The sequence below is a fragment of the Copadichromis virginalis genome, linkage group LG20 (genome assembly GCF_057382275.1).
Source record: "Copadichromis virginalis isolate Kocher_CV1m ecotype Utaka linkage group LG20, C_Virginalis_male_GT1.1, whole genome shotgun sequence".
In the NCBI taxonomy this organism is placed as follows: domain Eukaryota; kingdom Metazoa; phylum Chordata; class Actinopteri; order Cichliformes; family Cichlidae; genus Copadichromis; species Copadichromis virginalis.
Window position 1 is genome coordinate 15,479,715 of NC_140637.1, and position 1,153,433 is coordinate 16,633,147.

Consider the following 1,153,433-nt stretch of genomic DNA (forward strand, 5'->3'; position numbering starts at 1 on the left):
ACTGTTACATGCATTTGAATGGGAAACTCGCCTGAAACAAAGTATAGGTTTTCATTATGTGAATAATTTTAAAATCTTAGCTCAAACAGCTGCAAAACCTGTTTGCCCAGCACGGGGATATTGAGTTCTATAAGATAAAGCCATAAACATTTTTGTCTGAGTCTTCTATCAAAAGTTACAGCGATTTATATGAAGTTGTACGAAAACGCTTTCTTTCGCCAAGACAGTGTGTTTCTCACTGTTACATGCATTTGAATGGGAAACTCGCCTGAAACAAAGTATAGGTTTTCATTATGTGAATAATTTTAAAATCTTAGCTCAAACGGCTGCAAAACCTGTTTGCCCAGCACGGGAATATTGAGTTCTATAAGATAAAGCCATAAACATGTTTGTCTGAGTCTTCTATCAAAAGTTACAGCGATTTATATGAAGTTGTACGAAAACGCTTTCTTTCGCCAAGACAGTGTGTTTCTCACTGTTACATGCATTTGAATGGGAAACTCGCCTGAAACAAAGTATAGGTTTTCATTATGTGAATAATTTTAAAATCTTAGCTCAAACAGCTGCAAAACCTGTTTGCCCAGCACGGGGATATTGAGTTCTATAAGATAAAGCCATAAACATTTTTGTCTGAGTCTTCTATCAAAAGTTACAGCGATTTATATGAAGTTGTACGAAAATGCTTTCTTTCGCCAAGACAGTGTGTTTCTCACTGTTACATGCATTTGAATGGGAAACTCGCCTGAAACAAAGTATAGGTTTTCATTATGTGAATAATTTTAAAATCTTAGCTCAAACGGCTGCAAAACCTGTTTGCCCAGCACGGGGATATTGAGTTCTATAAGATAAAGCCATAAACATTTTTGTCTGAGTCTTCTATCAAAAGTTACAGCGATTTATATGAAGTTGTACGAAAATGCTTTCTTTCGCCAAGACAGTGTGTTTCTCACTGTTACATGCATTTGAATGGGAAACTCGCCCGAGACAAAGTATAGGTTTTCATTATGTGAATAATTTTAAAATCTTAGCTCAAACGGCTGCAAAACCTGTTTGCCCAGCACGGGGATATTGAGTTCTATAAGATAAAGCCATAAACATGAGTTTCTGAGTCTTCTATCAAAAGTTACAGCGATTTATATGAAGTTGTACGAAAATGCTTTCTTTCGCCAAGACAGTGTGTTTCTCACTGTTACATGCATTTGAATGGGAAACTCGCCTGAAACAAAGTATAGGTTTTCATTATGTGAATAATTTTAAAATCTTAGCTCAAACAGCTGCAAAACCTGTTTGCCCAGCACGGGGATATTGAGTTCTATAAGATAAAGCCATAAACATTTTTGTCTGAGTCTTCTATCAAAAGTTACAGCGATTTATATGAAGTTGTACGAAAACGCTTTCTTTCGCCAAGACAGTGTGTTTCTCACTGTTACATGCATTTGAATGGGAAACTCGCCTGAAACAAAGTATAGGTTTTCATTATGTGAATAATTTTAAAATCTTAGCTCAAACGGCTGCAAAACCTGTTTGCCCAGCACGGGGATATTGAGTTCTATAAGATAAAGCCATAAACATTTTTGTCTGAGTCTTCTATCAAAAGTTACAGCGATTTATATGAAGTTGTACGAAAATGCTTTCTTTCGCCAAGACAGTGTGTTTCTCACTGTTACATGCATTTGAATGGGAAACTCGCCCGAGACAAAGTATAGGTTTTCATTATGTGAATAATTTTAAAATCTTAGCTCAAACGGCTGCAAAACCTGTTTGCCCAGCACGGGGATATTGAGTTCTATAAGATAAAGCCATAAACATGAGTTTCTGAGTCTTCTATCAAAAGTTACAGCGATTTATATGAAGTTGTACGAAAATGCTTTCTTTCGCCAAGACAGTGTGTTTCTCACTGTTACATGCATTTGAATGGGAAACTCGCCCGAGACAAAGTATAGGTTTTCATTATGTGAATAATTTTAAAATCTTAGCTCAAACGGCTGCAAAACCTGTTTGCCCAGCACGGGGATATTGAGTTCTATAAGATAAAGCCATAAACATGAGTTTCTGAGTCTTCTATCAAAAGTTACAGCGATTTATATGAAGTTGTACGAAAATGCTTTCTTTCGCCAAGACAGTGTGTTTCTCACTGTTACATGCATTTGAATGGGAAACTCGCCCGAGACAAAGTATAGGTTTTCATTATGTGAATAATTTTAAAATCTTAGCTCAAACGGCTGCAAAACCTGTTTGCCCAGCACGGGGATATTGAGTTCTATAAGATAAAGCCATAAACATGAGTTTCTGAGTCTTCTATCAAAAGTTACAGCGATTTATATGAAGTTGTACGAAAATGCTTTCTTTCGCCAAGACAGTGTGTTTCTCACTGTTACATGCATTTGAATGGGAAACTCGCCTGAAACAAAGTATAGGTTTTCATTATGTGAATAATTTTAAAATCTTAGCTCAAACGGCTGCAAAACCTGTTTGCCCAGCACGGGAATATTGAGTTCTATAAGATAAAGCCATAAACATGTTTGTCTGAGTCTTCTATCAAAAGTTACAGCGATTTATATGAAGTTGTACGAAAACGCTTTCTTTCGCCAAGACAGTGTGTTTCTCACTGTTACATGCATTTGAATGGGAAACTCGCCTGAAACAAAGTATAGGTTTTCATTATGTGAATAATTTTAAAATCTTAGCCCAAACAGCTGCAAAACCTGTTTGCCCAGCACGGGGATATTGAGTTCTATAAGATAAAGCCATAAACATTTTTGTCTGAGTCTTCTATCAAAAGTTACAGCGATTTATATGAAGTTGTACGAAAATGCTTTCTTTCGCCAAGACAGTGTGTTTCTCACTGTTACATGCATTTGAATGGGAAACTCGCCTGAAACAAAGTATAGGTTTTCATTATGTGAATAATTTTAAAATCTTAGCTCAAACGGCTGCAAAACCTGTTTGCCCAGCACGGGAATATTGAGTTCTATAAGATAAAGCCATAAACATGTTTGTCTGAGTCTTCTATCAAAAGTTACAACGATTTATATGAAGTTGTACGAAAACGCTTTCTTTCGCCAAGACAGTGTGTTTCTCACTGTTACATGCATTTGAATGGGAAACTCGCCTGAAACAAAGTATAGGTTTTCATTATGTGAATAATTTTAAAATCTTAGCTCAAACAGCTGCAAAACCTGTTTGCCCAGCACGGGGATATTGAGTTCTATAAGATAAAGCCATAAACATTTTTGTCTGAGTCTTCTATCAAAAGTTACAGCGATTTATATGAAGTTGTACGAAAATGCTTTCTTTCGCCAAGACAGTGTGTTTCTCACTGTTACATGCATTTGAATGGGAAACTCGCCTGAAACAAAGTATAGGTTTTCATTATGTGAATAATTTTAAAATCTTAGCTCAAACGGCTGCAAAACCTGTTTGCCCAGCACGGGGATATTGAGTTCTATAAGATAAAGCCATAAACATTTTTGTCTGAGTCTTCTATCAAAAGTTACAGCGATTTATATGAAGTTGTTCAAAAACGCTTTATTTCGCCAAGACAATGCGTTTCTCACTGTTACATGCATTTGAATGGGAAACTCGCCTGAAACAAAGTATAGGTTTTCATTATGTGAATAATTTTAAAATCTTAGCTCAAACAGCTGCAAAACCTGTTTGCCCAGCACGGGGATATTGAGTTCTATAAGATAAAGCCATAAACATGTTTGTCTGAGTCTTCTATCAAAAGTTACAGCGATTTATATGAAGTTGTTCAAAAACGCTTTATTTCGCCAAGACAATGCGTTTCACACTGTTACATGCATTTGAATGGGAAACTCGCCCGAGACAAAGTATAGGTTTTCATTATGTGAATAATTTTAAAATCTTAGCTCAAACAGCTGCAAAACCTGTTTGCCCAGCACGGGGATATTGAGTTCTATAAGATAAAGCCATAAACATTTTTGTCTGAGTCTTCTATCAAAAGTTACAGCGATTTATATGAAGTTGTACGAAAATGCTTTCTTTCGCCAAGACAGTGTGTTTCTCACTGTTACATGCATTTGAATGGGAAACTCGCCCGAGACAAAGTATAGGTTTTCATTATGTGAATAATTTTAAAATCTTAGCTCAAACGGCTGCAAAACCTGTTTGCCCAGCACGGGGATATTGAGTTCTATAAGATAAAGCCATAAACATTTTTGTCTGAGTCTTCTATCAAAAGTTACAGCGATTTATATGAAGTTGTACGAAAATGCTTTCTTTCGCCAAGACAGTGTGTTTCTCACTGTTACATGCATTTGAATGGGAAACTCGCCCGAGACAAAGTATAGGTTTTCATTATGTGAATAATTTTAAAATCTTAGCTCAAACGGCTGCAAAACCTGTTTGCCCAGCACGGGGATATTGAGTTCTATAAGATAAAGCCATAAACATTTTTGTCTGAGTCTTCTATCAAAAGTTACAGCGATTTATATGAAGTTGTACGAAAATGCTTTCTTTCGCCAAGACAGTGTGTTTCTCACTGTTACATGCATTTGAATGGGAAACTCGCCCGAGACAAAGTATAGGTTTTCATTATGTGAATAATTTTAAAATCTTAGCTCAAACGGCTGCAAAACCTGTTTGCCCAGCACGGGGATATTGAGTTCTATAAGATAAAGCCATAAACATGTTTGTCTGAGTCTTCTATCAAAAGTTACAGCGATTTATATGAAGTTGTACAAAAACGCTTTCTTTCGCCAAGACAGTGTGTTTCTCACTGTTACATGCATTTGAATGGGAAACTCGACCGAAACAAAGTATAGGTTTTCATTATGTGAATAATTTTAAAATCTTAGCTCAAACAGCTGCAAAACCTGTTTGCCCAGCACGTGGATATTGAGTTCTATAAGATAAAGCCATAAACGTTTTTGTCTGAGTCTTCTATCAAAAGTTACAGCGATTTATATGAAGTTGTACGAAAACGCTTTCTTTCGCCAAGACAGTGTGTTTCTCACTGTTACATGCATTTGAATGGGAAACTCGCCTGAAACAAAGTATAGGTTTTCATTATGTGAATAATTTTAAAATCTTAGCTCAAACAGCTGCAAAACCTGTTTGCCCAGCACGGGGATATTGAGTTCTATAAGATAAAGCCATAAACATTTTTGTCTGAGTCTTCTATCAAAAGTTACAGCGATTTATATGAAGTTGTACGAAAATGCTTTCTTTCGCCAAGACAGTGTGTTTCTCACTGTTACATGCATTTGAATGGGAAACTCGCCTGAAACAAAGTATAGGTTTTCATTATGTGAATAATTTTAAAATCTTAGCTCAAACGGCTGCAAAACCTGTTTGCCCAGCACGGGGATATTGAGTTCTATAAGATAAAGCCATAAACATTTTTGTCTGAGTCTTCTATCAAAAGTTACAGCGATTTATATGAAGTTGTACGAAAATGCTTTCTTTCGCCAAGACAGTGTGTTTCTCACTGTTACATGCACTTGAATGGGAAACTCGCCCGAGACAAAGTATAGGTTTTCATTATGTGAATAATTTTAAAATCTTAGCTCAAACGGCTGCAAAACCTGTTTGCCCAGCACGGGAATATTGAGTTCTATAAGATAAAGCCATAAACATGTTTGTCTGAGTCTTCTATCAAAAGTTACAGCGATTTATATGAAGTTGTTCAAAAACGCTTTATTTCGCCAAGACAATGCGTTTCTCACTGTTACATGCATTTGAATGGGAAACTCGCCTGAAACAAAGTATAGGTTTTCATTATGTGAATAATTTTAAAATCTTAGCTCAAACAGCTGCAAAACCTGTTTGCCCAGCACGGGGATATTGAGTTCTATAAGATAAAGCCATAAACATGTTTGTCTGAGTCTTCTATCAAAAGTTACAGCGATTTATATGAAGTTGTTCAAAAACGCTTTATTTCGCCAAGACAATGCGTTTCACACTGTTACATGCATTTGAATGGGAAACTCGCCCGAGACAAAGTATAGGTTTTCATTATGTGAATAATTTTAAAATCTTAGCTCAAACGGCTGCAAAACCTGTTTGCCCAGCACGGGAATATTGAGTTCTATAAGATAAAGCCATAAACATGTTTGTCTGAGTCTTCTATCAAAAGTTACAGCGATTTATATGAAGTTGTACGAAAACGCTTTCTTTCGCCAAGACAGTGTGTTTCTCACTGTTACATGCATTTGAATGGAAAACTCGCCTGAAACAAAGTATAGGTTTTCATTATGTGAATAATTTTAAAATCTTAGCTCAAACAGCTGCAAAACCTGTTTGCCCAGCACGGGGATATTGAGTTCTATAAGATAAAGCCATAAACATTTTTGTCTGAGTCTTCTATCAAAAGTTACAGCGATTTATATGAAGTTGTACGAAAATGCTTTCTTTCGCCAAGACAGTGTGTTTCTCACTGTTACATGCATTTGAATGGGAAACTCGCCCGAGACAAAGTATAGGTTTTCATTATGTGAATAATTTTAAAATCTTAGCTCAAACGGCTGCAAAACCTGTTTGCCCAGCACGGGGATATTGAGTTCTATAAGATAAAGCCATAAACATTTTTGTCTGAGTCTTCTATCAAAAGTTACAGCGATTTATATGAAGTTGTACGAAAATGCTTTCTTTCGCCAAGACAGTGTGTTTCTCACTGTTACATGCATTTGAATGGGAAACTCGCCCGAGACAAAGTATAGGTTTTCATTATGTGAATAATTTTAAAATCTTAGCTCAAACGGCTGCAAAACCTGTTTGCCCAGCACAGGGATATTGAGTTCTATAAGATAAAGCCATAAACATGAGTTTCTGAGTCTTCTATCAAAAGTTACAGCGATTTATATGAAGTTGTACGAAAACGCTTTCTTTCGCCAAGACAGTGTGTTTCTCACTGTTACATGCATTTGAATGGGAAACTCGCCCGAGACAAAGTATAGGTTTTCATTATGTGAATAATTTTAAAATCTTAGCTCAAACGGCTGCAAAACCTGTTTGCCCAGCACGGGGATATTGAGTTCTATAAGATAAAGCCATAAACATGTTTGTCTGAGTCTTCTATCAAAAGTTACAGCGATTTATATGAAGTTGTACAAAAACGCTTTCTTTCGCCAAGACAGTGTGTTTCTCACTGTTACATGCATTTGAATGGGAAACTCGACCGAAACAAAGTATAGGTTTTCATTATGTGAATAATTTTAAAATCTTAGCTCAAACAGCTGCAAAACCTGTTTGCCCAGCACGTGGATATTGAGTTCTATAAGATAAAGCCATAAACGTTTTTGTCTGAGTCTTCTATCAAAAGTTACAGCGATTTATATGAAGTTGTACGAAAACGCTTTCTTTCGCCAAGACAGTGTGTTTCTCACTGTTACATGCATTTGAATGGGAAACTCGCCTGAAACAAAGTATAGGTTTTCATTATGTGAATAATTTTAAAATCTTAGCTCAAACAGCTGCAAAACCTGTTTGCCCAGCACGGGGATATTGAGTTCTATAAGATAAAGCCATAAACATTTTTGTCTGAGTCTTCTATCAAAAGTTACAGCGATTTATATGAAGTTGTACGAAAATGCTTTCTTTCGCCAAGACAGTGTGTTTCTCACTGTTACATGCATTTGAATGGGAAACTCGCCTGAAACAAAGTATAGGTTTTCATTATGTGAATAATTTTAAAATCTTAGCTCAAACGGCTGCAAAACCTGTTTGCCCAGCACGGGGATATTGAGTTCTATAAGATAAAGCCATAAACATTTTTGTCTGAGTCTTCTATCAAAAGTTACAGCGATTTATATGAAGTTGTACGAAAACGCTTTCTTTCGCCAAGACAGTGTGTTTCTCACTGTTACATGCATTTGAATGGGAAACTCGCCCGAGACAAAGTATAGGTTTTCATTATGTGAATAATTTTAAAATCTTAGCTCAAACGGCTGCAAAACCTGTTTGCCCAGCACGGGGATATTGAGTTCTATAAGATAAAGCCATAAACATGTTTGTCTGAGTCTTCTATCAAAAGTTACAGCGATTTATATGAAGTTGTACAAAAACGCTTTCTTTCGCCAAGACAGTGTGTTTCTCACTGTTACATGCATTTGAATGGGAAACTCGACCGAAACAAAGTATAGGTTTTCATTATGTGAATAATTTTAAAATCTTAGCTCAAACAGCTGCAAAACCTGTTTGCCCAGCACGTGGATATTGAGTTCTATAAGATAAAGCCATAAACGTTTTTGTCTGAGTCTTCTATCAAAAGTTACAGCGATTTATATGAAGTTGTACGAAAACGCTTTCTTTCGCCAAGACAGTGTGTTTCTCACTGTTACATGCATTTGAATGGGAAACTCGCCTGAAACAAAGTATAGGTTTTCATTATGTGAATAATTTTAAAATCTTAGCTCAAACAGCTGCAAAACCTGTTTGCCCAGCACGGGGATATTGAGTTCTATAAGATAAAGCCATAAACATTTTTGTCTGAGTCTTCTATCAAAAGTTACAGCGATTTATATGAAGTTGTACGAAAATGCTTTCTTTCGCCAAGACAGTGTGTTTCTCACTGTTACATGCATTTGAATGGGAAACTCGCCTGAAACAAAGTATAGGTTTTCATTATGTGAATAATTTTAAAATCTTAGCTCAAACGGCTGCAAAACCTGTTTGCCCAGCACGGGGATATTGAGTTCTATAAGATAAAGCCATAAACATTTTTGTCTGAGTCTTCTATCAAAAGTTACAGCGATTTATATGAAGTTGTACGAAAATGCTTTCTTTCGCCAAGACAGTGTGTTTCTCACTGTTACATGCACTTGAATGGGAAACTCGCCCGAGACAAAGTATAGGTTTTCATTATGTGAATAATTTTAAAATCTTAGCTCAAACGGCTGCAAAACCTGTTTGCCCAGCACGGGGATATTGAGTTCTATAAGATAAAGCCATAAACATTTTTGTCTGAGTCTTCTATCAAAAGTTACAGCGATTTATATGAAGTTGTACGAAAATGCTTTCTTTCGCCAAGACAGTGTGTTTCTCACTGTTACATGCATTTGAATGGGAAACTCGCCTGAAACAAAGTATAGGTTTTCATTATGTGAATAATTTTAAAATCTTAGCTCAAACAGCTGCAAAACCTGTTTGCCCAGCACGGGGATATTGAGTTCTATAAGATAAAGCCATAAACATGTTTGTCTGAGTCTTCTATCAAAAGTTACAGCGATTTATATGAAGTTGTTCAAAAACGCTTTATTTCGCCAAGACAATGCGTTTCTCACTGTTACATGCATTTGAATGGGAAACTCGCCTGAAACAAAGTATAGGTTTTCATTATGTGAATAATTTTAAAATCTTAGCTCAAACAGCTGCAAAACCTGTTTGCCCAGCACGGGGATATTGAGTTCTATAAGATAAAGCCATAAACATGTTTGTCTGAGTCTTCTATCAAAAGTTACAGCGATTTATATGAAGTTGTACGAAAATGCTTTCTTTCGCCAAGACAGTGTGTTTCTCACTGTTACATGCACTTGAATGGGAAACTCGCCCGAGACAAAGTATAGGTTTTCATTATGTGAATAATTTTAAAATCTTAGCTCAAACGGCTGCAAAACCTGTTTGCCCAGCACGGGGATATTGAGTTCTATAAGATAAAGCCATAAACATGTTTGTCTGAGTCTTCTATCAAAAGTTACAGCGATTTATATGAAGTTGTTCAAAAACGCTTTATTTCGCCAAGACAATGCGTTTCACACTGTTACATGCATTTGAATGGGAAACTCGCCCGAGACAAAGTATAGGTTTTCATTATGTGAATAATTTTAAAATCTTAGCTCAAACGGCTGCAAAACCTGTTTGCCCAGCACGGGAATATTGAGTTCTATAAGATAAAGCCATAAACATGTTTGTCTGAGTCTTCTATCAAAAGTTACAGCGATTTATATGAAGTTGTTCAAAAACGCTTTATTTCGCCAAGACAATGCGTTTCTCACTGTTACATGCATTTGAATGGGAAACTCGCCTGAAACAAAGTATAGGTTTTCATTATGTGAATAATTTTAAAATCTTAGCTCAAACAGCTGCAAAACCTGTTTGCCCAGCACGGGGATATTGAGTTCTATAAGATAAAGCCATAAACATGTTTGTCTGAGTCTTCTATCAAAAGTTACAGCGATTTATATGAAGTTGTTCAAAAACGCTTTATTTCGCCAAGACAATGCGTTTCACACTGTTACATGCATTTGAATGGGAAACTCGCCCGAGACAAAGTATAGGTTTTCATTATGTGAATAATTTTAAAATCTTAGCTCAAACGGCTGCAAAACCTGTTTGCCCAGCACGGGAATATTGAGTTCTATAAGATAAAGCCATAAACATGTTTGTCTGAGTCTTCTATCAAAAGTTACAGCGATTTATATGAAGTTGTACGAAAACGCTTTCTTTCGCCAAGACAGTGTGTTTCTCACTGTTACATGCATTTGAATGGAAAACTCGCCTGAAACAAAGTATAGGTTTTCATTATGTGAATAATTTTAAAATCTTAGCTCAAACAGCTGCAAAACCTGTTTGCCCAGCACGGGGATATTGAGTTCTATAAGATAAAGCCATAAACATTTTTGTCTGAGTCTTCTATCAAAAGTTACAGCGATTTATATGAAGTTGTACGAAAATGCTTTCTTTCGCCAAGACAGTGTGTTTCTCACTGTTACATGCATTTGAATGGGAAACTCGCCCGAGACAAAGTATAGGTTTTCATTATGTGAATAATTTTAAAATCTTAGCTCAAACGGCTGCAAAACCTGTTTGCCCAGCACGGGGATATTGAGTTCTATAAGATAAAGCCATAAACATTTTTGTCTGAGTCTTCTATCAAAAGTTACAGCGATTTATATGAAGTTGTACGAAAATGCTTTCTTTCGCCAAGACAGTGTGTTTCTCACTGTTACATGCATTTGAATGGGAAACTCGCCCGAGACAAAGTATAGGTTTTCATTATGTGAATAATTTTAAAATCTTAGCTCAAACGGCTGCAAAACCTGTTTGCCCAGCACGGGGATATTGAGTTCTATAAGATAAAGCCATAAACATGAGTTTCTGAGTCTTCTATCAAAAGTTACAGCGATTTATATGAAGTTGTACGAAAACGCTTTCTTTCGCCAAGACAGTGTGTTTCTCACTGTTACATGCATTTGAATGGGAAACTCGCCCGAGACAAAGTATAGGTTTTCATTATGTGAATAATTTTAAAATCTTAGCTCAAACGGCTGCAAAACCTGTTTGCCCAGCACGGGGATATTGAGTTCTATAAGATAAAGCCATAAACATGTTTGTCTGAGTCTTCTATCAAAAGTTACAGCGATTTATATGAAGTTGTTCAAAAACGCTTTATTTCGCCAAGACAATGCGTTTCACACTGTTACATGCATTTGAATGGGAAACTCGCCCGAGACAAAGTATAGGTTTTCATTATGTGAATAATTTTAAAATCTTAGCTCAAACGGCTGCAAAACCTGTTTGCCCAGCACGGGAATATTGAGTTCTATAAGATAAAGCCATAAACATGTTTGTCTGAGTCTTCTATCAAAAGTTACAGCGATTTATATGAAGTTGTTCAAAAACGCTTTATTTCGCCAAGACAATGCGTTTCTCACTGTTACATGCATTTGAATGGGAAACTCGCCTGAAACAAAGTATAGGTTTTCATTATGTGAATAATTTTAAAATCTTAGCTCAAACAGCTGCAAAACCTGTTTGCCCAGCACGGGGATATTGAGTTCTATAAGATAAAGCCATAAACATGTTTGTCTGAGTCTTCTATCAAAAGTTACAGCGATTTATATGAAGTTGTTCAAAAACGCTTTATTTCGCCAAGACAATGCGTTTCACACTGTTACATGCATTTGAATGGGAAACTCGCCCGAGACAAAGTATAGGTTTTCATTATGTGAATAATTTTAAAATCTTAGCTCAAACGGCTGCAAAACCTGTTTGCCCAGCACGGGAATATTGAGTTCTATAAGATAAAGCCATAAACATGTTTGTCTGAGTCTTCTATCAAAAGTTACAGCGATTTATATGAAGTTGTACGAAAACGCTTTCTTTCGCCAAGACAGTGTGTTTCTCACTGTTACATGCATTTGAATGGAAAACTCGCCTGAAACAAAGTATAGGTTTTCATTATGTGAATAATTTTAAAATCTTAGCTCAAACAGCTGCAAAACCTGTTTGCCCAGCACGGGGATATTGAGTTCTATAAGATAAAGCCATAAACATTTTTGTCTGAGTCTTCTATCAAAAGTTACAGCGATTTATATGAAGTTGTACGAAAATGCTTTCTTTCGCCAAGACAGTGTGTTTCTCACTGTTACATGCATTTGAATGGGAAACTCGCCCGAGACAAAGTATAGGTTTTCATTATGTGAATAATTTTAAAATCTTAGCTCAAACGGCTGCAAAACCTGTTTGCCCAGCACGGGGATATTGAGTTCTATAAGATAAAGCCATAAACATTTTTGTCTGAGTCTTCTATCAAAAGTTACAGCGATTTATATGAAGTTGTACGAAAATGCTTTCTTTCGCCAAGACAGTGTGTTTCTCACTGTTACATGCATTTGAATGGGAAACTCGCCCGAGACAAAGTATAGGTTTTCATTATGTGAATAATTTTAAAATCTTAGCTCAAACGGCTGCAAAACCTGTTTGCCCAGCACGGGGATATTGAGTTCTATAAGATAAAGCCATAAACATGAGTTTCTGAGTCTTCTATCAAAAGTTACAGCGATTTATATGAAGTTGTACGAAAACGCTTTCTTTCGCCAAGACAGTGTGTTTCTCACTGTTACATGCATTTGAATGGGAAACTCGCCCGAGACAAAGTATAGGTTTTCATTATGTGAATAATTTTAAAATCTTAGCTCAAACGGCTGCAAAACCTGTTTGCCCAGCACGGGGATATTGAGTTCTATAAGATAAAGCCATAAACATTTTTGTCTGAGTCTTCTATCAAAAGTTACAGCGATTTATATGAAGTTGTACGAAAATGCTTTCTTTCGCCAAGACAGTGTGTTTCTCACTGTTACATGCATATGAATGGGAAACTCGCCCGAGACAAAGTATAGGTTTTCATTATGTGAATAATTTTAAAATCTTAGCTCAAACGGCTGCAAAACCTGTTTGCCCAGCACGGGGATATTGAGTTCTATAAGATAAAGCCATAAACATGTTTGTCTGAGTCTTCTATCAAAAGTTACAGCGATTTATATGAAGTTGTACGAAAACGCTTTCTTTCGCCAAGACAGTGTGTTTCTCACTGTTACATGCATTTGAATGGGAAACTCGCCTGAAACAAAGTATAGGTTTTCATTATGTGAATAATTTTAAAATCTTAGCTCAAACGGCTGCAAAACCTGTTTGCCCAGCACGGGGATATTGAGTTCTATAAGATAAAGCCATAAACGTTTTTGTCTGAGTCTTCTATCAAAAGTTACAGCGATTTATATGAAGTTGTACGAAAATGCTTTCTTTCGCCAAGACAGTGTGTTTCTCACTGTTACATGCATTTGAATGGGAAACTCGCCCGAGACAAAGTATAGGTTTTCATTATGTGAATAATTTTAAAATCTTAGCTCAAACGGCTGCAAAACCTGTTTGCCCAGCACGGGGATATTGAGTTCTATAAGATAAAGCCATAAACATTTTTGTCTGAGTCTTCTATCAAAAGTTACAGCGATTTATATGAAGTTGTACGAAAATGCTTTCTTTCGCCAAGACAGTGTGTTTCTCACTGTTACATGCATTTGAATGGGAAACTCGCCCGAGACAAAGTATAGGTTTTCATTATGTGAATAATTTTAAAATCTTAGCTCAAACGGCTGCAAAACCTGTTTGCCCAGCACGGGGATATTGAGTTCTATAAGATAAAGCCATAAACGTTTTTGTCTGAGTCTTCTATCAAAAGTTACAGCGATTTATATGAAGTTGTACGAAAACGCTTTCTTTCGCCAAGACAGTGTGTTTCTCACTGTTACATGCATTTGAATGGGAAACTCGCCTGAAACAAAGTATAGGTTTTCATTATGTGAATAATTTTAAAATCTTAGCTCAAACAGCTGCAAAACCTGTTTGCCCAGCACGGGGATATTGAGTTCTATAAGATAAAGCCATAAACATTTTTGTCTGAGTCTTCTATCAAAAGTTACAGCGATTTATATGAAGTTGTACGAAAATGCTTTCTTTCGCCAAGACAGTGTGTTTCTCACTGTTACATGCATTTGAATGGGAAACTCGCCTGAAACAAAGTATAGGTTTTCATTATGTGAATAATTTTAAAATCTTAGCTCAAACGGCTGCAAAACCTGTTTGCCCAGCACGGGGATATTGAGTTCTATAAGATAAAGCCATAAACGTTTTTGTCTGAGTCTTCTATCAAAAGTTACAGCGATTTATATGAAGTTGTACGAAAATGCTTTCTTTCGCCAAGACAGTGTGTTTCTCACTGTTACATGCATTTGAATGGGAAACTCGCCCGAGACAAAGTATAGGTTTTCATTATGTGAATAATTTTAAAATCTTAGCTCAAACGGCTGCAAAACCTGTTTGCCCAGCACGGGGATATTGAGTTCTATAAGATAAAGCCATAAACATTTTTGTCTGAGTCTTCTATCAAAAGTTACAGCGATTTATATGAAGTTGTACGAAAATGCTTTCTTTCGCCAAGACAGTGTGTTTCTCACTGTTACATGCATTTGAATGGGAAACTCGCCCGAGACAAAGTATAGGTTTTCATTATGTGAATAATTTTAAAATCTTAGCTCAAACGGCTGCAAAACCTGTTTGCCCAGCACGGGGATATTGAGTTCTATAAGATAAAGCCATAAACATTTTTGTCTGAGTCTTCTATCAAAAGTTACAGCGATTTATATGAAGTTGTACGAAAATGCTTTCTTTCGCCAAGACAGTGTGTTTCTCACTGTTACATGCATTTGAATGGGAAACTCGCCCGAGACAAAGTATAGGTTTTCATTATGTGAATAATTTTAAAATCTTAGCTCAAACGGCTGCAAAACCTGTTTGCCCAGCACGGGGATATTGAGTTCTATAAGATAAAGCCATAAACATGTTTGTCTGAGTCTTCTATCAAAAGTTACAGCGATTTATATGAAGTTGTACAAAAACGCTTTCTTTCGCCAAGACAGTGTGTTTCTCACTGTTACATGCATTTGAATGGGAAACTCGCCTGAAACAATGTATAGGTTTTCATTATGTGAATAATTTTAAAATCTTAGCTCAAACAGCTGCAAAACCTGTTTGCCCAGCACGGGGATATTGAGTTCTATAAGATAAAGCCATAAACATTTTTGTCTGAGTCTTCTATCAAAAGTTACAGCGATTTATATGAAGTTGTACGAAAATGCTTTCTTTCGCCAAGACAGTGTGTTTCTCACTGTTACATGCATTTGAATGGGAAACTCGCCCGAGACAAAGTATAGGTTTTCATTATGTGAATAATTTTAAAATCTTAGCTCAAACGGCTGCAAAACCTGTTTGCCCAGCACGGGAATATTGAGTTCTATAAGATAAAGCCATAAACATGTTTGTCTGAGTCTTCTATCAAAAGTTACAGCGATTTATATGAAGTTGTACGAAAACGCTTTCTTTCGCCAAGACAGTGTGTTTCACACTGTTACATGCATTTGAATGGGAAACTCGCCCGAGACAAAGTATAGGTTTTCATTATGTGAATAATTTTAAAATCTTAGCTCAAACGGCTGCAAAACCTGTTTGCCCAGCACGGGGATATTGAGTTCTATAAGATAAAGCCTTAAACATGAGTTTCTGAGTCTTCTATCAAAAGTTACAGCGATTTATATGAAGTTGTACGAAAACGCTTTCTTTCGCCAAGACAGTGTGTTTCTCACTGTTACATGCATTTGAATGGGAAACTCGCCCGAGACAAAGTATAGGTTTTCATTATGTGAATAATTTTAAAATCTTAGCTCAAACGGCTGCAAAACCTGTTTGCCCAGCACGGGGATATTGAGTTCTATAAGATAAAGCCATAAACATTTTTGTCTGAGTCTTCTATCAAAAGTTACAGCGATTTATATGAAGTTGTACGAAAATGCTTTCTTTCGCCAAGACAGTGTGTTTCTCACTGTTACATGCATTTGAATGGGAAACTCGCCTGAAACAAAGTATAGGTTTTCATTATGTGAATAATTTTAAAATCTTAGCTCAAACAGCTGCAAAACCTGTTTGCCCAGCACGGGGATATTGAGTTCTATAAGATAAAGCCATAAACATTTTTGTCTGAGTCTTCTATCAAACGTTACAGCGATTTATATGAAGTTGTACGAAAATGCTTTCTTTCGCCAAGACAGTGTGTTTCTCACTGTTACATGCATTTGAATGGGAAACTCGCCAGAGACAAAGTATAGGTTTTCATTATGTGAATAATTTTAAAATCTTAGCTCAAACGGCTACAAAACCTGTTTGCCCAGCACGGGGATATTGAGTTCTATAAGATAAAGCCATAAACATGTTTGTCTGAGTCTTCTATCAAAAGTTACAGCGATTTATATGAAGTTGTTCAAAAACGCTTTATTTCGCCAAGACAATGCGTTTCACACTGTTACATGCATTTGAATGGGAAACTCGCCTGAAACAAAGTATAGGTTTTCATTATGTGAATAATTTTAAAATCTTAGCTCAAACAGCTGCAAAACCTGTTTGCCCAGCACGGGGATATTGAGTTCTATAAGATAAAGCCATAAACGTTTTTGTCTGAGTCTTCTATCAAAAGTTACAGCGATTTATATGAAGTTGTACGAAAATGCTTTCTTTCGCCAAGACAGTGTGTTTCTCACTGTTACATGCATTTGAATGGGAAACTCGCCCGAGACAAAGTATAGGTTTTCATTATGTGAATAATTTTAAAATCTTAGCTCAAACGGCTGCAAAACCTGTTTGCCCAGCACGGGGATATTGAGTTCTATAAGATAAAGCCATAAACATTTTTGTCTGAGTCTTCTATCAAAAGTTACAGCGATTTATATGAAGTTGTACGAAAACGCTTTCTTTCGCCAAGACAGTGTGTTTCTCACTGTTACATGCATTTGAATGGGAAACTCGCCCGAGACAAAGTATAGGTTTTCATTATGTGAATAATTTTAAAATCTTAGCTCAAACGGCTGCAAAACCTGTTTGCCCAGCACGGGGATATTGATTTCTATAAGATAAAGCCATGAACATGTTTGTCTGAGTCTTCTATCAAAAGTTACAGCGATTTATATGAAGTTGTTCAAAAACGCTTTCTTTCGCCAAGACAGTGTGTTTCTCACTGTTACATGCATTTGAATGGGAAACTCGCCTGAAACAAAGTATAGGTTTTCATTATGTGAATAATTTTAAAATCTTAGCTCAAACGGCTGCAAAACCTGTTTGCCCAGCACGGGAATATTGAGTTCTATAAGATAAAGCCATAAACATGTTTGTCTGAGTCTTCTATCAAAAGTTACAGCGATTTATATGAAGTTGTACAAAAATGCTTTCTTTCGCCAAGACAGTGTGTTTCTCACTGTTACATGCATTTGAATGGGAAACTCGCCTGAAACAAAGTATAGGTTTTCATTATGTGAATAATTTTAAAATCTTAGCTCAAACAGCTGCAAAACCTGTTTGCCCAGCACGGGGATATTGAGTTCTATAAGATAAAGCCATAAACATTTTTGTCTGAGTCTTCTATCAAAAGTTACAGCGATTTATATGAAGTTGTACGAAAACGCTTTCTTTCGCCAAGACAGTGTGTTTCTCACTGTTACATGCATTTGAATGGGAAACTCGCCCGAGACAAAGTATAGGTTTTCATTATGTGAATAATTTTAAAATCTTAGCTCAAACGGCTGCAAAACCTGTTTGCCCAGCACGGGGATATTGAGTTCTATAAGATAAAGCCATAAACATTTTTGTCTGAGTCTTCTATCAAAAGTTACAGCGATTTATATGAAGTTGTACGAAAATGCTTTCTTTCGCCAAGACAGTGTGTTTCTCACTGTTACATGCATTTGAATGGGAAACTCGCCTGAAACAAAGTATAGGTTTTCATTATGTGAATAATTTTAAAATCTTAGCTCAAACGGCTGCAAAACCTGTTTGCCCAGCACGGGGATATTGAGTTCTATAAGATAAAGCCATAAACATGTTTGTCTGAGTCTTCTATCAAAAGTTACAGCGATTTATATGAAGGTGTACAAAAACGCTTTCTTTCGCCAAGACAGTGTGTTTCTCACTGTTACATGCATTTGAATGGGAAACTCGCCTGAAACAAAGTATAGGTTTTCATTATGTGAATAATTTTAAAATCTTAGCTCAAACAGCTGCAAAACCTGTTTGCCCAGCACGGGGATATTGAGTTCTATAAGATAAAGCCATAAACATGTTTGTCTGAGTCTTCTATCAAAAGTTACAGCGATTTATATGAAGTTGTACAAAAACGCTTTCTTTCGCCAAGACAATGTGTTTCTCACTGTTACATGCATTTGAATGGGAAACTCACCCGAGACAAAGTATAGGTTTTCATTATGTGAATAATTTTAAAATCTTAGCTCAAACGGCTGCAAAACCTGTTTGCCCAGCACGGGGATATTGAGTTCTATAAGATAAAGCCATAAACATGTTTGTCTGAGTCTTCTATCAAAAGTTACAGCGATTTATATGAAGTTGTACGAAAACGCTTTCTTTCGCCAAGACAGTGTGTTTCTCACTGTTACATGCATTTGAATGGGAAACTCGCCCGAGACAAAGTATAAGTTTTCATTATGTGAATAATTTTAAAATCTTAGCTCAAACGGCTGCAAAACCTGTTTGCCCAGCACGGGGATATTGAGTTCTATAAGATAAAGCCATAAACATGTTTGTCTGAGTCTTCTATCAAAAGTTACAGCGATTTATATGAAGTTGTTCAAAAACGCTTTATTTCGCCAAGACAATGCGTTTCACACTGTTACATGCATTTGAATGGGAAACTCGCCCGAGACAAAGTATAGGTTTTCATTATGTGAATAATTTTAAAATCTTAGCTCAAACGGCTGCAAAACCTGTTTGCCCAGCACGGGGATATTGAGTTCTATAAGATAAAGCCATAAACATGTTTGTCTGAGTCTTCTATCAAAAGTTACAGCGATTTATATGAAGTTGTTCAAAAACGCTTTATTTCGCCAAGACAATGCGTTTCACACTGTTACATGCATTTGAATGGGAAACTCGCCTGAAACAAAGTATAGGTTTTCATTATGTGAATAATTTTAAAATCTTAGCTCAAACAGCTGCAAAACCTGTTTGCTCAGCACGGGGATATTGAGTTCTATAAGATAAAGCCATAAACATGTTTGTCTGAGTCTTCTATCAAAAGTTACAGCGATTTATATGAAGTTGTTCAAAAACGCTTTATTTCGCCAAGACAATGCGTTTCACACTGTTACATGCATTTGAATGGGAAACTCGCCCGAGACAAAGTATAGGTTTTCATTATGTGAATAATTTTAAAATCTTAGCTCAAACGGCTGCAAAACCTGTTTGCCCAGCACAGGGATATTGAGTTCTATAAGATAAAGCCATAAACATGAGTTTCTGAGTCTTCTATCAAAAGTTACAGCGATTTATATGAAGTTGTACGAAAACGCTTTCTTTCGCCAAGACAGTGTGTTTCTCACTGTTACATGCATTTGAATGGGAAACTCGCCCGAGACAAAGTATAGGTTTTCATTATGTGAATAATTTTAAAATCTTAGCTCAAACGGCTGCAAAACCTGTTTGCCCAGCACGGGGATATTGAGTTCTATAAGATAAAGCCATAAACATGGTTGTCTGAGTCTTCTATCAAAAGTTACAGCGATTTATATGAAGTTGTACAAAAACGCTTTCTTTCGCCAAGACAGTGTGTTTCTCACTGTTACATGCATTTGAATGGGAAACTCGCCTGAAACAAAGTATAGGTTTTCATTATGTGAATAATTTTAAAATCTTAGCTCAAACAGCTGCAAAACCTGTTTGCCCAGCACGGGGATATTGAGTTCTATAAGATAAAGCCATAAACATTTTTGTCTGAGTCTTCTATCAAAAGTTACAGCGATTTATATGAAGTTGTACAAAAACGCTTTTTTTCGCCAAGACAGTGTGTTTCTCACTGTTACATGCATTTGAATGGGAAACTCGCCTGAAACAAAGTATAGGTTTTCATTATGTGAATAATTTTAAAATCTTAGCTCAAACAGCTGCAAAACCTGTTTGCCCAGCACGTGGATATTGAGTTCTATAAGATAAAGCCATAAACGTTTTTGTCTGAGTCTTCTATCAAAAGTTACAGCGATTTATATGAAGTTGTACGAAAATGCTTTCTTTCGCCAAGACAGTGTGTTTCTCACTGTTACATGCATTTGAATGGGAAACTCGCCCGAGACAAAGTATAGGTTTTCATTATGTGAATAATTTTAAAATCTTAGCTCAAACGGCTGCAAAACCTGTTTGCCCAGCACGGGGATATTGAGTTCTATAAGATAAAGCCTTAAACATGAGTTTCTGAGTCTTCTATCAAAAGTTACAGCGATTTATATGAAGTTGTACGAAAACGCTTTCTTTCGCCAAGACAGTGTGTTTCTCACTGTTACATGCATTTGAATGGGAAACTCGCCCGAGACAAAGTATAGGTTTTCATTATGTGAATAATTTTAAAATCTTAGCTCAAACGGCTGCAAAACCTGTTTGCCCAGCACGGGGATATTGAGTTCTATAAGATAAAGCCATAAACATTTTTGTCTGAGTCTTCTATCAAAAGTTACAGCGATTTATATGAAGTTGTACGAAAATGCTTTCTTTCGCCAAGACAGTGTGTTTCTCACTGTTACATGCATTTGAATGGGAAACTCGCCTGAAACAAAGTATAGGTTTTCATTATGTGAATAATTTTAAAATCTTAGCTCAAACAGCTGCAAAACCTGTTTGCCCAGCACGGGGATATTGAGTTCTATAAGATAAAGCCATAAACATTTTTGTCTGAGTCTTCTATCAAAAGTTACAGCGATTTATATGAAGTTGTACGAAAATGCTTTCTTTCGCCAAGACAGTGTGTTTCTCACTGTTACATGCATTTGAATGGGAAACTCGCCCGAGACAAAGTATAGGTTTTCATTATGTGAATAATTTTAAAATCTTAGCTCAAACGGCTGCAAAACCTGTTTGCCCAGCACGGGGATATTGAGTTCTATAAGATAAAGCCATAAACATGTTTGTCTGAGTCTTCTATCAAAAGTTACAGCGATTTATATGAAGTTGTTCAAAAACGCTTTATTTCGCCAAGACAATGCGTTTCACACTGTTACATGCATTTGAATGGGAAACTCGCCCGAGACAAAGTATAGGTTTTCATTATGTGAATAATTTTAAAATCTTAGCTCAAACGGCTGCAAAACCTGTTTGCCCAGCACGGGGATATTGAGTTCTATAAGATAAAGCCATAAACATGTTTGTCTGAGTCTTCTATCAAAAGTTACAGCGATTTATATGAAGTTGTACGAAAACGCTTTCTTTCGCCAAGACAGTGTGTTTCTCACTGTTACATGCATTTGAATGGGAAACTCGCCTGAAACAAAGTATAGGTTTTCATTATGTGAATAATTTTAAAATCTTAGCTCAAACAGCTGCAAAACCTGTTTGCCCAGCACGTGGATATTGAGTTCTATAAGATAAAGCCATAAACGTTTTTGTCTGAGTCTTCTATCAAAAGTTACAGCGATTTATATGAAGTTGTACGAAAATGCTTTCTTTCGCCAAGACAGTGTGTTTCTCACTGTTACATGCATTTGAATGGGAAACTCGCCCGAGACAAAGTATAGGTTTTCATTATGTGAATAATTTTAAAATCTTAGCTCAAACGGCTGCAAAACCTGTTTGCCCAGCACGGGGATATTGAGTTCTATAAGATAAAGCCATAAACATGTTTGTCTGAGTCTTCTATCAAAAGTTACAGCGATTTATATGAAGTTGTACGAAAACGCTTTCTTTCGCCAAGACAGTGTGTTTCTCACTGTTACATGCATTTGAATGGGAAACTCGCCCGAGACAAAGTATAGGTTTTCATTATGTGAATAATTTTAAAATCTTAGCTCAAACGGCTGCAAAACCTGTTTGCCCAGCACGGGGATATTGAGTTCTATAAGATAAAGCCATGAACATGTTTGTCTGAGTCTTCTATCAAAAGTTACAGCGATTTATATGAAGTTGTTCAAAAACGCTTTATTTCGCCAAGACAATGCGTTTCTCACTGTTACATGCATTTGAATGGGAAACTCGCCCGAGACAAAGTATAGGTTTTCATTATGTGAATAATTTTAAAATCTTAGCTCAAACAGCTGCAAAACCTGTTTGCCCAGCACGGGGATATTGAGTTCTATAAGATAAAGCCATAAACATGTTTGTCTGAGTCTTCTATCAAAAGTTACAGCGATTTATATGAAGTTGTACGAAAATGCTTTCTTTCGCCAAGACAGTGTGTTTCTCACTGTTACATGCATTTGAATGGGAAACTCGCCTGAAACAAAGTATAGGTTTTCATTATGTGAATAATTTTAAAATCTTAGCTCAAACAGCTGCAAAACCTGTTTGCCCAGCACGGGGATATTGAGTTATATAAGATAAAGCCATAAACATGTTTGTCTGAGTCTTCTATCAAAAGTTACAGCGATTTATATGAAGTTGTTCAAAAACGCTTTATTTCGCCAAGACAATGCGTTTCACACTGTTACATGCATTTGAATGGGAAACTCGCCCGAGACAAAGTATAGGTTTTCATTATGTGAATAATTTTAAAATCTTAGCTCAAACGGCTGCAAAACCTGTTTGCCCAGCACGGGAATATTGAGTTCTATAAGATAAAGCCATAAACATGTTTGTCTGAGTCTTCTATCAAAAGTTACAGCGATTTATATGAAGTTGTACAAAAATGCTTTCTTTCGCCAAGACAGTGTGTTTCTCACTGTTACATGCATTTGAATGGGAAACTCGCCTGAAACAAAGTATAGGTTTTCATTATGTGAATAATTTTAAAATCTTAGCTCAAACAGCTGCAAAACCTGTTTGCCCAGCACGGGGATATTGAGTTCTATAAGATAAAGCCATAAACATTTTTGTCTGAGTCTTCTATCAAAAGTTACAGCGATTTATATGAAGTTGTACGAAAACGCTTTCTTTCGCCAAGACAGTGTGTTTCTCACTGTTACATGCATTTGAATGGGAAACTCGCCCGAGACAAAGTATAGGTTTTCATTATGTGAATAATTTTAAAATCTTAGCTCAAACGGCTGCAAAACCTGTTTGCCCAGCACGGGGATATTGAGTTCTATAAGATAAAGCCATAAACATGTTTGTCTGAGTCTTCTATCAAAAGTTACAGCGATTTATATGAAGGTGTACAAAAACGCTTTCTTTCGCCAAGACAGTGTGTTTCTCACTGTTACATGCATTTGAATGGGAAACTCGCCTGAAACAAAGTATAGTTTTTCATTATGTGAATAATTTTAAAATCTTAGCTCAAACAGCTGCAAAACCTGTTTGCCCAGCACGGGGATATTGAGTTCTATAAGATAAAGCCATAAACATGAGTTTCTGAGTCTTCTATCAAAAGTTACAGCGATTTATATGAAGTTGTACGAAAACGCTTTCTTTCGCCAAGACAGTGTGTTTCTCACTGTTACATGCATTTGAATGGGAAACTCGCCTGAAACAAAGTATAGGTTTTCATTATGTGAATAATTTTAAAATCTTAGCTCAAACAGCTGCAAAACCTGTTTGCCCAGCACGGGGATATTGAGTTCTATAAGATAAAGCCATAAACATGTTTGTCTGAGTCTTCTATCAAAAGTTACAGCGATTTATATGAAGTTGTACAAAAACGCTTTCTTTCGCCAAGACAATGTGTTTCTCACTGTTACATGCATTTGAATGGGAAACTCACCCGAGACAAAGTATAGGTTTTCATTATGTAAATAATTTTAAAATCTTAGCTCAAACGGCTGCAAAACCTGTTTGCCCAGCACGGGGATATTGAGTTCTATAAGATAAAGCCATAAACATGTTTGTCTGAGTCTTCTATCAAAAGTTACAGCGATTTATATGAAGTTGTACGAAAACGCTTTCTTTCGCCAAGACAGTGTGTTTCTCACTGTTACATGCATTTGAATGGGAAACTCGCCCGAGACAAAGTATAAGTTTTCATTATGTGAATAATTTTAAAATCTTAGCTCAAACGGCTGCAAAACCTGTTTGCCCAGCACGGGGATATTGAGTTCTATAAGATAAAGCCATAAACATGTTTGTCTGAGTCTTCTATCAAAAGTTACAGCGATTTATATGAAGTTGTTCAAAAACGCTTTATTTCGCCAAGACAATGCGTTTCACACTGTTACATGCATTTGAATGGGAAACTCGCCCGAGACAAAGTATAGGTTTTCATTATGTGAATAATTTTAAAATCTTAGCTCAAACGGCTGCAAAACCTGTTTGCCCAGCACGGGGATATTGAGTTCTATAAGATAAAGCCATAAACATGTTTGTCTGAGTCTTCTATCAAAAGTTACAGCGATTTATATGAAGTTGTTCAAAAACGCTTTATTTCGCCAAGACAATGCGTTTCACACTGTTACATGCATTTGAATGGGAAACTCGCCTGAAACAAAGTATAGGTTTTCATTATGTGAATAATTTTAAAATCTTAGCTCAAACAGCTGCAAAACCTGTTTGCTCAGCACGGGGATATTGAGTTCTATAAGATAAAGCCATAAACATGTTTGTCTGAGTCTTCTATCAAAAGTTACAGCGATTTATATGAAGTTGTTCAAAAACGCTTTATTTCGCCAAGACAATGCGTTTCACACTGTTACATGCATTTGAATGGGAAACTCGCCCGAGACAAAGTATAGGTTTTCATTATGTGAATAATTTTAAAATCTTAGCTCAAACGGCTGCAAAACCTGTTTGCCCAGCACAGGGATATTGAGTTCTATAAGATAAAGCCATAAACATGAGTTTCTGAGTCTTCTATCAAAAGTTACAGCGATTTATATGAAGTTGTACGAAAACGCTTTCTTTCGCCAAGACAGTGTGTTTCTCACTGTTACATGCATTTGAATGGGAAACTCGCCCGAGACAAAGTATAGGTTTTCATTATGTGAATAATTTTAAAATCTTAGCTCAAACGGCTGCAAAACCTGTTTGCCCAGCATGGGGATATTGAGTTCTATAAGATAAAGCCATAAACATGGTTGTCTGAGTCTTCTATCAAAAGTTACAGCGATTTATATGAAGTTGTACAAAAACGCTTTCTTTCGCCAAGACAGTGTGTTTCTCACTGTTACATGCATTTGAATGGGAAACTCGCCTGAAACAAAGTATAGGTTTTCATTATGTGAATAATTTTAAAATCTTAGCTCAAACAGCTGCAAAACCTGTTTGCCCAGCACGGGGATATTGAGTTCTATAAGATAAAGCCATAAACATTTTTGTCTGAGTCTTCTATCAAAAGTTACAGCGATTTATATGAAGTTGTACAAAAACGCTTTCTTTCGCCAAGACAGTGTGTTTCTCACTGTTACATGCATTTGAATGGGAAACTCGCCTGAAACAAAGTATAGGTTTTCATTATGTGAATAATTTTAAAATCTTAGCTCAAACAGCTGCAAAACCTGTTTGCCCAGCACGGGGATATTGAGTTCTATAAGATAAAGCCATAAACATTTTTGTCTGAGTCTTCTATCAAAAGTTACAGCGATTTATATGAAGTTGTACAAAAATGCTTTCTTTCGCCAAGACAGTGTGTTTCTCACTGTTACATGCATTTGAATGGGAAACTCGCCCGAGACAAAGTATAGGTTTTCATTATGTGAATAATTTTAAAATCTTAGCTCAAACGGCTGCAAAACCTGTTTGCCCAGCACGGGGATAGTGAGTTCTATAAGATAAAGCCATAAACATGAGTTTCTGAGTCTTCTATTAAAAGTTACAGCGATTTATATGAAGTTGTACGAAAACGCTTTCTTTCGCCAAGACAGTGTGTTTCTCACTGTTACATGCATTTGAATGGGAAACTCGCCCGAGACAAAGTATAGGTTTTCATTATGTGAATAATTTTAAAATCTTAGCTCAAACAGCTGTGTTACGACCCGTCTAGGGCCAGGCCATAACATGAGCGAGGCACTCGCTTCCCCCCCCAAGACCCAAGCAGTCACACGAAACCAATCCGTTAGATATGAGGTGATTTATTTACAATGTGAATAAAGAGAACCAAAACGGGAGTGTCAACACTTCAGGGTGAGCCAAGGCCAAAACAATAAACAAAACAAACCTACACAAATCCCGCACCCCTGACCTTACCAAAACAAAGCCAAAAATAAAGACAGAGTCTGACCTCCTTAACTAACTCAAAACAGGAGAAAACGGGTGATCAAAATAACGGCAGCTCACCCCTACCCACTCCACTTCCACAACTTTCAAGCGTATACTGCAGCCAGCGGCTACCACAGGACTACTGCTGGGTGATGAGGAGAAGCGCGAGGGCCTCTCCCGCTGTAGCACTCCAGCCTCCTTTTAATGGGCGGGTCCTCCAGCTGGATCCAATCACGCCGGGGCAGTAAGTCCACGCACCAATCGGAACAGGGACCTGGCACAGCTAAATTAACATAGACAAAAACACAGCACCTGCACAAACAAACACACGGACATACAAGTTCGTAACACCCCCTTCCATAAGAATTAAACAATCCTTCTAGTGTTTAATCCTAGACTACAAAATTGCTCTCGACAGGGCGTCCGCGATGACATTTTCCGTCCCTTTCTTATGCTTGATCTGCAGGTTGAAGTCTTGCAAAAGAAGGGACCAACGCATAAGTCTCTGATTTGAGTTTTGCATCTGGGAGAGAAATACCAATGGGTTATGGTCAGTGAACACTTGAACAGGGATAGAGCTGGATCCGATATACACCTCGAAATGCTGTAGGGCTAACAACAAGGCAAGGGCTTCCTTTTCAATGGTACTGTAGTTCATCTGATGTTTGTTGAATTTTTTTGAAAAGTAACAAATTGGGCGATCCACGCCGCAATGGTCTTCCTGCATAAGGACAGCTCCTGCACCAACCGCACTAGCGTCAACCTCGAGCTTGAAAGGGGACATGAAATTCGGGGCCGTAAGAACAGGGGAACTGCACAGTAATGCTTTCGCAGACTCGAAAGCAGTCTGACAAACAGGCGTCCACACAAAAGGCTTCTTCGGACTGATCAAATCGGTGAGAGGAACGACGACAGTGGCAAAGTTCTTACAAAACCCTCTATAATAACCACACATTCCTAGAAATCGGCGCAGCGCCCTTCTCGTTTGTGGGACTGGAAACTCAACGATCGCCTGTATTTTCGCGGTCACCGGCAGTATCTGTCCCTGACCCACCTGTTTTCCCAGATATGTGATGGTGGCTCTGCCAAATTCACATTTGGCTAGGTTCAACGTAAGCGAGGCCTCCTGAAAACGGCTGAAAACAAGAGAGAGTGTTTGTAAGTGGTCAGACCAGGTGGATGAATAAATGACAACATCGTCCAGGTAGGCATCGCAGTTATTCACGCCCGCCAGTACTTTGGCCATAAGGCGCTGGAAAGTAGCGGGTGCATTACGCAACCCAAACGGCATAACCGTATACTGGAGAAAATGGTCCGGTGTAACAAAAGCAGATATTTCAGAGGCTCGGGGAGTTAAAGGTACTTGCCAGTAACCTTTTAACAAATCAAGTTTGGTTACAAACGATGCCGATCCCACTCTATCAATACAATCCTCCATTCTAGGAAGAGGAAATGAATCAGGTTTGGTAACAGCGTTAACTTTCCTGTAATCATTACAAAACCGAGGAGTGTTGTCGGATTTTGGTACTAGCACACACGGCGAACTCCATGCGCTGGCGCTCGGAAAGGCTAAACCGTGTTCTAAGAGATAGTCAACTTCCTTCTGCATTATCGCCCTTTTCACTGGGTTCACTCGGTAAGCATGTTGCTTAATCGGTTTATGTCCTTCCACATCAATATCGTGGCACAGGACCGCAGTTTGACGAGGGTGATCAGAAAAAAGTGATAAGTTGTTTTCTATCAGCTCAGTGATGTCAGCTCGAGCGGGTTCAGACAGGTGGACTAAATATGTGTCTAAATCATTTAAGATCTCCGAATTTTTCAACCGGCCGCTACCCAGCGCTTCACTTTTCTGGAGTAGCCCGTCATCAGAGGGTTCATAGGGAGAAACAGTACTAGCGGCGCACACTGGAGACGGCGCACCCGAAGGACTCCTCGAGTGAAACGATTTTAACAGATTAATATGACAAACCCTAGACTTTCTCCGGCGGTCTGGGGTCTGGATCACATAGTTGTTGTCACTGAGTTTTTGTTCCACCACATATGGGCCAGCGAACTGAGCTGATAAGCTGGACCCTACCACAGGCAACAACACCAACACTTTCTCTCCCGGCTGAAAACTTCTGCAAACAGCTTTTTTATCATAGCGAGTTTTCATTTTAGCTTGCGTATGTGACAGATTCTCTCGAGCTAACTGACATGCAAGGTGAAGCTTTTCCCGAAGTCCGCTAACATAATCCAGAACATTATGCTGAGTTTCAGAAGATTCTGACAACCACCTCTCCTTCAGAAGGCGGAGGGGACCGCGGACCACGTGTCCAAACACCAGATCCATCGGACTGAATCCCAAGGATTCCTGAGTGACTTCTCTGACTGCAAACAACAATAACGGCAGACCCTCATCCCATTCTCTATCCGACCCCGCGCAGAACTTGCGCAGCATAGCTTTGAGGGTTTGATGGAATCTTTCCAGAGCACCTTGACTTTCCGGGTGGTATGGACTGGATTTTACATGTTTTATGTGCAACTCCTCCACAACCTGTGCAAACATTTTTGAGGTGAAATTCGTTCCTTGGTCTGTTTGAACAACCTTTGGAAGCCCGAAAGTAGAGAAAAATTTAAGTAGTGCTTTTAGCACCGGTTTTGCTTTCAGCGTGCGTAGTGGAATTGCCTCTGGGTACCTTGTTGCTGAACACATTATTGTAAGTATGTATTGGTGTCCGGATTTGGTTTTTGGCAGGGGACCCACACAATCCAATATTACTTTTTCAAACGGCTCACCTATTACTGGAATAGGATGTAACGGAGCAGGTGGAATGGGTCTGTTAGGTTTCCCCGCCATCTGACATGTGGTACAGGTACGGCAATATGCCACCACATCAGCTTTCAACCCTGGCCAAAAGAAGTTGCGCAACACCCGATGATATGTTTTGTTCACCCCAAGATGTCCAGCCATGCTGGCATCATGCGCTAAGCTAAGCACCTGCCCTCGATGTGGCTTCGGCACCACCACCTGCGTAGCACCAGGCAAACCACACCGGTCAGAGGACCACCTCCTCATAAGAACTCCATCTCGCAAAAAATAAGAAGTGGGTGATTCACTTCCTGCACTCTTAGCTGCAGATAGAAAACAGGGAGCCAGTGATGAGTCATTCTGCTGAGCGGTTATCAATGCATCCCTATTCAATTTCTCATCCAGCTCTGGCATCAGTTTTGTCACATCATTTCCGCTTGCTATTCTGCCACTCTCACGGCTGGGAGATTTACTTTCGTCTAGCGTGTAAACGTGTCAGCAACATCCACAACATCATCAAATTTGCGTGACTGCGCACGAGTGATTGCACAAACAGGAAACACATTTAACAAAGGGGCGGCAACCTCAGTGACAGAAGAAATAGGCGTTTCCACCACTTCAGGCGGTGGGAAAACTGTCCCACCAGCCAAGTCATTTCCTAAAATAAACGAAACCCCTTTAATCGGCAACTGGGAACTCACCGCAACTTTGACATGCCCCGTTTTCACGGGCGAATGTAAATGGACTTTGTGTAACGGCGCCCGAAGAACGCTCATCTTAATTCCCCAAACCAACACATCCGAATCACAAGCAGTTTTATCTGACAATGGTAGTACACTATCCAACATAAACGACTGATGCGCACCTGTGTCCCGAAGAATAGTAACAGGCACTTTGTCCCCCTCTTCTCCCGTCACAGAAACAAAGCCTTTCGTGATGAACGGTTTAAAACGTGGCTCTATTTCTGCATCCACATGGTGCAAATCACGGGTGAGAGTGGAATGCGATTTAGGCAAAGGGACAACTTTGATGAGACCTACGCCCGCTGGATTTTTAGAGCCTTTGCGCTGCTCTTTCCTCCGGAGCGCAGGACAGGCAGCGATTAGATGTCCGGGTCCGCGACAATAAAAACAGTCGCGATTAACACCATCCTCCTGTCTATCTTTCAGTCCTATCTTTGGTGACTTTATCTTCCTTTCCTGTCCCACCCTAATATTCTGTGAGACAGCGGCTGAAAATATAGTTTTGTGGGTGAGAGTAAACTCATCAGCCATCACTGCCGCTTTAGCAAGTGAGGGCACCTTTTGCTCATTCAGATAAATAACTACTTGGTCCGGCAAACATTTTTTGAATTCCTCTAACAAAAGAAGCTCTTTCAGCCCCTCGAAATCCTGTGCTTTACTGGCCTGCAACCATCGTTCAAACAGGCGACTTTTCTCACGGGCAAACTCCACAAATGTCTGATTGGCGGTTTTTTCACACTTCCTAAATTTTTGACGGTAGGCTTCTGGGACGAGCTCATATGCCTGCAACACAGTCTTCTTCATGACGTCATAATCCAGGCTATCTTCAATCGATAAACTGGTACACACCTCCTGGGCTTTGCCAACCAATTTGCATTGTAACAGCAGCGGCCAAAATTCCTTCGGCCAACTTAACGCGGCCGCTATACGCTCAAAAGCGTTAAAATAGGAATCCACTTCGGCCTCACGAAACGGGGGAACCAGTTTAACGTGTTTGGTGATGTCAAAACCTGTCGGGACCGCGGTGGACGTACTAGGATGACTAGAGGCAGATGTGGAGGGCTTTCGCTCCAGCTCCAAAGCTCTGACACGGAGGTGCATTGCTTGTACCTCAAGCTCTTTAGCACGGGCTTCCACCTCCCTAATACGGAGGGTCAAACGGAGATCTTCCGTAGACCGCCCCGCCAGGGGTTCCCCGGCCGTACCAGACTCAGCTGCTTCAGGCTTCGCCCCAGCAGCATCAGAGTCCGCCTCGGCTGTGTCAGAGCCCGCCTCAGCCGCATCAGAGTCCGCCTCGGCTGGTAGCACGTTAACAGGCCCTTTGGCATCCGACCCCGGCTCAGCCTCCGGAGCCACTTTCACACCCCCGCCATCAGGCTGCTCTACAGCTGCCTGCGGGGCAGGAAGAACGCCTCGCTCCACCAACTCTGCACACAAAGCGTCCCTAACCACCGCTTTGCGGGCACCATAGGACACTTGAACATCATAACAACTAGCAATGATAAGCAAATCCGCTTTCCTGCATTTCACAATTCTATCCCACGAAGGCGAAGTAACAAAATCATCCAAAGAAAACTCCATAATTCCACACACCTACCACCCCCACACCCAAGAAAACCGCCAACAGACCAAACACACGCAAAAACCCACAGAAAAAGGCAGAGGACGAGCCCCCAATTCATGTTACGACCCGTCTAGGGCCAGGCCATAACATGAGCGAGGCACTCGCTTCCCCCCCCAAGACCCAAGCAGTCACACGAAACCAATCCGTTAGATATGAGGTGATTTATTTACAATGTGAATAAAGAGAACCAAAACGGGAGTGTCAACACTTCAGGGTGAGCCAAGGCCAAAACAATAAACAAAACAAACCTACACAAATCCCGCACCCCTGACCTTACCAAAACAAAGCCAAAAATAAAGACTGACCTCCTTAACTAACTCAAAACAGGAGAAAACGGGTGATCAAAATAACGGCAGCTCACCCCTACCCACTCCACTTCCACAACTTTCAAGCGTATACTGCAGCCAGCGGCTACCACAGGACTACTGCTGGGTGATGAGGAGAAGCGCGAGGGCCTTTCCCGCTGTAGCACTCCAGCCTCCTTTTAATGGGCGGGTCCTCCAGCTGGATCCAATCACGCCGGGGCAGTAAGTCCACGCACCAATCGGAACAGGGACCTGGCACAGCTAAATTAACATAGACAAAAACACAGCACCTGCACAAACAAACACACGGACATACAAGTTCGTAACAGCTGCAAAACCTGTTTGCCCAGCACGGGGATATTGAGTTCTATAAGATAAAGCCATAAACATGTTTGTCTGAGTCTTCTATCAAAAGTTACAGCGATTTATATGAAGTTGTTCAAAAACGCTTTATTTCGCCAAGACAGTGTGTTTCTCACTGTTACATGCATTTGAATGGGAAACTCGCCCGAGACAAAGTATAGGTTTTCATTATGTGAATAATTTTAAAATCTTAGCTCAAACAGCTGCAAAACCTGTTTGCCCAGCACGGGGATATTGAGTTCTATAAGATAAAGCCATAAACATTTTTGTCTGAGTCTTCTATCAAAAGTTACAGCGATTTATATGAAGTTGTACGAAAATGCTTTCTTTCGCCAAGACAGTGTGTTTCTCACTGTTACATGCATTTGAATGGGAAACTCGCCTGAAACAAAGTATAGGTTTTCATTATGTGAATAATTTTAAAATCTTAGCTCAAACAGCTGCAAAACCTGTTTGCCCAGCACGGGAATATTGAGTTCTATAAGATAAAGCCATAAACATGTTTGTCTGAGTCTTCTATCAAAAGTTACAGCGATTTATATGAAGGTGTACAAAAACGCTTTCTTTCGCCAAGACAGTGTGTTTCTCACTGTTACATGCATTTGAATGGGAAACTCGCCTGAAACAAAGTATAGGTTTTCATTATGTGAATAATTTTAAAATCTTAGCTCAAACAGCTGCAAAACCTGTTTGCCCAGCACGGGGATATTGAGTTCTATAAGATAAAGCCATAAACATTTTTGTCTGAGTCTTCTATCAAAAGTTACAGCGATTTATATGAAGTTGTACAAAAATGCTTTCTTTCGCCAAGACAGTGTGTTTCTCACTGTTACATGCATTTGAATGGGAAACTCGCCCGAGACAAAGTATAGGTTTTCATTATGTGAATAATTTTAAAATCTTAGCTCAAACGGCTGCAAAACCTGTTTGCCCAGCACGGGGATATTGAGTTCTATAAGATAAAGCCATAAACATGAGTTTCTGAGTCTTCTATCAAAAGTTACAGCGATTTATATGAAGTTGTACGAAAACGCTTTCTTTCGCCAAGACAGTGTGTTTCTCACTGTTACATGCATTTGAATGGGAAACTCGCCTGAAACAAAGTATAGGTTTTCATTATGTGAATAATTTTAAAATCTTAGCTCAAACAGCTGCAAAACCTGTTTGCCCAGCACGGGGATATTGAGTTCTATAAGATAAAGCCATAAACATGTTTGTCTGAGTCTTCTATCAAAAGTTACAGCGATTTATATGAAGTTGTACAAAAACGCTTTCTTTCGCCAAGACAATGTGTTTCTCACTGTTACATGCATTTGAATGGGAAACTCGCCCGAGACAAAGTATAGGTTTTCATTATGTGAATAATTTTAAAATCTTAGCTCAAACGGCTGCAAAACCTGTTTGCCCAGCACGGGGATATTGAGTTCTATAAGATAAAGCCATAAACATGTTTGTCTGAGTCTTCTATCAAAAGTTACAGCGATTTATATGAAGTTGTACGAAAACGCTTTCTTTCGCCAAGACAGTGTGTTTCTCACTGTTACATGCATTTGAATGGGAAACTCGCCCGAGACAAAGTATAGGTTTTCATTATGTGAATAATTTTAAAATCTTAGCTCAAACGGCTGCAAAACCTGTTTGGCCAGCACGGGGATATTGAGTTCTATAAGATAAAGCCATAAACATTTTTGTCTGAGTCTTCTATCAAAAGTTACAGCGATTTATATGAAGTTGTACGAAAATGCTTTCTTTCGCCAAGACAGTGTGTTTCTCACTGTTACATGCATTTGAATGGGAAACTCGCCCGAGACAAAGTATAGGTTTTCATTATGTGAATAATTTTAAAATCTTAGCTCAAACGGCTGCAAAACCTGTTTGCCCAGCACGGGGATATTGAGTTCTATAAGATAAAGCCATAAACATGTTTGTCTGAGTCTTCTATCAAAAGTTACAGCGATTTATATGAAGTTGTACAAAAACGCTTTCTTTCGCCAAGACAGTGTGTTTCTCACTGTTACATGCATTTGAATGGGAAACTCGCCTGAAACAATGTATAGGTTTTCATTATGTGAATAATTTTAAAATCTTAGCTCAAACAGCTGCAAAACCTGTTTGCCCAGCACGGGGATATTGAGTTCTATAAGATAAAGCCATAAACATTTTTGTCTGAGTCTTCTATCAAAAGTTACAGCGATTTATATGAAGTTGTACGAAAATGCTTTCTTTCGCCAAGACAGTGTGTTTCTCACTGTTACATGCATTTGAATGGGAAACTCGCCCGAGACAAAGTATAGGTTTTCATTATGTGAATAATTTTAAAATCTTAGCTCAAACGGCTGCAAAACCTGTTTGCCCAGCACGGGAATATTAAGTTCTATAAGATAAAGCCATAAACATGTTTGTCTGAGTCTTCTATCAAAAGTTACAGCGATTTATATGAAGTTGTACGAAAACGCTTTCTTTCGCCAAGACAGTGTGTTTCTCACTGTTACATGCATTTGAATGGGAAACTCGCCTGAAACAAAGTATAGGTTTTCATTATGTGAATAATTTTAAAATCTTAGCTCAAACAGCTGCAAAACCTGTTTGCCCAGCACGTGGATATTGAGTTCTATAAGATAAAGCCATAAACGTTTTTGTCTGAGTCTTCTATCAAAAGTTACAGCGATTTATATGAAGTTGTACGAAAATGCTTTCTTTCGCCAAGACAGTGTGTTTCTCACTGTTACATGCATTTGAATGGGAAACTCGCCCGAGACAAAGTATAGGTTTTCATTATGTGAATAATTTTAAAATCTTAGCTCAAACGGCTGCAAAACCTGTTTGCCCAGCACGGGGATATTGAGTTCTATAAGATAAAGCCTTAAACATGAGTTTCTGAGTCTTCTATCAAAAGTTACAGCGATTTATATGAAGTTGTACGAAAACGCTTTCTTTCGCCAAGACAGTGTGTTTCTCACTGTTACATGCATTTGAATGGGAAACTCGCCCGAGACAAAGTATAGGTTTTCATTATGTGAATAATTTTAAAATCTTAGCTCAAACAGCTGCAAAACCTGTTTGCCCAGCACGGGGATATTGAGTTCTATAAGATAAAGCCATAAACATTTTTGTCTGAGTCTTCTATCAAAAGTTACAGCGATTTATATGAAGTTGTACGAAAATGCTTTCTTTCGCCAAGACAGTGTGTTTCTCACTGTTACATGCATTTGAATGGGAAACTCGCCTGAAACAAAGTATAGGTTTTCATTATGTGAATAATTTTAAAATCTTAGCTCAAACAGCTGCAAAACCTGTTTGCCCAGCACGGGGATATTGAGTTCTATAAGATAAAGCCATAAACATGTTTGTCTGAGTCTTCTATCAAAAGTTACAGCGATTTATATGAAGTTGTACAAAAACGCTTTCTTTCGCCAAGACAGTGTGTTTCTCACTGTTACATGCATTTGAATGGGAAACTCGCCTGAAACAAAGTATAGGTTTTCATTATGTGAATAATTTTAAAATCTTAGCTCAAACAGCTGCAAAACCTGTTTGCCCAGCACGGGGATATTGAGTTCTATAAGATAAAGCCATAAACATTTTTGTCTGAGTCTTCTATCAAAAGTTACAGCGATTTATATGAAGTTGTACGAAAATGCTTTCTTTCGCCAAGACAGTGTGTTTCTCACTGTTACATGCATTTGAATGGGAAACTCGCCCGAGACAAAGTATAGGTTTTCATTATGTGAATAATTTTAAAATCTTAGCTCAAACGGCTGCAAAACCTGTTTGCCCAGCACGGGAATATTGAGTTCTATAAGATAAAGCCATAAACATGTTTGTCTGAGTCTTCTATCAAAAGTTACAGCGATTTATATGAAGTTGTACGAAAACGCTTTCTTTCGCCAAGACAGTGTGTTTCTCACTGTTACATGCATTTGAATGGGAAACTCGCCTGAAACAAAGTATAGGTTTTCATTATGTGAATAATTTTAAAATCTTAGCTCAAACAGCTGCAAAACCTGTTTGCCCAGCACGTGGATATTGAGTTCTATAAGATAAAGCCATAAACATGTTTGTCTGAGTCTTCTATCAAAAGTTACAGCGATTTATATGAAGTTGTTCAAAAACGCTTTATTTCGACAAGACAATGCGTTTCACACTGTTACATGCATTTGAATGGGAAACTCGCCCGAGACAAAGTATAGGTTTTCATTATGTGAATAATTTTAAAATCTTAGCTCAAACGGCTGCAAAACCTGTTTGCCCAGCACGGGAATATTGAGTTCTATAAGATAAAGCCATAAACATTTTTGTCTGAGTCTTCTATCAAAAGTTACAGCGATTTATATGAAGTTGTACGAAAATGCTTTCTTTCGCCAAGACAGTGTGTTTCTCACTGTTACATGCATTTGAATGGGAAACTCGCCCGAGACAAAGTATAGGTTTTCATTATGTGAATAATTTTAAAATCTTAGCTCAAACAGCTGCAAAACCTGTTTGCCCAGCACGGGGATATTGAGTTCTATAAGATAAAGCCATAAACATGTTTGTCTGAGTCTTCTATCAAAAGTTACAGCGATTTATATGAAGTTGTACGAAAATGCTTTCTTTCGCCAAGACAGTGTGTTTCTCACTGTTACATGCATTTGAATGGGAAACTCGCCCGAGACAAAGTATAGGTTTTCATTATGTGAATAATTTTAAAATCTTAGCTCAAACGGCTGCAAAACCTGTTTGCCCAGCACGGGGATATTGAGTTCTATAAGATAAAGCCATGAACATGTTTGTCTGAGTCTTCTATCAAAAGTTACAGCGATTTATATGAAGTTGTTCAAAAACGCTTTATTTCGCCAAGACAATGCGTTTCTCACTGTTACATGCATTTGAATGGGAAACTCGCCCGAGACAAAGTATAGGTTTTCATTATGTGAATAATTTTAAAATCTTAGCTCAAACAGCTGCAAAACCTGTTTGCCCAGCACGGGGATATTGAGTTCTATAAGATAAAGCCATAAACATGTTTGTCTGAGTCTTCTATCAAAAGTTACAGCGATTTATATGAAGTTGTACGAAAATGCTTTCTTTCGCCAAGACAGTGTGTTTCTCACTGTTACATGCATTTGAATGGGAAACTCGCCTGAAACAAAGTATAGGTTTTCATTATGTGAATAATTTTAAAATCTTAGCTCAAACAGCTGCAAAACCTGTTTGCCCAGCACGGGAATATTGAGTTCTATAAGATAAAGCCATAAACATGTTTGTCTGAGTCTTCTATCAAAAGTTACAGCGATTTATATGAAGGTGTACAAAAACGCTTTCTTTCGCCAAGACAGTGTGTTTCTCACTGTTACATGCATTTGAATGGGAAACTCGCCTGAAACAAAGTATAGGTTTTCATTATGTGAATAATTTTAAAATCTTAGCTCAAACAGCTGCAAAACCTGTTTGCCCAGCACGGGGATATTGAGTTCTATAAGATAAAGCCATAAACATTTTTGTCTGAGTCTTCTATCAAAAGTTACAGCGATTTATATGAAGTTGTACAAAAATGCTTTCTTTCGCCAAGACAGTGTGTTTCTCACTGTTACATGCATTTGAATGGGAAACTCGCCCGAGACAAAGTATAGGTTTTCATTATGTGAATAATTTTAAAATCTTAGCTCAAACGGCTGCAAAACCTGTTTGCCCAGCACGGGGATATTGAGTTCTATAAGATAAAGCCATAAACATGAGTTTCTGAGTCTTCTATCAAAAGTTACAGCGATTTATATGAAGTTGTACGAAAACGCTTTCTTTCGCCAAGACAGTGTGTTTCTCACTGTTACATGCATTTGAATGGGAAACTCGCCTGAAACAAAGTATAGGTTTTCATTATGTGAATAATTTTAAAATCTTAGCTCAAACAGCTGCAAAACCTGTTTGCCCAGCACGGGGATATTGAGTTCTATAAGATAAAGCCATAAACATGTTTGTCTGAGTCTTCTATCAAAAGTTACAGCGATTTATATGAAGTTGTACAAAAACGCTTTCTTTCGCCAAGACAATGTGTTTCTCACTGTTACATGCATTTGAATGGGAAACTCGCCCGAGACAAAGTATAGGTTTTCATTATGTGAATAATTTTAAAATCTTAGCTCAAACGGCTGCAAAACCTGTTTGCCCAGCACGGGGATATTGAGTTCTATAAGATAAAGCCATAAACATGTTTGTCTGAGTCTTCTATCAAAAGTTACAGCGATTTATATGAAGTTGTACGAAAACGCTTTCTTTCGCCAAGACAGTGTGTTTCTCACTGTTACATGCATTTGAATGGGAAACTCGCCCGAGACAAAGTATAGGTTTTCATTATGTGAATAATTTTAAAATCTTAGCTCAAACGGCTGCAAAACCTGTTTGCCCAGCACGGGGATATTGAGTTCTATAAGATAAAGCCATAAACATGTTTGTCTGAGTCTTCTATCAAAAGTTACAGCGATTTATATGAAGTTGTTCAAAAACGCTTTATTTCGCCAAGACAATGCGTTTCACACTGTTACATGCATTTGAATGGGAAACTCGCCCGAGACAAAGTATAGGTTTTCATTATGTGAATAATTTTAAAATCTTAGCTCAAACGGCTGCAAAACCTGTTTGCCCAGCACGGGGATATTGAGTTCTATAAGATAAAGCCATAAACATGTTTGTCTGAGTCTTCTATCAAAAGTTACAGCGATTTATATGAAGTTGTTCAAAAACGCTTTATTTCGCCAAGACAATGCGTTTTTCACTGTTACATGCATTTGAATGGGAAACTCGCCCGAGACAAAGTATAGGTTTTCATTATGTGAATAATTTTAAAATCTTAGCTCAAACAGCTGCAAAACCTGTTTGCCCAGCACGGGGATATTGAGTTCTATAAGATAAAGCCATAAACATGTTTGTCTGAGTCTTCTATCAAAAGTTACAGCGATTTATATGAAGTTGTACGAAAATGCTTTCTTTCGCCAAGACAGTGTGTTTCTCACTGTTACATGCATTTGAATGGGAAACTCGCCCGAGACAAAGTATAGGTTTTCATTATGTGAATAATTTTAAAATCTTAGCTCAAACGGCTGCAAAACCTGTTTGCCCAGCACAGGGATATTGAGTTCTATAAGATAAAGCCATAAACATGAGTTTCTGAGTCTTCTATCAAAAGTTACAGCGATTTATATGAAGTTGTACGAAAACGCTTTCTTTCGCCAAGACAGTGTGTTTCTCACTGTTACATGCATTTGAATGGGAAACTCGCCCGAGACAAAGTATAGGTTTTCATTATGTGAATAATTTTAAAATCTTAGCTCAAACGGCTGCAAAACCTGTTTGCCCAGCACGGGGATATTGAGTTCTATAAGATAAAGCCATAAACATGGTTGTCTGAGTCTTCTATCAAAAGTTACAGCGATTTATATGAAGTTGTACAAAAACGCTTTCTTTCGCCAAGACAGTGTGTTTCTCACTGTTACATGCATTTGAATGGGAAACTCGCCTGAAACAAAGTATAGGTTTTCATTATGTGAATAATTTTAAAATCTTAGCTCAAACAGCTGCAAAACCTGTTTGCCCAGCACGGGGATATTGAGTTCTATAAGATAAAGCCATAAACATTTTTGTCTGAGTCTTCTATCAAAAGTTACAGCGATTTATATGAAGTTGTACAAAAACGCTTTCTTTCGCCAAGACAGTGTGTTTCTCACTGTTACATGCATTTGAATGGGAAACTCGCCTGAAACAAAGTATAGGTTTTCATTATGTGAATAATTTTAAAATCTTAGCTCAAACAGCTGCAAAACCTGTTTGCCCAGCACGGGGATATTGAGTTCTATAAGATAAAGCCATAAACATGTTTGTCTGAGTCTTCTATCAAAAGTTACAGCGATTTATATGAAGTTGTACGAAAATGCTTTCTTTCGCCAAGACAGTGTGTTTCTCACTGTTACATGCATTTGAATGGGAAACTCGCCTGAAACAAAGTATAGGTTTTCATTATGTGAATAATTTTAAAATCTTAGCTCAAAAAGCTGCAAAACCTGTTTGCTCAGCACGGGGATATTGAGTTCTATAAGATAAAGCCATAAACATGTTTGTCTGAGTCTTCTATCAAAAGTTACAGCGATTTATATGAAGTTGTTCAAAAACGCTTTATTTCGCCAAGACAATGCGTTTCACACTGTTACATGCATTTGAATGGGAAACTCGCCCGAGACAAAGTATAGGTTTTCATTATGTGAATAATTTTAAAATCTTAGCTCAAACGGCTGCAAAACCTGTTTGCCCAGCACAGGGATATTGAGTTCTATAAGATAAAGCCATAAACATGAGTTTCTGAGTCTTCTATCAAAAGTTACAGCGATTTATATGAAGTTGTACGAAAACGCTTTCTTTCGCCAAGACAGTGTGTTTCTCACTGTTACATGCATTTGAATGGGAAACTCGCCCGAGACAAAGTATAGGTTTTCATTATGTGAATAATTTTAAAATCTTAGCTCAAACGGCTGCAAAACCTGTTTGCCCAGCACGGGGATATTGAGTTCTATAAGATAAAGCCATAAACATGGTTGTCTGAGTCTTCTATCAAAAGTTACAGCGATTTATATGAAGTTGTACAAAAACGCATTCTTTCGCCAAGACAGTGTGTTTCTCACTGTTACATGCATTTGAATGGGAAACTCGCCCGAGACAAAGTATAGGTTTTCATTATGTGAATAATTTTAAAATCTTAGCTCAAACAGCTGCAAAACCTGTTTGCCCAGCACGGGGATATTGAGTTCTATAAGATAAAGCCATAAACATTTTTGTCTGAGTCTTCTATCAAAAGTTACAGCGATTTATATGAAGTTGTACAAAAACGCTTTCTTTCGCCAAGACAGTGTGTTTCTCACTGTTACATGCATTTGAATGGGAAACTCGCCTGAAACAAAGTATAGGTTTTCATTATGTGAATAATTTTAAAATCTTAGCTCAAACAGCTGCAAAACCTGTTTGCCCAGCACGGGGATAGTGAGTTCTATAAGATAAAGCCATAAACATGAGTTTCTGAGTCTTCTATCAAAAGTTACAGCGATTTATATGAAGTTGTACGAAAACGCTTTCTTTCGCCAAGACAGTGTGTTTCTCACTGTTACATGCATTTGAATGGGAAACTCGCCTGAAACAAAGTATAGGTTTTCATTATGTGAATAATTTTAAAATCTTAGCTCAAACGGCTGCAAAACCTGTTTGCCCAGCACAGGGATATTGAGTTCTATAAGATAAAGCCATAAACATGTTTGTCTGAGTCTTCTATCAAAAGTTACAGCGATTTATATGAAGTTGTTCAAAAACGCTTTATTTCGCCAAGACAATGCGTTTCTCACTGTTACATGCATTTGAATGGGAAACTCGCCCGAGACAAAGTATAGGTTTTCATTATGTGAATAATTTTAAAATCTTAGCTCAAACGGCTGCAAAACCTGTTTGCCCAGCACGGGGATATTGAGTTCTATAAGATAAAGCCATAAACATGTTTGTCTGAGTCTTCTATCAAAAGTTACAGCGATTTATATGAAGTTGTACGAAAACGCTTTCTTTCGCCAAGACAGTGTGTTTCTCACTGTTACATGCATTTGAATGGGAAACTCGCCTGAAACAAAGTATAGGTTTTCATTATGTGAATAATTTTAAAATCTTAGCTCAAACAGCTGCAAAACCTGTTTGCCCAGCACGGGGATATTGAGTTCTATAAGATAAAGCCATAAACATATGTTTCTGAGTCTTCTATCAAAAGTTACAGCGATTTATATGAAGTTGTACGAAAACGCTTTCTTTCGCCAAGACAGTGTGTTTCTCACTGTTACATGCATTTGAATGGGAAACTCGCCCGAGACAAAGTATAGGTTTTCATTATGTGAATAATTTTAAAATCTTAGCTCAAACGGCTGCAAAACCTGTTTGCCCAGCACGGGGATATTGAGTTCTATAAGATAAAGCCATAAACATGTTTGTCTGAGTCTTCTATCAAAAGTTACAGCGATTTATATGAAGTTGTTCAAAAACGCTTTATTTCGCCAAGACAATGCGTTTCACACTGTTACATGCATTTGAATGGGAAACTCGCCCGAGACAAAGTATAGGTTTTCATTATGTGAATAATTTTAAAATCTTAGCTCAAACGGCTGCAAAACCTGTTTGCCCAGCACAGGGATATTGAGTTCTATAAGATAAAGCCATAAACATGAGTTTCTGAGTCTTCTATCAAAAGTTACAGCGATTTATATGAAGTTGTACGAAAACGCTTTCTTTCGCCAAGACAGTGTGTTTCTCACTGTTACATGCATTTGAATGGGAAACTCGCCCGAGACAAAGTATAGGTTTTCATTATGTGAATAATTTTAAAATCTTAGCTCAAACGGCTGCAAAACCTGTTTGCCCAGCACGGGGATATTGAGTTCTATAAGATAAAGCCATAAACATGGTTGTCTGAGTCTTCTATCAAAAGTTACAGCGATTTATATGAAGTTGTACAAAAACGCATTCTTTCGCCAAGACAGTGTGTTTCTCACTGTTACATGCATTTGAATGGGAAACTCGCCCGAGACAAAGTATAGGTTTTCATTATGTGAATAATTTTAAAATCTTAGCTCAAACAGCTGCAAAACCTGTTTGCCCAGCACGGGGATATTGAGTTCTATAAGATAAAGCCATAAACATTTTTGTCTGAGTCTTCTATCAAAAGTTACAGCGATTTATATGAAGTTGTACAAAAACGCTTTCTTTCGCCAAGACAGTGTGTTTCTCACTGTTACATGCATTTGAATGGGAAACTCGCCTGAAACAAAGTATAGGTTTTCATTATGTGAATAATTTTAAAATCTTAGCTCAAACAGCTGCAAAACCTGTTTGCCCAGCACGGGGATAGTGAGTTCTATAAGATAAAGCCATAAACATGAGTTTCTGAGTCTTCTATCAAAAGTTACAGCGATTTATATGAAGTTGTACGAAAACGCTTTCTTTCGCCAAGACAGTGTGTTTCTCACTGTTACATGCATTTGAATGGGAAACTCGCCTGAAACAAAGTATAGGTTTTCATTATGTGAATAATTTTAAAATCTTAGCTCAAACGGCTGCAAAACCTGTTTGCCCAGCACAGGGATATTGAGTTCTATAAGATAAAGCCATAAACATGTTTGTCTGAGTCTTCTATCAAAAGTTACAGCGATTTATATGAAGTTGTTCAAAAACGCTTTATTTCGCCAAGACAATGCGTTTCTCACTGTTACATGCATTTGAATGGGAAACTCGCCCGAGACAAAGTATAGGTTTTCATTATGTGAATAATTTTAAAATCTTAGCTCAAACGGCTGCAAAACCTGTTTGCCCAGCACGGGGATATTGAGTTCTATAAGATAAAGCCATAAACATGTTTGTCTGAGTCTTCTATCAAAAGTTACAGCGATTTATATGAAGTTGTACGAAAACGCTTTCTTTCGCCAAGACAGTGTGTTTCTCACTGTTACATGCATTTGAATGGGAAACTCGCCTGAAACAAAGTATAGGTTTTCATTATGTGAATAATTTTAAAATCTTAGCTCAAACAGCTGCAAAACCTGTTTGCCCAGCACGGGGATATTGAGTTCTATAAGATAAAGCCATAAACATATGTTTCTGAGTCTTCTATCAAAAGTTACAGCGATTTATATGAAGTTGTACGAAAACGCTTTCTTTCGCCAAGACAGTGTGTTTCTCACTGTTACATGCATTTGAATGGGAAACTCGCCCGAGACAAAGTATAGGTTTTCATTATGTGAATAATTTTAAAATCTTAGCTCAAACGGCTGCAAAACCTGTTTGCCCAGCACGGGGATATTGAGTTCTATAAGATAAAGCCATAAACATATGTTTCTGAGTCTTCTATCAAAAGTTACAGCGATTTATATGAAGTTGTACGAAAATGCTTTCTTTCGCCAAGACAGTGTGTTTCTCACTGTTACATGCATTTGAATGGGAAACTCGCCTGAAACAAAGTATAGGTTTTCATTATGTGAATAATTTTAAAATCTTAGCTCAAACGGCTGCAAAACCTGTTTGCCCAGCACGGGGATATTGAGTTCTATAAGATAAAGCCATAAACATATGTTTCTGAGTCTTCTATCAAAAGTTACAGCGATTTATATGAAGTTGTACGAAAATGCTTTCTTTCGCCAAGACAGTGTGTTTCTCACTGTTACATGCATTTGAATGGGAAACTCGCCTGAAACAAAGTATAGGTTTTCATTATGTGAATAATTTTAAAATCTTAGCTCAAACGGCTGCAAAACCTGTTTGCCCAGCACGGGGATATTGAGTTCTATAAGATAAAGCCATAAACATGTTTGTCTGAGTCTTCTATCAAAAGTTACAGCGATTTATATGAAGTTGTTCAAAAACGCTTTATTTCGCCAAGACAATGCGTTTCTCACTGTTACATGCATTTGAATGGGAAACTCGCCCGAGACAAAGTATAGGTTTTCATTATGTGAATAATTTTAAAATCTTAGCTCAAACAGCTGCAAAACCTGTTTGCCCAGCACGGGGATATTGAGTTCTATAAGATAAAGCCATAAACATGTTTGTCTGAGTCTTCTATCAAAAGTTACAGCGATTTATATGAAGTTGTACGAAAACGCTTTCTTTCGCCAAGACAGTGTGTTTCTCACTGTTACATGCATTTGAATGGGAAACTCGCCCGAGACAAAGTATAGGTTTTCATTATGTGAATAATTTTAAAATCTTAGCTCAAACGGCTGCAAAACCTGTTTGCCCAGCACGGGGATATTGAGTTCTATAAGATAAAGCCATAAACATTTTTGTCTGAGTCTTCTATCAAAAGTTACAGCGATTTATATGAAGTTGTACGAAAACGCTTTCTTTCGCCAAGACAGTGTGTTTCTCACTGTTACATGCATTTGAATGGGAAACTCGCCCGAGACAAAGTATAGGTTTTCATTATGTGAATAATTTTAAAATCTTAGCTCAAACGGCTGCAAAACCTGTTTGCCCAGCACGGGGATATTGAGTTCTATAAGATAAAGCCATAAACATGTTTGTCTGAGTCTTCTATCAAAAGTTACAGCGATTTATATGAAGTTGTACGAAAACGCTTTCTTTCGCCAAGACAGTGTGTTTCTCACTGTTACATGCATTTGAATGGGAAACTCGCCCGAGACAAAGTATAGGTTTTCATTATGTGAATAATTTTAAAATCTTAGCTCAAACGGCTGCAAAACCTGTTTGCCCAGCACGGGGATATTGAGTTCTATAAGATAAAGCCATAAACATATGTTTCTGAGTCTTCTATCAAAAGTTACAGCGATTTATATGAAGTTGTACGAAAATGCTTTCTTTCGCCAAGACAGTGTGTTTCTCACTGTTACATGCATTTGAATGGGAAACTCGCCTGAAACAAAGTATAGGTTTTCATTATGTGAATAATTTTAAAATCTTAGCTCAAACGGCTGCAAAACCTGTTTGCCCAGCACGGGGATATTGAGTTCTATAAGATAAAGCCATAAACATATGTTTCTGAGTCTTCTATCAAAAGTTACAGCGATTTATATGAAGTTGTACGAAAATGCTTTCTTTCGCCAAGACAGTGTGTTTCTCACTGTTACATGCATTTGAATGGGAAACTCGCCCGAGACAAAGTATAGGTTTTCATTATGTGAATAATTTTAAAATCTTAGCTCAAACGGCTGCAAAACCTGTTTGCCCAGCACGGGGATATTGAGTTCTATAAGATAAAGCCATAAACATTTTTGTCTGAGTCTTCTATCAAAAGTTACAGCGATTTATATGAAGTTGTACGAAAACGCTTTCTTTCGCCAAGACAGTGTGTTTCTCACTGTTACATGCATTTGAATGGGAAACTCGCCTGAAACAAAGTATAGGTTTTCATTATGTGAATAATTTTAAAATCTTAGCTCAAACAGCTGCAAAACCTGTTTGCCCAGCACGTGGATATTGAGTTCTATAAGATAAAGCCATAAACGTTTTTGTCTGAGTCTTCTATCAAAAGTTACAGCGATTTATATGAAGTTGTACGAAAACGCTTTCTTTCGCCAAGACAGTGTGTTTCTCACTGTTACATGCATTTGAATGGGAAACTCGCCTGAAACAAAGTATAGGTTTTCATTATGTGAATAATTTTAAAATCTTAGCTCAAACGGCTGCAAAACCTGTTTGCCCAGCACGGGGATATTGAGTTCTATAAGATAAAGCCATAAACATGTTTGTCTGAGTCTTCTATCAAAAGTTACAGCGATTTATATGAAGTTGTTCAAAAACGCTTTATTTCGCCAAGACAATGCGTTTCACACTGTTACATGCATTTGAATGGGAAACTCGCCCGAGACAAAGTATAGGTTTTCATTATGTGAATAATTTTAAAATCTTAGCTCAAACGGCTGCAAAACCTGTTTGCCCAGCACGGGGATATTGAGTTCTATAAGATAAAGCCATAAACATGTTTGTCTGAGTCTTCTATCAAAAGTTACAGCGATTTATATGAAGTTGTTCAAAAACGCTTTATTTCGCCAAGACAATGCGTTTCACACTGTTACATGCATTTGAATGGGAAACTCGCCCGAGACAAAGTATAGGTTTTCATTATGTGAATAATTTTAAAATCTTAGCTCAAACGGCTGCAAAACCTGTTTGCCCAGCACGGGGATATTGAGTTCTATAAGATAAAGCCATAAACATATGTTTCTGAGTCTTCTATCAAAAGTTACAGCGATTTATATGAAGTTGTTCAAAAACGCTTTATTTCGCCAAGACAGTGTGTTTCTCACTGTTACATGCATTTGAATGGGAAACTCGCCTGAAACAAAGTATAGGTTTTCATTATGTGAATAATTTTAAAATCTTAGCTCAAACGGCTGCAAAACCTGTTTGCCCAGCACGGGGATATTGAGTTCTATAAGATAAAGCCATAAACATTTTTGTCTGAGTCTTCTATCAAAAGTTACAGCGATTTATATGAAGTTGTACGAAAATGCTTTCTTTCGCCAAGACAGTGTGTTTCTCACTGTTACATGCATTTGAATGGGAAACTCGCCTGAAACAAAGTATAGGTTTTCATTATGTGAATAATTTTAAAATCTTAGCTCAAACGGCTGCAAAACCTGTTTGCCCAGCACGGGGATATTGAGTTCTATAAGATAAAGCCATAAACATGTTTGTCTGAGTCTTCTATCAAAAGTTACAGCGATTTATATGAAGTTGTTCAAAAACGCTTTATTTCGCCAAGACAATGCGTTTCTCACTGTTACATGCATTTGAATGGGAAACTCGCCTGAAACAAAGTATAGGTTTTCATTATGTGAATAATTTTAAAATCTTAGCTCAAACGGCTGCAAAACCTGTTTGCCCAGCACGGGGATATTGAGTTCTATAAGATAAAGCCATAAACATTTTTGTCTGAGTCTTCTATCAAAAGTTACAGCGATTTATATGAAGTTGTACGAAAACGCTTTCTTTCGCCAAGACAGTGTGTTTCTCACTGTTACATGCATTTGAATGGGAAACTCGCCTGAAACAAAGTATAGGTTTTCATTATGTGAATAATTTTAAAATCTTAGCTCAAACAGCTGCAAAACCTGTTTGCCCAGCACGTGGATATTGAGTTCTATAAGATAAAGCCATAAACGTTTTTGTCTGAGTCTTCTATCAAAAGTTACAGCGATTTATATGAAGTTGTACGAAAACGCTTTCTTTCGCCAAGACAGTGTGTTTCTCACTGTTACATGCATTTGAATGGGAAACTCGCCTGAAACAAAGTATAGGTTTTCATTATGTGAATAATTTTAAAATCTTAGCTCAAACGGCTGCAAAACCTGTTTGCCCAGCACGGGGATATTGAGTTCTATAAGATAAAGCCATAAACATGTTTGTCTGAGTCTTCTATCAAAAGTTACAGCGATTTATATGAAGTTGTTCAAAAACGCTTTATTTCGCCAAGACAATGCGTTTCACACTGTTACATGCATTTGAATGGGAAACTCGCCCGAGACAAAGTATAGGTTTTCATTATGTGAATAATTTTAAAATCTTAGCTCAAACGGCTGCAAAACCTGTTTGCCCAGCACGGGGATATTGAGTTCTATAAGATAAAGCCATAAACATGTTTGTCTGAGTCTTCTATCAAAAGTTACAGCGATTTATATGAAGTTGTTCAAAAACGCTTTATTTCGCCAAGACAATGCGTTTCTCACTGTTACATGCATTTGAATGGGAAACTCGCCCGAGACAAAGTATAGGTTTTCATTATGTGAATAATTTTAAAATCTTAGCTCAAACGGCTGCAAAACCTGTTTGCCCAGCACGGGGATATTGAGTTCTATAAGATAAAGCCATAAACATGTTTGTCTGAGTCTTCTATCAAACGTTACAGCGATTTATATGAAGTTGTACGAAAACGCTTTCTTTCGCCAAGACAATGCGTTTCTCACTGTTACATGCATTTGAATGGGAAACTCGCCCGAGACAAAGTATAGGTTTTCATTATGTGAATAATTTTAAAATCTTAGCTCAAACGGCTGCAAAACCTGTTTGCCCAGCACGGGGATAGTGAGTTCTATAAGATAAAGCCATAAACATGAGTTTCTGAGTCTTCTATCAAAAGTTACAGCGATTTATATGAAGTTGTACGAAAACGCTTTCTTTCGCCAAGACAGTGTGTTTCTCACTGTTACATGCATTTGAATGGGAAACTCGCCTGAAACAAAGTATAGGTTTTCATTATGTGAATAATTTTAAAATCTTAGCTCAAACGGCTGCAAAACCTGTTTGCCCAGCACGGGGATATTGAGTTCTATAAGATAAAGCCATAAACATTTTTGTCTGAGTCTTCTAGCAAAAGTTACAGCGATTTATATGAAGTTGTACGAAAATGCTTTCTTTCGCCAAGACAGTGTGTTTCTCACTGTTACATGCATTTGAATGGGAAACTCGCCTGAAACAAAGTATAGGTTTTCATTATGTGAATAATTTTAAAATCTTAGCTCAAACGGCTGCAAAACCTGTTTGCCCAGCACGGGGATATTGAGTTCTATAAGATAAAGCCATAAACATGTTTGTCTGAGTCTTCTATCAAAAGTTACAGCGATTTATATGAAGTTGTTCAAAAACGCTTTATTTCGCCAAGACAATGCGTTTCTCACTGTTACATGCATTTGAATGGGAAACTCGCCCGAGACAAAGTATAGGTTTTCATTATGTGAATAATTTTAAAATCTTAGCTCAAACGGCTGCAAAACCTGTTTGCCCAGCACGGGGATATTGAGTTCTATAAGATAAAGCCATAAACATGTTTGTCTGAGTCTTCTATCAAAAGTTACAGCGATTTATATGAAGTTGTACGAAAACGCTTTCTTTCGCCAAGACAGTGTGTTTCTCACTGTTACATGCATTTGAATGGGAAACTCGCCCGAGACAAAGTATAGGTTTTCATTATGTGAATAATTTTAAAATCTTAGCTCAAACGGCTGCAAAACCTGTTTGCCCAGCACGGGGATATTGAGTTCTATAAGATAAAGCCATAAACATATGTTTCTGAGTCTTCTATCAAAAGTTACAGCGATTTATATGAAGTTGTACGAAAATGCTTTCTTTCGCCAAGACAGTGTGTTTCTCACTGTTACATGCATTTGAATGGGAAACTCGCCTGAAACAAAGTATAGGTTTTCATTATGTGAATAATTTTAAAATCTTAGCTCAAACGGCTGCAAAACCTGTTTGCCCAGCACGGGGATATTGAGTTCTATAAGATAAAGCCATAAACATATGTTTCTGAGTCTTCTATCAAAAGTTACAGCGATTTATATGAAGTTGTACGAAAATGCTTTCTTTCGCCAAGACAGTGTGTTTCTCACTGTTACATGCATTTGAATGGGAAACTCGCGTGAAACAAAGTATAGGTTTTCATTATGTGAATAATTTTAAAATCTTAGCTCAAACGGCTGCAAAACCTGTTTGCCCAGCACGGGGATAGTGAGTTCTATAAGATAAAGCCATAAACATGTTTGTCTGAGTCTTCTATCAAACGTTACAGCGATTTATATGAAGTTGTACGAAAACGCTTTCTTTCGCCAAGACAATGCGTTTCTCACTGTTACATGCATTTGAATGGGAAACTCGCCCGAGACAAAGTATAGGTTTTCATTATGTGAATAATTTTAAAATCTTAGCTCAAACGGCTGCAAAACCTGTTTGCCCAGCACGGGGATAGTGAGTTCTATAAGATAAAGCCATAAACATGAGTTTCTGAGTCTTCTATCAAAAGTTACAGCGATTTATATGAAGTTGTACGAAAACGCTTTCTTTCGCCAAGACAGTGTGTTTCTCACTGTTACATGCATTTGAATGGGAAACTCGCCTGAAACAAAGTATAGGTTTTCATTATGTGAATAATTTTAAAATCTTAGCTCAAACGGCTGCAAAACCTGTTTGCCCAGCACGGGGATATTGAGTTCTATAAGATAAAGCCATAAACATTTTTGTCTGAGTCTTCTAGCAAAAGTTACAGCGATTTATATGAAGTTGTACGAAAATGCTTTCTTTCGCCAAGACAGTGTGTTTCTCACTGTTACATGCATTTGAATGGGAAACTCGCCTGAAACAAAGTATAGGTTTTCATTATGTGAATAATTTTAAAATCTTAGCTCAAACGGCTGCAAAACCTGTTTGCCCAGCACGGGGATATTGAGTTATATAAGATAAAGCCATAAACATTTTTGTCTGAGTCTTCTATCAAAAGTTACAGCGATTTATATGAAGTTGTACGAAAACGCTTTCTTTCGCCAAGACAGTGTGTTTCTCACTGTTACATGCATTTGAATGGGAAACTCGCCTGAAACAAAGTATAGGTTTTCATTATGTGAATAATTTTAAAATCTTAGCTCAAACGGCTGCAAAACCTGTTTGCCCAGCACGGGGATATTGAGTTCTATAAGATAAAGCCATAAACATGTTTGTCTGAGTCTTCTATCAAAAGTTACAGCGATTTATATGAAGTTGTTCAAAAACGCTTTATTTCGCCAAGACAATGCGTTTCACACTGTTACATGCATTTGAATGGGAAACTCGCCCGAGACAAAGTATAGGTTTTCATTATGTGAATAATTTTAAAATCTTAGCTCAAACGGCTGCAAAACCTGTTTGCCCAGCACGGGGATATTGAGTTCTATAAGATAAAGCCATAAACATATGTTTCTGAGTCTTCTATCAAAAGTTACAGCGATTTATATGAAGTTGTTCAAAAACGCTTTATTTCGCCAAGACAATGCGTTTCACACTGTTACATGCATTTGAATGGGAAACTCGCCTGAAACAAAGTATAGGTTTTCATTATGTGAATAATTTTAAAATCTTAGCTCAAACGGCTGCAAAACCTGTTTGCCCAGCACGGGGATATTGAGTTCTATAAGATAAAGCCATAAACATGTTTGTCTGAGTCTTCTATCAAAAGTTACAGCGATTTATATGAAGTTGTACGAAAATGCTTTCTTTCGCCAAGACAGTGTGTTTCTCACTGTTACATGCATTTGAATGGGAAACTCGCCTGAAACAAAGTATAGGTTTTCATTATGTGAATAATTTTAAAATCTTAGCTCAAACGGCTGCAAAACCTGTTTGCCCAGCACGGGGATATTGAGTTCTATAAGATAAAGCCATAAACATTTTTGTCTGAGTCTTCTATCAAAAGTTACAGCGATTTATATGAAGTTGTACGAAAATGCTTTCTTTCGCCAAGACAGTGTGTTTCTCACTGTTACATGCATTTGAATGGGAAACTCGCCTGAAACAAAGTATAGGTTTTCATTATGTGAATAATTTTAAAATCTTAGCTCAAACGGCTGCAAAACCTGTTTGCCCAGCACGGGGATATTGAGTTCTATAAGATAAAGCCATAAACATGTTTGTCTGAGTCTTCTATCAAAAGTTACAGCGATTTATATGAAGTTGTACGAAAATGCTTTCTTTCGCCAAGACAGTGTGTTTCTCACTGTTACATGCATTTGAATGGGAAACTCGCCCGAGACAAAGTATAGGTTTTCATTATGTGAATAATTTTAAAATCTTAGCTCAAACGGCTGCAAAACCTGTTTGCCCAGCACGGGGATATTGAGTTCTATAAGATAAAGCCATAAACATTTTTGTCTGAGTCTTCTATCAAAAGTTACAGCGATTTATATGAAGTTGTACGAAAATGCTTTCTTTCGCCAAGACAGTGTGTTTCTCACTGTTACATGCATTTGAATGGGAAACTCGCCCGAGACAAAGTATAGGTTTTCATTATGTGAATAATTTTAAAATCTTAGCTCAAACGACTGCAAAACCTGTTTGCCCAGCACGGGGATATTGAGTTCTATAAGATAAAGCCATAAACATGTTTGTCTGAGTCTTCTATCAAAAGTTACAGCGATTTATATGAAGTTGTTCAAAAACGCTTTATTTCGCCAAGACAATGCGTTTCTCACTGTTACATGCATTTGAATGGGAAACTCGCCCGAGACAAAGTATAGGTTTTCATTATGTGAATAATTTTAAAATCTTAGCTCAAACAGCTGCAAAACCTGTTTGCCCAGCACGGGGATATTGAGTTCTATAAGATAAAGCCATAAACATGTTTGTCTGAGTCTTCTATCAAAAGTTACAGCGATTTATATGAAGTTGTTCAAAAACGCTTTCTTTCGCCAAGACAGTGCGTTTCTCACTGTTACATGCATTTGAATGGGGAACTAGACCGAATCAAAGTATAGGTTTTCATTATGTGAATAACTTGGAAATCTTAGCTCAAACAACTGCAAAACCTGTTTGCCCAGCACGGGGATATTGAGTTCTATAAGATAAAGCCATAAACATTTTTGTCTGAGTCTTCTATCAAAAGTTACAGCGATTTATATGAAGTTGTACGAAAATGCTTTCTTTCGCCAAGACAGTGTGTATCTCACTGATACATGCATTTGAATGGGAAACTCGCCCGAGACAAAGTATAGGTTTTCATTATGTGAATAATTTTAAAACCTTAGCTCAAACAGCTGCAAAACCTGTTTGCCCAGCACGGGGATATTGAGTTCTATAAGATAAAGCCATAAACATGTTTGTCTGAGTCTTCTATCAAAAGTTACAGCGATTTATATGAAGTTGTTCAAAAACGCTTTATTTCGCCAAGACAATGCGTTTCACACTGTTACATGCATTTGAATGGGAAACTCGCCCGAGACAAAGTATAGGTTTTCATTATGTGAATAATTTTAAAATCTTAGCTCAAACGGCTGCAAAACCTGTTTGCCCAGCACGGGGATATTGAGTTCTATAAGATAAAGCCATAAACATGTTTGTCTGAGTCTTCTATCAAAAGTTACAGCGATTTATATGAAGTTGTACGAAAATGCTTTCTTTCGCCAAGACAGTGTGTTTCTCACTGTTACATGCATTTGAATGGGAAACTCGCCTGAAACAAAGTATAGGTTTTCATTATGTGAATAATTTTAAAATCTTAGCTCAAACGGCTGCAAAACCTGTTTGCCCAGCACGGGGATATTGAGTTCTATAAGATAAAGCCATAAACATGTTTGTCTGAGTCTTCTATCAAAAGTTACAGCGATTTATATGAAGTTGTTCAAAAACGCTTTATTTCGCCAAGACAATGCGTTTCTCACTGTTACATGCATTTGAATGGGAAACTCGCCCGAGACAAAGTATAGGTTTTCATTATGTGAATAATTTTAAAATCTTAGCTCAAACAGCTGCAAAACCTGTTTGCCCAGCACGGGGATATTGAGTTCTATAAGATAAAGCCATAAACATGTTTGTCTGAGTTTTCTATCAAAAGTTACAGCGATTTATATGAAGTTGTTCAAAAACGCTTTCTTTCGCCAAGACAGTGCGTTTCTCACTGTTACATGCATTTGAATGGGGAACTAGACCGAATCAAAGTATAGGTTTTCATTATGTGAATAACTTGGAAATCTTAGCTCAAACAACTGCAAAACCTGTTTTCCCAGCACGGGGATATTGAGTTCTATAAGATAAAGCCATAAACATGTTTGTCTGAGTCTTCTATCAAAAGTTACAGCGATTTATATGAAGTTGTTCAAAAACGCTTTATTTCGCCAAGACAATGCGTTTCTCACTGTTACATGCATTTGAATGGGAAACTCGCCCGAGACAAAGTATAGGTTTTCATTATGTGAATAATTTTAAAATCTTAGCTCAAACGGCTGCAAAACCTGTTTGCCCAGCACGGGGATATTGAGTTCTATAAGATAAAGCCATAAACATGTTTGTCTGAGTCTTCTATCAAAAGTTACAGCAATTTATATGAAGTTGTACGAAAAGGCTTTCTTTCGCCAAGACAGTGTGTTTCTCACTGTTACATGCATTTGAATGGGAAACTCGCCTGAAACAAAGTATAGGTTTTCATTATGTGAATAATTTTAAAATCTTAGCTCAAACAGCTGCAAAACCTGTTTGCCCAGCACGGGGATATTGAGTTCTATAAGATAAAGCCATAAACATTTTTGTCTGAGTCTTCTATCAAAAGTTACAGCGATTTATATGAAGTTGTACGAAAATGCTTTCTTTCGCCAAGACAGTGTGTTTCTCACTGATACATGCATTTGAATGGGAAACTTGCCCGAGACAAAGTATAGGTTTTCATTATGTGAATAATTTTAAAACCTTAGCTCAAACGGCTGCAAAACCTGTTTGCCCAGCACGGGGATATTGAGTTCTATAAGATAAAGCCATAAACATGTTTGTCTGAGTCTTCTATCAAAAGTTACAGCGATTTATATGAAGTTGTACGAAAACGCTTTCTTTCGCCAAGACAGTGTGTTTCTCACTGTTACATGCATTTGAATGGGAAACTCGCCTGAAACAAAGTATAGGTTTTCATTATGTGAATAATTTTAAAATCTTAGCTCAAACAGCTGCAAAACCTGTTTGCCCAGCACGGGGATATTGAGTTCTATAAGATAAAGCCATAAACATTTTTGTCTGAGTCTTCTATCAAAAGTTACAGCGATTTATATGAAGTTGTACGAAAATGCTTTCTTTCGCCAAGACAGTGTGTTTCTCACTGATACATGCATTTGAATGGGAAACTCGCCCGAGACAAAGTATAGGTTTTCATTATGTGAATAATTTTAAAATCTTAGCTCAAACAGCTGCAAAACCTGTTTGCCCAGCACGGGGATATTGAGTTCTATAAGATAAAGCCATAAACATGTTTGTCTGAGTCTTCTATCAAAAGTTACAGCGATTTATATGAAGTTGTACGAAAACGCTTTCTTTCGCCAAGACAATGCGTTTCACACTGTTACATGCATTTGAATGGGAAACTCGCCTGAAACAAAGTATAGGTTTTCATTATGTGAATAACTTGGAAATCTTAGCTCAAACGGCTGCAAAACCTGTTTTCCCAGCACGGGGATATTGAGTTCTATAAGATAAAGCCATAAACATTTTTGTCTGAGTCTTCTATCAAAAGTTACAGCGATTTATATGAAGTTGTACGAAAATGCTTTCTTTCGCCAAGACAGTGTGTTTCTCACTGTTACATGCATTTGAATGGGAAACTCGCCTGAAACAAAGTATAGGTTTTCATTATGTGAATAATTTTAAAATCTTAGCTCAAACGGCTGCAAAACCTGTTTGCCCAGCACGGGGATATTGAGTTCTATAAGATAAAGCCATAAACATGTTTGTCTGAGTCTTCTATCAAAAGTTACAGCGATTTATATGAAGTTGTACGAAAATGCTTTCTTTCGCCAAGACAGTGTGTTTCTCACTGTTACATGCATTTGAATGGGAAACTCGCCCGAGACAAAGTATAGGTTTTCATTATGTGAATAATTTTAAAATCTTAGCTCAAACGGCTGCAAAACCTGTTTGCCCAGCACGGGGATATTGAGTTCTATAAGATAAAGCCATAAACATTTTTGTCTGAGTCTTCTATCAAAAGTTACAGCGATTTATATGAAGTTGTACGAAAATGCTTTCTTTCGCCAAGACAGTGTGTTTCTCACTGTTACATGCATTTGAATGGGAAACTCGCCCGAGACAAAGTATAGGTTTTCATTATGTGAATAATTTTAAAATCTTAGCTCAAACGACTGCAAAACCTGTTTGCCCAGCACGGGGATATTGAGTTCTATAAGATAAAGCCATAAACATGTTTGTCTGAGTCTTCTATCAAAAGTTACAGCGATTTATATGAAGTTGTACGAAAATGCTTTCTTTCGCCAAGACAGTGTGTTTCTCACTGTTACATGCATTTGAATGGGAAACTCGCCCGAGACAAAGTATAGGTTTTCATTATGTGAATAATTTTAAAATCTTAGCTCAAACGGCTGCAAAACCTGTTTGCCCAGCACGGGGATATTGAGTTCTATAAGATAAAGCCATAAACATTTTTGTCTGAGTCTTCTATCAAAAGTTACAGCGATTTATATGAAGTTGTACGAAAATGCTTTCTTTCGCCAAGACAGTTTGTTTCTCACTGTTACATGCATTTGAATGGGAAACTCGCCCGAGACAAAGTATAGGTTTTCATTATGTGAATAATTTTAAAATCTTAGCTCAAACGGCTGCAAAACCTGTTTGCCCAGCACGGGGATATTGAGTTCTATAAGATAAAGCCATAAACATGTTTGTCTGAGTCTTCTATCAAAAGTTACAGCGATTTATATGAAGTTGTACGAAAACGCTTTATTTCGCCAAGACAATGCGTTTCACACTGTTACATGCATTTGAATGGGAAACTCGCCCGAGACAAAGTATAGGTTTTCATTATGTGAATAATTTTAAAATCTTAGCTGCAAAACCTGTTTGCCCAGCACGGGGATATTGAGTTCTATAAGATAAAGCCATAAACATGTTTGTCTGAGTCTTCTATCAAAAGTTACAGCGATTTATATGAAGTTGTACGAAAACGCTTTCTTTCGCCAAGACAATGCGTTTCACACTGTTACATGCATTTGAATGGGAAACTCGCCTGAAACAAAGTATAGGTTTTCATTATGTGAATAACTTGGAAATCTTAGCTCAAACGGCTGCAAAACCTGTTTTCCCAGCACGGGGATATTGAGTTCTATAAGATAAAGCCATAAACATTTTTGTCTGAGTCTTCTATCAAAAGTTACAGCGATTTATATGAAGTTGTACGAAAATGCTTTCTTTCGCCAAGACAGTGTGTTTCTCACTGTTACATGCATTTGAATGGGAAACTCGCCTGAAACAAAGTATAGGTTTTCATTATGTGAATAATTTTAAAATCTTAGCTCAAACGGCTGCAAAACCTGTTTGCCCAGCACGGGGATATTGAGTTCTATAAGATAAAGCCATAAACATGTTTGTCTGAGTCTTCTATCAAAAGTTACAGCGATTTATATGAAGTTGTACGAAAACGCTTTCTTTCGCCAAGACAATGCGTTTCACACTGTTACATGCATTTGAATGGGAAACTCGCCTGAAACAAAGTATAGGTTTTCATTATGTGAATAACTTGGAAATCTTAGCTCAAACGGCTGCAAAACCTGTTTGCCCAGCACGGGGATATTGAGTTCTATAAGATAAAGCCATAAACATTTTTGTCTGAGTCTTCTATCAAAAGTTACAGCGATTTATATGAAGTTGTACGAAAATGCTTTCTTTCGCCAAGACAGTGTGTTTCTCACTGTTACATGCATTTGAATGGGAAACTCGCCTGAAACAAAGTATAGGTTTTCATTATGTGAATAATTTTAAAATCTTAGCTCAAACGGCTGCAAAACCTGTTTGCCCAGCACGGGGATATTGAGTTATATAAGATAAAGCCATAAACATTTTTGTCTGAGTCTTCTATCAAAAGTTACAGCGATTTATATGAAGTTGTACGAAAACGCTTTCTTTCGCCAAGACAGTGTGTTTCTCACTGTTACATGCATTTGAATGGGAAACTCGCCTGAAACAAAGTATAGGTTTTCATTATGTGAATAATTTTAAAATCTTAGCTCAAACGGCTGCAAAACCTGTTTGCCCAGCACGGGGATATTGAGTTCTATAAGATAAAGCCATAAACATGTTTGTCTGAGTCTTCTATCAAAAGTTACAGCGATTTATATGAAGTTGTTCAAAAACGCTTTATTTCGCCAAGACAATGCGTTTCACACTGTTACATGCATTTGAATGGGAAACTCGCCCGAGACAAAGTATAGGTTTTCATTATGTGAATAATTTTAAAATCTTAGCTCAAACGGCTGCAAAACCTGTTTGCCCAGCACGGGGATATTGAGTTCTATAAGATAAAGCCATAAACATATGTTTCTGAGTCTTCTATCAAAAGTTACAGCGATTTATATGAAGTTGTTCAAAAACGCTTTATTTCGCCAAGACAATGCGTTTCACACTGTTACATGCATTTGAATGGGAAACTCGCCTGAAACAAAGTATAGGTTTTCATTATGTGAATAATTTTAAAATCTTAGCTCAAACGGCTGCAAAACCTGTTTGCCCAGCACGGGGATATTGAGTTCTATAAGATAAAGCCATAAACATGTTTGTCTGAGTCTTCTATCAAAAGTTACAGCGATTTATATGAAGTTGTACGAAAATGCTTTCTTTCGCCAAGACAGTGTGTTTCTCACTGTTACATGCATTTGAATGGGAAACTCGCCTGAAACAAAGTATAGGTTTTCATTATGTGAATAATTTTAAAATCTTAGCTCAAACGGCTGCAAAACCTGTTTGCCCAGCACGGGGATATTGAGTTCTATAAGATAAAGCCATAAACATTTTTGTCTGAGTCTTCTATCAAAAGTTACAGCGATTTATATGAAGTTGTACGAAAATGCTTTCTTTCGCCAAGACAGTGTGTTTCTCACTGTTACATGCATTTGAATGGGAAACTCGCCTGAAACAAAGTATAGGTTTTCATTATGTGAATAATTTTAAAATCTTAGCTCAAACGGCTGCAAAACCTGTTTGCCCAGCACGGGGATATTGAGTTCTATAAGATAAAGCCATAAACATGTTTGTCTGAGTCTTCTATCAAAAGTTACAGCGATTTATATGAAGTTGTACGAAAATGCTTTCTTTCGCCAAGACAGTGTGTTTCTCACTGTTACATGCATTTGAATGGGAAACTCGCCCGAGACAAAGTATAGGTTTTCATTATGTGAATAATTTTAAAATCTTAGCTCAAACGGCTGCAAAACCTGTTTGCCCAGCACGGGGATATTGAGTTCTATAAGATAAAGCCATAAACATTTTTGTCTGAGTCTTCTATCAAAAGTTACAGCGATTTATATGAAGTTGTACGAAAATGCTTTCTTTCGCCAAGACAGTGTGTTTCTCACTGTTACATGCATTTGAATGGGAAACTCGCCCGAGACAAAGTATAGGTTTTCATTATGTGAATAATTTTAAAATCTTAGCTCAAACGACTGCAAAACCTGTTTGCCCAGCACGGGGATATTGAGTTCTATAAGATAAAGCCATAAACATGTTTGTCTGAGTCTTCTATCAAAAGTTACAGCGATTTATATGAAGTTGTTCAAAAACGCTTTATTTCGCCAAGACAATGCGTTTCTCACTGTTACATGCATTTGAATGGGAAACTCGCCCGAGACAAAGTATAGGTTTTCATTATGTGAATAATTTTAAAATCTTAGCTCAAACAGCTGCAAAACCTGTTTGCCCAGCACGGGGATATTGAGTTCTATAAGATAAAGCCATAAACATGTTTGTCTGAGTCTTCTATCAAAAGTTACAGCGATTTATATGAAGTTGTTCAAAAACGCTTTCTTTCGCCAAGACAGTGCGTTTCTCACTGTTACATGCATTTGAATGGGGAACTAGACCGAATCAAAGTATAGGTTTTCATTATGTGAATAACTTGGAAATCTTAGCTCAAACAACTGCAAAACCTGTTTGCCCAGCACGGGGATATTGAGTTCTATAAGATAAAGCCATAAACATTTTTGTCTGAGTCTTCTATCAAAAGTTACAGCGATTTATATGAAGTTGTACGAAAATGCTTTCTTTCGCCAAGACAGTGTGTATCTCACTGATACATGCATTTGAATGGGAAACTCGCCCGAGACAAAGTATAGGTTTTCATTATGTGAATAATTTTAAAACCTTAGCTCAAACAGCTGCAAAACCTGTTTGCCCAGCACGGGGATATTGAGTTCTATAAGATAAAGCCATAAACATGTTTGTCTGAGTCTTCTATCAAAAGTTACAGCGATTTATATGAAGTTGTTCAAAAACGCTTTATTTCGCCAAGACAATGCGTTTCACACTGTTACATGCATTTGAATGGGAAACTCGCCCGAGACAAAGTATAGGTTTTCATTATGTGAATAATTTTAAAATCTTAGCTCAAACGGCTGCAAAACCTGTTTGCCCAGCACGGGGATATTGAGTTCTATAAGATAAAGCCATAAACATGTTTGTCTGAGTCTTCTATCAAAAGTTACAGCGATTTATATGAAGTTGTACGAAAATGCTTTCTTTCGCCAAGACAGTGTGTTTCTCACTGTTACATGCATTTGAATGGGAAACTCGCCTGAAACAAAGTATAGGTTTTCATTATGTGAATAATTTTAAAATCTTAGCTCAAACGGCTGCAAAACCTGTTTGCCCAGCACGGGGATATTGAGTTCTATAAGATAAAGCCATAAACATGTTTGTCTGAGTCTTCTATCAAAAGTTACAGCGATTTATATGAAGTTGTTCAAAAACGCTTTATTTCGCCAAGACAATGCGTTTCTCACTGTTACATGCATTTGAATGGGAAACTCGCCCGAGACAAAGTATAGGTTTTCATTATGTGAATAATTTTAAAATCTTAGCTCAAACAGCTGCAAAACCTGTTTGCCCAGCACGGGGATATTGAGTTCTATAAGATAAAGCCATAAACATGTTTGTCTGAGTCTTCTATCAAAAGTTACAGCGATTTATATGAAGTTGTTCAAAAACGCTTTCTTTCGCCAAGACAGTGCGTTTCTCACTGTTACATGCATTTGAATGGGGAACTAGACCGAATCAAAGTATAGGTTTTCATTATGTGAATAACTTGGAAATCTTAGCTCAAACAACTGCAAAACCTGTTTTCCCAGCACGGGGATATTGAGTTCTATAAGATAAAGCCATAAACATGTTTGTCTGAGTCTTCTATCAAAAGTTACAGCGATTTATATGAAGTTGTTCAAAAACGCTTTATTTCGCCAAGACAATGCGTTTCTCACTGTTACATGCATTTGAATGGGAAACTCGCCCGAGACAAAGTATAGGTTTTCATTATGTGAATAATTTTAAAATCTTAGCTCAAACGGCTGCAAAACCTGTTTGCCCAGCACGGGGATATTGAGTTCTATAAGATAAAGCCATAAACATGTTTGTCTGAGTCTTCTATCAAAAGTTACAGCAATTTATATGAAGTTGTACGAAAAGGCTTTCTTTCGCCAAGACAGTGTGTTTCTCACTGTTACATGCATTTGAATGGGAAACTCGCCTGAAACAAAGTATAGGTTTTCATTATGTGAATAATTTTAAAATCTTAGCTCAAACAGCTGCAAAACCTGTTTGCCCAGCACGGGGATATTGAGTTCTATAAGATAAAGCCATAAACATTTTTGTCTGAGTCTTCTATCAAAAGTTACAGCGATTTATATGAAGTTGTACGAAAATGCTTTCTTTCGCCAAGACAGTGTGTTTCTCACTGATACATGCATTTGAATGGGAAACTTGCCCGAGACAAAGTATAGGTTTTCATTATGTGAATAATTTTAAAACCTTAGCTCAAACGGCTGCAAAACCTGTTTGCCCAGCACGGGGATATTGAGTTCTATAAGATAAAGCCATAAACATGTTTGTCTGAGTCTTCTATCAAAAGTTACAGCGATTTATATGAAGTTGTACGAAAACGCTTTCTTTCGCCAAGACAGTGTGTTTCTCACTGTTACATGCATTTGAATGGGAAACTCGCCTGAAACAAAGTATAGGTTTTCATTATGTGAATAATTTTAAAATCTTAGCTCAAACAGCTGCAAAACCTGTTTGCCCAGCACGGGGATATTGAGTTCTATAAGATAAAGCCATAAACATTTTTGTCTGAGTCTTCTATCAAAAGTTACAGCGATTTATATGAAGTTGTACGAAAATGCTTTCTTTCGCCAAGACAGTGTGTTTCTCACTGATACATGCATTTGAATGGGAAACTCGCCCGAGACAAAGTATAGGTTTTCATTATGTGAATAATTTTAAAATCTTAGCTCAAACAGCTGCAAAACCTGTTTGCCCAGCACGGGGATATTGAGTTCTATAAGATAAAGCCATAAACATGTTTGTCTGAGTCTTCTATCAAAAGTTACAGCGATTTATATGAAGTTGTACGAAAACGCTTTCTTTCGCCAAGACAATGCGTTTCACACTGTTACATGCATTTGAATGGGAAACTCGCCTGAAACAAAGTATAGGTTTTCATTATGTGAATAACTTGGAAATCTTAGCTCAAACGGCTGCAAAACCTGTTTTCCCAGCACGGGGATATTGAGTTCTATAAGATAAAGCCATAAACATTTTTGTCTGAGTCTTCTATCAAAAGTTACAGCGATTTATATGAAGTTGTACGAAAATGCTTTCTTTCGCCAAGACAGTGTGTTTCTCACTGTTACATGCATTTGAATGGGAAACTCGCCTGAAACAAAGTATAGGTTTTCATTATGTGAATAATTTTAAAATCTTAGCTCAAACGGCTGCAAAACCTGTTTGCCCAGCACGGGGATATTGAGTTCTATAAGATAAAGCCATAAACATGTTTGTCTGAGTCTTCTATCAAAAGTTACAGCGATTTATATGAAGTTGTACGAAAATGCTTTCTTTCGCCAAGACAGTGTGTTTCTCACTGTTACATGCATTTGAATGGGAAACTCGCCCGAGACAAAGTATAGGTTTTCATTATGTGAATAATTTTAAAATCTTAGCTCAAACGGCTGCAAAACCTGTTTGCCCAGCACGGGGATATTGAGTTCTATAAGATAAAGCCATAAACATTTTTGTCTGAGTCTTCTATCAAAAGTTACAGCGATTTATATGAAGTTGTACGAAAATGCTTTCTTTCGCCAAGACAGTGTGTTTCTCACTGTTACATGCATTTGAATGGGAAACTCGCCCGAGACAAAGTATAGGTTTTCATTATGTGAATAATTTTAAAATCTTAGCTCAAACGACTGCAAAACCTGTTTGCCCAGCACGGGGATATTGAGTTCTATAAGATAAAGCCATAAACATGTTTGTCTGAGTCTTCTATCAAAAGTTACAGCGATTTATATGAAGTTGTACGAAAATGCTTTCTTTCGCCAAGACAGTGTGTTTCTCACTGTTACATGCATTTGAATGGGAAACTCGCCCGAGACAAAGTATAGGTTTTCATTATGTGAATAATTTTAAAATCTTAGCTCAAACGGCTGCAAAACCTGTTTGCCCAGCACGGGGATATTGAGTTCTATAAGATAAAGCCATAAACATTTTTGTCTGAGTCTTCTATCAAAAGTTACAGCGATTTATATGAAGTTGTACGAAAATGCTTTCTTTCGCCAAGACAGTTTGTTTCTCACTGTTACATGCATTTGAATGGGAAACTCGCCCGAGACAAAGTATAGGTTTTCATTATGTGAATAATTTTAAAATCTTAGCTCAAACGGCTGCAAAACCTGTTTGCCCAGCACGGGGATATTGAGTTCTATAAGATAAAGCCATAAACATGTTTGTCTGAGTCTTCTATCAAAAGTTACAGCGATTTATATGAAGTTGTACGAAAACGCTTTATTTCGCCAAGACAATGCGTTTCACACTGTTACATGCATTTGAATGGGAAACTCGCCCGAGACAAAGTATAGGTTTTCATTATGTGAATAATTTTAAAATCTTAGCTGCAAAACCTGTTTGCCCAGCACGGGGATATTGAGTTCTATAAGATAAAGCCATAAACATGTTTGTCTGAGTCTTCTATCAAAAGTTACAGCGATTTATATGAAGTTGTACGAAAACGCTTTCTTTCGCCAAGACAATGCGTTTCACACTGTTACATGCATTTGAATGGGAAACTCGCCTGAAACAAAGTATAGGTTTTCATTATGTGAATAACTTGGAAATCTTAGCTCAAACGGCTGCAAAACCTGTTTTCCCAGCACGGGGATATTGAGTTCTATAAGATAAAGCCATAAACATTTTTGTCTGAGTCTTCTATCAAAAGTTACAGCGATTTATATGAAGTTGTACGAAAATGCTTTCTTTCGCCAAGACAGTGTGTTTCTCACTGTTACATGCATTTGAATGGGAAACTCGCCTGAAACAAAGTATAGGTTTTCATTATGTGAATAATTTTAAAATCTTAGCTCAAACGGCTGCAAAACCTGTTTGCCCAGCACGGGGATATTGAGTTCTATAAGATAAAGCCATAAACATGTTTGTCTGAGTCTTCTATCAAAAGTTACAGCGATTTATATGAAGTTGTACGAAAACGCTTTCTTTCGCCAAGACAATGCGTTTCACACTGTTACATGCATTTGAATGGGAAACTCGCCTGAAACAAAGTATAGGTTTTCATTATGTGAATAACTTGGAAATCTTAGCTCAAACGGCTGCAAAACCTGTTTTCCCAGCACGGGGATATGGAGTTCTATAAGATAAAGCCATAAACATTTTTGTCTGAGTCTTCTATCAAAAGTTACAGCGATTTATATGAAGTTGTACGAAAATGCTTTCTTTCGCCAAGACAGTGTGTTTCTCACTGTTACATGCATTTGAATGGGAAACTCGCCCGAGACAAAGTATAGGTTTTCATTATGTGAATAATTTTAAAATCTTAGCTCAAACGGCTGCAAAACCTGTTTGCCCAGCACGGGGATATTGAGTTCTATAAGATAAAGCCATAAACATGTTTGTCTGAGTCTTCTATCAAAAGTTACAGCGATTTATATGAAGTTGTACGAAAACGCTTTATTTCGCCAAGACAATGCGTTTCACACTGTTACATGCATTTGAATGGGAAACTCGCCCGAGACAAAGTATAGGTTTTCATTATGTGAATAATTTTAAAATCTTAGCTGCAAAACCTGTTTGCCCAGCACGGGGATATTGAGTTCTATAAGATAAAGCCATAAACATTTTTGTCTGAGTCTTCTAGCAAAAGTTACAGCGATTTATATGAAGTTGTACGAAAATGCTTTCTTTCGCCAAGACAGTGTGTTTCTCACTGATACATGCATTTGAATGGGAAACTCGCCCGAGACAAAGTATAGGTTTTCATTATGTGAATAATTTTAAAACCTTAGCTCAAACGGCTGCAAAACCTGTTTGCCCAGCACGGGGATATTGAGTTCTATAAGATAAAGCCATAAACATGTTTGTCTGAGTCTTCTATCAAAAGTTACAGCGATTTATATGAAGTTGTACAAAAACGCTTTATTTCGCCAAGACAGTGTGTTTCTCACTGATACATGCATTTGAATGGGAAACTCGCCAGAGACAAAGTATAGGTTTTCATTATGTGAATAATTTTAAAACCTTAGCTCAAACGGCTGCAAAACCTGTTTGCCCAGCACGGGGATATTGAGTTCTATAAGATAAAGCCATAAACATTTTTGTCTGAGTCTTCTATCAAAAGTTACAGCGATTTATATGAAGTTGTTCAAAAACGCTTTATTTCGCCAAGACAATGCCTTTCTCACTGTTACATGCATTTGAATGGGAAACTCGCCTGAAACAAAGTATAGGTTTTCATTATGTGAATAATTTTAAAATCTTAGCTGCAAAACCTGTTTGCCCAGCACGGGGATATTGAGTTCTATAAGATAAAGCCATAAACATTTTTGTCTGAGTCTTCTAGCAAAAGTTACAGCGATTTATATGAAGTTGTACGAAAATGCTTTCTTTCGCCAAGACAGTGTGTTTCTCACTGATACATGCATTTGAATGGGAAACTCGCCCGAGACAAAGTATAGGTTTTCATTATGTGAATAATTTTAAAACCTTAGCTCAAACGGCTGCAAAACCTGTTTGCCCAGCACGGGGATATTGAGTTCTATAAGATAAAGCCATAAACATGTTTGTCTGAGTCTTCTATCAAAAGTTACAGCGATTTATATGAAGTTGTACGAAAACGCTTTCTTTCGCCAAGACAATGCGTTTCACACTGTTACATGCATTTGAATGGGAAACTCGCCTGAAACAAAGTATAGGTTTTCATTATGTGAATAACTTGGAAATCTTAGCTCAAACGGCTGCAAAACCTGTTTTCCCAGCACGGGGATATTGAGTTCTATAAGATAAAGCCATAAACATTTTTGTCTGAGTCTTCTATCAAAAGTTACAGCGATTTATATGAAGTTGTACGAAAATGCTTTCTTTCGCCAAGACAGTGTGTTTCTCACTGTTACATGCATTTGAATGGGAAACTCGCCTGAAACAAAGTATAGGTTTTCATTATGTGAATAATTTTAAAATCTTAGCTCAAACGGCTGCAAAACCTGTTTGCCCAGCACGGGGATATTGAGTTCTATAAGATAAAGCCATAAACATGTTTGTCTGAGTCTTCTATCAAAAGTTACAGCGATTTATATGAAGTTGTACGAAAACGCTTTCTTTCGCCAAGACAATGCGTTTCACACTGTTACATGCATTTGAATGGGAAACTCGCCTGAAACAAAGTATAGGTTTTCATTATGTGAATAACTTGGAAATCTTAGCTCAAACGGCTGCAAAACCTGTTTTCCCAGCACGGGGATATGGAGTTCTATAAGATAAAGCCATAAACATTTTTGTCTGAGTCTTCTATCAAAAGTTACAGCGATTTATATGAAGTTGTACGAAAATGCTTTCTTTCGCCAAGACAGTGTGTTTCTCACTGTTACATGCATTTGAATGGGAAACTCGCCCGAGACAAAGTATAGGTTTTCATTATGTGAATAATTTTAAAATCTTAGCTCAAACGGCTGCAAAACCTGTTTGCCCAGCACGGGGATATTGAGTTCTATAAGATAAAGCCATAAACATGTTTGTCTGAGTCTTCTATCAAAAGTTACAGCGATTTATATGAAGTTGTACGAAAACGCTTTATTTCGCCAAGACAATGCGTTTCACACTGTTACATGCATTTGAATGGGAAACTCGCCCGAGACAAAGTATAGGTTTTCATTATGTGAATAATTTTAAAATCTTAGCTGCAAAACCTGTTTGCCCAGCACGGGGATATTGAGTTCTATAAGATAAAGCCATAAACATTTTTGTCTGAGTCTTCTAGCAAAAGTTACAGCGATTTATATGAAGTTGTACGAAAATGCTTTCTTTCGCCAAGACAGTGTGTTTCTCACTGATACATGCATTTGAATGGGAAACTCGCCCGAGACAAAGTATAGGTTTTCATTATGTGAATAATTTTAAAACCTTAGCTCAAACGGCTGCAAAACCTGTTTGCCCAGCACGGGGATATTGAGTTCTATAAGATAAAGCCATAAACATGTTTGTCTGAGTCTTCTATCAAAAGTTACAGCGATTTATATGAAGTTGTACAAAAACGCTTTATTTCGCCAAGACAGTGTGTTTCTCACTGATACATGCATTTGAATGGGAAACTCGCCAGAGACAAAGTATAGGTTTTCATTATGTGAATAATTTTAAAACCTTAGCTCAAACGGCTGCAAAACCTGTTTGCCCAGCACGGGGATATTGAGTTCTATAAGATAAAGCCATAAACATTTTTGTCTGAGTCTTCTATCAAAAGTTACAGCGATTTATATGAAGTTGTTCAAAAACGCTTTATTTCGCCAAGACAATGCCTTTCTCACTGTTACATGCATTTGAATGGGAAACTCGCCTGAAACAAAGTATAGGTTTTCATTATGTGAATAATTTTAAAATCTTAGCTGCAAAACCTGTTTGCCCAGCACGGGGATATTGAGTTCTATAAGATAAAGCCATAAACATTTTTGTCTGAGTCTTCTAGCAAAAGTTACAGCGATTTATATGAAGTTGTACGAAAATGCTTTCTTTCGCCAAGACAGTGTGTTTCTCACTGATACATGCATTTGAATGGGAAACTCGCCCGAGACAAAGTATAGGTTTTCATTATGTGAATAATTTTAAAACCTTAGCTCAAACGGCTGCAAAACCTGTTTGCCCAGCACGGGGATATTGAGTTCTATAAGATAAAGCCATAAACATTTTTGTCTGAGTCTTCTATCAAAAGTTACAGCGATTTATATGAAGTTGTTCAAAAACGCTTTATTTCGCCAAGACAATGCCTTTCTCACTGTTACATGCATTTGAATGGGAAACTCGCCTGAAACAAAGTATAGGTTTTCATTATGTGAATAATTTTAAAATCTTAGCTGCAAAACCTGTTTGCCCAGCACGGGGATATTGAGTTCTATAAGATAAAGCCATAAACATTTTTGTCTGAGTCTTCTAGCAAAAGTTACAGCGATTTATATGAAGTTGTACGAAAACGCTTTCTTTCGCCAAGACAGTGTGTTTCTCACTGATACATGCATTTGAATGGGAAACTTGCCCGAGACAAAGTATAGGTTTTCATTATGTGAATAATAACTTGGAAATCTTAGCTCAAACGGCTGCAAAACCTGTTTTCCCAGCACGGGGATATTGAGTTCTATAAGATAAAGCCATAAACATTTTTGTCTGAGTCTTCTATCAAAAGTTACAGCGATTTATATGAAGTTGTACGAAAACGCTTTCTTTCGCCAAGACAGTGTGTTTCTCACTGTTACATGCATTTGAATGGGAAACTCGCCTGAAACAAAGTATAGGTTTTCATTATGTGAATAATTTTAAAATCTTAGCTCAAACGGCTGCAAAACCTGTTTGCCCAGCACGGGGATATTGAGTTCTATAAGATAAAGCCATAAACATGTTTGTCTGAGTCTTCTATCAAAAGTTACAGCGATTTATATGAAGTTGTACGAAAACGCTTTCTTTCGCCAAGACAGTGTGTTTCTCACTGTTACATGCATTTGAATGGGAAACTCGCCCGAGACAAAGTATAGGTTTTCATTATGTGAATAATTTTAAAATCTTAGCTCAAACGGCTGCAAAACCTGTTTGCCCAGCACGGGGATATTGAGTTCTATAAGATAAAGCCATAAACATTTTTGTCTGAGTCTTCTATCAAAAGTTACAGCGATTTATATGAAGTTGTACGAAAATGCTTTCTTTCGCCAAGACAGTGTGTTTCTCACTGTTACATGCATTTGAATGGGAAACTCGCCCGAGACAAAGTATAGGTTTTCATTATGTGAATAATTTTAAAATCTTAGCTCAAACGGCTGCAAAACCTGTTTGCCCAGCACGGGGATATTGAGTTCTATAAGATAAAGCCATAAACATGAGTTTCTGAGTCTTCTATCAAAAGTTACAGCGATTTATATGAAGTTGTACGAAAATGCTTTCTTTCGCCAAGACAGTGTGTTTCTCACTGATACATGCATTTGAATGGGAAACTCGCCCGAGACAAAGTATAGGTTTTCATTATGTGAATAATTTTAAAACCTTAGCTCAAACGGCTGCAAAACCTGTTTGCCCAGCACGGGGATATTGAGTTCTATAAGATAAAGCCATAAACATGTTTGTCTGAGTCTTCTATCAAAAGTTACAGCGATTTATATGAAGTTGTACGAAAACGCTTTCTTTCGCCAAGACAATGCGTTTCTCACTGTTACATGCATTTGAATGGGAAACTCGCCTGAAACAAAGTATAGGTTTTCATTATGTGAATAATTTTAAAATCTTAGCTCAAACAGCTGCAAAACCTGTTTGCCCAGCACGGGGATATTGAGTTCTATAAGATAAAGCCATAAACATTTTTGTCTGAGTCTTCTATCAAAAGTTACAGCGATTTATATGAAGTTGTACGAAAATGCTTTCTTTCGCCAAGACAGTGTGTTTCTCACTGATACATGCATTTGAATGGGAAACTCGCCCGAGACAAAGTATAGGTTTTCATTATGTGAATAATTTTAAAACCTTAGCTCAAACGGCTGCAAAACCTGTTTGCCCAGCACGGGGATATTGAGTTCTATAAGATAAAGCCATAAACATGTTTGTCTGAGTCTTCTATCAAAAGTTACAGCGATTTATATGAAGTTGTACGAAAACACTTTCTTTCGCCAAGACAATGCGTTTCACACTGTTACATGCATTTGAATGGGAAACTCGCCCGAGACAAAGTATAGGTTTTCATTATGTGAATAATTTTAAAATCTTAGCTCAAACGGCTGCAAAACCTGTTTGCCCAGCACGGGGATATTGAGTTCTATAAGATAAAGCCATAAACATTTTTGTCTGAGTCTTCTATCAAAAGTTACAGCGATTTATATGAAGTTGTACGAAAATGCTTTCTTTCGCCAAGACAGTGTGTTTCTCACTGTTACATGCATTTGAATGGGAAACTCGCCTGAAACAAAGTATAGGTTTTCATTATGTGAATAATTTTAAAATCTTAGCTCAAACAGCTGCAAAACCTGTTTGCCCAGCACGGGGATATTGAGTTCTATAAGATAAAGCCATAAACATTTTTGTCTGAGTCTTCTATCAAAAGTTACAGCGATTTATATGAAGTTGTACGAAAATGCTTTCTTTCGCCAAGACAGTGTGTTTCTCACTGTTACATGCATTTGAATGGGAAACTCGCCCGAGACAAAGTATAGGTTTTCATTATGTGAATAATTTTAAAATCTTAGCTCAAACGGCTGCAAAACCTGTTTGCCCAGCACGGGGATATTGAGTTCTATAAGATAAAGCCATAAACATGTTTGTCTGAGTCTTCTATCAAAAGTTACAGCGATTTATATGAAGTTGTTCAAAAACGCTTTATTTCGCCAAGACAATGCGTTTCACACTGTTACATGCATTTGAATGGGAAACTCGCCCGAGACAAAGTATAGGTTTTCATTATGTGAATAATTTTAAAATCTTAGCTGAAACGGCTGCAAAACCTGTTTGCCCAGCACGGGGATATTGAGTTCTATAAGATAAAGCCATAAACATGTTTGTCTGAGTCTTCTATCAAAAGTTACAGCGATTTATATGAAGTTGTTCAAAAAAGCTTTCTTTCGCCAAGACAGTGTGTTTCTCACTGTTACATGCATTTGAATGGGAAACTCGCCCGAGACAAAGTATAGGTTTTCATTATGTGAATAATTTTAAAATCTTCAGAAGATGTCGGAGAAGAACTTCAGGCCGTGTACTGAAAAGGTATTTTTTTCTTGTTATCAAAAGACATTTGGAGTGGCAGCTTCTGCAACTGGTTGCACTAAAGTAAAGCTTACAGTCTAAGAAACCACAGTGTTGATATTCAGCACAAAGAGAAAAGCTCACTTGTTTGAATTTATTTACAATCATAGTTTTATAAATTCTGAATGTAAACATCTTTTACAGCTTTGATATTGTTTGACACTAGATATCAGGTTTAATTTAAAGGTTTCTGTGTCCCAATGAGCCATTTACACTGACCAGTGTTTCACTTTAACTGTAACACATTCATTATTTAGTTCCAACATTTCTAAGAGAAATAACTGAATGTAAAAAATGGCAGCCCTCAGGCCAGGTTTAATTGATAGAGATATATGCATGCATTGTGAAATTTATGTATCACATATAATTGTTATTCACCTAATCATGGCATACCCAGCCCTTCCTCCCTAGTTAACTGCAACCCAAAATAACTAGTGGGGCTATTTACACACTCACAACCAGTGTGGGGTAAAAAGAGCCACCAAAAAGCTGTCAGCCACAGATGTGCTAGAAGAGTTAGAAACTCTACTTATGGAGAAACTTTCTAAGTCTAACAGGGGACAGGTACTCCTGCCCAAATAACATGATATAACCCCACATACAGCCCAGCCATAAAATGAACCAAGTCATTTAATTAAAGACAGCATGGGACCAAATGCATGTAACCAGCCTGCACCAACCTGGCATTTCTTCCTCCTGAATTAAATGAATGAATGGATGAAAGTTAAATGACTACAAACCTAAAGCCACTAGTTCCCACACTGGAGCTCCCTGACACTGTGTGTTAACCGTATTTAGCTTGTATCAACAGTTGTAACAGGCTAAGCCACGTGAGACACTTGTTCCTGTCTTAATGATTTCAGCTGACTGGTTTCAACTCAGATGTTCTGCTTTTTCCTTTCAGTAGATCAAATCAGCTCGTGCTGCTTCTGCTTCCAATTTAATGGCAAGAAGAAGAAGAAGAAGAATGCTTCAGCGAAGTGGCGTTCATGGTCTCAGTGAACAGTCATGGTCACACACTGCATGTGGTTTTAAAAGCAACATGTCTGTTCAGTACAACGATTGAGATGTGTAATATTAGTGCAGCTACGGTTTGTTCTTGAACATCAGTTCTGTTTTCTACTTTGATCACTTAGACCAAAAAAGTGTTGTTTTCAGATTCTTTCTTTTAAATCTATAAAGCACCTGCTCATTTTTTATTACAATTAGTTTCACATAAATGTTAGTTTTTCCTTTATGATCTTTTAATGCTTACACTACACTGTACACATTAGAGACATTTCTGTTACCTGTTTCTGTTGACTCAGAGTTGTGAAATGTTCTTTTATTTAATGCACAATATGAAGTTCATAATTTTCTTACAAATAAAACTCTAATGACAAACATGAACAGCTGTGCTTATTTCTGAGACATGAGTTTTTGAATGTGTTTAGACAGTGTGCATCTGTAATCTGAAACTGTAATGGTGATGGTCAACAGAAGGCTAATATATATCAATATAAAATAATATTGAAGTAATGTCTTTACCCCCTGCAGAGTGTGGACGCTGTGCACTCAATCACCTTATTCACTGTAGTAAACATGCACCGCTAGCTCAAGTGACTGACTGTCTCCATGGTTACATCGTATATTATTAGCTATGTAAACAGCTTCCATAGATACCGCCATAGCTCTCTGCAGCTGTAACACTTTCACACTTTGCAAATCATTTCACGATTTTGATAGTTATGAAGACAGAATATGTTTTTAAGGTCATGCTAGGCGGTTGCTATGGTGGTTGCTGTGGACTTGGCTGGACCGCGTCCGATTCCTGTTATTAGCTGTCCGCCGTAGGAAGGCTGCGTTCCATTTCCAAGTAGTGACAGTCTGCCGCAACTCGAACTCAAACCCCGCTTTGTTCTTTAATTATAGGCCTTTTATAGCCGTTCATGACACGGGCACACATAAAGCACTTTGCCTCACCATGAGAATGGAACTTTACCTAAGATAACCTTTAAAATATCTGATATAGGATAGAAAAATGAAGCAACCAGAGATTTAATGATGAAGACTCTGGGTTCTGTAGTGACCTGAATGACTCTTTGCATACAATTTATTGAAGAGGACTTTAGAATGCACTTTACATTTAGACTGTTGCTGTTTAATTTTTTACATTGTTGCGGTGTTATGTCATGAATAAAGTTCACCTGCTGGGGGTTTGATGGATCAGATCATCATAATCAATGGGTCCTGAGGTGGGCGGGACTGTCTCTGGTGATGTCACCATGAAGGAACAGCATCTGGCACGTGTTGCTGAAACATCCCAGTACACTGGTGTAGTTTCCTCTCCAGCTGTTTGACATTTGACACTTCAACATTAAGGGGAAGAAGAAGAAACAGTGTTAGGTCAGGTGACCACATGGTTTCTAAAGTAACTGACAGGAAGTAACCAGGCCGTTAGAAATGGATGGCATGTGTTTAGAGTTACTGGAGTTGGGTAACTCTACTTACCAAAAGCAGAAGCACACAGATGAAGGATCAGATGCTGAATGTTGCAGGAACATGCTCGTGCGGTGGTCATTCAGTGCTGCTCCGGCAGGTTAGACAGTCCAAGACTGATATACTGCCCATCTGAGAGTTTGAAAACACACATGCAAAGATTTATTTTGTATTACAGTCAAAGTTGGATGTTCATTTTTGTCCTTTAAAAATGTTTGTGTATTTGAAAGCGCTAACATTTAAGGATGACTTGGATCGTCTCCTTTAAAGGGGAGACAAGTGTATCCACTGATCCACGTCACTTTACCTGGATGATGACTCCTCTCTCCCTCACTCAGAAACGCTCCTAATATAACCAAGCAAATAAATAATATTGAAGATTTACTTACATCATTACAAAAACAGGAAAAACATCTCCCTTTGATTCTATTTCTCCATTCCTGCTGAACATCAGGCAACAAATATCTCAATAAATCACAGTAAAATGTAAAGCACATGTTTTCTCTGCTTTGTCTAACCTCTGCAGAGCCTCTGTCAAGAAAAACATATCTGTAAGCATAAAACAAATATACATTTCATAACACGTCACTGGACAAACCTCGGTCAGTTGATTTCCTCTGTGCAGTGCAGACGAACATCAGTCAGCAAGTCAAGGTGGTGAGATGGACTGGTGTCCTTTGTGACTCTGCTGGTTCTTCTGAGGAAATACCACCGTCTCTCCACACCGTCACCATCTGTGAGCACAAACTGCTGCTCTGCTCTGCCAGCATGTAGGAAATCACATATCACACACACAGGGGTGAAGAAACATTAGAACTCAACTTTGGATACTTTAGATCTAAACAGATCAAAGTAGCTCTTAGCTTCAACAATCAGTGAACAGACAAACAATGATACCATACTGATTCTGTATGAATACAATATGGTATTTTCAATACAGGTGTCAAATTAATTTACTAAAACTAATACAGATATATGTTGTTTTTTTTTTTTGATAAATTCATTTGCTAAATTATAAGAATATATATTTTTTCATTTAACAATTGCAACTGAAAGAAATTAAATATTGAACAAAAATATATTGTCACATTCTGAGCATGCTCAGCATGCTGACAGACTTGAAGTTGCTACAGATTTTAAGAAGTGATAATTATAGGGAAAAAACTTCTCTTTTTCATCCATTTAATCAAACATTTGATGCCTTAGATGTCTCAGTCCTATAGCATTCTGCAACTACAACTAAGCTGAAGCTTGGATTTGGCTGCAGGTGCCCTGTACATCCTTCTCAACATGTGGGTACCATTTAATCACACTTCTTCCTGAGCTTTGCTTCGTCACAAGACCAAAGGTGGCATCCCGTGTCACGGTCATATCATCATCCAGAAGAAACATTTGAAGAAACATCATGGAGAAGAAACATTTACGCGCCTCCCGGTTTTGTTTTCTGATCCTGCAAAAAGACTGAGGACAACAAAGCCCAGAGAACACGAGATACACAACATCCAACATTCAGACTCAACAGCCTCCATAAATGAAGAGCACCAGGTTGGTTCAGTTATAGTAGATGTCATGGAATTTTTTTTAATAAAGTCTGCAACACAGAAAGAGCTGTGATCATGCTATTTATTACTGTGCACAGGAGAGCAAACACACATCAAACATCACAGTTCAGTCATGTCAGCTCTGCCACTTCACGTGTCTCGCTATGAAACCTAACGGATCAATGGTTATGCTGTTTTGTGCCCTTGACGTTATCAGCACCTGTAAAGGGAGTTGTTTTCTCAAACTGCTGAAGTAAGTTCATCTAGTTTTAGAAACTTTCATTGAACAGTCTATAACAGTGTCACAACTAAGCATATGCATAAGCACTTAAATGCTTTAAATGAGAATAACATAAAATTTCTATTACAGGAGCTAGAGCCTGTCCCAGTAGTCATAGGTAGAGCACACCTGGACAGGTCACCAGTCTGTCAGAGGACTAACACAGATGCAGCCTGACTCAATCCTAAATGTTCAGCACACAGAGACACAGAGGCACCGTTTAAAGTTTAGTGTTAACTTGAGTCACTGATCATTTGCAGTATTACAGAGTCTGGCAGTCTTTGCATGATGTCCACGTCACTGTAAGTTTCTAGCTGACTCTCAGGTGTGACAGGTGTGCCAGCAGGAAAGCGTAATAATAGCCTGCATCCTGAGGTTTTTCATGCAGGATTAAAGGAGCCAGGCTTTGTTCACACAGCTAGGATTGTATTTTACACTGACCCTGGGTCAGTATAAGTATCATACAGTTTAAACGAAGCACTGAAACTTGCACATATTTATTACAGATGCACTGAAGCTAATCGAGATATTTGCTGTCAGTCTGTGGCTGCGATTAAACACTTTACTGGAAACTTTATTAACTAGTAACTTCGTCAGTCATGACAGAAGCTAATATTTCTGTGCTAACATCGTTTAAACAGTAACAGCTTTACTCCAATATAAGCTAACGTTTACACCGTAACTTTAAGCTAGCACCATAAAGACAGTAAAACACGTAATAACATCTACAAATGCATCTTAAAGCTGTTATATTAGCACTCGGTGTATTACTAACATAACCACATTAACATTATTGACACTCGCTGATTTTTAATAGTCATTCTATAAATGCTGTCCGTTTAAACGGTCTTACCTGTAAACACTGCTGTATCCACCGGATTGCAGCCAGAGTGGATTCTGGAGTCTTCCCACGCTCCTGTTAGTGATCCTCCATCTGGATGGATGATAACAACCTTCTGAACAATCTAGCAGGAAATGGTCCATATCTATGGGATTGATTTGTGCTAATAACGCCCATTGTATGGAGTGATAACAGCCGAAGCGGGTGAATAAAGTCACCCAGTCGCTAGCTGTGCCATTACCCAGCATACACCAGCACAATATTAGGCACAGCACCACCATAGACATTTTCAGTGGTTTTGAATGCAGGACATGGTTATCTTACCTTGTAAAATGCATGACAATAAAACAGCTAACCACCATAAAATGGTATTGTGTGTGTATGTATGTGTGCGTGTGTAAGAGAGAGAGAGAAAGACAGAGGGGGGGGGGGGGGGGGGGGAGAGAGATCAAAGGCGTGCGTTTATGTTTTTTCTTGATCATGAGTGTGCCTCCTCTCTCTTATTGGATGTATGGTATAGCATGTTTATTCAGGTGCACCTTTGAAGTCTATGAGAATACTTTGCAGCCTGGTCTGAGTGGTCATTTCTGCACAGACACAATGAAGCGTGCACTCAGTTTAGAGGAGGCTGTTGCTGCAGTTTTGCACTCTCCACAAGCAGTGGAGATACTTCTGACAGCGAAGAAGAATTTTTGCCAGGCACCGAGGAGCTTTGCAGCTCATGTGAGGAGGAGGAGAAGGAGAAGGAGAAGGAGGAAGAAGAGCAGGAGGAAGAGACAAGACTGGAGGATGGCCAGTGGAGATCTAAAAATGGAGAAATCATGTGGCAACCCACACACGAAGAGGTCCTGCCATTTTTTCCTCCCCCCATTTTAACCCCAGGACCAACCCATTATGCAATTCGTATAGGATCAGCAGCCCTGTGAGCACTTTCCATCTTTTTTTTGCAGAGGACATTATGCAGCTAATCCTGCATTTCACCAACCCGCAGGGGCAACAGGTCAGTAAAAGACTGGAAGGACATAGATGAGGAGTTGCAGGCTTACATGGGGCTTGTGATGCTGGTTAGCCTGTACAGGTCTCAACATGAAACGACAACAAGCCTGTGAAATGGGGAGACAGGGCTCTTCTGTTTCCTGCTACCATGTCAAAAAAAAAAAGATTTGAGCAAATTAATCGGGCAGTAAGATTCGATGATTGTCTCTCCCGTCCAGGTCGCTACAGGGGGGGCAAGGCTGTGGTTTCCTACATCCCCAAGCAAAGAAAAAAGGTTGTCTTATTGAGCACCAGGCACCGTGAGCTACAAGTCCAGGACTCTGGGAAGAGAAAGCCCCACATCATCCTGGATTATAACAAATGCAAAGGGACTGTGGATCATCTGGACCAGGTAAGCACAATTATAAGTCATTTATTTGCCAAATTGTTTACCGTTTCTCATTGTTATAACTGATAAAGTCAGATAATGTGATTATAATAGTTTTGATATGACATGATAGTTTTAGACTATGATAGTTTTGATAGCTACAGTAAGGAGAGGGGGGGGGGGGGGGGGTCCAGTTTGACGCCCACAGGCAGGAAGAATCTCTTGCTTATGGCTGTATAAATCTGTTCATGTCATCTGATCATTTCTTTTTGTTTTGCAGGTTTGTGGCAACTACTCCTGCCGTAGGAGGACACGTAGGTGGCCCATGTGTCTGTTCTACCACATGATCGAGGTAAGCTGCTATAATGCTTTCATTCAAGACAGCTGTAACTTTTGATAGAAGACGCATATACACATATTTATGGCTTTATCTTATAAAGTTCGATATCCCCGTGTTGAGCAAACAGGTTTTGCAGCTGTTTGAGCTAAGATTTTCAAGTTATTCACATAATGAAAACCCATACTTTGTTTCGGTCGAGTTCCCCATTCAAATGCATGTAACAGTGAGAAACGCACTGTCTTGGCGAAAGAAAGCGTTTTTGTACAACTTCATATAAATAGGTGTAACTTTTGATAGAAAACTCAGACAAACATGTTTATGGCTTTATCTTATAGAACTCAAGGTCCCCGTGCTGGGAAAACAGGTTTTGCAGTTGTTTGAGCTAACATTTCCAAGTTATTCACATAATGAAAACCTATACTTTGTTTTGGGCGAGAACTCCATTCAAATGCATGTAATAGAAAGAAACGCACTAACGTGGTGAAATAAAGCGTTTTTAATGGTCTTCATGAAGACAGCTGTAACGTTTGATAGAAGATTCAGATATACATATTCATGGCTTTATCTTATAGAATTCAATATCCCCGTGCTGGGCAAACAGGTTTTGCAGCTGTTTGAGCTAAGATTTTCAAGATATTCACATAATGAAAACCTATACTTTGTTCGGGCGAGAACTCCATTCAAATGCATGTAATCGTCAGAAACGCACTGTGTTGGCGAAATAAAGCTTTTTTGCACAACTTCATATAAATCGGTGTAACTTTTGATAGAAAACTCAGACAAACATGTTTATGGCTTCATCTTATAGAACTCAAGGTCCCCGTGCTGGGAAAACAGGTTTTGCAGCTGTTTGAGCTAAGATTTTCAAGTTATTCACATAATGAAAACCTATACTTTGTTTTGGGCGAGAACTCCATTCAAATGCATGTAATAGAAAGAAACGCACTAACGTGGTGAAATAAAGCGTTTTTAATGGTCTTCATGAAGACAGCTGTAACTTTTGATAGAAGATTCAGATATACATATTCATGGCTTTATCTTATAGAATTCAATATCCCCGTGCTGGGCAAACAGGTTTTGCAGCTGTTTGAGCTAAGATTTTCAAGATATTCACATAATGAAAACCTATACTTTGTTCGGGCGAGAACTCCATTCAAATGCATGTAATCGTCAGAAACGCACTGTGTTGGCGAAATAAAGCTTTTTTGCACAACTTCATATAAATCGGTGTAACTTTTGATAGAACACTCGGACACATATATTTATGGCTTCATCTTGTAGAATTCAATATCCCCGTGCTGGGCAAACAGGTTTTGCAGCTGTTTGAGCTAAGATGTTAAAGTTATTCACATAATGAAAACCTATACTTTGGTTGGGAGACTTCCCCATTCAAATGCATGTAATCGTCAGAAACGCACTGTCTTGATGAAATAAAGCGTTTTTGTACAAATTCATATAAATAGCTGTAACTTTTGATAGAAGATTCAAAAATACACATTTATATTTATACATTGAATTCTATAAGATAATTATAGAATTCAATATCCCCGTGCTGGGCAAACAGGTTTTGCAGCTGTGTGAGTAAGACTTTCAAGTTATTCACATAATGAAAACCTATACTTTGTCTCAGGCGAGTTCCCCATTCAAATGCATGTAATAGTCAGAAACGCACTGTCTTGGCGAAATAAAGCCTTTTTGTACAACTTCATGAAGTTACTGTAACTTTTGATAGAGCGCTCAGACACCCTGTGATGAGGAAACAGGTTTTGCAGCTGTTTGAGCTAAGATTTTCAAGTTATTCACAAGATGCAAACCTATACTTTGTTTCGTGCGAGAACTCCATTCAAATGCATGTAACAGTCAGAAACGAACTGTCTCGGCGAAATAAAGCGCTTACAACTTCATAAAGACAGCTCTTCCATTTGATAGAAAACTCAGATATGCGTATTTATTGCTTTATCTTATAGAATTCAATATCCCCGTGTTGAGGAAACAGGTTTTGCAGCTGTTTGAGCTAAGATTTTCAAGTTATTCACATAATGAAAACCTATACTTTGTTTCGTGCGAGAACTCTATTCAAATGCATGTAATAGACAGAAATGCACTGTCTTGGCGAAAGAAAGCGTTTTTGTACAACTTCATATAAATAGCTGTAACCTTTGATAGAAGACTCAGACAAACATGTTTATGGCTTCATCTTATAGAACTCAAGGTCCCCGTGCTGGGAAAACAGGTTTTGCAGCTGTTTGAGCTAAGATTTCCAAGTTATTCACATAATGAAAACCTATACTTTGATTCGGTCTAGTTCCCCATTCAAATCCATGTAACAGTGAGAAACGCACTGTCTTGGCGAAAGAAAGCATTTTTGTACAACTTCATATAAATACCTGTAACTTTTGATAGAAGACTCAGACAAACATGTTTATGGCTTCATCTTAAAGAACTCAAGGTCCCCGTGCTGGGAAAACAGGTTTTGCAGCTGTTTGAGCTAAGATTTCCAAGTTATTCACATAATGAAAACCTATACTTTGATTCGGTCTAGTTCCCCATTCAAATCCATGTAACAGTGAGAAACGCACTGTCTTGGCGAAAGAAAGCGTTTTTGTACAACTTCATATAAATAGCTGTAACTTTTGATAGAAGACTCAGACAAACATGTTTATGGCTTCATCTTATAGAACTCAAGGTCCCCGTGCTGGGAAAACAGGTTTTGCAGCTGTTTGAGCTAAGATTTCCAAATTATTCACATAATGAAAACCTATACTTTGATTCGGTCTAGTTCCCCATTCAAATGCATGTAACAGTGAGAAACGCACTGTCTTGGCGAAAGAAAGCGTTTTTGAACAACTTCATATAAATCGCTGTAACTTTTGATAGAAGACGCAGACAAACATGTTTATGGCTTCATCTTATAGAACTCAAGGTCCCCGTGCTGGGAAAACAGGTTTTGCAGCTGTTTGAGCTAAGATTTTCAAGTTATTCACATAATGAAAACCTATACTTTGTTTTGGGCGAGAACTCCATTCAAATGCATGTAATAGAAAGAAACGCACTAACGTGGTGAAATAAAGCGTTTTTAATGGTCTTCATGAAGACAGCTGTAACTTTTGATAGAAGATTCAGATATACATATTCATGGCTTTATCTTATAGAATTCAATATCCCCGTGCTGGGCAAACAGGTTTTGCAGCTGTTTGAGCTAAGATTTTCAAGATATTCACATAATGAAAACCTATACTTTGTTCGGGCGAGAACTCCATTCAAATGCATGTAATCGTCAGAAACGCACTGTGTTGGCGAAATAAAGCTTTTTTGCACAACTTCATATAAATCGGTGTAACTTTTGATAGAACACTCGGACACATATATTTATGGCTTCATCTTGTAGAATTCAATATCCCCGTGCTGGGCAAACAGGTTTTGCAGCTGTTTGAGCTAAGATGTTAAAGTTATTCACATAATGAAAACCTATACTTTGGTTGGGAGACTTCCCCATTCAAATGCATGTAATCGTCAGAAACGCACTGTCTTGATGAAATAAAGCGTTTTTGTACAAATTCATATAAATAGCTGTAACTTTTGATAGAAGATTCAAAAATACACATTTATATTTATACATTGAATTCTATAAGATAATTATAGAATTCAATATCCCCGTGCTGGGCAAACAGGTTTTGCAGCTGTGTGAGTAAGACTTTCAAGTTATTCACATAATGAAAACCTATACTTTGTCTCAGGCGAGTTCCCCATTCAAATGCATGTAATAGTCAGAAACGCACTGTCTTGGCGAAATAAAGCCTTTTTGTACAACTTCATGAAGTTACTGTAACTTTTGATAGAGCGCTCAGACACCCTGTGATGAGGAAACAGGTTTTGCAGCTGTTTGAGCTAAGATTTTCAAGTTATTCACAAGATGCAAACCTATACTTTGTTTCGTGCGAGAACTCCATTCAAATGCATGTAACAGTCAGAAACGAACTGTCTCGGCGAAATAAAGCGCTTACAACTTCATAAAGACAGCTCTTCCATGTGATAGAAAACTCAGATATGCGTATTTATTGCTTTATCTTATAGAATTCAATATCCCCGTGTTGAGGAAACAGGTTTTGCAGCTGTTTGAGCTAAGATTTTCAAGTTATTCACATAATGAAAACCTATACTTTGTTTCGTGCGAGAACTCTATTCAAATGCATGTAATAGACAGAAATGCACTGTCTTGGCGAAAGAAAGCGTTTTTGTACAACTTCATATAAATAGCTGTAACCTTTGATAGAAGACTCAGACAAACATGTTTATGGCTTCATCTTATAGAACTCAAGGTCCCCGTGCTGGGAAAACAGGTTTTGCAGCTGTTTGAGCTAAGATTTCCAAGTTATTCACATAATGAAAACCTATACTTTGATTCGGTCTAGTTCCCCATTCAAATCCATGTAACAGTGAGAAACGCACTGTCTTGGCGAAAGAAAGCATTTTTGTACAACTTCATATAAATAGCTGTAACTTTTGATAGAAGACTCAGACAAACATGTTTATGGCTTCATCTTAAAGAACTCAAGGTCCCCGTGCTGGGAAAACAGGTTTTGCAGCTGTTTGAGCTAAGATTTTCAAGTTATTCACATAATGAAAACCTATACTTTGTTTCGTGCGAGAACTCTATTCAAATGCATGTAATAGACAGAAATGCACTGTCTTGGCGAAAGAAAGCGTTTTTGTACAACTTCATATAAATAGCTGTAACCTTTGATAGAAGACTCAGACAAACATGTTTATGGCTTCATCTTATAGAACTCAAGGTCCCCGTGCTGGGAAAACAGGTTTTGCAGCTGTTTGAGCTAAGATTTCCAAGTTATTCACATAATGAAAACCTATACTTTGATTCGGTCTAGTTCCCCATTCAAATCCATGTAACAGTGAGAAACGCACTGTCTTGGCGAAAGAAAGCATTTTTGTACAACTTCATATAAATACCTGTAACTTTTGATAGAAGACTCAGACAAACATGTTTATGGCTTCATCTTAAAGAACTCAAGGTCCCCGTGCTGGGAAAACAGGTTTTGCAGCTGTTTGAGCTAAGATTTCCAAGTTATTCACATAATGAAAACCTATACTTTGATTCGGTCTAGTTCCCCATTCAAATCCATGTAACAGTGAGAAACGCACTGTCTTGGCGAAAGAAAGCGTTTTTGTACAACTTCATATAAATAGCTGTAACTTTTGATAGAAGACTCAGACAAACATGTTTATGGCTTCATCTTATAGAACTCAAGGTCCCCGTGCTGGGAAAACAGGTTTTGCAGCTGTTTGAGCTAAGATTTCCAAATTATTCACATAATGAAAACCTATACTTTGATTCGGTCTAGTTCCCCATTCAAATGCATGTAACAGTGAGAAACGCACTGTCTTGGCGAAAGAAAGCGTTTTTGAACAACTTCATATAAATCGCTGTAACTTTTGATAGAAGACGCAGACAAACATGTTTATGGCTTCATCTTATAGAACTCAAGGTCCCCGTGCTGGGAAAACAGGTTTTGCAGCTGTTTGAGCTAAGATTTTCAAGTTATTCACATAATGAAAACCTATACTTTGTTTTGGGCGAGAACTCCATTCAAATGCATGTAATAGAAAGAAACGCACTAACGTGGTGAAATAAAGCGTTTTTAATGGTCTTCATGAAGACAGCTGTAACTTTTGATAGAAGATTCAGATATACATATTCATGGCTTTATCTTATAGAATTCAATATCCCCGTGCTGGGCAAACAGGTTTTGCAGCTGTTTGAGCTAAGATTTTCAAGATATTCACATAATGAAAACCTATACTTTGTTCGGGCGAGAACTCCATTCAAATGCATGTAATCGTCAGAAACGCACTGTGTTGGCGAAATAAAGCTTTTTTGCACAACTTCATATAAATCGGTGTAACTTTTGATAGAACACTCGGACACATATATTTATGGCTTCATCTTGTAGAATTCAATATCCCCGTGCTGGGCAAACAGGTTTTGCAGCTGTTTGAGCTAAGATGTTAAAGTTATTCACATAATGAAAACCTATACTTTGGTTGGGAGACTTCCCCATTCAAATGCATGTAATCGTCAGAAACGCACTGTCTTGATGAAATAAAGCGTTTTTGTACAAATTCATATAAATAGCTGTAACTTTTGATAGAAGATTCAAAAATACACATTTATATTTATACATTGAATTCTATAAGATAATTATAGAATTCAATATCCCCGTGCTGGGCAAACAGGTTTTGCAGCTGTGTGAGTAAGACTTTCAAGTTATTCACATAATGAAAACCTATACTTTGTCTCAGGCGAGTTCCCCATTCAAATGCATGTAATAGTCAGAAACGCACTGTCTTGGCGAAATAAAGCCTTTTTGTACAACTTCATGAAGTTACTGTAACTTTTGATAGAGCGCTTAGACACCCTGTGATGAGGAAACAGGTTTTGCAGCTGTTTGAGCTAAGATTTTCAAGTTATTCACAAGATGCAAACCTATACTTTGTTTCGTGCGAGAACTCCATTCAAATGCATGTAACAGTCAGAAACGAACTGTCTCGGCGAAATAAAGCGCTTACAACTTCATAAAGACAGCTCTTCCATTTGATAGAAAACTCAGATATGCGTATTTATTGCTTTATCTTATAGAATTCAATATCCCCGTGTTGAGGAAACAGGTTTTGCAGCTGTTTGAGCTAAGATTTTCAAGTTATTCACATAATGAAAACCTATACTTTGTTTCGTGCGAGAACTCTATTCAAATGCATGTAATAGACAGAAATGCACTGTCTTGGCGAAAGAAAGCGTTTTTGTACAACTTCATATAAATAGCTGTAACCTTTGATAGAAGACTCAGACAAACATGTTTATGGCTTCATCTTATAGAACTCAAGGTCCCCGTGCTGGGAAAACAGGTTTTGCAGCTGTTTGAGCTAAGATTTCCAAGTTATTCACATAATGAAAACCTATACTTTGATTCGGTCTAGTTCCCCATTCAAATCCATGTAACAGTGAGAAACGCACTGTCTTGGCGAAAGAAAGCGTTTTTGAACAACTTCATATAAATCGCTGTAACTTTTGATAGAAGACGCAGACAAACATGTTTATGGCTTCATCTTATAGAACTCAAGGTCCCCGTGCTGGGAAAACAGGTTTTGCAGCTGTTTGAGCTAACATTTCCAAGTTATTCACATAATGAAAACCTATACTTTGTTTCAGGCGAGTTCCCCATTCAAATGCATGTAATAGACAGAAATGCACTGTCTTGGCGAAAGAAAGCGTTTTTGTACAACTTCATATAAATAGCTGTAACCTTTGATAGAAGACTCAGACAAACATGTTTATGGCTTCATCTTATAGAACTCAAGGTCCCCGTGCTGGGAAAACAGGTTTTGCAGCTGTTTGAGCTAAGATTTCCAAGTTATTCACATAATGAAAACCTATACTTTGATTCGGTCTAGTTCCCCATTCAAATCCATGTAACAGTGAGAAACGCACTGTCTTGGCGAAAGAAAGCATTTTTGTACAACTTCATATAAATAGCTGTAACTTTTGATAGAAGACTCAGACAAACATGTTTATGGCTTCATCTTAAAGAACTCAAGGTCCCCGTGCTGGGAAAACAGGTTTTGCAGCTGTTTGAGCTAAGATTTCCAAGTTATTCACATAATGAAAACCTATACTTTGATTCGGTCTAGTTCCCCATTCAAATCCATGTAACAGTGAGAAACGCACTGTCTTGGCGAAAGAAAGCGTTTTTGTACAACTTCATATAAATAGCTGTAACTTTTGATAGAAGACTCAGACAAACATGTTTATGGCTTCATCTTATAGAACTCAAGGTCCCCGTGCTGGGAAAACAGGTTTTGCAGCTGTTTGAGCTAAGATTTCCAAATTATTCACATAATGAAAACCTATACTTTGATTCGGTCTAGTTCCCCATTCAAATGCATGTAACAGTGAGAAACGCACTGTCTTGGCGAAAGAAAGCGTTTTTGAACAACTTCATATAAATCGCTGTAACTTTTGATAGAAGACGCAGACAAACATGTTTATGGCTTCATCTTATAGAACTCAAGGTCCCCGTGCTGGGAAAACAGGTTTTGCAGCTGTTTGAGCTAAGATTTTCAAGTTATTCACATAATGAAAACCTATACTTTGTTTTGGGCGAGAACTCCATTCAAATGCATGTAATAGAAAGAAACGCACTAACGTGGTGAAATAAAGCGTTTTTAATGGTCTTCATGAAGACAGCTGTAACTTTTGATAGAAGATTCAGATATACATATTCATGGCTTTATCTTATAGAATTCAATATCCCCGTGCTGGGCAAACAGGTTTTGCAGCTGTTTGAGCTAAGATTTTCAAGATATTCACATAATGAAAACCTATACTTTGTTCGGGCGAGAACTCCATTCAAATGCATGTAATCGTCAGAAACGCACTGTGTTGGCGAAATAAAGCTTTTTTGCACAACTTCATATAAATCGGTGTAACTTTTGATAGAACACTCGGACACATATATTTATGGCTTCATCTTGTAGAATTCAATATCCCCGTGCTGGGCAAACAGGTTTTGCAGCTGTTTGAGCTAAGATGTTAAAGTTATTCACATAATGAAAACCTATACTTTGGTTGGGAGACTTCCCCATTCAAATGCATGTAATCGTCAGAAACGCACTGTCTTGATGAAATAAAGCGTTTTTGTACAAATTCATATAAATAGCTGTAACTTTTGATAGAAGATTCAAAAATACACATTTATATTTATACATTGAATTCTATAAGATAATTATAGAATTCAATATCCCCGTGCTGGGCAAACAGGTTTTGCAGCTGTGTGAGTAAGACTTTCAAGTTATTCACATAATGAAAACCTATACTTTGTCTCAGGCGAGTTCCCCATTCAAATGCATGTAATAGTCAGAAACGCACTGTCTTGGCGAAATAAAGCCTTTTTGTACAACTTCATGAAGTTACTGTAACTTTTGATAGAGCGCTTAGACACCCTGTGATGAGGAAACAGGTTTTGCAGCTGTTTGAGCTAAGATTTTCAAGTTATTCACAAGATGCAAACCTATACTTTGTTTCGTGCGAGAACTCCATTCAAATGCATGTAACAGTCAGAAACGAACTGTCTCGGCGAAATAAAGCGCTTACAACTTCATAAAGACAGCTCTTCCATTTGATAGAAAACTCAGATATGCGTATTTATTGCTTTATCTTATAGAATTCAATATCCCCGTGTTGAGGAAACAGGTTTTGCAGCTGTTTGAGCTAAGATTTTCAAGTTATTCACATAATGAAAACCTATACTTTGTTTCGTGCGAGAACTCTATTCAAATGCATGTAATAGACAGAAATGCACTGTCTTGGCGAAAGAAAGCGTTTTTGTACAACTTCATATAAATAGCTGTAACCTTTGATAGAAGACTCAGACAAACATGTTTATGGCTTCATCTTATAGAACTCAAGGTCCCCGTGCTGGGAAAACAGGTTTTGCAGCTGTTTGAGCTAAGATTTCCAAGTTATTCACATAATGAAAACCTATACTTTGATTCGGTCTAGTTCCCCATTCAAATCCATGTAACAGTGAGAAACGCACTGTCTTGGCGAAAGAAAGCGTTTTTGAACAACTTCATATAAATCGCTGTAACTTTTGATAGAAGACGCAGACAAACATGTTTATGGCTTCATCTTATAGAACTCAAGGTCCCCGTGCTGGGAAAACAGGTTTTGCAGCTGTTTGAGCTAACATTTCCAAGTTATTCACATAATGAAAACCTATACTTTGTTTCAGGCGAGTTCCCCATTCAAATGCATGTAACAGTGAGAAACGCACTGTCTTGGCGAAAGAAAGCGTTTTTGAACAACTTCATATAAATCGCTGTAACTTTTGATAGAAGACTCAGACAAACATGTTTATGGCTTCATCTTATAGAACTCAAGGTCCCCGTGCTGGGAAAACAGGTTTTGCAGCTGTTTGAGCTAAGATTTCCAAATTATTCACATAATGAAAACCTATACTTTGATTCGGTCTAGTTCCCCATTCAAATCCATGTAACAGTGAGAAACGCACTGTCTTGGCGAAAGAAAGCGTTTTTGTACAACTTCATATAAATAGCTGTAACTTTTGATAGAAGACTCAGACAAACATGTTTTTGGCTTCATCTTATAGAACTCAAGGTCCCCGTGCTGGGAAAACAGGTTTTGCAGCTGTTTGAGCTAAGATTTCCAAATTATTCACATAATGAAAACCTATACTTTGATTCGGTCTAGTTCCCCATTCAAATGCATGTAACAGTGAGAAACGCACTGTCTTGGCGAAAGAAAGCGTTTTTGAACAACTTCATATAAATCGCTGTAACTTTTGATAGAAGACTCAGACAAACATGTTTATGGCTTCATCTTATAGAACTCAAGGTCCCCGTGCTGGGAAAACAGGTTTTGCAGCTGTTTGAGCTAAGATTTCCAAGTTATTCACATAATGAAAACCTATACTTTGTTTCAGGCGAGTTCCCCATTCAAATGCATGTAACAGTGAGAAACGCACTGTCTTGGCGAAAGAAAGCATTTTCGTACAACTTCATATAAATAGCTGTAACTTTTGATAGAAGACTCAGACAAACATGTTTATGGCTTTATCTTATAGAACTCAAGGTCCCCGTGCTGGGAAAACAGGTTTTGCAGCTGTTTGAGCTAACATTTCCAAATTATTCACATAATGAAAAACCTATACTTTGATTCGGTCTAGTTCCCCATTCAAATCCATGTAACAGTGAGAAACGCACTGTCTTGGCGAAAGAAAGCGTTTTTGAACAACTTCATATAAATCGCTGTAACTTTTGATAGAAGACTCAGACAAACATGTTTATGGCTTCATCTTATAGAACTCAAGGTCCCCGTGCTGGGAAAACAGGTTTTGCAGCTGTTTGAGCTAAGATTTCCAAGTTATTCACATAATGAAAACCTATACTTTGTTTCAGGCGAGTTCCCCATTCAAATGCATGTAACAGTGAGAAACGCACTGTCTTGGCGAAAGAAAGCATTTTCGTACAACTTCATATAAATAGCTGTAACTTTTGATAGAAGACTCAGACAAACATGTTTATGGCTTTATCTTATAGACCTCAAGGTCCCCGTGCTGGGAAAACAGGTTTTGCAGCTGTTTGAGCTAAGATTTCCAAGTTATTCACATAATGAAAACCTATACTTTGTTTCGTGCGAGAACTCTATTCAAATGCATGTAATAGACAGAAATGCACTGTCTTGGCGAAAGAAAGCGTTTTTGTACAACTTCATATAAATAGCTGTAACCTTTGATAGAAGACTCAGACAAACATGTTTATGGCTTCATCTTATAGAACTCAAGGTCTCCGTGCTGGGAAAACAGGTTTTGCAGCTGTTTGAGCTAAGATTTCCAAGTTATTCACATAATGAAAACCTATACTTTGTTTCAGTCGAGTTCCCCATTCAAATGCATGTAACAGTGAGAAATGCACTGTCTTGGCGAAAGAAAGCGTTTTTGTACAACTTCATAGAAATAGCTGTAACTTTTGATAGAAGACTCAGACAAACATGTTTATGACCTTATATTATAGAACTCAAGGTCTCCGTGCTGGGAAAACAGGTTTTGCAGCTGTTTGAGCTAAGATTTCCAAGTTATTCACATAATGAAAACCTATACTTTGATTTGGTCTAGTTCCCCATTCAAATCCATGTAACAGTGAGAAACGCACTGTCTTGGCGAAAGAAAGCATTTTCGTACAACTTCATATAAATAGCTGTAACTTTTGATAGAAGACTCAGACAAACATGTTTATGGCTTTATCTTATAGACCTCAAGGTCCCCGTGCTGGGAAAACAGGTTTTGCAGCTGTTTGAGCTAAGATTTCCAAGTTATTCACATAATGAAAACCTATACTTTGTTTCAGGCGAGTTCCCCATTTAAATGCATGTAACAGTGAGAAACGCACTGTCTTGGTGAAAGAAACCGTTTTTGTACAACTTCATATAAATAGCTGTAACTTTTGATAGAAGACTCAGACAAACATGTTTATGGCTTTATCTTATAGAACTCAAGGTCCCCGTGCTGGGAAAACAGGTTTTGCAGTTGTTTGAGCTAACATTTCCAAGTTATTCACATAATGAAAACCTATACTTTGATTCGGTCTAGTTCCCCATTCAAATCCATGTAACAGTGAGAAACGCACTGTCTTGGCGAAAGAAAGCGTTTTTGAACAACTTCATATAAATCGCTGTAACTTTTGATAGAAGACTCAGACAAACATGTTTATGGCTTCATCTTATAGAACTCAATATCCCCGTGCTGGGCAAACAGGTTTTGCAGCTGTTTGAGCTAAGATTTCCAAGTTATTCACATAATGAAAACCTATACTTTGTTTCAGGCGAGTTCCCCATTCAAATGCATGTAACAGTGAGAAACGCACTGTCTTGGCGAAAGAAAGCATTTTCGTACAACTTCATATAAATAGCTGTAACTTTTGATAGAAGACTCAGACAAACATGTTTATGGCTTTATCTTATAGAACTCAAGGTCCCCGTGCTGGGAAAACAGGTTTTGCAGCTGTTTGAGCTAACATTTCCAAATTATTCACATAATGAAAAACCTATACTTTGATTCGGTCTAGTTCCCCATTCAAATCCATGTAACAGTGAGAAACGCACTGTCTTGGCGAAAGAAAGCGTTTTTGAACAACTTCATATAAATCGCTGTAACTTTTGATAGAAGACTCAGACAAACATGTTTATGGCTTCATCTTATAGAACTCAAGGTCCCCGTGCTGGGAAAACAGGTTTTGCAGCTGTTTGAGCTAAGATTTCCAAGTTATTCACATAATGAAAACCTATACTTTGTTTCAGGCGAGTTCCCCATTCAAATGCATGTAACAGTGAGAAACGCACTGTCTTGGCGAAAGAAAGCATTTTCGTACAACTTCATATAAATAGCTGTAACTTTTGATAGAAGACTCAGACAAACATGTTTATGGCTTTATCTTATAGACCTCAAGGTCCCCGTGCTGGGAAAACAGGTTTTGCAGCTGTTTGAGCTAAGATTTCCAAGTTATTCACATAATGAAAACCTATACTTTGTTTCGTGCGAGAACTCTAGTCAAATGCATGTAATAGACAGAAATGCACTGTCTTGGCGAAAGAAAGCGTTTTTGTACAACTTCATATAAATAGCTGTAACCTTTGATAGAAGACTCAGACAAACATGTTTATGGCTTCATCTTATAGAACTCAAGGTCTCCGTGCTGGGAAAACAGGTTTTGCAGCTGTTTGAGCTAAGATTTCCAAGTTATTCACATAATGAAAACCTATACTTTGTTTCGGTCGAGTTCCCCATTCAAATGCATGTAACAGTGAGAAATGCACTGTCTTGGCGAAAGAAAGCGTTTTTGTACAACTTCATAGAAATAGCTGTAACTTTTGATAGAAGACTCAGACAAACATGTTTATGACCTTATATTATAGAACTCAAGGTCTCCGTGCTGGGAAAACAGGTTTTGCAGCTGTTTGAGCTAAGATTTCCAAGTTATTCACATAATGAAAACCTATACTTTGTTTCAGTCGAGTTCCCCATTCAAATGCATGTAACAGTGAGAAACGCACTGTCTTGGCGAAAGAAAGCGTTTTTGTACAACTTCATATGAATAGCTGTAACTTTTGATAGAAGCCTCGGATACACATGTTTATGGCTTTATCTTATAGAACTCAAGGTTCCCGTGCTGGGCAAACAGGTTTTGCAGCTGTTTGAGCTAAGATTTCCAAGTTATTCACATAATGAAAACCTATACTTTGTTTCGGTCGAGTTCCCCATTCAAATGCATGTAACAGTGAGAAACGCACTGTCTTGGCGAAAGAAAGCGTTTTTGTACAACTTCATATGAATAGCTGTAACTTTTGATAGAAGCCTCGGATACACATGTTTATGGCTTTATCTTATAGAACTCAAGGTTCCCGTGCTGGGCAAACAGGTTTTGCAGCTGTTTGAGCTAAGATTTCCAAGTTATTCACATAATGATAACCTATACTTTGTTTCGGTCGAGTTCCCCATTCAAATGCATGTAACAGTGAGAAACGCACTGTCTTGGCGAAATAAAGCGTTTTTGTACAACTTCATAGAAATAGCTGTAACTTTTGATAGAAGACTCAGACAAACATGTTTATGGCCTTATATTATAGAACTCAAGGTCTCCGTGCTGGGAAAACAGGTTTTGCAGCTGTTTGAGCTAAGATTTCCAAGTTATTCACATAATGAAAACCTATACTTTGTTTCGGTCGAGTTCCCCATTCAAATGCATGTAACAGTGAGAAACGCACTGTCTTGGCGAAAGAAAGCGTTTTTGTACAACTTCATATGAATAGCTGTAACTTTTGATAGAAGACTCAGACAAACATGTTTATGGCCTTATATTATAGAAATCAAGGTCTCCGTGCTGGGAAAACAGGTTTTGCAGCTGTTTGAGCTAAGATTTCCAAGTTATTCACATAATGAAAACCTATACTTTGTTTCAGTCGAGTTCCACATTCAAATGCATGTAACAGTGAGAAACGCACTGTCTTGGCGAAAGAAAGCGTTTTTGTACAACTTCATATGAATAGCTGTAACTTTTGATAGAAGCCTCGGATACACATGTTTATGGCTTTATCTTATAGAACTCAAGGTTCCCGTGCTGGGCAAACAGGTTTTGCAGCTGTTTGAGCTAAGATTTCCAAGTTATTCACATAATGAAAACCTATACTTTGTTTCGGTCGAGTTCCCCATTCAAATGCATGTAACAGTGAGAAACGCACTGTCTTGGCGAAAGAAAGCGTTTTTGAACAACTTCATATAAATCGCTGTAACTTTTGATAGAAGCCTCGGATACACATGTTTATGGCTTTATCTTATAGAACTCAAGGTTCCCGTGCTGGGCAAACAGGTTTTGCAGCTATTTGAGCTAAGATTTCCAAGTTATTCACATAATGAAAACCTATACTTTGTTTCAGTCGAGTTCCCCATTCAAATGCATGTAACAGTGAGAAATGCACTGTCTTGGCAAAAGAAAGCGTTTTTGTACAACTTCATAGAAATAGCTGTAACTTTTGATAGAAGACTCAGACAAACATGTTTATGACCTTATATTATAGAACTCAAGGTCTCCGTGCTGGGAAAACAGGTTTTGCAGCTGTTTGAGCTAAGATTTCCAAGTTATTCACATAATGAAAACCTATACTTTGTTTCAGTCGAGTTCCCCATTCAAATGCATGTAACAGTGAGAAACGCACTGTCTTGGTGAAAGAAAGCGTTTTTGTACAACTTCATATGAATAGCTGTAACTTTTGATAGAAGCCTCGGATACACATGTTTATGGCTTTATCTTATAGAACTCAAGGTTCCCGTGCTGGGCAAACAGGTTTTGCAGCTGTTTGAGCTAAGATTTCCAAGTTATTCACATAATGAAAACTTATACTTTGTTTCGGTCGAGTTCCCCATTCAAATGCATGTAACAGTGAGAAACGCACTGTCTTGGCGAAAGAAAGCGTTTTTGTACAACTTCATAGAAATAGCTGTAACTTTTGATAGAAGACTCAGACAAACATGTTTATGGCCTTATATTATAGAACTCAAGGTCTCCGTGCTGGGAAAACAGGTTTTGCAGCTGTTTGAGCCAAGATTTCCAAATTATTCACATAATGAAAACCTATACTTTGTTTCGGTCGAGTTCCCCATTCAAATGCATGTAACAGTGAGAAACGCACTGTCTTGGCGAAAGAAAGCGTTTTTGTACAACTTCATAGAAATAGCTGTAACTTTTGATAGAAGACTCAGACAAACATGTTTATGGCCTTATATTATAGAACTCAAGGTCTCCGTGCTGGGAAAACAGGTTTTGCAGCTGTTTGAGCTAAGATTTCCAAGTTATTCACATAATGAAAACCTATACTTTGTTTCGGTCGAGTTCCCCATTCAAATGCATGTAACAGTGAGAAACGCACTGTCTTGGCGAAAGAAAGCGTTTTTGTACAACTTCATATGAATAGCTGTAACTTTTGATAGAAGCCTCGGATACACATGTTTATGGCTTTATCTTATAGAACTCAAGGTTCCTGTGCTGGGCAAACAGGTTTTGCAGCTGTTTGAGCTAAGATTTCCAAGTTATTCACATAATGAAAACCTATACTTTGTTTCGGTCGAGTTCCCCATTCAAATGCATGTAACAGTGAGAAACGCACTGTCTTGGCGAAAGAAAGCATTTTTGTACAACTTCATAGAAATAGCTGTAACTTTTGATAGAAGACTCAGACAAACATGTTTATGGCCTTATATTATAGAACTCAAGGTCTCCGTGCTGGGAAAACAGGTTTTGCAGCTGTTTGAGCTAAGATTTCCAAGTTATTCACATAATGAAAACCTATACTTTGTTTCAGTCGAGTTCCCCATTCAAATGCATGTAACAGTGAGAAATGCACTGTCTTGGCGAAAGAAAGCGTTTTTGTACAACTTCATATGAATAGCTGTAACTTTTGATAGAAGCCTCGGATACACATGTTTATGGCTTTATCTTATAGAACTCAAGGTTCCCGTGCTGGGCAAACAGGTTTTGCAGCTGTTTGAGCTAAGATTTCCAAGTTATTCACATAATGAAAACCTATACTTTGTTTCGGTCGAGTTCCCCATTCAAATGCATGTAACAGTGAGAAACGCACTGTCTTGGCGAAAGAAAGCGTTTTTGTACAACTTCATAGAAATAGCTGTAACTTTTGATAGAAGACTCAGACAAACATGTTTATGGCCTTATATTATAGAACTCAAGGTCTCCGTGCTGGGAAAACAGGTTTTGCAGCTGTTTGAGCTAAGATTTCCAAGTTATTCACATAATGAAAACCTATACTTTGTTTCGGTCGAGTTCCCCATTCAAATGCATGTAACAGTGAGAAACGCACTGTCTTGGCGAAAGAAAGCGTTTTTGTACAACTTCATAGAAATAGCTGTAACTTTTGATAGAAGACTCAGACAAACATGTTTATGACCTTATATTATAGAACTCAAGGTCTCCGTGCTGGGAAAACAGGTTTTGCAGCTGTTTGAGCTAAGATTTCCAAGTTATTCACATAATGAAAACCTATACTTTGTTTCAGTCGAGTTCCCCATTCAAATGCATGTAACAGTGAGAAATGCACTGTCTTGGCAAAAGAAAGCGTTTTTGTACAACTTCATATGAATAGCTGTAACTTTTGATAGAAGCCTCGGATACACATGTTTATGGCTTTATCTTATAGAACTCAAGGTTCCCGTGCTGGGCAAACAGGTTTTGCAGCTGTTTGAGCTAAGATTTCCAAGTTATTCACATAATGAAACCTATACTTTGTTTCGGTCGAGTTCCCCATTCAAATGCATGTAACAGTGAGAAACGCACTGTCTTGGCGAAAGAAAGCGTTTTTGTACAACTTCATATGAATAGCTGTAACTTTTGATAGAAGCCTCGGATACACATGTTTATGGCTTTATCTTATAGAACTCAAGGTTCCCGTGCTGAGCAAACAGGTTTTGCAGCTGTTTGAGCTAAGATTTCCAAGTTATTCACATAATGAAAACCTATACTTTGTTTCGGTCGAGTTCCCCATTCAAATGCATGTAACAGTGAGAAACCAATTGTCTTGGCGAAAGAAAGCGTTTTTGTACAACTTCATAGAAATAGCTGTAACTTTTGATAGAAGACTCAGACAAACATGTTTATGGCCTTATATTATAGAACTCAAGGTCTCCGTGCTGGGCAAACAGGTTTTGCAGCTGTTTGAGCTAAGATTTCCAAGTTATTCACATAATGAAAACCTATACTTTGTTTCGGTCGAGTTCCCCATTCAAATGCATGTAACAGTGAGAAACGCACTGTCTTGGCGAAAGAAAGCGTTTTTGTACAACTTCATAGAAATAGCTGTAACTTTTGATAGAAGACTCAGACAAACATGTTTATGGCCTTATATTATAGAACTCAAGGTCTCCGTGCTGGGAAAACAGGTTTTGCAGCTGTTTGAGCTAAGATTTCCAAGTTATTCACATAATGAAAACCTATACTTTGTTTCGGTCGAGTTCCCCATTCAAATGCATGTAACAGTGAGAAACGCACTGTCTTGGCGAAAGAAAGCGTTTTTGTACAACTTCATATGAATAGCTGTAACTTTTGATAGAAGACTCAGACAAACATGTTTATGGCCTTATATTATAGAACTCAAGGTCTCCGTGCTGGGAAAACAGGTTTTGCAGCTGTTTGAGCTAAGATTTCCAAGTTATTCACATAATGAAAACCTATACTTTGTTTCGGTCGAGTTCCCCATTCAAATGCATGTAACAGTGAGAAACGCACTGTCTTGGCGAAAGAAAGCGTTTTTGTACAACTTCATAGAAATAGCTGTAACCTTTGATAGAAGACTCAGATACACATGTTTATGACCTTATATTATAGAACTCAAGGTCTCCGTGCTGGGAAAACAGGTTTTGCAGCTGTTTGAGCTAAGATTTCCAAGTTATTCACATAATGAAAACCTATACTTTGTTTCAGTCGAGTTCCCCATTCAAATGCATGTAACAGTGAGAAATGCACTGTCTTGGCGAAAGAAAGCGTTTTTGTACAACTTCATATGAATAGCTGTAACTTTTGATAGAAGCCTCGGATACACATGTTTATGGCTTTATCTTATAGAACTCAAGGTTCCCGTGCTGGGCAACCAGGTTTTGCAGCTGTTTGAGCTAAGATTTCCAAGTTATTCACATAATGAAAACCTATACTTTGTTTCGGTCGAGTTCCCCATTCAAATGCATGTAACAGTGAGAAACGCACTGTCTTGGCGAAAGAAAGCGTTTTTGTACAACTTCATAGAAATAGCTGTAACTTTTGATAGAAGACTCAGACAAACATGTTTATGGCCTTATCTTATAGAACTCAAGGTCTCCGTGCTGGGCAAACAGGTTTTGCAGCTGTTTGAGCTAAGATTTCCAAGTTATTCACATAATGAAAACCTATACTTTGTTTCGGTCGAGTTCCCCATTCAAATGCATGTAACAGTGAGAAATGCACTGTCTTGGCGAAAGAAAGCGTTTTTGTACAACTTCATAGAAATAGCTGTAACTTTTGATAGAAGACTCAGACAAACATGTTTATGGCCTTATATTATAGAACTCAAGGTCTCCGTGCTGGGAAAACAGGTTTTGCAGCTGTTTGAGCTAAGATTTCCAAGTTATTCACATAATGAAAACCTATACTTTGTTTCAGTCGAGTTCCCCATTCAAATGCATGTAACAGTGAGAAATGCACTGTCTTGGCGAAAGAAAGCGTTTTTGTACAACTTCATAGAAAGAAAGATGTTGAATCTATTTAATATTTCTTGAAAAATAATTGATTTCTGTGCATTTTTTTTCACACTGCATCAAATTAAGGTTGATTACGTCGATTAAGCATCATGAGGTGGAGCGTGAGGGTGGTTCCCTATTTTTAATTTATTTATTTTTGTTGTTGCTGGGAGTTGGAACCCTATTAGTTAGGTTGCTTAATATTTACGCTAAGTACTCTTTAAAATACCAAAATAGGGAGGATGGTGTAGGTTTAAGTTTATTAGATTGATCAGTATTGCTGAACTATGAAATATTTTTTTTTTGCATACAGGTATAACAGAATAGCTTTAGTGTAGTTGTTGTTTTAAACTTGAGTATGAACTTATACAAAATGCAGCAAGATATTTGAAAAAAACAGTTTTGTTGATTAAAAAAATACTATATCGGATTCATATCGATATCGGCAGATATCCAAATTTATGATATCGGTATCGGTATCGGACATAAAAAAGTGATATCGTGCCATCTCTAGTATTGGCCAGCACCACAGGCCCTGGTGTAATGTGAATGCCCTCAGCCAACACCACTTGCCCTGGTGTAATGTGGATGGCATAAGCCAGTAGCACAGGCCCTTGTGTATTGTGGATCGCATCAGCCAGCAACACAACCCCTGGTGAAATGTGCATGATATCGCTCAGCACCATAGGCCCAGGTGTAATGTGGATGGCATCAATAAGGAGCAGAGGCCCTGGTGGGGTGAATGTGGCCTCACAGGAAGCACTGTCCCTGTTGTAATGTGTATGGCCCCAGCCCTGGTGAAATGTGGTTGGCATCAGCCAGCAACGCAGGCTCTGGTGAAATGTGAATGTCCTCAGCCAACACCACTGGCCCTGGTGTAGTGTGGATGGTATCAGCAAGTAGCACAGGCCCTTGTGTATTGTGGATCACATCAGCTATCAACACAAGCCCTGGTGAAATATGGATGGTATCAGCCAGCAGCACAGGTCCTGGTGTAATGTGGATAGCCTCAGCCAACAGCACAGGCCCTGGCGAAATGTGGATGGTAATGGCCAGCACCAGAGACCTTGGTGTAATGTGGATGGCCTCAGACAGCAACACGACCTGGTGAAATTTAGCTGGCCTCAGTCAGTAGCACAGGCCCTAGTGTGATGTGGATGGCATCAGCCAGCAACGAAGGCTCTGGTGAAATGTAAATGGCCTCAGCCAACAGCATAGGCCCTGGTGAAATTTAGCTGGCCTCACAGGAAGCAATGGTCCTGGTGTAATGTGGATGGTATAAGCCAGTATCACAGGCCCTGGTGTAATGTGGATGGCCTCAACCAGCACCACAGGCCCTGGTATGGTGATAATGGCATAAGCAAGTAGCAAAGCCACTTGTGTATTGTGAATGGAATCAGCCAGTAGCACAGGCCCTGGTGTGGCCTCACAGGGAGCACTGGCCGTGGTGGAATGTGGATGCATCAGCAACTAGCAGAGGCCCTTGTGTATTGTAGTTGGCCTCAGCCAGCAACACAGGCCCTGGTGAAATGTAGTTGGCCTCAGACAGCAACACACGACCTGGTGAAATTTAGCTGGCCTCAGTCAGTAGCACAAGCCCTTGTGTATTGTGGATGGCATCAGCCAACAACACTGGCCTTGGTGAAATGTGGATGGTATTGGTCAGCACCTCAGACCTTGGTGTAATGTGAATTGCCTTAGCCAACACCACTGGCCCTTTTGAAATGTGGATGGCCTCAGCCAACAGCACAGGCCCTGGTGTCGTTAAGATGGCCTCACAGGAAGCACTGTCCCTTGTTGTCAGAGGATTTTTGTTTTTAAAGGTTTTATTATTCATATAATAATCAGCTAAGAGTGTTTATATTTCTGTCTAGTACTCAAACAGCTGCATATTCTTGTACTCAACCAGCTGCATATTTTAATTGCTGGCTCTCTACTCTGTAACGGAAACTGTTTGCCTTCACATTAATTGTCAGCAGCAGGAAACCGCCACCCAAGAGCAAGAAACAACCTTGTAGAGAATACAAAGTTCTTGAGAAATCCCACCTGCTTGCTTGACAAGATAACCATGATATTTCCTTTTTTGTATGCTTCCTGCATGTATAAATAAAGGCAGAAAGCTGCTCCACGGTGTGAATCTCTTTTGAGGTTTCACCCGTGCACGTTAAACTGCTGAAGTGTCTGAGTGTTATTTCATTACATCTGAGTGCTTGATAAAAGAATCTCTAACATTTAATTGGTCCTTCGAGCCGGAGGGACATTGATATTTTTTTTCATGCTCCAATAGGAAACCTTCATCAAGTCCTGACGTCGTGAGAAGCCCACGCTGTCAACAACTCCTCTCCAGGCAGAGGAAAAAAGTCCAGAGACGTGAAATTCGGGTTCTGGCCAGCGTTTTTATAAGAGCTCCACGACTTCGGGGGTTGAGGGAGGAAACCAAAACAACCACACTATTGTGTGGTTGTTTTGGTTATTACTCAGGTGAATATTTAACACTCACCCACATTTTGCGAAAAACGACTGAGGCAACCTGTGGTCTGTACATAAAATAGTTTCACGTCAAAATACGACAGGTTAGTAACATTCTCGTCTGAAAAAGGACTGGTAGAAGGTTACGTGGCTCGCCTGAAAAAGGGCTTGGAGCAAGTATTACGTGGCTCGCCTGAAAAAGGGCTCGGAGCAAATAAATGTAGAAAGACACAGAGTTGCCCAGAATAATACTCATTACGCGTATGATCTTTTGTTTTACTGTTTTGTTGGTGGAGTAAGTTGATTTTACAGCACATTAAGAAGGCTGAACTACTCCACAAAATTGTTTACCGTTGGTTGCTCAAGTACTGGTGGAACGGGAAGAAGGTTGTGCTTCATCACATAAAATTAACACCGCTTTCAAGATTAGCTTGAAAGTAGAAGGCTGTGTTAATAGCCTCTCCCATTCCTCGTGCCAGAGAAAGCACCACGGGTGTGTGTGTGTGTGTGTGTAAACGTAAATATATCTATGAGCTAATTAAAAAAAAATAGAGAAAGAAAAAAAAGGGTAATAAATCAACAAAACTCACTGCTGACAAGCAGTGGCTAGAGAAAAAATGTCCAGGCGCCGGACAAATTAGTGCAAATAGATGGAGAAACCCAAAGAAACTAAACTGCACTGCGTGGGAGGGAAAATGTAGTCCCTCTGCAGTGACTGATAAAACCCTTATTAAGTGAAAACTAGAGATCAAAGTAGTTTAAAAAGGTTGGAAACAGACCCCAATGAATAGATATAAATATAAGAAGTACAAAAATAAAATAAATAAACACAAAATTACATTAGAACTTATTTTTAATGTATTGAAACTAATAATAGGAAGGATAACAACCTGTAAACTTATATTAACAATGAAACATAGTTGGCAAGACGTTCATGCCCAGAATGTATAAAATAAATAAAAAGAGCTGAATATCTTCTTCGCCCGCTTTGAGACCAGGGTACCGGAGGTATTGGAGCCACAGCAGGAACACGCCACCCATAGCAGCACCACCCTCACCCTGGAAGAGCACGAGGTGAGGCGCATGCTGCAGGCTGTTAACCCGAGGAAGGCGGCGGGTCCTGATGGTGTGCCAGGTCGAATATTGAGGGATTGTGCAGAACAGCTGGCTGGGATCTTCACCAGGATCTTCAACAAATCCCTCGCACAGGCGACTGTCCCACTCTGCCTGAAGTCCTCCACCATAGTCCCCTTGCCTAAGAAGCCCCACATCACCGGCCTGAATGACTACAGACCGGTGGCACTCACCCCAGTTGTAATGAAATGCTTTGAGAAGCTGGTCCGCAGACACATCACAGCAGCCCTGCCCCGCAGCCTGGATCCACACCAGTTTGCCTACAGAGCAAACCGGTCCACGGAAGACGCTGTAGCCACAGCACTCCATGCTGCATTAACTCACCTGGAAGAGCATGGTAGCTATGTGCGGATGCTCTTCGTGGATTACTGCTCAGCTTTTAACACCATCCTTCCACACAAACTGGTGGCCAAGCTACAAGACCTGGGGCTTCCATACAGCACCTGCATGTGGATCAACAGCTTCCTCTCGGGCCGTAGACAGAGAGTCAGAGTTGGCCATCACACATCCTCAGCCCTGAGTCTCAGCACTGGCTCACCCCAGGGCTGTGTGCTCAGTCCACTGCTCTACTCTCTCTACACACACGACTGCACTCCTCGCCACCACAGCAACATCTTTGTGAAATTTGCAGATGACACCACAGTGGTGGGGCTCATTTCCAAGGGAGACGAGTCTACGTACAGAGACGAGGTGGAGCAGCTGACGTCATGGTGTAAGGCCAATAACCTCCTCCTCAACACTTCAAAAACCAAAGAACTCATAATAGATTTCAGAAGGAAAAAGGCAGAGATCCAACCACTATTCATAAATGGGGACTGTGTAGAAAGGGTGGCAAGCTTCCGCTTCCTGGGAGTCAATATAGAGGAGAACCTTTCCTGGAGTGTGAACACCTCCGAGCTGCTGAAAAAGGCCCAACAGAGACTGTACTTCCTGAGAATTCTCAGGAGGAATAACATCACACAGAAACTGCTGGTGTCCTTCTACAGAGCCACCATTGAGAGTGTTCTAACTTACTGCATATGTATTTGGTACACTAGCTGCACAGGGGCTCAGAGGAAAGCACTCCAAGGGATCATTAACATTAACCCAAAAGATCACTGGCTGCCCTCTCCCCACACTGGAAGTTCTACACAATGCCCACTGTTTTAAAAAGGCCCAAAACATCATAAAAGACACCTCACATCCTGGCCACATCCTGGCCACTCCCTGTTCGAACTGTTGCCCTCAGGCAGACGGTACAGGGCAATCAGAGCAAGGACTAATAGACTCAAACACAGCTGTTATCCAACTGCAATAACACATCTGAATACTACAAAAAAATGTCCATCACGCCACTCTTGTGTTAATCTATGCACGGCCTGAAGCATGTGTGTGGGAATGTACAGTGGGGCAAAAAAGTATTTAGTCAGCCACCGATTGTGCAAGTTCCCCCACCTAAAATGATGACAGAGGTCAGTAATTTGCAACAGAGGTACACTTCAACTGTGAGAGACAGAATGTGAAAAAAAAATCCATGAATCCACATGGTAGGATTTGTAGAGAATTTATTCGTAAATCAGGGTGGAAAATAAGTATTTGGTCAACAACAAAAATACAACTCAATACTTTGTAACATAACCTTTGTTGGCAATAACAGAGGTCAAACGTTTACTATAGGTCTTTACCAGGTTTGCACACACAGTAGCTGGTATTTTGGCCCATTCCTCCATGCAGATCTTCTCGAGAGCAGTGATGTTTTGGGGCTGTCGCTGAGCAACACGGACTTTCAACTGATGGCAGTTTATTCTAGCTTCAGCTTTTCTACTATAAATGCCAAAATTCTCCCCAGGGAGCCGCGGCAAATCCCGTTTTGGAAACGCTACGGTCCTGTAAAAACAGCTTTTAATTCTGGCAATTTTTTTTATGAAGTATCCAAATCAACTTAAAACTTTATTACTGTGACAACACTATCATGAAAAGGACAAAGAATAAACAATCCCATAATACCAACATTAAACTTTACCTTACAATAGAAGGAGACAACAAAATCATATGTATTAAAAGAGGGAATGAAGCATTCAAAAAAATTAATTCCAAACCTCATCAATTGCAGCCATGATTTCTGTGATCTTGCATCCAGATGTTCCTCCCTTGTTTCTGAAGACTTTGGTCAGTTTGGTTGTGTTGTTGTCCAGCTGTGCCATAAATGTGGATGTTAGCGGGACCGTAGTGATGCGCTGGAATTCAGCATTTATCTGTAAAATAAACAAATGTTTAGCGTGATGGGTTTAAAATATTGCATGTGGAGTGCATTTGCAGATCAACTGATTCAGTTACCTCACGTGGAGAAAAAAGAGCTGGCCATCGGCTTTTAAAGTCAGCTACGAAGGGCATGTCCTGAAGAATTTCTTGCCTCCGGTGAGGAAAGGTTTGGGCCATTTTTGCTTTGATGGTTTCATCATTGTTCTTCTTCTTGAACTCTGAAAGCAGCACCAACCTTTCTTCTTCCTGACTCTTTCGGGTTTCTCCAGCTGGATAATCAGGGCAGAAATTCACCTCCGCTCTCCTGGGTTTCTTGACTTGATTGGGATGCACATTACTGTTCCCTCTTCTTTTGAGAGAATTGATGACCAACTTTAAGGTATAAGGATTGTGTTTCCTATTTCGATGAGACTTGAATGTACCATAGATATTTGTTTTGAAAGAACAACCCTCAAACATGCAATGCACAGTCTCGTTACATTTTAGATGGTTGTTAATGTGAGAAAAATACTCCTGCTCTGAAGCTATGTTGCAGCAGGAACATGAAGAAAATATAATCTGATCAAACATTATTCAGCTTTAAATATTGTTCAGCTTTAAAGTTACTGTGCAACTGTGTAATAAAAATGTGCTCACGACTTTGGCCTTGAGAGCGATAAGAAGCGATCGCCTCATCCTGCAGGTGCAAGATATCTGCAAGCGAAGAGACTAGAACACCCAAGGCCGATTTCCTTTTATGGAGTTGTTTTTCTGCTAATGTAGTACTTTCCTCACAACCCCCTCCTGTAAGTTTTAGAGAATATATACCCATCCTCACAGCAAATCTTGGGAATCTCCTGATGTGAGCTGTGTTGAGAGGTTGTCTCTGTCTCAATAAAAGTTCACTGATTCCCCATCTGCCGCAGGTGTCCGGTTGTCTTCATTCTCCGCCAGCCTGGTTAAGTCAATTCCTCCTTAACATCTAAAAGAACCTATTTAATGAAGGAAGACGGGTTCACTTTGTGTTTAATATTATTCTATTGCTGTTGTTGTTGTTTTTTTGTATCCTTCAATTGGCGTCACGAACAGGATCCGCTCCAGGTCAACTGGAACGGATGGGAGGACTTCGGCCGTGGTCTGAGTGAACGGAGTTTGGACAAAAGCTGTGTGCACACAAAAACAAGGTAAGCAGACCTTTTATTTCTGCTATATTGAACATTATAAAAATACTTAGTGTCCAAACTCCTAGTAATTCATAACCAAAATTGTCTGGCTTACTTAAGGCTTGTTGAGAATCAGACAAGTGAATAAGAAATAAGTGAATAAGAGATAAGTGAATAAGAAATAAGTGAATAAGTGAATAAAGATAAGAGTGAACTGAGGTCTGACCACGGTTGCAGCCGACGGGTTGCTCTCCGGTGTCGGATACATACCTCAGTGCAGGTCTGGGACCTTGAAAGGGTTTATTAGTAACGCCTTTCTAAACAAATTAAAAGGTTAAAGGCCTTGAGAATATTTTTTAGTAATATTCTCTAAACTACAGAAGGGTTAGGAAGGCCCAGAGGACTTTATTAGAAAAGATCCTCTAAAACTTAAAAAGGAGAAGTACTGGTTGGAGTCCAAAGGAGGGGTCCCTTTGATCAATAGGAGAAAACGGATCTCTTCTTAAAACCCCGATGATTTTAGTGTTTTAAATGTTTTGATGTTCTGTTTGATATTGGACACACATAAATACACGCTGAATGCTTGCTGTGGAACACTGGGCAGGACAGTTTGGTTCTCCGTTGTTCACAGATTACACAATTAAAGGAACTAGGTTCCTCTTTTGGTTAAAATAATACACCACACATAGAATTTTTTTTTTTACACATTTATTACATACATAAGGAGGGTAATGAGTGACTGCAGGTAATGTATGAAGTGTGAATGAGACGTGTGAACAAGGTGACAACCAACTAGCACCCCTATCAGGAAGCTCTAGGCAAGGTTACCCGCCAGACTCCGGTTTGGTAGAAGCTTGGTAACACCTGAAGGGATATTTCAGTGCTGACTCACCTTTAAAGCAGCGCCCCAGCTGTTAGTGCCTAACAGAGGCAGAAACCCAGCTGGCCCAAATTCTCCTTTAAAATCAATAAAAGAACACTCCTCCATTGACAGTAAAATGGATGGAGAATTAGATCGAGAAACTAATGATGATGGTTGGGGTCCCGGTGTTATTCTTAGCACATTGGGAGAACAATTAACATGTGTTGAGACAGTCATCAACTCCACACACCAGCCTAAAGAAGCAAAAAAGCAGAAAGAGTCATTGAGGAAAACAGCTGAAAGGTTAATGAAAGAAAAGGGAAAGGACGAGGGGAGTAGTGGTAACTGGGGAATAATTTGGCAGAATAAGGCTATGCAGGCAAAAGAGAAAGAGGAAGAAGCCAACTCAGCAGCAGCAGGTGCAGGTGTGATGAGCGGGGTGAGACACAGAAAGGAAGCAGATAAGCACGCAGGCCGCAAAGCTAAATTTAATCACTGGGTGTGTTTATGGGAAACTGCAAAACCACACATGAAGAAAAATAGGTCTCAGCCACCTCCCTATTCTGCCTCAACTCCTCCCCCAGCAGGCATATATCCGGTACTTAATATCTCTGGTGGAATAATGACTATTGGAGAAGAACCGCCCGTAGCTCCAACTCCCATAGATACCAAGCATTTTTGCCCAGGAAGCTCCTCTCTGTCGGCGACATCCTCAGCTAGTAGTAGAGCCCCCTCTTCTATGTCCCATTGTTTTGGAACCGGATCTGAGGGCCTAACTGACCCCCCTGCGAGCGCACCATTTGCGGTTCGAATGAACAGACAGGAACCCACTGAACAACAATTAACTGATCAAGAAGCAGCATTACGCAGCTGCTTAAATGAACATAGGTCAGTGGTCCAGGTGAATAATCGTGTTGCGTCAGCCCCTCTTTCCCGGTCCAACCCCTTTGCCAGCACTCCTGTCGCTGTTAAAGGAGATCTGACCGCTACTGCAAAAACTGAGCCTGGCACTTCACCAAATGTCACAGTTACCATGTCTTTGGTGGGCCGTCAGGATCCGGAAACACAGATGAGTTTAGCCCACGTTTTTGCTGACACTGCTACCCCACCAGGCGGGGAAGAAACTGAGGATACTGATGATGAACTCAGTGACCTTAACAATACACCCCCCTCTACCCCTCCCAGTTTAGGATATCAGACTAGATCTAAGGGCCCTGTGCCTCAGCCTCCAGGCATATTTCCCCTGGTCCAGACTAAAGCGCAACGTAGACCAGTGTATCAACCTTATTCATTCGGAGATGTCCAGGCCCTAGTGGACAAACTCCCTGACATAACGGAGGGAGGGAATGCCTGGTTGGCTGGTTTGGATAAATACACAGCTGGACAGGACCTCGCACTGGGAGATTTTAGAGCTATTATAACTAGGTGCACATCCCGATCTCAGGCAGCGGACCTGGAACAAAATGCGGGTACTACCATGCATGAGAACGAGGTGCCACTAATGCAGGCCTTGAGGTTTATTGGACCGGCCCTGCGCAAACAATTCCCACCCAAAAATCAAGGCACCTTACAGAAATTTAAATGGGAGGGAAAGCAAAATCCCACCCATTATCTAAATCAGGCTGTTGAAGACTGGGTGAACCATACAGGTCATCACCCCAGTAGGACTTGTTCACAGAGCATGTGGTTTAGAAGGGCGGTGCTGAGGGGCATTCCGGAGTCAGTAAGCCAGAAAATGGAGGATAATCCTGATTTGCAGGACTGTGACTTTGCAATCTGGAAGAAACATTTGATTTTTAATCTTAACAAAGTGCAGATTAAGTCTGATGATAAAGCGGAGAGCGTCGAAGATTTACAGTTGCAACTGTTGAAGGTTCAGCTGCAGAAAGCTAAAAACGACCTGGGTGGAAAAGGTGACAGGCCTAAAAAGCAGCTTGTGGCCGCTGCGGCTCCCCCTCCTGGTCCAGTTGCCCCTGATTTGTATCCGAACCCATGGCCAACTGATCCACAGCCCCCCCAGTATGGTGCTTATCACTCCCCGGCCCCTTATGGGCAGAGAGGTTCCCCATTTGGAGGAAACAGAGGTGGTTTCAGGGGAAGGGGTCAGATGGGAGGTGGTAGGGGAGGCCAGATGTATGTTTGTTTCCGGTGTGGACAACCTGGACACTGGGCTAAAGCGTGCCCTTTGAACCCGGCTGCTGGAAGAGGCAGGGGAGCCCGTGGTGGGCCCTATCAGCATCCTGGCCACAGAGGTGGACCTCGTGGTGCTGTAGTTGGACTGCCCCCGGCCCCACAGATGCCTGTGATGGGGTGGGAGTACTACGAGGGTGGTCCCCAGCTATAGGACACCCCACAGACTGCCCAGGACGGTGAAGGGACAACGGCGGACCCTATGCTGTCCATAACTGTAGATAGAAGAAGAAGCAGCTTTTTAGTGGACACTGGAGCTACGTACTCCACCATTAAGGATGTTGCTCGTGAAAGACTTACTGACAGAGTGATTACAGTGGTGGGCATATCTGGGGAACCTAAAACTCTGCCTTACACCGTGCCCCTCCCCACAACGGTTGGAGATCAGACCTTGTTACACAGCTATGTTTGTTCAAAACAGGCGCCTGTGAATTTACTGGGAAGAGACTTGTTGATTAAATTAGGAGCCACAATACTCTGCTCTTCACAAGGCCTAACTGTGACTCTCCCTACTGGGGTTGTACTTCCCTGCTCTGATGGGCCAGAGGGAGGTGGTCAGTTTCTGCTGCAACCCTCCTCCTGTTTGGCGGACTCTGCTGACATCTACTGGGCATTATTGGAAGTTGAAACACCTGCTGAACCAGGAGTTTGGACTGCTTTTCAGCAATGGCGGCCGTGGCTCTCACTCCTACATCCTTATGTCCCTCCCCCTGACCCACCTCATGTTACACTGTTTTATGACAGGCATGACACCACCTGGTACCAGCACATGTTCCAAAAGCAGTGTGAGGGGCGGGCTTGGTCTCTGAACATGTCGTGCATTTTTGCGGCACCGGAGGGAGTGGCAGCAGCGGTTACTTTTACAACAGATCAATTACAGTGGTACATGATGTCTGATGAGGCAGCTCCCCATGTGTCACTGGCCTTACATCCTGGACACCAGGCTAAGGAGCTGGGTGGAATGGTTAAACGTTCCCTTGCGGCCACTGACTGGACACCTACAAAACTCCCACAGGTTTTGTTTTCTCCATCTACCAAGACATACCAAATTTTAAATGACTGCTTTAATTCCTCAACACTGCAACATGGAGTGGTCAGCGGGTCACATGGAAGAGAACACACAGACCACTGTGATGCTGCGCCTTTACTCGACTCTCTTCCAGATTGTTTGTGGTCCCTTGGACCCACAGATGTAGGTTTAGTTGATGTGGAGCCAGTCTCTTTTCAACTGTCATCTGCTACCCCTTTGTGGCAGCCTCAGTACCCACACAGACCGGAGGCTGAGGCTGGGATTGCAGAAACAATTTCTGGTTTGGTCACTGCCGGTGTCTTGGAGCCCTCCTGCTCTAAGTGGAACACGCCCATCCTACCCGTTGAGAAAAAAGGCACGGGGAAGTTCAGAATGGCACATGATTTGAGAAGGATTAATGCCTTACTTGGCACTCCTACTTTGCCTGTGCCTAATCCTTATGTTGCCTTGACCAACCTCCCACCATCTCATGCCTGGTTCACCTGCATTGACTTGGCTAATGCCTTTTTCTGCCTCCCACTTCGTGAGTCACTGCGTGACATTTTCTCATTTACATTTAGAGGCCGACAATGGCGTTACACTCGCTTACCACAGGGATTTGCCCTCTCCCCAGGACTGTTTAATCAGTGTTTGAAAGAACTTTTACAAACCAGCCCACTACCATCTGACTGTATGTTAATACAATATGTGGATGACCTTTTGCTGTCTGCCCCCACGGCTGACATCTGTTTGGAGGCCACCAGAGTGGTACTTCACCACCTGGCCAACACAGGTTTTAAAGTGAGCAAAAACAAACTACAGATTGCAAGAAAACAGGTTTCTTTTCTAGGCCGCATGGTCTCACAGTCCGGTATTTCCTTGTCCCCAGAACACAGGAACTCCATTTTGCACCATCCAAAACCTCTAACTGTAAAAGACATGTTGTCATTTTTGGGCCTGACTGGTTACAGCAGGACCTATGTCCCAGACTATGTTGGCCTTACTTCCCCTTTGCGCGTTTTGGTAAATGAACAAGGCATGAGAAACCTCTCTGCTCCCCTCTCATGGACTACAGAAACAGAACAGGCGTTTATAAAGTTAAAACAACAGCTTTCTGTCGCCTCTGACCTTGCTGTGCCAGATTATGCTTTGCCTTTTCATCTTGATGTTTCTGGAACTGGAACCCATGTCAATGGTATCCTGTTCCAGAAAAAAGGGGGAGAGAGAAAAGTGTTGACATATGTAAGCGTAATGCTTGACAACACTGAAAAACGCCACCCACCGTGCACACAACACGTTTCTGGACTTGCAAAAATCATTCAGAAAACAGCACACATAGTGATGAACCACCCACTAAAAATTTTGACATCACACAGTGTGGTGGCCTACGTCTCCTCACAGGCCTTCACACTCACTTCACTCAGGCAGAGACGCCTCAGTACCATTTTGGAAGCACCACACATCACCTACTCACATGAAGGCATAAACATGGCTGATCACATGGGATCAGGGGAACCACATATGTGTGAAGAGGTTGTGCAGGTACAGGAGAAAATCAGGCCAGATTTGCAGGCAGAACTTCTAATGGATGCAGAAAAAGATTGGTTCACAGATGGATGTTGTTTCAGAACTGAAAGTGGAATGTTGAAGGCTGCATGGGCAATAGTGGAACAGACAGACATGAGATGGAAAACAGTGAAAGCAGAGCAGTTGACAGGACAACAGTCTGCACAGAGAGCTGAACTGAGAGCGGTGATTGAAGCCTTAAGGATGGGAAAGGGACAGAAAGTGAATATATACAGTGATTCAGCTTATGCTGTGGGAGCAGTGCATGTGGAGCTCAAGCAGTGGCTAAGAGCTGGTTTTTTGACAGCCAGCGGAAAGCCTATTAAACATGAGATAGAAATGAGGGAATTAGCGGAAGCACTGTTGTTACCTGTTAAGGTGGCAGTGGTAAAATGCAAAGGACACAGTGCCGGATTGGACTTAGTGGCATTAGGTAACAAACAGGCCGACTTAGTAGCTAAGCAGACAGCTGGTTACTTACCCTCCCTGATTATGGTAATGGACCCAGAAGCCACACCCCCTCCAGAAAGACCACCCATACAACTAGGCCTAGCCACAATCAGAGAGTTACAGGACAAAGCCAGCCCCCAGGAAAAATCATTATGGGTAACAAGAGGGGCCACAAACACAGATGTTTGGCGTGGCCCAGATGGAAGGCCCATTCTACCGCCAGGGGTCAGACAGACAGCAATGGAAGAGGCACATGGAGTGGGGCATGTGGGACCTGCACAAATGATGAGGAACTTAGCCGCCTGGTGGCACCCTTATCTAAAAGACATGACAAAATACATGGTTAAAACCTGTAAGGAGTGCAACCAATTTGGAATCAAGCCCGCCTTCAAGCCAATAGCAGGGTACTTCCCCATCCCACTTTGCCCAGGGAAAGAAATAATCATTGATTACACAGACATGGTGGACAGAGTAGGTAGTTACAGGTACCTGCTGGTGGCTGTGGATGCATTTTCAGGTTGGCCAGAAGCCTGGCCGACAGCAAGTGAAAACAGTAGAACTGTGGTGAAGTGTCTGATTAATCATTATATACCACAGCATGGGTTTCCCGAGGTCATAAGGTCGGACAATGGTTCACATTTCAGGAACCACGATCTGCAGAGGGTTGAAGCCGCATTAGGTTTGAAACATAAGTTTGGCTCAGTTTACCACCCCCAATCCCAGGGGAAAGTGGAAAGGATGAATCAAACTCTAAAAACTAAATTGGCTAAAATCTGTGCACAGACCAAATTAGATTGGGTTAAGGCATTGCCTCTTGCATTAATGTCCATAAGATGCTCAGTAAATCAAACCTCTGGTTACACTCCATTTGAGTTGGAGCATGGCAGGCCTTTTCCTGGCCCCTCCTCTCGCCTGTTAATGTCGGATGAAGCTGATTCAGACCTCGATCCGAGGACATATTATAACATGCTCCGCAGTTTTGTTGCCCAGTATTCCTCACAGGTCGCTGAAAGAAACCAGCAAGAGCTGAAAGAGGCGGCTACACCTGGAATGGACTACGTCCTCCTGAAAGTCACAAAGAGAAAGTGGGCTGAGCCTCGCTGGACAGGCCCTTACCGCATAACAGAGCGGACCTCCCACGCTGTCAGGCTCGAAGGGAAAGGTGACACCTGGTTTCATTACACACAGTGCGCTGCTGCCACCGAACCAGGAAGAACCTTGAGAGAGGTGCAGAAGGACCTGTCAGAAGGAGCTGCAACAGCATCACCAACCACTTGAGGGAGCCAAAACTCAACCTACAAGCCGGCTGGTTACAAAAGGGGGTGTTCTTCATACTGAACTAAACATTTTTATTTTTCTATTTTTAACATCTTTTATGACTTTGCTTTTATTGGCTTGAGTTTTTAAGATTTACATTTTACATTGCAATAGTTTTAACCGCTGAAAGCTCATTTAAAGTTGTGTCACTGATACTTTTTGTTGCTCTTTAACTCCTAGAACACGCCCTTGGCGAGGTGGGGGGAACTGGACCACCTTTCTGTGCCCCATCATCCTCTATTAGAAGACATCCAAGCTAAGTAAACATGTCTTGGCCCTTTCCCCCTGAAATGACAGGCAGGCAAAGATGTTGCGTCTTTGTTTGCTTCCTGGCCCTGGGTCTCATTCCCATTGGCATAATCCTGATCTGTGAAGGGCCCCCGACACTTCTGACACCTTCAAGTTCAAAAGCTTCGCCCCCTTCTGACAGTCCCAATCTGACAAATGTAGCCCCTAGGGTCTTGCCCACCACTTCCTCTCCAGTTTTGCCCATGCCCGATCCATTTAGAAAGAAACGAGACACGGTTACCTCCTGTACCCCAAGTACGACTAGAATGATTACTCTCTGTGTCCCCAACAATAAAAGTTGGGTAGTCGAAATAGATTTCGCTAGCTTCCCAGTCACTCCCGTCACCAAAGACCAAGGGGGGGATCTTTTTAACCTTGCAGTACATCTCTCCTCCTCAGTGTGGTATATAACCCTGGGAGGTTGGCATCAGTGGAAGTGGTCCAGTTTAGTGTCAGAAACGGACCTCGATTGGTCCAAGCACTCTAGGGGTCAGGCTTTGCACTGGAGAAACCAAAATATGCTCAGAATAGCAAAAAAACCGGATCTTTCAGGCTTAATTTTTACCCTAAAGGATCTGGCCTTGACCTCCTGTCAACAATTTATACTTGCCCCTTGGACTGATCGCACCGCCCTGTATTGGCAAATGGAAATATGCCCTAGCGTTGGTGCAGCTCCAAGCTCTGTAGTTAAAGATGATAACCCCACCTTTAATGGCCCTCCGGTGACATATACAAACGGGGGGAGAAACGGCCGAATACGCATTGTAGACACAAATAAAATGTCTAAAGATGACCTCTTCCAAATTCTAACCGGTATTTCTGGAGCAACAAACAACTGGTTACTACTAGCTGAACAAGCTGCTGACAAGACGGCTTCCGACTGCATAGTGTGTATGGGAGCCCGCCCCACTTTAAGAGTTGTACCGGCGCCAGTCAATAGTGCATGCCTCCTGCATCTTATGAACAATACAAAACGAGGTCATTGCTCATATCTGGAAAACCACTTTCCTAAAACTCAACGCTCGGTCTCTAATAAACCACCTTTCTTTTCTTCAGATGTAGCTGTGAACAATTTCACTTGTATTAACCTGACTGGCAATGCAGTAAAACTAGGTAGCTTGAACTCTTCTTGGTGCACTGAGATGACGGTTATGAAACCAAACTTCCGACCTACGGCTAGGGCTGATTTGTGGTGGTGGTGTGGCAATAACAAGTTATATGATGGTTTCCCTCGGGATGCGTCAGGTCTTTGCGCTCTCATAACTCTTATTTTACCTGTTTTAGTCACTCCAGTAGATCTCTCTATAGAAGTACACGAAGTTGGCCTCCCATCCTCCTCTGAACGCCGCTCTAAACGTTCTCTAATCCCAGGTTCAGCTCATAATCCAACCTATATTGATGCTGTAGGTATACCCCGTGGGGTCCCCGATGAATATAAACTGCGAGACCAGGTTAAAGCAGGATGGGCCTCGATACTTTGGATGGTTGAAATAAATGCGAATGTAGACAGAATTAACTACATTCACTTTAATGTGCAACTGTTGGCTAATTACACTCGAGATGGTTTTGAAGCTGTGCATGCACAGTTATCTGCCACTTCCCTAATGGCTTTCCAAAACAGGGTCGCAACGGATTTCCTCCTCGCAGAAAGAGGCGGAGTCTGCAGCCTTTTTGGTCAGGAGTGCTGTACCTATATCCCCAATAACACAGCTCCTGATGGTTCCCTCACTAAAGCTATTACTGGTCTCACAGCTCTTACTGTTAAAATGAAGGCACACTCGGGCGTTGATACTGCCATGTGGGACTCTTGGCTTAACATGTTTGGCAAATATAAGGCCCTTGTAGCTTCCATCCTAGTTTCCATCTCAGTTTTTGTTGCTGTCCTAGTCACCTGCGGTTGCTGTTGTATTCCATGCATTCGATCCCTCTTCCAGAGACTGATTGTTACAGCTCTCACTCCAGAGGATAAGGATCTCGCCCGGCAGATGCCTTTATTGGCTAGTCAACTTCCCACCTCCTCGCCAACGGATGATGAAAACTCTGATCGTGAGGGTGACGAACATTATCGTCTTTCTCTTGTTTAAATGTTTCTAGAATGGTTGTTTCTCTGTGGTGTTTTGTATTAGGCTTGTTATTAATTGTTTCCCTCACCCACTTCCTCTTGAAGGATATATCTGGTTGAACTGTGTCTGGTCGGGTTGTGAGGGTTGAGCGATGTTCTCAGGGTCTCCGGACTTAAGCCTGAGCGAATGTGTACTCCCACCACTGGATATAAATTGTTTTTTTTCCACACCCCTTCCTCACGTTTTACCATATTCACTTTTGAATGTCCTTAGCAGTTACCGTTCTGGGTTTATTTTACGGTTGATTTATTCTTTCACATTTTCACGTTTATATCTCTCATTATTATAGTATACTCTGTACTCTCCACATTTTTATCATTACTTATGCTTTTTGGTTGCTGGGTTACAGGAACTGTTAATTTTGTGTCACTACCCTGGTTGCACTGACTCGTTGTATCCTTGGGTGCAGGACAGCTGTTACTGCTTTCGTCGGGAACCGAGACTGCTTGCAGCCGACCCCTGGGCAGGGTGGTGCCTGGACTCTTTTCTCCTCATCTGCAATGACAGATAAAGACAAATGATAAGACCCGAGGAGTTTTTCGAGCCAGGCTTCGACACGTCTCTGTGTTCCTTTGAATGTTACTTATTTTTGTGTGTTGACCCATTTAAGATGGGTCAAAAGGGGGATTTGAAGAAAATATAATCTGATCAAACATTATTCAGCTTTAAATATTGTTCAGCTTTAAAGTTACTGTGCAACTGTGTAATAAAAATGTGCTCACGACTTTGGCCTTGAGAGCGATAAGAAGCGATCGCCTCATCCTGCAGGTGCAAGATATCTGCAAGCGAAGAGACTAGAACACCCAAGGCCGATTTCCTTTTATGGAGTTGTTTTTCTGCTAATGTAGTACTTTCCTCACAACCCCCTCCTGTAAGTTTTAGAGAATATATACCCATCCTCACAGCAAATCTTGGGAATCTCCTGATGTGAGCTGTGTTGAGAGGTTGTCTCTGTCTCAATAAAAGTTCACTGATTCCCCATCTGCCGCAGGTGTCCGGTTGTCTTCATTCTCCGCCAGCCTGGTTAAGTCAATTCCTCCTTAACATCTAAAAGAACCTATTTAATGAAGGAAGACGGGTTCACTTTGTGTTTAATATTATTCTATTGCTGTTGTTGTTGTTTTTTTGTATCCTTCAATCACAAATGGCAGTTAAATGTTGCCAAACAGACCTGTAACGTCTGAAGAAGTCATTTTTCTTGTAAAGCCCGTCTACATATACATGTTCACACGTCAGTTAATGTCGCAAGTGCTACTAAGAAAAGAGTACAGGCAGGGTTTTGCCCGGTAAAGGTTTGCTAACGTGGACTTGCTGCACGTGAGTTTCCAAATGATTTTGGAGGGGACTCCATTGCAATAGCAAAGCTCTGTTTTCAGCCCAAATGTAGTGTAGCGCTAGCAGGTCTGTGAGAGCCAGAGATTTTCCATGTTTGAGGTGACCAAATACTTATTTTCCACCCTAATTTACGAATAAATTCTTTACAAATCCTACCATGTGGATTCATGGATTTTTCTTTCACATTCTGTCTCTCACAGTTGAAGTGTACCTCTGGTGCAAATTACTGACCTCTGTCATCATTTTAGGTGGGGGAACTTGCACAATCGGTGGCTGACTAAATACTTTTTTGCCCCACTGCATGTGAATGTTTTACTGTTACATCTTATTAGTATTTTAAGTATTCTATCTATATTATTTATTGAATTTTATTGTTTTATTTATATTTTGATATTGCTAGGGATGATGCAATGATCGGGGACCATTCTTCATTTCGTTGTTCTCGTGACAATGACAATAAAGTTTCTGATTCTGATTCTAAAGGTGAAGCTGCAGATCACCCGAAACCCTTGATGGACACAAAATAAAATATAAAATATATAATAATAAATTGCTTGGTTCGACATGCAACAGAGAGAATGAAAGTGACCGAACGTTGGATCTGAGATGAGGCAAACAGAAGACCAGTCTAAAAAGTAGACACAAACCTGTTCAGAGAAGAAGCAAATTTGTACAGATTGGATGAATTCTAAGTTATCTGTCTGCTGAGTAAGATGATCCTAACTATTAAATTGGCTCAGTAGTAGTATAGTGATATACACTAATAAAATATTGTAATATACTAATGTTATTATATAGAAAGAAAAAGATGATAATAATAAGAAGTAACCTAGTCAGTTATGATGTGAGATGGACAATTGTTATGAAGTAGTCTGCATCAAGCTTAAGGCTTGCTCAAACTCAGTATAATGACATAGGAGATGAAGAAAATAAAGGAAATATCTAAACTAATTAGGTGCATAGAGGCACTTGACATGCTTGAAAACCTGTCATTTACCCTGGATAAAATATTACTGAGATATAGAGCACATCTATAGTAACAACTAATAAGCCAAACCCTGTTGACAACAGCTAAAGTTACAGGATTGTGAAGCTGAATTAAATAGCTTGCCATCACCAGTGTGTGAATGTGTGTGTGAATGGGTGGATGACTGGATATGTAAAGCGCTTTGGGGTCCTTAGGGACTAGAAAAGCGCTATACAAATACAGGCCATTTACCATTTACCATGTGGACACCGCTAAGTTGATGAGCATGTTACACATTTTCTTTTACTTTTTATTTATTTGTTTTTAGAGCAGAAGCTGCATAAAAGCCAACACATGCAGCTGTCTGTGAGCTCAGTTTTCCCTCACACGTCTGCTCTGTTTCAGTAGCAGCATTTTTCTTTTTGGGTCCTGACTCATGTATGTTTTCTGTTTTGTTTGATTATTTTATTTTGTTGATTTGGAAACAAATTTGTGACCATACTTATGGATCACAGTGACACATAGTGATTAGGCATATGATTTTGTCATGGTCCCCGTGCCTGCTCGGCTGGCCCTGTGTGGCTACATGTTATGTTTTGTCTTTTCTCTCTCTCCTCTCTCTCTGCTCGCTGCCTGGGCGGAGCTCATTGTGAGCTCCCGGCCTCCACCACCTGTAGGCAATCACCTGTGGCTCCTCACCTTGTTTGCTCCCGCTACTTAAGGCAGTGACTGAGAGCACCTCGCCGCTGGACTATTGAATAACGCTCGTCAGTGCTACTTTAGCCTCAGCCAGTTTTGAGCTCTGTCCGTGAAAGTTCCGTGCTAACCCTTGTTCTCTGTATGCAGATTTCTCGTGTTTGGTTTGGAGACTCTGGACGCTTTTCCCGACCCCGCTCTGCACCCCTGGGAACCCTGGCCCCCTTCTCCTTCACCTGTATATAGTGCACCTGGAGTGTGTAAATAAACCTGTTTTTCTGAGATTTCAGTCTGCGCCGAGTCCTCCCTGCTCCTCCGTGACAGAATAGTCCAGCCAACCATGGACTCAGCGGACTCTGCTTCCTCGGCCCCAGCTCCGATTACCTTGGAGGAGCTACTACACCGGCACGAGCAGATGTTAGTCCGGCTCAGTGGAGAGGTGGCCGCCTTGGCTCTGGCCGTCGCCCAACGAACACCACTAGAGGCGAGCCCCCCCGAGGCGAGCCCCCCGGAGCGCCCAGCCTCTGCCTCATCTCCTCAGGTAACATCAGGCTTTGCTGCAAGCGCTGCTGCACCACCTCTCTCCTCTGTGTCTTTGGATAAGCTGTTGCCCACACCTGAGGCATTCACGGGGGAGCTGGGGAAGTGTGCGGGTTTTTTTTTTTTTTTTTTTTGGCCTGTCCCGTTTGGCTCTTTTGCCATCAGAATTGTTGTCTAAAGGCAAAGAAAGATGCCCAACGGATTTACTTTACCAAATTGACCATCCCAGCCTTGCCGTAATGGTCCATTTGATTCACCTTTTATTGTTTATTTTATTTTCACTTACTGAATACGGGACAGACTTGACTGGGGGAAAGAAGGGGAGAAAGAAAGAGGGAAAGAGAAACAGCTGAGAAGAGGGACGGGGGAGAAGGGCAAAAGACAAAAACCAACAGAACGGGCAGAGAAAAAAAATGCATATATCAATCACCTGGATCACCTGCTGAGAAAGAAAAAAGAAAGCAAGCAGAAGAGAACAAGAGTAATAGAATAAACAACATCACAATGATATATGGGAATATGACAGTAAATACTAAATGTTAAACATTATTGTGCAGCACATAAGATCAACAGAACACAGTGTGCTTTGAGGTAGGAGCCAAAAAGGGTGTAGTTTGTGGGTGTGATCACCCGTGTGTACACCTGTGAGCATGGACGCGCTTGTTTTTTGTTTTTTAAAAGGTTCCTTCATGTAATAATCTGCTAGAGGGTGTGGGGGGGCCACAGCCCCGTCCACCAGGGCGTGAAGCAGGTGTGGAGGAGATCAAAACTCCAGACATCCAGAGGCCCCCAGAACACAAGAGACCAAGGAAGACCAACAGAGGGGCAGCTGCGCCACTGTCCCGGAAAGAGCTGAGGAGAGTCCCAGATGAGGGCTCACTCAGCAGCCGCGGAGCAGAAGCCAGGGGGAGTTGCAGTGACGCGCCCGTGAGCTCCGCCGGCAGCCAGCTGCGCCTGAGTGACCGAGCCCCAGGCCGAGAGGCCGGGGGCACCCCACCTCCGAAGTGGCCCGAGCGAGCCCCAGGCTCCAGGCCCCGATAAGCGGCCGCCAAGGAGTGAGCCGGTGTGTACCTGGACGCCCATCCCCGGACACAAAGAACCACCAACGCACCGATGTCTGAGGGGGTCCGCCACTGGCAGGGGAAGTGGTGGTAGGGGGAGATAGGCCTCCAAACCTTGGAGGGCCTGAGATGTCCCCAGAGAGGTGGCGCCTGACACCCAACCTGACATATAGACACAGACATACAGGCACACACAGATACAAACATCCATTCCCACCCTCATGCTCTCATATGCACTTACTCCACACTCACCCAACGTGGAGACAGACATAAAGAGACGTTGTACACACGATCACACTCCCCAAGCGTACTCTACAAACCGGGTCTAGGTGCCCCCGCCCCTGGAGGGGGGAACTGCACCCAGACCCAGGTGGTGTTTCCCTTTTCCCTGCGGTGGGGGGAGGCAGACCGCCCCGACTCCGCAGCAGCAGGAAGGCTCCACACTCCAGACCGCAGTCGGACGGCCAACTCCTCCTCCTAGTCCTAGCCCCCCTGCTCCAGCAGGTCGCAGAGAATGGGGGTGAGAGAAGACTCCAAACCTCCCTCCACCCGCTCATTGTAATGTTGATGCATGTGTGTTCTAAGGTGCATTTAAAACCCAGGAGGGCTTGGAGCTACCTGCCAGAGAGCAGCAGGTAAGCGCATGGTCCCCCCTGCTAGCCCTCAATGTCTACGTGTATTTAAAATTGAGAGGTGGGCAACGATGCCAGGGGTGGGGTGTACACCCTGATGGTACTTTGGACTCCGTGTATCGTGCCCACCCCCAAGATCCTATATGTATGTGTAATGAGAGTGTGAGTAATGTGAATGTCTAAGTTGTGGGATAAAATTGAGGCAGAGGCAGCCAGAAGGGGACGGGGGGGGGGGGGGGGGGTAGCCTCCTCTGCACCCTGGTGACATACCCCTACTCCAAGGCCCTGCATGTGTGGGTGGTTGTGGTGGAGCGGGAAGAGGGAGGCAGCTGGAGATGGGGAGGGAAGGGAGGGAGGGGCAAGTGACCCCTCCCTGGGGCCAGCTCCCCCACTGACCCCAGTAGGCACCCCCATACTCCGCGACCCGCCAGGGAAAGGGGGCCCAGGCCCATCCAGACCGGGCCCAGTGCAGCAGCGCCGCCCGGCCCCACAGAGCCCGGGACAGTCCACCCAACCCCACCACAGAGAAAACTGCACCCACCCCACCATCCACTCATCTTCCAGACTACATAAGACAATAAACACCCAGGCTGAGATCTTCCTCCACCTCTCCTGTATCTCCCCCTCCTGCAGAGGGAGCTCCTGAGGAGTTTTTGATGCAGTGCGCTATGCATTTTCGCCAATTGCCACATGTCTTTTCTAGCGATGAGGTCAAGATCGCCTATTTCGTTCAGCTGTTACGTGACCGTGCTTTGACCTGGGCGCAGGCTCAACTTCAAGCAAACCCTGTAATTACGTATGCTGACTTCCTTTCCAAGTTTAAGGCTGTGTTTGATAAGGGCTCCAGCACAGAAGCCGCCGGTCACCGCTTACTCAACCTTAAACAAGGTAAGCGCAGCATGGCTGATTATTCTGTTGATTTTTGGACCCTGGCAGCGCAAACAAAGTGGGGGCAGGAGGCATTAAGGACCACGTTACTAAACAACATCAACGACGACCTAAAGGACGAATTAATGATGCGTGAACTCCCTCAATCTCTGGAGGCTGTTATGTCGCTGTGTATTCAGGTGGATGATCGGCTGCGTGCGCGCCGGAGCGTGCGGAGGCACGCACCGCGGGAGCCGCGGGCAACAAGAGACCCTTCCCCCGAGTCACGAGGAGCCCGTGAGTACAGCGGGGGCGAGGAAGGAGAGCAGCCGATGCAGATAGGACGCTCCCGCCTTTCACCCGCGGAACGTCAGCGTCTGTTTCTCTGCTGGTGAGTGCCTGTATTGCGGCCGTAAGGGTCACTTTATCTCCACCTGCCTGGCTCTGGCAAAAGAGCGCGCCCACCAGTAATGGAGAGGGTACTGGTGGGCGACCTGTCTGGTAAACACTCCCATCCACGTTTAACATTGCCCGCAAAGCTCATGATACAGACAGCGATTCACCCTCTTTCTGCATTAATAGACTCTGGTGCTGAGCAGAGCTTCATTGATATCTCACTAGCCACAAAGCTGAACGTTGCTACCACAGCTTTGCCTAATCCGCTCCGTGTGTCTGCTTTATCAGGCCAACGTTTGCCAGACATCACTCATATTACTGAACCCTTGTCTCTCACACTCTCCGGTAACCATACTGAAAGGATTAGCTTCTTCGTGTTCAAGACACCGTTTGCACCACTTGTGTTAGGTTACCCCTGGTTGGTGCAACATAACCCCCAGATAGACTGGAAGAAAGAGCGTGTTACGGGGTGGAGTGTGGAATGCCACATGAACTGTCTTAAAACTGCCACCCCCCCCAGTCACTCGGCTAACCACAGTTGAGCCCACAGAGGAGTGCGATTTGTCTGCTGTTCCCTTTGTCTATCACGACCTGGCAGCAGTATTCAGCAAGGACAAAGCAAAAATGCTCCCCCCCACAGGCCCTACGACTGTGCCATTGACCTCCTCCCGGGGGCGCCACTTCCCTCTGGCCGCTTGTATAGTCTCACCCAACCTGAGAGAGAGACAATGGAGAAATACATCACCGACTCGCTGGCCGCGGGCATTATGCGGTCCTCTTCTTCTCCTGTGGGTGCGGGGGTTTTTTTTGTCAGCAAGAAAGAAAAAAACCCTCCGGCCGTGTATAGACTATCGTGGCCTCAACAGAATCACGATCAAAAACAAATACCCGCTGCCCCTTCTCTCCTCTGCCTTTGAACTACTTCAAGGGGCTACAGTGTTCACCAAACTCGATCTGAGAAACGCTTACCACCTAGTGAGGATTCGAAAGGGAGACGAGTGGAAGACGGCATTCAATACACATCTTGGTCATTTTGAGTATTTGGTAATGCCCTTCGGTCTGACGAACGCCCCTGCTGTTTTCCAAGCGCTAGTCAATGATGTCCTCAGGGATTTTATTAACCGCTGTGCTTTTGTCTACCTTGATGACATTCTTGTTTTTTCAAAGACTGTGAAGGAGCACGAAGTCCATGTGAGACAGATTCTCCAGCGCCTGTTGGAGAACAGACTCTTTGTGAAGGCGGAGAAATGTGACTTCCACGTAGACTCAGTGGCGTTCTTGGGGTACATCCATCGCTCAAGGTAATCTGAAGCCTGACCCGGCAAAGGTCCAAACAGTCCTAGACTGGCCCAAGCCCCCAAATCGCCTGCAACTCTAGCGTTTTTTGGGCTTTGCCAATTTCTACAGGCGCTTCATTAAAGATTATAGTAAGATCGCATTGCCTCTCACAAGACTTACTTCCCCGAAGGTGTCGTTTCAGTGGGACCCGCCAGCCCAGGAGGTGTTCGCCTGCCTAAAGGAAAGGTTTGCCACCGCTCCTATCCTTCAACAGCCTGACCTCAACCAACAGTTCGTGGTGGAGGTGGATGCGTCGGAGACGGGGGTTGGGGCAGTCCTGTCTCAGCGCTTTAAAGGTAAACTCCACCCGTGTGCCTTCTTCTCTCGCCGCCTCACACCAGCGGAGCGGAATTACGACATCGGGGACCGGGAGCTGCTGGCTGTGAAACTCTCACTAGAGGAATGGAGGCACTGGCTAGAGGGTGCTGAGCATCCCTTTATTGTATGGACAGACCACAAAAACCTGGAGTACATCCGGTCAGCGAAGCGTCTCAACTCCCGGCAGGCCAGGTGGGCTCTGTTTTTCTCACGGTTTGACTTTTCTCTCACCTACAGGCCCGGGTCACGAAACGTAAAACCTGACGCCCTTTCCCGGCTGTTCACCGTTACGGAGAAAGACCCTGACCCTGAGCCCATCCTCCCCTCCTCCTGCGTGTTCGGAGCAGTCACTTGGGCGATTGAATCCCAAATCCTCGAGGCGCAAGTCACCGAACCCGACCCAGGGACGGGCCCACCAGGGCGGCTTTATGTTCCCACGTCCGTCAGGTCACGTGTTCTCCAGTGGGGTCACACCGCCCGCTTTTCCTGCCACCCTGGACTTCATCGCACGATCTCCTTCTTGCAACGTTACTTCTGGTGGCCCTCCCTGATAAAAGACACTAGAGACTATGTGACCGCCTGTCCCACGTGCGCTCAAAACAAGCGTCCCAACCAACCGCCGTCCGGGTTGCTCCAGCCTCTCCCCACTCCTGGCCGGCCCTGGTCCCACATCGCCCTGGACTTCGTCACGGGGCTGCCGTCCTCTTCAGGTAACACAGTAATACTAACCATTGTGGACCGTGTTTCTAAGGCTGCACATTTTGTTGCCCTCACAAAGCTCCCGACCGCACTGGAGACTGCTCAACTGCTCACGGCACATGTGTTTAGGCTGCACGGCATCCCTGACGACATCGTGTCCGACAGAGGCCCTCAGTTCACCTCGCGGGTTTGGAAAGAGTTCTGCACGACCCTGGGCGCAAAGGTTAGTCTTTCATCTGGTTTTCACCCTCAGACCAACGGACAGACGGAGCGTGCCAACCAGGAGCTGGAAGCTGCCCTTCGCTGTGTTGTCTCCCACAATCAAGGCACCTGGAGCGACCAGTTACCGTGGATTGAGTACGCTCATAACAGCCTCACGTCGTCCGCCACGGGAATGTCGTCGTTCGAGGCTTCTCTGGGGTACCAACCGCCGCTGTTTCCTGCTCTTGAAGGCGAGCATGCGGTCCCCTCTCTGCAACACCACCTCCGAAGGTGCCGTCGGGCCTGGCGTACTACCAGAGCGGCCCTGCTCCGAACTAAGGAGCGAAACAAGGCCCTCGCTGATCGCTGTTGGACCCCTGCCCCTGCATACGCCGTGGGTCAGAAGGTATGGCTGTCCACTCGCTTTGTGCCTATTCGCGCTGAGTCTAAGAAACTGGCGCCCACCTTCCTTGGGCCTTTTGAAATTGACTCTGTTGTCAACCCGGTGTCTGTTCGCCTGAAGCTGCCGCGCAATATGCGCATACACAACGTCTTCCATGTCTCTCAGGTCAAGCCCGTGCTCTCCAGCCCGCTGTGCCCCCCTCTTAGGGCCCCTCCGCCCGCCCAGCTTGTGGATGGTCAGGAGGTGTACGCCATCACTCGTATTATGGACTCTCGGCGCCGGGGACGGGGTTTCCAGTACCTGGTGGATTGGGAGGGCTACGGGCCGGAGGAACGATCCTGGGTGCCCCGGTCGGCTGTCCTGGCCAAGGAGTTGATCCGGGACTTCCATCGTCGGTATCTGGGTAAGCCTGGTGGGTCGCCGGGAGGCTCCCGTTGAGGGGGGGGGGGGGTACTGTCATGGTCCCCGTGCCTGCTCGGCTGGCCCTGTGTGGCTACATGTTATGTTTTGTCTTTTCTCTCTCTCCTCTCTCTCTGCTCGCTGCCTGGGCGGAGCTCATTGTGAGCTCCCGGCCTCCACCACCTGTAGGCAATCACCTGTGGCTCCTCACCTTGTTTGCTCCCGCTACTTAAGGCAGTGACTGAGAGCACCTCGCCGCTGGATTATTGAATAACGCTCGTCAGTGCTACTTTAGCCTCAGCCAGTTTTGAGCTCTGTCCGTGAAAGTTCCGTGCTAACCCTTGTTCTCTGTATGCAGATTTCTCGTGTTTGGTTTGGAGACTCTGGACGCTTTTCCCGACCCCGCTCTGCACCCCTGGGAACCCTGGCCCCCTTCTCCTTCACCTGTATATAGTGCACCTGGAGTGTGTAAATAAACCTGTTTTTCTGAGATTTCAGTCTGCGCCGAGTCCTCCCTGCTCCTCCGTGACAGATTTACAAATGCCCAGTTTTAGAATTGTGAGCAATTCAAAGTTTAAAAAAAAAAATATATATATATATATATAAAACCCTAATTTCAAAGTTTGAAATATGTAAGATGTGTGAGATGTGTGAATTCTTTGAAAAACTAGAAATTATCTAAAAATGCCTCAAGTGAGAATGTAATGTTGCATCTATAGAGAAGAAAAAAAAATCTTGCTGGAAGTGATCACCTTGCCAAAACAATTGGCACTTTGCACATGTGCAGGACATCAAAAAGACAATTATATTGTCACAAAAGGAAATAATTTTGCAGATCAAGCAGCAAAACAGGCTGCACTCTACCAACAGCAGCCCAGGCCCTGATGTAATGTAGGTGGCCTCAGCACAGGACCTAATGTTGTGTCGATGGCCTCAGCCAGCAGTACATGCCATTGTGTGCTGCAGATTGCCTCTACCAACAGAAGATCAGGCCCTGGTGTGATGTAAAGGGCCTAGGAAAGCAGCACAGTCCCTGTTGCAATGTTGATGGCCTTAGCTAGCATCAAAGGCCCTCATGCAATGTAGATGGCCTAAGCAAGCAGCACAGGCCCTGATGATGTGTAGATGGCCTCAGCCAGCATCACACACCCTGGTGTAATGTAGATGGCCTTGGCTATCAGCACAGGCCCTGCTATGATGTTGATGGCCTTAGCTAGCATCACCGGCCCTGCTGTAATGTATGTGGCCTCAGCCATGAGCATAGGCCCTGGTGTAATGTAGATGGCATCAGCCTGCAGCACAGGCCCTAGTGTAATGTAGATGGCCTTACCTAGCAACAAAGGCCCTGGTGTGATGTTGATGGTCTTAGCTAGCAGCACAGGCCCTGGTGTAATGCAGATGGCCTCAGCGAGCAGCACATGCCCTGGTGTGCTCTAGATGGCCTTGGCTATCAGCACAGGCCCTGCTATGGTGTTTATGGCATCAGTCATCAACACAGCTCCTGGTGCAATTAAGATGGCCTCAACCAGCAGCACAGGCCCTGATGTTGTATAGATGGCCTCAGCCAACAGCACATGCCCTGGTGTGATGCAGATGGCTTCTACCAACAGAAGCTCAGGCCCTGTTGTGATTTAAATGGCCCAAGAAAGCACCACAGGCCCTGTTGCAATGTTGATGGTCTTAGCTAGCAGCACAGGCCCTGATGTTTTGTAGATGGCCTCAGCCAGCAGCACAGGCCCTGTTGTGCTGTAGATGACCTCTACCAACAGAAACCCAGCCCCTGATGTTGTGAAGAACGCCTCAAGCAGCAGCACAGGCCATGGTGTAATGTAGATGGCCTCAGCCAGCACCACAGGACCTGGTATAATTTAGAAGGCTTCATTTAAGAAACACCAGGAAGACTGAAGCTTACCGCATTGATCAAGCAGGACTCTTGATCTTCACCAGCAGCTCCCTCACACAGAAATCTTTAGAGCTCCATCGTAGGCCCAGCTCAGAAGATGGATAAAGCCAGCATTTCATGAACACTGTGATGAGACCTTTGGTTTGTGTAATGTTATAAATACTCAGATACTCCCCAGAGGCTGTTACATAAAGATATTATATTCAGTCCTGTAGAAAGTTATATATTAAAAAATATATTATCCTCTCTGGTTACTCTGGTATGAATACCTCTGAATCATCAAACTGTGAAAGAATTCCAGATCACAAGTTTGTAGTTCGACATACAAGTGACGACCTTTGACTTTCATCAGGTTTTATTTAATTGTGTCAGAGAAAATCAAATGTGCTCTTCATGCAGCTGAGTACATCAAGTGTTTAAAACGGAAGCTTTGCAGGTCTGACATCAGCAGCTCTCTGAAACACCATACTCAGGTCTTGTTAATGCTGGCATATAGTGACACAGTTACATGGGTGATTAATCCTTTTGACTTTTTGTCTTTAACTTTATCAATAAAACAGCTGCAGCTTTCACTGACAGCACATGTGGTACTTTGTGCTGTTTTCATCAGTTAATTTTCTGAGGGATTAATAAATAAGTCTAATCTAATAACTGTAATTGCAGCGAAACCAATGTACTCATGAACAAATAAAACATTGAAAAAAGTCAAACAATAACATTTTTAAGTTATCTGAGTGACTTATATATTACGTTAAACCTGAGTAGCGAAAGACTGTATGGGGTTGAAAACGATGTGCCGGGACTTTGCTCTTCTCCCCTGCTCAGATATTTGAAGTTTACATAGCTACATTCTCGCCTGAAAACAAGTTTATTTTGCGACTCAGAAAGAGTAATAAGTGTAATATTAAAACTTAGATGCCACCATTGTTGGAAACTGGAATTGGCTGGTCCGCGCTATGAATTCTGGCATATGGTCTTTCAATTTTGTTGTTCAGGTGGAAAATCAGGAGAAATTCGGGAGAATGGTGTCTCCGGGATATTTTTGGGAGGGACACTGAAATTTGGGATTCTCCCGGAAATATCGGGAGGGTTGGCATGTATGCTGTCAGTGGATCATGCGGGGGAATCATTGTGTTACTTTTCTAATCCTAACTCTCAGCCACCCAAGCTATTAAGATGGCTAAAAAAGATAACTCACATGTAAAATTTCGGTTCAGTTCAAGTTTCATAATTAATCAAATTGAATGTAATTACAAAAGAGACTTTAAAAGCTGGTAAAGTTAAAGGTTTTATTAAACAGAAAATCTTAACAACTACATTAAACATGAATTACTATAAGTAGAAAACTGTAATATTTAATTAGCGTGAACTCAATTTATGAATTGCGTCAGAAATCCATCAGGCCCATATTAAACCTCACTCATCTTAATATCATTAAGATGAGTATCAAGTAATATCAAGTAATATCAATAAATTGAAATTCAAATGTGAGTGGGAACTAGTCAAAGGAATCATGCCAATAAACAGTCATTACATGTATTGTGTTCAGTTTCTTTTCAGGCAAGGAGTTTATGTTTTTGATACAAATGTAATCCATTTTGCAAATTAAGCAATTTTTTTTACATGCTCAGTTAGATGATGACATTTAAAACAGTTCCTTAGTACGAATCAACCCGAACTTACATTGCAGGTGATTTTTTTCATGTATTAGTGTCTTAGTTCAAAACAGTGTATCTATTTTAGTAGGCATTCCATACTGCTCAAGTTAATTTTATTAAGTGGAAACAAGTGCAAATAGTGATTAAGTTGGCACAACATTTTACTTGCTTATATCTTTTTGAAAACAGTTTCCAGATTTATTTATTTTTTAATATTATTGCCAGCTCTTTCAACATGTGAGTATAACTTTTCAGTTTATCTCAGGGACTTCTAGGACCTCAGTTCCTATTTATTATATGGCTTGTTTCCCAAGATGCAATCCATCTCAGACACGATGGAAAGGGTCATCTTTGGAAGAACCTGTAAAACAAACACAAAGCATTACCATGACTTAAAATCTTTTATTATTTTTTATTAGCTTTTTAAATAAAGAGCTTTGGCAAAATTAGGTGGTAAAATTTTGTATTGTGATATAAATACAGTACAATAATAGCAAGAACTCCAACACTCAAATCACTACCACTCGGCAACTAAGAAATTAGGAATAGTAGGAAAGAAACACTTGCTTTTAAGGGGACAAAACATAAACATCTGGCAGAACTAGGCTCAGGAAGGGGCAGCCATCTGTCTGGAGTGTTTGGAAATGAGGGAGTTAATACCTAGTTGATCTATTCCTTCTTTGTACACTGTAAAATCCAATGTTGTGTTTAATTAAAAATATTAAGTAGACTGAACTCAGTTTTTATTAATTTGTTAAGTAAGTTAAGAGTTTTTTATTTTAAAAAAAACACGAATTATCTCAGTTTATTTGAGTTGTCTTAAGAAAGAAAAACTAAGCTGCAAATTTTGCTTCTTTTGCTTCTCTTCTTTAATCCATATAAACGTTTATGACCTGTATATTCTTAACCCCTGTATTTTTTAAAAAAAAACTTTAATGCTTAATGGTAGCTTTTTTAATGCTTTTAATCGTAGCTTTTTTTTAATGCTTTATGATAGTTTCAGTGCATCTGTGGCATCTATTAATGTCAAATCTAGCCTTTCTTCAGCAACATAGGTAAACTGCTTTTATATTTAATGAAGATTTCTCTTTAATTACATTGTAAATGATAGTAATATTAATATTATTAACAATAGTATTTGTTTTGTTAAAAAATGTGTTTAGACACAAGTTTTGTTGTGAAAGTCCAGAGCCATAAACCAGATTAGTGGCCTGTTAAATGGTTAAAGTCTATGTTGGCTTTATAGTTGAAAATAATTTAGCTTGTCCTTCTAAAGAATTAATTTAATTCCACAGTTGAGTCGTCAGAAACATTTTGCGGTTACATAAAAACACTGCCATATGTTTTATCTGGTCATTGTACTTAGAAACTTTATATATTTGAAGTTAGCTTTTAACAAGCATGTAATGATTATATTTAAATTAGGTTGTTTAAGAAAAACAAACACTACACATTTAGACACAGTAGTAGATGGTGTTTTTAAATGACTTTTTAAAAACATTAATAAGTACTATATAAGCTAGTCTAATTTGGTTGCATGAGGTCTACATTGACCTTTTGTGTTATAAGTTGTAACAGTTGCACAGCCATTAAGAATCAAATCAGCTTCTAAATAATTTTAGAGTTTTTTCTCCCTCTGCTTGCTTCTTACTGTCTTTGAGGCTTGGGACCAGCACTCCCCACATTGCATCCTTACAAGTCTAGAAAAGGAACTGTTGGACAGAAAAACATCAACTGAGTGATATGTATTTTGGTTTTCCAATATATTAGTAATTGTCATTTATATTAATCAGGAAAGTTGTTTCTTTACTGATCTGTTCCTGTCTTCTTTGTGTTACGACTGTTCTATGCTGTTGCTGATGACTCCAGCTAATTCTACAGGCATGCTGTTTAAGTAAATACAAACAACAACAGTTTGGGTCTGCATCACTTGAAAGATCATATCCCACAAATTTAGTTTAGAGAGTCCACATTGTCTACACTGTATAAAGTGAAGTCTGCAAGTTTTTAAACAATGAAATTTGTTTTGTGCCCAAATTATCCTGAATCATCAAAATGAAAAGTTATTGGCCATGTTTGCATAGCCCATTTTAATAATATCCAGTCATGACATTATTATGTGTCGGGTGGTGGTAAGGGCTATCCAGACTGACTTTGTGACATTGAATGTCACCTCTCCAGTGGGGAGGGAGCCTGCGATTGTCTAAATTGGGGTCTTGTCAAGGTTTTGGGTCATTTTGACTCAGCATTTTAAGTTTCTTGTATTTTGGTATTTTTCGGTGTCATAATTTATGTTCAGATTCTTTAGTTGCGCTGTTTTGATTATTATTATTCTTTCAGTCTGTCTCTCAGTGTCAAGTCTGCGTCTTTGTAAATTGTTTCTTGTTTCCTGTTTTACTTTGAAGGTCCATGACTTATGTCAGTGTATTCGGTGTTACTTCCCTCTGTCTTGTTAGCCCTAATTTCTCCCAGGTGTGTTTCCCTCCTGTTTCCCATTTTCTGATTACTCAACTGTGTATTTAAGCCCCTTGCTTGCCTTTGCCCTCTGTTGTGTTGTTAATGTTTGCTACCCTCTGGCGACAGTGGGAAGGAAAAACTCCCTTTTAACAGGAAGAAACCTCCAGCAGAACCAAAGTGCTTGCTCATAGGGGGTCATATGATTGTTGGGTTTTTCTCTGTATCTACTATTATACGATCTACTGTACAATATAAAATGCCTTGAGGCAACTGTTGTTGTGATTTGGCGCTATATAGATAAAACTGAATTGAATTGAACTGACTGATTTTAATGCCTTACAAGAAGTGTTGTTAATTATTCTTTTTGAATCATACTTGCAAACAAACTACACCCTTTTTGGCTGCTACCTCAAAGAACACTGTGCGCTGTCGATCTTACGTGCTGCACAATAATATTTAATATTTAGTATTTACTGTTATATTCACATAGATCATCGCGATGATGTTGTTTATTGTATTGCTCTCTTTTTCTTTGCTTGTTTTCTCTTTTTTCCTTCTCAACAGGTGATCCAGGTGATTGATATATGTATTTTTTGTTTGTTTGTTTGGTTGGTTTTTGGTTTTTGCTCTTTATCACTGTCCCTCTTCCCCGCTCTTTTTCTTTCCCTCTTTCTTTCTCCCTTTTCTTTTCCCCAGTCAAGTCTGTCCCGTGTTCAGCAAATGAAAATAAAATAAACAATAAAAGCAAAGGTGAATCAAGTAGACCAATACGGCAAGGCTGGGACGGTCCATTTGGTAAAGTAAATCCGTTGGGCATCTTTCTTTGCCTTTAGACAACAATTCTAATGGCAAAAGAACCAAACGGGACAGGCAAAAAAAAAAAAAAAAAAAGAAGAATCATACTTGTATATATTAATATAACATTATAATATATAATTTTTATTTCACTTTTCCTCTGACATACAGGAGCACATATCCAGTACAGTAAAGCTGAACTGCTTGTGGTTCTAAACCACAGAAAACTGTTCACCCTTGCTGACAAAGACCAGGACTCAATGCCCCCTAACATCCAGAGGAACACGGACTCCATCTTCATTATACCACCGCTGAAGTGGCGTAGGCCAGCGATCCCCAACCCCCGGGCCTCGGACCGGTACCGGTCCGTGAGTCATTTGGTACCGGGCCGCGAGAGTTGAGGCTCAGGTGTGAAATGTATAGTTTTCAGGGGTTTTATCGGTTTTCAGCGTTATTTTGTTATCGTTTTTATCGTTTACTCAGTTTTCCTGGGTCTTTTCACGTGTGTTATGAATAAATTTTCTTTTATTCGGTACAGGTACTACTTTTATTTTGTTGTATTTATCCGCGACACCTTAAAGGCGTGAAATTATTGTCGGGCAAAAAAGGTTGGGGACCGCTGGCGTAGGCGACAGAGGCACAGGAAACAGAAGAGGGGGAAGAGAGCAGGGGCTGAGGACTAAGCTAAGAGCTAACTCACACAGACTGACTATTCTGACTCTCTTCCTCACCAATTCACGGTCACTATACAACAACTGCGGATCACCTCACACCATTGGGATTACTGTGTTATGATCATCACAGAGACTTGGCTGGACTCTTTTACCCCAGACACTGCGATTGAATTAGACGGCCACGCTACGCTCAGAGAGGACAGGAACAAAGAGTAAGAAGCACAGAGGAGGTCTGCTGGTGTATGTGAACAATACCAACACCACAGTTAAAGTTGTCCACTGCTGTCTGAACAGAGAATATATGATGGTACAGTGTAGAGCCTTCTAGTTGCCAAGAGAGCTCACAGTGATAACAATAATAGCAGTTTAAGTGCCACTGCACGCTAATGCTAAAGTTAGCCATGGAGCTAATTCAGCGCTACATTAATCATGACCCCAGATCAGAGAGAAAACCCACAGAATAGAAATAGAATAGTGTCCTATTCCATTATTCCTAGCGGAGGTATTCAGCTGAACGGGCCTGCTTTGAACACTCTAAATTTTCCAGAGTAAACGATTCGGACCCCACGGGACACTCAACCAAGAGCACCGAGGTGGCAGGGGCTGGGACAGATGTGGCAGACCGTCAGCTCATTCCCAAGATCCAACTACGAGCTTTTTAACTGCAGAAACTTTAAGATACGCCATTAGAGCTGCAATTACCGCGGCTACTGGCACCAGATTGCCCTCCAGTGGATCCTTGTTAAAGGATTTAAAGTGTACTCATTCCAATTACAGGCCTTGAAAAAGTCCTGTATTGTTATTTTTCGTCACTACATCCCCAAGTCGGGAGTGGGTAATTTGCACTCTGCTGCCTTCCTTGGATGTGGTAGCTGTTTTTCAGGCTCCCTCTTCAGAATTGAACCCTGATTCCCCGTTACCCGTGGTCACCATTAAAGGCACATAAAGTACCACTTGCTAGGGCAGACATTCAAATTAATGTCTCATTTGAACACTCTAATTCAAATGAGTGGAGGGCCAGCAATTTGCTCCAGGTTATCTAGAGCAGGATGTGTCAAACTCCAGGCCTCGAGGGCCGGTGTCCTGCAGGTTTTAGATCTCACCCTGGGTTAACACACCTGAATCAAATGATTAGTACATTACCAGGCCTCTGGAGAACTGGAAGTAATTTAGCCATTTAAATCAGCTGTGTTGGATCAAGGACACATCTAAAACCTGCAGGACACTGGCCTTCGAGGCCCGGAGTTCGACACCTGTGCTCTAGAGTAAACAAAGCGGCCGGGGTGCCCCAGAGGGGATCACCACCCCCTCCAACCGTTGTGCTGGACCTCCTGATCGGCACTAGAGGCAAGCCTGCGGACCGTTGGAATGGACTGCCGAAGGCACCGGCACCAGTGCACTGGGGACGGCCCTCCGATGACAGGCCACGTTTGCCAGTCAATCTGAGTGGGAGGGAAGGCCGGTAGGGAGGTAGGCTGGAAGAGGAGGCTGCCGTGGCAGCCTGTCGCTCTCCCCTTGCCATCCCAGTGCCATCGAAACCCGGCTACGGGTGTATGCTTAAAAAGGTGGCCCCCATAAATGATGGGGGCCACCTTTGCTAGTCCTTACCCTTAAACTGCTCATCCAGAGAGGGGAGAAAAAAAAGGCCATAACCAAGGCAGCGATTTGGCTTCCTGTTTACAGCGTCTGTTCATAGTTACAGTCTACTCCTAGTTCACTTTATAAGCCCTTCATTGCCTACTTCTTCGCCAGGTGCCAGTCATAGTAGTTCCAGCTGTCAGTGTGTGTATCAGCCCCACCCTTTGTATATACTGTTTTAATCAGTCCAAGTGTACTTGTGTAGATATCCCCACGTCATAATCACTGCCTTCACTTAGCCACTGAACTAGTGTGTATTGAGGTTTTTCACTTGCTGTAATAAATGGTAAATGGACTGGTTCTGACATAGCGCTTTTCTACTTTTCTACTCTTTTTCTACTCTGTCCGAGCACTCAAAGCGCTTTATACAGCTAATTCATTCACCCAATCACACCCATTCACACAAGCACTTCTAAGCTTAAGTGCTAAGGTCAAGGGAGCTTGCAAAGAAAAGCGTCTGGACTTCTTTAAGTTACTTGAAGACGTTTCACCTCTCATCAGAGAAGCTTCTTCAGTTCTAAGGTCAAATGGTGGGGAGTCCCAGATTTAAACCTAGTGGGAGTATCCCCCCACAGAGGGACAAAAGGACCCCCTGATGGTCCTCTAATCGCCTGAGCCAAGGTGTGAAACTGGGTGTGGGTCCCAATCAGCCAGAGTTTCGGATGAGCTCATTGTGAAACCTGGCCCAGGATGTGAGTGGGCGTTAAGGCGTCTGGGGAGGGAACTCAAAACTGGATTATAGATGGCAGACAGTTGGAGTCGTAAACCATCGCCTCTGTTCAAAGATGGTCGCTCACAGTGGACACAGATGGCTTCTTTCACTCCTCTTTCAAACCATCTGTCCTCTCTGTCAAAAATGTGAACATTGGCATCCTCGAAAGAGTGTTAAGATGCAGATGGACTGCTGAGTCTTGTCCTGTGGAGGTGGTTCTTCTGTGTTGTGCCATCCGCTTGTGAAGTGGCTGTTTGGTCTCTCCAATGTAGAGGTCTGGGCATTCCTCGCTGCACTGTACATCATTGTTAAGTCTGTGTTTTGGCGTTTTGTCTTTCGGGTGAACCAGTTTTTGTCTGAGCGTGTTGCTGGGTCTGAAATGCACCAGGATGTCATGCTTGGAGAAAACTCTCCTGAATTTTTCTGATACACCGGCTACATAGGGGATGACAATGTTGTTGCGTCTGTCTTTCTTATCCTCCCTCGCTGGTAGGGATGGGTATCGTTTAGGTTTTATCCAATACCGGTGCCAAACCGGTACTTTTGAAACGGTGCCGGTGCTTAAACGGTGCTCAAACCGGTGCTTAAAGAATGGAGAACACAAAATTGGTCGAAAAACCTCTCACGTTCAGCTGTTTTTTTTGTAAAAAGATAACAATGTTAGCCTTTTCTGCAGCTATAGGGCATATATGGTATCACTCTTGGCTGGAAGCAGTGCTTAAACAATGGAAAAAACACAAACTTTGTCCAAAAACCTCTCATGTTTAACTGTTTTCCACTTTTTCTTTGGTCATTTTAGCCTTTTTGGCCAGGGTGAAGGGAGTATCTGCCATCAAACAAGAAGACAGCTGCATGTAACTACGACGGTGTTTGCTAGGTCACCTTACATGCATTAATTTAATACCGTGGTTAGCCTACTCAACGTAAATTACACACGAACAACATTAAGCTACTCACGCAGAGAAGAACGGCTGCTGCTGCCATCATCATCCATCATCATTTCAGCTACACTGGCAGGGCTAGGGGCCAGGACTCTACTCTTCGGATTTTTGGGGGATGTTGCTAACTCCGGGTCCGATAACAGGCACCACACCCGCAGTAGATGTGCTCGGTGTGGTCTTGCAGCAAGCTATCAAATACGGCGCATTTTTTGGCTTTTTCATCAGATTCTAGGTGTTACCTCCTTTGCACAGTATCACCTTAAAACACTTGTTGCAGGCGTTTGCATATTTTGCTGTGAAGTACAGCCAGAGTTTTGACCGCTTCGCCTTGGGCATTTTTAATCTGTAGCTCTGCTCTAAAAGAACGTACGTACCTGGACCCACCTACTATCCTCGGAAACGTAAAATGATTGGCTAGAATTCAAAGTATGTGACATCTGAGGAAAAAAAAGCACCGAAATAAAGCACCGAAATGTGCGCTGCTTTTTGGTCTGGTTACTACCGTTTATGTCAGAACCGGTGCCATGATACCGGTACCCATCCCTACTCGCTTGTGTCTGATCTTCTTTTCTGTGCCTCTTTGCTGACTTTAAGAACGCCCATTTAGGATAGCCGCACGTTTTGAGTGTTTCCTTTACATGTGTGTGTTCCTTCTTTTTTCCTTCAGGCTTAGAGGGAAAATGTTCTGCCCGGTGTTGTAGGGTCCTAATTTTGAGTTCCCTCCCCAGACGCCTTAACGCCCACTCACATCCTGACACAATCTGACCTCAGGAATTCACATGGTTTCACAATGAGCTCACCCGAAACTCTAGCTGATTGGGACCCACACCCAGTTTCACACCTTGGCTCAGGCGATTAGAGGATCATCAGGGGGTCCTTTTGTCCCTCTGTGGGGGGATACTCCCACTAGGTTTAAATCTGGGACTCCCCACCATTTGACCTTAGAACTGAAGAAGCTTCTCGGATGAGAGGTGAAACGTCTTCAAGTAACTTAAAGAAGTCCAGACGCTTTTCTTTGCAAGCTCCTTTGACTACGATGACCGAGATCCTTCACAGACTTAAGTGCTAAGTATCTAGTACACATTTACACTCCGATGGATGCATCGGAGAGCAACATGGGATTAATATCTTGCCCAACGATATTTGGCATGCAGACTGGAGCAGCCTGGGATCGAACCACCGACTTTCTGGTTAGTGGCTGATCCGCTCTGCCACCTGAGCTACAGCCACCCCCTAGTAACGTTCATTTGTTGTTGTTTTTTTTCCAAAATCTTTTTTATTGGTTTTCTTATTAACATCAAACATACATAAAACATAAGTATCATTACATAAACAATCACAGAACAGAACAGAACAGTACAATATATGTACAAGTTTAGAGCAGATATGGGAGATATAGGAGGAGGCCATCTCTCCCAGATTACTTATTAGTCTATTGTCACAGCTGCCGGGGCGAGCTGCGTGGTGTTGGAGGAAAAGGACCCAAAATACAGGCAATGACTGAGATCATACGAAACGGGGTTAGGGGCAGAGAGACGCAGACTAAGGAACAGAACACCATGAAACGCAGACGAGCCGACAAGGAACGCAGACCGACACCCACTATATATACACACACACAAGGAGACCAGGTAATGACACACAGGTGGGAAGCACAGCTGATCCTAATACACAAGACAACCGGAGGATACAAGCCGAACACAGTGACAACAGACACAGACCTTCAAAGTAAAACATGAAATCCACAACACGAACTCAGGGACACAAACAGGGCACAGGGAGGACACAGAATACCAAAAACAGAATAAACTAGAACAGAAGACAATCATCATACTAAACAGAAAACGCTGGGTCAACGACCCAGGACCGTGACATAGTAGGGGTGCAACAATACTCGTATCGGTATTGAACCGTTCGATACAGTGCTTTCGGTTCGGTACGCATATGTATCGAACAATACAAAATTTTTAATTTATTTTATCAACTTTTCTTCTGACGATGCTGTCTGTGTTGACAGCTCAGTGGATCTGCGTTCGACTACTCCGCCTAGGCTGCACTGTCGAGCGCAGATCAACTGAGCGCAGCGCAAGCTAGCGAGACAGAAGTTAAGCTCATTGCAACATGGCAACTGCCTCAACGCTAGCCGAAATTCAACCTCCCCCACCCTCATTTAGATCTGGTGTTTGGAACTATTTTAGTTTTCATGTGAAGTATGACCCTGATGGTAAGCGCGTCATGGACAAAAGTAAAACAGTATGTCGGATGTGCCACGCAATGCTCAATTACATTGGTGGGAACTAGTGAGTTAGCGCAGTTAGCTCGTTAATGTGTTGACGCCGTCCAGCCCCACACATGGGACGGTAACTCATTAACGGAGATTTGCAGCGTTATGGCGTTAATGTCATTTTAACAGGATTAACGCTGACAACACTAGTGGGAACACAATGAATAGGACTGCACATTTACGCCGACATCATCCTAGTGCAAAGACAAGTGGAAGCAGACAAAAACAACAAGCAGGCATGCTACAAACTTTACCTGAGTCATTTAGACAGCCGTTAGCACATGATTCTCCTCATGGGGACCTGATATGTTTAATATGCTGCTGAGAATATAGCCCAGAAGAAGGGTATAGTAGAGCTTTTATTTTGGAAAGAGCCATTTCTCTGTAATAAACTCTCTTTTCCAAAGATGAGTGATTTCTCAATCAGAAACTGTACTTTTGAGTTAAATATATATATTTATATTTTTAATAAATGACAAATTAAAAAGGCATGAACATTTTTTTGTATCGAAAAAATATCGAACCATGACACCAAAGTATCAAACCGAACCGAACCGTGATTCATAACAATGCAAGCCTCGGACACCCTCAGTTATAATAAAGTTTATTTTTTGTTCTCTCGTACCACTGTGTGTGTGTTCTGCGCCTGGGTCCAGCTTGTGCGTGGAACTTTGGTTCATGACAGTGTCTGCAGCAGTGAACCAGCTCTTGTGCTTTAGTCCATTGATCTTCAGTGATATCAATACCCAGTTCCTCGCTCCAAGCATTCCTCAAATGTTCCAATGTAGTTGTGTTTTCGATTTATGAAAATTGATTGTAGATCTTGGAAATAGCTCCTGTCTTTAGCGGGTTCACCAGGAACAGGTCATCTGAAGCGAGCCTTTGTGGTTCATTGGGAAAGGATGGAAACGTTTCTTTAATAAAGTGACATATTTGTAAGTACTTGAAAAAAATCTCTGTTTTCTATGGAGAATTTTTGCTGAAGGTGTTGAAACGAAGGAAAATTATTATCAATAAACAGATCCTTTAATTGTGTCTATCCCTTTGGAAGTCCATAGCTGGAATGTGGATCTTGAGAACAATGTGTGTCCTTGATTATGAATTAATGGAATAAAGATTGAACATTGGCACCAATGAAAATGCCTCCTAATCTGAGACCAAATTTTTAGTGAGTTGGGCACTACCGGATTTTTACATTTATGCTTACCCAGATCTGAATTTGAATGAACCAACGATTTAAGAGTATTAGGGAAAAAAGTCATACTTTCCATCCGTTCCCAATCAGGTCCATGTTCTCCCACCCAAAAAACAATGTATGTTACAGGCCCAATGATAGAGCTGAAAGCAGGGCAACCCCATACCTCCTACAATATTGGGTCTTTGGAGAAATGTCTTTTTTATTCTGTGCATCTTCCTGTTCCAGGTAAACTGAGAAATTAATTGGTCTAATTTCTTAAAAAAATGTTTTTGTGATCAATATTGGGATGCATTGAAACAGAAATAAAACTTTGGGTAAAGTGTCGATCCTAATGACATTTATTCGGCCAGCAAGCGAGATGGGCAATTTAGACAGTCTCTCAAAGTTCTCCTCAGTTTGATGGTACAAATGAATGAAATTATGTTTGAAGAAGCCAGAGAATTCACGGGTTATCGTTACTCCAAGATATAAGTATTTGAGGTAGTAAAAGGAAACAAAGTCAATGTAGTGCTATCTAACTTTTCTGAAGAACAATTAGGAAACAATATGCTTTTTTTTAGGTTGATTTTTTATCCAGAGATTTTTCCAAATTCTGCTAAAATTGTCATAATTTTTGGCAATGATTTAGAAGGTTCTGTGATATATAGCAACAAATTGTCTGCATAGAGAGAGACACCTTATGTTCTACACCAAATCTCCTTATTCCTTTATATAGGAAGCATAATTGAATGGCAAGAGGTTTTATAACAAGTGCAAATAAGCAATGGGGACAGAAGGCACCCTTGTCTCATAGAGCGATGGAGGGAGGAAAGGACTAGAAATTATATTATTTGTGTTAACCGGGGCTTTGTATAAAGCAGCTTAACAAGTGAGATATAATTAGGGCCTATGCCAAACTTTGACAGAGGAAATCCCACTCGACCCTGTCAAAGGCCTTCTCCGCATCTAGTGAGAGTAGTATTTCAGATTGATCGTAAGTATTATGTGTGTATATAACATTAAACAGCCTTCTAATATTAAAAAATAACTGTCTATTTTTAACAAATCCCGTTTGGTCCTGCGACACAACTGTTGGGAGAACTATCTCCAATCACATAGCCAAACTTTTTGCCAATATTTTGTTATCTACATTCAATAGACTTATTGGTCTATACCAGGGGTCGGCAACCCTAGGCACGCGTGCCACAGTTGGCACGCGGAGGGTTAACTGATGGCACGACCATAGCTGGACTGGCCATCCGACATACTGGGCCTTTGTTGGGTGGCCCAGTGACTTTTTCTTTCTTTCTTTGTAACGGTATAAACAATAAAAGGCGGTGGATTGGCCAGATGCTGGTCAGTGTGTAAAAATAACTCAGTTGTTTGGTAAATGGACTGATTCTTATATAGCGCTTTTCTACTCTCTCGGAGTACTCAAAGCGCTCTATACAACATGCCACATTCACCCAATCACACCCATTCTCACAAGCACTTCATCTATACTTAGTGCTTTCTAACTACATTCTCCGAGGAACGCATCGGAGAGCAACTTGGGGTTAGTATCTTGCCCAAGAATACTTGACATGCAGACTGGAGGAGCCAAGGATCAAACCACCAACCTTCCGATCAGTAGATGACCTGCTCTACCTCCTGAGCTACAGACACTATGGTGGCTATGGTGGTGCTTCCTCAGATTCAGTAAAATTAGCAAGGGGTGGAGGCCAACAGGTGGATGAGAGAGGCAGGAGGAGAGCCCCAAGGCAGCCGCCGGTCCGAGTGTCAGGTGAACTGAACTTCAGGTAAGAAGTTATGACCTGCAGTCTATCTGGGTCAGATATAAACCAAGTTTAGGTGTAGTTTATTTTCGTTGTGCTGACTTTTTACAGTCAGTTACAATAACTCGTACTGCGTACTAGCTAACATGACGGAGTTTCTATACAGCTGGGTGGGTGCATTGATGTTACTGATGTTGAACTTTATTTAATTCATAAGGTTAGTTAGTAGAGTTGCCAACCATCCCGTAAAAAGATGGAATCGTCCTGCATTGAGAGAAAATATTACACATTGAGAGAAAATATTACGCGTTTCGTGTTGAGGTGAAAAGGGACAGTTTGTCCCATACTTCAGCTAGAATGGAAAAAGACACAAAACTGGAGTTATTCTGTCGTTACGCTGCACAGCTGCCTCTTCTTCTCTCATTCTCTCCCCCTCCCTCTCCTGTTTCTTCTTCAATCATGAAACGGATCAATGATCAGCTGATCAGCTTTTCTCTCTTGCTTGTTTATCTCCCACTTTGCGCCAGAAAGAGGAAACCGGCGGATGTCGCGCTAAACAGCAGCAGCACATTTAATCTTGATTAGCTGTTGTTAGAATGTATTTAATATTACTTTCTAGTATTAGCTGATGTTTGCTGGAGCTACAGCTATAAAAGCTGCTGGTCATGATATCGGTTTGTATATCTGGTGAGAGGGAAACATGAAGATGGAACGAGTAGATGTCCTTACTGAATCATCAGAGCTGAACAGGTGATGGAGAAACAGGTTTATCTTTTAAGTGAATGAGTTGAATGGAAGTTAAGAACTGTTTTTGAGAGACAAATAACACCAGGATCCTTTTTTTTTATGTAGCTGACAGCTGGTAACTATGCAGGGGCGGGTCTAGCAAAGTTTTGCCAGGGGGCCAGGTAGGGGACACAAAGAAATACTTTCTTATTCTCATTTAAAATGTCTCGCTTTTATTAAATAATTATCTGAATCTTACAACCAAAGTTTTTATCTGACGTAAAATGTATAGAAATCATACATATAACATCGAAGCAGCTGGAATCCATAGCTGTGCGTGTTCATGGAGCGTGCATTTTCAACTGCTGGACATCACTACCTGACAAGTACATTGCAGAGGCCTTATTGACAGTATTTGGCTCTACATATCTGTGTGAGCAGATTTTCTCTCACATGAATGTCCTCAGGTAGCCATCTGAATGCTGGACACTTGGAGACCTATGTCTCTGAGTGGGAGACCAGAGATCAGAGTGTATTAACAAACATGCCATATTGGCCCAGTTTATTTTTCTTATCATTGTTGTGAGGACACCATAAATAGCATTTGTATTTTCTGTTGTACAGTTCATTTGCTGTTATAGAGTTCTTGTTTTGGATAAAAAGTGTCTTTTTTTTGTTTCAAAATAGCTGATAATTATTTGCTGATAGCTGCCAACATCTGCGAACAAATATAATTCTATAAAGTGGTTCTATATAGTGTGTAACCGTTAATATAGAGCGTTATTAAATTTATTGCTAATGCAATCGTATGGCACACTGACTTCTGAGGAAACTTTAAATGGCACTCCTCATCAGAAAGGTTGCCTACCCCTGTTCTATATTGATAGATGGAACTTGGATAGAATCGAAAAAACTTTCAATTATGTCTGGATCTTTTTGTGAGTCTGAGGAGTAAAGTGCTGCGTAATATTCTCGGAATATATCATTAATTATCTTTGGATCAGTTGTTATTTGCCCTGTACTAGTTCTTATTTCTGTGATCAATCTGGATACTGTAACTTCTTTAATTTTCCTTGCTAGTAAACTACCTGTTTTTTTCTCCGTGTTCATAGTGCTTATGACAAAATTGTGTAAGTAATAATGGATTGCATTTATATAGCGCTTTTCAAGGCACCCAAAGCGCTTTACAATTCCACTATTCACTCTCACATTCACACACTGGTGGAGGCAACACTTGTACACTTGTAGCCACAGCTGCCCTGGGGCAGACACACAGAAGCGAGGCTGCCATATCGCGCCATCGGCCCCTCTGGCCAACACCAGTAGGCGGTAGGGTAAAGTGTAATCTTATTGTGTCGTTTGTGTAAAGCAATTTAAGTTCTGTCTGCAGTGAGACCTTTTTTATAAAGTTTGGAGATGGCATATTCTTGATCTGTTTCTAAAAGTTCCATTGTTATGTTTGACTCTCTTTCTTTTCATTGCTAGTGTCTATGACAACTCAGTGAGATGTTTTGGCCTCTCAAGTAGGCTTTTAATGTGTCCCATGATGTGGATCTCGTAATTTCAGGTGTTATGTATGAACCAAGAATTATTGTGTGCTATGCAAGCCATCGCCAGTAGGGGGCACCACGCCCAGTTATGTGTGTGTGTTACTTCTGTGTGATCCCAATAAAGAAGAAGTCAACTTGTAAACAAACTATTGTGTGTGTAGTCTGACTCGGCATAAGCTCTAATAGTGTATTCACACTACAGTGGAAATATAACATAAATTGGCGACGAGTTGTGACGTCTGGAAGACTTGGCCGTCTACTGAGCATGAACTGACTGCGTGGCCGAGTTTGGACGGAAAACGGACGATCGCGTGGTGAATTAGCATCAGAGCTAGCTACTAGCTGCTTTTTCGCAGACGAGTCAGAAACGACAGTGTTGGCTGTGGACAGCGGATACATCATGGCTGGAATGATTGGGCAGATGGACCCCTTTGATGATGCTGGTGAGCAATGGGCGATGTATATTGAACGTTTTGAGCATTACATCCTTGCTAATGACATTCAGCCTGAGAAACGGGTCCCGGTGCTGCTGAGTGTGATGGGTCCCAAGACGTACGGTCTGCTGCGTAATCTAGTGGCGCCAAGCAAGCCTGGGACAATGCAGTATGACAATATTGTGGGTGTTTTGCAAGCTCATTTTGCTCCCAAACCGCTGGTAATAGCTGAAAGGTTCCAGTTTCACAAGAGGAATCAGGGGGAAGAAGAAACGGTCGCACAGTATGTGGCGGTGCTGAAAAGACTGTCAGAACATTGCGAGTTTGGTGCGTATCTGGAAGATACTCTACGAGACAGATTTGTGTGTGGATTAAAGTGTGAAACTGTGCAGAAGCGTCTTTTGACTGAAAATGATCTGACGTTTCGCAAAGCAGTTGATTATGCTGTGTCGGCAGAGACAGCAACACGTGAAGTGCAGCAGTTGAGTGGTTCCCTTAAAGTGAATGCGGTGCTGTCACATAAAGGTGATAAATGCCGCCGCTGCGGGAAAATTAATCATACTGATGATGACTGCTGGTACAAAGACCGTGACTGTCACCAGTGTGGAAGGAAGGGCCACACGAAACGCATGTGTAAAGGTAGAGCCAGAAGCAGCCAAGATTGGAACAGGAAAGAGAAAGAGGGGAAGCCTGAGCTGAAAGGCAATGCAGTTAAAAACAGAGCAAAGGACAAAAAGAGGAGAATTCATCATGTTGCTGCAGAGGAGAGTGAAAGTGAAGGAACCAGACCCGACACTGATAGTGAATTGGAGCTGTATTCTTTGTCACGAAAAGAGAAATATTCACGTATCTCCCTAATGCCTGTAGTTAACGGGAAGAAAATGGAGATGGAGCTGGATACAGGGGCTGCTGTGTCTTTGATTCCATGGGAACAATATAAAAGTATGCTGAGTCAGTTGCCGCTGCAACCCACTGACATCATGCTGAAAACGTACACTGGGGAGCCGCTGGCACCAGAAGGGGTCATCAAGGTGCAAGTTGAACTGAATAAGCAGCGCGCAACTCTACCCTTGTACGTGGTAAAGGTGGATGCTCCACCACTGTTTGGTAGGGAGTGGCTGAGAGTGATTAAGCTGAACTGGAAAGACTTAAAGATGGTCCATGCCAGAGAACAAAGCGGAAATGACAATCTGGAGGCTGTGCTAAAGAAACACTCAGCCGTTTTCTCTAAGGAGCTGGGCACAATGAAAGGAATTAAAGCCAGATTGACTCTTAGGCATGATAGTGTCCCCAAATTCTATCCACCACATAACGTGCCTTATGCTCTCCGCCCTCGGGTGGAGGCAGAACTGAAACGCCTGACTGAGCTTGGGGTGATCACACCAGTGGAGCATAGTGATTGGGCTACGCCCGTGGTCCCTGTCAACAAGAAGGATGGCTCAGTGAGACTCTGTGGTGATTTCAAGGTCACTCTTAATTCGCAGCTCTGTGTGGATAAGTACCCACTTCCACGCATTGAGGACTTGTTTGCTTCTCTAGCAGGAGGTCAGCATTTCAGTAAGCTAGACTTAGCAAATGCCTACCTACAGATGGAGGTAGAAGAGGAGTCTAAGAAGCTGCTGACTATTTCGACACAAAAAGGGCTGTTCCGTTTCAATCGCTTGCCTTTTGGAGTGGCGTCTTCACCTGCATTGTTTCAGAAGGCTATGGATCAAGTGCTTCTCGGCCTACCATACACCCATTGTTATCTGGATGACATCCTCGTCAGTGGTCCAGATAAACAGACACACCTGAGAACCCTTAAGGCAGTTTTGGGCAGGCTGGAGGACTATGGCCTCCTCAAACAGGAGAAGTGCCTGTTTTTCCAAGAATCGGTGGAATACCTGGGCCACATAATTGATGCGGCAGGGTTACACAAATCACCAGAAAAGGTGCGTGCCGTTATGGAAGCTCCAGCACCAGCTGATGTCAGCCAGTTACGTTCTTTTCTGGGAATGCTCAACTATTATGGACGTTTCATACCTGATTTAGCTACAGTCCTGAAGCCGCTGAATGAGCTACTCAGTAAAGAGAAGAAATGGCAGTGGACATCAGCCTGCGAGTCAGCTTTCCAGAAAGCTAAAGAACGTCTGGCCTCACCAAAAATACTCACCCACTACAATCCTGAACTGCCTCTCCGTTTGGCATGTGACGCTTCACCATATGGCGTTGGAGCCGTGCTCTCACATGTCATGCCTGATGGCCAAGAACGGCCAATTGCTTATGCTTCACGAACCCTCAGCAAAGCTGAACGAAACTATGCTCAGATCGAGAGGGAGGCGTTGGCAATTGTTTTTGGAGTGTTTCACCAGTATCTCCATGGTAACAAGTTCACCTTGCTCACTGATCATCGCCCACTGACCTCAATTCTGAGTCCAGTAAAAGGTACACCATCAATGGCAGCTGCGCGAATGCAGCGTTGGGCGCTCCTTCTGTCAGCACACACACCTTACAGTATCGGAAGGGGGCACATCACGCCAATGCTGACGGTCTGTCACGTTTACCTCTGCCCCTTGCACAGAAAGAGAAACAGGGAGCAGTTGAGGTATTCTACGCATCTCAGCTGGACACATTACCAGTCAGTGTCGCCGAGATCAGACGTGACACTTTGTCTGATGTCACTTTGTCTCGTGTGCTGGAAATGGTAATAACTGGACGTTTTCCAGCAACAAAGGACACAGATCAAGAGCTGTCACCCTATCTGATGCGCAGACATAAACTCACAATACAGCAGGGATGCCTTATGTGGGGCGTGAGGGTGGTTGTGCCACCTAAGCTGCGCTCTCATGTCCTGAAAGAGCTCCACACTGCACATCCAGGGATGGTGAGGATGAAGAGCTTAGCTCGCAGCTATGTTTGGTGGCCTGGCATTGATTCTCAAATTGAGCTTCAAGCTAAAGCCTGCCACTCTTGTAAGCGTATGCAAAAAGAGCCTGGGTTAGCACCTTTACACCCTTGGCTGTGGCCTTCCTGTCCATGGGAACGGATCCATGTGGATTTTGCGGGTCCATTTGAAAGTCACATGTACCTGGTGGTGGTAGATGCACATTCCAAGTGGCCTGAAGTGCATATTATGGATAGCACCACAGCTGGTAAAACCATACAAGTGCTACGGGGTCTCTTTAGTCGCCATGGCATTCCCCACGTCCTGGTGAGTGATAACGGACCGCAGTTCTGTTCTGAGGAATTCAGGGTGTTCCTGAAAGCTAATGGAGTCAAACACATCCGCTCCGCGCCATACCATCCTGTGTGATCCCAATAAAGAAGAAGTCAACTTGTAAACAAACGATTGTGTGTGCAGTCTGACTCGGCATAAGCTCTAATAGTGTATTCACACTACAGTGGAAATATAACATCAGGTATATCATTTATTGAAATAAATAGTTTGATTTGATCCTTTATTTCATTTACCAAAATATTATCTGACAACAAAACATTTATAAATCGCTATTTTGGTATATTAGCTCTATCTCCTATTGCTAATTGTAGCAATACTGGACTATGGTCAGATAAAACTTTTGCCTTATAGTCCCAACTTTGGGTCTGTGCAAGAAATCTATTATCTATTAAGAAAAAGTCGAGGGGAAAAAAGGGGAAAAAGGGGAAAAAGCTCTAAATCACTTTATATGACTTCATAAACTCCTGAATGACTTTCGCAGATTTTGATTTTGACCTAGATGCCAATCTTTGCTCAAGTTCAAGTTCTTTTAGTCGTGCATAGTTATACAAATATAACACACAGTGAAATCTAACCTGACACGCTCCCCGACTTGTGCAAAAAAAAAAGGGGAGGGGGGAGGAACAGCATTATATATTATATACATTAGGTGAAGTAGCATTGTATGCAGCAAGCAGGGGAATTCTGTACATTAAGCGAATTAAATAAGAATAGACGATCTGAACATTTTACAAAATAGACAATATGAACATATTTAAAATTAAAGGAGTTTGAAATGCACATTGTGCTGGTGGGTTTAGAGTGTCTAGAATAGAGTCCTGTCTCAGTCACTTATGGATGATGTGAGAGGGCGTGTGTGTGTTTGTGTGTAGGAGATGGGGGGGGTTTAGGGCCCAGATGGCTTGGGGATAGAAGTTCCTCTTGAGTCTCTCTGTCCTTGCCTGGATAATGCGGAACCTTCTACCGGATTGCAGAAGTTCAAACAGTTTGTTGCCAGGATGGGACGGGTCCTTCAGTATCTGCGCTGCTCTAGTCTGGCATCTCCTGGTGTAAGGTGTCCTGAAGCGGGGGGAGAGCAATCCTGTAGCAACGTTCTGCTGTACGGATCACCCTCTGAAGAGCTTTTTTGGTCCTTGTGGCATGAATAAGGCACGGCGGGACCACGGAGCGACGTTCAGAGCCAACTTTATTTGATTCACGTCACACCACACCACCACCAACCCCTGAGTCCCCGTGTTTTAACACGGCGGGCGTGATTGCGGATGCCGTGCAGGTGCGTCCGCACGGCCCCGCAGACCACGCCCCACCACATACCCCCATCGCCCGATTGAGGCCGGGGAGCAATCTGGCCGAACCTACTCCCCCCCCGCGAACTGGGGCGAGACTCGGCCCCTACACATCGGCGCCCCAGCCCCTGACCAAGCGACGGGGAAGCGTCCGTTCTGGTGGCCGCCCGCGCATCCAGCGGCAACGGCGAAGCTGGTCCGGAGGTCGGCCGCGTAGCAAGCGGACACGGCCCCACAGGCATGGCCGTGAGCTCCTGCACACAGGCGGCTGGGCAGACGTCAGGCGCGCAGAATCGACTGGTGGCAGCGAGGCTGGACTAGCCAGCCCGCCGATCCCCGGCCTAGCGGGGCTGTCCCGCTCCTCTGCCTCCAACTCCGGCTGCACAGGCTGCCCTGGAGCAGGGACCTCCGTCTCCCCGCACAGCTGCTCCGCCACCACCTCCGCCACTCCCGTTTGGAGCGGCTCCGCGCACTGCACCTCCGCCCCCAGCAGGCACAGCCCCTCGCCCACCTCTGGGTGGAGCGACTCCTCTGCCTCCGGCAGGTGTAGACCCTCGCCCGCCTCGTCCTCGGCCTCCGATTGGAGCGGCTCCTCCACCGCTCCCGGCAGGAGCAGCCCTTCACCCGGCTGCTCCTCCTCCTCCGGCAGGCTCGGACCCCCGCGTGGCTCGTCCACCACCTCCAGCTGCCGAGGTGACCCACACGGCTCCTCCACCGCTTCACTGTCCTCGGGACACACTTGTGGGGGTGGCGCCCAGGCCCAGAGCAGCGCTGCCAGCTCTGCCATCTTCCCCAGGTGGCGTTCGCTCTCCTTCCGCAGTTCTTCCTGTTGGCGACGCACCTCCGCCGCCTGCTTCCGCTGGGTGGCCGCTATTTCGGCCACCCTCTCGGCCAGCTCTTTCCTTTCCTGGCTCTGGTAGGTACCCGCCATGCCGCCTCCTGGGTTTCGGCACCAATGTGGCATGAATAAGGCACGGCGGGACCACGGAGCGACGTTCAGAGCCAACTTTATTTGATTCACGTCACACCACACCACCACCAACCCCTGAGTCCCCGTGTTTTAACACGGCGGGCGTGATTGCGGATGCCGTGCAGGTGCGTCCGCACGGCCCCGCAGACCACGCCCCACCACAGTCCTTAACACAACTGCTCCCAAACCAGGACATGATGTTCTGTGTGAGGATGCTCTCCACAGCACCTGTATAGAAAGTCCTGAGGATCTCTGGAGATACCCTGAACTTCCTCAGTTGTCGTAGGTGGTACAGGCGCTGCCTAGCCTTTTTGGTCTGCACCTGAATGTGGGAAGACCATGTCAGGTCTGAGGAGATGTGGACACCGACGGATACTTGAAGGACTGCACCCTCTCCACTGGAGCGCCATTGATGATAATGGGCTTCTAGTCTCTGTGCTGACTCCTTCTGAAGTCCACCACCAGCTCCTTGGTCTTGCCAGCGTTTAGCTGGAGATGGTTATCATGGCACCATGATGCCAGATTCTTCACTAGAAAAATCTGGCATGCCATCACTAGTGTGTGAATGTGTGTGTGGATGGGTGGATGACTGAACGTGTAAAGCACTTTGGAGTCCTATGTAAAGCGCGATACAAATACAGGCCATTTACTATTTACTTCATCCATGTAGGCCGTCTCATCATTGTTGGAGATGGCACCCAACACCACTGTGTTGTCAGCAGTCTGAAGTGTAGAGGGAGTAGAGCAGTGGCGAGAGGACATCCCTGTGGTGCTCCTGTGTTGATGGTGATGCTGTTAGAGGCGCATCTACCCACCCTCACCTCCTGAGATCTGCCAGTGAGGAAGTCCAACACCCATGCACACAGACGGGTGTTGAGTCCTAGATCCATCAGCTTTGTGAACAGTCTGCTGGGCACTATTGTGTTAAATGCTGAAATGTAATCAACAAACAGCATTCTCACATAGTTACCCTGTTTCGTGTCCACGTGGCTGAGGGTGGTGTGCCGGACGTGAGCGATGGTGTCCTCTGTGGATCTGTTGGGTCAGTAGGCAAACTGGAGCAGATCTTTGGTGTCTGGGATGGAGGAGGAGAAGATGGCGGCGCACACAGACGTAGCGGCTCACTGCTCCTCATGTTCGGTGTTTTGTTTTTTACTTCTTCTACATGTATCTGTGTGGATGGGTGTATTTTTTATTATTATACATTGAGTAGAGTCCATCTACAGTCGTCAGGACCTTCTGAGTTTGGGATTACGCTGTGCAAGGAGCATTACGTCGGACTACCACCACTTTCACAGCATTCCGGAGGACATAATAAGAGCTCCAGGGTCTCCATGGTTGGTTCTTCCCAGCAGCAAGACAAAGAGGAAACGTAAAGAAAGGAGGCCAAAGCGCGGTTGCAGGGCGGGCCCACTAGCACGGCTAAAGAAACAGCCATTTAAGCTACCGCTTCCGAGGATTTTCCTCTCCAACGTCAGGTCCATTACCAACAAAATCGCCGAACTGAGATTACAAATTGCATTCAACGAGTGTGTAAGGGACAGCAGCATTATATATATAATATTAATCACAGAGACTTGGCTGCAGCCATCAATTCCGGACTCGGCTATCCGATTGTTAAGTGATGACGTGACGAATCCTACTTCCGGGCCTAAAGTAGTCTGCGTTTAATATGGCTTTTGTGTTGTTAACATGTTTAATGTTATGTACTTTCTTCTATTTAATCTCAAAAAGCTCCTAAAACAGTCAGTGATCACTGTTGACCTCCCTCGGCTTTTATTACCGCTAATCATTTAGCTCAGTTTTTAAAACCTTAGGATGTAACTACAGCCCAGCCCATGCAGCAGTATATGAATGACTAACCTCATATTGTGGATGGATTTTCTCAGTTGTTCTCCTGGCTGAAGTTTGGGCCTTTTACAGCATCCTGCCATGCGATTACATTTGTTCCTGACCACCAAGAACCCTCACGTTAACTTTTATCGAGTGGAAAAAAGTTAGCTTGTTTATATTATGCTAACATAGCTGTGTCGCTAGCGGTCACGTAGCACATCATTATATACCCAGCTACCCAAACTTCAGTAACCCTACAAATGTCACTGCTGTTTAGTTTTCTGTCTTCATTTATGTTGGAAGTGATAACAGAGCTGTACGTTTTAATTTGTTTCCAAAACCCCGCAGTCAGGACATGCTATATTGTATTTAGATAGAAGCTAGCGAGCTAACTCCCTGCTAACTTCTAACTCCGTTAAATGTCATAAATTCCGTTTTCATGGATGCCTGGATGTTAAACTCAATTGTTACACCTGGTAGAGCAGAACGCTGATCATTTTATTAAAGATGAAAGACTTTAGACAGTTTTTCAACTCTCAGTAATTCCATAGTGATCGTTTGACATATGGACCTGCAGCGGAGTTTAGGTCCACACACGGCTAGTGACGTCAGACTGAACAACCGGATTGAGCTAGCAGGCCGCATGGTCCACCGTCATGACACTAACCCGATGCTAATGCTAACTCGGCCATGGAGGAGCTGCACAAGACAATAAGCAATCAGCAGAATTCCCATCCAAACGCAGTGCACATTATAGCTGGGGACTTCAACCATGTTGATTTAAGGTCAGTATTCCCCAGATTTGAACAGCATATTAAATGTGCAACGAGGGGGAAACACACACTGGATAAAGCCTACAGCAACATCCAAAAAGGCTACAGAGCAACCCCTCTACCACATCTAGATTTGTCAGACCACATGTCCGTGCTGCTGATCCCTGCATACAGTCCCATTAGGAGAAGAGCCCACCAGTCACAAAAACTGTGAAAACCTGGCCAGAAGGTGCATCACATCAGCTGCAGGACTGTTTTGAAAACACCGACTGGAGCGTGTTCGAACATCAGGACCTTGAAGAGCACACAACATCAGTGCTCTCATATATTAACTTCTGTCACTGTAGACAAACGTCTCTGGGTGTATTCCAACCAGAAACCCTGGATGACTAAAGAGGTCCAGGTCCTGCTGAGGCAACGTGACACCGCTTTTAGATCCGGTGATGGTATGCATTACACTGCAGCCAGATCTGAGTTGAAAAGAGGCATCAGAGAAGCCAAGGCAGCATACAAGAAAAGAATCGAAGACCACTACAGCAACAACTCACAACAGTTATGGCAGGGAGTTCAGCACTTAACCAACTACAAACCTTGCAATACCACGCTGACTGAGGGTAACGCGGTGCATAAGGAGGAGCTGAACCACATCTTCGCACGCGTTGAGGTGAAGGGACCAGAGGCGGCAGCAGCAAAAACATCGGACAGCAGCAGCAGCAGCCCAAGCCTCATGGTGCAGGAATATGAGGTGAGGTGCACACTGAGGGCAGTGAACCCCAGGAAGGCCGCCGGACCAGATGGGGTAACCGCAAGGGTCCTAAAAGAGTGTGCAGACCAGCTGGATGGGGTCTTCACTAAAATCTTCAACACTTCACTGTCCCAGTCCTGCATCCCGCCGTGCCTAAAGTAAGCCACAATTGTCCCACTGCCAACATTAGCAGCCTCAACGACTACCGACCAGTTGCTCTAACACCTGTTATAATGAATTGCTTCGAGAAACTGGTCCGACGTCAGATCATGTCCTGCCTGCCACCCACACTCGACCCGCTCCAGTTCGCATACAGAGCTAACAGATCAACTGAAGATGCCATTGCTCCACACCACCATCTCTCGCCGTTACGCCAGGCTGCTCTTTGTTGACTAATAGTTAAACTGCTGGAAATCGGACTTCCTTCTACCACCTGCCGCTGGATCAGAGACTTCCTCTCAGACTGTGTACAAAGAGTTAGAGTGGGGCCTCATCTTTCCTCAGCCGGCCCTCAGCCTTAACACCGGCTCTCCACAAGGCTGTGTACTGAGTCCCCTACTGTACACTCTGTACACACATGACTGTGTTAGTACCCACCCAGACAATGCAGTCATCAAGTTTGCAGATGATACCACCGTGGTGGGGCTCATCTCTAGGGGAGATGAGACGGTGTACAGAGCTGAAGTTCAGAAGCTGTCAGATTGGTGTGTAGATAACAACCTGGACCTCAATATCCCCAAAACAAAAGAACTGGTAGTTGACTTCAGAAGAAGGAAGTCTGAGCTGCAGCCTGTCAGCATCAACGGGGAGTGTGTGGAAAGGGTCTCCAGTTTCAAGTTTCTGGGTGTGCACCTAGACACAGACCTCCAATGGAGCTCTAACATCTCTGCGGTTTTAAAGAAGGCCCAACAGCTTATCCACTTTCTGAGAATCCTCAGAAAAATAGACCTGAAGAAGGAGCTGCTGACCATCTACCGCTGCTCCATTGAAAGTGTGCTGACATATTGCATTGGTGTGTGGTTCTCCAGCTGCATCACAGCACACAGAAAGGCACTCCAGAGGGTCATCAAAATGGCACCAGGTGTTTAAGCTGCTGCCGTCTGCTTCTTTGTTCTATGCCTCAGGTGAGCGGCCCGTCCTTTGTCGTTATTCATGCCGCGTAGTATGTCTGGCGGCCAGGACGGCTCGGGTTTAAAATATCCAAGATTAAATGTGCAACCTTGTCACCAATGTTTACAAGTGATCTGCTGTCGTAGACTTTGCTCGGCCAGGCCACGCCTCATTTTGGTTTTAAATTCAAAATGAATTTAAAATCTCCACCATATCAGGTAAAGAGGATATAAAAGATTATATAAAGCCTGCATCATCAACATTAGCGGCGTAAATATTTGCTAGTATAACCTGCTTATTATAAAGTTTCCCTGTAACTATGATATAACGTCCTCGAGGGTCCGATAACACTTTTGGCGCTGTAAAAGGGATCTCTTTTCTGATAATAATGGCTGCACCTCTATTCTTAGCTGTGAAGTTAGAGTGAAACACCTGCTTGATCCATCTGCCCCGCAACTTCTGGTGATTTCTCAAATGAGTTTCCTGCAAGTACCCTATATCTGTTCCCAGTTTTTAAGTTGTACTAGAATGTTACCCTGCTTACCAGCACCATTGAGCCCTTTACAATTCCATGAGACAAAATTTACTGGGTTTTTATACTTATCAATAACCATTACTTAACTTGTGGATAAAGATTTGCAACCCATGGGATTTTTTCTCTTTTCTTTTCTCTCCTCTCCCCGCCCTCCTCCCCTTTCATAAAAAATGGGCTCTTGTGCGTCGCTTGTGCGTCGGTGAACGTGTACCTGGAACCGTTTGCTGTGATCACCAGTTTGGCTGGACAATACAGGCTGTCAACTGATCACCACCTGGTGGTGAGTTGGATCAGGTGGCCGGGGAGGACGCTGGACAGACCTGGTGCACCTAAACGCGTAGTGAGGGTGTGCTGGGAACATCTAGCAGAGGCCCCAGTCCACGAGATCTTCAACGCACACCTCCGGCAGAGCTTCAACAGCATTCCGAGGGAGACTGGGGACATTGAGTCCGAATGGACCATGTTCAGCGTCTCCATTGCCGAAGCTGCTGCATTGAGCTGCGGCCGCAAGGTGGTTGGTGCCTGCCGTGGTGGTAATCCCCGAACCAAATGGTGGACACCAGAGGTGAAGGGAGCCACCAGGCTGAAGAAGGAGTCCTATTGGGCTTGGTTAGCCTGTGCGACTCCGGAGGCAGCCGACAGGTATCGACAGGCCAAGCGGAATGCGGCTCGGGCAGTGGCTGAAGCAAAAACTCGGGTGTGGGAGGAGTTCGGAGAGGCCATGGAAAAAGACTTTCGGACTGCCTCGAAGAGATTCTGGCAAACCGTCAGGCGTCTCAGGAGGGGAAAGCGGTGCTCTACCTGCACTGTGTATAGTGCTGGCGGAGCGCTGCTGACGTCGACTGAGAAAATTGTCAGGCGGTGGAAGGAATACTTTGAGGACCTCCTTAATCCCACTGACACGTCTTCCGAGGAGGAAGCAGAGTCTGGGGATGAGGGGAATGACCCACCAATTTCCGGGGGCGAGGTCACTGAGGCAGTTAAACAACTCCTTGGTGGCAGAGCCCCTGGTGTTGATGAGGTCCGCCCCGAGTTCCTGAAGGCTCTGGACGTTGTAGGGCTGTCCTGGTTCACACGCCTCTGCAATGTTGCGTGGAGATCAGGGGCAGTACCTATGGACTGGCAGACCGGGGTGGTGGTCCCCATCTTTAAGAAGGGGGACTGGAGGGTGTGTTCCAACTACAGGGGGATCACACTCCTCAGCCTCCCTGGGAAAGTCTATGCCAGGGTGCTGGAAAGGAGAGTTCTTCCGCTAGTCGAACCTCGGATACAGGAGGAACAATGCGGTTTTCGTCCTGGTCGCGGAACACTGGACCAGCTCTTTATCCTCTCGAGGATACTTGAGGGTGCATGGGAGTTTGCCCAACCAGTCTACATGTGTTTTGTGGACTTGGAGAAGGCATTCGACCGTGTCCCTCGGAGTGTCCTGTGGGAGGTGTTGCGGGAGTATGGGGTGTCTGGCCCATTGCTACGGGCCATTCGATCCCTATACAACCGTTGCAAGAGCTTGGTTCGCATCGCCGGCAATAAGTCAGACTTGTTCCCGGTGGGTGATGGGCTCCGCCAGGGCTGCCCTTTGTCTCCGGTTCTGTTCATAATTTTTATGGACAGGATTTCTAGGCGCAGCCAAGTGGCGGAGGGCTTTCGCTTTTGTGGCCTCAGAATCTCATCTCTGATTTTTGCGGATGATGTGGTTCTGTTGGCTTCATTCGGTGAGGGCCTCCAGCTCGCACTCGAACGGTTCGCAGCCGAGTGTGAAGCAGCGGGAATGAGGATCAGCACCTCCAAATCTGAGGCCATGGTTCTCAGCCGGAAAAGGGTGCCCACTCCGGGTCGGGGATGAGTTCCTGCCCCAAGTGGAGGAGTTCAAGTATCTCGGGGTCTTGTTCGCGAGTGATGGGAGAAGGGAGCCGGAGATCGACAGACGGATTGGGGCTGCAGCTGCAGTAATGCAGACGCTGCACCGGTCCGTCGTGGTGAAGAGGGAGCTGAGTGTAAAAGCGAAGCTCTCAATTTACCGGTCGATCTACGTCCCTACCCTCACCTATGGCCACGAGCTGTGGGTAGTGACCGAAAGAATGAGATCGCGGATACAAGCGGCAGAAATGAGCTTCCTCCGAAGGGTGGCTGGCCTCTCCCTTAGAGATAGGGTGAGAAGTTCGGCCATCCGGGAGGGGCTCAGAGTAGAGCAGCTGCTGCTCCACATCGGAAGGAGCCAGCTGACAAGGATGCCCCCTAGGCGCCTCCTGGGTGAGGTGTTCCAGGCATGTCCCACCGGGAGGAGGCCCCGGGGCAGACCCAGGACACGCTGGAGAGATTATATCTCTCGGCTGGCCTGGGCACGCCTTGGCATTCCCCCGGATAAGCTGGAGGAGGTGGCTGGGGAGAGGGAGGTCTGGGCCTCTTTGCTTAGGCTGCTGCCCCCGCGACCCGGCCTCGGATAAAGCGGATGAAGATGGATGGATGGAATACAGGCTGTATTGGATGCCGGCGCTACGGAGTTTCTGTTTTAGTGAGCTCGATCGATAACAATGGGGGAGTCAAAGTTCTTGTTAGGTTTATATTGTGGATTACCATTTATGCTTAGAAATATATACTCATATATGCTTAGAGTTTTATAATCGATTGCATATTGATAGGTTGTCTAATCCTTAGCAGTCTGCAAAGACTCTGTGTGCCTCTCAGAGCACTTTGGCATACACACACATCTTAAGGTCATGAGAGCGTCGTATCTTCTCTTACTGATTTATGGTATAGGAGGACACCTACTCTGTACCTGCTTAAGTATAAGTGCCTTTTGTTTAGGTGGACCGCTGGACTCCTGGTACCAGCTTTGGGCAGTCGTTCACAGGGTCACATCTTGACCCTACACACACACACACACACACACACACACACACGACAGACAGACAAGGTACTCTTTGTTCACATGTATGCCTATGTAAGATGTCATGTTAATAAACTTATGCAAATTCATGTAACCAAAATAAAGAGCAGTGCTACGAGGGAGCAGAGGAGAGCGACTAGGGTTCGAGCGGAAGGAGCGGTGCTCGTCACAGTTCTCTCCCTCGTGCACATCATGCCCTGCTCTAGTCCCTCAGTAGCCTGCCCTCTTGCACTTGCCCTCCACCACACGATCGAAAAACTTTGCCACGCGCCCTGTCTACAGACTCCTTGTGAATATAGGTACAACAACTGCTGTTTTGGCCCTGGCACGCCCCTGGTACTCCAGACAAAAAGCGTGAGTGAGTGATGCACCTTTCCAGGAGAGTCAAGGTGGCAGACACTGCCCTGCAAAAACCCACACTGTGTGATGTGCGAGGCGCACACAGATGGAGCTCCGTCAGGTGGGCCATTCACCGTGCTTCCGGCAGCTGAGAGAGGAGTACGATGGAGCGACTGCTCCTCAAGCCACGCTTCGCACCCCAGCCCGACTGACCAGCCCTTAGAGGCAATCCTTTTCCCAAAGTTATGCATCTGACTTGTTGACTTCCTGTTCTGCCTGGTTCTAACATGCCTGCTGTGGATATGGGTACGGTATGGCATGAGACTTACACCTTCTCCCTTGGATTTTCAAGGGCCAGTAAAAGCTTACCGGACGTTGCCGAAACCGCGACGCTATCAGGGCACGGACCCTAAATATAAAAACCTGGAGATCTGGATTACCTTTGATTTCCTGCTTCTAATTTCTAATAAAACTGAGGTTATTGTACTTGGTCCTAAAAACCTTAGAAACAATGTTGTTGTAAAGATTCTTATTCTATTTACCCTTTTCCTCAATCTCCCTCACCTCACCAGACTTACCTCGTTTCCTATTTTACTTTCTCATCACTGATTGGCTCAGGAGTTTGTTCCTTAATTGAACTTACATGGCACACATTATATAAGGACTGCACTCAGCGTCAGCTCACTATTTTCACTGCCACATTGGGTGGCAGCTGAGGTGAGTTTGATTTGTTCTTCTGAGTTTAAACCTTTATTCTGAAGTTAGTGACTTACAGTCCAACCTTGTTTTCTCTTTCAGATTTTAGCAATGTGTGCCTTCCTTTAAGTTATCACTTAAGTTATCAAATAAGATAAGAGATAAGATAAGAGATAAGATAAGATAAGATAAGATAAAACTTTATTAATCCCTCGGGTGGGTTCCTCTGGGAAATTCAGTTTCCAAAAGCACAGCACCGACAGAAGTTACAGAGTTACAGAATATTATATATACACACACACACACACACACACACACACACACACACACACACACACACACACACACACACACACACACACACATAAATACAGAGACAAGTATAAATAAAATATACGATAAATAGAATAAATAGGAATAAAAATAAAAATACAAGTGAATTGCACATTTCAAGTATTGAGGTCTATTGCACCATTGACTATTAACAAAAGTATTGCACAAAAGGTATTGCACAGTGAAGTGAAGAGGCACTACAGCTTAGTTGTTCCCCCCTCCTTTGTCCTCCTGTTTCCCCTCCCTCCTCCAGAGAGGAGTTAAACAGTTTGATGGCGTGTGGGACAAAGGAGTTTTTAAGTCTGTTAGTTCTTGTCTTGGGGAGAAGCAACCTGTCACTGAACAGACTCTTCTGGTTGTTAATGGCCATGTGCAGAGGATGCCCAGCATTGTCCATAATGTCCAGCAGTTATTTTAGTGTCCTTTTCTCTGCCACTGTCACCAGAGTGTCCAGCTTCATGCCGACCACAGAGCTAGCCTTCCTGATCAGTTTCTCCAGCCTGGATGAGTCCTTCTTTGCTGTGCTGCTCCCCCAGCACACCACAGCATAGAAAAGTACTCAAGCAACCACTGACTGGTAAAACATCCTCAGAGATAAACCGAGATACTGTACAGTAACGCCACTGTTTTGCACATGTCTCACTCTGTATATTTTATTTTATATATTTTATTTATTGTTTACTCTATTTAATTTGTAAAATATGTGTACACACACACACACACACACACACACACACACACACACACACACGTAGAAAAATATTTAGTATACACATCCAGAAATGCATATACTATTATATATTGTACATATATTTATTAGTTTCAGATGTAGCCATTCTTGTATTTTGCTTGTTTACATTATTGTATTTTGCACAACTCTGTTGCTTGTGAAGCTCGCACACAAGAATTTCACTCACATGTGCTGTACCAATGTATCTGCACATGTGATGTGACAATAAAAGTGATTTGATTTGATTTGATTTGATTTGAGATAGACCACAACTAATTGATGGTTGTTTCTTTGCATTGAACCTCCTAATTAACATTGCGGTAAAAAAGATATTTTTAAGATTAGGCTTAAAGCTTTCCTTTTTGATAAAGCATATAGTTAGGGCTGGATCACATGAACTCTCCCTTATGCTTAGGCTTCCCATTATGCACCGAATATTCTTCACTTACTTTTTTCATTCACTATGTGTTCATACACAACCATAATCATTAGTTATTGTTAATCTTTTTCTCTCTTCCACACATCACCCCCAACTGCTCATGGCAGATGGCTTTTCCTCCCTGAGCCTGACTTAGGGTCCATCTAGCTGTAATGCAATCCTGAGAGGTTGCGCTCACCACACATCACAGAGCTATGTGATGTGTGTTGTTAGGGCTGGGAAGAAACAAGTATAGATGACAAAAACCCATGAAGGCACAGAAAAATGTGAAATCTATAGACAAAGGCACTGACACTATCTTCACAACCATTTTTTTTTCCAACAATGTCTTTATTTATTTTGAACATAGCAATGTACACATCTATGAAGCGTAACAAAATAAGTAGCTGAACTTACATAAACTACAAGATAGACATACTGCCTTTATACATATACACCATATAGGAAAGGATGAGAAAAAAACAGCAACGACAAAACAACAAAAACAACACACAAAAGCAAAACAAACAAACAAGGACAAAAAAAGGGAAAACGGGGGAACAACTGTGTGCATCTCCCACAAATTATGCACCCTCACAGGTATATGTCAAATGTAAATTAGAAAGTAGTTGTTCAATGTCAAGCAATAAACATATTCCCAAGTGGACTGCAGAGGGCCACCTATGAATCGTCCCCAAAAATTTCCACCAAGTGGGGCAAGTTTTTATTAGCAAGGAAGTTTTTGAAGGGGCCCCAGATGCTATCAAAGCATTGCTGCTTACCCCTGATTGCGTAGGTGATCTTTTCTAAGGGCAGGGTAGATGTTAACTCTGAAATCCATTTACTTCTTCTCAGTCTATCCACCTCTTTCCAAGTAATGGCAATCACTCTCTTAGCCATCAGCAGCCCTATGTCTAAAAATAAGCGATGTTTCCTTGTTGTATTACAGTTAGATGGATTGATGCCCAGCAAAAAACGTTTGGTTCTAAATGCAGTTTTATTTCTAAAATTTCTTCAGTGCATTGTTTCACTTCTTCCCAGAATTTCCTAATTTCAGCACACTGCCACAAACAATGGAGAAGTGTTCCCTTTTCCTCGTCACATTTTATACAAACATCCGGGATGGTACTGTAGAAAGCATTAAGTTTGACTGGAGTCATTAACCAGTTGTACTGCAAGAGATTTAAATAAGTGTTCACTGTTTGTGATTGTGCCCTGGCGCAAGCCCTCTCCCACTCTTCAAGGGAGTAAGTCTTCTCTCCAGGATTCAAGCTTCTTTACGGACGTTTTTGTAGAGGCGGCCACCAGTTTATTATAGATTTTAGAAATCAAGCCCCTTCCCTGGCAATCTTTCACCATCATTTTTTCAAGGGTTGATAGGCCAGGAATGGACAAGGACTGGTTTTGCTGTGTTCTAATAAAGTCTCTCAGCTGTAAATAGCTAAAGAACTGGCTGCAGGCTATGTCATGCTTGAAAACCATTTCATCAAAGGACAGTAAGTGTTTATTATCTGGGTTGTAAAGATTTACTATTTTTTGTAACCCCCTTTCGGCCCATATTTTAAATCCCCCTTCACCCTGTCCTGGGGGGAAATGATCATTCCCCCATATCGGGCTGAATACTGAGAGTGAATTAACTTCATTGAGGTGAGTCTTAACTTGATGTCGTAAGGCAGATACAATAGAGATAGGCACAACCTGGGGCGTCTGTTCTTCCATAAAAACTTGATGAAGAGTGTCCTCAGTTGAGAAAATAAATTGCTTGGTGGTGGCAGAGGCAAGTTTTGAAATAAGTACAGCAGTTCAGGGAGTATATTCATTTTGAGAATATTTAATTTCCCCATTAATGACATTGGTAGAGCAGTCCATCTATCCAGAGATTTTGAGACATCTTGCATAACTGAATTATAGTTAATTTCTATGATATCCTTAAGCAAAGGAAGAATTTGGATGCCCAAATAGGTAAAGCTATTAACAACCTAAATTGAGTAACAACAGAGGTTGGGTTTTCTCTATCTAATTGGTTTATTAACATAATGGATGTTTTAGACATATTGATCTTGTAACCAGAAATTCCTTAAACTCCTTAATCAATTCTAGCAGAGCCAACCAAAACCAAGGGGCACAAGAGTCCAAAACCAGTCCAAAAACACAAGAAAACAGTCCACGAACACAAGAAAACAGATCAAAAACAAAACCAAACTAGAGCTCAACAAGAGTCCAAGAAAAGTTCAGGGGGTTGACCCGGGGGTCAACAACACAAGGACCAAGACAGTTCTGGGGGCCGGCCGGGCACACAGCAACGGCGGCGGCGCAGGCAAAACCAATCAGGACGCCGACCACTCGGAAGGCAGTGGCGGCCACTAAGCAGGTCCGGAGGTCGGCCGCAATGCCAGCGGCGGCGATGAACTCTTTCCGGAGGCTGTCCCCGAAGGCTATGATGCCAACTTAGAGGCCTGGAAAACGGCCGGCAGAGGCGAAGCGGAACAGGTCGAGCTGGCTCTGACGGCGGTGTGGCAACCGCAGGACCAGACGAGGCAGGACCAGATGAAGGCACGGAGGCATGACCAGACGAGGCAGGACCAGACGAAGGCACGGAGGCTGGACCAGGCGTGGATGAAGGCACAGAGGCTGGACCAGGCGGCAGCGGGACGGCTGCGGAACCTGACGGCAGCGGGACGGCTGCGGAACCAGACAGTGGTGATACTGCAGGAGGTGATGTGGACGCAGGCAACGGTGTAGAAGTCACAGGGGATGATTCAGCAGGTGGTGGCTGAACAAACTTCCCCGGAACGTCAGCAGATGTGAGGATGTGCTTGCTGGGTCCTCCAGGACCCCCAGCAGACGAGGCGTGATGCTGGATGGGCTCCTCGGACCCACCAGCTGACTTGGCTTGAAGCTGGACGGGCGACTCGGGACCTTCAGCAGACGACATTTGAGGCTGGACGGGCGGCTCGGGCCCTCCAGCAGACGTGCCTTGAAGCTGGACGGGCGGCTCAGGCCCTCCAGCAGACGTGGCTTGAAGCTGGACGGGCGACTCGGGCCCTCCAGCAGACGTGGCATGAGGCCGGACGGGCTCCTCGGAACCTCCAGCTAACAAGACTTGAGGCCGGCTGGGTTCTCCCGAACCCCCAGCCGACGAGACCTGAGGCTGGACGGGCTCCTCAGGCCCTCCAGCCGATGAGGCAGGACGCTGGCTGGGTTCACTTGAACCCCCAGCTAATGTGGCTTGAGACTGGACGGGCTCCTCGGGCCCTCCAGTGGAGACAGACACTGAAGCAGCAGGTACGGAGACCTCTGGCAGTGTGGACACTGGCTGGGGCTGAGCAGCACAGTGGCTTGACTCAGGCAGCAACAGTGGGATGCAGTCCTCGGAGGGCTGTAAGTGTTCCCCAATACACTCAGCAGAGGACAGAGGCGGACGGGTGAATTCACTTGAACTCTCAGGGGTGCTGAGAGCCGAGACCGTTCTGGTGAGTTCTCCTGGTGAGCTGCTGGTGCTGGCGTCTTGACCTCTAGGGGTCCAGAGTTGGCTGGTGACTGACACCCAGCCTCTGGGGAGGCCCTAGAGGGAGCAACTGTCTCTGAGATGGCCAGCTTAAGAGAACCAGCAGATATTGTGGTGAAGTGTGTTTCCTGCTTTGGATGAGAAGGTGAGGATGGTGGCTGGGTAAATGAGTGGGCAGACAGTTGAACTGGTGGCAACAGAGCTATAGGCAGCGAAGCGGCTACAGACTGACCTACCAGTAGCGGAGACGGTTGTAGTGGAGGCGTAATAAATTGTGGAGTGTCTGACTGAACTGAGGGCAGCTGGGCTGCTGACTGAACTGAGGGCAGCTGGGCTGCTGACTGAACTGAGGGCAGCTGGGCTGCTGACTGGGGTGAAAGTGAGGATGGGACAATACGGCCAGAAAAACCAGTTTCAGAAAGGTTTATTGCTTTCCCTGAAGGAACTGACGGAGACAAGAAAGCTTCCCTGACACTTAAATTCCCTATGTTCGTAGTGCTAGGCTCAGCTACTCCGGGCATGGGAACAACAGCGTGAACATAGTAATTAACACGAAAAGTCGGCTCAACAAAGGCAGTCTTAGGAGCAATGGTCATGGGTGAGACAGAGAAATCCTTATTATTTTTAGAGGAGACACAAAAAATAGCTCCAGAAGAAATAGACCTAGTATCTGGGTCAGAAGGAACAGAAAGAGTGTCTGTTTCACCCACCACAGCCGGCTGTTTTGACATCCTGAAGTCTGGCTGTGGGGTGCCGCGCCGGTGCCGCGAATGTCGCTTCCTCCTTGGAGTCGGCTCCGACGGGCCGGGTACGCAGTTCGGACGGCACGTGCTCCACTGAAACGAGCGGGCGAGCGGTAGCGGCGGGGGGGGGGTGAAGGTGGAGTTCGTGGAGAATGAAGTTTTGTACCAGAGGGTGCAGTGAGTCCAATAGCCAGGGATAATCGGAAATAAGCTGTTGTAGCCTGGCTTCCAGAAGGTAGAGAAATGCTTCTCCCTCATGCTCTAGCCACAGGTTGATTAATTTTGAAGCAGAGTTCGTTATGAGGTCCCGAAGCTCCGTGGGTGGGGTGAATGCCGCTGGATCCATATCTGGCTGGTCTGTACTGTCACGGCGAGTGAGATGAGCCGCGTGGAAAATAAAGGAGGATCCAAACGCAGGCACTTGTAAAGGTGTGATGGTGGTTTATTAAACACAAAATAAAAATGGACAAAAGGCGAACCGAACAAGGACTAAACTAGACTGGGAACAAACTGACTACAGAACACGAACCTGAACCTGAACATGAATGAAAGTGAGCAGAAACACCTGGCGGTGTTTCCACACAGATGAAGCAGGGTGGAATACACAGACGGACCAGCAACTACAATGACAGAGGACACGACTTAAATACACACAGAGAAACACAGGGGAATTACACACAGGTGGTGGACACAGCTGGGAATAATCAACAAGACGAGACACAGGTAAAACTGAACACACTCACATGAGACGCAGACCTTCCCAATAAAACAGGAAAAGAGAACACTGCACCAAGACGCAGACCTGACACTGAGACAGACAGACAGAATGACACATGGAACCTGAACTAAACTAAACGTGAGATACAACCGAGAACAAATCCTTAAACATGAATAAACAGAAACATAGAATTCTAATAATAATACTCATAACGCCCAAAACCACAACAAACATTCAAAAATAAACTAATCAATCAAAACTCAAAATACTGGGTCGAAACTGACCCAGAACCGTGACACCGGGATAGATTTGTTAAAATTTTTAAGAAAAATAATTAAATCATCAGCATACAAGGCTAAGCGATATTCTGTCTGTCCTATTGTTATACCAGAAATAATATCATACTATCATCTCGCTGCAATAGCCAAAGGCTCAATTGCCATAATATATGATCAATCAATCAATCAATCAATCAATAATGAACAACGGTGGGGACAAAGGGTCCCCTTGTCTACACCCTCGATTTATTTTTATGGTTTTTGAGATATTATTGTTAGTCAGGATCTGTGCATATGATTCCTTATAAAGTAATCTTACCCAATAACAAAAATCCTCTCCCAGACCAAAGCGCGCCAGAGTCTCAAACAAATAAAGGCCATTCCACTCTGTCGAATGCCTTTTCAGTGTCAAGTGACAGTAAAGCAGTGTCAAGAGCCCCCCTTTTGGTCATAAAGAATGTTCAGAATCCTTCGGACATTGTGGAATCCTTGTCTGCCCCTAATGAATCCGTTCTGATCCCTCCCAATTATTTTAGGTAGTATTTCTTCGATTCTCTTGGCTAAGATTTTACAAAGTATTTTTAAATCTGCATTAAGCAGACTGATGGGTCTCCAGTTTTCACATTTATTGTGTGGTTTACCAGCCTTTGGGAGCAGACTAACTAGTGCTCCTTTCAAGGACTGTGGTAAGGTGCCCTTTTGAAAGGATTCTGTTAACATTTCTAAAATTGGAAGTCAACAGTTTATATTTAAACTTTTTATAAATTTCAATTGGGAGGCCATCGTGTCCGGGGTTTTTCCCCGATTCAATACTATCGATTGCAGCAGATAATTCCTCGACAGTGATATCTTTCTCCAAAATAGCCCTAAGGTCTTCTGGTATATTGGGTATATTTATCTTATCTAAAAACTTTTTTAGTTCTGAGTGGTCATTAGATATTTCTGAACTGTAAAGATCTTCATAATATTTCCTGAAGGCTCCTGCCGGATCCACAATAATTTCTCCTAGCTCATTTTTGCAGTGAGATAATAGCCCTTTCACTCTGGAGCTGCTTGAGACGTCATGCAAGAACCTTCCCAGGTTTTTCACCCTGATTGTAGAAGAACTGTTTAAGTTGCAGCAGACTGGCCACAGCTTTTGAGGCAGAGAGTTCATTCCATTAGGCCCAAAGCAGCAATACATTTTGCTGTATTTCAGGGGACCTTGTGTGATAGTATTCATTGTCTAATTCCTTTATGTTTGTCTCTAACTTTTTTGCCTTTTGGATTGGATTGGATCTAATTATTTGGCCCCTAATAAAAGCCTTAAAAGCCTCCCATCTTATGCTTGCAAAAGTTTCTGTTTTATTCATTTCAAAATAGAGGCTAATTTGTTCATCCAAAAGCAAGACAAAACCAGGGTCCGCCAACCATTTTTGTTTGCAACGCCAAATCCTAGCATCTTTCACAAGTCCTGATATACCAATGAATTGGGAGCATGATCTGAGATTAGAATAGCCTCATTGGAGCATTCCTTGATTTTAGTCCCAACTCTGCAGATATCAAAAATAAGTAAATTCTTGAATAGGACTTGTGTGCACCAGAATAACATGAGAACTTTAGAAAGTCCGGATTTTCTTCCCTCCAGATAGCTATTAAGTTCAATTCCTTCATAAAGCGCTGTATAGTGTGGGATTATAATATTATTTTATGCCATGTTAGACCCTTAATTAAAGATTGTGAATTATTATGTAATTTTAGTTTGCATTATTCTCCTGAATTAGAAGAAGGTGATAACTATTGCATTTGTTAAACTGATTTGCATTACATTAGACTGCTGATTGATTGTGAATGAATGATATTGTTTTATGATGCATTATACTGCTGAGTTATAAGAAATACTGTTCGCAGAAAGTCATCGCCTTATTTGTCTGATTAGAAGAGAACAGAACATACTGGAGTTTTCTGCCCCATCTCAGCAGGAGCAGATAAACAGGGAGCCAAGGTCGTAGCTTAGGCACTGTGTGAGAGAAAGAATGTGAATGTTTAGGCTTTTATGATTAGGTGGGGGCCACTAGAGGCTATAAGAGTTTGATCAATGCTCCACCATTTTGAGATCTGATGCTGTCTGCGTACGGTGTCCATCTCCCACGTGTGTGATCATTAAAATCATTGTTTGACTCAACCCGGCCGGACCTGGAGTGGTATGGATTTATGCACCCCTCTCGCTTGAGAGTTAAACGATGCAGACCAGATCTTGCCTCTCCACCTCCTCTTAATTTTCAAGTCCTCATTATGCATCAGATGTGTTTCCTGAAGAAACACAATGTTAGACTGCAAAAATTTTATTCTGTTCATGACTTGTTTAACTTTCTTCAGATTTCGTAACCCTCTGCTGCCCCACGTCATGGCCGACGTGACACCGGCATAACCCTAAGTTTATTTGTCGAAATAGGGGTGATTCACTTACTCCAGTGCCCAGCAGTCTCGTCTCTGTCAGTGCTCCCTAGGGCAGCTGTGGCTACAGTGTAGCTTGCCATCACCAGTGTGTGAATGTGTGTGTGAATGGGTGAATGACTGAATGTAGTGTAAAGCGCTTTGGGGTCCTTAAGGACTAAGTAAAGCGCTATACAAATACAGGCTATTTATCATTTACCATACAACAGTAATCAAATGATAAATGGTGACAATAGTGTTTTCATTATAGAACCTTTCTAGTCTTAGTCCTCATAACAGACGCAAATGATACAGGTCTCTGATCTATGAACTTTAACCACTTTCATTACACACAAACTCTCTCACACACAATGATGGATGGTTTGCCGATAATTTGTTTATCAACAGCAGTGAATACACCAGGGGCACTGCCACAGAGGATACTCAGAAATTATGTAAAGCACTCCAAACACTGAATGGAACATGTTTGGTATTATTTTATGTTGAGAACAATTATAGTTCTGTGTACTAACTGATAGATATTTATACCTGTATTGCTCTGATATTCTCCATCAGTTGGTCAGTTCTGGAAGCTCCCAACAGGACAGAATTTACCCTTTCATTTCTAAGGCACCAGGCTGTGGGGGTTTACAGCACAGAGAGAAAATGTTAATGTCAATGATATCAAATCAAGTTAAATACAATGTTTTCTAGAAAACTGCATTGTATTTTCACAGGACAAATGTGTTTTGTATTATGTTTATTATATTTTTTCTTTTACTTCTACAGTCATTTGCAGAGAATATAACATACAACAATATTTAATGTAGGGAAGCCAGTGTATTATTATACATATAGTAATGTTATTCATTTACCAATAGCCAGTTGGGGAAGAGTGCAGTCTATTCTTTCAGCAACTGCCTGCAACTCCTTTAGCTTCACCTGCTGGCGGTGCCCCTCCTCGTTTAGGATCTTGTCTTTTAGCCATTGATAACCCTGTTACAGATAGTTAAACAGACTGTAAGAAAATCTGATTGTTAACTAGTTTACCGAAATTACAAAGAGAAGAATAAGCTAAAAATAAAAAACTAAGCACTGCCATTCTCTTAGAGATTTCACCCAAGAAGTCCTCTTGGGATGAGATGAATCACTCTGATTCATTGGCAGCTGTAGAGTTGTGGCTTTTTAAATCTGTGACCAGAGTAAATCAGCTCACTCTCTGCCTGCTGGCCACATGTGTCCATTGATGGTCCCAGGACAGCCGTGGTCCTACATCACCATTGATTTCATTACTGGCTCTATCAGTGGGTAATAACTCTATACTAACATCTATAGACAGTTCTCCAAGGCTATGCACTCTGTCACCTTCCACAACTCCCTTAAGCTTCAGAAATGGCTCAGTTCCTCAGGAACCATGTTTTTTGGCTCTATTACCAGACATTGTCTCGGAGTGTGGACCTCAGTTCACCTCTCGAGTTTGGGATGTCACAAAACAGCTGTGTGCAGGCAGAATAGGACCTAAATGCAGACTTCACGGAGGCGAAAATGTAAACTTAAAAAGCAGCTTTATTGCTGACAGTGAAAACTTTAGAAAAACTACACTGGGAAAATATAAATTAAACACATGGAGAGACACATAGGGAAACACACAGCCATGTATGAGGAGATTACGACACGTGACTGAGGGATACGCTGACATAAATACACAGAGGGATACAGGGCAAAGAAGAATCAGCTGGAAGGCACGGCAGGCACAAAATACACAGATGAGACAGGGAAGGGCAAGCTGATGGGAGACTATCAAAGTAAAACAAGAAGTACATAGAGGCACAGACTGGAGAGAGAGAAGGAACTGGGGAACATAGATAAACATAACAGAATAAAACACGACGGGAAAAATGGCACAAGAACTCATACCACAATATTAACACAGACACACGGAGGGAGACACAGGGGGTAAAGACACAAGGGGAAATCTAACAACTAAACCTAATCAAAACAACCCAGGTAATATGGAATGATCCTTAGAAACAACAAACTAGACTTAACAAAGTACAAAAATGACAAAAAAAACACAATAAACTCAAACCACTGGATCACCCAGGACTGTGACAGCCAAGGTTAGAATCTCTTCTGGATTTCACAGACATAAAAATGGCAGAGAGGTCTAACCAGGAGCAGGAGGCTGCTCTTCGTTGCATGGTCCAATCTCAGTCAACCTGAAGCTTGCATTTGGCTTGAGCTGAGTACACCCACAACTCCTTGACCTCCTCTGCTGCCAGTTTGTCCCCATTTGAAGTCTTATTGGGGTATTAACCATGCCTGTTCCCCATTCAGGAAAATGAACTGTCGGTCTCCTCAGTTCAATACCACCTTCATCGCCAGTGTCAGATATGGTGAATGGCCAAGGTGTCTCTCCTCAAGAGGCCGGACGAAAACAAGAGATGGGAAGATCGTCACTGGACCCTGACCCCTAATTGCGCTCTGGGTCAGAAAGTTTAGCTGTCTTAGAAAAATACTCAATTACAAACTAAATTGGAAAACCTATAATGGCCCTTTTGTAATAGAAATTTAAAAAACAGAAAAATTACAACCTTACAACCTTGCTTGTGTCCAGGATACACCTCCCAGCTTAACACTCCTAGACAATTGAATTTTATGATTTACTTTTATCTTATATATACACTCAACAAAAATATAAACGCAACACCTTTGTTACTGCTCCCATTCCCCATGGGATGGACGTAGAGACCTAAAATTCATTCCAGATACACAATATAACCATCCCTCCCAAACAGTGGTCACAAATCAGTCCAAATGTGTGGTAGTGGGCACATCTGCTATATTGAGATAATCCATCCCACCTCACAGGTGTGCCACATCAGGATGCTGATCTGACATCATGAGTAGTGCACAGGTGTACCTCAGACTGCCCACAACAAAAGGCCACCCTGGAATGTGCAGTTTTTTGCGCTATTGGGGGTCTGGGGACCCAGAACCGGTCAGTATCTGGTGTGACCACCATTTGCCTCATGCAGTGCAACACATCGTCGCATGGAGTCTATCAGATTGTCAATTGTGGCCTGTGGAATGTTGGTCCACTCCACTTCAATGGCTGTGCAAGGTTGTTGGATATTCGTGGGAACTGGTACACGCTGTCGTATACGCCGGTCAAGCACATCCCGAACATGCTCAATGGGTGACATGTCCGGTGAGTATTCTGGCCATGCAAGAACTGGGACATTCTCAGCTGCCATCTGCCCTGAACAATGTGAACCATGATTAATCCGTGAAGCGCACACCTCTCCAACGTGCCAGACGCCATCGAATGTGAGCATTTGCCCACACAAGTCTGTTACGGCGACGAGCTGGAGTCAGGTCAAGACCCCGATGAGGACGACGGGCATGCAGTTGAGCGTCCCTGAGACGGTTTCTCACAGTTTGTGCAGAAATTGTTTGGTTGTGCAAACCAATTGTTCCAGCAGCTGTCTGGGTGGCTGGTCTCAGACGATCTTGGAGGTGAACCTGCTGGATGTGGAGGTCCTGGGCTGGTGTGGTTACACGAGGTCTGCGGTTGTGAGGCCGGTTGGATGTGCTGCCATATTCTCTGAAACGCCTGTGGAGACGGCTTATGGTTGAGAAATGAACATTCAATGCACGGGCGACAGATCTGGTTGACATTCATGCTGTCAGCATGCCAATTGCACGCTCCCTCATTGCTTGTGGCATCTGTGGCATTTTGCTGTGAGACAAAACTGCACATTCCAGGGTGGCCTTTTGTTGTGGGCAGTCTGAGGTACACCTGTGCACTACTCATGATGTCAGATCAGCATCCTGATGTGGCACACCTGTGAGGTGGGATGGATTATCTCAATATAGCAGATGTGCCCACTACCACACATTTGGACTGATTTGTGACCACTGTTTGGGAGGGATGGTTATATTGTGTATCTGGAATGAAGTTTAGGTCTCTACGTCCATCCCATGGGGAATGGGAGCAGTAACAAAGGTGTTGCGTTTATATTTTTGTTGAGTGTATATATATATATTAGGGGTGCAACAATACACAAAATTCACGGTTCGATTCGGTTCGATACTTTGGTGTCACGGTTCGATATTTTTTCGATACAAAAACAAATGTTCATGCCTTTGTAATTTATCATTTATTAAAATTAGAAATATATATTTTAACTCAAAAGTACAGTTTTTAAATTTAATGTTGCTGAAACAACAAAATAAAAATAAATCTATCTAATCGAGAAATCACTTATCTTTGGAAAAGAGAATTTATTACAGAGAAATGGCTCTTTCCAAAATAAAAGCTATACTATACGCTTCTTCTGAGGTATACTCTCAGCAGCATATTAAACGTATCAGGTAAGGAGAATCATGTGCTAACGGCTGTCTAAATGACTCGGGTAAAGTGTGTAGCATGCGTGCTTGTTGTTTTTGTCTGCTTCCACTTGTCTTTGCACTAGGATGATGTCGGCATAAATGTGCAGTCATATTTGTTGTGTTCCCACCAGTGTTGTCAGCGTTAATCTCGTTAAAATGACATTAACGCCATAACGCAGCAAATCTCCGTTAACAAGTTACCGCGGATTGCCCCGTGCTTGGGGCTGGATGGCGTCAACACGTTAACAAGCTAACTGCGCTATTGCACTAGTTCCCAAAAATTGAGCATTGCGTGGCACATCCAACATACTGTTTTACTTTTGTCCATGGCACACTTACCATCAGGGTCTCGCTTCACATGAAAACCAAGATAGTTCCAAACGCCAGATCTGAATGAGGGTGGGGGAGGTTCAATTTTGGGTAGCACTGAGGTAGTTGCCATGTTGCAACGAGCTTAGCTTCTGTCTTGCTAGTTTGCGCTGCGCTCAGTGGATCTGCATTCGACAGTACAGCCTAGGCAGAGTAGTCGAACGCAGATCGTAATGAACCGAAAGCACTGTATCGAACGGTTCAATATCGATATGAGTATCGTTGCACCCCTAATATATATGTAACTTTGCATCCCACTGTTTATATATATATATATATATATATATATATATATATATATATTGCACACTTTCTGTAAATCCGATAAACTTCATTCCACTTCTCAAATATTACTGTGTGTGTCTCCTATATGATATATTTAACTGACATTTTTTATCGTAACAACCAACGATTTATACAGGAAAATAATGACTTCTAACACACACACACACACACACACACACACACACACACACACACACACACACACATATATATATATAAACACCCAGCGCGCCCCTGCGGGCGGTTTATCCTTCAAGCTCGGGTCCTCTACCAGAGGCCTGGGAGCTTGAGGGTCCTGCGCAGTATCTTAGCTGTTCCCAGGACTGCGCTCTTCTGGACAGAGATCTCCGATGTTATTCCCGGGATCTGCTGGAGCCACTCGCCTAGCTTGGGAGTCACCGCACCTAGTGCTCCGATTACCACGGGGACCACCGTTACCTTCACCCTCCACATCCTCTCGAGCTCTTCTCTGAGCCCTTGGTATTTCTCCAGCTTCTCGTGTTCCTTCTTCCTGATATTGCTGTCATTCGGAACCGCTACATCGATCACTACGGCCGTCTTCTTCTGTTTGTCTACCACCACTATGTCCGGTTGGTTAGCCACCACCATTTTGTCCGTCTGTATCTGGAAGTCCCACAGGATCTTAGCTCGGTCATTCTCCACCACCCTTGGGGGCATCTCCCATTTTGACCTCGGGACTTCTAGGTTATACTCGGCACAGATGTTCCTGTACACTATGCCGGCCACTTGGTTATGGCGTTCCATGTATGCCTTGCCTGCTAGCATCTTGCACCCTGCTGTTATGTGCTGGATTGTCTCTGGGGCATCTTTACACAGCCTGCACCTGGGGTCTTGCCTGGTGTGATAGACCCCAGCCTCTATGGATCTTGTGCTCAGAGCTTGTTCTTGTGCTGCCATGATTAGTGCCTCTGTGCTGTCTTTCAGTCCAGCTTTGTCCAGCCACTGGTAGGATTTCTGGATATCAGCCACCTCCTCTATCTGCCGGTGGTACATACCGTGCAGGGGCCTGTCCTTCCATGATGGTTCCTCGTCTCCCTCCTCTTTCTTGGGTTTCTGCTGCCTGAGGTATTCACTGAGCACTCGGTCAGTTGGGGCCATCTTCCCAATGTATTCTTGGATGTTCCTTGTCTCATCCTGGACTGTGGTGCTGACACTCACCAGTCCCCGGCCCCCTTCCTTCCGCTTAGCGTACAGCCTCAGGGTGCTGGACTTGGGGTGAAACCCTCCATGCATGGTAAGGAGCTTTCTTGTCTTTATGTCAGTGGCTTCTATCTCCTCCTTTGGCCAGCCTATTACCCCAGCAGGGTACCTGATCACGGGCAGGGCGTACGTGTTGATGGCCCGGATCTTGTTCTTACCATTCAGCTGACTCCTCAGGACTTGCCTGACCCTCTGCAGGTACTTGGTGGTTGCAGCCTTTCTAGCGGCCTCTTCATGGTTCCCATTTGCCTGCGGGATCCCCAGGTACTTGTAACTGTCCTCTATGTCTGCAATGTTGCCTTCTGGTAGTTCAATCCCCTCAGTTCTGACTACCTTCCCTCTCTTTGTTACCATCCGACTACACTTCTCCAGTCCGAACGACATTCCAATGTCATTGCTGTATAGCCTGGTAGTGTGGATCAGTGAATCGATGTCTCGTTCACTCTTGGCATACAGCTTGATGTCATCCATGTACAGGAGGTGGCTGACAACTGCTCCGTTCCGTAGTCGGTATCCGTAGCCAGTCTTGTTAATGATCTCACTGAGGGGGTTCAGGCCTATGCAGAACAGCAGTGGGGACAGAGCATCTCCTTGGTAGATCCCGCACTTGATGGTAACTTGTGCTATGGGCTTGGAGTTGGCCTCTAGTGTTGTACGCCACATCCCCATTGAGTTCCTGATGAAGGCTCTTAGGGTCCCATTGATCTTGTACAATTCTAGGCATTCCAGTATCCAGCTGTGGGGCATTGAGTCATAGGCCTTCTTGTAATCAATCCAGGCAGTGCACAGGTTGGTCAGTCTGGTCTTGCAGTCTCGGCTGATTGTTCTGTCTACCAGTAGCTGGTGTTTTGCACCTCTGGTATTCTTGCCAATTCCTTTCTGTGTCCCGCTCATGTATTGACCCATGTGCCTGTTCATCTTAGCCGATATGATGCCTGACAGGAGCTTCCATGTAGTACTGAGGCAGGTTATTGGTCGGTAGTTGGAGGGGACCGGTCCGGTCTTGGGGTCCTTGGGGATCAGGACCGTCCGGCCTTCAGTTAGCCATTCCGGGTGTCTCTCGTTAACTAGCAGCTGGTTCATTTGTGCTGCCAGACGCTCGTGGAGTGCAGTCAGCTTCTTCAGCCAGTAGGCGTGAACCATGTCGGGCCCTGGTGCTGTCCAACTCTTCATACTGGAGATATATATATATATATATATATATATATATATATATATATATATATATATTTATATTAGGGGTGCAACGATACACAAAATTCACGGTTCGGTTCGGTTCGATACTTTGGTGTCACGGTTCGATATTTTTTCGATACAAAAAAATGTTCATGCCTTTTTAATTTGTCATTTATTAAAATTATAAATATATATTTTAACTCAAAAGTACAGTTTTTAAATTTAACCCTAACCCTTGTGCGTGTTTTTTATTTTGACAGCAAATGCACACCTGCGGACCACTTATGTGCAGCCCTGGTTATTTAGCTCATCATATTGCAGCCACAGAAATTATTTTGTCCATGAAACCATAAAGCTGCACTTTCTTTTTGCCTTATAGTCTGATTTGTCATAACTTCACCGTTTTGTGGTAAGCTTTTCTTTGGCTGTCACTTCTTCACCCTGACCTGTCTTATTTGGCTCAGCAGAACTAAAATATATATCCTGCTGCTTTTACACACGCACTCACATAAGCTCAGCGATTCTCTGCGCGATCAACCTCTCACATGTTTAAGCTTGCTGCGGGAGATTTCACTTGTCATGTTTGCATAGTAAGCTAACGATTAATAAGACGATGTCAGAGGAATTGGTGCACAAATTATCATCACTCACAGATCAGTGCTGTCGCTCTCTATACACAGTTCGCACGATTGCAAAGTGAAAGCAAAAAAACAAGCGCAAATTCAAACGCGATTTCAATATGTCACATATTGACAGTGGCTCACCGATGCCAATGACATAATTACCCAGCTACATTTCTGAAAGAATGCAAAAGCATTGACATATATTTTTCCTTCCTACAATAGCCCAACGGGCAGGGAAGAGATAGATTTTGGTAGCCCGGCTGAAAAAAATCGCTAGCCCCAGGACGTCGGGCTAGCGATATTGCAAGACCTGTCTGTATCTGATTGAGGAATCACTCATCTTTGGAAAAGAGAGTTTATTACAGAGAAATGTCTCTTTCCAAAATAAAAGCTATATTATACGCTTCTTCTGGGCTATATTCTCAGCAGCATAAGGAGAATCATGTGCTAACAGCTGTCTAAATGACTCGGCTAAAGTCAGTAGCATGCTTGTTGTTTTTGTCTTTGCACTAGGATGATGTCGGCGTAAACGTGCAGTCATATTCGTTGTGTTCCCACTAGTGCTTTCAGGTTAATCTCGTTGAAATGATCTTAACGCCACAACACGGCAAATCTCCGTTAACGAGCTACCGCCGATCGCCCCGTGCATGGGGCTAGACGGCCAACACGTTAACGAGCTAACTGCGCTAACACACTAGTTCCCACCCATGTAATTGAGCATTGCATGGCACATCCAACATACTGTTTTACTTTAGTCCATGACTCGCTTACTTTCAGGGTCATACGTCACATGAAAACCAAAATAATTCCAAACGCCAGATCTGAATGAGGGTGGGGGAGGTCCATGTTGCAAGGGGAGCTTAACTTCTGTCTCGCTAGCTTGCCCTGCGCTCTTCCTTCTGACTATGCTGTCTGTGTTGAGCGCTCAGTGGATCTGCGCTCGACAGTGCAGCCTAGGCGGAGTAGTCGAACGCAGATTCACTGAGCGCTCAACACAGACAGCATCGTCAGAAGGAAAGTTGATAAAATAAATTACAAATGTTGTATTGTTCGATACATATGCGTACCGAACCGAAAGCACTGTATCGAACGGTTCAATATCGATACGAATATCGTTGCACCCCTAGTATATATATATATATATATATATATATATATATAGGACTAAACGCACGCATGAGGTAATCAGGGAAAGTGGAGACACAGGAGGGCACAGCTCTGACTACAATGAAACAATGACAACACAGGGGAGAGTAAGACTAAATACAATGAGCAAAGAAACACAAGGACTTTTATTAGAGTGAATTGTTAAATGTTGTCATTTCTATGCTTGCCAGCTCTGATGAAAGAAATTCCACTGTCCTTCCCCCCAGATTCTTGAGGTTCTGGTGGGGGGCTGTAATGTTTTATTGCAGATACATCCTATCTGGAAGATCTGCTTCTTTTGATGTAAGCTTCCTGCGTTTACGACCCTTTGGTCAGCAGGAGGTCTGACACACACACACACACACACACACACACACACACACACACACACACACACACACACATTCTTACAGAAGTTCACACATATACATACAATGCTTTGTCTTAGAACTAAGGGGGCGTGGCTTTGTTCTGACGTGTTTTGTGTGAACTGTCTCTCAATAAAAGGTAGCAGGAGGAGGTCAGATCTGAGGGTCATTTTCGTGGTGGACACAGACGAGGCCTCCCTTGCGCAAATAATCGATCGACTGTCTTGTTTTCTTCTAGAATTAGCGGGGCTTGTGGAAACACAGACCCAACAACTTTCAACATAAAACAGGTAGCATGACGGAACACAGACGTGACCCGAACTTGACAACATAAACCACGCAGGCATAACATAAGAGGTAAGACACACACAACAACAAGGGGAACTTCAACACAAGGGAAGATGACATAAGGAGTCTAAATGAATAAAGAGCTGAAACTAGGCAACCTTGGAACAGGTAGCATGACGGAACACAGACTCAAAAAAGACTCAATGAGCCAAAACATAAACAATGAATATCAAAATACAATGAAACACAAAAAACTGGGTCAAACAACCCAGGACCATTACAGTTCCTTTGTTTAATACCAGATGGATATTAAATATTGGGATATTACCTTAAGTGAAGCACGTGAATAAGGAGGGATTCCATTGTTATATTTCCCTGAGATGATCCCACAAGCCAGTGGACACCATGTCATAGCTCCAATGCCTGCATGTCCAAAAGGAATACATACAGAATATTTTAAAAAATTATTTCTTTAATTTCCAGATTATGAATCGGTGTTCAGAAGGCCACTTAACATATGGTTACATTGTAACCTTGGTTCTCTGAGTGAGATAATATCTCTCCACTCCATTACATATTCCATATGTATGGGGTATGACCCAGAGAACAAAGGTTACAATGTAACCTTACATTCTCTATCATATCGAGACTCTCCAGTTTGCTATATATTCCATATGTACGGGGTAACTCTGTAAGACACCCCACGAGAAGACAGTGCAACCAAATCCCAGAATGTATTTACAAACTATTTACAAATGTACATATACATATGCCACCCCGGTCAGGGCTTCGCCAGACGCAAGACTGGCCTGAACTGGTCCCAAAAGACGTAAGGACTGCAACTGAGCGGCCACTCTAGGTCAGCCCACAAGATGCTAGGCTGACCGGGGAACGATGGCTACCACCAATGGGCACCCAGCATCTGCTCTCAAGAGATGAGCAGGCTGCCACGTTCAAGCGGAAAATTTGCGTAAAGGTGGTGGCCGAGGACAAAGTCATCAATGTACAAATGGCCAAGAGGGCAGCGCCCCTCCATATGGCCCAAGAAGTCCACCCTGCACGTCAAGTGGGCCTGAACACCTGAGGGAAGAGGAGCTCCTACTGAAGCATAAGCCTGCAGGATTAACTGGGACTTAGACCACTAGTCCATTGTCCAAAGTGACGGGGTACGTGCAACATACAGAACCAGAGCTCGGATAGGTCACAGAGCCTGCAGACGCAGAGCTGCCTCTCATTCCAACCCTTCAGTGGGAGCTGAGTGCTGCTCAACCGTCTGAGAAAAGTAAAAGTCCGAGAGGACTTGTGGCAAGAAGGCAAGAATGCAGGGTTGGGTCCGAGGACCACCCCCTTCCCATCAAGCAGTCACTGTGGCCGACAGTGCATGGAGCTCACTTATTCTTCTGGTGGAAGTTATGGCCAGAAGGTGGTCTTAAGCGATAGCCACTTCAACTTAGCATCTTCCAGGGGCTCAAATGGAGGGCACTGGAGGGCACTAAGGACCAGTTCCAGGTCCCAAGGGGAAACCGAGCTGTTAGGTCCTGGACACCCCTAGCAAACGCGAAATCAAAGCAGCGTTAGCGCAACGCTGACGCTGCTTTGATTTTGCAGTTGGCTGTTCACCTTGGTCGCTCAGTGCTCAGTTGCTGAGCACTGAGCGACCAAGGTGAACAGCCTTAATCACAGCCACTAACCCATGAAGGATAACAGCAGCTCTGCCTGCCTCTAGCTGGGACTGCAGGATGGTATTGACTGTGGCAATTTGGGTGTCCAGTCCATGGACCACCATGGCATCAACTGTTACACCATGGGGTCCAGCCTGTGGACCACGCACCAGGAAGCAAACACTCCCCAGTGATAGCAGTAGGAAGCCCTCGTGGATGGTGCACAAGTTTCCTGCATGGTGTTCACAACAGGGGCAGGAAGTCGTAAGGAGCGCAGCCTCTCCTCCTCAGGGGCCAGGCCATCAGCCGCAGCCTTGCGGGGAAAGGATGGAAGAGCGACCCTCCGGCCTGGGGCAGGAGGTCCCAGGGCATGCCATCCAGGAGGGGTGGGATTACTTAAAACCAGGGCGGAGGACCGAGTGGAGGAGGAAGAAAGGGGGGAAGGTGTAAAGGAGTGCCTGGGGCCAGGGATGCACAAGGGCACCTCACCCTAGAGGGGTGTCGTCGGACTTCAGGGAGAAGTACAGAGGGCAAGTGTGTCAATTTCCTGGAGGCAAAGAAGTCAACCTCTGCCCTTTACTCCCCTGGGCATGGACTGCCCCTGGACATAATGTCTGCTGCCATGTTCAGGGAACTTGGCACATGAACTGCCCAGAGGGAGAGGAATTGGCAGTGAGCCCACTGCCACAGCTGGGCGGCCAGTTTGCAGAGGGGAGGAGAGCCCAGCTCCTCCTGCTGGTTGATATAGGCTGCGGCAACTGTGCTGTCTGTCTAGACAACCACGCAATCGAGACAGGAAGTGCCGAAGTGCCAGGAACATGGCCAGTACTATGGGCAGACCTTTGTGCCATCAGAAACTGAATTTGAAGTTAATTAATTTGCTTTGAAACTGTATTTTGTCCTTTAAAAATGTAGCTCTTGAATAATTTCAGTTTCATTTATCACCATTCAGTTTCAGTTGGAATTTCAGTTCCAAAATTCTTTTTTTTTGTTACTTGCATCCAGTTCCGCTTCCAGGGTAATTGAGCGCAGATTAATAGAACTACATTTTATCAGTGGAACGAAGCTGTTACTGATGGGAATCTACATTATCTTGAGCTGGAGCTGGATTAAGACTTCAAAAGTCAGCAGATAAACTCTCTGGTTGGTAATAAATGTATCACATGTATAAGAACAAGCGTCATGTTAAAAAATGATAGTTGTACAGTAACTTTTATGCTTATAATTTGGCGTAGTTTGCCTTTGGTTCAGCTTTGACAAACAAATATGATTGACTGTTTCTTATAGAATTCCACAGTTGTCATATTGTACCCTCTCAGAGCCCCCTACAGTAGGGAAATATACAAATGAATGTCCAAAACATTGTATTTTAGGTTTATTAATGTCTTGCACAACATAACGTTAGCTAAAGTGAATAGTTTAATTCATTAGTGCAGCATTACTGGATCACCTCTGTTTGAAGTGATATAATATGGTATACAACTATTATTGAAACAGCAAAGTTTGTAAAAAGAAACTTTAACAAACAAAAAAAACCCCAAGACTTCTCATTCTCTAAACGTTTGGCCACAGCTGTAGATTACACTATCAGTGCTTGTTGACTCTTGTCAATAATTACATTTTACACAACCCACGCACACAGTCACATAGTACCACAGGTCGGGATGGGTACCGATATCCGGTGCCATTATGGCACCCAGTGCATTTTGGTGCTTTATTTCGGTGCTTTTTTTTCCTGAGATGTCATACATTTTCGATTCTAGCCAATCATTTTACCTTTCCAGGGATAGTAGGCAGGCCCAGGTATGTGCGTTCTTTTAGAGCAGAGCTACAGATTAAAAATGCTCAAGGCAAAGTGGTCAAAAGTCTGGCTGTACTTCACAGCAAAAGATGCAAACTCAGCAGCCTAAGGTGATACTGTGCAAAGGAGGTAACACCTCGAATCTGATGAAACACGCATAGCGTATTTTTAAAACCCCAGAAGAGCACCATATTTGATAGCTTGCTGCAAGACCTCACACCAAGCACATATATTGCGGGAGTGGTGCCTGTTATCGAACCTGGAGTTAGCAACATCCCCCAAGAACCCAAATAGGAGAGTCCTAGCCCTAGCCACCGGTTCCAACCAAAGGAGGTATGTTGTATCAACAGAAAAGGCTAACTTGGTTATCATTTTGCAGAAAAAAAGAGACTGCTAAAAATAAAAACATAAGAGGTTTTTGGACAAAGTTTGTGTTCGCATTTCTCTAAGCTCCGGTTCGAGCACCGTTTAAGCACCAGCACCATTTCAAAAGTACCAGTTTGGCACCAGTATCGGATAAAACCTAAACGATACCCATCCCTAACCACAGGTAGTGTGAGTACAAGAAAATAATTATTATAATATGATGTGTTAAATTTGTTTAGATCAGAGGTTCATAAACAAGATGGCGCCGAGTATGACAGCCTCGCCGCGAGCTCCCCCAAGCAACAGCTGTTTTTCTGTGTTTAATTTTACTTTTCCTTTATTTTTTCGCGAGTAGCACGTCTCCTTGTGTACGACCGACAAACCTTACTGGACATAAAAGACGGTCTTTCTTATAACTTTCCGGAGTTCAAGTTTTGCAACACGGACGCTCCGTTTGCAGACCCTCATTCATCTCACCTGAGACGCTTTTGTTCTCTGGCCCTGGAGGCCGCAAACGCCGACGCAGAGGGAGAAGATCTGGCGTTCTGGTTCGACTGAGACGGCGCACTAACAGACCACCGTTATCTAGTTTATTACTGGCTAATGTGCAGTCTCTGGAGAACAAGCTGTGCGAGCTTCGGGCACGGATCTCATTCCAGCAAGAGATGCGGGACTGGTGCGTGATCTGCCTCACAGAAACCTGGCTATCGGACAAGGTACAATACAACTACCGGGGTTCTCCGTGCATCGCGCGGACAGGTCACAGGATCTTACTGGGAAAAGCAGAGGCGGTGGTGTATGTTTCATGATCAACAACAGCTGGTGTGATTATGCGAACGTGCACCCGGTCAAATCCTTCTGCTGGAGTACCTGATGATTAAGTGCCGGCCATTCTGGCTACCGAGGGAATTTACAGCAGTGATTATTATGGCTGTTTACATTCCCCCACAAGCCGACACTGACCGAGCACTCAGGGAACTGTACAGCGCGATCAGCAGCGAGGAAACCGCACACCCAGAGGCAGCGTTTATCACGACCGGGGACTTTAATAAGGGAAACCTGAAGAAAGTCTCACCGAAACTCCACCAACACATCCACTTCAACACTCGTGGAGACCGGCTACTTGACCACTGCTGCACCTCTTTCCGGGATGCATACAAAGCCCTCCCCCGCGCCCCATTCGGCCAATCAGATCACCGCTCCATCCTGCTCCTGCCCGCCTACAGGCAGAAGCTGAAACAGGAAGCTCCAACCCGGAGGGCGGTGCACTGTTGGACGGACCAATCGGAGTCTGCGCTGCGGGACTGTTTTGATCACGCGGACTGGGAAATGTTTCACGTGGCTGCTAGGGACATTGATGAGTACACAGACTCAGTCTGCGGATTTATCAGGAAATGCGTGGAAGATGTCGTCCCATCCAGAACAGTTAAATCCTTCCCAAATCAAAAACCCTGGATTAACGGAGATGTTCGCGCGGCACGGAGCACCGCCTTTGCCTCCGCGAACACATCGGACTACAAACACGCACATTACCAACTCCGGAAGACGATCAAAGCAGCCAAACATGAGTACAGGGACAGGGTGGAGCAACAGTTTGACAACCCTCGGAGTATGTGGCAGGGACTAAACACGATCGCAGACTTTAGAGGGAAACCCAGCACACCGCAGACCACGGCCTCTCTGTGTGAGGATCTAAACGTATTCTACGCTAGATTCGACACAGCGAACACCATGAGACTGGACAGTGTGCGCACCGCGGATGACGTCAGTGCGCACACTGTGTCTGAGGAGGATGTGCGGAAGTGCTTCAGGAAGGTGAACGCACGCAAAGCTACAGGTCCGGACGGGATTCCCGGCCGCGTCCTCAAGTCATGCGCGGCTCAGCTGGCTGGAGTGTTCACACACATCTTCAACCTTTCCCTCTCTCTGTCTGTATTCCCAGCCTGCTTCAAAATGGCCACCATCGTCCCTGTACCCAAATCCTCCACCATCTCCTCATTGAACGACTGGCGACCTGTAGCCCTGACCCCCATCGTGAGCAAATGCTTCGAGAAGCTGGTCAGGGACTTCATCTGCTCTGCACTACCCGACTCACTGGACCCTCTACAGTTCGCATACCGCCACAACAGGTCCACTGATGATGCCATAGCCCTGACACTACATACTGCCCTGTCACACCTGGAGAAGAGAGACACGTATGTGAGAATGCTGTTTGTAGATTACAGCTCAGCATTCAATACCATCGTTCCCTCGAAGCTGGACAGGAAACTGCAGGATCTAGGACTGAGCAGCTCCCTCTGCAGCTGGATCCTTAGCTTCCTGTCTGACAGACGCCAAGTGGTCAGACTGGGCAGCATCACCTCATCCCCCATCACACTGAACACTGGTGCTCCACAGGGGTGTGTACTGAGCCCTCTCCTGTACTCACTCTACACCTACGACTGCACAGCCACTAACAACTCCAACATCATTGTGAAGTTTGCGGACGACACTACAGTGGTGGGTCTTATCACCAACAGTGATGAGACGGCTTACAGGGAGGAGGTCAGCGCCCTGACCCACTGGTGTCAAGACAACCATCTCACCCTCAACGTCGCAAAGAGAAAGGAGTTGATAGTGGACTTCTGGAGGTGCAGAGAAGTACACACCCCCATCACCATCAACGGCGCTGCTGTGGAGAGAGTGAGCAGCTTCCGGTTCCTTGGTGTACATCTGGCTGAGGATCTTACGTGGTCAGTACACACAAACAAAACAGTGAAGAAGGCGCAGCAGCGCCTCTTCTTTCTCAGGAGACTGAAAAGATTCGGCATGAGTCCCCGCATCCTCAGGACCTTCTATCACTGTGCCATTGAGAGCATCCTCACTGGATGCATCACCACCTGGTATGGCAACAGCACCGCCTACAACTGCAAAGCTCTCCAGCGAGTAGTGCGGTGCTCTGAACGGATAATTGGAGGTGAGCTTCCCTCCCTCCAAGACATCTACAGGAAGCGGTGCCTGAGGAAAGCGGGGAGGATCATTAAGGACTCCAGTCACCCCAGCCATAAACTGTTCAGACTACTTCCATCAGGAAGGAGGTTCTGCAGCATCCGGTCCCGAACCAGCAGACTGAGAGACAGCTTCTTCCACCAGGCCATCAGACTGCTGAACACATCATAGACACCTCACCTTCACTACTGGAACTTCAACATTATGCACTCCATACTGTACAGTAATGCCACTGTTTTGCACATGTCTCAACTCTGTATATTTTTATATATTTTATATATTGTTTACTCTATTTAATTTGTAAAATATGTGTACACACACACACACACACACACACACACACACACACACACACACACACACACACACACGTAGAAAGGAATTTATGGACACTGGCACTGCCATAAAAGGAGACAGGAAGCTACAGTTGGGGGTTGTTGATGCTGATGCTTGTACCTTTAATAAAACTCATAATTGTTATAACTTAGAAGTAGGTTTGCAGGAGACTCTCCACCTTATCTGTAAATGTAAGACAAGAGGCCAATGGCCCAGTGGATGCAGAGTGGAGGTCTCACTGTTTGTAATATGTTAACTCTGTTTTCTATGTTGTATAGAGGAATTTGGTGTAGCTTGGGTGAGATTACTTTTATGACCCCCAGGAAGTCACGTACGCAGAGACACACACACAGTGCTTAAACTGTTACACTCACACACCCACACACACAGGCACTCACGTGCTCGTGCATACACACAGACACAGAGTTTGCAGCACACCATGGGGGTTTTATGATGGGGTCACTTCTACAAAACTGTGTTTCACAGACAGAGGAGTAGAAGATTTGCAGAGGGACATAGGCCTTGCACATCTTCCCTTCTAGAAGATGCATGCTTAAATGAAGATGAATGAAGATGAATAAAGGTTTTTGTGAAAATGATTAATGAGTTCCGGTGCCGTCTCTGGATGCCCAAGGAATAAAAGAACCTGGGTGTAACTGATTTCACAACAGTAGGCAGTGTTGGGGAGTTGGGGAGAAATGGAATACATATACCGTGTTATGTATTTAAAATACAAAATATGAGTAACTGTATTCCATTACAGTTACCGTTTAAAAGGTAGTATTCAGAATACAGTTACTGTAGGAGCCATTCTTGTGTTAATACCTTATGTGGTCGCTAGATGTCACCTTTTTCTGTTTTGATCATGTAAACGTATTTAAGATAGATGCACGTAATCGGCGTCATGTATGTCATTAATTGTAAGAAGGCAAACAGTTTGTGACCGTTGCGCTGTTATGTTAATTTGATACGGAATAAAGACCAAAAAGGACAAGATACATACTACTGGATTTATTGGACTGTTTACTTAATTCATGCATATCAGTGACATCGTGTCACCCCCGTTAACGACCACCTCAGTGGCTTCAAGCGTAGGCTTAGCCTCTACATTAGAGTCACAAACTTGCTTTTCTTTGGGGAAAAGTTTGTGCCAACTTTTTTGGGACTCGGCGCAAACAGGACAATTAAAGTCTGAGTGATCGATCGCCACGGAGAGCTGAATGGTGTTTGGAAAAAGTTACCGTGGAGGGTTCACGAGGAGCGGACAGCTGGACTATTGGTCTGTCAGCTGACGACGTGGAATGCTTGGCGACTGTTCCGTGGATGTTGGAGAGGACTCAGAATTCTTCATCGGAATCAGTACGGCACCCAACGCAAGGTATGAGTAGCGCTACTAATAAATGGCCATTTATAAAAGTGTGCACACTTATTTAAGAAGACGTAATTCCAATGCATTGGTGGTCAAACATAATGAATCTGATTTATAAACAAACTTTCGCAACCCTCAATACTTGATAAATATTTGAGTTTTGGAACATTTGAACTATGGACACAAATAAAGCTGCTGACAGGCTCCCGGAGCCTGCTGCAGAATCAGCTGTGCAAAGTAGGAACGCCAGCAAGGCTGGGACACATCCAGAAAAGGAAAAACGAGTGGTGAAATTGACTGCTAAGGCACTTGCAGAGAGACTAGACAGACTGCAACGTGATAGAAAAGCTAAATTAAATAAAGCTAATAATTTAAAAGAGAGTATAAGGGTCTCAATGGAAAAAAATGAAACTTCTATGGTTCAAGCATCATTCAATGATTTTGTTGGTTTGTGTAATGAAGCAAAAACAGTTCATGGTTCATTGATGTGTTTGTTACCAGATGATGAAAAAGAAAAGCATGAAACATGGTTTAAAGCAAAAACAATGCATTATGATGAGTTCACTTATGAAGTGAAAGAATGGTTATCAGGTTGCGAACATTTACATTTAAAGGGTGATATGTCATCTAGTGGTAAAGTGAGCACAACTTCTTCTGCCAAAATCAAAGCAAAAGCAGAAAAGGCAGCATTACTCGCTCGTATGGCAGTCCTAAAAGAGAAGCATGCTTTGGAGGAGCAAGAGCTTAAGCTAAGGAGGAAACGTGAACAGCTTGAGCTTGAAGCATTGCTTTCTGCCTCTTCTGCAAAGTTAGCTGTTTTCCAAGCTGCTGAAGTTCAAAGTATATCTAACATACTTTGAACTTGTATTGAATTCATAATATGAATTCAATGCTATGAATTCATATTATGAAAAGGAAATCAGGAAAACAGCTGCTTCAGCCGCAGTCAAGCCTAGTACACCAGTCAATGAAGATAAACCTGCAATGCAAATAGTACAGACTGAAAGCAACATATCTGCAATGATCCCGTCAGGAACGGAAATTGAAAGTGAGCCACAAGCTCAAACGGTCATCAAAACGCAATTTCAGAATGTGGATCCTCCATCGCCCAGGTCAATTCCTACAGCGGGAGAAAGACGGTCGGAGGACATTTGTACCATTTTACAAAGACAAAATGAAATAACTGCAACCCTTGTTCACCATCAGCGTTCATCGTCATTACCATCCAGGAAAATACCTGTATTCGATGTGATCCTCTTCAGTACATCTCTTTCATTAATGCGTTTGAACAAGGAGTGGAAGAAAAGGCCAATAAGAAGGACTGCTTGTATTATTTGGAGCAGTTTACAACAGGACAGCCGAGAGAGCTGGTACGCAGTTGTCAACATATGGCTGCAGGACAAGGCTATATACAAGCAAAGCAACTGCTCAAAGAACACTTCGGAAATGAATATAAAATTGCAACTGCTTACATTGACAAGGCATTATCTTGGCCTGCAATTAAAAATGAAGATGTGAAATCATTGCAAGCATATTCTCTTTTCTTACGTGGGAGTTGTAATGTCATGAAAACCTATGACCCTAACCCTATGCCAGTGAACATGAAAATCATTTTGTGCAAGTTGCCATATAAAATGAGAGAGAAATGGGGAGCCGTTGCATATGATATGGTAAATGGCCTGTATTTTTATAGCGCTTTACTTGTCCCTAAGGACCCCAAAGCGCTTTACATATCCAGTCATCCACCCATTCACACACTGGTGATGGCAAGCTACAGTACATTGTAGCCACAGCCACCCTGGGGGCACACTGACAGAGGCGAGGCTGCCGGACACTGGCGCCACCGGGCCCTCTGACCACCACCAGCAGGCAACGGGTGAAGTGTCTTGCCCAAGGACACAACGGCCGAGACTGTCCAAGCTGGGGCTCGAACCGGCAACCTTCCGATTACAAGGAGAACTCCCAACTCTTGAGCCACGCTCGCCCACAATATATATATTGGAAACCTCTAAACATAGAGCTCGGTTTCAAGATTTGGTTGCATTTATTGAAAAGCAGGTGAAAATTCTTTCGGATCCTTTATTTGGGGACATTCAGAATGTAACGTCAACAATCCCTGTCTCAAAGGTTGACAACAGACTGAAGTCGCAACCAAGCAAACAAATTAAAGGGAACAGCTTTGCTGCTACAGTCACACCCATGAACATGAATAAAACCTACAGCACAGAAAGGCTGATTACTACAACAAGCCATGACTTTACAGTAAAGCCATCTTGTGTCTGCTGTACTCAACGACACACACTGGAGAAGTGTCAACAGTTTCAGCGGAAGAAGCACAGAGACAAAATGCTTTTTCTAAAGGAGAAAGGGCTGTGTTTTGGTTGCTTAGGTGCTGGGCACATAAGCAAGGACTGTGCTAAGCGTTTGATATGTAGAATGTGTGGTAAAGGTCATCCCACTGTCCTCCATATTGATAACAATGGTGTAAGCCCTGAATGCTATGGAGAGCCCTCCTCTTCAAAGAATGTAACTCCTATGAAAACTTGTGGTCATACAGGGGCCGGAAGAGAAAGCGGTTTGCTTTCCATTCTGCCAGTTCAAATAAAGTCTGTTAAAGGTAGTCATGTCATACAGACATATGCTTTTTTAGATCCTGGCAGTTCAGCTAGCTTCTGTTCAGAGCACCTCATGCAAAAGCTAAATCTTGTGGGCAAAAGAACTCACTTCCTGTTACAAACGATGGGTCAAGAAAAGGTCGTCTCTGCCCACTCACTTACTGGTCTTGAAGTTTCTGGTTTAGGCAGCAATGCCTTCTATGAACTTCCAGAAATCCCAACACAGGAAAGGATGTCTGTCACCAAGGATTACTTTGTAAAGGAAGAAGATCTGATCAGATGGCCACATCTGTCAAAGGTTCAAATTCCCCACATAATGGCTAATGTGGACTTGTTGATTGGATGCAACGCTCCCAAGTTATTGGAACCATGGGAGGTCATTCATAGCCAGGGAAATGGCCCATATGCTATAAGAACAGCATTGGGTTGGGTCATAAATGGGCCCATGGAAGATGGTAAAAGCAACTTGGACAGCGAGCACCCACCAACAGTTGTACATAGGATATCTGTTTGTAAGCTGGAGGAAATGTTGAAAAGTCAATATAACTATGACTTTAATGAAAGGGTTACAGAGGAAAAGGGTTTGTCAAGGGAGGACCTTAAGTTCATGAAGATCATGGAAAAATCTGCAACAATGGAAAATGGACACTACTGTTTAAAGTTACCTTTTAAAAAGGATAACATAAAGATGCCAAAACAATTTCTCCATAGTTAAACAAAAATGGCAAAGTCTACAACGAAAACTTCTCAACAATGAACAGTTGCATAAAGAATATAAAAATTTTATGGACGAGATGATAAGTAATGGATATGCAGAGCAAATACCTTCACAGCAGCTGTCTTGCGAAAATGGAAAGAAGTGGTACATTCCTCATCATGCAGTTTACCATCCCAGAAAACGATCTATAAGAATTGTATTTGACTGTGGGGCAAGTGGGTCAATAACAATCGCACCCTGTTGCAAAGTATCTTAGAGGATCAAAGGGCTAAAGACTTGAAAGAATTAAATCTTGACAGAGACAAACTTCCGGTAGAAAGAGCTCTGGGCTTGCAGTGGTGTGTGGAAACTGATACATTCAACTTCAAAATGGATGTTCCTCAAAAATCCTGTACTAGGCGTGGAATGTTATCAATATTAAGTTCTATTTGCGATCCATGGGATTTCTTGCACCAGTCCTGCTGCCTGCCAAAGGAATGCAGCAGGAGCTTTGCAAAAGGAAACTGAGATGGGATGAACCAATACCCCAAACCATGTTGCAAAAGTGGAAAAGTTGGCTCAGTGATTTGCAAATGCTTTCCCATTTCAAGGTTAAAAGGTGTATACAACCAAGAGAGTTTGGACCTCTCTCACATGCACAGCTACACCATTTTTCAGATGCTGGTGAATCTGGATATGGAACTGTGTCTTATCTGCGCATGCAAGACAATAGGAAATCCATCCACGTAGCATTCTTGATGGGCAAGGCAAGAGTAACACCTCTAAAACCTGTCACTATTCCACGTCTGGAACTAACAGCTGCTGTAGTTGCCGTCCGAGTGGATCTCATGTTAAGGGCTCAGTTGAGAATGAAACTCGAGCAATCTGTATTTTGGACAGATAGTACATCTGTACTCAAATATATAATGAATGAGGATAAACGATTCCTTACCTTTGTGGCAAACAGAGTCTCATTCATTACAACTGGAACTAAACAATCACAATGGAGATATGTAAGCTCAAAGGAAAATCCAGCAGATGATGCTACAAGAGGGCTCAAGGCTGGGAACGTTGTTCATAGCAGCCGCTGGATCGAAGGACCAAGCTTTCTGCAGAAGCCAGAAAGTGATTGGCCAACCAATCTAATGGAATGCTCCTTAGAACCAGAGGACCCTGAAGTCAAAGGTGAGGCCACGGTAAATGTTACACAAGTAAAAGACTTGCTTGATGCTACATGTCAATTGATGGTGTACTTCTCAGACTGGAGAAGGCTCAAGGTTGCTGTTGCTTTTTTCCTTAGACTGAAGGCAATCCTTCGTTCAATGAGAGACAGGAAAAGAAGACCGCAACCTTACTCAGATAACCCAATTTTTAAGGGTACTACAAAGGAGAAAGTAAAGAAAATGCAACTGTACAGACTATCTTCAAAGGATCTTCTGGAAGCTGAAGCTTGCCATTATTAGATTTTGCCAGCAACAAAGATTTGGAGAGGAGATTGCTACGTTGTCAAGTGGGAAAGGTTCTGTGAGCAGGCACAGCTCAATTTATAGATTAGATCCTTATCTTGACGATGAAGGCCTCTTAAGAGTTGGGGGACGACTGACAAAGGGCTCCTTACCAGAAGAAATGAAGCATCCCTTTGTTCTTGCAAAGGATCAACATGTAGCAAGTCTCATCCTAAAGCACATTCATCAACAGCTTGGTCATAGCGGTCGTAACCACACCTTATCCACACTAAGGAGAAAATACTGGATCACAAAGGCCAACTCAGCTGTAAGGAAGGTTATCGCAGAATGTAATTTTTGCAGAAAATATCATGGAAAAGCCTTGGAGCAAAAGACGGCAGATTTACCCAAGGAAAGAATTTTTCCAGATAACCCACCATTCACCAATGTCGGAGTTGATTACTTCGGACCTATTGAAGTGAAAAGAGGATGAGGTACAGCTAAACGCTATGGAGTCATTTTCACCTGTTTAGCCAGCCGAGCAGTGCACTTGGAAGTGGCTAGCTCTCTAAGCACAGATGCCTGCATTAATGCTTTGCGCCGTTTTGTGAGTCGAAGAGGTCAAGTCGCTCACATCCAATCGGACAATGGAACCAACTTTGTCGGAGCAGACAGAGAGTTAAGGGAGGCTCTTGAATTGCTGAAACATACCCAAATAGCAGATGCTTTGCGACACATTGGAATAGGATGGAGTTTTAATCCGCCTGGAGCATCACATCAAGGTGGAATTTGGGAACGGATAATTCGTATGATCAGAAAGATTCTGAGATCCGTTCTTCAGCAACAACAGTTGAACGACAATGGATTAAATATGGTTCTATGTGAAATTGAAGCAATTTTAAATGAGAGACCCATCCAAAAGACCTAGAGCCACTTACACCAAATCACATCCTCCTGATGAAAGGAAAACCATCTTTACCACCCGGACTATTTGACCCTCAGGATATGTATCTGAAGAGAAGATGGAAACACGCTCAGTTGTTACGGCCCTAGCAGGGCCTCCTCCTGAAGGTGCCTGTGTGGGCGTGTCCCACCATCTCTTTTGCCTGAGGTGCCACCTTTCCCTGTTACACAGCTGACTCACATCAGTAATTAAAAGTATTTAAGCCCAGGGAAAGGTGAGCTCTGGGCCAGAGTGCCAGTAGTGTGGTTACAGCTTGTGAGCTGAGTGGGTGTTGTGTTTGCAGCTAGTGAGCTGTGTTTTTGGTGGTTTTCAGCTAGTGAGCTGTGTTTTTGGTGGTTTTCAGCTAGTGAGGTGCTCTCTTTCTTTTTGGCTTACGTTTTACTTTATTGACCAACGCCTGAGTTTTGTTTGTTTTCTTAAATGGTGATAGCGGCTTGTCCGTCTCTTTTAGTTAGTATGAATTGAGACTTTAATAAAACTCTTTAATTGAGACTTTCATCCTGATTTGCTCTGCTTCTGTCTGTGATAATGTCTGTGATAATTTATTAATCCGTATGGCAGATTCTGTGGCTGTGATGAGGTCCACTATGGGCAACTGTTGTGGAGAAATGGCAAAATTGAGTCCTTTGGCTAATACTCTCTTTTCAGGTTCAGTGAGAATCCTGTCTGAAAAGTTCTTAACCCATTTCTCCTGACTGACTTCGGGTGTGTTTTCTTCTCTGGGTTGTGTAGGTTCAGGAGGAGGAGTGTGTGTTTTTGAAAGCAAGGTGTGAAATTTTCTGCGTTGTCTTTCTTTTCCTTTAGAGTGTTGGGCCCGCTGAGCCTTGGCCACAAACTTGTAAACCTCTTCTAAGATTGGAGAGGGTAGAAGGATTTCCAGTTCCTGCAGGGTCTGGCTGATCTTGATCTGGAGGGCATCTATGGTGAAATGGACCTGTCTTATCCTTTCACTTAAAAGGTGATTTTGTGCTCTCTGTAGAATCAAGTCTGCTCTGTATCCCCTGACAGTGGATCCAAGGCGCAGGCTCTTAGGAACAACTCTGCTTTGTCTACATCTTAGGTTGAAACGGAGATGGTTCCTATAATCCGCTAGTTTCTGCATCTTAAGGATAAAGGACACTCTTTCGAGGATGCCAATGTTCACATTTTGGACAGAGAGGACAGATGGTTTGAAAGAGGAGTGAAAGAAGCCATCTATGTCCACTGTGAGCGACCATCTTTGAACAGAGGCGGGGGTTTACGACACCAACTCTCTGCCATCTATAATCCAGTTTTGAGATCCCTTCCCAGACGCCTTAACGCCCACTCACATCCTGACACAATCTGACCTCAGGAATTCCCATGATAAGGTGGGGCCAGGTTTCACAATGAACTCACCCGAAACTCTGGCTGATTGGGACCCACACCCAGTTTCACACCTTGGCTCATGCGATTAGAGGATCATCAGGGGATCCTTTTGTCCCTCTGTGGGGGGATACTCCCACTAGGTTTATATCTGGGACTCTCCACCATTTGACCTTAGAACTGAAGAAGCTTCTCGGATGAGAGGTGAAACGTCTTCAAGTAACTTAAAGAAGTCCAGACGTTTTCTTTGCAAGCTCCTTTAACCCCCCTCTTAACTCATCCTGACCAAACTGGTTTCATAAAAGTTAGGCACTCATCAACAAATACTCGTAGATTACTTAATTTGATAGACTACTCATACAGTAAAAACCTAGAAACTACAATATTCTCTTTAGACGCAGAAAAAGCATTTGACAGAGTTAACTGGAAATTTCTATTTGCAACTTTACAGAAATTTGGTTGTGGATCCTCTTTCATAAACTGGTTAAAAATATTATATAATTCCCCAACAGCTTGTGTCAGAACAAATGACCAGACATCCTCCAGCTCAAACATCCAACGACATGAATGCTTTAAAAGCATCAACATCAGCTCTTCTCTGACAGCATGGTGGGAGTTGCTAAAATTGACGGCGTCTTCATTAATCCCATGCAAACATACACCTATCTGGAACAACCCTGACATATTACAAAACAATAATATGATAAACTTTTCAGATTGGAGTGGTAAAGGAATCAAATATTTAGAACATATACTAGAAGGAACAGAATTTATTTCATTTGACGGACTAGTTACACAATATGGGATCAACAAGAAAAGATTTTTAGAATACCAACAAATTAAATCCATAGTAAAAAAGAAATTTAAACCGGGTCAAGTTGAACTACAAACACCACCAAGTGTGGTTCAATTTCTTACTCTTAAAACCCCCAAATTACTATCCAAAATATACAGAATGCTTTCTAAAACAGATGAATCAATATCACTTCCTATTGCAAAATGGGAAGCGGATTTATCAGTTAACTTAGACCTAAACTTCTGGTCTCAGATTTGCTTAAAAACCTTTCATCTAATTAGAAATCCCAGTCTTCAATTAATTCAATACAAAATATTACATAGAGTGCACTATACAGGGGTCCGTTCTTCGTACCTCGCTTACTACATCCAAGATCAAATGACACATCCAAGATCAAATCATCGCGCTAACTTTGAGCTCGCTATTCCGGTTCTCCGAACACACCTGTTGTTGACGATTAGTATAGCTGGATGAAGTAATGTGAGATCACTGGGTGGCTTAACAGGGGCTACGCATCGATAGTAGAAACATTGATCGGCAACCCTTTGATTGGTTGGTGAAAATGTCGAAGGAGCGCGCTCGGTATTTTTCGGCAGCAGAGCAAGAACTCGTGATTGAGGGATTTCAGGAGTTTCAGAGTTTAATTAAAACGCAAGGGAACACTGCAAAGGCTGCAAAAGCAAGGAGAGATGGCTGGCAGAAAGTTGCTGACAAATTAAACTTGTGAGTAATTTAATAATAATAATAATAATGGATTGGATTTATATAGCGCTTTTCAAGGCACCCAAAGCGCTTTACAATGCCACTATTCATTCACTCTCACATTCACACACTGGTGGAGGCAAGCTACGGTTGTAGCCACAGCTGCCGTGGGGCAGACTGACAGAAGCCAGGCTGCCATATCGCGCCATCGGCCCCTCTGGCCATCACCAGTAGGCGGTAGGGTAAATTTATTATATTACACTATATTATATTATATTATATTACATTATATCCTCTTTCACATTAGAGCCAAGACAGGACCCACTAGAACATGGGAACAAGTAAAAGTGAAATATAAGAATATTCTACAGAATGGTAATATTTATCACTTATATTGCTTTTAGTCTCTTGAAAAGAGACCCTGAAATAATCTGTTTGTTTGTTTATAACAGCAACCAAGAAAAGGGCAGAGCAAAAAAAGACAGGTGGTGGTCCTGCACCCCCTCGTCAACAAGTTGGTTAAGTAAATAATACCCTCACGGGAAAATCGATATCTCTCTATGAGCACACTGTCGCGCTGAGTTAAAGGATCCTGTCTATCCCGCAATATACTCTGAATTCTGAAAACTCTCCTTATCAATCTTGCACCTTCCGCAATGGGTGGCTCGCGTATACGGACAGGACATGGCTGCGACAGACTTCCCAAATCCACCTTCGCTTTTATAGCCATGGTCTCTCATCTTGATTACACGAATTAATTTACAATTACAACTCTAAAATATGAAGTACATCTGAAATAATCAAATACATGAAATAGAATGATTAATAGTACATTTCCCTTTTTTTAGGAAATGACCTGTATGTATCTGTATGGAATCAATAAAAGGATCAAGTACTGCATTAACTTTAGTTACATTGATAATATTTATTTATGGAAAAACAGTGGTAAAATATCGCTGTTGATTTCGTATACATGAAGCGGACATACCTGAGTGGCCGCGATCTAATCTTGTTTACATAAAGTAAGCCTGCTCCCGAGCAGGTTTACGCTTACGGATCTGTTGCTATGACAGCAAGTCCCGGATGAGCTTCGGGGAACCGAACGATCCAAGATCACGCGAAATTGTCAACAGTCAAATCCAGCTAACTTACTTAGCGAGGTACGAAGAACGGACCCCAGGTCATTGGATGTTCAAGATGGGCTTTACGTCTACCAACAACTGCTCAGACTGCCAAACCAATTCACCGGACAATTATATCCACGCTCTTTGGTTCTGTCCACTATTTCAGAAGTTTTGGCGCGAGATATGTGAAGACTTATCAAAGTGTCTGAAATGTAACATTCCAACTTCCCCCTTAGTGTGTTTGTTGGGCAAGTTAGATAATGTCACTTCAGAAAAGAATATAGCCCATATGGTTTTCACTGCCCTATGCATAGCCAGGAAAACAGTCCTCATGAACTGGAAAAATAAAAATAATCTTAATTCTAACCAATATAGAAATTATCTATTAGATTACATTAGTCTTGATACAGCCTCTGCCACCACATCAGATCAATTGCTCTGGGCTCCTTTGATCAGTTTCATCACCTAGTGGGGGTGGGGGGTCATAGTTTGGTCCCGCCTTCACTGTTGTGATTGGTGTGGGGGTAGGGACAGGATTAGGGGGTCAGGGGGTTCCCCGGAGGCATCTTCCTTGGGGGGCTAAACCCGGGGTAGCAGTCATGTCCGGTTAGGGGCTCTGTTGGCTCTCAGGTGACTGTTTCCCCGTGGCTGCGTGCAGCGGGGCTAGGGGAGGGTCTGTGCTGACGGACGTGGGTTACTGACCTGGTAGCCTGGCTGCCCCTGGGTGGGTCCGGGATGGGCGTGAGGTTCTGGGGGTGCTCCGTCTCTGGGCTGGGGCCCTGGCCAGGCCTCGGGGGCTTGGGTCCTGGTTGGTGTGTTGCCGGGGTTGTGGGCGGGTGGGTGCATGGGGGCCCAGCCCTGGCGCAGGGTGCCGCCGGTGCGTCGAGCCACCTGGGGGGCTCTTCAACTGGTGGGGGAGATTGTCACATCATGCAGGAGCTTTCCTCTCTTCAGGAACTCTCTCTGCAGGAGGGGGAGATACAGGAGAGGTGGAGGAAGATCTCAGCCTGGGTGTCTATTGTCTTATGTAGTCTGGAAGATGAGTGGATGGTGGGGTGGGTGCAGTTTTCTCTGTGGTGGGGTTGGGTGGACTGTCCCGGGCTCTGTGGGGCCGGGAGGCGCTGCTGCACTGGGCCCCGGTCTGGATTGGCCTGGGCCCCCTTTCCCTGGCGGGTCGCGGAGTGTGGGGGTGCCTACTGGGGTCAGCGGGGGAGCTGGCCCCAGGGAGGGGTCACTTGCCCCTCCCTTCCTTCCCTCCCCATCTCCAGCTGCCTCCCTCTTCCCTCTTCCCGCTCCACCACAACCACCCACACATGCAGGGCCTTGGAGTAGGGGTATGTCACCAGGGTGCAGAGGAGGCTACTCCCCCCTCTGTCCCCTTCTGGCTGCCTCTGCCTCAATTTTATCCCATAACTTAGACATTCACATTACTCACACTCTCATTACACATACATATAGGATCTTGGGGGTGGGCACGATACACGGAATCCAAATTACCATCAGGGTGTACACCTCACCCCTGGCATCGTTGCCCACCTCTCAATTTTAAATACACGTAGACATTGAGGGCTAGCAGGAGGGACTATGCGCATACCTGCTGCTCTCTGGCAGGTAGCTCCATGCCCTCCTGGGTTTTAAATGCACCTTAGAACACACATGCATCAACACTACAATGAGCGGGTGGAGGGATGTTTGAAGTCTTCTCTCACCCCCATTCTCTGCGGCTCAAAAGAAGGACTTGACAGGCTCAGAAAAGTCAAAAATAGTGAGATATCTTGCAGAGGGATGCAGCAGACCACCACTGAACAAGACACACAAGCTGAAACGTCAAGACTGAGCCAAGAAATATCTCAAGACTGATTTTTCTAAGGTTTTATGGACTGATGAAATGAGAGTGAGTCTTGATGGGCCAGATGGATGGGCCTGTGGCTGGATTGGTAAAGGGCAGAGAGCTCCAGTCCGACTCAGACGCCAGCAAGGTGGAGGTGGAGTACTGGTTTGGGCTGGTATCATCAAAGATGAGCTTGTGGGGCCTTTTCGGGTTGAGGATGGAGTCAAGCTCAACTCCCAGTCCTACTGCCAGTTTCTGGAAGACACCTTCTTCAAGCAGTGGTACAGGAAGAAGTCTGCATCCTTCAAGAAAAACATGATTTTCATGCAGGACAATGCTCCATCACTCGCGTCCAAGTACTCCACAGCGTGCCTGGCAAGAAAGAAGAAAAACTAATGACATGGCCACCTTGTTCACCTGATATGAACCCCATTGAGAACCTGTGGTCCATCATCAAATGTGAGATTTACAAGGAGGGAAAACAGTACACCTCTCTGAACAGTGTCTGGGAGGCTGTGGTTGCTGCTGCACGCAATGTTGATGGTGAACAGATCAAAGCACTGACAGAATCCATGGATGGCAGGCTTTTGAGTGTCCTTGCAAAGAAAGGTGGCTATATTGGTCGCTGATTTGTTTTTGTTTTGTTTTTGAATGTCAGAAATGTATATTTGTGAATGTGGAGATGTTATATTGGTTTCACTGGTAAAAAATAAATAATTCAAATGGGTATATTTTTGTTAAGTTGCCTAATAATTATGCACAGTAATAGTCACCTGCACACACAGATATCCCCTTAAAATAGCTAACACTAAAAACAAACTAAAAACTACTTCCAAAAACATTCAGCTTTGATATTAATGAGCTTTTTGGGTTCACTGAGAACATGGTTGTTGTTCAATAATAAAATTATTCCTCAAAAATACAACTTGCCTAATAATTCTGCACTCCCTGTATATGTCAGATTGGGTATCAGACGCCACCTCTCTGGGGACATCTCAGGCCCGCCAAGGTTTGGAGGCCTATCTCCCCCCACCACCACTTCCCCTGCCAGTGGCGGACTCCGTCAGACATCCGTGCGTTGGTGGTTCTTTGTGTCTGGGGATGGGCGTCCAGGTACACACCGGCTCACTCCTTGGCAGCCGCTTATCGGAGCCTGGGGCTCGCTCGGGCCACTTCGGAGGTGGGGTGGCCCCAGCCTCTCGGCCTGGGGCTCGGTCACTCAGGCACAGCTGGCTGCCGGCAGAGCTCACGGGCGCGTCACTGCAACTCCCCTTGGCTTCTGCTCCGCGGCTGCTGAGTGAGCCCTCATCTGGGACTCTCCTCAGCTCTTTCTGGGACAGTGGCGCAGCTGCCCCTCTGTTAGTCTACCTTGGTCTCTTGTGTTCTGGGGGCCTCTGGATGTCTGGAGTTTTGATCTCCTCCATACCTGCTTCATGCCCTTGAGGACGGGGCTGTGGCCCCCCCACACCCTCTAGCAGATCATTACATGAAGGAGCCTTTTAAAAAAACAAGCGCGTCCATGCTCACAGGTGTACACACGGGTGATCGCACCCACAAACTACACCCTTTTTGGCTTCTACCTCAAAGCACACTGTGTTCTGTTGATCTTATGTGCTGCACAATAATGTTTAATATTTAGTATTTACTGTCATATTCCCATATATCATTGTGATGTTGTTTATTCTATTACTCTTGTTCTCTTCTGCTTGTTTTCTTTTTTCTTTTTCAACAGGTGATCCAGGTGATCGACATATGCATTTTCTGTTTCTTTTTTTCCCCTGCCCATTCTGTTGGTTTTTGTTTTTTGCCCTTCTCCCCCGTCCCTCTTCTCAGCTGTTTCTCTTTCCCTCTTTCTTTCTCCCCTTCTTTCCCCCAGTCAAGTCTGTCCCGTATTCAGCAAGTGAAAATAAAATAAACAATAAAAGGTGAATCAAATGGACCATTATGGCAAGGCTGGGATGGTCAATTTGGTAAAGTGAATCCGTTGGGCATCTTTCTTTGCCTTTAGACAACAATTCTGATGGCAAAAGAGCCAAACGGGACAGGCAAAAAAAAAAAAAAAAAAAAAAAGGAGTGTCATTAATTGTAAGAAGGCAAACAGTTTGTGACCGTTGCGGTGTTATGTTAAGTTGATACGGAATAAAGACCAAAAAGGACAAGATACATACTGCTGGATTTATTGGACTGTTTACTTAATTCATGCATACCAATGACATCGCGTCACCCCTGTTAGCGACCACCTCAGTGGCTTCAAGCGTAGGCTTAGCCTCTACAGTTACTTTGTTAGGTTTTGTATTGTTGATTGTCATTTATGCTTAGAAATATTTAACCATATATGCTTAGAGGTGTATAATCATTTGTAGATTGAAAGAATGTCTCATCCTAGGAGGTCTGTAACAACTCTGTGTAGCATGAAGAGGGGAGTGCGTTCACTCCTCTCTAGAGTGTTCTGGCATAGATCACACACCTCCTAGGAGAGATCGTATCTTCTCTTTCTGATATATGGTTTAGCAAACACACGTATATCTGTTTAAGTATAAGAGCCTTTTGTTCAGATGGACCCGCTAGACTCTTCACAGGGTCACATCTTGACCTCACCACACACACACACACACACACACACACACACACACACACACACACACACACACACACACACAGGCAAAGTACTCTTTGTGTGTATGTAGACGTCATATGTTAATGACCCTATGCATATTCATGTAACCACAATAAAAGGAGTGCTATGGGGGACCTGGCTGAGAGTCTGACGGAGGTCAAGTGGTGGAACGACACTTGGCTCCAGGCAGGTCTCCCTCATGCATGAGTAACATGAAGAACTTTGCCTACTCGTGTCTTGCTTTGCTGTGTAATTATATTGTCCTCAACGTTCCAGCGAATAGGTTCAAGCTACAAACCTATCATTAATTGGTCCTTCGAGAGCTGGAGCCCTGGAATCGGCATTCACCGAGGGGAGGAGGGACACGCTGAAAGACTGACGTCAGCCAGGAAGTTCCTGTGGATTAACTGTCTGTCTTTTCTCCTCGATGAATGACGATCGGCGGGATCCGAGGCTGATATTACACGCTAAGCAACACCAAGTAAGTTTGAAGAGCCCAACTCTATAACCGTGTGGTTGTGCAGTCTCCGCCACTGTGTGAGGCGTTGAGAAGTTCGCTACTTTGTGGAGCAATAAGTGAGTTCCTCGCTACTTTGTGCAGCGAGAGGTGAGTTCTCCGCCACTGTGTGAGGCGTTGAGAGGTTCCTCGCTACTTTGTGCAGCGAGAGGTGAGTTCTCCGCCACTGTGTGAGGCGTTGAGAGGTTCCTCGCTACTTTGTGCAGCGAGAGGTGAGTTCTCCGCCACTTTGGGGGGCGTTGAGAGGTTCCTCGCTACTTTGTGGAGTGAGAGGTTCCTCGCTGCTTTGTGGAGCGAGAGGTGGTTCTCCGCCGCTTTGTGGGGAGTTGAGAAGTTCCGCGGGGTCCAGAATGTGCTGGACAATAGGCCTATTTTGTGTTGTTGTCGTTGTTGTCATCGTTGTTGTTGTTGTTGTTGTGTGAGTGTGTGCGGAGCAGAACACGTGGTCTGTGACACCGACTGTTGTTGTTATCATGGGTTTCTAAGCAACCAAGGGTGAGTCGGAGGGAGACAGACGTTTGTGCAGGACTTTGCTCCTGGCAGCACAAAGTATTTAAATAAAAATGTGAGAGAGCGGCGGCTCAACAGCTGCGCGGGTTCACGCGAGCGCGTTCACGCGGGTTTCACGTGGACCTGAGCCGTGCGGTTAATCGCAGGCTTATAAATGGAAGAGATTCAAATGTTAGAAGTTTTCAGAAAACACACCAGCCTTGGAGAGCGTGTGGAGAAGGCCTGCCACATCAGCAGCACTTGAGATGTGCTGTGGTGAATGGCTTTCCCCCACCCCCTTGCTGACACAAAATGTTTATTCTTTAGCTTGCCCTGATCGAAAACAGCCTGTGTGCCAGACCATAGATTTAATTGAGGTGGATAGTTGTTAAAAGTAATCTACATTAAGCTTGTGGTTGCTCAAATTCAGTACAATGACATATGAGGTGAAGTGATATAGGCAAATATTTAAACTAATGAAGTGCATAGAGGCACTTGACCTGTGTGAAAGACTGTTGTCTTATTATGAGCCATTGTTGAGATATAGAGCACACCTGTGAAAACAACTAATATGCTGAACCCTGTATGAAACATCTAAAAGTACATGATGGAGAAGCTGTATTTAATATGAAAGTGTAAGACTTTGCCACTGTGGGCAGGGAATGCAACTACTGTGTGATGTTGCATTGCGGTTTTTTTCTTCTGAGCTGATGAGCAAGCTACACATTATCAGATCAAGAGCTGTCTGAGAACTACTCAAAGAGAGGGAAACAGAGCTCTGATAACTGTGATAACTGGAGTGTGCAGCGTTTCCATGAGCAGTTTTCCTGCACCTTGACTCGTGTGTGTGTAGCATCAGCATCATGTTTTTGTTTATTTGTTTTGTTGGGTTAAAAATGATTAAATAAACTGGTGATCATATTTATGGATCACCATGGTATCATCAGCCATGTGATTTATTTATGCAGATGAAAAAGTGAGTGTGAATGTGTCTGACATCACAGTGTTTCTGTGCGCTGTGTAAAAGTAATTGCCTCTGATTGTGAAGAGCGGTGATTCTGCAGGTCACCAGCTATAGTAAAGAAAAAAAAGAGAGTGAAAAAGAGAAAGAATTTATATTGTAGATGAAAAATAATCATAGGGAGAAGGTTTTGTGTTGATCAGCTAAAAAACAACTACAATTTCATTTTCTGCTTTTAAGAAAGGATTGTTCACAAAAACACACACACACAGAGAGAGAGAGATGTGTGTTGATTAAGCAGTGATGATAATAATAAAAATGTCTTAGTTTGTCACTTTCAGGTGAAAAGCAGACCTGAATCAATTTTCCACATGCAGCAGTCGGAAGAAAGTTATAGTTTAACATCATTGGAAACATGCAGGCCAAGTTTCTGGCTGACTTATTTACAGCGCCATGTGTCTCTCAACCTCTCAAGCAAGCAAGCTCTCACTCCTCCCTGAAGACAAGGAATGCAGCTCCAAAGCAATAACATGATAAAGAGACAGCAGCAAGTCCTGAGCAGAGTCCCAGCAAAGCAGCAGCAATGTGGACAAACAGCATCAGAGAAGAAGAGCAAACCCATCATCCTGACTGATCGGATGAATGGCACTGTGTTTACAACAAGCTGAAACTTCACTGTGCATGTGAAGAAAACGTTTGAGGAGAACTGAACAGTTGGAGTTTGACATTTGCCACCTGTGGAGTAAAATGGCAAGAAGAGACAGTGGAACACAGGACAAAGCTGAAGGAGAACTGCCGGCTATTGGACTATTGAAGTGGGAGAGGACAATAGAGTGAGAGTGGTGAGAACACAAATTTTGTTATTAAATGTGGGAAATCAAAATTTGGGTTAGCAAACCTGGGAAAAACAAAACTGACTGGTTAAGTTGGAAAATTGTGAAGGAGTCTGAAACACTGCGAAAATAGAAACATACAAAATCACACAAACAAGCAGAACATGCATTAACCCTACTAACAATTCCAAACACAAAATAACTCATGAAGATTAGACAACATCTTAAGCGTGTGAGTCTGTTTATCATCTTGTCCAAGTCACCTCGTGTGATGCAAAAACCAGTGGACTCATAGCACATTAGTTAAGAAATGATCAAATAATAGTAGAGAAATGTGTAGGAAAGGCAGCTTTAAGAACATGCCCTGCTGGAGATGCAGCTCCACAGACATGCATTAGACCTGCCTAATAACACAAACACACATGCAATGAAAATTAGCTTGTTATCTTTCATCAGTGTTAAAATAGTGTCAATTTAGCAGACACTTGTTATTAAATACTGAATTTATCCAATGCAAAAAATTGACTCTCTAGGTTGCAGGACAACAATTTAAACTTGTGGGAAAAAAGATTCTGGTTTGAGCAACCAGTGATCTGACAATAAATTTAGTTGTTAATATAGTAAATTGGGAGAAGCTTCCTGCTTGATTGATGCAGCACAAGTAATTTACTGTATGAGGGAAATTGTCTTTTGTGATACTATTTTGAACATGCATTTCTGTTGTCCTGTCAACTTAGTGGGTTAATAGCTGATATGCAAATTAGTTGATCGGTTTTAGATTAATGAAAGGTGACTGAATTCTAGCACGAATGAATGGGATGTGTTGGAGTTTGTTGTGTGTTGAGTGGAGACTCTAAAACACTGAGTTTCCTGTTTTGATGTGCGAGTGAATCCTGTATTTAGATACACAACTCTGAATACGTCAGAACAAACTTTTTTTTTTGTGAAGTGCATGACACCATGTCACATGTTTTATGATGAAGGGAAAAGGAAAAGTGAATAGATCTGTGGCCTAAATGAGTGAAGAGCACATACCTGGTGATTAAACTCATAGCTAATATGACATTAGGGTTATGTTGTGTGTTGTGCAGCTGATGGTTGGTTTGGAGTGAATTTAGCTGATGATTCTTCTCCTGTTGTGAAGTTGATGAGGAGTTTGTGTCATGACTTAACAAGGCCTTTTTATTTTGATACTTTCACAGTGCACTGAAAGTTTGGTTTGATAATCTCTGTTATTTTTCATTTTTCATTTTTGAACAGGCACTGATTTTTTTTGTCTATTTCTTTTCTTTAAGAAGATCTGCACGTCGGGAATTGAAAGTGCTTTATGACCTGTCAAGAGGGACGTTGCGGGTGGGTTTTTCCACATTAAAATGGGCTCTGGAGAAAGCCACTTATTGGGACAAGTTCCTGTCCAAAAAGGATTCAGCGATGTAATCCGATCTAAAAGTTCTTCTTTTTCTTTTGAAATGACGTCATTTTGCTGGAAGTGGAAACTAAATGCGACGACAAGCTCCACTATCAGCAAAGAAAGAAAGAATGAATGAATGGAAATAAAAAACAAACTGACTGACTGGTAAAAGCTGACAGGACTTGACCACGACTCAAGGTTAACCTCCACCTAGACAGGACAAAAGGGTGGATGAATTTATGTGTTTTTTGTTACAGGAGCAGAAAGATGACAGCAACATTCGAGGTTGCATGACGATTTAACCTTTTAAATGCCATTTTCTCTGTCTGTGAATTTACTATGTGTGTGTGTCATTCACTACCTTGTGTTGCTCACAGAGATTACTGTGAGAAAGTGTATACACCTGCGCAGCGCTAACATTTACATTTCTTTTTACAGCAGATGGTTAATCATGTGTTTGATCATGTGATTTATAAGAGGATTAGTTGATGTTTTTCCTACTACAGGATTTCTGGGTTTATATGTGAATGACATTCTTTCCACGGCTAGGGATGGCTAACTTTATGGTGTTTTTATGGCACCTCTGGAATGTGGATGGCCGACGCCTGCCCACCAGGATAATCCATGTGTGTTGCTAATGTTTGTTTTTCTAAAAGTGCATGTGGAGGATTCAGCTGAAGTGGACAAGTGACATGAGAAAACCGAATAAGGGATGCAGTGTTTATGGTATAGTTGAAGATGGGCTATTGAGCTCATAGTGATTGTTGAGTTGAGTGACTTTGCTTAAGAGAAGTCACTGATTACATTAATGTTAACTGAGCACATGGGATGATCCATGTTTGAGGCGAATTATGGTAATAATAGTGATTTAATGATTTGAGAAAACCTGCACATGACACTTGTCTTGCCCGTGCTGAATGCTTATTGTTCTTATGATACAATTTTTTATAAGTGTGAAGTTTGATTTTACTTCCAAATCTTGCTTTCCAGGCCATGATGGTGTGTATGCAGGCTCCTGGGAGAGCCAGGTGTTAAGCAGACTTAATATGCAAAACACACTAAGATTTTCATTGCAGGATTATAGGTCCAGGGTGGTGCTGCTCCTGGGGAGGAGATGCCCTGATGTTGCCTGGGATATGATCTAGCTAACCTTTTTTCTTTAAGATAGGGATCCAGGTTTGATGAGTTGACTCGTGGGAGTGTCCATGAATCAAGAGGTGGGGTCCAGAATTAACATTAAACAATGTTTTTTATTATTGTTGCAGTGATTTGTGTGATTAGCCGTTTATTTACGGGTATTAAACCTATGCAAGTGGTGCATCCATGTTCAGATGAGGCTTTGATGGCCTATAAGTGAAGTTCACTGAACTAAAGAATGTGGTTTGATGATTGTTGACATGCTCTCCAAATAGTTTGTCTTCCTAGCAAGGAAATACAGGTGCAGCAGTAATCTCCTGAGAAATCTTCAGAGGCCCAGTGAGAAGCGCATAGCTGACAGCCCAGGCAGTGGCTGAGGTCAAAGGTCAAGCTGGTTGGGGCCCATCATGAAATCAGACCTTGGAGCCACAGCAAGGACCATGAAACTGCGTTGGAATGAGGGCTGTACCAAGGGGGAGTTCCAGAGGCCAATTCAAGTGCTTCTGACCATTTCAACTGCCTGTAAAATAGCGGAGAGACCCTCCTGGATTTATCAGAGCCATTGCAAAGAGGTCGAGGTCCCAGGAAACCCCAGCACCCTCAAGACAGCACAATAGAGAAATCTCACACTTGGTTGTTTCAGTGGTGAGGGGGGAGTGCTGATTGAGCCCCTGTAGGGTAAGCTCGCACTTCAACCTCCAGCCTCTGATCAACTCTAGGGCAACCAAGTGCGAGGCGTGACGGCTGAATCAGCTGAACCAGGAGGAAGGCAGAGAAGCTGAGTGTTTTGAGGCAGGTCCAGCAGGCCCAAAATCAGGACTATGCGTGACGAGAAGGAGTGCCTGAGAGGATCGTCCACAAGATGGGAGCTGAGGCCAGGAGGGAGACTTCAGGAGGATCAGAGATCATCTTCAGCACAGCAGACATCACACAGAGAGCTGTGCTACTGAGCTTCCAGGAGATCAAGAGGAGACTTCCCACAGCAAGATTTAAATAAAATGAAAGATTCAATATTGACGCTGAGGAAGACAATTAAGGTGTACAACGTGCTCTGCCTTAAATCTTCAGCAGCGTTGGGACATGAAAACTCGAGGGATGAGGGGAGCGTGCCAAGCTCCATCGACGACGCAGAGGGAGTCTAAGGATGACATCATGATTCTGTGAAAAGCACAGGAACCAGAAGCTATGGTGGTGATAACAGCAGTTTCCTATGAGGTCTGCAGCATTGGAAATAGCTGAGACCCATGTTGACAAACAACAAAACCAACTGGTATGTTTGAATGTCTATTCTACATACATTTGGACTCTGGTCCTATGGACACTGATGGAAACAACTGGAAGAGACATTCATGACGCCCTGCAGAACTCAAACCACTCTGCAGAGAGACATGTGATTTGCACACCCGGAGGAAGCACCACCAAGCTGAGATGTTTTTGAAAATGTTACTTTTTTATTTTAACTATTAAATTAACAATTTCTTTGTTTGCTCGTAGGATGTAGTTTGCCATTGGATGAGATCAATGAGGAATGGGATAACTGCTAATACATTTATTAAACTGTGTACTTTTTCGGTAATTTAGGGTGATTTGACATATGCTGAATATAAAAATGTTTGCATTGACACTGTCAGACATGAGGTGATCATAACTGGGAGCTTTTCAAGCATAAAGGTCAAAAAGGGGGGAATGTTAGGTTTTGTCTTGTTGATTGTCATTTATGCTTAGAAATATTTAACCATATATGCTTAGAGGTGTATAATCATTTGTAGATTGAAAGAATGTCTCATCCTAGGAGGTCTGTAACAACTCTGTGTAGCATGAAGAGGGGAGTGCGTTCACTCCTCTCTAGAGTGTTCTGGCATAGATCACACACCTCCTAGGAGAGATCGTATCTTCTCTTTCTGATATATGGTTTAGCAAACACACGTATATCTGTTTAAGTATAAGAGCCTTTTGTTCAGATGGACCCGCTAGACTCTTCACAGGGTCACATCTTGACCTCACCACACACACACACACACACACACACACACACACACACACACACACACACACACACACACACACACACAGGCAAAGTACTCTTTGTGTGTATGTAGACGTCATATGTTAATGACCCTATGCATATTCATGTAACCACAATAAAAGGAGTGGTCTCCCTCATGCATGAGTAACATGAAGAACTTTGCCTACTCGTGTCTTGCTTTGCTGTGTAATTATATTGTCCTCAACGTTCCAGCGAATAGGTTCAAGCTACAAACCTATCAACTTTGTTGAAATAAATGGATTACATGGCGGTCTTTTCCTGTTTCATATGTTAGGCTTTGCTCTCTCTGTTTTTGGTAATTCCACACTGGTGGAATCCCAAACAAAACACGCATTAAGAGGCTCTAATGCCTGTGTGTCAATTTCGCGGTCCATGTCACCCCTACTTGTGGCCCACATGAAGAAATATTGTTTAAAATTATTATTCAAAAAGTTATTTAATATGAAAGTGATATGAGCAGAGTGTTCCAAGCATTGCCCTATACCCGTTATGTGCAAAAATAGGAGAGTTGAAAAGTACGAGTTATCACTGAGCAGAGACGGGAGATGGAAGCATGTAAATATAATAACAACCACTGCAGCCAAAAAGACTTGACTGTACACTGTGTTCGTGTTTTCCTCTGAAACAATAAGCAACCTTTCAATGCCTCTCTCTGTCTCTCGCTAGCAAAGTTGTCCCAGACAAGTGCTAACGAAGAAGCTGTCTTTGTTTTGTAATGAGCTTTTGTAATCTTTCGGCTACAAGGTCGACACGGAATCAAACATATTAGCCAGAGGTCCCTTTACTACGGTTCGGAGCAACAGACCTGTTTTATATACACTCAACAAAAATATAAACGCAACACCTTTGTTACTGCTCCCATTCCCCATGGGATGGACGTAGAGACCTAAAATTCATTCCAGATACACAATATAACCATCCCTCCCAAACAGTGGTCACAAATCAGTCCAAATGTGTGGTAGTGGGCACATCTGCTATATTGAGATAATCCATCCCACCTCACAGATGTGCCACATCAGGATGCTGATCTGACATCATGAGTAGTGCACAGGTGTACCTCAGACTGCCCACAACAAAAGGCCACCCTGGAATGTGCAGTTTTGTCTCACAGCAAAATGCCACAGATGCCACAAGCAATGAGGGAGCATGCAATTGGCATGCTGACAGCAGGAATGTCAACCAGATCTGTCGCCCGTGCATTGAATGTTCATTTCTCAACCATAAGCCGTCTCCACAGGCGTTTCAGAGAATATGGCAGCACATCCAACCGGCCTCACAACCGCAGACCTCGTGTAACCACACCAGCCCAGGACCTCCACATCCAGCAGGTTCACCTCCAAGATCGTCTGAGGCCAGCCACCCAGACAGCTGCTGGAACAATTGGTTTGCACAACCAAACAATTTCTGCACAAACTGTCAGAAACCGTCTCAGGGACGCTCAACTGCATGCCCATCGTCCTCATCGGGGTCTTGACCTGACTCCAACTCGTCGCCGTAACAGACTTGTGTGGGCAAATGCTCACATTCGATGGCGTCTGGCACGTTGGAGAGGTGTGCGCTTCACGGATGAATCATGGTTCACATTGTTCAGGGCAGATGGCAGCTGAGAATGTCCCAGTTCTTGCATGGCCAGCATACTCACCGGACATGTCACTCATTGAGCATGTTCGGGATGTGCTTGACCGGCGTATACGACAGCGTGTACCAGTTCCCACGAATATCCAACAACCTCGCACAGCCATTGAAGTGGAGTGGACCAACATTCCACAGGCTACAATTGACAATCTGATAGACTCCATGCGACGATGTGTTGCACTGCATGAGGCAAATGGTGGTCACACCAGATACTGACCGGTTCTGGGTCCCCAGACCCCCAATAGCACAAAAAACTGCACATTCCAGGGTGGCCTTTTGTTGTGGGCAGTCTGAGGTACACCTGTGCACTACTCATGATGTCAGATCAGCATCCTGATGTGGCACACCTGTGAGGTGGGAGGGATTTTCTCAATATAGCAGATGTGCCCACTACCACACATTTGGACTGATTTGTGACCACTGTTTGGGAGGGATGGTTATATTGTGTATCTGGAATGAATTTTAGGTCTCTACGTCCATCCCATGGGGAATGGGAGCAGTAACAAAGGTGTTGCGTTTATATTTTTGTTGAGTGTATGTGCTGAATAATTTTCTATACAAGATCACTGCAAAAAATCGCAGCCTTACCTAATGTCCACCCTACTGTTACTCATTTGATATTAAGATTTAAAGATCTAGTTGGTATTGGTATGGTGAGTAACCCTCAGTAATAGTAATAAATCACATAGCAATAGTAGATCCATGTAGTTGTAAAAAGCTTGATAATATATTAAGTAATCCAAAGTATTCAGAATACATTATTCTCATTGAGTAAAGTTACGGAATACACTACACAATACATTTAGAGGCATGTATTCTGTAATCTGTAATAGAATATATTTTAAAAGTAACCTTCCCGACACTTCACATAGGTACATTCCTCCAACACCAAGGTCAGGTAATTTTTCTCCATGTGCAAGTAATATTGATAGGATTACAAACTCCATTAAGTGTTCTAGAGTTAAGAATGAACAGTCATAATTTTCGGGACATGATGCTGTACACATCAGTGGTGGCTTGCTTACCTATCTTGTGGAAGAGTTCAGGAAGGTGCACTTCAACCTTTTCTCTTTGGAACATGTGGTACTCTGCCTGTTCACAAATTGGAGGGATCATGTTGAACTGTCGTGCCACAGAGTATGCCTCCTACAAATAATAGAGGAAAAAGCACCAAACATTTTTATTGGTCCATGATTTTCACCAAGAAACTGACCCTGTTTCAGTAAGTACTGAGTAATCCAATCCATTTAAGTGGAAGCATGTAATGTAGGCACAACCTTGTTTCTCGATTTTTTAAATTAATTAATTAATTAATTTTTAAATTTTTGCAGATGGGACACATATGACTGGGGGACAAGAAAGAAAGAAAGAAAGAAAGAAAGAAAGAAAGAAAGAAAGAAAGAAAGAAAGAAAGAAAGAAAGAAAGAGACAGTGAGAGAAAACATTTTTAAAAAAAAAAAGGTAAAAATCCCCTGATCACCTGTTGAGAGAAAAGCAAAAACGAAAAAAGAGAAAAAAAAAGCAAAAAAAGTGCAATACAATAAACACAACAACATTGCAAGTACGTAGATAATTGTAAGCAACAGTAAATACTAAATATTGAATGTATTGTGCAGCATGCAAGACCACACAAGCACACAATGTGCTTTGAGGTAGCAGCCAAGGAAGATATAGTTTGTGTCTGTGAGGACCACAGGACACCTGTGTGAACACTTGTATTCAAAAGGTTTCTCCATGTAATGATCTGCTGTGGGAAGCCATAGCCATGTCCCCGGCGCATGAAACAGGCATGGAGGAGATCCAGGCCCAGACATCCAGAGGTTCCCAGAGCATAAAAGCCCAAGAAGGACCATCAGAAGGGCAACGGTGCCACCCTCAGGGAAAGAGCTGAAAGGAGCCTTAGGTGTGGGGTCAGCCAGCAGTCACCATGCAGAAGCCACAGGGAGCTGCAGTGACATGCCTGTGGGCTCTGCCAGCAGCTAGCCATGCCAAAGTGGACCGAGCCCCAGGCCCAGAGGCCCAAGGTCCAAGGGCCCCCCCACCCCCCAGAAGGAGTCAAATGTGATGGACTTACAATTTAAAACACACATAAATGTTGTATTTTACATCTGATTGCCCTAAGGCCTTATGAGGTCCTCCACACTATGCACTTGAGCATATAAAAGTGTTGATCACCTCTTTCATTGAAGTTTGAGTGTTTTAACCCTTTCATGCATAGTAGTCACTATAGTGGACAGCTACTCAAAGGCTGTTTTCTTGTATTTGTGTCAGTGTTAATGGTATGTTTGCACATAAACCACTACACTGGATACTGCTGTGTCACTCCATACTGTGCAACCCACTGGTCATTTAATGTTACTATAGATGCATGCAGTGTTGGGGAGTAACGGAATACATGTACCGGAATGTACTGGAATACAATTTTAAATAAATTTCTTCATTTAGTGACAATCATTTTCAAACCAGTACATTGGATTTCAAATTAGGCTAATTCAAATTCAATTTTAGAATTTGAGTTCAATTTTATATATTATAAGGCAGCACGGTGGCACGGTGGTTAGCACTGTTGCCGCACAGCAAGAAGGTCCTGAGTTCAATTACACCATCAGGCCGGGGTCTTTCTGTGTGGAGTTTGCATGTTCTCCCCGTGTTTGCGTGGGTTCTCTCCGGGTACTCCGGCTTCCTCCCACCGTCCAAAGACATGCAGCTTGTGGGGATAGGTTAATTGATTAATCCAAATTGTCACTAGGTGTGAATGTGCGAGTGAATGTGAGTGTGAATGGTTGTCTGTCCCTGTGTGTTAGCCCTGCGACAGACTGGCGACCTGTCCAGGGTGTACCCCGCCTTTCGCCCTATGACAGCTGGGATAGGCTCCAGCGCCCCCCGCGACCCTGAAAAGGATAAGCGGAAGCAAATGGATGGATGGATGGATGGAGTTCAATTTTATTTTTTCAATTTTATTTGAGTTGAGCAATTGAGATTCAATCTGAGCAATTCAAATTCGAATTTAGCTTACAGTGGTTCCTCACTATTGATGCCTGTCTGAGAAAAGTGTATAAAGTGTGTAGTGAGGGGTTTTACAGCCTTAAAACATCTATAATTATTGTAAAAAATAAAGTTCCAAAGTCACCTCAACAGTCAGTGCAGCGCACACACTACATGCTGCTAAAGGTCGTAAACATGCAATTATTAAACCTAGGCGAAACTGTCCCCAGATATAACATATAGTTATAGTTAGTCAGGCATGTACTAACTATAGCCTTTACACTATGCATTTTGCCCTTGTATTTTATTTGCAGCAGAACTATGGGATATATGTGTACATCCCCATGCACAACTTAATTTTTCTTCCAACAATGCCCTGGGCCAAACAAGGGTTTGCTGGACCAGGATCTGCATCCACCATAGCCTGGTGTATACCCCCTCAGCACCTTAGAGAGACATACAGTGTATCATTAAGAGGGAAGGTGTTGGAGGGCCAGCGACACAGAACACCAGTCCCACTACCTGGGACCTGTGGAGCAACGGCAGAGCGAAGGAGGTTCGTGGCCAATTGCGACTGCTGCCGGTTGTTTGCCTATGCCAGGTGAAAAGCCAGTCCTCTGGCTCCATCCAGCCCTCCCGGAAACGCTAATGATAATCTTTTGCCGTGAGACCTAGGGCAAGGGCAAGCTGAGAGGCGCTGCCTGGGCTTCGTTGGACCTCAGTGGGAGCAACCTCAGTGCCCACTCCTTCTCCAATGGCATGGCTCTGCCATGACCTGAAAGACCTCCTGGTGGCAGTGTCAGCAGGGAACCAGCCCAAGCAATCAGACTCTCTAACACCTTTATCCAGGGTTCAGACTGATCCTGCCACTGTTACAACTGGCGGTAAAACACCACTGCCTGCTCCTGTTGCATGGCCGCCAGCTCACCCACCATATGGGCCAGGACCTCAGCTGGCTGGATCTGTCACAGGTCCATATTACTGGCGGCTTGGGTTGGGACCCACACAGTTTGTTTTATTTGCATTCCCTGCAAAAGCTTTCCAGATGTCCTCATCTGGGTTCACACCATGCACAGATCTCCTCTCCGGTCCCAGCAACATCCTCAAAAGGGGGGGACATGATTGTATGATCGATATCAAGTGTGTGAGTTAGCCTTCCAACACACCCAGAACCCACTGTTCCATCCATCCTCTGCAGCTGAGCCACAAACCACACCCAGCCACACAGAGATGAATTAATACTTTGAATTATAACTGATGATGCTTAGATTAGACTGAATTCCACCTTTATACCAATTGTATACTGTCCGGTATAAAGATAGTGTTAACACTATATTGTCAGTGTAAAGAATGAAAATAGATACGAAACATCTGCTTACATCTTGCTGAATTCAGCTGTGTAAATTCACAAAGAATAGAATAGAATAGAACAGAATAGAACAGAATAATCATGATCCTGGGTCTGTTGACCCAGCGTTTTGTGCTTTCTATTATTGTGATGTATTTTGGTTCTGGTTTTCTTGCTCTTTGGTTTTTGGTTCTGTTCTTCTTCAGTTTAGTGTTTAGTCATTTCTGCATGTGTATTCCTCTGTGTAAAGTCAGTGTTTCTAAGTCTGTGTCTTTGCATGTGTGAGTTCCTGTTTTACTTTGAAGGTCCGTGGCTGATGTTAGTGTGTTTAGTTTTTGTTTCCCCTGTCCCGTCATGTCTAATTACTCCCAACTGTGCCCTCCTTCTATGTTTCATTCCCTTGGTATCCTTCTGTGTATTTAAGCCTTGCGTCTGCCTCTGTTAGTTGCTGGTTTGTCTGCGTTATATGGTGTTTAGCTCTGTGGACAAATTAATTAATTTGTTATTGGAGCATGAGGGGAAAGAATTTCGCTAAGCTGTGGCTAACCGGCTACAGCGATTGGTTTCTGGTCTCCCCTGGCTCACTTCACCTGCTCGCACCGAATTTCTTCTGATCAAGCTTCACCTTCACCCCCGGCTGCTACCACCCACCCAGCAACTAATGCTTCGCTGCCCGGCCCATCGGCCCAGCCTTTGAAAGGGAAACGGTGCTTACGCCGTCAACGCCCCTGACCACAGTCGGACCTCGGGATATCAGAGCGGCCGACTGTGGTGATTAAAGAGGACAATATTACTGGTTTGACCTTTGGGACTTTTTCTTCTGGGGTTGTTCGGGGTGTGTTGATGAGAGCTAATATGCGTAGCTTATCTACCTTCATAGTATGTGACCTCTCCCAGGTTGGTATTTTTAAGACTTCTGAGAAAACAAAGGGCTGTGTTTCTTCTGCTTCTTCTGAGCCTGGATTAACTCTCTCTGAGTCTGTTAACCCCGTATCAGCTATCCCAGAGTGTGCTAAAGCTGTGGCTTTCAACCCAGAGACAATTAACCCCAGCTCTGATGATACTAAGACTGTTTTGTTTTCCAAGCTGCCACCTCAAGAGACTGTTCAGTGTGCACCCGAATGTTTCATTTCTTGGACTACTGACACTCATTCAAAGACATTAAGTGGTAATGTTGCAGTAATTGAAATGTTCTCCAGGGCCTCCCCAGAGGCTGAGTTTCCTCCCTCAGTTGCCTGTGGACCCCTAGAGACTAAAAAGTCAGCATTGCCCGAGTCACCTGCCCAGCTGCCACTATCTCAGTCTCCAGTGTCCCGCTACCTGTAGCTCAGTCTCCAGTGTCCCCACTACCTGTAGCTCAGTCTCCAGTGTCCCCGCTACCTGTAGCTCAGTCTCCAGTGTCCCCGCTACCTGTAGCTCAGTCTTTGGTTCTGTCAGCCACTTAACAATCCATCATCTCTATTCAGGGAGATAATCTCATTCCCAACCAGGGTGTTTCTCGTAACTTAGCTGCTTTAGGTGCAGTTATTCACTCCAGGGTCTCCCCAGAGGCTAGGTCTCAGTCCCCAGCTGATTCTGGCCTCCTGGAGGTTAAGCAGCCCCCTAAGAACTGCACCATGTCAGCGCTGCCTGGGCTGAGCCAGGCCCCTGCGCAGCTCAAGTTACCTTTGTGTCAGCCAGAGGTCCCCGCACCTGCTGGTTCTGATCTGTCTTTGATAGGGGTCTCTGCGCCTGCTAGTTCTCATCCGTCCTCGCTAGAGGTCTCTGTGCCTGCTGGTCCTGTGTCTGTCTTTGCTGGAGGGTCCAGGGGCCCGTTCAGCAGTCTGTCTCAGCTGGAGGGTCCCAGGGGCCGCTACGGTTGCTACACCACCGTCTGATCCAGCTCGGCCTGTACCACCTCGCCTTCACCGGCCGCTTTCCTGGCCTCTAGCTGGACGTGATCGCCATCGAGGCCGGCCCCCTGAAGGAGCCTTCCGTGTGGCCGGCCTCCGGACGTGCTCTGTCGCCACATCTGCCTTCCGTGTGGCCGGCCTCCGGACGTGCTCTGTCGCCATCACTGCCGCGCGTTCGGAATAGAATAGAATAGCTCTTTATTGTCATTGTTACAAAAACAATGGAAAGCAGTTTGGCATCTGTGTGTGTGTGTTAAGTACACAATAGCATAAGTATTTACACAATAACACAAACAAATTTACATTTACACAAGAAAGATATGTACAAGTTATACATACACCTGTATATATACAGATACATCCATGCATACATACATATATAAATATATACATACATATATGCATGCGTACTTTATATTTCCACATACACGCTTGCATATATATACACACACATCAGTGATATTGCATATTGAGTGTGTGTGTGTGTGTGGGGGGGGGGGGGGGGGGGTTGATATTGCACATTGTTGCAACTATATTAAATAGTGTTATAATAAATACAGTTTAATGCAACCAACATTCCTACCTCCTTAAAGTATACATAGAAATACAGTTTATAAATAGGGTCCATGGGTGTTGGCAGTGCAGTTATCCTCCAATCAGGGTTGAGGTAGGGCATGTTTGAAAGCTTGTGGGTAAAAACTTCTATTAAGTCTGTTTGTCTTCGTCTTGATGGACCTGTAGCGTTTACCAGAGGGAAGGGGGGGAAAAGTGAGTGTCCAGGGTGCGAGGGGTCCTTGATGATGATGCTGGCTTTTTGTTGAAGTCTGCCAGTATAAATGTCTTTGAGGGGGGTTTAGTGAGTTGCCCGCCCTGCTGCCCTCACCACCCGCTGCAGTTTCCTCTTGTGCCTCCGCCGTGCAGCAGTTCAACCAGAGAGTGCAGCAGTAAGTCAGGCTCTCGATGGTGGAGGGGTAGAAGTTTACTAGCAGTCTCTGGGGTAACAGCCTTTGTTGTGCTTTCCCTACCTGGTGGAAATGTTTGTGGACCAGGTAAGGTCAGCCGAGATGTGGACTCTGAGGAACTTAAAGCTTTCTACCCTTTCTACCTCCTCCCCACCAATGTAGAGGGTAGACCAATAAACCTCAGAGCTCTACTTAGGTTTGGAGGTCAAAAGCAGTTTTTGTATCACCATGCACTAATTTATTTCATTATATTAATACAGGTCCTGCTTTTTACTTTCATTCTTTGAATGCTTTTCTGAGCCTGTACGTTCACTTTTATTTGAGTCAATAGGTTCAATAAGTACTTTTACTTTTACCTGAGTATTTTTAACAAGTATCTGGTGTTCTATGTCAGTAAACAGTGTCTATACTTTTGCCACCTGCACTGATTTCATGATTTATTTCATGTATTTATGAAATGAACACTAAGAACTTGTTCTATTTAGTCCTAATTCAGACCAACACTAGCCACATGAAAACAACAATAAATCTACAGTATTCACATAATTCAGACTATGGATAGATTCACAGCTAAGTTTAAAACTTACCATGATCTCCATTGAGGTCCATCGTGATGTACCCCAGTACATGGACATGCCTTGGTTGATCACATAGGTCATTGCTCTTACTGTCTCTACCAAAACAAAAATATGTAAAGTTTCAACAACAAACTTTAAGATTGCTTTTTGAAAAAAACAGAGCAAACAAAGCTCAGGTAAGATGAAATAGTATTTATGCTTGTCCTTGTCTATATTTATTAAGGCCTAGGATTTAGTAAGCTGCTACATCAACCTACTGACATACCAGGCTAGATTGTTCACTTATCCAGCACTTATTCATATCAAATAGAAAATTATACTGGAGGCATTTTTCAGGATTCAGTATCTTGCGAAAGGACACTTTGACATGTAGACAAGTAGAGTACTGAGCCAACAACCATCCAATTCACTCTACCTCTGGAACCACAGCTGCCCAAGTATAAAATAGATCATTCTACTGGATAAACCCAGGTGGAGCAAAACAATTTTTCAAATTTCTCCTACCCACCTACGCCCCAAGGTATAAAGCAACATTCAATAAAATCACAAAGCTGTATCCTATCACAAGAACAATCAATCCATAGTCAGAAATGATGATGATAATAATAATAATAATAATAATAATATCTCCAAAAGTTGATTCTGTTCATCTGGACGTAGCGTTTCGTGGGAGAAACGTTTCGTCACTCATCCAAGTGACTTCTTCAGTCTCAGCTGACTGCAGGTTTCCCCAAATCTTATAAACAGTAAATTTGCATAATGACTGAAACGAGGCCACTGAAGGAACAATGGACTGGGAGATCAGTTCCTTAATCATAATTATGAAAATTCTCATGACCATTGATCAACAACCACTGACCAAAACCCACTGATCAAAGACCACTGATCAATGGCCATACCATCCACAGAGAGTTGGGGAATGGCTGCAATCACAGCATTGTAAGATGGCGAAAGATGTACCCTTAGGCCCCCTCCTCGATTCAGAGATGGTCTTTCCCTTTTCACGTAAATGAAAAGTTTCTGGCTTCGATCCTCAACTCGCTGGTGGGCAGCTCTGAACACCACATCCAGAACACCCTGGATTTTGTTGAGAAGGTGAGAGATGTCATTATGGAGGCAGATGAAACCATGGTCTCATACGACGTTACATCTCTCTTCACTTGCATCCCAGTCACAGAAGCGTTGGAGGATTACAGGATGACACCAACCTCAGCAACAGGACCACTCTCAGCATCGACCAAGTGTATTTGCTTTTGGAACTGTGTCTTCATTCCAAAACCAAAACCAGTAGAGTAGCATAATTGGGAGAAAACAGGCCAGATTTTGGCTTAAAATTTTATAGCTTGACCTTCCCATCACCATCCTGAGAAGAAGCTCAAAGGACAGTTAATTTCCTGATGAAGACCAACAGAACATCGTGGACTTGATAAGAATTTACAAGCAGCCAAAAGACAGTGCAACTGTTAACACTGAAACCAAACTGACGGGACCAGCAGCATGGAAGGAACCACGAGATGGAAACATGCACTGTAAATTACAGGCTGGGCAGTTGGACAGTGGGATAATGAGCTGTGGAAAGCACTGGACATTGATTGTCAGATTTGCCATGCTTGGAGTAATCTTGAAAGCGACGACTGAAAGGATCAACAGAGAAGAAGAAACCGCGTGATGAAACATGCACGGTGGACTGTGATATTTTGCCAGGCTGGAACTTAATCCAAAAGGAAAATACTGAAGAGAAACAGAGAGGAAACGGACTGTGTTTGCTGGAGAATTCAAGACAACAAAAGGACACTGAGAGAAGAGGACGGGGACCAGTGAGAGGTGAAGCCGGACGAGTTCGACTGTGAGAACACAGGGTATAATTGGACTGAAATTGAAGCCTGAACTCATGATGGTGTTTAGAGATGTCCACCAGAAAACTAAAGAGGTAAACAAAAAGAAGGTAAAATAAAGAGTGAAAACAACTGACAATTACATCAATGAATAGAAAACACACATACACAAAGTGTTACATGTGAAATTATTTCTGGAAAGAATCAGAAGTGAGATAGTTTTGAATTAAGAAATCAGTGAAAAGATGCATGAATTAAACCTGATTATAACATACAGAGGCAATGAAGAAAGCAGCTTACACTCACTGAACATTAACATACATAGGAAAAGCAATGAAGACCTGCTTACACTTATACACATAACATAAGTTGGTATTTCTGACCAGAGAGGGGGAAACGGGTAGTTTAAGTACTCATGATAATAATGAAAATGTCTTAGTTGTGTTTCTTCAGGGGCGAAACAGACCTGGATCAATTTTCCACGTGCAGCGGTCGGAAGAAAGTTATAGGTCAACATGACTGGATATGTCAAGGCAAGTTTCTGGTTGAATTGTTCACAGCGCCATGTCTCCATAAACCTGACAAGTGGGCCCTAACTTGTGTCTGAGGACCAGGAATGCTGTTAATAAGGTGGGAACTTAAAATTTGGGTTAGCAAATTTGGGAAAGAAAACTGACTGCTTAAGCGGCGAATTGTGCAGGAGTCTGAAACACTGCAAAAGCAACATATGCAAATTCACATACACAAGCAGAAAATGCATTAACCTTACAAGGACAAGCTCGTGGAGATTAATGCATAGACATTGATTAAACCTGGCTGAGAACACAAACATACGCAATGAAGAACAGCTTGCTATTTGTATGAGTGATAGAATGGTGTGAATGTTTAATAAAATACATTTGAGTTTGAAGTTGAGGAATAACTCAAAGAAGCTATATGACAAAGGGAGTGAGTTATGGAAAAAGAAAAAGTGATTAAAGTAGTTTTAAAAAAGTGACTTAGGAGTGCCCTGGTACTGAGTGATCAACACTAGTGATCACTGTAGAAAGAAATAAAATAATTTAATAAGTTGGTAATGTTTAAACATATGTTTCTTTTGTTACGGCAACTTCTTGAGATATGACTCAGTATGCAAATTAGCTGGAGTGAGTGGTGACGAAGGAGTTTCCTGTGTGTGTGACTGAGGCTTTCAGGAGAGGAAGCATAGCAGACAGAAGAGGAGTGCAGATTTGGATAGGAAATTTATAGTTTAGTGATTATATGTTGTTGTAAGGGGGTTATGTCTTATGTTGAATCTAAGTATGCTAAAGTGCATAAAGGGGGTGATTGTTGTGTGCAAATTGTGTGGTTTTAACAAGACTTTCGGTGTATTGAGGAGGTGAAATTATGTGGTGGCAATACTTGTGTGTTTAAGGTTTTTGAGGTTGTTGTGGTGATGGGTTGATTCTGTGAGTGAGGTTCGGGTTGTTGTTGTTTTTGTTTTTAATAGAGGGAGTTTTAGTAAACATGGACATGTCTAAGAGGGGCCTATTATTTTTGTAACAGTGCACTTAGAGAAAACCTGTCAGGTGATTTTGTTTGTGTTTTCATGAGCTAATAATCAGCTCTCTTTTTCTCATTTTTGTTCTAAGCAGGCCTGCAACAGTGAATAACAGCGCTGACAAATTCTCGGGAAGAGCAAATATAAGGTGGGCTTTCCAGATTACAACTGGCTGAGGAGAAAGCTACCTGTGGGGACCTGATGAGGTCGTAAGTCCCTGTCTAAAAGGATTGTAGCGAGTCAGTCCAGTCCAAAAGCATAAGAAATATTTTCCTATGGAAAATAGAACACATAAATGAGCTCATTTTGCTGAGGGTGGAGAATCTGATCACTTGCGCGGGAGGCTCCACTATTAGCAAAAAATATGGTGTGAATGCATGTGAGTGAATGTGTGACTGGATGAAGGTGGGGATGAATAAATGTGGACAAACAATTTGCTTTTACCAGAGAAAATTTCTGTTTTATTGACTGGGGTTAGATTATGGGATTATAGTATATTGTTGGGAGAATGCCAAATGCTAAAGGGGAAATGTTTTTTGATGTAACTCATGTTACCATTAATTGAAGAAACACATGACTGATAAACTCTTCTGTTTTAAGTTTATTTTTATGACATAGATTGAATCATGAGTGGGGAAAACTGAGTATTTTTAGTTTTGTGTCGAAATAAAGGGGGAATTTAATAATTTAATTGTTTAATAATTTAGGATCATTTTAGGACTTTTTGGGGTTTTTGATCATTTGGATATGGTAAAACTGAAACTGTTATTTTTATGTTAAGGTTAAAGGATTAAAGTGAACTGAATCCTGTTTAGTAGATACAATGCCAGTGTTTTTAAAGCTGTATACAAATCTTAAAGGGAAATTGTGGGACACGTTGACAAAAAGATATGCTTTGGGGAAAATTAGTGAGGGTTGTAGGAGTAGAACAGGTTTGATTTCTTTTTTGATTTCTAGAAGTAGTGGTTATAATGTAGGCTTACATACAGATATTACATAGATTTATTTTTAGGATAAAGGGGAGAGCTTATAAGTAGAAATGATTTTTTATACATATTGCATTTTGTGCCTTTAAAGGAGTTGTGGCTCAATTCGTCTCTTGAGGGTCACGAGCCTTTGGCTAGCGCTATGATTAGCCAATCTACTGTGAGGATGATATGAGTTATTGAAGGATTGCACACGCTTACAGACACAGAGTCCAGAAACACACATGACAGTATTGATTCCAGGCAAAAGGCCTCAAATTCATTTAGCTGAACTTAAAGACGGACCAAAGAGGAAGGAAAGCATATATTTTGGTTACGTCTGATAAACTAGAATTAGAAGGTATTGTTACATTAAAATGAGCAAAATGAAATAAAAAGGCTATACCAAAAACAGGTTATAACATAGGAAATGTGAGGTTTTAAAATGAAGTTAGTGTTAATACACAGGAGTGGTTTCTAGGCAGCATTTAGCTATGATGAAATGCATGCAGGAGTAATTGCTTATATGCTTAAACTTAATTGATTAAAGTGGTTGTTTTCTTTTGGATCTTTTAGTAGAATAGGCGTTTATAATGATTTTCTTGTTAAAAAGGTGACTTTAGATTAGAATAGAGGAACTTGCAGCAGCGACAGTTTGTGTACAGGATGTGATGATCAGATAAGGGAAAATAGAGCGAGCAACCGGACGTTTAAGAGTTTTAAAGTGATGAGTAACGCTGAAGAATATATATAAATACAAGTCAATAAGTTAAGAACATAATTAGGATCATGCTTTTGATTAAAGAGTCCCAAATAGGATAAGTTAGGGAGGTGCAGGAAAAGGTGTTTTGTTTCCTTTGCAGAAGATCTCTGGACTCAATAAGCAAACAGAAGAAGACACTCTGCCTGCTGGTTGCAGTTAGAAAAATATATGGAGTTCTTAAAATGCAAAAATGAAGATAAAAGGGACAACTTCCCCTCCCAAAAGTCAAAACTTTTTCCCAAGTACAACCCTGACTTCCTGAAGTATGGGTTTGTGAAGAGAGGAAACGCGGCGTACCCATGAGCCCAATGTGTGGAGTGTAGACTAATGCTATCCAACAAAGCACTGAAGTCTTCAAAATTAAAATGGCATCTCAAAACCAAACATCCCACGCTCTCAAGAAAGCCAGTGGAATATTTCAAGAGAAAAGAAAATGCAACTAAATTCAGTTTCATTTATTTAGCGCCAAATCATAACAACAATCACCTCAAGGCACTTTATATTGTAAGGACTGCAGATACAGAAACGGTCTGTTGTGTCACTCACTCACTGCTTTAAAAGCTAGCTACCTCAAATCCAGACTTGTGGCACAGAGTAAAAAGTCTTTCATTATAGCAGAGGAGCTGATTTTGCCTGCTGCTGTACAAATGTGTCGTAAGATGATCGGAGAGGCTGCTACAAAGAACCTATTGACCATCCCACTCTCAGACGACACTGTGAGCCACCATATCATGGACATGACCTTACCGAACGCGATGGAGGCGAATAGAGCGTCAGGTTTACACGTAAAGTAAATGGAAAAGCGCGATGACCCGCGATTGCGGCTCCCGTGAAAATTCGGAAGCAGATTTGCGTCGCGAAAACGCCCGAAAAGCGCGTCAGTCTAGCGCGTTTGGAGCGTTTGACTCGCGAAAAAAACCAAGCGCGTGAGTTTTTGTGTTGCATTTTGTGCATACGCGCGTTACGCGTCTACCGCTGGAGTTGGGAAAATCTGAACTCCAGCGTCAAATCGCGCCGCGACAACCAATCAGGAGCCTGGTGACGTGGCTGTTACTTACTAGGTCAAAGGGGCAGATCCAGCCAAAGCCCGTGCCCATTCTTCAATGGAGGGAAGGCTAATCAACGCTGTAGCAAACAACCCGGAGCCGTACGACACCAGCTGCTTTCTGTACCGAGACAGGAATATAAAGGACGAGCTTGGAGGAAGATATGTAAAGAGATCGGGCAACCTGGTAAGTTCATTCATTTCTCTTTTGAAAGTTTTCGCTGACCCGGGGAAGCCGCACAAAAGCTGGCAAGCTACCGCTATTTTCCCACTGACGTACAAATACCGTTCTGCTTTTATGCATGTTGTCATATAGGAATATACAGAGGTGTGGACTCGAGTCACATGACTTGGACTCGAGTCAGACTCGAGTCATTAATTTTATGACTTTAGACTTGACTTGAAAAAATGTTCTAAGACTTGTGACTTGACTTGGACTTTTACACCAATGACCTGGGACTTGAATTGGACTTGAACCGGTTTACTTGAAAAGACTTGATATTTCACCCCAAATATAAAATTTAACATGCATATTATATAGAGATTGAAAATGTGACGTCAAACCGCAAAGGATTCTGGGAACTCGTGGCAAGAGGTACTAGCGCACGCAGGCTTTCAATTGAAATCAGTCACACAGCGATAAAAAGAAACACAAAAATGTCAAGAAGCTGTTGTATTATTAACTGCAATAGCCGGTCGCATGACAGCCACGGGAAGCCGACAGGTAAAGAGATCGGTTGTTATCGGATCACGTCGTTGAAGAGAAATTTTTCGAGCCATGTTTCCAAAGTAACAAACAGGTAACGGATGGCCTGGATTGCAGCCATTCAAAGATCAAATATAACGTCCCAGAACACTCCAGCTCACAGGTTAGTCTGCTCCAAGCATTTCCACAAAGGCAAGTCTTCTGTTGTAGTTAATACGTCATTTTCATAACATAATTGGTGATACAGGTTACAAGCACGTCTGACGCTGAACAGAAATTGTAGCGCTATGCTCCTTTGTTTATTGTGCATAAATAGTGAATTGTCCTGACACAATATTGCGTTTCGCTTCTGTTATTATGGTACATTGACAAAAACACATACTTTTATTCACAGGATAAAACAGTTTTTTTGTATCACCAATTGCCCAGTACGATTACAGCATACAATATTATTGTCACTGCTACATTTCTGTGATGCTACCAGAAATCATTTCCACTACTAATTAATTACCATTGAGCTCAAAGGTTATATTAATAAACTGTTAACGAATGTGTATTTATGAAGACAATTTGTGAGACTGGTAAACTTATGATAGGTACGATGGTCTTTCGTTCTACACGGTGCGTTTCAAGGTCCTGCACCCATCCGTCGGTAAACTGTACCTGGGCTTGTTGCAGTGACCGGAAGTTACTAAACTTCATGAGTGTATGCACACACTCCAAGAAACGTATAATTATAAATATGCATATAAATATGCTACGATGAGATAGCTGACTTCATTTAACTAGCATATTGTCATGGTTCTGGGTCCGTTGGACCCAGTATTTTGAGTTCATTATGTTTTGGTACTTTTGCATCATGGATTTTCCTTTATGTTTCTCTGGTACTTGGTGTTTCAGTTATCTTGGTGTTTTTCTATATTATGATTTATGATCTGATGCTGTTGTGATTATGATTATCATTTAGTAGCCTTTGGTCAGTGTCAAGTCTGTCTCTGTCTAGTCTGTGTCTTAGTAAAGTGTGTTTTGTTTCCTGTTTTACTTTGAAGGTTCTTGTTCCTGTCTGATGTTAGTATGTGCAGCTTTGTTCCCCCTGTCTCGTTAGCCCTGATCTCTCCCAGCTGTGTCTCCCTCCTGTTGCCGATTTCCCCGTTACTACCCTGTGTATATAAGCCCTGTGTTTTCCCATGCTCAGTGTCGCGTGGTACCATCAGTTTATGCCTGTGTGTTCTTGGTCTCAGTGTTCCGTCCTCACTTCATGTTTGTTTTCCTGCCAGCAATAAAGCTGAGGTTTTTTGAGTTACATTCCATTTTCCGAGTCCTGCATTTGGATCCTCATCTCTGCCTGCCCGCACACAGAGCCCTGACAGAACGACGCGACCAGTAATGGATCCAGCGGACTCACCGTGGAAGCGCAGCTCCCGTTTTGACGGGACTCGGCTAGCGCTTGGAGGGCCTCCGTGCTGCCGTTCCTCGCTGGCAGCCTACCCTTCGGCCCACTCGTCTGCTTCCTCCCCGCAGACGCCCAGGTCTCGCAGAAAACGCTCCAGCCGGTCCCGGGAGGATTACTACGAGCCTGCAAGCAATCAGCTCACGCCTGCACAAGCCTTTTACAAGATGTTAGGGATTATTATCGTGCCACCTGACTCACCCAGCATTTCCACATCACAGCAGGAGCAGCCACAGCAGAGTCCTCCCTCGTCACATTCCGCCAGCGCCGCTCCCTCTTCAACAGGGAGGCAGCGAACACGCAGCCAGCACTCACAGCTCCAGCAGGAGCCTGGGATTCAGCTCAAACAACCGCCTAGGGTGAGTGACAGAGTCTCCCTTCATTCGCCTTTTTTGTCAAGGGATAGACAGACTGTTTCCCCCAAAGCTGCGAACGCCAGCTACATGAACACTACAGCTCATGTTTCTCCGGTTCGGGAAAATAAAAGTTTTCGTTTTAAGAATGACTATTTTCCCATTGGTTCAGAAGACTGTGCGCCTGATGTTTTTTCAGATCCAGGAGTTAAGACTGTTCCGTCTGGATCTGTTTATTCTGGAGCTATGTTTATTCAGTCAGCTGCCCATCCGCTTTCAGCTCAGTCCCCTGCTCAGCAGCCGTCTGTAGCTCAGTCTCCAGTGTCCCCTGCTCAGCAGCCGTCTGTAGCTCAGTCTCCAGTGTCCCCTGCTCGGCAGCCACCTGTAGCTCAGTCTCCAGTGTCCCCTGCTCGGCAGCCACCTGTAGCTCAGTCGCCAGTGTCACCTGCTCGGAAGCCGCCTGTAGCCCAGTCACCAACTCCACCACCACCACTTTCGCCTCAAGCTCAGTTAGCCGCCCGGCCTCAAGCTCAGTTAGCCGCCCGGCCTCAAGCTCAGTTAGCCGCCCGGCCTCAAGCTCAGTTAGCCGCCCGGCCTCAAGCTCAGTCTCCAATTCCACCACCGTCGTCATCCCAACCATTGTTTCAGTCACCCTCAGTTCAGCCTCCTGTTCAGCAGCCGCTAGCCCTGCACCCTGTGTCACTTGCTACCCCGGTACAACAAGCTCAGTCAAATCAATCTAAAAGGAACTGTGTTTCATCAGTTTGTTCTAAGCAGAGCAACAAACCTCATGATAATGTAATCATTCCTAAAAAGCTGGCCAGTTCAGAGACTGTGACGCGCTCCAGGGCCTCCCCAGAGACTGAGTTTCAGCCCTCAGCCTACTCTGGACCCCTGGAGGCTAGGAACCCAGCTGAGGACTGCACCCGGCTGTCACTGCCTGAGCAGAGTCAATGCTCTGGGCGGCTGAAGTCTGCTATGTGTTTGCCAGAGGCCCGTGCGCCTGCTGGTCCTGTTCTGTCCCTGCCAGAGGCCCGTGCGCCTGCTGGTTTTGTCCTGTGTGTTCCAGGGGCCCCTGTGCCCACTGGTCCTGAGACTGTTCTCGCTGGAGGGCCCGAGGAGCCCGTCCAGCCTCCTTCCTCGTCAGCTGGGGGGCCCGAGGAGCCCGTCCAGCCACCAGCTGCTCCACCAGCAGCCTCATCCACGCTTGCAGCAGCAGTTTCATCCATGCCGGCGCCTGCTGCAGCGCCTCCGTCTCCAGCTTCCACGCCGCCGCTAGCTGCAGCCTCCGTGTCTTCATCCACGCCAGCTGCAGCCTCCGTGTCTTCATCCACGCCAGCTGCAGCAGCCTCCGTGTCTTCATCCACGCCAGCTGCAGCAGCCTCCGTGTCTTCATCCACGCCAGCTGCAGCAGCCTCCGTGTCTTCATCCACGCCAGCTGCAGCCTCCGTGTCTCCACCCATGCCGTCGCCTGGCTCGGCTTCGGCTTCAGCATCACCCACGCCTGGTCCGGCTCCGGCTTCAGCATCACCCACGCCTGGTCCGGCTCCGGCTTCAGCATCACCCACGCCGGCTCCGGCTTCATCTTCGCCTGGTCCGGCTCCGGCTTCATCTTCGCCTGGTCCGGCTCCGGCTTCAGCTTCATTTGCTTCGCCGGGTCCGGCTTCGGCCTCAGCTTCATTTGCTTCGCTGGGTCCGGCTTCGGCTTTATTTGCTTCGCTGGGTCCAGCCTCCGCATCCGCTTCAGCGTCGTCTGGTCCAGCCTCCGCATCCGCTTCAGCGTCGTCTGGTCCAGCTCCCGCGTCCTCATCCTCGTCTGGTCCAGCTCCCGCATCACCAGCTTCGTTTGGCCCAGCCTCTGCCTCATCTGATCCAACCTCCGCTTCGCCTGGGGCTGCAGGGGCCACGCAGCCTTCGGGTCCCCTCCTACCGCCTCCACATTGTCGGTCATCTGCCAGGCCGCTTGTTGGGCATCATCCGGACTTCTGTTTCCGCCACTGCCTTCCGCGTGGCCGGCCTCCAGGCTTGCATTCCCGCCGCTGTTGCCGTCCGCACGGTCGGCCCCCAGAACTGCTTCCTCGCCGCCGTTGCCGTCCGCACGGTCGGCCCCCAGAACTGCTTCCTCGCCGCCGTTGCCGTCCGCACGGTCGGCCCCCAGAACTGCTTCCTCGCCGCCGTTGCCGTCCGCACGGTCGGCCTCCAGAAGAGTTTGCCCGCCGTCGCCGTGTGCACGGTCTGCCTCCAGAACTGTTCGCACGTCGCCACCGTTGCCGTGTGCACGGTCGGCCCCCTGGACTTTTTGTAGACTCTTGGTGAGCTCTGGTTTCGTTTTGTTTTTGATATGCTTTCCTGCGTTTTTTGGACTCTGGTGCTCCTTGTTTTTTTGCTTGGGCTCTGTCCCTCCATCCTGGACCCCCTCCGCCCGCCCTGGCCTGGTGCTTTGTTGTGCTTTTTTTTTGTTTGGGGCTGTTGGGAGTCAGCCCTTAGAGGGGGGGTACTGTCACGGTTCTGGGTCCGTTGGACCCAGTATTTTGAGTTCATTATGTTTTGGTACTTTTGCATCATGGATTTTCCTTTATGTTTCTCTGGTACTTGGTGTTTCAGTTATCTTGGTGTTTTTCTATATTATGATTTATGATCTGATGCTGTTGTGATTATGATTATCATTTAGTAGCCTTTGGTCAGTGTCAAGTCTGTCTCTGTCTAGTCTGTGTCTTAGTAAAGTGTGTTTTGTTTCCTGTTTTACTTTGAAGGTTCTTGTTCCTGTCTGATGTTAGTATGTGCAGCTTTGTTCCCCCTGTCTCGTTAGCCCTGATCTCTCCCAGCTGTGTCTCCCTCCTGTTGCCGATTTCCCCGTCACTACCCTGTGTATATAAGCCCTGTGTTTTCCCATGCTCAGTGTCGCGTGGTACCATCAGTTTATGCCTGTGTGTTCTTGGTCTCAGTGTTCCGTCCTCACTTCATGTTTGTTTTCCTGCCAGCAATAAAGCTGAGGTTTTTTGAGTTACATTCCATTTTCCGAGTCCTGCATTTGGATCCTCATCTCTGCCTGCCCGCACACAGAGCCCTGACACAAATGTTGTCCAGGCTACGTTGGTGATGCAGTTTTTTTTAATGTGTATGATATTTTTGTCATGCGCTTTTAAAGCCGGTCCTACAACCGCATCCAAGAATAACATGCAGCTTATCTCAGAACTGTCGGTGAAAATTATTCTTGGAGCTAGGTTTAATTGAGCTGCATTTTAAAGAGGTGCAATTTCACAATTTGTGTATATTTTCTAAGTTCACTATTTTGTCATGTGTTGAGAAAAACACAGATTTAAAAATTACATGGTCTAATATTTACATTTAGCATATAACTGCAACATGCTTTTTTTCGGTTTTTTTTTTTTTTTTAAAGATTCGAAAGGACTTGAAATTCAAAATTTCAGACTTGTGACTTTACTCGGACTTTTACACCAGTGACTTGAGACTCGACTCTGACTTGCCTGACATTACTTGAGACTTGACTTGAGACTTGAGGATAAAGACTTGAGACTTACTTGAGACTTGCAAAACAATGACTTGGTCCCACCTCTGGGAATATATTTTGTTTATTAATAAACAGCACACAGTGGTCCCGCTGTTCATCCGTCACTGCTTCGCTTTTTCGCTGATTTTCTTTTTCTTTTCTTTTTTTGCACCGTACAGCATTGCATTCTGCAGCCTGATTGACAAATCTCCTCCGTGTCGTGTCTCCTGCGCTTGCCAAATTTATCATGTTTGGTTTTGATAACTATCACGTCCAATAGAAAAAACAGCACAAAAATACCCATAACTATGAGCCTCATTCGGAAATAGACACCTGCACGGCGAGGGAAAAAGGCGCACGAAAGTGGCAGGCAGATGAAGACAAACCGCGGCATAAAAATACTTTTACGTTTTGCAATCTACAGAGGTTCGCACTTTGAGAATCAATTGTGAGAACTGTGACCAATGTTCATGTGTGTGGGGAAAACAGTGTATAAAGTGCGTGACCAGGGGCTAGTTATTCTGAGAACCCCTGCTGCAATAAATGAGGGACCACTGTATACACTTTCTCTATGATTATTGTATTCAACCTGTTAACATTTAATACTGTATTGATAGAGCCAACTGATTCTGCAGCAGAGCAGTTGCTTCTCCTGGCTCCCTGAGCTCCTGCTGCTGCACCACAGGTATGTACAGCAAGCACTGATACCTTTTTAGTCGGTGGGATTCCCTTGTGATCACCTTTACTAAATATCTACAACCAATCTGATTATATCCTGTTTTTGTTTTTCAATGTTGAAATTAAAATCTAGTAGCAGCCTTCTCATTTCTTTGTGTTTTGTGCTGTTTTACAGGCCCACAGAGGGGGACGGGTCCCAGGACGGTCCATCGGCGGTGGAGCTGGCCATCCTGGAGTCCCTGAAGAGGCCACACCAGTCTCCAATGGAGCATTTCCTCCTCAGCCTTGTTCCTGCTCTGGAGAGCAGCTGGTCCTTTTTATTCCTGTCTCTCTGTAAATTCTTATATTTTATATATTTATGTTTAATGTTTTTCTGTTTGAGAATTCTAATATTATTTCAAATAAATTTTTATAATGACTAATGTCTCAGTTCTACTACACAGCAAATGTTGGCACACGACTTGACACATGTAGAATTTATTTCATATTATACTAATGACAAAATATACTAATACAGTGGGATGCAAAAGTTTGGGCAACCTTGTTAATAGACATTATTTTCCTGTATAAATCGTTGGTTGTTACAATAAAAAATGTCAGTTAAATATATCATACAGGAGACACACAGTGATATTTGAGAAGTGAAAAGAAGTTTACTGGATTTACAAAAAGTGTGCAATAATTGTTTAAACAAAATCAAGCAGGTGCATAAATTTGCGCACGACAAAAAAGAAATGAAATAAATATTTAGTGTATATCAATGTGTGTCTCCTATATGATATATGGGGTGCCTTTGTCTGGACGTGCTTCCCATCCAGAGCTGCACAGCACACAGGGAAGTTCCAGCGCTCCTGGAATCCCTCTGTGATGGACCGCCAGTCTCCAGGTGATGGCACAGCCATGAAGTCGTCCACTAGACAGTCCCAGATGGCCGTCGCTACCTGGGGAGTGATCTGGGTCACCGTGGACACACCGACTCTGTAACTGAATGCTTGGTCCTGAAGGAGTCCCCGGTGACAAGGAACCTGGACAAAATTGTTCAAAATTAGTATTATGTGTACTGCAGTTACAAAATACATTATTCAAATTCCAAAATACTTTTGTGATGTCAGATTTAAATCACAAAACTTAAAACTTACATAAAACATTTTGTAATTATAAGGATAATTACAAAATGTTTATTAGATAATATCTAAAACAGTTGTGTTTTGTTTTAACTTTAACATATCATAATTTGATTGGTAGCAACTTTTACAACTACAGTGTGCCAATCACTCATAATTCCTAAACATGTCAATCAGGTAGGAATGAAGTAAGACATTAATAGAAATAAAGAGTTGTATGTTGACATGTAGCCCTTTCCTTGCTTAAATCATTAATATTTTTGAAAAATTAATCTGTGATAAGACATAGCTTATCAAGATAGAACCATGTAACTAAAGATGAACCAAACTGTTCAGTTTTATCTAACTCTGTTTTAATAAAGGCTGGTGACCCCTGTTATAGAGTCTGACAGCTGCAGGGATTATATACAAATATTCAACTATCCCAGAATTAAACCAGGTCTAAATAAAAAGGAGTGAGTATCACCACAAAGGTTAACTCAGTGGTCCTAATGCTACAGTTTGATATCAGCAAACACCGAGTGCATACATTGATAGGACACCACAGCCATGCTATCATTGCAAACACTGATAACAGCATAAATCGAATTAAATCAGCACTTGATGAGACCTTCTGAGTCGTCTCCGTACCACAGTTCGCTATCAGTAAACACCGACGGCATTCATTGATAGCATAGCACATCCATGTTAGCAGTCTATAAACGATAGTTTAGCATATTAGCACAGGTATCAATAAAGGACTACCGTATTAAACACTTTTACTGACCTCAGGCAGACGGACAGGCGCTCTGCAGGTGGGATTGAGCGCCTGTAGTTGGTGTCTAGGCGGGCGATGCTTGGACCAACGCGGGACAGCAGGTCCTCAAACTGGGCGAGGGAAAGTAAATAGAGAAGGGAGACTCTCTCTTCAAACGCTAGCTCGACAGCTGCCATCTAGCAAACATACCGGTCTGGCACAACTTCCTCTCACATCCCTCCCACATTTCCGGTTCACACGCGTCAAAATATGCAATTTTGAGGCGCGATTGGATTTTTCTTGGACACGCATAGAGGTGCGAATGTGCACGCGTCAAATTAGGGGCGTTTGGGGCGTTTTGTTCGCATCCATCGCGTTCGGTGTGAACACACCGTTAGACATACAGCATTAGCTTCTGGAAAGAATAAAAAGTAGTCAATTTTTCAATTTTTTTCTCAATTTTTCCGAATGGTGCATTGCTGTTGGGAGTTTCTTCCTTATCGCTGGGAGAGCTGTTTTTTTGAGAGCTACCAACACGAGCTACGGCTCAGGAATGTTTCCGCTGCATTGACAACTACTTCTCTAACAATGACCTGGACTGGCAGAACTGTGGTGGGCTGTCAGTAATGGTGCAGCTTCAATGACTGGCAGGCATCATGGCATCACAAGGCAGATTGGATTCGGGAGACAGACACTATCTCTACTTTTAAGATTAGGCTTAAAACTTTCCTTTTTGCTAAAGCATATAGTTAGGGCTGGACCAGGTGGCCCTGAATCCTCCCTTAGTTATTCTGTGATAGACGTAGGCTGCTGGGGATTCCCATGATGCATTGACTTTTTCCTTTCCAGTCACCTTTCTCACTCACTATGTATTAATAGACCTCTCTGCATTGAATCATATCTGTTATTAATCTATGTCTGCATGTTTTTATCCTGTTTTCCTTCTCTCACCCCAACCGGTCGCAGCAGATGGCCGCCCCTCCCTGAGCCTGGTTCTGCCGGAGGTTTCTTCCTGTTAAAAGGGAGTGTTTCCTTCCCACTGTCACCAAAGTGCTTGCTCATAGGGGGTCATATTATTGTTGGGTTTGTCTCTGTATCTACTGTACAATATGAAGCGTCTTGAGGCGACCTTTGTTGTGATTTGGCACTATATAAATAAAATTGAATTGAATTGAATAGATTCTTGATATTGCACCAGAAGCTAAATGGACCCACTGTTTTCTCCACCGTGAAAGTAGGGCTGGGTATCGTCACTGATTTCTAGAATGGATTCAATTCCGATTCATATGGTCCCAAATTGATTTGATCCACGATTCGATTCAATTCTATTTGAATCAGGGAAATTTTGCCTCAGACAGTCAGAAGTATTATAATTCTAATCACGCATCAGTACATTTCCATATTTTTATATCTATAAAAAGAAAGCTAACACTTGCAAGACTTTATCAAAGGTGTAAGCATCACAGCAGATGCCTTTGTGTCAAAGTAACTGAGGATAAAACACAGAAAAACATGAAGGAAATTTTCCTGGCCTGGGATTTTATAGCAGATAACCTTAAAAATATTCTGCAGTAGATCAAAAACGAAATAAAAACCATTAGTCAACATATGAACATTACCTGATGCTGCTGAAGTGCTGCAGATCAAAGTCACAGAGGTTTTATTAGAGACACAGCTAAGCGTTTTGCAATTTTGCATAATTTTAAAAAGTTTGAATTTGTTCAGTAGCCTATTGAACAGCAGAAATGAGGCTTTCTTTTGGAAGTAAGTGAAAGGAAAAAAACAGCGGCCGACAGCGCTGTAAACAACTTGTGCGTAATAAGAAAGCGAATAATACAGAAAAAAGAGATTTTAGACGGGAAACTGTTCTTGAAGTACAGAGAGAGAGAGAGAGAGAGAGAGAGAGCTCTGCAAGAAGTGTGGTTTTTATCGTGGTGAAAGCAACACAGCAAAAGTAAAAGGGAATTGATGATGATATTTATGTGAAGCGTAGTTTGGATCTTCTTTTGCTGCTGGTTCAGTCAATATTGTTTGGAGAGAGATAAAACCTGCAGCTTCAGAATCTAGTGCCAAAAGGATGTAAACACATAGCGCGGACCCGCCGAAACATCAGAATCAGTGAGCTGTTGGCTTTCAGCCCCGACCCTGTCCGTGCCGTCGGGACAGAAAGGCGACATCTCACTGATTCTGATCCGTCGGCAGGTCCGCGTTTTGTGTTAACGTCTTTGTGCAGAATCCGTGTCTGCTCTCATTTACTGTTTTAGCTGTTTGGTGGTTGTTAAAATTTTGTGAGGTTTAACCTGAGATTCTGGCGTTTCGGGCAAAATAAATTTATATAAAAAAAACGATTCAGGATTTTAATGAATCGATATCATGTTATCCAAGCTAGAATTGATTTTAATCGATAAATCGATAATCAAAACCCACCCCTCGTAAAAGCCTTGCAGCAAAAAAGAAGATGTCACCAGAGTTGCATGAGGTGACGGATGAATTTTCTGTGGATCCCACTGAAAATTATGGAATTCCAGCTTCAGGAAGTTCCCACTGACAGCACTTTAAAGTTCCATTGGGGCGAACTAAACCTGGGCTCCTTCTGGATTGCTGTCTTAAAGAAGTACCTATGTCTGACACTGAGAGCTCATAAAACTTGTTTTTCCATTCACAACTACATATCTGTGTGAATCAAAATTTTTCATTGTGGCCACAACCAAGATCAAAGCCCGGAGCAGACTCAGAGTAACACTAGAAGGTACTCTGAGCTTCACCCAGACTAGATCTGATCGTTAGTGATGTGCGGATCGATCCTGAAATATTGATTCCTCTGATACCAATCATTTATGTTCTAGAATTGATTCTCACATTAAAATATCGATATTTTAGTAATTTAGGGTAAATTTGTAGTTTATCATTAACAGGAACACAGTGGAAAGAAACTATAACATTCAGATTGTCTACATTCAAAGGAACTACTCCTTCTTCCGCCTTTCATAGTCATGTGCGAAATACGGCTGTATAAAAGTCTCGCAGCCCCTTAGCGTGCACACTCACAACAATGGCTGAGCGTAATTGGAGTCATGTGCGGACGTATTTTACCTCCACAAACAGCTGAGACGTAGTTTGCAATACATGTGGCAAAAAAGTGAGGTGTTGTGGCCCTACTTGCCAACCTTGAGACCTCAGAATTAGAGAGACGTTCAAAATACATTTTACAGTGTTTATTTATCGGGTAAAATATGTTAAATGTCACCGTTATTATTGGCCGACCCGGAAACAGCGCGGGTGTCCAAATTCAGAGGCTGCTTCCACCTGATGACCCGGCCTTCGCGGTCTAAAGAAAGCCGGGTAGTACGTCACAAGCTCCCTCGGTGGAGTGAAACTCTGCCGTCTGCTCCTTGCTATCTAAAATATAACAGGGCGCTGACGTAAACTCTCGACCATCTCACACTTTTACGTTTAATTAGTTTTCTGTTTGACGTTTATTCAGCTGTGTGAAAACCTCGGAGGAACCCTCCTAAATGTATTAAATGTAATTTAATAAAGTTTAATTTAATTGAATCTAATCTAATAACGCAGCCAAACCGATTTACTCACGAACAAATAAAACACTGAAAAGGCCAAACAATAACATTTTGAAGTTATCAAAGTCAATGGTCAATGGTCAATGGTAACTTTATTGTCCCTGATGGGAAATTGATTCGCAGTATGTCAAAACAAACAACAAACATACAACCAACACATCACGTACACTCATTAAAAAAATACTATAATATAATATAAGCCTGATAAAACAACCTAGATATTCCATCGAAAAAAGTGCAATGTGCAATGGCAACAACACTTACAATTTAGTGTTTAGTGACTTATATATCATGTTTAACCCGAGTAATGAAAGACCACGGGGGTTTGAAAACGATGTGTCGATCGCCTCAGATATTTGAAGTTTACACAGCTACATTCTCACTTGAAAATATGTTAAAAGTTTTTTTGCGACCCAGAAAGAGAAATAAGAGTAATATTAAAACTAAGTAGCTGCCGCCATTGGTGGAAACTGGAATTGGCTGGGCCGCGCTATGAATTCTGCAACATGGTTTTTCAACTTTGTTGTCCAGGTGGAAAATCAGGAGAAATTTGGGAGAATGGTGGCTCCGGGAGATTTTCGGGGGGGGGGGACACTGAAATTCGGGATTCTCCTGGAAAAATCAGCAGGGTTGGCATGTATGGTTGTGGCAACATCACTAACCTTGTCAAACACCTCACAGTAAATCATATCACAGAATATGACGAGCGTATGTTGAGGCGAACTGAAGAGGAGGACAGGGACAGGTGCTGCTAGGGCGAGACAGACGTCTCTCACGGAGTTCTTTAGTGCTGCAGGCAGGCAAGGTGTTCAAAATGCGCACAACTTCCGTTTTTTTATTTCTATATGATGAACTCTGCATTATTAAGTGATAAGAACAAGTAATCTGATGTCCTGTAATCATTATGATGCTATAATTTGAGATACAATAAATAAAATTAGTTTTTGTACAAAGTATCGGTATCGGATCAGTATTGTCGATACCACCCTGAATATTACTTGGTATCGGAAAGGAAATCAGTGGTATCGCACATCACTACTTATCGTGTCTCAGAGGCAGGCTCAAATGTTTCTTTAGGAGGTGAATATTAAAGAGCAGTTACAGCTTGTCAAAAAATGGACTGTTGTGAATGTTTATTGTTGTTCATTTGTCTCAAATATAAAGAGTAACTTCTGGTTCTGCCAATGAAAAAAAGGTGTACTGCTGAAGCATCTTTTAGATTCACTCACAGATTATAAGGCTATAATTCATTTGCACTTTATTTACATTTTATAACAGTTTATTTATTCATTTACTTAGAAAATTATTTTGAATGTATTTATTTTATCAACACATTATTTATCCAATTTCTATTTTTGCCTTGTCTCTTTTAATGTATACTTCATTGATCCCCGTGGGTGAAGCACTGGCAGCCACTGGGCGCCCGGGGAGCAGTGTGTAGGGACGGTACCTTGCTCAAGGTAGCCAGTCAGTGGATTTGAACCCTTGACCTTCTGATCATGGGGCCACCACTCTACCTACCGAGCTATCCTTGACCCTATAAAACTGGAGATGCTGGGGATTGAACCCAGGACCTCATACATGCAAAGCATGCGCTCTATATCTGACCTTTGTAAGTGAATATCAAAAGAATGGTATAAAATGCTATATGGGCAAGCAGACAAACAATGATGACGTTTATTTAAATAAGGGCTATAACACTAGCCCTGTAGTGGGTAGGAGGATTAGTATCCACATACCTTCAATAGGTGTATTGGGATCTGGTCGATTCGCAAAAACGATGTCTACATACTCCAGCTGAAGCCTGTCAAGTGATGCTTTCAGACCTGTTTTATAAAGAGAAGTTTGTGTATATAAATGGTAAATGGCCTGTATTAGTATATTGCTTTACTTAGTCCCTATGAACCCCAAAGCGCTTTACACTACATCCAGTCATCCACCCATTCACACACTGGTGATGGCAAGCTACATTGTAGCCACAGCTGCCTTGGGGTGCACTGACAGAGGCGAGGCTGTCGGGCCCTCTGACCACCACCAGTAGGCAAAGGGTGAAGTGTCTTGCCCAAGGACACAATGACCGAGACTGTCGGAGCCAGGGCTCGAACCGGCAACCTTCCGATTACAAGACGAACTGCCAACTCTTGAGCCACGATCAATAGCCTGGTTGCAATGACATTTTTTAACTGTATGTTTAAGCTTGTAACAGACATTCATGCAATATAATGAAGTAAATGCAGAATAAACACAATGAATGTATGCTTAAATTCAAAGAGAATTTGAATAGTTTTCTTCAGGCTTTTAACACAGGTTCTCTCCTGTGAAATACAAAACCTATATACTGTACTAATAGGTAAGTATACACTCATATATAATATACAGGGTAGGCCATTTATATGGAAACACCGTAATAACATGGGAATGGTTGGTGATATTAAAGTCCTGTTTGTGGCACATTAGTATATGTGAGGGGGAAAACTTCTTAAGATGGGTGGTGACCATGGTGGCCATTTAGAAGTCGGCCATCTTGGACATAACTTTTGTTTTTTTCAATAGGAAGAGGGCCATGTGACACATCAAACTTATTGGTAATGTCACCAGAAAAACAATGGTGTGCTTGGTTTCAACATAACTTTATTCTTCCATGAGATATTTACAAGTTTCTCTTTGTTCACAGCCATTGACATGTCGAAGAGGATAAAATGTGAGGAGCGGATGGAAATTGTGTTGATATCTGGTGAACGCAGTAACTGGGTCATTGCAGCAGATTTCAATGCAAGCAGTGTTGGGTAAGTTATACATTTTTTTAAAGATGGAGACTCTACAGTATGCAGCAGTAGCATGTCTTCCACAATGTAGCCTGCAAACTTTTTCAAGCTCACCTTCAGACGCTTTCTGTGCTGCTGAAGTAAAATCAAGTTTTGCCTGCTTAGCTGGAGTTGCCGCGGTGTTATCCATGGATGATGAACAAGGATCACTCAGAAGTGTTCGTCTATGCTCTCATTTCAGAAAAGTGAAGAGACAGGAATATGTCAGTTTCATAAAACAGCCACACGCTTCAGCCGAGTCCGACATCTTCCGCTTTAGAATACAACTATGCAGCAAACTGGCGCGAAATGACGTGCACCTGCACTACAACGATGTTAAAGCGGCAGAGTTTACTTCTACGTTTAGAAGATAAATCATTGAAATTAAATAATGATATTCAGCAAGTTTAATTATGTTACAATGTAACACAAGTACATTGTAAGTAAACTGTAATTAAAATACCTAAAAATGAACAGTAATTAGTTACTCTACTTTTTCAGTGAAAAAGTAATTTAATTACAGTAACGCGTTACTTAGTAACGCATTACACCCAACACTGATGCAAGACACCCTACGAGACCACCCATCTTCCATGCTACAGTTAGCAAACTGCTTGCTAAGTTCCGTGAAACTGGTTCAGTGTTGGATTTGCCAAAATATGGACGCAAGAAAACTGTCACTAATGAAGAAACATCAGTGGCTGTCCTAGCGAGAGCCCACAGTGTAGCACTCGCCGCATGTCACTGGAGAGTGGCAATAGTCGAACATCCCTTCGGCGGATATTAGCTACTCACAAATGGCACACTTACAAACTCCAGCTACTGCAGCATCTCAACGAGGATGACCCAGATCGGCGCACAGAATTTGCAGAATGGGCAAAACAAAAATTGGAACAGGACCCTCAGTTCACACAGAATATTTTGTTGAGTGATGAGGCAAACGTTTATGTGAATGGTGAAGTTAACAAACAAAACCACCGCTATTGGTCTGACACTAACCCACATTGGATGGATCCCTCCAAGACTGTTGGAACAACAAAAGTGATGGTTTGGTGTGGTATATGGGGTACAATGATAGTGGGTCCATTCTTCATCAATGGAAACGTCAAGGCCATTGAAATTGCTACATGATGATGTGTTTCCCTCTTTATGCACTGAAGCTGGCACGCAGGCCCGGCCCTAACCAATCTGGCGCCCTAGGCAAGATTTTAGGTGGTGCCCCCCTACATCGGCAGTGTAGTGTATGTACTCACAAGAAACCGAATAGCTTTGTCTTTGACCTTTTTTTTTTTACTTAAAGAAAGCAAATTCACAATCAGAATAATTAACAAGATAAAAAAAAATATGAATAAATAAATGAATACAAAAAATAAAAAATGAATATATGAAATACAATAACACCGCTTGATGCTGCTGCATCACTGGTGGGTTGTGCTGCTGAAGTGGAGGCAGCAGCGGTAGATGTGGTAGATGGCCCAGGGGTGGGATTTAGAAACTTCAACAGTGCATCTGAAGAGAGGAGTATGTGACACCACTGAGTATTAAAGTCTAATAATAAAAACATAGGAATAAAATAGGATTCCAGGAATAAAATGAAAAACCAAAGAGATATATGTATGATGTTAACTGATATGCAAATTAGATTAGATTCAATTTATTGTCATCATTACAGTGAAATGCTGAATAGCAGAATGCAAAGTAACAGTATAATATCATATGAGAATGTTATGTTATGATTATCTTTGACCGAATCACAGCAGTGCTCATATTAAAAAACAGCATTCCCTCTCATGTGATATTGCTTAATTAACATTAATGATGTGCACTTTAACAACTAGGCTTACAACTATAATATATACAGGGGTGGAAAAGTGACTATTACCTGCAGGGTAAACGTTAGCTAACCAGAAGGCAATAACAATGTAAACAAAAAACACCTGCTTAAAAGATTAATACAAATGAGGAATGGTGGGAAAGGTGGGAGTGCTGTAATTACCTAACGTTACATTATTATTTTCCATAACAATTTAGCCCCCTCCACAATATTAACTGACGTTAAAACAGTTAACTAGCTATTTATTGATTAGCAATTAGCGAATCATGTAACATTAGCTTAATGCTAAAAATTTAGGTTACTATCACATTCAGACAAATAATTTCATGTAGGCTAACGCTACCTACCTCTGTCTTTTTCTCGTTTCTCCTCCTCTTCTTTTCTCTTTTTTCTTCCCTGGGCACCTGACAGTTTGGCCGTTTTGACATCTTGTGTTGATTTTTTGATGTGGTGACGTCCAAAAGGAACCATGATACGGGAAGGGAGGGGGCGCACCGTGCGGGGAGGGGGGGCGTAATGTTGTAACAAATAATATTTCTATTAAATAAGCTTTACTTTGCATTTTAATCAACGTGGGATTATTTTTTGTAATTAGAAATAATAGTACCAATTTTTTTTTTTCAACATTTGTGGCACTGGCGTGGCGCCCCCTGATGGACGGCGCCCTTAGCATTTGCCTATACGGCCTATGCCACGGGCCGGCCCTGCTGGCACGTTCCCTGAGTTTTTCCAGTAAGATGGTGCACCACAACATTATGGGTGCCAGGTCCGAGCATTCCTAGATGAACAGTTTCCTGGAAAGTGGATTGGTCGTCGTGGGCCAATTGAATGGCCTCCAAGGTCTCCCGATCTGACCCCCTTAGACATTTATCTTTGGGGTCATCTGAAGGCAATTGTCTATGGTGTGAAGATATGAGATGTGCAGCACCTGTTAGGAGCTGGTTGTGTGGTGTTTTTGTCTCTGTGTGTTTTTTGGTGCCTCCCTCTTTGTATAGGTAGGCGGGGCAGTGAGTCACTGAACCTGGCACACCTGTTACTCATCAGATGCATTCTTCAGAAATGTTCTTTAGGAGCTACCTGACAGAAGACTAGTGTCACAACGGGGCGAGTTGCACACAGTAGGTCGGCATGCCCGTGTGGCGTGCTGGCTAGACCCAAACGCGGTTAGGCTAGCAGTGGGTTGGAACAGACACGCAGTTATTCTAGTAACGATCAGTGCACGAAGCGTGGCTTCGGAACTGTCGTTACAGACAGACAGCGAGCGGAGCCGGGATGAAAAAGAGGATTGAAGGGAAAAACACTCACGGTTGCTGAATCAGGCGGAGACTGACGTCAGCAGAGTTTCGGAGCTCCTGACATGAAGAGAATGATGTCTGAGCGGCGAACAGGTGGGTGGTGTCTCTCTTTTAAACCCGACCCCGTGATCAGCTGATCACCGGCTGACAGGAACCCCCCCCCCTCCGAGGACCGGCACCCGACGGGCCAGGACAGCGGCGACGGAAATCCGAGATCAGGGAAGGATCCAAGATGAAGCGGGACAGCACCCAGGAGCGCTCATCAGGACCATAGCCAGCCCAGTCCACCAAATACTGGACCCCCTGACCCCGGGGACGGGAGTCCAAGATCCGCCGGACAGCGTAGACAGGACCCCCATCGACGAACCTGGGCGGGGGCGGGGCCCGGGAGGGGGGCGCCAGCGAGGAAGTGACATGCTGTTTAAGCTGCGAGACGTGGAAAACCGGATGGACCTTCATGGCGGGCGGAAGCCGGAGACGGTAAGTCACGGGGTTGAGCCAGGCAGCGACTTCGTACGGGCCGACGAACCTGGGAGTGAGCTTCTTGGACTCGGTGCGCAGCCGCAGGTGCCTTGTGGAGAGCCAGAAGCGATCCCCCGGCCGGAAGGGATGACCCGGGCGGTGGTGGCGACGATGCTGCCGGGTGTACAGAGCGTTGGCCCGGGAAATGGCAGCCCGCGCCTTGATCCAGGCCTGACGGCAGTGGCGGAACATCCGTTCAGCAGCAGGTACGTCAACCCCCGCCTCCTGATGGCTGAAGATAAGAGGATGAAAACCATGATAGACCTCAAAGGGCGAGAGACTGGTGGCTGAAGAGACGTGAAGGTTATGAGACAGCTCAGCCCACACCAGGTAACGAGGCCAAAGCGACGGTTGGGCGGAGACGAAGCACCTTAAGAAGCGCCCCAACTGTTGATTGGTCCGTTCAACCTGCCCATTGGTCTGAGGGTGATAACCGGACGAGAGGCTGGGAGATGCTCCAATCAGGCGGTAAAAGGCTTTCCAGAACCTGGCGGTGAACTGGGGCCCCCGATCGGAGACTATGTCCTTGGGGAATAAGTGAAGCCGGACGACATGGTCCAGGAGGAGCTCGGCCGTCCGTTTGGCGGAAGGGAGGCCGGCCAGAGCGACCAAGTGCACCGCCTTAGAAAACCGATCCACAAAGGTGAGGATGGTGTCAAGACCGTCCACGGATGGGAGGCCGGTAACAAAGTCAAGGCCGACATGGGACCAGGGACGTCTCGGCACAGGGAGAAGGTGAAGGTCGCCAGCGGGCGGCTGAGTGGAGGACTTGGCCCGAGCACAGGTGTCGCAGGTGGAAACGAAGTCACGGACGTCCCGAGTCATGAAGGGCCACCAGAAGGCACGACGGAGGAGCTGGAGGGTCCTGTCGGACCCCGGGTGACCAGAGAGCGGGGAGGAGTGAGCCCAGAGCAAGGCCTCCTGATGGCACCGGGATGGTACATAGAGCCTCCCAGCCCGCGCCAACATTGGAGGCATCCACCTCCACCACAAAATCTCTGGCAGGATCAGGGTGGAGCAGGACGGGAGCCGTAGTGAACCAGCGGATAAGGTCTCGGAATGCCTGTTTTGCACCTGGGGAGAGGCAGAAGGGCTTGGGCAGGTTAGCTGGTTTGGTGAGGGATGTCAGTGGGGCGACAATGGTGCTGAAATTGCGGATAAAGCACCGATAGAAATTGGCAAAGCCCAGGAAGCTCTGTAGCTGCTTAAGGCTGGAGGGCTGAGGCCACTGGGTCATGGCTTGGACCTTTTGCGGGTCCATGGTCAGGCCATTGGAGGAGATGGTGAAGCCCAGGAAGGTGGTGGACCGCTGATGGAAAGCACACTTCTCCAGTTTGCAGAACAGCTGGTACTCGAGCAGCCTGCTCAGCACGGCCCGCACATGGCGAATATGGTCCACTTCGGTGCGGGAGTAGATCAAGATGTCATCTAGATAAGCAAACACCCACCGGCCTAGCATATCCCGCAAGACATCGTTGATCAGATGTTGGAAGACAGCAGGGCTGTTGCAGAGGCCGAAGGGCATCACCAGATACTCCCAGTGCCCGTTAGGGGTGATGAAGGCTGTCTTCCATTCGTCCCCTTCCCTAATCCGCACCAAATTGTAGGCGCTGCGTAGGTCTAGTTTGGTGAAGATGCAGGCCTGGGAGAGGGAATCGAGTGCGGTGGATAGCAGAGGGAGAGGATGGCGGTTCTTGACAGTGATTTTATTCAAGCCCCGGTAGTCTATACAGGGGCGGAGCCCGCCATCTTTCTTTTTGACAGAGAAGAATCCCGCAGCTGCAGGGGAGGTAGAAGGGCGAATGAAGCCCTGTTGGAGAGCCTCAGCAACGTACTCCTCCATGGCTTTATCCTCTGCGGGTGACAGCGAGAACAGACGACCACGAGGAGGGACCGCTCCCGGGAGGAGCTCGATGGCCATGTCGTAGGAACGATGTGGAGGGAGAGTAGAGGCTCGCCTCTTACTGAAGACCTCAGATAGGTCATGGTAAGCCGGAGGGATCTTATCCAGATCAATGGGCTCCGGGGGTGACGCCTCTTCTGACTTAGAGTCCTTTTCAGTCCGGAAGAGAAGGCAGCGGCGTGGACACCGGGGACCCCAGTCCAGGATCTGGCAGGAAGACCAGGAGACGTGGGGGTCATGTTGACGGAACCAGGGGTATCCGAGGATGAGAGGAGAGGAAGTGGCCGAGACTACTAGAAACCGGATCTCCTCCTGATGATCCCCGATAGACATGCGGATTGGCTGGGTCTGGAACTGGATCGGGTAGGGTTGGAGTGGTCGCCCATCTATTGAGGTCACCGGGAGAAATCGATCGACGGAAGTCAACGGAATGCGAAGTCGAATGGCTAGTTTTTGATCGATGAAGTTCTCAGCGGCTCCGGTGTCCAGGAGGGCTTCAGATGAGAACTGTTGGTGTGTCAGGTGAAATATTACTGGTAACAGGAAACGAGAGGGGTCAGAGGAGTGGGAAGGGCCAGGTGGGACTCCCCCGCAGTCTACCTGGCGTCGTCGTTTCCCGGATGTAGCGGGCACTGGGGACGACGGTGTCGAGCTGATCCACAGTAGGCGCAGAGACCCTCACGCCAGCGTCTCTCTTTCTCCTCTTTGGGGAGTCCACCCAGCTGCATGGGCTCCTCGCTGGATGTACTGCTTGGGCTAGCAGTGGCTCCATCAGAGGGGGGAGGTGGCCGCAAAGACGTGGTCCTCTGAGGCTGGAAGGGTTTGAAGGCCCGAGGGGTGTGGCGACTCATTGGTCGATCTTCAGGGCGAAGTCCACGGCCTCATCCAAGGTTTTTGGGGGCTCACGGCTGGTCATCTCATCTCGGATGTAATCAGCCAGTCCCTCCAGAAAAATAGAGCGCAGAGAAGCATCTCCCCATTGTAGCTTAGCGGCCAGGGTACGGAATTGAGAGGCAAAGTGGCAGACGGGTCGACTGCCTTGGCGTAGATGAAGCAGCTGTGACTCCACTTCCACTTCGCTGCTCGGGGGAGCGAAGTGGAAGTTAATTCCTCCACAAACAGGGAATAGTCATTGCAAGCTGCCGATTTGTTGTAGTAGAGAGCCGCGGCCCATTCCTGAGCCTGGCCAGACAAGAGAGAGGTTAGCAGTACCTTTGCACGGGCAGTGGTGTATTTAGTGGGCTGACACTCGAACAGCATGTCTAAAGTGGCAAGCAAACCATCAGGCCGGCCATCAACTCCGTTCCACTTGTCTGGCAGTCCGATCCGGGGCTCCGCGCTCACCGGCGCTGGCTGACGTTGCAGCGAGGTGACGGAAGTGGAAAGTTGGAGGACAGTTTCGGTGAGGGACTCCATTTTTGTGCACATCCGATCTACCACACCGCGAAGATATAGCACTTCGGCTTTCAGCCGTTCGAATTCCGCTGGGTCTATAGTCGGCTCAGACATCCTGTCACAACGGGGCGAGTTGCACACAGTAGGTCGGCGTGCCCGTGTGGCGTGCTGGCTAGACCCAAACGCGGCTAGGTTAGCGGTGGGTTGGAACAGACACGCAGTTATTCTAGTAACAATCAGTGCACGAAGCGTGGCTTCGGAACTGTCGTTACAGACAGACAGCGAGCGGAGCCGGGATGAAAAAGAGGATCGAAGGGAAAAACACTCACGGTTGCTGAATCAGGCGGAGACTGACGTCGGCAGAGTTTCGGAGCTCCTGACATGAAGAGAATGATGTCTGAGTGGCGAACAGGTGGGTGGTGTCTCTCTTTTAAACCCGACCCCGTGATCAGCTGATCACCAGCTGACAACTAGTGTCGGAGTATTGACGTTTTTTGGAGAGTCTGTAATTCTGCCCCTGCCTGCTGGAGCCTTTGGTTTATTTCTGGTGACTGTAAGGAGTTTTGTTTCCTCCCCAGGATTTCACCTTGTCTGGTTTGTTTCCATCAGGTTTTGGCAACAACCAGTACCAAGTAAGCTCTCCAACTCTCTGTAAAATCTCCTTTAAGCTTTTCTTGGTTATCGGGCAAGACCCTCCTAATTCTCACGTCCCTCTCCTTTTAGATCAAGTGCACTTCCTGTGTGTGTTTTCGTCTCCTGCACGTCCTGGCTCCGCGTCCCCATTCATATGCTGTTGTACATTCTCTGTCCTTGTAAAGCCTCCCCTTCACTGTAAATAAACTTTCTTCACCGCAACTCTGCCTCCGTGCGTTCTGCTCCCTGGGTCCATCTGCATTTGTCATAACAGCACCTGAAACTACGGATACTGGATGCCTGTGCTGGCATTTCTCCTGCGGTGTTGCTATCGGTGTGTGAAGAGTGGGAGAAGAGGGTTGCATTGACAATCCAACACAATGGGCAGCACATTGAACACATTTTATAAGTAGTCAGAAACTTGTAAATAACTCATGAAAGAATAAAGTTATGTTGAAACCAAGCACACTATTGTTTTTCTTGAGACATTACCAATAAGTTTGATGTGTCACATGGCCCTCTTCCTATTGAAAAAACAAAAGTTGTGTCCAAGATGGCCGACTTCTAAATGGCCAACATGGTCACCACCCATCTTGAAGAGTCTGCCCCCTCACATATACTAATGTGCCACAAACAGGACTTTAATATCACCAACCATTCCCATGTTATTACGGTGTATCCATATAAATGGCCCACCATGTATATTAGTGCTATCAAACAATTAAAATGTTTAATTTTATTCATCACAGGGTTACTGTGGATTAATTTTGATTATTCACAATTAAATATCATTCAGTTTTATTCTATATTAATCACATTTCATTTTGCATGAACAAACAGACTCGAGAAAAAAGGGAAAATATACGCACTTAGCATGTTTATTGAACATCTTGAACATTCATGCTAACAAAAAACTCTGTAAACATTTATCCACAATCTATTTGTCATTCTTGGGGATGCACTTCAATTCCTTCAAATGAGGAACCAAAGCCATATACAGCACGTGAAAAAAGTAACAGTACACCTTGTGTCAAAATTTGATTGATGACCCTAGCCTTGACCTTTTGACCTTATCGGAAGTACTCCGGAAGTGACTAATCGAATCCAGATGTGTGACTAATTTGATCCGTATGCGTGATGAACTGCATCCGGTCGGGGAAGTACTCCGCAAGTGACTAATTTGATGTGACGAATTCAATCCGACAAGAAAAAAACATTTATGTTTTTTCCAGAGAGGGAGGGGGTCGGTGGAGGGATGGTTGAGGAAAAGTTCAGGGACAATTCTGATCAGAGAGGGAGGGGGGTCATTCCAGGGGCATGAGAAGTCAGGGGGGTAACACAGCAGATTTCTGATGAGTCAGTGGAGATCAGAGCGCATGCTGCATAGAGAGACAGAATGGTCGCAGCAGTTAGTTTTTCACAGACAAGAGTTGAACTCATAGTTTGAATTCTGTTTAGTACATTGTTTAAATGATTCAGTCTCTATTATTAGCATCAATATTATGGCAAAGATCTTGATAACCATTTTCACCTACAAATGTAACCACTTTCTTGGTAAAGACTGAGGGCTATTTCTTTTTACAATAGCAGCTTTAGATGTATTTTACTTTCTTATATTAACCTTATTACAGATGCAATAAAATAAATACCTTTCAGATTATCTGACTAATAATGGATTAACTTTATATAGCGCCTCAAATTCATTCACTCTCACATCCACACACTGGTGGAGGCAAGCTACACCAGTGCTTGTAATGAAAAAAGAAGGACTTTCTATTGCTTGTAACCTACAGAGTACCGTGCAAAGAATTTCATAGAGACCTCCCACTCATCTCCTTGTATGTGTAAAAATAACCCTTAGTTAAAAAAAGCACCGCGCCCATATTCAGAACTCGATCCTATTTAGCATCCCAAATAATTTTATTGAAGCTATTTTACCCCTCTGTGGTAAAGAGTTTTCTTTTTTTAAGAGTCACTTTTACGACAGGTTTATTATTTTTTAAGAGATTGAGAGAAGGAGAGAGAGAGAGAATCGATCAAATTTTTCTACAACACGTTATACCACTCCGGGTCTGGAAGGGTGATATAGCATGGACCAGTCGGATGACTACGTCAGATGGAAGCATGACCAGAAGCGTGGCAGGGACTTTCCCAGTAACCGGAAGCTTACCGGGACTTTCCCTTTGACCTTCATCCTGCTCCATTATCAACCATTAAATGTTTCCTAAATATTGCTGTAATGTAACAACAAAGTTAGTTTGTTAAGATCAGACATTCCTTACACATTCCCGCAGACTTGAGTTGTCACCAAATTAGCTTCTGTGGGACAAATAAGCTTCAGGGACTGACTTGTTTATTAGAGCTGACCTTTACAGACGTTTGACACTTGGTCCCAAAGAGAAATTTGACCCTCCGAAACTAATATCAGATAAAAATAAAACAAACAAACAAAAAAAATCCCACAATGCTGTTTAGTTATGGCAAACAGTAACCACTTACCTCAACTTTGACATTTTTTTTTTCTCAGCCATTTATTCTGAAAAGAAATACACATGTTACAAGGACAGATATGGACAGTTTCGAGACAATGCACATTGCAGAGTACATGAATGAGAAGTAGGAATTACTCCTCTCTATACTTACACTCCTTCCTAACAAATGCCAAGTCATCATCTCCATATTGTGTTTATGTGTGTGTGTGTATTTTTCCCACTTTTCGAGTTTCATTGGAGTGTACTCAAGTGCACAAGATGGAAAACAGTGTATTAGTTTTTTAAGCCATTCACCGAGTCCCCGGTCTAGCTACGTCAAGATGCCATTCATTTAAGAGACTAATTTTTTTAATTTAAATTGTGCTAAATCACTTTGTTCAACACAGCCCGGAGTAACATTAAAAATAAAACATATTAGAACTCATTTTTGTTGGACACAAGAACAACTCGAGCATCTTTTTTGGGAGCCGAACTAGGGCTTACAAGTTTGCCGTTCAAGGGTCCAGACACTCCCACAGCGCAGACTTTGCTATCCGCACAGAGCATTTCTGGTGTGGCTTATGCTGGGCTTACACTGTGCGATTTTTGAGCCGATTTTTGAGTCGTGCGACTGTTTTGGCGATCGGCCCGATTTTGGCCTTCATCGTGCGTCGTGCATCGTGTAGTATACGTGGGGTAACGAGACGCGATTAACACCTCACGACCAGCTCCCGATCATCAATCGCTTGGTCGGGAGGATTTCAAACCTGCTTGAAATCCTCGCGACCGTCGTGAGGGTGTCACCGCAGTTTGTCACACTGCGCACGCGCAAACACAAATGTCAGCGAAAAAGACGGCGCAGCACGGCAGTGCAGCGTGTGATCTGGACACAAGCGATGGAGGTACAACTTGTAGAACTTTGGAAAGCTCATCCGAGCCTTTTCGATGTGGCCTCACAAAATTATCACGACCACAACAACCGTGAAAATAGTTGGATCTACATTGCTGCTCAATCACAGCTGCCTGATCAATGTTTTTCATTAGCAATTTAGCAAAGTTGATGGTGGTGGTGTGCGTGTCTGTGTGAGTGAAAGACAGAGAGAGAGAGCGAGCGACAGAATTTCTGTTATAACCTTCATTTTATGGACGCACAGTGTGAGCACTCAGGTCGCATCAGAGCATCGGGTCGTAGTGAGACCCTGCATCGTGACCTATGAACTTCTAACCCCTGCGAGTCAATCGTACAGTTTGAGCAGGAGCTGAATCGCGCGACTGAAAAAATCGCACAGTGTAAGCCCAGCATTAGGCCAAAGAGACATTACAGCGTGTTTCTCTGCTCCCGGTAAGCATGTCTGTTATAGCCTGCGCTTTAAAATGCCTCTTTGATTATTCAAACAGTGTTTTAAAATGTGACTCATTTGTTATCCAAAATATTTTATCTATGTTACTGATTTAAAATATACATATACATCTCTCTCTCTCTCTCTCTCTCTCTCTCTCTCCATATATATATATATATATATATATATATATATATATATATATATATATATATATTAGGGGTGCAACGATATTCGTATTGATATTGAACCGTTCAATACAGTGCTGGTGCGCATATCTATCGAACAATACAAATTTTTAAATTTATTTTATTAACTTTTCTTCTGACGATGCTGTCTGTGTTGAGAGCTCAGTGGATCTGCGTTCGACTACTCCACCTAGGCTGCACTGTCGAGCGCAGATCCACTGAGCACAGCGGAAGCTAGCAAGACAGAAGCTGAGCTCGTTGCAACATGGCAAATTTACCCTCCCCCACCCTCATTCAGATCTGGCCTTTGGAACTATTTTGGTCTTCATGTGAAGTATGACCCTGAAGGTAAGCACGTCATGTCGGATGTGCCACCCAATGCTCAATTACATGGGTGGGAACCAGTGGCGGTCCTAGCCTGTTTGGCGCCCTGGGCGAACACTCCCTCTAGTGCCCCCCCCCCCCCCCCCCCCCCACCCCCCACACACACACACAAAAAGCATATTAAGGATTGTACATTAACATAAAACTCTTGTATACACACACACACACACACACTAACACACACACGAAGAGAGAGAGATTATGCATAGTATGCAAACGGCTATCAAACAGCCATCATACTTCGTCATACAATGAGAACAGGAAGAATCAACAATTGACAATGACTAATTGATAGCAACTGTAATCCACATAATTTCCTTAGGGATTAATAAAGTATTCTGATTCTGATTGTTTCAGGATGACCTGCCATCATCCAATGACACATCTGCTTCACTTTGTCTAGGGTGCATTTCTGAGATTTTACACAACCCAATGAATACATAATGGGCTTGGATTTACAACATTATAAATGAAATGTGCTCTATTTGGAAGCAGCAGGGCCCCTCCCCTTTCGATGGCTTGTGTGTGAGACTTTAAATCATCAAACTGTAAATTTTAAATTGTTATCGATCCCTTTACCCCGAGTCCTAAAGTGTATATTTATTTTCTTACTCTTCTTATTGTTTGTTTACTTGCACTGCTGTAACTGGAGCCTCGTCGTCTCGTCTCTCTATATACTGGACTGTATGTAGCGGAGATGACAATAAAGTTTACTTTGACTTTAGCAGCGAGCAGGCGCACTGAGGGCTCTCGCGCTCACTTTTCGTGTACAGAATTTTGAAAAAACATCGGTGCAAATTATAAGTCTGTATTATAATGTCTGGTGTTTTCGTGTTTGTTGGTTTGTTTTTATTTTGTTTTACTTTGTGAGTTGGTTATTAGATGCTGCTCCAGCCGGTCAGAAAATCCCCCGCCGCCCCGCCCTCTCTTCTCTGCGCCGCAAGCAGCAGGCGCACCTCGCAAACGGAGGGCGCCCTCCAGCAAATGGGCGATAGAAAACCGATCGGTGCATATGCCATTCCCAATATGCGCTGTCATGACGTCGGGGCAGTTGGCCGTCCAGCCCCATGCACGGGGCGATCCACGGTAGCTCGTTAACGGAGATTTGCCGTGTTGTGGCGTTAACGTCATTTCAGATTAACGCTGACAGCACTAGTGGGAACAAAATGAATATGACTGCACATTTACACCGACATCATCCTAGTGCAAAGACAAGTGGAAGCAGACAAAAACAACAAGCACGCATGCTACAAACTTTATCCGAGTCATTTAGACAGCCGTTAGCACATGATTCTTCTTATGGGGACCTGATATGTTTAATATGCTGCTGAGAGGATAGCCCAGAAGAAGCGTATAGTATAGCTTTTATTTTGGAAAGAGATATTTCTCTGTAATAAACTCTCTTTTCCAAACATGAGTGATTTCTCGATCAGATATATTTATTATTTTATCCCTTTGTTGTTTCAGCAACATTAAATTTTAAAACTGTACGTTTGAGTTAAAATATATATTTATAATTTTAATAAATGACAAATTAAAAAAGCATGAACATTTTCTTGTATTGAAAAAATATCGAACCGTGACACCAAAGTATCGAACCGAATCGTGAATTTTGTGTATCGTTGCACCCCTAATATATATATATATATAACAACACACCCAGAACGCCCCTGCGGGCGGTTTTATCCTTCAAGCTCGGGTCCTCTACCAGAGGCCTGGGAGCTTGAGGGTCCTGCGCAGTATCTTAGCTGTTCCCAGGACTGTGCTCTTCTGGACAGAGATCTCCGATGTTGTTCCCGGGATCTGCTGGAGCCACTCGCCTAGCTTGGGAGTCACCGCACCTAGTGCTCCGATTACCTTTGCAGGTGGCATCCAGATATATATATATATAATATATATATATATATATATATATATATATATATATATATATATATATATATATAGCACTATATGTCACGTTTTTAGCTCAAACAGACTCTTGAGCATATTCATATAGCAAAATCCACAATTGGCATAACCAGTCTGCACCCTAACGCACATCTTTGAACTGTATGTTAATCAGTACATGAAGTGTACCTCTGAAAAGCGTCTTTATCCATCATTTGTCAATCTACTGATTTGTTTTTTAATGTGACACCTGCAGTTTTCACAAACTGCGGATGATGAAATCCTCTTTATTTTAGAAAATGTCTTTAAACTATCGCTGTTCCTACTTACTGAGTTCCCTAGCTACTTCTTTACTATGTTAATAAACTATTTGAACAAGACAGGTATCGTAGATTTAAAGACACATCTTAATTGAAGCAAACACAAAAAATCTGGAATGAAATTTATGTGACTGTTCATTTAAAATCCAACAGAGAGTGAAAATCCAAGAGCTGCTGCAATCCTCTGCATTAATGATCTCTCTGTTTCTCTCTTGCTGTGTGTGTGTGTGTGTGTGTGTGTGTGTGTGTGTGTGTGTGTGTGTGTGTGTGTGTGTGTGTGTGTGTGTGTGTGTGTGCGCACCTCGCAAACGGAGGGCGCCCTCCAGCAAATGGGCGATAGAAAACCGATCGGTGCATATGCCATTCCCAATATGCGCTGTCATGACGTCGGGGCAGTTGGCCGTCCAGCCCCATGCTGGGTGTATATATACACCCAGCACGCATTATGCGGGCGGTTTATCCTTCAAGCTCGGGTCCTCTACCAGAGGCCTAGGAGCTTCAGGGTCCTGCGCAGTATCTTAGCTGTTCCCAGGACTGCGCTCTTCTGGACAGAGATCTCTGCTGTTGTTCCCGGGATCTGTTGGAGCCACTCGCCTAGCTTGGGAGTCACCGCACCTAGTGCTCCGATTACCACGGGGACCACCGTTACCTTCACCCTCCACATCCTCTCGAGCTCTTCTCTGAGCCCTTGGTATTTCTCCAGCTTCTCGTGTTCCTTCTTCCTGATATTGCTGTCATTTGGAACCGCTACATCGATCACTACGGCCGTCTTCTTCTTTTTGTCTACCACCACTATGTCCGGTTGGTTAGCCACCACCATTTTGTCTGTCTGTATCTGGAAGCCCCACAAGATCTTAGCTCGGTCATTCTCCACCACCCTTGGGGGCATCTCCCATTTTGACCTCGGGACTTCCAGGTTATACTCGGCACAGATGTTCCTGTACACTATGCCAGCCACTTGGTTATGGCGTTCTATGTATGCCTTGCCTGCTAGCATCTTGCACCCTGCTGTTACAGTATTTAGTCAGCCACCGATTGTGCAAGTTCCCCCACTTAAAATGATGACAGAGGTCAGTAATTTGCACCAGAGGTACACTTCAACTGTGAGAGACAGAATGTGAAAAAAAAATCCATGAATCCACATGGTAGGATTTGTAAAGAATTTATTCGTAAATCAGGGTGGAAAATAAGTATTTGGTCAATAACAAAAATACAACTCAATACTTTGTAACATAACCTTTGTTGGCAATGACAGAGGTCAAACGTTTACTATAGGTCTTTACCAGGTTTGCACACACAGTAGCTGGTATTTTGGCCCATTCCTCCATGCAGATCTTCTCGAGAGCAGTGATGTTTTGGGGCTGTCGCTGAGCAACACGGACTTTCAACTCCCGCCACAGATTTTCTATGGGGTTGAGGTCTGGAGACTGGCTAGGCCACTCCAGGACTTTCAAATGCTTCTTACGGAGCCACTCCTTTGTTGCCCGGGCGGTGTGTTTTGGATCATTGTCATGTTGGAAGACCCAGCCTCGTTTCATCTTCAAAGTTCTCACTGATGGAAGGAGGTTTTGGCTCAAAATCTCACGATACATGGCCCCATTCGTTCTGTCCTTAACACGGATCAGTCGTCCTGTCCCCTTGGCAGAAAAACAGCCCCATAGCATGATGTTTCCACCCCCATGCTTCACAGTAGGTATGGTGTTCTTGGGATGCAACTCAGTATTCTTCTTCCTCCAAACACGACGAGTTGAGTTTATACCAAAAAGTTCTACTTTGGTTTCATCTGACCACATGACATTCTCCCAATCCTCTGCTGTATCATCCATGTGCTCTCTGGCAAACTTCAGATGGGCCTGGACATGCACTGGCTTCAGCAGCGGAACACGTCTGGCACTGCGGGATTTGATTCCCTGCCGTTGTAGTGTGTTACTGATGGTGACCTTTGTTACTTTGGTCCCAGCTCTCTGCAGGTCATTCACCAGGTCCCCCCGTGTGGTTCTGGGATCTTTGCTCACCGTTCTCATGATCATTTTGACCCCACGGGATGAGATCTTGCGTGGAGCCCCAGATCGAGGGAGATTATCAGTGGTCTTGTATGTCTTCCATTTTCCGATGATTGCTCCCACAGTTGATTTTTTCACACCAAGCTGCTTGCCTATTGTAGATTCACTCTTCCCAGTCTGGTGCAGGTCTACAATACTTTTCCTGGTGTCCTTCGAAAGCTCTTTGGTCTTGGCCATGGCAGAGTTTGGAGTCTGACTGTTTGAGGCTGTGGACAGGTGTCTTTTATACAGATGATGAGTTCAAACAGGTGCCATTCATACAGGTAACGAGTGGGGGACAGAAAAGCTTCTTACAGAGGACGTTACAGGTCTGTGAGAGCCAGAGATTTTCCTTGTTTGAGGTGACCAAATGCTTATTTTCCACCCTAATTTACGAATAAATTCTTTACAAATCCTACCATGTGAATTCATGGATTTTTTTTTCACATTCTGTCTCTCACAGTTGAAGTGTACCTCTGGTGCAAATTACTGACCTCTGTCATCATTTTAAGTGGGGGAACTTGCACAATCGGTGGCTGACTAAATACTTTTTTGCCCCACTGTATGTGCTGGATTGTCTCTGGGGCATCTTTACACAGCCTGCACCTGGGGTCTTGCCTGGTGTGATAGACCCCAGCCTCTATGGATCTTGTACTCAGAGCTTGTTCTTGTGCTGCCATGATTAGTGCCTCTGTGCTGTTTTTCAGTCCAGCTTTGTCCAGCCACTGGTAGGATTTCTGGATATCAGCCACCTCCTCTATCTGCCGGTGGTACATACCATGCAGGGGCCTGTCCTTCCATGATGGTTCCTCGTCTCCCTCCTCTTTCTTGGGTTTCTGCTGCCTGAGGTGTTCACTGAGCACTCGATCAGTTGGGGCCATCTTCCCAATGCATTCTTGGATGTTCCTTGTCTCATCCTGGACTGTGGTGCTGACACTCACCAGTCCTCGGCCCCCTTCCTTCCGCTTAGCGTACAGCCTCTGGGTGCTGGACTTGGGGTGAAACCCTCCATGCATGTTAAGAAGCTTTCTTGTCTTTATGTCAGTGGCTTCTATCTCCTCCTTTTGCCAGCCTATTACTCCAGCAGGGTACCTGATCACGGGCAGGGCGTACGTGTTGATGGCCCGGATCTCTTAATCTCTTTAAAGCCATTATCTTTTTTTATCGCTTTCACTGCAGTGGGTAAATGAAGTCTGCAAGGTTAAAAAAGAGATTTACATTTATTGTTCATTACTTTTATCGGACATCATCCAATCCCTTTTATACGAATTTAAGAAATAACATGGAAAATATCCTGTTGATTCCATATAGAGACTCGGCATTTGTCCCATCCTAAATATCTGGACCAGACAGCATTAGGAACCAACTCCTCAGACCAGTAAAAAAGGTCAAGAACACAGTTACACGATTGCTAAAGTAACCTGTTTTTGGATAAAAGAAAACCATATAAGCATGAGGAATACAAGCCCTGGAATCTCGGTTTTAAAAAAAAGAAACACTAACCACTACACATTACTTTTTTTATGTCTACTATACAGGAGTTGCTGCTCACACCCTGAGTTACACTACTAAGTCTGTCAGATGTCCCAAATGGAATGTCCGGCCGCACGCGTACTCATGCTGGACACCTCATGGTCCACTAGCCCACGACTCAGCTGCAAAGTGCTTACAATTAGTTAGGTCAGTTTCATCAGAATTATCTGCCGTCATCCAGATATAAGTTGAGCAATGGTTTAACTAATTTTCCATGAAACCATAAAAGGAAGCCGGATTTAAATAGAACATAGGATATAAGTGAAAGAAATATAAGTTTAAGTTTGACTATGGAGCACATCTCCTTCAACGTTCACGATGACCTGAGTGGATTGCATTTCTCTCATTCAACTGGCTGACTGTTTGGGGGGGGGGGGGAAGCAGCTAATAGTTATTTAGTTAGTGGGTTCTGTGTCTGTGGGTGTCTGTGGGTTGTTGTTTTTTAATCACACTAGGAGTGAATGAAAGCAGAAAAAACCCTGTAAAAGATGCAGACTGTGAAAGTCTGGTTTTTAAAATAAATCTTACCAGCTGTAACTGATATTAGAGTTTTTTTGTGTTTTAAGTCTTTTGTTATAAGGACATGTTAAGACCTCTGTCTCCCAGTAGCATTGCTGAAGTGACACTTCTTTCCTCCTTTTTTTGTTCCCTAGTATTAAACTACGGTAATTAATAAAGATTTGTGATATTGCCCCCATAAAGCAATATGATTTTAATGCACTCATTGTGATGCAGAGATTTGGATTGTTGTGCATGCAATGTGCATGAAGTAGATAAAAAATAATTTTGTCAAGACTTGATGTACTTCTATGTTTACAACTGCTCGGGAAGTCCTCAGTCCAAACTGACTTTATGGTTCATACGAGTCAACTCAGGAAGCTCCTGTCGTGACCTCCCCTCTATGAGCGCGCACACACACACACACACACACACACACACACACACACACACACACACACACACACACACACAGCAAGAGAGAAACAGAGAGATCATTAATGCAGAGGATTGCAGCAGCTCTTGGATTTTCACTCTCTGTTGGATTTTAAATGAACAGTCACATAAATTTCATTCCAGATTTTTTGTGTTTGCTTCAATTAAGATGTGTCTTTAAATCTACGATACCTGTCTTGTTCAAATAGTTTATTAACATAGTAAAGAAGTAGCTAGGGAACTCAGTAAGTAGGAACAGCGATAGTTTAAAGACATTTTCTAAAATAAAGAGGATTTCATCATCCGCAGTTTGTGAAAACTGCAGGTGTCACATTAAAAAACAAATCAGTAGATTGACAAATGATGGATAAAGACGCTTTTCAGAGGTACACTTCATGTACTGATTAACATACAGTTCAAAGATGTGCGTTAGGGTGCAGACTGGTTATGCCAATTGTGGATTTTGCTATATGAATATGCTCAAGAGTCTGTTTGAGCTAAAAACGTGACATATAGTGCTATATATATATATATATATATATATATATATATATATATATATATATATATATATATATATCTGGATGCCACCTGCAAAGGTAATCGGAGCACTAGGTGCGGTGACTCCCAAGCTAGGCGAGTGGCTCCAGCAGATCCCGGGAACAACATCGGAGATCTCTGTCCAGAAGAGCACAGTCCTGGGAACAGCTAAGATACTGCGCAGGACCCTCAAGCTCCCAGGCCTCTGGTAGAGGACCCGAGCTTGAAGGATAAAACCGCCCGCAGGGGCGTTCTGGGTGTGTTGTTATATATATATATATATTAGGGGTGCAACGATACACAAAATTCACGATTCGGTTCGATACTTTGGTGTCACGGTTCGATATTTTTTCAATACAAGAAAATGTTCATGCTTTTTTAATTTGTCATTTATTAAAATTATAAATATATATTTTAACTCAAACGTACAGTTTTAAAATTTAATGTTGCTGAAACAACAAAGGGATAAAATAATAAATATATCTGATCGAGAAATCACTCATGTTTGGAAAAGAGAGTTTATTACAGAGAAATATCTCTTTCCAAAATAAAAGCTATACTATACGCTTCTTCTGGGCTATCCTCTCAGCAGCATATTAAACATATCAGGTCCCCATAAGAAGAATCATGTGCTAACGGCTGTCTAAATGACTCGGATAAAGTTTGTAGCATGCGTGCTTGTTGTTTTTGTCTGCTTCCACTTGTCTTTGCACTAGGATGATGTCGGTGTAAATGTGCAGTCATATTCATTTTGTTCCCACTAGTGCTGTCAGCGTTAATCTGAAATGACGTTAACGCCACAACACGGCAAATCTCCGTTAACGAGCTACCGTGGATCGCCCCGTGCATGGGGCTGGACGGCCAACTGCCCCGACGTCATGACAGCGCATATTGGGAATGGCATATGCACCGATCGGTTTTCTATCGCCCATTTGCTGGAGGGCGCCCTCCGTTTGCGAGGTGCGCCTGCTGCTTGCGGCGCAGAGAAGAGAGGGCGGGGCGGCGGGGGATTTTCTGACCGGCTGGAGCAGCATCTAATAACCAACTCACAAAGTAAAACAAAATAAAAACAAACCAACAAACACGAAAACACCAGACATTATAATACAGACTTATAATTTGCACCGATGTTTTTTCAAAATTCTGTACACGAAAAGTGAGCGCGAGAGCCCTCAGTGCGCCTGCTCGCTGCTAAAGTCAAAGTAAACTTTATTGTCATCTCCGCTACATACAGTCCAGTATATAGAGAGACGAGACGACGAGGCTCCAGTTACAGCAGTGCAAGTAAACAAACAATAAGAAGAGTAAGAAAATAAATATACACTTTAGGACTCGGGGTAAAGGGATCGATAACAATTTAAAATTTACAGTTTGATGATTTAAAGTCTCACACACAAGCCATCGAAAGGGGAGGGGCCCTGCTGCTTCCAAATAGAGCACATTTCATTTATAATGTTGTAAATCCAAGCCCATTATGTATTCATTGGGTTGTGTAAAATCTCAGAAATGCACCCTAGACAAAGTGAAGCAGATGTGTCATTGGATAATGGCAGGTCATCCTGAAACAATCAGAATCAGAATACTTTATTAATCCCTAAGGAAATTATGTGGATTACAGTTGCTCCAAGAAAAAATGGTAAAAATAGCAACAGTAACAGACTAAACTCCAAACAATCCATTATGTTACAGATTTTAATATCAATTAGTCATTGTCAATTGTTGATTCTTCCTGTTCTCATTGTATGACGAATTATGATGGCTGTTTGATAGCCATTTGCATACTATGCATAATCTCTCTCTCTTCGTGTGTGTGTTAGTGTGTGTGTTAGTGTGTGTGTGTGTGTGTGTATACAAGAGTTTTATGTTAATGTACAATCCTTAATATGCTTTTTGTGTGTGTGGGGGGGGGGGGGGGGGGGGCGCCAGAGGGAGTGTTCGCCCAGGGCGCCAAACAGGCTAGGACCGCCACTGGTTCCCACCCATGTAATTGAGCATTGGGTGGCACATCCGACATGACGTGCTTACCTTCAGGGTCATACTTCACATGAAGACCAAAATAGTTCCAAAGGCCAGATCTGAATGAGGGTGGGGGAGGGTAAATTTGCCATGTTGCAACGAGCTCACCTTCTGTCTTGCTAGCTTCCGCTGTGCTCAGTGGATCTGCGCTCGACAGTGCAGCCTAGGTGGAGTAGTCGAACGCAGATCCACTGAGCTCTCAACACAGACAGCATCGTCAGAAGAAAAGTTAATAAAATAAATTTAAAAATTTGTATTGTTCGATAGATATGCGCACCAGCACTGTATTGAACGGTTCAATATCAATACGAATATCGTTGCACCCCTAATATATATATATATATATATATATATAGAGAGAGAGAGAGAGAGAGAGAGAGATATGTATATGTATATTTTAAATCAGTAACATAGATAAAATATTTTGGATAACAAATGAGTCACATTTTAAAACACTGTTTGAATAATCAAAGAGGCATTTTAAAGCGCAGGCTATAACAGACATGCTTACCGGGAGCAGAGAAACACGCTGTAATGTCTCTTTGGCCTAATGCTGGGCTTACACTGTGCGATTTTTTCAGTCGCGCGATTCAGCTCCTGCTCAAACTGTACGATTGACTCGCAGGGGTTAGAAGTTCATAGGTCACGATGCAGGGTCTCACACTATACGACCCGATGCTCTGATGCGACCTGAGTGCTCACACTGTGCGTCCATAAAATGAAGGTTATAACAGAAATTCTGTCGCTCGCTCTCTCTCTCTGTCTTTCACTCACACAGACACGCACACCACCACCATCAACTTTGCTAAATTGCTAATGAAAAACATTGATCAGGCAGCTGTGATTGAGCAGCAATGTAGATCCAACTATTTTCACGGTTGTTGTGGTCGTGATAATTTTGTGAGGCCACATCGAAAAGGCTCGGATGAGCTTTCCAAAGTTCTACAAGTTGTACCTCCATCGCTTGTGTCCAGATCACACGCTGCACTGCCGTGCTGCGCCGTCTTTTTCGCTGACATTTGTGTTTGCGCGTGCGCAGTGTGACAAACTGCGGTGACACCCTCACGACGGTCGCGAGGATTTCAAGCAGGTTTGAAATCCTCCCGACCAAGCGATTGATGATCGGGAGCTGGTCGTGAGGTGTTAATCGCGTCTCGTTACCCCACGTATACTACACGATGCACGACGCACGATGAAGGCCAAAATCGGGCCGATCGCCAAAACGGTCGCACGACTCAAAAATCGGCTCAAAAATCGCACAGTGTAAGCCCAGCATAAGCCACACCAGAAATGCTCTGTGCGGATAGCAAAGTCTGCGCTGTGGGAGTGTCTGGACCCTTGAACGGCAAACTTGTAAGCCCTAGTTCGGCTCCCAAAAAAGATGCTCGAGTTGTTCTTGTGTCCAACAAAAATGAGTTCTAATATGTTTTATTTTTAATGTTACTCCGGGCTGTGTTGAACAAAGTGATTTAGCACAATTTAAATTAAAAAAATTAGTCTCTTAAATGAATGGCATCTTGACGTAGCTAGACCGGGGACTCGGTGAATGGCTTAAAAAACTAATACACTGTTTTCCATCTTGTGCACTTGAGTACACTCCAATGAAACTCGAAAAGTGGGAAAAATACACACACACACATACACACAATATGGAGATGATGACTTGGCATTTGTTAGGAAGGAGTGTAAGTATAGAGAGGAGTAATTCCTACTTCTCATTCATGTACTCTGCAATGTGCATTGTCTCGAAACTGTCCATATCTGTCCTTGTAACATGTTTATTTCTTTTCAGAATAAATGGCTGAGAAAAAAAAATGTCAAAGTTGAGGTAAGTGGTTACTGTTTGCCACAACTAAACAGCATTGTGGGGTTTTTTTTGTTTGTTTGTTTTGTTTTTATCTGATATTAGTTTCGGAGGGTCAAATTTCTCTTTTGGTAAAAATAAAGCTAACATCCAAGTGTCAAAGGTCTCTAAAGTTCAGTTCTAAAAAACAAGTCAGTCCCTGAAGCTTATTTGTCCCACAGAAGCTAATTTGGTGACAACTCAAGTCTGCGGGAATGTGTAAGGAATGTCTGATCTTAACAAACTAACTTTGTTGTTACATTACAGCAATATTTAGGAAACATTTAATGGTTGATAATGGAGCAGGATGAAGGTCAAAGGGAAAGTCCCGGTAAGCTTCCGGTTACTGGGAAAGTCCCTGCCACGCTTCTGGTCATGCTTCCATCTGACGTAGTCATCCGACTGGTCCATGCTATATCACCCTTCCAGACCCGGAGTGGTATAACGTGTTGTAGAAAAATTTGATCGATTCTCTCTCTCTCTCCTTCTCTCAATCTCTTAAAAAATAATAAACCTGTCGTAAAAGTGACTCTTAAAAAAAGAAAACTCTTTACCACAGAGGGGTAAAATAGCTTCAATAAAATTATTTGGGATGCTAAATAGGATCGAGTTCTGAATATGGGCGCGGTGCTTTTTTTAACTAAGGGTTATTTTTACACATACAAGGAGATGAGTGGGAGGTCTCTATGAAATTCTTTGCATGGTACTCTGTAGGTTACAAGCAATAGAAAGTCCTTCTTTTTTCATTACAAGCACTGGTGTAGCTTGCCTCCACCAGTATGTGGATGTGAGAGTGAATGAATTTGAGGCGCTATATAAATTTAATCCATTATTAGTCTGATAATCTGAAAGGTATTTATTTTATTGCATCTGTAATAAGGTTAATATAAGAAAGTAAAATACATCTAAAGCTGCTATTGTAAAAAGAAATAGCCCTCAGTCTTTACCAAGAAAGTGGTTACATTTGTAGGTGAAAATGGTTATCAAGATCTTTGCCATAATATTGATGCTAATAATAGAGACTGAATCATTTAAACAATGTACTAAACAGAATTCAAACTATGAGTTCAACTCTTGTCTGTGAAAAACTAACTGCTGCGACCATTCTGTCTCTCTATGCAGCATGCGCTCTGATCTCCACTGACTCATCAGAAATCTGCTGTGTTACCCCCCTGACTTTTCATGCCCCTGGAATGACCCCCCTCCCTCTCTGATCAGAATTGTCCCTGAACTTTTCCTCAACCATCCCTCCACCGACCCCCTCCCTCTCTGGACAAAACAGAATTTTTTTTTCCCACCGGATGCAGTTCATCACGTCAAATTAGTCACTTGCGGAGTACCTCCCCCACTGGATGCAATTCGTCACGCATATGGATCAAATTAGTCACATCTGGATTCGATTAGTCATTTTTGGAGTACTTCCAGCAATGTCAAAAGGTCAAGGCTAGGGTCATCAATCAAATTTTGACACAAGGTGTACTATTACTTTTTTCACGTGTTCTCAATGATATTAATAGGTCTGCAGTTTGTTGCAATCCACTTGGCAATTGTATCAGTCAATATTTCTGAGGTACACTTACTGAGTCCCCGGGAGAGGTTTGTCGCTAGCTGGTTGACGCATTAGCCAAAGTCCTAGCAGCATCCCCGGCTAACGTATGCTTCGTGTCAATATGATATTGTACGCTGGAAGTGCTTTGGTGAAAAGAAAATTCCTTCTTGCACAATGTGCATAATACTTTACGTCAGTCGACTGTGCCATCTTGTTATTTTTTTGATACTCAAATTCCCTTTCAAGAGGGCCGATGTGCATTTATCATCTTTCATATTGAGTCTGTTGGTTCAGCTGCCTGTCACTACAAGATCAACTGCCCATTTGTGCATGTGCGAAGGTAACCCTACTTGGATAAACCCCCCGAAATGCGTTGACAGAGACTTTTCAGGGATTTTGAGTCATTCTGCACTCCAGATGTGTTAATTGCATTTAAAATTTTAATCACATTGACCGTGATGGCGGATTAATTTGCGTTAACGTGTTAATTTTGACACCACTAATATATATAAAAAATAAAAATCCCCACTCGCTCCTGTGGGTGGTCAGTCCTTCAAGCTCGGGTCCTCTACCAGAGGCCTGGGAGCTTGAGGGTCCTGCGCAGTATCTTAGCTGTTCCCAGGACTGCGCTCTTCTGGACAGAGATCTCTGCTGTTTTTCCCGGGATCTGCTGGAGCCACTCGCCTAGCTTGGGAGTCACTGCACCTAGTGCTCTGATTACCACTGGGACCACCTTCATCCTCCACATCTTCTCGAGCTCTTCTCTGAGCCCTTGGTATTTCTCGAGCTTCTTGTGTTCCTTCTTCCTGATGTTGCTGTCATTCGGAACCAGTTCATTGATCACTACGGCCGTCTTCTCATGTTTGTCTACCACCACTATGTCCGGTTGGTTAGCCACCACCATTTTGTCCGTCTGTAACTGGAAGTCACACAGGATCTTAGCTCAGTAATTCACCACCACCCTGTGGGGGCGTCTCCCATTTTGACCGCGGGACTTCCAGGTTATACTCGGCACAGATGTTTCTGTACATATATATATATATATATATATATATATATATATATATATATGGCGAGCTCAGACAAGGAGGAGACTGAGGTATCGTTTGGTCTTGCTTCCCGTGAGCTAGCCAGGGAGCACAACCGTTTATTCACAATTTCAGAAGAACACTGCCGCTAGCTAACTGCTCAGCGTGGCAACAACAACAACAACACAGGCCGCCCTCTGACCCTGGAAGGACACACCGTCGCAGCGAGAGGGCGTCACCTGTCACTATGGCAACATAAACAAAACATAACTGTACAAACAGAACCCCGAACAGCCCTGACCCGCTACATAGCCCCCACCTAAGGGGTCAGTCATCCCCGACGACCCCATTACCCCACACAAAGTCCTGCAAATGTCCAGGTACCTTCTTTTGGTGCACCGGACGGTCACGACCGGCGGGGGAAAAGTCACTTGGGTCAGAACATGCGGTACCACCATCATCCCCTGCTCCGGCGTCTGTTGGAGCGAGCGGTCAGTACGGTGAGAGCCTGTCCCGGTGCAACACCACCATGCGCCATGCCCAGCATGCGGATACGGTACACCACGTCTGTTAGCCGCTCCACAACCTCTGCCGGCCCTTGCCAGTGACTGCAGAGTTTGGGGGACAATCCTCTCTTGCGAACCGGGCAGTACACCCAAACCTTGTCGCCATGCATGAAAACCCCCCCTCGGCACTTGGTGCCGTAGGCTCTTTTCTGTCATACTCCGGCGCTGGCCTGCGCCTGGCGGGTGTAGTCATGAACCACCTGCAGCCGCTCCCTGAGCCTCCTGTAGTAGTCCATCTCTGACCCACCATCAATCTCCGGCTCGGGAGGGGACCCGAACACCAGATCCACAGGCGTCCGGAGCTCCCATCCAAACATCAGAGTGGCAGGTGTGCACTGGCTGGACTCCTGCACCGCAGTCCGATACGACCAAAGGACCAGGGGCAGATGTCGGTCCCAATCTTGCTGGTGGCGGCTGGTGAGAATGGCGAGCTGGGTGGCCAGCGTGCGGCTGAAGCGCTCAACCAAGCCATCGCTTTGTGGGTGGAGCGATGTGGTTCTTGTTTTCTCCACCCCCAGTCGCCGGCAGATCTCCCCGAAGACCTTCAATTCAAAGTTACGCCCCTGGTCACTGTGGAGCTCAGCCGGGACCCCAAAACGGGTGAACATCTCCTCCACCAGCTTCTCGGCCGTCGTCGTTGCGCTCTGGTCCGGCACCGCGTAGGCCTCTGGCCACTTCGTGAAATAGTCCATAGCCACCAACACATACCGGTTCCCTGACTCTGTGACGGGGAAAGGCCCTAGGACGTCCACTCCCACTCTTTCCATTGGGGCCTCCACCAGGTACTGCTGAAGGGGGGCAGTGGAGCGGCCCTTCTGTGCCGTGCAGGTGTCACAGCAGTGCACATGAAGTTCCACATCCCGTCGACAGCCAGGCCAGTGGAACCGTCCCCTGAGGCGGCGGAGAGTTTTGGCGTTCCCATAGTGTCCTGCCCCCACCGAGCCGTGGACTAGCTCAAGCACCTGCGACCGCAGCGACCGAGGCACCAACAGCTGCAGGAGATCTCTGCCCTGACCGGGGGCCCGCCATCTCCGGTACAGGAGCCACCCCCCTCCGCCGGCTGTGGCCTGAGCAGTAGCCACCCCCAGCACCTCCTGGTCCCGCTCTTCCTGTCGCAGGCAGTAGCGGCACTCGACGGCTATGCAGGGCCGTCTGGAGAGGGCATCAGCCTTGCCATGCTGTCGACCTGGCCGATGCTGGATCTCGAAGTCATAGCCCTGAAGGACCTCCAGCCAGCGGGCCACCTGCCCTTCTGGGTGTTTGAAGTTCAGGAGCCAAGTCAGAGATGCATGGTCAGTGCGCAGGAGGAACCAACAGCCGTGCAGATATGGCTGGAAGTGCCGCACCGCTAGCACTACGGCCAGCAGCTCCCGCCGGGTCATGCAGTAGTTCCTCTCGGCTCGCCCCAAGTCACAACTGAAGTACGCCACCACCCGTTCTCCAGCCTCGTCTTGCTGGGAGAGGACCACCCCGACCGCCCCGACCCCACATCAGTGTCCACAATGAAAGGTTGCGTCGGGGTAGGCCAGAACTGGGGCTCTGGTGAGGGCCTCCTTCAGCTGTGCAAAAGCCGCAGCACAGGCATCCCCCCAGCCAAACACCTGTCCCTTGTCAGCCAGGCGGTGGAGGGGGCTGGCCATTGTCGCGAACCCTTTGATGAACCGACGGTAGTAGGAGGCTAGGCCCAGGAAGCTCCGCAGTTCTTGGACGTTCGAGGGAGTCGGCCAGTCCTGGACCGCAGCCACTTTTGCGGGGTCAGTGGCGACACCTCGAGCGCTGATCACATGGCCCAAGAACGTGGTCTCTCTCACCAACAGGCGGCATTTCGCAGGGTTGAGCCACAGCCCAGCTCGTCGGATGGCACTCAAGACCTCGCTCAGGTGAGACAGTGCACTGTCGAAGTCGCCACCGTGCACCAACAGGTCATCCAGGCTCACAACGCAGCGGCTACGAGGGATATCCACGAGCACCCTCTCCATCAGCCTCTCAAACGTCGCTGGCACATTGCAGAGCCCAAATGGCATGACCCTGAACTGCCACAGCCCCTATCCAATGGTGAATGCAGTCTTAGGCCTTGCGTCGGGGGCTAGCTCCACCTGTCAGTAACCGCTGCGTAGGTCGAGGGAGCTGAACCAACTGGAGCCGGTAACGTAATCTAGGGCCTCGTTGATCCACGGCAGCGGGTACGAGTCCTTCTTGGTGACTGCATTGAGACGGCAAAAGTCCACGCAGAACCTCGGACTGCCATCCTTCTTCCCCACCAGAACCACGGGTGCCGCCCATGGGCTATTGGATGGCTCGATCACCCCAGCCGCAGCCATCTCACGGATCTTCTCTTCCGCTACCTGCCGTTTCGAGAGGGGCAGCCGGTGTGGGCGCAGACGGATGGGCTGAGCAGAGCCGGTGTCGAAGGTGTGCTGGACCAGACTCGTCTGCCTGCAGTCTTTGTCACTGGCGGCAAAGATGTCCACATTCTCGTCCAGGAGGCACCTCAACCGCTGGCGCTGGTTGACGTTGAGGCCTACGCTGCTGCGCTGCCAAAGGTCATCAACAGCCTCGATGGTCTCAGTCGAAGGAGGTTTGTCAGGCTGAGAGGCTGAGGCGAGTGGAGATGACCACCGGCATTCGAAATCTGCTGAGCGGCAGCTGCCCAACGCCTGTCTCGTCTGGTCCCCGCTCCCTGCTTTTGGCCGCGTTGGAGAGCAAAAGTCTCTCCGCCAAGACTGATAGCCAGCTTTGCGGTGTTGACGCAGGCCCCCCAGCGGCTCAGCAGATCCAGGCCAATGATGCACTGGTCTTGAATGTCGGCGAGCCAGAAGTCATGCACCAGCTCTAGATCCTTCACTCGGATCCGGAACGGTTTCTTCCCCCGCATAACAGTTTTCTCCCCCCGTCACTGTCATCAGCTACAGTGGGGCAAAAAAGTATTTAGTCAGCCACCGATTGTGCAAGTTCCCCCACTTAAAATGATGACAGAGGTCAGTAATTTGCACCAGAGGTACACTTCAACTGTGAGAACCAGAATGTGAAAAAAAACATCCATGAATCCACATGGTAGGATTTGTAAAGAATTTATTCGTAAATTAGGGTGGAAAATAAGTATTTGGTCACCTCAAACAAGGAAAATCTCTGGCTCTCACAGACCTGTAACGTCTTCTGTAAGCTTTTCTGTCCCCCACTCGTTACCTGTATGAATGGCACCTGTTTGAACTCATCATCTGTATAAAAGACACCTGTCCACAGCCTCAAACAGTCAGACTCCAAACTCCGCCATGGCCAAGACCAAAGAGCTTTCGAAGGACACCAGGAAAAGTATTGTAGACCTGCACCAGACTGGGAAGAGTGAATCTACAATAGGCAAGCAGCTTGGTGTGAAAAAAATCAACTGTGGGAGCAATCATCAGAAAATGGAAGACATACAAGACCACTGATAATCTCCCTCGATCTGGGGCTCCACGCAAGATCTCATCCCGTGGGGTCAAAATGATCATGAGAACGGTGAGCAAAGATCCCAGAACCACACGGGGGGACCTGGTGAATGACCTGCAGAGAGCTGGGACCAAAGTAACAAAGGTCACCATCAGTAACACACTACAACGGCAGGGAATCAAATCCCGCAGTGCCAGACGTGTTCCGCTGCTGAAGCCAGTGCATGTCCAGGCCCATCTGAAGTTTGCCAGAGAGCACATGGATGATACAGCAGAGGATTGGGAGAATGTCATGTGGTCAGATGAAACCAAAGTAGAACTTTTTGGTATAAACTCAACTCGTCGTGTTTGGAGGAAGAAGAATACTGAGTTGCATCCCAAGAACACCATACCTACTGTGAAGCATGGGGGTGGAAACATCATGCTATGGGGCTGTTTTTCTGCCAAGGGGACAGGACGACTGATCCGTGTTAAGGACAGAACGAATGGGGCCATGTATCGTGAGATTTTGAGCCAAAACCTCCTTCCATCAGTGAGAACTTTGAAGATGTGTCATGGTCCGGAGTCTGCGACTCCGTGTTTATGTTTAGTCTATTAGTATTCTGTGGTTTTGGTTACCTTGGGTGTTTGTATTCTTCTGTTCATGTTCCTATGTTCTGTGTCCCCCAGTCTGTGTTAAGTTGGTGTGTTATGTCATTGCGTGTATGTGTTTCCTGTTTTATTGTGAAGGTCTGCGTCTTATGTGAGTGTTTTCAGTTTGCCTCCCTAGTCTCGTCACGATAATCACTCCCAGCTGTGTTCCCCACCTGCGTGTAATCTCCCTGTGTTCTCTGGGTGTATTTAAGTTGTGTCTTCTGTCATGGTAGTTGCTGGTTCGTCTGCGTTATTTTCCTCGCCGCCATTCTGTGTTTATTCCTCCAGCTTCCTGGTCATTCTCCCCGCAAGGTACCCTCGTTAGTGTTCTGGTTTTGTGTTTAGTTTAGTTTTCCCAGTTTAGAGTTTTTACCGTTCTGTTTCTCGCCACCCCTTTTGTTGTTCTTATCCGGTTGTAAATAAAGCTCATCCTCCACTTAAGCAGTCTGCATCTTGGGTCCGTTAAATATTCCACACGGCTTGCCCCGGCAAACCGTGACAGTATGAACCAGCCACTATGGACCCAGCAGCTTTCAACCCTTCTGAGGAGCTAAAGGACGATATCATTTTCACTGTGGAGAATCTTATCAGCCTATGGCTGGAACACCCCCCGGAAGAGCTTCGCCGCGCAGCGGAAGATTGGCTGCAACGGCTCTTTTCCGGCCTGCCATGGCTATTGGAATCGCTTTCCCCGACCATACAGGCCTTTCTCCACCTCACACCACACCTTCTCTCCGCCACTACTACCTCGCAGCCCGACTCGCCGGACGTGATTTTGCCCGGCCCGTCGGAGCCATCTGCGGGGAAGAAACGTCGATCGCGCCGTCGCGCCACCCCACAGCCGGACGTTCGGACTTCTAAATCGCCGGCTGTGGTGAGTGAGGATTCTTTTCCGTTTTCGGACTGTGTGACGGTTCATTCAGGGGCTGTGTTCTGTGCGGTAGATAATGATATGAACAGCTTGTCGCCTGAGCCACTCTCAGCTCAGTTAGCAGCCTCTTTCAGCTCAGTCTCCAGGGTCACTTTCAGCTCAGTCTCCAGGGTCGCTTTCAGCTCAGTCTCCAGGGTCGCTTTCAGCTCAGTCTCCAGGGTCGCTTTCAGCTCAGTCTCCAGTGCCTGTTTCAGCTCAGTCTCCAGTGCCTTTTTCAGCTCAGTCTCCAGTGCCTGTTTCAGCTCAGTCTCCAGTGCCTTTTTCAGCTCAGTCTCCAGTGCCTGTTTCAGCTCAGTCTCCAGTGCCTGTTTCAGCTCAGTCTCCAGTGCCACTTTCAGTTCAGGCCCCCACGCCTCCAGAGTCACCTGTAGCTCAGGCCCCCGCGCCTCCAGAGTCACCTGTAGCTCAGGCCCCCGCGCCTCCAGAGTCACCTGTAGCTCAGGCCCCCGCGCCTCCAGAGCAACCTGTAGCTCAGGCCCCAGTAGCTCCAGTGCCGCCTGTAGCGCAGGCCCCAGTAGCTCCAGTGCCGCCTGTTGCGCCGGCCCCAGTAGCTCCAGTGCCCCCGCTACCCGTAGCTCTGGCTCCAGTATCACCGGTTTCGCTCATTCACTCCATGCAGGGAGAAAGTTTAATTTCACCTCAAGGTGCTTTTCATGGTTCAGCCGCCATTGGCACAGTTTGCCGCTCCAGGGCTTCCCCAGAGGCTAGGTCTCAGTCCCCAGCTGATTCTGGACCCCTGAAGTCTAAGCAGCTACCTGAGAACTGCGCCATGTCAGCATTGCCTGTGCAGAGCCCGTGCTCAGTGCATTGCCAGTTGCCTTCGTGTTTGCCAGAGGACTCCATGACTGCTGGCTTAGTGATGACTTCTGCTGGAGGGTCCGTAGGACCACTCCGGCCTTCGTCTCTAGTCTCCGCTGGAGGGTCCGAGGGACTGCTCCGGCCTTCGTCTCCTGTCTCCGCTGGAGGGTCCGAGGGGCCCGTTCAGCCTCCTGTCTCCGCTGGAGGATTCGAGGGGCCCGTTCAGCCTCCTGCCTCCGCTGGAGGGTCCGAGGGGCCCGTTCAGCTTCCTGCCTCGTCGGCTGGGGGGCCCGAGGAGCCCGTTCAGCCGCCTGCTGCAGCTGCATCATCATCCTCGCCTGCTGTATCTTCATCATCATCCTCGCCTGCTGTATCTTCATCATCATCCTCGCCTGCTGCAGCTTCATCATGCTTGGTGGCGCTGTCACTTGGCGTTCGCTCACTCTGCGCTTCATCATCCTCGTCTGGTCCAGCCCCCGTGTCTTCCGCCTCGTCTGGTCCAGCCTCCGTGTCTTCAGCCTCGTCTGGTCCAGCCTCAGAGCCTTCAGCCTCGTCTGGTCCAGCCTCAGAGCCTTCAGCCTCGTCTGGTCCAGCCTCAGGGCCTTCAGCCTCATCTGGTCCAGCCTCAGAGCCTTCAGCCTCGTCTGGTCCTGCTTCAGCCTGTGCTTCACCTGGTCCAGCCTCTGCAGCCTCGCCTGGTCCGACCTCAGCCTCTGCAGCCTCGCCTGGTCCAGCTCCGGCCTGTGCTTCGCCTGGTCCAGCTCCAGCCTGTGCTCCGTCTGGTCCGGCCTCGTCTGGTCCGTCTGGTCCTGTGCCCACCGGGCCTCGGCCAGTACGCTTGACACTGGGGCGCCACCGCTGCCTTCCGCGCGGCTGGCCCCCTGAACTGCTCCGTCGTCTCCTTCGTCGCCGCCGTTGCCTTCCGCACGGCCGGCCCCCGGACCCTCTTCGCCTGAGTGGCCGCCGTTGCCTTCCGCACGGTCGGCCCCCGGACCAGTGCTGTCGTCGTCGCCGTTGCCTTCCGCACGGTCGGCCCCCGGACCGGTGCTGTCGTCGTCGCCGTTGCCTTCCGCGCGGTCTGCCTCCCGAACTGTGTCCACGACGCCGCCGTTGCCATCCGCGCGGTCGGCCCCCTGAACTGTTTGGACTCCTGTGCTGGCCGGCCCCCTGACCTCTTTGGTTTTGGACTCGTGTTTTTGTTTTTGTTTTTGTCTTTTGACCTTCTGGTGCTCCTGTTTTGTTTTTCCCCGAGCCCTCCGTCCTGGACCCCCGCCGCCCGCCCTGGTCAGGTTGTTTTCTGTTTTTTCTGGCTGTTTTTTTGTTGGGCTGTCTGGAGCCAGCCTTTGAGGGGGGGGTCCTGTCATGGTCCGGAGTCTGCGACTCCGTGTTTATGTTTAGTCTATTAGTATTCTGTGGTTTTGGTTACCTTGGGTGTTTGTATTCTTCTGTTCATGTTCCTATGTTCTGTGTCCCCCAGTCTGTGTTAAGTTGGTGTGTTATGTCATTGCGTGTATGTGTTTCCTGTTTTATTGTGAAGGTCTGCGTCTTATGTGAGTGTTTTCAGTTTGCCTCCCTAGTCTCGTCACGATAATCACTCCCAGCTGTGTTCCCCACCTGCGTGTAATCTCCCTGTGTTCTCTGGGTGTATTTAAGTTGTGTCTTCTGTCATGGTAGTTGCTGGTTCGTCTGCGTTATTTTCCTCGCCGCCATTCTGTGTTTATTCCTCCAGCTTCCTGGTCATTCTCCCTGCAAGGTACCCTCGTTAGTGTTCTGGTTTTGTGTTTAGTTTAGTTTTCCCAGTTTAGAGTTTTTACCGTTCTGTTTCTCGCCACCCCTTTTGTTGTTCTTATCCGATTGTAAATAAAGCTCATCCTCCACTTAAGCAGTCTGCATCTTGGGTCCGTTAAATATTCCACACGGCTTGCCCCGGCAAACCGTGACAAGATGAAACGAGGCTGGGTCTTCCAACATGACAATGATCCAAAACACACCGCCTGGGCAACAAAGGAGTGGCTCCGTAAGAAGCATTTGAAAGTCCTGGAGTGGCCTAGCCAGTCTCCAGACCTCAACCCCATAGAAAATCTGTGGCGGGAGTTGAAAGTCCGTGTTGCTCGGCGACAGCCCCAAAACATCACTGCTCTCGAGAAGATCTGCATGGAGGAATGGGCCAAAATACCAGCTACTGTGTGTGCAAACCTGGTAAAGACCTATAGTAAACGTTTGACCTCTGTTATTGCCAACAAAGGTTATGTTACAAAGTATTGAGTTGTATTTTTGTTATTGACCAAATACTTATTTTCCACCCTAATTTACGAATAAATTCTTTACAAATCCTACCATGTGGATTCATGGATTTTTTTTTTCACATTCTGTCTCTCACAGTTGAAGTGTACCTCTGGTGCAAATTACTGACCTCTGTCCTCATTTTAGGTGGGGAAACTTAAACAATCGGTGGCTGACTAAATACTTTTTTGCCCCACTGTATATATATATATATTCCTACAAGGAACAAGTTATTGCCAACAATGTGGAACAAGCTTATGCAATGGGTGTATTAATTGTATAGATATATTTTTGCTAGTCTGACATCAGACAGAAACATCTGACTAGTTGATACTAGCTTTCAGACATTACGTATCTTTTCAAATCATCAGACGTCATTTTAAGTCTATCCTGCTAAGAAACTATTCTAATATTTAGGTCAAGGCATGTTTTGACAAGAGATTTTAAATTAATCAGTAAAGATACAAATCAAGTGTAGACTGTCTGCTCGATTTCAGTGGATTAAATAAAACAATTTCACAAGCATTTATGGGTCTATGTACAAAAATTGTAGACAAACCTATTCCCACTGTTATGTACAACTGGATAATCTAACACAATCACAGCTAAAATGCTAACTAAATCATTTATTTAAAAATTTAAAACATATGTTTAAAAATAGTTTCTGCTATTTTCTAAAATGCAATTAAACCCAGGTCTGGTGCTGGAGACATTCAACAAACCAATATTTTTATTTTCCATGCTTAGAAAATTGTTTTCCCTCATTTTCAAGCATCTAATTCTCACGTAATTATGAATTGCTTTTCTTTGAAAAACACACTAAAAACGTAATTGGTGATAAAGAAGAAAACAAAACTATGTCCCCAGCAGAGATGGGCAGTAACGCGTTACTTGTAATGCGTTACTGTAATCTGATTACTTTTTTCAAGTAACAAGTAAAGTAAGGGATTACTATTGCAAAAATGGTAATTAGATTACCGTTACTTTCCCGTAGGAACGCTGCGTTACTGCGTTACTAAAACCGTGATTTTTTGCGAGAATGTCTCACGACAGTGACGTAAGCGAGTGCGCCGTCAGTGACAACACCTGTGTGCAGATCAACAATGGATCACATATCGATTGTGGGAGAGAGTATGAGCGTGCAGCGTTTAAAGCATGGAAGTACTGACCTTACTTTGAGTTTGATTCCATAAAAAGTGACAAAAACATTAGCGTCCATCGTGCGTGGGAAGAAAACTTCTTTTTACAGCAAAAAAAAACCCCCCTAAACGTCCAAGCAAGCACAAATTCACAGAGAAACTCGCGGATTCTTCAACTGACCGTGGCACACCTGCACCTGGGTAAACCTCCGCCTACCGCAGTCCTGCTTTACAGGTGAAAATAGAGCAACAGGACCGCTGAGTCTTTGACTTTATTCATTTTCTGCTGTGTTTTACTTGCATCTATTTGAAAGAGTGAGTGTAAACACAAAATAATATTTTATTTTATGTGCTGGAATGTGTAGAAAATAGGTTTAAATGTCAAACTAATTTATTCAAGTCAGAGAATGTTGCATATAATTAAATTTTTGCTTGATGCATAAAGTTAAAAGATTAAAACTGATAAAACAAGTTAAAAAAAGAGACTTTTCCATTTGATTACATTTTATATGATGGATTATGTAGAAAAAGTAGAATTGGGCTGAAAGATCTATTGCTTTATCACCTATTCAGGTTGTAAATCGTGTTTTTAAAAAGTAACTAAGTAACGAATTACTTTTGAAAATAAGTAATGAGTAAAGTAACGGGATTACTTTTTTGGGGAAGTAATCAGTAATTAGTTACTGATTACTTTTTTCAAGTAACTTGACCAACACTGGTCCCCAGTATGCAAACGATCAATGTTTGCATACTGGGGGAAAAGATTTCAAATTCACAGTTGTAGCTAATAATCTTACCTTCAAGTATATGTTTTCTAGATAATCCTCTCTCCATTTCTGCTCTGAAAAAAAAACATAATAAATTAAATTCAAAATTTAAAATAGTACTTTTTAACAACACTACAGATAGATTAGATAGCCTTGGAAAAGTATTTGCCTTTTTCCCATGCTGTTGCATGCTGGGGTAGCTGGTTAAAGTTTGCAGATATCAACAGACTCCATAAACTGATCCGTTTAGCTACAAATCTTGTGGAGATAGAACTGGACTCCAGCCTCCATTACTGTGTGGTGTCGGAGAGGCAGACGTTGTCCAAGATAAAGACAATGTTGGACAATACCTTCCACCCAGTCAATAACTATTAGCCAGTCATTGGAGCATGTTCAGTGAGAGACTGAGATTAGGCAAATGCACAACTGAACAACACAGGAAGTCATTCCTGCTACAATTTTATCTGATGCACCGTACACAGTGTAATAGTTGCATTTACTGTGAAAATAACAAATAAAGTTTTACAGTTTAGAGTAAAACGAATGATGAAGACCCTGGAGCAGCTGGTCCTGGCTCAGCTTCGGCACCTGGTGAGCTCATCACTGGACCCACTTCAGTTTGCCTACCAACCTGGCATTGGAGCGGATGATGCCATCATCCACCTCCTACATCGTTCCCTCTCTCACCTGGACATTGCTGGGAGCACTGTGAGAATCATGTTCTTTGATTTCTCCAGTGCCTTCAACACCATTCTTCCCACGGTCCTGAAGGACAAGCTGGAGAACTCAGGAGTAGGGATGGGTACTGGTATCCGGTGCCACGATGGCACCGGTTCTGACATAAACGGTAGTAACCAGACCGAAAAGCAACGCACATTTCGGTGCTTTTTTTTTCCTGTGATGTCATACACTTTGGATTCTAGCCAATCATTTTACCTTTGCAAGCGTAGTAGGCGGGCCTAGGTACGTACTTTCTTTTAGAGCAGAGCTACAGATTAAAAATGCCCAAGGCGAAGTGGTCAAAGTCTGGCTGTACTTCACAGTAAAAGATGCAAACTCAGCAGCCTGCAACAAGTGCTTTAAGGTGATACTGTGCAAAGGAGGGAACACCTCAAATCTGATGAAACACCTGGCGACGCATAGCGTTTTTTAAAAGCCGAGAAATGCACTGTATTTGATAGCTTGCTGCGAGACCTCACACCGAGCACGTCTACTGCGGGTGTGGTGCCTGGTATCTGACCCGGAGTTAGCAACATCCCCCGAAAACCCGAAGAGGAGAGTCCTGGCCCCTAGCCCTGCCAGTGTAGCAGAAATGATGACGGATGATGATGGCAGCAGCAGCCGTTCTTCTCTGCGTGAGTAACTTAATGTTGTTCGTGTGTAATTTACGCTGAGTAGGCTAACCACGTTATTACATTAATGCATGTAAGGTGAACTAGCAAACACGTCATAGTTACATGCGGCTATCTTCTTGTTTGATGGCAGATACTCCCTTCGCCCTGGCCAAAAAGGCTAAAATGACCAAAGAAAACAGTGGAAAACAGCTAAACATGAGAGGTTTTTGGACAAAGTTTGTGTTTTTTTCCATTGATTAAGCACTGCTTCCAGCCAAGAGTGATACCATAAATCCCCTATAGCTGCAGAAAAGGCTAACATTGTTATCTGTTTACAAAAAAATAGCTAAATATGAGAGGTTTTAGGACAAGTTTGTGTCTTCCATTCTTTAAGCACCGGTTCGAGCACCGTTTAAGCACCAGCACCATTTCAAAAGTTTGGTACTGGTATCGGATAAAACCTAAACGATACCCATCCCTACTCAGGAGTGGACAATCACCTCACTACATGGATTCTGGACTCCCTCACCGACCGACCACAGTATGTGAGAACTCAGGGCTGTGTGTCGGACAGGGTCGTCTGCAGCACGGGGGCCCCACAGGGAACAGTTCTGGCTCGTTCCTCTTCACCATCTACACTGCAGACTTCTCCCACAACTCCACCCAGTGCTTCCTGCAGAAGTTCTCTGATTACTCTGCAATAGTCAGCCTCATCACTGATGGGGACGACAAGGAGTACAGAGAACTGACACAAGGCTTTGTGGACTGGTGCCAGCTGAACTACCTCCAGATCAACCAAGGAGCTGGAGGTAGACTTCCACAGGCACAAACATCCTCCACTGCAACCACTGAACATCCAAGGTCCAGGGCATCTGCTGTGGCAAATGGGTGCAAGCCTTTGACCACAAACTTAGTCACTGCTCGGTGACATTCGTCTATCCTGGCCTGAAAGGAGACGCTACCGGTAGACTGCAGCGAGAACTGCCAGCATCTGAGCCAGCCAGACTCTGTCTGTCTCTCTCATCATGGTCACCTAAATGCAGCGCACAGTAATGGCAGGTTTTGTAATAAGGCAGATCGCGCTAACATAATATGCACTGTTAGTTGATTATTTACCTGCCGCATTAACGGGAGAGGACGTGCAAACGTTTCCGCTGCTGCTGGGTTGAGATTCACGAGTCCAGAGCGGAATTAAAAACACGACATTCATTTAAGGTTATTGCGTGTTTTGTGAGCAAATGCTTTTGCATATTCGTAGTGTTTCCTCCCTTAAATGAAATCTCTACTTTTCAAGTACTGCAAGTTGCCCTGTTGTCATCCGTTCTCGTAAAGCATAGGTGTCAAACTCTGGCCCGCGGGCCAAATTTGGCCCGCAGCCTACTTACATTTGGCCCGCGAAGCCATACCAAATTACTATCAGAGCTGGCCTACTGGTATTATACAGCTAATATATATATTGTTTAGGTTTAGTATTAAGCTTTGCTTGTTCCATATTCAGTTTTTCAGCAAAACGTGTTTGAGTCCATAAGATATGATTCATTCTTATATCTGGAGGAATAAATATATTTCAATAAATATTAATGTTAGCCCGCGACTTTGTTCCAGTTTTGAATTTTGGCCCACTGTGTATTTGAGTTTGACACCCCTGTCGTAAAGTATAACCAAACTTTTGAGCGTTTGAGCCGCTTAGGCGCCGTGTTTCCTGCCAGGTAAATGACACTCCGCAATGTGGTGACGTCATTCGGGGCGACTGGAATCGATAAGGGAATCGTTTGCAAAACTGGCAAACAATTCCAAGGAATTGAAACAGTGGGAACCGGTTCTCAACAAGAAGATTATCTTGTTTATTATCTTATCTTATCTTATCTTATCTTATCTTATCTTACCCTATCTTATCTTATCTTATCTTATCTTAAAATGTCAATCATATATATGTAGTTGCTGTAATATTCTGGAAATTTATAATCAAGCTACTTGCACATATTAGAGCTATTTCTCATACTTGGAACTTTGTTACATGTTGTATCAATTAAGTTATTTCAGTCTGTTGCTGTTCTTGTTGTCTTGGAGCAATTGTAACCACACCATTTCCTTAGGGATTATTAAGGATTTTGATTTTGATTCTGATAATTGCCTTCAAGGTCTAGATAGTTGTATCTATCTGTCAGCACCATTCTCTTATAATTAATCATCATCATCATAGAAAGTGAGATGAGTGGGCAACCTGAGAGAGAAAACATGCATACTTTTAGAAAAGACAATGAATACTTACTTTCCACCCCAGAAGATTTTGGTGGTGATAACTAAACTGGAGCGCCTTGAGAAAATACAAATAAACACAAAAATCAGACTGCTGGATTCCAGTCATCTCAAATATAATTACTGAAAAAAAATAATGTGGAGGGTGTATATATATCCCCGCTTCTGCGGGCGGTCTATCCTTCAAGCTTGGGTCCTCTGGGAGCTTGAGGGTCCTGCGCAGTACCTTAGCTGTTCCTAGGACTGCACTCTATAGAGATCTCCAATGTTGTCCCTGGGATCTGCTGGAGCCACTCGTCTAGTTTGGGAGTCACTGCACCTATTGCTCCGATTACCAACGGAACCACTGTTACCTTCACCCTCCACATTTTCTCGAGCTCTTCTCTGAGTCCTTACTATTTCTCGAGCTTCTTGTGTTCCTTCTCTCTGATGTTGCTGTCATTGGGAACCACTACATCTATCACTACAGCCGTCTTCTTATGTTTGTCTACCACCACTATGTCCGGTTGGTTAGCCATCACCATTTTGTCCATGTCCTGGACGTCCCACAGGATCTTAGCTCGGTCATTCTCCACCCTGTGGGGGCGTCTCCCATTTTGATCTCATGACTTCCAAGTTATACTTGGCACAGATGTTCCTGTATTCTATGCCAGCCACTTGGTTATGGCGTTCCATGTATGCCTTGCCTGCTAGCATCTTACACCCTGCTGTTATGTGCTGGATTGTCTCTGGAGCATCTTTACACAGCCTGCACCTGGGGTCTTGCCTGGTGTGATAGACCCCAGCCTCAATGGATCTTGTGCTTAGTGCTTGTTCCTGTGCTGCCATGATTAGTGCTTCCGTGCTGTCTTTCGGTCTAGCTTTGTCCGGCCACTGGTAGGATTTCTGGATATCAGCCACCTCCACTATCTGCCGGTGGTGCAGACCGTGCAGTTGTCTGTCCTTTCATGATGGTTCCTTGCCTTCCTCCCCTTTCTTGGGTTTCTGCTGCCTGAGGTATTCACTGAGCACAAGCTCTTCGTGATGTATTCGTGGATGTTTGTTGTCTCATCCTGGACTATGGTGCTGACACTCACTAGTCCCTGGCCTCCTTCCTTCCGCTTAGCGTACAGCCTCAGGGTGCTGGACTTGGGGTGAAACCTGCCATGCATGGTCGGGGCTTCCTTGTCTTGATGTCAGTGGCTTCTATCTCCTCCTTTGGCCAGCTTATTATTCCAACAGGGTACCTGACGGGCAGGGCATAGTTGTCGATTGCCCAGATCTTGTTCTTACCATTCAGCTGACTTCTCATGACTTGCCTTGCCCTCTGCAGGTACTTGGTGGTTGCAGCTTTTCTAGCGCCTCTTCCCCCAGGTACTTGTAGCTGTCCCCAATGTCTGCAATGTTGCTTTCTGGTAGTTTGATCCCCTCAGTTCTTACTACCTTCCCTCTCTTTGTTATCATCCGACTACATTTCTCCAGTTTGAATGACATTCCGATATCATTGCTGTATATCCTGGTGGTATGGTTCAGTGAATCGATGTCTCGTTTACTCTTAGCATACAGCTTGATGTCATCCATGTACAGGAGGTGGCTGACAACTGCTCCATTCTGTAGTCGGTACCATGCAGTTTTGTCCTCAGTTAAAGTCAACAACATCTTATCCCAACTGTGCACTCTTTGTGCATGGAAAATTGCTTTTACCTCACTGTCTGACAGTTTTCATGACATCACCATGTCACCATGTAGACTGGAATATGGAATATGTGTTTTTGCAAAGATGATTGTCAAAGCTGCATTCTGCTGGCCCTATCAGTAACCAACAGCTGACACAGGAGTCCCACAGTCTACCCTAATTCAGTAGCGTTATTGGTTGCACTTTCTTATACAGCTTAGTAATAAAGTTCTAGGTAAGGGTGACAAGGTAGAAACAAGTATGTAATAAAATTATTGCCACTCAATTACCAAAATAATAACCGGTTAATATCCAAGTAATATCGTGATAGCAACAGTGGTCACAGTTAGTTATACTAAATTTTATGTAATTGGATGACAACTGCTCCATTCAACACCATTCTTCCCACAGTCCTGAAGGACAAGCTGGAGAACTCAGGAGTGGACCATCACCATACTACCTGGATTTTGGACTACCTCACCAACCGACCACAGTATGTAATAACTCAGGGCTGTGTGTCAGACGGGGTTGTCTGCAGTACGGGGGCCCCACAGGGAACGGTTCTGGCCCCATTCCTCTTCACCATCTACAATGCAGACTTCTCCCACAACTCCATCCAGTGCTTCCTGCAGAAGTTCTCTGATGACTCTGCAATAGTCGGCCTCATCACTGATGGGGACGACAAGGAGTACAGAGGACTGAACCAGGATTTTGTGGACTGGTGCCAGCTGAACTACCTCCAGATCAACACTAGTAAAACCAAGGAGCTGGTGGTAAACTTCCGCAGGCACAAGCATCCTCCACTGCAACCACTGAACATCCAAGGTATGGACATTGAGGCTGTAGACAGCTCCAGGTACCTTGGTGTTCATCTGATCAACAAACTGGACTGGACTCATAATTCAGACGCCCTCTACAGGAAAGGGCAGAGCAGGCTGTACCTGCTGCGGAGACACAGGTCTTTTGGAGTGAAGGGCCCACTCCTGAAGACCTTCTATGACTCTGTGGTGGCCTCAGCCATCTTTTATGGTATGGTCTGCTGGAGCGGCAACATCTCTGCCGGGGACAGGAAGAGACTGAACAGGCTGATGCACAGGGCCAGCTCTGTTCTAGGATGCCCTCTGGACCCAGTGGAGGTGGTGAGTGACAGGAGAATGGTGGCTAAGTTTTCATTCCTGTTGGAAAACATATCCCACCCCATGCAGGAGACTCTGACAGCACTGAGCAGCTCCTTCAGTGGCAGGCTGCGGCACCCACGATATGGGACGGAGAGATTTTGCAGGTCTTTCCTCCCCACTGCTGTCAGACTCCACAACAAAGACTTTTGCAGCTGATCAAACACACACATCCACACATGTGCAATAAGACTAAGTGCAATACTCTTTTCTGACAAAGTTGTATTTTTACTCAGTTATATATAGCATTTGTATTCTATTTTTATCCTATTGCATATTTTATTCTACTGTATATAGTATTTTATTCTATTCTGTACAGTTGTGTACAGTATATTATTTGTATTGTATTCTAATTTTTGCTATATAACTTTTGCACTGTCCATTTTCTGCTGTGACAAAACAAATTTCCCATGTGTGGGACTAATAAAGGTTATCTTATCTTAGTCAAAGGAGCTTGCAAAGAAAAGTGTCTGGACTTCTTTAAGCTGCTTGAAGACGTTTCACCTCTCATCAGAGAAGCTTCTTCAGTTCAAAGGTCAAATGATGGAGAGTCCCAGATTTAAACCTAGTGGGAGTATCCCCCCGCAGAGGGACAAAAGGACCCCCTGATGATCCTCTAATCGCCTGAGCCATGTTGTGCCATGTGCTTGTGAAGTGGCTGTTTGGTCTCTCCAATGTAGAGGTCTGGGCATTCCTCGCTGCACTGTACAGCATACACGATATTGTTAAGTCTGTGAAGCAGTCCATCTGCATCTTAAGGACAAAGGTCACTCTTTCGAGGATGCCACTGTGAGCGACCATCTTTGAACAGAGGCGGTGGTTTACGACACCAACTGTCTGCCATCTATAATCCAGTTTTGAGTTCCCTCCCCAGACGCCTTAACACCCACTCACATCCTGGGCCATCTGACCTCAGGAATTTGCATGATAAGGTGGGGCCAGGTTTTACAATGAGCACACCCAAAACCCTGGCTGATTGGGACCCACACCTAATTTCACACCTTGGCTCAGGCGATTAGAGCATCATCAGGGGGTCCTTTTATCCCTCTGCGGGGGGATACTCCCACTAGGTTTAAATCTGGGACTCCCCACCATTTGACCTTTGAACTGAAGAAGCTTCTCAGATGAGAGGTAAAACGTCTTCAAGCAACTTAAAGAAGTCCAGACGCTTTTCTTTGCAAGCTCCTTTGACTACGATGACCTGGATGACTGAGAACCTTCAGACATCTTATCTTATCTTATTTTGTCTTATTCTGTAGTTGGTATCCGTAGACAGTCTTGTCAATTATCTCACTGAGGGTGTTCAGGCCTATGCAGAACAGCAGTGGGGACAGAGCATCTCCTTGGAAGATCCCGCACTTGATGGTGACTTGTGCTATGGGCTTAATGTTCTCCACCACATCCCCATTGACTTCCTGATGAAGGCTCTTAGGGCCCTGTTGGTCTTGTATAGGTCTAGGCATTCCAGTATCCAGGTGTGAGGCATTGAGTCATAGGCCTTCTTGTAATCAATACAGGCAGTGCACAGATTGGTCAACCTGGTCTTGCAGTCTCAGCTGACTGAGGCTATCAACATCTACGCCCTGCTCGTGATCAGGTACCCTGCTGGAATAATAAGCTGGCCAAAGGAGGAGATAGAAGCCACTGACATCAAGACAAGGAAGCTCCTGACAATGCATGGAGGGTTCACCCCAAGTCCAGCACCCTGAGGCTCTACCACACCAGGCAAAACCCCAGGTGCAGGCTGTGTAAAGAAGCCCCAGACAATTCAGCACATAACAGCAGGGTGTAAGATGCTAGCTGGCAGGGCATACATGGAACTCCACAACCAAGTGGCCGGCATAGTATACAGAAACATCTGTGCTAAATATGGCCTGGAAGTCATGAGATCAAAATGGGAGACACCTCCAAGAGGGGTGGAGAATGACCGAGCTAAGATCCTGTGGGGCTTGTAGACACAGAGAGACAAAATGGTGATGGCTAACCAACCGGACATAGTGGCGGTAGACAAACAGAAGAAGATGGCCGTAGTGATAGATGTAGCAGTTCCCAATAACATCAGCATCAGGAAGAAGGAACATGAGAACCTAGAGAAATACCAAGGGCTCAAAGAAGAGCTTGAGAAAATGTTGAGGGTGAAGGTAACAGTGGTCCCAATGGTAATTGGAGCACTAGGTGTGGCAAACAACATCGGAGATCTCTGTCCAGAAGAGCGCAGTCCTAGGATCCAGCTAAGATACTGTGCAGGACCCTCAAGCCGTCGGGCCTGTGGTAGAGGACCCGAGCTTTGAGGATAGACCATCTGAAGGGGTAAGAGGGGAATTATTTTTATTATATATACATATAAAAGGAACGCAAATCCCTATGTGTTTGTCCTCCCTCCTGTTCACTGACAACTATTGTCCCCTTTGGTGGTGGTCCTGAGGGTTGCTGACCAACTATTGTTCATGTGAGTCATCATGTAAGCTAAGGTGGCCTGTTGAGGTCACCTGACCTCAATGAATTTTGGTCATTACCTGCAGGGTTCTGCTCTGACAAGGAAGGCAAGTAGTGCTTACCTCATCAAATCTAAAAATAGACATAGATTAAAACAAAGGGATATCTGTCTTTTCATCTCAGACTGTTTTCTGGTGGCTTACATATGCACATTGCAGATGAACCTCGGGCCTTTCTCAGTAAAGTTATCGGAGACAAAGCTTATGAGGCAAGATGCAGCTGGTTCTGCTTTCAATGCTTTATAAGATCAGTTATTATTTTTGCTTTGTGTAGAAACACAGCTGGTATTAGTAAATAAATAACATTCATTTATTGATCATCATAGCAGACAAGCCTCCTATTGGTAACAAAGCACCATGCTAACGTACCGATATACCAATTGCATTAGTGAGCAAAGCTGACCATGATCGAGATTTAGACAAGAGCTCTGTGTCATGTTTTGACACAAATGGGACTCTAAATTCCAGTGTTGGGAAGGAGCATGGCCGACTACTCGGTTGAATTTTGGACCTTGCCTGAGGAGACCAGGTGGGGTCAGCCAGCGTTGATAAGTACTCTACTGAATAACCTATGCTAAAAAGGGAGCTTCTACTGTGAGAATTGCCTGTGACTCTTTCTGCTATTATGAATTTGTGTGTAAAGGTGGATGAACACGTGTCGCGGAGCAAGAGACTACAACTCCCAGAGGCCTCTAGGATGCGGGAAAATGACACGCAGGCAGTGGCGTGGGAAAACGGGACAGGAATTCTGAGGACGAGGGTGAGCAACCCATGCAAAATGGGCGTTCCAGATCATCTCCTGAGGAGCGACAACGTTGGTGGAGGGCCGATGAGTGCTTCTACTGCGGCCGCAGAGTCCATATTGCCATCTCTTGTCCAGCACAGCCAAAAGATTGCACCCGCCAGTAGAGAGGAGAGTACGGGTTGGCGAGGTTTCCTATTTATGGTCCCCTCCACGTTTAATGCTTGCGGCTAAGCTAACTGTTCACTCGGTTTCCTACCAGCTCCATGCACTAATTGATTCTGTGGCAGAGCAAAATTTCATTGACGCCTCGGTTGCTTACTCACTCCAATTCACCGCCCTCAGTGGTCAGCGTCTCCCGGAAATTCAATTCAATTCAATTCAATTCAATTCAATTTTATTTATATAGCGCCAAATCACAACATAAGTCGCCTCAAGGCGCTTCATAGATACAGAGAAAAAACCCCAACAATCATATGACCCCCTATGAGCAAGCACTTTGGCAACAGTGGGAAGGAAAAACTCCCTTTTAACAGGAAGAAACCTCCGGCAGAACCAGGCTCAGGGAGGGGCGGCCATCTGCTGCGACCGGTTGGGGTGAGAGAAGGAAGACAGGATAAAAGACATGCTGTGGAAGAGAGACAGAGGTTAATAACAGATATGATTCAATGCAGAGAGGTCTGTTAATACATAGTGAGTGAGAAAGGTGACTGGAAAGGAAAAACTCAATGCATCATGGGAATCCCCCGGCAGCCTATGTCTATTGCAGCATAACTAAGGGAGGATTCAGGGTCACCTGGTCCAGCCCTAACTATATGCTTTAGCAAAAAGGAAAGTTTTAAGCCTAATCTTAAAAGTAGAGATAGTGTCTGTCTCCCGAATCCAAACTGGAAGCTGGTTCCACAGAAGAGGGGCCTGAAAACTGAAGGCTCTCCCTCCCATTCTACTTTTAAATACTCTAGGAACAACAAGTAGGCCTGCAGAGCAAGAGCGAAGTGCTCTAATAGGGTGATATGGTACTACAAGGTCATTGAGATAAGATGGGGCCTGATTATTTAAGACCTTGTATGTGAGGAGCAGGATTTTGAATTGAATTCTGGATTTAACAGGAAGCCAATGAAGGGAAGCCAAAACAGGAGAAATATGCTCTCTCTTTCTAGTCCCTGTCAGTACTCTTGCTGCAGCATTTTGGATTAGCTGAAGGCTTTTCAGTGAGTTTTTTGGACATCCTGATAATAATGAATTACAGTAGTCCAGCCTGGAAGTAATAAATGCATGAACTAGTTTTTCAGCGTCACTCTGAGACAGGATATTTCTAATTTTAGAGATGTTGCGCAAATGGAAGAACGCAGTCTTACATATTTGTTTAATATGTGCATTGAAGGACATGTCCTGGTCAAAAATGACTCCAAGGTTCCTCACAGTCTTACTGGAGGCCAAGGTAATGCCATCCAGAGTAAGAATCTGGTTAGATACCATATTTCTAGGCTTTTCAGGGCCGAGTACAATAACCTCAGTTTTATCTGAATTAAGAAGCAGAAAGTTAGCGGCCATCCAGGTCTTTATGTCTTTAAGACATTCCTGCAGTTTAACTAATTGGTGTGTGTTATCTGGCTTCATGGACAGATAGAGCTGGGTGTCATCTGCATAGCAGTGAAAATGTATGCTATGTCTTCTAATGATACTGCCTAAGGGAAGCATGTATAATGTAAACAGAATTGGTCCTAGCACTGAACCCTGTGGAACTCCATAATTAACCTCAGTGTGTGAAGAGGACTCTCCATTTACATGAACAAACTGGAGTCTATTAGATAGATATGATACAAACCACTGCAGTGCAGTACCTGTAATACCTACAGCATGTTCTAATCGCTCTAATAGGATATTATGGTCGACAGTATCGAATGCTGCACTAAGGTCTAGCAGGACAAGCACAGAGATGAGTCCACTGTCAGAGGCCATAAGAAGATCATTTGTAACCTTCACTAAAGCTGTTTCTGTGCTGTGATGAGCTCTGAAACCTGACTGAAACTCTTCAAATAAACCATTCCTCTGCAGATGATCTGTTAGCTGTTTGACAACTACTCTTTCAAGGATTTTTGATATGAAAGGAAGGTTGGAGATTGGCCTATAATTAGCTAAGACTGCTGGGTCTAGAGATGGCTTTTTGAGTAAAGGTTTAACTACAGCCAGCTTGAAGGCCCGTGGTACATAGCCGATCATTAGAGATAGGTTGATCATATTTAAGATCGAAGAATTAATTAATGGCAGGACTTCTTTGAGCAGTTTTTTGGAATGGGGTCTAAAAGACACGTTGATGGCTTGGAGGAAGTAATTATTGAAGTTAACTCAGAAAGATCAATTAGAGAAAAAGAGTCTAACTTAACATCAATGGTACTAAGAGTAGCTGTAGATAATATTACATCTGTGGGATGATTACTGGTAATTTTTTCTCTAATGATTAAAATTTTATTTGTGAAGAAGTTCATGAAGTCATTACTAGTTAACGTTAAAGGGATTGTTGGCTCAAAAGAGCTCTGACTTTTTGTCAGCCTGGCTACAGTGCTGAAGAGAAACCTGGGGTTGTTCTTATTTTCTTCAATCAGTGATGAATAGTAAGATGTTCTGGCTTTGCGGAGGGCTTTCTTATAAAGCAGCAAACTATTTCTCCAGGCTAAATGATGATCCTCTAAATTTGTGACACGCCATTTCCTCTCCAGATTACGAGTCATCTGCTTTAGGGTACGTGTTTGAGAATTATACCACGGAGTCAGGTACTTCTGATTAGAGACCTTAGTTTTCACAGGAGCCACAGTATCCAGAGTCGTACGTAGTGAGGAGGTGAAATTATTAACAAGATAATCGACCTCTGTTGGGGTAGCGTTCAGATAGCTGCTCTGCTCTATGTTGGTACAGGGCATTGAAGATGATAGCAGTGGGTGGATTATATTCTTAAACCTAGTTACAGCGCTTTCAGAAAGACATCTACTGTGATAAAGTCTACTCTCCACCGCTGTGCAATCAATTATTGTAAATGAAAATGTTATCAGGAAATGATCAGACAGGAGAGGGTTTTCAGGAAACACTGTTAAATGTTCAGTTTCTATGCCATATGTTAAAACAAGATCTAGAATGTGATTAAAGTGGTGGGTGGGTTCTTTTACATTTTGAGAGAAACCAATCACCCACATTACGGAGCCAATATCCTTAACCCTCTCTGGTAATCACTCTGAAACTTCTCCTGGGTGCACCACTCCCAACCAGCCAATTATACAGTCTTTTACAGCCAGAACGAGAAAGCATGGAAGAAAACATTAACAAGTCTCTCGCCGCAGGTCTAATTCGCCTGTCATCATCCCCTGTTGCTGCGGGTTTCTTTTTTGTTACTAAGAAAGACAAAAGCCTATGACTGTGCATTGACTATCGGGGTCTCACATAACAATCAAAGAAAAAGTACCCGCTGCCGCTATTGACCTCAGTATATGAACTTCTCCAGGGAGCCACAATCTTTACTAAGCTGGATCTGCGGATGCTTACCACTTGGTTAGAAGAAGGGAGGGGGATGAGTGGAAGACAGCCTTCAACACACATTTAGGCCATTTTGAGTATCTTGTCATGCCATTCGGCCTCACCAATGTCCCAGCTGTGTTTCAGGCCTTAGTCAACCACGTGCTCTGGGATTTCATAAATCACTTTGTCGTCGTCTATCTTGATGACATCCTCATCTTTTCACGTTCAGTCCCCGAATATGAATGTCACGTCAGACTGGTTTTGCAATGCCACCTCGATAATCGTCTATTCGTGAAAGGAGAGATGTGTGAGTTTCTTGTAACTATTGTTTCCTTTTTGGGCTACATCATCGAAAAAGGTAATCTCAGGGCCGACCCAGCTAAGGCTCAAGCTGTCATTAACTAGCCTGCCCCATTAAACCGTAAGCAGCTCCAAAGTTTCTTGGGTTTTGCACATTTTTACTGACGTTTCATTCGTGACTATAGTAAGCTTGCTCTGCCACTAACCCGTCTCACTTCACTCAAGGTTCCCTTCTGCTGGGAGGAGTCACGCTTGGATTATTGTAATTCGCTGTTTATGTGTCTAAGCAAAGGTTCTCTGGATCGTCTGCAGGTTGTGCAAAATGCTGTAGCTAGGCTTTTGACAAAATCCTCCAAGTACTCACATGTGACACTGTTATTATCTCAGTTACACTGGCTTCCTGTTAAATTTAGAGTTGATTTTAAGATCCTGGTCTTGACCTACAGAGCTGTGCATGGACTGGAACCTGCCTACATCTTTGATCTGCTACAGCCCTATGTCCCTAGCAGGTCTTTGAGGTCATCTGATCAGGGCTTACTTGCTATAAAAATACTAAGAGGAGGACTAAGGGGGATAGAGCTTTTGCCACTGTGGCCCCTAGACTGTGGAACTCTCTCCCCCAAGCATTAAGAACTGTGGACTCAGTAGCTGTTTTTAAAAAAACAACTCAAACAACACTGCTAAATTCAAACTCAGCACAACGGGAGAAACTTTAGAAAATGTATTTACAAATGAAAAATAGTTTCCTGAGAGGCTAGCGTGGCAAAACTGACTGCAGAAACTGAACAAAAAAATCTGTGAAAGAGAAAAGGAAAAATTATCTGGGACAGAGGAGAGTGTGGAAGAATCTCTGATCTAGTATGATTAGTCTTGGTTTAAAAACGGGTGTCGGTCACTATCAGGCAAGGTTTCAGGTGAACCCATCGTGAAACTTACCCACCCTATCATGTGACTCACTGAGATCAAATGAGGATCATTAAGGGTTTTCGCTTAGATAGCAGTCGTCCTTCTTCTCTCCTGGATCACCTGGAGCTTTCTTTAGGTGCCCAGCTTTGAAAAATGTCCAGCTGGGATAATCACATTTAATCAGGGCCTTCTTGATGTTTTTCTGCTTCCCTGGCCGCTGTTAATGTGGGGATGGTGTTTGCCCTGTGTTGTAGCATCCTGATGATATCCAGTTTGTGCTCCAGTGATCAGTGGTCATTGGTCAGTAGTCATGACAATTTGCATATGCATTTGTCAGTGGTGCTAGTTTCAGTCATTGTGCAAAGGAAGTGTTTCTAAGGTTGGGGAAACTTGGAGATAGCTGAGAATGAAAAAGTCATTTAGATGAGTTACGAAACGTTTCTCCCACTGAAAACGTTATGTCCAAATGTGTGACCAGGTGTGGATTGCAGGACTGGGTTCTCAGATGATAAGCCTTAGTTTGCTTCCAGATTGGTGGTTCTCTGTGTCCAGGACCTGGTACTTCGGTGTGTGTTGATTTTCTCAACAAAATTTGGGGATTTTCTCAACAAAACTGGGGTGGCTTTAGCTCAGGTGGTAGAGCGGGTCACCGGAAGGTCGGTAGTTCGATCCCAGGCTCCTCCTGTCTACATGCCAAATATCCTTGGGCAAGATATTAACCCCATGTTTGCCCACTGGTGGTGGTCAGAGGGCCCGGTGGGGCCAGTGTCCGGCAGCCTCGCCTCTGTCAGTGCGCCCCAGGGCAGCTGTGGGTACAATATAGCTTGCCATCACCAGTGTGTGAATGTGTGTGTGAATGTGTGAATGACTGAATGTAGTGTAAAGCGCTTTGGGGTCCTTAGGAACTAAGTAAAGCGCTATACAAATACAGGCCATTTACCATTCTCTTTAGTTCAACTTTTTTCTTACTTATTTCCTTGTTCTTACTTTGTGCTTTTGTCTGTTTTAATAGCTTTCCTTCAATCATACATAATTTATTTAGGAATTAATAGCTTTGTGTGTCGATGAGAGGAAAAGAAGAAGGGACCCAAATGTAGGACTCATGGTGAGAGTTGATGGAGTTTATTATAGTGAGTGGGATGAGCAGAACATAAGATGGCTGACTGAAATGACTAGCTGACTGACTGAACTGAACACACGGAATTAACATCATCAACAATGACACAAGAACAAACAGAAGGTAACTGAGGACTTAAATACACAGGCTGATGGTAATGATGAGAGACCGGTGAGTACAAAGCTGAACATAATCTCACTAATGATACATGGAAATAACTAGAACACAACACACAGGCAACATAAATGAGTGAGAAATAAACTGAACCTGACAAAACCAAAAACACTGGGTCAACGACCCAGGAACCCTGACACTTTTCGAGGTGGGTGCAGCCAGGTATGGTAAGACGTGTGGCTTTAATTGGACAGCTCTTGGTACACTAGGCAAACGGTTCTCAAGGTGGAATCATGGATCAGACTCCCGAGATCTGGGGCCAGCTCACGCAGCTCGGTCGATTTTGAGTCACAATTTCTCACTCCACAGATAATTCAGTATTTAATTAACGTGACATAAAATAATAATTTCCAACTAACAAGAGGAAGAAACTGGAGATGTTTGATTGACCTCTTCTTTCAAGCGTCCCGCATCTCACACCCTCCTCTGTCATTCCATTAAGGGCATTTTATTACACTTTTCAACCCAAAACTAACCCAAAAATAGAGACCACTTCACTCATCTTGAATTTAAACTTTTAGCATATTGTAGGCGGACAGGTTTTTGTGGTTGGTCCAGACCTTAAAAGGGTGCTCACCCCCCATTAACCAGTGCTTCTAACTCTCTTTAACCAGCAGCTCATGGTAACTTATGGTTAATTGGTGACTTTATTGTCCCCAATAGGAAATTGATTTGCAGCATGTCTACTCAGCAACAACACATAAATTGGATGACACTGAGTGATAGGATAGGGACAGCCTGCTGGCCACCACAAGAGCTGCTCCTTCTCACCTCACCTCACCTCACCTCACCTCAGAAAAGTCATGACACCTTTCAGGTGAGGATAAGCAATGAGAAAAGAAGGTGAAAGAATATCCCCACCATAAAGTTCTGAAGCATCCACCTCATGCTTTATTATGAGTTTGAAAGTTTGAAATAGGAAACTCAATGACTTTCTTTAGCTTTTTGGCTTCGGTCTTCATTTGCACACTCTCAAATATACACTATTTTGCCTGAAGTAAATATGTGTCTGCCTTGACACTGTATTTACGGAAAGTTTTGACCATTCTTCCTGAAAGCACATTTATGATATCTGAAACTGTCATTGGACAAGAAGGCCTGACTCTCAGTCTTTGCTCTAATTCATCACAATCTGGTTCTAACAGGTTGAGATCAGGACTCTGTGCAGGTTAGTCAAGTTCTTCTACACCAAGCTTTATAGACCGCACTTTTTGCTACGGTGCACAGTCATGTCAGAAAAGGAATGGCCATCCCCAAATTGTTTCCACAAAGTTGAGGGCATGAAATTATCCAAAAAGTCTCGGTATGCCAAAGCATTTAAGAGTTCAACACCAATTCCTGAAAAAAAAAACCCCACACCATAATCCTCTCTATACCAAACTTTACCCTTGGCACAGTGCAATCAGATAAGTGCTTTTCTTATGGCAACTGTGAAACCCAGACTATTCCATCGGATTGCCAGACAGGGAAGTGTAATTCATCACTCCACGTCTTGGTTTCTCTAGAGTCCAGCAGTGACGTACTTTACACCATTGCATTCAACACTTTGAACTTTTGATGCAGCTGCTTAGCCATGGAAACCCATTCTCTCACAAGCCTTTCTTGGGGGAGGTCAGTTTCCTGCTCCAGTGCTAGCTGGCCTTTGTGCGTCGCATCGCTCTTTTTCTGATGATGCCTTTGTAATTCCTTTGAGGTCGGCTACTTACAAGATAAGGGTCTAATGTGGGCAGAGGCTTATTTACTGTCGTGAGCCATTTCTATATGTTCATTCTAAGAGTTTGTTTAGAAGCTTAAGGCATCCTTTGCTCACCCTCTCAGTGGGGGCACAGTGCAAAGGCGCCTACTGGCCCTTCGGCAGGGAAACAAATGTGTCGACGAGCATGTCTTTAAGTTCCGCACACTTGGGGCTAGTTCCAGTTGGCCCGCTGACATACTCCATGGAGCGTTCTTGAATTTCCTCAATGACTCCATGAAGGACCAGCTAAAATCCCAGGATGAGATGTGCTCCTTTGAGGATCTCGTTTCCCTCATTTTGAGGTTTGATAATTAACTACAGGTCCCAGGTGCCACTTCAAGTAGTCGTCATTCGGGTTGAGGCCCATGCTAGGGCTGCGGCCAAGGAGTATGTGTCAGCCTTTACTTTTTCTCCAGAAGGAAGAGCCGCATTAAGCCTCCATCTGGTCTATTACATCCGTCAAAGTCGACCCATTTTTGTTGCACTTGAGTGCCATGCTCACTGCTAAACTGCTCATAGACCATGTTTTCAAACTGCACAGTCTCCTTGTAGAAATAGTTTCAGACAGGAGTCCCCAGTTTCTGTCTCAGGTGTGAAAGGCTTTCTGTTCTGCTGTAGGAGATAAAGTGCACTTAAGTTCAGGATGTCATCCTCAGAACAATTGAGAGACTGAACGCCTGAATCAAGAGCTGGAGGCAGCTCTTTGCTGTGGCATCACAGAATGTGGCTTCTTAGAGTGATCAGCTACTCGGAGTAGATAGAGTAGTAGCGTACAACACACTGACCTGCTCAGCCAATGGTCTCTCACCTTTTGAAGTTTCCAGTGGGTAAGAGGCAGCGACTATCCCTGCCTTACCTGGGCGGAGCTGGGGCATCCTTCTCTCCTCTTCTGTTCACCTGCTACTCATCTCCAATGAACTGCCATACTTGAGGACCAGTGCGTCCATCCACACTTCACCAGATTATCAGCTCTCTTAGAGTGGTAAATGGGCTAGTTGTTAGTCTTACTTTCATTGAATGATTCCATGCCAAGTGGATAATTCTGTTTCTCCTCCAATCTCTAGAGACTCAACCAAGGCTTCTCCTCTCAATACGTCCCTGGTTCCCTCTCGCTCAGAATCCAAGTAAGGCATCTCACAATCTCACTCGGGATAACATTTTCTTCTTGAGTTCCCTGCTCTGCCTGATCTAACCTCTCCTTCCCTAGATCCAGCCTGCCCATATGCTTGCTGGTCTCTCACCCAGTTAAACTCTGTGTTCCAAGTGACTCTTAATTTCCTTTTGCACATATTTAAGAAATTATTGTTTTCCTCAGTTTGTGTTGAAGTCAGTAAAGTATCACAAAGCTTTTTCTGCATCTTGCTGCTTCTTCCCCGAGTCCTGGACTTGAGTCCAACTAAGTTATTCACTTTGTATGTCTTAAAAGATACTATATAAATGAAATTTTACTTACTTGGACCGCCTCCAAAGGGGACAAGCAAAACCGGGTGTTAAATACTTGTGATTCTCCATCTTTTATTTTTAGAACTGAAGAAGCTTCTAACATGAAAGGTGAAACATCTCCACAAACTTAAAGAAGTCCAGTTGCCTTCTATTTTCAAGCTTTTTAAGACCATAAAAATGTAAAAATGTGATCAAATGGACCTAACACATCTTTCCAATTACATAATTAGAAAGGGTGAATGCCAAAAAGAAGAAACAATCTGTGCAAAACTAAATACACCCCATTTTTCATTTGCCTGTAGTTTTCAATTCAATGTATTTATTACATATATAATAATAATAATAATAATAATAATAATACAAATAATAATAATAATAATAATAATAACATAGCATGATATGTCATGTTTACTAATTTATCATTCAGGTTACATTTACCTAATTTTAAGACCTGCTAAGGACCTGCTGGTGTGGCAGCACCACAATTGTGGTCTTTTTCATTAATGATTAGGGATGGGTACCGGTATCCGGTGCCATGATGGCAACAGTTCTGACATAAACGGTAGTAACCAGACCGAAAAGCAGCGCACATTTCGGTGCTTTTTTTTTTTTCCTGAGCTGTGATACACTTTAGATTCTAGCCAATCATTTTACGTTTCCGAGGATAGTAGGCGGGTCCAGGTACGTGTGTTCTTTTAGAGCAGAGCAACAGATTAAAAATGCCCAAGGCGAAGCAGTCAAAAGTCTGGCTGTATTTCACAGCAAAAGATGCAAACACAGCAGCCTGCAACAAGTCCTTTAAGGTGATACTGTGCAAAGGAGCGAACACCTCGAATCTGATGAAACACCTGGCGACGCATAGCATTTTTTTTTAAAAGCCGAGAAATGCACCGTATTTGATGGCAGCAGCAGCCGTTCTTCTCTGCGTGAGTAGCTTAATGTTGTTCGTGTGTAATTTACGTTTAGTAGGCTAACCACGTTATTACATTAATGCATGTAAGGTGAACTAGCAAACATCATCATAGCTACATGCGGCTGTCTTCTTGTTTGAGGGCAGATACTCCCCCAAAAAGGCTAAAATGACCAAAGAAAAAGTGGAAAACAGTTAAACATGAGAGGTTTTTGGACAAAGTTTGTGTTTTTTCCATTGTTTAAGCACTGCTTCCAGCCAAGAGCAATACCATATATGCCCCATAGCTGCAGAAAAGGCTAACATTGTTATCTTTTTACAAAAAAAAAAAAAAAAAAAAAAAAAAAAAAAAAAAAAAAACAGCTGAACATGAGAGGTTTTTGGACCAATTTTGTGTTCTCCATTCTTTAAGCACCGGTTTGAGCACCGTTTAAGCACCGGCACCGTTTCAAAAGTACCGGTTTGGCACCGGTATCGGATAAAACCTAAACGATACCCATCCCTATTAATGATAATGAACTACTTGAAAATTTTGCAAAAAATACTTTATACTTTCTCATTTTTTTATGCCTTCAGTGGCTCTCATAGACCTTTTGTCACGGCGAGTGAGAGGAGCCGTGTGGAGGAGGAAAAGGAGGATCCACACGCAGGCAGTCGTGAAGGTGTAAAAGGTGATTTATTGAACACAAAAGGAGAGGCAAACGGCAACACGGAGAACTAAACTATACTGGGAAACAACTAAAACTACAAAGCACAAACCTGAATGAGAGCGGGCGGAAACAGATGATGGTTGACTGCAGGGAAACACACAGATGAGGCAGGGTGGAAACACAGACGGACCAGCAACAACAATGACGGAAGACATGACTTAAATACACAGAGAACCACAGGGGAATTACACACAGGTGGTGGACACAGCTGGGAATAATCAACAAGACGAGACAAAGGTAAAACTGAACACACTCACATGAGACGCAGACCTTCACAATAAAACAGGAAACAAAACACACTTTACTAAGACAGACTAGACAGAGACAGACTTGAAATGACATATGAAACTAAACCCACATAAACAGAAACATGGAACTCTAATAATAGACATAAACATTACCATAACACGACAAGAGAACAAGAACACAATCCCTGATGCAAACTTAAATCAAAACACAATAAACTCAAAATACTGGGTCCAACGGACCCAGAACCGTGACAGTACCCCCCCTCCAAGGGCTGGCTCCCGACAGCCCCGAACAAAAAAAGCACAAAGCACCAAGCCAGGGCGGGCGGAGGGGGTCCAGGAAGGAAGGTCCGAAACAAAAAACAAGGAGCACAAGAGACCAGAACAACCCAAAAACAGGTCAACACAAAACAAGACTATTCACGAGTCCACAGCAAAGCACGGGGGTCGACCGTGCACACGGCAACGGCGGCGACGGGCAAACAGTTCTGGAGGCCGACCGTGCACACGGCAACGGCGGCGACGGGCAAACAGTTCTGGAGGCCGACCGTGCGTGCAGCAACGGCGGCGAGGAAGCAGGTCCGGGGGCCAACCGTGCGGACGGCAACGGCGGCGCGAATGCAGTTCTGGAGGCCGGCAATGCGGAAGGCAGTGGCGGTGCGTAGGAGGTCGTCCACGCAGAAGGCGGGGGTGGCAACAAAAGTCCGGAGGGCGGCCACGATTCCAGCGGCGGTGACAAACCTTTTCCGGAGGCCGTCCCCGAAGGCCATGATGCCACCTTATAGGCCTGGAAAACGGCCGGCAGAGGCTAGGCGGAACAGGTCGAGCTGGCTCTGACAGCGGCGTGGCAACCACAGGACCAGACGAGGCAGGACCAGGCGTGGATGAAGGCACGGAGGCAGGACCACGCGTGGATGAAGGCACGGAGGCCGGACCACGCGTGGCTGATGAAGGCACGGAGGCCGGACCAGACGAGGCTGATGAAGATGCTGATGGAGCAGCAGGCAGCTGAATGGGCCCCTCGGACCCTCCAGCGGAGACGGGAGGCTGGACGGGCCCCTCGGACCCTCCAGCTGACGTGGCATGAGGCTGGTGCGGTCCTCCTGAACCCCCAGCTGACGTGGCATGAGGCTGGACGGGCTCCTCGGGCCCTCCAGCTGACGTGGCATGAGGCTGGACAGGCTCCTCGGGCCCTCCAGCAGACGTGGCATGAGGCTGGACGGGCTCCTCGGGCCCTCCAGTGGAAACAGACACTGAAGCAGCAGGTACGGAGACCTCTGCCAGTGTGGACACTGGCTGGGACTGAGCAGCACAGTGGCTAAACTCAGGCAGCAACAGTGGGATGCAGTCCTCAGAGGGCTGAAAGTGTTCCCCAATACGCTCAGCAGAGGACTGAGGCGGACGGGTGAACTCACTTGAACTCTCAGGGGGTGCTGAGAGCTGAGACTGGTCAGGTGAGTTCTCCGGTGAGGCTGCTGGCACTGGCGTCTTGACCTCTAGGGGTTCAGAGTTGGCTGGTGACTGACACCCAGCCTCTGGGGAGGCCTTAAAGGGAGCAACTGTCTCTGACATGGCCAGCGTAAGAGAACCAGCAGATGTTGTGGTGGAGTGTGTTCCCTGCTTGTAATGAACAGATGAAAAACAGTTCTTTTCGGGTTGAATGGACTTAACTTGTTGTGCAGGAGGAGTTGGTGAAGATGATGGCTGAATAGGTGGCTGAGCTGATAATAAGGCTGATGAGTCTAATACCAACTGAGCTATTGACTGGGCTATGGATTGTAACATAGTGTCTACTAAGTCTGGCTGAGACTGTAACTGGGCTATGGGTAGTGAGGCTGAATGCGATGGAGGTGACGGCTGGGCAGCTAACTGAGCTTCTGGCTGGGAAGCTAACTCAACAAACCCAGCCCCGGTATAAACAGTCACAAGATCTGGCGAAAAAGACAGTGTGTCTTTTCCACTCACCACAGCTGGCAACTCAGGAGTCCTAATCTCCGGCTGTGGGGTGACGCGCCGGCGGCGTGATCGTCGCTTCCTCCCGGGCAAAACCTCCGGCGGGCCGGGCAAAACCTCCGGCGGGCCGGGCAAAACCTCCGGCGGGCTGGGCAAAACCTCCGGCGGGCCGGGCAAAACCTCCGGCGGGCCGGGAAAAACCTTCACCGCCCGGCTGGGTTGGGAAGCGGTAGCGGCTGGAGGATGGAGGTGAAGTTCGTGGAGAACGTAATCCTGCACGAGCGGATGCAAAGAGTCCAGTAGCCAGGGATAACAGGTAAGGAGGTGTTGTAGATCGGCTTCCACGGAGTGAAGAGGCGCCCCTCCCTCATGCTCAAGCAGCCGGTAAACCAACTTAGAGGCGGAGCGGATAACGGCCTCCTGAAGCTCCCTGGGTGGGGTGACTGCCGCTGGATCCATATCTGGCTGGTCCGTACTGTCACCGCGAGTGAGAGGAGCCGTGTGGAGGAGGAAAAGGAGGATCCACACGCAGGCAGTCGTGAAGGTGTAAAAGGTGATTTATTGAACACAAAAGGAGAGGCAAACGGCAACACGGAGAACTAAACTATACTGGGAAACAACTAAAACTACAAAGCACAAACCTGAATGAGAGCGGGCGGAAACAGATGATGGTTGACTGCAGGGAAACACACAGATGAGGCAGGGTGGAAACACAGACGGACCAGCAACAACAATGACGGAAGACATGACTTAAATACACAGAGAACCACAGGGGAATTACACACAGGTGGTGGACACAGCTGGGAATAATCAACAAGACGAGACAAAGGTAAAACTGAACACACTCACATGAGACGCAGACCTTCACAATAAAACAGGAAACAAAACACACTTTACTAAGACAGACTAGACAGAGACAGACTTGAAATGACATATGAAACTAAACCCACATAAACAGAAACATGGAACTCTAATAATAGACATAAACATTACCATAACACGACAAGAGAACAAGAACACAATCCCTGATGCAAACTTAAATCAAAACACAATAAACTCAAAATACTGGGTCCAACGGACCCAGAACCGTGACACCTTTTTTGTTCTGTCTCATAAGCGGTCTTCCTGTCTGTAAGGTTCTATATTTTAATTTTTCAATAAACCACTTCAACACTAGTCATTTTCATACAGTTACCTACAGTATATGTTTAGGTTATGTTTAGGTTATCCTTCCTGCTCCTTCAAATCCCATTCTACTTTGTTCCCACAGATGACCTGTGTATACGAGAGTTTATTGTCCAGGTGTTTGGAAGAATATGTACCAGTGATAACACTAAATACCAGTGCAACTAAAACAAATGCAACAGAGTGCACTGGACCGTGATCAGTAGCACTTTCTAATACAGCTGTGTAAAAATGGAGTGGTAACAAGGTGGAAATAAGAAGGTAATAATGTGGATGTTTGCAAGTTATTACAACTTAATTATATCAGAGTAGTATCCAGTTAATTTCCAAGTACTACAATGGTGGCATAATAGTTACAGCTGAGCAATATTACACTAAAATATATGTAATTGGATAAAAAAGGGGGCCAAAACCAAGGGTAATGATGTGGATTAAAGATATGCCCATGAAGCAAAACCAATTAGTAATAGTAGCCTGATACCATGCTAACAATATAATAACTTGTGTTTTTCTGTGTGTTTCTGTGTATTTGAATTTTTAAATTTTTTTTTTTGTTTGTTTTAGACAGGCTTCAAATGGTAATAACGTCATAAAAAATAAGATAAGAATAATGGCTGATGTTTTAGCATATCGAGATAATATTACATGTGAAAATGCTGTTAATCCTACCTTAAGTTCCGCTTTGCTTAAAGGAATTTTTTTTAATTGAAATTGAAACAGGTGTTTAACAAAATCCTAAACTACCCGTTTGAATGCAAAAATCTTAAACATGTATAAAGAAATCAAAAGCTAGCCAGAAAATACCAGATTTATTTTATCATGGCTGATATTATTATATATATGAGAAAGAGGTCTACTTAAAACTGTCTTTGAAAAGCTGAACGGAATTATACATATAAATACATAAGTGTTGTCATTGGAGTGTAGGGGATCTTCTATCACAGCATATTTTATATCTAAAAAAAAAATCTTAATTGAATTCATACTTTAAATGCCCAGTAAGCAAAAATATGCCATACATATTCTTTCCCCTGCAATTCAAGGTTATGTGGGACAAGAGAGGTTTATCGTCCCAGCTGTCATTGGTACACCCTGGAAATCATTGCCATGCTGCTAATCACCAGACCACTTTTTTGCCCCAAAAAGAAATGAATGACCTTTCTTTATTCTGGGTATGTACACTGAACAAAAATATAAAAACTAAACACTTTTGTTTTTCAAGACCTGAACTCAAAGACCTGAAACATTTTCTTCATACACAAAAGACCCATTACTCTCAAATATTGTTCACAAATCTGTCTAGATCTGTGTTAGTCCATCCGACCTCACAGGTGTGGCATGTCAAGGTGCTGATTAGACAGAATGAATATTGCACAGGTGGGCCTTAGACTAACCACAACAAAAGGCCACTCTGAAATAAGCAGTTTGATCACACAGCACAATGCTACAGATGTAGCATCATAAATATATTTGGTATTGGTAGCTATGGTTAGCTAGACTGTAAAATAACACTTATATAATGTGGCTAATGTTATTTAAAGTATTCACCTAAAAATTAAGCACCAGCAGTTTGGGTGAGGTGGTTGCAGGTGTGGACTAGTCAGATTACAGTTATTCACCCCTCAGTGAATTTCACACTTCCAGGCTACACCCGTTTAAAATGAATTGTGGGAACAGAAGAATAAGAAGGAATAAGGAATACTTAGGAATTAACTAATTGTGACTTTTATAAGTTTTATACAAATCCTCCAACCAATCAAAACAAAACTGAAATTCTTAACATTAACTTTGTGTACAGACTTTTAGTCAGTCTGTTGTCACTACAACTAATATGTAGGTAACCTGAAGTTTTTTTTTTAATTAACTGATTAATTAATTAATTAATTAGGACCATAAAGGTTTAACAAGTTTTCTCTATATGAAATTTTCTGTGCATTTCTGTTTTTAAGAATATTTTATGACATTATTACTAATTAATAATGAAATTAAGTGAATATTCCAATGTGTTTCAATTATATTAATTTACGCAGAAAAGGAAAAATAAGGATTAATTATCTTACTTTATAAACCAATTATAATGGTGCATACAAAAATACATCAATATCTATGAAATTTGATCAAAGGTTGTCCAAATCATGCTTTCTTTAACATTGTCCTTGTTTCAAAATTTTACTTTTTTTTCAGTATGTGTCATCTGCGGCAACTGGTTGGGGTAGGGACAAAGACACACTATAGAAGAGAGCCAGAGATGATGAATAGGTAATAATTAAATGCATCGTGGTGTATAAACACACAGTGAAAAAGGTGATGGAAGAAGAAACTCAGCGCATCATGGGAAACCTCCAGCAGCCTGGGCCTATTGTATTTTAAGACAATTTCAGGGACACCTGATCCAGCCCTAACCATACAAAAAGAAAAGTTTTAAGCCTGATCTTGAAAGTAGAATGTGTTTCCCGAATCCAAACTGTAAGCTGGTTCCACAGAAAAGGGCTCTCTGTGTCTTTAAGACTTTTCTTTACCAAACTGGTGTGTGTTATCTGGCTTCATGGTTTAATACCATCTGCATAACAGTCAAAATGTATGATTTGCCTTCTAATTATACTGCCTAAAGGAAGCATGTATATAAAAATAGTTGGTTCTAGCATGGTACCCTGTGGAATTCCTATATTAATCTTAGTGTATGAAGAGGACTCCCAAATTACATGAACAAAATGGAGTCTGCTAGACAGATATGTTTCAAACCACTGGAGCTCAGTACCTTTATTACCTACCAAGTGCTCTAATCCCTGTAACAAAGTAGTATAGTCAAGTTCTTTCTAAGTAGTGGTGGTATTGCGAACACTTGTGGTACAAGAGACCAATAATAGAGATAGATTGGTCATATTTAGATCGACACATTAATAATGGTAGTTCTTCTTTGAGCAGTCTTGTAGGAAGGGTCTAAAAGACATGTTCATGGTTTGAGGAAGCAATTACAGAAAGATCAATTGGAAAAAAGAGTCAAAATAAATATCAGTGATATTAAAAGTAGCTATACATAATTTTACACCTATGAGATGGTTAGGAATAATTTTTTATCAAATTTATTTTTCTGAAAACAATTTTTTCAGGTTAAATGATGAGCTTCAAAATTAGCGAGACACCATTTCCTCTACAGCTTAAGAGTGATCTGCTTTAAGGTGAGTATTTATAGCGATATTTTCGTGCCACTATTCTGAGCGCACGTCAAAAGAATTTTGCAAGTACAAGTGTTGCATCTTGAGGAGAATTTTATTTTGAGTGAAGAAAAGCTAAATTTGGGTGAACAAAATTCATTGCTGTGTGCAAAAATGTATTTCACTGTTTGCTATTAGGGATGCACCGATACCGATACTGATATCGGGGCCGATACTGTAAAATGTGTGTGTACTCATACTCGTAAAAGTTAACCGATATCATGAACCGATACTAACTTATTTCATTACCGTATTTTCACAACCATAAGGCGCACTTAAAAGTCTTAGATTTTCTTCAAAAAGTACGGCGTGCCCTATAGCGCAGTGCGCCCTGTGTGTTGTAATGAGGACGTAGTAGAAAACACCATGAGAACGCTAAAGGGTGAAGTGTATGCGTTGACTTTATCGCACATACCTGTATAAAAGAACAGGTATGTGCATTATGCAGGACATCGTTGTTTTAACAACCCTGAAAATGGCAAAGAGACACGCTTACGAAGCACAGTTTAAACTGAAGGCCATCAGCTACGCGGAGGAACATGGAAATCGAGCAGCGGCAAGAGAATTTAAGATTAACGAATCGATGATTGGAGGAATGGAGGAAGCTAGAAAACAAGCTCCGGTAGGTCAAGAAAACGCAGCTGAGTTTCCGCGGACATAAGGCGAGGTGGCCCGAGTTGGAGGAAAGACTCGAGCGGTGGATCATTGAGCAAAGAACGAGTGGGAGAAGCGTTTCGACGGTCACCATTCGGCTAAATGCAGTTTCACTAGCTGAAGAGATGAACATTGAACATTTCCAAGGAGGTCCGTCTTGGTGCTTTCATTTTATGAAACGGTGCCATTTTTCCATCCGGACCAGGACTACGGTAGCGCAGCAACTTCCAGCGGATTATAATGAAAAGCTGGCCATCTTCCGCTCCTACTGCAGCAAACACATCGGCGACAAAAACATCCAGCCCAGCCACATCACAAACATGGACGAGGTCCCGCTCACTTTTGACATCCCGGTGAGTCACACTGTGGAGAAGAAGGGGACCAGCACGGTAGCGATACGCACAACGGGGTATGAAAAGTCTTCTTTTACTGTTGTGCTTGGCTGCCATGCTAATGGACAGAAACTGCCGCCTATGGTGATTTTTAAGCGAAAGACTTTGCCTAAAGAGAAGTTTCCAGCAGGAATCATCATTAAGGCAAATGAAAAGGGCTGGATGGATGAGGAAATGATGAAAGAGTGGCTGAGGGAGGTGTATGTAAGGAGACCAGGTGGTTTTTTCCACGCATCACCATCGCTCTTAATCTGTGACTCTATGCGTGCCCATCTCACAGCCGATGTGAAAAAACTAGTGAAACAAATGAACTGTGAGCTTGCTGTCATTCCGGGAGGCCTGACAAAGGAACTCCAACCACTGGACATCGGTGTGAACCGCCCGTTCAAAGTAAGGCTGCGAGCGGCCTGGGAGCGATGGATGACCGATGGAGACCACAGTTTCACCAAGAGTGGAAGGCAGCGCAGGGCGAGTTACGCCACAATTTGCCAATGGATTGTAGATGCTTGGGCTAACATGTCTGCTGGCACTGTTGTTCGAGCTTTCGCAAAAGCCGGCATCATTTCCGAGGAGCCGCACGGCACGGAAAGTGACTCTGACAGTGAAGAAAGTGAACCTGGCATGTTTGATGGAGATTTAGCGCAGCTGTTCAATTCAGACACAGAGGATGAGGACTTCGATGGGTTTGATTGATGATAAAAATGTGAGTACCAAACTTTGTTTTGCTCCTGCTTTATTTTTAAATATGCACACTTGTATGCTTGTATGTTGTTGATGATGACGATTACTGGTAATAAAAATGTGAGTAAGGTACCGAACTCAGGTTTGCTCCCGCTTTATTTTTAAATACGCATACGGTACTTGTATGCGCCCTATGATCCAGTGCGCCTTATGTGTGTGTTAAATACAGTAATGGCACACATAACTGAGACTGCGCCTTTTAGTACAGTGCGTCTTATGGTCGTGAAAATACGGTAATCAGAGGGTGGCTTGTCATTTTTGTTGTAGTTTTTTAGATTGGCCACTAGGGGGACATCCCGTGCTAAACAGGCACAGGGTTAGACGAGTCAGACTGGCTGCTCCAGATAAAAAAAGAGAAACTGGAGGATGCTGTAGCTAGGCTAAACAAAATGTCAGCAGTGTGGACAGAACAGCCAACTTTAACTCAGGTTTTGGAAAAGCGATGAAAAATGTCCAGAGAAAATCCACGGGCAGTTAAAATAACAGAGGCTCTGACTCATTTTATCGCTCTGGATGACCAGCCAATGCCAGTCGTGGAAAACATAGGATTCTTCTCAGCATACTTGAGCCGCGATATGAAATTCCCAGCCACCCACACATCAGGGAGATAATGGTGCCAAAACTTTCTAAAGAGGTAAAGACAAGTAGTGTGCGCACGATGTCAGTCCTTGGTATAACGGCAAAGTGGACTGATGATCCACGGGCAGATGGGGAGTTCGTTCGTTAATGCCAAATACTTTCGTTATTTTGTTTGTTTGTTTACAATATGGACACTCTGCAACAATTGAAAAGTTTATTTTATTCTCAAACCTAATTTGTATTTATTTTATTCCAAACAGAAGTGTTTATTTATTATTCCGAAAGCTCGAGACAGTGCCAATAGTTCAGTGATATTTTGTTAAATTACAATGTGGAGACTCTGCAATAATTTAACAGAAGTGCTTATTTTTCACTTGAAAATTTTTTGTGGTCATTTTTTATTAAGATATTATTTATTATCAGCAGAGAATAAAATAAAACCTGTCTTCCAATTCATTGCATTTGTGTGTGTGTGTGTGTGTGTGGTAGAAGTATTGGTTTTTGTACTCTGTATCGGCAAGTACTCAGATCCAAGTATCGGTATCGTATCGGTTTGAAAAAATTGGTATCGTTGCATCCCTATTTGCTATTATCCATATACACACACAATAGCAGCCCCTCTCACTCAGATCTTTTGCATTTGCTCTTGCGCAGATCTCTGCGGACCTGCTTGCAGTGTGTCACTCGCGCTCTCAACATTTCTGCCCCTGCGCGTTCAACTCTTTCTGTACACCGTTATATTGTTGCCAAAAAGCCAACCAATCACAGACTTGGATGCAAAAAAATCTGATTGGCTGTTTTGGTCTCCAATCAGCTTGTTAGCTACTGTAGCCACAGCCAGGCAAATATCCCAGACTGCATTTCGTCCAAAACTCAAACGAGGCAGTGGATCACAAAATAAATTTTAAGATATTTTCACGTCATATCCCCTGTTCTGTTCTCATTTAAACAGCTGACTCTGAGTTAAATCTAACATAAAATAATATTTACATTCAGGAGGAAACATTTTCATAATATGACGGGTGAAATTAAAAATAGACTGACAGCTCTCCAAGTAAGACTTCAGTATTAAATAAAACGGTCCAGTTATGAAGTTAAAATTTAATCTCAGCCAAACCCATTTACTCAGGAATATCAAACACTGAAATAAACCTGAAATTAACTGAAATTAACATTTAGAAGTTATCTAAGTGATTTATATATCATGTTTAACCCCAGTAGCAAAAGACTATGGAACCCCAGGACTGACATAATAAATTAATTAAATACACCATCAAATATTAATTAAAATTGGAAATAATTATTTAATATTTATGGCACATTTAGTTAATTAAATATTGACATATTTAATTAATTATTTAATGGTGTATTTAATTAATTCATTATGCTGGGAGTCCACGCCTTGGCCACCTGGTCAGCCAGGACTTGTCACGGGCGGGCGGATCACACACAGTAATTCGGCGTGCCCGTGTGGCGTGCTGGCTAGACCCAAGCGCGGCGAAGGCTAGCGGTGGGTTTGGAGCAGACACGCAGTTATTCTAGTAATGATCAGTGCACGAAGCGTGGCTTCGGAACTGTCGTTACAGACAGAGAGCGAGCGGAGCCGGGAAGAGAAAAAGGATTGAAAGGGATTGTCACTCACGGTTGCTGAATCAGGCGGAGACTGACATCGGCAGAGTTTCGGAGCTCCTGACACGAAGAGACTGATGTCTGAGCGGCGAACAGGTGGGTGGCGTCTCTCTTTTAACCCCGGCCCCATGATCAGCTGATCACAGCCGATCACCGGCTGACAGGACCCCCCCCCCCCCCCCCCCCGAGGACCGGCACCCGACGGGCCAGGACGGCGGCGACGGAAATCCGAGATGAGGGAAGGATCCAAGATGAAGCGGGACGGCACCCAGGAGCGCTCATCAGGGCCGTAGCCAGCCCAGTCCACCAAATACTGGACCCCCCGGCCCCGGGGACGGGAGTCCAAGATCCGACGGACAGTGTAGACAGGACCCCCATTGACGATCCTGGGCGGGGGCGGGGCCCGGGAGGGGGGCGCCAGTGGGGAAGCGACGTGCCGCTTAAGCTGCGAGACGTGGAAAACCGGATGGACCTTCATGGCGGGGGGAAGCCGGAGACGGTAAGCCACGGGGTTGAGCCGGGCAGTGACTTCGTACGGGCCGACGAACCGGGGAGCGAGCTTCTTGGACTCACTGCGCAGCCGTAGGTGCTTTGTGGAGAGCCAGACGCGGTCCCCCGGCCGGAAGGGGTGACCCGGGCGGTGGCGGCGATGATGCTGCCGGGTGTACAGAGCGTTGGCCCGGGAAATGGCAGCCCGCGCCTTGATCCAGGCCTGGCGACAGCGGCAGACCATCCGTTCAGCAGCCGGCACGTCGACCTCCGCTTCCTGATGGCTGAAGATAGGAGGTTGAAATCCATGACAGACCTCAAAGGGCGAGAGACCGGTGGCGGAAGAGATGTGACGGTTATGAGACAACTCAGCCCACACCAGGTAACGAGGCCATAGCGACGGTTGGGCGGAGACGAAGCACCGTAAGAAGCGCCCCAACTGTTGATTGGTCCGTTCAACCTGCCCATTGGTCTGAGGGTGATAGCCGGACGAGAGGCTGGGAGACACTCCAATCAGGCGGCAAAAGGCCTTCCAGAACCTGGCGGTGAACTGTGGCCCCCGATCGGAGACTATGTCCTTGGGGAATCCGTGAAGCCGGACGACATGGTCCAGGAGGAGCTCGGCCGTCCGTTTGGCGGAGGGGAGGCCGGCCAGGGCGACCAGGTGCACCGCCTTAGAAAACCGGTCCACAAAGGTGAGGATGGTGTCAAGACCGTCCACAGATGGGAGGCCGGTAACAAAGTCAAGGCCGACATGGGACCAGGGACGTCTCGGCACCGGGAGAGGGTGAAGGTCGCCAGCGGGCGGCTGGGTGGAGGACTTGGCCCGAGCACAGGTGTCACAGGCGGAAACGAAGTCACGGACGTCCCGAGTCATGGAGGGCCACCAGAAGGCACGACGGAGGAGCTGGAGGGTTCTGTCGGGCCCTGGGTGACCAGAGAGCGGGGAGGAGTGAGCCCAGAGCAAGGCCTCCTGACGGCACCGGGATGGCACATAGAGCCTCCCAGCTGGGGTCTCCGGCGGAGGCGGTTCGGCGGTCAGGGCATCCCGGATAGAGTCCTCCAAGGGCCACCGAAGGGGGGCAGCGAAACAATGAGACGGTAGGATAGGTCCAGGGTCTGACGTGAAGTCGTCCTGGGCGAACTGCCTGGAGAGGGCGTCTGCCTTGCCGTCGGCAGAGTTTCGGAGCTCCTGACACGAAGAGACTGATGTCTGAGCGGCGAACAGGTGGGTGGCGTCTCTCTTTTAACCCCGGCCTCGTGATCAGCTGATCACAGCCGATCACCGGCTGACAGGACTGGACTGGGACAAAAAATCGGCCCGGGTATTTTGACTAGAGATGGCACGATACCACTTTTTTATGTCCGATACCGATATCATAAATTTGGATATCTGCCGATACCAATATGAATCCGATATAGTGTTTTTTAATCAACAAATCTTTTTTTTTTAAATATCTTGCTGCATTTTGTATAAGTTCATACTCAAGTTTAAAACAACAACTACACTAAAGCTATTCTGTTATACCTGTATGCAAAAAAAAAAGTTTCATAGTTCAGCAATACTGATCAATCTAATAAACTTAAACCTGCACCATCCTCCCTATTCTGGTATTTTAAAGAGTACTTAGCGTAAATATTAAGCAACCTAACTAATAGGGTTCCAACTCCCAGCAACAAAAATAAATAAATAAAAAATAGGGAACCACCCCTCACGCTCCACCTTATGATGCTTAATCGACGTAATCAACCTTAATTTGATGCAGTGTGAAAAAAAAAATGCACAGAAATCAATTATTTTTCAAGAAATATTAAATAGATTCAACATCTTTCTTCAACAAAATTGCAGACTGCACAGATGGTACCTTCCCAAAGGAAAAAGTGCTATAGCTTACTAGGGTATATATATTAGACTTAATAGTCACTATATACAGTAATGGACTTCTATTCATTTTACATCAAATTAAAACTTTGGGTGTCAGATAATTATTTATTAAAAGCTTTTATTTATTAGACATTTTAAATGAGAATAAGAAAGAAAAGTATGTCTTTGTGCCCCCTTTTCCCTGTTAATGCCCTATCGGCCCCCCTGGCTAAACTTTGCTAGATCCGCCCCTGCTCAGTTACCAGCCGTCAGCTACGTAGAAAAAGATCCTCGAGTAGAAAGTAATATTAAATACATTCTAACAACAGCTTATCAAGCTTAAACGTGCTGCTGTTGTTCAGCCGCTGGTTTCCTCTTTCTGGTGCAAAGTGGGCCAAAAACAAACAAGACAGACGGACTCGCGACAGAAAAGCCGATCACCTGATCATTATAAGCAGTTTCATGATTGAAGTAGCAGCAAGAAGAGGCAGTCGCTTGTTAAGCTTAACGCAGGAATGCTTTACATTCAGAGATGGACTTACACACTTGCTTTACTTCTCTCGGGGATAACTTTGTCGGAGATGAAATGCCGGGTTGCTAGCGAAGCTCCACATGCTATCCAGACCATCGACAGGTCCTGCATGCCACAGCCGCTCTATCACGTGATGCACACTGCTCCGACGTGCTAACGTTCTGAGGTGAGTTACGGCGTGTTGCAAGTTTTGTGAGGTGCTTTCGTGATATTTAATGGATCGGATTACATTTTTTATTTTTCTCCGATATCCGATCCAGTAATTTAGGTCAGTATCGGACCGATACCGATACGTAATATCGGATCGGTCCATCTCTAATTTTGACTACAGACCGGCCCACCCGGTTTTATAGGAAAAACATAAAGCCTTTCAATGAAAAGAAATGCTATTGTGACAGTGATGTACACTGTCTTGTTAGTATATATGTTTTCAGTTTTATTTGTCATATGCAATTTAGTACAGGGTCAAAATCGTAATGAAATGTATTTGACGAGCAGAAGACAGTCACTCAGCAGAATGGTACAGTAGAAAAAATAGTAAAGAGCAAAATATTAATAAAATATAGTAAAAGAAAAAAGATTAACAGTTAACAGACTAGATATATATATGTATATATAAATATATGTACACACTAGTGATTAAATAAAGAAAATCTTAAATAGGAATGCGAGGGGGGGGGGGGGGCAAATGGGATATAGCACAGTGGCAGGAATGAGCAGCAGTATAGACTGAACAGTACAAAACAAATTTTTGGCAGAATAGTGGCACAAAAACAACGCCATGGGTATTATGAAAAAGAGACTTTGATACAACTGAAAAACAATGAACATTGAACCTCACAGGATTTTAAGTGTTTGGCAATCTTAAGATAAGAGGGGGTTTTAAGATCTGTCCTACTACTAATAAGATTTTGGCTCCTTCCAACCAATGACACCACTCTTCCACTGCTAGTTTAACCACAAGCAACTCTTGTGGTTAAACTGCGGCCCGCGGTCTATTTTTAATTGGCCTGTAAGAAATTTTCTAAATAGAATAGAGTATGGCCTGCACTTCAACTTTTGCTTGAGTGTATTGCACTTCTTCGTTTTAACACCAGGGGGAGCTACTGTTGATGAAGGCAGTTACTCCACCAAAAAGGACAATCACACGAGAAATTTACCCCAAGTTACTGAACATGGCAGAACCAAAGAAGCGAAAGGTAGAAAGTGAGTGCAGAAAATTAAAGACATGGTGGGAGAGTGAATATTTCTTTAAAGAATTCAAGGGGACGTGTGTCTGTTTGATCTGCACTGAAACTGTGGTAGTTATGAAAGAGTATAATGTACGACGTCATTATGAAACCAAACATCAGGCCTATGCATACTACACTGGTGCTGAGTGAGAGCAGAAATTAAAGCAAATGGTAGCTCTCCTGCAGGGTCAGCAACAGTATTTTTTTTTCGTGCTCAGAAAGTCCAGGAAAAGGCTACAGCCAGCTATGAGGTCACCCAACTCATCGCAAGACATGGCAAGCCTTTTTCAGATGGAGACCTCATAAAACGCTGCTTCTTTAAAGTCGCCGACATAATGTGCCCGGAAAAAGTGCAGGACCTCAACAACGTCAGCATGTCCAGTAATACAGTTGTGCGATGCATTGTAGTGATGTTCGATTCGTGAACAAATCGTTCAGTACTCGAGAATCACTTTACTGACTCGTGAATCATGATTCACAAGCCCAACTGACTCACTGACTCATCCCTGTTGCTGTTAGCAAACTAATTCCATTAGTAGAAATATATCTAGCTTATAATTAAAATTGTGGGGGGAAAACAACAGCCAGTTTCGTAACAAAAGCATTTCTGCTCTGAACTGGAAGAAAAAACCCTGAGTAGAAGCTCAAATCAAGAAAATAGCTCCTCGGTTCAGAGTAGCATCGCGCTGCTAACATGCTAACAACACATTTGAGCTACTCACCCCCTCGCTTCCTGTGCTGAATCATAAGTGAATCACTCAGGACTCGCTCACCCCATCCCTACTGTGCTGAATCATAGAGCGAACGAATCACTCAGTCACTCACTAACCCCCTCCCGCCTGTGCTGAATCAAAGAGCGAGCGACAGAATCACTCAGGAATCACTAACCCCCTCCCTCCTGTGCTGAATCAAAGAGCGAGCGAACGAATCACTCACTCACTCACCCCCTCCCTCCTGTGCTGAATCAAAGAGCGAGCTAACGAATCACTCAGGACTCACTAACCCCCTCCCTCCTGGCTCACAGCTTCTTCTTCTTCTTGGTTGGCCACCAATGTTAAGGCGCATTACCGCCCCCTGGCTCACAGCGCAGTGGACATTTAGATGAGAAAATATATTTGACACACTTAACGAAAATACTAATAAAATGCAAATAAATAAAATAAATGTTTATTAAGCAATTTTGATAGGAAGTTGCTTAATTTTAGAAATGTTTTTGCTCTTTTTTCTCTATAAAATTGTTTTGTTTTGTTTTTTTGAATCATTCATCTTAGCAGTGGGATTTACATGAAAGGGGAAACAAATTAAGTTTGAGTGAAAATGTAAAATTTTTGCACTCTCTGGTCAACTGACTCAGTGAATCAAATGACTCAAAAAAACCCGATTCACTTTGGTGAGTGACTCATTAACACTCGATTCAGTAAAAAGAATCAAATTTACCATCACTAATGCATTGAAAACTTGTCAGCCAACACTAAACTGCAACTGTCTGATAAAGCTTGTGCTCACTTTAGATGAGTGAAAATATATCTTCCACAGTACCCGTGTGTTAATGTGCTGGTACACATGCATCAATTATCAATAATGTGCATCCATTCTGTCACTACTAGAGATGGGAATTCCAGCTCTTTTTAGAGAACCGGCTCTTTCGGCTCGGCTCACTAAAAACAGCCGGCTCTTTCAGCTTCCAACCGGCTCTTCAGGTTGTTTTGTTGCTTTAATTAATTTATTATCAACAACAATATAAAATAATGCACAAAAGAAATTACTAATGTAAAAAAAACATGGTTTTATTTATCTGTTTCCATATAAATATATACGGTGGCCCTAGAGACAAAGCACGTACAAACTCCAAAACACATTACTAGTGTTAACTAACCTTCCAAAACAGAGCTACCTAGATCATATAAATTACACGATTGAAAGCATATTGTATTGTTTGTGTATTTATACACAGGCACTCATATATATTCAAATAAAATAAAAAAAGTTAATTTACCTGTTACTACCACATACCAAATCTGGTCGTTGGTACTTCTTGGCTTGTGTAGCCACTAGGTAACAAAAGCTCAACACTGCCCCTAGCATCCTGGAGCACTTCTCTTGTGTTTTGGAGTTTGTACGCACTTCTGAGTTTTTACGCGCTTTGGAGTTTGCACGTGTTTTGGAGTTTGTAGGCGCTTCTGAGATTTTACGTGTTTTGGAGTTTTTACGTGCTTCTGAGTTTGTATGTGTTTTGGAGTTTGTACGTGCTTCGGAGTTTGTACGTGTTTTGTCTCTAGGGGCCACCGTAAATAAACTTATTTATTCACTTGACATAAGATGTAATAAATAAATCATATAATACAAAAAACAACTATTTACATTTCAACTTTAAACTATTTAAATTTTAAACAAATTTAAAGTGAAACAACACAAAACATTGCAAACCACAACACAATTAAATATAAATTAAAATGTGAAAAACAAAAAGAAGATGCACATTTTCTGTCATATAGGCCTGCATGAATAAACTTTCTGAATCCTTTATCATCCACAACTGAAAATAGTTGTGGATAATTACTATACCTTTCTAATGTAGTGATGTGAGAATCATGAACAAATCGTTCAATGCTCGAGAATCACTTTACTGACTCGTGAATCATGATTCACAAGCCCAACTGACTCACTGACTCACCCCTGTTGTGGTTAGCAAACTAATTTCATTAGTAGAAATATATCTAGCTTAAAATTAAAATTGTGGGAAAAAGAACAACAGCCAGTTTCTTAACAAAAACATTTCTGCTCTGAACTGAAAGAAAAAACCCTGAGTAGAAAGTTCACATCAAGACAATAGCTGTGTCCCAAAACGTCGGCTGCATCCTTTGGAGGCCACATTTGAAGGCCCATTAGCAGAGGTGGGACCAAGTCATTGTTTTGCAAGTCTCAAGTAAGTCTCAAGTCTTTATCCTCAAGTCTCAAGTCAAGTCTCAAGTAATGTCAGGCAAGTCAGAGTCGAGTCTCAAGTCACTGGTGTAAAAGTCCAAGTAAAGTCACAAGTCTGAAATTTTGAATTTCAAGTCCTTTCGAGTCTTTAAAAAACCCCCGAAAAAAAGCATGTTGCAGTTATATGCTAAATGTAAATATTAGACCATGTAATTTTTAAATCTGTGTTTTTCTCAACACATGACAAAATAGTGAACTTAGAAAATATACACAAATTGTGAAATTGCACCTCTTTAAAATGCAGCTCAATTAAACCTAGCTCCAAGAATAATTTTCACCGACAGTTCTGAGATAAGCTGCATGTTATTCTTGGATGCGGTTGTAGGACTGGCTTTAAAATCGCATGACAAAAATATCATACATAAATAAATGATATTTTTTTAAAAATATCATAAAAAAAAAAAACTGCATCACCAACGTAGCCTGGAAAACATTTGCTAGTTAGATGAAGTCAGCTATCTCATCGTAGCATATTTATATGCATATTTATAATTATACGCTTCTTGGAGTGAGTGCATACACTCATGAAGTTTAGTAACTTCCGGTCACTGCAACAAGCCCAGGTACAGTTTACCGACGGATGGGTGCAGGACCTTGAAATGCACCGTGTAGAAAGTAAAGACCATCGTACGTATCATAAGTTTACCAGTCTCACAAATCGTCGTCATAAATACACATTCGTTAACCGTTTATTAATAGGACCTTTGAGCTCAATGGTAATTAATTAGCAGTGGAAATAATTTCTGGTAGCATCACAGAAATGTAGCAGTGACAATAATATTGTATGCTGTAATCGTACTGGACAATTAGTGATACAAAACAACCGTTTTATCCTGTGAACAAAAGTATATGTTTTTGTCAATGTACCATAATAACAGAAGCGAAACGCAATATTGTGTCAGGACAATTCACTGTTTATGCACAATAAACACAATAAATAAAGGAGCATAGCGCGACAATTTCTGTTCAGCGCCAGACTTGCTTGTAACCTATATCACCAATTATGTTAAGAAAAATGACGTATTAACTACAACAGCAGACTGACCTTTGTGGAAATGCTTGGAGCAGACTAACCTGTGAGCTGGAGTGTTCTGGGACGTTATATTTGGTCTTTGAATGGCTGCAATCCAGTCGCCTCTTTGTTACTTCGGAAACATGGCTTGAACAATTTCTCTTCAACGACGTAATCCGATAACAACCGATGTCTTTACCCGTCGGCTTCCCGTGGCTGTCATGCGACCGGCTATTGCAGTTAATAATACAACAGCTTCTTGACATTTTTGTGTTTCTTTTTATCGCTGTATAACTGATTTTAATTGAAAGCCTGCGTGCGCTAGTACCGCTTGCCACGAGTTCCCAGAATCCTTTGCGGTTCTACCCGTGAATGACGTCACATTTTCAATCTCTATATAATATGCATGTTAAATTTTATATTTGGGGTAAAATATAAAGTCTTTTCAAGTAAACCGGTTCAAGTCCAATTCAAGTCCCAAGTCATTGGTGTAAAAGTCCAAGTCAAGTCACAAGTCTTAGAACATTTTTTCAAGTCAAGTCTAAAGTCATAAAATTAATGACTCGAGTCTGACTCGAGTCCAAGTCATGTGACTCGAGTCCACACCTCTGCCGATTAGGCAACGAAGGCTGTCCCAATTCGTCGACTCCTTCAAATGCGGCTGACAAATGCGTCCTTCATTTCCCCGAATTTGAAGGATGGGTCAGGTGTGTCCTTTGTGACCCACCATATCCCAGAATTCATAGCGCGGCCCAGCCAATTTCAGTTTCCAACAATGGTGGCCGCTTCTAAGTTTTAAAATTACTCTTACCAATCTTTCTGGGTCACAAAATAAACTTTCAATATATTTTCAGGCGAGAAAATAGCTGTGTAAACTTCAAGTCTCTGCTTGGTTTATCAAGACATGGCATATTTGCAAAACTGCGCCAACATTTTCGGAGACATATGTTACCCACCCGCTCAATAGCTAGCCAGGGGTTCAATGGTCACTCGAGCCGGCGAGAGCAGCGGACACCCGGCTTCATTGTTTTCAGACCCCGCTGCTACTACTCAGGTTAAGCATGATACATAAGTCACTCGGATAACTTAAAAATGTAATTGTTTGGCTTTTTTCGGGGTTTTATTCATTCCGGAGCAAATCGGTTTGGCTGAGATCAAAGTTATTAGATTATTAGATTAAATAAAACTGTATTAATCCATCGGGTGGGTTCCTCCGGGATTTTCACACAGCTGAATAAACATCAAACAGAAAACTGTTTAAACAGAAGTGTGAGATGGTCGAGAATTTACGGCAGTGTCCTGTTGTATTTTAGATGGCAAGGAGCAGACGGCTGAGTTTATGAAACTCCACCGACACAGCAGTGATGCAAATCTGAAGGCTAGACCATCCAATCTCAAAGCCTCGCACTTCCGGCCTTCTCGGTCTTCGAAGGACCCAGCCCGTAGATCGTAGATCGCGAAGGCTGGGTCCTCCGAAGGATGCAGCCTACGTTTTGGGACACAGCTAAAAGCTCCTCGGTTCACAGTAGCATCATTCAGCTAACATGCTAACAGCACATTTGAGTTACTCACCCCCTCCCTTTCTGTGCTGAATCGTAGCTGTCACTACCCGATCCGTACCGGAAACCCGATCGGTACCCCGCATGCGCGAAAGGTTTCTACTTCCGGTCGTAGCGTTTTACGATAGTTATGGGTCAGAGTATCTGTTAAGATGAATAACAAGTATATCTTAAAATGTTTGCAATAATGAAGCATTTCAGTACAATGTAGACAAAAACGAAAAATAAAAAGAAAGTTACGGATCAGGACTCTCCGATCCTTACTGCGCATGTGTAAAGTCTGACCGTACAAATCGGGTCTACCCGATCTGTACCGCGCATGTGCAGATGTTTTCTTCTTCTTCTGTTCGTTTAATGGCAGTTTACTCCCCAGTGTACGAGGATACCGCCACCTGCTGACTGAGCGAATAAACCCTATTATAAACTGAATTATCGTCATTACAAACGTGTGTTAAATCTGATTTAGCGATAGTCGAGTGTGTTTATGCTTGTCTGTGAGGAGAGGATTGTTGGAATAGTGATGATGATGTGCGCTATCACTGTCAATTGTCAGTAAACACTTAATCTGGTTGATGAATCTACACGTGAGATATTACAAAGTCTGCATTATTAACTCTGTAATTAGGCGCCATTCTTCTTATTTTACGGCGCTGTTGCTCAATCGGGGGACGCTCTCTGTTGAGGAGAAAAGCATGAATTTCTTTGTGTACGGATTATCCATTGTTTAAATGTCCCGGGCAGTCGAAAAGGAGGCAGAGCTGTTGAGAAATGCTAGGAGCTAACTGGGCGCTAACCGTATCATTCAAATATATTGAATGTCGCAATGTTGGCAAAGAGAGGAAGTGACGTAAGATTTGCGCATGCGGGGTACTGATCGGGTTTCCGGTACGGATCGGGTAGTGACAGTAGCAACGAATCACTCAGGACTCACTCAGGACTCACTCATGCCCTCCCTCCTGGCTCACAGCTTCTTCTTCTTCTTGGTTGGCAACCAATGTTAAGGCGCATTACTGCCCCCTGGCTCAGTGGACATTTAAATATATATAAAAATATATATTTGATACATTTGAGGAAAATACAAATAAAATGAAATAAAAATAAATAAAATAAATGTGCACTTTAGAAATTTTTTTTGCTCTATAAAAATTGTTGTTTTTCTTTTTCAATCACTCATCTTAGCAGTAGGATATACATGAAAAGAGAAAAAAATTAAGTTTAAATGAAAATGTATTTTTTGCACTCTCTGGGCAACTGACTCAGTGATTCAAATGATTCAAAAAACACGATTCACTTTGGTGAGTGACTCATTGAAACTCAATTCAGTAAAAATAATCAAATTTACCATCACTATTCTAATGTGACAATGTTGTATCTTGTTGTTGTCTCTGGCTCTCTTTCTCTCTCTTTCCCTCCGGCTCTGTTTCTGTGCTACTGCGAGTGCAACTACCGCCCCTCCCCCCTCTTCCCAGCGCAAAGCACAAGGCTCGCGTGCGGAGTGAAGCGGAAAAAAAGTGCAAGAGAGAGGTTAAGAGAAAGAAAAAAAACAACACGGCTCCGTCGTTCACTTTAAAGAGCCGTGTCTAAGAGCCATTTTGTTCGCGACCGACACATCACTAGTCACTACCCTGCTTTTGCACACCACTTTCTTATATGCGTTTTTCTTGTTAACACACAGAGCACACATTGCACACGCAAAGTCAGCTGATCTCATCCGATGCAGATTTGCTCCTTGATCAAGTGACATTTGTCCGGATTTTTGGCACGAGTGGCATCGGATCACCACCGCAGGTGGATCGCCCGATTTTCATACCCAGCCCAGCTGATATTAACCAGAGTAATTTACTAAAATTATATGCACTCCTGTTATTAAGTCCAGTTCAGTCTGCTAATGCTGATACGAACGTTAATAGGTGTGTTGCCTAAGCCTAATAATTCAAATAACAGGCTTGAAATTTACCCGTTATTGTTTTTTCTCTGTATTGTAAATTCTGTCTAAGAAGAAATCTGAGGCTGCTGTTGTGAGAATGAACTACCAAAGCTTTTTCTGAATAAATCAATAAAGATCCATTTATGGAAAGCTGTGATGAAGGCAGTTTTTTCTTTAATTATATCCAACAATATAACATATTTGACCACTTTTAATTGATTTTTCTAACTTTTTAATTATTAATTATTATCTAATTTCTAGTAAGTGGCCCAGCCCAGGCCCTCCTATATTTTTATGTATGTGGCCCTCAGTGAAAAAAGTTTGGACACCCCTGATCTAAAGACATGAACACATTCAGGAAATCCCTTAAAGCATCATTAACAAGTTTGTGGAATATATTGTGCGAGTGAGTGGCATAACTAGGTACTAGGTACTTGAAGTGACCAAGGGGTGTGTTTTCCATTGGTCAGCTCTGCTTCTTATGACAAATTGCTTCTAATGCCACCAGATGGATAGCTGGTGTAACCAATGTTGCTGTCCGCATATGGAGCTGCCATGGGGGAGGCCATGACTGTCTCATCTGTGGAGGAAAGAGAAGAAACCTTAGTATCAATAAACTCAATAAAAGTGTTAAGTGATGAGAATGTGTTGAGCTCCAACTAGTATGCTAAAGAGCTCAGAGTCTTGGCTTACTTGAAGTAGGAAATTATTGAGATGCCTTGGGGAATGGCCAAAAGTGTGACTGGTTCAAGGTAGGTTGTAGAAGCCAAAGAAGAGTGGGCAGACAGAAGAGTTTGACAGAGGTCCGAGGGAGCAAGAAGGCGTCGAGCAGGCAGGTGAGTATAAAAAGGATTCATGGGAGCCACCAGAAAGCGCGTAGGCAGGTGACCATGGAAATACTCACCTCTCTACTTGCCAAAAGAATAAGAAGTTAGCACATGAGGGAAGAGCACAAATAGCCGACCTGTTTATCACACTAAGCTGATAATCTGATCACATCTGAATGGCAACGCTGTTCCTTTTGAACTGTGGCTGATGGATCGCAGGTGGTCTGCTCAGAAACCAGAAAGACTCTACTCCACAGTGGCAGAGTATCTCTGCTGCACATCTCAACAGTAAAGGAAAAAACATTTACAGACCAGTGGCTGATTATGAGACATGGGTATGTACACATCCGAGTCATTTTCTTGAGGTTGTTCACTCAGAACAGAAGCAGATAGCCTGGAGGATCTTTAAGTGAGAGGTATACCATTTTAGAGTTAACATCAATTTGAAATTACTGAGAGAGATGTTACACTTTATTGAATGGAATTCCTGACTGGGTAAACATTTCTGTAAAGACAGAAATGGAGCCCATAGTGATTTGTTAAAGGATATAAAAGCCTTACATTCTTTACAATAATTTCACCCCACACCACACATGTTTTCAGTTTTAGTATTTTCATGTATTTAGTATTTGATTTTCTTTGGCCATTTTATTATATTTTATATTTATATATTTATGGGAAAAATATATTATGCAATGTACTAATGGTTTAATGGTTAATGGTTTAATTATTTATATAGCACATTTAATTACAACAGGAGCGTTGACCAAAGTGCTGTACAAGAATACAACATACATAATAAAAAAACTGTACAGCAATACAACATACCTAATAAAATAACAAATAACTCTCATGCTGTATTAAAAGCCAATAAATAAAAATGCGTTTTAAGATAAGATTTAAAAAGATTGACAGTGGGAGCCTGTCTGATGTATAGGGGTAAATTATTCCACAGCTTAGGCGCTACGACTGCAAATGCTCGATCACCTCTATGAACCAGCCTCAACCTTGATACAGCTAAAAGCAAAAGATCACTTGATCTAAGAGATCTAAAGGGGGTATAAGTCTGCAAGACGTCAGACAAATACACAGGAGGATGTCCATTCAGGGCTTTGTAGGTCAACAATAAATTTTTAAAGTTAATTCTGAAGCGGACAGGGAGCCAATGAAGAGAGGCGAGCACTGGGGAAATGTGTTCACATCCTTTAGTACGTGTCAGAAGACGAGCTGCAGCATTCTGGACCAACTGCAGCCTTGCCAGGCAGGTCTGACTACAGTATAAGGAGTTACAGTAGTCCAGCTGGGATATAATAAAAGCATGAATCGCCCGTTCTAAGTTTTTAAAAGATGAAAATGATCTCACCTTAGATAAAAGCCTCAGTTTGAAGAAGGACCGCTGTACGACTGAGCTAATTTTTTTTTCAAAGGTGAAATTGCTGTCAAATATAACCCCCAAATGTTTTGGCATGCGATTTGACAAAATTTGTGTGAGCTGTTACTCACATAACACTGAACTGTATTAGAAAGAAAATATGAACAGGGAACTGTTAACAAGTCCGAATCATAACGCGCAGTGTTGCCTGTAGTGTCTTTTGATTGATTGTCTGTTTTTTAACTCTGTGAAAAAGAAAAAGAAAGTATTGAAATAGGAAATAACCTTTATTTGGCACAAGTGTACTGAGTGCCTTCAAGGACACACTCAGTACACTTAGTGCCTGGAAGAATGCCCAGGTTGCAAAAAAAAGGTAATATATGCTCGTTAAAGTACACACACTCATAACTGTTCTTGTGAGAAGCCCATAGAAGGAAAAATGGTACTGTGTGACAGTTTTAAGGCAAAGGAGGGTGGAAGTGATAAAATGTAATAAAAAGCTCACTGGTACCTTCCCCCTTTGAGCACTTGCATGAAACCTTGTATTTGGTGCTTTTGCTCCCTTGCAAGAATTTTTATTCAGTTTACTTCTGAGATATATCTACATATGTATTCATATGTATTATTCTTGAAGGTTTTTGAAATACTATTTATAATAAATGAACATTGTAAAATAAAATGTATATTGTAATCAATAATCGCATAACGTGCATTGGGAGGAGGCCCCGGGGCAGACCCAGGACACGCTGGAGAGATTATATCTCTCGGCCTGGGAACGCCTTGGTGTTCCCCTGGATAAGCTGGAGGAGGTCCCAGGACACACTGGAAAGATTATATCTCTCGGCTGGCCTGGGAGCGCCTGGGTGTTCCCCCAGATAAGCTGGAGGAGGTGGCTGGGGAGAGGGAGGTCTGGGCCTCTCTGCTTAGGCTGCTGCCCCCGCGACCCAGCCTCGGATAAAGCGGATGAAGATGGATGGGTGCATTGATATTTTTACCACTAGCTTTTGGATTTTACTTTTTTTTTTTTTTTCCTGTTCACCCGTTTAATCAGTGACTGACAAGATAATAAATGGAAACAGGCAACTTTGTATTTTGCTGCCCTGATTCATGCTTATTACACAGAAATTTCCATACATGTTTCCTTTTAATAAGCCAGAACATTGAACACTATATTTAATCTATTATTATTTTTAAGAAAAGTTGAATGCTGGAAACCCAAGTTAGGATTATATAAAGAATTATCAAATGGTAAAACTATGATATTATGCTAAAACATCAGCCAAAATTAACTTACTATTGAATAATGAGATTATTACCAGCTCCCTATTACCAACTCCTTTTTCTGGTAACTGAGTAGTAGTAGTAACTTGGAAATTTCCAAATTATTACCTTATTATTGCCCCCTTGGTATTCCACTACTACCATATTATTACTGAGCTGTAATAGAGTGCTATCCAATCATCTGAAAACAAAAAAAAATCCCAAAAGATGGGTACACATTTCAAAGTAATAATGTAAATCTACTTTTAATATCACAAATTGCAAGCAATCACAAACAAGGCCCAGAAGAACTCTACCTCCATCCTTTCTTTTTTAGGATACTTCCCAAGACAGCTTCAGCTCTTGGAAAAGAATTAATGAAAGAGAGAGAGAGAGATTTTTTAAAATGTGGCTATTAAAAAAAACTCAATTAAATTAATAAATGTTATACACCAAAAAGTTATTCTTTTGCCCTATGACATCCAGCTAGGCTCCAGTCCCCCTGTGACCTTGAATTAATCCTAACCCTTAAGGAAATGAATGAACTGATGGATCAGTAGTTCAAACCTACAGTTACTGTCTTGCAAAGTTAGTTGTTCTGTCTCATATCTCTAAAATAACTAGGCAGCATCCAATGCAATACAACTACTTGGATGCATGTATGTAACTTTGCATAAACAAAACATTTGTCCAGTCACTTTTTATTCAAACAAATTGAAATATAGTAATACTTACTTTCCAGAGTTATAGACTTCAGCTGTGTCAAACAAGTTGATTCCATTCTCGTATGCTATTGTCATGAGTTCTTCTGCCACCTTCAGAAGAAAAACATAATAACTATAAAGATAAGCAGCTGCTGCACAATTATATTTAGGAACATTTTTACCTTAGTCAACGTTTGATAAATATTAGCTTACACTACATAATCCCTTGCTTAAAAATGATGACTTACATTATTTGAAAGAAAAAATAATAATAAACGAAAATGTATTAGATTACTACCACCATATTTTGCAAGTTTGCAACTGTAGCAAACCTATTAGTGCCTTTTTCAGAAGATTGAAGAACAATCTGAAAACAGATTGTAAAGTTAACTCATTTAAAAATCAGTTCAGCTTTGGTGTGTCTATTGTAATTTCTGTACTATTTATCAGCCTTATTGTGAGGTATTAGTATCTCTCTTGGTTCCTAGTACACCCTCTCTATGAAAAACAAAAGAACCTCAAGTACCTCCTAAAACAGTTTTTCGGATGCTTCAGAAAAAGCTTCTCTCTGTGCTATGTTTACTAGGCTACTGCTAACCACAAGTTTATCCTCCAAAGAATTATTCCTCAGCCAACTCCTACTTTGGATTCGGGAGACAGACACTGAATTGGGTGACCCTGAATCCTCCCTTAGTTATGCTGCAGTAGGCCTAGGCTGCTGCGGGGTTACCAGGATGGACTGAGCATTTCTTCGTTATTTACCAACTGTTAATTTGAATTTAATCATTAGCTATTATTAATCTGTGTCTCTCTTCCACAGTGTATCTTTTCTCTTGTCTCCTCAGATTGTTAGGATTTTTCTCTGTATTATTTCAAATCAAATCACTTTTATTGTCACATCACATGTGCAGGTACATTGGTACAGTACATGTGAGTAAAATTCTTGTGTGCGAGCTTCACAAGCAACAGAGTTGTGCAAAATACAATAACGTAAACAAGCAAAATACAAGAATGGCTAAATCTGAAACTAATAAATATATGTACAATATATAATAGTATATGCATTTCTGGATGTGTATACTAAATTTTTTTCTACGTGTGTGTGTGTGTGTATACACATATTTTACAAATTAAATAGAGTAAACAATAAAATAAAATATATAAAAATATTAGGGGTGCAACGATACACAAAATTCACGGTTCGGTTCGGTTCGATACTTTGGTGTCACGGTTCGATATTTTTTCGATACAAAAAAAATGTTCATGCCTTTTTAATTTGTCATTTATTAAAATTATAAATATATATTTTAACTCAAAAGTACAGTTTTTAAATTTAACGCTAACCCTTGTGCGTGTTTTTTATTTTGACAGCGAATGCGCACCTGCAGACCACTTATGTGCAGCCCTGGTTATTTAGCTCGTCATATTGCAGCCACAGAAATTATTTTGTCCATGAAACCATAAAGCTGCACTTTCTTTTTGCCTTATAGTCTGATTTGTCATAACTTCTCCGTTTTGTGGTAAGCTTTTCTTTGGCTGTCACTTCTTCACCCTGATTTGGCTCAGCAGAACTAAAATATATATCCTGCTGCTTTTACACACGCACTCACATAAGCTCAGCGATTCTCTGCGCGATCAACCTCTCACATGTTTAAGCTGCGGGAGATTTCACTTGTCATGTTTGCATAGTAAGCTAAAGATTAATAAGACGATGTCAGAGGAATTGGTGCACAAATTATCATCACTCACAGATCAGTGCTGTCGCTGTCTATACACAGTTCGCGGTATTGCAAAGTGAAAGCAAAAAACAAGTGCAAATTCAAACGCGATTTCAATATGTCACATATTGACAGTGGCTCACCGATGCCAATGACATAATAACCCAGCTACATTTCCGAAAGAATGCAAAAGCATTGACATATATTTTTCCTTCCTACAATAGCCCGACGGGCAGGGCAGAGATAGATTTTGGTACCCCGACTGGAAAAATCGCTAGCCCCGGGACGTCGGGCTAGCGATATTGCGAGCCCTGTATCTGATTGAGGAATCACTCATCTTTGGAAAAGAGAGTTTATTACAGAGAAATGTCTCTTTCCAAAATAAAAGTTATACTATCCACTTCTTCTGGGCTATATTCTCAGCAGCATAAGGAGAATCATGTGCTAACGGCTGTCTAAATGACTCGGCTAAAGTTAGTAGCATGCTTGCTTTTTTTTGTCTGCTTCCACTTGTCTTTGCACTAGGATGATGTCGGCGTAAATGTGCAGTCATATTCGTTGTGTTCCCACTAGTGCTTTCAGGTTAATCTCGTTGAAATGACCTTAACGCCACAACACGGCAAATCTCCGTTAACGAGCTACCGCCGATCGCCCCGTGCATGGGGCTAGACGGCCAACACGTTAACGAGCTAACTGCGCTAACACACTAGTTCCCACCCATGTAATTGAGCATTGCATGGCACATCCAACATACTGTTTTACTTTAGTCCATGACTCGCTTACCTTCAGGGTCATACGTCACATGAAAACCAAAATAATTCCAAACGCCAGATCTGAATGAGAGTGGGGGAGGTTCGACTACTCCGCCTAGGCTGCACTGTCGAGCCTAGGCGGAGTAGTCGAACGCAGATTCACTGAGCGCTCAACACAGACAGCATCGTCAGAAGGAAAGTTGATAAAATAAATTACAAATTTTGTATTGTTCGATACATATGCATACCGAACCGAAAGCACTGTATCGAACGGTTCAATATCGATACGAATATCGTTGCACCCCTAAAAAATATACAGAGTTGAGACATGTGCAAAACAGTGGCATTACTGTACAGTATGGAGTGCATAATGTTGAAGTTCTAGTAGTGAAGGTGAGGTGTCTATGACGTGTTCAGCAGTCTGATGGCCTGGTGGAAGAAGCTGTCTCTCAGTCTGCTGGTTCGGGACCGGATGCTGCAGAACCTCCTTCCTGAGGGAAGTAGTCTGAACAGTTTATGGCTGGGGTGACTGGAGTCCTTGATGATCCTCCCCACTTTCCTCAGGCAGCGCTTCCTGTACGATCAGCGGGGCCTATCGCGCGGTGCCGCGCGCTTCACTCGGACTTTCTGATCACGTCATGATCCACCTAATCCCCGCGTACAGACAGAGGCTGAAGCTCTCCAAACCTGTCGTGAGGACCAAAAAACTGTGGAGCAACGAGGCTGTGGAGGAGCTTCGCACGTGTTTGGAGACCACAGACTGGGACACAATGAAGGCTGCTTCTAACAGCTTGGACGAGTTTACGGACACTGTCATCTCCTATATCCACTTCTGTGAGGACAGCATTGTGCCATCACGCACCAGGGTGAGTTATAACAATGACAAACCCTGGTTTACCCCTAAACTCAAAAAGCTGTGGCTGGAAAAGAGTAAGGCGTTCAGAAGCGGAGACAGGGACTGCTACAGAGAGGCCAAGTACAGGTTCACTAAGGAAGTGGACATTGCCAAACATCAGCACTCTTAGAAGATGCAGCAGCAGTGTCACTGCATCATTTCATGTCTGGCACTGATCACCACCTGCACTCATGTATATATCTTTCTACGTAGCACTCATAATTCTTATTCTCATGTATATATGTTTGGCACTGATCACCACCTGCACTCATGTATATATCTTTCTACGTAGCACTCATAATTCTTATTCTCATGTATATATCTCATGTATATCTCATGCACATATCTTTCTTTCTACATAGCACTTTAATTCTTATTGTCTGCACTGAAGCACCGCAGCAATTTCCTAATGTTGTAAACCTCAACATCTGGCAATAAACCCATTCTGATTCTGATTCTGATTCTGTAGATGTCTTGGAGGGAGGGAAGCTCACCTCCAATTATCCGTTCAGAGCACCGCACTACTCGCTGGAGAGCTTTGCAGTTGTAGGCGGTGCTGTTGCCATACCAGGTGGTGATGCATCCAGTGAGGATGCTCTCAATGGCACAGTGATAGAAGGTCCTGAGGATGCGGGGATTCATGCCAAATCTTTTCAGTCTCCTGAGAAAGAAGAGGCGCTGTTGCGCCTTCTTCACTGTTTTGTTTATGTGTACTGTCAGTGCGCCCCAGGGTGGCTGTGGCTACAATGTAGCTTGCCATCACCAGTGTGTGAATGTGTGTGTGAATGGGTGGATGACTGGATATGTAAAGCGCTTTGGGGTCCTTAGGGACTAGTAAAGCGCTATATAAATACAGGCCATTTACTGACCACGTAAGATCCTCAGCCAGATGTACCCCAAGGAACCGGAAGCTGCTCACTCTCTCCACAGCAGCGCTGTTGATGGTGATGGGGGTGTGTACTTCTCTGCACCTCCGGAAGTCCACTATCAACTCCTTTGTCTTTGCGACGTTGAGTGTGAGATGGTTGTCTTGACACCAGTGGGTCAGGGCGCTGACCTCCTCCCTGTAGGCCGTCTCATCACCGTTGGTGATAAGACCCACCACTGTAGTGTCGTCCGCAAACTTCACAATATTTTAGGGTCTTGCAGTGACTGCTGTTCTGATTTGGAACTGTATAAATTAGGTTTATGCATAGGTTCAATAAGGACACCTATGCATTCATCTGCCTGCTTTCCTGGGTTTTTGATGCTAATTTATTCTTTGCTTCACCATCACTTTCCTGAGTATTAATTTTTCTATGTCAATAAATCATGTTCAGTTCTTCCAAATATTATCTCCAAATTTAATCACTGAACTGAATCTCCAGTGGCGCTACTTTCTTACTTTCTCCAGTACACTTACTTTTGCTTGTGACACTTGTAAACATTATTCCCCTGTGTATGTCACGAAAGAGGGCATGGGCAGGATTTTTGGTTGAGGTGCCATGTTTCTGGGCCAAACAAAGCGCTAGTGAAAGAGGAGCCAAAGGACACGGATAACACCAGCTATGGTTCGTACTTGCTGTGCGGTCGGTTGTAATGTTAGACCGCACAACACCGGCAAGGGAATAAGCTTGAAAAAGGTTTATCTTTTCATTCTTTCCCCACCTGGAAGCAATATGAGGCCGCTCATGTATCGGATGTTACCAAAAGAAGGCGTCTAGTCTGGATAGCAGCTGTGAGACGAGCTGATATCCAGTTCTCTTCCATCTCCAAATATCTGTTGGTGTGCTCCAGAAATTTTCATTCCGGTAAGCTCTACATATGTTCATATCACTCTTTATCCGGTCTTTAAGTCTGACGTCACTAGCCGTGTTTGGGCTCAAATTCCGCTGCAGGTCCAAAAATCTAACGATCACTGTGGCATCACTGAGAGTTGAAAAACGATCTAAAGTCTTTCATTTGTAATAAAATGATCAGCGTTCTGCTCTACCAGGTGTAACAATTGAGTTTATCATCCAGGCATCCATGAAAACTAAACAGAATTCATGACATTTAACGGAGTTAGAAATTAGCAGGAAGTTTTGGAAACAAATTCAAACGTACACCTCTGCTCTCACTTCCAACATAAATGAAGACAGAAAACTAAACAGCAGTGACGTTTGTAGGGTTACTGAAGTTTGGCTAGCTGGTATATAATGATGTGCTACGTGACCGCTAGCAACACAGCTGTGTGAGCATAATATAAACATGCTAACTTTTTTCCACTTGATGAAAGTTAAAGTGAGGATTCTCGGTGGTCAGGAACAAATGTAATCTTATGGCAGAATGCTGTAAACCAGCGGTCCCCAACCTTTTTTGCGCCACGGACCGGTTTATGCTCAACAATATTTTCACGGACCGGCCTTTAAGGTGTCGCGGATAAATACAACAAAATAAAACTAGTACCGGTACCGAAAAAAAGAAAATTTATTCATAACACATGTGAAAAGACCAAGGAAAACAGAGTAAACGATAAAAACGATAACAAAATAATGCTGAAAACCAATAAAAACCCTGAAAACTATACATTTCACACCTGAGCCTCAACTCTCGCGGCCCGGTACCAAATGATTCACGGACCGGTACTGGTCCGAGGCCCAGGGGTTGGGGACCACTGCTGTAAACCGACCAAACTTCAGCCAGGAGAACAACTGAGATAATTCATCCACAAGGATGAATAGGTTAGTCAATCATATACTGCTGCATGGGCTGGGCTGTAGCTACATCGTAAGGTTTTCAAAACTGAGCTTTAAAATGATAAGATAAGATAAGATAAGATAGAACTTTATTAATCCCTCGGGTGGGTTCCTCTGGGAAATTCGACTTCCAAAAAAAGCACAGCAACGACCGAAGTTACAGTTACAGAACTGTTATATATATATACACACACACACACACACACACACACACACACACACACACATATATAAATAATGATTAGCGGTAATAAAAGCCAAGGGAGGCCAACAGTGATCACTGACTGTTTTTAGGAGCTTTTTTAGATTAAATAGAATAAAATACAAAACATTAAACATGTTAACAACACAAAAGCCATATTAAATGCAGACTACTTTAGGCCCAGAAGCAGGATTCCTCACGCCACCACTTAAAGACCGGATAGCCCATTTGTTTTATTTTCGATGCACTCTGAGGTCATAGCAAATTAGAACAAACATCCTAATGAGTAATTTTGCAGAACTATGTTCTATTTATAGAGTTGCTAATTATTTGGCATTATTGCAAGAAAACCAGCCTATGAAATGGATAAAACACATCGTGACTGGGTTCCAGCACTACACAAGGGGCACTCCGAAATCCCTGCTTCAAACATACCACCATGCCAATCAGATTACTTATTTCATGTGAGGGTGAAGAGGTGACCCTTCTGGATAAGATGGTGAAGGTTTGCTGGGTTTTGGTGAACAGTGTGGTAGTAAAACAAGGGAAAAATTAAACTTGCTCTTGTTAAATATTCTTAAGTCTTGTGCTGTATAAATAGTGGTAATTTTTCAAAAGATACAGTAAATTAATTAGTGTTAGTAGTGGGTGACATCATGTATATGCTGTCATGATTTTGTGTAAACATTTTGTCATTTGTAAACTATAAATGACATGGATTCTACATTGTAACTGATGTGATGTTCTATAAAGTGGTTTTAATAAAAATAAAAAAGGCAAAAATTAGTTTGTTTTTTTATTCAACTTTTGAACAGTGGTACTCAGTCAGTACATATTCAGTAAAGGCAAATTATTTACATGGCAGTGCACTTCAGCCATAAATCTAGACCCCTAGATAAAACATTATGGGTCATTCCCACAACCCACAGCTTTACTGTGTTCCAGCAAAGTATCCAATAGCAATGACAACTCCTCCACAGTAGCAGGTGGGATTTTTCTTTTTTGAGGACGGCTCCTTTTACCTTTCAATATGGATGATCTGTTTATGTTTTGATCGAGAGCCGTTTTTTGGGCAGCAGAAGAGAAGAAGTCTATCTTATGGCCAACCTCTGGCTGTATCTTGTAGTGATGTGTTGGTCGCGAACGAAACGGCTCTTAGAGCCGGGTCTTTGACGTGAACGACGCGAGCCGGCTCCTAATCGCCAGCCGTGTTTTTTCTTTTTTTTCCTTCTCTCACCCTCTCTCCCGCACTTTTTTCCGTTTCACTCCGCATGCGAGCCTTGTGCATTGTGCTGGGAAGAGAGAGGAGTGGCGGTAGTTACACTCGCAGTAGCACAGGAACAGAGCAGGAGGGAGAGAGAGAAAGAGAGCCAGGGACAACAATGTCGTAATCATCCACAACTATTTTCAGTTGCAGATGATAAAGGATTTAGAAAGTTTATTCATGCATATGGCAGAGAATGTGCATCTTCTTTTTGTTTTCATATTTTAATTTATATTTAATTGTGTTGTGGTTTTTTAACTCCGCCATTGCCTGGTCCCAAGTCCAGGATGAGAAAGGAGGAGGGTTGGGCGTGGGGCTAGTAACCCCACATTTTAAAAATAAGCCATGCTACAGAAACTGCAACAACAACAAATACATCCCAACAACTGCCTGGACGGGAAGACTCCTCTTCAGTGGGGCTCATGACGCATGCCGGTGAAAGCCTTCGGGAAGCCAGCTCGCTGACAAGTCTTCTTACGGCCAAGACCAGGATAGGGACCTGGAACATCAGAACCCTGTATGAAAGTGGCAAGTCAGCACAGGTGGCCAGTGAGATGAGAAGATACAGCATCAAGGTTCTCGGACTATGTGAGACCCCATGCTACAGAAACTGCAACAACAACAAATACATCCCAACAACTGCCTGGACGGGAAGACTCCTCTTCAGTGGGGCTCATGACGCATGCCGGTGAAAGCCTTCGGGAAGCCAGCTCGCCGACAAGTCTTCTTACGGCCAAGACCAGGATAGGGACCTGGAACATCAGAACCCTGTATGAAAGTGGCAAGTCAGCACAGGTGGCCAGTGAGATGAGAAGATACAGCATCAAGGTTCTCGGACTATGTGAGACCCGATGGAATGGAAGCGGCCAGACCAGACTGTCTTCAGGGAAAACCATAATCTACTCCGGGCACGAGAACGCGGACCACAATCACACCCAAGGAGTTGTGCTACTGTTGGCACCAGAGGCTACGAGGGTGCTGATGGCATGGGAACCCATCTCACCAAGACTTATGATAGCCAGGTTCAACTCCAAGGGCAGGAAGGATCATCATCATTCAATGCTATTCACCCACTAACGCAGCACAAGCAGAAGAAAAAGAAGATTTTTACAGTTCCTTGCAATCCCTTTTTGACCGGACTCCACGAAGAGACATAAAGATTGTCATGGGCGAATTGAATGCGAAGGTGGGAGGCGACAACATAGACAGAGAACTCATCATGGGCAGACAAGGCATAGGCACCTGCAACGAGAACGGAGAGCTGTTAACAGACTTCTGTTGCTTCAATGACCTAGTCATAGGTGGCACCATCTACCCACACAGGAAGATCCATAAGACCACTTGGACTTCACCAGATGGGAATACTGACAACCAGATCGACCACTACACCATCGACGGCAAGTGGAGACAAAGTATGCTGGACGTCAGAGTAAGGCGTGGCGCAGATGCAGCCTCACACCATCAGCTGCTAGTGGCAACACTGAAGACCAAGCTGAGATCCATCTGTGACTCTTCTGGAAGACCACACCATAAGTTCAACATACAGTTTTTGAAAGACGTCAAGAAAGCAAAAGAGTTCAACTGGGAAGTCAGGAACAGTTTCGAGGCGTTGGGGGACAAAGAGACAATAGAGAACCACACCTGATTGTCATGGACTGGATCATGAGAAGAACCCACAGAGGGCAGCAACACCGGTATCCAGTGGACCCTCACCAAACAGCTGGAGGACCTGGATTTTGCAGACAACATCAATCTTCTGTCCCATAAGCAGCAACATGCACAGTACAAGCTTACCCGGCTCGCTGAAGAGGCAGAAAAGATCTTCAGGATCAATGTCAGAAAAACGATGGTGATGCGGTTGAACAACCGACAAGAATATCCACTGCAACTACAGGGAGAAGGCTTGGTGGAAACCAACCGCTTTGTCTACCTAGGAAGCATAGTTAACAGCGACGCAGATGAAGACGTTAGGAGCTGGAACAACAAAGCAAGGCTTGCATTCAACACCCTGCGACCCATCCGGAACTCCAAAGCCTTATCTCAGCACAGCAAGATCTGCATCTTCAACAGCAATGTGAAAGCAGTCCTTCTGTTTGGGTCCGAGACGTGGCGGGTGACCAAGACCCCTACCAGCATTTTCATCAACAAGTGCTTGCGACTCATCCTCAACATCAGATGGCCTGAGAACACAAAACACAGGTCTGTGTTTGAGAAGATCTCAAACCGTAGAAATTTAACCAGCGTGAGAAAACACATATACATAGCCACAATTTGATTCCAGCCAGTTGATATTTCACATTTGCACTGCAAATCTTGACCTAAATTACAAGTCAGTTTTTCTGACAGTTACTTTAACTTTAAATAAGAAAACACCCGATGCCACTACGGACACAAGTCGTAACTATGGCTAAATGCAAAGGTTTTGACCCAGCAACTTGCTGAAGCTGACTAGGTGGTAATATGAGCGTTTTATATTAAGTGCTGCTAGTTTTGTCCAAGCATACACCTGACTGTAGCCAAAGTAAGATATTTAAGATATTTTTCATACTTTCCTCAGCCTTTCTGACTTGCAGTCATGCACTTTTTGTACATATACTCTGCTCAGAACAAGTACAGGAATAATTAGAAAACATTTCAGATTTCAATGAGAAAACAATCATGCTGAATATCCCAGCTGTCTATTTTCGTTTCAAATTATGAAAATGATTCATTAAACGTTTGTCGTTGTTACAGTAAAATATATAAGTTTTTTCTACTTTGGATTTTTAAGCAAGCACTTGATGACAATGAGAAGGAAAAACTCCCTTTTAACAGAAAGGAGCAAGTCTCTGGTAAGGGCAGGCATTTGACTCAACCAGCTGGGGGTAACGAAGAGTGATAGAATAAAAGAATAAGCACCACAGTCATATTAACTGTCAGAATTCTTGGACGAGGATGAGGAGTAGTGATAATCTTGTACTCGAAATTAATAATCAACCATAGAACCAGACAGAGTTTTAGCTCATTTCAAAGCCTGACTCTTAGCCTTGTCCACCTTAATTGGAAAACTAAAAAAAACAATTTTATTTGTCATTATTGTCTCACAATCTCTGATAGAAATATTGTTTTGGTTTTGTTAGCTTTTATTTTAAAGTCCACTAACCAGTCTCGCTTTTGAGCTCAACTTCCTGAAGGCCAGATTCATGGAGTGTTTGCATGTCCATAGGCTAATTATGTTCATCTGAAGGGAATTCCCTAATTGTCCACCTTCAGTGGGGTAAACCATTGAGGGTTTGAGAGCTGAGGGTGGGAGAGGACTGAATGTTTACTTTGATTTTATTTAGTTTGTTTGTATATTATTTAATTGCCATTAGTTTTGTAGTCAGATTTATGTGTAGTGTATTAAAATGACAGCAGTATTTCACTGTATATGCTTATTTGTAGGTGGAGTGTTGAGGCGGATCTCTTAATTTTGTTGGTGGCATGGTCTGTGTCTATTTAAGGAAGATTTAAGCTTGATAAGGGGATTTGACAAGGTTGACATAAGCTGTGGCTAACGTTAAGATGTACCACTGGTGAGATTGTTGAACCTTTTTCTACTTAAAAGAATTATATTCAGAGCCCTGAAAAACTGCTGAAGTCTGTTGATGCCTTTTTTCCATCATCTGTTCCCTTTCATGACCACCAGTATTCCATCCTGTCTGAGGGTTTATTAACAACGGACCTCTACAACATCTAACAATTCATCATTGATTGAAGAAAATAAGAAAAACGCTTGGTTTATTTACAGCACTGTAGCCAAGCTGTCAAAGAGTCAGAGCCTGGTTAGCCAAGCATTCTTTTAAACTTTTCTAGTAATGACTTCATGATTTTTTTAAATGAAATTTTAACCAGAAGAAAAAAGAAAATTATTCATAACTAACAAAAGTTGATTCTGTTCATCTGGACGTAGCGTTCTCAGTGGGAGAAACATTTTGTCACTCATCCAAGTGACTTCTTCAGTCTCAGCTGACTGCAGGTTTCCCCAGTCTTACAAAGAGTACATTTGCATAATGACTGAAACCAGCCCACTGAAGGAACAATGGGCTGGGAGGTCACCTTCATCAAAATTATGCAAATTCTCATGACCATTGATCAACAACCACTGATCAAGGCCCACTGATCAATGGCTATGAGTACCACTCACAGAGAGTTGGGGAATGGTTGCAATCACAGCATTGTAAAATGGGGAAGGATTTACCCTTAGTCCTCCTCGATTCAGAGATGGTCGTTCCCTTTTCATGTAAATGGCCTCCTTGACTCCGCGTTCAAACCAGCGTTCCTCCCTGTCCAGGATGTGTATGTCCTCATCAGAGTGTCCACTGGCCTGTATATGTAAATTCACTATCTTGGCCCATGTCCTCATTTTAGGTTTGACAGCGTTTTAGTAGGTAAAGGAGAATGCTTGGAAATGAATTGAGCTTCGATAGGGGGAAGGCCTCGAAGGGGACTGGCAACAGCTACCAGGCCTTGCAGATCCCCATGTAATAAATAGGAGTGAAGAACTTAAAGAATTGAGAACAAGGAGGGAAGGAGGGTGGGGCACATAAACAAGAATGAGCAGCTTGCAGAACTGGGGGAACCTACATAGATAACAACAGGAAGGAGCGTGTTTGGAGGCGTAGTCCCGCTCCTGAAATTCCAATATGTAATCTCCAATTCACTAGCTGGGCCCACGTCCTCATTTTAGGTTTGACAGCGTTTTAGTAGGTAAAGGTGAATGCCTGGACATGAATTGAGCTGCGGTTTGGGGAAGGCCTCAAAGGGGACTGGCGACGGTTCCCGGGCATGGCAGATCCCCTAAGAAGGCATCCCCTAAAAGCAGTAATAACAGTGCAATACGAAGATCGAAGATGTCAGCGGAATAATTTGATTTTTGATTCGACATATTTATACAGCACCAAGCCACAGTGACAGACGCCTCGAGACCCTACAATGATGTCTTGAGGAAACAATCATATGACCCCCTATGAGTAAGCACTTTGGAGACAGTGGGAAGGAAAACCTCCCTTTTAACAGGAAGAAGCCTACAGCAGAACCAGGCTCAGGGAGGGGCAGCCATCTGCCACGACCAGCGGATTTCTGAATGAACAGAAGTGACAGCAGCAGCTTGGGAAGAGTTGATGAATTGAAAGACTGATTAGAGGAAAATAATCTCTATAATAATAACCCCCAAAAATTGTTCAAGAGCATAGTGTGAGCCCACTGGACTTTGTGGGAGATGATAAGCCGTTTAGACGCGTTTCGACTTAGAGAGCCGTCTTGAATGATTGTGTCGAGGGTGGATGCCTGATGATGCTAGTGAAAGCACATGAGAAGTGAAGGGACGCAATGAAGAATTATGCACATGGCGAAGTTTGGATGCCTTAAAAGGAGCGATAGAGGACAGAACCTGGCATCCCGGTGCCACGAAGGTTCGCCAGTGCTTTGCGAAGTCAGGCAAGATGGCAGCGAAACTGGCATCTCGGTGCTGGAGCAGTTTGCTGCTACATCTTGTGGAAGACTGGACGAAACAGAGAAATTGGCATTCTGGAGAGAGGATTTTTTTTTTGCTCAAGTGATTGATGGCAGAAGCTGCCAATCCAGTACCAGAAGGGTAAGCTGCTTAAGGAATGGAACCTGGCATCTCGGGGCAAAGAGCTTTTTCTGCATTGCAAATGGGGAATAGAGACATGGAACCTGCCATTTTGGGGCCGAAAGGAACGTCTGCTGCTTAGCATGTGAGGGGTAGATGCAGAGAAGCTGGCATCCCAGCGGTAGAAGGATTCACTGCTGCGTTGCTGTGATAAATGCAGAGAAACTGGCAACTCTATATTAGAAAGTGTGCTGCTGTATTTGCGAATGAGGGATAAAGAAGAACCAGGCATCTCGGTGCCAAGCTTGATGTTGCATTCGTAAAGGAGGGACAGAGGAAGAGAAGCTGGCATCCCGGTGCCAGAGGGCTTTACTACTGCTTTGCAATAATGGATGCAGAGAAACTGGCAACGTGGTGGAAGAAGTTTGCTGCTGCGATTAAGAATGATGGATATAGAAAGAACCACGTAGAAGAATTCTCTGCTGCTTTAGCCATGATGAATGGACAGGAACTGGCAACTCAGGGGTAAGAAGCTTGTCGCTATGATTTGCACATGGCAGATATGGCAAGAACCTGACACCATGGTGCTAGAAGGGTTTGCTGCTGCTTGCAATTATAGATGCAGAGAAACTGGCAGTTCAGTAGTAGGGAAGCTAGATGCTGCATGCAAATGAGAGATGAAGGAAAACCTGGCAACCTGGTGCTTTTTTGCTTATTTATTTTGTGGAGCAGGGAAATTATTTTACTGCTATTGTTAAATAATCATCATCATTACCATTGTATTAATAATATAATTTACAGTATTGATATTGCATTCGGAGGTTTAAACAGTGTGTGTCTTTCAGAAAGACTAAGTTGCAGGAGTTGACAGGAAGTTGCAGAGAGTTTGCAGAAGTGAAAGCAGAGTTTAAGTTATTCTGAGGAGCAGGTTAGACGAGGCTATTTGAATTATTAGGTTATTCAAATTGTCTGTTATACTTTTATATTCTTTTATTAAGCTCTTAGTAGAGGTTCTTGATTAAAACATTTATTCAACATAGTACATGTAGTTTCAGTTAGGTTATTACACATAAGGATGAGCCTCTGGTCTGGTAAAAGGTCAGAAGTGCAACGGGTGAGATGAGAGAGCATTTGAGGACGACACACACACACACACACTCAGTTAGAGAGAATCATTTATAGGTGGAAGTTTAATCATGTTTTGCTTGGGGTTGCAAAAAGAGCAGTTTGTCGCAGAACTGCTGCTGAGGTGTCAAGACGACAAGAGAGCATCCGGCAGTGACAGGAAGTACCGGCCATGAAGATAGAAGACAATGTTCTTTTAAACTGTGTTAAAAGTCATTGTGGTTTTGATTTGACGTATGTATATATTCTGTCTGTGACGTATGAAGGGGCGTCATTAATTCAAACCCTGATGCTATAAAAATCTGTGTATGCTTTGATTAAGTCGAAGATTAATTCCTGTCTGCGTACAGAGTCATCTTCCCACGCGTGTATTCATTAAAATCAATTGTTTGACCAAGATCTTCTGGACCTGGTTGTTTGTACTCTCCTTCCTCAATTATGTGAACCTTACAATTTATTTTGTCTATGCAGAGAACTGCCAACCTGATGGTAGAAAAGCTGCTGCTGCTTTTGCGAATGAGGGATAAAGGAACCTGGCAACTCAGGTTTGCTGCAGAGTTTAGCCGAGGAGGCGTGAGAGGCTGGAAACCTGGCAACTCGGTGCCAAGGTTTTCGGCAGAATTTTGTGAAGGAGGGATAGGTGGCTGAGAACCTGACGACCTGGTGCCAACGTTTGCTGTGGAGTTTAGCAGAGGAGGGATGAGTAGCCGAGAACCTGGCAACTCGGTGCCGATGTTTGCTACGGCGCTTAGCAGATGAGAGATTTGCAATCTAGCAACTCTGTGCCCCCTTTTCCCCCCTTACTGGAAGTCCCAGGCTTCTACCTTTAAAACCCGCCACCAGCCATATTAAGTTGAAATGTTAAATGTTTGTCATTTTTATGTTTATCATTTGTACATAGTTTTAAAGTATTCTTTTAGTCCTCCCCTCCCCAGATCCTTAAGATTCTGGGAGGGGGGGTGGTAGTGTTTTTTTATCACAGGAACACCCTTGTTTGATGTTGGCAAACTTCCTCCCCTTTGTATGGCTTCACTGTGTTATCTAGGGTGAACCATCTAGGGTGTGGGGGAGACTACCCTCTTTATGACCAAGGATGTTCCTGCTGTGCGTCATATGTTATATGACCCTTTGATCAGCAGGGTCACACACACACACACACACACACACACACACACACACACACACACACACACACACACACACCCAGTGCCTTGTCTTTTGTAACCAAGGGGGGTTACGTGGGGAAGGTATGTGTTGTAAACTATTGTTTATTGTGTGAACGTTGTCAATAAAAGGGAGCGAGAGGGGGCCGTCGTCATTTGTGATGAGCTGAGATACCGACAAGGCCTCCCTTGCGAGTAAAACGATCGATCGCCGTTTGCCTTGTTTTTCTTTCACGGGAATAAGTTCTGGGATCAGCGGGGTCTGACTTTAGACCCAACAAGCCAAATGGCTGGTTCAGCCAAGTGGAAGCTAAATTGGCTAGTCATTCATATGTAAATTAGGTTGTTACCTGAGAATTCTGGAGGGGAGTGGGGGTGTGTGAAGGATTGCTAATTTCTAACTGCCAACTGCCTCTTTGTTTGTCTGGGGGGGGGGGGGGGGGGGAGCTGCTAAAAGCGGTGAACTTCCTTTTGTGTTCGTCTTGATGCATTCTCAATCATCCAGGAAAATAAATCCCCAAAAGTCACCAACTTGGAGTGGTTAGTTTCCTGAGCCACAAGGAAACTTGTGTTTCAGTTTGCCATCTTAGGGAGAAATCAACAGACATGGGTGTATTTCCTTTGTTGCTGAGATTTATTGATAAAAACAGTACAAAAAAACCCCAACCATTTGTACACATATTTACAAATAATAATAAAAAGTGAGTGAGTACATTTCAACATCTTCAGCAATCGCTCACAATCCTGGCACTGCCATGGTATCTGTAGTCTGCATTTACCACATGTGTATCTGTAGCAGTGAATACATCGCACAGTGGCATGATTGTTCTTGCATTTGTGTTTGACCTGACACATGGCTCTTTTTCCAGGGCTAGGTGTGGAGGGTTGTGTCCGAAGCAACTGTTCTTTTCTTGCCTTCTTCCCAGCAATGATGAATCCAGCTCCACCAGGAAGTCCACCCGTCTTTCCTTTGTCCCGGTGCATGCTTGATACAGCACATGTGCATTCAGTGCTGCCATGTCAATCATAATTATCAAAGACCAGTGGTCTGATTGATACCACAATGGACCACTGATCAATTATGATCAAGGATATATATATGATACAATCTCACTGCACTTAGCCTAATCCTTCATTGCCCTGAAGAATTCTGTGGTGTACGAACCTCCTCTCCAAGGAAGCAGGACGGATTGTAGGGTAGCAAACATAGTCGGGAATCAAAGAACCACCCAAGATTTCTTACTTTTTTTGACAATATTTGCTGTTTGTGGGACACACTACTAAAAATATAAAAAGCATACAGTACTTAATTGAGATGGAACATTTTAACAACAAAAGTATAGATAACCCCTACCCCCCTCCCAAAATGGTTTGTTCTCCCCTGCTCTGGCTCTAGCGCCGTTGCTGCCAGAGCGATAGTGGCTGAGATGCAGCGGAGTGGAGGTGTGGGTGCCTGGCTTAAAACATTCCAGAAGGTAATGATTGTCCAGCCACTAGTAGGATTTCTGGATATCAGCCACCTCCTCTATCTGCCGGTGGTACATACCGTGCAGGGGCCTGTCCTTCCATGATGGTTCCTCGTCTCCCTCCTCTTTCTTGGGTTTCTGCTGCCTGAGGTATTCACTGAGCACTCGGTCAGTTGGGGCCATCTTCCCAATGTATTCTTGGATGTTTGTTGTCTCATCCTGGACTGTGGTGCTGACACTCACCAGTGCCCGGCCCCCCTTCCTTCCGCTTAGTGTACAGCCTCAGGGTGCTGGACTTGGGGTGAAACCCTCCATGCATGGTAAGGAGCTTTCTTGCCTTTATGTCAGTGGCTTCTATCTCCTCCTTTGGCCAGCCTATTACCCCAGCAGGGTACCTGATCACGGGCAGGGCGTAGGTGTTGATGGCCCGGATCTTGTTCTTACCATTCAGCTGACTCCTCAGGACTTGCCTGACCCTCTGCAGGTACTTGGTGGTTGCAGCCTTTCTAGCGGCCTCTTCATGGTTCTCATTCGCCTGCGGGATCCCCAGGTACTTGTAACTGTCCTCTATGTCTCCAGTGTTGCCTTCTGGTAGTTCAATCCCCTCAGTTCTGACTACCTTCCCTCTCTTTGTTACCATTCGACTACACTTCTCCAGTCCGAACGACATTCCAATGTCATTGCTGTATAGCCTGGTAGTGTGGATCAGTGAATCAATGTCTCGTTCACTCTTGGCATACAGCATAAGGTCATCCATGTACAGGAGGTGGCTGACAACTGCTCCATTCCGTAGTCGGTATCCGTAGCCAGTCTTGTTAATGATCTCACTGAGGGGGTTCAGGCCTATGCAGAACAGCAGTGGGGACAGAGCATCTCCTTGGTAGATCCCGCACTTGATGGTGACTTGTGCTATGGGCTTGGAGTTGGCCTCTAGTGTTGTACGCCACATCCCCATTGAGTTCCTGATGAAGGCTCTTAGGGTCCTGTTGATCTTGTACAATTCTAGGCATTCCAGTATCCAGCTGTGGGGCATTGAGTCATAGGCCTTTTTGTAATCAATCCAGGCAGTGCACAGGTTGGTCAGTCTGGTCTTGCAGTCTGTCTACCAGTAGCTGGTGTTTTGCGCCTCTGGTATTCTTGCCAATCCCTTTCCGTGCCCCACTCATGTATTGACCCATGTGCCTGTTCATCTTAGCCGATATGATGCCTGACTGTCACGACGTACAAGGTGGACTCACGCGTAGGACTCCGGGGATGATGTACACAAGAGAATTTATTACAGAACAATGTCCAATGAGTGTATATACACAGATACGGGGCAGTGCTATTTACAAGGGTGCGGGGCAGTCCTATGTACAAAAGGTGAGGGGGGCAGGGGTCCGGGGAAAATCCAGGGGAACACGCTCGTTTCTCTCCACACAATCCAGACACGAATCCACTCGCACACCAGGTAAACAGTCCAGGGAATCTGTACACAAAGAGACGCTTGTTAAATGCTAAACACACACTGCATGGGAAAATACTTGCTGGGGCGCTCGACTTTCACTGACGCGATTCTCACAACGATCCAGCGAAGACCAGCCGTTGCTTCCCGTCTTAAATACCACACTGATGAGGCGCAGGTGTTTCTTCCTCCGAGGGCGTGGGCCAAGGGCGTGAACCCATAATGAGTTCAGCCGTGGCGAGAGAGAGGAGAAGAGAGAAAGAGGGGGAGACAGCTGATCAGCGACCAGCTGAACCCACTTCATCCACCTCCTGACCCAGCCTTTCACGCCCTCGCACTATCCCTCGTTAGATTAGCTGAACTGTCCCCTGCCCAGGCACCAGCCTTACTAGCCCAAGCCGTAATTTTATCTCCGTCATTAGCTCAGCCATCAGCCACACCAACCTCAGCTCCGTCGTCAGCCTCGCCTACCTCTGTTCCTCCTTTAGCATCTCCACTCCAGTCAGTTCCCTCACCTGCTGTTCAGCTTTCAATTCAGTCAGTTCCCTCACCTGCTGTTCAGCTTTCAATTCAGTCAGTTCCCTCACCTGCTGTTCAGCTTTCAGTCCAATCAGTTCACTCACCTGCTGTTCAGCTTCCAGCCTAATCAGTTCACTCACCTGCTGTTCAGCTTCCAGCCCCGTCAGTTCACTCACCTGCTGTTCAGCTTCCAGCCCCGTCAGTTCACTCACCTGCTGTTCAGCTTCCAGCCCCGTCAGTTCACTCACCTGTAGCTCAGTCTGCTCCTGCCCCGTCAGTTCACTCATCTGTAGCTCAGTCTGCTCCTGTCCAGTCACCTGTAGCTCAGTCTGCTCCTGTCCAGTCAGTAGTCCAGTCGCCCGTCCACCATCCTGTTCGGTTCCCGTACCTGCAGCCACAGCACCCAGAGCCTGCTGGTTCTGTCCTGTGTGTGCCAGGGGCTCCAGTGCCCACTGGTTCTGAGACCGTTTTCGCTGGAGGGCCCGAGGAGCCCGTCCGGCAACCTGCCTCGTCAGCTGGAGGGCCCGAGGAGCCCGTCCGGCCTCATGCCTCGTCAGCTGGAGGGCCCGAGGAGCCCGTCCGGCCTCATGCCTCGTCAGCTGGAGGGCCCGAGGAGCCCGTCCAGCAACCTTCCTCGTCAGCTGGGGGTTCAGGAGAACCGCACCAGCCTCATGCCTCATCAGCTGGAGGGCCCGAGGAGCCCGCTGCGGCTGCCTCGCTGTCACCTAGCTCTGCTTCTGCTTCGCCTGGTCCAGCTTTGGCCTGTGCCTCGCCTGGTCCGGCCTCTGCTTCTGCCTCGCCTGGTCCGGCCTTTGCTTCTGCCTCGCCTGGTCCGGCCTCTGCTTCTGCTCGCCTGGCCCGGCCTCTGCTTCTGCCTCGCCTGGTCCAGCCTTGGCCTCTGCTTCGCTTGGTCCGGCCTCGGCCTCTGCTTTGCCTGGTCCGGCCTCGGCCTCTGCCTCGGCCTCTGCTTCACCTGGTCCAGCCTCGGCCTCTGCTTCGCCTGGTCCGGCCTCAGACTCGGCTTCGGCTTCTGCTTCGCCTGGTCCGGCCTCAGACTCGGCTTCGGCTTCTGCTTCACCTGGTCCTACAGCTGCTCCTCAGCCTCCGCCGGCTCCCGTGCCGCCTCCTGCAGCTGCTCCTCGGCCGCCTTCTCCTCGTCGCCGGCGTGGTCGACCACCGGACCGCCCCGGACCGCCTTCGCCTGAGTGGCCGCCGTTGCCTTCCGCACGGTCGGCCCCCTGAACTTTCTCATCTCGGCCACAGACCACGTGGCCGGCCACCGGAACTGTCTCATCTCGGCCGCTGCAGCCGCCCACCGGACCGGCTCAGTGGTCGCTGCTGCCTTCCACGTGGCCGCCCACCTGAACTGTCTCGTTTTGGCCTCGGGCCGCGTGGCCGCCCGCCTGAACTGTCTCTGTGTGGACTCCGTCCCTCCGTCCTGGGCCCCCTCCGCCCGCCCTGTTCTGGTTTTTTTTCTTTTGGCCGTCGGGTGCCGGCCTTTGTAGGGGGGTACTGTCAGGGTTCCTGGGTCGTTGACCCAGTCATTTCAGTTTGTTCATGTTCAGTTTAGTTCGCCACTTTAATGTTCTCACTTCCTGTTTTTTCCCCGTGTCAGCTTGTCTCCCGTGTCATTAGTCAGATTATGTTCAGCCCTGTACTCACCTGCTTCCAATCATTGTCATCGTTCAACCTGTGTATTTAAGTTCCTCGGTTTCACCAGTTCTCTGTCGTGTCATTGATGTACGTCTGATGGTAATGTGTCTCTCCGCCAGTATGTTCAGTTAGTCAGTCAGCCAGCCAGCTACTCCATCGTTCCTGCTTTATTCTTTCACCCTCCAATAAATCCTCTTCATTTCTGCACCGTGAGTCCAGCGTTTGGGTAATCTCTTCCACGCCTCCACACACACCGCTGACAGAAGCCTGTTTGGTCTGGATGTACCAGTTTATCTATTACCGTATTAAGTCTACTCGCTAGTATTTTAGCCAGGATTTTTTGATCTGAGTTTAATAAAGAAATAGGTCTGTATGATCCCACTTCCTCCAAGACTTTACCTTTTTTGGGAGTACTATAATAATTGCTTCATTCAAAGTTGGTGCTAGGGTGCCCTCTTTGTATGCATGGTTGTACAGTTTAGATAGATATGGAACAAGTTTAATCTTGAAGTGTTTGTAGAATTCATTCCCTAACCCATCTGGACCTGGACTCTTGTCATTTTTTAATAAACCAATAGATTTAGTGATTTCTTCAGTTCTAATCTTGGCATTCAAAATATTGCGATTCACCTGATCTAACACAGGAAGATCACACTTATCTAAAAAATCCTGCATATCTTTAGGCCCTGCAGTGGGATGAGAGGTAAAAAGAGATTCATAAATCTGTCTAAAGTTATCATTAATATCTCTATGCGATGTGACCAGGTTTCCATTACGTGATCTAATTTTGTGAATCGTTCTGTCATTTTCTAACTTCTTTAGTTGTCTAGCTAACAACTTGTGTGGTTTATCCCCAAATTCAAAATACTTCTGTCTTACAAAAATGAACGCTCTATTAATATTGCTAGTTAATATCTGGTTTAGTTTATATTTTAATGCACAAATAGTGTTGTACTTATCTAAAGAGGGAGCCTTTGCATTGTTATCCAAATCATGGATTATTTTTTCTAATTTTAACTGTTCTAGTTTATTATTTTTATTCCGTGAAGCTTGATATGATATTATGGACCCTGTGGTAGGACTCGACTTAAGCAGTCAAAGAAGTGCAGGAGACTGATGCTGTCCAGTAGTGATGTGACGTTCTGTATCGAGGCTTCGAAGCGTGTGTCGAGTAATTGAGGGGGCGTTTCCGTGATGCGCGTATCGAGGCTTGCTTCATTTATGGGAGGAGCTGAAAATGATGACGTCCGAAGCCTCGCTGCCCGGCTGTACCACGTGACTGGTTCATGAAGCGGTTCAAACTTTGCCGCGAGCTATGACAGCGATACAAACCCCTCAGACTTCAATCAAAATGTGAGTGTGTTTGATGGAGAGTTGCGGTTAGTGAGAGTTTGGAGACAGTTTGGAGGTTTATGAGAGTGAGGAGAGAAAGTCAGGAGAGAATGGAGCCAGCTAAGAAGAGGAGGATGTCCTCCCCTGTGTGGGAACATTTTGATTTTATTCCTCCCAACAAGGTATGTAAATTTCTACAGAAGATGTATTTTCATAACACTGATGGTGCAATACAATTTATGTTACGCGGCTTTACTTTTGTACAAGGTGAAGTGTTTGCTATGTGCCAGGGAGCTGGGATATAACAACAACACCTCATCCATGCTTAGGCACTACAGAGCTTTGCATGAGAATAAGGGGAACAGATTGTGGAGCAAGACCAGGTGAGCCATCAAATGCCATGGTAATATAGCATGCAGTAATGTTACTAAATGATATAACAATATTATACAGCTGTAATAAGTTACGTGTGTGATATTTATATTTGTGCTTTGTCTTTATTGTCTTTCCTCAGGAGAACAATCTCAAATAGATGAAGACCTGGTTAGCATGGTGATTGAGGACTCCCAGCCATTTAGCATTGTGGAGGAGAGGATTCAAAAGATTTGTTAAATCATTAAATCCTAGCTATGTTCTCCCCACTAAAGGTTATAAAAGCAGTGAATATTTAGTTTTTACTGAATAAAATATGGGCAGGACTGAGGCCTCAGTGTGTAGCTGTCCATACCTCAACGTTAAAGAGCACAACCACTGTCCACACCCAACCACACCTCACCTCACAGTAAATGATCATTTCCATTTTAAGCATTTCCAAATCATTTTCCATACTGCCAGTATAAATATACACAGTATACTGCCATCACTACAATATACATGTTTTACACACTCCTTTTGTTGTTGACATTTACAGGCTGTGTGCAAAAGGCCACACTCTTCAAATTCATGCCAACTAATATTTTTACGTCCAGTAGGTGTCCTACTAGAGCAAATGAAGCTTCAAGAAGCTTTGTGCTGGGGTGAACCAATTGGATGAAAAGCTTCAGTGCTTCATGAAGCTTCATCTGCCCATCACTACTGTCCAGTGTAGCAAGTGATTTATTCACCATTTTGTGGCCCAAACAATTTTTACAAAGAAACAAATAAGAAACTCAACTCTATAATTAACTCAATTCAAATAAACATAACTGAACTTACATCAACGGAAATTAAGGTCAAACTGCACACAGCTACACTGACCTGAACCTTTCTCTCGAAACACCTGAGTTCGTCTGCTTAAATAGTCCACTTAATCAAACAATTTCTCCTCTGGACTATTCCATTCAGTAGGTAGGTAAGATGAACATGATTATATTCAATCCTCTACTACTCCTCTTGACTGGCAACATAAACTCTGTGGTGTAATCAATACATATCACAACAGTAAATCTATTTCTTTATAAACCCTCTAAAATCAACTTTATTAAATTACAAGAATTCTTCCCCTTCTGCACTTGGTCTCTTCCTGTGACCTCAGATGAACCCAGAAGGTATAAAGCAGGAAGTAAAACTACATTTCCTCCTTTTGCTTCTGCAAGACAGGTAGGTAAGGTAAGTTCTAAACAATATAAATTAACAGTTGAAATAAATAACATGTTAACTTAACAAACTTGTATGAATTGATTTAAACCAAGATGTTATATTATATAATCTGTAAAAGTGCAGAACATAAACAAACCCGGGATAGTAGAGGTTTGCCTATTGCAGATTACATGTGAAATATGGTTAAATCAAAACAAGAATATAGAATATAGACAAATGGTCTTCTCACCCACTTTGTCACAGACCCCCTAATATAAGCTTTAGACGTTTCCCATAATATGCCTGGTGAGGTCTCGGCATTATTGTTTATATCAAAGAATAAAGAGGTCTGAGAACTTATATACTGTTGAAATTTTAAATCACTCAGTAGTTGTGGGTCGAATCTCCAAGTCCTGCATGCTTTAGTGAGATCACTAAGTGCAAAGGAGCAGGTGGCAGGGCAATTAATCAGAAATAATAATATTGTGGTAGGTTACATTACGAACTAGGGAGAGCATTTTTCCATCCACCAAAAAATAGTCAATCCTTGAATAACTGTTATGTGCAGGAGAGTGGAAGGAATACTCTCTGCCTGATGGATTTAAAGTTCTCCACACATCACAGATATTCATATTGTTCATGTATGTTTTGATAAAGTTGCTACCTTTACACGATGTAGTTCTTTTGGAGAGGGATTTATCTAAGTATGGGTCTAACACTAAGTTGAAATCACCTCCAATTATTAAATTACCATTAGGTATATCCGAAATTAAGCTGAACACCTTTCTGTAGAACTCTGGATCATCATGGTTAGGCCCATTAATGTTCAGTAGGGTAATCGGAGTAGCGTGCAGCTCCCCGGTCACTAATACATATCTACCATTCTTGTCAGCTATGGTGGAAGTATGCTTGAACGGGGTATCTTTCTTAATTAATATAGCTACCCCTCTAGTTTTAGCAGAAAATGTTGAATAATACACCTGTTTCATCCATCTACACAATAAGTTTATTGTGAGCTGCATTTTTCAGATGAGTTTCTTGTAAAAAAATAATATCCGCTTTAAGAGGTTTCAAGTGTGATAACACTTTGCCTCTCTTAATAGGCTCATTTACACCTTTCACATTCCATGTACAAAAGGTTAAATCCACATTCTTTACATTTCCATTGTCTTGCATTTGAATAAATTAAGGCGGCTTAATTCTATTACTTTCCATACTTATGCAGTCAAGATATGGGCCCCAACCCTCGCCCCCCCCACCGCCCTACCCAGATTCTTTCTGGTAGAAACTTTTCGTAGTATTTCTTCCATGGTGTGGTAGTAATGTATCCTTGCAATCAAGTGTCGTGGCGGGGCTTCATCTTCTGGGGTCGCTCGCAGGGCTCTGTGTGCTCGGTCCAACAGCGGAGTTTCATCCAGGTCCAATAGATCTCGTAACAGCTTTGCCACAAAATCTCTAACATGCTGTCCATTTTCTCTGCCTTCAGGTACCCCGGCTAACCTTATATTGTTCCTCTTTGAACGCCCTTCCAGGTCAATGCATTTTTCAGACAATTGTTCCACTTTGTTAGAAAGTTGTTTGACTTTTTCTTCTAATTTCACCACGGAGTTCGAAGTATTTGTCGCCGATTCTGATAAATCTTTCAGCTGGACATTATGGTTTTCCATTACGGTTCTCAAAGCTGAGATGGTCTCATCATTTTCAGCCCTCAGCCCGCAATTTCCCCGCGTAGGGTATCACAAATGTCTGCTTTCATTTGAGTTATCTTGGTGTCCAAAGAAGCAATCGTTGACAGCACTTGTTGTTACCTTGTGTATACTCCTCAAATGCGGAGATGGCTGGTGTGCCGGTTTTAATGCTGTCATTTTCAGCCGAGGCCACGCCAAAGTCGGCCGTTTCGGTTGCTGCTTGCTTTGGATTTGGTTTTTTTGGTGGCATTTGGAGAAGAATGAACTCTTCACAACCCCTGTATTACTTTGTAGGAGAAAAATGTATTCCTTTGATGATTATCGCAATTTCATCAAATCAGGTGCAGGAGCTGCTGGCATACGCGTCTTCACCCTCTCATTGCCTATCCGGAAAATTTAACTTGTGACATGAAGCCAATGTTTTAATTTCTAATCAAACCAGAAAGGTTTAATGAACAACTGGGTTTGTCTCGCATTAACCGCCTGGACACAGAGGACATCGAAATGCAGCTGATTGAACTGAAAAGCTCGACTCTGTGGGGGTCAAATTTTGCAGTACTACAGATGCAGCTGGAATCCACAGCTGTGCATGTTCATGGAGCTTGCATTTTCTCCTGCTGGACATCACTACCTGACAAGTTTAACTGTCTTCAGAACATTGCAGAGGCCTTTATTGACAGTATTTGGCTCTACATGTCTGTGTGAGCAGATTTTCTCTCACATGAGTGTCATCAGGTAGTCTGAACGCTGGACACTGGATAAAAAGTGTCTTTTTTTGTTTCAAAATAGCTGATAACTATTTGCTGATAGCTGCCAACATCTGCGAAAAAATATAATTCTATAAAGTTGTTCTATATAGTGTGTAACTGTTAATATAGAGCATTATTAAATTTATTGCTAATGCAATTATATGGCACATTGACTTCAGAGGAAATTTTAGATGGCACTCATCATCAAAAAGGTTGCCTACCCCTGCTGTAGATCAAAAGATTTTGAAGTGCCCCATTAACTTTAATTCTTGCCCTTGGGCAGTTATATAATGCGTGAATGACCATGACTGAAGAAACCCGAACTTCCCCAGAACTGTAAATAAAAATTCCCAATTAAACTGATCAAAAGCCTTTTTGGCATCTAAACTAATAAGAACCCTCTGATTTTTATGTTTAACTACATAGTCAATTATATGTAATGTTGGAAATCCATCCGGTCCTGGTGATTTATTTGTTTTTGAGTTTGAGATAGCCTTCTTAATTTCAATTTCGAATATTTTGTTGATTAAGTTTGCATTTTGATTTTCAGTCACCTTTGGTAAGTTGAGTGAGTCCAAGAAGGATATCATACATTTATCATCTACTCTAGATCTTTGTAGAATGTTAGAAAAGCTAGCTGGATGTCTTCCAATTTATACAGTATACTGTTCATTTGAGGTTCTTTCATTTTGTAAATTATCTTTTCTAATTGTTTTTTTTTTTTTTACTTATAGGCTAATAGTTTTGCTGATTGCCCTCTTGTCTCATAGTAGGGCTGGGTGATATGGCCTATAATCCATATCACGGTATAATTTGAAGCATGCGCGGTAACAATATATATCGCGATATATTCTTTTCTTCTGTATAACGTATTTTACACACTATAAGGCACACTTAAAATCCTTTAATTTCCTGAAAAATCAACAGTGTATGAATTCTGGTTGTGCTTACTGACCTCGACAGAAATCTGTCAAAAAATGTTTTAGAAAATGTTTTAGTACGACTTTGGTAAGCTATGAAGGCGCACCGCTTAATGGATTGCCGGAGCACTACGGCTGCCGTAGTCAGGAGCCTTGCGGAGTAAGCTGGGTCTAAAACTATGTCTGCTTCAGGTCCCAAAGTCAAAGGAACACTGCGGCATCACTGAGAGTTAAAAACCGTCTAAATTCTTTCATCTTTAATAAAATGATCAGTGTTGCTGCTTTACCAGGTGTAACAATTAAGTTTAACATCCAGGCATCCATGAAAACAGAATATATTAAATTCAACTGAGTTAGAAGTTAGCAGGAAGTTAGCTCGCTAGTTTCCACCTAAACATCATATGCCATGTTCTGACTGAGAGATTTCTGAAAAAATTAAAACGCTATCACTTCCAAAATAAATTAAGACAGAAAACTAAACAGCAGTGACTTTTGTAGGGTTACTGAAGTTGGACTAACTGGTATATAATGATGTCCTATGTGATCGCTAGCAAAACAGCTATGTTAGCATAACATTAGCACAGTGCAGCTGAAGGATGAACGCTAACTTTTTTCCACTCGTTAAAAGTTAACGTGAGGGTTTCCGGTGGTTAGGGACAAACGCAATTGCATGGAAGGATGCTATAAACGGTCCGATAAATCCATCACTCCTATACTACAGTTATCCACACTGTTAAGGTCTTTTTTGAACATAAAAAAATAGTCCAATCTAGAATAGAATGAATGCAGGTTAGAGAGAAAAGTATAATCCTGTTTTATGGGATTTAAATCTCTCCAAACATCTATAAGCCCTAAATCCTTTAAAATTAATTTAACATTTTTGGTTATTTTGTTTAGTCCTGGGTCATGTAGGTTTGAAGATTCTAAGGATAGATTGAGTCGAACATTGAAATCCCCTCCCAAAATTAAAATGTCTTGTGTTTGAGTTTTTATGTATGTTTTGTATTCATTTGTGTTCCAGTTTAGCTCATCTAGTTAATTTCTAGGTTGCAGTTTAGACCTTTGTTTCTTAGTTGTTTTTGTCATCTCCCCTATACTAAGTCTCCTTGGTCCATGTGTCTACCTGTCCTTGTTGTCAAGTTCGTGTCATGTCTATGTCTCCATGTTTCCTGTTTATTTTAAAAGAGTCTGGTGTTCTTTGTTCATTGTATCTAGTTTCACTTCCCCTGTCCTGTCATTAGGTTCATGTGTCACCTGTTCTTCTTCCTTTCCACTTCTCCTGATCATCCCTGTGGGTATTTAGTCCCTGTGTTTCATTCAGTTTGTGTCGCGTCGTCTGTTACCATTCCTGTCACTCTAGCTATATGTACTGATTCATAGTTTTTCAGTCTCTGTTCTGGTCATGTTCATAGTAATCTGCTCCTGTCATGTTTTCATAGTCTTTCATGTGCCAGTCCAGAATTCTGTTCTTTGCTTTTTCATGTCGTGTTCATAGCTCATAGGTACAGTTCAAGTTAGAGTCTTAGTTTGTCTTAGTCTTTAGCTGTTTCCCAGTTTAGGCTCTTTGTTAAGGTCATTGCCATAGTTTATGTTTGGTTATTTTTGCTTTACTGTTTACTGGCCCCAATAAAGGCTCACTTTGAGTTCAATAAAGGTTTTGCCGCAACTGGGTCCTCCAAACACCCTCCACACGGTCTGCGCCCACTGATTGTGACAACAACAATCAGTTCAATCAATTCAATTCCTAAGACCTGGCGTCCACATATGTGGACATCACATTTTGGGTTATTTAGACCAAAATATTTAATTTTGCTCTACAAGGGCCTGATACCCACTTACAAGGACATTATACTGCTACTGTTCTATCAAAATTTTCAACGAATATCCTCATACAGGGATTGCAGAATTATTAGGCAAATCAGTATTTTGTCCACATCATCCTCTTCATGCATGTTGTCTTACTCCAAGCTGTATAGGCTCGAAAGCCTACTACCAATTAAGCATATTAGGTGATGTGCATCTCTGTAATGAGAAGGGGTGTGGTCTAATGACATCAACACCCTATATCAGGTGTGCATAATTATTAGGCAACGTCCTTTCCTTTGGCAAAATGGGTCAAAAGAAGAACTTGACAGGCTCAGAAAAGTCAAAAATAGTGAGATATCTTGCAGAGGGATGCAGCAGTCTCAAAATTGCAAAGCGTTTCATTCAAAATAGTCAACAGGGTCGCAAGAAGCGTGTGGAAAAACCAAAATAACTGCCCATGAACTGAGAAAAGTCAAGCGTGCAGCTACCAAGATGGCACTTGCCACCAGTTTGGCCATATTTCAGAGCTGCAACATCACTGGAGTGCCCAAAAGCACAAGGTGTGCAATACTCAGAGACATGGCCAAGGTAAGAAAGGCTGAAAGACGACCACCGCTGAACAAGACACACAAGCTGAAACGTCAAGACTGGGCCAAGAAATATCTCAAGACTGATTTTTCTAAGGTTTTATGGACTGATGAAATGAGAGTGAGTCTTGATGGGCCAGATGGATGGGCCCGTGGCTGGATTGGTAAAGGGCAGAGAGCTCCAGTCCGACTCAGACGCCAGCAAGGTGGAGGTGGAGTACTGGTTTGGGCTGGTATCATCAAAGATGAGCTTGTGGGGCCTTTTCGGGTTGAGGATGGAGTCAAGCTCAACTCCCAGTCCTACTGCCAGTTTCTAGAAGACACCTTCTTCAAGCAGTGGTACAGGAAGAAGTCTGCATCCTTCAAGAAAAACATGATTTCCATGCAGGACAATGCTCCATCACACGCGTCCAAGTATTCCACAGCATGGCTGGCAAGAAAGGGTATAAAAGAAGAAAAACTAATGACATGGCCACCTTGTTCACCTGATTTATGGGTGGCTGTAGCTCAGGTGGCAGAGCAGGTCAGCCACTAATCAGAAGGTCGGTGGTTCGATCCCAGGCTGCCAAAAACATTCAGCTTTGATATTAATGAGTTTTTTTGGGTTCATTGAGAACATGGTTGTTGTTCAATAATAAAAATTATTCCTCAAAAATACAACTTGCCTGATAATTCTGCACTCCCTGTATGTGGTTCTCATTTTTCTTAGGAACAAAAATCAGGTAAAAAAATCTGGTAATTCTTTGTTTTTACATTCATCGGGTCCCAATCAGCCCAAATATCAAAGAGAAATTAAAAATGCATGCCGTGAAAGAGTTCAGGTCTTAGGAGGTTAAAGAATTTTAACTCTGATCCTGGGGGAGCATATATATTAATAAAAGTAATCAGTGTACCCTCCAGGTATCCCTTTACTAGCACAAACCTCCCCTCCTGCTTGATATTAGAATTGCCACACCCCTTTTGGAGCCCCGAGGACAAGAAGGTGAATACTAATTAAATTTCCATTTCCTAAGTTTTTCATGCTCTAGCTGTGATAGGTAGGGTTCCTGTGAAATGCCAACTTCTTTTCCTTCTCTTTTTAATTTTGACATGATTTTGCTTCTTTTAATGTGTTTCCCCAAGACATTTACATTGTATGACACTACTTTGCTTACGAGACTGTATTTTACAACATTATGTGATTTTAAGCTCTGTAAATAACAAGAAATCGAAAAGTACACTCCTGGGGAGAAAAAAACCCAAACAAACAACACGTGTGAAAAAGAACACTATAAGGCAAAAACATACAATCACATTGACTCCCAAGAACAAAAACATTATATTAGTTGTAATTGGTGAGGGAAAAGCTCTTCTATCCACTTGTGGAAGAGTGCCCTCTTTAGCCCAAAGGCCAAAAGCACAATGGTCTGTAGAGTCCAGCTCACTACGCATATGAGTGACCCAACTTTAATCTACTTTTATATGCTCATGTTATGAAATTATCAAAATATATAACTAAAACATCTTTATCAATATAGTCTGTGATCTCAGTTACTCTTAAATCTCTATAGTCCTAAATTTACCTCCAATATGATGCTCCATCTCAAGTAGCCTAATTACCCACAGTCACACTGGTGCCTAAATGCCTGAAGACGCTCCTTGAAGCCCTGCTTTTGGATCATATTTCACTGTTTCTTCTTCGCACTTGTTTGCCAAGTCTGCTGTCTTATTTGGTCCAAGAGTGTAGCCCTGTCTTTCACGTCTACCGATAATCCTCTCTTCATTATATTTGTAGTCTCTTCATGCGCCGTGTTGTACATCACTGCTCCATCACTGTAGTACACTCTCAGCCTGGCCGGGAAAGGGGACTGAAAGCGGATGTTATTGTCCCAAAGCACCTTCTTCGTTGCCACATATTCTCTTCTTCTTCATTGTATCTCCGGAGCATAGTCATTGTCTAAATGTATCCTGGGGCTTGGAAAATAAAGCACCCTAGCCTGCCAAGCCTTCTTGAGAATATCCTCCTTGGTACGATAACTTGCGAATTTCACAACAAATGAGCGTGGCAGGGTTCCGTCCCAGTACTGTCTCAGCAACAGTACTGGGAGCTCTTTCAATCCCCAGCGCGGGGGGAGAAGAGAGACCCAATGTCTTTTCCAAAAAAGTCTCCGATGGAAATGTGTCCTTCCCCTTCCTTCACGACGTATATTCTGAGATTCTTGCGAAATGAACATTACTCTAGATCCATCAGCTTTGTCTCATATCGCTAATTCCATTAGCAACTCCTCCAAAACCTAGATTCAAGTTCTCCACTATGCATCCATCTGCTTCATCAAGTCTTTTGCCGATGTCATTCACATCCTCCCTTATGGCATTAAACTACTCATTTGTGTCTTTTCTGAAAGCACGCAGTTCTTTTAATATCATATCCCTAGTAGGGGGGGAGGTCTTTCACATTAGCATTTGCATCAGGTTGCTGCTCTTCTTCCATATTACTACTAGCTTGGGATGAGGCGTCTTATCCCACTTCTCTACGTTCACTTATGTTCTTTTTCTTGAGTTTTCTGGGCATTTTTGTTTTGGAAAAAGGTATCCAGCACTTACAGTCCAAGTTTTTTAGGTTTCAAGTTAGATAAGTTGGGGAAAAGAGTAATAAAGTTGGGAGTGTTTACTCTACACAGCCATCACTCGGCCCGACAGACCGGAAGTCTCATGGTCTGGCTTTTAACACGCTTTGACCAAAACATTTTGGTTTTAACAGTTGTAGTTGTTGTTTAAGTTGTTTATATTGACCTATGTCGTCTACTTCTATAAATAAATTTGACCTTGACCTTAACCTTCTTATGGCTTCTGACAGTGCTCTTGTGCTTGTGCTTGTCCAGCTAGATCTTGGTACTGGTACTTGCTTTCACTGATCTGTGAAAAGCACAGGGTGCCAGTGGAGGGCCTGCCAGTTCTGGTATTCTATGGGAAATGCCAATTGGGTCCCACAATCTGGCCAGTGAGCCAAGGGGCCATTTCATCAGGCCCTCAGGTCACCCTCATGAAGTCTGTTTCTGATTGTTTTTATCAGAGAAAATTATAACAGTGGTCAACTGGAAGTCATTTTGTGGGGCTCTGACATTGTTTATTCTGTTCTTCCTCAATTATACTTCTTTATGACACAAAACAAAATATTAAAATGACAAACTGGAAATGCATACTTCTTAAACCTCTCCTTTAAGCGATGGATAATTTTAAATCTAGATTTTTAGTAATATGCTTAAGGGAGCACATGCTTGTTGACAACAACTATAATTTTTGCAAAGTCACAGTTAGTACCAGATCATTCTTATTTGCTGTCATTTCATGATTGTCTCAGAAATTGCATATTCATCTGAATCATAGGAACACCATCTTAAACATGAGTGTGGCAGGGGTCTGGTCTGTGGCTCTGCTGCAGTGGAGGGGTGGTGCATTGGAATGGTTTTCATCAGGCTATTTTACCGGAGTGCACACGGCTATTGCTTTGTATTAGTTCTGATGGATTATGCAAGGGGATACCTGGAAGCAGTGCTGCTGCTCACCATTTCTGCAATGAATGTAGCGCAAGCGCTGTTTCAGGTAATCTTGTGATAATGACTGACCAGGGCATGTCGTTCATGTCTCGCACACTGGAAGAGCTGTATGAATTACTGGGCATTAAATCTATTCGGACCAGCATCTACCACTCTCAGACTGATAGGGTGGTGAAGCGGCTGGATAAGACTTTAAAATTCGAAATTTCATTCATGAGGATGAATGCAATTGGGATTGCTGGTTAGACCCTCTGTTGTTTTGGAGTGCAAGAGGTGCCCCAGGCCTTCACAGAATTTTCTCCACGGGGGATGTTGGACCTGATTAAAGTGGAGGAGCCATACAAATATATAGAATAGAATAGAATAATCAAAGTTGAACGCGCATGGGCAGAAATGTTGAGACTGCAAGCAACACAATGCGAGCAAGCGCAAATGCAAAAACTGAGCGAGAGGAGCTGCTATTGTATGAGGTGCCGTAAGGGACATTATTACTGAAACGCTCTCACACACACAACTGAAACGCTCTCACACACACACTACTGAAATTTTAGCTCTCACACACACAACTGAAACGCTCTCACACACACTACTGAAACGCTCTCACACACACTACTGAAATTTTAGCTCTCACACACACAACTGAAACGCTCTCACACACACAACTGAAACGCTCTCTCACACACTACTGAAACGCTCTCACACACACTACTGAAATTTTAGCTCTCACACACACTACTAAAACGCTCTCACGCACACAACTGAAACGCTCTCACGCACACAACTGAAACGCTCTCACGCACACAACTGAAACGCTCTCACGCACACTACTGAAACGCTCTCACGCACACTACTGAAACGCTCTCACGCACACTACTGAAACGCTCTCACGCACACAACTGAAACGCTCTCACACACACTACTGAAATTTTAGCTCTCACACACACTACTGAAACGCTCTCACACACACAACTGAAACGCTCTCACACACACTACTGAAATTTTAGCTCTCACACACACTACTGAAACGCTCTCACACACACTACTGAAATTTTAGCTCTCACACACACTACTGAAACGCTCTCACACACACAACTGAAACGCTCTCACACACACTACTGAAATTTTAGCTCTCACACACACTACTGAAACGCTCTCACACACACTACTGAAATTTTAGCTCTCACACACACTACTGAAACGCTCTCACACACACAACTGAAACGCTCTCACACACACTACTGAAATTTTAGCTCTCACGCACACTACTGAAACGCTCTCACACACACTACTGAAATTTTAGCTCTCACACACACTACTGAAACGCTCTCACACACACAACTGAAACGCTCTCACACACACAACTGAAACGCTCTCACACACACTACTGAAATTTTAGCTCTCACACACACTACTGAAACGCTCTCACACACACTACTGAAATTTTAGCTCTCACACACACTACTGAAATTTTAGCTCTCACACACACTACTGAAAAACCAAGTCATTTGAGTTGAACGGGAAGGCATTTCAGTTAAACAGGAAGGTGTTTCAGTTGAACAGGAAGGCATTTCAGTTAAACAGGAAGGTGTTTCAGTTGAACAGGAAGGCGTTTCAGTTGAACAGGAAGGCATTTCAGTTAAACAGGAAGGCATTTCAGTTAAACAGGAAGTTAATTCTTGACAAGGAAACTGAAGGAAAAAGTGTTAGATTTCAAACAAACCACTACACAGATGTCTACTCAGCAACCTGTTAGTTAGGGGTGGGTTTTTATAATCGATTTATTGATTAAAATCGATTCTGGCTTGGATAACGTGAAATCGATTCATTAAAATCCTGAATCGATTTTTTAATATAAATTTATTTTGCCCGAAATGCCAGAATCTCTGGTGAAACCTCACAAAATTTCAACAACCACCAAACAGCTAAGACAGTAAATGAGAGCAGGTACACACTTCTGCACAAAGACGTAAACACACAGCGCGGACCTGCGGATCAGAATCAGTGAGATGTCGCCTTTCTCACCCGACAGCACGGACACGGTCGGGGCTGAAAGCCGACAGCTCGCTGACTCTGATCTGTCGGCAGGTCCGCGCTTTGTTTTCACGCCGTTTTTGCGCCGATTCTAAAGCTGTTAGTTTTATCTCTCTCCAAACAATATTGACTGAACCAGCAGCAAAAGAAGATCCAAACTGCGCTTCACATAAACATCGTCATGAATTCCCTCACTGTTTTGCTTCCACCACGATAAAATCGCACGTCATGCACAGCCCTCTCTCTCTCTTTCTCTCTCTCTGTACTTCAAGAACAGTTTCCCGTCTAAAAATCTGTTTTCTGCATTATTCGCTTGCTTGTTAGGCACAAGTCTACTGTTGTTTACAGCGCAGTCGGCCGCTGTTTTTTTTTTTTTTTTTTTTTTCATTTTACATACTTCCGAAAAGAAAACCTAATTTCTGCCGTTCAATACTGAATAAATTTAAACTTTTTAAAATTATGCAAAATGCAAAACGTTAGCCGTGTCTCTAATAAAACCGCTGTAACGTCAGAGGTAACGTTCATATGTTGATTAATGGTTTTCTTTCGTTTTTGATGTACTGCAGAATATTTTTTATAAAATCCCAGGCCAGGAAAACCACCTTCATGTTTTTATGTGTTTTATCTTCAGCTACTTTGACACAAAGGCATCTGCTGTGATGCTCACACCTTTGATAAAGTCTTGCGTGTGTCAGCTTCCTTTTTTTAAATACAAAAATATGTAAATGTACTGATCTGAATTATAATATTTCTGACTGTCAAAATTCCCCATAATCAAATCGAATTGAATTGAATCGAATCGTGGAACAAATCGATTCTGGACCTTAGTGAGACAGCTGCATTACTTAACAATATATTAGCCTCAGCATAAGTCAAAATTTAGAATAGCGGGAGACGTGCATTATCCTGGTTATTTTTTTGGCATATGTGCTTTTTGTCTTTTTTAGCAAAGAAAAATATCTTAAAATCATCAATAAAACCAGGGAGAGAAGGCTTAGCGTTCCTCCATTTAGCACAATGGATATGATATTTACTCAAAAGTATGATGATGTTAATAATGTCTGAGACATCCAATGCTAGATGATCCATATAAAAAAAATTATGATGTAATTCAAACAGTGGCACATCATTAATATTTAGGGAAATCCAATTTTTTAAGTTGCACCAAATACATTGTGTGATAGGGCATAGGAAAAAAAAAGATGTTCTAGGGTTTCATTTTCATCAGTACAAAAAGAACACTGATCCACCTCAAAGCCAAATCTCTTTTTTTTAGAAATTCTGCCACAGTATTAGTTTTGTTTAAAGTGTGTTTCTTTAACTTTAGGTAGAATAGGCTATTTCATAAATTTTTTGTATGCTTTATCCAGTGTATATGAAATAACTAAATTAGAACCATGCCATGTAACCATTCTGTTGTAACTATGAAATATTTTGTCTTTGAAGAAACTACTAACAAATTTCTTATTGCATTTTTATCAAACAGCTGACATTGCCCTAGCAATAAATTTGGGAGCACTGATGAGAAATTATTGTATATCATAAAAATTTTAATCAAATGAAGCAGAGGCAGTGGGACCAGTTCACAAAATTTGTTATATTCTCTTTGAGAACAGTTTAGACAATATTTTTCTGAAAAGTCTGTGTAACTTAGAATGACACCGTTATCATCCAACAAATCTGTTATGAATATAATATTTTTGTTCAAACCAGTCACTCTTGAAAATTGATTTTTGATTAAGTGTTATTACCCTATTATTCCATAAGGTTGAATTATGGGGAGAAGTTGTGGGTAAATCTCATTTTCCCAAAAATGCAACGTCTGTTTTGGAAAGTTTGATATCTTTATGGGGATTTTATTTGCCACAAAATCACATTTCAAAATAAAGTCTAATCCTGTATACTATTTTATTAAACAAGAATCATGGGATGTGGAGCTAAGTAGAGTCTGGCTGTGACAGACAAGATTTTAACCATTTAATTCTAAGGGTGCCAACCATAAATTCCAATTCTGGAGTTTTGATACCACCTTTATTGTATCCCTTCACAAGCTGAGATCTTTCTATGTAATGGGTTTTATTCCTCCACAAAAATTCGAACACATTTCTATGGTTTTCATGGTATTTATCGTTTTTTTATTTTTATATCATTTACGTGGCGCAAAAAAGGTTGGGGACTGCTGTACTAGCAGGTTGCTGAGTAGAAATCCTTGTAGTGTTTTGAAATATACCACTTTTTCCATCAGTTTCCTTGTCAGGAAACAACTTCCTGTTCAGCGGAAATGCCTCTGGTTTAAGTGGTGTGTGTGAGAGCGTTTCAGTGGTGTGTGTGAGAGCGTTTCAGTAGTGTGTGTGAGAGCGTTTCAGTAGTGTGTGTGAGAGCGTTTCAGTAGTGTGTGTGAGAGCGTTTCAGTTGTGTGTGTGTGAGAGCTAAAATTTCAGTAGTGTGTGTGAGAGCGTTTCAGTTGTGTGTGTGAGAGCGTTTCAGTTGTGTGTGTGAGAGCTAAAATTTCAGTAGTGTGTGTGAGAGCGTTTCAGTTGTGTGTGTGAGAGCTAAAATTTCAGTAGTGTGTATGAGAGCGTTTCAGTAGTGTGTGTGAGAGCTAAAATTTCAGTAGTGTGTGTGAGAGCGTTTCAGTAGTGTGTGTGAGAGCTAAAATTTCAGTAGTGTGTATGAGAGCGTTTCAGTAGTGTGTGTGAGAGCGTTTCAGTAGTGTGTGTGAGAGCGTTTCAGTAGTGTGTGTGAGAGCTAAAATTTCAGTAGTGTGTGTGAGAGCGTTTCAGTAGTGTGTGTGAGAGCTAAAATTTCAGTAGTGTGTATGAGAGCGTTTCAGTAGTGTGTGTGAGAGCGTTTCAGTAGTGTGTGTGAGAGCGTTTCAGTAGTGTGTGTGAGAGCTAAAATTTCAGTAGTGTGTGTGAGAGCGTTTCAGTAGTGTGTGTGAGAGCGTTTCAGTAGTGTGTGTGAGAGCGTTTCAGTAGTGTGTGTGAGAGCGTTTCAGTAGTGTGTGTGAGAGCGTTTCAGTAGTGTGTGTGAGAGCTAAAATTTCAGTAGTGTGTATGAGAGCGTTTCAGTAGTGTGTGTGAGAGCGTTTCAGTAGTGTGTGTGAGAGCTAAAATTTCAGTAGTGTGTGTGAGAGCTAAAATTTCAGTAGTGTGTGTGAGAGCGTTTCAGTAGTGTGTGTGAGAGCGTTTCAGTAGTGTGTGTGAGAGCGTTTCAGTAGTGTGTGTGAGAGCGTTTCAGTAGTGTGTGTGAGAGCGTAAATTTCAGTAGTGTGTGTGAGAGCGTTAATTTCAGTAGTGTGTGTGTGAGAGCGTTAATTTCAGTAGTGTGTGTGTGAGAGCGTTAATTTCAGTAGTGTGTGTGTGAGAGCGTTTCAGTAGTGTGTGTGTGAGAGCGTTTCAGTAGTGTGTGTGTGAGAGCGTTTCAGTAGTGTGTGTGTGAGAGCGTTTCAGTAGTGTGTGTGTGAGAGCGTTTCAGTAGTGTGTGTGTGAGAGCTAAAATTTCAGTAGTGTGTGTGTGAGAGCGTTTCAGTAGTGTGTGTGTGAGAGCGTTTCAGTAGTGTGTGTGTGAGAGCGTTTCAGTAGTGTGTGTGTGAGAGCGTTTCAGTAGTGTGTGTGTGAGAGCGTTTCAGTAGTGTGTGTGTGAGAGCGTTTCAGTAGTGTGTGTGTGAGAGCTAAAATTTCAGTAGTGTGTGTGTGAGAGCTAAAATTTCAGTAGTGTGTGTGTGAGAGCGTTTCAGTAGTGTGTGTGTGAGAGCTAAAATTTCAGTAGTGTGTGTGTGTGAGAGCTAAAATTTCAGTAGTGTGTGTGTGTGAGAGCTAAAATTTCAGTAGTGTGTGTGTGAGAGCGTTTCAGTAGTGTGTGTGTGAGAGCGTTTCAGTAGTGTGTGTGTGAGAGCGTTTCAGTAGTGTGTGTGAGAGCTAAAATTTCAGTAGTGTGTGTGAGAGCATTTCAGTAATAATGTCCCTTACGGCACCTCATACTATTGTGTGTGTGTGTGTGTATGGATAACAGCAAACACTGAAATACATTTTTTGCACACAGCAATGAATTTTTTCACTCAAATTTAGCTTTTCTTCGCTCAAAAGAAATTTCTCCTCAAAATGCAACACCTGCAAAAATTTTTTATGTGCGCTCAGAATAGTGGCACAAAAATAACGCCGTAGACTCTCCCTATTTTCAGTGACGCAGAGGCTCGAGAGAGTGGCTGAGTACAGAGTTGAGTGGAGAAGCAGCTGAAAAGCTGATCTCCCAACATAAAGAAAAAAAAGGATGTATTGTGCAAATAGAGCACAACAAAACTGTCACCTGAGGCTACATGGGGTCCATTCATTTCACAATGAGATTGAATTTACATGCGGAAGTAAAAGGTATTTGTTGTCTCTTACCTCATCTGTGACCTGACCTCCAAAGGTAACCCAAGTTCCTGCAAAAGAATAAAAACTTTACACTTTCTTTGTGTGTGTGTGTGTGTGTGTGTGTGTGTGTGTGTGTGTGTGTGTGGCACATGTTGTAGCAGACCTGGCCTCCAAAGTTCCAGTAACATAAAAATAAAATATCAAAATTTCTGTGTGTGTGTGTGCAAACACATGTTTTAGCAGACATTATGTAATACCTTTTATTTGCTCTAAACATTGGACAAAATTCTGATTGGGGGAACATGTTTAGGCTGTAAATATTACTACAACTTTGAAACATTTTTACATAAAAACAGAGTGTATAAAAGAAGATGACTTGTCCTCCTAAGACAATAAAATTTTGATATTTTATATTTTGATCCAATGGCTCCGTTTGTTCATATATACAATGGGTCTTCCTTAAGATACAAATATTTGTTGTAGAATTTTGTTTGGTGTCAGTAAACATTAAACATGCCACACCAAACTAGCAGACAGGGGTGTTCAACTAAAATTTAAAAGGGTCCTGTCAGGGTTCCTGGGTCGGTGACCCAGTGTTTTCAGTTTTGTTAATGTTCAGTTTATTTTGCCACTTCCATGTGCTCACTTCCTGCTTTTCCTGTGTCATTAGCCAGATTATGTTCAGCTGTGTACCCACCGGCCTCTCATTATCATCCTCATCAGTCTGTGTATTTAAGCACTCTGTTTCTACCCGTTTACTGTCGTGTCATTGATGTTACGTTGTCCTTCCCGTGTGTTCCCTCAGTTCAGTCAGCCGTTCAGTTGTCCAGCCAGTCAGTGTCCGTTCACCCTCTGTTCACCCACTCCCTATAATAAACCTTTACCTACCTGCCAGTCCTGCGTTTGGGTTCCTTCTTCCTCGCCTCCACACAACGCCTGACAGAATGACACGACCCGTGCCACGAAGACACGATTGGAACCCAGCGGACTCGGACCTCTACGAGGGGCAGGAGGTAGCGCTCTCCTTGTGTGCGGAAAAGCTCAAGGAGAAACAGCGGCTCTTCACGGAGCGAGAGCACATCTTCGAGGGTACTCGCCTGGCTCTGGGCGGACCTCGGAGACACCGCGTTCTCCCACCTGCTGCCTCACCTGCACCGGAGCATCTGCCGCGGAGAGTGGGCGTTTCGCGCCGCGCTTCGGCGGCTCCCTCTCTCGCGAGTCCGCTCCTCGCTCACACGTCACCTGCCTCATTCACCGGACCTTCAACCTCGCCACGGCACAGCGGCTCCGCCTCCCACCTCGGCTCAACAGAGGTTCCCGTGCCAGAGGCTCGGACGTGTACCCGGCCCGCTTCCTCCTCCCGGAGAAAGCGGCGCACACGCCGCCATAAAATGGACTATTTCCAGCAATTCCCGGTGGTGAGTTCCAGTGACTGTTTTCCACCCTCATTTGACTCTCCACTTAAAACCAATCATAAACCCATCTCTCATTCATGGGATGTTTCCCTCCTGGAGGATTCTGTGGACTGGGAAGATTTGTTCTGCTCTGCTCCCCCAAAGACTGTAAATAGTGGTGGCAGAAGGACCAGCATAATCCCTGAGAAACTTGGCAGATTCACCCACCCAGTCATTATTTCCACCCCTATCAGTCAGCCTACACCCAAACCTGTGCCAGCTCCCAGGACGAGGGCAGCTGTGACCCAGTCTACCTCCACACCTGCTTCTGTTTCTCGGGTGGGGGTGCCTGTCCCAGCGCCCAGGCTGAGGGCAGCCAGAACCCAGCCAGACCTCCCTAGAGGCTTGGAAGAGCTAACCGGTTCACCTGCTACCTCACCACTTCATCCACCTCCTGACCCAGCCTTTCACACCCTCGCACTATCCCTAGTTAGATTAGCTGAACTGTCCCCTGCCCAGGCACCAGCCTTACTAGCCCAAGCTGTAATTTTATCTCCGTCACTAGCTCAGTCTGTAGCTCAGCCATTAGCCACACCAACCTCAGCTCCGTCGTCAGCCTCGCCTACCTCTGTTCATCCCTTAGCATCTCCACTCCAGTCAGTTCCCTCACCTGCTGTTCAGCTTCCACTCCAGTCAGATCCCTCACCTGCTGTTCAGCTTCCACTCCAGTCAGTTCCCTCACCTGCTGTTCAGCTTCCACTCCAGTCAGTACCCTCACCTGCTGTTCAGCCTCCACTCCAGTCAGTTCCCTCACCTGCTGTTCAGCCTTCACTCCAGCCCCCTGTACTTCCGTCTCCTGTCCTCCAGTCCCCTCCAGTCAGTCCGTAGTCCAGTCTGTAGTCCAGTCAGTCCAGTCTTCCCCGGTCCAGTCTGTAGTCCAGTCAGTCCAGTCTTCCCCGGTCCAGTCTGTAGTCCAGTCAGTCCAGTCTGCCCCGGTCCAGTCAGTCCAGTCTGCTCCGGTCCAGTCTGTAGTCCAGTCAGTCCAGTCTGCTCCTGCTCAGTCTGTAGTCCAGTCGCCTCCTGTCTCCCAGTCGCCCGTCTACCATCCTGTTCAGTTCCCAGACCTGCAGCCACAGCACCCAGAGCCAGCTGTGAGCTCTCCCGCTCCTCAGCCAGGGGTTTCCGCACCCGCTGGCCCGGCCGCTCCTCAGCCAGGGGTTTCCGCACCCGCTGGCCCGGCCGCTCCTCAGCCAGGGGTTTCCGCACCCGCTGGCCCGGCCGCTCCTCAGCCAGAGGCTTCCGCGCCTACTGGCCCTGCCTGTCTCCAGTCAGAGGCTTCCGCGCCTACTGGCCCTGCCTGTCTCCAGCCAGAGGCTTCCGCGCCTACTGGCCCTGCCTGTCTCCAGCCAGAGGCTTCCGCGCCGCCTGGCCCTGCCTGTCTCCAGCCAGAGGCTTCCGCGCCGCCTGGCCCTACCTGTCTCCAGCCAGAGGCTTCCGCGCCTACTGGCCCTGCCTGTCTCCAGCCAGAGGCTTCCGCGCCGCCTGGTCCGGCATCGGACTCAGTCGCTGCCTCGCCTGGTCCGGCCTCGGCCTCTGCTTCGACTGGTCCGGCCTCGGCCTCAGCGTCTGCTTCGCCTGGTCCGGCCTCGGCCTCAGCGTCTGCTTCGCCTGGTCCGGCCTCGGACTCAGCGTCTGCTTCGCCTGGTTCGGCCTCTGCCTCAGCTTCGCCTGGTCCAGCCTCGGCCTCTGCCTCTGCTTCGCCTGGTCCAGCCTCGGCCTCTGCTTCTGCTTCGCCTGGTCAGGCCTCGGCCTCAGCTTCTGCTTCGCCTGGTCCTGCGGCTGCCGCGTCGTCACGTCAGCCATGTTCTGGACGTCGTCATTGCGGCCGCCTTCCTCGCGGCCGCCCACCGGACCTGCTCAGTGGCCGCCGCCGCTTTCCTCGCGGCCGCCCACCGGACCTGCTCAGTGGCCGCCGCCGCCTTCCTCGCGGCCGCCCACCGGACCTGCTCAGTGGCCGCCGCCGCCTTCCTCGCGGCCGCCCACCGGACCTGCTCAGTGGCCGCCGCCGCCTTCCTTGCGGCCGCCCACCGGACCGGCTCAGTGGTCGCCACCACCTTCCACTCGGCCGCCCGCTTGAACTGTCTCGTCTCGGCCGCGGGCCACGTGGCCGCCCGCCTGAACTGTCTCGTCTCGGCCGCGGACCACGTGGCCGCCCACCGGTGCTGTCTCGGTGTGGACTCCGTCTGTGGAGACTCTGTGTGCCTCCCAGAGCACTCTGGCATGCACACACAACTTAGGAGAGAGGTTATATCTGCTCTTACTGATATATGGTATAGCAAACACACGTATCGAGGCAAAACAAAACAGGAGCACCAGAAGGCCAAAAGACAAAAAGAAAAACAAAACACGAGTCCCAACCCAAAAAAACCAATGAAACAAAACACACCACAGCCCAAGAAAAATGGAATCCAAAACAGAAGAGTTCAGGGGGCCGGCCCGGGGGCCGACAGCACAGGAGTCCAAACAGTTCAGGGGGCCGACCGTGCGGAAGGCAACGGCGGCGTCGTGGACACAGTTCGGGAGGCCGACCGTGGGGAAGGCAACGGCGACAGCGCTGGTCCGGGGCTGGCCGTGCGGAAGGCAACGGCGGCCGCTCAGGCGATGGCGGTCCGGGGGCCGGCCGCGCGGAAGGCAACGGCGGCCACTCAGGCAAAGAGGGTCCGGGGCCGGCCGCGCGGAAGGCAACGGCGGCCACTCAGGCAAAGAGGGTCCGGGGCCGGCCGTGCGGAAGGCAACGGCGGCCACTCAGGCAAAGAGGGTCCGAAAGAGGTGTAGCAGTGGTCGAGTAGCCGATTTCCACGAGTGTTAAAATGGATGTGTTGGTGGAGTTTGGGTGAGACTTTCTTCAGGTTTCCCTTATTAAAGTCGCCGGCTGCGATAAATGCTGCCTCTGGGTGTGCGGTTTCCTCACTGCTGATCGCGCTGTACAGTTCCCTGAGTGCTCGGTCAGTGTCGGCTTGTGGGGGAATGTAAACAGCCGTAATAATCACTGCTGTAAATTCCCTCGGTAGCCAGAATGGCCTGCACTTAATCATCAGGTACTCCAGGTCCGGTGAGCAGAAGGATTTGACCGGGTGCACGTTCGCATAATCACACCAGCTGTTGTTGATCATGAAACATACACCACCGCCTCTGCTTTTCCCAGTAAGATCCTGTGACCTGTCCGCGCAATGCACGGAGAACCCCGGTAGTTGTATTGCGGAGTCCGGTACCTTGTCCGATAGCCAGGTTTCTGTGAGGCAGATCACGCAGCAGTCCCGCATCTCTCGCTGGAATGAGATCCGTGCCCGAAGCTCGCATAGCTTGTTCTCCAGAGACTGCACATTAGCCAGTAATAAACTGGTCTGGTGGTCTGTTAGTGCGCCGTCTCAGTCGAACCAGAACGCCAGATCTTCTCCCTCTGCGTCGGCGTTTGCGGCCTCCAGGGCCAGAGAACAAAGGCGTCTCAGGTGAGATGAATGGGGGGTCTGCAAACGGAGCGTCCGTGTTGCAAAACTTGTTAGTTATAAGAAAGTCCGTCTTTTATGTCCAGTAAGGTTTGTTGGTCGTACACAAGGAGACATGTACTAGTCGTGAAAAAATAAAGGAAAAGTAAAATTAAACACAGAAAACAGCTGTTGCTTGGGGGAGCTCGCGACGAGGCTGCCATACTCGGCGCCATCTTGTTTCCATATATGCTTAGAGGTGTATAATCGATTGTGTAGTGATAGGATGTGTGATCCTTAATAGTCTGCAAAGGCTTGGTGTGCATTCCAGAGTGTTCTGGCATTCACACCTACATCCTGGGAGCATGGGAAGAGGTCGTACCTTGTCTTATTGTTTTATGGTAGGATAAACCTATCTATATCTGTTTTAGGCTAAGTGCCTTTTGTTTAGATGAACTGCTGGACTTCCAGACCAGCAGATTTAGGGAAGTCTTTATGGGGTCATACACTGACCACACACACACACACACACACACACACACACACACACACACACTTACACAACGCACAGGCAAGGTACTCTTTGTGTGTATGTAGACGTCATATGTTAATGAACCTATGTATATTCATGTAACCTCAATAAAAGAGCAGTGTTACGGGGGAGCAGACGAGAGCAAATGGGGTCGAGCGAAGGAACGGCGTTTGTCCAGTTCTCTCCCGTGCACAAGAAACATAAAGAACTTTGCCTATTCGTGTCTTGCTTTGCTGTGTAATTAAATTATATTGAATAGGTTTAAGCTACAAACCTATCATTAATGTCAATACAGAGCATGAGGGAAACAAATTTTTCAAACCAAGGAGGCTCATCATGAGAGACAAATTGGTCTTTTATTTAAAACCCCAGTAGCACATATTCAGGCCAGCATGTCTCAGCTGCCTCTGTCTTAAAGTCAGGGAACAGTTGATGTGTGGCTGATTTTATAGTTGCAAAATCAGCCTCACAGCAACTGCCCTGATGGATATTTAATAGTCACTATGTGGAACTGTCTTCAAAAACGGCGTGAACAAATTAAGGCACGCCGCAATAGGTCAAAATATATAGTAAGACTCAGGCCGCGCTAGCACTCAAGATTTGGTGCCTAAGCAGTTACACTAGGATGAATGTCACAAACTACCAAACACATCTTGTCTTGTGTGTCGCTGATTCCTTGGCATTGTTTGTCTAAATACTGCAACACTTGCTTGTGTGAGCCCGACAAAGCACCCCGTGTGACTTAATGGCTGCAAATATTGGATCTGCTGGGTCCATGACTGGCCAGGTTGTACTGTCATGAGCGAAGTGAGGATGGGCCCAAAGGCAGACACAAAACACAGACTTTTTAAAGTCCTTAAACTAATTTATTTGACAGCAAAGAAAGGCAGACAAAATAAATCCGCTCCTTGATTGTTATATGAGCAAGGTTACACTCTCTGTTGTTAACAAGAATCACAAACCCCCTGGTCTGATCAGTGTGGAAGTCTTTCAAGGATAAGTTTTCATCAGGAGTATCCTGGTGCGTCCTTGATTAAGTGAAGCACATCAAGCTACACTCCTTATATTCCCTTTGACTCCATGCTAGCACTGTTAGCTCATCTATCTTGTTTGCTAGTGACAGAACGTTCCCCAATATAATAGATGGGAGACACAGCTTATACCTCCTTCTCTCTTTAGGCCACCACCGTCTCACTGTCTCCCTCTTCTGTCCTCCGCCCCTGCATCCACAGTATGTTTGTGCTCTCTCGTTTTCTTCGCTACCCTGTTTTACTCGGGCCGCCGAGCCCCTCATTCGGGCTAATGTAGTGACCTCCGGGGTTGCTTTTCAGCGTTTGCTTTTAGAGTTTCCATCGCTGTCTTACCCTAACGGTAACGAAGCACAGGGTTGAGGCGCCGGCTCAACCCCGCGAAACTGTCCGTCGCTCAGGAAGAGTTTGCAGCCATGGAGCGCCTTGGCATTGTACAGCGTTCGAACAGTGCATGGGCCTCTCCGCTTCACATAGTGCCCAAATCGGTCGCTCGGTGGCGGCCATGCGGAGATTTCCGGCGTTGAAATAATGCCACGGAGAATGACCGTTACCCCATCCCCCACATTCAGGATTTTTCGGCCAATCTCGCCGGAACCTCGATTTTTTTCTTAAATTGACTTGGTGCGGGGGTATCACCAGGTTTTGCGCATGCCATTTGGCCTGAAAGGTGCCACCCAGACCTTTCAGCGGCTGATGGACTCCGTTTTGCGCGGGCTGCCGTTCGTTTTTGTTTACCTGGATGATATATTGATGTTGCCCATTTGGGTTGCCTTGTTGGAGCAGCTGGTTTCAGGTCTCTGGCAACCGCTGGCCTTTTTCAGTCGTACGCTCCGGGATGCCGAACGCAAGTACAGTGTTTTTGACAGGGAGTTGCTGGCCCTGCACCTCGCAACACAACATTTTTGTTTTTTCCTCGAGGGTCGCAACTTTACTGCGTACGTTGACCACAAACCTTTGACTTTTGCCATGTCCAAGGTCTCTGACCCATGGAGCGCATGTCAGCAGTGCCAGTTGGTGGCCATTTCAGAGTTTACCACAAACATTCAGCATGTGACTGGTAAGTCCAATCCAGTCGCTGACTGTCTCCCACGCGTGTTGGTTTCTCTGGTGTATGTCGGCATCGACTACGCTGCCATGTCCGCTGAACAACGTGCTGACCCGGACATCCTTGCCCTTCAGTCAACGAAAACGGGCCTCTTGCTGGAGGACACCTCTGTGTGGGACGGCGGTCCACACCTGCTTTGCGATGTCTCCACCAGCCGCCCCCGCTCGGTGGTTCCCCTTTCATGGCGTTGTCGTGTTTTTGACTCGGTGCACGCCCTCTCTCATCCCAGCGTCCGGGCCTCGGTCAAGCTGGTCAGCGCCAGGTTTGTTTGGCCGGGCCTTCGCAAAATGGTGAAATAATGGCCGGCAGCTTGTATCCCATCCCAACACTCGAAAATCAACCGGCACACGCAGGCACCCCTCGAACTATTCCGTGTCCCCGGTAGGCGTTTCGATCACGTTCATGTGGACCTGGTTGGTCCCTTGCTGCAGTCACAGGGTTTCACGCACCTTTTGACTGTGGTGGACCGCACGACCAGGTGGCCGGAGGCGGTACCCCTGTGTCCACGACAGCGGTGACAGTGGCCAGAGCATTTTTGTCAACGTGGGTTTCGCGTTTCGGTCCCCCTGCTGACATTACCTCAGACAGGGCCCCCCAGTTTGTTTCTGAGCTTTGGTCTGCCATGGCTGATGGCCTGGGGGTCAAGGTCCACCGCACCACAGCATACCACCCGCAAGCTAACGGGAAGGCCGTGCTCTGGGCTTCCTTAACAGGTGGCGACTGGGTCGACCGTCTTCCGTGGGTTTTACTGGGATTGAGTAGTGCGGTTAAAGAAGACCTCGGGGTCTCCCTCGGCCAGCCCCTCCGGGTCCCCGGGAAATTCTTACCTGAGAGTAGTGATGGTAAATTTGATTCTTTTTACTGAATCGAGTATTAATGAGTCACTCACCAAAGTGAATCAGATTTTTGAGTCATTTGATTCACTGAGTCAGTTGACCAGAGAGTGCCAAAATTTTACATTTTCACTCAAACTTAATTTGTTTCGCTTTTCATGTAAATCCCACTGCTAAGATGAATGATTAAAAAAAAACCCAAAACTATTTTATAGAGAAAAAAGAGCAAAAACATTTCTAAAATTAAGCAACTTCTACGTCTGTGAAGGTTCTCAGTCATCCAGGTCATCGTAGTCAAAGGAGCTTGCAAAGAAAAGCGTCCAGACGCTTTCCTTTGCAAGCTCCTTTGACATTAAGCAACTTCCTATCAAAATTGCTTAATAAACATTTATTTTGTTTATTTGTATTTTATTAGTATTTTCCTTAAGTGTGTCAAATATATATTTTCTCATCTAAATGTCCACTGCGCTGTGAGCCAGGGGGCGGTAATGCGCCTTAACATTGTTTGCCAACCAAGAAGAATAAGAAGCTGTGAGCCAGGAGGGAGGGGGTGAGTGAGTGATTCGTTCGCTCGCTCTATGATTCAGCACAGGAGGGAGGGGGTGAGTGAGTGATTCGTTCGCTCGCTCTTTGATTCAGCACATGAGGAAGGGGGTTAGTGAGTCCTGAGTGATTGGTTCGCTCATTGATTCAGCACAGGAGGGAGGGGGTTAGTGAGTGAGTGAGTGAGTGAGTGATTCGTTCGCTCGCTCTTTGATTCAACACAGGAGGGAGGGGGTGAGCGCGTCCTGAGTGATTCGCTTATGCTTACGATTCAGCACAGGAAGCGAGGGGGTGAGTAGCTCAAATGTGTTGTTAGCATGTTAGCAGCGCGATGCTACTCTGAACCGAGGAGCTATTTTCTTGATTTGAGCTTCTACTCAGGGTTTTTTCTTCCAGTTCAGAGCAGAAATGCTTTTGTTACGAAACTGGCTGTTGTTTTTCCCCCACAATTTTAATTATAAGCTAGATATATTTCTACTAATGGAATTAGTTTGCTAACAGCAACAGGGATGAGTCAGTGAGTCAGTTGGGCTTGTGAATCATGATTCACGAGTCAGTAAAGTGATTCTCAAGTATTGAACGATTCGTTCACGAATCGAACATCACTACATGAGAGCCCCCCCCCCCCGTGTTTCGATACCTCTATGTTGCCTTTTCGCCCCCCAAGACACTCATTTCCTGTTCCTGGTCCTGTGCACCACTGCCTGCCTGACACTTTTGTTCCGAGGTCGTTGGACTTTGCTCGTTTCGTTTTCGTCAGGCATGATGCCCATAGGACTGTGTCCACCATATGACGGGCCACACAGCGTTCTTAAACTGGGCGAAAAACATTTCTTTTTGGACTTTGGCGGTTGGCAGGAGGGTGTCTCTGTTGACAGACTTAAGCCTGCACATGTTATGCAAGATGATCAGGTGGTCCCGGCCCAGGACCAGACTGCTTCTTACTGAAACCTGGCTTCATGACACTGGAAATATAGAGCTGATTGAAGCATCACCCACCAATTACACTTTTGAACATTGCATCCATAAAAACAAGAGGGGCAATGTGATTTATAACAACAAATTTTTTTATTGTAAAACTTTGCTACTTGAAAATTATCTGAGTTTTAAATATTTAGTTATGTAGATTTAATAATTCTATTTCGTCGATTTATTCTATAACGTCAGTTTCTCCTGCTGTATTACTGCTTACTATATATCATCCTCCCAGACTGAGACACGGCTTCCTGGAAGAAATTGGTGAGCTATTTTTCTCTTTTCATAAATATTTTATTCATCTGTCAAAAACAAATACAAATTGATTTGTCAATAAGCATCATATCAATGACAGCAAAGCTGAATTTATTCATCAGTGAGTTTTCAAAGTGTACACTACTGTAATTATGTGATGAAATGATGGACACATTCTGTAGTACCATTTATCAAATGATTGACCACATTGCCCCTGTCAAAACTATTAATGAATGTGGTTCATCAAAAGCACCCTAGAGAAACAATGTAAAGGTAAACGTGGTAAACAGACACTGCTGGAGATCCTACAGAATGATGCAATAATCATCATCATCATCATCATAAATTAATAAAAAAAAGAAATAATGCACTTTACTTCTCCAACAATGGAATCAAATCAGCCAGACAATCCTACATCTCCCAATTGATCAATAAAATCCAGTCTATTCCATTTTTTTGTCTTCATCCACTGATAAACTGTTTAATGCCTCCAAAAACATACCAACTGAATTTCTTTCAACAAATAGGTGTGATGAATTGGTGTCTTGTGTAATATCTTAGCCTCTCATAGTAATCTATCTAGCACTCCCTCACATAATGATCTAATTACTGCCACAGGCTCAATGCTCACATTCTAACCTGTAAATCCTGAAGAAGCAGTCATTCATCAAGTCTTATACCTCTTTACTCAACCCCATCCCCATCTGTATTTCACTGTTTTAAAAATAATTTCAACAGCTCAACAGTTTTTATTTTTCAATTCGCAATTTTAGTTCTGCACAAATGAAAAATTCAATCAGTTGTGTCAGTCCTCGGTCCATTACATTACACAGTATTACTTATCACTTTCCTCTGATGATAAAAAATCCATCCACAAATTAATAAGCTGCACTAATGACATCAACTGCTGGATGTCTCAACACTTCTTAAAAGTAAGTAGATACAAGATAGAGACGAGACAAAACTTCTACAGTACTTGTTGTTGATCCAAAAAGTCAGAGAAAGAATATCTGTTCATATTTATCACATCAATAAGGTTACCAGAGCTGCTAAAATGTGCTAGCATCACTACAGCCATAGTTTATAAATTGAAAATGGACATACTGAACCGTCATAATTAACATGGTAAAACATTTCTTTTAAAATGATTCACATTTTTATGACTTATCACACAGTATCAAGGGAATACCGGGTATTTTGTCATTTTAAAGAAAACTGAATACAGAATACACCTTAAATTTGTATATGTTCCATATATACCATACTTACCTAATCCAAGGCAGGATACTCTGAGCCCTGATTTACCAAGATTTCTGTTAACAAAGAAGAAATAATAAGCAGTAGGAATAGATTTATTTACCATAAAAACTGTAACAAAATACATACATGAACACTTTGAAACTCAAGATTCAAGATAGATTCAAGATTCTTTATTTGTCACATGCATAGTTATACAAGTACAACATGCAGTGAAATGTATCCTGACACACTCCTCGACTGTGCAAAAGGGGAGAGAAGAACATTATATACATTAAGTGAATATATACATGGGGGGCACTATGTGCAGTAAGTGGCATTGAGTGCAGCAAGTGGGTGAATTATGTACATTAAATGAATTAAATAAAATAGACAATCTGAACTATTTAAATTAAAAATATGAAATGTACATTGTGCCTGTGGGTGTCTAGAAGAGAGTCTCAGTCACTTATGGATGCTGTAAGAGGGCGTGTGTGTGTGTGTGTGTGTGTGTGTGTGTGTGATAGAAGCTCAAGAGGAGCTTGAACTTCTATCTCAAGCTTCTAACTTGAGCTTCCTATCTCTTGAACTCTTTTAATTACAGGAAATGTCTGTTGAATTTCCATTATTTTAAAGTGTTATTTTAAAAGTTCCCAAAGAAGCAAAAATACTGAGAATACAGAAAAGGCAGCATCTGTTACCTTAGAACAGGGTATGAAGCTGTCCAGTTGGATACTGTCTGAGCTGTGCCAATATGCTCTGTCACAGTTTCACTCATGTTAAATGAGCAACTTATTCTATTGAAAGCATGAGAGTGGTGATCACTGACCAAGTGCATGAGAAAAAAAATGTATATTTTATGTATATAAAAAAAGTTTGGTAACATTTCCTATTACAGCTCAATAATAAAGTGGCAATAGTGTACACACACACACACACACACACACACACACACACACACACACACACACACACACACACACACACAATGCACAAGAATGTCATAATCTGGTAGTTTCTAAATTATTACCACTCAATTACCTGGTAGTTTCTGTGTAATAAGTGGAAAACAGAGCTGCAAAATGCAAAACTGACGGTTTCTATTTAATAACATATTAATATTTATTAGAGATGGACCGATCCGATATTACGTATCGGTATTGGTCCGATACTGACCTAAATTACTGGATCGGATATCGGAGAAAAATAAAAAATGTAATCCAATCCATTAAATATCACGAAAGCTCCTCACAAAACTTGCAACACGCCGTAACTCGCCTCAGAACGTTAGCACGTCGGAGCAGTATGCATCACGTGATAGAGCGGCTGTGGCATGCGGGACCTGTCGGTGGTCTGGATAGCATGTGGAGCTTCGCTAGCAACCCGGCATTTCATCTCCGACAAAGTTATCCCAAGAGAAGTAAAGCAAGTGTGCAAGTCCATCTCTGAATGTTTGTAAAGTATTCCTGCGTTAAGCTTAACAAACGATATATGGAGCGACTGCCTCTTCTTGCTGCTACTTCAATCATGAAATTGCTTAATGATCAGCTGATCGGCTTTTCTGTTGCGAGTCCGTCTGTCTTGTTTGTTTTTGGCCCACTTTGCACCAGAAAGAGGAAACCAGCGGATAAACAACAGCAGCACGTTTAAGCTGTTGTTAGAATTTGTTTAATATTACTTTCTACACCAGGATCTTTTTCTACGTAGCTGACGCTGGTAACTGTGCAGGGGCGGATCTAAACTGTGTATCTGCGGATACACAGTTTAGCCAGGGGGGCCGATAGGGCATTAACAGGGAAAAGGAGGCACAAAGACATACTTTTCTTTCTTATTCTCATTTAAAATGTCTAGCTTTTAATAAATAATTATCTGACACCCAAAGTTTTAATTTGATGCAAAATGAATAGAAGTCCATTACTGTATATAGTAACTGTTAAGTCTAATATATATACCCTAGTAAGCTATAGTACTTTTTCCTTTGGGAAGGTACCATCTGTGCAGTCTGCAATTTTGTTGAAGAAAGATGTTGAATCTATTTAATATTTTAATATATTGAAAAATAATTTATTTCTGTGCATTTTTTTCCACACTGCATCAAATTAAGGTTGATTACGTCGATTAAGCATCATGAGGTAGAGGGTGGTTCCCTATTTTTTATTTATTTATTTTTGTTGTTGCTGGGAGTTGGAACCCTATTAGTTAGGTTGCTTAATATTTACGCTAAGTACTCTTTAAAATACCAGAATAGGGAAGATGGTGTAGGTTTAAGTTTATTAGATTGATCAGTATTGCTGAACTATGAAATATTTTTTTTTGCATACAGGTATAACAGAATAGCTTTAGTGTAGTTGTTGTTTTAAACTTGAGTATGAACTTATACAAAATGCAGCAAGATATTTTAAAAAACAGTTTTGTTGATTCAAACACACTATATCGGATTCATATTGGTATCGGCAGATATCCAAATTTATGATATCGGTATCGGACATAAAAAAGTGGTATCGTGCCATCTCTAATATTTATTGAAGCAACCTAAAAAGTGTGCATTATTACCTATAAAAAACCTGTGGTAGTTTCTCTTTAATCAGCATAGTTGGAAACAGCCTGCAAAGAGCCGGCTGCCAGTAATTGGCAGTAGGGGTGGGTTTAGAAAATCAGTTTTCCAATTCAAATCGATTTTAGCTTAAATAACGCAATATTGATTAATTAAATCCTGAATCGATTTTTAAATATAAATATATTTTGCCAGAAACCCAACAATCTCAGGTTAAAGCTCACAAAACTATTTCAGCAACAACCAAACAGCTAAAACAGCAAATGAGAGCAGGTAAATGGATTTCGCACAAAGATGTAAACACAAAGCGTGGATCATTCACCTGATGGCACGTACGCAGACCTGCCATCAGGTCTGAAAGCTGACATCTCACAGATTCTGATGCTGCATGTTTGGTCATAGTGATGGGATTTCCGGCTCTTATTAGAGAACCGGCTCTTTCGGCTCGGCTCACTAAAAAGAGCCGGGTCTTTCGGCTCAGAACCGGCTCTTCAGGTTGTCTTGTTGCTTTAATTAATTTATTATTAACAATAATATAAAATTATGCACAAAAGTAATTACTAATGTAAAAAAAAAAGTGGTTTTATTTATATATGTTTATATATATGCGACCAGTTTGGTCCTGGGTGAGGGACCAGACAAAGAGCGATTCAGAAGACCCCCATGAAAAGAATATCGAGGGAACAGTTTACCCTGCCCGGGATAGGGTTACCGGGGCCCCGCCCTGGAGCCAGGCCCGGGGAGGGTGCCCGAGGGCGAGCGTCTGGTGGCCGGGCCTTAGTCCATGGGGCCCGGCCGGGCACAGCCCGAAGAGGAGACATGGGCCCATCCTCCCGCAGGCCCACCACCCGCAGGAGGCGCCATAGGGGTCAGGTGCATTGTGAGCCGGGTGGCGGCCAGGAGCGGAGGCCCTGGCGGACCGACCCCCGGCTGCCAAGACTGGCAATAGGGACATGGAATGTCACCTCTCTGGTGGGGAAGGAGCCTGAGTTGGTGCGTGAGGTTGAGAGGTACCGGCTAGATATAGTTGGGCTCACCTCTACGCATTGTCTGGGCTCTGGAACCAGTCTCCTGGAGAGGGGCTGGACTCTGTCTCAGTCTGGAGTTGCCCCTGGTGAGAGGCGGCGGGCTGGGGTGGGTATTCTTATATCCCCTCGGCTTGCTGCCGGTACGTTGGGGTTTTTCCCGGTGGACGAGAGGGTTTGTTCCCTGCGCCTTAGGGTCGGGGAACGGGTCCTGACTGTCATCTGCGCTTATGCGCCGAGTGGCAGTTCGGAGTACCCAGCCTTCTTAGAGTCCCTGGGGGGGGTGCTGGAAGGTGCTCCACCTGGAGACTCTGTTGTCCTGCTGGGAGACTTCAATGCTCACGTGGGTAACGACAGCGAGACCTGGAGGGGCGTGATTGGGAGGAACGGCCTCCCTGATCTGAACCCGAGCGGTGCTTTGTTATTGGACTTCTGTGCTAATCACAGTTTGGCCATAACGAACACCCTGTTCGAACATAAGAGTGTCCATAAGTGCACGTGGCACCAGGATGCTCTAGGCCGTAGGTCGATGATCGATTTTGTAATCGTATCACCAGACCTGCGACCATATGTTCTGGACACTCGGGTAAAGAGAGGGGCTGAGCTGTCAACTGATCACCACCTGGTGGTGAGTTGGATCAGATGGCGGGGGAGGACGCTGGACAGACCTGGTGCACCTAAACGCGTAGTGAGGGTGTGCTGGGAACGTCTAGCAGAGGCCCCAGTCCGCGAGATCTTCAACGCACACCTCCGGCAGAGCTTCAACAGCATTCCGAGGGAGACTGGGGACATTGAGTCCGAATGGACCATGTTCAGCGTCTCCATTGCCGAAGCTGCTGCATTGAGCCGCGGCCGCAAGGTGGTTGGTGCCTGCCGTGGTGGTAATCCCCGAACCAAATGGTGGACACCAGAGGTGAAGGGAGCCACCAGGCTGAAGAAGGAGGCCTATCGGGCTTGGTTAGCCTGTGGGACTCCGGAGGCAGCCGACAGGTATCGACAGGCCAAGCGGAATGCGGCTCGGGCAGTGGCTGAAGCAAAAACTCGGGTGTGGGAGGAGTTCGGAGAGGCCATGGAAAAAGACTTTCGGACTGCCTCGAAGAGATTCTGGCAAACCGTCAGGCGTCTCAGGAGGGGAAAGCGGTGCTCTACCTGCACTGTGTATAGTGCTGGCGGAGCGCTGTTGACGTCGACTGAGAAAATTGTCGGGCGGTGGAAGGAATACTTCGAGGACCTCCTTAATCCCACTGACACGTCTTCCGGGGAGGAAGCAGAGTCTGGGGATGAGGGGTGTGACCCACCAATTTCCGGGGGCGAGGTCACTGAGGCAGTTAAACAACTCCTTGGTGGCAGAGCCCCTGGTGTCGATGAGGTCCGCCCCGAGTTCCTGAAGGCTCTGGACGTTGTAGGGCTGTCTTGGTTGACACGTCTCTGCAATGTTGCGTGGAGATCAGGGGCAGTACCTGTGGACTGGCAGACCGGGGTGGTGGTCCCCATCTTCAAGAAGGGGGACCGGAGGGTGTGTTCCAACTACAGGGGGATCACACTCCTCAGCCTCCCCGGGAAAGTCTATGCCAGGGTGCTGGAGAGGAGGGTTCGTCCGCTAGTCGAACCTCGGATACAGGAGGAACAATGCGGTTTTCGTCCTGGTCGCGGAACACTGGACCAGCTCTTTGTCCTCTCGAGGATACTTGAGGGTGCATGGGAGTTTGCCCAACCAGTCTACATGTGTTTTGTGGACCTGGAGAAGGCATTCGACCGTGTCCCTCGGGGCGTCCTGTGGGAGGTGTTGCGCGAGTATGGGGTGTCTGGCCCATTGCTACGGGCCATTCAATCCCTATACAACCGTTGCAAGAGCTTGGTTCGCATTGCCGGCAATAAGTCGGACTCGTTCCCGGTGGGTGATGGGCTCCGCCAAGGCTGCCCTTTGTCTCCGGTTCTGTTCATAATTTTTATGGACAGGATTTCTAGGCGCAGCCAAGTGGCGGAGGGCTTTCGCTTTGGTGGCCTCAGAATCTCATCTCTGATTTTTGCGGATGATGTGGTTCTGTTGGCTTCATCGGGTGAGGGCCTCCAGCTCGCACTGGAGCGGTTCGCAGCCGAGTGTAACGCAGCGGGAATGAGGATCAGCACCTCCAAATCTGAGGCCATGGTTCTCAGCCGGAAAAGGGTGGAGTGCCCACTCCGGGTCGGGGATGAGTTCCTGCCCCAAGTGGAGGAGTTCAAGTATCTCGGGGTCTTGTTCGCGAGTGATGGGAGAAGGGAGCTGGAGATCGACAGACGGATTGGGGCTGCGGCTGCAGTAATGCGGACGCTGCACCGGTCAGTCGTGGTGAAGAGGGAGCTGAGCGTAAAAGCGAAGCTCTCAATTTACCGGTCGATCTACGTCCCTACCCTCACCTATGGCCACGAGCTGTGGGTAGTGACCGAAAGAACGAGATCGCGGATACAAGCGGCGGAAATGAGCTTCCTCCGAAGGGTGGCTGGCCTCTCCCTTAGAGATAGGGTGAGAAGTTCGGCCATCCGGGAGGGGCTTAGAGTAGAGCAGCTGCTGCTCCACATCGAAAGGAGCCAGCTGAGGTGGTTCGGGCATCTGGCAAGGATGCCCCCTGGGCGCCTCCTGGGCGAGGTGTTCCAGGCATGTCCCACCGGGAGGAGGCCCCGGGGCAGACCCAGGACACGCTGGAGAGATTATATCTCTCGGCTGGCCTGGGAACGCCTTGGTATTCCCCCGGACAAGCTGGAGGAGGTGGCTGGGGAGAGGGAGGTCTGGACCTCTTTGCTTAGGCTGCTACCCCCGCGACCCGACCTCGGATAAGCGGATGAAGATGGATGGATGGATGGATATATATATGCGGTGGCCCCTAGAGACAAAGCACGTACAAATTCCAAAACACTAACAAACTCCAAAACACATTTCTAGCATTAACTGAACTTCCAAAACAGAGCTACCTAGATCACTTAAATCAGCAGTCCCCAACCCCCGGGCCTCGGACCGGTTCTGGTCCGTGAGTCGTTTGGTACCAGGCCGCGAGAGTTGAGGCTCAGGTGTGAAATGTATGGTTTTCAGGGTTTTTATCCGTTTTCAGCGTTATTGTCACAACGGGACTGAACGGACTCACGCGCAGGCTCTAGGTCTTGAAAGCACAAGAGTCTTTATTATGATACACCAGGTGATTATTTACAAAAGTGAGGGGAAAGCCGGGCTCCGGGGGTCCACACACGAACGGGAAAGACGCCGATAGTCACACACACACACACACACACACACACACACACACACACACACACACACACACACACACACACACACACACACTCCGTCCATTCCTCTTCACACTCCACTCACTCGGGTAACACAGGGGTAGGTCCAGGGAATCTGTACACAGAGACACGAAGGGATAGTAAGGTAAATCGCTGTGAAAACACTTCAGAGCTGGGGTTACACTGACGAGGGTCGGCTTTTTTTCGGTACCGGTACTAGTTTTATTTTGTTGTATTTATCCGCGACACCTTAAAGGTCAGTCGGTGAAAATATTGTCGGGCATAAACCGGTCCGTGGCGCAAAAAAGGTTGGGGACCGCTGACTTAAATTACACAATTGAAAGCATATGTGTATTGTTTGTGTATTTATACACAAGCACTCATATATATATTCAAATAATTTTTAAAAAATGTTCATTTACCTGTTACTACCACACACCAAATCCGGTCGTTGGTACTTGCTGGCTTGTGTAGCCACTAGGTAACAAAAGCTCAACACTGCGCCTAGCATCCTGGAGCACTTCTTTTGTGTTTTGCACGTGTTTTGAGTTTTTATGTGCTTCTGAGTTTTTACGTGTTTTTGAGTTTGTACGTGCTTCGAAGTGCGTACGTGTTTGTAAGTGCTTTGTCTCTAGGGGCCACCGTAAATATACTTTTATTTATTCACTCCACATAAAATGTAATAAATAAATCATATAATACAAAAACCAACTATTCACATTTCAACTTTTAACTATTTACATTTTCAGCTTTTTCCTTTTAAACAAATTTAAAGTGAAACACAAAACACAAAATGCTGCAAACCACAACACAATTAAATATAAATTAAAATATGAAAACAAAAAGAACATGCATATTCTCTGTCATATGAGCCTGCATGAATAAACTTTCTGAATCCTTTATCATCTGCAACTGAAAATAGTTGTGGATGATTACTATACCTTTCTAATGTGACGTTGGTGTCCCTGGCTCTCTTTCTCTCTCTTTCCCTCCCGCTCTGTTCCTGTGCTACTGCCAGTGTAACTACCGCCCCTCCCCCTCTTCCCAGCACAAAACACAAGACTCGCGTGTGGAGTGAAGCGGAAAAAAGTGCGAGAGAGGATGAGAGAAGGAATAAGAAAAAAACCCCACGGCTCACGATAAGGAGCCGACTCACGTCGTTCACGTCAAAGACCCGGCTCTAAGAGCCATTTTGTTTGCGACCGACACATCACTATTTTGTCAGTCTCCAATCAAAATTCACTGAACCAGCAACAAATGAAGATCAAAACTGCGCTTCACATTTGATAAACATCCTCATTAATTCCCTCTTACGTTTGTTGTTTTGCTTCCACCATAATAAAATCGATGATAGCCAGACCTAGATGGCAGACTGCTGCCTTCTGGGAGTCTGGACTTTCTATTTTATCCCTGGATAAAGACAAAAAAGAAGTGGGGCACCATCTGCTTGTATAAACCAATCGATTATAACTCTAAATTTGGATTCAAACCCACATTCTACATACTGTTGTATGAATGCAAGGTAAGAAAAAAACGTTTTTATTCCTTAAGTTATATTTAGGACAGTTTCTCTGGTAGTCATTAACTTATGCCACATACTATCAACTTACACCACTAATGCTAGAATAGCTAACAGCAGTTGAGTACCTAACATTAGCTTAACTAATCATACGTACAGTAGTTATAAAAGCTAAGGTTATATAAAGGTAAGGTTGTCATGAAATAAGATGACTATTATTATTGTAAATATGGAGAGAGGACTAGACGTGATCAGTTCTACTTTTGAAAAAAGATCTCAGATGTTGTCCCTGAGATCTACTGGAGTTACTAGTCTATCTTGGGGGTCACTGCACGAGTGCGATAACTACCACTGGCACAACTGTTTCCTTTACCCCCCACATCTTCTTAAGCTCTTTTCTGAGTCCTTGGTACTTCTCCAGCTTCCCATGTTCCTTCTTCCTGAAGTTTCTGTCATTCTGTATCACTACTCTATTTTAACTATGGATGTTTTCCTCTGCTTGTCCACCACTACTATGTCCGTTTGGTTAGCAATCACCAGTTTGTCCATTTCATGCATTCTTGACTACCCTAGGCGGTGTCTCCCATTTTGATCTAGGGACTTCCAGGCTATACTCGGCACAGATGTTCCCAGGATGTGGTCATACGTGGAATCCATACATGGCATTCAATGTATGCCCTGCTTGTGTGATCCACACAAATATGTGGTCACAATTTTGAGTTAAGTGGTGTGATATATGGAGATTATTATGCATGTTTTATGTTGCTGGTTTATTGGTGGAATTTAAGTCCACAATGTCATGCAAGTACTCTGTTGCCAGGAGAGTCTATAACACTTTGGACAGTAGGGGGCAGCAGTGTGCTTTGGGAACTAGCGATGTGCGATACCACTGATTTCTTTTCCGATACGATACCAAGAAAAATTCAGGGTGGTATCGACGATACTGATCCGATACAGATACTTTGTACAAAAAACTTAATGTTTCATTGTATTTCATATATAATTGTATTATGTAATTGTAATAATAATATAGCTTCATAATGATTACAGGACATCAGACTACTTGTTCTTATTGCTTAATATTGCAGCACCCTCTCCTATCCCTCTCCTCCTCTTCAGTTGGCCTCAACATACGCTCATCATATTCTGTGATATGATTTACTGTGAGGTGTTTAACAAGGTTAGTGGTGTTGCCACAACACCTCACTGTCTTGCCACATGTATCGCAAACTGCGTTTTGACTGTTTGTGGAGGTAAAATACGTCCACACAGGACTCCGTTCACGCTCAGTCATTGTTGTGAGTGTGCACGCCAGGGGCTGCCTGCAACACATTTATACAGCTGTATATGTATGACTATGAAAGGCGTAAGAGGAAGTAGTTCCTTCCAATTTAGACGATCCAAATGATATAGTTTCTTTCCATTGGGCTCCTGTTAATTATAAACTACAAATTTACCCCAAAGTACTAAAATATTGATATTTTAATATGAGAATCGATTCTAGAACATAAATTACTGGTATCGGAAGAATCGATATTTCAGTATCGATCCACACACCACTATTGGGAACTGAGTCGGGTGCATAGCTGCCATAAGCTTATCATTCTGGCTAGACTGACCAGGCCAACAGCAGCGTGTCTCCTGTGTTCACTTTCTCTCCTGTTTTACAGGTCAGTAATGTGGTCAAAACCATAAAGAAATACACAGCTGGACACTGTGATACTTATTCTTTCATGACATAAGACGGCTGTGTGATATGTGATATATGTCACTTTCGCTATGCAAACTACTTTAGCTCTGTGAAATGTAATAGCTAAGCTGTATGCCTGGGTAATGCTAGCAAGCTGTTGCAACTGCGCTCATCTCCATATAATAATAAGACGCACCAATCCGGCTGGGTTTACAGTTCCTGATAAACTTGTAGTTTTGTGTCCATGACAAATGTTTTGTATAACCTGTCTGTAAAGTGTTCCGGGCCAGCCTGAAGTCATGTGGAAACTTGCTGTTTCAATGTTAGAATCTAACTAGCCTGAAAAATACATATAAAGCAAAAGAGCTACAGCTAACAAAAATGCTGGCAAGGACAAGAAGTGCAGTAATGTTGAAGGTAAAGTTTCCTTTCTATGATAAGACACAACGTTGATGATGTGAATTATTTTATTTATCAGTTTTAAGGGGAAAGAGGTGCATTTGTCATTTGTTTCATTCATTTCAAGCTTTTGTTGTTTTATGCCAGTAGTGTGGCTTAATATTGAAATGCACTGGTGGAAAACGAGCTATTTGAGGGAATGAGCAGTTCTGGTGAAATTGAGTTACAAAAAGAGTGGAGAACATATGCTTGTGTTGTATGAATAAATTCTGGCAAGACTGACCAGGCAAATGACAGCATGTCTCCTGTGTTCACTTTCTCTCTTGTTTTACAGGATTGTATTCTGGCTGACGCCCACCATAGTGGGGCCAGTAACACTTGCTAGCACCTGGCACAATGCTATTATGTGCTGGATTGTCTCAGAGGCATCTTTACACAGCCTGCACTTGGGCTCTTGTCTGGTGCTGTAGACCCCATTCTCAATGGATCTTGTGTTGCCATGATTAGCGCCTCTGTGCTGCTGAGGTCAGCTGCCATCTTCCTAGTGGATTCATGGATGTTTGTTGTCTCAGTCTGGACCGTGGTACTGACACTGACTAGTCCTGGTCTCCTTTCTTCCACTTAGCGTACAGTCTCAGGGTGGTGGACTTGGGGTGAAACCCTCCATGCATGGTCAGGAGCTTCCTTGTCTTGATGTCAGTGGCTTCCATCTCCTCACCAGCTTATTATCCCAACAGGGTACCTGGTCACAGGCAGGGCGTAGGTGTTGATAGCCCGGATCTCTTTCGTTTCATTCAGCTTACTCCTCAGGACTTGTCTAAGTATGTGCCGGTACTCGGTGGCTGCAGCTTTCCTAGCGGCCTCCTAATGGTTCCCATTTGCCTGTGTGATTCCCAGATACTTGTAACTGTCCTCAGTGTATGCAATGTTGCTTCTAGTAGTTCGATCCCCTCAGTTCTGACTACCTTCCCTCTCTCGTTACCATCTGACTACACTTCTCCAGTCCGAATGACATTCCAATGTCATTGCTGTAGATCTTTGTGGTGTGGATCAGTGAATCAATGTCTCATTTACTCTTGGCATACAGCTTGATGTCATCCATGTACAGGAGTTTGCTGACAATTGGTCCATTCCGTATGTCTGTGAAGGTTCTCAGTCATCCAGGTCATAGTAGTCTAAGGAGCTTGGAAAGAAAAGCGTCTGGACTTCTTTAAGTTGCTTGAAGACATTTCACCTCTCATCTGGGAAGCTTCTTCAGTTCTAGGGTCAAATGGTGGAGAGTCCCAGGTGAGCTCATTGTGAAACCTAGCCCAGGATGCCTTAACGCCCACTCACATCCTGGGCCATCTGACCTCAGGAAATCACATGATAGGGTGGGGCTAGGTTTGACAATGAGCTTACCTGAAACCTTGGCTGATTGTGACCTACACCCATTTTCACACCTTGGCTCATGTGATTAGGTAGAGGATCATTAGGGGGTCCATTGTCCCTCTTGGTGGGTTACTCCCACAGAGCTTAAATCTGGGACTCTCCACCATTTGACCTTAGAACTGAAGAAGCTTCTCGGATGAGAGGTGAAACGTCTTCAAGCAACTTAAACAAGTCCAGACGCTTTTCTTTGCAAGCTCCTTAGGTCCATTCCGTACTTGGTATTTGTAGCCTGTTTTGTAAAGGATCTCACTGAGGGGGTTCAGGCCTATGTAGAACAACAGTGGAAACAGAGCATCTCCTTAGTAGATCCCTCGCTTGATGCTATCTTGTGATATTGGGTTGAACTTAGCCTCCAGTGTTCTATACCACATCCCCATCGAGTTCCTGATTAAGGCTCTTAAGGTTCTATTGATCTTGTACAGATTGAGGCATTCCAGGATTCAGGTGTGGGGCATCAAGTCATAGGGCTTCTTGTAGTCTCAGGTGTAGCTGGTGTTTGCTTCACTGGTATTCCTACAAATTCCTTTCTGTGCTCCGCTCATGTATTTGGCCATGTGCCTGTTAATCTTAGCTGCTATGATGCCTGACAGGAGCTTCCATGTGGTACTGAGGCAGGTTATTGGCCGGTAGTTAGATGGGACTAGTCTCTCTGGGGATCCTTGAGGATCAGGACTGTCCAGCCTTTGGTTAGCCATTCTCGCTGTCTCTCATTGACTAACAGTGGGTTCATTTGTCCTGCCAGATGCTCATGGATTGCAGTCAGCTTCTTCAGCCAGTAGGCATGAATCATGTTGGGGCCTGGTGCTGACCAACTCATGCTATGAGACCCTCTCTTGGATATCTGCCACTGTGATGGTTACTGGACCCTGTTCGGGGAGGTTGCTGTTGTCTGCTCTTAGGTCCTCTAGCCACTGAGCATTGCCAATATGGATTGGGTCCTTCTCCCATATGCTGTTCCAGTATTGCTCAGTATCCAGCCTTGGTGGTGCTGTTCTCATGTTGTCAGCTTATTTAATTCATTTCAATTCAATTTTAATTGTACAGCACCAAATCATAACAACAGTTGCCTCAAGGCACTTTTATGGTGAGGTAGGCCCTACAATAATGCATGCAGAGAAAAAAACAACAATTAAATGACCCCCTATCAGCAAGCACATTGGCGAGAGTGGGAAGGAAATACTCCCTTTTAACAAGAAGAAACCTCCGACAGAACCAGGCTCAGGGAGAGGCAGCCATCTGCCGTGACCGGTTGGGGTGAGAGAAGGAAGACAGGATAAAAGACATGCTGTGGAAGAGAGCCATCCAAGTACACCTTGGATGGTTCTGTGGAGAACAGCTGGTTTATTCTCCTGCCTTCTCTTTCTCAGGTATACCTATTCAAGCGGCTAGCCAAGTTGTGAGTCTTTGTTTGGCATATAAAACATATACACAAAACACACTTTAGTGAGTGAAAATTTTGGAACATATAATGAAAAATATATAGTAATGATATTAGAAAGGAACTTGTGAAATCCTCTACTATGATGCAGGTACTATATGTTCTCGTATACAAAGTTTTTATTAGAAAAGGTTTATCCCCTAATGGGAAGTGGACAGCATCGGGTCAAAGAGTGTTGAGTGTGCACTTATTTTTTAGACAATGGATGGTTAACAACTTTAATATACATACATGTGAATACATGTTGCTATATAAACATACAAGGAGTTCCATATGTAAGCGCCTTGAGGCAACTGTTGTTGTGATTTAGCACTATATAAATAAAACTGAATTGAAATGAATTGGTATTTATCTTCTGTTTATATAGATAACATCTGGCGTCCCTATTTTCTTATTTTTCTCAACTTGATTAGGTATATCAATTTACCAACAGCAAGAATAGGCCAAATAATATTACAACATATGTGTACTTGTATGTAAAGTATACCTGCTCACCAAAACAGTTTACAATAATTGAATAATGTTAAACAACCTTTACAATAATCCGGTGATCAATAATAAGTTTATTGTCTACCTTTATAGTGGTAGTATAAGAAACTAACAGTATCTCTTCTAAATTATCTGTAAGTGTATCTTACCTGTAAATCATGCCAGTGGTGTAAGACACACTGTCCCTAAGTGAAATGTGGTTCATCCTAAGGAAGTCCTCGAGATTTTTGAGCTGAGCAGCTGCACGAACTTCTCTCAGGCGCTGATAATCTGCTACGTGGCGACTGCGCTGTTGCTTTTCTTCCTGCTCCATTGCTTGCTCTGACAACAAACAGCTTAGGCCACTGTGCACACTCTCACTCATTGATGACAGGGAAAGTATCTTGCCAGACACTCCAGTTCCACTGCTGATGCTACCGCTTCGATAAATTCCATTACTGTCTCGACCTCCAGGTGCCACCCCTCCACTGGTCCCAGGTTTGGGCATCTAGAAGTAAGAGGACAACTTTTTTAAAAATTAAACAAGAGTCCAAAAACCCTGTATTAAGTACATCATCATACATTTAGTAAACTGTAGCACACCCACATGCATATAAGTTTGTAATACAATCACAGCTTTTTTTTCTTGGTATCTACTCAATCTATGCTGCTTTCAATATTCAAGTGCTAAAACTGAATAATTCATGGGTGAGTGGGGATAAAGGTGTGTTGGATTTGAAAAAAAAAAGAAAGAAAGAAAAACCTATGTCAGCCAGTTTTTCTCAGTCAGTTTCATGCAGTGTTTCAAGTGTTGAAATATGGAGTTCAGAATGTGTGTATTAACTGTTGAGGTCAATAAATTTATATTTCTATTTTATTTATATAGCACCAAATCACAACAAAAGGTGTTTCAAGGCACTAATAACTGCCATTTTCCCAGAAAAATTCTCATATTATAAATGACTGGGGAAATTTACTATGTTTTGTAGGCAGATATATTTGTGGTTTCACTGGAATGGCACTGCACAAATAGACATTTGTGATCCATCGCTGAACAAAATTTAACCTACTGTAAGCTTGTTTTCTTCCATTTAGGTGTTAGCACTCTTTTTGCTTTTGCTTTTCTGTATCCAAACCCTGTTTCATTCAGCCCATTTCTTTTAGTTCCATCAAAAACACTGTCTACAGTTTTCCCCAATTATATTTCATTTATATTGCTGTGCAGTTTCTACTTTCAATTCGTCTTGCTTTCAATTTTCTGTCCAGTTTCACTCCTTCTTCAAAGTCTCTTCAGGTATCCTTTCACTCCACTCAAGCTGACTTCAAGCTAAAGCACTGGAGGGTTTTGTGACTGGCCTCCTTGCTGGCCCTCACAGCACTTCATAACCACCACTGGGCTCCCAGTTGCCCCCCTCAACTAGTTATCCTTTTTAATTAAAATTATGTTTCTGAGATTTTTATTTATATTTACACAGCACCCCACTCCCAAAATTGGGATTGCAGCTAAGATAATCATGTTGTTTTGTAAATGTGAAACCAAGAAACACAAAGACAAGCTGACAACAAACTGTTCGGCATATTCCTTGTGCTGCTGAGACTCCAGAGTGACCACGCCAAAAGAAGACACTATTCAAAAAAGATGTAACTCATAAATGAGGAGTGTTTTATCATGATATATTTCCAAGCTCTAGAAATCAAATTTTACTCAAAGAGAGGGTATCAAGCTTGCAACTGTTAACTTCATGAACCCACACAAAGTAAAATTTAGCTGTACAATACTTGAGTACAACTCAATCCAACCTTTACAATATACATACCATACAAATAAAAGAAACAGTATCATCTTTGCCCTCTCAATTTTTTAAAAACCTCTGACCTACATCAGAAAATCCTCAGTCACTCAATAATTTAAAAGCCTCTCTCCTCATGGTAATGATGATGGAACACGTAGAGGCTATTGTATTTTATTGTAGAGGCTACATAATGCAACATTGTGGAGCATAAGTTTTTTTCTCTCCCTCTCATTATCAGTGTATCCAAAACAATACTTACCCGAGATGTTGGTGTTCGGCTGATATAGGGATTCTGGACTACGCTGCTCATGGTAGAGATTGTGATTAGCAGATATAGCAGTATGTTGTAGTCAGCCTAATGCTAGCAGTTTCTGGACTGCTTTAAAAGTAGTTACTGAACAAGTTAATATGGCTTATCTACTCCCTCCTACTTGGTCACGTGGCACACAGAGCCCTATAACCAAGCCTGTCTGCACTGCAGTGGGCAAAAAATAATCTCACAAGTAAATTATTTAATAGCACTAAAACAAGCATCTACACTAAAAGCTTGTGATTGCCTAACAGGAAAGCATACTAAGGCCCTGAAATTTTGCTTGTCTCTACAGTAATGTGTCTGGTTTTTTTAATTATTATTATTATTTTTTATTTTTTATTTTTTTTGTGTCCCGTTTGGATCTTTAGCCATCAGAATTGTTGTCTTAAGGCCAAGAAAGATGCCAAGCGGATTTATTTTACCAAGTGGATCATCATGGCCTTGCCATATTGGTCCATTTGATTGACCTTTATTATAATTATGAATTTATTTTATTTTCAGTTGCTACAAACGGGACAGACATGACTGGGGGATAGGACAGGGAGAAAGAATGAAAGAAAGAGAGGGAGAGAAAGAAAACCAAAGGGGAGAAGAGACGGTGAGAAGGGGGGGAAGAAAGAAAAAAAAACAAACACCTGGGTCACCTGTATGGAGAAAAAAAACAGAAGAGAAAGCAAACAACAAAGAGTAACATAATAAAAAAAACGGCACCATCACAATAAACTAGCTAGCAGTAGATATCAGTAGATACTAAATAATAAACGATATTGTGCAGCACGCAAGATAGACAGCGCACAATGTGCTTTGAGGCAGCAGCCAAGAAAGCTGTAGTCCGCGTCTGTGAATACCCGTGTGTACACCTGTGTGCATACCTGTGTGGATCAGCATGCTTGCATTCCAAAGGTTTCTCCATGTAACGATCTGCTAGGGAGTGTGGGGAGCCACAGCCCCGTCATCCAGGGTATGAAGCAGGTATGGAGGAGATCAAAACTCCAGACATCCAGAGGCCCCCAGAACACAAGAGACCAAGGAAGACCAACAGAGGGGCAGCCGCGCCACTGTCCCAGTAAGAGCTGAGGAGAGTCCCAGATGAGGGCTCACTCAGCAGCCGCGGAGCAGAAGCCAGGGGGAGTTGCAGTGACGTGTCCGTGAGCTCCGCCGGCAGCCAGCTGTGCCTGAGTGACCGAGCCCCAGGCCGAGAGGCCGGGGGCACCCCACCTCCGAAGTGGCCCGAGCGAGCCCCAGGCTCCAGGCCCCGATAAGCGGCCGCCAAGGAGTGAGCCGGTGTGTACCCGGACGCCCACCCCCAGACACAAAGAACCACCAATGCACCGACACCTGAGGGAGTCCGCCACTGGCAGGGGAAGTGGTGGTGGGTGGAGATAGGCCTCCAAACCTTGGAGGGCCTGAGATGTCCCCAGAGAGGTGGCGTCTGATACCCAACCTGACATATAGACACAGACATACAGGCACACACAGACACAAACATCCATTCCCACCCTCATGCTCTCATATACACTTACTCCACACTCAACCAATGTGGAGACAGACATAAAGAGACGCTGTACACATGATCACACTCCCCAAGCGTACTCTACGAACCGGGTCTAGGTACCCTTGCCCCTGGAGGGGGGGACTGCACCCAGACCCAGGTGGTGTTACCCTTTTCCCTGCGGTGGGGAGAGGCAGACCGCCCCGACTCCGCAGCAGCAGGGAGGCCCCACACCCAGAGGACCGCAGTCGGACGGCCAACTCCTCCTAGCCCCCCCGCTCCAGCAGGCCGCAGAGAACGAGGGTGAGAGAAGACTCCAAACCTCCCTCCACCCGCTCATTGTAGTGTTGATGCATGTGTGTTCTAAGGTGCAATTAAAACCCAGGAGGGCATGGAGCTACCTGCCAGAGAGCAGCAGGTAAGCGCATAGTCCCTCCTGCTACCCCTCAATGTCTACATGTATTCAAAATTGAGAGGTGGGCAACGACGCCAGGGGTGAGGTGTACACCCTGACGGTAATTTGGACTCCGTGTATCGTGCCCACCCCCAAGATCCTATATGTATGTGTAATGAGAGTGTGAGTAATGTGAATGTCTAAGTTGTGGGATAAAATTGAGGCAGAGGCAGCCAGAAGGGGACAGAGGGGGGGGGGGGGGGGAACCTCCTCTGCACCCTGGTGACATACCCCTACTCCAAGGCCCTGCATGTGTGGGTGGTTGTGGTGGAGCGGGGAGAGGGAGGCAGCTGGAGATGGGGAGGGAAGAAGGGAGGGGCAGGTGACCCGTCCCTGGGGCCAGCTCCCCCGCTGACCCCAGTAGGCACTCCCATACTCCGCGACCCGCCAGGGAAAGGGGGCCCAGGCCCATCCAGACCGGGGCCCAGCGCAGCAGCGCCCCCCAGCCCCACAGAGCCCGGGACAGTCCACCCAACCCCACCACAGAAAAAACTGCACCCACCCCACCATCCACTCAGCTTCCAGACTACATGAGACAATAGACGCCCAGGCTGAGATCTTCCTCCACCTCTCCTGTATCATCTCCTCCAGCAGAGAGTTCCTGAGGAGAGGAAAGCTCCTGCAAGGTGTGACAATCTCCCCCACCAGTTGAAGAGTCCCCCAGGCGGCTCGATGCACCGGCGGCACCCAGCGCCAGGGATGGGCCCCCATGCACCCACCCGCCCACAACCCCGGCAACACACAAACCAGGACCCAAGGCCCCGAGGCCCGGCCAGGGCCCCAGCCCAGAGACGGAGCACCCCCAGAACCTCACGCCCATCCCGGACCCACCCAGGGGCAGACAGGCTACCAGGTCAGTAACCCACGTCCATCAGCACAGACCCTCCCCTAGCCCCGCTACACGCAGCCACGAGGAAACAGTCACCCGAGAGCCAAAAGAGCCCCCAACCGGACATGACCGCTACCCCGGGATGAGCCCCCCAAGGAAGATGCCTCCGGGGAACCCCTCGACGCCCTAAGCCTGTCCCTACCCCCACACCAATCACAACAGTGAAGGCGGGACCAAACTATGACCCCCCACCCCCACTAGGTGATGGAGCTGATCAAAGGAGCCCAGAGCAATTGATCTGATGTGGTGGCAGAGGCTGTATCAAGATTAATGCAATCTAATAGATAATTTCTATATTGGTTAGAATTAAGATTGTTTTTATTTTTCCAGTTCATGGGGACAGTTTTCTTGGCTATGCATAGGGCAGTGAAAACCATATGGGCTATATTCTTTTCTGAAGTGACATTATCTAAGCTGCCCAACAAACACACTAAGGGGGAAGTTGGAATGTTACATTTCAGACACTTTGATAAGTCCTCACATATCTCGCGCCAAAACTTCTGCACTGGTGGACAGAACCAAAGAGCGTGAATGTAATTGTCTGGTGTATTGCCTTGACAGTGTGAGCAGTTGTTGGAAGATGTAAAGCCCATCTTGAACATCCGATGACCTGTATAGTGCACTCTATGTAGTATTTTGTATTGTATTAATTGCAGACTGGGATTTTTAATCAATTTAAAGGTTTTTAAGCATACCTGAGACCAGAAGTTTTGGTCTAAGCTGACTGATAAATCTGCTTCCCACTTTGCAATAGGAAGGGATATTGATTCATCTAATTTAGAAAGTGTTCTGTATATTTTAGATAATAATTTGGGGGATTTAAGAGTAAGGAAATGTGCCGCACTTGGTGGTGTTTGTAATTCAACTTGACTGAGGTTAAATTTCCTTTTTACTATGGATTTAATTTGTTGATATTCTAAAAAATCTTTTCTTGTTGATCCCATATTGTGCAACTAGTCTGTCAAATGGAATAAATTCTGTTCCCTCTAATATATGTTCTAAGTATTTAATTCCTTTACAACTCCATTCTGGGAAATTAATCATATTATTGTTTTGTAATATGTCAGGGTTGTTCCAGATAGGTGTACGTTTGCATGGGATTAATGAAGACTCCGTCAATTTTAGAAACTCCCACCATGCTGTCAGAGAGAAGCTGATGTTGATACTTTTAAAGCATTCATATCTTTTGATGTTTGAGCTAATAAATGGTAGGTCTGAAATCTCTAGATCCTTGCATAGTGCCTGTTCAACATCTAGCCAAGGCTCATCTAAGAAGGTATGTTTTGACCATTCTGAGATGAACTGAAGCCTGTTGGCTAAGAAGTATTGGTGAAAATTAGGCAGATCTAATCCTCCTCTATCCTTGGTTCTTTGTAGCGTTTTTAAGCTGATACGTGGGGGTTTATCTTTCCAAAGGAATTTGGAAATATATGAATCCAGAGATCTGAACCAATCTTGTGATGGTTTGTTAGGGATCATCAAAAATAAGTAATTTATTTTTGGCAAGATCATCATTTTTATAGTGGCGACCCTTCCCATGAGTGATATGGGTAAAGATTTCCATCTAGTCAGATCGCCTTCTACTTTCTTTAGAAGTGGGATGTGGTTTAATTTAGTTAAGTCTGAGAGCTTAGGAGAAACATTAATACCTAAATATTTAATATTTCCGGATTGCAGTGGGGCAGAGGAAGAATTATGGAAGGAGCAGTTAATGGGGAGAACTGTAGATTTTGGCCAGTTAATTGAATAATCTGAAACTCTTGAAAACCAGTTTATTAGAGTAATTACCTCAGAGAGGTTGGTTTGTGTGTTTTGCAGAAAAAGCAACACATCATCCGCATAGAGACTGATTTTATGTTCTATGTTCTTACATTTTATGCCCTTAATTGTTGTAGCCTGTCTAAATGCTGCTGCTAGAGGTTCGATAAAAATTGCAAAAAGTGAAGGGGAGAGTGGGCATCCCTGTCTGGTGCCCCTCAGGAGACAGAAGCTGGAGGATGTCTGGTCATTTGTTCTGATACGAGCTGTTGGGGAATTGCATAATATTCTTATCCAGTTTATGAAAGAGTTTCCAAAACCAAATTTGTGTAAAGTTGCGAATAAAAATTTCCAGTTAACTCTGTCAAATGCTTTTTCTGCATCTAGAGATAATATTATGGTTTCGATGTTTTTAGTGTATGAGTAGTCTGTTAAATTAAGTAATCTACGAGTGTTTGTTGAGGAGTGCCGACCTTTTATGAAACCAGTTTGGTCAGGATGAATTAAGAGGGGGGTTATTTTCTCTAATCTCTTTGATAGAGCTTTGCAGATTATTTTAAGGTCTACATTTAAAAGAGAAATTGGACGATAGCTTGAGGGAAATAAAGGGTCTTTGCCTGGTTTTAGCAGGAGACTAATGTTGGCAGAATTCATATTTGGTGGTAGTCTGCCATTTTCCTCGATTTCCAGCAACATTCCGTGGAATACTGGTGCCAGAATTGTCCAGAATTCTTTGTAGAATTCTGCAGGGAAGCCGTCTGGACCTGGAGCCTTATTATTGGGCATACTTATCAGGGCTTCCTGGAGTTCACTTGGCGTCAGTGGCGAATCCAGTTCCATTGCTTGACTGTCTAGTAATTTTGGAAGAGTTACGTTGTCAAGAAACAGATCAATTTCATTTTTAGATGGGTTTATTTGTGGTGAGTATAAACTTTCATAGAAATCCCTAAAAATGTTGTTTATTCTTCCAGGGTCATATATTGTGTTCCCCGATAAATCTTTAGCAGCACATATAGTTGTTTTTTCTTTATTTATTTTTAACTGGTTAGCTAGAAATCGACCTGATTTGTTACTGTGTTCAAAATTCTGCAAGCGAAGTCTTTGTATAAGGAATTGTGTTTTTTAATTAATAGTTTCATTTAATTCTAGTTTTGTCTTGCGTATTTTGTTCAATGTTTCCTGATCTTGGTCGCACGCGTAAGCTTCTTCTAGTGATTTGATGGTTTTTTCTAATTCCTGAATATTTTTGTTTTCTTCTTTCTTTTTGTGTGATGAGAAAGAAATTATTTTACCTCTCATCACAGCTTTCCCTGCTTCCCATAGAACAGAAGCAGATATTCCGGGAGTTTCATTAAAGTCTAAATATGAAGTCCATTCCTTTTTAAAATATTTAATAAAGTCTTCATCTTTAAGCAATGATGTATTAAATCTCCAGTTTTTACTTGGCGTAGTATTATTCTTGTGCATTAGTGTTAAAGATACAGGAGCATGATCGCTGACAGCTATAGGATGAATCTATACCCACATTAAGGGCCACACTTTGGACCTAGTCTGCTGTTCTGGACTTACCCCCTCCATCTGTACAGCTGACGAACTGCTAATTTCGGACCATCTACTTCTCTCCTTTAATGTTCACATGACCCTCTCTGTAATTAACAATCCCTGTATTATTTCTTTCCGGAATATCAAGAATATAAATCTTGATATCCTTTCCTCTGCTTTTTCTAGCTGCTTGTCTTCTAACAACTTAGCTATTCAAGAGGACCTGGTACTTTTTTTATAATCATAGCCTTAGTAGTATTCTAAATTCCCTGGCTCCACAAAAAACCAGAACTGTACTTTTTTCTCGCTCTGCACCCTGGTACACCCCTGAACTCCGGCTACTGAAAGCTAAAGGCCGACAGCTTGAACGTCTCTATAAGAAAACTGGCCTTACTATTCATAAGGATATGTTTAATAACCACGTTCTGTTTTACCAGGAATGTATTAGTCAAACCAAATCTGCTTATTACTCTGCTATTGTCTGCTCAAGTGAGAACTCTACCAAGACCCTTTTCTCACTATTCAACTCTTTTAACAGGCCACCTGATTCTCTCCCTGCTCATCTCTATTCATCTAACTTCTGTGATGCTCTAATGCTATTCTTTATTGATAAAATTCATAAAATACACTTAGACCTGGACCCTAATGCTCAATGTAGCTTCTCTGTCCTAACTTCTCCCCCTTCTCACTTCCTCTCTGTTTTTCAACTTCCATCCTTAGCTGATATTGCTGATCTCATCCATAAATCAAAGCCTTCTACCTGCCAGCTCGATCCTATCCCCACTGTCCTCGTCAAAGCCTGCTTACTCCCTCTCCTTCCCCTCATATCTGCTATTATTCACTCTTCACTCACCACTGGAACTGTTCCTGCTTCCTTCAAAGTTGCTGCTATTACCCCAATTCTGAAAAAAACTGGTCTAGATCCCAACAACTTTAATAATTTTGGTCCTATCTCCAATCTACCATTTCTCTCAAAAATCCTTGAAAAAATAGTTGCTTCACAAGTCCATCTTCACCTAACTGATAATAACCTTTACGAACAGTTCCAGTCTGGCTTTCGTCCTCTACATAGCACTGAAACTGCTCTTATAAAAATAACAAACGACCTTCTTATAGCAGCTGATTCTGGTCTCCTCTCCATCCTTATCCTTCTTGATCTGAGTGCAGCTTTTGACACCATCTCTCATCCCATTCTCCTTAGCAGATTAGCTTCTATTGGTCTCTCTCACACTCCACTAGCCTGGTTTAAATCATACCTATCTGACCGCACTCAGTTCATTCAATTAAAATCCTTCACTTCTCAGCTTTCTCCTTTATCCACTGGGGTGCCCCAGGGATCTGTCCTCGGGCCCCTTCTTTTCATCATCTACCTTCTTCCACTCTGACATATTTTTCGTAAATATAATATTCAGTTCCACTGCTACGCCGATGACACCCAGCTCTGTCTCTCTACCAAACCTGACTCTACTCTTCCTCCACCCTCCCTCATCCTCTGTCTAGCTGAACTTAATTCTTGGTTCTCCTCCAACTTTCTTAAACTCAACAGCAATAAATCGGAACTTCTTCTGGTTGGCACTAAACGACTGCCATCCAGAATTAACAATTTCTCTCTCACCATCAATAACTCGCTGGTCCCTATCTCTCCCTCTGTGAAAAGCTTGGGTGTCATTCTCGATAGCACATTATCTTTTAACTCACATATCAATAATATTACACGTGCAGCATATTTCCAACTCCGTAACATTAATCGCCTCCGCCCCTTCCTCACACCTCATGCCACTGCCATTCTCATCCATAATCTTGTTATCTCTAGAATTGACTACTGCAACTCATTATTATTTGGCCTTACACAAAAATCTATCAACAAGCTCCAACGTGTCCAGAACTCTGCTGCCCGTATTATTACTAGGACTTCTTCTACCCACCACATCTCCCCAATCCTGAAGCAACTTCACTGGCTCCCGGTCAAATTTCGCATCCATTTTAAAATAATTCTGTATACATTCAAGGCTATTCATTCTCTCTCTCCACCGTACCTCTCTGACTTATTACAGATGAAGCTCCCATCCCGCTGCCTCAGATCTTCATCTTCTCTTTCTCTCTCTGTTCCCTCTGCTCGTCTGATCACAATGGGAGGGAGGGCCTTTAGCTGCTCTGCCCCTCGACTTTGGAATTCCCTATCCCCGGACCTCAGAAATATTAGTTCATTCTCTCTTTTTAAGTCCACCCTCAAAACTCATCTGTTTAAAATTGCCTATTCTTAAATTTCTGTATGTTTTAACTTTTATCTTCTATTTTTATCATTGTGTATATTTCCAGTTTTTATCTGTTGTACAGTGTCCTTGGGTGCTTTGAAAGGCGCTATTTAAATAAAATGTATTATTATTATTATTATTATTATCTCAGTGTCTGAAATGTCACTCAGCAGTGAGCTGCTGACCAGAAAATAATCCAGACGAGAGTAAGAGTGATGAACATGCGAGAAAAAAGTATATTCCTTACTGTTGGGGTGAAGGGAGCGCCATGCATCGCGAAGGCCAAAGTCGCTCATATACTGTTTGATTATATTTGTGGATTGCCAGTTGCGCTGAGTTCCTGTTGTGTTGAGCCTATCCAATTCTTCATTTAGTCCAAGGTTGAGGTCACCGCCAAGAATGAGTGTGCAATCGCGGTGTTCAGAGAGTGCACTAAAAAATCCGTGGAAGAATGAGGGTTCATCAACATTTGGACCATATATACTTACAATACATAGTTTTTTGTTCAATATTGATAGTTTAATAATTAGAAATCTACCCTCTGGATCTATAACTGTATCGAGTACTGTAAACTTAACATTTTTATGTATTAAAATTGCTACTCCCCGTTGTCTAGAATTATAACAGGCTGCAAACACGTTAGGAAACTCAGGTGTTTTAAGTTCGTTTAAACCTGTGACAGGTCTGTGAGTTTCTTGTAATAAAACAACATCTGCCTGTAGTTTTTTAAGCTGGTTAAATATCTTTAACCTCTTTCCTCTGGTGCCAGCTCCATTTACATTCCATGTAACAAACCTCAGCATGCCCATAATTGTGTGTGTATGTCTAATGATGTACGCTGGGTGTTTCGTTTAGACAGGTGGAGAGAATGTGGAAACATCCCTTGTTTGTAAATAGAAAGAGAGAGAGAGAAAAGTGTGGTGAGAGGCTCCATAAGTCTGACTATGTGTGTGAATATTCACTAATATGAACAAGCGTGGCTTGTGTTATGTGTCCTGCAAGTCTGTGCGTGCTGTGAGGCTGTTGTGAATGTGCTGCCGTTGAGCGGATGTGTTTGCGTGATCATGGTGTGAAAATATGGAGAAATAGAGGGTGTTGTTTGTAGGTGAGCGGGGAAGTAGGTGATCGCAGTAGTGAAAGACAAGAGAAAGAAAGAAACCACATGAACTGTGAGCAACAACAACAAAAAAAGAAACGAAACGGAAACATTCCAATTAAAGTAATGACGGAGGGTGACGGTGTTATATAATAATAATAATAATGGATACTTTATTGATCCCCATGGGGAAATTACTTGTTTTTTCTCTGCATTTGAGCCATTCACTCAGTGAAGCAGTGGGCAGCCCACTAAGCAGGCGCCCGGGGAGCAGTGTGTAGGGACGGTACCTTGCTCAGGGGTACCTCAGGGTAGCCGTTAAGTGGATTCGAACCGCCGACCTTCCAATCATGGGGCGACCACTTTACCTACTGAGCTATCCCTGCCCCTATATCTGCTATGACATCATATTGATATTACTAGGTTAAACCCATGTTCAAGGAGAAAGTGTGAATGAATAAGAAAAGAGTGTAGCGGGTTCTTATCTGGAGTGCAGTCAATATAACCACGGTGTGGTGCCAGGGTCGCGGTAGAGCTGTCCGTCCACATAGACGGCGATGACAGCACGGGAGCCTTTCTGGATGAAGCTACGTCAAACTGGGAACAGGACCTTGCGTCATTCCAGGATCTCTTTGGGGAACTGGTCGTTCACGCTGAAGTCCGTTCCTTTCAGCTCTCTGCCGCGACTCTTCACCTATTCCTTCTGTTTGAATTGACCGAATTTGGCCACAATAGGCCGTGGTCTCCCGGTCCGCGACCTCACGTCCCCCAAGCGATGTACTCTATCAAAGTCTATGTTCTTTACGGTGTCCTCCGGCAGCTTCAGGTGGATTTTGATGAAGCTTTTCACCGTTGCCTCCGCGTCCTCTCCGGCAGATTCTGGAATACCAGAAAACACAAGATTATCTCTCATGCTACGGGCTTGTAGATCGATAACGGACTCTTTTATTTTTTTATTTTCAATGTTTAGCTGGGTCACGTTATCGGTGAGAGATTTGACCGACTCCTGTAGCGTGGTATTTTCAGCGGCAAGCGTTTCCACCTGCTGCTGGCTGAATTCCAGGGATTCTCTCAGAGATTTAAATTCCCGGTGTAAAATCTCCACCAGGGACAGCCTCGCATCGAAACTGGACAATCGCTTGTCGATTGACTCCAGGATGTCTGCGATGTCTTTGCCGGCAGGCGATGTTGTACCGGGGGAGTCTGCCGGGCGACATCTCTTCGATGATGGTGTCTCAATTTTGGCCGGGGAGGATGCACTCTGAGCCTTCTTCATTACTAAATCTTGAAAACAGTGGTCGATGTAATCTTGGAGAGCGTCTAAACTCTCCCCGTTGTCCTCCAGTGTGTTAGAGATGATAAAACAGATGTTGTTAGTTATATGACAATTGATTAGTATATTTGGTAATACTGAAGCTTGAAAAACCTTTCTTAAACTCTATGCTACCATTTGCTTTTTTTCCGCCAATTCTCCGGCGTCTGACGTCACCTACAACATGGGTCGCTTACCTTACTCGTCACTTACCGTATTATTATTATTTTCAAACTAACAATAGGTGCAAGTTGCTATTCACCTTTGTGCACGTTTTTAAAAAACAATTGGTTGCATAGCTATGGGTTTTGTAATTTAATTTTCTGTCAGCTCAGATCATATTATATTTATAAAAGCATGCGAATGAGAATATTTAAAGAAGGGTAACACAAGTATTAAAATTAGAAACTGAAAAACCTAAAGATTTAGCTGCTATTTAGGAATACAATTATACTTCTACTTCTGAGAATAGAATAGAATAGACTAGAAATATATTCTTTACTTTAGTGTGAATCTAGATGCTCCATCTGCCTGGAACTTTGCTGCTGGAACATTTGAATTTCCCCAATGAGGGGCAATAAAGGATAACATAAAGACCAAGAAATAAGACACTGTAAGAATATAAGGAACAACAGTGCGGTGTAGTTGTTCAGTTGTAGTTGTTTGTTAAAACAAATTTTAATATTAGACAAAGTTAACAGAATGTGTGATGGCATGTCTGAGCACTTTTATGTGTTGTGCTTGGATTCAATAACAGAGATGATTTTTCTTTTAAATGTCATTTTATTGTTGACAAGGAGACGCAGGGCTCGACAAAAGAAAAGATGAGAGGTAAGTGTGTTAGCCTAACTGTTAGCCTAAAAATCCATCATCAGTATTATATGAATCATGATAAAACATGCCTACCATATTTCGGGTTCCTGCATCTGGCCGTCGGGTTATTCTCTCCCCAGGAAACACTTCCCTTGTGTTTTTTCCTATTTCTGTTTTCGTTCTTCCTATTTCTGTTTTCCTTTTTCCTATTTCCATTGTCGCTTTTCCTATTTCCGTTGTGTTCTTAAGTTGCAGTCTGTTTGGCCTGTCAGGACCACCATATCTAACAGTATTAACAATCCAATTTCCTTGAAGGCTTCCTCAAAATCCAAAGAGAATCCAATCATCTCTCAAATAAACACAAAAGTCATCTCACCACCCCATGTTGTGAAATCCCCAAGTAAATCTGGGCACAAAGACAGGCAGACACAACAACAAGATTGGGAGACAGGCTGAACTAACTGTTTCTCTAACAACAACCCAGTAAGAACTGACTGCTGCTTATTTTATATTCAGGAGGGAGTAGAAAGTCATGTTAACTTGTTTAGAAGCGGCCCTATGAGGTCATCACCAGCAGCTGTGTGATTAATGGGAGGTGTGTCAGTACTAGGACAGAGCTATTGTGGCTTAAGAGTTGGGAGTTCGCCTTGTAATCGGAAGGTTGCCGGTTCGAGTCCCGGCTTGGACAGTCTCTGTTGTTGTGTCCTTGGGTGAGGCTGAAAAAAGAATCTCCAATGCGGAGGATGAAATCACCTTACTAAAAAATTATTTGGAATGCCTTGAAAGACAGTCCTTCTGACTAAAAAGATGGAGGACTTGGAAGGAAGAAGTTGGCGTAATAACATCTGAATCCTCGGCATCCCTGAAAAAGAAGAAGATACAGATGCACATACTTTCATGGAGTAGTTTTTAGCGGACATTTTGAAAATCCTCCCTCCTGTCCTTGAGAGAGCGCAAGTCAAGCTCTATTGCAAACCGATCGAGAACTTTTCGAATTAAGTGCTTAAGTTACAGAGACCGTGAACGCATCATGAAAGCCACTAGGATGACAAAAGAACTGACGTACAAGGACAACAAGATAAGCTTCCTGCCGGACCTGCCTGCAGAGGCGTATAGACAGCAGCGTCAGTACGATGGTGTGTGGAAGAAGCTGCTAGAGTTCGGACTGTCGAAACATCGGATCATCTATCCAGCGAGGCTGCTTTTGACCAACGAGGAATGTACACATGTATTCGATACATCAGCGGACGTGGACGCCTACATTAAGAGCCTCAAACAAGTACAAGATGTTTGATAAGGTATATGATGGTAGATTACTAATTCTGTTCTAACTGTATTCATGAACCATACTGGACAGAACAATTTGTTTTATTGCCAAAGGGTTGTTATACAATGCTGGGTTAGACATTGTTTGTTTTGTTCTCTTAATAAGGTTCACTAGTAATTTCACTTATTGTGTCAAATGTGTCAGAGTAAGTATTTGACAAGGTGGATTTATTTCTATTATTATTATTATTATTATTATTATTATTATTATTATTATTATTATTAAGTGTGCCGATGCCAAAAGGCACACTTATTACTATTTCTCGGATTTATTATTAAGTGTGCCTATGCCAAAAGGCACATTTATTACTATTTCTCGGATTTATTATTCTTATTAAGTGTGCCTATGCCAAAAGGCACACTTATTACTATTTCTCGGATTTATTATTCGTCTTCTTCTTGTTATTATTAAGTGTGCCTATGCCAAAAGGCACACTTATTACTATTTCTCGGATTTATTATTTTTATTAAGTGTGCCTATGCCAAAAGGCACACTTATTACTATTTTTATTATTATCTTCCTTTTTCCGCCTGAAATTTTGGAGGGTAACTCATCCCACAGTTTTGACACAAGCTTCACATATGTTATATCATTTTGTGCGGCTGGATCAGGAATTGTGTGCTATGACTTTTGGTGTTTATTACTTCTTTGGTTTTTTAAATATGAATATTTTAATGCCCTGCGACAGACTGGCGACCTGTCCAGGGTGTACCCCGCCTTTCGCCCTATGACAGCTGGGATAGGCTCCAGCGCCCCCCGCGACCCTGAAAAGGATAAGCGGAAGCGGATGGATGGATGGATGGATGGATATTTTAATGCTAGTTTTTGCCCATTGAAATGAATCTGAAGGAAAGTGAAACTTAATTTGTGGTGTGTTGGCTCACTCACTTAATTTGTGGTGTGTTGGCTCACTCTAGTGGTATGCCAACAGTAGTACGGCCTGTCTACCCTTATTTGGATTTTTTTTTTGTAGCCGTATGAATGGCAAACTACACTCATTGGCAGCGGCATAGGCACACTTAAAATTTCTTCTGAAATTTTTGCTTTCTAGTTATTGTGTGGATGCCTCAGGCACACTATTGAGTTCCTGTTTCTCTTTATTCTTTAATCCACTATTTTATTCTAGTTGCTTCCGTACACTTTTTGGCGCTTAACTACTCCCACAGTTTTTGTGCTATTTTCACTGTTCAAATCTTAAAAAATTCTGCTCTTTCTGCTAATGCGTGCTATGACTTTTGGTGCTCATAACTTCTATACTTTTTGAGATATTGAATTTTTTTTGCAATTTTTTTTGCCCATTTCTGCCATATTATCAGTGGCCTCACTGATTTTCCTTGCCGGGTTGACCTGTGTTTTAGCTCAGTGAGATGAGCATCCGTTCTCGGACTGGGAGGCCCGGGTTCAAATCCCGCTTATGGCAACAATTTTTTCAGTTAACAGTTAAACCTTTTTAACTCTTTTCAACACAAATTTCAGCTTTTTCACCCCTTTTCAGCAGAAATTCTGCCAATTTAACTCTTTTCAGCAGAAATTCTGCTCATTCAACTTTTTTCAGCAGAAATTCTGCTCATTCAACTCTTTTCAGCAAAATTTTCAGTTTTTTCGGCCTTTTTAAAAAAAAAAACTCTTTCAGCAGAAATTCTGCTGATTCACCTCTTTTCTGCAAAGTTTTCAGCCTTTTCACCTCTTATCAGCACAATTCTAAGCCGCTTCTGCTCATTTCAGCGCAATTGTCAGCATCTCCACCTCTTCTTTGTGAGCATGACTTTGGCTCAGTGAGATGTGTAGCTACCTTGAAACCAAAAGGTCCAGGTTCGAATCCTGCTCAGGGCAACGTTTTTTTTTTCAACTTTCAACTTTTTCAACTCTTTTCAGCAGACAATTTCAGCGTTAAGGCATCCACACAGCATTTTCGCAGGAAATGCAATTTTTTCTAGTTATTTTCCTTTTTCCGCCTGAAATTTTGGAGTGTAACTCATCCCACATGTCTGTGAAGGTTCTCAGTCATCCAGGTCATCGTAGTCAAAGGAGCTTGCAAAGAAAAGCGTCTGGACTTCTTTAAGTTGCTTGAAGACGTTTCACCTCTCATCCGAGAAGCTTCTTCAGTTCTAAGGTCAAATGGTGGAGAGTCCCAGATATAAACCTAGTGGGAGTGACCCCCCACAGAGGGACAAAAGGACCCCCTGATGATCCTCTAATCGTCTGAGCCAAGGTGGGAAACTGGGCGTGGGTCCCAATCAGCCAGAGTTTCGGGTGTGTTCATTGTGAAACCTGGCCCCACCTTATCATGCGAATTCCTGAGGTCAGATGGCCCAGGATGTGAGTGGGCGTTAAGGCGTCTGGGAAGGGATCTCAAAACTGGATTATAGATGGCAGAGAGTTGGTGTCGTAAACCACCGCCTCTGTTCAAAGATGGTCGCTCACAGTGGACATAGATGGCTTCTTTCACTCCTCTTTCAAACCATCTGTCCTCTCTGTCCAAAATGTGAACATTGGCATCCTCGAAAGAGTGTCCTTTATCCTTAAGACGCAGATGGACTGCTGAGTCTTGTCCTGTGGAGGTGGCTCTTCTGTGTTGTGCCATGCGCTTGTGAAGTGGCTGTTTGGTCTCTCCAATGTAGAGGTCTGAGCATTCCTCGCTGCACTGTACAGCATACACCACATTGTTAAGTTTGTGTTTTGGCGTTTTGTCTTTCGGGTGAACCAGTTTCTGTCTGAGTGTGTTGCTGGGTCTGAAATACACTGGGATGTCATGCTTGGAGAAAACTCTCCTGAGTTTCTCTGATACACCGGCTACATAGGGGATGACAATGTTGTTGCGTCTGTCCTTCTTATCCTCCCTCGCTGGTGTCTGGTCTTCTTTTCTGTGCCTCTTTGCTGACTTTAAGAACGCCCATTTAGGATAGCCGCACATTTTGAGTGCTTCCTTTACATGTGTGTGTTCCTTCTTGTTCCCTTCAGGCTTAGAGGGAACATGTTCTGCCCGGTGGTGTAGGGTCCTAATTACTCCAAGTTTGTGTTCCAGAGGGTGATGGGAGTCGAACAGGAGGTACTGGTCCGTGTGTGTGGGCTTCCGGTAAACTTCGATGTTGAGTTTACCGTTCTCTTCAATGTGCACAGCGCAGTCCAGGAAAGGCAGACAGTTGTCCTTTGTGTCTTCCCTGGTGAACTTGATGTTTTTATCCACAGCGTTAATGTGCGCAGTGAAGGATTCCACTTCTTGTGTCTTGATTTTGACCCAGGTGTCGTCCACATATCTGTACCAGTGGCTAGGTACTCTTCCTTTGAAAGAGCCAAGGGCCTTCCTTTCCACTTCCTCCATGTAAAGGTTGGCTACAATAGGTGACACGGGGGAGCCCATGGCACAGCCATGTTTTTGTCTGTAAAAGCCTTCGTTGTATTTGAAATATGTAGTGGTGAGGCAGAGGTCTAACAGGGTGCAAATCTGATCGGGTGTGAAGTTGGTCCTGTCCTCCAAGGAGCTGTCTTCTTGTAGTCGTTTTCTGACAGTCTCCATGGCCTCCGTGGTGGGTATGCAAGTGAAGAGAGAGACTACATCAAAGGACACCATGGTTTCATCTGGATCCAGGGTAAGTTGGGGCCAGGTTTCACAATGAACACACCCGAAACTCTGGCTGATTGGGACCCACGCCCAGTTTCCCACCTTGGCTCAGACGATTAGAGGATCATCAGGGGGTCCTTTTGTCCCTGTTACGGCCTCCGGCCTCCGGCCCCAGACCCGTGCCAAGTGTGCCAGACCACACGGACGATTGGCTGCCCCGGGATCCCATGATGCTCCAAGAGGCAATCAGTGGCTGATCGTACCCACCTGTGGCTACAAAAGGCTGGAGGTCCTTCACTCAGTGGCTGCTGCTTAGGACTGAACATGCAGTTTGCCCTTCGTGCCTCCCTCGTCGATCTTTTTTGAACTTATTCATATTGCTGAACTTTGTCGAACCTTGGTGCATGCTTTAAACTTAGCCTGATTAGAGTTTTGAGCTGCTAGCGGGCTGTGAGTAGGATTTTGTGAAGCTGGCTTGCCTTAGTTAAAACCCTAGCTTTTATTTTGTGTGCGGCCAGCCTGCCTTAGTTACCCTTTAACTTTTACTCGTGACTGTTCTTTCTTTATGTAATAATTGTCTGCCCAGTGGTCTGTTGCACAGCCCTGTCGCTTTTCTGTTTAAAGTTTGTAATTAAAACCTTTTGCTTTACTCAGTTTTGTGTTGGGGGGCTCGTGTATGTTACTCCCTCCCTGACGCCTAGCAGAGGGGGTCGTAACATAAGTGGGGGCTCGTCCGGGATCCCTCATAGGGGGTCTTTGTTCCTGGGAGTGGGGGTTAAAAAAATAAAAAATAAAAAAATAAAAAAAAAGAAGAAAAGGGGGGGGGGGGTGTTTGTTTTATCACTAGAGATTAAGCACTATGTCGGCTGCGTTTTGTTTACAGCACTTTATAGCTGCCCCATCTCTTGAGGTTATTAATAGCTGTCGCAAAAATGATTTGCTGCAAATTGTGGATCACTTTCAGCTGCAGGTTTCAAAAACCCTCCGTAAGTGTGATATAAAAGCCTTAGTGGTGGACAAGTTGGTGGGAGCTGGTGTGCTTCAAGTGCCTGTTTCACCTGTGGTCTCTGGTGTGCCAAGCCAAGCTGCCGTAGTTGAAGAGGGCCAAAATGGTTCTAGTGGGGATGGTGAGGGGGATGAGCGGGGAAAAACGCCGCGCACGCTTCCTCGCTATGACCCACTCTCTTCTGGGAGTTCAGAAGGCAGAGACGGAGCTCGGCTGAAGGTGCGGCTGGCACGTCTCCAATTGGAGGCTGAGGAGAAGTCTCAGAACAGGCGGGTTCAGCTCGAAATAAGAAGGCTGGAAATAGAGGCAGACAAAGCCGTTAGGCTCCGAAAGCTTGAGCTGGAGTCTCAGTCTCAAGCCTCATCTGTCTCTGCTGACAATTCCGGTCCCACCTCCTCGTCCGCTTCTGCTTTTAAAATTAATAAGTGCATTTCTTTAGTGCCCACTTTTAGAGAAACTGAGGTTGATACATACTTTGCAGCATTTGAACGTATTGCTGGCGCGCTGCAGTGGCCTAGTGAGATTTGGCCTCTTTTGCTACAGTGCAAACTGTCCGGCAAAGCCCAAGAGGTGGTGGCTGCACTTTCTTTAAAGGACAGTTTAGATTACGCGTGCGTTAAAACAGCTGTCTTGCAGGCATATGAGCTAGTTCCCGAGGCCTATAGGCAAAGGTTTCGCCAGCAAAAGAAATTGCCAACTCAAACTTATGTGGAGTTTGCAAGAGAAAAGGGGGTTCTCTTTGATAAGTGGTGTGTTGCTTCAAAAGCGAGTGACTATGACGCTCTGCGCGAATTAGTTTTGTTAGAGGATTTTAAGAAGTGCATTCCTGAGCGTATTGTGCTATATTTGAATGAACAGAAAGTGACGTCACTCGCATCTGCTGCTGTTCTTGCTGATGAGTTTGTACTCACTCATAAAGCCTCGTTTACTGACAGTGAGAAGCCACGGGTTAGCCCTGTGCAACAGCGCCACACAGCTAAAGTGTCTGGGTCTAGGGAAAACCGTGAATGTTTTTACTGTCATAAAACTGGACATGTGATTGCTGACTGTTTAGCCTTAAAACGCAAAACATCAAATGCTCAGCAACCCAAAGGGGTGGGTTTTGTAAAAGCTGAGGCCCGTCATGAGGTCCATGGTTGTGGTGGTAGGGTGCCAGACCCCTGTTTCAAACCATTCATTTTTGATGGCTCAGTATCGCTAACAGAGAATCCATCTGAGTTAAAACCTGTGCGTATTTTAAGGGACACTGGAGGTTCTCAAACTGTCATCCTCTCAAGTGTATTACCATTTTCTGCTGAAAGTGAATGTGGTTTTAATTCTGTTCTACGGGGGATAGAGATGGGTTACGCTCCCAGACCAGTTCACAGAATTTTTATTAAATCAAACCTTGCTACAGGATTTTTCCCTGTTGCTGTTTGCCCGGCCTTGCCAATAGAGGGTGTGGCCATGCTGTTGGGCAATGATATCACAGGAGGGGTAGTGCTCCCTCGTCTGGAGGTTTTAGACAACCCCCTGAATCAGAAAGCCTCTGATGTTTCTATGCCCCCTGGGCTGTATCCAGCCTGTGCAATTACTCGAGCACAAGCTCGTAAAGATACTGATATTGCCCTCTCTGATTCTGTGTTGATGTCCACATTTTCCGGGGAGAATGATGTGCCCACTAACAGAAACAATGTTCTGTCACCCCCAGACTCTGTGAAACCTGAGGAGCCTGATCCATTTCCTAAGGTCTCTTTGCTGCCCTTGACTAGAGACCAGCTATCAGCAGCTCAATTAGCTGATGAAACACTACAGAGCTGTTTCAAACGTACGGTAAGTGCTGAGCAAGTCGAGAAAGAGCAACAAGCCTATTTTGTAGAACATGATGTTCTAATGCGTCAGTGGTCTCCACCAGGTGCAGAAGGTGCAGATTGGAGTAAGGTCAAGCAGATTGTAGTTCCCTCTGTGTACCGGCAAAAGATCCTGGCCCTTTCTCATGAAAGCCAGTGGTCGGGACACTTGGGCATCACGAAAACATACCAGCTACTATTAAAACATTTCTTTTGGCCTGGTATGAAGCGTGATGTTTCTAAATTTTGCAACAGTTGCCATGTATGTCAGGTTGCAGGTAAACCTAATCAGGTCATACCCCTGGCTCCGTTGTGTCCCATTCCTGTAGTGGATCAGCCATTTGACCATGTCATAGTAGACTGTGTGGGTCCACTACCTAGAACAAAATCAGGAAAGCAATACCTTCTCACAATCATGTGTGCAGCTACCCGTTTCCCCGAGGCTGTCCCGTTACATAAGGTTACAGCAAAAGCAGTCGTTAAGGCGTTGACAACATTCTTTTCAGTGTTTGGCTTGCCAAAGGTCATACAGACCGACCAGGGCTCAAACTTTCAGTCTAAGTTGTTCAACCAAGTGGCTAGCACTCTAGGTGTCAAGCATGTCGTGTCCTCTGCGTATCATCCTGAATCGCAGGGTGCATTAGAGCGGTGGCACCAGACCTTAAAGACGATGCTACGCAAATACTGCCTGGAGAGTGAAAAGAGCTGGGATGAGGGTGTTCCATTTGTGTTATTTGCTGCCCGTGATGCCGTTCAGGAGTCACTTGGTTTTAGTCCTTCTGAGCTGGTATTTGGCCATAGGCCACGGGGACCCCTCAAAGCTCTGAAAGAGGCGTTTTTGAGCCCACATGGGGTTTTCAAAGTGAATGTCAGCAGTTATGTAAAGCACTTCCGTGAGCGTTTGAATCAAGCCAACGCTCTGGCTAAACAGCACCTTGCCGCTTCACAGGGAAAGATGAAACGCCATTATGATAAGGCTTCTGTTAAAAGAACCTTTCAGGTGGGGGACCAGGTTCTTGTGCTCTTGCCTGTTCCAGGCTCAACCTTGTCTGCTAGGTATAGTGGCCCCTTTAAAGTTTGTGAAAAGAGAGGGGAGACAGATTATGTAATTTGCACTCCCGACCGCAGACGCAAAACACGCGTCTGTCACATAAACATGTTGAAACTGTACCATCCTCGGTCAACGCCAGAGCCTGCTGGGTTCTGTGCTCCTATTGTAGCCTCAAGCCACCTAGAGGAAGGAGGGGTGGACGAGGTTGATGGGTTAAAACTACGTTATCCCACCTGTTCTAGACCCCGTCTGCCTAACTCTGAAATGCTAAAGGCATTGCCGAGTTTGCTTGAGCATCTGTTTTCAGAGCAGCAAGAAGACATAATTGCCTTGATTAGGGAACACACCTGTTTATTCGGGGATGTGCCAACTTCCACTACGGTGCTAGAGCATGACATCGATGTCCAGGGAGCTAAACCTATTAAGCAGCATCCTTATCGAGCCAGTCCCCATAAGTGCTTGCTCATGAAACAGGAGGCTGACTATCTGCTGCAACATGGCTTAGCGAAGCCCAGTCAAAGCCCCTGGAGCTCGCCTTGTATAGTGGAATCTAAGCCAGATGGCTCGCCCCGTTTTATTACAGACTTCCGGAAGGTGAACTCTGTGACTGTGGCTGACTCACATCCTCTCCCAAGAGTTGAGGATTGTGTGGACAGTATTGGGACTGCTCAGTATGTCTCAAAGTTAGATCTTCTTAAAGGTTACTGGCAGGTCCCTTTAACTGAACGTGCCTCTAACATCTCTGCCTTTGTTACACCTGATGATTTTCTACAATACACAGTCATGGCGTTCGGCATGTGTAACGCTCCTGCCACCTTCCAGAGGCTAGTAAATAAAGTCCTCCGTGGCCTGTCCAACTGCAGTGCCTACCTAGATGATCTAGTAGTTTACACTGAAACATGGCAAGATCATTTGGAAATGTTACAGCAGGTATTTCACCGTTTGGCTCAAGCTACTCTAACTCTCAACTTAGCTAAGAGTGAGTTTGCCAAAGCTACAGTGACGTACTTAGGCAGGGAGGTGGGACGTGGACAGGTCCGGCCCATAGATGCCAAAGTGGCAGTGATTAAAGAGTTTCCCACACCTACCACCAGGCATGAGTTGCATAGGTTTCTAGGGATGGTGGGCTACTACAGAAACTTTTGTAAGAATTTCTCCTCTGTAGTCAAGCCATTGACTGACCTACTCAGCCCAAAGGTTGAGTTTGGCTGGTCAAGTGAGTGTCAGGATGCTTTTGAGAGTGCAAAAGCCCTCCTCTGCCATACTCCTGTGTTAGCTGCACCTGATTTGACGCGACCATTCAAACTTGAGGTTGATGCCAGTGCTGTCGGGGCTGGGGCAGTGCTGTTGCAAGAAGACTTGCAGGGTTTGAACCACCCCGTTTGTTACTTTTCCCGCAAGTTCAATAAAAATCAGTTAAACTACTCCACCATTGAAAAGGAGACCCTGGCTTTGTTGTTGGCTCTTCAGCACTTTCACGTGTACCTGGGGTCCAGCATGTTGCCTCTTGTTGTGTACACCGACCACAACCCACTTGTGTTCCTTGCTCGTATGTTTAATCATAACCAGCGCCTTATGCGCTGGGCTCTGTTGTTGCAGGAATACAACTTAAGTATTCGCCATAAAAGGGGGTCTGAAAATGTTTTAGCTGATGGTCTGTCCCGCTTGTAAACATGTTTTACTGTGTTTGTTCTTTGTTGTTGTTCACACTCTGCAACGTCCGCTTCTGCCCGACATAGTTGGTGTTTTAAGGGGAGGGGTGTTACGGCCTCCGGCCTCAGGTGGACCCGCCTTCCTCTAGGTAAATCAATGTGTTCCAGGACTTGTGTGTGATTGGTTACTGGGAGACCCGTGCCAACCCTCTCTTATGCAGAATGAAGTGTGCCAGACCACACGGACGATTGGCTGCCCCGGGATCCCATGATGCTCCAAGAGGCAATCAGTGGCTGATCGTACCCACCTGTGGCTACAAAAGGCTGGAGGTCCTTCACTCAGTGGCTGCTGCTTAGGACTGAACATGCAGTTTGCCCTTCGTGCCTCCCTCGTCGATCTTTTTTGAACTTATTCATATTGCTGAACTTTGTCGAACCTTGGTGCATGCTTTAAACTTAGCCTGATTAGAGTTTTGAGCTGCTAGCGGGCTGTGAGTAGGATTTTGTGAAGCTGGCTTGCCTTAGTTAAAACCCTAGCTTTTATTTTGTGTGCGGCCAGCCTGCCTTAGTTACCCTTTAACTTTTACTCGTGACTGTTCTTTCTTTATGTAATAATTGTCTGCCCAGTGGTCTGTTGCACAGCCCTGTCGGTTTTCTGTTTAAAGTTTGTAATTAAAACCTTTTGCTTTACTCAGTTTTGTGTTGGGGGGCTCGTGTATGTTACTCCCTCCCTGACGCCTAGCAGAGGGGGTCGTAACAGTCCCTCTGTGGGGGGTCACTCCCACTAGGTTTATATCTGGGACTCTCCAGCATTTGACCTTAGAACTGAAGAAGCTTCTCGGATGAGAGGTGAAACGTCTTCAAGCAACTTAAAGAAGTCCAGACGCTTTTCTTTGCAAGCTCCTTTGACAACTCATGGTAAATGGTAAATGGCCTGCATTTGTATAGCGCTTTTCTAGTCCATAGGACCCCAAAGCGCTTTACACTACATTCAGTCATCCACCCATTCACACACACATTCACACACTGGCGATAGCAAGCTACATTGTAGCCACAGCTGCCCTGGGGCGCACTGACAGAGGCGAGGCTGCCGGACACAGGCGCCACCGGGCCCTCTGACCACCACCATCCCACAGTTTTGACACAAGCTTCATATATGTTATATCATTTTGTGCGGCTGGATCAGGAATGGTGTGCTATGACTTTTGGTGTTTATTACTTCTATGGTTTTTTAAATATGAATATTTAAATGCAAGTTTTTGCCCATTGAAATGAATGGGAAGGAAAGTGAAACTTAATTTGTGGTGTGTTGGCTCACTCACTTAATTTGTGGTGTGTTGGCTCACTCACTTAATTTGTGAGTAATGGCTTTGTAATGGCTGCCCACTGCTTCACTGAGTGAATGGGTTAAATGCAGAGAGCAATTTCCCCACGGGGCTCAATAAAGTACAATAATGTACACACTTTCTTCTTCTTCTTCTTCTTGTGGTGTGTTGGCTCACTCTAGTGGTATGCCAGCAGTAGTACGGCCTGTCTACCCTTATTTGGATTTTTTTTTTGTAGCCGTTTGAATGGCAAACTACACTCATTGGCAGCGGCATAGGCACACTTAAAATTTCTTCTGAAATTTTTGCTTTCTAGTTGAAAGCAAAAATTTCAGGTAAGAAGTTATGAACTGCACTCTATTTAGGTCAGATATAAACCGAGTTTAGGTGTAGTTTATTTTCGTTGTGCTGACAGTTACAATAACTCGTACTGCGTGCTAGCTAGCACAACGGAGTTTCTATACAGCTGTGTACGCTAAGTTACTGATGTTGAACTTTGACAGCCTCCCCTGTCATTCTCTCGCCTGTCCCTTTTTGTCCCAATCCCTTTTTGTCCCCCATAAACCCCCCACCAGAGCAGCCAAAGGTTCGCCATCGAGCCCCACCCTCAACAGAGCAATCGAAGTCACATTGCCCAGCCTCGCCCCCCTTAGTTCCTCCTTACCACCTTCATGCCCTGTCTCCGCAGTCTGATGTGTGATGTGTGGAGGGTCCGGGCTGCGAGGATTATGACAGTGGTGACTTTTCCCAGGAGAAGCTGGGACCCTGTTTACTAGAAGGTTTTAAAATTTCTGTACTTTTAGGTGACAGGAGACACGTGGCCTGGTCAAAACACAGAGAGCTGCACTCTAAAAGATCTTTAAACATAGTAAACATACCTTGTGTGCCACAGACTGCTCCCAAACACGAGGGGACAAGTAATACCTCTAAAACACTTAAGTTGGCTTTATTAAACGTTAGATCTTTAGCTGGGAAAACATTTTTAATTAATGATTTAATCACTGAGCACAGCCTTGATTTTATGTTTTTAACTGAAACTTGGTTGGACCAAAGTAACAGTGGAGCTGTTCTCATCGAGACGACTCCTCCTAACTACAGTTTTATCAGTGAGGCCAGGGTGAGCAGGAGAGGAGGAGGGGTTGCTGTCTTATTTAATGAATCATTTCAATGTAAGCAGCTATCTCCTGGACGTTTTCAGTCTTTTGAATATGTGGCTTTACAGCTGAAGGCCCCATCCAAAGTTGTGTTTCTTAATGTTTACAGGCCTCCCAAATACTGCACAGACTTTTTTAATGACCTCAGTGAACTGCTGTCTGTGATCTGTGTTGATTTCGACTGTGTAATTATTGTTGGGGATTTTAACATCCATGTAGACAACCCTCAGGACAAAGGGACTAAAGACCTGAGTAACACTCTGGGCAACTTTGGGCTGACTCAGCATGTAACAGAGGCCACACATAATAGAGGACACACTCTTGACCTACTGATCTCCAAGGGCCTGAGCATTTCAAAGGTTACTGTGTCTGATGTGGGCGTGTCTGATCATTACTGTGTTTTCTTTGAAAGTAAAATCTCAGCCCACATAAATATATCAACAACAGTGATCACAAAACGGTGCATAACTGAACACAGTAGTACAATTTTTAACCAGGTCTTCCCATTAACACCTGACCTGTCCAGAGGGTCAGTCAATGAGCTCGTCAATAGCTTCAATGCTAACATGTTAAATGTAATGGACACTATTGCTCCCATTAAGGTGAAGGTTATCTCTGGAAGGAAAAAGTCTCCATGGAGAAACTCCACACTAGTGAAAAATGAAAAAAGAGAGTGTAGGAAAGCTGAGCGCAGATGGAGAAAAACAAACCTCCAGGTTCCTTATGACATCTATAAAGAGAAACTTCACAATTATAATTTACAACTGAGGAGTGCAAGGAGGTCCTACTTCTCTGACATCATCACTAAAAACAGCCATAATGCTCGGGTCTTATTTTCTACAGTTGACAGGCTAACAAACCCTCCTGTGTCAGTGACAGCTGAACTTCATTCGACCATGGCCTGCAATAACTTTGCCAAATTCTTCACAGAAAAAATCCAAAAAATTAGACAAGCAATTGGTACATCAACAGCAGATCCAGAATATGTCATGGTCCTGGGCCATGTTGGCCCAGTATTCTTAGTTTTTGTGTGTTTTTGTATTTTGTTCCCTATTTATGCCTTGGTTCCTAGGTTATTTAATTAAGATGTTCCTTATTTGGTTACCTTCTGTGTGCCCCTCTGTGTATTTATGAGCCCTCGTCTCTCCTTGTGTTTTATTCCATGTTTCCCCCAGCCTGTCATGTCTGTGTTCTCCCCGTGCTCTCTCTCCTCCTGTCTGAACCTCTGTGTACTTCCTGTTTTACTTTGACAGTCTCTCGTCAGTATGCGTCATGTTGTGTTCACTCCTGCCCTGTCTCGTTATGATTATCTGTGTCAGTTGTGTTCCCCGTGTGCTCCCACTTCCCTCGTTAACCCTCTGTGTATTTATGTGCATGTCTCCATCAGGTCAGTGTCGCGTCGTCAATGTCTTCTCCCCGAACCTGTGTGTCTTTCTGTGTTCCCACGGTTTTCTGTTAGTATTCCCAGTTTAGTTCTGTTCCTTTGTGAAACCTGCAATAAAGCAATGATTTTGAGTTCAGTTCCTGCCTCCGTGAGTTTTGCGTTTGGGTCCTCATCTGCCTCCACACAGCCGGTTCATGACAGAATATGTACTGTGTCCACTGAAAAACTGTTTAAACACCATGAAACAGTTTCACCCTATTAACAGCAAAGACCTGGAGGACATCTTAGGTCAACTGAACTCCTCCTCCTGCTGTTTAGATGTCCTGCCAACAAGTTTTTTCAAAAAGGTCTCAAAGACTTTAGAGTCAGACCTGTTACAGATCGTCAACTTTTCTTTAATATTAGGCGTGTTTTCAGGACCACTAAAAACTGCTGTAATAAAACCTATACTGAAAAAGGACAATCTTGACAAGACACAAATGAACAACTACAGGCCGATCTCAAATCTCCCATTTTTAAGTAAGATCATTGAAAAAGCAGTTTCTCAACAGCTCAGTTACTTCTTAAAACAGAATAACTGCTACGATGCCTTCCAGTCAGGTTTTAGACAGAACCACAGCACTGAAACCGCTCTGACCAAAGTGTTTAATGACATATGTCTGAATACAGACAGTGGAAAAATGTCAGTCTTAGTTTTACTGGATCTCAGTGCAGCATTTGATACAGTTGACCACAACATATTACTCAAATGACTGGAGAACTGGGCAGGTCTTTCAGGAACTGTACTAAACTGGTTCAAAACATACTTAGAAAACAGGAAATACTTTGTATCAATAGGTAACTTCACATCTGAGCAGACAAGTATCACATGTGGAGTTCCCCAAGGTTCCATCTTGGGACCCCTTCTGTTTAACATTTACATGCTCCCACTGGCACAGATTATAAAGAACAACAAAATAAACTACCACAGCTATGCAGATGACACACAAATATATATCACAGTGTCACCAGGAGACCAAGGCCCTGTACAGGCTCTTGGTAAATGCATTGAGGAAATTAATGACTGGCTGTGCCACAATTTTCTCCAGCTAAACAAAAACAAAACTGAGGTAATAGTCTTTGGCGCCAAAGAAAAACGATCACAGGTCACCAGAGAACTTCAATCTATACACCTAAAAACCACAAACCAGGCGAGAAATTTGGGTGTAGTGATGGATGCAGACCTAAACTTAGAAAAAACATTAAGACAATAACAAAGTCAGCTTACTATCACCTCAAGAATATTTCAAGGATAAAAGATCTGATGTCTCAACAGGACCTAGAAAAACTAGTCCATGCATTCATCTTTAGTAGGCTTGATTACTGTAACAGCATCTTTACAGGTCTACCTAAAAAATCAGTCAGACAACTACAGCTCAATCAGAACTCGGCTACTCGAGTCCTCACTAAGACCAAAAAAGTGGACCACATCAGTCCAGCTCTGAGGTCTTTACACTGGCTGCCTGTCCGTCAGAGGATAGACTTTAAAGTTCTGATGCTGGTCTATAAAGCTCTGAATGGTTTAGGACCAAAATACATCAGTGACCTCCTGACCCAGTATGAACCTTCCAGATCCCTCAGGTCATCTGGATCTGGTCTTTTATCAGTTCCCAGAGTCAGAACCAGACACGGAGAAGCTGCATTCAGCTTTTATGCTCCTTATATCTGGAACAAACTCCCAGAAAGCCTCAGATCAGCTGAAAAACTCAGCTGAAACAGTTTATTTAAATCCAGGTTGAAGACTCACCTATTCTCAGCTGCATTTGAATAAAGCACCAAATCCACACTTTTAAGCTTAAATTTCGAAACTTACATTTAACTACTGATTTTATCTATTGTTCTGATTTTATCTGTTTTGATTTTATATACTCTTTTGTTTGTTTGTTAATTAGTTTGTTTGTTTGCTTGTTTTGATCAATTTTAAATCATGCTTTTTATTTGTTTTTGTTTGTAATGTCTCTGTAAAGCACTTTGAATCACCTTGTTGTTGAATTGTGCTATACAAATAAACTTGCCTTGCCTTGCCTTGTTGAAACTTCAATCATGAAACTGATCAATGATCGGCTTTTCTCTCGTTTGTTTATTGCGCTAAACAACAGCAGCAGTTTAAGCTTGATCAGCTGTTGTTAGAATTCATTTGATTTTAATTTCTAGTATCAGCTGATGTTTGCTGGAGCCACAGCTGTAAAAAAGGGCTGGTCGAAACCAGGAGATGTCCTTACTGAATCATCAGAGCTGAACTGGTGATGGAGAAACAGGTTTACCTTTTAGGTGACATGGATGAGTTGAAGGGAAGTTATGAACTGTTTCTGAGAGACAACTAACACCAAACTCCTTTTTTTGTGTAGCTGACAGCTGGTAACTGTGCAGGGGCGGATCTAGCACAGCTTTTGCCAGGGGGCCAGGCAGGGCATTAACAGGGAGAGGGGGACACAAAGATATACTTTTCTTTCTTATTCTCATATAGAATATTTAGCTTTTATTAAATAGTTATCTGAATCTTACAACCAAAGTTTGTATAATAATACACAAGATTGGCTGTAGACCATTGTTAATCATTCAGAACACTATGTAAAAATAACAAAAAACAAAAAGTGAATGCAAAAGTGCATAAATATTTATTTTACGTGTTTGATGTGTGTGGCAGGGCGTGGTCTGCAGTGCCGCTGCAGGGGAGGTGGACCCACCTCAGCGGCATCTGCAATCACGCCTCTCAGGCGTAAAGTCTGTGCTCTCTCGGCTGTTTTTTTTTTTTTGTATGTGTCGGGCTGTGAGATGAAAAGCTACAGCCGGCTGTGTGGGTACAGCAACTATGTGTGAAAAGTGGTCCATAACGTAATGCTTCAGAGCGTGTTCATGCAAACATTGTCGGGTCTGCTTATGAACCTCTGTGCACAGCGTCTGCAAATCGGGGCTGTACGAAGTCACCTCACCTTTACACAAAACTGTAAGCTGTCATCTGTGAGGCACGAGCGGTGTTTGGTTTTACCATAGTTCATGGTGGAGAATGGCTGCTCTGCTGAGTTTTGCTCTCTGTAGCCGTTTGAATGGCAAACTACACTGATTAGCGGTTATGGGAAAAACAACTTCTGAAATTTTCGCTTTCTAGTTAAGTGTGCCTATGCCAAAAGGCACACTTATTACTGTTTCTCGGATTTATTCTTCTTCTTATTATTATTATTCTCCATCTTCCGCCTGAAATTTCGCCACGTAACTAATTATTAATATTTTAGTGAAAATTTTCCCGCGCTTATGTGCCGCACAGTTTTGACACAAGGGTTACATATCATTTTGTGCGGCTGGGTCTGGACTAGTATGCTATGACTTTTGGTGTTTATAACTTTTATAGTTTTTTAAATATTTAGATTTTAGTGCAAATTTTGGCCCATTTCTAGGCCCATGAGAAAGATTCAACTTTTGGCCCCCTAGAAACAGATTTCAAACTTCATTTGTGGTGTGCTGGCTCTCTCTAGTGGTATGTCGGGAGTAGTACAACCTGTTTACCCGTATTTGGATTACCGTAATGACGACAATATCAACGGTGCGCACAGCGTCGCTGCTTTCAGGAGCCATTGGAACTTTTAAGGTTGCGCGAACCATTGAATAGTTACGGTAACCGCAAGGGTGTATGCTTGGTGGAAAACTCCATATCCCACAATTCATAGCACACCTCTACTGAGTCAAACAATGGCGGCTGCCACTTCGTTTAATATATGCCTCTTATTCGTGTTTCTAGGTCACAAAATAAACTTTTAAGATATTTTCAGGTGAGAATGTAGGTGTGTAAACGTCAAATATCTGCTCGTTTTGTCAAAACATCCCATATTAGCAACAGTTTTCTCACGATGTTGCTGCTAGCCGGCTAGCTAGCGTGGCTAGCGCCGCTTCGCTCAAAAGCAGCCGGCCTTGTCTTAAAGTTAAGCGGCTGACACTCGCTTCACCACCCGATCGCTCGCCAAGCGATTGTTTCACACTGGACTTATTTTTCGTTCATATGGGCCGATAATTCATTTATTCATTTTAGTAACGGTATAAACAGTGAAAGGTGGTTGTCCAGATGCTGGTCGATGTGGGAAAAATACCTGAGTTGTTTGGTGGTGGCTAACGCGGAGCTCAATCGTGGATAAGGGAAACCAAAGGCAGGAGCGTGAGGTGGTGGCTGACGCAGAGCTACAACAGAGGGCAGCTAGCCACCGGTGTATGTCTCTTCCCCCTCGTATGCGGGGAAAGAAACATGCGAGGCGGCCGCCGATCGACCGGTGGTGGCTAACGCGGAGCTCAATTGTGGATAAGGGAAACCGAAGGCAGGAGAAGCAGGCGGCTGCCGGTCGGAGCGTGAGGTGAACTGAATTTCAGGTAAGAAGTTATGAACTGCACTCTATTTGGGTCAGATATAAACCGAGTTTAGGTGTAGTTTATTTTCGTTGTGCTGACAGTTACAATAACTCGTACTGCGTGCTAGCTAGCACGACAGAGTTTCTATACAGCTGTGCGCGCTAAGTTACTAATGTTGAACTTTTTGACAGCCTCCCCTATTTTCAGGCGAGAATGTAGGTGTGTAAACTTCAAATATCTGCTCGTTTTATCAAGAAGTCCCATATTAGCAACAGTTCTCTCACGATGTTACTGCTAGCGCCGCATGGCAGCTAGCTGGCTAGCGCGGCTTGGCTGACACCCAGGCTGGCTCACGCTCTCGTTTCACCCCCTAGTCTTTCGTGATGACTCTTGGTTGGCTGCTGGACTTATTTTTCATTTATATGGGCTGGTGATTCATTTATTCATTTTAGTAACGGTAAAAACAGTGAAAGGTTTTGATTAGCGGCGGCATAGGCACACTTAAAATTTCTTCTAAAATTTTCGCTTTAAGCATCCACACTATTGAGTTCCTTCTTGATGTTTCCGTACACTTTTCGCCGTGGATCTACTTCCACAATTTTTGTGCTATTTTCACCGTTCAAATTTTAAACTATTCTGCTATTTCTGCTAATGACGGCTATGTCTTTTGGTATTTTTCACTATTATACTTTTTAAAATATTAAGCTTTTTTCCTTTAATTTGAAATGAATGGGAAACTTCTGCAATTCTGCTAAAATTTGCTTGTTTTTGAAACTTAACTACTTCCTCATATTTTCACCTAGAACAACCATTCAAACTTTAAAATGTTCTCAAATTATTGGGCTATTCAGGTATAAATCAGCTTTTTCAAATCTTTTACCGTTTTACTTTTATGCCTCTTAAAGTTTTGAGTTGCAAAATTGTGATTTTTCACAAAATACATGCGTTGTTATGGTTGCTATGCTCTTGGCTTCCAGTGTGCCACTGAAGGTTTTGCAGTCTTCTCTTCATGTCCGAACAACTGTTTGCTACTTGCTCAATTTTCACTCAACTTCCACAAATTATACAATAAAAGGTAGGTATTTTTGCTGGCTTTCAGGAAATGTCACTATCATTGTTGTGGAATTTATAGAATTTTGGCAAATCTCCTCAGACCAACACAAAGTCGCAAAACTCTCCATAGAAAGTCGATGGAGAGTTTGTTCAAAATCACCGCTTGATTTCTGTAATGAGAGGCATATTCGAATCGTCATATCTCCTTAACGAAGCAAAGTTAAGACATGAGGCTTGTCCCAGTATATCTTCAGACACTCCTGACGCTCACAATTCAAAGAATTTCTTTCTCACCTAGTACCGTTCTGAAATGAGTTGGACTTGTTTGAAGGTAGGAAATTCGTCCTTCGTTCAGATTTCTTCAGATTTCAAACTCTGGAAATGAACCACTTTTTTCTCTCATCATAACTTTTTGTTGGATTTCCACAGAGACCTGAAAATTTCCATGACTGTTCACCAAAGCCTGCTGTCTCTTACGGTGAAAGAATGATATCGATACTCCAAATAGATTTAGAGTTACAAAGCGTTGTTTTAGGGCAAGTCAAGGCAGTTTTTGCTTCGCTCTACTCAGTTATGGTGCATTAGAAGTCAAATATCTTTAATAATTCATATTTTAATGATAAATTGTTAACACTTTAAGATTCCCCCATCTCTTCTGAACAAAACGGTGTAAGAATGACCGGCCTAGCCCCTACGGTTAGGAAATTATGGTCATTTGTTTGAGGGGAGTCGTCACTATGAGAAATAGACTGCAAAAATCCTGTGTCTCTCTGTGCTGCGTGCACCTGTTTTGGCGGGAAAAAGTACACAGCCTCTCTGATTGGTGGATTCAAATTCAGCAGCTCTCAGGCTACTTGACTGAGCTAGAAACTTACTTCTCTCTCCGTATGTGTGTGTGTGTGTGTGTGTGTGTGTGTGTGTGTGTGTGTGTGTGTGTGTGTGTGTGTGTGAGACAGAGAGAGAGAGAGCGAGAGAGAAAGAGAGCCTTTTAATGGGATGATCTCATTGTAAGATTCAAATTCAATATATTTAGACTGGTTGACTGAATTGGATCTTGTGTGTGTGTCTCTCTGTGCATGTGTGTTTCCTTATGTGTACATATTTGTGATTGTGTGGCTGTTATATATATTTTTTGCTGATTTTTTTCATTTAACAAGTATATTTGAGGGACCCTCAGCATGTTCAGCATTTGTCCATTTTGGTTTTCCAATTTTTCTGTTTAACTTATTACTATTGTGCTAAATCATACTATTTCTGCTATTTTATAAGATTTGTGCTAAATATAGTATTTCTGATTAATTATAGTTTTTCTACCAAATCATATTACAGTATTTTTGCTTTTTTATAGGATTTGTGCTTAACATAGTATTTCTGCTTTTTGTAGGATTTGTGCTTAATATACTGTTTCTGCTTTTTATAGGATTTGTGCTAAATATAGTATTTCTGCCAAATATAGTATTTCTGATTAATTATAGTTTTTCTACCAAATCATATTACAGTATTTTTGCTTTTTTATAGGATTTGTGCTTAACATAGTATTTCTGCTTTTTGTAGGATTTGTGCTTAATATACTGTTTCTGCTTTTTATAGGATTTGTGCGTAATATAGTATTTCTGCCAAATATAGTATTTCTGATTAATTATAGTTTTTCTACCAAATCATATTACAGTATTTTTGCTTTTTTATAGGATTTGTGCTTAATATAGTATTTCTGCTTTTTGTAGGATTTGTGCTTAATATACTGTTTCTGCTTTTTATAGGATTTGTGCGTAATATAGTATTTCTGCTAAATGTAGTATTTATGCTTAATCATACTATTTATATATATTTCTGCCAGGCAGCCAATCCGCTGTGAGGACTCAGACATTCAAATGCACATATCAGGGCCTGCACGGCTTCCCAGCCAGCCAATCATATCTGAGGTCTGCTGTTTCTTCTCTCGTCATATCTCAGCGACGGTTGTACAAAGAGCAATGAAAATACGGTCAAAGTACACCAAAGTCCGCTGATTCACCCAGTACAAGAATTATGCTTCTAGTCCACCTAGTTTTTAAGTTACACAACGTTTTGTAACTCCAAAAAACGGCATTTTTCGCCTCTCACCGCGATCTAATTCTGACTGCTCATCACCCTGTTTTTCAAGGTGCCTGCTCTCTTTCCCAGTGACCCGTGTCATTACCAACTGCGGTAATGACACGGGTCTGCAAACCAAAGGTCGTGGGTTCGATTCCACCTTGGTCAACATGTTTTTTTCACTACAAATTAATACACTATCACAGACCAGTAATTCATATTCATTATTTATTACAATTCTGCAAACTTTTATGATTTTACCAGCTTTTCTAATATGGACCTCACATTCTTGTTAACACTCCATGGCACAAATACTCCCTTTAGGCTCTGTGTATGTCTGTGTGTATCAATATTTCTCCCATTTTAAAGTATTACTCCTCCATAATTGTATTTCTGTTAAATCAAAGTACTTTTACTACATCTTAGTACTTCTGCTCAATCATAGTATTTCTGCTAAAGTATTTCTGACAAATCATGGTTTTTGTGCCAAATCATAACATTTGTGTTATGTTAAAGTATTACTACTAAGTGGAGGAATTTCTGTCATGTTACAGTATATGTGCTGATTACAGTATTTCTGCTAAATCATACTATTTCTACTATATTATATTTTTCTTTCTAAATACAGCACTTCTGCTATATAATTGTATTTCTGCTATGTTATAATATTTGTGCTAAACCAGAGTATTTGTGCTGTATCATAGTATTTCTGCCAAATGATAGTATTTCTGCCAAATGATAGTATTTGTGCTAAAACATAGTATTAATTTAAAATCAAACCAGTGAAAGTGTTAGATCCTTACGAGCACACAGAGGGACAAAATACGTTAGCGTGCTGCCCAACTTCACCACGCTCATATTTATAATCATACGGTTCTTGGAGTGAGTGCATACACTTGTGAAGTTTAGTAACTTCAGGTCACTGCAACAAGCCCAGGTACAGTTTACCGACGGATGGGTACAGGACCTTGAAATGCACCGTGTAGAAAGTAAAGACCATCGTACGTATCATAAGTTTACCAGTCTCACAAATCGTCTTCATAAATACACATTCGTTAACCGTTTATTGATAGGACCTTTGAGCTCAAAGGTAATTAATTAGTAGTAGAAATAATTTCTGGTACGCATCACAGAAATGTAGCAGTGACAATAATATTGTATGCTGTAATCGCACTGGGCAATTAGTGATACAAAACAACTGTTTTATCCTGTGAATAAAAGTATATGTTTTTGTCAGTGTACCATGGTAATAACAGAAGCGAAACACAATATTGTGTCAGGACAATTCACTATTCATGCACAATAAACAAAGGAGCATAGCGCGACAATTTCTGTTCAGCGCCAGACTTGCTTGTAACCTATATCACCAATTATGTTAAGAAAAATGACGCATTAACTACAACAGCAGACTGATCTTTGTGGAAATGCTTGGAGCAGACTAACCTGTGAGCTGGAGTGTTCTGGGACGTTATATTTTGTCTTTGAATGGCTGCAATCCAGGCCACCCGTCGCCTCTTTGTTACTTCGGAAACATGGCTCGAACAATTTCTCTTCAGCGACGTAATCCGATAACAACCGATCTCCTTACCCGTCGGCTTCCCGTGGCTGTCATGCGATCGGCTATTGCAGTTAATAATACAACAGCTTCTTGCCATTTTTTGTGTTTCTTTTTATCGCTGTATAACTGATTTCAATTGAAAGCCTGCGTGCGCTAGTACCTCTTGCCACGAGTTCCCAGAATTCTTTGCGGTTTTACCCCTGAGTGACGTCACATTTTCAATCTCTATTGAGATCCTGTTTCTCTTTATTCTTTATCCTTTATTATTCTAGTTGCTCCATTTCTTTGCCGCTTAACTACTCCCTCAGTTTTCAGCCGATTTTCACCGTTCAAACTTTAAACTGTTCTGCTATTTCTGCTTTTGACTGCTATATCTTTTGGTACTTATTACTATTATACTTTTTAAAATATTACACTTTTTTCCTTTAATTTGTCCCATTGAAATGAATGGGAAACTTCCACAATTCTGCTAAAACTTGCTTGTCTTTGAAACTTAACTACTTCCTCATACTTTCACCTAGAAACAAGATGGCGCCGAGTATGGCAGCCTCGTCGCGAGCTCCCCCAAGCAACAGCTTTTTTCTGTGTTTAATTTTACTTTTCCTTCATTTTTTCGCGAGTAGCACATGTCTCCTTGTGTACGACCGACAAACCTTACTGGACATAAAAGACGGTCTTTCTTATAACTTTCCGGAGTTCAAGTTTTGCAACACGGACGCTCCGTTTGCAGACCCCCCATTCATCTCACCTGAGACCCCTTTGTTCTCTGGCCCTGGAGGCTGCAAACGCCGACGCAGAGGGAGAAGATCTGGCGTTCTGGTTCGACTGAGACGGCGCACTAACAGACCACCGTTACCCAGTTTATTACTGGCTAATGTGCAGTCTCTGGAGAACAAGCTGTGCGAGCTTCGGGTACGGATCTCATTCCAGCGAGAGATGCGGGACTGCTGTGTGATCTGCCTCACAGAAACCTGGCTATCGGACAAGGTACCGGACTCCGCAATACAACTACCGGGGTTCTCCGTGCATCGCGCGGACAGGTCACAGGATCTTACTGGGAAAAGCAGAGGCGGTGGTGTGTGTTTCATGATCAACAACAGCTGGTGTGATTATGCGAACGTGCACCCGGTCAAATCCTTCTGCTCACCGGACCTGGAGTACCTGATGATTAAGTGCCGGCCATTCTGGCTACCGAGGGAATTTACAGTAGTGATTATTACGGCTGTTTACATTCCCCCACAAGCCGACACTGACCGAGCACTCAGGGAACTGTACAGCGCGATCAGCAGCGAGGAAACCGCACACCCAGAGGCAGCGTTTATCACAGCCGGAGACTTTAATAAGGGAAACCTGAAGAAAGTCTCACCCAAACTCCACCAACACATCCATTTTAACACTCGTGGAGATCGGCTACTCGACCACTGCTACACCTCTTTCCGGGATGCGTACAAAGCCCTCCCCCGCGCCCCATTCGGCCAATCAGATCACCGCTCCATCCTGCTCCTGCCCGCCTACAGGCAGAAGCTGAAACAGGAAGCTCCAACCCGGAGGGCGGTGCACTGTTGGACGGACCAATCGGAGTCTGCGCTGCGGGACTGTTTTGATCACGCGGACTGGGAAATGTTTCACGTGGCTGCTAGGGACATTGATGAATACACAGACTCAGTCTGCGGATTTATCAGGAAATGCGTGGAAGATGTCGTCCCATCCAGAACAGTTAAATCCTTCCCAAATCAAAAACCCTGGATTAACGGAGATGTTCGCGCGGCACGGAGCACCGCCTTTGCCTCCGCGAACACATCGGACTACAAACACGCACATTACCAACTCCTGAAGACGATCAAAGCAGCCAAACGTGAGTACAGGGACAGGGTGGAGCAACAGTTTGACAACCCTCGGAGTATGTGGCAGGGACTAAACACGATCACAGACTTTAGAGGGAAAACCAGCACACCGCAGACCTCTCTGTGTGAGGATCTAAACGTATTCTACGCTAGATTCGACACAGCGAACACCATGAAGACCGGACAGTGTGCGCACCGCGGATGACATCAGTGCGCACACTGTGTCTGAGGAGGATGTGCGGAGGTTCTTCAGGAAGGTGAACGCACGCAAAGCTACTGGTCCGGACGGGATTCCCGGCCGCGTCCTCAAGTCATGCGCGGCTCAGCTGGCTGGAGTGTTCACGCACATCTTCAACCTTTCCCTCTCTCTGTCTGTAGTCCCAGCCTGCCTCAAAATGGCCACCATCGTCCCTGTACCCAAATCCTCCACCATCTCCTCATTGAACGACTGGCGACCTTTAGCCCTGACCCCCATCGTAAGCAAATGCTTCGAGAAGCTGGTCAGGGACTTCATCTGCTCTGCGCTACCCGACTCACTGGACCCTCTACAGTTCGCATACCGCCACAACAGGTCCACTGATGATGCCATAGCCCTGACACTACATACTGCCCTGTCACACCTGGAGAAGAGAGACACGTATGTGAGAATGCTGTTTGTAGATTACAGCTCAGCATTCAATACCATCGTTCCCTCAAAGCTGGACAGGAAACTGCAGGATCTAGGACTGAGCAGCTCCCTCTGCAGCTGGATCCTTAGCTTCCTGTCTGACAGACGCCAAGTGGTCAGACTGGGCAGCATCACCTCATCCCCCGTCACACTGAACACTGGTGCTCCACAGGGGTGTGTACTGAGCCCTCTCCTGTACTCACTCTACACCTACGACTGCACGGCTACTAACAACTCCAACATCATTGTGAAGTTTGCGGACGACACTACAGTGGTGGGTCTTATCACCAACAGTGATGAGACAGCTTACAGGGAGGAGGTCAGCACCCTGACCCACTGGTGTCAAGACAACCATCTCACCCTCAACGTCGCAAAGACAAAGGAGTTGATAGTGGACTTCCGGAGGTGCAGAGAAGTACACACCCCCATCACCATCAACGGCGCTGCTGTGGAAAGAGTGAGCAGCTTCCGGTTCCTTGGCGTACATCTGGCTGAGGATCTTACGTGGTCAGTACACACAAACAAAACAGTGAAGAAGGCGCAGCAGCGCCTCTTCTTTCTCAGGAGACTGAAAAGATTCGGCATGAGCCCCCGCATCCTCAGGACCTTCTATCACTGTGCCATTGAGAGCATCCTCACTGGATGCATCACCACCTGGTATGGCAACAGCACTGCCTACAACTGCAAAGCTCTCCAGCGAGTAGTGCGGTGCTCTGAACGGATAATTGGAGGTGAGCTTCCCTCCCTCCAAGACATCTACAGGAAGCGGTGCCTGAGGAAAGCGGGGAGGATCATCAAGGACTCCAGTCACCCCAGCCATAAACTGTTCAGACTACTTCCATCAGGAAGGAGGTTCTGCAGCATCCGGTCCCGAACCAGCAGACTGAGAGACAGCTTTTTCCATCAGGCCATCAGACTGCTGAACACTTCATAGACACCTCAGCTTCACTACTGGAACTTTAACATTATGCACTCCATACTGTACAGTAATGCCACTGTTTTGCACATGTCTCACTCTGTATATTTTATTTTATATATTTTATTTATTGTTTACTCTATTTAATTTGTAAAATATGTGTACACACACACACACACACACACACACACACACGTAGAAAAATATTTAGTATACACATCCAGAAATGCATATACTATTATATATTGTACATATATTTATTAGTTTCAGATGTAGCCATTCTTGTATTTCGCTTGTTTACATTATTGTATTTTGCACAACTCTGTTGCTTGTGAAGCTCGCACACAAGAATTTCACTCACATGTGCTGTACCAATGTACCTGCACATGTGATGTGACAATAAAAGTGATTTGATTTGATTTGATTTGAAACTCCATTCAAACTTTAAAACGTTCTCAAATGATTGGGCTATTCCTGTGTGATTCAGCTTTTTCATATCTGTTACCGTTTTCATTTAATGCCTCTTTAAGTTCTCAGTTGCAGCTTTGTGATTTTTCAGAAAATACATGTGTTGCTATGGTTACTATGCAATTAACTCAGAGTGGACAGTGAAACTTTGCGAATTTTCTCTTCATGTCCAAACAACTTCTTGCTACTCGCTCAATTTCCACTCAACTTCCTCAAATTATACATCAAAACGTAGGTATTTTTGCTGGCTTTCAGATAACACAATGTCTGAAAACTCTCAATAGAAAGTGAATGGGGACTTTGTTCAAAATCACAGCTGGAACTCTAAAATGAGAGGCATTTTCAAATCGTCATCTCTAATTAACGAAGCAAAGTTAAGACACGAGGCTTGTGCCAATTCATCTTCAGACAATGCTGACACTCACGGTCTAAGCAGTTTTTGCAGTCATCTTACCGTTGAGCCATAAATTACGTTTGTTTGAGGGGTGGAAATCTGTCCTCCTCTCAGTTTTCAAACTCCGAAAATGAAGCCGTTTCTTCTCTCGTCATATCTCCATGACGGAGTTACAAAGAACTATGTAAATCGCAGTCAAAGTTCACCAAAGTCCGCTGATTCACCCAGTGCAAGAATTATGCTTCTATCCCACCTAGTTTTTGAGTTACACGACGTTTTGTAACTCCAAAAAACGGCGTTTTTCGCCTCTCACCGCGATCTAATTCTGACTGCTCATCACCCTTTTTTCCAGCCGCTTGCTCTCTTTGCCAGTGGCAATGAAATGAAACAGATCTTCCGACCAAAGTTCATGGGTTCAATTCCACCTTGGCCCACATGTTTTTTTCACTACAAATTGATACACTATCACAGACCAGTAATTCATATTGATAATTTATTACAATTCGGCAACGTTTTATGATTTTGGCAGCTTTTCTAATATGGACCTCAGATTCTTGTTAACGCTCCATGGCAGAAATACATACAAGTACACAGCCTGATGAAGCAGACAGAAGCACTACCTCTGATTGGTGGACTGAAATTGAGCAGAACCAGGTTGTTCTGCCTTTTTTCACTAGAAAGTTCAGTGTTTTCTCAACCTCTTCTGCTGTTTTTAATAAGAAATTTCAGCTTTTTCACCTTTTTTCAGTTATATGAGAACCAGTTTGGCTCAATGAGATGAGTTTGAGATGAAATTCTGCTGATTTACCTCTTTTCTGACAAATTTTCAACCATTTCAACTCTTATCAGCATAATTCTCAGCAGCTTCTGCTCTTTTCAGCAGAATTCTGCTGATTCACCTCTTTTCAGCAGAAATTCTGCTGATTCACCTCTTTTCAGCAGAAATTCTGCTGATTCACCTCTTTTCTGCAACGTTTTTAGCCTTTTCACCTCTTATCAGCACAATTCTCTGCCTCTTCTGCTCATTTCAGCACAATTGTCAGTCTCTCCACTCCTTCTTTGTGAGAATGAGTTTGGCTCAGCGAGCTAAATAAGCTAAATAGCTGCCATTAGCTCAGGAGGGCCAGGTTCGAATCCTGCTCAGGGCAACTTTTTTTTGTTTGTTTTTTTCTTCATTCAACTTTTTCAGCTTTTTTCAGCCGACATCTTCAGCATTAAGGCATCCACACAGCATTTTCGTAGGAATTGCAAATTTTTCTAGTTCTAGTTATTTTCCTTTTTCCGCCTGAAATTTTGCAGCGTAACTCATCCCACAGTTTTGACACAAGCTTCAGATATGTTATATCATTTTGTGCGGCTGCATCAGGAATGGTGTGCTATGACTTTTGGTGTTTATTACTTCTATAGTTTTTTAAAATGAATATTTTAATGCAAGTTTTTGCCCATTGAAATGAATGGGAAGGAAAGTGAAACTTAACTTGAAACGAAAGTGAAACTTAATTTGTGGTGTGTTGGCTCACTCACTTAATTTGTGGTGTGTTGGCTCACTCTAGTGGTATGCCAGCAGTAGTACGGCCTGTCTACCCTTATTTGGATTTTTTTTTGTAGCCGTATAAATGGCAAACTACATAGGCACACTTAAAATTTCTTCTGAAATTTTTGCTTTCTAGTTATTATTATTATTAAGTGTGCCTATGCCAAAAGGCACACTTATTACTATTGCTCGGATTTATTATTCTTATTATTATTATTATTATTTTCCTTTTTCAGCCTGAAATTTCCGCGCGTAACTCGCCCCACAGTTTTGAGACAAGGTTCACATATGTTATATCATTTTGTGCGGCTGGATCAGGAATGGTATGCTATGACTTTTGGTGTTTATTACTTCTATAGTTTTTTAAATATGAATATTTTAGTGAAAATTTTCCCACGCTCATGTACCGCACAGTTTTGACACAAGGGTTACATATGTTATATCATTTTGTGCGGCTGGGTCTGGACTACTATGCTATGACTTTTGGTGTTCATAACTTTTATAGTTTTGTAAATAATTACATTTTAGTGCAAATTTGCCTTAAAACTCCACATCCCACAATGCTTTGCCTTAAAACTCAATATCCCACAATGCATAGCACGCCTCTACCGAGTGAAGCAATGGCGGCCACCATTTCGTTTTATATGTGTTTTATTAGTGTTTCTAGGTCGCAAAATAAACTTTTAAGCCATTTTCAGGCGAGGATGTAGGTGTGTAAACTTCAAATATCTGCTCGTTTTATCAAGAAGTCCCATATTAGTTCTCTCACGATGTTACTTCTAGCGCCGGATGGCAGCTAGCCGGCTAGCTGGCTAGCGCGGCTTGTGTGACACCCAGGCCGGGCCGGCTGACACCCAGGCCGGCTGACACCCAGGCCGGCTCACGCTCTCGTTCCACCCCCTAGTCTTTCTTGATGACTCTTGGGTTGGCTGCTGGATTTATTTTTCATTTATGTGGGCTGGTGATTCATTTATTCATTTTAGTAACGGTAAAAACAGTGAAAGGTGGTGGATTGTCCAGATGCTGTTCGATGTGGAAAAAATGACAGAAAGGAGATGGGGAAAAAGAGAGACGCGAGGCGGCCGCCAAGCGACTGGCCCTGGCTTACACCGAGAGCGGTTCTCTGTCTGGTTTCACCCCCCTCACCCTCACGCCGCCGGTACGAGTGTCCGGTGAACTGAATGTCAGGTAAGACGTTATGTATATTTCCGTTGTGCTGACTTTTTACATCAGTTACAATAAGTCATACAGCTGGGTGGGTGCTGTGTTACTGATGGTGAAAACTTTATTGTATTCATAAGGTTAATTATTGGGTTGCCAACCGCCCCGTGCAAACGGAATCGTCCCGCATTCAGAGAAAATATTACGCGTTTCTTAGCGTTGAATATGGTGTGCAATATGACATTGAGTACAATGCTGCTAAAAGTGCTGTTTTGATATGTAGAACCAAGCAGGATAAACAGCTAAATTTCACTTTGTTTAAACTGGCACAAAAAACTCTTGAAGTTCATAAAAAGGTGAAATACCTCGGTCACTTTATTACTGAGCAAATGAATGATGATGATGACATATACAGACAACGATGTAAGCTCTATGTGCAGGCAAATACTATTGCACGCAAATTCAGCTTTTGTTCACTTCCAGTTAAAGTGGCTTTGTTTAAAGCGTATTGCACACCGCTATATACTGCCCCCGTGTGATCATCTTACAAACAATGTAGCATGCAGAAGCTGCATGTTGCATATAATGATGCAATGAGAATCCTTTGCAGGATACCTAGAAGTGGTAGTGCCAGCCAGATGTTTGTAGCTGTGGGTATCTGGACTTTTAAAGCACTTTTAAGAAAGTTAATGTTCAATTTTAGAGAACGACTGGATGGTTCGAGTAACAGTATAATTTTAGCACTTACAGATCTGACAGTGAGTGGTTCCCGTTACTCATCCAGTCTCAGAAAGCACTGGTTAAAGTGTTTGTGTACTTATTGATTTATTTTAAGTAATTGTGTTTTATGTATATTATGGTTTTATATTTTTACTAATGTTTTATATACTTATTTATATACATATATTTAATGGTTTATACCTTGTGTTGTGTGTGTGTGTGTGTGTGTGTGTGTGTGTGTGTGTGTGTGTGTGGGAGTTGTGTGTGTGTTTCTTGTCTTGTATTTATGGACATGAAGTCTGCCAATAAAGATTGAATTGAATTGAGCTGAAAAGGAACACAGTTGGTCCCGTACTTCAGGTAGAATGGAAGAAGACACAAAGCTGGATTTATTCTGTCGTTACTAAGCCTCCCCTGTCATTCTCTCGCCTGTTGCAACTTCAATCGTGAAACTGATCAATGATCGGCTTTTCTCTCGTGTGTTTATTGCGCTAAACAACAGCAGCAGTTTAAGCTTGATCAGCTGTTGTTAGAATTCATTTGATTTTAATTTCTAGTATCAGCTGATGTTTGCTGGAGCCACAGCTGTAAAAAAGGGCTGGTCGAAACCAGGAGATGTCCTTACTGAATCATCAGAGCTGAATTGGTGATGGAGAAACAGGTTTACCTTTTAGGTGACATGAATGAGTTGAAGGGAAGTTATGAACTGTTTCTGAGAGACAACTAACACCAAGCTCCTTTTTTTGTGTAGCTGACAGCTGGCAACTGTGCAGGGGCGGATCTAGCACAGCTTTTGCCAGGGGGCCAGGTAGGGCATTAACAGGGAGAGGGGGACACAAAGATATACTTTTCTTTCTTACTCTCATATAAAATATTTAGCTTTTATTAAATAGTTATCTGAATCTTACAACCAAAGTTTGTATAATAATACACAAGATTGGCTGTAGACCATTGTTAATCATTCAGAACACTGTGTAAAAATAACAAAAAACAAAAAGTGAATGCAAAAGTGCATAAATATTTATTTTACGCGTTTGATGTGTGTGGCAGGGCGTGGTCTGCAGTGCCGCTGCAGGGGAGGTGGACCCACCTCAGCGGCATCTGCAATCACGCCTCTCAGGCGTAAAGTCTGTGCTCTCTCGGCTGTTTTTTTTGTATGTGTCGAGCTGTGAGATTAAAAGCTACAGCCGGCTGTGTGGGTACAGCAACTATTTGTGAAAAGTGGTCCATAACGTAATGCTTCAAAGCGTGTTCATGCAAACATTGTCGGGTCTGCTTATGAACCTCTGCGCACAGCATCTGCAAATCGGGGCTGTACGAAGTCACCTCATCTTTACACAAAACTGTAAGCTGTCATCTGTGAGGCGCGAGCGGTGTTTGGTTTTACCATAGTTCATGGTGGAGAATGGCTGCTCTGCTGAGTTTTGCTCTCTGTAGCCGTTTGAATGGCAAACTACACTGATTAGCGGCGGCATAGGCACACTTAAAATTTCTTCAGAAATTTTCGCTTTCTAGTTATTATTGTTATTATTATTCTTTTCTTTAATTCAATTCTTTTATTCAATTGTAGTTACTCTAACAACTGTTGCTGAAACGCGGGTGAATAGTTCCTCGGTTTAGGGTGGACCTGTTCCAAGAAGAGGGCGGAAGTATTTTTGGGGTCAAGGGATGCCTGTATGTTCTTACACAGGCTGGGGTGTGGGAAGGGTTGTTCTCTCAAATCGGTAAATTCTCAACATGGTACAATGCTTTTTGTTTTTGTTTTTTTTTGTTTTTTTTAATATATGTATTTATTTACTAGTACAGCTTTAACATAAGTGAATATATATAGCAGAAGTCTTGATTGACTTTGTTTCTTGGAACTGTAGAGGTCTGCGTAAGTTAGCAAAAATAAAACAAGTCATTAGTAGGACTAAGAAATTAAAAGCCAAAATTGTGTTTCTACAAGAAACTCATATGCTAGGCAGTGAGACAAATAGAATGAAACATAGATGGCCAGGTCAAATCTTTTCAGCGCCTTACTCCTCCAATTCCAGGGGCGTTATGATAATGATTCACAAATCTATACCCTTTCATGTTGAGCATGTGCTTAAGGATTCTAATGGGCGTTTATTAATACTACAAGGTAACTTACTATCTACCAGACTAAATTTAATTAATATTTATGGCCCAAACACCATTATGGGGCGATCGTGGCTCAAGAGTTCGCAGTTTGCCTTGTAATCAGAAGGTTGCCGGTTCGAGCCCCGGCTTGGACGGTCTCGGTTGTTGTGTCCTTGGGCAAGACACTTCACCTACTGCCTACTGGTGTTGGCCAGAGGGGCCGATGGCGCAATATGGCAGCCTCGCTTCTGTCAGTCTGCCCCAGGGCAGCTGTGACTGCAACTGTAGCTTGCTTCCACCAGTGTGTGAATGTGAGAGTGAATGAATAGTGGAATTGTAAAGCGCTTTGAGGGTCTTGAAAAGCGCTATGTAAATGCAATCCATTATTATTAACCCAAACTTTTATAGCAATTTATTTCTTAAAATTTCAGATTTACAAGGTAAATGTATAATTGCTGGGGACTTAAATTGTGCTTTGAATTCACAGAAGGATAAATCATCAGGCATGGATAACACTCATAATAGAACACAAAAGGTGATCAAACAATTTATGAAGGAGTTAAATATAACTGATATATGGCGAGATCAAAATCCAACCAAATTACAATATTCTTGCTGGTCAGGTACACACAAAGTGTATTCCAGAATAGATTACTTTTTGGTATCAACTGAGCTGGCTCATTATATAAAAGATTGCCAGTATAAGGAAATAATAATATCTGACCATGCAGCCGTTACTTTGACTTTCATAGAGCCAAAACTAATCAAAACTTGAATTGAATGGAGGTTTCAACTGAAGTGGATGCAGGACAAACAGTTTCTTGAGTTTTTAAGCAAATTAATGAATACTTTGAGCACAATTCAAATCAAACTTTGGCAAATGTGAGATGGGAAGCCTTCAAGGCATACTTAATAGGGCATATCATAAGCTATTCTAGTAAGAAAACAAGAGAAAGAAACCAAAAGATAAAATATCTGGAAGAAAAAATAAAAATGTTATAAAAGACCAGCTTTCAATCAGGCCAAAATAATGAGAACAATGTAAAATAATTATTGTTATTGAGAACGCAATATAACGAAATTATAAGCGAAAAAGCTGCTATAAATCTATTGAGATTAAAGCAACAATTCTTTGTCCAAGGTGAAAAACCCAGCAAACTCCTGGCTTGGCGTATAAAACAGCGGGAATCTGAAAAGGCAATTACAAAACTTGAAACTTCAAATGAAAATATCATAGTAGACCCATTAGAGATAAACAATGCATTTAAAGTGTTTTATGAAACCCCAAGCTCACTTTTTCACCAGTTTTGCTGGTCACATTCACCACTAGATGGTGCCACAGGGAATAGAGAAGAATGAAATGCTCAGATTCCAATACACTGTGCAAAAATACCATTTTGTAGGTGTCAAACAATGTCATCGCTGGCAGTTTTTGTGGACTAAAGAAATGTGAAAGAATTATGTGTTTTTGTGACAGGTTGCTAGTATCTAAAGATGTAGTTTAAAACTGGTACTTTGCTGTTGTCTGTTAACAGCAGCAGTGGTTCATCCTTTGAATTAGGTCATTTTATAATGCTTGAATGATTCATAGATCAGTGTTTAGAGGCTTAGGGGAAAAAAACAAATTTTCTGAAAATGGTCATGGTTGTATTCTGACTGTGAGTTAAAGAAACTTTAACATGATGATGCCTTCCTTGTGAGGTTAATGAATGCTGGGGAAAAAAAAGGTCATGCAGGTTTTTACAAGTCATCAAGTGCAAAAAAAGAGGACAGTTGGTCACCCTAGAGTTGGTCTGAAACTGGAAGGCTGCGCAACAGACAGTCTATGAGCCCCAAAGCCAAGTCCAAGGACCTTAAATGTTCAGGAACATTTAAGATGATAGAAGGTTATTGGCTGTTGACCCTGATTCTGCTGCCGAGAACCAAATTTGTTTGCATGAGAAGCAGGCTGCAGTGGTGGGTGACAGGCTGGTGATGGAGCTGGCGAGTGGGTGGCCAATCCACCCTCAAGCGAAGGAGAATCAGCTGGTGAGCAGAATTGCTATACTGGTGAAGATGGTGAGCTGCAGACAGCAGGTGAAGTTAGAAAATGGGGTGTAGAATCCTGAGTGGTTGTTATTATTTTGACCATCCATTCACCCATAAGGTCCTTCACTGCTTTAGAATAAAGTGAATTAGCAAGGATTTCTTCATGGTTACCTCTGCATCCTTCTACATACCTAGCTTCAGAATATTCTGAACTCGAGTCTAAAAGAGTCTCCTGAAACATTATGATTAAGCAAACTATATTATTAAAGTTCTTCATGACTGGGCCAAGTGTCCTCTTTTTTGGAAATCAAAATATGATCACCCTAATGTTGCTGCTTCATGGCCAGTCTAACCCTGTCACTGTACATTTGGTATTTTCACAGATTCTTTTTCTAATCTTTGGAAAGGGAAGAGATTAGAGAGAGAAATTGGCATGCCTTGGCCAGTGATATCTCATCTCTATGTTCCAAATACAAATCCTCTTGCACAAGTAAAAAAAAATCATAAAACCACTTTGTCGGTTCACCGTGTTTGCCGTGTAGTAGTGGTTCCTCTGGCATTACTTGCTGCATTTTCTAATTGTGGACCCTCAGGACAGAATCTTCAGATGATGTCTTCTGCTCATCGCAACAACTAGAGGGAAAAGCAACCTCAAATGTTCAGGCACCCTCTTTTATGCTCTTTTGCCTACCCCTTCCTCTCCTTCTGTCTATCCTATCCAGTCCTTGTTCTAAGTATAATCACCCAATGTCCAGCCACATCCTATCATCCTATCCATTTTCAACCTTTTGCCTACTTTTAACTAAGGCAAATTACTTACTTCATTGAAATAATATCATTATGTTTTACTACTAACCCGATGTTTGCCTACTGGTGGTGGTCAGAGGGCCCGGTGGCACCAGTGTCCGGCAGCCTCACCTCTGTCAGTGCGCCCCAGTGCAGTTGTGGCTACAATGTAGCTTGCCATCACCAGTGTGTGAATGATTGACTGTCATTAGGGACTAAGTAAAGCGCTATACAAATGCAGACCATTCGCAGCCTATTTACACCTCTACAAACACCTTACAATAATCAACAAAAACTACCACAAATCCACTACAAACTGGACGTTGGAGCAATATTCTTATTTGCACACTCCGTCACATAGTTCTGAACACACACCTAAATTATATTATATTTGCACATTTTGCATTTTGCACATGTCTTTGTTATGTCTCGTCAATAATATCCTGACTATAACTTGAAACTGGTATTCAATACCTACTGCACATTCCACTTTGTATTGTCTCTGTCCTGTCTTTGTTTATCTTTATTTATCGTACAGTTAATATTGTATAGTTACCAGTGTTGGGGAGTAACGGAATACATGTACCGCCGTTACATATTTAAAATACAAAATATGAGTAACTGTATTCCGTTACAGTTACCGTTTAAAAGGGTGGTATTCAGAATACAGTTACTTTGTTGAAATAAATGGATTACTTCCCTGTTTCATTTTGTCGCGGGTCAGGACTGTTTGGGTTTTGTTTGACAGCTACGTTCTTTTGTTCCAGGCGGCAGCGTTACGGTTGCCATGGTTACAGGGCGACGCTCTCTCTCTCTGCGACTGTGTGTTTCCTGGGAGAGAGAGCGCCTTTTCGTTGTTGTTGTTGTTGTGCTAAGCTAACAGGCAGAACGGTACAAGCAAAGCTCTAAAGAATGTAGCATCATGGGCAGTGTAGTCCGTGTTGCAGGGAGAATGGACTGCCATACAAGTTATGGGTCTGTGAGCGAGGAGGGAGAAAAAGGGGAGTGGAAAGGTACGAGTTGTCATCGAGGAAAAACGTGAGCTGGAAGCATGTAATGTTATGATTCAAGATGACGCCGAGCATGGCAGCCTTGTCGCGAGCTCCCCCAAGCAACAGCTTTTTTCTGTGTTTAATTTTACTTTTCCTTCATTTTTTCGCGAGTAGCACATGTCTCCTTGTGTACGACCGACAAACCTTACTGGACATAAAAGACGGTCTTTCTTATAACTTTCCGGAGTTCAAGTTTTGCAACACGGACGCTCCGTTTGCAGACCCCCCATTCATCTCACCTGAGACGCCTTTGTTCTCTGGCCCTGGAGGCCGCAAACGCCGAGGCAGAGGGAGAAGATCTGGCGTTCTGGTTCGACTGAGACGGCGCACTAACAGACCACCGTTACCCAGTTTATTACTGGCTAATGTGCAGTCTCTGGAGAACAAGCTGTGCGAGCTTCGGGCACGGATCTCATTCCAGCGAGAGATGCGGGACTGCTGCGTGATCTGCCTCACAGAAACCTGGCTATCGGACAAGGTACCGGACTCCGCAATACAACTACCGGGGTTCTCCGTGCATCGCGCGGACAGGTCACAGGATCTTACTGGGAAAAGCAGAGGCGGTGGTGTGTGTTTCATGATCAACAACAGCTGGTGTGATTATGCGAACGTGCACCCGGTCAAATCCTTCTGCTCACCGGACCTGGAGTACCTGATGATTAAGTGCCGGCTATTCTGGCTACCGAGGGAATTTACAGCAGTGATTATTACGGCTGTTTACATTCCCCCACAAGCCGACACTGACCGAGCACTCAGGGAACTGTACAGCGCGATCAGCAGCGAGGAAACCGCACACCCAGAGGCGGCGTTTATCACAGCCGGAGACTTTAATAAGGGAAACCTGAAGAAAGTCTCACCCAAACTCCACCAACACATCCACTTTAACACTCGTGGAAATCGGCTACTCGACCACTGCTACACCTCTTTCCGGGATGCGTACAAAGCCCTCCCCCGCGCCCCATTCGGCCAATCAGATCACCGCTCCATCCTGCTCCTGCCCGCCTACAGGCAGAAGCTGAAACAGGAAGCTCCAACCCGGAGGGCGGTGCACTGTTGGACGGACCAATTGAAGTCTGCGCTGCAGGACTGTTTTGATCACACGGACTGGGAAATGTTTCACGTGGCTGCTAGGGACATTGATGAATACACAGACTCAGTCTGCGGATTTATCAGGAAATGCGTGGAAGATGTCGTCCCATCCAGAACAGTTAAATCCTTCCCAAATCAAAAACCCTGGATTAACGGAGATGTTCGCGCAGCACGGAGCCCCGCCTTTGCCTCCGCGAACACATCGGACTACAAACACGCACATTACCAACTCCGGAAGACGATCAAAGCAGCCAAACGTGAGTACTGGGACAGGGTGGAGCAACAGTTTGACAACCCTCGGAGTATGTGGCAGGGACTAAACACGATCACAGACTTTAGAGGGAAAACCAGCACACCGCAGACCACGGCCTCTCTGTGTGAGGATCTAAACGTATTCTACGCTAGATTCGACACAGCGAACACCATGAGACCGGACAGTGTGCGTACCGCGGATGACGTCAGTGCGCACACTGTGTCTGAGGAGGATGTGCGGAGGTGCTTCAGGAAGGTGAACGCACGCAAAGCTACTGGTCCGGACGGGATTCCCGGCCGCGTCCTCAAGTCATGCGCGGCTGGCTGGAGTGTTCACGCACATCTTCAACCTTTCCCTCTCTCTGTCTGTAGCCCCAGCCTGCTTCAAAATGGCCACCATCGTCCCTGTACCCAAATCCTCCACCATCTCCTCATTGAACGACTGGCGACCTTTAGCCCTGACCCCCATCGTAAGCAAATGCTTCGAGAAGCTGGTCAGGGACTTCATCTGCTCTGCACTACCCGACTCACTGGACCCTCTACAGTTCGCATACCGCCACAACAGGTCCACTGATGATGCCATAGCCCTGACACTACACACTGCCCTGTCACACCTGGAGAAGAGAGACACGTATGTGAGAATGCTGTTTGTAGATTACAGCTCAACATTCAATACCATCGTTCCCTCGAAGCTGGACAGGAAACTGCAGGATCTAGGACTAAGCAGCTCCCTCTGCAGCTGGATCCTTAGCTTCCTGTCTGACAGACGCCAAGTGGTCAGACTGGGCAGCATCACCTCATCCCCCGTCACACTGAACACTGGTGCTCCACAGGGGTGTGTACTGAGCCCTCTCCTGTACTCACTCTACACCTACGACTGCACGGCTACTAACAACTCCAACATCATTGTGAAGTTTGCGGACGACACTACAGTGGTGGGTCTTATCACCAACAGTGATGAGACAGCTTACAGGGAGGAGGTCAGCGCCCTGACCCACTGGTGTCAAGACAACCATCTCACCCTCAACGTCGCAAAGACAAAGGAGTTGATAGTGGACTTCCGGAGGTGCAGAGAAGTACACACCCCCATCACCATCAACGGCGCTGCTGTGGAAAGAGTGAGCAGCTTCCGGTTCCTTGGCGTACACCTGGCTGAGGATCTTACGTGGTCAGTACACACAAACAAAACAGTGAAGAAGGCGCAGCAGCGCCTCTTCTTTCTCAGGAGACTGAAAAGATTCGGCATGAGCCCCCGCATCCTCAGGACCTTCTATCACTGTGCCATTGAGAGCATCCTCACTGGATGCATCACCACCTGGTATGGCAACAGCACTGCCTACAACTGCAAAGCTCTCCAGCGAGTAGTGCGGTGCTCTGAACAGATAATTGGAGGTGAGCTTCCCTCCCTCCAAGACATCTACAGGAAGCGGTGCCTGAGGAAAGCGGGGAGGATCATCAAGGACTCCAGTCACCCCAGCCATAAACTGTTCAGACTACTTCCATCAGGAAGGAGGTTCTGCAGCATCCGGTCCCGTACCAGCAGACTGAGAGACAGCTTTTTCCATCAGGCCATCAGACTGCTGAACACTTCATAGACACCTCAGCTTCACTACTGGAACTTTAACATTATGCACTCCATACTGTACAGTAATGCCACTGTTTTGCACATGTCTCACTCTGTATATTTTATTTTATATATTTTATATATTCTATTCATTGTTTACTCTATTTAATTTGTAAAATATGTGTACACACACACACACACACACACACACACACACACACACACACGTAGAAAAATATTTAGTATACACATCCAGAAATGCATATACTATTATATATTGTACATATATTTATTAGTTTCAGATGTAGCCATTCTTGTATTTCGCTTGTTTACATTATTGTATTTTGCACAACTCTGTTGCTTGTGAAGCTCGCACACAAGAATTTCACTCACATGTGCTGTACCAATGTACCTGCACATGTGATGTGACAATAAAAGTGATTTGATTTGATTTGATTTGTAAATATAATAATAACCACTGCAGCCAAGAAGAGTGCCTGACAAGCCCAGTTGTAAGTAAGCTATTAAGACTCGACTGTACACTGTGTTCGTGTTTTCCTCCGAAAACAATAAGCTCCGTTGGAGCAGTCTTTCAACGCCTCTCTCTGTCTCTCGCAAGAAAAGTTGACCCACACAACAAAGTAAAGCTATTTTTCGGCTACGAGCCGACAGGGACCCCGCCGTATTAGCCAGAGGTCCCTTTACTACAGTTCGGAGTCGCGGACCTTCAGTAATAGTAATAAATCACACGGCAATAGTACATTCACGTTGTTGTAAAAAGCATGATAATATATTAAGTAATCCAAAGTATTCAAAATACGTTACTCTCATTGAGTAACGTAACGGAATACGTTACAGAATACATTTTGGGGCATGTATTCTGTATTCTGTAATGGAATACATTTTAAAAGTAACCTTCCCATCACTGATAGTTACCATTATAGTATTGCATAGAATTGTATAGTTACCATTATAGTATTGCATAGAATTGTATAGTTAGTAATTAGTACCTTTTTATCTCTTAATTTTTACCGAAACTTAGCATGTTATTTATTTGTAATTCCTAGTTTTATATCTCTTGGAGATATATCCTTTATATATTTATAAATGCACCATGGGGGGCTTAGGGTGAAATAGCATTTCGGTACACTGTATATTGTGTATACTACTGTATTGACAATAAAGCTCTTGAATCTTGGACATATTAAAACAGCTACACATTTTTAAATTTATTTTCCTCTGTGTGGGGGAAATAATTATTTGATCCCCTATTGACTTTGTACATTTGCTCACACACTGATGAATGAATTGTCTATTAGTCTAATAGACATGAAACTACCATAAAGATTAGAGACATAAAATGACCGCCCAACCCAACCACCATCACCCAAAAAAGTGCATGTTATTTGTATTTTGAGCCAAATAGAATATAGAAATCAATTAAGACCAAATAATTGTCAAAGGATGCCATAGACAACATTGTGAGCCCACACAATGTTGGAATTTGTTTAGCTTTCTAGATTATCAGTAAACATTAGTTTAATGAACTATACTGGCAACAGAAATATATAGTTTTGCAGTGTGTCAACAGGGCCATGAGTATAGATAAGTTGTGAAACCTGGTAATCCTGTTTCTTGAAATCTCCCACAGTCCATTGCTTCAATGGAAGCAATTATCATAAGTCTTTTGATATTTAAAAATTACATTTACTTTTCAAGTCTGCTATATCCTCATCCCAACTGAGCATGGCGGGTACCTACGATGGAACTACAATGGGGGGTGGGGTCACACTATTTCTGATACAAGGCTTTTGTAATCCTAAACTGTGGTGTACATTAAATCCCAGTGTAATTACCTTCCTTCCTAAAGGCAGGTTGGGTACACTGTAAGAAGTCATCTATAGAATTTACCCAATAAATCTGAGGTAACAATTTGCATTGACTTTTTTGGGGTAGATTTAGTTTAATATATTGTGTATAAAATAACTTCAATAAAAAGCTATGAAATACTTAATTAAATTGGGTAAAATTTACCCCATATTTATGTATACATTCAACAGCTACTTACTCATTGAAATTAGGTAAAATTATCTCTTGTTTGCTAGTTGGTAATACCTGATAATTAGTAATAAAATGTAATTATTATCAGTTGATAAACATTACCTATTCATATAAGGTAAAATGTACCCCCCAAAAAAAGATATTCAAATGGTTCCTCATCTCAATGTTTTTATTCCATAAAATCCATCCATCCATCCATTCGCTTCCGCTTATCCTTTTTCAGGGTCGCGGGGGGCGCTGGAGCCTATCCCAGCTGTCATAGGGCGAGAGGCAGGGTACACCCTGGACAGGTCACCAGTATTCCATAAAAATACAGAATAAAGTGCTACACAACGGCTAATGCAGACAACACTTTCAAAGGCCACTTAGTCCATTTTAAAAGCCAAAAGCACATACAGAAACTCTACAAGGTTGTTTCTGTGCATGTACGTTATCAAACATATGGATAGATAGAACAGAACACTAACACCAACATTCAATAGTTTCTGTGCTTGCTGTCAGAAGAAAAATTACAGCTCCATCAAGCTATGTCCTCTGGGAACAAGAGGGGAAATGTGTGTGCATTGCATAAGCTTATTTTTGAGGCCGTGGACCCTTTTCAGTAGTTTGGCCCCGTCAAGTTCCAAAAACAGTTTTTGAAAAGTGTCAAATGTGTTCTTAAGCTCCTTCGGATATTCGAGGTTGAGGGCATATATCAGTCCCATCAGCAGTACACATGCCTTTGTTGGGCTTCCACATCCCTCCATCACTTGGTTTCCCTCAATCACAATGGACACATCTGATGGATCCTCCTCAGCCATGATGTTGTGGATCACGATCACCTTCATCATATTGTCTGTGTAATCCTCACATTCCTACGTGTTAAAAAGAAAGAAACAAAAACCATGCACATGTTTTATTTTATTTAAGATGCTTTTTCAATACATTTCAGTTGATCTAAAGAGGGGAGTGGACAGAAGATGAATGGAGAAGGGGAGAACAGGGGATAGGAGAGGACAGGAGAGAAGAACATTAGGATCCCTTGAGTTAATAAGTAAACTGTTATGAATATGACATACCTGGCAGTCATGAAAAAGATCTTGTCTTTCCCCGAGGTAGCTAATGAGGCAGCATTAGCTACCTTCTAAATGCTCTGTGCCTGTAGGGAGATACAATTTAGTGACAAGACTGAATTACTTAAAAACAAAAACATGGCTGATGCCTATCTCCAGCTTTCAACAGGTGAGAGGCTGGGTACACCCTGGACAGTCAATGACAAGGAAACATAGAATAAACAACCATGCACGCACACACTCAAACCTAAGGACAATTTGGAGAGACCAATTAACCTAACAGCCATGCTTTCTGACTGTGGGAGGAAGCTGGAGTACCCGGGGGGAACCCACACATGCACAGGGAGAACATGCAAACTCCATGCATAAAGACCCTGGGCCGGGATTTGAACCCAGGACCTTCTTGCTACCCACTGCAGCCCTCCATAATTACATATTTGTGAAAAAAGTCAAATAACATATGTCATTCAAAGTGTCCAGCAGAGGTCTCATCTTGGAACCAGCGGCTCCTCCTTTGGCACGCATAAGCTGCAAAAGACCTGATGTGTACTCATCAAGTTTCAGCATGAATGTCTCCACCAAAGAAACTGTGGTGATGCGTCTGAACTCTTCGATGAGCTAAGAAGTAAGTGGACAAAAAAAAAAAGACATTTCAATTTGTTGACATTTGTTTGACATTTGATTTTTGGTGGATAGGAATAGTTATCGCACATACTCACCTGAGCCTCAGTGAATAATGCTGGCAACCTTTCCTTTAACTCACCCACAGAGGGGCAGAGGCTGACCACTTCAACTCTTCGGCTAGAGAACATTTTATTCATTTTTTCTGCAATTATCTTTGCATTATTGCTGATTTAACACTGGCATCCATGAAAGGTCTTCCAGTGTTGTGATATGAGTTGTTTGCCTCAGCGAGGATTAGTTGTATGTCTCGGGAAAACTCCGGTACTTGAAATGGCCCTGGCCATTCAGCAGGTCGACATGAATCAGGGAGAATGATGGTGTCACTGGAACTTGATGATGCGCAGTCGGACACCTGTGAGGGTGCATCATGATTGGCAGGGCAGATGTCCATTTCAGTAGTACTTGCAGGATGAGTGCTCACTGAAGTCGAAGAGTTCAATGTAGACCATAATCCTGATTCACATACTGGTTGTAAGTCAAGGGTGATTACTGGCTCTTTAAGGATCACTTTAACAGTGGCCTTGTCATACAAGTCAGCAGTTGAGATGACACTGAAAAACTGATTGTCAAAGTCTTTGTCTTGGTATAGCAGTCCAAATTCCCCAAGCAACTGGAAAGTTTCAGTAATTATGGAAACAAGATCTTCCACTGTATTAGGAATTCCTATTGGAAGTGTCAACTTTTGAATGCTGTGTTCTTCTAAAATGACTCTTAACTGGACTGCCATTGTTGTTTGGTTTGTGTTTCCTCAGCTGTAGAGACAGAGAAAGAAAAGAAATTGAGACAGGTTATTAATAGTTGATAAGCTTACATGCATATATTTTCTTCATTATCTTCTGCCAGAGAAATAAAAGCAGAGATTTAGTTCAGTAGAATTTTGAATAAATAATTTTTGATTGTCATTTAAAGAAGAGGGAGATAAGGGCAATAGAATAGAGCATAGGGGTCAAACTCTGGCCCCAAATGGAATCATCATAATGACATTATTTCATATTTATTACTTCCCCCTCCTCATTGCTTTATTATTGTAGCTCTAGTAAAAAATATGTAAGGATTCTGGATCAGCACCGTGATGCCCATAGTATATACAGTATTCTGAAGAAGGTCTAAAATGTCACTGTGTGTGCGTGCATGTGTGTGTTTTATGTATATAGATTTTTTTAAATTATTACTCATGATATAACATTGTCCAGACGTGCCTGGTAAGGACATGAGGAGGAAACAGTAGGAGCTGTGTGAGGCTACTAAAGGCAGTGCTATAACATTTTTCTGTCATCATTTTATTATAGATTAAGTGCAAGAGTTGTTAGGTGTGGATAATTAGATTATAGTTTATTGCAATAGCAAGTTGTGCCTTGTTCTCAGATGGACAGCAAGTGGAGAGTGATATATGAAATGATCAGTGTTGGGGAGTAACGGAATACATGTACCGCCGTTACGTATTTAAAATACAAAATATGAGTAACTGTATTCCGTTACAGTTACCGTTTAAAAAGGTGGTATTTAGAATACAGTTACTTTGTTGAAATAAATGGATTACACTGCGGTACTTTCCTGTTTCATATTGTCGCGGGTCAGGACTGTTTGGGTTTTGTTTGACAGCTACGTTCTTTTGTTCCAGGCGGCAGCGTTACGGTTGCCATGGTTACAGGGCGACGCTCTCTCTCTCCGACTGTGTGTTTCCTGGGTGAGAGAGCGCCTTTTCGTTGTTGTTGTTGTTGTGCTAAGCTAACAGGCAGAACGCTACAAGCATAGCTCTAAAGAATGTAGCATCATGGGCAGTGTAGTCCGTGTTGCAGGGAGAATGCACTGCCATACACGTTATGTGTCTGTGAGCGCGAGGAGGGAGAAAAAGGGGAGTGGAAAGGTACGAGTTGTCATCGAGAAAAAACGGGAGCTGGAAGCATGTAAATATAATAATAACCACTTCAGCCAAGAAGAGAGCCTGACGAGCCCAGTTGTAAGTAAGCTATTAAGACTCGACTGTACACCGTGTTCGTGTTTTCCTCCAAAAACAATAAGCTCCGTTGGAGCAGCCTTTCAACGCCTCTCTCTGTCTCTGCTAGCAAAGTTGACCCACACAACAAAGTAAAGCTATTTTTCGGCTACGGGCCGACAGGGACCCCGCCGTATTAGTCAGAGGTCCCTTTACTACGGTTCGGAGTCGCGGACCTTCAGTAATAGTAATAAATCACACAGCAATAGTACATTCACGTTGTTGTAAAAAGCATGATAATATGTTAAGTAATCCAAAGTATTCAAAATACGTTACTGTCATTGAGTAACGTAACGGAATACGTTACAGAATACATTTTGGGGCATGTATTCTGTATTCTGTAATGGAATACATTTTAAAAGTAACCTTCCCAACACTGGAAATGATGGGATGGAAGGAAGAAGAGAAGCAAAGAGTGATTCACAGGCAGAGCCTAAATTATTTCTCACAGTTTTTTGTTGCCTTATGGTTCCAAGCGCTGTCACCAATCTTTGCATTTTGTTATTACTCATGACACTTGTTTAATCAGCTACCATCTCTCCTATGGACTTTTTAATGTCTACAGTCTCAGATCAACACAGCCCTGCCCTTCCCATATTAGATTCTTGATGAATGTGTGTTGTTGTTATTCAACCTGGTTCAATGTGCCCCTTTTGAACTTTGAGCGCCCGCCCCTTTAAACCTCTCTGCACGGCCCTGCCGCGACTTTGTTCCAGATTTGAATTTTGGCCCACTGTGTATTTGAGTTTGACACCCCTGGAATAGAGGGTTAAGTATGCATCACATGTTTCCATTTTCTTTTTCAATGTTATATGTATTGTTCCTGTTAAATAAACATTACAATAAACAAATAAGACAGGACGCCTAGCCATATAGTTGTTGGTAAAATAATATATTTTTTCAATAATTTCAATAAGTGCACAAACATTTGATATAACAGAAATAATCAACCCATTACACTTACTCTAATGTGCAAGTGACTCACACTCTCATTACACATACATATAGGATCTTGGGGGTGGGCACGATACACAGAGTCCAAATTACCATCAGGGTGTACACCTCACCCCTGGCGTCGTTGCCCACCTCTCAATTTTGAATACACGTAGACATTGAGGGCTAGCAGGAGGGACTATGCGCTTACCTGCTGCTCTCTGGCAGGTAGCTCCATGCCCTCCTGGGTTTTAATTGCACCTTAGAACACACATGCATCAACACTACAATGAGCGGGTGGAGGGAGGTTTGGAGTCTTCTCTCACTCCCGTTCTCTGCGGCCTGCTGGAGCGGGGGGGCTAGGAGGAGTTGGCCGTCCGACTGCGGTCTGGAGTGTGGGGCCTCCCTGCTGCTGCGGAGTCGGGGCGGTCTGCCTCTCCCCACCGCAGGGAAAAGGGTAACACCACCTGGGTCTGGGTGCAGTTCCCCCCCTCCAGGGGCAAGGGTACCTAGACCCGGTTCGTAGAGTACGCTTGGGGAGTGTGATCCTGTGTACAGCGTCTCTTTATGTCTGTCTCCACGTTGGTTGAGTGTGGAGTAAGTGCATATGAGAGCATGAGGGTGGGAATGGATGTTTGTGTCTGTGTGTGCCTGTATGTCTGTGTCTATATGTCAGGTTGGGTATCAGACGCCACCTCTCTGGGGACATCTCAAGCCCTCCAAGGTTTGGAGGCCTATCTCCACCCACCACCACTTCCCCTGCCAGTGGCGGACTCCCTCAGGTGTCGGTGCGTTGGTGGTTCTTTGTGTCTGGGGGTGGGCGTCCGGGTACACACCGGCTCACTCCTTGGCGGCCGCTTATCGGGGCCTGGAGCCTGGGGCTCGCTCGGGCCACTTCGGAGGTGGGGTGCCCCCAGCCTCTTGGCCTGGGGCTCGGTCACTCAGGCACAGCTGGCTGCCGGCGGAGCTCACGGGCGCGTCACTGCAACTCCCCCTGGCTTCTGCTCCGCGGCTGCTGAGTGAGCCCTCATCTGGGACTCTCCTCAGCTCTTACTGGGACAGTGGCGTGGCTGCCCCTCTGTTGGTCTTCCTTGGTCTCTTGTGTTCTGGGGGCCTCTGGATGTCTGGAGTTTTGATCTCCTCCACACCTGCTTCATACCCTGAAGGACGGGGCTGTGGCTCCCCACACTCCCTAGCAGATCGTTACATGGAGAAACCTCTGGAATGCAAGCATGCAATAATCCTTTCTGTCATCGTTGTATTTTTACTCAGTTGTATATAGTATTTGTATTTGTATTCTATTTTTTATCTTATTGTATATTTATTTTATTTTATTCTACTGTATATAGTATTTTATTTTATTCTATTCTGTACAGTTGTGTACTGTATTTATTCTTATTGTATTCTAATTTTTGCCTCATAACTTTTGCACTGTCCACTTCCTGCTGTGACAAAACAAATTTCTCACGTGTGGGAATAATAAAGGTTATCTTATCTTATCTTATCTTATCTTATCTTATCTTATGCTGATCCACACAGGTATGCACACAGGTGTACACACGGGTATTCACAGATGTGGACTACAGCTTTCTTGGCTGCTGCCTCAAAGCACATTGTGCGCTGTCTATCTTGCGTGCTGCACAATATCGTTTATTATTTAGTATCTACTGATATCTACTGCTAGCTAGTTTATTGTGATGGTGCCGTTTTTTTTTTATTATGTTGCTCTTTGTTGTTTGCTTTCTCTTCTGTTTTTTTTCTCCATACAGGTGACCCAGGTGTTTTGTTTTGTTTTTTTTTGTTTTGTTTTTTTTCTTTCTCCCCCCCCCCTTCTCACCGTCTCTTCTCCCCTTTGGTTTTCTTTCTCTCCCTCTCTTTCTTTCATTCTTTCTCCCTGTCCTACCCCCCAGTCATGTCTGTCCCGTTTGTAGCAACTGAAAATAAAATAAATTCATAATTATAATAAAGGTCAATCAAATGGACCAATATGGCAAGGCCATGATGATCCACTTGGTAAAATAAATCCGCTTGGCATCTTTCTTGGCCTTAAGAGAACAATTCTGATGGCTAAAGATCCAAACAGACACAAAAAAAATAATAATAAAATAATGTGCAAGTGAAGTGTTTAAGGGACACCATACGGCCATCTGCTGTATTGTATGCAGCCATGGGGTATGTTTCTTTCAGTTCAGAATGTTTAAGGATTTCTGTCTCTCCTGTGGGCTCTACTTTGAAACTCCTCAGGTGTTCACAGTACCAGCCTCTAAGCAACTTCAGAACAAAGACAGGAGTTCCGTGCACAATGATTATTTGATGGATTTCTGCAAAGTCAGGTAGACCTCCTGTTGAGCCAAACGGCAGCATCATGCCAATATTATAGTCTGTGCCTAAAATGGTTGCTTTATTTGTTATGTTCACAAAGTCTTCCCTGGGGAACTTCCTTGCAAAGGACTCCTTAATGCTGTCTTTTAGAACATCGACTGCCACTTGAGTCTTCTGGAACACTGACAGTGCTGGCCTTTGGTGGTTGTAATCGTGGGTATGATACGCAATCATCGATTGGTGTTTTCTTGCCATTGTCATGAGGATGTTTCTAAAACACCCAATCTGCCTCACAATCCTTTTAAAGAATCGATGTTTGGCTTCAAATCGCATAGTCCAGAAATGTACAAGTGGCCCGTAAACAGTTGTAAGCAAAGGATAGTGCTCGAGAAAGTGATGTTTTGGTCTCAGTTTCTCCTCTGGGCTCACTTCTAAATATCTGTAACGGTGTTCTGAGATCTTACTTTGCATGTATCCTATTGTGTGATCTGTGTGGAGAGGAGCCATGACAAGCTCAACAACATCTTTCAGGGTCATCAAAACCTCCCAAGCAGGCTCATCTTCTGGTACTTTGTCACCAATCATGAGTGGTATCATTCTCAACAAACCAGTTTTCGTATGCATTACCTCCTACACTTTTTCGCGCTGTGAAATTTGGGGCAATGGGTTGCGGACTGTTTGTTTTGTCACTCCATTTGTAAGGAAAGCAACGGATGGAATGGTTGAGCTGCTCAAGAGATATGTATTTCTTCCTGATTAACACATCAAGACAGAGTGAAATTTCAACAGGTACAATCCCTTCAAGCAAATCATGCAAAGCATCTGGGGGATAACCTGATGTAGCATGAAAGTGACTGAGTCTGTCTGAGATTGGACACTGTCTTTTAACTCCACAGTGGTGAGCTTCTGCAGGATCAGACAGTGCTGCTTTGACATGGATGGCATAGTTGGACTTAGTCCGTAGAGGAAACAGTCCTTCTCCTACTTCATGCTCCTGGGTTTGTGACCTTTCGCCAATGCAAAAGCGACAGAAATGTGAAGCTGAAAAGCTTTCAACAAACCCGCCTATTGAGTGAGCGCCAAGATTGTCAGCGACTACAGCAAGTACAGTGCCCTTGACCACTTTGCCCAGACTTGAAACAAAAATACCATTATTTTCAAAGGACTTCTAATCTTTGAGCAGTGGGTCCAAAACTTTTGCATAGCCAAACTGGTTGACATCATTTGCCTTGCATAAAATGGTTAAGTAAATGGAAGTCAGTGTAGATCTCAATGTGGCAATACCCAATACACAGCTGTGACTTTATGCTTCTTGCGGGATGTTCCCAGAGGGTTGCATATCTCAAAGTCATCTATATAAAGGATGAGTGGGAGTTTAAGTTCGTCTTCACATAAAAAGCTGTTTTCTCTTAGTAAAGATCCATCATTAAATGATTTGTATTCCAAAGAGACATCAGATGGCCTTTTGTTTTGTAATATTGTGTTTTGAATGTCTCTGTTGTCCACAAGTTGAGATAATAATGGGAGGATTGGTATATACTGAAATGTTTTATTATCTGTACTATCAAGTATGTACTCAACAGGTTCTGTCAATGAGAGATGCTCCTTTCTAAATTGCTCTCTCCTGAACTGACTGCATAAAGACCCTTCCACTCTTAAAGCAGCACAGACAGGGCTTAGCCGGCAAAGGTCTTTGACCAGTTCTGAAATCACTGAGTCTTCCAATGTACAGCCATGTTTTCTCAAAGTGCTCAGAATTATTTCTTTAATGACGGGACCAGATTCAATGTTTTAGAAAAAGCTAGCATTGACTAATTTTTAAACTTAAAACAAGCAGTCAGACAGTCATGCACAGGCCTGGACTGGGACAACATTTCAGGCTGAGAGCTTTACCCCCCCTGCTTTTATTTTGGTGTGACACCCTAGGGAACTTCAGCTACTTTCTGTCAGAGACCATTGGCAGCACTGATGGTCTCATGAGACGCCCTCCCTCTCTCAGACATACTTGTCCCCGTGAGCGAGTATCTTAATCATCAGTAAGTAGGAGACACTTTCTATCCAATCAGTGGTGAGGAAGGCGGGACCTGCCCCTACTTACTGATGAGTAAGATACTCTTTAACAACACATCAATAAATACAGTTAATAATTCAAACTCTCAGAGCAGTCTTTGTTTTTTACTGATCGTTTTGCGTTGGCTTTATTTGTTTTGCTGCTGAAAAATCTCCCTATAGCTGGAGTTCGTGATGCTGCTTTGTCCCAGTGTTTCCCCGCAGTGCGAACAGCTGAGCGGATTATGAAGCAGATACGGGAGCAAAGCTGTATCTGCATGACAGAACAAGCGACTACTGCCGCGCACATTTTTAAATACAAGAAAACATGCTTCAGAGCTTTTTCAGAAAGTTCTGGTGCTGCTAAAACAAAGCCGCCCGTTACAGCTGGGAGAAAGCTTTCAGTGAGCTCTCCGGGATGATGAGCTACAGTGAAGATTAATGGGGAGACGCAGACGGATGCAACAGCTGTTTTTTTAAGAGTTTTAAAACACGACTGTTGGGAATAATCTGCCCAACAGTCGTGTTTGATGGCAATGAGGCATGTTGTACAGAGTGCTTTGAGTACTCCGGGAGAGTAGAAAAGCGCTACATAAGAATCAGTCCATTTACCAGTGTTCATAGAATCTCAAAGACATACCGGATTTAAGTTTGTTTACCTGCTTTATGTGTTGACCCAGAAGCAGAGCCACCACAACTTAAGGATTGCCGCTCTCATTTCTCAAAAAAAATAAAAAATAAAAAAATCGTCTGATGTCCATTTTCTTTTCCATCAAGGCAGGAAAGTAGTTTGCAAAGACCGTGATTGTAATTATTGGGGGTGTCCAAATTCATGGGCTGCATCCTCCCGGGGACGCATTTGTAGACTGATTACGTCACAGCAACGTGCCGAAGGCTGACCAATGCGTCCTCCTTTTCCCCGAATTTGAAGGATGGGTTGGGTGTGTCACTCGTGGCCCACCATATCCCAGAATTCATAGCGCGGCTCAGCCAAACTCCAGTTTCCGGCAATGGCGGCCGCTACTAAGTTTTGAAATTACTCTTATTATTCTTTCTGGGTCATATAATAAACTTTTAACATATTTTCATGCGAGAATGTGGGTGTGTAAACTTCAAATATCTGCTCGGTTTATCAAAGTATCGCATATTTGCAAAAGTGCTTCAACGTTTTTGGAGACGTCTGTTACCCAACAGCTCGATAGCTAGCCGAGAGCTCGAGGGTCACTAGAGCCACCGAGAACGGCACAACTCCCGGCACATCATTTTCAGATCACCGCTGTCTTTCACTACTCAGGTTAAACGTAGGTTTACATCCAGCCTACCCGACCTTCTGAGGACCCGGCCCACATAGCCCGCGAAGGCCGGGTCCTCAGGAGGATTCAGCCCATGAATTTGGACATGACCTCAGTGTTCCGATTACCAGTCCGGGACTGGTCATGCATGCTGACCGATAAAAAGCGCACCACGAACACATTTCATTGCAACTTACTGGCAGTTGTCTAGACGGTTAACAGAGAGCAACAGATTCAAAGTTTCATTTCAAGTAATGGTGCATTACACAGACCTAAGCAATACAAGTAAAGTGTAATAGCTCATCACTTCAAAAATTAGCATTTGCATGCGCTATTATATATTATTCACCCTGTAACAGGGCAGCCCTTAGCGGCTGGAAACACAGTGAGACAGACCAAGGCAAGTGTAGTGGAACAAAGTATTTATTTGCTATATGGCTCTCCTTAAAACAATTAACTTGTCGAGCTTCTTCACAGCACAAAAAATCCCTAATGACAACTGGCAGCCTTAAATATGTTCAGCTGTCACAGACTTAACCATTATTCCACTCTCAGGTAAATTCTTAAATCCCAACCTTCCACCACAGTATACAATATATCAATAAGAATAAATAAATACATTTTCACATTTACATATTAATAAATACTTCACACTTTAATGTTACACCAAACCCAATATTATAAAAACCCAGAAACCCAAGCACAAAAAGATTCACCACACTCTCTTTACCAATGGTCTCTCCCGGAACCTTTAAATGGTGTCTGGACCCCCGGGGAAACATTTGCCCAAACACCTTGAAGAGGACACAGGCAAGAAAGGTGAGTAATCATTAACTTACAAACACTTATTTGCAACACTTTTCCCTAGATTCCACACACACATTTGCATTAGTTTTCCTTATTGGTAAACCTTAATCACAATCTCAATCACCATTCTTCTCTCCTGACAGACAACCACCACATTCCTTGATGAGGAGCAGCTGTGCAGGATCTGAAACAAGGCCACCAACTGATTTTAAAATTCCCAATAAATAGTCAATAAATATTTAAACTTCTTGTGTGCAAATCCATGCTTAAAGTGCAATGCTACATAAAGTGCTTGATAAGGTGCTTTTAATAAAGTGAAAGGTGTGCTCTAAAGTGCTATACAGACAATACAATATAAATAAATGCAGTAAGGGAGTCCTCTTCCTTACATTTCCTCCTCCCTCTCTTAAGCACGAAGTGCTTCAGTCCTCTGTCATCCTAGATAAACAATCAGCAACCACATTTGACTTCCCCGGCCTATACTGGACCGTAAAGTCATAAGGCTGCAGAGACAGGTACCATCCTGCAATGCGGGCATTCGCATCCCTCATGCGGTTCAACCACTGGAGGGCACGATGATCAGTCTCCAGAGTGAAGTGACGTCCCAGAAGATAATACCTCAAGGCCTCAATAGCCCATTTCATGGCCAAGCACTCTTTCTCCACCGTCGAGTACCTCGTCTCCCTGTCGAGTATTTTCCGACTCAGAAACACCACAGGCCTTCTTTCACCATCCACCTCTTGCTGAAGGACAGCACCAAGGCCAACTCCCGAAGCATCAGTTTGCAAGATGAATGGCTTGTTGAAGTCTGGACTGTGTAGAACTGGATGTGTGCAAACTGCTTCCTTGAGGTCTCTGAATGCTTGCTCACAGTCTTCCGTCCAACGCACTTTGTTAGGGGCTGAGCCTTTTGTGAGGTTATTAAGTACAGTGGATCGCTCTGCAAAAGAAGGTATGAATTTCCGGTACCAGCCTACTAGACCCAGAAAACCTCTCACCTTCCTTTTTGTTGTCGGAACTGGGAAGGACTGAATTGCTTCAATCTTTCCAACCTGCGGCTTTATCTTCCCAGAGCCAACTACAAAGCCCAAGTACTCCACTTCTCTCTTGGCTATGGAGCACTTCTTGGGATTGATAGTCAGTCCAGCCATTCTGATGGAGTGTAGCACCTTCTGTAGGTGAATGACATGCTCTTCCCAGGACTGGCTGTACACCACCACGTCATCCAGATATGCTGCAGAGAATGCTGACACATCTCTCAGTACATGGTCCATTAATCGTTGGAATGTCGCTGGTGCACCTTGAAGCCCAAATGGCATGACTTTAAATTGGTACATACCAAAAGGAGTTTTGAAGGCTGTCAGCTCTCTCGCTTCTGGCGCCAAAGCCACTTGCCAGTATCCTTTACACAGATCAAGTGTTGTAATGTACCTTGCTGATCCAACTCTCTCCAGCAGGTCATCCACCGTGGGCATTGGGTAGGGATCAAACTTGGATACTGCATTCAAATATCTGAAATCAATACAGAATCTCAGGGTGTCATCTTTCTTTGGTACCAAAACAATCGGGCTGCACCACTCACTACTTGACACCTCAATGATTCCCAGGTCCAACATCAGTTTTATTTCTTTCTGCAGCACTGGCACCAACCGTTCTGGAATTCTGTAGCTCTTTTGTCGAACGGGTGCATCCTCCTTCACCCGTATCTTATGCTGAACCAGTGATGTGAAACCTGGTGTCTCTCGAAAGAGCTGTGGGTCCACGAGTGGTTTTATATCAGCCTGCTCAGTAGGAGACAAATGAGAAAGGTCAACTGAAGCACAAACTTGAATGTTAGTTGAAAAGAACTTCTCAGTCACCTCCTCATCCTTAACTGAACGCACCAGTAACTGATAGACCGGCTCTTGTCGGCTGTGGAATGCCTTCAACAAGTTCACGTGAAATGTCTGATATTTTTTAACTCTTTCTGGCATATTCAGCTCATAAGTGACTTTACTCACTTGTCTGATGATCTCGTATGGTCCATGCCATTTTGTCAGCAACTTGTTATCGCTAGTGGGAAGCAATAACAGTACTTTCTGACCTGGAAGGAAGACCCTATCCCTGGCCTTCTGATCATACCAAGTCTTTTGATGTTTTTGTGCAGCTTTCATGTTGTCTTGCATCAATGATGCCATTTTCTCCAACCTCTCTCTCATGGTGATGACGTAGGCTGCGATGTTTTCGCCCTCTGCTTTGGATTCCTCCCAGCAGTCCTTAAGCAGATCCAGAGGGCCTCTCACTTGGCGACCGTATAAAAGTTCAAAAGGCGAGAAGCCAGTGGAAACCTGCGGGACCTCCCGGTAGGCGAACAGAAGGTAGGGCAGCCATTGATCCCAGTCAGCACCTGTGTCAGAGACAAACTTGCGCAGCATACTTTTGAGAGTCTGGTTGTATCTCTCCACTAGCCCGTCCGTTTGGGGGTGATAAGGGGTGGTCTTAAGTCCCTTTATCCCTAACAACTTATAAACCTGCTGCAACAACTTGGATAGAAAGTTCGTTCCACAATCCGTCAGAATTTCTCTTGGTATGCCTACCCTAGAGAAAAGCTGCAGAAGACAATTAGCAATGTGACGAGCTTTAATTGATCTGAGTGGGAAGGCCTCAGGAAACCGTGTTGCATAGTCACATATGACTAATATGTAGCGATGACCTGTGGAGCTCCTCTCTAAAGGGCCCACAATATCCATGCCTAGCCTCTCAAATGGTGTTTCAATAATTGGCAGTGGTTGCAACTGGGCTCGCGCTACTCCTTTGCCTGAGGTCAACTGACATTTTTCACAGGAACGGCAAAACTCAGAAACCTGGACATACATCCCTGGCCAAACAAAACGGCTGCTGATCCTATTCAGTGTTTTGTGAAAAGCCATATGACCTGCCCATGGAATTGAATGACCCAAATCCATAACTTTGTCTCTGAACTGTTGTGGGAGTGCCACAGCTTCGCACTTCCCCTTTCTCTGGTACAAGATGCCTCCTTTAATCAAGTAAACAGTGTCTGCAAGACAGCTTACCTGACCTTGACTAGCCCCCTCTACCTCTGTTACCTTCTCAAACCAGGGTTTTAGAGTAGGGTCGCTTCTTTGGAGTGCACCTAAATCTGAGGGAACATCAAACTCAAGTTGGTTATTTGGCTTAGGGAACAATGCTGTACCTTTTTCCTCTGAGCCTTTGAACTTTTCTCTTCTTTTCTGAGCCCTAGACTTCCTAATCTTCCCTGGCTCCGTTTCGAGAGACTCCTCAAAAAAGGGCAGTTCTTGCATCCTTTCCTTTGCACTTTGTGCTCTTGTGACTACATGACAGGGTTTAAATGGTTCAACTGTCATATCTAGAGGAAGTGAGCTTCCAGATTCATCACCTAAGCCTTGAATGTCTTTCTCAGCACTCACTTGAGGGTCATAATCTGACTGGTGTATTAGATCAAAAAGGGTGGGGATGTCATTACCAAGTATCACTGAATATGGCAAACTGGGAACAACAGCTACCACTAACAAGTAGGTTTGACCTCCTACTGTCAGGTAAACCTCAGCAGTGGGGTACCTGTGTTCGTCTCCATGCACACAACTTATTGTAGCCCCAACCCCACTTAGCTTTTCTCCTGAAATTATGCTAGAGTGTACAAGAGTCTGAAAGCACCCAGAGTCAAGCAAAGCTTCCTCTTTACGCCCATTAATTAAAACAGGGACAGTACAAGCTTTCTTTCCTACTGGCTCTGTGGCTGGTCTTGGAACTGCACATAAAAGAGATGGTTTTGACTTAAGTGCAGGGCAAAATTGTTGTGTATGGCCAAAGTTATGACAGTGATAACATTTAATATCCTGAACTGAAGATTTAAAGGATTTCTTCACATTGTGAGGTCTATGGGAAGGGAGCTGCCTAGAACTAGAAAGATTTCTAGCCTGAACTTGACCAGAACCCTGTTCACCCCCAGTGGACTTACTTGGTTGGGCGTAGTGGGTCTCCCGGCTGAAGTAGGTGCTCTTGCTTCCTTTTCTGGCTGAAGTGAAAACCTCTGCGAGGCTAGCTGCTTCCTTTGCAGTCTTCGGGTCATGCTCACGTATCCAAATCTCCAGCTCTGGATTAACCATTCTCAAAAACTGCTCCAGAATTATCTGCTCAGATATTTCTTCTACAGTTGATTTTTCAGGTTTAATCCATCTTGAAAACAGGTCTTTCAATCTTACATAAAGTTCACGTGGCGTCTCACCTGGCTCAACTTTCAGAGATCTGAAGCGGCGTCTGTAGGTGTCAGCAGTGATCTCATATTTTGCCAGAATTGCCTCTTTCACCTTATCATAATTCTCAGAGTCTGTTAAATCCATAAGAATGTAGGCTGTGCGGGCTCTACCTGTCAACAGGGGAACCAGACGAATAGCCCACTCATCTCTGGGCCATCGACACACGTTTGCCATTCTTTCAAACGTAGTCAGAAAATGTTCAATGTCATCTTCTGGTGACAGAGGAAAAAGTTTTGGTTCAATTAAAGACCTGGACCCACTGGCCACTGGAATGTCTTCACCATTGAATCCAAGTTCTTGTTCTTCAGATGTTGTAGGGGGCGCTGGCGCCTCTGGTGGGTCAGGCTTATCAGTTACAGCGTTAACTTGTAGCTGGATTTGCTGAAATTGATGCTGCATGCCTTTCCACCTTTGCTCCTGACGTGACAAATCCTTCTCCCACTTTTGGTCTCTGGCTGCTTGAGACCACATAAGAGATTTCACCAACCCTGTTAACTCCTCCAATTTGTTCTCAGGGCTTGTTGCTGCCATGGCCTCTAGCTCAGATGAAGCTCCAACTCCTTCATCAGGCTGCTCCTCTTGGCCTGGCTTTCTTCCACCTCTTGTCATCATCTTCTCACTGTGGCATGAGTGACACACTCCTGACACCACTTGTAACAGGGCAGCCCTTAGCGGCTGGAAACACAGTGAGACAGACCAAGGCAAGTGTAGTGGAACAAAGTATTTATTTGCTATATGGCTCTCCTTAAAACAATTAACTTGTCGAGCTTCTTCACAGCACAAAAAATCCCTAATGACAACTGGCAGCCTTAAATATGTTCAGCTGTCACAGACTTAACCATTATTCCACTCTCAGGTAAATTCTTAAATCCCAACCTTCCACCACAGTATACAATATATCAATAAGAATAAATAAATACATAAATACATTTTCACATTTACATATTAATAAATACTTCACACTTTAATGTTACACCAAACCCAATATTATAAAAACCCAGAAACCCAAGCACAAAAAGATTCACCACACTCCCTTTACCAATGGTCTCTCCCGGAACCTTTAAATGGTGTCTGGACCCCCGGGGAAACATTTGCCCAAACACCTTGAAGAGGACACAGGCAAGAAAGGTGAGTAATCATTAACTTACAAACACTTATTTGCAACACTTTTCCCTAGATTCCACACACACATTTGCATTAGTTTTCCTTAGTGATGGGCAGATGAAGCTTCATGAAGCACTGAAGCTTTCCATCTAATTGGTTCACCCCAACGCGAAGCTTCTTGAAGCTTCATTTGCTCTAGTAGGACACCTACTGGACGTAAAAATATTAGTTGGCATGAATTTGAAGAGTGTGGCCTTTTGCACACAGCCTGTAAATGTCAACAACAAGAGGAGTATGTAAAACATCTATATTGTAGTGATGCAGTATACTGTGTATATTTATGCTGGCAGTATGGAAAATGATTATTTGCGGCAAAGTTCGAACCGCTTCCTGAACCAGTCACGTGGTACAACCGGGCAGCGAGGCTTCGGACGTCATCATTTTCAGCTCCTCCCATAAATGAAGCAAGCCTCGATACGCGCTTCGCGGAAACGCCCCCTCCATTACTCGACACACGCTTCGAAGCCTCGATACAGAACGTCACATCACTAGTTTTCCTTATTGGTAAACCTTAATCACAATCTCAATCACCATTCTTCTCTCCTGACAGACAACCACCACATTCCTTGATGAGGAGCAGCTGTGCAGGATCTGAAACAAGGCCACCAACTGATTTTAAAATTCCCAATAAATAGTCAATAAATATTTAAACTTCTTGTGTGCAAATCCATGCTTAAAGTGCAATGCTACATAAAGTGCTTGATAAGGTGCTTTTAATAAAGTGAAAGGTGTGCTCTAAAGTGCTATACAGACAATACAATATAAATAAATGCAGTAAGGGAGTCCTCTTCCTTACACACCCTATGTAAATAGCTTACCTTCACTTCTGTGGTTCGATCGGGTTCGATGGAAGCCGAAAAAAAGACCCAGAATTTTCTTGCAGTCCCGCTCAGTCAAAAAGCGCGGTCTGGCGCATGTGCAATTAGGGACATAAGACTCACGGTTTGGGGGTATATTTTACTGCATTTTTTAATGTAATGTTGTTACTCTTCAGAAAAGGGTATAATAAACCCATTACTTCATAATTCCTTGGCTGAGTGCAATAATAGAGTAAATTTCATATGATTTGCATAGATGATATATACCTCTCTCCAAAATAGCTTTTATCAGTGTAGAGCTAATATATTCTCAAGACAAATCAAAAGGACAAGGTCATGTCAGATTTAATTCTTGTAGATCCCCTCACAAACTGAATGTTTTAGTGTAGGTGTTTTGGAAATCTGATTATGTATGCTCTAACAATAAAACTATGTCAGAACAACAGTTTAACACGAAAATTAAAAATAAGTTTGTGGCGTGGGTGTGGTCTCTGGCTAGTTGCAGAGGAGGGGTGATGCAGTGAGCTCCCGGGGCGACGCAGGGGCGGGGTGAACAGGTGTGCTGGGGATCTGTCAGTGATTGTCTCTCTTTATATGTTGGCAGTGACAGTCGGAGGGGGAGAGCGGACGTGACAGCAGTGAGAGAGAGCGGGAGTGTCTGTGTCCCAGTACAAAACCACAATATTAAATAAAAGTTCTGCTGTCGTAATATTCGTTCCAGCTTATGTTTCTTGGGTCCGACGTTACAGTTTTAGAAGGAAAACATGCTGGAAGAGAATTTTCAGTTAAGAGAACAATGCAGAGCATATTTAAATAGAAGTTAAGACAGCAATGTTCAAGACTTATTTACCTTACTCATAAAATATTTATTCTCCATCTCTGATGAACAGAGCTTATCAATTTCCATTCATCCCTCTGCACTTTATCCTTATCAGGGCGGTGAGGTGGAGGGGTTGGAGCCTATCCCAGGTACCATAGGGTTAGAGGCAGGGTACACCTTGGAAAGGTTCCCACTCTGTTGGGCTAGTTTATTAGATCAAGGCAGGTTTTTGATCTGTGCTCATATCTACAGATAACCTGAAGCTAAGGTAATGGTATCATATTTGAAATGGAAGAAATGTGATTGGTGCATCACTGCGCTGGTAAAGGAGGTCACTGCATCTCATGTTACATTTTATTGGTCTCTCGAATCTCTGAGGGATGTTTGAAAAAAAGAATGGACAAACATTATATTAGTACTAAAAATGTCCAGATTTTGTGAAGCAAATACTACCTTAAGAGCCTGAAATATGTTTAAAAGTAATAACCAATTAATGATAAGACAGAAACACTGTCACGGTTTGGCAGGGCAAACCGTGGGGATGTAGGGAAGGAGGACCCAGGCGCAGTACTTTGTGTATAAGCAGTGCGTTTATTTACAGTGAGTGGAACAATAACAGTAAATCCCCGTGTCGTGTCCTCTTCCCAGTGCTTGCGTTCCTGTCTCCGCTTCTCCGTGATGAGCACCCCGTGCTCGCTGTCCTCTCATCTCCTTGCTACTCCTGGGAACATAAGAGAAAGGCAGCTATCAGACACACTATAATGCAGCAGACTTAAACTAGCTGGTTGAGAGACTAACGTGAAGCCACGCAATGATCCAGCATCGGAGAGAGCTCCACCACACTCTCAAGTAGCTCCTATGACGAGGCCTGATCAGCTGCAGGTGTGTCACGGTCTTCAGGTGTGGCCAATTGCCTGCCAGGGCCACACCCACACCCTACATACACACATATATCTACAAGCAGGGAGAACGAGGGACAGCAATACCAAAATACATATAATAAAGCATACTAGTCCATAACTGCTCAGGGTCCCTGGGTCGCTCAGACCCAGGACACTGACAAACACTACACAATGATAAAGAGTTTACAACATAGCAATCATCTGTGCATGCAAACAACTATCAAGTCATGCCTCATGCCTCATTATTTAGTGATTTTACAATCACTAAATAATGACAAGAAAACCATCCTGAAAAGGTTTCATGGAAGGGCTATGTGGTTGCTGAGTAGGGACTCAAATTCACGACTTGGAGACGAGACTAAATTGAAAGAGTCTTAGGGTCCTAGGGTTAAGCCTAGGACTTTGATGTACATGTAAGTAAGTAAGTAAAGTTTATTTATTAAGCGCTTTTCATAGACAGGTAGTCACAAAGCGCTGCACACAGAGATTAAAATAAACAGTACCATAAATAGCAAAATGCACGATATACACAATATAGAGTTTAAATGTAAATTAAAAACATAAAAATGTAAAAAGCATTGGTCAACAGAAAGCTTGTTTAAACAGTAAAGTTTTTAACTGTTTTTTAAAGGATTCCACAGAGTCAACCAAACGTAGTTGTAGAGGTAGACTGTTCCACAGACTTGGTGCCACAGACTGAAATGCTGTGTCCCCTTTCATCTTCAGACGTGTTCTGGGAGCAACCAACAAACTCTGAGTTTGTGAACGGAGACGGCAAGCAGTAGTGTATTTTGTGAGAAGCTTGGATAAATAATCTGGGGCTTGGCCATTTAGTGCTCTGTATGTTAAAACAATAATTTTAAAACGAATTCTAAAATCTATTGGGAGCCAATGTAAAGAACATAAAATAGGAGTGATGTGAGCTCGCTTGCTAGAGCGAGTTAGTACTTTGGCTTCTGCGTTTTGTATAGCTTGGAGGTGAGAAAGAGATGATTTATCCAAGCTGGTAGACAGGGAATTACAATAATCTAAACGCGATGACACAAATGCATGGACAATTTTTTCCAGTTCAGCTGAGGAGACCATATGTTGCAGTTTAGAAATATTCCTTAAATGAAAGAAACAGGAACGAGATTTTACGTGTGAGTCAAGGCCCAAAGAAGAGTCAAATATTACTCCAAGATTTCGAATATTTGGCTTAGCAGAAGAACGGAAAGGGGCAAGAACCTGACTGATTTTAGAATATAGATCAGGAGGAGCTATGATCATGGTCTCTGTCTTGTTCATGTTTAAAACAAGGTAATTGTTAGAAAGCCAATCAGAGATTTGAGTTAAAGCCTGGAGTAGGGTGGACAGCCTATCCGGCTGATGAGGCTTAGGACATATACAGCTGAATGTCATCGGCATAGAAATGATAAGACAGGTCACTAAAAGACTGAATAATGCCAGCTAAAGGAAGCATATAAAAAGAAAATAATAATGGACCCAATACTGAACCCTGTGGAACCCCACAGGTTAGGGCAGCAGTGTTAGAGGAGAACCTATCAGTCCTAACAGAAAAGGTCCTGTCTGATGAGTAGGAAGAAAACCAGTCTAAGGCGGTGCCAGATATACCAGCCAGAACCTTCAGCCTGTTGAGTAGGATTTTGTGGTCAACGGTATCGATGGCTGCGCTAAGATCTAGCAAAATGATCACGGAACAATTTACTGCATCAGATGCCATTAGTAGATCATTATAGACCCTTAAGAGAGCAGTATCCGTAGAGTGCTGCTTTTGAAAGCCAGACTGAAAATCTGCAATCAGCATAGTAAGGACCTGAACTGATTTTCTACAGTTTTTTCTAGTAATTTACTTATAAATGGCAATCATGAAAAAGGACAATAACTACTAGGGGAGGTAGGATTGAGATTCTGTTTTTTTAACAGAGGGGTTACCTCAGCATGTTTAAAATAGGACGGAACACAGCCTTGCCTCCCTCAGTGAATTGTTGATGATGGATAGTAGTGTGGGACCAATGCTGGTGAGAGTCCCAGACAGGACAGAGGGAGGTAATATATCTAAGGAGCATGATGAGGATTTCATTTTACCTATTACTGCAATTAAGTTATTGAGTGTGATTGGAGAAAAAGAAGTAAATGACCTGGGACAACAAGGGGCATCTTCATAAGGGGAGGCACTTGAGGAGATTTTGGATCTCAAGTCCATCACCTTATTTACAAAGTAATTGAGGAAAGTGCTACAATCTTCGTCAGGAAGTAACACAGCGTGCTGAGTTGAAGGAGAAACAATACTGTTGATAGTATCAAATAGAATTCTTGGGTTATTTTTATGACGATTTATGAGATTATTGAAGTAAGAGGATCTGGCCTCTTTAACTGACTCATTATATAAGTAAAGAAGTTCTTTGAAGTGTTCCCGATGGACAACCAGCCCATTGGACTTCCAGAGATGCTCTGCACTGTCGAAGACCACGGGTTTGATAATTTAACCATGGTGTGCAGGAACTAACAGTGCAATGACTAGTTTTGAAAGGAGCAACCTGATTAAGAATGGCAAGACAGTGTTCATTAAAATAATTAATAAGGATGTCAACATCATCAGAAGAAGGTTTAAAATTAAAAAGAGAAGAAAACTTAAAAATGACAGAGTCATCAATAAAGCGCCTGCGTCTATGTACCATAAACAATACTTGTTTTTGACCATTCCCATTGCAATCATCAAATTACACATAGGCGCATAAGCATAAGCAGATAGGTCGCAGCTTAGTATACACAACACACAAACACACACACAAAACACGAAGCAGAGCGACTGAAAGCTCTTTTCCCTATTGTGGTGAGACGAGCAGAAGGAACAGCAAGATGAATGGCAGATGAAGATCTCAGAGAGCGGGAAACAGTAGTGGTCCTCATTTGCCTGGAATGATGTCCATCACCTGCTAAAATACCAGTGCACAACACAAAAGAGGGTCACTGCCATCAACTATAACTTCTACAGATTTACTTTTAATAGAATCCATCTAAATCGAATAAGCACCTTAAGGGAAAGTTATCAAATCAAATTTGCTTGATTGGTTTACATTCAGCCATTACCCATTGCATTACAACCTTAAGTAAGCCGTCTGGTTGACTCCTGTTCTCTAATTTTCTTTAACGATTCTTCTGGACTTTTGGAGTCCGAGCAGCTATTTTACTCTTTAAGCACACTGTAATGTTGACCATTTAAAAACAGAATTAAAAATCTTCTGGATTTTTTCTGTGATGTTATCGTGTCAGCCAGTGATCAGCTGATCACGGGGCCGGGTTTAAAAGAGAGACGTCACCCACCTGTTCGCCGCTCAGACATCGTTCTCTTCATGTCAGGAGCTCCGAAACCTCGCCGACGTCAGTCGCCGCCTGATTCAGCAACTGTGAGTGTTTTTCCACCCGATCGTGACAGGATGTCTGAGCCCCATATAGACCCAGCGGAATTCGAACGGCTGAAAGCCGAAGTATTATATCTTCGCGGTGTGGTAAATCGGATGAGCACAAAGATGGAGTCTCTCACTGAAACTGTCCTCCAACTTTCCTCTTCCGTCACCTTGCTGCAACGTCAGCCAGCACCGGTGAGCGCGGAGCCCCGGATCGGACTACCAGATAAGTGGAACGGAGTAGATGGCCGGCCTGATGGGTTGCTCGCCACCTTAGACATGCTGTTTGAATGTCAACCCACTAAATACGCCACCGCCCGTGCAAAAGTTGCAATGTTAACCTCTCTCTTGTCTGGCCAGGCTCAGGAATGGGCCGCGGCTCTCTACAACGGCACTCCTGGCATTCCATATAGGTTGGCACTAATTTGCTCTGTTTATCTTTAAAATCGATCGTGGGGCGATCGTGGCTCAAGAGTTGGGAGTTTGCCTTGTAATCGGAAGGTTGCCGGTTCGAGCCCCGGCTTGGACAGTCTCGGTCGTTGTGTCCTTGGGCAAGACACTTCACCCGTTGTCTACTGGTGGTGGTCAGAGGGCCCGGTGGCGCCAGTGTCCGGCAGCCTCGCCTCTGTCAGTGCGCCCCAGGGTGGCTGTGGCTGTGGCTACAATGTAGCTTGCCATCACCAATGGGTGGATGACTGGATATGTAAAGCGCTTTGGGGTCCTTAGGGACTAGTAAAGCGCTATATAAATACAGGCCATTCACCATTTTAAAACTTTTTATCTGTAAAACCCTCTTTTGCACACATGTTGTCGCACTCTGCTGAACAGACCTTCTTCCTCTTTCCTCTTCTTCACTTTTCCTCAGTGCTCTGTCACTTCACTGCAGGTTTCACATGAGGCTGTACACCTTTTTTAAAAAACAAAACAAACCGTTTTCAAACTAAAACACAGACAACAAAGGGCTGTGGAGAAGCAAACGCTTCTCAAATAAAAAAACATACTTTAACCTTAAATTTCCAAAAACTTTTCCTAAAATACTCAACAATCAACTTTATGCCTTTAATCATGGCACAAATCATTTTTTAAAAACGCTATATCTTAAAAAATTGTTGCTTGGACATTCCAAAGCAGAGATGAAAATAAAAAAAAACTAAAGACCCCCCCCCCCCCCCCCCCCCCCCCATATATCTCAAAAACACTTTAGATTGGACTTTCTTACAAATACAGAGGTGAAATTAATGAAAATATAAAATTTTCTGGCGTGTTGGGGGAACAGCTAGTTCTCTCCCATCATGCCTTGGGACATATGCTGCTGTTTAGATGTTCTTGTTTTGTTTATGGTTACGTTACTTTTAACTGTTATCTTGAATGTTGTGTTTACGCTGTGGTGCAGAGTCACTGACAGTTGTTGTTTTGTAGAGAGAGTGCTGTACCATGAGTGACTTCTGTTGTGCTGTTGTTGAACCTTGAGGCACATTGTAGCACAAGCAAGTGTTTTACACTTGCTTGTGCTACAATGTGCACAATGTGTAAAGAGCTTCCCCTACCAGCTTGGGGTTGAATAACAAGCTCCATCTCTCTCTGTGAGCTTCTTTGTAAAGATTCCTCTGCATGCCACAATATATTTATTCATTTCTCCTTTTATAACTAGAAAAACTCAACCTTTACAGTCAAAAGATTTAGAATTCATAAAACATCAGCTTATAAGAATTTTCTGATACCCACCAAACCTTTGTTCACGATAGAGTTTTTAACCAAATTGTAGAACTATATTTTCATAGCTGCAGATCGTGCCTAATTTTTAGTCTGGACCCATTTTCTCTTGCAAGTGATCAATTGGTTGGTACAGAAGATCCGTTGATGCTCAATCCGCCATCGAGTCCGGCCCTGTTTTCCAGTTGCCTTCTTCTCTTGAAGCCAATCAATTTATTCCTCCATTTTGTCAGGATTTTTTTGTTTGTTTGTTTTTGGTTTTTTTTTGGTTTGTTTTTTTAGAGGAGACTCTGTAAAGTCAAAGTACATTTTCTCAATTTTATAATTTGCTAAGCAGTTCAAAATTAGTTCTCTTCATTTCCGCAGGAGACCAAACAAAGAGCACCACAGGCATTAAAACTTTAATGTGTGTGATACAATGTTTATGTACAATGTTAATGTAACTGGGTGAAACTGTTTTGTTTGGGTCTTTTTTTTTTCTTTTAACCTGTCCTGTCCAGCGGTTTAACAATCAGAATTATTATCTGAGGTCCAGATTGATTTTCCCCAGTGGACCTTTTATTTTACTGGTCCACTTGATTATCATAGTTTATTAGATTTTTATTAGCATTCGTTTATTATTTATTTGTTTATTTAGAACCTCTGACACTCTCCACAGCTGTGCTGGTGCCGCTCCCCAAACACTCATTTAAGTCCAGGGTGCAGGAGCCGATCGTCATATTCTCTGATCAGCAGTTTGGTGACCGGATGGTGTGGCTCAAGAACTATGGGGTGCATGGCATCCAAGTCCAGACCTTCTGCTCTTCGGAGCCTTCCCCCGACTCTTATCAGCCCAAGAGTCTGCTTATGAATTGCCTTACAAGCAGTAATTTCTCTGGGAAACGATCAATTTGAGCCTGTTTCAGGTGATGCAGTTCAGCAGCTAATGCATCAGCAGTAGTCATGGCATAGTTGTTGTGATCAGTGGCCGTCCCATGAAGGATCTCATGGGTAGCCTTAACAACCATTTGACAAAACTGGAAATTGGCACTGTTGTATGTGGACTGCATGTATTCGTGGTTCCATAAAGTGTTTTTCCACTTACCTCCTAATTTTTCTCTTGGCCTCACTCTCATAGAGAGTTGGCCAAGTATCAGGGTTCATTAAAAGGAAAGGTGGGCCTTTAGTCCATTGGTTTGGTTGACCCAGTTCAAAGAGGGTTTTGCCCCGCATCAGGGCAAAACCCTCTTTGAACTGGGTCAACCAAACCAATGGACTAAGGTGCCTCCAATTTGACACCTCAGTATGATCTTCTATTACGGCAACTTGAGTACCAACGAAGACCTTGTAGATGCATGAATCAGATTGGATCCAAGTCAAAACTGTTGTTGAGCCACTCCATAGGGTGATATCACTAGGTTGGAGGTTGTCTTTGGCTTTTCTTGCCTATACAGTGGGGCAAAAAAGTACTTAGTCAGCCACCGATTGTGCAAGTTCCCCCACTTAAAATGATGACAGAGGTCAGTAATTTGCACCAGAGGTACACTTCAACTGTGAGAGACAGAATGTGAAAAAAAAATCCATGAATCCACATGGTAGGATTTGTAAAGAATTTATTCGTAAATCAGGGTGGAAAATAAGTATTTGGTCAATAACAAAAATACAACTCAATACTTTGTAACATAACCTTTGTTGGCAATAACAGAGGTCAAACGTTTAATAGGTCTTTACCAGGTTTGCACACACAGTAGCTGGTATTTTGGCCCATTCCTCCATGCAGATCTTCTCGAGAGCAGTGATGTTTTGGGGCTGTCGCCGAGCAACACGGACTTTCAACTCCTGCCACAGATTTTCTATGGGGTTGAGGTCTGGAGACTGGCTAGGCCACTCCAGGACTTTCAAATGCTTCTTACGGAGCCACTCCTTTGTTGCCCGGGCGGTGTGTTTTGGATCATTGTCATGTTGGAAGACCCAGCCTCGTTTCATCTTCAAAGTTCTCACTGATGGAAGGAGGTTTTGGCTCAAAATCTCACGATACATGGCCCCATTCATTCTGTCCTTAACACGGATCAGTCGTCCTGTCCCCTTGGCAGAAAAACAGCCCCATAGCATGATGTTTCCACCCCCATGCTTCACAGTAGGTATGGTGTTCTTGGGATGCAACTCAGTATTCTTCTTCCTCCAAACACGACGAGTTGAGTTTATACCAAAAAGTTCTACTTTGGTTTCATCTGACCACATGACATTCTCCCAATCCTCTGCTGTATCATCCATGTGCTCTCTGGCAAACTTCAGACGGGCCTGGACATGCACTGGCTTCAGCAGCGGAACACGTCTGGCACTGCGGGATTTGATTCCCTACCGTTGTAGTGTGTTACTGATGGTGACCTTTGTTACTTTGGTCCCAGCTCTCTGCAGGTCATTCACCAGGTCCCCCCATGTGGTTCTGGGATCTTTGCTCACCGTTCTCATGATCATTTTGACCCCACGGGATGAGATCTTGCGTGGAGCCCCAGATTGAGGGAGATTATCAGTGGTCTTGTATGTCTTCCATTTTCTGATGATTGCTCCCACAGTTGATTTTTTCACACCAAGCTGCTTGCCTATTGTAGATTCACTACTTCCAGTCTGGTGCAGGTCTACAATACTTTTCCTGGTGTCCTTCGAAAGCTCTTTGGTCTTGGCCATGGCAGAGTTTGGAGTCTGACTGTTTGAGGCTGTGGACAGGTGTCTTTTATACAGATGATGAGTTCAAACAGGTGCCATTCATACAGGTAACGAGTGGGGGACAGAAAAGCTTCTTACAGAAGACGTTACAGGTCTGTGAGAGCCAGAGATTTTCCTTGTTTGAGGTGACCAAATACTTATTTTCCACCCTAATTTACGAATAAATTCTTTACAAATCCTACCATGTGAATTCATGGATTTTTTTCATTCTGTCTCTCACAGTTGAAGTGTACCTCTGGTGCAAATTACTGACCTCTGTCATCATTTTAAGTGGGGGAACTTGCACAATCGGTGGCTGACTAAATACTTTTTTGCCCCACTGTATGAACTTGTTTGGTCTGGTCTTGAAACATGTCAGCTCCTCTACTGGATGTGCATTTGGCCTGTGATATCACTTGGAGCCAGGCAGAGAAATCTGGCGGGGTATAAACTTTGTCAGTTCCAGTTCTCAGTATCGCATGGCTCAATAAATCCATCTCTATAGCTTGTTGGGAGCATGCTCAGTAGCTTATCAACATGAGAACCACATATTGTAGTTCATAGCCACTTTCACCTTCCAGTGAAGCATGCCTACTAAACCCTTCACATACAGAGCAACAGTGTCAAAGGCTTCTGGGTCCCCCACTTGGGGACATTTGTAAAGAGTTCAGAATAGAACCTAGCTCACTTTGTACGAGCTGGCGAGGTTGACTATATTTATCTTGGAGAGCCTGGAGTGCTGCAGTATATGGCAGGAGATTAATTGATTGATTGATTGAGCTACTTCGTAAGCACTTCATATTTTTAACTGCTCCAGAAGGATTTGATATTTGAACTGCTCTATGAGATTATTATGACTACCAAGCAGGGGGTCCAAAGTAGTGATGTGCGAATCATGAACGAATCGTTCAGTACTCGAGAATCACTTTACTGACTCGTGAATCATGATTTACAAGCCCGACTGACTCACTGACTCATCCCTGTTGCTGTTAGCAAACTAATTTCATTAGTAGAAATATAGCTAGCTTATAATTAAAATTGTGGAGAAACAACATCCAGTATCTTAACAGAAAAATTTCTACTCTGAACTGGAAGAAAAAACTCTGAGTAGAAAGCTCACATCAAGACAACAGCTCCTCAGTTCACAGTAGCATCGCTCTGCTAACATGCTAACATGCTAGCATGTTAGCATGTTAGCATGTTAATGTATACTATGTCTTCTGGTGATACTGCCTAAGGGAAGCATGTATAATGTAAACAGAATTGATCCTAGCACTGAACCCTGTGGAACTCCATAATTAACCTCAGTGTATAAAGAGGACTATCCATTTACATGAATAAATTGGATTGTATTAGATATATATGATACAAACCGCTGCAGCGCACTACCTTTAATACCTTTCAAGGGTTCAAGTCAAGTCAAGTCAAGTTCAACTTTATTGTCACTTCAACCATATACAGTTTAAAAATACACAGTGAGGCGAAACAACGTTCCTCCAGGAACCAAGGTGCTACAAGACAAGTTAGTGCAAAAAAAATAATAATATATAATATATCTAGTAATAATATTGTGCAAAAGAGCATTTACAGGTTGGTGTGTGCGATGGTTTGGTGGTGTAGGTCAGTGTGTTTGCGCTTGTGTTGGTTAGTCAGTCCAGTCTCAATGTTTTGAGGTATTTGAGTTAAGCTGAGTGATAATGTTAGTGTATGTGTGTGTGTGCGTGTTTATCAGTCAGTCCCTTTTTGCTGAGGAGACAGATGGCTTGTGGAAAAAAGCTGTTGCACAGTCTGGATGTGCGTGCCCGAATGCTTCGGTACCTTTTTCCAGATGGCAGGAGTGTAAAGAGTGTGTGAGAGGGGTGTGTCCGATCAGCCACAATGCTGGTGGCTTTGCGAATGCAGCGTGTGGTGTAGATGTCCTCAATAGAGGGTAGAGAGACCCCGATGATCTTCTCTGCTGTTCCCACTATCCGCTGTAGGGTCTTGCGGTCTGATATGGCACAGCTCCCAAACCAGACAGTGATGCAGCCGCTCAGGATGCTCTCAATAGTTCCTCTATAGAAGGTGGTCAGGATCGGTGGTGGAAGCCGGGCCTTTCTCAGTCTTCTCAGAAAGAAGAGACGCTGTTGGGCTTTCTTGTGCAGGGAGCTGGTGTTGAGGGACCAGCCGAGGTCCTTCTCCAGGTGTACGCCCAGGAATTTGGTGCTGTCAACGATCTCCACAGAGGAGCCGTTGATGCTCAGCGGTGAGTGGTCGCCTCGTGTCCTCCTAAAGTCAACAACCATCTCTTTTGTCTTGTCAACATTCAGAGACAGGTTGTTGTCCTTACACCAGTCCGTTAGTCTCTGCACTTCCTCTCTGTACGCTGACTCGTCGTTCTTGCTAATGAGACCCACCACGGTCGTGTCATCAGCGAATTTAATGATGTGATTTGAACTGTGTGTTGCTACACAGTCATGAGTCAGCAGTGTGAACAGCAGAGGACTGAGCACACAGCCTTGTGGGGCCCCAGTGCTCAGTGTGGTGGTGCTGGAGGTGCAGTTCCCGATCCGTACTGACTGAGGCCTTCCGGTCAGAAAGTCCAGGATCCAGGTTCAAGGTTCAAGGTTCTTTATTATTTGTCACATGCATAGTTATACAAGCATAACACACAGTGAAATGTAGCCTGACATGCTCCTCGACATGTGCAAAAATTGTGTGTGTGTGTGTGGGGGGGGGGGGGGGGGGTGTAGAGGAAGAACATTATATATACATATATATATATATATATACACATATAGTATATACACTGGGTGAATGTGCAGTAGTAGCAGCAAGCAGGTGAATTTTGTACATTAATATGAATAGATATCTGATATATATATATATATATATATATATATATATATATATATCTGATATACCTACAGCATGTTCCAATCGCTGTCCGACACAGCATGTTAGTCCTGTTATGGATTCTCCCTCAGCTGATCATCAATATGGTCTGCAGCTAGGTGTAAATCCCTCTCCTACCACCTACTCAACTCAGCCTTGTCCACCTGCAACAGAGGTGGACAGCTCTAACATTCCCAGCAGATAATCACAGCCTCCTGAAAAGCTGAAGCCTCAGGGATCATCTCAGCCAGGACCATACACATCACCCAGTCAGTCTTTGCCACCTCCTAATATACATTTCCACCTGTGGTATAAAGTTGGACAAACTGGCTGTGGGCCCATGGAGCCACCTTTACAGTCAGGGATTCTACCTACTGACAGTGGATCCTTGCCAGGCAACAACTTGATGGAACTGCTAATTGCCAACTTGTACCAGCATTACCTTTCACAGGTGGTAAGGAAGTTGATTTTGCACTTCTTAAAATGGCTTTGGACTAGTGATGGTAAATTCAATTCTTCTTATTGAATCGAGTTTTAATGAGTCACTCACCAAAGTGAGTGACTCATTGAACATTTGTTGCCAACCAAGAAGAAGAAGGAGGAAGAAGCTGTGAGCCAGGAGGGAGGGGGTTAGTGAGTCCTGAGTGATTAGTTTGTGCTACGATTCAGCACAGGAAAGGAGGGAGTGAGTAGCTCAAATGTGCTGATGTCACCCAGCTCTATGAAGCCAGATAATACACACCAAATAGTTAAACTACAAGAATGTCTTAAAGACATAAAGACCTGGATCGCCTCTAACTTTCTGCTCCTTAATTCAGATCAAACTGAGGTTATTGTACTCGGCCCTGAAAATCTTAGAAATATGGTATCTAACTAGATTCTTACTCTGGATGGCATTACCACCAGTAATGCCATCAGTATAGGCTTATAAGGCCCCGAAGGTAAAAAAAAAAAAAAACTACATTTCAAATAAATCAGCATCGCCTCACTCAAAACGCGCAGTGGGTGTTTCGACTTACGAAAATGTTCGACTTACGAAAGACCCTTGGGAACGATTTAATTTCGTAAGTTGAGGTTCCACTGTATTTAATATTTCCAGATTGCAGTGGCAATCTGGACAATCGAAGAAAAACAATCAGCAACAATCAAAGGAATTACGAAAGTAGCAATTAATCCCAAGAACTGTAGATTTTAGCCAGTTTATTGAATAATCTGAAACTCTTGAGAACAAGTTTATTAATGTAATTACCTCAGAGAGAGTGGTTTGTGAGTGTTGGAGAAAAAGTAACACATCATTTGCATAAAAACTGATTTTATAATCTACATTATTGCATTTTATGCCTTATTCACCATAGCCTGTCTAATTGCTGTTGCTAGTGGTTTTATAAAAACTGCATACAGTGAGGAGGAGAGTGGGCATCCCTGCCTGGTGCTCCTCTGGAGAGAGACGCTGAAACATGTTTGGTCATTTGTTATGAGACTGTTGGGAAATTATATAATAATTATATAATAACCAACTTGTGAACAAGTTTCCAAAATCAAATTTGTGTAAAGTTGCTACTCTATCAACGCTATCAAATATTTTTTCTGCATCTAGAGACGAGATGTGGTTTCAATGTTTTTACCACTAGCGGGTTTTGTCTTGGTGTCACAGAGAAGTTCAACCATTTTACAATTATATTTTACTCTGCTTGTGTGAGTTGTCTGTCAGACAGGTTGTTCACCCACTTGTCCATAGTGTGGCATCCTTCTCTTTTCTGGATGCTGAGGACAGTCTCCGTATTTTACTGTGGTTTCCGATGGACAACAAGTAAGTCATATCTGATTCCTTTGTCATTTCTTTTTTGCCTGGCCTAAGACTTTTCAGTCTGTGCTAGATGAGCCTTCTCAGTTAATTAAAACATCTTTTGAAGAGTATTCCCATCTAGAAGCATTGTCTGTCTCCGATCACTCCTCTGTTGATTTTAGCACATCAATGGTAAAATTTGTTTGTCTCACCTGTTCATTGAGGAGCTGGTTCTGTACCTTTTGGATGATTTTTGTTGCGCAGAGGCCCTTAATTGAATAGCTCATTTGCAGACCAAGGTAAAGTTCTGTGTTTATTATTTTAGTTTCACTTTCTCCTGTGGTGTCATCATGTTAATTTGTATCAGCTATTTGTTTCCCTTCCCCTCATCACCACTGTGTATTTAGTCTGTGTGTTTCCATTCATTCCTTGTCACGTCGTCTGTGTAACTTCCCCTCGTCATAGAAATCATAGTCAGTTCATGGTCATCTTAGCTGATGCTTAGTTTTCTTTGTTAAGTCATAGTTTCACAGTCTAGTTTGTTTTTTGCTTTGATTTATGTTCCACGTATATCAGCCAAAATAAAGGCTCGCCTTTTGTTGGAATTAATTCTCTCTTCGCCTGTGTCTGCACATGGCTCATCCACACACACTCCAAACTGTCTGCCCCCGCAGACTGTGACACATTCCACGTTTTAAAATAAGAATGCATAAGACTAAATGGGGTTATTAAAAATGCCAGTGCATGCTTAACAAAAGATCACTGCTGTCTAATTATGTTGTAGCAGCAGCATTTAATATATTACATAAAGGAGTATGTTATATTTATCTGCACCTTTTTTTTTACTTTATGCAGCAAGTTGGAGTGTGTGTTCTGTCACATTTGAAAACCTATGTTTATAGAGTAGCTGTCAGCTGAGATATGTTGACTTAGTTGTGTTAAAGTCTTTTTCCAAAATGAAGCTGATTGAGGGTCTAGAGCAGCAAGATTATTAAGACACCTGATTTCCTCCAAGCTTAATTTGAAAGTGCTAACAGAGTGAAAAGATTAGGCATGGGTGTTGTGAATGAAGGGGTAGGGAACAAGAGCAAGGCCTGAAACAACAGAAGATGCTATAAAGCACTGTAATCATATATTTAGGAGACCCCTGAGATAACATATAAAAGACACCAGACTTAAGAGAAAACATGAAATTACACTAAATGGAATATGAGGAAGGTGATAGCAGCACAAGTGTGGAAAACCTGGTTACAATAAGATATTATGTCACTTTCTTTTGCTGTTAGTGAAAATGAAATCTTTGAGCTAAATGAAACACTGGACAGAGGAAACAATAGTGGCCAACAAACACCAGGTGCAAAGGAGGGGGAGAGGAATCCTGCAATTTATTTCACGCTTATTATTCGGTTTCATACTGCTTAATCACACTACTTACATGTATATATTATTAGCCAATCACAATGATCTGTCTTCAGTAAGCTGATTGTAGAAATCCCCTTACTGTCATGATCAGAGAGCTGGAGCCCAGGTACATAATGTTTCCTAGAATAATTATGCGATTTAAGGATGTATTACGCTTTGTAAGGACTTTCATTGTGACAGTGTTGTGTGTTTGACACAGCGGTATGCCTTGTGCACAATATACTTGGTCCGGCTTGGGTGGGGGGTTGAACTTCTACAGCCATGTCCTTGAGTTAGTGATTCATATTGCAGTATTCATGTAGTCTTCAAATTTCATCTGAAGAGCGATAGCTACTTTTTTTTTGGTAGTTAGTAGAAAACAAATGCTTTAATTTACTATCATTGATGGTCACCTACATGTAAAGGTGACTATCAGTTATGTCAGCTGATAGGAGAATTACTTAGTGGACTAGCATTAGGATAATGGTGTTTCTCATTAGAAAATGCATTGCTCACTTAAATATTTAAATATAAGATATTCAATTTCATAGCCGCTATACAGTCATTTTTTTTTCTATGACAAAGATGAGAATTTCTCTGTCTTGCTATAACACATTTGTTTTTCACATAAACACATTGGATTTGTGTAAGTTTTGACTTTTATCATGCAATTACAAAACATTTTTTCTATTAGAGATTAAATGTCTAATAAGTTCATGATTACATGATTTTAGTAAATTGATTCCATTTTTGTAAAATAGAACAGCATGAGAGGAAGTTTTTCCTGTATCCTTTCCCCATTTTTATCTTAGTATATATACTCTACTATTGTGTTTTGGGCCGATTCACTAAAGCCTCAAATTTAGTTCACATGTTCATGAGTCTACTGGGGTCTGCGATGAAAGTCATCTAAATTTCATCAACACAGACTGTACAGGTCATTGTGGACATCCGCAATGGTTTTTTGACCATGTGACTTTTCTGCAGAGACTTTACATTACCTTCCACCAGCTACATGTGCCATGGGCAGAAGACTTCAACTGAACTTCAAAGAAGTATAAAGCATTGATTACACTCTGCTGCAGACATGGACAGCTTGAGACCCAACAGCAAAATAGTCATTCCTGTTATATTTCTTTAAAAACCACCGCCTGCGGCACATGTGTAGTTAGTGCATTTTAATGTGAATTATCCACAGACGACAATAAGAAAGGCAGGCAGGCACATGTCTGCACAGACCCTCACACTCACCAGCTGGGGATTCTATTTATGTCACTCGGACCTGAGTGGGCTCTAGCAGACTTGTAGACCAGAAAGTATAACTGGCTTAAAAGGAATGCTTACTTGGCCTGCCAGATCTCCAATTGGCCTAATTTAAATAAACAACAACGCTAATAATACAGCTATAGATTATACCATCAACATCAATGTGTAAAATTAATCATATTTAAGCACTGCATTTGCATGTAAGGGTGGGGTGGCTCTCAGGGTGAGGGTGCTGTCTCACTAAAGAAAATCTTAAGGCTATAATAATTAATTAAATAAGGGAAGAGATGCTGTATTCCTAATATCAGGAAGAAGTGAATTCCAGAGTCGGGGAGCAGAGTGGCTGAAAGCTCTGTTCCCCATAGTGGTGAGATGGGCAGGGGGGACAATAAAGTGAGTGGTGTGGGAAGACCTAAGGGAGCGCGAGAGAAAGCATGCAAATAATGAATAAAAGTACTGAACCCTGGAGCACAGAAAAAAAAATTATTTAAAGAGTGAGATTTAAGTTGAACAAACTAAGTGTGATTTGAGAGACATGAGGTGAACTAGGCAAGGGGGTTATGACCAGTGTTGGGTAAGTTACTTTAAATTAGTAACTTAGTTACATTACTAGTTACTTCTATCAAAAGTAACTCAGTTACTTCAAGTTACTCGTTACTTTCAGAGTAACTACTTCCTAGGGAAAGTAACTTTGGTTTTACTCAGAATTCTCTTGCTTCCATAACTTTGCCAGTCTTCTAGCTTGCTTATTGCCACAAGTGCACTGTGCCACCTACCAATACACAGCAAATTCACAAGTGTTAAATGTTTTGGTGTTAATAGTCTTCTTGCAAAAGTAGAGTTAATTTTACTCTAAGTAGAGTCACATTCTTTTAATGTAACTCTGAGGTGTAAAATGATAGTAGTTAAAATCGAGTGTTAAAAATGAGTGTTTCTCTGTCAAATCTGGAGGTGTTAAAATGGAAACATTAACTCTTGACCTCTTAACTCTGAACTCCTAGAGGGGCTATGACACCAACAGAGTAAATTCACAGACTCCGCCCCCAGCACGGCTCCAATCGAAGCTGAAGTGAAGCCGTTTCAGAACATTTTGCTCTACATATTTGAGTTGTTTGCCATGCTTGGTAAGTCATTTTTTCAAAGATTGTTTCAATTATTTCTATTAGCTTTTACTTCTGTGGCTCTTTGGAGTTGAGACAAAGCTGTGTGAAAGGCATTAGCCATGTTGGTCACTTATAGCATAATATTCTGTTTTAGCTAGCTGAAAGGTATTGTTTGCGGGCAAATACCACAGCCTTGAAAAAAGCTTGCATGTGAATTTTCAGTCAAACTTTTGGTCAAATACACCTAAAACAATGTCTAGAATGTGAAATGTTGGTATAATGGTGCTACTTGAAGCCTGAAAACGATTTCCCATAAAAAAAACAAAAAACGAGCAAACAGCAGTAGCAGGCGTCCTGACTGGATTCTACGTTAGCATAGATCCCTCCAGAGTTTTGTGCACACGGTTTAGGTAAAAATGAAAAAGGTTGAGGTTTTACATTTAGTTCAGTATTACCTGTTGCCTGTGTCTTTGTCTTTTGGGAAAATACTTTACACAAGAAATGGCTCAAAGAGGATTCCTTTTTTTTTTCACTGTGCTGCAATTGTTTACTGGATTATTTGTGCCATTGGTTAGTGTCAACTAATTTTTATTCAATCTCCACACAGGATATGCTTGTGAAGATGGAATATGGGGGAGAGCAGAAGTGCGTTGAAGTTCCACAAAGGGATGAATGAAGGACATGCATATTGTATTGAAGAAATAAGTGACGAGAATGCTGTTATTTGCATTTACCAGTTCACCTATGTCAGACCTTTTGATAAACACAATTCTAATGAAAGGGAGAACATGTATACTGTTACATCTTTCAGAAAATGTTTTGAAATTGTGGTGCACAGTTAAGAATAAATGTTTTTCAAAAACCATTGCATCTTTTTAGCAAATGTTTATTTCCAAAAGAAATTTCTAGAAGTTCAGAACAGTAAAATTCCCGCTTTTTAGAATGAATTAGAAGATAACTCTTACGTAGTTAAACTAAAATACTCTTTGAGAGTTAATATATAAACTCTTAACACCAAGTGTTAAATTATCAACTCCAGACAGATTTGGTGTTTAACACTAAATCAGAGTTAACGTACCAACTCTCCAAAAAGAGTTAAATTAACACTCTCTGGTGTGGACCCATATAGACACTTTAATAGTGTTGAAATCAAATCCGACAGTGTTAATTTGGACATGCTGGATTTGCTGTGTAGAAAGGAAAAAAATAATGTGCATATTTCCACGAGAGAAATCCCACGCCTGGACTGTCGTTGACCGCCACATGATTCTAGACTGCTTTTTACATCCAACACAAAAACTGCAGTCGTGGTGCTTTCGATTGTAGGGGAGACCGGGGATAGTTGTAACGCGGGTCAGTTGTAACGCTTCCAATTTCTCCAATCAGGGCTAAGTTTCACATGATGTGACTCATCCTGTGCATGCCCAACTCAGTTCTGCTATCACATGTGAAAAATCAGCACATTTTGTCAAACACAGATAATTTAACATGAAAAAAAGTAATTTGTATGCCAAAAAGTAAGTTTTTCAACTTTATTTCAATGTTTAATAGCATTATTTGCTTTGCAGTTAAACTCATCAAACTTAAATTATGTTATTTGTATGTCTATTCTGTGTAGGTCTTTAGTGCTAATGTTTTAGCCGTTGGCTGTAATGTTAGCTAGTTCATGGCTGTAGGAGTCTGGGTCAGTTGTAACAGCAACAGTCTGGGTTAGTTGTAACAATAATGCAGATGTTACAACTTACCACACTATTACTTTAACTTATATTAAACAAGTTGGGGCAACGACATCAGCAGAGAGAGGTTCACTGGTCGCATTTGTATATGCGGTTAAGGCCATTGGCAACACAATTCCTCCACTGTTTGTGTTCCCACACATACATTATGCAGACCACTGTGTCAGAGATGGACCAGTAGGAAGTACTGGTAGTGGAAATAAATCAGGATGGATGCAAGAAACAGATTTCCTCATCTTTCTGAAGCACTTTGCAAACCACACCAAGGTAAGCCATGATAAAAAGTAATGGAATTGCGATGCTGGTGCACAACGAAATTTTTTCAGCTTCATTGTTATGTTCAAAATTGGTGCAAGAGTTGTAGGTTATAATGCCCACTGAGCCAATGAGGCCAAACTCTAGGAAGACCAACCAAAATTAATGAAATATTCAGTTGCAGAAAATTCCATAATTTGTCTTTTTTGGGGGGTTGGAATGTGTTCAAAAGCTAGATTTCTGCATTCTGTCACACACACACATAGCTACATAAATGGATGTAAGTGCATTCATGTGTTGAATAAACAAAGATTACATGTTAATATTTTATCAGTATACCCTTATTTCATTGTGTTACATTTCACCCCAGGATATGTTACAACTAACCCAGACTATGGGGTTAATTGTAACATTTCACTCTTTGTGTTTGAGGCCATACCATGCAATGGGTAATTGTGCTGCAGAGAAAATAGCTGCACTATTTAATAGCAGAGACATGTAAATACTTTTGCATTACATTTTGAATCCACTACCTTAAACGAGCTCCAATTTACAGACAGAAATGTCAAAAATGTTACAACTATCCCCGGTCTCCCCTACTCAGAACTCGGAAATTCTGCTTTCTGAATAGGAAGATGTAGGTGTTGTGATATTTTGATACCATGGTAGCATTTACAGGATATTGTTTTGTAGTGATATTATACAGAAAAGAGTTACTCAATAAGGCCCATTTACTAGTTGTTTTTCTCTTTCTCTGTGACCCAAGAATTGATGTGTAAGAATCACAGGCTGGTACCCCAAGGTCGAAAATACCACAGAGACGAGACCACTTCCTTACTCCCATCCTCCCTTCCTTATCTTTTAGAAAAGAGCTTGTTAAAAAGCCAGGTGGTTTGTTTCAGAATTCACTAATGAAAGAACTCTGTATTCTATGTCTAGGAGTGTATTTTGCTGGGATGACCATAAATTGTAACTGAAGAGATAAACTACACAAAGGATACTTCTTTGCTCACAAGGCAGGAAGACGTTTCCTTATTTGGTCTGTACCGGTTTGAACTGAGAACATGCTGACACACGAACCTTTTTCCTCTATATAAGCTGTTGTGTACTTAATAAACCTTGAGTTGATTGTGGGAGAGCAAACTGAAACAGTCTATGTGTCACTTTGTTCTCCTAACTGCTCCCGGCGCTGTAACTAACCCGCTGAACGGCATACCTGAGTGTTACTTTGAATAATTAGGAATCTTATAAGGAAAGGGAAAAACTCTGCTTATCGCTCACGCCACGGAGGGAACCCGGGACGGCAATTTCCTTCAGTAGGTAACACCAGACTGCAGATGAACTGCATACAGGGCTGGACTGGGACAAAAAAAAAATCGTCCCGGGGAATTTGACTAGAGACCGGCCCACCATTATAGGAAAAATCATACAGACTTTGAATGAAAACAAACACTGTTGTGACAGTGATGTACACTGTTCTGATGGTATATATGTATCAATCAATCAATTGTTTGTTGTAAGACTCAGATAATTATTTTTTTAAAAGCTAGACATTTTAAATGAGAATAAGAAAGAAAAGTATTTCTTTGTGCCCCCCTCTCCCTGTTAATGCCCCACCTGGGCCCCTGACAAAACTTTGCTAGACCCGCCCCTGCACAGTTACAAGCTGTTGGCTACTTAGAAAAGGATCCTGGTGTTATTTGTCTCTCAGAAACAGTTCATAACTTCCCTTCAACTCATTCATGTCACCTAAAAGGTAAACCTGTTTCTCCATCACCTGTTCAACAAACATCAGCTGATACTAGAAAGTAATATTAAATAAATTCTAACATCAGCTGATCAAGCTTAAACGTTAGCGCGACATCCGCTGGTTTCCTCTTTCTGGCACAAAGTGGGCGATTAATAAACAAGAGAGAAAAGCCAATCAGCTGATCACTGATCAGTTTCATGATTGAAGTAGAAACAGGAGAGGGAGGGGAGAGGATGAGAGAAGAAGAGGCAGCTGTGCAGCATAAACACAGAATAACTCCAGCTTTGTCTCTTTTTCATTGTAGCTGAAGTACGGGACAAAATGTTCCTTTTCGCCTCAATACGAAACGCGTAATATTTTCTCTGAATGCAAGACGATTCTGTTTTTTACGGGACAGTTGGCAAATCTAATAATTAACCATATGAACAAAATAAAGTTCAACATCAGTAACATAGCACCCACCCAGCTGTATAGAAACTCCGTCATGCTAGCTAGTACGCGGTACGAAAAAGTCAGCACAACGATAATAAACTCCACCTAAACTTTGTTTATATCTGACTCAGACTGCAGGTCATAACTTCTTACCTGAAGTTCAGTTCACCTGATACTCAGACTGGCAGCCGCTTCGGGTCTCTGCTCCTCCTGCCTCCCTTTTCCTTCATCCACCTGCTGGCCTCCACCACTTGCTAATGTTATTGAATCTGTGGAAACTCCGCGATAGCCACCACACGAAGTAACGAATAATGAGCCTATTTAAATCCCAGTAACGAGTAACGCGTTCCTGGTTTTGGCATAATAACTAGTTACCATGCTCGTTACCACAATAATAACGTAGTTACTGTAATGCGTTACTTAATAATGCGTTAGTCCTAACACTGGTTATGACTAATGCCAATGGATACAAGTCTACAGGATACAAAGAGGATAGAGTGAGAAATTGTATTAAAGGTCACATTCAGATTGAGAAGAACGAGGATGATGAGAAAACCAGAGTCAGTTGCAATAAGGAAGTCCACCGGTCACGAGGAGTGCGGCGTAGGATCTGGCAAAGCTACCAGGGGAAATCAACAATAACACTTGTGAAAGACATAATAAAATGAACTTCACCACTCGTCTCGGGTCCTTACTAGTTCACGCTAAATAGGGAATTAATACTGCATCTGTCAAAAACCCAGCAACTCACCTACAAAGGTAACAGGGTCCTCATCTCCCTTGACTAGTCTTCAGAGGTGAAGAAAATTCAAAAAGTTCTTGGCGCCTTGCAGAAGCTCAGAGTGGAGCATGTTCTTCTCTTCCCGGAACTCCACATCAAACACAGTGATGAGCAGCTAATGGAAATTCATTCACTTTTTTTTACACATATATCCATGCACGATTAGGGTTTCTATAAATATAACAGAGGTTGTACACATTGAACATGTCCTAGTCCAGGTGAGTGCTGGGTTTTCCACCGTGCCAGTGAGTCCACCACTGGGCAGAGTTGCCACACCTCCTGTCTTTGCTCCACCTGTGAGTAATCAGCAGACAGACTTTTAAGACTCACAAACATTCCTTGCCGGAACGTCAGCTAACCCTTGTTACTGAAAGCCACAGTTAAATACTTATCGTCATAGTAGTTTTTGAGCTAATCTTGTCTTTCTATTCATATCAGCCTCACGGATGGATCCCGCTGTCATTTACCTTCCCTACACGCAGCTGCTGGTCTGCTCGCTGTTTTCGGCATTTACTCACCTGTCTGCCTCCCTGTCCAGTTTTCCACAGTTAGTTAATCTGGACTGGTTTAGCATCACACAGACCTTACTTCCCCCAAGCCTCGCCTCCACCTGTAAAATGACTTTGTGAGCGTAGCTCCGTAATCCTCCACCTGCCCTGCAACTTAGGGTGCCTGTTCTGGAAAATACCCAGTGTCGGGTTCCCTGGCTGCCTCTCCAGCCAGCTAAACAGACTTTTTCCTGTGGGCTCTCTTACCGCACTTGTAGTGTGACTCTTGTTTCATGTTTTGTGACTGTTTAGTGAATTGCTGAGATTCTTCTAGTATAGTTAGTGCTTCATATTTCTGTTTTTGTTCATAGTGTCCCATAGTAATTCACTAGTGTTGTATCTAATAACTCTGAGTTTCTTGCCTGCCATAGAATGAGTTAATTCTCAGTTTCTTAGGTTTGTAGTATTGCGCAAGTATTTCAGTTTGACCAACTCCAGAGGTTAGGTTTCTTTCCTCTCACCTTTAGTTCATGTTTAGTGTTTTACAATTAATCCCTGTGTGTCACCCTCGCATGCCAAAATAAAATCTTGTGTTCACTGTGCCTACGAGGCTCAGTGTGGTGTCTGCATCCTCTTTCCTGTGTCCTCTTCCCTGTCTTGGCCACCCAGGTCATGAGAGAACAAGCAAGATAAAGCAATAAAACAAAAAGTGATGCTGGCATTCTATAGTTATTGATGAATAATGTTTCTGAAAGTGAAAGCATGGCATGATGATGTTTTTGTTTTTTTGTTTTTTTTATTCAATAAAATCTAAATTTAAATGCAAATTGAGTAGTTATACAAAAGGGCAAACCAGACAGAAAGCACCATGATAGCAACAACAATGTATGTGCTTGTGCATTCTGCCATAATGAAATATGCAAGAAATATGTCCTAAAATGTTGGGTCTCAGTGAAATGACACTGTACTGCAGGAGAAGGAAACCAAAGCTTTGGTACTGCTCTTACAACTACAATGCTGACAGGGAGGAGAGAATTAACAGTTAGCGTTTAATTAGTGTTCAACATGGTCTTAATGAGTGACTATACAAACAGCATTCCTTGCCCCCAACTGATCACCACCTGGTGGTAAGTTATTAATTATATTAAGGATGCACTAAGAACACCTGGCAGAGGCCCTGGTCCACAAGATCTTTAACTCACACCTCCGGCAGAGCTTCAACAGCATTCTGAGGGAGACTTTGGACACTGAGTCCAAATAGACCATGTTCAGCACTTCCATTGCCGAAGCTGCTGCATTGAGCTATGGCCACAAGTAGGGATGGGAATTGATAAGATTTTCATGATTCCGATTCCATTTTCCATTCTGTTTAACAATTTGATTCTTTATCGATTCTTATTTTTAAAAAAGGAGAACACACAGGTCGATTAGCTTGGAATTTTGTTTTATATCTTATCTTTGAACAAGATAGAAATTTATGAGTAACATGACCTTACAAACCCAACAGTGAGATCTTAAGAGGTCCACAGCCTATGGCTCCTCGATGGGGTGCCACGAGGTCCCCAGAAAAAAAGTTGTAAATGTAAAATAATAGTAAAATAATTATTCTTCTGTAGCAATAACAAAGTATAACATAAATTATTCTGTGGCTGTTATACAAGAATGTCCAGTAACATTTACACTCTCCTTTTTAAAAGTATATATGAGCTAAACACTCAAAAATAAAACTATACCAGCCAGCAAAAAATACAATCAGCTCAAGTCCAATGGAACTGCGCACTGTGCAATTCATCAACTATGGAGAATTAAAGATTCTTTTGCAGAAATATAAGCATATCTGCTTTGTCAGGAAGGCTATGTGATCTTTCTGGACTCTCCAGCTGTGGAGAACACCCTCTCAGACGGGGTGGAGGATGCCTGCACACACAGAAACCTTTCAGCCAGTGCTGACAGCAGGGGCAGAGTCTCTCTCTTGCTCCACCACCATAGGGTGGCGTTTGTTAGGTCTGCTGGATTACACAGATGGATTACGTGGCAGAAACACACACGGACGCAAAATAGTTTGTGATGCAAGCTTTATATATACACGAGTGGGGGAATATTTACAAGGGAAGGGGCTATATACAGTGATGGATAAAAATGTGCCAGGAGATAAACACCGAGGAGATGAGACGGAGCTGAAGTATGCAGGTAGGCAGCAGATGCACCGGAGCTACCTGACAACAGGGAACAAAACACAGCTTATGGCGTACCGTTGATAGCCGAACGTTAAACACAAGTGGACGGAGAGAGTTGGAGAGCTTACTTGACCACCCAAACCACAGCCGCTGCGGTGATCGCCGCCTGATGGTACGTAGCACTCCGTCGCGGATCCACAATAGCCAACACAAAATCCTAGGTAGGCGGGCAGGCGATGGAACAGGCTAAGACAAAGAGAAGCAGGTGAAACGTGGATCCTTTAAAACATACAGCTCCACAGCGTAAAATCAACAGATGCAGCCTGTGCTGACTCATTACCACTTGTGACAGCGACAATACTCCGACACCAGACGTCCGTTACTCTGCTCCCTAAAATTGCTCACTGATGACGTCCGATGCGTCGCAGGTGTGCTGGAATGCCATCAAGCCCCGCCTCGCCTACCTACAACCAAAAGGAAAACAAAACCCAAACAACAACAATACACCTACCCACCACCTCCTAACAGCGTTATCCTTGCAGGGGATGGGGGTTAGGCTTCTATACTGCTGGATTTCCTGATCCACTCTCTGGGCCAGGGAAAGAACGGGCTGCCATTGTTGGAATGACTGCAGCTCGTTGTCCTCCTCTTCAAAGAGTTCTTCCAAGGCCGTTTTTTTTTGTTTTGTTTTTTTGCTTTACTGGTAGCGCCTGAAATTAAATGGACATAATAAAAAATGAAGCAAAAAATGAAAAATCCATGACATTTAAATTATTATCACAATGAACTAAACTTACATAGTCTTCTTCATCCTCATCCTCATCTTCGAGCAACTCTCCCTGTGTGACTCCTTGCTCTAGGTGCTTGAGTAGAAAGTGACAAATAAACAAACAAATCAAAGTACCACGGATCCATAGATGAAAGGTATCACTCTCGCAATGGAAATGTGCTACAATGAAAAATGAACTGTCATATTGAAATACCTCATCTCCTGTCCCAGACTTCATCCTTATCCACTTTGAATTTACAGTGGGGCAAAAAAGTATTTAGTCAGCCACCGATTGTGCAAGTTCCCCCACTTAAAATGATGACAGAGGTCAGTAATTTGCACCAGAGGTACACTTCAACTGTGAGAGACAGAATGTGAAAAAAAATCCATGAATCCACATGGTAGGATTTGTAAGGAATTCATTCGTAAATCAGGGTGGAAAATAAGTATTTGGTCAATAACAAAAATACAACTTGTCTATGGAAAATTGTATTTAGTAGTCAGTATAATCTTTTAGTGATATAAGTTTGCATATGGTAGAATACTGCATGTAGTTATTTGTATTAGGAAATATTCAACCATGTATACTTAGAGGCATATAATCAATTGTGTGTGATCTCTAGCAGGCTGCAGGCTTGGCGTGCACCTCAGGAATGCACCCCCACGTCCTGGGAGAACGAGAGAGCTTGTACCTGGTTTTATTGTTTTATGGCAGGATTAACGTAGTTACGTTTGTTTTAGTCTAAGTGCTTTAACTGCTGGACTTCTTCACCCTTCTCCTGACCAAGAATGTACCTTTTATGACCCTTTGATCAGCAGGACACACACACACACACACACACGTTCAATGGAGTATAAAATAAAGACCAGGGGCAGTGCTCAGCGCGAGTCATTGAGACTGCCCTTGCTAGCAAGAAGTTCTGTGTGTTTCTCTTCTCTGAGTCTTTACCGAAGAAGTGTTTTAGAATATTTTCCCTAACACAACTCAATACTTTGTAACATAACCTTTGTTGGCAATAACAGAGGTCAAACGTTTACTATAGGTCTTTACCAGGTTTGCACACACAGTAGCTGGTATTTTGGCCCATTCCTCCATGCAGATCTTCTCGAGAGCAGTGATGTTTTGGGGCTGTCGCCGAGCAACACGGACTTTCAACTCCCGCCACAGATTTTCTATGGGGTTGAGGTCTGGAGACTGGCTAGGCCACTCCAGGACTTTCAAATGCTTCTTACGGAGCCACTCCTTTGTTGCCCGGGCGGTGTGTTTTGGATCATTGTCATGTTGGAAGACCCAGCCTCGTTTCATCTTCAAAGTTCTCACTGATGGAAGGAGGTTTTGGCTCAAAATCTCACGATACATGGCCCCATTCATTCTGTCCTTAACACGGATCAGTCGTCCTGTCCCCTTGGCAGAAAAACAGCCCCATAGCATGATGTTTCCACCCCCATGCTTCACAGTAGGTATGGTGTTCTTGGGATGCAACTCAGTATTCTTCTTCCTCCAAACACGATGAGTTGAGTTTATACCAAAAAGTTTCATCTGACCACATGACATTCTCCCAATCCTCTGCTGTATCATCCATGTGCTCTCTGGCAAACTTCAGACGGGCCTGGACATGCACTGGCTTCAGCAGCGGAACACGTCTGGCACTGCGGGATTTGATTCCCTGCCGTTGCAGTGTGTTACTGATGGTGACCTTTGTTACTTTGGTCCCAGCTCTCTGCAGGTCATTCACCAGGTCCCCCCGTGTGGTTCTGGGATCTTTGCTCACCGTTCTCATGATCATTTTGACCCCACGGGATGAGATCTTGCGTGGAGCCCCAGATCGAGGGAGATTATCAGTGGTCTTGTATGTCTTCCATTTTCTGATGATTGCTCCTACAGTTGATTTTTTCACACCAAGCTGCTTGCCTATTGTAGATTCACTCTTCCCAGTCTGGTGCAGGTCTACAATACTTTTCCTGGTGTCCTTCGAAAGCTCTTTGGTCTTGGCCATGGCGGAGTTTGGAGTCTGACTGTTTGAGGCTGTGGACGGGTGTCTTTTATGCAGATGATGAGTTCAAACAGGTGCCATTCATACAGGTAACGAGTGGGGGACAGAAAAGCTTCTTACAGAAGATGTTACAGGTCTGTGAGAGCCAGAGACTTTCCTTGTTTGAGGTGATCAAATACTTATTTTCCACCCTAATTTACGAATAAATTCTTTACAAATCCTACCATGTGAATTAATGGATTTTTTTTTCACATTCTGTCTCTCACAGTTGACGTGTACCTCTGGTGCAAATTACTGACCTCTGTCATCATTTTAAGTGGGGGAACTTGCACAATCGGTGGCTGACTAAATACTTTTTTGCCCCACTGTAAATCGGAGGTCCAAGACAGTGGCCTCCTCCATGAATCTCTGGATATCAGTGTCCTTAAATTTTAAAAGGGAGGAAAATGTGACATCATGACTATCCTTAAGTATTTATAACTGTCATTTTATTTATGATAAATGAATCCTAGTATCGTTTGGAAAGATCTTTCCAAATGTTCTCCTTTATGCTCCTTGTGAAGGCAAAGTCATCTTCTTGTACGGTGTAGTGTTGCTGTAGCTTTTGCAGGATGGGCAAAATCTCACCACAGGTCTGACTTTTGTCGCTGGAAACTGCTAGTGTGGAGGTGTAGTGCTTCTGCATGAGTACCACAAACTCCTCTACTTTTCTTAAGTCGTCATTGCCGAACCTGAGTACAAGTTAAGCCATATACCCATTATTTTTCAGTACTACTCAGCTTTCCTTTTCCATTGACTTTCTTATCTGTGGATCGATGGCTGGAGCCTGGATGGCAGGAAACTGCTGCTAGAATCTCTCCATCATCAAATACAGAGAGGTCCATCTGGTCTTTACATCTAGGAGCAGCATATGCTTGGGCAGCTCTGGGGAGTATTGCATTCACAACTTAAATGCTAATGTAATATTCCTTATCTTAGTTTATACATTTACTTTGATCATGATCTAATGATTTACATATACACAATCTGAACAAACTATTTACTATGCTTACTGAGCAACTCTTGCTTCTCCTTCAGGACCACTTTTGCCATGTTGTTCATCCATACAATCACAGAGTGACTTCTTGCCGCCCAGTTGGAAATGGCAAGACAGTTGTAGAGCTTCTGAGCTCAAAGGTTCAGGGTGTGTGCAAAGCATGGAAACTTGAGAATTTGTAGCTTTTTGACAGCTACATCCATGTTGGCCGCATTATCAATAGGGATGGGTACTGATATCCGGTGCCATTATGGCACTGGTTCTGACATAAATGGTAGTAATCATACCGAAAAGCAGTGCACATTTCGGTGCTTTATTTCAGTGTTTTTTTTTCCTGACATGTCATACACATTGGATTCTAGCCAATCATTTTACCTTTCCAAGGACAGTAGGCCGACCCAGGTGTACGTTCTTTTAGAGCAGAGCTACAGATTAAAAATGCCCAAGGCGAAGCGGTCAAAAGTCTGGCTATACTTCACAGCAAAATATGCAAACTCAGCAACCTGCAGCAAGTGCTTTAAGGTAATATTGTGCAAAAGAAGTAACACCTCGAATCTGATAAAACACCTGGCAACGCATACCGATTTTTTAAAAGCTGAGAAATGCACCGTATTTGATAACTTGCTGCAAGACCTCACACCGAGCACATCTACTGCGGGTGTGGTGCCTGTTATCGGACTTGGAGTTAGCAACATCCCCCAAGAACCCGAAGAGGAGAGTCCTGGCCCTTGCCCTGCCAGTGTAGCAGAAATGATGACGGATGATGATGGCAGCAGCAGCCGTTCTTCTCTGGGTGAGTAGCTTCGTGTGTAAATTACGGTGAGTAGGCTAACCACGTTATTAAATTAATACACATAAGGTGAACTAGCAAACACTGTCGTAGTTACATGTGGCTGTCTTCTTGATAGCAGATACTCCCTTTGCCCTGGCCAAAAAGGCTAAAATGACCAAAGAAAAAATGGAAAACAACTAAACATGAGAGGTTTGTGGACAATGTTTGTGTTTTTTCCATTGTTTAAGCACTGCTTCCAGCCAAGAGTGATACCATATATGCCCTTAGCTTGAGAAAAGGCTAACATTGTTATCATTTTACAAAAGAACACAGCTAAACATGAGAGGTTTTAGGACAAAGTTTGTGTTTTCCATTGTTTAAGCACCAGTTCCAACCAAAGCAGGTATGTTATATCAACAGAAAAGGCTAACTTGGTTATCATTTTGCAGAAAAAAGAGACTGCTAAAAATATAAGCATAAGACATTTTTGGACAAAGTTTGTGTGTTACATTCTTTAAGCACAGGTTCGAGCACCCTTTAAGTACCACCACCGTTTCAAAAGTACCGGTTTGGCACCGGTATCGGACAAAACCTAAACGATACCCATCCCTAATTATCAACAGTGGCTGCCACAACCTTGTCTTTGATACCATACTCCTCCAAGATCTCATCAATCTCTACTGCTACAGCTGCTCCTGTCTATGCCTGGTACACTGGTTTGGTTTTGAGGACTTTTTCTTGAGCCTGGCCATTCCTGACATAATGCAGCTGTGAGGTAATGATCTTGACTAAAACTTGTCCATCCATCTGCAGTGATGGCTACCTTCAAAACATGTTTCAGGTCAGAAATCAGATTTGCCTTTTCAACTGCATACCAAGCAGGGATCAAGTGGTTGGTTAAACTGTCTCTGTTTGGGGCTTTGTACTTAGGGGTCAGAGTCTTTATCATTTCTCTAAAAAATATACAAATGGAAACGGATGAAACATTTGGTAAGAGGAGAACATGCAACTTTGACATTCCCTGACTTAGCCTACAACTAAACACATTCACTTACCGAAACTCGGGGGCATCTACTGTGCCTTTTACCACAAACTTAGTCACTACTCGGTGACATTCATCTATCCTGGCCTGCATCATTTTACTTTTCCCTGCCTCTGTGACAGGAGAAGCTACCGGTAGACTGCAGCGAGAACTGCCAGCATCTGAGCCAGCCAGACTCTGTCTTTCTCTCTCTTGTCACGGTTATCTAAATGCAATGCACAGTAATAGCAGGTTTTGCAATAAGGCAAATCACGCTAACATAATATGCAATGTTAGTTGATTAGTTACCGGCCCTATTAACAGGAGAAGACATGCAAACGTTACCGCTGCTGCTGGGTTGAGCTTCACTAGTTCGGAGCGAATCAAAAACACAACATTCATTTAACGTTATCTAGTGTTTTGTGAGCAAATGCTTCTGTATATTTGTAGAGTAAGCGTTTGAGCGTTTGTGCCGCTTAGGCACCATGTTTCCTACTGGGTAAAACAACATGGTGACATCATTCGAGGCGACTGGAATCGATAGGGGAATTGTTTGCAAAAATGGCAAACAATTCCAAGGTATTGAAACAGTGGGAACCGGTTCTCAACAAGGATCGGTGTTCAATTCCCATCCCTAGCCATAACGTTGTTGGTGCCTGTCGTAGTGGTAACCCCCCCCCCCCCAAATGATGGACACCAGAGGTAAAGGAAGCCACCATGACTCACACAGTGGCTGAAGCAAAAACTTGGGTGTGGGAGGAGTTCGGAGATGTCTATTTCTGGGGCAAGGTCACCGAGGCAGTTAGACAACTCCTTGGTAGCAGGGGCCTGAAGGCTCTGGGTGTTGGTGGCAGGAGCCTGAAGGCTCTGGATGTTGGAGGGCAGTCTTGGTTGACACACCTCTACAATGTTGCATGGAGATTAGGGGTGATACCTCTGGATTGGCAGACTGGGATGGTGGTTTCCACAGGGTTTGTTCCAACTATAGTGGGATCAGACTCCTCAGCCTCACTGGGAAAGTCTATGCTGGCAAGGAGAGTCCATCTGTTAGTCAAACTTCAGATACAGGAGGAACAATGGGCTTTTCATCCTGGTCATGGAACACTGGACCAGCTCTTTATCCTTGCTTGAGGCTGCATGAGAGTTTGTCCAACCAGTCTAGATGTGCTTTGTGGACTTGGAGAATACATTCGACCATGTCCCTCAGAGGTCCGTGTGGGTGGCGCTTACCTATTTCTATGGGCTATTTGATCCGTATACAATGCTGCAGGAGCTTGGTCTGCATAGATTTAGCAGCATAACATCAGCAATTTCAGTCTTACAATCTCCTTTAAGAGGGCAATTCGCCATTCAACCCTAGTATAGTTTATACTGCATAGGGACCTCCATCCTGACTTCTAACAACATTGGTCATAATCAGTAGGTCAACCCCGAAATTTATCTCCAAGACATTAATATGTTGTAAGTGTGGTCAACTGTTGACATTTTCCTGTTGGGGAATGTTGCATCGATGAACAGGCATGCTTTTCTGTGTAAATAAATCTGACAATTCATAGTAGTTCTCTAAATCCAATTCAACTACTTGCAATTCTGAGATGATATGGCTACTGACCATTTTCTATTGACCCATTGTACATAAGAGAATGCCAGTTTTCCTTCAAAATGATGCTGAACTCCCAGGATCCAGAAAAGTATATGTTATCAGTTACTGGGGGCCTTTCTTGGACTTCACTCACTGGGATTATGGAGAGAGCACTGTTTTGCTCACTGACCCCAGTAACACCACTGCTTTGAACAGAATACAGAGACCCTTCATGTTCATGTGATGGTTCTCCTTCTCCTTTAGTTTGAACTGAAAAACTTTCTCCCTTCTTGGGGTGGACATGGGTGTTTCTGATTACACGACACATTTCCTACAGTCCTTGCTTCATACAGCTATAAAATACACCCCATTCTCTTTCAAAAAGGAACATCTTTCACTGTGCAATGTTCCTTCAAATGAAGGACACAGATTTAGCATATGCCCAGCTCCACAAAACAAGTAGACTTTTGCTACATCTGAACCTCGTTCTCACCTCAATGCAGGGTCAACCTCCCTTTTCACTTTTGACACAGCAGTAGCAAAATTCCTCGTGTTAGTTCTAGGGAGGAGCTTGGAAAGAAAAGCATCTGGACTTCTTTAAGTTATTTGAAGATGTTTCAGTTCTAGGGTCAAATTGTGGAGAGTCCCAGATTTAAGCCCTAAGGGAGTGTCCCTTCAAGAGGGACAAAGGACCCCCTATTGATCCTCTACCTAAACACACGAGCTAAAGTGTGAAAATGGGTGTAGGTCACAATCAGCCAAGGTTTCAGGTGAGTTCATTGTGTAACCTAGCCCCAACCTATCATGTGATTTCCTGAGGTTAGATGGCCCAGGATGCGAGTGGGCGTTAAGGCGCCTGAGAAGGGATTTCAAAACTAGATTGCGGATGGCAGACAGCTGGTGTCGTAAACCACCACCTCTGTTCAAAGATGGCCATTCACAGTGGACATAGATGGCTTCATTCAATCCTCTTTCGAACCATCTGTCTTCTCTGTTCAAAATGTGAACACTTGCATCCTCAAAAGAGTGACCTTTGTCCTTTAGATGCAGATGAACAGCTGAGTCTTGTCCCGTGGAGGATGGCTCTTCTATGTTGTGCCATACGTTTATGAAGTGGCTGTTTGGTCTCTCCAATGTAGAGGTCTGGGAATTCCTCACTACACTGTACAGCATACACTATATTGTTAAGTTTGTGTTTAGGCGTTTTGTCTTTTGGATGAACCAGTTTTTGTCTGAGTGTGTTGCTGGGTCTGAAGTAAACTGGGATGTTGTGCTTGGAGAAGACTCTCCTGGGTTTTTCCGATATACCAGCTACATAGAGGATGTTGTTGCATTTGTCTTTCTTATCCCCCTTAGCTGGTGTTTGGTCTTCTTTTCTGTGCATCTTTGCTGACTTGCTGACTTGATGAAACACCAATTAGGAAAACCGCATGTTTTAAGAGCTTTCTTTACATGTGTGTGTTCCTTCTTTTTCCCTTCAGACTTAGAGGGAACAGTTTCTGCCCAGTGTTGTAAGGTCCTTATTACTCCAAGTTTGTGTTCCAGAAGGTGGTGGGAGTCAAAGAGGTTGAGGTTTCCATTCTCTTCAATGCACACGGCACAGTCCAGGAATGGCAAACAGTTATCCTTTGTGTCTTCCCTGGTGAACTTGATGTTTTTATCCACAGCGTTAATGTGAGCAGTGAAGGATTCCACTTCTTATGTTTTGATTTTGACCCAGGTGTTGTCTACATATCTGTACCAGTGGCTAGGTACTCTCCCTTTAAAAGAGCCAAGGGTCTTTCTTTCCATTTCCTCCATGTGAATGTTGGCTACAATAGGTGACACCGGGGAGCCCATGGCACATCCATGTTTTTGTCTGTAGAAACCCCCATTGTATATGAAATATGTGGTGGTAAGGCAGAGGTCTAACAGTGTGCAAATCTGATTGGGAGTGAAGTTGGTTCTATCTTCCAAGGAGCTGTCTTCTTGTAGTCATTTTCTGACAGTCTCCACTGCCTCCGTGGTAGGCATGCAAGTGAAGAGACATCAAAGGACACCATAGTTTCATCTGGATCCAGAGTAAGCTTCTGGACCTTGTCGGTGAAGTCAGTGGTGTTCTTGATGTGATGTGGGGTGTTCCCCACAAGAGGTGCTAGAATGGTAGCAAGGTGTTTCGAAATGTTGTAAGTGGCTGAGTTTATGCCTCTAACAATGGGTCTGAGTGGGACACCTTCTTTGTGGATCTTAGGAAGTCCGTAAATGCAGGGTATGGTATCCCCTGGGTATAGGCAATGATAGGACAAAATCATTGAAAGCCCTACATATCACCTGTGACATTATTCAAACTGCGAAAATCTCTGCACGGCCACCATCAACCGTCTGATTTGGGCACCATGTGTAGCGGAGAGGCCCAGGCACTATTCGAGCGCTGTACGATGCCGAGGCGCTCCATGGTTGCAAACTTTTCCCAAGCGATGGGGAATTTCTGTCATGGCGCAGTGGCCTGTGGAAATGGGATGGACTCAAGTGCAGATTCAAAACCGGAGGCCAGGGGTGAGGTGTAACGAAAAGAGATTTTATTTTACAATGCTCAGAGGCTAACAGAAAGTGCAGACTAGAATCAATGAACATAAACTAGATGTCTGAGGCGAGAGAAAATACTGTGATGATAACTAGATGGCAGGGATAACTGGGTGCAGGTACTGGGCAGGGGAAACTGTGGCGGGCCAGGGCACTGAAACAGAGGAGAGAGCAGTCAGGGGAATCCCACAGAGGGTTGCGAGTGAATCTAAGGATAGTACACTGAGCTGTCTTACAAGCTTGCAGGTGGGGTTGCGTGGAGGGGGGAGGCAGGAGAGGTCCAGGTGGGTGCTGTATGCAATGCAGGGAGGCAGGCAGGAGAGAATGGCAGTTCCAAAACGGAGAGGGATTACCGGCGGCAGCAAACTGGTATCCAGGAGAACTTGGTAGGTGGGTTTCAGAGGCTGACGAGAAAAACAGAGATACGGTTAATACACACGATGAGTCACCAAGGAACGGACATGAGGCCGAGAACTGACTAAAGTTGGCAGATAATCTGGCGAAGACCAGTTGAGTGCGCTGGTCATAAATACTGCTGGTACGATTGCCATCAGGTGAGGAACAACAAAGACTCCACCCAGTGGGGAGGAGCCGATGCTGTGGAAAACCACCCAGACCACGACAATTTCGTAGGGTTGAGGAGGCACGCCTGTGCAAACACCGGGGGACCAAACATGGTGATATAATGTTCAACCCTGTGTTTCAATTCAGTTCAATTTTATTTATATAGCGCCAAATCACAACAACAGTCGCTTTATATTGTACAGTATATCCTATAATAATAGATACAGAGAAAAACCCAACAATCATTTGACCCCCCATGAGCAAGCACTTTGGTGACACTGAGAAGGAAAAACTCCCTTTTATTTATTTATTTATTTTTTCTTTTGCCTGCCCCGTTTGGCTTTTTTGCCATCAGAATTATTGTCTAAAGGCAAAGAAAGATGCCCAATGGATTTACTTTACTAAATTGACCATCCCAGGCTGGGATGGAAAAACTCCCTTTTAATAGGAAGAAACCTCCGGCAGAACCAGGCTCAGGGGGGGTGGCCATCTGCTGCGACCAGTTGGGGTGAGAGAAGGAAAACAGGATAAAGACATGCTGTGGAAGAGATACAGAGATTAATAACAGGTACGATTCAATGCAGAGAGGTGTATTAACACATAGTGAGTGAGAAAGGTTACTGGAAAGGAAAAACTCAATGCAATCATGGGAATCCCCGGGCAGCCTACGTCTATTGCAGCATAACTAAGGGAGGACTCAGGGTCACCTGGTCCAGCCCTAACTATATGCTTTAGCAAAAATGAATGTTTTAAGCCTAATCTTAAAAGTAGAGATAGTGTCTGTCTCCCCGAATCCAAACTCGAAGCTGGTTCCAGAGAAGAGGGCCCTCTCATTCTACTTTTAAATACTCTAGGAGCCTGCAGTGCGAGAGCGAAGTGCTTCAATTGGGTGATATGGGTTTCGTCGTTGTTCTAAAGGCTATATGTGCAAAAGCAACACCGAGCCATGATTATCAATAAAAACAAATGAACAGGTAACCCTCTTATTACAATATCAATAATCTAATATAAAAGGTATAAACCTTTCCTGTTGACAAGATGTTGGGGCTGCTGCATAACCAACGTCTGCAGCAGCCTAAACATGGGAATACTGACGACCTGCACAAATAAATACATAAAAAGCACTTCTGAGATGTTTTTATGTCTTTTCTTTGCTCCAAGCAACTTGTTCTCTGTGTGCCTTTCTCTTGTTTGTATACATTTTCTTTTTCTCTCTGGTTCTTGGCGAAGTCGGTTGCACTTTTCTCCTCTCCTCCCTTATCTTCCCTGCTTAGCCTCTTGTGTCCTTTTCCAGTCTTGTGTATTTTGTATTACTTTTCCCTGGAACACTCTCTCACAGTCTGTTCTCTAAAACCTAAAGAGGAATTATGGATTTGATCAACTGGTCCCTGAATGCAATTGACACCCTTTTCTCAACAAGAAGTCTGGGCTCGGGTGAGCCTGAGTGTTGAAGATATCTAGCTATTCGGAGCCATGATAACAGGGTTCTTGCTGATCGGAGCTGGCTTGGCCCTGGCTTGGCCCTGGCTTGGCCCTGGCTTATCGAAGATTAAAGAAAGCGGAATCGGCTGTTTAAAACCCCACAAGGCTGCCTGCAGGGATTGAATCGATGGGACGAGTGGTGAGTTCTCAAAATGGGCTCATTGAGCGCAGCACAGATAAGATCTTGGAGAAGCTTACGGCTGCTGTGAACACTCAGAATAAGATCTCTGAGCGAAAATTTGATTACACCTTGGAGAAGCACTCAGAATAAGACCTCTGAGCGAAAATTGATTACATCTTGGAGAAGCTCACTGCGGTCGTGAGTTCTCAGAATCTGCTCTTTGAGCACAAGAAGGACAACATCACGGAGCGTAAGTTTGATAACATCATGGAGATGCTCACATCTCTCCAACAGGAGATTGAGAGACCAGTGTCGGACTGTTAGAACAGCTTTGAAATTCACATGAGTTGTTCGCACTAAAGTAAAAACCACCATCGCTTCATGCGGCTACCACTTTGGCGCCAGCTATGATCTCAAGGCTGGAGCTGAACAAAAACACCCTGATAACAGACTGTGCTTAGACTGTTCCTCCCCTATGCAAGGCCACCTGGGTTGGCTGGAAGACTGTTTACTTAGCCTGGCAGGGCGAAGGACACTGTCTCAGCTGAACTCTGGACACACACGCATACACAAAAACTGATACACACTCATCCCCCCTCCCTTTCCAAACGCCTTCAATGCTTGTCCCCTCCCGGGGAAGATGGCGGTCGACTGGACCAGCGCAGACATGCTGCAGGACCGGATGCGATGTCTACACCAGCTCTCTATTACCCTTTACCCGCCCCTGTTGCTTGTCTCGTGTTTCTGTGGTGTATTGATAGCCATGTGCTTTTTGTATGCGCTGAGGTATTTTGTTTCTTTTTCTGTTCTCAAACTGATCTCCTCCTTGTTTCATTGTGTTTTCTGTTTGTCTGTTCATCCTTTTGTATAAAATGTTCTAAAAAGTTAAATAAACTACAACCCCCCCCCCCCCCCCCCCCTCAAAACCAAAGAAATGACCATAGAACTTTGGCTAAATGATCTGGCATAGATAGGTGATGACATGATTAGAACCTGCAGCATGTTAAGTCATAATAACAGGTTAAATCCTTGAGTTATGAAGTAGGTCTCTTCTTACTTTTGTGACAAGCGGTATACATTACCATGCTCAGTGCTGGGAAGTAACGGAATACATGTACAAGCATTACGTATTTAAAATACAAAATATGAGTAACTGTATTCCATTACAGTTATCGTTTTAAAAGGTGGTATTCAGAATACAGTTACTTTGTTAAAATAAAAGGATTACACAGCAGCTTTTTCCTGTTTCATATGTTAAGCTATGCCCTCTCTATTTTTGGTAATTCCACGCGGGTAGAAACCTAAACAAAACACGCATTAAGAGGCTCTAATGTCTGTGTCTCAATCTCGCGGCCCATGTCACCTCTACTTGCCATGATGCCACATCGCTTGAAGTGAAGAAATATTTTTAAAAATTATTTTTCAAAAAATTTTTTAAAATGAAGGCAATAGGCAGAGTGTTACAGGCATAGCCCTAAAGAATGTAGCCTCATGGGCAGTGTAGTCTGTGCTGCAGGGAGAATGGACTGCCATACCCATTATGTGTCTGTGAGCGCCAGGAGAGTCTACAAGTACAAGTTGTCACTGACCAGAAACAGGAGATGGAAGCATGTAAATATAATAATAACCATTGCAGCCTATAAGAGTGCCTGACAAGCCCAGTTGTAAGTAAGCTATTAAGACTTGACTGTATACTGTGTTTGTGTTTTCCTCCGAAACAATAAGTTCAGTTGGAGCAGCCTTTCAACACCTCACTCTGTCTCTCACTAGCAAAGTTGAACCAGGCAATAAAGTAAAGCTAATTTTCGGCCACGAGCCCGACACGGAACCCAATGTACTAGCCAGAGGTCTCTTTACTACGGTTTGGAGCCGCGTACCTGTTTTATATATACGCGGAATAGTTTTCTATAACAAATCGCTGGAAAAAGTGCAGTCTTATCTAATGTCAACCCACTGTTACTCATTTTATATTAAAATTTAAAAATATAGTTGGTATAGATATGGCGAGTAGCCTTCAGAAATAGTAATAAATCACACAGCAATAGTACATTAATGTAGTTGTAAAACGCATGACAACAGTAATCCAAAGTATTCAGAATACCTTTGTTCTGTTATAAATAAACAACCCGTTCTCACTCCCAAAGCGTAACATTTTACGCTAGGTGACAAATCGTCACCATATTACGTTTTCGGCTACCCACCACGTTCCTAAATGACGACCTCGGAAAAAGAGGAAATATGAGAACCGTCTGGACTGAACCTACACATGTTCGCTCTTTTTCTTCAAATCGCTTAGAAACACGCTATTTAACATTATTAAAGTCCTGGTTAAGGTCAGGAATAAGGTTATGGTCAGGGCTAGGGATAAGGTTAGGTTTAGGGCTGGAATACAGGGCTGGAACGTCTACTACCGCGGGAGCGTCATTGCACTGGATTCCAGCCATAACCCGCCGCGTACCATAAGAACGCCGAAGGTCTCCTTTCGCGTTCCTCAGGAACGCCGCGGGACGTGACAAAACGTCGACATGTTACGCCTCGGGAGTGAGAACGCTCTGAAATAAAAGTTGTAAAATGTTGTATCACTAAAATATCATTTTGACTCAGTTTGTTATTCATTATGTGTTTACAGCACCCTCTGTGGTTGCTCCAAGCAATACATTTTAGAAACTGCTTTATTTTGAAAAAACTTCATTGAGCAGGAAGAAAATAATAATGGATTGTCCAGCATCCAGCATCCAGCATGTCCAAATTAACACTGTCAGATTTGATTTCAACACTATTAAAGTGTCTATATGGGTCCACACCAGAAAGTGTTAATTTAACTCTTTTTGGAGAGTTGGTACGTTAACTCCGATTTAGTGTTAAACACCAAATCTGTCTGGAGTTGATAATTTAACACTTGGTCTTAAGAGTTTATATATTAACTCTCAAAGATTATTTTAGTTTAACTACATAAGAGTTATCTTCTAATTCATTCTAAAAAGCGGGAATTTTACTGTTCTGAACTTCTAGAAATTTATTTTGGAAATAAACATTTACTAAAAAGATGCAATGGTTTTTGAAAAACATTTATTCTGAACTGTGCACCACAATTTCAAAACATTTTCTGAAAGATGTAACAGTATACATGTTCTCACTTTCATTAGAATTGTGTTTATCAAAAGGTCTGACATGGTAAATGCAAATAACAGCATTCTCATCACTTATTTCTTCAATACAATATGCATGTCCTTCATTCATCCCTTTGTGGAACTTCAGCGCACTTCTGCTCTCCCCCATATTCCATCTTCACAAGCATATCCTGTGCGGAGATTGAATAAAAATTAGTTGACACTAATTAATGGCACAAATAATCCAGTAAACAATTGCAGCACAGTAAAAAAAAATGACTTACCAAGCATGGCAAACAACTCAAATATGTAGAGCAAAATGTTCTGAAACGGCTTCACTTCAGCTTCGATTGGAGCCGTGCTGGGGGCGGAGTCTGTGAATTTACTCTATTGGTGTCATAGCCCCTGTAGGAGTTCAGAGTTAAGAGGTCAAGAGTTAATGTTTCCATTTTAACACCTCCAGATTTGACAGAGAAACACTCATTTTTAACACTCGATTTTAACTACTATCATTTTACACCTCAGAGTTACATTAAAAGAATGTGACTCTACTTAGAGTAAAATTAACTCTACTTTTGCAAGAAGACTATTAACACCAAAACATTTAACACTTTTGAATTTGCTGTGTATGTACTTAAAGTATAAGTTCTTACTTTGCTTTTGTGCAATAAGTTGCCTGCTAATGTAATATTTGGCTGTAAAGCTAGTCCCTTTGTTAAGCTAGTTAGCCGCGATTTTGGATGTCATCTGGGATAGCATCGATAGTACAAGTTTATATAATAAGACATATGACATATGCTATGTAGTAGCAATGTAGTATATAAGTGCATATTATGCTGCACATATGTATATCATGACTGTATTGTTTGTCTTGTTTTTAGTTTCACCCTTTTGAATGTCAGTAAACCTGTTAACAACGTTCATCGATCTTCAGAGTTGTGATATAAGAAAGGTGTTAACGCCCCTGCATCAGACAAGCACCCATAACGGCACAACATTATTCTCATTCAGTAATGTAACGGAATACGTTACAAAATATATTCTGGAGCATGTATTCTGTAATCTGTAGTGGAATACATTTTAAAAGTAACCTTCCCAACACTGACCATACTTTTGAATAGTCAGTGCAAAAGAGTGTCTTTGAGTTTCAGTTACTGGCCAGTTTTGCCTGGTTTGTTTTCTTATTAGTGTTAGTGTATATTGATTATAATGTATGTGCTTACTCCAAATAAGGTATAAATTCAAGGAAAATTAATAAATGCTGTTCAGATTTTAAATTCTCTTTAATTGTACTGCCAACAAATAACAACTTCAGTCAGCACAACCCCTGTGGTCTTGGTCGAAGTGTTTTAATGAACATACAGTTACGTAATTGTTACATACACCAAGAGGCTGAAAGGAGTAAATGACAGTGAATGCCAAATTTCTCACTAGTCTAATACTTTATACATGTGGAATAAATAATATCATGATGACATACATGCCAAACTGAGAGCTAAATAAAACAAGTAGAAAAGTGGCCAAAAGGTTTTTGGCAATGGTGAGGCTGAACAAAATCTTTACAATTGATCCTTAATGTTGTCCTTTGTTTCCTTTCAGTGAAAAAAACAAAATGAAAAAAAATATATATATATATATTATATAGACACAAGTTAGAAGGTTATCACCCAAAAGGGGTTTTCACGGTTGTTGTGGCAATGCAGCTTAATAATATTATAAAAGTATGTAGCGTCTATAGAGTACAGAGACATAACAAATCACTTGGAATGTAAATGAAATCATCAAACTTAAACTTCTCAGTTCCTTTTCAGAAAGCCCAAACCTCTCTGGAATGGCATCAACAGCACCACAAAATAATAAAACAACAACAACAACAACAACAACAAAAAGCAAACAAACAAACAAACAAAAACCCCCAGAAAAGATTCAGATAATAATTCAGAATAGTTAACCTTAAGGATCAGTGCAGTCCCATTTAAATTTGATGATGTTTTTCATTTTCATGGATCTGTTCCTGGAAAATTTTGTCCTTGAAAGCAAACTTTAAACTGTGTCTGTTGAGTGTTGAGTTCAAGTAACCAAAAAAGTTATTATTTTTAAGTCATACAGTGGGGCAAAAAAGTATTTAGTCAGCCACCGATTGTGCAAGTTCCCCCACCTAAAATGATGACAGAGGTCAACTGTGAGAGACAGAATGTGAAGAAAAAATCCATGAATTCACATGGTAGGATTTGTAAAGAATTTATTCGTAAATTAGGGTGGAAAATAAGTATTTGGTCAATAACAAAAATACAACTCAATACTTTGTAACATAACCTTTGTTGGCAATAACAGAGGTCAAACGTTTACTATAGGTCTTTACCAGGTTTGCACACACAGTAGCTGGTATTTTGGCCCATTCCTCCATGCAGATCTTCTCGAGAGCAGTGATGTTTTGGGGCTGTCGCCGAGCAACACGGACTTTCAACTCCCGCCACAGATTTTCTATGGGGTTGAGGTCTGGAGACTGGCTAGGCCACTCCAGGACTTTCAAATGCTTCTAACGGAGCCACTATTTTGTTGCCCGGGCGGTGTGTTTTGGATCATTGTCATGTTGGAAGACCCAGCCTCGTTTCATCTTCAAAGTTCTCACTGATGGAAGGAGGTTTTGGCTCAAAATCTCACGATACATGGCCCCATTCATTCTGTCCTTAACACGGATCAGTCGTCCTGTCCCCTTGGCAGAAAAACAGCCCCATAGCATGATGTTTCCACCCCCATGCTTCACAGTAGGTATGGTGTTCTTGGGATGCAACTCAGTATTCTTCTTCCTCCAAACACGACGAGTTGAGTTTATACCAAAAAGTTCTACTTTGGTTTCATCTGACCACATGACATTCTCCCAATCCTCTGCTGTATCATCCATGTGCTCACTGGCAAACTTCAGACGGGCCTGGACATGCACTGGCTTCAGCAGCGGAACACGTCTGGCACTGCGGGATTTGATTCCCTGCCGTTGTAGTGTGTTACTGATGGTGACTTTTATTACTTTGGTCCCAGCTCTCTACAGGTCATTCACCAGGTCCCCCTGTGTGGTTCTGGGATCTTTGCTCACCGTTCTCATGATCATTTTGACCCCACGGGATGAGATCTTGCGTGGAGCCCCAGATTGAGGGAGATTATCAGTGGTCTTGTATGTCTTCCATTTTCTGATGATTGCTCCCACAGTTGATTTTTTCACACCAAGCTGCTTGCCTATTGTAGATTCACTCTTCCCAGTCTGGTGCAGGTCTGCAATACTTTTCCTGGTGTCCTTCGAAAGCTCTTTGGTCTTGGCCATGGCGGAGTTTGGAGTCTGACTGTTTGAGGCTGTGGACAGGTGTCTTTTATACAGATGATGAGTTCAAACAGGTGCCATTCATACAGGTAACGAGTGGGGGACAGAAAAGCTTCTTACAGAAGACGTTACAGGTCTGTGAGAGCCAGAGATTTTCCTTGTTTGAGGTGACCAAATACTTATTTTCCACCCTAATTTACGAATAAATTCTTTACAAATCCTACCATGTGAATTCATGGATTTTTTTTTTCACATTCTGTCTCTCACAGTTGAAGTGTACCTCTGGTGCAAGTTACTGACCTCTGTCATCATTTTAAGTGGGGGAACTTGCACAATCGGTGGCTGACTAAATACTTTTTTGCCCCACTGTATTAGTATAATCCCATTTAACCACCAACTTAATTAAAAATAAGTTATGAGTTAGAAACTACTGTTAAAAGGTACGTGAAGTCACGAATTTGTGATAAATAAAGTATGCACCATCTTAATCAAAATATTTAAACTACTTGGATCTTTAGGTTTATCAGATCTAACTTACTTGGGGTTATGTAGCATTTTCTTTTCTTTTTTTAGGCATGGGAATGGGTGGTGACATTACAGAAATATATATTTATTGGCAAAATCCTTAGTGTTATAATACAAAATTTTAAATTCTGAGTGCTAAATTGCTTGGATCAGCAACATTTTGTAGTACTTAAAATCAGCAGTCTGTTTGATATCATTTACAGTCCACTGTTCTACTTTACAAAAAATGTATTGAAGACAAGCATTTGTTAAAAGATGTTAATTAGTAGAAATATAGTTGCAGATATGGTTCTACAAAGATCATTTTTTGTTTATATGATAAATATGAACAGAGTAGATACTAAAGGAACCACAATGAAGAGAAATAAATAAATATAGAAACTAGTGATTGATGCAGATGTGAATGATGGCAGTTAATCAGAGTACATGTTAGACTCTCAGTTTTGACCTTGGTGTCCTTGGAATTCAGCTATGAACAGAGCTCAGAATAAGTCATCCCGTGAGGAATTATCTGATATAGATCTGCTACAGAAATGTTATTCTTCTTCACAAACTTAACACATGCACAAATTATGACATTTTGTTTTATTGTCTTATTCATCTTTTTTTTCCATGTTCTGTTGTTCAGCAAGAAGGACTCCTTAGAGTAGGCATCGGACGACTTCACCAATATTGGTGAAGTCGTCCAGGCTTCACATGGAAGAAATTAAAAATAAATAAAAAGGGTCAACAAGGATCAATCTTTCTTGATGAGTGTTTTCTTTAAGACAGGAGAAAAATCAACATATTTGTTGAATCCAGTGGCTTAAATTCTGTTTGGGTCAGATATACAGCATGCATAGTCTCGAGGTAGCTTTCATGGTCTATACGTTTTCTGACAACACAACCAGAATCATATCAATCAAAGATTTACAGAGACTACAAGGGACTTTTAGGGTACTCAGCTGTTGTGTGTAACTCAAAGGGTTCTTTCCTAAATGTAAACAGGCAATAGATCAGTATGTTTTAACAATTCATTGAAACATTGCCATAAATTCATTTTATTTTTAAATTTTTTAAAATTCATCCTAAAAATGTGCTCTGCATTCACATTTTTACTGTAATTCAACCTTTTTTTATTTGTTGAACTACTGCAGTAAGAGCAGAGTGATTCTGTTTCACTTGGAACATTTTGCAAAGAACCAGAAGTAACATTAGAATAACTGGATATTATTTCCTCACTGTGATTCTGGTTATACAAAAGTTATTTTATTTCAAAGATTACATTCAGATTATCTTTTAATTCACATTTAATTGCTTATAACAAATTTCTAGTTATCTAAAAAGTTTGACACACCTGAAATTTGGTGCAAAAAGTATGTTCCTAACACTTCCTCATTGTTAGTTTGGTTGTTTCCATGAAGAATACTTAAAGCTTGCAAAACTGCATCATTCAGTCTTTCACCCACCAATATAAAATAATGTTTAAAAAAACCTAAATAGCAGTCACATTTGTACTCAGTTTGTGGCACACACTCACAAATGCTCTCTGGAATATGCGAGTTGTAGCAGGCAGTGTGGGTTGTGCTGGTGACCCGGTGTACTGCTGTTTAAATATGTTGGGAAAGTACTAGTATGCTTGGCCTGTCTCAACTTGCAGCAGTCCCAGTACAGCTGAGTGGTCAGCCAGCTTCATTCTGCGCTGATTGGAGAGATTGACGTTCTTAGCCAGGTAATCCACAGCAGCTGTGGATAATAGAAGACAGGATGGAGAGTTAATGAAGATTTGTTAGAATCCTTGCCGCTTGCAATTGATAAAATGGTAAATGGACTGAAAGTCACTAAGGCAAAAACTAATTAATACAAATACAAAGGAATAAGAACAAAACGGTTTACAAAAGGATTACAATGTGAGACAACCCAACCAGACAACCTGACAATGAACAGAGGGAATCTGACACGCTAAATACACACACAGAGGGGAACACATAACAACAGGGGAAGCAAAACTGAACACGCTGAACACAAGACAAAAGACTAAGATGCAGACCAAAATACATGGCATGATACAGGGATAAGAGGAAGGAACACACAGGGGAACAAGGCAGACTGAGGAGAAAAAGGGAGGTGACACAATGAGAGAAACATGGAAGTAATTAAGAAAGACGAGACACTGAGGGAGAGAGAGAGACAGACAGGACGGGCTGGGGAGAACATACATGAATGCACATGACAGACAGGGGAGACAGAATGAAACACAAGGAGGGAAAATGTAAAGGGAAAAGGGAGACAAAACACAAAGGCATTACTGGGACCTGGGAAACATGCAGGGAAAGGCACGTAAACACAGATGACACGACAGACACGAGAGACCAAAACACAAGGGGAACCTAACAGACAAGAAACTAAACATAGTCAATCACCCAGGAACACAGAATAAACTAAAGACTAACTAATGAACCTTAAACCATCATCATAATATATAACAATCACCAGAAGCCAAGAAACTCAAAATGCTGGGTCGGATGACCCAGAACCATGACACTACTTTTACATTATGAGTAAATCATGTTATTTCATGGTTTACTATTTATCCTGCAAACCTAAATGATCAGTTCATTTCCCCTTGTACTCATTCTTGATAGCACCTCCTGACAATGTGTTATGACTAGAATAGAATAGAATTAGAATAGAATAGAATTCAACTTTATTGTCATTGCACATGCACAGGGCAACGAAATGCAGTTTGCATCCATCCAGAAGTGCTTAGTGATATAGATATATTACAATATATATTAGCAATAATATAGATATGTAAGTATATTACAGAAATGGGTCTATTATGTTATAATGTACACGGTATGAAGTATGTTGTGAATATTCTATAACTATAAGTATGTACAGGCTGTAGTGAGTACAAGCTGTAGTGAGTACAAGCTATGTACAGGATATGGACAGGATATAAATATGAAAAACTATACAGAATATGAAATAAATAACTTTACAGGAATCTGAGATATACAGCTATACAGAAATGGGAACTATGCAAGTTGTAAACAGTTGTAGGGTTAAAAATTATCGTATGTACAGAATGATTGTTTACACAGGGCTATACAGTAGTGCAGTTAAGGTAAGTGAGGGTGTGGATAATTTCTACAGAGGCTATATAAAGTGCTAGTGGTTGTGAGTGGTGGTTCACTCCATGTTATTATTGTGTGTTTGAGGGTACAGTTGTCCATTGTGTGTGTGTATGTTCAGTCCATGAGTTAACGTGGGTCAGATGTCAGGAGGCAGAGTTCAGGAGTCTGACAGCTGTGGGGAAGAAGCTGTTCCGGTACCTGGTGGTCTTAGTCCGGAGGCTCCTGTAGCGCCTCCCAGAGGGCAGGAGGGTGAAGAGTCCATGTGATGGGTGACTGGGGTCTTTGATGATTTTCCCAGCCCTTTTCAGACACCGCTTCCTGTAGATGTCTTTTATGGCAGGAAGTGGTGCTCCGGCGATGCGCTGGGCAGTTTTCACGACCCTCTGCAACACCTTCCGGTCCGAGGCAGAGCAGTTCCCGTACCAGACTGTTATACAGTTGGTCAGGATGCTCTCGATGGTGCAGCGATAGAAGTTCACCAGGATGTCTGAGGACAGGTGGTTCTTCCTCAGAGTCCTCAAGAAGAAGAGGCGCTGGTGAGCCTTCTTGACCAGCTTGGAGCAGTTGGTCGTCCAGGTGAGATCCTCGGAGATGTGGACTCCCAGGAACTTGAAGCTGCTCACACGCTCCACAGCCGTCCCCTTAATGTGGATGGGTGGATGTGGGTCAGCATTCCTCCTGTAGTCCACGATGAGCTCCTTGGTCTTCTCGGTGTTAAGCAGCAGGTTGTTTGTGTCGCACCACTCAGCCAGACGATCCACCTCCTCCCTGTAGGCGGCCTCATCGTTGTCACTGATGAGGCCAATCACCGTGGTGTCATCTGCAAACTTAATGATGGTGTTGGAACCATCAGCAGGTCTGCAGTCGTGGGTGAAGAGGGAGTAGAGGAAAGGGCTCATCACACAGCCTTGTGGTACACCGGTGTTCATTGTGATGGTAGATGAGCAGCGGTTATCCAGCTGGACATGTTGGGGGCGGTTGGTCAGGAAGTCCAGTAACCATTTGCAGATGAGGGAACTGATGCCCAGGTCTGTCAGTTTCCTGATGAGTTGTGAGGGGTGGATTGTATTGAATGCTGAACTGAAGTCTATAAACAGCATTCTGGCGTAGGTGTTGTTGTTGTCCAGGTGTGAGAGGACAGAGTGCAGTGCGATGGAGACTGCATCCTCTGTGCTCCTGTTCTGGCGGTATGCGAATTGGTGGGGGTCCAGGGTGGGGGGGAGACAGGATTTGAAGTGTGCTAGGACCAGCTGCTCTAAGCACTTAGTGATGATGGGGGTGAGTGCTACTGGGCGGTAGTCATTGAGGCAAGATGGGTTGGAGTTTTTGGGTATCGGGACGATGGAGGTGGATTTGAAGCAGGCCGGTACCACAGCGTGGGCCAAGGACAGGTTGAATATGTCTGTCAGCACTCCTGCAAGCTCCTCAGAACACGCTCTGAGAACACGCCCGGGGATGCCATCGGGACCTGCAGCCTTGTGGACATTGATCCTGCTCAGCACCGCTCCTACATCGGTGGGGGAGAGAGTCAGAGGTTGGTGGTCTGGCGTCACGTCTGCTTTGGTTGTGGGGTTCCCTCGCTCAAAACGAGCATAAAAGTTGTTGAGCTCGTTGAGGAAGGAGACTAAGAACAACAGTGGCATTTCACTGCACAGGGTACTGCTTTGTCATTTTTCATTGTCCAGGGCTGCACTTCAAGTGAGTGTATTGTTTGATGAGAAAGCCTGAAAAACTGTTAAAAGGGTGTTCTTTCTGGTCTATCTTGGGATTATCTGATCATATGTCTCTCTAATGTTGTAGAGTATTTATCTTTCAGTATAAAGAGAACTGGAGTGTAGGACGAACAGAATTTTTGATTTTAGCTTTTCTTTTTCCACTTTGCTGTTTGTTTATATGTAGGTACCAAAACTGCTTGGTTAAACTCTTAAGCACAAATTAGAAGGCAATCTTGTCCCCTATCATTTCTTCATTTTTTAAATCACCATGATTGTGAAGAGAACTTGTAGAAGGCAAAGGAACTCAGACTCAAGATATCTTATACATGTGCACACATGGACGATCGTCCCTCACCGTCCAATCCATCCTGCACCAGACGAGTGCAGGACAAATGTGAGACAGAGGAAAGACCGCCCAGGGCTTTCAGAGCTTTCTTTATTTATACTTAACCCAAGCTTTCAGGGAAGTAGGAGTGGCAAAAACATTTCCACAAAAGGAGAAAGAGACCGTTAGCTTGCCTGTTAACAAAGGAGGTAGTATGTATGTATAGAAATTCAGACATTCCCATATAATGAGAGAGAGACCGTTAGCCTGCCTGTTAACAAAGGAGGTAGTATGTATGTTACAGCATTCCTCTGCACATCAGTTTTCACTCCCTTTTCCTGTGTGGTAGTTTCAATTCAACAGCTCTTCTTCCTTTAAATGAAGCTACAACTGGATGTAACCCACCTAAAATCTGCCTCATGAAAATGAACTGCTGTTCCCCAAGAATGTCAGTAGGTGGCACTATGAGATTGTTTAGTGCTTGTGAACTTGAGTTGAGAACTATAGAGAAGGAGAATAGCGCTAAGGCTACGTATGCTGGTCGGAGCTACTCACAGAGTTTTTCCTTAACCTTTTTCTTGAACCAGGATTGTGTGTGAAGACACAAATTGGATTTTACTTTTCCGCTTGTTGGGAAACGCGGACACTTTTTGTTGATGCTGATGTACCTCTGTTTTTGTGTTTTTTGTTCATTTCCGGTGAGTTGACTAACTGCGCTAGCATAGCAAGCTAATCGTTAGCTCAGTATAATGTAAATTTCATGTGTTCCTTTTAAGTGTTGTATTATCTTTTTATTTCTTCACTTGTGAATGTTTTAAGCCAATCGGAAATATTTCTTTGGAAGCTAGTAGGCAAGTTTTATTTATTGTAATGAGATGATAAATATGAGCAGTCTTTGGCTAAATAGTACTGCGACCACGTTTTGCACTTTCCTCGTGCATCAGTAATGTACATTCTCTCAATTCATTGGATTGATGTGACTGCTGTTCACAAAATATGAGATTTGAGTTAAATTTGTATGATGTGGAAATTGTTTTAAGGTTCTTTGATTAATTTTATTATTGATTGCATTAAGTCGTTATATACAAAGAGTGAGAGACATTTGGTCACTAGTGTTGATTAAGTTGTTATATGATATTCATGTAAAATATGTTCACTGCCCTGTGCAGGTTGGTTTTTTTGTTGGAGTCTAAAGTTGCGAGCCAGGATTCCGGATCCCCAGCTGCGATGCAGGAAAGATTTCCAGCCTACTTAGAAGTGACAACTGCGTTACTTCTTGACAGATAAGCTTATGAGATCTCAGAACAATACACTACCCGGGTAGTACTACTAACATTAACACTATACACACACACTCACACACCTGAACTGAAAAGACTGAAAAGAACTCTGAACACTGAACTCTGAACTCTAAAACTGAATACACAGACTGACAAATATGGACAATTGGAACTGTTGTGAACTGTTGAATGACTGTTTTTGGTTTTGTTTTGAATAAATGTTGACTGTTCTTTTAGCTGTGTGTCATTCGCTCCTTAGTCGATTCCTAGAGGCCATAAGCCTAAGATCCTAACTTTCTCTACATTCAGTAGTGGTAAAGTATCGTGTGTTACATAGTACCTTTTCGTGGCGAGCCAGCCAGGAGCGATTAAGACACAGCTAATATTGAAATTACAGCATTCTGCAATAGCATAGTTAATTTTGAGATTGTGATTTATTGTGATAAGCTTTCAACTAAGACAACATTGAAAAGAGATGGATTTGGTACAGAATTACGGGGTGGATTTTAAACGGTCCATCAGTATTACTGGAGTTACTAGTTTCGATTCTGATGCTGATATTATTGCTTCCTTAGAGAAGTATGGGGTGGTAACAAGGATTCTGAGGGTCCCAAATGCACAACCAGATTGTGGGGAAACTGTTATTGCTGAGTTTGAGTCAGAGATTACAATGGGGGATAACGAGTCAGATTTTCCCCTTGAGATTGAAAATGTGACCAACAAGAATGTAAAATGGCAGGCTAGTCGCATTGAAATGCCAGCACTCCATCAAACTCCAGACCCTGTTTTGGCTGACTCAAGTGATGAAAGTGTTGACAGTTATTCTGACCACAGTACTACACCCTTGATAAAGACAGCAAAGTTAAAGTACAACCACAGACGGCCCCTTACATCCCAGCCAGTCACCCATTCAACTAAATCTCAGACTTGTAGAGTTGTTAAACCAAAGACTACTCCAACCAGACTTCCAGTGGTGACAGATGAAGTAACAAACCCACCAGAGATACAGCGTATAGTAGTGGAACATGTAATCAGAAATGACTCTGTCGCTACACATGGCCAATCCAAATGGTTACGCTCATTCTCAGGCCGTGTGCCAAAACCCCCCGGAGAAGTGGATTTTGAAACGTGGTGTTTACATGTTGAACTAATGTTCAATGATGGCACTCCAGTTGACATTCAGCGGAGGAAAATACTAGAGAGTCTTCTTCCCCCAGCATCAGATGTTGTGAAGCAACTTGGTTATTCAGCACATCCACGAGAATATGTCAGGCTGTTAGATTCTGCATATGGTCTTGTGGAGGATGGTGAGGAGATATTTGCAAGGTTCCTGAACACAAATCAAAATCCAGGTGAGAAAGCTTCTGATTACCTACAGAGGCTGCAAGCTCTCCTTAACACTGCTGTAAGCAGGAATGGTGTGATTCCAGCAGATGCAAGTCGACATTTGCTAAAGCAGTTCAAACGGGGTTGCTGGGACCATAACTTGGTCCTGCAACTGGAACTAAAGAAAGAGACCACGCCTGAGTTTGCAGAGCTTCTGCTAGAGCTGAGGACTGAAGAGGACAGAAGGGCTTCTAAGCTGGACCGGATGCAACGTCATTTTGGGCCTACCAAGATAAAACCAATTGCACACATGCATTCTGTCCCTGACTTCCCACATCACACTGACCCAAGTGCAAGTGTATTGCAGGCCTATATCTCTGAAACTGAGAGTCTAAAGAAGCAGGTTGCAGAACTGCAATTGCAACTGATGACAAAACCATCTAAAAAGCAAAGAAAGCGACAAGTTAAAGCAATGGAAACAACACAAGAGCCACCCGTACCTGTAATTGAAACTCTGGTACACCAAATTCCACCACGAACCCAAGTGAGAGCTGAGCCCAAGGCTTGGTTCTGTTTTAGGTGCGGTGAAGACGGCCACATAGCCAGGAACTGTGAAAATGCTATAAACAAGGCTGTGGTTGATCAAAAGTACAAAGAACTAAAAGCCAGACAGGAAGAATGGAAAGCCCAGCAGCAGGGTCAAGCTTTAAACTGGAGCAGGTTCCGGTAAGGGGACATACGGGAACCAAGAACATTCACAATAGTCCCAAGTCAGAACAGAGATGTCAAAGTAAACAACAACATGCTGAATCCATTCCGAATCACCTTCCAAATAGATTAGTTGGATCAAGATCTCTTGCAGAGGTTAAGATTGGGGAACTATCACATGGTTGCCTCATTGATTCAGGGTCTCAGGTTACCACAATTTCAAAATCATTTCAGTTGACCCACTTACCTTCTCATCCTCTTTTGCCATTAAATGATCTGTTAGAGGTTGAAGGTGCTGCAGGCCAAATTGTCCCTTATCTTGGGTACATTGAAGTTGACATCACTTTCCCACAGAGTTTCACGGGGAAGGACAAAGTTGTAACTATTCTAGCTTTAATTGTCCCAGATCACAGAGCAAATTCGGAAATTCCAGTCCTCATTGGTACAAATGCCCTTGACGTCTTGTATGAGGACTTCAATGAGCAAATGACCATTCCTGAGCATTGTGCTTACGCCCCTCTCATTAGACATTTGCATGCTATCTACAGAAGTAAAACAAAAACTGATAGTTTTGTGGGGACAGTCAAGTCACAATGTAAAACCAACTTAGTAATTCCAGCTGGTCAGAAAATAGCCTTAAATGGTCGTGTCAGAAATGTCTGTGCAGGCCCTGGATCCACTCTTCTAGTCGAGCCCCACAGCCAGTCCAGCCTACCAGGTGGCTTGATATTTTCCAGCTATGTAATGTCAAAGCCACGACAGACATCCTTCAAAGTTCCCATTCTCCTAAAAAATGAGACAACGCATGATATCATTCTGCCAGCTCACCGTCCTTTGGCAGCGATATCTGTCCCACTTTCAGTTTCTCCTGCGAGGTCTGAATGTATGAATCGAACTGGAAGTTCAGAGCAGAAACATGCTCAGTGTTACACCACCCACGAAGTACAACCAAGTGACAAAATCCAGTTCGATTTCGGTGACTCACCCCTGTCAAACGAGTGGAAAGACAGGATCGCCGAGAAGCTGAATTCCGTGTCTGATGTTTTTGCTAGGGGTGAACTTGATTATGGTCACACCACAGTGGTGAGACATAAGATTCGGCTCTCTGATCCAACGCCTTTTAAACAAAGGCCAAGGCCCATTCATCCCTCTGATTATGAAGCTGTCCGCCTTCATTTGGAGCAGCTGTGCAACAGCAACATTATTAGAGAGTCCGAGAGTCCATTTGCTTCACCAATTGTAGTTGTGAAAAAGAAAAATGGGCAGATCCGCCTTTGTGTGGATTACAGAAAGTTGAACAACCAGACGATCAAAGACGCTTATGCCTTGCCCAATATAGAAGAGGCATTTACAGCTCTGTCAGGATCCAAATGGTTTTCTGTTATGGATTTAAAGTCTGGATATTACCAGGTAGAGGTGGAAGAAGAGGATAAACACAAGACGGCTTTTGTCACACCCATGGGGTTTTGGGAATTCAACAGGATGCCCCAAGGAGTCACTAATGCTCCAAGCACTTTTCAAAGAGTTATGGAGAAATGCATGGGCTCCATGAACCTCAAGGAAGTACTGGTCTTTCTTGATGATCTTATAGTGTTCTCCAATACTTTGGAGGAACATGAAGAAAGGCTCCTGCGAGTTCTGAACAGACTAAAAGAATTTGGTCTCAAACTTTCACCTGAGAAATGTCACTTTTTCCAAAAGTCAGTGAGGTATTTAGGACACATTGTCTCAGAACAGGGAGTGAAGACTGATCCTGATAAAATATCTGCCCTCACCACATGGCCCAGACCCACAAACCTGTCAGAACTGAAGTCATTTTTAGGCTTCACTGGCTATTATCGCAGGTTTGTCAAAGACTATTCTAAAATTGCTAGGCCATTGAATGATTTGACAGCTGGTTATGTCCCTGCCAGGAAGCTGAAACACCACAAATCACCGTCAAACGGCGACTTGAACAGTCCTTTTAATGAGAAATGGACTCCCTCATGTGAGGAAGCTTTCACGACCCTCATTGAGAAGTTGACATCTGCACCAGTGCTTGGGTTTGCTGACCCCAGAAAAGCCTATGTTTTACACACCGATGCCAGTTCACATGGACTTGGTGCAGCCCTATACCAGGAAGAAGATGGTCGGTTAAGAGTCATTGCCTATGCTAGCAGAGGGCTGTCTAACTGTGAAAGAAGGTACCCCACTCACAAACTTGAATTTCTTGCGTTGAAGTGGGCAGTTACTGACAAGTTTGCTGATTATTTGTATGGAGCTGACTTCACTGTCATGACTGACAATAACCCACTGACCTACGTGTTAACATCTGCTAAACTTGATGCAACTGGACATCGATGGCTTGCTGCTTTGTCGAATTTCAATTTCAACATACAGTACAGAGCCGGAAAAAGAAATCAGGATGCGGCTGGATTATCGAGACGGCCGCATGTTTCTGTTGAAACTGATGACAGTACAACTGCTGAGGATGAGAGAGTAAAGCAATTCATTGCAAAGTTTACGGAAGAGGGAAATAGTGCAACATTTCCAAAGGATGCTCTAAAAGCTGTATGCGAGAAGCACCAAGTACACATATCTCCTGACACTACTTACCACTACTGCCACTACTTACCTGCTGCAGTGGAGTGTTTGGCAGTGGATGCAAGTGCGATACCTGACGAGTTTGTTCAAGCCGACATTCTGACTGGTACTAGCACTCTTCCTCAACTCTCCCAACAAGATTGGGCTGCAGAACAAAGGCGTGACCCTATAATAAGCAGAGTCATAGACCTTGTCCATACAGGAAAACGCCTTTCCTATCGTCTTAGGCAAAAGGAGGAAAGGGAAGTCCAACTCATGTTAAGAGTACAGGATCAGTTGTCCCTAATAGATAATGTCTTGTACCGGAAACGAGTGAGCCAGGGCCAGACTCTTTTTCAACTAGTGCTTCCGAAGGAGTACAGGGAAGTAGCTCTTGAAAGTCTTCATGATGCAGTAGGTCACATGGGATTGGAAAGAAGTGTTGACCTTGTGAGAACACGTTTCTTTTGGCCCCGAATGTTCCTAGATGTTGAAATGAAAATCAGAACATGTGAAAGGTGCATCCGCCGCAAGGCTAGAGCTGAGAAATCTGCCCCACTGGTAAATATTAAAACCAGTCGACCACTTGAGTTGGTGTGCATGGACTATTTGTCTCTAGAACCTGATAGCCGAGGAACAAAGAATATTCTGGTGATAACGGATCACTTTACGAAGTTTGCTGTTGCAGTGCCAACTCCAGACCAGAAGGAAAAGACCGTTGCCAAGGCCCTGTGGGACAAATTCATCATTCACTATGGCATACCAGAGCGGTTGCATAGTGATCAGGGCCGTAATTTTGAATCTGCAGTCATCAAAAACTTATGCCAAATGTTAGGCATAAAAAAATCAAGAACAACCCCCTATCATCCCCGTGGTAATCCAGTAGAACGGTTTAACCGTACACTGCTAGGGATGCTTGGAACACTCCAAGAAGACGACAAACTAAAATGGCGTGATCATGTGCAGCCATTGGCTCACGCCTACAATTGCACAAAAAATGACACAACTGGGTATTCACCCTATCAGCTCATGTTTGGGAGACAGCCAAATCTTCCAATTGATGTGGCTTTTGGACTTAATGTGAGTAGGCAGGACAGTGTAACTCACAGTGAATATGTGAAGAAGCTCAGGGAAAGCCTACAGGAAAGTTACAAACTTGCTGTGGAACATAGCGAGAAAGCTGCCCTACGCAATAAGTCAAGATATGATCTAAAAGTGAGAGAATCCACCTTGGAGGTTGGAGATCGTGTTCTTGTCAAGAATGTTGGAATACGAGGGAAACACAAACTAGCTGACAGATGGAGTCAGACGGTCTACAAAGTTGTAAAACAGCTCAATGACTCTCCTGTATATGTTGTTGCTCCACTCAAGTCAGATGGGCCTGAGAGGACACTGCATAGAGACTTACTGTTACCGTGTGGGTTTCTGTCATGCTCAGCGCCAATCGAACCCAGTCATGGAAGCCAAGAGAAAGAGACACCCAAAGGCGACACCTCCAAAGAGAATCCATTTTCTGAAGTTGAAGGAGACTATCATTATCTGGGTGATAATGACATTGTGGATTATGACTTTCCAGTAGTTTACGAAGAAGTCAATTACCCGGCTTTCATTACTGTCAGTGAAATCCCCAAAGCAACCGAGTCTGTGTCAGAACAAAGTGTGGACCGGGACGAGTCTGATCTAAACCCTGCAGTAAAGGAGTTTCATTCTGCACCCGTGGAGCTGGATGAGGGCGATGGTTCACTTCAAGGTTCTAGTGGAAATGACATTGGAAATGACCCTCCAATGAAAGAAACAGGTGTTATTGTTAATGAGGAATATTCATCTGTTCATGATTCATGTGCTGATATAGATCCAGCTACAGAAAATGATGTTGAACCTTTGGAAAAGGTTATTGACGTAACTCAGGAGCAGTACCAAACTGAAACAACCGGGTTGTCGGATGGAAAAGAGGGGAGTGATAGATATGGATTGGAGGCAGAAGTTGCTAAAGATGAAAAACCTCCAGAAACAAGAGAAATCAGGCGGTCAACTAGGAACAGGACTGAACCTAGCAGACTAACCTACAACACCTTGGGAAATCCCTTAACATTAGTGATGCATTCTCTTTTAAACAGTCTTGATCAGGTTTTTTCACATGCCCTTGACTCAAACCCTTCCCCATGTGTTGGTAGAGTAAAAACCATTTAAAGTGACTGCTGTCATGCAGGGATGCATGCCCATTTAGGGGGGGAGGGATGTAACCCACCTAAAATCTGCCTCATGAAAATGAACTGCTGTTCCCCAAGAATGTCAGTAGGTGGCACTATGAGATTGTTTAGTGCTTGTGAACTTGAGTTGAGAACTATAGAGAAGGAGAATAGCGCTAAGGCTACGTATGCTGGTCGGAGCTACTCACAGAGTTTTTCCTTAACCTTTTTCTTGAACAAGGATTGTGTGTGAAGACACAAATTGGATTTTACTTTTCCGCTTGTTGGGAAACGCGGACACTTTTTGTTGATGCTGATGTACCTCTGTTTTTGTGTTTTTTGTTCATTTCCGGTGAGTTGACTAACTGCGCTAGCATAGCAAGCTAATCGTTAGCTCAGTATAATATAAATTTCATGTGTTCCTTTTAAGTGTTGTATTATCTTTTTATTTCTTCACTTGTGAATGTTTTAAGCCAATCGGAAATATTTCTTTGGAAGCTAGTAGGTAAGTTTTATTTATTGTAATGAGATGATAAATATGAGCAGTCTTTGGCTAAATAGTACTGCGACCACGTTTTGCACTTTCCTCGTGCATCAGTAATGTACATTCTCTCAATTCATTGGATTGATGTGACTGCTGTTCACAAAATATGAGATTTGAGTTAAATTTGTATGATGTGGAAATTGTTTTAAGGTTCTTTGATTAATTTTATTATTGATTGCATTAAGTCGTTATATACAAAGAGTGAGAGACATTTGGTCACTAGTGTTGATTAAGTTGTTATATGATATTCATGTAAAATATGTTCACTGCCCTGTGCAGGTTGGTTTTTTTGTTGGAGTCTAAAGTTGCGAGCCAGGATTCCGGATCCCCAGCTGCGATGCAGGAAAGATTTCCAGCCTACTTAGAAGTGACAACTGCGTTACTTCTTGACAGATAAGCTTATGAGATCTCAGAACAATACACTACCCGGGTAGTACTACTAACATTAACACTATACACACACACTCACACACCTGAACTGAAAAGACTGAAAAGAACTCTGAACACTGAACTCTGAACTCTAAAACTGAATACACAGACTGACAAATATGGACAATTGGAACTGTTGTGAACTGTTGAATGACTGTTTTTGGTTTTGTTTTGAATAAATGTTGACTGTTCTTTTAGCTGTGTGTCATTCGCTCCTTAGTCGATTCCTAGAGGCCATAAGCCTAAGATCCTAACTTTCTCTACATTCAGTAGTGGTAAAGTATCGTGTGTTACATAAGCATAATCACAAAACTCAAAAATCTCTCAACAATGATGATGAGAATTTTTGATCAGCAGAGGAAATTTGGTCTTGTGATGTACCAGTGCGTATATGTATGAGGTAACTGTTTTGATTTGATTGATGTATAAAAAATAAAGTACTTAATTACTCACAAGTAATTTGATATTCAATTCAATTCAATTTTATTTATATAGCACCAAATCACAACAAAAGTCGCCTCAAGGCGATTCATGATATACTACTCTGTACATTACTTTCATGTGACTCCATAAATTAGTGTTTCCTAACCTTTTGGAGCCATCGCACATATTTCACAAAAGAAAAATCACATGGCACACCACCAATCAAAATTTTTTCCTCGCACCAGGCTCTGTTTGTCCCCAGTATACCTTTCTTGCTTTCTTCTGGCCACTACTCATGCTAGGGCCTTCATCTGGGTCAGAATTTTTTCCAGGACCCAGGTCAGATTGACTACTTTTTTCAAATCTCACAGCATGACTATTATGCAATTTCTTCTTCTGTTTTACCTGCAGTTGGCAACCTATTTAATTAGAGCAGATAGTTATACTAGTGCTAGTGGAAAAGAATGTAATTGTTCTGCCCGTTTCTCCCGCCGATGGCTTAGAGTACGAATCAGGTGGAACCAGATAATCTTCAACGGAACACCTGATCAACTGTTGGGAAACAGCCATAAATGACCATGGTCACATAATTACTATTTCCATACATAAACACAAATCCCGATACTAATGAGGACACATATGATCTTTTAGTTTTTATGCATGAACATGAAAACTGACAAAACAAGAAAAATTGAAAGAGACTTAGGAGAGAATGCCACAGTGACTTTTAAAAACATGAACACATACAAATGCGCTTGCTCATCACTGCCTTTATTGTGTGTTGAAGAGGCTCTGGCTGCTGAGCTGGGGTCAACATACACTCACCTTTACATCATTCTGGGTTCTAGCCAGTGTTGGGAAGGTATTCCAAAATGTATTATTCCACTACAGATTACAGAATACATGGCCCAACATGTATTTTGTAATGTATTCCATTAAGTTACCCAATGAGTTAAGTTACTCAATCTGTCTCACAGAAACATGGCTAAAAGACTCAGCCTTCCCGATCCATGGCTGAGTCCATGGCAGAGTGAAACAGTTCAGGGGGTCGGCCCCACAGAAGGTTGTGGAGGCAACACAAATCCAAAAGCCGGCCGTGCGGAAGGCAGCGGCGGCGACACAAATCCGGAGACCGGCAGCGCGGAAGGCAGCGGTGGCCACACTGTTCAGGCGATGGTGATAGTCGGACGGGCTCCTCAGACCCCCCCAGCGGAAGCCGCAGGCGACGGTGATGGCCAGACGGGCTCCTCGGACCCCCCCAGCGAAACTAGGAGGCGGGAGCGGATCTTCGTGCCCCCCCAGCAAAGAATGAAGGCTGAAGCAGCCCCTCGGACCCTCCAGCGAAGGCCAAAGCGGCTCTTCGGACACTCCAGGAAAGACCGAAGGCTGAAGCGGTTTCTTGGACCCCCAGCAAAAGCAGGAGGCTGGAGCGGTTCCTTGGACCCCCCCAGCGAGAACAGTCACAGAACCAGTGTGAGCCAGTGTGAGCTTCTGGCACACACGAAACAAAACCAGCAGGCACGGGGGCCTCTGGCACACACAAAGCAAAACCAGCAGGCATGGGGGCCTCTGGCACACACAAAGCAAAACCAGCAGGCATGGGGGCCTCTGGCACACACAAAGCAAAACCAGCAGGCACGGGGGCCTCCAGCAAACATGAGGCAGACTGCTGCGCAGAACACTGACCCTGCTCAGGCAGCAACAGCCGGGCACAGTCCTCAGCTGGCTCCTTAGCCTCCAGGGGTCCAGAGTCAGCTGAGGCCTGGAGTGAGTAAAAGTCTCAGAACAAGCCAGCTTTTGAGAAACCAGTTTAGTGTTAATATGTTTGTCTCTCTGCTCTGTATGGGAGGTAGAAAAACAGTCCTTAATGCGTTGTATTGCCATAGCTTCCTGTACAGAGGCAGGTGAAAGCGAAGGTTGTACAGGTGACAAAATAGAAGAATGAGTAGATGAGGAGGCAGGTAGCTGAAGAGATAACTGTGCTACTGGTGAGGCTAATGGCTAAACAGGTGACCGGGCTAAGGGTAAAGGTGTAGGCTGGGCTACTGACTGAATGGAAGCCTGAGTGGCTGACTGTAATGATGGTTTTAGCGGAAGTTAAGCTGGTGAAGAGGGGAAATCAGAGTCATTATTCTCCCCTGTCCCAAAACACAGAGCCCCCGAAAAAACAGTCCCAAAGACAGAAGTGGTGTAAAAAATGTCCCTTTGACTCACCACAGCCAGCTGCTTAGATGTCAGCCGTTGTCCGCTGCTGCCAGACGAAGTCTGCTAATTCCCGAGCTTGCACTGCCGCCTGGGCTTTATGTAGATCGGCAATTAGATCTGTGAATCCTCTGGCCTGGTGGAGATGGGGATTTCCCTCGAGGATTGCCTCAATCGCATTCATTCCCACAATCTTCGCTCTTGTATTTGAGGTGTGGGTTATCCATTCCACCAGGCGTAGGACTTGCGCCAGATCACTCTCCCCAGGAAAGTCCGCTGGATCCATGTTTGTGGTCACTCCGTAATGTCACGGCTGGGGCAGCAGTCGTGTGGTGTAGTGAGACAAGGATCCAAAATGCAGGTACTGGCTGAGGTAGGCATGTATTTGTAGTGAAAGCAACGTACAAACCAAGAAATAAGGAACAGGGAGCAACTAAAACCTAGACTGGGAAATCTAATAAACAAACCTGAAAACATAAGGACACGGGGAGACACGCAGGGAAAGCACGAAGAAAGGAGAGCGGAGAGACGCAGGGAATACCAAATTACACAGACGGAGCAACAAGGAACACAGGCAGGCACACACTATAAATACACACAAGGTAATGAGGGAATGATACACCAGAGGGGAACACAGCTGAACCTAATGAGACACAACGAGACACAGACCTTCAAAATAGAACAGGAAACTCACAAACTGTTTTACAAACACAAACTCAGGGACATGAACAGAGCACAGGGGAGAACACAGGTAGGAATAATAGAACACTGAACACCAAAACCAAACCCTAAGAATTAATACAAAATCAGAAGAAACTAGAAAATAATAACAATAAACTCAAAACGCTGGGTCACCGACCCAGGACCATGACAGTTTTCTTTTTATTGTTTCTCGGTTATTCTGTTTCTTTCACTCCAGGACCGTGTGCACCTAATTTCATTCCACCTCATGTAAACATGTGATGCGAATAACACTAAAGAATCCTTGAATCCTTGAGCGTAACGTATTCTAAATACTTTGGATTACTTAATATATTGTCTTGCTCTTTACAACGACATGAATTATGTGATTTATTACTATTACTGAAGGCTACTAACCATACCAATACCAACTAGATATTTAAATCTTTATATAAAATGCCTAACAGTAATGTGGACATTAGGTAAGGCTGCACTTTTTGCAGTGCTTGTATAGAAAACTATTTCTGTATCAGTAATATGTTTTCTTTTTGTCTGTTAACAATCATGTGAAACTGCACATGATTATTTGCAGCTAGCAGGTTGTTAATGCTATCCATCAAATCTAAAAACACTATGTTAACACATGGAGATCCTGAAGGCTACTCCAAAAAGGATCGGATTATATTTTAAATATTTGTTAAACTCTCTTCCAAACCCCAGCTCTCTATTGTAAGTTTTGAGTGTTTACTAAAATGAAAATAAAAGCGTTCTAACTTCTCACTTGTCTGTTTTTATTCAGGCAAACATGTATAATATTTTTATTAAGAGAGATTAGGCTTTACCTTTTAAGACTTAAACTTAAGTGTTTCTGTCACGTAGTGATTGTGCTCAACTGTACAAAGCTTATTAGACATTATGAAACACATGATATGTAAAAGCGAATTTTTGAATTATCTTTTTTTTTTCTTAAAGAAATCTACTACATCATGTGTAATTTTTTAGTTAAAACAGTTAAATTAAGAGGGAATGGCAATAAAAACTCTGGAGCTGTGATGTCATCAAGTATACTGCAGTTCCAACTATAGCATTCTCAGGAAGTCTGGTGACGAGTAGCCTTCATAAATAGTAATAAAATTCACACACCAATAGTACATCGTAGATACTGAAGTTTTGATCATCCCATTTATCTCCGGAATTTCCAAGTAAGAAATGCATACCTGCCCGTGCACTGCTGGCTCTGGGTCCATTGTCTAACTGATGCCACCAACATTAACAGGATGCTTACATTAGAGCCTCCTATTGTGTGTTTTGTTTGAGTTTCTGACAATCAGAATCAGAGAAACTGTATTAATCCCAGATGGAAAAAAAAGGCCATGGGTCAGACTCGAGCCCAGGCAGGCCACTCTCAGCCATGTGCCATAGGATTGCATGCTCTTCCAACTGACCTAAACCTGCACCCAACTGCATTTAATCACCAAAATTGGAGAAGGGATAGAGCTGGGATAGCCTAACATTAGTCAGGAAACAACAGGTGTGTATTCCACTTATTTCAATAAAGTAACTGTATTCTGATTACCACCTATTTAAACGGTAACTGTAACGGAAGACAGTTACTCATATTTTGTATTTTAAATACGTACCGCCTTTAAGCTATAAAGGTTGGACTTTTAACTGTATTTTTATAACTTTTAAAACTTTTTTTTTTTTTTTTTACCAATAAGGCCCTCGCTCATGGCCATTCACAATACACCAAAGTAATTTAATAACAAAATTTTGGGACTTTACACATTACTTCTTACAATCTGAGCTCAAAGAGTCATGCTGACAGATTTCTTTCATTGATTATGGCAGCATTTCTTCACCATGTAGAAAAACTGAGACATAATGTTGAATTTGCTGGGTTTTTTTAATCTTATATTAAGATATGGTAAATGGTCTGTATTTGTATAGCGCTTTACCAATAATAGAACATCCATCCATCCATTCGCTTCCGCTTATCCTTTTCAGGGTCGCGGGGGGCGCTGGAGCCTATCCCAGCTGTCATAGGGCGAAAGGCGGGGTACACCCTGGACAGGTCGCCAGTCTGTCATAAATCACCAATAATAGAACACTGAACACCAAACCCTAAGAATTAATACATATCCAGTCATCCACCCATACATTCACACACTGGTGATGGCAAGCTACATTGTAGCCACAGCCACCCTGGGGCACACTGACAGAGGCGAGGCAGCCGGACACTGGTGCCACCGGGCCCTCTGACCACCACCAGTAGGCAACGGGTGAAGTGTCTTGCCCAAGGACACAACGACTGAGACTGTCCAAGCCAGGGCTCGAACCGGCAGCCTTCGAATTACAAGGCGAACTCCCAACTCTTGAGCCACGATCGCTCCTATCTAATAGATTGAATGCATAGTTATACTTTTTAAACTGACAGAAACTGGAATTTCACCATTCCGTGGACTTACTGTATATCAAGGGCCACATATATCAAGTATGTGGCCCTTGATATAAGATGATTTTAATAGCCATGACATAGATGCAATCTAAATAGGCTGATTGTAGCACAAGTGCAGGAGGAAAAAAAAATTTGTTTATATATTTTTTTTCTCTTTTTATCGAGATTACAGATTACCAAGGAACGTTTGCAATGCAAACAATGACATCATTTTAACTGTGATGTAATACCTGAATTTAGGATAGGAATGTGCTACATTACCACATTATTGAAAAATGTAATTTAGTTACAGTACTGAAACATTTCGGAACATATTACATGTTAACCTCAGAAATGGGAACAGGCTAACCCACCGATCCCTACATTCTGTTTGAAAATCAATCAATCAATCAATCAATCAATCTTTATTTATAAAGCACTTTTCAAACAAAAAATGTAGCACAAAGTGCTTTACATAGTTAAAAGCAGCCCACCCCACCCTCCAACTCACTCCCCGCACTCTCATTAACATAAATGATGTGAATACACACATATCTCCCCCCCCCCCCACACACACACACACACACGCACACTTAACCCTTCTTTGGCCCTGGGACCATTTTTGGTCCCTTTAGTTTTTCAGTTACAAGCCATTTGCACTGTGTTGAATGGAATATAGCCAAATTCTCTAAAAAAAAGTTTGGCATAATTTCATTTCAAAATTCAAGTCTGACTTCCTTAAATTAGCTTCAGTGGCTAAGCTAACAATACACATCCTCTTAGAGCCCTAGGGACCATTTTTGGCCCATTGACTTCCATTATAAATGCTATTTTTCACTGCAGAATTATTACCGTTAATGTCTTGGTGATTACTTATGTTTCCGTCTCGTTTTGGTCTATGAGCCTTAGAGTTGTAATTTTTTATTTGTCCACCGGGTGGCGCCCTTGCTCCACATTTGATCCCTGCTGGAAAACAGCGGGCTGCTTGGACAGACCTGTGGGAAACGAAGCCTCATTTCCGGCGTGCAGCAGCGGCTTCGCCCGATGATCGGGCGGGACCATTTTTTGGTCCCTAGGACCGTTAGAGGGTGCTTTTTTTTTTTTTTAGTCAACAGGAAATGACGTATTTGTTGTCACGTGGTATCGGATGTGTGGGCTGGAAAAAGCAGTCCCCGGTGATCGTGCCCCGGTGATCGTCGCGACTTACCCCGGCAACATGCACTTATTTCGGCCTAGAGGAGGAGCATTTGCCGCCTGGAGACCATTTTCTGGTCCTGAAAAAAAAAAAAAAAGGCGATCGAAATGAATGTTGGTGCCAATCTTTAGTCCATCTAAAGGCCTAATTATAATAACAATTGAATATTACCTTAAATGTTTTTTTTGGAAAATATTCAAGTTTTATGTTTTTTGGGGCAAAAAAAGCAGTGCGCTCATGTGACGAAACCGGGATATAAAGGGTTAAAATCCGCGAAATGTAATTAAAACTTGACATGAATATTTCAAGGAGAAGTAGGTCTAAAAGATTGGCTAATTTAAAGTGGAATAAAATATTAATATATAAATTTTTTATAGCACTTTTTTGGGCGTGGTCGATTAGGACCGATAGGGTGTGCATTTTATGAAATGCGCTCCTGCAAAAAAAATAAAAGGCGATCGAAATGACTGTTGGTGCCAATCTTTGGTCCACCTAAAGGCCTAATTATAATAACAAACAAATATTACTTCAAATGTTTTTTTTGGAAAATATTTAGTTTTTTGTTTTTTGGGGCTAAAAAAACAGGGCGCTCATGTAATAAAACTGGGATTTAAAGGGTTAAAACAACGAAAATATAATTAAAACTTTATATGAATATTTCAGGGAGAAGTAGTTTTAAAAGACTGACCAATTTAAATTGGAAAAAATATGAATATATAATCTTTTTATTACACTTTTGGGGCGGGACCATTTTTGGTCCCCAGGGCTCTAAAGGGATGCATTTTTAAGGGTCAGCGAAGGTTAAAGAGTAAAAATTGGGCTGGGTTCACATGAGCCAAGTGAGCCAAGTGAGGAAACACTATAACACGGAGCCGTCAGCACCGAGAGCCGGTCACAGACCGCAGCCTCCAGGCCGGGCACACAGCAGGAGGGAGGCAAAGGAGCCCCCCAGCCAGGCTGAGAGGACCCCCAGAGACCCAGCAGCCACGGTCGATCACAGCCCCGGTGCAGAGAGCGCCCTCCGAGGAAACACTGGAGATATGCCACAATAGGCTATATACAGGGTAAAATGATAAAATAAATAAGAACGGGTTACAATATAAATATAAATATAAATAGAGTAAGAAGATTAAAAAATGGATAAGAATAAAATCAATAAATATTAGGTAAAGCCTGAATTAATAATAAAATAACAGGATAGAATAAATAAGCATAAAATAAATAAACGCTAAGTAAAAGCTAAATTAAAAAGGTGGGTCTTGAGCCTGTTCTTAAAAACATGTACGTTCTCTGCGGCCCTGAGCTCCTCCGGCAGGCTGTTCCACAGACGAGGACCATACCACTGAAACGCTGCCTCTCCGTGAGTATGTGTCCTGACTTTAGGGACAATCAAAAGGCCAGTACCAGAGGACCTCAGGGTCCGCGAGGGTTCATATGGTAAAAGCAGATCTGAGAGATAAGAAGGCCCAAGACCATTAAGACATTTAAAAACCAATAAAAGAACTTTAAAATCGATCCTGAAACACACGGGGAGCCAATGCAGCGATTCTAAAACCCTCTGGTCTTCGTCAGCACACGAGCCGCCGAGTTTTGTAAAAGTTGTAAAGTTGAAATATTCTTCTTAGGAAGACCAGAGAGCAGGGCATTACAGTAATCAATACGACTGGTAATAAAAGCATGCATCAGCATCTCTGTTTTGGCCTGAGAGAGAATAGGGCGGACTCTGGCTATATTTTTTAGATGATAAAATCCAATTTTGGTCACATGTTTAATATGTGGGACAAAACCAAGCTCAGAGTCAAAAATAACACCCAGGTTTTTCACTTGTAGCGAAGGACATAGTGAAAATGCCTCTAATTTAGACAAGAGTTTCTCTCTCTGAGCCTCAGGACCGACGATTAAAACTTCAGTTTTGTCCTGGTTAAGCTGTAAAAAGTATTCTGCCATCCAAGATCTTATATCTAAAATACAGTTAAAAAGGGCATCCATTGGTCTGGTGTCATCAGGAGACATGGAGATGTACAGCTGCGTGTCATCAGCGTAACTGTGGAAGTTCACTCCATGCCTCCTGATGACACCGCCGAGAGGGAGCATATACAAATTAAAAAGTACAGGGCCTAAAACCGACCCTTGAGGCACACTACATGTCATTTTATGGATCTTAGAGGAGCATGTATCCATACTCACCATAAAAGTTCTGTCAGAGAGATAGGAAGTGAACCAGTTGTGTACAGCACCAGAGAGGCCTACCATGTGTTTCAGTCTGTTTAAAAGAATAGCGTGGTCTACTGTATCAAAGGCTGCGCTTAGATCCAGTATCACCAGGACTGAGAGCTTTTGGGCGTCCCAGTTACATCTAAGATCATTTAAAACCTTTAGGAGAGCCGTCTCTGTGCTGTGGTTCACCCTAAATCCAGACTGGAATATCTCCAGGATCTGTCTATCATTTAGAAAATCATTAATCTGAGTAAAAACAAGTTTTTCTAAGATTTTACTTAAAAATGGTAAGTTGGATACAGGTCTGTAGTTATTAAAATCATTACAATCCAAATTGCTCTTCTTCAGAAGGGGCCTCACCACCGCCGTTTTAAAGGCAGCAGGGAAGACACCCAACTGAAGAGAGCAATTCATCATGTATAAAAGCTCAGCCTCAAAAAATCCATAAAGTGTTTTAAAGAGTGAAGAAGGGATTGGATCTAAAAGACATGTGGTGGGTCTCACTGTGGAGAAAACTTTCTGAAGGTTCTCAGCATTAACCAGGACAAAGCTGTCCAGTGTCTCCTCAGGTACAATCGAGCCCTCAGATGTGTTTACAAACATATCGCGATTAGATAAAATATCAGATCTGATGGCGCTGATCTTTCCCCTGAAGTGGTCTGCAAACTGCTCACAGAGTGAGTCTGTGGGGGTTCTTTGGGAGCTGTTAAAATCAGGGTTAAATAAATGATCTATGGTGGAAAAGAGGACCTTGGGATTATTTTTGTTATTACTGATTATTTTGGCGAAGTATGAATTTCTTGAATTCCTTAATGTATTATTGTACACTTTAAGTTGCTCGCAAAATATTTGATGGTTGATAGTATTTTTATTTTTCCTCCATCTCCTTTCTGCTGCCCTGCAATTTCTTTTGAGTTTTTTGACTTCTTCGTTTCTCCAGGGTGATGCATGTTTTACGTTAATCTTTTTGGTGGTGAGTGGAACAACGGAGTCAAGGCTTTTCTTCAGTTTGCTGTTAAAATGATTAAAAATCAAATCGCAGGGTGCAGGTAAAATCACAGGGGGGCATTCGTCTAAAACCCTGGTAAAATTTGCAGCCACTTCAGAGGTTAGATAGCGCCTCCTCACAGTTCGCACCGAGGTCTCCCGCTGAATAAAACCGGTGATGTTAAAAAACACACAGTAGTGGTCAGAGACAGCCAAGTCAACAACAGAGGACACGCTGGTGGACAGCCCATGGGTGATGACCAGGTCCAGAGTGTGTCCTCTGTTGTGAGTCGGTTGTGTGACGTGCTGGGTAAAATCCAAACAGTGAAGAATGTTTAAGAATTCTTTTGATGCAGGGTCAGAAGGATTATCTATGTGCAGGTTAAAATCACCGGTTAAAATTATCATATTATATTTTGAATGTATGTTTGTTAAAAATTCTGAGAATTCCTTGATAAAAGCAGCACTGTCTTTAGGTGGTCTGTAAACTGTGACAGATAAAACTGGAGGGCTGCTGAAAACAATAGCGTGGAATTCAAAAGTGGTAAAATGATCAAATAAAATTTGTTTGGAGGTGAGTGTGTTGTTGGTTAAAGATGCAGTCCCACCACCTCTCTTACCAAGGAGATCATTGTAGATTTCCGGAAGAGGGGTCATAACAACCATCTGCCTCTCTTCATTGGCAGTGAGGCGGTGGAGAGGGTGAGCAGTTTTAAATTCTTGGGGGTAACTGTGACCGAGGACCTGTCCTGGGGCAACCATATCACCTCAGTTGTACGGAAGGCCCAACAGCGCCTCTACTACCTGAGGAGACTGCGGAGCGCACACATTCCCAGATCTCTGATGTTGAACTTCTACAACTGTGCCATCAGCAGCGTTCTGACGTATGGATTTCTAGTGTGGTTCCCCAGCTGCACCAAGGCCGATCAGCAAGCACTCCAGCGGGTGGTGAAAGAAGCTGGCAGAATTATTGGAACAAGTCTGCCAGAGATCAGTAATATCTTCCCCACTCGCTGTCTGAGGAGGGTGCACAGTATCCTGCGGGACCAACATCACCCTGCGCGCCACCTTTTCCATCTGCTGCCCTCAGGGAGAAGGTACAGGTCTATACAGGCCAGAACATCCAGACTGGCCAACAGCCTGTATCCACAGGCTGTGAGGCTCCTGAACTCTCTGCCCCCCTCTCACGGACAATAACCATATCCAACTTCTTAATAGCAATGAACTGGTCTGCATTGGTGCATCATATCTTTATTCTCTTCCCCCTCCTGCCCCCCCCCCCCCTCTTTCTTAAATAGATAACTATCATATCTGATATCATATCTCACAGTACAATAATATTGAATGGGTTGCATTGTTGTATTTTGTCATGTTTCTCAGGTCTTTGTCTGAATTTCTACGAACATTATTGCTAAGGATTGTCTTATTGCATTGGAGTCACACTGGGTTAAATATGTACACTTGGGTTTTAAGGGGTATTTATTATTTTCTTCTCTTTTTTTGGGTTGTATGGAAGCCCCAAACGCAATTTCATTGTTCTTGACAATGACAATAAATAAATAAATACTAAATACTAAATAATAGAAAAAGAGAAATTAAAATTTGGTGGGGAGGCCTCAGTGAGAACAACTGGTGCATCCGAACCCAGCCATGTTTCAGTTAAAAATAAACAGTCAAGTTTATTATCTAAGATTAAATCATTAATAATAAAAGACTTGTTCAACAGAGAGCGGACATTTAAAACTGCCATACTGATTGAGACTGGTGGATTTTTGACAATAGAGTTGAATGGATGTTGATATTTTTGAAGAGGCCGGAGGTTATTAATGTTTTTGGAGTTACTGGATTTATGATAATTCTGTTGCTCTCTGTTTGTGATTATGACGGGTATTGTGTTGACTGTGGGAAAGAGAGGTCCGAGTCCAGAGTTTTGTGTATTACTGTTAAAAGTGGAACAAATATAGGAGCTGGGACCAGGGGAACATCAGTCAGTGGCAGTCAGATCAGCAGGTAATGTCAATTTGGGGTAGTGACAGGGCGATGTGCGGGAGTGCTGTACGCCAAATGCCAAATTGGCGGACAGCAAACGGCGTCCCCAGGCGTTGAGGTGGAGCCCGTCTGCCCCAAAAAGATGCCTCCTCTCCCAGAAGGCATCAAAATTGTTAATAAAACCCACACCGTGGGAGGCACAGGCGGAGGAAAGCCAGGTGTTAAGGCTGAGCAGCCGGCTGAAACGGCCTATCCCTCTGCCACAGGTGGGGGTGGGCCCGGAGATAAAAGCACTCACCTGCAACTGACCAACGAGGCTGAAGAGTTGGAGGAAGTCCAACTTCAGCAGCTCAGATTGCTGTTTGGGGATGTCGTTACTTTGTACAACTATCTACCTACAACCCATTCAAGGGTTACATGAAAGTTAGTAGAGTTTTTTGGGATTAACAAAGTCCGTGTAAGGTGTTGAGGAACCAGGACACCCTGATGACAAGTGGGCTACTGGAACAAGGTGGCATCGGTGGAGAAGAGATAAAAATTGGGCACTGTTGGGAAGCTACTACCCAACTAACCCCAGCAGAAAAGGTTACATGAATAGGATAATTGAGCTATGGAATCTTTGATTCCCAGCATCCAGAGTGATGGCGAAACGACTAGTATGACCCCCCTATGAGCAGTGTTGGGGAGTAACGGAATACATGATACGTTACGTATTTAAAATACAAAATATGAGTTACAGTTACCGTTTAAAAAGGTGGTATTCAGAATACAGTAACTTTGTTGAAATTAATGGATTGAACAGCGGTATTTTCCTGTTTCATAAGGCTATGCTCTCTATTTTTGGTAATTCCACGCCAGTGGAAACCCAAACAAAACACGCATTAAGAGGCTCTAATGTCTGTGTCTCAATCTCGCGGCCCATGGGCAGTGTAGTCTGTGCTGCAGGGAGAATGGACTGCCATACCTGTTATGTGTCTGTGAGTGCCAGGGAGGGAGAAAAAGAGTCGAAACGTACGAGTTGTCATCGAGCAGAAACAGAAGATGGAAGCATGTAAATAGAATAATAACCACTGCAGCCAAAAAGAGTGCCTGACGAGCCCAGTTGTAAGTAAGCTATTGACTCGACTGTACACAGTGTTTGTGTTTTCCTCTCAAACAATAAGTTCTGTTGGAGCAGCCTTTCTCTGTCTCTCTCTCTGTCTCTCGCTAGCAAAGTTGACCCAGACAACAAAGTAAAGCTAGTTTTCGGCTACGAGCCTGACACGGAACCCGACATATTAGCCAGAGGTCCCTTTACGGGGTGGCTGTAGCTCAGGTGGCAGAGCAGGTCAGCCACTAATCAGAAGGTCGGTGGTTCGAACCCAGGCTGCATCCTGGCTGCATGCCAAATATCCTTGGGCAAGATACTAACCCCATGTTTGCCCACTGGTGGTGGTCAGAGGGCCCGGTGGCGCCTGTGTCCGGCAGCCTTGCCTCTGTCAGTGCGCCCCAGGGCAGCTGTGGCTACAATGTAGCTTGCTATCGCCTATGTGTGAATGACTGAATGTAGTGTAAAGCGCTTTGGGGTCCTATGGACTAGAAAAGCGCTATACAAATGCAGGCCATTTACCATTTACTACGGTTCGGAGCCGCGGACATGTTTTAAATATACGCGCAAAATAGTTTTCTATACGAAATCGCTACAAAATCTCGTATAGGCTCTCCATGTATTAACATAGTGTTTTTAGATTTGATGGATAGCATTAACAACCTGCTAGCTGCAAATAATAATAAATATAATAAGTTACTTTAAATTACTTTACTTTAAATTAGTAACTTAGTTACATTACTAGTTACTTCTATCAAAAGTAACTCAGTTACTTCAAGTTACTCGTTACTTTCAAAGTAACTAGTTACTAGGGAAAGTAACTTTGGTGTTACTCAGAATTGTCTTGTTAATGTGTTGCTTCCGTAACTGGATACCCAGCAAGATTGCCAGTCTTCTAGCTTGCTTCACAGTAGGTATGGTGTTCTTGGGATGCAACTCAGTATTCTTCTTCCTCCAAACACGACGAGTTGAGTTTATACCAAAAAGTTCTACTTTGGTTTCATCTGACCACATGACATTCTCCCAATCCTCTGCTGTATCATCCATGTGCTCTCTGGCAAACTTCAGATGGGCCTGGACATGCACTGGCTTCAGCAGCGGAACACGTCTGGATTTGATTCCCTGCCGTTGTAGTGTGTTACTGATGGTGACCTTTGTTACTTTGGTCCCAGCTCTCTGCAGGTCATTCACCAGGTCCCCCCGTGTGGTTCTGGGATCTTTGCTCACCGTTCTCATGATCATTTTGACCCCATGGGATGAGATCTTGCGTGGAGCCCCAGATCGAGGGAGATTATCAGTGGTCTTGTATGTCTTCCATTTTCTGATGATTGCTCCCACAGTTGATTTTTTCACACCAAGCTGGTTGCCTATTGTAGATTCACTCTTCCCAGTCTGGTGCAGGTCTGCAATACTTTTCCTGGTGTCCTTCGAAAGCTCTTTGGTCTTGGCCATGGCGGCATTTGGAGTCTGACTGTTTGAGGCTGTGGACAGGTGTCTTTTATACAGATGATGAGTTCAAACAGGTGCCATTCATACAGGTAACGAGTGGGGGACAGAAAAGCTTCTTACAGAAGACGTTACAGGTCTGTGAGAGCCAGAGATTTTCCATGTTTGAGGTGACCAAATACTTATTTTCCACCCTAATTTACGAATAAATTCTTTACAAATCCTACCATGTGGATTCATGGATTTTTCTTTCACATTCTGTCTCTCACAGTTGAAGTGTACCTCTGGTGCAAATTACTGACCTCTGTCATCATTTTAGGTGGGGGAACTTGCACAATCGGTGGCTGACTAAATACTTTTTTGCCCCACTGTAAATGCATTTTGCCAGAAACACCAGAATCACAAAACTATTTCAACAACCGCCAAACAGCTAAAACAAATGAGCAAATGAGCAACAAACAAGCAAATGAGAGCAGGTAAACAGATTCCGCACAAAGACAAAAACACAGAGCGTGGACCTGAAGGATCAGAATCTGTGAGCTGTTGGTTTTCAGCTCCGATGGCACAACAGCTCACAGATTCTGATGTGATGTGATAACTAAATATTTGGCAAACAGAGAAGGAGAGTATTGGTCAAACAGCTGGAAGCCCTTACTAATACTGCAAGTAGTTAAGCTAGCAAACCTGATTAAAATAAAAAACACTATACCTAGAATTTTTAGCTATTTAAGGAGAATATATGCTTTAATGTATGCTTTAATATATGCTTTCATGTATATTTTGTAATATGCAATAGGTTTCTATGAAGATTATAATGTACACTCTGTACACACATGACTGTGTTAGTTTCCACCCAGACAACGCAGTCATCAAGTTTGCAGATGATACCACCGTGGTGGGGCTCATCTCTGGGGGAGATGAGACGGCGTACAGAGCTGAAGTTCAGATGCTGTCAGATTGGTGTGTAGATAACAACCTGGACCTCAATACCAACAAGGCAAAAGAACTGGTAGTTGATTTCAGAAGGAGGAAGTCTGAGCTGCAGCCTGTCAGCATCAACGGGGAGTGTGTGGAAAGGGTCTCCAGTTTCAAGTTTCTGGGTGTGCACATAGACACAGACCTCCAATGGAGCTGTAACACCTATGCGGTTTTAAAGAAGACCCAACAGCTTCTCCACTTTCTGAGAATCCTCAGAAAAACAGACCTGAAGAAGGAGCTGCTAACCGTCTTCTACCGCTGCTCCATTGAAAGTGTGCTGACATATTACATCGGTGTGTGGTTCTCCAGCTGCACCACAGCACAGAGAAAGGCACTCCAGGGGTCATCAATATGGCCCAAAAAAATCATTAGACATCCTCTTCCCTCCCTGAAGGACCTGTACAGCACTCGCTGTCTCAAGAGGGCACGCAGCATCCTACGGGACGGTACACACCCAGGACACGGGGTGTTTAAGCTGCTGCCATCTGGCAGGAGGTTCAGGCTGCTGAGGTCCTGAACAAATAGACTCAAGGACAGCTTTTACAACAGGCAATAGCCCTGATCAATGCAAATAGCTGATCTGACTGGCTACCTACCTGGACTTTTTTGGGGGGGTTAACAACGGTAAAAACAGTAATAATAATAATATTTATATCTGTAACAAGGTGCAATAATAATTAATGTGCAATAATAACAGTGTGCAATACAAATTATTGCACATTATTCTAATTTTTTATTACTAAGTTATTATACTGTGTTGTGTTGTTTGTGTTGCGTTGTGATGTGTTGTATCGTGTTGTGTTACATGTAGTGCCGACGTAGGACAGTTTTCCAATTTCATTGTACTATTGTACTATGTATGACTGTGCAATGACAATAAAGAGTTATCTATTATCTATTGAGCAAAATGATCAGTTAGCAGCAGCAGACCATGATCGTGGGCCACCAACCACTACCAACACACACAACACCAAAAGAGTGCCAGCAGTGAGTTAGAAAGTCAATAATTAATGTTCATTGTAATAAAAGAACATCAGTGCAACAGTGTTGTTATGTGAGAAGTTATTAATAGTTTCTGAGTGAAGCTCTCAAAATAAGGTGGTGTCCTTATTACTTGTCATGAGGACACAGTCACTATGACAGAAAAACAGGATATAAAATGTCACCACACTAATTCTTTAACATCTATTGTCACAGAACAGATTATTATATATCCAATCATACAGATTAATAAGAAGACACTACATTTGACAGACAGACACAAAGAAGTCAACAATTTGGTTTATATACCCAAACACAGAGAGGCAAGCAGTCACTAGAATAAATGTAGTTTTTAGAAAGCTGACATTAATGCTTAGCATATTTTCTCTCAGACTGGTAAATGTTGCCCCTCCCTGGTTCAGCTGGTGATAGGTTCTCTTTTATGATAGATGTTATGTGACATGTTGTGTGTGGGTTGTATATGTGTGTTTTAGTTATGGGGAGAAGATAAGTAAGGCATGTCAGTTAAGTAGCTTGTGGGCATAGAAAGGAAACTGTCACTACTGTGATGATGAATGAGAGAGAAAGAAGAGCACCTTTGGGTGGGCAGGTCTGTCTGCCAAAATGCCAGTCACCTAGACAGCATGCGGGGGAGCAAATGCATGTATTTGTGTGTGTGTGTTTCACAGGGGCTTAGAAGGCCCTGCAAAGGGAGCTGTTTTTTTCCTGTCAGGTAGGTTTATACCTTAAATCCCTGTTAAGCAGTCACACTGAGAGTTTTCTGCCTCTGAGATAAAGCCTGATAACACATAGGAACAAACAGAAATTCGCACGGGCAGTCATGTCAGCTTTTTTGACATTATGCACTTTAATCTGTCAGGAGCTTCCTGAAACAGAAGAGTAAGTTGTGGTGTGAAAAAGTATATGCCCCCTCCTCAGTCCTTATTTTTCCATGTTTGTCACAATCTAATGTTTCAAATCATTAAAAAACTGCAAATATTAGCATAGATTCACCCCCCCACCCCTCCACACCCCCCACCCCCGCACGCACACACACACACACACACACACACACACAAAATGCAGTTCCTAAATGAAGGTGTTAATTATTACAGCAAAAAAACTGTAACCAAGCATTGGCAATAACGTTTTTTCCCCCTAATAATAAAAGCCTACATTTATTTTCATTTGTGTTATCTTTGACTAACTTTTAAATTTGTTTGATGATCTGAAACATTTAAGCATGACAAACATACAAAAAACATAACTGGAAGGGGGCAAACACTTTTTCACAGAACTGTAAATGCCAGAAGCAAGCTATTAAATCTGTCTGTAAAAAGGAAGAATGGGGTGGATGGTCATGTCCATACCCTAAATGTCATATTAGACAATGACCATAGAAAATCTTCTTTTAACTGATAGAAATTTGAAGGGAAACATCTAAAAACCCAGGACAAAAAAAACCCATTTTAAATCTTTCAGTTAAAAAGTGTAAAACATAAGTAAACCAATTTTTCAGCATCTCTGTGAAAAAGGATGTTTCAATTTTAGAGAAATTGTACAAATGCAAGAAACCAGTACTACATATTATTCATGTCTGTGGGATAAGAGAACTGAAGGAAGAACTAAACTAAAGCAACTGAGAACTAGGTACAATGAGTAATTATTTAAACTGAACTTCAAAATAGCTGGGTAATAGACCCAGGACCATGACACAATGCCATAATTGTAGTAGTAGTAAGCTCCGCATCACAATTATGGCAAAGGTGTAAACCTGATGAGCACCTGGATGAGCACTTCCTTTCCTCAGTGAGAACACTGAAGATGGGTTCTTGCAGCATGCTAGTGACCCAAAACATTCAGTTCAATTCAACTGTAATTATATAGCACCAAATCACAACAACAGTCTCCTCAGGGTGCTTTATATTGTAAGGCAGACCCTACAATAATACATACAGAGAAAAAAACAACAATAATATGATCCCCTATGAGCAAGCACTTTGGCAACAGTGGGAAGGAAAAACTCCCTTTTAACAGGAAGAAACCTCCAGCAGAACCAGGCTCAGGGAGAGGCAGCCATCTGTTGTGACCGGTTGGGGTGAGAGAAGTAAGACAGGATAAAAGAAATGCTGTGGAAGTGAGCCATATATTAATGACAAAAAAGATTCAATGCAGAGAGGTCTATTAACACAAAGTGAGTGAGAAAGGTGACTAAAGAATAATTACTGAATGCATCATGGGAATCCCCCAGCAGCCTATTGCACACCTATTGCAGCATAACTAAGGGAGGATTCAGGGTCACCTGATCCAGCCCTAACTATATGCTTGAGCAAAAAGGAAAATTTTAAGTGTAATCTTAAAAGTAAAGATAATGTCTGTCTCCTGAATCCAAACTGGAAGATGGTTCCACAGGGGAGGGGCCTGAAAACTGAAGGCTCTGCCCCCCATTCTACTTTTAAATACTCTAGGAAACACTGTTAAATGTTCAGTTTCTATGCCATATGTTAAAACAAGATCTAGAGTGTGATTAAAGTGGTGGGTGGGTTCTTTTACATTTTGACAGAAGCCAATTGAGTCTAGTAACAGATTAAATGCCATGTTGAGGCTGTCATTTTTAGCATCTTCATGGATGTTAAAATCACCCACAATAATTATTTTATCTTAGTTAAGCACTAAATCAGATAAAAAGTCTGAGAAATCTGACAGAAACTCTGTGTAAGGCCCAGGTGGATGATAGAATATTACAAATAACTGGTTTCTGAGTTTTGCAGCTGGGGTGGACAAGGCTAAGCATCAGGCTTTCAAATGAATTAAAAGTCTGTCTGGGTATTTGGTTGATTAATAGGTTGGTGTGAAAAATTGCTGCCAAGCCAACCCCTCTGCCTGTGCCTTGAGGATTCTGATAGTTAGAATGCCTCGGGGGTATTAATACATTTAAGCTAATATAATCATCCTGCTGTAACCAGGTTTCTATAAGGCAAAGTAAATCGATTTATTGATCAATTATTAAGTCATGTACCAACAGAGACTTGGTAGAGAGAGACCTAATGTTTAATAATCCACATTTCACTGTTTTACTCTTTGGTGCAGATGTGGATACTGTATTGTTCTTTTTTTATGATTTTTTTTTATGTTTAAGTCATTTTTTGCTGGTTTTGAATTTGATTTTTATCTGTTTGGGAGCTGACACAGTCTCTAAGGGGATGAGGTTTTGGTGGGATAACAGGAGAAGAGAAGCTGCAGAGAGACATGTAAGACTACAACTCTGCTTCCTGGTCCCAACTCTGGATACTCATGTTTTGGTTTAATAAATTTGGCCAGATTTCTATAAATGAGAGCTGCTCCATCCAAAGTGGGATGGATGCCGTCTCTCCTAACAACACCAGTTTCCTCCAGGAAGTTTTCCAAGTACCTATAAAGCCCACATCATTTTTTGAAGACCACTCAGGTAGCCAGCAATTTAAGGAGGACATACAGCTAAACAAACTACAGAGTCCAACATCGGTGTGATTGCAGCCATTCCCCAACTCTCTGTGAATGGTACTCATGGCCATTGATTGGTGGTCACTGATCAGTGGTCACTGATCAGTGGTCACTGATCAGTGGTCACTGATCAATGGTCACTGATCAATGGTCACTGATCAATGGTCATGACAATATGCATATTAATGACCATGAAACTGACCTCATGGCCCATTGTTAGTCAGTGGTGCTAGTGTCAGTCATTATGCAAATGTGCTATTTATAAGGTTGGGGAAACCTGCAGTCAGCTGAGACTGCAGAAGTCACTTGGATGAGTGACGAAATGTTTCTTCCACTGAAAACCTTACATCCAGATGATCAGAATCAACTTTTGGGGATCTTCTTACCTGGATGATTGAGCATGCATCAAGACAGTGTAAGGGACTATTTCAGTTACTACTAACATCCCAGACAGCAGCTAACGTTAAAGATCAAGTCACTTGGTTTCATGCTAGTCATTGCAAGAGAATTTCAGAACACCAATCATACCCCAAAGTGGTTAAAAAGAGTACTACATTGATGTTGAGCAAGACATGCTCTACCGCTTTAACCTATGTTGGAACAAAGAGAGAGAGAGAGATGAAAAAACACAATCCTCTAACAAGGGCTCATCAATGGAACACAGACAGCACCTGATTAAACAACAAGTCAGATGTGACCTGAAATGTTCCTCGTGTTTTTCAGTTCTGGTGGCACTGGATGTGACTTTTCTCATAATTTTTTACACGACAGACATTCCCACGACATCACAAACACAGGAAAAGCTAGCATTAATAATTAAGGCATTCCTTCCAGTAAAGTTTTAAACCTTTACCTAGTCTTATGTCAAACATAACGTATGAGAACAGCATACCAATTTCACAACCAAACAAATTACCTCAGAAACCTTTGTATCAGACCCTTATTTTCCTGATGCTGATTACAGCTGTAAGATGCTTTGTGATACTGTCCATACTGTAACATGTGACCTATGTTTGCATCAGCCACTAGATGGCACTGTGTTACTGCAGAGTATGTATTTTACCGGCGAGCAAGAAGCACCGGGAAAAATGGAAAAAGAAAATGAAGTGGGATCGGAGCAGAGATTGGTGTGTGCGTGCATTTAATAAGAAGCTTGGTATAAAGACAAAGATAATACATGGTGTCAGAGTAGCGGTTTTCTAAGCAATCCCTCACCGTCGGACAGCGCAGACATGGAGGCTTATGGCGTTCCCACACCGTGCATGGATTGGGACTCTAGCAACCTGCCCGAGGCATGGCGGCGCTTCAAGCAGCACGCCGAGTTAATGTCCACTGGTCCTCTTTCAGGGAAGGAGGAGGCAGACAAATGCAGCTACCTTCTTCTATGGGTCGGTGAGAAACGACGGGTGGCAATTAATACAATACAAAATACTACATAGAGTGCACTATATAGGTCATCAGATGTTCCAGATGGGCTTTACATCTTCCAACAACTGCTCACACTGTCAAAGCAATACACCAGACAATTACATCCACGCTCTTTGGTTCTGTCCACCAGTGCAGAGGTTTTGGTGCGGGATATGTGAAGACTTATCAAAGTGTCTGAAATGTAAAATTCCATGCTCCCCTTTAGTGTGATTGTTGGGCAAATTGGATGATGTCACTACAGAAACGAAATACAGTCCACATGGTTTTTACTGCCCTATGCATAGCCAAGAAAACGGTCCTTATGACCTGGAAAAATAAAAATAATCTTAATTTTAGCCAATATAGAAACCATCTAATAGATCACATTAGTCTTGAGACAACCTCTGCCACCACATTAGATCAATCCCTCTGGGCTCCTTTGATTGGCTCCATCACCTAGCAGGGGTGGGGGGTCGTGGTTTGATCCCGCCTTCGCCATTGTGGTTGATGTGGAGGTAGGGACAGGCTTAGGGCGTCTGGAGAATCCCTAGGGACGTTATCCCTGGAGGGCTTAACCCAGGGGTTGTGGTCATAACCTGGTTAGTTGCTCTTAGAGGGTGTTCTCCTTGTGGCTGCGTGCAGCAGGGCTGGGGGAGGGTCTGTGCTGGCGGACGTAGGTTACTGGCCTGGTAGCCTGGCTGCCCCTGAGTGGATGCCCATGCGTGGGGGCTTGGGGTTCGGGGGTGCTTTGCCTCTGTGCTAGGGCTCTGGCTGGGCCTTGGGGGCTTAGGTCCTTGTTGGTGTGTCGCCGAGGTTGTGGCGGGTGGGTGCACGGAGGCTCAGCCCTGGTGCAGGGGGCCTCTGGCGCATCGGCCCAACTAGGGGGCTCTTCAACTGACAGGGAGTTTGTTCCATCCTTGCAGGAGTCCACTCTGCAGGTGGGGGAGAGTCATAGGAGAGGTGGAGAATAAACTTAACCTGGGTGTCTACTGTCTTGTGCAGTCTGGGAGATGATTGAATGTTAGGGTGGGTACAGTTTCCTCTGCGGTGGGGTCGGGTGGGCTGCCCCGGGTCCTGTGGGGCTGGGGGGTCCTGCTGCCGTAGGCCCCCGATCTGGATGGGCCTGGGCTCCCTTGCCTTGGTGGGTGCCGAAGGATGGGGGTTCCTACTGGGGTCAGCGGGGGAGCTGGCCCCAGGGAGGGTCATCTTGCTCATCCCTTCTTTTCCTCCCCATCCCCGGCTGCCTCCCACTTCCCGCTCCAACACACCCACACAAGTAGGGCCTTGGGGTGCGGGTGTGTCACCAGGGAACAGGGGAGGCATCCCTCCCTCTGTCCCCTTCTGGCCACCTGTGCCTCAATTTTATTCCACAACTTAGACATCCACATTACTCACACTCTCATAACACATACATATAGGGCCTTGAGGGTGGGCACATTAACGGCGTCCAGTGGACGGTCTGTGTATTCAACCCCACCTCGGGCACTGGTGCCCACCTCTCAATTTTAAATTCATGTAGACATTGAGGGTTCTCGGGAGGGGCCGTGCTAACACCTGCTGCTCTCTGGCAGCAACACCATGCTCTCCCACGTTTTAAATGCACCTTAGAACAGCACGCAGCAACACTACACATGAGCGAGAGGAGGGAGGTTTGGGGTCTTCACACACCCCTGTTCTCTGGTGGCCATCGGGGCAGGGGGGCAGGGAGGAGGTGTTGGTCGTCCGATTGGGATCTGCTGCTGCGGAGCCTGGGGCCGTCTGCTTGCCTCCACCCCGGGGAAAAGGGTAACATCTCCTGGGTCTAGGTGCCGTTTCCCCCTCCAGGGGCGAGGGTACCTGGACCTGGGGTATAGAGTTTGTTTGAGGAGTGTGATTGTGTGTACAGTGTCCATGTATGTGTATCACTACGTTGGGTGAGTGCTGAGTATTTGTATATGTGTGCATGAGGGTGGTAATGCATGTTTGTGTCTGTGTGTGCCTGTTTGTCTGTGTTTATATGTCAGGTCGGGTCTTACACTCCACCTCTCTGGGAACTCCCAGGCCCTCCAAAGGCCTATCTCCCCTCACCACACTCCCTGCCGGTAACTGATGCCCTCAGGGGTCGGTGCGTTGGTGGTTCTTGGTGTCCGGGGCTGGGCGCTCAGCTATGTACCAGCTCACTCCCGGTGACTACTTGGCGGGGCCTGGTGCCTGTTGCCCGGTCAGGCCTCCTCCAGGGCAAAGGGGGCCCTCGGGCCTCCGGCCTCTAAGCCTGCGGCTCGGTTCACTCTGGCACAGTTGGCTGCCAGCAGAGCCGGCGGGCACGCCACTGCAGCCCCCTCTGGCTTCTGCTCCGTGGCTACTGGGTGACCCCTCATCTGGGGCTCTACTCAGCTCTTCCCAGGAGGGTGACACTGATGCCCCTCCGGTGGTCCTCCTTGGGTTCTCGCACTATGGGGCCTCTGGATGTCTGCAGCCTGGATCTCCTCCATGCCTGCTTCATGCCCTGGGAGACAGGGCTATGGCTCTCTACATCCTCTAGCAGACCATTATATGGGGAAACCTTTTGAATACAAGCGCAGTGATCCACACAGGTGTGCACACGGGTGTTCACTGTTCATAGACATAAACTACACCTTTAGTGGCTGCTATTTCCAAGCACATTGTGCGCTGTCGGTCCTGCTTGCTACACAACAACATTCAATATTTAGTATTTACTGCTGTTTACACTTAGTCAAGTCAAGTCAAGTCAAGTTGGCTTTATTGTCACTTCAACCATATACAGTTTAACAGTACACAGTGAGGCGAAACAACGTTCCTCCAGGAACCAAGGTGGTACATGCAACATAAATTTACAACATAAATTAACAGAAAACACTAAACTAGCTAACTAAGAGGCCTAGTTAGCTGGCTAGCAGAGACAAGACAGACTGACCTAACATAAATTACAACATAAATTAACAAAGAAAAAACTATCTAACTATCTAAGGAAGACTTTTTTTTTGTTATCAGACAGCAGACAACAAAGTGCACGTGCAAATGTGCAAACAAACTTAGCTAGATTAACGTGATGGTGTTGTGTTTAGTATGTTGCTCTCTTTTTTTGTGTGCTTGTTTTCTCTTCTTTTTCTCTCAACAGGTGATCCAGAAGATTTTTTTTCTCTTCTTTCTCTTTTTAAGTGCCCTTTCTCACTGTCCCTCTTCCCTTCTGTTTTTCTTTTCTTTCATCTTTTTTTCTCCCTTCCCTATCCCTCTGTCACGACCTGCGGGATCGGCAAGGCGCTGATCAGCATCTCTCCACTCCTAGCCCCCCTTCTCTCCTCTTTTTCCTCTCTCTCTCCCTCTCCCCTGTTTTGCCGGGGCGGAACTCATGGCGGGTTCACGCCCTCAGTCCACGCCTTCCCGGATCGTGCACACCTGGGCCTCATCAGACCAGCTGGTATATTAGAAGGAGGAGATCAGCTGTTCAACGCTGGATTGTTGTGAAGGCTCTTGTCAGTCTTGTTCCTAGATTCCCCGGACCCGTCCCCGTGTTTCCCCGTGTGGAGTGTGGAAGGAGTGACAGGTCGCTAGCGGAGTAGAGAGAGGCTGTTCTGACCGCGTGTGTGATTTCCCCGTTTTCTCTGGAGCCCTGGACCCCTGCCCCTCACATCTTGTAAATAGCACTAACCTCGCACTGTCTGTACATACACTTGGTGAAAATCTGTAATAAACAATCTCTGTTTGAACGCTACCCAGGAGTCCTGCGAGTGGATCCTCTAAGTAACCCGTGACACCCTCAGTCATGTCTGTCCCGTCTGTAACAACTGAAAATAAAATAAAATAAATAATAACAACAAAGGTTGATCAAATGGACAAATACGGCAAGGCCGTGATGATCCATTTGGCAAAGTAAATCCATTGGGTATCCTTGTTGGTCTTCAGACAACCATTCTGACGACTGAAGAACCCAAAAAAAAAAGAGAAAGGGGATGTCTACAACACATGGACCCTTACCGCAGACAACTCCCAAAAGCTTCAAATGTACTACGATAAGTACACTGATTAATAATAATAATAAATCACGCCATCGGCCCCTCTGGCCAACACCAGTTGGTGGTAGGGTAAAGTGTCTTGCCCAAGGACACAACGACCAGGACAGAGAGCCCGGGGATCAAACTGGCGACCTTCTGGTTACAGATATGCTTCCCAACCCCCCTGAGCCACGGTCGCCTGTGATTACATCACACCGAAAGCTAACCTAATCTACACCAGATATAAGTTCCATGAAAAGATGCAGGGTGAAAATGAGGCATTTGAATAGTTTATTACAGAACTGAAACTGCTTGCTAAAGACTGTGGGTACCCAAATACAGATGAAATGGTCAGGGATTGCATCGTATTTGCCACTAACTCGCCACACGTCTGAGAAAAGCTACTCAGCCAAGGCGCAGAGCTCACGCTAGAGAAAGCTATAGATATAGCATTATCACACAAGCTAGCAAAGCAACAGCTAAAATCTATGGGCCACTCCAGGGGCCAGGAAACTGTGCACGCCATTGGCAGGAAACCGCACAGACAAGAAAATCAAAAGAACACGCTAATGACACACTAAAAACGTGCAGTTATTGTGCCGGACAACACAGTAATAAAGACATCTTCCCAGCAAAAGGAAAACAATGTGCAAAATGCAAGAAAATGAACCATTTCGCAAGAACATGCAGGTCAAAACTCCCTTTGCAGACAAATACCCACCCCAAATCAGTACACACTGTGAGAGCGAACATATAAGTGACAAATGAGGACACAGATGAGGAGCAAGACTGTTTCTACATTGATAGCATCACCATAGAAAATGAAGGAAGAAATGATGAGCAAGCATATGCAGACATGCAACTTGGTTTCCCCCCACAGGCAGTGAGGTTTAAAGTTGACACTGGGGCACAAGCGAACACAATTCCAGCCAACATGTTCCAGACACTCTTCCCACATGTGACACTGAAGCCTGTCTCACACAAGCTCAAAGATTACGGGGGACACTCAGCGTGGTAGGGAAATGTCAGCTAAAATGCAAAGACAAAACCCGTACGTTCGAATTCCATGTTGTTAACACAAGCGCCCCACCTGTATTAGCAATGAAAGCTTGCCGTGACCTAAACCTGGTCAGGATCGTGATGGCAGTGACGGAGGAAAGAGACAAGACAGCTAACAGTTCGCAGGCAATACTAGACAAGTATGCTGACATATTTAAAGGGATAGGAGAATTTCCTGGTGAATGCAGTTTCCATGTAAACCCAGACGTCGCACCCACAGTCAACCCACCTCGTTGGATTCCCATCGCTCTGCGAGCCCGACTCAAAGACAAGCTCGACAGCATGGAAATGAATCAAATAATATGCAAGGTCACAGGTCCTATGGACTGGGTGAATGCACTTGTTGTCGTGGAAAAACCCAAGACAGGCAGACTCAGAGTATGTCTGGACCCCAGACCCCTCAACAAGGCTATACAAAGACCCCATTACCCTCTACCCACCTTGGAATATGTCACCACAAAACTTGCTGGGGCCAAGTATTTTAGTGTTTTGGACGCCAGATCAGGCTACTGGGCCATTAAGCTAAGCCACAAATCATCTCAGTTAACCACATTTAATACTGTGTTTGGCAGGTACCGCTTCCTCAGGCTGCCATTCGGCATAATCTCAGCCCAGGATGAGTTCCAGCAATGCGTGGATGAGACCTACCAGGGCCTGAGGGGCGTGGCAGCCATAGTGGACAACGTGTTGGTCTTTGGAGGAACCAAACAGGAGCATGACGACAACCTGAGGGCCATGCTGCAGCGCGTGAGAGAGAGTGGTGTAAAACTGAAACACGGACAAGTGCATCATCTGCGTCAAAGAGGTCAGTTATTTCGGTCACCCATTGCCACATGAAGGACTATAACCAGATCTAAAAAAAGTAAAAGCAGACCAAGACATGGCGCCCCCACAGAACAGGGCATAACTGGAAACAGTGCTGGAGATGGTTAATTATTTAGCAAGATTTGCCCCACACCTGTCAGAGTTAAACGCACCGCTCCGCCAGCTGTTAAAGCAGGACAGTGAGTTTGTATGGGACAAGAACCATGACAGATCCTTTCAACAAATGAAGGAGCTGATCACTAGAGAGTTCTCTCCTTCTTCAACCCCAAGAAAGCGCTATGACTCCAGGTCGACGCATCCTCGGTGCTGTGATGCTTGTAGGACGGCAAGCCAGTCGCCTACGCATCCAAGTCTCTTAACAGCACCGAGCAGAACTATGCCTGTGGCGGAGGTGTGGTCCCGGGTGCGGCTGCAGGGGAGGAGTGGTGCAGTGGGCTCAACGGGGTGGTGCTGGAGATGCCGGTGAGAACAGCTGATGGCGATTTGGACTGATAATGGTTTCCTTCCCTTTTTATAGTGAGACGGAGAGGAGCGGAGACAAAGGGAACTCAGCTGGGACCGACAGCTGTCAGACTGTGTTCAGTCATAACCTGGGAAAATTGTAAATAAATGTGGAACCTGGTGATAAAGACCTGTGTGTGTGTGTACCTGTGTATAGTGTATTTCACAATGCCCAAATAGAAAAGGAGCTGTATGCTGTTCTCTTTGGCCGCAAGCGGTTCCACGAGTACATGTACGGTCGACATGTGTCCATTGAATCGGACCACAAGCCACTAGAGTCCATACTCAAAAAAAACACTAGCATCAACACCACCATGGCTACAGAGGATGATACTACAGCTGCAAAAGTACAACATCAGCATCATCCACAAGCCAGGGAAAGATCCCGGTAGCCGACACGCTCTCCCAGAAATCCATAGTTCCACGATAAATCACTATGTGACGGAATGGATGAGCAGAGCTACACAGTCCACAGCAACATGCCTGTCAGTGATCAGAGACTCTCAGAGATAAGAAACGAAACAGGCCAGGACCCTCAGCTCAACACTCTGAGAAGGACCACATTGAGTGGATGGCCGGATAAAAGGTCTCAATGTCCGCCTGACATCCAGGAGTTTTGGAACCACAGGGATGAGATCTCACTGATAGATGGGATCATGTTTAAAGGAGAGAAAATGATCATCCCAAAAAGGCTCAGAAAGGACATGATAGATCGGATTCATCCAGCCATATGGGCATAGAAAAGAGTAAAAACAGAGCTAGAGACCTTCTGTTTTGGCCAGGCATGGGAAAGCAGAGAGACAAACTGCTAACCCCAAGGAACCCCTGCTGTCACATGCAATACCAGAAAGACCGTGGCAGGTTATAGCAACCGATCTGTTTACTTGGAACTCGGAAGACTACATCATCATTGTAGATTACTATAGTAGATTCTTCGAGTTGGAAAGACTGCACAGCTGCACTGCAGAAGCAGTGATCCACAAACTAAAGTCAGCCATGGCCAGGGTATGGTATTCCAAAGTCAGTGATTAGTGACAACAGCCCGTGCTATGCTTCAAGTAAGTTCCAACAGTTCGCAAAGTCATGGAGTTTCACCCACACCACTACTAGCCCCCATTACCCACAGAGCAACGGCCTAGCCGAAAAGACTGTCCAGACAGCAAAAAAACTACTGGACAAGGCCAAAGCTGAACATAAGGATCCCTACTTGAGCCTATTAGAATACCAGAACACCCCCGTGGACAACTTAAAGTCGCCTGCACGGCTACTCATGAGCCAGAGACTCCGCTCCATCCTCCCTGCAACACCAAAACAGTTGGAACTACAAGTAGTTTGCCAGCAAACCGTGCGTGAGAGGAGAGAAGTCTGCCAACAGCGCCAGCAGACTTATTTCAACAGAGCAGCCCAACCTCTGCCTCAACTATATCCTGGCACACCGGTCCGGTTCCATCAACAAGATGGTTCCTGGAACCAGCTGTGGTCACGAGTTGTGCAGACACGTCCAGAAGCTACAACATAACCACAGATACAGGACAAGTTTATCACCTCCTCGAAGGCAGAAACAGCGTAGGAGGTGAGGAGTTCATTCAATCGACAGTCAACAGCAATGACAGCGCTGTGGTTTCTCAGCCCCCGCCTGTGGAGCCCCCTGATAAAGACATTACAACACCCGGATACATGACTCAATATGGGCGTGTTACTAAACCAAGACAGGTCTTGGACCTGTAATATTGTAAAGGGTGCAGGCAGATTGCTGCCCTAAAAAAAAACAAAAAAACAGCTGTTCACATGTTTGTTGTTCCAATGATGTCACTAAATGCATCTGTTTATTATGGTAATGATGTAGCCAGTATTGAGCCGAATGCTATGTTATTAATGGATGTTGCTCAGGATGTTTATTCCCGTAATTTCAGTTGCCTGACAAATTTTAAAAGCCTGAGTTGCTTTATTGTTTTGTTCTTCTTCTTTTTTTTAAAGAAGGGAGATGTAACATGTGACCTATGTTTGCATCAGCCACTAGATGGCACTGTGTTGCTGCAGAGTATGTATTTTACCAGTGAGCAAGAAGCACTGGGAAAAATGGAAAAAGAAAATAAAGTGGAATCGGTGTGTGCGTGCATTTAATAAGAAGCTTGGTATAAAGACAAAGATAATACACATACAAATTCTGGCACGTCGACTAAAATTCCTGAGTTTTGTGATCATTTTATTCCATCAAATGACTGTACAAGGCCTACACCACCCTTGAAATCTCCAAAATTGGTGTTATTCCTTAAGAGCTAAATGTAACAGATTGTGTTGTATCTCCCTGGAGCAAATGCTGTTTGTAAATAAATGGTACCGGGTCCATAGCCCAGGTGTTGGGGACCGCTGCTCTAATGTATATATAAATGTTATGTCAGTTGTTCTTTGGGGTGTCCCTGAGGAGTATAAAAGGTAAATTCCAACAGGACTTAACACAGGACATATCATTACTTCAATTCATAGGACCCACTCTAGAAAACCAACACAAATAATAAGTGGATCAGTTGCATCTATTACAGCCATTAATGATTTACAAAATTTTCTACAGTTTTCACTGAAAACTCTCTCTAGGGACAACAAATACATGCACCTAGGCCTATGTCATGACAAAATAGAATGGAACTTCTTATGTGTTCTTATGTGTTCCATATTTATTCCTAACAAGTTAGGGGTTACTGCAGCTGATGGGTTATTTACAGAAGAACTCTCTAATTTGAAACATTGGCTAATGAACCTGAAGAGAACGTTGGCACAGAGACTTCTGTCTGAGTGGCTGACTAACAAAACACTTTGTTGGTCCCTCTGATCACAAGAGTCATTCTAGCTTTGGCTCTCCTAACGTAGAGTGGATGCTGTGTAATCCCCTGTATTAGAGGCCTGTTTGTTAGAACAACTGATAAATTCGTCTTTCATCAAGTGGCTTCTTTACCTGAAAAACAGCCTGCCTCTGAATTAACAATCCTGATATAAATCGTATACCTAACTGGTTACCTCCCTATCATGATTTTATAAATACACATTCCTTAAACAGTGAATAAAGTGAAGATATATATAATTTTAAATGTTTTTAGTTTTTAACTTGTAGAATGCCTACAAAACAGCTAAGGCTGTTTCATTTTCAAATTCATGATGTGTTTGCTTAAAATCCAGATCTGTAAGCACCGATGTTTTAGAAAGTTTTTATTATTATTATAGATATCTGTTATTGAGTTTTATTGATACCCATTAAAAATACTTGGTATGTGACAGGAACTTTCTTGAACAAAGGAAGCATGTGTGAAAATTAGAAAGAATGGGTCTAAAAAGTGCCAGCAAGCTGTATTCCGGCATTATTAATATCGGCAGGTACCTATATGACTGAGAAAATTACTCAGTAATAAGTAAGCTTTTATCAACACAAGTATAAAGGAGCTGCTTATTATTTTCTGCATTAATGCTGTTATGACAACTTTTCCATGCATACTGATCCCTTTGTAAAGGTTTTGTTCAGTGAATGTCAGAATGAACTAGAAAGTGCATTTTCTGAAGAAACTGCAGTGTGAATGCTTGAATCTGAATGTATGCACTGAAATGAATTAATTGCTGAATTTTGAGTTAAAAATATTGAATGAAATTAAAAAAAAAACAAAAAAAAAAACAACCAAATTTAACCTGAAAACAAAGGTGCTGAACTGCTAAAAGCTGAAGGTTACACAGAAGCAGAAGTTGGAAAAAAGCTGAAAATGTTTTAAATGTAAATTAGAAAACCCTAAGAAATGAGAAAAGAACATTTAGAGTCAGAAAACATCTGAATGAATATTAAAAGTTCATATTCTTTGAATCACTGAATGAAGAAAATGTGATCCCTCCACTTTGATCCACACAGTTTAAAAAGTTTAAATGTCTGAGCTTTGAAAGACACTGTGTTGGAAAGAGAACAATAATGGCGACGTTTTGAGGGTAAAATGATGGCTTTAACACTGTGGACACAGCAGCAGTTGAAAGAGAAGTGCTTAAGATGAATCTTGGTACAGTGGCAGGCAGAGCTCGTTAAGCAGGCAGGTGTGAGCCTGGTTGCTATAGTGACTGCACCCAATGGCTCCATACACACGTACACAGACATGCGCCTCACTTTTGCTCCTTAAAATGAACAGAAAAGTCAGGCCGAAACAAATCGTTCCCAAATGAAAAGTATAGGTCGTATTGACAAAATTCTTTCACTGTGAGCGACAGCAATGTCTAGTCTACCAAATTCTCAGTTTTCATGCCTGTGGAGTTTATTATATGGACGTGGTGACAGTGGAAAGACACCATGCTCTTCTGATTTTCAAACGAACCTTCTGAGCCATTTTAACATTAGAGTCTATGGAAGAGTTGGAGGGAGGAGGCTGTGCATTGGTGACATTTATGAGAGAACCGTAACACCTAGGACAATAGTAAACACATTGGATGAAAGAGGACAGCCATGGCTACGTTTTGAGGGTAAAATCATACCTGTAGAGCAAACGCTGCGGACACAGCAGCAGTTTTAAAAAAGATTTTAAGATTAATTTTTTTGCTCCTCTCACTCTAGCAGTTGAGCTGCCTCACTCTAGCCCCAACATTCCGTCCCATACACACCCATTATAAACTCTGAAACGGGTGAAAAAACATCATGAAACTTAAACTGGAACTGAAGAAAAAGTATAATAGATATTGAAAAGATAAATGCAAGTTGAATAGTTGAATGTCTTGTCTTCGTTTTAAAGTTTGAATGGTGGCTCTATGTCAATGTATGTGGAAGTAGTAAGAGTTTAAAAATGAGTAAGTTGAATGAGGATTTGAAGGGTCTCCCCATTGAAATACATTATAAATTTTTGTTGAATAAAGTTGAATAAAATTAAAAATATAAATGTTAAAAATATGAAAAATGGAAGCAGTGTTGTCCAAAAGAATAGGAATCTAACGGTGTTGGAATGGTTTTTCTAAGTTGAACGGTTTTGAAGGAGTAGGATTACAAAAAACGTACGGAATACAGAATAAAATATAATAACTAGAAAGTGCATTTTCTGAAGAAACTGCAGTGTGAATGCTTGAATCTGAATGTATGCACTGAAATGAATTAATTGCTGAATTTTGAGTTAAAAATATTGAATGAAATAAAAAAAAAACAAAAAAAAACAACCAAATTTAACCTGAAAACAAAGGTGCTGAACTGCTAAAAGCTGAAGGTTACACAGAAGCAGAAGTTGGAAAAAAGCTGAAAATGTTTTAAATGTAAATTAGAAAACCCTAAGAAATGAGAAAAGAACATTTAGAGTCAGAAAACATCTGAATGAATATTAAAAGGTCATATTCTTTGAATCACTGAATGAAGAAAATGTGATCCCTCCACTTTGATCCACACAGTTTAAAAAGTTTAAATGTCTGAGCTTTGAAAGACACTGTGTTGGAAAGAGAACAATAATGGCGACATTTTGAGGGTAAAATGATGGCTGTAACACTGTGGACACAGCAGCAGTTGAAAGAGAAGTGCTTAAGATGAATCTTGGTACAGTGGCAGGCAGAGCTCGTTAAGCAGGCAGGTGTGAGCCTGGTTGCTATAGTGACTGCACCCAATGGCTCCATACACACGTACACAGACATGCGCCTCACTTTTGCTGCTTAAAATGAACAGAAAAGTCAGGCCGAAACAAATCGCTCCCAAATGAAAAGTATAGGTCGTATTGACGAAATTCTTTCACCGTGAGCGGCAGCAATGTCTAGTCTACCTAATTCTCAGTTTTCATGCCTGTGGAGTTTATTATATGGACGTGGTGACAGTGTAAAAACACCATGCTCTTCTGATTTTCAAACCAACCTTCTGAGCCGTTTTAACATTAGAGTCTATGGAAGAGTTGGAGGGAGGAGGCTGTGCATTGGTGACATTTATGAAAGAACCATAACACCTAGTACAATAGTAAACACATTGGATGAAAGAGGACAGCCATGGCTACGTTTTGAGGGTAAAATCATACCTGTAGAGCAAACGCTGCGGACACAGCAGCAGTTTTAAAAAAGATTTTAAGATTAATTTTTTTGCTCCTCTCACTCTAGCAGTTGAGCTGCCTCACTCTAGCCCCAACATTCCGTCCCATACACACCCATTATAAACTCTGAAACGGGTGAAAAAACATCATGAAACTTAAACTGGAACTGAAGAAAAAGTATAATAGATATTGAAAAGATAAATACAAGTTGAATAGTTGAATGTCTTGTCTTCGTTTTAAAGTTTGAATGGTGGCTCTATGTCAATGTATGTGGAAGTAGTAAGAGTTTAAAAATGAGTAAGTTGAATGAGGATTTGAAGGGTCTCCCCATTGAAATACATTATAAATTTTTGTTGAATAAAGTTGAATAAAATTAAAAATATAAATGTTAAAAATATGAAAAATAGAAGCAGTGTTGTCCAAAAGAATAGGAATCTAACGGTGTTTGAATGGTTTTTCTAAGTTGAACGGTTTTGAAGTTATAGGATTACAAAAAACGTACGGAATACAGAATAAAATATAATAATAATAATAATAACTAGAAAGTGCATTTTCTGAAGAAACTGCAGTGTGAATGCTTGAATCTGAATGTATGCATTGAAATGAAATAATTACTGAATTTAAGTTAAAAATTTTGAATGAGATTAAAAAAAACAAAAAAAAAAACCCGAATTTAACCTGAAAACAAAAGTGCTGAACTGCTAAAAGCTGAAGGTTACACAGAAGGAGTTGGAAAAAAACTGAAAATGTTTTAAATGTAAATTAGAAAACCCTAAGAAATGAGAAAAGAACATTTAGAGTCAGAAAACATCTGAATGAATATTAAAAGGTCATATTCTTTGAATCACTGAATGACTCAAATGTGATCCCTCCACTTTGATCCACACAGTTTAAAAAGTTTAAATGCCTGAGCTTTGAAAGATACGGTGTTGGAAAGAGAACAATAATGGCGACAATTTGAGGGTAAAATGATGGCTGTAACACTGTGGACACAGCAGCAGTTGAAAGAGAAGTGCTTAAGATGGATCTTGGTACAGTGGCAGGCAGAGCTCGTTAAGCAGGCAGGTGTGAGCCTGGTTGCTATAGTGACCGCACCCAATGGCTCCATACACACGTACACAGACATGCGCCTCACTTTTGCTGCTTAAAATGAACAGAAAAGTCAGGCCGAAACAAATCGCTCCCAAATGAAAAGTAAAAGTCGTATTGACAAAATTCTTTCACCGTGAGCGACAGCAATGTCTAGTCTACCTAATTCTCAGTTTTCATGCCTGTGGAGCTTATTATATGGACGTGGTGACAGTGGAAAGACACCATGCTCTTCTGATTTTCAAACGAACCTTCTGAGCCATTTTAACATTAGAGTCTATGGAAGAGTTGGAGGGAGGAGGCTGTGCATTGGTGACATTTATGAAAGAACCATAACACCTAGTACAATAGTAAACACATTGGATGAAAGAGGACAGCCATGGCTACGTTTTGAGGGTAAAATCATACCTGTAGAGCAAACGCTGCGGACACAGCAGCAGTTTTAAAAAAGATTTTAAGATTAATTTTTTTGCTCCTCTCACTCTAGCAGTTAAGCTGCCTCACTCTAGCCCCAACATTCCGTCCCATACACACCCATTATAAACTCTGAAACGGGTGAAAAAACATCATGAAACTTAAACTGGAACTGAAGAAAAAGTATAAAAGATATTGAAAAGATAAATACAAGTTGAATAGTTGAATGTCTTGTCTTCGTTTTAAAGTTTGAATGGTGGCTCTATGTCAATGTATGTGGAAGTAGTAAGAGTTTAAAAATGAGTAAGTTGAATGAGGATTTGAAGGGTCTCCCCATTGAAATACATTATAAATTTTTGTTGAATAAAGTTGAATAAAATTAAAAATATAAATGTTAAAAATATGAAAAATAGAAGCAGTGTTGTCCAAAAGAATAGGAATCTAACGGTGTTTGAATGGTTTTTCTAAGTTGAACGGTTTTGAAGGAGTAGGCTTACAAAAAACGTACGGAAAAATAAAATATAATAATAATAATAATAAAGATTCGAATAACAATACTGTGAATGCTTTTCAAGCATTCACACTAATAAAGATTAGAATAACAATACTGTGAATGCTTTTCAAGCATTCACACTAATAATAATAATAATAATAATAAAGATTAGAAGAACAATACTGTGAATGCTTTTCAAGCATTCACACTAATTAGTTTATTAAATGTTTGCTCAAAAGTTATTTTGTTTTTCCATGGCATACAGTGGCAGTGAAGGACAACTAGTAATTGTAGTTTGCCAGCATAATTTGTGAAAATAGGACCACTAAGCTCAAAGGGAAAAGCATAAGGAACTCTACCCAGGAAAAGTATTTAAAAGTTATTCTTGTTAGTTAATCTGAAGTAGTAGGACTCACTCTGGCCGTACTGACTGTACTGATAGCCGGCAGCAGCCACAGATGGGTCCATGCTGTAGCTGGTGGTGCTGTATGTGGGGGGACAGTAAGACTGGGAAGAGGGAAGGCTGTCCACCGTCTTAATGGAGGCCTCAGCTGAACGCTGGCTGCAGCTGGCTGAAATACTGTTGGATGAAGTAGAGTCCAGAGTGCTGTGGAGAGGTGAGATTGGGAAATCGTGCTGTGTTTGTGAGGACACACCACTGGAGTTACTCAGGATGCTCATAACCTGCAAATAAAGAGAAGATGCATCAGAATTTACCACAGGCAACAGAGCAAAATATCTTGAGGACCACTAGCTTATGCATAAGAATAATTCTCAATCATCCTGATGAATACCTAAGCTTTAATTTGTTACCACCAAAAGGTTATTGGTTCTCACAAGATATGCTGTCACATGATTTGTCAAAGTTCTTTCTCTCTGCAGGTCACAGAAAAAGGCACAAAATACAGTTTATAAAGTTGCATGTTCAGTGTGGTTTTATTATTAGCTTATGCAGCCAAAGGACCTGTAAGCTCACACCATGGCGAGGCCTCTTTCATCTCATCCATCCACAGTTCACAAGAACAGCTATTCCTCTTAGACCATTTGTCAGAATTTAATTAAACTTATAATCAATGATCACATAATAGATCTACATCCAAAATATCCTCAAGGTCAAGGGCATTTTTCCATTTTCATAGCATGATGTCCATCCACAATAAAAGCAAATTCTTGTCCCTGATGTAGTGAACAATATTAAAAAGCATCACATCTTTGCTTTTTGCAAATGATCATAGTTTCTCTCAATATCTGCACAGGGAGGAAGACCCTGGAGCACTCATATCCAGTTTGACCTTCCCATATTTCTCATAAGTTGCAGACATGTTTCAGAGCATAGATAGAAAGTATCTGAATAGGATTACACAGATATACAGTGGTTAGCACTGTCACCTCACCACAAGAAGGCCCTGAGTTAATACATAGTAAATACATTTAGACATTGTTCTCTGGAGGGGCTGTGCTGATACCAGCTGCTTTCTGGCAGAGATTATCATGCCCCTTCCATGTTTTAAATGCACTTTAGAACAGAAAGCTGCAACACCACATACGAGCGGCCGGAGTGAGATATGGGGTTTTCACACTCCTGGGGCCTGTTCTTCGTACCTCGCTAAGTAAGTTAGCTGGATTAGATTGTTGATGATTTCGCGTGATCTTTGATCGTTCGGTTCCCCGAAGCTCATCCGGGACTTGCTGTCATAGCAACAGAGCCGTAAGCGTAAACCTGCTCGGGAGCAGGTTTACTTTATGTAAACAGGATTAGATCGCGGCCACGCAGGTATGTCCGCTTCATTTATACGAAAGCAACAGCGATATTTTTCCACTGTTTCACCATAAATAAATATTATCAATGTAACTAAAGATAATGCAGCACTTGATCCTTTTATTGATGTCACACAGATACATACAGGTCATTTCCTAAAAAAGGGAAATGAACTATTAACATTCTATTACATGTATGTGATTATTACAGATGTAATTCATATTTCAGAGTAGTAATTGTAAATTACTTCGTGTAATCAAGATGAGAGACCACGGCTATAAAAGCGAAGGTGGATTTGGGAAGCCTGTCGCAGCCATGTCCTGTCCGTATACGTGACCAACCCATTGCGGAAGGTGCAAGATTGATAAGGAGAGTCCTCAGAATTCAGCGTATATTGCGGGATAGACAGGATCCTTTAGCTCAGCGCGACAGTGTGCTCATAGAGAGATATCGATATTCCCGTGAGGGTATTATTTACTTAACCAACTTGTTGACGAGGGGGTGCAGGACCACCACCTGTCTTTTTTTCCTCTGCCCTTTTCTTGGTTGCTGTTATGAACAAACTAACAGAGTATTACAGGCCAGTATTACCTTGCCAAGAGACGCAAAGCAATCTAAGAGATAAATATTACCATTCTGTAGAATACTCCTGTATTCCACTTTTACTTGTTCCCATGTTCTTGTGGGTCCTGTTGTGGCTCTAATGTGAAAGGGGATATAATATAACATATTATAATATAATATAATGCCATATGATATTGGACAATATAGTGTCATATGATAGATCTACCCTACCGCCTACTGGTGTTGGCCAGAGGGGCCGATGGCGCGATATGGCAGCCTGGCTACAACCGTAGCTGCCTCCACCAGTGTGTGAATGTGGGAGTGAATGAATAGTGGTATCGTAAAGCGCTTTGGGTGCCTTGGAAAGCGCTATATAAATCCAATCCATTATTATTATTATTATTAAATTACCTACGAGTTTGATTTGTCAGCAACTTTCTGCCAGCCCTCTCCTTGCTTTTGCAGCCTTTGCAGTGTTCTCTTGCGTTTTAATTAAACTCTGAAACTCCTGAAATCCCTCACTCATGAGTTCTTGCTCTGCTGCCGGAAAATACCGAGCACGCCCCTTCGACATTTTCGCCGACCAATCAGCGGGTTGCCGATCAATGTTTCTACTATCGATGCGTAGCCCCTTTTACGACACCCAGTGATGTCACATTCCTGCGTCCAGCTGTACTAATCGTCAACAGCAGGTGTGTTCGGGGAACCGGATTAGCGAGCTCACGGTTAGCGCGATGGTTTGGTCTTGGATGTGTCATTTGATCTTGGATGTAGTAAGCGACGTACGAAGAACAGGCCCCTGTTCTCTGTTCGCCATCTGGGGTGGGGGGCCAGGAGGAGGAGTTGGCAGTCTGATCGGGGTCTGGAATGCTGGGCTTCCCTGCTGCTGCCCGACCGGGGGCAGTCTGCTTTAGGGCTGGGTATCATCACTGATTTCTAGAGTTGATTCGATTCAATTTGATCCACGATTCGATTCAATCCACGATTCGATTCGATACAATTTGAATTGGGGAAATTTTGCCCCAGACAGTCATAAATATTATAATCCTGATCATTTTTCAGTACATATCCATATTTTTATATCAATAAAAACAAAGCTGACACTTGTGAGACTTTATCAAAGGTGTAAGCATCACAGCAGATGCCTTTGTGTCAAAGTAACTGAACATAAAACACAGAAAAACATGAGGGAGATTTTCCTGGCCTAGCTTTTTATGGCAGATAACCACCTTAAAAATATTGCAGTAGAACAAAAACGTTCTGCAGTAGAACAAAAACTGAAGAAAACCGTGAATCATCATATAAACATTACCTGATGCTGCTGAAGTGAAGCAGACCCAAGTTACAGTGGTTTAATTAGAGACACAGCTAAGTGTTTTGCAATTTTGCATAATTATAAAAAGTTTAAATTTCTTCAGTATTGAACAGTAGAAAAGAGAGTTTCTTGTCGGAAGTCAGTGGCTGACAGCACTGTACATAACAGTAGACTGGTGGGTAATAAGCAAGGAATAATGCAGAAAACAGAGATTTTTAGATGGGAAACTGTTCTTGAAGTACACTGAGAGAGAGCAAGAGAGAGAGAGCTGTGCATGAAGTGTCTTTTTATCGTGGTGGAAGCAAAACAGCAAAAGTAAGAGGGAATTCATGACGAGGTTTATGTGAAGCGAAATGTGAAGCGAAGTGTGAAGAGTAGTTTGGACTTCTTTGGTGCTGGTCAAATTTGACTGGAGAGTGATGAAACCTGCAGCATCAGAATCTAAACAGTTGAAACAGTAAATGAGAGCAGGTAAACAGATTCCAAAAAAAGATGTAAACACAAATCACGGACCCGACACATCAGAATCTGCAAGCTGTCTGCTTTCAGCCCCGATGTCCATGTACGTGCCATCAGGTGAGAAAGCCAACATCTCACTGATTCTGATGCGTCTGGTCTGTGCTTTGTGTTTACATATTTTTGTGGAATCTGTTTACCTGCTCTCATTTACTGTTTCAACTGTTTGGTGGTTGTCGAAATTTTGTGAAGTTTTAACCTGAGATTCTGGCGTTTCGGGCAAAATAAATTTATATTTGAAAATTGATTCAGGATTTTAATGAATCAATATTACGCTATTCAAGCTAGAATTGATTTTTAATAAGAAAATCGATAATCAAAACCCACCCCTAGTCTGCTTGTCTCCACCTGGACCTGGGGGGTATAAAATATGTTTGGGGAGTGTGAGTGCGTATACAGTGTTCATTTCTGTTTTTCTCCATATTGGACGACTATTGACTGTTGACTATTTGTATATGTATGTATGAGGGTGGGAAGGCATGTTTGTGTCTGTGTTTGCCTGTTTATGTCTTTGTGTCAGGTCGGGTCTTAAACTCCACTTCTCTGGGAACATCTCAGGCCCCCTCAGGTGTGTCACCCCCCACCTGGCTGATGTCCCCACTTGTCGGGTGCGTTAGTGGTTCTCGGTGTCCAGGTCTGGGTGGTGGAGTGTGTACTGGCTCACTCCCGGCGGCTTCTTGGCGGTGCCTGGTGCCCGTGGCTCAGTCGGGCCCCTTCTGGGGGTGGGGGACCCTCGGATCTTGGGTCTCTGGCCCCGGGGGCTCTGCAGGCTCCACCATGTTTCAGGCTCCACTGAAACACGGTGGAGTCTGTCACCGCAGCCCCCTGTGGCTTCTGCACCGTACCTGCTGGGTGACCCACCTCAGCTCTTCTCTAGGGTGGTGGTGCGGCTGCCCCTCCAGTTTTCATCCTTGGGCTCTCGTGCCTCCAGATGTCTGGTTTCTGGATCTCCTCCATGTGTGCTTCACCCGTGTGCACGGATGTTCACAGACACACACTATTTTCCTTGGCTGCTGCCTCTAAGCATATCGAGCATTGTTCGTCTTGTGTGCCTCTCAGCATTCAATATTTATTATTCACTGTTATTTATAGGTTGTTGCTGTGGTTTCCCTACTGTGTTTTCTTATTTTTCTTGTTTTCTTTTTTCCAGCAGATTATGATTTTTAGTGTCTTTTCTCTCTGTCTCTCTTCCCCTCTGTTTTTCTTTCTCTCTCCTTTTCTTGAACTTCCATCTACGTCTTTTTCTTGCCTACCCCCTGGTCCTGTCTGTTCCAATTGTAATAACTTAAAAGTTTGAAAAAAAATATGTTTTTAAATAAATCAATAAATCAGTCAATTAATGATAAAGATCAATTAAGTGGACCAGTATGGCAAAGCCTTAATGATCTACTTGGGAAAATCAAATCTGTTGGGGATTTTTATTGGGCTTTAGACAATAATTCTGATTGCTACTGCCAGACGGGACAGGCAAAAAAGAAGAAAAGAAAAGAAATGTCGGTACAGATACTATATTGGAATAAGATTATTCATTATATTGTTTCTCCACTGAAGAACACTGAGAAATTTGACTTTGTGAACATCACACCAGTTTTATGTCATGGTAATTGTTCTAGCCAAATAAAAACTATTTTATGCTACATGTACACTCATTCATGCTTTACTATAACGCACCACTTACTGTCAGGTTGAATGTTTGTTGTGAGCAGATATAGCAATTGCGATTAAGGCTAGTGTTGCTTGTGTTGATCATATCTAACACAGTCTTCCTTTGAATCTTAGTCAGGAAGTATTTGCAAAGCATTTCAAGAGTATCAGTATGCATTCAAATATCTGATGCAATCAGAGGTAATTATGCCATTTTACTAATCAATATTTTTTGTTAGGCCAAGCATCTTCAAAATCCCAACTCCCCCATCAGTTAAAAAACAAATCAAATTAAATTTCACACTGTTAGCCTTTGCAGTAATTTCCATAGCTTAGTACTGCAAAATCAACAGTAAAAAACTCTAAAGGATGTTAGCAGTTTAGTACTGTAATTTGCATGTAATTGTGGGAAAATTCCATGAGATTACATTATTTTTATGGTAACTCACCGTACTCATGGAAACAGCTGTAAAATACAGCAAATGTAACAATTGGTGATGTTACTGAGATTATACTATTACACCATCCGGATTTCTGTTGTTTTCTACTGTAGATCTAAGAGTAATTACTTAAATCCTCATTCAGAGTGTATTACTATAAAATGTGATTCACTGTGAAAGTAGTATAACATATAAACTACAATATACAGCATAATTTTTTAACTTAAGGAGTAAGTTGCAGCCACACTAAAATTAAATTCCTTGAGCTGAATGGAACCTCATATATTAATAAATGTATTTGTTTATTCAAACAATGTGAAACATTATTAATACTGTAAGGTTAGTATTGTGATAGAGTCGAGTATATTTTAATTATACTTTTGTAGACATTATGACATTATGCTAGTACAATTATGGTGAACAGAAAGTACATCTAAAAGTTAATTTCAAGAATACTGTTATGTACTAAAACGGGGGCCAATATAGTCCCAAGAAGCATTATTAGTATACGTACTAGTTAAGGTATACTTGGGAAATATAATTGAAGTATACTTATTTTTTGTATGGCCAGCAACAAAAACTAATGGCTACATTTAGAGTAATGTTTAAAAATGACTTCATTTAGCAGGGTGTTCCTTTTTTTCTCTTCTTATTCTTTCTTATACTGGACCTTCATTTGTTTTGTATAAGGTGGTACTTTTTAAGACACCTCTGCCTAACTACAGTGAACTAACCTAATAATATGCTCTGGTCGTCATTTTACACAAGTTAAGGTGTCACATCCATGAAACCTACACCACTAACCAGCATCAGTCCTACAACTTCACTCTCAAAATTAATAAATCCTGGGACAAGCAGAAACTGTATTTTTAGCAGTGCATTTTGTTGCAGGCCAGACTGCTATTAAATGCACTCTCCTAAAGAAATAATTCCTTTGTAGCACCACTTCGTCTTGGTTCAGAAGAGATGTCCTGGATATACGTGATAATGTAACACATTATCACAGTTTAGCGCGTTGGGTTGGGTTTTTAAAGCGATTGTTATGTTTATTGTTACGTTTTTAAAGCTTTTTAATGCGACAGGTGCGATAGCCGACACCACACCTTCACCTGACGTACAACGTGACGTATGACGCACACGTCAGGTATTCACTTTCTAAACAACAATGGGGATAGAAAATATTGCTCGAGGTGGTTAATGCGCCTTTCGCTGGTTGCCAACCACCATTAAATAACAACAAGAAGAAAATATTGATCTGCTTTTCTTAGTTTTGCACGTTTAAGCCGCAATTCAGACTCAAACAAAGCTGCAAGGCAGGAGAACAACATGACCATCAACTATTCTGTGCCACAGATCCAGTTCGCTGCAGCACAGAGTGATGATGAGACCGTTAACATGTGCAACTTAGAAGTAGTCAGAGGCATAGCTGGACTGGCCATCGGGCATACCGGGCATCTGCCCGGTGGGCCACTGGCGATTTTTTGTTTTTATGGGCCGATGGATTTTCTTTTTTTTTAGGAAGGGTATATATAATGAAAGGTGTCGGATTGGCCAATTGGTCATGATCGACTCTGGGCTGGACCAATTACAGCCGAAGAGGCCGGATGCACCCTCCCCCTTGTTTATCAATCACGTGATTTTCGTGCATTGCATGCCGGGAACTCGTGGCAAAACAATCCAAGTACCGCATCAAATGCAAGCATTTGCAGCACCGCAAAACGTTCTTTCCTCGGTTCCAATACCTTCTTGTTTTTTCTTTGCCGCACAAAAAAGGAATGTACAAAACAAAAGTAGAACAATGCCGGTCCGTACAGACTTGACGAAAAGACAAAGAAAAGATACGAGGAAAAAATCAAAGGAGTGAAAGGGTCAGACCGTTACGAGCACACAGAGTGGACAAAAGACGTTAGCGTGCTGCCCAACTTTCACCATGCTCAGATTTATAATTATACGGTTCTTGGAGTGAGTGCATACACTCATGAAGTTTTTACTAACTTCAGGTCACTGCAACAAGCCCAGGAATAGTTTAGCTACAGATGGGTACAGGACCTTGAAACGCACTGTGTAGAACGAAAGACCATCGTACGAACAAAGGTAAGTTTACCAGTCTCACAAATCTTCTTCATAAATACACATTCATTAACCATTTATTAATATAACCTTTGAGCTCAACGGTAATTAATTAGTAGTGGAAATAATTTCTGGTAGCATTACAGAAATGTAGCAGTGACAATAATATTGTATGCTGTAATCGTACTGGACAATTAGTGATACAAAACAACTGTTTTATCCTGTGAATAAAAGTATATGTTTTTGTCAATGTACCATGGTAATAACAGAAGCGAAATGCAATATTGTGTCAGGACAATTCACTATTTATGCACAATAAATAAAGGAGCATAGCGCGACAATTTCTGTTCAGCGCCAGACTTGCTTGTAACCTATATCACCAATTATGTTAAGAAAAATGATGTATTAACTACTACAAAACTCTGACCTTTGTGGGAATGGTTGGAGCAGACTAACATGTGAGCTGGAGTGTTCTGAGACGTTATATTTGGTATATCCAGACCATCCGTCGGCTCTTACTTCGGAAACATGGCTTAAACCCATTAAAGTGTCGAGCTCAAATATCTTTTCATTTTTGTGCACTGTTCTCTTGTCGGCACACATTTTCTGTTTATTGAAGCCTTTTGTGAATAATTTTGATCATGTAAAAACTGGGAATTGGTCCCTATTGACAATACTCTTATTTTTTGCATTGTATATGTCATTTAGGAACTTTTTGCAACTATGTGTATTTCTAAATTTTGTGGCTTCAGTGCACGCAAATTTATATTGTTCAGTTTGCATGTTAAAAGCCTACCAAGCACCCCAAGGCTGATTATGCTTGGTAAGAAGTCATTTATGAAATAGAGTTGATTAGACCATATTAAAATTTCTGTTTGGCACAGGAGCTTTTCGTGGACGCAGGTATCCAGTCTCTGTTTTGTTAGCTCAAATTTCTGTAATTTCTTTTATAAACCAAGGTTGTTGGACATGTGTCTCAGTGAATCCAGCAAAGTAACAATATCAAATTTCACATTACATATTACTGATCAACATAGTAGTCTAGCTACACCAACAGCAGAAATACTGAAGTCAATACTGTAAAGTTTAACAGCAGCACAAACTATAAACTCCAAAATAACCATACAGTTGATTCATCTCCAGTAATTTAATTGGGCTGACTGTTTGTTAGGTGTGTTTAATGTGCAGAATAATTCCCAATTATGTCCAATTACAATATGTTAAAATGGACTTATGTACATAAGGCCATTAATAAATAACTGTACATAGCTATTTGCTTTATGACTATCTAGACAGTGTGAAGAAGTGAAGTATTGAAATTATTTTATGTTGCATAATGACAACATGTTGCCCCTATATATTTAAGGACAAAGTTCAATGACCGCCACCTGCTGGATGGTGAGTGCAGAGGGGCGTGTAATTGTTGAGCTGGACAAAGAGAACATCTTTGCTGATGCAATGTCAGTCTTCTTTGGTATTGAACCTGGAATACCAGGAGTCAGCGTGTGCAAGGTTTTTTGTAAGGATAAACCCTGAAGAGGGAACAAAATGTACCTCCAAGGTTGGGACAAGCAGAAGGACTGGGACCACTGTGAAGCATGTCACATCAGTCACAACTTTCCTCCAGCGGCTTACTGAATTTGAGTGGAGAACTTCAAATTAGGTAACTGTTTTTGCCATTTTTAGTGCATTTCTTGTATAATTTAAATGACCAATGTGTTGTTACCCATGTCTCCAAAGATGATCCATGGCCCATGCTTTCTGGACATTTACACAAGACGAGCAACAATGAAGACAAGCTCTCTTGCCATCTTGCAAGACGCTGTCTCTGTCCAATAGGTTTTTTGAGTGCAACAGTTTTGATTTTTTTTTCCTTCTTTTACCCGTTTGTTAAAAATTATTTCAGCTACTTACACTTTAATTGTCACATGTATTGTCTCACCCTACAAATCAATGAACTCAGTCCACAAAGCAAGATCAGGGTTCAGTGCAGGTCAGTCAAGTTCCTTCACACCACACATGCTCATCCATGTCATTGTGGACCCTGTTTTGTGCATTGATTTGGTGGTGTGAGCCAGTATTTTGGACAAAGTGTATATAAAGGCAGAAGTGTGGGGCTTGATATTATATTCATTACAATTCAGTTTATTTGTATGGTGCCAACAAAATGAATGCCAAGCCACTTCACATTGTAGGTTTAAGACCCTACAAAATATAACTAAGAAATCCCAACACTTGAGCATATGTTGTCTGCCATGATATGGATATGACATAATATCATTATTGTTTGTACAACCATCTGAGAAAATAATGGATTACATGGTTTAGTAAAAACAAGTGCTTCCTCAATGAAAATATGTTTTCAGTTCTTTTCAGTTTTTGATTTTGGAAATGTGTATTTCAGCAGGGAAGAATCAGAATTGAAATAAAGTGGTGTAAAGCACATGAATTATATTTTGTGTGTGCGTGTCTATCTATCAATCAATCAATCCATCCATCCATCCATCCATCCATCCATCCATCCATCCAATTTTTTTGGAACCCTCCAGTCTCTTACAGTATGTTACTGTTAACTGAAATTACGGTAAATTACGACCTGTTAAACAGTAAATGACCGCCTGTTGGGACACGGTATCCTCTAGCAGAGATGAATATTTTTGGTACTGATGATGTGTGATAACGGTAAGTTACTGGTTAATATATTGCAGTTTATTACCTTGCAGCGGGCTTACAGTGACATACCGTGAATAAACGGTAGTATACCAATTTCTTAATCACAGTATGATGTTACTTTGTTGACGTAATTTACGACATAACGACATAACGGGATCTCACTGGCGTCACTGTCGCCAGTAAGATACCGTAAAAAAGGCTACGGTGCGTTACCATAATTTGTCCAAGAGTATTATACCACACCAGCAAAAAACGGTATCATCCTGCAGAACGGTAAGCTACCGTAACACGGCGTCACAGTATGACGCTGGCAACAGTGACGCCAGTATGTTACTGTAAAGTGGCGATGAAAAGTCTAACAGTGCAGGAAGAAATATCTTATTTTGGGACAGATAAGTGCCACAATTCTGTTACCATTATGTCAACAATAAAGACACACTCAGCAGTAAATCTCCTTGAGTAAGTCACAATATCAAATAACCGCTGTGAAAAATACTGCAACTACCCTGACTCATTGGAGACAAGTGCACTCTTTGGTCATGATACAAGAACTTGTAAAAACACAAGCATTTAAACAGAAAAGCAGATGTTATTTCCAGGTTATAGTTAATATTATCTGTAGCCAATCAACACCCACATTTTATCCAAACCACAAGAACCAGAGAGGCTTAACACTTCTCTACCCACTCAGTCAGTCAGACAGAACTCAGTGGATATGTTTAGTTTTTACTGAGGGAGAAGGAGAGGGTAACACTCTAAGTGACAAATAAAGAAAAATATATCCTACAAACATCAGTGGGTATGATTTAAATTCCTCAGCTTTTCTGGCAGCTTTCTTGAGTAGGTCTTGCATTTTATTTATATATTTTCTTGATAAAGCTGCTTGGTTTGCGTCTTGCCAAACTAAAGCAGCGTCTGTGTTTCAGGGGATTTCCAATTAACACCCCACACCCCCATCTCGTATCCATTTCTCATTACGGGAATGATGTAAATATATGTGCTCATCCTTTTTGATTTGTTGACATGGTAGCATGCCAGTTGACAGCATGCCCAGTCAAAGGGCTTAGTACTGCAAATTTTAATAGCAGCTGAGCCTAGTATTAGGTACAACTGTCATTGATATTCAGGTGCATAGAACTATGTCTCCATGTCTACACACTGTAAACTGGGGCGCTTTTTTGTAAGTAATATTTAATTGAGGATGGAGGTGGTTGGTGTGTGTGTGTGTGTGTGTGTGTGTGTGTGTGTGTGTGTGTGTGTGTGTGTGTGTGTGTGTGTGCGGGGGGGCTACAAATGCTCCCATTTCTTGAATAAAACTCAACACATTTCCTCATTGAGGAAGCAGAAGCATATATTACAGTATTGCTGGGGGTGGATGGTGTGCAGGCAAGCCCCCCCCCCCACACACACACACACACCCTCCATCCCACCTCCTTATCTCAGGCCGACAGTTGTCGGGAATCACGAGCAGAGGCCTGAGTTAGTGCGGCAGGCAGGCCTGGGGATATGGATCAAAGAGACAGAGCTGGAGAACCAAAGAAGCTCTGATCCCCCAACACTGAAACGCACTCTATTCTATCCTTACTCACCCACTCTCCCTCTCTCTCCATCTCTCTCTCTCTCTCTCTCTCTCTCTCTCTCTATCTTTCACCCTGACATCAAATGGCAAGCCAGAGAGCTTCACCATTCCAAAGCAGGCTAAATCTTCCTCTCACAACAAATTGGAGAGAAAATGTGAGAGGAGAAATGTGTTGTCATGGTGTGCTGAGGTGTTGGGGTCACTATAGGAAAATAATCATTTCATCTTTCAAGCCATGTCACTGAATTTTCTGACCTGATAAAAAGGTATTCGTGAAGCATTTCTGGCTGCCTGACTGAAAAGAAGAAGAAAAAATCCTCACCATTTAGAATGCTGTAAAACAAAATTTAATTTGTCCAAAAAATAGAGTGCTGCTTAAAAAAGGTTTCTTTTTCAGAGAGGTTTGAAACAGCTCTGTTTGTAAAGCTGTGAAATTGTCCCTATTTACATGCAGTGCCATCACAGGGATAGTATTTCACACTGTCATTTTGTCTGTCTGTCAGTAACTGTTGGAACTGGGATGTACTCAGTCTCAACATGAAAGTCCACCTCTAATTCTTTCCCATTCAATTTAAGAGGAGGTGGTGCAGAAATGGCTTGTGTGAATTACATTGCAAATGCAATATAGCTGTTTCAAATTGAATTACTGGCTGTCAGACATACAGCATATCGTCTTCCTGCCATTTTGAAGTGAGATCTTAAGAAATTCTCCCTGCATTGTTATCTCATGTAAATGCTTGGGAACATGATGAAAGGGTCAATGCCAGTAAAGCCATAATGGAAACCCTTCAGCCGGGACTCAGAATAGACCAAGAGGACAATAAACAGAATCCAGCAGCCTTTACTGCAGGCAAATTTCATGTCAGGAATGAATACTGTTTCAGTCAAATGAATTTACTAGAATGGATTTGAATTTAAAATTTGATAAGATGTACTCCACAGTGGACTGATATGTCATGGCTTTGTTTTACCATAAAACAGGCAATAGTATAAATATACTTGAAAGGATGATACACTTGTTTTAAACTTATTTTAAACGAAAGATTTAATTTTGTTAATGAAATCTTCAGGCTGCTTAAGATTATCCAGTATTTCTGTCAGGGTCCTGGGACTGGGCGACCCAGGATCCCTGAGCAGTTATGTATTATATTATTATTATTATTATTATTATTATTATTATTATTATTATATGTATTTTGGTATGGCTGCTGCTCTCCTCCATGATTGTAGATGTGAGTGTGTGTGTTTATGTCTGCGGGGATGCTTGGAGGATGGAGCTCAGCCACCTGCAGGCCTGAGGGGTGTGGCCCTGCGGAAGGACTGGCCACACCCGAAGCCACACACCTGCCGCTGATCAGGGCTCGTCGGGGGAGCTACTTAGGAGAGTCTTGGAGCTCCCACCGACGCGGGATCATTGCATGAGACTCCACGTTAGTCACCCTGTCTAAGCTAAGTCTGAAAGTGTATGCCTGCCGATCTGAGTGTCCTGACAGCTGCCGTTATTGTTTCCCGCAGGAAGAGCGTGGAGGGCACGAAGAGCAGCGAGCACCGGGGGGTGCTGACACGGGAGCAGAGAGCACACGGACTATTCACGGGAGACACGACACGGGAGTCTGGGAAAATACGGGGAGTTATTGTTACGTTGTTTTTCACCTTGTAAATAAACACTGCATATACATAGAGCACCGCGCCTGGGTCCTCCTTCCCCACTCCTTCCACGGTGTGCCATGCCATACCGTGACAGAATGATCCCGCCACGTATGGACCCAGCGGTCTCTGAGGAGAGGCTCAGGAGGGAGGTTATGGACAGGGTTTACAGACTCTGTGAGTTATGGTGGGAGAAGCCCGTGGAAGGTTTGCGTCGCGCCGTGGAGAGGCGGCTGCAGGAGACGCTTTTTAAATTTCCCTGGCTGGTTGACGACCTTAATCCTGTCGTCTTGGACTTCTTACTTTCCACCCTCCACCTCCACTCTCCTCCTCAGGCTGCTCACCGGCCCGGACAGCTGGTGGATTCACTGCCTGAGACGGCGGCCCCGACGCCGACACGGAAACGACGTTCGCGCCGCCAGCGTTCCTCACCGCAGCCACATCCACGGACATCTCAAGAGCCGGCTGTGGTGAGTAGTACGGACAATTTTCCATTTCCCTCACCATCTGTGTTTGTGTCTGCAGTGGACGAGCTAACGACGCAGGTAACGTCACCTTGGTCTGAGGTCGCTACACCACCCGCTGCTTCACCATCTGCAGCTGTACCTCCGCCACCGTTTCGTCTGCCTGCAGCCACCATCCTGATTTCTTTTTCACTGCCAGCTGCGGAGACACGACACGGGAGTCTGGGAAAATACGGGGAGTTATTGTTACGTTGTTTTTCACCTTGTAAATAAACACTGCCTATACATAGAGCACCGCGCCTGGGTCCTCCTTCCCCACTCCTTCCACGGTGTGCCATGCCATACCGTGACAATTTCTTAAACTGCAAACAGCAATGGGGGCATACCTGCTAATCAGTCTTTGTTATTAAAGAATCTCTCTAGAACTTATTTTCACCTCGGTGACACTACATATTGCTCATCTCAACAGTCAGTTACAAACCATTAGTACTGTGAGCCCACCCCATCCAGACAAATAGTCAAAGTATCAATGCTTTTCCCCCCACCTGGACTTGCCTCACTGTTGGCCAGGTTTTGGTTAAACAGGGAGGAGCATGCTTTTTATCCTTTCTAAGGTTCTACCATAAGGAGAAAGGGGACTCTCATCATTGTCACTCTCTACTTTAACAGGGCAGTTCCACATTTTCCTCTCAAAACACTGCTGCTCAAATTCACTATATTGCCAAAAGTATTCACTTGTCTGCCTTCAAACACATTTAAACTTCAGTGATATCCCATTCTTAATCCATAGGGTTTAGTATGATGTCAGCCTATCAGCTTCAACTCTTCTGAGAAGGCTTTGCACAAGGTTTAGAAGTGTGTTCATGGGAATTTTTGACCATTCTTTGAGAAGTGCATTTGTGTGGTCAGACACTGAAGGCCTGGATTGCTTTTCTGTCAGGTTGATGTCAGGAGTCTGTGTAGGCCAGTCAAGTTATTGGACATCAAACTCACTCAACCATGTCTTTACAGACATTGCTTTGTGCACTGGTGCTCAAAAATATTGGAAGAGGAATGGGCTATCCCCAGGTGGAATTATCTTACTAATACTGTTGCTTGCTCTTTGTTACAGACCATACAAGAAGTTTTGGGCGTCAGTTTTGATGACTAAAATTCTATTGTTTTATTATTTCATTACTTTATTATATTTATATTTATGTAGCTTGCCATCACCAGTGTGTGAATGTGTGTGTGAATGGGTGGATGACTGGTTGTGTAAAGCGCTTTGGGGTCCTTAGGGACTAGAAAAGCGCTATACAAATACAGGCCATTTACCATTTTACCATATTTATTGTTTTATTAGTGCATTAATCAGTTGATATGTGTGTCTGTGTATTGTATCCTATACAGTTTATCAATGTAGCTTACTAATCAAGCAAAGTAGTAACCTGATAACTTATAACTCTACCTGCTTGTCCATTTAATCTAACTTCTGGCTAAAAAGGAACAATATGCCAAAAACACAGCTGTTTCAAAATGTTAAGTCTGTGGTTTTGTTCCAGTAGCCAACTTCTCATCAGTATTTATACCGATTTTTATCTATGTACAGTAGTCCCTCGTTTATCGCGGGAGTTATGTTCAAAAAATAACCCGGGATAGGTGAAATCCATGAAGTAGCCGACTTTATTTTTTACAATTATTATAGATGTTTTATGGCTGTAAAACCTCTCACTACACACTTTATACACTTTCCTCAGACAGGCATGATCATTTTCACACGTTTCTCTCTTGTTCAAACAATCTCAAAGTTTAAACCTTCGTAGAAAAATAAGTCCAGTATTATAGAAATCAAAGATCAAATCCTGTTTTCAGGTCCAGAAAATGGGAATAGAGCAGCTGCCAGAGAATTCAACATTAATGTATCAATGGTACGGAAGTAGAGGAAGCAAGAAGAATGAGTCGAATAAAGTTTGACTTATCTAATTGTTTTGTTTTGCTTAATGCGCCTTATAATCTGAAAAATATGGTAACTTCCACCTTCCTTTAGCATGTCCAGAAGTCCAACTTTTTGTGTGATGGTTAGCATCTTACTCTGCCTTTTGGGTTCTACCGCAGGAGCCTTTGACGTTTCGTCAACTTTGTTGTGTTTGTTGAACTTACAAACATACAGTACAGCACTTCAGAGTCACACTGCTAGCGATCAAAGATTTATGTAAATTTGACAAGCTGAACGCATTCTGTACTGTACAGGAGACACGGCAAGAGATGATTGACAGCCAATCAGAACACAGAACACAATGCGCTGTATTAAAAAAAAAAACATGGAAAATTGCACACAAAACACGAAACAGCGAGGTGAAGCGTTATAGTGAGGAACCACTGTACACACTCTCCACAAACTTCCTTTAGTCTCCTTTCTTATCCCTATCTCTCCACAACAACCTTTGGTCACCAAATCATAATGTTCCTTCTCCTGTCAATAAAAATAGGAGAAGTGGACTTCTGATGATGTCATGGATGGATAGATAGCCAAACTTCTCAGCTCTCGATAGTCTGCAATAAAATCCCCTGAAATCTAACAAGAATAGTGCTAGAAATTGTTCCAGTGGTATATAACTTTAGGGTGATTGATATGGGATGAACAAAAGAGGTTATTCCAAGAGTGAGATGCAAGACGAACAAGAGGACATGCATGACATGTGAAGACATGAGGCTGGAAAAGATGTCGTCAGTGAACCTCCGCAGTCTGCTAGAGACTCACTCGATTGAAAATATAAGTAAGGAAGTAAAAGAGCTTTAAAAAAGACATCAAGAAACCCTCCAGTCTTTTGGTGAGAACCTGAGAAATGACATGAGGAAAGACCTGGATCATTTCAAAAATGAAATCCAAACATGCGACTGGAGAAATGGGAGGAGTGGGGAATAGAGGCCGACACAGCTCTCATTAAAAGTTTGGAAGGACAAGAAAGCCTGCAGGAAAAATTACCAGAACTAGAGTCAAGATTGAGGATGAATAATATTTGTATATTCAGTGTTCAGAGGAAAAGAAGGCGACTCAGCTATCAAGTTTGTGCATGAATTACTCAGGCGTGAGGTGGATCTTTTGGATGAGCTGAACCGCACAACTCATTAACTGGGACATCTGTGGATAAAGCCCCACCAAGACCCATCATTGTGAATTTCCTTTAATTCATCACTAAAGAGAGAATTTTGAGGGAGGCATGGAAAAAAAAAAAGATCCACGTTAAAATTAGGAGCAGATTCTCAGAATCATTGGAGCCGTGGTAGAGGCAGTGTGGGGACCTGTGTGCCAATCACACCCATATCTTTTGAACAACAAAAAAAAGGCCATTTTGGATAAAATTCAAATTTAACTGTATAAATTACTTAGATATAAAATACCTAAGTGCGAAGATCTTTCTTTTTTGTCATTTTAGCAAGGCTTTTGTTAATTGCTTGTAAAAAGTCAATAAGCAGAAGATGCTACAAAGCTGAATCACCAAATTTAGATCACTTCAACAGGGATATCAAATGGTATTTATATTTTGGAAAAGATGACTTTTCAGCTCAGATTAAGGGGAGAGAAGTTTCATAAAAAATGGCAAAAAATGACTTCCTACCTTCAAGGGACTCAGGATGCTGAGGATAAAAATTACTTATGATGTGTACTGTACAGATCATCATATGGACTTGTGAGCCCAGGCTCACACAGTGCTACTCTGCAAGCCATTTAGACCATTTAGATCAGAAAAAAATCTTAAATAAATAAACAAACCTGCCACTCCATATGAACAGCAATATTAAACGGTTTTCGTAAAGCCATCCTAGGTGGGCTAGAACCAATCCCAGCTGTCCGGCAGGAGGCAGAGTACACCCTATACAGTACACCAGCCATTGAGGTGACAATGCTAACCACACCACTGCGCTGTAAAACTGTTAATTAACTGATTAATTTTGGATTCCATCTATAACAATGTTTTCTTTAATAAACTTTTTTTTCAATATAGTCATATATTGTGAAAGACTGAAGTTGGTTATTAAGAACAAGAAAAAAAAACGTAATTTAAGGTATGTGTTAGCACATGTAGTCTAGAATTTGCATCGGGATATGGATGGGCTACCATTCGGAAATATTCAAAATACTATACATATTATGTTTTGCATCAGATTATTGTCTTAAAATTAAATCTTGCTTTTGTTTTGGTTCAGTGAGTGAGTGGGTGCCTATATGACCTGTTGGTATGATGTTCTTTTTATGAAATCCTGTATTAGTTTTATGCCAGATATAGCTGGTCTCAAGCCTTCTAAAAGTCTTTGTCTTGTTAGTCCATAGATTCATTAAGATGGGGGTTTTTCTTTGTTTGTTTGTTTTGCTTTTGTCATGTGAGATGAGTTCTTGTATTCTTTTTGGTATCTTTTTTGGTCAACGGTGTGGTTTTTTTGCCCATTCTCCCATGGATACTATAGATATCATTTTTGCCCAGTATCTTTCTTATTGTTGAATCACAAACAGTGATCTTAACTGAGACAAAATAAGGCCTGCAGTTCTTTATATGTTGTTAAGTGTTCTTTTGTGACCTCCTAAAAGAGTCTTTGGCTGTGTTGGAGTACGCATTTTGAGACCTATTACGTCACAGTGACATGACGACAGCTGTCCCAACCCGATGTGTACTCCAAATGTGTACTCCAATGCGCCATCGATTTCCCCAAATTTGAAGTGTGGTCCGGTGTACACTTCGTGGTCCCATATGTTCCACAATTCATAGCGCGGCGGTGGGTATAAAAATATACGCCATTCAATAGTTGACCATAATCTTACAGAGATGTGATGTTTTTATACATAATTAAAGTCAGTCATATATCCACAAACACAACAAGCTGAAAGTCAGTGATGCTGCTCGGTTTGCAGTCCTGAATATCACGGCACAAGCAGGATTCACTGCACTGTTAATGTTAGCTATGTTATATTGCTGCCTCTGTTTGGTGGTGTCAAGCCAAACGGACTGTGTGTTTGAACGAGCTGACGGTTCACTCGTTAAGCTGAAAGAAAGATGCTTTAATCACAGGAGTCACACATGTGTCCACTGTACCATCTGGGAACTCTTCTTGTTTAGCACTCGTAATAACACAAACACTAAATACTCCTTCTCTTGTGCTGTGCCCTGATGATCCAGCAGGACAAACTCAGCAGTGTATGAGGAAGAGCAGGAGGAAGAGCCAGCAGGAGCTGACAGATGGAGAGAATAGACAGACTGTTCCCTGTTTGTGTAGGACTGCTAGAAAAGTTTAAAATAACTAATTGTCTGTCCTGAATCAGTCTTATTAGGTAATGTTCAAATAATTTTATCATTCCAGTGTTTTCAGTGTGGGAGAAAGTACTCAGGGCCTTCAAGTTAAACACTATGAAAGGCAGAAACAAGTTTAATATTCAGAAACCTAAAGTATGTATCAGCAGCAGAATGGACCTAAAAATAAATGTTTGTTTCAGTTCTATGAAGCTTTGAGTATTTTGGATTAGTAGTACTGCTGTGTTTGTTGTATCATATTGCTGTAATTTTGCTTTATATATAGATGCTTCATATATTCTGAGGTAAGTTGATCTATAGTGTTACATCATATTCTATAGGGATGTTATGTGTTTGTATACTTTCTGCCCAGTTTGACCCATTTAGCAGAAGTCAGACTGTTTAAGGCTCTGATATCTATTCTGTATGAACTAAAGCAGTTATGACATGGTATGATTTTCTCACCCAATAAAGGAATATTTAATATATGAGTCTACTCTTCATTCTATCAGCAACAGTTATCACAGCTCGTACATTTTCTTTTTACGCATATATGTAAGCATTGAGCCAAATTTAGTAATGCCAACATATTAAAAGAACAATATTTGTCTCTTATATATATTACATCTATATATACACTGTCAAAGATACTTGTTTTTGAGTGAAGATTCAAGGTGATTGGAAATTTAAATAAATGCAACTTGAATCTTTACTGAAGCTCAGTATTTGACACAGAGTTCATGCTCACTGCTCTAATATATCATAATAATCTGAGAATGAATATAATATTGTCCATATTATATTTACATTAAAGTGAGATGATTTTAGTCTCATGAACAACATTAGCTAATTGTTATTTACTAGCTAATCTTGAAATGACTGTTCAGTACAGAAATGAAGCCCAACAATTATGTTTTTACAGTCCCGTGGTCTCAGCCTCAGATACGCAACTAATCAAAGTGATGTCATAAAAATGAATGAACAACAAAACATTTTTTCTCCTTCATTTCTGTCAAACAATGCTGTATGAAACGTTTCTCGCGGTTAGTATCATGGTTGCTAGGGAACCTGAGCAGGCTAGACCGTCCCATTTCACAAGCCTCTCACTTCCGCACTTCTCGTACTTCCTAGTACGCGCCGTACCTAGTACACAAACTGCGCGTACTCCGAAGCATACGGTCGCTGGATTGGGACACAGCCACTATTGTAGTCTTAGAGTCATTTTGGTCTCAATGTAATTGACTGGTGTCCCAAGTGCATTAATGCATTTCAGTCCAACAGTGACAAGTTTAATCGATGTATCATTTGTTTGGCCGTAGTCCTGAACTCTCTGAGGCAGACGGAGCTCGCGGCCAGCCTCAAGAAGTGTGCAGTTGGATGGAAGGTGGTACAGTATCTGTGGTACCATTTTGGGAGGAGGGCAGGTGCACCCCAGAACAGACAAAGCAGCAGGGATCACATCCTGCTCAGACCCCAAGAACAAAAAAAAGGTGACTAGTTTCTTGGGACTGGCTGGTATTACCGTCAGTTCATGTAGAACTCGGCAGGGATGACCAGCCCCATGACAGACCTCACCTGAAAGGGTGCCCCAGATCCAGTGTTCGTGCAGGTAAGTAGGGGTCTATTTTTGAAACCCATATTCCACATTCCTGACTTTTCTCTCACTTTAATCCTGCAGACCGATGCCTTGAACAGGGGTCTGGGGTGTATTTTGTCCAAGCAGTTGGGGTTGATTGCCTGCCTGCATATCAGGTCCTTTTGTATCACATCACTCAGTTGACTTTGTCAATGAGAAATATTTAAAAATAAGATTTTATTTGGAACATCTACACTAACTTGTTGTACTGTGGATCATGACAAGAAATGCTAAGCTTAAAACTTACCATAGAGCCATCTGGTTTGTAGTGTCACTACAATCAGGCTCCACACCATAATTAAAATGTTTATTTTCCACAATGGAAATTAATATTTACCTATGGTCATGTTGCGGGAAGCTGCCTAACTTACTCTAGCCATAGCAACAATATACTTGAATGTCTTGTAAAAATATATAACACAAAAAGACTACTGTGACTAAAACACTGTTGGTGAAAACCCACATGCATTATTTCCAGCTCATAATCATGACAGTGCTGTATGAAGTATCACTGCTCCAAGTTGATCAAGTAAAAGATAGACAAAGACTTTAATTTCCTGGTTAAAAGTATCAAAGGCATTAAATGTCAAAATCCATTTTGGTCTATGGCTTGTTTTTTTATTTCCTATTTATATTGAATTAACAACTACTTATCCCCTTCTTTTCTTGCATTTTCAAATGAATATGAATAGAATAAATTATATACACTGAATAGAGTCCTTTCATGTTATATATTTTTATTCATGACTGAGTAAATGCTTATCCTCGTGCATAAAGCGATAAAGCAGGACTTGCCTGTGGAGATAGCCCATTGCTGACAGGGTTGACATGGTTACTAGGAGTACTAGAGTTCATGAAGGTATCAGTGTAGCTGGAGAAGCTGTGCCGGTTGGTTGCCAGACCATAGGCAGTGCTGCCGTCAGGACTTGATAAACCACTCTGGTGCATGGTGGAAGGAGGTAAGGGTTGGGGACGGTGAACAGTAGCCCCACCATCTGAAAAGTAAAACACTTCACACATTGGTTCCTTCCTTTATGTAAATAAGACACTAGCTAGGCTAGGCTACCTGTTCTACCAGTTTGTATACCAGATGAGAAAAAACACATTCCCGAACATATATATATATATTTAACACCAACATATAAACAACGCAAGTTTGACAACTTAAGTACACCACCATGATGCCCCACAGTATGTTGAACAGAGACCTGCATAGTGTGGATGTGATACCAAATAGGCTTAATTGGAGGCTTCTGTATCTACTTTAGGATGTCTTTACAACTAAACACAACAGGGAAAACTGGGTTAAACCTGACTGACATTTTGATAGTTACAATTACAAATATTTCCAACAGCAGGTTGTATCACACCTCTCTCTCTGTCTGGGAATTTTTCAGCTTTTTCCAAAATCTACCAAAACAAAATTCATAAACCTTGGAGCAGTGGCAGAGGACGGGCAAAGGAACAACCTGGCATGGAGATTTTGTTTTGTTAAAACTGCAAAATATGCATTGACGTTGGTAGACAATACAGTTTCTTAATGCTTTTCAATACAGTACTAATTCTGTGAGTGCTTTGATGACACGCTAACATTAATTGGGAATGCATACTCTCTGCAATCAGTTTTTTATTCTGTGAAACCACCTAATAATCTTATAATTGAAACAATACTTTTATTCTGAGGCAATATGCTTTAATGTACTAGATAGAGGACAACACTGCAGTTTCTTCTGCTAGAGATAAGACATTATTGGCATATCAGGACCTCTTCCAGAGAAAAACTTAAATTGATCATTAAATTGTTCCATGCATCCAGTCAAAAAACACACACACACACACACACACACACACAAGAAAAAGACCCAGCAATATAGGTGTAAAAGTGCCTATCATGAATCATTATTTGTTGGTAAGAACATGGCCAAAATAGCATAGTATCCACGAACTCCTTAGGAAAACCTATAGGTCACATTTGTAATCTGTCAGTGAAAGGATTATCTGTTCTACCTTGAGTGTTGGTCGGGTAGTTGGATTCTGGCAGCTGATATGTAGGAAGTGTTGGCATCCCTGCAGGAGGAAATCCACCTGGCAGAAGGTGATTGAATGCTGCAAGTTGATTGGCTCCTGCTTGTTTTCGCCACCTGGCCCTTCGATTGCTAAACCACACCTTGAAAGAGAAATATATATAAATAAGCTGGAAGGAAAACACCAAAAATGATAAATGGCCTGTATTTGTATAGCGCTTTACTAGTCCCTAAGGACCCCAAAGCGCTTTACACATCCAGTCACACACCCATTCACACACTGGTGATGGCAAGCTACATTGTAAACACAGCCACCCTGGGGCGCACTGACAGAGGTGAGGCTGCCGGACACTGGCGCCACCGGGCCCTCTGACTACCACCAGTAGGCAACGGGTCAAGTGTCTTGCCCAAGGACACAACGATCGAGACTGTCCAAGCCGGGGCTCGAACCGACAACCTTCCGATTACAAGGCGAACTCCCAACTCTTGAGTCAGCTGAATAGCTGAATTTAAAATCAGCAAGAATTTGCACATTTACATTGATTCTATTCTGATGCCATGCTCTAGGTCTCACAGATTCTCCGCTGAAAGAGAATTTTACCTTTTCTCACCACAAAGTACATACAGATAGTCCTTTTGTGAAATTTCACACAGAGGGCAAGATCCACATTCAAAAGCCTATATTTCATTGTCCCGAATATCTGAAATGATTCAGGACATATAACTTACTCTAAGCATTAATATATTGGGACATGCCATCATTTCAAAGGTAAAACTTCAGCAAATTAATGTTTGTAGTGTGTGTTTCTGTGAGTAAATAATTTTTTTTTTCATTATCCACTGTTTCTTCTTGACATTTAGTCCTGCATGTTTGTTTTCATTTCAATTAAACTATACCACTCACATGATTTAACACAGGCATATTTAACACCTACACATCTCTAGGGTCACAGCAGAAATCTTTGCATTGCTTGCAGCTTTCTACCTGCCCACTTTTTCCAGGAATCTTCTTTTTTCATTTAGTGCAAACGAAAATGTGACTTTTATGTAGAGAAGCTGATTTGGACTTCTATATCTGCAGAGCAGACTTAAATTATTACAGCAGGCGTTGTTGCCTTGAGGTACTTGCGCAAAAACCGCAGAAGTAGATCATACGGTCTCACTACCTCTGTAGAAGAGACGTGACGGAAAGGAAACAGAATATGACCTATCATCATTTTAACATGATATCTTTGGATTGCTTTCTAATGCAAGGATGCATAGATGTGGAATGTATATGTTTGTACATTTATAGATACATATTTCTGGCACATTTAGAGACATATTTAAGGCTCTGTGTGTGGAACCCATGTTCCACATTCCTAACTTTTCTCTCCCTTTTATCCTGCAGACCAATGCCTTGAACAGGGGTCTGAGGGGGTATTTTGTCCAAGCAGGTGGGGTTGATTGCCTATCAGGTCCTTTTGTATCACATCCCTCAGTTGACATTGTCAATGAATAAATCTTTAAATATAAGACTCAATTTGGAAAATCTACTCTGGAACAAGAAACACTAAGTTTAAAACTTGCCATAGAGCCCTCTGGTTTGTAAGATTTCCTCAGTGAGAAAGTGTCTCTATAGTCAGGCTCCACACCATAATTAAAATATTTATTTTCAGGAGCGGGACCACACCTCCAAACATGTTCCTTCCGGTTGTAATCTATATAGGTTTTCCCCAGTTCTGCAAACTGTTCATTCTCGTTCATTCCCCAACCTCCCTCCCTCTTTGTTCTCAATTCTTTAACTTCTTCACTCCTATTTAGTACATGGGAATCTGCCAGGCCTGGGAGCCGTCGCCAGTCCCCTTCGAAGCCTTCCCTAAACCGCAGCTCAATTCATGTCCAAGCATTCGCCTTTACCTACTAAAACGCTGTCAAACCTAAAATGAGGATGTGGGCCCAGCTAGTGAATCGAGCCTAAAGGATAATGTACCAAAGCTATCCTTGGAATTCAAAACAAAAACTGAACTTCATATCAGTTGCGCCAACATCGCTGTGGAACAAGATAAAAATCCATCATCCAAGGAAAGTCTCCACAAAACTCAATCCACTCCCTAGGCTTCCTTTCCTCCTGCTATGGCAGACCACTCCTCCACAGTGGCGCCCTGTTCCACTCCTGTATTTGCTGACCTCTGTACCCTCCAACCACCCACCAAGAACGTCACTGCAGACTCTGGAGTGACTGAAAAAATGAGATCACAGATACAAGCTGGGGAAATGAGCTTCCTCCTTAGATTGGATGGCTTCTCCCTTAGCGATAGGGTAAAGGGATTAGCGATCCAGGGGGGGCTCAGAGTAGAGCTGCTACTCTACCACATCAAAAGGACCCAGTTAAGGTGGTTCAGGCATCTGATGAGGATGCCTCTGGGAACAGTTTCCTGTGCATGTGCCCCCGAGAGGAAGTCCTAGGGCAGACCTAAGACATGCTGGACAGACTAAATCTATCAGCTGGCCTTGGAATGCATTGGTGTTCCCAGGAGAAGGCGGCTGGGGAGAGGAAGGTTTGGGCTTCTCTGCTTAGGCTATTGCCCTCTCAACCAACCCCAGATAAGTGGAAGAAAATGGAAGGATGGATAGTTAAATTGAATTGACCTCAACAGCTGGTGAAGAGATGAATGCTTCCCTCCAAGAATGTGGACAAGTGGAAGAAGAAATTATCTGACAGATAACTAACTCAAGCAGAGAAAGCAATCCTTTTGAATGATTTTAATTTTGATGTCAAATCAAAAAAATCTCGCATTTGGAACTAATTACAGCCACAGATTCAGTAATCCAAAAGAACAACACTGTGGATGCAGAGACAGAGCAACTGCAGAGGAAAGTGTCAGCCTGTCTTAGCAACACAAGGCCCCCTGTCTGATGCACTTGAAAACAGACAATGCTTCTGATCACATCTCATGCAACAGATTATACCCAAGGGAAACTATACCGAGTCAGTATGGTGTACCAGTGATACCTAAATAAGGGGGTATTTTTAAAGTTCATTGTCAGTGTGATCAATCAGTTACCTCCAACACCTCAAAATACCTGGCTTGAAGTTTGTGGAGAAAGGGAAAGATGCTGTGAGGGCAGAAGAAATAAGTGTCTCTTAGGCCACTCCAGGACTTTCAAATGCTTCTTACGGAGCCACTCCTTTGTTGCCCGGGCGGTGTGTTTTGGATCATTGTCATGTTGGAAGACCCAGCCTCGTTTCATCTTCAAAGTTCTCACTGATGGAAGGAGGTTTTGGCTCAAAATCTCACGATACATGGCCCCATTCATTCTGTCCTTAACACGGATCAGTCGTCCTGTCCCCTTGGCAGGAAAACAGCCCCATAGCATGATGTTTCCACCCCCATGCTTCACAGTAGGTATGGTGTTCTTGGGATGCAACTCAGTATTCTTCTTCCTCCAAACACGACGAGTTGAGTTTATACCAAAAAGTTCTACTTTGGTTTCATCTGACCACATGACATTCTCCCAATCCTCTGCTGTATCATCCATGTGCTCTCTGGCAAACTTCAGACGGGCCTGGACATGCACTGGCTTCAGCAGCGGAACACGTCTGGCACTGCGGGATTTGATTCCCTGCCGTTGTAGTGTGTTACTGATGGTGACCTTTGTTACTTTGGTCCCAGCTCTCTGCAGGTCATTCACCAGGTCCCCCCGTGTGGTTCTGGGATCTTTGCTCACCGTTCTCATGATCATTTTGACCCCACGGGATGAGCTCTTGCGTGGAGCCCCAGATCGAGGGAGATTATCAGTGGTCTTGTATGTCTTCCACTTTCTGATGATTGCTCCCACAGTTGATTTTTTCACACCAAGCTGGTTGCCTATTGTAGATTCACTCTTCCCAGTCTGGTGCAGGTCTACAATACTTTTCCTGGTGTCCTTCGAAAGCTCTTTGGTCTTGGCCATGGCGGAGTTTGGAGTCTGACTGTTTGAGGCTGTGGACAGGTGTCTTTTATACAGATGATGAGTTCAAACAGGTGCCATTCATACAGGTAACGAGTGGGGGACAGAAAAGCTTCTTACAGAAGACGTTACAGGTCTGTGAGAGCCAGAAATCTTCCTTGTTTGAGGTGACCAAATACTTATTTTCCACCCTAATTTACGAATAAATTCTTTACAAATCCTACCATGTGAATTCATGGATTTTTTTTTCACATTCTGTCTCTCACAGTTGAAGTGTACCTCTGGTGCAAATTACTGACCTCTGTCATCATTTTAGGTGGGGGAACTTGCACAATCGGTGGCTGACTAAATACTTTTTTGCCCCACTGTATGTCTGTCTTTACTTGTCTTCCAGCTACTGATTACATGGTAGTTTGTACACTGAAAAGAGTTAAAGAAGCAGGCACCCGATTGGTCTGTAATGAGGGTGGTCCTATTCTGAAGTGGAATCACTGTGTAATTTCTTACAAAGTCCACATAAAAGGACCAGTACTAGAAACGTAGGTGTGTCATGGATTCCATAGGCACAACCCCGTTCATTTCCAATGATTCTGACCAACTATAATAGATGTTTTTAGAATAAAATGGGTTGCTAATTGCAGCCATGCAAAATCAGTAATTTCAGTGACAATCATTCAAGCTGACTATAACTGGTTTTATTTTTTGTTTCTCCATGTTTATACATTAAGTAGTACTGAAACAATGATTTGATTTGACACACCACAAATATTTTTTAGTTACAGTCTTTGCAGTTCTCTGTTTCCCATCACTATATCTCTACCATACAGTATTTAATATTAATATATTTTTTGAAACCTTCCATGGCCTCAGCTTAAGGACACAGAAATAGTATTCAAATGTAGTGTAAAGTTATAACTAGGCCTACTTAACTGTGCCATAATCCAAAGTTACAAATTTTGTCAACATGAATGAGAAATAGTTAGCTTCAAAGCAAGTTAGAAGGTGGGCATTGAGTTGGATTTTTTTTTTTTAATTTGTACTCCAGTAACTTATTCTGTGAGTAGGATGGACGTAAAATGACCATTGTCAAGTCGAGGCATACAGATAATTCTGAGGTCGGCATTTATGACCTAAGTGGCAGGCATGGAGGAGTTTCCATGCCACGCTGGTTTCTCATTGTCTCAGTTTTCTGTGACTTGATTGAGCCACTTTGCAGTTATGGCTTAAAGTTCCCCTGAGAGCGAAGACTTCCATGATCTGCTCTGATTTTTACAATGAGTGGTAGACTCTAAACTGGTGGGAAAAACAAATTCCAGCCAAGAATCTGGGAGTGAGACATGCAAGAGGAATGCAGCACCCACCCTACTGCTGAAAACTTACAGCTGTTGTTAGAACTCTACAATATTTTCCAAAACACAACTGAGGCACTGTGAAGCTGTCAAACAGAGACCAAAGCCAGTTTCCTTAGTGGAGATGTGAACAGCTGGCAGAGTCTCCAGAAGTTAGAGAGAGTTAGTCTTGCACACTGAACAAATATATAAAACACTGTGAAAAAGTCTCACACCTCATTTTGTTATATTTTGCTAAGAATATGGGAAACGTACAGTGATGTACTGAAAACAAACATACTTGAAAGTACAGAGTTTGTACAATTCTCATGAGATTAAAAGTCAGTATTTCTATGACCAACTTTATTGTTCATCACAGCTTGAACTGTTTTTGGCAGCCATGCCAATTAGAAACTTTGCATCGGGGTCAAAATCTGACAGTACTTTTCTGCATTCATAATTGAAATGCAGCCAGTAGTTCTTCTTTAATGTGGCATACCAGAACATTCTCTCCCACTTTCCCTTCCTTATAAATGGCTTCTTGACCATCACCTTTGTTGAGCAATAGATGAATCAACTGAAGGACCAGAACTGTCTCTCAGGTCCTGTGTCAGGTCATTTTATCCTGTTATGGACATTTCTTATATCTTTCATCTACTTTAGATTCCTTTTAAGACGTCCTATTTTTTGTACTCTAGTTGTCCAGTTTCCTCATTTTTTAAGGATTCACTCCAAAGCAAGCTGGTGAGCAAACCGATCTTTAATCATAACCTTCTTGGTGCAAAAATACAATTTTACACCTGCCAACCTGTGTTATCATTAACACAATGATATGAAAGAAAATAATGTATTTTTGTAACAAGCTACTTAGTTTGTTCATTGTTTTTATTTCATCATCATATTCCTTAGAACATTTTAAAATTCGGTCTTTGTTAAGTTGTCTGTTATGTATTGACACTGGCCAGCAAAGACAGAGGGACCATGAGGTCCCTCTGTCTTTGCTGGCCTGACCTGCCATTTCGGGGGTGGGGTTCCCTCCACCTCAAGCCCTCTTTCTCGCCCTCCTCTGTGTGTGTGTGTGGTGTTCTTTTCTTTTTGCAGCATTGGGACCTTGAAGAAGTTCCCACTCTTGAGCCACATACACTTGCTGGCAATCATACATATGCCGCTGATGTTCCCGTCAAAGGGCACTATTTAGTAGAGCGGTTGAGCTTCAATCAACACTGCATCATTGAGTGACAATAGTTAGTTGAACCCTGGCTCATCCAAAGAAGTGATCTTGTTGTGTTTCTCTTAGTGAAGGAAACTAAGCCATGGAGAGTTTTGGAGAGAGCACCAAGGTTTTTGTAAATATTTCGGAAAGAACTGTGGAGAGTGTGTTTGGGAGAAATTGCCCCACCACTGAGAAAATCACATTTTGTTGGAACTGTTTTGCACCTTGTTTTTTCACTGTAAATAACCTTACTGTAACTGTTCAGGAAGTCTTGTGACTGGGTTCTGTTACTGTGCCATTTGGCAAACCCGACAGACACAACACTGGTTCATCCTTTGAGTTAGGTGCCTTTTTATGTTTGAATGACACATAGGTCATAGTTAGCATGCAAAACACATCTGAATATGTTCAATGGAATAGGAAAAATTAGTTAAAGAGAATTAAAAAAAAAAAAAAACTTTGGAAGGTTTCCAGAAACCTGAAAAACCTTTGCTCATTTTTAAAAATGACTGGACAGTCTTGCTCATTAAAAGCAAAATATAAAGAAACAAGTGATGGCTCAAGACTTCTGAATAGTACAGCAAGTTAGTAGAATATAGTAGAATGCTGCATAGTCAGCAGTAAAGGTTCTAACCAGTCTGTGTGATTTTAAAAAAGCAAATATTTTACTAATTAATCTACTGAGAATGTTGCAGCATTGTATTCGACGACACACATGTTCTCAATAAAAAACATTATTCATGTTCTTATAGAGATGCTCTCTATCAGTCCCTCAGTTCAAGTAGTGAGTTTCAACATTTGAAATGAGTAAGTGTGTCTTTGTTTGTGGGTTTAATGTTTAAAAAAAAAAGAGATCAAGGATGGACTTTAGAGGGAAAACCAGCACACCGCAGACCACGGGCCTCTCTGTGTGAGGATCTAAACGTATTCTACGCTAGATTCGACACAGCGAACACCATGAGACCGGACAGTGTGCGCACCGCGGATGACGTCAGTGCGCACACTGTGTCTGAGGAGGATGTGCGGAGGTGCTTCAGGAAGGTGAACGCACACAAAGCTACTGGTCCGGACGGGATTCCCGGCCGCGTCCTCAAGTCATGCGCGGCTCAGCTGGCCGGAGTGTTCACGCACATCTTCAACCTTTCCCTCTCTCTGTCTGTAGTCCCAGCCTACTTCAAAATGGCCACCATCGTCCCTGTACCCAAATCCTCCACCATCTCCTCACTGAACGACTGGCGACCTGTAGCCCTGACCCCCATCGTAAGCAAATGCTTCGAGAAGCTGGTCAGGGACTTCATCTGCTCTGCACTACCCGACTCACTGGACCCTCTACAGTTCGCATACCGCCACAACAGGTCCACTGATGATGCCATAGCCCTGACACTACATACTGCCCTGTCACACCTGGAGAAGAGAGACACGTATGTGAGAATGCTGTTTGTAGATTACAGCTCAGCATTCAATACCATCGTTCCCTCGAAGCTGGACAGGAAACTGCAGGATCTAGGACTGAGCAGCTCCCTCTGCAGCTGGATCCTTAGCTTCCTGTCTGACAGACGCCAAGTGGTCAGACTGGGCAGCATCACCTCATCCCCCGTCACACTGAACACTGGTGCTCCACAGGGGTGTGTACTGAGCCCTCTCCTGTACTCACTCTACACCTACAACTGCACGGCCACTAACAACTCCAACATCATTGTGAAGTTTGCGGACGACACTACAGTGGTGGGTCTTATCACCAACAGTGATGAGACAGCTTACAGGGAGGAGGTCAGCGCCCTGACCCACTGGTGTCAAGACAACCATCTCACCCTCAACGTCGCAAAGACAAAGGAGTTGATAGTGGACTTCCGGAGGTGCAGAGAAGTACACACCCCCATCACCATCAACGGCGCTGCTGTGGAGAGAGTGAGCAGCTTCCGGTTCCTTGGTGTACATCTGGCTGAGGATCTTACGTGGTCAGTACACACAAACAAAACAGTGAAGAAGGCGCAGCAGCGCCTCTTCTTTCTCAGGAGACTGAAAAGATTCAGCATGAGCCCCCGCATCCTCAGGACCTTCTATCACTGTGCCATTGAGAGCATCCTCACTGGATGCATCACCACCTGGTATGGCAACAGCACCGCCTACAACTGCAAAGCTCTCCAGCGAGTAGTGCGATGCTCTGAACGGATAATTGGAGGTGAGCTTCCCTCCCTCCAAGACATCTACAGGAAGCGGTGCCTGAGGAAAGCGGGGAGGATCATCAAGGACTCCAGTCACCCCAGCCATAAACTGTTCAGACTACTTCCATCAGGAAGGAGGTTCTGCAGCATCCGGTCCCGTACCAGCAGACTGAGAGACAGCTTTTTCCATCAGGCCATCAGACTGCTGAACACTTCATAGACACCTCAGTTTCACTACTGGAACTTTAACATTATGCACTCCACACTGTACAGTAACGCCACTGTTTTGCACATGTCTCACTCTGTATATTTTATTTTATATATTTTATTTATTGTTTACTCTATTTAATTTGTAAAATATGTGTACACACACACACACACACACACACACACACGTAGAAAAATATTTAGTATACACATCCAGAAATGCATATACTATTATATTTATTAGTTTCAGATGTAGCCATTCTTGTATTTTGCTTGTTTACATTATTGTATTTGCACAACTCTGTTGCTTGTGAAGCTCGCACACAAGAATTTCACTCACATGTGCTGTACCAATGTACCTGCACATGTGATGTGACAATAAAAGTGATTTGATTTGATTTGATTTGATTTGAATGAAAAATAGACAGATGTCGCGTGGCTGGAGAGATCTATGGATTAATGGATAGTTGAATACTAATGCATTACCTGGACCCTGGCCTCAGTAAGTTTTGTTCTCTGGGCCAGCTCCTCTCTAGTGTAAATATCAGGATAATGTGTTCTTTCAAAAGCCTTCTCCAGCTCCTCCAGCTGCTCCGCTGTGAAAGTAGTCCGACTCCTACGCTGTTTCCTCTTCAGTGGAAGGTCAGGCTCTGATTCCACATCTGACGATTCATCCATCCGGCTGCCTGAATAAGCACAAGGTAAATACGAAGGTATTTAGAGCATTTAGGAAGACTTTAGTCATCATGTTTTTGTGAACATGTATTAATGCAGAATATTCACAGGACAACTGAGAATTACAAACAAATTGCCAAAATTTATAGTTGCAATGGGATGCTAACCATAACCTCATATTTAAAAGTCATTAGCATAAAGTTTGAACTTCCATGAAGATACCCTCTCTTCATGAACTAATTTGAAATGCTGTTAATTTATAAAGTCTGCTCTCAAAACAAAGGTTCCGCTTCAGGTTCCTTTATCTGTTCCTTTTTGTTAAACCTTGTTGTTTTACATTTTGGAATCAGAAACCTTTGCCCAGAAAAAAGAAACTGAAACTCACTATGCAAGGATGGTAAATTAAACCATTATTAATTAAGAAGAACAGGATAAGTCTTTACACTATTACTTTGGTATTATTCACTAAAATGACCTGAAATGCACTGAAACATAATTACCATTTCATGGTAATGTACAGGGTGGCCCATTTATATGGATACACCATAATAAAATGGGAATGGTTGGTGATATTAAAGTCCTGTTTGTGGCACATATGTGAGGGGGCAAACTCCTCAAGATGGGTGGTGACCATGGTGGCCATTTAGAAGTCGGCCATCTTGGATAGAACTTTTGTTTTTTCAATAGGAAGAGGGCCATGTGACACATCAAACTTATTGGTAATGTCACAAGAAAAACAATGGTGTGCTTGGTTTCAACGTAACTTTATTCTTTTATGAGTTATTTACAAGTTTCTGACCACTTATAAAATGTGTTCAATGTGCTGCGCATTGTGTTGGATTCTCAATGCAACCCTCTTCTCCCACTCTTCACACACTGATAGCAACACCGCAGGAGAAATGCCAGCACAGGCATCCAGTATCCGTAGTTTCAGGTGCTGCACATCTCGTATCTTCACACCATAGACAATTGCCTTCAGATGACCCCAAAGATAAAAGTCTAAGGGGGTCAGATTGGGAGACCTTGGGGGGCATTCAACTGGCCCACAAAGACCAATCCACTTTCCAGGAAACTGTTCATCTAGGAATGCTCGGCCCTGGCACCCATAATGTGGTGGTGCACCATCTTGCTGGAAAAAATCAGGGAACGTGCCAGCTTCAGTGCATAAAGAGGGAAACACATCATCATGTAGCAATTTCAAATATCCAGTGGCCTTGAGGTTTTCATTGATGAAGAATGGACCCACTATCGTTGTACCCCATATACTACACCAAACCATCACTTTTGTTGGTCCAACAGTCTTGGAGGGATCCATCCAATGTGGGTTAGTGTCAGACCAATAGCAGTGGTTTTGTTTGTTAACTTCACCATTCACATAAAAGTTTGCCTCATCACTGAACAAAATCTTCTGCGTAAACTCAGGGTCCTGTTCCAATTTTTGTTTTGCCCATTCTGTAAATTCTGTGCACCGATCTGGTCATCCTCGTTGAGATGCTGCAGTAGCTGGAGTTTGTAAGGGTGCCATTTGTGAGTAGCTAATATCCACCAAAGGGATGTTTGACTAATGCCACTCTCCAGTGACATGCGGCGAGTGCTACGCTGTGGGCTCTTGCTGAATGAAACTAGGACAGCCACTGATGTTTCTTCATTAGTGACAGTTTTCTTGCATCCACATTTTGGCAAATCCGACACTGAACCAGTTTCACGAAACTTAGCAAGCAGTTTACTAACTGTAGCATGGGAGATGGGTGGTCTCATAGGGTGTATTGCATTGTCTTGCTGCAATGACCCGATTACTGCGTTTACCAGATATCAACACAATTTTGATCCGCTCCTCACGTGTTAACCTCTTCAACATGTCAATGGCTGTGAACAAAGTTACTTGTAAATAACTCATGAAAGAATAAAGTTACGTTGAAACCAAGCAGCACGGTGGTACCGTGGTTAGCACTGTTGCCGCACAGCAAGAAGGTCCTGAGTTCAATTCCACCATCAGGCCGGGGTCTTTCTGTGTGGAGTTTGCATGTTCTACCCGTGTTTGCGTGGGTTCCCTCCGGGTACTCCGGCTTCCTCCCACCGTCCAAAGATATGCAACTTGTGAGGATAGGTTAATTGGATAATCCAAATTGCCACTAGGTGTGAATGTGCGAGTGAATGCGACCTGTCCAGAGTGTACTCTCGCCCTATGACAGCTGGGATAGGCTCCAGCGCCCCCCGCAACCCTGAAAAGGATAAGCGGAAGTGAATGAATGGATGGATGAAACCAAGCACACCATTGTTTTTCTTGTGACATTACCAATAAGTTTGATGTGTCACATGGCCCTCTTCCTATTGAAAAAACAAAAGTTCTATCCAAGATGGCCGACTTCTAAATGGCCACCATGGTCAACACCGATCTTGAGGAGTTTGCCCCCTCACATATACTAATGTGCCACAAACAGAACTTTAATATCGCCAACCATTCCCATTTTATTACGGTGTATCCATATAAATGGCCCACCCTGTAGGTAATGTAGCTCAGGAGGTAGAGCAGGTCGAACGATTCCTGGCTCCCCCAGTCTGCATACCAAATATCCATGGGCAAGATACTAACCCCCACTTGCTCTCCAAAGCATCCATCTGAGTATGAATGCGTATGAGTGTATATTAGTTAGAAAGTACTGACAAAGCATAGAGTGCTTGTGTGAGTGGGTGTGTATGGGTGAATGCGGCATGTTGTATACAGCGCTTTGAGTACTCCAGGAGATTAGAAAAGCACTATATAAGAATCCGTCCATTTACCATTCACAACAGCACAAATTCCTCTCATATTGAGAACACACATACAGCCTTTGTTTTGTTGTTTATGTTTGAATATAAAACTAACAAATCAAAGCAAAGTTGGAAAAACAGCCCAAAGAGACTTCAAAGCAATCACTGCAGTGATTCTGCTTTAGGAACATGAATAGGTAAAAGGTGATAAAAGGCTTGACTGCTTATCACTGCCTTTGTTACCTGCTCAAGATCAGGCTCTGGCTGCTAGGCTGAAGTCAGCATACACTCAGCTTTAACATCATTCTGGGTTCTTGGCTAGCTTTGTGTTAGCATGCTGTCTGTGCAGATGCTTGCAAAGAGACAAAGTCTTGTTAGCCACAGACACAGAGCACCAGCCATATCTCAGCGCAGCAAAGCTGCCATGCAGGAGCTGGCAGTGGGTCAGAAACTGATCTGTAAATACAAGAATGGCCATTATTACCAGAGCAAATGTGGTGCTAACCACGGCTAAGTTCTATGAAGTGGTGTTTGACGACGACTCGTTCTATGACAACCTCTTCCCTGAGGATATTAAAAACTGTGTCCACCTCGGTCCACCCACTAAAGGTTGGAAGAAAGGAACCTCCAGCAGATCCAGACCCCGATGCAGAGCCATAGTGACAAAAGACTCGGTATGGAAGAGAGTCCAAGAATTATAATAACTAATGATTAAATGCATTTATTAACACACAGTTAATAAAAATTGCAGCACAACTAAAGAAGGATTCAGGGTCACCTGATCCAGCTATAACCATATGCTTTATCAAAGGAAAGCTTTAAACCGAATCTTGAAAGTAGAGAGGGTATCTGTCTCCTGACTCCAAACTGGGAACTAGTTCCACAGAAGATTGGCCTGAAAGCTGAAGGTTCTGCTTCCCATTCTACTTTTAAACATTCTAGGAACCACAAGTAAGCCTGCAGTCTAGTCAAAGACATCTACTGGGAGTCAGGAAGTCTTTAGGGCAACCTGATAATAATGATTGACAGTAGTCCACCCTAGAAGTAATAAATGAATGAACTAGTTTTTCATCATCCCTCTGAGACAGGATGTTTCTAAGTGTTGAGAAGTTGCAGAAATGTAATGCAGTTCTACATACCTGTGTAATATACACATTGAAGGGCATACCTGGTAAAAAATCATTGATTCCTCACAGTATTACTGGACACCAAGGTAATGTTATCCAGATTATTTGGTTGAACACCATATTTCTAAGATATTTATTTAGGGCAGTGTAACGGTGTGTTCACACCGAACGCGATGGACGCGAATAGAGCGTCAGGTTTACATGTAAAGTGAATGGAAAAGCGCAATGACACGTGATTGCAGGTCCCACGAAAATTCGGAAGCAGATTTCGTCGCGAAAATGCGAAAACGCATGAAGTGCGCATCAGTGTAGCACGTCTGGCGCGTTTGACTCGCAAATAAAACCACACACGTGAGTTTTTGTGTTGCATTTTGTGCATACGCGCGTTTCGCGTCTACCGCTCGAGTTGGAAAAATCTGAACTCCAGCGTCAAATCGCGCCGCGACAACCAATCAGGAGCCTGGTGACGTGGCTGTGACCTAGGTCAAAGGGGCAGATCCAGCCCTTCATACTTCAATGGAGGGAAGGCTAATCAATGCCGTAGCAAACAACCCGGAGCTGTACGACACCAGCTGCTTTCTGTACTGAGACAGGAATAAAAAGGACCGAGCTTGGAGGAAGATATGTGAAGAGATCGGGCAACCTGGTAAGTTCATTCATTTCTCTTTTGAAAGTTTTCACTGACCCGGGGAAGCCGCACAAAAGCTAGCAAGCCACCGCTATTTTCCCACTGACGTACCGTTCTGCTTTTATGCATGTTGTCATTTAGGAATATATTTTATTGTTTATATATCCTGTTTGGTTTTTTTTGATGTTGAAATTAAAATCTAGTAGCAGTCTTCTCATTTCTTTGTGTTTTGTGCTGTTTTACAGGCCCACAGAGGAGGACAGCTCCGAGGCAGATGAGGGACGGGTCCCAGGACGGTCCATCGGCGGTGGAGCTGGCCATCCTGGAGTCCCTGAAGAGGCCACACCAGTCTCCAATGGAGCATTTCCTCCTCAGCCTTGTTCCTGCTCTGGAGAGCAGCTGGGTCCTTTTTATTCCTGTCTCTCTGTAAATACTTATATTTTATATATTTATGTTTAATGTTTTTCTGTGTGAGAATTTTAATATTATTTCAAATAAATTTTTATAATGACTAATGTCTCAGTTCTACTACACAGCAAATGTTGGCACAAGACTTGACACATGTAGAATTTATTTCATGTTATACTAATGACAAAATATACTAATACAGTGGGATGCAAAAGTTTGGGCAACATTGTTAACAGCCATCATTTTCCTGTATAAATCGTTGTTACAATAAAAAACGTCAGTTAAATATATCATATAGGAGACACACACAGTGATATTTGAGAAGTGAAAAGAAGTTCACTGGATTTACAGAAAGTGTGCAATAATTGTTTAAACAAAATCAAGCAGGTGCATAAATTTGGGCACCACAAAAAAAGAAATGGAATAAATATTTAGTGTATATCAATGTGTGTGTCTCCTATATGATATATGGGGTTCCTTTGGGCGTGCTTCCCATCCAGAGCTCCACAGCACAGAGGGATGTTCCAGTGCTCCTGGAATCCCTCTGTGATGGACCGCCAGTCTTCAGTTGAAGGCACAGCCATGAAATCGTCCACTAGACAGTCCCAGATGGCCGTCGCTACCTGGGGGATGATCTGGCTCACCGTGGACACACCAACTCGAAAACTGAACGCGATGGTCCTGAAGGAGTCCCCAGTGGCAAGGAACCTGGACAAAATTGTTTAAAATGAGTATTATGTGTACTGGAGTTACAAAATACATTATTGAAATTCCAAAATTACAAATTATAAAACATAAATCTTACATAAAACATTTTGTAATTATAAGGATAATTACATGATATATATTAGATATAATCTAAAACAGTCTGCGGTGATTATATACAAATATTCAACTATCCCAGAATTAAACCAGGTCTAAATAAAAAGGAGTGAGTATCACTACAAAGGTTAACTCAGTGGTCCTAATGCTACAGTTTGATATCAGCAAACACCGAGCGCATACATTGATATGACACCACAGCCATGCTATCATTGCAAACACTGATAACAGCATAAATCGAATTAAATCAGGACTTGATGAGACCTGAGTATCACTAGAAATATTATAAACAGTCGTTTCCGTACCACAGTTTGCTATCAGTAAACACCGAGAGCATTCACTGTTAGCATAGCACATCCATGTTAGCAGTGTATAAATGGATGGTTTAGCATATATTAGCACAGGTATCAATAAAGGACTACCGTATTAAATACTTTTACTAACCTCAGGCAGATGGACAGGCGCTCTGCAGGTGGGATTGAGCGCCTGTAATTGGTGTCTAGGCGGGCGATTCTGGGACCGACGCGGGAAAGCAGGTCCTCAAACTGACCGAGTGAAAGGCGGTGATATCGCTGGAATTGGCCGTCATCCAGGAGCAAATGGTGAAACTCACCAAACTGCTCACGCCTCTGGAGGACCTGATGGACCCAGGTACGGCGAGGACGTCTTTTTTTACGCCGCTGCTCTGCTCTCCACAGTACATAGAGAAGGGAGACTCTCTCTTCAAGCGCTAGCTCGACAGCTGCCATCTTGCAAAGATACCGTCTGGCACAACTTCCTCCCACATTCCTCCCACATTTCCGGTTCACGATTTTGACGCGCAATGGATTTTTCTTGGACACGCGTTGAGGCGCGACTGTGCACTCTGTGGACCTCCATAGCATAAAGGGAATAAATTTTCCAAACTCAGTCTGAGATAAGATAAGATAAGATAAGATAAGATAAGATAAGATAAACCTTTATTAGTCCCACATGTGCTAAATTTGTTTGGCCACAGCAGAAAGTGGACAGTACAAATTTAAGAGCAGCAAAAATTAAGAAAAAAAATTGAATAGAACAAAATACTATACAAAATAAAATAAAATTCTATAAAATTCTATAAAAAATAGAATAAAGTACTATACAATAGATAGCTAGATAGCTAGCTAGATAGCTAGCTAGATAGATAGATAGATAGATAGATAGATAGATAGATAGATAGATAGATAGATAGATAGATAGATAGATAGATAGATAGATAGATGTTTAATGAATATTGATGACTGTGGGTTCTTCATTATATGAAAAGGGTGCATAGGTACAAGTGCCACATTTTTTTTTAAATCGCTCCTTTTAAATATAAAGTCAATATTGAGAAAAAAGTAAAATATGTCAAGATTACAGTTGTTCACATACATTACAGTTGTTCTTTCAAGATAAAGTGCAACAGCTGCTACACCCTCTACAAAATGCCATGTGTAGAATCGGTTTCAGTAACAACGGAATTATTTCTCTTTAAAACATAAACACAGTCTGGTGATAAGTAAGAAGATGTTGAAGACATGGTGCAATCTGGTCATAAGGATAAACTACACAAACGTGGAAAAGTTGGCTGGATTTGTGGATTAAACCTTATACTATAAAATTCTAAATTCAGATGTGATGTATGATGAACGATAGAAATGTGTGAGAATTGTCAGAACAGTTGACCCTCGATCTGTGACTGTGACAGTGAGTTTGCACAGAAGTTAAGGCATGAACAGCACATTAGCAGAATAACAGCTACGTTAGTGTGCTTAGCACTAGGGTGCAAGGATTTTCAGTCTGTCAGTGTTCAGAGTGGTTGGGCAGTAAGACTCAAGAAGATGGACCTAAGATACATCCACAAGCATGAAGTAACACAAAGGAAAAGCAGTAATGAAGCCTGTGTAGATGGCTCACTCTGTTCCATGAGAGTAAAATGTGCGAGGCCTTTAAAGACCAAAAGTATCCTGATGACAAAGAGTTCTGTCACAATACTGACGATTTAGTCTTAAATACTTATCAGATATTCTATTGTAATTCAGTACTCAACACTGACTGTGAGCTCTGGCTGTGAATATTTCAATTCAATTCAATTCAATTTTATTTATATAGCGCCAAATCACAACAAAAGTCGCCTCAAGGCGCCTGGTTATTGATTTTTTTTGTACGAACTGAATTCAACTAACTTATCTCAACGCATTCAGAAGTTGGTCTTGGTGGTAAAAGAAAAAAAGAAAAGGCCTGTTAAACTGACTTGGACAACTACAGGGTCGACTATGAAGTTTAATTAAACAAGGAATTACGGGATTAGTGTGAGGTTCACAGTACAGGCCACTGGAAGAGTCTCGGGGAGAATATGTTTTTGTATTCCCCCTAACTCCCACCCCCCAACCCTCTGCCAAACACTCCCACTAGAGAATTGTCAATGGATTACATGTGGCCACAGGACATGCTGCTGCATTAATTAAATCAATTCTTTCAACATTTAGTCTCTTCTAAGGTTTGTTTTCCTGAAGACCAAGGTAAAAAATAATAATGAAAAAATTTTATTTATACTTCTCCACATTTCTAAAGTAAGTCTCAATATACCGTATGTGTTTTATTTGTAGCTGGTAGGTTTGTGAAGGAGTGGGGTAGACAATTTGGCACTAACTCAGCGTAACAACACTTGAGGCCACTGGGATCACTTTCCAAAAGGCACCTCAGAGTCCTCGGGGTGCTGCTGTGACAGGATAGACTATTTGTTTTCCCTCCACATGCTGCTGGATTTAGGGCAAGAGAAGGGCAGAGGTGGCAGCAAAGGAGGAATGTGAAAGAAAAGAAGCATCCTCGCTGAGAAAACTGGCTAGAAGCTTGCATTTTTTCTTGTATACCTACTTTTTTTTTATTCACCTTACTACCAAAGCAGTTACTTTAAGGCTGATGGTTTTTGTAACAGCAAAGATGATGAGTAGTATTTTTAAAGTGCACCACACAATAGTAGCAATACTTGCAGACTGTTTGTGTCTGTCCAGGTTGTGAGAGCATTCTGTTGCTTTGATTTCTGACATCACGCCGTTTCACTGAAGAAGAACATAATGTAGAGTGTGCCAGATATGGAAATGTAATTAAAACTTTTAGAAGTACTTTTTATAGTACCACAATTTGGTCATTAGCAAATGTTTATTAGTATTTATAAGTATACCAAAACAATCTCTTTGTCTCTATCCACTTGTGGCTAAATTGTGTATTTTAAAATAAATGTGTTTCATGTACATATTTGGTAGATGGAGTGGAACTTCCTGAATATGGCACCTTTTTGCTCTAACGATTAGGTAAGTTCTGATTATACATGTCTATAAAATTTTGTGCTATATAAATGCCAGTCTACTTTCATGTACCATTCCCACCCCTACAGGCAATTTAGTCAGTAACACAAAGTCTTTTAGTGACAAACAAGCTCCATTAACTGCATGAAAATTACAATCAAAAAGATGAGGAACTGTATCTATAATTCAACTTGAATTTGTCTCCAGAGTACAGATTGCACATAAAATACAGCACATGAGAATTAATTTATATTAATTTATATAAGGCTGTAACTCACTGAGAATTTCATTGAATTTGACATGTAAATAAAAAGACTGCATAGCACAGTGTGATCTGCAGTGTTGCAAATGGCATCTTGAACACCATTGGAGGTTTGGTATCACATGCTAGCAGCAGCTCCATATTTGCTTTGGAAAGCAGCACAATAAGAATCCCCAGCATGGATGAGACTAAAGTTTGACAGGCCGGTGGATCAGGAGGGTCAGCTCCTCTTTTCAGCTGATAATGGAAAGCAGAGATTATGGTAATGAGACAGACGCCTAGAGCCGATAGAGGGGCTAAACCTGGACTTCATCTTTGTCCACGCCAGATCTCCCGATTGGCATGCTATGACTTATCTGTAGAATGGGAGTGTGATTTAGCTCCCCAGAAACATGCACCCTCACACATTCACACACAGGGTTACACATGTGCAGCTATAACAAACACAAGAAGAGACACGTTTTTGTTACAGAGTGAATACAACCAGCACTGAAACACATCCAAGCTTTTATGTTTTATCTTTCATTGCACACAACAACATGCAGTGCATCTCCCTTGGGAAAGTCACAAAGAAAGTGCTGTATGGATGTGTGTGTGTGTGTGTGTGTGTGTGTGTGTGTGTGTGTGTGTGTGTGTGTGTGTGTGTGTGTGTGTGTGTGTGTGTGTGTGTGTGTGTGTGAGAGAGAGAGAATGGGTGAATGGGGCCATATAGCTATATTTTAAAGGATCGTTCTAAAGCTGAATCACCTTGATCCAGATGTTTCAGTTAGGTTATGATGAAAAAAGTCTGCTAGAGCTTCATGCAATTTTCCTAATGGGATACCCGTAATAAGATAAATCCATTATATAATACGTTATGAAAAATGTACATATTTAAATATACTTTTAGGTGGGAAAACATTTTGTATATTTTCTTCTAACAATAATAGGCCCATGCAATAAGCCCATGAACATTTTTTTTATTACAGTATGTCCTTTCTTGAGAATTTTATTTCCTATTATTGAGGGGTATGTTTAACACAAGGAAAGAAAAACACAAAGAAAAAAGAAGAGGATTTGTCGTTTTGTTTTTGTTTTATTTTTTTGCCTATGACTAATTTAAAGTAGCCTTTAAAATATACAACTTGTCTTTTTTTAATAAAGAAATTTTGGTAAATATATTATTTTACATTTTCATAACATAAAATTGTCATATGTTTATAAAATGTTTTTTATAAACAAATCACAAATTTTATGTTTGCGTATTATCTTTACTGTATCATTGAATATATTTGTAATAATCTTTAACTATATGAAGCAAACTATTCCAATCATTAGGCTTACTAAATGTAGACGTGAAAGCTAACTGTCATATGTTTGCAGAGGTATAAATAGCTGTTTGGGGTTCACAGAAAAGGCCTTCTAAGACATTAATATTTTGATATGCCAGATATAATGCAAGACATTTGCTGGAAGAATGCAGTGTGAAAACAGTCAGTCTGATGGACAATAGTCATGATATTGTTCCCCATTTTGACCAAGACATGGGGACAAAGACTAACTGCTCTGGAGAGCTACATGAAACTAATTATGGGTCATTGTGAAAATCATATTAGTTCCAGTGTAATTACACCCAGGATCTGCTTTCAGTTCAGCTCAATAGTCTCTGACCAGTTAAACAGACTGTTGGCTCAACAGTTAATGAATTTTATTATTGAAAACAACGTTTTTTTTTCTCAGAATGGAAAATTAATGTTGCTGTTTGGTCCTCTGCTGTTGTGTTTGCATGTGTGAGAAATAAATGGTCTGTTAGCATCTCTCTTTTGTTCACTGTCTCAATTTATTTACAGCCTGCTTAGGCTATGGGCACACCTGAGAACAACAATCATCTGCAAAGAAAGAAATGCCTGAAATCATCTAGCACTTAGAATGTCTTTACAAACCGTAGTCACAGAGTAATTATGGTAAATGGACTGATAATAATATAGTGCTTTTCTACTCTCCCATTTCACTCATTCAAACAAGCCCTTTTCTATGCTTAAGTGTTCTCTATCGAGCATACTCCACTGCAGGCATTGGAGAGCAACTTGCTAGGATATTTTGCCCAAGGATATTTGGCATGCAGACTGCAACAGCCAGGGACCTTCCCATTAATAGATGGCCTGCTCTACCTCGGGAGCTACAGCCACCCCCAAAATGACATGATCCATACAGCACTTTGCTAAGACACAGCCACACTGATTCTCACATTGGGGGCAACTTAGGGTTTAGTATCTTGCTGAAGGACACTTTGACAGATCTTCTGATATGTAAATCACACACGCACACAAAAGAAAATACAATACTGACAATACAGATAGATCCACATAATTATGGAGTCTGCCATAATATTACTAAGATATATTTTAAAGCAGGAAAACCTAACTCTGTCAATACCACAGTGAGACTATACCATTAGGAAATCTTAATTTAATGGCACACTTTTAAGTTTTAGTCATGTGATCTAATGGATACTGTAGCAGCTTAGCATAGAAAGGATTTCCTTCATCTGTATAGTTTCTACCATTTATTCCATATACCAGCTCTAATGGACTAATTAAAAAAAGAGGGTACAAAGTTCTACTTGCTGACTTGTTCTTATCCTATGCAGCTAAACAGATTTAGGAGGTGTATGAACAAATGGGAATAAAGTGAAATGGAGAGGTGCTGGCTGTGGTTTATGGGCAGAAATCTGCGCCATCAGAAACTGAATTTGAATAAATTCAATTTGAATTTGAATTGCTCAGATTGAATCTGAATTGTAACTTGAATAAATGCTTTTGAAAACTGAATTTGAATTAGTCTAATTTGAAATTTAATTTATGGTTTGAAAATGATCATCACTAAATTGAAATTGAATTTTATATTTTGAAAATGAATTGATTTGCTTTGAAACTGCATTTTATCCTTTAAAAATTAAGCTCTCGAATAATTTCAGTTTCACTTCTTACCATTCAGTTTCAGTTCTACAATTCAATTTCAGTTCCAAAATTCCGTTTTTTGGAACTTACATCCGGTTCCGGTTCAAGCGCAGATTAATAGAGCTACGTTTTACTAGCGGACCGAAAGTGTTACCGACGGGAATCTACATTAAGACTTCAGAAGTCATTCGTCATGTCGAATGACCAGCGGATAAACTCTCAGGTTGGTAATAAATGTATTACATGTATAAGAACAAGCGTCATGTTAAGAAAAGACAGCCGTACAGTAACTTTTATGCTTATTGTAGCTGTTAGCTAAAAACGCTAATTTAGCGTAGTTTGCCCTGAATTCAGCTTTGACAAACAAATATGATCGACTGTTTCTAGTAGAATTCCAAAGTTGTCATCTTGTACCCTCTCAGAATGCTTGCAGAGACCCCTACAGTAGGGAAACATGCAAAACGGTGTCCAAACCTTTGTATTTTAGCTTTATTTATGTCTTACACAGCATCCCAACTCTTTAGCTAACTTAATAACTTTAGCTAAAGTGAATAGTTAGTCTAATTCATTAGTGCAGCATTACTGGATCACCTCTGTTTGAAGTGATATAATATGATATACAGCTATCACTGAAACAGCAAACTTTGTAAATAAGCAAACAACACTTCTCATTCTCTAAACGTTTGGCCACAGCTGTAGATTACACTATCAGCGCTTGTTCACTCTTGACAATAATTACATTTCTAAATTTACTTTGTGCATTTACAGGTAAACAATATCTAATATTTTATCTAAATGACTGCTTTGTCTTTGAAAAGGGTGAAGAGCCTGAGGCCGGTGACAGTCCAGTTCTACTCTAAGTACATCCTTACAGTGGCTCACAGGACAAGGCCACATTCCTGTCCTGCCAGAAGAGAAGAGAAACTTCAGTCTTCATGCAGTTCAACCACACCTGTCATATTCCATATGACAGGGGTCTCAAACTCCAGTCCTCAAGGGTCAAAGTGTCATGCAACTTTTCCATGCCCTCGAGGACTGGAGTTTGAGACACCTGCCGTATGGTGTTCATGCTGTTTTCTACCCCACAGTTACAGCATGTCTGACTGCCTGTTCAGCATATGCAAAAATATATGATGAGTTTAAGCATGTGATGACTAAGGCCTTCCATTATGGTGTTTGTCATCACATGTCACAGACATCTGGATGATCATTTGGAATAAATAAAATACTAAAAACGTGTTACTTCATCTTTTATCTTCATTATTATTATTATTATTGTTCTTATTTTACACTTTTCATTGTTAGGCATTAGGTTTATTTGTAGTAGTCCTTTCCAACGTCTTTCCCTCTTCCATGTTACTGTGTCAGCTTGTCAGCATCTATTTGGGTTTGGAAGTGGAACAGAAAGTAAAGAAATCCAAAGTGCCATTAAAACCAGGAGAGGTTCTTATATTTCAGAAGAAGGGATTAATTCAAAAGAAATGACCTCAATGCCATATTTTATTTAGGAACCCTAGAGAGCACTTTGCAAAATAACACATTCTTATAATTTCACCCTCAGATGAGCCAAGCTACGACTGTCAGGGAAGGTGATGTAGGTTCAGAGCATATGAGAGTGGTTAAGTTAATGTCTCTTGTCTAGATGAAGGCACAAGAGGGATCAATGGCAAGGCGTAGAGATTCAGTATCTTCAGTCTTCAGTGGATACTCCATTTCTGGCACAAAACACCTGTAAAAGATGGTCGATTTAGGAGGTGACCTGACAACTTCAGCCTGTCAAACATATTAATGGAGCAGTATGCTTTAAAAAAAAAAATCTAATTAAGCATGCACTCAGTACCCTAAGAATTATTATGGTAGTTAAACACAGTGATAGTTGTATATCACATTATATCACTTCAAACAGAGGTGATCCAGTAATGCTGCACTAATGAATTAGACTAACTATTCACGTTAGCTAAAGTTATTAAGTTAGCTAAAGAGTTGGGATGCTGTGTAAGACATAAATAAAGCTAAAATACAAAGGTTTGGACACCGTTTTGCATGTTTCCCTACTGTAGGGGTCTCTGCAAGCATACAGAGGGGGTACTCTGAGAGGGTACAAGAACTTTGGAATTCTACTAGAAACAGTCGATCATATTTGTTTGTCAAAGCTGAATTCAGGGCAAACTACGCTAAATTAGCGTTTTTAGCTAACAGCTACAATAAGCATAACAGTTACTGTACGGCTATCATTTGTTAACATGACGCTTGTTCTTATACATGTAATACATTTACCAACCTGAGAGTTTATCCGCTGGTCATTCGACATGACGAATGACTTCTGAAGTCTTAATTCAGCTCAAGACGCTGTAGATTCCCGTCGGTAACACTTTCGGTCCGCTAGTAAAACGTAGCTCTATTAATCTGCGCTTGAACCGGAACCGGATGTAAGTTCCAAAAAACTGAATTTTGGAACTGAAATTGAATTGTAGAACTGAAACTGAATGGTGAGAAGTGAAACTGAAATTATTCGAGAGCTGAATTTTTAAAGGATAAAATGCAGTTTCAAAGCAAATCAATTCATTTTCAAAATATAAAATTCAATTTCAATTTAGTGATGATCATTTTCAAACCATAAATTCAATTTCAAATTAGACTAATTCAAATTCAGTTTTCAAAAGCATTTATTCAAGTTACAATTCAGATTCAATCTGAGCAATTCAAATTCAAATTGAACTTATTCAAATTCAGTTTCTGATGGCACAGATTTCTGCCCATAGTGGTTAGCCATCCTGTCTTAGTACAAAGTAGACTTCTCTTAAATAACAGTTGCCCTGGAGCCTCCCGAGGCCTTTTGAGGGTGATAGGTATAGAAGAAGCACCTCATCGGGGGGACATTGGACATAAAGGCAATAAAAGACCCTGTCACACTCTGCAAGATTTCAGTAAACACTTCCAAAATGATTTACTAAAGCTGTGCAGCGAGCAAAGTGCAGCCTGCATAATCAAGGATGAAGGAGGTCAAATGGTGCAGCGCTATGGGACAGAACAAAATATTCATGTTCATATATTTAACTAATATTGTTTATGTGAAAGACTGAAATATAAGAATCTAAATGTTTCAGCATAGTTCATTTTGCAAGGTTAGACAATGCTCAGTCATTAGCATAAATACATGTTAAATAAATGTTTACCAGCCAAAATAAACCAGCAATTAAAGGACAATCCTCATTAAATGTTGCAAACTCTACTAAGAATATTCCGACAAGGAAGTCTTAGCTGCTTCCGTCCTGAATGTGTAAGTTTACTCTAAAATCAGCTAGAGGTTCATTTCATTTTTGCTGGGATGGCTCTTTTCATTTATGTATGCCTTTACCAACAATACAAGTCCTTGAATTGCTGGTTTAAACACTAAGCTAATTGAGGCCAAAGCCAAAGTTTGAAAAATTATTCAAAGAACACAACAGAAAGTACAATATAATCTGCCAGTTGGCATCAGGAGCAGCTTTGTCAACAATGGCCTCAAATACAAACCCAAATGGGCAAAATCGAGCTGAAGCAGAGAAGCACTGCGATGCTGTTGCGCCTCTGCAGACTCTCCCATTCACACAGTTTAGTATTGTTCCTGCCTTTGTTCCAATACAGCTCCCTCACAATAGTATTTAGTCACAACAAATGCAGCAAAAGTGTATAGTAAGCAGCATGAGTGGAGTGTGTGCAGCACAGGCCGTGTTAAAGCAGTGAGTAAAATATTTGCCAAAGGATTTAAAAACTCTGCACACTTTCTTTGAAAAATGAATGAAAAAAATCCCAACTTTTGTCGTTTAACTATGGAAAAATATTTGACTGCATCCACAAAATATAGTCTCCCCGAAAGCTATGGGAGCTGTTACAGAAGCCTCATGGTTTGCACAAACGCTACACAGAACTGGCACTGAACTCAATCCAGCCCACACAAAGACGCTGGCTTTATCAGAGCATTATGTCTTAGCAAACTGCTATTAATGCAAAGTCTTTATCTTCTTTCCTCCCCAGGCACTGGCATGCATGTCTTTATTTAGTAGATAAAAAAATAGCCATAAACAAAAATTGCAGACTGTCAATATACATACTGATAGAGATTAGAGCTGGGAGCAAATATAATAATAAGAGGAACTCTTAAGATATTCTCGACACAGTAAAGCCTTCTGGACAGCTGCAGGCTTAAAGAAAGCAGAAAGTTTTAAAGAGTAACGGTATAATCTTATTTTGGAAGAAAGTAGATTAACAATCAGAGTGGTGCAAAGAAAATGAAGTGATTTGTGCTTGCTGACCATCTTTACAGATTTTGGTTAAAAAGCTCTGATGTGCTTGTAGGAGATGGAGGAACAGGTGAGGTTTTCCTTTGTACCATCTTTGCTCGTGCCGCCATTTTGCAAATGTGGGTCATATGTCAAATGCACTCTGAATTATACAGTCATAAATCAGTTTGATGTCAAATGTTTATAGCTCACAGTAAAAAATGGTCTTCATAGTTTGACACCAGGACTGCTTGGATTACTAATAGAAACTGTTCCAGTTTTTCTTTTATCCAGAAGCAGCAATAATACTAAGCTTCTTTCATTTAATAAAATAACAAAATAATGATTTGAACTTCACCTCCAGATGGGTGCAAATGCATCTCAAAAGCTAAACCTGTCAGGCTTCCCTAAGGATTTAACCATTAAGCTTACTGCTAAGGCCTATGATACAGAGCAATCAAACTGTAGTTTCTTAAAAAAAAATCTACAAACAGGAGGAAATTTGTCAAACCAAACTACAGCATGAGTATTATGGTAAAAAAAAAAAAAAAAAAAAAAAAAGAACAAATCCAACAGTGGGATTCACCTCAACACCTGGCTGGACAGCGTCAGAATTTAGAGTGATACATCTACTAATTGAAACGTTGGTGATTTGATCCCCAACTGCTCCAGACAAAGTGTCCTTGCATTCATTAGAGTGTGCGTGTGTCTAAAAAGCACTACATATTCCATTTATCATTTACACACATGCTATACTACCAATTCAAGGACTCAATCTTATTTACCGGGCCCCTTTAATATCTTACTAAAGCTTATTGAGCACTGTATGGGCGCTATTTTGACCTTTAGTTAGGAGTGGTCCGATTGAATTGTGGACCAATGTGCTGAAAATGTCTGATTTTCAGCATTACAAAATATATGACTAGGCAAGGCAAGGCAAGGCAATTTTATTTGCATAGCACGCTTTCAGCACAAGGCAATTCAAGGTTTGCTTTACATGATTAAAATAAAACACATAAAATAGAACATAAATCACTTTAAAGGTAAAAATACAAGAAAACATTTACAAGAAAGCATTTATGATAAAACAATAATCAAGACAATAATTTATATGAAAAATTAAAAACAAACAAGTAGAGAGCCATAATAGGATCAGTTATTCATAAGTCTAAATAAGTAAGTTTTAATTTTAGACTTAAAAGAGTTCAGTGTCTCTGTAGCTTTGCATTCTTTGCATAGTGTGTTCCAGATGTGAGGAGCATAGAAACTAAAAGCTGCTTCTCCATGTTTAGTTCTGGTTCTAGCGACAGTCAGTAAACTAGAGCTGGAGGACCCGACTGATCTGGATGGTTTGTACCATGATAGCAGATCTCTAATGTACTCTGGTGCTAACCCATTCAAGGATTTATAAACTAATAAGAGCACTCTAAAGTCTATTCTCTGAGCTACAGGGAGCCAGTGTAATGACTTTAGAACTGGAGTAATGTGCTCTATTTTCTTGGTTCTAGTGAGAACACAAGCAGCAGCGTTCTGGATCAGCTGCAGTTGTCTAATTGATTTTTTAGGTAAACCTGTGAAGATACTGTTATATTAATCAAGGCGGAAAGAGATAAATGTATGGATGAGTTTTTCTAGGTCTCCTTGTGTCATCAGTCCTTTAATCCTAGAAATGTTCATCAGCTGATAGAAGGCTGACTTTGTTATTACTTTTATGTTGCCCTGGAGGTTCAGGTCTGAGTCCATTATTACACCTACATTTCTGGCCTGGTCAGTAGTTTCTAGTTGGAGTTTAAGCTGATTACTGATATTTAGTTGATTTTTTTTGGCTCCAAAGTTTTGTTATTATTCAGTTGAAGGAAATTATGAGACATCCAGTTGTTAATTTGCTCAATGCATTTATTAAGAGTTTGGATAAGTTCAACATCACCTGGTGACATTGAGATATAAAGTTGAGTATCGTCTGCATAATTGTGGTAGTTGATATTATTGGTGGTTATAATCTAGCTTAAAGGGAGCATGCAAATGCTAAATAAGAGGAGCCCTAGGGTGGAGCCCTGGGGGACCCCGCATGTGATTTCTATATTTTGTGATGAAAATTGGCTAATTCCTGTTCTTAAGGTAGGACTTGAACCAGTTGAGTGCTGTACCAGAGAGTCCAGCCAGCTCTCTAGGCGTTCCAGTAATATATCATGATCAAAGGTGTCAAACGCCACACTAAGGTCCAATAGTACCAATACTGTGGATTTACTACGGTCAGTATTTATACGGATATCGTTAAACACTTTGACAAGGGCTGTCTCGGTGCTGTGGTGCCTACAAAAACCAAACCAGACTGATAAATATCAAAGCGGTTGTTCATTGTGAGAAAGCTGTTTAACTGCTGGAAAACAGCTTTTTCAATAATTTTACCAATAAATGGAAGATTAGAGACTGGTCTATAGTTTTGCATTAATGTGCTGTCTAGGTTCTTCTTCTTTAATATTGGTTTGATAACTGCTGTTTTTAAGGCTTTGGGAAAGACACCTGATAGGAGGGAAGCGTTAACTATTTGGATCAGATCCTCCCTGATGGTTGGGAGGACCTTTTTAAGAAAACCTGTTGGTAATATATCCAAGCAGCAGGTGGCAGAGCTTAGTTTCTCAATAATTTTATCAAGGCTTGATTAATTTATTGTTTGAAAGTGAGTCATTTTCTCTGCATAGGTGTTAATTGGGCTTAACGTCGGTATTGGGGTTGAAACTAATGTACTGATTGACCTTCTGATTTTCAAGATCTTTTCAGTAAAGAAGCTGGCAAATTCATTGCAGGACCTGGTGGAGCTTAATTCGGGGACTACTGCCACCTTAGGAGTAGTTAATCTCTCCACTGTAGCAAATAATGTCCTAGCATTATTGTTGTTTCTGTGAATAATCTCAGAGAAAAATGATTGCATCCTTCATGGCTAGTTGATACTTATTCAGCCTCTCCTTATATATCTCGCAGTGAACCTGGGGTCAAGTTTTACCACCATTTTCTCTCAGTGCGCTGGCACTCTCTTTTTTCATTACATACCAGTGGATCACTTCTCCACGGAGACTTCTTTTTACTAGAGACAGTTTTAACCTTAAATGGTGCAATCTTATCTGTCTGTGAAGGTTCTCAGTCATCCAGGTCATCGTAGTCAAAGGAGCTTGCAAAGAAAAGCGTCTGGACTTCTTTAAGTTACTTGAAGACGTTTCACCTCTCACCCGAGAAGCTTCTTCAGTTCTAAGGTCAAATGGTGGAGAGTCCCAGATATAAACCTAGTGAGAGTAACCCCCCACAGTCCTTTTGTCCCTCTGTGGGGGGTTACTCTCACTATATCTGTGAAGGTTCTCAGTCATCCAGGTCATCGTAGTCAAAGGAGCTTGCAAAGAAAAGCGTCTGGACTTCTTTAAGTTACTTGAAGACGTTTCACCTCTCATCCGAGAAGCTTCTTCAGTTCTAAGCTCAAATGGTGGAGAGTCCCAGATATAAACCTAGTGGGAGTATCCCCCCACAGGGGGACAAAAGGACCCCCTGATGATCCTCTAATCGCCTGAGACAAGGTGTGAAACTGGGTGTGGGTCCCAATCAGCCAGAGTTTCGGGTGAGTTCATTGTGAAACCTGGCCCCACCTTATCATGCAAATTCCTGAGATCAGATGGCCCAGGATGTGAGTGGGCGTTAAGGCGTCTGGGAAGGGATCTCAAAACTGGATTATAGATGGCAGAGAGTTGGTGTCGTAAACCACCGCCTCTGTTCAAAGATGGTCGCTCACAGTGGACATAGATGGCTTTTTTCACTCCTCTTTCAAACCATCTGTCCTCTCTGTCCAAAATGTGAACATTGGCATCCTCGAAAGAGTGTCCTTTATCCTTAAGATGCCGATGGACTGCTGAGTCTTGTCCTGTGGAGGTGGCTCTTCTGTGTTGTGCCATGCGCTTGTGAAGTGGCTATTTGGTCTCTCCAATGTAGAGGTCTGAGCATTCCTCGCTGCACTGTACAGCATACACCACATTGTTATGTCTGTATTTTGGCATTTTGTCTTTCGGGTGAACCAGTTTTTGTCTGAGCGTGTTGCTGGGTCTGAAATACACTGGGATGTCGTGCTTGGAGAAAACTCTCCTGAGTTTTTCTGATACACCAGCTACATAGGGGATGACAATGTTGTTGCGTCTGTCTTTCTTATCCTCCCTCGCTGGTGTCTGATCTTCTTTTCTGTGCCTCTTTGCTGACTTTAAGAACGCCCATTTAGGATAGCCGCACGTTTTGAGTGCTTCCTTTACATGTGTGTGTTCCTTCTTTTTTCCTTCAGGCTTAGAGGGAACATGTTCTGCCCGGTGGTGTAGGGTCCTAATTACTCCAAGTTTGTGTTCCAGAGGGTGATGGGAGTCTACAGGAGGTACTGGTCCGTGTGTGTGGGCTTCCGGTAAACTTCGATGTTGAAGTTTGCCTTTCCTGGACTGCGCTGTGCACATTGAAGAGAACGGCAACCTCAACATCGAAGTTTACCGGAAGCCCACACACACGGATGTGGTGTATGCTGTACAGTGCAGCGAGGAATGCCCAGACCTCTACATTGGAGAGACCAAACAGCCACTTCATAAGCGCATGGCACAACACAGAAGAGCCACCTCCACAGGACAAGACTCAGCAGTCCATCTGCATCTTAAGGATAAAGGACACTCTTTCGAGGATGCCAATGTTCACATTTTGGACAGAGAGGACAGATGGTTTGAAAGAGGAGTGAAAGAAGCCATCTATGTCCACTGTGAGCGACCATCTTTGAACAGAGGCGGTGGTTTACGACACCAACTCTCTGCCATCTATAATCCAGTTTTGAGATCCCTTCCCAGACGCCTTAACGCCCACTCACATCCTGGGCCATCTGATCTCAGGAATTTGCATGATAAGGTGGGGCCAGGTTTCACAATGAACTCACCCGAAACTCTGGCTGATTGGGACCCACACCCAGTTTCACACCTTGTCTCAGGCGATTAGAGGATCATCAGGGGTCCTTTTGTCCCCCTGTGGGGGGATACTCCCACTAGGTTTATATCTGGGACTCTCCACCATTTGAGCTTAGAACTGAAGAAGCTTCTCGGATGAGAGGTGAAACGTCTTCAAGTAACTTAAAGAAGTCCAGACGCTTTTCTTTGCAAGCTCCTTTGAGTGCAATCTTATCCATCATGTCTGAGATTTTGGATAGAAAATCATCTGTCAGTTTGTTTACTGAATGTGTGTTGGTGGATGTTGGTGATTTAAATAAGGTAGAAGTGTACATCAGTTTAAAATTTTCAGCTGAGTTTTCTCAGCTACACTTGCTACACTTGCTTGAGATTCATTTTGGAATCAGAATCATATTTTCTCCAACCCATAGAACGTGGAAAACAGCAGGGAAATTAGCAAGGGCTTTGTTTAGGCTTGTGTTAATATTTATTTGGAAACTTATCACACAGCACCAGTGTTGGGGAGTAACGGAATATATGTACCACCGTTACGTATTTAAAATACAAAATATGAGTAACTGTATTCTGTTACAGTTACCGTTTAAAAAGGTGGAATTTAGAATACAGTTACTTTGTTGAAATAAATGGATTACACGGCGGTACTTTCCTGTTTCATATTGTGGTGGGTCAGGACTGTTTGGGTTTCGTGTGACAGCTACGTTCTGTTGTTCCAGGCGGCAGCGTTACGGTTGCCATGGTTACAGGGTGACGCTCTCTCTCTCTCTCTGTTACTGTGTGTTTCCTGGGTGAGAGAGTGCCTTTTTGTTGTTGTTGTGCTAAGCTAACAGGCAGAATGCTACAAGCATAGCTCTAAAGAATATAGCCTCATGGGCAGTGTAGTTCGTGCTGCTGGGAGAATGGACTGCCATACACGTTATGTGTATACAAATGTGTCTGTGAGCGCGAGGAGGGAGAAAAAGGCGAGTGGAAAAGTATGAGTTGTCATTGAGCAAAAACGGGAGCTGGAAGCATGTAAATATAATAACCACCTCAGCCAAGAAGAGTGCCTGACGAGCCCAGTTGTAAGTAAGCTATTAAGACTCGACTGTACACCGTGTTCGCGTTTTCCTCCGAAACAATAAGTTCAGTTGGAGCAGCCTTTCAACGCCTCTCTTTGTCTCTCGCAAGAAAAGTTGACCTAGACAACAAAGTAAAGCTAGTTTTTGGCTACGAGCCCGACACGGAACCCGCCATATTAGTCAGAGGTCCCGTTCAGAGCCGCGGACCTTCAGTAACAGTAATAAATCACAGCAATAGTACATTCACGTAGTTGTAAAAAGCATGATAATATATTAAGTAATCCAAAGTATTCAGAATACGTTACTCTCATTGAGTAACGTAACGGAATACGTTACAGAATACATTTTGGGGCATGTATTCTGTAATCTGTAATGGAATACGTTTTAAAAGTAACCTTCCCAACACTGCACAGCACTGAGAGGAAGGTCGTGTGATATGCTAAATATTAAATATATTGTCATACCTATAAGTGTCTTGGTCCTGAGTCTGGTGACCGAGTGTTTATGTTTCTGTTGTTGATATTCTTTGATTCAGTTAGTTTGTGGTGATTCTTTGTTTTTGTCTCCGCATCTCCCCTGTGTATGTATATATATATATATATATATATATATATATATATATATATATATATATATATATATATACACATATATATGAGATGTAGATATATATATATATCTACATCTCCATAGGGGTCGGCACACAATGCACCCGACCCCTATGGCGCCTCCTGCGGGTGGTGGGCCTGCGGGAGGATGGGCCCATGTCTCCTCTTCGGGCTGTGCCCAGCCGGGCCCCATGGACTAAGGCCCGGCCACCAGACGCTCGCCCTCGGGCACCCTCCCCGGGCCTGGCTCCAGGGCGGGGCCCCAGTAACCCTATCCCGGGCAGGGTAAACTGTTCCCTCGATATCCTTTTCATAAGGGTCTTCTGAATCGCTCTTTGTCTGGTCCCTCACCCAGGACTAATTTGCCATGGGAGACCCTACCAGGGGGCAAAAGCCCCCAGACAACATAGCCCCTGGGATCCCTGGGACACACAAACCCCTCCACCACGATAAGGCCGCGACCCGGCCTTGGATAAAGCGGATGAAGATGGATGGATGGATGGATAATAATAATAATGATAATAACTGTTAAATATAACTTGATTTACATTCTTTAGGGAATGTTTAAGGATTTTGTTTACTTGATTAGACAGGCTAATTGCATTTTTAGTTTGTTTTTTTCCTTTCCCTTTCTTTTCTTTTCTTTGTTTTTTTAAGGTCAGTGTTGCCCTGTTAGTACAGAATACTCTTTATTCCTCTGGGTACTGGAAATACACAAATAAAGTGTTCTGTGTTCCTACCTTTTATGTGTCTTTTTTTCCCCCAAATATCAGCCTGTAAGAGTTTAAATAAAAACATTTCTCTGTTTGACAGTTAAAAATGTATAACAGGTATTTTATTTAATAAAAGAATCACAATTCATGTTTATTAACAGATAAATTAGTACATCATACCATGATATGTAACATATAGTGTGACATTTTTTTTACTGTGACAAGTATGGTTTGTCATGAAAGAAAAGTATATAGTACATTTTCTAATGAACACAACCAAATTTACTAATAACCGAAGCATCTGGCATGCATATTCAGAAGATCATTCTATATATTCAAGTTTCATTCAATATGATTTATTCATATTGAAAAAAAAATGGCACAAAAAATTTTGTATATACATATACACACACACACACACACACACATATATACACACACACGGCAGCAGTGATCAGCAGTGATGCTTGGCTACAAGTTGAACAGCCACAAGGAGGCTAGACCCCCTATGCTAAGCAAGCCTACCGCAAACATGAGCGAGACAGATAAATATGAAGGCATGCCAAGAAGGCATCGGTGGGCAAGAGACGAAAGCCTGAAAGATAGAATCATGGCCAAGCTTGAAACCTGGACCCCCCGTAGCCGGTTACCAAGATTACGTGAAGTACCCTCAGAAGGTCTGCTAGATGATGTTAATGCAGCACTAGGGACGATACCTACAGCCACGGTTACCGACACTAACAAGCTGATCTACAATACGGCAGCAGTGATCAATGAGATGCTTGGCTACAAGTTGAACAGCCACAAGGGGCAGTACCCTCCGTGGAGAAGGAGGCTAGAGGCTAAGATCAAGGTAGCACGGAGGGAGGTTAGCCAACTATCAGAGTTGCAGAAAGGCGCAATGAGGAAGGTGCCTAAGAAGTACAGGAAGCTGTACATACCTGAGGCCTTGGAAACTGCCAAGCAACGACTCACAGCCTTGGCCAGCCGCTTGAAGAGGTACACCAGAGAGATAGAAGGCAAGAGAATAAACCAGCTGTTTTCCACGGAACCAGCCAAGGTGTACTCTCAGTGGCAGGGGAACAATATGAGAACAGCACCACCAAGGCTGGAGGCAGAGCAATACTGGAAGAGCATATGAGAGAAGGACGCAACCCATAACGACAATGCTCAGTGGCTAGTGGATCTGAGGGCAGACCACGGCAACCTCCCCGAACAGGGTCCAGTAACCATCACAGTGGCAGATACCCAAGAAAGGGTCTCCAGTATGAAGAGTTGGACAGCACCAGGCCCTGACATGGTTCACGCCTACTGGCTGAAGAAGCTGACTGCACTCCACGAGCGCCTGGCAGCACAAATGAACCAGCTGCTAGTTGACGAGAGACACCCAGAATGGCTAACCGAAGGCCGGACAGTCCTGATCCTCAAGGACCCCCAGAAGGGACCGGTCCCCTCCAACCACCGACCAATAACCTGCCTCAGCACCACGTGGAAGCTCCTGTCAGGCATCATAGCGGCTAAGATGAACAGGCACGTGGGTCAATACATGAGCGGGGCACAGAAAGGGATGGGCAAGAATACCAGAGGCGCAAAACACCAGCTACTGGCAGACCAAGCAGTCAGCCGAGACTGCAGGACCAGACTGACCAACCTGTGCACTGCCTGGATTGATTACAAGAAGGCCTATGACTCAATGCCCCACACCTGGATCCTGGAATGCCTAGAACTATATAAGATCAACAGGACCCTGAGAGCCTTCATCAGGAACTCAATGGGGATGTGGCGGACAACACTGGAGGCCAACCTCAAGCCCATAGCACAAGTCACCATCAAGTGCGGGATCTACCAAGGAGATGCTCTGTCCCCACTGCTGTTCTGCCTAGGCCTGAACCCCCTCAGTGAGATAATTGACAAGACTGGCTACGGATACCGACTACGGAATGGAGCAGTTGTCAGCCACCTCCTGTACATGGATGACATCAAGCTGTATGCCAAGAGTGAATGAGACATCGATTCATTGATCCACACCACCAGGATATACAGCAATGACATTGGAATGTCGTTCGGGCTGGAGAAGTGCAGTTGGATGGTAACAAAGAGAGGGAAGGTAGTCAGAACTGAGGGGATCAAACTACCAGAAGGCAACATTGCAGACATAGAGGACAGTTACAAGTACCTGGAGATCCCATAGGCGAATGGGAACCATGACGAGGCCGCTAGGAAAGCTGCAACCACCAAGTACCTGCAGAGGGTCAGGCAAGTCCTGAGGAGTGAGCTGAATGGTAAGAACAAGATCTGGGCTATCAACACCTATGCCCTGCCTGTGATCAGGTAGCTGGGGTAATAGGCTGGCCAAAGGAGGAGATAGAAGCCACTGACATCAAGACAAGATAGTTCCTTACCATGCATGGAGGGTTTCACCCCAAGTCCAGCACTCTGAGGCTGTACGCTAAGCGGAAGGAAGGGCGCCGGGGACTGGTGAGTGTCAGCACCACAGTCCAGGATGAGACAAGGAACATCCACGAATACATCATGAAGATGGCCCCAACTGACAGTGTGCTCAGTGAATACCTCAGGCAGCAGAAACCCAAGAAAGTGGAGGAAGGCAAGGAACCATCATGGAAGGACAGGCCCCTGCACGGTATGTACCACCGGCAGATAGAGAAGGTGGCTGATATCCAGAAATCCTGGACAAAGCTGGACTGAAAGACAGCACGGAAGCACTAATCATGGCAGCACAGGAACAAGCACTAAGCACAAGATCCATTGAGGCTGGGGTCTATCACACCAGGCAAGACCCCAGGTGCAGGCTGTGTAAAGATGCTCCAGAGACAATCCAGCACATAATAGCAGGGTGTAAGATGCTAGCAGGCAAGGCATACATGGAACGCCCACAGGACTTCCAGATACAGACGGACAAAATGGTGGTGGCTAAACAACCGGACATAGTGGTGGTAGACAAACATGAGAAGACGGCCGTAGTGATCGATGTAGCGTTTCCGAATGACAGCAACATCAGGAAGGAGGAACAGGAGAAGTTCGAGAAATACCAAGGGCTCAGAGAAGAGCTCGAGAAGATGTGGAGGGTGAAGGTGATGGTGGTCCCAGTGGTAATCAGAGCACTAGGTGCAGTGACTCCCAAGCTAGGTGAGTGGCTCCAGCAGATCCCGGGAACAACAGTGGAGATCTCTGTCCAGAAGAGCGCAGTCCCGGAAACAGCTAAGATACTGCGCAGGAACCTCAAGCTCCCAGGCCTCTGGTAGAGGACCCGAGCTTGAAGGATTGACTGCCCACAGGGGCGAGTGGGGAATTGTTATTTTTTTTAATATGTGTGTGTGTTTATATATATACATATATATATACACACATATATATAACTGTAGCAAGTGTATATATATATATATATATATATATATATATATATATGTGTGTGTGTGTGTGTGTGTGTGTGTGTGTGTGTATACTGTAGCAAGTGTATATATATATATATATATGTATGTATATATAACAAAAAACTATATATTTATATAAAACAAAAAACAGTAACTAACTGAAAAAAAAATCTCAATCCATTTTCATTTATAAAATAAATGATCTCTCAATTTGGAACGAATCTGCTGTTGAACTTAAAATGCCTCAACAGTGACATCTGCTGATATCAGGGGGGCAGGATCTCTTCTTTCAACTGAATACACTTGCCTTTTTTTATTCATTCATTCCCTCTTAATGAGCACGGCAGTTCAAATCATGGACAAAGGGAGAATGTCCTTCCTTGCTGATCAACAACCACAACAAAAAACTGACATCAAATATGTTTAAACGCATGACTAAATGTGACATTTTATCTGTTCCTTTTCAGAAGACATTTTCTTTATTAGTCCCAACACTTAGCTCAGTTTTTTTTTTTATTGCTTTATTACTTTGTATAGTATGGATGGCTTTAAGGGAGGTTTTTATCGGTAGGAAAACTTGTAAAAATACAGTTAAAAGTCAAAATTTCTGCTTGTTTGTTGTGAGCAGCAGCTCAACCAAGAATTATAAATGGCTTCTCATGCACATTCAGGCCTCATTTAGACACTCTTTGCTACAGGCAGACATTTCTGCATTTCTGCCATTCAAAAACACTTTGTTTATAGTGTTATATGAAAGCCTTATTTTTATGCATTTGTTACTACTAAGGAGAACACATATGATGTTTAAGGCCTAGACAATTTTTTATATATTTTTTTGTCTTGCACAATGGAAAATGTCTGAAAATAAAAGTGGGTATCCCTTTATCCAGCTCTTAATTTTATAAATTCTCCAACATGATGGAAATGCAGCCAGATGCTGCTCATTTTATGTTTTTGCTTGTTTTTGCTCCACAAGCTTGCACTTGGCTCTCTGTGTACCTGGCCTGTACTACTACACTTGTCTTCAGATCATCTGCCATCCTTCCTTCTTTTACATAATGGTATGATCCAAGTCTGTCTGTACATGCGATTGCTCGTATGATGTGCCAATCAAAATAGAGTCCCGCCCCTGTCTGCATGAATTCTCAGCAGGGCTGAAGATTTGGCTTCCACATACTGAGGGGCCATTAATTACTGACATAGGAAATTATCGCACGGCCCGGATATAAATGTATAGTGGGCCGTATGTTTGAGACCCCTGCAATATACAGTTTATTAATTAATGGAATAAATAGCTAGGGTATTTATATTATTGTGTTGTGTGACTTCAGGCTTCAGAGAAGTTGGCTTTCCTCTCATATGCACAGTCCTATACAGTGGGGCAAAAAAGTATTTAGTCAGCCACCGATACAATAGGCAAGCAGCTTGGTGTGAAAAAATCAACTGTGGGAGCAATCATCAGAAAATGGAAGACATACAAGACCACTGATAATCTCCCTGGATCTGGGGCTCCACGCAAGATCTCATCCCGTGGGGTCAAAATGATCATGAGAACGGTGAGCAAAGATCCCAGAACCACACGGGGGGACCTGGTGAATGACCTGCAGAGAGCTGGGACCAAAGTAACAAAGGTCACCATCAGTAACACACTACAACGGCAGGGAATCAAATCCCGCAGTGCCAGACGTGTTCCGCTGCTGAAGCCAGTGCATGTCCAGGCCCGTCTGAAGTTTGCCAGAGAGCACATGGATGATACAGCAGAGGATTGGGAGAATGTCATGTGGTCAGATGAAACCAAAGTAGAACTTTTTGGTATAAACTCAACTCGTCGTGTTTGGAGGAAGAAGAATACTGAGTTGCATCCCAAGAACACCATACCTACTGTGAAGCATGGGGGTGGAAACATCATGCTATGGGGCTGTTTTTCTGCCAAGGGGACAGGACGACTGATCCGTGTTAAGGACAGAATGAATGGGGCCATGTATCGTGAGATTTTGAGCCAAAACCTCCTTCCATCAGTGAGAACTTTGAAGATGAAACGAGGCTGGGTCTTCCAACATGACAATGATCCAAAACACACCGCCCGGGCAACAAAGGAGTGGCTCCGTAAGAAGCATTTGAAAGTCCTGGAGTGGCCTTGCCAGTCTCCAGACCTCAACCCCATAGAAAATCTGTGGCGGGAGTTGAAAGTCCGTGTTGCTCGGCGACAGCCCCAAAACATCACTGCTCTCGAGAAGATCTGCATGGAGGAATGGGCCAAAATACCAGCTACTGTGTGTGCAAACCTGGTAAAGACCTATAGTAAACGTTTGACCTCTGTTATTGCCAACAAAGGTTATGTTACACAGTATTGAGTTGTATTTTTGTTATTGACCAAATACTTATTTTCCACCCTGATTTACGAATAAATTCTTTACAAATCCTACCATGTGGATTCATGGATTTTTTTTTTTTTCACATTCTGTCTCTCACAGTTGAAGTGTACCTCTGGTGCAAATTACTGACCTCTGTCATCATTTTAGGTGGGGGAACTTGCACAATCAGTGGCTGACTAAATACTTTCTTGCCCCACTGTATCTCCCTCTGGGTTATTTAAAGGGCCCATTCATCCAAATTAACAGAGCGCCCATATCTTTCATGTTACCTAAAGCTTTCTTCAGTCGTGTTGCACCGCTATTATTGTTTTATCATTAACTATTGTCATGCAGTTGAGTTGAAACCATGTCATTATTAGGTAATGTTTGCTGCAGGCAGTCCAAAAAGGACATTCAGGTAAAATGCTTCTCTAGTAGTTCTGCTATACCTGCTGCTTGAAGTTGCTGTAAGAATTCTTCTAATGCTAATAATAGAGAGTAGAGCGTCGGCCACAGCGATCCCTCCCACTGCAGTGGCAAATTCATTCAAAACAGAAGCATTAGAAATGCCGATCAGCTCACCAGCACAGAGCAGAAGCCTTTCAGCATTTTGCTGTTGTCTAGCTCAATCGTATCACTTTGACGGAGTCTATTCAGAGGTATTCATGCATCTGCCTTCAGGCTACAATGGCAGCCACTTTATAAACTGTCAGGCTGCTTGCCTCAAGCTTTCGGTTCATATTGTTTCCTTTCTTTAATAGACTTGGAGGAGTTCATCAACTCCTTCAGTGGCAAATGCAGGCACAGAATAGCAGGCTGGCCTCCTTGTCCATTTCAACCCAGGTTAATTTTTTTTTTCTTCTCATCCTGTTAGCGGCCCACAACATACATAAAAGTTGTTTCTACACACTTGCTCATGCCTGCACACAGCAAACACAAAACATTTCGCAGTCTGGGCGAAAGCAAATTCTTCAAATCAAGATATTTTTTAAAATTAAAAGACATAAATATAGGCACACAGACAAGGAAGATTAATTATATTAAAATGTCATTTTCATCAAACTCCTGTTTTGATGTAAATGTGAATATTTTGTTATGCCATCCACAGTAATAGCAGCTGAAATATGAAATTACAGCAAAATTTTGGACCGGTTTGCATGACTTTTTTTTTGATGTGCTGTAATTAGAGTTAAACACAATCAGAGAATAAATCACTACTACTGCTGAGGCTGTTCTCGTGGGTCAGGTTGTAGTAAAACCTACTAAGAATCGCATGCTGTGTTAATCAATACCTTTAGACTTCTCTCAGAACAAAGTGAAAAAAGATTTTTGTGCAAAGAGCTGCAGCAGATCCATTCACCAATCCAAGGTTACTAGCGTGTCAGAGTGTGGTCCCTCATGAAGCCACAGTGTGAACAATGCTGTTTCCACCATGACCAAAGACTGTGCTAAAGATTTGGCTCGATTATTTTTATTGCAGTGATAGAGAAATGGCTGATAATCCACTTTCATTCCTATAAACAGGGTGAACATTTTCTCACCCACCAACCAAAAACACTGTTGGGCCTTTATACCCAAGTAATCTCTGTTTATTTAAGGTTGTTTTTTTAGCCAATAACTATGAATAGATGGTGTTTACTAAATGAGATTTACTTCATGAACTTATGGAGAAACCCACAGAAAAGCCACTCACCCCCAGAGAAATTAAACTTGCTAAATAATTCTTAGATGATTTCCTAATCACCCAATACAGATAATCACTTTCACACACTCTCTGCTCGTTTTTGTTTGTTTTATGTTTGTCATAAAATTTAACATTTGAAACAAAAATTAAACAGGCAGTGGGACATTAAAAGATTTCAAACCCTCTTTTCAGTATTATACTATGATCTTGTTCTTTGGATCCTCCTTTAATGCAAATCTTTTCTTTTCATGCTTAATTTCATTCATATTAATTAGGCGCAGGCCCCAACACTCACATTTAAGATAATATCTGAGGAGTCTGGGTTTTTGGAATTTTATCCTAGTTTTCCTGGGACCTTAACAATATCGAATTCCATGAATAATACAGCAACAGGATGATTGGTTTACATGTTTATATTTTTATACTGAAAAATAATAGTTAAAATTTTTACTTTGCAATAAAGCAAGAGAACTATGGCCTTGTTATTTCTTTAAATCCAGATATCTGCTTTGATATATTTTTTTTGTTGTTGTTGTTGTTGTTGAATTGTAAACATTATTCCCCCTAAATCTCAGGGGCATCTTGTTTTTAAAGACTCACAAGCTATATGGCGTTGCTGTATTATAAAGGAAGTGATATTGCAAATCAACATGTAATCTACATTAAAACTTATCCAAGCTTAATTTTTAAGCTATTTTAATTTCAAAATAAATTCAGTGGTGCTGCAGATGGAAGAATAACCTAAAAGGCATTACAAAGCTGCTGCAGAGTATTTCTGGTCCGACTGATTTTGGCAGGGAGCGGTGTCTTTAAAGACAGCAGAGTTTAATCCTACAGCTAGCTGTGAGAGAAGCAAGGTGTAGAAAGAACATTCTCTGAATGGTCTGTTAGCATACAGCGGAAAGTTTTCCCGTGCAGCCAAATGAACCGGATTAAAGTAGATATTTCCCTTCTACACCCTGACACAGGCAGCTAACAAACCAATCAAGCACATGATATCAAATGAAGTTCTTAAACCTTGAAAAGGTGAGTGAAATCTTCAAATCTAAAAAGGCTTTTTAAGGTTTCCAAAAATGTATCTTGGCATTTAGTGTTTTCCGGCTATGAGGTATTCCACTCATTTAAAAATACATGTAAAACGTTGATCAATATAATTCATAGAATAATGACACGAGCGATACAAATTCAGAATTAGACTAGAACTATACAGCCGAGGTATAATATTTCTTTAAGGTTTCAGACTGACCAAAGTGTTAACATTGCATGATTTTGTTATAATATTGTTTGTGCAAATATTATATTGCTCTCTTTGCATTTGCACTGTGTATATCCTTTACAAATGGGTTGTTAATGGGATGCCATAGGCTTCTGACTGCCCTCATCCCAGTTTTGCCTGCTTACTCTTTGTGGACCATTCCTCTTTTGTTGGCTGATCAGCTTCCTATTGGGTTGCCAGACAAGATCCTTGGCATTTGTCGGCAAATGAAAGAAGGATTAAGGGATGGCTACTAAACACTCCACGGCTAAGAAGTGGGCTGCTATTCTCCTATTCAAAGCCCTCTCCCAGTTCAGCAGCTCCCCTTTATATATATTTGTTTTCTCAAAGACAACATTGAGAAGTCCCCAGTTCTGCAGAAATAAAGGAAAGTCAAGCCGGCAAACATGCTTATAGTTGTTGAAAAGGAAAAGAAATCATACAATTAGCTGCACTCTAAGTACCAACAATTACAATCAAGTGTGATGTTTTCTTGGTGTAAACCTTTAAGATATTTCATATGTTGAAAGTATTAAATTAATTTATCAACTACCTAACTTGGTGGTAACTGAAATGTCTGAAAGAAATCAGTCTCTGTTTGATGAGACTACAGAAATGGAACCAATACTCATAAATGGGAATAAGAAAATATTAGCAGATCAACTGGTGTAAAAATAGGTATTCTTCTCTGATGTTCTGTAGAACCTGTGGATCCTTCTGCTGGTCACTGAATTTGATTCATCCACATTATCATTGTCATCAGCAGTAATTCAGTATTATCATTCATCATCAAAGCAAGCTGCGACAAACAAAATTAATTTCTGGGCACATGATACATCTGAACGTCTGTTATACAGAGCATTAGACTGATTATATGCAACATAACAAATTATGTGGAAAATATTCTTGTTAAATATCTCGGTGCCTATTTTTAAGGCATATTTGAACAACCAATACAATGCTCCAAAACACATGTGAATCACTCCACAAATAGTCTTCACTTTTATTGCAAATTGCAGTCTTCTTTTCACATGTAATCCTTAAATTGGATGTGAAAAATAAAACTCAGAAAATTCCTCCACATACGTAAATGAAAACATGATCACTAAAACAACTGAGAAGTCTGAAACTTTTACTGATTTACTGCTGAAAATTTTGCTTAAAGTAGATGTTATCAAAAACTGGAAATGCAAACTTGTTTAGTTATTTCTTCTGTTATCAACTGTTAAAAAACCTCTAACGGCCACTAATGAAATCTCTGCTCTCCCTGGGGCAACAACTTATATTTAGCATTGTTCATCCTTGACAACAAGCCCTGAACCTGCTTTAATCTGAAACCTTACTGTCACACATTTCTACATTAACTGACTCACTTTCTGATGTCTGTCTTTTATATGATTTAAATATTTCAGTTTTGATCTTTTCACACAGTAAGGCTATTCGAATAAAACATTCCCATGTTGCTTTCTGATTTTTCCTATTTGCTGTGTGTCTTGTGTTACTGTGCTTTATCTTGTTCCTCTGTGCGTCTGCAATGACCCAGTTTCCCCACAGGGATCTAATGCTGTCCCTGCCCACCTCCACAACCTCATCCAACTATGATTCCCTTCATTTCACATGGTGAGAGAGAGGGAGACAACTGTAATTTTAAAATGTATGTTAAATATTTATCTCTGGTTTTAAGGAAAGCAGCTATTAATTCAAGATGTGAAAACTTGATGTCATTTGTTTCCAAATAACCACAATGATTTCACTCAGACATCCCAGGAAGAGAGGCCGTCCCTCTAAACAGAGGGCTGGACAGATCCTCTGTCATATAGAAAATGGGCTTTAATTATTATACAGGCAAGCCTGAAGGCAGTGTTGGCTTCAGCTAATGTGATGAACCCTCATTGTGGCAGTGTCACTACAAATGCTACAAATAATGAAAAGCAACAGAGGATCAAAGCCTCTAAGCTCCTCACTTTGCACCAGCAGCTTCATACCTTCCTCACCTACTTTTTCCTCTGCTGTTAAAGTCTGAAACAGAGCAGAGGAAGCGTGCCCTCAGGTCTCCCTCAGGCCAGCATACCACCACAGCTTCAACAGTCAGCATTACAGTGGAACCAGCTTCTGTGAACATATGTGCCTTTTTTATACTTATAACTCATTTGTAAGGGAGTAAAATTTCCCTGTTATGACGCAAAACAACCTCTGCATCCATAATCACAGACTACTAGCATGTCTATATGTTGATTCTTTTCAAAGCTTTAGGGACAGTGTTAGCTGATTCCTAAGTCTGTGCATTCTTTTGTCCTTCAGAGGAATGATTTGCTATAAAATCAGTGCATCCTAGGAATGTTTAGTCGAGGGCTACGTGATGATGTTTATAACATCATGGTCTCACATCACTGATTTTTTACATTTTCACTAGTGATTAATTTATTTTATCACTCGCTATAAAAATTAAGACTTTTGGTTATATTGGATTTTTATATCACTTCTTATATCAGTACAATAAAGTGTTAATGTAACATACTATATTAAAATACATTTTATATTCATATGCCGTGAACAAAATTTCATCAAGGATCTTACAAAATTTTATTTACAGTACATCATTATAAACTATACATCTGATCGGTGGTAATGCTTTGATGTAATCTAGATCATTACGTAAGACAACAAATATTATCTCCACAAAGATTTGGAATCAGTGTGATGGGATTTATTTCTGATGTTTGGAAACCTTTAGTTTTATATTTAAAATTCAATACACTTTTTATATGTTCATTGTAATATTTACAATTCTTTGTTTAATTAAAATGAAATAAATTACATGTGCACTCTGCACAGCAAAATCTCCAGTGTTGAATTAACACTAGAGAGTGTATATATGGGTCTACACCTCTGAGTGTTAAATACAACACTGTTGAGTGTTAAATTAACACTTTTGACAGTGTTATATGTTTAAAAGTAACCTAGTCAGTTTTGAAGATTAACAAAGTCTAACACTGAGCAGTGCTGATTTTCTAACACTGGAAAATAACTCAAAATGTTAGAAATATTCCAGTGTTAAAAAATCAGCACTGCTCAGTGTTAGACTTTGTTAATCTTCAAAACTGACTCGGTTACTTTTAAACATATAACACTGTCAAAAGTGTTAATTTAACACTCAACAGTGTTGTATTTAACACTCAGAGGTGTGGACCCATATAGACACTCTCCAGTGTTAATTTAACACTGGAGATTTTGCTGTGTGGGATGATGCCTTCAAAATGCTATATTTAAGCATGCCAACTATTACCACAGGTCAAAGACAGAAAAGCAGCAGATCCTCACACTGACGCAAATGCCAGCAGCATTTTTGAATTTTTACCCCACGAATGACTGTGACACATCACTGTCATGATGATTTTGACTCACTACTCATTACTGCTGATACACTTCCACTGACTTCCAATCCCCTTTACATTTTGTAACACAGTTGTTAAAAATGTGAATTTTGGTGCACAACAGCAGGGGAGAAAAGAGAGGTTAATCCCAGTTTAATACAGTGATGCACAGCCCAGGACCGTGGCTGTGATGATTGTGTTATCTGCAGACAGCATTTAAGTCTCCCTCAATTTCAACCCAGGTAAAATAGCTGGAGGAAAGTGAAGGTGGAGTAGAGTAAGTGTGAATGCCCGGGGAAATTGTTATTAATAGCTGCAACTTCCCACAGACCGTGCTCTCTGCAAAGAAGCTTCCCGTCACCTCCACTGGATTTGTTTGAAGTGCTTTCTCTATCCTCACTGTGTACCTTTTTTCTTTCAACCAGGCTGGACTCTAGAGGGGTTTTTTCTACATAATGCTTATTTATATCTTTAAGACACAGCATACGCACTAAATAGCTATAAACTGTAGAAAGACAGCCTGGACAGCTGTTTAACTGGATTCCAGTCACCTCCAAGAAGCATTTTCAGTGTTTTCTACAACGTGACAGTAATTTACAGAACCAAGGCCATTACTTTGAAGCTTTGATATGTACATTTAGCAAACGTAAACAATGATCCTAACTGAAGATTAACAGTAAGTTTGTCATATATCAGTTATATGTAAATGTCAGACTATCATGTGTTCGTGTGTGTGTGTTACTTTTAAAGGTTATTTCAAATTAGGCTTTCTCATTTTATGGCGTTTTTAGCTTGCTGTAATCAGTGCTCACATATCATGTAAATAAAAAAATCATCTCATATAATTGATCAAATAAAACTGGTAAACAGTACCCTTCAATGAGTTTGTCTTAATCACTACTGCCTCTTCCATTCAACCTAAAATTCCCTCTGACTCCTGCTGAAATATGTACAGCACACCACCAAAAGTAAACATTAAAATTAAAATAATTATATATATATATTTAAAAAAATACTATCTAAACAAGGGGAGCGGAAAGCTTACAATCTCATGAATTTATGCTGCAGGCTTCACACCATGAAGTGAGCCACTGAGAGATGAAAGTGAAAAGAAATAAAAGGCTCAATTTAATCTGCTTTAAGGCCCTTCAACAGCATGTGCCTGGGACTGTGAGAGTGAGGGCTGATAGGGGATAAATATATTTCTTACCATGCCTTCCAGCTATTACACCCCTCTCCAACACAGACGCCTATTCAACAGAGGCAGGTTTCATTACCAGCTGTAATAGGCTAAGTCTTCAAATTATGAAATGCCAAGCTCGGATGACACAGAGACACTAGCTGGGCTGATCTTTTGAAGAATGTGGAAAGGGGGAGACTTGATAGCTGTTTGAAAAAAAAAATCACCAGTGAAACCAGTGGTCAGAAAGCACTGGGCCCGCTGCAGGCCTCAAGTTTAAAGAACAGACGGCCGTCCACACGCTACATTCAAACATGCTGCATCGACGTCACTTTAATAAAAATGAACTAAACAAAAGCTTCCAACCGCCATGTATACGTGTATATGAAAGAAATATGAAGAGGGGATATTTAACACCTTCCATTAAAATCGTACTATAACGATATATTTACTATGCCTTTTCATTTTAAAAGTTGTGAATTTAATACATGCATATATGTAATTGTGCCATTTTTGGCTAGGTTCATGTATTTATTTAGCGTTTGTTTGTTTGTAGGCTAAATGTCATTTCAGAGGAAAATTCTGCTTGAAATTGGTATCCACACACGGAGCTGACGGCCTGGCTCCTGTCGCCTGTGATCGGTATGGACATTTGTCACCGTTTAGCGTGACGGGAGCCCGCGCCAGCGCTCACCATGAATATTTAAGCGGCTCCAGGCGGGAGAAGTCATGGGGCAAAACGCCCGTTTAGACCTGATTAGCAGACAGTTAGCCGCTAGTCCTCCCGGGGCCTACCTTTGTCCCCGAGGATGCCGTCGATGCTGTGTTTCGTTTTCTTTTCTCCGTCCTCTTCCTTTTTATCGCACTCATCCTCATCTTCCTTTTTCCCAAAACGAGCGCGAAGTACACGGCTGATCGAACTCACTGCGAGCAGAAAGGCATCTTTAGCAATAACATAATAATAATAATAATAATAATAATAATAATAATAATAATAATAATAATAATAAGAAGAAGAAGAAGAAGAAGAAGAAGAAGAATGTTTTTATATTAAATTCACTGTTATTCTATTATTATATCATTATTATTTTATTATATTGTACTGTTATTATTTTTGTTATTACCATATTACCATTTACAACGATAGCAACAACAACAACAACAACAATAATAATAATATTAATAATAATAATAATATATTTTTCGTGATAACTTCCTTGATTTGAAAGTCTGTTTTTATGTATTCTTCGCGGAGGGCAAAATTCAGAGAGTAAAACTGTGAATTAAACGCCGCTTACCAGAGGAGGCCTCACCTGAAGGGACTGTGCTTCTGTCACACACCCCGTCCTTCAGTAGCTTATCCCGGATCTCCCAGCTGAACATGCCAGGGTTGTCCCGCTTGTACTCTTCAATCCTTCTCTCTACATCCGGCGTGGCTACCTGCTGCAGGTTGCCGTGAGCCACACAGAAACAAGGAGAGTGAGCTGAGCCACAGGCTACAGGCCCCGAAATCTTTCGAGTGACTTTTTAGAAAGCAGGTGGAAATATAAACTATAACAAGGCTGTGGAAGCCTACAGATAATCTACAGATTACTAACTTATCATTTAGCCTAGTGGTATTGACAGACAATTATCCGTGTTGTCCTTTAGATCGTTTCTCTCACCCGGGGTTTGCTGCCACCTATGGCGCCGGGTCGGATGGACCCGGTCTCTTGGTAGCGACAGAGGATCTTGGACACGCAGCCGTGGGAGACACGAAGTTGGCGCGAAATGACGCAGGGCCGGATCCCGTGGTGGGCCATCTCGACTATCTTGTGTCGGATATGGTTGGGCAACGGTCGGCCGTTAATGAAGACCCCCCCTAGCTGGTTGACCCGTCCCTGGCCCAGAGGAGTAGATACTGTGGATGACACAAGGCCAGATTCGGTACAGAGCGGCTTTAAGCGCAGACTGTTGTCTGTTATTAAATAATCCAGTTTGATGACAGGCTATTTTTCTTATCAATCACACCTAATGCGAGCCCGGTGTTCTTTCAGCTATTCCCTGCCAGTATTCACTGACAGTACCACGTGTCAATTGTTTTCAAATCTCATTTGATCGCCATTAAGGGCTAACACTTCACAGTTCCACATGCCAAGCAGAGGAGGTGAAGAGCACCTGCTGCCACGTTTCACTGTTCGCCGTCACGCTGTCCAAATATTGGACTGATCCTCTGCTTCTGCCGGTGGGTGCCAATTTCCAGGCGCGCGGAACTTGAAGCAACCCAAGTGCTGTAGAGACTGTCTCTGTTTTCTCTGGAATTTCTAGTCGTTTTCAATTCGCTGACAAAGTGGTCACTGGATGATTAAGTGTGCTTGTGACCGGGGCCTTTAATATTTAGCATAAGAATAATACAACGGAAATTGTATTAGCATAAGAATAATGCAACGTGAGCTTTTTTTTTGGGGGGGGGGGGGGGTTGTGGGCGGGGGGGGGGGGGGGGGGGCACTTGCCTTTATTCATGCAATTGTGTTCAGTGCCAGTCCTTGCACACAAAGTTTACCCTGGAGTTGAGGCCTTAACTGTTAAGCACGCTGAAGGTCTTCTCACGTGCCTTTAATGTTTAATGCAGAATATTTGTTTGAATAATCTTCAAATTAGGCTCGCATTTTTTTTAGCCTCCGCAAAAAATCTACCGGAGTCTGAGAGGTTGTTCAGGGCTACTGTCAAGCTCCTACCTTCCAGAGGGAATCCAGTGCGGGGATAGTTCTGTCCGGGAGCCGGGCGCATCATTCGTGGTACCGTTCCTGGCAAAGACGACATTGTAGCATTAAAAACAACAGAAAAGAAAAGAAAAAAAGACAAGAGAAAAAAGAAAAAAAGATGGACACGTTAGATGTCCGATTCAAGAGTTGATTTGTTGGTCACACGCGTTCTGAGGATAAAAAGTGGCAGTCAGATCCAGCGTGGAGTAAAAATCAAACAAACAAGCAAACAAACGAAAACGGCGGTTGGATGTTAAAATGTGAGCCCACAGCATTCAGGCACACGGGACTGCTGTGGAGCGGAGTCCTTAAAATGCTAATGTGCTCGCAGTATACAGTTGTTCTGTCTGACATCAGTTTATTTTCTCCCGGAGAAGTCCGGACCAGGCGGACTGGAGAATGGACGATTTTTCGCGAGAACCAATAGGTTCTTGGCGCTTTCTCTTATTTGAGGGGAAAAGGCTCCAACAAGTTTCAGCAGCCAATGAGAACGAAGAACGCACAAACGTACACACACACATACCAAACACACGATACACTCACACTGAAAATGCAGGCCTTAACACAGACTTAGCACATCCTCCACACCCGCACATCCGCCTGTACGTCACACTGGATGGACACAAAACACCAGCACCTGTCAAATACAGGCTACTGCAAGCCAGTGCAACTACTCTATAATGAACAGCTGCAGGCATTGACGTGTGCTGTGCTCACTCTTTCCTTTTATTTACAGCTGGGAAAAAAGAAGCTTAAAGCAGTTTGAGCCAAAAGCAGCAACACAAGCTAGTCCTCAAGGTTTGACACTTTTAGTCTTTAAGGTGAAAGTGTTTTCCATGTCTCATTTTCTGATCACGTCTTTCTAAAAGTTTGAAAAAATAAATAAAATTGTGAAGCAGTGTCTGTCCTCTGAATGATGATGATAATAATTTTAAAAAAAAAACCCTGAAAAGCTTAAAAAAAGGAAATACAAAAAATTGTGTAAGATTCTAAGTGAAGCATTCACAAAAAGCTCAACAGGATTTATATTAATCAATTTTAATTCAGATCAAAAAATTATAAATGTGTTAAATTCAATACACCCAGTGCTGAATGTGAGGAGATAATGATAATCAATATTATATTATATTATTATATAATATATTATTATTCACTGAGTTGGAGATGCTCTGTATCTCACTGTACAGCTGTAAAGTGGCAATAAAGGCACTCTATTCTATTCTATTCTTTTCTATTTATTTACCCCTATTTATTTTGATGAAAAAATGACTACATATGGTTGTGTTTTTAATATATTCTTTATAATTAAAACTACATTTAAAAAAAAATTAGAATTAAAGTTTCAGTCCATACATAGATACATTCACACATAGAATTAATTGTCTAATTGATCAACTATATGATACAATAATAGGCGCAATTTTACGGGTGATCAGCTCTTATTGTTTGACCAAGCAGACAAATCAGAAAAGTCTATTGTTTCTTAGAGCCCTGAAAGTCTCTTGCAGACATCGTGTTCTACTGAATCTCCTGAGACAAATCCTGAGAGAAAACTTGTCTTTTGAGAGATAAATGGTATTTAGAGTAAAGTAGAACTGTTGCATTACATGAGCTGCATTCGTAGGGATGTACTGCAAGAATGTACTATATACAAGTACATATTTGAAATCGTCAAATCAGCAGCCGTTATTCAAACTAGAGCTGAGAATTCCACAGATAGTGTTTGTATAAAATTATTTATTTTAAATTAATAGGTGTGTCTTTTTTCAAATTTATTTGTCACACTTTGTGGATGTTATGATACCAAGCAAAGCCTGAAAATGCTACATAACATTAAAAACATCCTGAATGCAGAAGAGAAGGCTTCAAAGTGTTATAAGAAAAAGTGAAACATTTGCTGTGGATTCAAAGTATTCTACCCTGTGATATCAGTGAAACTGTTCAACAGCTTTTTTTGTGGGGAAGGAGCATTCCACAGTATATACAGATCTTTACTAAAGAAACATTATGAATTCTGGTTTAACTGTACATCCTTAGGATGTTTTCTGACACAGCTGAATTTAATTCAGTTCAGTGGTTCAGTTCATATAGCACCAAATCATAACAAAAGACACCTCAAGATGCTTTACACTGTAAGGTACACTGTAACTCTACAAAAATACACTAAAAACTATGTTATTGTAGAAAACCCCAAAAATCATATGACCCCCTTTGAGCAAGCACTTGGTGACAGTGGGAAGGAAAAACTCACTTTTAACAAGAAGAAACCTCCAGCAGAACCAGACTGAGAGAGGGGCAGCCATCAGAATAATCAGAATCAGAATATTTTATTAATCCCTAGGGAAAAGCCATCTTCTACAATCAGAAGAGATTAATACTAACTAAAGATTAAATGCAGAGTGGTTAAATGCAGAATGGTGTACACATAGTTAGTGGACAAAAAGGTGAGTTAAGAAGAAACACGCAAACTAGCAGGAGGGACTATGCGCTTACCTGCTGCTCTCTGGCAGGTAGCTCCATGCCCTCCTGGGTTTTAAATGCACCTTAGAACACACATGCATCAACACTACAATGAGCGGGTGGAGGGAGGTTTGGAGTCTTCTCTCACCCCCATTCTCTGCGGTCTGCTGGAGCGGGGGGGCTAGGAGGAGGAGTTGGCCGTCCGACTGCCGTCTGGAGTGTGGGGCCTCCCTGCTGCTGCGGAGTCGGGGCGGTCTGCCTCTCCCCACCGCAGGGAAAAGGGTAACACCACCTGGGTCTGGGTGCAGTTCCCCCCTCCAGGGACAAGGGTACCTAGACCCGGTTCGTAGAGTACGCTTGGGGAGTTTGATCGTGTGTACAGCGTCTCTTTATGTCTGTCTCCACGTTGGTTGAGTGTGGAGTAAGTGCATATGAGAGCATGAGGGTGGGAATGGATGTTTGTATATGTGTGTGCCTGTATGTCTGTGTCTATGTCAGGTTGGGTATCAGACACCACCTCTCTGGGGACATCTCAGGCCCTCCAAGGTTTGGAGGCCTATCTTCCCCCACCACCACTTCCCCTGCCAGTGGCGGACTCCCTCAGACATCGGTGCGTTGGTGGTTCTTTGTGTCTGGGGATGGGCGTCCAGGTACACACCGGCTCACTCCTTGGCAGCCGCTTATCGGGGCCTGGAGCCTGGGGCTCGCTCGGGCCACTTCGGAGGTGGGGTGGCCCCAGCCTCTCGGCCTGGGGCTCGGTCACTCAGGCACAGTTGGCTGCCGGCAGAGCTCACGGGCGTCACAGCGCGGCTGCTGAGTGAGCCCTCATCTGGGACTCTCCTCAGCTCTTTCTGGAACAGTGGCGCGGCTGCCCCTCTGTTAGTCTTCCTTGGTCTCTCGTGTTCTGGGGGCCTCTGGATGTCTGGAGTTTTGATCTCCTCCATACCTGCTTCATGCCCTGGAGGATGGGGCTGTGGCCCCCCCACACCCTCTAGCAGATCATTACATGAAGGAACCTTTTAAAAAAACAAGCGCGTCCATGCTCACAGGTGTACACACGGGTGATCACACCCACAAACTACACCCTTTTTGGCTCCTACCTCAAAGCACACTGTGTTCTGTTGATCTTATGTCCTGCACAATAATGTTTAATATTTAGTATTTACTGTCATATTCCCATATATCATTGTGATGTTGTTTATTCTATTACTCTTGTTCTCTTCTGCTTGTTTTCTTTTTTTCTTTCTCAACAGGTGATCCAGGTGATCGATATATGCATTTTATTTCTGCCCATTCTGTTGGTTTTTGTTTTTTGCCCTTCTCCCCCATCCCTCTTCTCAGCTGTTTCTTTCACTCTTTCTTTCTCCCCTTCTTTCCCCCAGTCAAGTCTGTCCCGTATTCAGCAAGTGAAAATAAAATAAACAATAAAAGGTGAATCAAATGGACCATTATGGCAAGGCTGGGATGGTCAATTTGGTAAAGTAAATCCGTTGGGCATCTTTCTTTGCCTTTAGACAATAATTCTGATGGCAAAAGAGCCAAACGGGACAGGCAAAAAAAAAAAAAAAGAAGAAACACGCAATCTGGGAATCCCCCAGCAACCTGTTGCAGTGTAATTAAGGGAGGATTCTCAGTCACCTGATCCAGCCCAGCTTTATAAAAAAGGGACGTTTTAAGCCTAATCTTAACATTAGAAAGAATGAATGTCTCCTGAATCCAAACTGGTTTCACGCAAGAGGGGCCTGAAGGCTCTACCAATCATTCTACAGGGTGGGCCATTTATATGGATACACCGTAATAAAATGGGAATGGTTGGTGATATTAAAGTCCTGTTTGTGGCACATGAGTATATGTGAGGGGGAACTTTAATATCACCAACCATTCCAATTTTATTACGGTGTATCCATATAAATGGCCCACCCTGTACTTTTTAATACCCTAATAGCCGTGTGAGTGTTTCATGCAGGGAGGGTAATCCAACCATTTGCATCATCCATATGTGAGAGACAGGCTGGAGGGCAGGAATGAGGAGGTGTGTGAGTAGAGCCAGCGAAGCCTTTTGAGGTGAGTAGAGAGGGAAATCCAGCATTCAGGAAGCAGCTGCAGGTGAGGTGAGTAACGATCCTAGATTGGTTAGCGGAGAACACAAGGAGACACAAGGTACAAGAGCCAAGTTACCACCGTGGGGTAGCGGACGGCTGAATGCTGTTTGATGGCTTGCAGATGGCCACGACAGTTGAGGAATGGAACCCTGGCCTGAGGGTCAGACTAGGATGGTGTGTATTGTAGCATAAAGATGACACTCAATTTGTGCTCCAGTGGACTATAAGAGTGAAACCTAAACATGCATTTTGAAGAACTACCCCCAGACAACCAACATGAACATTATTAACTGGCCTGGACTAGCCTTAAATCCCTTTGAAAATCTGTGGGTTGGAGTTTGAGATTCGGCTGGGATAGCTCAGGAGCCGTGTCTGAGACTTGTTAAAAAATGTTAACAAATAACTGCAGGTTGTTATCCAGAAAAAAGGATACATAAATTACTTTTTTTAAAAAGATAGGAAGCTGCTGTGGCTCTAGCTGCTGGTGCCTGGTCTTGCGGATTGCACACCTGGCGTTCGCCTAGGGTTTTGCAGCCGGCTGTTCCCCTGGCACATTGCTCACGGTCTTGCGGGTTCACGCGGCCAGTGGGTCCTTGCTGAGGTTTGCCTGGCTAGTGAGTTCTTTAACTATTGTGGGTGTCTTTCTGTTCCCGAGGTCTTGCAATTTCGCTGCTGCCTACGAGTTGTTGCTGCAGGCTGTGTTCCCCTGGCATATTTCCTGGGGTTCACCAGTTTACGTGCCAGTCAAATCTCGCTGTGTGTGATATGTCAGCTGGCAAGTGAGAATTCTCCAGCCTGCAGTGTCGGCTTCCTGCATATTGCCCACATGTTGTGAGTTTACGCGGCCAGCAGGGGCCCACTGGGGTGGCTGTATCTCAGGAGGTAAAGCAGGGCATCTACTGATCGGATGGTTGGTGGTTCGATCCCTGGCACCTCCAGTCTGCATGCCAAGTATCCTTGGGCAAGATACTTACCCCAAGTTGCTCTCCGATGCATCCATCGGAGTGTGAATGTACTTAGAAAGCACTATGTATAGAGAAAGTGCTTGTGGAATGGGTGTGACTGGGTGAATGTGGCAGGTTGTATAGAGCGCTTTGAGTACTCCGGGAGATTAGAAAAGCACTATATAAGAATCAATCCATTTACCATTACCATTTACCACTCGGTAGCTCAGTAACCTAAGCTTCCTTCTGTACACGAGTGTCTTGCTCGTGAGTTCACTCCTGCTTTACCCCCACTTGTCTAAGCAGTTCACCGAGTTCAACATGAGAACTAAAAAGGCGGGGGGGGACTTATCTGGTGGCTGGAGGGTTGAGTGTGTTTTTCTGGGTTCGGTTGGCCCCGCCCCCTTGTTATACCAGCGTATAGCAGTCCTCAGCGTCGCAGCGGAGCTGCTGGCCACCTCCACCCACCAGGCTACGCTGATGAAGGAGCAAGTCGTAGCTACTGGCCATATGGAAAAGAAATAGTAAAAACTCATAAAAGACTTGCATAAGATGTGGCCTACTTCATATAGTGAATCATATAAGGCTTATATGATTTACTCATGAAAGTGGCCACTTTCTCATTACTTTCATATATTGTTTTAGTCCATCCATCCATCTTCATCCGCTTTATCCGACGCCGGGTCGCGGGGGCAGCAGCCTAAGCAAAGAGGCCCAGACCTCCCTCTCCCCAGCCACCTCCTCCAGCTTATCCGGGGGAACACCAAGGCATTCCCAGGCCAGCCAAGAGATATAATCTCTCCAGCGTGTCCTGGGTCTGCCCTGGGGCCAACTCCCGGTGGGACATGCCCGGAACACCTCACCCTGGAGCCGCCCAGGAGGCATCCTTGTCAGATGCCCGAACCACCTCAACTGGCTCCTTTGGATCTGGAGGAGCAGCGGCTCTACTCTGAGCCCCTCCCAGATGGCTGAACTTCTCACCCTATCTCTAAGGGAGAGGCCAGCCACCCTTCGGAGGAAGCTAATTTCTGCCGCTTGTATCTGTGATCTCGTTCTTTCGGTCACTACCCACAGCTCGTGGCCATAGATGAGGGTAGGGACGTAGATCGACTGGTAAATTGAGAGCTTCACTTTTGCACTCAGCTCCCTCTTCACCACAACGGACCGGTGCAGCGTCCGCATCATCCTCTCCATGAATCGCTACCTTATCGTGGTGGAGGGGTTTGTGTGTTCCAGGGATCCCAGGGGCTATGTTGTCTGCAGAGGTGGGTAGTAACGAGTTACATTTACTCCGTTACATTTACTTGAGTAAGTTTTTGAAAAAAATGTACTTTTAAAGTACCCTTTTTGCATGATACTTTTTACTTTTACTTGAGTACATTTATGAAGAAGAAACGGTACTTTTACTCCGCTACATTTGCAAAATTCGACTTGTTACTAAAAAAAAAAATAGTTTAACACATTAGATAACATGCCGCCAGTGGAGTTTCTGGTACTTTTTTACCAATGAGATGTGGCCATGCAGTCACATGACCAGTTTGAAACTGTGGCGGGCAGAACGGCCCAAGCGTTTCAAAGTAGCGGACACACGGAAAGAAGAAACATGAAAACATGGCAGAGTCTACGCTAGAGCTGAAGACGATGAACAGCATTTTCCTCACATACAAAGAATGTTTCGCTTAAAAGCAGTACAAAAGAACAGCTATGTCTGCAGTGTCGGTGTCTTCAGTGAGAGCCAAAACAAACCAACTTTTCAGCGTGAAACAACTCAACTCGTGTAACCTGAGGAAACAGTAAGTTTTCTCTAAATATCTTTTTAGCTGTGGTTAGCTGGATGCCAGTCTTATGTTACAGCAGCTGTGTCGAGCTCGAGCTGCGAGTCATATTTTCGGCGCTACGTTGTAGTGAGATAAGTTTGTGGGTGTTTTGTGGAGCTCCAGCTGTCTTTTTAACTGCTCGCTGGTTAGCTAGCATGAGCTATAAGCTAACAGCTAGCCTGGTTAATGAGTTCCATGCACATGCAAACAGCTCGTCTCTACTGCTTTAACTGTTAAAACAGAAGGCAATACTGCAGGTGACAGGGTTTATTATGTGAAACAGCAGCTTGTTTAGTTTAAACAGTCTGCATTAAGCTGGGCAAACACTGTGCGATTTTTTTCAGTCACGTTATTCAGCTCCTGCTCAAACTGTACAATTAAAGTTCATAGGTCACAATGCAGGGTCTCACACTATACGGCCTGATGCTCTGATGCGACCTGAGTACTCAAACTGTGCATGCATAACATGAAGCTTATCATACAAAATCTGTCCCTCGCTCTCCCTCTCTGTCTTTTACTCACACACACACACACACACACACACACACACACACACACCATCAACTTTGCTAAATTACTAATGAAAAACATTGACCAGGCAGCTGTGATTGAGTAGCAATGTCCATCCAACTCTTTTTGTGGTTGTTGTAGTCGTGATAATTTTGTGAGGCCACATTGAAAAGCCTCGGATACGGAAGCGTAGAGCTGCCACCCAGGCAAAAGAAAAATAGAGCCATATAACGTTATAACATGAAAAGTATATTGTTCTAACAATATACTTTTCATGTTTGTACAATATACTATCATGTTAGTACAATATACCTTTTCATATAATATCACGTTATTACAATATACATAATTATCACGTTCGTACAATATAAATATTATATTGTACGAATGTGGTATTATATTGTTCAAACGTGAAAGGTATATTGCACGAACATGAAAAGTATATTGCTACTTGAGTAGTCTTTTCGCCAAGTACTTTTTTACTCTTACTTGAGTAACTTTTTTGACGACTACTTTTCACTTTTACTTGAGTAATAATATTTTAAAGTAATGCTACTCTTACTTGAGTACAATTTTTGGATACTCGACCCACCTCTGGTTGTCTGGGGGCTTTTGCCCGCTGGTAGGGTCTCCCATGGCAAATTGGTCCTGGGTGAGGGACCAGACAAAGAGCGATTCAGAAGACCCTTATGAGAAAAACAGTGAGGGAACAGTTTACCCTGCTCGGGATAGGGTTACCGGGGCCCCGCCCTGGAGCCAGGCCCGGGGAGGGTGCCCGAGGGCGAGCGTCTGGTGGCCGGGCCTTAGTCCATGGGGCCTGGCCGGGCACAGCCCGAAAAGGGGACATGGGCCCATCCTCCCGCAGGCCCACCACCTGCAGGAGGGGCCGTAGGGGTTGGGTGCATTGTGTGCTGGGCAGCGGCCAGGAGCGGAGGCCCTGGCGGACTGATCCCCAGCTACCAAGACTGGCAATTGGGACATGGAATGTTACCTCTCTGGTGGGGAAGGAGCCTGAGTTAGTGCATGAGGTTGAGAGGTACGGGCTAGATATAGTCAGGCTCACTTCTACGCATGGCTTGGGCTCTGGAACCAGTTTCCTGGAGAGGGGCTGGACTCTGTCTCAGTCTGGAGTTGCCCCTGGTGAGAGGTGGCGGGCTGGGGTAGGTATTCTAATATCCCCTCGGCTTGCTGCCGGTGCGTTGGGGTTCTTCCTGGTGGATGACATTCCAAATTCCTTTAATTTTAAATATGTTTATATTGTCTATTCTGTAAAATAGTCAGATGTCTATTCTTATTAATGTACAGAATTCACCTGCTTGCAGCTATTACTGCACATTCACCCAATGTATATACTATATATATATATACATAATGTTCTTCCTCTACCCCCCCCCCCCATTTTTGCACATGTCAAGGACCGTGTCAGGCTACATTTTACTGTGTGTTATACTTGTATAACTATGCATGTGACAAATAAAGAACCTTGAACCTTGAGAGGGTTTGTTCCCTGCGCCTTGGGGTCGGGGAACGGGTCCTGACTGTCATCCGCACTTATGCGCCGAGTGGCAGTTCAGAGTACCCAGCCTTATTAGAGTCCCTGGCTGGGGTGCTGGAAGGTGCTCCACCAGGAGACTCTGTTGTCCTACTGGGAGACTTCAACGCTCACGTGGGTAACGAAAGCGAGACCTGGAGGGGCGTGACTGGGAGGAACGGCCTCCCTGATCTGAACCCGAGCGGTGTTTTGTTATTGGACTTCTGTGCAAATCACAGTTTGGCCATAACGAACACCTTGTTTGAACATGAGAGTGTCCATAAGTGCACGTGGCACCAGGACGCTCTAGGCCGTAGGTCGATGATCGATTTTGTAATCCTATCACCAGACCTGGACACTCGGGTAAAGAGAGGAGCTGAGCTGTCAACTTATCACCACCTGGTGGTGAGTTGGATCAGGTGGTGGGGGAGGACGCTAGACAGACACGGTGCACCTAAATGCATAGTGAGGGTGTGCTGGGAACGCCTAGCAGAGGCCCCAGTCCGTGAGATCTTCAACAGCATCCCGAGGGAGACTGGGGACATTGAGTCCGAATGCTCCATGTTCAGCATTTCCATTGCCGAAGCTGCTGCATTGAGCTGTGGCTGCAAGGCGGTTGGTGCCTGTCGTGGTGGTAATCCCCGAACCAAATGGTGGATACCAGAGGTGAAGGGAGCCACCAGGCTGAAGAAGGAGTCCTATCAGACTTGGTTAGCCTGTGGGACTTCGGAGGCAGTTGACAGGTACCGACGGGCTAATGCGGCTCGGGCAGTGGCTGAAGCAAAAACTCAGGTGTGGGAGGAGTTCGGAGAAGCCATGGAAAAAGACTTTCGGACTGCCTCGAAGAGATTCTGGCAAACCGTCAGGCATCTCAGGAGGGGAAAGCGGTGCTCTACCTGCACTGTGTATAGCGCTGGCGGAGCGCTGCTGACTTCGACTGAGAAAATGGTTGGGCGGTGGAAGGAATACTTTGAGGACCTCCTTAATCCCACTGACACGTCTTCCAAGGAGGAAGCAGAGTCTGGGGGATGGGGATGACGGGGATGGCCCGCCAATTTCCAGGGGCAAGGTCACTGAGGCAGTTAAACAACTCCTTGGTGGCAGAGCCCCTGGTGTGGATGAGGTCCGCCCCGAGTTCCTGAAGGCTCTGGACGTTGTAGGGCTGTCCTGGTTGACACTCCTCTACAATGTTGCGTGGAGATCAGGGGCAGTACCGCTGGACTGGCAGACCAGGGAGGGCTTTAACTTTGGTGGCCTCAGAATCTCATCTCTGCTTTTTGTGGATGATGTGGTTCTGTTGGCTTCATCGAGTGATGGCCTCCAGCTCGCACTGGAACGGTTCACAGCCGAGTGTGAAGCAGCGGGAATGAGGATCAGCACCTCCAAATCTGAGACCATGGTTCTCAGCCGGAAAAGGGTGGAGTGCCCACTCCGGATCAGGGATGAGTTCCTGCCCCAAGTGGAGGAGTTCAAGTATCTCGGGGTCTTGTTCGCGAGTGATGGGAGAAGGGAGCCAAAGATTGACAGACGGATTGGTGCTGTGGACACAGTGATGCGGACACTGCACCGGTCCGTCGTTGTGAAGAGGGAGCATTTAATTCATTATTATACTGATATTTTCTGTATTTTATTTACTGAATATTTCTGTATTTTTATGTGATAGTAAATTTTCATTATTTTACAGTTTTCTCTGGCAACCCAGCTGCCTGAATATTTCTGTTGTTTTACAGAATTTTCTTTACAGTGCATATAACAAAGCCCTTGTAGAATGATTAATACCACAAAGAACCATCCCATGACTAGGACTTGTACCACTCAGCATTTCCTTAACTGTCTCCCATCCCAATTCATTAATTCCAAGGTATTTTTCTGCAGCCTTCCCAATCATGTTGATTTTTTTTTACAGTTTTGTTTTGTCAGTTTGGGCTGTGTAGTTTTTACACAAAATCATCCTTGTCTAGCCCTAACCCTTGTGTAGAATGGGATAAAGTTAGGGTTTTGAATGAGAGACAATGAGGTAACTATTATTAACTACTACAGTCCATGTAAAATACTTGCTTGTTGATATAGTGAAGGCTGTTGATGGAAAATAATATGGTGTGGAGTTGTCAATGCAAATAGCACACTGTGGAGATGTAGAGGATTTTTGGCCATTTTCTGGAGTAGGAAAGGTACTAGGTATAATAGTTTACTAAATACAGAAGTTGGAAGTATTGCTATTTGCAAAATTTAACAATAATTAAAGTAGAGAGCACAGAGATTGGACCTTGGTAGAATAAACTGGGAAAAGTTTAGTTACAAAGTGTTAAGTAAGTGAAATGTGAAGAATTTCTTTGGGACAATATAAGTGTAGCCAAATCTTTTTAACAAAAAGCTGCTGACAGTAAACATGCAGATTCCAGAAGAAACCATTCAAAGGGTTGTAGTGGGCAGTGGTAAAAAATAGTGTGCCTTGGTGGAATGAGTAAATAGAATAGACTAGAATAGAATAATCCTTTAATTGTCCCACAAGGGGAAATTTGGTTGTATTAGCAGCAAAAAACACACACATATACAAAAAGAACAGGACACAGAACAGAAAACACAATTTTGTTTTACATATTTACATCATGGACAATAGTTACCAGAGCAGAGTACAGTACAGTTGTTAGAATTAGCGTACAGATAGTGTGCAAACAGAGCAGGATACTGAAAGATGTTTAAATAGTTAGGAATATTTAGAATAATTAGAAATTTGCAGATTGTGTATTGTACCTGTGCATTAAAAAGTAGACATGTAACTTCCAATAAGTTAGTGTGTATATATAAGCTGAGAAAAGTAATGTGCAGTTATAACAGTAGAAGTTGTTAGAGCACTGATGTAAACATCTATGTTTGTTGGGAGCAGTTTTGAAAAGCACAAATGAACAGAAACAGAGCATTTAGACAGCTGAAAAAGCACCACTCGATAGAGGCACTGATTCACTGTCTTAAAGACATAAAGACCTGGATGGCCACTAACTTTCTGCTTCTTAATTCAGGTCAAACTGGGGTTATTGTACTCAGCCCTGAAAATCTGAGAAATATGGTATCTAACCAGATTCTTACTCTGGATGGCATTACTTTGGCCTCCAGTAACACTGTGAGCAACCTTGGAGTCAATTTTGACTAGGATATGTCCTTCAATGCACATATTAAACAAATATGTAGGACTGCTTTCTTCCATTTGTGCAACATCTCTAAAATTAGAAATATCGTGTCTCAGAGTGACGCTGAAAAACCATTTAATGCATTTATTACTTCCAGGCTGGACTACTGTAATTCATTATTGTCAAGATGTCCTGAAAAATAAATAATTTCCCCCAGGGATCAAAATAATTTCCCCCAGGGATCAATAAAGTATTCTGATTCTGATTCTGAAACTCCCTGAAAAGCCTTCAGTTAATCCAAAATGCTGCAGCAAGAGTACTGACAGGGACAGGCACGTGCAGAGGGGGGGGGGGGGGGGGGCTAGAGGGGCTTGAGCACCCGCCCCTTTCCTGATGGGTGCCCAAAGTGCCCTTTTGTTGAGGCAACTTTTTTAAAAAAAAATTATTTTTTTTTTAATGTGTGCGTGCGTGCGGAGTCCTGTCTGTGCCCCTCAACAATAATATTTAACTATTAATCACAGTTTTGCTAAATAAAAGGATCTGGCTTGCATCAGTCACATGATCACATTTAACCAATGATCGCCCTTGACGGCAGAACGCACTGGTTACGAGCCGGAAACGAGCTCACAAAGAGCACGCGCATTTTTTGCGGTCCGGAGCTGTAGGAGAAACACAAGTTAACTCAGAGACATAGACTGATGCGACAAAACCAGTAAGTAGGTGTACAGCGTAAACTGTAGTGTATAGCACACAGGAGTATTAGCTTATTACGTACACGTTGGTAAGTTGTCTTGTTGCAACTGACGAACTGAAACAAACGAGCGTGCTTTGTGTGCAACAGCGCAACAAACATTACCTGTCCTTTTATTAACTGCACAAGTAGTGCTGGTCATAGCTGCTGGCTACCTGTGTAAGGCTGTCATGGGTCTGTAGCTCTGTCACCGTTTTAGGGAACATATTTAGTTTTGAAGTATTTAGAAATATATTTAGTTTTAAAGTAAGTTTCCGGGCTTTTCCTGCCTTTCTGGAGGGATTATATTTCACTAAAAAAACGATCTAATATGCATGTCCACATAATAATTATTATAATTATAATATATTAAAAAACACAAGCTGTATTTTAAAGAACATACATTAAGAAGCTATGGTGGCCCCTAGAGACAAAGCACGTACAAACTCCAAAACACTTGCAAACTCCAAAACACGTGCAAATTCCAAAACACATGCAAACTCCAAAACACTTGCAAACTAAAAAACACATGCAAACTCCAAAACACGTACAAACTCCAAAACACATGCAAATTCCAAAACACTTGCAAACTAAAACACACATGCAAACTCCAAAACATGTACAAACTCCAAAACACATGCAAATTCCAAAACACATGCAAACTCCAAAACACTTGCAAACTAAAAAACACTTGCAAACTAAAAAACACATGCAAACTCCAAAACACGTACAAACTCCAAAACACATGCAAAATCCAAAACACTTGCAAACTCAAAAACACATGCAAACTCCAAAACACGTACAAACTCCAAAACACTTGCAAAATCCAAAACACTTGCAAACTCAAAAACACTTGCAAACTCCAAAACACATGCAAATTCCAAAACACAACGTAAGTGCTCCAGGACGCTAGGGGCAGTGTTGAGCTTTTGTTACCTAGTAACTACACAAGCCAGGAAGTACCAATGACCGGATTTGGGGTTTGCAGCCTTAAAGGCTGCATTTTAAGGCCGATTACGTCACAGCAACAAGAGAAGGCTGTCCCAATTCAAAGGCTGCTCTACATGCGGCCCTCAAATGCGTCCTTAATTTCCCTGAATTTTAAGGATGGGTCGGTGTAGCCTTCATGGCCCAACATATCCCAGACTTCATAGTGCGGTGGTGGTGTGGATAATTTTGCCGAAAAAAAACGGTGGAAGCGGAGCGGAGGAAGAGTAAACTTTCAGAAGTAAGTACTGAATATTATGTCACTTATTTATGCGCAAATATTTTTTTAATGAAGAACATTAAACCATTATTGTTGGCCACATGTCGGGAAAGTTATGTGACATTAGCGATGTCTGTACTTTCAGAATTAACTTGGTTTTAAAGCCTTTACTTTAAAAAAATATATATATATATGTAGTCGACCTTAATCTTACAGAGATTGTGATGATTTTGTGGATAATTAAAGTCAGTCATATATCCACAAACACAACAAGCTGAAAGTCAGTGATGCTGCTCGGTTTGCAGTCCTGAATATTACGGCACAAGCAGGACCCCTAATGATCCACCAGGACAAACTCAACAGTGTGTGAGGAAGAGGAGGAGGAAGAGCCAGCAGCAGCTGACAGATGGAGAGAATAGACAGACTGTTCCCTGTTTGTGAAGGACTGCTAGAAAAGTTTAAAATAACTAATTGTCTGTCCTGAATCAGTCTTATTAGGTAATGTTCAAATCATTTTATCATTCCAGTGTTTTCAGTGTGGGAGAAAGTACTCAGGGCCTTCAAGTTACACACTATGAAAGGCAGCAACAAGTTTAATATTCAGAAACCTAAAGTATGTATCAGCAGCAGAATGGACCTAAAAATAAATGTTTGTTCCAGTTCTATGAAGCTTTGAGTATTTTGGATTAGTAGCACTGCTGTGTTTGTTGCATCATATTACTGTAATTGTTTATATGCTTTATATATTCTGAGGTAAGTTGATCTATAGTGTTACATCATATTCTATAAGGATGTTATGTGTTTGTATACTTTCTGCCCAGTTTGACCCATTTAGCAGAAGCCAGCCTGTTTAAGGCTCTGATATCTATTCTGTATGACTTAAAGCAGTTATGACATGGTCTGATTTTCTCACCCAATAAAGGAATATTTTAAAATTTCCTACAATAGCCCGACGGGCAGGGCAGAGATAGATTTTGGTACCCCGACTGAAAAAATCGCTAGCCCCGGGACGTTGGGCTAGCGATATTGCGAGCCCTGTATCTGATTGAGGAATCACTCATCTTTGGAAAAGAGAGTTTATTACAGAGAAATGTCTCTTTCCAAAATAAAAGCTATACTATCTGCTTCTTCTGGGCTATATTCTCAGCAGCATATTAAACAGCTGTCTAAATGACTCGGCTAAAGTTAGCAGCATGCTTGCTTGTTTTTTTTCTGCTTCCACTTGTCTTTGCACTAGGATGATGTCGGCGTAAATGTGCAGTCATATTCGTTGTGTTCCCACTAGTGCTTTCAGGTTAATCTCGTTGAAAAATGACCTTAACGCCACAACACGGCAAATCTCCGTTAATGAGCTACCGCCGATCGCCCCGTGCATGGGGCTAGACGGCCAACACGTTAACGAGCTAACTGCGCTAACACACTAGTTCCCACCCATGTAATTGAGCATTGCATGGCACATCCAACATACTGTTTTACTTTAGTCCATGACTCGCTTACCTTCAGGGTCATACGTCACATGAAAACCAAAATAATTCCAAACGCCAGATCTGAATGAGAGTGGGGGAGGTCCATGTTGTAAGGAGAGCTTAACTTCTGTCTCGCTAGCTTGCCCTGCGCTCTTCCTTCTGACGATGCTGTCTGTGTTGAGCGCTCAGTGAATCTGCGTTCGACTACTCCGTCTAGGCTGCACTGTCGACCCTAGGCAGAGTAGTCGAACGCAGATTCACTGAGCGCTCAACACAGACAGCATCGTCAGAAGGAAAGTTGATAAAATAAATTACAAATTTTGTATTGTTCGATACATATGCGTACCGAACCGAAAGCACTGTATCGAACGGTTCAATATCGATACGAATATCGTTTCACCCCTAGTAAGCAATGAGCCAAATTTAGTAATGCCAACATACTGAAGGAACAACATTTGTCTCTTATATATGATACACCTATATATGCACTGTCAAAGATACTTGTCTTTGAGTGAAGATTTAAGGTGATAAGACATATAAATAACTGCAACTTGAATCTGTACTGAAGCTCAGTATTTGACACAGAGTTCATGTTCACTGCTGTAATAGCTAATAATGATTAATATAATAACTATAATATTGGCCATATTATATTTACATTACCAAAGTGATATGACTTTAGTCTCATGAACAACATCAGCTAATTCTTATTTACTAACTAATCTTAAAATAACTGTTCAGTACAGAAATGAAGCCCAAAAATCATGTTTTACTGTCCTGTGGTCTCAGCCTCAGATACTTATCAAATCACACAAAGCTCTTGTAGAAACAAACAAACAAATGAACAAAATATGTTCTCCCTCATTTCTGTCAAACCAAGTTGTATGACACGTTTCCAGCGGTTAGTATCATGGTTGCTAGGCAACCTGGGAAGCGCGACGGAGACTAGACCGTCCCATACAGACAAACTTGCCGTTTATTTTGCAAATCGAGCTCAACACTGCCCCTAGCGTCCTGGAGCACTTCCGTTGTGGTTTGGAATTTGCATGTGTTTTTGAGTTTGCAAGTGTTTTGGATTTTGCAAGTGTTTTGGAGTTTGTACGTGTTTTGGAGTTTGCAAGTGTTTTGGATTTTGCAAGTGTTTTGGAGTTTGTACGTGTTTTGGAGTTTGCAAGTGTTTTGGTTTTTGTAAGTGTTTTGGAGTTTGTACGTGTTTTGGAGTTTGCATGTGTTTTTTAGCTTGCAAGTGTTTTGGATTTTGCAAGTGTTTTGGAGTTTGTACGTGTTTTGGAGTTTGCATGTGTTTTTTAGTTTGCAAGTGTTTTGGATTTTGCATGTGTTTTGGAGTTTGTACGTGTTTTGGAGTTTGCATGTGTTTTTTAGTTTGCAAGTGTTTTGGAGTTTGCATGTGTTTTGGAATTTGCATGTGTTTTGGAGTTTGCAAGTGTTTTGGAGTTTGTACGTGCTTTGTCTCTAGGGGCCACCGTAAGAAGCAGATTATATTAGATTTATATTTTAAATAAGACAAAATTTGGAATTTACAGCAGTAAAATTATTGTATCTCTACAGTTTAAAAATGTAATAAGCTTTGCCCCTGCACAGAGTGGATAGGGAAACAAATGGAATCATCATAAATACATTATTTCATATTTATTACTTCCCCCTCCTCATTGCTTTATTATTGTAGCTCTAGTAATAAATAATAATGTAAGGATTCTGGATCAGCACCGTGATTCCCATAATATATACAGTATTCTGAAGAAGGTCTAAAATGTCACTGTGTGTGCGTGCATGTGTGTGTTTTATTTAGATGGATTTTAAAAAAAAATATTACTCATGATATAACATTGTCCAGACATGCCTGGTAAGGACATGAGGAGGAAACAGCAGGAGCTGTGTGAGGCTACTAAAGGCAGTGCTATAACATGTTTCTGTCATCATTTTATTATAGATTAAGTGCAAGAGTTGTTAGGTGTGGATAATTAGATTATAGTTTATTGCAATAGCAAGTTGTGCCTTGTTCTCACATAGCAAGTGGAGAGTGATATATGAAATGATGGAAGGAAGAAGAGAAGTAAAGAGTGATTCACAGACAGAGCCTAAATTATTTCTCACAGTTTTTTGTTACCTTATGGTTCCAAGCGCTGTCACCAATCTTTGCATTTTGTTATTATCTCATGACACTTGTTTAATCAGCTACCATCTCTCCTATGGACTTTTTAATGTCTACAGTCTCAGATCAACACAGCCCTGCCCTTCCCATATTAGATTCTTGATGAATGTGTGTTGTTGTTATTCAGCCTGGTTCAATGTGCCCCTTTTTAACTTTGAGCACCCGCCCCTTTAAACCTCTCTGCACGGCCCTGGACAGGGACTAGAAAGAGAGAGCAGATTTCTCCTGTATTGGCTTCCCTTCATTGGCTCCCTGTTAAATCCAGAATTAAATTCAAAATCCTGCTTCTCACATACAAGGTCTTGAATAATCAGGCCCCATCTTATCTTAATGACCTTGTAGTACCATATCACCCTATTAGAGCACTTTGCTCTCACACTGCAGGCTTACTTCTTGTTCCTAGAATATTTAAAAGTAGTATGGGAGGCAGAGCCTTCAGTTTTCAGGCCCCTCTTCTGTGGAACCAGCTTCCAGATTGGATTTGGGAGAAGGACGCTATCTCTACTTTTAAGATTAGGCTTCAAACTTTCCTTTTTCCTAAAGCATATAGTTAGGGCTGGATCAGGTGACCCTGAATCCTCCCTTAGTTATGCTGCAATAGGTGTAGCCTGCTGGGGGATTCCCATGATACATTGAGTTTTTCCTTTTCAGTCACCTTTCTCTCTCAACATGTGTTAATAGACCTCTCTGCATTGAGTCACGCTTGTTATTAATCTCTCTCTCTTCCACACCATGTCTTTATCTTGTCTTCCTTTTCTCACCCCAAGCCGTCGCAGCAGATGGCCCCTGAGCTGGAGGTTTCTTCCTATTAAAAGGGAGTTTTTCCTTCCACCTGTTGCCAAAGTGCTTGCTCATAGGGGGTCATATGATTGTTGGGTTTTTTTCTCTGTATGTATTATTGTAGGGTCTACCTTACAATATAAAGCGCCTTGAGGCAACTGTTGTTGTCATTTGGCACTGTATAAATAAAGCTGAATTGAACTGAATTGAATCCACTGCAAAAGAGCACAACTGATTGTTTGTGATAAGGTCTACAAAGCCGATATATTGGAGACTAAGCTAACTAACTAAGCGAGACAACAAGAATCTCAGCAGCACTGATAAGGGCGCGCAATAGGGGTGGGGGGAAAATTTGATTCTGTGTAGTATCGTGATATTTTGTTTGCTAATAATGTATCGATACAGGGACAGCAGAAATCGATATTTTGTTACAAAAAAGGTTTTTGTGCTCTGACTTCAGAGCATGTTGATCCTGACATTCCTTCACTGTCCAAATGTGTTTAACTTTTTTTTGGCAGCAATAAACATGACAGTTTACTTATTTAAATTTAAGACATGTTTTATTTTAATTAAGTTTAAAACTTTTTTATTTAATGTAAATTATATTTTGTTTTAATTTACTTTCAAATTCTTCAGTTGCTGAAGGGGCTGCATAGTTTTCATAAATTTCATAGTTCAGAATAGCTATAATTGTACCAGATGGTTGCATTCAGTTAAGTTGGACTAGACTGTAATACAAACCGTTCAGTTTGTCAACAATAAAACTGACTGAAATGAGAGAAACAAGGGGAAATCAAATAAGGAACAAAATACAAAAAGACATGAATACTAAGACTGCTGGGCCAACATGGCCCAGGATCATGACATCATCCCCCCCCCCCTCAAGGGCTGGCTCCCGACAGCCCAAACCCGAGAACCAAAACACCAGACAAACAGAAAACAACCCACGCAGGGCGGGAGGCGGGGGACCAGGTCGGAGGGAACGAAACCAAACAAAAGACGAGGAGCATGAACCAAAACTGAGTCCACAAAGACACAAAAACAGTTCAAAATAGGGAGGCAAATGTCCAAAGAGGTCAGAAGGTCGAAACGGAGGGGCGACAGCACAAAAGTTGACAGTTCGGCTGTTCCGAGGACCGGCCACGTGGAAGACGGCGGCGGCAGCAATTAGACAGAATTCAGTAATTAAGGGCATAAAATGCAAGAACGTGGAACATAAAATCAGCCTTTATGCGGATGATGTGTTACTCTTTCTCCAAAATTCACAAACCAATATCTCTGGGGTGATTGAATTGATAAACTCTTTTGCAAGAATATCAGATTACTCAACTGGTCAAAATCTACAGTTCTACCGATTAATTGCTCCCTCCATAATTCCTCTTCTACACCACTGCAATCGGGAAATATAAAATATTTAGGTATTAATGTTTCTCCCAAGCTTGCAGATCTAACTAAATTAAACCATATCCCACTTTTAAAGAAGGTAGAAGATGATCTGGCTAGATGGAAATGTCTACCCATATCACTCATGGGAAGGGTTGCCGCTATAAAAATGATGGTCTTACCAAAAATTAATTATTTATTCTCAATGATCCCAACTAAACCGCCACAAGATTGGTTCAGATCTCTAGATTCATGTATGTCCAAATTCCTTTGGAAAAATAAACCCCCACGTATAAGCTTAAAAACACTACAAAAGACCAAGGATAAAGGAGGACTAGAACTGCCTAACTTTCAGCACTACTTCTTAGCCAACAGGCTTCAGTTTATCTCAGGATGGCTAAAACATACCCTCTTAGATGAACCTTGGCTAGATGTAAAACAAGCACTTTGCAATAATCTAGAGATCTCAGACCTACCATTTATCAGCTCAAACATCCAACGACATGAATGCTTTAAAAGCATCAACATCAGCGCTTCTCTGACAGCATGGTGGGAGTTTCTAAAATTGACAGCGTCTTCATTAATCCCATGCAAACGTACACCTATCTGGAACAACCCTGACATATTACAAAACAATAATATGATAAACTTTTCAGATTGGAGTGGTAAAGGAATCAAATATTTAGAACATATACTAGAAGGAACAGAATTTATTTCATTTGACAGACTAGTTACACAATATGGGATCAACAAGAAAAGATTTTTAGAATATCAACAAATTAAATCCATAGTAAAAAAGAAATTTAAACCGGGTCAAGTTGAACTACAAACACCACCAAGTGTGGTTCAATTTCTTACTCTTAAAACCCCCAAATTACTATCCAAAATATACAGAATGCTTTCTAAAACAGATGAATCAATATCACTTCCTATTGCAAAATGGGAAGCGGATTTATCAGTTAACTTAGACCTAAACTTCTGGTCTCAGATTTGCTTAAAAACCTTTCATCTAATTAGAAATCCCAGTCTTCAATTAATTCAATACAAAATATTACATAGAGTGCACTATACAGCTCATCGGATGTTCAAGATGGGCTTTACGTCTACCAACAACTGCTCACACTGCCAAACCAATTCACCGGACAATTATATCCACGCTCTTTGGTTCTGTCCACCAGTTCAGAAGTTTTGGCGCGAGATATGTGAAGACTTATCGAAGTGTCTGAAATGTAACATTCCAACTTCCCCCTTAGTGTGTTGGTTGGGCAGCTTAGATAATGTCACTTCAGAAAAGAATATCGCCCATATGGTTTTCACTGCCCTATGCATAGCCAAGAAAACAGTCCTCATGAACTGGAAAAATAAAAATAATCTTAATTCTAACCAATATAGAAATTATCTATTAGATTACATTAGTCTTGATACAGCCTCTGCCACCACATCAGATCAATTGCTCTGGGCTCCTTTGATCAGCTCCATCACCTTCACTGTTGTGATTGGTGTGGGGGTAGGGACAGGCTTAGGGCGTCGGGGGGTTCCCCGGAGGCATTTTCCTTGGGGACTCAACCTGGGGTAGCGGTCATGTCCGGTAAGGGGCTCTGTTGGCTCTCAGGTGACTGTTTCCTCGCGGCTGCGTGCAGCGGGACTAGGGGAGGGTCTGTGCTGACGGACGTGGGTTACTGACCTGGTAGCCTGGCTGCCCCTGGGTGGGTCCGGGATGGGCGTGAGGTTCTGGGGGCGCTCCGTCTCTGGGCTGGGGCCCGGGCCGGGCCTCGGGGGCTTGGGTCCTGGTTGGTGTGTTGCCGGGGTTGTGGGCGGGTGGGTGCATGGGGGCCCAGCCCTGGAGCAGGGTGCCGCCGGTGCATCGAGCCACCTGGGGGGCTCTTCAACTGGTGGGGAAGATTGTCACATCTTGCAGGAGCTTTCCTCTCCTCAGGGGCTCTCTCTACAGGAGGGGGAGATACAGGAGAGGTGGAGGAAGATCTCAGCCTGGGTGTTTATTGTCTTATGTAGTCTGGAAGAAGAGTGGATGGTGGGGTGGGTGCAGTTTTCTCTGTGGTGGGGTTGGGTGGACTGTCCTGGGCTCTGTGGGGCCGGGAGGCGCTGCTGCGCTGGGCCCCGGTCTGGATGGGCCTGGGCCCCCTTTCCCTGGTGGGTCGCGGAGTATGGGGGTGCCTACTGGGGTCAGCGGGGGAGCTGGTCCCAGGGAGGGGTCACTTGCCCCTCCCTTCCTTCCCTCCCCATCTCCAGCTGCCTCCCTCTTCCCGCTCCACCACAACCACCCACACATGCAGGACCTTGGAGTAGGGGTATGTCACCAGGGTGCAGAGGAGGCCACCCCCACCCCCCTGTCCCCTTCTGGCTGCCTCTGCCTCAATTTTATCCCACAACTTAGACATTCACATTACTCACACTCTCATTACACATACATATAGGATCTTGGGGGTGGGCATGATACACGGAATCCAAAGTACCATCAGGGTGTACACCCCACCCCTGGCGTCGTTGCCCACCTCTCAATGTTAAATACACGTAGACATTGAGGGCCAGCAGGAGGGACCATGCGCTTACCTGCTGCTCTCTGGCAGGTAGCTCCATGCCCTCCTGGGTTTTAAATGCACCTTAGAACACACATGCATCAACACTACAATGAGCGGGTGGAGGGAGGTTTGGAGTCTTCTCTCACCCCCATTCTCTGCGGTCTGCTGGAGCGGGGGGGCTAGGAGGAGGAGTTGGCCGTCCGACTGCCGTCTGGAGTGTGGGGCCTCCCTGCCGCTGCGGAGTCGGGGCGGTCTGCCTCTCCCCACCGCAGGGAAAAGGGTAACACCACCTGGGTCTGGGTGCAGTTCCCCCCTCCAGGGACAAGGGTACCTAGACCCGGGGCTTAGAGTACGCTTGGGGAGTTTGATCGTGTGTACAGCGTCTCTTTATGTCTGTCTCCACGTTGGTTGAGTGTGGAGTAAGTGTATATGAGAGCATGAGGGTGGGAATGGATGTTTGTATATGTGTGTGCCTGTATTTCTGTGTCTATATGTCAGGTTGGGTGTCAGGCGCCACCTCTCTGGGGACATCTTAGGCCCTCCAAGGTATGGAGGCCTATCTCCCCCTACCAACACTTCCCCTGCCAGTGGCGGACTCCCTCAGACATCGGTGCGTTGGTGGTTCTTTGTGTCCGGGGATGGACGTCCAGGTACACACCGGCTCACTCCTTGGCGGCCGCTTATCGGAGCCTGGGGCTTGCTCGGGCCACTTCAGGCACGGCTGGCTGCCGGCGGAGCTCACGGGCGCGTCACTGCAACTCCCCCTGGCTTCTGCTCCGCGGCTGCTGAGTGAGCCCTCATCTGGGACTGTCCTCAGCTCTTTCTGGGACAGTGGCGCGGCTGCCCCTCTGTTGGTCTTCCTTGGTCTCTTGTGTTCTGGGGGCCTCTGGATGTCTGGAGTTTTGATCTCCTCCATACCTGCTTCATGCCCTGGAGGACGGGGCTGTGGCCCCCCCACACCCTCTAGCAGATCATTACATGAAGGAACCTTTTAAAAAACAAAAAACAAACGCGTCCATGCTCACAGGTGTACACACGGGTGATCACACCCACAAACTACACCCTTTTTGGCTCCTACCTCAAAGCACACTGTGTTCTGTTGATCTTATGTGCTGCACAATAATGTTTAATATTTAGTATTTACTGTCATATTCCCATATATCATTGTGATGTTGTTAATTCTATTACTCTTGTTCTCTTCTGCTTGTTTTCTTTTTTCTTTCTCAGCAGGTGACCCAGGTGATTGATATATGCATTTTTTTTCTTTTTTTTCGTCTTTTTTTTTCTTTTTCTGCTCATTCTGTTGGTTTTTGGTTTTTGCCCTTCTCCCCCGTCCCTCTTCTCAGCTGTTTCTCTTTCCCTCTTTCTTTCTCCCCTTCTTTCCCCCAGTCAAGTCTGTCCCATATTCAGTAAGTGAAAATAAAATAAACAATAAAAGGTGAAAAAAAAAAAGAAGACGGCGGCGGCAGCAGAGCGGGTCCGGAGGCCGGCCGCGTGGAAGACGGCGGCGCTGGCAGCAGAGCGGGTCCGGAGGCCGGCCGTGGGGAAGACGGCGGCGGCTCTTAAGCGTCGGGCGTACTGGTCGAGGCTTGGTGGGCGCAGGATCAAATGAGGCAGGACCAGACACAAAGGCGGAGCTGAAGCCGATGCAGAGGCCGGATGGGCGAAGGTGGAGCTGAAGCCGATGCAGGGGCCGGACCGAGTGAAGGCGGAGCTGAAGCCGATGCAGGGGCCAGACCGGGCGAAGGCGGAGATGAAGCCAATGCAGACCCTCCAGCGGAGACGACGAGGTGCTGGCCGGGCTGACCAGAGCCGCCAGCGGAGACGACGAGGTGCGGCTGGAGAGGTTCCCCTGAACCCCCAGCGGAGACGAGGAGCGGCTGGAGAGGTTCGCCTGAACCCCCAGCGAGAACAGACGCAGAGCCAGCTGGTGCGGAGACCTCTGGCTCAGCGGACGCTAACTGTAGCTGCACAGAGCACGCAGTCGGCTTGGGATGCAACGGCTGGGGCTGTGCAGGGCAAACAGTCTGTCCAAAGTCCGTCAGTACCACGCAGTCCTCAGCTGGCGGAGCGGATGACTGAGCAACTAATGGAGCTGATAACTGTGCTAGAGACTGCTGGTGACAAAACAGGAAACTGTAAATGGCCTGTATTTATATAGCGCTTTTCTAGTCCCTAAGGACCCCAAAGCGCTTTACATATCCAGTCATCCACCCATTGGTGATGGTAAGCTACATTGTAGCCACAGCCACCCTGGGGCGCACTGACAGAGGCGAGGCTGCCGGACACTGGCGCCACCAGGCCCTCTGACCACCACCAGTAGGCAACAGGTGAAGTGTCTTGCCCAAGGACACAACGACCGAGACTGTCCAAGCTGGGGCTCGAACCGGCAACCTTCCGATTACAAGGCGAACTCCCAACTCTTGAGCCACGATCGCCCCTCAACTGTGCTAATAACTGAGCTAATGACTGCGCTATGGACAGAAGTGCAAGTTGTAGTGGTGGTTGCAGTGATGGTGGGTCAGCAGGTAGTTGAACTGGTGACTGAGCAGGTGACTGGCTCTTGGCTGCTCTCCTCCGGGGAACAGGAACGGGTGCTAGGCTTGGCCGAACACCAGCCATCCCCACCCAAGGAACAGATATGGGTGCAGGGACGAGCTGGGCTCTGGCTGCCTTTACCCTGGAGGCCGGTGTAGGTGCAGGAGCTAGCTGGACCTCTGCCGCTCCCACCCGAGGAACTGGGATGGGTGCAGGAGCCAGCAGGGTCACAGTTGACCTCACCCGGGGAGCCGGAACAGGCGACGGCTGGGTGTCCATCAACCCCACCCGAGGAGCAGGTACGGGTGATGGGATGAACGGAGCCTCTGCCAGGCTGGGGACAGTAGCAGGGACCAGCTGGACCTCAGCCACCCTCTCCCGAGGAACTGATACGGGAGCAGGGGAAAGCTGGACCCGCGTTGCCCTGGTTACAGGAACTGGAGTTGGAGAGCTGAGCTCAGGAGCAGTAACAGACACTGGGAAAACCAAGTTAGTGGAGCGAAACACAGTTTCAGCAAACAGAGACTTATGGCAGGCCAATCTTAGCAACTCTGCTGTTCTTAAGCTGTCCATGTTAGAGGTAGCAGTCTTTAAAACAGTCATTGTACAGAAAGATCTAGGCTTAGCAGAGTTAGAGTCTGTAATTCTTGGCTCAGAAGGAGCGGTTATAGAAATAGAAGCATTCTCATAGACTGTTTCTAAATACGCAGGTTGGAGAGCAGCATAGTCCAGGAGTGTAACAACTGTGATTGAATGCACAGTCTTATTGTTTTCAAAACCTGAGTTAACAGACTTCGCATCAGCTATTGTTAACTCGAGAGGAGCAACATTCTTTATCCCTGGAGAAACAGAGTCAGAGCTAACAGACAAGGCAGGAAAAGCTAGATGTGACAGAGGGTCAAAAGCAACCTGAAGAACAGAAAGCGCAGCCTTTGAAGGTTGGAAGACACACAGGTCATTTTCCAGGGGGTCCCCTCCGGTTTCAGCAGGAACCTCAGGACTGTTTGTTTTAATATTTAGTTCACAAGTATGCAACTCAAAAATAGTCTTTTGCTTTTCTAAGGTGAGATTATCAGTCTGTGTGTTAATTACCGCTGACCTGGGAGGAGCAAAGGAAAAACAGTCATTCTCAAACCATGGGCGTGAGGGTAGGTAATGCAGACCCTGGATTAACTGACCCAGAATTATTAGACACAGTGTTAACGGGCTCTGGGATGACGCACACAGGATTTAGAGCGACAGATTTATGTAGTTCAGCCTGAACAGCGGTCTCTTGGGGGACAATGAAATCAGTCTCATGCTTAATAGGTGCAGAGTCGAACTTAGAAACATTATGAGGCCTGGAAACACAGTCATTTTCAAACTTACTATTCGTCTCTGAAGAGTTACAGACGTGGAAAACTGCGGACTCAGGAACAGAATATTGTCCGAGCCGGTCTGACTTGGAAGTGGCGTGGAAGAAACAGTCAGATTCACTCACCACCGGAATTTGCTCAGTAACTTTAGGGTGGCGACGGCGTGAGCACTGTTTTTTCCTGGGAACTGTGCTGTGAGTTCCTGAGGCTGTAGACGCAGGCACCTCAGAGACGTCGGCTGACTGAGCCGATGACTGGCTGGGCTGCGTTGAAGAGACAGGGAGCTTGTGCAGCTCCGAGCGTGGAAGTCCTAGGAAGAGTGCAAAGGACTGCAGCGGAGATAGGCTGCTTGTCGGAGGCACGAAATCTCTCCTTTGCGCGGGACGTGGGCGGCGACTGGGGAGGTGAACCGGAAGGTGAGAAGGCCGGAGGAGTTGTGGCAGGCGATAGGCTGAATCCTCCAACTCTTATCACCGTGGGACGATGTGGGGAAAAGGCAGCAGCGTTTGCAGTTTGGAGGCTGCGCGGCCCACCTAGAGCCAATCGAGTCCCATAAAAGGCAGACTCGCGCTCCCGGGCATGCTGAGCCTCCTGCCTTCTCCTCTCGTTAGGGAAGGCGGGGTCTGCACGCTGCCGGTTCCGTAGGGAGTTTGCTGGGTCCATTATTGGTCGCATCGTACTATCATGAACTGGCTGTGTGGAGGCAGAAGAGGACCTAAACGCAAAACTCACGGAGACAAAAAGCTGAACTCAAAAACACTGCTTTATTGCAGGCCTTAAAAACGAAACAGAACTAAACTGGGAATGCTAACAGAAGCCCGAGGGAACACAGAAAGACACACAGGTTCGGGGAGGAGACATTGACGACGCGACACCAAACTGAGGGAGGCACGCACATAAATACACAGAGGGTTAACGAGGGAAGTGGAAGCACACGGGGAACACAGCTGACACAGATGAACTTAACGAGACATGGCAGGAGTAAACAACACTGGCAGGAGTAAACAACACTGACGGGAGACTGTCAAAGTAAAACAGGAAGTACACAGAGGTGCAGACAGGAGGAGAGAGAGCACGGGCATAGTGGGCTGGGGAAACATGGAATGAAACACGAGGGGAGACGAGGGCTCACAGATACATAGAGGGGGACACAGGGGATAAAAGTCAAATCAAAGGGAAATCAAATAAGGAACAAAATACAAAAAGACATGAATACTAAGACTGCTGGGCCAACATGGCCCAGGATCATGACAGAAAGACTGAGTGCGAGACTTTGACATTAGATAAAATGAATATTGATAAAGTTTACCTTTATGTACAGAATCTGAATATCGCAAAATAGTTTTAAAAATTGCAATAATATCGTATCGTGCGTTAAGTATTGTGATAATATCGTATCGTGGGATGTATGGTGATTCCCACCTCTAGCGCGCAACTGATTGAAAGAATTTCGGCCACTAAGTTTCTCCACTAGTTTACTACTTGAAGCTTTAAAGGTAATAGAAACAACAATTGTAGCTATATTTCAATTGACTGCACTCTGGAAGACCGTGAAGGAGATATAGACATTTTACAGTATTCGACAATCTTGAGCATAATGTTATGGTGAGACCAACAAACAAGGTGCCGATTCCCTCCAGCAGCAAATTGGCTCTGTCCATCATGAAAAGTTACCCAGAAGAGCCAGCCTCTTCACAGACTGGCAGCAAAGTGTACATTTTAGAGTCTATGGACAAAAGCCTGTTCAGCTTTGACACATGCCTGGCCCAGCTGGAATAGCTCAGTAGGTAGAGTGGTGGCCCCATGATCGGAAGGTCGGGGGTTCGACTCCACTGAACGGCTACCCTGAGGTACCCCTGAGCAAGGTACCGTCCCTACACACTGCTCCCCGGGCGCTGCACTGGTGGCTGCCCACTGCTTCACTGGGTGAATGGGTTAAATGCAGAGGAACTATTTCCCTATGGGGACTAACACGCACACTTTACACTTTATACTTCATAAAGATTTTCTGGTGCTGCAGGAGTCTGGGGAGTTCAGCCAGCACCAGGTGGAAACATTCGCTCCTGAAAACACTGCTGAAAAGTTAATTCAAGGAGGCTCCCAAGCTGTCATCGTGTTCGATAAGCTGAACATCAAAGGGCAGCTTTGCCATGGCTGTACTGAGTTAGATGATCTGTATCAATCCTTTTTCTAATTTTCTCCTTTCACTTTTCACTTTTCATTTTAAGTCATTTCAAACTTGGTAGCTGCAGCAGCAGGTATTCCCCCTTGTCACTTTTCACATTTTTCCCTTCTCTTTCTGCACTCAGCATTATGTTTGCTCTGCCTTCAGTGCTGCAAATTAGTACATAAATAAACAACACAGGCACATATACAGAGGCACAGACCTGACATCCCAAACAATGGTCCCTCTAAGCTGCGCGCGTGCGCAATTGCGCACTGCTGCATTCTGTGCACAGAAAATCTGCGTTGCGCACAAAAAATTTTTTTAACCTAAATTGAAATTAAAATTAATACTTTAACAATTCTGTTTTGCAATGTTAGTCAGTAGGTGACTGGCTGCTCCCATATGGGATTAGAATCATGCCACCTTATCCCATAGTCCAGCCAATAATGCGATTGACATTCATATATACACAGCTAATCAACGTCGTTGACAGGCTATGACAGCGTCCTCATGTGCCGACACCGGTGTTTTAGCTAGCAAAGCGGCGTGGCTGATGTGGAGTGAAGCCACTTTAATGACAACGTGTACAACCATTGGAGATGTGAGCAGGACAGACGGAACAATTGATGGGAAAAGTGTGGACTATACCACAATTTAAAAACTATACCAGTTTTTAAATTGTGTTGATAGGTCACGTAAAACAAGAGTTATGATAAAAATATATGCAATGTTTGGTTTTCTTGCTGAATACTATCGTTGTTTATATTTAGTGCAGTAAGAAATGGTAAAAACGGCATTTTATAAGGAAAACGCTGGAGAGCACTCTCCGCCTGTGAGCAAAAACAAAACCATTTTTCGACCCTTTCCTATTGGTCGAAAAATGTACCATGTCAACCAATCAAAAAATGATATGGCAACATGGCATTTAGTTGTTTAGGAAGGGGGGAAGTTTCAGGAGTTTTGAGATGTGAGAGATTTGGAACGTTTAGCGCAAATCTTGTGTAGTTAGTGTGTAGTGTAGTCAATAGTTTTGTTGTGTGTCAGAACAATGAGGCGACTACTGAATGTTACAGGTGTTACAGGAGTGATACATCTCCTGTTGTCAGGCCTGCAGGTATCAGGCTGTTGTTCTCCTTTATCTCATAGTGGACAGAAGTTATTTTTTGGAGTGGCACAAATAATTTGTGTGGCATCAAATTTGATGCAGAACAGCTGATTGTTCTGTAAATAGTTTGAAATGTTTATTTTTAAAAAAACGCCTTGGCTGCATTTCTAGGCAAACAGCTGCAAAAAACTTTGTTGTTTGCAAAACTCAGTTACTTTTTCGAAGAAGTAACTATATAATTAATTGCCCAACATTGGTCATTATATACTGTATTTTGCAGACAGAGAGTTACAGGACTCTCTCCCAGACCACAGACTCATACTCATAATACAAGTCAGAGAAAGAAAGGGGGAAAAAAGTTGTGTTTTCAAAATTGGAGTTCAAGTTATTTTTACTTCCAATAGTGTTAACATACTACACAGGTCATGAACAAGATTTTTTTTAATTTCCATTGTAAGTGGGCTAAAGCAGTTTATTAAAAGTAGTCTAACATAAATGTAAATGCTGTAATTTGATTATTTTAATAAACCATGTAACTTGGATGGATTCGATGCTGGCATGACCACAGTGCACACGTCTGCTGTTGCTCACAGTGGTCCAAGGGAATTTGTTTGTTCACTCGACCCATGAAAAATTAGAGGGAACATTGATCCCGATGTAAGCCAACTCACCCCAAATGGTGGGGGAGCCAAAGGGGCAAAGACCAAAAAATGAGCAGTCCTGAGAAACGGAGCCCCAGGCCCTGCACTTGGACCCACACAGAAGAAGACATCCACCCAACCTGGGGCCACCACCCACAACCACAAGCCACAAGTGAGTTCTATCTCCATAAAAAACATTAATTTTAGTTGTGCTTACTCTTCCCATGAGTGATATACTGTAGTTAAAGTTTGCCAACGTGTGAGATGATCTTTTACTGTTTTTAATAGAGGAAAATAGTTAAATCCTACCAAGTCTGAGAACCTGGTGGAAAAACCTATACCTAAATATCTAATGTTGCCTGACTGTAGTGGGGTAGGTCTGAAATTACAATTCAGAGGCAGAACTGTTGATTAAGAGAACGTATCTATGAGTGTGACTGTCTTTGTCATTGTCCTGAGTTTGATGACTCAGTGTTTTGTGTTGACGACTCAGTGTTTTGTGCAATGATCAAATGTGTGAGGATTCAGTGTTAACTTTTTGTTGCAAATGTGACAGTAATTGGTTTTTCAAAATGACAAACTACTGTCTTTAAAGTTGCATGGTTAGATACTATAGCAATGGACTACTTGCACAATCACTTCCGCGTTCTATGTAGTCCTGCCCCAGTGCTTCCGGTGTGGTTAAACCATGGCGATGTTCTACACTCGCTGCCTACAAGAGCTCCCAAAATTGAACATCACTGATGATCATCGGATTTGCAGAGTAACGACTACCCCCGCCAGCAAATTAGATAAAGGATTTAAGTTATATGCTGCATCATATATACACAACTACGAAGGTAAGAAAACGTAAATTAACCGACAAAGAAACGCTAGCTAACGTCAAATGCAAACACTACGTTACTCCGCTATGTCCTTCATTTGATGTCAATTCTCTATATTACATGTTTTCTTAAACGGTATTTTATGTCGTCTGAAACTATAGTTGAGGTTTTCTTAATTAATGTCACTTTTGTTGTTAGACACTGTTATAATAGCGATAGGTAGTTGGCTAACTAAGGAGGTAGTTAACTACCTAATGCTACTCTTGCTAAGTGTAAAGTATATATGCTTAAGACGTGCTGACATGAGTAATACAGAAATAATGCTAATGGTACTTGTATCTTTATTCAGTGTCCAAACAGGTTGTCAGGGGAGGTCGGTGTGAGAGCCTTGTGCTTACAGGTCAATGAGGAAGAGTGAGGCACCACACAGACTAAGTGTAGGCAGGAAGCTGTGTAAAGTTGTTAATCCCCGTTCAGTGGGGTTCAGTTCATTTAAACTTACCGAAAGCTCATAAAGTTGCTTTTACTGTGTTTCCAGTACTCTTGCAAGATGGCCTTTGCAGTGTGAGCCTCACCATGCCTCTGTATATTACCCAGTATGTAACCATAAGCTTAACTCCTGTTATTGTCAAGGGCATTTCTCCCAGTTACACATGCACAGTTGTAAATTCCCTTCAGGGACTGCCTTGCTGCCCCCAAAATCTAAGATTGTTGATCTTCTTGCTTTTTTTTTTTTTTTATAAGGTCTCCAAGAGAGCTTTTCGTCAAACAAAACACCTAGAAATTTGACTATATTAAATGGACTACTTGCACTAGGGCATGTGACGTATTTCCGTTTCCAAATACTACCGCTTGGGCGTTTCCGGTATGTTTGTTTATCTGTCGGTAGCTATGCTAATGTCGCTTCAGAATGAGTATAAAAAGGAAAGTATTTAAAACAGAACATTTTCAAAAGCAGGAGAAGAAATACTCCGAGCATTGCTGTGTCCCACTTTGTTCGGCTTCAGCCAAATTTAACAGCATACTAAGTTTTCATGGCTTTCCGACCCATTCCGACTTGAGAAGACAATGGCTGGTAAACATACGCCGGGATCATTTCACGATTACCTCTCACACCAGAGTCTGCTGCAGACACTTTGCCAGTGATCAACTCATAGAGCCAACAACCCTCGATGGTCGAAGGCGGCTTATTAAAGGTGCTGTACCAACACTTTTTGAGTGGAATGGCTATAAAGTTGAACCACCGCGGCGTAGTGTTTGGGAGAGAACGGAGCAACGCCCTGAACAAGTTCCTCCTGACGATCAAGAAGAGCACAGTCTTACAAGAGATCATGACTACTGCTCAGTCCCTGAGCCGTCTGCATTGGACATATCTGCATCAGCTGCAGAAGACCTGTCCAAAGATGTGGAGACTCTGAGAAAGGAAATACAGGAGTTACGTGTCCAGCGAGAATTTGGGTTACAGCGTTTTGCTGGCTCCGACAGTGACATCCGATTCTATACCAGGTACACCTAAGTTCTATTCAAGCTAACTGTTTAAAATATACCAAGGTCACCATCAGTTAAATTTCAAGTGTTTCCAGTCTTAATGAAACACAATAGAAATTTACTTTTTCTCTGCTGATTGTATGTTTCATGTAGATGCTTTAGTATTTAAACGATATCCTAATGCTACAGGTAAAATACAACACCAAATAGACTCTTAATCAGACTATTTTATACAGCATACCATTAGCATATTTGTCACAGTTTACATTATTTTTATGCCAATGTTGGATGTTAATTAATGATTGACACGATGTATGTCTCTCTCGTGAATAGATTTCCAAGCTATGATCATTTAATGGCATTTTGGTTTTTGATTGAGCCCTGCATCTATAAAATGATCCGGGTTTCAAGAGCCAAGTCAGCTGCCAATCAGAACAAAGAAGCGTTGACACCTGCACGCACATCAACGGTAGTTGGTAGTTAGAACTAGAGGTGTAATGTTATTGTATTTATGTATAATAACATTACATAATGTACAATAGCATACATACACAGGTGTATGTATGCTAGACTCAGTATCCTTTACATACTGTGTGCTACAGCACCTCATTGTTTACCCCATGGTACAGTATGGTATGCATAACCATTACAAAACATTTAGCCAAGAAAAGCATAATTTTACTAGTTCATAGCTTAAGGAGTAACATTTTCCCTTTTGTTTTCACCTTCCAGAGGCAGCTGCTACAGCCAATTGACGAGTTTTTTTCTTTTCCTGGTTTTCCTGTCAGTTGGTTTGAAGGTGAGGGACCTAGCACACCGATTTAACATACACCAGTCCACAGTGAGCCGCATTATTGCAACATGGACAAATTTTCTTGCCACTGCACTGGGGTCTCAATGCATTTGGCTTACACGTGAAGAAGTGCAAGCTTACCTCCCTGAGGAATTCAAAGATTTCTCAGACACCCAGATGATCCTTGACTGTACAGAGCTGAGGTGTCAGACACCATCCTCACCACTTCTCCAAAGTGAAATGTACTCTTCGTACAAATCCCACTGTACGATGAAAGCCCTGGTTGGCATAGCTCCTCATGGTCCAGTGATATTCATCTCTAATCTGTATGCTGGTTCGGTTAGTGACAAGGAACTATTCAAACAATCAGGCATTGCTGAGAAGTTGACTGAAGACATGGCAGTGATGGTAGATAAGGGCTTCCTAATCACCGATTGTTGTAAATGCAAAGTGTACTGCCCACTTTTTCTATCTAAGCAGAAGCAGATGCCAGCATACCAGGTTAAGGAGACACAGGCCACAGCCAGACTCAGGGTGCATGTGGAGCGAGTCATTAGGAGGATCACACAGAACAAACTTTTTGATAGCATCATTACCATGTCACATGTTTACAATATCAACCAACTGTTGATGTTGTAATTTGACTAGCATGTATGCTGTCAAATTACCAGAACACAGCATTAGTTAAAAAATGGGTTAAGTGAGACAAGATGGATTTTTCCCAAGACACCAGTGACAGTAACTTATGGAAAATGACCTGCAGCTGAGGCCACTACAGTTGCATTTCTTCCTTCTCAGCTGACAATACTTGATTACAGAACTGGTACTTGAGTGCTGATAGTTGAGTTTCAGTTATTGATAATTCAAATTCAATGCAAATGTTGAATGTTAATAATACTGTTTAATTATACTACTATATTACTATTCAGATTCAACAAAATTGTTTATCAAAATTATAAAGTAAATCACTAAATCGTTTTAAAATCATAAGTGACATTGTGCTTTTGTAACATCAAAAATACCATTTGTCATTTTCTTCATTCAGTCGTGTTATTGTCTAAATGTATATCAGTATGCTAGGCATGGAGTTTTAAATACCATGTAAATAAGTTCTACACAAATTCAATGTTTTGTGTGTTTTTAAAAAATGAAATTGATGCCATTGCTTAAAATATAAAGGCTTATCATCTGTACTTATATAATGCAAAGTACTGTCCAACAGTCTCTTTTTCATGTATTGGATGTTTATTATGCCATCTGTGGACTTGATAAAAGGTAATAAGAGGAAATGTCCAGGAAAGTTCAGTATATATCAAAAAGTGATGTAGAAACTATATAAAGATAAAGTCCTAATATTTACAAATGGGTCAAAATACATCAATACACACAGTAGAGCTGCTGGCCTTAAAACTGTGTTTGCGGTGGGCAGAAGGAAATAATCAAGAAGATATAGTTATTGCATCTGACAGTTTATCAGCACTAATGAGTATTAGACTGGGAAATAATGCAGGTTAGATACTATTCATGAAATATATATTAGTTTTGAATGCTCGGAAAGCTCCCGGCCCAGACGGTGTGTCTCCTGCCACCCTCAGACACTGTGCAAACGAGCTGGCCCCAGTGTTTTCTGGCATTTTCAACTCCTCACTGCAGGCATGTCATGTGCCTGCCTGCTTCAAGTCCTCCACCATAATCCCTGTCCCCAAGAAATCTAGGATCACTGGACTAAATGACTACAGACCCGTGGCTCTGACATCTGTGGTCATGAAGTCTTTTGAGCGCCTAGTTCTCTCCCATCTCAGGACCCTCACGGCCCCCCTCCTGGACCCCCTGCAGTTTGCATATAGAGCCAACAGGTCTGTAGACGACGCCATCAACATGGCCCTACACTTCATCCTGCAGCATCTGGACTCCCCAGGAACCTACGCCAGGATCCTGTTTGTGGACTTCAGCTCTGCCTTCAACACCATCCTTCCAGACCATCTCCGAGACAAGCTTTCCCAGATGAATGTGCCTGATCCCATCTGCCGGTGGATCACTGACTTCCTGACGGACAGGAAGCAGCATGTGAGGCTGGGAAAGAATGTCTCGGACTCCCAGACCATCAGCACCGGCTCCCCTCAGGGCTGTGTTCTTTCTCCTCTGCTCTTCTCCCTGTACACCAACTGCTGCACCTCCACCCACCAGTCTGTCAAGCTAATCAAGTTTGCAGATGACACCACCGTTATTGGACTCATCTCGGACGGGGACGAGTCTGCCTACAGGAGGGAGGTTGAACGTCTGGTGTCCTGGTGCAGCCACAACAACCTGGTGCTGAATGCCCAGAAGACAGTGGAGATTATTGTGGACTTCAGGAAGCACACAGCCCCATTCCCCCCCATCATCCTGACTGACACCCCCATCACCTCTGTGGACTCATTCCGCTTCCTGGGTACCACCATCACCCAGGACCTGAAGTGGGAGCCCACCATCACCTCCGTCATCAAGAAAGCCCAGCAGAGGATGTACTTCCTGAGGCAGCTGAAGAAATTCAACCTGCCAACACGGACGATGATGCAATTCTACACTGCAATGATCGAGTCCATCCTCACCTCCTCCATCACCGTGTGGTACGCTGGAGCCACTATCAGGGACAAACAGAGACTGCAGCGTGTTGTGCGCTCTGCTGAGAAGGTGATTGGCTGCAGACTCCCATCTTTGCAGGACCTGTACACCTCCAGGACATTGCGGCGTGCAGCTCGGATCTCAGCTGACCCTTCTCACCCTGGACACAGTCTGTTTGACCTGCTCCCCTCAGGCAGGAGGCTCCGGTCCATTCGCACCAGAACCTCTCGCCATAAGAACAGTTTCTTCCCCTCTGCTGTTGGACACATGAACAATAACCATATGACTGTACCCGCCACTAACACATGACCCTATGCTGTGTTCACTGCATCATTCTATGTTTGGCACTGATCACCACCTGCACTCATGTATATATCTTTCAACGTAGCACTCTTAATTCTTATTCTCATGTATATATCTCATGTATATCTCATGCACATATCTTTCCACGTAGCACTTTTAATTCTTATCCCTACTTTTATTTTTTTCCATGTCTATTTAAGTGCTATTTATGACAGCATGTTTGCACTGAAGCACCGCAGCAATTTCCTAATGTTGTAAACCTGCTCAACATTTGGCAATAAACCCCTTTCTGATTCTGATTCTGAGTTTTCAAAGATTGTGCATTAGAGCTGTAAATGTTGGTAGGTGTGGAAGGAAATGCCACTGAAGGTGCTCAAGAACTTCTACTCCTGCACCATCAAGAGCGTCCTGACGGCAAACATCTGCACCTGGTTTGGGAACAGCACCAAGCAGGACAGGCGAGATCTGCAAAGAGTGGTGCGCTCAGCCGAACACATCATTCAATCAGAGCTCCCTGACCTGCTGTCCATCTACACTAAGCGGTGCAAGTCCAAAGCTAGGAAGATTATGATGGACCTCTCCCATCCCAACAATGGACTCTTCTCACTGTTGAGGCCTGGGAAGCGCTTCCGCTCCCTTAAGGCCAAAACAGAGAGAATGCCCCCAGGCTATTCGGGCCCTGAACCAGTTGTAGGACTGGACTCTCCCACACATCACATCACCACATGCACCACCACACATTTCCTATGATCCTATAATTCCTATAATTTATCATCTTTATAATCTTTACAATCTCTTCTGCTATTTGCACATTCTTTACTGTAAATTCCTAAGTTAATTTGTAAATTTTGTAGTAACCTGTAAATTGCAAATATTGTAAAACTTTTTTTCTGTCATTTAATGGTCGGGCATTGTACAGCTACAAGCATTTCACCCCCATGTCATACTGTGTATGGTTGTGTGTGTGTGACAAAAAAAAAATTTGAATTTGAATTTGAATTTGAAATGAGGATGTTCAAATACCGGCCAAACAGTCATTGAAATTACAGTCATTTGATTCACAGATACCATGCTGAAGTTAAAAACATTTTACTGATCAAATTCAAGGAATGTGGCAGGAGCACTGGGGCATTAATAATACAGGAAGGCATATATACAGGGTGGGCCATTTATATGGATACATCGTAATAAAATGGGAATGGTTGGTGATATTAAAGTCCTGTTTGTGGCACATTAGTATATGTGAGGGGTCAAACTCCTCAAGATGGGTGGTGACCATGGTGGCCATTTAGAAGTCGGCCATTTTGGATAGAACTTTTGTTTTTTCAATAGGAAGAGGGCCATCTGACACATCAAACTTATTGGTAATGTCACAAGAAAAACAATGGTGTGCTTGATTTCAACATAACTTTATTCTTTCATGAGTTATTTACAAGTTTCTGACCACTTATAAAATGTGTTCAATGTCCTGCCCATTGTGTTGGATTGTAATGCAACCCTCTTCTCCCACTCTTCACACACTGATAGCAACACCGCAGGAGAAATGCCAGCACAGGCATCCAGTATCCGTAGTTTCAGGTGCTGCACATCTCGTATCTCCACACCATAGACAATTGCCTTCAGATGACCCCAAAGATAAAAGTCTAAGGGGGTCAGATCGGGAGACCTTGGGGGCCATTCAACTGGCCCACGAAGACTAATCCACTTTCCAGGAAACTGTTCATCTAGGAATGCTCGGACCTGGCACCCATACTGTGGTGGTGCACCATCTTGCTGGAAAAACTCAGGGAACGTGCCAGCTTCAGTGCATAAAGAGGGAAACACATGTAGCAATTTCAAATATCCAGTGGCCTTGAGGTTTCCATTGATGAAGAATGGACCCACTATCGTTGTACCCCATATACTACACCAAACCATCACTTTTGTTGGTCCAACAGTCTTGGAGGGATCCATCCAATGTGGGTTAGTGTCAGACCAATAGCGGTGGTTTTGTTTGTTAACTTCACCATTCACATAAAAGTTTGCCTCATCACTGAACAAAATCTTCTGCGTGAACTGAGGGTCCTGTTCCAATTTTTGTTTTGCCCATTCTGCAAATTCTGTGCACCGATCTGGGTCATCCTCGTTGAGATGCTGCAGTAGCTGGAGTTTGTAAGGGTGTCATTTGTGAGTAGCTAATATCCACCAAAGGGATGTTCGACTAATGCCACTCTCCAGTGACATGCGGCGAGTGCTATGCTGTGGGCTCTTGCTGAATGAAACTAGGACAGCCACTGATGTTTCTTCATTAGTGACAGTTTTCTTGCGTCCACATTTTGGCAAATCCAACACTGAACCAGTTTCACAAAACTTAGCAAGCAGTTTGCTAACTGTAGCATGGGAGATGTAGGGTGTCTTGCATTGAAATCTGCTTTCAAATGCCCACATATAATCTTGTCAACGGCTGTGAACAAAGAGAAACTTGTAAATAACTCATGAAAGAATAAAGTTACGTTGAAACCAAGCACACCATTGTTTTTCTTGTGACATTACCAATAAGTTTGATGTGTCACATGGCCCTCTTCCTATTGAAAAAACAAAAGTTGTATCCAAGATGGCCGACTTCTAAATGGCCACCATGGTCACCACCAGTGTTGGTCAAGTTACTTGAAAAAAGTAATCAGTAACTAATTACTGATTACTTCCCCCAAAAAGTAATCCCGTTACTTTACTGATTACTTATTTTCAAAAGTAATTAATTACTTAGTTACTTAGTTACTTTTTAAAAACACGATTTACAACCTGAAGAGGTGATAAAGCGATAGATCTTTCAGCCCAATTCTACTTTTTCTACATAATCCATCATACAAAATGTAATCAAATGGAAAAGTCTCTTTTTTAAAACTTGTTTTATCAGTTTTAATTGATAGAGTTGTATTGTTGATTGTCATTTATGCTTAGAAACATTTACTCATTTATGCTTAGAAATATTTAACCATAGATGCTTAGAAGTGTATAATCAATTGTGTAGTGATAAGTTGTGTGATCTTTAACAGGCTACAGAGGCCTGGTGTGCATTCCACACTGGGAGCATGGGAAAGTTCGTACCTTGTTTAATTGTTATGGTAGGATTAACGTAGTTACATTTGTTTTAGTCTAAGTGCTTTTTGTGTATAAATGAACTGCTAGACTTCCTTACTGTGTTATCTAGGATGAGGGGGGGTCTACCCTCTTCCTGACCAAGGATGTTTGCTTGTGTGCTTTTATGACCCTTTGATCAGCAGTAACACACACACACACACACACACACACACACACACACACACACACAGGCAAGGTACTCTTTGTGTATGTAGACGTCATATGTTAATGAACCTATGCATATTCATGTAACCTCAATAAAAGGACAGTGTACGGGAGAACGGACGAGAGCAACTGGGGCCAAGCGAAGGAAAGGCGTTTGTCCGGTTCTCTCCCGTGCACGAGTACCATGAAGAAGTTTGCCTACTTGCGTCTTGCTTTGCGGTGTAATTATATTGTCTTCAACGTTCCAGCGAATAGGTTTATGCTACAAACCCATCATTAATCTTTTAACTTTATGCATCAAGCAAAAATTTAATTATATGCAACATTCTCTGACTTGAATAAATTAGTTTAACATTTAAACCTATTTTCTGCACATTCCAGCATATAAAATAAAATGTTTTTTGTGTTTACACTCACTCTTTCAAATAGATGTAATCCCTTACTTTACTCGTTACTTGAAAAAAGTAATCAGATTACAGTAACGCGTTACAAGTAACGCGTTACTGCCCATCTCTGGTCACCACCCATCTTGAGGAGTTTTCCCCCTCACATATACTAATGTGCCACAAACAGGACTTTAATATCACCAACCATTCCCATTTTATTACGATGTATCCATATAAATGGCCCACCCTGTACAACATTCAAAACCATGTAAGTTCAAGTCAAGTCAAGTCGGCTTTATTGTCACTTCAACCATATACAGTTTAACAGTACACAGTGAGGTGAAACAACGTTCCTCCATGAACCAAGGTGCTACATGCAACATAAACTTACAACATAAATTAACAGAAAACCACTAAACTAGCTAACTAAGAGGCCTAGTTAGCTGGCTAGCAGAGACAAGACAGACTGACCTAACATAAATTACAACATAAATTAACAACAACAAAAAAAACTATCTAACTATCTAAGGAAGACTTTTTTTTTGTTATCAGACAGCAGACAACAAAGTGCACGTGCAAATGTGCAAACAAGAGCAGCAAAGTGACAGAATGATAGAAAAACACAACGTAACATAATAATAAGGTTTTGTGATGATGAGTTGAGGTAGTGGAGGAACAGTAAACATTCTTTAGTGTAGCAGCAAAAATTAGGAAGTACAGAAGTTAGTGCAAAAAGTCCAGTAATAATATTGTGCAAAAGAGCATTTACAGGTTGGTGTGTACGATGGTTTGGTGGCGTAGGTCAGTGTGTTTGCGCTTGTGTTGATTAGTCAGTCCAGTCTCAATGTTTTGAGGTAGTTGAGTTAAGCTGAGTGATAGTGTGTGTGTTTATCAGTCAGTCCCTTTTGGCTTGTGGAAAAAAGCTGTTGCACAGTCTAGATGTGTGTGCCCGAATGCTTCGGTACCTTTTTCCAGATGGCAGGAGTGTGAAGAGTGTGTGAGAGGGGTGTGTCCGATCAGCCACAATGCTGGTGGCTTTGCGAATGCAGCGTGTAAATGGTAAATGGCCTGTATTTATATAGTGCTTTTCTAGTCCCTAAGGACCCCAAAGCGCTTTACATATCCAGTCATCCACCCATTCACACACACATTCACACACTGGTGATGGCAAGCTACATTGTAGCCACAGCCACCCTGGGGCGCACTGACAGAGGCGAGGCTGCTGGACACTGGCGCCACCGGGCCCTCTGACCACCACCAGTAGGCAACGGGTGAAGTGTCTTGCCCAAGGACACACGACCGAGACTGTCCAAGCCGGGGCTCGAACCGGCAACCTTCCGATTACAAGGCGAACTCCCAACTCTTGAGCCATGATCGCCCCGGTGGGCGATCATGGCTTGAGGACATGTGGTGTAGATGTCCTCAATAGAGGGGAGAGAGACCCCGATGATCTTCTCTGCTGTTCCCACTATCCGCTGTAGGGTCTTGCGGTCCGATATGGCACAGTTCCCAAACCAGACAGTGATGCAGCCGCTCAGGATGCTCTCGATAGTTCCTCTATAGAAGGTGGTCTGGATCGGTGGTGGAAGCCGGGCCTTTCTCAGTCTTCTCAGAAAGAAGAGACGCTGTTGGGCTTTCTTGTGCAGGGAGCTGGTGTTGAGGGACCAGCTGAGGTCCTTCTCCAGGTGGACGCCCAGGAATTTGGTGCTATCGACGATCTCCACAGAGGAGCCGTTGATGCTCAGCGGTGAGTGGTCGCCTCGTGTCCTCCTAAAGTCAACAACCATCTCTTTTGTCTTGTCAACATTCAGAGACAGGTTGTTGTCTTTACACCAGTCCGTTAGTCTCTGCACTTCCTCTCTGTACGCTGACTTGTCGTTCTTGCTAATGAGACCCACCACAGTCGTGTCATCAGCGAACTTAATGATGTGATTTGAACTGTGTGTTGCTACACAGTCATGAGTCAGCAGTGTGAACAGCAGAGGACTGAGCACACAGCCTTGTGGGGCCCCAGTGCTCAGTGTGGTGGTGCTGGAGGTGCAGTTCCCGATCCGTACTGACTGAGGCCTTCCGGTCAGAAAGTCCAGGATCCAGTTGCAGAGGGAGGTGTTCAGGCCCAACAGGCTCAGCTTTCCGATCAGTTGTTGGGGGATGATCGTGTTGAATGCTGAGCTGAAATCTATGTACAGCATTCGGACGTGTGAGTCCTTCTTGTCCAAGTGTGTCAGGGCAAGATGGAGTGCAGTGGAGATGGCGTCGTCCGTTGAGCGGTTACGGCGGTATGCAAATTGCAGTGGGTCCAGTGAGGGGGGCAGCAGGGTCTTGATGTGTCTCATGACGAGCCGCTCGAAGCACTTCATGATGGTGGGTGTAAGTGCAACAGGACGGTAGTCGTTGAGACAGGACACAGAAGACTTCTTGGGCACGGGGACGATGGTGGTGGCCTTGAAGCACGTGGGAACAACGGCACTGCTCAGAGAGATGTTGAAGATGTCGGTGAGAACATCTGCCAGCTGATCAGCACATTCTCTGAGCACTCTGCCTGGGATGTTGTCTGGTCCAGCAGCTTTACGTGGGTTGACTCTGCGTAGAGTTTTCCTCACATCAGCTGTAGTGAGACACAGGACCTGGTCGTTCGGAGGAGGGGTGGTCTTCCTCGCCGCCATGTCGTTCTGCCTGTCGAACCGAGCGTAGAAGTTGTTCAGCGCATCTGGGAGGGAGCCGTCACTGTCACAGGCAGGTGATGTCGTCCTGTAGTTAGTGATGGCTTGTAAGCCCTGCTACATGCGCCGTGTGTCGCCGCTGTCCTTGAAGTGGTTGTGGATTCTCTGGGCGTATGCGTGCTTCGCCTCTCTGATGGCCCGAGAAAGTTCGGCCCTAGCTCTTATAAGCGCCTTATAAGCTTATAAGTTGTGGGAGAGTGGGCAGGATCTGAAAAGAAGAAATAGCAATCAATGATGTACAGGTCTTAATAAGACACTGCAGTCGATAGGCAAGCACTCAACTGGACAACATGTGCACTGTAATGGACCTGAATCTGTTCAGTATGTGCTGTTAGAGTGCTGGGCTTATGACCAGGAACAAAAAGCATTGATAGCAACCTTTAAGACTAAAGACTAATTTTACGTTGGAAGGCATGCTTAAAAAGACAGGAGAGGAAAAGTATTTAATTTCTTTATTGTCCGAATTTATGGAATGAAAAGTTGAACGCACTACTATCAGTGCGTCTATACTAAAAATACCCAACTATCATTTTGTTTACAAACATTTAATAAAATACATAATTTTTTGGTAAGTTAAACTTACATCTTCTATAAAATGCTCTCAGGTAATCAAGCAGAGATGCAGCAGAGTAGAATGACAACTGAAATGCTACTGATGAGCTCCTACTGTCTAGCATGTGCTCTGCTGATACGCTGTTTTGCAGCCTCTACATCATGTGATAGATTTGTTGCTTATTTTTGAAATAATCAGTTAGATCTGGCTCGCTTTCACAAATACCAAAAAGAAAAGAGTCTGTGTGAGCCACATGAAAGTAGCAGCACTCATTTACCATGCAGTGTGTCGATTGGTTTCACTTAATCGATCTTGATGACTGAGCCATGAAAAATGATGTGCCTGCCTCACAAGGCCCCAGTTCACCAAACAGCAAAAGTCCCAAGCCTTTAAGCAACATGGGCTTAAATATATGTCAACAACAACAGAAAATAGTTTTAAAATATACCAGTGTTTTTGCCCATCTGTTCATGTTTTCAAACATTTTCTTTCACTACTTTACAATGTAAGAGACATAAATACCTGAAGTCCAGTGCAACAGCAAGCGTCCCCTTCATGGCCTATTTGGAGGCTGCAGGGACATGGCCAGCTATCAGCAGATCATTTCACAGAATTCACTACTGTAAGAAGATTTTAGAGCAAAACTGAAAAAAATGTATATTTGACTAGATTTGAGACAGGGTGTCAAAGTAAAAAGTCCATTTTCCATCACAAATATGGTTACAAATACACATAACTTATTTTCTTATCTTAGCTGTTTGACAGGATGTTCCATAAACAGACAGAATTATGCGACTAAATTGGCTGCTGTCTTTTTGCTTCTGTGTCTGAAAGCATGGAGGTTTCACTAAACAAGTGAAACATAAACGTTAGCCCAAACACTAATCCAATTTCAGCTGAAGGAAATTATTTCCATACAATTTCAATATCCATTTTCAAGTTGTGCGGGGAGGGGGACGACTGACCAAACGTCTGTAATCAAGATTATATGTGGACATTTGATACAGGGTTATGGTGTGTAACAGGCATTGGGTTTGAGCGTTCCACTGCAGTGTGCCAAAAAAAACCAGATGTGTGGCTGACAGCTTAGTTCAAACTTGTACAAGGAACCACAGAGAACATCTCACTGGGCCCGGAAGGTCCCCAGCAGGATGAACTTACGCAGACCACAGTGATGGCAAACACTGATGTAGCACTTGAAGTAACACTGAGGTGATGAAGAGTAAAAAGATTTAAGCCATCTATACAGAATTCAAACATCTCGTTCCACTGTTCCTTTTGTAGGTTATTGTATATAAGAGGAAATATGTAAATCCGTCATACAGAGCATAATCAGAAAGAGTAAAAAGATTTCCAAAAGTTAAAGCTGGAAACATAGCTAATTTCCTACGGTCAGATATTTATTACTGGTGCTGGAATAGTTTTTCTCTGTTGAAAGCATTGCTAACTTGTTTTTTCACAGGCGATTACAGCGAGAACAAGACCAGCTCACAGGCCAGCAGAGCATGAGACCTTCATGAGGCTGAGAGCCACCTCTGGGATCAATGTTGCCATTTTGTTGATCAAGCAACACAGATTTACCATGTAAGATGCATTTTGTTGGCTAAATAGCTGTCTGTAGTGCCCATTCATTGAGCAATTTTTCACAGGAGTAAAAGTGGACAGTGTAACGATGAGTGGTTGAATAACATCTCCAGTCTGCATGAGATCTATTTGGTACATTTAGCACAATGTTTGTATTGTAACAACTAGGATAAACTTGAAACTTGAAGTTTATCTAGGCTTTGTATCAGACTGTTGGAGCAATTTATTGAAAATAGTTGAATTTAGCCTCAATTTAGCATTTTGTTATAACTTTAAAAACAAGGAACCAGACACTGAAGAGAAATGAAAAGGAAGAAAAATGAATGAATCCAGTTTTATTCACTGGCACGTTTTGATCATTTATCTCGAGCCTGTGGTAATGGGGCTGGGAGTCTGCGTTCTGTGAATGCGGTGTGATCTGGATGTTGCCCTGGATTATCAGTTCTTCACAGCAACTTAAAATGCACCAGAGCACAAAGTCCTGTTTACTCACTATTAGTGAGTAAGACGTTACTTAAAGTTTATTTCAAATGCAAATATAGAAATTACAGAAAATTGCTAAAGCTTATTTTGATTTGAAAATTAAAATTCCACAAATGCTAAAAAGATATCTGTGCATGACTAAGCAGGCCTATAGTGGCAAATCGGTACATCTAAAATATATTGATTGCAAAAATGCATTCTCATAGTTGAAAATCGCCTAACCCTAATCCCTTAGTTATTTTTAGGTGCGTTTTAAAATACGCAAAACTGACATTTATTTAGAAGTAGGTAGCAGTGGTCCAGGTGGTAGACTGGGTTGTCTACTGATCAGCACATGGACCAGAGGAGTCAGGGACCCTGAGTTGGGTCCATGTATTTCTGTCAGTGTGTGTGCAAATGTTAGAAAGAGCTACAGTTATTGGGTGAATGAGACTTAGTGGTACTAGAAAGCACTTTAAGAGCGCAACTCAGTAGCAAGTTGCTATATCAGTACAAGCACACATTTTAACTACAAGCTACAATTAATCCAACACAGGCATTCATACTGTAATTTTTGTGTTACACACAGGGGGAAAAAGTCATGACCCAAAGCATCTATCTGTGTCTTTAAAAAGAGAGAGGGCATGAAGTAGACAGTTTGTAGAGTAAAGTCTGAAGTCATAACAAAATTTTGTTGGTGGTGGCGGTGGGGGGGGGGGTTAATGTGATAATGTGACAACAGTAGCTAACATATTTCTGTAGAATTACAAAATGTGCTTATATATAACATTTATAACTATTGACAGTGCAAATGGGCAGTGGCCCAAAGCATACTGCACAAGCAACCCAAGATTGGGATATTCTTCCATGGTCACACCCAACAGAACAGTTTTCAAATACTATACGCAAAACCAAATGCAGAGAGACTCACAAATAAGCAGCAGCTGCTATAAAGGACTGGAAGAGCACCTCAAGGGAGGAAAGTGGGTTCTAGACTTCAGATAGTAATTGACTGAAACTATTTTCACCTCAGAATTTAAAACAGCCCTTGTACCCAAAATGATGTGTTTACTTTTGAGACTCTCAAAACAGTTGTGATTTGGTGTCATATAAATCAAAGTGATCTAAAATTTAGTTTACTGGATGAGAGTAAACACACAGTTTACACTACATTACACTTTTTGGACATGACAACATGTATTTTCTCACCTGTGTACTGTATTGTGCTTATATAATATACTATATTATACTTTCTAATATCCCAGAAACATTATTGTTAATGCTTGTGTCCTTTTATATAAGTAAAGGGTCAAAAACATGCCTTCCTGCAGTTTAGTTTTTTTTTTTTTTACTATTACCAGTTGTCAGTATTCTAGTGAAGTGTTTATGAAAGTGTTTTAAAAATGTCCATAGAAAGGTTAGCAGCCTGGTGACCATCTTAAACCTCCTCCATAGGGGAAACTCTGTCTGTTACAGTTGGTGTCCTCACTTCATATACCCACTCATTTTGCCTACTTTCAGAAATGGTGTTGTCCTGTACAAAGAGCCAAAAAGCAGAACATATTTTATATTTCTATGTATATTTTATATACAATCACGATGTTTTCACTTCTATATGAAAATGCATGTACGGGATGTTTTTATTACCAGTAGTGTGGCTGCTCTGTTGGAAGTGTGTCATCAGTAATATTACCAGCACATTACAGCCTCAGCCACTACGAAGGATAGGATCGTGGACAGGATGATGTAGTTTCTACAGTCAGGGGAATCTACACAGACCCAAGCGTTAGTGTAGCAGTAATCCCAATGGTGTCTACCATGTTTGCAAGCATTGAAAATATATTTAATCAAATTAAATTAAAGCTTTGAGCTTCCAGCTAATCGAAGCTCTATATTCAGCACAGTAATGACCTGCCTAGCCTTTCATTTTGTGGGACAGTAAATAGCGTACACAGCATTTAGAATGCTGCTCACTTCTTCCTGGACCTACATATTCCACCCTTTATACACAGTGAAAGTGGTTAACCAGCAATAACTTTTAAAACAAAAATGAGTTTGTTACAATCAAAGTCCTGCTAGTGAAAACTTAGAGTCAGTTTTACTATTGTTATAATATACAAAGAACATTTAATTTTGTGGCATATACCTGATGTTGGTCCTACCATGAGTAGTTCCTCCACAGTGGGTTCTACAGGTGCTATACTGATGTGAGTATTAATACATGTATGTGTTTCACTGACACAGAAAATCATTAGAAAGATAAATCTTTGTAAAGCGCTTTGAGGGCCCTGAAATTCGGTCCCGGTAGGAAATTCTCAGGATTGGCTGCAGGCCGCATTGTTGACGCGCGTTCAGGTGTCAAGTAATTGCATTTGTTGAGCACCAGGTTTCACTAGCGTATAGTGCAGTAGGAATGACGATAGAGTTCAATAGTCTGATCCTGACCCTAACATTCAGGGAGGTCGAGTTCCAAATAGGTTGGAGACATCGCAGGACACAGACAGCCTTCCCTACTGTGACGTCGACATCTCAGTCAGAGATCCCGTCATTCGAGATGATGCTGCCAAGATATGTGAAATTCTCCACCTCTTCAGCATATTGTTGGTTGATCATTACAGGAACGCGGGCACGTGCATAGCCAACTCGGAGTACCTTGGTCTTCTTGGCGCTGATTCTTAATCTGACTTTCGTCACCTCCCTCTGCAGGGCCGCGCTCAACTCTTGGAGGTCTTCCTGAGTCGAGACGAGCAGGGCGATGTCATACACAAAGTCCAAGTCAGTGAGATTACGCGCTTCTTGCCAGGGGACACCAATGCCAGCTTGGTCAACTGATTGTCGCATGATGAAGTCAGTCACCAACAGGAAGAGGAAAGGGGATAGCACGCATCCTTGTCGGACGCAAGTGTTGATCTTGAAGAAATCTGTGCAGCCGTCATCCATCCAGACGCAGCAACGGGAGTTGGAGTAGAGACCACGAAAGGCATCTACAAACTGCTGAGGGACTCCATAGTGGCTTAGGATAGCCCATAGAGTCGACCGGTGGACGCTGTCAAAAGCCTTCTCGAAGTCAATGAAATTAATAGAAATCTTCCTTTGGTATTCCAATGTTTGTTCAATGATCATGCGGAGGGTGAAGATTTGCTCGAAGATTATAAAGTCTAATAAATAATTAACATAATTGCATTGATGTGTATGTCTGTATTTCTCTGCTCAGACCTTCTAAAGACTGGTTTGCTTTGACTGATCTACATATTTTGTAAACTTTGTAAAATATTGTGTTATTTATTTTATTTCTGTCTGTTACTGTTCTTATGGTCTTAGAGCAACTGTAACCACATAATTTCCTTAGGGATTAATAAAGTATTATAATTCTGATTTTAGTATTTGGTGAGTATAACTCAAAATAGATCATTTCTTTTCACTAATTTACTTGTTGACATTTTAATTAGCTGCTTTAGATATTACAGATACAAAGGGAAAAAAGTTACTTGTTTTTTAAAAAAACAAGAAGTTAGTTATATGTAAACATTTGATTTTTAAACTCGTATTTTCCCATATTTTGACGCGTATATTAGTTGTCACACAAACATATATAGAATAGCTTTTTTTCATGCACAAGTTGCATGTGTGTTTATAGTCAGAGTTAAGAAAGAATGTGAATGTGCTGCATGCAGTTCTTCTCTTGGGTGAAAATTAAATTGTTTTAACTATAATTCATAATTTTGATATTTTACAGCTCTGATATTCCTCCTATAAAAAACTATATACTGGTGTTCATTTCACTCTGAATACTCACCAGTACTACCAGTGTTGGTCAAGTTACTTGAAAAAGTAATCAGTAACTAATTACTGATTACTTCCCCCAAAAAGTAATCCTGTTACTTTACCGATTACTTATTTTCAAAAGTAATTAGTTACCTAGTTACTTTTTAAAAACACGATTTACAACCTGAATAGGTGATAAAGCAATAGATCTTTCAGCCCAATTCTACTTTTTCTACATAATCCATCATACAAAATGTAATCAAATGGAAAAGTCCCTTTTTAAAACTTGTTTTATTAGTTTTAATCTTTTAACTTTATGCATCAAGCAAAAATTTAATTATATGCAACATTCTCTGACTGGAAGAAATTTGTTTAATATTTAAACCTATTTTCTGCACATTCCAGCACATTTTTTGTGTGTTTACACTCACTCTTTCAAATAGATGCAAGTAAAACACAGCAGAAAAAAAAAGCAGTCAAAGACTCAGCGGTCCTTTTGCTCTATTTTCACCTGTAGGTGTAGGCGGAGGTTTACCCTGGTGCAGGTGTGCCGCAGCGGTCAGTGGAAGAATCTGCGAGTTTCTCTGTGAATTTCCCATTATGTCGTAGTGCACTCTGTGTTTGCTTGGAAGTTTAGGGTTTTTTTCGCTGTAAAAAGAAGTTTTCTTCCCACGCACAACGGACACTAATGTTTTTGTCAATTTTTATGGAATCAAACTTAAAGTAAGGTCAGTACTTCCACGCTTTAAACGCTGCATGCTCATACTCTCTCCTGCACTCGATATATTATCCATTGTTGCTCTGTACACAGCTGTTTTCACGAACGTCGCACTTGCTTACGTCACTGTCATGAGACATTCTCGCAAAAAAATCACGGTTTTAGTAACGCAGTAACGCGGCGTTCCTACGGGTAAGTAACGGTAATTTAATTACCGCTTTTGCAATAGTAATCCCTTACTTTACTCGTTACTTGAAAAAAGTAATCGGATTACAGTAACGCGTTACGTGTTACTGCCCATCTCTGAGTACTACAGGGCCTTTGCAGTGACACTCGAAGTGTATTTACTGTAGCTGTCACACTGTCTGTGTGGCTGGCAGAGTTGGATTTAAACCCTGGACTCCAAAAGCTCCAAATAAAACTCAAAACAGCTTTAGTCCAACCTCTAAGTAAATTACAAAGATTGCAAAGGTAAGCAAACTAAAAATACACAGGGAACAGGGACAGGGCACAGGGACAGGGCTGACATGGCATGGCAATAGACTATGTGCACGTTAGCATATGCTACTTCCGGTGCGGAAATTCCTGTGGGGAGCTTTGTTTCTGGTGTCCTATTCGCGCCTTGTTTACGGTCCAAAACAAGTTAAGCAAATGAATGAATCAAGCGGCGATTTGCATTTCTATAAATGTCTTGGGCATTTACCCAATATATCTGTAAATGATGTTCATCGACTTGTCAATATTTTTCCCCCGCGCCTCAGAGCAAAAGAGAAAAGGGATTCAAATTTTATATTTCTCAGTATCTGTAAACAGCGGTCCCTCGTTCATCGCGGGTGTTATGTTCTAAAAATAACCAGTGATCCATCCATCCATCTTCATCCGCTTTGTCCGAGGCCGGGTCGCAGGGGCACCAGCCTAAGCAAAGAGGCCCAGACCTCCCTCTCCCTAGCCACCTCCTCCAGTTTATCCGGGGGAATACCAAGGCGTTCCCAGGCCAGCCGAGAGATATAATCTCTCCAGCGTGTCCTGGGTCTGCCCCGGGGCCTCCTCCCGGTGGGACATGCCTGGAACACCTCACCCAGGAGGCGCCCAGGGGGCATCCTTGTCAGATGCCCGAACCACCTCAGCTGGCTCCTTTCGATGTGGAGCAGCAGCTGCTCTACTCTGAGCCCCTCCCGGATGGCCGAACTTCTCACCCTATCTCTAAGGGAGAGGCCAGCCACCCTTCGGAGGAAGCTCATTTCTGCCGCTTGTATCCGCGATCTCGTTCTTTCGGTCACTACCCACAGCTCGTGGCCATAGGTGAGGGCAGGGACGTAGATCGACCGGTAAATTGAGAGCTTCGCTTTTACACTCAGCTTCCTCTTCACCACGACGGACCGGTGCAGCGTCTGCATTACTGCTGCTGCAGCCCCAATCCGTCTGTCGATCTCCGGCTCCCTTCTCCCATCACTCGCGAACAAGACCCCGAGATACTTGAACTCCTCCACTTGGGGCAGGAACTCATTCCCGACCCGGAGTGGGCACTCCACCCTTTTCCGGCTGAGAACCATGGCCTCAGATTTGGAAGTGCTGATCCTCATTCCCGCTGCTTCACACTCGGCTGCGAACCGTTCCAGTGCGAGCTGGAGGCCCTCACCCGATGAAGCCAACAGAACCACATCATCCGCAAAAATCAGAGATGAGATTCTGAGGCCACCAAAGCGAAAGCCCTCCGCCACTTGGCTGCGCCTAGAAATCCTGTCCATAAAAATTATGAACAGAACCGGAGACAAAGGGCAGTCCTGGCGGAGCCCATCACCCACCGGGAACGAGTCCGACTTATTGCCGGCAATGCGAACCAAGCTCTTGCAACGGTTGTATAGGGATCGAATGGCCCGTAGCAATGGGCCAGACACCCCATACTCCCGCAACACCTCCCACAGGACACCCCGAGGGACACGGTCGAATGCCTTCTCCAAGTCCACAAAACACATGTAGACTGGTTGGGCAAACTCCCATGCACCCTCAAGTATCCTCGAGAGGATAAAGAGCTGGTCCAGTGTTCCGCGACCAGGACGAAAACCGCATTGTTCCTCCTGTATCCGAGGTTCGACTAACGGACGAACTCTCCTTTCCAGCACCCTGGCATAGACTTTCCCAGGGAGGCTGAGGAGTGTGATCCCCCTGTAGTTGGAACACACCCTCCGGTCCCCCTTCGGGCGGACCTCATCAACACCAGGGGCTCTGCCACCAAGGAGTTGTTTAACTGCCTCAGTGACCTCGCCCCCGGAAATTGGCGGGTCATTCCCCTCATCCCCAGACTCTGCTTCCTCCTCGGAAGACGTGTCAGTGGGATTAAGGAGGTCCTCGAAGTATTCCTTCCACCGCCTGACAATTTTCTCAGTCGACGTCAGCAGCGCTCCGCCAGCACTATACACAGTGAAATCAAGTAGCCAATTTTATTTTTTGACGGTGCAAAACGTTTCATCGACATACACTACTGCACTCCAGAGTCACACTGCTAGCGATCAATGCAGCAATTCTGTATTGTACAGGAGAGACGTCACGGAGGAGATCGTCTGCAGCGATCAGGACGCAGGACACAATGTGATGTAAAAAAAAAAAAAGCATGCAAACTTGCACTAAAAATCTGCAAAACAGCGAGGTGAAAGGTGAACCACGTTATAGTGAGGGACCACTGTAATTTTGAAGGCAAGTCACAACATACCCTTCGTAAATACTAATGTATAGAAACCCTTACCAGCAATCATTCATTTTTTGTGTGGCTCTTTTTCACAGTTTGTTAACATGCTGTGTAGGTGTGTACTTGACTAGCTGATATCAACATAACGGGGAAACATCTGGTTTGACTATTCTTCACCTGTAGTTTGAATGCTGAACATTTGCCTGTTTAAATCATAAGACCAGTCACTATACAGAGATGTGCTTCTGAATGTGGACGATGTGTATCTGCATGCAGTAATGCAGTTCTGCTTGTATTGAGTGATGTAAACAACTGATCAATCTAAACTCTTTAAACGTCAAAATTGATCATTAGATTTTTTATGACAAACAGTGGTGAGTGTTCCCACCTTCTTCTCTTTGTAACTTAACGCGATCTTTCCGTTTTCGAGTTTTGGAGTATATCTTCGCAGTAGCGATTGACCGCAAAGTAAAGCTACCGGAAATGTACAACCCTACATCCGGTCTCAAACGAGGAAGTTAGCATTTTCTCGTGCACAGGGTCCGTGGACATTCAGTACTCAGCTCAGAGTTTAACACATAAAGCAAAAAATACAACTAGCTTACGCACTTACTATACTCTTGCTCTCTCTCCCAGCTGTCACTGCCACAACTTTCCCCTCTTCCTAAGCAACCAAATGCGTGTGTTGCCATATTTTTGGATTGACTGATGTGGTGCATTTTTCCACCAATAGGAGAGGGGGTACGATGTTTTTTGTTCTTTTCGGTTTGCAAGCATTTTCAGCTTGTGAAAGTCCAGCTTTTACTCTTTCTTTTTGCACTAAATGTGACAACAGTATTTGGAAAAAGCATGGTACAAAATATTTATCATAGCACTGGTTTTACTTGGTCTGTCAACCCAGTTTAAAAACTGTTATGTAGTTTGGCTCGCAGCGAAGGCGGTCGCACTTTTTCTCCTCTCCTCTCCCTTATCTTCCCTGCTTAGCTCGGATAAGATCTTGGAGAGGCTACGGCTGCTGTGAATACTCAGAATAAGATCTCTGACTGCAGACTGGATACATCTTGGAAGGGCTAGCTCGGAATAAGATCTCTGGGCGCAAATTGAATGACATCTCGGGGAGGCACACTGCCGTGAGTTCTCAGAAATCGGCTCCTTGAGCACAAGAGATGACAACATCACAGAACGCAAGCATGGCGAAGCTCGTGGCTCTCCAACATGAGATTGAGAGACCAGTGTTGGACTGTAGAACTGGGCCCTATTAAGCTTTGATTGATTGATTGTCAAAAGTTGAAAAGGAAAGCTCTGTATGATGATGACAAATGTATTTATTTCTCTCTCCCCTCAACAGTGTGTGGATCAAAATACAGTAATATGTTCCTGTTAATAATATGAAGTATAACAACAAAGGTTTTTGTAATCTCTTAAATAGATCGATGCCTGATGTCCGGTCCTTGAAGACGTCATTGGTCACACACACACACACACACACACACACACACACACACACACACACACACACAAAATTTGGTATTAACTTTATAGTTGATAATTTCTCTTTATTTACTTTTACACATACATACACATTTTAATAGGGCAAGAAATTACACTAGTTGCATGTAAAGGCTGCATGCAGGTACTGTCAATGTCCCAAAGGCAGAAAACTGTTCTGTTGGTGTACACTTGCTTTAGGGCAAAACAAAAGAAACAGAGCAAATGGATGAAAAAGCATATATTTGCCCTAAAAAACAAACACCCCCCCCCCCCCCCCAAAAACCCCCCCCCCAAAAAAAAAAAAAAAAACCCCAAACAAAACAGGGTTATTACAGCAGCATCATTTGGCAACACAAACAGTATACAACCGTGGACAATTAAATCACATCTACTGTGATGTTTCTTCTTTGTCACTGCTTCTAGTTCAAAATGATAATTTCATTCTGCTCACACTTCTGAAAGCACAACATTTAATGGAAGTGAAAAAATGTTACTCCACACATACTGCACAGTGCTAAACTTTCAAATTGGCTTTGTTAAAGGAAGAGCCAAACACCAAACACAAAGATGTTGTGATGTCCGTGAGAAGCTGGGACTAGAAATCAGCTCAAAAAATATCTAATAAATAAAAATCTAATAAAGTTGCATGTTCTTTACTTTAGCTAGTCTAAGCTCAACTGTGTGGCTCTAGTCTTTTTTTTTCTGCAATTCTGCTAAATGGTGCAGGTGAAGCAAACCATTTCTAAAAGTTTCTAAATGTTCTTCTAATCAGAGAGCATCAGAAAGCAAACAAACAGTGAATGTTTGCTCTTAACAAGTACTCTGTGAGTATCCAAAACCTGCTGTATCTTATTATTCACTGCTACTGCTTAACAAAGGCCCAACTGTGCAGCTGTCCTCTGTCATTTTACAAGTCGGAGCAACAATGACCAGCTGTTTTAAAGAGACTAAAAATAAATAAATAAATAATAACAATCAAAGTGTTCTGACATATCAAGACATGGACCAGACTTCTGGGGGGCAGTGTCCACTAATGTCTGGCCCCAGATCCTTTAAGGTAAGACTGAGCTTGCTCCGATTAGACTCTGGAGGCTGGGTCAACATCCTTTTGTCTTTCCTCAGACGTTCGTTGTTATGGTGGAAATGCTGTCTCACTCAAGTGTGTGTGGTTTATCTATAACAATGTGTAAGCAGGTGGGACATATCAAAGTAAAGCCTTACATCTGCAACAGCAAGAGTGGCTTAATCTGACAACGTCACAAGAAAAAGAATAAAAGGTTATATAAAATCTCCTATTATTTAACTGCAAAGCAATTTCTGATGTTTTTAGTCATTCGGATGTGTGGTGTCTTATCAGTAGCAATAATAAAGGAAATGCACATCAAATGTCTGTGTGTGTCATCATGACGCAATGGAATATCATGGACTACCATGACACCCCACACACACACACACACACACACACACACACACACACACACACACTTTCCCATTCACTGGTGGAGTGTCTTACTTCTGTATTTGTCCAGTGTTCACATGTATACACAAAATCACATCTATACAGGCGGAAAGTACCAGGTTAAGCAGAATTCCATTAAAGGACAGCGTGACAGAGTTTTTGACAGAAGGTGGTGGGGGTGTGACCTATCAGTGCTGATGAGCCATCAACAGATGGCCAGTTCATGTTCATTTGCACATTACCACAACTGAACACGGACAAGCTCAACAGACTGATCCTGGCATCACGTCAACACAACTACATGACAACTAATTAGCAGCTCCTTCAACTTATGTCAGATATCCAAACCACGCCTTCTGTTAAAAGTAATGTTAGTATTTCTCTCAGTGACTTCAAATACACCTGTGAGGAACCATTAACAGATGTACAAAACGTTGCTCCGGTGCCACTCTTTCCCTCTGAGGATGTTCCACCTGGTTTTACTTGCTGTGATGAAGATACTGCTGGGTGAACATGTTGAGCTCACTGTCCAGCCAGCCCGCTTTATTCCTGAAAAGGCACAAATGCAAACACACGTTTAAAAAAATAAAAAATAGACAATTATGCAACAAGTTGCATGTTTAAAAGAGACACCTGCAAACAGCATGTGTTGATCAGAAATATAGTCATCCTGAGATCATGCTTGAACATGGCATAGTGCAAAAAACACTCTGACCCTGCTGTGAATGGCTGCACAACTCAGTTTGGAACCTGGCACAGCCTGGTGTAGTTGGTGGACTTCGAGGTTCCAGTTTATGTGCTGCTTTTTCTTTTTGGACCAGAAACATGTTTTCTTTCACTCTCTGCAGTTGTGTTATCAATGTTTTTGCTAAAAACTGGGGGCTGTCTGGGTTTAATGTTGTCAGGAGTTTTATTCACATGCTGCTGTTAATTACATTTCTGTTGCAGGTCTTTTTTTAGTCACACATGTGGGCAAAACTCATGTTTACATCATCATATAAAAGCATAGAATGTGTCCATTTTTAAATGAATTACTTGATGAATCACACCAGCCCTACAAATTTATTTAGTGTGAAGCATGCATCACCAGTTTCACGGGGCTAATGCAAACAACTGTTCATATTCACACCTATGGCCAATTCCAAATCATAAATTAGTCTAATGTGCCTGTCTTTGAACTGTGGTAGCAAGCCCAGATACTGAAGAGAACCCATTTAGGCACAGGGAGGACATGCAAACACCACATAGAAAGACCCCAGCTTGTCAGCAGGTTGGAACCTAGAACTCTTTGAAATAGCTTGTCACCTGTAACCTGTGAACAAAATGTTTAATAATGCCTAGTGTTTTACAAGTTTGACAGTTAACTCGCTCTTTCCACCACTGCAATTTCATTTTAACTGGAAATATGTTGATAGTCAGGACTTTGCTCCTCATCACTCCGCCCAAGACTCTACATTGTAAAGAGAGACACACAGCATGCATGAGCAAAGAGCCACAGTTGAGGTTAGCATTTTTACCGTAGCAGCTTAGCCTTGCTCTGGAGGCTGTCCAGCAGCTCGATCTTGCTGTTCATGTCAGTGATGTCATCTTCAAGATTTTGACGGGTGATGTCTACCTGCTGGCAGAGCTGAGCAAATACCCCAGCCAATTCCCTGTCAACCACACACAGCGTTAGAAAGGCTCGACAATATTCAGTGCTGGATCACAAATATACTTGGCATTCTCTCCTGTAACATTAGTCTAATTATGTGTGCTCACTGCTGGACTTGGTGGCTGCAGTTGGATCCAGTGTAACTGACAATGAGCTGTAGCTTCTCACTGGCGTAATCCACAAACTGCCTCTTAAAGGCTCTTTCTTTGGCCTTGGTGGTCCAGGTGAGCCGCTCATAGATGTAGAGGAGCCCATAAAGGCCCAGTGACAAAGCGATGAGACGCCAGCCCACTGCTTTCCAGATCTACACAGAATGAAAGACCAAGGTCAGGCTGAAACATAGGCTGAGCACTACGTCTACGTTTAATGGTTGGCTATTATGAAATAACAAAAGGCATGAGGAAATAAAATCAGCATTCAAAAAGTTAGTTTGGAATCTTCATAGTGCAAAAATTTGAATAACTCTTTAATAAAAACTATGATAAAATGATGAACTTAATGAGAAAGCCTTTCTGGCAAGTGTTACAGGTGGTGAGTAAACACTGTTGCTGTGGTTTTATTGTGCTTTTTGCCAGCACGTAATCAAAAACATCACAGTTCAGATCATTTCAACTCCCATCCCACAACAGGAAAAGCAAGTACTGTCCCATTTTCAGAGCTTTGCAATTCACTCTGTAGAGCATTATAATACATTTGTTGCCCATCACTACCTCTTTGATTCTGGAACACCAAAACAGATCTGTTTCCTTAATATTTCATTCAATTCTAATTGTGTGCGGTGTGTTTGTAGATCCTCACCACTCCACCAACGACAAGAACACCCATGGAAGTACGGGAGGTGAGGGAAGCAAGACCGGTCACCATAGAGACCATCAGCTCCTCCTGGGTCATGGCGCTTTGTGGAAATGGAGGCATGCTGGTGCTGACCGGTGTCAAGGCCATTGGGCGAGGAACCTGTATGGACAACACAGCGAATAACCTCACAAAGCACACGGCCCTGTACAGATCAATCCAGCTCTGGTCTTTTTGTCCTGGTTTTATTCTAGTCATGTCCAACAGTAGGACACAGCTGAAGGTGAAAAGGAAGCTTTCTATATCAATTTAGGTATGTGATTATGCTTTTTGTTTCAGGATTCTATGCATCAAATATGCTTTTTAATTGTATACAATGTTGCTTATGTAGACACTTTGAGGAAGTTTATGCTTCTGGCAATGTTACCTGGTCATTGTAGCCCATGAGAACGCGTCGGGTATTCTTGGGTCCAAGGAAGCGGTTGACCAGCATGGTCCAGCCCAGAGAGAAGTGGAAGCTGATATCTTCTTGAAAGTCACTGCAAAGCTTGTCACAGGCGAGGTCATAACTGAGGCTGAAGCACTGACTTCGAGGCACCAGCTTGTCAACCTGCTCTCTCACGGCACTGGGCAGCAAAGGCTTCAGACCCTCTGCACACATGAACAGAAAACAGCAGCGTCATTGTGAAAATAAATAATTATTTTCTGCTTGGCTTTGAATTACAACACAACAGCAATAACGACAACAACACAATTTTCAAACAATAACTATTCCATATAGCAGGGGTGGGCAACTCCAGGCCTCAAGGGCCAGTGTCCCTGCAGGTTTTAGATGTGTCCTTGATCCAACACAGCTGATTTAAATGGCTAAATTAGCTCCTCAACATGTCCTGAAGTTCTTCAGAGGCCTGGTAACGAACAAATCATTTGATTCAGGTGTGTTGACCCAAGGTGAGATTTAAAACCTGCAGGACACCGGCCCTCGAGGCCTGGAATTGCCCACCCCTGCCATATAGTGTAACTAGTTGCATGCCACAAATACACATGTGTTTGGCAATCATAGCTGAAAACCTCATAGTGGCTTAACGTAAACCAGAGCCTGTTGAAGTAGAAAGGTGGACATATTACCAATCATGTCATTCTGTGTGGTCTGCAGTGCACTGCTGATGGAGGTGGAGCACCTCTCCGACATGTTCTTGCCCAGGCCCTCCTCTATGTGCCGATGGAGTTCCTACAACAAACAATGACAAAGAAATGTTAAAGCATTAGTTTTTTTGAAAGGTTTAACGACAATCCCTTATATAAGATGTCATTACAGACCACAATCTGCATGTCTCTTTCACTGACACCTTTGATTATTGATATACCTTTATTAGTCCCACAAGGGGAAATTGACAACCTTTTTTCTACTGTGTAGGTTCAGGGCCGCTAACAAACATCTAAACTAAATGATGATATGGAAAAAGGTATATTTTATTGGCCGGGCATCCAAAAGAATGTGCGCTGATGGTGTGCATCCTGCCTGAAGTGTCAGATGGTTAACCAGCCGACCATTCCAAAAGCCTCTTTGTACCCATTATCAGGTCTTATTTGACTGCACACTTAAATGGTAAATGGTAACTGAAGTCTTATGATTCTTATGTAGCGCTTTTCTACTCTCCCGCACTCAGGACTCAGGGCTTTATACAACATGCCACATTCACCCATTCACACAAGCACTTCTTCTGTGCTTTTAAGATTCTAACATTAAAAGGTGGATGCATGAGAGAGCAACTTTGGGTTAAAATCTTGATATTTATATCTTAATATCAAAGATATTTGGCATGCAGTCTGGGGGAGCCAGAGTTCAAACCACCAACCTTCCGGTCAGTAGATGACCTGCTCTACCTCCTGAGGCTACACCCCTTCTGAGCTACACTTAAAGAGCTGTATGAATTATTTGGCATTAAATCTGTTTGGACTAGTGTCTACCACCCTCAGACTGACAGGCTGGTGGAGAGGCTGAAAAAGACTTTAAAGTCCATGATTTGAAAGTTCATTCACGAGGATTTACGCAATTGGATCGCTGATTAGACCCTCAGTTGTTTGCTGAGGTACTCCAGGTCACGGGGGTGTTGGACCTGGTTAAGGGAAGCTGGAGGGAAGGTCCAAGCCCAGCTAAAAGCCAGATTTAATACGTCTTGGACCTTAGAGCAAAGCTGCACACACTGGGGATGTTGGTATGTGAAAATCAGCTTCAGGCCCAGGAACGTTAACTTACTGCCAATTCCAGTCTCTGCTCAAGGAGATGGATAGCTCATACAAAGACATCCCGCTCCACTGTGCTGTTAGATGGCTTATCTGTAGAAAGTATCTTGCTGATAGAACTGGACATCTCAACGAGCATAATCTCAAATTGCAGGAATCAGGACAAAATGTTTCAGATATACGCGACAAGTGGGAGGCTTTGGTTCAAAAGCTGGCAGTTTTTTTTCAAGCGATGTTGAAACATTCTGCTACTTCAAATGCCCCAAGGAGCTGTCCACGGTCCTGATATCATCCCTTATATGACCCTGGGATGAAACTGTGGAGTCCAAAGTGAGACCCAGATTGTGACTTTCTGTGGATGGTGGGATGGGGCAAGTGTCAATGTCAGTGAGTAGATTTCCATCTTTTGGAGAAGGGCTTTTGGGGGCCACAACTGACCTGACTAAACATAAAAGGCAAAATGTTTAGAGAGAATTGGCCAAAATGCTGAAAAAGGGGTTGAAGAGTTGCCCAGCGCGTCATAGTTCATGTAGTGAAGGGTCTATAAACATCACAAACAATGTGGTCTGTGCAGCAGGGAAAATGAGTGGGACTGCCCCACTCATATTGTGTGTGTGTGTGTGTGTGTGTGTGTGTGTGTGTGTGTGTGTGTGAGTGAGTGAGTGAGTGAGTGAGTGAGAGAGAGAGAACGGAGAGTTGAAAACAAGTCGCGACCGATGAGAAACGGAAGATGAAGCACGTAAATATAATAACCACTACAGTCATTGCAGAGTGCCTGACGAGCCCAGTTGTAAGTAAGCTGTTAAGAGTCAACTGTACACTGTGTTCGCCGCCTCCGAAACAATAAAGTCCTGTTGGAGCAGCCTTTTAACGCCTCTCTCTGTCTCTCGCTAGCAAAGTTGACCCAGACAGTAAAGCTAACTACCGGCTACCAGCCCGACACGGAACCCGACGTATTAACCAGAGGTCTCTTTACCATGGTTCAGAGTCGTGGACCTGGCCGAGGTAAAAACAGAGTACAAACTGTGTTAGTTCAGTAAGAGAGTCAAACACTAATGTGTACACTCATGTCTGCAAATGATAGCAGAAGTGCTGCCCCGTGTCTGGCCAGAAAGAGAGTACAAATTTGTTTATTTGGTAGTTCAATGAAAGGCTTCAGTTAGCTAAGAGTGAGGGGGAAAAACAATTGTGCTTACTTTTGCAGATTTTTCTTATCATAGAATATTTAAAATAAAGAAAAGCACTACATTTTTGGAAATATTTGTGGATATTTTCTTGGTTTTTCTTTTTGTTCTACTTGATCACTTAAGTGGCCCTCCAATGAGATGACAGTGGCGGCAGCAGCAGCCCACAGCTCCTCTGAGTTTGAGACCCCCTGGTCTATATGGTTCTGTGTCTACTCTCTGACATAGATGTTTCCTGTGTGAAAAAGTGATTGCCCTCTAAATCATCACTGGTTATACCACTCTTTGTCAGCAAGAATTGCAATCAAGTATCTGTGATAACTGGCAATGAGTTTTCCCCATCACTGAAGAGAAATTTTGGCCGACTCTTCTTTGCAGAATTATTTTAATACAGTTATAATGGAGGCATTTTTAGGAATGAATGGGCTGTTTAACGTCATGCCAAAGCATCACAATCAGATTTAAGACCAGAGTTTGACTACACCACTCCAAAACCTTCATTTTGTTTTTCTGGGAAATTCAGAGGTGGACTTGCTTCTGTTTTTCAGATCACTGTTGTGCTGCATAACCCAGGTGGCTTGAGCTTCAGAGCATGAACTGATGGTCAAACATTCTCTTTCAGGATTTTCTGGCAGAGAGTAGAATTCATGGACAATATTGTGCAATTAACATACCTTGATGTACTTTCACTACACCTGAAAAGTTGATTCTGTTCATCTGGACGTAGCATTGTCAGTAGGAGAAATATTTCATCACTCATTCAAGTTTGCATAATGACTGGAACTAGCACCAGTGGTGAACAATGGGCTGTGAGGTCAGTTCCTTAATGATTGACCAGGGAGGATATGAAAAAAATGATAGGTTAGCCTTGTTAGACTGTGAGATTTCCATCAGTAATAGGGTACATTTAAAAGTTGACGTGTACTGGAGACCAAAGCATACGGATCAGTATTTAGAGTTTGACTCTCATCATCCACTGGAGCACAAACTGGGTGCCCTCAGGATGCTACAACACACAACGAATAGCATCCTCACAGACACAGCGGCCAGGGAAGCAGAAGAACGTCATATCGAGAAGGCCCTGAGTAAATGTAAAAGTCTAAGAATATGCTAAAGTTAAACTCACATTTTTGTAGACCTTGAGCACCACTGGTGATGGATGGAAGTCCATATGGAAGTCGTCCACCAGCACATGGAGCTTCCTGATTTCCTCTGCCATGGCATTAGAAACCTAAAAGAACAACCACCCTCTTTTTAGCTGAATCCACATAAACCAGGACAGTCACACTGTGCCAGAATTCACCTGTCTCTCCACCTCCTCAGTAATCTTCTTGATCTTGGACTTGCAGTCCATGGTCAGTAGATCCAACTGCTTGTCGATGAACTCTAATCGGTCCTGACGGTCCTCTTTGGTCTCCAAACAATAGACTCTACACACCAACCCACACAGCTTTTTAAGTTTAAAATGAAAGTCTATTAAAGATGGAGATGTGCTGCACACATGGGTCTTAATCACAATGAAAACCATTTATGGGAATTCTTTCCCCAGGCACTCTGTGGCTAAAAGAGGAGGGCAATGCTTTTTGGGGGTCTGTGGTTTAAAGTCTCAGCATATACAAATACTGCTTTTAATCACAGACTCACCTCTGCTCCTGTGCAGCAATGTATACCGAATCCATAATGTGACGCAGGGCTTCAGAGATCTGCTTGGCCCTCACTGTATGCTGCTCAAATTTGGTCTTCACTGCAGACTGTGATATACACTCCTAAATACAGCAGACAGACAGCAATTCAGATATCAAATCAAGAAAAATGACAGAATGCAACTGAATGACCCTGGATCTGATGGAATTGAAGGTAAATTTCCAGCTTTAAATCACAAATGTAGTTAGACTAAGTTACATAATCTGCATAAGAATATTTTTTTTATTTCAACGGGACAATGCGCATTAATTAACATGATAGTCGTTATTTACAGATAGGGATATATAATCATGTATAATACCCCATACCCCAGTCCTGTCTATTCTGATTGTAATAACAGAACCGAAGTAAAAACATAAAAATCCTGAAATCTATTAAAGTATGACATCAAGTGGACCAGTATAGCAAAAGCAGTAATGGTGCACTTGGAAAAATAAATCTGTTGGGCATTTTTATTGGCCTTCAGACAATAATTCTGATTGCTACAGTCACAGACAGGACAGTGAAAAAAATAAATAAAAATACAATGACATGATGAGTGCAGGCACAGAAAGCTCTATGTGAAAGCTAATTTACACCATGGAGCCCTGCTTTCAAAAACTGGCATAGATAAAACTCTATGTAGCTGGATTTATGAAATAAGTGCTTTTTATAACATGTTTAGCGCCATCTTTTTCCAGTACAAAATGTGACATCCCAGAGTTTGTTGGTTGGTTGGTTGCGGTCAATAAGAACAGTAAAACTAAAAAACAGTTTAAGAGGATAACTGTTGTGCTGTCCCTGGCTACAACAATGGATTTTATGGTAACAAATCAAGAATATCTGCTTTCTCCGTCTCCCCCTTTACCAGTAATTGACTCTGTGTTGTTTGGCTAGCTGCACTGAGAAAGTAAAATGCATCTGTTGGTCATAATGTTCGGGTTTGTAAAACACTTTATGAATGAGTACTGTGGACGAGACTGTTTCAAGTTGGGTGACAGGTGGTTCACCAGACCGACAAGCTGGAGTCAGAAACTCTGATTTTTACACCATCTTACTACCAAGCCGTGCAAGCAGCTGATGGGATCAGGTTAATGCATGTGAATCACACCAGAAACATAACACAATCTGGAACCCTATCAGTATATCTGCAAGAAAAATAGCTAGAAAACGGAGGCTCAGGGGAAGAGATACCACCCTTTGTGGAAACCTCCCCCCCCTCACATCACCTCACTGACTGGATTACTTTATATTAAAATTAATAAAACAAAAGCAAAGCCCAAATTTAAGTGTAGGAAAGTATAAGGTGGACATTTTTTGAATATATTTTCCCACTGACATACAGATGGATGTTAGGATTTCCAATTGTGCGTTTCACATAGATGTATGAAATTTCACATGTTTGAATCATATGTAGCATACCGATTCAAACATACAGAAATTAGATCAAATCTCATTTCTAGTTTTGAGGATCTTACCTCGAAACGCCGTTCAAAGTTCTGGAACTCAAACATTCTGGCCTGAAATCCTTCAGCAAGAGCGCCACCTGAAACAGCACAGGAGTGAGAATGTGTGCTACAGTGGGTTTCACACTTTTTATCACCTCACTTTAAAGTCTATTCAAACTCAAAAAACTATACAGATCACATACAACTTTTACGTGGCACAAGAATTCTGTGTTTTTTTTAATCTATTTAAACACAAAGAATAAGCCAAATTAAACATTTTCTAATACTTATCAGTAATCTAATAATTAATTAATATAAATATATCCATTTATTTTTATATTAAAAAATAAATTCCCCCCTCGGCCCTCCGGGCAGTCTATCCTTCAAGCTTGGGGCCTCTACCAGAGGCCTGGGAGCTTGAAGGTCCTACACAGTATCTAGGACGGTGTTCCTCTGGACGGAGTTCTTGGATGTTGTTCCTGAGATCTGCTGGAGCCACTCGCCTAGCTTGTAGGTCATTGCACCAAGTGCTCCAATTACCACTGGGACCACTGTTACCCCTCACCCTCCACCTCTTCTCTGAACCCTCGGTACTTCTCCTGCTTCTCATGTTCCTTCTTCCTGATGTTGCTTTCATTCGGTATAGCCATCTGGCTATCTTGGTTAGCCATTACCAATTTGTCCATTTGTATCTGGAAATCTAACAGGATCTTAGCTCGGACATTCTTCAACGCCGTCGGGTGGTGACCTCGGGACTTGTACACTATGCCGGCCACTTGGTTATGGCGCTCTATGTATGTCCTGCCTGCTAGCATCTTGCACCCTGCTGTTATGCGCTGGATTGTCTCATGAGCATCTCTACACAGCCTGCACCTGGGGTCTTACCTGGTCAATTTCTTGATCATAAAGAGCAGATTGTAACCATGATCATGACCATTGATCAATAATTAGTGATCAAAGATCATTATGGACCTGGCAGTCATAGGCTACGTACATACATACACGGATTTTCGAAAACTGAGATTTTCCATTTTCGTTTTTAAAAAAAAAAAAAAAAAAAAAAAAAAAAAAAAAAAAAAAAAATCTCCATCCACATGTAAACGCCAAAAACAAAGTTAAACGCTCTGAAGAACATGCCAATCCATGCCATCCTAACCATGTAGAAGTGTTGGCCAATCAGAAGTCAAGAAGTCTGGGAGGGAAAGAGTAAACCGGGTTTTGTACGTTCATAAACTCTCAAGTACTTCTGAAAAGTTTGTGTTTTTCTGAAAAGGCAGCTAATTTTGCGTTACTTTTCAAGTGCCGTCATCATTTCAAATGTTAATAACTAAAGACAGTATTTTGGCTGGTGTAGACTCACAACTTAGGAATGAAAAAAAATGTATACAACATACATAAATTTAATTTAAAAGAAATTACATTTATTTAAAACCAATTTGCGTTGTGAGAGCGTCTGTATTGAATGTAGAAGCCACGTCCGAAGTTCACTCTGATGCCTCTGTCTTTGTAAATGGAGGGACAGTAACTGTGTGTGTGTATATGTAAGCGTGTAAAAACTGCAGATAGTAAGATTAACAGCGACAGTATTTTTTTATTCTAGAAATTTCTCTCATGTAAACAACAACGTGGCATCACAGCGTGACGCCACGTTATTTCCATTTAAATGAAAAATCTCAGTTTTTAAAAATACCCGTGTATGTATTCCGATTCACAAGGTCCTGAATCGATTCGATCCTCGATTCGATTCAATTTAATTCAATTCAATTTGAATCTGGGAAATTTTGCCTCAGACAGTCAGAAATATTATAATTCAGATCGGTACATTTACATATTTTTGTATCTATAAAAAGGAAGCTGACACTTTCCAGACTTTATCAAAGGTGTAAGCATCACAGCAGATGCCTTTGTGTCAAAGTAGCTGAAGATAAAACAGAAAAACATGAAGGCGACTTTCCTGGCCTGGGATTTTATAAAAATACTCTGCAGTACATCAAAAACAAAATAAAACCATTAATCAACATATGAACATTACCTCTGAAGTTACAGCGGTTTTATTAGAGACACGGCTAAGCGTTTTGCATTTTGCATAATTTTAAAAAGTTTAAATTTGTTCAGAAGCCTATTGAACGGCAGAAATGAGGCTTTCTTTTGGAAGTAAGTGAAAGGAAAAAAACAGCAGCCGACAGCGCTGTAAACAACTTGTGCGTAATAAGAAAGCGAATAATACAGAAAAAAGAGATTTTAGACTGGAAACTGTTCTTGAAGTACAGAGAGAGCAAGAGAGAGAGAGAGAGAGCTGTGCATGAAGTGTGGTGGAAGCAAAACAGCAAAAGTCAGAGTGAATTCATGACGATGTTTATGTGAAGCGTAGTTTGGATCTTCTTTTGCTGCTGGTTCGGTCAATATTGTTTGGAGAGAGATAAAACTAACACCTTTAGAATCAGCGCAAAATGGGCATAAACACAAAGTGTGGACCCGCTGAAACATCAGAATCAGTGAGCTGTCGGTTTTCAGCCCCGACCGTGTCTGTGCCGTCGGGTGAGAAAGGCGACATCTCACTGATTCTGATCCGCAGGTCCGCGCTTTGTGTTTAAGTCTTTGTGCAGAATCCGTGTACCTGCTCTCATTTAAAGCTGTTTTAGCTGTTTGGTGGTTTTCGAAATTTTGTGATTCTGGCATTTCGGGCAAAATTAATTTATATTAAAAAAATCGATTCAGGATTTTAATGAATCGATATCACGTTATCCAAGCCAGAATCGATTTTAATCGATAAATCGATTATCAAAACCCACCCCTACTATGACTGCCAGGTTCATAACGGTCTTTGATCACTGGTTATTGATCGGTGGTCATGATCATGGTTACAATCTGCATTTTATGATCAAGTTTTCCGTGACTGAAAGCACAGTTTACGTGTGGACGAAAGGCCCAAACGCATAGAAGAATCTGCGTTTTCAAAAATATCTGTGTATGTGTGGACATAGCCATAGAAACCTATGTATGCAGAGGTGCTGTGCGTGTGATATTTTATTTATATACTAAAGTCAATTGCACTTTTAGTCCACCAGATGGTGCTGTTGAGGTTTAGTGAGTGAGCAGAGCTGAGTGCTGCATAAAGAAAGAAGCTGGTAAAAACACAAACAGAGCCATTGGAGAAACAAACAGCACACAATTCAACACACAGGCTTTCCAAAGAGTGGCGTATGAAAGTAAAATATTTAGAGGATACTAAATCATGTTTAAGACAGGGATGTGACCCCATCCCACCTTTTTTTCTCCACTGACAAAACTAACAGCATGCTACAAGGAAGTCAAAGGTAAAGTTGAAGTTTTAAATGGACATTGCATGTACATTACAGACTTCGTATTTATGACTAGACTTGTTAATGTTACATTGTTACTGGTCAAGCCTACTATGTTATAGACTGGTTGTTATATAGCGCTTTTATATTCGAGCACTCAAAGCAATTAACACAACACGCCTCATTCAGCCATTCATACAAGGACTTTTCTTTCTACACGAAGTACATTTTTTCTAACATTAACACTCCAATAAATGCACCAGAGAGAAACTTGGGGTTTAGTAGTACTCCTAAGGATACTTTGGCATGCAGAATGGAGATGGGAACAGCTTTTCTGATTAGATAAATGACCTCCTCTACCTCCTTAGCTACAGACACTCACAAATGGCTGTGTGGCACCATGATGGGATCAATAACCTTGTCACATGGCTGTAAAGAAAAGCAGAAAATGTTTTCTGGCCTTGCTTACCTTCCACTCTGTCTCCTGCATGCACAAAACATCTACCTTCATCCTGTCCATCACATCAGTCATGGTCCTTACATTTAAAGTACCCACTCCTCCACAATCCTGCCTTTTCTCCTCTCTCACCGTCTCATCTTCAGCCAACAGTAGCCCAGTACCTACCAGCCTTCCACTGGCCAACAGCACCAGAGGCAGTCAACAACTTGGGCCCCGATCGATCTAGTACAATCTTATCATTGTACAGAGCTTGTCAAGGAACTTTTTTTGCTGCGTATTTCAAAATTCAAACCTTTCCAGAGTTTTGATTGCGCAGACTGGTTCCCTCACCTGCTTCAGGCATTCCTTGAGCCTTTTGCACACGAGCCTGAAGTACTTCCTTGGCAGAAACGAAGAATATACGGTCACCAGCCTGGGCTCGGTCCACTACACCCAATTCATCCACCAGAAAATTAGTGCAACGGTTCATATGCTGCCCACGGACCTGGTTGAGCAAGAACACACTTAAATTAGCAAGAATCACAAAGGCAAAGCCTACCAGAACAAAGCTTTCTTTGGATGAGGAAGTGATGCCACATTGAGATTTATACATTTACGGTATTAAGAAAAATTAAATAGAAACGTTTCATAAACTCTCTTAGAAACTTCTAATACAAGGCAAAGAGGACACACTGCAGCATCAGACTAACACATTATTAAAAAAATGAATCTTTAGACAGGTATTGAGAGTTTTGAGGTGATTTCTCCTGGAACAGTGCCCTTTAGTGTGTAACCAACAAGCCACAATAAGGACCATCTTAAGGTTTGTAGTACCTCCTGACAGCTAATACGCATTCATGCACACACAACTTTAACAAAGTCATCATCGTGTCTTTAAATTTGCCCACCACAGCAACAAGGACACCTCTTTAGCTGTTAGGAGACCAAAATGTCCCATGTGAGACATCAAATGGTAAATGCTAAACTGAAGTGGACACTCTTGCTAGTGTTACAACAGCCATAAAGAAGTACTTTGTGTATACACCATAACTGACCTCCTCCATATATTCAGGTTCTGAGGCAGAAGCATCCCAGCGGTTGTTGAGGATGAAAATGTTGGGACTGGAAAGTCGCTCATTGACCTTGTGAAAGAAGGACTTCTCCTGCAGGATGAAAATGTACCAATGTTTGGAAAAAAAAAAAGGAATCCGTGAATGAGAAAATGCAAATGGTTGGCAAAAAAAAAAAAAAAAGTTAGATTCACATTTCTTTATACTCAAACCACCATTATTGAGGGAGGCACTGTTACTCTGAATGAGACCCATCAGGACAGAAATCTTTCATCATAAGAAAAAGAACCCTTTGAAATACTTTGGATTCATCTGTGATGACCTTTCCTGATGGCAACTATAGAATTATTCTTCTGTCAAAGGTCATGTGCCAAAAAAAAACAAAAACAAAACAACAATCCAAGTAAATAATTTCAAGGTAGTATGTTTTCATTGGCACTCATACAATTAAATTCCTGCTTCCAAACAGTCAAAAGGGAGTTCATTTGAGCAAGCAAGATTCAGCTGTGAGCACCAACAGCTACCCACAAGAGCATCAAACTGCAGCAGTGTGCAAAAACCAGGCTTCTTTGTGCACAAAGCTGCAGAGTTCTACGCATGTCAGTTGTTGAATTTATTTGTGTTGGCGGTAAAGCATGAATACCTGTCCCTGTTAAAAGAAATTATTTGTCTGGATTATGTTTTCTCCTCACACGACTTTTGACAGGGAAAACACCATATAAGCAAAATGTTCCCAATGCACAGCAGTGTCACACAATCCCCTCACTCAGATTGTTTTGACATGTCATCAACAGTCCTGTTTGAACCTCATCTCTTCATGCAGTTCTTACCGTTTGCATCAGCGTGGATTCAGAGTTTGCCACAAGAACAAACACATCAGCATCCAGACAGAACTTGTCGATCCAGCTGTCGAGCTCTGTGGTAACATCAATCCCTGGGCTTGAGATGCAAACATGATGTTAAACAACAGAATCAGAGTCCTCGCCAAGTCAGCACAGCCACTTTCATTAAAAAGAAAATTTAAATCCAATATCAAATACTCTTATAGTGAAGCAGAAATACGGTTTGGGACATTTTTGTGAGACAAGCCTCGGTCTCACTCTGCTTCAAGTCAGCCAACATCTTTCCATAAAGTCAGCCACCTACAGTAACGAAGCCGCCACCTTGTTTGCCCAGCTTTTCCCTTTAGGGGTCGCCACAGCATCTGCCTTCATCTCACACTATCCCAGAATCCTCCTCTGTCACACCAACACTCTGCATCTCCTCCTCTGCAGTTACCCTTAGCACTACAGCTGAACTTCCCCAGAGCTTGTCTCAACTCCTTTCTGAACTCTGAACAACGTTCTTGCTACTTCAGCTTCCAGCATTTAACTCTTGCCTCTGCCTTCACTCACTTTGGAGATCAAAAGAGGTTCCTGACTTCCAAAGTCATCCCACAGACTAGCATGATGCCATCCACATTATCCTCTCTAACTGTTAAACATTTCTCCTGAAAAAACTACCCAGGCTACTTGTGTTCACAGCTGTCTTACACTGTATCACTGTATATAATGCTACTGTTGGCACTGTAAGGCATAGATTCAGATTGGCAGAGTGGCAGTGTGCCATCAATGAGAGTAGCTCATTCTTTATTTTTGCATTAATAAATGCTGCTGTCTGTGAGCTGCAATCAGTCATCCATTCTTTTTTTCTGCATCATCACAAATTTCCCTCATATCCTGTGATATAAATTTGAGGCTCTGATATCCCACCCCTGGTTCGGTCAACTTCCCAAATGTCTCAGGAAGAAAAACTAGGATCAAAAGCTGGAGGTGACCTTTTTAGTGCTCCTCCATAGAGAGTACACTTCCCTCTACCTCAGCAGGAGCAAAAGCATGTTAAACTTCTTCTTGCATCCTGGTTTTCACTTGTCTGATGCTCTTTGGCCCTACAGGTCCTTCAGTCACAGCTTCTGTCAAAGTCCCATAACAACAATGTACTTCAACATGCACTGACTGTGTCTCTGTCTGTCACCTCTCTCTGGCAAACATTAAATGTGCTATGACACCGTTTTACACAGGAAAAGCTGATGTCACGAGGATTCCCAGGCATCGACATTAAGAACAAAAAGAAGAAAACCCATAGATGATGTAGTAGCTCATCACTGATCCAACACAGTTCGCAGGTTGGTCCCAATAACCTGACAAATATGACCCCGACCATCAGGTGATCTCGGGGTGGCTGTAGCTCAGGTGGTAGAGTAGGTCATCCACTGATCGGAAGGTTGGTGGTTCGATTCCTGGCTTCCCCTAGTCTACATGCCAAATATCCCTGGGTAAGATACTAATCCTCAATTGCTCTCCAATGCATCCATCGGAGTATGAATGTTAGCTATGAAGCACTTAGAAAGATGTGCATTCACCCATTCGTACAAGCACAAGTTGTGTAAAGTGCTTTAAGTGCACAGATGAGTAGAAAAGCGAAGCAGCCTTTCATATATGCAACCTGCTGAGTGTTACCTAATTAAAACAGAATGAAGCTCTGCTGTAAAGCTATAGGGTTGCAAACTGTTTTCAAGCATTCAGTTGATAATGCAGAAATCTTTGTGTATTCCTAGTGCTACTGAGTCTGTTACACCGTTTATAGCTAGGGTTGCAAAATTCCCGGAATTTTCAAAGATGGAAACTTTCCATGGGAATTAACGGGAATTTATGGGAATAAAGTGGGAATTTTCAAAATTGAAGGTTGGCTCTTCTTAGGGAACTTAAATATAGTTGAGCAAAGTATATTTTAGCATAATATTGACAAAAACAAACAAATGCAATTCAAATACACTTGAATATCCATGCCATTCCTTAATCACATGTACAGAGCACAAGCTTGCTGCATGGCTATTGAGACCACCTACTGGCACTGTGCATGCCTCCATCACATGTACACATGGACCACACTTTTGAGCCTGAAGGACAAAGAGTATTAAAGGCACACATTTGAGCCTGTGGACTTAACAAGTGAGGTAAGTTTTGATGATATTATGGGAAAATATATTCATTAAATGTTTAAATTGTGAATATCACATAAAATGTATTAATCTGGTAGATAGCAATCTGATAAGATGCTAAATAAAATGCTAGCATCTGTTAGATGCTAAATAAGCCATAGCTAGTATAACATAAAGAAGATGCTAGCTTCCTCATTTGGCTGTTTTGTTTTGAAGATCATTCCAGTTGTTTAGCTAGCCTTACTATTTATATCTGTTTATTATCATATTGCAATTGTATTATTACGATCTCTTGCATTGCATTAGCATTTTTACAAGCTCTTGTTTTATTTTACAGAAAAATGCCATGTGCGCCATCTGATGTGTGGAGACATTTTACACCAGCTAATGTACAAGGGAAATCTGTATATATGTGTAAGTATTGTGATAAGACCTACGTGAAGAATGCCACAAAAATGCAGCAGCACATTGCAAAGTGCAAAAAAATTCCTCAAGGCCCAACACATGCAGCAGCCAGGAGGTTCCACTCAAGGGGAAAATGAATCTGTTTCAGCTGTATCAGAATCAGATACCCACTCATCAGCTCCTGGTCCCTCTGGCATCAGAGGATTCTTTGATTTTATGGATGACACTAGCCAGAAAAACGCAGATGAGTGTTTTGCTCGTGCAGTCTATGCAGCTGGCTCACCCCTGATGCTGACATCCAATGTGTACTGGAAGAGATTTTTGAATGTTCTCCGACCAGCATACATTCCCCCAACCAGACATGCATTGTCTACTCATCTACTGGATGAAGAGTTCAGTCGAGTTCAAGAAAAGGTGAAACAGACCATTAACCAAGCTGACTGTATTTCAGTCATCTCTGATAGATGGTCCAATATCAGGGGACAAGGAATTATTAACTACATAATCACCACTCCTCAGCCTGTGTTCTACAAGAGTGTAGACACAAAGGAAAACGGACACACAGGCCAATACATTGCAGATGAGCTAAAAGTGATCATCAATGACCTTGGACCAGATAAGGTTTTTGCACTGGTCACTGACAATGCAGCCAACATGAAGGTTGCCTGGGCACATGTGGAGGAGACCTACCCACATATAACTACTATTGGCTGTGCTGCCCATACACTAAACCTTCTCCTAAAAGACATAATGGCACTAAAAACAATGGACACTCTGAATAAGAGAGTGAAGCAAGTTCTGAAATATGTTAAAGGCAAACAAGTAACATCCGCTACATTTCTGTCAAAGCAAAAGGAAAAGAACAAGAGTACTACACTGAAGCTTCCCAGCATAACGCGATGGGGTGGTGTTGTTATCATGTTTGACAGCCTTCTGGAGGGAAAGGAGTCTCTGCAAGAGATGGCCATATCCCAGTCTGTAGGCATCGACAGTGACATCAAGAAGGTCATCTTGGATGATGTGTTCTGGGAAAGAGTATCTAGCAGTCGGAAAACCCTCAAACCTATTGCAGCAGCAATAGCGAAGATAGAGGGGGATGGTGCCATCTTGTCAGATGTCCAGTGCCTTTTTGCAAAACTCAAAGAAGAAATCCAGACAATTCTGCCCACTCCCCTACTACTGAAAGGAGAGGAAACGGCTGTGGTCAAGTCATTGGAACAGCGGAGGGAGTTCTGCATGAAGCCAGTGCATGCAGCATACATGCTGGACCCCAAATATGACAAGGGCATACTTTCTGGGGAAGAGATCAACGGTGCCTATGCGGTCATTACAGCCATGTCTGACCACCTGGGTCTCGATAAAGGCAAAGTTCTAGGCAGTTTGGCAAAGTATCGAACAAAGCAAGGCCTTTGGAAAGGGGATGGAATATGGCAGTCATGCCAGCACATATCTGCAGCCACCTGGTGGAAGGGACTATGTGAATCTGAGGCCCTTGCACCTGTAGCCTCCATCCTCCTCCAAATCCCACCATCATCAGCCGCCTCCGAGCGCAACTGGTCACCGTTTGGGAACACCCACACAAAGGTTCGCAACAGGCTCACAAATGTGAGAGTGGAAAAGCTGGTCGGCATTCAGGCAAACCTACGGCTCTTTGAGCCTGACACAGAGCCATCCTCAACAAGGCTGGAAAGTGACACTGAAGAGGAAGACTCAGAGTTGGATGCTGAAGAAGTGGACATGTTGTTGGATGATGATGAGGTCCAGGAAGAGTCTATTGACTGAGCAAAAATGAGAAAAGAGGATTGCTTGAAGGAAGATTTGCATGTTTAATGGGACGTTTTGGAGGATAAGTGGCATTTTTCATTTAACCTTTTGAATGGGACTTTGTGGAGATTTTTGGACAGGGGGCAATTTTGAATGAGCGGGGTTAGGGGATGGTAATATTGAACTCAACATTTCTGTTTTTATTCATCCATGAAACAAGTTATTGAAACGTGTTCTATTCTACTGTACTTACAAATAAATCTGTTGAAATATCTGTTGAAAACATTTTGCATGGAGGTTTTCTTATGATTTCTGTTTATATTTATGCTTGGAAATAATATATTCCCAGTTAGTTCTCCTAAATTCCCATTAATTTCCATAATTCCCATTATTTCCATGGAAAGTTTCCAATATGGAATATTTCCAAAATTCCCAAGCTTAACTTACCATGGAAATTTACCGGAAATTTTCCGCCCCTTTGCAACCCTATTTATAGCTACCACAACGCAGACTGATCAGTTACATCTATAGGCCATTCATGACCATTAATAACTGTTCAGTCAGTTCATTTCGCTGTGGTGTTCTTTATTAGGCTATGCCAGAGTTAGAATTGAGCACACCGAGTAACCATTGAAAATTGAAATGGATCAAATTTAAAAGTCATGCATGCAGCTGTCACGCTAGAACAGGGGTGGGCAATTCCAGGCCTCGAGGGCCGGTGTCCTGCAGGTTTTAGATCTCACCTTGGGTCAACACACCTGAATCACATGATTAGTTCATTACCAGGCCTCTGGAGAACTTCAAGACATGCTGAGGAGGTCATTTAGCCATTTAAATCAGCTGTGTTGGATCAAGGACACAACTAAAAAACCTGCAGGACACAGGCCCTCGAGGCCTGGAGTTGCCCACCCCTGCGCTAAAATAAAGCTTAGATTTCAAGGGGGCAGCTAAATAAATATAAAACAGCTTCTGTGTTTGACTGAGGCTGCTTGGAGAGGTCGTCAGCCTTAGCTAAAGCTCTGATTTGTTTTTTAGCGTACTGCTGTCTTCATATTGTGCTTTGCTTGCAGAGATTTAATCCAAATTCTTTGAATGACATGTTTATATGTGATGCAATCTCAAAATCTGACTTCAGAAATACTATTCTTATATTGCTTAACTTCACAACTTTACTACAAGGTATAGACTCCACAGGATGCTCTCAAGTTTGTTAGTTGTGAGAAAAGCAAGGCAAAGCTTTTCAGGTCTGTTATAACCCCTGTCCCAGCTTCTTTTTAAACAGGTCGGTGGCTTCAAATTCAGATAGAACATATATTTTAAAAGAACACATTTCTCAGTTTTCCAACTCTGACACCTTGTCTTTGGACTATTACACACACAATTCAAATGATTTCCAAATCACTGCAATTTGATTTACATTTTCAGTGGGACCACACATTTTCTGGAAATGGAACTGGACTTTAAAAATGGCCTCAACTACTTGCAAGACCCCTAGAATTATTCCACAAAACATGTATCTGACCTGTCCACCAGCACTAGATCATCCCTGAGCAGAGCACACTTGGCCTTAGGCCACATGACACAAACAAGGCTGCCAGCATCCAGATCTTCATCCTGGTGGAGAGCATGGGCCAGCTGGTTCACTGTCTGGAACCACAGACAACATAAGAGTCAGATATGAAGCTTCCTTTCCACACAGAGTCGACTTCGTCGGCTTTGCTCACCTTTATGTTCTTCCTCTCCTCAGAGCCTCCAGTGAGGATGAAGGCCTCATTCCCATCTGTGCCCTCCACCCTCAGAAAGCAGTTGGTAGTGTGTCCTATCCCAGATGGCAGAACCTTGTCACACAGCATGGCATTGATTACTGAGCTCTTCCCATTACTGGTCCTGAAGAACACGTAGCAAAGCTGTGATCAGCATCTCACACAATTCTACTTCGAGTCATGAAATAAACTCGCACTTATTTTAAGTGTACATACCTTCCAAAGAAAACCACCTTCATATGCCGGCGGGCTAGAACTTCTCCAATGCCGGTCACCTTGGCAAGATAACCCTGGACCTCCTGGACCTGCTCCTCCGTGGCAACCGGGTCTAGCTCTTCACTTTTGTATGCCTCTAATATGTCAAAGTCATCAGGCGGAGGTTAGCTTTTCATGCTGAAAGTTATCATATTCATTCAAAGTGATTTATGCCACGTTCTCAAGATCAAAACACAGACCTTCAATGACAAAAAAGGCCTGACTGAGGAAGAAATAGTATGACGCTGGACAGATCACCTCATTCAAACTCTGTGAGCACTGATGGCTGTAGCATGAACAACAGAACACACACTCAAAACACACTAAGCAACCAGCCACAGATTATCAGAGGTTTTGGTTCAGGCGTGCGGGGGTGGAGGTGGGGGGGTGGGGTAATCTGACAAAGAAGATCTTTGAGATCTTTTTTGTCTTTGTCCAGACATGTGCTTGCGTTCAACATGATCTTACTGCGTTAATTGGATTTCCTGTGTTGTGTAGTGCCGTATCAGAATCAGAAAGGGGTTTATTGCCAAATGTTGAGCAGGTTTACAACATTAGGAAATTGCTGCGGTGCTTCAGTGCAAACATAGTGTCATAAATAGCACTTAAATAGACATGAAAAAATAAAAGTAGGAATAAGAATTAAAAGTGTATATCAGGCTTGTGCTGATAAATTTTCCCTGTGAACTTCAGTGTGCCTCGACTATAAGCCACAGCTCATCGTCTGCAGGATGTAGCACACTCACATAATTCAGTGTGAAACAGACTAGGGTTACGACTATCGATTATTTTAGTAATCCATCGGTTAATAGAGTAATCGGATAAGAAACACTTTTTTTTTTTTTTTTAATTAATGAGTCTAGTCCCCCCCGCCCCCTCGGGATTTTGGGGTCTGATGCTTAGGTCATAAACATGACACAGTTGATCGATCAATCAATCAATCAATCATCGATCCAAATGCATTTGAAAACTGAAGAATGTGCTACTTCTGTGGCCAGCTGACCTTAATGAATGCAAGGGTCCCTGTTGTCTTTTTGTGTCTCCAAGTAATGTTCTGACTGTACTACGTGCCCACAGCAGGCTTAAAGCGTCTCTATGACAAAAAGCATGCAGGCTGCTGTCATGCTATCTGTACTGCGGGGAAATAAAATAACAACAGTCTATCCCAGCTGACAGCACAAAGGTTACCTGGGACTGGCCAGCGCATGGTAGCAGGATCAAAGATACAAGCTGGGAAAGCACTGCAACACTGATAGCGGTTTGGACAGAGTCCAGAAAAATATCAATTCAAGCAAGACTCTTTACATTTGTGACTTTTACGTGTAGTAAAGTGGTAAGAGTGTGTGTTCGGTGTTGTAGTACCTTCCAGGAAGGAAGCACTCTCCTTGATGTAAGCCCCCAGCTGCTCAAAGATCCCGTTGATCTTCTTCTTTGCTGTGACAAAATGTTTAAGCGGTGATGCGTTCACTTCCGCCATGATTCTTTTTTCCTTCTTGCTATGAAATGGGTTGGTGCTGAGTCGTGGAAATACCAGAGACATGGCACTAGAGAGATAAAACATCACAGACACGCCCAGTATGTTTAGCAAAAGCGACACATTATTCAGTGCAAGCACATTTACTTTCTTACTGCAAACTGGACTGACAAGCTGTCTGAAATAGGAATTCGGCCAATACTCGTCTAATAGTGCACTGCATGCTAGCCAGGGGTAGCCTTAAAAGACCATTTCATTGGTGACAGCCTATTATTTGTTGTAAACGAAAACTGTTATCTTTACAATTATCATTATCACACTCTCTCACACCATTTTTCTAATAAAGAAACCAAAACAACCGTTGAGGCATGGCTTATTGTTAATAAAGTCTTAACATTTATTACCAAACATCTTCATTCATATCAATAATCTGTCAATTTTCTTACTCTAGGCATCTTTCCTCCCAAACATTTGACATAGAGAGGTCATTCCACATCGAATCAACCTGACAGCAATGGACTGATTTAGGCAACAGGCTGGGCAGAAAATAAATCTAATTAAATTTTTCTCTTCAACCAGCAAGGGAATCCACAATTTTCAATCTAGAGCCATCATTTGATCCTCAAATTGTAGGAAAATGTGTCCCCTTTCCCACAAGGTGCTCCTCAAAGGCAACAGATGTATACTTTTTGATCTGGAGGTATTTGAATGAAAGGAGTGCCATTTCAGTGCTTGATGCAGTTCTATTATATTTAGATTGGTTTAAGAAAAGCAGAAAGCAGCTGTTTTTCACTCTCTCTCTCTTTGAATACATTTTCACAGCACAGAACACACATGTAATGCCACTGTTTTGCACATGTCTCAACTCTGTATATTTTTATATATTTTATTTATTGTTTACTCTATTTAATTTGTAAAATATGTGTATACACACACACACACACACACACACACACACACACACAGAGAAAAATATTTAGTATACACATCCAGAAATGCATATACTATTATATATTGTACATATATTTATTAGTTTCAGATGTAGCCATTCTTGTATTTTGCTTGTTTACATTATTGTATTTTGCACAACTCTGTTGCTTGTGAAGCTCATACACAAGAATTTCACTCACATGTACTGTACCAATGTACCTGCACATGTGATGTGACAATAAAAGTGATTTGATTTGATGTAGAGCAACTTCTTCTCTTGATCTCTAAAGCAAGAAGATACCATTTACAGTCTGGGTCTTATAAGCCTTTAAGTGCCAAGCCAAATAATGTTGTCACTATGGTAACTTTGCTGATGTTCTGACAGCTGATTATCTGATTTATTTAAATATTATCATTGGCCAACACTCTGCTCTGAGTGTTTTTAAGCACAGCCTTGTTTCCCTCTCTCAGACTAATGGCTCCTAAATGTAAAAAAAGACCAAATTAAAGGGTCATCTTCAGAAGGAAGAGGATGGCTACACAGTCCGTGTCTATCCTGGGACAAGGAGTAAAAGTACTTGGGCGTCCACATCCACAACAGGGTGAAGTGGATGACCAACAAAAGCCTGGAAACAAGAACGGAATGAGAAGCCCCTATTTGCTAAGAAGCCGATATCCTTCGACATGGGCAGCAATATGATGGAGATTACCTGTCAGTCAGTTGTGGTAAGCTTACTGTACTTTTTCTTTGCCGTCGTCTGCTGGGGCAACAGCATCAGAGCTGGTAAAAGTAACACACTGAATAAACTTACTAGGAAGGCTGGCTCTGTGATTTTAGAACCTAAATAAACAAGCAATATAACAAACAGCAAAACTTTGGATGAAGCATAGTACAAATAATAATAAGTTAAAATAAAGAAGATTAAAAAAAAAAAAAAAGAGTGCCCACTGTGAAAGACTGTAGCAGTCACTGACCTCACAACTGCTATATCTAAATCAGAAACAAATTATCAGCCTCGAACCACAAATGAACACTAAGCAAGTTTCTTTTATCATTTTTAGCGGCACCCCCGCTATGTGAGTGCGGGTTTATGAGAATACCGACAAAGATGGCACTGCAGATCTATGAAAGCTTCACCTCATCCATGCAGAGTCAAAACCAGCTAAACATGCTGGTTGCGCTCCGTCACCGCCCCTGCGACCTTTCACACAGTGCTGAAGATAATATTGCAGCAGTGCCATCAAGCTCTTCTTAATGCTGCTTTTAATATAAACACAAATAAAATAGAAACACTCGGCACGTTGCGCCAAGTTCTTTTAACACTGACGCTTTCCTCATCTTTGTGCAAGCTAATCTATGTCATCAAGTACTCCGGCTGCACAATCTCTGATTAAGCTTCTGTTTCTCATATGTTCCTCCATCTTTGTTCTTGACCATGACACAAAGTCCTGTTAACAGTCTGGAGTAGCTGCTCAAGGATAAATTACGAGCTACGAGCTGACCTGTCAACCAACTTCGATAGGAGCTAAGGCTAGCTTCACTAACGACTTGCTAAGTCAAAGCCGTGGGTGTGCCTTACCGTGGATGGAGTCGTTCTTCACAAACAGTCCTCTTACATTGTGCCCCCGAGGCTTCTGAATACTCTACAAGTCACCGAGCTCCCCACGACCCCACACACCTGTACGTTATACTGATAACTCAAGTTAGCTGCTACTGCAAGGGGCGTCTCCGCGTGTTCCAAGGACCTTAAAGCACTGACTTTGACTGCGTTGGTTTTTAGTAAACCCCAAAGACGTCAAACAGTATACTTTAAAGGTTGATCTTTATATAGTTTCCCAGCGCACACTACGTTCCAGCATTGTGTCGACTATTCCGTTTACTATCTGCGCGACCCGCTCTCTTCTTTAGTGTCAATGGCAAACAGCTCTAAGGTGGAATACCGCCACCTGCTGGATTGGAGAACAGCTGCTGCAGCCAGGTCCTCTTGCCTCTGGTGGCACGAAGTAGCAGGGGCGTGGCTTTTAGCTGATGCTTCCTGCTACCCATGAACAAAAATATTTGTGCTTACAGTATTTTGTGCTCTTTTCATAAAGTCTGTAAGTTTGAATGAGTCGTCAGTACTATATTTTAGAAAAAGAAATAACATCAACCAGAGACAGTCTAGAGCAGGGGTGTCAAACTCAAATACACAGTGGCCAAAATTCAAAACTGGAACAAAGTTGCGGGCTAACATTAATATTTATTGAAAAAAAAATCTTCCTCCAGATATGAGAATGAATCTTTTCTTATGGACCCAAACAAGTTTTGCTGAAAAACTGAATATGGAACAAGCATAGCTTAATACTAAACAATATATATATATTAGCTGTATAATACCAGTAGGCATACCAAATAGTAATTTAGTATGGCTTCGCGGGCCAAATTTGGCCCGTGTGCCTAGTGATGGGACGTTCTGTATCGAGGCTTCGGAGCGTGTGTCGAGTAATGGAGGGGGCGTTTCCGCGAAGCGCGTATCGAGGCTTGCTTCATTTATGGGAGGAGCTGAAAATGATGACGTCCGAAGCCTCGCTGCCCGGCTGTACCACGTGACTGGTTCATGAAGTGGTTCGAACTTTGCCGCGAGATATGACAGCGATATAAACCCCTCAGACTTCATTCAAAAATGTGGGTGTTTGATGGAGAGTTGCGGTTAGTGAGAGTTTGGAGACCGTTTGGAGGTTTATGAGAGTGAGGAAAGTCAGGAGAGAATGGAGCCAGCTAAGAAGAGGAGGATGTCCTCCCCTGTGTGGGAACATTTTGATCTTATTCCTCCCAACAAGGTATGTAAATTTCTACAGAAGATGTATTTTCATGATACTGATGGTGCAATACAATTTATGTTGAGCTGTCTTGACTTTTGTACAAGGTGAAGTGTTTGCTATGTGCCAGGGAGCTGGGATATGACAACAACAACACCTCATCCATGCTTAGGCACTACAGAGCTTTGCATGAGAATAAGGGGGACACCGATTGTGGAGCAAGACCAGGTGAGCCATCAAATGCAATGATAATATAGGATGCAGTAATGTTACTAAATGATATAACAATATTATACAACTGTTATAAGTTACGTGTGTGATATTTATATTTGTGCTTTATCTTTATTGTCTTTCCTCAGGAGAACAATCTCAAATAGATGAAGACCTGGTCAGCATGGTGATTGAGGACTCCCAGCTATTTAGCATTGTGGAGGACAAAGGATTCAAAAGATTTGTTAAATCATTAAATCCTAGCTATGTTCTCCCCACTAAAAAGGTCATAAAAGCAGTGAAAATTTAGTTTTTACAGAATAAAATGTGAACAGGCAGGATTGAGGCTCAAAGCCTCAGTGTGTAGCTGTCCATACCTCAACGTTACAAAAGCACAACTACTGTCCACACCCCAACCACACCTCACCTCACAGTAAATGATCATTTCCATTTCAAGCATTTCCAAATAATCATTTCCCATACTGCCACTATAAATATACACAGTATACTGCCATCACTACAATATACATGTTTTACACACTCCTTTTGTTGTTGACATTTACAGGCTGTGTGCAAAATGCCACACTCTTCAAATTCATGCCAGCTATTATTTTTACGTCCAGTAGGTGTCCTGCTAGAGCAAATGAAGCTTCATGAAGCTTCGCGTTGGGGTGAACCAATTGGATGAAAAGCTTCAGTGCTTCATGGGGCTTCATCTGCCCATCACTACGTGTGCCAGAGTTTGACACCTATGGTCTAGAGAAACCCACAGTTACTATCATTATCAGAATGATCTGAAATACAGGGAGTGCAGAATTATTAGGCAAAAGAGTATTTTGTCCACATCATCCTCTTCATGCATGTTGTCTTACTCCAAGCTGTATAGGCTCGAAAGCCTACTACCAAATAAGCATATTGGGTGATGTGCATCTCTGTAATGAGAAGGGGTGTGGTCTAATGACATCAACACCCTATATCAGGTGTACATAATTATTAGGCAACTTCCTTTCCTTTGGCAAAATGGGTCAAAAGAAGGACTTGACAGGCTCAGAAAAGTCAAAAATAGTGAGATATCTTGCAGAGGGATGCAGCAGTCTCAAAATTGCAAAGCTTCTGAAGCGTGATCATCGAACAATCAAGCGTGTCATTCAAAATAGTCAACAGGGTCGCAAGAAGCGTGTGGAAAAACCAAGGCGCAAAATAACTGCCCATGAACTGAGAAAAGTCAAGCGTGCAGCTGCCAAGATGCCACTTGCCACCAGTTTGGCCATATTTCAGAGCTGCAACATCACTGGAGTGCCCAAAAGCACAAGGTGTGCAATACTCAATTCAATTCAATTCAATTTTATTTATATAGCGCCAAATCACGACAAAAGTCGCCTCAAGGCGCTTCATAGATACAGAGAAAAACCCAACAATCATATGACCCCCTATGAGCAAGCACTTTGGCGACAGTGGGAAGGAAAAACTCCCTTTTAACAGGAAGAAACCTCCGGCAGAACCAGGCTCAGGGAGGGGCGGCCATCTGCTGCGACCGGTTGGGGTGAGAGAAGGAAGACAGGATAAAGACATGCTGTGGAAGAGAGACAGAGGTTAATAACAGATATGATTCAATGCAGAGAGGTCTATTAATACATAGTGAGTGAGAAAGGTGACTGGAAAGGAAAAACTCAATGCATCATGGGAATCCCCCGGCAGCCTACATCTATTGCAGCATAACAAAGGGAGGATTCAGGGTCACCTGGTCCAGCCCTAACTATATGCTTTAGAAAAAAGGAAAGTTTTAAGCCTAATCTTAAAAGTAGAGATAGTGTCTGTCTCCCGAATCCAAACTGGAAGCTGGTTCCACAGAAGAGGGGCCTGAAAACTGAAGGCTCTCCCTCCCATTCTACTTTTAAATACTCTAGGAACAACAAGTAGGCCTGCAGAGCGAGAGCGGAGCGCTCTAATAGGGTGATATGGTACTACAAGGTCATTAAGATAAGATGGGGCCTGATTATTTAAGACCTTGTATGTGAGGAGCAGGATTTTGAATTCAATTCTGGATTTAACAGGAAGCCAATGAAGGGAAGCCAAAACAGGAGAAATATGCTCTCTCTTTCTAGTCCCTGTCAGGACTCTTGCTGCAGCATTTTGGATTAGCTGAAGGCTTTTCAGTGAGTTTTTTGGACATCCTGATAATAATGAATTACAGTAGTCCAGCCTGGAAGTAATAAATGCATGAACTAGTTTTTCAGCGTCACTCTGAGACAGGATATTTCTAATTTTAGAGATGTTGCGCAAATGGAAGAAAGCAGTCTTACATATTTGTTTAATATGTGCGTTGAAGGACATGTCCTGGTCAAAAATGACTCCAAGGTTCCTCACAGCGTTACTGGAGGCCAAGGTAATGCCATCCAGAGTAAGAATCTGATTAGATACCATATTTCTAAGATTTTCAGGGCCGAGTACAATAACCTCAGTTTTATCTGAATTAAGAAGCAGAAAGTTAGCGGCCATCCAGGTCTTTATGTCTTTAAGACATTCCTGCAGTTTAACTAATTGGTGTGTGTTATCTGGCTTCATGGACAGATAGAGCTGGGTGTCATCTGCATAGCAGTGAAAATGTATGCTATGTCTTCTAATGATGCTGCCTAAGGGAAGCATGTATAATGTAAACAGAATTGGTCCTAGCACTGAACCCTGTGGAACTCCATAATTAACCTCAGTGTGTGAAGAGGACTCTCCATTTACATGCACGAATTGGAGTCTATTAGATAGATATGATACAAACCACTGCAGTGCAGTACCTGTAATACCTACAGCATGTTCTAATCGCTCTAATAGGATATTATGATCAACAGTATCGAACGCTGCACTGAGGTCTAGCAGGACAAGCACAGAGATGAGTCCACTGTCAGAGGCCATAAGAAGATCATTTGTAACCTTCACTAAAGCTGTTTCTGTGCTGTGCTGAGCTCTGAAACCTGACTGAAACTCTTCAAATAAACCATTCCTCTGCAGATGATCTGTTAGCTGTTTGACAACTACTCTTTCAAGGATTTTTGATATGAAAGGAAGGTTGGAGATTGGCCTATAATTAGCTAAGACTGCTGGGTCTAGAGATGGCTTTTTGAGTAAAGGTTTAACTACAGCCAGCTTGAAGGCCTGTGGTACATAGCCGATTATTAGAGATAGGTTGATCATATTTAAGATCGAAGAATTAATTAATGGCAGGACTTCTTTGAGCAGTTTTGTAGGAATGGGGTCTAAAAGACACGTTGATGGTTTGGAGGAAGTAATTATTGAAGTTAACTCAGAAAGATCAATTGGAGAAAAAGAGTCTAACTTAATATCAATGGTACTAAGAGTAGCTGTAGATAATATTACATCTGTGGGATGATTATTGGTAATTTTTTCTCTAATGATAAAAATTTTATTTGTGAAGAAGTTCATGAAGTCATTACTAGTTAACGTTAAAGGGATGGTTGGCTCAAAAGAGCTCTGACTTTTTGTCAGCCTGGCTACAGTGCTGAAGAGAAACCTAGGGTTGTTCTTATTTTCTTCAATCAGTGATGAATAGTAAGATGTTCTGGCTTTGCGGAGGGCTTTCTTATAAAGCAGCAAACTATTTCTCCAGGCTAAATGATGATCCTCTAAATTTGTGACACGCCATTTCCTCTCCAGATTACGAGTCATCTGCTTTAGGGTACGTGTTTCAGAATTATACCACGGAGTCAGGTACTTCTGATTTGAGGCCTTAGTTTTCACAGGAGCTACAGTATCCAGAGTCGTACGTAGTGAGGAGGTGAAATTATTAACAAGATAATCGACCTCTGTTGGGGTAGCGTTCAGATAGCTACTCTGCTCTGTGTTGGTACAGGGCATTGAAGATGATAACAGTGGGTGGATTATATTCTTAAACTTAGTTACAGTGCTTTCAGAAAGACATCTACTTTGATAAAGTCTACTCTTCACCGCTGTGTAATCAATTATTGTAAAAGTAAATGTTATCAGGAAATGATCAGACAGGAGAGGGTTTTCAGGAAACACTGTTAAATGTTCAGGTTCGATGCCATATGTTAGAACAAGATCTAGAGTGTGATTAAAGTGGTGGGTGGGTTCTTTTACATTTTGAGAGAAACCAATTGAGTCTAATAACAGATTAAATGCCATGTTGAGGCTGTCATTTTTAGCATCTACATGGATGTTGAAATCACCCACAATAATTATTTTATCTGAGCTCAGAACTAAATTAGATATAAAGTCTGAGAAATCAGACAGAAACTCTGTGTAAGGCCCAGGTGGACGATAGATGATAACAAGTAAGACTGGTTTCTGAGTTTCACAGCTGGGGTGGACAATGTTAAGCATCAGGCTTTCAAATGAATTAAAAGTCTGTCTTGGTCTTTCATTAATTAATAGGCTGGTGTGAAAAATTGCTGCCACACCGCCCCCTCGGCCTGTGCTTCGAGATTTCTGGTAGTTAGAGACATGGCCAAGGTAAGAAAGGCTGAAAGACGACCACCACTGAACAAGACACACAAGCTGAAACGTCAAGACTGGGCCAAGAAATATCTCAAGACTGGTTTTTCTAAGGTTTTATGGACTGATGAAATGAGAGTGAGTCTTGATGGGCCAGATGGATGGGCCCGTGGCTGGATTGGTAAAGGGCAGAGAGCTCCAGTCCGACTCAGACGCCAGCGAGGTGGAGGTGGAGTACTGGTTTGGGCTGGTATCATCAAAGATGAGCTTGTGGGGCCTTTTCGGGTTGAGGGTGGAGTCAAGCTCAACTCCCAGTCCTACTGCCAGTTTCTGGAAGACACCTTCTTCAAGCAGTGGTACAGGAAGAAGTCTGCATCCTTCAAGAAAAACGTGATTTTCATGCAGGACAATGCTCCATCACACACGTCCAAGTACTCCACAGCGTGGCTGGCAAGAAAGGGTATAAAAGAAGAAAAACTAATGACATGGCCACCTTGTTCACCTGATCTGAACCCCATTGAGAACCTGTGGTCCATCATCAAATGTGAGATTTACAAGGAGGGAAAACAGTACACCTCTCTGAACAGTGTCTGGGAGGCTGTGGTTGCTGCTGCACGCAATGTTGATGGTGAACAGATCAAAACACTGACAGAATCCATGGATGGCAGGCTTTTGAGTGTCCTTGCAAAGAAAGGTGGCTACATTGGTCGCTGATTTGTTTTTCTTTTGTTTTTGAATGTCAGAAATGTATATTTGTGAATGTGGAGATGTTATATTGGTTTCACTGGTAAAAATAAATAATTGAAATGGGTATATATTTGTTTTTTGTTAAGTTGCCTAATAATTATGCACAGTAATAGTCACCTGCACACACAGATATCCCCCTAAAATAGCTAAAACTAAAAACAAACTAAAAACTACTTCCAAAAACATTCAGCTTTGATATTAATGAGTTTTTTGGGTTCATTGAGAACATGGTTGTTGTTGTTCAATAATAAAATTATTCCTCAAAAATACAACTTGCCTAATAATTCTGCACTCCCTGTAGCTTGTATTTTGGCATTTTTAGCATTAGACTGGTTTTACAACAGCTTCACACACACACAGTATTTTAACAGTATTTAACAAACCAGCTTACAGGTGTTGTGCTTTAATTTAACAATCAACAAGACCCAATTCCACATTACTGTGAACAGCTACATTCACCTACACCAAATGCCAGATGTGTTATTCACTGAGATAGACATGTCAGAATCCTCACCATGGAGATCTGACAGGATGTATGATCATGAAGTGCCAGCAGATCATTCATGGGAATCTTCTCTAGACCTCCAACATAGGCCTGCTCCAAGTAATGGAAAAATCTCAGCACTATAAGAACAATGTGAGAGCAGCCTTTGTTTTGTGAAATGTTAGAAGCCCTGAATGCCATCCTCAGATAAAGCAAAGAGGCTTCTGATTGCTTTTTACAAAAGTTACATTTACTCATGTAGAAAATTTAAAATATGTACAATATAGTGCAAATGTCTAGAGCTACCTAATTTCTTTATACACTGCTAAAATAAATAAATAAATAAAAGAAAGAAAGTCAAAGGAGCTTGCAAAGAAAAGCGTCTGGAGAAGTCCAGACGCTTTTCTTTGCAAGCTCCTTTGACTACGATGACCTGGATGACTGAGAACCTTCACAGACATAAATAAAAGAAACACATTTTATGTAGCATCAAGTCAGTTAAATTTCTGAAATATTTATCTGGTCAGTTAAGTAGGAGAGGGAGCTATTAAACAGTTTCAGCTGCTTTGGTTGCACTAGAGGGGCGACAATGAGACAACTCTCAAAACACTAACGGTTTTGCAGGTCGGGCCACTAACTTTTTTTTGCCCATCCTAGTCGCTTCTGACTGTTTTTCACTAGTTTTGTATTTGTCTAGGGTCAGTGTCACTATGACAGCTATCATAGGCTCCAGCCCCAAATAGAAATGCTGCACCTGTAAGAACCTCCCCCCAAAACATACAGCTCAAAAATATTAAAATGCACAGATGCATAATTTAACAATCTTCTTGTAGAGTGTGAGTGTGTGTGTGAGAGAGAGAGATAGAAAGTGTCTGTATGTGTTTTTGTCATGAAACGTACTTAAAAATTAGGGGGGGAAGCCGCAATACAGCACAACACAGGGCTGATATGGTACTATGAGGTCTTTAACTATGAGATCTCGTGGGAAAACCAAAATGCATCATTACAAACCATCTGGGAATTGTTAGTCTGCTTTATCGGGAGCAACAAAGGTACATACAGGAAGAAGGTGCTTTGTTCTGGACTATTTGAGAACACAGAGCCTATATGATCATTCACAGCTAGTTACCGCATACAGATCTTGGCACATCTATATTACCTTGCTGCATCCCAGAATGCAAAGCATACTGGCTCAAACTTGTAGTGTACACTTGGTAGTTGGTTTGACTCTACATTAATATTTAATGTATTGACAATAGTCATATTTTAAAATGACATTTTGATGGGATTAACAGAAATATCTGAAAAGCTTCTGGCTTTAAGGCCACAGATTCTGCCTTCTTATGCTTGTATTTAAGTCTAATTCACTCACTAATAAAAAGTAAACTAAATCTGGTTTAAAAATAATCTATAGGTAGCGTCAGCATGCAGAAGACCAGCACAGTTACTATCCTATTCACCTTGTTTCTGTATACAAATACAGCTTACATGAAGGTACTCCAAGTCTGGTTAAATACATATACTCCAACTTTGCAATTTGATTTACATAAAAATGCACATAGACACAGACAGTGTAAATCTAAAGATTTTATTTTGTATGACTTTATGTTCAGATAATTAGAAAATGACAACTCCTTTTCTTGTCACAGTCTCCTAGTCTATTAAACTAGAATATAAATCCCTAAAGCAAAAAGTAACTAAGTTTAAGGTGGCTAAACCTGCACTGGACTGGCTCTCAAAGCCGGGCTAAATGCAGGCACCACAGTCATTAGTGAGGTGAAACCTTGTTTCTGCCCTTCTCCGCCATCAGTCTGGAGTGCGTTTGATCACATTTGCCATAGTTGCTTAAGCTACCTTTCCAGGGTGTACCCCGCCTCTCGGTCTACGGTAGCTGGGATAGGCTTCAGAGGCCGACAGAGCAGCGAGCAGTGCAACCAGTTGTAGTCACAGCTCAGGTGAAGACCATCTGTGTTTGCTGGCAAACTTTTCAAACATACATTCTCAAACAATTATGCCAAATTTGGGACAGCCTCTCTGTGGCTGTCCAGCTTATTGTTCTTCACACGTATCGTATGTAGAGTTCCATACGACTGTTGATTTTGTTTTGTGTTCTGGAGACTTATTAGATTTTTGATCAATCTGCTACGCTCACTGTAGGAACATTTATTTGGAATATTCCATGTCAGCACTCTCTTCAATTTCATCTCAGCATTCCAATAAAGAGTTGTGAAATTCCTTTAGATGGAGGCCTGATCCCTAACCGAAACAAGTGTTAAACAGGCTGAGGCACGAGCAGTGAACGCACAGGCTGTAGCATCAGCTGCAGCAGCTAGCTTCAATAAAAACTACAGAACTACAAAGTACATGTGCTTGTGACAAAAATAAAACTACACAGAGAAATTTCTCTGCAGTTAGATGGACAGTTTCCCGTCTCATCTGAGGTAGTAAATAAGTAGAAATATCATTAAAGGCAAGTACAGAAATGACTCTCCAATATAGCACTCAAGCCCACGTGTATACGCAGGCCGTCAGAATGACTTCTGAATAATTCCCCTTCTTCAGTGCTAAAAACTGCTTCATGTTAAAACAATTTCTAATGATTGCTGCAAAAGTTACGTGACAATGTAGAGGTAGAAGGTTTGAATTATGTCTGCAACTACATAAAGAACAAATCTACCTTTAAAGTTTCAATATAATGGCACCAAAAGAGTCCAAACAACTAAAAGCAAACAGAAATAAAGCAGAAAGCCACAGTTCCAGGTCTGAGGTACACATCAAATTCAAACTTTTTGAGAATTGTCCTAAGTGCTTCAACCCAGTCACGAGATTAGACACTCTTAGAGAGGCACAACAGTAGCATTTTAAGACAATGTGAAGCCTGGCACAGTTCTAATTAGAGGGGTTTATGAATGAAGGTTGAGGAAAGAGTCATCTAAATGACTCCCTCTCTAAAGATCACATCAGTCACTTCACACCAGTTGAAGACTTAAAACCATTCCACCAGCCCTGACACATTGGGTGAATGTCAGGTAACTGGGTCTGTTACTGGAGGCTTCTTGTTTTCCTGTGACACCATCCACTCTTTAGCTGCTTCCCCGTGTATCAGCAGCAAAGGTGAGACCAGGACAAGAGGGATGAGGGTGCTTATAGTGCTAATTTTATCAGATTCAGAGTCCAGCACCACAGCCACTGAAGAACGGTGTTAATAGCAACAGTGAAATGGGTAGAAATGCTCCACGTGGATGTTCGTGCTCGGTTCTAACAGTGCTCACATCCAGTGGTCCAGTTCAGAAAAAAGAAAACACAGGTAACAGGGTGGAATGTGAAGCTTCCTTCTGCTTAAATCAGTTCCCAGCGGCCCCACGTCAGGTCACGAAGCCAGGGCGGCCACCGTCCAACCAATACTTTCTACCATTTCCAGCAATCCCTTGATTCACATGTGTACATTTAAAAGGTTTCTCGTCATGCTGTGGTCATTGCAGCAGCAGCCGCCAATGAGAAAAATAATATTAAGCTGACTTGAAAAAACACACCCAAACCTAGAAAACATGGGATCCAGTGGTTTGTTTAAATATTCCCCATAAATATGAAAGTAACAGATTTTTCTCTGTAATACTGCATCCTGTTCATACTGGCCGTTAAATGACACCCCAGTAATGTATTTCAGCCTCCTAAATGTCCATATTTTGTTTCTCCCTGCTAGTCTGTCCAGAGTGGAGGCCACTTTTCAGCCCCTCTGGGACAGGCTCCAGCAACCTGGACTCCGAGATGGTTTAAGAAACTGAATAGCTGGAGAGCAAACTGTGATTCACCCAGTTGCTCTTTACAGGTAATCCATTGCTGCAACTCAAAAACAGAAATATTTGGAACAAAACAGGTAGTACTGCACAATGAGTTCATTTTGCTCTAAGGAAACTTTGTCTTATCAGTTCCTATTGTGTCAAATATTCCGGTTCAGAGTCAGAACATTTCGAAACCTGTTTCCCCATCGGTAACAGTCGAGCAGCCCCCCCCATGTGTTTTGGCATGTCTTCGGTGAAAATAAAAAATAAAAGATTTATGACTAAATGTCCCTAAGCTTCTAAAAAGGGACTGTGTTAATGGTCACAAAGCTCATTGTATTTCATTTGTGCTTCATTTCCAGTAAGATGGATGAGATGTTTGATCTGACAGACATTTGTACAGGGTTGCTGAAACTTGAAGCAGACAAAATACGCTTCATTTTGAAAGACAATAACATGTGGATACATCGTATGGATGATGCACGGCATTGACAGGAAGCTGATCCAAATGTCAAACAAACAGGTGCTCTGAGGCTTAGTCTTTTCGGTAGTGCTCGCTCTCTGTAATGCGCCAATGTTTTCACATCCACCTGAGTAAGGAAGGTGTCCGTTTCTCACAGATGACAGGCTCAGTGAGAGCAATGAGCAGCACCCATATGAAGTGCATCTACTGTTTCTAGATGGAGAAGTACAAGTATATTTTGGTTGCAGTTAAAACATCTACACCTTCTTAAACATTCAAGCTTACTTTAAATAATGAGGTAATACTGCTGAGGTGATTTGTTGCGTTCAACAATATCTAAAACAAGACATCTGTTTTACAGTAAAGACGCCGTTCCTTAATTTGACTATTTTCATGAACAAAGACATCGAGCACTGCGCGGGGACAGCTGCTTACTGCTGAAAGGCCTGGTAGTAATGAGGTAGGGAAGTGGATGTGCTCATAGCAGGACTGCTGTATGCCTGAGGTAGTTGGGTGTGGTTGTGGGGCCCAGGGCCCTGTGGTGCATTAGCCTGCGGAGACTGGAAGAAGGTGAACGGCCCTGGAGCCTGGGAGGACAGCCCGGTGGAAGAGGATGGAGAGCACGCGGTGGTGGTGGTGGTAGTTGGATAGCTCATCACTAAGCTTCCCATCCCCATGTGAGGGCTGTACGGTGGCAGGCTGAAAGGTAAGAAGCTCAGCAGGGGTCCCAGGTCCATGTTAGTGGTGCAGGACAACTCAGCTGAGGGCACAGCAGGGCTCCTGGACATCAAGTGTGGGTCACCACCAGCACTCACCCCTTCAGCCAGAACGTCCCTCTGAGGGGAAGCAGAAGTAGAGGTAGAGGAGTTTACTGCACTCAGGTGAGGCGCGGGGGCACTCTGCAGGTCCAGCAGGAAGCTGTCCACGTCGCCACGAGGATATGAGGTAGAGCCGTGGTGCTGGTACCGTGGCATGTTGCTGTAATGCTGCTGCTGCGGAGATGCCGATGGTGCCAGGTGATGATGGTGGGGTTGGGAAGACTGAGCGGGCATGTGGCGAGCCACACCCATGCTCGAGGACAAGGAGCCTTGAATAAGGCCATGAGGTTGGCCCATGCCAGGGACAGGACTGGCCATGTGGTACGAGGAGTACATTTCCCTGGAAAAAGACTCGATGGGCTCCTTGGAGACAGAGGCCATCTCAGTGGTGACTGGGCTGGGCTCCTCTTTTACTGGGCACATAGTGGAGGGGCTCGGTGTAGCCACAGGAGTGCTGGAACTGCAGGGTGGCATCAACCCCGTCTCCTGGGCATGGCTCTTCTTCAAATGGCGAGTCAGGTGGTCTCTGCGGCCAAAGCGTTGGGCACAGCGCGGACACAGGAAGTCACGGCGTCCTGTGTGCACCACCGCATGACGGCGCACATCCTTACGTGTGTAAAAACGGCGGTCGCATCTCTCACAGGAGTACTTCCTCTCTCTTACTGGCACCACAACATTAATGCTTCCCTCTGACGGTGGAGGCCTGTCAATATGGCCACCCAGGTGCTCCAGCAGGGAAGGAGCGACATCTGAGCAGGGCAGGGCTGCTGCAGCACTGTGAGCTGCCACGAGGTGGCGTCTGTAACCTAGCTGGGTGTTGTACTGCTTCCCACAGTCCTGGCAGTGAAAAAGCTGCCGAACGGCAGGATGGCTCTCCTGTGGCTGGCTCTTTAGATGGTCTTGCTGGTGGAACATGGTCTAATACAATGGTGGGTTTCGGCTTTGCTGCTCAGGGACTCTGGCCACGAGCCTGCGCTGATAAACACAAAACTCATGAGGAGACGGTACTATCAGCCCACGGAGTTCGGATCGTTTGTTAAAGTGCACGATAAATGCTAAGTGCTGTCTGACGGTCTCTTGCAGCAATGACTAGAGGTCTGTCCTGCCTTACTGGGGCAAGCCTGTGTCCAGCACTTGGTTTCTGTGACAGCAGCTGCCATAGCAACCCCAAAAGGGCTGTTGTGATGAGGAGCTTTGGAAGCTGAGACTGGGTCTGTGTGTTTCCTGAGAAATGTTCTTGTGTTGGCCTGCAGTCTAATTTAGCATTCAGTAGCTGAATGACAGGAAGCCCGGCATCTTCACAGACCTGCAAAACAGAAAAGTGCAGGAAAATGCGTCAGTGTGTTCACATGAAACCTCTGGGCTTAGATGGCGTGCTGCAGACGTCACATGACAACTACAACAACAACAATAATAGTAATAGTACCACTATATCACCAAAAGATGGTTCTCTCAGAGCTCAAACACTTAAAGCTACAACTGTTAAGTTATTAGACTACTGTTCTCGTTTGTACACACGCATGCACAGAGTTATCAAAGCAATTAAAACTGTTTTCTGTTTAGCTGATACATGCCTACTCGTGTATGCAGTGAGGTAATCATATACATGACATTGGCATTTGTCTTTCTTTACTGTGCCAGAATTTTAATAGTTTCAGAACACAAAAACAGGTAAATTATTTGTGCCAAAGGAGAAACAGTTTAGACATGAGCTGCCAGTAGAAGAAGGTTTGAGGGTTCACCTTTATTAGAGAACACATAGTGATAGCGCATAGACTAGACACAAACGCAGTGAGCGAGCAGAGGGAGACACCCAGCAAGGAGGCTCTAGTCAGCCGGAACAAGCACTGCTGCATCTAGCCATGCAGACATTTCTGCATCTTTGCCATTCAAAGACACGTGTATATGGTTTATTTTATGTAATATTAAATACTGAACTGTAAATTTTCAAGAAGAAATTTTTTTATTCAGGGGTTTCATAAAAGCCTTATTTTTAATATATTTATTACTACTTGGGAGAATGCACGAGGTTTAAGTCAATGTCAAAGAAAACTAAATAAACATGCAATCTAAACAAAATGCATCTTTACTCTGTCTTTTTGGAAGGCCTTTTTGACTTTTGTTTATTTCTGTGTGTTTAAGTGTACAAGTGAATGAGTGAGTTTGTGTCTGTAAGCCCTTAAAGGAGAATGTGGTAGCTCCAATGAAGAGAAGCAAGCATATCAGCATTCTGAAGTTTGCCCTGTGCTTTGATGCAATGTTTCTGTGCTGTTGAAAACAAGACGTTATGATAGAGTAGACATTAATATTTACTGTCCAACCTAAAATCACTCAGGTCAGTGTGTATATGAACACAATTTAACTGAGATAGTATTTTATATTATTTCATTTTCAATCTGGAAAAAAAAAAAAAAAAGACATGAAAACCTTGAAATAAATTACACGCCGTGCCCCATTTTTTGCCCGTTTGCTTCCACAATAAGACGGCTGACATCAGCCTTCAGCAAACATGTATCAGACCACATTAAGAGTTTATCTGCATATCTTAATGCATCTTCTGGATGCTCACTGCAGATTTTTCTCTGTGTAAAACAAAGAGCGGTGGATGGAACAGCTACAAAGTTTGCTTGTCTTCATGTCGGAGTTTGTTGATCAGGTGCTTTGATGAAGAACTTGGTTAGTTTCTGCCAGCAAAGGTTTTAATGGTGATTACGGGAACAGCGCTAGTGTTTTGAACACGAGAAACACATTTTCTTTCACTCAAGCTGAGTTCACAAAGTATCAAAGCAAAGAATTTGTGTCTAAATTTTTTTTATAATTAAATTATTCGAAATACCCGATGAATCACTGCGGCCCTAGTTGCATGCCCACGTGAGGTTTTCAGACAAATTCACGTCGTGGTAGTCTACCATGACCACTGTGACCTGGATGACTAAGAACCTACACTGACATCTTAGGGATATTTCATTACAATGTTTTTGTTTTCGTTCAAGTTTTCTCTTTCATCCCTCCCTCCTTTTCCATGGTTTTCTTACTTCTTTCACTGCACCGATCACCTGTTTTCCTACACAGTCACAAACCACCCCCCTGATTTTTACACATCGGCATGGCACAATCACACACACACGCACTCAGTGTCAGCACATCCACTATAGCCTCACAGACAAGTACGTACATGCTCCATCCATCTATTCTCTTCCACTTATCCTTGCCAGGGTCGCAGGGGGGCTGAAGCCTATTCCAGCTGTCCTAGAGAGGAAGGGTACTCCCTGGACAGGTCGCCAGGCATCCGTAGGGTTAACAGATAGAGACACACAACCACTCACACTCACACCTATGGGCAATTTAGAGCTTCCAGTTAACCTATCCCCACTAACTGCATGTCTTTGGACTGTGAGAGGAAGCCGGAGCGCCCGGAAAGAACCCATGCAAACATGGGAAGAACATGCAAACTCCACACAGAAAGACCCTGGCTTGATGGTGGAATTGAACTCACTGTTGCCTCACACCTCTTGGTGTAACAGTGCAAACCACAGTGCCACTGTGCTACCCTTACTCATTTCCATTAGTATTATTATACTCACAGTACATTCATAATGTAACAATGTAATATATCACTTGTTCTTGGGGGCGACCTCAACTTGGGACTAATTGAAGAAATGGACAGGAGCAAATTCTGTGTCGATAAATTTTTATAATTGATGTTAGGGCTGCACGATTAATCGTTAGAAAATCGCGATCTCGATTCATACAACGATAAAAAAATTTTTTTTTAAAAAAGACGACGACGACTGTACCGCATTTTGATCCGGGACGTACTCTGCATGAAAACAAGCGCTCACTCTTCCTGCTCAACAAATGACAAGGGCGGAGCCTTATACCACGTGATACAGAAGCTGTGCCGTGTGATGCTAAAATTAGCAGGGAAAAAAACAACGGAGAGCACGTCAGGGATGACGAGAAAGTGACAGGAGAAAATCCGTCCCGGTCAACCACCCAAACATCAATATCGGTAACCTTATACAGCGCTTCCCTTAAAGCTGGGCGATATGAGATTTTTTCATATCACGATATGTTTTTTTCATTTCAGGCAATAACGATATCTATCACGATATAAGCCAAATAACTATATTTGTAAGATTTAAATGTGCCGTTGCTCACAAGTAAAATGTGAAATAATCAGCAGCTTGTTTTTATTTAAATATTTATTTCCCATAATAAGTTCAACAGGGTAGATGTACTTAAGGAACATGAGACTTTTTCAGATAAATAAAGGCAAATATTGCAAACTACACAAAAGGCAGCCGCTAAAGCGTTTAAGTTTCAAAATAGAACAAACGAAACAGACTACTAAATTGTCAATTCCACTTAGAAACAAAATATTAATTCTAAAAATAAATCTTAGTTTGTTTTACAGAAGAACAGACAAAACTAACTTTTGTCAATATCAAATAAACTGAGAACTAAAAGGAAATTCTCAATCTCTCCTTGTTGTATAGCTTAGCTTTTCAAACAGTTTTAACAGTTACTTTAGTCTGACAAAAGCCGAATGACGAATTAGCGCTTCCAGTCAGAGACTGAGGCTACGTCCACACGTACACGGGTGTTTTTGAAAACGGAGATTTTCCGTTTTCGTTTTAAAAAATAATCCCGTCCACACATAAAGGCAGAAATGAAGGAAAACGCTGCTATGAACATGCCAAAGCAGCAGGTGGCGCTAGATTCCTAACCGTGCAGAAATGTTGGCCAATCAGAAGTCTAGAAGCCTCGGTGGGAAAAAGTAAACAAAGCTGGGGCATAGAAGCAGACCCGAGTCGTATGTGTGGATGGACAGTAACTGTGTATATGTAAGCATTTAAACACTGCAGAGAGTAGAATTAACAGTATTGTAGAAATTCATTTCACCGAAACAATAACGTGGCGCACAGTGTGACGCATGCACCAGTTTATTGTATTTCCAGACTTGCTTTCGGCACATTTACAGTGCAGCTACTCTGTTTTTTGTCAGACTTGAAATAGCCGAAATACCTTCACACTACGGAGCTTCTATGGCTCTTCCGTTCGACAATCTCTCCGGCGTTGGAACCATCATCTGTTTTCTCTTCGGTCACGCTCGGTTGATTTTTCTAGTCGGCACACTCATTTCCTCCATTACCCGCTGGCTGCTTCCCAAACAAACACACGTGCGGCTTGGCACTTGTGCTGTACGTAACAAGTCACGCGACGTGACGCTGCGGCTGTGATTGGTTCGGCTCTGCGCTACTTAGTTTGGATTGGCTGACCTTTTTTAAAAAAAAAAATTTATTTTAAGAGGACAAGAGCGGCGAAGTCTATCGCGATAGCTTAATTTCTCTATCGAGTAAAAGTTATATCGCGATACATATCGTTATCGTTCTATCGCCCAGCTCTAGCTTCCCTATACCCGTCGAACTCCCGCAGGCACAAAGAAATTACGGAGGCTATCACTTATCACCTGACCAAAGATATGGCTCCCATCAACACTGTGCAAAACGAGGGATTTAGGAAAATGATCAACACCCTAGACAAATGCTACACAGTGCCGTCCCGCAACTATTTTTCTATCCGGTTGTTCAGTGATGACGCGACGAATCCTACTTCCGGGTCTAAAGTAGTCTGCGTTTAATATGGCTTTTGTGTTGTTAACATGTTTAATGTTTTGTATTTTCTTCTATTTGATCTCAAAAAGCTCCTAAAACAGTCAGTGATCCCTGTTGACCTCCCTCGGCTTTTATTACCGCTAATCATTTATTTAAGCTCAGTTTTTAAAACCCTAGGATGTAACTACAGCCCAGCCCATGCAGCAGTATATGAATGACTAACCTCGTATTGTGGATGGATTATCTCAGTTGTTCTCCTGGCTGAAGTTTGGTCCTTTTACAGCATCCTGCCATGCGATTACATTTGTTTCTGACCACCGAGAACACTCACGTTAACTTTTATCGAGTGGAAAAAAGGTTAGCTTGTTCATATTATGCTAACATAGCTGTGTCGCTAGCGGTCACATAGCACATCATTATATACCAGCTAGCCCAACTTCAGTAACCCTACAAACGTCACTGCTGTTTAGTTTTCTGTCTTCATTTATGCTGGAAGTGATAGCAGAGCTGCACGTTTTAATTTGTTTCCAAAACCCCGCAGTCAGGACATGCTATATTGTATTTAGATAGAAGCTAGCGAGCTAACTCCCTGCTAACTTCTAACTCCGTTAAATGTCATAAATTCGGTTTTCATGGATGCCTGGATGTTAAACTCAATTGTTACACCTGGTAGAGCAGAACGCTGATCATTTTATTAAAGATGAAAGACTTTAGACAGTTTTTCAACTCTCAGTAATGCCATAGTGATCGTTTGATATATGGACCTGCAGCGGAGTTTAGACCCAGACACGGCTAGTGACGTCAGACTGAACAACCGGATAGTTGCACTACCTGCTCTATACACGCAGTGTCGAGCAACGGTGGAGACGGAATTTCAAGCAGTACAACATTTTGCGGCAACAACAAAACGTGAGACATTTGTTGTTTTTATGTTTATTTATTGTTTTTATGTTCAGTCTCAACTGTTACGAAGTTGATGTGCAGTTAATAAATGCAATAAATATTTATACTGGAAAAGAAAATCGTGAGAGAATCGTGATCTCAATTCTAAGCCAAAAAATCGTGATTCTCATTTTATGCAAAATCGTGCAGCCCTAATTGATGTCATCGATTATGCTGATGAATCGTTGCAGCCCAAGTGGAAAGTTAAAGTTTTTGTACCACAAAATGTTTATGCAAATTGGAGATGGTTGAGCAAACAGCCCAAATTTATTTGAGATGGAGTGACTCAATTAGGTGGTTAGGCACAGAGAAAGTGAGGCACAGAAAAATTAGATTAGATAAATAACATTTTTGTACAGAAAGGAAGCCAGCTAATGTGTCTCTCTATGAATCTCTGTGAATGTTGGATAGAAACCACTTAAGCATAGAAAAAAGTGCTTATATAAATGAGTGTATGAGACATGTTGTATAAAGCACTTTGAGTGCTCAGGTAGAGAAGAAATTGAGGTAGACTCCAATTACCAAAAGGGACAGAGAGCACAAGGATGTCAAACATCTACTGTAGGGTTGCAAAATTCCCGGAATTTTCAAAGATGGAAACTTTCCATGGGAATTAACGGGAATTTATGGGAATAAAGTGGGAATTTTCAAAATTGAAGGATGGCTCTTCTTAGGGAACTTAAATATAATTCAGCAAAGTATATTTTAGCATAATATTGACAAAAACAAACAAATGCAATTCAAATACACTTGAATATCCATACCATTCCTTAATCACATGTACAGAGCACAAGCTTGCTGCATGGCTATTGAGACCACCTACTGGCACTGTGCATGCCTCCATCACATGTACACATGGACCACACTTTTGAGCCTGAAGGACAAAGAGTATTAAAGGCACACATTTGAGCCTGTGGACTTAACAAGTGAGGTAAGTTTTGATGATATTATGGGAAAATATATTCATTAAATGTTTAAATTGTGAATATCACATAAAATGTATTAATATGGTAGATAGCAATCTGATAAGATGCTAAATAAAATGCTAGCATCTGTTAGATGCTAAATAAGCCATAGCTAGTATAACATAAAGAAGATGCTAGCTTCCTCATTTGGCTGTTTTGTTTTGAAGATCATTCCAGTTGTTTAGCTAGCCTTACTATTTATATCTGTTTATTATCATATTGCAATTGTATTATTACGATCTCTTGCATTGCATTAGCATTTTTACAAGCTCTTGTTTTATTTTACAGAAAAATGCCATGTGCGCCATCTGATGTGTGGAGACATTTTACACCAGCTAATGTACAAGGGAAATCTGTATATATGTGTAAGTATTGTGATAAGACGTACGTGAAGAATGCCACAAAAATGCAGCAGCACATTGCAAAGTGCAAAAAAATTCCTCAAGGCCCAACACATGCAGCAGCCAGGAGTTCCACTCAAGAGGAAAATGAATCTGTTTCAGCTGTATCAGAATCAGATACCCACTCATCAGCTCCTGGTCCCTCTGGCATCAGAGGATTCTTTGATTTTATGGATGACACTAGCCAGAAAAACGCAGATGAGTGTTTTGCTCGTGCAGTCTATGCAGCTGGCTCACCCCTGATGCTGACATCCAATGTGTACTGGAAGAGATTTTTGAATGTTCTCCGACCAGCATACATTCCCCCAACCAGACATGCATTGTCTACTCATCTACTGGATGAAGAGTTCAGTCGAGTTCAAGAAAAGGTGAAACAGACCATTAACCAAGCTGACTGTATTTCAGTCATCTCTGATGGATGGTCCAATATCAGGGGACAAGGAATTATTAACTACATAATCACCACTCCTCAGCCTGTGTTCTACAAGAGTGTAGACACAAAGGAAAACGGACACACAGGCCAATACATTGCAGATGAGCTAAAAGTGATCATCAATGACCTTGGACCAGATAAGGTTTTTGCACTGGTCACTGACAATGCAGCCAACATGAAGGTTGCCTGGGCACATGTGGAGGAGACCTACCCACATATAACTACTATTGGCTGTGCTGCCCATACACTAAACCTTCTCCTAAAAGACATAATGGCACTAAAAACAATGGACACTCTGAATAAGAGAGTGAAGCAAGTTCTGAAATATGTTAAAGGCAAACAAGTAACATCCGCTACATTTCTGTCAAAGCAAAAGGAAAAGAACAAGAGTACTACACTGAAGCTTCCCAGCATAACGCGATGGGGTGGTGTTGTTATCATGTTTGACAGCCTTCTGGAGGGAAAGGAGTCTCTGCAAGAGATGGCCATATCCCAGTCTGTAGGCATCGACAGTGACATCAAGAAGGTCATCTTGGATGATGTGTTCTGGGAAAGAGTATCTAGCAGTCGGAAAACCCTCAAACCTATTGCAGCAGCAATAGCGAAGATAGAGGGGGATGGTGCCATCTTGTCAGATGTCCAGTGCCTTTTTGCAAAACTCAAAGAAGAAATCCAGACAATTCTGCCCACTCCCCTACTACTGAAAGGAGAGGAAACGGCTGTGGTCAAGTCATTGGAACAGCGGAGGGAGTTCTGCATGAAGCCAGTGCATGCAGCATACATGCTGGACCCCAAATATGACAAGGGCATACTTTCTGGGGAAGAGATCAACGGTGCCTATGCGGTCATTACAGCCATGTCTGACCACCTGGGTCTCGATAAAGGCAAAGTTCTAGGCAGTTTGGCAAAGTATCGAACAAAGCAAGGCCTTTGGAAAGGGGATGGAATATGGCAGTCATGCCAGCACATATCTGCAGCCACCTGGTGGAAGGGACTATGTGAATCTGAGGCCCTTGCACCTGTAGCCTCCATCCTCCTCCAAATCCCACCATCATCAGCCGCCTCCGAGCGCAACTGGTCACCGTTTGGGAACACCCACACAAAGGTTCGCAACAGGCTCACAAATGTGAGAGTGGAAAAGCTGGTCGGCATTCAGGCAAACCTACGGCTCTTTGAGCCTGACACAGAGCCATCCTCAACAAGGCTGGAAAGTGACACTGAAGAGGAAGACTCAGAGTTGGATGCTGAAGAAGTGGACATGTTGTTGGATGATGATGAGGTCCAGGAAGAGTCTATTGACTGAGCAAAAATGAGAAAAGAGGATTGCTTGAAGGAAGATTTGCATGTTTAATGGGACGTTTTGGAGGATAAGTGGCATTTTTCATTTAACCTTTTGAATGGGACTTTGTGGAGATTTTTGGACAGGGGGCAATTTTGAATGAGCGGGGTTAGGGGATGGTAATATTGAACTCAACATTTCTGTTTTTATTCATCCATGAAACAAGTTATTGAAACGTGTTCTATTCTACTGTACTTACAAATAAATCTGTTGAAATATCTGTTGAAAACATTTTGCATGGAGGTTTTCTTATGATTTCTGTTTATATTTATGCTTGGAAATAATATATTCCCAGTTAGTTCTCCTAAATTCCCATTAATTTCCATAATTCCCATTATTTCCATGGAAAGTTTCCAATATGGAATATTTCCAAAATTCCCAAGCTTAACTTACCATGGAAATTTACCAGAAACTTTTCGGAAATTTACCGGAAATTTTACGCCCCTGTGCAACCCTACAAACATCTGTCAATTCGTAAGCTCAAAGTCTTGATTTTTTTTTCCACCTTGAAAATAATCAACAATTCTTTAATGAGGTCTTACAAAATTGTGCTTGTTCATGCCGTGAATGTTTCACAAGTGTTGCAAAGATTAGGCTTTAACCTCCTAAGACCCAAACTCTTTCATGGCATGCATTTTTAATTTTTCTTTGGCATTTGGGTTGATTGGGACCTGATGAATGTAAAAACAAAGAATTACCAGATTTTTTTTTTTTACCAAATTTTTGTTTAGGTTAGTTAACCTCCAAGGACCTGGCGTCCACATATGAGGACATTTGTTTTAAATTTTGATAGAACAGTGGCAGTATAATGTCCTTGTAAGTGGATATCAGGCCCTTCTAGAGAAAAATTAAGTATTTTGGTCTAGACAACCCAAAATGTGATGTCCACATATGTGGACGCCAGGTCCTTGGAGGTTAACTAACCTAATTTTTTAGATAAAAACAAGATGACAATGATGGCTGACTGCTATCCTTATTCAGTATCACCTGACTCTAATATAAGCAAGTTAACCAATCCTTTTTTGCCCTCAACTATATTTATTACTGACCATTTCCCTAAATAAATTCATGAATGGACGGGTGTTGTTTATTTTTAATATTCAACAATTAGTTGGATTTTAATCTTGATCACAATTTTGGCTTTCTACAATTAAATGGACATGATGGAGCGATACTAAAAATGAGTGTTCCAAATACAGAACACAAAGCAGAAGAAAATCAAGTACTCCCTCAGACAGCCCCTGATGACATGCCTGCTTGTGCCAATTAGAGCGGTCCCCTGCAACATGCAGCATGAAGATTCCTGGACTAGTCTGGACGAGTAACACTATGTACAAAGACAGATAAACAACCAAATTCACGCGTCTGACACAGCAGAAGCTGAAGAGATTGTCCCTCAATGTGGATCATTATCTGTTGTTTAGACATACTGTGGCCATACTGGGAAAGTGACACTAAGCAAGACCAAATGATATGCAAAGCATGCTATGGAGTTTTGTCTGCACTGCAAAACGACAACTAATTCAAAAACAACAACAACAACCCCCTGAAAACACACAATAAAGTGCAGTATGAATGCATGAAGACCAAGAAAAACAGTGCGACAAGATCAAAGTGAAAGGTGTGCTATCCTGATTGCATTTGGGTAAAATGCGCCCAGCTACCTCACTGTACACTGTACACTCCTTGTCGTGCATTAAGATCATCAGGTCAATTACTCCTGGCCCAACCTAAGTTTAGACTGAAGACCAGAGGCGATCGTGCCTTTGCTTCAGCTGCACCCAACCTTTGGAATAGCCTCCCTGCTTCTATTCGAGCCTTGGACTCTATCCAATCCTTTAAATGAAAGCATATCTATTTGACTTGGCTTTCCTGACCAGTTAATACCCTTTTAAATCTTTTAAATTTTAAACTTTTAAATCTTTTATTAAATTGTATTAAATTTATTATTTTATTATTCATTTTACTGCTGTTTTTGTCTTCTTAGCAGATTTTGTATTTATCTAACTCTTCTGGTCTGTTAGTGCCTCTATCCTGTCTGTGCTAGTGCCCGATTTGTACCCTGTTATTGACTCATGCTGACTCTCCATATTACTGTGAAGCACTTTGGTGTGCCTTCGGGTTTTTAAATGTTCTATATAAATAAAACTGTATTGTATTGTATTGTACTGTAAAATCTTTTCATTTATACTTTTTTTCTTCTATGAGATGCACTCAATTTGTTTAAATGAACAGGAATTGCTTTATTTTGATGCAAAGATTTCTGCAAAAATGAAAAATGTGAATGCAGTGTTTATGACATGGAAATAAAAACATTTTTGTCACCAAATTCAATGAGTAATTGTCAAAAATAACTGCAATCGAAGTACTGATAAAAATAGTTGTGATAATCGTTTTGGCCATAATCATGGAGCCCTACTACTCGCAATGTGTTGATGTAAAAGTGATTATGGCTGCTACTTGTGACTTATTAGGAAGCTCACAGATTATTCTTTTTATGTTATTCTCACATTCACATTTGTGAGCGTGTTTGGAAATGTGGCTATGGGGTCAAAGCCTGTGATCAGTCATCTCCATCAGCCTAAACCAGTGGCCACTGCGTGTGCGTTTACATGTTTGGGCCCGTTAGTAATAACCAAACGTTTGCTATATAACTTCTCTAGTTAGTACATGCAGTTTTACTGTCAAGTGCATCATTAAGTTCACTTCACACATACAAATTCACGAGCAGGCTTTGGTGCTGGGCTAACTGCTTTTACTCTGTGCAGAGAATAAGTCACGGTTTTTTGTTTCCATTTAAAGCATTTAAACCGTGATGTTAGACTAAATATTTTATTCCCATGTATAAAAATGTGTGTTCACTTTCAATAATGTTGTTGGTAAATATATTTTTAAAGCGTTAGAATTCACCAATGTTTATTTTCATAGCTCTCGCTCAGTTTCACTTGTTTAGCTGACACTGTGACTGGGAGAAAGTTGGTGCTTTTCCACGATGCTCGCTGAACACGAGGTCCCCGTTCTTCTAACTTGGACAGAGGCACTGAATGAAGCTGACACGAAAAGTAGCGCCGGGATATCGCAGTGCCATCTTGTGGGTCCTAAGTATTGAGCTGCAATCAAATTAATTTCTGCCTAATAACTTTCAGTTCCTGAACTCAACTACTAAGTACCTTCCTGGTGAAGGAGCCAAACTGATGAGTTGACGAGCGCCGGGAAACTGAGCCCACGCAGCTTTGTGGACTGACAAGAGTGGGGGGGCGGGGGGCGGGTGGACAGGGTCATTACCACATCGGGCTAAATATGACCGCTAGCCTGCCTGCGTTTACAACATTCGGCAGTGGATGTGAAATCAGGTTTAGTACTTGTGTATTACCATGTTTATTGGGTCTATAATACACGTGCTTTATATCAGGGACATCCACAGACTGGTGTCAGTGCAACTAAGGATGAAGTCCCGATATTAACCGAGCCAACAAGCTGATTAAACAACAAAAGATGAACGCTTCACTAACTTGCGTCGGAGTTTGTCTCGCAGGAGCTAACTCACATACTTTGCCCAGCAGCGTTAAACTCCAGCTCGGCCGATCAGACGAGGGATCGGTGGTACTTACCGACAGAGCCTAGGTCCACCTCTCCGTCCAGCCTCCGCTCCGACTCCATGTCGACATTTTGCAACAAGTTTAAAGGTGTTTGTTGGACTTCGGGCCTTGACTGCTGGGCGCCGCGCTGGAAGCCAGGCATTCTGGGAGAGTGACGTCACACGGATTTAGAACTGTAGAAAACGGGCTGTGAACACACACACACGGAGATTCAGAATCGCGCTGCTTTTGATGTGACCACTGTTGACAATTTAAACGTAGAACTCACTGAGCAGTGTTCCTGAGTTTGTTACTTTTAAACTACGCATCATTGTTAGACCATAGTTGGCACAATCTTCAGTCCTAAAAATAGGAATCATTTAAATATTGCCCCAGCAAAATGCCCTGTTGGTGCCCATGTGGGGCTACTGTGAGCAGTTGCCCACAGTGGACAGTTCACTGGTCAGGGCTCTTGGACGCCAATTCGAAGTGTTCTACTGTTTTTGTAGTGTTTTTTGTTTTGTTTTTTATCTAGCTATGGTTTTACTGTATTGCCACTGGTTTTGGTATCATAGTCATGTTGAAAAATTAGCTGTTGCCACTCAGATGCTTTCCATGTAGTATTGCATGAAACTTTGACAATGCTTATATCTATTTATAATTCCATCAATTTTGACAAGATCTCCAACAACTTTTTAAATAGACTGACAATGATGTGGAGTTGTTGCTGCCAGTAACACAAAAGTACAAAGTTGCAAAAGCAAGTGAGAATTAAAGAATTTGAAAAAAAGCTATGTGGAGCATGTACGAACTGATATTAATCTTTAATAGGGTTGTCAAAGTTGAGATCAAACAAAACAACTGCCTCCGCCATCTTAGTTTAATTGGTCACATGACTGCATCGTATGACTAAAATTCATCATCGTTTTCGAAAGCCTCCGCGTTTTCGCAGTCCACACTGCGACGTGAAAACGCTGTTTTCAAATGTATGCACTTTGGAGAGCATTTTCAAAAAGCCCTGTTTGCCTTGACCAAAAACGCAGTCTCAGTGTGGAGGGAAGGCCAAAACGGAGAGAAAAAGATGCGCTTTCAAACAAAAATGTATTAATGTGGACATTACTAGAAACCAAATGTGCTAGCTACTTCAGTCACTTTAACGTACAATTTAGGTTCTTGTTCTCACTATAGCAAAATAGTGCTGACAGATCTAAACTTGAAGTAGCCCTTATACTTGTATGGAGGAGCAAATACTACTGTATGGAGAAGAGCCCTAACTATCACTTCATCACAGAGCGTGCCCGCTCTGACCGGCTCTAAAGGGTTAATATTGAACTGATCAATTGGGCTAAAAGAGGTATGTCAGCAAAGGTTTTGGTTGAAATTTAACATAGAATGAAATTAGATTTATCATGAACCTTGTGGCAGGGTGTGGTTGGTGGCTCAGCTGCAGGGGAGGAGTGGAGCAGTGGGCTCAGGGTGTGGTGTCAGGGGAGGCTGTCAAGGCAAGCCGAGGCCAGTATGTAAATGTGAATCCAAATGCAGACTCAGACAGGACAGCAGGGATTAGGTTAATGTGACTTTATTAACACAAGTGAAAACTGTACACAAAGGAATTATGCGTGGTGCATGAAACTTAAAAAGGGGTCTCTGAAACAGAGGGAAAGAGAGCTTAGAAGTGATACTGTGGTAAGGAGACAGGAGGAGATGTAACCGGAATGCCTAGGGGGGAGGCAATGTTGGCCGGGTGAGTGTCCAAAGGGATGAGAGTGAGCTGAGAGTACATCCTGATGATTCAGTGATCCAGGGACTGCAGTGGCAGGAGGGCAGGGAGGTGAGGAGTGGTGAGTCAATGAGCAGCAGTTAGAGTTTCTAAGGTTGACCAGCATCCAGGTGGACACAGAGGACTAGAGAGCACTGGTTTTAACTGGTCCAGAAACTCGAAAGGTGGGATGAAACCGAGGCGATGAAGGAAGCTTCAGCTTGACCGCTGAAGTGCTGATGGCTTTGTCCACTTCAAAAGGTCAGATGTAGCATGGCAATAGCTTGCAAGAAGTTGGATGTCCTTAGCTGCAAGCCATACCTTTTGTCCAGGAGTGTATGTGGGAGTCAGAGCAAGCTCGACCTTATGTTCCTGAAACAGTGGGGGTTGATACCCTAAGGAGGCTTTAAAGGGAGACATAGCTGTAGCAGAGGAGGTAATGAGTTATGTGCATATTCCACCCAAGGAAGATAAGGTGACCAAGCAGCAGAGGGTGGTTTTCAGTTCTTTATTAAGGCATTCTGTTTGACTGTTAGTTTGTGGGTGATAACCTGAGGTGAGGTAGGGTTTATCTCCAAGAGCGGAGCAGAAAGTTTTCCACACCTGTGATGTGAATTGAGGGCCTGAACACCTGTTCCATTATGATTCAGGCAGTCTCTGTGGTTGTGGCAAGCTTATCTAATGCTATGAAATGCGCAGCCTTGGAAAATCTGTCAATGACGGTGAGGATGGTAGTCTTTCCTCATGAGACAAGTAGCCCTGTGACAAAGTCTAATGCTATTTGCGACCAAGGCCAGTGAGGCGTAACCAAGGGCTGCAACAGACCCGTGCGGTGCTGAGTGGAGTTTTTATAGTATGCGCAGGTAGTGCAGGCTGCCACATAATCCCTGGCATCCTCGTCAACAGTGTCCCACCAGAAGTATCTCCTAATTAAGGAAGGGGTCCTACCTCTTCCTGGATGACATGAGAACATGGCTGTGTGGACCCAGTTCATTGCCACGGGGTGTGCAGCTGCTGCAACATTGTGCCAATTTGCTGGGGACCAGAATGTTGGCAAAGGACTGGCCCTAACCCAGTGTCTAAAGCAGGGCTAGGCAACCTTTCTGATGGCGAGTGTCATTTTATAATTTCCTCAGAGGTCAGTGTGCCATATGATTGCATTAGCAATAAATTTAATAACGCTCTATATTAACAGTTACACACTATATAGAACCACTTTCTAGAATTATATTTGTTCGCAGATGTTGGCAGCTATCAGCGAATAGTTATCAGCTATTTTGAAACAAAAAAAGACACTTTTTATCCATAACAAATAAACTAATTATTTTACATACTAATAATAATGTATAATAATAATAATAATAAACTAAGCCAATATGGCATGTTTGTTAATACAGAGACACACATGTTAATATGATCTCTGGTCTCCCACTCAGAGACACAGGTCTCCGAGTGTCCAGCATTCAGACAGCTACCTGAGGACACTCATGTGAGAGAAAATCGTGATCCGCCCACGATTATCCCCGAACGTACCTGTGGGTGGAGCCTTTTATACATTTGGAGCAGGAAGCTAGGAGTTGATCAGACGAGCTACAATAAAAACATTTGCAGATGCAAAATCACTGTTCCCGTTCCTCGGGTGAGAGCTGGGACCGGCCAGATTACTTAGGTTATGTGGCTGTATTGCAATAGTGGTTTGCAGATGTGTTCTCCTCCGAGCCCGGATGTGCAAAATCTCATAGAGTGGTATTTTAAAACGCAGCCTGGTGTAACAGTGTGTTCCCTGCCTTACAGGTTACCTGAGGATAAGAGTCAAATTATTCGGAGAGAATTGGCCAAAATGCTGAAAATGGGGGTAATAGAGGAGTCGGACACCGCATGGTGTAGCCCCATAGTTCTTGTAGTACAGAAAGATGGGTCTATATGAGTCCGTGTTGACTACTGCAAGGTGAATGAGGTGTCACAGTTTGATGCCTATCCCATGCCCCGGGTTGATGAGCTCCTGGACCAGTTTTACTAAACTGGATTTGACCAAGAACAACTGGCAGTTCCCCTTCTCTGCAGAGTCCAAGGATAAAGCAGCCTTCTCCACTCCATACGGTTTGTACCAGTTGTCCCAGCCATTTTCCAGCAACTCATGAACTGGGTGCTGCCTCCACATGGTGCATATGTGGCCACCTACTAAGATGACGGTGTCATTCTACCAGGACTGCAGTTGGTGGCTGCAGTCCTGGTGACCCTGAGGCAGGCAGGGCTCACGACCCACCAAAAAAAGTGCGGTTGGACGCAGGAAGGTACAGTATCTGGTGTACCTCTTGGGAGGAAGGCAGGCCCGCCCTTAGATGGCTAAAACAGCACCCATTGCATCCTGCCTACATCCCAAGACCAAAAAAGAGCTCTCTTCTCCTCCTTAGCCACCTTTTGACCCTCTGTTTGGATAATGCCCCTCCAGTGGAGGGTGTAGTGGGAGGAGCAGTGGTGTCAGGGGAGGCTGATCCACTCACCTGACCTCATCGTGTCTAACCCATTTGAGATGGATGCAAGGACCTGAGGGAACAGGTGTGTGTGATGTGCAGCAGAGGAGGAAGCAGCTGAAAAACTGCTGCAAAGAGAAATTCAGCAAATACAGTAAAGTCATTCACCATACAACGCTATATGCGTGGGTCATTGTTTTATCACAGTGTATTTAAACCCTTTGTTTGTCTGTATTCTTTGTTGCGTCATCCCTCATGATTCCCGATGTGTGCCCTTCTGTTCTGTGATTTGGAGGTTCTGTGCTGGCCTCCAAAGTCCACCAGGTTCAAATCAAACTTCTAGAGGTGTCACGCCTCTGCCCCCACCAGGCTGGCTGTGGCACTAAACTGGATTTGCATGCCAAATGAAGAAATATGGTAGTGATCAGCATGAGTTTTTTTTTAATGCAATTAAAATAATTTTTTTATTATATGCAATTTTTTTTCCAGCTTAACCAGTCATGTTTTCCTGCACTTTCAATAAATGTATCATCTATATAAGCAAGTTGTCACAGGGTACATATGCATTAAACAATAATGTTTTCATGTGGTACTTGTGAAGTTTTTTATTGTCAATACAATTATCAAAGTATCAGTGGTCATTTTTATTATTTGATAGATCAACTTTTTTTTTTGTCTAAAAGCACGTTTAAAAAAATATTCCCTACAATGTCACATCCTCAAATAACAAATTCTTCCCTAATCGATCATTGGTTATTTAATCACAGATCCAATGAATTTAAGTGCTCACTTGTTTGTGCTGGCATTTGCCCATTTTTTTTTATTGATATGATTGAATTAGCATTCAAAAACAACAACAAAAAACCCCTAAGTCTCTTTACTTGGAAACATTCCTCAGATATTCTCGTCCATGCTGACATGACAGCATCACACAATTATTGTAAAGTTATTGGCTGCATCCATGATGTAGATCTCCGATTCAACCACATCTCAAAGGTGCTCTAATGGGATTTAGATCTACAGACCGTGGAGACCAATGGAGTACAGTGAACTAATTTTCATGTTCAACCCAGAGGAGAGTGAATGTACAGAGGGCAGCAGCCCCTCTTCACTAACCCCACAGTCATGTGCAAATGCTGTTTGTTGACTTCAGCTCAGCATTCAATATGATTATGCTGCATAAGCTATTGAGCATCACCACCCCCATATGTAACTAGCTGATGGACTCCCTCATTAATAGACCTATGTTTGTGACAGTGGGAAACAGAAGCTTTAGCAGCACCATCTCTCTCTCCATCAGCTCCCCTCAGGCTGTGTCCTGAGTCCACAGTTGTATGTGTTGCGTTGCATATGCTTCTAATCTCATCATCAAGTGTGTAGATGTCACAGTGGTGACAACAGTGGTGGGTCTCATTAAGGACAAGACATCACCACGAACTGTTCTCCCTGCTACCCTCTGGAAGGAGGTTTTGCAGCATCAGGATGAGGATAGACAAATTCAGCAAGTTTAATTCCCCAAGACATTAGACTCTTAATGACACACAAATAGCCCCCAAACTGCACCCCTCTCTCCAAATATGCACAAGGCACATTCCTTGAATTACTCCATGACTGTATACTTAAGGCAGTTGTTCTCTGCTGCTATTATTGCTGTGAAATATATTTATTTCATAATATTGTGTACGGTTTTACATACTAATAATAATGTATAATAATAATGTACCGGTACATTATACCTTGAAATTTACATGTATTTACATTATTTGTTTTGTGCAGTCCAATGACAAGTAAACACCATGAACTTCTATATTGTGTGTATGTTCTAAATAACAATAAGGTGGCTATTCTATTCTATTCTATCTACTTCAAGATTTGACATGTTGTGCATTCGGAGGTACTCATCTGCAGACTTTGGTTGTAAGAATTAGTTCTTTGAGTTAATGCTATCTTCCCATCAGCTTCAAGCAGTCTGGCTGTCTCTATTGACCGCTGGCATCAACAAGGCATTTTCATCCAGAGAGCTGCTGGTCTGGGTAAAACCCTTGGCCGCGCAAGAAAATTATAACAGATCAGCAGTTTCTGAAAGAATCAGACCAGCCTGTCTAGTACCAAGAAGCATGCCACGTTCAAAGTCACTTAAATCATATTTCTTCCTCATTCTGATGCTCATGTGGAGCTTCAGTAGGTCCTCTTGACCCTGTCGATATGCCTAAATGCATTGAGTTACTGATTAGCAATGCGTGTATATGAGTCTTTGGTACGCCTAATGAACTGGCTACTGAGTGTATATGCACAGTGCAGCAGTGAAGAGGCCAGTTAGGAGCATCTTTCACAAAAAGCTGTGTACATATATTTCTGAGGTATAGGTACAGTATTCTGAAGTACTCTAATACAGCACCCTTGTACCAACTGAGTATCTGTTACATCTTTAATGACTTACCATGGTCCAAAATTAAATCTTAGTGTCCTAATTGTCTTGATTCCGATGTGTATTCATTTGGCTGGAGTTATCTGTTATTTGCAGACACATTTTAACTGAAATAAATAACTGAAACCATATTGAATTAATGATGAAAGGTTATCAATTCACCCTGAATTAAAGATTATTCTGTTCATATGAGCTCCATTACTACGTGCGAGCTTAACTCTGAAAATATCAGATAGTTTGCATGCAAAATGTGGTTAATTGCAGGATATGAAAGCGGAGGGCAGGGCTTGTTTTGTTGCATTCCTGCGGACGGTTTGACCTTTGACCTGGTTGTTGCATTCCAGAGAGGCTTGTCCTGCAGCAGCACAGTCATCCCTTTGGTCCACACGGCTTCTATGCTAGAAAGACTATGTATGTTGAGCTAATTAAGACCGAGTAGCGATTCTGAGAGACTCGCAGACACCGCAGCGTTCAGCCGAGCTAAAAGGAAGCTCTTGACTGGCATCTGCACAGTTATCCCATAGCTTAGTTAGCATTTTTGCTAAACAACTAAACCGCCATCGTATTTTGAGGTTGCTTTGTAGACACACAGCGACTAGCCGCAAACACCAGCGCAGAGGAAATGAAGGACAAACAAAAGAGAAAGAAGGAGCGGACCTGGGCTGAGGCTGCTCGCATGGTAATCTCATTTTTTAATGTATTCAGCTACATGCAAAATATATGTGGTTTAATGTGAATTGATGGGTCTAGATGTGTGGGTTTCGTTATTCTGCTCACGACTACAGCCTGGTTTCTGCTGTAGTATCAGCTAGCTATTGGCACTGTGGCGTTACTCTAACAACTTAAATACAGCCAGAAGGGTTGTGTTTAATATATATGGAAGAACGTAGCTACATTTTCCATCTTTTCCCGTTTCTTTCTGCTATTGACACAAAAAGCTACGTGACGCAGTATGCTAACGCTGGCTAGCATGCTATCGTGCACGTCTCCTGTTTTGAGCTCTTTGTTTGCTAGGGAGCTAGCTTGCTAGCTTTACGCTTATTACCATTCCAGCAACTTGAGTAAAAAACTAAATTAAAATAAAATAAAGAAGAAGAAGAAAAGCTAGGTAAACTCTAATGCAGGTTTACTACCCAATGTACCTCCATATCACTGAATCTGTTAAACCCAAATGTGCACGTTAATGTAGTGCACATTTGGTTCAATGCCGTGAATGTTGTTGACGATAATGCACGCTAACGTTAGCAAAGCTAACAGCTAAGGTTAACCACTAACTCAGCTTTAATTGGAATCCGCGTTAGTGCTGAATGGTGTCTTGTGTAAAGAGCCGTCCGGTACAGCAGGCTAAACGCTACAACGAGCAGAAACAACGTCGGACAGAAACCAAATATTAGTCCCATTATATAGCTACAAATTACACGTTAGGCACTAGCAGGATCTGGGTTGGTTATGGTACATGTAATACGTGCACATGAAACAATGGAAATACACAGCTGTGAAACTGGTCGCATGGCAGATAAGGCATATTCATGATTGTAGATTTGGGGTGAAGCTCAGACCGGCTAAGTTAAATGGCTTCGCTAGCTGTGTTTTGGCAAACTAGGCCTTCTTCTTTACTCCTCAAAGCCGGAACATAACATGTGGTGGGCAAAACATTAGAAACAGCGCCCTCAATACTCATGTCCATTTCACCAGTACTGGAAACTGAAATGTCAGGAACAGATCAGTGTTAACGGTGTGTTGATAGTGCCTGTCTAAAGGAGTCTTTTTCAGAAGTTTAGATTGTGGGACTCAGTGGACAGGTTTGATTTACTAGCTGGATTAAAGTAGTCAGAAGTGTATGCAAAAACCTCACACTGTTGACTACATGTTTAAACATATTTTCTCAGGTAAAAGTATGAGAAATGTTCACACTCTTCATCAGGAAATAATCCTTTTCAGAGATGAAAACTGTGAAAATGGTTTGGTTTGGTCTTCCTCTAGGATATTTGCCTCTGTGCAGCAGCAAGCAAGTTGTTTAGCCCATTATGCTAATCCTGAAGCCTTTGTTACTTAGTGTTTATAGCGTTTGGCATTTTAGTGCATCTTTGTAGATATGTTGTCATACTGTACACTTTTACGGACATCTGAGTTGATGTTGGATCATTCAAAACCATTGCAGTGTTTTCTTGGCCATCATGCCTTAGTTATACTGCAGTTTGTGGAGAAACAATGCTGCAGTACTCTGATTTGTTCTTGGTTCACATAACTGCTGCTGAGGTGTTTCTAAACAACAAATCACAAGGCGCTCAGCAATGTGCTTTTTGTTTTGATGGTCTCTTATCTTTTTCATCTGTCCTTCAGGGTTCCTTGTCCAGACTAGTTGAGGAAACTTGAAGCTGTGCGGTGTGGCAGTGATTGACATGTGCAGGCACATTTTATGGATAGCTGGATTTCATTGGCTTTGTTTTTTTTTTTTGGGGGGGGGGTGGGGGGTGCACATGTTTTCATTGCTTGTCTCGCCTGTGTCTGATGAAGATTTTCACATCACAACCTGTGTTGTGCCACACAATGTTTGTGGCATGTCGGTTGGCCGTGCACCTCTTGATTTTTGTAACATGGTGTGTTGCGCATGGCCGGCGCTGCTGGGTTGAAGACACAAGTGTATGATTGTGCCGCCATTTTAATGATAAACCTGCATATAAGCTCAGCGACATGCTGACACACAGAGGGAATGTTGCAGTTGTATGAAAACTTGAGTTTGTGCAAAGAACTTTGCAAAAAAAACCCCCACTTGGCAAAGTCTTGGCTTCTGGTTTTGACCACTTCTCCTCCTTATCAGCACATATCATGCGATATTGTCATTTAGGAGACCACTGCAGCGGCTTCTTGCGCCTTAACAGCAAGTATAAATGACTGCACCTGTGTTTAGATGGCATGGTGTGGAGTGAAGCGACCACTGCGGAGGGCATGTTGGCAGCTCTAGAAGGCATTCACAGCTGATGCTTCACATTACTTTTTAAGCTTTTGCCCATTTTTTTTTTTTTTTTTTTTTTTTCAGTCGGTTCCCTGATCTGAAACAAAGATTGAAGTTTTTTCTATAAAACAGTATAAAGTATTTCTAACTAGGGCTGGGCCATATCATACCGTTCACGGTAATACCGGTATAATGTTGGGCAAAGATAAGAAAATGAAATATCGCAATAGAATATGGGTAAAACACGCATGTGCAGTGCCTTTGTTTTCATACGCACATGTCGGAAAAAGCATGGCGGCGACGGAGAATGAGGAGGGCGAAAGCAGATCGTTGAATGAAACAGATGAACCAGAATTGGTTTGTAAAAATGCTGCAAATTCAGTGGTGTGGAACTGGTTTGGCTTTCGTCCGTCAGATACACAACAAAGCACTATTTTTGGTAGAGCATGCTAGCGGGCCATCGTTATTACCATGTTTTTTGGAAAATACGGCACATTTAAAATCAATCCTTTCATTTTTCTGAAAATCAACAGGGCCCTTATAATCCCGTGCGCCTTATGTATGAATTCTGGTTGTTTTTACTGACCTTGAAACGAGTTTATGTCGTACACGGCGCTCGAAAATCTGTCAAATGTTTTAGTATGACTTTGCTAAGCTACGAACCCGCACCGCTTGATGGATTGTCGGAGCATTACGGCTGTCGTAGGCAGGAGCCTCGCAAAGTGTTACGTACTGTGCTTCAACATAATATTACCGTATTGTGTGTGTATAACTTCTTTTTAAGTTTTGTGGATATTATACTGTCAGCAAGGATTTTGCATTTGCACTGTTAAATTTTTATATAACTTTAATGCACATAAAAAACAGCTGCTTGTTCAAGTGAAAATACATTGATGGGGTTTTTTGCGCTAATAAAGTTGTGGAGTTGCAAAGTATTTTGTCTAGTGTCAATTATATATTTTCAAATGTATATTGTGATAAATATTTTTGGTTATAGCGCCCTGCTCTATTTCTAACTGTGGATTTCCAGTATCTGATATTTAGGACTTGCAAACTTGTGGCGAGTTTATAAGCCAAGCCAAGTCAAGTTCTGGACGGTAAGAAGACTGAGATTAGAGACCAGTCGTGGTAGTGCCCCACACCCAGCGTATTCACCTCCTCAAAGCAGTCTATCACTGTTAGCTTTGTAGCTTTGAAAAATAAAGATTCACCATTAAATACTTAAAGTACACTGAAGCCTAGCCTGAACATTGGTGAGGATCTGCCAGACAATCACAGATATTCTGCACACTCAGAATATTAGAATGGGATTTGCAGAAAATCTGCAATTTAAGATGAGAAATACCCTAAACAGATACTAATTGTTTCATTTCAATTCATCAGATTTACAAAGGGGAAAATAAAGCTCTGAACTGACCATTGTGTTATTCTCTAAGAGTTTGATGGGCAACATCTTTTTGTTAATCAAAATTATACAACTTTTCAGGAAACTTTAGTTTTCCAAACAATATATTTTTAGAGTGTCTTTTCATTTCTACTTACTGGAAGCTGGAAAAATGTTTTTGGTGCATGTAATAGACAGAAGCAAAAAGTTATGGGTGTATATAAAGCAAACTAAAACAAAGATCAATTGTCAGTATTTTGATTAATTACTCAACACATTAGTCTTGTGATTTCATTTTTGTTTTTTCCCCTTTCTAAAAACCCGAAGACAGCCCAGCTGTCTAGTTGTGTCAGTGCATTTAAATTTAAAACCTTTATAAGAATTATATGTTACTGTTCTCTGTGATAAGTCTCTGATGCATGTTTTTCATATAGAAAATGTTCACTACGTGCGTCATCTTGGTCAAATTTCTGAATTGATTACATTTTCAGAGTCAAATGAGGATTCGTCTAAGTTTCTGGAGGGCACAGGTGCTGTGTGTGGAGGAAGTCTAGGCTTTTAGGTGATCGTTTGGAGCTCATCATCTATTCCCTTTTTCAAGAATTTATTTTCTCATAAGCCTCACGGTCAGCTGTGATTTAACTGGGCTACTTAAATCTTTAGTTTTGAATAATTCTGAAAGAATAACTACAAATTGACCAACATCCTAGCAACATGAAGGCTACATGACAGAATTGCACGCTCAATACAGGAAATCTCTCATTCTCTAGTACAACATAACCACTTTCGTGTGCTATCCTCCTTTAACGCTAAAACATCTAGGCGTGGCCTTTTGTCAGTGTCCACGCTGCTCCGCCTAAGTCTGCAGCTTCAGCTCCACAGCTTTGCTGCTCAGACCTAAAACTATTTGACTCTGGGTTTCCTTCTTTATTTGCTTGGATTAGTTCTACACACCCTGGACTATTTCTCAGTTCAGCTACGTTTAACCCATTACGTCAAAGCTAATTACCTTACTTCTTAGGCAGTTGCTCTTGACTTTACACAAGTTTAATTTGAGTAAACAGCTTTAGATTCCTCGGTAGTCTTTGTACATTTGCACCCTGATCATTGAAAAGCTCAGAAATGAGCGTACTTGCTATAAAACTTTAGGATGCTGTTCTTATCCTTACATACGTGTGTGTGTCTGTGTGATAAAGATATTTATATCTAATGTAAATTGCACCCAAAATGTCTTTTTGTGTTAGTTTACCTGTTTTGTTTTGCAGCATGACGGACTAAATCTGAATTTAATTTTGTGCTGTTATACAACATAAAATGAATCTATAATTTTATTTATATAATGCCAAATCACAGCAACAGTCACCTCAAGACCTTTTATATTGTAAGGCGAAGACCATATAATAATGCTAACCTTGTATTTAGTAGGGGTGCAACTAGGGCTGAACAATTATAGAAAATAATCTAATTGCGATTTTTTTGCCTCAATATTGCGATTGCGATGCGATATGCGATTATTTTTTAAGGTCTTTGTCTTCTGTATTATTAAACAAAGACAAGCAATACATCATATAGTATGGCCAATACTATATTACATTAATTTTAAACTGTTCTTTCCTGGAAGACAGACCTCTGTTATGATGACATGAGGTGATGCATGAATTGATGACTGACATTTTTATTTAACTTCTTCAATCACAACAGTATATTTGAACATACACAATAGTTTATTTTTAGCTTACAAACATCTGAGCATAAAGTGCTGGCAAGGAACCCTGGTGTAAACATTAAAATGAAAGTCAGTACAATGTGCAGATTGCAGAAATATACATAAAAAAAATCAGTGGCTTTACCACACTCAGTTTTTCGACATCTGTGAACTACTAGACAGTCATTCAATTAAAAAATAATATTAAATAAATAAAACTAATAAATAAAAAATACACACATCTTACTGATCTCTGCAGTCAGTAACATTACACATAAAGTGCAAACATAATAGCAATTGTATAAACACACACACAAACACGCCTTTAAAGTTTAAAGGCGTGAAATTGGACGGTCTAGCCTTCTGATTAGCGTCACCGCTGTCTCGGTGGAGTTTAATAAACTCGGCCGTCTGCTTCTTGCTATCTAAAATATAACCAGACACTGGTGTAAATTCTCGACTGTCTCATACTTCTGTTTAATAAGTTTTCTGTTTGACGTTTAGTCAGCTGTGTGAAAACCAAGGAGGAACCCACCCGGGGGATTAATAAAGTTTTATTTTATCTAATCTAATAACTTTAATCTCAGCCAAACCGATTTACTCACGAACAAACAAAACACTGAAAAAAGCCCAACAATAACATTTTTAGGTTGTCTAAGTGACTTATATATTACGTTTAACCCGAGCAGCGAAACTCCGCGGTGATCTGAAAATGATGTGCCGGGAGTTGTGCCGTTCTCGGCCGCATCAGTAACCCTCGAGCTCCCGGCTAGCTGTCGAGCTGGTGGGTAGCAGACGCCTCTGAAAACGTCGAAGCACTTTTGCAAATATGGGATAAACCGAGCAGATATTTGATGTTTACACAACTACTTTCTCGCCTGAAAATATGTTAAAAGTTTATTTTGTGACCCAGAAAGATTAGTATGAGTAATTTTAAAACTTAGTAGCGGCCGCCATTGCTGGAAACTGGAGTTTGGCTGGGCCGCGCTATGAATTCTGGGATATGGTAGTAATTTGGACAGCCTTCGGCGCGTCGCTGTGACGTAATCGGTCTACAAATGCGGCCTCAGGAGGATGCAGCCCATGAATTGTATAATATAATCGCAGTATAATCGCAGCCTTTGCGGTTAGAAAATTGCACTTGATCATGTCGCGATATTATCGCAAATGCGATATATCGTTCAGCCCTAGGTGCAACGATACACAAAATTCACGGTTTGGTTCGATACTTTTTGTCACGGTTCGATATTTTTTCGATACAAAAAAATGTTCATGCCTTTTTAATTTGTCATTTATTAAAATTATAAATATATATTTTAACTCAAAAGTACAGTTTTTAAATTTAACCCTAACCCTTGTGCGTGTTTTTTATTTTGACAGCGAATGCGCACCTGCGGACCACTTATGTGCAGCCCTGGTTATTTAGCTCATCATATCACAGCCACAGAAATTATTTTGTCCATGAAACCATAAAGCTGCACTTTCTTTTTGCCTTATAGTCTGATTTGTCATAACTTTTCTGTTTTGTGGTAAGCTTTTCTTTGGCTGTCACTTCTTCACCCTGACCTGTCTTATTTGGCTCAGCAGAACTAAAATATATATCCTGCTGCTTTTACACACGCACTCACATACAGTGGGGCAAAAAAGTATTTAGTCAGCCACCGATTGTGCAAGTTCCCCCACTTAAAATGATGACAGAGGTCGGTAATTTGCACCAGAGGTACACTTCAACTGTGAGAGACAGAATGTGAAAAAAAAATCCATGAATTCACATGGTAGGATTTGTAAAGAATTTATTCGTAAATTAGGGTGGAAAATAAGTATTTGGTCACCTCAAACAAGGAAAATCTCTGGCTCTCACAGACCTGTAACGTCTTCTGTAAGAAGCTTTTCTGTCCCCCAATCGTTACCTGTATGAATGGCACCTGTTTGAACTCATCATCTGTATAAAAGACACCTGTCCACAGCCTCAAACAGTCAGACTCCAAACGCCGCCAAGACCAAAGAGCTTTCGAAGGACACCAGGAAAAGTATTGTAGACCTGCACCAGACTGGGAAGAGTGAATCTACAATAGGCAAGCAGCTTGGTGTGAAAAAATCAACTGTGGGAGCAATCATCAGAAAATGGAAGACATACAAAACCACTGATAATCTCCCTCGATCTGGGGCTCCACGCAAGATCTCATCCCGTGGGGTCAAAATGATCATGAGAACGGTGAGCAAAGATCCCAGAACCACACGGGGGGACCTGGTGAATGACCTGCAGAGAGCTGGGACCAAAGTAACAAAGGTCACCATCAGTAACACACTACAACGGCAGGGAATCAAATCCCGCAGTGCCAGACGTGTTCCGCTGCTGAAGCCAGTGCATGTCCAGGCCCGTCTGAAGTTTACCAGAGAGCACATGGATGATACAGCAGAGGATTGGGAGAATGTCATGTGGTCAGATGAAACCAAAGTAGAACTTTTTGGTATAAACTCAACTCGTCGTGTTTGGAGGAAGAAGAATACTGAGTTGCATCCCAAGAACACCATACCTACTGTGAAGCATGGGGGTGGAAACATCATGCTATGGGGCTGTTTTTCTGCCAAGGGGACAGGACGACTGATCCGTGTTAAGGACAGAATGAATGGGGCCATGTATCGTGAGATTTTGAGCCAAAACCGCCTTCCATCAGTGAGAACTTTGAAGATGAAATGAGGCTGGGTCTTCCAACATGACAATGATCCAAAACACACCGCCCGGGCAACAAAGGAGTGGCTCCGTAAGAAGCATTTGAAAGTCCTGGAGTGGCCTAGCCAGTCTCCAGACCTCAACCCCATAGAAAATCTGTGGCGGGAGTTGAAAGTCCGTGTTGCTTGGCGACAACCCCAAAACATCACTGCTCTCGAGAAGATCTGCATGGAGGAATGGGCCAAAATACCAGCTACTGTGTGTGCAAACCTGGTAAAGACCTATAGTAAACGTTTGACCTCTGTTATTGCCAACAAAGGTTATGTTACAAAGTATTGAGTTGTATTTTTGTTATTGACCAAATACTTATTTTCCACCCTGATTTACGAATAAATTCTTTACAAATCCTACCATGTGGATTCATGGATTTTTTTTTCACATTCTGTCTCTCACAGTTGAAGTGTACCTCTGGTGCAAATTACTGACCTCTGTCATCATTTTAGGTGGGGGAACTTGCACAATCGGTGGCTGACTAAATACTTTTTTGCCCCACTGTAAGCTCAGCGATTCTCTGTGCGATCAACCTCTCACATGTTTAAGCTTGCTGCGGGAGATTTCACTTGTCATGTTTGCGTAGTAAGCTAACGATTGATAAGACGATGTCAGAGGAATTGGTGCGCAAATTATCATCACTCACCAATCAGTGCTGTCGCTCTCTATACACAGTTCGCGCGATTGCAAAGTGAAAGCAAAAAAACAAGCGCAAATTCAAACGCGACTTCAATATGTCACTTATTGACAGTGGCTCACCGATGCCAATGACATAATTACCCAGCTACATTTCCGAAAGAATGCAAAAGCATTGACATATATTTTTCCTTCCTACAATAGCCCGACGGGCAGGGCAGAGATAGATTTTGGTAGCCCGACTGGAAAAATTGCTAGCCCCAAGACGTCGGGCTAGCGATATTGCGAGCCCTGTATCTGATTGAGGAATCACTCATCTTTGGAAAAGAGAGTTTATTACAGAGAAATGTCTCTTTCCAAAATAAAAGCTATACTATACGCTTCTTCTGGGCTATATTCTCAGCAGCATATTAAACATATCAGGTCCCCATAAGGAGAATCATGTGCTAACGGCTGTCTAAATGACTCGGGTAAAGTTTGTAGCATGCGTGCTTGTTGTTTTTGTCTGCTTCCACTTGTCTTTGCACTAGGATGATGTCGGCGTAAATGTGCAGTCATATTCGTTGTGTTCCCACTAGTGCTTTCAGCGTTAATCTCGTTGAAATGACCATAACGCCACAACACGGCAAATCTCCGTTAACGAGCTACCCCTGATCGCCCCGTGCGTGGGGCTAGACAGCCAACACGTTAACGAGCTAACTGCGCTAACACACTAGTTCCCACCCATGTAATTAAGCATTGCGTGGCACATCCAACATACCGTTTTACTTTAGTCCATGACGCGCTTACCTTCAGGGTCATACGTCACATGAAAACCAAAATAATTCCAAACGCCAGATCTGAATGAGGGTGGGGGAGGTTCAATTTGCCATGTTGCAATGAGAGCTTAACTTGCCCTGCGCTCTTCCTTCTGACGATGCGGTCTGTGTTGAGCGCTCAGTGGATCTGCGCTTGACAGTGCAGCCTAGGCGGAGTAGTCGAACGCAGCTTCACTGAGCGCTCAACACAGACAGCATCGTCAGAAGGAAAGTTGATAAAATAAATTACAAATTTTGTATTGTTCAATACATATGTGTACCGAACCGAAAGCACTGTATCGAACGGTTCAATATCGACACGAATATCGTTGCACCCCTAGCATTTAGGTATTTTCTTAGTGGAGTGTTTGACAGTTTGTTTTCTTAAAATCTTTTACAGGTTTTAGAAAACTTTTCAGATGCACCCATGACTCCTAAACAAATTCTGCATGTCATCCAGACCAAGGGGCTGAAGGAGATGAGGTCAGAAACACGCACACTCATGCACACACACAAAAATTTGCAAGCTGATAATAATAATAGCAGGCTGCAAATGTATGCACACACTCACCTGAGAATAACAGATGAGGATCTATGATAAAGTGCAGTGACAGTGACAACTATTTGTCCATTATTTATCCTGATTGAAAAAGCCATATTTATAAGTAGTAGTGTAATCTTAGATGAAGTACTGATTGATAGATGACAAACTATATGTGGTGCTGAAGTTGTAGTAGTAGTTTTTTCTAAAACATTGTGGTTTACAAATTCACAGAATTTTAACCTTATATATTTTTAATGCTCTTATTCTGTTTTTAGCAGGAAATGAACTGATCACGTATTAGCTGAAATGTCACTGTGTTTATAAATTAAGTTTTTTTCCCCCTCTTTACATGGACGGTTTGGCCTGCTGCTGATCTAAACAGAAGGTATGTTGGTCAATACATATTATTGTATATGTTACACATTGATATGCATTTTTTTACAATTGGGTGTTCGTGAAACGTCATGGTGGCACACCAAGTTTTCGATTGTTTGCCATGAAGTACGAAGCTGCTGTAACTGGAAGTGTGTGTGTGTGTGTGTGTGTGTGTGTGTGTGTGTGTACACATGTGTACAGTGGTACAGCTCCTTTGGCCTGCCTGGTCACCATGCTGCATTCCCAAGTGAGAGGGGATCGAGTCAAGAACAGCATCTTCTTCAAGCTACCTGGACGAATGAGTCTTTTTACTCTCAAGGTACTGAATCAACAATTCCCAAAATAATATTCTCCCAAATTCCGATGCAACTCTCAGCTTGTGTTCGTTATATTCACAGTGGTGAATCTTTGCTACAAAAGTACTTGCTCACTGACTTATTACTAAATATTTGTACTAGTAGCTCCTGAAGTGCTCCACTTTTTTCCTAAACACCTGATGTTTTGATTGTTTAAAATTCTTCTTTGCACTGTTGGATTTGACAGCGTACATTATGCCTGCGGAGAATACTGTTATTAAGAAGGGCATCGCCTACTCTGCACTCTTTTGCTCTGTAGAAAAACGCTCCCCAGTGGACAAAGGCAACCTCGGAGTCAGAGACACCATCAGAGCTGGCTGGGGGTACGACACCCCCAGCTTCCAGCAGCAGCACCCCGGCAGCAGGCTCAGCCGTGGCCCCAGTTGGTCCCACTGAGGCCACTGAACAGGAGAGCTGCGACTCCACTGAGACTACTGCTGCTGCCAGTGTGGACAATGATGGTAACATCATTAAGCCATGTGCTGGTCACCTCTTAGTGTGCATACCACATCCAGGGCTCTAGACTAACTTTTTGCCATGGGCGTACCGGTACGCCTAACTTTAAAAAGTTAGGCGTTCGGCACAAAAGTTAGGCGCACACAAATTTTATAATTTATACAATAGAATGTGTTTTTCTGGATACACTGTGCTTTTTCAGCTTTCAAAGATTGATGACACCGTGTCAGAGCACTGGCTATGAATTTCAGAAGGATCAGGCCTTAACTTAACAGAAAAGTTAGCAATAGTTCTTTTCCTATTACAGCTACATCCACTTCTGTTGTGCCTAGGCTGCTCACTAGGGCTGGGTATCATCACTGATTTCTATAATCCATTCGATTCGATTCAACTTAGCCTCAGACAGTCAGAAATATTATAATTCTGATCATTTATCAGTACTGACTTCATCAGAATTGTGAACATCACAGCAGATGCCTTTGTGTGAAAGTAACTGAGAATAAAACAGAAAAACATGAAGGAGATTTTCCTGGTCTGGCTTTTTATAGCAGATAACCTTAAAAATATTCTACAATGTTCTGCATATAAAGTTTAAATTTCTTCAGTATTGAATAACAGAAAAAATGGACTTTCTTGTCCGAGGTCATTTAAGTGAAGAAAAGAAAAAGACAGCAGCCACAGCGCTGTAAACAACGGTAGACTGGTGGGTAATAAGCAAATGAATAATACAGAAAACAGAGATTGGAGACGGGAAACTGTTCTTGAAGTACAGAGAGAGAGAGAGAGAGAGCTAGCTGTGCATGAAGCATTTTAATAGTGCATTTTAATAGTCGTGGAAGCAAAACAGCAAAATTCATGACGACATTGATCAAATGTGAAGCGCAGTTTGCTGCTTCTTTTGCTGCTGGCTCGGTGAATTTTGGTTGGAGAGACAAAACCTGCAGCTCAGAATCAGCGCAAAAAGACGTAAACACAGCGCGGACCGGACGCATCAGCATCGCTAAGCTCCGACAGCGTGTCCGTCTACGGGCCGTCGGGTGAGAAAGCCGAGAAAGACAAAGCTGATTCTGATGCGTCGATCCGCTCTGTGTTTACGTCTTTGTGTGGAATCCGTGTACCTGCTCTCATTTGCTGTTTGGTTGTTGTTGAAATGGTTTTGTGAGCTTTAATCTGAGAATCTGGCGTTTCTGGCAAAACACAGTTATATTTAAAAGTCGATTCAGGATTTAATGAATTGATATCGCTTTATTCAAGCTACTCACCTCCCACTTCCACCTGCACTTTCAACTGGACCACGGCCAATCAGAGAGGTCCCGCCCTGACCATCTCTGATTGGTTTAGTCCACGATAGGGGCATAATGTGTGTCTGTTGTTGACCACAGGGAAGGTTGCAGATTTATTTATTTATTTATTTATTTATTTATTTATTTTTGGCTACCTGTTCAGGTAGCCAAAAAAAAAAAAAGTTGGTCGCACAGGTGCAACCAATTTTTTTTTTTTTTTTTTTTGCAGTCGCACCACTGAAAAATTTGGTCGCATTTGCGACCAAATTGGTCGCACTCTAGAGCCCTGACATCCCTTTGTCTTTTCCTTAATGATGCTATGCAGTCATTCTGTTAGTCTAGTTGTTTGCAGCTCCACCTCAGCAGTGGTGCTTTGCTAGTCAGAGAGCTAAAACAAAAGGTAAACAGTAAATGATGGCAGGATAGTGTCCTGTATACTGAACTGCATATCAGTAAGACGTACCAATTTAGCACATTTATATTCTCAGATGTGTTCGTTACATTGAATTAATTAGGATGTCCGAGTCTGATGTGGCCTTACAGATAAAAAGTGTCTGTCACTCCAGACCAGACCATGTAAATCATGAAGATGACTTGATTCCTTGGCCCCTGTTATGCAGCAGCCAGCAGTAAACACAAGCCCAATGTTTTCCATCAATCAATAAAAACTTTGTTTTATAAATATGGGGGAGTCTGGGCAGTGGGCTACCAGAACTTAAATAATTTTGCACATTTATCATGTAAAAACACTGACATGCACTGTTATATTAAGTTATATTAAGATCTGTCAGGGATTAAATGTGTAGTTACAGTTCTTTTCTTTTTTTTCTTTTTTCTGTCTTATCTCCTGGTCAGTATTACTCTGTGATGCAGTGCCTGTCCTCTGTTTGTTTTCCTGGGGCATTCAAACTATTTGAAACAGACATTTCTGTTACTCAGTCTCATTGTTTCTGATATTTTGTAATCAAAGCTGAGAAATGTAAATGAAATGAGAATCCCCTTTGAGGCTCAGTGCAATAACACTTCCCAGAGAACTGCATGTGGGTTGACTTGATTCATTTATAAATGTGCATAAGAGTCAAAACCACAAGATCTGTTGACAGAACTGTACAAAGACGCTTTTATGTACTTTATTTATTTTAAAGTAACCATTTTACTAGACTGAAAACAATAATGGTGTCATTAATAGAGATTAAGGTCAAATTTGTCAATATTGGGTAGAAGCCACAAATAAGCTTGAGTTTGGGTAGAAGCCATTTCATCGTCTTAGTTAAGACGTAAAAAATGTAAGTTCTTTGCTACTTGCGGCTGCACTCCCACCTTGTAAATGTTAAGTGTATCTGCTGTTTGCAAACATGTGGAATAGTGATTATTTTTCTTTGGCTTGAAGCTTCGGTTGATGAGAGTTCATCCAGCGCCTCCTGCTCCGTGGAGCTACAGGCTCCCAGCAGCCAGCCTCAGACTCGCCTCAGCAGGTCAGCAGGACAGCAGGGTCGCACTGACACACAGCAGACCCAGCACGCGCAGACCAGACTGAGCCGCTCAAGACAGGTAGGGCCCTGCATGACACTATTTGTGGCTCCATGTCTAAAAAGAAATGTGATGTGTTTACTAGTCACACTTTTTAAGCAGTCTGCAATGTCATGCTGTACGGTACTTATACTGTGCTGCTGCCTAATTGTGTGTAACATAGATATACAACACTTCATTCAGTCATTTCAGAATCATTTTTTTATATAGCAGAATTAAAAGTAATGTATATAATTTAGCTAAGAAGGTAGACCAGTTTATCTACTAAACAAAAGCCTGGTGGTGTGATTCCAGTCTGCATACCAAATCCAAAGCCTTGAGCAAGGTACTAACCCCAAGGTACTATCAAGAGTGTAAATGTTGGCTAGAAAAAGTTGGTGTGAAGCATGTTGTGTGAAGAGTGCTCAGCTAGAATAGAAAAGCACTACATAGGAAATGCTCCTTTTACCGTTTGGCTTATTTTGCAAAAAATTAAAAACATTTAAAACTGTTGAGTAGGGCTGCCACAAACGATTATTTTGATAGTAGACTAGTCACCGATTATTTTTGTGATTAGTCAACTAATCAGATCATGCATCCATTGGACGTTAAACACACAGCTTATTGCACCAGCATGCGTCTGCTCTTATATGACTATCATTACATTAAACACTTCAAGCTGTAAGCTATGTGCTAACTAAAAATAAAGACAAGATGATAGTTTATTAAAGTTTTAATGAAATTTGCAGATGGTCTCGGTGGAGTTTAATAAACTCGGCCGTCTGTTCTTTCTATGTAAAATATAACAGGACACTGGAGTAAACTCTCGACCATCTCACACTTCTGTTTAATCAGTTCTTATATATCATGTTTAACCTGAGTAGCGAAAGACTGCGGGGGGTTTGAAAATGATGTGCCAGGAGTTCGCTGTTCTCGCCAGCTCTAGTGAGCCTTGAACTTTCTAGCTATCGAGCTGGTGGATAACAGACGTCTCTGAAAACATCGGAGCACTTTTACAAATATGTGATGTCTTGATAAACCGAGCAGATATTTCTGTCTTCGAATTTTGACATGCTTCGCTGCATCCCTGTAATGTAATTGGCCTACAAATGCGGCCTCTGAAGGATGCTGCCGCTGAATTTTCTTCTTATTCGGGGTTTAACGGCAGCTGGTATCCCTGGACATGCAGTGCTGCCATCTTCTGTTTCAGTCCGTTATTACACTCTTAAATCCTACTACTTATTCATGCGTCTTTCGGGATCTTACAAAGCTTCAAACGACGCGTCGATTATGAAATTACCGTATTTCCCGGACTACAAAGCGCACCTAAATATTAGCCGCACAAGCTAAAATCAGGGGAAAATCCTGATGTGTACATACATTAGCCGCACCTGACTAAAAGCCGCAGGTGTTTCAATGTTGACTTATCATATGTAAGAGAATATGCACAAAGGGAATTGTCAGGAAAGAGATGGCTGTTTGGAGACATCACTTTTATTAATATTTTGAAAAACAAGTTATGGGTACATATTTGCACATGTAGTACATAACAGTAGCCTACAGCACACCAGAAAAATAGATTCGGACTACCTTTTAGGCTCAGGTGCAGTGACACAGCTTTAACAAGAAGAAAAGTCAGTCATTCACCACCATCTTTCTCTTCTTCCTGCGCACTAAAACCACCAAAGTCCTCTTCTCCAGTGTCGGATACAAACAGGCTCAGGATGGCTTCGTCATCCACTCTCCGCTTCTCTCCTTCGTTGTCACTTTCAAAACCAAAGAAATCCTCATTGTCAGTGTCAGAGTCGAACACCCTCAGAAGGGCCGTGGCGGTGTCCTCCTCACCATCATGCAGCAGTCCAGCCCTTCAAAATCCGTTGGTGATCGTGGATGTTTTCACACTTTTCCACGCTGTCAGAATCCACCGGTGGAGTTGGGCATAACTTGCTTTTCGCAAGTTTATCGCCGCTCATCATCCACGCCTCCCGCTGAACGGGTACCGCTACTTTGAAGTTTGTTTTTCGCGCTACTTCGTACAGCACTACGTTGCCTGGCGGACGGACATCAAATTCAAATTCAAATTTTATTTGTCACGTACACAGTCATACACAGTACGATATGTAGTGAAATGCTTGGACAACTGCTCGTGACCTAAAGAAAACAAAAAAGGAAAGGCTATGAATAAGATAGGAAATAAATATGAAAAATTAAAAAGGGTAAATTTAACTAGGAAGGAATAAAATATAAATTAAGGTTAAAAATGAAATAACTGTACAACACAAATTAGAATGAAGGGTAAATTTAACTGGGAAGAATAAGATAAAATATATAAATTAAAGTTGAAAATAAAATAACTGTACAACAAAATACACAATACACAATATAGAACTATATAAGAATGTATGAAGAAATCTAAATCTAAATAAATATATACACAATAACAGCAGCTGTACAAGTATTAACCGGAAATGAAGAATATAGTGACCAGTGTTGTGCAAAACCAAAGTCCAGAAAGTCCAGTGTGTGTGTGTGTAAGAACCATATGTGTGGGTCAGTACTGTGTGGTGGTGTGATTGAGAGACCGTATCGCCTGCGGGAAGAAGCTCCTCCTCAGTCTCTCTGTGTTGGTCTTCAGGGAGCGGAATCGCTTTCCTGACCTCAACAGAGAGAACAGTCTGTTGTTGGGATGGCTGAGGTCCTTCACGATCTTCCTGGCCTTGGTCCAGCACCGCCTGCTGTAGATTGAGTGCAGGTCAGGGAGCTCGGAGCGGATGGTGCGCTCAGCTGACCGCACAACCCTCTGTAGAGCTCGTCTGTCCTGCATGGTGCTGTTCCCGAACCAGGTTAAGATGTTTCCCGCCAGGATGCTCTCTATGGTGCACGAGTAAAAGTTCCTGAGCACCTTGGAGGGCAGTTGGAAGTCTCTCAAGCGTCTGAGGTGGTAGAGACGCTGTCGGGCCTTTTTCACCACGGTGTTGATGTGACAGGACCATGACAGGTCCTGCGTGATGTGAACTCCGAGGTATTTGAAGCTGTCCACTCTCTCCACTGGGCACTCGTTGATGACGGGGGTCTGGTAGTTCCTCTCCTGCTTAGTGCTGAAGTCCACTATCAGCTCCTTTGTCTTACTGACGTTTAGAAGGAGGTTGTTCCTCTGGCACCAGTTCTCCAGATTCCTAATCTCCTTCACGTAGGCACATGTGACTAACATACCACTCTTGAACCCCGATCCTTCCGCCAGGCAACGTAGTGCCGTACAACAGCGGAACACACAAAACAAATCGTCTTACGATATGACAAAAATCATGGACAATCCATAGAAAAGCCGCACCTGACTAAAAGCCGCAGGGTTCAAAGCTTGTGCAAAAAGTAGCGGCTTATAGCCCGACAATTACGGTAGTCGTTAACGATTTTAATACTCGACGTAATCGCGACTAGTCGACTAATTGTGGCAGCCCTGCTGTTGAGCATACTTCTTACTGTGTTACGTAATTGAGGTTAGTTTTATTTAAATTTTAGTTTTATTTCTATAGTTCACAACACCAGTTTTCTCAGCAGTCTGAGAACGAAATGCTCTTTTGGGGTGATGCGGTACTATGAGGGCTATGATCAAACTTGACCATTTAGTTTTTTGAGATGACAGATTATATTTATATCATCAGAGTTTATTTAATTCTGCGTTTAGCAGGGAGCCGATAGAACTGATGTAATGTGTCAGAGCTATAGTCCGCCTCACTGTTGCGACTGAATCTCTTGAAGGCTTTTCACTCAGCTTTTAGAACAGTCCTACATCAACGTTCAACTATAAAATGAAACATTTCAAGAATTCTCCATTTAGACAAGGAAACATACCAGTCAAAAGTTTGGACACACATTCTCATTTAATGGTTTTTCTTTATTTTTACTTTACTTCTCCTTGCTACATTGAAAACACATACTGGAGACATCAAATACATGAAGCAAGATATATGGAGTTATGTAGCAAAGGTTCCTCAAAGTAGCTGCCCTTTGCTTTGTTGACAGTGCTGCAAACCCTCGGCCTTCTCTCAGTGAGCTTCATGATGTCGTCACCTGAAATGGTTTCACTTCACAGGTGTGCCTTGTCAGGGTTCATTGTTTGTTGAATTTCTAAGACCTTGAATCCGCAGTTGAAAAAACCATCAAGCGTTATGATGAAACTGGCTCACATGAGGACTGTCCCATGAAAGAAAGACCCAGAGTCACCTCTGCTGCTGAGGATTAAAATTCATCAGAGTCACCAGCCTCAGAAATCACAAGTTAACAACAGCTCAGATTAGAGCCCAGATAAATGCCAAACAGAGCTCCAGTAGCAGACTGGAACGTCTTTTTTTGTTTACTACATAATTCCATATGTGTTCATTCATAATCTTGATGCCTTCAGTGAGAATATGCAGTGCGATATGTGAAATTTTTCCAACCGACAATCGTCAGTCCATTAACCGAGGATAGGCAACATATTCACGCAGGTGACTTTTTGATGGAAGAGCAATTAATTTTTTATCTGTTGTTTGGTCGAGTGTGTAAGACAGATAAATACTGGAACGGCATGTAAACATGGTTCCCTCCCCATCATTGTGTGGGGTGTTTTATTTTTTTATTTATTTATTTTTATTTAAATAAAATATTTTTTTTCTTACCATAGGCTACTGCCTTTCTTTCTTTCTGTTATGAGTTTGAGTATTATTATTTATTTTTTCCGTTAACTGCTTCTCTTGGCTTCCACCAACATTATTAGCCAACTTACTCATGGGCAAATAAATAAACCGCTCTTGTAAAAACGATCGGTGAAAGGCTCAGCCTATTGTCAATGGTCGATATATTAGTGTAATCGCCCAACCTTAGTAAATAGTCATGAACATAAAGAAAAAACATTAGATGAGAAGGTGCGCTCACAAAGTGGGCTTTAATAAGCCAAACTAAATCAAATGTGACTTACTAAGTAGTCAGGTACAAGCGAACAGTTACATTATTCCACTAGTAACAGCACTTCTGCATATGTCTGCCGTTTGTTTTCTACAGTCAGGAAGGCAGAGGAAGAAAGCTGTTATGATGCCTCGCGTCGTCCTCACCCCTCTTAAGGTGAATGGAGAGCATGTCCCCTCAGGTACGAGCCTCTCTTGAATTCTCACACAGAATCAAGAAAAACACCCATTGCAAAAGTTGGAATACAGACTGTTGGCCATCCTGATCCAAGAGATATCAGTGTTATTGAAATTCATACTCATTGCCAACAGAATCATGTAAAATATACTGAAAAAAATTCAAGGTTTGATTCACCAGCCATCATATGCTGGATTGTACCAGTGTACCGGTCATAAATGTATGCATGAAGAGTCATATTTTTAAACTTGTTGATTTGTTGTTACACACCAGGGCTGGTACCTGGAAGCTTGTGCTAAGAAAGGTGTTTATGAGCAGTGCATGACTTTGTTGCTTTGCAGCTGAACTACAGCATCTGTCTACATCATCTTGAGTTAAAAGTTTTCTGGGGGGTTTGTCATGAATAGGTCCCATGAAGCGGAGTCGGGGAGGGGTGGATGTAGACTTTGAAACGCCAGGCTCCATCCTGGTCAACACCAACATCAGAGCTCTCATCAATACGCGGACATTCTTAGCTTTCCCGGTACACTCACAACAGCAGCTGCTGCAGCTGCTGCCTGAGGTGGACCGACAAGTAAGCGGTCTTTCTATTCTTTATTCCAGTTTATGTTTACTGTAATATTATATGTGCCAATATCTAGCACAGGGCAAATGAGAAACGAATTAAACTGATATTTTTAACACTTACTGCAGGGAGGAAGAAAAAAAGAGAATTTTGAGCTTGTCGATTTTTGATGTACAGCAGTAATTTCAGTAGTGCGCAGCGGTGTGCCTGCTCTGCTACAGACTTTTTGTATTCTTGGAATAATGAAATTTTAAATTCCTTATACAGTTATTTTATATGTGTACTTAAACGTTTTTAGTGTTGTACTTAGGGCACCAAACACTCAACTGTGTACTCATCACTTGACTTGTTGTCTCACGTCATTTTGTCTCTGGTTGTAGATTGGACCTGATGGCATGGCCAGACTGAGCAGTTCAGCTCTTAACAATGAATTTTTTACTCACGCCTCCCAGAGCTGGAAAGAGAGGCTGGGTGATGGTAAGTTTCTGGTCATTCATAGACAGATTGCCATGCTTTACTGACTTCATCACTGTTCTTCAATAGGGTTTGACATAATCAGTGGCCCAATGCCCCAGAGCCAGTAAAACAAGATTGTTAGGCAAGTTGTTGGCCATCTGCTGTTTGCTCCAGTGGCCGTGTTTCCACCTATTGCAATTCCACAACTTCCTGTCTAAAAGGAATCCTCACTCACACGTAGTTTCTTCTTCAATTTAGTATGAAAGAAATAGAGACTTCTTAGTGACTGTGAAAACAGGATAAAAGATCTTCAATGAATTTATACGCTGTATACAACATACCTCATTCACCTGTTCATAAAATACTTTTTCTGTGCCTGAGCATTTTGGATCTAACATTCACACACTTTCTTATTTCACTGAAGGCATGCAAATCAGTTGGTGTTTGGTTCATATTCTGTCTCTCTCCATTTAAATGAAACTACCATAAAAATTAGAGACTGTTCATTTCTACAGACATGAGCAAACTTACAAATTCAGCGGGGGATCAGATCATTATTTCCCCCACCGTGTGAATATACAAAATTAGAGATAGAAAATTAAACTACCTAGCAGTTTATACGGTATTTAAATGCCCGTGAAAATCTGCAAATCACTTTTCACTAATTGAGGCCATTGCATAAAAATTCCCTCAAGCATGACTTTAGTGAATAGGTCTATTGAGGTTTATGGTTGAGATTTTCTGAAGCATTCCTATGACTACTAACACCTTTTTGACTAAAAATGCTAAATCCTTGACATGTGTTTGATCTGTTTAGGTGAGTTCACCCATGAGATGCAAGTGCGTTTCCGACAGGAAATGGAGAAAGAGAAGAAGGTAGAGGTGTGGAAGGAGAAGTTTTTTGAAGAGTATCATGGGCAAAAGTAAGAGCCAAATCATTTCATCTAAATTTAATGTATTGTTCACGTTTCAGTATTATTGCTAGACATGTAGTATCCTTTTAACTGAAAATGTTTATATTTCTGCCCATACTGTTACATGTAATTGAGACATCAGCCTACAATAGCTTACATGTTATGTTCAGTCTGGTATTCACTGTGTGCTAAATTGTGTTGCTGTGTACTTGTAGGTCTGGCCTAACACAAGAAGAGTCACTAAAGCTTACCATGAGTGAAGCCAGCGAAGTTGCAGCTAGTGTGCTAGACAGTGATGTGACTGTGGTGGCAACCGGTGCCCCCAAAAGACGCAGCGTAGGTCGGCGGAGGCGAGATGGTAGGATGAGGAGACGTACGCGAGCTGACCTGCGCCGGAGGGCTCGCAGAACCATCTGCAAGACCACTCCATCCCTGCAGTCTGCAGAAGCAGCTGAGGCCAATGCAGCTGTGGATATTTCAGCAGTTTCTGTTGGCTCTCCCATGTCCGAAAACACAGTGGTTCAGGGAGAGGTAGTGCTGCAGACCGACTGTGGGGTGGAGCTCCCAGATGAGAGTGGTTTTACAGAGCCAAAGCCTTCTCCCATTCCAGAGCCAGTCACATTGCCACCCCCCACACCTGTTCCAACTCCCAGCCCCAGCCCAGCTTCAACCAGCGCTAATGAAGAGCATGAAGTCGCTGCTCGCTTGCTCCCCGAAGAGAGTGCACCTGTGTTGGCTTCCACCACTTCTCCATCCTCGTCCTCGTCCTCCTCCTCTTCATCTGCCTCTTCACCTGTTTCTTCACCATCTTCACCTTCTGATAGACAGGGGACATTTGTTGGAGTCCTGGACTCTTCTTCATCCTCCTCAGCCTCCTCAAGTGCTGCAGTTGCTGCAGATCCCCTGGACGATACCGCTTCTGTGATCACCTCCATCACAGGAGGAACTGCCACCAGCAGCCGTGAGAGCAGCCCATCTGTTAGTCCAGCTGCCACCCCTCTGCCCAGCACCCAGCTGAAAGAACAGAAGAGAAGGCCAGATGAGACTGAAGCCTTTTCTAGCTTCCCCGAAAAGAGGCCACGGCTTGACGACCGTCAGTCCTTTCGTACCACAATTGACAGTGTGTGTTCAGAAAAGCCGCAGCCGACAACAGAAGAACCCAAGGTGCCACCTATCCGGGTAAGTGTTAGTGAAATAATCCAGAAAGGTCCAGGATTACTTTCTGTCACACACAGTTCTTGGTGCACAAAGACAAGTAGTCTGTATAGATGAATGGATAGCTGCTTGTTATCAGATAAATTTTGACTTGCTGTCCCTGTGTTTGTTTCTCAGATTCAACTGTCCAGAATCAAACCTCCCTGGGTCAAAGGGCACCCCACCTACCAGATCTGTCCCCGGATCGTGCCGCCCGGCGAAGGCTCGCGCCGGTCGGGGACAGGGGGTGCGCGCACCTTGGCGGACATCAAAGCCCGTGCACAACAAGCCCGTGCCCAGCGCGAGGCCGCTGCTGCTGTTGCAGCCTCTGCCGACGGGACAAGCCCGGCCAGGGTCAGGCTGCGGCCTGGTGCTGGGCTACCGGATAGCAGCAATGGAAGACGATCGCGAGAGCATCCAGGACCTATCGAGCCCGGAGGAGGAGGAGGAGGAGGTGGAGAAGAAGAAAGTGAAAATGGAAATGAAACAAGGGGAAGTAGTGGGATGGAAGAGCAGGGATCGTCTTCAGGCACTAATTCGTCTGGAACACAACTACAGCTTCTTAATGTAGAGCCTACATCTGAGCCTTCCCCTTCATTGTCCACTACCTCAACCTCCATGTCCTTGGAGCCCCCACAGACGCCAAGTCCTCAGCAAGCGGAACCAGTTGGGGGGGCAGATGGACAGTTAATTGAAGCAACCACAGCTAGTATCCAGAGCTGCTCCAACGGACTCACAGATGGGGCTGCCTCACTTTCTTCAGAGCCTGATGTGTCTGAGTCACCAGCCATGCAGTCTGCCAGAGAAAGCCAGGTAGTTGAAACTGGTGGCAGTGCCCCTACAGAGAGCGCAACTGTTGGTTGTGAAAAACCTTCATTAGCACAAACCTCTATCCCAGATTCCCTTCCGAGGTTTGGGGCTCAGGGTGTGGATGTTATTCAGACGCTGGCCAGTTCTTGTCATGCCAAGGACCAGGAGCAAGGGAAGGAGGCTGGATTGGGTAGTGTTATCCAGCATGGTTCTCACCATGTTGACCCCCAGGAGGCATTCTCCCGTACAGCCACTGAGAGACAGCGATCAGATGGATCTTCACCCCAACATGTGGATTCCTCTAGTGCTGAGAAAGATGAGGCTGGCACATATAGCGACTCAACAGAAACCGCTTCAGACTGTGAGAATGAAAGCCAGGAGGAAGAGCAGCAGCCTGGCCACGAATGGTGTCCTCAATTGAACACTCAGAGAAATGGCCAGCTGGTGATTTGTAGCCCTCCTCAGAAACAACAACCGGTCATCCAGACCCACATGACTAGCCGCCACGGCCAGACCGTCATTCAGCCTTGCTTCCCCAGCAGCATGACTCAGCCACAACACAGCCGTATCCATTCACAAGACTCTAATGCTCTGTCTGCACCCCTGCCACAAGGGCTAAGGGACACAACTGTTGTTAAAACTGAGTCTGGAGATGACTGTAGAGACTCCAGACTGAGCTCTGAAGAGGAGTGTCGTGGAGCTTTAAAGTCTCCTGCCACTCACTCAAATGCTGCATCTGCCTCCAAAAGACTGGCCAGTTCAGTCAGACTTGTGTCCAGTGTGGAGGCCAACAACCCTTTGGTCACTCAGTTACTTCAGGGCAGCCTGCCTCTGGAAAAAGTTCTACCCTTACACTCTGCCAACAGACTGGAGATTAGCAGATTACCAGGAACCCTGCCCAGGCCACCAGCAGCAAGAACCCCAGGGACTCGTAACAGGCCTGAGGTTTCAGCCAAATCTTCAAGCCCAGAGCTGACTACTCCAGTCCAGATCCATAAGTCCCCAACATCCCGCCCAGTTTCCTGTCTGATGGAAGCCCCAGCTTTACCGCAGTATCAGTCCTCCCAGGCCCCTGGAGCTGTTCCAGTCATCACCCCTCTGCCACCCTCCTCCAGCGGTTTATTGTCCTCCAGAGGTAAGCAAGATCTCATGCCTGGGTCTGCTGTGGAGTCTGCAGTTATCAAAGAGTCTCATGGTCAGCAGCCTTCCCAGGGAGCCACTCCAGACAGGCCTCAGTCAGCCCATCGGACCATGTGCAATGGACCCTCTCCTCCTCACGCAGACCCCTGCCCAACAGAGGTGATACCTTGTATTAAGATTAACTGGCGTCCCCCACAATCTCAGCTTCCTCACTCTCTGCAACAACCCCCGTCTCCTGCACCTACTGTAAAGAACGAAGTTGGTGCACGACCCTCTTGTCAAGCTATTGCCAAATCCTCACTCAGTGTACCCTTAAGTGTTACCAAAAAGGAACCTGGGAACTCTGTCGATGGCTATCTAAGCGGCGGGGCAATAGAAGGACTCATCAACATGGAGTTTACTTTGGCCAGGATGGCAAAGAAAGATCACAGCAAAGCTCCCTACTCCTCTGGCTCTCCCTCTTCTTCCTGTTCTCCCTCACCCTCCGCTCCCTCCCTTCCCTTCCATCTTTATGGGAAGCTCCCCAAGCAGGGTGGAGGAGTTGGAGGGGTAAGCTACACAGCCAATGTTTCAGTGATGGACAACAGCAGTTTCTCCCGGAGCATGGCAGACAGTGTGCTGCAGCTGCACCCCCGCTTGGGTCCCAGCCAGACTACCCTCAGCATTCAGGCCTTTACTGACAGTACGGCAGAGGAAGTGGCACTCAAGTGCTCGTGCCGCCTCAAAGCCATGATCATGTGCCAAGGCTGTGGTGCCTTCTGCCATGATGATTGCATCGGGCCCTCCAAACTCTGTGTGTCATGTCTGGTGGTCAGATAGTATGCTGAAGTTTCAGTGCACTGTAGAACTGCTGTTTGTATAGTGTGAGCAGCAGGGCCGCAGCTTTCAGAGTGTTGCCAGAAACCTAAGTATGGTAGAGAACACAGGAGAAGCCAGATGGTCAACATTTGCCTTGTAAAATATGACTGGTCTGTATTGTTGCAGATTTCCTGTTTTTGTTTGAGCTGTACTGATTGTTATTGTTGTTGTTGTTATTATTATTAATTATTATTATTATTATCATTATTATTATTATTGTGCATTGGGGCATGATTGATTGTAAATTGTGCCTTTTTTTTTCTCCTCAAAAACATTTACCTCATCTTATCTTGCTCCACCTGTTATCATTTGGTGGCCATCATTTTTTTTGGTCCCGTTTGTCAGTCAACGGGGAATTACTGTTGTCTCTGCGCAAAGAAGTATTTTTTTAACCATTAAAATGAGTAAATGACATTGTATCACCAGTTTGTTTTTTTTGACTCATTTTATGATTCCGTTGAGTTCTAGTTTGTAGTTACAGTTAATTACCAAGAACAAATAAAGTGAACGTTATGTGCTGTTAAAATTTGAATCCTTGATAACTTTCAGAGTTTTTACCAGCAATGGGGACTGTGTTAAAATACTGCACCTGCCACGTGGCAGGAGCAGCACAGGACTGGCTGGAAGAACACAATGATTTCAGGGTATCCACGGGATGTGCCGGAACAAGCCAGAGACCGGATGCAACCAACTGCACCCTAAGGATCTGCTGCCAGCATGAAATGGGACCCTGTGCCTTGAAGTGTCAGAGCTGATTGGTGATATGAGACAGAATTTGTATTCATTTTTGTATTTTTTTTTCGCGTTAAAATAAATTGTAGGCACAGAAACTGATAAATCAGTCAGACTGTATCAGTATAAACAGCTATACACACATTTCAGTAGCTAAAGGATAACCAAGGAGTCTGCTTCATACTCCAGAGTTGGTGGTGGGTTTCTACACCGTTCTGTGCTGGGATCTGTATAATGTACTTTCTGCACTGTACATGGCCCCTAAGGTAGTGTTATTAGAAATGTTATGAGAGAACAGTGCATATGTTTTCTTTGCTATGCACATTATCCACACAATCCTGGACACTTGTTCAAGGCATCTTTCAAAGTCAAAGACCTGGAAGCATTATATCTAATGAAACAGACTATAGCATGTAGTTAAGGCTACAGTAGGTGACCCTGAATCCTCCCGTAATTGTGCTGTGGCTGCTGGGGTTTCCCATCATGTACTGAGTGTTTCTTCTTCACTCACCATGTCTTTGTACACCACTCTGCATTGAATTACTAGTTATTAATCTCTGGCTCTCTTTCAGTGTGTGTCTTTGTCCTGTCTTCTGTCCCGCACTCCCTACCAGTCACAGCAAATGGTTGCCCCTCCCTGAGCCTGGTTCTCTAAAAGTTTTTTTCCTGTTTAAAGGGGAGTTTTTTCATCGCACTTTTGACAAGTGCTTTCTTACAGGGGGCCGTTTGATTGTTTTCTCTAGTATTGTTATTGTAAGGTCTCTATCTTACAATATAAAGCACCGCAAGGCAACTGTTGTTGTGATTTGGTGCTATATAAATAAAATTTATATCAGATGGATCTGTATGTTTGATTTGGATTTTATTCCAGATAGTGTTCCTGATGCAATTTACCTGAGGATTGGGACCACTAGCTTGTGATCGCATGGGGTCAGGTTTTTGTATCTAGAATAAAATTTAAAATCCTTCTTTCGTAGGATATGATGAAACCTGATATCTTAAAGACCTTTTAGTACTGTATTACCCCGACAGAGCACTTGCTTCCTCAAATTTCTAAAAGTAGAATGTGAGGCAGAACCTTCAGCTACCAGGCTCCCAGTTTGGTTTTGGCTGAAACCCTTGCTACTTTGAAAGTCACTTGGTTATGCACAGGCACTGTGGTGGACTTTCCTTGTTGCGCTGAACATTTCTTCTCCTTTCACCTCTATTTAATCCTGATGGTTATATATGTCACTACCACACGTCATTAATGTTTGTCTCCTCTCTCTCCTTGTGTTTTGGTCTTGCATCTCTTTCCTTTTGTTTTTCTCTTAACCCACCAAAGTAGTGACAGGCTGCCCCTCTTTGAGTCTGGTTCTGCAGAAAGTCTGTTCATGTTCAAATAAAACAACAACAGAAAACAGTTATTCCTTCCCATTGTTACAAAGTGCTGCTCATGGAAGTTTTTCCGATTGTTGGGGTATCTCTTATATTGTATATAGTATAAAGCATCTTGAGGTGACGGTTGTTGTGAAGTGATAATGTATGAATAAAAATAAACTGAACTGAATACAAGAGAATATTGGAAGTATACTAGAATTAGTCAAGGAGCTTGGAAAGAAAAGCGTCTGGACTTTTAAGTTGCTTGAAGACGTTTCACCTCTCGTCCAAGAAGCTTCTTCAGTTCTAGGGTCAAATGGTGGAGAGTCCCAGATTTAAGCCCTATGGGAGTGTCCCCAAGAGGCTCATGGAGCCCCTTATTGATCCTCTACCTACCGGTAATCAGACGAGAGATAGATGGCAAACTGTGTTGTAAGCTGCCCCCTCTTCAAAGGTGGTTGTTCACAGTGGACATAGATGGCTTCTTTCACACCACCTGTTTTCTCTGTCCAAAATATGAACATTGGCATTCTTGAAAGAGTGGCCTTTGTCCTTTAGATGCAGATGGACTGCCAAGTCTTGTCCCATCAAGGTGGCTCTTCTATGTTGTGTCATGCATTTATGAAATGGATGTTTGGCCTCTCCAATGTAGAGGTCTGAGCGTTCTTCGCTATAGAGGATCAATAGGGGGTCCATGTCCCTCTTGGGGTACACTCCCATAGAGCTTAAATCTGAGACTCCACCATTTGACCTTAGAACTGAAGAAGCTTCTTGGATGAGAGCTGAAACATCTTCAAGCAAGTAAAAAGTCCAGACGCTTTTCTTTCAAAGTTCCTTAGAGTACAATGACTTGGATGACTGAGAACCTTCACAGACATATACTAGAATTACACAAAACCTTGACCACACAGGCAGTTCTAACACTGATTGTGGTTTTCCAGAACCTTTAAGAGGTTTTAGCAGTAAAAGACTGTTTTACTGCTAAAAGACCTGGAAGCATACACTCAGTCCAGTCCATATTCATTTTGGGTTGACCTTTATTTCAAGAGCAAACATAAAGACTAATCCATACACAGCCATCATTAACACATAGACAGTACAAAATAAATATTCACCATCACTTTGTTCATCATTACCAGATAAATACTGAAATATGTGCAGCTCAATTTTCCCAGTGTATTGCAATGTACTCAAAATAGCTTGTGGAAAAAAGAAAACTCATATAAACAGAAGCACAAAAGATTTTTTAGAAAATTATTAAAAAACTTTCTGTTACAAAATATTTGCACTTAAAAAGATCCCAGTGTTTTAAATAAATAATAAGATATATAAAACAATTCATAGTTGATATCTTAAAATATTTCCTCTTTGTTAAGCGGTGCAGAGGAAATGACTCCCTTCTCTTAGTTTCCGGTTAAAATCTTCTCAGGTAGCACTTTGAAATAAAATGAAATCAATAATGAATAATAAATAGTCAACATAAAAATATTACCGCAGACATGAATAAATAAGTTATTAAACCAACATTTGCAGTCGACTTAAATAGATACACAGCAATAGTAACAATGAATCTACAAACTAGTCCTGGAAGTGCAACATCACTATGCTCATATAGAATACTATCAACATTACTGAGTGGAGATGGGAAATGTTCACTAACTAAGAATCTGCTCAGCTCAGGCGGGATACTGCACTCCTTTGTTCTGTTCTCTCTGTGCCTGTCTGTGTATACCTTGAGGTGCCGTTGCTTATGGCAACAGTTTGCTTTCAGTGTGCCTTGACACGCTTTACATCCACACATCTGTTCACGCTCACACCTTTATAAAGCAACATGCAAACAGGAAACAAATGCAAAGAACAGAGGACAAAACTCCAATGAGAAAAACTCATGATACAGAGTATCTAAAGGGTTTGGAAAAAAAGATTGGTGGCGTCACCGTGATGCCCTGCCACCTGTCATCCTCCAGTTTCTCTTACACCTCGATGCCCTTTACTGCCTGATTGATGGACTCTAGCAGAGCCCGGTTCTCGGGGTTCTGGTAGCAGTCTTTGTTGGTAAACATGTGGGTCAGGGTGTCCACATAGCTGTCAAAGTTCTGCTCTGATAGTGGCTCCTGCTAAAGACACGCACGTCAAGAGAATAAAAAGGTGTAACACCCAAAACAGTGCTAGTACACAATACTACTCACATGTTTTATCTCTTAAATGTACAGTGGGGCAAAAAAGTATTTAGTCAGCCACCGATTGTGCAAGTTCCCCCACTTAAAATGATGACAGAGGTCAGTAATTTGCACCAGAGGTACACTTCAACTGTGAGAGCTAGAATGTGAAAAAAAAATCCATGAATTCACATGGTAGGATTTGTAAAGAATTTATTCATAAATTAGGGTGGAAAATAAGTATTTGGTCACCTCAAACAAGGAAAATCTCTGGCTCTCACAGACCTGTAACGTCTTCTGTAAGAAGCTTTTCTGTCCCCCAATCGTTACCTGTATGAATGGCACCTGTTTGAACTCATCATCTGTATAAAAGACACCTGTCCACAGCCTCAAACAGTCAGACTCCAAACTCCGCCATGGCCAAGACCAAAGAGCTTTCGAAGGACACCAGGAAAAGTATTGTAGACCTGCACCAGACTGGGAAGAGTGAATCTACAATAGGCAAGCAGCTTGGTGTGAAAAAAATCAACTATGGGAGCAATCATCAGAAAATGGAAGACATACAAGACCACTGATAATCTCCCTCGATCTGGGGCTCCACGCAAGATCTCATCCCGTGGGGTCAAAATGAGAACGGTGAGCAAAGATCCCAGAACCACACGGGGGGACCTGGTGAATGACCTGCAGAGAGCTGGGACCAAAGTAACAAAGGTCACCATCAGTAACACACTACAACGGCAGGGAATCAAATCCCGCAGTGCCAGACGTGTTCCGCTGCTGAAGCCAGTGCATGTCCAGGCCCGTCTGAAGTTTGCCAGAGAGCACATGGATGATACAGCAGAGGATTGGGAGAATGTCATGTGGTCAGATGAAACCAAAGTAGAACTTTTTGGTCGTGTTTGGAGGAAGAAGAATACTGAGTTGCATCCCAAGAACACCATACCTACTATGAAGCATGGGGGTGGAAACATCATGCTATGGGGCTGTTTTTCTGCCAAGGGGACAGGACGACTGATCCATGTTAAGGACAGAATGAATGGGGCCATGTATCGCGAGATTTTGAGCCAAAACCTCCTTCCATCAGTGAGAACTTTGAAGATGAAACGAGGCTGGGTCTTCCAACATGACAATGATCCAAAACACACCGCCCGGGCAACAAAGGAGTGGCTCCGTAAGAAGCATTTGAAAGTCCTGGAGTGGCCTAGCCAGTCTCCAGACCTCAACCCCATAGAAAATCTGTGGCGGGAGTTGAAAGTCCGTGTTGCTCGGCGACAGCCCCAAAACATCACTGCTCTCGAGAAGATCTGCATGGAGGAATGGGCCAAAATACCAGCTACTGTGTGTGCAAACCTGGTAAAGACCTATAGTAAACGTTTGACCTCTGTTATTGCCAACAAAGGTTATGTTACAAAGTATTGAGTTGTATTTTTGTTATTGACCAAATACTTATTTTCCACCCTGATTTACGAATAAATTCTTTACAAATCCTACCATGTGGATTCATGGATATTTTTTTTTTTCACATTCTGTCTCTCACAGTTGAAGTGTACCTCTGGTGCAAATTACTGACCTCTGTCATCATTTTAGGTGGGGGAACTTGCACAATCGGTGGCTGACTAAATACTTTTTTGCCCCACTGTATGCTATCATTAGTTTTCTTTGAGAGAGACACTTGCATGGGGTTTAAGTTATCAGCTGCTTTAAGCTGACTGTTCTGTTGTACTATGAAGCTATGCTGTAAAAAATATTCATCGCACAGGGTTGCTTACTGACAAACATTTGATTTGGGTAAAAATGCTAATTTGGAAAAAATGAAAGAAAGGCTATTTGATCTTACTCTATAAATCTTTTCAGACTAAAGTCTTCAAGGGGTTGAACCCAAGTTGAATTTCAAGTGAAATGTTTAAAGCTGCTGAAATGAGGAAGATGCTCAGGTCTCTTTTCTTAAAAAGCAGTAATGCTTACCATGGTAGGCAGGCTGATGTTGGCTAGGCTCCGGATCAAAGCCTGACTAAGGCCAGATAGCTCCAGGAACAAGGCCTCATTCCTTTCTTCTATCTGTTTGTTCTCCTCCTCCATGCTCTTCAGGTTCTTCTCCATAGAAGAAATCTAAAGCAGAGAAGGACGCAACACATTCTTGAAGTAGCACCACCGACAGCTCGAAAACTACAAACTCAATTCCAAAACTACTGGGATGCTTGTAAAATAGAAATGAAAACAGAATGTAATGACTGGCATAAACCCATATGTTATTCACAGCATATTCATAGCTTCTTTGTTGGTTGAATGGATGGAAATGTGTTTACAGACAGTGAAACTGGGTCCGCTGTCATAGACCGGCGAGCCTGGAAGTCATTCTTGCGAATGCCTGTTTTGTGGGTGCCGGGAAAAGCGGTGTTCAAAGACATTTTTCTGGTGCTCAGTGTGAGCTGTGACAGCGTTTAAAATGCAGTTTTCTTGAAATTATGCAAGGACCTCCCCATGGTTCTCTCATCCAATTATTTTCAACTCCTGTCACCCAATCAAAGAAGAAGTAGTGCAAACAACACAAATTCATCACCTGCTAAGTGACTGCTTATGTTTATCTGTTCTGTACCAATCCTTGTCACAGTTTTTACTTGTATACTAATCCCACTATGCATTTTGATGTCTTTAAAGCATAATCAAGCAAACAAACGACAGAATGCTCTGGTGATCTTAACTTTTATCAAAATACAGTTTTGCTCCATTTAAAGTAATGCCACTGTATAATAACCCTCAATTTTAATAATATTATTCACAGCGCCTCAAGAATATTTTTGCCCTTTCAACATGCATGTGTAAAAACCTGATATGCAGTTTGGAATTAGACCTTTATGTATATATATGTACTCACATGTTAACTAAACAAAAGAGTTTGAATTTAGAGATGCCATGTGTTTGTTTGGATGTTTTCTGAACTATGATGTCAATAAGTAATTTAAAGAACAGAAAATGGGGTGGCTGTAGCTCAGGAGGGAGAGCAGGCCATCTGCTGATCAGAAGGTTGGTGTTTTGATCCCTGGCTCCCCTTACTCTGCACGCCAAATATCCTTGGGCAAGATATCAACCCCAAGTTGCTCTAATTAAAATTGCATTCATCGAAGTGAGAATGTGTGTGAATGGTAGTTAGTAAGCATGCTTGTGTAAATGGGTGTGAATGGGTGAATGTGTAATGTTGTATAAAGCGCTTTGAGTACTCTGGGAGAGTAGAAAAGCGCTATGTAAGAATCAGTCCATGTAACATTTACTATTAAACTGGAGATGCCCTTCTCAGTGTTATCAGAGTACTCTGGAAGTCTTACATGAATTTAGAACTTAATACCAGAGGGTGTGACATAACAGCATTGTATGTCACATAACTAGCAGACCTGTAATGTCCTGAAGTTATAAAAAGAAATAATCCACGTACCTTGGTTGTGGCTTCTTTCTGATACCTGTAGATACAAATCGGCTACAGTGTGTATTATCGTGACAAAAGTATAACACACTCTATGCTCCAATGTGATGTGGTGGAGGAATACAAATACCTGGACACCCATATACACAACAGAGTGAACTAGTGTAGTATTCAGCTCATTCACCAACCTTACTCATAAACCAAAATAGGACAGAAGTAACAACGCAGGCTTTGGTAAATGTACCTCTCGGAAAAAAGAAGTCTTGATAAGGCAAGACATTCCATTGTTTTCCCAACGGTCATATAAGTGAATTCTGCATGGATTCATTAAAAACAAACAAACAAAGCCTTGTCAAGATTTTAAGGTTGGCAGTGTAGTGGACATTAGCAAAACTGTATTTTGATAAAAGTTAAGGTCTCCAAAGCATTCTGTCACTTGTTTGCTTGATTATGCTTTAAAGACATCAAAATGCATAGTGGGATTAGTATACAAGTAAAAACTGTGACAAGGATTGGCACAGAACAGATAAACATAAGAAATCACTTGGCAGCAAGGTGATGAATTAGGGTGGTCTGCACTTCTTCTTTGACTTTGTGACAGGAGTTGAAAATAATTGGATGAGCAAGCCATGGGAGGGCCCTGCAACCTTCTGCATTTTAAACGGCGTCATAGCTGGCACTGAGTACTGGGGAAAAAATTTTTTTTTTCTGTCCCCGAGAATCCTGAAGTGAATGGCACTGTTTCTGAGCCATGGCACGGGCGCCAGGGCAGGAGTGCTGGGAGTGAGTGCAGCCAGGACACCTGAAGTGGGAGTGTCTGCTGATTGAGGTGGGACAGGTGTTCCGCATCACTGGGGCTCCGGCACCCTCCCCGGTCCCTGAGGGACATACAGCATCCTCGTAAGGAGTCAAGTCTTTATTGAGTGAGTTGTGACACTCGCACAGAAGAGTGTCTTTGCGTCCACTGCCATAAATGGAGGTCCCGTTTGAGCCTGTTGGCATGGATCTGGCCATTTCACTGGATGCAGTTATCACTTTGTCTTAGTTCTAGTGGTTTATGCAACGTGATACCCAGAAGTAGTGCCACTGCGCACTGCAAAGAGAGTGGTGCAGGTGCTGCTTTTTCAGGTCATTTCAGTCTGTAAAATCCATGATTTGTAAGTTCATTCATGAGAATGAACATAGTTGGGATCGCTGGTTAGACCCTCTGTTGATTGTAGGCCTCCATGGAATTTTCTCCCTTCGAGTTACTGTTCTGCAGGAAGCTACAGGGCTGCTCAACCTAATCAAATAAAACTGGGAGGAAGGTCTGAGTCCCGCTAAAAATCCAATCCATTATTATTATTATTATTATTATTATAAAAACGACATTCAGTATGTCCTGGACTTGTGAGCAAAGCTGCATACTTTGGTGTGATCATTTTGAGAGAATTTGCACCAGGCCCAGGAGCGGCAGCAGTGCCAGTACAACAGACAGGCTAGACTTTGGCAAATTTTCACCTGGAGATAAAGTGCTTGTTTTGCTTCCTTCTTCTCGCTTGAAATTACTTGCCAATGGGCAAGGACCCTTCATGGTCACACGGCGAGTGGGGGACGTTGACTATAAAGTGATACGGTCGAACAGGGGAGGTGCCACTCAAACTTGTCACCTCAACCTCCTTAAAGCGTGAAGAGAGGCTGAAACTGATTCTCTGGTGAGCCTGGTAAAAGAGAGAGATGAGTTGGAGCTGGAGGTACCAAATTCCACCATTCCCGCCTCCCTCCATTGTGATAACCATCTCACATAGTCCCAGAAAATGGATGTTGCAGCATTGCAACAGTGTTTTGCAGATTGTTCTCCCTGCTGCCTAGCTGTATGACTCTCATAGAGCACCATTTTGAAACACAGTCTGGCGTGATGGTGCATTTACAGCCCTACAGGTTGCCTGAACATAAGCGACAAATTGTTCAGAAAGAATCGGCTGAAATGCTGAAAATGGGAGTGACAGAACAGTTGCACAGTGCTTGTTGTAGGCCCATAGTTCTGGTTGTGAAGAAAGATGGGTCTATACGGTTCTGTGTCTATTACTGCAAGGGGAACAAAGTGTCATGGCTTGATGCCTACCCCATGTCCTGGGTCGACGAGCTCCTGGACTGCTTAGGCAGGCCAGTGTTATTTTTCATGACACTGGATTTAACCAAGAGGTACTGGCAGATTCCCTTGTCTGCAGAATCCAAGGAAAAGACAGTATTCTCCACTCCGTACAGTTTGTACCAATTCATCACACTTCTGTTCGGCTTGTTCAGAGCTCCGGACACAGTACTGTGGTAACACCTGGGCGAACGGAAAGCATTGTGTGTGCCAGAAACGTTAAATAAAAACTAACCAAACAGTTACAGAATGCTGTGTGGGTAAGAGTCTTTCACATATAGATGACATATTGAAAGATTTGCAATTTTACACAGAGGAACATTATTCTGGAATTGTTTCATAATTGAAAACAGATTTTTGCACAAGGTAACACTCTGTCTCTAAGATGCTCTGATTACACACAGTCATGTTACCAACCTGTGGCCAACTATTCAAATTAAGTGCAAAATGTTCCTGCAGCTGTTCTTTTCTTTCTTTTTTTTTTTTTTTTAGTAATAATTGCTTTTCCAGCCTTTACATAGTAAAATGTCTCAGCTTAAACATCTGATATGCTTTCTGTGTTCGGGTCTGTAAAATTTGCAGAGATTCACATTTTTTTTAATGCTTTACACGGTGGCTCAACTTTTTAAGAACTTGGACTGTATAAATTATGATGTTTCCTTGGTTGTTATGGAGTTGAATGTTTTACCAGTGTTGGTAGCTGCGTAGGAAGACTGACCAATACACCATATCTGGGTGTAATGTCACATGGCAATATCTGGAATAGAACATGGGGTCCTGCTGGCTGTGCAGTGACTGAAAAGCTGCACTCACCTGAGTGTGCAGGTTTATCATGTCGGCCTCCATCTCTGAGTTGGACTCATTCAGCTCGTTGATTTCCTTATTGAGCTGCTTGATATCTTCATCATTGTCCAGCACTGAGCAAGATCAGAAATTCACTATTAGCAAAATGAATGTGAAGACACCTAGTAGTCCTGCTTTGGTAGCCTGTTATTTGGATTACACTCAGCATTTAAACTATCTGATTGTAATCTGATTGTTGGGGTTTTCTCTCTGTTATAGTAGTAGTTTTACAATATAAAGTACCTTGGGGCAACTGTTGTTTTGCTTTAGTGCTATATAAATAAAATGTAACTCTCATTGGGAAGTATAGGAGCAAAAACAAATGTAACACAGGCATAATTTTGAGCAGAGAGGAAACATCACGGTTTCTTACCATCACTGGCTCTGAACTTTGCAGTGATATACTCATCTCCAGGGAACTTGGCTCTTTTCTTGTTGGCTGATGCTCTGGGACAACCTGACAGACTGAGAGAAGCAGCTGATGAGGATCAAGAGCTCTTACATTCTCACACAAGGCTGAAATAGTGGACACATGGATAAGAAGGGACACACACACACACACACACACACACACACACACACACACACACACACACACACACACACACACACACACACACACACACACACGTCTTGAGCAACCCCTCATTTTTTCAGATTTTGCCAGAAAAATGGAAAATAGGTTTTTATTTAAATGTACAAACATACATGAAAATACAGCAAAAATAGAATTTGTACATTTCAAATGAGCTTTATTGTAAATATTTTGCATGGCCACCTTCATTATTTGTCAAAGAACAATTCAAAAAACCCTCATGGAACTGAGTTCTTGGGGCTGGTTAACCTTAAATTGTGGCCCACCATTGGATCCAGCCCTGGGGTCCATGGGGCCTGTGCGGGCACAGCACACAAAAATAACAGTTTTGCCGCCCTGTGGATCCACCACCCATGGATGCAAGCACTGTGGTTGGGTGCAATGTTTCTCTATAGAGACTTCAGTGCCCACAATGAAGTCTCGTTGGAGTTACCTGGTGAGGGATGATTGAGAGAAACAGCTTGCTTGATCTAATCCAGTGGTGTTTTGTTATTGGAAATCTGTGCTAGGCATGGGTTGGTGAAAACAAATGCCATGTTCAAGCATAACATTGAACTTACCAGAGCACCTTAGGTTAATGATGGACATTGTTATTAGATTATCTGATATGAGGCCATATATCAAATCAAAATATTATATATATATATACATATACATATACACACACATATATATATATACATATATATATATATATATATATACATATATGTATATATACATATATATATATATATATATATATATATATATATATATATATATATATATATATATATATATATATATATATATCCCGGGAAAAACATCGGAGATCTCTGTCCAGAAGAGCGCAGTCCTGGGAACAGCTAAGATACTGCGCAGGACCCTCAAGCTCCCAGGCCTCTGGTAGAGGACCCGAGCTTGAAGGATAAACCGCCCGCAGGGGCGTGCTGGGTGTTTATATATGTATATATATATATATATACATATATACATATATATATATATATATATACACATATATATATATATATACATATATATATACATATATACATATATATATACACATATATATATATATATATATATATATATATATATATAGTTGCATCTTCAAAAAATAAAAATACAATAACTGAGCCTTATCGTTGCACTGGTTTACTGAACCTTACTTTCAGGGCATGTACAGAACATGAGCATCCATTTTCTACTGCCTCCTACAGGACACACTCTTCTTCCACTTCCTTACACATTAATGTAACACAGAACTAATACTGCCTCTCCTGGCATTACCATTGTAACAACACATTCATTCTGTTTCTTTCAGAAGATTAACAGGAACTTAGGATGTAGGTATCTATGAATAATAACTATTATGTATACTCATATATTTATATAACCACTTATTTCTTGCGATACCACATCTCCTCCCCCCTTAAGTCAACAACTCCCTTGACTTACAAAATAACTGTTTATCTCAAGAATGCTTAACAAACAATCAACATGTAATTAAGGTAACCATACAACCATACAACTGTACATAGGTTTCCATGTTTCTCTCTTTTTTTTTTTTTTTTCTAACTAGGAAGGTACGTCCTTCCTGTGAGATCAGAGCGCATTGTTGCTCTATTTCTGGAAGATCTCACACTACCTAACAAAGTCCTTTAAAGTCTCTGGTGGACGTCTCTCTCTCTGGGAAGGTCGCAACACGGGTGTCCCTGAGGAGTCTCCGGGAGCTGGAGTCTCCGGAGCATAAGGCAACTCCATTGCCGGAGGTTGTGGCGATGTGTCCAACTCTGATGGCAAGCAGCACTCAGGCACTGATTCTTTGTCAAGCAATGGCTCCACCTCCCTGTCTGGTGTACTGGGAACAGTGTCAGCCACTCTTGCTCTCACCTGATCCACATGCCGCTTCACAGTTTGACCTGATCCAATGGTAACAATGTAAGACACTGGACCCGATGCTCTCACGATGACTGCGGGAATCCACTTCGGGCCATAGGAGTAGTTTCTGATGAAGACCTTGTCTCCTGGTGTGAAACTTCTCAGTCTTTTCTTGGTGTCATGATTTTCTTTCTGTTTCGATTGTTTGTGCTGCACTTTTGTTTTCACATCAGGCATGAGCAAGTCCAAAACTGATCTGAGTCTCCGTGACATCATCAACTCTGCAGGTGATAAACCAGTAGTGGCATGCGGTGTGATGCGATAACTGAACAGAAATCGGGACAGTCTGGTTTGCAAGGTATCACCTTTGACTTTCTTCATCCCCTCCTTAAAGGTCTGGACCGCCCTCTCAGCCAGCCCATTTGAAGAAGGGTGGAAAGGTGCTGATCTTACATGGTCAATTCCATTCTGCTTCATGAATGACTCAAATTCAGCACTTGTGAAACATGTTCCGTTGTCTGAAACTAACATTTTAGGTAGTCCAAACACACTGAAACTCTGGCGCAGTTTCTCTATAGTTACCTGTGATGTAGAGGATTTCACAGGGTAAATGTCCATCCACTTGGAATGAGCATCCACAATGATTAGAAACATCTCCCCGAGGAAAGGCCCTGCATAGTCCACATGGATTCTGGACCATGGTGACTCCGGCCACTCCCAAGGGTGTAATGGTGCAGTAGGTGGTGACTTGGAGTGTTTCTGACACTCCTCACATGCCTGCACTTCTCTTTCAATGTTCTCATCCATCCCTGGCCACCATACATACGACCTTGCCAAGCCTTTCATCTTCGACATGCCTGTATGAGTCTGGTGCAGGAGTTTCAATATTTTGTCTCGGCCTTTGGTGGGAATAATTACTCGGGCTCCCCAGAGCACGCAACCATCCCTCACACTCAGTTCCAGCTTTCTCTGTCGATACGGCTTTAAACAGGTGTCGGTCTCAGTTGGCCAGCCTTTTAAGATGTACTCGTGGACTTGCGACAACAAGACATCCTTAGCTGTCCATCGTTTGATCTGTGCAGTGTCCACTAATGTGTCATCCAGTACATCCATCATCAAAACCTGCTCAGCCATCTCTCGCTCAGGTGCTGAGTCTGGTACCGGCAACCGGCTGAGCGCATCCGCGTTTTCATGATGTTTTCCTGGCTTGTACCTGATGTTGTACTCGTAAGCACTCAATGTCACGGCCCATCTTTGTACTCTTGGTGAGCCCATCTGAGGTATAGGCTTCTTTTCATTGAACAGTGAGATTAAGGGTTTATGATCTGTGTAAATCGTGAAAACTCGGCCATACAAGTATTTGTGAAATTTCTTGATGCCAAATATCACAGCTAGACCTTCTTTGTCAAGCTGAGAATACTTTTTCTCAGCAGGAGAGAGTGTGTGTGACATGAACCCCAAAGGTCTCTCGCTTCCATCCTCCATCTTATGTGACAATACGGCGCCTACGCCATATGGGGATGCATCACATGAGAGAACCAACTCACGGTCAGCAGAATAATGAACTAACACCTCTGCTGAGTTCAACAGGTTCTTAGATTTCTGGAATGCTTCCTCTTGTCTCTTTTGCCATGTCCACCGTACCTCGTGTCTCAAAAGTTCATGTAAGGGTGCCAACCGGGTTGCCAGGTTTGGAAGGAATTTGTTGTAGTAATTTAGCAAACCTAAGTATGCTTTCAGTTCAGTGACATTTGTGGGGGTAGGTGCGTCCATGATTGCTTTAACTTTCTTTTCCACTGGGTGGAGCCCCTGGGCGTCCACTATGTGCCCCAAGTACTCCACTTTCTCTTGCATGAAGGCACACTTGCACCTCTTTAACCTCAACCCAGCTTCCTCCAACCGGGTCAACACCTCATCCAGGTTCTGTAGATGGCTTACTTCATCCACTCCAGTCACTAAGATGTCATCTAAATACACTGCTACATGAGGTATCCCCTTCAAAAGACTTTCCATGGTCCTCTGGAATATTGCTGGAGCAGAGGCCACTCCAAAAGGCAATCTGTTATACGTGAACAGCCCCCGAGATGTGTTTACTGTCACGTACTTTTTCGATTTGTCATCCAAGAGGATTTGCTGGTAAGCGTGGCTCATGTCTAATTTTGAGAACTGCTTACCCCCGGACAGTGTGGCAAACAAGTCCTCCATTCTGGGTATGGGGTACTGCTCCAGTGAAGCCACGGTATTTACAGTAAGCTTGTAATCCCCACACAGTCTTATTGTCCCTGTGGGCTTCAGGAGTGGCACTACTGGTGCCGCCCATTCAGCATATTTCACTGGCGAGATGATGCCTTCTTTCAACAGTCGGTCTATTTCCTCGTCGACTTTTGCTCGCATAGCAAAGGGGACAGAACGCGGACGGAAGAAGCGTGGGGTGGCATCACTTTTCACATGAATAGCAGCTTTCATTCCTTTCAGGGTGCCCAACTCCTCTTTGAACACATTTTCATGTTTACTTAACACTTGCTGAAGTGTTTTCTCTGTTGTTTTGACTTGGTGCAGCTTTCTGTTGTTAGGACTGTTTTTCATTTCACCCCAGTCCAATTTAATTTCCTCGAGCCAAGCTCGACCTAGCAAGCTGGGGCCGTCGCCTTCGACCACCACCAGGGGCAGATGTTTTTTCTGCTGCTTGTATTTGACGCTGACTCGTGTTGCACCAATCACCTTAACAGGATCCCCTGTATAAGTTTCGAGCTTGATTTTGATGGGCTGCAGGCTGGGGGGCTTGCTGTCTTTCCCTGTTTCTCTGAATGTTGCTTCGTTCATGACTGTTAGGCAACATCCAGTGTCTATTTCAAAGTTCACCTTTTTTCCATCAATTTGCATATCCACAGTGTAGGGGTCTACTCTTCTTAAGTGTACCGCACTGCCACGCCCTAACTTGAACAGTTTTCTTTTGTGCCCTTGACTGCACTTGACACAGTTCAACATAAAAGAGTCATCTTCAGAGCTATCAGTTTTGTTGTTATCTGCTTTCTCGCCCACATTGTGAGTACTGTAGTGTGAACTCTGCTTTTTTTCTTTCTTTACATATGTCGATCCATACTTTTTCTGGTTCAGTTTAGTCTTGCTTTTACAAGCTCTAGCTATGTGTCCCATTTTACCACAAGCATGACATTTTTCTTGTTTGTACTTACAGTCTGCTGCTGTGTCCTTGGTTCCTTTGCAACGATAACACTCTTTATTTTCTGCTTTAAAGGTACGACTCTCCTGTTGTCCTCTAGCGAGACTGAAACATTTTTGCTGACGCCCCTGAGGTCTGCAGATCCTGTGCATTTTTATTTGCAGTCTCCATGGCTACTGCAATTGACAGAGCCTTGTCAAAAGTGAGATCTATTTCTGACAAGAGACGTCTCTGAATTCGGTCATCCTTAATTCCGCAGACGATCCTATCTCTCAACATCTGTTGTAACGTGTTGCCATAGTTACAATCCTGTGCCAGGCGACGCAGCTCCACTACATATTCCATGACGGTTTCATTCGGCTTGCACAATTTCACTGGGCTTCGGATCGAAGTGATTTTTCATCAGAAGCACCAGCTCTTGGAAGGTTTTGTCTTTGGGCTTGGCCGGGCTGAGAAGGTTTCGCATCAAGCTGTACGTCGCTGCTCCGACGACACTTATTAATATCGCTCTTTGTTTCTCTGCATCGTCGATCCCGTTAGCTGCGAAAAACTGCTCGAGTATTTCCGTGTACTCATCCCAAGTCTGATTCTTTGGATCGAACGCTACTAGCGTACCAATTGTAGCCATTTCCGCTTCGAGGTCACTGCCTTCTATTTCCAGCCGAAAACTTTTGCATTCTTTGAAAAGCTAGCCAAACCTGTAGCCGACTCCATCACTTTATTTTCTTCTCTTTTCTTTCAGTCCGATCGCCCAAACTCCTTCCCCCTAAACGTCCTCGTCGCCAAAAAGATGTTGCATCTTCAAAAAATAAAAATACAATAACTGAGCCTTACACCGGGGTATTGTTGCACTGGTTTACTGAACCTTACTTTCAGGGCATGTACAGAACATGAGCATCCATTTTCTACTGCCTCCTACAGGACACACTCTTCTTCCACTTCCTTACACATTAATGTAACACAGAACTAATACTGCCTCTCCTGGCATTACCATTGTAACAACACATTCATTCTGTTTCTTTCAGAAGATTAACAGGAACTTAGGATGTAGGTATCTATGAATAATAACTATTATGTATACTCATATATTTATATAACCACTTATTTCTCTCACAGCTAGAGATTGACGAGGTACAACACAAATGCTACGGCAAGGAGGAGTCAGGACGCCAGGTCAGGGGGGAGATATCATCACCCCCACCTGAGATTGGGTACATAGCCCCAAGTGCGATAGGAGAAGGATCGTTGAGTGCGAGAGGAACTGACCTGAAAAATAGGATCATGGCCAAGCTTGAAACCTGGATCCCCCGTAGCCGGTTACCAAGATTACGTGAAGTACCCTCAGAAGGTCTGCTAGATGATGTTAATGCAGCACTACGGGCAATACCTACAACCACGATTACCGACACTAACAAGCTGATCTACAATACGGCAGCAGTGATCAGTGAGATGCTTGGCTACAAGTTGAACAGCCACAAGGGGCAGTACCCTCCATGGAGAAGGAGGCTAGAGGGCAAGATCAAAGTAGCACGGAGGGAGGTTAGCCAACTAACGGAGTTGCAGAAAGGTGCGACAAATAAGGTGCCTAAGAAATACAGCAAGCTGTCCATACCTGAGGCCTTGGAAACTGCCAAGCAAAGACTCACAGCCTTGGCCAGCCGCTTGAGGAGGTACACCAGAGAGATAGAAGGCAGGAGAATAAACCAGCTGTTCTCCACAGAACCAGCAAAGGTGTACTCTCAGTGGCAAGGGAACAATAAGAGAACAGCACCACCAAGGCTGGAGACGGAGCAATACTGGAAGAGCATATGGGAGAAGGATGCAACCCATAACGGCAATGCTCAGTGGCTAGTGGATCTGAGGGCAGACCACAGCGACCTCCCTGAACAGGGTCCAGTAACCATCACAGTGGCAGATATCCAAGAAAGGGTCTCCAGTATGAAGAGTTGGACAGCACCAGGGCCCGACATGGTTCACGCCTACTGGCTGAAGAAGCTGACTGCACTCCACGAGCGTCTGGCAGCACAAATGAACCAGCTGCTAGTTAACGAGAGACACCCGGAATGGCTAACTGAAGGCCGGACGGTCCTGATCCCCAAGGACCCCAAGAAGGGACCGGTCCCCTCCAACTACCGACCAATAACCTGCCTCAGTACTACATGGAAGCTCCTGTCAGGCATCATATCGGCTAAGATGAACAGGAATACATGAGCGGGACACAGAAAGGAATTGGCAAGAATACCAGAGGTGCAAAACACCAGCTACTGGTAGACAGAACAATCAGCCGAGACTGCAAGACCAGACTGACCAACCTGTGCACTGCCTGGATTGATTACAAGAAGGCCTATGACTCTATGCCCCACAGCTGGATACTGGAATGCCTAGAATTGTACAAGATCAATGGGACCCTAAGAGCCTTCATCAGGAACTCAATGGGGATGTGGCGTACAACACTAGAGGCCAACTCCAAGCCCATAGCACAAGTTACCATCAAGTGCGGGATCTACCAAGGAGATGCTCTGTCCCCACTGCTGTTCTGCATAGGCCTGAACCCCCTCAGTGAGATCATTAACAAGACTGGCTACGGATACCGACTACGGAACGGAGCAGTTGTCAGCCACCTCCTGTACATGGATGACATCAAGCTGTATGCCAAGAGTGAACGAGACATCGATTCACTGATCCACACTACCAGGCTATACAGCAATGACATTGGAATGTCGTTCGGACTGGAGAAGTGTAGTCGGATGGTAACAAAGAGAGGGAAGGTAGTCAGAACTGAGGGGATTGAACTACCAGAAGGCAACATTGCAGACATAGAGGACAGTTACAAGTACCTGGGGATCCCGCAGGCAAATGGGAACCATGAAGAGGCCGCTAGAAAGGCTGCAACCACCAAGTACCTGCAGAGGGTCAGGCAAGTCCTGAGGAGTCAGCTGAATGGTAAGAACAAGATCCGGGCCATCAACACGTACGCCCTGCCCGTGATCAGGTACCCTGCTGGGGTAATAGGCTGGCCAAAGGAGGAGATAGAAGCCACTGACATAAAGACAAGAAAGCTCCTTACCATGCATGGAGGGTTTCACCCCAAGTCCAGCACCCTGAGGCTGTACGCTAAGCGGAAGGAAGGGGGCCGGGGACTGGTGAGTGTCAGCACCACAGTCCAGGATGAGACAAGGAACATCCAAGAATACATTGGGAAGATGGCCCCAACTGACCGAGTGCTCAGTGAATACCTCAGGCAGCAGAAACCCAAGAAAGAGGAGGGAGACGAGGAACCATCATGGAAGGACAGGCCCCTGCACGGTATGTACCACCGGCAGATAGAGGAGGTGGCTGATATCCAGAAATCCTACCAGTGGCTGGACAAAGCTGGACTGAAAGACAGCACAGAGGCACTAATCATGGCAGCACAAGAACAAGCTCTGAGCACAAGATCCATAGAGGCTGGGGTCTATCACACCAGGCAAGACCCCAGGTGCAGGCTGTGTAAAGATGCCCCAGAGACAATCCAGCACATAACAGCAGGGTGCAAGATGCTAGCAGGCAAGGCATACATGGAACGCCATAACCAAGTGGCCGGCATAGTGTACAGGAACATCTGTGCCGAGTATAACCTAGAAGTCCCGAGGTCAAAATGGGAGATGCCCCCAAGGGTGGTGGAGAATGACCGAGCTAAGATCCTGTGGGACTTCCAGATACAGACGGACAAAATGGTGGTGGCTAACCAACCGGACATAGTGGTGGTAGACAAACAGAAGAAGACGGCCGTAGTGATCGATGTAGCGGTTCCGAATGACAGCAATATCAGGAAGAAGGAACACGAGAAGCTGGAGAAATACCAAGGGCTCAGAGAAGAGCTCGAGAGGATGTGGAGGGTGAAGGTAACGGTGGTCCCCGTGGTAATCGGAGCACTAGGTGCGGTGACTCCCAAGCTAGGCGAGTGGCTCCAGCAGATCCCGGGAATAACATCGGAGATCTCTGTCCAGAAGAGCGCAGTCCTGGGAACAGCTAAGATACTGCGCAGGACCCTCAAGCTCCCAGGCCTCTGGTAGAGGACCCGAGCTTGAAGGATAAACCGCCCGCAGGGGCGCGCTGGGTGTTTTTTTTTATATATATACACACACACACATATATACACACACACACACACACATATATATATATATACACACACACACACACACACACACACACACACATATATATATATACACACACACACACACACACACACACACACATATATATAAATATATATATAAATATATATATATATATATATATATATATATATATATATATATATATAAAAAACACCCAGCACGCCCCTGCGGGCGGTTTATCCTTCAAGCTCGGGTCCTCTACCAGAGGCCTGGGAGCTTGAGGGTCCTGCGCAGTATCTTAGCTGTTCCCAGGACTGCGCTCTTCTGGACAGAGATCTCCGATGTTTTTCCCGGGATCTGCTGGAGCCACTCGCCTAGCTTGGGAGTCACCGCACCTAGTGCTCCGATTACCACGGGGACCACCGTTACCTTCACCCTCCACATCCTCTCGAGCTCTTCTCTGAGCCCTTGGTATTTCTCCAGCTTCTCGTGTTCCTTCTTCCTGATATTGCTGTCATTGGGAACCGCTACATCGATCACTACGGCTGTCTTCTTCTGTTTGTCTACCACCACTATGTCCGGTTGGTTAGCCACCACCATTTTGTCCGTCTGTATCTGGAAGTCCCACAGGATCTTAGCTCGGTCATTCTCCACCACCCTTGGGGGCATCTCCCATTTTGACCTCGGGACTTCTAGGTTATACTCGGCACAGATGTTCCTGTACACTATGCCGGCCACTTGGTTATGGCGTTCCATGTATGCCTTGCCTGCTAGCATCTTGCACCCTGCTGTTATGTGCTGGATAGTCTCTGGGGCATCTTTACACAGCCTGCACCTGGGGTCTTGCCTGGTGTGATAGACCCCAGCCTCTATGGATCTTGTACTCAGAGCTTGTTCTTGTGCTGCCATGATTAGTGCCTCTGTGCTGTCTTTCAGTCCAGCTTTGTCCAGCCACTGGTAGGATTTCTGGATATCAGCCACCTCCTCTATCTGCCGGTGGTACATACCGTGCAGGGGCCTGTCCTTCCATGATGGTTCCTCGTCTCCCTCCTCTTTCTTGGGTTTCTGCTGCCTGAGGTATTCACTGAGCACTCGGTCAGTTGGGGCCATCTTCCCAATGATAGCCTACAGAGGATCGCAAGTTCGATTCCTGCCTGGGGCGTCTGTATCCAGTAAGGGTCCTAAGGCTAGACCCCCTATGCTAAGCAAGCCTACCGCAGACATGAGCGAGACAGATAAATATGAAGGCATGCCGGCTCGGACGTCGCCCGGATCAACAAGGTCCGCGTCAGGTGTTGAGGAACCAGGGCACCCTGACGAAAAGTGGGCTACTGGAACAAGAAGGCATCGGTGGGCAAGGGACGAAAACAGGGCGTTGTTGGAATGCTACTACGCAAGTAACCCCGGCGGAAGGGGCTACATGAATAGGATGAGGGACCTATGGATATATATATATATATATATATATATATATATATATATATATATATATATATATATATAGCCTGGTATATACACTCAACAAAAATATAAACGCAACACCTTTGTTACTGCTCCCATTCCCCATGGGATGGACGTAGAGACCTAAAATTCATTCCAGATACACAATATAACCATCCCTCCCAAACAGTGGTCACAAATCAGTCCAAATGTGTGGTAGTGGGCACATCTGCTATATTGAGATAATCCATCCCACCTCACAGGTGTGCCACATCAGGATGCTGATCTGACATCATGAGTAGTGCACAGGTGTACCTCAGACTGCCCACAACAAAAGGCCACCCTGGAATGTGCAGTTTTGTCTCACAGCAAAATGCCACAGATGCCACAAGCAATGAGGGAGCGTGCAATTGGCATGCTGACAGCAGGAATGTCAACCAGATCTGTCGCCCGTGCATTGAATGTTCATTTCTCAACCATAAGCCGTCTCCACAGGCGTTTCAGAGAATATGGCAGCACATCCAACCGGCCTCACAACCGCAGACCTCGTGTAACCACACCAGCCCAGGACCTCCACATCCAGCAGGTTCACCTCCAAGATCGTCTGAGACCAGCCACCCAGACAGCTGCTGGAACAATTGGTTTGCACAACCAAACAATTTCTGCACAAACTGTCAGAAACCGTCTCAGGAACGCTCAACTGCATGTCCGTCGTCCTCATCGGAGTCTTGACCTGACTCCAGCTCGTCGCCGTAACAGACTTGTGTGGGCAAATGCTCACATTCGATGGCGTCTGGCACGTTGGAGAGGTGTGCGCTTCACGGATGAATCATGGTTCACATTGTTCAGGGCAGATGGCAGCTGAGAATGTCCCAGTTCTTGCATGGCCAGCATACTCACCGGACATGTCACCCATTGAGCATGTTCGGGATGTGCTTGACCGGCGTATACGACAGCGTGTACCAGTTCCCACGAATATCCAACAACCTCGCACAGCCATTGAAGTGGAGTGGACCAACATTCCACAGGCCACAATTGACAATCTGATAGACTCCATGCGACGATGTGTTGCACTGCATGAGGCAAATGGTGGTCACACCAGATACTGACCGGTTCTGGGTCCCCAGACCCCCAATAGCGCAAAAAACTGCACATTCCAGGGTGGCCTTTTGTTGTGGGCAGTCTGAGGTACACCTGTGCACTACTCATGATGTCAGATCAGCATCCTGATGTGGCACACCTGTGAGGTGGGATGGATTATCTCAATATAGCAGATGTGCCCACTACCACACATTTGGACTGATTTGTGACCACTGTTTGGGAGGGATGGTTATATTGTGTATCTGGAATGAATTTTAGGTCTCTACGTCCATCCCATGGGGAATGGGAGCAGTAACAAAGGTGTTGCGTTTATATTTTTGTTGAGTGTATATATATATACCAGGCTATACAGCAATGACATTGGAATGTCGTTCGGACTGGAGAAGTGTAGTCGGATGGTAACAAAGAGAGGGAAGGTAGTCAGAACTGAGGGGATTGAACTACCAGAAGGCAACATTGCAGACATAGAGGACAGTTAAAAGAACCTGGGGATCCCGCAGGCGAATGGGAACCATGAAGAGGCCGCTAGAAAAGCTGCAACCACCAAGTACCTGCAGAGGGTCAGGCAAGTCCTGAGGAGTCAGCTGAATGGTAAGAACAAGATCCGGGCCATCAACACGTACGCCCTGCCCGTGATCAGGTACCCTGCTGGGGTAATAGGCTGGCCAAAGGAGGAGATAGAAGCCACTGACATAAAGACAAGAAAGCTCCTTACCATGCATGGAGGGTTTCACCCCAAGTCCAGCACCCTGAGGCTGTACGCTAAGCGGAAGGAAGGGGGCCGGGGACTGGTGAGTGTCAGCACCACAGTCCAGGATGAGACAACGAACATCCAAGAATACATTGGGAAGATGGCCCCAACTGATCGAGTGCTCAGTGAATACCTCAGGCAGCAGAAACCCAAGAAAGAGGAGGGAGACGAGGAACCATCATGGAAGGACAGGCCCCTGCACGGTATGTACCACCGGCAGATAGAGGAGGTGGCTGATATCCAGAAATCCTACCAGTGGCTGGACAAAGCTGGACTGAAAGACAGCACAGAGGCACTAATCATGGCAGCACAGGAACAAGCTCTGAGCACAAGATCCATAGAGGCTGGGGTCTATCACACCAGGCAAGACCCCAGGTGCAGGCTGTGTAAAGATGCCCCAGAGACAATCCAGCACATAACAGCAGGGTGCAAGATGCTAGCAGGCAAGGCATACATGGAACGCCATAACCAAGTGGCTGGCATAGTGTACAGGAACATCTGTGCCGAGTATAACCTGGAAGTCCCGAGGTCAAAATGGGAGATGCCCCCAAGGGTGGTGGAGAATGACCGAGCTAAGATCCTGTGGGACTTCCAGATACAGACGGACAAAATGGTGGTGGCTAACCAACCGGACATAGTGGTGGTAGACAAACAGAAGAAGACGGCCGTAGTGATCGATGTAGCGGTTCCGAATGACAGCAACATCAGGAAGAAGGAACATGAGAAGCTGGAGAAATACCAAGGGCTCAAAGAAGAGCTCGAGAGGATGTGGAGGGTGAAGGTAACGGTGGTCCCCGTGGTAATCGGAGCACTAGGTGCGGCGACTCCCAAGCTAGGCGAGTGGCTCCAGCAGATCCCGGGAACAACATCGGAGATCTCTGTCCAGAAGAGCGCAGTCCTGGGAACAGCTAAGATACTGCGCAGGACCCTCAAGCTCCCAGGCCTCTGGTAGAGGACCCGAGCTTGAAGGATAAACCGCCCGCAGGGGCGTGCTGGGTGTTTATATATATATATATATATATATATATACATATATCTTGTTCACTCAGCTGAAAAGGTGAACCGAGTTGTAAAATGTTCACCACATCGAAGTAAACTGAGTCAGATGGTGCCCAAGACCGCTGGACATACCTGGAAAACCCAAACAAGTAGTGATGATAAACTGGGTGACTGATAGAGGCCCATGTCTGTCGAATCTTTAACTCCCACATCTGAAAGGATTTCTTTTGCATCCCAGGGGAGGGTGGGGTAAATAAAGTCATAATGGGCCATGTTCAGGACCAATTCGGAGACATCCAGCTCATCTGTACCTGTCACGGCAGTGGGACCAGGGGTGTTCTGAAGCAGTAGAGCAGTATCAGAGCACCAAAAGGGCTGTGGCTTTGGCAATTGTAGAATCATGGGTGTGAGCACCATGTTTGGATGATATTCACCCTCGCATCTCAACATTGACACTGACATTGTGGGGCTGTCAAATTTAACAAACAAATGTAACAAATCTAAGCATGTTTTCAGCAGGTGTTGGATTCAACCCCTTGTCTCTAACGTTCTATCGACAGGATTGCAAGGCATTTCCAGGTTGAGAAGGGTGTGGAAGAGAAGAGTGCAATCTTCAGCATGCACTGGTGCAGTTTGCAACAGAGTATGAAATGTCTGGGATGAGAGTCAGCACACCCAAGAGTCTGAGGCCATGGTTCTTTGCCAGAAAAAGAGTGGAATGGTCTCTCTGGGTCGAAGGTGAGAGGCTTCCTTAATCAAGGGAGTTCAAGTGTCTTATTCATGAGTAATGAGTAACGGAGTACAGGTTGGACTGGCAGATTGGTGTGGCATCAGCTGTAATGTGAGCATTGTACTGGATTGCCATAGTGAAGAGGGAGCTGAGCTGAAAGGCAAAGCATTCAATTTACCAGTCCCTCTACATCACAACCCTTACCGTTGGTTATGAAATCTGGGTAATGGCTGTTTGCAAGAGTTTCCTCTGTAGGATGGCTGGGTTCGGCTTTAGACGAAGGTTAGGGAGCTCAGACATCCAGAAAGATTTCAGAAGAAAGCTGCTTCTGCATGTGAAAAAGAGCCTGGGCACCTCCTTTTGGAAATGTTCCAGGCACACCTAACTTGGAAGAGGCCAGATCTCCAACCCTACTGGCTGAAATGTACCACCAAACCATGACAGAGCTCCAGTTTTTTTTTTTTTTTTAATACAACTCCCTGTAAACAACTACTATTATACATTTCACCTGACCTTTTCTGAAAATATTTTTTTATAATTCCAAATTTGAACTTATTACTTCATAAGACCTATTGCCTCTGATTGCCTCACCTTGAGGCAACAACTGTTGCCTCAAGGTGCTTTATATTGTAAGGTAGCCCCTACAATAATACAACAGAGAAAACCCCAACAATCATCTATGAGCAAGAGCTTTGGCCTAATCTTCAAAGTGGAGATAGTGTCTCTCTTGAATCGAAATGGAAAGCCGGTTCCACAGAAGAGAGGCCTGAAAACTGACAGGAGGTTCTGCCTCTGATTTTTCTTTTAAATACTCTAGGAACAACAAGTAAGCCTGCAGTGCAAGAGCAAAGTGCTCTAAATGGGGTGATATGGTACTACAAGGTCATTAAGATAAGATGGGGCCTGATTATTTAAGACCTTGTATGTGAGGAGCCAATGAAGAGGAGCCAATATAGGATAAATCTGCTCTCTCTTTCTAGTCCCTGTCAGTATTCTTGCTGCAGCATTTTGGATTAACTGACGGCTTTTCAGGGAGTTTTTAGGACATCCTGATAATAATGAATTACAGTAGTCCAGCCTGGAAGTAAAACATGCATGAAATAGTTTTTCAGCATCACTCTGAGACAGGATATTTCCAATTTTAGAGATATAGTACAAATAAAGCAGTCCTACACATTTGTTTAATATGTGCATTGAAGGACATATCCTGGTCAAAAATGACTCCAAGGTTCCTCATAGCGTTACTGGAGGCCAAGGTAATGCCATCCAGAAGAGCAGTAGGGACAGTACATCTTGTTATTTTCAATTGAATTAAATTTTAATCATACAGTGCTAAATCATAACAACCGTTACTTCAAGATTCTTTGTATTATTGTAGTCTTTACCTTACAATGTAGAGTAAAGCAGAGAAAACCCAAACAATCAGAAGCCCACGATGAACAAGCACTTGGAAACAGTGGAAAGGAAAAACTCCCCTCTACAGGAAGAAACCTATAGATCAGTTGTGGGTGGTGGGAGGGAGTCGTAGGCTTTCTTGTAGTCAATGCAGGTGGTGCTCAGGTTAGTCTGCCTGGTCTTAGGGTCCTGGTGTACTGCTCTGTTTAACAGAAGCTGGTCATTTGATCCTCTGGTGTTGTTTTCAATGCCCAGTGCTCATGTAATGATTCATGTGCTTAATCAGCTTGGTTGCTATGATACTTGAGAGGAGCTACCATGTTGTGAAAAAGCAGGCAGTTGGCTAGTAGTTCAACAGTGTTATACCCTTGTGGAGCTCCTTCATGATCGCTATTGCTCTGCCTTGTGTTAGTCAGTCCAGATGAGTACCTGCTTTTAGCAGCCTATTTAGTTGTGCCACCAGGCAATCATTGAATGAATGTCTTTAGCTTCTTCAGCCAGTAGGCATTGTTAGGACCTGGTGCTCTCCAGCTCTTCTTTCTGGAGTTTTTGGATGCCGGCCTTTGTGAAGGTGACTGATTCTTGTTCTGGGAGGTTATTTTGGTCTGCTCTTAGTCCATGATATTGATATTGTGTGACACCTTTCTTATACATATTCCTCCAGTACTGCTCAGTCACAGCTCTGTGTGGGTCTGATCTTCTACTACTGTTTCTTTGCAGTGGGAGTACACCTTTTCTGTGATGCATCTCTTCAGCCTAGTGGCCAAAGCTGTGAGCCTTTTTTGATGGTTTCAAGAACTTTATTTATAGATATCTTGTTGTATTTCTTATTTGTCCAGGACCTGTCTCTTACGATGCCCTTTTCACCTCTGTTAGCCGACTAACATCCTTCTAGTCTTCCCTGAGTTTGCTTTCTAGCCTTCTTCTTTTTTCTACATGCATTTTTAATCTTATATCCAAGTGTGGCAGTGGCATATATGAGCTTACTGGTGTCTGTGATGCTGGTATTAGAGATGGTGAGCAGAGCTCTGTTCTCTGTGAGGATCTCCTCTGATGAGACTCAGGGAGCCGGGAGAGTTGTGCTCTTGGTTGTGTGGCTACATTAAGTCTGCCCACAATCTTCATCCTCAGCCCAGTAGATGCATCATCTACAGTTACACTGCTCTCTGCCTGAGTTAGCTCATCATATTTATATGGTTAACTGCTCCCATTGTGCTGTAGTCTCGGGATCTCGCAGCTTTGATGGTAGCCTCCGCTTATTGATGTTCTTGCAATGAGCTACAGTGGGGCAAAAAAGTATTTAGTCAGCCACCGATTGTGCAAGTTCCCCCACCTAAAATGATGACAGAGGTCAGTAATTTGCACCAGAGGTACACTTCAACTGTGAGAGACAGAATGTGAAAAAAAAAAAATCCATGAATCCACATGGTAGGATTTGTAAAGAATTTATTCGTAAATCAGGGTGGAAAATAAGTATTTGGTCAATAACAAAAATACAACTCAATACTTTGTAACATAACCTTTGTTGGCAATAACAGAGGTCAAACGTTTACTATAGGTCTTTACCAGGTTTGCACACACAGTAGCTGGTATTTTGGCCCATTCCTCCATGCAGATCTTCTCGAGAGCAGTGATGTTTTGGGGCTGTCGCCGAGCAACACGGACTTTCAACTCCCGCCACAGATTTTCTATGGGGTTGAGGTCTGGAGACTGGCTAGGCCACTCCAGGACTTTCAAATGCTTCTTACGGAGCCACTCCTTTGTTGCCCGGGCGGTGTGTTTTGGATCATTGTCATGTTGGAAGACCCAGCCTCGTTTCATCTTCAAAGTTCTCACTGATGGAAGGAGGTTTTGGCTCAAAATCTCACGATACATGGCCCCATTCATTCTGTCCTTAACACGGATCAGTCGTCCTGTCCCCTTGGCAGAAAAACAGCCCCATAGCATGATGTTTCCACCCCCATGCTTCACAGTAGGTATGGTGTTCTTGGGATGCAACTCAGTATTCTTCTTCCTCCAAACACGACGAGTTGAGTTTATACCAAAAAGTTCTACTTTGGTTTCATCTGACCACATGACATTCTCCCAATCCTCTGCTGTATCATCCATGTGCTCTCTGGCAAACTTCAGACGGGCCTGGACATGCACTGGCTTTAGCAGCAGAACACGTCTGGCACTGCGGGATTTGATTCCCTGCCGTTGTAGTGTGTTACTGATGGTGACCTTTGTTACTTTGGTCCCAGCTCTCTGCAGGTCATTCACCAGGTCCCCCCGTGTGGTTCTGGGATCTTTGCTCACCGTTCTCATGATCATTTTGACCCCACGGGATGAGATCTTGCGTGGAGCCCCAGATCGAGGGAGATTATCAGTGGTCTTGTATGTCTTCCATTTTCTGATGATTGCTCCCACAGTTGATTTTTTTCACACCAAGCTGCTTGCCTATTGTAGATTCACTCTTCCCAGTCTGGTGCAGGTCTACAATACTTTTCCTGGTGTCCTTCGAAAGCTCTTTGGTCTTGGCCATGGCGGAGTTTGGAGTCTGACTGTTTGAGGCTGTGGACAGGTGTCTTTTATACAGATGATGAGTTCAAACAGGTGCCATTCATACAGGTAACGATTGGGGGACAGAAAAGCTTCTTACAGAAGACGTTACAGGTCTGTGAGAGCCAGAGATTTTCCTTGTTTGAGGTGACCAAATACTTATTTTCCACCCTAATTTACGAATAAATTCTTTACAAATCCTACCATGTGGATTCATGGATTTTTTTTTTCACATTCTGTCTCTCACAGTTGAAGTGTACCTCTGGTGCAAATTACTGACCTCTGTCATCATTTTAGGTGGGGGAACTTGCACAATCGGTGGCTGACTAAATACTTTTTTGCCCCACTGTACCGTCTGACTATCTTTTGACTTTCATTCCTCTTCTCTCCAGAGCATACCTCCACCTTCTTCCTACGGTCACTACAGATCACATCAAATGTTATCTGCAAACAACATGGTCCACAGAGACTCCTGCTTCAGCTCATCTGTCAGCCTGTCCAAGTACAGAAATCTGCTGTGTGTGTGTGTGTGTGTGTGTGTGTATATATATATATATATATATATATATATATATATATTTATATGTACATAAACCAAAATAAATCAGAAGTTTGGTTAAAACCACTATTAATGATGCACTGATATTCAGGGTACCTGCGATGTGTCAAGAAGCTGCCGTTAGCATGACCAGAACCGTCACAGCCTGGTGTTGGGCAAGATGGGCCCTCGGTCTTGAAGGCCTTCCAAGAGAAGGGTGTGCCATTTAGAAGACCTTCCTTCTGCCGGCGTGCTGCTAGTGGACATCCATAAGCACTGCGATGAGTGGCGTACTTCCCACTGATGTGGCCCAGGCTATCACAGCCAGGAACAGGACATCTGTAGCCAGGCAGAAAACACTGTCAGGCTAGTTTGGCTTAGGCTAACACAAGACATTTTAAATTTGGTACATGAATTTAGACAATGGCCTCTGAATGGGTTAAAGTAGACAAATGTGTCATTTATCCCATTTGTCCAATCATTGAAATCCTTTCCATTTTTCTACAGGAAAGAATAAAGGCATAGTTTTAAAATAAGTAAGATATTATCCTCTTCACAGGGTCAGTGTGCTGTCCTGTGACAGCCCTGAAGGTGGTGTAAGAACTAAAACTCCATCATTCATCTGAATCATCATAATTCATCTTCTGATACTTAATATCTTGGAAATTAGATTTTTAATCTCAATGAGATTTTTTACCTGGATAAATAAAGGATTAATAATAAAAAAACAATATCTATAATACATTTCTTTTGAGCCAAAGTAAACCAAATTATAATCTAACACACACATGGTGCTAATGAGCTATTGTTGCAAACCTGAGCAGCTCAGAATCTTCTTTGTCATCCTTGGTAGGGGTTGATTTGACTCCACTTTTCTTGGCTCGGGGGCATCCAGACAAACTGGCACAGAGGAAGAAAGTGGACCACACAGAAAAGACAAAGCTTTGCTTAAACACAGGCTAAATAAAATTCTTTAAAAGAATAACCTCAAAAAGTAAAAAAGTCATTTGAATATTTTGAAACATGTAAGCTAATATGGGTGAAGCTGATTCTGTTTAATGCGCATTTTAACAGTTTACAAGGACTCAGTACATTTACAGTGAGTTTATGTGAACATTATATTCTGTTAGCTTAATGTTTGTCACTCAATGTCAGCTTCTGTCTTAGTGAGACTGGTGGACTGTGTAAGCAGTAGGGACCAAGAAAATAAGTCTACACACAGACTTTTTTTTATTATTGCCAAAGTGTGACATAAACACACTGAGTAACTGATGTAGTCTGTAACGAATATGTGATTGGGGAGGCAAACTCTCACCTGCGATGTGAAGCATAGTTTCCAGTGATGTGGCCTGATCCGTCACAACCTGGAGTTGGACACCTGAGACAAACACACACACACACGCACGCACACGCACACACGTGCACTTATTCAATTTGCAAATTTAAATTATTAGCACATTGCTGGCAAAAATGATTTTTTTCCACCAGATTACTTAGAATCAATTTTTTTTGTTTCCAATTTTTGATATATTGTATTATATCAAAAATATTAGTATTTTATATTAGTTTAAAAAGGAGAGCAAGGACAGAGCTGTAGCTGTGGAGGTGAGAGACGGGAGAAAGCACACATACTTTAGTTCTGCTGTGTGGGCAGCCATGAGGGTCCGAAGTGATTTATCAGCAAGAGGACAGCCTGACAGACTGAAAGATAGGTTAGAGAGAGAATGTCAGAACACCAGACAGATCAGAATGTCTGAGTATGAGTGAAGGAAAGAGCCAGAACCTGAACTAGACTTCAGAGCCAGGACAGAATTGAGCAGGATACACAGCAAGGACAGAAATGGTATTATTTTAAATTCAAGTAGTGTCATTGTTAGCTTCCCCTAAATATGTTCTTTGGCATAACCAGAGTCATCTACTCTGAATGGTGTAAGTTGTAAATGTAACAGTCTACTGTTTGCTGAAACATCTGAAAGGTCTCGTTTGTTCAAATGAAGAGAGAATGAAGGGAAATCCTCAAATGTTTCACTGCGTATCCTCTACATATAGTAACCATGTATTAGTTTTCAAAGGAGCTTGCAAAGAAAAGCGTCTGGACTTCTTTAAGTTGCTTGAAGACGTTTCACCTCTCATCCGAGAAGCTTCTTCAGTTCTAAGGTAAAATGGTGGGGAGTCCCAGATTTAAACCTAGTGGGAGTATCCCCCCAAAGAGGGACAAAAGGACCCCCTGATGATCCTCTAATCGCCTGAACCAAAGTGTGAAAATGGGTGTCGGTCCCAATCAGCCAGGGTTTCGGGTGAGCTCATTGTGAAACCTGGCCCCACTTTATCATGCGAATTGCTGAGGTCAGATGGCCCGGGATGTGAGTGTTCGTTAAGGCGTCTGGGGAGGGAACTCAAAACTGGATTATAGATGGCAGACAGTTGGTGTCGTAAACCACCGCCTCTGTTCAAAGATGGTCGCTCACAGTGGAACTTAGAACTGAAGAAGCTTCTCGGATGAGAGGTGAAACGTCTTCAAGCAACTTAAAGAAGTCCAGACGGTTTTCTTTGCAAGCTCCTTTGACTACGATGACCCGGATGACTGAGAACCTCCACAGACATGTATTAGTTTGTTTTCAAAGGAGCTTGCAAAGAAAAGCGTCTGGACTTCTTTAAGTTATTTGAAGACGTTTCACCTCTCATCCGAGAAGCTTCTTCAGTTCTAAGGTCAAATGGTGGAGAGTCCCAGATATAAACCTAGTGGGAGTATCCCCCCACAGAGGGACAAAAGGACCCCCTGATGATCCTCTAATCACCTGAGACAAGGTGTGAAACTGGGTGTGGGTCCCAATCAGCCAGAGTTTCGGGTGAGTTCATTGTGAAACCTGGCCCCACCTTATCATGCGAATTCCTGAGATCAGATGGCCCAGGATGTGAGTGGGCGTTAAGGCGTCTGGGAAGGGATCTCAAAACTGGATTATAGATGGCAGAGAGTTGGTGTCGTAAACCACCGCCTCTGTTCAAAGATGGTCGCTCACAGTGGACATAGGTGGCTTCTTTCACTCCTCTTTCAAAACCATCTGTCCTCTCTGTCCAAAATGTGAACATTGGCATCCTCGAAAGAGTGTCCTTTATCCTTAAGATGCAGATGGACTGCTGAGTCTTGTCCTGTGGAGGTAGCTCTTCTGTGTTGTGCCATGAGCTTGTGAAGTGGCTGTTTGGTCTCTCCAATGTAGAGGTCTGAGCATTCCTCGCTGCACTGTACAGCATACACCACATTGTTAAGTCTGTGTTTTGGCGTTTTGTCTTTCGGGTGAACCAGTTTTTGTCTGAGCGTGTTGCTGGGTCTGAAATACACTGGGATGTCGTGCTTGGAGAAAACTCTCCTGAGTTTTTCTGATACACCGGCTACATAGGGGATGACAATGTTGTTGCGTCTGTCCTTCTTATCCTCCCTCGCTGGTGTCTGATCTTCTTTTCTGTGCCTCTTTGCTGACTTTAAGAACGCCCATTTAGGATAGCCGCATGTTTTGAATGCTTCCTTTACATGTGTGTGTTCCTTCTTTTTTCCTTCAGGCTTAGAGGGAACATGTTCTGCCCGGTGGTGTAGGGTCCTAATTACTCCAAGTTTGTGTTCCAGAGGGTGATGGGAGTCGAACAGGAGGTACTGGTCCGTGTGTGTGGGCTTCCGGTAAACTTTGATGTTGAGGTTGCCGTTCTCTTCAATGTGCACAGCGCAGTCCAGGAAAGGCAAACAGTTGTCCTTTGTGTCTTCCCTGGTGAACTTGATGTTTTTATCCACAGAGTTAATGTGCGCAGTGAAGGATTCCACTTCTTGTGTCTTGATTTTGACCCAGGTTTCACAATGAACTCACCCGAAACTCTGGCTGATTGGGACCCACACCCAGTTTCACACCTTGTCTCAGGTGATTAGAGGATCATCAGGGGTTCCTTTTGTCCCTCTGTGGGGGGATACTCCCACTAGGTTTATATCTGGGACTCTCCACCATTTGACCTTAGAACTGAAGAAGCTTCTCGGATGAGAGGTGAAACGTCTTCAAGTAACTTAAAGAAGTCCAGACACTTTTCTTTGCAAGCTCCTTTGACTACGATGACCTGGATGACTGAGAACCTTCACAGACATATTAGTTTGTTTCATTACGTGAGGTCAGGTGTGAGAGGTCCCAGTTGTCTGTGCTAATGTGCTGGACAAATACTGAAGCAATGAAGATACAAATTTTACACGAGCCATTTCATTACAACTGAAGAAACTTTTTCAATGTGTGTACCATGCTACCCCTGCCCCCCCCCCCCCCCCCCGAGACCCCACCCACAAAATGGGAATCTATGTAAAACCTAAATAAATAACAATAAAATTCCAAAGCTATAAACAATTTGAAAAAATGTCTTTAGCTGAGAGCTGTTAGAAAAACTAGTTTTAGTTATTTGCAAAAAAAGGAGATAAGAAATAGAAATCTCTTAAAAGTTACACTTAGTGACACTTTTCATTTCACAATTCAAACATTTTCAGTGTGGTGCTAGATTGCAGCCAAGTATGTGGTTTAGTATTGTCTTGCTGACATAAACAAGGCTTTCCCTAAACCTAGCAAACATACCTGTGTGGGGTCACAGTGGGTAGATGTGGGTGAACTGTGAGACTGTGTTGGCTGGGTTTTAAAATCTATTATGGTTGGGTAGGCTAGCCCAAGTGTTCCCCATAGTGAAATTTTGCCCATTTGTGTCCCCCAGAAGGAATTCTGTGGGCACTTAACTGTGTGGACCATGTGTGGGCACACCCCGTTTAGTGAGTGATAAGCATTGGTTTTGTCCTGCTCACACAGCCCCTCAGTTCATGGGCACATTTGCTGGTATATTATTTATAATACAAAAGTAAAGGTGTTTCATATCTTCTCTAAAATAGATGAAAACATGAAATGATAGAACATGTTTAATTACAATGTCAGAAATATAAGACTGAGAGAAGATGACTTATTTAAAACCTCAGTAAAATTAAAGTTATACTTGCTCTAATTGATATACTGCAAAAGAGCTCAACAAGTAAAATATATTAGGCCAGTATCTGAGCATGCTGTAGATCTGTTGCAGGTCTACAGTGGGACACACTGTGGGCCATTCTCTTGTTAGTGTGGGCAGCTCACAGTCAGCCCACATTATGGGCTGTCCCACTGAGGCCCCGCACTGTTGGACCAAGATATGGTTTGCATTTCATGCTTGAACTGGACCCCTGATCAGCCTACTATGGGCCTTAGTAGGGTAGTGAAATGTAAGCCCCGTGGGTCTATTCCTAGTGGCTTTACACAGCCTCAAGGGGGCATGCTGTCATCATCTGGATTGCAGCATATGATCCTAAAAACTTGTATATATCATCTGGCATATTGCTCTCTTTCTCGCACTTTCTCTCATAAAATTGTATAAAAGCAGATCAGAGTCTGGTCAGAGGTTGAATAGACAGGTCATTATTTAGCACTTTTCTTCTTTATCTGAGCACTCAAAGTGCTTTACACAACCTGCCTCAGTCACCCATACACAAGCACTTTTTTCTATGCAAGTGCTTTCTATCTACCACCTACAGGGTGCAATGGCATTACTTCAGGACTGTTTTGGATGAAGTGATTAGAGCATGTTGTATAATATGTGATACATGTGCCCTACACACTATCTTATGGCACTTGGAGAAAAAGATGAGTTAAGCCAGGATTCTGCTTATCATTTTCTCTTTAGTTTTTAGTGCAATCATCCCACAGCTCTCTCTCTGACTGGATTGAACACCTTACTCTCAAATTGGATTTTGGACTTATTGTCATGATCCTGGGTTTTTTGGCCCAGCATTTTGAGTTTTCTTGCGTTTTGATATTATTTTGGATTCTAATTTATATTTAAGTCCACTTTGTTATTCTAAGGATTTATTCTACAGTACCTAGGTTATTCTGTTTAGCCTTTTGATTATTAGATTCCCCCTTGTGTCTTTGCCCTCTGTGTGTCTGTGTTTATCTATGTTGTGAGTCTTTGTGTCTTGCTTCACTCATGTTTCATTCTGCTCCCCCTTGCCTGTCATATTATCCATGTTTCCCTAGTCATGTCTCTGTTTGTCTGTCTGCACCTCTCTGAGTGTGTTCCCATTATTTCCTGTTTTACTTTGGTAGTCTCCTACACCATGTTTTGCTTGCCTCTCTTACTTTGAAGCTACCTTGTCTCATGTGTAATGTTTAACTGTACATGCTCCATCTCATTGTGTGTAATTTGCCCCAGCTGTGTTCCCCACGAGTTTCCTGTTCCCTCGTAATTCCCTGTATATTTAAGCCTTTTGTTTTCTTCTGTCCAGCGTGGTGATCTCTCTCATTCCTGGCTGTGTGAGTCTCTATGTGTTAGTTTATAGATGTACCAGTATAGTTTTGTGTTATTTCCCCTTTCAGCAAATAAATCTGTCCTATCTTGTTCAAGCTGCACCACAGTGGTGCACCTTGTCAGCTCGTTGGTATGTTGACTGGTTAACTGACAGCAAGGCTCTGCGACTTTTGAACTGAGGATGGATGGTAAGGATGGATGTTAATGCCTTTCTGGAGACCATTTTCAAGGACACAGTAAGATGTATGCCCTCTGCACTGGGAGACACACCTCATACCCCCATCATTAAAAAAATCAGCACCACCCAGAATTTACAATAGCTTATTTCCACAGACAATAAGACTGTTAAACTCACTGTGATATGCAGAACAAAGCCACTTTTGGAAATAGGTATAGTGAAAATGCCAACATTTTATCACTATTTAATCAAAACACCCACAATGAATAGCAAAATAATTGTTTTACCAAAATTTTAAATCCCTCACACAAAATGCTATTTCTATTTTGTTTGAAGTAATTATTTTATCAGCAGTTTCTCAGTTCTTTTTTTTTTTTTTTTTTTTTTCTTGTTCAGTGAGAGAAATCTCACTCATTATGTTTTAGGTTTGAATAAGTGCATTAAAGTCAGGTTCAGTGTTTGAGGTGGAAATAAGAAGGACACTCACATCAACAGCAAGGTCCGCCTTCCCTTCTGCACCTGAGAGCTCAAGGATGTCCTTGCCTTCCTTTTCACAAAACTAGCACTGACTTACAATAACACCTCCTGTCACGATCCTGGGTCTCTGACCCAGCGTTTTCAGTTTACGTTTTGAGTTCTTAAGTTATTCCTTTATTATGTTGAGTAATTGGATTATCTTTTGGTTGCCTTTAGTTTATTTATGTTTCACTTAGGTCTTCTGTGTTAGTCTGTCATGTTTCTTGTCTTCTTGTCCATGTTGTGAAGTTGTATTGTCATGTCTGCTTTCCACTTTGTTTCCTGTTTTATTTTGATAGTCTCGGTCCTATGTCAGTGTGGTCCGCTTTGCTTCCTTTGTCTCAATTAGTGTCAGCTGTTTCCCCATGTGTTTCCACTTCCACTAATCACCCTTGTGTGTATTTAGTATGTGTATTTCTCTCAGGTTGTCTGTTGTTCACGTCATGTTCTCCACACCATGTTTCTAAGTTTCATGTCCAGGTTTTTAATGTTGTTTGTTTTGTTCACCCAGTTTAGGTTAATGTTAGTTTTGCTTCAGTTTGCCTTGCCCTTTGTTTATACCCTTTAACAGCCTCATTAAACATCTCGCTTTTTGTTAATATTCAAGTTTTCTTTCACATTCTTTGTCTGCATTTTGGGTCCTCTTTGCAAATTCATACAGTGTGCTGCCGCATACTGTGACACCTCCTGGTATATAGCACAATGCAAAAACACCAATTTCAGTTCTGGTTTGGACAGCCAATCATAAAACCTGCCGGTTTGTTCCATTTCAGGCCAGGCCTATCTAAGCAGGCAGTCACTTCTATAAAAAAAAAAATCACTATATTTGTGGTCACTTTCACTCTTTAATTGTTTCAGTGTACAAAGATGGAATATCGGGCCTATGTCATAGACATTGCAGCTTTAGTCCAGAGACAAGGAGAAAAGGTCTAGCAAAGATTCAAATGTCTGTTCCCACTCTGCATGAGACCAATTGTTGTACTTTTTTGTGTGTTTAACTTCATAATGTTCATTCAAACTGGAATCCTTAAACACAGCTATCTGCTCTCCATAAACTAAGCAGATGGCTTTACCTGACGTCAGTAAATAAGTACTAAGAAGCTCATGTTTACATTCTTCATAAATGTTTTATTTAATGTGAGCTGATAACTTTGAAGGCCAGCTTCTTTCATAAAACTCTGTTCCAACGCATTTAAAGTGAAGCTGCATTCGCTTGTACAGGAAAAACAAACAGTCTCCTTCAAAATAACAATAAAGTTGTATTGTGTGGTGGCTGGAATATGACAAACTATTTGATCTCATGTGGACTGGCCACATGTTGGATGTGCCACAGATGCTGTACAATGTCCAGGTATGTTTCAAATCATTTCATTCTTACACCTTCACTGCTTACTCAAAAAGTAGGTCCATATTATCCAAACATCAGTGACACAGGGTTCAAAACTGGTCTAACGCATTCTAGGACAAGTGGCAGAAACATTATCTGTTCCCACTACAACCTCACAGAAGTGGACATCGGAGCAGCCAACCTTAAACAAAGAAATGTGATGCTTGTCAAGTATTGATGAAAAAGAACCAGCTGGCCTGTAGTCGTTATCACTTACTGTATCCTCCAATAAAGACAGATTGGTATGGAATGTGCGAGTCACCAGGAAAGAGGGACCAAAGCTATATGTCAGCTGTGGGAATGAGATGGCCTTGCACACTATTCTCCCAATGACTGAAATGTATTTTAACTTAAAACTTGTTATATAACTATGGGAAACCTCTTCTGTTTGTTTATAAGGAAACCCATTAGCTTCCACAACAGTGGTTGCTAATCTTCCTGGGGCCAAAACCATCAAATACAATCAAATAAAATATTACACAATAAAGTGGATACCAAATATCTGCATAATTTGGCTCTTATATCCACAGTAAATGTTTACAATTAAGAAAATATAAGCATATAAATATCAATGACACTGAAATAAAATACACAAATTTCCATTACAAATGACATTGCCCTCTTACAGTATTTACAATGAATTAAAAGCTGCCTAAATAGGCTTATAAGTGATTTTTAAAATTATGAATAGAAGCCAATTCTCTAAGTGCATAAGGCAACTTATTCCACTGAAAAGATGCTCTAAATATAACAGAGGTTTTCAAAAAGTTGCGTTTAACTCGAGGAGTTACTAAATTGCAGTTTGTTGAAAATCGTGTACTATGATTATGTATTTCATCTGGATATTGCAACTGAGCAGAAAAAAATATGGTGTGTTTAACAGTATTGCTTTTTTTTTTAAAAAAAAATACAAGTAAGCCATCGTATAATTCAGCTTGTACAGAAAGCCAAGAAAGTTTATCATGCATTTTATCGATATTTGTATAGTATGAACACTTTAACACTAATCTGGCCGCCTTGTTCTGGACTAACTGAAGTCTGTTCAGAGCTGACTCACTGTTACCACTTCATTGTATCCTAGATGAACATGTTCATTTGTTACTTAGACAAAGTTTACTTCTTTGATTCCACCTTCTTGCATGATTTGGGATATGCATGTTTGCAAATTTGTTGCTGTTCAATAATGTCATCAGTAAGTCCACAGTAAGAGTGTTGCTGTTGAGGGAAAGCAAACAATGTTCTTCATGATTGATGCACCTTCTTCAGCTTGAAATTGTCTTTTAAAGCACTGTTGGTATGTAATCTAAAATCTGAGTTTTGCTTCTGTCAATGAAGAATAAAAAAAATTGGCACAGAGTTTAGTAAAGAAAAAAACGAGCGAGTATTTTCTATGTGTCTTGTGATTATTCATTTTTAAGACATGAGAATGGAGGCTAGAATCTTTTCCAGCTGTCATAGGATGAGAAGGCAGGGTACACCCTTGTCATGACTTTATTCCAAGGCTCTCACGGCAATACAGACAGCAATTCATGCTGATATTTATAGATCTGGCCAATAGGAAGAACATGCCCACACAAGAAACCAGCAGGTGGATATTTCCTCAGTTTTGCCCAAGTTCACCTGGTCTAAGTATAGAGAGGCAACCTGAACCCTTCTGTCATTGTGCTTATTCTGAGGAGAGGAAGAGTTTGGTCTGTCTGCTGACTTCAGCCAGGTATTGGATGTAGAGGGCAGTATAAGTAAATACAGTATTTTGGTAATAATGTGTGAGAAGTTTGAATGCTTTGCTTTTCCTGCAGTGAACACAGCTATAGACACACACTAGGAAAGTCACAGGACTGGATGCCATAAAAGTAATGTGTCAGCAGAGATGGGCAGTAACGTGTAATCCGATTACTTTTTTCAAGTAACGCGTAAAGTAAGGGATTACTATTGCAAATTAGATTACTGTTACTTTCCCATAAGCACGCTGTGTTACTGCATTACTAAACCGTGATTTTGTTTGTAAGAGTGTCTCATGACAACGAGCGTGTGATGTCCGTGGCAGCAACAGACGTGTGTAGATCAACAATGGATAATATGGAGGACGGGAGAGAGTACGACCATGCAGCTTTTAAAGCTTGGAAGTACTCACATTACTTTGAGTTTGATTCCGTAAAAAGGGTAAAATTAAACTTCAAATCTGAGCAAGCACTGAGCACGCTGCCACGGGAATGTGAAATTCACAGAGAAACCCCCAAATCCCTCCACTGACATGACCACTGCGGTGGCAAACCTCCACCAGTCCCACTCCTGCTAAACAGGTGAAAGTAGATTTAAGAGTGGCATGACTTAGTGCTGCTGAATCTTTGATTTGAGTTTTTTCTTTTGCTGTGCATTACTTGGATCTATTTGAAAGAGTGAGTGTACACACATTATTTTATTTTATATGCTGAATATGCAGAAAACAGGTTTAACTGTTAAACAATTTTCTTCAAGTCAAAGACAGTTACATATAATAAAATGTTTGCTCGATGCAATGTGCATAAAGTTAAAAGATTAAAACTAATAAAACAATTTTTAAAAAGAGGCTTTTCCATTTGATTCAATTTTATATGATGGATTATGCAGAAAAATGGGCTGAAAGGTCTATTGCTTTATTACCTATTCAGATTGTGTATCATGTTTTTAAACTAAGTAATAAAATAATAAAGTATATAATTACTGTTGAAAATAAGTAATCAGTAAAGTAATGGGATTACTTTCATGGAGAAGTAATTAGTAACTAATTACTATTTTCAAGTAACTTGACCAAACTGTGTGTCAGTAATGGTGAACAGTGTTCTGACTGCTGTCTGACAGACTTAGTAAAGACAGGCTAATGAGATTTTTCTTTCTTTTTTTTACAGGCCAAAATGAAAGGTTTTTTTTTTGCTATAATCACACTTTGAAAACAGCAGAAGCAAACACTGGACATTACTTCTAAGCTAGATTTGAGGTCTTACCTCCGATGTGATGCGTAATTGCCAGTAATGTGTCCACTGCCATCACAGCCTGGAGTAGGACACCTAGGGTCAAGAACACATTCACAGATCAGTGTAGTGCTTCTACAGACTTTTCAGAAAACAAAAGCTTTCTTGTGCACATATCCTGTGTCTTGCATTGTCTTTTGCTCCCATGTTTTCATTTCATTTCATTTAAATACTCTCCCTCTCTAAAAGAGAAACTCATAATTACATATGCAATAAAGCAAGCAACAAAAATCGACTGGTACTTAACTATAACACTTTTCTTTATATATATATATATATATATTTTTTTTTTTTTGGTTTTTTTTTCCATTTTCACAAATAGTACATAATTACATAACATAATAATGTGTACAGTTCAGAGCCATAAACCCCCCCCCCCCCCAAGCAACCCCCCCCCCCCCAAAAAAACACCCCACAAAGCAATAACAACCCCCAAAACAAAGCAAAAACAAAAACAAACAAACAGACTGAGAACTAAACACAAAACAAAACACCAGCTCAGATCCATCTAAAAAGTAAATAAAGAATATAATACAGTACAATACCTGTGGTCCCAGTAGTACATTGCAGTTTGAACACTCAAGAGAATCCTTGTAACATAATACTAGAGACATCAGGTTCCACATAATTCAAGTATGGTTCCTACACCTTGAAGAATTGGTCTGTTTTTGAGTGCAGTACACATGTAAGATATTCCAATGGCACTAGATCCAACACTACTCTTTTCCAACCTTTAATAGTTGGTGCTTTTTCATTAATCCATTGGAGTAGTATATTCCTCACCGCATAGGTGAGAATACAATACAACCTCCTATTATTCTTGGATATTAACCGCCGGCTGGGGAGACTCAGTATGAGAGACAAAGGGTCCATCTCCAATTTACAACCCAAAATCTTCTCCATTTCAGATAACACATTAGACCAATATTCTTGCAATTTCAAACATGAACAGAAGCTGTGAGTTAGGGTACCAATTTCTGTCTTGCATTTGATGCACATGGGTGAAAGGGTAGGATTATATTGATGTTTAGGGGCAGGGATAGCTCAGTAGGTAAAGTGGTCGCCCCATGATCGGAAGGTCGGCGGTTCGAATCCACTTAACGGCTACCCTGAGGTACCCCTGAGCAAGGTACCGTCCCTACACACTGCTCCCCGGGCGCCTGCTTAGTGGGCTGCCCACTGCTTCACTGAGTGAATGGGTCAAATGCAGAGAAAAACAAGTAATTTCCCCATGGGGATCAATAAAGTATCCATTATTATTATGTCTGCGAAATATGGATATATGCATTCTGTGTATGATTTTTAACTGTATTGTTTTGGTACGATTACAAACTGAGATTGATTTGGCATAACTCCAGACATGTTTCCACTATTCATTATCAATTATTATACCTAACTCCTTTTCCCGTGTGCCTTTAAGCCTCTGTGACATCACTGAAGGTACAGAATATAAAGCCGTAGAAAATATCTTCACAGGTACCTCTTTATCTGTTAAAAATAATAATTTCTTAACATGAGAGACTTCATGACTCTCACTGAAGTTAGTACTGTGCAAGATATAATGCCTTATCTGTAAATAATGGAAAAAGTCATGTTTGGGGAGAGAATATTTCTCAACCATTTGGTCAAATGGCATAACCACATTGTCGGAGAATAAGTCCCTCAGTCTGTGAACTCCTTTGTTCTTCCATTCCTTAAAACCTATATCAAACATCCCCGGTTGAAAGTGAAGATTATTCACAATAGGGGTGAACATAGATGTTAACTTCAACCTTCCCTCAATTCGACATACTGACCGTCAGGCCTTAAGTGTATTAAGTGTGATTGGATTATCACAGCCCGATCTAATATCTTTAAAGTTCTTAAAGAACAGTTATTAAGGGACAGTTAGTCCCTTAATGGATACTTTGAAAGAGAGGTTTCAATCCCCAACCAGATAGAGTGTGAATTATTTGTGACCCAGTCATGAATATAGCACATGTGAGTACTCAATTGATATGTACTAATACAGGGGTGGGCAACTCCAGGCCTCGAGGGCCGGTGTCCCTGCAGGTTTTAGATGTGTCCTTGAACCAACACAGCTGATTTCAATGGCTAAATTAGCTCCTCAACATGTCCTGAAGTTCTCCAGAGGCCTGGTAACGAACTAATCATGTGATTCAGGTGTGTTGACCCAAGGTGAGATCTAAAACCTGCAGGACACCGGCCCTCGGGGCCTGGAATTGCCCACCCCAGTTCTAATATTTGGTAAATCTAAACCCCCTACTGAACCTGGGAGCTGTAGTGTGGCCATCTTAAGTTTTGGTCTGCGTTTGCTCCATATAAAAGAGCTTAGCCAGCTATTCAGATCCTTCATCACCCTATTTGAAATTATAACTGGAATAATTTGAACAGGATATAACAGTTGAGGCAAAATATTCATCTTAACCATTGGTATACGTTCTAGCCAGGAAACAGGTAGGGAATTCCATCTCTCCAAATCCTGCTTTACCTTCTTGAACAGAGGGGCAAAATTTGCTTTATACATTTGTTTAAATTTTGGAGTTATAAATAGTATACAAAATCTGTGGGGGACCTCATGAAGAGGAAAGAAAACAGTCCAGTTGGCACTGAATTAAGGCTCCCAGTTGGCATAGCCTCCGACTTAGTCAAATTTACTTTATAACCAGAAAACTGACTAAATGTATCAATATTTATTTATTTATTTATTTATTTATTTATTTATTTATTGTCATTGTCAGAGAACAATGAAATTGCATTTGGGGCTTCCGTACAACCCGTAAATAAAATAATGAAGAAAATAATAAATACCCCTTAAAACCCAAGTGTAAATATTTAACCCAGTGTGACTCCAGTGCAATAAGACAATCCTTAGCAACAACATGAGAACATGACAAGTAAACATGAGAACCTGACAAGTAAGTTCAGTGCTATTAAGAAGTTGGATATGGTTATTGTCCGTGAGAGGGGGGCAGAGAGTTCAGGAGCCTCACAGCCTGTGGATACAGGCTGTTGGCCAGTCTGGATGTTCTGGCCTGTATAGACCTGTACCTTCTCCCTGAGGGCAGCAGATGGAAAAGGTGGCGCGCAGGGTGATGTTGGTCCCGCAGAATACTGTGCACCCGTCTCAGACAGCGAGTGGGGAAGATATTACTAATCTCTGGCAGACTTATTCCAATAATTCTGCCAGCTTCTTTCACCACCTGCTGGAGTGCTTGCTGATCGGCCTTGGTGCAGCTGGGGAACCACACTAGAAATCCATACGTCAGAACACTGCTGATGGCACAGTTGTAGAAGTTCAAGATCAGAGATCTGGGAATGTGTGCGCTCCGCAGTCTCCTCAGGTAGTAGAGGCGCTGTTGGGCTTTCCATGCAACTGAGGTGATATGGTTGCCCCAGGACAGGTCCTCGGTCACAGTTACCCCCAAGATAATAATGTTAAGTAAAGCCGGTACTGATGTCTTGCATCCAGAGAAAGCACCAAACCGCCCATGTTCCTTTGCTGAGCAGCCTGAATCAGACTGAGAAGGGGCCTGACATTGTTACGGGAATTACGGCCTTTTATAAAGCCTGTTTGCTCTTCTTTAATAATTAGAGGCAGGAGAGTTTCGAGTCGAGTAGCTAATATTTTAGAAAGTATCTTCTGGTCCACATTTAGAAGAGCTATCGGTCTATAAGAGGAACAAGACTCTGCACACTTCCCCTTCTTCAAAATAAGAGAGATATTAGGTTCCCTTACAGTCTGAGGTAATCTATTACGCAAGAACGAATATCTAAACATATTAAGTAATGGGTCTATTAACAGCTCACTGAATTCTTTATAAAATTCTCTACTAAAACCATCAGGTCCTGGGGCTTTTCCGTTCTTTAAAGTTTTTATAGCGTTTAGTACTTCCCCTCTAGAAATGGGAGCATTGAAGGTGGTCTGTTGTTTTGTTGCTATGGTAGGCAGATTGAGCCTGGAGAAGAAATCCTCCATTAATTCCAGTGCGTCAACTGGTTGTTCAGATGTATATAGTCTACAATAAAATTCTTTGAAGATGTTATTTATGGTTTTACTATCATATACACGCTCATTCTGAGCATCACAAATAACTGTAATAACTTGTGTTTCGGATCTTTTCTTGGTAAGATATGCCAAGTATTTTCCGGGTTTGTTTCCATGTTCATAAAATCTTTGTCTACAGGGAGTGCAGAATTATTAGGCAAATGAGTATTTTGTCCACATCATCCTCTTCATGCATGTTGTCTTACTCCAAGCTGTATAGGCTTGAAAGCCTACTACCAATTAAGCATATTAGGTGATGTGCATCTCTGTAATGAGAAGGGGTGTGGTCTAATGACATCAACACCCTATATCAGGTGTGCTTAATTATTAGGCAACGTCCTTTCCTTTGGCAAAATGGGTCAAAAGAAGGACTTGACAGGCTCAGAAAAGTCAAAAATAGTGAGATATCTTGCAGAGGGATGCAGCAGTCTCAAAATTGCAAAGCTTCTGAAGCGTGATCATCGAACAATCAAGCGTTTCATTCAAAATAGTCAACAGGGTCGCAAGAAGCGTGTGGAAAAACCAAGGTGCAAAATAACTGCCCATGAACTGAGAAAAGTCAAGCGTGCAGCTGCCAAGATGCCACTTGCCACCAGTTTGGCCATATTTCAGAGCTGCAACATCACTGGAGTGCCCAAGAGCACAAGGTGTGCAATACTCAGAGACATGGCCAAGGTAAGAAAGGCTGAAAGACGACCACCACTGAACAAGATACGCAAGCTGAAACGTCAAGACTGGGCCAAGAAATATCTCAAGACTGGTTTTTCTAAGGTTTTATGGACTGATGAAATGAGAGTGAGTCTTGATGGGCCAGATGGATGGGCCTGTGGCTGGATTGGTAAAGGGCAGAGAGCTCCAGTCCGACTCAGACGCCAGCAAGGTGGAGGTGGAGTACTGGTTTGGGCTGGTTTCATCAAAGATGAGCTTGTGGGGCCTTTTCGGGTTGAGGATGGAGTCAAGCTCAACTCCCAGTCCTACTGCCAGTTTCTGGAAGACACCTTCTTCAAGCAGTGGTACAGGAAGAAGTCTGCATCCTTCAAGAAAAACGTGATTTTCATGCAGGACAATGGTCCATCACACGCATCCAAGTACTCCACAGCGTGGCTGGCAAGAAAGGGTATAAAAGAAGAAAAACTAATGACACGGCCACCTTGTTCACCTGATCTGAACCCCATTGAGAACCTGTGGTCCATCATCAAACGTGAGATTTACAAGGAGGGAAAACAGTACACCTCTCTGAACAGTGTCTGGGAGGCTGTGGTTGCTGCTGCACGCAATGTTGATGGTGAACAGATCAAAACACTGACAGAATCCATGGATGGCAGGCTTTTGAGTGTCCTTGCAAAGAAAGGTAGCTATATTGGTCGCTGATTTGTTTTTCTTTTGTTTTTGAATGTCAGAAATGTATATTTGTGAATGTGGAGATGTTATATTGGTTTCACTGGTAAAAATAAATAATTGAAATGGGTATATATTTGTTTTTTGTTAAGTTGCCTAATAATTATGCACAGTAATAGTCACCTGCACACACAGATACCCCCCTAAAATAGCTAAAACTAAAAACAAACTAAAAACTACTTCCAAAAACATTCAGCTTTGATATTAATGAGTTTTTTGGGTTCATTGAGAACATGGTTGTTGTTCAATAATAAAATTATTCCTCAAAAATACAACTTGCCTAATAATTCTGCACTCCCTGTAGTAAACTTAAGGTTAAGTTCTTAATCTTGTGTAAAAAGGCTATCTAAAGTTGATCTGACAGCAGATATCTCTTGCAGTAAGGCAGGAGTTGGGGAATCAGCATAAGTACTTTCTTTTGTTTTAAATTCTGTCATTAACTGATTCTGCTTCCTCAATTTCTGCTGCCGCTTATTGGTATAATTTAATAGTTTCCCACAGTAGGGCAGAGTCATTTGTTGACTGCCGGTTGATGTACAAAAAATATCTAAACTCAGTGTTGAAGTAAGATATAAATGTATGGTCCTTTAGAATAGTTGTATTTAACCTCCAGTATTTTCCTCTGTTTACCATATCTTTGAGAGATCCAGCATTACATTGGCATGGCCTGAGATTAGAATACTACTAATTTCACACGATAAGACTAAGTGCAACAATAGCCCTGGTAAAAAAAAAAAAAAAAAAATCAATCCTAGTTTTATTCTCCATACATCTACAAATCTCAAATCTTCACAGATAGAATTAAGTGCCTTAGCTTGTGGTGAGAGAGGCAAAGGCTTGTGGGGGAGCCTGTCAATAACAGGATTCAGTATACAATTGAAATCTCCCCACACTATAGAAATGTCAGAGTTAATCTCAGCGAAGTCTGTAAATACTGTGGTCATAAAATCAGACGAATGAGCAGGATGGTAGTAAACATTCAATATAGAAACAACCATACCCAATAATATTCCCTTGACTATAACATACCTTCCATGCCTGTCCTTGACACACTCTGTATTTGAAAAAAGGGGGCTTTTCCTCACAAGGATTGCACCCCTCTACTTCTTGAGGTAAATGACGAGAAAAATACCTGTCCAATTCCACCTTGCGGTAATTTAAGGTGTTCTACATCATATAAATGTGTTTCTTGCAAAAGTACAATATCAATGTGTTCTTTTTTCAGAAAGGTGAGTATTTTTCTCCTTTTAATACGATTATGGACCACTCTTACATTCCATGTACACAAATGCAGCTGATTACTTGCCATATTATTTAAGTCACCTACTGATAGACAAGTTACTGACGAGTAGTGTCTTCCTGCCTCTGTTCAAGTGAATGAAGCAGCGAAACGGCCTCCTTCGGGGTGTTAAATCTCCTCTGAGTCCCGTTCACCATTACTCTCAAGGTAGCTGGGTATAGTAATGCATAGTCCACATTCATCTTCCTCAGCCGCACCTTTACATCATCGAAAGGTTTCCGTCTTCGAACGACCTCAGCTAATCATTAAAGAAGGAAATCCTAGATTCCTTACATGTGGGGCTGTCCTTGTTAGATCGGTGGGGTCCGAGCCGACGAGCCGCCTCCATCACGCGTTGTTTATCTGCATAGTTGTGAAACTTCATTATAAGTGGCCTGGGATGTTGATCAACGCCGGGCTTCGGTGCTGAGGATCGGTGTGCTCGGTCAAGTTTCAGCCTCCCTGCCTTTGTGTCCATCTGGAGGTACTCCGGGATCCACTTTTCAAGGAACTTAACTGGATCTGGGCCCTCCGTGCCTTCAGGTAAGCCGACTATACGTACGTTGCACCTGCGACCTCGGTTGTCAAGTTCATCTTTATGTTCTAGCATCTCATGTATTTGTTTCTCGAGTTGTGCCAGCTTAGCCTCTGATAATGTCGCCGTGTCCTCCACATTAGCAATCCATTTCTCCGCCTCATTCATTCTGGTGGCGATCGCCTGCAGCTGTGAGGTCTGTTTTTTAATAGCTTCGAGAACAGTAGAAATCTTGGAGTCAATTACTTTAGTAAGATTATCAGTTATTCTATCCAAAGCGTGAACAATACTTGGTTCCATAGAGCCGGGACTAGCAGACATGCTCAGTATCTCCGGTATGGTGCCTAGCTCCTCTTTGTTTTCAGCATAACTGGGAGTTTTCCTCAATGATTTTTTTGTACTTCTGTCCGAGATTTTTAGGAAGTAACTGTTCAGGTTCATGTCAAAACACTCCCCTTTGGAAATTCTGTACTTGACGCCGTTCAAATATAAAGATATGAGATAAATATTAACAAATACCACTGGAGCTCACTCAGCCACAATGTCTACTCTACGGCGCCATCTTGAATTCCCCCCTAACACTTGTCTACTCTGAGTACTCTTTTGTGCTTTTTACTACAAGCTTCATTCACCCAGCCACACACATGTTCAAACCTTGGTGCCCGCTCTAACATTCACACACACCCTCCAGTTGTGAGTCAGGAGCATTGGGAGGAACTTGAGTTCAGTACTTGAGGATACTGACCCACCCATATTCTGCTTGGTAGATGACCTGCTCCATAAGGTGACAGAAAGTGACAAACAAGAGACAGAAACCTTCTGTCGCTTGTTTCTTGCTCACCCTGGCTAAATAATAGAACTTGTGGTCTTCAGCATGCCTGTTGAAAAGCAGAGCAGCTATGAAAGACCACGGGTTTGTTTGTTTATCAAACAATGAGACAGTGAAAGAGGCTATTTTAACAGAGCGTTATATATTTATCAGTGACTTTGTAGATAAGATGAAATTATCTTTATGTTCCTCCCATTATGAAGATGATCACCAGTGTCCTGAGTCATGTATCTCCTTCTCTCCAATAAAAGTGAATGACTTAGTTACAGTAATGGGAAAGATGAAACCCTCATCATCCTCGTTAGAGATCTTGCCTCCTTCTGTCCTGTTTGGAACTTTCACAATCACTTCATTGCTGTCTATTATTAGCAACTCACTGAGAAAAGTTTGTGGGTTCTTTCAACACATCACATTCGATCGGGGACCCCAGTTTACATCCTGCATTTGGAGAGAGTTCTATGCCATTGTCGGTGCCAAGGTTAGTCTTTCCTCTGGCGTCTATCTGCACATTAACAGGAAAACCAAACGAGCCAACCAGGAGTTAGAAGCACTGTCCACCTGGAGCAAGCAGCTATCCTGGATCAACAACACAGTACCGTGACGTCTTTGGCTATGGTGTCTCTACATTTAACATCTATCAACCTCCTCTGTTTCCACCAACTGAAGCTGAGAGTTCTGTCTCTTCTGTGCAGCAGCATCTGGTTAGCTGTTGGCACCTGGAAGGCCACTTAGGCTGCTCTCCGCAGGACAATGAACCAAAATACGCACATTGCTGACTTGCTGACGCCAGGTTTCTGACCAGCCTACTGACCTGGTCAGAAAGTTTGTTTTTCCACAAAAGATGTTCCACTCAGAACAGAACCCAAAAAAATATTACAGTTGCTTATTAACCCTTTGAAACTGAGGCCTTGAATAATCCTTTGTCAGTAGTTTTACACTTCTTATTTAATATGAGGATACACAAAGTTTTCCATCTGTCCCAATTGAACCCCCACAACCCAAATTTCAAAATTTCTTTGCGAGCACTAATTTGCATGACATATTTCATTGATATAATTTCTCACATGCACACGTCTTCCTGCCCTACTGACATAATCCCTCTTAAATGTATTAAACATTTAGCTATAATTTCCTATAAACCCCTCTTGAGATTCCACTGCTTTAGATCATTACAGACCAATTTACAAACTGCCATTCATTTAAAAAAAATCTTTGCAACTGGGTTTGTTGCTCTTAATTGTACAGCTGGTTTTCATCACACAAGGTTTGTAAAAAATATTAAAGACTTACACAAGAAGCTCTTTTTTGCTGTCTTTGGGCTGAAACTTGACCTTGAAGCTGGTGGTGGTGACCTCACCGGGGTATTTCCTGTCCTCCAAGTTCTCTTGGTCCTCTTCCTCACCTTCAGATGAGGTATATGAGGGAGCTGTGTACTCCACCTAAAGCAAGGTAAGACATAAGGTGCTTGTAGCAAGGACCCAGGCTGCCAGACAGTTTTTCCCAAATGTGAATTTTTTTTATTTGTGCAAACAATTTAGGAGACAGTCTGCTCCATGCTCTCACGGCTTCCTGCCAAACAATAACCGAAAGGGAGGAATCCCGTTGAGGCCTGGGGCACCTCCTGCACTGTAAACAACAGAGGGGTTGGTGGGGTGGCTGAAGAAGAATTTAAAATTCATGTTTCGTGCAGTTCTTTTAGTGTACAAGACATGAACAGAGGCCCCTGGCCAGTCAGTATCTCTTTTGGGATGCTGGTTAACCAACTCCGGACACTCCAGGCAGGACATGTGCCATCGGCGCACATAATCCGCCTGGAAAATCATTTTCCACGGCTTCTTCTTTCGTGCGAGTGTTATGAATCACTTAATAAATCCATCAATTTTAATCACTTGGTCAAAGGCTGAGCATAGGATGTCATCGCAAGACTGTTATAATAGGAAATCGTGTGTGGAGTGAATTACTAGAGGCAGCGGGGCCTCAAGTGAAGTACCTGCCATCTCCTCCTCCCCAGAGTCAGCATCAGATGACCCGCATCACCAGTGAGCACAGACACTACACACCGCTAAAGGTCGTGAATGCATCCCTCATACTGCCCCAAAAGGTTAATAAACCCTGGCCAATCTGTCCCCAGAATTAAGGGATGTGTCTGGTGCGAGCTAACTGCAGCCTTTACTCCATGCATTTTTTCACCTGTATTTAATTTGATTGATTGATTGATCATACTTTGTTCATCACGAGGGAAATTGGGTTAAGGCAGCCAGCCATGCCAGCGCCATCTTACCCTTCCGACCATACATACATTACACAAAGATCATATGGGAAAGACAGGTCAGAGAGGTATAACAATGGTAAATACACAACATGAAGAAATACGAGGAGAAAAAAGAACTCCCCCCAGACTGAGCTCCAACAGGGAGATCAGTTTGAGAACAGAAAAAAAACAACACCTCAGCGCCTACAAAAAGCACATGACTATCAATACACTATAGAAACACGAGACAAGCAACAGGGGAGGGTAAAGGGTAATAGAGAGCCGGTGTAAACAGCGCATCCGGTCCTGCAGTATGTCTGCGTTGGTCCAGTCGACCGCTATCTTCCCCGGGAGGGGACAAGCATCGAAGGCGTTTGGAAAGGGAGGGGGGATGAGTGTGTATCAGTGTATGTGTATGTGTGTGTGTGTCCAGAGTTCAGCTGAGACAGTGTCCTTCGCCCTGCCAGGCTAAGTAAACAGTCTTCCAGCCAACCCAGGTGGCCTTGCATAGGGGAGGAACAGTCTAAGCACCGTCTGTTATCAGGGTGTTTTTGTTCAGCTCCAGCCTTGAGATCACAGCTGGTGCTGAAGTGGTAGCCGCATGAAGTGATGGTGGCTTTTACTTTAGTGCGAACAACTCTTATTCTGAGTGCTTCTCCAAGGTGTAATCCAATTTGCGCTCAGAGGTCTTATTCTGAGTGTTCACGGCAGCTGCAAGCTTCTCCAAGATCTTATCCGTGCTGCACTCAATGAGCCCATTTTGAGAACTCACGCCTCGTCCCATCGTTTCAATCCCAGCGGGCAGCCTTGTGGGGGTTTGAACAGCCGGTTTCGCTTTCTTAATTCTTCGATAAGCCAGGGCCAAGCCAGCTCCGATCAGCAAGAACCCTGTTATCATGGTTCCGAATAGATAGATATCTTCAGCGTCTTCGATCGACAGTCCCGCCAGGCACACAACCCTCGAGTAATGCCACCCGTCCATCAAGTATCCAGCAGGGAAAGTACCTCCAGGACACTCAGGCTCACCCGAGCCCAGACTTCTCATTGAGAAAAGGGTGTCAATTGCATTCAGGGACCAGTTGATCAAATCCATAATTCCTCTCTGTGAGAGACTGTTCCAGGGAAAAGTAATACAAAAAACACAAGACTAGACAAGGACACAAGAGGCCAAGCAGGGAAGCTAAGGGAGAGGAGGAGAGGAGAGGAGAAAAGTGTCACGGTCCTGGGTCGGTGACCCAGCGCTTTTAGTTTGTTATCATTTTTTAGATGATTGTTTAGGTTCTGTGTTATATTCGGTCTGCCTCTGAGTCTGCGTCTGTATCTGTCTGTCTATGGTGTCACCCCATCTGTTTGTGAATCTGTCTGTTTAGTTCAATGTCTTGTCTGGTTCCATGTGTCTGAGTTTCCTGTTTTATTGTGAAGGTCCGTGTCGTATGTGAGTGTGATCAGGTTACGTTTCCCCTGTCCCGTCAGCCCAGATTCCTCCCAGCTGTGTTGCCCTCCTGTCTCTCACCCCCTGATTACTGGTGTGTGTATTTAAGCCCTGTGTGTTTTCCTGCCTGTTGCCGGTTCGTCTGTGTTCCTCCGTGTCAGTCTGTGTTATTCGGTGTCCAGCTCGTCTCTCTGCCTCTCATCCCCTTTTGTATCATCTCAGGTTTGTCATTTAGCTTTCCCAGTTCAGGTCTTTAGTTTTGTCTTCCCTCTTGCCTGTTTGCCTTCTCACCCCTGTATAAATAAACTCACCGGCATCTTATCCACTGCCTGCATCTTGGGTCCTTCTTCTAACTCCACACGGCTCGCCTCGGCAGCCGTGACAGTACGAACCGGCCACTATGGACCCAGCAGCATTCAACCCGCCCAAGGAGCTCCGGGAGGACATTGTTTACTCCGTGGACAAATTAATTAACGCGTGGCTGGAGCACGAGGGGAGAGAATTTCGCCAAGCCGTGGCTAATCGGCTACAGCGCTTGGTTTCTGGTCTCCCCTGGCTGCTCAGCTCACTTCACCCGCTCGCACAGAATTTCATTCTGAATGGACTCCGTCTTCACCCCCCGGCTGTTACCACCCACCCTGCAACTCATGCTTCACTGCCCGGCCCGTCAACCCAGCCTTCAAGGGGGAAACGGCGCTCACGCTGCCGACGCTCCTCGCCACAGTCGGACCTGGGGATTTCCGAGCGGGCAGCTGTGGTGAGTGGACAGGACAGTATTATTGGTCTGAACTGTTTACTCAGGGGTGATGTTCTGTACGGCACAGGACAAAAACTGTTTATGGCCTGAAGCTCAGTTAGCCGCCCGGCCAGAAGCTCAGTTAGCCGCCCGGCCAGAAGCTCAGTTAGCCGCCCGGCCAGAAGCTCAGTTAGCCGCCCGGCCAGAAGCCCAGTCGCCACCTCCGCCACATTCAGCCTCACAATCCATAGCTCAATTACAGCCACAGCCAGACTTATTACAAACCCTGTTACAATCCATGGCCCAGTCAGTAGCCCGGTTGGCAGAAGAATCATTAGCTTTATCCTCAGTTCAGCCTCCTGTTCAGCAGCCACCAGCCCTGCATCCTGTGTCAGTTGCTCCACCACCTGTTCAGCCATCACCTTCACCTACTCCTCCTGTACAGCAAGCCATGTCAGTCCAACCCATAACGGACAGTTCAACAACTTCGTACTCTAAGCAGAGAGACAAACCCAATAACAATGGAAACATTCCTCAAGAGCTGGCCAGTTCTGAGACTGAGACACACTCCAGGGCCTCCCGAGAGGCTGGGTTTCAGCCCCCAGCTGACTCTGGACCCCTGGAGGTTAAGAAGCCAGCTGAGGACTATACCGGACTGTCGCTGCCTGAGCTGAGTCACTGCTCAGTGCAGCTGCAGTCTGTTTTATGTTTGCCAGAGGCCCGTGTGCCTGCTGGTTCTGTTGCGTCCCTGCCAGAGGCCCGTGTGCCTGCTGGTTCTGTTGCATTCCTGCCAGAGGCCCGTGTGCCTGCTGGTTCTGTTCCGTCTCTGCCAGGGGTCTCCGCACCTGCTGGTTCCGTTCTGTGTGTGCCAGGGGCTCCGGTGCCCACTGGTTCTGAGACTGTTTTTGCTGGGTGGCCCGAGGAGCCCGTCCAGCATCCGGCCTCGTCAGCTGGGGGGCCCGAGGACCCCGTCCAGCCATCAGCTGCAGTCTCATCACCAGCTGCAGTCTCATCACCCTCGCCCGCTGCAGTCTCAGCTTCAGCTTCAGCATCCTCATCAGCTGCTTCGCCCGGTCCAGCCTCCGCTTCTGCTTCAGCCTCGCCCGGTCCAGCCTCTGTGTCTTCATCCTCATCAGCCTCGCCTGGTCCAGCCTCCGTGTCTTCATCCTCATCAGCCTCGCCGGGTCCAGCCTCCGTGTCTTCATCCTCATCAGCCTCGCCGGGTCCAGCCTCCGTGTCTTCATCCTCATCAGCCTCGCCGGGTCCAGCCTCCGTGTCTTCATCCTCATCAGCCTCGCCGGGTCCAGCCTCCGTGTCTTCATCCTCATCAGCATCGCCGGGTCCAGCCTCTGCTTCCGCCTCGTCTGGTCCAGCCTCTGCTTCCGCCTCGTCTGGTCCAGCCTCTGCTTCCGCCTCGTCTGGTCCAGCCTCTGCTGGTCCAGCCTCTGCTTCGCCTGGGGCTGCAGGGGCCACGCAGCCTTCAGGTCCCTTACTACCACCTCCACATCGTCGGTCATCTGCCAGGCCGCTTGTTGGGCATCTCCGCCACCGTGGACGCCCTCCTGAACGCCGCCACTGCCTTCCGCGTGGCCGGCCTCCGGACTTGTTTCCACGCCGCTGTTGCCGTCCGCACGGTCGGCCCCCAGAACTGTTTCCACGCCGCTGTTGCCGTCCGCACGGTCGGCCCCCAGAACTGTTTCCACGCCGCTGTTGCCGTCCGCACGGTCGGCCCCCAGGACTGTTTCCACGCCACTGCCTACCACGTGGCCGGCATCCAGACCTGCCCCGCTGCCATTCGCATGGTCGGCCTCCTGAACTTGACCATCTGGGCCTTTTTGGACTCTGTCCCTCCGTCCTGGGCCCCCTCCGTCCGCCCTGGTCGGGTCCTTTTCTGTTTTGTTTTGGTCGGTTTTTGTGTTTCTGCTGGGCTGTCTGGAGCCAGCCCTTGAGGGGGGGTACTGTCATGGTCCTGGGTCGGTGACCCAGCGCTTTTGGTTTGTTATCATTTTTTAGATGATTGTTTAGGTTCTGTGTTATATTCGGTCTGCCTCTGAGTCTGCGTCTGTATCTGTCTGTCTATGGTGTCACCCCATCTGTTTGTAAATCTGTCTGTTTAGTTCAATGTCTTGTCTGGTTCCATGTGTCTGAGTTTCCTGTTTTATTGTGAAGGTCCGTGTCGTATGTGAGTGTGATCAGGTTACGTTTCCCCTGTCCCGTCAGCCCAGATTCCTCCCAGCTGTGTTGCCCTCCTGTCTCTCACCCCCTGATTACTGGTGTGTGTATTTAAGCCCTGTGTGTTTTCCTGCCTGTTGCCGGTTCGTCTGTGTTCCTCCGTGTCAGTCTGTGTTATTCGGTGTCCAGCTCGTCTCTCTGCCTCTCATCCCCTTTTGTATCATCTCAGGTTTGTCATTTAGCTTTCCCAGTTCAGGTCTTTAGTTTTGTCTTCCCTCTTGCCTGTTTGCCTTCTCACCCCTGTATAAATAAACTCACCGGCATCTTATCCACTGCCTGCATCTTGGGTCCTTCTTCTAACTCCACACGGCTCGCCTCGGCAGCTGTGACAAAAAGTGCGACTGCCTTCGTCAAGAGCAAGAGAGCAGCAGCACTATGGCCTATTCGTGATGTTCAGGTGAAAGTCAGCCCAAGCAACCAGACATTCGACTACACTTGTCCCATGCTTGGAATGATCCCGCAGCTTATCTAGGAGATGGCGATGCACCACTGCCTGCTCCCGGTGCACAGCTACCAGGTCAGCCAGCAACTGGGTTAGCACCTCCACTGGCTGAAAAGAAGTGACTGTAGCAAGGACCCAGGCCGGCAGGACGTTCTTCCTGCGTGTGAAGGTCTTTTTTTTAATTTGTGCAAACAGCTTATAAGACAGTCCGCTGCATAATTTCTACAGCCCACTCTCTCTGCAGCTCAGTGATCCTCTCCCCTTAGGTCCAGGGATCCTACTGAAGTAGGGAGCCATGACCAGGTGATGGAGAACAGATATGTGGGGCAGCTTCACCGCTCCCCTGCAGCTGAGCCACAAACCATGCCACCTTATTAGACCACCACCCAATGTAAGGGTAATTGAACAGTACTACTTGTTCCCTAAATCATTTTTTATGGTTCTGTAATGGTTAATCCACCATGTGCATCACTTTAATCAAACCAACAATTTAAAGCTAAAATATAATTATTTCTGTTATCAATGAACTTTCTAATGTATTATTTTTCAAGAAAGGAGAAAAAGCAGTAAAGTACATTATTGTTTTTTGATTAAGATGTCAAATTGAAAATATTTACTGGCGTTCCAAATTAAATTTTTAATGGTTTAATATGACACTAATAATAATTTACGACTTCAATCTTGACAGATTTCTAAAGTATTTGTGTTTTTCTTGTTTTTATTGCAGGTGCTCTAATACATTTATTAAGAACTGTAGGTTCCCAACAAATCAGCTCTGATTCGCTTTCATTTTCTCTAGCTGTCCTCATTTACAGTAGATCTCTACTTACCTCTTCGTGGTCTTCTTCTTTGACACCACCCATTTTGGTGAAGTCAAGTGGGCCTTCCCACTCTTGCTGAGTTTGGCCCTGAGATGCAATGGCTCCCACATGTTGAGAGGAAGAAGACAAAGAAGATGAAGGCTCTGGAGACTGTACTCCCTCCCGCTTGGTCTTCTTCATGCTAAGGTCCAAGGTGCCATTCTCATCCACCTCAATATCCGCCTCCTAAGTGAGGACACAGTGTGCAAATGTAGTGACTGCAAACTCAAAGAGCACGAGTTTCATACACTGTTCATTGTTAGGCTATTTTAAACCGTAGTTTTAAAAAAGAAGCTTGCGTCTAAATGAAATTCACTGTGCATCACCTTGGTGCAGGGCTCCCTGGTCTTGGTGCTGAGTGTCTCTGGTCTCTCCCAGCAGCGGGTGGACAGGTTGAGAATAGCTGTTGCTGCCATGTGGGCTGCCTCTGCATCTTGGCTATAGTCATAACCGCTGGAGGACAAGGTGCTCATAGAAAAGCTTCCTGACATGCTGTGACTGGGGGAGGATGCCTTGGGGAATAATTTAGCTGCGTACAAGTGGAACAAAATGATTTCCTTGAGACATGAAATTGGGAGGAGATTACTGCATATTCTACGACTATATGAGTGCAACATATGTACTAGTTCAGGTTTGCTTTTAGTTATAGCAGAACCTCATACAATTTTATACAGAGCTTGGCAAGTGAAAAAAACAAACTTATGTATAAATTATTTAAAAAAGTAAAACATTTTATACAAAAACATACAGTTATTAATACAAATTTATAGACGTTACTGACAAAAATTGTTTTTTGGTATAATGTCATTTATTGATCAGAATAATTGTAGAATGACATATTCCATTTGGATATAACTCAGGTGGTTCTCTGCCCCTATAATCTCAGGACTGCGCCTTAAGTTGCTTCTGATACAGGTGTCACGCATGGCAGCTCTGCCTCTTTAGCATGTGAGTGTGAATGGAAAACATTATAAAAGCCCTTTGCAGAACCTAGCTATGTTTGAAAGGTGGTATAAAAAATGTGAATAAGACCATTTCACATAGAATGGTTAGCACTGTCACCTCGCAGCAAAAAGACTCCTGGTCTAAACCAGGAACCAAATGAGGCCTTCATATGTGGAGTTTGCACGTTTTCCCTGTGCCTGGCATCTTCCAGGTAGTTCGGCTTCCTCCCACAGTTCAACTGATAGGTTACCTTGTGCTTGATGGATGTGAGGAGGGTAAATGTATAACAGAATTAGAATTTTTCCCCATCTGTCTCTCTTCTCATGTTTGGTGTGTGTCTTCTTGTTTCTGTGTTTGGTTTCTTTTAATTGTTTTAATGTTTTACTTTGTAGCTTAGTTTTCTTTTGTATCATGTGTTACTTTTACTTATTCACTGTCACCTGTATTGCATTGTGATGGCTGCAGTTACAGCCACACAGTGGTAATGTCCACCAAACATCAATGTTACAACAGAGGCTTACACATAACACTACATTTACATTTTTCTTCCTTTAGATATAGGATTTCATTTACAGGGTAATAAAGAATTGGTTTTGGTTTAGAATTAATTCATTTATATACTCACATAATACTGTATTTTAAAATAAGTGAGGATATTTTAGTTTACACTGTTATGTATGTATGATTTAATCTTTCTTCTGTTTTCTTTACCTCAGTGACAGCTGCTGGGGTCCCTTGGTTGATGAGCTAAGAGGTGGAAAAGGGGCAGAGCAAGCTTATATGGAGAACTGCAAATTGGGTCATACCACAATTCTGGATCATGGGGGGGAAATGGAATTTGTTATGTTAGTCTCAGTTGGGTTTTTGTGTGTTTTATCCCTTTTTTTGTTTTTGTGGGCTGATCAGCCACTATTTAAGTTTCCACTTGTCTGTTTAGGTAGGTCAGTTTGTTTCAGTTGTTGTAGTGCTTGTGTAGTTTTGTTACTTTGACCTCTTTTATGGGCCCAACATTTAGATTTTTCTGTGTAGTTTAACCGAGTTTGTTTTGGGGTTGAATAAAAAAACTTTTTTGGATGTTAACCTGTACCTGACTTTCCTTCACTGCTCGGTCCATCATGCATCCTTAATTTGGGTCATCATTTCCAGCCTTAACTACATAATCTTTTTCTTTTTGTATTATTCTGTGTTTAAATTGTTTGGAGATTGCAGGAGTGCTTGGTTCTAAAATATATTCAAGAATAAGACAGTGAAGGAAAGTGCTTAATGCTTATCAGATTCACCAAGTTTTTTTCTTTGGTATCTTTAAAGGAGATAAATATTGCCTTTGTCATTTGAAATATCTCATTTAAGCCTTCATCTACTTGTAATATGGATGTATTATAACACTGCAATTGATCAGAAGATACCAAACAAATAACAATTTGCACAGAGGGAATGCGGTTCACAAACAGTGCCATAGAGAGTTTATGTTAAAACCATAACGATACCTTGGAGTAAAAATTGACACAGCTCTTAAAATGGACAAATAGGTAAATGCAGTGGTGAGAAAAAGCTTTTTTCAGCTGAGGCAGCTCTCTAAAGTAAAACCTTTTATTTCTTTTTGTGACTAGGAGAGAGTTTTACATGCATTTGTGACCACTCGGCTTGATTATTGTAATGGACTTTATATTGGTGTTGATCAGGCTTCACTATCACGCTTGCAAATGGTCCAGAATGCTGCAGCTTGTCTGTTGACAGGGACATGCAAACGTGAGCACATTACCCCTGTTCTTGCCTCTTTACACTTGGTTGCCTGTCCATTTTAGAATTCATTTAAAAATTTTATTGTTTGCTTTTAAAGTTTTAAATGTCCTGGCTCCTTCTTACCTGTCAGACCTTCTACACCAATACAGTCCACAAAGGTCTCCCAGATCAACTGACCAGTCACTCCTTGCTGTCCCCATGCCGAGACTGAAACACTGGGGGGACCCAAATTATGGAATAAACTGCCCCTCCATATTAGGCTGGCCCCAACACTTGAAATGTTTAAATCACTTTTAAAAATACACTTTTTTTCAAAGGCTTTTTAGGAGTTGTACCAGAGTCAGCTTGTAGTCAGTTTTAGTCAGCTGTTGGTCACTCTTAATCTTTTTATTTTGTTAATCTTATTCATTGTATATCTTATTGTCTATTTTACTCATGTTTTAATATTTAATATATATACTGATTTATTTTTATCTTCTTTTTCATTTATGTATTTATTTTATTGTTATTTATATTTATTTCTTTGTCTGCTTAATGTATGTTTTTTAACTGCTGTCTCTGTTTTATTATTGGAAAGCACTTTGGTCAACTTTGTTGTTTTTAAAGTGCTATATAAATAAAGTTGGATTGGATTGGTTATAAAAAGCCTGTAAGTTGTTAAGAAATAAAAGCAAAGTGAAATTGTGTCTTACTTTTGAAGGCTTTGGGTGATGTTTCAGCAGTGCTAGGTGTCTTTGGAATGAGCGTACGCTTTCCAAAAACCTGACCATCAAAGCTTGCATAGTCAAAAGACACCTTGGAGTATTTCTCCAGCTCCTTGGCCAGGTTTGCTCGAGGTGTAGTGGTCACCGTGTTGGGCCGGTAGCTGCCATACTGAGGGATCTCCAGCTGTTTGACAAAACACATGGGCCTAAAAAAAGAGCCCTGATTTAGGTACTGATACTTTAACATTGTATGAATCAATTAGTTGAAAATTTTTCTTGCATGTCTCACCTGAGCACTCTGTCAGAATTGGAAGAGGGTTCACTGGCTGAAGCCTGTAAATGAACCTGTTTGTCCTGGTTCTTGTTCAGCTTAGCAGCTGCGGCAATGGGGCAGCCGGACAGACTGATGGGGAGGCATGCCAATGATATTGCATTTAAAGAAATAAAATGCTCATCAATAGAAACTCACTGAATTGCTGGGAAAGCAGTGTAAGCAGATGTGAGCACAATGAAATGTTATGCAGTATTATTTTGCAAATGTGTGTGTGTGTGTGTGTGTGTGTGTGTGTGTGTGTGTGTGTGTGTGTGTGCAATCAGATCTAGGATCTTTAACACTAAACTATTTAAAAAAAAACATCAGAATACAAGCCTCTTTTTACAAGTTCTTTTCTATGAAGTAGTGACAGTCAATTTCTGTTTCATATACTGTTGTAAAAAGTGTTCAGAGTGTATCGAGTGCTTTATTAACCTGCGATGTGTGTTGCGGTTGCTGTTAACATGGCCTTGGCCTGTGCAGCCAGGAGTAGGACACTTCAAGACGTTCTCATGCATGGCCAGGACTACAGACACACAGCAAGTGCAAACTCAGGTCAGTGCATTTATCTTGCATTAGGTGGTTTCACAGCAGTAACAGTAGTAATGTACGTGTACACCTGTATGAGCTAGAAAAGGACAAGTGGCAAAGATACAGAATTTACAGCAGTAGTGGAAGTAAGAGTAATGGTAAAGCTGGTAGAGTTAATAATAATATTTACAACCTGAATTCCAAAAAAGTTAAAAGCCTATGTAAAATAGTTGACTTAATATGCTGAGGATGTGACGTCTAATGCTGTGGAACACCTCACAACTAATAAACAAACATACAGGTCAGGGAAAAAAAAGCACCCCAAAAGTAAAGATAGGGATTCACCCATCTGTGAAAACCTATGATGATATTGTATTCCGAAATAACATTACTAAATATAAATTTGCAGGATGCTACCTAGAATTTGGTGATTTTATTATCTAGTCAATTCAGTGTTGGCCAGTCATATAGCACCAATCACCTTAAGGCACTTTAAATCGCAAGGTAAACACCCTACAATATTAGGGACACTTTTTTAGAAACAGGTTTGTGTGTTAGCATTATTGGTCAGTATTTATTAATCATGGTGATAATTCAAAGTGCACACATTTGAATGTTGGTCAATGAAGTTAATGGTAAGCTATACTTACTCTCTGGAGGGATTCTGTCTTTGTGAGGACATCCAGACAGACTGCGATGATGGGGATACAGCCCAGTCACATGACCCGTCCCATCACACCCTGGCGTTGGACACTTGACTTCCTTTTTTTCTGGAATTTTATTTAGATAGTGATCACCTACTTTCTATGCAAACACGTTCACATTTGACTTTGCTGTTTCTTACCTTTGCTGTAGTGAGTGGTGCGGCGGGCTACAGCAGCAGCCTCTGAGCTCTTGCTGGATGATGTGTATGGTTGGTAGTCCAGGGAGCTCCGGCTCTCCTGGCCTTCCTTCACTTCCTCCGCCTTCAGAGCAATAGCCTGCTCCAGCAGCCCCAGGTTCCCCCGAGTCATATCCCAGTTCTCTGAGTCGTCTGTTATTCCCGAGCCCTCTGAGACACGATCCTGCTCCTCTCCTTCCTCTTCTTCCTCCTCCTCCTCCTCTTCCTCCTCTTCATCTTCATCATCATCATCATCATCATCCTCAGAGCGGACCTCTATAACCACTGTTGTTGGAGAGGCTTTACTGGAGTCTTGGTCCTCCTCTTCCTCCCCCAGGATCTCACTGTCTTCCTTCTCTTGTCTGTGATCCTCCCCCTCTCTCTCCCCTTCCTGTTCTTCATCCTCTTCTTCCTCAGTCATGGGAGTACAGATCTTTTCTTCCCTGAGTGACACCTCAGTTTCAGATCCCTGAGTGCGTGGACTCAAAGTGTAAGGAGTGTCAACCTCTTGGAGGACCTCCCTGTCTGTTCCATCCTCCTCTTCTTCTTCTTCCTCTTCTTCCTCTTCTTCCTCTTCTTCGACCTCTTCTTCATCAGCTTCCCTCTTATGCTGCTTTGACTCTTTGGCCAGATGGCCGTAATCACCACTTGAATACTGATGATCTGAGTTTTTCTGGCTTATCACTTGTCTTTCTATTACCCTCTCTTCTACAATATTCTCAGGACTTTTTTGCTGTCCATTTTCTTCCTGTTCTTCTGCTTCTTCCGCCTCCTTTGTTTCTTTTAGATCAGGAATGCCTGTTAGCTCTGCGGGTTCCGCAGATGGCTGATTCTTTGTCATCAGACAAGCATCCTTCACATCCTTTGTCTCTGTTTCCTCCTGCTGAAGGTCATCAGCAGGTTTTACTTCCTCACCAGCTTTCTCACTCACAGTTTTGTTCTCAGCCTTTGCACTGATGTGTTTGTTCATGTCAAGGTCAGCTGAAGGACACACTGCTGTTACTTTTGTCACCTGTGAGGCCTCTGCTGTGGAGTTCAAAGTACAGATAAATGTCATTGCCACAGATTGTTTTGTCTGTGTCATCTCACAAAAACAAGCATTGTGACTGATCTTGCAGGTGACTTGATGTGATTTGTTTAGCAAGAGTGAAGTGAAGCATGCAAACCAAACTGTAGACCAAAGTCAACTGTTCTGGAAGTTGGCTTTGGTCTACACTCATGCCAAACTCTCCGCTATCTTGAAACGGTTCTGTTCGTCACAGTCACTGAAATACTGATTATGTTTTTTAATGTCCTTGTTTTTATACAAAGCTCATTTCTGTGACACTGGATTACATATGCTTTAATGTGTCTATATTTCAACTACAAAATGGAAACTCGGATCAGTTTCAGGTTGAAGTAAGGAATTACAACTACATGTACCTTTATCAATATTTTTCAAAGTCTACAATGTTACTTTTATGTAAGTAGGCATTACATTTTAAGATCTACTTCACCCACATCAGAGTAACATCAGAGTTGACAGTGACAGAAATTGTAATTTTGTGTCTGTACACCACAAACAAGATTGATGTTAACAAAGGTCTTGCGCTATCTGTTTAGGAACTTTTATGCACAGCCCCTCCATTTTCAGAGGCTTTACAGTTTATTATTCCATAACAAATTACAACAATAAAAGATCTGAAAAACCATTCAATGAGAAGGTGTGTCCAAACTTTTGACTAGGAAATAAGTATTTGATCCCCCATCAATCTGCAAGATTTCTGGCTCCCATTTATATTTTATACAGGTAACAAGCTGACATTTGGAGCCTTTTCAACTCGTTACCTGTATAAAAGACAGCTGTCCATAGAAGCAATCAATCGATCCAGATTCCAAACTCTGCACCATGGCCAAGACCAGAGTTTTCCATGGATGTCAGGGACACGATTGTGGACCTACACAAGGCTGGAATGGACTACAAGACCATTGCCAAGCAGTTGGGTGAGAAGGTGACAACAGTTGGCGCGATTATTCGCATATGGGAGAATGATAAAATAACTGCCAGTCTCCCTCGGTCTGGAGCTCCACACAAGATCTCACCTCGTGGAGTTTATGAGAATAAGAACGGTGAGGAATCAGGCCAGAACTACTCAAACTTTGAAGTTTGTCACGAAATATCTCAATGTTTCAAAAGAGGACTTGGTGAAGGTGTTGTGGTCAAATGAGACCAAAACCGAGCTATTTGGCATCAACTCAACTTGCCATGTTTGGAGGAGGAAGAATGCTGTCAATGACTCCAAGAATATTATCCCCACCGTCAAACATGGAGGTAGAAACATGCTTTGAGGGTGTTTTTCTGCCAAGGGGACAGAACAACTGTATCACATCAAAGGGAGGATGGATGGGGCCATGTACCATCAAATCTTGGGTGAGAACCACCTTCCTTTAGCCAGGGTATTGAAAATGGGTCGTGGGTGAGTATTCCAGCATGACAATGATCCAAAACACACAACCAAGGCAACAAAGGATTGGCTCAAGACGAAGCATATTAAGGTCTTGGAGTGGCCTAGTCAGTCTCCAATCCCACAGAAAATCTGTGGAGGGAGCTGAATGTTAGAGTTGCCAAACATCAGCCATGAAACATTAATGACTTGGAGAGGATCTGCAAAGAGGAGTGGGACAAAATCCCCCCTGAGATGTGTGCAAAACTTGTGGCCAGCTACAAGACACGTCTGACTTCTCCAGTTACCAAAAAAGATTTTGCTACAAAGTACTAAACCACGTTTTGCAAAGGGATCAAATATTTATTTCCTTCATGAAGATGCAAATTAAGTTGTACTTTTTTCAAATCCATTTTTCTGGATTTTTTGGTTATTGTTCTGTCTCTTACTTTACTTTACTTTACTTTACTTTACTTTACTTTACTTTACTTTATTGATTTCAAAGGCTGTTGGTAGTCCCCCGAACACGTTTTAAAACCAGAGCGGTGGCCCCAAGGTTGTGGAATTCTCTCCCTCCATCTTTAGACTAGTTTTTAATTAGATTTGTGCTGTATATTTGATTGTACTGTTTTATGTTTATCTGTTTTATATTATTGTGAAGCACTTTGTGGTTTTTATCCTGTGAAGAGTACTATATAAATCAATAAAGTAAAGTCTCTCATTGTTCAAATAAACCTGCCATTGAAATTATAGACTGACCATTTCTTTGGTAGTGGGAAAAGTTACAAAATCAGCAGGGGTTCAAATAATTGTTTTCCCTGACTGTACATACTTAAAATAACTATGTATACAGGAGCCAGTTTTGCTTGGCGGGTAAGGAGGCAACTGCTCTAGTTTGGATTTACTCACGTTTTATTGACTCTGGCCTGCTTGTTGTTTTGGCCTTCTTGTCCTTGTTTTCTTCATCCCCTTCATTCTCTTTCTGCTCCTCCTCTTCCTCTTCTGCTGTGTCACTGTCTGCAGTCAACCCTCCATCTGCTGCATGTTTAGCAGACTGATTCTTTCTCTTGGGAGCGGACTGGTTCTCCCCGGCCTCAGCCTCCTCCAGCTTCCTTTTCTTCACAATTGGGCAACCAAGTATGCTGAAAAGAGAAACATGGTTACTGATGTGTATAATGTCAGAAAGAAACCTAACAAGTAATTAGTGTTCTGTCACATACTATATTGAGGTGTGTGAGCAACACTGGAGAGTCTAGATACTACTAGCAACAAAGTTTTTTCCTTCAGGTACTCTGGCTTCCTCTCGCAGTCCAAAGTCATGCTTGCTAGATTAATTCGTAATTCTAACTCGGTTTTAATTGTGAATACAAGTTAGAGAAGGTGCTTAATCCCTAGCGCTTTATGTTTGATAGTGTGATAGTTTTGAGCTAATGTTTGTTTATGCCATAGTTCCAAGGTCATTGACCCAGCGTTTTGTGTTTAGTGAACTTATTTGGGGATTTGTTCTGTGAAGACTTTCTAATTTTGTTTATCATAATATTTCTAGTCTCAGTCGTTGTGTCCTTGGGCAAGACACTTCACCCGTTGCCTACTGGTGGTGGTCAGAGGGCCTGGTGGCGCCAGTGTCCGGCAGCCTCGCCTCTGTCAGTGCGCCCCAGGGTGGCTGTGGCTACAATGTAGCTTGCCATCACCAGTGTGTGAATGTGTGTGTGAATGGGTGGATGACTGGATATGTAAAGCGCTTTGGGGTCCTTAGGGACTAGTAAAGCGCTATATAAATACAGGCCATTTACCATTTAGTAATTCTGTCATAGTCCTGTTTTTTTTTTATTTTTGTCTAAACTCTTAATTAAAAATGTTAGTTTTAGTTTTAGGTCAAGTATATTCAGTTTATGTTTTGAGTCCCTTGAATTTTTGCCTCCCTTTTCTCCTGTGCCCTTGTCTTGTCTGTGTTTAGTCCTCAGTCAGTCAGTCTTGTTTCAGTGTTTACCTTTCTGTTTCTATGTCAAATCTGTGTTTCTGTTGCCATGTCTAGTTTATATATGAATCTGTTGCCTGCTCAGTTAGTTCCTGTTTTATTTTGATAGTTCCTTGTCTCTTGTTGTGTTGGTATAGTGGTAAAGCTACACACACCTTTGGAGCGATGTCTGCAGCCTGTGCGCAGCTCAGACGCAAGCATTTCGCTGCATGTTATACTGTGAATGTGACAAAAAAAAATGAATTGAAAGTACACTATGTTCAGTTTTGCTTCCCCTGTCTATTTAGTCAGATTCAGTTCAGCTGTGCTCTTCAGGTGTCTCCACTTTGCCCATTTGCTTTTTTGTATTTAAACCCTCTGTATTGCTTGTTGCATCATCCCTCATGCTTCTCCTGTGTAGTCCTCTGCTTTACGTGTCCTGGTTCAGTTCTGACCTGGCTCTCTGTTTATCTCTCTTCCTTGTAGGTTACAAATAATAAAAGTTAAAGGCTTTCACGTCCTGTCTCCTGTATCTTGCACGTTGATGCCAAAACCTGGCTTCAGCACAGCAACACATGACAGAATATTTGGCTAGACAGAGCTCTGGCTTTTTGTCATCCTGACTACATTGCGAAAAAATACAAATAATGGTCACGGGTAGGGATGGGTATTGATAAGATTTTCACGATTCTGATTCCATTTTCAACTCTTTAACGATTCGATTCTTTATCGATTCTTTTATCGATTCTTTTTAAAAAAGGAGAACACTAAGGTTGATTAGCTTAGAACTTTGTTTTATATCTTCTCTATATCTTCAGGAGTAACATGGCCTTACAAACCCAACAGTGAGATCTTAAGAGATCCACAGCCTACGGCTCTTCAATGGGGTGTCACAGGGTCCCCAGGAAAAACAATTATAAATGTAAAATAATAAAATAAATATTCTTCTGTAGCAATAACAAAGTACAACATAAATGATTCAGTAGCAATTACCCAAGAATATCCAGTAATGTCCCTGCCTACAATTAAACACATTCACTTACTGAAAATCGGGGGCATCTGCTGGCAAATGAGTGCAAGCCTTTGACCACAACCTTAGTCACTGCTTGGTGACATTCGTCTATCCTGGCCTGAAAGGAGACGCTACCGGTAGACAGCAGTGAGAACTGCCAGCATCTGAGCCAGCCAGACTCTGTCTCTCTCATCATGGTAACCTAAATGCACAGTAATGGCAGGTTTTGTAATAAGGCAGATCGCGTATTCGTAGTGTTTCCTCCCTTAAATTAAATATCTACTTTTCAAGTATTGCAAGTTGCCCTGTTGTCATCCGTTCTCATAAAATATAATCAAACTTTTGAGCGTTAGGCGCCGTGTTTCCTGCCAGGTAAATGACGCTCTGCAACGTGGTGACGTCATTCGGGGCGACTGGAATCGATAAGGGAATCGTTTGCAAAACTGGCAAACAATTCCAAGGAATTGAAACAGTGGGAACCGGTTCTCAACAAGAACTGGTTTTCGATACCCATCCCTAGTCACAGGGCCTCAGACCCAGGGTTTGAGTTTCTCTGTGGGTGTGTGATTCTCTGTCTAAGTAAAACAAGTAAAACATGGGGCTTTTTAAAATCGTTCCTCATCTTGTGAAGGCTAAATGGTAAATGGTAAATGGCCTGTATTTATATAGCGCTTTACTAGTCCCTAAGGACTCCAAAGCGCTTTACATATCCAGTCATCCACCCATTCACACACACATTCACACACTGGTGATGGCAAGCTACATTGTAGCCACAGCCACCCTGGGGCGCACTGACAGAGGCTAGTCTTCACAGATCGGATGAGCCTCCATTTTGCCCACTTTGGTGTTATTCTAAGATTTTTCCACAATTTGCATTTTTTTTCCTGAATGATGAACTTTGCCTATTTTTACTTCTGAGAAGCACTGCCTCGCTAAGATGCTGTTTTCACAGTAAGTGATGTTACTGACCTGCTGCCAAGTAACCTAATTGGTTGCAAAATGTTCCTCTAGGTGTTTCTTTTTTAGTACCACTTACTTTTCCAGCCTTTTGTTGTGCTCTTCCAGTGTTTTTAAGATGCGTTGCTGACATCGAAATTCAAAATGAGGTTATATTTTTCATGAAATAGTAACGTTTAAACATTTGTTTTCTATATTGTATTATGAATAAAATATGAATATATGAGCTCTACAAATCATTGCCTTCTTTTATTTTCCTCTTACACAGTGTGCCAATTTTTTTTTTAAATTGGGATTTTACTTGCATTTTTTCACCTTGCTCTCTGTCATTTTGTGGAAAATGCACATGAACCTGCTGACATCAGCTCTGCAACAGTTTGTAATACAGTTAGTGAAAAACAATAGTTTGTCAGTGCAGCAATATCATCAAATATGCTTGGCAAGTTGAATCAAAACAGTGGAGCTCAAAATAAGAAGAACAGAATACGACAGCACGAGTTCCAAGACTTGGTGACATGTAGTTTGTGTTTTTGTAAAGAACTGAAGCATTGTTACCATTTATGTATTGAATGTATGCATTCATACTGTAATATGTGTGTGTAACATACCTAGAAGGGCTTTCTAAAATGAATGTGCTTGTTTGGTATGATAACCCTGTCTAGCCAGTCTATGAGGACCTGTGGTCAGTGTGTTTTCCTCATTTCTTCCATTGTTATATACATTAGGGTACAGTTACGTCAGCATGGCTAAACCTGGTTTAGGTTTACGGTTGTCTAGTTGAAGAAGATGGCATGAGTTTATAGCATAAGCTTAAATAAATATGCCTGTTACCCCCAACCTCTGACTAGGGTTGCTGTCCATGGTGCTGATGAGAAGCCGAAATGATGCTACTGATAGTTACTATTATAACTATATGATTCTATTTATTCACTGTATTCATTGTGTGTGTGTGTGTGTGTGTGTGTGTGTGTGTGTGTGTGTGTGTGTGTGTGTGTGTGTGTGTGTGAGAGAGAGAGAGAGAGTGTGAGAGAGAGAGAGAGAGAGAGAGAGAGAGAGAGAGAGAGAGAGAGGGAGAGCGTGCAAGACTGAGAGAGAGGGGTTTTTTTTGCTCGGCATGTCCTAGGGGTAAGGACCAAAAACATGGCACCAGAGCCTGTCACTGATTTGTTACACCTAAGCTTTCATATACACACTATGTACTAGGCAGCATACAGTCTTTTATGATGACTGACTGATTTCTTATATATATTTAACAATCTTACCTCCTGTGTCGTGAGTACCTTCCACTGACATGGCCTTTACCATCACATCCAGGAGTGGGACAACTGCTACTGACACACATCAAGTCAAAAGAAATACAATTTTTTTACACACATTATGTATATATATATATATATATATATATATATATATATATATATATATATATATAATTTATAACTTTTTATGCTGAGTTATAAACTCGTTTACCTTAAGTCTTGCTTCATTTCTTGTGCCACCAGTTCTGATGAAACAGGAAGACATGTTAGATACTGATATAACAATAATTTGGCTTTAACTGAAGTGAAAACTCTGAGCGTATTATCTTGTGAGCTCTGCTTATAGTCGACATGATTTGCTTACTGTAAGAGATAGATGGCATCTTCTCCATTACAATGTAAGTTGGAGAATTAGAGGACATCTTGTCCCACAGAGTGACGAGATGTACTATTATATTTTTACACATAGCATGCCAATTTTTTGTTTCGGTGTCAATATTTAAGATTATATGCAGGTTAATGACACATGATAATTTAAAATACTAATGCACAACAAGCATTTGTCACAAATGATAATGGTTTGGAGAGAGTTCTATCCTTCAGCATGCATGGCACAGGAAAAATTGTTAAAATGTGTTTGGTAAGTGCTGAGAACTGCTCTGAGGAGTGTGCCAAGGCAAATGAAAAAAACAAGATAATGATAAAAGAAGAAGAGATAAAAGTGACCATCTGCTTATTATCAGCACACAGTTCAATGCCAGCATCCATAGGAAGCCTGCACCCTATGAGTAGACCACAGGGTATGTGGTGGCTGTAGCTCAGGTGGTAGAGCAGGTCACCTGCTGATTGGAAGGTTTTTGGTTTGATCCCTGTCGCCCCCAGTCTGCATGCACGATACTAACCCCAAGTTGCTCTCTGATGCATTCACTTGAGAATGTATGTGCTAGTTAGCTTCTTTTTTTCTAAAAAGCATAGAAGAAGGTCTTGTGTGAATGGGCATGAATGGGTGAATGTGACATGTTGTATAAAGCGCTTTGAGTGCTCCGGGAGAGTAGAAAAGTGCTATGTAAGAATCAGTCCATTTACAACAGTAAAGATACGTCCAAGCAACACTCCAAAAACGAATTTCATCTACAACAGCTACAGCTGTCTTGACTACTGTTGTAAGTAGGAAGGTCTGGTAAGCAAGTGTGTTAGTGCTTTCTCAGTACTCCACCCTCTTTGTCATGGTGAAAATGATAAGAGCTTTATGCAAACTATAGCGTTCATTTCAACATTTTTTTAATGTATTAGAAATTTTATTTGTGTGTGTGGGTGTGTATATACTGACCCCGGATGCCTTTGGAGCGGGTTCGTGTTCGTGTCTCTGTAGTGTCTTGACTCATCTAAGTAACAGAGGGACATGAGTAACATTCACAAGTGAGGAAGTGTAGACAGACAGTCAGACAGACAGACAGGCAGGCAGACAGATAGGTACATTGTCACTGAGGCTTGTCCTCTCTGGTTGACTGGTTCTGTACTGGTCCACCGCGGGCTCAGAGTCTGAACTTTGAACTCATTTTTGCTGGCTAAAACACACAAAACACACAACACCACCTTACAGTCAGCTAGTGTTGTAGGACAACTATGTTATACACTATATTAAGCTGCTTGCTTATATTCTAACTAAAGATCTTTAATCTTTCTCTTGTGAATCCCACAATTTTATGGAGGTAGAAATGTGAAAACTCTACTTTTCTAAAAGAAAATCTTTCCAAAGGTACCAGAAAATGTGTATTTTGGAGAAATATGTGGGTGCACATGGGTCTAGTATACTGTACATGCTCAGACAGCAATGTAGCATGTCACTGGGAACACCAAACATTAGCTGTTGCTGTTGTGTGTTGTATGTTTATATAGTGAGCGAATTCCACATCCAAACAGATTTGACCAAAATCTGTATTTTGATTCTCATATCAGAAAACATCAAAATCAAATGTAGACAAATATATTTCTTACGTAATGATTTACTGCTATCTATTTAGCTTTGGAAAGATGAGCTTGAATTATTTCAACGGTCTTGTTGCAGATTGAGCCACTTTTCTTGGCTAAAGTTAAAAATCATTGGACGGCAAGAACAATACAAATATCCATTAGTTCAAAAGTATGACTAAATTATTTCGTGAGGGGGGAGCCCCGTTTTGACACTTACAGTATCCAATGCAGACATGTTGTGTGAGCGTACAGTCTAACTATTCAAATATTCCATCAGTAAACAGATGGACTTTCTGATCAATGCTCGTGATTTTGGAGCTCAAAGTAAAGCAGGCTACGTCCTAGAAGGCAGTCGACAGCAGTCAGCTGTAGACGTGACAGATCGGGATTTCAGGATGACTAAAGTTTCAGGTGACCTCATCCTGCTGAAAGCTTTTTTTCACGTTGACAGCAATTGACAAAAAGAGAAATGAGAACACAGAATGAGCTACAGGCCGATCGGCTGAGCACCACCAGGCCTGCGGCCGGCGGAGGACGGGCTGTTCCCGTTTCGGGCTCTCACTTCTGGGGCCGCCAAAGAACCGCCGGAAACGCCGAGCGGCCCATAATAATAATCGGATGAAAAGGCAGATCTCCAATGATTCTCCGTGGAAGGAAACGAGTTAAAAACATGGAAACCTAAATACGTCCTCGCTTCATCCGCACCGCTCGGCACCAAATCCAGCGTCACAGTCTGCAGCCGAGGCCTCACAACATCCACGCATACGCTGCTCTTTGTCACGCAGACACAGCTCGGCCTTACCTTACGCTCAGACTACTGCCCTCCCCTCCCCCCTCGCAGACACATCTCCGGGCAGAAGGACGTTCCGGTAACGCTCCAACGACTACGAGCCCGAAAGAAGTGCGGAGCCAAGCCGGACACAGGGGGCCGAGTCTGCGAGGCGGCAGCAGCAAACCGAGCCGTTCAGCACCCCGGACAGAGACTGCCGACTCTCCAGCACCACGGACAGAAACCCCGCTGCAGTGCCTCCTGCAGGAGCCCAGGAGAGCTGCAACCGGCCCACCGGGGCTGGGCTCCCCCCTCGGCCGGCCGCGAAGTGCCGGAGGCAGCCAGTATTTAAAGAGCCAGAGCCAGCAGCGACGACACGCTCCTCTCAGTCCCCGCGCAGCTGAGGCTGCAGCACTCCTCTGACAGAACTGCATTCTGCTGGACATTGTTAGCTGCAGAACTCAGCTCACAGACATCAGAGACAAAGATTTTGTTCTCCCTTAGTCTTGAAACAGACCTCATTGCTTCATTCATTGCTGATGAACTAGGTGCAAAGATCTATCAAGACCTGGGAAAATAAAATAAGACAAACAAGCAAACTCCAGTTTCCACAGTCCCAACGAGCTTGAAATTCAGTGTTTGACCACCTTTAATCTTTACACAGGCTGAACTCTCTTTTAGGAACACTTTCCTGTAACTTCTGTAAGTGTCTTCACAAATAGTTCTCAAGGGTTCTTGAACAACATTCAAAGCTCATCTCTGGGCCATATCGTTACATAATGGCAACATGTTAAATAAAAATATCAAATTTGATTAATCTCTACATAAGTCCTGTTGCCTCTGGTTTGCCATTTCTATCAGTTTCCTTCTTATTAATGGCTTCTTGATACGGTACAGTATACTTTATTGTCCCCTAAGACAAATTTTACAGAAATGTGTAAAGTGCTGTCACAGAAACTGCTTTTTAAAAGAGCCAATAAACATTAAAAGAAAGACTAAAGAAATACCAAATAGAAGTGGATCGATAATGACAAACCAAGCAGCTTAAAAGCAACCAATACTCCACAGAAAACCCCTGTGCTACACAAAGCTCTGATGTAAAAGCTTAATTGGTGTAGGGACAAATGAAACGTTAATGCTATTCAGCCACATTTTAGGACTCTACTTTCTGCCAGAAGCCAAGAGCTCATACTTAGGATGTGGAATAGAGCCCTGTGTGCCTGACTGAGTACAGACTGCTCATAAATGACTGAAGGGAGAGGTCTTCGGCCCTCGGCACTCTAAAATTCAATTTTGCCTGCACAGAGAAACTTTCATGATACTCGATGGTATCCCATGCCATGAAAGCCACTTTTCCTCTGAGACAACTTCTAATGAGTCTTCAGTGAACAACAGATTGGATGCATCTCTCAGGTCCTGTGTCAGGTCTTTGCTGGATCTTTTCCAGTTTTTGACTTTCAGATACTGTTCATCTGCTGTAGAGTTTTTAAAAACTCTAGCTTTCTCAGATGTTTTAGAGACTCCCTGCACACCGTTCTGAGATATGCCAAGTGTTCAACAAAAAGAAAATGGTCAAGCTAAGCCTGTTGATACAATTATTAATTAGTGCCTGTCAAATTGTGTTATCTTTGGCATTTTTCATAGATTTAACTCAAGAAATGGGGACAAATTCCTTGTTTTCATTACAGGCTGCCCAAAACAAAGTGTCTAAAGATATCACTGAAGATTGGTTCTTTGCTATGTTTTCTGTTATGTGTAGACAACACTTATTTATTCCTTTCCTGAATTTCCCATAATTTTCTGCCATTGTTTACGTCAATGTGTGTATACGAGTGTGTATGTTGGGTAGGAGTGGGTGTAGGTGTGTCTTTTGATGCTGAAATGATTGATAGGTCAGAATTAATGATTGAACAAACAAATAAAAAAAGCATAGGTGTGAAAATGTTGATTTTTTGATTTTTGAATGTCTGGCTCCTGGAAAGCAAAATGGAAAGAAATGAGAGGTGACTCAAAACCTTTGCACAGTATTGTAATTGTGCATATCACAGACAGATGAGCTTGTAACAGCTGCTGTTCACAGTGAAGCAGATTGAAAGTATGGCGGTTTTATACTTGAATGTGGAATGGCAGGGTTACTTTATAGTATGATCTCATACATCATATGAGATTAAAAACCCAAAATATTTGGAACTATTTCAGCTGAAATGAAATAGGTTTAAATAATGTTGCAAACAGGGCAGCAGTTCAAAAAAAATGAAGAAAGAACAAATGTGTTGGCTTTGTGCTCCATTTTCACACATTTGTATTTCACTTGAACATTTACACAGACGTATGACTGTAGCTCTTATTTCTCTAGTTGTTTGCGTGGTCTGGAGAGACTGCTGCCGAGGCTTCCTAGCTTGGTTAAATGCCTGCTGCCTCCTCTGGTCACGTGTCTTCGACTGGAAGAGCCGCTGAGAGGAACGGAGGATACGCATTGAAGAAGCTGCCGTAAAACCAGCAGGGGGCAGTGAAGGAACGGTTTGGAAGACGGGAATGAGTAGGAAAGTGTGGAAGACGAAGAAGAGTAGAGGAGCTGTTTCCGTGCGCCAGCTGGTTGGACCTGGATCTGGGGTCTTTGGCTGTGCTTCAACAGTTCAGGTGAGCCCGCTCTCTGACCTTCCGAACCGGATTGCTGGAATTGATTTAGCAGAGCTAGCGCCACCTGCAGGCCACCTCAAATTGTTGTTACGTGTGGGAAAGGTTGGTGCAGCAGAGCTAACGGAGGTAAGTGAACATGAAAGCTAGTTGTTGCTGGATGACGTGTGCGGCTAGCTCCTGTAGGCCAGTTTCTTAGTGCAGTCTCCGTGGACCTTCGGATGATCCAGTAATGAAACGGTCGCTTTGGAGTAACTTTCGGCGAGGCTGCAGTGCGTGCGGCCGATTGTCATCACTGTCACATAAAGCACAGTAGTCAGTAACCTTCGTGGATGATAAAGTCAGAACCATCGTGTCATTCTTAGCCATCAAGCTCACTCACTTCTTTTTTCTCACTCCAAGATGGTCTTAGATACTTTTCCATGTGCAGATGGGCTCACGGCTCATTTTGATCGATTTCTTTGGAAAGATCTAAGAAGCTTAATGTGTGGAGATATTTCTTTTTGCAGAGAGAAAGAAGCGCCCAATGAAACCAGGACTGATTACTTTAATTCATAAACCTGGAGAAGTTCCTAAACCTGGCCTTTTAAATAATTAAAGGCCAATTACACTGTTAAACGCAGATTATCAAATTCTTGCCGTATCGATTGCTGCCAGATTAAAAAGAGCTCTTTCATCAATAAATCTGTGAATCAATCAGGTTTGTTGAGAGGACGACATACACAATACACAATAGCATACGACTCGTTTAGGATCTGATTGTCTGGAGTGATTTACTAAATGAAAGAAGATTTCTTTTTTTTCTTTTTTTTAGATGTTATGTACTTTCATTGCAAACAGCGAAGTAGACGCGATTAATGTAACGGGAAGTCAGTTGGCTGATGATACTATTTAAAAAAAGAAAACAAATCAAATTTCAGCATCATTAAGAACTATAAACACTGTTTTAAAGCTTTAGGGTTACAGTTGAATATAGATAAATGCAGGAGTGAATGTGAGTGCGAATGGTTGTCTGTCTCTGTGTTTTAGCCCTGCGATAGACTGGCGACCTGTCCAGGGTGTACCCCGTCTATTGCCCTATGACAGCTGGAATAGGCTCCAGCGCCCCCCGGGACCCTGAAAAGGAGAAGCGGAAGCGAATGGGTGGATGGATGAAATCTTAACTCTGCAGCCATTGTATAACGTAAAGGTTAAAAATGTAAGTGAAATATTTGGGGATATTTCTAAAGATAAAGCAGTGTCCAAGGAGAAGAATATTATGAATAATATAGAAAAATGCCAACAGTTGCAAAGAGACATCACTGTTTTTGGTCGAATCCTACAAACTAAAATAGAAAGTCTGTCTAGGCTTATCAAGCCAATATTTTCTTTGCTCATGTCACCTGATGTTGTTAAAGCTTGGTTAGGGAAGATTTGCTGCAGTCAAACATTCTCCTTGTTTGAGGTGGCTCCACATTAAAAATATCGAATTTAGTGACAGAAAAATCCATCCATCCATCCATCCATTCGCTACCGCTTATCCTTTTCAGGTTCGCGGGGGGTGCTGGAGCCAATCCCAGCTGTCATAGGGCGAGAGGCAGGGTACACCCTGGACAGGTCGCCAGTCTGTCGCAGGGCTAACACACAAGGACAGACAACCATTCATACTCACATTCACACCTAGTGGCAATTTGGATTATCCAATTAACCTGTCCCCACAAACTGCATGTCTTTGGACGGTGGGAGGGGGCCGGAGTGACAGAAACATCTCCAACAAATTTATTAGACTAATCTTACAGAAAGAATGTTTTCCTAATCAGATTAAAAGTCATCATGTTAAAAAAAAAAACCAACCAAACAAAAAACCTACTTTTTCCTCCATCCATCCATTTTGTTAATGCGCATGTGCAGTTTTTGTGTAAAGCCTACAGAAACATTACAGCCAAGCACTGAAAACAGCACTCGGACTCTTTGACCTTTGTGAACATATTGTGATATTGCTGTGTTGTGTCTGTCTGTGTGTGCAGGATGGACATTCCCAGCAGGTTGGAGGTGTGGCAGGAGCTGGTTGAGAGTTGCGGTCTCATTACTGTCCAGCAAGGCCTCCAGCAGGTGTGGAGGCTGTTGCTACTCTGCCTGCTCTGCAGACTCTGTTTCACACTGGGTGAGCTTCACTCGCTGCACAGGAGCACACGTCCCAGCTGCTGATTACAGTTATCGCTGGACGCAAATGGGTAGTCAGAGCTGCAGAACATCTTCTGCTCAGCCACCTGTGATTTGGCTGAAAATGTTATGGTTTAAAGTTTGGACATGTATGTTTCACATGTTCTCTGTAAAATGTCATCATCATATGACAAGTAGTTTTCTAAATATTCCAGCCTTTTTGACACACTGGGAGGAACAAAAACACAAGTGCCAATGTAAACATCTTCATCCATACAAGTAAATACAGTAAACCAGTTAAGGGTAATGACAGGGGAATAGTCACTTATTTCACACGAGTGTGTGTGTGTGTGTGTGTGTGTGTGTGTGTCTGTGTGTGTGCATATAAAAGTTTGACACGCCTTCCTTTTTAATGTTTTTTTCTTTATTTTCATGACTATTTACATTTTAGATTCTCACTGATGGCATCAAAACTATGAATGAACACATGTGTAAATAACTTAAAACATGTTTTATATTTTAGATTCCTCGATATTTGCCACCCTTTGCTTTGATTACTGCTTTGAACACTCTTGGCGTTCTCTCCATGAGCTTCATGAGGTCGTCTCCTGAAATGGTTTAACAACAGTCTTGAAGGATTTCCCAGAGATGCTGAGCACTTGTTGGTCCTTTTGCCTTCACTCTGCGGCCCATCTTATCCCAAATCATCTCCACTGGGTTTAGGTCAGGCCATCTGGTGCACTCCATCACTCTCCTTATTTTATCTGGGCTCTAATCTGAGCTGCTGTTAACTTGTGGTTTCTGAGACTGGTGACTCAGATGAATTTATCCTCAGTGGCAGAGGGGACTCTGGGTCTTCCTTTCATGGGACAGTCCTCATGTGAGCCAGTTTTGGTGGTTTTTGCAACTGCACTTGGGGACACAATCAACATTTTTGCAATTTTCTGGACTGACTGACCTTCTGTTCTTAAAGTAACGATGGGCTGTTGTTTCTCTTTACTTAGCTGATTGGTTCTTGCCATAATATGAATTCTAACAGTTGTCAAATAGGGCTGTCAGCTGTGTACCAACCTGACTGCTGCACAACACAACTGATGGTCCCAACCTTATTAAGAAGGCAACAAATGAACCCTGACAGGCACACCTGTGAAGTGAAACCATTTCAGGTGACGACATCATGAAGCTCACTGAGAGAAGGCAGAGGGTTTGCAGCACTGTCAACAAAGCAAAGGGCGGCTACTTTGAGGAATCTGTGATATAAAACATATTTAGAATTATTTATCAGGGGTTTTTTTTGCTACATAATTCCATATATCTTGCTTCATATATATGATGTCTTCAGTTTGTATCTACAATGTCGAAAGTAATAAAAATAAAGAAAAAACATTGAGTGAGATGATACATATATATATTCAGCATTAGTCAGAAATAAGCTTATTGCTGTTTTGATTTGTTTAGAGCCTCAGACTAGCTATTAAAAATTATTTTAAAATATTAAAAATTAAAACCTTGTGTGACCATGTTTAACTTTATTATGCACTGCAGTGTCTGCAACAACAACAGGCTACTTGTGATTACGTTTCTAAGTGCGTCCTGCTTTGCTTCCTCAGGTGTGGTGTCTACTGTGAAACATGTAGTGTCAGCGCTGGCTGGGATGTTTGGCCTCTTCCTGTTCTTTGAGCAGCACATGCAGTGGATTCTGCTGCTCACTGCTCTCTGTTACTTTATTCTGCTGCTCTGCCGACACTCGAGCAGCCACGGCCTCTTCGTCTCAGGTGTCGTCCTTATCTATATCCTAACAGGGTGAGAAACGCAGACAAAAACACTTTTGTACCAGGAAAATTGCTCCTCAGTGTTTTCTAAACATTTGCACAGAGAAAAGGCTGGCAGTAGACAGTAGGGCACTCCTCTGGAGGCTAACGCTCTGTAACTTGTTGGCTGCTCCTTATTTTGAAAGCTTTTTTATAACAAAGAGTTTTGCTTACCTTCCAAACCAGTGTCACATACAATACCAGTCAAAAGTTTTAGAACACACTAATTTCTTCCAATTTTTTTTTATTAAATATTACGCTGTTTAATGTCTCATTGCACTCTGTAATGAAAGCATAATACAAAAACGCAATTACAGCTGGAAACTCTTCTGTCCAGTTCATCCCAAATCAGCCCGGTGGGGTTTAAGTCTGGAGACTGTGCTGGACTCCATGTTTTCAAGCTCACCACCTTGTTCTTTGTTCCTGAGGTAGTTCTGGCACAGCTTGGATCTATGTTTTGGGTCTTTATGTTGCTGTAGGATGAATCCCTGACCAACTAGGTGCATACCAGAGGGTCCTGCATGGTGCTGCACAATGCTGTGGTTTTGGTTCAGGGAGCCTCTCACTCTGTACAGTCACTGGCCCTGGATCCAGTAAAACAGCCCCAGACCATCACACTTCTTCCTCCATGTTTGACCGTTGATGCCACACACAAAGATCCTGTGTGATGAACCGAGGATTTCAAATGTTGATCCATCAGTCCATAATACCTTCTTCCAGTCTTCAGTAGTCCAATGGTGGTGTTTCACGGCCCAGCCAAGCCTCTTTGTCTTATTCTGACGTCTGGCTTTCTTGCTGCAACTCGTCCTGTCAAACCTGCAGCTCAAAGTCTTCTCTTCACAGTTGAAACTGAGACTTTCTTACTACGACCACTATTAAGCTGCTTGAAGCTGTTGTCCTGTCAGCCGCCTATCACACAGCTGGTAACTTGGCCTCTGATTCAGTTGTGTCTTTGGGTCTACAGACTTTGTTTCTGAGCCTTTGGATGATGAAGCAAACTGGACTCACTGACACCTTGACTTTCTTTGCAGTTTCTCTGTAGGACAGACCGACAGTGTTATGATGGTCTGTCTCTCTTCCATTGTTAATCACCTTTTTCCTCTCCATTCTTGCACCATCACACTACCTTCTGCAGTACAATACTGTTCAACTGATGCTCATGAGGGTATGGTACCACAGTGTGTTCCAACACTGCTTTTATGCAGACAGAGGGGATTGGAAGTAAATCAACAGAGTTCTCATAATTAGTATGAAAGCAGTAAGGGTTAGAACTTCCATACAAATTGATAAATAAGATAGTAATTAAGTTAAGTCAGTTGATGCCAATCAAGTGCTCTTAACAAGTGTCACAGTCTTCCCAGGAGTGGACGGTCCTAGCAAAATTCAGTTAGGCTCAGGCCCAAAGTGCTCAGGAAGTGCAGACGACTCTGCTGCTCTGCAGGCTGCATGTTCAGGACTGCAGGATTTCACAGGGGTTTTTTTTCATCACACTTGGTGTGCAAACACCTTAACTGTTAAAGTTCTCGACAGTACAATTAGAGAAATACTGAACAAGTGTGGCTTGTTGGGAAGGTTTGCCAGGAAAAAAATCCTCTTCTCTCTAAAAAGAACATTGCAGCATGGATTAGGATTGTACAATTGCATCTGAACAAATCACAAGACTTCAACAACATCTTTTGGGCCGATGAGACCAAAGTGCAGACGTCTGGCCACAACGCACAGTGTCACATTTGGAGAAAACCAAACATAATACATGAGCACTCAAGTATTCTAGAGTCATATGTTAGGCTGTCTGTCTGACAGCTCAAGTTGGACAATGATCTCAAAGTGATGCAGACCTTAACCTGACTGAACCTTCAACTTTGTAATGGGGCCCAAAGCTCTGTAACAAAATAAATAGCATCAGTGAGATGTCACTAATGAAGAAGATTATGTAATAATAAAAGAACTATGTGGTACAGCATGAAATGAAACATTTTTTAGAAGGCAAGAAGATTGTAGCTGTTATCTCACAGTGCTGGCTGAGCCTGCAATTACATTTACATGGAGCCTAATACAGCCGTTTCAATCCAAATAAACAGGCCCAAGCTGTACAGAATTTCAGTCAGTTGAAGATGTTTTTTTTTCTCAACTTTTCCATGTAATAGTCTGAAAATAATCCAGGTGATTGTTTTCTTGCTGTGTTCTTCCTGCGTGTCCTCTGACTTCACATACCAATAAGGGGACATATGTTATCAAGATGAACTGCTTTTAATCCATACTCTTAAACACTGATAGACTATGTACAAAATAATTGCTACCCCCTGTTATGTTATAAGATGGCTTTATCAGAGACCCAGGCAGAGTTAGATTTAGTTAGATTTTTTTTAAAAGCCTGACTCTAATGCAAAAAGTCAAAAAACAATTTTGTTGTCATCTATGGTCCTCCTAGCCTGTACTCAGATTTCTTATAATTATTGTGGGCATTTTTTAGCATCCATGTAGATGCTGAAAATGAAAGTCAATGCAACATGTTACTTTTTTTTTTATTAGAGTTGATTGGCCTCTCTCAAAGTGTACATGATCCCACTGATTGTTTTAATCACACTCTGAATCTCATCCTGACCAGGGATGTACAGTATCCCAATACTGATACTAGGTTGTGTTATCATGCTAACACAACCTAGCCAAGAAGCCCAATACTGAGCCTGTCCTGGCCTAAGAAATAAAAATGTCTGATAATCTGATGCATTAAAAATTGCAAAAATGCTTCACAAAACTTAATGGAGCTGCGCTATGTGCTGCCAAAGCAGCATTTCATCAGCAAAATGCCTGTCCCAGATACGTACAAGCAAGTACAGTGGCTTGCAAAAGTATTCGGCCCCCTTAAACTTTTCCACTTTTTGTCACAAACATGAATCAATTTTATTGGAATTCCACGTGAAAGAACAATACAAAGTGGTGCACACGTGAGAAGTGGAACGAAAATCATACATGATTCCAAACATTTTTTACAAATAAATAACTGCAAAGTGGGGTGTGCATAATTATTCAGCCCCCTGAGTCAATACTTTGTAGAACCACCTTTTGCTGCAATTCCAGCTGCCAGTCTTTTAGGGTATGTCTCTAGACTCCAAGAGGTTTTCTTCCAAGATTGCCCTGTATTTGGCTCCATCCATCTTCCCATCAACTCTGACCAGCTTCCCTGTCCCTGCTGAAGAGAAGCACCCCCAGAGCATGATGCTGCCACCACCATATTTGACAGTGGTGATGGTGTGTTCAGAGTGATGTGCAGTGTTAGTTTTCCGCCACACATAGCGTTTTGCATTTTGGCCAAAAAGTTCCATTTTGGTCTCATCTGACCAGAGCACCTTCTTCCACATGTTTGCTGTGTCCCCCACATGGCTTGTGGCAAACTGCAAACGGGACTTCTTATGGGTTTCTGTTAACAATGGCTTTCTTCTTGCCACTCTTCCATATAGGCCAACTTTGTGCAGTGCACGACTAATAGCTGTCCTATGGACAGATTCCCCCACCTGAGCTGTAGATCTCTGCAGCTCGTCCAGAGTCACCATGGGCCTCTTGGCTGCATTTCTGATCAGCGCTCTCCTTGTTCGGCCTGTGAGTTTAAGTGGACGGCCTTATCTTGGTAGGTTTACAGTTGTGCCATACTCCTTCCATTTCTGAATGATCGCTTGAACAGTGCTCCGTGGGATGTTCAAGGCTTGGGAAATCTTTTTGTAGCCTAAGACTGCTTTAAATTTCTCAATAACTTTATCCCTGACCTATCTGGTGTCTAAATCCAATCAAGAATTTGTGGCAAGATCTGAAAACTGCTGTTCACAAACACTGTCCATCTAATCTGACTGAGCTGGAGCTGTTTTGCAAAGAAGAATGGGCAAGGATTTCAGTCTCTAGATGTGCAAAGCTGGTAGAGACATACCCTAAAAGACTGGCAGCTGGAATTGCAGCAAAAGGTGGTTCTACAAAGTATTGACTCAGGGGGCTGAATAATTACGCACACCCCACTTTGCAGTTATTTATTTGTAAAAAATGTTTGAAATCATGTATGATTTTCGTTCCACTTCTCACGTGTCCACCACTTTGTGTTGGTCTTTCACGTGGAATTCCAATAAAATTGATTCATGTTTGTGACAAAAAGTGGAAAAGTTTAAGGGGGCCGAATACTTTTGCAAGCCACTGTATGCAAGTTCAGGTCCTTGAGGCAACTGTTGTTGTGATTTGACGCTGTATGAACAGAATAGCCCTTTATTGACATTTTAAATAGAATTGAATTACATTGAATTGAACTGAATTACGGTGGCACGGTGGTTAGCACTGTTGCCTCACAGTAAGAAGGTCCTGAGTTCAATTCCAACATCAGGCCGGGGTCTTTCTGTGTGGAGTTTGCATGTTCTCCCCGTGTTTGCGTGGGTTCCCTCCGGGTACTCCGGCTTCCTCCCACCGTCCAAAGACATGCAGCTTGTGGGGATAGGTTAATTGATTAATCCAAATTGTCACTAGGTGTGAATGTGAGTGTGAATGGTTGTCTGTCCCTGTGTGTTAGCCCTGCGACAGACTGGCGACCTGTCCAGGGTGTACCCCGCCTTTCGCCCTATGACAGCTGGGATAGGCTCCAGCGCCCCCCGCGACCCTGAAAAGGATAAGCGGAAGCGAATGGATGGATGGATGAACTGAATTACTCTCTGAATGGTTGGAGAGCATTCCCACTTTAAATGTAAGAACTGATATGTGGAGCTCAGTGTGTTCTTAAAAGTAATACAGTATGTTACTTGTTGGAGAAAGTAATTTGCTACACTACTTGTTACATTGATTTCTCAATTCTCTTTAGAATGACCTGAAACACATGTCACACCCATATGGAAAAGAAATAGAAAAAACTTATAAAAGACTTGCATAAGATGTGGCTTACTTCATATAGTGAATCATATAAGGCTTATATGATTTACTCATGAAAGTGGCCACTTTCTCATTACTTTCATATATTGTTTTAATAAGTATCCAAAACATACAAGTTTCATTTATATACTTTTTCAAGGGATCTTATATCTGTTTTCACTCTTGTATGCTTTTCATACAAGTTTCACACAAGACAGATACAAACTTTATAAGATTTATATATATCCTTTCCATATGGGCATAATTACCATGTAACTGTATACACCTTGGGCTACAAACCCACACAAACACAAATCCATATCCTAATGAGGATACAGTATTTGGGTATGAACAGGAAGCCAACAGCACCGAAAGATTTTAAAGTGATCGGCACGGTGATGCTACTTTAGAAAAATGAGCCAGTAGAAACAGAGATTGCAACCTGACTGATCATCAGTTTGTTACCTGGCGAAGTTCATGGCTGGCTGGGCTGGGGTTGGCATTCACTCAGCTTGAACATCACTCTGGGTTCTTGGCTAGGTTGTGTTAGCATGATAAATGGACTGCTTTTCTACTCTACCTCTACACTTTATACAAGATTTTTCTACGCGTAAGTAGCATTGGAGAGGGTTAGTGTCTTATCTTTTGGCATGCAGACTGGAGCAGGGATGGAACCACCAACCTTCCAATTAGTAGATCACCTGCTCTATTCCTCAGCTACCCATGCTGTTTGTGCAGATGCTTGCAAAGAGCTGAAGGTGTTTTAGCAGCATAATGTGTTGCTTCTGTCCTGGGTGCACTTTGATTACAAAAAATTCTTGACACAAATTCTTTCCTTTGTGTAATGCACGGCTCTGTAGCGCCGATGTCTTTAACAATGTAAACACGAGTGTTTCACCCACATTAGCAACTAAAAATAGACCTGCAATGGAAATGTATTTAGGAGCAGCGTGTGAACAAAAAGTCTGACAACATTGAGCTCACACAGCCCGCAGTTTTCGGCAAACAGACTGATAACATAACAGTAGCAGTGATGACGTTCCTGGCACAGTTAAACATGGAGCCGGAGTCTGTTTACACACCACGATGAGCAAAGAGACGGAGCCGTTACTGAGCTCAGGTTGAGTGAAACAAAACGTGTTTCTAATCCAAAACAGCAGTGCTGTTCCTGTGATCACCATTAAAACCTTTACTGGGAAACACTATCGGGAGTCCTTCATCCAAGCACCTGATTAACAAACTCTGACGTGAAGGAAAAACAAACTTTGTAGCTGCTCCATCCACCACTGATTGTTCTGCAGTAAAGCTTTTAATAAAAGTGTTCTATTTAATATGTGAAATAATTAGTTTTTTGAGTAACCTTTTTTTTTTTTTGACCTACAGCTGTGCAATTAGTTTGCACAAATGTCTTTTTTATTGATGCTTCGTAATGGTAGTTACTCTCAAAACAGAGTCAGTGAGAATCGATAAGTGATTATGGAACTGGAATTGCTAATTTTTTTTTATCTATTTCCATCCCTATGCATTACTGAAAAATGGGATTACGTCCAACACTATTTACAAGACACCGCCAGCAATTATAACAAGTCAGTAGGAAACGCTGTGAAACTTGTGAAAATACAGTTAAAAGTCAAAAATATCTGCTTGTTTGTGGTGAGCAGCAGATCAACCAAGTTAAGAATTTTAATGGCATCATGCACACATTCATTTAGACACGTAGACACTGAGCCATGGCTCTGTGCTACATATTTCTGCAGACACTTTTATATAATTTATTTTATGTAATATTCAATACTGAACTGTGAATTTAGTCTTTATCAAGGTAGCAAGTTTTTTTATTCTGTTTTCATAAAACTTTACTTTTATACACTATATTTACGCATTTTATACATTTACTACTACTACTGGGTTTACACGAGGTTTAAGTCCTTTACAAGTTTGAAACTTTTTGTCCTTCATAATGGAAAATTGCTGAAAATAAAAGTGGGTATCACTTCAGCTAGGTCCTAATTTTATAAATTCTACACTCAGGTTTGAGGTTATCACTGAAATGCATACAGATGCATACAGAGTTTACGTTTTCACTTGTTTCTTCATTTTTTCTCAACACGCTTGCATTTAAATCTCTCTGTGTACCTGGCCTGTACCAACACACTTATTGTCTTTTGAACATCTGCCCCCTTCCTTCTTTCACATAATGTCTTTGAATGTGATTGGCTGCATGGTCTGTCCATCAAAGTAAAGTCCCACCCCTGCCTGTATATAATAAGTGTGCACTCAGACAGTGCACTCCTGTGCAGGCAAGTCAACCAACCTAGATCTGGTTTCTGCAGCAGCCATATTTCTCTGTGCACCTACAACAAGTGTGCAAACCAGGAGACTCGCTATCGATAAAAGGAGAACCAAGCAGACAGCTGAGAAGGCTCAAGTGCTGTTTTTTGTAAAGAAGAAGCTGCAGCTAATCTTAACGTGAACGTCACTCTTACAGTAGAGTTGTGAAAAGAAAGAGTCTTGCAGTCTTAGGCCGTGTCTTATCTTAGGGTCCAGCTAAAACCAAACATCTGAGGTCAGTGTGTTTGGAAATGTTTTCATGTTAACCTTCCCTTTAGTTAAAAACATTGTTGAAAGGTTAGTTGTCAAACAGCTAAGAGAGCATCTGCAGAGGAATGATTTATATGAAGACTTTAATTCAGCATTTCGATGCACCACAGCACAGAAACAGCTTTAGTGAAGGTTGCAAATGATCTTCTCATGGCCCGTGACAGTGGACTCCTCTCTGTGCTTGTCCTTTTAGACCTCAGTGCAGTGTTCAGTACTGTTCACCATAATATTCGATTACAGAAATCACAACACTACACAGGTAATAAGTGACCTATCTGTTGAAACATTGTAGAGCAGATAAAGTTTTCCTTGTGGTGAGATTTTATTTCATTTTAATAAGTCTATCCTTGTAAACTGGATGTGTTCCAGCTAAATATAGTCTTAATATAGTCTTGGTTTTTAATACACCATCATTATTTAAAGCAGTTGTCAATGATGAAAAGTACAGTTGCAGTCTGAGTTCTCATGCCTAAACTTAGAGACAAATAGAGCAGTTGTACATGTCTATCTAGGAGCTGCAATTCCTATAATAATTTAGTAATTCATTTCCTTTAGTGCTGCACTGTCTAGCTTCTAGAGTAGCATTGATGGCTTATCATGTTACTTTTCTGCCTCTTCTTTTTAGAGAGTTGCATTTAATTGACACGGTGACCTGGCACAAAATAAGAGGTAAATATTACATCAATTTTTTTTTGTTCCTAGTTAATCTTCTGTAATTTTTTTTGCAATTTTCATTTTGTGTCTTGGAGAAACATTTAAAGGTTTATTTTAGCCTTTGTACTGTTTATCTTTTGTTCCCTGTACGTCAACCTTGTATGGCAACAAATTAAATATATTCTTCTTATTATTATTATTATATTTACACCCAGTCATCATGGGCATGAGTATCATTGTAATTTATGTCTTTAAATTATTTCTTTAAACCCCCTTTTCCAGGTTGGAATCTGTATAGCATAGATCTTTAATTTGGGGGATAAGTATGACTTCCTCTAGTCCACACAGGGTTTAAAATGGATACAGGCTAAATGCTGTGAAAACATTTTTCCCTAGGTTTCATATCATCAAACACATTTTTAATATTAGACAAAGCCTGAGTAAATGCAGAATGTCTGATTACAGCCACATCTGCTAAGTCAAGACGTCACTTAATAAATAGGTCTTGTCTGAAAACGTGAAGGAGGATAAAAGATCTCAAAAAGCAATATTTCCTGCTACGATGTAATGAAACAGCTGAGAAACAAAGTCAGTATGGAAAGGGTTACATGTCTAAAGCTTTAGGACTCCAGTGAGCCACAGAGAAATTGGTGCGGTGCCTACCAAAAAGCATCTGGTTGAGGTCCAAGTATTAGTGCAGATGTATGTATACTTTCAACCTGGTGTAGCTTAGAGAAAATCCTGATTAATTCATAATAAAACTTGTGCACCCAGTTGTTGTTTTTAAAGTAATTAAAGTTGTATGCTTTAGACTCTACCTTGGAAAAAGAACAGTTTGATAAATTACCATGGCATTCATGCCCCTAATACCTATACAGCAAATGAAAGCTCAGTCCAACATGTTAGAAAGACTTGATAGCACATATATGATGCAGCTCATAGACTGAAAAAATGACCATTGTGAACTATAGTATATTGGTCATATATATGTACATCTGTAATGTATAGATCAAGCCTCACAGCAGACACCTTTTACTCTTAATAAGATTATATTCAGACTATGTTAGCTTATAATAGTGACTTCTATGAGGAAGTGATTCCTCATAAAATGTGAATGTAGTATCCTGTAATGGTAACAAATTACTTTATTTTTGTGTCTCTTTGAGGCTCTCAGATGGTGGTGGCCATGAAGGCCATTTCTGTGGCCTTTGACTTGGACAGAGGTGCACTGAGCAGCCTGCCCTCGCCAACTGAGTTCCTGGGCTATATTTTCTTTGTGGGTACTGCCGTCTTTGGCCCTTGGATCAGCTTCTCCAGTTATAAGAATGTTATTGAAGGCACAAAACTTGTGAGTAACTGCCAGTTCTACCTTAATCTGCATGCTTTCTAGTCCTGTATGGCACTGTGATGGTAATGATGGATTTGGGTTTCAGAGCTGGTTGTGGCTGCATACCTCTAGCGGCAGTCTAGTGAAGAGTCAGATCTGTTTGCTAATCTCCACCTGTATTGCCCCATACCTTTTCCCGTGGTTCATCCCGATCCATGGAAACTCTGTCACAAAGAAGTAAGAGATTTTAATTCAATCGTTGCTCTTTTTACACCCAGAGCACTGTTCCACTACACTGCTTTGACACTATACTGTCTGTCTTTCTTTCTCTGCTTCCAAGATACATTTGAGAAAGGTAAGGCTTTGCCCCAAGTATTAACATTTGTTCAAATTCCCAAGTATAGAAACTATTTAGTCATGTTCTGATGATGGTATCATAGTGTAGTGTCATACTTTTCTCACTTCTTGAAATTGGCACTGTAGTCTTTGTCTTCTCACACACATAACAGTATATCTTCAGTTTGTTATACAGAAGATTAGAAGCTAATATGCATCTGCACTGGTTTTAATTAGTATGACTTGAGAGTCTTCCTTCTGGTGATTTCAGACACCGAAATGAAGGCATGACACACAAGCATATCATACTCATATCAAATGTAATAGAAGTGTTTAACAGAGACAGATGAAATTTGGCAGCTGTGAAAATAAAAAGGGAAAAAATGATGCACCGTTTCTTATATTAAACTCAATAGGGCCGATTAATCAACAGAATGGTGCAAAGTAGGGATACTTTCCCAGGAAAATATCGGACAGAATGTGATGAGGAGCTCTGATGAGAAGACAGCCAGTTTAGTGTTTACTGAGGAGTCTAATCTTAGAGGGTTTAGATTATAAACGGGAACAAATGTCACACAGTAAGTCAAAATATCATAACATCTTGGTCATGAGAACAATCCTGTGACACTCGATAGATATGTGTGTCTGTATTTGTAATTGTTATGTGATCCGTGATGTATGACTTTTAACCCCATTTATGATCTAAACCTTAAATGATTAGACTATGGATTAAATAATTATGTTTTATTCTATTTTAATACTGTTTTTATTTTATTTGTGCTCCATTGCTAGTCTTTCTTTTTTACAGTTATGAACTGAATACACTGTTATCCAAAACATTTTTGCATATCTGTTTGTGCAGCTGGCTAATTCCGGTTTGTCTTATTCCCATTGCTTTGATAAGGAGCTCTTACATACAGTGACTCAGGTGTACGAGTTGTTTAGATTATCTGCATGCTTGAAGAAAAAAAATGACGTCGGTGTATCAATCATAGTGTCGTAAGAGGAAGCAATATGAGATCAGCAGATGAGTAGTCCAGTCAGAAATCAGTCCACCTCTGACGTTTTATGGAAATGAATAACTTGCTGGGTGAGAACTAGCACTAGAAGTCTGATTGCTCGAGTTATTTGGCTTTAACGTGAATTGCTGTAATTATTTGTCGTGTGCCAGCCAGAGATTATTTAATGATGATGTGTGTATGTGACTTGATTGTGGTGTGTTGCATAGGTGGCTGCATGCTTACGAGAATGCAGTGTCCTTCCACTTCAGTAACTACTTTGTGGGTCACTTGAGCGAAGGCACCAGCATGCTGGCCGGAGGAGGATTCACTGAAGATAAAGACAACACAAGATGGTAAGATTAGCTGATCTGCGATTAGCTGATCTGCTATCAGCTGCTCTGCTCTCTTCATCCTGGAAACTGTTTAATCAACAGTCAAGTTTTTCAACCCTCTAGAATAATCTACTGTAAAACAAGGCAGAATTGAAGAGCATCATTGGGTGTAATGGCAGGCTTCCAATCTAGCTTATTATATGATAGCAGTATAGTGCAACAGGCTCTGCACAGCAAAATGCCCCAGATTGCTTGAACCAAACGTTGCTAAGACAATTCTAGCTGGAGCGGACAAACAAAGATTCCTGAAGAAGGGAAGAAAAGTCTTGCACAAAGCAACTGGGAATAACAAGGCAGGCTAGTAGCAACACAAAGAATGACATGCTGCCGGAGACTGACTCGGTGCCAGTCCAAGAAGATTCACATTAGAAATCTGACTGTGATTCAAAATTTTTTTAAAAAGTGGAAAAAAACAAGTTGTGTGTGTGTGTGTGCGTGTGTGCGTGCGTGCTGTGCAGGGATATGAAAGTGGTGAAGCCTCTCAGTGTGGAAATCCCTCGCTCCATGGTGATGGTGGTTACATGCTGGAACATCCCCATGTCTCGCTGGCTTAAAACCTGTAAGTCTCAATCTTCTCTGTCTGTTAAACTTTCCAGAGTGTCGAATTTAAGGATGCCAAAATTTGTTGAACCGACAGAAGCAGAAGCAGACGGCTTTTCTAGCGTGTACACACTGAAAGGGAATTGCAGCAATGAAAGAACTGTAGAATGTGAACCATCTTTGGCGACTAGAGCAGGGGTGTCAAACTCAAATACACAGTGGGCCAAAATTCAAAACTGGAACAAAGTCGCGGGCTAACGCTAATATTTATTGAAAAAAAAATCTTCCTCTAGATATAAGAATGAATCTTTTCTTATGGACTCAAACAAGTTTTGCTGAAAAACTGAATATGGAACAAGCAAAGCTTAATACTAAACAATATATATATATTAACTGTATAATACCAGTAGGCCAGCTCTGATAGTAATTTGGTATGGCTTCATGGGCCAAATGTAATTAGGCTGCAGGCCAAATTTGGCCCGCGGGCCAGAGTTTGACACCTATGGACTAGAGGCACCATAAACAAGTACTGAGAGTATTGTCAATTGTTACATTTGTTTCTATATATATATAAAATCAATGTTTGTCTTTTAATTTCTTTGAAAGATACAATATCTAATTAACAGAAATAACAGCAAACAAGATCTTAGTTAGCTTAACTCTAGCTTTTATTAAAAGGTGTAACTTGAACCTTACTGGAGTTGTTCACAGGCTCAGTGAACACAGGCCTGCCTCTTACTGCAGGGACAACAACTAACACTGTTACTGAGTGATGAACGTTTAGAGGTTTTAGTAACAACATATTATTCTTAATATATCTCTCTGGGTTTCTGTTAACTCCTTGGCTAGGTTTAAGAGGATTAAGACAGGCTCTGAGTGTTAGTGAAGAGTTACAGATGACTAGGAAAGTACAGCTGGAGTCCTGAGGGAAACTGCAGAGGAGGTTTTTGATGGAACCTCTGGGAAGTAGACAAGGAGACTTTGTGCTGGAATGAGAAAGAAGAGTATTTAAAGAAGCTGGCAAAGAAAAAATGACATGAATACAATATACAGGAGTAGCGTACAGTAAAAAGAGGTGCAGGGCTCTAGACTAACTTTTTGCCACGGTTGCACTGGTGCACCTTGATGCCCACCAGCACAAAAAAGTTAGGCGCACCCAAATTTTTCAACCGCATCGCTTAACACAGCAGTTTTACATGTGCACTTTTGGGGGGGAAATTGCTGTCCATACAGACAATATTGATTTGTAAATGATTAATTAACAATCTTGTCAATACAAAGTTCTTTATTTGGAGCACATTTCTACAAGAAAGATAAGTTACTGAAAAAGTGCTTGTGCTTAAAGTGCGTTGGCACTCTTTGGTGATATTGTAGGCAATGTTAAATTTAATTATCACATCGGCCCCCTCTGATGACCTGTTTTGCTGCTGCCTGCAGCAGTGGGTAGAGGGGACACTTGGGCCGTGCCTTTATCGTGTTTTTGGATACACTGTGCTTGTTCAGCGTTCATGGCTCCGTGTCAGAGCACTGGCTATGAATTTCAGACGAATTAGGCCTTAACAAAAAAGTTATCAATAGTTCTTATTATCTTTTCTCATTACCCACAGCTACATCCACTTCTGTCAGGCCTAGGCTGCTCACTAGGGCTGGGTATCGTCACTGATTTCTATAATCCATTCGATTACGATTCACGAGGTCCCGATTTGATACAATTCAATTTTGTTAAAAAATTAAGTTAAAAGTTCCAAGTTAAAAGTAAAAAAAAAAAAAAGGAAGAAGACAGCGGCCGACAGTGCTGTAAACAACGGTGCACTGATGGGTACTAAGCGAATGAATAATGCAGAAAACAGAGATTTGAGATGGGAAACTGTTCTTGAAGTACACTGAGAGAGAGAGAGAGAGAGAGCTGTGCATGAAGTTTGATTTTTATCGTGGTGGAAGCAAAACAGCAAAAGTAAGAGAAGATTAATGACGACATTTATGAAATGTGAAGCATAGTTTGGATATTCTTTTGCTGCTGGTTCAGTGAATTTTGGTTGGAGAGAGATAAAACCTGCAGCTCAGAATCTAGCACAAAAAAGACGTAAACACAAAGCGGGACATATCAGAATCTGTGAGCTGTTGGCTTTCGGCCCCGAGGGCGTGTCCGTGTACAGGCCGTTGGGTGAGAAAGCCCAGAAAGACAAAGCTGATTCTGATGCGTCGGGTCCGCTCTGTGTTTATGTCATTGTGTGAAATCTGTGTACCTGCTCTCATTTGCTGTTTGGCGGTTGTTGAAATACTTTTGTGAGCTTTAACCTGAGATTCTGGCGTTTCTGGCAAAATACATTTATATTTAAAAGTCGATTCAGATTTAATGAATTGTTATCGCTTTATTCAAGCTACTCACCTCTCTCTATCCACCTGGCACCTGCACTTTCGAACTTACACACAAAGTACTACAGGAATATCTGGACCAAGGCCAATCAGAGAGGTCCCGCCCCTGACTATCTCTGATTGGTTTATACCACGATAGGGGCATAATGTGTGTCTGTTGTTGACCACAGGGAGACTTTCAGGGTTGCGGAGACTTTTCCCCCCCACTCGAACAGCTAGACCAGTGTGACCTAAGATTTTTTTAGTGGCACCATCGAAAAATTTGGTCAGACTCTAGAGCCCTGATGTGGAAAAGGTTTCTGGAGGGTTGAATATGAGGCTCAACACTAAGGAAAGAGAAAAGAACCTGTGGATTGGCAGAGAGATTGAGCTCGTGAGCATGAAAACTGCAAAGGTGGTTGGTCCAGATTCAGTTCAGTTCAATTCAATTTACATAGCACCAGCTCACAACAACAGTCACCTCAGCGCACTGTATACTGTAAGGTAAAGACCCTACAGTAATACAGACAACATACCTGTGGAGGTATGGCGATGTCTAAGAGATAGTGGAGTAGGGCTGCCACAGTTAGTCGACTATCAAAATCGTCGACGACTGATTTAATAGTCGACGCCTCGTTTGAAGCTTTGTAAGATCCCAAAAGACGCAGGAATAAGTAGTAGGATTTAAGAGTGTAATAACGGACTGAAACAGAAGATGGCAGCAGCAGTTTTAATATTACTCTTATTATTCTTTCTGGGTCACAAAATAAATGTTTAACATATTTTCAGGCGAGAATTTATCTGTGTAAACTTAAAATATCTGCTCAGTTTATCAAGACGCCACATATTTTCAAAAGCGCTCCGACGTTTTCGGAGACGTCTGTTACCCACCAGCTCGCTAGCTAGCCGGGGTTCAAGGCTCACTAGAGCCGCTGAGAACACCGGACTCCCGGCAAATCGTTTTCAAACCCACCGCCGTTTTTCGCTACTCAGGTTAAACATGATATATAAGTCACTTATATTCAGTATTTTATTTGTTCCTGAGTAAATCGGTTTGGCTGAGATTAAAGTTATAGTTTTTACACAGCTGAATAAACGTCAAGCAGATAACTGATTATCAGAAGTGTGAGATGCTCGAGAATATACTCCGGTGTCCTGTTATATTTTAGAAAGCAAGGAGCAGACCGCTGAGTTAATTAAACTCCACTGAAACAATCTGCAAATTTCATTAAAATTTAATAAACTACCATCTTGTCATTATTTTTAGTTAGCACGCACCTTAAACACTTAAAGCTGTAAGCTAATGATAGTCATATAAGAGCAGATGCATGCTGGTGCAATAAGCGGATACATGATATGATTAGTTGACTAATCGCAAAAATAATCGGTGACTAGTCGACTATCAAAAAAATCGTTTGTGGCAGCCCCATAGTGGAGACTGTTAAACACAATCTTAGAGAGTGAGAGGATACCTGAGAAATTATGTTCAAGAACATGAGTGATGTGCAGAGTATCTACAGAGGCATAAAGCAGAGTGTCACTGGAGAAGTACAGAGAACACAGATCATGTTGTACCAAAGGAGGCACTGTGGTATTGTATGAGGAAGTCAGGAGTGATAGAAAAGTATGTGAGGGTGGTCCTGGACATGTGTGGGTGTGCAGTAGTGACAGATGGAGTCAAGGTGGTGCTGCAATTATGTCAGGGATCTGCTCTGAGCCCTTTCTTATTTGCAGTGGTGATGGACAGGCTGACAGATGAGCCCAGGCAGGAGTCTGTGGGGATATGACGTTTGCAGATAACACTGATCTGTAGTCAGAGTAGCGTGCAAAGGGAGGTATGTGCTGGAGAGAAGAGGGGAGTCAACAGAAGCAAGAAAACACGTGTGAATTAGAGGGAGAGAAATGGAAATTGGAACGTGCAAGGAGCAAAGGTAGTGAAGGTGGAGGAGTTTAATATTCTGGGATCAACCGTTCAAAGCGGAGGAGGAGTGGATGAAGATGAGTGTCAGGAGTGTTTTGTGAATTGAAGATGGAAGTGCCTGTTCAGAGGGCGAGTGGATACGTTAAAGAAATGATCATGATGATGATGATGGTGGTGGTGGAGCTGCCAGACAGAAGGAAAAGAGGAAGACCTTAGAGAAGATTCGTGGATCGTGTAGGAGGACATGCAGAGGGCTGGTATGACAGAGGAGGATGACGATAGAGATCGTTTGAGCAGATGATCCGTTCTGATGAGCCGTAAAGGGAGCAGCAGGTGATCTTGTATGAGCACCATGTTGTCATAATGTTGTTTTCAGTGAGTTCATTGTGGTTTGTTCTCCATCTTTTTCAGATGTCTTTAAAAACGCCATGAAATTGGGAACTTTTCCAGCTATCCTGGTGACATACACAGCCAGCGCCTTACTGCATGTTAGTAAGATGATGCACACTTCAACACTTGTATCCAGAGTCTATACAGTATACTAAATCCATGCTTAAACTTCACTGTTAATTCAATTCAGTTTTATTTATATAGCACCAAATCACAACAACAGTTGCCTCAAGGTGCTTTATATTATAAGGCAGACCCTACAATAATACATACACTATTACCCACTGTGTGTGAGATTTCACTGAACAACCAGGTCACTAGGCTTGGGCAGTGTCCACCTTATGACATTTCACTGAGGTGTTTGGTATATGACGGTATTTGTTTAAAATGATTTTCTGAAAGTTGAAATACTGGTGATAGAAGTCTTTGTCAAAAATGACCACAGGTACCCCAAGTGGACCCCAAACATTTATTTATTTTATTTATTTATTTTATTTAGGACAGTGCATGTTAATGAACATAAATGTAAAAAAAAAATTACATGAATGTAAACATACCAGATTATAGCCAAGGGCTAATTTCCATCTGTTGTCCTTTAGCATAAAAAATAGACATAATAATTCATAAAAATACATCATTCATTCATAATAAAAACTCCATCACCAAACTTACACATACACACCATTCTGTTCCACTAGTTGTACGTAGTTTACTGCTTAACCTAATTGTATTATCTTCTCCAGGGTCTCAGTTTCCACCTGGGAGCTGTTCTGCTTTCACTTGGATTCATCACATATGTTGAACACGGTATGGATAACTCTGTGCTCACACAGAAGAGTGATTCGCTGGTGAAAGTGGAACAAGTGACACATGATGTGATCTGTTGTGACCCAGGTCACACACAAACACTGAAGAACTGCTTAATAGATTTCTATTAAGGATCGTCAACAGGGCTGAAAAGTTCTGCCTCAATTATCTGTCACAGTCATTCTTAGATTTTAGTGACAAAAATGTTTTTATTGCACTGTCGTGCAAACTGGACACTGACTTTGATCTCTGTAAATTCAGTTGATCTCTTCAAAGAAAGATGAAAAAAACAAACAAATATTATTGATTTCATATTGAAACGTTACACAGAATTAAATAAACAGGGCACAGACTGTGCTATGTTCTGTTAATTACAGAAAAGTTCTTAGCATCAGTGCATTTCTTACACGTAATCTAAAGTCTTGTGTTTCATATGCATAATGACCATGACTAAAACTTGTGGCAAAGTCGTCGACAGCTGTGAGTCCCCCCTCTATCTGTACCGCACAGGTGTTTCCACTTCGGAAAACTAACCACATGAGGGGATAACATGTCTTTTATCCTGTATGTGAACTATTATCCTGCACCTTCCGTACTCAGTGTCATTAGTCTTTGGCCAAACAGAATGCATTTGTGTTTTTAGTGTACCTTTGTTTGGATGGATACACTGACATGCTGTATGGACTTCTGAGTGAAGTGGAACCTTCTACTTGGCCTTCATGCATTAGTTATACTGCAGTTTATGCTGTGTTTTTAGGAGGTTGAATAAATTACAGAATGCTTTGCATATGATTTGGTCTTGATTAACATTGCTTTCTCAGTATATCCAAACGACAGATAATGATCCACATTGAGGAACAAGCTCGTGTGAATTTAGTTGTTTATCTGTCTTTACTCATCCAGAGTAGTCTGCATGTTGCAGGGGACAGCTGTGATCCAAAGGCTGTTTGAGGGAATGTTTGATTTTTCTTTTGCTTTGTTTTCTGTAATTGGAGCACTCGTCGTGTCGCTCTATTGTGTTCATTTAGTGGTAGAAAGTCAGATTTGTGGACCCCTCCTATTTTCCTTTTTTACATTTTCATGTTTAAAGTTTTTTAATTTAATGTAACTGATTATTTTTGTCATCCTCAGTTCTGAGAAAGAGGCTTGCTTCTATCTTCAGTGCCTGTATCCTGTCTAGGCCTTGTGCCTCTGACTGCACCCATCAGCACAAAAAGGTACAGCTTCATCCCTACTCAGCTAACAGATGGAGACAGTGAAAAACAAAACACACACACAGACACACACAGAGACACAAACAGACAGACATAGATGCAGAGCCAAAGTTTGGTTAACCTGTGTTGTGTTTAAATGTGCAGTGTAAAAAGGTGACTTCAAAGTGCTGCACAGCTAAACAACACAGAACAACAAAGATAAACAGGGCAATAAAGTAACTGAATAACTCCAAATAATCCTTTTTCTTTTTTTTGGTCATTAGGCCATTTGAAACTGACTAATGAATCACTCAAGCACAAACAGACAACAAAATCAAAAGATGAACCACATAACAGAAGACTCATTTTAAGTTGTGTCTTGTATGTAAATTCAATGTCACTAGCAGCCTGTGTTGCACGTTCTTTTTCTCGAGGATAAAGAGAGATAAAGATAAAGAGAGCACCAGTCCAATTCAAATTCAATAGATTTATTGCCTCAAGCAGTTCAAAACCATACATGTACATGGATCTCTTCAGTTCACAGTCTGCAAGCAGTTAGCTGTAGCCGACTTCTGGAAGAGTGCGCTAACTTAGCCGTACACAAACTTAAATATTAAAAAATCAGCTTTCTGAGTGGTCAGAAAACCATTGGGGAGGGCCCTGGTCTAGACTTAGCTCTCCCTGGTTGGCACACAAGTTGGTCCCAACCTCTTGTCGCTTTCCTCCTCCTGCATTTTGGGTGCTTCACCTGCCTGTCTCAATATTTTCTTCTCACACACTAGCTGTTTCATTTCCCGTCATCTAGTTTCATATCCAGGCAGCAACTGTTTGTGAGAACTTACTGTTATTTGACCTTGCCCTGGTTCACGCCCACATTCCTGCACACAGCCCTCCACTAAGTCTGCACAAGCTACTCTCAATCATGTGACTCTAGAACTTTTGTACTTATATTATTTTGAGTCTTCAACCTTTCTAGTCCAAACGTCTGTTTCAAAAAACTGTTTGCTGTTGTTAGCTTGCCACGTCTCAGCATTATGTGCAGTGTGTCCATTCAGGACATGGTCCCAGTGAAACTGAGGCAGCCAGGGAATGAGATGAAAAGCCCGTGGATTACAGTTACATAAGAACTAAACTGAAAATTAGTGGTAACAGGACTGATGAATGGATGAATCCAAATGTGACATTTTTGGTTCAAATAGTGATCAGTATGTAGGAAGGAGGTCAGCTGTGAAACACAGTGGAGGCTCCGCCCCAAACCATGAAAACAGAAAGGCACCATCACATTTTGATCCATTAAAAAACACCTGAAAAACATCTGATTGGCACCATTTTTTTTATCATGAGAACGATTCCATCCTGTCAATGTAGTCAAAGCAAAGATGCATAAAAAACCATAGAATAGAACACTAACAGTCATTGTTAGCAAGTTGTTATTTCTTAATATTGAGTAGATTGACGGAGAACATGCAACTTTTGTCTCTATTTTTTCTTTTGTCTTTTATTCTCTCCTCTGCGGTCTATAGGATTATTGGGTGATATTGCTGAACCTGGTTTTCAGCTTGCTGGCCATCTTCCATCTCACTTACCTAGGCTCCATGTTTGACCCAGGAGTTGATGAACAGGAGGTAGAAGAGGTAAGAGCACCATGAGGGCCAACCCCACCTGTATATGTTGAAGATATTATGGCAGAGTGCAAATTTATACCCAGTCTCAGTTTGGAAATAAAGCAAGTGACAGCTTTCATACAATAATAACACTGAATATTCTCACTGAATATTTCTCATAATTGTAATTGTTTGCAGAACATTCATTATTTTTAATGGTCTGATTGCTTTAAACTGAATTCTGTGGTGAAAATTGTGTCTCAAATCAGCACATTTTTTTAGAATATTTTTCATTCAACCAACTCTGATTTTCCTTAAAATCTGGTGAATGGTTGAACATGATTGCAGTCAAGTTTTCATACATTATATATATTTTTAAAAAGTTTTTAAACCATGGTCAATCAAACAATTTTCAGGCTATTTTTTCACAGGGACAATTTTTGAACATGAAAATGTGAAAAACGTAAAGATAAAAGCATGAAATTCTTACTAGTCTCAGAATCTGCCATTTGGGACACACCCATTAAAAATGTCTGCGTATTGGCTAAAGATGGCACGATCCCACTTTTTTATGTCCGATACCGATAACATAAATTTGGATATCTGCCGATACCGATATGAATCCAATATAGTGTTTTTTAATCAATAAAACTGTTTTTTTAATATCTTGCTGCATTTTGTATACGTTTATACTCACGTTTAAATAAACAACAACACTAAAGCTATTCTGTTGTACCTGTATGTAAAAAATACACTGCACCCAAAATATTTCATAGTTCAGCAAAACTGATCAATCTAATAAACTTAAACCTACTCCATCCTCCCTATTCTGGTATTTTAAAGAGTACTTAGCAGAAATCTTAAGCAACCTAACTAATAGGGTTGCAAACTCCCAGCAAAAAAAATAATAATAGGGAACCACCCCCCAACCTCCACTTCGTGATGCTTAATCGACTTAATCAACTTTAATTTGATGCAGTGTGGAAAAAAAAAATGCACAGAAATTAATAATTTTTCAAGAATAATTAAATAGATTCAACATCTTCCTTCAACAGAACTGTAGACTGCACAGATGGCATCTTCCCAAAGGAAAAAGTACTATAGTTTACTAGGGTATATTAGACTTAACAGTTACTATATACAGTAATGGACTTCTATATATTTTACATAAGATTAAAACTTTGGGTGTAAGATTCAGATAATTATTTATTAAAAGCTAGACATTTTAAATGAGAATAAGAAAGAAAAGTATGTCTTTGTGCCCCCATTTTCCCTGTTCATGCCCTATCGGCCCCCCTGGCTAAACTTTGCTAGATCCGCCCCTGGACAGTTACCAGCCATCAACTGCGTAGAAAAAGATCCTGGTGTAGAAAGTAACATTAAATAAATTCTAACAACAGCTTATCAAGGTTAAACGTGCTGCTGTTATTCAGCCGCTGGTTTCCTCTTTCTGGTGCAAAGTGGGCCAAAAACAAACAAGAGACACAGATTCCCGACAGAAAAGCCGATCATTAAGCAGTTTCACGATTGAAATAGCAGCAAGAAGGGGCACTCGCTCCAGGTATTGGTTGTTAAGCTTAAGTGGGAATGCCTTACAAACATTCAGAGATGAACTTACACACTTGCTTTACTTCTCTCTGGGATCACTTCCTCGGAGATGAAATGCTGGTTTGGTAGCGAGGCTATAAATACACACAGCCGCTCTATCATGTGAGCACACTGCTCCGACGTGCTACGGTTATGAGCCGAGTTACACCGTGTCGCAAGTTTTGTGAGGTGCTTTTTTATATTTAATGGATCGGATTACATTTTTTTATTTCTTTCCAATATCCGATCCAGTAATTTACGTCAGTATCGGACTGATACCGATACGTAATATCGGATCGGTCCATCTCTAGTATTGGCTAGTTAAAATATGGGAAAAAATTAAAGCCAACTAATGCTCATAATAAACTTCACATTGCAAAAGACAACTATAGTGACAATTTCTGAATGGGTGAATGTAAAGTGCTATGATTGCTCAGAATAGAAAAGTGCTATATAAGAGCCATAAGTCCATTTACCATTTATTTGTTCAAACCAAGGATATTTTTTTATGCACATTGGAGAAAGTTGAGTAGCAGGGCCATTTTAATTTGAGAAGGAATTACCCTTTGACCTTTTCTGGTTGCATGTGGACATTTAGCTGATAGCATGCAAATTCCTAATGCACATGTGTACCTTGTGTATGATTCCCTGGGCTGTGCAGGGACTAACAGCGTCCATGTTTGTTATTGTTTTCAGGATTTCACAGCCATCCACACCATCCAGAGGTGGTCTGAACTGAACTGGGCCAGCCACTGGGTTGTGTTTGCTTCCTGGGTATTCTACTGTTTAATTAAATAATGTTGTCTGGGCCGATGAAAAGGCTGACAGACACCTTTGTTTCAGTGTATACCAGACTGTTTTCTGATTATGAAAGACAGAGATATGCTTAAGTGGGAAGGACGTTGGCACAGGGGGATGACGGTGTGTGCGCTGTGGTGATTCTCAAAGATGTCAATGAGTTTCCAAACAAGTTTTCCGGCCTGTTTGAAAGAATGACTGGTCTCTAAAGGATTAGTAAAATGAAAAGTAGAAACTGGCCCGTTCATATGAATGACCTTTGACATGTGCAGGTCCAAATACATTTCAGCTTCTAATCATGTGAAGAAAATGAAATGTAGCTTTGTTAAAATCTCTTGTCATGTTTTCCTTTTTTTTTTTTTTACTGCTGTTGTTTTTGTGTTTGTGTTTTTTATAAATTTTTAAATAAATGCTAAATACAATAATTTTCAAAAAGTGTATATTTATTTAACATATTTATAGTTTGGATCTTGTTTCACTCATTTAACTGAAAATAAGGTTCTCTGCTACTAGAGGTTCAGATAATTAACTGAAAATGAGCTGCTGTACGCGCACCTTTACCTGACATTTTACCCTACCAATCAAAAGCAGGTCACCTGATGGACATAACAAACAATTCAGGATCATTTCCAGTATCTTTAAGAGATAACAGGACATTGAGTCCATTATCTTTTTCACCATCTCCATAATTTACCAGTAAGACAAATTGTAAAAAGTAATTCTTGTTAGACTAATTGGTCATTCTCAATTGGTTGTTGGTGTGGGGTGGATATAAAAAGCTTAAAATGGTGTAGAATAAAGTGTTTCATGAATCGTTTGTGCTTTTTGTGGTCAGTACGACCAAAGGTGTTACTATGAATCAACAGTAAGGCAGCAAGCAGCAGGCAGCTGCTCCAAGGGTGTGGAAAGTCCTATGCATCCTGTTGGACTCTGCTGACCACTCCTCGCATCTGCAGAAACTTACATTTTCTCTTTCATTTGACACCTGCAAAAGCTGATGGCAATAATTTTCAAAGTTTGTGGTCTCTTTTCAGGTGTAAAAAAAACTGGTTGATTTATTTTTTGCATCATTATTCTAAAATGAGGAGTATAAATACTGTATATAACCTGTAATTATAGCTTTCATTTATTTCCTAGAGATTGATTGTGCCCATGACAGATTGTAAGCAAAGGGTGAAAATAACATCCCCTTAGCATAAAAAGTATATTCCACCCTTTAAAACTATCTAATGGTTAAGAATTGTTTCATTTAGTAGAGAGCTTTTATTGTGAAAGAAAGTGTTTTGATTGATGTTCCTGAGGTTGACCAGCCTGGATACTTATGAAAAGTGAGCTGGGAAGGCTTTGGGGTGAACAAAGGTAGCTGTTGCATGTATCTCCTTTGCCTTGGTGATTAATTATTATTAATTATGCTCTGTTCAGTTGGTCTATCAGCTAATGACATTACTGTAATGTGAAGGCTGAACTAAAACCCCGTCCTGATGTCGCAAAGTAACATTAAACTAAAACTTTCACTTTTTGCGTGTTTTTTGCTGGTAGCTTTGCCGCTGTTTTCTCAAGATGCTTTTTTAGAAACAAAATGTTGTTTTTAACAATTTGCCTAGGGTTAGTGAAGTTGATATTAGATGAAAAACAGCCCCAGTGGAGCTTCAGTTAAAATCTTTTCTATACCATATACACTCCCGATTGAAAAATGGCAAAAATCATATTTTGGATTGGATCGTAACTAGGTTCTAAGTAGAAATTCAGCATGCACCATGAAGAAATGGGAGTGACAGAAAACATTTTTTGATCATGCAATTTATTGAAAACAACGCTTAAGCTGAAAGAGGCTGTTTTACAGCTGATCAAAAGTTTAGGACTACACCTCCAAAAAACCCTTAAACCACCCAAAACAGAAATCAAAGGTCCAAACATGAACTCTGTTATGAGCAGCTCCACCGTTATTGTCGATCACTTCAAAAATTCATTGCGGCATGCTTGTTGCAAGTGTTTCCATGTGGTGAGTGGGAGCATTTCTCCAAGTGGTGAAGACGGCCGCACGAAGGGCATCTACTGTATGGAGCTGTTTTCTATTTTTGTAAACTTCCCTTGCCATCCATCGCCAAATGTTCTCAATTGGATCTCTCCCCTTTGACCCTACAATCCAACTGCTATACACAGAATGTGGACTTACTCACTGAACATAATGTGCCTCCACATGTCCAGCTTCCAGTGCACATGTTGCCGATACCAGTGCAAACAGGCTTGACTGTGAAGAGTAGTCATGGCAGGCCTCCTGGCAGCCCAGTGAGACCAGAGATTGTCTGTGAGGAGAGCCGTCGGCCATATCGTCTTGCAAATCAGTAGGAAACTGCTTGTGGTTTTTGAAGCTGACAGGGTGAGGAAACTGTTTTCTTGGCATGTCTTCCTCACTTTGAAGCCCATCCCTAACATCCCCCACTATATGGCACATTGCTTTTAATTTGGTGATGGTACTAAGGCTCACTACGATTATACCGCAACTTGGGTTTTGCGGAACACAAGAGTTCTGACAAGAGTCAATCGCAGGATTAAGCTGTTTGGCATTGGCACAGAAGATATAGCAAGTTTTTAATGGGCACATCCCACATACTCAACTCTGCTTCTCAACCCACAAATGCATTTTCTTAAAAATGTGGTACCAAAAAGCATTGTTACAACAGTGACATAATTGACCAAATACAAATTTCCTTACTTTTTAAACAAACTTTATATATAACTACTAGGTAAAACACTTTTCACTGTGAATTATTTACAGTAAGTCCATATTCTGGGACGTCATTTAAACAAGTTTTGATAAGAGTCTGCCAGATATACTCGGGGCAGTTATTTCTCCTGGTCTGACAGATTTGGGACACTGTGGGCCCAAGCTGTTTTGACTGTGTGATTATTGTATGCTGTTTCTGTTAAAGGGGTCGAGGTACTAGCTTTATCACTGCATGAGAGATCGTTCAAATTGGGCCAGAATATTTAGGCTAAAAGTGACAAAAGTAGTCATATTTCACATTTAGCCACATGATCCTCAGTTTATGAAAAATGTTGATTAGTGGCACCTGCACTAAATATTGGGTGTATTTTTAAATATTTGTTCTTCTCACATAAACTGTTGGCTGTTCAAGATGAACTTGGATCCCATACCTGTCCCCTACCTGTATCTATCAATGATTAACATCTTTAGTCAGACAGGAAGTGTTTGGGTCAACACGGAAAGGACAGGAGAGGCCTGGAAGTCGTTTTACATAAAACTACAGCCTCTGGAAGGTAAAAATTTGGTGCTGGGATATTTGGTTGGCTACGAATTAAAAGAGGTAGCTGACTGTTGTAAATTATGCTATTTCCTATGTATTTGCTCTAGATGCGTGGTGAATAGGATTATATAGAGGATGAGAAGTAGGGCCAACTGCAGCTGGATTGGGCCTGAGATCCCTCTGTCATCACAAATTTTTACTGGTAAGTACAATTTTCTACTTCCACTGTAGCAGAATATTAAGGATTGCATTTATTATCTCCCCTTGTTAATGCCCACTAAGTGAGATGGAGTGATAAACTATCTCAGATTCAACTCTTTTTGGCATGAGCTGTAGCATTTTAGTTTAATATTTTAGTTATAATGCTCAAAAAAAGTTTGATGTGTATTCTTTTCTGATGTGTATACAGAGAAAAAATAGACTTTAATAAATATTATAAGAACTTTGTTGTTGCTTGTTAGAATCATTCAGCATTTTTAGCCATTGATAGATAGTTATAGAAATCTGTTAAAGAAATCTGCACCTGAGACGATGTACATTTTCATTCTCCTTACTCAATAGATGAAATGTTACATTACAAACATTCATTTTCTAAAAATGCTGAAAATTCTGAAAGACTGACGGAATGCATCCTGAATAATTTGCACAGTTGCAAGAGGAAAAAATATTGTCGCAGGACTTAATTATCATAAACTACGTATGATTGACTGGAGAGAATCCAACGAACTTGATGTATAAGAAACTGGAATCAAAATGGAAGCTTGTGTGTATGTGTGTTGATTTCTCACCAGTTTCTGGCAGTATTGTGTACTTTTTTGCAAAAATTCTCTTGTGCTTTTGTGTGGTACTGTGTTTTTTTTTCTCAGCCATTAAAAATGAGCTGTGGCTCTTCCTCATCCCAGCCGGCCTGGCTGTCATTTTACTTGGGGTGTTTCTGGAAGAGGTGGGCTTCTTCTTGCGCAATATTTCCTCATTCAGACGTCAATTTCTCTACCTTTGGATATTAGGAATGTATCCGGTAACTGCAGTCTCATCTCACACCCACACAAACACAGAGCTCCTTTTATGAACTGAGCTGAAATTGCATGCTGATGTGCTCCAGTCCAGCATGCACTACAGCTGAATCTTACTGCTGTTTTCTGTTTCCTTTAGGTGTTTGCCTTCACATCTCTGATAGCACTATATGTGCCCCGTTCCTCTTCTCTGTGTAGTTTCATTGCTTCTTTGTAAGTTACCAAGAATGGACTATAAAGACTTGCTGTGATCACGGGTTGGTTGTATATATCCTGTCCGAATGTGTGTATTTGGCACAGGTATCACTCTATCACCTTGTTGAAATTCATGGGACTGATCACAGACTTTTTTGGAGGGAAAGTGCGTATGCTGGCTATGTTGTCTGGACAGCAGGTAACTCCAGATCCTTTTCCCTGCTGCTGCTGCTGCTGCCTCCCAATGGTGACCATCAACAGGTACACAGCAGCAGCCACAAATCTGAGTAAAACACTGCCACAGCACGTAGAGTGAAATGATTAAGGTCTTATTAGGCACCAGGTATCATCTCATGGACATTGTAGAGGTGTCATCTCATCAGATCATGTGCCACTAATGTCTATAATGGCTTTTAGTACTTGTGTATGTTACCTGGATGGGAATTTGCACATATATTGCACACACTTCCTGCATGTATATCCTTTGTGTTGGTCTAGCTGTGTTGTGTAAAATGTGGTCGATACAGTAGCAGACTGTCATGTGAAAGTCTTGTCCCTTCTCATGTGTGCAGCAGCAGCCGGGCCTGGATGATGGCTGCTGTCCTGCAGCTCTCTGTGGTCCGCAGCATCTTGTTCTTCGTGACTTTGGTGCTGTGGACAGATGAACAGTATGACTATGGTGATGTGAGTTGTTTATAAAAATTTTGATCTATGCTTATTTTGCCAGTAAGGATAACTTCATGAAGCTCAATCCAGTGCTGGTGTTCATTTAATAGAAGATATACATTATTTGTCCCAAAGCTGGGAAATTTGTTACAGCAACTGGGTTTAACACAACAAAGACAAAACACTGTCAGAGTAGTGTCAGTTCCCAATCTTGTGCAAATATTTTCTTTCTGAAAGTAACTTGTTTCAAGCTAGGTTCATATATAATAGTCATAATGGTTGTAGATGGTTACTGACAAAGGCTGCAAAAAGGCTTCTAAACTGTACAGGGGGAAGGTCATGGAAAACCTCATATGATTCACATTTCTGCAGAACCACTGCACATTGTATGCACTGATTGTTCATTTTTATAAAGGTGGTTTGAACACTATGAAGCTCTCTCACACTCCAAATAGCTTTAAGTAGAGACTGCCTCTGTAGTTATACTATGTTTAACATTTGAAGTACAATGAGGCTTTGAGCCCAGTCTTACATGTTCAGTCTATTTCAGATAACAAATCATCTCATCTGAACTGAAAAGCACTGGATAGACTGAAGAATAAAAAGTGTAACTATCGTCTTATTTTTTCCAGGTGGGTTCAGTTGACCCCAACCTGTATGTGAACAGCATCATAGGTGTGTCAACTTTCGTGTCCTTTTATGGCCACCTATTGTTTTACAAAGCAACAAAGAGTGTGTTGCATGGCTATGGACTGAGAGCCAAGTTCATCTGCATCATCCTGGTGCTGGTCCTGTGTGGCCTGCAGAGTGGCATCTTAGAGACTATGGGGGCTCTGGAGGTTATCCCCTGCACACCACCTTTCTCTGTCTTGGCCCGGTCTCAGTGTAAGTGACAGCACATCTGGACTCCTCCAGTCTTTTGCCTCCCAATCCGGTTTTACTCAAATAATTCTGCAGTTATTCTTGACATGATCAGTCACAACACTCAGACAACATTTTTCAAACAAATCTATCTTGAAAAGTATTAGATTTTATTTTCGCAGGGTACACCCTGGACAGGTAACAAGCATGCAGAACAGGTCTTACACTAACATGATGTGTCCTTGACTGAGACAGAATTCTAGTGCAACTGAGATTTCAGTTCTCATTAATACTAGATAAGTGCTCAACAATCTAATGTGAGCAAATAATAAGATTTAAGACTATAAACCGGAAATATAAAAAAATTCTGTCATCACTTTGCTAAAACTAAAGTTTGATTTCTTTGAGTATGGTTATTGTATGGTTATATTGTTACATCGGCTATAGTTTTGAATGAAAACTCACTATCTCACAAAGATGGAAGCACTGTTGTTTCACCCAAAGCACTCTACACTGCATGTCCTGTATTGTGCGTTTCTTGTCCAATCTTAGTGATCTACCACTACAGCGTGATTGTGGAGATGTTTTGCATTGGCCTGTATGCCCGCCACACATTCCGTAAGGTGGAGCCGAGTGAAATGGAGATGGAGGAGCCGCTTGATGTATGGAGAATGGAAAAGGCCGTCCAAACGGAAGAAATTCAGGCGATGCATCAGAAGGCCAGCGTGCTATCAGAGGAGGTTCGGCCTGGTGGATGTCTCATCAACGCCTCATATAGTCCCAGTTATGACAGTGACAGCGAAGACAGCCTGTGCAGGATAGAGCATGCACCTCTGGATGGTTTCCACTTTCCTAAGGCCAAAGGTCAGCACTCAAGGAGTTCAGAGACAGTGGAGCCCAGGTGTGCGGATGAGCCCGGCGTAGCTCTGACACACATTACTGTCAGGGCTAATGTAAATGACCTGGAGTCAAAAGATGTCACTGTGGTTTGACCAGTGGAATAGAAAAGCCCATAAGATTAAGCTTGACTGCTGAAGATGCAAAAACTAGCTAGGAAAGGGCACTTTGAGCAAAATATACTGCTAAACGCTTCAATTATACATCAGATCCTGATGAGCAAAATATTTAACTTAAAATTTGATGAAGAATGTAACAACTGACATAACATCAGTCAGTGCAAACTGAAATCATCGAGCCTTTGAGGGCTGGATTCAAGATCAGGTGAAAAATAAAAAAATATTCCCTTAATTTGATGATATTTTGCAACATATTATTGGATATTCTTTAAACATTGCACCTCACCCCAAACTGCTCTGAAATGGTTGTGAAGTGCTAGTTTTACCTTACACACACTTTGCACTGCCCTTCCTTTTGTTCTACACATAACATTTTGATCATTTTAGTCATTTTTGGCATTGCATGCTTGTTCTGTTTCTGCAGTACTGTCTAAGCATGATACCAAGTAGTTGGCAGCTTTTTCCATTTTGTTGAATATTGGTTACTGGCAAACAGTTCGTAGGTACATTACCACCACACTGCATTACTAATGCATAACATCCTACCAGGCCTATGTTTAAGACAAAAAAAAAAAGGCACATCAACTATTCACTTGAATTTCAAGACTACTGAAAAGTGATGACCATCCCTAGTCCTGGCTTGGTTGTTTGTGGGGATGACCAATAAGACAAACACTTACACACATAATTATCTCATTTAGGATAATTAGGAGACTGTGCAGAGATATTCATCTAATTTTAAATGTGGTCCAGAAACTTCTTATTCATGTGTTTTAGGGTTTGGACTAACCAGGCTGGCTTATAAAGGTCGCCAAAGATTATGTGCTTCTAAAATCTTTAATATATATTTTGTTCTCTCTATTGTTCTTATTATTATTACATATTATTACATTGTTGTACTTATTAATCCCACACGTACTAATTGTTGTGACCTGAGGAAAATGAATGAAATAAATTACAATTACAACATAATTGAAGTATTTTAAAGCACTTCAAACCCGTGCTCTTTAGAACTGTGTATATATGTAGAGATTTGTTGCTTCTGTTTTTTATCTTTAATTAACAGAGTCTCTGAGTCTACAATTAAACGTGACATGTAGGATGATATATGTATATATGTGTGATATATAACCACAATAAATCCCTGTCCAAATTCAATTCAAACTGTCAACAAATTTAATATTTTTCTGTGGAAATAATTTGGTACATCAGGAGCTAGTAATGTACCAGTAAGTAGATGCACATTCTTGCAGGTGTGTACAGCTGTTTTGCTAACTTTGACTTGACCTCTAGAACCATCTGTAGCAGGCGTAATTTGAAGTAATGGTTTTCTGTGCAACGTCATCAGTCTTTCATGTAATTGTGGAGGATCCTCAGTCCACTCTTCTTTATAGTGTGCCTTCAGTTAATTGAGGTTTGAAGCACTCTTTTATGCATCGTTCTCTGAACACCCAGTGCACTCCAGTCAGGCTGAGGCCTGGACTTTGACTAGGCCGGCACAAGAACAATTCTTTTCTTTTGCAGCCCTTCTGTTGGCAATTTGCTGCTGTGCTCAGGATGACTGGGCTTCATCCACACACAAATCTGTGTGTAAACAAGTGTGCACAAATACACCTCGTTTGATTCATCAGTTTTCTTAGCTGTCCTTGTTGACACTATATGAACAAATTTTTAGCTGTTGTGGATCATAGATATGAACACTGCTTGTGTGCTAGCTAAAAGTCCAGCTGCTGTATTTCACAGGGAGAGAAAAGAAAGAGATCTAACTTGACTCAGAGATGGAGAAAGATGAGAAAGACAGGACAGGAGAGGAAGAGGAAGAGGAGAAGTTAGATTTGAAGGCAAGGACTGCTCAGTGGTGTTTGATAAACTGTAAATGTAAGTCCTCGTGTTTTTAAATCAGATTGGGTCTCTACATGTCTTATTATGGTTTTTCATAATGTAAAACATGCTGCAAAACAAACTAGGGTAGATTAACTGTGTTATGTAAAGGCTGATAAAAATACTGTGCAGGTTAGTTTACTGTGATGTAATGGATTTAAGTAAAAAAAAACTGTAACTGGTGCACAGTGGCTATGGTTTCACAGTCAGAGTTAGGTTACATAAAAGCCAGCAGAGGTGAATTTGAAGTTAAAGTGATGATGCTCATTCACTGAATTCCACCAACTGTATAGTGTCTAGTATGAAAACAGCATAAACAGAATACTGTCAGTGTAGAAAATGGAAGTCAGCCAGGACAACTCATGAAACATCTGCTGACATCTGGTTGAATTCAGTTGTTTACATCCACAAAGAGCAGCAGGTTAATTGATCACAGCCTTTACACTAAGAAAATCTACTGGACATCTCCATAGACATTTTTGTTATTTAGGATTCTTTTCTCCACACTGAGGCATTAGATTTTAGGGTCTCCCCCACCTGCTAAATCCCATTTTGACCTCTTTCCTACTTATTTCCCTTTTAAAGGCAAAGACGCCCTCTATAATGTAGACAACAGAAAATAGAGCTACAATTTATTTTCATTTTTTTTCTCTGCTCATATTCTACTTAACTGATTCAAGTTGAGTGCATTTATTAGAAATAAAAGTTAGACTGAAGTAAAGTTTGTATTCCTATCTACTAATATGATTACATTATTACATTAATATAGCACAGGGTTCAGCTTTGCATAAAAATTGCTCGTAGAAACGTTTTCCAAGGACCTACTTTTACTTTCTTACTTTAATTACATTTCAGAGCATGTACTTTTTCGCTTTTACTTAAGTAAATAAGTTGAATCGGTACTTTTATTGGAGTATTTTTCAACACTTAAGTACAGAATGTCTGGACCGGAGAGAAGAAAAAGGAAATCAGCTGGCAGACTCACTCAAATGTGAATCCATTGTACTGGCTGTACTGTATCTGTTGTCTTCCGGCGTGCCCGCCGGACTACTTCTCTAAGCCAATCAGAACGCTCACAGAGGGCGCTCATCCAATTAGCTGCCGGTACGATCTCTGTGACGTAAGGCCTTTCTGACCAATGTAGCTTATCCTATTTTGGCGGCTGTGCGGAAAACATGGCGGAAAATTTGAAAGGTAATACATAAAGACTGTTATTTCATTTAATTTTACACTATCTAGTTAATATCTGCGGTTACCTGGTTGTGTCTATGTCCTTTAAATAGCTCGAATATGCACATTTTTCACCTTCGGATTTACGCAGTTTTAACTTAAGCGCTGGGCTTTTACATCGCGGTTATTCTATGAAAGCCAATAGTTCGAAGTACTGGGTGCAGTATAATAAAAGCGGTCTTTTTGTCCAAATAGTCGACTTGTGAACTCAGTAACTTGGATTAAGCTCTTGGTGGAGTTTTCTGTGTATTCCAGGTAGCAGACCGTAGCCGCTGTGTTGAAGTGAGCGGAGGAGTTAGCGGTGCTATTGCACGGTGCTCGGTAGCGTTGAGCTTGAGGCGCCATGTAACGCTTCGGGAATGTTTAAATGGCACACTGTGGGTCTTTGGACGAACGTGGATGCAACTCTTTAAAAGGATTCTAGTTTCGGGCCCCCTATACAGGTGTTGTGCCAAAAAGTGATTGTCTGCCAGAAACTGATTGCCGTCCGCGGGAGCGCGTGCAGCTGCTTAAAGCTGCAGCGCCCGGATTACTTGCGTTGCCAGCTACTTCCGTGCAACTGATATAACGTGGGGGAAAAAAACCCAAACACATTTATGCCTTTGTTATTAGGCAAAGGTATGCATTTATGGAGCTTTGACGTTTCTTGTAACCGAATTATGACGCTTATCAGAAGGTTGCTTTCAGTGTGTAGCGCAGTCACGAATGACTACACGCATCACGATGGAATAATTAATGCCTACAGGTTTAGTATGTCTACTCTCGTTGTTCATATTTGTTATAAGACTGTCGAATAGTAGTTAAAACAATAAAGACCTATTGTGCCAGTATCACCATGACTCTTTCTTGTTTGTTCAGAATAACGACTGAGAACATGGCATTTTAGCGCTACCAAAAAGTGATTGTGGCCTATAACTTGTCACTGAAACAATATTTCGGCTTCAAACTTGTTGGATATATTCCAGAAGGGTTACATGTGATATATTATATCCCAAAACCTCTCCATGAATTGCTGAATAACTTGTACAGGAACAATAAAACTGACAATATGCCATTTTCAAGCTGCCAAAAAGTGATTGTGGACTATAACTTGTCACTGAAACAATATTTTGTCACATCAGTGACAAGATATAGGCGGCAATCACTTTTTGGCAGGTTGGAAATTGCGTATTGTCAGTTTTATCGTTCCCTTAATGTAGAGGAAAAACATTATTTAATATATATATATATATATATGTATATATATATATATATATACATATGTATATATATATATATATATATGTATGTGTATATATATATATATATATATATATATATATATATATATATATATATATGTATGTGTATATATATATATATATATATATATGTAGTATATATATGTATATATATATATATATATATATATATATGTATATATATATATATATATATATGTATATATATATATATATATATATATATATATATATATATGTAGTATATATATGTATATATATATATATATGTAGTATATATATGTAGTATATACATTGGGTGAATGTGCAGTAGTAGCAGCAAGCAGGTGAATTCTGTACATTAATATGAATAGACATCTGACTATTTTACAGGATAGACAATATTTAAATATTTAAATATTTTATTTAAAATTAAAGGAATTGAAATGTACATTGTGCCTTGGTTTAGTGTCTGGAAGAGTCCTGACTCAGTCAATTATAGATGATGTGAGAGGGCGGGTGTGTGTGTTTAGGGCACGGATGGCTTGGGGATAGAAGCTCCTCTTGAGTCTCTCTGTCCTTGCCCGGAAGATGCGGAACCTTCTACTAGGGCTGAACGATATATCGCATTTGCGATAATATCGCGACATGATCAAGTGCAATTTTCTAACCGCAAAGGCTGCGATTATACTCTGGACATGTCCAAATTCATGGGCTGCATCCTCCTGAGGCCGCATTTGTAGACCGATTACGTCACAGCGACGCGCCGAAGGCTGTCCAAATTACTACCATATCCCAGAATTCATAGCGCGGCCCAGCCAAACTCCAGTTTCCAGCAATGGCGGCCGCTACTAAGTTTTAAAATTACTCATACTAATCTTTCTGGGTCACAAAATAAACTTTTAACATATTTTCAGGCGAGAAAGTAGTTGTGTAAACATCAAATATCTGCTCGGTTTATCCCATATTTGCAAAAGTGCTTCGACGTTTTCAGAGGCGTCTGCTACCCACCAGCTCGACAGCTAGCCGGGAGCTCGAGGGTTACTGATGCGGCCGAGAACGGCACAACTCCCGGCACATCATTTTCAGATCACCGCGGAGTTTCGCTGCTCGGGTTAAACGTAATATATAAGTCACTTAGACAACCTAAAAATGTTATTGTTGGGCTTTTTTCAGTGTTTTGTTTGTTCGTGAGTAAATCGGTTTGGCTGAGATTAAAGTTATTAGATTAGATAAAATAAAACTTTATTAATCCCCCGGGTGGGTTCCTCCTTGGTTTTCACACAGCTGACTAAACGTCAAACAGAAAACTTATTAAACAGAAGTATGAGACAGTCGAGAATTTACACCAGTGTCTGGTTATATTTTAGATAGCAAGAAGCAGACGGCCGAGTTTATTAAACTCCACCGAGACAGCGGTGACGCTAATCAGAAGGCTAGACCGTCCAATTTCACGCCTTTAAACTTTAAAGGCGTGTTTGTGTGTGTGTTTATACAATTGCTATTATGTTTGCACTTTATGTGTAATGTTACTGACTGCAGAGATCAGTAAGATGTGTGTATTTTTTATTTATTAGTTTTATTTATTTAATATTATTTTTTAATTGAATGACTGTCTAGTAGTTCACAGATGTCGAAAAACTGAGTGTGGTAAAGCCACTGATTTTTTTTATGTATATTTCTGCAATCTGCACATTGTACTGACTTTCATTTTAATGTTTACACCAGGGTTCCTTGCCAGCACTTTATGCTCAGATGTTTGTAAGCTAAAAATAGACTATTGTGTATGTTCAAATATACTGTTGTGATTGAAGAAGTTAAATAAAAATGTCAGTCATCAATTCATGCATCACCTCATGTCATCATAACAGAGGTCTGTCTTCCAGGAAAGAACAGTTTAAAATTAATGTAATATAGTATTGGCCATACTATATGATGTATTGCTTGTCTTTGTTTAATAATACAGAAGACAAAGACCTTAAAAAATTATCGCATATCGCATCGCAATCGCAATATTGGGGCAAAAAATCGCAATTAGATTATTTTCCATAATCGTTCAGCCCTACCTTCTACCAGATTGCAGAAGTTGGAACAGTTTGTTGCCAGGATGGGACGGGTCCTTCAGTATCTGCGCTGCTCTAGTCTGGCATCTACTGGTGTAGGTGTCCTGAAGCGGGGGGAGAGCAATCCTGCAGCAGCGTTCTGCTGTACGGATCACTCTCTGGAGAGCTTTTTGGTCCTTCACACAGCTGTTCCCAAACCACGATGTCATGTTCTGTGTGAGGATGCTCTCCACAGCGCCTGTATAGAAAATCCTGAGGATCTTTGGAGAGACCCTGAACTTCCTCAGTTGTCGTAGGTGATACAGGCGCTGCCTAGCCTTTTTGGTCTGGACCTGAATGTGGGCAGCCCATGTCAGGTCTGAGGAGATGTGGACACCAAGATACTTGAAGGACTGCACCCTCTCCACTGGAGCTCCATTGATGATAATGGGCTTGTAGTCTCTGTGCTGACCCCTTCTGAAGTCCACCACCAGCTCCTTGGTCTTGCTGACGTTCAGCTGGAGGTGGTTGTCCTGGCACCACGATGCCAGATTCTTCACTTCATCCATGTAGGCCGCCTCATCGTTGTTGGAGATGGCACCCAACACCACTGTGTGTTATAGGCCACAATCACCTTTTGGTAGCGCTAAAATGCCATGTTCTCAGTCGTTATTCTGAACAAACAAGAAAGAGTCATGGTGATACTGGCACAATAGGTCTTTATTGTTTTAACTACTATTCGACAGTCTTATAACAAATATGAACAACGAGAGTAGACATACTAAACCTGTAGGCATTAATTATTCCATCGTGATGCGTGTAGTCATTCGTGACTGCGCTACACACTGAAAGCAACCTTCTGATAAGCGTCATAATTCGGTTACAAGAAACATCAAAGCTCCATAAATGCATACCTTTGCCTAATAACAAAGGCATAAATGTGTTTGGGTTTTTTTCCCCCACGTTATATCAGTTGCACGGAAGTAGCTGGCAACGCAAGTAATCCGGGCGCTGCAGTTTTAAGCAGCTGCACGCGCTCCCGCGGACGGCAATCAGTTTCTGGCAGACAATCACTTTTTGGCACAACACCTGCATGACGTTTGATTTAAAACATACGCTGTTTCACACAGCTATACTTTGGCTGTCCATTTGCACAAATGCACAAAGCCCAGCAGTAAACCGTGTGTGCTGTCACCGTGCGCTGTTTGGCGGTAGGAAGCTGAGTCAGATTAAAAATGAATTTTTCCTTACTTTCCACTGTCAGAAAAAGACTGGGCACTGTCAGTTAAAGGTGTGTGGTGTGTTAGATTGCAGCGTGCCCTGCAAGATGTCCTGGGATGAGCTGGAAGCCATGTGTCGAATGGAGAAACTCCAGTGTCAAGAGCTTGGAGTTAGCAGAGCCAACGTCAATGAATACGAGGTTGAATTCCTATGTGACTACAAGAAGACTAAGGTATGATATCAACTAAGGTATGATATGGATTGTTGGCAACTTAGACTCTTGTTAGTGTGAAGTTAGGGAAGGTTTCTGGGTTTGTTTTCGAAGAAAAATAAATTCCTAGTAAATATTTTGGCAGTATTTTTAATGAAATCAACCAGTTTAATTGTTGGACAGGGCATGCATTCACTGTTAGACATCACACAGACATGTTTGAAAGGAGTTTTATTGCAAGTACTAAAAGTACAAAATATTTTACATTCATCTACTTTATAGTGAAACATTCTGCTAGTGTGTATTCATTGTATTGTGGCATGGATAAGAGTCATTTTTCCTCTTTGTTCCACTTTGAAGGCAAATGGTCTAACCTGACATTAGAAGAAAGAAGATGTTATAATACAGCAAGTGCTGCATAACAAACATTGTTCCTAATAGTACAAGGTAGATACCACAAGACAGTGTAACTTTGGACTGCAAGAAACCATGCACTGTGGTGTAAATTCCTTAAATATCTTATCTATAATATTTTGGATTTTTGTATCATTTTGCATCATTGTATCATTTTACTATTTAGTTTGTATTTAATGTGCTCATATACACTATCTTGCATATGTACAATATTACTCATGTTTCTCACTTCTTATCCCTGTTAGTTAAGTATACACGCATAAGCGTCTGTACGAGCCCGTCTCAGAACAGATTAGGTGTTGCTAGAAGAAAACCTTTCATGTATGTGCGGTGGAAGTTTTGAGCAGGCACAATTGGATTTGAGGTGGCACTCATTTAGTCTTCTCCAAATAGTTAGAATCAATGTAATCTCAGCTAAAACATTCAACTCGATATGCTCATGGTTTCATTGTGCCTTACCTGCCTTTTTAATGTTGTTTTGTCTAGGATTTTTTTTTCCTGTAAAGCATTTTATGATTCCTGAGTGTGAAAAGCACTATATACATGGAGTACTGTGCAAAAACTCCGGAGCCACCCCTCATTTTTGTATATTTTGGGAGGAAAATAGGAAATATGTGTAGTTATTTATTCAAATGTGTGCTAACATATGAGGTTGAATGATGAGACTGAAAGTACTCTCACTGCTGGAGCTCTCCTGGCCTCCTCTGAACCAAAAATGTCACATTTCCTGTCATCACACTGTCAGTCTGTAAGGGGCCTTTTCTTCGTTATTCTTTTTATTTATTTATTTTAAAGCACATGCCTTTCACATAATAAACTATCTACTACAGATAGTTTTTTTTTAATTTTTTTTTTTAGGGCTGATACTTCCTGTTTAATCTCCTTGTGTCCAGTTTCCTCAAACAAGGATGCTGCACATCATGCTGAGAGTTGCCAATTTTTCAGCTAATAGCTCTTTGACCTTGTTGCTAATAGCTATTAAATTGTCTAATGCCTGTCAAACTGTGTTACCTTTGGTATTTTTCCATAGATTCTACTCAAGAAATGGAAAATGTCTTTCTGTAACAGGGTGTCTCTGAATGAAATATTTGGGTATAAGGACTAAAAATGAATAAAAAGTCAACCATGTCTACAGAAAGACAAACACCTTCAGAAAACTGGAGAGCTACTGCTCAAGAGCACTTTAAAAAAATTACAATAAACTCTGGCTGGTTGGGAGAAAAACAAATATGAGGGGTGCTTCCAGACTTTTGGACATGCTGTAAATATTGTACGTTTGCTTTGTGGAGATTTAGAACATCTGTGAGGTGGGACAGATGTTGCCCTTGGTATACATGGTAACAGAATAAATTAAGTTTAGGCTGAACCACTAATTGCCCCCAAAACTGACGTTATTGTGTGTGTTTCAGGAAGAGGAGTTGTACCTTGTAAAATGGAAGGGCTTTCCAGAATCAGATAACACTTGGGAACCCAAGAGGAACCTAAAATGTCCCAAACTGATGAAGCAGTTCCATCTTGACTTGGACCAGGAGCTGAGGCGCCACAAGCGACGTTGCATCCCAAAAAAGCTAGATAAAGAAGTTTCCTCATTTCTGGTCCAAAAAGCCAAACTTCGCCAGAGTCTGCAGCGCTGGGAAGACCATCTGAATCATACTCGCAATCATCCAGGGCGCATTTTTGTCATGAACGAAGTGGACCTAGAGGGTCCTCCGAAAAACTTTACCTATATCAACAACTATAAAGTAGGTCAGGGCATTGTGTTAGATGAGATGGCAGTGGGTTGTGAATGCAAAAACTGTTTAGAGGAGCCAGTGAATGGCTGTTGCCCTGGGGCTTCCCTCCAACGCATGGCCTACAACGACAGAGGACAGGTCCGGATTCGGCCTGGACAGCCAATATATGAGTGCAACTCCCGCTGCAGCTGTGGGCCTGACTGTCCCAACAGAGTTGTGCAGAATGGCATCCAGTTCGATCTGTGTATCTTTAAAACGGGGAACGGCCGGGGATGGGGAGTCCGCACACTGCAGCACATCAAGAGGAACACATTTGTCATGGAGTACATTGGGGAGGTGAGACCTGTTAAGTATTTTTTTTTAAAGTGGCGTATCATGCTTCAGTGTGAAGTGTAGAGCATGACAAAAGCAGCCAGTAGCTGCTTGATGATTTGACAGATGTGATACATTAATTGAATCGGTTTAAAGTTTAATGATACAAGTGACAGCACTTGTTTCTGGTAACTTGCAGCTAGAAAGCAAATGAAAAGAAAGGTGTGGTGCACTAAAATAGAATCTGAATACTACTGGTATCTTTTCATACTAAGAAAATGCCCAAAGGGGTATACTTACAAATGTGAAATTGTGTATGTGCACACACACGTACATACACAGTTGTTTTCATGTCCTTGTGGGGACATCTAATTGACATAAGGCTTTCTCTAGCCGCTTAACCCTGACCATGACCTAATTGTAACCCTGACACTAAAACCACATTTTGAGTCTCAAAAATGGCTTCAAACTCCTGGGGATGGTGATTTTGTCCCAATAAGGGCTGTTGGTCCCCACAAGCATAGTAAGCTTCCAATTTTTGGTCATCACAAAAATATGTACACAGGGTACACACACAATTTCGCATTTGTATGCATACCCCTTTTGGCATTTTCTATCCATATCTATCTACCTGTAGATGTATAGATCTATATGCCTATATATATTAGCTGATTAGTTCTTGCCATATATGAATTCTAACAGTTGTCAAATAGGGCTGTCAGCTGTGCACCAATCTGAATTCTGCACAACACACCTGATGTTCTCAACCCCATTAAGGGTGTAAGAAATTCCACAAATGAACCCTGACAAGGCACACCTGTAAGGTGAAACCATTTCAGGTGAAGGGTTTGCAGTGCTGTCAATAAGGCAAAGGGCGGCTACTTTCAGGAATCTATAAGATATAAATAGTTTGTGTTGACAGGTCGGATTTCTCAGCATGTCTTTTTGCTCTCATATGAAAGAGTAGAAACGTATGCATTATTCTGGGTGTTTTTGCTATTTCTTAATAGAAAAGGCAGACTGAGAAAACCTTACTGAAGCCACTGATATCAAAACTGTGCTTGTGCAGTCTGAGCAGAGCTGAACAAAGCTTTTAAGAGATGGTCCTTCAGCATTGGGAACAAATGAGCTGCACAGCTGAATAGAGGTTAAAGTACTACATTTACTAAGAATATTACAGTGATGAGACTACCATGGCTTCATTGTAGGACTTTTTTTTTTTTTTTTTTTAAAGGGATGTCATTGTTTTTAATATTGTAGTGGACTGAAACTCTTGTTCTCCATGGTTTAAAAAGGGTACACGCACTTTTTAAACCATGCACTTTTTTCTGTGCTTAATTACATAATCAGATAGGAAATACTTTTTCTTTTTCTTTTCTTAAGAACGAGGAATAGTAAATAGGGATGGGAGTCAAGAACTGGTTCATGTAGAGAACCAATTCAGTAGTTCAAGTCCTTGGAATTGTTAGTCAATCATCAATTCTGCTTATTGGTTAGATTGCACTCACGCGCAGACAGCATTCTAACAAAAACCTAGCCAAGAACCCAGATTGATGTTAAAGCTGAGTGAATGCTAACCCCAGTCCAGCAGCCAGCGGTTGAACTTCAACAGGTAACAAACTGACGATCAGTGAGGCTGCAGTCTGTTTCTACCCGTTAATGTTTCACAGTGGAATCGCCGTGGCGATCACTTTAGTCTCTTTACTTTAAAGTGCTCCTTTCATCTTTTGATCTCTGTGGTCAACAGTAGACCTTTAACAAAGAAAAGATCATAGCAACAAAACAGGATATCAACCAATAATTCACGAGACAAAAACAAATGAAATTAAACAGGCGCTCTTTTGTGCTTATAAAAATTGTAAAATAAAAAAAATGGTATGAACTCAAAAGTCTAAATAGTGTCTATAAAAATGACTGACCAAGAACAGTCTCATTCCCTGGCTCGTTGGAAAATCCCACTGTTGCCATATTTTTCCCTGTATATAAACATACATACGCAGTGTACCAGGTAAAAAAATTTCCATTTGGGAGGGGGATTTAATGATGCATTTGCAGCATGCGATTTAAAAAAACAAAAGCCTCAGTGAATTACTTGCAGCTTAATATTTCCATGGGAACTTATAATACTCCAATGGTTACGATAAACCCATTTTAACCATCGTACATGGAAAAACCTGCGGTACATCGAGGATGTTTGACATGTTGCCCAGACCCAGGATCAATTAACCAAAGAGATGAAAAGGGGTGCAGGAAGGGTGGAGTGGTAGATTAGGATTGCAAATTGAAGATGGAAGTACCTGGTTAGACAGTGTTTTGTTTTTTTTCCCCTTTGCTTTAATGAGAGAGGACATGCAGAAGGTTGGTGTGACAACAGGATGCTGTGGTAGGGTGAGATAAAGCCAGGTGATCGACTTTGGTGAACAGCAGCATTGAAAGCAGTAGCAATATCAGTCCCAATGATCCCAAACAGACAGTATAAAACATCCACTTAGCTTTCTGGTCAGAAAAACAGTGCCTTAGACCTGCATAGGGCCATCAGACAGTCATAGTTGTGGTCCTATAGAAGTGTATGGGAAAGTGGCTTCTGTTTAGACCTCTGTAAACACTTTACAGTTCATAGGCTAAGTCACTCAGTCCGGTACTATAAGGTCATTAAGATAAGATGGGGCCTGATTATTTAAGACCTTGTATGTGAGGAACAGGATTTTGAATTCTGGATTTAACAGGAAGCCAATACAGGAGAAATCTGCTGCAGCATTTTGGATTAACTGAAGGCTTTTCAGGGAGCTTTTAGGACATCCTGATAATAATGAATTACAGTAGTCCAGCCTGGAAGTAATAAATGCATGAACTAGTTTTTCAGCGTCACTCTGAGACAGGATATTTCTAATTTTAGAGATGTTGCACAGATGGAAGAAAGCAGTCCTACATATTAGTTTAATATGTGCATTGAAGGACATACCCTGGTCAACTGATTCCAAGTTGATTGATTCCAAATCAAGGCCAAATTATAGTAAATAGTCAGTAGACATGGGAACACAAATACTAGCTGTCATTCACGTTCACATAATTTTATTCTAAAAGTTGTAATTTTGAGATTACCAAAGTATGTTGGTAAATGGACTTGTTCTTATATAGTGTTTTTCTACTCTGAGCACTCAAAGTGCTTTATACAATTAATTAATTCACTTGTACTTGGGGTCAGGAGGTGTTGGGAAAGCTGAGCTTACTTTCTCTAGCCACACCCAGGCCTGATTACTGCCACACCTGTTCTCAATCAAGAAATCACTTTAATAAGTCCTGCCTGACAAAGTGGAGTAGGCCGGCAGATCCTCAAAAGCCAGACGTCATGCTGTGATCCAATGAAATTTAGGAACAAATGAAAACCAAATTGAGATCTCTCAGTCTAGAAAAGTTTATAAAATTATTTCTGAAGCTATGGGAGTCCAGCAAACCACACTCAGAGCCATTATCCACAAATGGCGACAACAGTGGTGAACCTTCTCAGGAGTGGCTAGCTGACCAAATTTACCCTAAGAGTGTAGTGGCGACTCATCCAAGAGGTCACAAAAGGCCTCAGAACAACATCCAAAGAAATGCAGGCCTCACTTGACTCAGTTAAGATCAGTTTGCGTCACTCCATCATAAGAAAGAGACTGGGCAAAAATAGCCTGCATGGCAGAGTCACAAGACAAAAACCACTACCGAGCAAAAAGTAACATAAAGGCCCATCTCATGTCAGAAAACATCTCGATGATCAAGACTTTTGGGAAAATACTCATCTGGTGTAAAGGTAACCCAGCATTTCAGAAAAAGAACATCATACCAACAGTAAATTATGGTGGTGGTAATGTGATGGTCTGGGGCTATTTTGCTGCTTCAGAAACTGGAAGACTGGGTGTGGTAAATGGAACCATGAATTCAGCAAGTCCACCTCTGAATGTGCTAAACACCTTCATTTAGAAACTGCATTTTGTGTTTGTGTTATCTTTGTTAAATATTTACATTTTTTAATGATTTGAAACATTTAAGTGTGACAAACATACATAAAAAGTTGGAAATTAGGAAGAGGGCAAACACTTTTTCACACCACTGTGGGTGCTGTATATGATCAGCACGTCATAACCATCCTCATTTGTTAAAGATGTTTGAACCCTGCCTTGCTATAAAGCAGTATTGCCAGCTACTGCCACCCTGGTTTCATCCCAAATCCAGCATGTCTTGTTCTTAGTACAGGAGTACACGTCCGCTCGTCATACATTGCCACCTAGTGGCAGAAGTTTTAGTTCATTTATGTACATAGTTTTTTATTTATTTACTTTTCCTCCAAAGAAGCTACAACTTTTGCTTTAGCATCATGTTCACGTTTTTGTCCAACATGTGACACACACGTGTTTCCAATCATGTTAATTCAGATGCCAATATAAATAAAAAAACAAATTTAAAAATTAATTTGTGACATTATAAATTATAACCTCTGATGTATTAGCAGAATTATTCTGCTATCTAAACAGTGTATAGTGATGCTATCCATAAAGAAATGTAATGCTGGCAGTTTAATGCTGATACAAAATGTTGTAAATTGTTTGAATGTACAAAATTATCCAAAACCATGCAAAAATATTAGTAACCTCTTTTAATTTTACAAAACACTCTGAGCCTGTTTTGGGTTAAGTTTTGAATGTTGGTGAAATTCTAGATTACAGAAAGATTCTGCTAAATCTGTGTGTTAACATTACAGCCCACACCTCAAAACTACAGCCTGAATCACAGACAACTTGAGTTGACTGTTGTCTTTAATTAGCACTAGATATATAAAAATTGAACTGAAAAATAGAACTCTGTTGGTTTATATGTCATTTTAATCCAACTATGCTCATTTGCACAGTAAATAAAACTGTGCTGTATACGGAGCAGCAGCAGGAGACAGATATTGATTAAATATCTATTCACTCATGCAAATGACAGCTTTCTATTAAGAAAAACAACTCCTCTTATTTCTTAGCAGGTTACAGTCATCTTGTGGTTACACTGACATGGTGTTTTCAGAATCAGAATACTTTATTAATCCCTAAGGAAATCTGGGTTACAGTTGCTCCAAGACAGTAACAGTAAAAGACAAAACTATTTAAACAATGCAATATGTTACAGATTTACAAATGTAAGAAATGGCACTAATATTTACAAATCACTCAATTAGAGGTGATTATTGATATGAAGAATCTTATCAGAATTAGTTTTAGCACGGATGCATCAACCAGGCATGCAGCCTGTTACAGTTGCTCCTGCTTTTTCTTTTCTTTCTTATGTCTTTGTTTTGTTTCCACAAGATTATCACCACAGACGAAGCAGAGAGAAGAGGTCATATATATGATCGCCAGGGCTCTACGTACCTCTTTGACCTGGACTATGTCGAGGACGTGTACACAGTGGATGCAGCTCACCTAGGCAACATTTCTCATTTTGTCAACCACAGCGTGAGTGCCTATGAACATGTGTCTGTCTTTGTCCATTCTCAGCCATTTGTAAATGACCACAGTTTCTCCAACATGTTTCATTAAAAACAAAAGCTCTTAATATTGATGTATATTGACCAGCATGCATAGCAACGCATGTACTACCAGACTGCAATTTTTCAAATATGAAAGCAGAGTCTGTGCGAACAAAAAGCTCCTGAAAAACCTTCTGTTCCTTTTGCAGTGTAACCCTAACCTGCAGGTATACAACGTGTTCATTGACAACATTGACGAAAGGCTTCCGAGAATTGCGTTATTTTCAACACGTGCTATCCGAGCAGGAGAGGAGCTCACCTTTGACTACAAAATGCAAAGTAAGTAAACTGACTGAGCAAATTTGAGTCATATGTATTTTGGCACAAATACTGACCTTAACCAGACTTTAAGGTGCACTCAGAAGACTACAGAACTAAATAAATCAAGTTCTGTCACCCACTGGTGAAATAGGTTTATATTTAAGCTCACTAGCCTCTCCTGGAATTTACATAGGAACTCACAGTGTGAGTTGTGGTGCCTGGTGCCCGAACATTTTAATCCTGTAGCTTTCAGGGTGGGGGCTGTATTGATCAGATTGAGGATTTATGATCTAGAAGTCTCTGAAGCCTGGTCAGCCTCTCATACTAGTTTGTTTTTCTTGCACCGTTCAGTTTTTGTGGCGTGGAGTGGCTGCCACCAGGGGAAACTAATGTGTGCTTAATCTGCAGTAGTTTTTGGGTTCATGTCATTCAGTAATAGGATCCAAGCCTCCCCAAATGTTAATCACACTGATCTCATTGTTCTGAGATCAGTGTGATCAACGTATATGCTCTGCTGGCTCACATCAGTGTTTCTTAACCATGTTTTTTTTTTGCTTGTTGTTTTTCATGTATATGAGTTTGATGTGTTAAATGTGGATAAATCTGTCATTTCTTTGTGTGTGTTTGTTTCACTTTTTCCTTTGTGCAGCACTTTGATCAACCTGTGTTGTTTTTAACTGTGCTTATATATAAACCGATTAATTTCACATGGGAGTTAACCAGCCTGAATTCTGTGTCTTTCTAGTTGATCCAGTTGATACAGAAAGCACCAAAATGGATTCCAGTTTCAGTCTAGCTGGGCTTCCTGGCTCTCCAAAGAAGAGGGTTCGAGTGGAGTGTCGGTGTGGATCAGACTCATGTCGAAAATATCTGTTCTGACAAGGACCTGTGGGGGAAAATGTACAGTTATGTTTTGTTTTTTTTTATTATGAAAGATGAAATCACAACTTCACTTTTACATTTATGAACAAGGCAGACTCTTAAGATGGAAACCACAGTCCAGCTTCAAATCTGTGAAGTGTGTGTGTATTACAAGTGCTTAATTACAGCGACATTTTTTATTTATTTATTTTTGTCCTCTTTTAGCTATAAAATAGATTTGAAACAAAAAAGTGATTAGCTTGTATTCTAGTTCATGAATGTACAAGTTCCTCTGTGACTGTCTGCAACAGGTTTATTACTGCTTGGCACTGGCCAAGTCTGGTGGGCAGAAAGAGCAGCAGTCAGTCTATTATTTCTTTAAAATCTGGATCATTCTTTTGTCTTTTTTTCTTTGAGTCAAAATTATATATAGGAACAAATGTTAGGAATCTGCACACTGTTGACGAGCTGTGAAATGGCTGCAGTGTAAAGCTGACAGGCTCCGGCTGGTATTCTTTATGATGGTCTTTACACTTCCACGCTTTTGCGTGTGCTGGTAATCAAAACATTGGCTCCAGTGCTTTAGGATATACCATTTATTTATTCTGCGTTTTTAGTTCTGTTTGACTAAAGAGGTATGCAATCACGACAGGTTTCAGACAACAGTGACCACAGTGAATATATAATAATTGAGATGGAACACAACCGTAGCCAAAACTGGGTTTGGTTTGGCTGTACTGCAGTTTGTTCTGAACCGTGTTCCCTCATGCTGTTTCTTAATATGCATGTTGTTTATTTCAGTCATGGTGTTTGACGCTCCAGATGTTGGCCGAGTCAACAGTGTACAGTGTATAAGGCTCGATCCTACTGTGTTTGCACTGCTGCTAGGCCAAGACCAATAATGGCCTGCCAACATGGAGTCGCATACAGCTGGTAGATGGGTTTTCAGTAAGCTAGAACAACAGATGCATGCAATGTGTTGTCAAAGTGTCTGTGACTGTTCTAAATGTGTGCACTAGACGCTGTGGAGGTATATGTGCAGTTCTGCTTGCAACTGCTTTATCTTAAGTCTCCCTTCATGAACTCTCCTCTAATCTAAATAATATGAACTGTATAAGAAAGAACAGTAGAGGAAACTTTACTTTTTGCTTTCAGACATTTATGGTTTAATCGGATAAAAGGACACATGCTTGTAAAGAGAGCATGATGCTGTGTTTTCTCTATCAGTCTCACCACTATGCACAGGCTGACATGGTGGCTTTCAGCACAGCATGCTGTGCGCATCTTCCCATTAACAAGGTAAGTTAAATCTGCACCTGTGCACAGAACGAGAAGCTCCGTGCTTCTTTCACTAACAGTTACACAGGTGGATGAAGGTTGGGACAATACACTGGTCTGTTTTCTGGATATGGTTTATTATTTTATGCCTGATTATTTTTATTGTAAAGAATCTTTGTATGGTTTTACACATGTCAGTGCAAATTCTCTACTTTCTGCCAAAGAAACGGATTCCCTGGAAACTGGTTTATAGACATTATTGAATAAAGTACTCATGTACTGGGGATACATGAGAGCATTTTAGTGAACTGCTCTTCTGGCAGCCCAGGGGTATTGTAACTCTCAGTGTACTTTTTTTTGTTTTGTTTTAAATGGTCAGTAGCTGATTATTTTACAGTTTTGATATTTAAGCGTTTTAGTTATCAATACTTGTTTTTATCATTGTGACATTCTGATAGATGGAGAACAAAAGCCGTGCTAATAAATGGTGCATTTGTATCCAATGGGAGTGGTTCGTTCCAGGATATTAATATTTTGATGAGAATATAAATTATGTCCTATAGAAATGTGGTTACAGTTCCTCCAAGGCAATAAGAATAGCAACACTGAACTAAATTGAATAATATATTGCAAAGTTACAAAATAGAAGGAATATCTCTAGTTTATACAAATAGCTCAATTATAAATATTCAGAAAATTGCAGATATATAATATAAAGAAGAAGCCAGCCAAAACACATGAGATAGCAATGGAATGCCCAGGATGTCCTCTATTTAGTACATCAGGACTTCGTACGGTAGCTCACGTAAGTCAAAAGATATAGGCCAAAACAAATGTCCATTACAAAGGACATAAATAAATAGGCTGGTTCTCAGGAGGATCACCCACTAAAAAAATCAAAACATCCTGGGATTCTGCCTATTCTGGTCGAATGACACAAATTCTAAAGACTGTTTCTGCTATGGCACAGGCAGCGCTTTCATTAACATCCTGTAACAAAACAAATTAAAATAAAAAAAAAATTAAAGAATTATTTTTCACTAATGCATACCATTTAAAGCAGTCAATTTAATAAGGTATAATTTGAAACTAAGGGGAAAAGTGTTGCATGGATTTTCTGAGTGACTAAGTTGTAAAAGCCTTATTTTTTTTTTTAAATGCATGAGAAAATCCCATTAACTTAAACTGAAACTGTGCATGATTCAGTTCTGTGTGCACCTTAACCAGTTTCTGTAGATCTTAATTGATCCAGTGAAAACCAGTGAAGTTGCACACAGAATTGGATCACGCCATACTTTACAGCATACAACTCAATTTTTGTTTTAAAGTTAGGACACAGGGTGAAATTTAAATAAAATAAGAATACATTGATTTACAAATTTCATAAACCCATATTTTGTTTAGAAATAAACAAACTACATCAAACATTGTGAGTGAGAAAATTTACCATTATAAGAAACATATTAGCTCATTTTGAACTTGATGAACTGTCCTGCCTATGGTCTACACCTTTCACTAATTGATACCACTTGATTCAATACAATATGAAAAATACAACGAAGACAAAGCAGGACTTTAGGGCAACTAGAATTCTCCATCAGACAAAACATTATCAGCTGCTCTCCTTAGTCCATGGATATTTCCAGATGGGATGCTACACAATAGGAAACTTTGTACCTTTGTTGTAATGTTTTTCTTAAAATAAAAATGTAAAGAAGAAGATATATTTTGTGGGTTCTATAGTGAATAAAACATGGGTTTATCTTACGGTGAATGTCCTGTGTTTAAACCCAGCCTCTGGCCTTTCTGTTTGGAGTTTTCATGTTCTCACCGTGAATGCGCAGGTTCCTTCTGGGTACTCTGACACGCCTATTATTTCTGTTCAAACATGTACAACAGTCAGCAAGTTCCCAAAACAATCCAAAATCCTTTGGAACAGTGGCAAGGACAGCTAGTCTTTACTGCTAAACACGCACCAGCAAATCCATCCAACATAGTCTTATATGTGAACAGGATAATTGTGCAACACAGTTATTTTGAAAGTTAACTTTTTAAAGGTCAAATAATGTTGCCTCTGTGTCAGACTAAAACACATTTATTACCAATTTGGTAACTTACTTTATTATTCTTCAAAACAGAAATTGACCATCCAATAGTAAAGTGTCTTTAATTCTTAATCAAAAATATAATAAAAGTATAAATCTAATTAATATGATTGATGAGAAATTTAGTTTGAGTAATGAAAATTATTCTAGTGTCTGGATTTTTTGTGTGTAGACATGATCACACACGATCACGTGATCATCCTTGGCTGATTAGTGTTCCCTTGAGGCCACTGAATTAAACCTAGTCAAAGCACTGATCTATAGTGGAGTTACTGGAACACGCGTGGCTGGTAGAAGACAGGGCCTGGAAGGGTACTCACTATGTTCTTCCTTTTTTTCTTTTTTTTTTTTTTATCCGAGTAGGTGGGGTAGACATCCGGAGGACAGAGGCAGAATAAACTGGGCGAGTTCCCTTGCCCATCAGCTCCATCCAAGCTCTGTGCTGCCTACTCGATAATACTCCTAGGATCAGAGAACAAACTATTTAAACAGAGAGCTGATTCAGACTTCCTGTATTCGGGTGCTGGTTCCACAGATCAACAAAAGTTAATTTAACCTTTGTTAAAGTTAAGTTATTTTGTTAAAGTTAAGTCAGCAAAGCTACTAGAATTCACAGTGCAAGATGGAAACCACTGACTACACTAAAGAACAGGAAAATATGTAAAAGCACAGCTCTCAAAAAAAAAAAAAAAAACCCCCAACAAAGACAAACTTTGAGCAGATGAAACCAAGTTTCGGGAACAGGATATGATTACATCACTTACAGGCGAGTTTTACCACTCCATATTAGGACTCACATCTTTGGAGGTTTTAAACAATTAGCTGAACAAAGTGTAAAGTGTTAGCTTAAAACACAAATTCTCAGCAAATGAAACTAAATATATTTGCTGGTTTTTATAGTTTTTGATGAACTGTCAGAACAGTTGTGCTGCCCACGATGATCACCACCATCACTGTTCGTCAGCTATAGCAAAGCTGAGCACAGTATGAAATCATCACATCAGAGCAAACTGTGTTGATACCAACTACTCATAATCATAACCATGTTCTCATTGTTTCAAGTATATAATTTATTCTCATTACAAAACCAACAACAGAAATCATAACTTGCCAGAGACATGCATATGGCTCAATCACCTATTTTTCCTCTTTTAAATACAGAACATGGGAAACCAACCACTGTGCCACATGATTTGTGGTGGTCAGAAGAAAAATCCTTTTACAGCCTTTAAGTATTTTAATTGTAAGATATGAAGAAGAACCAATCAGGATAATTTGGGGTCATCTTTCAAAGATAGCAACCTTTTGACCCCTTTTTGATGTAAAAGTGATGCCATGTGTATATTTTAGAATTCTAGTTGAAAATGACTTTATAATTAAACATTCAGGATAAGGCCAGATTTGTGCACTGGGAATGACTGGATGCTTGATCTTGAGCTCAAGCTTCATAGATTTTTCCTAGATACATACACAAACAAAAAACAAAAAAAAACTAAAAAAACATTCAATTAATAACATGTTTTGAAAAAGGACTTAAAAGTCATTGTTTTGAAAACACATTCATATCTTTGTGACAGGAAAAAGGTCAACAGAGAAGTTCTGAGAAAGAATTCGCAGAAGTGATATTTCTGAAATGCGCTATGCATATGGTATGTGTTTCCTTTGTGACTTTCCTATTACATCCATGCAACCAATACATTACACATACACCCATTCACACCTGCTGAAAGAAATAAACACACACACACACACACACACACACACACAGTAAAACTAAGATAATCAAGAAGCTTTTTCGCTGCATTTCAAAGTTACCTGTCAGTATAATACACACCAAATAGTTCAGAAGTCATAGTAAATTTACAAAAGATAATTTGCCCAAGGCAATTAAAAACAGACATGATGCACACTTTCCTGTGGCTTTGTCAAAAATGGAAATGGAAAGAGCAATCATTCACCTTCATTCCACGGGTTGATATTCCAAAGGAGAAGAACATAGAAAAACTGCAACAAACCAGATTAGACCTCACTCGTATCAACAAGTTGCAATAGAAAAGTCACTTTTCATTTTTGATGCTCTCACTTTCTGCTGGTGACTCCACCAGCTTTTGATGGAAAGTGCAAGTGCCCAGAGTATTCCCTTTCCTTGCTCAATAACTTCAGAAGAAGAAACATTTTTATACTCTTGGCTACTCAGTTGCATTGGTTTGGTGTTTGTATGGAAGTAAGGCCATATGCCATGACAGAAACAAAGGGCTAACCACAAACACGCTTTTTACCCTCACAGGCTTAACGGTATGCTGTGATTTTAGACATGCACTGACAACACCTCTGCCCTGTGATCTCTTTCCACCTTCATAAGTTGTAAAAAGTTGCAGAAGACGCATAGTTTAATTGATTTATCTAGATTTAGGCAAAAATAAAGCAATAGCTATGTCTTCCAGTGTACGCTCTCTTGTAATGACTATTAGATCCAATCAGTTTTGCAATATAAATATAAAGTGGATGCTGACACTGTTTGTATCTTTCTTTTTCAGCTGCTTTAAGGTCATTGTCAAAACGAAAATAGGGATATGAAGTGACTAGTGATACTAACATTTATACAGCGCTTTTCATTCATAGCATACATTCATATGACACTTTTTTAAATATACATCAAGCACTTTATTGTTCTCACATGCTGTATGTGGGCAATTTAGAATCCTCAATTAACCTAACATTCGTGTGTTTAAACGTGGGAAGAGAGGAATGTTCTTGTTTAGCATGCCAACTTGCTATGACTTTGTGTCCTGTGTTTAAATGGGTGTCCTTGATAACTCAGCATTGCAACTAAAAATATTGACTTTGTTCTACATTTTTAAACATAAGAAATAATGAATAAAATGTTACTTTTGAGTTACTACCTCCTGATTGCAATTTTAACCTTCAAGTGACCAAGTAGATTAACTGACGAACCTAGTGCCTCAGGGTTTGTCACACTGTGATTTTTTTCATTCTAAAAATGTTTACATTTTTCATAAAGATCGATTGAGGCTAATGTCTACCACAACAGGAAAGACCCCAGGTGCAGGCTGTGCCAAGATACCTCCGAGACAATCCTGCACATAACAGCTGGGTGCAAGATGCTAGCAGGCAGGGCATACATGGAACGCCAAAAGCAAGTGGCTGGAATAGTATACAGGAACATCTGTGCCAAGCATGGCCTGGAAGGTCCCAGGGTTAAAATGGGGTACACACCTTAGGGTGGTGGGGAATGACCGAGCTAACATCATATGGGACTTCCAGGTATAGATGGATAAACTGGTGATGGCTAACCAAGAGGAAGATGGCTGTAATGAAATATAGTTATACCAAGTAATAGCTACATCAGGAAGAAGGAACATGGGAAGCTGGAGAAATACCAATGTCTGAGAGAGAAGCTCAAAAAGATGTGGAGGGTGAAGGGAACAGTACCTGTGGTAATTGGAACACTTGGGAAAGTGATCCCTAAATTGGGGGAGTGGCTTCAGCAGATCCCTGGAAACAGATGTGAGGTCTCTGTTCAGAAGGGCGCAGTCCTAGGATCAGCACATGTACTGTGCAGGACCCTAAAGATCCCAGGGTTCTGGTACAAGACCCTAGCTTGAAGGATAAAGACGGTCCGCAGGGTGAGTGGGATTTTATATACACTACTGATCAAAAGTTTTAGAACACCCTAATTTTTCCAGTTATTTATTGCAATTCAAGTCGTTCAAGTACAATGAATAGCTTGAAATGGTACAAAAGTAAGTGGTGAACTGCCAGAGGTTTAAAAAAAAAAAAAAAAAAAAAGGTAAGGTTCCCTAAACTGAAAAATAATGTACATTTCAGAATTATGCAAAAAGGCCTTTTTCAGGAGCACAAAATGGATTAACAATTTAAAGCTGTTCTGCAACAATGGAGCTTGATCAAGCCTTGAAGCTGGTGCTACTAATTCCTACAGCTGTTCCAACTTTTCTGGATTACTTCCAACCCCCTCTGTCTGCATATAAGCAGTGTTGGAACACACTGTGGTACCATACCCTCATGAGCATCAGTTGAACAGTATTGTACTGCAGATAGTAGTGTGATGGTACACAAATGGTGAGAAAAAGGCGATTAACAATGGAAGAGAGACAGACCATCATAACACTTATAAATGTTGGTGTGTCCTACAGAGAAATAATAATAATAATAATAATAATAATAATAATAATAATAATAATAATAATAATAATAATAATAATAATAATAGATTGCATTTATATAGCGCTTTTTGAGACCCTCAAAGCCCTTTACAATTCCACTATTCATTCACTCTCACAATCACACACTGGTGGAGGCAAGCTACAGTTGTAGCCACAGCTGCCCTGGGGCAGACTGACAGAAGCGAGGCTGCCATATTGCGCCATCAGCCCCTCTGGCCATCACCAGTAGGCGGTAGGTGAAGTGTCTTGCCCAAGGACACAACAACCGAGACTGTCAATCCAGTCGGCTCGAACCGGCAACCTTCCAATTACAAGACGAACTGCCAACTCTTGAGCCACGATCGCCCCAATGCAGAAACCGCAAAGAAAGTCAAGGTGTTAGTGAGTACAGTTTCCTTCACCATCCAAAGGCTCAGAAACAAACTGTGACAGGAAGAGGTCTGCAGACCCAAAGACACAACTGAATCAGAGGACAAGTTTCTGAGAGTTAACAGCTTGTGTTATAGGCGGCTGACAGGAAAACAGCTTCATGCACAGCTTAACAGTGGTCGTAGTAAGAAAGTCTCAGTTTCAACTGTGAAGAGAAGACTTTGAGCTGCAGGTTTGACAGGACGAGTTGCAGCAAGAAAGCCAGACGTCAGAATAAGACAAAGAGGCTTGGCTGGGACATGAAATACCACCACTGGACTACTGAAGAAGAAGGTATTATGGACTGATGGATCAACATTTGAAATCTTTGGTTCATCACACAGGATCTTTGTACACCGTCGAGTAGGTAAAGGATGGTTCCACAGTGTGTGGTATCAACCGTCAAACATGGAGGAGGAAGTGTGATGGTCTGGGGCTGTTTTGCTGGATCCAGGGTCGGTGACTTGTACAGAGTGAGAGGCTCCCTGAACCAAAACCACAGCATTGTGCAGCACCATGCAGGACCCTCTGGTATGTACCTAGTTGGTCAGGGATTCATCCTACAGCAAGATAATGACCCAAAACATAGATCCAAACTACGCCAGAACTACCTCAGGAACAAAGAACAAGATGGTGAGCTTGAAAACATGGAGTCCAGCACAGTCTCCAGACTTAAACCCCCCCAAAAAAATCTGTCCAAACTACCAAACAACGGCTCGAAACGCTGGCCACTAGGCTAAAGTGGTTAGATCTATTCAGGGTGTACTCTCAGGACAGACCCACCTAGGAGCAATAAATTGGCTACTAACAGCAGACACTTATCCAGATGAGCTAATAATTCAGATCATAAAGAATCCCCCACATTTTGTGTCAAACTAAAACCAAACAATAAATAGATATCCTTAATGCCAACTTCTGCACTGTAATTTGTCACTGATCACAAGAATTATGGCATTGAAATTATTTTACTATATTGTAAAGCATCATTCACATAGTTCATATAGCTTAAACATCCTTCACTTCCATATTATTATTATTTTTCTAACATCACTGAAACCAAAAAATTATTTCATGTATGTATTTTAAGAAATAACAGACAAGGACTGTTTAAATGTCATTTTGTTTGTACAACATGTATTTTAAATCTTTTTTGCATAAAAATGGTTGAAAACAATACTTGATGACAACAGAGCATTTCAGAATATCTAACATGGATAAAGGAAACAGTAGTAGTGTGAAATACACAAACAAATCATAAAAAAGTATTCCTGATAGCACACTCGGTCATTAGAATACCAACTGAAATGGCTTGGTCGCTTGAGGGTTAAAAAAATCCTGGGTTGCTATGCCTGGTAAAGCTAATCGTCTTTCTGCTTTAAAATGAAGGTGAAGCTGCTCAAGTAACAGATGCAGATGTAACTTCAGATTTGTCCTTAGGAAAAAACAAAACATGAAAAAACAAATAATTGTTCTATCTGCAAATGTTCAAAGCTTGAAAAGCATCCCCTACTGCACATTTTCTGTTGAGCTAATGAGCAACAACGAGAATATGTTTTAGGCAACACAGATTGAAGGTTTGCTTTAGTGACTAGCAAACAAACAGTGTGTTTGAGGAAAGAAAATCCTTCTGTCTGCTTTGAGATTCTGCATCAATTCTTTACGGTACATTTACTCTGCAGCGCCTGTTTTACTTTGGTTTTTAGTCTGTTAGCATGTTTCTGCAGCTCCCTTTATTCTGACTTTTACAAGTCCTGCTAAAATCTGTGTTCAACAGCACACCCTCGTCATCTTTATGCGTCCTCACTGATGGTTAAATCACAAAACTGAAACTTGAAAACACATCGACACCCTATAATGTGACGGCATTTTGTTGTGAGGATTGGATAACAATTCTTGGTTTCTCCAGTCTCAGTTTGTTATTTATTTATGTTTTTAAGTCAATCTAAAATGTTTCAGTTGTGAACGGTGCCATGTACCGTACCACTACAGGGGCACTAAAAGGTGTTTGTGGGGTCCACTGTACCTCCATTTGATCATAAATGACCTGTTGATACTTGATTAATATGACTCAGCAACAATGTAATCACCAGCTAAATGCATTAAACAACCTTCCACATCTTTTCTTGAACTAACGTTTGTATTTCTGGAAACTTTATGTTGTTGTGAACTAAAACTGACATTCTAATAAAACTGGTGAGTCAACACGAATGCTGGTTTGAATCTAGCTGAGCACTTTTTTACTCTCATCAGCCACTGCTGCTGGACAATCATCAGTTATTCCAGTATAATGATGACATTAAGATTCCGACTAAAAGCGGATTTATTACGTCCTTTAGGATTCTGTTTGTCACAAGCCCAACATCCTTTGTATTCAAGACTTTTCTAAATGGCATTTTTTTTTAAATCTTAAGCTTAGTTTATTTGTCTGTCTTGGTTTTCCCAGTGACTGCATATTATTTACATGTATGTTTCTCCTGTTATCGAAAGTCAAGATCTGACCTCATGTATGCTGTTGAATTTAGAGTGAAAATTGGTTGACAGATGGAAATACATGCTTACCATTCCAGTGTTTTAACACTACACTCACAAGTTGCCACTCACTGCTTAAAAATACCTTCCATTGCATCAAATGCCACAATAACTCAAGCACAATATACAATACATCTGTAGGCTGCCCATTGTTTTTTTTCTTCATCATCTCTAGTTACATGACACAGTAAGGCTCTCGTGGCAGATGAGGTTTAGTCCTGCAGCAGGCTGGTAGGTGGGAAAGGAGCCCTTTCTTCAAGTCTTTATTAAGGAAGAAGCAGACGATAGGATTGACCCCTGCTTGGGCAAAACTCATCCACACAGTGGTGGAGAGGTACCGGTGTGGTATTGTGCAAGCCTTGACAAACACCCTCCAGTAGCAAGCTACTATGTAGGGAGACCAGAGCACCAGGAACAGTAATGTGATCACATAGAACATCCTGCCAAGCTGCTTCTCTGCTTTAAACTCCTCCATGCCTAAGAGTCGCCGGTTCTGGTTGTGCAAGTTTTGCCGTATTCCCAGCAGAGTGGGTGGCATCGGGCCCCTACCAAAACCCGCAATCCAGTTAGCAGCTGCTTGGCCTGTAGCTCCTGGCCCATGAAAGGTCCAATTCTGACTGATAGCTGGCACCATCTGGACTGGCTTCATCTTGCGGTGCTTGTACTCAAAGAGAAGTAACTTCATGTAGACGACATGTGTGGCTAGAATGAGTACAGCAAGCATTAGCATGAAGCCCAGTGTGTCATTAGCCTTGAAGTAGCGATGCTCAAAAATGCACTGGTCCTCCTCACGAATGAATTTATAGGTGCCCACATCAAAAACAGGCGGGAATGCCATTGCCACAGATAGCGTCCATACCATGCACACTACCGCCACACATGTCCAGAATGTCATGCGCTTCGAGTAAAAACGGTGGTGTGCAATGGCCATGTAGCGTGTTACACTGATGCAGAAGAGCATGAAGGCAGCATGGAAGCAGAAGAGCACTGCCATGAAGGCTACCACCTTGCAGCTGAGCACACTGTAGGTCCACGCTGAGCCATTTTTTATAGACACCAGCACAAAGGGGAAGCAGATAGCTGAGCGAATGCTGTCTGCCAGGCACAGATCCAGGAGGAAATAGTAAGGTGCCTTATGCAGAGCCTGGTCCCGGAGTACAAGCAGAGAAACCACCAAGTTCCCCACCAGACTAATGCATATGATCAGCCCAAGTAGCACCAGTTTAATATACGTAGAGATAACGGAGGATGAACTGTCTGCTACCATGCCTTCTGCAGTAGCCACCACTGCTGCCATTGGCCCCACAGGCCCTTCACTGCTCTCATTTCCATTTGCCATCCCAAATGCCCCCCCACCCATAACACCTTTTTTTTGGACAACAAAGTCACCACTCCACCACCACCTCCCCACATTGCTCCATTTCGAGCAAAGTCCCTTCGTTGTTGTGACCTCTCCTCTTGCCTCTTAATCCTCACACGGGTCCTGAAAACAACCAGAGGAGATCAAGAATTAGGCGTTTGATGGCTCTTCATCAGAAATTAAAAATCATTTCAGTCACTCATGTATTACTAGCACAGATTAAAAGGACAAAACAACACATGGCTTCTTTTTCTCTAACGCAGAAACCGCATTTTTGGTGGCAACGTCAAAAACATACTTAAAACATAATTCAGAAATGTTCAACATGACTTCGCCCGGAGTTTTCACGTGTTAGTCTACAAATGAGTACTGAAAATCATGACGATTGGGCCATTTCATATATAATCAACCAAATTTGAGGAATAAAATCTCACCTGACCCCTTAAGAGTCAATTTTTAAAAAAATATTTTTTTAATTTAAGAATTGAAGTGAAATCCCCTCCCTTTTATTCCTTTTACTGAACTTTAGTGGCAAATATCCATTTGCTGTGACACTTGTTTAATTTTTTGGTTAAATTTTAGGTACATGACACTGAACACAAGGTGTGAAAAATCATTTTAAAAACGATAATAACAGTTATGAAACAAACCAGTGCTAGCTGGATTGGGACATGTAAAACTAATTGAATTGAAATAAAAATATACATAATATCTTTATCAGTTTGGTCAAATTTCACAACCTTTATTTTTGACTAGGGATAACTAAACACTGTGAATAAGCTGTATTTATATTTTAACATCTACACTGAAATTCTGAAAAAGATCTACTACTAAACACTAAAGAGAAACATGATCAAATAATAAAAAGCAATAAAACTACTCAGAGTGTACAGGCTTATACTAACTCTGATCGTCACAGTGTCTTCATACTTCTGATACCCTGTGTGATGTTCAGCCCTATAAAGTTTATGTTATTATCTTCTGCAATTAGGAAACTAACTAAAATAATGAAAATGAAAAGGTGAAAAAGCGGAACAAAATATTGTCTAAGGATTCAGAGAATCTGGACAAATGTCTGTAATCATCAGACCCTCGGGCAGCACTGTATTAAAAACAGACATCACTCTATCGTGGACATCACTGTGCTCAGGAACACTGCCAGAAATCACAGTCTATGAGCACAGGTTGCTGTGGTATCCACAAATGCAGGTTAAAGCTTCGCCATGCAAAGAAGTCACATGTGAATAGGCTACAGAAATGCTGTTGCCTTCTTTATGCAAAAGGACAGAGGCAATGTGGAAAACTGTTCCTGGGTTCTTGCTGGAAAACATGGACCCTGGGTTAAAAAGGAGAGAGACCATCCACCTTATCAGTGTTCATGTTTAAAAGCCTGGATCTCTCATGGTTTGGTCGTGATCTAGTGGCTATAGAAGAGGGGACCATCTTTGCAGCCATTCCCAAACTCTCTGTGAATGGTACTCATGGCCATTGATCAGTGGTCTTTCATCAATGGTCATGACAATTTGCACATTATTGATCAAGAAACTGACCTCACAGCCCATTGTTCGCCAGTGGTGCTACTTTCAGCCATTATGTACTCTTTGTAAGGTTGCGGAAACCTGCAGTCAGCTGAGGCTGGATGAGTGATGAAAGGTTTCTCACATTGAAAACGCTATGTCCAGATGAACAGAATCAACTTTTGGGGGTTTTAAGCATAATCTTAAGGTCACGGTATAGAGGCATACATGCCAACCCTCCCGATTTTCCGGGAGAATCCCAAATTTCAGTGCCCCTCCCGAAAATCTCCTGGAGCCACCATTCTCCCGAATTTCTCATGAATTTCCACCCGGACAACAAAACTGAAAAACCATATCCCAGACTGGCCCAGCCAATTCCAGTTTCCAACAATGGCTACTACTACTGCAGCTACTTAGTTTTAATATTACTCTTATTACTCTTTCTGGGTTGCAAAATAAACTTTTAACATATTTTCAGACTTTAAACTTCAAATATCTGAGCCGGGGAAATCAGCAAATTCCCAGCACATCGTTTTCAATTTTTTTCGTGGGGCGGCATCACGGGCATTGGCAAAAAAAAAAAGAAAAAAAAAAAAGAAAAAAAAAAAGATCGTGCTCATGCTGCCCCGACGCCAGCCAGCGCATATTGGGAATGGCATAGGCACCGATCGGTTTTCTATTGCCCATTTGCTGGGAGTAAGGGTGCCCTTCGTTTGCGAGGTGCGCCTGCTGCTTGCGGCGCAGAAAGGAGAGGGCGGGGTGGCGGGGGATTCACTGACCGGCTGGAGCAGCGTCTAATAACCAACTCGCAAAATAAAACAAAATAAAAACAAACCAACAAACACGAAAACACCAGACATCATGATACAGACTTATAATTTGCACCGATGTTTTTTTGAAATTCTATACACGAAAAGTGAGCGCGAGAGCCCTCGGTGCACCTGCTTGCTGCTGAAGTCAAAGTAAACTTTATTGTCATCTCCGCTACAGTACAGTATACAGGGAGTGCAGAATTATTAGGCAAATGAGTATTTTGTCCACATCATCCTCTTCATGCATGCTGTCTTACTCCAAGCTGTATAGGCTTGAAAGCCTACTACCAATTAAGCATATTAGGTGATGTGCATCTCTGTAATGAGAAGGGGTGTGGTCTAATGACATCAACACCCTATATCAGGTGTGCATAATTATTAGGCAACGTCCTTTCCTTTGGTAAAATGGGTCAAAAGAAGGACTTGACAGGCTCAGAAAAGTCAAAAATAGTGAGATATCTTGCAGAGGGATGCAGCAGTCTCAAAATTGCAAAGCTTCTGAAGCGTGATCATCGAACAATCAAGCGTTTCATTCAAAATAGTCAACAGGGTCGCAAGAAGCGTGTGGAAAAACCAAGGTGCAAAATAACTGCCCATGAACTGAGAAAAGTCAAGCGCGCAGCTGCCAAGATGCCACTTGCCACCAGTTTGGCCATATTTCAGAGTTGCAACATCACTGGAGTGCCCAAAAGCACAAGGTGTGCAATACTCAGAGACATGGCCAAGGTAAGAAAGGCTGAAAGACGACCACCACTGAACAAGACACACAAACTGAAACGTCAAGACTGGGCCAAGAAATATCTCAAGACTGATTTTTCTAAGGTTTTATGGACTGATGAAATGAGAGTGAGTCTTGATGGGCCAGATGGATGGGCCCGTGGCTGGATTGGTAAAGGGCAGAGAGCTCCAGTCCGACTCAGACGCCAGCAAGGTGGAGGTGGAGTACTGGTTTGGGCTGGTATCATCAAAGATGAGCTTGTGGGGCCTTTTCGGGTTGAGGATGGAGTCAAGCTCAACTCCCAGTCCTACTGCCAGTTTCTGGAAGACACCTTCTTCAAGCAGTGGTACAGGAAGAAGTCTGCATCCTTCAAGTAAAACATGATTTTCATGCAGGACAATGCTCCATCACACGCATCCAAGTACTCCACAGCGTGGCTGGCAAGAAAGGGTATAAAAGAAGAAAAACTAATGACATGGCCACCTTGTTCACCTGATCTGAACCCCATTGAGAACCTGCGGTCCATCATAAAATGTGAGATTTACAACGAGGGAAAACAGTACACCTCTTTGAACAGTGTCTGGGAGGCTGTGGTTGCTGCTGCACGCAATGTTGATGGTGAACAGATCAAAACACTGACAGAATCCATGGATGGCAGGCTTTTGAGTGTCCTTGCAAAGAAAGGTGGCTATATTGGTCGCTGATTTGTTTTTGTTTTGTTTTTGAATGTCAGAAATGTATATTTGTGAATGTGGAGATGTTATATTGGTGTCACTGGTAAAAATAAATAATTGAAATGGGTATATATTTGTTTTTTGTTAAGTTGCCTAATAATTATGCACAGTAATAGTCACCTGCACACACAGAAATCCCCCTAAAATAGCTAAAACTAAAAACAAACTAAAAACTACTTCCAAAAACATTCAGCTTTGATATTAATGAGTTTTTTGGGTTCATTGAGAACATGGTTGTTGTTCAATAATAAAATTATTCCTCAAAAATACAACTTGCCTAATAATTCTGCACTCCCTGTATAGAGAGACGAGACGACGAGGCTCCAGTTACAACAGTGCAAGTAAACAAACAATATATATAAGAAGAGTAAGAAAATAAATATACACTTTAGGACTAGGGGTAAAGGGATCAATAACAATTTAAAATTTACAGTTTGTTGATTTAAAGTCTCACACACAACCCGTCGAAAGGGGAGGGGCCGGCTGCTTCCAAATAGAGCACATTTCATTTATAATGTTGTAAATCCAAGCCCATTATGTATTCATGATTTGAATCCTGGGCTGTGTGAAATCTCAGAAATGCACCTTAGACAAAGTGAATCTGTGAACTAAGGTGTAGGTGTGTTAGATTATGTTGTGGTGATCCTCGGGTTGAGGGATGGCTGTTCATACTAGAGTGCAAAATTAAAACCAATGGAAGATGGACAAGAAAAGTTCAAAGCCATCAGGTCCTCAGTTTAGAAAAAAGAGAAAAGAAGAGGAAGAGAAACGAGAAAAAGATACAGGTAAGCAGATGTGTCATTGGATAATGGCAGGTCATGTATCCTGAAACAATCAGAATAAGAATACTTTATTAATCCCTAAGGAAATTATGTGTGTTACAGTTGCTCCAAGAAGAAATGGTAAAAATAGCAACAGTAACAGACTTAACTCCAAACAATACATTATGTTACAGATTTTAATATTAATTAGTCATTGTCAATTGTTGATTTGTCCTGTTCTCATTGTATTACGAATTATCATGGCTGTTTTGTAGCCGTTTGCATACTATGCATACTCTCTCTGTCTTTATATGTGTGTGTGTACAACAGTTTTATGTTAATGTACAATCCTTAATATGTTTTGTCTGTGTGTGTGTGTGTGTGTGTGTGGGTGGGGTGGGGGCCCAGGGCGCCAAACAGGCTAGGACCACCACTGCTCTGGAGGGTTCTTCCGGGGTTTCACACAGCTGAATAAATGTCAAACAGTAAACAGGGCCGAGTACAATAACCTCAGTTTGATGAGAAGAAGAGTAAGAGAAGAACACTGAACAAGAATGGCATCCATACCACGGCTGCAAGAAAAAAAGCTTTGTTCTCAAAAAGAACAGTGCTACCACGACCACACGGAAAGAAGACCAGAACACTCTTAAATACAGTTTTGTGGATATGTCAAACTAAAATATCACTTTGTGGTTTAAATGATAACTCTTCAATGCAGAGAAACCAGAGCACTGCATTACAGTGGTGACTTAATTTCAGCACATTTTATTTCTGCTTCGGGAAGGCTAACCGTCATTGATGACACTACATTTAAACTTGTATTAGCAAATTCAATCCCAAACCCACTTTGTAAAAACAAAACATCCCGACACTTCAAACTTTAGCTTTGTTCAAGACTATATCAAAAAGTGAAAAAGCAATGCTGCTCTTCCCTGTTTATTTGGTAGAAGAGGATTAGAGCAGAGTTTCAAATCCCTGGCTTCACTAAGTGGCAGGAATAACTGTTCCTTATGAGTTTAACTGTTTAACTGGATGTTTCTAATTTAGCACTGAGATAACAGTTTAAAACAGCAATTTGACAACCATCGGAAAACACACATTACCGAAGGAATTCTCTTGCTGACGTTTTAGGATTTATGTTGAAGTTAATTTGATAGGATTTACAAAAATACAGAGCTAAGAGCACACTGTCAACACGAATTGAAGCCCTGCTAAGCCACAGGCTGGGAGCTGTGGTGAATTCTGTGAGAGAGGCTGTGCATCTTAAAGGAGGGGCTTTGTCAAGCTGAAAGTTGGTTGGCGGCGGAGGGCAGAGTCACTGTCAGGAACTGGGTAGCAACAGCAACCCAGTACCTCTAGCTTTACATCGGTGGGAGGAGGCGACAAAGCTCACTGGATGAGATGTACATTGTTGGTTTCTGACAGCTGCACCCAGCATCAGGCTTCCCTACATGGAGTCTACAGATCTGTTGAGGACATGGGGGCCACCGGGTGCTACAGTCCAGCCTTAAGGAGGGTGGCTGTCTCAAAACCTGAAACAGTGTTGTCTATATGCCCCCAGGAGTTTGTTCTGTGTTCTGTGAATGGCCCAAACATCAAATGATACTAAATAAGTTGGCAGTCCCAGTGCTGATCAAGGTTGTATAGCTGCTGGAAATCCTGTATTATTTATCATCAACATCATTTATGCTGCTCTGAGGCATGCTTCAACATTCTGATTTGTTCTACATTCAGAGGCCCTCATTTGGTGCTCACCCTGTAGAGGCTGGGGCAGACAAAGGGCAACAGTCTTAGCAAGCTGCAATTGTCTGGGCCTAGAGGATGCTAGAAAAATGCCAGCAAGAGCTTACTGCACTCAGATAAATATACAGGCACACAGAAGCAGAAAGTGTGACATTTTGTGTAGGCAATATTAAATGGCAGTCATACTGAGCTCCTTACCTGCCGTGGGTTGCTTGTCCAGACGTCTGTTGCAGTCTACATGAAATACGGTGATGCACCTGGCTTCTAGCCTAAAAACAGAAGCATAGGTAACGTTGCCGGTGGACCAAATCTGTATTAAAAAAAAAGTGTTGCACACTACCTTTAAAAATCAAAAGGTTTAAAGAAGCAAAAGCAGCTTTCCTCTTTTTTCTTGTGCATGTCATATCTCGGTGCTTTTCACACAACCTGTGCCGGTGGCCAGTAAGCGCCTAGTCCCATTCACAGCACACAGTGTGTACGCCGCCATTCAAACACTTTATGATGCGTATGCTGTCAACTCGTATCTCCTGTTTATATGTTAGAAATCTGAGGCAGTAATATCCTGTAAAAGCAGCCGTAAAGCCATGTTTGGTAGGGGCTGTCAGACAGCAACAGACGCCCTGTGGATCCTCTGCTTCTTGCGGTCGTCGGAAACCTTGACGATTCCTCGCTGCACTTCCGTGCGCAGTATTCCAGTCAAGTCGGAGGAAACCTCCCGTGTGTTGTTCATGAAATCCTTTAGCATGTCGAAGCAATGCAGGGCTTCTGCTTAGAAAAAATTGGTTAGCTTGCTAACGTGCTGAGGCCAGACAGCTCCAGGCTGCGCGATGACACGGATACCAGTCCTCATTGTGTCCCGCAGCCTGTCAGTACCCAGGCATGATAAACAGGAGCATACGTGGGATTACAGCATAGATGGAAATATCTCCGGCCGTGAACTGGCAGATGGAAATGCAGTATGCAAAGGACAGCTTCTGTGGGCCCAGCTTCGGTAATGAGCACCAAAACAGGCAACTCCTCCTGGTATCGCAGTGATTTTAATCCCGTTAGTTCCACGGACAGGGCCGATCTGAAGCACGGGGATGAGGGCACCCTTCCCCCCATTGTATTTAAACTAACATCATATGAGTGCTACTTTTCATCTGTAAAGAGTAAAAATGAATAAATGCATTTTTTCACAATTAATCTAAAGAAAATGACACACTAAATCAAATCCTTTTGATGAAGCTTAAAATTGACATGAAATCTCGTGTATTTTTACAATATACCGTAATTGCAGATCGTATCTTATTATGATTCCACATAGCAGAGTAGCACTTAATAAAGTAATGGCGTCACTTCTATTAATAATCTCATAATAGTGTCATAATGATGCTCCAATATAACATTACTACATTTAAATTTGCAATGTTTGTCCTTAAAATATTTAAAATGAAAAATCTACTGTAAGAACAAGATTGCTCTTCCTGCAGGAAATACATTCTGACGGTTTGAGTAAGTAATTACTGAAGTTAACTCAATAAGGGAGAAAAGATTCTAGATAAATATGAAAGAAGCTGTACATAATACTACATTTGTGAGATGGTTATGAGCATTTTTTTCTAATAGTTAAAAATTATTTGTGAAGAACTTCATGAAGTCATTGCTAGTTAAGGTTAAAGGAATGGTTGACTCAACAGAGCTCTGACTTTTTGTCGGCCTGACTGCAGTGGTAAAGACAAACCTAGGGTTGTTCTTATTTTGTTTAATTAGTGATGAATAGTAAGATGTTCCAGGTTCATGCAGGTCTTTTAATTTTTTTTTCAAACCAACAAACAATTTTTCCAGGTTAAATGATGATCTTCTAAGTTAATGAGATGCTATTTTCTCTCCAGCTTACGAGTTATCTGTGTCATGATTCGGCTGTGTGGCAGGCAGGAAGTGGACCCAAACGCAAGCTCACAGAGGCAGGAATGAACTCAAAACACAGCTTTATTGCTGGAGGGAAACAGCGAAACAAACTGATAAGAAACTACACTGGGAAGCAATACACTAGCACACAGAGAAACACACAGCCATGAATGAGGAGAATGCGACACTGAACAGAGGGAGACGCGGACATAAATACACAGAGGTTTAACGAGGAAGGTGGGAGCACACGGGGAACACAGCTGACACAGATAATCGTAACGAGACAGGGCAGGAGCAACACAACATGACGCATACTGACGGGAGACTGTCAAAGTAAAACAGGAAGTACACAGAGGCGCAGACAGGAGGAGAGAGGGAGCACGGGGAGAGCACAGACATAACGGGCTGGGGAAAACATGGAATAAAACACAAGGGGAAACGAGGGCTCACAGATACACAGAGGGGCACACAGGGGGTAAAAGTCACAAGGGGAAGTCAAATAAGGAACAAAATACAAAAATACATGAAACTAAGAATGCTGGGCCAACATGGCCCAGGATTATGACAATCTGCTTTAAGATGTGTATTTGAAAGTTATACCAGGGAGTCGAGTACTTCTAATTTTAAGGCTTTCTTTTTCAGAGGAGCTACAGTATCCAGAGTTTTAGGTAGTGACGAAATAAAATTATTAACAGTGTAACCGACCTGTGGAGTAGTGTTCAGGTCATTGCTCTGCACTGTGTTTGCACAGGGCGTTGAAGAAGACAACAGTGGATAAATTATATCTTTAAACTTAGTTGTATCCAGGGCTGGACTGGGACAAAAAATTGGCCGGTTTCCTCTTTCTGGCGCAAAGTGGGCGATAAACAAACAAGAGAGAAAAGCCGATCAGCTGATCATTGATCAGTTTCATGATTGAAGTAGCAACAGGAGAGAGAGAGGGGGAAAGAATGAGCAAAGAAGAGGCAGCTGACAGCGTACAGAAGCCGAATAACTCCAGCTTTGTGTCTTTTTCCATTCTAGCTGAAGTACGGGACACAATACAAAGCGCGTAATATTTTCTCTGAATGCGGGACGATTCCGTTTTTTATGGGATGGTTGGCAACTCTAATAACTAACCTTATGAATAAAATATAGTTCACTATCAGTAACATCATAGCACCCGCCCAGACATGCTAGCTAGTATGCAGTACGAGTTATTGTAACTGATTGTAAAAAGTTAGCACAACGAAAATAGCTACAACTAAACTTGGTTTATATCTGACCCAGATAGACTGCAGGTCATAACTTCTTACCTGAAGTTCAGTTCACCTGACACTCGGACCGGCGGCCGCCTCGGGTCTCTCCTCCTCCTGCCTTCCCTTTTCCTCATCCACCTGCTGGCCTCTGTGAAAGCTCCACCATAGCCACCACCAAACAACTGAGTTATTTTTACACACCGGCCAGCATCTGGCCAATCCACCACCTTTCATTGTTTATACTGTTACAAAACAAACAAACAAAACAAAACCCATCGGCCCATAAAAACGAAGAATCACCATCGGCCCACTGGGCAAATACCCGGTATGCTCGATGGCCAGTCCAGCTATGGTTATATCCCTTATGGAAAGAAATCTACTGTGATGATATCTATTCCCCACTTCTGTGTAATTCATTATTGTAAAGTGAAATGTTTCTAAGACATGATCAAATAAAAAAGGTTTTCAGGAAATACTGTTAAATATTCTGTTTGTATTCAGTATGTCAGGACAAGAGTGTTAATAAAGTGGTGGGTGGGTTCTTTTACATTTTGAAGGAACTGTGTCTTAATTCCACTAATTTCACATACAAGTTATTAGACAGAAACATGGGTGTGCCATGGGTTCCCCAATATCAACCATTGTGGCCGACTTGTAAGTGGAAGAAGCGGAAAAGAGGGCTTTGTTATCCTACCCTGGAATACCACCAAGTCATTGGTTCAGATATGTTAATGACACCTGGGTGAAAATCAAATCGGGGGTTCCCTGACACAGTTCACTGTTCATTCATTGGGCTGGTTTCAGTTGTTGTGCAATGTACTGTTTATTGTCCAGAACCAGAAAATTAGAGGTCATCCACGTCTTTATTTCTGTAAAACATTCCTGCAGTTTAACTAATTGGTGTGTGTTATCTGGCTTTATGGATAGATAGAGTTGGGTGTCATCTGCATAGCAGTGAAAATGTATGGTATGTCTTCTGACGATACTGCCAAAGGGAAGCATATATAATTGGTCTAATAGTTAAAATTTATTTGTGAAGAACTTCATGAAGCCATTACTCGTTAATGTTAAAGGAATGGTTGGCTCAGCAGAGCTCTGACTGTTTGTCAGCCTGGCTACAGTGCTGAAGAGAAACCTAGGGTTGTTCTTATTTTCTTTAATCAGTGAAGCAACAAACTATTTCTCCAGGTTAAATGATGATCTTCTATCTCTTTTGTGATAAGCCATTTCCTCTCCAGCTTACGAGTTATCTGCTTTAAGGTCCACGTTTGAGAGTTATACCATGGAGTCAAGTACTTCTGATTAGAGGCTTTATTTTTCAGAGGAGCTACAGTATCCAGAGTCGTTCGTAGTGAGGAGGTGAAATTATTAACAAGATAATTGACCTCTGTTGGAGTAGCATTCAGGTAGCTGCTCTGCTCTGTGTTGGTACAGGGCATTGAAGATGCTAACAGTGGGAGAATTTTATTCTTAAACTTAGTTACAGCACTTTCAGAAATGTATCTACTGTGATGAAGTCTACTCCCCACTGCTGTATAATTCATTATTGTAAATGTCAGTTTATGAGGAAGCCACTGAATGCATTGGAGAAGCAATGGAGAGAGATAAAACAGGAGAGATGCCCTGGATCTCTGCTGTCACATGAAATGCTGCCAGAAGGGGGCAGTATTTCAAGCCAATACAGGCTCTAGTGGTGGAAGATCTCTGATCTGCACAAACACAGACTTTGCTATAAACAGAGTTTTGGCTCGGAGTAGAACACATAACCATTTGAAGCAGAAACATAAGCTGACAGAGAAAGAGGCAGTCAGACAGTTTCTTGGAGAGTGTCTCTGTTTGCAGATTCATGGAGACTGAATGCTAAAGTTAGTGTGTTGTGTAGTTAGTGTGTAGTGTCAGAACAATGAGGCGACTGCTGAATGTCACAGTTGCTGCCAAAAAGCCACCAAAGGCAGGTTATAAAGTAAACTCTGATGTGCTCCTTCATCTTATAGCAGTGGTCCCCAACCTTTTTTGCACCATTGACCGATTTATGTCCGATAGTATTTTCACGGATTGGCCTTTAAGGTGTCGCGGATGAATACAACAAAATAAAACCAGTACTGGTACCAAATAAAAAAAGAAAACACACGGGAAAAGAACGAGACACCAAGTTAATGATTAAAATGATATATAAAAAAAAAAAAAACCGCTAAAAACAATAAAAACCCTGAATTTCACATCGGAGCCTCAACTCTTGTGGCCCGGTAACAAACAATTCCGTACCGGTCTGTGGGGTCCGCTGTCTTATAGTGGACAAAAATTATTTTTTGGAGTGGCACAAATAATTTGTGTGGCATCTTATTTGATGCAGAACACCTGATTGTAAATAGTTTTAAATGTTTATTTTAAAAAAAGAAGAAGCCTTGGCTGCATTTTTAGATAAATAGCTGCATATACCTTTGTTGTTTACAAAACTCAGTTACTTTTTTGAAGAAATACACAGCATTACTGGAGGCCAAAGCAATGCCATCCAGAGTAAGAATCTGGTTAGATACCATATTTCTAAGATTTTTAGGGCCGAGTACAATAACCTCAGTTTGATCTGAATTAAGAAGCAGAAAGTTAGCAGCCATCCAGGTCTTTATGTCTTTAAGACATTCCTGCAGTTTAACTAATTGGTGTGTGTTATCTGGCTTCATAGACAGATAGAGCTGGGTGTCATCTGCATAGCAGTGAAAATGTATGCTATGTCTTCTAATGATACTGTCTAAGGGAAGCATGTATAATGTAAACAGAATTGATCCTAGCACCGAACCCTGTGGAACTCCATAATTGACCTCAGTGTGTGAAGAGGACTCTCCATTTACATGCAAAAATTAGATAGATATGATACAAACCACTGCAGCACAGTACCTGTAATACCTACAGCGTGCTCCAATCGCTCTAATAGGATATTATAGTCAACAGTATCAAACACTGCACTGAGGTCTAGCAGCATATTTAAGATTGAAGCATCAATTAATGGCAGGACTTCTTTGAACAGTTTTGTAAGAATGGGGTCTAAAAGACATGTTGATGGTTTGGAGGAAGTAATTATTGAAGTGAACTCAGAAAGATCAATTGGAGAAAAAGAGTCTAAATGAATATCAATGGTTCTGAAAGTAGCTGTAGGTAATATTACATCTGTGGGATGATTATTGGTAATTTTTTCTCTAATGGTTAAAATTGTATTTGTAAATAAATTCATGAAGTCATTACTAGTTAACGTTAAAGGGATGGTTGGCTCAATAGAGCTCTGACTTTTTGTCAGCCTGGCTACAGTGCTGAAGAGAAACCTGGGGTTGTTCTTATTTTCTTCAATCAGTGACGAATAGTAAGATGTTCTGGCTTTGCGGAGGGCTTTCTTATAAAGCAACAAACTATTTCTCCAGGCTAAATGATGATCTAAATTTGTGACACATCATTTCCTCTCCAGCTTACAAGTTATCTGCTTTAGGCTACTTGTTTGAGAATTATACCACGGAGTCAGGTACTTCTGATTTGAGGCCTTATTTTTCAACGGGGCTACAGTATCCAGAGTCGTACGTAGTGAGGAGGCAAAGTTATTAACAAGATGATCGACCTTCAGGTAGCTGCTCTGCTCTGTGTTGGTACAGGGCATTGAAGATGATAACAGTGGGTGGATTATATTCTTAAACTTAGTTACAGCACTTTCAGAAAGACATCTACTGTGATAAAGTCTACTCCCCACTGCTGTGTAATCAATTATTGTAAATGTAAATGTTATCAGGAAATGATCAGACAGGAGAGGGTTTTCAGGAAATACTGTTAAATGTTCAGTTTCTATTCCATATGTTAAAACAAGATCTAGAGTGTGGTTAAAGTGGTGGGTGGGTTCTTTTACATCTTGAGAGAAGCCAATTGAGTCTAATAAGAGATTAAATCCTGTATTGAGGCTGTCATTTTTAGCATCTACATGGATGTTAAAATCACCCACAATAATTATTTCATCTGAACTGAGCACTAAATCAGATAAAAAGTCTGAAAAATCAGACAGAAACTCTGTAAGAGTCAGGTGGACAATAGATGATAACAAGCAAGACTGGTTTCTGAGTTTTACAGCTGGGGTGGACAAAGCTAAGCACCAGGCTTTCAAATGAATTAAAAGTCTGCCTGGGTCTTTGGTTGATTGATAGGCTGGTGTGTAAAATTGCTGCCACACCGCCCCCTCAGCCTGTGCTTCGAGGTTTCTGATGATTAGAATAACTCGGGGGTGTTGATTCATTTAATCTAATATAATCATCCTGCTGTAACCAGGTTTCTGTAAGTAAATCGATTTGTTGATCAATTATTAAGTCATGTACTAGCAGAAGAGAGAGACCTAATGTTTAATAATCCCCATTTCACTGTTTTACTCTTTGGTTCAGATGTGGATACAGTATTGTTCTTTCTTTGTGATTTTTTTATATTTAAGTCATTTTTTGCTGGTTTTTAGGGTTTGTTTTTTTTTGTCTGTTTGGGAGCTGACACAGTCTCTACAGAGATGAGGTTTTGGGGGGATAGCCGGAGGAGAGAAGCTGTAAGACTGCAACTCTGCTTCCTGGTCCCAACTCTGGATAGTCATGTTTTGGGGGTGTTTAATAAATTTGGCCAGATTTCCAGAAATGAGAGCAAGATAACTGCTAAGATACAGACGGACAAACTGGTGGCTAATGGCTAATGGCTAACCACCTGGACATTGTAGTGGTAGACAAGCAGAGGAGGACGGTCATAGTGGTAGATGCAAGTATACCAAATGAAAGCAACATCAGGAAGAAAGAAAACTCAAGATTATCTGGAGGGTGAAGGTAACAGTGGTCCCAGTGGTAATCTGTGCACTCGGTGCAGTGACCCCCAAGCTAGGCAAGTGGCACCAGCAGATCTCAGGAACAATATTGGACCCTCAAGCTCCCAGGCCTCGTCAGCGCGTTAACGAGCTAGCTGCTATATATATATATATATATATATATATATATATATATATATATATATATATATATATATATATATATATATATATATATAATTTATTTATATATATAGCTGTGAAAGTAAATCTGACAGCTTGTTACTATCATACGTATCTGAAAAAACTTGAAACAATTTAATTGAAAACACTAATGCAATGCTTAACAGCAATTAGGAAAGTGAGAGAGCAAGACTTCTGACTGAGAAAAGTTCAGTGTGCTGTTGTGATATGCAACTCGTTCTCACTCCCAAAGCGTAACATTTTACGCTAGGTGACAAATCGTCACCATATTACGTTTTCGGCTACCCAACACGTTCCTAAATGACGACCTCGGAAAAAAGAGGACATATGAGAACCGTCTGGACTGAATCTACACATGTTCGCTCTTTTTCTTCAAATCGCTTAGAAACACGCTATTTAACATCATTAAAGACCTGGTTAAGGTCAGGAATAAGGTTATGGTTAGGGCTAGGGATAAGGTTAGGTTTAGGGCTGGAATACAGGGCTGGAACGTCTATTACCGCGGGAGTGTCATTCACTGGATTCCAGCCATAACCCGCCGCGTACCATAAGAATGCCGAAGGTCTCCTTTCGCGTTCCCCAGGAACGCCGCGGGACGTGACAAAACGTCGACATGTTACGCCTCGGGAGTGAGAATGCTTTGTGATATAATAGTGTGTATAAAAACAATGAGAACCCATATGGAAAAGAAATAGTAAAAACTTATATGATTTACTCATGAAAGTGGCCACTTTCTCATTACTTTCATATATTGTTTTAGTAAGTATCCAAAACATACAAGTTTCATTATATAATTTTTCAAGGGATCTTATACGTGTTTTCACTCTTGTATGCTTTTCATACAAGCTTCACACAAGACAGATACAAACTTTATAAGATTTATATATATATCTATATATATATATATATATATATATATATATATATATATATATATATATATTAGGGGTGCAACGATATTCGTATCGATATTGAACCGTTCGATACAGTGCTTTCGGTTCGGTACGCATATGTATCGAACAATACAACATTTGTAATTTATTTTATCAATTTTCCTTCTGACGATGCTGTCTGTGTTGAGCGCTCAGTGAATCTGTGTTCGACTACTCCGCCTAGGCTGCACTGTCGAGCGCAGATCCACTGAGCGCTCAACACAGACAGCATAGTCAGAAGGAAGAGCGCAGGGCAAGCTAGCGAGACAGAAGTTAAGCTCTACTTGCAACAGGCAAATTGAACCTCATTCAGATCTGGCGTTTGGAATTATTTTGGTTTTCATGTGACGTATGACCCTGAAGGTAAGCGAGTCATGGACTAAAGTAAAACAGTATGTTGGATGTGCCATGCAATGCTCAATTACATTGGTGTGAACTAGTGTGTTAGCGCAGTTAGCTTGTTAACGTGTTGGCCGTCTAGCCCCATGCACGGAGCGATCGGCGGTAGCTCGTTAACGGAGATTTGCCGTGTTGTGGCGTTAAGGTCATTTCAACGAGATTAACCTGAAAGCACTAGTGGGAACACAACGAATATGACTGCACATTTACGCCGACATCATCCTAGTGCAAAGACAAGTGGAAGCAGACAAAAAAAAGCAAGCATGCTACTAACTTTAGCCGAGTCATTTAGACAGCTGTTAGCACATGATTCTCCTTATGCTGCTGAGAATATAGCCCAGAAGAAGCGGATAGTATAGCTTTTATTTTGGAAAGAGCCATTTCTCTGTAATAAACTCTCTTTTCCAAAGATGAGTGATTCCTCAATCAGATACAGGGCTTGCAATATCGCTAGCCCGACGTCCTGGAGCTAGCGATTTTTTTCAGTCGGGCTACCAAAATCTATCTCTGCCCTGCCCGTCGGGCTATTGTAGGAAAAATATATGTCAATGCTTTTGCATTCTTTCAGAAATGTAGCTGGGTAATTATGTCATTGGCATCGGTGAGCCACTGTCAATATGTGACATATTGAAGTCGCGTTTGAATTTGCGCTTGTTTTTTTGCTTTCACTTTGCAATCGTGCGAACTGTGTATAGAGAGCGACAGCACTGATCTGTGAGTGATGATAATTTGTGCACCAATTCCTCTGACATCGTCTTATTAATTGTTAGCTTACTATGCAAACATGACAAGTGAAATCTCCCGCAGCTTACACATGTGAGAGGTTGATCGCGCAGAGAATCGCTGAGCTTATGTGAGTGAGCGTGTAAAAGCATTTCAGTTCTGCTGAGCCAAATAAGACAGGTCAGGGTGAAGAAGTGACAGCCAAAGAAAAGCTTACCACAAAACGGAGAAGTTATGACAAATCAGACTATAAGGCAAAAAGAAAGTGCAGCTTTATGGTTTCATGGACAAAAGAATTTCTGTGGCTGCGATATGATGAGCTAAATAACCAGGGCTGCACATAAGTGGTCCGCAGGTGCGCATTCGCTGTCAAAATAAAAAACACGCACAAGGGTTAGGGTTAAATTTAAAAACTGTACTTTTGAGTTAAAATATATATTTATAATTTTAATAAATGACAAATTAAAAAGGCATGAACATTTTTTTGTATCGAAAAAATATCGAACCGTGACACCAAAGTATCGAACCGAACCGAACCGTGAATTTTGTGTATCGTTGCACCCCTAATATATATATATATATATATATATATATATATATATATATATATATATATATATATATATATATATGTATATTTCCTTTCCATATGGGAAAGGCTGAATTTTCTCCTCACTCCTCATATCCAGATACATAAAAGTCATAGTTGAAAATGGCAAAAATGCTCAAAGCAGGCTAACCAGTTATTTTATAGATACATCTGTAAAATAACTGGTAGCATTATGGCTATAAAATCCACCTGTGGAACCTGGTGACCATGGTCATTCAGACTTCTTCTGTTTCACAGCTCTTGAGTAAATAGGCGATTTGGCTGGAAAATGTAAAATGCAGTGTAATGTTCAACCACATTTATTTTCCACATACATCTAACATTCTTCTTAGATTGGTGGTTCTTCTTCACATACTTTTGCGCTTTCCTTTTACACTACCATCACACAGAGAATATGGTTTAAGAAGCGTTTCACAGCAGCAAAGTCTAAGCCTAGTCTAAGTTATGTGACACTGATCAGCAGTTTTGGAAAGGTCACTTATGAAACGTAATAGCTCACAGTTTTCTAGTTTCCCTGATCAAAATATAATTTTTAAGACAACTAATTATTTCATAGAAGTCAAAGTGAAATATTATGGACTCTTTAGCACTGAAGGTCTCTTTCTCTGTAGTTATGACATCCCAGTTTGGTTGTGTTGACTGCTTACAGGCATGACAAACCAAGAGTAATATACATTTGACTGGCTGAACTCAGCAGCAGCAACGACGGTGTTACCCTCTGATTTGTCTAATCATTTGGTTTGCTGACCTATTTTTTTCTGAAAGTAGCCAAAAAGAAGACATTCCTGTATGAAAAAATGTACACAATGAATGGTATATTTTATATATCCCAAAAATCATAGACAGACTCTATTTTAGTAAGGGAGGATATAATAATGGAGGAATAAACAAATGACCTACAGCAATATGCTCTTCTTTCTCTTTTCGGTATTGCCACTAATAAGCTGTATGTTGGTGAAGCAAATACAGCAATGCAAAAAGTAGTAGCATATATATGTTCACACAGCATGGTAATGTTTATGTAATACGCGTATTGAAACGCTAGACTTTGTACCTTGTAGCAACAGATTATGTTTAAAGTAACAAATGAGTTAAATAATTAAATGAACTTATGAAATGAACTGAACAGAAATTTTAAAATAAAGATGGATTTAAAAAAAAATAACTGCATCAGATGTGATCAGTTTAATTTAGAAAAAAACAAGTGATAAAAGCTGCCTCAGTCCTGAGGCACAGGTTACCTAATAAGGTTAATAATAATGACAAAACCTTCTAAAGAAAATAAAGCTTTGAAGGTTCTTGAGCTTCCGTTGTGCCTCAGTGGCATTCTGTTAGGTTAGATGACCTTTGACAACACAAAAAAATAACCTCAGAATGAGCTGTTTACACCTGTTAGAATGTCATACAGCATGTTACTGGGCTTTCCCCCCGCTTACTGCTTTAATACTTCCTCTCCAAAAAAATCTATTCGTGTACCATTTGAGGTTGTTGATACTGAAATGATTACAGATTTACACAGAACAAGCATTCTGACACAAGGAAATAAAATTTCCGAGCAGTTTAAAAACAATAAGTAATTATTCATTACTAAATGAATTTTCATATGAACAGACTGGCACTGCCACCCAACCAGCTCCTTTACATTATAGTGAAAAACAAGTTCTTTTTAACTCTGTCATCCAAAGAGGCGCTTAGACACAGAGCATGAACACTGAGCGGTCGATTATGACCGATTCAGCTGCTGACAACCAAAAAGCACGGAACAGAAAGTCACGCAGCCAGAAGTAGAAAAGACTTAAATCCACATGAGCGCTGTATTGGTAGGATTAACATAAGTCCACTGAAAAGATTTATGGAAGTACAATGTTTAATTAAGACTTTGTTCTTTGTAACGTTGATTTAATCACTTGGTTGTGTCATTAAAGTTTAAATCTCTTTTGCAAAATAAAAATGTGTGTATTTCTTTTGCAATTGATTTCTGTGATGATGTCCTTTTGTCTTTTCTCATACAATATATATTGATCAGCAGGGTTTTTTGTTTTGTACGCCAACTTCAGTCTACATCAAGCTCCTATGGTCTCCTAGGTCTAATGAACAGTGTTAATATACAAGACAAATGCATGCTCACAGACACAGTTTGCTATCTAACTAAACAAATTCTATTACAGCAGCATTATGTGTATGAATGACAAAAAGATGGTCTGTTAGAATCTGTGTTCACTCCAAAGGAAACCAAAAGATACTAAATATTGATAAATGATGCCTACTAGACATGTTAGTAATAATGACTCTATACTAGCTAAAGTTCTAAGATGACAGCTGAGAAAATCTGTCCTATCCTGCTAACATTATTTATCCTGTTCAACCTTTTTTATCAAGTTACCTAGTTACGATTAAGTTGAGCTCATGATTACGATTAAGTTGAGCTCATCTGCCACAGAAATTAGTAAGAAAACTGAAAACAGTTTGGCTTCATTTAGTTCTCTTATCTTATTTGTTCAAATCCAGAAAAATCCACATTTTATTCAGTCAAAAATTGTATTTTATTTGGCTTTAATCCCGGCGGCCACCAAGTTAATGCACACAGTAACACAATAACAGTCCAACATTGCTGCCAATAGAATTAAATAAGATAATATGAAAGTATGTGGGTAAATGTAACATGACTAACTGTGACCTCATATGACTGTATTTGAACGCTGACTTACATGATATATTACTTTGTATGAGTATATGATTCCTGCTTGAGTCAGATCAAATCCAGATAAAATTTCAGCGAAGAACCATGACTGCATTTCGACTTCCTGACATCATAAATGGAAGATTATATTATTGTGTTTACGATATTACTTTCATTAATTAAGATGCCAAGTGAAATAAAATGTATATTTAGTATATTTTAGCTCAACCAAGCAGATCATAGATCTGCTGTCAGGGTGGATGCTCAATTAGGGACTCTGCATGACCCTTACATGCCCAAAAAGTATAAGCAGTCCTACTGCTCTATAAGCCACAAGTATTATCACACACACACACACACACACACACACACACACACACACACACACACACACACACACACACACACACACACACACACACACACACACGCGCAGGGTTAGGGTTACCTGGGTTACACTAAGAAAAGAAGGTGCTGACTGGTTCTGCATATTAAAGGTGCCATGGCCAAATGTGCATTAATAATGCTGGTTAGAGTGGATATTCTAGATGTGAAGGTTTAAACACTGTCATTACCAACACCCTGGTACTGCACCTGAAAAAAGTCAGAGTAATGCAGCAGTGTTTTATATTCTATTTGGCAGTGTCTCAAAAGGTGGATTTAAAATCAGACCTAAAAATTAAAAGGTCAAAATGCTTTTCTTTTTCTAGCTGTAGAGAACCGGAGAGAGTGAATACTTCATATATCCATGCATTTTGTTCTTCCAAAACTTTAAACTACAGGAGATAATATGCCAAATCTAATTTCTTTGAAATTCTGAATTCAGGACTTTCACTATAAAATGTCAGCTTCACACTGGTAGGATTTGACCTCGATTGAAACACACAGTCAGCCCCATTTTGGACTGAATCAGCTGAATCAGCCTTAAAATCCAACACATTTGTGAAGGAAGAACTGAATCACTAACACATACTAACAATATTTTTGTTTTCGCTCTGAATCATACAGACACATCATCAGTAACAGTACTCAGAACAAAAGCTTGTCAGCAAAAAAAAAACAATTAAAAAAAGAAAGAATTTTCACCTCATCACAATGACATGTGTGGAATGAGAAAGTACAGTCATCAAAGCTTTTCTCACTCTGCCAATATTCACACGAGAACATTACTCACACAGTAAGAGATGGTACTAACTCATATTTGAGCTCAGGTATAACTGCAGCATCAGGTATACGTGCAAAGCCATACCTTTCAGCAGATATCTGTATCACTGAGGAAGGACAAATAAGCCAGTTCCTTCAGGTGTTCAGACCTGAAGGAACTGCTGAGTCCTTTCATTGCTATCATCTGGCTACACTTTCTTTTTTGAAATGAAAGACCTCAAGTTGAGTGTGAAAATCGATGGAAACAAGAAAAACCCTTCAAGCAGAAATGGTCTGCTTTTTGGAACCTTAACTGCTTTACTTTCACGACAGACAGAGGAATGTACATAGTATGTACCGGGAAAAAAAGCCTGTGGTCTTTCAGCACTGAGACAATAAACAGACATAGCAGCTCAGAGAAACCAGGAATTCCAGGTAGTGATCAACAAAGTGCTGTATAGATTAGAGTAAGCTGTCAAATAAAGCATGGACGGCACTCCCATGCTGCACACATATGTACTATTACTGGAAGGAAACACATTTTCTAGTCACACATCATTGACTTACAGTCTGATGTAAATCGAAATGTCAATTTTCAATTTCATGAGCCCTACTTTTAGTTTTTTAACTTAAATTTGAAGAAATATTTTTAAAAATCTGCATTCTTCTTGTGTTACTTTTAAGACATAAACAAGGAATGTGGTCTTGATTCCATGTAGAAACTAAACTAATAAATGCAAATCTCTGACATTTTGCAGTACATGTTTGCTTTTTCAACTTCACCGAAAACCCTGTTCCAGTGTTATAGACACGCTGTCCAGAGTCCTGTAGGCTTCAAGAATATCACACCAATCTGAACCAGTGAAGAATTGATTCACACTCACAAAATAGGAATTATTACTTCTATAGATGTATTTTCAGATTGTGTGACATGCTTCTTTGTGATGAAACAATTTTAGATTTCTTTCTTTCTGTTTTTTTAATAAATTTTTTTACTTGAATTCTGCTCTTTGGCATTTTGCTGCAAAGACCCGATGTGGTTTAGATATCTGCCTCACGGATGGGCCGTTGGTCTGCCTTCCAGACTCAGTGGATGCCCAGAAGGCAGACACAAAGCTGGGGTTTGATTCATTGAAATTGTCCATTAAGAAGAAGAGAGGTGCTTCCTTAGAAAAGCAGTTTTTCACTTTTTTCCTGTTTCATTCGTGCCTCATAGATTTAGATTGAAAAACACTTTTAAATGTCACTTTTTAAAATTTGCACACTTGTATTGCAGTTCTGGTGCAAGCCTAAATTGAAAGACCTGTCATGCTGATGACTGGTGAATAAAGACATAACCTGCGTGAAAGAATGGACAGAAGAAGGTGAGCTATGTGGGAAGACGGAAAAAGTTGTTATTTTGTCAAAACTGTCGGAACCTTTCATAAATCCGTTTGCACTTTTTGCTCAGGTATAAAACAGTTTACTTTCCAACAGACAGATTTTTTTTTAGGTTGTCACAGCAGAGTTTGGAAATGTTTTTGTTGCAGTTTCTTGGTGTGTTTTGATTTGCTGACTACATGAGCTTTACATTACCCCATCTCCTGCTCTGGGTATAAATATAAGTTGATGTTGTGCTGCTTTGATGTGTCCTCGTGCTCTCAGATAGTCAGGTGAGTGCTGAACACGTATCTTTTTATTCTGGTCTTTGTACATAAAGCAGTACCAGAAACATTTATTTCAGGTCAAGATGTCCAAGATTGATTCTGATATTTAACATTTAATTATATTTTCCTTTAAAACAAAAAAGCACAGCGCTGCTGAGTAAAATTAAACATTAAGCTGAAAATTGTATGTGCTCTTTTTGTTGTTGGGTTGTTTGGGTTTTTTGTGAAATATAACTTTTTTTTTTTTTTTTTTACTTTTTTCTTGTGTTGCCAACCACACTTTGCAGTCTTCCTCAAAATAAGGTCTATCTGTCATACATCTTGAAGTCGTAGTTGCTGAAAACCATATTTCCTGTGGAATTACTCCCCCCTTGAATCATTTCTCCCTCGAAGTACCTGAGAAAAGGAAGACTGTGGCAAGGAGGAGGTTCTGCATACGCTTCTCCGGTAAGCACAAATCGTACTGTTTTACAATAAATTTTCAAAAGTTATTTAATTGGACTCAATGCAGAGTGAGATGTTCAGAGCATATTTTAAAAACGTTGCGATGATGGCAACACTCAGTCAACAAGGATGTACAGTCAGTCCAAATATTTCAAATCAAAATTTTATCAAAAGCAGCATATACACAGATACACAGATACACAGACACCGAAAACAGAGAGGGCATCTCGTTAGGATGAAGGGCCCAGAAATCTTTGGGAAGCTATTTAAGATGATAATTTTGAGATTTATCAAAGGTGACGATTTCATACTACAGTGCATTTAACTTTGATATGTTAATATATGCATGCGGTTTAAAAACGCACACACTAAAACATTTGGCACTATTAAAGCTTACGATCATGATGAGGTAAATCAAATGGTGACAGAGAGGTCCTGTTGCACAGCGGGACGTGTGTGGCCAAGCTCTCTCTTTTTATAGACCTGAGCCCATTTCAGTTTCAGAGATTTGAACAGTTTAGAGCAATTTCACTCATCCATTTTCCCCAAACTGCAGTATTAATCTTTTAACTTTTTTTTTTCATCTACAGAATGTTTCTAGAAAGAGTTTATGGTCATTTTACTGTGCAGTTTCTCAGCTATGAAATAGTGAACAGAAAAAGCATTTTATCTTCTCATTTGTAGGGTCAATACATAAAATATAAAATATTAATGTTTTTTTAATGTATTTAAATGTATTTAACATTTATTTATTTAAAAGTATACAAAACAGATTGAAAAAATCTTGTTCTTTACTTTTTGTGAAGTGAGGACTCTTCAGGCCACTAAAATGACTCTGTTTTTTTAAACAATTGTGCCCTCAGGGACTGAAGCATTCAGTTGGACTTTTTTGTCCTAGTGTTCATGTAATAAATGATTAAAGTTCATTTCTACCTCACTCTCAGTCTTTTAGCATCAGAATGACATCCTCCGTCATTTACTGCACGTTAGTGGCACCAAGTACATCGAGACGTTCATAATGTTTATTAAACACGTTTTATTTATGTGTTGGCTAAATGTGTGTGTGTGTTTGTGTGTGTGTGTGTGTGTGTGTGTGTGTTAAGGTTTGGAAATGATTTTGGTGTGTTGTATTACATTAGATGTTTGTTTTTTTAATAACTAACATAACCCAGAGCATGTTCTTTGTTCTGTCAATATGAGGTGTGTTGTTGTGGAACTTGTAGACTTGTATACAGTGTTGGACGTATGGATGAGGAGAGTTACAAGAGTTATTAATAAAAAAAAGCACAAAAGTGAAAACTCCTCTCCAGACTTTTGTAAAAGCTGCAGCCATCTTGTTAGCTGAAACCAGGAAACAACAGTGCAGTGGTAAAGCGTGTATTACCGCTGTGAAAGGCTTAGAGCATCTTTCTAATAACACATTTCATTCTGCTCTTCTATCTTAGTCTGATTTATTGCTAACTGACCAATAGAACTGCTGAAATCACAAGTTATATGCTAGCTAGCGAAACAGGAGGATCAACTTAAAAGCCCTGCGTTAACTGAACATGAAATCACATGAAATTTACAGTCGATGTTTAAAATGTAGTGCAGTTTCTATAAAACAGGGTATGCCTCATACAAATATTCTCTTCAAGGCATTAATATTTTAAAAAAATAGTCATATTTACATCTTACATATGCAATATGCAATACTGGTTTCTGCATACTAAATCATGTATTAATCTTGTAATCATTATATAATAATCTAATAATTGCTGAGCTATGGAATAGTGTCAGAAAAGTGAAACATACAAATATCACATTTGGTGAAACTATAACACTGGGGAAGGTTGTTTTGGGGCTTGAGCCATTCTTTGCTGCTGCTGGGAAAGAGGCTGATTCTATACTGGACAGGTGGACTGCTCACAATTTCAAAGTCAGTCGGCAGGAATCGGGAACACAAACACTTCAGCATTTGCAATTTTCCACATCTGTTATATACGTGTGTGTGTGTGTGCTATCTAGTGCCGCGATGAGGCTATCAGTGCTATTGTGCAAAAACTAGAGCTTTAGTCATGACAATAATATTCTGTGTAGGCCTACTTCCTTTTCCTCCGTTCATTTTAAATCTGTTTATCTGCATCACACCTCTTGGTCTGAACGTTGAGAGGAACAAGAAAACCCACTCTGATAGAAAACTGAAGTCTTGAGATAACGAGTCTGTTATAATAGAATCTGACTTTCTGATGATATGTGAAAGAGTTTTGACCAGTTAGTCATTTATGTTAAAAAGACCTGACTTAAGATTTTATTAGTGTTTTTTTTATTATTTTTTTTTAAATTCAGCCTGCTGTATGAGGCAGGCAGAGAATAAAAAAGCACTGGATTTATTTCCAGTCTCCCATTCACATATTAAAACATCATCTGACATTCAGTTATTAGGTCTGTTTTTTACTGTCAAGTGTGTTTCAGGCAAATTCATGTGAACGCAAAGATGGGAACTTTGCCATTTTAATGAATTAAATAAAACAACAGGAGATGCTAAATCATTGTACTTACTGATACTAATACAAATGATTAACCCTTCACCAGTCTCGCTGATTTCAGTGTATCAATGTAATTGAGAAGTTTTATTTCAGATATGGGAGTATGAGAGTAGTAAACCCACACATTCATAGTAGTACCAGTATGAGGCATCTGCAACTTTCCATGCTATAATGTGGCCGAATGAAATATCCAGACAGGAAATAGCAAATATGAAGCATCATATCTCTTATATTTAGTGTGGGGTTATGACTAAAATTCTCCTCACTTTGACAAAACAGATGCAGACTATAATGGTCCTCTCCAGGTAAGATGAAGCTGAAAAAGAAAACAAGAATGAAAGGTGACACTGAGAAGCCACAAACCTGCTGCTCTTACTTTCTACTGAATTCCTGTTGTTGTGGGTGTGCATTTGCATCAGACATTCAGTATGTGTGCTGTTTTGGCTCATTGTACAGACGCTTCCCTTCAGTCTGATACAATAACTGAAAGAAAGGATCAGACCCCCCCAAAATGTGCGTACCTTATTTCCGTGTTGATTGTAAACATTACTTGCTTCACTTAAAAATATGTCATTTCGATAAGAGTCCTGTGCCAACGTAATTTATTAAGATTTATTCCAGTGGTAAATCTGGAAGTATGGAAGAAATTAAAACCAAAGAAATGTCTTAGAAATTTAAATACCGAGGCTCTGACTGTATTAAACATTCTCAGGAGAAAGCTTGTGAAAAATCAAGCATGCCTAAAAAGACTGACTCGTTTTCCCAGTAACTTATCATGATACTGTCTTTTGACCCAAACTGAACATGCAGAACTTGCAGAAGGGGAAAGAATATATTTAACAAGATGTTCATCTTTGAGACTGGGTTTTAACACTGTAGGGGCTTTTGGCACAAGTTCACCCACTTGAAAGAAGTACAGAGAAGAACAGAGAAGAACAGAAAGACAGAAGATGTCAAAACTCAAGCATGCTTCTAGGTTGTAGAGTAACTTAATTGCCTGATGAGTTTGGCGTGTGGCCTTCATCGCAACTTAAATGGACAACATATCTGTGACTTGGTATGTAAATCCTGGTGGTTCAATTCCCAGCTCCTCTTGTCCAAGAATCCTTGGGTTAAGTACTGAACCCTGAATTGTCCCCCAGTGCAGCTGCATGAGTGTGCGTGACTGTTACCTTAAAAGTGCCTAGGCCTAAAAAAAGAGTGTGTGAAAGAGGCTTGACTAAAAGATACCAGTCTATTCACTGGTATCAAGACTGTCCTACATGGTCCACAAACTGGACAAGTGTCTGAATTTTGCCACTTAGTGTGTCCACTCTATGCAAAAATATAACCACAGTGATTTATTTTTACACATGTCATAAGAAACAACAACACACATCCATAAATTATACTTAGTAAAAGTGAACACTGGCGGGCCAGTACTACATAGCAAGTCATTTTATTCTTAGTCAGCAAATTCCATTAAAATGCTCCAAAAAGCACCAACAACATAAAAGAATAGGTTCAGTGACTCAAATATAGCTCTTACTTTAATTTTTAACAAAACCAGATGAAGTACAGTTCCATAACAACTTCTGTACCCGTCTATTTAATGCTGTTTACAGAGGTTATGGTGATGGACTCACTTTCACACAGAAACGCTGACACAGAACTGTCAGTGGTTCTGTGTATTTCTCCACTTACCAGATTTGTATACACATTCAGCTATAGGGCATAGTGATATAACACACAAAAGCCAGATATGTTGGCTGTTCACACAAGAGGCAAAAAAATCAATTCTAGAGTTGACAGAAAATAACAAGAAAGAGGGGGTGAAAACCATCAACACTGAACTTTAAAGGGTAGACCAATATTCAATATTTCCAGGTGTGTGTTATTGTAACCATGACCATGTAACCAAGCTACGGACTTTAAAAAGGTTTAAATTAAATAAACAAAGGGTGAAATGAATGACAGTATTTTTCAACATTGATTTGAAACAGTTTTTAAAAAAAAAACATTCAGACATTTGCTGAGTATCACGTAGTGAAGTGCTGCTCCAGGAAAAATATTGTCTGATTTGAAAAAAGCAGGTCCCATTGCTTGCAGGTGATATGTCACCATGCAGCATGAAAGTAGAACAGCTTCCCACTCGTTCTGTAGACTTCTTTGTTGATGCTATCTGTGTGTGTGTGTGTGTGTGTGTGTGTGTGTGTGTGTGTGTGTGAAAGAGAGAGAGAGAGAGAGCGAGAGAGAGAGCACCTGCGAACAACCACAGCCTGCTGCAGGAAAGACTTTACATACTTGAGCCTTTAATGTGTTCATGGCTGTATTAAATGCTTGATTCTCATTGCCTGGAGACTTTTCACACAATCACACGCTTCTGAGATTACATTCAAACTTCTTTGCTTTTCTATGTGTTCCTACTTAATGCAGAAGCAAAAGGTAGAAATACAATAAAAATGTATACAACACACCAAAATCATTTCCAAACTATAACACACACACACACACACACACACACACACACACACACACACACACACACACACACACACACACACACAAAGGGTGCCACAAAATGATACAAACTGTCAAAATCCCTGAAGTATTGTCCAAGTAGGAAGATTGTCAGCAATCTTTTACTCTGACTTGTTTATTCCAGGGTTTTTAGCAAACAGTTGAATAACCTTGAGACAGGATTTGTTGTAATATTATTAATTGAATTTAACTTCATTATTTTTAACAGTCTCTGTTAAATATAACTGAGCACAGGCACGTACACACAGTGTGTTTATGTGTAGGTCCTCCTAAAGTCGTCTCATGTCCTCTACCAGAGGTCTGACATTTTTCTCTTCAAAATCAAGTCTAATAAAAATGGAACTTACTCATGAAGTAGCTTAGCTTTTTTGAGGATTGCTATAATTAATTTTTTTTTTTTAACTTTTATCAAAACCCTACTGACTTTTGACTGTGGTTACTCAAGATATGTAAATGATACTTGTAAAACTAAATGTATCAAACTATCTCAGAAATTCAAAGCATTTCGGCATGTAGTCATGTTCAAGACAGTCTAGTGAAGTTCAGTCTGAATGAAATCTGATTGAAAGCAGCCTGGTTGTTGATGCCTGATGGCTGGTCTGAGTATTTTATCTGATACAGTTCTTTACATGCAGCAGTTTTGGTTAAAATGACTCTTCACCTCACAGTGGAGCTTTAGAACAAAAGAGATATCTGTAGTCTAAGACATTGGAGTCTGTCAATGGGGGAAGAGACTGTGGCATGTGTCTCTGAAAATACAAGACTGGCAGAGCCTGTAAATCTGTAAATCTGATGTGTAAATCTGTAAATCTAATTTTGTTGAACATCTGATGTCGTTAAACATCAGATGTTCAACAAAATTAGAAGCCATAAATAAGCACAAGACTCACAAATGGTAGGAGCGCTATGGAGTTCCCTCCTGTGCATGAATGTCACAGACTAGAGACAAGGGACAACCATGGGAGAGTCCAGTACCCACTGAAAATATGGTTGATTTTGTGCCAAGCATGAGGGCACAGCTCTCACTTTGATTATAGAAGTATGTAAGTGGATGATTAAGTGGCCGTGATACCTCTAATTTGGTATTCTTCTTGACTATCAGAACCAACCAGGGCTCCAGTCTGCACCTTCCACAAAACACTGAAGAGGCATGCCCACTAAATAAGCTCCAGAGTATCCAGAGCGTTTGGTAACTTGGGATGACTCTCATCCAAATGTGGCTCCTTTTCACAAGGGAATTTCTTACCTATCCCAGTGACCTTTTTCAGTTTAACTGACGTGGCTTCCCACAATTCTTTAGGTTGTACTTCCTCCAGCAAGGAAGTTGCAGACTTCCAACACTCGCCTGAGATACAGGTGAAATTCTTCTGAATGTCAGAGTTAAAGACCGTATGGACAGGGGACTCTGTCAGACCTCACTACTTTACAGGTCTGACTGGCAGCTGTGCCTGCCAGTTGGATGCAACTCAGTTGAAAGTTCTGCTCCTCTCTTTAGCTGAGTGTCAAAGATATAAGACCTCATATAACAAAGTCAGTGACTGATACAGGAACTCTTTACCAACTCATCCCACTGCTCCTACAATAATTTGATATTTAAGCTTCTTAGTGTATCATATCATATTTTGATTTATCGAGGTGTCATTTTTGTATTTTATATTTAATGGGCTGCTGCAACACAATACCTACCTAACTTCTGAGGTAAATTCCCTATCCTAAACCCATTCCAAGATCTGACACAAAGACTCCAAAGGTATTCTGAACTGCTTTGGGGTGCATAAGCACAGGCAGACATCAGAGGCTTTCCCTCTGGAAGTTGAAGTCACATTGAGGTAATCCTCTTGCTGGATGTGCTCAGCTGGCTGCTTGTAAAAATGCCCACACACAGGAGCAACCCTTTGTTTGGGAGTTTGATTTGTTAAATTTAGAGGTGAGAGCAGCATAATCTTCATTCATTCATTTTCATTACTGCCTGTTTTGCTACTTTGACCTACTTATTCTCTTCTATTTCACATTTTTGCTTGTGCTACTCATCTTTACTATTGCTTTGAAGAATTTCACAAATATGTGCACATATTAAACTGGACAATCGGCTGTAGGCCTCCTGCACCAAAAATATCAGAGCCAATTTTTCTGTCCCAGTCCAGACCTGTCCCACTGCTGTGTGCTAAAAAGTCTCCAGGGCACCTTTGCACAGTCTGAAACGTGGGTCCTGTTAGCTTGGGGTGACTCCTGCCTCTGTGGAAATGGTGCTCATCTTTTGACATCATGGGCATCTGTCTCCTGATGCTGCTGATCCAGCTGAGTATATAGATGTGTAATTGGCTGATTTCCTGTCCTCTAGGAACTTTCTCATTGAGATGAGCAAGGCTTATCATTGGTTGTGTAGTGATCTTGTTTCAACCAAACAGCCATACTGCTCAGTATTGTTCCCACTTTGCTGTAGTCTTTGTATTTCTAGTGTTGATATTATATTTCCTTTGTTGATGTTATAGCACTCACCTTCCATGTGCTTCTTGATCAGTGTGGACGTTGGTATTCTGCTCATCCAAAGTTCCTATATGCTTTGCGTGTAACCTCTCCTGTTGTGAACAGTCCTTATAGTAGCACTCCATCAATTCCATGTTCTCTGTCCTTGTCAGTGTTTCTTATTCCAGTAGTCTATTTTCATTAATATGACCTGGTTCCCCAACATTTGTTGCAGAACTTGTTAAGCTGGGAATTGCCCAAGCCAGAATGGTGTAAGTCATATGACTGCCGTTAGAATCATGTCACATTCTAAAAATGATTAAATAATAAATAGTGTTTTACATAGCTATTAAAAAACTTTGGTGGTTTGAGTTCTTTGAGTACTGAAGAAGTTCCAAGCACTTTGAATCTTTGATCACTCAAACAATTTAAACTAAAACCAGCTTCTTAGCATCTTATTGGGATGCTTGCAACTAAAGAAAAGAATCCACACCTAATATTTAACAATGGGAGTGCAGTGATTTAAAACTTGTTCAGAGCTGCAGTTTTCTTTCACTGTTATTATGTGTTAATTCTACAGATAATAGCCAGAGTTTGTTTATATGTCAGTATGTCTCCCAGATATATTAAATTAAAGGAACATTTTGTAACACACTTTACTTATTTGTAGCGTTTGAATCTACCCTCATGGAGTAGAGAAAATGACAAAACTTCCATGATAAAATGTGGTTTTCTAAGTCTTTCTAGTGAGGCATTAATGTGTCTTCTGTGTCTTAAGAAATGCCAGAGACTTCTGATGAGTACATGAAATTTGGACAACAAAAAGTCGAACGCCAACTTGATAGCATCAAACAGATGGAAGAGCCACCCATGTCTGTGTCAGGAAGTCAGGTATGTAACAAATAACATCACTTAATTGGAATAAACTTGTTTCAGTAACTTCAGTTACTAAACATTTAAAGCCTACGTAACATAAACAATACAAAGATGACATTTCAAACTTTGAAACTAGGAAATGTGATTTGTCTTGTGTCAGTGTTTAAATTCTGCACAGCGTCAAAGCTTTTTGGAAAGAAGGATTTATGAAATCTATTATTATAGTGTCTGTGAAAATAAGCTTAAAATAAACAAGAGAAAGTTTAATGATGTTTTATTATTATCAAAAATCTGCGTTTTTTATGTTCCAGTTGGGAGCTGTAGTAGTTGGTTAAACTGTATACACTGGATATAATGTTAGATAATGTTTATTTTAAAAAGTTATATGTTTCTTTATCATAATTATTTTTAAATTATTGTCGCATGAACTTTCAGAAAAAAGCAGAAAAAATGTTAATGCACATGTATGATTAATTTCTGACATCTCAGGCAAGTCCAGAGTGCCGGCTCAAATTTGGATCTAAAACTGTGAGTTGAGTTTGTTATTTGCCTAATAAATAAGAATAATTTTTAGTTTAAACTCATTTCTGACAAATTACTATTTGTGTTTTCTTGTTTTTATGACAGGTGGTCTAATGAATTTATTAAGCACTGTAGTGCTAACTAACATTTATAATAATACACACAAATTTCAGTCAGTAAAGTTGAAAGACTGTCTTCTTAGACAGTTTGTAAAATTACCAAAAAAGGAAGCTCTATGATTTCTCAGATAATTCCAGAAGCCACCAACAGCAGCACAATCCAACAAATCAGGTTCAGCGAGTCTAGTTAGCTGAGATGAAGCAAAGTGATGGCACCCAGTCATCAAGGAAAGTAGGGAAACCTCAAAAAACTGATGATTTAAAATCAGCTGATGAGGCTACAGGGGTGCTTGGGCCTAATCTAGTTGCAGACTTCACGCCCTGCTGCATACTGCCCTTCCATGCTGGTCAGGGAAATTACAGAAAATAACAATGAAAATAAACACATTTTACTAGTCTGTACCTGTGATTATTTCTACTGTAAAATCCCAAATTTGTCCAGTTAGACAATTCCAATTCCAGAGCTTGGATTCATTGGAATAACCCTAAAACCCCTATATGAAAAGAATGGTGCAAACCTAATGAGAATTTCATTTTTCATTAAAAATATAACATTTACATTTATATTTGCAATTTTAAGAGTATTGATTGAACAAATGATGATATCTCAGAATGTACTCATCCTGATACATGACACACAAAAAAAAGAGGATTTAACTACATTTTTTATGTGATGTGACTAAATACAGTGGGGCAAAAAAGTATTTAGTCAGCCACCGATTGTGCAAGTTCCCCCACTTAAAATGATGACAGAGGTCAGTAATTTGCACCAGAGGTACACTTCAACTGTGAGAGCTAGAATGTGAAAAAAAATCCATGAATTCACATGGTAGGATTTGTAAAGAATTTATTCATAAATTAGGGTGGAAAATAAGTATTTGGTCACCTCAAACAAGGAAAATCTCTGGCTCTCACAGACCTGTAACGTCTTCTGTAAGAAGCTTTTCTGTCCCCCACTCGTTACCTGTATGAATGGCACCTGTTTGAACTCATCATCTGTATAAAAGACACCTGTCCACAGCCTCAAACAGTCAGACTCCAAACTCCGCCATGGCCAAGACCAAAGAGCTTTCGAAGGACACCAGGAAAAGTATTGTAGACCTGCACCAGACTGGGAAGAGTGAATCTACAATAGGCAAGCAGCTTGGTGTGAAAAAATCAACTGTGGGAGCAATCATCAGAAAATGGAAGACATACAAGACCACTGATAATCTCCCTCGATCTGGGGCTCCACGCAAGATCTCATCCCGTGGGGTCAAAATGATCATGAGAACGGTGAGCAAAGATCCCAGAACCACACGGGGGGACCTGGTGAATGACCTGCAGAGAGCTGGGACCAAAGTAACAAAGGTCACCATCAGTAACACACTACAACGGCAGGGAATCAAATCCCGCAGTGCCAGACGTGTTCCGCTGCTGAAGCCAGTGCATGTCCAGGCCCGTCTGAAGTTTGCCAGAGAGCACATGGATGATACAGCAGAGGATTGGGAGAATGTCATGTGGTCAGATGAAACCAAAGTAGAACTTTTTGGTATAAACTCAACTCGTCGTGTTTGGAGGAAGAAGAATACTGAGTTGCATCCCAAGAACACCATACCTACTGTGAAGCATGGGGGTGGAAACATCATGCTATGGGGCTGTTTTTCTGCCAAGGGGACAGGACGACTGATCCGTGTTAAGGACAGAATGAATGGGGCCATGTATCGTGAGATTTTGAGCCAAAACCTCCTTCCATCAGTGAGAACTTTGAAGATGAAACGAGGCTGGGTCTTCCAACATGACAATGATCCAAAACACACCGCCCGGGCAACAAAGGAGTGGCTCCGTAAGAAGCATTTGAAAGTCCTGGAGTGGCCTAGCCAGTCTCCAGACCTCAACCCCATAGAAAATCTGTGGCGGGAGTTGAAAGTCCGTGTTGCTTGGCGACAGCCCCAAAACATCACTGCTCTCGAGAAGATCTGCATGGAGGAATTAGCCAAAATACCAGCTACTGTGTGTGCAAACCTGGTAAAGACCTATAGTAAACGTTTGACCTCTGTTATTGCCAACAAAGGTTATGTTACAAAGTATTGAGTTGTATTTTTGTTATTGACCAAATACTTATTTTCCACCCTGATTTACGAATAAATTCTTTACAAATCCTACCATGTGGATTCATGGATTTTTTTTTTTTCACATTCTGTCTCTCACAGTTGAAGTGTACCTCTGGTGCAAATTACTGACCTCTGTCATCATTTTAGGTGGGGGAACTTGCACAATCGGTGGCTGACTAAATACTTTTTTGCCCCATTGTAGTGTATGCAGGATATTAGTCATTCGCTATAATTCACAGAAACAAATGGCAAACAGTTTGTTACAAATATTTGTTAGTAAACTATCAAATGTTAAACATCACTTCTTCCTAAAAAATGAAAAAAAAAACCCCAAACAAATAAAAAATGTTTTTGAATGAGGCCTAGCGATTAAAAGGAAACTGTATTATGTTACAGCCAAAACAATATCAATACTTTTTTCTTTCCAGTGCTGGAGCAGTATGGAAGGCATTAGACAGAAGCAGCAGAGACCATCAGTTCTGCGTCACGTTTCTCCAGTCGCTTACAGGCAACGACGTGGTATACAGATATTTAAATGTCTTTTGCTTTACTTTAGGAGAAGACGATTTGCATTTGATGCATGCAAATCGTCTTACAATCGTTCTCTAAAGTAAAAGATTAACTTATAGAGACAAATACAGAATGTATTAAAAATGCAGAACTTATAAGCTCCATATTTAACAAAAAAACAACATATGAAATACTGAAACTAAGGATATTTTTGTCTGTTTGTTTGTTTACAAGTGTTATATGCTAATTTTTTAAATTAAGTGTAGGATTTTTTTTCCTGTGCTTGTTATGACATTGTGACACATGTGTTAATTCTATGATTTGCTGAGTGTAAGATGCTGGTGCTCTATTTTAGGTCTTAAGAATTTTTTTTAGTATAGTAATATACCAGTTAGGTAGTGTAGCACCAGTGGCATATAGTATTAGGTTTCACTTTGTATGGCAAGAATCTACATCAATCTTTTCTTCCCCTGCTGCATCCAGAAAGCAGTGCAGCAGTCTCCATTTGCAAGGAAGAGGTGGATGCATGCCATATTCTTCAGGAACCTTCACCTCACATGGGCTCTTCTCCCACATCGAGCCATCATTTCCTCTCCTTGAGGAGGGGAGACATTCAAAAGCAGACCTCTCTTGAGGCCCGGCTTCATGACGGGTAACAATTAATTCAGTTCAGTTCAATTTTATTTACATTGTGCCAAATCTCAAAGATGCTTTAGACTGTAAAAATAAAGACCCTACAATTTAAGAGAGAAAACTCCAACTATCCGACAGTTACCCATGGGTAGTATTTTACAATAAAGGGACAGAAAAATTCGCCTTTAACAGGAAGAAATTTCTAGCAGGAGCAGGCTCAGGAAGAGGCAGCCATCTGCTGCAACCAGTTGGGGTAAGGAGAAAGAAAAGAGACCAGGGAAGCATAGAGAGACAGGTCAGGAAATCAACGATGGGAAAAAGAAGACAAAATTTCATGACATGCAGTAGTGGTGTATAGTGGAAAAAGGTGAGTGTCCCCCAGCTGCAGGTGACTAAATTTACCTAATCCAGCCTTAACTGTAAGCTTCAAAAAAGCTACTTTTAAGCCTAATCTTAAAAGCAGAGAGGCTGTCTGTCTCTTAAATCCAAATTGGGAGCTGGTTCCACAGAAGAGGGGCCTGGAAGCTGAAGGCTCCCATTCTACTGTTAAATACACACAGGTAAGCCTGCAGTCTGAGAGCAGCATGCTCTACTGTAAGATAAGATGGGGCATGATTATTATTGTATGTAAGGAGGAAGGATTTTAAATTTGATTTTTGATTTAATAGAGAGCCAGTGAAGAGAAGCCAGTATAAGAAACATACAATGTGTAAAACAAGTATTGAACACAATTCACCAATTTTCTAAGTAAGTATATTTCTTAAGGTGCTATTGACATAAAATTCTCACCAGATGTTGGTAACAATCCATCCAATCCACACATGCAAATTGAACAATAGATGTAATTAAATTAACTTATGTGTAATAATGAGAAATGACAAAAAAGAAAAAAGTATTGAACACATGAAGAAAACAGTATGGAATGACATCAGCTGAAATCTATGAGTAATTAGTAATGAGCCACTACAAATTTATATCAGCGCTGGTTCGGCCCCAAATGATGGCCTATAAAAAGGTGTCTTATTACCAAGGTGTCATACAAGAAACATCTCATGATGGGTAAAACCAATGAGCTTCACAACTACATTGTTGCAGCATATGTACCACTGACTACTGAAGAATTTCTAAACTACTGAAGGTTCAAGTGAGCACTGTGGGGCCATAATTCAGGAGTGAAAAGAACATCATTCATCATAAACTGGCCACAAACAAGTGCTTCCTGCAAGATTTCAGACAGAGGAGTGAAAAGAGTTATCAGCAGAGTTGTGCAAGAGAATCAGCAGGTACTATTGTTTCAAAGAAAACAATAAGTAATGCACTCAACTGCCATGGCCGTATGCCATGTGTGCATGCTCACCACTGCTGACTGTCACTGCTACTGTTTAATAATAATAATAATAATAATAATAATAATAATAATAATAATAATAATAATAATACATGCAATGTCTGCAGGTCAAAACGCACTGAAAAGCTCCCCAAAAACACCATACTAACAATGAAGCTTGGCTGTGGGAACATCATGGGGTGGGGCTATTTTTCTGCATTTAGCACTGGCACACTTCATATAATTCAAAGAAAAATATATAGAGGTAAACTTGACAAAAATCTGCTGTGATCCACCAGGATGATGAAGATGAAGCAAGGGTGGACATTTCAGCAAGACAGTGATCCCAAACACACAGCCAAGGAAGCTGTCAATTGGTTTCAACCAAAGAAAATAAAGCTGCTATAATGGCCCAGTCAGTCACCTGACCTGAATCCAAATGGAAACAACTAAAGCTCATAGACGTAACCATCAGGATTTAAAGACTGTTGGTGTGGAAGAATGGCCCAAAATCACTCTTGAAAAAAAAAGCTCTTCTATGAAGTATTAAATACATTTCACTGTGTTTCATACTCATGTTTCATTTCTTATTATTACATATGTCTTCATTTATGGACATCTACTGACATATGGTTTTATTTCATTGCATGTTTTTGGAATGGTTGTTACTGACATCTGGTGAGAATGTCATCTCAACAGCACCTTCAGAAAATATTTTGTGAAGTGTTCAGTACTTACTTTACCTGCTGTATGCTCTCTCTAGTTCCTGTCAGCACTTTTTCTGCAGCAATTTAGATCAAAGGTTTTTCAGTGAGCTTTAATAACAGGGAACTACAGTAGTCCCGCCTAGAAGTAACAAATGTGTGAACCAGCTTTTTAGTTTTACTTTGTCTGCTTTGTTAAACAAAGATTCTAGATCTTTGTTTAGTGTTCATATCGAAAGGCATATCATGATCAAAAATAACTCTAAGATGATTCGCTGTCTTCCAGGAAGACTGGAGACTTCTAGGTCCGAGTACAATAACTTCAGTTTGTCTTAATTTAGAAATAAAAAATTAGAGGTCATCTAGGCCTTTATGTCTTTACAACTTGACTATTGTTTAACTAACTGATTCTGGGTTCATAGATAAATAAAACTGGGAATAAGCTCAATTTTCTATAATAATGTGAGAGACTGTTAAAGTCGTACAGAAAACAATTACTCAGTTACTGCAAGTTACTACTGCTAAAGGTGGTTGTAGAAGCTGTGGAATTGTCCCATTATTTGACAAATCAACAGTATCTCATACCCCAGGTCTGAGAGTGAGCGGGGTACCACTTGCACAGCAATCATGCACAGTTGTTGTTATCCATCCATCTTCTTCTGCTTATCCAGTTTATGGGTCACAGGGAGCAGGAGCCTACGGCAGCTGTTGTAGCATGATTTTACATCATAAAATCAAAATCACATACACTACCTGTCAAAGGTTTTAGAACACCCCAATTTTTCCAGTTATTTGTTGTAGTTCAAGTCATTCAAGTACAATGAATAGTTTGAAATGATACAAAGCTGGTGAACTGCCAGAGGTAAAAAAAAAAAAAAAAAAAAGTAAGGTTACCCTAAACTGAAAAATTAACATCTGAATTATGCAAAAGGTCTTTTTCAGGGAACACAAAATGTATTAACAATTTAAAGCTCTTCTGCAAAAATGGAGCTTGATCAAGCCTTGAAAGCTGGTGCTACTAATTCCTACAGGTGTTCCAGCTTTTCTGGATTACTTCCAACCCCCTCTGTCTGCATAAAAGAAGTGTTGGTCAGCATCAGTTGAACAGTATTGTACTGCAGAAAGTAGTGTGATGCTGCAAAAATGGTGAGGAAAAAGGTGATTAACAATGGAAGAGAGACAGACCATCACAACACTTATAAATGTCGGCCTGTCCTACAGAGAAACTGCAAAGTCAAGGTGTCAGTGAGTACAGTTTCCTTCAACATCCAAAGGCTCAGAAACTTTGACAGGAAGAGGTCTGCAGACCCAAAGACATGACTGAATCAGAAGACAAGTTAACAGAGAGAGCTGAGAGTTCTCAGCTGTGTGATAGGCGGCTGACAGGACAACAGCTTCAAGCACAGCTTAATAGTGGTCGTAGTAAGAAAGTCTCAGTTTCAGCTGTGAAGAGAAGACTTTGAGCTGCAGGTTTGACAGGACGAGTTGCAGCAAGAATGCCAGACGTCAGAATAAGACAAAGAGGCTTGGCTGGGACATGAAACACCACCATTGGACTACTGAAGACTGGAAGAAGGTATTATGGACTGATGGATCAACATTTGAAATCTTCGGTTCATCACACAGGATCTTTGTACACCGTTGAGTAGGTAAAAGGATGGGTCCACAGTGAGATGATGGTCTGGGGCTGTTTTACTGGATCCAGGGTCGGTGACTTGTACAGAGTGAGAGGCTCCCTGAACCAAAACCACAGCATTGTGCAGCACCATGCAGGACCCTCTGGTATGCACCTAGTTGGTCAGGGATTCATCCTACAGCAAGATAATGACCAAAACATAAGTCCACGCTGTGCCAGAACTACCTCAGGAACAAAGAACAAGGTGGTGAGCTTGAAAACATGGAGTCCAGCACAGTCTCCAGACTTAAACCCCATTGAGCTGGTTTGGGATGAACTGGACAGAAGAGTGAAAGCAAAGCAACCTACAAGGTCCACGTTTATGGGAACTTCTGCTACAGATATGGGAGAATATTCGATTTCTATTGTAGAAAGAATGCCAAGGCTGTGTTCAGTTGTTATATCAGGTGCTACTTTGATGAGTCAAAAGTTTAGAATACATTTTGGTCTATAAATTGATTTTGGCTGTAATTGCTTTTTTGTACTATGTTTTCATTTCAGAGTGCAATGAGACATTAAACTGCATAATTTTCAATAAAAACTGAAAAATTGGGGTGTTCTAAAACTTCTGACTGGTAGTGTATGTTGATGAAAAGCCAGCACATTAAAAAAATAGACTTTTGGTTCACTAAAATGAGCACTTGGCTGTGGTGAAAATGAGCCCAAAGACTGGAGGTAAGTTGAGCTGGTGGTTCATATTACACCAAGACAAACATGTGATCTCTTGTGACTGACATTATATTTCATGTTTTAGATGTAGCATAAGAGTTGTTGTAAATTTTTATCTAATTTTAGTGGGTGGAGCCTGGTCTTTAACTCTCATTATGTAACAGCTATTTTTTCAATAATCATGATTCTAATTTATATTATTTTGTTTTCAGTTCCAATAGATATGGCCGATCTTTATAACCCTGGCTACAAAGTTTGTAATTTTTAAAATATTCACAGCATTTTAGGACAGTTGAAAGAGTAGATTGAAAAAGTAAAAAGCAAATCATCCCTGGATGTTCATGAATAAAGAAAAAGTGTTCATTTTTGTAGGTTTTCAGTGTCCATTTCTTAAATGACTTGTGATTACTTTTCCGTCTTTCAAACTGGTAAACAACTTAATTATATATTTATTTGGTGATCACCAAAGTCAGGGCTTTCATAGACTTGTTAGTAAATTAGTTGTCTCTAATTGCTCATCACACCCTGTCAGCTGGCTATGCTGATACCTAACCCTTGCTAGTACTTGGAACAAGTTGGTCCACAAGAATTATTTTTTGAACCTCATATTAAGACGTCAGTTTATAGCTATCATTTTTGAGTTCTGTCTGTCTCACTTTTATTTCTGTCTCATATTTCTTTACCTATAGGACAGCTTAAGAAAAAAATGGCTCATACCCTGCTCCGAAAACAACAGTCCTTTGTATCTGCATATTGCAGTTAGCATATTTTATGCAACACATAGCATTGCAATGCATAAATCCTGAATATACGGGTTAGAAAACTTTTCATATCAAAAGTCAGATTGGCAGAAAATGGTTTGGAAGTCTTGGTTTTGGTGCGTTATGTTTTTACACTCTTGACTGTCACACTCACATCACTGAAACATTTCTGTTTCCTCCAGCATCCCACAGGGGACCAGTGTTCTGCTCATGAGTGGGCTCTGCCGATGGCCTGGCTGTGAAGCAGTATTTGAAGACTTCTCTAGTTTCTTGAAGTAAGAACTGTGCATTAATTCAATGAATACATTTTTTGTGTGTGTGTGGCGTGGCAGGGTTGGAAAAGGCTATTTCCTCATTTCTGGACACAACAAAACTAGTAGCATTTATTAATTCAATCCATTTCAGTTCAGTTCAACTTATATAGCACCCATTCACAACAACAGTCAATGATTTATTCATTGATTGGCATTGGCATACTATGGGCTCACTGCAGGTCTGCATGGGCCCCACAACAGGCCCCTATGTGCTTAGTGTTGGCAGCCCACACCATGGGCTGCCCATGGTGGGGTCATTGGGCCTGAAATGTCATGCCATTACTGGGGCCCCACAGTGAGTTGCCCACTGTGGACCGTGTGGGTTTTATTTTCCAGGATATTCTACTGGATATTTGCATTGTTTTAAAAAGGACGATTTCAATCTTCTAAATTTATATTTATAGAAATTTATAGAAATTTATTTACAATAAATTTGGTTTCACGTAGTTTGTGTTTTCAAAAGTCTAGTTTTATTTCTTTGTCTTTACACAACCAATTATTCGATTTTGAGGCCTTTTTACAAAGGGCAGGAAGCTCTGGATATTTTTAAACCCTGTATTAACCCTGAATATACCCTGTGACAATTTGTCTTTTAGGCATCTTCATTCTGAACACGGACATGGTGACAGAAGTATTGCTCAATGGAGGGTCCAGCAGGATATTGTTCAGTACATGGAAAGTCAGGTAGAACCCAGAGAAACAAAGCTACAGCAGCACTATGCTGTATGAATGCTCATGTGTAAATATGTCCAAAAATAGATACAAGTTTCTTTTTCTTTCGAACCTACTCAATCTCGCAGTAGCTATAAGCTTAAAAGGAACATCTTAGTTAAAGTTGAAGTTTCAGCTAGATAACTGAGGGCTCTGCATCCTATTCTGCTTTTAGAAACTTCTAGAACCATAAGTGAGCCAGCATTCTGATAGTGAAGTCTTCTGTTATGTTCTATATTTTACTATGTTATTATGAGATCAGTCTAAATGAATCTGAGACGAAGCATTTTAACACAGAAGCAATGAAGAGTAGACACATGAACCTGGTTATCCAGACTCCTAAAAATAGAAGTAATCCAGTGATATATGGGAATTCTCTTTTTTCAGCTCATTCTGGAAAAACAGAAACTCATTGCAATGCAACTTCATCTCTCAGAGGACAAATACTCTGACTCGGTATGTCTACATGCTAAGACAGTAAAAACAAGAATTTCCTTGAAATATTGCTTTATTTTTCTTCTGGAGAGAAAATAAATGGCTGTGTCTGTTCACATCCACCTTCATCATTATATGCAGAAGGCAGCTTCTGAGTGGCAATACAGCCTTCCTCTGTTCCTGCCGCAGCCTCAGGTTACCAGTGGAGACAGAGTGCAACAGTGGGCCACCAAACATCTGGAAGAGCTGGTCCAGCATGGCAACAGACCTACTGCTTCTGATCATCTCCTCCCAGGTAACAGTGAAATTCACTAGGATTCACACACAAATGGACTTTTTTACTATTTTATGCACATTACGTTTTCACCATAACATATGTTCTTTCAGATAAAATGCTATTAGAGCTTATTAGCTAATATAAATGATTACATTTGACAGTTGAAATGTGCAGTACCTGTATATTTGTTGCATGTTGTGTTTTATCTCTAAATATGTTTCAAAAGCACATTATCCAAAGAAGTGTGTTTGATTGGGACAAACTGATGAGAAACGCCCACTGTTCTTTTATAGATTTGGTTCCCAGTATTGAGTGTTACAAATACAACAACATCAGGCCTCCTTACACCTATGCATACTTGATAAGATGGGTGAGTTTGTCTAATGTTTTATTTTCATTTGTGAAGTTGGTCTGATCTGAACTGGTCCCTGATTTCTCAAGGCTCTAAAGCAGGGGTCGCCAATCTCAGTCCACGAGGGCCGGTGTCCCTGCAGGTTTTAGATGTGTCCTTGATCCATCACAGCTTATTTAAATGGATAAATTACCTTCTCAACATGTCTTGAAGTTCTCCAGAGGCCTGGTAATGAGCTAATCATGTGATTCAGGTGTGTTGACCCAGGGTGAGATCTAAAACCTGCAGGGACACCGGCCCTCGTGGACTGAGATTGCCGACCCCTGTTCTAAAGTATACACTTCTATACACACTCTCTGGATGTGTGTTTTTTTCCAAGTCACTGCAACATTTGATTTGATTTGATATACCTTTATTAGTCCCACTAGGTGAAATTTCATAAGGCTGCCGACCTATTGCACGCAATGGCGGCGCCATCTTACCCTCATATTCAGATACTTTACAAAAGACCTTGGAAAAAAAGGTTTCATGCTTTAAAATTGTATCTTTAGGCACTTTATTTGTAGCCTGTCACAAAATCATTGTTTGTTTCCATTTCTTTAGTTGCATCAATAGTTGCAACACACTTTGACAGGCTTAAAATGATATTTTGTATGAACAAAAGGCAGCCAACATCCAAAGAAGAGCTTTGAATGTCTTACCTATTTCCCATTTTCCTACCAAATATAAATAAAATGAAGGGTGGCTCAAGGCTTTGTAAGTCTTCCTCAAAGGTTTACAGTAGGAATCAGGTTTTATCTGCAAACTGTAGCTATTTATGACTAATTTGCCAAATATTGCCACTGCTTACCCTTCCATGTGTGTGACTGGTTGCAGTCTATCCTGGAGTCTCCAGACAAACAACGTACTCTGAATGAGATTTACAACTGGTTCACTACCATGTTCTTCTACTTCAGACATAATACTGCCACCTGGAAGGTTTGTACTATTTGGATGAAATATTAATTGTGATGCCTACTTGTGTACAGAATACAAGTGCTTTTTATTGTAATAAACTGAACATTTGGGCACAGTTTAACATAGAAAAAAAACTGTGCCAACCAGAACATCTCACTATACTGTACTGTTTTTAATAGCATGGCTTCCATGTTGATAGAACTGTTTCCTTGTATCTGTATCCTCTCTCCAGAATGCAGTACGTCACAACCTCAGCCTTCACAAGTGTTTTGTGCGAGTGGAGGGAGGAAAGGGAGCTGTGTGGACAGTCGATGAAATGGAGTACCAAAGGAGGAAGGGTCAGAAGTATCAGCGGTATAAAAATCTTCAACACGAACACACAGGAGAGCAGAAGTGTACAATAGGAAGCAAATTAACAAACTCTTGATAACTTTCTGTTATCTTGTTTCATTTACCCCAACATCAGCAATCAGGCTATGTGGTCAGCTTTGTAACTCAACCCATTGTTTAACAGTGTAGAGACATGGTAAAGAGAAAGGACAGCCTGAACACATCAGGACATAATAACAATCAGGGGGTCATTAGCAGTTCTTCAAATGATAATTACAACTGCAGATGAAGAACACATGACATGTTACACCATGTAATTATATAGATACATATATATATATAAAAAAAACTAAGCCAAAATCCAGAAGCAGCGTATAAAAAACTAAGTAGCAGCCATGTGCTGCTAATCAAATCCATTTCATTAATGAATCATCTGTAAGTGTGAACACATATATAAAAGAAGAGGATAGGAAGGTTTGCAGTGCAGGTCTGGAGATTTCATCTGTGTCCTAGAACATTACGAGTGATCCTAAAAAAACAATTCTTGTTGCCCTTTTATCTGGCAAGAGTTAAAAGGCCAATTTCAAATATTTTACACTGATTATTCACAAGTAGAAAACATTCAGTACTGCTGCAAACTTTCCCTAGGAATAGATATCCCATCACGCAAGTTTGGTCTACTACACAAGTTACTATACCAATGTGTGGATATTTCCCATTCCATTCGCTTCCGCTTATCCTTTTTCAGGGTCGCGGGGGGCGCTGGAGCCTATCCCAGCTGTCATAGGGCGAAAGGCGGGGTACACCCTGGACAGGTCGCCAGTCTGTCGCAGGGCTAACACATAGGGACAGACAACCATTCACACTCACATTCACACCTAGTGGCAATTTGGATTATCCAATTAACCTATCCCCACAAGCTGCATGTCTTTGGACGGTGGGAGGAAGCCGGAGTACCCGGAGAGAACCCACGCAAACACGGGGAGAACATGCAAACTCCACACAGAAAGACCCCGGCCTGATGGTGGAATTGAACTCAGGACCTTCTTGCTGTGAGGCAACAGTGCTAACCACCGTGCCACCGTGCTGCCCTAATGTGTGGATATAAGAAGTGAAAACACCTAGGATTTACTGAATAATCCAAAATCTTGCTTTATACTACAGACCTCTGTTCTGTGCTTTGCTGAGGAATTAAAAAAAAAAGAGCTATTCTTTAGTAAACGTCCTAACTGTTGAGATCTGTAAGGATAAGACCAAAATGCAAGACTCCAGCAGACATGATCAAAATCAAGCATTTGATGGAGTTAAAAGCAAAGACCAAAAAAAAAATCCCAATAGTGAGGAATTCAAAATAATCACACAGACCCAAGACAGGCCTGCCTACACAAAGTCAGGATTTATAGATAAGTGCAGACAGGTGGGGAAAACGACACAGCTAAACATAACGAACACAAGTGCGAATAATCAGGAAATGAAGGTCAACGTAAAACACACTGACACGGAGCCAAGAACATTCACATCGGACATGAAGACAGAGAAAAGGGGACACCAGATGATAAACACAGGAAGACCACTTTGACTTTGAAAGTGGTCTTTCTGGACCACTTCCTAGACTTTGAAGCAAAATGTGGAATTGTCCAGGAAACTTCCTGGGCTTTCAATATTACAGAACTAATATTGATACTGGCAGCTTTTGCTGCAGATCTAACCTGTTCAACAGCAGCTGATGTTTGAGATTGAAGATCATCATGTACTACACCACTTCCAACTTAATGATAGAGTTGTGATGTTGATAAGTCTGTTAGCTTGCATGGTTGGCATTTCTACAGCTTTCTTTCCTAGACAGGCCAGACTTTGTAACTTGCGTCACAGTACAGAGCACAAGCAGAGAAAACTGAGAAAACAAACTTAAGTACTTAGAGGTAGACACTAGACGGTAAACCATCTTGAAAGGCTTAAACAATCCCAAATCCTACAGATAGAGCAGGTATTAAGGGAAAGGCGTGTAAAAATATATTTAAGTCAAAAGAAAAAAAAAGAAAGTGGGACGATAGAAAAGAAAAGGGAGTTTGAGAAATCCCTACTGGCAAACATAAAGTGAGTGGGTGGTGTTAGTGTTACTCCATTGTGCTTGCGAATCACATTGTGTTTGATTTTAGGGATTGCCCCGTGAAGTGGCTCACAGCCTACTCCCATTACTCTCCTGGAAACCCCTGAGCACCAGCACTGAGCTGCTCACATCCAGATATCATCAGATAACGAGCAGCAGGAAGAACATCTGGAGGATGAAGAATCTTTGAAGTTTATCTAGTTTGTGTTCAGATTGAAGACTTGATTATGATTTATAGGTTATTGCATTATGATATTTGTGCCCCTGTCTGACAAATGTTTTTGTGCTCACTCATTCTAAAAATAAATGAATCTAACCTTTGTGGGTGTCAAACCATTGTTCTCATTTTATCCATTCATGAATTAGTTTCATGAGTTTCCTCCAATTAGTAGGTAAGGGTTCAGACGTCTCTTGCAGAGACTCTTTACATTGTATCACCGCGGAAGCACTAGCTGGTAGTCGGGCCGTACGCGTGTCTTAGTGCAGTTGAACATAATCCACAAAGTCCGCTTGTAGTCGAAAAGCAAACAGGCAAACATTTATTTCCACAGTTTTGAAATACAGTGATCCATTTGAATGTTCCAGTACACTGCAAACACGGTAAGAAACTGCTTTTCTCCACAGCTAGTTAAAGCCCCCGTAGCTCCACACTGCCCGTCGCGAACACTCCCCCCGTGCACAGTTACCGTATGTTAAAGGAACAGTACGTAAAAATTAAATAAGGCAAGAAAAAATACAATTTAACTGTAAATCTTATGCTAAACAAATTATAAAGTAAAAACTGAAATTCCCCATTATCTTACACTTATCCTTATCCAAAATGATTCAAATTACCGTATTTTCACGACCATAAGGCGCACTTAAAAGTCTTAGATTTTCTTCAAAAAGTGCGGCGCGCCCTATAGCGCGGTGCGCCCTATGTGTTGTAAGGAGGACGTAGTAGAGAACACCATGAGAACGTTAAAGGGTGAAGTGTGGGCCTTGATCGTATATACCGGGACAATCGCACATACCTGTATAAAAGAACAGGTATGTGCATTATGCAGGACATCGTTGTTTTAACAACCCTGAAAATGGCAAAGAGACACGCTTACGAAGCACAGTTTAAACTGAAGGCCATCAGCTACGCGGAGGAACATGGAAATCGAGCAGCGGTGAGAGAATTTAAGATTAACGAATCGATGGTTCGCAAATGGAGGAAGCTGGAAAACAAGCTCCGGCAGGTCAAGAAAACGCAGCTGAGTTTCCGCGGACATAAGGCGAGGTGGCTCGAGTTGGAGGAAAGACTCGAGCGGTGGATCATCGAGCAAAGAGCGAGCGGGAGAAGCGTTTCGACGGTCACCATTTGGCTAAAAGCAGTTTCACTAGCTGAAGAGATGAACATTGAACATTTCCAAGGAGGTCTGTCTTGGTGCTTTCGTTTTATGAAACGGTGCCATTTTTCCATCCGGACCAGGACTACGGTAGCGCAGCAACTTCCAGCGGATTATAAGGAAAAGCTGGCCATCTTCCGCTCCTACTGCAGCAAACACATCGGCGACAAAAACATCCAGCCCAGCCACATCACAAACATGGACGAGGTCCCGCTCACTTTTGACATCCCGGTGAGTCACACTGTGGAGAAGAAGGGGACCAGCACAGTAGCGATACGCACAACGGGGTATGAAAAGTCTTCTTTTACTGTTGTGCTTGGCTGCCATGCTAATGGACAGAAACTGCCGCCTATGGTGATTTTTTAAGCGAAAGACTTTGCCTAAAGAGAAGTTTCCAGCAGAAATCATCATTAAGGCAAATGAAAAGGGCTGGATGGATGAGGAAATGATGAAAGACTGGCTGAGGGAGGTGTATGTAAGGAGACCAGGTGGTTTTTTCCACGCATCACCATCGCTGTTGATCTGTGACTCTATGCGTGCCCATCTCACAGCCGATGTGAAAAAACTTGTGAAGCAAATGAACTGTGAGCTTGCTGTCATTCCGGGAGGCCTGACAAAGGAACTCCAACTGCTGGACATCGGTGTGAACCGCCCGTTCAAAGTAAGGCTGCGAGCGGCCTGGGAGCGATGGATGACCGGTGGAGACCACAGTTTCACTAAGAGTGGAAGGCAGCGCCGGGCGAGTTACGCCACAATTTGCCAATGGATTGTAGATGCTTGGGCTAACATGTCTGCTGGCACTGTTGTTCGAGCTTTCGCAAAAGCCGGCATCGTTTCCGAGGAGCCGCACGGCACGGAAAGTGACTCTGACGGTGAAGACAGTGAACCTGGCATGTTTGATGGAGATTTAGCGCAGCTGTTCAATTCAGACACAGAGGATGAGGACTTCGATGGGTTTGATTGATGATAAAAATGTGAGTACCAAACTTTGTTTTGCTCCTGCTTTATTTTTAAATACGCACACTTGTATGCTTGTGTGTTGTTGATGATGACGATTATTGGTACTAAAAATGTGAGTACCAAACTCAGTTTTGCTCCTGCTTTATTTTTAAATATGCACACTTGTATGCTTGTGTGTTGTTGATGATGACGATTACCGGCAATAGAAATGTGAGTAAGGTACCGAATTCAGGTTTGCTCCCGCTTTATTTTTAAATACGCATACGGTACTTGTATGCGCCCTATGGTCCAGTGCGCCTTATGTGTGTGTTAAATACAGTAAGTGCACACATAACTGAGACTGCGCCTTTTAGCACAGTGCGCCTTACGGTCGTGAAAATACGGTATTAACAAATATACACTCTGTGCAATCTGAGTAAACTAAGCGATGACTAGATCTTTATCCTATACATTCCAGGCCCCTAATTGTTATATAAACTTATAAACAATTATTAACAATTTGGCACAATGATCATATTAACAACATAGGCATTCAGTCCTTAGAACATAATTTTTTCTTTCCACTGATGTCAGAGGTCACCAGTACATGACATACCATGGGAGTCCAGCCTTTACCACTGACTCATACTGCTTCTAGGAGCAGACAGACCTTAGTGATTGGTCTATCCTGTTCACTGGTCTTGGTCTTCACATGAACCCTGCGAACAAGGCCATGTTCATCCGGCATGGCTTGAGTGACTCTACCAATGAGCCAAGAGTTTCTCGGTGCTGTTTTGTCCACGAGCAAAACGATGTTTCCAGGCACAAAGTTCCTAGACACCCGTGTCCACTTCTGCCGTGTCTGAAGCTGAGGCAAATACTCTCTCACCCAGCGCTTCCAGAAAAGATCTGCCATATATTGAACTTGCCTCCATCTTCGCCGGGCATAGATGTCCTCCTTTTGGAACAGTCCTGGGGGAAGAGATGGCCTTGCTTTTAAGAGCAGGAGATGATTTGGAGTGAGTGCTTCCAAGTCATTAGGGTCATTGGAGGGTGTAGTAATAGGCCAACTGTTGTTTGGTGCAGTGAGAAAGTCTGGTCCAGAAATCCAGACATGGTTCTGTAGGAAAAGGCCTACGTTCTGTCCTCTTGAGACACAATCAGCCGGAGATGACTAGATCTTTATCCTATACACATTGTTTCACACACATGTTTCTGTCTTCATGTTAAACAGAGATGTAATTAAGATGAGGTAATCTAGTAAAGGCAGTGTGAGGGACAGAGCCAAAAATAAACTGTGGTGTGTTAAAGTAGTAACTCAACATTTTCAAAATGTTATCATTACAATTGGTTGCACTGTTTTTTTTATTTAGCGTTATCAGAGTTAAATGGGCATACATCACACTTTAAGTTTTTATTTGCAAAAAGTTTCTAAACACCATTTTTAATTCACTTCACAATTACTTGCTACTTTGTATTGGTATACCACATATAATGCAAATAAAATCCATCCAACTTTGTGGTTGTAATATGATAAAATGTGCAAAAGTTCAAGGGGTATGAATAATTTTTTGAAGTAATGCGCAATTTGCAGCCCAATCTATACATCAGTTACATATCATTAGATTTTACATATCAGTACTTTCTTTAAAACTGAATAGCAAAGAAAAGGGTGGAGTGCCCACTCCGGGTCGGGGATGAGTTCCTGCCCCAAGTGGAGGAGTTCAAGTACCTCGTGGTCTTGTTCGCGAGTGATGGGAGAAGGGAGCCAGAGATCGACAGACGGATTGGTGTGGCGGCTGCAGTGATGCGGACGCTGCACCGGTCCGTTGTGGTCAAGAGGGAGCTGAGTGTAAAAGCGAAGCTCTCAATTTTACCGGTCAATCTACGTCCCTACCCTCACCTATGGCCACGAGCTGTGGGTAGTGACCGAAAGAATGAGATCGCGGATACAAGCAGCGGAAATGAGCTTCCTCCGAAGGGTGGCTAGCCTCTCCCTTAGAGATAGGGTAAGAAGTTCGGCCATCCGGGAGGGGCTCAGAGTAGAGCCACTGCTCCTCCACATCAAAAGGAGCCAGTTGAGGTGGTTCGGGCATCTGACAAGGATGCCTCCTGGGCACCTCCTGGAGTTGGTATTCCGGGAGGAGGCCCCGGGGCAGACCCAGGACACGCTGGAGAGATTATATTTCTCGGCTGGCCTGGGAATGCTTTGGTGTTCCCCCGGATAAGCTGGAGGAGGTGGCTGGGGAGAGGGAGGTCTGGATTTCTCTGCTTAGGCTGCTGCCCCCGCGACCCAGCCCTGGATAAAGCGGATGAAGATGGATGGATGGATGGATGGATAGTAAAGAAAACAGTTGAAAAGCAGCGGCTGCTCTGCCTCTGTCACCTCAGCAGGGAGCAGAGAGAGAAAAACCAAAATTCAGCTAATGACTGCAGACCTCATCCTGTGAAAAGTTACTGCTATGGAAGCAACAAATCACTCATGTGCAATTCAAATCTAAAGACTTCCAATTTACATGAACACATGTGAGTCTATTAGATATGATTCAAATCACTGCAGCGCTGTAGCTTTAACAACTAATCTCTTTAATAAAATATTATGGTCAACTCTATCGAAATCTGTACTGAGTTAGCAGCACAGAAATGACACCACTGTTAAAGGCTGTAAGAAGATAATTTGTAACCTTCACTACTTCACTACAAGTATGAACTTACCTGGATGATTGAGCATACGTCAAGACATCAAAGGAGGAAGGTGTCACAGTACGGCTGTGTGCAGGCAAGAGTAGGACCCAAACGCAAACTCACAGAGTCAAAAGTTAAACTCAAAAAACACAGCTTTATTGCTGGCGTGGAGTGGGACACGAAAAACAATACAAAATAAACTAAACTGGGAAAAACTAAAGCACAAGGAGCCACAGGGGGGGGAAAAAAAAAAAAAAAAAAAAAAAAAAAAAAAAAAAAAAAAAAAAAAAAAAATCACACAGCTATGATGGAGGACGCAACACTGACAAAGAGAAACATGGGGCCGAAACCGACCAAAACCAGAGCAAAAGTCCCACAAAAAGGGTGCAAAAAGCCCATGAAAGGCACTAAAGCTCCGGAGACAGTTCTCAAAACTTTCCGGGGGCCGACCTGGAGGGTGACAGCACAAAAGTCCACAGTTAAGTAGTTCAGGGGGCCGTCCTGGAGGTCGATAGCATAACAGTTCATAGTTCAAAGGTTCAGGGGGCCGGCCACGAGGAAGGAGGCAGTGGCGAAGCAGGTATGGCTGGCCACACCCGGGCGGCTTGGCTGGCGGCCGGTGGCGACGTGGACAAGACCCGTCGGGTGGCTTGGCTGGTGGTCGACGGTAGTGTGGATGTGGACGTGACCCCTCGGGTGGTTTGGTGGGTTTCCATGAACAGGCTGTTTTGACAGGCCCCGGAAACAGCCATGCTGGACGTGGCTTGGCAGGCGAGACGAGCAGAAGTGTGGTGTCGACCTCTGGCTGGGCTGTGGCAGGACCAGGCGAGGCAGGACCAGATAATGGCGCTGCAGTCGACAGCGTGGAAGGATGCTGGACGGGCTTGGCTGAACCTCCAGCTGGCGCAACAGGACCAGGCGAGGCAGGGCCAGCAGGTGCGGAGACCTCTGGCTGAGGCGAGGCAGGGCCAGACGCAGCAGAGGCAGAGGCCGGACATGGCGAGGCTGAAGACTCTGATGAGGCCGGACCTGGCGAGGCTGAAGACTGATGAGGCCGGACCAGGCGAGGCTGAAGACTGATGAGGCCGGACCAGGCGAGGCTGAAGACTCTGATGAGGCTGGACATGGCGAGGCTGAAGACTCTGATGAGGCTGGACATGGCGAGGCTGAAGCAGAACCAGGTGACAGTGAGGCAGCCGCAGGTGGTGGCTGGACGGGCTCCTCGGGCCCCCCAGCTGACGTGGCAGGAGGCTGTGTAAGTTGCAGCAACACACAGTCTATAGTGGGTGAGATGAGTTCGTATAAGTTCTCAGACTGAGGTGTAGCAGAACCAGGCGAGGTGTCGTCCTCAGGCTGAGGCGCAGAAGCAGCAGGCGGTAGCGCAGCAGGTGGTGGTCCTGCAGGTGGCGGCACTACAGCCACAGGTGGTGAAGCAGAAGGTGGCCGGACGGGCTCCTTGGGCCCGCCAGCTAACGTGGCGTGAGGCCGGACGGGCTCCTCGGGCCCCCCAGCTGACGTGGCGTGAGGCCGGACGGGCTCCTCGGGCCCCCCAGCTGACGTGGCGTGAGGCCGGACGGGCTCCTCGGGCCCCCCAGCTGACGTGGCGTGAGGCCGGACGGGCTCCTCGGGCCCCCCAGCTGACGTGGCGTGAGGCCGGACGGGCTCCTCGGGCCCTCCAGCTGACGTGGCGTGAGGCCGGACGGGCTCCTCGGGCCCTCCAGCAGTGGAAGAAAACTGCTCCGCTGCTCGGGATCGCTGACGGCGTGAACGCCATTTTCTCCGGGAAGGAGGGGGAGGAGACGTGCCAGCCCGCGAATCCTCCAGCGGACCGGGCTGAACCTCCTCGGAGTCTTCATAGTGGAGAGGCCGATCCGGGCGGATGTGTACGGTGGAAACGAGGAAGTCCTGGATGAGAGGGTTTAGCGTGCCAAATAGCCAGGGAAGTCCAGAAACCATCCTCTGCAGACGGATGGCTAACTCCTCCTGGTACTCTTCAAAGGGCAGCGCAAACCATTCCTGGCATAGAAACTCCACCGCATAGATCATGTCCTCCCGGAGCTCAGCGGAGGGATTATGAGTTGCTGGGTCCATTGTCTGGTTGCGTCCTTCTGTCACAGTTCGGCTGTGTGGCAGGCAGGAGAAGGACCCAAACGCAAACTCACAGAGTCAAAAGTTAAACTCAAAAAACACAGCTTTATTGCTGGCGTGGAGTGGGACACGAAAAACAATACAAAATAAACTAAACTGGGAAAAACTAAAGCACAAGGAGCCACAGGGAAAAATCACACAGCTATGATGGAGGACGCAACACTGACAAAGAGAAACATGGGGCTTAAATACACTGAGGGATAACGAGGGGGAATGAGCCACAGGAGGAGAGCACAGCTGAGAGTAATTAAGCAGGACGAGGCAAGGGAAGCAAAACTAGAAACATTAACATAGAACAGACTGTGAAAGTAAAACAGGAAACACACTGACGGAACTCAAGACATGTGGACTTAACAGACTGGGGGAGACAGAACATAGGGATCTGAAACATGGAACAGAAAGGCACAGTAGATCAACATGAACATAACAACGCCACAGGGGAAGAGTAAAACTGAACACAATGAACACAGAAACACCAGACCTCTTCACAATAAAACAGGAAACATAATGAGACGTAGACATGACAACCCAAACTTCACAATGTAAGACACAGACATGAAACACATGAAAAGCAGGGGAGATTTACCATAGTTGGAAACACGAGGGGGAAATAATAAGAACTAGAAACACTTAAGCATGATAACAAATGAACTTAGGAACCTGAAGGGCTTACATAAACTAAAACATCAAAATGAACTAAAACTCAAAACACTGGGTCATAAGACAGAAGGATGGGATGATCAGATCCTTTACTGTGGTAAAAGTGCTGTAATTCCATGCCACACCACAAGGTGACACTATCTATTTAGGTGGGGACTAAAGGTGTGCGCTAGATGGTAGGAAGAGGTAGAAGAATATGAGAAGCAACATGTTCAAGAACCAGAATTTGATGTATGGCAATGTTCTATGTGCTTGCCAAGAATTAGTAAAAAAGAAATGCAGTCTGAAATGGCTTTCATCAGCCAAGTCCTCAATCACTGCAAGACTTCAAGGAAAATCTTTAAATGGTAAAATGGCCTGCATTTGTATGGCGCTTTTCTAGTCCTTAAGGACCCCAAAGCGCTTTACACTACATTCAGTCATTCACACACTGGCGATAGCAAGCTACATTGTAGCCACAGCTGCCCTGGGGCGCACTGACAGAGGCGAGGCTGCCGGACACAGGCGCCACCGGGCCCTCTGACCACCACCAGTAGGCAAACATGGGGTTAGTATCTTGCCCAAGGATATCTGGCATGCAGCCAGGAGGCAGCCTGGGGGGATCGAACCACCGACCTTCTGATTAGTGGCTGACCTGCTCTGCCACCTGAGCTACAGCCACAAAGGTGTGTGCCTTCTACAAACAGGATGTTCAGGATGGCGAATTGTCAATTACTGATGATGAGAGATCTACCAAATATCACTAAAACTCGAGAGTAAATTAATGTATCTAACAAGTGTATTGATGAGATTAGAGTAACACTTTATCTCCCAAACAACATCAGGTCCCATCATAACAGACATTTTACAGTCCTGACTGAGGAAGCATAGTTGTGAGATAGGCGAATCAGTTGTGTCAGATATGGTGACACAGTTTTGTGAGGGCAAACCTCACATCTTTACCTCTATCCTGAGTGGGGGTGGTCCACTTTGTTCTACCTACAAGAGAAGGGCAAATTTAAAGACCCGTTTTCTGTACTGGAACCAGTGGAGCATGCATTTAGTAGGGAGGAACACAGAAGCTTCCAGTTCCTAGTGTCAAGTCATTGTTTCAGGCTATGACAAGGAATGCGATCCAGGATTCGATCTTGCATGATGGATTCTGTTACAACCCTCTGGTCTAAGAGGCACAGGATGCATAAAAAATTTACTAATTCTAGCATTCCATTAATTCAAACCACTGAACAAAACCTGGCTCAGCATTAAAGTGATTTATTTTCACAATTTCAGTGTTTCACACCTAACTTAAAAAGAAGAAAACCAAAGCTATAGATAGACTTCAGATCTAACCACAGAATTCCTACTAACACAGGATTAAGGTTCCTCCACTGATGAAGAGGAAGTGACTCCAGCTGTGCATCCAGGTGTGACAGCAAACCTGCAAACAAATAAGAGCAGAGAAGAAAAAAGATCAGTGGACGTAACAGATTCATTTGGGAAAAAGTCTAACCTATAAACCACCAACCTAATTTTTAAAATGTTTTTATAAGGACACAGAGCAATTTGAGGCCAAACTTGAAAAGCACACAGTAAAAAATGGAGTGTCAATATTTCAGAGTAAACCTATTTTAACCTAGATAGAGTATTTACAACTCTATGAGGAGTAAACCAGCTCTAACATCAGAGTTAAAAGTCAGTGTAAGGTTTGTTAGTCACACAGTGAAGACTTAACTCCACACAGTGTTGATTATTACCAGTCTGCAGGCGTGTGCGGCCTCAGAGCTCTAATGCGCAGGGAATTTTCTCCGAAGAGCTTCCACAGTCAGGTAAGTGAAGTTAACATTCCCATACTGGTAACATTGTTGAAAATGTATTTTTAAACTAAATAGCTCTTTATAGTTTCACTGATGTCGAGTGAGGACATGTTAGCAGCATTTACCCATAGGTTTAATGACATTAAATGACAATCTCTACTTTTAAGATCAGGCTTAAAACTTTCCTTTTTGCTAAAGCATATAGTTAGGGCTGGACCAGGTGACCCTGAATCCTCCCTTAGTTATGCTGCAATAGACATAGGCTGCCGGGGGATTCCCATGATGCATTGAGTGTTTCCTTTCCAGTCACCTTTCTCACTCACTATGTATTAACAGACCTCTCTGCATTGAATCATATCTGTTATTAATCTCTGTCTCTGTTCCACAGCATGTCTTTTATCCTGTCTTCCTTCTCTCACCCCAACCGGTCGCAGCAGATGGCCGCCCCTCCCTGAGCCTGGTTCTGCCGGAGGTTTCTTCCTGTTAAAAGGGAGTTTTTCCTTCCCACTGTTGCCAAAGTGCTTGCTCATAGAGGGTCATATGATTGTTGGGTTTTTCTCTGTATCTATGAAGCGCCTTGAGGCGACTTATGTTGTGATTTGGCGCTATATAAATAAAATTGAATTGAATTGAATTGAATTCCAGTAGCTACATGCTAGCAGTTGCTAAAAGTTCAGATGTTCGTTATCTTCTCACTGCGTTAATATGAACCTAAAACATTTTAACTATGTACTTCTTCTAAATGCTGTCTAAATAATATCATTGTCACATGTCAAATCGCACAGTTTGAACAACTAAATTACCATCTATCAGTAAGCTAATAATCACTAATTAGCTTACATAAGCGAACGTACTTTAAGAAAAAGTGGGTAACATTACCATTAAGTTAACTTTACTGGTTTATATTATTTTAAGCAAATGCCAAAGGCATACACTACTATAGAGTTTTGCTCATTATTTAATAAGAAATATGTATTTTGTGTAAATTAACTGATAGCAATGTTAATGACATGTTAAGTAATATTAAGTAATGTTTTTATTTTATAGAAAGGTTTAAGAGTACGCAAAACCTAAATCTCTGAGAGATGCAACCAGAAGACGTAAGAAGCCTTAAGATATGATGATGATGATAATGAAAATTATCCAGTAACGCATTGCATTACTGTGATCCGCTTACTTTTTTCAAGTAACGAGTAAAGTAAGGGATTACTATTGCAAAAAAGGTAATTAGATTACTGTTACTTTCCCGTAAGCACGTTGCGTTACTGCGTTACTAAACCATGTTTTTTTTTTGACAATGACGTAAGTGAGTGCAACGTTCATGGCAACAGCTGTGTGCAGATCAACAATGGATAATATAACGAGTGCGGGAGAGAGTATGACCGTGCACAGGGCTGGACTGGGACAAAAAATCGGCCCAGGCATTTTGACTATTGACCGGCCCACCAGGTATTACAGGAAAAACCATAAAGCCTTTGAATGAAAACAAACGCTGTTGTGACAGTGATGTACACTGTCTTGTTGGTATATATGTATCCAATAAACTTAAACCTACACCATCCTCCCTATTCTGGTATTCTAAACAGTACAGACAGAGAAGACTAGAGGACTAGAAGACTAGACATGATCATTACCGAATATTAAAAATTATAAATGACAGATTTAGAGATATTTTTATAAACTCTTCATTTCCCACATCAATAAACAGCATGGCAGGGCAAAATATTTTTTCTAACATGGCAACCTTTAAAAAGTGAAAGGAGACAGAAAGACAGGTGAGAAAGAATAAAACTTAATTGAGTTTTTGATGCCATTTTACACACAGTACTGATACAGAATCTAGAAAATGTGGGAAAATACTGGCATCATATACAGTACTTACTTCTGACAAAATTATGATGGGACCCTGAAAAAAAAAAGACTATGTACAATAATGGATTTCTATACATTTTACATCACATGAAAACGTTTGTTGTAAGATTCAGATAATTACTTATTAAAAGCTAGACATTTTAAATGAGAATAAGGAAGAAAAGTATGTCTTTGTGCCCCCTTTCCCTGTCAATGCCCTACCAGGTCCCCTGGCAAAACTTTGCTTGACCCGCCCCTGCACAGTTACCAGCTGTCAGCTACCTAGAAAAGGATCCTGGTGTTATTTGTCTCTCAGAAACAGTTCATAACTTCCCTTCAACTCATCCATGTCACCTAAATGGTAAACCTGTTTCTCCATCACCTGTTCAGCTCTGCACTGTTCCAAAAAATAGTAATGTCAAAGTATCTTACTGTATATTTTACAGTTTGGTACTGTCTTTCTAGAATATCATTAAATTTACATAAGTAGACTGTGATTTTACATGTCAAATGTAAAATAACATAACATCACTGTAAATATAGTAAAACACAATTTACTTGTTTTTTTAAATATATTTTTTAGTACATATGCATATTTAGATTGTAAAAATACATTCAGAAATGTATCATAATTTCACAAATATTTATCTGTTATGTGAGAGAATGATCTGTTAAATTCAAATTTAATACTATGGAAAAATATATAAAATGATCGAAAATTAATGAGAATAATCAATAATTAAAGGAGTATTTGAATTATAATTTTGCTGAAAATTTCATGTCATCTAGGTCTGATTTAATAATTCAGAGGTAACAAGTGAAAATATAATTAATAGGAATAAAAACTAAAAAAAAACATATAAAACATTGCACGGCCACACTGTGCCAATTTTATATTTTAAAAAATAAAAGCAGAGGTAGGAATTGCAATTAATATAAATCTCAAAGTATTCACAACATTCCTGAACAGAAATAGGCCTCTGCACCTGGGGTGAGGGTGTGGCCATGAAAACAATGTGACATGCCATTGGATGTTGGGACACATAATAACATGATGCTAAGCATCGGCCAATGAATGTGAACTAACAACCACAAGGTCGCGGGTATGGCTGTACTTTAGGAAAAAATCCTAATATAAAAGTATTTTACTGCATTTTACAGTTTTGTTCTGTTCTTCTAGAATATCATTAAAGTTACGTAAATAGACTGTGATTTCACATTTCAAATGTAAATTAACGTTAAATCACTGTAATGTAATAAAACATAATTGCCATGATTATTAAATGTATCTGTCTTTACATATGCATATTTAGATTGTTAAAATACATTCACATGATTTCACAAATATCTGTCCGTTATTTGAAAGATTGAACTGTTGAATTCAAATGTAATGCTATGGAAAAGTATATAACATGATTACTATAAGCTTGTGTTACATCACATAAGTATTATTATCGTTGCTATTTAGATCGTGGCTCAAGAGTGATCAGAAGATTGCCGGTTCGAGCCCCGGCTCGGACACTCTCGGTATTGTGTCCGTGATCAAGACTCTTCGCCTACTGGTGATGGCCAGAGGGGACAGTAGTATTTTGGCGCCCCAGCTGCCGGAATATTACTGTTTTTTTAGGATTTGTTTTTTCCCCCTATTTATAGATAATTTCATTGTTTAATCACATTAACATGTTCCTAATTTAATGTTTAAAAGATCACTTGGAAAAGGCAAGATCCCATGTAAAATTAGCGCAACAAACTATTGTCAATACTGGAAATAACCGTATTTTTATGAGGAAGTTATTTTCTGTTATTTTACGGTAGTATTTTGGCGCCCCAGCTGCCGGAATATTACCGTTTTTTTAAGATGTTTTTTGTAACAGTGTGATGATTCAGTAAGGACATCTCCTGGTTTCATCTTTATGTTTCCCTCTCACCAGATAACCAAACTGATATCATGACCAGCAGCTTTTAAAGCTGTGGCTCCAGCAAACATCAGCTGATACTAGAAATTAATATTAAATAAATTCTAACAACAGCTTATCAGGCTTAAACGTGCTGCTGTTGTTTAACGCGACATCCGCTGCTTTTTTCTTTCTGGGGCACAGTGGGCGATAAACAAACAAGAGAGAAAAGCCGATCAGCTGATCATTGATCAGTTTCATGAATGAAGTAGCAACAGGAGAGGGAGGGAGAGAGAAGGAGAGGAGAAGAGGCAGATGTGCAGCGTAAACACAGAATAACTCCAGCTTTGTGTCTTTTTCCATTCTAGTTGAAGTCCAGGACAAACTGTGTTCCTTTTCAAAATATTTTGTGTAATAGTTTTTCTGAATACGAGATGATTCTGTTTTTTACGGAACGGCTGGAAACTAACCTTATGAAAAAATAAAGTTCACTATCAGTAACATCATAGCACCCACCCAGCTGTATAGAAACTCCGTCATGCTAGCTAGTACCAGTATGAGTTATTGTAACTGACTGTAAAAAGTCAGCATAACGAAAGTAAACTACACCTAAATTTGGTTAATATCTGACCCAGACAGACTGCAGGTCATAACTTCTCTCCTCGGGTCTCTCCTCCTCCTGCCTCACCTGCTGGCCTCCACTACTCGCTAATGTTACTGAATCTGCGGAAGCTCCGCAATAGCCACCACCAAACAATTGAGTTATTTTTACACATCTCCCAGCATCTGGCCAATCCACCATCTTTCAGTGTTTATACCGTTAACAACAGCTTATCAGGCTTATCAGGCTTAAAAAAAAGAAAAAAATCCCCATCGGTCCACTGGGCAAATGCCTGGTATGCCCGATACCCCATGGCCAGTCCAGCTATGATCGTGCAGCGTTTAAAGCGTGGAAGTACTGACCTTACTTTGAGTTTGATTCCGTAAAAAGTGACAAAAACATTTTACAGCAAAAAAACCCCTAAACTTCCGAGCAAGCACCGAGCACGCTGCCACGGGAATGTGAAATTCACAGAGAAACTCGCAGATTCTTCCACTGACGGCTGTGGCACACCTGCACCAGGGCAAACATCCGCCTGCCCCACTCCTGCTATACAGGTGAAAATAGAGCAACAGGACCGCTGAGTCTTTGATTTTATTTATCTTCTGCTGTGTTTTACTTGCATTTATTTGAAAGACTGAGTGTAAACACAAAAAACTATTTTATTTTATGTGCTGGAATATGCAGAAAATAGGTTAAACTAATTTCTTCCAGTCAGAGAACGTTGCATATCATTTAATGTTTGCTTGATGCATAAAGTTAAAAGATTACAACTAATAAAACAAGTTTTAAAAAGAGACTTTTCCATTTGATTACATTTTATATGATGGATTATGCAGGAAAAGTAGAATTGGGCTGAAAGATCTATTCAGGTTGTAAATCATGTTTTTAAAAAGTAACTAAGTAACTAATTACTTTATAAAATAAGTAATCAGTAAAGTATTACTTTTTGGGGGAAGTAATCAGTAATTAGTTACTGATTACTTTTTTCAAGTAACTTGACCAACACTGTAATTATAATACCAATACATAAATTTTAGACTGATAAGAATGACATAATGCCCATCTACATAACCATGCAACATGTTCATGCACATCTAACACACATACATTTGTCCTTTGTGGGGTTTTTGTTGTTATTGTTTTTATTTCATTTTCCAATTGCCGTCTTTGTAGATTCTGTGAATCTGTTTCTTGTTTTATGTTCTACAATAATAATAATTTAAAAAAAAACTAAAAAAAAAACTAATGTAAGTTCAAAGGTCTTTGCTTGTATTGCTTTGCTGATAGTATGTTATTTGCCATAAGGTGTTCAGAGTTATTGATACCAGTGTAACCAGAGAGGAGAATGTATATTTTAAGTATATAACTTTCTACAGGGCTGAATATAACATCATTATGTAAAGGTCCAGATTCTCTGTGCTTTATCTGCAGATGATGTGCAGCACTTCTAACATCACACAAAGCAAAGGTTACTATCACACTGTTCTTGAAGTGCTGGGTGTGTTCATCTTCCGGGGCAGGACCATGGCAGAAATCTGAAAAAGACTTCCCTCTGAGGCAGCTCCTCGTGAAGCGTCCTGCTTGATCCCTGCAATGAGCTTCAGTCCGCCTGATGTTTTTGAAATGATGTCTCAGTGGGCCAACAGAACATCTGGCACAGGACAGCTGTCTGATGTTCTCCCTCACACTCCCTCACCCAGGGTGAATGTATCTGTTGATAACAGTGTGGACTAATGTGGATCCTGTGATTAAATGAAAAGAACAACTTACACTTCTATGAAACCTTCTGCTGCTGTGTTTTCAAATCTAACATTTTATTTAAAGTTTCCAGAATACCAGAGTTCTTTGTCAGTGTAATGGATCTAAAATGGTTTAAATGTTCAGTTTCATATCATTGTCCGTCTTATGTCAAAATCTCAAAGGACATAATTTAATTTCCAGATAATTCTGATATTAACAGGAACTCTGGGCCTCTGTGGAGTGTGGAGCTGATGCCATCGCTGTCTAAAATAGGATAACAAAAACTATGCAGTGCTGAATCATTCAGACATTCAGAGAGTAACACGGGTGATTATCATTGCCAACTAGCTTTTAACAAGACTCTAACACAATGCATTTCATTTAGCCTCTGAACCCTGGATTCAAAATGACAACCTTCAGTTGATCTATCATTTAAGCTTTCCTACTATAAACAAATACGATGGGATAAATTGGAGGTCAAATAGATAAGAAGGGGCTCGGCCATGTAATGATTTAAAAACAAGGAGTACAACTTTAAATTGGATCCTGTAAGTAACAGGAATCAGGTGTAGAGATTCCAACGCTGGGGTGCTCATTCTGTTTTGTACCAGTTAGCAGACAAGCAGCTGCATTTTGGACCAACTGGAGACTGTAAGCATGTTCCAAACCAAAGTGCAGAGCAATGAATTAGTCCAGTCTGCAAGTAATGAACAGATGAATAGTGGACCAAGATAAAGACATACCTTCCAGCTAAGGCCTTATCTTGGCTAGCTGTCTCAGATGGAAAAAGCCAGATTGGACTACTGGATTCACCTACCTACACAGTTTAAAGGAACCCTCTTTTTTAATATTTGTCTGACAATAAGAAGATAAGGGGCCCAGAGCACAGTCAATGTGTTTACTAAAGGAGTTGGCAAAAATGACAATTTCTGTTTTGTTTCCATTTAATTTAAATGTTTTTAAAAACAACATTCACAGTTTAACGTCTTCAAGGTAACATAATAACAGCTGAAGTGAGTCTGTGCCTGTTTTTAAAAGCAGATACATCTGCAAGTCATCTGCAAAATAGTGAAATAAATAAGTTATACTATGAAAAAATAGACCACAATGGCAACATAAACAGTGTAAACAAGGCTGGAACCAAACTTGAGCCTTGAGGTACATCATAATTAAGAGGGGCTATTTTTGAGCTGTAGGGACCACTGTTCACATAAAAAGTCCTTCCAGATAAGAGGGCAGCAGGGCTGCCAGAATCCAGAGTTAAGAGAATAACGTTAAAAACCCTCAAACGTCAACAGTAATTCATTGACTTGAGCAGCACTGTGCCACTAAATGAACATGTTGTCATTTCCTATTGTAGGCTGACAAGGCATGTGATAAGTGCTACATCTGAATACCTGTTAATGACAAATACATTCATTTCTTGAAAAATCTACTTCACTCAGTTTATTATGTGACTGATTTCAAAGTAATTTTTCCCCATGCTGCAAAGCTGCAGATATTTATTTCAGTATTATTCGTATAGCAACTTACAACCAGTAACAAGCAGCAATTGGTGACAGTGGGAAGAAAAAACAGACAGCACTATTTTTTCCAAAGATGAAGTAACATATTTAATCTAGTACACCTTACACACATGTCCTAACACTTAGATGAATATCACTAATTATAACAATACTGGGGAGAATAATAATATTTACTGCCAGATAACACTCCGGGCCAGCAGGTGGCGGTAATAGACTAGCGGCATGTTTATTTTCCTCAAGAGCAACAAGGAAGCAGAAGTAGTTGTTTATGCTAAATGTTTGTAGCTGTTCGACTTTATGTGAAGGGATATGATTCCTGGTCTTACACTGATTTAACCACTGACAACGTCGTTAGCTGGCTCTAGAGCAGGAAGAATGGCAGACGAAGCTCCTTTCCAGTTATTACACAGCGAGGTGATACAGTACATTTACAAGTCAGCAGAAGGAGAGACGGTAAGAAGCTCTCAGTAGGAGTTTAATGACCTATTTGGTGTTGTTGTTAATGTTTCTGTCTTTTACCCTGTATTTAGGAGAGTGGGAGAAATGTCACTAAATTGGAGAATATTGGATTCAGAGTGGGCCAAGGGCTGATAGAGAGGTAATAACCTTGACTGCTGCAAACATGCATGCCGTTTACTTCGACAAATCAAAGCACTACATGTACAAAGCCTGATTTACAACATGGATTCCCATTCAGAAAATGCAATCGAAATGCACAGCTGTAGGTGGGTGGCCATTAATGAACCATTAATGTACCATTAATGAACACAACAACAACAACAAAAAAAAAAACCCCAGAGTCTCTGGGGTTCAGGTCAGTCGAGTCGGCTGGGCCAGTCAGGAAACAATATTACACTCGTGGTGTTGTCGTTAGAGCACCAGGGTCTTTAAGGTCAACTTCATGATTTATCGGTCAAAAGTTGCGAAAGAAAAATGTATGAAGACTTAAAATATCATGTGACATTTAACACTTTATTGCCGAAAATATTTGGTCATAAACCACATATGAACATGAGGGATATCCCATTCTTAATCCATACGGTTTAATGATGGTGTTGACCCACTCTATGCAATTATAACAGCTTCAGTTCTTCTGGGAAGGCTTTAGAAACCCATTCCACGAAGCTCTCAAAGCACTGTTCTTGAGCTGATCTGAAGGCCACATGAAGTTTGGAGGTCTGTAACGACTGACGTTGGCAGCCTCTGCTCATTATGCGCCTTGCCATTCACTGCTCTGTGAGTTTATGTGGCCGAACACTTTGTGGCTGTGTTGTTGTTGTTCCCTGCGCTTCTACTTTTTCTAATATCACTAACAGTTGAATGTGGAATAGTTAGCAACGAGGAAATTTCATGACAGGTGGCATCCTATCATGTTATCAGGCTGGAATTGAGAGATCCTGAGAGAGAAATGTTTGTAGAAGCAGTCTGTATGCCTGGGTGCTTGATTTTATATACATGTGGTTAGAACACTTGAAGTCAGTGATTTGAACAGGTGAGTGAATACGATTGGTAATGTAGCGCATAGGAATTCTAAATATCACTTTGGATATTTTTGTTACTTTGGACTAGGGATGGGTGATATATTGAATATACTCAGTATTAAGCTGTCTGCATGTAATTCACCATGACATCCCACACGTTGCAAATGCGTCATTAAGCCTCTACATCACATTTTTGTGTATGTTATAAGCACAAAAGAACACCTTTTTAATTTCAATTGTTTTATTTTCTCTCGTGAATTCTTGCTTGATGTACTTTTTTGTTGCTGTGATCAGCAGTTTTCTAAAATACTCAAACCAGCCCCTCTGGCACCAAGAACTGTGCCACATTCAATGTCAGTTTTCTTCCCCATTTCTGTGCCCAGTTTCAGTTTGAGTTGGTGCCATTATATTGGCTGATTAGATACTTACCCTAATGAGCGGTTGAACTATTAAAATATGTTAATGTTAATAGTTATGTTAATATGTTAAAACTGTTAAAATAAAAATTTTAATTCATTCAGATTTTTTTGTATTCAAAGTAGAAACAAATATATTGAATGGTCGATTTGAATGAGTATACCAGTGCAATTTTAGGTACTATATGGTTGAAAATAACTTTTATTTTTGGAGGTTATTTAGACATATATTGTGTATCATGATATTGGATTTTCCTCAAATCACCCAGCCCTACTTTAGACCACGATCAGAGTCAAACTTCATAAAATGTCTTTGTTTGCCAACACTTGGGAAATTATGTATAGGCATTCTAAATATCACTTTGAAATACCACATCATATTTGATCTAGGATTTCTCTTTTACGTTTTACATTTGCTTTTCTTTCAAGTTGACCCCAACATGTGTTAAATGTTTAAAGAAAGAGAAAGAGCTGCCTAGTTGATAGACATCACATTATGACCCACCACCTAATATTGTGTTGGTCCCCCACACAATATTAGGTGTGGGGGACCAACACAGGGGAAGTAAACACTGAATAAACTTGTCTGCTTTCGCCATCTCACCTCATTATGAAGATGATAAAATGGTGAGTACAAATCTCTGAAGAGCATATAAGATGCCGCCCAAAATTGGTTCTGTTCATCTGGACATAGTGTTTTCAGTGGGAGAAACATTTTGTCATTTTTGTCCTCCTCCTAGCCCCCACGCTCCAACAGGCCGCAGAGAACGGGGGTGTGAGAAGACTCCAAACCTCCCATTTTGTCACTTAGATGAAACGTTTTGTCACTTGGATGAGTGACGAAACTTTTCTCCCACTGAAATGGGAGAAATGTTCATATGTCCAGATGAACAGAACCAATTTTTGGGGATTTACTTACCTGGATGATTGTGCATGCATCAAAGCATAAAATATGGTAAAACATTGTTGCAAATAACAAAAAGGTTACTGCTGCACCAAATCATTAATCTGATGATTTTAGCACACGCAGTCCCTGATGAAGTGCGCACAGTTTGTGCTTCACTCAACAAACTGCACAAATAATGTATTCCTACAGCAGAGAATCTGTGTTGTGCGTCAAACTTCTGAATTTTGAATTCTGAATGGCAATTTTCTGTTGCCATAGTGATTTAGCAGGTAAAAAGAGAGGCACTTTCACTCAGATTTGACAGTCTCAAGTCATTATTCTGGCTTCATAGTATATCTGTCGGATCTCAGTCCACATCCTCCATTTCTTACTGCAGGGCAACTACACTAAGACTTTGTCATAAAACACTGTCACCTGTTAATGAAATCCAAATACATTTTTTAAATTCTGATTATAAGGAGTTCCTTTACTGTTGTCTGTTAGGGAACTTTATGACAAGTGTTGCTAAATGTGCTGATCATTTGTTAAGATGTTTCCATTTTTGTAAGCACGTTTTTGCATGTACATGTTGCCTCAGATGATTAAAAATCAAGGTAATCCTGGATTTGTGAGTAAATAGTTCACATCATATAGCGTCAGTAGGGAGTTTGTCAGGATCACCTTTAATGGGACAGTCACCACAAGGGGTTTATTACGTATTGCACTCCCTGAACTGATGAGAGGCAAAACTCAAAAAAAAAACCAACTCCAGTTGTCTTCTTTTCAAGCTCTCAAAACTACCCTGTACCTGTCTGAACACTTACACAGACAGCATAGTGTTTATGGGTCATGTGCACAGTTATACTAGGCGCATTCTCCTTAAATGCATCTTACAGCGAGCAGACCGTTGAAAGTCAATGAATGATGTCCTAGTTTAATTTACCCATCTCTTTGTTTCCCTCTAGATTGACTAAAGACACAGCACGGTTTAAGGATGAGCTGGACATTATGAAGTTTATCTGTAAAGACTTCTGGACCTGTGTATTCAAGAAGCAAATCGACAACCTTCGAACCAATCACCAGGTCACTGGGAAGTCTGTTTTCTCTTCTTTTAATCCTGTTTTTTATTAATGTAGCCTCTGACAAATCTAAATGATGGTAAATGGACTGATTCTTATATAGCGCTTTCCTATTCTCCTGGAGTACTCAAAGCGCTCTATACAACATGCCTCATTCACCCAATCATACAAGCACTTCTAAACTCAAGTGCAACTAATAAGCATTCACACACATTCACGCTCCGATGAATGCATCGGAGGGCAATTTGGGGTTAGTATCTTGCCCAAGGATATTTGGCATGCAGACTGGAGGAGCCAGGAATCGAACCACATACCTTCCAGTCAGTCGCTGATCTGCTCTACCACCTGAGCCACAGCCACCCAAATGATAATTCCTTTTTGTCATCCATAATATATTTGTAATATATAAATGCCAGTACTGTGATATTTTGCCTTACTTCCTGTCAGATTGATTGTTTGTTGTTCTGCTGATGTGTGTCATTGCTGATGTCATATATCATCATATGATCATGTGTTTTAGGGCATCTATGTTCTGCAGGACAATAAGTTTGGATTACTGAGTCATCTGTCAGTGGGAAAACAATACTTGGAACATGCCCCAAAGGTGCTTTTTTTCTTTTACTGGTCTGTTTTAAAAGACTTTCTCTGCTTCTCAAACTGTCTCTTTTACTGAGACATCATGTACATGCACAGTAGCACATCATACCATCAGAGGTGAGCAGCATGAGTCCTGAAAGACACTGACACCAAAAGAGAGAATCTGTAAGAAAAGTGTGCGCTATGTGCACAAAGTAAGACAATTATGTTGAATAAAGGCTGGATTATAAAATTAAACTCATTTAATTTCACTTCTTATAACATGTCACAGTAGAGGCAATAGAGAGCAGGCAGAGAACATCCTTCAACATGGGCAGTAAAATAATTCAGTCAGTCAGTGGTGGTAAGTTTACTGTACTTTTGCTTTGCTGTGGTCTGGCCCACAGCAGCATCAGAGCTGGTGAAAGTAACAGACTGAATAAACTTACTAGCAAGGCTGGCTCTGTGACTGATGGCAAACTGGACAGCCTTTTCAAACTGTGGTGAAAAGGAGGTCAGTCAACAAACTGTTAACCAGTATGGATGGATCCTGACCAGCTTCTGCACCACTTACTTGACAGACAGCAGAACACTTTGTCTAACAGACTGATTCAGTTCTGATGATGCCACATGGACAGGTTCAGATTACTTTTAGTTCTCCTTTATCATAAACCTTCCAATTAGCAGTTTGTTTGTTTTTTCTTTTGCCAGTGAGACAAGACACCATAGATCGAATGAAATGTAGGAACGCCTGACTTCCCTTCTTATCAAGGTTTACTGATTTTTTTAAAAAAAAAAGGAGAACTGATGAGTTTCAGAACAGAGAATTGCTTGTTTTTTATCTGTGTATAAATGGCTAAACATGATAAGTTGTATCCGTTTTACATGAGTGCTGTTGTGACAGATGTGATTAATGCTGCAATCACATTGTTTACCTACATTCGGTCTCAGTCTTCCTGTCGTTCAGTACTGAGTATCAAATGCTCATTCACTCTTTGTTAACAGTTTATTTGCTTAGAATATAGCTTGAACCAGTGCCACAGGCCACAGTATTTACAGCCTGTAGTTCTTGATGGAAATGGCTATAGTGAACGTGGACTTTCCAAGCAGAGAGGACCAAGGCTGAGATATAGGAGTGGAAGGATTGGATTATACCTTATACAGAAGGTGCAGTGTGAAACAGATTCAATTCAATTCAGTTTTATTTATATAGCGCCAAGTGACAACTACAGTTGCCTCATGGCGCTTTATATTGTAAGATAAATACCTTACAATAATAATTAAATGCTGTGTTAAGATTACATGGACAGTCACCCACACTAATTATTTTTCCTGACATCTGAGCTGAGTACTAAATCAGACAAAATGTCTGAGACATCAGACAGAAGCTCTGATTGAGGCCCAGGTGGAGCATAGAAACATACAAATGAAACTGGTTTTTGAGTTTTCCAGCTATGGTGGATGAGGCTAAGCAAATTAAAACTGAATTAAAACTGTCTGGCTCTTTGGTTGAATAACCAGCTGGAGTAGAAGATAACTGTTCAAGGAACTGATAAGAGTAAAGGTGTTCATATACTGTGACCCTGTTTTATATGTGAGACCATTCACTGTCATCATATGAAGTAACTGTTTTCCTCCTGCAGTATCTGGCCTTCACATGTGGTTTGGTGAGAGGAGCTCTATCCAATCTGGGAGTGAAGAGTATTGTGACTTCTGAGGTGTCTGTCATGCCTTCATGTAAGGATTTAGTCATTCAAAAATCTTTTTAAAGAGCATTTATCAGTCATCTCCAAACTGAGGTTTGGGGGTTTGTTTTATTTGCTGAATCAATTCCATTAAAATGCCATTGAGTGGTTCAGAAAGAGAAGTTTGTGTTGCCCATGCACATGATTGAAATATGCCTCAGATATTTTAAATGGAGAATACTTGTGTGATTTTTACATGACTCTGGATTAAAGTAAGGTATAGTTTTTGGTTTTTATGGGCAGAGTCACAGGTGTGAATAGTGTTGCTGAGGTGAAGAGCATGTCAGACAGGATTGTGAGTTTGAAGCTAGAAGTCAAAGTGGTGATATTGAATGTAGTTAGTGTGTAGGTAGGTAGAGAGGGTACCAGTGTGGGAGAGAGTGGTGAAATGTGTGTAGCTAGGCAGCATCAGATGGAAGTCTGGAAGATGTCTGGAAATCATGAACAGGAAACAAGTGAAGGCAGAGGTGACAGATGGATGCAAGGTGGGGCTGGGATTTAGGCTACGTTCACACTGCAGGCAAAAGCGCATCAAATCCGATTTATTTTTTTTTGACCCTATGCGACCCATATCCGATCATGGTATGACAGTGTGAACGGCACAAATCCGATATTTTCAAATCCGATCTGGGTCACTTTCGTATGTGGTACTGAATCCGATACATATCCGATGTTTTAGAAAGCGAGGCTGTGTGAATGGTCATGTCGCATTAAATCCGTCTTTTACGTCACTGACTTGTGTCAGTGACGTAAAAGACGGATGTAGTTAGATAATGGATGTAGTTAGATAATGTCAATGATAATTGACAGACGGCAATTATCAGCGCCGGAGAAGACATCGTGAACGCTTCCTGGCCATCCAGCAGATGTCAGTGAAACTGTTTGGAAGACAATGTTGGAGAAACGTGAACATTTTATTTGTACTGCATAATCTGCAGATTCTGACAGAAATCTGCAACTATCCTTTGAAGCACTGCTCCTCTCTAAAACAGCAATAAGGATAATTATTAGGTTATCTACATTATTATGTAAATAACAAAATAACTTAAAGCAAAAAATTGGGAAACATAAAGTCCGAAGTCTTTATATTAAGGGCCATCAGTCAAACAATATTATTTGCTCTGGGTCTAAACAGAGCGCATTTTGTGTGACGCCTTCTTTTATGCATGCGGGCCGCTCTGAGCGTTCACACTAGAGCGAGTTTGCTGTCACATTTTATTTGTAGTGTGAACAAGCAGACAAAAAAATCGGATTTGATCAATTGAGCATTAAGACCTGCAGTGTGAACGTAGCATTAGTAGTGTAGATTATTGCACATGAAATAGTACACTGATGTTTAAGTTTGAGTGAAAGATTAATCAAATAGCTGTTTGTTTTAGTCTTTTTCACCACTGTAGCAAACATGTCTACTCATATAGTGCAACTTAAATTGAACTAAACTAGGAAAAAATGAAAAGCCAATGTGAGTTTCTTCTTTTTGTGTCAGCTAACACGAAAAATGTCTTTCTGCCTTTGCAGGTAAATTCCAGGTGATGATCCAGAAAGCGTAGGAGGTTACACACTCAAGCTGCACTCTTCCCTGGTGTCATATTGCCTTATCTGTTAGAAAGGGAAATGCCATCCGTACTACTCAGTGAGAATTTCTCTCGGCACTGCAGGGATTACAGTAGGGACTGGCAAAGGTTTCTATGGCTTAAGCTCTGGATGGCTGCAAACATCTGTATCCTGCTGACACACTGTCATTATCATGAGTGGAAAAGTACAGTCCAGTGACATTAACATTTTGTCTGCTAACATTTATATTAACATAATCCCTTTTGAAGTAAAGTCTCACTAAATGAACATTTGGCTTAATATCAGAAAAGAAGTGTTTGCCACCACCTACTGTCACATCTAGTTTAGTAGCATTTTCACTATAAAGACAAACAAACCTACAGTGCTTCACAAATTTAAAAGACAGAACCGCCAAAAATTTGATTATTAGGGAAGTCACAAACTGAATTTATGTTTTTTACACCCAAATCGAAGCCAGCACTAAACTTTTTCTGAGAACTTACTAAAACTCATTTTTGGTTCATGATTGCCAGTAAATATCTCTAATTTCTGAATCTTATTCAATAAGAATATTATATTATTATAGAATATTATAATACATTTTAAAATTCTCGAGTAACAATAATCACATTTTTTTCACTTTTTTTTTATGACACTATCATCAGTTTAATAAGTATTATATGGTTTTGATTAAAGAGCTTGTACATACTGGCAGGTTAACCATTTTGGTATCTGTGAGGTAAAGCGTATACTGGGTGGTGCTATAATAAACGTGTTAAGATGTCTATATTTATAATCATCACTAACTTGTGTATTGTTCCACCCCTGCCTCCGCACCAAAATGAGCAGATTATTAAAACAGAGGAAATGTGGCGCCCTTTAGCAGGTTGATGAACATTGCTTGCAAGAAATCCATGCCTAAGAAAGCAACTTAGGCTACATCTACATGAACACAGGTATTTTTTTTAAATGGCACAAACAGTCTCAAGTGTTTTTGAGAATGTGCCAAAGCAGCAGGTGGTGATATAACCCTAGTTTTGAAGAAATCCCACAAACAATAACACAGCACACAGTCTGACATCAAAGAAGAGATAATGGAAAACACGTTTGATGTTACAAGACAAATATTCATTTTCTTTGCCAACATGTAAATGTAGAAATGTAGTTTTTGAAAATGTTCACCCTGGCAGAAGTTTTTACTGATCGAAAATGCTGTGTATGTGTACGGACGTAGCCTCATTTATATATTGATGGCTAATATGACCAAACACAGTTTGATATCATGAATAAGTACGTTTGCAGTGATGAAGAGCAACATTCCTCTCGAAGCGTGAAAAAGTGTGATTTATTTTCTTTGCATCAAAGTTGTATGTTCTACCCTTCAGGTGCTTCCTTCACTTGCAATAAATTTAAGCATGAAAACAATTTCTGAATGGTTCCTTTTCCACACTTTGATCGTTTACTATTCTGTCAAACACATTTCAGAAATGACAAGACCACAATACCAAACAAAGATAATTTATCTGAATTTCAGGAGTGGGGCCACACCTCAGACACGCTCCTTCAGGTTCTCCATCTACGTGCTGTTTGTAATCTTTTTTTATGCAAACACCCATCAGCATCTAATGATTTGTGCTCACCATGGGCCCCTCGTCCCTCATACCATCAGACGAAAACCTCTACTGCTCAATTTCATCAAATTCCCTCCAGGCACTTCAAGAAACCAAAACACTTCTCTTCTAAATGACATGATCAGGCTTCAGAGAGACCGAACATTACCGGCCATCCTGGGGAACCTGTTGGGAATCATTCTACATCTATTCACCCCATCAGAACTCCTCTCTGCTCCATCCAGTTATAGAGTGGCTCAGGTCGCTCGCCATCTCAGCGAAATTATAATTTCAGAACCTCCATTAGGGGAGAATCACCCACAAGCAAAAGCTCCCGGCATAGATCCACACTCGCTTTCCCTGAAACTGGCCGATCCACCTCAGTGCCAGGCTATGAAGACACAATGCTGTTTCCACGCTTCAGTCATGTCTCCTGAAAATATTCTTCCCTTAAGGATATAGATTGGACTGGACTTTACCTCACCGATGAGTCCTAACACTAGAATTACTGACTTTTTTATTTTCTGGTGCAAGTCCCAAGGTGTTATTCACCCCTGCTGAGATTTTCACAGGTCGTCAGCTCAATTCTCCTACTGCTTTTGTTGTGCAAACCACAGCTCAGATCCAAGGCAGGCCAAACCTCTGTGTTATAACCTTCAGAAATGCCTGCCGTGTCTATACAAAATATCCCACACATTGACTGACCTGCAAATATGAAAGACACACATTCACAATATATAGAAACACAAATCTGTTTTATTTATTAAAAAAAGTGTGAAAACAGAATGAAAAGTTCTGTGACATGAGTGACATTGATATTTCTGGTGCCAGTAATCACAGAGACAATGCCCTGAGAAAGATTCATTTCTATTATGCAACACCTTCGATTTGATGACAAGGACATGCAGGCAGAACGGGTGAAAACAGACAAACTTGTGACAATCTCCGACATCTGGACAAGCTTCAACAAGAACTGTGCTAAGAGTTTCACTCCAGGAGAACACATGACCATAGATGAACAGCTGTTCCCTACCAAGGTTTGTTGTCCATTCACACAAGCAAGCAATGTTCCCTCTAATTTTCCATGTGTCTGAGCAAACACACAAACTCCCTGAGCGATCCCTTGGACCACTGTGAGCGACATCAGACGTGTGCACTGTGGTCACGGCAGCATCGAATCCATCCTAGTTACATGGTCTATTAAAATAATCAAATTACAGCATTTACATTTATGTTAGACTACTTTTAATTAACTGCTTTAGCCCACTTACAATGAAAATGTAAAACAAAAATGTAGTCATTGACCTGTGTAGTATGTCAACACTATTGGAAGTAAAAATAACTTGAACTCAAATTTTGAAAACACAACTTTATTCTTTTTTCTTTTCTTTTCTTTTTTTATTAATAAAGCTCTGACTTGTATTATGAGTCTGAGTCTGTGGTCTGGGAGAGAGTCCTGTAACTCTGTCTGCAAAATACAGTATATAATGACCAATGCTGGGCAATTAATTATATAGTTACTTCTTCAAAAAAGTACCTCAGTTTGGCAAACAACAAAGTTTTTTGCAGCTATTTTTTTAAAATAAACATTTCAAACTATTTACAGCACAATCAGGTGTTCTGCATCAAATTTGATGCCACACAAATTATTAATGCCACTCCAAGAATAATTTCTGTCCACATAAAGGAGAACAACAGCCTGGTACCTGCAGGCCTGACAACAGCAGATGTATCACTGCTGTAACACCTGTAACATTCAGCAGTGGCCTCATTGTTCTGACACACAACAAAACTATTGACTACACTACACACTAACTACATAAGATTTGCGCTAAACGTCGCAAGTCTCTCACGTCTCAAAACACCGCCGTCACTCCTACAACTTCCCCCCGTTTCTTAACAACTTGCCATATCATTTTTTGATTGGTCGACATGGTACTTTTTTCGACCAATAGGAAGGGGTGGGGTTTTTTTGGTTTTGTTTTTGCTCACAGGCAGAGAGCGCTTTCGAGCGTTTCTTCTCGCAGTAAATATAAACAACGATAGTATTCAGGAAGAAAACCAAACATTGCATATATTTTTATTATAACTCTGGTTTTACGTGGCCTATCAACACAATTTAAAAACTGGTATAAAGTCCACACTTTCTCCGTCAATTGTTCCGTCGGTCCTGCTCACATCTCCAACGGTTTACACTTTGTCATTAACGTGGCTTCACTCCACATCAGCCACGCCGCTTTGCTAGCTAAAGCACCGGTGTCGACACATAAGGACGCTGTCATAGCCTGTCAACGACGTTGATTAGCTGCGTATGTGAATCGCATTATTGGCTGGACTATGGGATAAGGTGGCATCGTTCTAATCCCATACGGGAGCAGCCAGTCACTTACTGACTAACACTGCAAAACAGAATTGTTGAAATTTTAATTTCAATTCAGGTTAGATTTTTTTTGTGCGCAACGCAGATTTTCTGTGCGCAGAGACCGTGCCAGCAGTGCGCAATTGCGCACGTGCGCAGCTTAGAGGGAACATTGCAACCAAGCCAGACAAATTTGGGATCAAGTTCTGGATGGCCACGGATTTGGAGACCAAATATGTCTCCAATGCATCTCCTTACTTGGGAAAGGACCCCAGTCGTCAGAAGGGAGAGAGGCTGGCAGAGAACGTGGTCATGAAACTGATGCAGCCGTTTTTGGTTGATGGGAGAAACGTCACAACGGACAATTTCTTTACTTCACTGTGGCACAGACTGCTGCAGCGCAAAACAACGTTACTGGGCACAGTGAATAAAGTACTGTTTCTGTGTGACTCCTCCCATCCTGCTGCACCTGAACCAGCTAACTGGCACTCTGATTCATTTTCTCGTACTTAACATGAACAGTTTTGAGGTAATTCAGTCATCAATATATAAGGACAGAGATAGGATTACATCACAGATGAGCAGGATGGACAGAATTAAAAAAATGAGTACATCAGAGGGACAGCTCAGGTTGAACAGTTTGTAATCCGTGAAGTGAAAGTTGTTTGGTTTATTTTTTCAAGTACAGACTCTGTGCTGTTTAAGGTTTTCAGAGTGAAGATTAAGCACAGAAATAATTCAAACACAATGTACCTACAAATTTGATTTGAGGTCAGGTGTCCTATTTTATAGTAATGCTTTTAGAACAGACGCACACACTCTCTCTCTCTCCTTGCAGAGGTCCGAGGAATTTTCTGAGGATGCTGATGCTATTTTCTGGAGAACTGATTGGTCATTAGGTGGTCATTTCATACCTGCTGATCACTAATCTGGAGCAGGTTTGGTTCACAGCACAAGTTACGACTTGTAGGACGACTTACCCTGGAAAGAAGTGATCCAGCTTTGTACTACAGAAAGCTCAGGGTTAGACCTGAAGTTGTCTGGGTTAAGCTAAAATCCTACTTCGTAATACAGGCCTCTGATGACTTAGCTGTGTCTTAGTTTTTCTTATTAAATTAAAAAACACCCTTGGGTTGTTTTTTTTTAACCTTGTTTGTGTTCACGTGTTGTCATGTTGTGGCTGATAAATTTTGAAATCTTTTTCCCAAATCTTCAGGGGGTTAGTAAATGTGGAAAACTTGCATGTACGTATATTTATGTTTTCACTTCATAAAACATCATGCTTACAGGGAAAAAAATCAGACTACAAAATCAGATTTATTTATTCTCTTGCCACTTTATCATAGACACATATTTACTTTTTTCCCCTAGGATCTGGATAAAAAGTGATGCTGCAACACTGCAGGACCAAAAACTATGCACAATAATGAAACTTTGCTTTTCTTGTGCCAACAATTTGGTAAAAGGATGATTTTCAGAAATAAATGTAAATATACAAAACTAAATCAATATTACTAACAGAGGATTACCAGTGAATAATATTAAAACACAGCCTGGATTGATGATTTTAGATTTGCACAAGAGAGTCTTGACACTGCCTACACAGCCAAAAACAGTTTTTCACAGCATATTTCCTTGATACAGTTCACAGTTTTAGTAATGGACTTGTTTAAAGGTGCAGTCTTTATGAGGTAAAGTATGGTCTGCCAGCTATCCTCATCATCCTATATGTATTGAGTCCAGGGCAGTCAAACCCTGGTGCCACACCTTTCTTGTTGAAAAGGTAAAAATTGAAAAGCTGTCTGTCCTGTGCCTCCAGGGAGACTGAGATATTATTTACTTTCAATTTGCAAGGGTATGGCCTCTCAAACACCACCCTAAAAACCCTGTCCTGCAGATAATCCAGCCTAATAATTTGATACTTAGATGGGACAGTTGTGTCAACCTGTGGTCCACACTGCTGCATGAGCAGCACACCATCTGAATCTGCCTTGATCTCATAGAATGTCATATTCCTGTAAGTGTAAAATCCCACATATGGAGCTGGGTCAGGTGGTGCTCTGACAGGTTGTTGAGCTTCCCTGAAAACATTCTCAAGTGCTGGGATTAGGTAGCTATATGCCTGGCTCACAAGGTCTTTGTCTGTTGGCCGAACTCCTGCCATCAAGATCACCAATCCCAGCTTGAGCCGAGGTACAAGGGAGAGGGTAGCAGCAAATCCATCCAGGTCACCATCCTTTCTCACCACGCTGTAGCCAAACTGTTCACTTATTTCCCATGGTGTGCCAGTGAAGTTGGCAAAGTAACCTCTGTGGCATTGGATGATCGGGGTCATCATTGTGTTCAGGGTGTCTTGGCGGAGCAGAATGACATCATATGTACCAAGAAGAGTCATCATAAGTTTGGCCATGTCTGCTGCTGTGGAATACATCTGACCTGCAGGCCGGTACCAGCCAAGGTCGTAAAGGGGAGCTTGCTTTCCATTGCTGTACACGCCCACAGCCATTTTCCTCTGAATTGCTGGTGTAAAATTAAAACCAGTGTCCTCCATTCTGAGCCGCTTCAAAATGTTGTCTGAAACCCAGCTCTCAAAGTCAGTGCCAGTCACATTCTGGGCCAAGATGTTGGCTAATAAAGGAAAAGCAACATTGCTGTAGTGGCATCTGGGGGAAAAGAAAAAATCATCTTACAGATGTTGGCAAATCCTCTTTGGGTACAGAGTACTTAAAAAAAATACTAGACTATTATAGTCTGTATACTAGGTATAGCAGTGTTTCCCAACCTTTTGGAACCACGGCACATATTTCACATTAAAAAATTAAAAAATCACACGGCACACAACCGAACAAAAATATCACAAAAAGCATATTGATCTTTTTCCCCCACGCACCAGGTAGAGCGAAATTGGCTCAGTTTGTCCCCAGTATGCCTTTTTTTCTTTCTTTTGACCACCTACTCATGCTAAGGCCTTCAGATTTCTTTTCAAATATTTATCTACTGCAATTATGTGCTACATCATCTCACAGCATGACTATTATGTAATTTCTTCTTCTGTTTTACTGGCAGTTTGCAACCTATTTAATCGGAGCATTTGGTTATACTGCCCTCTAGTTGAAGAGAATGTAATTGTTCTGCCCATTTCTCATGCCAATCACTTAGAGTACTACTCAGGTGGGACCAGATCATCTTCCACTGCGCACCTATGTGCCGCTGCACAGTGGTTGGGAAACACTGGGGTATATGTCCCCAATTTTCAAACATATCAAAGAAATGAAGCTTTATATATACTGACAAAGAAATAAGGTAACTTACCTAGTTCCTGGATCTGCTACAAGGACGTCATCCTGTAACAAATTAAGGGCTTCCTGTGTGTCTCCACTCCAAAGGAGATTAGTTGACCTTAATCTTCTTGGTAAACCTGTACAAATGTCAAACCTTATTGAATAAGGTATTTTGTTCATGACTTTATGCTTTAGTAAAGTGATTCATGAAACTATTTCACCAAACTTTGTATATGAAACCTTCACTTGACCTAAACATTTTATAAAAAATACTTTTTCTCAGGTGGGCTCTGTAGGCCTTCTACCCTATAATATATATCACCTTAAAGCAACTATTGATGTAAAGAAATGCCATATAATTCCAGGAGAATTTAAATTAAAAGCTCACTGACTATGCACATTTATTTCTTGTGGTAGGGTTTTTGTCAGTAATCACATGATTAAGTGATCGCTCACATACTGGATATTAGTTTTAAATTTCTTTAGCTCTACACATTTACTGAGGCACTCATAACGATTGAGAGCGCTATTGATCAGTCACCTCTGTAAGACCTTTAGCTCACTATTAAAGATCGGTCTTTTACTCTGCCTCCTGTGACTTGCACTTATGTCCCTGTAAAACCATGACATTGCCTTTCCTTCATCATTTGTCTAGCAGCTTTTGTTGTGGCGTGCTGCAGTGGGTTGCAGGCATGTGCTTACTTTATGAATTATATTGTGTCAGACCTATATTGATCGTTACTGTTTATCTATGACGTAATAGGAGTACCCATCAGAAGGGCATCATCCTCACCTATATTGGGAAAAGTTTATCTCTCTGTCAAAAATGATCCCATTATTTGTTCAAGTAGCTTATTATTCCTTCCCATCCATCAGTTTTTGGACAGCTTATCCAATTCAGGGTAGTCACAGATCCCAGCTCCTGTAATGCATGAGGCAAGGTGCACCTTGGATATTTTGCCAGTTTAATGCAGGGCCAACACACAGAGACAGACAACCATGAACTGACAAATTAGAATCACCAGTTAACCTCTTTAGAAAGTAAGAGGAAGTCAGAGACAATATATAAGACAGACTCCAACCAGCCTCGAGTCAGTTTCAAGCATTTTTATTGGGAAGTGATACTGCGAACCACTGCAACATATTGCCACCCTATCGCTGTTAATTCTTTAAAATTAATTGCACTTTAGCTATCATGTGAGTAGCGTATTGGTATCATCAGTCTGGTAAACTAGAAAATTCATAATTTCTTACATTTAAGAAACATTTCTTAAGCTTTTCTGAGATTTTTTTAAACCCAGACCAAGGTCTTTTCCTAAACCTAATAACCAGTTACCGAAAACAAAACCTGGAACACGATGTCATCTGGTTGAAACTGAGACACAATTATGTCACCACTACCCTGCGTGCTGCTTATTGCAGACTTTGTTGCTGACCACTCACAGCACTGTTGGCTGCAAGTCCTATTTCAACTGTGCATCCATGCAGCGCGTTATTTTATACATTTCAAGCACTATGTTGATCTCACTTTTATGGGAAATGTAGAATAACCAATTAACCTAACATGTATGTCTCTGGGAGGAAGCTGTTGGGTTAGGTGACCGTGGTAACCACGGCAACATTCTGCTATATAATGGTGGCATTCACTTTCTGATCTCTAATGGTCATTTTGAATTGGAAGCTGAACAATGAAAATAATAGTTTTTCATAATTATCAAACAAAGATGTTATTATTTTAGGACTTACAGTGAAGTTTCTGTAAGTGGATTATCTGTGTCCCTCCCAATGCGACTAGTCAGTCTTTGTGACACTGATGCTTCAGAGGTCTGGACTGGCTACACAGGCTCAACAGTTATTTGATTTGTGTTGCTTTAATGGATCAAGGATGACTGCCGTATATAAAAAATGGTTGTGGGGTTACCAGAGAGATGGCTGGACATCCTGCGCAGGGTGAGTGCAGGGGTGTTGATGCCCAGGGTCCTGACTGATGAGGATGCTGGTTGCCTGCTTTTACCCAGTGGGTTCTTGATAGTGAAGTTGTCTAAGTACTTCTCCAGAGGGTCATCCAAAGAGTCCACCAGACCATCCTCCCATAGTTTGTATAGCATCAACGTGGGGAAGATCTTAGAGAGGCTTGCAATTCTGTTGTCACAATAATGCAAGGAAGCACACCACAATAAAATGGTGCCATAAATAAATGCATCCTGGTTTAATGTATAATATTTCCACTGGACAGATTTGAGCATTTATCATACTTAATGGGTTAGTTGCACACATCACAGAAAGAAAGCTTGCCTTATGCAATTATGGTCTAATCCCAGCACCTCACATCAAATAGAAGAATCACACTGCTGGTTACAGCATGCATGGTAGTAATTATTTAAATTAAACTATTAGTATTATGAGAACCTTTTAGGACTCATTTAAACAAATTACCACTTCTTTTTTTCTTCATATGTCTTTTTCTTCATATGTTATGTTCTTATACCTCAGTACTATACCTTGTGCAAAATAATACATCTCACCTGTACGCTGTGTACTCGTTGGGTGCAGGTGAGGAGGGGTGGCTCGTGTTCCTCTTGCCAAAGTTTCCATTCCATAGAATTGAGTCATTTAAAACCATGATTGCTGATATAGAAGGTAGCTTGGTGGTGTGAATTCTTGACCTCAAGAGTATATCTATCTGTTAAGAGAAGCTTTATTAAGACCAAAGGTAACATTTCAACAACATTTCAATATATACTCATTATTTCCAGAACAGATTTACTTTTTCTAATGCAATCCTCAGTGATGTGATGGGATGTTTGAGTGGCACAGGCTCCGGAAAGCGAGGACACATCTCTTCTGCTGTCACTTTTTTGGTGAATCCCTCTGTAAAAAGAGGTGCAAAGGCAGACTCATCATGTCTGAAACCTGAAGCCCTGTCCATCTGTGATAGCAGATCTTACAGTTGTAGGTTTACATATGTATCCTTTTATCATATTTATGTAGAAGGGCCCTTCAAAAAAACAAAAAAAAAAAACAAAAAACAAAAACATTTATCAAACATCAACATATCTAAAGATTCTGACCTCTAGGGGAATTTGTCAGTTCAGAAGAACTGCTTGTTGTATACTCCCACCTCCTCTATAACACACTGGACAATCTGAAGAGAAGTTTCAGCAACTTGGTTCCTTCAGCCTCGCTGTGGTCTCTGAACCAAGATATTGGCAACCGATCCGTTAAGTCTTGTAAGCTGCGAGGTGGCTCCATGGATCTGATTTGTTCGCTAGAACATCCCAAAGATACTCAACTGGATTGAGATCTGGGGAATCCAAAACCCAAGTCAACACCTCAGACTGCTTGTTGTGCTCCTCAAACCATTCTTGAACCACTTTTGCTTTGTGACAGGGTGCATTATCCTGTATTAGCATGTATGGCAGGACCTCAAGGCCACCTTCTTCCATTGCTCCAAGGTCCAGTTCTGATACTGCTGTGTCCATTGTTGTAGACCAGTCAGCGTAAGCACACTGACTGGTCTACAACTTTCCAGCCCCATGCTCCATAAACTGTGATGTTCTGGGTATTCTGATAGCTATCTATCAGAACCAGCATTAACATTATTTGCAATTTAAGCTACCCTGTCGGAGCGGGAACACCCCACACAAGCTGCAGTTTTGGAAATCCATTTTTTAGCCATCACAATACGGTCCTTGTCAGACCCACTTGAATCCTTACACTTAATCGTTTTTCCTGCTTCTAACACATCAACTTTGAGGACAAAATGTTCACTCTCTCTCTAATATATCCCACCCACTAACAGGATTCATGATGAAGACTTAATCAGTGTTTTTGAATTCACCTGTCAGCGGTCAGAATGTTAGGCCTGACCAGTGTAAATTATCAACAGCGTCTGCTGGTGTTAGATTTGAGTATATGAAATCAAGCCATATTTATTTTACAAGTTATGTGAAAAGTAGCATTTTTCAATGACTGTTTCTTTAAAAACAAAAAAAGCTTTGATGACCCTTTAGGTAACAGTAAATGAATATCATGGTCTGTCTGTTTGGATGGTTGGTAGTTGACACACTTTTAATTGACTAGACCAAGGAACTGATCGTGGACTTCAGGAAGACCAGGAAACACTTGACCCCTGTTTCAATCCAGGGGGTCAGTGTTGACATTGTGGAGGACTATAAATACCTTGGAGTACACATTGACAATAAACTGGACGGGGCTAAAAACACCACAGCACTTTACAGGAAGGGCCAGAGTCGTCTCTATTTTTTGAGGCGACTGAGGTCCTTCAACATCTGCCAGAAAATGCTCAGGATTTTCTATGAGTCTGTTGTGGCCAGTGCGATCCTCTATGCTGTTGCATGCTGGGGGAGCAGGCTGAGGGTCGCAGATGCCAACAGACTTAATAAACTAATCCGTAAGGCCAGTAATGTTGTGGGGATGGAGCTGGACTCCCTCAAGGTGGTGTCGGAGAGGCGGATGCTGTCCAAGATAAAGACAATGTTGGATAACACCTCCCACCCACTCCATGACATGCTGGTCAGTCACAGGAGCTCGTTCAGTGAGAGACTGAGATTACCGAAAAGCACCACTGAACGACACAGGAAATCATTCCTGCCTGTGGTCATCTCCCTGTACAACGCATCCACTTAACACACTGGTTACTGCTGCAACTACACGTTTCTTTTCCAGCTATTTATTTATGAGTGACTTATGTATATATATATATGTATATATTGTACTATTCTTAGTTAGCGTATTGTCTGTCTTGTCTTAATGTTGGTTTATGTTGGTTTATAATGGAGCACTGTAACAAAAAATAATTTCCCCCAGGGATCAATAAAGTATTCTGATTCTGATTGATTCTGATTCTGTTATGAAATATGAACATGTAATAATACAGTAATGGAAATACATTAATAATAAATGTTGTTTTAATAACAGGAGTGTTATGCAGTTTCTAATGTACTGAAGGGACACACTCTAACACGTATGTAATAAAAAACGGTTATTATATTCAGCGTGTACACATGAGCCCCAAAACAATCCCATTGTTCATTATTATGTAATGCTTTAATTCTCCTAGGGCCACAAAGTTATAAACCTGGATTGTTTCTTATATTACTTCAGTCCCAGTGTGTTTTACACCATCAGACACTACACTGCTATCTCTCCGCCTGAGTTAAAGTCTGCTTTAGCTCCTTGCTGATCCTACTGCTATTTCCAGCTTTGTGTAATCCTGCTGCAGCTCCTACATATAAGTACTTACACCAAGAGGATAAGAAGGCCCAGCTCACAGGTTAAAAAACACTGTACATCTCATGTGAGTGTAAGCCAATGATGGCTAGCAGCTCTTTACCTGTTTTCAGTTTTGGCTTTCTATATTGCCATATGAAGCAGCAGGTCATGACTACAGAGAGCAGAAAGAAGACAATCATGCCAAACATGGTCCATTTCACCTTCATCTTCTTTAATGGTTCTTACAGACAGCAGGCAAAGCCTATAAAAAAGTTGTACAAATGTTTTAGTGATTTTCTTTTTTATCAGATATTGAATCCAACATAAAACTCATAGCTCAAATGCATGCTAGTATGTTTCATGCCATTTGAAAATTTAGTCTCATGTCTTTTTTGTGTTGTCATATAAAAATGTCCCTGAACATGAGTTGCATTAGAAATTGATTAGCTTACCAATGAAGTGAAAAGACGCCTTCCTCAGAAGCCCCTCATTATCTCTATGATATTCTTCATCATCAGACTAGAAAAATCCACCAATTATTTTCCTTAAGGTACACAGAAGAAAAGTCAGCAAGGCCGCTTGATCCTCTGTTGCTCATGAGCAGTTACTGGCCATCTACTACATGCACTTAATCCTGACTGTTATCCCGAGCTCCAGTAAGAGAGTGGAATCTATTCCTACTTTACCATGACGTCATAATCTACAGGGCTACACCACTAAACGTAAGGAAGGCTGTGGAATCGAAACCTCTTGAACCCTCACCCTCTGAACACTTCCTGTTGATTCTGCAAGAGAGCTATTTTCAGCAGCAACAATTTGAGTAAATTAAGTAGTCAGAACAATGTTGAAGAATTTGTATCATTTTTGCATTTTAAATAAAACACAAATCAGTGACTACAGCAACAAATAATTCAAATGTGAACGAAATGAATCAGAATGGTGCCTCTCCAAGCCACTAGAAGGCGCTGTGGACTTTAAATAAATGCTATTTATAGACAGACATATGTCTTTAATAGATATATGGCTAGATAGGCAGGCCTAACCTGTGCAAAGTGGGAACACTGTGTAAAATGTAAATATACATAGAAGCTACACCTTTCCGAGATGCTCTTCTTTTACTGTTGTCAATGAATCTAATTTGTCCCTAAGATTCTCCAGCTGTTTCTTTTTAGTACCATGTACTTTTCCAGCCTTTTGTTTCTTCTGTCCAAACTTTCTTGAGAGGTGTTGCTGCCATCAAGTTCCAAAAAATGTTTGTATTCATTTTAAAGTTCATCATCGCACAGAGACAGCATCAGTGAACGCTAGAAATGATCCTTTTGTGACCTACAATGCAGACTTGATTTTATAATCTCTCCAACTTGTTCTGTGTCTGTCCTAAGGCCTCCTTCCTCCTTCCTTCTCACAAAGGAGGTGCACAGTCCCTTCAGTCATTCGAGATGCCTCGCCTTATCTTTAAGGGTATCCAATAAGCCACCCTTAAGATAAAACTGATATTTTCTGGTTGTAACTGGTAATAGTAGATCCAGAACCAGGCTAGGGGAGGGGTCACCATCTAGTAGATGGTGACCCCTCCCCTAGCCTGGTTCTGGATCAAGGGAGATCTTCCTTCCAGCCAGCACCCTGTACTTGCTTGCAGGGGATCTTGTGACTTTTGGAGTGTACCTTACAGTAAAAACACCTTGAAACAGCTGCTGTTGTGAATTGGCTTTTGGTAATTCAACTAAATTGAAATTAAATTGTTTGCAAATTATTCCACTCTGTTATTTCTTATTATTTGAAAGTCTTTCAGGAATGGGCTTCCTATAATGCCACCCTACCTCATGAGCCATAGAGGTTTTAGTTTTTGTCGCGTTGTTTTTAAAAATGATCCACCACTTTCTGCACTGCTCTGCTCTGCTCGCTGGGACCCCAACAGTGAGAGCAGCCAAAGAAAGGCACCAGCTTTACTGACCCATAAGTCAAGATAGATTATTTCTGATTGGCTCGCTGATGGTGTGTCTGACCTACAATCTGCTGCATTCCCATTGCTGTCTCCCTGGGCATAGGTTTCCATAGGAACAAGCCGTAGGCTCCTCTAATCTGTTGTTTTGCAGCTCTCACTCATCTGGAGGCAGGCTGGATTCCTTTTTGTCATGCCCATATTCTTCTGCTCTATTTCCTCACTGAGCTCTATCTCTTTTTCTCTCTTGCTTTACTGGCAGCGCTATCCCTTTCTCACTCTCTGTTTTTCCCTCTCCCTTAGTCTCTTTCATCCACTGCAGTCTTATCTTAGGGAATGTCTCAGACAGGTCGGCTGTGGAATCTCTATGGACATGATAGCAGTGCAGCTTGCAACAAAGGTATTATTGAGTTCTCAATGACAAAAGGACCAAATAAAACATGTCCTCATATCACAGGTTAGTTGTGTTTTTTACTTTAATTCGTTTTATTTATACTCATCCAGTCCAAATAACACGTCTGAAATATATCACATGTAGGGTGAAAAGACTAAATTTTTAAACGTTATTTTCCAGTGCTATGTAGAAAGGCCAAAGTTTGCATCCATAACATTTAATGGATTTATAAATCTAATAAAGCATTAGCATCAAAAGCATTAACTCTCTCAGGCTCAAATTAAGTTTTTGTTGCTAATGCACAAAAGAATACCTGCAGTGGTACTTCCGAGTAAAAAAAACTCATAAAATATGTATGTGGGGTAATCAGGTTGTTAGCTTTTAACTGTTGCAAATCTGCAACGCCTGCCTTGAGAGGGTTAAAAAGTTGGCACAACAGCCTCTTGTCTTTGAATCCAATTCATTTCAGTTCAGGTTTTATATCACCAGTTCACATCACAGTTGTGAACTGGTGACAGTTATTTTAGGATGCAACAAGCTAACAATGACTTAACAGTCCTAGGAAGGAGGAACTCATTTTAACATTAAGAAACCTCCAGGTAGACACAGGCTCAGGGACAAACAGCCATCTTGGGGGTTAGGGCCAAGAAAGGAAAGAAAAGAAGGTTGAAGAGAAATGACAAACCGCAAACTAGAAAGAAAAAAACAGTACTGGAGTAGAGCTAGGTCTGACAACGACAATTAATAAGTGGGCCCACAACAATAACCTACAATAACATGATCGCCAATTTTATTTGCTGGTTAAAGTTGCTGTGAAATCATTTCTGAATAACATTCCTCAGTGTACAATTGTACAAAGACTGAGTTTCTCATCATCTCGGGATGAATAAAATATTATCAATCAATCAATCAATCTGCAATACACAATATCATTAAAAAAGAATTCTAAATATCTACAATGAAACAAGGCTGAAAATCAGATTGGATGCTATATTCATTTCCTCAGTTTAAAACTTTTTTGGTGTTCTGTAGTGAATAAAATATCAGATCTGCAAATTAGCGCAGGAGTGCAGTGTTGCTACTTTTTGGGATGGGGTTGGTAATTGCTACTATGCTAAAAACACTGGCTTCATTCCTTGAGTTATGTGTAGGTTAGTGTTAAGTGACGTAATAAAAAATTTGCTTAGGTACAAAGATTGTGCTGACACTGAATGGTAAAGAAAGGTCTTTCAAAGCGTCTTCACTGGCAAATATAACATCTAATAATTTAGGTTAAAAATTAAAACAGGCAAGTGTAATAATAAATTTGAGTAAAAGCACTTTCCTCCGACGGAAATGCATATTAATGCCTATTCATAATTAACCCTGGTGGCCTTGTTTTAAAAAAGAAACAAAAAACCCAAACCCTTGTGTCCAGTCAGGCGCAGCCGATGTTCTGTGTTTTTCCGCTGCTTTTCTGCCCCCTCTTTTTTGGTTTCGCCCAACCTGACCTGAACAGCAGCGCTTCAGCCTTTATCTTGGTGCCACTGATGATGATAAGGATGCTTCTCTCCATCTCTAAATGATTTCACAGGAAACCGACCACAGCTGTACGGCTGCGCGATTAATACACTGGCTTTTAACAGGCATAAGTCTGGAATATCTGTGATTATGGATATCTTGTACTTTCTATGGATGCTGCCGTCGGTGTGGGCTGTCGAAGGTAAGCTGGAATGCGACTCTTAACTGAATCTAAACGCTTGAACGGAGCCGAGCTGTGAGCGAAGGGACGACAAAGCGCCATCATTAATTTACCAAAAAGCCGACAATGCGTATTTTAACCTCATTTAAGGGAGCAGTCTAGAGGAAATCTCCGAGGTGTTGTTTGGATGGAGGTCTACAGCTTTCACTATACCGAGAAAGATTTAAGCTGCAAATATGTTGGTAGTCGAGACAGAATTTAATCAGCTTCTCTGGCCTTTATTCTTATCTGGCATCAAAGGCCATATACACAGTCTCATTTTCTCTATCCTTGTTGTTGTTATTATTACTGTTCTTATTATTTATCTTTAATTTAACTGACATTCCTTTTGCTGCAATCATTAAGTACAATATGTTTGGTCAGGCAAATACTTTCCAGTCCCACAACTTCAATTTCTTGTTTCCCTATTTGTAAGTACAGTAAGGATAAGAAATATTTTATTCATCTAAAGGTTGACAAGATCAATTACATAAATACCCAGTATTTCTCATCAAAATTTTATTTTAAAGAGGAAAAACAGTTAAAGTCAATGTAGGAGAGAAACCACTTTTATAAGAGAAAATAGTCTAGCCTGAGATAAGACAGGGTTGGCCTAGTCCACTGCAGGGGGACTTTATAAGTTTGCTCACTTGCCAATAAAATGAACAGTCTGTAATTGTTATGGTATTTTCATTTTCTTGCAGAGAGACAGAATATAAACTATACATTAAAAAAACCAAAAACGTATTTAGTCCCCTACAACTCAGCAAGAACTCATGCTCCCATGGGATTGACACTGTGCCCATGTGGCACCCAGATTACATTCAATTCAAATTTATTGAGGTAGTCCCAAACCACAGCAACAGTCGCATCAATATCAATATCGTATATTGTACGATAAAGACCCTACAATAATACAGAGAGAAAACCCAACAATTATAACTCCCTTTGAGCGACAGTGGGAAGGAAATTTCTGTGAAACACTGACAATAAAAGGACAGAGCACAAGTTGAAAAACTCAGTATGTCTCCAACTGCTGCACCTGTAAGAAAAAACACATACAGAAAACAAACAGCGCCTGAAAGGAAATAAAAGAAAAAAAAACATAGATGCACAAACAAACAATCTTGTTGTGTTCTGAATGTGTGTGTCTGTCAACAAATATACTTGGTAATGAGGGTGAGAAGCTGCATCCACACCTCCCAGAATACAGAGGCAGACAGAGACCCAGGTGACCAGGGTGCAGCCCCCATAGTACTGAAGACCCGAGGCCACACATCTCGATGACAACTGCGTGCACATCCCAGCAGGAGAAGAAGGGACAACCCACATGGGGCCCTCATGGCCAAAGAGCAAGGGAACCAGAAGCAATGGTGGGCAGACCACTCTGACAGAGGCTGGCCAACTCAGCATAAGCCGAGTTAGGTAGCCGAGAGCTGCCCAGCACCCAGCAAGTTTGCCAGTGAGTGTTTAAAGGATTCAATGAAGCCTTGAGAGAGTGTTGTGTTGTGATGAGATGAAACTGAATCGAGACATTATAAAGTCATATTTTGCTTGTTGATCAAATAACAGTAACACAGTAACGCGCAAATCCACTTATAACATCTGTGTAATGTGTTTTCTACATTTTTGGTTGATATTCTATCTCTCTCCATTAAAATTAAACTAGTATAAAAAAGTTAATTTCTTTGTAAGTGAGCAAACCTAAATAATACGGAAGGATTTAAATAATATAATAATTATAATTATTGTGATAATTTTATTCCCCACGCGAAGAACATCATGGAACTTCCAGCTGCCTGATCCTATAACACTATTACTAAGGAATCATCTGATCCAGCTCTAACTATGAGCTTTATCAAAAAGGATAACGCTAAGTGTAATATTAAAATTAGAGACAATGTCTAACTCTCAAACATAAACATTCAATATTTCAGTCAGGTTTTAAAGCATTTCACAGTACAAAGTGTATAAACTTTTTTGGGATAATGTCAGTGTTGGAGCTGCCATCGTCCTCATTCGGCACAGTTGGTTGAGCTTGTTAATGAAGTGTCTCATTCAGATGAGCGAAGATGGTGATGAGGTGTTTGGAAATGTTGTAAGTGGCTGAGTTTATACTGCTAACAATAGGTCTTCCAGGGACTCCTTCTTTGTGGCTCTTCAGAAGTTAATATGTGCAGGGTATAGGCTCCCCAAAGTAAAGTTAGTTTTTAGGGTGGTCAGTGGCTTTTTCCCTTTCGAGTGTTTGGAGATAGGCTTTCGTTAAGACTTTAAGTATTACTGTCACTGAGGACTGTGGCAATTTTGTTGTGATAACCAGCTGAGTTAAGAACAACAGTACACCTTCCCTTGTCAGCTGCTAGTAGGTTGATGCTGTGGTTTTCACTCAGGATGTGAACACCTTACCTGAATGTTGAGGTTGGATGGAGGAACTTTTGCACTGGGCAGGGCAGGTTGCTCCGCTTTAGGTTGTGTTAGTTTAGTAACCCTTGAGATGCTCCACCTTTTGTTATTAAAACTGAAGAAGCCTATTGAATGAAAGGGCTAAAGAAATCCAGTCCCCTTCTTTTTTTCAAGCTCTTAAGACTACCATGGCCAGGATGACTGGGAACAGGCACAGACAATACAAAATACAAAACAAAACACAAAGAGCAGCTACCTAAACTTTACTTATTCGGTGTCTTGCTAACAGTGTCACATTCTGTACAACCCTGAATACTGGATACTTTCTTTGAAAATGAAAGCAAAAAAATGAAAAATGTTTGACCCCCTGGCATAACGCAAAAACACGTACCTTAAAGCAGATAACAGGTAGGGCTGCCACAAACGATTATTTTGATAGTCGACTAGTCACCGATTATTTTTGCGATTAGTCGACTAATCAGATCATCATCCATTGGACGTAAAACGTACAGCTTATTGCACCAGCAGCATCTGCTCTTATATAACTATCATTAGCTTACAGCTTTAAGTGTTTATGGTATGTGCTAACTAAAAATAAAGACAAGATGGTAGTTTATTAAATTTTAATGAAATTTGCAGATTCTTTCGGTGAAGTTTAATAAACTCCTTGCTATCTAAAATATAACGGGACACCGGAGTATATTCTCGAGCATCTCACACTTCTGATAATCAGTTGTTTATTCAGCTGTGTAAAAACTATAACTTTAATCTCAGCCAAACCGATTTACTCAGGAACAAATAAAATATTAAAAAAGCCAAACAATAACATTTTGAAGTTATCTAAGTGACTTATATATATTTAACCTGAGTAGTCGACTAATCGTGGCAGCCCTAATAACAGGAGTGGAGAGGAAATGGCCTTGCACTTTGGTCTGAAAAAATAGTCTGTGACTCTTAAAAAAAGCCATCCGTAAAACTAGGACATCTTGCTATTTGTCACTGCTCAAGGATAACACAGATTGCTTTTCACCTCAGCAGCCAATCTGACAAAGAGTTGGAGCTCTGTTGAGCCAAGTATTCCTTTAATCTTAACTATGTCTGTGTAGGTACTCTGCAATCCAGGTCATGGTATTCTTGGGAGATTGAAGTCAGGTCAAGATGAGAAACTCACTGTAATGACAAGCATTCATGAAAAAGATTCTCCGGTTTGTTGGTGTTAAGAAATTAGTTTGTATGTGATGACTTACATAGGAGGTTATATAATTGTTGGGGTTTTCTCTGTTTCCACGGTATTATTGTTGGGCCTTGTGGTAGAATTAAGGCACGATGGGACCACAGATCCATGTTTTGAGCCATCTTTATTTAACATTTGCATCACACCACCACAACCCCACACCAACCCCTGAGTCCCGTGTTTTAACACGGCGGGCGTGATTGCGGATGCCGTGCAGGTGCGTCCGCACGGCACCGCAGACCACCTTGAGGTCTGGAGTTTGACACCCCTGCTCTATGACTTCATCAGTCTCTCACATTGTCGAGGAACTTTAGCCTATTCTTCATTATGTTGCTTTAGTTCATGCCTGCTTTACAGTTCGTATGCACGAATATGTGTGTAAAAAACACTGACAGATGTTTCACATGCAAATCAGTGATTTGTCAATATTTTTCATAGGGATCTGTGGATTTATCTAAATATCCATAGTATCAATAATTCTGGCAGCAGTATCGGATCCATAATAGAATCAGTGCTTTAGTTTGTCTTCTCTTAAGGTAAGTGTGTTGTTCCACTCATCAATATAGCAGACATGTCTGTGCAAACACCCCTTTTCTCATAAAGGCACACTTTGCTCAGCTCCCTACTTTCCTGTGTGTAGTTGTCCTGCTGTCATGTGACTCGTTGGCAATGAGTGAGTACACAGGTACTTCACAGGTGTGTACTAATTTTCACACCTGAATTTGTTACTAATTTACAAACAAACTCAGGGTTCTGTTGCCAGCAAAACAAACATTCAGCAAATTAAAGCAAATATTTAGTTACATGTTGCTTTATATTTTGTTATGTTGCAGATTAAGTCATTTGTGCATACTTACTTGGTTCTTTGTTTTCAATTTTCATGTAGGTCAGGTGTGGGGAAAGGCCTGCCTGACATTTCCTGATTTTAAAGTACTGATAATGTCAGATGTGACATCAGCAGGGTAACCAAGATGAGGAGTTTCTTCTACTATAGGAATGCTTCCTTTTGTATGTTTCAAGATATAAAGGGATTTGTTGAATCTTTTTTTTTTTTTCGTATATAGAGCCGTTTAGTTGTTACATGTGCTAATCAGAAGTGTGAGGAGCTTTTTGTAATTTTCAGTCATCTATGTAGAGTTTTAGATTCCTCAGCGCAAGTTAGTGGTACTGGCTGGACTCATTCAAGGGAAATTTATAGCCCTATATATAGTCAGTCTCTGCTTGATTAAGATGAGGGTGAGCTTTGTTACTGAATTCATGTACTTTTGAATTCATTAACTGAGTTACATTGGGGGGGGGGGGGTGTTTAAGTTTCACATATGAAGTTCACTGTAAATAAATGTCTCATCTCTCGGAAGCCTAAATGTCTGCTGAGTCTGCTTCCTACCACCTTCCTTGACGTTCGAGTCAGACTACTTCACAGGCTGAACGCGCGTTAATGCGTCATCACGATTAATGCAATGAGAACCTTTAACGCAATTAACCCATCTAGAGCGCAGAATGGACAAACTTTGTACAAACTGGCTGAAATGCGATGACAGTGACATTTCCGGCATTTTGAGTCATTCTGCGCCCTAGATGGGTTAATTACATTAAAAGTTTTCATCACATTAATCGACGGATTAATGCGCGTTAACGTTGACAGCCCTAATAGCTACATTAGATGTTAAAATATATCAGTCACCTCATCAAGGTTATAAAATTAACACAACCCAGGAGAGAGTGTGATTGGTTTGGGATTTTCTTTGATGTGTGCAGTCTTTCATGTGCAGCCCTCAATCATATGCTGGCTCCCTAAACTGACACTCAGTAAATATTAACTCTTAATTCACAACCTCTGCATATGAATCTTTGTGTTGTCTTTATAAACTCACCTTAGGTCTATACAGTCTATTATTATAGTTAAAGAGATCTGGTAGACTCAAAATGTAAAGTTCATGCATTCATTTACAGTGAAAGTTCAATGCTAAATGTAAGTGATGGAATAGCAGTCAGTTGTTCTCAAGGCTCAAGGAAATTCTACAAAGTATCTCTCCACTAGAAAATAGTCTCTCTATCTCTCTCAGTAAGTCACATCAGAAAGAGATCCAGGAATCCTGCACACATGAAAACAAAGAGGTGAGGCAGAAGCATAAACAAACACCATGAGGAGTCAGGCAGGCCAACGACATTGTTTCCTGCATAACAATCCAGCATCAAGTGAAGGGCTTCCTTCTCCTTAAGTCATGGGTAGGGAACTCCAGGCCTCAAGGGCCGCTCTGCTGCACGTTTTAGCTTTCACCTTGGGTCAACACCCCTGAATCAAATGATTAATTCATTACCAGGCCTCTGGAGAACTTCAAGACATGTTGAGGAGGTCATTTAGCCATTTAAATCAGCTGTGTTGGATCAAGGACACATCTAAAACCTGCAGGACACCAGCCCTTGAGGCCTGGAGTTCCCCCATCCTGCTTTAAGTAGTAGCCAGTCTGATCACAGGATTATCACTAGGTGAGTTAATCATAGGTGTGCTGGCCTGAAGGGTGGGTAGTGGAGGAGAAAGAGTAGGGACCCCCTTCCAATTATTTTTATTTGAAATGCTTTTTGTTTCTAAATTCCAACAAATGCCAATGCATATTTTATTTGAATTTATACAACTTAATTTGTCGTCATTTGTTCAGGGGCTTCCCTTTTTCTTTTTTTCTTGTAATAAGCTAGCTTGGCCACAGTGCTCTTTGCTGACATTTTAGAGAGACTTATCTAAGTCAATCAATATTCAGCAGCACAGTGCTCTTTCGCCTCTGGGAGAAGTGACAGAAAAACACTGAGCATTAAAACAGCTCATGACCTACTTTTTCACTTGCATATAACCTCAGTCCATTGGTTTAAATCAAACAGGAATGCCTGCTGCATCTGCCCCTCTCACGAACAGTCATGTGATTGACAGAGCGAAGCAGCCAATGGAATCAGTGCAGTTTATGTACTATGCCCTCTATGAGATTTGAACCTGACGACAAACCTAAATGAGACACTATATGGGTCCTATCTTGTGTGATCACTTTTTGTAATAATCAGCAAAGTCTTTGTTTTTAACCTCATTTAACATATATCTGATTATGTCTCAAAAGTGATTATGGAGTCCTTTTAGCATTTTATACTCACAGGGTGTGTGCCTGTTACTGTGCTCTAACAATAGCATATATGAGTTGATCAGTTTTAATCATACAGTAGTAGAGATGGTGCACAGAGCAGTGCTCACATCTGCAAGTATCTCCTCTGATGGAACTGTGTTAGTGAGCTGTGGGAGTCATGCTCTTGGTTGGGTGGCTACCTGGAGTTTCTAGTTCAGTTACACTGCCCTCTTTTATCAGGGTTGGCTCATTTTGCTCAGTATTCAATAGGACAGGGAATTTTTCCTTTCTACTGTTGCCAAAGTGTCAAAGTCTTGGGGATCATGTTTTCTGGAAAAACTGAGATGAACTTCAGGGACTAGACTAACTTTTTGCCACGGTTGCAATGGTGCGCCTTACTTTTTTTCTTAGGTGCACCAGCACAAAAGTTAGGTGCGCCCAAATTTTCAATTCAACCACATCGCTTAACCCCACTGTTTTACATGTTCACATTTTTTTAACCGCTGTCCATACAGGCAATTTGATTTGTAAATGATTAATTAACAATCTTGTCAACACAAAGTTCTTTATTTGAAGCACATTTCTACAATAAAGATAAGTTACTGAAAAAGTGCTTGTGCTTAAAATGCGTTGGCACTCTTTGGTGATATTGTAGACAATGTTAAACATAACCTTCATCTTGGCCTCCTCTGATGACCTGTTTGCTGCTGCCTGCTGCTGAAAGGCAGTGGGGATAGGGGACATCTTTTCTCATTACCCACAGCTACATCCACTTCTGTCAGGCCTAGGCTTCTCACTAGGGCTGGGTATCATCACTGATTTCTATAATCCATTTGATTCCGATTAACAAACTCCCATTTCGATTAATTTCGCTTCAATTTTGACTCAGACAGTCAGAAATATTATAATTCTGATCATTTATCAGTACTGACACTGTGAGACTTCATCAGAGGTGTGATCGTCTCAGCAGATGCCTTTGTGTCAAAGTAACTGAGGATAAAATACAGAAAAACATGAGGGAGATTTTCCTGGCCTGGCTTTTTATAGCAGCCTTAAAAACATTCTGCAGTAGAAAAAAAATGGAAGAAAACCATGAAGCTCGATGCTGAAGTGAAGCAGAGCAAAGTTACAGGGGTTTGATTAAAGACACAGCCAAGCATTTTACAATTTGGCATAATTTTAAAAAGTTTACATTTCTGCGCTATTAAACAGCAGAAATGAGGCCTTCTTGTCGAGGTCATTTTTGGGGGAAAAAAACCACAACAACAAAAATATATAGAAAGCACCATACATGACTTGGGCGTAATAAGCGAACGAATAATGCAGAAAACAGAGATTTGAGGAAACTGCTCTTGAAGTACACTGAGAGAGAGAGAGAGGGAGAGCTCTGTAGAGCTCTCCCTCTCTGTGATTTTTATCTTGGTGGAAGCAAAACAGCAAAAGTAAGAGGGAATTCATGACGATGTTCTTCTTTTGCTGCTGGTTCAGTGAATTTTGGTTGGAGAGACACAAAATCTGCAGCATCGGAATCTAGCACAAAAAAGAAGTAAACACAAAGTGCGGACCCGACGCATCAGAATCTGTGAGCTGTCGGCTTTCAGCCCCGACGGCTGGGTGAGAAAGCCGACAGCTCACTGATTCTGATGCGTCGGGTCTGTGTTTACGTCTTTGTGCAGAATCCGTTTACCTGCTCTCATTTACTGTTTTAGCTGTTTGGTGGTTGTTGAAATAGTTTTGTGAGCTGTAACCTGAGATTCTGGCATTTCTGGCAAAATACATTTATATTTAAATGTCTACTCAGGATTTAATTAATCGATATCGCTTTATTCAAGCTACTCACCTCTCTCTGCACTTTCAAACGTACACACGCATAGGACTACAGGAATATCTGGACCACGGCCAATCAGAGAGGTCCCGCCCCTGACTATCTCTGATTGGTTTATACCAGTGGTTCCCAAACTTTTTTTGCTGGGTCCCCCTTTGTTTTACAAGAAAAATGTTTGCGCCCCCCCGCGCGTGCACGAACACACACGAACACATCCTCCAACCACACACACCCATATTTTGCTCCATTGCGGTTTATTTCACACCTCAAACATTTAGTAAACAATTAAGGAAATACAAGTAATCTGCAATAAATTACAGGTAGTAAGAAAATAAACTACTAACTATTTTATGCTACGTCCGCACCTACATGGGTATTTTTGAAAACGCAGCTGTTTCGTCCACACGGAAACGGTGTTTGGAATCACTGAAAACTGAGATTTTTTAAAACTCCTTTTCTGCGTTTAAGTGGGGAGAGGAATACAGAGTTTGTCACGCACCGTCAAAGGTATGCGCCATTTTTCACGTCACGCTGTGCGCCACGTTATTGTTTACATGAGATGAATTGCAGAATAGCAGATAGAGACAAAATACTGTTAATCTGACTATCTTCAGGTTTTACACACTTACATATACACACGCAGTTACTGTCCCTCCATTTACAAAAGCAGAGGTGTAACGATGTGATTATTTTTGGTGTAGTTGTTTTTTTCCCTGTGTAATAATATTCAATATTGCTATCAATACATTTTTCAATTCCTCTGCAAAATGGGTTGTCCGTGATTTGAACAGGGGGAACAAATCATGGCAGGATCAGCCTGATATTATTTGTATCCCACTGTAACTTTACTGTATAAAGAGCTAACATCTCCAAAATGTCAGGAGTAGTTAGTCATTACAACAAGTGTTTGTGACTAAAAATCAAGAATGTGGGCTACTGTTTGTTCGTGATTTGAAGAGCCCAGCGCTGCTCCCGATGAAGGGAAAACCAATTCTTCAGAGGCAAGGTTATATCTTGGCCCCACTGAGACTATTAACTCTTGCAGCACCGGGTGTTCGTAATTTTGGTTCAAGTGAATTGATAAACTTTTTGAAGGCAATTGACTCACACAGTTATGTAGATATCCCAGTCCTGTTGTCTCGGGATGCATCACGCTGCCTTGCCTGGGGTTAGCTTCTGTTTTCTGGGGATGAGGGTTGAGTGTGCTCCCTTCTCAAGGTAAGCTAGGTTAGCCTTCTTGTGTGAGCTTTTCAAGTGAACTTTAAGGTTTGTGGGATTTTTTCCCTTTAGAAATGTCCCTCATAATTTGTCTCTTTCCACTACAAGACACTTGCTTTATCCAAAACACAGTCATATTCAAAGTAATCCCAAATTGGACTCTGGCGCTTTCTCCCGACTTTTCTTGACATGATTCTGCGCGTGGACGGAGCAGCAACACAGACGACTCGACTAACGTATTTGCCACCTGCTGGCATAATGAGACAGCAAGAAAAAAATCTGGAAACTAAACTTCATTTTCACCCTTGACTATTGTATGACACATACAAATCAATGAAAACTAAACACATTTGTGCTATAATTCAGTTAATTTTAGTTAGTTTTGTGAACACTCATTACAGTTTTAGTTAGTTTTCCTTTTTTTGTTTTTATTTTTATTTCCATTAACGAAAATGTTTTTTCACTTCTAGTTTTTGTTATTTCGTTAGTTTTTGTTAACGATAATAACCTTGCATGAGACAAGGACTATCAAAATAAGACAGGAAACACAGAAACAAAACCCGGCCTTAAGACACACACACTTGAGCGAGAGCAAGGGATAAAGAGAGCGGGAGCGAGATGGAGACGAGACAGAAACTTGACATTCGTAACCAGACATGACAACACAGGGGATGCTGGGGAGAACACACAGAGGTGAGACTAAAACAGAGTGAAATAAGGGAAAGGGAAAGGACTAAGAACTAGAATCACAAGTCACCAAACTCATACGCTATCAAAACTGAATATTAGAATCACATAATTCCTAAAGAATCAATAAGTCTCAACAATGCCAAAACACATAATACAAAATACCAGACACTGGTTCAAAAAAACCCAGGACCACACCCCTTGGTGTGGGCCAAAGTAGCTTAGCTCTGGTTAGATGGCCCCAGCAGGTTCTGCCAAGCCGCTGGGACATCAGCTCATCTGGGTGACTGACTGTTAGGAGGTGTTGGCCTAAACAGACCCCCCCCCCCCCCCAATACACCACCATCCAAGGAAAAAAATGGTTATTAGGGACTGTTCTTAAAAACAGGAACCTACAGACTCTAGCAACGATAGTTGATTGTATTCCAGGGGCAGGCACACAGAATTGGAAACTGCTGGCTAAGAGTATGGGTAGATTTGGTAAGATCATAGGTCACGTCAGAAATAATGGCACCTGGTTGCATCAATTGGAAGTCACTAAAATTAATATTGAGTTGGTACGTAATTCTGCTAAAAAATGTTGGACTTATGTTTCTCTTATCACATCTCAAGTTGGACCAGTAGTGACTTATTAAGCTGGACAGTAGCGGTTTTTGATACGGGCGACACGGGCAGTTGCTCGGGGCGGCATCGTGGTGGGGGGCGGCATCACGGGCATCGGCAAAAAAATTAAATAAAAATTGGTGGTACTCATGCTGCCCCAACATCATGCCGACAAAATTTACAGTTTGTTGATTTAAAGTCTCACACACAGCCTGTCGAAAGGGGAGGGAGACCTGCTGCTTCCAAATAGAGCACATTTCATTCATAATGTTGTAAATCCAAGCCCATTATGTATTCATGATTTGAATCCTGGGTTGTGCAAAATCCCAGACATAAACCCTAGACAAAGTGAATCTGTGAAATAAGGTGTAGGTCTATTAGGTTATGATTCTCGGATTGGGGGATGGGTGTTCATACTGGAGTGCAAAATTAAAACCAAGATGGACAAGAAAAGTTCAACGCCATCAGGTCCTCAGTTTAGAAAAAAGAGAAAAGAGGAGGAGGAGAAACGAGCAAAAGATACAGGTAAGCAGATGTGTCATTGGATCATGGCAGGTCATCCTGAAACAATCAGAATCAGAATACTTTACTAATCCCCAAGGAAATTATGTGGGTTACAGTTGCTCCAAGAAGAAATGGTAAAAATAGTAACAGTAACAGACTAAACTCCAAACAATACATTATGCTACAGATTGTAATATTAACTCATTCACTGCCAGCCATTGGCAGTGAATGAGTTAAACCCATTGACTCATTCACTGCCATTGACGGCTATAGACGTCAATGGCAGTGAATGAGTTAATTAGTCAGTGTCAAATGTTGTCAAATTGTTGATTTGTCCTATTTTCATTGTATGATGAATTATGATGGCTGTCCGGTAGCCGTTTGCATACTATGCATACTCTCTTCATATGTGTGTATGTGTGTGTGCGTGTGTGTGTGTGTTTCTCTGGTGAAATTCAGTATGGTTCTGACAACAGTTTTATTTTAATGTACAATCCTTAATAGGTTTTATGTGTGTGTGTGTGTGTGTGTGTGTGTGTGTGTGTGTGTGTGTGTGTCGGGGGGGGGGGGGGGGGGCAGAGGGAGTGTTTCACCCAGGGCACCAAACAGGCTAGGACCGCCACTGAAGATGGACGTTATCCTAACCCTCCAAAGACAGACAGAGAGAGCTTGTTCCTGAAAGATGCAACTTTGTGTGTTTCAGTGATATTGTGGTCATTATGGTAATCCCAGAAATGGTATCACTGCAGCAATGCAAGGACAAAAGTTGGCTGGGAGTAGAGAAAGTGAGTAGGTGTGAGGGAGCAGTAAACAAAAATTTGATCAGGCATTGGGGTTCTTTTTACTGTGTGGGTTTTTTTTTCATGTTTTCTGTGTTATTTGCAGAGAATTGGATGTGGTGCCCTGCCTGGGATTACCGTAATGATCCTAATATCACCGAAAAAGCGTAGACTTGATGCTTTTAGAAGCCAGTGGACGTTTTGATTGCACCAATGGGTCAAGGTTGTTTTACCTAAAAATTTAAACTTAAACTGGTTTTAATGGGTTAAACCACAGGCTGTCTGATTGTTGTCCAAAATTGTGGGCGTGATAGATAATTAGAAAACTTTCTGCGGAAAACCTGTCTTTGTTAGGAGCGTTGATATCCATCCCACTTTAGATGGAACCTCTCATTTCTAGAAATCTGGAAGAATTTGTGACTATCCTGAGTTGAAACCAGGAATCGTGTATGCCAGTCTCTTACTGTTGCTGTCTCCTCCTGTCATCCCCAAAAACCCCTTTGCCATAGAGATTGGTTCTGCTCTCAGACCTGAAATAAACAAACCAGAACAACCCCCCCCCCCCCCCCCCCCCCCCCAAAAAAAAAGACAAAAAACAAATTAAGTATAAAAAGCATGTAAGCTGGAGAGAAAATTGCATTTCACTCATGTAGAAGACCTCTGGACTCTGGCAAAGTAGCTAGTTTATATTTTTTAGAAAAAGCCCTCCAAGTTCCGACAATTCTGTCACTGATCTATGAAAACAGCAATAAGCCCAGATTTCTTGTCTGGGCTGACAAAGAGTCAGAACTCTGTTGGCCAACAAAGCCATTGCCAAAATTGGTCATATCTTGTCATGTGTACGCTGTGTTCTTAAAAAGAATTGTGGAAACTGGCCAAGTGGAGAAAAGAAGAAGAAGTGAAAGGCTTAAAAACTATCTGCAATAGATGCATTCATCAGAGCATGTGACTTTCAGATACCATTGTATCTGAAAGTCACATGCTCTGTTAAAGACCTGACACTGGACCTGAGAGATGCATCTGGCACCTCCATCTACTGTTTGCCTTATAAAAAATGGTCTCAGTGAAAGAGTGGCTGTGAAGAAGCCATTAACAAAGAACGGGAACAAGGAAAAAAGTATGAGTTTTGACAATTTGCACAAGACTGAAAGTCAGTGGCATCTCGTCTAATGGAGTGATAAATCCAGATTTCAAATTTGTTGTTCAAATCATTGGAGGAGGAGGTCAGGCAAGAAGCACAACAGTGAATGTCTACAGCCATCAGGAAAACACAGTGGAGGCGGTATTTCAGCCAGTGGTTTGGGGGATCTTTTCAAAACTAATAACTAATGAACTAATTATTAACATAGAAAAGTACCATCAGATTGTGATCCACAATGCAATACCATCTTGAACGCCAATGGTTGCACACTGCAGAATTATTTTTAATTCAGCCGCACTGGAGGGTTTTCAAACATGAACACTCGCTTTAACTTCGTGCCAAAGCATTTCAACTGGACTCCAAAAAGTTTGGGGATTTTATTTGATTTTCTAAGACATTAAGAGGTGAACCTGCTGGTATTTTTAAGATCACTATCCTGCTGCACAATTCAAGCACACCTGAGCTTCAGGGCATGAACTGATGGCTGGAAATTCTGCTTGAGAATGTTCGGGTAGAGAGCAGATGTCATGGTTCCATCAATTATGGAAAGTCATTCAGTTCCTGAAGCAGCAAAGCAGCCCAGATGATCACACTAACACTGCCATGTTTGACTGTTGGTATGACATTCTTTTTATGAAATGCTGTGTTAGTTTTACACCAGATGTAACAGGACTCAAACCTTCAAAAAATTTATGCTTTTGTCACAGCCATCCATAGAGTATTCTTGGGGATCATCAAGATTTATTTTTTTTTTGGGCTAATGTGAGATGAGTCTTGTTGTTGGGATGAGTCGGGATGAGATGAGTGTTGTTTTTGGTCAGCAGTTTTAGAACTGTCCTATGGACACAATTTTTGCCTCTCTCTTATACCAATACCAAAGTCTTCTACTAAAACAAATAAAAAATCTCTCGCCCCTGCGGGCGGTCTTTCTTTCAAGCTTGGGTCCTCTACCAGAGACCTGGGAGCTTGAGGGTCCTGTGCAATATTTTAGGACTGTGCTCTTCTGGACAGAGATCTAAAATGTTGTTGCTGTGATCTGCTGGAGCCACACACCTAGTTCTCTGATTTCCACTGGGCTTCGGTCCTCGTCGGTGTGTCACCGAGGTTGTGAGCGGGTGGGTGCACGGGTGCTCAGCCCTGGCGCAGGGGGCCTCTTGTTCATCGGCCTAACTGGGGGGCTCTGCAACTGGCGGGGAGGTTGTTCCATCCTTGCAGGAGTCCACTCTGCAGGTGGGGGAGAGACATAGGAGAGGTGGAGAATAAACTTAACCTGGAGGTTGTTGTCTTGTGTAGTCTGGGAGACGATTGAATGTTGGGGTGGGTACAGTTTCCTCTGCGGTGGGGTAAGGTGGGCTACCCCGGGTCCTGTGGGGCTTGGCAGTGCTACCGTAGGCCCCGGTCTGGATGGACCTGGGCTCCCTTGCCTTGGTGGGTACCAGAGGACGGGGGTGCCTACTGGGGTCAGCAGGGGAGCTGGTCCTAGGGAGGGGCATCCTCCCCTCCCTCCTTTTCCTCCCCATCCCCGGCTACCTCCCTCTTCCCGCTGCACCACACTCACCCACACAGGTAGGGCCTTGGGGTGCGGGTGTGTCACAAGGGTGCAGGGGAGACATTCCCCCCCCCCCCCCCCCCCCCCGTCCCCTTCTGGCCACCTGTGCCTCAATTTTATCTCACAACTTAGACATCCACATTACTTACACTCTCATAACACACACATATATATAGGGCCTTGCGGGGGGGCTGGGAGGAGATGTTGGCTGTCTGATTGGCCTCCCTGCTGCTGCGGAGCCTGGGACGGTCTGCTTGCCTCCACCCCGGGGGGAAGGGTAACATCTCTTGGGTCTGGGTTCTGTTTCCCCCTCTGGGGGCGAGGATACCTGGACCCGGGGTATAGAGTATGTTTGGGGAGTGTGATTGTGTGCCACGATGATCCATTTGGCAAAATAAATCCATTGGGTATCCTTGTTGGTCTTCAGACAACAATTCTGATGGCTAAAGAACCAAATGGGGCAGGCAAAAAAAAAAAAAAAAAGGACTGTGCTCTTCTGGACAGAGATCTTAAATGTTGTTGCTGGGATCTGCTGGAGCCACACACTTAGTTCTCTGATTACCACTGGGACCACTATTACGTTCACCCTCCACATCCTCTCGAGTTCTTCTCTGAGCCCATGATGCTTCTTTTTTTCCTTAATGTTGCTGTCATTCAGTATTGCTACTTCTATTACTATGGCTGTCTTCTTCTGCTTGTCTACCACCACTATGTCTGGTTGGTTAGCCACCACCATTTTCTCAGTCTGTACCTGTAAGTCCCACAGAATCTTAGCTCTGTCATTCTCCACCACCTTACGGGGCGTGTCCCATTTTGACCTTGGGATTTCCAGGCCATACTCGGCACAGATGTTTCTGTATACTATGCCAGCCACTTGGTCATGGCGTTCCATGTATGTCATGCCTGCTAGCATCTTGCAATTCAATTTTTCAGTTCAATTCAATTTTATTTATATAGCGCCAAGTCACAACACCAGTTGCCTCAAGGCACTTTATATTGTGCCTTGTCGCTGGTACATACCATGGAGTGGTCTGGCCGTTCATGTTGGTTCCTCCACTTTCTTGGGTTTCTGCTGCCTGAGGTATTCATTCATATATTCATCTTCATGATGTATTCGTGGATGTTTGTTGTCTCATCCTGGACTGTGCTACTGATGCTCACTAGTCCCTGGCCTCCTTCCTTCCACTTAGCATACAGCCTTAGGGTTTCCTTGTGTTGATGTCGGTTGCTTCTATCTCCTCTTCGGCCAGCTTATTATCCCAGCAGGGTACCTGATCACGGGCAGGGCGTAGGTGTTGATAGCGCGGATCTTGTTCTTACCCTTCAGCTGACTCCTCAGGACTTACCTGACCCTCTGCAGGTACTTGGTGGTTGCAGCTTTTCTAGCGGCCTCTTCATGGTTCCCATTTGCCTGTGGGATCCCCAGGTACTTGTAGCTGTCCTCTATGTCCGCAGTTTTGCCTTCTGGGGTGACCGTGGCTCAGGGGGTTGGGAAGCGTATCTGTAACCGGAAGGTCGCCAGTTTGATCCCCGGGCTCTCTGTCCTGGTCGTTGTGTCCTTGGGCAAGGCACTTTACCCTACCGCCTACTGGTGTTGGCCAGAGGGGCCGATGGCGCGAAATGGCAGCCTCGCTTCTGTCAGTCAGCTCCAGGGCAGCTGTAGCTACAACCATAGCTTGCCTCCACCAGTGTGTGAGAGTGAATGAATAATGGCATTGTAAAGCGCTTTGGGTGCCTTGAAAAGCGCTATATAAATCCAATCCATTATTATTATTATTAGTTCTGACTACTTTCTCTCTCTTTGTTATCATCCAACTACACTTCTCCAGTCTGAACGACATTCCGATGTCATTGCTGTATATCCTGGTGGTGTGGATCAGTGAATCAATGTCTCGTTCACTCTTGGTATACAGCTTGATGTCATCGGGATCCATGTCCTCTACATTGCTCCATTCCGTAATTGGTATCCGTAGCCAGTCTTGTCAGTCAATGGTCTCACTGAGGAGGTTCAGGCCTATGCAGAACAGCAGTGAGGACAGAGCATCTCCTTGGTAGCTATTCTGGGTGTGTCTCATCAGCTAGCAGCTGGTTGATTTGTACTGCCAGATGTTTGTGGAGTGCAGTCAGCTTTTTCAGCCAGTAAGCGTGAATCATGTCAGGGCCTGGTGCTGCCCAACTCTTCATACTGGAGACCCTTTTTTTGGATATCTGCCACTGTGATACCACCCTCATGTGTATATATATATATATATATATATATATATATATATATTAGGGGTGCAACGATATTCGTATCGATATTGAACCGTTCGATACAGTGCTTTCGGTTCGGTACGCATATGTATCGAACGATACAACATTTGTAATTTATTTTATCAATTTTCCTTCTGACGATGCTGTCTGTGTTGAGCGCTCAGTGAATCTGTGTTCGACTACTCCACCTAGGCTGCACTGTCGAGCGCAGATCCACTGAGCGCTCAACACAGACAGCATAGTCAGAAGGAAGAGCGCAGGGCAAGCTAGCGAGACAGAAGTTAAGCTCTCCTTACAACAGGCAAATTGAACGTCATTCAGATCTGGCGTTTGGAATTATTTTGGTTTTCATGTGACGTATGACCCTGAAGGTAAGCGAGTCATGGACTAAAGTAAAACAGTATGTTGAATGTGCCATGCAATGCTCAATTACATTGGTGTGAACTAGTGTGTTAGCGCAGTTAGCTCGTTAACGTGTTGGCCGTCTAGCCCCATGCACGGAGTGATCGGCGGTAGCTCGTTAACGGAGATTTGCCGTGTTGTGGCGTTAAGGTCATTTCAACGAGATTAACCTGAAAGCACTAGCGGGAACACAACGAATATGACTGCACATTTATATCATCCTAGTGCAAAAACAACAAGCAAGCATGCTACTAACTTTAGCCGAGTCATTTAGACAGCTGTTAGCACATGATTCTCCTTATGCTGCTGAGAATATAGCCCAGAAGAAGCGGATAGTATAGCTTTTATTTTGGAAAGAGACATTTCTCTGTAATAAACTCTCTTTTCCAAAGATGAGTGATTCCTCAATCAGATACAGGGCTTGCAATATCGCTAGCCCGACGTCCCGGAGCTAGCGATTTTTTCAGTCGGGCTACCAAAATCTATCTCTGCCCTGCCCGTCGGGCTATTGTAGGAAAAATATATGTCAATGCTTTTGCATTCTTTCGGAAATGTAGCTGGGTAATTATGTCATTGGCATCGGTGAGCCACTGTCAATATGTGACATATTGAAGTCGCGTTTGAATTTGCGCTTGTTTTTTTGCTTTCACTTTGCAATCGTGCGAACTGTGTATAGAGAGCGACAGCACTGATCTGTGAGTGATGATAATTTGTGCACCAATTCCTCTGACATCGTCTTATTAATCGTTAGCTTACTATGCAAACATGACGCAGCAAGCTTAAACATGTGAGAGGTTGATCGCGCAGAGAATCGCTGAGCTTATGTGAGTGCGTGTGTAAAAGCATTTCAGTTCTGCTGAGCCAAATAAGACAGGTCAGGGTGAAGAAGTGACAGCCAAAGAAAAGCTTACCACAAAACGGAGAAGTTATGACAAATCAGACTATGAGGCATTTTCTTTTTGCCTTATAGTCTGATTTGTCATAACTTTTCCGTTTTGTGGTAAGCTTTTCTTTGGCTGTCACTTCTTCACCCTGACCTGTCTTATTTGGCTCAGCAGAACTAAAATATATATCCTGCTGCTTTTACACACGCACTCACATAACGCTCAGCGATTCTCTCACATATTTAAGCTTGCTGCGGGAGATTTAACTTGTCATGTTTGTGTAGTAAGCTAACGATTAATAAGACGATGTCAGAGGAATTGGTGCGCAAATTATCATCACTCACCAATCAGTGCTGTCCGAGCGATTGCAAAGTGAAAGCAAAAAAACAAGCGCAAATTCAAATGCGATTTCAATATGTCACATATTGACAGTGGCTCACCGATGCCAATGACATAATTACCCAGCTACATTTCTGAAAGAATGCAAAAGCATTGACATATATTTTTCCTTCTTACAATAGTCCGACGGGCAGGGCAGAGATAGATTTTGGTAGCCCGACTGGAAAATCGCTAGCCCCTGGACGTCGGGCTAGCGATATTGCGAGCCCTGTATCTGATTGAGGAATCATGCATCTTTGGAAAAGAGAGTTTATTACAGAGAAATGTCTCTTTCCAAAATAAAAGCTATACTATACGCTTCTTCTGGCCTATATTCTCAGCAGCATATTAAACATATCAGGTCCCCATAAGGAGAATCATGTGCTAATGGCTGTCTAAATGACTCGGCTAAAGTTTGTAGCATGCATGCTTGTTGTTTTTGCACTAGGATGATATAAATGTGCAGTCATATTCGTTGTGTTCCCACTAGTGCTTTCAGGTTAATCTCGTTGAAATGACCTTAACGCCACAACACGGCAAATCTCCGTTAACGAGCTACCCCTGATCGTCCCGTGCATGGGGCTAGACGGCCAACACGTTAACGAGCTAACTGCGCTAACACACTAGCTCCCACCCATGTAATTGAGCATTGCGTGGCACATCCAACATACTGTTTTACTTTAGTCCATGACGCGCTTACCTTCAGGGTCATACATCACATGAAAACCAAAATAATTCCAAACGCCAGATCTGAATGAGGGTGGGGGAGGTTCAATTTGCCATGTTGCAAGGAGAGCTTAACTTCTGTCTCGCTAGCTTGCCCTGCGCTCTTCCTTCTGACGATGCTGTCTTTGTTGAGCGCTCAGTGGATCTGCGCTCGACAGTGTAACCTAGGCGGAGTAGTCGAACGCAGATTCACTGAGCGCTCAACACAGACAGCATCGTCAGAAGGAAAGTTGATTAAATAAATTACAAATTTTGTATTGTTGGATACATATGCGTACCGAACCGAAAGCACTGTATCGAACGGTTCAATATCGATACGAATATCGTTGCACCCCTAATATAAAAAAACACCCAGCACGCCCCTGCGGGCGGTTTTATCCTTCAAGCTCGGGTCCTCTACCAGAGGCCTGGGAGCTTGAGGGTCCTGCGCAGTATCTTAGCTGTTCCCAGGACTGCGCTCTTCTGGACAGAGATTTCCGATGTTGTTCCCGGGATCTGCTGGAGCCACTCGCCTAGCTTGGGAGTCACCGCACCTAGTGCTCCGATTACCACGGGGACCATATATATATATATATATATATATATATATATATATATATATATATATATATATATATATATATATATCCCAGAAATTAGGAATTTGGATATGAGGACAGATGAGTATGAAAGCTGGTAAGCAGCATGGCAGGCAGTGCTGGGAGCAAAGTGAATTTTAGTGAATTTTATTGAGGTATCCCTGTGGGTTTAATCCAGCATGACATGTAGAGCGTTGTGAAGCCTACAAGGATTATTTTTGCTGGCCTTAGTTGGCCCACTCTCTCCTCCTCTTTGCCCTACTTTTCACTGATTCATGAAGCAGAGGCAGAACAAGAGATCTCTCTATATATGTATTGCAGGATTGCAGTGACAGATGGAGACAGTGGAAAGGCAGAGAGCCATTATTGTACAGAAAGACAGTGCCTTCTACAATAAATGTTAAGAAGGTGCATCAAAACAAGGGTTTAGTAAAACAAAAATTTGCCATTAATAAGAGTAATTCACAGAGATTATACATCTCAGAGAAAACAATTCGTTCTAATTTAAACAGGATGTAACTAGATTGAATATGCAGTAGTTCCAGCATATTGTAGTCACTTAGTTGCATTCAAGCTGCTGAGACTGAGCTGCCATAGTGAGTGTCTAGTCACGAAATGAGGGCAACATATACTAATGCACCCCCACCCTCACAAACCCATGATGTCCCCATTTCCCCTGTCTATCTCCATCTCCCATCAGTAGCTCCAGCCCATGCTAGCCTGTATTTAAATGCTCTATTGCAGCACTGCTCTTCACAATTAACAGACATGTTAAATTGTGACTTCTTTCTCTCTAATTTTGAAAGAAGGTTTGCAAGTTATAAAAGAGGCTGTCAGACTGAGACAATTTGATTCAAGCAGGAGATACAATGGCAAATTCAAAGAGCCACTATGGATGTAGTCTAATCTTTTCTCTGCTGCTGCTGCCATCATCATCCGTCATCATTTCTGCTACACTGGCAGGGCTAGGGGCCAGGACTCTACTCTTTGGGTTTTTGGGGAATGATGCTAACGCCTCAGATAACAGGCAACCCACCCGCAGTAGATTTGCCCGGTGTGAGGTCTCACAGCAAGCTATCAAATACAGCGCATTTCTCAGCTTTTGACAAAATGCTATACGTCGCCAGGTGTATAGCACAGTATCACCTTAAAGCACTTGTTGCAGGCTGCTGAGTTTGCATCTTTTGCTGTGAAGTACAGCCAGACTTTGACCCCTTCGCTTTGGGCATTTTTAATCTGTAGCTCTGCTCTAAAAGAACGTATGTACCTGGACCCGCCTACTATGCTCGCAAAGGTAAAATGATTGGCTGGAATCCAAAGTGTATGACATCTCAGGAAAAAAAGCACAGAAATAAAGCACTGAAATGTGTGCTGCTTTTCGGTCTGGTTACTACCGTTTATGCCATAATGGCACCGGGTACCGGTACCCATCCCTAGTCACATACTAATTACGTAACAGGATGCTCGTCACTTTGCTATAAAGACGACCACACATATTAGGTCGTACTCCATTATAATGGAAAACCTGTTGATCTGAGTTGAGTTGTGGCGAGTCGATCCGATGCTCTACTAACGGAAAAGGGGCTTTTACTCTTCTCCACCCTTCTTGGCTGAGTCTGTGGGAATTGGTTGCAGGTCAGCGCTCATGGCGTCTATTCTTCCTATTTAGCGGCGGCTGTGACACCTGGCTTGCCGCTTCTTCCCAACTCCTCATTAATCACTATTGATACTAATAGAAAGCGAGCAGCCAGAAAATGGGACATTTGAATGCAACACTGGGTGCTTACATTTTAATCTGACGCTGGACAAATACAAGACTTATTCTTCTTTTCTTTCTTTTTCTTTTCTTTCGAACAATTAAAATTTCAACAAAACAAACACAGGAAATGGAAAGCATAAGAAATTTCCAGCAAATGGATCCATGAAGCAAAAACAGAAGGTGTATCAAAGGAAGAAGCAGTGGCTTATCGGGTCCTGTCCCTAAATTTAACTACAATTTTGTAACCAAAATGGTCATGCATACAAACACATACACATACATCTGTCTATAGACAATTATACCCTGGACCCCCAGAGGGTTAAATATTTTTTTAAAGTAACGCAACAGTTACTTTTCAAGTAATTAATTACTTTTGGAATCGTGTAACTCAGTTACTAACTCAGTTACTTTTTTGAAGAAGTAACTAGTAACTATAATTAATTACTTTTTCAAAGTAACTTGCCCAACACTGGTCATCGCTATCTGTTGAAATTTGTTTTTACATTTATTAACTATTTCTAGTTAATAATAAATAATTATTAACTTTCTTCTACAACTTCCAGTTGGATTGAATTAGGATTTTCTGGTCACAGTCCTCACCCACACTGTTCTCCTCAAGCAGGGTATTTTTTTAATTTCCTTTGCCAGTTTTGGACCCACACTGACAACGAAATCATTACCTGTTATCATTATCTGTTAACCACTTCATTCCTATTTGTAATAACCATATTTTTTCTCTGAAAAAGTCTGGGTAATTAGCTTTGGTTTGTTTGTTTATAATAGTCCATGTACCTTTTGTGTTATTCTTTCGATCCTCTGGCATTTTATTATAATGCTCCTTATTACATTATTGACGGCTAAACACAGTGCAAAGAAAAGAAAACAAAAGGGAAATAAAGACTAACCTAAAAAAATGGTAAAACAACTAAAACCTGAAAACGTGATGAGCTGAGACATAAAACATAAATATGGACAAAGACAGTTAAATGTGGGATAACTGAGCTTGACGTATGACAAACAGATGATCCAACAACAAACAAAGGGAAACTAATACAATATATACACAAACAGTAACGAGGGAGGACAGGAGAGAAACACAACTGGACCTAATCTGACATAACAAGACAGGGAGGAAGCAAAACTGTAACACTAACACAGGACACGGGATGATAAAAATAAAACAGTAAGCAAGACAAATACGGAGGACGAAGACACACGAGCTTAATACTGAGATTGTGGGAGAAACTGACATGGGGGCATGACTGACTTGGGAGACAGAGCGGATACATGGAACACGGAGACAAGAGGAACAAAATGAGTAATGTGGAACACAGGGAAAGTACTTTGGAAGTACTTTGGTTGTTTCACACTGGTCTAAAGCTAACGTCTGATCACTAGGTGACATTCCAGGCTCTGGTTTAAACCTCTGATGTATTAACTACCAGAATATATATCAGTCATTAGTGCTCTGTGTCTCACTGGTGGTTCTTTATCTCGTAGGCCATCCACTTCAGTTATTTTACTGTTTGTCATTTGAAGTCACTGAATGTTGCTCACTACATCACTGCAAATCATTTCCAGTGTGAACAGAGCTCAACACACACAGTATTTTATTGCAGTGTAACTTAATTCTAATTCTAACGCCAGGCTTTTTGGTTTTTGATTATCTCCAGAGGTACTAATGGATTCAACAACAGCAACAGCAGAACTGGGCTGGACCACCTACCCATCTCAAGGGGTGAGTAGAAAAATCAACACACTAGGAACAATGTACACAGTGTAGATAAGCAGTCAAAAGTTTGGACACACCTTGTCATTTAATGGTTTTTCTTTATTTTTACTACTTTCTACAATGTGGAGGCAAACTGAAGACATCAAATATATGAAGCAAGATATATAAAATTATGTAGCAAAGAAAAACTGGTAAATAACTCTAAATGTGTTTTATATCACAGATTCCTCAAAGTAGCCGCCCTTTGCTTTGTTGACAGCACTGCATACCCTCGGCCTTCTCTCAGTGAGCTTCATGCTGTAGTCACCTGAATGGTTTCACTTCACAGGTGTGCCTGTCAGGGTTCATTTATTGCCTTCTTAATGGGGTTGGGACCATCAGTTGTGTTGTGCAGCAGTCAGATTGGTACACAGCTGACAGCCCTATTTGACAACTGTTAGAATTCATATTATGGCAAGAACCAATCAGCTAACTAAAGAGCAGTGTTGGGAAGGTTACTTTTAAAATGTATTCCATTACAGAATACAGAATACATGCCCCAAAATGTATTCTGTAACGTATTCCGTTACGTTACTCAATGACAGTAACGTATTCTGAATACTTTGGATTACTCACTATATTATCATGCTTTTTACAACAACGTGAATGTACTATTGCTGTGATTTATTACTATTACTGAAGGTCCGCGACTCCGAACTGTAGTAAAGGGACCTCTGACTAATACGGGGTCCCTGTCGGCTCCTAGCCGAAAAATAGCTTTACTTTGTTGTCTGGGTCAACTTTTATTGCGAGAGACAGAGAGAGGCGTTGAAAGGCTGCTCCAACGGAACTTATTGTTTCGGAGGAAAACACGAACACGGTGTACAGTCAAGTTTTAATAGCTTACTTACAACTGGGCTCGTCAGGCACTCTTCTTGGCTGAAGTGGTTATTATTATATTTACATGCTTCCAGCTCCCGTTTTTCCTCGATGACAACTCGTACCTTTCCACTGCCCTTTTTCTCCCTCCTCGCGCTCACAGACCCATAACGTGTATGGCAGTCCATTCTCCCTGCAGCACGGACTACACTGCCCATGATGCTACATTCTTTAGAGCTATGCTTGTAGCATTCTGCCTGTTAGCTTAGCACAACAACAACAACAACGAAAAGGCGCTCTCTCACCCAGGAAGCACACAGTCGCAGAGAGAGAGAGAGAGAGCGTCGCCCTGTAACCATGGCAACCGTAACGCTGCCGCCTGGAACAACAGAACGTAGCTGTCAAACAAAACCCAAACAGTCCTGACCCGCGACAAAATGAAACAGGAAAGTACCGCAGTGTAATCCATTTATTTCAACAAAGTAACTGTATTCTAAATACCACCTTTTTAAACGGTAACTGTAACGGAATACAGTTACTCATATTTTGTATTTTAAATACGTAACGGCGGTACATGTATTCCGTTACTCCCCAACACTGCTAAAGAGAAACACCAGTCCATCATTACTTCAAGAACTGAAGGTCAGTCAGTCCAGAAAACTGCTAAAACTTTGATTGTGTCCCCAAGTGCTGTCGCAAAAACTGCATTTCTTCTCACTAGAAGTGCTACACCGAAACTGTCTTACATGAGGACCACCCCAGGAAAGGAAGACCAAGAGTCACCTCTGCTGCTGAGGATACATTCATCCGAGTCACCAGCCTCAGAAATCACAAGTTCACAGCACCTCAGATTCCAGTAGCAGACACATCTCTACATCAGCTGTTCAGAGCAGATTGTGTGAATCAGGCCTTTATGGTCAAGACAAAAGGACCAACAAGTGCTCAGCATCTCTGGGAACTCCTTCAAGACTGTTGGAAAACCACTTCAGGTGACAACCTCATGAAGCTCATGGAGAAAATGCCAAGAGTGTGCAAAGCAGGAATCAAAGCCAAAGGGGCTGTTTGGAAGAATCTAAAATATAAAACATGTTTTGAGTTGTTTCACACTTTTTTGTTTACTAAATAATTTCATATGTTTATTCATAGTTTTGTGTTCATTCATAGTTTTGATGCCTTCTGTGAGAATCTACAATGTAAACAGTCATGAAAATAAACAAAAAACACCATTAAATGACAGCACCTGGAAAATATGCACATGGTAGCCCACTTACGTGGGTCTAACCTTTTTTTAATTTTATACTTTAAACTGGAGGTCAAACATATGCCATTGGTCCAGAATCAGCTTTCTGAAGAATCAAGTTCAGCACACTGTGTAGAAGTAATACTTCATGTTTATCAGTAAAGTAGATTAATATTCTTGTGCTGGTATCCAGTGATACCATCATTACTGCACAATCTTTAAAACTGCATCTTTATTAAATATATTTGATGTTTGATGACATGAAAGTTTTAAGTGTGAAGAATATGAAAAGTATGAGATCAGGAAGGGGGGAAATACTTTTTCACTGTCCAAAAAATTCCAAACCAAGCTTTAAAAGTTGTAGAATTTAAGTCAGTTTTTTAAGTCAATAATTTAAGTTAATTTACGTCACCTTGCTTGCTACATCCAAATATTGATAGCATGCTGGTATTGGTATCGGATCAATGCTAACATGGCTGGATCAATACTTTGTTTCTGTCCTCCAAACTCAGTATGTAGCTGATACTCAATTGCGTTTAATAATTAATTTTTTTCTGCAAATGAAAAAATATATCTCAAACATGCCCTGTGAAAAATATCTGAACCTTTATCTGCTGACTGTCACATCTATGTTATTTAACCAAACTTAAACAATAGAAGTTGACCCAATGTGCCATAGAGATGGGGCATTTGATTTCCAGATCTCCAAAAATCCCAGTTTCAAAATATACGAAAAGCACAAAAGTGTGTTTTACTCTATTAACTACTTATTATGGAAAATAAAAATCACAGGGATTTAGTGGTGATTAAAATGGGTTGCAAACTTCTGATGAGTGACTTGTAAGTGACTGCTCTCCCCTCTATAAGCTGCCTTTGTGGGTTAAAAGTATCTGTGTTGGTATCAGCAGTACTGGCTGACTCCACTAGCTTCTTCTGCTTTTGGATTGTTCCAAGTTGCCTTCAATGTTTTAGTGTTTGCATGTTTGTCACTTTATCAGTAGCTCTGTTTCTTGGCTCTCTTCTAGTGGGAAGAAGTTAGTGGATACGATGAAAATATGAACACCATCCGAACATACCAGGTGTGCAATATCTTTAATAGCAGCCAAAACAACTGGGTCCGGACCAAATACATCCGTCGCCGTGGTGCTCAGCGTATCCATGTCCAGATGAAATTTTCAGTACGGGACTGTAGTTCCATACCCAATGTCCCTGGCTCCTGCAAGGAGACCTTCAACCTCTATTTTTTTGAATCTGACTTGGATAAGGCCACTAAATTATACCCACCCTGGATGGAAAACCCATGGGTGAAAGTGGACACTATTGCAGCTGACGAGAGCTTCTCTCAGGTCGATCTCGGTGGCCGCATCATGAAGATCAACAGTGAAGTTCGAAGCTTTGGACCTGTTTCCCACAATGGCTTCTATCTTGCTTTCCAGGATTACGGTGCCTGCATGTCACTCATTGCTGTCCGAGTCTTCTACAGGAAATGTCCCCATATAATCCAGAATGGAGCGGTTTTCCCTGAGACACTGTCAGGAGCAGAGAGCACCTCTCTTGTGGCAGCCAGAGGAGTGTGTGTTCCTAATGGGGAGGAGGTGGATGTACCCATCAAGCTGTACTGTAATGGGGATGGGGAGTGGATGGTACCTATTGGTCGCTGTATGTGTAAAGCTGGATACGAGGCTGTGGCGAATGGTACAGTCTGCAAAGGTAAGAAGGAATGTGTGAATGAGTTCTTATGAGACGTGCCTCACTAGACTGTTCTATGGCTGTGCCCTATCATATCGCTTGCAGTAACACCAATGTAAATTTTACATCAAATGTCAAATTACTACATCGTTGTGTTTTTAGCATCTAAAATTTAGCTACTTCAAACAGCTCCAGCAAATCACAATACTTTGCAAAATATGAAAACTGTTCTTGCTAAAGGTGGAAAGATGAGTGTTTCACACACATGAGATAAAAAATGCAGTTGCATCTCCTCCAGCTACGAAGGACGAGATGCTGATCTGCAACCCAAACGTAAACCAATGGCTCAACTTGGTCGAACTTGCTAGTTGTGCTCCATAATGTCAGGAGGAGCAACAAATAAAACAAAAAAGAAGAAGAAAATAACGAAACAAACTGAAGTCACTATCACAATTTTTCTTGAAATATTGTGATATAATGTTGAGCCCATCATGCCCACCCTGGCTCTGTTCACAGATGAAGAGCAGCAAGAATAAACAAATAGTTTTATATGCATAGTGATGATGTTAGTGCATCTTGAAATGAACCGGCTTAAAGTAACTTAAGTGCAACGTTTTTCATTCATTCTGTAATCAAATGTATATATACAGACAAAAGGTACTTTATTTTAGCTGTACAACAGATTGTCACCAGGGCAACACTGTGTAAGATAATGTAAACTACACAGTTCCCCACCTGAACTCTGAATGTGCTTGAACTGCCCAATAATCTGAGATTAGAATATTTACACTACACTACTTCTACAGAAATTCTTAAACAGTACATGAAGGATTTTCGTTTATCCAATGCTTAGTGTTCACATCACCCCACTCGTAAGGATTAAAACTTTTTTTCACCTGTACACTACTATTCTTGCGTAGACTTTTAGTTTGTAGCCCCATTATGATCGATATCCCAGACCGTCAGACATTCATCACAGATTCATTCTATTAGTATCAGTGGTCATGCACCAGTGTCTTTCTCTCTGACAAAGAAAGTGACACCACTAATTAGGAATGGGAAGTTAAATAAATCCTTATGTAAAGAATAAGATTTCATTATTATTTTCTAAAGGGAGTAGGCAATTTACTTAAAAAATAGTGGCCTCTTTAGGAAGCAGGAAATGTAGTAATGTGGCAGAAAATAATATATTGCTGTTCACATAAGAAAAATAAAGAAAGAATACCTTTATTAGAATTGGAAGAAAAAATTACAAGTCCATTAAATTATTAGAAGCTGCCTATGTTGCCTCAGACTAGGACAAAGTGCCCTGGTCAGTCTTTGTGGAAATGGTGCACAGTGGCACTGCTTCAGGATATTACACTGCATAATTCACCACTAATACAAAGTGATATAAATAAAATTGAATTGAATTGAATTGAATTGATATTCTCGTGCATTCCGGTGAAGTGGCTCAATGAAATCCAATGCCAATATGCTCAGATGAGACCTCCATGCAAGGTATTTTCCAAAGGCACTTCTGGGATAGCCGCCTGGTTCCCACATTCTCCCTGATGCCTGGCCAATAAAAATGGGCCATGAGCTGTTCCAGAGTTTTGTCATATTTCCCTGCCATGAGGTTATGATAAGCTATCTTGAAAATAATTTCTCTGCAGCTCTTTGTGACCAACAGCTGGCTGCATTTCTCTTCCATGCAAGTTTCACAACTCACTCGATACAGTCTGCCTCTAATCAACACAAAATGCAGGTTGGTCAGCGCTATGTGGAGTAAATTATTGGAGTAGGTGGGGCCTCCCGAGAAGATGCTGTCTCCTCCTCCCCAGAGTCAGCTTCAGACAACCTCACGTTACCTGACTGTAGTACAAACACTCCACCTTACTGTGGGTTGTGAACACATCTGCACATTCCAGCCAATCTGTTCCCAGAATGAAGGGATGCGTCAGATGTGACCTAACCACCGTCTTGACTCTGTGTGCACCTGTATTTAATCTTTACCAGTACTGTGGGATATTTGTGTATGTCCCCATGCACACACCTCCTCATCAGACCGACATCTTCCACTGCTCCCTCCGATCCTGGCAGTAATGCCAGTGAGAAACCAGCCCTAGCAACCAGACTCTTCAACATCCTTGTCTGGTGCTTGGACTGGTCCTGCAGCTAGTCCAACTGTCAGTGATGCACCATTGCCTGCTCCTGACACATGATTGCCACCAGTTAGGCCACAATCCGAGCCAGTGTCTTGACTTGTTGAGTTAGTCACTGGTCTGACTGACGTGACCATGACAATAAAAATATAGAAAAAGCATGGCAAAACACATGAAAACATTGCCATTTTAGCATAACTCTGTCGTACTTACTCACTTGCTCTCAACCGTTGCCTTCACTGCTGTGACACGGTGCTTGAGATGACTGACTCCAATAATAACTTTAATATCACTGAAGAGAGCAGAGTTGCTGTTTTCGGAAATTTAGAATTCTTCAGATTGTGCAAACTGTTCAAGAGTTATGGCAGTTTAAAAATAAGCAAAAACCTGTTGGTGGGAACTGGTTATAAGCGTTAATGGGTTAACAACATCATTGACGCCGAAGAAGACATCTAGGGTGTACGTCTTGTGTTCTGCTCTTTTCTACAACGTTCATTGTGTGCAATGCAGACAGTGCCCTGCCGAGCTGAATAGGACAGAGGAGGGGGTGTCAAGAGAGGTGGGACTAAAAGAGATTAAAGTTCCCCTGGTTTACCTCTCATTACATCAGAGAGAAAGTAAAAGCGTAAAAGGGTTTAATATCGAGTCTTATATGTTAAAAGTGATACAGAGTGCTAAAAATAGAGTTTACCTATATGAGAGAAGTGGTATTAAGTATGTTGTAATTGTTAAACACAGAATCATAATTTATAAGTGATTTTGCTAATAGTTAATCTTTTTTAATTCTTAATAACAATCAGAATGTAATCAGGTATAAGTTTAACCAATATAACAAATAAGAAAATAAAAACTATGAAATGATTCTACTAACACGTCTCTCACTGAGATTCCATATGGAGTGACTTATTTGTGCAAAGATGGCCTTGGAGGCTGTGAGAGTGTGTAAGAAGGAAAATTGAGAATACCAGGACTGACAAACACAGAGTTGTGTTTGTCAGTCTTTTATTTCTGTAAAGAGAAAAAGCGAGAAAAAATATTTGTGTGTAACCGAGTTGAAAAGAAATCATATTAGAGTGGAAATTCATGTGATTGAGACAACGATAAATCCTGTTGAAGTAAAATAGCATAAACTAAACTAAAGACATGACAGAAAGTATATTCATATTTGATTTAATGTTCATATGTAGTGAAATTATGTACAACAAAGACAAGAAGATGTGATGAGGGAGGGGAAAGATGAGGACCAGGTATACCAAGTATAAAAGTTTTGTGCAGAAGAGATAAGTTGTTCATTGCTTTGTCTCCTGCGAGACGAGCACTACAGATAATTGGATCTAAGATTTTACAGTTGGAAGTTTAAGCAGAGATACCAGAAGGATCAACCACTGCCAAACTGTGGACTTTTTCTCTGCTCATTAGATTCAAGAGGATTTGAATTTCCAGGGGATGCTTGTTGGAGTATATCAACACAGAACACAGAGATAAGTGCATCTTCAGGCCAGGGTGTGCCTTTTCTTTCATTAGTCTCTCTCCTCTCAAGATCATTATTAAAATCAGCATTAACTCAACGCAGGTCAAAGAGATAAGTAGAATTCAATCGATTTGATTTTGTGATCAATATTATTTGCTTTGCTTTTGCTTTTACCATTACTGTTTATGAAACAGTAATGGTAAAGACATGCATATCACTCAAAGAATCCTTACAGGTTACTCTAACCTTAAAATGAACGGATCCTTGGGCCCACTTTTTCAGACCACTAAATTTTACCCAGTTAATAAAGATTTAGAGGAGAGCTGGTAATAATGGGTGTGACTGAGAGGAGATTTGAGCAGAATGCCATTCTGACAAGCACGCCTTCAGAGGAAGCAGGATCAACATCTGCAAGGTGGAGTAGCAGTTGGAGCTAGGCAAGTCTCCTCCATGGCTCCATCCAAGCTCTGCATAGCCTAATCAGAGATTAGTACTTTTTAAACAGAAAAGAATCTTTATATATTGGGAAGGCCCGGTTGGGATCCAACAAAAGTAAACATGTTGCCTCAGAGCTGCAGCCACAATGTATTGATTGAAGATTCAAGAAGTTTATTGTCATGTACACCGCAAAACACAAGTGGTTACACAGCACAATTAAATTCTTACTTTGCAGGTTCCCTTCACACGACTAAAAGAAAGTAATAATAAATAAAATAGTAAAACAGTGCTTTGTAGATCTTGTAGCTTATATGTGGGTGTAAACTTGCAACACTATCACAGTGATAATATATGCAGAGTATGCAATATAAAGGTGTATATGTTGATATATGTATAAAAATTGCAAATTTACAGGCTAATATTAATGTACAGAATTGCTATTTTACAGGTTAGGTGTAAGTACAGCTGTATTATGCTGTGTACAAGTGTGTGTGTGTGTGTGTGTGTGTGTGGGGGGGGGGGGGGGGGGGGTCTGTTTAGGTCAAAAGTGTGATTTCAGAGTATCATTATTTATTTAACAAAACCTAAGCCAAAATGCAGAAGCAATGTGTTAAAAACTAAGAACACTCTGTGATTGAAAAACCTTTAGATTTGCTTACTATTTGCTTGGTCGTAGCCTTCAGTTTTAATTATTATAGAAATGTTACAGATGTTACAGTCATAAAAAAGGGATGGATGTCTACCAACTGGAAGGCTGGTGAATCGATCCGTTGTCCTTGTGTCAAAGTATCCTCAGTTGCCCTCGATGTGAATGTTAGATAGACGTGCTTGCATATAGATCAAAGATCTGTATGAATGTCTTTCAGGGGAAGGGACTGACAAAAAACCCTTTCATATCAGAAGAGAGACGTAGCTGACAGAGAGCAAACACCTGAGCGAATCATCACAGTGTGATTGGATGAGTGAGACTTGTGGTGAGAAAGCATTTTGAGTGCTCAAAATTGAGTAGAAAAGTACCTCTCAACTTACCATTTAGCAGACTGTTAGAAATGTCTCTAAATGGCAAATCTATTGTCGTCTCTCCCTGTTTCTGCAATAAAAGGACGATGGAAACTGGTAAACAAACCTTCCCTCCTACTATGGAATAAACACCTGAGCACAAGTATGGGAAACAATACAATACATAATCCAGCTTTTTTCATTCAGAATTAAAGTGACAACTATCCTTTTTTACTGGTTCTCCCAACCATACACACACACATTTCAGCACGTTTTGTACTTTCCACTTAGCTCAATCTGTTGGGCTGTCTCTAGTTTAGACATTCGTTTGACAATTTGAGGAAAAGGTTACATTTGCAGTATACAAACAGAAATGCAAGAAAAATCTTTTGAATTTAGTTAGTTTAAGGAGGAGTACGTTGGAGTTTAGTGAATTCAGAGCTGACTAAAGTTGACTTCACAGGCTTGAAATGTATCACTGTAAATGATTCGATTTGTATACTGTACATATATTTTTCATCTTATGAGTTTTCCTTTACAGTGTCTGTGTTCTACAAAAATACCTCCAGTAAAATCCAGCATCATGAGAACTGGTTTGGAGAATTATTTAATTCCTTTTTGAGATAAATAAATCTTTTCCTCGAGTAAAATATTTATGCAGCAGTAACTTTATTTCAAATGCAGAAATATTTTTCAAATAAATAATTAGTCTGAAAATATTCAGACCTGGATGAAGGAATTACTATTTCAGAATCCATTAGTTTGGCTTTGAGGCATACTGTATGGTAATGTGGACCACGACCATAAATATTAATTTACTCAGTTCGTTGATGTCATGTCGTCCTTAGGTTTCAGTTTTTCTTGGGTCTGATAGGGTCTGGCTTTCCCACATGTGACAGCTGGAGTGTTCCACATTTAGGCATGCCCTGAAAAGACACACACACACACACACACACACACACACACACACACACACACACACACACACACACACACACACACACATCAAGAAACACTCATAAAACCTTTTTTTAAAGCCAGCAACCTAGAAGATGTGCGAGTTGTGTATCAGAAATGGCAAAGAGGTTGTTCAAACCCTTTGCAGGAAACAGATGGTGGCATTACTATTGCTCTTGCAACTGACTTCGTCCAACACTCTGGAATCTCAGTACTCCTACTGTCATCTTCCTTTACTTGTTTATGGAACCGGCAGTACCAGCTGGAGATTCTGGAAATTCACTGGAGTGACGGGAGTGAGAGTTCAGAATTATTAGGCAAATGAGTATTTTGTCCACATCATCCTCTTCATGCATGTTGTCTTACTCCAAGCTGTATAGGCTCGAAAGCCTACCACCAATTAAGCATATTAGGTGATGTGCATCTCTGTAATGAGAAGGGGTGTGGTCTAATGACATCAACACCCTATATCAGGTGTGCATAATTATTAGGCAACGTCCTTTCCTTTGGCAAAATGGGTCAAAAGAAGGACTTGACAGGCTCAGAAAAGTCAAAAATAGTGAGATATCTTGCAGAGGGATGCAGCAGTCTCAAAATTGCAAAGCTTCTGAAGCGTGATCATCGAACAATCAAGCGTTTCATTCAAAATAGTCAACAGGGTCGCAAGAAGCGTGTGGAAAAACCAAGGCGCAAAATAACTGCCCATGAACTGAGAAAAGTCAAGCGTGCAGCTGCCAAGATGCCACTTGCCACCAGTTTGGCCATATTTCAGAGCTGCAACATCACTGGAGTGCCCAAAAGCACAAGGTGTGCAATACTCAGAGACATGGCCAAGGAAAGAAAGGCTGAAAGACGACCACCACTGAACAAGACACACAAGCTGAAACGTCAAGACTGGGCCAAGAAATATCTCAAGACTGGTTTTTCTAAGGTTTTATGGACTGATGAAATGAGAGTGAGTCTTGATGGGCCAGATGGATGGGCCCGTGGCTGGATTGGTAAAGGGCAGAGAGCTCCAGTCCGACTCAGACGCCAGCAAGGTGGAGATGGAGTACTGGTTTGGGCTGGTATCATCAAAGATGAGCTTGTGGGGCCTTTTCGGGTTGAGGATGGAGTCAAGCTCAACTCCCAGTCCTACTGCCAGTTTCTGGAAGACACCTTCTTCAAGCAGTGATACAGGAAGAAGTCTGCATCCTTCAAGAAAAACATGATTTTCATGCAGGACAATGCTCCATCACACGCGTCCAAGTACTCCACAGCGTGGCTGGCAAGAAAGGGTATAAAAGAAGAAAAACTAATGACATGGCCACCTTGTTCACCTGATCTGAACCCCATTGAGAACCTGCGGTCCATCATCAAATGTGAGATTTACAAGGAGGGAAAACAGTACACCTCTCTGAACAGTGTCTGGGAGGCTGTGGTTGCTGCTGCACGCAATGTTGATGGTGAACAGATCAAAACACTGACAGAATCCATGGATGGCAGGCTTTTGAGTGTCCTTGCAAAGAAAGGTGGCTATATTGGTCGCTGATTTGTTTTTGTTTTGTTTTTGAATGTCAGAAATGTATATTTGTGAATGTGGAGATGTTATATTGGTTTCACTGGTAAAAAATAAATAATTGAAATGGGTATATATTTGTTTTTTGTTAAGTTGCCTAATAATTATGCACAGTAATAGTCACCTGCACACACAGATATCCCCCTAAAATAGCTAAAACTAAAAACAAACTAAAAACTACTTTGGCAATATGGCGGCACACACTGTTGCAGCGGCTTACGGCTCTCCGTCTCAGTACTCCTTTTTTTTGTTTAGTTTGCTTAGTTTGTATGTCTTTCTTATTTTTTTCTGCATTATCGGCTCTACTTTCAAAGTTTGCTACATCCGCCAGAGCCTCATAGACATCGGTGACCAGCATCAAACATCCGTTTCACTGGACTTTCTTCACACGCACAACATCCCAGATCACATAGCGAGACCACCGGGCTCCCCGTGGATTGTTATCGGGACTAGGCGGAGGCGCAGACGGAGGGAGAGGAAGCAAAAGCGGGGCCGTAGGTCCGGCATTATGCTAAGGCTAAAAAACAAACCACACAAGCCACCCCTGCCGAGCCTCTATCTCTCCAACGCCAGATCCCTCGTGCAAAAAACGGATGACCTGGAATTACAACCCACCACAAAGACTGTTACAACCTGGCCGGAAAATGCTCTCTCCAAACTACAGGACTGCTTCACAGAGACAGACTGGGACATATTTGAACACCAGGACCTAGAAACATTCACAGGATCAGTACTGGACTACATCAAGTTCTGTACTGCAAATGTGACAGTGGACAAAAGCATTCGGGTTTTCCCAAATCAAAAACCCTGGATGACCAGCGAGGTCCGCTCACTCCTCAAAGCCCGTGATGCCGCCTTCAGGTCAGGTGACAGAGCTCTGTACAGGGCTGCTCGAGCTGACCTGAAAAGGGGGATTAAAAAAGCCAAGTCAGACCACAAAAGGAACATCGAGTCCCACCTGTCCAGCAACAACACACAAGAGGTGTGGCAGGGAATGTAAGACATCATCAACCACAGAGGCAGCACTGCAAAAACAGAAAACCCGAGTGGGCAACTGGCAGAGGAAATAAACAGCTTCTTCGCCCGCTTTGAAACACCACAACAGCAACACTCATCTGCTTCAGCCCTGCTCCCATCCTCATCCTCACCTGGTTCCTGCACTGCTCCACTCACTGTAACAGAGCACGAGGTCAGACGTGTCCTCCTAGCAGTGAACCCCAGGAAGGCGGCCGGTCCAGATGGAGTACCTGGCAAGGTACTAAGAGCATGCGCACACCAGCTCACCCTCATCTTCACCAGACTCTTCAACCTCTCACTGGATCAGGCAGCCATCCCATCCTGTCTAAAATCAGCCACAATCATCCCAGTGCCGAAGAAGTCTCACATCTCCAGCCTGAATGATTACCGCCCTGTGGCCCTCACACCGGTAATCATGAAATGCTTTGAGAGACTAGTCCTTCAGCACATCAAGGATTACCTCTCCCCAGAATTCGACCCCCACCAGTTTGCATACCGTGCAAACAGATCCACAGAAGACGCCATCGCCACAGCCCTCCACACTGTGCTGAGTCACCTAGAGCAGCGGCAAAGCTACGTCCGAATGCTCTTTGTGGACTACAGCTCAGCCTTTAATACAATAATCCCGGACATCCTCATCACCAAACTGGTCACTCTTGGCCTCCCTCCTCTCACATGTGCCCGGAAAAAGGATTTCCTCACAAACCGGCCCCAGACTGTAAGACTCGGCCGTCATCTCTCTTCCACTCGCACACTGAGCACTGGCTCCCCACAGGGCTGTGTGCTGAGCCCCCTCTTGTATTCTCTCTACACCCACGACTGCAGTTCGACCCACAACAACACTCTCATCATCAAGTTTGCTGATGACACCACGGTAGTCGGACTCATCTCGAAGGGAGACGAGGCAGAGTACAGAGAGGAAGTCCTGAAGCTGGCAGCCTGGTGTTCAGAAAACAACCTGGCACTGAACACTAAGAAAACCAAAGAGCTCATTGTTGACTTCAGGAGACACAGCACCGACTTGGCCCCCCTCTACATCAACGGGGAGTGTGTGGAGAGGGTCCACACTTTCCGGTTCCTTGGTGTCCTCATCTCTGCTGACATCTCCTGGACAGGAAACATCTCAGCGGTCATCAAGAAGGCCCAACAGCGGCTGCACTTCCTGAGAGTCCTCAGGAAGTACAAGCTGAACTCCAACCTGCTGCTGACCTTCTACCGCTCGTCCATTGAGAGCCTGCTAACCTACTGCATCACTGTATGGTACGGCAGCTGCACCAAAGCAGATAGAGTGAGGCTTCAGAGTGTGGTCAAGACAGCACAAAAGATCATCGGCTGCCCTCTCCCCTCCCTGATGGACATTTATTCCTCCCGCTGCCTCACCAGAGCAGCAAACATTATCAAGGACAGCTCCCACCCTGGCTTCAACATGTTCAGCCTGCTTCCCTCAGGGAAGCGCTACAGGTGCATCAACACAAAAAACCCACAGACTCAAAAACAGTTTCTTCCCCAAAGCGATAACCACCCTGAATTGACACATGCACAGATAACACAGCCCCCCCCCCACTTCCCACTTCCTCTATGGACCACCACTGTGCAATACCAATTCTATGTGCAATAACTCAACTGTATATACATAACACTATTTATTACATATTACTTACGTCTTGTATATTGTACATTATATATATATATATATATGTTAATACTGTCCATATGTACATAGCGCTGCAGAACTGTACCCCCCCCCCCCCCAGCATGTTTACACTGAGTAGGAGATGCTCTGTATCTCACTGTACAACTGTATAGTGACAATAAAGGCATTCTATTCTATTCTAGTCTATTCCAAAAACATTCAGCTTTGATATTAATGAGTTTTTTGGGTTCATTGAGAACATGGTTGTTGTTCAATAATAAAATTGTTCCTCAAAAATACAACTTGCCCAATAATTCTGCACTCCCTGTAGAAGGACTGACGGTCTTGTGAGTAAAGACCAATAAAAAAGCCAACTAAAAGAGGAAAACAAAGACCCTCTTGATCTTTTGAGTTTGAGGTAAACCTATTTTGTTGACTCGATTGCAGGAAAAGGACTGCTATAACTGTCATGGTCCTGGGTCGGTGACCCAGTGTTTTTGGTTTTTGTACTTTTACTTTTGATAGTTTTATGTATTATGACTGTTGTGTTTTGGTTTCCCTGGGTTTAGTTGTGTTCCCTCTGTTTGATGTCATCCTTGCCTGTGTATCCCCTTTTGTGTAGTAAGGTCTCTGTTAGGGATGGGTACCGGTATGACATAAACGGTAGTAACCAGACCGAAAAGCAGCAAACATTTCGGTGCTTCATTTCGGTGCTTTTTTTTCCTGAGATGTCACACACTTTGGATTCTAGCCAATCATTTTACTTTTGCGAGTATAGGCGGGCCCAGGTACGTACGTTCTTTTAGAGCAGAGCTACAGATTAAAAATGCCCAAAGCGAAGCGGTCAAAGTCTGGCTGTACTTCACAGCAAAAGATGCAAACTCAGCAGCCTGCAACAAGTGCTTTAAGGTGATACTGTGCAAAGGAGGTAACACCTCGAATCTGATGAAACACCTGGCGACGCATAGCGTTTTTTTAAAAGCCGAGAAATGCACCGTATTTGATAGCTTGCTGCGAGACCTCACACCGAGCACATCTACTGCGGGTGGGTTGCCTGTTATCGGACCCGGAGTTAGCATCATCCCCCAAGAACCCGAAGAGGAGAGTCCTGGCCCCTAGCCCTGCCAGTGTAGCAGAAATGATGACGGATGATGATGGCAGCAGCAGCCGTTCTTCTCTGCGTGAGTAGCTTAATGTTGTTCGTGTGTAATTTACGTTGAGTAGGCTAACCACGTTATTACATTAATGCATGTAAAGTGAACTAGCAAATATCATCATAGTTACATGCGGCTGTCTTCTTGTTTAATGGCAGATACTCCCTTCTCCCTGGCCAAAAAGGCTAAAATGACCAAAGAAAAAGTGGAAAACAGTTAAACATGAGAGGTTTTTGGACAAAGTTGGTGTTTTTTTCCATTGTTTAAGCACTGCTTCCAGCCAAGAGTGATACCATATATGCCCTATAGCTGCAGGGGATAACCCTTTTTACAAAAAACAGCTGAACATGAGAGGTTTTTGGACAAAGTTTGTGTTCTTGATTCTTTAAGCACCGGTTCGAGCACCGTTTAAGTACCGGCACCGTTTCAAAAGTACCGGTTTGGTACTGGTATCAGATAAAGCCTAAACGATAGCCATCCCTAGTCTCTGTGTTCGCCCGCGTCTCTGAGTCTGTGTCCTTGCGTGTGTATGTGTTTCCTGTCTTACTTTGAAGGTCCGTGTCTGATCTCAGTGTGTTCAGTTTACTTTCCCCCTGTCTCATCATGTCTGATTACTCCCAGCTGTGCACTCCTTTTGTGTCTCATTCCCTCGTTATCCTTCTGTGTATTTAAACCTCATGTCTACCTCTGTTAGTTGCTGGTTCGTCTGCGTTATTCCGCTCCATCATTCTGTGTATTTCCCTGTGACTACCTGCATCTCTGTTTCTGGTTAGTTTCTGTTAGTTTTTCCCAGTTTAGGTTTTCTTAGTTTCATGCTCACCCTTGCCATCTCTGTTTGTATCTACATTTGATTAATAAACTCACTTGCACCAGAGCTGCCGCATCTTGGGTCCTTAATGATTCACATATGGCTTGCCCGTGACAGTAAAACAAACTGATTTGTTTATATCTGTGAAGAATGAGATGTAAAATTGAACACTGAAAACTTAAAGTGGAGTTTAGATTTCCTGAGTTGGAAAGGTTCTTGTAAGTCAGGGGTTTGGGTTATTTGACATATTCTTTGAATATATTTTTGTGATTCTTGTTGAAGCTTGTGTTTATTGCTTTTATGCAGCATTTTTGTTTTATTCAGTGTTCAAGGGTTCACTGTATATTCATTTTGCTTACATCCTTTGTCCATAAGTTTAAGGGGCTGGAGGAAACACAGAGGCTAAAAAATACAATCTTAAATGTCTGGAGAAAATCAACCAAAAATACCTACCATGACACAAGCCCCCCTTCTCTTTGTCTTTAGTAGTTTTCCATTACTCTCCTTTTAGTTTATTTTCTAAGAGCCTTTCTCTTGTTTTCATATTTTGTTTTACTTCCAGTCTTTGTATTTTTATCTTCTTTTTTTATTGATTGTAACATGTTGTAACAGTTGATGCATACAACTAAGCATGCTGGTATGTTTTCCTCCTTTGTGGAGGAAAACCGAGACTGAGATTGTGTGCTAGATAAAATCGAATGTGATTAACAGTTTCGCACATATAAATAGTCGTTCATTTTTGGATAACTTTTTTATGGGTAAGAAATTCTTAGCTTACTTTTTTTTTCTCAAATGAAAGAGAATTTGCTTTTCAGGCTTAAAATGGTTTCCTTTTTATTACAGTGGTGGAGTCTATAGTCATTTCAGTCCATTTATTAGATGCCACCATGCGGGCTATAATGATAAAACATTTACTTTCTGAGCAAAGTCGTTGGAAATAGCTCAGACAAACTATCTTAATCTGTAGTTGTGGCTCATAAGAAATTATACTGTACTTGTATGGTATGCATTTTGTTCCTAATTGTTTCTTCTTTCCTTTCTCTGCACATTTTTAAATGTATTTAACCACTATGTGTTTCCCCTCACAGCATGTGTTACAGGCTTCTTCAAGGCTGCTCAGGGAGACCACAAATGTTTACAGTGTCCCATTAACAGCCGGACCACCAGCGAGGGAGCAACTAACTGTGTCTGTCGCAATGGCTACTATCGCACTGAATCTGACCCTCCACAGATGCCTTGTACCAGTATGTATACCAGGGGCGGAGCGTGGGGGTGGCTTACTGGGCTTAAGCCCGGGTCTTTTTGTCAGAAGCCCGGGGTCTTTTGGAGTATAATTTGTATAAAACAAAAAGTGCAAGCAATATTCGAAGCGCATAGTGCACACTGTGGGAATTTACGACTGTGCGTGAATCCCCCCTGATATTGGTATGATCCGAGCTCAGGCACTAAGACTGAGCGAGAGGGCGGGGCAGCTGCTACCTGTGAGTGTGCTGTTGGAGAAACGGAGCCAGCCATACTAAGGAGAGCTTAAGTTTGACCAGGTACCAAAGCAAATCATTCGTACCGTACAAATAATGTAAATATGACGGTGTATCACGAAAGATTGATATCAAACTGATCACTTGACCAATATTACGTTACTTGCTGTTCAAGTGAATCAACAAATGGTGAAATGAAAAGCCGAACAAATGCTATTTTTTTTAGAGAGTCTTAGCTTACGTGTGTTTATTTCATATTTTCAGTTCTTACCCTCCCCGACTAAATCGGTTTCAGTTATGTACTGAAATATAAGAATGGACATTAGAGGGTTCTTTCAAAGAAAAAACTCAGGTAAATGTTATTTTATATATTGTGCTTTGTATGTTGTTCAGTATATTTCTATGCAAACCAAGAGGGATTTCAGTACACAGCAGGATATTCACATTTGTAACCAGATATTTACATACACTTTAAGGAGAAAACATTTTTACTGTACAACATCAATTTAAAGTAAACTTTTGTTTTAGATAAATATTGAAACATCTTTTGAATTAGTTAAATGTCAGAATAAAGAGAGACAGAGCTGTCTATTTTTTATCACTTTGATCAAAATTAGGAGTACATGTACACTAAGTTTATTGTTAATTAATAAGAAAACTCCAGACGATTCCATTCTGAACTGAAGAAGCTTCTGATAGGTTAGTAGAGTCCATGTGAGTAAATTGGTGGCACACCTGTGGATGCATATAAGGCAAAACACAGAGCCTGTTTCTGTGACATGGGAACATCAAGATGTCAACCAAAACACCAGGAAGAGAATCGTGGAGCTCCATAAGTGTGGCTCAGTTTGAATACAATTTGGTGCCATTTGCAATTAAGAAATACAGATAGTTTCTCTCTTTACTCTTGTTTACCAAAAGTATCACCGTATCATAGGTGCTCATGTATCTTGTACCCAGTGTTGGGAAGGTTACTTTTAAAATGTATTCCATTACAGAATATAGAATACATGCCCTAAAATGTATTCTGTAACGTATTCCGTTACGTTACTCAATGAGAGTAACGTATTCTGAATACTTTGGATTACTTAACGTATTATCATGCATTTCACAACTACGTGAATGTACTATTGCTGTGTGATTTATTACTGTTACTGAAGGTCCGCGGCTCCGAACCGTAGTAAAGGGACCTCTGAATAATACGGGTTCGTGTCGGGCTCCTAGGCGAAAAATAGCTTTACTTTGTTGTGTGGGTCAACTCTGCTTGCGAGAGACAGAGAGAGGCGTTGACAGGCTGCTCCAACGGAACTTATTGTTTCGGAAAACACGAACAAAGCGTACAGAGTTTTAATAGCGTACTTACAACTAGGCTCGTCAGGCACTCTTCTTGGCTGCAGTGGTTATTATTATATTTACATGCTTCCAGTTCCCGTTTTCTCCCACCTCGCACTCACAGACACATAACGAGTATGGCAGTCCATTCTCCCTGCAGCACGGGCTACACTGCCCATGATGCTACATTCTGCATTATGCTTATTAGCTTAGCACAACAACAACAACAACAAAAAGGCGCTCTCTCACCCAGGAAACACGCAGAGCGAGAGCGTCACCCTGTAACCATGGCAACTGCAACGCTGCCGCCTGGAACTACTGTCAAACAAAACCGAAACAGTCCTGACCCGCCACAATATGAAACAGGAAAGTACCGCCGTGTAATCCATTTATTTCAACAAAGTAACTGTATTCTAAATACCACCTTTTTAAACGGTACCTGTAACGGAATACAGTTACTCATATTTTGTATTTTAAATACGTAACGGCGGTACATGTATTCCGTTACTCCCCAACACTGCTTGTACCTTGTGTTTCTTTTTTGGTTTGCTATTTTTCAAATTACATTTATGCAGGCTTGTTTGCTAAATAATTATATACACTTTTCTCAATCTAAATAGTGGACTTTGGTAGAATTAAAAAAACAAGTGTAGTGCAGGTATATGATGATTTTTAGTGCTACTATCATCTAGTTCTGATTCTGGTTCTGTCTTGGTTAATTCCTCAGTAGTCCTGATTTTGAACTGTTGTAGTCCTGTTTTAATTCAGGATCAGTTCTGGGTCTGGTTGAATTGGGGTTTAGTCCTCGTGTCTTGATACAGCCCCGACTTTGATATCAGTTTTGGCCAGGGTGTACCCGGCCTCGAGCCCTGTGACAACTGAGACTGACTCCAGCTGGGATGAGAGGAAACAGAAGAGGAAAAATGAAATGAAGCTGATCCATGTGAACAAAGTTGCGAAAAAATGATTATTCATAACTTACACTAGATTATTTGACAAATTAAAGCTGCTCTATGTATACATTGAGTTGTGTGTAATTACATCTTCTCATTAATTTAGAAGTAATTAATTATTAAAAAAGAGGAAGGGATGCCTGATTTTAGAAGCTGACATGTTGCCCTGCTATCTTGAATATAGTGGTTGAGATGGAAATAGTCCATATGTATGTAGCTAGAGATCGGCCACATACGTTGTTTTTAATATGAAGATCACAAATAACTCTCTGAAACTATATATGACCATTTGATATTTGTGTGTGTGGGCAGCCATCTACTATGAACAGTTAGGGATGAGGGTACGAAGACAAAATGAAAAAAAAAATCAAATAATTTCTTATTTCAGATCTTTGGCCAAATATTCTTCAATCATGTTAATATATAGTGTGTACAGAAATGTTTTTATACACAAAGAGTAGTAGAGACATGCCAACTGGCTGTGACTATTATGGGGAAATGCAAAGCAGCTGGCCACTAAATGTGATCATAAATGTGTTTTTCCTGCACCAGCCACAATAGCTAGGATTTTGCACTTGAATTGGGAGGAGTAAGAAAACTGAATTCAATTGACTACAATCTGCAATCTACTCACATCCAGTGGTGAGATTTTACACACTATACCTTTAAAATATGTCATTAGAATTAGGAATGTAATGTACAAGTAGTAGATTAATAGAAATTAATTAATTACATATTTGTAATGGATAGTAAGTCAAGAAGTGCATAGGAGGATTCCCATTAGCTACAACCGTGCAGCAGCTATCTTCCAGCAAACATTACCACAGAAAATGTAGACCTCATGTGAGATAGCTCATGTCAGGCCTAGAGCAATTTTGCCTTTTGAGTCTCTTTGTGGGCTTTTTGTGGGCAAGCCACAGTGTTCTTTCCCACTGAAAACCTTCATTGGGAACCTAATTTTATTTTTGAACAACACTACTCCACACCAATTATGTAATGTACCATGGGACAGATGTGGGCCCCACACTGTGGAGCCTAGGCTGGCCCAGGTCCCAGTACCAGCATGAAGTATGGCCCATATCACACTGGTGATATTTGGGCTGGGGGTTTGAAAGTTGTTATTGTGTTGGAGGATAGGAGAACTGTTTGAATGGTCCTCTGACATGTGACAAAAAGCATGATAGTCTAGGGTCTCTTATCTGTCTGCAAACCATTTTTATTTTGTTTGTTTTTTCTTTTCTTTTGTTTTGACCTTAAAAATACTGTAGCGAGATGCAGAGTATTCTTTTTTTTAATCCAAAGGTATAGACACCTTTTTGTGTGAATGTGTGCGTGAATGGGTGGATGACTGGATATGTAAAGCGCTTTGGGGTCCTAAGGGACTAGTAAAGGCGCTATATAAATACAGGCCATTTTTGGAGGGTCCCAAGCCAAGGTTTGCAGTGGGCAGTATCTGGAATTTTTAATTTTTCCATTAGAATGATGTTATTATTATTGTGTCCAAAGTGGTGAAAAAAGTTGCTGTGGGTTGAATAGGGATCATTGTGAATACGTAATTGATCTTTATGGTGTTAGTACATCCTAAAATTAAAAGTGGTTTTGTCATCCATCGGTTTAAGTCATCTTTTATTGTTTTCAATAGAGGAGTGAAACAGTGGAACAGCTCTGACAGTTTGGGGGAGAATTGTATGTCTAGGTATGTGATCATGCCAGTAGTAGGTGGTAGGTGAGGGATCTGTCATGTATAAGAATGGGTATCTCCATTTATTATTAAAGTGGTAGATTTATTCCAATTTATTGTATAATCAGAGATTTGGGAGTATGTATTAGTGATTTGGATTAGTTCTTTAACTGATTTATTGGGATTTTGTAGGAACCGGAGTACATCATCTGCATATAAACTTTTTTATATTTATGTGTTTATTGGTGTATTATTGGTGTGAATGCCTATGATGTTAACGTTCTGACGGATTGCTGCTGCTAATGGTTCAAAGAAAAGTGCAAATAATGAGGGTGAGAGTGGGCACCCTTGTCTTGTACCTCTGTGAAGTGTAAAATTTGTTGAGATTAAGTTGTTTGTTATAAGTGCTTTCTTCATAACAGCCATCCCTCAAGATTTTCTCCATTTAAAGCAATGCGTTATCAGGGATTGTAACATCTAGTCCTTTTACTGAATCGGAATTATGGCTACTTTGGTGGGATAGATGTAATAGGTCGAAATGTGTATTATTTGAAGAATGTCTGCCTTTAATGAATCCTGAATAGGGTGTTTGTTTGTCTTGAGAAGTATTGAAAATAGTTCTGTATTCACATGGTATGGAATGAACTTGTTATTTTTTATTTCATCTACCATTTATTAATTATAATTATATAATATTACAATAATTATAATAACAAATAGACTTATAAAATCAAACAAATATCAGGCCCATTTATCCATACTGGAGAAATAAATACTATACCGGTTATATTAAGGGTGAAAACCAAAATTCCCCTATTTCCTCTGTGGGGGGTCTTTATCATATAAGCCTGGAAACTTGAGGGTACTGCACAGTATCTTTGCTGTTCCTAGGACTGCGCTCTTCTGGACAGAGATGTCTGATGTTGTTCGTGGGATCTGCTAGAGCCACTCGCCTAGACTTAAACCCCCGGAGAGCAGCCAAATGGCTTTTAGCTAGGCTTTAGCTTCAGTGAAGTGGAAGCTAAATTGGCTAGTCATTCATATGTAAATTAGGTTGTTACCTGGGAATTCTGGAGGGAGGGGAGTGGGGGTGTGTGGATGAGGGGGTGGGGGAGCTGCTAAAAGCTGTGAACTTCCTTTTGTGTTCGTCTTGATGCATTCTCAATCATCCAGGGAAATAAATCTCCAAAAGTCACCAACTTGGAGTGTTTCAGTTTGCCATCTTAGGGAGAAATCAACACACATGGGTGTATGTCCTTTGTTGCTGAGATTTATTGATAAAAACAGTACAAAAAACCAACCATTTGTACACATATTTACAAATAATAATAAAAAGTGAGTGAGTACATTTCAACATTATACCAGTGGTCTGATTGATGCCACAATGGAGCAAATCGAGCAAAGACTGATAAGTTCGCTGCAATTTCCAGTGTGTGGGGATCATTTGTCACCAACTGCATCACGTGCTACAACCCTGGTCTACATATCACCGTTGATGAACAGCTTTTCCCATCAAAGACTCGGTGCTGTTTCCTGCAGAATATTGCAAGTAAACCTGACAAGTTTGGGATCAAGTTTTGGGTGGCTTGCGACCTAAAATCCAAGTACATTTGCAATGTCTTCCCATATCTTGGCAAGGACCCCAATCGTCCCACTGGGGAGAGACTTTCTGAAAATGTAGTAATGAGGCTGATGGAACCATTCCTAGACAAGGGCAGAAATGTTACCACGGACAATTTTTTCACATCGCTTTCACTTGCGCAAAAACTTCTTAGACGGAAAACCACCATCCTTGGCACAGTCAACAAGATTCGCAGGAAAATTCCTCAATCCACTAGACAGACAGATCGCAATGAATTCACCACTCAGGTATGTTGCAGGTCTTTTGTGGTTCTATGTTTATGTGTTTCATTGTGTGTAAAAGGGCTATGGAAATAACAATTTATCTTATTTCTTAGGTGTTTTCAGGAACACGGCAACTGGCCAGCGCCGTGTTCCTCTGCGGACAGTGTACTCCCGAACCATCTGGTCCATCACATCCACGCCACACTTTGTTTTGTTGTAAAGGGTGACAGTGTTTGGCTTCCTTTTGATAGTGTTATCAGTCTGAACCACGCTGTGCATGCTGCTAAGAATATAGACTGTCTTCTTCCGTTTGGCCACATACGCCGTCAGCGTGGCAGCAGAGGTTGAAAACACCTAAGAAATAAGATAAATGGATAGTACTGGATGGTACTTGGATTTTAGGTCGCAAGCCACCCAAAACTTGATCCCAAACTTGTCAGGTTTACTTGCAATATTCTGCAGGAAACAGCACCGAGTCTTTGATGGGAAAAGCTGTTCATCAACGGTGATATGTAGACCAGGGTTGTAGCACGTGATGCAGTTGGTGACAAATGATCCCCACACACTGGAAATTGCAGCGAACTTATCAGTCTTTGCTCGATTTGCTCCATTGTGGCATCAATCAGACCACTGGTATAATGTTGAAAATGCTGAAATGTACTCACTCACTTTTTATTATTATTTGTAAATATGTGTACAAATGGTTGGTTTTTTGTACTGTTTTTATCAATAAATCTCAGCAACAAAGGACATACACCCATGTGTGTTGATTTCTCCCTAAGATGGCAAACTGAAACACTCCAAGTTGGTGACTTTTGGAGATTTATTTCCCTGGATGATTGAGAATGCATCAAGATGAAACACAAAAGGAAGTTCACAGCTTTTAGCAGCTCCCCCACCCCCTCAATCACACACCCCCACTCCCCTCCCTCTAGAATTCCCAGGTAACAACCTAATTTACATATGAATGACTAGCCAATTTAGCTTCCACTTGGCTGAAGCTAAAGCTTAGCTAAAAGCCTACCAGCCATTTGGCTGCTCTCCGGGTTTTAAAGGTAGAAAGGTGCCTGGCACAGCCTGGCAGTGCTACTGCTAGCTTGGCGGCCACTGAACTGAGTTCTCCAATTACCACTGGGACCACTGTTACCTTCACCCTCCACCCTCTCAAGCTGTTCTCTGAGCCCTTGGTACTACTCCAACTTCTTCCAGTTCCTTCTTCCTGATGTTGCTGTCATTCAGTATTGCTATATCTATCACTACGTCCATCTTCTGCTTGACTGCCACTACTATGTCCGGTTGGTTAGCCACCACCATTTTGTCGTTCTGTATCTGTAAGTCCCACAGGATCTCAGCTCAGTCATTCTCCACCACCATAGGGGGCGTCTCCCATTTTGACCTCGGGACTTCCAGGCCATACTTGGCACAGATGTTTCTGTATACTATGCTGGCCACTTGGTTATGGCATTCCATGTATGCCCTGCTAGCATCATGAACCCTGCTGTTACACAGCAAATTCAAAAGTGTTAAATGTTTTGGTGTTAGTAGTCTTCTTGCAAAAGTAGAGTTAATTTTACTCTAAGTAGAGTCGCATTCTTTTAATGTAACTCTGAGGTGTAAAATGATAGTAGTTAAAATCGAGTGTTAAAAATGAGGGTTTCTATGTCAAATCTGGAGGTGTTACAATGGAAACATTAACTCTTGACCTCTTAACTCTGAACTCCTACAGGGGCTATGACACCAATAGAGTAAATTCACAGACTCCGCCCCCAGCACCATAGGCTCCAATCAAAGCTGAAGTGAAGCCGTTTCAGAACATTTTGCTCTACATATTTGAGTTGTTTGCCATGCTTGGTAAGTCATTTTTTCAAAGATTGTTTCAATTATTATTATTAGCTTTTACTTCTGTGGCTCTTTGGAGTTGAGACAAAGCTGTGTGAAAGGTATTGTTTGCGGGCAAATACTACAGCCTTGAAAAAAGCTTGCATGTGAATTTTCAGTCAAACTTTTGGTCAAATACACCTAAAACAATGTCTAGAATGTGAAATGTTGGTATAATGGTGCTACTTGAAGCCTGAAAACGATCTCTCATAAAAAAACAAACAAACTAGCAAACAGTAGTAGCAGATATCCTGACTGGGTTCTACGTTATCATTTAGATCCCTCCAGAGTTTTGTGCACACGGTTTAGGTAAAAATGAAAAAGGTTGAGGTTTTACATTTAGTTCAGTATTACCTGTTGCCGGTGTCCTTGTCTTTTGGGAAAATACTTTACACAAGTAATGGCTCAAAAAGGATTCTTTTTTTTTTTACTGTGCTGCAATTGATTACTGGATTATTTGTGCCATTAATTAGTGTCAACTAATTTTTATTCATTCTCCACATAGGATATGCTTGTGAAGATGGAATATGGGGGAGAGCAGAAGTGTGCTGAAGTTCCACAAAGTGATGAATGAAGGACATGCATATTGTGTTGAAGATATAAGTGATGATAATGCTGTTATTTGCATTTACCAGCTCACCTATGTCAGACCTTTTGATAAACAAAATTCTAATGAAAGTGAGAACATGTACACTGTTACATTTTTCAGAAAATGTTTTGAAATTGTGGTGCACAGTTCAGAATAAATGTTTTTCAAAAACAATTGCATCTTTTTAGTAAATGTTTATTTCCAAAAGAAATTTCTAGAAGTTCAGAACAGTAAAATTCCCGCTTTTTAGAATTAATTAGAAGATAACTCTTACGTAGTTAAACTAAAATACTCTTTGAGAGTTAATATATAAACTCTTAACACCTAGTTAGCATTAGTAAGTGTTAAATTATCAACTCCAGACAGATTTGGTGTTTAACACTAAATCAGAGTTAACATACCAACTCTCCAAAAAGAGTTAAATTAACACTCTCTGGTGTGGACCCATATAGACACTTTAATAGTGTTGAAATCAAATCTGACAGTGTTAATTTGGACATGCTGGATTTGCTGTGTATGTGCTAGATTGTCTCAGGGGCATCTTTACACAGCCTGCACCTAGAGTCTTGCCTGTTGTGATAGACCCCAGCCTCAATGGATCTTGTGCTCAGAGCCTGTTCCTGTGCTGCCATGATTAGTGCCTCTATGCTGTCTTTCAGTCCAGCTTTGTCCAGCCACTGGTGGGATTTCTGGATGTCAGCCACTTCCTCTATCTGCCGGTGATACATACCATTCAGGGACCTGTCCTTCCATAATGGTTCCTCCTCTTTCTTGGGTTTCTGCTGCCTGAGGTATTCACTGAGCATGCATGGTCAGGAGCTTCCTGGTCTTGATGTCAGTGGCTTCTATCTCCTCCTTTGGCCAGCAGGTTACCTGATCAGAGGCAGGGCGTAGGTGTTGATAGCCCGGATTTTGTTCTTACCCTTCAGCTGACTCCTCAGGACTTGCCTGACCCTCTGCAAGTATTTGGTGGTTGCAGCTTTTCTAGCGACCCCTTCATGGTTCCCATTTAACTGTGGGATCCCCAGATACTTGCAGCTGTCCTCACTGTCTACAATGTTGCCTTCTGGTAGTCGTTCCCCTCAGTTCTGACTACCTTCCCTCATTTTGTTATCATCCAACTACACCTCTTCAGACTATACGACATTCCAATGTATTTGCTGTATATCCTGGTGGTGCAGGTCAGTGAATCAATGTCTCATGCACTCTTGGTAAATAGTTTGATGTCATCTATGTAGAGGATGTGCCTGATGATTGCTCCGTTCTGTAGTCATTATCCATATCCAGTCTTGTGAGTGATCTCACTGAGGAGGTTCAGGCCTATGCAAAATAGCAGTGGGAGCAGTGCATCCCCTTGGTAGATCCCGCACTTGATTGCGTTTCTGATGAAGGCTCTTAGGGTCCTGTTGATCTTGTATAGTTCTAGGCATTCCAGAATCCAGGTGTGGGGCATCGAGTCATAGGTCTTCTTGTAATCAATCCAAGCAGTGCACAGGTTGGTCAGCCTAGTCTTGCAGTCTCAGCTGACTGCTCAGTCTACCAGTAGCTGATGTTTTGCACCTCTGGTATTCTTGCCAAAGAGATGAGTTGGGCCTGGAGGTGCCAAATTCCACCATTTTGGCCTCCCTCACTTGTGATGATGCAGGGTTGATGAGCTCCTAGACCGATTAGGCACTGCTTGGATTTGACCAAGGGCTACTGGCAGATTCCCTTGACTCCAGATTCCAAATAGAAAATGGCCTTCTCTACTCAGGATGGTTTGTACCAATTTGTCACACTTCCATGGTAAATGGCCTGTATTTGTATAGCGCTTTACTAGTCCCTAAGGACCCCAAAGCGCATTACACATCCAGTCATCCACCCATTCACACACTGGTGATGGCAAGCTACATTGTAGCCACAGCCACCCTGGGGCGCACTGACAGAGGCGAGGCTGCCAGACACTGGCGCCACCGGGCCCTCTGACCACCACCAGTAGGCAAAGGCATATACTGCAGCTGTATATGCTGCTGCCTTATCATCCATAGTGACACCTAGAAAGAGCATATGCAAAGATACAGTGTACCGTCTCACATGTGAGAAAGGACTGCTCACACACTGGAGTCAGAGCCATTGACTTCGACAATGACCTGGCAGGTGCGGTCAGGCATCAACAGGATAGAAGTGGTGGCGAAATGTCCTTCAGAGAGATCAAATGATAACTGGACTTTTGGAGAAGGGAATTCGATTAAAGTTAGGGCAATTTTACTGAAAGCACAAATGAAACAATGATAGTAGTGCTTGCAGTTTGGTGGCACTGGCCAGTCTAGCACCGCCTGCACTTTAGTGGGGTCTGGTTAGAGGCTGTCTTTTTCAACCATATATCAGAAGAAGGAACTGTGTCAACATGGAACTCACATTTTTCACTCTCTCGGCATGTCTAATCACCGTCATATCTAATTTTTTTGTCAAAATAATGACTTGGAGAGAATAAGTATGAGTTATTACTGTAATCTTTCCATTGATCATAAGACTTGAAGAGTGGAATGCTTATGACAGAGGTGTTCAACTCCAGGGCTCAAGGGCTGGTGTCCTGCAGGTTTTAGATATCACCCTGGGTCAGCACACCTGAATCAAATGTTCATTACCAGGCCTCTGGAGAATTTCAGGACATGTCGAGGAGTTTAATTTAGTCATTTAAATCAGCTGTGTTGGATGAAGGCCACATCTAAAACCTGCAGGAGACTGGCCCTTGAGGCCTGGAGTTGGACACCCCTGGCTTATGAGTTTCACCCACCAGTACCCCTACCATTACTGGTGAGTGCGGCCCTTTTGGCCACACTCTGGTCCTCTAGTGTGATTTCCAATACCTTTATGAGCTGTCCTTATGTAATGACTGATGTGTCTACTCAGCTCTGTTGCTATGATGCCTGAGATGAGCTTCTATGTTGTGGAGAAACAGGTATTTGGCCAGTAGTTTGTAGGGCTCTTTTTATGATCAGGATTGTTCTGCCCTGTGTTAGCCGGTTTGGATTAGTACCTAGGAGGAGCCCTGTTATTTGTGCTATTTGTGAATTTCAGTTGTGGGTGGGTCTGCCCGTGTGCTATTTTTTCCTTGTAGTAGAGAGTACACCCTGGATGCATCTTAGCAGAACAGGTCATTCTCTTCTCTGATTTATCTCTTCAGCTTAGTTTCCAGAGCTGTGAGCCTTTGTTTGGCAGTTTCTAAATCCTAGGTTTTGAAAACACAATTTTACCTTATTTTCATCCAGGACCTCTCTCTCATGAAACCCTTTTGCATCGATTGATATCCTTCTGGGCTTCTCTGATTTTGGCTTCCAGCTGCCCTCTCTGTGGAGAAGCTTTCTCTACCTGGATCCTTAATCTTATACCCAAGTGCTTCTAGGATTTCTGTGTCAGTCGTTTCAGTGATACTGGTAGTATGAAAGGTGCAAAGAGCAGTTTTTTTTTCTACAATAATCTGATCTGATGGAGCATTGTCAATGTTCCATCACTTCATCAGTTCAATGTTCTCTCATCCCAAACGGTCATGGCAGATGGCTGCCCCTCCCTGAGCCTGGTTCTGAAGGAGGTTTCTGCCTATTAAAAGGGAGTTTTTTCTTCTCACTGTTGCCCAAGTGCTTGCTCAAAGGGGTTCATATGATTGTTTTTCTGTTTGTCTCTGTATGTATTATTGTAGGGTCTACCTTTGATTTGATTTGATTTGATATACCTTTATTAGTCCCACAAGGGGAAATTTCACAAGGCTGCCGACCTATTGCACGCAATGGCGGCGCCATCTTACCCTCCGACCATACATACATTACACAAAACATCACATGGGGAAGACAGGTCAGAGAGGTATAACAATGGAAAAATGCACCACATGAAAGATAAGGAGAAAAAAATAACTCCCCCCAAACTGAGCTCCAACAGGGAGATCAGTTTGTGAACAGAAAAAAACACCTCTGCACATAGCACATGAAAAAACTCTTAATACACCAAAGAAACACATGACAAGCAACAGGGGTGGGTAAAGGGTGAGAGACAGCCGATTTAGACAGTACATCCGGGCCTGCAGCCTGTGCGCTGGTCTCCTTGATCCACCGTCAGCATCGGAAGAGAATAAGCATCGAAGGCGTTTGGAAAGGAAGGGGGGGATGAGTTTGTGGATATCAGTGTATATGTATGTGTGTGCGTGTCCAGAGTTCAGCTGAGACAGTGTCCTTCGCTCTGCTAGGCTAAGTAAACAGTCTTCCAGCCAACCCAGGTGGCCTTCCATGGAATGGGAAGGAACAGACTAAACACAGTCGTTATCAGGGTGTTTTTGTTCGGCTCCAGCCTTGCGACCACAGCTGGCGCCGAGAGGGTATCCGCATGAAGTGATGGTGCTTTTTACTTTAGTGCGAACAGCTCATATGAATTTCAAAGCAGTTCTATACCTTACAATATAAAGCGCCTTGAGGCAACTGGTGTTGTGATTTGGTGCTATATAAATAAAATAAAATTGAATTGAAATGGGGGTTCTCTGTGACAACACAAAGTAGTACATAATTGTGAAGTGGTATTAAAACGATACGTGGTTTTCAAAATTTCAAACAAATTGAAAAGTATGGCATGCATTTGTATTCAGCCCCCTGTACTCTGATGCCCCTAAATAAAATCCAATGCAATCAGTTGGCTTCAGAAATCACCTAATTTGATAATCGAGTTCACCTGTGTGTAATTTTGTGTCATTACAAGTTATGAATATTATATTATAATTATATAACCTATAAATACACCCCACCCCCAAAAAACCCTCCGGAAAAAGATGCAGTACTGACGCCACCATCCAATAGACCAGGGCAAACACAAACAGAATTTGGGCAAGATAGGAAGGGTAGACCCTCCCCCCACCCAATGATACTGCAATCAATTTTGTAACAACCTGCAGGAGCATAACTGATTGAATGTTCTGCCAGAGTCTACATTGATCCCCTTGAATTGAAGATTCAAAAATGAAGATTTTTAATTGTATTTAGTTTTTATTTATTTTGCAATCACAAGACATGTAATACGTTTAAAAAATATACTTTGTTTCCATTATCATCATGTAGATAATTGGGTTGTTGTTTTTTCCAGATAATGCAAATACACTAAGTGGGAATCTGGTTATCGGAACAAACAGATGTTCTATTGCTTGATGTTCTTACATGTAGTCTCTGTACTAAACCTCTAGAGCTTGCAATCCTTAGCTAGTGAGGTGCAAGCTTGAGAATAAAAAAAAAAAAAAAAAACTTATAACAGGCAGTAATTACTATTAGCATAATTTTCTGTTTTCCCTTTGTCTTCTAGCTGTTCCATCTGCACCACAAAATGTCATCTCCATAGTAAATGAGACTTCTCTGATACTGGAGTGGAGTCCACCAAAGGAGAGTGGTGGCCGAGAAGATGTAGTTTACAACATCATATGTAAGAGTTGTGGCAGCGGTCGCAGCGGCTGCACCCGCTGTGGTGACAACGTGCAGTTTATCCCACGTCAGCTGGGACTCACCAACACCCGAGTACATATCAGCGACCTCATGGCTCACACGCAGTACACATTTGAAATACAAGCTGTCAATGGAGTGTCTGATCAGAGTCCTTATTCACCACAGTACACGTCTGTCAACATCACCACCAACCAGGCTGGTGAGGCATGATGTTACTCTAGTGATATTTCAGTGATTTCAGTATTAACTTCTGTTTTAGTAGCTCGAATGTCTGTTAGCATGTTTTCTACACCCTTCAGATCTCTTTGTTTTTTTCTCAGCACCATCAATAGTGTCCATCATCCACCAGGTTAGCAGAACTCCTAACAGCATCACTCTGTCCTGGTCCCAGCCAGATCAGCCCAATGGTGTTATTCTGGACTATGAACTGCAGTATTATGAGAAGGTACATCAGTGCCAACTGATTGAATTAATTTCAATTCAGTTTTATTTATATAGCACCAATTTGCAAAAGCAGTCACCTCAAGGCATCTGAACCTGAAACATTTTGACTCTTAAATTGTACTCAAAAATCTTACAGTTTTAATTATAGACAGATCTGCCTGATTTAAAGTCTTTGGTGTGTGTTATTCAGAACCAAGCAGAATGGAACTCATCTCTAACGAGGAGTCAGACCAACACTGCTGTCATACGAGGTTTAAGGCCTGGAACCATATACGTGTTTCAGGTCCGGGCTCGGACTGTCGCTGGATTTGGACGCTTCAGTGGTAAAATGTACTTCCAAACCATGACTGAAGGTAGGAATCAGATTTGCTGACAAACTAAATTCAGACTTATTTCATACCCTGTGTGCTGCCTAATATATAAGTCTAAATATAAAAATTACTGACATTTTTGTGGTTTGTTGTCTTTTCACCTGTAGAAGAATATAACTCCATTATTCAAGAGAAGCTCCCCCTCATCATTGGTTCATCTGCTGCAGGGGTTGTCTTTATTATTGCCATCACTGTCGTCATAATTGTTTGTCGCAGGTGAGCCACTCTGTGTCCACTCTGTCCCCCAGAAAATGTTCCACTCTTCACCACATTATGGTCTAAAAATCTGGACCAATTTTTTACAAAGCCACAGAAATGATACAGAAAGCACTTTATCAAAAGTGCTGATTATGAATAAAACTGCAACTTGATCCTACAGAAATACACTCAATGACTTTGACCTACAAAAACTGCATTATGTGGTGGCAACTAGGGATGGGTATCGTTTAGGTTTTATCCGATACCGGTGCCAAACCGGTACTTTTGAAACGGTACCGGTGCTTAAACGGTGCTCGAACCGGTGCTCGAACCGGTGCTTAAAGAATGGAGAACACAAAATTGGTCCAAAAACCTCTTATGTTTAGCTGTTTTTTTGTAAAAAGATAACAATGTTAGCCTTTTCTGCAGCTATAGGGCATATATGGTATCACTCTTGGCTGGAAGCAGTGCTTAAACAATGGAAAAAACACAAACTTTGTCCAAAAACCTCTCATGTTTAGCTGTTTTCCACTTTTTCTTTGGTCATTTTAGCCTTTTTGGCCAGGGTGAAGGGAGTATCTGCCATCAAACAAGAAGACAGCCGCTGTAACTATGACGGTGTTTGCTAGTTCACCTTACATGCATTAATGTAATAACGTGGTTAGCCTACTCAATGTAAATTACACACGAACAACATTAACCCTCCTGCCATCCTTTAAAAAACTCACACCCATCACCCTAGGGACCATTCTCAGCCACGCCATAAAAAGACCATATATCCATATTTTATTCCACTTTAAATTAGCCAACCTTGTAAAACTACTTCTCCCTGAAATATTCATGTAAAGTTTTAATTATATTTTCGTTGTTTTAACCCTTCAAATCCCAGTGTTATTACATGAGCGCCCTGTGTTATAAGCCCCAAAAACCAAAAAACGAAACTAAATATTTCCACAAAAAACCAGTTGAAGTAATATGTGATTGTCATTATAAGTAGGCCTTTAGATGGACCAAAGATTGGCACCAACATACATTTTGACCTGCCATTATTTTTTTTGCATTTTTTTTGCAATTTAAAAATTAAAACTTCAAGGCCCTGAGTCTTCATTGACATCCAAGAAAAGAAGAAAAAATAAAATCATATGATGATAATTTGGGGTTGAAAAATAGCGTTTATAATGGAAGTCAATGGGCAGAAAATGGTCCCCAGGGTGATGGGTGTGGGGATTTCTGCTGCTCAGCCATTTTAGGCTGATTTAAGGAATTCACACTGGAATATTAACATTGACAGGTAAAAACTATCCTGTGGCAAGTTTGGTTATATTCCACTGAACACAGTGGAAATGGCAGCCATTTAACACATAGCAGTGGCACAAAAAGGTCCCAAGAAGGCAGGAAGGTTAAGCTACTCACGCAGAGAAGAACGGCTGCTGCTACCATCATCATCCGTCATCATTTCTGCTACACTGGCAGGACTAGGGGCCAGGACTCTCCTCTTCGGGTTCTTGGGGGATGTTGCTAACTCCGGGTCCGATAACAGGCACCACTCGGTGTGAGGTCTTGCAGCAAGCTATCAAATACGGTGCATTTCTCGGCTTTTAAAAAAACGCTATGCGTCACCAGGTGTTTCATCAGATTCGAGGTGTTACCTCCTTTGCACAGTATCACCTTAAAGCACTTTTTGCAGGCTGCTGAGTTTGCATCTTTTGCTGTGAAGTACAGCCAGACTGTTGACCGCTTCGTCTTGGGCATTTTTAATCTGCAGCTCTGCTCTAAAAGAACGTACATACCTGGGCCCGCCTACTATCCTTGGAAAGGTAAAATGATTGGCTAGAATCCAAAGTGTATGACATTTCAGGGGAAAAAAAGCACTGAAATAAATCACGGAAATGTGCGCTGCTTTCCGGTCTGGTTACTACCGTTTATGTCAGAACCGGTGCTATAATGGCACCGGATACCGGTACCCATCCCTAGTGGCAACATGCAATTTAGTGTAAAATTATGTATTTAATTAAGAAGCGTCTGTTCTTCTTTAAGTTGCTTGAAGACGTTTCGCCTCTCATCTGAGAAGCTTCTTCAGTTCTAGGGTCAAATGGTGGAGAGTCCCAGATTTAAGCCCTATGGGAGTGTGCCCCCAAGAGGGACCATGGACCCCCTAATGATCCTCTACCTGATCACACGAGCCGAGGTGTGAAAACAGGTGTAGGTCACGATCAGCCAAGGTTTCGGGTGAACTCATTGTGAAACCTAGTCCCACCCTATCATGTGATTTTCTGAGGATTTCCTGGGTTCAGAAGGCCCAGGATTTTCTTTCCAGCTCCTTAGACTACAATGACCTGGTTGACTAAGAACCTTCACAGACATATTTAATTGAAAGCCAATTATGGGCTTCTTTGTAGTGGACAGTTTTAAATAGGGTAGAAACACACGGTTTGTTTGTTTTTCTGGAGTAGTTCAAAGTCAAGACTTGACTATGTCAGGTCATGATTATATACTTAGTAAACATATATTTTGTGTTGTCTTTGTCATGCATCAGTCTTTATTGTACACCATATAGTATAGTATAGCCTGTGCTCTGTTTTGTTTAATAGTTTATGTTATTAGTAGATTTAGTTTTTGTTTTCGAGTTGATGGATCTACATGCAGACTTTTTTGTATTTGTTTCCAGCAAAAGAAATTCTGACAGACCAGAATCTGAATATACAGACAAACTCCAACATTACACCAGTGGTCACAGTATGTACCTTTTTCTAAAAGTTGTTGACATTAAGACTGATAGCCATTAGTGCTGTATTTTATGAAATTAATGTTTTTTCAAGATTGGATGTGGCAAAAAATGACAGAAAGAAATCAAGTTTCCCTGTGTCTTCACGATTCAGTTTTTGCATATATATCTGTTGCTGTTTCTTCTATTTTTCTGTTGAAGTGTCACCGGGAATGAAGATCTACATTGACCCCTTCACATATGAAGATCCCAATGAAGCGGTTAGAGAGTTTGCTAAGGAAATTGACATTTCCTGTGTAAAGATTGAACAAGTGATTGGAGCAGGTAAAACAAAGAGATGCCTTAGAAAGGAAACGATATTAGGTGTAAGTAAAGACAGGCAGTGATTGGTGAGGTTTATGATACTTAGTACGTCAGAATGTGACTGTCTTGACCTTTATTAGTATATTAATTGTCTATTCAAAGAAGGTAATATTAAAGGTTTCTTTATCAAAGGTTAGATTAAGAAGTCACTGTACTGTTGTGACAGTGCTTGGAACTAAAATCAACTTAAACATAGCTTTTCTGCCTAATTGTTCTCTATCATGTCTGCCTAGATTACAGCAGTTTACAAAAACTTTGATAGTTACAGAAGATGATACAAAATGAATATATTATAATACATTACATGTCATTTACCTACTGTAAACCTGATAGGAGAGTTTGGAGAAGTGTGCAGTGGAAACCTCCGACAGCCTGGGAAAAGGGAGATATTGGTGGCCATCAAGACTTTAAAGGCAGGGTACACTGAACGCCAGAGGAGGGACTTTTTGAGTGAAGCATCTATCATGGGTCAGTTTGATCATCCCAACATCATCCATCTGGAGGGAGTGGTTACCAAGAGCAGCCCTGTAATGATCATCACTGAATTCATGGAGAATGGATCCCTTGACTCATTTCTCAGGGTAAAAGAGACACTGTACAATTCAATACAAGTATAGTAGTACGCACGTGTGTGTGTGTGTAGGTGTGTGTGTGTGTGTGTGTGTCATTACTGTACTAAAAAAAGAAGGAAACAGGGAAAAAAAGTAACAATAATATGCAAATGAGGGTGGTTACTCGTCAGATGTCACCGAGCTTAAATTCTTCCATGTATTTTTTATTATATCTGTGGATTGCCATTTTCAGCTTGTTGTCCACTTCTCACACATTTCAGCTTTAAAATTTTGGTCAAGAGGTTTTAAAGTCCATCCATTTTCTTTTGTTTGTATGGGGCATCACATTTCCAAGCAACACAAGTAAAGATAAATCTCTCCAGAGTCTCCTTGGTCTGCCCCAGGGCCGGCCTCCTTCTGGTGGTTCGAAAGAACTCACACCAGAAGCGCCCAGGAGGCATCCTCGTCAGGTGCTCAAACCACCTCAACTGGCTCCTTTCAATGTGGAGGAGTAGCAGCTTTATTCTGAGCCCCTCTCCAATGACTGAACTCTTCATCCTATCTCTAAGGAACAGCCACCCTTCTGAGAAATGTAACTTCTAAAACTAGTATGTGCAACCTAAGGTCAGTGTTGGGAAGGTTACTTTTAAAATGTATTCCACTACAGATTACAGAATACATGTCCCAAAATGTATTTTGTAATGTATTCCGTTACGTTACTCAATGAGAGTAACGTATTCTGAATACTTTGGAATACTTAATACACCATCATGCTTTTTACAGAATCAGAATCAGAAAGGGTTTTATTGCCAAATGTTGAGCGGGTTTACAACATTAGGAAATTGCTGCGGTGCTTCAGTGCAAACATACTGTTATAAATTAAGCTTAAATAGACATGAAAATAAAAATGAGAATAAGAATTAAAAGTGCTAAGTAGATAGATAGATAGATATATACATGATATATACATGAGTGCAGGTGGTGATCAATGCCAAACATGGAATGATGCAGTGAACACAGCGTAGGGTCATGTGTTAGTGGTGGGAACAGTCATACGGTTATTGTTCATGTGTTCAACAGCAGAGGGGAAGAAACTGTTCTTATGGCAAGAGGTTCTGGTGCGAATGGACCGGAGCCTCCTGCCTGAGGGGAGCAGGTCAAACAGACTGTGTCCAGGGTGAGAAGGGTCAGCTGAGATCCGAGCTGCACGCCCCAGTGTCCTGGAGGTGTACAGGTCCTGCAGAGATGGGAGTCTGCAGCCAATCACCTTCTCAGCAGAGCGCTGCAGTCTCTGTTTGTCCCTGATAGTGGCTCCAGCGTACCACACGGTGATGGAGGAGGTGAGGATGGACTCGATGATTGCAGTGTAGAATTGCATCATCGTCCGTGTTGGCAGGTTGAATTTCTTCAGCTGCCTCAGGAAGTACATCCTCTGCTGGGCTTTCTTAATGACGAAGGTGATGGTGGGCACCCACTTCAGGTCCTGGGTGATGGTGGTACCCAGGAAGCGGCATGAGTCCACAGAGGTGATGGGGTGTCAGTCAGGATGATGGGGGGGAGTGGGGCTGTGTGCTTCCTGAAGTCCACAATAATCTCCACTGTCTTCTGGGCATTCAGCACCAGGTTGTTGTGGCTGCACCAAGACACCAGACGTTCAACCTCCCTCCTGTAGGCAGACTCATCCCCGTCCGAGATGAGTCCAATAACGGTGGTGTCATCTGCAAACTTGATTAGCTTGACAGACTGGTGGGTGGAGGTGCAGCAGTTAGTATACAGGGAGAAGAGCAGGGGAGAAAGAACACAGCCCTGAGGGGAGCCGGTGCTGATGGTCCGGGAGTCCAAGACATTCTTTCCCAGCCTCACATGCTGTTTCCTGTCCGTCAGGAAGTCAGTGATCCACCGGCAGATGGGATCAGGCACATTCATCTGGGAAAGCTTGCCTCGGAGATGGTCTGGAAGGATGGTATTAAAGGCAGAGCTGAAGTCCACAAACAGGATCCTGGCGTAGGTTCCTGGGGAGTCCAGATGCTGCAGGATGAAGTGTAGGGCCATGTTGATGGCGTCATCTACAGACCTGTTGGCTCTGTATGCAAACTGCAGGGGGTCCAGGAGGGGGGCCGTGAGGGTCTTGAGATAGGAGAGAACCAGGCGCTCAAAAGACTTCATGACCACAGATGTCAGAGCCACGGGTCTGTAGTCATTTAGTCCAGTGATCCTAGGTTTCTTGGGGACAGGGATTATGGTAGAGGACTTGAAGCAGGCAGGCACATGACATGCCTGCAGTGAGGAGTTGAAAATGCCAGAAAACACTGGGGCCAGCTCGTTTGCACAGTGTCTGAGGGTGGCAGGAGACACACCGTCTGGGCCGGGAGCTTTTCGAGCATTCAGACTCTTAAACTGCTTCCTCACACCTTCTTCAGGAATATAAAGAGTTGTGGTGGGAGGAGGTGGTGTGAAATCCTCTTTTGTGTGGGGTGAGGAGGGGGGTGTTGTAGGTGAAGTGTTTGAAGGTGGTGATGGCTCTATGGAGGGGGGAGAGGTGGGGGAATGAGTGTCCAAAGTGTCTCTATTGTTGGGGCCGTTGGAGGTGTGAAGGCTGCCTGATGGCTCGTCAAAACGGCAGTAAAAGTCGTTGAGGGTGTTGGCCAAGAGCAAGTCATCAGTGGAGTGGGGGGTTTTAGGCTTGTAGTTGGTGATATTCCTAAAACCTTTCCACACAGAGGCCGAGTCATTCTCTGAGATCTGCTGCTGGTAAACTCATCCAAGCTGTTAGAAGCAGCCTTCATTGTGTCCCAGTCTGTAGACTCCAAACACGTGCGAAGCCCCTCCACAGCCTCGTTGCTCCTCAGTTTTTTGGTCCTCACGACAGGTTTGGAGAGCTTCAGCCTCTGTCTGTACGCGGGGATTAGGTGGATCATGACTGTCTTGTTTCTTTATGTTGTTATGGGTTTTTAAGAATCACAGTCTACTCCGAGGTAACTCCCGTTGCTCTCTAGCTCCCCCTACAGTCTAGGAGTATTAACAACATAAAACATGATACTAGGCAAATAAGGATTTGTTGTTATCATTACGTCTTCCTTTTTTTTCAACAATAAAATAACATACCTACTTTCACAAACATAAACAGTCTCTATTTGTTTTTTACTTGTTAAACCAGGCTTTATCAAAGTAACGTTAACAACACAACTAGTTTTCAACAATTATGGTCCATTCAACACTAGTAACCAAACATAGTGAAACTTGCATAGATACTATGACATCATCTTCCAAACAACATGTCAACACATTACATCTGTTCGATCAGTCTCATAGGTGGCTTTACTTGTCTTACAGATCTTCTCAGTGTTTGTTCTTGTGTATGTGTAGGTGTTTCAGGTGATAGTGTCTCATGTGTGTGTTGGGGTTGTTCAGCAGCCTCCAACCTCTGCTCCACTACTACTGGTCCCTTAATAAGATCTCGGCGATTTCTTCGCAGCATAGCTCCATCTTCTGTCTGAATGATGTATGATCGTGGCTGATCTTTCCTTAGAACAGTCGCTTTCTGTGCCCATGCGTTGGATTTGTCTTTGAATCTCACTTGATCCCCAGCATGCAGTTCAGGTAGGTGTTTTGTTCCTCTGTCATAATAGAACTTCTGCTTTGCTTTTTGTTGCTCCTTAAACTTCTTCACGCTGTTTCCCTCTTTTGTTTTAAGCAGATTATCCTGAATGGGCAGGTTTGATCTCAGGCGTCGTCCCATAAGAAGCTGTGCTGGTGACATACCACACTCAAGTGGCGTTATGCGGTATACTAGCAGGCTTTGGTAGAAGTCAGCACCACTGTCTCTCGCCTTACTCATCAGCCTCTTCACTGTTTGGACGGACTTTTCCACTAGTCCATTAGATTGTGGGTAGTGCGGGCTTGATGTTGTGTGAACAAAGTCCCATTCTTTGGCAAACTGTCCAAACCTAATATTGGAGAATTGTGGTCCATTGTCTGTGAACACTTCACTTGGCACACCGTGTCGTGCAAATACAGCTTTCATAGAGGTGATTACAGCCTCTGCTGTTGTTGTTTGCAGTCTACATACTTCCGGATACAAAGAGTAGTAGTCTGTGACCACAATATAGTCCTTTCCTCCAGACACAAAGAGGTCAGCCCCCACTTTCTGATATGGTCGGTCTGGCACTGGGTGCGGCTTTAGTGGCTCGGCAGGATTGCTTGCTTGATATGTCAGACATGTTGAACAGTTCGACACTTCATTTGTCACATCCTGATTAATCCGTGGCCAGTACATCACCTCACGTGCTCTCCTTTTACATTTTTCCATGCCTAGATGCCCTGCGTGTATCTTTTTGAGCATCTCTCCTCGCAGGCTCTTTGGGATGACAATTTTACTTCCCTTGAACACCACATCATGCACTACAGACAGTTCTGCTCTGCAGTTCCAGTACTCTTGAATAACAGGTGAGCAGTTTTGCTTACAGCTGGGCCATCCATCTATGATGGTTTTGCGCAGTGCTTGTAACGTTCCATCTTTGCTTGTCTCCGTTCTGATGAGCTCCATCTTCCCTTCTGCAACAGGAAGTGCACTTGTGACCATGCTCACATATGCTCTTACATCATCATCCATCTTGGCGTTCGCTGGCTCATTCGGATCAACAGCTCGGGATAATGTGTCAGCTGTGTACATCAACTTGCCAGGTGTGTACATCACGTTAAGCGTGTAACGTTGCAGCCGGATCATCATTTTTTGGATTCTCAGTGGACAGTCATTTAGTGGTTTTTGGAACAATGCTATCAGTGGCTTGTGGTCAGTTTCAACACTGATGGCCTGCCCAGACACAAACTGGTGAAATCTCTCACAGGCGTACGTTATGCTGAGCAGTTCTTTTTCAATCTGTGCATATCTTGTCTCTGCGTCTGTCATGGATCGCGATGCATATGCAACAGGCTGCCACTCATCATACTTCTGCAGAAGAACAGCTCCAAGCCCACTCTGTGATGCATCTGATGAGATCTTAATAGGTCTCATTGGATCATAAAACTTCAGAACTGGTTCCTTTGTAAGCAGATCTTTCAAGTCACGCCATGCTTTCTCATGTTCATGATTCCACTCCCATTCGATTCTCTTTTCACTCTGCACATCTTTCTTGCATTGCGGCCTCGGCATGTTTTCAATTGCAGACACCTTTTGAGGATCTGGTCTGATGCCTTCACTGCTCAGGATATCTCCAACGAATGTCAGTTCCTTCGCCCCAAGCTGACATTTCTCTTTGTTCAGCTTCAGATTGGCTTTTCTGGTTGCTTCAAGAACATTTCTCAGTCTCATGTCATGTTCAGCTTTTGTGCTACCCCACACAATGATGTCATCCATTGACGTGTCGACTCCCTCCAGGTGTTCATAGATCATGTGTATTGTTTTGTGATACACCTCAGGTGCTGAAGCAATGCCAAATGGCAGTCGCCGGAATCTGTACCTGCCAAATGGGCTGTTGAACGTGCACAGTTTTGAACTTGCTTCGTCCAGCTTCAGTTGCCAAAATCCTGATGAAGCATCTAGCTTGCTAAAGTACTTCGCTTTTGCAAACTGTGACATTATCTCTTCTCTTGTAGGTAGTTTGAAATGTTCTCTCTTTATTGCTCTATTCAGATCTCTAGGATCCATGCAAACTCTGAGCTTTCCAGTCTTTTTCTCCACAATAACAAGAGAACTCACCCACTCCGTTGGTTCATCGATCTTTTCAATCACTTCCAGGTTTTCCATCCTGTCCAACTCAGCTTTCAGTGGCTTTTGTAGAGCAAATGGTACTTTGCGGCATGGATGAATGACTGGTGTTACACTTTCATTGACTCTGATTGTGTGTTCTCCAGCAAGGCAACCAAGTCCCTGAAATAGGTCACCATATTCCTTCATCAACTCATTATAGTCCATGTCATCATCAGTTTCCACAACGAGCACTCTTTTCACTAGGTTCAGACTCTCACAGGCATGTAACCCTAGTATAGGCTGCACAGTCTTCGGTACCACAATGAATGTTAGCGTGTGCTCCTTGTCTTTGTGTGTCACTTTAACCATGCATTTTCCTTTCACAGGTATTTCTGCACCTGAGTATCCACTCACTTTCACCTTCGTTGCATGCATTTTAGGTCTAGGTCTGATTTTCTTGAACTCTGCTTCTGATATGACATTCACTTGAGCTCCAGTATCCAGCTTGACTGTCATGAGTGTGTCATTCACAGTGTCATTATCCAGTCCTTTTCACCTGTCTTATTGTCTGTCACTGCAGCTACATAGAGTTCCTCTGTGTCTTCTTCATCCACAGTATGGACTGCACTTTGTTTCAGGGTTTGAGCTTTGCAGCACCTAGCATAATGGTTATTTTTGTTACATGTATTGCATCTTTTCCCATATGCTGGACATTTTTTAGGAGGATGTTGCATTCCGCAGCGACCACAAGTCTTTTCTTTTCTGTCCCTGTTTGCTGGCGATTTCAATTGCAGTTTCATTTCAGCTGCAGCACTCTCCTTTTTGACTCTGTGTGTGTTCTTATTCACAGCATCCACTCTTCAGCTGTCACTAAGCAGTTCTTTAGCTTGTGCCCTCACTGTTTCAGCTGCTCTGCACAGTGTTAATGCTTTTTCCAGGTCAAGATTTTCCTCTCTCAGTAGCCTCTCTCTCAGACCGTTGTCTGGAATCCCGCACACAAGTCTGTCTTTTATCAAAGAGTCTGTCAGTCCTCCAAATTCACATGTTTTACTCCTGTTCTGCAGCTCTGTGACATACTGATCTATTGTCTCCCCTGTCTTCTGTACACATGTGAAGAATCTGTGCCTCTCAAATGTCACATTTCTCTTAGGTATGCAGTAAGCCTCAAACTTCTCCATTATTTTATTCAGCTTCATTCCGTCACCATCAGTAAACGTGAAGTTATTATAGACTTCCAGTGCCTTATCACCCACTATATGCAAAAACACTGACGCTTGCTTTTTATCACTTGCCTCGTCAAGTCCAATTGCTGATAGGTACAACGTGAAACGTTGCTTAAATCTTCTCCAATTTTCAGCCACATTTCCAGTCAACTGAAGAATCGGTGGTGGGTGTAAGCCGTCCATGCTTTCACTGCGTTCACTGCTAAGCTGATCCGTCGGTACTGCTATATTGTAGTCCGTTACCTTTCTTCAAGTCCATCTTCTGACACCATGTCTTCTTTATGTTGTTATGGGTTCTTAAGAATGACACCATTACTTGAAGAGAAGGTATTTTATCGAACTGTGGTTCACATGTAAACAAAGCTTCGCCATCACAGTCTACTCCGAGGTAACTCCCGTTGTTCTCTAGCTCCCCCTACAGTCTAGGAGTATTAACAACATAAAACATGATACTAGGCAAATAAGGATTTGCTGTTATCATTACAATGACGTGGTCAGAAAGTCCGAGTGAAGCGCGGGGCACCGCACGATAGGCCCCGCTGATCGTGCTGTAACAGCGGTCTAATGTCCTCTCCTCTCTGGTCGGGCATTTAATATACTGCTTGTATTTGGGAAGCTCATGGCTCAGATTGGCTTTGTTAAAGTCCCCAAGAGCAATGATGAGAGAGTCCGGGAATGTCCGCTCCATGTGCAGTATCTGCTCCGCGAGTGCGCACTGAGCTGCCTGCGCATCCGCATCTGGCGGGATGTAAACAGCGGCCAGGATGAATGAAGCAAACTCCCGCGGAGAATAAAACGGTTTGCAGTGAATAAAAAGGTATTCCAGAGAGGAAGAGCAGTGCTGAGCAATCACTGTTACATCTGTGCACCAGCCACTATTAATGTAGAAGCAGACACCTCCACCTTTGGTCTTACCAGAGAGAGAGGCCTGCCGGTCCGCGCGCAGCAGATGAAAGCCCTCAAGCTTGAGCGCGCTGTCCGGGATGTCCTCACAGAGCCACGACTCCGTAAAACATAAGACACAGGAGAGGGCAAAGTCTCTGTTCATGCTTCTCATCAGGGCCAGCTCGTCTATTTTATTCCTGAGTGAGCGTACATTGGAAAGGAAGATCCCAGGAAGAGCAGTTCGCAGTCCACGTCTCTTCAGACGCACGAGTGCGCCGGCTCGCTTACCTCTCTTTCGGCGTCTCAGTTTCCTGATCAGAGTCTGCAGTAAATCTGCCGCAGATGCGACAAATATTGGAAGTAAATCCACAGGTGTTGTAGTCCTGTAGTTAAGAAGCTCTTCTCTGGTATAAGAATATCCAGAGGAGTGCCCAGACACAGAAGTTATGCACAAAAACAAAACAGAAGTAACGCACTGAAGCACCAGGGCATCCATACGCGGCGCCATCTTGGATCATCTACAACTACATGTGTACTATTGCTGTGTGATTTATTACTATTACTGAAGGTCCGCTGCTCCGAAGCGTAGTAAAGAGACTTCTGGCTAATACGGCGGGTTCCGTGTCGGGCTCGTAGTCGAAAAATAGCTTTACTTTGTTGTCTGGGTCAACTTTGCTTGCGAGAGACAGAGAGAGGCGAGAGACAGAGAGAGGCATTGAAAGGCTGCTCCAACTGAACTTATTGTTTCGGAGGAAAACATGAACACGGTGTACAGTCGAGTCTTAATAGTGTACTTACAACTGGGCTCGTCAGGCACTCTTCTTGGCTGCAGTGGTTATTATTATATTTACATGCTTCCAGCTCCAGCTCTCGATAACAACTCCCTCCTCTTGCTCACAAACACATAACGTGTATGGCAGTCCATTCTCCCTGCAGCACAAACTACACTGTCTATGATGCTACATTCTTTAGAGCTATGCCTGTAGCATTCTGCCTATTAGCTTAGCACAACAACAACAACAAAAAGGCGCAGAGAGAGAGCATCACCCTGTAACCATGGCAACCGTAACGCTGCTGCCTGGAGCAACAGAACATAGCTGTCAAACAAAACCCAAACAGTCCTGACCCGCCAAAATATGAAACAGGAAAGTACCGCCGTGTAATCCATTTATTTCAACAAAGTGACTGTATTCTAAATACCTCCTTTTTAAACGGTAACTGTAATGGAATACATATTTTGTATTTTAAATACATAACGACGGTACATGTATATTTAAATACGTAACGGCGGTACATGTATTCCGTTACTCCCCAACAATGCCTAAGGTCAGAAGCACCCCACTCGCACTCTACACAATGTGAATACAGTACCCGCCTGAGTCATCTGACGGTCACTTCAGCTTCAAGGTAGACAGAAAGTGTTGTTCCATGGCCTCACAAACTCTTCCCACACCTGAGTATTTGCTTCATTTTTTCCTACCAGTGCTCATCAGTTGCCTCTGAAGTCCCACAGGCTAACCTTCTACAACTTGATGGCTCCCTTCATCTCCAATGCCCACTATCTGGTTTGAGGATTACAACCCTGACAGGCACCAACCACCTTGTTTCACACAGCTCCTTGCAGCAACCTTAGCAACACACGTGCAGAATATGGTTCATTTGGACTCAATGTCAAGTTCTGCTGGAGGTGGGAGTTGAAGATCTGCTGTACCAGGGTCTCTGCCAGGCATTCCCAGCATTCCCATTCCCTCCACAACATGTTTGGGTGTACTAGGTCCAGAATCCTCTCCCCCACTACCTGATCCAGCTCACTACCAGGTCGTGATGAGATGGCAGCTCAGCTCCCGTCTATTAGCCAATTATCCAGAACATATATCTCTGGCCTAGGGTGTCTTGGTGCCACGTGCACCTAGACACATCCTTATGTTTAAACATGGTCTACGTTATGGACAAACTGTGATTTGCACAGAAGTCCAAACACGAAACACCACTTAAGTCCAAATCAGACAGGTCGTTGTTCTTGATCAGCTCCCTCCAGTTCTCTAGTTCAGTAGGACAACAGAGTCACCAAATGGAGCACCCTCAATCATCCCAGTCAGTGACTGTAAGAAGGTTGGGTTATAATAATAACAATACTATTTATAAGAATAATAATATCTGTTGTTTGGCACATAAGTGCAAATGACAGTCAGGACCTATCCCCTGAACCAAAGTGTCTCAAAAGTGAAAAGAATACCAAGAGCAACTCTAGACTGGAACAGAGTCCAATCCCCAGGAGGCTGGTTCCAGAGCTCAATGCTTGCCTTAATGTGAGCCCAACCTGTATCTCTCAACCTCTTGAACCTCTTGAACCTTGAACCTCCTTTCCCACCAGGAAGGGTTTGATGTTTCACGTCTTAATAGCTAGCCTTGATAGGCAGGAATCAGACTGCCATCCACTTTTGGGTGGCTGTAGCTCAGGAGGTCGACCAGGTCATCTGCTCATCAGAAGATTCGTGGTTTGATCTCTGGCTCCCCCAGTCTGTCATGCCAAATAACCTTGGGCAAGTCCGAGTGCTCTGGGAGAGTAGAAAAGCGGTATATTTTTCCCCCTCGTTGTATATTGGTTTCTCTTCTTCTTACTTTTGCACCTTTGTGGTCCTGCTACCCAATTTTGCTGTGCAAGAAATTGCACAATGACAAAAAAAAGCTCTAAGTCTCTAAGTCTAAGTCTATATAAGAATCAGTCCATATACCATTTACACTGCATCTCCTGGTGCATGTTGTTTCTTCTTATCTGCTAATTGTCTTATCTGCTTGAACAAAATGGTGCCGGTGAGGTCGGCTGCCGTGCTGGATGCTCTGCCCCAACTTCTCCACTTTTTGCAGTTTTTCGTCACTTTTTGCTATATCTGCCATAATCTTGCATGGGCATCATGCAAAACACACAAATTTGCTACAGCAGAGACACTTTGGTTTCTATTGGTCTACAATACACAAACATTTCACCATGTTTAACTCCGGACCCAACCTGGCCAAAGGAGATCCTGAGAGAGAACAAAGGACGCGACCCTAAGCGACGGCCTCGAGGTAAAAGAGCCAGCATCAGGAACAGGCTACGGGCTCGCGCACACCGCACACCCATGCCCAGTATCCTGCTAGCCAATGTTCAATCCATCGAGAACAAGCTTGATGACCTCAGAGCCAGAATCAAGTTCCAGAGAGACATTCGGGACTGCAACCTCCTCTGCTTCACCGAGACTTGGCTGAACCCAGCGATACCAGACCACGCCGTGCAGCCGACGAGGTTCTTTCCGGTTTACCACATGGACAGGACAATGGAGTCGGGGAAGAAAAGAGGTGGTGGAGTGTGTTTGATGGTGAACAACAGATGGTGCGACAGCACAAACATCTCCCCACTCACACGCTCTTGCTCGCCCAATCTGGAGCTTTTGATCGTTAAATGTCGCCCTTTCTATCTCCCTCGGGAATTCACTACGGTCATTGCCTGCACTGTTTACATTCCACCTCACGCGGACTCGGACACTGCCTTATGTGAGCTACATGAGGCTCTCACACATCAACAAACACTCCACCAAGATGCCGCACTCATTGTTATGGGAGATTTTAACAGAGTGAATCTCAAACGGACATTTCTCAACCTTCACCAGCACATCAACTGCCCCACCCAGGGCACTAGGACATTAGACCACTGCTACACCCCGTTCAAGAACTGTTACAAGGCTCAGCCCCTGCCGGCATTTGGAAAATCGGACCATGCCGCCATCTTCCTCATGCCTGCTTACAAACAAAGGCTAAAGCAGCAACCACCAATCAGGAGGGAGGTCGCTCGCTGGACGCACCAATCAGTGGCGCTGCAGGACACACTGGATGACGCAGACTGGGACATGTTTTGGCGCAGCTCTGATGACATCAACATATTTACGGAAGCGGTTGTGGGATTTATCGGGAAACTAGCAGACGACACAGCAGAAAGAACTATCATCCGAACGTTTCCCAACCAGAAGCCGTGGGTGGATAAAAACATCCGCGACGCTCTGAGATCACGCACCGCTGCCTACAATGAAGGGCTCGTCTCCGGTAATATGGACCTATACAAGGCTGCGTCCTACAACGTACGCAGCGCGGTCAGAAAGGCAAAGCGGAGCTACGGGGAAAAACTAAAGTCACAACTACGACAGTGCGACTCTAGGAGCCTGTGGAAAGGACTGCGGACTATAACGGACTATAAACGACCAGCTTCTTCAATGATGAATGCCGATGCTTCACTGGCTGATGAGCTGAACACGTTTTATGCTCGCTTTGACACTGCAGCAATTAAAACAACAAACGGCTGTGCGCGCTCGGAGTGCACCAGTGAAGAAAATGCATTTGTCATCACAGAGCATGCCGTGAGGAACACCTTCAGGAGGGTGAACACCAGGAAGGCAGCAGGACCAGATGCAATCCCTGGCCGGGTCCTTAGAGCCTGCGCTGACCAGCTAGCACCGGTGTTCACGGAGATCTTCAACCTCTCCCTGGCCCAAGCTGTGGTTCCCACGTGCTTCAAACAGTCCATTATTGTTCCTGTTCCAAAGAAACAACGGCCCGCTTGCCACAATGACTACCGTCCAGTAGCACTGACTTCAATTGTGATGAAGTGTTTTGAAAGACTGGTGAGAGATCACATCACTTCTTCACTTCCTGCCACCATCAACTCACTTCAGTTTGCTTACCGGACTAATCGTTCCACAGACGATGCCATATCTCACCTGCTCCACACATCCCTGAGTCACCTGGACACTGGCAGAGGGAATTATGTTAGGATGCTGTTCGTGGATTACAGTTCAGCATTCAACACAATAATTCCCTCTAAGCTTTTCACCAAGTTGACGGATCTAGGACTCAGCTCGTCACTGTGTCAGTGGATCCTCAACTTCCTCACAGACAGACCCCAATCAGTGAGGGTGGGAAAACAAGTCTCCCCCTCCATCTCACTCAGCACTAGAGTGCCTCAGGGCTGTGTTTTAAGCCCCCTGCTGTACTCACTGTACACTTATGACTGTGTAGCCACATCAGACACCACCTCCATTGTCAAGTTTGCTGACGACACTGCTGTTGTGGGCCTGATCTCCGACAACATCGAGACGGCCTACCTGGAGGAGATTAGGAACCTGGAGACCTGGTGCCAGGAGAATAACCTCCTCCTAAACATCAGCAAGACTAAGGAGCTGATCGTGGACTTCACTACAAAGCAGACGAGGAATTACAAACCCCTCATCATCAGTGGCACGCCAGTGGAGAGAGTGGACAGTTTCCGATACCTGGGTGTCCACATCACTCAGGACCTGTCATGGTCCTGCCACATCAACTCCCTGGTTAAGAAAGCCCGTCAGTGTCTCTTCTTCCTCAGAAGACTTAGAAAAAAGAAAAAAAAAGAAGACTTAGAGACTTCCATCTGCCACTGAAGGTGCTCAAGAACTTCTACTCCTGCACCATCGAGAGCGTCCTGACGGCAAACATCTGCACCTGGTTTGGGAACAGCACCAAGCAGGACAGACGAGATCTGCAAAGAGTGGTGCGCTCAGCCGAACGCATCATTCAATCAGAGCTCCCTGACCTGCTGTCCATCTACACCAAGCGGTGCAAGTCCAAAGCTAGGAAGATTATGATGGACCTCTCCCATCCCAACAATGGACTCTTCTCACTGTTGAGGTCTGGGAAGCGCTTCCGCTCCCTTAAGGCCAAAACAGAGAGAATGAGGAGGAGCTTCTTCCCCCAGGCTATTCGGGGCCTGAACCAGGTGTAGGACTGGACTCTCCCACACACGTCACTATAAGACTGGACTCTCACACACATCACCACACGCACCACCACACATTTCCTATAATCCTATAATTCCTATAATTTATAATCTTTATAAACTTTATAATCTCTTCTGAAATTTGCACATTCTTTACTGTAAATTCCTAAGTTCATTTGTAAATTTTTGTAGTAAACTGTAATTGTAAATATTGTAAAACTTTTCTTCTGTCATTTAATGGTCGGGCATTGTACAGCTACAAGCATTTCACCCCCATGTCATACTGTGTATGGTTGTGTGTGTGTGACAAATAAAATTTGAATTTGAATTTGATAATGGAGACCATGAGGTGTGTTTTGTGGTGTGTGTGTGTGTGTGTGTGTGTGCTAGAGCTGACCTTGCCATGTTACTTTACGTGGCTGTCAAAACATGATTGTACTACCAATTAAGCATATTAGGTGATGTGCATCTCTGTAATGAGAAGGGGTGTGGTCTAATGACATCAACACCCTATATCAGGTGTGCATAATTATTAGGCAACTTCCTTTCCTTTGGCAAAATGGGTCAAAAGAAGGCCTTGACAGGCTCAGAAAAGTCAAAAATAGTGAGATATCTTGCAGAGGGATGCAGCAGTCTCAAAATTGCAAAGCTTCTGAAGCGTGATCATCGAACAATCAAGCGTTTCATTCAAAATAGTCAACAGGGTCGCAAGAAGCGTGTGGAAAAACCAAGGCGCAAAATAACTGCCCATGAACTGAGAAAAGTCAAGCGTGCAGCTGCCAAGATGCCACTTGCCACCAGTTTGGCCATATTTCAGAGCTGCAACATCACTGGAGTGCCCAAAAGCACAAGGTGTGCAATACTCAGAGACATGGCCAAGGAAAGAAAGGCTGAAAGACGACCACCACTGAACAAGACACACAAGCTGAAACGTCAAGACTGGGCCAAGAAATATCTCAAGACTGGTTTTTCTAAGGTTTTATGGACTGATGAAATGAGAGTGAGTCTTGATGGGCCAGATGGATGGGCCCGTGGCTGGATTGGTAAAGGGCAGAGAGCTCCAGTCCGACTCAGACGCCAGCAAGGTGGAGGTGGAGTACTGGTTTGGGCTGGTATCATCAAAGATGAGCTTGTGGGGCCTTTTTGGGTTGAGGATGGAGTCAAGCTCAACTCCCAGTCCTACTGCCAGTTTCTGGAAGACACCTTCTTCAAGCAGTGGTACAGGAAGACGTCTGCATCCTTCAAGAAAAACATGATTTTCATGCAGGACAATGCTCCATCACACGCGTCCAAGTACTCCACAGCGTGGCTGGCAAGAAAGGGTATAAAAGAAGAAAAACTAATGACATGGCCACCTTGTTCACCTGATCTGAACCCCATTGAGAACCTGTGGTCCATCATAAAATGTGAGATTTACAAGGAGGGAAAACAGTACACCTCTCTGAACAGTGTCTGGGAGGCTGTGGTTGCTGCTGCACGCAATGTTGATGGTGAACAGATCAAAACACTGACAGAATCCATGGATGGCAGGCTTTTGAGTGTCCTTGCAAAGAAAGGTGGCTATATTGGTCGCTGATTTGTTTTTGTTTTGTTTTTGAATGTCAGAAATGTATATTTGTGAATGTGGAGATGTTATATTGGTTTCACTGGTAAAAATAAATAATTGAAATGGGTATATATTTGTTTTTTGTTAAGTTGCCTAATAATTATGCACAGTAATAGTCACCTGCACACACAGATACCCCCCTAAAATAGCTAAAACTAAAAACAAACTAAAAACTACTTCCAAAAACATTCAGCTTTGATATTAATGAGTTTTTTTGGGTTCATTGAGAACATGGTTGTTGTTCAATAATAAAATTATTCCTCAAAAATACAACTTGCCTAATAATTCTGCACTCCCTGTAGAACCTGGTACCCTGGTACTCTCTTTTTCAAGAGAATTTGTACAGTTTAATATCTGAAAAAGGCTGCACATGGAAGCAGGCAGAGTGGTTGAGACATAATGCTCAGACATTTATCCAAAAGAGTCCAGTGTTTTTTTCCAATTAGTTTTATAACACCCTGTGATGTTTGGAGAGTCAGCACATGTGATTTTTGTGGAGTGAATTTACATTAATTTACACTAATTTGATGTTGTTTTCTTGAAAGCAAAATGATGGCCAGTTCACAGTGATACAGCTGGTGGGAATGTTGCGCGGCATTGCAGCAGGAATGAAATACTTGTGTGACATGAACTATGTCCATCGAGACCTGGCAGCGAGGAACATCTTGGTCAACAGCAACCTAGTGTGCAAAGTGTCTGACTTTGGCCTGTCACGTTTCCTTGAAGAGGATACTTCAGACCCCACTTACACCAGTGCTCTGGTGAGTCCTTATCAGTGACTATGGAGACCTTCATTCAGTACATTTCATTTATAATACTTCAAATTGTATTATAAATTCTGTCATAAATGAACTTCTTCTTCTTAGGGGGGAAAGATTCCCATCAGGTGGACAGCACCAGAGGCCATTCAGTACAGGAAGTTCACCTCCTCAAGTGACTGCTGGAGCTATGGCATAGTCATGTGGGAGGTGATGTCATATGGAGAGAGGCCCTACTGGGACATGAGTAATCAAGATGTGAGTAAAGCCCTTTAAAATTACTGGTATTTGTGTTTAAGATAAACAATGATAAACTGCCAGGTAGTGGTAGTTGTTCCCTTGGGCTTAGCAGTTTCAGTTAAGTAGTTTCAATTTACTGCCAAAAGAATGTGATAACGGCCCATTATTGCTTCTGTAGTCAGTCAGAGAAAATCTTTTGTGACTGAAATTGTACCCTGAAATCAGCACGTCGCAGAGAAATGAGAAATGTGAACGAACTAAATAAACCTTGATGCACACTACTTACTCCTGAAAAACAACCCCATCACTCCGCCACCAAATTTTAAGCTTTGACACAATACAGTTAGATAAGTACTGTTCTCATGGCAATTGCTCAAACCAGAGGCATCCATCAGATTGCCAGATGGAGACACGTGATTTGTCACTCCAGAAAACACATCTCCACTACTCTAGAGTCTGGTGGTGGCGTGCTGTAGGCCTCTGGATCCGATGCTGTTTTCAAACCCATGAAGCTCTCTATGCACTGTTGTTGAGCTAATCTGAAGGCCACGTGAAGTTTGGAGGTCTGTAATGATTTACTCTGTCCATAAAGGTGGTGACCTCCGTGGCAACCTCGTACTACACAGTGTTAAACATGTCCATGTCCCAACTTATTTGAGATTCCAAATGGCTCTTTTTCTTAAAATAGTACATTTTCTCAGTTTAAACATTTGCTATGAGAATAATATATCAGTTTATCAGATTTGCAAGTCATTTCTTTTTTCTTTTTAAATCCTGTCCTGTTTGTCAGCTTTTTGCAATCAGAATTATGATCTGAATGCATTCAGTTTTTATTTACATTTTGCACCTTATTCCAAGACTTTTGTTTTAACCATGAGTTTTCATGCAAATTGTTTTAGGTAATCAATGCCATAGAGCAGGACTACAGGTTGCCACCCCCTATGGATTGTCCTAGTGCACTACATCAGCTAATGCTTGACTGCTGGCAGAAAGATCGCAACAACCGACCCAAATTCAGCCAGATTGTCAGCACACTGGATAAGATGATCCGCAATCCCAACAGCCTGAAGGCCATGACACCATTGTCATCAAGGTATGACAGGAAGAACAATTATTTCACGCTGAGAGTTGCTGACACCCAATCATCTTTTTAACTTCTAGTTCTTTTGTCTTTTTCTATCCACCATTTAGTGTTCATTTAGCTCTGCTTGATCGCAGCACTCCAGATTTCTCCTCTTTCAGCACCATCGATGAGTGGCTGGATGCCATAAAAATGGGCCAGTACAAGGAGAATTTCACCAGTGAAGGCTTCACCAGCTTTGATGTGGTGTCTCAAATGACCATGGAGTATGTTAGATACTTTTCTTATATCAAAAACAGAGGTCTCACGTGCACACACTAGCTGATGAGTTAGAATGCGGCAACAATGGGGAAGTGTAAGGATTTGAGTGAGGGAAACCTTGGACCTTGCCATCTATGTGGATATTACTACCTACTACCTACCTAAGCATTGTTGCAGACCATGTACACAAACTGTACACCCTACTTTGATCTTAAGTGATCTTAAATGGGCCAGACCAGTGAAACTACATTATAAATGTTGTTACTCGTTAAGTTACTGTGGACTCATTAATAGTTGAAAAATAGTATCTCACCTGTCATTTCAGTGTTTAACTGTTAGTAATTGCTTTAATGTAATCTGAAAGAAACAGAAACGTATTCACGGAAACAGTATTCCCTAATGGCTATGGCCTCTTTCAGCGGGAAAATATGCCCTGCCGCAAAGGAAAAATGGTTCAGAAAAGTTGGGACTTAAAGAATCTGTTGCTAATCTCTTTGTGCCAGATACAACAGCGTGCATTCAGGGACCTACTGATGTCTCCATGCCTTGATGGTGTTTGTAGTCAAACTTGGCACTGCTCATGTTGGTACTGGTCTAAGAATCCTTGTGTACTGCTCTGCCAACCAGGAGCTGTCGCTTTGGCTCTGTGGTGTTATTTCCAATACCTTTCTCAGGTGTCCTTACATATTGACTCATGTGTCTACTCAGCTTGGTTGAGATGAGCTTCCATGTTGTGGAGAAGCAGGTATTCAGGCAGTTGTTCTATGATGTCATACCATTATGGGGATCGCGAAGGATCCCCATAATGGTATGACATGACGGTTTGGAGAGTAAGGCTGAAGAAGCTCGTTGATATAAGTGGAGGCCTCTCTTTATAAAGACATAAAAGTAAGAGTGAGGATTCTAAACTGATATATAATAATAATAATTAAAGATATGGTAATAAAATTATGAGGCTTTGCCAACAAAAATTAAAATAAGCACTTAATATTTGCCACCATGTTAAATGGCCTGTATTTTGTATAGCGTTTTACTAGTCCCTAAGGACCCCAAAGCGCTTTACACATCCAGTCATCCACCCATTCACACACAGGTGATGGCAAGCTACATTGTAGCCACAGCCACCCTGGGGCGCACTGACAGAGGCGAGGCTGCCAGACACTGGCGCCACCGCCAAGGACTGCCCAAGGACACAACGACCGAGACTGTCCAAGCCAGGGCTCGAACCGGCAACCTTCCGATTACAAGGCGAACTCCCTCTTGAGCCACAATCGCCCCTCATGGACCATGGGCCTTAAACTTCCAAAGAAATCAAACATGAGCATGTCTATTAGGCTGTCCAAACTTTCAGGGGTAAGACTTGGATCTCACAGGTCAGCAACATGAGCAGGACTGAACTTATCTTTTTATTTTATTTGTATCCCTCAATTGTAAAAGCATTGCTCTGCTGCCTGCCTGCCTGCCCCACATACCCAAGTTTGTGAATACAATAACTCAAAAATGAGGTGATGTAATACCTTAGGTGTATCAGATGAGTCTGAATCTTAATGATATTGACCTCAAGGTTAAGTCAGGGTTCAACTTTCCTGAAAATCACCTAGGATTTTCTCATTTATACAACAGGTATTTCTACTATGAAGCTGAAGGGTAGCACGGGCAGCTGCCTGTATTTTTATTTATTTATTTATTTACTTTGAACATTTACACGTTTGTGTGCTTTAAATTTGTCACCCATTGTCAGAATGCTCTGCTGTTCAACTATAATGTCCTGAGGTGTCTATGGTAGGAGATTACCTGAACTACCTGTGTGTGCCATTGTGCAACAGCACATAAGAGCTTTCAAAGCCCAGAGTTTTTTTGGCCACACCAGCAGCCTCCCTTACTGTAGGGAGGCTGCTGCCATACTAGTTATCATACTACTTATCATACTAGTTACCATACTAGTTATCCATGTTCCCGAAATGAAAAATTAAGTTGAAGAGGTTTTTTTACATGCTAGAGGAGACCAAATGTGTGTCACAGAGACACAAGCGCAAGTGGACTTGCACTGAGAAATGTGAAAGTAACTGTTGCTTAAAGTGTTGCAGATTTAAAGGAAGACTGGTAAATTTCATGATCGATTATGGACTAAGTGCCTGAACTTTTTTAACCAACTTTGTACAATTTTATAATATACACAAAAGTTGTCATTTAGATTTGGTTGTCAGTATCCACAAGCCAGAATGCCTTCTGAAATGTCAACTGTTACTCCTGTGGTATAGCTGGGTGTAATGATGGCGTATGATTTAACTTCAGGGATATCCTCCGAGTGGGAGTGACATTGGCTGGTCACCAGAAGAAGATCCTGAACAGCATCCAGTCAATGAGGGCCCAGATGAACCAGATCACCTCTGTGGAAGTGTGATCTCATAGACCAGAAGCACAAAGACTGTTCACTACAGGAAGTCCAGCTGCCAGTAACCATGCATTGAGGAACACATACACTGTGACTTCAGTTGAACCTCAGATTCACTTTTCCTCCTTCCAAACACTCTCCAAAGGCTTCCATCAGTATGCAGCACAGCACAGATGTTGAGTAGTTTTCTTGAAGCTGCTGTATATTCAGGTAACAGTCTTTTTGGGGGGCTGTTGGACATAATCACAGGCATCTAACTGTCAAATTACTACAGTACAGTCACGTGTCTTGTTAATGTTCCATCACTCTTCCACTCTCTCCACTACCAGCAACTTAAGTTATTCTTAAGAATTAATGTCCTAAAATTGGCCTTGCATTTTGAATTTTATGCAAGGAACCTGCTGTTACAGTGAACGATGATATTAAAAACAGCATAGCAGGACTCAATGAACTGGCTGGTGCAAATTACAACTTATACGTTAAGTTGAGCATATTTATTTATAGCTGCCACCTTCACCTTACTGCTACCTCTGTACCACAGTAATTGTGGCATTTTTCGTAACTATGTAAAGTTTCTTAACTATGTAAAGCTGCAAATCAGAACTTTTTGTCAGATCAAACCCAGTTTTTGGTACAGGTAATTGAACATTTACATAGATTGTATGGTGTGAATTTGAATAAGGAAGCATTGGCTAACTATGACCCTTATATTATTCAGCTACAATGTAGATGAACACACTTCTACTACCAGCAACAACAGGTGCCAAATACATATATATATATCTCTCTCTCTCTCTCTCTACACACACACACACACACACACACACACACACACACACACACACACACACACACACACATATATATATGTATGTATATGTGTGTGTGTGTGTGTGTGTGTGTGTGTGTGTGTGTGTGTGTGTGTGTGTGTGTGTGTGTGTAGAGAGAGAGAGAGAGAGAGATATCATTTATCTCACTGTCCCATTTACTGCGGAAACTGTGATACGAAACTTGCAGATATGATTCTCGGTTCTGTTCATGTGTTTTGGGGTTAAAGGTTTACAAGTTTTCATGTTTTATAGAAAATTGTTCAAGAGAAATACCTTTTACACCCAGTTGTTGTCTTGTACATATCAGTATATATTTTTCTTTTAAGAAAAAAAGACTGCTCTTTCATTTGGCACTTTTAAATCATAGCTGTTAAACAAATTGCTTTTCAATGTTTCTTATTCTCACATACCACTGAGAGCTATAGGCACTGGCTTGCCAACAGAAGCAAATTGGGATTTAGTGTCTTGCCAGAAGATAGTTCTAAATGATGTCGCAACTGAACTACTAACACTGTATTTAGTGACTCAACATTACTTGAGTTATAGCTTCCCAGCAAGTGCTACCAATAACCAATTATTATTCTATTATCAAAGTGATTTAAAATAACATTCAAATGTCCTGCAGATTTTGAAATCTAGAAATTTTAAAATGTCAATTCAAATGTCTCTATGTTTTGCAACCTAACAAAGGCCGTATGTAGAGGAGTGCTTTTCAAGTCATTTTCAGAATATGAAAAATAATACAAATCTTGTTAATTATGTGTTCAACAGGCTTGGCTGATAAAAACCGATGATACATATCCCTTTATTAAGCATAGCATGTATTACATTTGACACCAAAGTTTAGCCTTTAACATTAAACTCTGTGTATGATGTCTTGAGCTTGACCACCTACAGTGTAACTTTCTTGGATATATATAAAATGCACAAATTATTGCTTTCATAATTAGGAGACTCACATCCACTTATTGTGAGAAAACAAATGATTATTCTTGCCCAAAAGTAAATTCACATAATTAGTATGTCATTCAGATGTTTTCTCATTAAGAAACTGAGTAGCACTTGATAATGCAGCCCATAACTTATGGTATAATTTCATATATTTCAGATCAGAATGTAGGGTGTTTTTCAGTTGTCTAAAAATATATCTCTGTAAGGACAGTGCAACCAACTAGGGCCAGGACCAAATTGCTCTCTCCCCAGCCACCTCCTCTGGGGGAAAACCAAGGCATTTACAGCCCAGCTGAGAGACCTAATGTCTGTAGTGTGTCTTGGGTTTATCTCAGTGCCTCCTCCCAGTAGAACATACCCAAAAGGCTTGCTCAGGAGGTATCCTAGTCAGATGCCCAAACCACTTAAGCTAGTACCTTTTGGTGTCTAAACTGCTCCAGTGTGAACTATAGGCCACCACATGATAAAGCCAACAGAACCACATCAACTGCAAAAAAGCACAGACAATATCCTGAAGCCACCACAATGGAAGCCTGTGCATAAAAATTTGAAATAGACTTACTGCCAGCATTGTAACCAAGTCCTCACTGTGGTTTGAACAGTGACCAAATAGGGACTTTCTATAATAGTCGTTTTTTGTTTGTTTGTTTCTTGTTGTCTTTCTTTTTTTTTGTTAAACAATGTCTTCTCCAAGTCGACAAGATACATATAGACTGGTTCGACTGGCACCAGGGGCTTTGGCCTGTGAACAAGACATCACCCTCCCCAGGCCTCACTCCAGGGCATGGTTATAGCCCAATGGTTATTTCATTTTTTTTCTTTTGTTTAAAAAAAAAAACAGTTAACATTTGAATGGCATTTCAGAACCGAACTTATGATCCTGATTTTTTTTTTTTTTTGGACACATGGATGGATGGACTTCGATGTGCTTCCATAAAGTTGAGTTTCAAATTAAAAGCAGTCAGCTAAGATTCATTTTTGGATTTGAGAGCAGTATTCAGTTGTTTAAGGAGAAACTCCATTCTCTTGCATTCCTCTTCACATGCATTGCACTTCTAAACTGATCCACGCTGCTAGGCATGGGCATGTGAAGTTTTAATGATGCATCATAGATGAATACTATCAGAGTGTCTTGGAGAACTTAGAATAGTTTATCTGTGGATTAAATCTGTCAACAGATGGGTGATCTAAGAGGCCACAATAAATGAATATGAGGCTTACTTTGAAAAGCCGTAATTTCCAATTTCGTAAATCATTACTGAAAAAGTCTACAACCACTGACTGACATGATTTAAAATATGATTAGGTTTTGAGTGGTAAATCAGACTACCCATGGTTTGGGAAAATATAATGGTATAGTTGTGCAATGTTTAGGATTCTGTTTAGGATTCTGGCACCATAAGTGCATTTCTGTCTTTGCTTCTGAGAGGAAAATCGTTCAGATTGGCCATTAAAGCTATAAGCACCAAGCCTCAGAACAAAATAGCTATGCTGTGGCTCTTATGGAAGTCTTTGCAAGAAATTAGGTATCATGTCCCGTTTAGATATTGGTGTTTATACACTCTGGGTTTCTGTAGGACATAGAGGTCCTGTGCTCCACATTATTACCATAAAAGATGTGTTCCATCTATGATCTCTGTTTTGTCTTTTCTGTCCTTGTACATATTCCCTTCATGATTTGAAATGAAGCTGAAGCGTACCATCATCCAAACTCAGAAATCAGTGTGGGTTGGGGTTTGAAAGGTAACATAGCTCAGAAGCCTCACAGGACCAATACAGCATTAGAAATATTTTGGGTTTTTTTTTATGTGAATTTTTAAAAAATGTGAGGTTGTTGTTTTTTTTAAAATAAATGTTATGCAATCGTTGTACGTACAGAAAAGAAAAGTGAATTTTCCGTTTGAGTCATGTGACATTTGAGTGATTTTTTTTTAAAAATGGGGACATTTGGCATGTTAAACCCTTCCTTCTAATGTACTGCCATAAATCACATGTTCATCCACTCACTATGGTGTTATCTACATGAGTCCCTTTGAACTTGGTCCTGTTTGTACATGTTCAGAATGTTGTCAGTTATTGTAAGGCTATAACATGTTTTGATGGTAGCATTCAAAAGCACAATTCCAAGACATTTATTCCCCGCTTATGTTTTGAAATTCAGTGCTATTGTAAAAAATCAGGAAGGAATACATATGCTTCTTTAAGGGTTAGTTATTCTTTGTAATCTGCTCACTGGAACACATAAAAATAAAGAAACAAACTCTTAACAACCTGCTTTAACAATGAAGGTTTGGATTTCTAGTGTTGGATCAGGACAGGCCAGACTCCTTTTTTTCTTTTTTAATATGTTGTAGTTTAAAGAAATGCACTGACTTGAATTAATTATAAAACATGTCCTGATGCATGTTCTTTCTGAACAGAAGGTACAACTAAGACTTCTGTATTGCAGAAGCTCATTAGACATTGCATGTACTATTCTGGGCTCTGTGTTAGTCTTCCTGGAGATAGTGTTTTTTGGTAAATTTTTATGACTATGATCCAAAAGAGGTGCTTCCACTTATCTCAGCTTTAAGTGTTGCTTATTGTTTGTATTCTCGTTTAATGTAAAAATCTATTGTTCTCTCTGATTTATAACAGATTCATATTGATACCATTTTTTATTCTAACATCATATAATATAATTGTAAAAACAGCCTTACATATTTTACAAACACATAAACACATTGTACTGTAATGTACACATGCATTCTCCGCACATATTTAACACACTGGACCCAGGCAGCAGATTGACATTAGATGATAAGTACTTCTGTTCAAACTGACCAGAATTATTATTTGATGGTGTTTGGTAAGAAATCAGATTCTGTAAATTAATAAGCCATCCACCCATTTTCTCTGCTTATCTGGATCCAAGCCACAGTCTAAGAAGAGATGACCCAATCTTAATCTCCCCATCCACCACCACATGTTCCTGTGGTGGGACATCATGGAGTTCCGAATGTATGCATTATACTCAGAAACCCAAACCACCTCAACTGACTCCTTCCTACGGGAGAAACAGCAGGTCTTCACTGTGAAGCTCCCAAATAACTCACATCTAAGGCTTGTATCTGTGATCTTATTCTTTTGATCATAACCATGGCCATAACAACAGGAATTTGAATATGAACCTGACATACTTGCTCCTCCACTTGAGACAGAAACTCATCCCTCATTTCCCCAGTGGCATTCTACCCTTTTCTGGCTGATAACCATAGCCTTTGTCATCTCTCATCCCTCCTGCTTCACAGTCAGCTGCAAACTGCTCCAGTGCTGACTGCAGGTCAATACTCAATGAAGTCAACAGGACCACACCATCAACACCATGCAGGTACATGAGCCCAAGACAGACAAATGTGAATCCGTTTATTACAGAAATTTTCTTCATTAAAGTCATGAACAAAATTGGCAGTATATCCAATGTTACATAATCAGAGCAAAAACCACAATATTCATCCTGAATTTTTCCACTACCTCTAAGGTAGCCTGAGGAGGGCAGTACCCCAAAGCTCGACCACACCCTTCAGTCTCCCTTCTTGAATATGACCCTTGTCACCAAGAGGCTCTGTCCTAGTATTGCAGAGAGATATCCAGTTGAACAGCCCCACAACATCCAGAGCTTTAAGGAACTTGGGGTAAATCTTATCCTTTCCAGAGTTTTGACTTACCTCAGTGACCTTATCCACAGAGATTGGCGAGCTAACCCCCAAGTCTTCTGCTCTGCTTCCTGAACAGAAAACATGTTCAAATTCCTTTAAATATTTTTTCCACTCTCCAACTATGTCCTTAGTTAAGGTCAACAACACCTAATTCCTACAGTACAAAGTGAAGGTAGAAAATTGCGTTTACCTCGCTAAATATCTGACAGTTTTCATGGCATCACCCCGGAATATGCAGACTGGAATATGGAACATTCGTTTTTGCAAAGATGACTGTCTAAAGCTGCATTCTGCTTGGCCTATCAGTACCCATCAACTGCCACAGGAGTCCCACAGTCTAGTCTAATTCAGTAGGATTATTTGTTCAGCTTGATGGCTCTTTTTTACTCTGCTGCAAAAGATCTTGGATCTGGGCAAATTCCTTTAAGTATTTTTTTTTTGTCCTCAGTTGAGGTCAACAACATCCTATCCCAAATGTGCACTCTGTGTGCGGAAAACTGCTTTTACCTCACTATCTGACAGTTTTCGTGACATCACCATGTCACCATGTAGACTGGAATATGGAATATGTGTTTTTGCAAAGATGATTGTCAAAGCTGTATTCTGCTGGCCCTATCAGTACCCATCAGCTGACACAGGAGTCCCACAGTCTACCCTAATTCGGCAGCACTTTCTTATACAGCTTGGTAATAAAGTGGTAATAGTAGGTTAAAAACGTAGAAACAAGGCTGCAATAATGTGTAACAAAAAGTTATTACCACTCAATGACCAAAGTAATAACCACTTAATATCCAAGTAATATTGTGGTAGCAACAGTGGTCACAGTTAGTTATACTGAAATATACATAATCTGATGACAAGGCCCAAAAACTGTGGGTAATAATGTGGAAACACAGCTTGGATATAAGTGGTAATAGTAGGGGTATCAAGGCAGAAACAAGAATTAAAGTGATGACTACTAAGAAACACCTCTGGCCGTTTCTGTGTAATAAGCAGTGTTGGTCAAGTTACTTGAAAAAAGTAATCAGTAACTAATTACTGATTACTTCCCCAAAAAGTAATCCCGTTACTTTACTGATTACTTATTTTCAAAAGTAATTAATTACTTAGTTACTTAGTTACTTTTTAAAAACACGATTTACAACCTGAAGAGGTGATAAAGCGATAGATCTTTCAGCCCAATTCTACTTTTTCTGCATAATCCATCATACAAAATGTAATCAAATGGAAAAGTCTCTTTTTTTAAACTTGTTTTATCAGTTTTAATCTTTTAACTTTATGCATCAAGCAAAAATGTAATTATATGCAACATTCTCTGAGTTGAATAAATTAGTTTAACATTGAAACCTATTTTCTACACATTCCAGCACATAAAATATTTTTTGTGTTTACACTCAGTCTTTCAAATAGATGCAAAACACAGCAGAACATAAATAAAGTCAAAGACTCAGCGGTCCTGTTGCTCTATTTTCACCTGTAAAGCAGGACTGAGGTAGGCGGAGGTTTACCCCTGGTGCAGGTGTGCCGCGGTCAGTTTCTCTGTGAATTTCCCATTACGTCGTTGCGCACTCGGTGCTTGCTTGGAAGTTTAGGGGTTTTTTTCGCTGTAAAAAGAAGTTTTCTTCCCACGCACGATAGACGCTAATGTTTTTGTCATTTTTTATGGAATCAAACTCAAAGTAAGGTCAGTACTTCCACGCTTTAAACGCTGCATGCTCATACTATCTCCCACAATCGATATGTGATCCATTGTTGATCTGCACACAGCTGTTGTCACTAACAGCGCACTCCCTTACGTCACTGTCGTGAGACATTCTCGCAAAAAAATCACGGTTTTAGTAACGCAGTAACGCAGCGTTCCTATGGGAAAGTGACGGTAATCGAATTACCGTTTTTGCAATAGTAATCCCTTACTTTACTCGTTACTTGAAAAAAGTAATCAGGTAACGCGTTACTGCCCATCTCTGGTAATAAGCAGGAATTTAATACTATAGTAATGATAACTGAAGTGGAACACATGTTTAAAATGTCCTGTAAAAAATGTCCTGTAAACAAAATAAAATGCCATCCATGTTCTCCTGCTTGTCTAATTCATGGTTGTAGGGAGTGCAACACCCCACAAATTCACTGGGTGGCGATAGCTATAATGCTATATAGACCTGCGGGCAGACTGTTAGGACTGCGCTCTTCTGGACAGATATCTCTCATGTTCCATCCATCCATCTTCATCTGCTTTATCCGAGGCCGGGTCGCGGGGGCAGCAGCCTAAGCAACATGTTGTTCCTAATATCTGCTGGAGCCACTTGCCTAGCTTAATTTTCACTACACCAACTGCTCTGATTACCACTGGGACCACTGTTACCTTCACCCTCCACATCTTCTCAAGCTCTTCTCTGAGCCCTTGGTACTCCTCCAGCTTCTCGTGTTCCTTCTTCCTGATGCTGCTGCTCCTCAGGACTTGTCTGACCCTCTGCAGGTAGTTGGTGGTTGCAGCTTTCCTAGCAGCCTCTTCGTGGTTCCTATTTGCCTGTAAGATTCCCGGGTATTTGTAACTGTTCTAGATGTCTACAATGTTGCCTTCTGGTAGTTCGATCCTCTCAGATCTGACTGCCTTCCCTGTCTTTGTCATCATCCGACTACACTTCTCCAATCTGAACAACATTGCTGTAGATCCTGGTTGTGTGAATCGATGTCTCGTTCACTCGATGTCATCCATGTAGAGGATGTGGCTGACGCATAAAACCATCCTTCTCTCTCTTAGAGAAAAAGAACAATCCAAACCTCACTGATAGAATCAACCTAGTGTCAAACAAAACCCAAAGATCAACCAAAACTTCACCAGAAAGTTTTTCTCCCTCCCGGGACAATATTGTGTAAGCATACAGGTACCGTAACTCCTTTTTGCACTGACAAAAACATGTTGGATTGACTTAATTCAATAGTGGACACTGGTTGCACACAAATGCTTTGCTTTGGCAGAAACGTAAACAACTGAGTCAAATCAACACAACCTTTTCATATTCTCTCCAAAATAAAACTCACCCCGTTAATTCATCATTTTCACTCTGTACCACTGCTCCTTATCAGGCTGTGTGAAGCACAGTAAACAATTCAGTGGAGGCCTTAAGCCATAAACAGACATCACGCACAGACATTGTTTTCACAACCCAACTGCTTTAGACCTTGTCCCCTAAATCTACACAAATGCCCTCTGGGTGGCATGAAATGCATTTAACCAATAAACAATCAATGGGTTCTTGTTGTTGTAACCGACTCCGTATTTGGATGTTTGTGTGCAGCTTTTGTTAGGAAAGCATTCTTCAAATTCAAATTCAAATTCAAATTTTATTTGTCACGTACACAGTCATACACAGTACGATATGTAGTGAAATGCTTGGACAACTGCTCGTGACCTAAAGAGAACAAAAAAGGAAAAGGCTATGAATAAGATAGGAAATAAATATGAAAAATTAAAAAGGGTAAATTTAACTAGGAAGGAATAAAATATAAATTAAGGTTAAAAATGAAATAACTGTACAACACAAATTAGAATGAAGGGTAAATTTAACTGGGAAGAATAAGATAAAGATAAATATATAAATTAAAGTTGAAAATAAAATAACTGTACAACAAAATACACAATACACAATATAGAACTATATAAGAATGTATGAAGAAATCTAAATATAAATAAATATATACACAATAACAGCAGCTGTACAAGTATTAACCGGAAATGAAGAATATAGTGACCAGTGTTGTGCAAAACCAAAGTCCAGTTCATTGCATCAGCGTGTGTGTGTGTATCACTCTTCATTGCACAAGCTTGTGAATGTGTGTGTCATTTCTCAGTGAATTGAATCAGCATTTCGATTTGTGCACGTGTGTGTGTGTCATTTCTCACTCAATCAACGAGTGCATATGTGTGTTTCACTTCATTCTGAGTCAGTGCATGTGGATGTGTGTGTTTGTGTGGGTGTTTGTGTTCATCACTTTCCTGTTCTGGTGTTCTGGGTAAACCACGGCCTGAAGCGTGCCCTGGGGTCCTGCCCTCCTCCTTTTCAGTCCGTTTGCATCCGTTTGTGCTGCTGCTCAAAGTTCTGTCCATACTGGTTCTGGCCCCAATTGAGGCAGTGCTTTTCTCCAGTGTCCTGCATCTTCTCCTTGTTCCGCTCCTCCTTAACTTGACCCTTTTGCTTCTGTAGCTCCTTCAGGGCTTGCTCCTGCTGTTGGAGCTTTTTCGTCAGGTTTTTGCGACCTCCTGCTCCAGCAAGCTCCGGCCTGATTTCAAGTCCTGTGTCTGGGACTCCAAGCCTGATGGGTTCGATTATCAGCCAGCTCCTTCTGAGCCATGCTCAGTTCCTGCTCTGATGCCTTGAGCTCTTACTGAGGGCAGAAACCTCAGAGTCTTTTCCGTACAAGTCAGATTGAAGTCCATTGATGTTTCCCTTGCTTTGCTCCACGGCCTTCTACAGCTCTGCTGTTCGGCTCTTCTCAGAGGTCAGCTCCTGGCCAAGCCCCGACACCTGTGCCTTCAGCTTATTTTCTCCTGGTGCTTTTGTTCATTCCGAGGTGCCTCCTGACCTCAGTTACTCCTCCTGTCTCTGGCACGCCCTTTTTGCTGCCCGATCATCCGTGTTGGTCCGTCACTGTCCTGCACAGTTTTAATGCAGAGTTGTTAAGGTCAGCATTGTCTTGCTCGGCCTCACTTTTCCTCCGGGCTTAATGGGCGTCTCGTCACAGCTCTGTCAGCTGAAGCTGTCTGGAAATCTCCCCCGTGTAGTGAAACGGGCCTTGGATTTAACGCTCTCCGTCTCCGCTGCATGAGATCGTTTTCCTGCAGCACTGTTGACATTTTCAGGTTGTTGTTGTGGGTCCAGCTGCTGTAGCATTTGGTCAGGGTCACATTAAGGAAGAAGACATTAGAGGTTACTTTGGGCAGTCACAACAAAATGAGATTTCAAAGTAAGAGCCTTGCAATCCCCAACAGATTGAAAACAAAGAAAGAAAGAAACTTACCTGACATGGATCTCCTTGTGACAAATCCAACATGTGGAAGAGGAAGCCGAGTTCACAAGCCAAACAAAACTCCTTGTGGCACAAATGATTCTGAACAAGGCAGCGAACTGGCTCCAGGAAGTATAACACCTAAGATGCAAACATAAAAGACCCATGGAACATTTGACAAATTGTCTCATATTAAAAATTAAATGTACACATTGTGAATCTTCAGCTTCTTACCTGGATCATGCAGTTACAGTAGGCGTTGGGAATCTGCGGCTCCAGGCCAGCAAACAACGTCCTGTTGTAATGTTTGAAGTCAAAATCTTCCCGTCCACGTTTAGAGTATTTAATTGTCACCTGAAGCACAACAAACACATCTTCGTCACATGTTTGGGAAATCAAAGCTTGTAGCAACACTCTAGAAATTGTTACATATCATATTTAACTGTATCTCTATGAACACCAGGGTGAAACGTAGCAAGTCCAACCTTTCTGTACTTTTCGGGAACAGTGTGAAGGAGCGGCTCTTCATCACTCTCTGTTAGAGATTCAGGGATGTGGTTGTAATAACCAGGTGACTCTTCTTTATTTGCAGGGACCTGCAAACAACAAACAGGAAAAAAAAACTTAAAATACACCACGTGGAGATGGGTTTAACTTTTTTTGTAAATTTATTACAATATTGTAAAAATTACAGTTTAAAAGAGCAACAAGTTTTTTTACATACCTGGTTACAGGGGCAGGCGGAAGGATTCTCCACAAAACTGTTGAAGCCAACAGTTTCAATAGTTTGTGGGATTTCTGGGTCCATCCCAGAAGCCCACCTGTTGAAAAGAAACATGTTTTAGATCGGTGGACAAGGAAGAGAAAGACGAGAGAAGTTGGGAAGAGGCTCCACAAAGGAGATGGAAAGAAAATAGATGGAACAGAGAGAAAAGACACTAAAATTAACTGGATCACCTGCCAGGGGAAAAACATGCAAGAAGAGAACAACAAAGCAGGGAAACTACAGCAACAACCAACATAACCGTACATTACAGTGAATGCAAGACAGACAAGTTCAGCTCAGTTTTGCTGTTCCATAACTGATCAGAATTATTCCTGAAGAGCAGAAACAGAGAGACAGAGAGGGAGCGCAACCTTTCGATCATTATTATTTCGATACCGCTCTCATATTCAAAACATCAATGAAAGAATATCTGATTGGGACCTGATTGAAAAGCTGAGTAAAATGAGAAATGTATAAACAATTTGTTTCATTGTGCATATGGATGAAATATAATGTAGATAAATGGGACAAAGGTTGAACTGAATGTTAACATTCATCAGATCACAGCTCAGGTTGTGTCAAACCAGCAAGTAAAAACATTTTTGAGACACTAGAGGATGTTACCCTTCAGAGGTCCTAAATGTACTAAATGTAATTGATAAATATAAGTTATTAGCCAGTAAATGACTTGGCAATGTTCATGTAATACAAATTTATGTATTATATTTTTCCTGGAGGGCAACAAGATGGCAGCTGCAGTGTAAGTCAGACTGTGAAATAAAAGATCAAAGAAGACTTAAACAGTATTTAAATATTCAGGCTTTTTCAACATTTAGACAAATTGTGTTTGAAACTCAAACTAATCTGCTGCACACTTTCTCTAACTCTGCTGTCACAAGGACAGATACAGGAAGTCGCTCAAACCACATGAAACTAATCTTTATAGTATTTGTTTTATTTTACTCCAGAAGCAAAAGATGTTTTCCAAAAATGGGACAAACTGTTGTTTAATTTTATGGTTGGTGTGGTCCTGAGAGTCGTTGAGCTTGTCTTTGTTTTTTAGGGTCACAGGTTTCAAGCTGGTATCAAGGTGTGAATCAGAAGGGTTAAATGAGCCCCGCCTGGTCTCCAACGAGCCTGCCCCATAAAAGACTTTTCTTTTGTTTCGGCCCAAATCATGTCTGTGGATCTTTTCTTTGTTAGTAACACTAAACATGTTAAAAGCTGAATTAAGGCTACACAGGGTTTATTTCCTCGCCCGATGAGTTAAATTCTTTACTAAAAAAGTTAAAAAGCTTAAATTTTCATGTTCTATTGCTGTGACACAGGTGAGTGGGTCAAACATGAAACAGGAAGTTGACCCAGAAAAGCACAGGCTGAGGAAAATGACTTAAGTGTCTTTATTGTAAGATCATAAACTTGTTATAACTAGTTTGTTGAATAAACTGATGGAAACAGGAACATGATGAAATCAATAAAAGTGCTCATTTTTGTGTTTTTGAATGTTGGTTGTCATTTATTTTATTCACACAAATGCAGTTTGGATAAGTGCTGATGGTCCTTTGTTAATTAAAACCAAACAATCACCATTCCAAGGTTAATCAATACCACTGAAACAGATAACAGACAATAGCTGAAACTATCTTTAATCAACAGTCAACTATTAGCTTCAATTAAACTGACTCAACCAATGAGAGCATCAAATTTGGATTATATGGTTTCAGCTAGGACTAAACCAAAAGTTGTATTTTTCATTAAGTGGATGAGAAAATAAAGCCTGTAAAGTTTAAAACTTTAATTTCATTTAATCAATGTTGAACTCTGAGATTAATCCAGTCAATTTTTATTTTAATATCTATATGGATCCATTTCCACAACTTTTTGATCACCACTTCAGAACAACAACTACCTGGATACACAGGATCAAGACTGAACTCTGACATTAATCCAGTGAATTTTAACAACAGTCACGCTAAAGGACCATTTAATTGATTAAATCATGGTTAGTTTGTTACAATATGTGTAACATAACTGTTGTCCAACATGCAGCAAATTTGTTGGAGAAGCTCAGAAGAATCAAACTCAACATCTGGTGCATCTCGGACACCAAGGAATTTGGTGCTTTTGACGACCTGTTGACGACGGCTGTTAATCAAGGTGTGGATTAAGCGTGCTAAACGAGGTCCTCCCAGTCTGATCAAACTCATTATCTTGGTGCAATTCAGAAACAATACGCCCAGGCAAAAACTGGGTCGACCCCCCTCTGACACCTTAATGTGGGCTTAATGATGATATGATGCCCACGTCTCCTAAAGAATTCACACCTGTATTCATGTAAACTCAGCCGCACTCACCTTGATTCAGACCCTGAAACCTGTGAGCCTAACGTTTAATGCAGGAACAGTCAACGACTCTTAGGACCGCCTTGAATCCCAGTGGAGGTTAAATACGTGGCTCTATCCATCAGACTTTAGATCTGGACTCCAGTTTTCTGCATTTCAAGAGATTGGGATTAAACCTGCAAGTACTACTATTTACAGAAGTTCCAGTTCCTCTGCAGGCTGATTTAGCTGAAGAAGATTTTTGAAGCTCTCAGCACAAGATTAGGTGAATACTGGGCCAACCATCACAGGACTATGAACTCTCTTCACTGGACTCCTCACTGGTCTCCTCAGTGGACTCCTGGGGGACTGGAGCCCTCCATGAACTCATATCTGAATCCAAACCTCCACCAAGACGTGGGAGTGTACACACAGGAGCTGGCTGTGACCGTTCCTGAGCCTGTGCACGTAAGGAAGGGGATTTTTTCTGAGCTGCACAGTAAAGTTTCAGAAGCTGGCATCCCCGTCACTGCAACATATTTTGACCTGCAGCGGGAAATGCTCTGGATGGGAAACTACACGGTAAGAGCCAAAATGATGCTTCAGCAGAGTTTGTTTCTTCTACATTCACCTTAAACGTTGCACTCTGTAATAATATTTGTGCCCTTCTCTTAGGGTCATGTAAAATCCTTCCTTGGACCTACGATGGCACACTACTCTTCTTTCCAAGTGCACGCAACTGATGCCATCAGACACATACAGAGTTTGGAAACAGGCGTGCTGTTCCTTTCTGAGTGCAACCTCAGATGTTACACTCGTGGAGGCCTCGTCATGTTTGATTATCGGTAAGTGTTACATTGACTGTTGATGAGCTGAAGCTGTGAAATTATTCCTTATGTTATTGAATTAATGGCCATTTTTGGTGCTTTGCAGGATGGAAGAAGGAGCTGATATGCACAGTCTCCTCATGACTGATAACATGCTGCTCATGGGGGGATTACAAAACTATGTGGTTGAAATTGACATGAACACACTTCAAGAAACTCAAAAAGTAAGACACCAGGCTTATGTTTATCAAAATCCACAACTATCTATGCTTACACCACTGGCACATCATACAACTGACTTCACAGCGAGTGTCTGACTGTCTGCTGTCTTGATTGTCCTTTCAGTTCACAGTGGAGGCACCTGGAGTGACAATAATGCGTCAGACCAATCGTTTCTTCGTCTTTGGGCATCCTTCTGGCAAAGTAAGTATCCCCTGATTGGATCAGTTTGATGAGGTTTGGTTTATATCTCTCTAACACTGACCCTCTGCTGATAACAGGTGACCCTTCGAGACTTGCGCACATTTAGGACACAAAAGTTTGACGCATTTCCTGGCGGCCTGTCAGACTTTGATGTTCATGGAAACCTTTTGGCTGTGAGTGGGTTCTCCAGCCGAGGGCTGAATGAACGTTTCCTGATGGTGTATGACCTCCGCATGATGCGAGCTGCAACCCCCCTTTGGGTGCATGTGGATCCATTCTTTGTGCGCTTCCTTCCTACCTACACGTCACGGCTCGCAATCATCTCACAGACAGGTATGAAGCTGGCTTCAGGATTCTTTAGTCCAGTTTTCTGTAGCATAGTCTTACTATGTTTGGCCAATAAATGTGACATACAAAATCTTTGTGTGATTTGTGGCTTTGCTATAACTGCCTGCATTCTGTGTCTTTTTCCAGGTGAGTGTCAGTTCTGTGAGCCCACTGGCCTCGCCAACATGGCGGATATTTTCCACGTCAACACAAACGGCCACTTTCTCACAAGTTTTGAGGTCTCATCCAGCAAACAAGCCTTAGCCTTTGGAGATTCGGGGGGGTGTGTGCGTCTCTGGTCCGATACTCGGGACGTTATGTTTAACGTCTACTCCAGAGAGCCCTGCGTTGTGGATGCACAGCCTCAGCTGGCCTGGAATCATAACCTGCAGCCCTGCTCTCCCATCCCCACTGCCCAGGCTACACCCAGCTCAAGGTAACACAATCACTAACGAGACTGAAGAGTTTGCATTAGAGCGTTCATACATATTGTTTTCAGATTCAATAAAAGTTTGTAAGATAATGTCGAGTCTTCCCCAGTTGATATAAATGGTTAGAGTCTCACGTAGTTCCCATTAAAGGTTTCCATCTAAAACATGTTTCTTTTTAACAGGTGGGCTCCTGGGATGGACCCAGAAATCCCACAAACTATTGAAACTGTTGGCTTCAACAGTTATGTGGAAAATCCTTCTGCCTGCCCCTGTAACCAGGTATGTAAAAAAAAACTTGTTTCTCTTTTAAACTGTCATTTTTACAATATTGTAATAAATTTACAAAAAAAGTTAAACCCATCTCCACGTGGTGTATTTTAAGTTTTTTTTTCCTGTTTGTTGTTTGCAGGTCCCTGCAAATAAAGAAGAGTCACCTGGTTATTACAACCACATCCCTGAATCTCTAACAGAGAGTGATGAAGAGCCGCTCCTTCACACTGTTCCCGAAAAGTACAGAAAGGTTGGACTTGCTACGTTTCACCCTGGTGTTCATAGAGATACAGTTAAATATGACATGTAACAATTTCTAGAGTGTTGCTACAAGCTTTGATTTCCCAAACATGTGACGAAGATGTGTTTGTTGTGCTTCAGGTGACAATTAAATACTCTAAACGTGGACGGGAAGATTTTGACTTCAAACATTACAACAGGACGTTGTTTGCTGGCCTGGAGCCGCAGATTCCCAACGCCTACTGTAACTGCATGATCCAGGTAAGAAGCTGAAGATTCACAATGTGTACATTTAATTTTTAATATGAGACAATTTGTCAAATGTTCCATGGGTCTTTTATGTTTGCATCTTAGGTGTTATACTTCCTGGAGCCAGTTCGCTGCCTTGTTCAGAATCATTTGTGCCACAAGGAGTTTTGTTTGGCTTGTGAACTCGGCTTCCTCTTCCACATGTTGGATTTGTCACAAGGAGATCCATGTCAGGTAAGTTTCTTTCTTTCTTTGTTTTCAATCTGTTGGGGATTGCAAGGCTCTTACTTTGAAATCTCATTTTGTTGTGACTGCCCAAAGTAACCTCTAATGTCTTCTTCCTTAAGGCCAGCAACTTCCTCAGAGCACTTCGAAACGTCCCTGAAGCCAAAGAGATGGGCCTGATCCTCTCAAACTGTGAGGAGACGACAGGAACAGTCGAGCTAGGTCGCTTAATCCAGAGATGGAATCACTTCATCCTCTACCAGCTCTTCCAGGAGACACAGGAGCAGGAGGATCCACGGGCCTACAGGACGACCAGGAGCAGGTAAAACACATCGTTGTTGACCTGCATTCTTACTGGACACTGTCCCAGTCTTATCATTATGTTTGTTTATAAATTCTGGTTTCTGAAACTGTGATTTGTGTTTGTGTTGCAGTTCTCTGGGCTCCTCTGGCGACTCTGTCATTAGAGAGCTGTTTTGTTCTGAAGTTGAGAACCGCAGCCCGTGTCTCTGTGGCATAGAAACAGTCTACTCCTCCCTCGTGTTGCTGTTCAACATGCATTACCCTGACTCTCAAGGTGAGTCTGAGAGCACTGAGAGCATGGATATCTGTGACTGTGAATTACTCTGTCTTTGAAACTTGAACTATTAATGATTACATAATGGTTTGAATTAATTTAGTTTTTGAATGAGCAGAGGGAAATATCTGCTTGATTTGATGTATACACTGATATTCATTGTACTTTGACACTTCAGGAGAAAGAATAAAGGAGCACGACTTTGCTGAGATCCTGAAGAAAAGCATCTGCCTGCAGCAGAGATCTCACACATGGTGTGGAAACTGTGACAAGTATCAGCCCACAGTGAGTTACAGCTTTCATTCACTCATAATGACAATTCATTTATGGTTGATTGTTACCTGTTGTGCAGGGTAATCATTTCTTTGTGTTACACTGTAGGTGCAGACACGCAACATTCGACGTCTCCCAGATGTTTTGGTGATAAACTGTGAGGTGAACAGCAGCAAAGAGGCCGAATTTTGGAAGGTTCAGGCCGAGGTAAGCCACTGATTCACCGTGTTTAAATACAGTTAAAAGAAAGTAATGATTTATCTGTTCATTATTTACATGATTGCCCATGTTTCTGTTTTTATAGTACACCTTCAACAAATCCATGCAGAAGACAGATCAGGATCAGCGTCACGTGTGGATCCCCGCCACTCTCAAGATGTCCCTCAGCAAAAGTCAGAGACTGGAGATCAGCAGCTGGCCTGAGGGCGAGGAGGTGAGGACTTTAGATTTTCAGCTGATCTTTGCACTTGAAGAAATAATTGAGTAACTTTTCATCACCAAGTTAAAATTTCACTTCAAGATTAAAACCATATTTCCAGGAGCAATATTTTTAAAACATTATTACACTAATCTGTAGATATTGAACTATAGGTTGGTTTTAGTGTTTTTGTTTCTGTAACACATGAATTTTGTGAAATGAAAAAGTTTATCTTACAATTATTTGCACTTTCTGTTACTAGTTAAGTGCTGCTGAACAGGCGGAGGGAGCTTCTCTGTATGACTTGGTGGCCACGGTGCCGCACATCCTGGACGCTGGCACGGGTGGTAATCTGGTCGCACACATCAAAGTGGGTGAGACCTACCATCAAAGAAAAGAGGTGAGCGACGCTTAGATAAGAAAAGTTTGACATCTGCTGACTACAAAAAGTTTCATTTTTAACATTCAAAATGATTTTATTATTTCAGGGAGTCTCTCGCCAGCAGTGGTACCTCTTCAATGACTTCCTCATTGAGCCGATTGAGCAGGTAAGGATCCTAGATAAGATTCCTGCTTGTTTATTCATGCTAACTTTAATGTGTGCAGTCATTTAAAAATGTTTCTCCTTTTGTTTTCAGACTGAGGCTGCACAGTTTGATGTGAGCTGGAAAGTGCCAGCCATCCTGTGTTACGCCAAGAGAAACTACCACACCAAATACGACCTCCGCAGTGAGTGTCAGCACAATCAGTCTGAAGTCAAATCTGACTTATATCGGACTGAGAAGCAGAGCAAGACAGACGCCACTTTCATCCCACTCACAGTCAGTGAGATGCCGCAGGCTGGTGACCTGGTGGGGCTGGACGCTGAGTTTGTAAAGCTCAGTGAGGTAAGTCTGGCTATGATACCATCATTAATTATAATATAGGATCAAAAACAATTTTAAATATTCCTAGTACATATTTTCAGTAGTTCAGCTAATCTGACTCAAGTATTTAAAACAAATTTGACCCCTGAATGTGTGCGTTTGCAGGAGGAAGCAGTGCTGCATAGCGACGGCACCAAATCGACCATCACGCCCAGTCAGATGTCTGTGGCCAGGATCACCTGTGTGAGGGGTCAGGGGCCCAACGAGGGGGTCCCCTTCATCGATGACTACATCTCCACTCAGGAGCAGGTGAGAAGCTGCAGAGAGAAAAGACCACGATGACCTAAAAGAATGAATATATAATGTTTCAAGGATCCACCCGCTAACTTGTCAATTTGTTCTTCCAGGTGGTCGACTATTTGACAAAATACTCTGGAATCGAACCTGGAGACCTGGATGCCACAGTATCCTCTAAGCACGTGACCACGCTGAAGTCGACCTACCTGAAGCTACGCTTCCTCATCAATGCAGGAGTTCGCTTCGTCGGCCACGGCCTGCAGAATGACTTTCGTGTCATTAATTTAGTGGTACGTTATTTCATCAGTTTTAAATTTCAAATTAGTTCATATCGTTTAAAGATGTGATTTTTTTTATAGATGTGCTTTGATTTTAATGTTTTTTATTTTCTGTTTCTTAAGGTTCCCAAAGATCAAGTTATCGACACCGTCGACCTCTTCCGATTGCCCTACAAGAGGATGATTTCTCTGAAATTCCTTGCTTGGTATTTTCTTGGTAAGTTAGTAGAAACAAAAAAACCAAAATCAAATCCAAATAATCCAAATATGAGTCTGTAATCGAATTAAATCACATTATTACAGCGAGAGGGATTAGGATCCAAATATGTAAACTGGATAATCCGCTCATGTTACCGAAGTCAGTATAGTTCATGATGTTTTAGTTGTCATCAAACTCATCTTGGAATTAAATCTGAACAACAAAGTATTTAGAGGCTTTTTTGAGTTCATGCACTAAAGCGTACGTGTCAATTCCTCATATCCACACTGTAATCTGAAGCTGAACACTTTCATTTTAATCATTCCTGACCTTTTTTTCATGTCCACAGGCCTCAACATCCAGGGAGAAACCCACGACAGCACGGAGGACTCATGCACGGCCCTGAAGCTTTACAGGAAGTACCTGGAGCTGTATCAGGAAGGAGGGAATCATTACGTGACGAAAGTGCTCTACGAAGTCTACGACAAAGGCTTCCAGCTGAACTGGAAAGTCCCGGATTCGGACATGAGATAGTCCGTCTGAGTGGACTGAATGCACTCTCCTTCCATCCACGGGTGCTGCTGTGCTTCCCTCTGTGATGGGACTGTGAGCAACACCATGACCTGAGGATGCTCGGGCTGCTTATTTTGTATCATATTTTATAGTTATTTGCTTTGAGTCAGTGACTCAGTTGTTTTTATCATATCTAAATATAAGCTTTTTATTTCAGAGAGGTTTACAGGGGGGAAAGTGATCATTCAAAATATGAATTTGAAGCATTTTGTTTTTGTTTTAAAGGAAAAAGTCAAACTTGTTGCATGTAAATGAAGTCATCCTGAGCACTGTAAAATGTTTGTTGTTTGATACCAGGAAGTGGAGAATGTGCACGAATCCATGAAAATCTTGATTAAAACAGATTCCAACCACAATGAATTTAGTTTGTTTTTTTTCACCAGATTCTGTGAAATCTGTTGCACTGTTCATTTTCCAGCTAACTTTTTGCAGCTTTCTCAGAATTCAGATCAACGTTCAATTTTTCAAAAGCTGTTATTTCTCTTCTATAAATGACACATTTAGCAAGTTTGAAAAAATTGTCCTCAATATTTCACCTCGACATCTTTAAAATGCTCTAACTGGTAAGGACTGTGCTTCAAGTGCAGCATTTACAGCCACCACCAAAAGTAGTAACTATACTTTAATAGATGTGCTTCATTTAATAAAGCTTTAAGTCACATTTGAACGATTTTTTGATATAATGGTGCCCTCTGCTGGATAATATGCACACTCTTACCGTTCACTCTTACAGTTGTTTTTAAAGGTTTATGTCATTATTTTCATTGTTTTTCGGCTTGTTTTGTTTTGGGAACCATAAAATGAAATTGTTCGAGCTCCTTGTCTGGTCTTACCAACAACTCTACAAGTAAAACTAAACATACAGTTAGTAATGATCCAGGAGATATGTTAAAAAACTACACAACACAGTTATTTCAATGTTCCACGAAAGAATGTGTAAATCTACACAGAGTATAGTAATCCTGTTCAGCTGGATATGTAGAGGTCAGGGATGAATGTGTTGTGTAGTCTCAATAATATTAAAGCAATAGTGTGATCACAATACTGATAACTGGGAGGCTTAAAAACGAGCTATTACAGTCTCAGAAATATTGTAATATCGATAATAATACTAAAATAAATCAGTACGAATATTTTTGTCAATATGTGGCGAGTAAGACAGTCAAGGCCTTTGACCCAGTTCAAGGCTCCGAAATCAACAGATTCTGTGAGAGAGAGGAAGCATTTTTTCAGGGGTATAAAAGTCCAAAGAAAGTTGTAACCTTTTCCGTGCCAGAGTATTGTTTAAACTTAAAAGTCAGTCAGAAGTCACCAAACACTCAGGACTCTTCAGAAGATCGTGAAGTAGACTTATAACACTACGAATGGCTGGTGTGAAGCTGATATCCAGGTCCAGATTTAGTAAGTAGAAATTTCCTTGGGGTGATGCACAGTGCGCTAATTCATGTGATTCATATACGAAGATGTAAATATTTAATTTCAACAATTCCCAGCCAAACGCAGCGCAAAGCAGCGGCTTACACATGAGCACATCCGCATCCACAGCAACAACCAACATAACCACAAGTAACAGTAAATAATAAATATTGAATGTTACTGAGCAGCACACAAGTCCGACAACACACACCTGTGTGCGTGTAGATCCATATATTCACAAGGGTTCTCCGTGTAACTGTCTAATAGTAGGTGTGGGGAGCCCTGCCCCCCAGGACATGAAGCAGGAATGGAGGAGATCAAGGCCCCAGACATCTACAAGCCCCCCAGAGCACGAGAGCAGTGTAGCAAAGTAACTGCGCGAATTGCTCGTTATTTTCTGCAGGCTGTGTGAGGCTGTGTCTTACTGGAGTCTGACACCGACAAGGTCACACTAACAGCTGCATTTTGATATTTGAATATCGTGGTTATGTTTTGACTGAGAGAAGAAAAAAAAACGAAGTAGACGAAAATCGCTCCAATTTCAATTATGGGTCGATCTGTGTGAGGATATTAAAAAAGAAAAGTTCATCTCAGTTTTGCTGTTCCATAAAAGATCAGTATTATTTCTGAAGAGCAGAAATGGAGAGACAGAGAGGGAGCACAACATTTTGATCCCAACCCTCATATTTACCTATTAACAATTAAAGAATGCCTAATTGGGACCTGACTGAAAAGATGATTAAAATGAGAAATGGACCCTTTCATTCAAAGCAGGACACAAATGTGTTCAGTTAGTCACAGCTAAACATAAAAGTACAATAACAAAAATATGAGCAAAGATTGATGCTTGACTTTAATGGCAACTTTGACAATTAATTCTCATGGATTTCTGTCAATTTGCAAATTATATGTACTATGTATAAAATTTGTCTGTTTAATAAAAACAATTTGTTTTATTGTGCATATCTATGAAATATAATGTGGATAAATGGGACAAAGGTTGAACTGAATCTTAACATTTATCAGATCACAGGTGAGGCTGTGTTAAAGCAGCAAGGAAAACATTTTCTGAGACACTAGAGGATGTTGAATTTCAGAGGTCCTAAATATGCATTATTTAAAGGTCTTAAAGGTCTTCTGAGTTTTTGCTTTTTGGTTGTGCAAACAAACTAAATACAGGTATGTCTGTGAAGGTTCTCAGTCATCCAGGTCATCGTAGTCAAAGGAGCTTGCAAAGAAAAGCGTCTGGACTTCTTTAAGTTACTTGAAGACTGTGATGGCTGCACTTACAGCCACACAGTGGTAATACCCACCATGTTAGTGTAGAGGCTTATAAGTAACATTGCATTCACATTTCTTTCTTTAAATATAGGAATTTATTTACAGGACAATAAATAACTGGTTTTGGTTTAGTTAATTAATATATCCACATAACGCTGCATTCTAAAATAAGTGCACACATTTTAGTTTACACTGTTATGTATGATTAATCTTTTGTTTTCTGAGTTACCTTAGTTGCAGCTGTTCCAGTCCCTTGATTAAGGAGCCAAGAGGTGGAAAAGGGGCAGAGCGAGCTTTAAAGGAAGGCTACAAATTGGTTCACGCCATAACTCAGGACCATGGGGGGGAATTGGAGTTCATTATGTTTGGTTTAGTTAGGTTTTGTGTGTTTTACCCCTTTTCCTGTTTTTGTGGGCTGATCAGCCACTATTTAAGTTTCCCCTTTGTCTCATTAAGTTAGGTCAGTTTGTTTGAGTTATCAGTTGTGTTGTTAACTTTGAGTAGAGTTTTGTTAGTTTGACCTCTTTTTATGGGCCCAAGATTTTGATTCTTTTTGCATGAGTTAACCAAATATGTTTTTTGGGTTAAATAAAAAATCATTTTTTGGACTTTAACCTGTGCCTAAGTTTCCTTCACTGCTCGGTCCATCACAAAGACGTTGTAGCCGGTGTATCAGAAAAACTCAGGAGAGTTTTCTCCAAGCATGACATCCTGGTGCATTTCAGACCCAGCAACACGCTCAGACAAAAACTGGTTCACCCGAAAGACAAAACGCCAAAACATATGAGTGTACAATGTGGTGTATGCTGTACAGTGCAACGAGGAATGCCGAGACCTCTTCATTGGAGAGACCAAACAGCCACTTCACAAGCGCATGGCACAACATAGAAGAGCCACCTCCACAGGACAAGACTCAGCAGTCCATCTGCATCTTAAGGATAAAGGACACTCTTTCGAGGATGCCAATGTTCACAGTTTGGACAGAGAGGACAGATGGTTTGAAAGAGGAGTGAAAGAAGCCATCTATGTCCACTGTGAGCGACCATCTTTGAACAGAGGCGGGTGTTTACGACACCAACTCTCTGCCATCTATAATCCAGTTTTGAGATCCCTTCCCAGATGCGTTAACGCCCACTCACATCCTTTTTTATTTATTTATTTATTTTTTGTCCCGTTTGGATCTATAGCCATCAGAATTGTTGTCTTAAGGCCAAGAAAGATGCCAAGCAGATTTATTTTACCAAGTGGATCATCATGGCCTTGCCATATTGGTCCATTTGATTGACCTTTATTATAATTATGAATTTATTTTATTTTCAGTTGCTACAAAAGGGACAGACATGACTGGGGGATAGGACAGGGAGAAAGAATGAAAGAAAGAGAGGGAGAGAAAGAAAACCAAAGGGGAGAAGAGACGGGGGGAAGAAAGAAAAAAAAAACCAAACAAACAAAAAAAAAACACCTGGGTCACCTGTATGGAGAAAAAAAACAGAAGAGAAAGCAAACAACAAAGAGCAACATAATAAAAAAAAATGCACCATCACAATAAACTAGCTAGCAGTAGATATCAGTACTTACTAAATAATAAACGATAATGTGCAGCACGCAAGATAGAAAGCGCACAATGTGCTTTGAGGCAGCAGCCAAGAAAGCTGTAGTCCACGTCTGTGAATATCCAACACCCACTCACATCCTGGGCCATCTGATCTCAGGAATTCGCATGATAAGGTGGGGCCAGGTTTCACAATGAACTCACCCGAAACTCTGGCTGATTGGGACCCACACCCAGTTTCACACCTTGGCTCAGGCATTTAGAGGATCATCAGGGGGTCCTTTTGTCCCTCTGTGGGGGGTTAGTCCCACTAGGTTTATATCTGGGACTCTCCACCATTTGACCTTAGAACTGAAGAAGCTTCTCGGATGAGAGGTGAAACGTCTTCAAGCAACTTAAAGAAGTCCAGACGCTTTTCTTTGCAAGCTCCTTTGACTAAATACAGGTATGTTACTTTTCCTGGAGGGCAGCTATTTTTAAAAACAAGATGGCAGCTGAAGTGTAAGTCAGACTGTGTCAGACCTTCGTCCCGTAATGATTCTCTCTTTCCTGAAACAGTTCCAGGAACTTCCTGTAAAGCTTCAGGGCCGTGCATGAGTCCTCCGTGCTGTCATGGGTTTCTCCCTGGATGTTGAGGCCTGTGGACATGAAAAAGAATGATCAGAAATTATTCTCCTTTCTTTCTCTCTCAGTCTATCTTCCACAAGCTCTTCTGGAAGCTTTGCTGATTTCAAATAACCCTTATCTTCACCTTACACTCTCTTGTTCGTGAGCATGGAAGAGCCTTTGCCTGCCCTGGATCAATTGTTTGGTCTTTTTCACTTATTTTCCTAACTTAGTAGAGTTGAAATGCCTGCTCAACGAGAGAAAGGTAAGATGACATTTTTCTTGCAGACATGCTTGTGGCTCAAGAAAAAATGAGTATCTGTGTTGCATCATTTAGACATATAATGCTTATGAAACTACACATTGTGAATTCAAGAGGGAAATTTGTGTCACACGCTGAAGAGTATTTCATGGTTCTCATGGAGTGGTCACTTTTATCATGAAAGGCAAATGAAACTATGCGGAGAGCAGCATCTGATGAAGGCAGTAGATTCCATGTTGGTTGGTGGAGAAAGATCCTGAAAGACGTCCACTGTTAAAAATAAGCATAAGTGGAGAGACCTGAGTATGGTTTTCATCTAAAGCTAGTCCACCTTCCAGAGGTCGTCTAACTTCCAGGATTATTAATGGTAAACCAAATCAACAGTCAAGTATCTTTTGTCATTAAGTGTATTTTAAATGAAATTCAGCTTTCTGTTGGCTAAACAGCATATAGTACAATTCAGCACCTGGAAACACAACACTTACCAAAGAATCAGTACAGTGGTAGCTTAAGTCAAAGTGAGCCTGCTCAGCACATCTGTGAAACATCCAGCAAAAATCAGCAGCACAATCACATTCAGCCAAAGAAATATGTCTAGTATCTCGTGAACATGGTGGCAGAGTCTTTTTGGTGGCTGCCACTAATCTTTAGGATAACCTCTCCGATTAACATAACAGGTGTCTGATCATTTTAAGACTCTGTTAGAAATCAGTTTACTCTGACTGGCTTTCAGCTTTAGCTGTTTCAGCTGTTTTATTGAGTGTTATGTTTTTATTGTGTATTTCTGTGCATGTTTGTTGATATAGTGATCATAAATGTACATTTTTTTATAGCCTGTACAGCAGGTATTTTAAATGAGCTTAAAAAATAACCCTAGTCTTGACTTCTCACTGAGTAACAAAGGCTTCCCCTTAGAGTTGTTTTTCCTGAGCAGTAAAACCTGGGCTGTAAAGAAAACATGGCAGGGAAAAAGAAAAGTGTCTGACTGCTGTCAAGTGCTTTGCAAAAAGTTTTATTATGACAAGTTTTATTCAGTTTAATCAGCAGCTGGATTGAAAACGTTATATTTGCTTGTAGGAGCTGCACTGAGATCAGAATAAACGCTGAATTTGTCTGTGTTGATGTGGTTTGGTCTTAGATTTTTCTTTCTAAGTTTTAAGAGGCGCTGATCTTGACTATTAAAATAATGCAAGAAGCTCTTTTTAGATACTGTTTTATTATATAATTTAATTTATGGTTGATTTTCACATTTGCTTCATTTAAAATGTAAGTGATTCTCTTGCTTCAGACGTTATATCGGTAACAATAATAGATCGTATTAAAGATGGATGTGTTTTAGGTTTTTAATAGTGAAGCTGACACAGAAGTGTCTTAAAGCTGCATTCTTTCTTATGCTACCAAGGGGCAATACCTGGCTGAAAGATTTGTTGTCCTGTCTGAAGTTGTTTGTTTGATGTTGTTTGAAGTTTCCAGATCCAGATGCTCCTTCAGTCCCCACAGTCAAAGCAACTGAGGCACCTCTGAGAGTTAAAAACGGTCTTTCAATGTGCAGCTGTTCTCAGAGGTGTTACAATAAGGACTTCACCAAGTTCAGTGGAGTTAGAAGTTCACATGAATTTAGCAAGTTAGTTTCAACCTAAATATGATAAACCATGTTCTAACTAAAATGTACAGCTCTACCCTCATCATACGACAGGGAGAAGACACCAAAAACCAATATCACTCACTCATGAAAGGGAACAGCCATGGAATTTATCCATCAGGGTCAACTTTATTTAGCATCAGTAGGAATTTGAATAATGGAGGAACCTTCATTTGATTTTAATGTTATTGAAACACAAAAACTCCCAGGGCTTATGTGGCTGGTAAATTAGCCAACTAAATTAGCTAACTATAAAATTATAGCTTGCAAAAATGATTGCTAGCTAAACCATATCCTTTTATTCTCTTAACTTGTGTTTTATGCAGTCACCAACACATTGAAAAAACACAAAAGTCTCCTTTCTGCAACGTTACAAGCTGTCAGGAGAGATATGTTGAATTTTAACATCCTCCTGGATGTCCAGCAGTTGGTTGTCCTGTCAACCGCAGCATAAACAATGTGGCCGAGAGAGGAAGCAGGAAAGAAAGAAAAAAAAAAAAAAAAAAAAAAGGAAAGAAAAAACCCCACGTTGCATGTGACAACTTAGTTCAAGCTATGCTGCTTCTTCACAATACGGTTATCTTCAGAGAAGGGGAGATAGGAGAATTCACCTGTGTGAATTCTCATGTGTGTTTTGAATGTTGATGAGGTAGCAAATCTTTTCTCACAGGTGCTACAAGAATACAGCTTTTCACCTGTGTGAATTCTCATGTGTCTTTTGAATGTTGATGAGGAAGCAAATCTTTTCTCACAGGTGCTACAAGAATGCGGCTTTTCACCTGTGTGAATTCTCATGTGTGTTTTGAATGTTGATGAGGTAGCAAATCTTTTCTCACAGGTGCTACAAGAATACAGCTTTTCACCTGTGTGAATTCTCATGTGTCTTTTGAATGTTGATGAGGTAGCAAATCTTTTCTCACAGGTGCTACAAGAATACGGCTTCTCACCTGTGTGAATTCTCATGTCTTTTGAATGTTGATAAGTCAGCAAAACTTTTCCCACAGGTTGCGATCGTGGCTCAAGAGTTGGGCGTTCGCCTTGTAATCGGAAGGTTGCCGGTTCGAGCCCCGGCTTGGACAGTCTCGGTCGTTGTGTCCTTGGGCAAGACACTTCACCCGTTGCCTACTGGTGGTGGTCAGAGGGCCCGGTGGCGCCAGTGTCCGGCAGCCTCGCCTCTGTCAGTGCGCCCCAGGGTGGCTGTGGCTACAATGTAGCTTGCCATCACCAGTGTGTGAATGTGTGTGTGAATGGGTGGATGACTGGATATGTAAAGCGCTTTGGGGTCCTTAGGGACTAGTAAAGCGCTATATAAATACAGGCCATTTACCATTTACAAGAATACGGTTTCTCACCTGTGTGAATTCTCTTGTGTTTTTTCAATGTTGATAAGTCAGCAAATCTTTTCCCACAGGTGCTACAGGAATACGGCTTCTCACCTGTGTGAATTCTCGTGTGTGTTTTGACCTTTGATAAGGTAGCAAATCTTTTCCCACAGGTACTACAAGGGTACGGCTTCTCACCTGTGTGAACTCTCATGTGTGTTTTGAATGTTGATGAGGTAGCAAATCTTTTCCCACAGGTGCTACAGGAATACGGCTTCTCACCTGTGTGAATTCTCGTGTGTGTTTTGACCTTTGATAAGGTAGCAAATCTTTTCCCACAGGTACTACAAGGGTACGGCTTCTCACCTGTGTGACTTTTCGTGTGTTTTTTGACTTCTAATGAAGTAGCAAATGTTTTCCCACAGGTGCCACAAGAATACGGCTTCTCACCTTTGTGAATTCTCTTGTGTTTTTTGAATGTTGATAAGTCAGCAAATCTTTTCCCACAGGTGCTACAGGAATACGGCTTTTCACCTGTGTGAACTCTTAGATGTGTAATCATATTGTATTCATCCTGTAAAGTTTTTCCACACACTTCACATTGTACAGACTTGTTCTTTGTGTCCGTTCTACTTTTACTCGATGACACAGGAAGGTTGTCTACTCTTTGACTGTGACGTCTCTCATTCAGCTCTGTATTTCTAGTAGTTCCTGAGACCACATGCTGACTTTTTTCATTATCTCGGGTCTCTGCTTCAGGAGAGCTGTGAGAAAGGAGCTGCTCACTGTTTGGTTCTGGTTTACTGTAGGCACTTTCCTCATAAGCGGGTGTCACCATGAAGGTATCAGCCTCCTGCTTCAGCCCAAGCTGCTCTCCCTTCTGACTGCTGCCAAGTTCCTCCTTTTCCTCTTTAATCTGTGGATTCTCTGGTTTCTCCTGGTTCAGACTGGAGTTCCTCTCCTGGTTACAGACCTGCTGGTCTGTAAGAACCTCCTCTTCCTCAAAAGCATGCTGCTGTAGGGCATCTGAATGCACAAAGGGGAAAAGATGATAGTAAAACAAACATTTGAGAAAATATTTACTGGTCTGAACCATTAGCAGGTCTCTACATAGTGAGCCTGTTGCTCACATATACCACTAAAATTAAAGTCTACAAACGTGACAAATTATTTGGGCACTGATGCAAATGTTTAGTTCTGACACTCTTATTAGCAAATTTCAAAGTTCAGCTTCTTATGTCTTTGATATATAAAATAAATAGATGTTGTTTTTTGTTAAATGAATGTGGATGTCTGAATTGGCCGCAGTTACAAGAAGGCATGCTGGGGAAGAGCTCTCTTACACAGTAGTAAACGTTTTGGCTGTGCTTGAAATGCCATGAAAACACTCTTCTTGTCTAACAAATTTAACTTTAGAAACTCTGAATTCCATATTTTCCAAAACAGAATAGAAATATTTATTCATATTACCCAGACCTGTAAACTGTTCAAATTTACCATTTCCATGCTGCAGAGGAAACATAATTCTTTAACTTAAACTGATAACAGAACAAAATGAAACTTGTGTTGTTGACTTTGTGTCTCTGTGTAGATTTTGTCTGACCAGTGAGTGGAAATTTGAAACCCAGATGTTTCACGTCTTTCATTCTGGTGAATTTTTACGTACTAATTTTCACCGTTTTGCACAGGTTAATGGTGGAAATGTGTTTAAATAAAGAACAGAAAATCAGGCTGAAGAGATTCATTCATGTTGCTTATTACTTTTTGACCTTCAATTCTCTGACAGTTCATCAGTCTGTCGGAGGGTCAACACAGAAACACAGACAACTATTCACACTCATATTCACACCTATGAGCAATTTAAAATCACCAACTAACCTAACCCGGCTGTTCGTATGTCTCTGGATAGTGAACAAGGGGAGAACATGCAAACTCCACACAGAAAGGCTTGGCTACTTGGTAGAGTCAAACTCAGGACCTTGTTGCTGTGAGGCAACAGTGCTAACCACTGGTCCACTGAGCTGTCTGTGAGTTATATTCACTTTTATTAAATCAACATAGTTTTACATACCTATTCTGTGTAACTTTATCACAGGTTTCCAGATGGTCTCCAGCAGTCTGAGCTGCTTTTTATCAGTCCAGACAATAATGCCTTCAGCCTCCTGCTTCAGCCCAAGCTGCTCTCCCTTCTGACTGCTGCCAAGTTCGTCCTTTTCCTCTTTAATCTGCGGAGTCTCTGGGTCCTCTTGGTCCAGACTGGAGTTCCTCTCCTGGTTACAGACCTGCTGCTCATCCAGATCCTCCTCTTCCTTACAGTCATGTTGTTTTGGGAGGTCTTGAGGAATAAAGAAACACAAGAACAATAATCACTATTGTGTGATACAAAAACTATATATTTTTTATATTTAGTGATTGTTACGGCCCTAGCAGGGCCTCCTCCTGAAGGTGCCTGTGTGGGAGTGTCCTTCAATCGCTTCTGCTTGAGGTGCCACCTTTCCCTTTTACACAGCAGACTCGAAACAACTCAGTTCATTTTTGATCATATCAATACCAGCATATTGCACAACTAGTGATGGGATTTTCGTCTCTTTTTAGAAAGCCGGCTCTTTCGGCTCCCAACCGGCTCTTCAGGTTGTTTTGCTGCTTTAATTAATTAATTATTAACAACAATATAAAATTATGAACAAAAGGAATTACTAATGTAAAAAAAAGAAACGTGGTTTTATTTATATATGTTTATATATAAATATATATGGTGGCCCCTAGAGACAAAGCATGTACAAACTCCAAAACCCATTTCTAGCGTCAACTGAACTTCCAAAACAGAGCTATCTAGATCACTTAATTTACACAATTGAAATCATATGTGTATTGTTTGTGTATTTATACACAAGCACTCATATATATTCATAAAAAATTCCAAAAACTGTTACTACCACACACCAAATCCGGTCGTTGGTACTTCCTGGCTTGTGTAGCCACTAGGTAACAAAATCTCAACACTGTGCCCTAGCATCCTGGAGCACTTCTGTTGTGTTTTGTACGTGCTTTGGAGTTTGTACGTGCTATGGAGTTTTTACGTGTTTTGGGGTTTGTATGTGCTTTGTCTCTAGCGGGCACCGTAAATATACTTTTATTTATTCTCTCCACATAAAATTTAATAAATAAATCATATAATACAAAAAAACAACTATTTACATTTCAACTTTTAACTATTTAAATTTTTAGCTTTTTCCTTTTAAACAAATTTAAAGTGAAACAACACAAAACACTGCAAACCACAACACAAATATAAATTAAAATATGAAAACAAAAAGAAGATGCACATTCTCTGTCATATGGGCCTGCATGAATAAACTTTCTGAATTCTTTATCATCTGCAATTGAAAATAGTTGTGGATGATTACTATACCTTTCTAATGTGACGTTGTTGTCCCTGGCTCTCTTTCTCTCGCTCTCCCTCCTGCTCTGTTACTGTGCTACTGCATGTGTAACAACCGCCCCTCCCCCCTCTTCCCATCGCAAAGCACAAGGCTCGCGTGCAGAGTGAAGCGGGGAAAAAAGTGCGAGAGAGAGGGTGAGAGAGAGAAAAAAAACACGCTTGTGTCGTTCACTTCAAAGAGTCGGCTCTAAGAGCCGTTTCGTTTTGACCAACACATCACTAACAACCATGATGAAAAACGCTCATCTGCTTCCATCACCATCAGCTGATTAACATTGAGCTGCTGCAGTCAACACCATCAAACTAATTTAGTGTTTAATGTTATGTTATTGAATGCTTTTACTTTTAAATCTTTACCAGCGCTTAAAGACTGTAGATGTTCACACCTGGTGTTAGAAAACCGAGCTCACAGCAGTATTTTTTTTATAACAGGAAATTTAAATTTTTATTGGTTACCGTGTTTATTACCACTTTTATCAGTAATGTACTTCCTATAAAATATGGATTTGATAAGTTACCAGTTTATTGAAATCAGCTAGTGAACACATTGATCACTTTATTGAACTACACACCTTACACTCTTGTGAGCTCTGGTTACTAACAGCAGGTGTGAATGTTTGGAGTCCAAAACGCAGATAAAGATTAGAATAACAAGGTAATGTAAAATCAGTTTAATGCAGTTGACAGTAGCAGCTCAGATGGAAATCAGCCAATTGTGAGGAGAGCAGAGGACCAAAACTGTCAGAGTTGTGGGACAAGTGAAGAGAACACTGTTGGCATTATTGTTAGCATAAAAGATGGAAATTTAAATAAATGTTAAATTTTAAAATAGATCATTGCCTCCTGTGCCTAAATAAATATATGTACTGAATACCAGTAAAAAAAAAAAAAGGATACCCCAAAGACCATCACTTTTCAAAAATAATAATAATAATAAGAAATACAAATAATATGAAAGTTACTTACATGTCAAAGATGGTGCTTGTGATCTTGAAGAATCTAAACGTGATAAGGAAATGAAAGAAAGTGCATGAGAAAATACAAACATTTTTGTTTTTTCCCAGGATAATTCAATATAAAAGATTCTCTTACTAATGCACAAAATGAACAGTGTAATTAAAAGTTTGAAAGGCACTGCATGTGTTTATATGATAAACTGACTAATTCAAGCAGCAAACACTAGCAGTGCAAAAATGTATCTAACTAGCTGACAGACTTTAAAGTCACAGGAAGATATATCAAAATGGTGACTTATGCCAGAACAAATGACTTGACAGACATAAATCCTAAATTCCTTTAAGTAAAAAAGGAATTACTTTTTCATAAGTGGTCCCTAGTGGTTTTCAAATTATTACATGGCTTGTTAATTTTTTATTAAATTATTAAGAAGCCAGATGAGTTCAAAACATTTACAAATTACTATAAAGCACTATCCAAACTTCAAATCAAGTGGCAAAATCTCCAAATTAAAAGTACTTGCAAACTATAAAAATTTGATTATACTTAAAAATATGCAAAAACTAATTTAGTGGAATTTTTACCTGCTCAAGAATACATTAAACATGCAATATTTAATTGAAAAGAACAAAATTTGTGTACTTTTAGAAAGGATTATTAAATATTTGGGGATACTAGCCATAAAGAGGGTGTCGTACATTTACGGGCATCTAATTTCCTGGATTTAATGGTTTAAAGGTTTAATAGGTCTTTGAAGTTGATAATAAAATTGAGTCCATTATTAGCAAAAAGAATTTAAAAAAAAAAGAGCAAAAAAAATGCTTAATATATAATAATTGTTTTAAACTTAAGCTTTGTAATTGTAGCAGATTTCATTATGTCTGTAATTTTTTTATTTAGCCCCACAGTAGTTAAAGCCATAAATGGGAGTTAGATTTATTACTAGTATTTTACACAGCATTCAGCTATAGTAACATGTTCTGCATTTTCCTACTTCACCATCTGATCTGAACAGCTGCACTCTCTTAATTAATTAATGACCTAACATTTCTCAGTAACCAATAAACTAGATGGAACAGCACAGTATCTAAGAGAGAGATCAGACAGTGTTTGAGCTAAAGAATCTGTGTGTTTCTTTTGGGGGCTTTTTACACACTGATCCACCACCGTTTTCCTATAGTACAATGCATATCTGGTAACATTACCGTAAACGTGACCAGTAGGTTCACGTTCAGATCAGAAAACCGTTTCAGCTGCAGGCATCTACTCCTGTAATTTAAACAATCACCTTGCTACACTGCACATGAATATTACGTAACATGGTATGACTAGCTCATGTTCAGACATTTAAGATACTGTTCAGCCATTTTGTTTACTGGGTAGTGCATAATGGCCGAGTTAGCGGAGCAGGAATCCACTAAAGCCAAAAAAATAATATACATTTTTTAAATTAATTACAAAAACCTTATAGGAAAACTTAAGAAACAGTTGCAGAAGCACAGAAAAAAAACTGCCGTGTACGTTATAGTGTGTAAATTCAAAAACTGTATAGGGCTTTGGAGCGTGATGTCACGGGGGGTGATTACCTAACTTTGCCCCACCTGGGGCACACAACAACAGCCTATCCTTAAATGACTGTGTTTGCCCATGTCTATCCCAGGTGGAAAACCCAAGTGGGTCCTACATGTGTTTCCCATTTTGGACCAAGTTAAGTGTTTCCCATGTTTGACCCAGCTAGGACCTACTAAAAGTGCTCACTTGGGATGGCCCATATGGGTTTAATGTGAAGAACCCAAGTAGGCCCCATACAAAAAGCCCAGTTTGAGCCCATGCCCACATGGTACCCATCCAGCCCGAGCAAAAACCAGGTGGGGCCCATATATACATGTTGGCTGGGGACTGGCTTTCAGCTTTAGCTGTTTCAGCTGTTTTATTGAGTGTTATGTTTTTATTGTGTATTTCTGTGCATGTTTGTTGATATAGTGATCATAAATGTAAATTTTCTTTATAGCCTGTACAGCAGGTATTTTAAATGAGCTTAAAAAATAACCCTAGTCTTGACTTCTCACTGAGTAACAAAGGCTTCCCCTTAGAGTTGTTTTTCCTGAGCAGTAAAACCTGGGCTGTAAAGAAAACATGGCAGGGAAAAAGAAAAGTGTCTGACTGCTGTCAAGTGCTTTGCAAAAAGTTTTATTATGACAAGTTTTATTCAGTTTAATCAGCAGCTGGATTGAAAACGTTTTAAGAGGCGCTGATCTTGACTATTAAAATAATGCAAGAAGCTCTTTTTAGATACTGTTTTATTATATAATTTAATTTATGGTTGATTTTCACATTTGCTTCATTTAAAATGTAAGTGATTCTCTTGCTTCAGACGTTATATCGGTAACAATAATAGATCGTATTAAAGATGGATGTGTTTTAGGTTTTTAATAGTGAAGCTGACACAGAAGTGTCTTAAAGCTGCATTCTTTCTTATGCTACCAAGGGGCAATACCTGGCTGAAAGATTTGTTGTCCTGTCTGAAGTTGTTTGTTTGATGTTGTTTGAAGTTTCCAGATCCAGATGCTCCTTCAGTCCCCACAGTCAAAGCAACTGAGGCACCTCTGAGAGTTAAAAACGGTCTTTCAATGTGCAGCTGTTCTCAGAGGTGTTACAATAAGGACTTCACCAAGTTCAGTGGAGTTAGAAGTTCACATGAATTTAGCAAGTTAGTTTCAACCTAAATATGATAAACCATGTTCTAACTAAAATGTACAGCTCTACCCTCATCATACGACAGGGAGAAGACACCAAAAACCAATATCACTCACTCATGAAAGGGAACAGCCATGGAATTTATCCATCAGGGTCAACTTTATTTAGCATCAGTAGGAATTTGAATAATGGAGGAACCTTCATTTGATTTTAATGTTATTGAAACACAAAAACTCCCAGGGCTTATGTGGCTGGTAAATTAGCCAACTAAATTAGCTAACTATAAAATTATGGCTTGCAAAAATGATTGCTAGCTAAACCATATCCTTTTATTCTCTTAACTTGTGTTTTATGCAGTCACCAACACATTGAAATCTTTATGCTGATAGTGACCTATACAGTATTTAATCAGGTCTCTGATACATGCAAAAATATAACAAAACAGTGTTATGTATATTTTCTCACTGTTCACTGTCATGTCTGTCAATAAAGTACTTGGTTGTGGTTAATATATACTGTGGTTTCCAATAAAGCAGGAACTTCAGTTTCCTAGTGAACCTTAAACCAAAGGTTGTGATTTTAACAAACAAATCTATTTTCTGCCCGTGTGCATCGTGTTCACCTTTGGTTTGCTGCAGTTAAACTGCTCCAACAGGAGGACGTTTTTGAACCAGAGCAGAAAAGTTCTAAAGCTGAACGTCCATCTTTTCTCTCTCATATTTTCTTTTTATGTTTCCTGTGTTAAAAACACTACTTCTCAAAAACAGCAGTTAATATTTCCCAGCCGAATTGAACTCTAATCATTGACTAATTAAGGAATCACTGCAGCTACAATGTATTTATTGGATTTGAAAACTGATGGAAAAAAAAATGTTATGCAATGTTCTAATTGTGTGAGCTGTATGTTAGTCAAGAATACACTTAGTGCCTGGAAATACGCCCAAATTAAAAAATATTTATCTGCTCATTATAGTGCACACACACTCGTAACTGTCCTTGTGAGAAGCCCCTAGAAGGAAAAGCGCTATTGTGTGACAGTTTTAAAGCAAAAAAAGGGTGGGACTGACAAAATGTACTTGTTAGGATGCCTGGGTCGTTGACCCAGGGTTTTGAGTTTATTATATTATTTATCATTTCTAGTCTTTGGTTTCTTTGTTAGAGTTCTGTCTTATGGTTTATGTCTCTATGTTCTCTAGTTGCTCTGTCTCCCCTGTCAGTTGTATCCCCTTGTCAAGTTCGCATCTCTGTGTTATGTTTCCTGTTTTACTTTGAAAGTCCGTGTCTCATGTAAATGCGTCTGGTTTTGCTTCCTTTGTCTCGTTAGGCCTGATTTGCCCCAGCTGTGTTTCCCTCCTTTTACCCATTCCCTGATTGCTCCATCTATGTATTTCAGCCCTGTGTTTCTCTGTGTCGCGATCTACCCTTATCTACCTGTGTGTTCTGTCTGTGTAAGTGGATTTTGTATTCCTAGTTTTTGCCCTTTTGAGTTCGGCATTAAAGCTGTTTTGAGTTCACGTCTGTCTCCGGAGTCTGCACTTTGGATCCTTTTCCTGCCTGCACACAGCCGTCACATAACAGTACTGGGGACTTCCCCCTTCAAGCATGAAACTTTGTATTTCATACTTTTGCTCCCTTACAAGAATAAACACAATTCTTGACTGTTGCTCATTTTTATTGTGGCAAAAACTCACTTGACCAAAGGATTAAAATTATAAACCAGAGGATTTGGACTGGTTTTTGGTCCATTAGTGCCATTATAGTGTATAAAGCAATACTAATGAACAGGAGCATAAAGAACTTTTTTTTTTTTTTCCAGTTAACAACCTTTATTGATTCCCCCTGCGTGAAATACAAGTGCGGATTGTCATTGGATGGTTGCCAACTAGTTAGAACAAAAAGTAAAACCCTAAAACTATCACCATAGAGAAATATACATAAAAATATACCTCTGAAAAACTTCATATAGACATTTCCTAACAGCTTATAGTCAGGGCTCAATCAGTAGCAATAAAGACTGGTATGATGTGAACACAGAAGAAAAAACAAAACACACACAAGGCCCTGCCCCATCTCACCCAGACACTGGACAGACGGTCATGTTACAGGAAGTATGGCTGACATGGGGAATGTAGGTTAATATTGCTTTACATAAACACAAGCTAGGTTCAGATTAGCTGGATTTGAACTGACTGCAGACAAACTGAATTCTTTGGCGTTTTATTCAGAGTACTTAAAACCATAAAACCAAAGTCTGAAATGGAAAAAAGAAATAAAAACAAAAAGCGCCTGCGTTTTAACCGTTCTTGCATATAGGATAAGCACCTGAAGAGTCCCTGCTTGTACCCCGGTGGCGAGCTAACGTTCCTCTCACACAACATGCGTCTGAAACTGGGGTGAAAAATGGACACATTCCTTCAATAAGACTTGAGTGTAAGAAGCATTCGCACTCTCCTCTTGAGGCACTGAAAACCCAGTTTCGATCAACACTTTAGGCGGCGCTGAAGAATCTGCGGGACTGAACGAGCGTCATTTCCTGCCTCTCATTGCACCTTTATCATATTTGAGTCACAAAGCCGATTGTTCTGTTCTCAAAATGTGACATCTCCAGATCAGAAATGCCTGACACGAGTCTGCTCAGCTTGTTTGACAATTACGTCTTAAATAAACGCACAAATTATGGCTGCTCGTCACGTTCTATGAAAACCAGGACGCTCAGACTTAAATGTCATCGCAAATTGTGAGGATCTGCTTCTGTGAAGTGAAGCAGTCTCTTTCTCCAGCTTCTTAGCAACTCACTGACATAATTAGTGGGTGGGGGAGAGGTGAAGGCGATGGCATTGAACAGGCTCGCTGCTTCTTACTGCAAACACTAACAGAGCGTTTCCACATTTGTAGCTAAATCGTTTAGAGCAGGTAAAAAAAAAAAGAAATGTGAGTGACGTGCTGGAATGATGCCTCGACACATTTGAGGAAGATTAAAGAAACATTTACATGTGTTTAATGCTAAATGTAACAGATCATCGTCTATATTATAAAGTAAAACCATACCACACCCCAGGCTTCCCCCATCAACACAGCTTTAAGATAAACAGCACACAAAAACACAAAGTCTCCTTTCTGCAACGTTACAAGCTGTCAGGAGAGATATGTTGAATTTTAACATCCTCCTGGATGTCCAGCAGTTGGTTGTCCTGTCAACGGCAGCATAAACAATGTGGCCGAGAGAGGAAGCAGGAAAGAAAAAAAAAAAAAAAGGAAAGAAAAAACCCCACGTTGCATGTGACAACTTAGTTCAAGCTATGCTGCTTCTTCACAATACGGTTATCTTCAGAGTAGGGGAGATAGGAGGGTGAAGCAGCAGTGTCTGTGCTTTCATAAAGAACTCTAACTTTCGTGAAATGTAAGATGTAAGTTTCCCTGAAACAATTAATAGAATAACGTAATAAACTGAAAAAACAACGCTGAGAGTTCTTTACTGCTCTAGATAGAAAAATACTGATTGAATATGGACCATCTTTTCCCTCAGGTGTTCAGCGATGACTCACAGCGGTCCCACATTTTAAACAGTATGAATTCTCATGTGCTTCTTTAATTTGTTCCTCTCAACAAATCTTTTCCCACAGGTGTTACAAAAATACAGCTTTTCACCTGTGTGAATTCTCATGTGTGTTTTGAATGTTGATGAGGTAGCAAATCTTTTCTCACAGGTGCTACAAGAATACGGCTTCTCACCTGTGTGAATTCTCTTGTGTTTTTTGAATGTTGATAAGTCAGCAAATCTTCTTTAATCTGCGGAGTCTCTGGGTCCTCTTGGTCCAGACTGGAGTTCCTCTCCTGGTTACAGACCTGCTGCTCATCCAGATCCTCCTCTTCCTTACAGTCATGTTGTTTTGGGAGGTCTTGAGTAGTGATGGGACGTTCTGTATCGAGGCTTCGGAGCGTGTGTCGAGTAATGGAGGGGGCGTTTCCGCGAAGCGCGTATCGAGGCTTGCTTCATTTATGGGAGGAGCTGAAAATGATGACGTCCGAAGCCTCGCTGCCCGGCTGTACCACGTGACTGGTTCATGAAGCGGTTCGAACTTTGCCGCAAATAATCATTTTCCATACTGCCAGCATAAATATACACAGTATACTGCCATCACTACACTATAGGTGTTTTACACACTCCTTTTGTTGTTGACATTTACAGGCTGTGTGCAAAATGCCACACTCTTCAAATTCATGCCAGCTATTATTTTTACGTCCAGTAGGTGTCCTGCTAGAGCAAATGAAGCTTCATGAAGCTTCGCGTTGGGGTGAACCAATTGGATGAAAAGCTTCAGTGCTTCATGGGGCTTCATCTGCCCATCACTAGTCTTGAGGAATAAAGAAACACAAGAACAATAATCACTATTGTGTGATACAAAAACTATATATTTTTTATATTTAGTGATTGTTACGGCCCTAGCAGGGCCTCCTCCTGAAGGTGCCTGTGTGGGAGTGTCCTTTAATCGCTTCTGCTTGAGGTGCCACCTTTCCCTTTTACACAGCTGACTCTCATCAGTAATTAAAGGTATTTAACCCCAGGGAAAGGTGAGCTCTGGGCCAGAGTGCCATGTGAGTGGTTACAGCTAGTGAGCTGAGAGTTTGTGGTGTTTGCCGCTAGTGAGCTGTGTTATTGTGGTTTGCAGCTAGTGAGCTGCGTGTCTGTGTTTGCAGCTAGTGAGCTGCTCTTTCTTTTTGGCTTATGTTTTACTTTATTGACCAACGCCTGAGTTTTGTTTGTTTTCTTAAATGGTGATAGCGGCTCTTTTAGTTGAGCTACTTTAATAAAACTGTTTAATTTAACCCGTTTGCCTCCTTAACTCTTTTTCCTCACCCGGACACTTTTTGTTACTTCCCCCTCACCACCTAGACCCCTCAGGGGAACATAACAGTGATATAAAAACTAATATTTTTAAAAGCATGAATCAAAAACCAAGAAATGGTGATCAGCCTATCATATGACCCATTACGAGCCCCACGCACACGCACGCTCAGGGAAATAGTTGTGCACACTCACAGCAAGGATCCTCACTGTGAGCAAAGACACAAAGTTCACCAAACTAAAATGCAATGTGACCACCATGAAAACATCAGTGTGTGTAAGGAAGAGGACTCCCTTACTGTATTTATTTATATTGTATTGTCTGTATAGCACTTTAGAGCACACCTTTCACTTTATTAAAAGCACCTTATCAAGCAATTTATGAGCATTGCACTTTAAGCATGGATTTGCACACAAGAAGTTTAAATATTTGTTGACTATTTATTGGGAATTTTAGGGTCAGTTGGTGGCCTTGTTTCAGATCCTGCACAGCTGTTCCTCGTCAAGGAATGTGGTGGTTGTCTGTCAGGAGAGAAGAATGGTGATTGAGATTGTGATTAAGGTTTACCAATAAGGAAAACTAATGCAAATGTGTGTGTGAAATCTAGGGATAAAAGTGGTGCAAATAAGTGTTTGTAAGTTAATGATTACTCACCTTTCTTGCCTGTGTCTTCTTCAAGGTGTTTGGGCAAATGTTTCCCCTGGGGTCCAGACACCATTTAAAGGTTCCGGGAGAGACCATTGGTAAAGAGAGTGTGGTGAATCTTTTTGTGCTTGGGTTTCTGGGTTTTTATAATATTGGGTTTGGGGTAACATTAAAGTGTGAAATATTTATTAATATGTAAATGTGAAAATGTATTTATGTATTTATTTATTCTTATTGATATATTGTGTACTGTGGTGGAAGGTTGGGATTTAAGAATTTACCTGAGAGTGGAATAATGGTTAAGTCTGTGACAGCTGAACATATTTAAGGCTGCCAGTTGTCATTAGAGGGTGGATTTTTTTTTGTGCTGTGAAGAAGCTCGACAAGTTAATTGTTGTAAGGAGAGCCATATAGCAAATAAATACTTTGTTCCACTACACTTGCCTTGGTCTGTCTCACTGTGTTTCCAGCCGCTAAGGGCTGCCCTGTTACAGTGTGTAAAATCCTTTTTTAAATGAAACTTCACTTCAACTTCAGAGAAGGCTGTTAACTTGTTAAATGTGTATTCCGCTGACATCTAACTATATTTTACTGCACAATCTCAGTGTTTACAGATGATCTAAAACACTAATGCCTGATGTACTCAACATTGGAATCTGTTAGAGAAAAAATTTAAATAAATAAATGAATTAAAATGTATTAAAACCTAACCTATCAGTGACCATCGACCTGCACCAGTTCAACATAGTCCATCACTGAACATTGAACTACAGCACTGATAAATTCAATTTATTTATTTATATAGCGCCAAATCACAACAACAGTCGCCTCAAGGCACTTTATATTGTACAGTGGATTCTACAATAACAAATACAGAGAAAAACCCAACAATCATATGACCCCCTTTGAGTGAGCACTTTGGCGACAGTAGGAAGGAAAAACTCCCTTTTAACAGGAAGAAACCGCCGGCAGAACCAGGCTCAGGGAGGGGCCGGGCCATCTGCTGCGACCGATTGGGATGAGCAAAGGATACCCAGTTTAACATATTCTAGTAAAGCTAATCATACTGAAGAATCTCAGCTTCAACAGCACATTGTTAAAAACATGTCCATACCTATGATGTGTGAGTTTCTGTCAGGTTTCCGGTTGATATCCTGTCTGCGTAGACGGTTGATCTCCTCCTCATACTGGATGATGGTTTTTTGAACCTCTGAGAAGATTTCTTCATAAACAGCAGTTAGTCTCTCCTTGATGAACTCTCTCAGATACTGTACTGAACTCATTGCTGCTTCAACTGAGACTGGGCGGATCAATACAAGCATCAATAGAAGTGACACAGATGTTAATATTGGTATCAGATCCACACTAACTTGACGGGATCAATACTTTAGCTTCTGTCTCTTCTCTAGGTTCAGTCCGCTTCTTCAGCAGCAGCTATGTCTGCAAACACACTGCTCCACTACCACAGTAGTGCTGTCCTCCTCCCTTCTTCTTTGGGGGTTGATGGCGTTTGACATATCAGCTTACAGATGCACTTATCCCACCTTCTGGACTGGAGTGTGAACAGGAGAATAGCAGGGAAGACAATTATATTCTTTCATCAGTCTTATAATTCAATACTACAATTTTCCATTTACGCCTAGATTTCTGGGTTTAATGTTTTCCATAACACGTTGTATGCCTGTATTAAAGAAGACAGCTATCATCATTTCCTTATTTGTTTGAGCTTTCCTGATTTCTGATTCCAAACATAATAAACTATCCATTATCCCTTTCTTTATGAAACCCATTCTGATCCCCAGAGAAGAGACTGTTAGTATCTAAAAATCAGGTTAATCTGTTTTCTTTTAGAAGTTGAGAAAGAAATTAATAGATTACCCACAAACTGAACATGGACAGGATTTACTACAGTAGTTGAAAAATCCACTGGAAAAGGCACACATGAGATTATAGGTTTCACCTCTCGTTCGCTCTTTCCCTCCGTGCTCTGTTTGTGCGCAGGCTCACACTGCACTCACCCTCCCCCGAGCTAAACAGCCAATCACTGTTAGTATGCAAATGACCCTGCGTCAGGTTTCTCATTAGGCAGGGCTTTAGGGGTTATTTATTTGAATTAGACTAGCCAATCAAGATAAATTTTATGTTGTTGGTTGTAAAGATCTTGATGGACATTTGATTTTATTTTTTATTCTAGTTTTCAGTTTTATTTTTCAAGCTTTGCTGAATTTCCTTTTTTTTTTTTTTTTTTTAAACTTGGTGTTAAGGCCCCTGGTCTCGGAGGAAGTGGCCGGCCATCCTGTAAAGAAATCCAAGCGTGCCAGGACTCACAGACGATTGGCTGGCTGGGGACCCGTGCCTGCCCACTTGCATGTAGATTTTAATGTGCCAGTCCTCAAGACCATTGACTGCCTGGGGATTTGTGGTGCTCCAGGGACCAATGAAGCGACTAACTGTGTTCATTGTGGCAACAAAAGCCTGAGGATCCTTCACTCAGGGGAAGACTATGTTTTTGGACTGAGCAGGCAAGTTGTCCCTCTTGCCTCTGTCCTTGACCCCGCTTGCCTAACTCAGGTTAAGCGTGGGAGTTCTGCATGAGTAGCCTTGAGATGTGTTTCTGCCTGAGTGGCTAGTTTTCATTTGTATTTGAATGTGTGAGAGTTCTTTTGTGTTGTTTAATTAGTGATTCGCTGTAAGCTACACTAACAGTTTTCAGTTCTGTGTTTGTAATAAACCCTTTTCTTATATTGACCTCCCTTGTGATGGGCTCGTTTATGTTACCTTCCATGGCCCCAAGCCGGGTCGTAACACTTGGCCTAACCTTGTTAGTTTTGTTAATATTGGCATTGTGTTAATGTCATATTTGATATAAGCTACTCTGCATTTATTAAGGCTGTTGTGTGCTTAACATGTTTTAATCCTTTGTATCTTGTTTTCTTTAATCTAGGGCTGCTCGATTATGGCAAAAATGATAATCACGATTATTTTCACTGAAATTGAGATCACGATTATTTGACGATATTTATTTAACCCTTTAAGACCTACTATAGAACCAAGTCCACCAGAGCTTATATTATTTAATTTTTTTTACATGCTGTAGTGCCATTTGTGGGAGCATTTCAAGTTGCTATACATCAATACAACTGTTATAGCCCATATTTTAATAATATGTATGCATTAAGTCCATAGTAATTACATAAATTGCAAAAAAGTGCAATAAACTACAAAAAAAATTGAAAATCGCTTTTGTTTTGTTTACATATATTTCTACTTGGAGAAATTTAAGAGGTTTATCCCTCAAAACTTTAAATACAATAAAGTTGCAAAAAATAGTTTACAACAACAGGAAATTTATTTTGAGTGTCTTCATAGTTTTATTTTGGAGATACACCAATTTTTATATACTGCAGGAAAAACAAAAAACAATCCTATGATGCAAATTTGCAAAGAAAACAGCATGTGCATCATTTCACTGTGGGAAGTGTTACGAACAGCTGATAGGAACGGCAAAGCGTGTTTCTGGAATATTATGTTTTTGTTCCTGCAAGCACTTTTTATGCAATTTTTGCAAAGCTATATGTGGAACGAAACCGTGACCGAGGACAAGCTGATGGCATAAGATGTAAGTACAACTCCTCCGGTTTCATATGCAAAACAAATTATTGCGCTATAGCTTACACGGTCCAGGTTCTACAGGGATTTAAAAATAGTTACGCAAAACGGAGCGTGCTGCTCTGACCGGCTTTAAAGGGTTAACAATGACTTTAAAAAATAATATAAAATAGTGTGCAACACCACTGAAGTTTTTTTTTTTAAACTCTCTTTTCAACCAACGGCAGTCACTCTCCAAATAACTTCTGCTTAGCTTTCCGAGCTTCCCTCGGGTCCTCTTAATCAGCGGTCTCCAACCTTTTTTGCGCCACGGACCGGTTTATGCCCGACAATATTTTCACGGACCGGCCTTTAAGGTGTCGCGGATAAATGAGGGAGGGGCTAATAATCGGCTCAGTCATTTTTAATGATCGTTGAAAGCCCAGATCGTAATCGTGATTAAAATTCGATTAATTGAGCAGCCCTACTTTAATCTGAACAAGCACCTAAAAACAGACAGTGATCTCTGTCGGCCTCTCTCGGTTTCATTGCCACCATTCATTTTAAAACTCCGTTTTTAAAACCTTACGATGTAACTCCAGCCCAGCCTATTGTTGTTCTGCTAACTGAAGTTTGGTCCTTTTACAGCATCCTGCCATGTGATTACATTTATCCCTTACCATCGGGAATCCTCACGTTAACTTTCACCAAGTGGAAAACAGTTAGCATTCATCTTCCAGCTTCACTGTGTTTATATTATGCTAAGCATAGCTGTGCAGCTAGCCACCAAGTAGCACATCATTATATACCAGCTAGCCCAACTTCAGTAACCCAACAAACATCACTGCCATTTAGTTTTCTCTCTTAATTTATGTCACAAGTGATAGCAGAGCTGTGTGTTTTAATTTTTCCAGAAATCCATCAGTCAGGGTTTGCTCACCACCATAAGCTCATGTGCCCCCTTTACATTTCTGTCTGCCCCCTCATGTATGCCTGTCTAGAACCGGCTCAGATAGCACTCTTAATCTCCCAACATGCTTATTTATTGGTGTTGTTGCTGAATCTGGTTCCACTCACCAAACGACGGCCATTCTGGATTTTATGATCACTTGAAATCCCTCTTCCCGTTATCTTATTTCACTTCTACATCATCTCTCCCGCCATCTACTTCTGCTCTCCTTTCACTTCCGTCACATCACTTTCCCGCCTGCTGTCCAGTCACAGCCTAACCGGCCAACCGCGCCCCTCCCCCTCCACTCCTGCTCTACTGTGAGTTGTTGTTGTGTGGCCAAGAGACTAAACAGACGCCTTTGTTTGTTTGTTTTTGGTTTACAAAACTTATCCGGTTGTTCAGTGATGATGCGACGAATCCTACTTCCGGGTCTAAAATAGTCTGCGTTTAATATGGCTTTTGTGTTGTTAACATGTTTAATGCTATGTATTTTCTTCTATTTGATCTCAAAAAGCTCCTAAAACAGTCAGTGATCCCTGTTGACCTCCCTCGGCTTTTATTACCACTAATCATTTATTTAACCCTTGTGTGGTGTTCGTATTTTTGTTACTCAGCCAGTGTTCATGGGTCTGGTGGACCCGCTAGAGCAGGGGTGCTCAATACGTCGATCGCGATCGACCAGTCGATCGCAAAGGTAGTATTGGTAGATCGCATGGCATTAAAAAAATAGATGCCAGCCTATCATCCATCCCGTCACTTGATTGATACAGGGAAGCCAGTCAGATGACAGCAGATTTTTTCTGACGCTTAGGTCGCTGCGCATGCGCAAACAGCGGCGCGAAGTGTAGTAAAACTGACAAGCTAGTCAGCGAGTTAACTCCAATTTTTAGCTCTCGGTTTTTTCTCTTAAACCTGGCCGTCAGCAGCTACTGTCCGGACTATGCATCCCTGGCTGATTCAATTCAGTGCAAGTCATCAGAGTAAACTCAGGTAATGACAAAAAATTTACATAGTTAATTGTGTTGTGAAATATTGGATATTGCGGTTATGCATGTATATACATTGTAGATATAAAGAATCCTCAATATATTTATAAATAAGTATATGTTTTGGATTTTTGTAGTGGGTAGATCATTTTGACTTGGTCATTTTATAAGTAGCTCACATGCAGAAAAAGTGTGAGCACCCCTGCGCTAGAGTTTTGGCTTTCCAAATTAACACTATCAAACAATTTTATGTTAAATTACTCAACAGATGTTTACTTCATCCCAATTACAAGACATATGAACAGCAAACATGGTTAATTTTTTCCCTTTACCTTTGTTAGATCACATTTATGAATTAATGTGCTTCTCGTTTTTCTTTTATATAAAATGTTATAAATAAATCAGTTATAATCAAGTGGAGTGAGTGGAAAGACACAACACATTTACACGTGAAAAAATAATTAATTGTTTAATTTTTCTTTTGAAAAAAACTGAACACGGGTCTCACAGACCCGAACACCATACAAGGGTTAAGCTCAGTTTTTAAAACCTTAGGATGTAACTACAGCCCAGCCCATGCAACAGTATATGAATGACTAACCTCGTATTGTGGATGGATTATCTCAGTTGTTCTCCTGGCTGAAGTTTGGTCCTTTTACAGCATCCTGCCATGCGATTACATTTGTTTCTGACCACCGAGAACACTCACGTTAACTTTTATCGAGTGGAAAAAAAGTTAGCTTGTTTATATTATGCTAACATAGCTGTGTCGCTAGCAGTCACGTAGCACATCATTATATACCAGCTAGCCCAACTTCAGTAACCCTACAAGCGTCACTGCTGTTTAGTTTTCTGTCTTCATTTATGCTGGAAGTGATAGCAGAGCTGTACGCTTTAATTTGTTTCCAAAACCCCGCAGTCAGGACATGCTATATTGTATTTAGATAGAAGCTAGCGAGCTAACTCCCTGCTAACTTCTAACTCCGTTAAATGTCATAAATTCCGTTTTCATGGATGCCTGGATGTTAAACTCAATTGTTACACCTGGTAGAGCAGAACGCTGATCATTTTATTAAAGATGAAAGACTTTAGACAGTTTTTCAACTCTCAGTAATGCCACAGTGATCGTTTGATATATGGACCTGCAGCGGAGTTTAGACCCAGACATGGCTAGTGACGTCAGACTGAACAACCGGATAGAGACAGTGTAAACAGGTCCGTACAACAAACCTGCGACATTACCCACAAACTGAAAGGTTAAGAAATACACTTTATTAACCTTGTTATTGATACAGTATTTATTACAGGTGCTCCATGCATTCTCCTGCTGTATATCATTAAGCAGGGCTGCCCGTTTGTCACCTATTCTGTTCGTAATTATTTTTATGGACAGAATTTCTGGGCATAGCCAAGTGGCGGAAGACTTTCACTTGGGTGGTCTCAAAATCTCATCTCTGCTTTTTTTTTTTTTTTTTTTTTTTTTTTAAATGACATCAGAAACAGCAGTATGCGACATTACGTGATGGCAGAGCTTCAGTTCATCCTTTGTCATTTTTTTTTTTTTTTTTTTTTTTTTAATAAATAGGACAGGGGGAATGAATGAGAGAAAGAGGGGGAGAGAAAGAAAGAAAACCAAAGGGGAGAAGAGACGGTGAGAAGGGATGGAAGAGAGAGAAAAAAAAAAAGAACTCCTGGGTCACCTGTATGGAGAAAAAAAAAAAAAACAAACAAAAAAAACAAACAGAGGAGACAGCAAACAACAAAGAGCAACATAATAATAGAGAAAACAAAGCACCATCACAATAAACTAGCTAGTCATAGATATCAATATTTACTAAATAATAAACGATATTGTGCAGCACGCAAGATAGACAGCGCACAGTGTGCTTTGAGGCAGCAGCCAAGAAAGCTTTAGTCCGCGTCTGTGAATACCCATGTGTGCATACCTGTGTGGATCAGCATGCTTGCATTCCAAAGGTTTCTCCATGTAATGATCTGCTAGGGAGTGTGGGGGGGCCACAGCCCCGTCCTCCAGGGTGTGAAGCGGGTATGGAGGAGATCAAAACTCCAGACATCCAGAGGCCCCCAGAACACAATAGACCATGGAAGACCAACAGAGGGGCAGCCGCGCCACTCTTCCAGTAAGAGCTGAGGAGAGTCCCAGATGAGGGCTCGCCCAGCAGCCGCGGAGCAGAAGTCAGGGGGAGTTGCAGTGACGCGCCCGTGAGCTCCGCCGGCCCCCAGCTGTGCCTGAGTGACCGAGCCCCAGGCCGAGAGGCCGGGGGCACCCCACCTCCAAAGGGGCCCGAGCGAGCCCCAGGCCCCAGGCCCCGACAAGCGGCCGCCAAGGAGTGAGCCGGTGTGTACCCGGACGCCCACCCCCAGACACAAAGAACCACCAACACACCGACACCTGAGGGAGTCCGCCACCGGCAGGGGAAGTGGTGGTGGGTGGAGATAGGCCTCCAAACCTTGGAGGGCCTGAGGTGTCCCCAGAGAGGTGGCGTCTGATACCCAACCTGACATATAGACACAGACATACAGGCACACACAGACACAAACATCCATTCCCACCCTCATGTTCTCATATGCACTCACTCCACACTCAACCAACGTGGAGACAGACATAAAGAGACGCTGTACACACAATCACACTCCCCAAGCGTACTCTACAAACCGGGTCTAGGTACCCTTGCCCCTGGAGGGGGGAATTGCACCCAGACCCAGGTGGTGTTACCCTTTTCCCTGCGGTGGGTAGAGGCAGACCACCCCGACTCCGCAGCAGCAGGGAGGCCCCACACCCCAGACCGCAGTCGGACGGCCAACTCCTCCTACTAGCCCTCCCGCTCCAGCAGGCCGCAGAGAATGGGGGTGGGAGAAGACTCCAAACCTCCCTCCACCCGCTCATTGTAGTGTTGATGCATATGTGTTCTAAGGTGCAATTAAAACCCAGGAGGGCATGGAGCTACCTGCCAAGGAGCAGCAGGTAAGCGCATAGTCCCTCCTGCTAGCCCTCAATGACTAAGTGTATTTAAAATTGAGAGGTGGGCAACGACGTCAGGGGTGAGGTATACACCCTGATGGTAATTCGGACTCCGTGATTGTGCCCACCCCCAAGATCCTATATGTATGTGTAATGAGAGTGTGAATAATGTGAATGTCTAAGTTGTGGGATAAAATTGAGGCAGAGGCAGCCAGAAGGGGACAGGGGGGGGGGGGGGGGTGTAGCCTCCTCTGCACCCTGGTGACATACCCCCACTCCAAGGCCCTGCATGTGTGGGTGGTTGTGGAGGAGCGGGAAGAGGGAGGCAGCTGGAGATGGGGAGTTGATGTGGTTCTTTGGCTTCGTCGAGTGATGGCCTCCGGCTCGCACTGGAACGGTTCGCAGCCGAGTGTGAAGCGGTGGGAATGAGAATCAGCACCAAATCTGAGGCCATGATCCTCAACAGGTGGTGTGCCAAAAAGTGATTGTCTGCCAGAAAGTTGCTTATAAAGCTGCAGCGCCCAGATTACGCACGTTGACAGCTACTTCCGTGCGACTGATTATGAAAAAACAACAACATTTATGCATTTGTTATTAGACACAGGTATGCAGTTATGAAACTTTAACGTTTCTTGTAACCGAATTATGACGCTTGTCAGAAGTTTGCTTTCAGTGTGTAGCGCAGTCACGAATAACTACACGCATGAAATAATTAATGCCTACAGGTTTAGTATATATACTCTCGTTTATTATATTTGTTTTAGTATTTTATATTTCATATGCATTCATTTTGTTTTCTTTGTTCTTTTTAAACATACTGTAAGAAGTTTGTAAGAATAAATCATTCCCATTGCCATACACGGGAGGTAACTCTAAAGGTGGTGGAAATTACGGCGGCTGGCTCGAGTACATAATGTCAGTGGCACAGGAAGGGCGACAGTATTGAGTGACCTCAAAGTGATAGTGCAGTAATGCGCCGAAAAGGATGCCAGTTGCCGTTAAGCACCGAAGAAGAAGGGGGGAAAAACACTCGAGTTGGTATGAAGGAGCAAAAATGTCGCGATTAAGAAATATTTTTTCTTATTCTAAATTGAAAGAAAACATGTCCAGAAGAACTCAAAGACAGAGAAAACTTTCCGGAAGCTATATAGAAGGGTAAAATGGCCTGGGTTTAGGACCAAGTTCGTCTAGAGCCTCAAAACAAGAGTAATTCACTTTTTTTAAATAAAAAAAATGGCAACTTTGCTAAAGCTAAGTTTCGTCTTTGTGTTAATTATTTTTTTAATTATATTATAATTTAAAATTATTGTTTTTGATTGTCAAAAAGACTTCTGAATTATCAGTTGGTTTCTTTTTACTCAGTTCAACAAACTTCACTATTATTCATTAAAGTTCTGCATTCTACATTTATAAAATAACCTTTATCCTCAAAGTATGCAAGGTTTTATTGTTATTAATTATTATTTTGGGGGCGGGCGGGGGCTGAAAAACGCAACACTTTTGTACAAACACAAACACTGCAAGAAATCTACAGTGAGGGGAAAAAGTTTGACTGGAAGAACCTAACGCTAGAGTTGTAGAAATATCTTGGACTTCTACTAGACATGGCTGTCATACGGCTACAGATATTTTGCTATGTATAACGTTAGTGTTTCTGAAAATCCTAAAAAAAACTATTTATTAACAAAATAAACTAAAAATAGACTTTATTATATGTTATAGTTTTAAAATTGGATAACAACTGACTTGAACATAATATGAAAAAATGCGTTTTCACCATGGGAACACTGGGAACATTGATTGCTTTAATAAAGTTATCTATATTTTTATTTTCGTACTTTCCATTTGTATTTAGATGGGGCGATGCATGGCAGATTCTCTGATGTTTCTCTGTTTCTACCTGTACTGATGCTAGCACGACTAAAACTAGCCAAGCAGCATTAAATATGTGAAGCAAGGCAGAAGGATATACTCATAAAATGAACAGAATCATGAGAATATAACACCACAACACTGCAAATGTAACAAAAATATGTCAGTATCAACTGGTATGTTATTTAAAATCTATATGAACACTCAACAGCTTATGCTCCGCGGCTGTTGAGTGACCCCTCATCTGGGACTCTCCTCAGCTCTTTCTGGGATAGTGGTGCGGCAGCCCCTCTTTTAGTCTTCCTTGGTCTCTTGTGTTCTGAGGGCCTCTGGATGTCTGGAGTTTTGATCTCCTCCATACCTGCTTCATGCCCTGGTGGACGGGGCTGTGGCCCCCCCACACCCTCTAACAGATCATTACATGGAACCTTTTAAATACAAGCGCGCTCATGCTCACAGGTGTACACACGGGTGCTCATACACACAAACTACACCCTTTTTGGCTCCTACCTTAAAGCACACTGTGCGCTGTCGATCTTACGTGCTGCACAGTAATGTTTAACATTTAGTATTTACTGTTATATTCCCATAGATCATCGTGATGTTGTTTATTCTATTGCTCTAGTCTTCTTCTGCTTCTTTTCTTTTTTCTTTCTCAACAGGTGATCCAGGAAAAGAAAAAGAGAAAAAAAAGGACACAAAGACAAAGGTGATGAAGCAGATTTTCATTGTCTTTTCTCTCTATCTCTTTTCTCCTTTTTCTTTCCCTCTCCTTCTGTTAACTTTCTTCTGAACTTTTCTTTTTGTTTTTCTTTCCCGTCCACGAGTCTGGCCTGATTACAATAACTTAGAATAAAAATAAGTAATAAAGATCAAATAAACTATGACAATCAAGTGGACCAGTATAGCAAAAGGCCCACTTGGGAAAGTAAATCTGTTGGGCATTTTTCTTGGCCTTCAGACAATAATTCTGATTGCTACAGTGCCAGACAGGACACACACACACACACACACACAAAAAGACTATGACATTAGAGGTTTTGTGCTTTGAAGTGATTGGTTACATGTCAATGGAACAGCCTTTGAGCTTTAAGTTATCTCATGTGATGCCATCACAAGCTTTTCTTTTGATGTGTGTTGATTGGAAGTATTGCAAAATAGTTGATTATATAATTATATAATTATAAAATAATAATTGTCCAGAAATAGGCTTTTAAAGGCTTTTATTTTTTTTTAGTATATGCTGAATTAACAGTATAAGAGCCTCTCTACCAGAGTATCACTAAAATATAAAGCAAAATAAAACGTTTAAAGGAAAACATGAGGTTTAATAAATGCTTAGGGTTTCCCCCCCCCCCAATTGAATGCTTTCTTTTAATGACATCGTTAACATTTCTCAACAAAAACACATGAAAGTATCACTGATAATTCAACAATAAAATCGCTTCATGTTGTGGCCATCACACAGTGTTTTCCAAAGTGATTCACGAGCTGAAAGTGCGCAGATTTAACGTATATAATCCTTTGTTAGGTTTATTATTTTCATTTCACACGTAAAACACATTTATAGATTCATCCACCACTCCACCACTGTTAGTTTTGGATGCGCTCGGCTCCAACCAATCAGACCAATTTATGCAGACGGCGCACTAATCCCGTAACTGCACACTACCCATAATCCTCAAACGCCGTTGCTATGGAAATGAAGATAACAACAGCTTGGTGCTACCCGTTATTCCTTTATTTACTCTAAAATAATAACCAGCGATAATACGAAAATAAACTGTCCCAGTGTTTAATTATGTAATTACAAATTGCAATTTTTATTTTTTTATTTTATTTTTTACAAATTGCAATATTTATCTACAGCGCGCCTTTAGTGACATGTCAACAGATCTTAAGCAAGGCGATTGGATGGTTTTTACTGCAATGCATCTTGGGAGTCGTAGTAAATGTATCTTTCAACTCACGGTCCTGCAGCGAATCTTTCGACTCGACACGAGGCAGATCCTAGCTAAGTAAGTTGTAATAAACTGTGGGTAATTTGCATGTTAAACTGATATTAAACTTGAAATGTTTTCACAGAGCAGTCTGTGTACCAAGAGAACTACTTCTGCAAAAGTTTATTTAATTTTTTTTGGTGATGTATTCTCATGTGTAAGACACTTGCTTGGCCACCCAGCTAATGTTAGTGCTGCTCGATTTTAGTAATGTATCTTTTCTGTAATCAATTCAGTTTTTTTTAACCCTATTCACGTAATTAACTCAATATTAACGACTTTAATCTCGTAATTGATTTTTTTTCTAAATATGGTGTAATACTGCCTCGTAATATAAGTTATTTCTTTGGTCATAAATTATTTTTGTAATCATTTCACCAAAACAGACCTGAAATAATCCCTACATGTTCCATTTTCATTTGCAGAAATGACAAAGCCAAAAACCAAACCATGCCCTTCCTGTCAGGCTCCAAACACCTGCAACAGGAAGACATGCAGTGGATGTCTGGGCAGCCTGAACGTAAAGGAGGGATTGAAAAAAAACAAGAACAGTTTAAAAACAGTAACTGGGCTGCCTCTGTTAAAAACAACAGAAATGCGAGCAGGGTGGTTAATTCAGCCCAGTTGTCAGTAAGTTTAAAAGTTCTGATCTAATAAGTGGTTGGTCTGCTAGACAATTCTTTATTAATCACAGTTGTCAATGTTTTCTTGTATATCATGAAGTAAGAAACTAACAAGGCATGTATATACGCATAAAATATTAATTTATAAAAGAGCATAAATAAAAAAGTTATTCACATCAGAATAACATCATCACACTAAAGACATCAAACTAGAAAAAACTTGTTAAAAACTATGAGGAGACGACAGGAACAGTCAAGCTAGGTCGCTTAATCCAGAGATGGAATCACTTCATCCTCTACCAGCTCTTCCAGGAGACACAGGAGCAGGAGGATCCACGGGCCTACAGGACGACCAGGAGCAGGTAAAACACATCGTTGTTGACCTGCATTCTTACTGGACACTGTCCCAGTCTTATCATTATGTTTGTTTATAAATGCAGAGTTTTCCTTCTGGTTTCTGAAACTGTGATTTGTGTTTGTGTTGCAGTTCTCTGGGCTCCCCTGGCGACTCTGTCATTAGAGAGCTGTTTTGTTCTGAAGTTGAGAACCGCAGCCCGTGTCTCTGTGGCATAGAAACAGTCTACTCCTCCCTCGTGTTGCTGTTCAACATGCATTACCCTGACTCTCAAGGTGAGTCTGAGAGCACTGAGAGCATGGATATCTGTGACTGTGAATTACTCTGTCTTTGAAACTTGAACTATTAATGATTACATAATGGTTTGAATTAATTTAGTTTTTGAATGAGCAGAGGGAAATATCTGCTTGATTTGATGTATACACTGATATTCATTGTACTTTGACACTTCAGGAGAAAGAATAAAGGAGCACGACTTTGCTGAGATCCTGAAGAAAAGCATCTGCCTGCAGCAGAGATCTCACACATGGTGTGGAAACTGTGACAAGTATCAGCCCACAGTGAGTTACAGCTTTCATTCACTCATAATGACAATTCATTTATGGTTGATTGTTACCTGTTGTGCAGGGTAATCATTTCTTTGTGTTACACTGTAGGTGCAGACACGCAACATTCGACGTCTCCCAGATGTTTTGGTGATAAACTGTGAGGTGAACAGCAGCAAAGAGGCCGAATTCTGGAAGGTTCAGGCCGAGGTAAGCCACTGATTCACTGTGTTTAAATACAGTTAAAAGAAAGTAATGATTTATCTGTTCATTATTTACATGATTGCCCATGTTTCTGTTTTTATAGTACACCTTCAACAAATCCATGCAGAAGACAGATCAGGATCAGCGTCACGTGTGGATCCCCGCCACTCTCAAGATGTCCCTCAGCAAAAGTCAGAGACTGGAGATCAGCAGCTGGCCTGAGGGCGAGGAGGTGAGGACTTTAGATTTTCAGCTGATCTTTGCACTTGAAGAAATAACTGAGTAACTTTTCATTACTGAGTTAAAATTTCACTTCAAAATTAAATCCATATTTCCAGGAGCAATATTTTTAAAACATTATTACACTAATCTGAAGCATTGTAGATATTGAACTATAGGTTGGTTTTAGTGTTTTTGTTTCTGTAACACATGAATTTCTCAACTTTTGTGAAATGAAAAAGTTTATCTTACAATTATTTGCACTTTCTGTTACTAGTTAAGTGCTGCTGAACAGGCGGAGGGAGCTTCTCTGTATGACTTGGTGGTCACGGTGCCGCACATCCTGGACGCTGGCGCGGGTGGTAATATGGTCGCACACATCAAAGTGGGTGAGACCTACCATCAAAGAAAAGAGGTGAGCGACGCTTAGATAAGAAAATTTGACATCTGCTGACTACAAAAAGTTTCATTTTTAACATTCAAAATGATTTTATTATTTCAGGGAGTCTCTCGCCAGCAGTGGTACCTCTTCAATGACTTCCTCATTGAGCCGATTGAGCAGGTAAGGATCCTAGATAAGATTCCTGCTTGTTTATTCATGCTAACTTTAATGTGTGCAGTCATTTAAAAATGTTTCTCCTTTTGTTTTCAGACTGAGGCTGCACAGTTTGATGTGAGCTGGAAAGTGCCAGCCATCCTGTGTTACGCCAAGAGAAACTACCACACCAAATACGACCTCCGCAGTGAGTGTCAGCACAATCAGTCTGAAGTCAAATCCGACTTATATCGGACTCAGAAGCAGAGCAAGACAGACGCCACTTTCATCCCACTCACAGTCAGTGAGATGCCGCAGGCTGGTGACCTGGTGGGGCTGGACGCTGAGTTTGTAAAGCTCAGTGAGGTAAGTCTGGCTATGATACCATCATTAATTATAATATAGGATCAAAAACAATTTTAAATATTCCTAGTACATATTTCCAGTAGTTCAGCTAATCTGACTCAAGTATTTAAAACAAATTTGACCCCTGAATGTGTGCGTTTGCAGGAGGAAGCAGTGCTGCATAGCGACGGCACCAAATCGACCATCACGCCCAGTCAGATGTCTGTGGCCAGGATCACCTGTGTGAGGGGTCAGGGGCCCAACGAGGGGGTCCCCTTCATCGATGACTACATCTCCACTCAGGAGCAGGTGAGAAGCTGCAGAGAGAAAAGACCACGATGACCTGAAAGAATGAATATATAATGTTTCAAGGATCCACCCGCTAACTTGTCAATTTGTTCTTCCAGGTGGTCGACTATTTGACAAAATACTCTGGAATCGAACCTGGAGACCTGAATGCCACAGTATCCTCTAAGCACGTGACCACGCTGAAGTCGACCTACCTGAAGCTACGCTTCCTCATCAATGCAGGAGTTCGCTTCGTCGGCCACGGCCTGCAGAATGACTTTCGTGTCATTAATTTAGTGGTACGTTATTTCATCTGTTATATATTTCAAATTAGTTCATATAGTTTAGAGATGTTTTTTTATAGATGTGCTTTGATTTTAATGTTTTTTATTTTCTGTTTCTTAAGGTTCCCAAAGATCAAGTTATCGACACGAAATTCCTTGCTTGGTATTTTCTTGGTAAGTTAGTAGAAATAAAAAAAACAAAAATCTAATCCAAATATGAGTCTGTAATCGAATTAAATCACATTATTACAGTGAGAGGGATTAGGATTTAAATATGTAAACTGGATAATCCGCTCATATTACTGTCAGTATTAAGTTAAGTATTCAGTATTAAGTCAGTATAGTTCATGATGTTTTAGTTGTCATCAAACTCATCTTGGAATTAAATCTGAACAACAAAGTATTTAGAGGCTTTTTTGAGTTCATGCACTAAAGCGTACGTGTTAATTCCTCATATCCACACTGTAATCTGAAGCTGAACACTTTCATTTTAATCATTCCTGACCTTTTTTTTCATGTCCACAGGCCTCAACATCCAGGGAGAAACCCACGACAGCATGGAGGACTCATGCACGGCCCTGAAGCTTTACAGGAAGTACCTGGAGCTGTATCAGGAAGGAGGGAATCATTACGTGACGAAGGTGCTCTACGAAGTCTACGACAAAGGCTTCCAGTTGAACTGGAAAGTCCCGGATTCGGACATGAGATAGTCCGTCTGAGTGGACTGAATGCACTCTCCTTCCATCCACGGGTGCTGCTGTGCTTCCCTCTGTGATGGGACTGTGAGCAACACCATGACCTGAGGATGCTCGGGCTGCTTATTTTGTATCATATTTTATAGTTATTTGCTTTGAGTCAGTGACTCAGTTGTTTTTATCATATCTAAATATAAGCTTTTTATTTCAGAGAGGTTTACAGGGGGGAAAGTGATCATTCAGAATATGAATTTGAACCTTGAAAAAAACAAAATTGTTGCATGTAAATGAAGTCATCCTGAGCACTGTGTTACAATCCAATGTTGTCAGTGTTTTGTTTAGGCGTGACTGTTATGTGTTTCCTGCTTTACTTTGAAGGTCTGTCTTATCTCAGTGTGTTCAGTTTACGCTTCCTTGTCTCGTCAGTTCTGATTTGCCCCAGCTGTGTTTCCCTCCTGTTGTCCGTTCCCTGATAGCTCCCTCTATGTATTTAAGCCCTATATTTCAGTTTGTCATTGTTGCTGTTGTGGGCAGCACGGTGGCACGGTGGTTAGCACTGTTGCCGCACAGCAAGAAGGTCCTGAGTTCAATTCCACCATCAGGCCGGGTCTTTCTGTGTGGAGTTTGCATGTTTTCCCTGTGTCTGCGTGGGTTCCCTCCGGGTACTCCGGTTTCCTCCCACCGTCCAAAGACTTGCAGTTTGTGGGGATAGGTTAATCGGATAATCCAAATTGCCACTAGGTGTGAATGTGAGTATGAATGGTTGTCTGTCCTTGTGTGTTAGCCCTGCGACAGACTGGCGACCTGTCCAGGGTGTACCCTGCCTCTCGCCCTATGACAGCTGGGATTGGCTCCAGCACCCCCCGCGACCCTGAAAAGGATAAGCGGTAGCGAATGGATGGATGGATTGTTGCGATCTCCCCCTGTGTTGTAAATAGTTTGTTGTATATAGATGTAAATAGTTGTCGATACTTTGTCTTACTTGGTAGCTGTAGGGGTGAGAAGCCATTTTTCTTTGGGAACCTTTTCTCCTGTTTTTGGTTAGGGAGGCAGGTAAGACACCTGTAATTTTCGTTTGGGGTTTTCTGTGAAGGTAAGCCAGCTGCATTTCATTTCTAGAGTTTTTGTTTGTTGTTTTGGCCATGCTCACCCTGACGCCTGCTACCTTTTGGGACTTGATAAATTGACAGGCTGTTGTGAAATCCGTGGTAGCTGTTTTTTGTTGGTTCGTCTTCCTTGAGAGCAGGGAGTGTGGGGGCATTTCTCCTTATTTTTATTTTTCTTCTGTTGCACGCCAGTTTTCCCTGGGCTGGGGTGTAACAACTGTAAAATGTTTGTTGTTTGATACCAGGAAGTGGAGAATGTGCATGAATCCATGCAAATCTTGATTAAAACAGATTCCAACCACAATGAATTTAGTTTGTTTGTTTCACCAGCTTCTGTGAAATCTGTTGCACTGTTCATTTTACAGCTGGATTTTTATTTTTATTTTTATTTTTATTTTTTTAGGTTTCTCAGAATTCAGATCGATTTTTAATTTTTCAAAAGCTGTTATTTCTCTTCTATAAATGACACATGTAACATTTTTGGGGGAAAAAAAATGTCCTCAATATTTCACCTCGAGCTCTTTAAAAAGCCCTAACTGGTAAGGACTGTGCTTCAAGTGCAGCATTTACAGCCACCACCTTTGAAAAGTAGTAACTATACTTTAATAGATGTGTTTAATTTAACCCTGTCAAGGCAGGCATTGCAGATTTGCAACAAGTAAAAGCTAAACAACCTGATTACCCCACATACATATTTTATGAGTTTTTTTTTTTCCCCTCAGAAGTACCACTGGAGGTATTCTTTTGTACATTAGCAACAAAAACTTAATTTGAGCCTGAGAGGGTTAATAAATCTTTAAGTCACATTTGAACGATTTTTTTGATATAATGGTGCCCTCTGCTGGATGATCTGCATACTCTTACCGTTTCCACACAGTTGTTTTTAAAGGTTTATGTCATTATTTTCATTGGTTTTTTTTTTTTGGCTTGTTTTGTTTTGGGAACCATAAAATTTTTTGAGCTCCTTGTCTGGTCTTACAACAACTCTACAAGTAAAACCAAACATACAGTTAGTAATGATCCAGGAGATATGTTAAAAAGATTTCCACGAAAGAATTTGTAAATCTACACAGTATAGTAATCCTGTTCAGCTGGATATGAGGTCAGGGATGAATGTGTTGTGTAGTCTCAATAATGTTAAAGCAATAGTGTGATCACAAAACTGATAACTGGGAGGCTTAAAAACGAGCTCTCAGAAATATTGTAACATCGAGTAAGTAAATGCATGTATTTGGAAACATATACTTCTAAAAATACTTTTATTGCACCATGTTCATTCACTCATGAGCTGCTGTAACATGAATCAAATGGCTGAATTTCCAACTCAGCATGCAGTCAAGTTCTATAGTCTTGCTAATGACCTACTAGGTGTGTTACGCGTCGGGAGTGAGAACGGGTTGTGCAACAGGGACACATGGAAAAGTTGCAGGACGGTGGCCCTCGAGGACTGGAGTTTGAGACCCCTGCCGTATGGTGTTCATGCAGTTATCTACCCCACAGTGACAGCATGTCTGACTGCCTGTTCAGCATATGTAAAAATATATGATGAGTTTAAGCATGTGATGACAAACACCATGTTTGTCATCACATGTCACATACATCTGGATGATCATTTGGAATAAACAAGAAACTAAAAACTTGTTGCTTCATCTTTTACCGTTATTATCATTATTATTATTATTGATCTTATTTTACATTTTTCATTGTTAGGCATTAGGTTTATTTTTTTTTCCTTCCAACTTCTTTTCCTCTTCCATGTTACTGTGTCAGCTTGTCAGCATCTATTTGGGGTTGGGAGCGGAACAGAAAGTAAGGAAATCCAAAGTGCCATTTAAACCAGGAGAGGTTCTTTTTCAGAAGAAGGGATTAATTCAAAAGAAATGAATTTACACAGGTGTTGTCGAGTTTGGCGGGCCACTCAAGCGGCCCTACTACGCACAAAAGAGAACAACAAACGCATCGCAGATCGGCACCGGACCCGTTCCCTGTGCAACTGTGACTGAGCAAGAAGAGTGGTGGAGAAAAGAGGAGCTGTTTGTGTGTGGAAACCCCCTCCCCTGGACTCCGGCCCCTTTCACTCCTGGACCCTGGAACCCTGGCCCTTTCCCCCAAACACCTTTGTATATATATTGCACTGTGGCAGATCACTGTAAATAAATTCACTCTTGTTCGAAAGGAGTTTGTGGTCTGCGCTTGAGTCTGTCCCTCTACTCCTCTTCAGTTCGCCTCAACATAAGCTCATCATATTCTATGATTTACTCTCAGGTGTTTGATGAGGTTAATGGTGCTGTCACAACACCTTACTGTCTTGCCACATGTATCGCAAACCGCGTCTTAGCTGTTTGTGGAGGTAAAATACATCCACACATGACTCCGTTTATGCTCAGCCATTGCTGTGAGTGTGCATGCCAGAGGCTGCTACACATTTATCCAGCCGTATTTCACAAATGACTAAGGCGTAAGAGGAAGTAGTTCCTTCCAATTTAGATGATCCGAATGATATAGTTTATTTCCACTGTTCCTGTTAATGAAACACTACAAATTTACCCCAAAGTACTAAAATATCGATATTTTAATATGAGAATCGATTCTAGAACATAAATTACTGGTATCGGAAGAATCGATATTTCAATATCGATCCGCACACCACTATTAGGAACTTCGTCTGTGTGTCATTCCAATTCAGGTTTTTATTATTTTATTTTATTTATTTATTTATTTATTTATTTATTTATTTATTTGTTTGTTTGTTTGTTTGTTTTAGGAATTTGGATTTTAGGATACTTCAAACAAATCTGCCAGATTAACAGGGTGTGTGAAGCTGGAGTTTGACACAAGATTGGTATTTTTAAAAGATTTAAATCACCAAATTCTGAATAAAAGTTTAACAAATTCAGGACATAATTAGTAATAGAAAGTAATAGAAAGCTAGTTGTATACATTATTAATCAGGATCAAAATTAAGGCATGTCAAAGCTATCCAAAAACATACCACATTAAATGCACAAAAGGCGCACAGAAAGCATACTTAGTTAATCTTTGAGTAGCCAGTAAAGATTATGAAGGTGCTAATTAGAATAACAGTTATCTGTTCTGCAAAGAAAAAAATAAATATGGGTAAAATTAACATGAGTATGAGAAATTTCAGCATTAAGATCTACCTAATGTGCAACAGTTCCCTGACATCTGTTTCATCTTTACAACACATGGCTACTTCACAAAATGCACAAAATAAAAGATTACCAGAAATTATTGAATTACAAATGAATGAAATTGTTACAGCTCAATTAACAGTTTTCATGTGGATCTTTGTGGGACTGTGTGCCATGATACATACTGACACAGAATGAAACGGCAAGATTTTGAGTAGATGTCCCCAACACAAAAACGTTTTTTTAAACAAAGGTAGTTTGTATTTCTGTGTATATTGCGAGTACAATGTTTTACTTATGTTTACATCAGACATCAAATCTACTCACTCTTTAGAATATAAGAACACTCAACTCTTTTCTTTAAAAACATCTATAGATTGATAAAAATCTATTAGTATAACTACAAATCTATGCTCTGTGCTGTGTTGATAATCATGCATGCAAATCAAAATCAAAGATGAAAACGATGACATAATTTTTTTTAAAGTTTGATTACAATTCCAAAATTTATTATGCCATTCAAAAATATTTTGGTGATCACACATATTTTTCTTTATTTGTTTTCCTTAAAAACCAAGCCAAATTCTTCTGGGATTAAATATTATATAAGCTATTAATAAAAACACAACAGATTAACTCACTGATACTATGGAAAAAAGGAACAAAGAAAAGCCTGACTTCTTGTTGGTTATCTGAATAACCACAGATTTCTGCATTCATTATGTGTTGCTAGCTGAATGTAAATCACTGGATGCACTGGATGTCATGTTGTAGCCATCTAAAAAAAACAGAGCAGTATAGTTAATCTGTGGCAAAAAATAATACACAGTAGACACTGAAGTAAGAAGTAAAATAATTGTATGAATAAATAAAATTAAAAAAATTAATTTGTGTTAATGTGCAACCCATCCAATTGTTTTCTGTGTTGGACTGCCTGATTAAGGTACAAGCACACCTAACAACACACAGCTTTTCCTGCATCTTTATGTTAATTTTTTAATTGTTATTTACCTCTTCCACGTCTCCAGTTCCTTAAAAATCGAAGTCCACTTGACGATGAGTTTCCAGCACTTGTGCTCTAAAATACAATACAAAAAACAAATCATGCAATATTTGAAAAAACAAAACAAAACAAAAAACAAGTTGGCTGAGATCCAAAAATAAGGAAAGAAAAAAGGAACACGAAAACTGTTCTTACCCCTGTCCCACTTCTGGACGGTCGTGCATATGATGATATTGCTGACCGCACCTGGTAAGTGAAATCTCAAATGTTACACTACAATGGAAGTTGCACAAGTTAGCTGTAAAAGTAAATTAATTCATGATGCCCAGCCAAACACTAAAAGGAATCTTTTTGTAAGTCTATGGTGATGTTTATCTTGCTTTTTTGTGTGCTTGTGTGGGATACGAACACATACATATAACTGTTATTTATTGAAGTGTGGGCCCACCTGCTGTTTGCTACTTTCACCATCAAGTCTGAATTAGTCATTTATATGGATTTACAGAGAAACCATGAAATGGCACTAAAAGGCAGAAGTTTGACTTGACAAGAGGATTTTAGTGTAGTATTATTACAATTCATATTCCTTTGTCAGTAAAGGTTTGTAGACATTAAGCACTTTGTTGGTTAAACCAAATTATATCATTTAACATTAATTTAAAGTAATTCAACAATAAGCACTTATTCATTAACTTGACTTAAAATTGAGCTGTACATACCTTACCATCCAGCAGTGTTCCAAACACCAAAATAAAGAAGCCCTTTTTTAAAAGACAGAGTAATGTCCGTTATCAAGGATTCAGTGATTAAAGATTCTGCTATTATGGTATAAAAAGGTAAAAAGTTTATTTGTACCTGTAGCGAATTGAAGAGTGCGAATGCAATATTGATTCCTATGTCTCTTGGATGCACCAGAAGTCCAGCTCCCAAACCCCAAGTTATTCCAAAAAATGGTGTAAGCACAGCCAAGCTCTTGACAATAACCAGTAAAACGCTCTTTTCACCTGCTTGTGCAGCAGTTGTTCCAACCCTTCTCCTTATAATTTTGTACAAAACCACAACCAGGATAATGAGATTTATCAGCACTATTGAAAGTGCAGGAATCACAAACGCCAGTAGAGCTTTGGACTCATCCCAGTTGAGCCAGCAGATTACATTTTCTCTGATATATTTGTTGTCTGGTGCAGTTGCAGCTATAGTTACTGTTGCTATGATTAGAGGAGCTCCGTAGCCTAGAGAAAATCCAATGGCCAGCATAGATGCTTTAGACAAACCCCCACCAAAGACATTAGTTGTACGGTAGAGCAGCAACAAAGCTGAGGCAAACATCCAGAAGAACAGAGCTAGGTAGAACAAATGGATAAAAAAGGTAGTTGCAGTGCATGCTGAGTGGTTTTTATGATTTGCATCTGAAATGGCTGCTCCAATTATAAACCAAATATCTGCAATCAGGAGGGACACAGCAATGTTAACTATGGAAACATGACGCAGGTAAGAGGTTTCATTCGTTCTTATTTTTCTCCATATGAGGCCTTCAATGATGAGACATATGACCAAGGAACCCATGGAAATGCCAACTCCGATGTAGGTTATATAGTCCAAAATTGGGCTAATTGGACTGTTTGGTGACATCAGGATAGAGAATGAGGTCAGGTGGTTGCAGTTGCAGGTGACAGTTCCAGTTTCATTTGTATTTACCACTTCACAGCCCTCATCATCCCATCCTCCGAGACCATTAAGGAGACTGAAGTTCCAGAAGACACATTTTGGATCTCTCAGTGTATCATTTAAAATATCAAATGTCAAAGAGATATTATTGATTTGGCCACTGGACTGAACAAGTACAACCCTGCCACCGATGACCTTAATCGATGAATTGTCTATTTCTCTTGCAGGGAGTACATTATTCAGCGAGGCAAATGTTATCACTGTGATTGACTTATTTTTACCCTCATTCTGTGGTATTTCTATCACCACTGAAGAATTAAAATCACCAATGATAGGGTTTGTGTATATAGTTCTGTTCAAGATGATAAAAGGCGTGTCAATACCAGAATTATTGAAACTGGCAAGGTGTTTTGTTATTATTTCAAGAGACTGCAATAATGATGAACTAACACCGTCAGGGTTAGAGATGCTATACGAGATACTTTCATTGTTTTTGTTCAGAAAGTTCCATGAGTCCCTTGCCTGATCTGTGGTGAGAACACCTGCAGTTATCAGGATATCCTACAGTAAAAAAAAAGTATTAGATTGAATAAACAAATACAAAATTAAAAAAAAGCATGTATTATTTAGAATACTCAAACTTCAGTAAACTAGCATGTACCTTCATTGAGTTTTCATTGATTGAGATATTGAATAATTCTATTCTGTTGGCTACATTTCTGAGGATTTGAACAACAGCATCAATATTTTTAGGTGAGTTAACCACTTGCTCAGAATTCCCATTAGTAACATTGCTGAGCTGTTGCAAAAATGCTGGCAGTGTAGTGGCAGTCAAGACCTGCAAGAGTTGAAGAGAAAAAGTATTTAGTTTCACAATTTAACTCAATGTTTAAGTTAGAATGACAAACTTGGGCTTCCTATTTACTAATTCCTATCTCAAAGGTTTTTGTTTGTAGAAATCCTCACAGAATCTGGCTTACGTTTACTACAGTCTTTTAACCTTAATCTGCCTGCAGTTATAAACCGAACAGTGAATACCGTGTAGTGATGCGCGAATCATGAATGAATCGTTCAATACTCGAGAATCACTTTACTGACTCATGAATCATGATTCACAAGCCCAACTGACTCACTGACTCATCCCTGTTGCTTTTAGCAGCAATGTATCTAGCTTATAATTAAAATTGTGGAGAAAAACACAACATCCAGTATCGTAACAAAAAAACTTCTGCTCTGAACTGGAAGAAAAAACCCTGAGTAGAAGCTCACATCAAGAAAATAGCTCCTCGGTTCACAGTAGCATCGCTCTGCCTAAGCGAATCACTTAGGACTCGCTCACCCCCTCCCTCCTGGCTCACAGCTTCTTCTTCTTCTTGGTTGGCAACCAATGTTAAGGCGCATTACCGCCCCCTGGCTCACAGCTCAGTGGACATTTAGATGAGAAAATATATATTTAACACATTTAAGGAAAATACTAATAAAATAAAATAAAATAAAATAAAATAAATGTTTATTAAGCAACTTTGATAGGAAATTGCTTAATTTTAGAAATGTTTTTGCTCTTTTTTGCTCTATAAAATTGTTGTTTTCTTTTAGAATCATTCATCTTAGCAGTAGGATTTACATGAAAAGGGAAACAAATTAAGTTTGATTGAAAATGTACATTTTTTGCACTCTCTGGTCAACTGACACAGTGAATCAAATGACTAAAAAACCGATTCACTTTGGTAAGTGACTCATTAAAACTCGATTCAGTAAAAAGAATCGAATTTACCATCGCTAATACCGTGTTTCATTTGTGCTTTCCATGTCTTCTGATCACAAATTGTAAATAGTGCTGTAGTGGCAAAACAAAGAAACACTACTTACTTACTTTGTGGTTATTTATTGAAAAAGTGTTTTTTTGTGCATACTTTATAAACTTAAACTACCTGCTTACTTTGTGGTTATTTATTTGACAAGTTTTATTTTTATTAAATGGGTGACAAGTTTATTTTGTATTAACAGTTTGTCTGTCATCACAAATTGTATTAACAGTTTGTCTGTCATCACAAATGGTATAAAACTGTAAAACATGTATTGCACAAAGTTAAAGGACTTGATAAGCATTGACTCATTGCAGCTTACTTTAATTTCTGTTGTGCGGGGTTTTTTGGTGCAGTGGTTATCCTTTTTTATCTTTTTAACTTTCTGAGGTTTGTACTATGAAGCAGAACTTTGTCTTATCCGGGTAACTTTGGGGTGAACCAGGGTTTTCTGTAGTGATGGGATTTCCGGCTCCTTTTAGAGAACCGGCTCTTTCAGCTCCCAAAACTCGAAAAGCACATACAAACTCCAAAGCACGTACAATTTAGGGGCATCTATTTGTACTTGTGGACAATATAAATTGGTTACTTTAAATTAGGGAATATTACATTTCCTACATTTTGTATTTGTATTTTACTTATTCTCAGACTATTAAACAACATCAAGGTTCCAGCTGAAAGAATAATAACTAAAACTGCGTTATGCAAATTTAAACATTTATTTAACTCTTTTTTTTCACCATTGGCACAGCACCTGCCCCAGCTCTGATGCTTTCGGAAGGAAGAGAAGACAAGCTTTATGGTGATATTTTAAGTATCATGTTAGCACAACGCATTCAGAAGGTACTGTTGTCTGAACACAGACAGAAAAATCAGCTTCTTCTAGATACTAGTTAACATGTGCAGTTCACATCACTGTAATGCTTTAACCATTTTGGGCTAGAGAGAGAATTCAAATGTTCCTTGAAAGAGGAGAATTATATCTCTAATTTTATAGCTGAAACTTAGTTAACTTAGTAGTTGTGATGTTTGACGTTAGGGCAATTGAATCCAAATAATGGAAAGAATCCCTGTATATATTTAACTTACTTTGTAGTACATAGAGCCCTGGAACTTGAAACTAACACTAGAAAACTAAAGTCAACTAAAACTCAAGTATGTTCACCAAGAAATAAAAACACCACTTAATCCTAAGACCATGATCGTTTTGCTGTCTAACAGGATACCATCCATTTGGAAACTGGTTGAAGGAGCTGTAATAATTTGAGAGGTGGATTCATCTTCCATTATAGCCCAGAATAGAATCAACAGGATTGTGTTGAGAACCATTTATATTTTACATTACATTACATGGTCATTTCCATCATCAGCAAAATTGAAATGTAGAGTAGAAAAAAGTAACTTAAAGAGAGGTTTGTGTAATATTTTTGTGGCTTCACTTAGGTGAACTTTCTAAACTCTTTAAAATATGTAATATTGTGATTTATCTCTAAGGTACATTTTCCACAATACAAAGAACTAAAAAGAACATGGCAGTTTATATAAGTCACCTCAGATTGGTCAAGCAGCTCCTTAATGGGTTGCAGTATGCAGGTGTCTCGTATTTCAGTATATGTTGTGATGTTGCACAATGCACTCTTTTCTCCTTCCTCATTGTTTGCACAGGGTATTCTGGCTCTGGAGTCACTAACTGCCTTTCCAAATTCTTTATCATCACACATTTGAGGATCTAATAAAACAAAAACAAAAAAAAGACCTTATTAAATGTAGATAATTTTTAACCTGAATTTAATAAATTGCTTTATAATGTGTTAATACTCACTTCCTTTGTAAAACCTGAGTGTTATTGTTTCTTTGAATTCAGGATAGGTAGTTGATTGACAGGTAATTGTATCCTGCTCTTTGTCTGTACAGCTATCAGTTTTATATTGATAGGAAATGCTTTTTTTACCTTTGGATAAATCGCAGAAACAACAAAGTCAATATGAATAGCAATACAAGCTAAACATTCAGATCTGATGTAATATTAATCAGACTAGTTTTTAAAAAGTTTTGTCTCATATTAGTAAATAACGTAAGTATTGCAAGATGAGCAGAGAAATTATTTCCCAATAGCTGATTTGCATTTTGTTGATTCTTTGTTTCAGATTTACCGCTAATATTCACGTTTGTGAAATTAATATTGTAGTCATTGTTGACAGTGCAGCTTAGTGGCACATTTTGACCACTACAATTCAAAAATTTTTGAATTGGGTCCACTCTGATCAAGGGTTTCTCTTTGAGTGTGAAGGCTCCATTGGATCGTTGGCGATAAAATGATTCATCCTTTTCCCGTATGAGCCTGCATTCATAATTTCCTGGAATGAAAGTAAATTATTATATACATAAATAAAATAGTGTTGCCAAACAAAAAAAATAATATATGGGTTGACAGTGTCACTTATTTCTGTATTATACAGTTGTAATATGGCTGGTTCTCCTATGCAGATTCAGTGTTTCCTACAAAAAAGCAATAATGTAGCTGATAACGAGTTTTTGCTCCATTTTGTTTCAAGAATACCATTCTCTGTCTAGCAACATTTTATTTTACTGTTATATTATTAAGAGCTCAGCAACCACTTATTTCCAAATTTAAATAGGATTTCTAATATGAATTAGTTGACATCTGTGTTCACACAAGTACACATTTACACTGGCACTTGTAATTTGGTATTTCTTTCTCTTGAGAAAGGCTTGTGCAACAGCAATGGTTTAACTATTTAAATCAAATGATTTCAGTCCTTCTGCACTAATATTGATTGCTCCATTGCAGTAACAACGTTTTCCTTAACCCTCTGGGGTTGCAGCGACCCAGCGACTCCATTTCAACTTGGGTCAGAAGTGCGGACTTCAAACTATATACCAGATTTTAAATTGTGTCGATAGGCCACGTAAAAGAGTTATGATAAAAGATACATGTGATGTTTTTTTCTGAACCAAACAAGTTTTACCCTTAAGCCAATCAGAATGTTGTAATTGCACTTGCTGAATCACTAAAAAATGCTGAGACTGCACTCGCATTTTAAATGTATATGATTTGTGAATTTCCCCATGGAATGCAGTTGTTTGCTTCTTACCACTGTCAGCACGAATGAACTGTGACACAGATAAGACTGAGTGACTGTTGTTTTTTGAAATGGTATGTACTCCATCTGCAACTATGACATTGCCATCACGTCTCCACTCTGCTCTCCAGTCAGTACCAAAGAGATCCAATGGTGGATGGCCACATGTTACATTGACTTTATCCTCCCAAAATCCACTACCTTCAATTTTAAAATCCAGAAAACGTGGCTCTATAAAAATGAACATAAATATAAAAAAATGATTAAACAATCATCTGATCTCATGTGTTTTTTGATATGACATTAAACATATATGTAAAATTGAATAAAATCACAAATGTAGACAAGTGCTTACCATCTGATATCATAGAGTAGATTTTTGCTAGCTGGTCAAAAATTCCATTGTTTAGTGTTTGGATGACTGTAGTAGCAGCAGTGACATTATATTCAGCGATGGTGCTTCCACTCCTATAATATGGAAAAGGATTGGAAACGCTAACATTTCTGGCATGTAATGTACATTTTCACTCTCACACCTACAGATAAGTCAATGATAGTTGAGTCATAGTTTTATATTTTCAGTCTACTAGCACTTGGAATCCAATCCCCTAAATAGCTTTGCACTATACTTAACTTAAAAAGAATTCTCCAAAAACCTCACATTTTTCTTCAATTTACGAGTTAGTAGTTTACCATTTGGTAAAATCAAGTTATTATTATTATTATTATTATTATTATTATTATTATTATTATTATTATTATTATTATGACCACAACATATTACTCAAATGACTGGAGAACTGGGCAGGTCTTTCAGGAACTGTACTAAACTGGTTCAAAACATACTTAGAAAACAGGAAATACTTTGTATCAATAGGTAACTTCACATCTGAGCAGACAAGTATCACATGTGGAGTTCCCCAAGGTTCCATCTTGGGACCCCTTCTGTTTAACATTTACATGCTCCCACTGGCACAGATTATAAAGAACAACAAAATAAACTACCACAGCTATGCAGATAACACACAAATATATATCACAATGTCGCCAGGAGACTGAGGCCCTGTACAGGCTCTTGGTAAATGCATTGAGGAAATTAATGACTGGTTGTGCCACAATTTTCTCCAGCTAAACAAAAACAAAACTGAGGTAATAGTCTTTGGCGCCAAAGAAAAACGATTACAGGTCACCAGAGAACTTCAATCTATACACCTAAAAACCACAAACCAGGCGAGAAATTTGGGTGTAGTTATGGATGCAGACCTAAACTTAGAAAAACACATTAAGACAATAACAAAATCAGCTTACTATCACCTCAAGAATATTTCAAGGATAAAAGATCTGATGTCTCAACAGGACCTGGAAAAACTAGTCCATGCATTCATCTTTAGTAGGCTTGATTACTGTAACAGCATCTTTACAGGTCTACCTAAAAAATCCGTCAGACAGCTCATTCAGAACTCTGCTGCTCGAGTCCTCACTAAGACCAAAAAAGTGGACCACATCAGTCCAGCTCTGAGGTCTTTACACTGGCTGCCTGTCCGTCAGAGGATAGACTTTAAAGTTCTGATGCTGGCCTATAAAGCTCTGAATGGTTTAGGACCAAAATACATCAGTGACCTCCTGACCCAGTATGAACCTTCCAGATCCCTCAGGTCATCTGGATCTGGTCTTTTATCAGTTCCCAGAGTCAGAACCAGACACGGAGAAGCTGCATTCAGCTTTTATTCTCCTTATATCTGGAACAAACTCCCAGAAAGCCTCAGATCAGCTGAAACACTCAGTTTATTTAAATCCAGGTTGAAGACTCACCTATTCTCAGCTACATTTTAATAAAGCACCAAATCCACACTTTGATTGATTGATTGATTGATTGATTGAATCTTTATTTTGAACATGTTGAAAAAGTATAAAAAAAAATAGAATTAAAAGAGACAAATGAACAAAGCAAACAAAAGGAAAACGAGCAACCACAACTCCAAATAACGTCCATGTTCAAAAAGGAGCAGGAAGAAGCATAAGCTTATTTAATCCCACCCCTTTTCCACTATCTAGTATCAATAGACTACAGAAATACCTCCTTGCAATTACATTATATGTTATGTGTAATTTTTAATTTTTAATTTTTAAATATATACACATATATGTTTCTATCTATCCATACATACGTATTAGGGGTGCAACGATATTCGTATCGATATTGAACCGTTCGATACAGTGCTTTCGGTTCGGTACGCATATGTATCGAACAATAAAATTTTTTTCAATTTTTTTTTTTTTGTGTCCCGTTTGGATCTATAGCCATCAGAATTGTTGTCTTGAGGCCAAGAAAGATGCCAAGAGGATTTATTTTAAGTGGATCATCATATTGGTCCATTTGATTGACCTTTATTATAATTATGAATTTATTTTATTTTCAGTTGCAAACGGGACAGACATGACTGTGGGATAGGACAGGGGGAAAGAATGAAAGAAAGAGGGGGAGAGAAAGAAAGAAAACCAAAGGGGAGAAAAAAAAGAACAATACAAAATTTGTAATTTATTTTATCAACTTTCCTTCTGACGATGCTGTCTGTGTTGAGCACTCAGTGAATCTGCATTTGACTACTCCGCCTAGGCACGAGAGTGCAGCCTAGGCGGAGTAGTCGAACGCAGATTCACTGAGCACTCAACACAGACAGCATCGTCAGAAGGAAGAGCGCAGGGCAAGCTAGCGAGACAGAAGTGGACCTCCCCACCCTCATTCAGATCTGGCGTTTGGAATTACTTTGGTTTTCATGTGACGTATGACCCTGAAGGTAAGCGAGTCATGGACTAAAGTAAAACAGTATGTTGGATGTGCCATGCAATGCTCAATTACATGGGTGGGAGCTAGTGTGTTAGCGCAGTTAGCTCGTTAACGTGTTGGCCGTCTAGCCCCTCTGTATAGGGTAGCTCGTTAACGGAGATTTGCCGTGTTGTGGCGTTAAGGTCATTTCAACGAGATTAACCTGAAAGCACTACCCAGATAGCAAGGAAACATTGAAACAATGTTGAGTCAATATCAGGCTGTGTCATTGATTCAACGTTGAAGTGTGACGTTGACCTAACGTCACTCTTGCACCCTTTTTTAACGTTGAAACAACGTCAGGTTTTGATGTTGAATCAATGTTGAAACCTGACGTTGATTCAACGTTGTATTTTCTAATACTGTTGCGTAAAGTTTGAATTGAGTGCGAATCGAAGCGGGTGCTCTCCAATCATTAAAAGTAACAAAGTCATTGAACACATTTATACAGTTACCTTTACGTTTATCAATCACAGATTTACAATTTTTTGTAGTACTATGCTAAAAAGCAACTACAGAGCGAAAGTCTGGGTCAAGCGCCGAGGTGACGGCAAGAACAAAGGAACCCTCGAAGCGTTAAAGCTAGCTTTGTAAGGGAATATAACGGAAAAGTATGAAACGAAAATGTTTTCTTTGTTGATAGACTTTGTTTGCAGTGCAATGTTGCCGGATTGTAAGATGAAAGTAGACGCAATTTCGGGCTCCCACATTTTATCCGAAACTTTACATTAACAAGTTTTGTTTGGTTTTTTTTACTGTTATCCAAATGCAACCGTGGAAATAACGAATAGAACAAAAGTCATTCATTCTTACCTTATACTAATCGTGGTGAAGGCCAGTGCAGTGCATGAACTGATGCCTTCTCCGGTCAATTCCGCTGAGAGTAAATCTAATGTCCCGCTCTACTGTACAAGACAATGGTTACCTGGAGGGATGTACCAATGTGATAGGGGTGCTGCGGAATAGTCCAAGTGGTAGCAGCTTTAATTTCCCGCTCAACCATAAATCGATGGTTTTTCAACGTGATTGTTGTCACCTTGTCAACTATAAATAGATCAACAATCAACGATGACAGAACAACAGTGAATCAATGTTATTTCAATGTCAGTGTCAGGTTTCATCAGTATTTCAATGTTGTTTCAACATTGGTTTTGTGTTGACATTTCAATCCTGACGATTCTGATGGTTCAGATGGAAAATCAACATCTGTTCAATGTCTCCTTGCTATCTGGGTAGTGGGAACACAACGAATATGACTGCACATTTACACCGACATCATCCTAGTGCAAAGACAAAAACAACAAGCATGCATGCTACAAACTTTAGCCGAGTCATTTAGACAGCTGTTAGCACAGGATTCTCCTTATGGAGACCTGATATGTTTAATATGCTGCTGAGAATATAGCCCAGAAGAAGCGGATAGTATAGCTTTTATTTTGGAAAGAGACATTTCTCTGTAATAAACTCTCTTTTCCAAAGATGAGTGATTCCTCAATCAGATACAGGGCTCGCAATATCGCTAGCCCGATGTCCCGGGGCTATCTCTCCCCTGCCCGTCGGGCTATTGTAGGAAGGAAAAATATATGTCAATGCTTTTGCATTCTTTCAGAAATGTAGCTGGGTAATTATGTCATTGGGTGAGCCACTGTCAATATGTGACATATTGAAATCGTGTTTGAATTTGCGCTTGTTTTTTTGCTTTCACTTTCAATTCAATTCAATTCAATTTTATTTATATAGCGCCAAATCACAACAAAAGTCGCCTCAAGGCGCTTCATAGATACAGAGAAAAACCCAACAATCATATGACCCCCTATGAGCAAGCACTTTGGCGACAGTGGGAAGGAAAAACTCCCTTTTAACAGGAAGAAACCTCCGGCAGAACCAGGCTCAGGGAGGGGCGGCCATCTGCTGCGACCGGTTGGGGTGAGAGAAGGAAGACAGGATAAAGACATGCTGTGGAAGAGAGACAGAGGTTAATAACAGATATGATTCAATGCAGAGAGGTCTATTAATACATAGTGATTAATACTTTGCAATCGCGCGAACTGTGTATAGAGAGCGACAGCACTGATCTGTGAGTGATGATAATTTGTGCACCAATTCCTCTGACATCGTCTTATTAATTGTTAGCTTACTATGCAAACATGACAAGTGAAATCTCCCGCAGCTTAAACATGTGAGAGGTTGATCGCGCAGAGAATCGCTGAGCTTATGTGAGTGCGGCAGGATATATATTTCACTACAATGACCTGGATGATTGAGAACCTTCACAGACAGATATATATTTTAGTTCTGCTGAGCCAAATAAGACAGGTCAGGGTGAAGAAGTGACAGCCAAAGAAAAGCTTACCACAAAACGGAGAAGTTATGACAAATCAGACTATAAGGCAAAAAGAAAGTGCAGCTTTATGGTTTCATGGACAAAAGAATTTCTGTGGCTGCAATATGACGAGCTAAAAAACAACACGCACAAGGGTTAGGGTTAAATTTAAAAACTGTACTTTTGTGTTAAAATATATATTTATAATTTTAATAAATGACAAATTAAAAAGGCATGAGCATTTTTTTTTGTATCGAAAAAATATCGAACCGTGACACCAAAGTATCGAACCGAACCGAACCGTGAATTTTGTGTATCGTTGCACCCCTAATACGTATATACACACATACGCACATATACACATTTTCAATAACCCCATTAAAACCTCAAGGATACACAGCCTACAATTATATATATATATATATATATATATATATATATATATATATATATATACCCATACCAACAAACCCGTGCATGCGCACACACATGAAAATATTAGACAAGAACGCCCTATCAAATCTCTACCTTTTCCCTGTACCCTGTAAAAACCGTATCCTTAAACCGCTTTTTAAACTGCGCCATGCTTGGACATTGCTTCATATCTTTACTTAGTCTGTTCCACAGCTTCACTCCACACACAGAGATGCAAAAATTTTTTAATGTTGTACGGATACGAGGATGTTTTAAATTTAATTCCCCCCTCAAATTGTATCCCCGTTCCCTTTTAGAAAACAGTTTTAGAATATTGTCAGGAAGCAGGTTATTTATTGCTTTATATATAATTTGTGCTGTGAGAAAATGAACCAGATCTGTGAATTTTAGAATTTTTGATTTTAAGAATAGTGGATTTGTATGATCTCTGTAACCAGTTTTATGGATTATCCTTATGGCCCTTTTTTGTAATATAAAGATTGATGATAGCGAACATTTGTAAGTATTGCCCCAAACCTCTGCACAGTAATTCAAATACGGTGCAATCAGGGAACAATAGAGAATGTGGAGTGATTTGTGGTCCAGAATGTGTTTTACTTTACTCAAGATTGAGACACTTCTTGAAATTTTGTTATGTATATGATTTATATGAGACTTCCAGTTTAATTTATCATCTATAATCACACCAAGAAACTTATGTTCAAGTACTCTTTCAATTTCCACACCATCTACATGAATCTGCACTTGTGCATTTCTAAGGGAATTCCCAAATAAGATAATTTTAGTTTTACTTAGATTTAGCGATAGTTTGTTCCTGTTAAACCATTTTTTAATTTTGCACATTTCTGAAGTAATTGTATCCAGCAGCTCCTTTAGATTCCCCCCAGAACAAAAAATAGTTGTGTCATCTGCAAATAATACAAATTTTAATATATCAGATGCCTTACAAATATCATTTATATAAATAATAAATAATTTTGGACCCAGTACAGAGCCTTGTGGAACACCACAAGCAATGTCCAAGCATGATGAGGAATGGACACCCAGCTTCACAAATTGTTTCCGGTCACTTAAATAATTTTTCACCCATTGCAGTACAACCCCCCTAATCCCATACCGTTCCAGTTTATTAATTAATATGTCATGATTGATTGTGTCGAATGCTTTCTTGAGATCCAGAAATACTCCAGCTGCATACTGTTTCTGATCTATAGCATTCGTAATCTCCTCAATTGATTCGATTAATGCCAGAGATGTTGATCTTTTTGATCTGAATCCATATTGACTGTCAGAGAGTAATTTATATTTATCTAAGAATTTGTCTAATCGTTTATTAAACAGGTTTTCTAGGATTTTGGAGAATTGTGGTAGTAAAGAAACAGGCCTGTAATTTGTGAAGTGGCGTCTATCCCCGGTTTTATACAGCGGCACAACTTTAGCTATTTTCATTTTGTTTGGCACTTTTCCCGTCTGAAATGATAAGTTGCAAATATATGTTAGAGGTCCTACAATTCCTTCAATGACCTTCTTGACGATTTTCATGTCAATATCATTACAATCAGTAGACGTTTTATATTTACACATGTGTACAATGTCAATTATTTCTTTTTCCTCCACTGATGTGAGGAACATTGAGTTAGGGTTCCTATCGATCAGGTTTTCACTACATTCTACTGATGGCAGTGACTCAGGAATTTGTTCTGCCAGTTTTGGTCCAATATTTACAAAATAATGATTAAAGCTGTTGACCTTATCAGCAGTGTTTTCCATAATATTGCCATTATCGATAAAGTATTGTGGATAACTTTGTTGTCCAGAATTATTTTTAATGATACCGTTTAAAACATCCCATATTCCTTTCATATTATGTTTATTGTTGTTCAATATTTTACTATAATACTCCTTTCTACATACACGTATAATATTGGTCAACTTATTTTTGTATTTTTTATATTTATTTTCAGCATCTTTTGTTCTTTGTTTTAGGTATTCCCTATAGAGTGTATTTTTCTTTTTACATGCATTTTGTAAACCCTTAGTGAGCCATGGTCTATCTGAATATTTGTGCTTTCTGTTGTATTTTATTGTTGGACAGTTTTTATCGTGCAACTCCATGAATATTCTTAAAAATATGCCATATGCAATATCAATATCAGCTTCTTTGTACACATTGTCCCAGTCCTGATTTAATAGATCGTTCTTAAATGCAGTCATAGTGTCATGGTCCGCGGCCCGGCGTCTGAGGTGCTGATGGGATGCCCACTCCCGTGGGCGTGGCCGCTGACTCCACACCTGCATCCCATCCCAGGCGATCACCAGGTGGACCATTTAATCCTGCCCAGCCTGCTGCTCCACGCCAGTCCGTAATCGTCCTTCAGCGATCACTGCTCGGCGTGTTTTGAGTCACCAGCCTGTCCACCTGCCTGTCCAGAATTTGGATCACGATCAACCCCAGCCGCCTCACCCTTTCTGGAGCTTCTCCCCACGGACCCTCACCCCTCCCTCCGGTTCCCTTGGCCCCGCTATCATCGTAAGACGCGTACACTACCTCCCCTCGTATGCTGCCGGTTTACCCGCACCCCAATAATCCTTTTTTCTTTTTCTGTTTCAGCCTCCCACGGTCCCGCTCTCGGTGTTTCCTGCGCGATTCTTCTCCCGGTCCCTCGGTTTCTCTGGTTCCGTGCGTTTTCTCCCTTCTACTCTCCCGGGACACTCTCAGTTATAATAAAGTTTATTTTTTCTCTCGTACCGCTGTGTGTGTGTTCTGCTCCTGGGTCCAGCTTGTGTGTTGAACTTCGGTTCTTGACACATAGTTTCTTCTGTCCTTACACGTCTGTATCTCAGTTGTTCTTCATGCTGATTTTTCTTATAATTAGTGTCATAAACTGCATAAACTGGTAGGTGATCACTGATGTCATTAATTAATAATCCGCTCACAATGTTGTTTTCCATATTGTTAGTGAAAATATTGTCAAGTAAGGTGGCACAATGTGGTGTAATTCTGCTAGGCCTGGTTATTTTAGGATGTAAACTCAAACTGTACATAGTGTTTAGGAATTCGTCGGTCATTTTATGCTTTTTTGGATTCAACAGGTCAATATTAAAATCACCACAGATAAACATAACTTTTTGATCTGTTTTAGAGAATATTTCCTCTATGAAGTCATTAAATACTTGAATACTAGAGCCAGGTGTTCTATATATACAGCTAATTATTACATTTTTTTCTTTTTCCTTATAAATTTCAATTGTTATACATTCTAGTAAATTATCAATTACAGTTGTCATACTTTCTACCACCTTGTAGTTTAGGTTTTTATCCACATACACAGCTACTCCCCCTCCACTCTTGTTCCTTCTATTTACAAAATTCACTTCATATCCCTCCAGTCCAAAGTCCATTCCTTTCTCCGCATTGATCCATGTTTCAGAAATGGCAATAATTCCAAATGGATTTGCCAACTCATTTAGATATTCCTTTATATTGTTGAAGTTGGCATACAGACTTCTGCTATTAAAATGGATTATTGATAATTTATTTTCCGTGTTGATGGTGTGCTTAAACTGTTCATCAGTGAAGTAGCAGCAGTTACAGCTGATGTTGTAGAAGAAAACTTTTAAGCTTAAATTTCAAAACTTACATTTAACTACTGATTTTATCTATTGTTCTGATTTTATCTGTTTTGATTTTATATACTGTTTTGTTTGTTTGTTAATTAGTTTGTTTGTTTGCTTGTTTTAATCAATTTTAAATCATGCTTTTTATTTGTTTTTGTTTCTAATGTCTCTGTAAAGCACTTTGAATCACATTGTTGTTGAATTCTGCTATACAGATAAACTTGCCTTGCCTTGCCTTATTATTAATAATAACAATAACAATAATAATAATAATAATAATAATAATAATAATACATTTTATTTATAGGTGCCTTTAAGACCCCCAAGGTCACCTTACAATAATACAACAATACAATATAATAAAGTATAGCAAAACAAAATTTAAACATAAGGTAAAAAAAAAACAAGCATGAAAGTATATAAACAAGTATAAAAGGGTATGGAGTTCTGAATAGATGGGTTTTGAGACGTGTTTTAAAAGTACAGAGAGAGTTTGTAGTTTGAAGAGCTGGTGGAAGTGCATCTAAAGTCTTGGGGCAGAGCAACTAAAAGTCCTGTTAGAGAATTGTGCATCAATATGGTTGTCATTGTGCAAGATGATTAGATCTTTAGCAAGGTGATTAGATCTTTAGCAAGAATGCTCAGCTCTGTTTTCTAAACACTGGTTCGTTAAAATGTTACGCCATATATGGGGTGACTGAGGATATTGGTGACATCACATGCTCACACATCGCAGACACACACGTCCCATGTTCACAGGTGGGTGTCTTATCTGTCGCATGATTAATGAGATGTTTGTGTAAATACTGATGTTAATAAAAGGACTGTGAGAGGGGTCCCAGAGTTTGGAGTTGGCTGAGATCAGATGAAGAGCTCAGGCTCCCCTTGCAGCAAGTAAAAGACAAAAAACACTGTGGTCGTACACAAATGATTGGTCTCTGAGCCAGCGGCGTTTAAGTGTTAGACCCAACAGGTCTGTAGTCAGGCATACATATGGAGAAGATCAGATAAATATGGAGGAGCGAGGTTATGAAGCTCTTTGAAAGTAAGAAGCAGGATCTTGAAATTGACACAGAGGTGAATTGGAAGGAAATGGAGCTGTTTAAGGAAGGAAAGGAAATTGGATCGATACTTTGCTTTTATCGTTCAAGTTGAATATGTAGACCCTTTTTCCTTTGGAAAAAATAAACCTTAACTATGCACAATGAAAAATGTCTGAACCTTTTTGTGTGCTCTACAGACAGAAACACTGACATATACCAGGTCGCCAAAAACCCAGTTTCAAAACACATGTAGATCACAGTGATCACAATCACAGTGATATAGTGGTGATTAAAATGTGTTCAGAGATTTCATCTCATAAGTCACGGCACACTACCCTTTCCCCAGTTAGCTGCCTGATTGCCTTTGTAGTGTGGCAGAGCACTTCTGTGAATGAGTGAAAGTGTGAATGTTGAATGTTTTTGTTGAAATATCCAGGCAAGTATATACATGTAAAATGAAAAGATATACGTGTTCAAATAGCGTCAATTAACACACAACTTCAGGTTTTTTAATTTCTATGTGATTATTCTTATAACTAAACAATGAGAACAAGTAGTCTGATGTCCTGTAATCATTATGAAGCTATAATTTGAAATACAATAACACATTAAGTTTTTGAACAAAGTATTGGTATTGGTTGAAAAGGAGACTCTGGGTTGCTGCATCTTGTTGCTGTTTCATCTTAAATTGGTCATGCGATTTTGACGTGCCGGCGTGTCCGTCGACCCCAGTGGGTTAAATAATTTTTTGAATAATAATTTTGAAAAATATTTCTTCATGTCATTATGCAGGCCGCAAGTAGGGGTGACATGGGCTGCAAGATTGAGACCCAGGCATTAGATCCTCTTAATGCATTTTTGTTTGGGTTTCCACTGGCGTGGAATTACCAAAAATAGAGAGGGCATTGCCTAACATATGAAACAGGAAAAGACCGCTGTGTAATTCCTTTATTTGTAACTGTATTCTGAATATCATCATTTTAAATGGTAACTGTAATGGAATACAGTTACTCATATTCTGTATTTCAAATACGTAACGCTGGTACATGTATTCCGTTACTCCCCAGCACTGCTTAGTTGCAACAAGTGGTTATTTGAGTTGCTGTTTCCCTCCTATCTGCTCAAAGCAGTTAGGGCACTTTCCTCTGAGCTTTGATATTAGCAATGCATTTTTAAAATTCATTCATTTATTTATTTATTTATTTATTTATTTATTACAGAGAACTGTCGCTCACTAGATACACAATATTGCCAAAGGTTTTCACTCCCCCACTTAAATCTTGGGCGCAAGCATTTCCCTACATGTTGAACTGTGTATGTGACAAATAAAATCTGAATTTGAACTCTAGCATTTGTGAAAAAATGGGTCATTCTCAGTGAATTCTAGAATGGTACAGCTGTGAACCTTTCTTAGTACTGAATATTCTAGAGACAATTATTAGTGGCAAACAATCAGTGGGGATTTTATGTGATGGGTAATATAAAATAGTGCTCAGATGTTGCCAAGTTTCAGCAGAGTCAATTGTTACAGCCAATGACTTGTCAGATACTTAGACAAATCTGTCTAATCTTCATGTGGCCTCCAGGTTAGCTCAAGAATAATGTGTAGAGAGCTTCATGGAATGGGTTTCCATGGCCAAGCCTTACATCATCAATTGCAATGCAAAGTGTAGGATGTGGTGGTGTAAAGCATGCTGCCAGTAGACTCAAGAGCACTGGAGTGATTAATAACGCTTCTCTGTATACGATCTTGCTCTGGTGGTTGCCAGAAAAACTGTATACGACTGACTGTTGAAGAGACTGAAATCCTCAAAGCCTCATCCGCCTGAGTCGGTCTAAATAAGGTGCTGAATCTTTAGCCGTATAATTATTGGTAAAGTATGGAGTTCTGGAATATATAAAATTTGTTTGCGCTATGGTTATTTTCTTAAAATTCAGGATTATAAATGTAACAAAATAAGTGGAAGTAATCATTCTGTAATGATTCTGAATGAATGAAGTGCAATAGTATCATGAATAGGAGGTGTTTTTGTACAAAGGTCACGATGAACAGTAAAAAAAGGATTTAAGCATGGTGCAACTGGTGTCATTTGGGTCAAAAGTGATTTCAACAGGACTAGGGAAAGGGGAGAGTAAAGTTTGTGAAAGCGTATAAAGTGATGTTTCTCTTAATAAAGAACTGCTCTCCGGATTTTGTCACAAGCAGATGAACCATTTAGAGAGCAAACTCTTCCTCAAAATGTTCCATCTGCTTTGTTTTTAAAGTGAGGAGCACTGAAGGATTAAGCATGGCAAAGCAAATGCCAATCTCCATTTAAAGTCTAATATTGTGGACAATCCTTTTTTTTCTTTTAACTCTTTGTGAAGCATCAAAAGTAAAACTAGGGTATGAATATCACATCTCATAATGCTTCTTACAGGTTGTTCTAGCTCTTAAAATTAACAGATCTCTGGGACCTATTTTCCTGGGCACTAAAGTTTAACCTTGCTATTCACCAAGTCCATAGATGACTCAGGAAAACTGATTTTATAGATGTGGCAGTTGAATGTGCCTACCTTTATGATTGCTCCTGGGTTGCCTCATCTAGATTTACGTGAATTTCCTCACCACCAGCTTAGGCTACGTCTACACTAATCTGGATAAATTTGAAAACGGTGTTTATGTCTAGAAACACTCCGCGTCCACACTATCATTTTCAGTTGTTTTCATCCACACTGAAAAAGCTACGTTCCTGTACTGCGTATGCATGAAACGTCTGCCGTTTATTTACTTTACGGCTCTTTGAAATGTTGCGGCAAAATGTCGAGGAAAAGTGCTGAGTTTTATCTGAAGGTTTCTGGAGGATGTAGAAACTTATATTATTCTTTACAGTTTTTTCTGAATGCTTAAACCCTAACTGTGATTCCTGTAGCACAATCTCTAAAACTATTCAGACTTACAGCAAAACCACTCACTGAGTTTGCAAAACTAAAAGCACAAAAACTGCTTTGCACTCAGTTTGCAATTTTGTAACACACACTTTGCAAAACTGTAGGCACAATTAACTACACAACACTCAATTACCAAATTTCCAACACACTCCTAGCAAAAGTATACACATGTATGGCTATCATTAACACTAATTTGCCAACTGTCTGGCACACTTTCACATGTGAAAACTTTTTTAGATAATTAGTTCACTTTGCAATCAGCCTAAGCACTATAATACAGGTAAGCTGTGTGTGCGGAGTACAATGGAGGGAGCAGAAAGAGTGAGAAGTAAAGGAGGCCGAGGAAGAGGACGTGGAGGTGAAGAAGTAGGATGAAGAGGACGACAAGGACAAGGAGGAGCAAGAGGAAGACGAGGAGGGGGGAGAGGAAGGGTAGGAAGAGTAAGAAATAGAATTGCTGATGACATCAGAGCTACAATAGTGGACCATGTAATCAACCGTGGAATGACCCTGAGGGTAGCTGGCCAACGGGTCCAGCCTAACTCGAGCCGCTACACTGTAGCAAGTACCATAAGGACATCTTGAAATGAGAATCGGTTAGTACAGTCACTTCGCACAAAGATTTGTAGCACTGCCATATGCCAATGAGAAACACACCAATACCATTGACGTAAAAATACTGAAATTGTTACTTTACAGTATCAGAATCAGAATCAGAATACTTTATTGATCCCTGGGGGAAATTATTTTTTTGCTAGATGACCAGATTGCTAGATGACCAGATGCTGGGGGCAGAGGAAGCATATTCACTGCAGACCAAGTAACCCATATAGTCATTATGGCGAATTGCAAATAATCCTATACTTGGAAATAAACACTTGTGTTTGTTTTGATGTGTTTGAATAAACACCAGTACTTGAAGTTTGGATCCCTCTATGCTTATGGATCTATGACAGAAGTATGAGCTCAAACTGACATAGCCTACCTTGTGCACAGAGAAAGCAAAAGCCAGATGTGTTTTGTATTCATACCATCAGTGTGCAGTTGGCGCATTGTGTGCTTAGTAGATGATGGCTTGTGTGTACTGTTTGATACGGAAACACCATTTTTACGAAGGTGTGAAGAGTTAATCTAGCTGTGTTTGCTTTTGCAAGAGAACTACAATGTTTTGATTATTGGGTGACAGGTTTTCTTATTTGTGTGAAGAGTTTTGCAAAATTAGCCAATAGTTACAAAAAATGTGCTTAAGCAATCAGAAAAAACTGTAATAGGGCTGTCAAAATTGAGAGCAAACAAACAACTGCTGTACAATGCCGTCCACCATCTTAGTTGAATCGGTCACATGACTGCATCATATGACTAAAATGCGTCATCGTTTTCAAAAGCCTCCGTTTTCGCAGCCCACACTGCGACGCATAAACGGCGTTTTTAAATGTATCCACCTTAGAGAGCGTTTTCAAAAAGCTCAGTTTACCTTGACCAAAAACACCGTCTCAGTGTGGACGGAAGGCCAAAACGGAGAGAAAAATATGCATTTTTAAATGAAAAGTGTGGACTTGGCCTTAGATCAGTTTCTGATAACCTATTAGCATAATATCCCTAGGATCAGTAACACACAGATCCGGTCGAGACTTCCTGTACAGGGGTAACTGGTACCTAACTGAATATATTGTGCCAGGTGTAGATAGGATTTTGGTGTGGGGTAGTTTTATTTAGAAGGAAGGCTTAGACCCTTAGTTCTAGTAAAAGGAACTCTTAATGCTTCAGCATACCAAGACATTTTATGCAATTTCATGATCCCAACTTAGTAGAAATAGTTTCAGGATGACCCCTTACTTTTCCAACATGTTGTACGCCAGTGCAAAAAGCAAGGTCTATAAAGACATGGATGAACAAGTCTAGTGTGGAAATATTTGACAGGCTTGCATCGAGTCCTGACTTCAACCTGATAGAACACCTTTGGGATGAATTAGAGCGGAGACTTTGAGCCAAACCTCCTTTTCCAGTTTCAGTGTCTGATCTCAAAAATGTGCTGCAGAAAGAATGGTCCAAAATGACCATAAACAAACTCCTAAGCATTGTGGAAAGTATTCCCAGAAGATCTGAAGCTATTATAGCTGTAAAGAGTTGGTCGATATTATTTAAGAGGGAAATATCACTCAAGTTCATATGTGTGTGAAGGCAGAATACTTTTGGCAATATAGTGAATATATATATATTTTTTTCAAACCATTATCTGTAAACCCTGGAGCTAGTTGTGCAGGAAGATGTGAGTAGATCAGCATTATCTTAATTCTTAATTCTTAGACAAATCTGTCTTGCCCCAATAACAATGCCACGTTCAAAGTTACATAAATTACTTTTCTTTCCCATTGTGATGCTAGGCTCTTATAGACTAGAGAATGACAGACTAAGTGGACTGGGTTTACAGTTTTTTACAGACACTAGGACACATTTCTCAATACTTAGGTCACTTTTGCAAAACTCCTCACACAGTGAGCACAACAGAAGTCTATGTGGGCTAAACTGAGGATCAGTTATCATTGTTTTGGCACAAAATGCATTCAATGACTACATCTCTCAAATTTCATGAATTATTTTCTCACTCAGACACAACAACTGCCAAAAATCTTTGTACGTACAGGACATTTTGCATGTACTTACATACTGTTTTCAAAACTGTTAAACTTATGGCCAAAACAATAACATAATGCAAAACTGAATAAGACAGCAAAATTCAACAGCAATATTTTATTGAAACATATTTTACAGTTTTTTCTGAATGCTTAAACCCTAACTGTGATTCCTGTAGCACAATCTCTAAAACTATTCAGACTTATAGCAAAACCACTCACTGAGTTTGCAAAACTAAAAGCACAAAAACTGCTTTGCACTCAGTTTGCAATTTTGTAACACACACTTTGCAAAACTGTAGGCACAATTCACTGCACAACACTCAATTACCAAATTTCCAACACACTCCTAGCAAAAGTATACACATGTATGGCTATCATTAACACTAATTTGCCAACTGTCTGGCACACTTTCACATGTGAAAACTTTTTTAGATAATTAGTTCACTTTGCAATCAGCCTAAGCACTATAATACAGGTAAGCTGTGTGTGCGGAGTACAATGGAGGGAGCAGAAAGAGTGAGAAGTAGAGGAAGCCGAGGAAGAGGACGTGGAGGT

The 1,153,433-nt window shown here is 42.0% G+C and overlaps 22 protein-coding genes, 11 long non-coding RNA genes and 2 pseudogenes across 53 annotated transcripts; 21 read left to right on the plus strand and 14 right to left on the minus strand.

Annotated features, from left to right (window-relative positions):
- Positions 1-73,590: 73,590 nt before the first annotated feature.
- Positions 73,591-77,049, minus strand: LOC146684478 (uncharacterized). Of its 2 annotated transcripts, XR_014917225.1 has the most exons (6): positions 77,006-77,049; positions 75,320-76,774; positions 74,618-74,779; positions 74,257-74,365; positions 74,032-74,151; positions 73,591-73,889 (listed from the first exon to the last, which is right to left on the minus strand). It is a non-coding gene; the product is annotated as an uncharacterized LOC146684478 (long non-coding RNA). The 2 variants fall into 2 exon arrangements; XR_014917226.1 differs by lacking the exon at positions 77,006-77,049 and having other exon boundaries at positions 73,597-73,889; positions 74,327-74,365; positions 75,320-76,665.
- Positions 77,050-104,155: 27,106 nt separating this feature from the next.
- On the plus strand, positions 104,156-115,634 carry LOC146684479 (uncharacterized). The gene is made up of 3 exons (XR_014917109.1): positions 104,156-104,529; positions 104,661-104,755; positions 114,949-115,634. It is a non-coding gene; the product is annotated as an uncharacterized LOC146684479 (long non-coding RNA).
- Positions 104,762-108,191, plus strand: LOC146684480 (uncharacterized). The gene has a single exon (XM_085443391.1). It carries the CDS (start codon positions 105,733-105,735, stop codon positions 107,938-107,940), a length of 2,208 nt encoding a protein of 735 aa, XP_085299517.1. The 5' UTR covers positions 104,762-105,732; the 3' UTR covers positions 107,941-108,191.
- Positions 112,206-114,500, plus strand: LOC146684481 (uncharacterized). The gene has a single exon (XM_085444579.1). The coding sequence runs from the start codon at positions 112,395-112,397 to the stop codon at positions 114,498-114,500; it is 2,106 nt and encodes a 701-aa protein (XP_085300705.1). The 5' UTR covers positions 112,206-112,394.
- Positions 115,635-117,121: 1,487 nt separating the features above from the next.
- Positions 117,122-117,821, plus strand: LOC146684482 (uncharacterized). Its single transcript, XR_014917246.1, has 2 exons — positions 117,122-117,608; positions 117,688-117,821. It is a non-coding gene; the product is annotated as an uncharacterized LOC146684482 (long non-coding RNA).
- Positions 117,822-124,447: 6,626 nt separating this feature from the next.
- Positions 124,448-124,883, plus strand: LOC146684483 (uncharacterized). Its single transcript, XR_014917326.1, has 2 exons — positions 124,448-124,670; positions 124,750-124,883. It is a non-coding gene; the product is annotated as an uncharacterized LOC146684483 (long non-coding RNA).
- A 2,781-nt stretch (positions 124,884-127,664) lies between these two features.
- LOC146684484 (voltage-gated potassium channel subunit beta-2-like) lies at positions 127,665-386,435 on the minus strand. The gene is made up of 15 exons (XM_085444737.1): positions 386,385-386,435; positions 384,503-384,840; positions 370,581-370,624; positions 359,189-359,226; positions 320,115-320,194; positions 319,697-319,741; positions 276,870-276,914; positions 273,294-273,337; positions 235,995-236,081; positions 215,981-216,066; positions 209,232-209,352; positions 176,849-176,943; positions 167,525-167,645; positions 167,199-167,287; positions 127,665-128,313 (listed from the first exon to the last, which is right to left on the minus strand). Exons 1-15 carry the CDS (start codon positions 386,433-386,435, stop codon positions 128,239-128,241), a joined length of 1,359 nt encoding a protein of 452 aa, XP_085300863.1. The 3' UTR covers positions 127,665-128,238.
- Positions 143,046-590,088, plus strand: LOC146684485 (uncharacterized). Of its 2 annotated transcripts, none has more exons than XR_014917311.1 (3): positions 143,046-143,124; positions 589,541-589,597; positions 589,825-590,088. It is a non-coding gene; the product is annotated as an uncharacterized LOC146684485 (long non-coding RNA). The 2 variants fall into 2 exon arrangements; XR_014917312.1 differs by lacking the exon at positions 143,046-143,124 and adding an exon at positions 143,834-143,916 and having other exon boundaries at positions 589,825-590,000.
- Positions 440,546-441,909, minus strand: LOC146684486 (uncharacterized). Its single transcript, XM_085444580.1, has 4 exons — positions 441,808-441,909; positions 441,547-441,706; positions 441,095-441,147; positions 440,546-440,890 (listed from the first exon to the last, which is right to left on the minus strand). Exons 1-4 carry the CDS (start codon positions 441,907-441,909, stop codon positions 440,546-440,548), a joined length of 660 nt encoding a protein of 219 aa, XP_085300706.1.
- LOC146684487 (uncharacterized) lies at positions 486,118-488,529 on the minus strand (annotated as a pseudogene).
- On the minus strand, positions 492,720-625,348 carry LOC146684488 (paired box protein Pax-7-like). Of its 5 annotated transcripts, none has more exons than XM_085444732.1 (10): positions 624,889-625,348; positions 623,836-624,071; positions 623,470-623,614; positions 622,967-623,095; positions 584,885-585,084; positions 575,536-575,695; positions 574,324-574,523; positions 552,374-552,641; positions 492,982-493,149; positions 492,720-492,899 (listed from the first exon to the last, which is right to left on the minus strand). In XM_085444732.1, exons 1-10 carry the CDS (start codon positions 624,971-624,973, stop codon positions 492,838-492,840), a joined length of 1,653 nt encoding a protein of 550 aa, XP_085300858.1. In that variant the 5' UTR covers positions 624,974-625,348; the 3' UTR covers positions 492,720-492,837. The 5 variants fall into 5 exon arrangements, with proteins under 5 accessions (XP_085300858.1, XP_085300859.1, XP_085300860.1 ...); XM_085444733.1 differs by having other exon boundaries at positions 623,485-623,614; positions 624,889-625,347; XM_085444734.1 differs by lacking the exons at positions 492,720-492,899; positions 492,982-493,149 and adding an exon at positions 501,688-503,588 and having other exon boundaries at positions 624,889-625,347.
- On the minus strand, positions 497,965-501,551 carry LOC146684489 (uncharacterized). Its single transcript, XR_014917300.1, has 2 exons — positions 498,307-501,551; positions 497,965-498,213 (listed from the first exon to the last, which is right to left on the minus strand). It is a non-coding gene; the product is annotated as an uncharacterized LOC146684489 (long non-coding RNA).
- LOC146684490 (paraneoplastic antigen Ma3 homolog) lies at positions 507,615-511,324 on the plus strand. The gene is made up of 2 exons (XM_085444049.1): positions 507,615-507,720; positions 508,192-511,324. Exon 2 carries the CDS (start codon positions 508,778-508,780, stop codon positions 510,356-510,358), a length of 1,581 nt encoding a protein of 526 aa, XP_085300175.1. The 5' UTR covers positions 507,615-507,720; positions 508,192-508,777; the 3' UTR covers positions 510,359-511,324.
- On the plus strand, positions 623,610-625,814 carry LOC146684491 (uncharacterized). 2 transcript variants are annotated; one of them, XR_014917314.1, is made up of 3 exons: positions 623,610-623,709; positions 623,822-624,097; positions 625,652-625,814. It is a non-coding gene; the product is annotated as an uncharacterized LOC146684491 (long non-coding RNA). The 2 variants fall into 2 exon arrangements; XR_014917313.1 differs by lacking the exon at positions 625,652-625,814 and having other exon boundaries at positions 623,822-624,152.
- Positions 625,815-658,198: 32,384 nt separating this feature from the next.
- Positions 658,199-659,236, plus strand: LOC146684492 (uncharacterized; annotated as a pseudogene).
- A 21,423-nt stretch (positions 659,237-680,659) lies between these two features.
- Positions 680,660-705,935, minus strand: mfn2 (mitofusin 2). Of its 2 annotated transcripts, XM_085442751.1 has the most exons (19): positions 705,584-705,935; positions 704,714-704,784; positions 702,962-703,143; positions 701,561-701,696; positions 701,306-701,468; positions 701,104-701,228; positions 695,263-695,371; positions 694,418-694,525; positions 693,714-693,867; positions 689,652-689,719; positions 688,135-688,256; positions 687,794-687,920; positions 687,617-687,721; positions 684,188-684,290; positions 683,487-683,710; positions 683,066-683,221; positions 682,375-682,571; positions 682,134-682,268; positions 680,660-681,165 (listed from the first exon to the last, which is right to left on the minus strand). In XM_085442751.1, exons 3-19 carry the CDS (start codon positions 703,137-703,139, stop codon positions 681,096-681,098), a joined length of 2,280 nt encoding a protein of 759 aa, XP_085298877.1. In that variant the 5' UTR covers positions 703,140-703,143; positions 704,714-704,784; positions 705,584-705,935; the 3' UTR covers positions 680,660-681,095. The 2 variants fall into 2 exon arrangements, with proteins under 2 accessions (XP_085298877.1, XP_085298876.1); XM_085442750.1 differs by lacking the exon at positions 704,714-704,784.
- Positions 705,936-706,447: 512 nt separating this feature from the next.
- LOC146684494 (uncharacterized) lies at positions 706,448-707,347 on the plus strand. Its single transcript, XR_014917181.1, has 3 exons — positions 706,448-706,823; positions 706,975-707,030; positions 707,162-707,347. It is a non-coding gene; the product is annotated as an uncharacterized LOC146684494 (long non-coding RNA).
- A 6,934-nt stretch (positions 707,348-714,281) lies between these two features.
- Positions 714,282-731,220, minus strand: LOC146684495 (zinc finger protein PLAGL2-like). The gene is made up of 2 exons (XM_085444295.1): positions 731,080-731,220; positions 714,282-719,076 (listed from the first exon to the last, which is right to left on the minus strand). The coding sequence occupies exon 2, from the start codon at positions 718,683-718,685 to the stop codon at positions 717,384-717,386; it is 1,302 nt and encodes a 433-aa protein (XP_085300421.1). The 5' UTR covers positions 718,686-719,076; positions 731,080-731,220; the 3' UTR covers positions 714,282-717,383.
- Positions 731,221-738,032: 6,812 nt separating this feature from the next.
- Positions 738,033-765,064, plus strand: asxl1 (ASXL transcriptional regulator 1). Of its 3 annotated transcripts, XM_085443139.1 has the most exons (12): positions 738,033-738,386; positions 748,311-748,393; positions 748,837-748,839; positions 749,031-749,148; positions 749,445-749,646; positions 752,315-752,475; positions 757,474-757,558; positions 757,962-758,128; positions 758,500-758,596; positions 759,393-759,498; positions 759,705-760,668; positions 760,822-765,064. In XM_085443139.1, the coding sequence occupies exons 1-12, from the start codon at positions 738,330-738,332 to the stop codon at positions 763,450-763,452; spliced, it is 4,674 nt and encodes a 1,557-aa protein (XP_085299265.1). In that variant the 5' UTR covers positions 738,033-738,329; the 3' UTR covers positions 763,453-765,064. The 3 variants fall into 3 exon arrangements, with proteins under 3 accessions (XP_085299265.1, XP_085299264.1, XP_085299263.1); XM_085443138.1 differs by lacking the exons at positions 738,033-738,386; positions 748,311-748,393 and having other exon boundaries at positions 748,527-748,839; XM_085443137.1 differs by lacking the exons at positions 738,033-738,386; positions 748,311-748,393 and having other exon boundaries at positions 748,527-749,148.
- Positions 765,065-766,601: 1,537 nt separating this feature from the next.
- Positions 766,602-836,671, minus strand: myt1a (myelin transcription factor 1a). Of its 7 annotated transcripts, XM_085443504.1 has the most exons (23): positions 836,362-836,670; positions 835,063-835,153; positions 834,916-834,970; positions 833,797-833,830; positions 833,589-833,657; positions 829,310-829,542; positions 825,942-827,003; positions 825,748-825,867; positions 825,002-825,092; positions 824,543-824,656; positions 824,242-824,459; positions 821,188-821,390; positions 820,832-821,047; positions 814,199-814,347; positions 804,793-804,855; positions 795,012-795,080; positions 794,695-794,757; positions 794,196-794,279; positions 793,497-793,718; positions 774,507-774,598; positions 774,104-774,207; positions 769,707-769,850; positions 766,602-767,699 (listed from the first exon to the last, which is right to left on the minus strand). In XM_085443504.1, exons 3-23 carry the CDS (start codon positions 834,968-834,970, stop codon positions 767,556-767,558), a joined length of 3,549 nt encoding a protein of 1,182 aa, XP_085299630.1. In that variant the 5' UTR covers positions 835,063-835,153; positions 836,362-836,670; the 3' UTR covers positions 766,602-767,555. The 7 variants fall into 7 exon arrangements, with proteins under 7 accessions (XP_085299630.1, XP_085299636.1, XP_085299633.1 ...); XM_085443510.1 differs by lacking the exon at positions 835,063-835,153 and having other exon boundaries at positions 766,602-767,696; positions 833,589-833,654; positions 836,362-836,671; XM_085443507.1 differs by lacking the exon at positions 835,063-835,153 and having other exon boundaries at positions 766,602-767,696; positions 836,362-836,671.
- Positions 790,622-793,345, plus strand: LOC146684498 (uncharacterized). The gene is made up of 3 exons (XR_014917119.1): positions 790,622-790,871; positions 791,021-791,071; positions 793,234-793,345. It is a non-coding gene; the product is annotated as an uncharacterized LOC146684498 (long non-coding RNA).
- Positions 836,672-838,809: 2,138 nt separating the features above from the next.
- LOC146684499 (protein-serine O-palmitoleoyltransferase porcupine-like) lies at positions 838,810-865,351 on the plus strand. Of its 3 annotated transcripts, XM_085443511.1 has the most exons (14): positions 838,810-838,968; positions 839,995-840,163; positions 840,972-841,108; positions 842,718-842,910; positions 851,023-851,066; positions 852,218-852,399; positions 852,485-852,615; positions 853,943-854,068; positions 854,566-854,666; positions 859,335-859,411; positions 860,057-860,120; positions 861,252-861,337; positions 862,837-862,947; positions 865,201-865,351. In XM_085443511.1, coding segments are annotated over exons 2-14 (1,356 nt in total). In that variant the 5' UTR covers positions 838,810-838,968; positions 839,995-840,161; the 3' UTR covers positions 865,303-865,351. The 3 variants fall into 3 exon arrangements, with proteins under 3 accessions (XP_085299637.1, XP_085299638.1, XP_085299639.1); XM_085443512.1 differs by lacking the exon at positions 839,995-840,163; XM_085443513.1 differs by lacking the exons at positions 838,810-838,968; positions 839,995-840,163 and adding an exon at positions 838,984-839,094.
- Positions 865,352-868,512: 3,161 nt separating this feature from the next.
- LOC146684500 (organic solute transporter subunit alpha) lies at positions 868,513-873,272 on the plus strand. 2 transcript variants are annotated; one of them, XM_085444532.1, is made up of 8 exons: positions 868,513-868,584; positions 868,679-868,773; positions 869,438-869,589; positions 869,724-869,797; positions 869,885-870,040; positions 870,352-870,463; positions 871,078-871,330; positions 871,859-873,272. In XM_085444532.1, the coding sequence occupies exons 2-8, from the start codon at positions 868,707-868,709 to the stop codon at positions 872,296-872,298; spliced, it is 1,254 nt and encodes a 417-aa protein (XP_085300658.1). In that variant the 5' UTR covers positions 868,513-868,584; positions 868,679-868,706; the 3' UTR covers positions 872,299-873,272. The 2 variants fall into 2 exon arrangements, with proteins under 2 accessions (XP_085300658.1, XP_085300657.1); XM_085444531.1 differs by lacking the exons at positions 868,513-868,584; positions 868,679-868,773 and having other exon boundaries at positions 868,911-869,589.
- A 2,062-nt stretch (positions 873,273-875,334) lies between these two features.
- Positions 875,335-890,013, plus strand: LOC146684501 (histone-lysine N-methyltransferase SUV39H1-like). The gene is made up of 6 exons (XM_085443434.1): positions 875,335-875,397; positions 880,003-880,148; positions 881,951-882,610; positions 887,917-888,063; positions 888,287-888,416; positions 889,144-890,013. The coding sequence occupies exons 1-6, from the start codon at positions 875,379-875,381 to the stop codon at positions 889,275-889,277; spliced, it is 1,236 nt and encodes a 411-aa protein (XP_085299560.1). The 5' UTR covers positions 875,335-875,378; the 3' UTR covers positions 889,278-890,013.
- An 8,343-nt stretch (positions 890,014-898,356) lies between these two features.
- gpr173 (G protein-coupled receptor 173) lies at positions 898,357-908,505 on the minus strand. Of its 2 annotated transcripts, XM_085443818.1 has the most exons (3): positions 907,770-908,505; positions 907,628-907,698; positions 898,357-901,267 (listed from the first exon to the last, which is right to left on the minus strand). In XM_085443818.1, the coding sequence occupies exon 3, from the start codon at positions 901,142-901,144 to the stop codon at positions 899,960-899,962; it is 1,185 nt and encodes a 394-aa protein (XP_085299944.1). In that variant the 5' UTR covers positions 901,145-901,267; positions 907,628-907,698; positions 907,770-908,505; the 3' UTR covers positions 898,357-899,959. The 2 variants fall into 2 exon arrangements, with proteins under 2 accessions (XP_085299944.1, XP_085299943.1); XM_085443817.1 differs by having other exon boundaries at positions 907,628-908,505.
- A 15,071-nt stretch (positions 908,506-923,576) lies between these two features.
- Positions 923,577-947,355, plus strand: foxp3b (forkhead box P3b). The gene is made up of 14 exons (XM_085444102.1): positions 923,577-923,707; positions 923,989-924,148; positions 932,438-932,550; positions 933,025-933,063; positions 935,698-935,788; positions 936,263-936,431; positions 941,731-941,823; positions 942,459-942,546; positions 942,961-943,029; positions 943,150-943,303; positions 943,579-943,655; positions 944,514-944,615; positions 944,827-944,948; positions 947,084-947,355. The coding sequence occupies exons 3-14, from the start codon at positions 932,440-932,442 to the stop codon at positions 947,139-947,141; spliced, it is 1,173 nt and encodes a 390-aa protein (XP_085300228.1). The 5' UTR covers positions 923,577-923,707; positions 923,989-924,148; positions 932,438-932,439; the 3' UTR covers positions 947,142-947,355.
- Positions 947,356-964,482: 17,127 nt separating this feature from the next.
- trappc6b (trafficking protein particle complex subunit 6B) lies at positions 964,483-973,410 on the plus strand. The gene is made up of 6 exons (XM_085443930.1): positions 964,483-964,701; positions 964,779-964,846; positions 967,997-968,114; positions 968,631-968,714; positions 970,330-970,423; positions 971,950-973,410. The coding sequence occupies exons 1-6, from the start codon at positions 964,624-964,626 to the stop codon at positions 971,979-971,981; spliced, it is 474 nt and encodes a 157-aa protein (XP_085300056.1). The 5' UTR covers positions 964,483-964,623; the 3' UTR covers positions 971,982-973,410.
- Positions 973,411-977,325: 3,915 nt separating this feature from the next.
- LOC146684505 (beta-lactamase-like protein 1) lies at positions 977,326-985,101 on the minus strand. The gene is made up of 7 exons (XM_085443891.1): positions 984,923-985,101; positions 984,592-984,732; positions 982,003-982,106; positions 981,761-981,918; positions 981,157-981,377; positions 979,267-979,372; positions 977,326-978,617 (listed from the first exon to the last, which is right to left on the minus strand). Exons 2-7 carry the CDS (start codon positions 984,695-984,697, stop codon positions 977,639-977,641), a joined length of 1,674 nt encoding a protein of 557 aa, XP_085300017.1. The 5' UTR covers positions 984,698-984,732; positions 984,923-985,101; the 3' UTR covers positions 977,326-977,638.
- Positions 985,102-988,328: 3,227 nt separating this feature from the next.
- On the plus strand, positions 988,329-1,068,907 carry LOC146684506 (ephrin type-B receptor 2-like). Its single transcript, XM_085444396.1, has 16 exons — positions 988,329-988,508; positions 1,012,233-1,012,297; positions 1,015,415-1,016,099; positions 1,029,346-1,029,501; positions 1,043,330-1,043,665; positions 1,043,787-1,043,911; positions 1,044,101-1,044,263; positions 1,044,389-1,044,497; positions 1,047,148-1,047,215; positions 1,047,406-1,047,528; positions 1,047,901-1,048,148; positions 1,063,849-1,064,064; positions 1,064,170-1,064,319; positions 1,065,201-1,065,394; positions 1,065,493-1,065,648; positions 1,067,939-1,068,907. The coding sequence occupies exons 1-16, from the start codon at positions 988,457-988,459 to the stop codon at positions 1,068,045-1,068,047; spliced, it is 2,955 nt and encodes a 984-aa protein (XP_085300522.1). The 5' UTR covers positions 988,329-988,456; the 3' UTR covers positions 1,068,048-1,068,907.
- A 5,717-nt stretch (positions 1,068,908-1,074,624) lies between these two features.
- Positions 1,074,625-1,088,428, plus strand: LOC146684507 (PAN2-PAN3 deadenylation complex catalytic subunit PAN2-like). The gene is made up of 22 exons (XM_085443735.1): positions 1,074,625-1,082,193; positions 1,082,287-1,082,456; positions 1,082,545-1,082,662; positions 1,082,784-1,082,861; positions 1,082,939-1,083,194; positions 1,083,336-1,083,624; positions 1,083,802-1,083,898; positions 1,084,029-1,084,139; positions 1,084,271-1,084,390; positions 1,084,484-1,084,612; positions 1,084,726-1,084,925; positions 1,085,038-1,085,180; positions 1,085,359-1,085,465; positions 1,085,562-1,085,660; positions 1,085,758-1,085,886; positions 1,086,134-1,086,271; positions 1,086,360-1,086,419; positions 1,086,510-1,086,758; positions 1,086,903-1,087,046; positions 1,087,145-1,087,324; positions 1,087,436-1,087,529; positions 1,087,861-1,088,428. The coding sequence occupies exons 1-22, from the start codon at positions 1,081,927-1,081,929 to the stop codon at positions 1,088,043-1,088,045; spliced, it is 3,363 nt and encodes a 1,120-aa protein (XP_085299861.1). The 5' UTR covers positions 1,074,625-1,081,926; the 3' UTR covers positions 1,088,046-1,088,428.
- Positions 1,088,429-1,095,312: 6,884 nt separating this feature from the next.
- LOC146684508 (uncharacterized) lies at positions 1,095,313-1,110,293 on the minus strand. Its single transcript, XM_085443814.1, has 4 exons — positions 1,109,868-1,110,293; positions 1,098,237-1,098,500; positions 1,096,196-1,097,191; positions 1,095,313-1,095,790 (listed from the first exon to the last, which is right to left on the minus strand). Exons 1-4 carry the CDS (start codon positions 1,110,073-1,110,075, stop codon positions 1,095,387-1,095,389), a joined length of 1,872 nt encoding a protein of 623 aa, XP_085299940.1. The 5' UTR covers positions 1,110,076-1,110,293; the 3' UTR covers positions 1,095,313-1,095,386.
- A 10,678-nt stretch (positions 1,110,294-1,120,971) lies between these two features.
- LOC146684509 (PAN2-PAN3 deadenylation complex catalytic subunit PAN2-like) lies at positions 1,120,972-1,126,684 on the plus strand. The gene is made up of 13 exons (XM_085443813.1): positions 1,120,972-1,121,152; positions 1,121,560-1,122,115; positions 1,122,245-1,122,387; positions 1,122,566-1,122,672; positions 1,122,769-1,122,867; positions 1,122,965-1,123,093; positions 1,123,358-1,123,495; positions 1,123,583-1,123,642; positions 1,123,733-1,123,981; positions 1,124,126-1,124,269; positions 1,124,368-1,124,547; positions 1,124,655-1,124,706; positions 1,125,058-1,126,684. Exons 2-13 carry the CDS (start codon positions 1,122,036-1,122,038, stop codon positions 1,125,240-1,125,242), a joined length of 1,566 nt encoding a protein of 521 aa, XP_085299939.1. The 5' UTR covers positions 1,120,972-1,121,152; positions 1,121,560-1,122,035; the 3' UTR covers positions 1,125,243-1,126,684.
- Positions 1,126,685-1,129,092: 2,408 nt separating this feature from the next.
- adgrf7 (adhesion G protein-coupled receptor F7) lies at positions 1,129,093-1,135,684 on the minus strand. The gene is made up of 7 exons (XM_085443798.1): positions 1,135,512-1,135,684; positions 1,132,818-1,132,994; positions 1,131,344-1,132,717; positions 1,131,208-1,131,249; positions 1,130,684-1,130,734; positions 1,130,497-1,130,563; positions 1,129,093-1,130,263 (listed from the first exon to the last, which is right to left on the minus strand). The coding sequence occupies exons 1-7, from the start codon at positions 1,135,680-1,135,682 to the stop codon at positions 1,130,205-1,130,207; spliced, it is 1,941 nt and encodes a 646-aa protein (XP_085299924.1). The 5' UTR covers positions 1,135,683-1,135,684; the 3' UTR covers positions 1,129,093-1,130,204.
- A 121-nt stretch (positions 1,135,685-1,135,805) lies between these two features.
- LOC146684511 (uncharacterized) lies at positions 1,135,806-1,137,575 on the minus strand. Its single transcript, XR_014917143.1, has 4 exons — positions 1,137,421-1,137,575; positions 1,137,078-1,137,296; positions 1,136,115-1,136,318; positions 1,135,806-1,135,912 (listed from the first exon to the last, which is right to left on the minus strand). It is a non-coding gene; the product is annotated as an uncharacterized LOC146684511 (long non-coding RNA).
- A 2,163-nt stretch (positions 1,137,576-1,139,738) lies between these two features.
- On the plus strand, positions 1,139,739-1,145,398 carry LOC146684512 (uncharacterized). Its single transcript, XR_014917144.1, has 2 exons — positions 1,139,739-1,139,863; positions 1,144,861-1,145,398. It is a non-coding gene; the product is annotated as an uncharacterized LOC146684512 (long non-coding RNA).
- Positions 1,145,399-1,153,433: the final 8,035 nt, after the last annotated feature.

Coding starts and splice junctions, on each gene's coding strand:
- LOC146684480 (XM_085443391.1), top strand. CDS start 105,733: ATGGATGGAGAATTAGATCGAGAAACTAATGATGATGGTTGGGGTCCC.
- LOC146684481 (XM_085444579.1), top strand. CDS start 112,395: ATGTCTTGGCCCTTTCCCCCTGAAATGACAGGCAGGCAAAGATGTTGC.
- LOC146684484 (XM_085444737.1), bottom strand. CDS start 386,435: ATGAGCAGCGTAGTCCAGAATCCCTATATCAGCCGAACACCAACATCT. Junction 276,915..319,696: donor CTAAAAAAGAAAGGATGGAG/GTAGAGTTCTTC, acceptor TATTTTCTCAAG/GCGCTCCAGTTTAGTTATCA. Junction 176,944..209,231: donor TGAACTCTTCCACAAGATAG/GTAAGCAAGCCA, acceptor TTGGACATGCAG/GCATTGGAGCTATGACATGG.
- LOC146684486 (XM_085444580.1), bottom strand. CDS start 441,909: ATGAATAAAATGTTCTCTAGCCGAAGAGTTGAAGTGGTCAGCCTCTGC. Junction 441,148..441,546: donor GGACACTTTGAATGACATAT/GTTATTTGACTT, acceptor AAGGTAGCTAAT/GCTGCCTCATTAGCTACCTC. Junction 440,891..441,094: donor ATCTTTTTCATGACTGCCAG/GTATGTCATATT, acceptor TTTAACACGTAG/GAATGTGAGGATTACACAGA.
- LOC146684490 (XM_085444049.1), top strand. CDS start 508,778: ATGGATTTGGTACAGAATTACGGGGTGGATTTTAAACGGTCCATCAGT.
- LOC146684488 (XM_085444732.1), bottom strand. CDS start 624,973: ATGTCGTCTTTGCCAGGAACGGTACCACGAATGATGCGCCCGGCTCCC. Junction 624,072..624,888: donor CACTGGATTCCCTCTGGAAG/GTAGGAGCTTGA, acceptor TGTCATCCACAG/TATCTACTCCTCTGGGCCAG. Junction 623,096..623,469: donor TTCAGGTGAGGCCTCCTCTG/GTAAGCGGCGTT, acceptor TTCTGCTCGCAG/TGAGTTCGATCAGCCGTGTA.
- mfn2 (XM_085442750.1), bottom strand. CDS start 703,139: ATGTCTCTGGTATTTCCACGACTCAGCACCAACCCATTTCATAGCAAG. Junction 695,372..701,103: donor GATCTAGTGCTGGTGGACAG/GTCAGATACATG, acceptor TTGCATCTCAAG/CCCAGGGATTGATGTTACCA. Junction 682,572..683,065: donor TTCTTGTCGTTGGTGGAGTG/GTGAGGATCTAC, acceptor CATTCTGTGTAG/ATCTGGAAAGCAGTGGGCTG.
- LOC146684495 (XM_085444295.1), bottom strand. CDS start 718,685: ATGTTCCACCAGCAAGACCATCTAAAGAGCCAGCCACAGGAGAGCCAT.
- asxl1 (XM_085443139.1), top strand. CDS start 738,330: ATGAAGGACAAACAAAAGAGAAAGAAGGAGCGGACCTGGGCTGAGGCT. Junction 738,387..748,310: donor GGGCTGAGGCTGCTCGCATG/GTAATCTCATTT, acceptor AATCTTTTACAG/GTTTTAGAAAACTTTTCAGA. Junction 758,129..758,499: donor TGCCTGAGGTGGACCGACAA/GTAAGCGGTCTT, acceptor CTCTGGTTGTAG/ATTGGACCTGATGGCATGGC.
- myt1a (XM_085443503.1), bottom strand. CDS start 834,970: ATGAGTCAAGACACTACAGAGACACGAACACGAACCCGCTCCAAAGGC. Junction 833,658..833,796: donor GAAATGAAGCAAGACTTAAG/GTAAACGAGTTT, acceptor GATGTGTGTCAG/TAGCAGTTGTCCCACTCCTG. Junction 827,004..829,309: donor CAGGCCAGAGTCAATAAAAC/GTGAGTAAATCC, acceptor TGAACTCCACAG/CAGAGGCCTCACAGGTGACA.
- LOC146684499 (XM_085443511.1), top strand. Junction 841,109..842,717: donor CAGACTCTGTTTCACACTGG/GTGAGCTTCACT, acceptor TTGCTTCCTCAG/GTGTGGTGTCTACTGTGAAA. Junction 852,616..853,942: donor GGAAACTCTGTCACAAAGAA/GTAAGAGATTTT, acceptor TGTGTTGCATAG/GTGGCTGCATGCTTACGAGA.
- LOC146684500 (XM_085444531.1), top strand. CDS start 869,302: ATGTATAAGAAACTGGAATCAAAATGGAAGCTTGTGTGTATGTGTGTT. Junction 869,590..869,723: donor GGATATTAGGAATGTATCCG/GTAACTGCAGTC, acceptor TGTTTCCTTTAG/GTGTTTGCCTTCACATCTCT. Junction 871,331..871,858: donor TGTCTTGGCCCGGTCTCAGT/GTAAGTGACAGC, acceptor GTCCAATCTTAG/TGATCTACCACTACAGCGTG.
- LOC146684501 (XM_085443434.1), top strand. Junction 880,149..881,950: donor GTGACTACAAGAAGACTAAG/GTATGATATCAA, acceptor TGTGTGTTTCAG/GAAGAGGAGTTGTACCTTGT. Junction 888,417..889,143: donor CTTTGACTACAAAATGCAAA/GTAAGTAAACTG, acceptor GTGTCTTTCTAG/TTGATCCAGTTGATACAGAA.
- gpr173 (XM_085443818.1), bottom strand. CDS start 901,144: ATGGGTGGGGGGGCATTTGGGATGGCAAATGGAAATGAGAGCAGTGAA.
- foxp3b (XM_085444102.1), top strand. CDS start 932,440: ATGCCAGAGACTTCTGATGAGTACATGAAATTTGGACAACAAAAAGTC. Junction 936,432..941,730: donor GAGGCCCGGCTTCATGACGG/GTAACAATTAAT, acceptor TGTTTCCTCCAG/CATCCCACAGGGGACCAGTG. Junction 944,616..944,826: donor ATAATACTGCCACCTGGAAG/GTTTGTACTATT, acceptor TCCTCTCTCCAG/AATGCAGTACGTCACAACCT.
- trappc6b (XM_085443930.1), top strand. CDS start 964,624: ATGGCAGACGAAGCTCCTTTCCAGTTATTACACAGCGAGGTGATACAG. Junction 964,702..964,778: donor AGTCAGCAGAAGGAGAGACG/GTAAGAAGCTCT, acceptor CCCTGTATTTAG/GAGAGTGGGAGAAATGTCAC. Junction 964,847..967,996: donor GGCCAAGGGCTGATAGAGAG/GTAATAACCTTG, acceptor GTTTCCCTCTAG/ATTGACTAAAGACACAGCAC.
- LOC146684505 (XM_085443891.1), bottom strand. CDS start 984,697: ATGAAGGTGAAATGGACCATGTTTGGCATGATTGTCTTCTTTCTGCTC. Junction 981,919..982,002: donor TGAGGATTGCATTAGAAAAA/GTAAATCTGTTC, acceptor TTCTCTTAACAG/ATAGATATACTCTTGAGGTC. Junction 978,618..979,266: donor GTAGCAGATCCAGGAACTAG/GTAAGTTACCTT, acceptor CTTTTCCCCCAG/ATGCCACTACAGCAATGTTG.
- LOC146684506 (XM_085444396.1), top strand. CDS start 988,457: ATGGATATCTTGTACTTTCTATGGATGCTGCCGTCGGTGTGGGCTGTC. Junction 1,044,264..1,044,388: donor CTTCCAAACCATGACTGAAG/GTAGGAATCAGA, acceptor TTTCACCTGTAG/AAGAATATAACTCCATTATT. Junction 1,065,395..1,065,492: donor ATGACACCATTGTCATCAAG/GTATGACAGGAA, acceptor TCCACCATTTAG/TGTTCATTTAGCTCTGCTTG.
- LOC146684507 (XM_085443735.1), top strand. CDS start 1,081,927: ATGAACTCTCTTCACTGGACTCCTCACTGGTCTCCTCAGTGGACTCCT. Junction 1,082,663..1,082,783: donor CACTTCAAGAAACTCAAAAA/GTAAGACACCAG, acceptor TTGTCCTTTCAG/TTCACAGTGGAGGCACCTGG. Junction 1,086,759..1,086,902: donor AGTTTGTAAAGCTCAGTGAG/GTAAGTCTGGCT, acceptor GTGCGTTTGCAG/GAGGAAGCAGTGCTGCATAG.
- LOC146684508 (XM_085443814.1), bottom strand. CDS start 1,110,075: ATGCTTGTATTGATCCGCCCAGTCTCAGTTGAAGCAGCAATGAGTTCA. Junction 1,098,501..1,109,867: donor CAGAAACTCACACATCATAG/GTATGGACATGT, acceptor TTATTCCTCAAG/ACCTCCCAAAACAACATGAC. Junction 1,097,192..1,098,236: donor GATAAAGTTACACAGAATAG/GTATGTAAAACT, acceptor TTGTGCATTCAG/ATGCCCTACAGCAGCATGCT.
- LOC146684509 (XM_085443813.1), top strand. CDS start 1,122,036: ATGGAATCACTTCATCCTCTACCAGCTCTTCCAGGAGACACAGGAGCA. Junction 1,124,548..1,124,654: donor TTCGTGTCATTAATTTAGTG/GTACGTTATTTC, acceptor CTGTTTCTTAAG/GTTCCCAAAGATCAAGTTAT. Junction 1,124,707..1,125,057: donor CCTTGCTTGGTATTTTCTTG/GTAAGTTAGTAG, acceptor TCATGTCCACAG/GCCTCAACATCCAGGGAGAA.
- adgrf7 (XM_085443798.1), bottom strand. CDS start 1,135,682: ATGTGTGATGATAAAGAATTTGGAAAGGCAGTTAGTGACTCCAGAGCC. Junction 1,132,995..1,135,511: donor AGCTGCTTGACCAATCTGAG/GTGACTTATATA, acceptor CAACTCTTGCAG/GTCTTGACTGCCACTACACT. Junction 1,132,718..1,132,817: donor TCAATGAAAACTCAATGAAG/GTACATGCTAGT, acceptor TTTTTACTGTAG/GATATCCTGATAACTGCAGG.